At 35.1% G+C, this 1,153,433-nt stretch overlaps 45 protein-coding genes, 1 long non-coding RNA gene and 9 other non-coding genes across 80 annotated transcripts in view; 21 read left to right on the plus strand and 34 right to left on the minus strand.

The window, feature by feature from the left end:
• The window catches only part of LOC142980068 (zwei Ig domain protein zig-8-like), a 505,717-nt gene extending 488,930 nt beyond the window's left edge, over window positions 1–16,787 (minus strand). Inside the window, exon 1 of the mRNA XM_076125351.1 lies at window positions 16,699–16,787. The gene's annotated coding sequence lies outside the window, so the exon portion shown is untranslated. The remainder of the gene's footprint in view (window positions 1–16,698) is intronic.
• A 15,448-nt stretch (window positions 16,788–32,235) lies between these two features.
• On the minus strand, window positions 32,236–38,089 carry LOC142980086 (uncharacterized). Its single transcript, XM_076125385.1, has 3 exons — window positions 38,011–38,089; window positions 37,181–37,223; window positions 32,236–36,584 (listed from the first exon to the last, which is right to left on the minus strand). Exons 2-3 carry the CDS (start codon window positions 37,197–37,199, stop codon window positions 33,289–33,291), a joined length of 3,315 nt encoding a protein of 1,104 aa, XP_075981500.1. The 5' UTR covers window positions 37,200–37,223; window positions 38,011–38,089; the 3' UTR covers window positions 32,236–33,288.
• A 1,443-nt stretch (window positions 38,090–39,532) lies between these two features.
• Window positions 39,533–53,507, minus strand: LOC142980056 (uncharacterized). Of its 3 annotated transcripts, XM_076125337.1 has the most exons (15): window positions 53,377–53,507; window positions 52,711–52,814; window positions 52,292–52,363; window positions 51,824–51,976; window positions 49,662–49,860; window positions 49,100–49,264; window positions 48,138–48,301; window positions 47,453–47,584; window positions 46,762–46,830; window positions 46,170–46,316; window positions 45,651–45,776; window positions 44,928–45,022; window positions 44,286–44,466; window positions 42,343–42,376; window positions 41,912–42,010 (listed from the first exon to the last, which is right to left on the minus strand). In XM_076125337.1, the coding sequence occupies exons 1-13, from the start codon at window positions 53,465–53,467 to the stop codon at window positions 44,292–44,294; spliced, it is 1,692 nt and encodes a 563-aa protein (XP_075981452.1). In that variant the 5' UTR covers window positions 53,468–53,507; the 3' UTR covers window positions 41,912–42,010; window positions 42,343–42,376; window positions 44,286–44,291. The 3 variants fall into 3 exon arrangements, with proteins under 3 accessions (XP_075981451.1, XP_075981450.1, XP_075981452.1); XM_076125336.1 differs by lacking the exons at window positions 44,928–45,022; window positions 45,651–45,776; window positions 46,170–46,316; ... (7 more) ...; window positions 52,711–52,814; window positions 53,377–53,507 and having other exon boundaries at window positions 39,533–42,010; window positions 44,286–44,400; XM_076125335.1 differs by lacking the exons at window positions 44,286–44,466; window positions 44,928–45,022; window positions 45,651–45,776; ... (8 more) ...; window positions 52,711–52,814; window positions 53,377–53,507 and adding an exon at window positions 43,261–43,317 and having other exon boundaries at window positions 39,533–42,010.
• Window positions 53,508–53,722: 215 nt separating this feature from the next.
• On the minus strand, window positions 53,723–84,829 carry LOC142979880 (phospholipid-transporting ATPase ABCA3-like). Its single transcript, XM_076125098.1, has 32 exons — window positions 84,783–84,829; window positions 84,289–84,400; window positions 83,515–83,629; window positions 83,072–83,160; window positions 82,519–82,668; window positions 82,056–82,166; window positions 81,577–81,694; window positions 80,820–80,999; window positions 80,220–80,398; window positions 79,706–79,852; window positions 79,146–79,275; window positions 78,703–78,857; window positions 78,238–78,360; window positions 77,612–77,713; window positions 77,144–77,282; window positions 76,560–76,806; window positions 76,272–76,324; window positions 75,788–75,900; window positions 75,261–75,456; window positions 74,650–74,916; window positions 73,992–74,213; window positions 72,436–72,558; window positions 61,016–61,258; window positions 60,282–60,373; window positions 59,897–60,041; window positions 58,208–58,324; window positions 57,606–57,739; window positions 56,948–57,095; window positions 56,229–56,439; window positions 55,673–55,845; window positions 54,957–55,084; window positions 53,723–54,278 (listed from the first exon to the last, which is right to left on the minus strand). Exons 2-32 carry the CDS (start codon window positions 84,322–84,324, stop codon window positions 54,102–54,104), a joined length of 4,563 nt encoding a protein of 1,520 aa, XP_075981213.1. The 5' UTR covers window positions 84,325–84,400; window positions 84,783–84,829; the 3' UTR covers window positions 53,723–54,101.
• Window positions 62,287–62,488, plus strand: LOC142980325 (small nucleolar RNA U3). The gene has a single exon (XR_012959879.1). It is a non-coding gene; the product is annotated as a small nucleolar RNA U3 (small nucleolar RNA).
• Window positions 63,973–64,134, plus strand: LOC142980323 (U1 spliceosomal RNA). Its single transcript, XR_012959877.1, has one exon. It is a non-coding gene; the product is annotated as a U1 spliceosomal RNA (small nuclear RNA).
• Window positions 65,090–65,291, minus strand: LOC142980311 (small nucleolar RNA U3). Its single transcript, XR_012959866.1, has one exon. It is a non-coding gene; the product is annotated as a small nucleolar RNA U3 (small nucleolar RNA).
• On the plus strand, window positions 66,374–68,351 carry LOC142979881 (uncharacterized). The gene is made up of 2 exons (XM_076125099.1): window positions 66,374–66,879; window positions 67,536–68,351. Exons 1-2 carry the CDS (start codon window positions 66,752–66,754, stop codon window positions 68,026–68,028), a joined length of 621 nt encoding a protein of 206 aa, XP_075981214.1. The 5' UTR covers window positions 66,374–66,751; the 3' UTR covers window positions 68,029–68,351.
• Window positions 68,967–69,168, minus strand: LOC142980316 (small nucleolar RNA U3). Its single transcript, XR_012959870.1, has one exon. It is a non-coding gene; the product is annotated as a small nucleolar RNA U3 (small nucleolar RNA).
• Window positions 70,492–70,653, minus strand: LOC142980324 (U1 spliceosomal RNA). The gene has a single exon (XR_012959878.1). It is a non-coding gene; the product is annotated as a U1 spliceosomal RNA (small nuclear RNA).
• On the minus strand, window positions 71,802–72,003 carry LOC142980313 (small nucleolar RNA U3). The gene has a single exon (XR_012959868.1). It is a non-coding gene; the product is annotated as a small nucleolar RNA U3 (small nucleolar RNA).
• Window positions 84,830–85,490: 661 nt separating the features above from the next.
• eIF3j (eukaryotic translation initiation factor 3 subunit j) lies at window positions 85,491–92,425 on the plus strand. Its single transcript, XM_076125004.1, has 7 exons — window positions 85,491–85,825; window positions 85,906–85,991; window positions 86,125–86,235; window positions 88,102–88,249; window positions 89,180–89,344; window positions 90,009–90,148; window positions 91,332–92,425. The coding sequence occupies exons 1-7, from the start codon at window positions 85,810–85,812 to the stop codon at window positions 91,392–91,394; spliced, it is 729 nt and encodes a 242-aa protein (XP_075981119.1). The 5' UTR covers window positions 85,491–85,809; the 3' UTR covers window positions 91,395–92,425.
• A 662-nt stretch (window positions 92,426–93,087) lies between these two features.
• On the plus strand, window positions 93,088–170,796 carry LOC142979742 (uncharacterized). Of its 2 annotated transcripts, none has more exons than XM_076124861.1 (3): window positions 93,088–93,435; window positions 166,738–170,225; window positions 170,305–170,796. In XM_076124861.1, exons 2-3 carry the CDS (start codon window positions 166,954–166,956, stop codon window positions 170,642–170,644), a joined length of 3,612 nt encoding a protein of 1,203 aa, XP_075980976.1. In that variant the 5' UTR covers window positions 93,088–93,435; window positions 166,738–166,953; the 3' UTR covers window positions 170,645–170,796. The 2 variants fall into 2 exon arrangements, with proteins under 2 accessions (XP_075980976.1, XP_075980975.1); XM_076124860.1 differs by lacking the exon at window positions 93,088–93,435 and adding an exon at window positions 131,709–131,827.
• On the minus strand, window positions 129,986–131,288 carry LOC142979743 (uncharacterized). The gene is made up of 2 exons (XM_076124862.1): window positions 130,929–131,288; window positions 129,986–130,519 (listed from the first exon to the last, which is right to left on the minus strand). The coding sequence occupies exons 1-2, from the start codon at window positions 131,205–131,207 to the stop codon at window positions 130,379–130,381; spliced, it is 420 nt and encodes a 139-aa protein (XP_075980977.1). The 5' UTR covers window positions 131,208–131,288; the 3' UTR covers window positions 129,986–130,378.
• Window positions 170,797–171,106: 310 nt separating the features above from the next.
• LOC142980227 (oxysterol-binding protein-related protein 9) lies at window positions 171,107–288,754 on the plus strand. The gene is made up of 16 exons (XM_076125565.1): window positions 171,107–171,304; window positions 214,455–214,583; window positions 215,610–215,789; window positions 216,479–216,556; window positions 216,892–216,942; window positions 217,481–217,550; window positions 218,136–218,234; window positions 218,807–218,921; window positions 277,102–277,202; window positions 279,332–279,438; window positions 280,778–280,863; window positions 281,423–281,609; window positions 282,193–282,452; window positions 283,579–283,801; window positions 284,658–284,885; window positions 285,175–288,754. The coding sequence occupies exons 1-16, from the start codon at window positions 171,203–171,205 to the stop codon at window positions 285,289–285,291; spliced, it is 2,133 nt and encodes a 710-aa protein (XP_075981680.1). The 5' UTR covers window positions 171,107–171,202; the 3' UTR covers window positions 285,292–288,754.
• LOC142980163 (very long chain fatty acid elongase 7-like) lies at window positions 172,371–212,718 on the minus strand. The gene is made up of 5 exons (XM_076125494.1): window positions 212,655–212,718; window positions 207,598–207,788; window positions 195,728–195,971; window positions 173,882–174,024; window positions 172,371–172,553 (listed from the first exon to the last, which is right to left on the minus strand). The coding sequence occupies exons 1-5, from the start codon at window positions 212,701–212,703 to the stop codon at window positions 172,371–172,373; spliced, it is 810 nt and encodes a 269-aa protein (XP_075981609.1). The 5' UTR covers window positions 212,704–212,718.
• LOC142980228 (dopaminechrome tautomerase-like) lies at window positions 288,755–292,264 on the minus strand. Its single transcript, XM_076125566.1, has 8 exons — window positions 291,914–292,264; window positions 291,384–291,584; window positions 291,003–291,124; window positions 290,588–290,844; window positions 290,224–290,335; window positions 289,813–289,893; window positions 289,552–289,662; window positions 288,755–289,169 (listed from the first exon to the last, which is right to left on the minus strand). Exons 1-8 carry the CDS (start codon window positions 292,137–292,139, stop codon window positions 289,023–289,025), a joined length of 1,257 nt encoding a protein of 418 aa, XP_075981681.1. The 5' UTR covers window positions 292,140–292,264; the 3' UTR covers window positions 288,755–289,022.
• A 357-nt stretch (window positions 292,265–292,621) lies between these two features.
• Rchy1 (Ring finger and CHY zinc finger domain containing 1) lies at window positions 292,622–302,050 on the plus strand. The gene is made up of 7 exons (XM_076125110.1): window positions 292,622–292,886; window positions 294,130–294,291; window positions 295,109–295,267; window positions 295,977–296,159; window positions 296,654–296,749; window positions 296,922–297,007; window positions 297,352–302,050. The coding sequence occupies exons 1-7, from the start codon at window positions 292,779–292,781 to the stop codon at window positions 297,509–297,511; spliced, it is 954 nt and encodes a 317-aa protein (XP_075981225.1). The 5' UTR covers window positions 292,622–292,778; the 3' UTR covers window positions 297,512–302,050.
• A 1,147-nt stretch (window positions 302,051–303,197) lies between these two features.
• On the plus strand, window positions 303,198–338,828 carry key (NF-kappa-B essential modulator kenny). 4 transcript variants are annotated; one of them, XM_076125363.1, is made up of 14 exons: window positions 303,198–303,520; window positions 319,824–320,035; window positions 328,078–328,320; window positions 328,727–328,939; window positions 329,651–329,761; window positions 330,113–330,211; window positions 330,661–330,789; window positions 331,114–331,215; window positions 331,961–332,097; window positions 332,546–332,695; window positions 333,139–333,375; window positions 333,745–333,856; window positions 334,305–334,439; window positions 335,613–336,291. In XM_076125363.1, exons 2-14 carry the CDS (start codon window positions 319,838–319,840, stop codon window positions 335,775–335,777), a joined length of 2,031 nt encoding a protein of 676 aa, XP_075981478.1. In that variant the 5' UTR covers window positions 303,198–303,520; window positions 319,824–319,837; the 3' UTR covers window positions 335,778–336,291. The 4 variants fall into 4 exon arrangements, with proteins under 4 accessions (XP_075981478.1, XP_075981479.1, XP_075981476.1 ...); XM_076125364.1 differs by lacking the exons at window positions 303,198–303,520; window positions 335,613–336,291 and adding exons at window positions 316,086–316,262; window positions 337,390–338,828; XM_076125361.1 differs by lacking the exon at window positions 303,198–303,520 and adding an exon at window positions 316,086–316,262 and having other exon boundaries at window positions 335,613–336,289.
• LOC142980014 (ceramide-1-phosphate transfer protein) lies at window positions 304,993–315,650 on the minus strand. Its single transcript, XM_076125280.1, has 4 exons — window positions 315,457–315,650; window positions 314,457–314,668; window positions 309,622–309,797; window positions 304,993–307,319 (listed from the first exon to the last, which is right to left on the minus strand). The coding sequence occupies exons 1-4, from the start codon at window positions 315,573–315,575 to the stop codon at window positions 307,191–307,193; spliced, it is 636 nt and encodes a 211-aa protein (XP_075981395.1). The 5' UTR covers window positions 315,576–315,650; the 3' UTR covers window positions 304,993–307,190.
• A 7,087-nt stretch (window positions 338,829–345,915) lies between the features above and the next one.
• Window positions 345,916–436,609, minus strand: ITP (ion transport peptide). 7 transcript variants are annotated; one of them, XM_076125370.1, is made up of 4 exons: window positions 436,515–436,609; window positions 348,815–349,032; window positions 348,480–348,600; window positions 345,916–347,810 (listed from the first exon to the last, which is right to left on the minus strand). In XM_076125370.1, exons 2-3 carry the CDS (start codon window positions 349,030–349,032, stop codon window positions 348,480–348,482), a joined length of 339 nt encoding a protein of 112 aa, XP_075981485.1. In that variant the 5' UTR covers window positions 436,515–436,609; the 3' UTR covers window positions 345,916–347,810. The 7 variants fall into 7 exon arrangements, with proteins under 7 accessions (XP_075981485.1, XP_075981484.1, XP_075981486.1 ...); XM_076125369.1 differs by lacking the exon at window positions 436,515–436,609 and adding an exon at window positions 428,285–428,704; XM_076125371.1 differs by lacking the exon at window positions 436,515–436,609 and adding an exon at window positions 428,094–428,246.
• LOC142980076 (peroxisomal leader peptide-processing protease) lies at window positions 427,470–452,816 on the plus strand. Its single transcript, XM_076125365.1, has 11 exons — window positions 427,470–427,705; window positions 441,123–441,476; window positions 442,509–442,672; window positions 446,552–446,655; window positions 447,048–447,175; window positions 447,662–447,834; window positions 448,501–448,607; window positions 449,606–449,774; window positions 450,284–450,452; window positions 451,002–451,141; window positions 451,684–452,816. Exons 2-11 carry the CDS (start codon window positions 441,127–441,129, stop codon window positions 451,767–451,769), a joined length of 1,590 nt encoding a protein of 529 aa, XP_075981480.1. The 5' UTR covers window positions 427,470–427,705; window positions 441,123–441,126; the 3' UTR covers window positions 451,770–452,816.
• Window positions 435,737–435,825, plus strand: TRNAY-GUA (transfer RNA tyrosine (anticodon GUA)). The gene is given in 2 exon segments: window positions 435,737–435,773; window positions 435,790–435,825. It is a non-coding gene; the product is annotated as a tRNA-Tyr (tRNA).
• On the minus strand, window positions 436,240–436,312 carry TRNAV-CAC (transfer RNA valine (anticodon CAC)). The gene has a single exon. It is a non-coding gene; the product is annotated as a tRNA-Val (tRNA).
• Window positions 442,982–446,423, minus strand: LOC142980164 (NADH dehydrogenase [ubiquinone] 1 alpha subcomplex subunit 11-like). Its single transcript, XM_076125495.1, has 5 exons — window positions 446,268–446,423; window positions 445,569–445,672; window positions 444,986–445,095; window positions 443,292–443,498; window positions 442,982–443,013 (listed from the first exon to the last, which is right to left on the minus strand). The coding sequence occupies exons 1-5, from the start codon at window positions 446,349–446,351 to the stop codon at window positions 442,982–442,984; spliced, it is 537 nt and encodes a 178-aa protein (XP_075981610.1). The 5' UTR covers window positions 446,352–446,423.
• An 842-nt stretch (window positions 452,817–453,658) lies between the features above and the next one.
• On the plus strand, window positions 453,659–462,311 carry LOC142979943 (uncharacterized). 2 transcript variants are annotated; one of them, XM_076125182.1, is made up of 14 exons: window positions 453,659–453,752; window positions 454,318–454,421; window positions 454,706–454,777; window positions 455,017–455,154; window positions 455,652–455,850; window positions 456,575–456,745; window positions 457,212–457,375; window positions 457,869–458,000; window positions 458,394–458,495; window positions 458,886–459,047; window positions 459,734–459,862; window positions 460,372–460,463; window positions 460,822–461,008; window positions 461,541–462,311. In XM_076125182.1, the coding sequence occupies exons 1-14, from the start codon at window positions 453,659–453,661 to the stop codon at window positions 461,697–461,699; spliced, it is 1,905 nt and encodes a 634-aa protein (XP_075981297.1). In that variant the 3' UTR covers window positions 461,700–462,311. The 2 variants fall into 2 exon arrangements, with proteins under 2 accessions (XP_075981297.1, XP_075981296.1); XM_076125181.1 differs by lacking the exon at window positions 453,659–453,752 and having other exon boundaries at window positions 454,252–454,421; window positions 461,541–461,573; window positions 461,796–462,311.
• A 1,677-nt stretch (window positions 462,312–463,988) lies between these two features.
• On the minus strand, window positions 463,989–465,074 carry LOC142980273 (uncharacterized). The gene is made up of 2 exons (XM_076125634.1): window positions 464,753–465,074; window positions 463,989–464,337 (listed from the first exon to the last, which is right to left on the minus strand). The coding sequence occupies exons 1-2, from the start codon at window positions 465,024–465,026 to the stop codon at window positions 464,210–464,212; spliced, it is 402 nt and encodes a 133-aa protein (XP_075981749.1). The 5' UTR covers window positions 465,027–465,074; the 3' UTR covers window positions 463,989–464,209.
• Window positions 465,075–466,286: 1,212 nt separating this feature from the next.
• LOC142980202 (kunitz-type serine protease inhibitor B6-like) lies at window positions 466,287–467,378 on the minus strand. The gene is made up of 3 exons (XM_076125537.1): window positions 467,291–467,378; window positions 466,722–466,845; window positions 466,287–466,464 (listed from the first exon to the last, which is right to left on the minus strand). Exons 1-3 carry the CDS (start codon window positions 467,376–467,378, stop codon window positions 466,287–466,289), a joined length of 390 nt encoding a protein of 129 aa, XP_075981652.1.
• A 954-nt stretch (window positions 467,379–468,332) lies between these two features.
• Window positions 468,333–470,222, minus strand: LOC142980131 (uncharacterized). Its single transcript, XM_076125439.1, has 3 exons — window positions 469,917–470,222; window positions 469,456–469,579; window positions 468,333–468,516 (listed from the first exon to the last, which is right to left on the minus strand). Exons 1-3 carry the CDS (start codon window positions 470,191–470,193, stop codon window positions 468,357–468,359), a joined length of 561 nt encoding a protein of 186 aa, XP_075981554.1. The 5' UTR covers window positions 470,194–470,222; the 3' UTR covers window positions 468,333–468,356.
• Window positions 470,223–473,520: 3,298 nt separating this feature from the next.
• Window positions 473,521–480,688, minus strand: LOC142979701 (phospholipid-transporting ATPase ABCA3-like). Its single transcript, XM_076124788.1, has 4 exons — window positions 480,538–480,688; window positions 480,093–480,235; window positions 479,631–479,713; window positions 473,521–478,557 (listed from the first exon to the last, which is right to left on the minus strand). The coding sequence occupies exons 1-4, from the start codon at window positions 480,660–480,662 to the stop codon at window positions 478,381–478,383; spliced, it is 528 nt and encodes a 175-aa protein (XP_075980903.1). The 5' UTR covers window positions 480,663–480,688; the 3' UTR covers window positions 473,521–478,380.
• Window positions 480,689–481,222: 534 nt separating this feature from the next.
• On the minus strand, window positions 481,223–527,715 carry LOC142979700 (phospholipid-transporting ATPase ABCA3-like). 2 transcript variants are annotated; one of them, XM_076124786.1, is made up of 32 exons: window positions 526,991–527,715; window positions 524,346–524,484; window positions 520,971–521,071; window positions 520,295–520,412; window positions 518,125–518,210; window positions 505,290–505,448; window positions 504,802–505,030; window positions 503,442–503,609; window positions 502,793–502,971; window positions 501,399–501,515; window positions 499,815–499,961; window positions 498,587–498,704; window positions 497,502–497,656; window positions 496,728–496,892; window positions 496,180–496,245; window positions 495,557–495,695; window positions 494,726–494,975; window positions 494,300–494,358; window positions 493,582–493,694; window positions 492,952–493,121; window positions 491,874–491,932; window positions 490,846–490,928; window positions 490,193–490,400; window positions 488,971–489,192; window positions 487,921–488,043; window positions 486,709–486,954; window positions 486,073–486,164; window positions 485,459–485,603; window positions 484,209–484,325; window positions 483,453–483,586; window positions 482,870–483,017; window positions 481,223–481,552 (listed from the first exon to the last, which is right to left on the minus strand). In XM_076124786.1, the coding sequence occupies exons 1-32, from the start codon at window positions 527,168–527,170 to the stop codon at window positions 481,338–481,340; spliced, it is 4,650 nt and encodes a 1,549-aa protein (XP_075980901.1). In that variant the 5' UTR covers window positions 527,171–527,715; the 3' UTR covers window positions 481,223–481,337. The 2 variants fall into 2 exon arrangements, with proteins under 2 accessions (XP_075980901.1, XP_075980902.1); XM_076124787.1 differs by lacking the exon at window positions 501,399–501,515.
• Window positions 491,414–491,486, minus strand: TRNAA-AGC (transfer RNA alanine (anticodon AGC)). The gene has a single exon. It is a non-coding gene; the product is annotated as a tRNA-Ala (tRNA).
• Window positions 527,716–532,189: 4,474 nt separating the features above from the next.
• On the minus strand, window positions 532,190–533,810 carry LOC142979952 (UMP-CMP kinase-like). Its single transcript, XM_076125191.1, has one exon. It carries the CDS (start codon window positions 533,709–533,711, stop codon window positions 533,061–533,063), a length of 651 nt encoding a protein of 216 aa, XP_075981306.1. The 5' UTR covers window positions 533,712–533,810; the 3' UTR covers window positions 532,190–533,060.
• A 2,561-nt stretch (window positions 533,811–536,371) lies between these two features.
• eEF2 (eukaryotic translation elongation factor 2) lies at window positions 536,372–549,473 on the minus strand. The gene is made up of 15 exons (XM_076124971.1): window positions 549,334–549,473; window positions 548,782–548,996; window positions 548,048–548,241; window positions 546,733–546,930; window positions 543,428–543,563; window positions 542,111–542,333; window positions 541,491–541,637; window positions 541,011–541,172; window positions 540,281–540,445; window positions 539,889–540,080; window positions 539,572–539,751; window positions 539,138–539,427; window positions 538,241–538,343; window positions 537,144–537,401; window positions 536,372–536,771 (listed from the first exon to the last, which is right to left on the minus strand). Exons 1-15 carry the CDS (start codon window positions 549,334–549,336, stop codon window positions 536,703–536,705), a joined length of 2,535 nt encoding a protein of 844 aa, XP_075981086.1. The 5' UTR covers window positions 549,337–549,473; the 3' UTR covers window positions 536,372–536,702.
• A 49,527-nt stretch (window positions 549,474–599,000) lies between these two features.
• LOC142979970 (uncharacterized) lies at window positions 599,001–600,412 on the plus strand. Its single transcript, XM_076125219.1, has 2 exons — window positions 599,001–599,206; window positions 599,741–600,412. Exons 1-2 carry the CDS (start codon window positions 599,059–599,061, stop codon window positions 600,253–600,255), a joined length of 663 nt encoding a protein of 220 aa, XP_075981334.1. The 5' UTR covers window positions 599,001–599,058; the 3' UTR covers window positions 600,256–600,412.
• Window positions 600,413–633,133: 32,721 nt separating this feature from the next.
• Jra (Jun-related antigen) lies at window positions 633,134–635,709 on the minus strand. The gene has a single exon (XM_076125593.1). The coding sequence runs from the start codon at window positions 635,588–635,590 to the stop codon at window positions 634,868–634,870; it is 723 nt and encodes a 240-aa protein (XP_075981708.1). The 5' UTR covers window positions 635,591–635,709; the 3' UTR covers window positions 633,134–634,867.
• A 2,478-nt stretch (window positions 635,710–638,187) lies between these two features.
• On the minus strand, window positions 638,188–645,139 carry LOC142980210 (peptidylprolyl isomerase domain and WD repeat-containing protein 1). The gene is made up of 11 exons (XM_076125546.1): window positions 644,839–645,139; window positions 644,606–644,766; window positions 644,074–644,212; window positions 643,635–643,722; window positions 643,048–643,375; window positions 642,273–642,391; window positions 641,747–641,939; window positions 640,848–641,082; window positions 640,191–640,379; window positions 638,882–639,033; window positions 638,188–638,408 (listed from the first exon to the last, which is right to left on the minus strand). The coding sequence occupies exons 1-11, from the start codon at window positions 644,954–644,956 to the stop codon at window positions 638,265–638,267; spliced, it is 1,866 nt and encodes a 621-aa protein (XP_075981661.1). The 5' UTR covers window positions 644,957–645,139; the 3' UTR covers window positions 638,188–638,264.
• Window positions 645,140–645,474: 335 nt separating this feature from the next.
• CNBP (CCHC-type zinc finger nucleic acid binding protein) lies at window positions 645,475–650,867 on the plus strand. Of its 3 annotated transcripts, none has more exons than XM_076125547.1 (3): window positions 645,475–645,635; window positions 648,577–648,758; window positions 649,819–650,867. In XM_076125547.1, exons 2-3 carry the CDS (start codon window positions 648,580–648,582, stop codon window positions 650,069–650,071), a joined length of 432 nt encoding a protein of 143 aa, XP_075981662.1. In that variant the 5' UTR covers window positions 645,475–645,635; window positions 648,577–648,579; the 3' UTR covers window positions 650,072–650,867. The 3 variants fall into 3 exon arrangements, with proteins under 3 accessions (XP_075981662.1, XP_075981663.1, XP_075981664.1); XM_076125548.1 differs by lacking the exon at window positions 645,475–645,635 and adding an exon at window positions 645,746–645,896; XM_076125549.1 differs by lacking the exon at window positions 645,475–645,635 and adding an exon at window positions 646,910–647,028.
• Window positions 650,868–656,270: 5,403 nt separating this feature from the next.
• Mcr (macroglobulin complement-related) lies at window positions 656,271–686,555 on the plus strand. Of its 4 annotated transcripts, none has more exons than XR_012959837.1 (35): window positions 656,271–656,335; window positions 656,433–656,522; window positions 657,301–657,760; window positions 658,143–658,323; window positions 658,715–658,886; window positions 659,301–659,413; window positions 662,463–662,603; window positions 663,075–663,297; window positions 663,758–663,939; window positions 664,328–664,498; window positions 665,339–665,563; window positions 665,921–666,098; window positions 666,745–666,920; window positions 667,443–667,553; window positions 668,073–668,213; window positions 668,924–669,073; window positions 669,603–669,742; window positions 670,140–670,303; window positions 671,078–671,223; window positions 671,739–671,816; window positions 673,028–673,204; window positions 673,676–673,858; window positions 674,708–674,944; window positions 675,947–676,131; window positions 676,495–676,597; window positions 676,955–677,131; window positions 677,390–677,491; window positions 677,829–678,015; window positions 678,404–678,630; window positions 679,293–679,454; window positions 679,836–680,029; window positions 680,839–681,013; window positions 681,405–681,510; window positions 681,724–684,280; window positions 685,830–686,555. XR_012959837.1 is itself a non-coding variant. In XM_076124746.1 (35 exons), exons 3-35 carry the CDS (start codon window positions 657,324–657,326, stop codon window positions 685,661–685,663), a joined length of 5,550 nt encoding a protein of 1,849 aa, XP_075980861.1. In that variant the 5' UTR covers window positions 656,271–656,335; window positions 656,433–656,522; window positions 657,301–657,323; the 3' UTR covers window positions 685,664–686,555. The 4 variants fall into 4 exon arrangements, 3 of the variants coding, with proteins under 3 accessions (XP_075980861.1, XP_075980863.1, XP_075980862.1); XM_076124746.1 differs by having other exon boundaries at window positions 681,724–681,886; window positions 685,621–686,555; XM_076124748.1 differs by having other exon boundaries at window positions 681,724–686,555.
• Window positions 686,556–686,792: 237 nt separating this feature from the next.
• LOC142980069 (uncharacterized) lies at window positions 686,793–703,115 on the minus strand. Its single transcript, XM_076125352.1, has 10 exons — window positions 702,951–703,115; window positions 702,596–702,878; window positions 699,926–700,145; window positions 695,895–696,070; window positions 695,333–695,409; window positions 694,903–695,015; window positions 693,874–694,018; window positions 692,863–693,014; window positions 692,383–692,559; window positions 686,793–692,066 (listed from the first exon to the last, which is right to left on the minus strand). Exons 1-10 carry the CDS (start codon window positions 703,011–703,013, stop codon window positions 691,568–691,570), a joined length of 1,905 nt encoding a protein of 634 aa, XP_075981467.1. The 5' UTR covers window positions 703,014–703,115; the 3' UTR covers window positions 686,793–691,567.
• A 284-nt stretch (window positions 703,116–703,399) lies between these two features.
• EMC7 (ER membrane protein complex subunit 7) lies at window positions 703,400–704,313 on the plus strand. The gene has a single exon (XM_076125355.1). The coding sequence runs from the start codon at window positions 703,542–703,544 to the stop codon at window positions 704,214–704,216; it is 675 nt and encodes a 224-aa protein (XP_075981470.1). The 5' UTR covers window positions 703,400–703,541; the 3' UTR covers window positions 704,217–704,313.
• Window positions 704,314–704,590: 277 nt separating this feature from the next.
• LOC142980070 (signal peptide peptidase) lies at window positions 704,591–713,992 on the minus strand. Its single transcript, XM_076125354.1, has 7 exons — window positions 713,716–713,992; window positions 710,208–710,389; window positions 709,168–709,342; window positions 708,086–708,269; window positions 707,546–707,696; window positions 706,944–707,102; window positions 704,591–706,646 (listed from the first exon to the last, which is right to left on the minus strand). Exons 1-7 carry the CDS (start codon window positions 713,905–713,907, stop codon window positions 706,580–706,582), a joined length of 1,110 nt encoding a protein of 369 aa, XP_075981469.1. The 5' UTR covers window positions 713,908–713,992; the 3' UTR covers window positions 704,591–706,579.
• Window positions 713,993–714,264: 272 nt separating this feature from the next.
• Window positions 714,265–732,118, plus strand: LOC142979777 (WD repeat-containing protein CG11141). The gene is made up of 9 exons (XM_076124940.1): window positions 714,265–714,621; window positions 715,847–716,010; window positions 716,371–716,494; window positions 719,350–719,513; window positions 720,138–720,273; window positions 720,615–720,814; window positions 721,292–721,395; window positions 727,344–727,857; window positions 728,186–732,118. The coding sequence occupies exons 1-9, from the start codon at window positions 714,397–714,399 to the stop codon at window positions 728,583–728,585; spliced, it is 2,031 nt and encodes a 676-aa protein (XP_075981055.1). The 5' UTR covers window positions 714,265–714,396; the 3' UTR covers window positions 728,586–732,118.
• Window positions 732,119–732,411: 293 nt separating this feature from the next.
• Rtca (RNA 3'-terminal phosphate cyclase) lies at window positions 732,412–739,124 on the minus strand. Its single transcript, XM_076125319.1, has 9 exons — window positions 738,953–739,124; window positions 738,759–738,876; window positions 738,395–738,524; window positions 737,938–738,123; window positions 737,363–737,501; window positions 736,797–736,915; window positions 736,269–736,416; window positions 735,420–735,530; window positions 732,412–735,144 (listed from the first exon to the last, which is right to left on the minus strand). Exons 1-9 carry the CDS (start codon window positions 738,992–738,994, stop codon window positions 734,980–734,982), a joined length of 1,158 nt encoding a protein of 385 aa, XP_075981434.1. The 5' UTR covers window positions 738,995–739,124; the 3' UTR covers window positions 732,412–734,979.
• A 269-nt stretch (window positions 739,125–739,393) lies between these two features.
• LOC142980022 (uncharacterized) lies at window positions 739,394–752,431 on the plus strand. Of its 4 annotated transcripts, XM_076125292.1 has the most exons (7): window positions 739,687–739,893; window positions 740,323–740,355; window positions 747,361–747,508; window positions 747,837–747,988; window positions 748,080–748,523; window positions 750,602–750,719; window positions 751,888–752,431. In XM_076125292.1, exons 1-7 carry the CDS (start codon window positions 739,792–739,794, stop codon window positions 752,076–752,078), a joined length of 1,188 nt encoding a protein of 395 aa, XP_075981407.1. In that variant the 5' UTR covers window positions 739,687–739,791; the 3' UTR covers window positions 752,079–752,431. The 4 variants fall into 4 exon arrangements, with proteins under 4 accessions (XP_075981404.1, XP_075981407.1, XP_075981405.1 ...); XM_076125290.1 differs by lacking the exons at window positions 750,602–750,719; window positions 751,888–752,431 and having other exon boundaries at window positions 739,688–739,893; window positions 748,080–750,278; XM_076125289.1 differs by lacking the exons at window positions 747,361–747,508; window positions 747,837–747,988; window positions 748,080–748,523; window positions 750,602–750,719; window positions 751,888–752,431 and adding exons at window positions 741,683–742,286; window positions 742,634–744,000 and having other exon boundaries at window positions 739,394–739,893.
• Window positions 743,913–746,057, minus strand: LOC142980025 (uncharacterized). Its single transcript, XR_012959853.1, has 3 exons — window positions 745,923–746,057; window positions 744,728–744,803; window positions 743,913–744,040 (listed from the first exon to the last, which is right to left on the minus strand). It is a non-coding gene; the product is annotated as an uncharacterized LOC142980025 (long non-coding RNA).
• On the minus strand, window positions 752,419–770,402 carry LOC142980024 (uncharacterized). Of its 3 annotated transcripts, none has more exons than XM_076125295.1 (7): window positions 770,065–770,402; window positions 759,795–760,066; window positions 759,280–759,456; window positions 758,831–758,994; window positions 757,596–757,770; window positions 757,118–757,248; window positions 752,419–756,853 (listed from the first exon to the last, which is right to left on the minus strand). In XM_076125295.1, exons 1-6 carry the CDS (start codon window positions 770,210–770,212, stop codon window positions 757,126–757,128), a joined length of 1,059 nt encoding a protein of 352 aa, XP_075981410.1. In that variant the 5' UTR covers window positions 770,213–770,402; the 3' UTR covers window positions 752,419–756,853; window positions 757,118–757,125. The 3 variants fall into 3 exon arrangements, with proteins under 3 accessions (XP_075981410.1, XP_075981409.1, XP_075981408.1); XM_076125294.1 differs by having other exon boundaries at window positions 757,596–757,767; window positions 758,789–758,994; XM_076125293.1 differs by having other exon boundaries at window positions 758,789–758,994.
• A 623-nt stretch (window positions 770,403–771,025) lies between these two features.
• LOC142980033 (lipase 3-like) lies at window positions 771,026–773,162 on the minus strand. Its single transcript, XM_076125303.1, has one exon. The coding sequence runs from the start codon at window positions 773,129–773,131 to the stop codon at window positions 771,140–771,142; it is 1,992 nt and encodes a 663-aa protein (XP_075981418.1). The 5' UTR covers window positions 773,132–773,162; the 3' UTR covers window positions 771,026–771,139.
• A 5,324-nt stretch (window positions 773,163–778,486) lies between these two features.
• LOC142979939 (dolichyl-diphosphooligosaccharide--protein glycosyltransferase subunit 4) lies at window positions 778,487–779,881 on the minus strand. Its single transcript, XM_076125178.1, has 3 exons — window positions 779,725–779,881; window positions 779,151–779,272; window positions 778,487–778,586 (listed from the first exon to the last, which is right to left on the minus strand). The coding sequence occupies exon 2, from the start codon at window positions 779,256–779,258 to the stop codon at window positions 779,154–779,156; it is 105 nt and encodes a 34-aa protein (XP_075981293.1). The 5' UTR covers window positions 779,259–779,272; window positions 779,725–779,881; the 3' UTR covers window positions 778,487–778,586; window positions 779,151–779,153.
• Window positions 779,882–780,255: 374 nt separating this feature from the next.
• Grip71 (WD repeat-containing protein Grip71) lies at window positions 780,256–783,107 on the plus strand. The gene is made up of 2 exons (XM_076125251.1): window positions 780,256–780,543; window positions 780,918–783,107. The coding sequence occupies exons 1-2, from the start codon at window positions 780,409–780,411 to the stop codon at window positions 782,385–782,387; spliced, it is 1,605 nt and encodes a 534-aa protein (XP_075981366.1). The 5' UTR covers window positions 780,256–780,408; the 3' UTR covers window positions 782,388–783,107.
• A 1,093-nt stretch (window positions 783,108–784,200) lies between these two features.
• Nup44A (nuclear pore complex protein Nup44A) lies at window positions 784,201–799,217 on the plus strand. The gene is made up of 9 exons (XM_076125104.1): window positions 784,201–784,412; window positions 784,741–784,897; window positions 785,224–785,377; window positions 790,311–790,418; window positions 790,690–790,806; window positions 792,580–792,738; window positions 793,461–793,648; window positions 794,081–794,260; window positions 797,896–799,217. The coding sequence occupies exons 1-8, from the start codon at window positions 784,278–784,280 to the stop codon at window positions 794,221–794,223; spliced, it is 1,161 nt and encodes a 386-aa protein (XP_075981219.1). The 5' UTR covers window positions 784,201–784,277; the 3' UTR covers window positions 794,224–794,260; window positions 797,896–799,217.
• LOC142979883 (serine/threonine-protein kinase NIM1-like) lies at window positions 794,627–803,420 on the minus strand. 2 transcript variants are annotated; one of them, XM_076125103.1, is made up of 11 exons: window positions 803,129–803,420; window positions 802,062–802,190; window positions 801,579–801,751; window positions 801,164–801,222; window positions 800,788–800,917; window positions 800,169–800,326; window positions 797,327–797,478; window positions 796,402–797,090; window positions 796,217–796,303; window positions 795,739–795,799; window positions 794,627–795,445 (listed from the first exon to the last, which is right to left on the minus strand). In XM_076125103.1, the coding sequence occupies exons 1-11, from the start codon at window positions 803,261–803,263 to the stop codon at window positions 795,365–795,367; spliced, it is 1,854 nt and encodes a 617-aa protein (XP_075981218.1). In that variant the 5' UTR covers window positions 803,264–803,420; the 3' UTR covers window positions 794,627–795,364. The 2 variants fall into 2 exon arrangements, with proteins under 2 accessions (XP_075981218.1, XP_075981217.1); XM_076125102.1 differs by having other exon boundaries at window positions 794,627–795,448.
• A 27,306-nt stretch (window positions 803,421–830,726) lies between these two features.
• On the plus strand, window positions 830,727–833,585 carry LOC142980126 (uncharacterized). The gene is made up of 2 exons (XM_076125434.1): window positions 830,727–831,163; window positions 831,563–833,585. Exon 2 carries the CDS (start codon window positions 831,630–831,632, stop codon window positions 833,457–833,459), a length of 1,830 nt encoding a protein of 609 aa, XP_075981549.1. The 5' UTR covers window positions 830,727–831,163; window positions 831,563–831,629; the 3' UTR covers window positions 833,460–833,585.
• Window positions 833,586–835,348: 1,763 nt separating this feature from the next.
• LOC142980127 (barrier-to-autointegration factor-like) lies at window positions 835,349–837,746 on the minus strand. The gene is made up of 2 exons (XM_076125435.1): window positions 837,534–837,746; window positions 835,349–835,642 (listed from the first exon to the last, which is right to left on the minus strand). Exons 1-2 carry the CDS (start codon window positions 837,654–837,656, stop codon window positions 835,496–835,498), a joined length of 270 nt encoding a protein of 89 aa, XP_075981550.1. The 5' UTR covers window positions 837,657–837,746; the 3' UTR covers window positions 835,349–835,495.
• A 146,110-nt stretch (window positions 837,747–983,856) lies between these two features.
• On the plus strand, window positions 983,857–985,226 carry LOC142980203 (uncharacterized). The gene is made up of 3 exons (XM_076125538.1): window positions 983,857–984,457; window positions 984,557–984,884; window positions 985,202–985,226. Exons 1-3 carry the CDS (start codon window positions 983,974–983,976, stop codon window positions 985,224–985,226), a joined length of 837 nt encoding a protein of 278 aa, XP_075981653.1. The 5' UTR covers window positions 983,857–983,973.
• The last annotated feature ends 168,207 nt before the right edge of the window (window positions 985,227–1,153,433 follow it).

The following is a 1,153,433-nucleotide window of genomic DNA, read 5'->3' on the forward strand; positions in this document are numbered from 1 at the left end:
GAACTTAAGGTTTTAATACATAAGCTATTGGAGGTTTTTTATTGCCCTGTATTGGTTGGAATACAAAGCTAAAATTTGAAAAACATGACAAAGACTTGAATCACTTGGGCCGAACGGAATCTATTTGATCTCATAGTTTAAGTTCTGCTTAAGAATAACATAAAATCAAAAATAGGTAACAAAAATGTTACACAATTTTGCCTCGTGACTGTACAATAAGCTTTTTGATACTCCAGTCCCCGGTATGATCGAATTTATTTAATAACATAATAAAATGAAATCCCTCAGATAAATGCTTGAAACTGTGCAATATTGAGCGTTATAATTTTATAGCTTTATTTGCATACACTTTTCGGATATATATTTTACAGAAAATTTCTTTCATGATGCCAATTTTTGTAGATATTATTTTAAAGAAATAAATTTATTTTAATACGCAATTTTTTTTCTTTGCGGTTACGCGGCCGGCGATCAAAAGGTCTCAACTTTTATACCCGACTTAGGTAAAATCATCAAATCACTGAAAGTTGTTTTAAAGCAATCCGAAGATTCGTTACTAACCCGGTTTATGACAATAGACTCGCCCCTTATTTCAAATTCAGTAATAATAAATATAGTACCTAGGGTATAATATCCTTTAATTTTTAATCGCATTTGAGTATCACTGCATAATAATATTAAGAAAAAGGTAGTAAACTTTTAGTTGTACTTTTCCAAAAATATAAAATAACAGTACATTTTGATAAGTGAACTTCAAAAACGGTTGTAAATTTACATAATATCGCGATAACATTAACTAAAGCGACCATTATTTAAATCAAAACACTATTACGAGTGCCGAACACATTTCAGTCCTAATTTTTATGGTTCTACTATAGTTTTTATGATAAGTACACTATTAAAAAAGTTTCTCGATAATCTATACTGATATTGATGAGAAAATGAGTATGTCTTTCTGTGCTTTTTGCAGCAAAAAATCTAGGTGCTTCTTACAAAATAATATGTTACGGGCGCTTTTCATTAATTAAAAGCTAATGTTTAAATTGTTGCTTATTTAATTGCTTATTTATTAATTGTTATAAGTAAGTAAAAACATGGGTCATTTGATTCTAATATAAGTCAGAATGGATGTTTTGAAAATAACAGAATATAAAGGTTTACTATATTTTTAAAATCTTACTATTCTGCCTACGATTTCTTCCATACGGAAATCTATTCCGAGATGGAAAGCAGCCTATGCGTTTATCTAGGGCCTTATCTATATGTACTACAACAATGCAAGTCTGTTCACTAGTTTCCGCGTAAAAAGTAACAAAAGGTGAACTTCCCGACTTCACAGATCATTCAAAATCCACAGCAAAAATCGCGGGTAAAACTTAGTGTACAATAAAAATCGAAAGTTTGGATATAAAAACGAATAGCACTTGTAAGTTTATACTGACAGACTATAAACCAGTGTTTTAACAAGCACTTGAACATTTGTTACTGAGAAGAAACTTTCTTACGAATGTATTTAACATACTTGAGAAGTGTCGCGTGAGTTTTATATGTGTGCGTCAATTTTATTTGAGTTTTTTTGGCGGTTTTATGTCATGTATGGTATGTATGTCTTTGAAAGAATTATGGCTTATATTCTAAAGCTCAAAAAGTACTATTTTCTAGTATTATAATTCAGCAAACAATCAATCATACCAAGTCAATATTAAGTAATAGTTACGCAACGCACGTCTAAAATTTGTAAAATGAAAAGAAACAGTAGCTCGATTCTCTACCACTATCGACTACCGACAACCGGCTAGCTATCGAAATTTCGACATTTAGAATGTACTGCCAAAATGTTTCCTACGGCACCCGTCAGAGGCGCTGATCAGATTTTCATACAAAATTTCTCGATGACAGTTCGGTTGTCGGTAGTCGATAGTTCTAGAGAATCGAGGCACAGATCATACGTTACTTTTATTCTCAACAAACACGACCTCAATTTTTTTATTTTAGACTCCTACAATTCAATGAGTATTCTACTTTCCTTACTAAAAGAACATAAATCTTTTGATTATATTGCTTCAGAGCAATAATATGTAAAAGCCCACTGTGAGTACTACAATCTTAAAATCATTATAATAGTTTCATGCTCTCAATTTATTTACAGTGCCACTAACAAAAAGAGACTAAAAACTAGAACATCATTACATCTCGCAATCGGGAAAAAATACAACCATATTTTACAATTGTATCAATACTAAAACGTAAGATTGTAAAGCACTAGAGTGCAACTAAAGTATTCAATAACAAGTCTTTAGTGCATTGTAGTTTGACTCCAACAAGAACCAGTCGTAGCTCTCACAAGCTTTTATTCTACTTCTTTACAATATGGTGCAAGGAATATTATATTTTCTTACTAGATCTTAGCATAAGGCTCTATACCTCTCTTCAAGCTAGTAAAGATTTCACAAGATTCAAGAGATACAGTATTTGTAACGACTATCTTAAGTATAAAAGTTTGACGTAAAATATAAGGTTTGCATTTTTATGATTTCATAATTGATATGGAAAGAGGTGTAAGCAGATTCAAACGCACATATTTTACTATATGGGACCAAAGTAGAGACCAGTCTTACCGAAGGGTGCCGTGTTATAACCCAGGTAATTGGGTTGTGGAGGTCAGATAGGCAGTCGCTCCATGTAAAACTCTGGTATCCAGCTGCATCCGGTGAGACTGGAAGCCGACTCCAACATAGTTTGGAACAAAGGCTAAGCTAATATAGGACCAAAGTAGAGTGCGAGTTTAGTAATAATTTTTATAACTCAACGCCGGTTACAAAGTAAGCAAAGGGTGTGAAAACACACAATACAGCCTGTAGCCATTCATTTTAATCAGAATATTCCAATAGAAATTAGAAAACCTTCGAGAATCGAACCCATCATAATCAGCAGTCACATACACTCAGAAGAAAAACCGACCAGTTTTTCTCCTGAAATAATATTGGGTCTATTAAACCAGTAAAGTGTTGCCATTTTCCTTCACGACACTGCCGATAAAGTAAAAATTGCGAAAAACGAAAGTATTTTCCTTTCTCCTTATAAACCGACAATTGCTCATTAATTTTTGAACAGTTCAATCCCAAGAATTTTTCCTTTTAAGGCAACACTTTTTGGTGATCACCATTTTGTAAAGTATGAGGGTTTTTAAACGTGGAAAAACCTTTTACACTATAAAGATATTTTTGCTTGAGACTATTCCCTGATTTCCTTGAGTTGACTACCTCGGTAAGTAGCATTGTCGCTAGTGTATCCGGCTGCTAAAGGCGAAGTCATGGGTTCGATTCCCAGATCAGACAAAGTGCTCTTAGACTTTTTCTAACTTATATTAGATTATTATCAATTGTGGTCCGGAGTTCGGTAACGCGCCCGGTATATATCAATAGACTCATATATATATACATGGGACTAACATTGTTCATGGCGAAAAGTGGCTATTTTTATATGCCTCTGTCTACACATTCGAGTAAGATGCGTGACATCATGGTTACCGTAGTACAAGCTCTGCTTAGTTTGGAATCAAATGACCGTGTGTGACGTATCCAAATATATTTAGGAATTTGGTACTGCTTGACCGCTATCCCCTGGTTTTAATTGTCTGGTGGACTATAAACTTTTATTAACGAGATTTATACAGTTATTCTTAATTCTGAATGAGTGATTGTAACAAATGACTGTGAAAACAGAAGGGGTGGGGAGCGATGGGGTCATAAAGTTGGGGGTCAAGGCTGTAGTTATTTTTATTGGCTCCCTTAGTGCTGTCTCGGACACGATTTTAAGACTGCCGCTTAAGTGTGGTACAAGCGGTTATTAAGAGTATGGGCTAAGGCAAAAGCTGTTGAAATTAACAGATAGATTTCACTACAATGCTAGTTGGTAAGTTTGTATAGGCGCCCATAGAACGAACTGTAGGTTAAGCTAACCTTGGCGCGGTCATTCAATAGATGGGTAAATGATGGGCAGTCCAGTTTAAATACCGCTTAGTGGTATTTAAACTGGGCGTTTCCGTGCTTCGGAGGGCACGTTAAAATTCGGTCCCGGTTGTTGTCTACTAAGATAACAGTCGTTAAGTCACGTCAAAGGCCTCTGAGGCGGCTTGAACAACTTTGATACTAGGTTGACCACTAATCATACGACAAACAACAAACAAACTTTTGCTTTTATAATATGAGTAACATATTTAGTATTATAAGCTAAATTATCACTATACAAGTTAAAAAGATATATGCATTCGATACAGAACACCATAAAACTCAAATTACTCATACCCGGTTTCTGAAGTACATTTGGCTGTAGTTGATCTATTCAAACTGTGATGTTTATATGAGCTTAGACGCTACTAAATAGATAAACTACCTGAAACTGGGCATTAACAGTTCAACTCAGCAAGGAATAGAATCACTTTGAATACTGTACACTCACAGTTTCAAATCACAACGCAAAGGCTCAATCAACCAGAATTTTCCTCGTTCAAATGCATTGAGGCCGTACATCGGTGTATTTCGAAGTATCGCTTTCACTATTCACTTGTACTGTACAAAGCGTGCGCCCCAAAAGGCTAGTCGTGCAAGATCTGTGACGATCACGTTATAGCGCTATAAAATACCTCATACTGTCCCTGTTTAATAGCCCCCTCGCCCACGGGAACTGTATTGTTTTTAATCTACCAAAATGGCTGAAAAAAATGTCTCTTAGATATTGCATTAAATATAAGTCTGGGAGGAAAAGAAGTTATATTTAGGGAGCACTCGTGTAATGTTTGTTGACTGCTTTCTGCATCTTGGGACTGTTAGTGTGTTGTCATGGCAACAGACGTCGAGTTTTGGACGTAAATTGCTGCATTGCTAGGTCATTGACATGAGTACAATACTATAACCAAATAACAGGTAAAAACAAATCCACACTAATAAGGTAATGGGTCGTACATCTTAGATTGTTTCTTCTAGCGTATAACATGTGTGTTTACGTTTGAAAATGTATGAGCATCAGTTTAAGATAAGTAATCTTAATAATATGTTACTGTGTTGCAGGAGTCCAAGAATAAAAATAATTTTCCAACGAAACCTGCATATCGATTTCTTTAGATAATTTCCTTGAATAGGTAAACAGTCAGTCGTTGAAATTTTAATACTCGCCACAAAGGTGTACCAAGTAAATCGTGCGCAGAAGTATCTAAAAGTGTCTGTAAATTGTCAATTTCAACCCGTATTCCTCTAGAACACAGAGTACTTACACATACAGATATAGCAGTTAGACGCATCTATTTTTGTCGTTTCGTGTCGGCTGTAAATGTGCTGCGCAGTGTGAGTGTCGTTGAAACGCCAGTCTCGCACTAATTGGAGCTATTCATTACTCTGTGGAACGATGCCTTTGCAAGTAGACATCAGGCTACCTAATGCAGTTCAAGCGGTAAGCGCTTTATTTATTCTTTGAGCCTCGTTAGCGAGGTTTTTTGGAAGACGCTTCTTTTCAACTCGATGTCAATGGTAACGCTTCAAAGCGCTTTAAGTAAGAATTTGATGGAATTAATCGTGTATTTTGATTCGATTGAATGGAGCATGTAGTTATAATATCAACTTTACGCTCAGTTTAGATAATCTCATATATAAAAATTAATCGCTAAATGTGTTGCTAAGCGTTAAACTCAATGATGGCTGAACCGATTTCACTAATTCTTTCTTTTATAATATTCCTTGAAGTACGACGATGGTTCTTACAGAGAGACAATTAAAAAAAAATGCTAATATAACCAAAGAATCAACCGTTAGGCGATACGAAGTTAGCCGTGTCAGCTAGTCGTAAATAAATATTTGTAGCTGACTAATATAACAAGCTAATGCACAATATTCTATTGTAAGTTATGATGTGTTCATGTGATTACTGACCACAAACTCTGCCTTTATGTGCGACTAACGCCGCCATTACATCGCCACGTTGTGTTGTAGCCAATAGCAGTTATTAATAGCATATAGATTCCCGGATATATCTTTCATCATTCATGTATGTAATACCTACCAACTCATAAACATTTTATTTTACAATATCTTGGACTGATATAATAATAAACTTACTAATACTAGGGACACTTAAACAGCTTGTATTTTTTTCCCTTTCAAGTTTTCGCCCAATTTCACAGTTTCAATGCTTACTCGATACCTCGGACTAATTAACTAACCTGTATATATTAGGTCGGGGAAAAGTCTTTTCGCATTATAGTATAGAAATTATATACAGACATTATTTCTACCTTAGTAATATAGAACAGTGATAGCCGAATGGTAAGGAGACACCTTTTATGGAAAAAATATAAATAAAGTATGTATGAACTTGTAATAAAATCTTTTCTCTACACAAAAAAGCTCGATATTTAGGTACCTCACGAGCTCACTGAAAGAAACCACCGTGTACTCATTTGTGATTCTTGAAGCCAAAGAGATTTTATTACAAGTTCATACATACTATAATGCGAAAATACTTTTTCCCCGACCTAATATTTTGTTTTCGTCATAAGCAACGCAGTTTTCTACCATTATCGACTATCGACAACTGGCTAGGTACCTGGCTAGATAAATTATGTATGAAAATATAATCAGCGCTTATGTTTGCAGTAAGTTCGTTTTTAAAATGTGTATTTCTCGATATTTGATAGTACCAACTGTACCGAATCGCGCTACAGTATTGTAACTTTTTACAAAGTTTCACATTTAATAACCAAAAGAGAGGTTATTGTGTTTCTTAAAACATTTTAAAGTGCTGTAAACCGCTTAAAGCGATTCAAATGCAGCACCAGTCTGAAACCGACATCCGTCGAAAAGTTTTTATGAAGTCACGTAGAAATGACGACGAATCATCAGTCTGTAGGAAAAGGTTGCAAATTAGTGAGATTTGAGCCTTTATCGTGCTGTTTCTATGAAAGAGACGTTGAAGAGTTATGTTGGTGTATTGTTTCATGTGAAATGTTTGGAGCGTAAAGTTTTATGTCATTGTAATATGCACGTTGTTCTTGAATATTGTTTTAGATTTTGTTACTGTTGCTGGGTGTTGGTCTGTTAAGATTTTGTGACTAAAGTAATGAAGTAATTAGATGAACTTTAGCTTAAGGATAGATTAAGATCGGAGGGCAAGAAAGCCTTCTTAATATACCTAATTTTTGGAACAGGATCGGTATGCCCAAAACGGTATGTATGGTCAACCGAACTAAGCCTTCTTTTTCCGTTTGTAATGTGAGTCCCACGTAATACCTGAGAGACCGCCATATAACCATATAACTGAAGTATTTAATACCAAACACGTAAACATTTTCGAGTTAACTTATGAAAACATTCAAACAGATATTCGAAAAGCAGCAATTCCCAATTCGGGAATGAAACCTGAGACCTCATTTCTCGCAATCACTACCACTGGCACCACAGTCAGTCCAATTAACGAACAACACAAAAATAAATCATTTCTTTTAATTTTATCCGCAAATTACAAGTTTGTTTCTGTGGATATTTTTCTCACTTCCGACCACCGCCGCCATTACGATTTTTCTTAACAAAAGTCATTAAAAGTTGAAAAAAAAACGCGCCTTGATCATTTAAGTATTTATTACGTTCGTTATTATTACTTGAGTTTTTTTGGTTTTATAGAATTTGCTAAATTAATCAACTGTTAAGTTAAAAAATATTGAATTATGATACGTTTTCAATAAATTCATATTATTATTTGGATAATATACGCTTCCGAAATTACACGAATTGTCCGACGTTTCAGCGCAGGTTACACTGGCTGTGGTTGCAATCTCACTGTGGTTAGCAGGAAGTGTTTTCAAACTATCCTTAAACTACTGATTTCATAAGTGGTGAAAGAAATAAGAAACTTGTAGGCTTTGCAAAGCCCCTGCAACAATTTTATGAAACTTTGCATGGAGGTTGTGGAAATCTTGGATACAGAAAAAGAGATTCAATTTGGAAGAGAACCAATTGTAATCTATTTTAATTAATCCCTATGAAAAAAGTGTACTCTTTATACAGCGTAAAATAAACAGGTTTTTAATTTTATTTCAAAAATATCTTATGCAAAAATAAGCCCCTAAGGGGGTGAAAAATGGATGAAAAGTACAACGAGCGGAGCAGCGTGAGTCAGCTATATCTAAATACTTCCTTATTATATTATTTATAGAAACATCAGACATATTTATATGAAAACATCAACAATAATTTCTTGACTTGCATGCATTCAGAAGCAACAAGTTAAAACTGTTTTATTTAAAGGGTTCAGTATACAAATCTGACTGTTTTTAAATAACTCTGAACATATATCACTGCCTAATTAAAAGAGTCTCTCTATGTGCAGTCGGTCTGTATTTTAGTTTAATCTTAAGGAACAACTTAACTGATTTTATTGAATCTTTCTCCGGTAGATAAAGGAGTTTTGAAACTTGTCAGCTTTATTTTGTTACAAATATCTCTAGCGTACTTACACTAAATCGGGATGCCAAAATATTAGGCAAAAAGACAGCAGTCACCATGAAACGTTCAAGTTTTCTATATAAAGCAATTTAATCAATTAATCGAACCAAAAAATACTGTATACGTCACTCCTGTGATTAAAAATGTTCAATCTCTAAGCACAACTAACATTTTAAAAGTAGAGTCTTTTTTGTTGCTGTTTTTTTGTTTTTTGTTTTTTTGTTTATATTTAGTAAGATCGTATCTCGCCAACAAGCGAAAGAGCTTGGCGAGTAAATAATGTCAAAAGGTATTGTATTTATCATTTTATTAATTTAAAAAAAACCTTCTACTACTTGTCAACTCAATTCAAAATACCAAATGTAACTTTTAATAAGATGTATGTTTATTCATTAATAGCAAATTGTAAGCTCATTAATTTTTAAGTGCATTGAGCCGTGCATGCTATTGTCGATCACGTCGAACCAGTATACTTGAATTGTATTCCTAGTCAAAGTCGTCTTACTTCAATGTATGTTTGTTTCCAATAAAACTAAAGCAAATATCGATTTTCCAAAAGCTTAATTTTAGTGTCCTAAGTAAAAAACAAATAGCCCTAAGTCATCATCTATGAAATAAATAGCAAAAACAACATACTCTTTATACTAATTCACATTAAAAAACGCTTTTTCAATTTAAGTACTATTTACGATTTTTTTATGAAATCGGTTCAGCAATCTTCACACACGTTTAAACTATCATTATAAAATTTTTACTACAGAGTACACAAGAACAAAACGTTTTACATTTTAATCCCTTGACTTGGGAACCCAAATCCTTGAAAGCCGCGGTACAACACTTGAAGAAGAAAATTGCTCTGACGTTCAGAGACTAGCATAAATTCATAGCTTTACATCATCATTTAAAAAAGAGAAAATGCGAGATACAAGACTGCAAAACATACAAACAAAAGTACACCTTATTTCTTAAAATATAAGGTATAAAGTCCTATGTTTGAAGTTGGGAGTAAACTTTTCTCAGTACAAAAGTTCGAAGTAATAATAAATATATTTCAGTAATTTTTTTCAAGAAAATAAATTGAGTGTAGGAAACTTTTGAATGGGATCGTTAAAATTATTAGGAAAGATGTGTTCGCACTCATTACTATTCCGTGGAACATTGGGTTAATGTGTCAAGTTTAAAGAAAATGGTAGTTTTTATACATTTTACGGGGAAATTAAGGACGTAAGAAGATTTTGAAAGTTACTTGCAGAATCAAGATAATTTATTGGTTTAGCTAATTTTAGGTTCGAGAGAGAAATAACTTTATGCACTGATAAATGTAACTGTGTGAACGCATAACTTAATAAATAAATAGAAACCTTTGCACATATAAAAGTATTAACACCTTTAAATGTCTATTGCAATAATGGCAATAATTAATATTTTAGATTCAAACCAAATTTACTCGCACTAAAAAAATCAACGTTAGAGGCATGGCTTGTTTTTAAGTTCATATCAGCTTTTATTTTGATGTCATTATTATAACACCTACGACATGAATATATTAAGCTATGACCTGACTGTTAGGTACAACATATTTATAAACTAAGAAAACAAAACAAAACATCTCCGACACCCAACCTTTTCAACTCTTCAAAACCTCCCTTATATGCGCAATAAAGCAAAATTACACAAACAAAAAAGTCTATTTAAATAAAAAAACAAGTCAAATTTAACAAACCTGGCACATTAGCCTCGGAGGTTAACATTTCCACCCTTATAACTAGCTGTGGACCGCGACTATACCTACCACTTTTGAAATTATAACGACCCTGTACCAATTCACATCGTGGTTTTAACACAAATCCGACAATACCATATTGTAACTCATCCATTGCGCGTTTAATTCGAGTCTGATAATTACAGCAATGAACTTAGTAGTCAATGTATGTGAAAGTAGAGGGTTAGTTTTGTGTTGGTAGATTGTTGGGGTAGGGGTGACTGACCGCAGGCCTCATTATGTCGTCAGCAAATAGTTGTCAGGGTGTCGTCTGAGATAGTCAAGTTTAACATTGTTCTAATCCCCTATTAATATAAGGGTTTTATTATAATTGTCACGATTTTCTCTATGAGAGTTACAAGATTGTATGAAATGGTTTGATGATGATAATTCCTCTAACTTCAGTAAATGTCTTCCGGTTTGTGAGGTACATTTAGCAGTAGTTTATCTATTAAATAGCGTTTAAACTCTTCTAAAAAAGCAACTGAATAGAAAAACTACCGCTAAATGTACCTCAGAAACAATGACTTGTGTCAATGACTTGCGTTCGTATTAACTACGGTGTGCGTAAAACACCCTAGTAGCAACTTTTGCACAGAGCGTTGTTTTTATGTAAAGGCTTGTTAGTTTTAAAAATTATTCAAGACTCAAGTTACTGCTAAGTACAGCATTTCAGTGAAAAATGTTATAGTTTTCTGACTGATTAAGATTTTTTAAATATAATGTTAAAACGTTTGCAGAAATCGTAGCAAATGTTATCTTTAACACGTTGACCGCCAATAAGGCAAAGTGGTTTTATGTTAAAAAAAATCCTTGAAATGTATGTATTTTATCAAGTGATGTTTATTGTAAGAATCTGCCAAAGGATTCCGTAAATAAAATGAAAAACCTCTTGAAGTAACCAGTGACCAACATTGGCGCTTTAAAGAAAACCAGATGAGATCAGCGCTGTCTCCCATGTCGTATAAAGTATTAAGTGTCTACCTAGTCCTATAGAAACAAGAAACTGACAATTTATGAATTAATATATGTACGTACGTTTTTGTACGTATATTCAGCAAATTTTCAAAGAATGAAAGGAAATTCGTATTCAGTAAAGTATCAGTACATTTTACTCTAAAGAACTTATATCAGCATTAACTTTAATCAGGACATACTCTCTAACGCATTACGCTTTTAAAATAATGTCGGGAAGCACATTTAATTTTTTTTCTTGTTACGTTTGAATCCCTGATGGTAGAAGTGGGAGTTAAGTGAGAATGATTACCCATGCAGGAGTCGTGCCTCGTTTAGTCGTGGTGGGAGAGTTACTTGCGCTAGACCAACAACTTACGCCCGGTTTCTTAATACATTTAAACGTACGTTTAAACTCATATAAAAAAGCGCTATTGATTACATAAACTACCGCTAAATCTACTTTAGAAACCGGGCATTAGTAGGGACTTAGGGAGACTTGTATTTTTCGCTTCTGGTATACAAAATTCAGTAACAATGACCCGCAGACCTATGCAGCTGCAAGTGATCTGTCTGATACAGCTTCTTTATTTTGAAAATACACAGAAATCTTGATTTCTCTCTCTCTCTCTCTCTCATCGTATGGTTAGTGGTCAAACTAGTGTCAGAGGTGTTCAAGCCGCGCCCGAAGCGAACGACTAACCTAACGACTATCTTAATTGGTAACAACCGAGACCGTCTTTTTACGTGCCCTCCGAAGCACTGAGACGCCCATTTCAAATACCACTATGCGGTCACCTTTTGCGGCCCTTTCCTTCACTTCTTATGGTGCGTTATGTTACACTATGATTGATTGAGTAATGACGAACAGTGCGTACAAACCGCGCATTTATTTGCTTTAAAAGGCTGTCAAAATTAATTACTCCGCATCACTGCTGCGCGTGAAATGCACATTGGGCGCGCGTAAATGATTGAAACTATGAAGGTTTTGTTAAATTATCTGAATCCGTTGTGTTAAATACTTTTGTAGGCGCATATATTAAGTTATACAAATAAGTAAACATTATCTTCCTACTACTAATAAAATCTCAATTTTACAATTATCTTTCTAGATCATTGCAAATATTTAAATTAACGTTTTATAGTATATAAAATGTCCTGTAGGCATTAGCGGATTCTATTAGACACATTACAATAATTATTTTCATGCTGGCAACGCTTCACACAACAATGAATTCAATATATTCACATTATTCGCGCGGTTCGATCTCCGAAGTTAAGCTACGCTTGTAGAGATTGTTCTGTGGATGGACCATCTTACAAATTTCAAGCTCCTCCATGTTTTGGAAGGTTCGTTAAGTTGTGGGCCCGGCTGTCGTTTTTAAAGATCTTTGACAGTCGTAAGCAATAATGTAATCGAAGCTAGAAAGTCTGCCAACAGTCTTACCGAAGGGTATCATGATATAACCCAGGTAACTGGGTTGTTCAGGTCCGATAGGCAGTCGCTCCATGTAAAATACTAGTATCTAGCTGCATCCGGTGAGACTGGAAGCCGGCTCGAACATAGTTGGAAGAAAGGCTCGGCAGATGCATACATAACAGTCTAGGATGCTGCGCCAGTGCTAACTCACTAAACCACGTGTAAACGCAGCACAGCATTGTAAAAGGTTTTCCTGATACAATATTAATCTCACTAGACTTGGTTATAACATGTAAAATTAATTTACAGCCAGTATGAGCAGAGTGCATTTCCTTCCGAATGCTTCATATGCGCTTAGCTTTATGCAGAGACAAAATGTGGACTGGAAATTGTGATATGATAACTTAATGTGCACGTACAAATGCAACATTTTAGTATTCTGGATAAGTAGCATATAGCTTATCAGAGATCATCCATATTGTCCTTTTTTAAAAGCGCCGGCCAACAAAAATGACATGTATCGATAGCACTAGCCATTTGTAGCAATAGTTCGTACGGCACAAAACCTGTAGGATCGCTTTCAACCGAGTTATAGAAATTTGAAAATTCATCATTTTCAATTTCTTTTTCATATTTGAAAGTGCTGTAATACATAAAATAATTATTGATATTGCTAGAATTAACCACCTGTAGGAATTGTCATTCTAAAGCGACCACTAATTTGATGTTGATTTAAGGTCGTAGCATACTAATCAACTCGGAAACGGATCGTCACCGTATCGTCGTAAAAGTATAAGTTTTTTTAATACTTTTTATATAACTGTATCTAGCAGATAGGGTATCTGACGCCTATCCTTTAACTGTAAAACTGATTTATCTATTCAATAGCGTTTAAGCTCATAAAAAAAATGCTATAAAATAGATAAACTATCGCTCAATGTACTCACTGAGTAAACTGATATTATTAAAGCCTGTTCATCTTTTTTACGCTTTAACTATTGGCCCTTTTTGATACGTTAATAGTAGAAGACTCGGGATTAAAATAAACGTAGATAACTTCTTGATAAAAAACAATTCAGCTGAAATATAAATCCTCACGATATGAAATAAATAGAAATATTATTATAAATAGAAAATTGTAACTTTAGGTTAACATCGTTTTTAAGAATTGGAAAGTGACTGGTAACATTTTCTTTTTATAAAAGGATTTTTCAATGCGGAACTCGGCTTTTTAAATATAAAAACAATATCAACAAGAAGCGTTATATTTAATTGGTAGTATTGCATTTTAAACTACAATTTTACTATAGAATTCTAAGAAAAAAATTACCAAGTTTAAAACAGGTACCTTTTCCCAAAAGCACCAAACTGCGTCGATTCAATGGTCGTATAACCTTTTTATTTCCATCAATAGGGATCAGGCCCTCCCTGGGCTTGTAGCACGTGAGTACAGCCCTACATTGAAATTGTCCCGAAGATATTGTTACAACGGTCTTACATACCAAGCGATTTTCACAAACGTTCTCTCTTAAGGCTATGTTTGCGTGAGACTGATTGTTTGCCGCTTACTGTCAGCGCGCTACGTTAAGTTTGTTTTATCCTATTTATGCCCGGTTTCTAAGTACATTTAGCGGTAGTTTATATATTCAATAGCGTTTAAACTCATATAAAACACCTCAGAAACCGGGGGTTAGTAAACTTAGATAACATATGTTAGTTATAAATAATATAAAGTAATTAGCAGGTATAAGAGCAAATACCTTTTTAATTTTAGTAAAAACTAATTTCATAAACATTTTTTTAGGCATGGTTTTCTAATGTAAATGTCAAAATGATCTAGTTGCTTTTGGTTATCATATTTATTAGGGTTATAGAAAACGAAAATACAACAATATTATAGACAAAGATGCTTGTGAGTAAACACTTCATAGATAGGGCAAAAAAACGGACGTAATCTTACCACAAAATGCAGCAAACTATCCGCCTAATCAGAATGTAGCCTAAACAATACAGTCGTCTTAAACACACAGGCCGACGGAATGGCAAGCTTATGAACTTCAAACTTAATGGTTTGAGGTTATGAGTCCTTTACGTAAGATCTGCTGTGACTATTAAAATAAACGGATTCGGGTTTATAATTAACAATTGGAGGTTATTTAAAGATTATTATGTTCCTGAGACTTTCTAGAGTAAATTCTTAAACATTTTCAGGTCCAGGCGGTTGAAATATTACGTTATTTGTAACCGACACGTTAAAAGTTACTACTTAAAGTACTACATTATTTTTTCATAGTATCATATTTTTCATAGATGATTTTCCGTAACCTAATTTTAAAGTGAAATATTTTTCTAATACGTATGCGATTTGTTTTTGAGTAAAATTCTTCATACGGATTATATATTTTTTATGTTGTTTCATAGTGTTGTACCATAATGAGACAATTGGCTCTAATATTTTAGCTCCTGAAGTTTAATTGTAAGTACTATTTATCATTGAACTACCTATTTCGGAAGATTGACGCCAATTAATTGTCTAAATAAGTAGGTACATATTTAAAAACCTTTTTTGTTAAAAAAAAGACAACTCCCGCACTAAGTATTGCTCTTGAGTCGCTGGGACTTTTACAAACATACAAACAACCTACACAAAGTACAACCAGACCCGAAACAATCATTTGTAGTTTTCGTGTGGGAATCGAACCCACGACCTCCCGACGCAGTGGTATCGGCGTGGCGATCTAAACCACTTCGCCACGGATATTTTCATTGCCGGGAAGAAAAACTCGTGGCCTACTCTTTATAACCGTATGTATCCCGTAACATGGGGGATGAAGCGTCACCAGGTGACCCCAATGGTCATGGCAGTAAAGCAGTCAGTTTACGTTCGACCCTCAAGGTGGGGTGCGGATACCATGGAATTTTAGCCCCGGAGTTGGTTCGTAAGGTGGATAATTTGAGACACCACTGATAACGTTCAAGTTACTAAATTACTGCTCAGAATATCATTTTGGTCTTGATTTTCGAAGCTTTGCTTTCTTATGATATTTTTTTTGTATAGTGCCTATGTTACTAGAAATTTGGGGTTTTAACATTTTGTCATAAGATTCGATGAATGAAAAGTACGTGACAAGAGTGGCGTATAGTTAATGGACAGTTATATCTTACTTATGTCTATTTTTTTGATACTGCAAATAATTATCGCTAAGAATAAAATTTAAAAAAAAACTCCTGTATCGTATCTAACTATACACAACTTAATCGTATAGGTAGTGTGTATCTATATCATTGCATATTCATAAGTAAGGCAAAAAAAACAAAATAATCACAATACGAATGTCAATGACCTCTGCTACCATAATCGTAAAAACATATAAATCCATAAAAAAGCAGACAAAACACCATGAAAAGGCAAAAAGACTGGAAAATGTTGTCAAACAAAACACATTTGGTGAACACATGCTAAACAGCAATATGTCCCTCCGACATATTTTTTCAACCCTTCTCAGTGTTGCCAACATAATTAACTCGGCTCCCTGAGTAGCCAGAATGATAAATTAAAGGACCTCGTATAAAAAGGCTGCGCAAAAAGACATGGTTTTTGTGACGGTGTTAATAATTTCTGTCTTTGTTTCTCCTTTAATTGAGTTTTTGTTCGAACTTTTGTGAGTGTTGTTTTTTGACGTATGATCTTGTATAATGCCGAGAATAGGGTAAGTTATATCACCACCAGTCGAATCAGGTACTCTTTATAATATGTCCACTTTTCAGTGCAGTAATACGAAATAGTGATCACAAGTTTGTACTTTCGTTGAAATCAAATAAACCTATAACAATGAGTTGATTTCATAGCTTGTTTCGTTCAACGTATAGATGGACCTAGATTCTATGTCAATAGTCAGGAGGCAAACAAAAAAATAGCATAGTTGGAAAAATTACAAAATAGGTAAGTGTTACACATCCTTATTAAGCAAAATAATAAAATAATGCAATCAAAACAGTATCTATCAGTCTGTGCAAACATTAATTCATACGTATCATCCCGCCATAAGAAAAAAATATTACTTAGGTACCCGTACACTGGAGCCGCAGCGATGACGTAGCGCGGCAAACTAGCGAGTTCGGCGCCGGCGCGTCTCGATCCTGTGACCACACTGACACTTCGCGCGGCGAATGCGTTACCTACCTACTAACGACTAATTATCACTTACATTGTTACTTATTGACTTATTGATCATCACTTATCACTACAAACACTTATCTTGGAAAAACAATGCACGACAACACTATAGCGTCCGTGGTTTTTTACAACCTACCTATAAAATGTTTTTAACGTTGAAACGTCTTTATTTCACAAAACTGTTACTATTGCTATTTAATTACACTAGAAACTAAAACTTTAACAAGAAATGAACGTGCTTTTCGCGAAAGGTTACTTGAAATTAAATTTTTATTGCGCGGAAAATTCCGATGTGTGTCAATGCCACAGGTTCGCGCGGTACTGGCGGGATAGATCAAAGCAAACTGGCAGCGTCGCGTGCGCCGCCTGTCCAATAGCAGAGTCGTTAGGAAATACGGGGTTTTCTTACTGTTTTCCTATTGGTAGGTGCAGTAAGTGCAGTAGCATTCTTCCTCATTTGAGATTCGAATATCATATGATTTTTGAGTCCGGTGATACTAAACATATGACAATTTATAATTGGGTCGTGGTCGATAACCGCCGCATTGTATAATAAATAAATAAATTTAACTCATTAATGTCCTACTTTATTTATTATTTTAATGTCCCACTGCTGGGCAAGGGTCTCCTCCCGTAATGAGGGAGGGGTTAGGTCTTGAGTCCACCACGCTGTCCAATTGCGGGTTGGGGACTTGGGCATTGTAAGTACATATAATAATGAACCTATATATTGTTAAACAAAATTATTTTTACATTCTCTAAACAAAAAAACAGCCCATTTATAATCAAAACAATTTCAAACTATTCTATCAGAGTGAAAATATGATTTTCGATTCAGTAATAGACATGGCCGTTGCGTGTCAAAATAAAAGCTGTGCCCTGCATGTTCGTGACTTGAATGTGCTTGTTTAAAATGAAATTTGCTTTTCATTCTTTCATTGTTTAAACATTCATAGGTTACATGCGAAATAGATTTTTCGTTTGACTACATTTTACAGTTGACGATTTAAACTCTCGCGACTTGTACACGTAATATTATAATGGAATAGGTCTTAAACGCAATTTAAAATTAAAGTTAACGATACCTTATTTGTGTATCCGATGTTTCGTTTGAATTGCATCAAACGTTTTTAATTTGAACAACATTATTTATTTATTATTATTTATTATCAGCCCATATTGTCCCACTGCAGGGCAAAAGCCTCCCTTCCCTTATAACAAAGGAATATTACATAATTTCACGTATATGACACAAAAAGTTTCAAACTATGAAACCGACAAAGTTACAATAATCTTAGCAAACTCCGGTTGCGTGCGTTGACTTTAATTGTTATTTCTGCGCAGGGTAGTGGGTTCATTCCAGCGGAATGACTACTCACCGTCGCGTGCTAATCGTAGCCAACTGAGATTTCACTCCAGCATCCCCGAGGATGCGTTGCCATGGTAACCAATAGCAAACACTTGAGCTAAACTTAGTTCTTGTTTTTCACTCTGTTATTTTAAGGTTAAGCAGAGATACAAGTTAAGTGGATCTGTAGCGCAATTCTCTACAATGGAACCATCGCGTATCGAGAGTTTGACATTTTAAAATGTACGACAAAAAACTGTTTCTACGACGTCCGCTGGAGGTGCTGATCAGATTTTTATATTAATTATATAAAATACTAGATGACCCGCGCAACTTCGCTTGCGGACATAAGAGAGAATGAGTCATAATTTTCCCCGTTTTTGTAACATTTTTTATTGGTACTCTGCTCCTTTTGGTCGTAGCGTGATGATATATAGCCTATAGCGTTCCTGGATAAATGGGCTATCTAACACTGAAATAATTTTTCAAATCGGACGTGTAGTTCCTGAGATTAGCGCGTTCAAACAAACAAACAAACTCTTCAGCTTTATAATATTAGTATAGATATTAGATCAGATAGCTATCGCATTCTACAGGGATGTGTCAAAATCAAAATCAAATCATTTATTCATATAGGTCAAATGTTGACACTTATGATAGTCAATGATACAGAGAGTGAATTTACCGCCAGTTCGGAAGGTAGGGCGAATGAGAAGAGCTGGCAAGAAACTCCTGGCCACTGTCCCTCTAAATCCCACACGAGAGTAAAAGAAAGGACGTGAAGCAACTACCTCTTGCTTACAAATCGTAACATAACGAACATGAATTACGTAATAACGTTATGGAAATTAAATGAAGTTCGTAATTTAAAATTAACCCTAAAAATATACTTTTATTCCTAGAGCTTATATTTCAAAACAAATTATACGCTCATAAAACTCACAATAATTAAACTATTAACGACCAAAAAAAATCTAGAAACTCTAGTATTTTTATTAAATTAAGTGTACAAGCGTTGGCTAAATTAAAAAATTGTTTTTAAGAAAAATAATGTATACAGAAATAATAAAACGTGGGGTCGAAATGCTCTCACGTGAAGGCCCGTTCCGTTCCACGGTACGCCATTAAAATTTATTCTAATTTATATTTTTCTTTAATTAAATAAGACACGGCCGAAGTAGTCGGAACGTGACTCGGGGGGAGGAAACCATTAGACATTACACCGAGGCGCCATTGTAAGCGATTTTAATAACTTTTCATAGCTAAGTTATGATTTATAAGCAATTTTATCTATGGATAATGGTATAATGGAGGAATACTATGACGCGTAGCGCTCTTCCCATCCTTCTTCATCATCATCATTGGCCTGTGTCCATCTATTGCAATTGATTCAGGTGGCGTCCGACAAAGGAATTTTGTAACGAAGAAATATCTTTGTTCGTGGCATTCTTCCCATCTTTATTACTTATAATATTTTAGTTTATATAAAAAGTAAAAATGTTATCTATACTTTTATCATAGTGGCAAAGATTATGCTTACAGGACTATACCACTGAGTCGATTCTAATGAAAGTTAGCATCGAGTGGCAAGCTTGCACAGTTTAGGAAACATCTTGGTGGGCAAATGAAAGAGCTAGTCCAAGAGGTGAGCCTATTGCATATTCCGAGTGCATCAAAAAACTCCGGGCTACGGCTAAGAAAAATATAATATTTATATATTTGCCCGACCTGGAAATCGAACCCGAGACAAAGGCTTTCTCGAAAAAAAATCCGACCCGGGACGCGTCAATCCGTTAACTTACTCATAAAAAATTACTTATGCACTAGAAATTCTAACAACAGGGACTTTTTATCAGCAAACATTTGCTTTGTAGAGAAATTACCCACAATACGCTGAGGGTCTTTTCCCGCTAACGCTTGTAAAACAACCGCGCCTTACCACCTTCTAAACCGGGGGCGAAAGAAAGTAAAGTGCTTCAAAATAGCTCCGTAGATAACTGTAAATATTAGGTGTCTTATTTAATTTTTCTAAACGGGAGCTTTCCACTTTGTCCAGTAAGTGACGGGGGAATCTCGGCGCGGCTTTTTCTAAACAAATTGGTTTTTCTATCGGAATTTGAATTTTGGAATCGACTGTGACTATAAAAATGATTTAGGTAAAAACACACGGAAATGCATTAATTGTATGATTTTTATATGGTAAGATTACGTGCGATTTTCCTACTTTTTACTCTTCCAAAAGAAATTCTTATAATTATGACGCCAAAATTGCTATTTTTTTTAACCCATTACTGTCCCACTGCTGGGCAAGGGTCTCCTCCCAAACGAGGGGGAGGGGTTAGGCCTTGAGTCCACCACGCTGGCCAAGTGCGGGTTGGGTTGACTTTGCATACCATGTCAATAAATGTATTAAACAAATCGAAAAAAAATAAACAATTATAAACTTGCTATTACTAAAAATAAACTTAACATAATATAGAGAGAGAATCTTTATATATGCATAAAACTGCCATATGAGTATCTCAATCACCTAAGCAACAGAAGGTTGTAAAGCAAAGCGGGATAAAAATTAAAAGTGCTGTATCATTCGTGTAGACTTTTTCAGGTAATGAGGTGGGAGCCTTGCAAATTGTAGACCATGACTTCACATGTCCGGGGTGATTCACAACACGTTTTACTCAAGTGTCAGGTGTATTTTTTGTTTGGCTATTGACCCAGTATTTATAACAGTATCATAGTTTACTAGGCCTGTGACTTTGCTTGTGTGAAAAGATTTCCCATGGTTATTTAGATCATAAACTACACAATACTTATTCAGTAGCTTTGGCAGGATCGAGTAATTAACGTACATCCAAACATCCGAATTTTCACGCTTATAATATTAAAAAGATAGCAAGAAAACATCCCCTAATTAAACCACCTGTCCTGCACCTAATTAGCCACTTAAAACAAGCATGACTATTATATACATAATAATATAATATTGTATATAATAGTCATGCTTTTACCTTTCTTCCAACTATGTTGGAATCGGCTTCCAGTCTCACCTGCTGCAGCTGCATACCAGTATTTTACAAGGAGCGACTGCCTATCGGATCCTCACAACCCAGTTACCTAGGTCATAACACGATACCCTTCGGTACGAAAAACAAGCATGATTTAAAACAGTAATAAATATTAAGTATGTACTTAGGCTTTACCATGTACCTTATATTTTATCAGACAGATATTCGATATATGCCATCATACCGGCATTATCCGCAATCGTTAAACTCTCATTTTATGTTGACCGATCACTAAAGTTTTTATCGTTTGGACAGCTATAAAATACGCTTTGTATACATATTACATAGGTATCGTAAAATAGGCCGGATGTACTTATATTGTATACTTAATAATATAGAGAGTAAAATTATATACACGCTACTGCCCGCGACTTTGACTGCGTTGTAATAAATCCGTTGGTGCATCTAATTTTGTTTGGTAGTTTTTGCGTTAAAGAGTACTAAACATTATTCCACCTGAGCTGTGGAGTTGATGATAAAGTAAAAATTAGGATAAACGTCATTAATTTCATTGGAATTATATGTTTCAATTCTAAGTACAGCACTAAAAAGTTGACATAAGCAGCTAATTCATATTCCATTAATTGCTAACTACTTACTATAATAAATGCAATCTGTCCATCTGTTTCGCTTTCAAGACTGTACATATTTTGAAAAAAAATGTCATAGATATAGTTCCAAACATAGGTTAGGTACTAAGAAGCTGATATAAGGAACGTATACTTTGTTTAAAAGCGGAGCCGCGCAGATTAACCGGTAAAATAATATAACAACTTGGCAAATTAACTTCTTCAAATACAGTTTAATGAAGCAAAACAGATGTTAGCTATCTGGCGATTTAACAAAAAGTCTCGTTAAAATCTGAATAAATTTGATCTAGAACATTTCATATTCATCCCTGTTCCGAATTCTTACCGCTTTGAATTATTATTAGAACATTCTCGTGTGTAAGGACCGAATGGCTTTAAGGACTAATATTGTACTAATTTCTAGTTTGTTAAAGTATTAATTTGATTTTTCAAATCTTAATGCTATTTTTTGGATTGTGGACAAGAGCAACATTATTATAAAGAAAGATTTTATTTTTTAAGGGAGATTTAGATTTTAAAACTTTGAAATATTGCGCCTCCATGTCTTCGACCCTTGAAAAGAATCCACAGGAAAAGGAAGCTTTATCTTAACTAATAAGTTTGCCTCCTGTTCCATGGGACTTATATTGTTAGAGGCGAAATGTGGGTGTGGTTCATATTCCAGTCCAACACATGCGAATAATTATAAGCGTAATATTATAAATGGTAAAGCAACAAGTACACAATTTCATCTACCTTTATTGTACTTCTGGGTTTAAGCTATTTGTATAAATCACAAATTTTATCACGTCTGTTATACCCGAAGGTTTAGGCAGATGGTGAAATTCATATTTACTATGTTAGTCCTATGTAATATGGGGCATCATATGCGCTAATGCATATACGTTATTAGCTGACTCGAGCAACTTCGCTTGCGTCACATAAGAGAGAATGGGTCAAAATTTTTCCCGTTTTTGTAACATGTTATACTGGTACTCTGCTCCTATTGGTCAAAGCGTGATGATATGTGGCCTATAGTCCTCGATAAATGGGCTATCTAACACTGAAATAATTTTTGAAATCGGACCAGTAGTTCCTGAGATTAGCGCGTTCAAACAAACAAGCAAACAAACTCTTCAGCTTTATAATATTAGTATAGATAACGTTAACAGATTGTGGGGTATTAAGTATGTGTGGGCTAGCAACTATTAAGAAAAAATCTATTATACATAACAAAAGACCAATAGTATATAGTCCGACCTGGGAACTCGAGACCTCATGATCTGATACACTACCGACAGACCCATAGAGGCAGTTATAAACAGCTATTCCATCGTAATCCGAAACATTCCCACTACGACCCTCGAATTGGTAATGCACTAAGAAACAGCTTCCTCGGTCTAGTATCAAGTTAGTTTCAAACTCGTATCTCATAGGACCTGCCAAGTGTTCGTGTCTAAAACATAGTCTACCTACGCTTCGAGGATTAATTTAGATGCATTGATATATTCTAGAAATAATGTACATAATAGTCATAAACAAGTACAATGCTGGGAATTGAATAACTGCAATTTTTAAAATATTAGGTCGGGCAAAAAGTATTTTCGCATTATAGTATGTATGAACTTGTAATAAAACCTCTTTGGCTTCAAGAATCACAAATGAGTACACGGTTCATTAGGTTTCTTTCAGTGAGCTCGTGAGGTACCCAAATATCGAGTTTTTTTGTGTAGAGAAAATATTTTATTACAAGTTCATACACACTATAATGCGAAAAGACTTTTTCCCCGACCTAATATGTTTTGTCTTATAAAGTAAAGCATTCTTATATAGTGTAACAATTTGTGTATGTTATAAATTATAGTTCTATATATTTCCTAAATATATAGCTGTGTATTAGAAATAATTATCACATGCTCCAACGGTGAAGGAAAACATCGTGAGGAAACCTTGCATGCCTAAAAAATTGTTTAATACATTTATTGAGGGCATGCAAAGTCCCCAACCCGCATTTGGCCAGCGTGGTACACTCAAGGCCTAACCCCTCCCTCATTACGGGAGGAGACCCTTGCCCAGCAGTGGGACAGTAATGGGTTAAATTTATTATATAGCTGTATCATACAGGCCACCGTCAGCTGCGGGTCACTGATGATCTAAAGTTTGAATTTTGTGTACCTCAACCAGCCGTGAACCTTGCGTACAATTCACTCTACTAAGTTACATACATACATGATATATCGCCATTTTCCCATAGGGTAGGCAGAGACCATGGAACACCGCTTGGTACGATCTTGACAAACTTCCCTTGCCTCGTTGACATACATATATCTTGTTATACAGGACCGCTGATTACGAGAACCTAGTAGATCTTTTCCTAAGACAATCTATTTATTGAACTAAAATTACACCGACGAATTGACCATGCCAATGCTTGTGGAACTGAATGAAAGTCGTATCATATTCCAAAACGTTTTCCACAATTACAACAGTCGTACATTTTTGTAGAACTAAGTTTGTTAATTTCAACGTGCCGGCTTCCCCTGGGCTTCTTCGGAGTTCCCGGTGCATGTGCATACGTGCTCTGAATGTAGACTACAACTTTGTATTACATTTACATTGGCAATGCTACATGAGTGCCGCAAAATTTCATATATTTATTATCATGTTTTGTATTTTAAGATATTGTTAAAGATGGGGAATGGTATTGCAAAGTTTTATTTTGATTAGTAGTAGATATCACTCGGTGAAAAACAACTTAATGATGAAGGAAAACATAGGTCAGGTGCGTAGTAGTCGTAACCGGCGGTCCTGTATGACAAGATTTATGGATGTGAATGACACAAGAGAAGTTTGTTAGTATCGTACCAAGTGGCGTTCTTTGGTCTCTGTCTACCCCTGTGGGTACAAAGGCGTGATATTATGAATGTATGGAATCATCGCGATACTTCGAGCTTGGGAGTTCTTTTGCCAGATCTTGAAGAAATACTTAATCCTAAATGCAAAATCCTAAAGTCAAACCGCTCTTTTATTATGTGAGTATGATCCTTGTAGTATAGTTACAGTTAAGTGTGATAAATTTTAAATCTAGTAGTAAAATCATCTAGGTTTGGCCTCTATTGATACTAAACCCGCTCCCATGTAATAGGAGGCTAGCTTTTTGCCATAGAACGGACACGTAACCAAATTCCATGTTCACTATTGATTCTAAAATAAATATAAATAAAAACTAAAACCACTTTTTCTGACCCGGGAAACGAATCCGAAACCTCGTGATCAGCAGTCGTACAAACTACCAAATAGGCTACAGAGACAGTTAATTCATGTGAAAACTAATAAAATTCCGAATTTATCAGTCAGATTCTAAGTAACGTGTCAAAAATGATCATGTCCCGCCTCATGAATACTTAAAGTAATTCTTTGGGCTCCCACGAGAGAATAGCTACAATTATTGGCCATCATTATGCAGAAAAAACCCAGCTCCCTTTGCAAACAGCGGGGCGGGACAAAGAAAACATCTTATAATACTAAGAGATACGAAGAGTTTTGGACGTTCTAATATTTTGTTTTTCTAAAAATGATCTGAAATGTTAGAAAACCCAGACGAAATACAAATGAGTTTTCGAAGTTATGTGTGTATTAGATATCATTATCACTTGTTCCAACGGTGAAGAAAAACACCATAATGCAACCATGCATGCCTGTGAATTATTAAGAACAGTTCTTAAAGGTATGCAAAATCTCCAACCCGCATTTGGTCAGCGTAGTGGACTCAGAGCCTCACCTCGCTCTCATTACGGGAGGAGACCCTTGCCCAGCAATGGGACATCAATGGGTTCAATTTATTTATTCTGATCGAAATAGGCAGGCAACATGATCGTCTTCATCGTCACTTACCGACAGGTGAGATAGAAAACAAAATTCTAAACTAAATAATAATATAATCCAAACCGATGATTTGTTCAAGTTACTTTAACTTTAAGGTAACCTTTTTCTATTTCTGTTCAAATATTTTCAATAGTAGACAAAACTGGTGTAAGGCAATTATTAAAGTTGTCTTCTTTATTTATCTTTTCTTTTTTTTACAACTCCCGCACTAAGAATTGCTCTTCTGTGCGCGGGGACAAACATACAAACAACGGACACAAAGCACAACCAGGCCCAAAACAATTATTTATGGATCGCACAAATTATTGATCCGCGTGGGAAGTGAACCCACGACCTCCCGACGCAATGGTATTGGCGTGGTGACCTAAACCACTGCGCCACGGAAGCAGTCTATTACATGGGATAAAGATATACAAGGAGAAATATATAATTTTTGGGTGTTAGGTAGTTCAACACACGCCGGATAATTGTTTTTTTTTTAAGTTTCTATAAATTGTTTTAGAGAAACCGCATCCATATCTCGTAACTCCCACGCGAAAGCACTTAAACCACCATTAGATCGAAGGCATTTGGTAACAAGTTTGGGTCCCGAATTCACTCGATTCATTAACTACGTAATCATTTCCGATAACCTGGCACTATTCGTCCCCTCACAATGGAGGGCGGGACTATTTTCCATACAAATTACTTGCCCTTTTTGTAAGCGACTTTCGGTACTTTGACTGAAAAAGTGGTTTTGAGTTCGTCTTTGATATGATATGGTCCTTTGGAACAAAGAGTATTTGGCCAACTGAACCAGCTTTGCTAGACATGTCCATAATTTAAATTTGCGACATTTACGCGATTCAAATCCTCAATAGACCCCAGGCTCTTTTATCTGCCACAATTGTAGTCGTGACTGGCCCGCATAGGTCTCTTAAGCCACGAACGAAGATGTTTCTTCGTAACAAATATTCCTCTGTCTGACATCACCTGAATCATCTGCAATAGGACACAGGCCAATGATGGATGATGATGATGGACTATGCCGTTTTTTTCAGTCAAAAGTGTAATAACTTCTCTATGTTATTTCTGGTTTAATTCCGCTTTCAAAGTAAGAACTTTATATCTTAGAATAATCAAAATAATTTAAACTCTAGCGTTGCTGAACTGGATCAACTCGAAATGGACCCACAGCACAGAGTTAAGCAACCATTGATGCAGACACACCATGGATGGGTGTCCGTTAAATTGCGATTTCGCAACGCTAAACATATATGTAAAGCCTCTAAATTGCAAAGAGCTAATTCAGTATGCAACAGTACTGCCTACTCTGTTAGGAATTCACCATGATGATGTATGTTTGTTGTACTCCCAAATTTTGAACCCAGTTATGCCAGAGGGAATTGAATTAAGATTGTGGTCATGAAACCGGCGATTTCAACTTTTAGTTCCTGCTTCAGGAGATAAGGAGGATAAGGTACCCTAACCTGGCATTTTCAATCGCGTGTAAGACCCATTAGGTACGTTGTAATATTATGTGTAAAAATTGTGAGAGTTTAAAACCGTTAAGAAAATTTAAATTCAGGGTTTTAAAACGGTAGGTTTTTCAAGAATTAAGAATAGTACATCTTCTTTTCTATAATCGTTTAACAAAATCTTTGATAATTCAGTTCAACAGTTCACGAAAGTCAAACACACATAACACTGAGCGTGGTTTCCCGGAAACTCCCACATCGCTATTCCCATGGCCCCACACGAAACACAAAACGCTTAACCCCGTGAAATCAATGTTGAAATTGTTTTAGCCTGGTTTTAAACTTAATTAAATATAAATAAAGGCAAACACCAACCCGTTAAATGTTCTTCTGTGAGGCATTCCATGATAAAATAAGTTCAACAACAGATTCAAGGTTGAATACTTCCAGTTTTGTTTACTGTTGTGCTTTTTCTGTTAGACTTTTGATTGCAAAAGGCTGCTCATCGCAACGTCCTATGCTTGGTTCTAGGGATACTTAAAGATATTTTTTTTGTTTAGATCATTATTTTTTATTTGTAGGTATATAACTGTACTCTTACAAAAAGAACGATCTATGACGAAATCTATGACGAAAATATAGTAAAAAAAATAGAAATTTACCATTTTGATATTTCTAGTTATGTAAGCTTTACCACTGTAAAGCTTAACTTAATATATTATAAATTCACAGACCTTCTGCTTATTTTTTCCGTACAAAATATGAGTACAGCGCCATCTGTTTTATTTTTTACGAACCACTAAAAATACAACCCTGTTTGATACTAGTAGCGCCATCTCTAAAATATATACGGAACTAATACCGCTCTATAATATATTAATATTTTTTATGAATAGGGGATCAAATGGAATCTAAAAATAACGCTGATTTAAATATTAATAACTATTAATTACTTACGGCAGGTAAATAGGTCACTCAATACCAGTGGATCTTAGCGGAGCGTGTTCAATTTGGGCAAAATAAACATTATACTATCTGTGCTATTTTAATCATATTATTATGTATTAAACTATTTTCTCTCATAATTTCTTGTAATTGATTTGACTAATAAACCGCAATAGTATAAAAAACACAAGCATTATCATTTCAATATGGAGGTACATATAAGTGTCGTTTTACAATATTAATTATGTTATATACCGGAACAGTTACCAAAATTATAAATAGAAAATGGATGTGTGAAATAAATACAATCTCGCCAAACGGATATCACATTGATTCGAGCAAAATATACGAATTTATACGATGTAAAGAATAAGAAGAATCGCCCCTTTGTAGGTTCAGTATAATTTCGGAAAGACTCTTGTATTTCTTCTCCCTGTTAGCCAAGTAGGTATGTACTAACTTTAATATTATATATACACAAGTCTGTCAACCTGTTGAATAGATTTTCACGAAGTTTATAAAAAGATAGACTAGCTGGTATAAAAGTTAGAATGGAATTTTATTTAAAAACAAATAGAATTTTTCAATTTAAAAATTCATTCCCATAGACTACTGGACCGTTAAGTTTCACATTAATATTATGTAAAAAATATCGTAAAGTAAAACATAGAGAGAGTTGGGGATTTTACACCATTTCTTAAAAAAACTTAAGAAGAAGGTTGTGTGACCGATATCAGCTTAGGAGAAAAGTAGGCCTTAGATATTCAATAGCCCTTAGACGGCTTTCTCTTATTATTTTATTTTAAACTTCATATACAATTTTGTATACAGACTTCTTACACTAAAACAAATGGCAATGCAAAAAATACTTTATTTGAAAAAGAGAAACCAGACAATTATTGTTATTTTGCGATAGAATGTTGGTCACCCTACACTATCAGCTTTTCCTTAACGAGTCAAGTGTCGAAGTAAATCAAGTTTTCGCAAAATTCTTATTACATTTTGTAAGCTTTTAGCGCGTCCCCAAATTGCATTTGTTCGCCATTTTGATGTTATTTTGTTCGTCTTTGTAAACCTCTGTATTTAGTATAGTAAGTTATAAATCGAATCTTGTTAATTTTTAATAAGAGGGCAGTTAAAATAGCGACTCTGTATGAAACGTCAAAAACACAATTTTGAAAAATATGGCATAGTGACGTCATTATCTCGGCACCAGAAGAGGTTTATATCGTGTCCCTATCCATAATTAATTTAATTTCTACATTATTAAAAAAATCTATAGCTTGAACCTTTTGAAAATATTAATTTAATAATTTTCATTTGATCCGATCCATTTTGATTTTGATTTTGATATTGTCCTGTTATTTATACTTGAATCCACCGACGGAGAATTAAATTTTTAGTATTAGTGTAAATTACGTGTGTCTTCTTTACATTTTCTTTATGCGTTTACAAATGGTATAGCAATAACTAGTTTTAACTACTTTTACTCTTATTTGACTACCAAAATACTGTCAATTTGACCAGTATAGAAGTCAAAATCCTAATAATAATATGTCCAAGAATGATTTTAACTTCCAGAAAAACTAGTAGGTACTTTCCTATTAAAAAAACATGCATGAAATTGCATACTTGGAAAAGACACGTCTATTTTCAATTCCATCTATGCAAGACTGCAAATGTATACCCTCAGCAAGTGATCGTCGGTGTAAAAAGGGAGAAAAACGTCCCCATTGTCGGGTAGAATAGATCCTGGGGGTATGCAAGTCCTTTAATTGCGATGTTAGACTTTAAAACTGCATGTCCCCTAGAGACTTGCTAAGCGAGGCGATTCGTGAGGAAATATTTCATAAAAATTATATTGGTATGGCCCGCGATTGTTTTTGCGTGGCAAGGTTTTTGAGTTTAAATTGATTTCGTGCTAGTTCGTTGATGAATGATAAAGTTAAAAATGACAAAATATGTCTGTTATGATTTAACAGGTTAACTACAGGAGCCTAGTCAAAGCTGAATCAAACTGATGCTTCTTATTACGTTATTTTTTAACTAATCGTAACTTATTCTATTCATAACATGCCTTCATATTATTGAGGATGCGATAAATTAATCGCTGTAAGTTTAGTGATCAAATTATGATCTGAAACTGTTCATATTATGAGCTAGACTTAGAATCTGCATCGACGGGTGACATTTGAATCGGGCTATTATTTACCCGACGCTGCAAACGTGAGTGTAATGTATAATACTAATGCCATGTTTCTGAGGTACATTTAGCGGTAGCTTATCTGTTCAAACTGTAAATTCTATATGAGCTTAAACGCGCTAGATAAACTACCGCTATTTTTACCTTAAAAACCGGGGGTAAATTAATTAATTTTGTATAAATCAATGCTGCTTCCACTGTTGCATTACCATATTGAAGATTGCTGTATGTTTTATTTCTATAAATAAATAAATTTAACCCATTAATGTCCCACTGTTGGGCAAAAGTCTCCTCCCGTAATGAGGGAGGGGTTAGGCCTTGAGTCCACCACGCTGGCCCAGTGCGGGTTGGGGATTTTAAATACCTTCAAGAACTGTTCTAAAATACTCTCAGGCATGCAAGTTTGCATCACGATGTTTTCCTTCACCGTTGGAACAAGTGATAATTTATTATTTCTAATACACACATTTGAAAAGTCATTGGTGTGTTGCCTTGGATTCGAACCTGCGACCACTTGCGTGGGCGATGCCAACTTGAACCACTCGGCTATCACTGACTAAATACCTTATTTTATTCAACTGCATTTCACGCATGAAGCCACGGATTTCAAATAGTATTATGCACAATTCGAATCCGGGGTTTTTCTTTAGGTATAAAACAAGAGTCATAATATTACTTTACAACGAAATGTAATATCTTAGGTATTTACTTATCTATGATACTATATGTTTTACCTACGGTCTTCTTGTAAACTTATCATATAATGTATATAGGAATAATTGTCTGTCTCTTATCTTAAAATGTAAAGTTTGCAATCAGGTTACTGTTTGTGAGTTACTGAAAGATATAATAAACATAGTATTTTCTAAACATATACCATCCCAACGTTTCGGCGCAGGTTGCACTCGCCGTGGTCCTAGGCAGTCTGCCTGGGACCACGGCGAGTGCAACCTGCGCCGAAACGTTAGGCATTTTAAGGTAAAATGCGTGTTCGCGTTAATTCCCGTATTCTATTATACATTAAACATGCAACGCGAGAGTTTAAAAGTTATGATATACCATCCCAACTATGATATCTACACTGTAAAATATAAAATCAGGCTCCCTCTTTCTGTACTTTAACGGCTAAATTATTAAACTGTTTATTAAACCAATTTGAATTTAGATTACAATGAGGAACTTGTCCTCTGAAGGAACAAATGACTTTTAAAGTCACACAAGTGAAGCTGTGGGCAAAACTCGTGCTGTAGGTGTTGGTAAACCACAGACATACAGGAAATATACGATAATATTAGTAGGTATGATATTACATTTTATTTTTAAAGTGGAACACAAACTAAGCATTATTTTTATTGCGTATGAGGTACGAAGGTGATGATAAAGCTATCTAACTAAGTAATGGGGAAACCCCCGAGATTGTGTTGCCAGTGGTAAAAAATAAAAAAAAACACAATTAGATAAATCCTATGAATTATCTATTTAGATAAAAATATATCTCCGAAATGTATGAATGCGCATATATTTTAAACAAGTAAACAAAGTTGGATAATTCTTTCTTTTAATACATTTGTAACCCTCTTGGTATGTGTGAAAACTGACGGATTAACATTCCCACAATGAAAGAATCAGCTGGATAAAATTGTACTTTTTCTAGACGAAGCTGGAGCCCGGGCCTGTCCGCTAGTATTATTATAATATCATACATGACAACGTGAATTGTGAAGATTTATGTATTACCTTACCCCTTGTTGATATAAAATAATTCGTCCTTTACTATTCCCCTGTAATAACATGATCGAAATATGTTAGTAATGACAGGGGGTCAGCCCATCGCCCACAAAACACCAAGACCCTCGCATCCCTCTAATAACTTTGACAGTATACTAGAAAGAGAAGCACTCAGAACCTTCTTCGTAGTTCCTGCTCCCCCAGTCCAAAAAAAACTTCAGTATAAAATAATACATTTATTTTTTCCTTCATAAGATATCATAACAAAACTATTAGCTACTCATATGTATTACAAATAAACATTTACTTATTTCTACATCACAATGCTTGAACGGCACCTAAAACCCACATCAATTAACACAAACAATTTTACTCACAAAACTATTTTAATACTCAAAGGAGATCATCCACGCTCCATACATTTTTGGGCCTTTTTTCAAAGTGCCGCACACAATCGAGGGTGCCGCCCCTTGGGTTCGCTAAGGTAAGATGCGCTGACCTTGCGCTAGTCGCCAGTGATCAGTCCAGTGGCGACGCATTGAGGCGCATGGGGAATCAAACTCGCACCTAAGGGGCCGCACCCTCGGTTGTGTGCAACTAACAAACCATCGTCTAGGTAAGAGGTCATCTAGAGTGTTGCCGTTGGGTAGTTATGTCCGACTCATCGGCATGTGGAACAATATTTTGTGCTTTGGGCACCATTTGTGATGAGGGCCCTTGTTATGAGGACACATGTTGCGGTTTAGAAGGTATGCCCACAATTCTATCGGAATTTGCACATAGCCCCGCACTCCACCCTGGGTGCTGGTGTATGCATAATGTGCATACGAACCACTCCCATAGTCGTGAGCCGGGGCGATCACATAACGATTCCGATAAGTGAGTTACAGTAGGGAATTACATACAAATAATACTGATGATCTCGAGTTGATACGGTGACGACCCGTTTCCGAGTTGATACGTGTGCTTACGACCTTAAATCAACTTCAGAGTGGTCATTTGCTTTAGATAGTTAATTCTAGCAAAATCAATCATTATTTTATGTTTCACAGCACTTTCAGAAAAGAATTAATGTTTGAATATTATGAATCTTCAAACCTGTATAACTCGGTTCAAAGCGATCCTACCGGTTTCGTGCCATACTAACTATTGCTTCAAATGGCTAGCTCTATCGATACATGCCACTTTTTTTTGTTGGCCGGCACTTTGAAAAAAGGCCCAAAATGGATGATCTCCTTTAATTCATTAATTTTTGCATCAAAATACAGATATGCTTCGAGATTTCAAAGAGCAGAATTCTCCATAGACCCGGGCAGCTCACGAGTGCTATACGAAAATCTATTTCTTATAAACATTCTAGACTTATAAAACTTGTACAATACTAGACCTACTAAAATAAACAGAATTAATGCAACACATGTTTCTGTAAACAATGATTTAGACCCTTCAACATTTGATACTAATTTCTCATGAGCTACGCCCGAAGGTAAAGATTCACTTTCATATTTATTCAAAGAAAATTTGCTTTCAATATCATGAATTATGTTTTGCTTTTCTATTGCTATAGTGTTTTCTAATTCTTTTTTAACTTGTTGAATGTACGGAATGACGTCTACAGTTTGATTTACTTCGGAATTGTGGTCTACTAAAGGCGTTATCGTTGTTGTCGTAGTCGTTGTTGTTGGGATTCCTACTAAGCGTACAATAGATGTATCAGCCGGCCCTGAAGGATGATTCTGGTCTAACGATTTCATAATTTTGTACAACAACATATTAGTTCTATTATTCAAATCAATATTTCTAGATGTCAAATCACTTAGGAAAGATAACTTTTCATTTAACACAGCGTTGGATTTTTCTAAAACATCTGTTATTTTATCAAGAGCCTTAATTTCTTTGTTGTCTTGTTCAGTATTTTTCGTTAAATTGTTTAATATATTACGAAGCCCGTTTAATACATCGTTATTGTCCACTACTTTATCAGGAAGGTACGGTGGTGCTTGTTCATTTGTTTGAACTTTGTTACACGTTACACCATTAATATTTTCGTGATTGTGTTCATCTTTTCTTATTGCTGTTAATTCAAAACGTACTCCTTTCTTACGTAGTTGAACTAATAGCTGACAAGATAGAGGATTATCACCGATACTTAATATTGTTAATCGTGAACCAACAAAATCTTCAGCAGTAATCGTATCGATTTTATTGTTATCTACAATTAATTCTGTTAAACTGTTTACCTCGTAAAATCTTTCACTTTGCAAGTCTCGTAAATTGTTGTATGACAGATCTAAAACATTTAAATACAATAATCCGCGGAATATTCCGTAACCAATTGTTGTTAATGAATTATGTGACATATTAAGTGAATTTAAATGAATATTATCTTTAAATACACCTGGCTGAATGTAAGATATTTTGTTAAAACTTAAATCCAGATAAGTAAGCGTGCTTATGCCAGTAAAATCGCCAATTTGTAACTTAGAAATATTGTTATAACTTAATTTTAAAGTATCTAAACGAGTCATATCGCGGAGACCTAAATTATTAATGTTATTAATGCTGGAGTTTGATAACACAATATTTGTTATGGGAATGTCCTTCCCTATATCTGTCAAGTTAATCGATGTTTTAATGCCAGATAAAATAATAGTGTGTAAATTCTTAACCTTCTTCAACATTGAAACAGAGAAGTTCAATTTTTCATTGTAAGATAGATCGAAGTGGCGTAAGTCTAACAAACTATCAAATGATTTACCATTCACATCCTCTATACTGTTTTGTGATAAAGTAATCGTATTCAACCGAGACAATCCTTTAAATGAAGAAGATGAAATTACTTTTATAAGATTGTTATTCAACATCAAAACGGACAAGTTGACTAATTCGGTTGTGTTAACGTTAAAGTCTTCCAGTTTGTTGTATGACAAATCTAGCGTTTCTATATACCCTGTGTGTACAAACACGTTGTATTGTATTTCGCTTAGTTCACAAGCTGACATGTTAAGTTGTTTTAATTCACTCATACCGTTAAACGAAGCGTTTTGCACTGCAGTTAACTTATTACGAGAAATGTCGAGACCGGGTAATAAAGTCAAGCCGTCAAATGTACCAGTTTCTAACGTTCCCAATAAACTGTTGCTATAAATTTCCAAATTGATCAAATTGCTTAAAGATTTAAACGAACTTGGTTCTAACCGAGATATTTGATTTTCAGATATATCTAAATATTCAAGACCAGTCAAATGTTGCAACTGTTCTTCTTTTATTTGCGTCAAGTGATTATTTTTTAAGAGCAACGTTTGAAGTCCGCTCAGATCCTTTTTGTCGAAGTCTATGTCTGTTATTTTGTTGTTAGACAAATCTAATTGTTGGAGATTTGTAAGAGTGCTAAAGCATAAGTTAGATAGGGACCGAATCCGATTAGAATTGAGCAGCAACGTGTCAAGCCTTATGAGATAGTAAAAAGCGTAGTCTCCAATTTCAGTCAGAAATTGATCACTGAGGTCTAACCTGGTTACATTAATTCCATAAAACATGCCTTTTTCCAGTGACCCTTCGAGTCTATTTTGATTAATAAAGAAAGTGTATATTGAAGAATTTTTAAACACGCTTACAGGCATAGACTTAATTTGATTTTTCGACAGATCTACGCTTACCAATGACTGAAAATTTGCAAAAGTGTTTTTGTTCATGGTTTCTAGTTGGTTATTACTTAAATCTATTATATTAAGAGAGACCACAGATTTGAAAACATCGGCATCAATCGACTTAATAAGATTAGAATTTAAATCCAACTGTTCTAGTTTCCCTAATCGATCAAAATCGTTGACTTTCAAATCTTTTATTCTGTTGAAACTAAGGTCAAGCTTGGTAAGGTCACTGAACCTAAATAAGGAAGAATTAACACCGGTTAACCTATTGTTTGATAAGTTTAGTTTAGACAGTTTTCGTATACCTTCAAATGTGAACGCACTTAGTAAATCAATGTAATTGTAAGACAAGTCAAGATTCTGTAAATTATCGATTTCATCAAAGACTGCGTCGGGAATTTTTACTATGTAGTTATGAGATAAGTTTATAGTTCTCATGTTGCTGAACGGGTGTGGGTACGTGTTACCTTGGATGCTGCTTATAGTATTATGGGACAGATCTATCTCAGTTAACGAATTTAGTTCGTTCATGTTCGACAGTATTGCTGTTGTCAGCTGATTGCCAGTCATGTTAATAATAGCTAGATGGTCCATTGATTTTATGACTGGCATTTCATCGTATCCTTGACGGCTTAAGTCAAAAATGTAGACTATATCCATGATCTGACTTCCCCATTGGTAAGTTTTTGGTATAGGCACACTTGTGTCTATGTCTGTTTGTCTGTAGACAAGGTTCACGGGGTAAAGTAGGTATCCATTGTAGTGTATAGATCTGTCGCAGGCTTCACCTTGGTAATCTCTTCTAAATCTGTCCCAGTTGAGATTGGGGTCCAACTGATCGGTACAAATCACGTCGAAGTAGCACGAGTATCGGTTGAATGACACCAAGCATGATTCCACAAGGCTTAGTGATATGAGGACGATATCTGTGAACAAAAATATAAATGAAATATCACGCCTGTAGTACCCGAAAGTATTGGTAGAAGTGTATGTAATACATACGCATTTTGCGATAAACAATTTTAGTCTCATGTAATAGGGGACGAGCCTATTGATGTAGACGTTACCAAACTCTGTGCCACTATTGAGAATAGTCTAATATGAATTAGATAAATATTAATAGCAGTTTGTCCGACATGGTAATCGAACCCGGGGCCTCGTGGTCGTTGGATACACTATCGACCGCGCCACAAAGCTAGTTCTAATTATTAATTAACTTTTATTTTGTAATTTGGTGTAATCATTATGTCACATCGTCATATTTGTGTGATGAGTATAAATCTGAGTGTAGTTATATTTAAAAGAGTGTATTTCGAACTACTATTTTGGTAATTATCTGGTGACTATCGTAAATACTGCTTAGTTTGCAATCGGATGACGGATGATGGTGTGAGTTGTCCAAAAACACATAAAAAGTGCAACTAATTCTTTATCAATAGGTACTTTACAACTAAATACTGCGTGAAGTTCCCTTTATCTATTTTTACAAGAGCATGGTAAGAATACGGCTGTGCATACTTACAATATATGCGAAAATCCATTCTGTTCTTCCGCTTTCCGCTCGCCTGCCAAAAAACACATTTAAATGATGTCATATTTTTTATCCCTTTTATAGAAAATCCAATCGTGATGAAACGTTGTATGCCTTAAATTTGCTTAAAACAAAGTCCTAACCCGTCCCTCGTTAGAGAGAAAAATATATTTATAAAATCTATCCACCTACTATAAAATAGACATAATAAAAAATAGACCAAAAAATATTCAAACACCAGTTACTGCACACTGTTAGGCAATCTCTTATAAAAACTAGTAAATAAATCAAAATTTCTCAAAGAAAAAGCTTTAAAGTTATATCAAAATATAACATGTCTAAGATGATATAAACATTTTGTATAGCTATTGTAATACAACAAGTTAATAGAGAGCCTTGACACGCAAAATTCGTCTGAATTAAGGAAAATAATTATTCTTCTTATTTAATGAATTCTTAATTACAATTCAGACAAATACCAAGGCTACTAGGACTATAATTACACTACAAACTTTCAAACTAGTTATTATTTACTTGTAAAACAATTAATGTTGATTTTAAACAAAATTGACACTAACATACCAATATTATCAAAGATATACTTTGTTATAAAAATAATAACATAATGAAATGTTATTATTTTTGACAGATAACGTAGATATGGTGAATGTGTCAAAAACTTCAAAATTGTTACACCAAATATTTCTGTTTATTGTACAAAACCGCCTGAAAATGCATTTTATGACCAAAATTTACTAGTATAATATATAGTACTACACTAAAGATTAACTGAAATAAGTAATAATGAAAAAGATACTTACAGTTTTATAACTTGGTCGGAAGAGCAATTATTTTGAACTATATGTCCGTGCTCATGTTACACTTTGAGTTGAATGTGCGAACTACGCAATTGTGATAGAGATCCTTAGTGAAAGAAGAATATTATATACTAGCAGACCGGCTCGACTTCGTCCGGGTATAGTACAATTTTATCCCGTTGATTCCATTTCCGCGGGATTTTTGATCCCATCGAACCCAAACTTTGTCCGACAATTACAAACTTACAATATATTATTAATAAAAAAATACATAAAATATGTCAAATTTATTTTAAGGCGATCATAACCAGTAAAACACGAATATTAAAAGATATACATATATGAAACTAGCTTTTACCCGCGACTTCGTCCGCCACCTGAATTTTCCCGGGGTAAAAAGTAGCCTATGTCCTTTCTCGGGTATCAAAATATCTCCATACCAAATTTCATACAAATTAGTTCAGTAGTTTAAGCGTGATTGAGTAACAGACACAGTTACTTTCGCATTTATGATATTAGTATGGATTTGTCTGATGATCTATAAGACAAACGAATTTCACAAAGTGAAGATTTACTTCGGAACGGAACCATTGTATTTAAAAGCGATCACACTTGACAATTTTATCAGTAAAGCTGACAGGACGTAACTGCGTTTATCGCTATTCTCACATGTACAGACAAACAATCGCTTATTAAATAATATTAGTTAGTAATTAATCATTTATGTTTGCATGTATGAACTTTGCAACATTTTATTTAACTAAATCATTTAATGGCAATGCAGGACACTTGGCTAGGCGTAAAGAAAGAGGAGGAAATTTCGGGTTCAACTCCTGGGTCGGGCCAAAAAGTATTTTCAGAGATTTTCTGTTAAGAATTTCTCAGCTATTGACCGAAGCCAGGAAGTTGAGTTCATAGACTTCCGTGCCTCGGAGAGCACGTAAAGCCTTCGGTCCTGCACCTGATCTCTCACTGGGTCGTGTCGTTTATCCATGTCTTCGGGCTATAAGAATGAAGGAATATAGAGTGTACCTATGCATTGTGCACACACTTGGCCACTATAAACAAAGTCCTGCACCGTTGGCCAGTTTCAATGAAACAAACCGCCGTAGCCGGATATTGGTTAGGACATTATTAAAAATATAGGCCTAATAATGTGATGAGGTCAATCCAACTAACTAACATGATATTAAACGATATAAAGAAACATTATATGTTATCTGTAAAATAATTAATATTATCTGTATTAAAATGGAAGTTTTGTGTTAATATTTATCAATTTTGTCGCTTCTTTGTCCTTAGATACATGAATGAATACTGGTGATCTTTATGATTGAGATAGGAACAACATAATCCAGAATAAGAAGCTTAAACTTATATTAATATAGATGAATAATAATAATAATATTTAAAAAGCCTTTGAGTTACGTACTCGCCCCGGGTATTGAACCCTAGACCACATGTTCAGCAGTCGGATTATCTACCGCACCACAGAGGAAAAGGTGAGAAAATAAAACTCAGAATATACATTTTAACATTTAATAAGTGTTTTTAAAAACTGATACAATAGAACAAGATATAATTTTAATAGTAAAGTATAATTAATTTCTTTACATTATAACTACAATTAAAATATGCTTTTTTATTATAAAGCATATACTTTGACTATAAATAAACACAGGTATACCAGGTGCATTACCTGGAAATTAACGTTAGATCAGTCTATTGACAAACGAATTTTGTTAAACTAAAATAGACCGTTTGATTTACAACACAAATTTAAAAATGTTAAAAATAACACAACACAAAAATTACATACAAAAAACTATTCTAATCAGTAATGACATTAAAACAAAAAAATAAATCAACTAAGCACTGGATTGCGATGACTTAACATGTTTAGGCTTATCCACAAGAACGTGCCTAAAGTACATCAAGAAATTAGTCTGCTGTTCTAAAGCTTCCAGAATCTTCTTTGTCACAACTAATAACCTTTCATCCGTCATAGTATTGTAAGACCTGTCAGTTAAAGCAGCACTATCGTCTACCATACAAGGTATACCTTCAACAGAATTAACCCTTCCCGAACTTATCAGTACTACAGGCTCCATCCGCGAATACCCATTATGAAAGTCTGCCAACGCATTTCTTAACCACTCACATGTTAAATTATTATTATCCACATACACTTGCAAATCATTTTTGTGATAATACCAGCTTTTGTAGTCCAAAAACTGCATAGCATTAGACCTCACTGACAACGTTTGAAGCGACTTCAAGTCCATGAAAAATTTCGAATCCAAGTACGTTATTCTATTGTACGACAAATCTAGATTTCTAAGTGAAGACAGACCTTCAAATGTACCGTAATCTATTTCAGTCAAATGATTGTGCCCTAAGTAAAGATATTGCAAGTTTTCTAACGAACCAAATGACGAAGGACCAATCCTATGCAGGTTATTGCACGTCAGATCCAAACGAACGAGACTCGATGGAAGATATACGGACGATTTATCTAACCATGTAATAAGATTCTTACTAACATCTAAATATTGCAATTCTGTCTGATGCTGCAAGTTAACAAGTGAACAGTCTGAAATATTATTTGAACGCAAAATTAAGGTGACCAAACGCATACCTTCCCCGTAAGGAACTTTTAACTCATACAGGCCATTGTTTGATAGGTCCAGCACGCCCCCCTCAGGGTGAAACATAGTAATATGAAGACCATCTAGTTTCTCTATCTCGTTGTATGTCATATTAACGAGTTTCAAGTTGTAATTGTTATTAAACGTCATGTCGGGTATAAAATCTAGTCTGTTATAAGATAAATCAAGGTTGTGCAAGTTGTTCATGCGGTAGAAGCTCTTAAAGTACAAGTGCGAGATATAGTTACTGCTTAAATTCAAAAATTTAACGCAAGCGAGGTCGTCCGGGTTCACAATAAACTCGACTATCCTATTCTGAGCCAAGTTGAGGCTTATCACTCGTATCAAAGATTGAAAGGCGTTGTATTCAATTTTTTCTATAGAATTTGCGGAAAGATCTAGTTCTGTGAATATGTCTACAGAATGTTTGTCTAAATTTCGAACATATCTGGAGGAAATTTCAATGGACGTGGCATTTGGAATATTGGAGATTTGATTCTCAGAAAGTATTATTTTGCAAACTGAATGATTACCGAAGTGGTTCCAGTGCCTTGAGAACATTATGGGTTTGATTTTTTCCAACTGATTGAGAGACACGTCAAATGTTTCTAAATGTTCAATAATTTTGAGGGAACTATCATCAATATTTTGTATCTCATTGCCTCTGAGATACAAATGTTTCAAGTTACGGAGGCTGTTCAGGGCACCATTAAGGTCTTTTATTCTGTTATTATTTAACTTCAATATGGCAAGTTTTGTTAGATTGTAAAACGGCTCCTCGGTTAGATCGGAAATGATATTGTAAGAAAGATCGAGTTCGGTCAATGAGGATAGTTCTTCAAATGCATAGCCAGGGACATCTCCAATGGCGTTGTACGCGAGGGACAATTTCTTGAGTCTGTTTGGTTGGTTCTCGAAGACAAACAAATCTTTGATTTCCGTGAGCTTGTTATGAGATAGATTGAGTTCCATAAGACGGCTTAGATGGTAGAAAGGTGACCCTGAAAGTCTTTCGAGGCAGGTTTGGGCGAGGTCTAGAAAACGTAGTCTGCTGGTGTACTGGAGTAAGGCTAAGCTGCTTTCTTTCCAGTTCGCTGAGATTTTGAGGAAAGTGATGGTTGAAAGGAAGTTGATGTCGACATCGTTGTCAAACCTGTCGATGGCTTCGTTCAGTGTGACGTGGACGCTGACGGGGTAGTTAGTGGCTTCGAGACATGTCGGAGGCAGGCTGACGTCACGAATGGTGTTGATGCAAGTGATGAAGAACTCACACTTGCCGGTTGAACGGATGTCTTCGAGTGGGCAGTAGCATGATGCTACTGAAATGCCAGCCAGCATCAGCAGCAGTTGGTTAACTGTAAACATTTTTTTTGTTTTATTTAAGAGACAATTTAAGAACTGTGGTGGGCTAGACTACTCAAGGCCCATTCTCATTTGGAAAGGAGATCCAGTGAACAGTAATTGTTTATATTTACCATTATGGACCATTTATTATGCAAACAAATATGTTTTTCTTTATTTCGCTTTCTATAATCCATCTATGGACAGAAATTTTTACTGAAATCAGTTAATGACAGATTATACTATCTTTGATAAAACATTGGATAAAACATTGGTACAGTGTTGATCCGCGACTTTTGCAAAATTGCTACTACACACTATACAATAAAGATAATGTTGTGTTTACCTTTAAACATGATGGATCTCCGGTTTACAAAATTCTGAAAAAAAAATTCCAAGCGTGTTAGTATGTGTAGAACAAGATTGGTTCAGCTGATCTCGAGGTTTGCCCTTAGCAACACATTATAGATAATCCACCTCAACACCATAATAGTCTACAAATTATGAGTTCAGCGATAGAATAAGGACACTTCAATGATCACCTTACCGAATATTATAACCTCAACTAACCATTCTAGTACCTACCCAAATGTACCAAAAAACTATTTAAAACCGCTGAAGCCGTTTTGAAGAAATGCAACCACAAACACCGACAAACGAGATTTTATTATGTCTATAAGTCGGCAATATAATTTTCGTCAAAAGATTTCCTGGGGTACCTACATGTATTCTATTTCAATCCAGATTCTAAGTAAGTAGTCTAGATTTCATCTAAATCCGTATAACATGCGAATAAACAAAGAACGTTTTGTGTTAATGAGTAACAAACATATGAACATATGTACATTCTCAGAAACCTATGCCATTGTAATATTAATAGGATACTTGTGTTATAACCTAGGTAACTGGGTTGTGGAGTTCAAATAGGCAGTCCCTCAAAATAAAATGCTGGTATTCGGATTCAATGCTGCATGGTGAGACTGGAAGCCGTCGGGGAAAAAGTCTTTTCGCTTCATAGTATGTATAAACTTGTAATAAAACCTCTTTGGCTTCGAGAATCACAAATGAGTACACGGTTCATCAGGTTTCTTTCAGTGAGCTCGTGATTTACCCAAGTATCGAGCTTTCTTGTGTAGAGAAAAGATTTTATGACAAGTTCATACATACTAGAATGCGAAAAGACCTTTTCCTGACCTAATAGGTTGGAAGAAAGGCTATACTTAGATTAGGCACAAAATTTATAATTAAATAGTTTCTAACTCACCTGCATCCATGAATTGCGTCGTAGTATTAACGATATCAAAGTCCAAATGACGAACGACACGACGCTAAGTATTTTTGATGAGTTCGTGTAATAAGAAACTGTTATTTCATAGAATATAAATATGGGTTGAGATTGATGCCTAACAGCTAATGCCTCAGTGAGGGCAAAATTCTATGCTACTAAAATATTATTAATGCGTTTGTATATATGTTTGTATGTATGTTTGCTACTAGACGGATTTCTTTTAAATTGGGTACACTAAAAGCTTATAACCTGGATTGACATATAGAACTTTATACCCCGGGAAATCTTTTCACAAAGATGCGAGAAACTGGGCAATTAAATATTTATAAGAATAATGATTGTTAATTAAAGACTACTCCCGCACTAAGATTGCTCTTGTGTCGCGGGGACTTTTACAAAAATAAATACAACGGTCACAAAGTACAACAAGACCCGAAACAATTATATGTGGTTCGCACAATCATTGTTGCGTTTGGGAATCGAACCCACGACCTCTCGATGCAAAGGTATCGGCATGGCGACCTTACCACTGCGCCACGGAGGCAGTAGGCAACGTAAATTTAGTTTTTTTTTTAAGCTTGAATCTGCCAACGACTCCGTCTACGTAAAATGATTTCCTGGTGTAAAGACTCATTAATAGAAATGCAGGCTATAATATAAACAATCTGAATATTAAATTTCATCAAAATCTGTTTAACCCATCACTGCCCCACTGCCTGTAGTTTGAGACCCTTGCAGTGCGACAGTAAAGTGTTTAAAAAAAGTGTATTATTAGGTCGGGGAAAAAGTCTTTTCGCATTATAGTATTCATGAACTTGTAATAAAATCTCTTTGGCTTCAAGAATCACAAATGAGTACACGGTTCATTAGGTCTCTTTCAGTGAGCTCGTGAGGTACCCAAATATCGAGCTTTTATGTGTAGAGAAAAGATTTTATTACAAGTTCATAGTTATTATTATGGGAAAATACTTTTTCCCCGACCTAATAGTATGGATAAATACCTGCATTTAAAAGTCTTCGAACTGATCATAATCATCGCCATAATCGACTGGGAACATCGCAGCGCATTCTTCTTCGCCGATAACAGAATCCCGACTCACATGATACGGGTTCAATTCCGTTAACTGTAGTAGCGGTATATCGCTTACCACAGATAGCATGAAAACTATCTTTATTTCATCACTGAAGTGAAAAATGAAAAATGAGGTAGAAAAAATTCCAAGTGCGGTAAATTATATGAATATAAATATAATCATATAATATTACGTCTGTTATACTTGAAGGTGTAAGCAGAGGTGTATGTACCTATACTATCGTTTCGCCATGAAATAATTTTAGTCTTAGCAATATGAGGCATGGTTACCAAAATCCATGCTACTATTAAGAAAAATTAAATAAAAAGATAAGAAAACCAATAGATTTTTGTGCGACCCGAGATTCGCTCCTGAGTTCTTATAAACAGCAACTCAGTAACTATAATATGGTCACCCATCCATTGACAAACCTCGGCAAGAGTAACTTATGCTGAGAGATCGATACGCGCGGCTACTGTTATTTAGCCACGAGCTCATTTTTACTCTACATTGTATTTTAATTGTTTAGATTGTTTACAAAAGTATCAAGAGTATTAAGTGCTTACTCACAGATTCAAGGAATCCATATCTAAAGTATCAAATTGCTTCACACTGTATGCAATATGAACGCTAGTGTATGGAGAGGATGCCTTAAATATTCCCATCTGTAAACAATGTTGTACATTGTTGAGTAGTGTAAATATTTGTCTCCCACGTTCATTAGTCAAGGTTCAAATCCTAAGAATGTCCTATAGTTATGTGCCTATGAAATCTATACTAATATTATAAAGATGAAGAGTTTGTTTGATTGTTTGTTTGTTTGAACGCACTAATCTCAGGAACTACTGGTCTGAATTGAAAAATTCTTTCAGCGTTAGATAGCCCATTTAACCAGGAAGGGTATATGCTATATATCATCACGCTACGACCAATAGGAGCAGAGTACCAGTAAAAAATGTTACAAAAACGGGAAAAAATATGAACCATTCTCTCTTATGTGACGCAAGCGAAGTTGCGCGGGTCAGCTAGTCAATAATAATCTTAATTCAATAAATAGTGATTACTGGACAACTCACACGCGGTCATTTAATTCCAAACTACGCTGAGCTGAAATAATTTTTCAAATCGGACCAGTAGTTCCTTACATTAGCGCGTTCAAACAAACAAACAAACTCTTCAGCTTTATAACATTAGTATAGATATTGTATCTCTTCACCTATCCTGCAACTGTTAAAGAAATCTCTCAGATACATATTCCGTAACACAAATAATGTTGTGCTCAAATATACTTACATTTATAATAGCACGCTTATGTGGTGCCATGGCATCTATAGCTTTGTGCCGTTTAGCTATGTCTAACATGACCAACACATGAGGAGGAAGGAACTCCGACGCCGGCGTCACTTTATCGTGCACCAACTGCACAAAAAGTTAAGAACATTTAACTGTCCTACTGCGAGGCAGAAGTCCCGAAGTGTAGGAAGGACTAGGCCTGGAGTTCACCACGGGTCAGAGTTTGAATTCTGGGCCGGGCTAAAAAGTCTTCCCTGAGATTTTCTGTTAAGAATTTTGTCAGAGATTGCCCGGAGTCAGGAAGTTGAGCACGTAAGTGCCGTCGGTCCTGCGCCTGGTCTCTCACCGGACGTGTCGGTTATCCGTCCCACCGGGAGAGAAAATCTATGAGCGTGAAGGAGTAGAGAGTGTACCCACAGCTAACGCGGTGGACAACTTTACAGACCTCATTCTAGAGATAAGTACCTTGGCTAGCAGTAAAACAGCAATTAGTAAGTAAAGAAAATCCAGTAGATTTACCTTGGGAAACAGAACAGCCAATCCGTTGCTCTTGGCGATATCATTGGGAGGTGAATAGAACCCTGGGATGACAAGCCCTGGTGGTGGAAAGTACTCATCAGGGTCCTCCTCCTCCGAAGACTCCTCCACTTCTTCATCACTCAACTCCTGGATCATGTAATAAAGCATTTTTAGAATATTTATATTCCGAGCATTCGAATATTCGGCAAGCCCAGGCGTTCATTTAAAAAAATACTTATAATATATTGACTGCCTCCGTGGCGCAGTGGTTTAGGTCGCCACGCCGAAAACCATTGCGCCGGGAAGTCGTGGGCTCGATTCCCACACGGATGGACGGACGGCACTGTTTCCAAATGCTGCTAAAGATATTTCAAATCGCAGTTTCCAGATAGTTACGAAACAGCATTGCATATTTATTTTCTCGCGCCTTTTCGCGAATATCTCGAAACAAAACGCTGTTATCTACAAAATTGTTTTTGTAGATAACGGCATTATAGTTAGAGGGCGGCAGTATGCATCTCCGCCTTGCATACAAGGCTGTATTTGAACTATGATAGCAATTATAATTAGCGTCTAATACATTTTAACTTACTTCTGGAATCACGATGGAAACTTCATTGTCTTCCGGTTCTTGTTTCAATTTCTCTAACTCGTCTACTTTCTGCAAAAAAGTAATATTCATAGGAACCTTTTGTAGATAAATAACTTTAAACCCTTCCTTTGTTCGGGAGGAGACACTTGCCAACAGTGGGTCAGTAACGGGTTAAAAAAACGTATGAAATGTACTCAAACGACTAGGCTTCAAATAACAACAGGATGTAACAAATATTTTATTATGTACTGACTTCGCTTGCGTCACATAAAAGAGTATGGGTCATAATTTTCTCCGTTTCTGTAACATTTTTTACTGGTACTCTACTCCTATTGGTTGTAGCGTGATGGTATGTATGGCCTATAGCCTTCCTCGATAAATGGGCTGTCTAATACTGAAAGTAATTTTCAAATCGGACCAGTAGTTCCTGAGATTAGCGCGTCCAAACAAAGAAACTCCTTAGCTTCATAATAATAGTATAGATAGGAATTGAACGAAGGGAAACCAATCCACAGTCGTAACGATATAGAAAGCATCATTGCATCACAGATGACATTGACAGAAAAACAACCAATTTTTGCTTTACCATCAGCTTCCAACTATGTTGGAGTCGACTTCCAATCTCACCGAATGCCGCTGTATATCATACAAATATCATGCAATTTTTAGAAAAACACCAAAATATTCTTACACCAGATTTCAATAGCTCCAGTTTTTTTTGTTCCCTGGCAGCCTTTTTCGCTTCCACCGCTTCTTCTATAGCTTGTCGAGCTAAACGCTGCATCTCTGATAGACGCCGGGCACGTTTCTCTTTAGCTTCCTCCTAAACGTAAAAAAACAATACTTAATAACTTTTATACAAGACTAGCTGACCCGCGCAACTTCGCTTGCGTCACATAAGAGAGAATGGGTCAATATTTTCCCCGTTTTTAAAACATTTTTTATTGCTACTCTGCTCCTATTGGTCGTAGCGTGATGATATATAACCTATAGCCTTCCTCGATAAATGGACTATCTAACGCTGAAATATTTAGTCATAATACATAGTTTTACCCGTTTTACCCAGAGCTAGGTCTAAAATAGAGTTAAGATTAAGTAGCTTTTGTATCCCTCTGGCAATTTTCATTTAATCTTTACAGCAGTATATTCGAAACATAATATACTAGCGAAATTCTTATGAGGTTATTAGCCGACTCGTACAACTCGCAAGTGATTTGGGTGAAATAATTAAAAAGTTACATTTAAAAAGCATCTAGTACCATGTTTGATAAAATTTGGTAAAAATATATGTACTTGAACCATATTTATCAAGTCAGTTACAGACATACTGATTTTTGTATTAATAGTCATTAGAATAGATTAGGATTGTTTTTCACCCTTCGTCTAATCTTGTCTTCAGCTCGTTGTCTCATGATCTCATGTCTCGTGGGACTGTAGATCTTGTAGTAGTCAAACGCGGTGACCCTGCGGTATTCCGCTAAAGCCTTCGCATCGTCCGGCGGTGGTGGAATATCCTCGTATAATATTTGACGTACTAACGCTGTTAGGAAAAGTACAATATCGATCATTGTCCATTATATTCAATTGATTTATATTCGCGAAAACATAAGAAACCATCATGAAAATGTGGCTTTACATCATTTGTGATCTATTTCACCAGAAAGTACCCTAAGCCTGAACGTCGTCGCGTCGTTGAAATAACATTTACAGCACTAAAAATTGCTCTTGTGTCGCGGTGAATTTTGCAAACGTACAAAAAACGGGCACACAGTTCATCCCGGCTAAAACCACCGCAACATTTTTTTCGTATCTGATTCCTAAATCAGACACCAAACGTCCCGATGCTGTGGCGGTGACACGGCGGCTTCTTACGCACTTCGAAGGTAAACGCGTCGAAAAAAAAAATCCGATACTGTATCACGCCTGGGCAACGGTCTCTTCCCGGAATGAGAAAAGGGCTAGGACCTTTAAGGCCAAACTGCATACTTGTGTTGCACCAACAAATCTTTATATAAGTACATAATTCTTCTGTAAGTGTGTATGTCACTGAACATCTCTTAAACGACTGGACCGATTTTGATGAAATTTTTTGTGTGTGTTCAAGGGGATCTTAGAATGGTTTAGATTCACAATTTTGTCTGCCGGACAATGTTTTTTTTTTTTATTAATTTTTAATTTATTAGACAGGACAACGTCTGTCGGGTCCGCTAGTAGTCGGATAAGCATGCAGTTTGCGATTGCGAGTTTAACGGAATCATTAATGGCTCCGCTCCGCTCACAGTAGGAACCGGGCTTTAGTCCACCACGCTTATGAAGTATGGGTAAAATGGTTTCTTACTTGTAAAACACTTATCATCAAGTAACCGCAAGCACAGTGCTAAGGCGGGTCCTGAGTACAATTTCTGCAGCGAAGCCTCATTGAGTGGAGCGTCTCCCAGGTAGAATATATCAGCTACGTTCTCTTCCGTGATGTCGATCATCTCGCGGCCGACCATCACTATGTCTGTGAGAATATGATCGTCTTTGTAAAAAATATCAAGTATTCGCCTCTTTTAATCACTCACGCTTAAAGAGTTTGTGGGTGCTATCGTAGCTCCTAAACGAGTGACCGAATGATAGCAACACTTACACATAATTTATGATGATCTATAATTAAGCTTTACAAGGTTTTTGTAGCGCAAGAAAAATGTACAGTAATTTTTTTTTTTTGGCCTAATACAGTCTTCGCAATATCTATATGCTTGATGTCGCCTAGCCTACTTCAATACCTTGCAATTGCCATAAAATAACTGTCTTACCTACTTGGGGATAAAAACATACATGTAATGTTTCCTTCTTTAAAAGCGCAATACACCTCAATACAGTCATCTCTTTCACTCCACAGTAAAACCCTACTCAACTGTTAGCGTCCCACCGTTCATACAACTCGGGGTGAGCGTGGAGACAATGTGGCCAGTAGACCACGAAGTTCAGGTCTTTTAGATGAGGAACCATCAGTTCTGCTCGGTGGCGCTTTCTGACTGCCTGACGGGCTTCCCGGCGGGATGCCCATGATTGTAGTTCTTCCTCTTTTTCTGTTTCTCTGGCTGACATCCACGCCTGGTAGAGGAATTGAAGTTGATATGTTTAAGACTGTTTTACTAATATTATAAAAACAGAAGTTTGTGACAATGGATAGGCTGTATCTTTAATGCTAAGCTGCTAAACTTCGGTGGATTTTGATGAAATAGGTACAAATTTTTAACTAGGGAAATATTTCCCTGCGGACGAAATCGCGGGCAAAATTTTGTATAATTGTACGAAAGTTTGTGACTATGTTTGTCTGTTATTCTTTCACGTAAATACTGCTGAAAGAATTATGGTGCAATTGAAGCACAGACCGTTTATAACCTGGACTAGCTGACCCGCGCAACTTCGCTTGCGTCACATAAGAGTGAATCAAAATGTTCCCCGTTTTTGTAACATTTTTTACTGGTACTCTGCTCCTATTGGTCGTAGCGCGATGTTATATAGCCTATAACCTTCCTCGATAAATGGGCTCGATAACTATCTAACACAGAAAGAATTTTTCAAATCGGACCAGTAGTTCCTGAGATTAGCGCGTTCAAACAAACAAACAATCAAACAAACAAACAAACACGTTAAGCTTTATAATATTAAGTATAGATTAGTATAGATTAACGCGAAGGATACTTTTTACCACGGCCAGTTGCGTTCATATTGTATTTTTTATATATTCGGCATGTAGAGTGCTATTATTACCTTTGCCAATACATTCAAGCCTACCAAGGCTGATATAATCACAATTACTTAAAAACATCATCCTTAGAAATTACCAATATTATAAAATAAAATAATCAGATAGACCGCTAAATTCGATGGCCTACTTGACCCACATACTTCCAAGAATACTACGCATAAATATGTTAGGAATAAACAACGCATTCCATCAATGTGGCTAAGGTCAGGTATCGGAATACAATCCTTATATTACATGTATAAACAAACTAATGCAAGCAATTTAATACATTGTTGTCTTATTAGGCGTTTGATCTAAATAACTGACTGTCTTGGCCTTCGGAGTATTTGCGTATTTTTTTCTCTGCCTACACGTTTAGTTGTAACAGGCATAATATTGTCATCGAAAATGGAACTAAAAGTAAACTCTTCCATCCCAGTGTAATATAACCAGTTACAATCCATGACTCGCGACGCGATAAGGTTTCCCGGGATAAAAATTATCCTATGTTTTATCAAGCTAGATTAAAATCTGTTTTTAACAGCAACAATGCAACAGCAGGTTTCGTGAAAGAGTAACAAACATACATTTGTCCTCACAAACTTTCGCATTTATAATTTTAGTAGGATTTCAAAATACACCAATAAGCAGACCAGAGGGCTGCAGCATACAGAACGCAAAAAAACAAAAAGTCATTCATCACGTCTATCTTTGCACATAAATTTTGTACGGTTTTTACAAAAACTGACAGCCGTCTGTTATTTTGCTATGACCTATATGTGTTGTAGACATAAATTATAAAGGGAAAACTGAATTTGGGGGTTTTATACGTCACTGGTGACGGTACTGGGTATATTTTTAATATGATGTGTGTGATAAGAATTATATTGCAACGGGAAGAATTTAGAAAGAAAATTAAGAGTGGCTAGCTTTTGCCGGTAATTTCAAATAAGTTTCGAGTAAGCTATTGATATCCCTATGTTTCGAAACTAACATTAACAAAAAAAAGTATGAAAGAAAAGGGAATAGCAAAAAAATATTACAGTAATCGCTTATCAATTAAAAATAAATGCGCACAGGTGGAAAACCAGTTACATCCCAGACAACGTATTCAAATACTATATTTAAAACATTATCCCTCTTATTCATAAAAATATAATAATATGAAGTTATGAAAGGCTTATAAAGTGTTCTGTTTCTTTCACTCCTTAGCGAAACGAAAAAGAGAAAACATATTACAGTAGCTTTTTAACTAAAATAGGTTTATAGTTTGATTATGAATAAGAGGATATATTTTACTTTCAGGTCAATCACCCTACTAACCAGTTCATCAGGTGTCGGTTCATCGAGCTCATACACTCGTCTCCCTACATCCACACCGGCTGACTCCTCACTATGGTACTGCAGCTCTTTCTTGGTCACTTCGCCGAACCTTACCATGTCCACGCCGCGAAAGACTTTGGTTACTTTCATATTCTGAACCACAAAAATAACGGAAAAACATATTTAGGTAATGCATATGCATTATTTGCAGAAGTCGCAAATAATTTCGGAAGTTTGTGTGCGACTTCACATTTAATATTAAAGACTAAACTCCTCCCTTTTAAATCCGCTAATTAAATAAATAGTACAAGTGTACAATTATTTAGTAGATTTGTGCAAAAATTACGGCGCCGGTAACCTAATTTGAATACCTGTGTTTGAGTGTACGAGTTGAGTATGAGCTAGGACTATCGCCTATCGCTTTTTTATTTTTTCAATCAAAGAAATACATGAAAAAGTTCAACCTACCGATATAAATAAGTAGACAGGCTCGCTTTGATCGCGGAATCTTTCCAAAACGGTTACTTCATCAGCCGGGACCTGCAACAGGACATTTTTGATGAACAGCCAGATACTGAACATAATATATGTAGTATGTCGGGTATCTACCGGACGATATTAGACCACCGGGACTGAATTCTTTTGAACAAACCAACTTGTTTACAATACGTGTAGTATACAGAGATACTCTATTTTTCTGTATACCCATAGAAAAAAGCAAGAAACCGACTCGACTAATCAAGAAGTCAAGTACTAGAACTGCAATACTATTTTAGGGAGTCGAACTCGAGACCACTGACTTACTACCGCTGACCTCATCTAGGCAGTTAAGTTCGTTAGCGTAGTTCTTAATTACAAAGGATATTTAGTATCATGAGGAAAGTCACCTTAAGCAATATAATCTTGCCATTACTCCAATCCAACTTGATAATATTGAACAGTCTGTCCAGTGCCGTACAATATCCAAATGCATTGCTGAACACTTCTGCACCTATAAACCAAATACAAAGATATGACTCATCATTTAACTAAGAAGTATAATGTTGATTAAGTCTTAGGCACTTACTGAGATAATTTTTCATTTGCTTTTCTATCAGTTTCATGGTTGACTTAAAACACTGTCTACAGATGACCAACGTTGCATTTCTTTTCAATGAGTATCGGGTAGCATATCCACTACCATTTCGTCGAGAGGCTGTGGATTCGATTCCCGCATGGAACAAATATTGGTGCTATCCTCTAATAACTGTTTAGCGAGTGGTTCTACCTCATGTCCGTTGTTTGTAATTTTGTATGTTTGTAAAGTCCCCGCGAAACAACAGCAATTCTTAGTGCGGGAGGTGTCTTTTTATCGTTATCATAATAATAATTATAATTTGTACTCATAGATTTGCTGTTATTTTTCCCGCAGATAGGTTATCGGACACTAATATTAGTTGAAACTAGCCATTAACATAACTACCTATTAAATAGTCTATCACTGGTTACCAGATGTTAACATTCAGTTGCACTTATTTGACGGTAAAAAGTAAGTAAAGTTGTTTTTTACTTACAAATAAGTTCCTTAGCTTTATTCTTAATAATAGTCTCGAATTCTTTTTCGTTTTGAATGTGGACGAATATTTCAACTTTCTTTTTCGCCATATTTACTGAGTTATAGATGTCTCAATCTATTTGGTCACGATACACTTGGGCCTACTAGTTTTCTTATCCCACCTATGATACAACATACTACCTATGAATTATACAAAATTCTCATAATTAAATATTCTCTCTCTAACACTTTAAATTTCTAGCAAATACTTTTTTATTCTAAGCAATTACATTAATCAGTAATCAGCATAATAATATAAGATGAGATGGAAAGACAACCTTAATGAATAAATAAAACACAAAAAACTCTTTGAAAATATATAATTAACAAATATCTATACAAATAACCTGATTAGTATTTCGATTTATCAATCAACGAAAAATAAAACAATGAAATAAAAAACTTAATCAACGAAAATCTGGCTGACTCGGCAAACGTTGTTTTGCCATATAAGTTAACAAAAAATGTTTGGGTTTGACAACCCATCACTCGAGGATATTAAAAATGGATATTGGCCTCAGACCTACTCAATATGCTGACAAAATTTTATGAGAATCAGTCAAGCCGTTTTGGAGTAGTACGGGAACGAACATTGTAACACGAGGATTTTATACCTAAGATATACTAATAATACATTTTTACGATACAAAAGTAATCCAAAATTATAACTTGTCAATAATATTATTATAAGTGGTCAATAACGTGTTGTATTCTCCAGAACAGGTCCTCAATATTCGAGACGCTTAGTGTGTAATCTTCTATCACATGGCTGTGCTTTTCTGAAAGGAACTGTAGTTTCTTGAACATATCACTGTAAAGCATCGTGTTGTCTTCGTCTTTTATGTAAAAGTATAGTACACACTGGAAATGCAAAATACAACAATTATATAAGTTTTGGACAACTAATTAACTCCTACTTTTCAAACAGTACTGTACAAGCAACGCCCGATTATATTATTAGGGGCTCGTATAAATCTACTACCAGCTAAACCCACGTCTAATTATGCAAGTTGTCGCAGGTTCGAACCCAAGGCGACACACCAATAACTTTTCGAATTTATGCGTGTATTAGAAATAATTATCACCTGTTCCAACGATGAAGGAAAACATCGCAATACAACCTTGCATGCCACGAAAGTTCTTTAGAACAGTTCTTGAAGGTATGCAAAGTCCCCAACCCGCAATTGTCCAGCGTGGTGGACTCAAGGCCTAACCCCTCCCTCACTACGGGAGGAGACCCTTGCTCAGCAGTGGGGTATTAATGACTTAAATTTATTTTATTTTATTTTTACCGACACCATCACACGTGATTGTCGTACATAAGCCACCAATTCCAAAAGCCCAAATTGCAATAGCAAGTAAAACCAATTAAAAAGACAGCTTTTCAAAACTATTTAATAAAATAAATTCGTTGGCAGCGGTCTCCCAGAATGAGGAAGAGGCCTATGCATATTTATTGCGTCAAATAAATCATCAGTAAGGTGAATGAAGACATCATGGTGAAGCCATACGGTGAATACTCCATTTCTGATAACTTACCAAATGTTCTTCAGTAAGCATACTAGTAGGGAACACCTCCGCAAAGTCATTTTTCAACGTGTCTATTTCTGAAGCGTATTCTACACTCAACTGACTACGAGTAGCCACTGCTTCTTTTATTGAACGAGCTGTTGAAAAAACAAATTGGAATGTACCTTCTAACATAACTTTATTTGATACACATAGCAGTCTCGCACGCAAGTGGTTGCACATTCGAATCCGAACCAACACACCAATGACTTTTAGAAGGTATGCTATTATTGCAAACTAGCTGACCCGCGCAACTTCGCTTGCGTCACATAAGAGAGAATGGGTCATAATTTTCCCCGTTTTTGCAAAAAAAATTACTGGTACTCTGCTTCTATTGGTCGTAGCGTGATGATATATAGCCTATAGCCTTCCTCGATAAATGGGCTATCTAACACTGAAATATTTTTTCAACCAGTAGTTCCACAGATTAGCAAACCAAACAAACAAACAAACTCTTCAGCTTTATAATATTAGTATAGATAATGATCACTTGTTCTATCGGTGAAGGAAAACATCGTGATATAAACTTGCATGCTCGAGACTTCTTTAGAACAGCTTTTGAAGGTATGCAAAGTCCCCAACCTGATCTCATTGCGGGAAGAGACCCTTGCCTAGCAATGGAATATTAGCATTAAAACTTCTCAATAGAATCAACCTTATTTAACCATCAAAGGTCTTCAACTCACAGTCCTCCAGCTCCAAAAAGCCGTAAGCGCTGACCACTTTAAGCTTGATCCGTGCCATGTACCCACTGAGGATAGTTTGAAGGACCTCGGTCGCTGGTCCTAAGGCCACTAGCTGTCCGTCGAATACGATAGCTATGCGATCGAATAGGGACTCCATTTCACGAAAATCTAAGCTGCAAATTTAGTATTAAATAGTGTTTTGTAACAGCACGTATCGATACACGAAAACGAAAAAATATTTAATTTGAGTTAAACAATTATCCAAGAGACAATATAATCATATTTGGAATTATTTATATTCCTCAAGATTTTTCATAAAATGTAAGGTCATAACAAATTGATTGAAAATTGCAAATTGTTACAAACATTCGACATAAGTTACCGTAATATCTTATCCCCTATTACAACGTATGGACCGATTTTTATAAAAAAAAAACCTGTTAGAATCCAGATCTGCAGTTAATACGATGCAATATTTCACCAAACTAGTTCAGCATTGTCATAATAAACGAACATACATTCTCCCATCACATTTATAGCATTAAATATGGTTCACCTGGCATCAGACACGAGTACAGCACTTGGTTCTGCGAGGAGTCTCTCCAAACACCTCAGGACTAAGGGTCTGGCCAACTGGTCCACATCCAGCATGGGTTCGTCTATGAACGCTACTTCGGGACAAATTGCGGTCACCACGCATAAAGAGAGGCGACGTAGACAGCCGTAGCTGTAGTTTTTCACTTGGATGTTGCCGTATGCGTTTAGTCCTAGGAAAAAATACTGATTAAAGGCTATTGGACTCAAGAACTGCTCAAATATGTATGAAAAACTGTAGCGCAATTTTGTATAGTCGGTATTGTCGAGTAACGGGAGTTTGACAAAATAGTTCCTACGACACCCGTCAGAGGCGCTGATCAGATTTTCATACAAAATTTCTCGATGACAAGTCGTTTGTCGGTACTCGATAGTAGTAGAGAGCTACTGAAGCGCAATTCTGTATAGTCGGTACTGTCAAGTATCGTGAATTTGACATTTAAAACTTAACCTCAGAGGTCAATCGTGCGGCGGTTGTTAACTAATAAGAAACTATAATAGAATACGGGAATTAATGCAATTTGCGTTAATTCTCGTATTTAATATAAAAAAACATGTAACGTGAACGTTTTAAAGTTAAAACTATTTCATTATTTCTATTAGTTCATAAAAAAAAGTCCAGAAAAATCCTAACCAACCATGTGACAGCTGAAGAACTATGACTAAAGTTAAAGAACTCACCTAAAATGTTCAAAGACCTGGTGGTCAGAGTCTCAGATATGGCTCGAGAGTAACCCTGGAGTTCATGGATCAGTCGCAAGTTCTCACGACCCGTCAGAAACATGTCGACACCTCCGATCTTCATGGCTAAAGCTACTTTGTGGATGTACTGCAATAGATGATTTTAGATGTTTGTACATTATTATGCAGATAACTGCCGCACCTTAGTCTGACAATCGCACCTGACAGTAGCTCTCGTGTCGCGGTGACTGTTACAAACATACAAATAACGGACACAAAGTACAATAAAACCCAAAACAACTATTTGTGGATCGCACATATATGTCCGTGTAGAATTGAACTTTCGATGTCCTCTCGATGCACAGGTAGTGGTAGGGCGACCCTAATCACTGCGCCATGGAATTAGTTGTAATTTAAATTCCGTTCCGAATTTTTTGAATTCAATACTTCTGTTACACGTGGCTTATGCAGTAAAAAGGAATGATATTAAATTTAGATACAACGTCGGCTATCACGTTACCAACGCACACTGCGTCGAAATTGGATTGTAGATATGGGACCTAAGGATCTGTACAAATTTCTATGGCCGAAGCCCGAAATGCCGATCTAATTGACGCAGCTAAGAGTACAAAATAATATGTTCAAATGTGCATCAAACCTGGGACCTGTGCTTTTTAATAGAGTAGCCATCCACCCAGATCTCGCCCTTCGTGAGGACAGTGCATCCCGCCAGTATACGTAGTAATGTAGACTTGCCAGAGAATGGAGGACCTAGAATACCTGTGCATTCACCTGAAATAAAAAAGATTACCAACTATTATATTTGCGTTATCTCTAAATTAAATTAAAAGAGTCTAAATTCTTATATAAAAGACCAAAAGCACATTATCCGAACCGGGATTTAAACCCGAGACTTCTTGCGCGGAAGTCGCATACACTAACAACCGCGCCACAGAGTCAGTCAAAGAATTATTCTATGTAGGCATTAAACCTACAGTACCGTACTTGATGGTACGGATGTCATTTTCAAAGATCTTTGACAGTTGTTAAAAGTAGTCAGAAGCATGAAAGTCTGACTACCAGTCTTAGCGAAAGGTATCGTGTTATAACCCAGGTAACTGGATTGTGGAGGCCCTAGAGGCAGTCTCTCCATGTAAAATACTGGTGTCCAGCTGCATCCGGTGAGACTGGAAGCCGACTCCAACATATTTGGAAGAAAGGCTAGGCTAATAGTATTTGATGGTAAAGGGTTAAAATTACCTTTTCTAGCCATAATACTGATTCCTTTAACATTGGAATCGTGAGTTTTTTTCTTAATGCAACGGAAAAACTTTTTGTGTATATTGTGAGCTATTAATACTGCATCATCGAATTTATCTGAAAACAGACATAATACTCTTAAAGTCCTTACTACAGCTGTAACTAATTCTACTACATTTGTCCAAAAATATGCATAATTTTACGATATTTTATTTAAAAAATGGTCAATTTCTATTCACCCAGCGATAGGGGTGGATCGACACGACCAAAGGGGTGAATGGAAAAACTGTGTTTAAAAACGTTTTTTCAATTAACAATATTGTATCTTTATAGATTAATATACACCTAAAGAGATAAACACTTCAAACAACTCATTAGAAAAGAAATCCCACTTTAAATCCAAAGTTTTAAAAAAATAATATCGACTATTAAGGCATTCGAGGACGGTTGACTTTGAAGCAATTTTTTGGGTATAAATATCAATTTAAACATTTAAACAATTATGACACCGCAGGGAAGTAATAGCGACGTGTAATCATTTCAAAGGACTATGGGCAAAAATGTATGGGCTCCGTCCCCACCTACCAACAAACATGAAACTGATACCAACGTGTTCATAAAGTGCCCCCTATTTAATTAAAATCCTTTGTTTTTGATAAATCAGTGGGAATATATATTTAAAAAAAAAACAATTTGTAATTATTATTTAACGTATATTTTTATTTTACATTTGTAAGTTATTTTAACATTATTGTTATATTACAGTACTAACTCATATGTATAATAATGTCCTCCTAACCGATATACGGCTACGGCGGTCAGTTTCATTGAAACTGGCCATCTGTGCCGGACTTTGTTCATAGTGTCCAAGTGTGTGCACAATACACAGGTACACTCTCTATTCCATCACTCTCATAGTTTGGTGGGACGGATAACCGACACGACCAGTGAGAGGTCAGGCGCAGGACCGACGGCTTTACGTGCTCTCCGAGACACGGAGGTCTTCGACCTCAACTTCCTAACTCCGGGCAATCTCTAGGAAATTCTTAACAGAAAATCTCAGAAAAGACTGTTTGGCCCGACCCAGGATTCGAACCCGAGACCTCTCGCACCGCAGTCGCATATACTACCGACCGCGCCACAGAGGCACTCATATGTATATACTTATATCATTTCCATTATATGGTTAATACATGTTATTGATTTCATATTTCAATAATTATTTTTACTCGTCAATTATAATGCTGTCTAACAGATGCGCTGGCAGATTAAAATCTGATCAGATCTAAAATCGTGGGTTGGAGAGCGGGGGGAGGGGGTTATTTTGTACCCAGCTATCTTTATGTGCATGCGGCGTCCGCCGCTGTGCACTAATTAATAAATAAATGAGCATGTATTTTGGAATTAGTCGTCAATAATACGTTAACGAGATATTTGTTTAAACGTAAGATACTATGAGAACCCCATGCATTTGGGCAATGTCGCCATAGTATAAAAATATCGTCTTGCCAAGATATATCAATTGAGCTACATTTCATTTTTGTTGATGGGTGGGGACGATTCCGCCCATAGTCCTTTGAACAAAATTCTTCAACGAGGAGTACTCAAATATTGGGCTTGAAAACTTTCCTGATTTTTTTTCTATTCACCCGTTTTACGGTACTATACAAACAGGAAAAAAATACTTACTTAGATGCAATTTGTTTTCAATTTCATACTTTTCAAACTGAACTCCTAAATTAAAGTTTCGCTGCAAAGGTTCCGTGTACCCACAGTTCAATATCTTTTCTATATAACTGTGGATTATTCTCTTCTCTAATAATATTACTAGTACCTACAAAAATAAAATTTTAAAAGAGCGATTCATGAACAGTCAGATTTATTGATGTTTTGTATAAATTAGGTGCAATATTATTATTATAATATGTACAAAAAACTAAGCAGGTTTAATTTAAATAACATAATATAAAGTACGAAAGTACGATATGAAGATTTCTTTTTAAGTAACTTTTTTTTCTGACTTGATACCAAACTAACAGTTACGATTTAACTAGTGAAATCAGTCCCTACTTACCGAATAAACAAAGAACTGCAAAATGAGTACAGTTATATCGATTTGTATTAAATACCAATTTAAATATCCAAAAGGCGCGATTTTCTTAGATTCTGAAAAAAATATTAATTTTTAATACAATAGGGTAACCATTTTGACAAAAAAATAATGGACAAATTATAATAATAATGTTTCCTTATCGTGTCATATATTTTTTATTTTTAATCGTGACCCTGTGTATATTTATGAAAACTATACAAAGTTGTTTCATTTATTCCTAACAAAAAAATATATTTCACAGTTTCTAAATTTGTAATCACGCCATCTAGCAATTTAGCGTGTAACTAGTTGAAGTTCTATGAAAGCTATTAGTTCCCAATTTATTCACCAGAGCGTTATACGAAAAAAGACAAACGGCCTTAGTTCCGAATTCATTTACGTTGGAGAGCAGCGCTCGCAGTAGGATCTATAAGCGACTTTTTGCTACACTTTTTAATAATACCATAAATATGCTACTAAAACTAAATAGCTTTGCTTCTATTAAAGCGACTTATCAAGTTCGGGTCGCTGACCTTTGGTAACTTAACTAGACCCAGGCACTAAAAAGACCTCCTAGCCCTCCTATTTTTAAGAAAATTTTACTACATTGATAGAAATCTAGATATTCATATAACTTTGGTACAATATTACAATATTTTACGTCCTTTGTGAAAAGCATGTCAACTATTATGCTGATATAATTAAAAGATACTAACCACAACAAACTTGACTCGACCAATACTCCACATTGATATCCAAGTCGGGACATAGGTGTTTGTTTAAATTACAATACGCATTCAATCTGGCTCTCAAAGTAAGTCGTATGAGTCCGACACTGAACGGGTATAGGGGACAAAAATATGCAATAACTAGTAATATTTTGTATGTCAGAACTATAAACCAATCAAAAGCTATCCATAGCCTCTCCATAATTTCGAGGAGAATAGGTATTAATATACCTGAAAAAAAAACAAATGGTTTAAAATTTCTGCAAATCTTTTTTTTTGCGGTACCTACCTATATAAATCTTATACAAATAAGGAAGAATATAAATTTAATAAAAAATAAGGCGTCATAAAATGTTCTTATTTACAATGCTAAAAATATAGGTTTAAAAATGATTTAATCTTTATTTTTCTTTTTGTTTTAAACTGTTTTACTCTGTTATTGTACCTGGAGTGAAAGTGGTATAACTCAAAAATCATAATATCGAGTTAAAGTACGACGTTTAGCTATTTACTTTTTTTATATTTTTGTAAAAGAGTCTGTGTCTGGAGTGAAAGCGGTATAACTAAAAAAATCTTAATTTAGGGGTTACTGGGAAAAGTGCACCGTGTTTTTTTCTACAAACTAAAATTTTGTTCTAGTAAAGTGAGTAGGTATGTGGAACACTGCAGCTGTGAGCAAGGATTCAGTTAAGACTGCAATGGCTCGGGACAGGTGGAATTTTTTATAATTTTTTCTTTTCTACACTAACATTTTGTACTAATTAGTATCTTCTTTGGGCAATGATGACTATAATGAGAAACGTTTACATTAAGTTGACCTATGAGATGCTGATTAAATTATAAAAATAGAGCAAGCTTATTAAAGCATATAAGTACCGCATGCAAAATCGTATTCAGTGTATATTTAGAAGACTTTTTGTGTTTTGTATATGTATCTCTTCCATCAGCAAATGTTAAAATTTCTTGATGGGTCGTTCCTTTTCAACTGTTATAGCAGTAAACCCCACGTGCGTTACACGTGGCTCATCGGTGCTCGTATCTGGGTCGTCAGCTGCTGCCGCGCGCGCTACAGCGATATCGTCTTTATATTTTAGAGTTAGGGTGTGTTTTGCTATGTCTCTTTTGGCGAGAGAATCGTGGTCACCCATAGTTCTGTAAAGTACCAAGAGATGGAGCTGTACATATGACGTCATTTTCTGAATCGCGGTGTTAAGATTCTCCGCGACCGAATGACCTCTCGCGGCTCGGAAATTTTCGACAAGACCTTACTTCATAGGATCATTTCTATAGTAAGCTCTTCCCGAGACTTTCACACTATGTGAGTCCTCGCAAGTCACGATGAGGAGACGTGGCGCGGCGCCCTGAGCGTGAGGCGGGCGATGGTAGACCTACCATCAGCCTTCGATGATCGTTCGCTCCCCTTCACGGGGGAGGGTGGGGTGTTGTCGCTGTCTGAGTGGCTATTTTTCATCATAATATACCATAAATAACATGCCGCTGCAATGGCTTAGTTCCTTTAACTTATAGATTGGGCTAGAGGTCTTTAGTCATGTATATCACATCAATTTGTATTGTTACTAATAATTACCGACTTTTTAACTTTATTAAAAAAATCACAGCCTGTATATATTACCCGAGTAAAGTTAGTTCACCGGGCTCAAGAATCATACGATACTCCAATCAATGTTATTAAAATGTGTAATAATGCTCCTACAATAAAGCCTTTCTTTCACTTACGACTCTGCTAATAGACGTACGGTGCGCGCCACATTGCCGCACCGCTTGATGTACTTTTATTATACAGAGTGTTACAGTTTTGATTGCATTCTTTTTGATTTAGTATGTGTGACACTTAAGTTTTTTCAATTAGCTAACAGTGTTACGTTTTTGATTATAACATGATTATTACCCTTAATCCTACCCATACGTCGAAGGAAATAAGCCATTGCAGCGGCACGTCAAAGATGCAATTATTCCCATCTACTTTCATGAAGTAAACTCTTAATTTAAGTACCTATGTCTAACTTAACTTATAATTTAATTTAAATAAACCAGTTTTCATCTTGTTCTATGTTAATTCTAACTATATTTAAGAGTGATATCATTATCTCTATTTAGTTTTACTTAAAGCAGTACTTGCTGTGTACATGATGTCATGTCATAGATTATAACAAATTGAGGTATCTTTCAGCTGTTTAAAAGGCTTATTTTTCAAATTGCAGTTAATATTGAAATTATACAAGTATTTCCAGTAATTGCAACGGACCTATTTTACATTCTTATGTCACTGAAAATGACAGTTACCCGAAATAAGCTCTACATATTCTCACAGGTACTTTACAGTTTGAGGCAGTGTAAAACACTTAGCCGGATGGAACGATAATTTCATCATTTTTTAAAATAAAATGTAGACTTTTGATCAATTCATAAAGCATTCGTTGCTGTCGGGCGCCTCGCCATCTGTTAGCTCACAATGATATTACTTAGCCGGCGCGCTACTATATCCACTAATGGCGTCGAATTCCCCCACCCTTTTGTGCCTTTGTATGCGAGCTACAGACACTGTTAGCAGCGAGATGGCGCCACAGAATTATTTATAACGAGATTCAGCTTTTTTAAGGCATTTACGATATAATAAGCTTAAAGTTTATCCCGATAATGATAAGTTGATGTCAGAAAATGCTTCGTGCTTGCCTCAAACTGGTTCTGTTACCAGTCATAACTGAATTGTCAGCTGGTATAGCACACGCTCTACCAATAATATGGGCTTTATATTTATGAGATAGAGCTTGTTTTTCTTTGTCCCACAAAACTGGTAAATCATGGTCACCCGTAGTTCGAAAATCGACTACTAGGTGGAACTGTCCATATGACGTCATTTTCTGAATCGCGGTGTTAAGATTCTCCGCAACTGAATGACTACCCCGCTCGACGCGTGCCTAATCATACTTACCTGGCATAGGGGACACCGTGATCATGAAGGCGGTTCCCCCAGGGCGAGACCCCTCCATTGCACTGCGGTTGGGTTGACCCCTGCGATTATCCCTAATGTGGATAACTCGGATGCGTAATTTTTGGTAGTGGGGACTGCGTACGCGCTGTCCCCCTTTAAGTCATGAGTAATTCAGCATTTACAAATTATGCTTAAAGATGATGCACATGAGTAAGTAACTCTAACTAGTTCTTATAGGTCAAATAATAATAGAAGTATCGTAACTCTTCAGAATTTCTGTCAAATTGACATACAATTAATTTTTTTGTAAAAAGATCTTTTAGGGAAAGGACAATGCCAAATAGTTATTATTTCCGGGAGCTTAAAAATTTTGAGACCGAAAAAGTTAACGATTCTTCTTCAGACCTTTGATTATTATATGAGAATAGTACTTTTATTACTTAGCTTTGTCTTACTGGTGCAATAAGATAAACTCAACGCCTACGCAAGTATAACAGCAATGTGAAATAAGAGGATTGCTTTTTTTTAATGTAGGAACTACGAATATTGATAAATTAACAATTTTGTCGACAGCATTGATACTGTCATAGTAACAATATTACAACTGAAAAATATTTAGAGAAGTTAACAGGAAGTGATTATTGACCACAGAATTATCTAGACACGCGGTCACGTGTCAAGCCAAGTTCAAAGGAACTGGCTGGCTAGCGCTGAGCGTAATATTACCCGAACCATTTGATGCCAATTTATAAATCTCCGTTATGGAGGAGCAAAAAATTTCATGTGTATATTTAATAGGTTGTATACCTGATTTAAGATCTTACACTTTAAATAATAGTAAATTGTAGGTAGCCAATAAAACATAGAAATATTGTTTTATATTTATTCATAGTGTTGTTTTGTTTCTGTAAAAACATAATCATATAGTTGGTACAGAGCTTTACAGTAATTGTAATGTATGTATATGTAGACTATTTTAAGTACTATTATTTACAATGATCTTTGTATTAATATCAAATAGAAACTAAGCAGAGTAATGTAAATATCAATACATATTTATTGGTGGTAAAATTCTTCTTAGTTATTTCAGGTTTAGAATGTTTAAAATTGCCACTCAGACAGCGACAACACCCCACCCTCCCCCGTGAAGGGGAGCGAACGATCATCGAAGGCTGATGGTAGGTCTACCATCGCCCGCCTCACGCTCAGGGCGCCGCGCCACGTCTCCTCATCGTGACTTGCGAGGACTCACATAGTGTGAAAGTCTCGGGAAGAGCTTACTATAGAAATGATCCTATGAAGTAAGGTCTTGTCGAAAATTTCCGAGCCGCGAGAGGTCATTCGGTCGCGGAGAATCTTAACACCGCGATTCAGAAAATGACGTCATATGTACAGCTCCATCTCTTGGAACTTTTCAGAACTTTGGGTGACCACGATTCTCTCGCTAAGAGAGACATAGCGAAACACACCCTACCCCTTAAACATAAAGACGATATCGCTGTAGCGCGCGCGACAGCAGCTGACGACCCAGATACGAGCGCCGAATAAGAGCCACGTGTTGCGCACGTGGGATTTGACATTAGAGTAGGAAGCACCATTGAACACATCATAACAGTTCATGATGGAAAAAATGCATGTCAAACACAAAAAGTCATCTAGATAAACAAGATAATTCTTTGAAATTGCTGTAGCTATGAGAATAAGACGCATAAAATTTACAATTCCTCATCAATCAATAAACAAACAGTCCTTGAAGCGTTTCAAATTCCTTTTAAACAATGTAAGCTCCTAAAGGCACCTAAAGGGGTGATGAGAGGATTATAAAATCAAATTAGTACAACAACAAAGGTAGAATATTATAGACATAGTGTATCCTTTTCAAATAATCAAAAGATAACTTAGGCATTCAAGTCTGGAAGTGAGGGCCAAAAAAGTCAGAATACTCAGTATAAGCCAGACTTAGCTGTGACAAAACATCACATTTTAACTGATTCCATATTTATTTAGATCAACAAGAAAAGTAAAAATAGTCTTCTTTACAAGAGGAACAAACTACAAACAAAGACTTCATCGTCTCCCAAGATATCTCTATACACCTACATACGTAATATGAATCATAATATTATTATATTGACTACATTTTGTGTGGGACCTAGTAAATTATAAGAGTTTCTACTGACTCTATCTATAAAAACAAACATAATTTTATTATACTATACAATCGGTACAAAAAGTTAACCAACGAAATTAAATAAAAAGTAACATTATGCTCTATGTCCCCAAAAACATGATTTTTTGACTTGTACCACTTTCCCACTCAGGTTACCAATTTTGCCAAAAAAAATCAAAAATAAATATGTACAAATATTCAAATCTTTTGCTGTTTAGTGCATTCATACTTGAGAGTTCGACATGGTTTGACACAAAATATATTTCCTACAACACGAAGTTGAAGCAATCGAAGTATAAAACTGAGTGAGAAAAACGAACGAAACGAATGAACAAATTGAACGACAACGGAGATTGAAGACATTCAGCCGAGCGGCAACGGGGTTAGACGCGGTGAAGTGCCGGGTCCGGGGGGCAGAACTGTCAAAGATTTGCTCATTGCTACATTCACGATATTCGTGTCCCGCTCTCTCATATACGTTCATCTCTGTCGCTCTTTTCCTTAGTACAGTCAGTACGCATTCACCGGTCGAGTTAATTTCACGCATTTGATTGTTTTACTTGTATCTACTTGTTAAACTCAACAGTTTATCATAACAATAATGGAAGAACTTGAACCTTTTATAGTGTGTGCTGTATATACGTGCAATGTGAAGTTAAGCCACAATAAGTTTTGTAGTAAAGAACCAGATATAAGAGCCTCTTTTCATAGATTTCCAGACGATGACAGGTGAGGTTTGTTTTTGTTTATACCTTGTGTTAGCTTCTATTATCTACATTGGTTTAAATATGTCTACGTAAATAATGCATAATTTGTACACTTACATGTAAATTTCGTTCAAAATCAATGTAGGTACCTACCTACCTACGATTTGTTGTTCAACTGTCATGTCATGTAAAATGATACTACATTGTATTGTTTTGTTCCGTTGATTACTGCTAAAATACCACGTTATGTTTCATTCTTAGTATTAGTGTTACACTTATTATTGAAGAATTCGTTTTTTACTGTAAGGAGTAAAATCATAACAATATAACCAACAAATAAACCAAACGAGAATCGCTTTACTACAACTAACGCCATCTCGTAGCCAAGGTCAAGACTCAAAAATGTCATCTATGATTTCTGTCTCCCAACTTTTTAAAACAAATTCGTGATTAGTAACCTATATTTTAAATTAAGCTCTATCTCATTCTTTTACGAAGGCATAGATTTTCGTCTGAAACGTTAATATTTACTAATATAGGTATTTAGTTCTAATAATTATTACTCAAAATGTCTTTGCCAGTAATGTTGATAACTAGGTACCTATATCAAATAAAATAAGTAGGTATCCTAATTTACTAATACTGTGTAATAACATCAGTTTTTTTTGCATTTTCCAGGCGCGAGGCGTGGTTAAAAGCTTGCGGCCGAGAAGATTTGTCAAACCTCAACCCTAATCTATTAAGTAGAATGTTTATTTGCGATGAACACTTCGAAAAGCAAATGTACGAGCAAAAAATACTCAAGGCAGATGCAATACCAACTTTAAATTTGAAAGGTCTCGAAAATCGTTCAGTATCTTCACAAACCACTCGCAAAGTTTTCATCAGTCAAGAAGTACAGACTGGGGGGAGTACGACAATAGAGAGAAGAATTGAACCAGAGGTTTTACATAGAACGAATTTGGCACAGGATACTGTAAGCGACGCTTTGAAATTGCCCGATGAACGATTGAAGAAAAGAATCAGAACTGATCCATTTGAAAGAGTTATAAAAGCCAGGAGAGTTATGAGCAATGAAGACAAAAGATTTTTGCTAGAGTGTGACAAACGACTACCGCCTAAATTGAGTGAGGTGGTCAAACTGTATGTTAAGATGAAGCATATGAGTTAATGCTGGTAAAAGAAGAATGGGAACAAATAATATTTGATTAATTAAAACACGGAACGTATGAAAGCTAACTGTGTTTGAAGTCTTTGAACAGCTGATGATGATTGGGAAAATAATTATATTTGATTCATTAATACACGGAACGTATGAAAGCTAACTGTGTTTGAAGAGCTTGATCTGATGATTAATTAAGAAGCATAGTGCAGAAATATACTTGTACGGTGATTAATTGAAAACACGATATTACAATAAAATCTTTACTTGATGAAAACATGTACGACGATTGATTGAAATACGACAATACAATAAAGGATGTTTACTGTTGATGTTTTAAAGTTTTATTTAAAATATTACAACTATATTTGGTTAGAATATCAGGCCAAGAATTTATATTAGAATAACTAACCTTATTCAGATATAGATCGTAAAAATCCACAATTACCTTAGTAATTTATTAAGATGTATTTATTATATTATTAAAAGTGGTTTTTACGTGTTAATCCTTAGATTATTACAATTACGTTAATCATTGTATGTAATTATTATATAGTACTTTAAAGTTGTGTGATATTTTATCAGTCAAGAGAAGATTATATTCAATTAATTGAAAATATTTCCACCTTCCCCTTTCGAATTTGCTAGTTTGCCATTGGTGTTAGTGGCTGCGACAAACGAGTGGTGTTTCAAACAATTACACTTTTTAGTGCCATCTACTTTCTTAAGTTGGTAAATTCTAATGGCGATTCTGCATTCTCACTTAAGGAGTAGACTAAATAAGTGTCAACTAAATAGTGTGACTAAATAAGTGGAACGCAACTAGTCAACGTCGGCTTGTGCTCTGTTATCAGATTTCAAAGATGGCAGATGAGAATAACTTCGTAGACATAGTTTTAAAAGATAAGAGATCCTTTATTAAGTAATTTATTAAGTTAATTCAAGAAGCCACTCAGACAGCGACAGCACCCCACCCTCCCCCGTGAAGGGGAGCGAACGATCATCGAGAGCTGATGGTAGGTCTACCATCGCCCGCCTCACGCTCAGGGCGCCGCGCCACGTCTCCTCATCGTGACTTGCGAGGACTCACATAGTGTGAAAGTCTCGGGAAGAGCTTACTATAGAAATGATCCTATGAAGTAAGGTCTTGTCGAAAATTTCCGAGCCACGAGAGGTCATTCGGTCGCGGAGAATCTTAACACCGCGATTCAGAAAGTGTCGCCAAATCTTCAGAGCCATCTATACCCTGTTCCTTGAACAAAATCGAGATTGAATCCCCTTTCTATATAAAAAAAAACTGGTTTCTTTTGTGTCTAGTCTTTGAGGGGTTCAAACAAAAGCTTTTTTTCTCAGTTCACGCTCCCCTGTTACATTGGCATTGGCATTCGCAAGTGATTCCCAAAAGGAGTTTGAATCTTTGTATTTGCTGTTTACCAAAATGGGTTTTCGGGCAACAAATCACATCGCATTCTAGTATCACACAATCTTTAAAGACTTGCAATGTTACTATTTTCTTTACGAATTTAAGAAAATAAACTTTAAGACCTTAGATATAATTACTATAATATCAATGTATATAGTTCATCATCACGATTCTTACAACAAAAGTACGATTTCTTTTTAAGGTCCTAAAATACCTCCCAGCATTACACCAGAGGAGGTGCTTAAAAGAAACATGAAATAAGAACAATAGTGTACGCAAGCATCATATTAAACCAACAATTATCATAAAAGCTAGGTTTGCGATATGCCATATTATGTATTTCTTAAAAAAATTAAAAAAAAATTGTAACCACAGTTAATAGCCTACTATAGTAATCCACTGATAGAGATAATTCAAAACAAGAAATAACATGTGCATGGCACATTTTCGGATTTGCATTTCAATTTTACCACAGAACTAAAACTTATTTCTTCAGTTTAGAGGTATAAATCTGTTTCTTTGTTTCATGATTGATCATAGATCTAATAAATTCCGTAATCGTATCAATCCAATGCATCCTTGCCAAATTAACTTTTATGGACCTACAACACCTCCCTGTCGAACTCCAGAATATTAACTTTTAGAGCACATAAGGCCAGTCTGTCTGAACTTGGGCTAAACACTGCCACGTGTCTAGGTAGGTCTAAGAGAAAATGCTACGAGCGCACTGAAAAGATTGTATGTCACATTCTAGGATATCTCTTAATATATATTAGGACAATAGGCCATATACATCTATCACACCCAGAGCATGCTTATTGAATTAAATTGTAGTTTTTTCTCCTATTTCAGCACTGTTGACACTTGAGTGTGTCGTTCTTAAGGTTTGAATACATTGATTTCATGATAACGCATTTAGGATATATTACGAAGCTATTAAAGGAATATAAATTATTTACAAGACTGGCTTTCAAACCATATATTATATGCACATGCGAGTATGTGCGGGCATTATCGTTGTATTCTATATATTTAATAAGAGTGATAAAGGGGGACAGCGCGTACGCAGTCCCCACTACCAAAAATTACGCATCCGAGTTATCCACATTAGGGATAATCGCAGGGGTCAACCCAACCGCAGTGCAATGGAGGGGTCTCGCCCTGGGGGAACCGCCTTCATGATCACGGTGTCCCCTATGCCAGGTAAGTATGATTAAGCACGCGTCGAGCGGGGTAGTCGTTCAGTTGCGGAGAATCTTAACACCGCGATTCAGAAAATGACGTCATATGATCAATGCCATCTAGTAGCAACTTTGTAAAACCTAAAGAGACGTCGCAGCCCACGTGATAGTGACATATGAAACGAGGTTATCTGAGTATGACAGGCATGGCGGCATGTACACAGATCAAAACAGTCAACAATATAAAAACAAACAGAACTGCAACAAAATGACTACAAGGTAGAGCTAAAACATAATGTAGAGTGTAGGGACAACGAAGATAAAGTTAAAAAAGAAGGAAGACAACTGATAAAGATGCCAGCATGTCTAATAAAAATGTACGAATGTAAGTATTACACAGTGTAAAAGTAAAATGAAAGAAAACTACCAACGATTGTTATGAGAATGAAGTGGATGTGTAGAGTGACAAAATTGAACTAGATAAGACATGAGTAAATGTAGAAGAGTCAGAAAGCTACATCAGATACAGAACAAGTGGAAAGCAGAAAACAAAGCCACGTGACGAGAGCATGAATATAGATAGAAAAAGAAAAGTCAAATAAGCAGTGGAACAACTAAAACACAGACAGATGAATTGCGTTCAAAGAGAATATAAATATTGAAAAAATGTAAAGACATGAGTTAGATAGAGACAAAGAGTTGATGACCGATCAAAATTAAGAAGGTCAAAGCAATTATACGTTTTATACATTAATGTGCAACGGTTCAAGACTTTCCCTTGTATCGCTCCTGAAAAGTATATCAGCAGTACTAATTACTATTAAAAGTATTCTTATTTCATATGTATTGTGTCAAAATTATGTATTTAGTTACATACAATTCGTCGAAGCCGTTATCTGGAATTTCTACTTATACCTAGTGTAACGAGTTAAGAGTTAGATATTATACCATACTTGTACGTAGTTGTTCTGAGGATTTTACATTATTGCAGATTTGCTGAGATTTCTTTTTCCTAGTTTTTATTTATGTAGTAAAACTATGAGAATTTTTACAGAAAATCTCTAATTATGATTCGATAGGCGATTGTACTGCTTTGGTCTTAATGTTTGGAATGTATTTGTATAAAGTTTATGTTACTTTATACAAGTTATAAATAGGATTAAATTAAGTTAATAATAGCCACTCAGACAGCGACAACACCCCACCCTCCCCCGTGAAGGGGAGCGAACGATCATCGAGGGCTGATGGTAGGTCTACCATCGCCCGCCTCACGCTCAGGGCGCCGCGCCACGTCTCCTCATCGTGACTTGCGAGGACTCACATAGTGTGAAAGTCTCGGGAAGAGCTTACTATAGAAATGATCCTATGAAGTAAGGTCTTGTCGAAAATTTCCGAGCCGCGAGAGGTCATTCGGTCGCGGAGAATCTTAACACCGCGATTCAGAAAATGACGTCATATGTACAGCTCCATCTCTTGGTATTTTTCAGAACTATGGGTGACCACGATTCTCTCGCCAAGAGAGACATAGCAAAACACACCCTAACTCTAAAACATAAAGACGATATCGCTGTAGCGCGCGCGACAGCAGCTGACGACCTAGATACGAGCGCCGATAAAGAGCCACGTGTTGCGCACGTGGGATTTGATGCTATAACAGTTGAATAGGAACACGACACAGAGAATCTTTATACCGAACAGTAAGAATATGAAAACTTTACAATATGACATTGTCTTACGATAAAATAGATCGGTAAGATACACTTAAATCAACAAATAATGAAGTAAAAGTAGTAATAATATAATTAGACATACCAAATCCGACCGCCATGATATAAATCCGACTGATAGCGAAATTCTCGTCAATAATAAAGCTCAAAACATACAAGAACACCAAGAAAGCAGGTCCAAATGCAATCAATAGCAAGAATACCGCACCTAAAAATAAAACATCAATTAGAATTTCTACACATGAAGCAAAAATCACCCTCTATTTCAAATGAGTCCACATCAATTCAAGAGAAACCCGGTTTCCTAAGAACTCGATAAACTTTCGTATAGATTGCGTTAATTTCAAAATACAATTTACTATAAAACGAGTAAAAAATGGTTTCTCGGAGCAGAAATTCCCTACCATTTTAGAGGCACGTATAAATGTAATGATAACCATACATTTTATTTTTACACCTCCTAAAACATATAAGATTCTAAGACTGTAAGGTTTTTAAATATAAAGTTTCATCGACATCTACATACTTGACGCGACAAATCAATGTTTTCGAGCTAATTCAAAATCTAGATTTAGTAAGGACCCCAAAATACTCCCTGGGAGACCACCTTAGAATTATATGACAGCTAATTCAAAACCCTTATTTAGTAAGGACCCAAAATTATACCTTGGGGAACACCTTAAAATAGTATTACAACTCATTCAAAATCTAAATTTGGTAAGGACCCAAAATAATTCCTTGGAGAATACCTTAGAACAGTATTACAACTTATTCAAGATCTAAATTTGGTAAGGACCCAAAATAATTCCTTGATGAGCACCTTAAACAGTATTTCAGCTAATTTAAAACCTGGATTGAGTAAGGTCCCAAAAATGTTTCTTGGTAACCGCTTTAGAAATCATTATTGCTAATTCAAAATCTAAATTTTGTAAAGGCCCAAAACACTGCATTGGGAAACACCTAAATTTAGTCCAAACCTGAATTTAGTAAGGGACCAACATACTACCTTGGCCAAAATACAAATAGTATTATAGCTATTTTAAAATCTCAATTTATTAAGGACCCAAAATACTTACCTACTTGGTTAACACCTTAGAACTATAGTTTCAAATGAATCGTGTATTTTTTTTATTGTACTGATTAATTTTAATTCTGTTTCTATTTAGTTATTCACTCAAAATACCCAATATTTAGAGTCCCATTCTACACGAAGACTCTTAATTTAATTTAGTATCGCACAAAGATAAATAGCATCAATAATCTAAAAACCCGCATATTTGTTTGACCTTCTTCCACGTAAAAACCGCAAAACTGATTTTCTAGAAATTTGGTAAGGGTAAAAGACTACAACCCAGAGAAGGACATTAGCCTTCGTTTGATTGCCTCCGTAGCGCAGTGGTTAAGGTCGCCACGCCGCCATTGCCTCGGGAGGCCGTGGGTTCGATTCCCACAGGGAACAATTATTTGAGCGATCCACGAATAATTGTTTTGGGTATGGTTGTACTTTACATCCGTTGTATGTATATTTGTAAATGTCCCCGCGACAGAAGGACAATTCTTAATGCAGGATTTGTCTGTTCTAAGAACAAAAATAAGCATACAGCGGGCGCGTACATGTAAAATATTATTAAAAAGTTTTACCGAAAAACTCCACGCCGTTAAAAGTCTGGTCATAATCGAAGCACGCAGCGGCCGTTATAACCGAAGGTGGTACAATGAATATGTAGATAGACATATGGGCTATGAGCTTAGACCCGTAATGTACTATGGGACAACAGCCGGCCATGGTGTGGTTGTCTCTGGAGCCAAACAGTCTCTCAGTTATAGAGAGCGTTACGAATGGAGCTAATGGAACGATGGATACTGTAAAGAGATAAAATATTTATAATTTTGAATACATATAAACAGTTTTATTTATACAAATGCTTACAAACTGAGTAGTGTGAATACATTTCTGTCTGCACAATCTAACATTTTATGTGCTACTTTACGAAATAAAAGAATCTACGGGAAAATTTCCTTTAGCTTGTTTTATATCAGAATACAAAACCACAGGCTTCTCATAAACCTATAAAATATTTGAAACTAGAGGCCCCCGCGTGTAAACCCTTCCCGGGTAAATCCCGATTCCTCGGGAACTCCGGGATAAAAAGTAGCCTATGTGTTATTCTGGGTCTTCTCTTCAGCTAATCGGTTCAGTAGTATTTGCGTGAAAAAGTAATAAACATCCATACATACATACATTCATTCTCACAAACTTTCGCATTTATAATATTAGTAGGAAGTAGGATATACTTACAAAACACAACCCAGACGCACCATTTCAAGCACAAATACAAGCTTTTAGGTTTAACTAACTGATGTGGCGTCCTAGCTGTTTCATAAGACGTTATGATATTAACATCGTGATGCGGCATGTGTAAGTTCATATAGATGTTGCTGAATAAATTCACGCTCATTGTCACTATAGAAGGTTCTAGGGGAACGATTAGTTTGGAACTGTTTGCTGTCATTGTGAGGCCGATTGTTTCTTCGTCTATTAAGTTGTTGAACGGGTCCGCGAATGCTGAAAGGAATAAGATTTTAGCTTAAAGAAAACTAACTGTAGGCTAAGGTTGCCATCGTGCGGAATGATTGACTAGGGAAAAAAAAGGTATGTGTGATTCAAAGATTTTATTTTTAAAGTTATAAAAATGCAAAATTCTAATCATTCGTTCATTATAAAATAGTAATAGAATCTTCTTGGTAAATCCAAGTAAGAATTTCAAGTAATTTTCTACGTTAACCTATATAATTTAGAATGGAACTCTTTCGAGTTGAATATGATAATAGTAGCCTTATAGTGACCATCAAAAAATCTAGAGCAAGAATAAAGGAAGTTAACAGGATTTCTAGAGAAAGGTTTATTACCTTTTTCAACATTTTCAAAATAAACAGCATGTACTCCATACATTTTGGCGGTGTCACTCAACGCATCGTGTTCAAAAGGTCCACTATCGTACAGCATTCTTGATGCTCTCTCAGGCGTATGTGATGTGTCGTAGCCGAAGCGTATGTTTGTGGTCAAAGATATCATTATTAGACCGAGTACTGGGAGGATTACTTGCTGGAAAATAGGTATTTATGAAGGAAAATGCTGCAGTGACGGACTAAGTTCGTCCGAGGTGGAAATTTCAAGGTATTTAGTAGTCAGTTATAAAGTTAATTTGACTTATATGCATACAAATCTATGTTCGCCACTGACAGTGGGTTCGCGACGAAACTAATACTTGTGTAGTGGGTCTAAAATGTATGACCTGATGTAAAAAAAAAATCTAGAACAAATAGAATTTTGTCTGTTTTATTCTCTGTTTCCGTCGTTGGTATGCTTGTAAAGGTCCCTTTGTCAAAAGATATCTCAAATGCTAATTTGTAAAATGATTACATAACATACATACCAGAATAAGAAATTGATATTTTTTCATCCACAAATAAGAATAGACTCTCCACAGCAGTGCTTTTAATTGTATCACGTGTAATTTCCAGCCCTTCGCACGCGACGTTTGATTTTCTATATACAAAGAAATATGTTCGTTAAGTTTGAGTTAATTAGACACGTATTTTTAAGTACATTTATTTTAAAAATACACAGAAGTATAAGTAGAGAAGTCATAGCTGATTACAAGATTCATGTTAACGGTCAATCTAGGTCAATCTATTGTTCATGCCGCCAAAAGTGACAAACTTACTACTTTTAACGACTTACCCCCGGTTTCTTAGATACATTAAGCGGCAGTTTATCTACTCAATAGCGTTAAAACTCATACAAAACAAACGCTATTGAATAGATAAACTACCGCTAAATGTACTCAGAAACCGGGGTTAATGAGCAATAATGAGCATGTCGTGTCGTGATGAATGAGTCACAAAAAGAAAATTTACCGCGATAAGACAATTTTCTATAGACGTCCTCTTCATTGTCCTTTTCAATAAATCTGTAAAAATAACTTATTTTAAAAACTGTATTATTTTAACGCAGCTTAAATATCTCCACGTAAAAAAATGTACCTACTACAAAAATGACCTAAGAAAGTTTAGTACCTACCTATAAAATACTTTTACTAGTTTTCCAAAAACTTATAAACAAGAAAGTACATAGTTACCTGCTTCAAGGAAACACAGAAGGTTCGTTCACAACAAAAAACACAAAAAAAGCAAAAAAAAACTCACTCCGAGAAAATCTGTTCCATAAACATGCCAACATCAATCATAGAGATCTTAAACTCTTTTCTTTTCGCTTCAATCTTGTCGAAGAGCAAAGGAAACAACGCAGCTTCCTTATGAGGCAGTACAAATATAACTCGCGTGGTGTCTTGCATCTTATATCTCGCGTTTGGTATTGTATCTTCTACTAGTGATTGTAGTTCTTTCATTCGAGTGTCGGTTTTTAACGTTATTATTAGGTTGAAGCCAGTGTCTACAAGTATGGAGTGTGTTAGGTATAAGAATGATTAATTATTTACATAGAATATAGACGTATTATGCAGACATTGATTATACATACAAATTAACTCCAGCAAAAGAAATAAACTTTAACCATTTCCATTAGCGACAAAAAACACATCGTATTGCATCGCAATTTGCGTACATTACTCAATTCTTATAGGCATGCTAGTTACAATTTTCCCATTTCCAACGCGTCCTTGATTGAATTGTTGGACTCAAGTCTGATTCCTACCGGAAGCATGTGTCTAGCAGTGGCAGCTTATAAGTACCAAATACTTTTTTTTTCAATAATTAGAACAGCAACTTACCTAGCGTTTCTTTCAGAAAGGTCGGGCTACCGTGACAGCGCAAATGTCCCTTATCCAGTATAGCGATACGATCACCTAACGCATCTGCTTCTTCGAGGTACGATGTAGACATGACTATCGTTTTTGCTCCTCGAAGCTCCTGAAATATTCAGATTCAAACAAATTGTTAGCAAATCAACGATATATAGAATTGACAAGATGATTGGCTTATGCGTCCCCAGACAGATATAGGAGTTCAGCTTGGGCTTATGATATAGGTAGAGAAAATGAGATGATTATTACATATGCATCACTTTAGAGGGGAAAGGTATTACTTTTAAGGAGCTAAAGTGACTGAGGCTTGACACTATCTGTCTTCCATATTTATCTTATAAGAGAGATGCATTCCAAGGCTTTACACTTAAGCTTCTCTTAAGCAAAACTCTTAGATCCGCTGAAATTACGATTATTATTTTTTAGCAAACGTACCATAATAAGGTTCCACAATCGATGTCTTGCTTCAATATCCATGCCAGAGGTCGGTTCGTCTAGAACGAGTATCTGTGCACCTCCGACCAAAGTGCACGCCACCTTATGAGCATATTGACGTATTAGCATTCTACTAAACTAAGGCAATTTTTTAAAAGACACCTGCTTACTTTAAGACGTTAAACAACTAACTATGGAAATCTTGTACACGGACTTCTGACGCTATCTTAGCAGGTATTTGACTACCTTACCTTCCCCTACCATTGTGTCATCCGCATTATAAAATTTTAATTCAACCATTTGTCAAGCAAATTAATGATGAATCTAGCTAGATCAAGTACAACAATAATATATTTGCAAAGTTATGTGTTTTAAAAATATTATTATATACTTTTTTTATTAGCCCTTAATGTGTCCCACTGCTGGGAAAGGGCCTCCCCTCTTTCTTTCCATAACTGTCTGTCTTACGCCATATTCCGCCACGATGGACCCGCAAATACCGTTATTTTATACTTGCTAAATGGTAAAGGAATCTAATGATTGAAGGGACTCAATGTACCTTCCATTTCTCTTTAAATTAAGAAGTAAGAGTAAAGTCAACAGAAGAATAGGTTTTATGATAATACCTGTAAACATCTTTGCAATCCTTTAGGCAGTTGTTTACTGAATACATCAGTAAACTTGTCCATGTGAAGATGCGTTATCAACTGATCGGCCGTCATGTGCTTGACATGGTGTGTTACTTTTAACTGTTTCAATAATTAAACTGTTATTTTATTAGTAATCGTTATTTTATTTAGGACTACGGGCGGACAGGAGTATGTACTTGTATCTACATTATTGTAAATAGTAATAATAAAGTCTCCTATGTTAAGCTAAATGTATACTCGTTAACCGATTGATGACGGCTAAACATCAATCGACGAAAGAAGAGCAATTGTTTTTTTTATATTTTTTGTCGGGGCTTAACTACTAAATTTTTTAGCTTTGAACGCGTAACACATGGACAAACACTTTCGCATTTATAATTTTAACATGGCTGTACGTAAGCATACTTTCAATAAAACAAAACTTAACCAAAACCAACTAACCCTTTCAAAAAACTGGATATTTTCTTTTACAGTAAGGTTAAAATAAGTAATATTCCTCTGAGGACACAAAGCCACATCTTCTTGCGTATGAAGGACTCTGTGACCGATGTCTTGTCCGTTGATGTACACGGAACCTTTCGTTGCAGCAAACATCCCTGCGAATATGATATTTATGATGATGTTTTTAAGTTTTAAAGTTCTAAGGAAGCATTTACTTAATTACTTATTACGTCTTAGTGATAGTCTAGCAACAGCAGGTAAACGGCAGAGTTGAACCAAAATACCAAACGAAAGCCACGTCTCTATCGAAATATCAACCAATAGTGATACAAAGGAACGTACAAGGAATCATCAATTATCATTCTCAAAGGAAATATAAATAATCCTCCATTTTTAAATTTTCTATATAAAAGCATTAAAACAAACATAAAAAATAGCGGCACCTGTTATAATAGACATAAGGGTAGTTTTCCCAGCACCGTTTTTCCCAAGAATCACACTCACTTCTCCTTCATACAAATCAAGACAGACTTTTTGCAAAGCGACCACTGACGTCTTATTATCTTTGAATGCCTGTAAATAACTGTTTTTCTTTATTGTGGAATTCATTGACTTGATACACAAGGAAACGAAAACATAATACCTAATTACATTTTATATTTAGCTACTTAATTTATCAAAAATAACACGACACATAAAGTCCAACTAAAGGTGGCGGTTCGCGCCTAATTCGAATAACTAAAGTCAAGTAATTGTCGCAGTCTGCAGTCATAGTCCCATGCCTCGATCTCCTGTCTCTATGCGGCACCTAATGCCACCATAAGACCGTAAAACCATGGGTTACTTCAACCTATCATATTTCGCTAAGCTTTGTCTATAGTAGTTACTTAATATATTTAAAACAACTTACCATAATATAATTTACTTCAGAACTGAAATCACCAAAGTTCCTTCAAAAAATACATTCATTCTTTATCAAAATACACCATATTGCAGTACTTACCATAGTGACATTGATTAGTTTAATAGCAACCTCAGCGTCTTGGGGAGATGTCTCAAAATACCTACTGTCTCTTAACAGTTTCGTTGTCTGTTCTGACGTCACGTGGAAATGGACTTTCCTCCTCTTTTTAGGAAACCAGTATGTTCTCTAGAATCAAAATAGTGCTCGTTAAAAAGTTATCTTCGTATCAGCAATCGTGCCCGATGAATTGTAAATCATTAAGCTGTCATTCCATGAGAGGTTTGCAATGTAACGAGACATTCTGCTAGTAATATATTAGGTAGTTAGCTTCAAAAGGAGTTTATACATTTTCCAAAATCGAAGATGACATACTGGTCCGAAAGTCGACAACGTCTTCTGTAGCCTTATTAATAACAAGAGAAGGTGGGCTCGAGCCCTAGCCCTAACGTGATTAAATAGGTTTATATTACCATAAAACAAGGATCGGGGACTACTCTGAAAAAAATTGATACAAAAAAAGCAAAAAATACGAAAAAATACAAATTATAATCACCTCAAAAATAAAATTCCACTTCTTTGGTATGCCATTCCGTCCTGGCTTCACTAAATCCAGATACCAGTCCAAAGCCATTAGGAACACCACGTGGACACACATGAGGAACCAAATAGTGAGAGGTGACATTGCAAACCAGTCGTTGGTTTTTAGTATGTTTGATAATGTGACGCCTCGACCTGAGACCATGACAAATTGTACACACATACATAAATAAATATAACTGGACAACTCACATACGGTAATTTGATTCCAAACTAATCAGAGCCTGTAGTATGGTTACCAAATAACTGATAAATATTCTTATATACTTCTAAAACCTTACTTTTATACATTGACAATTAGGCTCAGAATAGATATCAGCTCATCACACAAATATTTCTCCCGGGTGGAATTCGAACCCACCACACGCAGTGCTACGGTTATTGCGGCGAAGTGACTACTTTAACCACTGCACCAAACGTGCAGTTAAGTTATATGAAATTGGTTATTAGTCTCTGCCTACCATTATGGGGAAAAGTTGTGATATCATTATTTAAATCGACTTCAAACCTTTTAAAACCCTCAAACTAACTCTATAAAAAGAAAATGTATACATACCTAAAGCCTCCATCTTAATAACTTCATCCCAGAACAAGTACATAGAAGTATGTGGTAACAAACAGCTGAGAATAGCGTTCCTAACAACATGTGTTGTTGTTATCTTGCTGGTATGCCACGTGAAGTCCAGTATCACTGTACACAGGTACACTAACATAGCCAGACTGTTCGCGTGGTTGACTGTTGAAAGAAGACAGTTTTTAAATGGAGTTTTATACAAAAGTTAATAGCCGCCTTTGCCTTTACACACACTCTCTATCGCACGTTCTTAGGAGCGTACAGTTTTACGCGCGGGAAAGCAGCGCGGTCTTCGCTCGCGATTTTCTTCGCGGGCTTTACAGATGAGCGCGGCGCGTGGGATTTCCTTTCCCCTTAGACGCGCGGTTGTCGTTTCATGCGCGATAGAGTGTGTGTGTAAAGGGGGGTAATAAATTCTAGCAAAATATACAAAAAGGCAAAGATGGCGAATCCACGTCGTGTTCGACGTTAGTGTTGAGAAATCATAACGTAAATACGCACTCCGCAAAGATCATTTACATGTTCACCCTTGTTGGCACTCTATCACAGCACTATGTGGAGCCGGCATTAGAATACAATACCTTATAATAATATGTGGTTTGCACTTAGGCCACAAAAGCAACGTAGGTTCACGCCAAACGAAAGCGAGGAATACATTATTATTTACTAACATGTAGGTTAAAAGTATGGTAGTTCTTTTAAATTTGCGACCTTAAAAAAATACGAAACAAATACTTACAATCTTTAGACAGGGTGCTGGTAACAAAAGCGAGTGCAGTGATAGTTGAAAAATACAGTATTATAGTTATAGCAATGATTAAACCATTGCTGTAAGGAAGGACCGGATCTGCGGCAGCCTGTAAAACAGTTGGATCACGTTAAAGGCTAGAAAAAGAATGAGGTAAGTGCGGAAGGCAAAGCGAACTCATAGGCGTGTTTATTTTGAATTCTTCGCAGGCGTAAGAAGATTAGTTAGGTACTTTCTTTAGTATTTTTTTAAATACAACTTAAAAAAAATTAAGCTTACTCTCGCACTAAAAATTTTACTCACATACAAACAATGGACACAAAGTAGGTGCAACCAGACCCGATACAATTATTTGTGGAGCGCATAAATAATTGTTCCGGAATTAACTATTTTGGTGATGGCAGACTTAAGCTAGGAAGATAAACAACAATTTATTCGCGTTTGCAACTACGTCGCTATATCAGTCTTACCTTTAAAGCAATGGTAATAATGACAGCATAAAAGGGGCTCAGCATAGCCGAATCAATGATATGCGAAATCCTTACTGTAGTAGGCGTTACTCCGGACAAACGAAGTAGATCCTGGAAAACCAATAAGTCAAAAAGTGTAAAAATTATATCACTACATAATTGGTACTTGGTAGGTATAAAACTTATGGCTAGACCTAAAACTACGCATACGCATTAATAGATAAATTGACTCAAGGTGCATGTGTAAATATTGTAAAGGGTATCTTGTAAAATAACTTTTTAAATCAGGCGAAGCCGGGGCGGGCCGCTAGGCTATGATAACATTGAGGCGCGCTCTGCGCAGCAGTGTATGAGATATGCAATGGCGAAACGTGGGGAAAAAGAGAAAAAAATGTGTGTATTACACTCCTGTATATTATGTATGTATCTATGTATGTATGTACGTTATAAAACTACTACTTACCGACAGCCCACATCTCTTAGCAAGCATGAGCTTGGAAGATTTATACATGAAGAAAGGCAATGGACAGATAATTGTTCCTAATATTATGTACTTCTGTAAGTTCTCTAGTTCTTTAGATATGTAAATGCTTTTCTTTCCTAAGCGTAGACTCTGAAATCGGAAAGAATATAGGTACAAAACTACTTGACCCGCGTATCTCCACTCACGACTTTTTATAAATATCTCTGGTTCTTTTTCTCTGTTTATAAACCTATCCCGTTTCTTCACGACAATTTTACAAGAACAATCAGTCGAATTGATTAGGCCGTTCTTGATTTTTGCTTAGTAACACATTTGACGATAGGTACATTCCGTAGACAATTACCTAATTTCATTTTGTAATTGGTTCAGCCATTTGGCAGTAAAACCATAAAAGACTGACACACAGTTTTGAATTCGTTTTTCGTGAAATGAATTATCTACCCAACTTTGAGACTCGACTTGAAAGATTTCTATCTCGAGACCATAGAGAGGGAAGAGAAGTGAAGGCGTAAATATCAAACAAAGTAATTACATGTGAAACAGGGTGATGTCCAAACTGCTGTATATACGATTTGTCTATAGCCCACTGCAAGGTTCCAAGTAAAGGGCTAGCTATCTCTTCTGAAAGATAAAAGGAACAACATAGACATTAGATATAATCTAAATATTGATAACTTTCGGCACTCAAGAATCACTCAGAACTCATATAAGGCTCATCCCAAATATGTTATTCTTTTCTACATACTTACTAGAAAAATGATATTAGTCATAAAAATAATAAAAAATTATAATACGACATAGTGACGTCACTATGTAGCATTTTTACACTTTAGTCTACAATGCGTTTTGGCACTTCATATTGAGCTGATTTGACCGGTAGTCTACTACTACGACTACTCTATTATGCCGAATATCACATTTCTCACATATTTATTATTTACATACCTATGTATAAGCAAAGAAACAAAATAGTACCTGTATCTAAAAGTTTATGTAATATTCCGTTGTTGTTCCTTCGACGTTCAATCATAGTGTCATGACTTAACATTTTTATTTTGTAAACTAATTTACCTTTAACTGATGCTGTAGTCTGGAAAAAAAAATAAAAAAAATATGGAACCTTTACTATTCTTCATTAGAATTGTTCATATTTTGTGGAGTATGTAGGTATGTGCCCAGCAATGGTACGATAAAAATAGAAATAGGTACTTTTATTCCTTATTTGCTACCTATGTACACACAATATAAGAAATACTATAGCCAGTTTATCTTAATACTTATATGTGTTCAGCAGTTTAACCGCGAAATCATTAAAGACAGTAACTGTTATGTTAAGTATGTAAATTTTAATATAATATTAATGTGGGTTACCGTAAAATTAACAAAGATAATATTACAACTAGTAGAATTAAACATCACTATGTCGTCAAAATCTTCATATACGATCTCCCATTTATTTATTTCAAAGTCTGAAACTAAAATAAAATACCATTAATAGGTAGGTAGGTAGGTATATATATTTTTTATCCACTCAAATTTTATAAATGTTAGGTAGGTAGTAGGTACTCAATACAACCTACTCAATTAAATTGTAGAAGAGTTTAATTTTTTGTCAACGATTTTCAGATCATAACTTTAAATGAAACCATTTCCGTAGGTACCTATGCAAACTTCACATTTCATCATCGATTCACAAAATATTCAAATAGAAATATAAAATTTACCTTCTGTAGCCGTCGAAATACTTACGGGGTTCAGGGTTGATAAGAATCTCTTTGACAACATTTTCCATCAATTCGTTGGTAAATGCATTGTGAGGCGTATAGAATATTTTATTTACGATATGATCACTTTTTAATATCTACAAAGAAGGAATTGATTATGTAGTAACTTTATTTTCTTAGTACTTACCTACGTAGATATTTTATTGCACCTACACGTCAAGTACCATCACTAGAAACAGTAGGTGCTGTATTTAATAAGTATTTTACTTGCGTGCCTATAAAAAGTCAAAATACTAAACAGCGTTGCGATACCATTTCTAGGTAGGTAGGTAAGTAGGTAGGTATTCGCATTGCAGAACATTGCAACACAAACTTTCGCGACACAATTTCGATCTAGGTAGATAAGAAGAATGGATTCAAAAGTTCATGTGAAGTTTTTAATTGTACAGGCGCAAAATAATTATAGTTTCTTATTTTTACGACCTGCGTCTTACCGCAATTTTGTGAGTTCAGCCTTACCTGACTTCTATACGGTTGATGTTCTGGATACAACAACGACTGCCGCGCTAGAAATAAAACCAGGAACACTAAGCACCCTTCAAATAATTCTAAAATATTATAGCACAAAACATTTTTCCGTTCCGTGTAATATTTCCAGGTTAAAACACGTAAATGGTGCCATCGGTCACTTTGTTGACAGCGTCTCTTTAGACGCCTGAAATGTTTCATTGTAATTTATTATTGCGGAAAAATTGACGAGTGAGACATATTTAGTTTAAAATTTGGCGCACAAATCACAATAAAATGAGGGTGTCATCCAACATTGAATCGACAACAAAAGTTTCGTGTAATTTGACAGTTTGACACGGATAATGTTGCAGTAGAAAAAAGAAATTTTTGAAATTTATTTCATAAAAATAGGTTTTGAATGTTTGTCGCGTAATTTTTGTACAATGGAACTTGAAATATTGTAACATCGAACTAATATTCCATGAGTTGTAATAATATCTCCAATCAACATTTTGGTAAACAAGATGTTTGAAATGTTTTTAGACGACTACTACTTTGTTATACCTGCAGTTGGGACTCAATATTGTCTTTCATGATTATTGTGTGAGGGGTTCCTAGGTTTACCGCGCATGAATAAGATATTTATTATAATAAAACCTTTTATTTGTCAAACAATCATTTTATATTTGGTAACACTGTTAGTCCGCCATATTGAAAATTTTTAGTGATTCGGAAATTATCGTCTGCAATGGAGTCATATTTTTGCTTATCAAAATTTGATCATATTTTTGTTGAGAATTCGCCAAAATTATGTCATTTGTTCATCGTTTCTCAATCCGGTCGCGGTCATTGCAGAAAATCCTCGGTCGTTTGACAATATTCGCCTGAGAGTAATATTGTTGTTTTATTCACTGTCGACCCTGGAGACATCTTGTGATAAAAAACCTTTATTGCGGCAAGTTACTTCGCTGTCTGATTTTGTCTTCACGTGAAACGAGTAACAAAATTAGATTGGTGCTATTTGGGGTCCGCAATCATGGATGTGTCGTGGGGTAAGTATTCCTAATTGTGCGTAATAAATCGTTTTTTTTAGCTAACTTATAAAGTGATGTCATTGTGTGGTAATTTCCAGACGCGGATAATTTTGAGCCTAAACTGCCGACCACGTTGACTACTTCAAATAAGTGGGAAGGCGAGGATGAGGAAGAGACCGTGAAGGTAACGTATGAGTTGCCAAAATGTTTATTTATATCTATAAAGGTTATTACGTTTGTGTCGAGTGAATTTTAGTGCGAATTTAGAACTTAACCTCAATCTTTGTGCATACGTGTTGACGTCAGTGATATTGCAGGAAAGTTGGGAAGACGAAGAAGAAGAAAAGAAAGATGAAGAGAAAACGGAAGTCCCAGCGGCCCCACCGAAGCCCAAAAAGCGAATTCAGGACAAAATAGCCGAAAGAGAGGTGAGTTTTGACTTATCGTGAAACATATGTGGGCATTAACTTAGATGCAAGGACATATGAAATAGTTACTGGTCACCTGTGTTAGGTACTATAAATGGATAAGGCAGTGTTAATGCCTAAAATTAAAAAAAGTAACTTAAAAAGAGGTTTTTCCCAGGAGTTAGCAAGTGACAATCAATATTCTAAGAAGTGTCTGGTTGATTTAATCTCAACAGCTGATTTAAAACCCTAAGATATTTTAAATTTTTGACCATATGCAGTACATGCTGTTTAGTGAAAGTTACTTGACATTTGAAATTAGATCAAATGTTTAATAGAAAGTATCTACCTGACCTGCTTTTCAATGTTCTGTCTTAAACACTAGATTATTCTCCTTTTTCATAAATAACTTTTTAGACAAGTAGTTGGGATAACATTCCTCAAACCCATTTTCATATTTGTCAGTAATTTTTTTCTTAAAAGTTGTTGGCAACTGGCTGGTTGGTGACTAGTTCTTCATTTGTGCAGTATTTTTAAACTTAAAGTATATTTCAAATTGCTTCCTCTTAATTAGGTTCCTAATATTTATTTTACTCTACTTTAATATGAATAATATAATAGCTGGGCTTCCCCCTTTTCTATGAAATGCCACATGTATTGCAGGCAATGCACAGTAATGAGTAATTCAATTATCTTGGGAACTCGTACCATTCATACAAATGTTTTGTTTGTATTTAAATACTTAATATACTTATCTATTAAATTGCTGGACCAGTTCCAAAAATCTGTTGATAGTAATACAGCATTGATAACATTTTTTGATGTTTATGAATGAGGAGTATGTAGTAATGATGATAAAAATGTGGCTTGGACAATCAAATGATGCCATATGACTACGGTCCCATATGGAACTGCATCTAACTGGATGATCTACAAATAGTTGTTTCACTTTAAACTATACTTCATTGTAAAGTCCTCTAAAAAACTCTATTTTTATAGATTTTAGTGCTGTAGGTGACAGTGCCCAATTTTTTATTTATGATTATGGTATTAGTACTGTAAATGACAAATCAATAAAATATCATGGACAGGAACTCATTCAAAATAGATTTTATAACTATTCATGTTTGCGACTACTAGCATTTACTTGGGTTACATTTTTCTTTTTGTGGTTTGTAATTATTATTCACACTGATAAATTTCCGTGACCATTTCAGCAGTAATGCTGTGATATTGTTACAAATGGAGAGTCGGATACAAACTTGGTTTTATAACATGAGGATGGATAATAGATGAAGTGTTTTACAATCAGCAGATATTTATCAGTCAAATGCTTTGCACATTATGTTTATCTTAACATAAACATTTGATGTAGATAATGATTAATACAATGATACTGCACTTTGCACTCTCTAATAGATTGAAAAGTAAATAGAAATAAGTTAAACTGGATTTTGTTTGTAGATAAAATTGGTAATAGATTATTTGAATTGCTAATGATGTGTTAAGAATTTTTGTTATGTCAAAGTTTTGTGATGTAATCACAAACTTTCACTTACATGTCATGCAGAATAAGTTGGTGTTAAATGTTATGTAGCCATTAAGCATGCTATTCTTTAGTTAAACCTAAAGAAATTAAGACAAACTTAATTTGTTACATTCTTAAACATAAATCATTTGTCTCTTACTGTCACCAAAGAAAACGATTATTAGATGCACTGATAGATGTTTCTAGGAGATGTGTGTAGCCATCAAAAAGCCACCATGAAATGGTTACTTATAATGTTATGTAAAGGATTTAAATATGCTTCATAGTTAACCCTCTATTACTAAATTATACAACAAATTATCATTCCTAGACTAATTACTGATTAATGTCTGTTTCAGCGTCAAGAACGTGAGAAGGCAGAGCGCCTATCCGTTGAGAAATCAGTTGAGCCTGAGGAGTTGACGCCTGAACAAAAGCTGGCTGAGAAACTTCGCCAGCAGAAATTACAAGAAGAGTCCGACCTAAGGCTCGCTATGGAGACCTTTGGTTAGTATTAGCAGCCACAATTAACCACATCACATCTGATAACATGATAATTGATTGTTCACTCACTGTTTTTTAATTGAGAATATTAATAACTATATTAATGACAGGAACAAATGTAGCAAATAAATTATGCGATACCATACTACATACAATACTTGTGGACAAATCGGTAACCATTACTTTGATCAATTTTAGTATACAGAATATTGAGGATACTCTGAGCTAATGTATGTTGGTTGTATGACTGGGCATTGAACATTCACAAGTTTACAAAAACTATACCTAATAATATGAATTCGTAATCGTACATGAAGCCAGAATAATAGTAAACAGGTTTCGTATATTATGTATAATTTATTTTCAACTGGTCAAATAAAATAATGCAAATATAAAGTGCCAACAAAAAATGCAAAGTGTGCCAAAACTGACGTAAATCTTGTTACTAGTCAGTTGTTTGATAATATTTTTTGTTTTGGCTCTTTTCAATTTTGTATATTACATAGGCATAGAAATTACTACATTTCTCTTAAATGGTATTGACTAATTATTAATATCTAATAACAACCTAGAATTCATTAGCATTTACATATAGTTTTATTCACATAACTTGTAGATTAGTTGATTAAGTTGTCGCCACATCAATAAATACTGCATTAAGTGTTTTGTGGATCCAAATGTGTTATACCTGAGGGTGTAGGCAGCTATCAATGTTAGTCCCATACAATAGGGGGCGGGTACATTGTAAACTCACCCACAGTCTGGGCTCCTATGGAGTCTACTTACTCAATTACTTACTAGGTAGTAAGTAAGTAAGTAACTTTTCCCACCCTAGAAATCATACCTGTAAAAAAAACATATGCTCTGCCACACAGACTACAAAGACAGTGATCCCTAATACATCTTAATTAATGTTTATAATCTTTCCTGCAGGTGTAACAGAGACAGCAGTTGGCAAGTTGGACGCCTTCAACCCGAACACAAAGGCTGAATTCACAGAGTTCGCCGACTTGCTCACCAAGAAGATTAGTCTGTACAAGGCCAAGGAGGAGTTCCCTGGCTTCGTTGATGATCTCGTCAGGAATATTATTGTTCAAAGTGAGTTTTGTTATGACAATTTAAAACTTGTGCATGGAATCGACGACTGTATGTTGGTAAAATTCGCGACACAAGAGCAAATCTTAGTGCGGGAGTTGTCTTTTAAAAAAGAAAAAAATAATAAAGACGTAAAAAAATACCATAGATGTAGACTTTGGTAACGCCAGTAGGTAGTAGTGGGCACGATATTAACAGCGTGTTTGGCGATTGTGTTTTCAATTCCCACTCGGAGCAAATACTTTATCCACCCACTAATAGTGGTTTCAAGCCTGGTTGTACTTTGTGTCCATTATTTGTATGTTTGTAAAAGTCCCAGCGCCACAAAAGAAAGTCTAAGTGCCAGAGTTGTCTTTTTAAAATATAATAAAATCTTGGCAGTGCTATTTTGCGTGGTTTTATGCCACGTGCTTTTCATTCGGAATGATTGGATAAAAACCCGATAACATATTGTATCTGACATAAATGTTATGTATAACAAATTGTTGAAAATCACATGCTATAAACAGTGAAGATTAGTCATATCAAACATGAACAGTATCTATTAAATTAGCAACGCACATATTGGTAACACACCTGTGTGAGGTCATTGACCAGTTTCACAACAAGAAAAAAAACTTGAATTTTACTACCTGTTACTATACCAAAAACTTTTTGTAATTTCCAGTGCACTCAGGAGATATAAAGAGGATAAAAATGACAGTAGACAACTTATACATTGAGAAGCAGAAATCTGAGAAGAGTGACAAGTCTAAGAAGCCAACCAAGGGCAAGGGGAAGGCCAAATTAAAAGTTGAAGGAGATAATGTAAGTAACAAACCCTTATTCTTTTCAGTTTAGAAATAAGCCTCATCATTGCTTTACCTTATCCCACATTAAGCCTATTTACTTAGTCCAAAATACAACTGGTGGTATAAGTGGTGATGTTGGAATAATATGTTTTCTCCTTCCACACTCTATTAGCCACCGTGTCTATCCTTAACTCCTTTTATGTCTTCTTTCGTGGTATCCCTTCTCACATGTCTATTTTTGTTCATACTTATTTCTTGTCTTGTGATGTGGCTTTCTTCTTTTCTCTTAACAAACTATGTTAATAATAACTCATATCCAATGTTATTCTAAAGATCCATATAGAATATTACTAATATTTGGTTCTTTAGTGACTGTCTGCTATTTAGATCTTAGTACTAATCCCTGGGCCATATCGGTTATTCCCATATGCTGTAAATAGAATACTACGAATTAGGGTCCTTACAAATCATGTATCAGTATTCTTTGCTGCTTTTATCTGTAAATAAATTGTCGAATTATTTATAGATAATGTGTTGGGTGAATTACATGACTTTTTCACAATCATTCTCAGAAATGATCTAACATTACCCAAGTGACAACAAAACCTTATCGCCATAACGTTACATCAATGTTTTATCTCTTTCTTTTATCATATATGTGATAAAGATAGTGATTACTCACAAGTAATTGTTTAATACCAATGAACTTTGAGGTCTTTGATAAGCTAATGTTTTGAATTATTTATACATGACTGATAAGGATTCTTATATTGCATGTTTGGTCAGTTATACAGGAAGCTTGATAATGTAATGTCAAAATTACAATGTAACTGGTGATAAATGAGTATTGATAATGACCCCCCCAAGGTTGTAACTAACTTTGTACGAGTCTTAGAAGTAAATAATAGTCATTTAAGACGAGCTAACTTGTGTCAGTAATGTGTAATAGTATAAAGGCCTCTCGAATACTTTTTTTTTTATATGAAATGTAGTTTAACATAGTTGCCACCTACTAAATTTAGGTTGCTAAGACATGTATTTATTTTAGATACAGACCTTGGTACATTTAGACCTTGTTTTGTGTATAAAACTATGAATATATACCACATCTATCTATGGTACTCCAAAATGGTCCTAAAATTGTATGCTTCTACTATTTATTTCTAGCATTATCTTAACCATTTTTGTATTGTTTCCAGGCTCATCTCAATCAATACGACACATACGGGAATTACGACGATGACTACGACGATTTCATGTAAACATCACAAGTTTCGTCTTAATACGGTACCTGGCGTCATATACACCCTTCATTTTAACACTATTACGTCACTATGCACCTTTTTATATGGGCCAATGTGGCTTGCAAGCTAACACGAACATCGAATAAAGTCTTGAATACTTTTTTATTTAAGTTGTGTCTATAGTCAACTGTCATACTATATTTTTTTAATAATAAATTCGCTAGTTTGCAAGACACTTTCAATTTCACTTCTCCAGACCCAATATAAAAAGGTAATGTTTATTTAAATTATTTGTTAGCTATTATTCTGTGCTTTTTTATTTACGCGTTTGACACCAGGTACTTTGGCACGTTACAGTAATATAGTTATGTTTAAAGACGATATATAAAGAGTATATTTTTTCTACTACAAATATGTGTTGTGAACTATTTAGGCACCATATACATTATTTATTACCATCGATACATAGGGATGTATAGACTTTTCATTATTGCAACTAACATCTTTAGCACATCACTCTGATATTTGATAAAACGACTGTATTCATATTATGTAAATAAAAATATGTAATATCCGATTTCTAAGACTTGCTACACATACAGGGGTCGGCTCTTTCGGTTCAGCAATATTAAAACCGACTGGCATTATTCCCGAACGGTCATCCACGCATTTTTGGTTTTATCGCCCGTCTAGGCCGGTTACTGCCAAACCAATTATGTGTGTAGCAAGCCAACGCCTTAATAATTGCATGTACGCAGTTTATATCCAAAACGCTTCCGTAAGTTTTCCAATATTTTATTTACATGCTCAAGTTTTCTACACAACTAGGTTCTAGATACATTTTATTTGTACTAAAAGTGTATTTTTTCAATAAAATTGTACAAAATGTTGAGAGTTTGATTCGCTAGTAACATTTCTTAGTTAATGTAACGTGCCTAAAGCCATGTATAGCCTATATACATATATATACAATGTAATATACAGTCGTTTCATTCTACGGTTATGGTCCGATGTTATGTTATATAGATAATAAATTTTTTATTGTGATATTTTTTGGTTTTACTTAAATAGTCCTGTAATTTATTGATAATTTGGTAGTTGACTGGGTTAATGAAAAATCATTAAACTCGTACTCCTAAAAGGTTCTTATAAAATGCTCAGACTATGTAGCTTCCTTAATCTTGGGAATTAGACCTTGCGACATATAACGTGCCGCTGCAATGGCTTGTTTTCTTCAACGTATGGGTAGGGCGAGAGGTCCTCATTCAGTGTGAAATACAACAATTTGTATGATTAATATTAATACCGAATTATCGACTATTAACTTAATAAACAAATTGTCAGAGCCTGTACGTAATCAACTATAGCATAAAGTTCGTTCACCGGATTCACGAGTCATATGATATTCGAAATTTAAATCAATGAATGAATCGAAGCTACTACAATAAAATAAAGCTTAACAACTTACCGGTACCATGCGCGCGCTAAATAAAAAAATAAGTTAACCTTACGCAAACAGGCGCTTATTTATGGTTTTAACTTTTAAGTGTAATTAAGTTAGTTAAAGGTACCTACGTTACGTAAAAGTTACGTTTAGTTTATAAATGACATTTGAAGGGTTAAGTGTTAACCTATTGCGATAAAGACGCCCTAATGTTATTGATGGTATATTATTATTCGGTAACGAGTGTTTGTATTGTTTTCGCGCTGTTTTGTGTCTATTACCTACCATATAAGTACGTTCCTTGGATTCGACGGGAGATTTTTTATTAACTAAGGGTGTGCGATATAGTGCAACGCTGAATAGAACTGTGTAGGTCCGTCGAGATGGCGATCTTTCGTACGTCAAAATTCAAACATTGTGCAGTGCTTTCCCAAAATAAGTGCTCGAAGTGTAGTACTGATTAATTAATAACAACACCTGAGTGATAATGACTCGTAAGTGGGTAGGAAATGCATTCGCCGCACGAAGTGTCAGTGTCGTCACAGGATCGACACGCGCCGGCGCCGGACTTGCGAGTTTGTCGCGCTACATCGCCACTGCAGCCCCAGCATACGCGTAAGTAATAATATAATTCGTAATCGTGAATGTATATGAATGAATTGATGACCTAACTAGATGCCTTTGCCGATTATGGTGATTTTGCCTTGATTTATTTACCGAGCTCTCGCTAATTAGTCAGTAGGTACTTTGCAATATTTGTTTTGAGCCTACAACTGCATCTGCTTCAAAGGACAATTACTACTCAACGCCTACAAACATACACCTACTAAAATTAACAACATTTATTTTTAAAGGCCTATCGAATCCAACATAGGCTAATTGAACAAAACTTACGAGCCTACTAGTAGCGCCACCTATTATCAAAAGTATAAATTACTAACTACGCATAGAAAAATGGCACGTCCGAGAAAATATCTATCTATTGATGTATTTTACGGTATTTTCCTTGCATGCTAGTAGTGTGTTCATATAAAAGCCGTTATATTATTTTCTTTATAGGTACCTATACGATTAACAATCTGTCATAATAATTATGCTTACCAACAAAGTAAAACTAAAGCCCCAGCAGTTTCAATTTATTATATTATGGACGCACTTCGAATAGTCGACATGTGCTTTAAACTCAACGTAAAGTAGGTAGGTACTTACCTATCATAGCCACATAAATAAATTGACATTTACATAATAATCTGTCAGTATTATGTCAAAAATGTTAACATTGTCGCAGGAAGCTGGCTACATAACTTGGGGTAATCGATTCAACACATCACCATAACGATTTGGCACACCGATTAAATGCAAGCCATACGATGCCAGCTTTTTAAGTAATTTGACGTTGAGAACGCAACGTAAATATTACTTTTTGTGTTAGTTTTTAGTAAAAAATTAAGAATTCGTAAGAATTTCCTGTGTTATAAATTGATAGTTTCCTCGATTTCCGTTCACTAATAATTTAAATCAAAGTAGATAGTTTTTTTTTACGTAGAAACTTAAAAAGCTTGTCTATCTTTCTTCCGGGATACTGATCTAGCTCAATAGGTCGTACCTAGTATTATATCTACTAGAGCAGTTGTTTTTTGCAGGTAACTTGAATAACAATTGTTGATTCTAACTTTGTCGTTTTGAGGGACAACCCATTCCGCGTGGTCTCAGTTAAATTGACTAAAGATTTGTGTTAATTGCGGGATTGACGTAGGCATGTTAGCGTCATCACAAGTAGGGGTTTTGATAAATCTAAATCTCATTGCAAAATGACCCATCACAAGACTGCCTCTCTAAAATGGATGTCAAGCTCATAAAACAGCCGGCGAACATTTCACAACCAAACCATTCATTTAGGCTCACAAAATGATGAATAGAACACAGATTGCGTATCATACTTGTTCCCAAACAGTCACTTATCTCCTTTTTAGCTTCCATCTAATCTAGATCGGCCATCTTGTAAAAACGCGTAAGTATTTCCAAATTATGTAGTAACGATGTTCACATGTCTAAAGCCGAACAAGTTAATGCAGGAGATGAACGAAATAGTCAGATGAACTAAAATCTGAAGGACAGGCTTGTTTAGGCGTTAGCTTAAAAGGACAGCTGTTTAAGGTTTTAGAAGGTGTTATTTGCATGTTAATTGGTCAATTCCGTTTTATATTGAGGACGATGCAATCGTATACCACTTACCTACCTACAACAAACTAAGTTCAGAAGTCAATTCTAAGGTGGGATGACGTAATCCAAATTGTACGTTATAGATAATGAGATTTTTCCATAACATGTCGTATTGCTACATCACTTAGGTAAATTTAGTAGGTAAATTTATTTTCCATACAATGTTAGATGTGTGTCATTGAATAAAAATAACTAGGTACCTACCTAAATGTTTTATTTACTGCCTAGAATGAACGTTTTTCCTTCAATATAACAAGATTATTGTCTTATTAAGGCAGCTTAGAACATGAGTACTTACCTCAAATATTTTTATTTAATCGACATTTTCTCATAAGTTGCAATAACATATTTATATTATCTATTGTATCATTTGTGTGGGCCATAAAGCACCCATAAAGCTTAACTTCAGTCCAATTCGTGACTTATTACTAACAAATTGTCAACCAACAGAAAAATACAGTTCCCATAAAACATTGTTAGAGGTCACTGTCCGCATACAACGTTAGACGATGACTCGCATCCTCCGGAAACGAACCGACTTCCTCACAGTGAAAGTGTCACAACAATTTCTGTGTCAAGTGTAATACGCAAATAAAATGAGCCTTTGTTTTACTGTAAGTACACTTTTATAACTGTTTTTTAAGATTATGCATAATATACGTACGAGTAGTAAATTTCATCTGCCCTATTTACTAGAAGAAGTTATATTAATTATCTCTCGGTCTCTCTAGGTCTCCCCATTGCGGCTTCCCATGATTTTTAAGCTACATACCTTATTTCAGAAGCTTTGGGAGACGATTTGTAGAAAATAAATAGATACCATTGGGCTAGTCTTATTTTGGGTTTTCAGCTATCTAGGAATATTTAAATAAAAGTCATGAAAATGAAATATACTTACCCTGAAATTTAAGAAGTCATATTAAAAAACCTAGTGTAAATACATATTACATGGTCGAGTGTAATCCTTTAATTACAGTTATTTATAAGACAGTAATAAATAAAACATAATATATAGGTAACCTACCAAACGTTTTTCTTTTCAAAAATTAAACGCTCCATTGTTTACAAAGGACAAATTAATAACGTTTTTTATTTACCATTATGACGCAAGAATTACGAAATTTTAAAATTACATAATATCTCGTAATTATAAACAAAAAGTGATTCCAGACAAAACAAAAAGTAAACAAGTATTTATTAAAGCTCAATAGGTCATTAGAAGTTGTGAGACTGCTTTTACACCTTCCTGTCTCAAAACCTGAAACAGATCCATACTAATATGAAGTATGTGAAAGTTGGTCTATCTGTTAGAGTTTTACAAGTAACAGCTGAACCTATTTTCACCAAATTAAACGTGAAGATAGTTGAAGACCCGGGATTAAAACGAGAGTAACAACTGAGGCATCTTTACTTCACTGCCCGCTAAGAATATATCAATAATTAATGCATGAAGAATTTAAATAATATGTAATCTTTTTATGTGAATCCAGATGCCATATTTAAATAAGAAGTGCATAAGCAATTAAATAATATGTGCTTGGCATTTATTACTGAACTTATTCGTATAGTAGAAATATTTTTGTAAATAAATGAACCTGTTGCTTAAGTTACGAAACAAATTCGCCAACGTTAACAGTGCCTTTTCAAAAAATCTACTCCTGAAATATGAAATGAAACTTTGTATTCAAGTGGAGCCGCGGGGGTTATCTTGTAAACAATGAACGTGAAAACAAAGGCTGGATAATACTAGGCTGAAGACACAATGCACTGACACACTTGCAGTATGACTTAATTAAAAAAAATCGCGTCAAAACCGGAAAGCCGGAACAATGGCGACTGTCTCGTCCGTTACACAACAAGAGTTTTAAGGTGTGTATGCACTAGAGTTCGGCTGTGTCCTTTTTGCTTTTTTATCACTTACGTGTGAATATATTTGGTAAGAATGTGTTAACGTTAGCATAGGTATACTTGTATATACTTTATCTAATAATTAAAAGGTGGTTTAGCAAAACTGGCAACCCGATATATTATTGTCTGTCTAGCTAACTGCAGTATTTTTTGTGAAGTATTGAAAACCTATGGATTTTTGAAACTTTTAAATTATCAAAATAAAAATGAAAGAAAATACACCAAAACAAAATTAATTATTAGCATTCAGTTTGCCTATTCCCAGGGAACTAAGCTTAGCATAATTTTAATGTACAATAGATAACTTTCATCACACAGTGATATGCATAGGAAGAAAAGTAAGTAAACACATAACTAACATCAGTTATTACAAGAAAATTCCGAACACACTACCGAGCATTCGTCAACAGATCATTACATTGTCTAATGTATACTCCACCGCACAGTTACCTACCGTCTAAACTTCCTAGATCACAATCAAGTGTGGTGACCGGCGAGAAAGTCAGCTAATACAATTAAATCATTGTCATTTACGTCACTGTGATTATCACGAGCTTCGTATATTCGTGTTTTAAACATCTTTTTAATGATTATTGCTAATCTTTTGTTAGTTCGTTGTAAATATACCTAATTTTGAGGTAACCGTAAGGTTTTAACCAACGGTTGTATGGATGTGAATGAAGCAAGGGCAGCTTGCAAGGAGCGTACCAAGTGGCGTTCTTTGATCTCTGTCTACTCTTATAGTAAAATAGGCGTGATTTTAGGTGTTTGTGTATGTAATCTCCAATTCCACGCCTTTGCTGAGTAATCCTCTTTAAAGACAGTTCCTAAAAATTGACAAAGTCCCCAATGTTCATTCGGCAAATATGGTGGCCAAAGACCTCTATAAATCTGGGTGTAATTATCAATCAATCTGGGCTTGAGTTACAATAAACTAGTCAGTTATTACAAGTCTCTTAGTATTACTTTTGATGTAAACGAAACACCGACACCATTCTTCATCACGTACTCGTAACAAAAAAACAGCAAACACAGATACACCTGATAATATTTTTGCGAGACATCAGAAAAATGCCTCCACAGATGTATATCGACAAATGACAAGACAAACGTATCTAAATTTCGAGTTACGAAAAGCAATATAACACCGTCAAATGTAACTACTATTTTCCAAAACTGGAACACACAACAATGGATTTCAAAAGAAATACAGATTATAAAAGGCGGATCTCGGCGTGAATCGAATCACGTAAAGCTCTGTTCAGATTTAAGCGTCATTCGCTACTGCTTGTGGTAGCTTCTATTGTAGCTAAGCACATAGAAGATTTTCCTACTGTTGACATCAAAGCGGACATAATATCTACATACTAGGAACCGTAATCTCAGCTGGGAATAATAACAACATGCAATTTCGAAACCTTTGAACTTCCACCAAACGAAATTTACTTGAGATTTAACACAAGCTAAGGCTATTAAGATAGCAGTCGCTTGAAATTAAAATCGTAGAGTATCGAAGACTTGCGTACCCCTACGTGCAAAGAGCATGGGTATTGGCCCTTTGCACCCAAAGATATGCAAATCTAAACTAACTTGGTAGTCATCTAAGACTAATAAGTACTATAAATTACAAAAGTAATATTTAAGTAAGTCTATAAGGCACATGAAAGTTATCTATCGAACATCGTAATTGCCTGTACTTAATCTGCAATTTGCATTTGTTTCGTTCTAGTCGCGAAACTTTTAGTCCGAAAAGTTCGGTGGCAAACATCGCTCACTTCACTGTGAATAGTTCTTTATATAGATAGACAGATTCACACAATAACTTTAAAAATATGTAGCAAGGACGTTTGGTAACTGTTTGGTAATGGACTTAAGAATGGCTATGGGATTTCTATTGATTGTGTATTGTGGTATGCGAGTGATAACATCAGTTACAAGTTAACAAGTGATTGCGTAATTGCTTTGATTAGTGCGTCCATTCATTTCGACATAGAATCGATACTTTTCATTTGTTCATAGAGGTTCTGTATGAAATTGAAAAACGCGTAATTTTAAAAGAAAAAAGATAAATGATAATTACAAACAAACAACGGAAACAAAGTACAACCAGACCCGTAACAATTATTTGTGGATTGCACAAATAGTTGTTCTGTCTGGGAATCGAACTCACGAACTCCTGACGCAATGGTAGTGGTGTGGCGACCTTAACCACTGCGCCACAGAGGCAGTAACTGATTGATGATTTACACGTAGTAACTAGTAATCTAACTTTACAATCTTTGTCAGAACATATAAAATGGCCGTTATTATTTTGTCTCATTTAATACTTTACCATCATAAAGAAATCATACACCATAAGATATTTAACACCGTTTATTTCCGAAGGCCGCTGCATTGTCGCCGAAATTTCAAAACTTTCGGGGTCTCTGAGGTCCATTAGCGTATTACAACACAACCGAGATCAAAAGATAAACTCCCGTTTTACATGTTGAGTAATTTACAAGACTTTAGTCATTAACTGTTAATTATCTAGTTTTAATGAAATATATCCTTTAAAATGTATTATTTAGGAAATTAGCTTTTTAGTTGTCATTGTTTTAGGTGTATTTACAAATGTGGTCTTGACCTGTAGGTTGCAGAATACGGAAGGTTTTACATAGAAATATAAGTAAGCATTTTTTTAGAGATTATTAACATTGAGTGTTACTACACACGGGGTTCACAAAATAAAATTCAAGATTAATTAGTTATTTAGTCTTGAAGCAGAAATACTTTTTCATTTATAATTGTAATCGACAACAAATGTCTTTTATTAGTAATACAATAAGATTTTAAACTAAACCAATTCCTCAACTTTCAGGAACCTACGCATCATCGGTAAATCAAAATAAAATTTAGTTTGTTTTAATGAAAATTTCGTCTAATAAAAAAGTTGTTCAGGGTGCATTCCAGGTCCTACAAACTAACAAGATTATACATAGGGACATCTATAAAAAAACAGTGCTAAGTTTAAATACTTGCATTCATTTTATTTTACGCAAGCTAACTTCTGACACTAAAAAGTATACCGATATAAAAAATAGTAATGTAAGTATGTCAAAACATTATTTAATTTTCATGATGCGATTTTGATAGTCACGCGTGGCTCAACGGTCGTTCTTGCGAAGTGCTTAGTTAAATTATGCCGTAACATGACATAGCATAATGTCTTCTTTTTCGTACCTAGCTAAATGTGCAACAGCATTTTGCCTCTTATTCAGGTAACGGCTATGTTTTTACGAACTTAAACAAGCCTTTTGAGATTAGTGAAAATCTAGCATATTTTTGTACAGACCCCGTAAAAAGTAGGTAGTTTGCTAAGTGTAACTCTTTTTTACTTAATCCATTTAACTCGTATACCTATGTTATGGATAACATAATGTCATAACAGAACCTCTAATACATTATGACGCACCAATTTCACTTTTCATGAAAACACCATACAAAACAAAAACTGACAGACAAAGGACTTTCATACATCCTACTTACTCCATGAACAATGTAAAAACCTGTAAAAACATTACTTATTACTCAAGTCTAAACATTGAGAAAAAGTGAGCGTTTTTCTAAAGTTTCTGACATTTATTTTAATGATTTTGTTAAGTGTTGAAAACAATGTTGTTTTGCAAGTTTAAACACTATTAGACATAAGTTTACTAGATGATTGATAGTCTGAATTTTGTAACAGAAATTCAAAAAAAAAATAGAATAAGGTACACTATATTGCGACAACTTGGTCGAAAGCCTTGGCATGCACGATTTAAGTAGATTATAATAAAGAATACGCCGTATTTTTTTAAATAAAGTAGATGTGTCAAACAGGCTACCGTCAGCTCATAAGCGTACTTTTCCATAGCAAAAAACTGCTTAATTCCCGCTGTATACTGAACTGAAACATATAAATCGTTTTCTCAAAGAAACTCCATTTCTAGAAGCCTATATACGCAAACTCGATCACACATATCGAGACTTCAAATCTCATTTCTTCGAATCTATACTAATATTATAAAGCTGAAGAGTTTGTTTGTTTGTTTGAACGCACTAATCTCAAGAACTACTGGCCCGATTTGAAAAATGATTTCAGTTTTAGATAGCCCATTTATCGAGGAAGGTTATAGGCTATATATATCATCACACTACGACTAATAGAAGCAGAGTACCAGTAAAAAATGTTACAAAAACTGGGAAAATTCTTTCTTATGTGACGCAAGCGAAGTTGCGCGGGTCAGCTAGTAATCCATATTATCGAACAGATGTATAACTTAGCCAGCGGCTAGCCTCGTCAATCCACGCTGTGACTGACACCTGCCTATCCGTAATTACGTACTATCTCACACTTCCTTCGTTCTACGCCTGAGGGATACAACAGATGTTTGTATGTCTTGTAGACATAGATAGGTAACGACTGTAACGAGTTCGGGGTCACTGGAGATCGTGGCTAAAGGATTATTGTATGAGTGAGTGATGGTTTGACTGTGATTTTTAAATGAGATTTTTGACTTTCTAGTTTAAGTAGATTAAAGTAAGGCTTTGTTTTTTGTTGCTATTTATGATATATCGTAGCGAATTTCACCTAACGGTTGAGCAAAATTGTTTGCCCAAAATTGTAGCACCAAGTTCAGTTGCAATGATAATTAATATATAGTCATTATTAACAGGAGTTCTTAAATAAGTTATATAATTTTATTATTATAATTTAAAAATACTTTTTCGAGAGGTAAAAAGGTAAAATCTTCGGCTTTAATAGAAGGAGTGTGTGTATATGCATGAGGTTATCATGATCATCAACTCAATTACTATAGTAACATAGCTTAATAAACTACACGCAAAATCACGACCTTTCCTACAGCTTTTTATGGAGTTCCCCACAACATGAAATCCGACCTTTCATATTATTTGCCACCATGACACATCTTGTTCTTATAATTTGACACATAGAAAACATTATTAAATATGTTTTCAAACTTTCATTGTGAAAGCGATCTTGTGGTCACTGCCTACTTCTAATTGGATAAAGGTCGTTGTGTGGGCGATGGGCTAAAGAATACACTGATTTGCATATAATAAAGATATCGATTACTACAAGATGCGAATGAATGAGGCAGGCGTGCATTTAATTACTGTAACGTTAAAAGCATCTATAATAGTAACGTAGTTTTATTCGGATTTAAGATGGACCGACGACCTGGTAAGGGTTGCCGGAGTCCGATGGATGAGGGCGGCCCAGGACCGGTCCTATTGGCGCTCGATGGGGGAGGCCTTTGTCCAGCAGTGGACGATTCCCGGCTGAGATGATGATTCGGATTTATAGATATTACTTATTTATCTAGGCCAATATTAGAGCCGTAATTTCAGGAGACCCCTGAGCCGTAGTGATGGTTCAGTAATAGGTCAAATTCATTTAATATCGAATTAAAAGTTGACGTCTTATTTCATTAAATGACGTCAATAGAAAAACGTACTACAAATCGTAAGTTTCAAAACAAATTGTGCTTTAAGTAATCATGAATAATCTTCATAAAATCTAGCATTATAATAATATGTAATTAAATAAAACACTCGTTTGGAATGTTAAGAAGTGCTTACTTAAAAATAATACCGACTTTCTAAAGTATACATTGATAGTTATTATATTTCCACTTAAAAAACAATGGCTACAACACCACTTGTCAGAAATACGCAATTAGTGTCTAACAATTGAACAAAAGACTTAAATCTAGATCTAGCTCTTATGCAAGCCCTAATCCCTACCTATCTTTATATCCGTAAACGTTCACCGGTCACTTCCATACACTTTCATAGGGCGTGGCCACATTGGCGAAAGCAATTTGTAGCTACAACTCGGTCAATTTCGATAACATGTCTTTTTAACAAAGATGATGGAAGTCTTGCATAAGTTTTTCAAGATACACCAAAGAATTACATTTGGAAAGTACGTCAAGTGTACTTTGTTCACTGGGTTTATCTACTTTACTATAAGTGTTGACTCTTAAAAGTGTTATCTGTTTCTTTTGACAATCAAAAGTGTCAACACCTACCCAAAATAAATTCTTATCAATATAAATTGGTACGAATTTTAAATGCTATGAAAGCTATTTAAGGAATAGTTTTCACTTTTTCACAGATTCTCCACAAATTTTCTGTCAAACCTCAATATTATTTCTCGAATAGAGAATATTCTAGAGTTTTTTTTTTAAATTAGGTATTTTGTTTGACTTATCTTTACCCTAACTACAAAAAAGTTTAAGGTATCGAAACAAAGAATAATAAGTATACTGAAATGTCAGCCTGAAGTTAATACATATACAGTAACTAATTTCCTCACATTGACTTCACAGAGACCTTTCACAAAACACTACAGTCGCCAATGCACATAGTCCTTTACATCACACGAGCCAAACCAAAAATATAGTAGATAATCTGCAAAGACCGGTCAGACTAGATGGAATTATTCAATGTTATTACATAATCAATTATGTCATTATTTAGCTTCTATCGTTAGTCGAGAGTGTAGACTAAGCACTAGAATGTGGTCGGAATTTGACGGCGTTCAGATAAGAAAGTTGTTTTGTTCTGTAAAGATTTTGGTGGTATGATTTTGTAGGATTTTTATTAAAGAGTAATAAGGATTATAAATTATTTCTATTGTTTTAAACGTTATTATAATTAGATGAATGGCCAGACTCAACAAAAAACGAAACTGGAAATCCAAGGAAGAGGTCTGGTAAACGAATACAACATAGTTGGAAGAAAGGCTAGAATGATTAGAGGATAAATTAATGAGTCAGCAGGCCGCTTCTAACGCGCACACTGGTCGTCAGTTCGGCAGGGTAGGGGGAACATAAATAGGGTAATTTAAAAAAAGATATGGACCAATAGCTCTCTATTTTCCGGGGAGTTGCAGGGCCATTACCTAAACATAAATGATAAGTGCTTATAGCTATCTTTTTGGGAGGACACCGTTCACTCTTTCACAAAAAGATACATTGATAAATTCTTCTACTATTTCCATAACTTGACATTTTATGATTGACGCATCGTGTTCTCGGCTATGATTGACATGCAAGTTACCCGCTAATGTTAACCCTAAGTCTGTTCACTGAACCATGAAAAGACTTGATTTGGACTCTGAGGTCAAGACGACTTTGATAGGGTTAAGGCACCTAACGTTGGAGTATTGAAAGTTCATTCACTTCTTCATTCATCATGATATGTTTTGCTTCGACGAAATACGCAGAAAGTACGGATATTTGCTATTTATTATTGTGTGTCATTTTTGTAGCGTCCCTATTTGGACTGCTTATAACTTACGAACTCTCGTTTTGCATGATTATTATTCAATATTGTTAGGAATTAATGCGAACTTACCCATTTTACCTTAGGTAGCTTGACGTTTTGACGAAGGGTACAATAACCGTACTCAAAAGCTAACATTTTTGATCTTCGATTAAAAACACAAATGATCAATCTACCTACATTCCCTCAAGAATCGCACCCAAGACTTTATCATCGCTTATACAACTAGACAATTCTTGGTAAAAATAAAAACTAACCTGAAAGTCTCTTATCTTATTCTTTTTTTTTTTTTTTTTTTCTCTTACTGTTAAAAAGACAACTCCCGCACTAAGAATTGCTCTTGTGTCGCGGGGACTTTTACAAACATACAAACAACGGACACAAAGCACAACCAGACCCGAAGCAATTATTTGTGGATCGCACAAATAATTGCTCCGTGTGGGAATCGAACCCACGACCTCCCGTTGCAGTGGTATCGGCGTGGCGACCTAAACCACTGCGCCACGGAGGCAGTCAAAAAATCTAAGCGTAATAGACATTCCAACGATACTTATAATCGCATGTAAATAATTGATATATTACATAACAAATTAAAATAATACTAATTGAAAGAGATTCAACTTTCGACCGCTAGTTCTTGTGTTATCTAACGAGTATTCGATACGCATTTACCGATTATTTCGTATAGAAAATTATTTATACACACAAACTGGTTGGAACTTAGAAATGAATGAATGAAATTGATTTGAATGACCCTTTCATTACTTGAGGAGCTCATAGCCAGTTGTGCTCACCGGCCGGTAAACGATCTGTGGGTTAAGCTACCATTAACGCGGTCATTCTATAAATGGGTGACCGCATAGTGGTATTAGAACTGAGCATCTCCGTGCTTCGGAGGGCACGTAAAAAGTCGGTCACAGTTGTTAATTAAAACAACAATCGTTGAGCTATATCAAAGGCCTCTCGGGCGGCTAGAACAACTTTGACACTAGGTTGACCACTAACCATATGATAGGTAGATTACTATGATGTTTACCATAATTCATCATCATTGAAGATTAAGACGATACCCAATTCTTAGCTTATAATTTTGTCTCATACACTTATTAAATATGGCTATGGTTTATGTGATGTATGGCAATATCTGAAATCTATTTTAGTAAATAGTCTAACTAGCTGACCCGCGCAACTTCGCTTGCGTCACAAAAGAGAGCATGCCAATAGCCCTAGCGTGATGTTATATAGCCTACAGCCGTCCTCGATAAATGGGCTATCTAACACTGAAATAATTTTTCAAATCGGACCAGTAGATTCTGAGATTAGCGCGTTCAAAGAAACGAACAAACTCTTCAGCTTTATAATATTAGTATAAATAGATTAAAGCTGAAAATAAAAACAAAAAAAGCGCAAGTCGAAATTTTTTTTATCAGACCTCGGAATGCCTGACAGGAACCTTTTCCACAGGTTACACTGACCGAGATTACTGGCTGACACATTCATGTAAGAGTCTAACGCGAAAGATTAAAAGTTATTCTTTCTTAGTCGTCTGCAGTAATTTTTTAGCTTAGAAGTCGGTTTTTACTTAAAGCTTACAGCAAAAATTACTCATCATTTTAGTTAATTATCATAAAAAGGAGGTTACCCAATTCCTAATATCTTCAATCATAGTTAATGGTTTACATGATTAGTATACATCTTCATAGAGTGGAGGCGAGTGACGCAAGGTGTCATCATTAGTCTTAAGTCATTGCAGTTGGATAAATCGTTACGTTCATTTATTTTTTACATTATTACTTAGAGTATTGAGTAATGAGACTGAAAATGGAAAATAATTTTTGGTATTTAGCTTCCATATTATACTATTAATTCGCGCTTCCCTTTCTTTTTTCTGACCCATTGCCAAGATGCTCTTGCCCAGCATTTGGACAACGCTGCCAAGCCTCCTCCCAAACGGGGAAGGGTTAGGCCTTGAGTCTATCATGCTGGCCAAGAGACTTTTAACAGGCCCTCAATAGATGTATTAACAACTTAATGACCACTTACCATTGGAAAGTAAAAGAAACATATAAAAAATTTACTCCACGCGCTAAAAGGTTAAGCTAGAAGTAGGAATGATCTAAACCTAGCAAATATCATCTTACGTAAAGGGATGGCACTTGTTGATATAATGTTATAACGAAGGTGTCTAAGCAGGAAGCCTCACGTACTGTACATAGATGACAAGAACCAAGAAAAAAACTAAGTAAAACTTAGTTCCACCCGCTATTAAAGATAAGAGATAGGTGCACGAATAATTTAAAAACCGCCAAGTATTTATATATTTTACTAGAGGCCGCTCGCGACTTCGTCCGCGTGGAAACCCTTCCCGTGTAAATCCCGATCCCTCAGGAACTCCGGGATAAAAAGTAGCCTATGTGTTATTCTGGGTCTTCAGCTACCTCCACATTTCAACGTAATCGGTTCAGAAGTATTTGCGTGAAAGAGTAACAAACATCCATACATTCTCACAAACTTTCGCATTTATGATATTAGTAGGATAGTAGGATATTTATTCTTACGTAATAAAGGGATGGCACTTGTTGATATAATGTTATAACGAAGGTGTCTAAGCAGGAAGCCTCACGTACAGTACATAGATGACAAGGACGCGGCTCGCTTTCACCCGCCGCCTTTCTATTCGGCGCGCGTCCAACACGCGGATTTGTGAGCGATTGAGTACCTATTGATGGTTAGGTTTGATAGCTTGTACGGTGTCTTTCCAATGACTTGGGGTTAGGCCACTCGTCCCATTGGGTTGTTTCATGATGGGAAGACTGATGCGTTTGTGGGAATGTGTTTTTGTTAGTTACGTGTTATTGTAACAGTATGTTTTTAAGATTAAATGAAATAAAAACTAAGATAAAAAGTGGGAAATGTTTCTAGCAAATATAATAATTTTACTTTGTATTTATTTAATTTAATGAGATATTTTGTCTAATTACAATTATGCTTGTTTTGTTACTGTTCCTTAATATTTTATGGAATTCAATGAAAGCTCGTAGGGTAGAGAGCTTTAAAAACAAAAATATTAAAACTTTGCCGATGCCAACAAATAATGTTAACCGATGTTCAAAGCCGTATGTCAGAGATTCAACTATCCGCCTCACTATGTCCTGTGAGTGAACACGATATTTACATAACATTATGTATGTATGTATGTATGTATGTATTATAGGCATTTTGCATAATTCTCGCGTTTAGCCGAACATGCTTGTTGGAGAAATTCGCAATATACGCACATATTTAGTTTGTATTGTATTTTTATTCATAGGCTTTAAGAAATTATTGTTTAAGATGAAAACGAGGATCTTTCTATTCGTATTTTTCTGCTGTCACTTATTTGTGATTTCTACGAACACAAAGCTGATTAAGATAATTACTACCTATAGGTAGTAATTATCATAGTATATATAGGTGCCATGTTTTGTATACAAAACATGGCACAAACGAACATAATAATGATTGCAAAGTAGGATTAAATTAAAAAAAAAATGTGTTTAACACTTTGAAAGCTAAACAAGAAACTGTCCGATCTGACAGATATATTTTCTATTTTAGTAATTTACTTTAATCTACGCGAATTAAATCTAATTTCAATAAACCACTCGACTTAATTTGACAAGATCTATCTTCAATTCTTCTCCAAATTATCTTATAAGGTACCCGTAGAGTCTGTAACCCCAATAACTATATTATTATTGTAAATGTGACCTAACGAACCCATCCTTACTAAAAGGTTCTCCCACACGCAGTATTGCGTACTAAGGATGGAATAACTCATGTATATCTCGTTATTTGTAGACACACGAGACGTCAGCCAAGCAAGTTGTAGTCATAGGTCGGTTAGATGACCCGCGATGATACTGCACTATCCCGCTTGGTGGCCAATAAATTAAGTAAATATTATTGTATGTGTGTCTCAATTATTACACCATGCTATACTCTGCTGTTTTGCGTGTCCTTTTGGTATTAACTGGGACCTTCTTTTGTCTTAGTTTAGCGAGACAAACATCGTGAGGTATCCTATCCTAGCTTGCCTGAAAGTTGTTTAACACGTTCATTGCCGGTCGCAATAACGCGTGAAAAATATTTAGAGTATAATACTCCTTATTATAACAATGTAAAATAAATAAAGGTTAAACTAGAATAAAATTTACTACGAAATAAAAAAATGAAAAAATTGGCCTCTATCAAAATTCATTCATTTCACTATGGCAATAAATGTGTTAAACAGTTTAAAAAATGCTTATTTTTGGTGCTTATTTTCCAAAACTTACACAGTTGGCATATTCAGTCCGCGTAGCTATCTTTCTGAAATAGTCTATGTATTCGACATCACTAACTCTGCGCCTTAATAGAAAGCATGCTGGTTGACATTTTTTATAGTTAAGAAGAATTGACACTGATCCATTCTTACAAATCATCAAGAGCGACTTTATTTTTGTCAATTTTGTTCATGCCAAGTTAAGTTTTTAATATTATTTAAAGAAAGACTATATGTATGTATGTACATAAGCATTGAAAACAAGAAGAACTTAAATTTTTGTTTCTGGGTAACCGGCGCCGAAATATTTGGCAACAGAAAGAAAGAATGTTTGAAAGTGCATATCCTGCTATCTTACTCATACTATCTCTGACTCATTTCAAAGTTATGAATGAAGATTCTTCACTAAACCGGACACATTATATGGACAAGTTCTAGTACAGTACAAAAATACCTATGTATTACACAACTGAAATTGTTTAAACAATTTGTTATATAAATTTAGTATTGTTGTTCTCACACATTTTCACAAATGTTTTAGTTCCGCTTGGATATCTATTATAATCTTGTGTGTTTAGTTTTATCATTTGTATGTTAATTAATTAGTGAAGATAAAGAATAAGATTATGCGCGAGAATGTCTTTTCAATTTCTACATGGAACAAATATTTGTCAATAAGTATAATTTTGAAACCTAAAATTGATATACCTCGTTTTAATTCCATTGTTATATACAATGTTCGTATTTAGCTATGCGGAAACAAATCTCTTATACCTAATTAATTCGATGGATAATCACACTCATATTTTTTAAGACTGTCAAATGTTGGGTCAGAGCCCATTCGTCCCCTAAAATTCGTCCCCTAGTATAAAAGTTGTAGATTCGGCCCCTACATAGGTGCCCATTGGTCTCCTGGTAGGGGACCAATTAATATTTTAATAAAAAATATTATTTTTAAGGTACCCATTCGTCCCCTCTAATAAATATACAATATAAGTTAAAGATTCGGCACCTATTCAGGTGCCCGTTAAGTTAAAGATTCGGCACCTATTGGTCCCCTGAAATAAAATTAGCTATATTTCACATAAGAAACGGTTAACAATTATGTTAACCGTTTCTTATTAATAAACTGTTACTGTCGTTAATAAACTGTTCACATGTGTGTACATGTGAACAGTTTATTAACGGAATTAATTTAATAAATCATAACAGATCATTGAAAAAAGAGCTATGATGAATGATAATCCATTATGATTTTGCATGTAGTTGGTAAATATACAAAAAAATAAGAAGTAATTATTTACTGTTGATATGTGTTCTATTTTTTTCTGCATATTTTATATTTAATGTTGATTTATATGATGGTCAATCAAGACTGATTTTTGTAAAAGAGTTGTATTTTGTTAGTTTCTAGGACATTGTGATTTTGTATGTGTTAATCTTATTTGAAATAAACATAACATAATAGTATATCTACCGAAATACTATATTTTTTATTATAGCCTTTTCTGCGCGACTGTACCAGGACTACCAAGCTGCAGTATACACATATACATGTACTTATATTAGAAGAATGAATAAAAATAAGTATTCTTCAGGGGACGAATGGGCCCCTCAAAAGTTCCAGGGGACGAGTGGGCACAGGGTGCGAATCTTAGGGGACGAATGGGCTCTGACCCAAATGTTTGCGTCAAATCCTTTTTGAAAGAAAAATCAATATAGTAAAACCCTGTATTTCTACTGAAAAAAGACTGTGCTAATTCTTCAATCAAAATCTACCGCATCGCGTTTCTTCATTTACCTAGAACAAAGATATTCAGACATTCCACAAAACAATTAAAAAACACCTGTTATTGCACAAATAGTTTCGCCAATCTCATCAAATCGGACATCTTCATAACAGCTTGACGTAACAAGTATTAAGTTAATAGTAAATGTTCTTTCATCGCATTATTTCGTATAATGAAATGTTATATTATAGAAAAACCTTTCTTTTTCATTTAGAACAGTCCACTAGTCGAGTGTTAAGGCGTAGAAACCGCGAAACAGTCATCAAACGACACATTTGGAGCCAATAACTACAATTCCTAAGGGGCTTTAAAAGCAGTAGATTCGTTGTATATTTAATATTTATAGACCTCGTAATTCTATATATGATTTATTCAAATAATTACTTTGTTTAATTATGCCTTAATTTAATTAGCTTTTGGTTTGTATTAGTATAGTGTGGTTTAGTCGATAATTCGTTTTGTGCATACCTATATAATTATATTTTAAACGTAAATAAAAAAATAGTCAAAGTAAATATTAAATAAAATTATTATTTGGAAAAAAAAGTACCTGAGCACTGCACCTGTGCACTCTATTTGGGATCCAAAGCACACAATATCGCTCTCCTTTAGTTGAGTAGTAGGTATTTTATGAAGTAAAAAAAACACACTTGTTCCTTCCCTTAAACCATGGCAAATTATATCAAAAAAATATTTTCCGTTTATCTCTGATAATAGGGCTAATAGACAGACAGAGTCATTTAAGTTAATAGATAACGGTTGGATAAGGTAGTCGACAAGCTAACCAGTACTTAAGTATTTTCCAATGCGGAAAACGGGAATAAAAAGTTTAGATTTATCAAATAACTACTATCTGCCCCTTAACCGGGCGGCATTATTTCGATGTACGTGTGAATTTGAGGTATCATCACCTCTCTAACGTTGCGCAACTTAGTGCGACTGTAACACAATCACTGTACACCGTTCAGTGGTACAGTCGAACACTTTTATATGTTACGTGCGAATAATCACTGAGGTTTGGTTAATTTGGTTTGTTTTTATATTGTTTGCGTGTTGGTTCCTTTTTGTTTTGATCCTTCAATAGGTATATAAATATAACAGCGGGTTATAATTTTATGAAATAGTATTCATTTAAATAAGCCAAATGGTTAGGGTTCCAAATTATGATAATAATATTAGGGCTTTACATTATTAAAGAAAATAAATAACTTGATCTTTTAACACCCTGCCAACACACAATTTTAATGATAAAGAAGAATTCGTAGTATTATGTATGTATGTATAAGTAGTAGTATAGTAAGAAGGCTGTGAACCAACATACTCCATATTTAGTCCAGGTTATAGTTTTAGTTTCGCCTCCGGTTTACTTTATTAGTAATTTCAGGGTTTACCTGATTGACAGGGACAGTCAATATTATTATAATTACCACACCAAACTTTCTGTGTCGGTTTAAAATAATCACAAATCAACACACGTTCATGCGTCCGACTGTACCAATAAAAACCTTATCGGCCCATCACACCGGAGACTATCAATTTTATTTAACACAAGGAATGTGCAAGAAGCGCCATTGTTTTATAAATGACATCACAATTGTACTTTCTCTTAATAAAAACGTCATAATTGTTATTGTAGTGTATGTGATTTACCGGATTTACCCGACTGTGCGGAAGGAGGTGTTTATCTTTGTACAAATGTAGTAATGCAACGTGACATGAATTAACAAAACATGTTTAAAGACTGACGAAGGTATTTAGGTTTTGCCAGTCATCTTTATTATAAAAATATTTATTTAATGTATTTTGCAATGGCGTCAAAACCATTTTAGCGTTTGTATTTTTTGATTTTCTTCTTTTCTTTGAACTTAGCACAGAGCAAAATTAATCTCAAACCTACTCATTTGTCAAAATTCATGCAATAGTTCTACGGATCTTTTTGCTTTCTGTGCCATGGCAGGGACGCAGTCTACAGGTATACTCCCGACAGAATCAAGTCGAAAATGAATACGGATCAATTTTGGGAGTAAACCTGCTGAACCATTCTTCAACAAACCATAATTAAATAATAGACTGCAGTTATATTCGAAAGCCGATCACCTCTACTGTCCTATCCGTAGCTCCAGGCTTATAATCCTTGATAACATCCGGACAGTTATGAAACTGTATTTGTGTCCCGTCTCCACTTAGGCTTCCCCTCACTCTTAAACTAACATTCTTGTGGCCTTGACTAAGCTTTCAATAGACAGGTGCGTTGTTGATTGCTAACTCGAAATTTAGTTTCCTTTGGTTTATCGAAAGTAGTAGGCCGATCATTATCAGTATTTCGATTTATGTACAATTCCGGTCTTGATTAACTTTAATATACTGAATCTATGGCGCATTGATAATGTATCCACAACCACATTGAGGTTTCGTGTTCGAAATTGGGGCCAAAAAGTCAGTCCTGGATTTTCTGTCAAGAAATTTTCAGTGATTGCATGTAGTATGACAGTTGAAATCGCACAAATTAGTGTAAAATGTGTACCACAAACACTGTGTACCAGTGTATTTATGCATACTTGTACAATTATCCACAACAAACATGATCCCACATGGGATTATTTACACCAGTTTCTATGAGCATATTCGTAGCTGCTAGAAACTATTAAGTCTGCAATGTTATTTACTATAAGATAGTATTGATAGGTTCAATTGTCAGGAGAAACTATGTTTAAAACAAACTATTTAAATAACCATATCTTTAGGGCAAAGAGTATTGTTATATTGTCTATCCTATTTTTAAGTACATTATTGTTCAGTAAAAACCCAAACGTCTCATACTAGTTAACTGATACAAACTATTTAGAAAGTATGAAATTAATTACTACCTTATTACAATACTAAGACAGAAGCCTATTAGTTTAATATGTTGAACCGTTAAACAAATATTGCAAACAATGAACGGCAAGCCTATGATTCATGTAGCACTACTTTATTGCGCTACTTTTCGAATAGCTTTTAAAAACTAGGTTACAATCGTGACTCCTGAGGTACTGTGACGTAAGTCTATCTTTAAACTATCCAACACATTTTTGAAATATTGCAGTTGCAATATGCTGCTATAGCGCGGTCGGTAGCCTATGAGGTCTCTCGGTTTAGAATCCCGGGTCGGGCAAAAAGTGTTTTGTGAGCTTTTCTGTGAAGTATTTTTTAGAGATTGCCCGGAGTTAGGAAGGTGATGTTGTAGACCTGCGTGTGGTGGGTTCAAATCCCACCCAGGACAAATATTTGTGTGAGTATGTGTGTCTGTTCTGAGCCTGGTTGTTAATTTATCTTTATAATGATGTACTTATAAGTATGTTTATCAGTTATTTTGTAAACATAGCATAAGTTTTTTTTTGTTACCATAGCTCTCCTTAGTTTGGAATCAAATGACCGTATATGAGTTGTTCAATGTTATTTATTGAGTTAAGGCCTGTGAAAAAGTCATTATTTATTTTGACAAACTCCATCATGACCTCATATACTATCTAGCAGTCTCATCATTCCACCCAAACAAACACTATAATAGTACAAATCGCAAGTAGTTATAAGTTTTATAGCTGTTACGAAATATCGGCGAGCGGCTTTATATCTGAACGGTGAAAGGATGCCTAACAACATCACCGAGGCTGTGTTATATCTTATGTATTTGTGTATGTGTATTTATATGACCTAATAGCAGAAAGTACGCCTTTTATACAGGCGTTAGTAGCGCAATATTCTAAGTTACTATCTAAACGCTTTTCTTTCGAAATATGGACTTAATTGAAAAATAGTTTCGGCAGACATGACCTATGCCTCAGTACCAGCAGTACCGCGTATATGAATCTGCATTTCGGCGTTATAAAAGACAAGAAAATTTGAATTAGTAACTAATACAAAGCAACTAATCCTCACGGTCCATATTCTCCGAAATCGACGCAGCATAGCTTAGGGGTGCTGATCAGATTTACGAACTGAATTACTGAACGTTTTGAATGGTGTTTTGTTAAATATATTTTAATTGATGTTTCATTTGAATCTGCAGGTATTTTCAGAAGTTTTCTTTTTATACAATTAATAGCTAGAACGAAAAAACAACAGACAAATTGATAAACTCCTCTCCTTGTAAGTCCTAACACTGCGCATGGCAAGCCGTCCCTGTTTCTTCAACGTTATTATAAAAGCATACCACCTATTATTACACCGACTATTACATGATGTCACCCACAATGCAATAACAAGTGATAAATAAAACATATCGCGAGCCTTCGTGACGTAATCGCTGAGGAAGTGCAGCCTGAATGTGGCACAACTTTCTACCCTCGGACGACAGCCTAAAAGTTAAATATTATTATATGAAAAAAAAATATAACCCATTAATGTCACTCTACTGGACAGTGGGCAAATCTTGACTGTCTCTATGGCGTAGTGATGGTCAGAAGGTCATGGGTTCGATTCCCACACGGAACAATTATATTATTTGTGTGATACAAAAATAGTTGCTTCCTGTCTGGTTGTACTTTGAGTTCGTTGTTTGTATGTACGGAAAAGTCCCCGCGACACAAGAAAAAAACTTAGTACGGGAGTGGTCTTTTTAAAAGAAAATAAAGAAAATAAAATAAAAAACTGAATGATGGCTGTGTTAGGCTTGAGGGGTCAGAGCCCATTCGTCCCCTAAGATTCGCACCCTGTGCCCACTCGTCCCCTGGAACTTGTGAGGGGCCCATTCGTCCCCTGAAGAATATTTATTTTTATTCATTCTTCTAATATAAGTACATGTATATGTGTATACTGCAGCTTGGTAGTCCTGGTACAGTCGCGCAGAAAAGGCTATAATAAAAAATATAGTATTTCGGTAGATATCATGTTTATTTCAAATAAGATTAACACATACAAAATCACAATGTCCTAGAAACTAACAAAATACAACTCTTTTACAAAAATCAGTCTTGATTGACCATCATATAAATCAACATTAAATTTAAATATGCAGAAAAAAATAGAACACATATCAACAGTAAATAATTACTTCTTATTTTTTTGTATATTTACCAACTACATAAATGCAAAATCATAATAGCTTAAATCTAAAAAATTATAACAGTACAAAAAAAAAACTAAAATCACAGTAATTATTGAAGACTAGATAAATCAACGACGGATTATCATTCATCATAGCTCTTTTTTCAATGATCTGTTATGATTTATTTAATTAATTCCGTTAATAGACTGTTCACAAGTGTATTATGTTAACCGTTTCTTATGTAAAATATAGCTAATTTTATCTCAGGGGACCAATAGGCACCTGAATAGGTGCCGAATCTTTAACTTATATTGTATATATATTAGAGGGGACGAATGGGTACCTTAAAAATAATATTTTTTATTAAAATATAAATTGGTCCCCTACCAGGAGACCAATGGGCACCTATGTAGGGGCCGAATCTACAACTTTTATACTAGGGGACGAATTCTAGGGGACGAATGGGCTCTGACCCGGCTTGAGTCCAAAAGTTTGAAGTCTGTAAGAATCGTGCCAAGTGGCGTTCTTTGGTCTCTGCCTACACCTATGGTAAAAAGCATGATAATATGTATGTATGTCGTCACTTATCTTAAATTACAAAATTACACATTTCGCGGAAATCTAAATTAGTCATCCACAGTAGCATGTTATTAGATCACCTAAGCTAAAGAAAATCACCTACTTTACATCACATACAAATTGTCAATCATATTACATAAGTCACCATTAGTGGACCTCATTCATCTGTCAATCTGCCTCGCTCCCTCCCTGTAGCAAGTGAGAGGCAACACTGCACAAAGAGGACAATAGGCTACAATAGCCACAATGGCCACTCATCACTTTGGTAGTCTCGGGTCACTTAATTATTAATTAGTTGTGTAATTATGTTGAAATTAACGTGTGAGAATTCGGTATTGTAACCGTATCGATAGATGTATTGTATAACAACTGCCTGCTTCTATGACGCGTTCTGGTCTCGGGTTCGAATCCTGGGTTGGGCCAAAAAGTCTTTTCATAGTTTTTCTGTTAAGAATTTCTCTGAGATTGCCCGGAGTTAATTAGTTGAGATCGTAGATCCCCGTGCCTCATAGAGCACGTAAAGCCGTCAGTCCTGTGCCTGATCTGTCACTGGTCGTGTTGGTTTAGCCGTCCCACCGGACTATAGCAAGGGACTAGCGAGTATACATATGTATTGTGCATACAGAGACAGTTGTAGTGGATAATAGTTATGATCACAACAACCTATTGATAAGTTGGGACACTAATACGCAGGAACTTTGCGTTTGAATCTTGGATTAGGCTAGAAAGTACCAAAGTCAATTTATCTGTCGAGGTACATATTTTTTACGTTTTTATAATAAAAATACTCATTTAAATTCATTACGATGGCGCTCAGTAGAGTGTACGTAAAATTCATAATTTGATTTATTTAAGGTTGTACTTGTAATTTCTTGCATAAGTAGTGTCCATTCTGGGCCCAACCTACTATGGCATAATGGGCAATCCCCATAGGAAACGTCATGAAAAAATACTGTATGTTTCTTTACATACATAATTCCATACAACAACTTTGAACCCATTAACCTATCGAAGCAATAACACGTTTACAAAAACAAACATGAAATTATTACCACATTACCAAAACTATATGAGATGAGTTACGTTACTCCACTTATAACATAACTATGGTGTTCTCAATCCCATAGTTGAGTGACGTAATAATTACTGATGGGTAAACTATGGTATTTGCTTCATTTACATAGTTGTTTATGGGTCTTATAATTGCCAGTGTATGTTTCCATGGCACTGATTGAAAAAATATTTTTTGAAAAGTCTGTAGTGAATTTGGTTGAAGACTGTTGGGCCTTGTCAGTATGAGGCTTTTTGCTTGACCAGAACTGAGTATTCTATTAGATAATCGAAATATTTGTGTTTATGAGTATGGTTTCCATCGAATAATTTGGAAAATGCAATTTCTATACATAGTGTGGAAATGATGATCGCTTTTATAAAGGTTCAGGAATTGTGTATACTCCCACTATTAACCATAAAAAAACATATTTGTGTTATTAACAAACAATTGTTTTGGGCTTGGTTGTAAGTTGCAATATGCATCCGTTATTTGTCTTAAAATTCCCTGTCATAATATTAAAATATTATCATGGCCTTTAAAAAGCTTTATATGACAATGGAAACACTCCCAACACATGCGATAATCTTACAATTACAATAAATATTGTACAACATAACACATTGTAACATAATACGTACGCACTTTCATGCTAATGTATTTAATTAATTATATTAAAATTAACATTCGAGGGCATCTCGCCTCTGGCTTAATGTGAGAATAATTAGACAGTGTTTGTGAATACACGAGTATGCATTACGTATGAAACAGCTTCGGACGCTAAATGGAAATATTGATCATAAGCGTAGAAAAGCTTTTTAAAACACAGTCATCTTCTTGTAAAAAGAATATTAAAATAATTAAATACATTTCTCTAGGTCAGTTATTTAGAATAGTTCCTTTTTCAAAACTTTTCTGTCCTATTATTAAGCTGGAGATTCGATACTTCCAAGTTATGGAGATGCGGTTTTCGAAATATTTAACATGCTCGTCTGCAGGTTACAGTTGAACATGAGATATAATTGAAAAAAATAGAGACATTTAAAAAAAACCTTAGCTCAAATATTAGCAAAAATCTTCCCTAGAATGTATACCAGACCCTTATTTTTCAGTTTCATAAAGCATAACTACCACTGCATAACTACACTTTGGTCGCCAAACGCTTTCAGTGATAACTTCGTACTATGGGTTCACAGATTAAGTTAAGGTTTGACCAGGGCGGTAACGACTAAAATATCAGCCCATATATTTCAAAAGCAACCTTTTTAAGTTGTTCACTAGCAATCACACATGCGTACATTACGGTTAACCCGTTAACCTTCGTTACCCAATCCTTACATAACATAACTTTAGCGAATCGTTGCTTTTTCACAAAATTAACGACACCTCGTTACGTAATCATCGTTATTTTATGTAAAATCGTTATAATTATAGTTTTTGAATTTGTTTACTATTTGCACATGACCTGTATGGTCAAATGTTGGGTCAAAAAGTCAAAGTCGTTACTGGAACTTAAGTCGAAATACATACGCTGCTTTGAGAATCGGTCAGTCGTAATAATTGCGGCCGCGTTGACTCCGTATCTCTGCAAATAATTGATGATTTCCAAAAAATGTAAACCTATGGTAAGTGTTGGTAACGATAGAAAAAAAATACATTTTTTTCTTGCTGAACAAGGGTCCCATCCCGGAATTAACGAGGGACGGGCCACTACGTTAATCTTGTGTGGGTTAGGAACTTTGCGTCCTGAAGGGATGACAATGAAAGTTGTCTTAAAAACTCTTAGATATGCAGGGTTTCATTTATGAAGGAACAATTTTTAAATTTAAATAGCTCCTACAGGACGTTGACTTCGAATTTTGCTCCACCTATTATAGTTTAAGGCACTACAATCAAAATTACATACGACACATCCGTTCATTGACCTCACATCACCATTCCATCTACATTATTACTCTAACATTTACATCACCTAATTACCCGTTAGTTACTGAGGCGTAACGTTACAAATACGTATATAATTTACATAAGGTATCGTGTCACGAGATGGTAAGACGAGCCTATTGCCCAACTGAGTTAGATCAGACGCTGTTACATATGGGAAAATGAAGGGAAATGTGGCCTTGATTGTCTAGTTTGTAGTGATTAAAAGAATGGTGAGCAGATCCTATTCTTTACACTAGGTTAAACATGTTTATAGATAATTAAATCGGAATACTTATATTATATAAAAATATTCATTGTATGTTTTTTGTAACTTTGTCAATTGATAAACGTTAGAAACATAGGTAATTATAGACTCCTAAAAGGACAGATATTACCTATATTAGAAAATAGCACGACTCGGGAATCGAACCCAGGACATTGAAGTCAACAATCGCGTAATTATAGTCGGACTAGAGAGGTCCTTACCTTAGGTCAAACTTTCTATGTTTTTAAAGAGACAAAATATTTTTAAGTCGTATTACCACTTACTTATACATTTGTAAGAAAATGCTTTTTTCATGAATTTCCAAAACAACCCAAAACCCAGACCTCTAGACAGAAAAATACCAATCTTTACATACAATAATATGAATATTATTTCCATACTAATAAACACTGCAAGTTTACGATGATATAAATTGCACAAACAGTTTCACAAACAAGTGAACGTACTGAACATTGCAGCTCTACGCTCATACGTGTAATCGTTTACTCGGGAATTTTTTGTTTTATTTTCAACAAATTACCTCATAACAGGCGTTATGAGAGCGGAATATTACTTGTATTTGGTGTCAAATATCTTTCTATTTGTGAAATTGAGCAGATAGTCGAAGAATCCGTCTGGCCAACAAGTGGTTTAGGGACAAGGGTTCGAACCCAAGGCAACCTAAGATACGACTCTTCGAAGTAATGTTATTGTGTGTATTAGAAAATTATCTTTCTTACGGTGAAATAATTATCTTTCTGTTTTTATGGAACTATTTAACTCTGCAACGTTTCTAATCCATACTTTTACGTGGTGGACTCAAGGCCGAACCCCTCCTTCATTCCGGGAGGAGTAAAATAGGTCTGGCAAGCATGGGATCACTTATTCAATATTGTAACTGATCGGCGACTTTGGAGCGTAATCTCCATTAGGTTATGGAGACTGGAACTATAAAAACATATTGGCAAAGTAGCTACGCTATCAATTTATAAAAAAAATCATTACCACATAAATCAAATAATTGATTTAACCCGATAATCGAATTTAGAACCATATAATCAGCAATCACGTCCAATAAAACATTAAAACTTTCCATTTCATTCCAACACACACACAACTAGTTTTTAAAACTATTTTTATTAATCGTACCTAATTAAACATATTGAGGAAATGTTGTAAATACACCAATAACATAACCCTATGTTATGTAATGTATTATATTATGTATTACAAATATGTGATATAAAAATATTCGTAGGTCGAAAGGCGTGAATTGGGCAATAAGTTATGGTAATATTGGAACATCGTGGACGCAAAGATTATGAACGCAGAAGTTATTTGTGTATAAACTTTCGTACGGACAATGAGGCCTTATTAAAATGATGATTTCTGGGTCTATGATAAAAAATAGTTATTAAATATAAATGAATACGAAAAAACGTGAAAAATACGCACTAACAGGCATTTTGTCATTTACAACTTAGACCTATGTAATGAGGGGTGAGCCTTGCGATAGGTACATAGAATAGGCACGTTACTAATTCTGCTATGGAGACAATTCAAAGAGCAATTGGAACAACGATGAACTTAGGTCGATTCAAGAATTAATTAGACGTCTTTGTGAAAGGCAGTCGCACTCACTACACCTCGGACTACAGACATAGTTAGTTTATCAAAAACAATAATCGTTTGTTTTGGGTCGGAATTTACATGACACCTTAAGAATTATGAAGTGTGTGTATTGACCGAAGACCCAACGCAATGCATGTGCATTGTTGAAACGGTGAAGGTGATGTCGCCTTCACTGTTTCAACATCTTTGCTGTCATGCAATAAAGTTACTCATAATATTGGGATTCCCAGTGTGTTGGATCGTTTATTGCGAAGCTTTTAGACTCTCAGGATGCAAAGGATTTCGCAATAGTTTTAGAAACCATTGTACTAAGAGGAAATAAATATTCAGACCTTCATACTAGAATTTATACTTAACATTCGGTCTGCCTATCTGTTATAGTTTCGTGGCTAGTACAATTAACCAATTTCACTTTCTCGAGTCCAAAATTTTCGACGCCGAGTTGGGGTCAAATATACATTGAACACATTTTTTCCCAACTATCATACGAGGGTTGAAATGAGAATCTAGTCTCGAACAAAGCCGCAAGGTTCGCGTGGAAACTTTAGATCCCTTGTTAGTTCTGTGCAATTGAAACTTTAGATATATTTACTTACGATATAAATATAGATGCAAAGAAGACTGAGACCACATACGCAGTCACAGGACTTTGAATCACTGAAAATTAGTCGTAGGTCCAAAACGTGATCACGAACTGTCTCTTCTACGTTATTTCAATAATCTTAGTTCCACTAAACTTGGTGAATAATAATGCGATGTGCGTCGGCCCTTCCCCGGACTACTGCGCTCGATCGAGTTCATAGCACTGGTGATTGTGGGTCACTGAGTTCGATTCCTTTTGTGCTATCACCGAATTGTTTTAAACTTTGATCCTTGACGAAACTCGGTTCAATACAGTTATACTGTAAACTAGCTTTTTCCCGCCACTTGGTTTGCCTGGATTGTGACTAAGGACAAAATATTTATACAAACTTTCATCTCCTATTTAATCCCATTGGGGGTAGAATTTATCAAAATTCTTTCTAAGCGGATGCCCACGTCATAACATCTACCGGTATCCCAAATTACAGCCCGATCCGACCAGTGGTTTGGGCTGTGCGTTGATAGATCACTATGGCAGTCAAGTATCTTTGAGTTAATATTTAGATAAACGCAGTAGTTCAGATAGCAGTAGTAGCCTAGTTTAGTAGTTGTTAATAAAATAGGGGATGAAAGTCTGTCCTAAGTCACAAACCACGCGGATGAAGTCGCGGGCAAAAGCTAGTCGATTTACAAGTACAGTAGTTGAAGAGTACTTTACTACTTAAATGAAATCGAATACCACGGATGTCCAGTAATTATCTAAACAGTTAATCAACTTAAACCGCAAAACCAATTGTTTTTACTTTCTATTAGCGAAAGTGAAATTAATAAAACATTCATTATTACAAAGTAAATAGTTTTAATCATTGATTGGTATTTTCTCACGGAATACCTTTGAGATGAACCCTTTCACTATTAAATTGTTGTATTGCAACATATTGAATTATCAATGAAATAAAGAAAGGTTGATGACTGATAAAGAAAGGTAATTTCGGCGGTTATAGGGTAAAATATTTAAATTTACTTAACGTATACTGCTGAATGTTATTTAAAACGCAAGTTAAATATGAGTATTGCATGTTTACAGTTCTACTCTCGGCTATATCATCATCAGCTTTACCACAATTTACAAATATCTCAGTATTTTTCAGAGTTGGGATTCGGGACTTAATATCTCATAACTAATAGTCCCGTATACATAAGTGATTATAAAAGCCAACTTGTCGATTTCCACTCAAGTTAGGCAACATTTACAAAACGATTCCTCGAGCTAAATTGTCCGACTATAAAAATACTTTGCTTTAGTAAGGCATCAAACCAGTGCCTTTAACACCAACATACATATCTACTATCACTAAACCAACATGTTTATTATATGCTGTTTGAATTCAACAAACATTTACTACTGATCCCTATGCCCGAGGAAGGCGTCAGTTTGACCCCGATCCTACTGACCTCCTTGGTCAACGCGTGAAGGTATGCGCACTTTAATCCTTTACGAGAACAAGTAAACAAATTACTTGTGTAAAAATAGAATATGGTGTTCAATGTACAAGAGTTAGAAGTAAAATAAGATATGGCCATTTTTAATATTCTATCAAAGAATACAAAAAGATTGCTATCTGAGATTATGACACATATTTTGTGCCCGTATTTGCAAAATAAAACACTATCTTATCTTATCACCATAATTATGATCTATCGTTAACTGATTTCATTTGGAATTGCTATCCATTAGCTGGTTATGGAAAGCGAAGTAACGATAAAATGATAGATAAATACTTGTCTTTAGTAAGTAAGCAATGGATAGTAGCTTTAGTAAGTAATGCTCGTTTTCAATGTGTCATCTACACACTGAAAACGAGCATTACTGAGGTTTGTTAGAAAGACCCAGACCAGACTGGCACAATTCAAATCTGACTGGTTTCATCGGAAGGTGGCTTGAGTCTTGCACTTAAATTCATTAAAATAAGCAAATAACTATTTGTTTACAGTAAAAAGACTGCTGATTGTTAACTGTCTTGTGTTTGCAAATGTCTATTATCGGAACAAATGCTGACAAAATTTAAATATTCATTGAAATTTCTTCCGCCAGATCTCAAGTAAGTAGGTCGCATTCCATTCTGTAGAGCTTCTTTACAATTAACTTGAGAATACCAATGTCAAGAGCCTTTTTAGCATTAAGTAAGATAAATATAAAAAAGCAGTGATAATGGAGTGGTTACCACGCATGTGGTTTAGGGTTCAAAACTAAGGCAGCCCCTAGATCTGCATTTGTAATTGTCTAATACGTTTTGGCATTTTTATTACACTAGAAAATTAAACGTTTCTTTCAAAAATTCTAATCACATTAAAATACCAAGTCAAACCGTACAACGATACCTGCATTCCTAAAAGTTCTTTAAACAGTTATTATGTTAAGTTTTTTATGTCCTATATTAATTACACAATTATGATTTAGTAGTCAGCGTGGTGGCGTGTCTTCCGGCGAAACCAAGGATTACAACTCTCAAAATTCAAAATTCTATCGAAATCCATACCGTCATTATAACACTCTTAGGTTACAGACATACACATTAATATAAATTATCAGCTGTAATTTTTATGTAGAAGTGTATAAAACATGAACATTAGCAGTCTTAACAATAAGCAAAAACTAGTTAAATTACAAAACGTGTTACATTGACTGTTGCAATTGAAATAATAACAAACTGTATAATTATTTAATAACTTAAAAAACATTTGCATAACATATTACATTGTATACATTTGAGAGTGCAATATGATACTCGTATTTATAACTTTAACGAATAAATGAATTAATGAAATACGAAATTAAATTGTTTGTTTGTATGTAGAAACCATCTTCTTGGCAATCTTGGCATGTTTTTAATTTGGGTCGTAGTCAGACGTAGGACCATAAGGATAACTTCGACTTCAAGGCACGGAGGACTTTAAAATCCTGGACACTTACTACTCTTTTTTATTAGTTAGAGCGCATCTGTGGTACATCAATAGTGTATAAGAAAGAGGTTTTAGGTTCGAATCCTAGTTGAGGTTACAACTTAATGGAAGTTTTTCAGTTAAAAAATCCTTAGTGACTACGTGCAGGGTTGGAGTTACAGTCAAAGGGTTTTCACGCTAAGAGCACGTGAAAGAGTTTTCAGTCGTCGGCTGAAAATAGTTATTCACATAGGCAGAAACCGAGGACTAAAGTTAGTTTTATACAACTAGCATCTGACATCGTTAACCCGTTTTCTCAATAACTTAGGTAATATGATAACGTTAGTCAAGTTATTGCAACGTACATCTCTATTTGAATTTCTAGTTTTATTTTAGACTGAGTTGTGTCCATCAAATGTGGTATGAATATTTATTTATTTTATAATTTAAGATTAATGATTCAAGTTATCTATAAGGTGTGATTTTGTATAGTATTTTTGCTAATGCGTTAATCTTGCGTAACGCTTTAGATAGTCGCCGTCGCATTGTCAAGTGTGGTGGGTTAGATTCTTGAGTGGTGGAAATATTGTTGTAATCCTCGTTTTTGGCTCGTGCGTATCTAGGGCATTGTAGGGATTAGAAGGCCCACGATACAATATCAACTCACGGGAGCGTCGACAACACTTGCGTACTAGTCCTTTATTTTTAATAACTTTACTTAGTTAGATGTGACCATAGGTAGTGGTATTTGTTTGAATAATATAATCAACCTTTATCAGGTAGTTTTACAGAAGATAGCTCAATGAGAATACCTAAAAAGGTTTAGCCGTAAATATATCATTATATTCCTGCTCAAAATCTTGTAGAATTAAATTAAAAGCGTGACGCTACAATTTAAATCTATCAAATATATTCGTGCCAAGGTTTCACTCCAATAATAAAAGGTATAATTATCAAAATAACTGCAGTTAAAGCATCTTCAATCTTAGTTCTTTTATTGTGAGTTATAAGCAGAACTCGAAGGTTATTACTTTTCAATTCGTAATAATAACACGTCCTTGTTGATATCAAATTAATATTGTGTAATATGTAATTACGTGCTTTAATCTTGTTAAAATATAATTCAAGATTTAAAGGTTATTTTTGAGTGTTAATCCCTTTCTCTTAACGATAAAAACTATACTTATAATTATCTTGCTTGCTATATGTACCAATATACATAAAATCACGCTTTCTTTCCTCAGGGGTGACAGAATCTAAAGAACACCCCTTGGCACAATCCTTACAAACTTACCCTGCCTCATTCACATAGACATATCTTGTCATCAAGTCATTTTCCTGCTAACTATGTGATCAAAAATGTTATTCAGCATAGAACTTTAACTTACGGCACCATGTTTGGTGGTAGCCGCAAACGACGATACAATGTCACACGAGTTGTCAGTATTTTGACTCACCAGCCTTTCTTCCACCTATGTTGGAGTCGGCTTGCAGTCTCACCGGATTCTGCTGAATACGTATTATGGAGCGACTGCCCATTGGTCCTCTACAACCTGCTTTATAGCACGATATCCCTCGGTAAGACAGGTTGTTAAACTTTTAAACTTCTGACTACTGGTAACGACTGTCATGGATATTTGAAAATGACAGCTGGGATCAACAATCTAACGTGCTTTTTGAAACACCGAGGAACTCAGCGTGTATAATATGATCACCCACTCACTGAACAAGTGCTACCAAATTAGGAATCTCTAATTGAAAAGTATACCTTTATAAACATGAATAACGATCCGTGAATAATCTAATCAAATTAGTATATAATAATCAATAACTAATCTATCAAGAGTTTGTTTGTTTGTTTGATTGTTTGTTTGTTTGTTTGTTAGAACGCGCTAATCTCAGGAACTACTGGTCCGATTTGAAAAATTCTTTCAGTGTTAGATAGTCCATTTATCGAGGAAGGCTATAGGCTATATTTCATCACGCTACGACCAATAGGAGCGGAGTAGCAACGAAAAATGTTACAAAAACGGAGAAAATTTTGACCCATTTTCTCTTATGTGACGCAAGCGAAGTTGCGCGGGTCAGCTAGTCAACTATAAAACCAGCTGATCATACTAATTCACTGCTCATCTAAATCGATTACGCATGTTATAGCGAAGGTCGCTAAATTCTCTGTAGAATATTTGTAGTGAAATCTCTATATAGTGAGTTGATCAAGTGGTACGATGCGTGTGGTATATAAGTAGTTATTACTTAGTTAGGGGTCTGTTATAATGTAAAGTTAAAAAATATACTCTAGACGAAATCCCTGGTTCGAGTGGTTTAACCACCAAACGCGATCATTGTGGATTTGATTCGATGCCTCTTTGTAACACATTTAGCTGTTGGTGCATGATGGACTACTGTGACGTTTTTAAAACGTTTAAGTCACATTTTAAAACAATCCAAAAATAGTAGAACTGTTATTTTTTCTAATTTTCCACATTTTTATGTCAAACACCTATTCGTTGAAGTTTAAAGGTTTTAAAAAACCACAAGCAGTGCTAATCCGAACAACTTTGTTTTAATGATAATGCGTGCTATCTTTTTATATACCTACCTATCTTAATTAAAACAGAAACGGACAAAAATAGTCCCTAAAACAGAAGTATAAAGTATGGTAGGAAAAAATATCCATAAAGAGACAGCAAATACGTGCTTCATGGGAGCCCAACTTATTTTTTTTAATTCTGTTTTTGAGCTGCAAAATAAATACATCTTCTGTAAACATTTTGATTGCCTACCTATCACGGTTCATGAGATACAACCTGATGGTAGGCAGACATACGGAACCCCTTAAATGTTTTTAAGAAATATATGTAAGCAAACCAGTCTCTATCATGAACATAGCCTTACTTCGATAGTAACTAGGCATAGAGATGCGAACGTTACGTCACTCCGGTCAGTCGATTGATCCGCGACCCCGAGGCGAGAGGCCGAGCATATGGCCGGAGATGGACATCTGAAGTAGCCTGCATTTGCCAATACATCAATTATAATGAAGAACAAACCTATTCAGCATGTAGATTTATTTTCGCAATGTTATAAAAGTTAGTCAAGTTCTTGCTACTCAATTAGGCAGCTATTCGTGAATTCGTGACTAATGACGACCAGAGTAGAGTATTTTTGATGAAAAAAATAATAACAAACTTAGGAATGAAAAGAGTTACAAATAAAAAAATCAATTAATTGATTTTGGGTCCTTTTTGGCAGTGGCACATATTGATAGAACTAGACATTTGGAATACAAAAGTTGTAACATCGAAAAACCTTAGTCCATTACTTGATTTAATTGAAATGTTTGCAGAAATGAAGTTAAAAAAAGCTTATTAATTTGCTATTTTAAACAAACAACTACTCGTATTGTTATCATTTCAAATGCGAAATACTCGAATATCTCGAAATACTCGAATCGAAATAAACAAATCGAAATGCAATAACTACGTCTGAGTTTTCACTTTTCATTATTTGTCTTTACATAACGACCAAAATTCAAAGCCTAAAGCTTAGAATAAAGCATTAGGCATTAGTCAATGGAATAGTTTTGTATATAAACAGGTTCTACGCATATCTGAACGAGATATACTTTCTAATGCTTCATTATGTAGGTAAATGTTTTCTGCTTCAATATTATTGGATGTGTTTTGAATAACACTATAGTTTAGTTTAAAAAGAACTCACGCATGAATTACTTGTATGAGTCTTCTACAAACATAGAACACCGTCTCAAAATGTAACTTCCTGTGGAAAATGTGCTAATAATTAGATCAAGTCTTACAATATAGTTACATTATTTTTTACGATTTCTGTATGTGTTAAATATAGATAATGCTTAACAGAAAACAACTCTTGCTATTTTTTTTCGTATAGAAATTGAACTAAAGCGTAGGTAATTATGCTGACAAATTGATGATGCATTCCTTCTTCAGTTTACGTTCAGTTTAGTTTGTTTTACGTTAAAATAATGGCCACGGTAACTTAAAAGTCTGCTTTTTTAAGTACGGGTTTGAACCTATACGTCTTAGTCTCTCTGTAATTAGTCATAATAATTATATTAAAATCAAATGATTTCTAATTTATTTATAAATCAATTATGCACTTTTAATAATATGCTGGCATTATGATAAGTGTTTATTGATTATTCATGTTGATTTATGTAATAATTAATGATGCATCAGATTAAAAGGCGAAGGACAATTTTGGCAATGATTCTTATCTTTGATTGGTGTAATTTTAATTCAATAATATTAGGCCTATTATACACAAAGGTGTAGGCAGAGTCGTTATAGACGCACGTTTGGTATTAACAATATTAGTCCCACATAATATGGGGCGAGCCAATTGCCATAATATACCAAACTCCGTGCTCCTCTTACGAAATAATCCAATGCAAATTAGAAAACACTTTTAGTACTTTCCCTAGAATCAAACCTGAGACTTCTAGATCAGCAGTCGGATAAACTATTGACCGTGCTACAAAGGCAGCCTGTTATCTTAATGTCAAATATTTTTTTGCAGCAGAAGCAATAATATCATAAAAGAGATGCCCAGATGGTTTGGTCTTTCTAAACTATATTGCAGTTTAAAATAAGTTTCTGATAAGTTAATGCACATGTGATAACGATGTCCATCTGTCTCAAACCTGCTGTATTACCTAATCTGGTCCACAACTCATCAAACATTTAAATATATAATTACTATTTAATTCAAATTCGGTCTTAATGATCAACGACCGGTTATTAATTACCTAACTCTATCATTTCTACATTTGCATGATCAGCATGCAATTTTATTTTGTAAGAGCAGTAGTGTAAAACAAAAAATAGAAGCAATTGCAGTTAATGTAGCTGTAAGCTCTCGTTATTTAGTAATGTTTCATCTACAGAAATGTGGTAATGATTTTACTTTATTTGATTTTGTGCTTAATGTTGGTATAGGTGCCGCCAAACAACTTGAACAATTTCGCTACATCTTAGTGAACGATTTTTAGGTCAGTTTAGGTGTAATAGTTTTGCGCGAAGGCGAGGGCGTTTCAGCTTCAACCACCCGACTGGTGTAACAACCAACCAAGTGTCCTCTGCACTGGGTCTACATTCTGTTTAATTTTTAATACAGGAAATTATGTTCAAGTTGTTTGGCGACGTCTGTATCAAACTTATTACATTCGGTGGCAGTATTGAAAACTTGCGTAGAAGTACCTACTTATGTATAAATGATGCAGAAGTAGCTTGTAGAGATCGTAGGAAATGGTGTTCTGGGGTCTTGATCTATCCCTATAAGAAAAAAGGCACAATTTTATGGCCAAAGCCTTTTGATTTCCATTTTAACGAAGTGGCAAAATTCTCTATACCACGGAGACGCTTGCCGTAACTACCATCCATACGATACCGCACCTGAGGTTGCTTAACTGATGACTAACGTGAACGCAACTGGCGATGAGCTCCTCACGATTTACACATTATAACTAATTTATACAAATAAAACACTGCACTAAAACAATTTAATTTAATTAAAGTTTCAATCATCAATAAATATACGAAATCAAAATGATCTGCTTAGTTATTTTAAGATGCAAATCGAAGATGAGTGGTGGATTTTGCTTGCGTATGTTTGTAATTTTTTCACGCAAAAACGACTGAACTGATTGTGATGGAGATTTAGTACACCGATAGTTTATCACTTCGATTGATAGTTTGAATACATAGAATAGGTACTTTTTACCCCGGCATTTTTTACGCGGACTTAGGCGTGAACATTAGCTTGTATTGTAACAATTTTCAAAATTATTATGAATAGCTATGATGATATAAGTAACAAACCATAAAAATAGTGTAAATTTTGTGGTCTACTAACTTTTGAGCTGTGTAACTTTAGAGCTCACTCTAATTTATACAAGATCATTTCATATTATACTACTCCATTCGTCTAAAATTTGGCAGTTTGTTTTTCAAGTCTAACATTTCTTAGGAGCGCAAGGATCGGGCTGTGGCGGCGGAGGACAAGGCTTCTTGGTGTCCGGCACTTCTTCGTAGTAGCCGTGGTTGTCCCACCAGTAGATCGGCCCGGGGGCCGGGATAGTCGGGAACTGTATGCGCTGAAACAGGTATAACATTTACTTACATACATAATATCACGCTTGTTACACCCGAAGGCATAGGCGGTGTGTTAAATACACCCTTGTACAAACAGCGACATCGTCCCGTGTAGAAAAATGCGAGCCAAATCGGACTCGAGACTTATGTTCAGCATTCGGATACACTACCGACCGCGCCGCGCCACACAGGCAATCAAAGGAATCTAAGTGTACTTGTATTAATAGAAAAAAGGAGAGGTATCTAAAATTGTGATTCGAGAATTAAGCTTAAGACACGTAAGTTTGCGAAGATTAATCTATCTAGTTGGCCCACTACACACTGTTGGGTACTGTCCTAGTCCCGTATGCAATTTTATCTAGATCTATTGAAAAGCTGTGAATGATTATGATTTATAAAGTAAAAGCTTACACTTTTCGGCCCAGCCGCCCCGGCTATCGTAGACTGCGCAGCACTCAACGCTATAGGCGCTACGACCGGAGGGTGTACAGATCTAATCGGGTTTCTTTTGTAATAATACTGATTAGAATACTTGTACTCCGGCCCTCGAGGGATGTCTGGTGTAGGTAGGGTCCTCGACGCTAGGAACGGAGGGAACCTATTATGAGGAATATGCGCCCTCCCTAACAAAATGTCTCTGAATATGCGTAAACCTAGTGACACGTCGCGAAATTCCCATTTTCCAGACATTTTAATTAGATTAAAGTATACAATTTGTATGTTTTGGTTGTAATATTGTTGTATGAATTATGTAATTTTAAAGATTGTCAAATGTCACATTTTGACATTGGTTTTAAATAGGTTGTTTATAATTCTTATAAAAAGCTTTTTATTGCTTTTTTTTTAAGTGCTGCTTTTCAAATCTCTTGTATACATCAATATAAATTGATGTATGTTTAATTTATAACATACAAATAATGGTGTATATAAAGGTTACTTACAACATTTTTTTAGTCTTGATTTTTTAAATTACCAAACATATTAATATATAATAGCCAAATAACCATAAAAGTCACGCTCAATCAAGTCAGAACTCTACCTATCTACTATCGACTCTACAATTAAGTTCATCCCACGTAAACAATTGATACAGCCATAAAACCGTCTCTAGTCATAATGCACTTGCGATTTTACACTTTACATAATATATAATGTGAAGGTTGAACACTTTCTTTGGCGGGGAGGCTCTATTCTCCGTCGAAGCCTCCAGTCGCAAGAGTCGCGCGATCCGACGCGCGTGTGCAGTGACAGTTGCTCTACAATTTAAAATATTAGTGTTGTGTTTGGATAAAATGAGGCTCTCATATTGGGTAAGTGAAATATTTAAAAAATATAATTTTTTAGTGCAACTCTATAATTTAAGTGAAGGTTTTACATTTTAGTGCGGACTCATCACCTAGTGATGTGATTTTAAAAAAAGTGATTTATATCGGGGTGGTTTTTAAAATGTGGAAAATATGTGCCATATTTTTTTTCAGTGCGTAATTTTTTTGACAAATTTTCGATCGATGTCGTGTCTTCCATTTAATTTGCAGTTTGGAATTTAGTGTATATGTGCAAAATAAATATTAAATATTATTCATAAATGCGTATACAATATGTGTATTTATGCATAAGAGTCCTAAAGTATATAAGATATGTACTTTCAAATGTAGAGATGCGCCGGCGACGCCGGTCAAACGGGTATTACGTACGAATAATATCTACTATTTAATGAAACTGACCATTAACTCGTATTGCAAGTATATAAAATGTTTTAAATATTTATTTGATACGTAAAATATATATTATATTCCGAAAGTTCACAGAAAACTATAGCTCAAAATATTTTTGATTCGTATTTTTTTTTATTTAAAAATATAGTTTTACTAAAAACATTTATGCTAAGTGAAAACTTTATATTTAATACTCTCGAGATAAAGAATTTCTCTCCTCTGTTCATTTTAAGAATTTTTCCTCATATTTTAAAAATAGCATTTTACACCAATCGATAAATTAATCGTTAATTATAAAAAGAATATTATGCAAAAACAAAGCATTAAAAAAACCTATCACATCAAAAATCATGAATGAACATCGAAAGAGATATTAAAAATTATAATTCAGATAAAATTTCACCAGCATCTCGATGCAAATTTCGAAAATAAAAACACATTTATCTTAATATACATATTACTCAACTGACTAACATCCTAAGAGTTACGTAAATACAAAAATGTTGGACAAAGTGGGTCATTACGACGAGCGGAGATTCGCGAACGGAACTCGCGAGCAAAAGACATCGACGCGCGCGGTTGCTCGTCGGATCGAGTTTTCACCCATTTACTTATCTATACGGACATATTATACAACTCGTTACAATGTCCACTCTCTATATTTATCTTCGCGATGTAGAGAGTGTCTCGTCTGAGCTTCGTTTGCACTTGTATGTACTGGATATGGATGACTCTACAATTTAATTTTTGTACAGGTCGAGAGATTGACATACTTTGTTTAATTATTTTTAACTTACGTATGACATGAAACATCACATACTTCAAAACGTGAATATACTCGTTACCGTCGAATTCATTACTGTCAAAAAGTTCTTTACTAAAAATATAAGCCACGGTCCAAAAAAATCTCCAAAATTGTAAAATGACCAATTTCCAAAGGCAAAAAATTACAGCCTTTCACTTAAAAATCGGCGACTAAAGTCCTAAACGGCCTTCAAAACCTACTTAAATCATCTTCAAAAGATTTCTATAGAAATGTTCACCTCTAAACGGAGGCTTCGATAATGACAGCCAGACTTCCGGCAAGTTTACGCAACAACACAAAGCTACCGTTTGCATAAATGTTATGATTTTAATTGAAGTTTTATTATCTCGTGACGAATTGTGAGTGCATTTATTAGATGTTAAACTCTACATTTTATGGTACTTATGACTTTTGTTAAATAACTTCGAACTATTCATAGTACTATAAGAAGAACAATTTTATAAAAAATACCCAAAACAGTTTATCAAAAAACCTATTTCTATGTATAAATTATTTTAAAGTAGGACAGGATATAAATATGTTTAGTATACATTTCGAAAATAAATTCGTTTTAAGTGGCACGGAAAGGTCTCAAAAACCGCGTAGTAGGCTTTTGGCCACTCTCATTTCAATGTAGAGAAAGGATGAGATTTAAATTTGAAAGGTCACATCGGCCTTATGACTCATTGACCATTGACCAAGCCGCGCCAGGTGCAGACCATTGTGAAATTCGTAACTTCATAAATTTGGACCATTTCTAGACAAAGTTTAAGGTAAAATGAGGGTTTTTTAAAGGGTCGACTCTATGAAAGATTTTTCGTAAGTGCCAAATGGAAACTTGCTGAACCTTGTTGCTGTAGATGAATTAGCTAATGGCTATAAAGCCTTTTTTATGGCATAAATTGTGATGATTCTTATTGTGAAATTCACTTTTCTCATAAAAACAGAAAATCTTGACTTTTAGTTTGAAGGCTATAAAATAGTGCACCAAATGAATATTAATACAAAATGACTCAAACATATACTTCACACTAACAAACTAATTATACTTTCATAGCGCCAGAGGCGTAAAGAATTATATCACGCATTTTAATTAACCTGGGAATCGAACCCAAGACCTTGATGAGAGCATAAAAATGTAAACAACGAGGGAAAGTGAGATGTAATTTTATGCGAAAGTTGCAAAATTCAAGATTAGATTGTATATATTATATTTAATAATTAATGTAAAATGTTAAAATGCCAAGGTTATACTAAAAAAAGTGTCTAATATTTGGGTAGAGTTTTGCGAAATTGTTCAGTTGTGTCTTCCTACGTAATAATGACATGTAGAGTGCCGGCCGTTCACTTGAAGTGACTCTACCCGTCTCTACCGATGTAGAGTGCAATCTTGAGATTGTTATTTTATGAACTTAGATAAATAGAGCGGCTGTTAGTGTTTGGTCAACTGTAGAGTCGAGCTCAGAATATTTTTCTATGGATTTAAATGAATAGAGTTGATTATTAAACAACTTGAAGTGAAGAAATGTTTTAAGTATTCGTAAAATCAAATGTCATAGAGTTTTAGTAATAGTAAGTTTATTTAAACAATGATGATTCGAAGTTATAGAATCTGTCTAATAAAATCTGGTGTTCTACTTTTATAAGTGATATCTATAAATAGATAAAAAGCAATAAACTATAAGATCAACTATATTTAGCAACTATTTATAAAGGTTATTGGTAAAGTCAAATATTAACAATGGCACGATGACACTGTTTCTTTATTAAAATTTGACCCGGGTAATAATTATCATTTGGGTCAAATTTAATAATATTAGTAACCATTCATTTTATTATTATTTGCCTTAAATCATAGTTCAAGAACATTATTAAAGTCATTACTTTAATAATGTTCTAAACAAAACATTTTTTGTAATAGCATAAAGAAAGTGTATATTTCATTCCGTGTTAATAATTATGGCGTTTAACGGACAGATGGACGGACAATTTATACAATAATTGCTTCAAAAGTATAGATAATTCGTTTAATTATCTTTTAAATGATACTAATAATAATAAAACACGTTATTACAGACTTTATGAAAGTAAATGAAGTATTAAAATTATGTTTATTGCAATTTTTTGCTGTTGGTGCACGTAACAGTCATTATTTAATTATTGCTTTGGTGTGTGATGATATTGTTCTTGTTTGTATATTATTCAATTATTGAATAATTATTAACGACCGGTTTAAACAGTTATTTTACAAAAAATACCTTTACAACTTTTACCTATCAACGCTCTTCTTGAATCACCCTATCTATTAAACAAAACAGCATCACAATCCGTAGCGTAGTTTTAAAGATCTAAGCATACAGACAGACATAATGTGGTGAAGTAATATTACATTTAGTTCTTGTAGTCTACTAGATCATTAAACTAAATACTATAGCCATAGTCTTACACAGTTAAAATGGAAATCATTCACACGATTTCGTCACACCTCACTATGATGAGCTCAAGCTCCTATCTCTCTACAAACAAAGAAAGTAACAAAATAAAAAAGAATCCTGTCGCCTTTTATTATCTCGCCTCAATCCCGGGATGACAAAAAACGTCACGTTACCTGTTTAGAAACAGACAGGCGTGAATAGGGTTGCCAGATTTCGACATGTTATTCCCGGGACAATTTATACTTGTAGTTAAATAACACTAAGTGCAAATGAGACTTAGGAAGAGTGACTCGAGGTCTCAAGTACTATTGCTTTTCTAATTTATATGAGATTATTCTCAATAGTAATCCAGAATTGGGCAACATTTGGTATATGGCAATAGTGGCAGTCTCATGTAATTGGTACATGGGACTAACACTGTAAAAGGCGTTGTGTATGACTAGAGTCTTTGAGCCTGGTCACGTTCGAGAAACGATACTATATCATCTTTGTGCCAAATCTAAAAATCTCTTTAACAACATGTAATGTAGGTACCTCAGCCACGGATATTTTCCAAAAGACATGACAGACAGGCATGAAAATCGATATTAAGTGGTCACTACTGGACAAGGCACTCTTTGCAACAATCCCGTATTTTGTCGGCCACCTGGCAACCCTCGCACAAGAGTGAACAAGGAACAGGTGTGGGTCGTGACTCGCAAGATGAAAGTGACGCTATTGAACTGAAGTTAGCTGTGAGACAGTTATTAGGAAGTGAAGTTTTAGAGAACTGTTGCACTTGAGATAAGCAAAGTTTTTTGTTAGGAATGCGTCGTAAGGACTGATTTACATATATTGGAACGCTTTTAATAAACAAATTGCTCTTGAAAAACCATAAGTTAACTTTATTTTAGAACTTATCTTTTGATAATCTAAGGGATCCTAAATAATTGAAGCTGTCAGCTCTTTTAAGGCCGTTTCTATGTATATAAATGATAGTGAATCCAAGTCGCAACCTACCCACTCAAACGTCCGTGGAGACTAAAGTATCCATAATTATATTACAATACCCTCCACGGACGTTTGAGGGGCTACTATGTCATCAAATACCATCAAGTGAATTTTGCGTGAATGAGTAACAAACATTCAACATCTTATTATATTTTAGTATCAATAATATTAAGAAAGATATCATTAGAAACGCAAGCTGTAGTTTAACAATTTATTCAGATTTAAAACCAGCAGTTTAGATATTTAAAACGCTTCAAGTAAACCGCGAACAGTTTAATTCGGGCAGTGTGTTAGTGAAATGCAGTTTCTTCGACCCAACAGCCTGTACATGAGCGCAATGTTAACCAGTATTCAAACCATTATAGAAGGACACCTACTTGTTTATATACAGAGTGTTGTTTAACTGGGACGGAAAAAATACGGTGTTTTAATGGGTTTAAGAAATAGGCTTAAATTTTGTGAATTTTTCATTCAATGCTCACATTTAATGCTCTTTTGTTTAGAGTTGCGGATTCGTATCCAAATAGAACAAACTTGATCGATTCGTTTGATGTCTGTGGTTTCTCTTGTTAAAAATACATTCTTTTTTTAGACGGTAAGTATAGTCATTATTAAGACCTAAAATGCTTATTACTTTCGTATTCATAAATGTTGACCTTACCCTTATAATGGTTCCTAGGATAGTCCTGCATGAGTTTCCTACTGTCCTATTGTTTCATATAAGTCAACACCCTGTATAATCATGTTTGTTACCATGCATGTATGTGTGTCAATAACGTCCCTTTTACTTACAAACTGGTTCAAATTTCGTCGAATTTTTTTCAGTTCAATGTTGACGTATTTTTGTGTTGTCACTAATAATTAATGTAATGTGCAAAAGTTTGACCTTTGTGATATTATAGGCCGTGATTAAAAGCCTGTTATCAAAAACTTTTCGCTAATATTATGTAATAGACCTTTGTAATGTTATGTCGTTTAGATAAAGTTTATCAATCAATATTGAATACGTATTTATTAACTTAAAGGGTGAAAATTATGCAGTAATTTTCATACAATGTCACCATCTATGACATAGGTCATCATCCACTTATACAAAAATTGATTCTTCTTCTGTAGTTTTGAAAAAATATTGTAATTAGTGTCTGTTGTTTGTATGTTTGTAAAAGTCCCTGCGACACAGGAATCGTTCATAATCGCGATGCGTATGTATTCAAAAGAAAGGAAACGTCTTTTGTATTTTTACGATCGCAAAAATACAGTTATGTTATAAAGAATACGGTTTATTATGGTTTAATGTGTCATCAACACCATACGTGGTAAACGTAACACATTCGTTTAATTTATGACTGCATTGTTTCGTGTGCTTTTATATCACACACTATACTGGGCTACACATGTCTATAGACATTCGTAGTTAACCCTTTGACCGCCACGGTCGGCTATACGACGCTTTCGTTGGCAAATGTCGACAAAAATATAGCGTCGTGAGCTCTTTCTGATTTGTCAAGTATAGCCGACCGTGGCGGTCAAAGTGCTAAAGGTGAATTTTTCATCAAAAATGGGTCAACATTTCAGCGTTGAAATCGCCACACAAAATAACACTTGAATAAGACAAGCAGATAATTAAAATGACAACACAAATATAATATAACATAATCGATATAAAGCTTAAATTACCTTTAACTTCTAAAAGGTAAATAAATCAAAGATATCCCAAAGTTTTAAATATTAATCTCATTCCTATATCTACTTCCATACCCGGCCACAAGGCAAGCCCTGCGGCGTCGCTCGGCTGGGCACAGCCTTGACATTGCGTGAAATGGACCGTGACAGGCTGTTGCACCTTTACTAGTGATGTAGTGAAGTAGTGATGTTACATGTTGTTTTGTGGAGAGTTAAAACAATAGAAGTTTATAACTACCTTAACTAATAAATGCGTAAATATCGATATACATAGTTTGATGCTTAGAGGTAAGATGATTGGTATAATTTGCAGGCCACACCCCCTGTACATTAAACATTTGCAGTTTTTTTTTCTTAGATAAAGAAACATTTTGGGGTGGGCGTACTTTTAAAGTCAAAATCGCTTTGTGATTACGGCTTTTGTAACTGCCAGTAAATTGAGACTATCAAGATATTTTAGTATTCCAATCGTTGACCGTAATTACATCCAAGTATTAAGATGTATAGTAAAATTAAACTTCGCTTTTAAGATAAAAATGAACAATGTATTCTAAAACAAAAAGCACAAAAACAAAAACAAAACAACTCAATAAGGAAGCGAACCCGTACTTCTTTGGTAAACTTTCACAAATATTTAGCATTTCCTCGTATAATATCAGTCGCGTTACATCACTACGCTATTAGCTAATACTTCCGTTCAAAAATCAAATACACGTGTGTAATCAATGATATGGACATTTTGAAAAATTAATAGAAACGAATTTTATATTCATATGTAATGTATAAGATTTGATTCGACGTCATTCATAGTTTTGGTTGAAAATTTATAAATACTCTATTTGTACTTGAAGACAACTTAAACTTTAAACTCAAAATAAACAGCTTAGTTAAGTTTTGTCCACACCGGAAGGTTTTCTAGAGTCAAAAATGTATCCTATTAAACTATGTGTGCCGAATGTCATGGGAATCTATGAAATAGTTTTGTTTGAAAAGTCAACAAACTTGCATGTTTTGATCAGTAACAAATTTTTATCTATACATATCACAAACTTTAGCATTTCGGTAGTAATATAGGATACCTATAGCTTTACCCCTTGAATAAGGAACAAATGCCTACAAAGTAAACCATGACACCTTATAGTAATCAAAATTACAGATTAACTCTACGGAATAATAAAAAAACAATATTTAATATCCATATAAACTAAAGTCTTCTTCTAATATAAAAATTACAAGCTCAAACAATCGCATTAATATAATAACACGTTAAAATAAGCACAGCTAATCAATGAAACGTTATAATAAGCAGCTATTATATATAATAGCAGTGTAGCGGTTATTTTTGTATTACATGCTATTATGTGCTCTTAAGCTATTGTATGGAAATCAGGTGTGGGATCACTTCCGACGTTAGGTTAGTTAACCTTAGATATCTAATTGGGGTTACGGAAGAGACTGCTGCCAATGAAACTGTAAAATAATTGTCTTAAACGTCAAGAAATCTATTATACTACTACTTATTTAAAACGATTTTATTTCTACTTAATTACATCTTATTGTTATTTTAATGATTACTATCTGATAGTTATTTATACAAAATAAAGAAATATTAAAATATAAATAAAATTATAATACAGCATTCCATGTCAAGAAATATATCTAGTGAGAGAAACTAATACATACTGTAAGCAGTAAACTCTTAATTATTGTTAAGGCTACTATTATTTCAGGAGATGGAATTGCGCCAGTGGTTTTTATACATTGACTGTCTTTTTATCCAGCAGGTAGGTTATCTGGCACATATACATAAATTGTGACAATGGGCCTGGTTAGTATAGTCTGTTATCATCGTATAAAATGAAACGACTGTGCTACTTCGCCAATATCAAGCTATACTTCACAACCATTAAATTGAACCGATCACAATACATCCACAAACAGTCAAAAACATACAAAATTACATACATATTCATACATTACGTAAAACAAACGTAATTTTAGTCTCGCCGCTAATCCGTGCGACCTTCAGTGAAAGTTACCAACAATTCTCATGTACCACGTAATAGAAAATTGCTATTTTGGCACTTCATTTGTTATACAATTTTAAACCTTATTTCTATGGCCATAAGACCGATGGATGACTCAACTTTTACTTTTTTCAAAGTGGTTAAGCAAATAGAGGATTCACTTTCGTTCATGTATGTTTTATAGTTTAGTTGAATAGTTAAATGCGTCATAAAGGCAGTCGTAAAATTAACTTTACAATGTTATACAAAGAATACAATGTATTTGTGTATTTTTGTTGTATTTTTTTGAGTTTTTTCAAATTGTGTGAAGATGGCTGTCGAAATAGCGTTCTTTTTCTTCTGAAGTTTGTTGTAAAGTAAATGGTCAATTTAGTTAGATTTTTAATTGCGGCACACTCTTAGATGACATATCAGATACTTTACTTAACGAAAAAGGTCGTATAGAAAATATATCAAAACGTAAAAATCTAGACCTTACTTGTATTATATTCAAATGCAAGGGTCATCTTATTTGCATAATTAATAAAATAACTTATCTAGGTTTGAGACATATGGACGTATATTGCAGAATAGAATGCATCTTATCCTGTCAGCAAGAGTTTCTTAAAGTACCCGAAGAACATACCGTACAGGATTTAATATCTCATTCTAATCTATTAACATATGCATGCATTTATATTACGAAATAATAAATAAATATGCAAGCCTTATCCAAGGATTATAATAAAATAGAAAGCTCAACTAAAAATATATCCATAAAATATTTAAATATGTAAAACTTAACAGATAATAAAATTCCTTTCATACATTTACTCGTTTGACGTTTGAGTTTTTTTTAATCGCGTGTACATGTCATTAGGCTGAACCACAGATGCATAATGACGTTATATAATGGCTTGATTTATCTTAACGATTTAGTGAAGGGGCGAAAGGAGTTTTAAATTTATAGTGACGGGATATATCGATATGAATATGAAAAAGGGAGCAATTGTTATTATTACTAATACTTTCGTGATAAAGCAATTAAATCTGAAATTATGATTTATATATAAATAAATAAATTTAACCCATTAATGTCCCGCTGCTGGGCAAGGGTCTCCTCCCGTAATGAGGGAGGGGTTAGGCCTTGAGTTTTTTTTTGTTTAAAAATTATGATTTATTATTACAAAAAAATTTACCTCGAGTTTGTAACGCTGCTGTCAAATAGAAAATCTATGAGTATACGGAACACTCATCAATTGTATTTTTTAGGCAACTAATTCACACCATAAATTCTATACGTATGTTTCTTATTTAAATTCTATACACGTGTTTGTCTTTTCTATACGTATAAATTTAAAGTAAAAAGAGACGGTTCAGTTTTTACGGAGACTGCAATTTCAAGCCATGGGTGGTCTAAATAAAACCCAACTTAAATATTTTTTTTTTTAAATATTTTTGGACAACTCACACAAGGTCATCTGATTCCAAACTAAGCAGAGCTTGTACTATGGTAACCAGACAACTGATAAACATACTTATATACTTCTAAATACATACTTATATAGATAAATTAACATCCAGGCTCAGAACAAATACTCGTGCTCATCACACAAATATTTGTCCCGGGTGGGATTCGAACCCGCCACACGCGGCGCTACGGTTATTGCGGCGAGGTGACCACTTTAACCACTGCGCCAAACGTGCAGCATGTAAACTCATATCTTAATGCTGTAATCCGATACAGAATCGATATCTCAGTCTCGGTACATCTCTATTAACATCTTGACAAATATCCATAGTTTATACCTTTATGGTTTTATTTTAGAAAGTTATGTGACACCATGGGAACTATGGGATGACAAAATGTATAATTTATAAGTTCTATTGCGTGTAATGTCGGTTATTCGTTATTTTTTATAGCGATCTCAATCGTTTCTGTGAAGTTACACCTACGTTTTAATTGCTTTTGTAGGACGTGTAAAATTACTCACATTTAATATACGATTTTGAAGGGTTTATTAATGAGGCAGTAAGTTGATCGTCACGTCACGCTACATCTCTACCGCGAAATATCTTGAGTTCGATTCCCATATCGTTAGGATTTTTAAATGTTACATGATTTGACAAATTTAATATTTTTTTATTTGAAACCGTGGACCCTGAAACTGATTTATGTTGTGTACCTACTGGGTTCAATACCCAGATGACAAAATTCTCTTAGATATCTGTGCATCATTTTGTATGTTACATTTTCATCAATCATCATCGTCATTCAAAGCTTGTTTTACTACTGTAGAGACTGGCATAGGTAAATAGGTCTATATCCTCTAATGGGCATAGGCGTTTTTAATGGCAGGCTGCGTGTGTTCCCTTCCCTACCATCAATAATATCAACTAACCCACCATCACCAAACACAATAATTTCAAATACAATCAAAAACCATAACGATCAAACAGCGATGTAATAACGGCTATAATAACAGTTAAAACGGTTATGTACAAACAGTTTCACGTACATCTAACGTACTAAGCCTCATAATATACCAATAACGATCCCATAACGGTTGTTGTATAACATAAAACATGATAATTGTGACGTTATGAAAATATAATAGCTTTAAAAACTTAGATTAGGTTTTGTAATATGTAAATAGTGATTCTCTGTTCAGTTTGAAAAACTTACATTAATATCCATGAACCACGCCACTCCTCGGCGCAGTAGTTTAGGTCACCACGCCAATACCACTGCGTCGGGAGGTCGTGGGTTCGATTCCCACACGGAGCAATTATTTGTGCGATCCACAAATAATTGTTTCGGGTCTGGTTGTGCTTTGTATCCGTTGTTTGTATGTTTGTAAAAGTCCTCGCGACACAAGAGTAATTCTTAGTGCGGGAGTTGTCTAAAAAAAAAGACAAATAATTATAGTATGTATGTTTTGTTTACTTAGCACCTAAAGCCATTGGTCCTGTGGCTGACCTCTTCCTCGTCATGTAGATAATTAGCCGTCCCACCCGTTATAAGAGTAAAGGAATAGGGAGTGTAACTGTGTATTGTGCACACACTTGGTCACTAGAACTCAAGTCCTGCACAGTTCAAGTTCAAGAAAACTGGCCGCCGTATCAGAAATGGGCCAGGACGACCTCAAATAGTAAATCTATACTAATATTATAAAGCTGAAGAGTTTGTTTGTTTGTTTGTTTGAACGCGCTAATCTTAGGAACTACTGGTCCGATTTGAAAAACTCTTTCAGTGTTAGATAGCCCATTTATCGAGGAAGGCTATAGGCTATATATCATTACGCTACGACCAATAGGAGCAGAGTACCAGCAAAACATGTTACAAAAACGGGGAAAATTAAGACCCATTCTCTCTTATGTGACGCAAGCGAAGTTGCGCGGGTCAGCTATAATTTAAGAAAACTGACAGGCATATAGGTATAACTCCCCCCTGAACTAAGTGGGGTCTTAGTCGCGGGAAACTGGCGGAAATCACGGAAAATCGTTTTACAGAAGTCGTGAGTAGACTTTAGTATTATGATATTATAATACGATCATACTACAAAGTAAACAGCTCAAGCACACGTTGACCATCAGTTTTCTAATTAAAGAGGAAGTGCTCAATGAATCCACTTTCTAAGCGTGTCTAAACATCAGTACTTAATCAAAATCGGTCCAGTGGTTTGAGAAATCAAGCGTTTTGTTAGTGGTTTCAGTGGTTTTAGCAAATAGTAGGGTGGAATGTGATAATCAAATAGGTTTTTGTTGCTATCGGTGAATTGTTATGAGTTTAATTATATTATTGACATTTATGAGGTTGATCATAGAAATTATTTAAGTAGGTATGTACATTTCAAACATGTGATTTGTGTATCGCCTACTTAACGAATTTTGTAACCATAAATTACAAAGAAATGAGTCTACCAAATGTTCGAAATTAATGGTTTCATCAAACACTTTGACTCAACTATTCTAACAAGACTGGCGTGATCTACACATAGAAAGGTAACATACATGATTTTTAGAAGACACACACTATGAACTATCTTAAATATACATTAACATAGCTTATTATAACATAAAATACACATTGTGAAGAAGTAGAAACGCACAATGTAGAGAGAAGTGTTAAACAACACTATATTATTACGGTTATAACAATCTGTACGCAGTTCAAGATCATGAACACCGTGAAATTAACATCCTACGCACTACAGTCGAATGCTCAAGTGTTAGAAAATTATAGTATTTTCTTGCTACTTGTGCGTATTCTTAACATACTTTTCAATTAATTGTATTTGTGCTTTCAGGTACGATATCATATAGATTGCCAATGAATGACAAAGATTCGTAAGAAAGACATTCAGCGGATTATTTTTTGTTAGTAATTTATTAAATAACAAGTAAAGCCTAGTGTAACTTCGCAAAAATTTCGCATTTTAAGTTTCTCAAAATTTCTATCAATAGTCACAAAACTTTATTTTTTATTAAGAAGTGCTAATTCCTGGAACTCCCAATTACATGTCAAACAATATACTTAGGTGTGATATCCACAATCCATCATCATACCTAACGACATTACAAACCTACATAAATATAAATGCAAACAAAACAGCAAGACTCAACTATCTCAACAATTTATTTAAACACGCAATTTAATCGCACTACCATTACACCTAAATGCCTATTAAAGTGAAACCATCCCAGTGGCACAGCAGACCGGTATTCGCCCACATCCTCGCAGTTCGGTTCCCACGTGAACCCGTTCTTAGTGAAAAGCGAGCAACAGTAAATCTAGACATCTAGACTTCTAGCCCTTTATTAAATGTAACGTGACTGGATAATTCTATGTAACTGGGTGGAGTATGTCGTTCGGTTTCCGGACAGTATAGTAATTATAAGCTTCAATGTAAACGTGATTTATTTATCACACTTTTATATTTTGTATACTACTTTCGCGGTGACTGATTACTATAGTTTGACAACTTACTGGAGAGCCTTGTAAGCTACACAGAATTGTTATAACAATAATAAATGGAGAATCAATGAGTAAAAAAGATAACATTTCCAAATAATGGTAGTATTAAGACTTGGATGTGACGACCACAAGATGACAAATTCCCAAACACAAATTCCTGGATGAAAACCACAAACTCACTTGAACAGTCAAAGTAACATATTTATGACCAGAAAACCTCAGTACAAAAGTCCGCAAATAACCACAGCAGCGGTCCATCGGCGTCGACCGCCAAAACCGCTTCATTACGATGCGGCCACAGCTTTCTAGAGGCATTCCTCACAGACCTGTCGAACTACTGTCTACGAGGCACTGAGATATATATAGCTGTAGGGTTAGCTTAAGTTTAGGTTCAAGGGAAACTTTTGTTGGAACTAGACATTTAATCATGTGAATGTCTTAAGATTCGCTACAGAGCTAGGATAAAGCGACTGACACAGACTGACATCTTTCAAATCCACAAGGCAATGCACTCACGAATAATTCCACAATTATCTTTTTCAGACTCATAAGGAGTGAATTTTAAAATAACCTATAATTGACGTTTTCTAACCATTTTCCATGAATTTTAATATTATTTAGCTGAAAATTTTACTCACATGTGTTAAAGTTATAGTATAGCAAGACCCAGACAAAATGGAAGACAAGAAATTACATTACTGTCTCTCTACTAGTTACGGGTTCCCTCACAAGAGAAAAGGGTTAGTCCTTTAGCCTTTAATCCACTTTAGGAACTTGACATTCATTCAACTCGCATCTCAAACAGTACTATATTTTCCCATAAATACATTCTCATAATACAAGATTCACTTAGCACAAACTATGTAGTATCTACCCGTCTGATCGCAAAGACGCGCACGCATCGTCCGACGTCGTTAGAAAGCCGACGCGTCATAACGCACGCATGCATTTGCATTCACTTTTGGTACTTCACGTGAAAAGTGCATACGAAATAAACCCTTTTCTAGTTTCTTTAACTCTCTATTCACTTGTAGAAGTACATTTGAAGCTTGTTTTAAATATAAATCGTTTCATTCGCCAGAGTGACACAAAGAAGATTTTATACTTTACTAGCTGATCCGGCAAACGTGCCATACTTATACGTAAATAAAAAAACTGTCACCTAGGGGTATGAAAAATAGATGTTAGCCGATTTGTCAAACTTACTCAATATGCTCACAAAATTTCATGAGAATCGGTCAAGCCGTATCGGAGGAGCATGGCAACGAAAACTGTGACGCGAGAATTTTATATATTAGACTGAGTTGTCTTAAGCGAAAAATATATACAAAAATGTGCTTGATTCATGATAATTTCTTTATAATGTGGTGTGGACTGTTTCAGAAATCGGTCATAACTAATACAGTAATTTATATAGGAATCCTTGTGTATAACGATCCATAATCGAAAGAGTTACAATAGAAGCTCTACAAAGCATGTAGAGTATTGTAGAGTTCAGTGTTGGGTTATACGTGGTAACATTCGTGTCACTCTGTCTTTCTTTTGGAAGATAAAGACATTTTAAACTAAATTTTTATTCCATCTGTATACACAAGATGAAAACCATGAAATCTTTTGCATGACCGTTCAAAAGACTTGAATTACACGGTGTTAGTCAGAACATTATATTATTATTATCTTTCAAGATGGTTCCTAAATGGAACAAAACAAATAATAAACTCTACATACTAGGTCTTTAAGAATAAAGAATGTTTTGACAAACCCCTAGGCTACGCTTACTCCTTTTTGAACTGTTCTTATAAAATTACGTAGAAATGATAAATTTCTCAATACATTTTTTGTCTTACTGACTTCAAAAATAGGAGGAAGTTTTAGAGTCATGTTTAGTTTGAATAAAACGTACGTCGCACAATACAGCTCTCACAAAAAATCATCATAAAATTTCAAAAATCTACAGGTTCTTATAAACAGTACCTCGATTAAGAATTGAACCATATTCAGTCAGTCAAATTTCCCACTTTCCCACCACACGTGCAATCAAAAACACTTCCAAAGAAGTCTCCATTCAACCTTAAATAAAACTAGATCAATCACTCAATTGAATTCGGATGTTACTTTATATTCGAACCGCAATTTCACGGTCGATTAGCGGACATAATGGCTACTGTGCCACTACTTTTACTGTCGACGTGATGTTCAATTTAGTTTAACTACCGCCCCTGGCCAAATTATTAGACGCACTGTAGTTTTTTCAATAATTAAGTATTTTATACTAGTTTTTGTGTAGTATTTTTATATTTTCACATAAATAAAATAGTTAGTTATTAAAGAGATTTATTTTATACTTCGTATTTGTATTTATATTAAGGTATGGCAATGCTACGTTAAACTCTTGAAAAACGAACGTAAGTAAGTACAAACTTGTTCTAGTCGCGTTTGCGCGCGTTTTTGAGTTGCGGATATATTTTTGTGACTTTATGTGCTGTATTTACTTGTTTCGTAGTTTTATGTTATGCAGTTATTTGTTTATTTCGTGTGCACAGTTTAAATAATCGATAAGAGCATGTAAAGAAGGCGATCTTTCACCACGTAAAAGAGCGGAAGCAAAAGCCCTCGTGAATGCTAACATATTCACAAACCGAGAAATATCACGAAGACTGAAGATTTCTGAGCTAGCGGACGTCGCATAAAGAAGAAAATTGAGTCAGGGGAGGAATTGAGCCCGAAACGAAAGAAGAGATGCGGCAGAAAGCCTACTTTCACTCGAAGGTCAGAAAGATGTTTAAAGAAAATATGCCTGGAAAACGGATTTGCCACCACGAAACTAATAATATCGCAACTCCAAGAAGCTAATGTGAATGCTTCTGAGTGCAGTGTTAGGAAGAAATTAAATGATTAAGGTTTTAAGGCCTGCCGCCCCGCCAGGAAACCCAAGTTAACAGATGCAATGAAGGTTAAGCGGATGAAATGGGCCAAACAGTGGTGTGATAAAGATGTGGACTTCTGGAGATCGGTAAGATGTTATAATTTCATCACAAATGGTACCTTTCATAATTCTCTATGAAATTAGCAAAAGCATGTGCGCTACTCTTGATGTTTATGTTATTTTTTTTCTATTGTTTCCAGATCTGCTTTAGTGATGAAATTACATTTGAAATTTTACAAACCAAAGCTCAATTTGTGCGGCGTCGTCATGGAGAAAAGTTTCATCCTGACTGTGTCCTACAGACTGTAAAGCATCCTACAAAAGTTATGATTTGGTCAGTCATCAGTGGCAAGGGTACTGGACGTCTGCACGTGGTAAATGGCATGATAAGACAGTATCAGTACAAAGAAGTTTTACAAAATGGATTGATTCCACAACTCCAAGAGTGGTTTCCAAATGGAGAAACCTTCATTTTTATGCAAGACGGAGCTCCCTGTCACACAGCTCGGTCTGTTAAAGCATATTTAGCGGAAAAATACATCTCTCTGTTGGACTGGCCGGGCAATAGCCCCGATATGACCCAATTGAAAACGTGTGGGAGAACTCATGAAAAGAGAAGTTGCTAAAGATGTGATCATTAACAAAACCCAGCTCTTAGAAAAGATCATACAAGGGTGGAATCATCATCCTCGAATGCAGGAGATGGTACAGTCATGCATTGATAGTATGCCACGCGGAATTTAAGCTCTGATAGCGGCTAAAGGTGGCTCAACAAAATATTAAAATTGAATCACATTCATATCATTTTTTTTCAATGGCTCAAAAATACAGTTTTATTCTATAGTTATGATGTTTTATTTATCTTGAATATTGAGATAAATAGGTGAATAATAAAAAAATATACATTACATCTAACAAAAACCCTAGATCTGTATAGTATGACCTGATAATTAACATTATATATAAAATTTTATAGTGCGTCTAATAATTTGGCCAGGGACTGTAGTTAGGTTGTTGACCTAGAAATAACTGGGTTTGTTTGACCTTCAAGATTAGGTCTTAGTTTCCTTTAGGTATAATGATCTTAGGTTTAAAGTGGGTATAAGTAAATGAAATGCGTATAAAAGGACAGTGATGATGTCATATAGTTTTTTTTAACTCACGACTGTCTAACTGCCAGGCTAGGGTCCCGAACGCGAGTGGGGTTATACATTGAGAAAGAAATGGGTAAAGTTTTTGTTTCAGGTTTATTTGGTTGAAGAGAAACTTTATAGGGATAATTCTGTGTGTAGGTGTATAATAACCTCTCTGATTACGCCCATATAAACAAATGGCGGGATATGAAACAGACTTTTCAATAAAGAATCGTCGATAATTTCTATAAGTCTACAAAGATGAACGTAATTATGATATCACAGTGAAAATAAATGTTTTAATTGCGTTAGAAAGTTAAATCAGACCATAGATGAGAGTAATCGTGCAAAAATATCTACTAACTAGCAGTTAATCAACTTTCGCTTTAGATGTTTATCTTCATATTTTTATATATTAATTGTTTCGTTTCCGTAGAAAGAAGAGTTATTATGGATGTAGACTTTTTATTTATTGTAAAGTTTTGCTTGTCACTTCGGTTGATTGATTTTTAAGCAACATAGTTTCCCTGTATGTCCCTATGGTAACTTGTAAAATTTAATTTATTAATCTTATGTATTTAAATTATGAAACTTTGTATATTTGTTTTTCTAATAAAATATTATTAAATATTATTATTATTTATTATTCTATTTAATTTAATTTTTTCTTAATTCTCAGTAATAACTGAGAATTAAGAAAAAAATATTTGAAGCAAAAGTAGCAGATTCACATAATTTTTCGGATAGTAATACATACTGGTAGACAAACCAACTTCTAAAGGAGATATTATTCAAAATCTCCCGAAAACCGAATCTCAAAACATTTTTACAGCAGGTACAAATGGTAATGTTCTCGTGATCAGTATGCAAAAAAAAATATTCATCTTTAATAGTGCTTGTATCTTTTGTTATTCTTTATCATCTACGTATAAAAAGCAAGTCATGTCTAAACATCTTCAGAGCGTGGGAGTCGAACCTCGAGTGTCAATCGACAGTCCAAACAATGATTTGTCTCCACAGAACCTGTCCTAACAAAGTATAAGGCGAGGCCTCATTGCTAGCGAAAATAACCCTTTCACATTGTTTACTCCCGGTTTCTGAGGTACATTTAGCGGTAGTTTATCTATTCAATAGCGTTAAAGCTCATATAAACATGACAGTTTGAATAGATAAACTACCGCTGAATGTGCCTTAGAGATCGGGCTTTAAGAAAGTTTGTAAAGGTCTATGGAAAAAAGGGTAATTGTATGTACACATTAATTATGTGAGAATGTAATTTGCATTTGAATTAACTATTTTTAGATGTTCATTAAATTGCATGTGTCCTTGACTACAAAATGCGTGCCTAGTAATTAAATTGAATAACGTTTGACTTACAGATAGACATTATTGACAGTATTGACACCTTTGTAAAGTCTATGTAAAGACTCAATCATTCTCTTAATTCAAAAACGTGTTATATTAAACATTATTTTAAAAATAAAATTTCAAAATGTCTTTTATTTCACGTTTATTTCATGTAGAATGAGTTTCGATATAACATTCAAGTCCACGAATTTCCAGCTTATAAGATATTTCAAATTATTAACCTTCATAACTTTTAAACTCTCGCGTTGCATGTTTAATATATAATATGATACGGAAATTAACGCAAACACGCATTTTACCTTAAAAAGCTTACATTTTAAGGTAAAATGCGTGTTCACGTTAATTCCCGTATCTTATTATACATAGTAAAGATCTTTCCTGAAATCAAACATCCTCATCCTCATTACCATCCTCTTAAGTCTACACCTCGCTGACACTGCCACCTCGCCTCGCGGATGCACAAGCAGCCCGCGTAGGCGCTCATTACAGTCCCGTATTGATAAATAAAACATCACTGACAGGTGAAAGTGTCGCCCAACTTGATCTTTCTATTGTAACCTGACGTTTGACTACCACTGCCAATGTTCTATGTTTGTTAGGTGTAAGCATCGTTTGTATTCGGGTGTCTGAGTAGCTTGAGGTGGATTGTATACAAATTGACTATTGCTGCTGATTTTGGATGCGGATAGGTAGAAAATTGTATTCTATTTTACTTTCTGTAGGTAATAGTACTTGTGTAGTTGAGGTGTTTGGTAAAGAATGAAAAATATATTTGGGTTAATATGAATTTTAACTGGAACATGAAGTTACAATTAAAATATAGTCGATGGCACGACAAATAGTTTCTTTAGATTCCATGGATCTATGTGCTTATATACTCGTAAAAATTAATTAAGTAACCCGATGGTTGACTGGTAGAGATTGCCTTGATGTATTAATTTCGCCTATGTACATGAAGTTGAGACTAATAAATAAAAGCCCTTGTTTGAAAGATAGATGTTTCGTCACATGTTTAAATTGTCTAATTTGTGAAAGTACACAAATAACGTACGAAGTAATATGTCACTGCAAACTGCCATTGAATTACTATGCAAACCACAGGAGCGACAAGAAAGTGTCGCCGAATCACGTAGAAGTCATTGATAGTTTGTAAACAGTCTGAGCACAACAAAATGGGAGAAATGTTTTCAAATAATGTTTGAATTACAAAGTAAAATGTCATTATAGTGACAGTTTACATCCATTGGCTTTTGATGTATAGCCGTAGCCTTTACAGAAAACTTTCAAAGATTTGTTTGCGCGGGTCAAACGCACATCGTAATGTTTGCAAAACTGCATAGGACTGTACCAATACGGGTTGCAAAGGTGAGAATACGAGTATGTAATTCTTTCTTTTGCATATAGGTCTCTCCTATAGATGTATGTGTCAGCTAATTAAAAGGTCTAAGTGTGATCACACATTTTTTACGTTATTTGTGCATCACCTATTCTTCAGAATCGTTGGTTTTAAAAGTTCTTTGAAGGTGTTAAAGAATGCGTTATTCGCAAGCAAATATTTTGTTAGTAGTCTCTAATCGTTTGGTTTAAATTTCTGAAATCTTTATTCTAATATCATTATTGTACAAAATGGCCTATATGCTTCCTTCAATTCATCTTCACTTCATCCAAGTGATGAAATCACTTTCTAACACATGATTACGAAAACATTACATGCTTTGAATTGTACCGAAGATCTCTATCTCGACAGTCCGAGGGATTTACGGACTTATAACTGCTATAAAATTACATTACATAAGTAATACGTACCTATGTACATATTGTGTTCTATCTATCGCTTACATTAAGGTTGATACACACATATCCGAGCCGGCATTGCCCGTATACTTACTGCCGAACTAGAAAAGTATATGCTGAATGACAAAGCCGCGTCGAAGCAATTACTACATTTATTTGCTATTTGTTTATTTATAAGCAACTAACATATATCTAGTTTCTTTACGTGGAAGTTATGCTATAGCTAGGAAGGATATAAGCCGATGAGTCTTACAAAAGTCGATTCTGAGTGATTTTATCCCAGACAGTTGAGCAGTTTGTGAACCATATGTTTTCAAATTTATTGCCCGCCTGTGTCTATAATGTGTAAAAAGCCTTACACATGAAACGACACGGAAAAAACTTATACATTTGCATAACACCTATAAGAGAAATGTATTTAGCATAATATTCTCATTGGTTTATTCAGTACCGATATCTTACGATTCTGAACCCTATTACCCTATAAATAAGAACTACAGAATTTTAGTCGAAAGTCTTCAAAAAGTGAGGTAATCAGATCTATTGTTATTTTTTATTCTCACGATGAAGATAGAATGTTTATTGTTGGCAACACTTATTCGAAATTCGGTTTTTTTGCTCTGGCAATGTATGCAAATAGATTTGTAACGTAACAAGTGCCGTAACTGTGTTGTGACGTCACTTGTAGTTTCGATTTGCATTTGCATACATTGCTGGTTTGATATGAATGGTTGAAGATGCATGTGATACGAATCAAACAATGATTAACAATGTCGGTGTTTCATCAAAGAAGTACCATTTATTGCTAGTTTACACGCTCGCGACTGTGGGAACTGTATTTAAATTTAGTAATGTGCACCAAACTAGATCTTCGTAAGGTAGATTTTTTTAAGCTAACCTACAAATATCTTTTTTCTATTTACTTACCCAAAACAAGAGCTATAACGTTTTATCTTATAAGGTTATTCGATCTATCTAATTGCTATTAAAAAAATAAGTAGCCTGTTGGGCTACTTAAAATAAATCTTAACTTTAAATTATCATTATTAAAATCGTAACAAACAGTCAGACAGAGTTATTTCTATATTAGTGTGTGACGTGAAAGATAATTAAGCAGTTATGAGCGTTGTAAGAAGAAAGTAAATGATGATGGCGAACATTGTTATTGTAGTTTTAATTATTATTACTTGTTTTCTGTATGTTATAAGGAAAAATAAGAAAAAAATCTGATTCTTCTTTCTTTATTTCGAGAGGATTTGATATGTTGATGGAATAGAAATAGATATTAGAAACAAGTGATTTATTGGATAGTCTGTTTTAAAACATTGATCGCCTACAAACTGGACCGCAGTTTGGCGATTTTTGTATTTAAAATACATAATGTGATATTATATAAATAAAAAATATTCAACTATTCAAAAAACGCTGTCACCAAGCGACTGGTGTTTTTTTACGAAATGCACTCCGAACCAAACAACTCGCCACTTCTTAAATAGGGTGAAAATATTTTTAAAACTACCTACTCCTTTATAGACCCCCTAAGAGAGGGAGGATAACATAATATATATCCAACTTAAAAAGAACAAATTACGTACAATTTAATCTATGTAACAAAATCTAAACCAAAACTAAAATATCGCAAAACAGAAGTCAAACGCAACTACTCAGGTAAACTTTCATATTTGTACTGTCAATTGACACTTGACACATCTGTCAATTGACACTTGGCATGCTAAGCTACCGTTACCCAAGTGACGAGACAAATATCAGCTTCACTTGACCTGTAGTTATGTAATAGACACGACGAATGTAATTTGTGCGGAAGTAGACGGTTGATTTGGGAAATAATCGGATTTTGTGGTTAGGAAATAAGTAGATGATGTTAAGATGAGTTATTTATTAAGAAAATATAATTATTACTGCAATCTATTTTTTATTTTTTTTTGATTAGTTATGTGATGATTATAGCTTAAAATACATACGCAATTTTATAAAACAGAGTACCTACTAGTTACAGGTAAAGTAATTAAAAAAAATAATTGACAGATGTGTGAAGTGTCAATTGACATGCTAAGGTACCGTTATCCAAGTGACGAGAGAGACAAATATCAGCTTCACTTGACCTGTAGTTATGTAATAGACACGACGAATGTAATTTGTGCGGAAGTAGACGGTTGATTTGGGAAATAACCGGATTTTGTGGTTGGGAAATAAGTAGATGATGTTAAGATGTGTGATTAATTAAGAAAATATAATTATAACTGCAATCTATTTTTTAATTATTTCATTAGTTATGCGATGATTTTAGCTTAAAATACAAACGCAATTTTGTAAAACAGAGTACCTACTAGTTAAAGGTAAAGTAATTAAAAAAAATAATTGACAGATGTGTGAAGTGTCAATTGACATGCTAAGGTACCGTTATCCAAGTGACGAGAGAGACAAATATCAGCTTCACTTGACCTGTAGTTATGTAATAGACACGACGAATGTAATTTGTGCGGAAGTAGACGGTTGATTTGGGAAATAACCGGATTTTGTGGTTGGGAAATAAGTAGATGATGTTAAGATGAGTGATTAGTTAAGAAGATATGATTCGATATGCAGATTAATTATATGTATATAATATAAATTAACGTTATAATTTGGGCGTCTCCGTGCTTCGGAGGGCACGTAAAAAGTCGGTCTCGGTTGTTGTCTACTAAGATAACAGTCGTTAAGCCATGTCAAAGGCCTCTCGGGCGGCTTGAACAACTTTGACACTAGGTTGACCACTAACCATACGACAGACAAACAATAAATTATACGAGGAGGTTTCTGAATTTGGGTGGTATTATCGTTTGATTTGATGAGATACGATTTCGGTTTTATACATAACCTTAATTTAGGGTAAAATACCTCAGAGAGAGAAATCGGAGCCTTACTATTTGAAGCATCACTACACTGAAAAAATCATTAATTCTGTTTTAATCTCAAATAACACTCATATGATAAAAAAGTACATAGTGTTTTATACTTTCTGTAGTACCCTAAACCAAACTAACATCGACAAATAAATAAATATTTAATCATCACACATAAAAAAGCCTTCATTTCTTCACAACGACAAAAAAGCCTATTGACACAACCTCCCACACACTAAAATGATTATATCCGAACAATAAAAGAAAGTAATTACGATAATTATTACACGCAGTAATAATTACGTCACGGTCACGGTGTAACCCCGTAATGCTCGGTAATACCCCGTAATCCCCGGTAATACCTGTTATTAAGTTGTCACTTCATCAATGGAGATTGAATCAATCGTATCATTCGATCAATCAAATGTATTCGTTACGGTTGAGTATCGTTTGTTAGATAAAGTCTCTTACATATTAGAGACTAAAGGCCGCCCGCGACTTCGTCTGCATGGAAACCGTTCCCGTGTCAATCTCGATCCCTAGGGAACACTGCGACGAAAAGTATTTTATGTGTTATTCTGGGTCTTCAGCTACCTATGTATATACCAAATTTCATTGTAATCGGTTCAGTATTATTTGTGTTAAAAAGTAACAAACATCCATATATACTAAGGTATGATGATGATATGATGTTTGTTACTTACAATACTTATTTATTTATTTTCAATATTTTCGAACACTTAATTTTCGGTTGAATGTTTGAAAATAATCGAACATTCAACCGAGCATTATGTTCAGTCAAATTGGTGTGTGCCTTTGTGTTATTATTTCTGTGAATGGAAACAGCGTGGTGTTGATTGATTTTGATGAATAATTGGTTTTGAGACGTAATTGTTTATTGAAAGGTGAATTAAATTACTTCATTTTCATTGTTTCGACATTCACACTAAAGTTGGAGGCGAGAAGATCTTTATCTTTCCTAGGACTTTTCATTTATTTCTTCCGCTTATTTATTCATGTATGGGTCAGTTTTGTCAACCTAGTGTCAGAGTTGTTCAAGCCGCCCGAAGACTTTTGACATGACTTAACTACTGTTAAAGTAATCTCTATTGACAACCGTTTCTCAACAACCAACTCTCTACGAAAATGCCGAGACAAGAAAACGCTTTGCTTAAATACCACGATGGGCCACCCATCCATAAAATGTGCGTGCTAAAGTTGCTTAAGACCCTGAACAAATAACATTACACTATGAAATTGTTGTATTCCTTGCAAAGTTCTTGCTGTTTTACTTTCATTTCCGCCATGAATGGTTCTATTTCCTATTCATTCTAAACATTATGAGATTATGTCTTGTCAGATAATTGAATGTTATGAACATTAACATAATAGTAAGTAATGTTGACTAAGTTACAAGAGAATGGCGGACATTCGTTTTATTCGACTTTACTAACAATAATCGTAACCTGCGGAGTTATACGGTAGCTGGGGTTTCAGAGTACAAAAACTAACCAAAATACTCACGTATTTAAACTAAACAACATTATTTTCTCCTCTAAGATTAACAATTTGCAATTGTACTTCTTTCTCTCTTTAAACTTTGTTCAAACAACAACTCAATCTCAAGTATGTAACATTTGAAAATCGGTAACAAAAACACTTTAAAAAAAGATTTAAAAATTACGTCATCTAATATTCCTACTAAAAACACATTAGGTACCATCTTTTACATCACGTAGTAAAAAAGATCTCTCCCGTCGTCCATCAGTTGGCCTGTATATTATTAAACCACCATGAGCGTGGTCACATTCAACGCACGGTGTGCGGTAAATCTGTAGTGACCTTTACATCCTTTCATCTCGAAAGTGCACGTGAAATTTGTTAAAGGTCATTTTTTGCCGGTTTTTGAGTGGGCGTGAGTTTCCGAGGAGTTTGTGCTTGAATGATGTTCATTGACTATGGTGTTGGATAAGAGGTTTTTTTAATAATGAACCGTGGTAAAAAATATTTGATAGCGGTCAGTACCAATCGAAATTGTGTGTAGTATTTAAGGAAGAAAAGTTTGCATGGGGAACTTGAAGCTGTAGGCTTGACGGGTTAAGTATTAAAAAAGATTTCCACATCATCTGTCCTGTATCTTATCCACGAATTGTTAAAACCCTTTGTTATACATATTAACTAATACAATATTTTACTGTAGTTACCGAAATTTGTCACTATATAAAAATCTGAAATATAAGTTCAGTCACCCGAATCTATTCAAGCTTAGTGCGGAAGAAGACATCAATAAAAAATTACTGCAATAATTTTTGGACCAATTAGTCTACCTGCATTATTATAAAGAACATCTTAATTAAAATCAGACTTTTAACGAGCTTGTGAAAAAGCTTACAATAAGATAATATCAGTATTCTAATTAATCTGTGGTATCTTTAACAAGATATACGCGGAAGGAAACATCTTGCAAATCGGAATGAATGATAATATTAAAGGAAATTGAACGAACAATGAATGTTTGTTCATTCAATCGTTCAATTGGAATGTTTTCCCATCATTGTGTCAGATGATGACAGTTTTTGTGTATTTTTTTTATAGTTTTTGATCGTTTGAAGTTTATTTGAGATATAGCTTAATAATTTGATTTGATCGTTCTTTATTTTGTTTGTTTAACATTTTAATTGTTATGTTTTATTTGTAGGTGCCTGTGATTTTCTGATTAGATGTGTGGGTTTAAAAGCTCGTAGAATCAAAATTATTTATATAATTGTTTTTATATATACAACCACATTTTCGTTTTAGAAATGGTGGTAATTTTGTACTTTTTACTTTTGGTAGTAGGTACCTACAAAATTTTCCTTATGCCGGCTCCACATTATTGCCGTGAAGCTCCGTGAACAGACGCGAACGTGAATGTGGACGGTTTTCACGGGGTCCACGCGCGTTCACGCCTGTTCCCCGATCAGAGTCGGTATTAAAGTCCCGTGACAAAGGGTTCGCGCGGCGTTCACGCATACACATACACATTCACGGCCCCGGCGCAGTTTACTCTGGACTATAAAGGGGTACGGACCGTATAATGCGCTCAGCTTTTCAGATTATAGAAAAATGGTGTGAGGAACAACAACTTTCTTGTTTTTGACATCTATATAGTGGTATAGGGACACAGCAAATAAAGTTATCGCAGCAGCAGCTTCTACGTCCATTTCGCGGAGGGCTTCGAACTATTGTGAGCATTCCGTGAATGTGGAGGACATGGAGTCGGTCCGTGAATTCACGGCGAGAATACGCGCGTGAATTCACGGCAATAATGTGGAGCCGGCATTAAAGTTTCTTGACCATCAATTTAATCGTATGTACATGCATACAAAATTAACACTACCCAGTGCGTGCGAATATAAAAGCAGTATGCTAAGTTTTACATTTTAGTAATATCTACTGTCTTTACCCTTATTTTCAACCAATGACCTTAAACCCTGATCCACACACATCAATTAATCCATTGTTCAATCAATTCCCAGATCACTCGATCATGCCCGTTGCCCACATAACCCGCTTCCCTCGATGTTGTTGTAGTTTCCCACTATTTTCCCACTGTATTCCCACTCCCGACTTCCCACGGCCTGGTAAATTGCCACAAATGTCAGTGTTCAGACCACGGAGGTAGTATTAGACTCGATTAGTGGTCTGTATGAGGAAGCGATTATGGGTAAACATTGTTGCGTTTGCTTGTAAGAAAGCGTAGACCATATTTATACTTTTTGCTTTTGTCTGATAAGTGCAACTGTTTACTTTCGTTTCCAAAATTTCCTGATACAAGCATGGTCTAAGTACTTGATATAGTTTGTTAATTAATAACTAAATATAGTAAATATCATTTATTAATGGGTTAAAAACATAAATAAAACACACGTTAAGAGGTGCGGAGTGAATGTGAATGATGCAAAAGCAGTTTGTAGGGTCGTAACAAGTGGTGTTTTTTGGCCTCTGCCTGTCCTGCCTGTTAAGTTAATGATTACTGAAACATTTTTCGTTTATTGGATTTTTTAAAATCTCTAATATAATGGTTAAAATGTAAACAGTGAGAAAATAAAAAAATAACTGTTGTATTACGTCAATATAGGAAACCGAGTGAATCCCCGATTGTTAGAGCTTCAACAAGTGCATTCTACCTGTTGCTTTAAAAACTGTTGAACATGTGTAAACATATAAAACGTACAAGCTACTGTGTAAATTACAAACACCCAGATTTATTTACATTTAGATCTTATCAACAAAATCTTTTCAATATTTTACGCTATACATAGAGCAAGTGGAATTTGGGCTGAAATTCGTTCGTAATTGTAATTTTATTTTGCGAAATCGTTCTGATTCTTTTACTATTAATAAAATATTTGTAAATCATTTTAATTACGATCAAAAACGGCGGCTTTACTCAATATTTAATTAAGCAATGATCAAGAACCATACAGCCGTGTTTACTGCATAACACTTGGTGTGCGTCCTTTCATATTAAATTGTAATTTATTTCATTAATCTTCTTACGTAATACGTTCAATGAGAAATCTTCGAAAGAATTATATTTCGTTTCTTTCGTTTTAAGTGTTAAGTTTCGCCATTGATTTTAACCGCAAAGTTTTCGAACATGGTTGTAATCAAGTGTTTGTATTAAACTTCATTAAAATTTATTTTAGTTAAAAGCTGTTACGTTTAAGATTACCCAACTACTTAGTTTTGGCTTTTTATTACGATGGCTTGCGGACACCAATTTCTAAAACATCCTTAATATTCATAAATTTTATTGATAAAATGTTTAACAAAGATGTAGAAGTATTAGGAGCTGAATTTAGTCGACCGATTTTAGATATATTATTGGATCCTGTCTACTCAGTAATGTGTTTTTACCAAGAACAACAGTATTGTTTGTTGTTACAACACGCGATGTCGATTTGTCGCGCGACTACCTACTAAGTTTTGACTTCTGGTCGACAGACCCACGGCGTTTGATATACTGCCGGTTTCACTGAACTCTCCTAAGTGCTAAATGGCTCTTATTTATCTCAACTTCTTATAATATCTTAAATCTTTTCATAGCATTTCCAATCTTGCTATTTATCACTATCAATTACTTTCCTCTAGTATCCGTTGAAAAGGTAATAAATACATAATATTATACCTTAAATACGAAAATATTTATATCTGAAATTAATCGAATAAACTTCGATAATTGCTAACTGGGACTACATAATAAAAACGGAAAGCCCTTTCACTGAGAAATCTAGATAAATGGCGAAATGATTAAACTAGCTTATGACTACGGCTCCGCCTACGTTGCTTTTCTTTTGATGAACATTTCTATGATAAATCCCTCGCGTGAATATTTAATATATCATGCTGCTAAATGCTAATATGCATACATACATACACGCACTCAAGTAAAATAACGCCTTTTTCCATAGGTAGGGACTAACACCACTTAAACCATCCTTGCAAAACTCCTAACTCTACTTCAAGGTACACGCAAAATTTTGCATTAAATTTTAATACCTCAGTAATAATTTTGATTTTAAACCCATTAATTTGGTGAGAGTGATTTATTACACAGCTCTCTATTTTAACGGTATTTATTCGCCTTTCAATTTCATTGAGTACCCTGTCTCTTGGCTGTAATAATGTTGATTAAAACTGGCCTGGAGGCTTTTAAATTATTAGTATTTTGAAAAGGATAGTTTGAGATGAAATTGTTTTTAGAAATCTTTAATATTGCTATTTTAAAAGTCCCGTGTTATTACACTTGCTCACCAAGATGAAGAAATCAAAGCTGCCTTATATGTTTCTTTTAAAATCTATAACGCTTATTCAATTAAACTCGTACCGATATAAAAATTGCCTATAGAAACACTCAAAGAAAAACGCTTACCTAAATTTTGATGGGGTCGTGTCAAGAATTTCAAAACTTTAATCGTATATAACCACAAAATAAATAAAATACTTATAGCTTTAAACTTTTGAGCCTTTTAAAAACCTCAAAATGATTTTATTTGACCCTCAATTATCAACTAACGTATCAAAATATTCCTAACACGTTTAAAACACCTTAGGTACGAAATGTTCGGTATCATCGTTAGCAAATTCAATGCACGTAAAATAACAGAATTTCATCATTAACCACAGGCTTTCAATGTACATACATAGATATACCTATTCCGCCTTTCAACTCCGAATGTATACATTGTGAAACACACACGATTCGGTTTAATTGAGATGAGCGGAGATGTGCGAGGACGTTTACATAGTGTAACATGTTTGGGCAATTATTTTTTTGTTCAGTAGTAGGTACTATGTTGTGACACCATCACGAATGGGAGATAGATACTTGATATAGCTTGAACTGCATAGTTAATACTTGGTATAGCTTTTTCTCAACTAAAGCCTTGAAATACAAGTGATGAGACAAGCGCAGGATCATAAAAAATTACGTACCTACTGAGGTGGAGGCCTATACTCAACAGTGGGTAGAAATGCGCTGAAAAGATAAATAGATCGAACTTTTTGTCATATCTCTGCATAACTTAAAAGAGAACGATCACTTTATATTTTTCAATATAAGAATGTTATTATTGTTAATATAAAAAGTACCTATGTATTTTTTCTGTGTGGTCTACGAAATGATAATCTTAATCAATCTTTCGAGTTCGACGATAGTGTGATTAATGATTACATTAGTTATTGGTTTGAATGCTTCTTATTACTGTTAAGTTGGCAAATTGGCACAATAAATTGCTACCAAATAACGTTACCCAAAAACAAACGGACTCCAAACCAATTAACCTTTCAGCCATCCTCAATTCTTACCAAACCAAATCAAATGAAGCTGATTCACGTTGTTTTTTCTACCGGGCAATAACTGAGTCATTTCAAATAGGTCAGTCAGATTGCGTGCGTAATTGCAGACGCAAGTTGATGTAACATGTAATATCAGGTAATATGTAATTGCGGTCTCGTTATTCTAGAAAAATATCATTTGGTTAGTTATTTTGTGTGGTCATTTTTGTAAGACCTAGGTTGTTAAGTGGAGTAAGTTGATTATGAATTAAGCATGCTTTTTTGCACTGATAACGTTCAATAAGAGCTGTTAAAAATGTGTCTTCGCGAGTACGACAATCACCATACTTAATCATATAAAATGTTCGTGACTTATACTAAAACCTTCTTCTTGTGTCACGTTATGAACAGGATGAAAGTCTAACCCCCGGTTTCTGAGTAGATTTAGCGGTAGTTTATCTATTCAATAACGTTTTTTTATATAAAGTTTAAAGCTATTAAATAGATAAACTACCGTTAAATGCATCTCAGAAACCGAGGGAAAAGACTAGTCTAATGGAAACTTTGAAATGCATATTATGATACCCCAGACCAAATAAACAAGCATATTTGTTTGTTGTATTGAGATCAAACTTTCAATGACTGGTGGTTTCAAACTACAATTTAGGTATAGTTTCCAGATTGCTAGTATTTTTTTTTATCCTTACAGTATGTAGCAACGCAATTTAAATATAATATAATTATAAACAGTGTCATAATAAATACACACATCAACAAATTCCCACTAGCAAAGGATAATTTCCCGTGGAAACAACACAATCGCGAAACACTGAACGTTTGTCCATTTTGTTGCAACGATGATGGTGCAACCACCAGGTGCATGGGAAGTGCAAATATAATGCTATGTGATGCAAAACGGTCACATTATGGGATAAATATACTCGTGTTTATTCACTGGTGTGAGCTTTGTCTGTCATAAGTTTGTTTTCATAACGTATCTCGTGATGGAACTGTGAAATTACTGGAAAATATCAAATTATTCGTACGAAGGTAGAGCGATGTTGATCAGTTAAGGCAATGTAGTATAGAGGATTTAAATTGTCTTATTTCAGATTGATTCTGAATTAGGTACCTATTTCCAATACCCAATAGCTTTTCTTTCAGTTTAACTTAAGCTGTTTAGCTGTCCAAACCTTACTCTTATTTTTTCCGCCCAGGATTCTGCCCTCGTTTGTCTCTTAAAAGGGAAACATTAACATGTGTGATTTAGTTAACAGCTATATAATTAAAAAAAACCTTTCTCAATAAAATCCTTGACTTAGAAAGCGGTTCGTATTGATAAATAAACAAATTTACAGAAATATTGAAATATCCTCAGTAAAAGCCAGTATTTTCTTATACTCCTTGTGCGTTACATATTCTATAGCTATGTTTATTGCACAAACGTTTGAAAGGTTAAACACGGCAATTAAACAAAAGAGTGAAACTTACTTTCTTGTTCACAATAATTATGTTCTAAGTATCAGTTTTATTACTGTCTATTGTTAAGGGTTACATGTTTGAGAGTTTCACTACACACACTTAGTACAGACTTGTAACTAAGGATGCCAGACACATATGTATGATTTCCAAAACAATTATTTTGCCAATCCTGGACTTTACGACTAGCAAACCTACTAGATACAAATTAAAATTCATCTTCTAGTGAATCTAATCTTATATCGTTATCTATAGGTCATATAAAACAATCAAGGGCACTTGGCTAGCGTGGCGGACTCTAGACCTAACTTCTCCTAGTTAGGGAGACTCTTGCCAAGCAGTAATGGGTTAAAAATAATGGGGACCTGAGATCTGGGGAAAATAGGTATGATGGAAAACCTATGTGTATCGAAAACTTTTCAAAATTAAACTGGAAAGTCAATAAAGGTGCATCTTAAATGCCAACAGTGATAAAGACCCTACTTGCGAAAAATTGCAGTTCTTAAAAATTATGCCTTCAGAGTCTATATAGAGCTATCGCGATAATCTTACCCAATTTCGATACCGTTACATTCCAAAAATATGTTCAACAATGGCTCACTGAGATATAAAAATACAAATATGGATACGCAACCTAATTTAGCAAGAAATTTAATTTTCACCACCTACATACGGCGAATAAAGTTTAAAACATTCCGCTTTAGGCCGACTGGCCGAGCAACGATCACTTTTACTTTTTTCAGTGTGGCAACACTGTACATAATGGGTGTGTTGTAAGTTTTAAAAATGCATTTTGCAACGTGCATTAGGTATGTGAATTTAGTTATTGTGAATAGTGTAATTTGGCGAGAGGTGCTAAGTGCCATTGCGAAGTTTTGTTAGGTAAATAGCTAAATTTTATCCAACTTTTTGATTGTAGAAAATGACTATATTATAAATAATACACGCAAAGGCTGACTTATTTTTTTATATATTCCTTTGATATATGAATTTAACTTAAGCGCTTACGTATGAATAACATCACAGGATATTTGCAAGCATACAACACGGCTGTTAACAGAAAGAAACTACGAACAAATAGACCTAGTTATTCCTTCCATCTGTTCTGTGGAATTCGAACCACCGTACAGTGCCTACTAGATAGTATACGTAGTAATTAACATCGCTACCTTAACATACAATGTTTTTTAAACTTACTTATCATAGACTTAACAATTAATACGACCATTGATCACGCAACAAAGCGAAACACTTCATCTCATAGAAACATTAAACGGAACACAAATCTTAATACGTGTTCCTAACATTCTAAACCAATATTTCATACAATCTCCATTAATCTTAACCCAAACTCGTTTATTCTCAAACAATAAAAAGTATTTGACTACTATTATTAAGGTCCAACAAGGATGGGCAGTGAATTCCATAGCTTTCAGTGGTATACTTTTAATCTTATTGGAATGTTGACCAACTGGTTGACCAACCAAATTTCCTTACGCCTATAGGTCCATGTTAAGAGCTACAAGCGGTTGACGCCAATATACGCATTACCTTACTTTGAGGAAATGTATGTCTTTAAACGATATAATTAAGTAGGTATTTTATAAAAACGTGCTGATACTGATTAATGTTTAGCAGTGATAATAAAAATAGGTACTTAGAATAAATACTATTAATAAAAACTTAATTTGTTGTTAAAAATAACTTAATGTGATGTATCGACTTGTATTGAATGTATGTAAAAAATACGATATATAAGTATATTTAACACTCATATGAAAAATATAATATCTATGGCGGGCGTATCGCTTTATTCTGACTTCAATAAAATGTGTCGTGTAGGACACACGAAAACGATCACAACTGCTTTACGATTACATCAAAGTATAAATAATCAGTATGATTACATTCTGAACACAGAAAAACAACAAAATACTCTCGATCTCATTTACCTATCAATCTAAAGCGTTTCATCCACCGATCGCTTGCGCGCATCACTTGGATCAGCCGGGCCGCGTCGTACCGCGTCGACCCAAACTGGGCAAACATCAGCCTTTTCACATTAAAACACTTTCTCTGAGTTACGTCGTATGCGCTTGTACGTCTTCGTAATATTGTTTGAATAAATATTTTATTTTGATGTTTTTTATTTATTGTTGGCGCGTGTTTGATATTTAATTGTTTACGTAAAACTCATAAAATGACATTCAAGAGATTTAAAATAGAGAAATTAACAAGCTGATATGTGCAGACAGATGTTTTGTATGCGGTGGGAATCAAACCCGCGATGATGTTGACGATATAAATTTATAAAATCAACGTATTATTAAGTCATATTTGATAAATTCGCAAGTCTTTTCGCACTATCGCGACTATTTTATTCATCTAAAATATTTCGGTACCGACTTAACATCTAATGAAATAAACAAAACGTCGTATCTCTAATGATGCAACGTATTTACCTAATGAATATTGAACCTGAACCAATTAATATAAAACTCCTAACATTAAACTCAGGTTTATAGTTAAACCAAGTTTAATTCAACGACGGCTATTCTTTCACTCAAATGAAGTACATCAACTAAACCTATCATAAACATCAAACAAACAAACAAGCTTTTCCACTTAAGAGATGTGCCATGAAATCGATTCTATTCAGCTATTCACACAGTTATAGGCACATCACTACGTTTGTTATGGAAGACACGACTATCGTCAACAATAAATGTTATTGTTTTTGTAAACCACCCACGATTTTTAAACTGCTTAGTTTCAATTAAGTAGTAAGAATTGATAAGGAGGATGTTAAGTTCAACTTACTGATAGTACCTACGCGGGTCTAATTTGCTGGAGATATAATACTATTAGATATAATTTTATTAATCATATCACTCCAAAAACTAAAAATATTCTATATTTATTTTCTATAAATAAGAATAGAAGTACAAATTACTGAATGAATGAATGAGGGATAAGCCACAAATAATCATCATAAAATCTCGCAAATAAAAAGATAATACCAATTAATTATTATTATTAACATTTCCCATGAGTAATTTTATCACAAAACTGATTGTTATCAAAGTTCATGGAAGAATAATGTTGCCAACTAGAAAAATATAACTGTACCTACACTCGAATCGAGTTGAACATCGATTTATTTATTTTCCTTTCTTGTTTCAGGTCACAGCTTTGGCTGTGCTCAGCATAGCATCGGCGAAAAATTCAACGGCAAAAGCGAAACCGAAACGACAATTAGATAATATACGAACACAACAGAACTTGCAATACTCCCTCGTGCTGCCACACTCAAGAGTACAACATTATAGAGCACTGAACAACAACCGACGAGTATCCCATGGATTGCCTAAAGAGAGATTACCGCCTTACGCAGTCCAGATGGAGCCTGTTGTACAATATTCCCAAAAGGATCCTCTGTATGACCCGACCCAGGATAACTTGGACGATGGCAACAAAAATGAAATTTATGCGCAGTCAAAGATTTTGAATATTCAAGACGGACCCATCGAAGGTTATGGACCACCATACGGTACTCTGCCCACAGCTCCTCTATACAGCCATGAACCCCATCATCCCCATTACTACGAAGCTCCTGAACCGATTATCGAAATTATTATTAAGGAATCTAACGAGTCACTGCCAGCACCTCCACCTCAGCCAGTCCCAAAGAAGAAGAAGGAACCCGTGCACGTGTTCTACGTAAAATATAGCAAGGACCCTCATTCAAAGGACAAGGTTATTTACGAGAAGCCAATCCCTGCCATCACTCCGCCAAGCAACGAAGAAGATGAACACGAACACGAAGATCAGTATGTCACTGTAACACCTGAACCTTACGTACCACGTGAAACTACTACTTTAAGGGCTATTATCAAACCCGAATCTGAAGTTTACCACAGTGACAGTAGTGTAAAGATTTCTTTCGGCAGTGAAGGACGTCACTACAGCGATAGACGTGAGGGCCACAACACCCATCACTCTGAAGATCACGAGGAAACTGCGCCAAAACCAGCTATTGCTCATCCTAATCAACCCTTGGAACATAGTCATCATAGCCATCCTCAGCTGGAACGTTCCGTATCGCCTAAGCCCCAACAGATCTTCGACTCAAGCCCAAGACCAACCTTTAGCCAACCTCATCCCCAGCCTTCCCAATCCAGTCACCTGCAGCTTTCCCACTCCTTCAGAGCTGGACCTCAACAAGCTCAAAGCCGTATCCAATTCCAACCTCAGCAAGTCGCCAGTGAGCAACAGCTCCCTAGACAGGGTCCTTCAGTTTCTCCTTTCAGACCTCAACAACAATCCTTGACTCCCAGAATACCATTCAACCAACCAACTCCTACCTTTAACGCTGCTTTCTCTAATGGTCCTGTTGGTCCCATCACGCATTTCGGTGGCCCCACACCTCAGAGTCCCATTGGACAGGCTTTCCCTACCTCTTCTGTTACTTTCCCCAGAGCTAATAATGGTCCCGCATTCCACTCCCGCAATAACCCACCAAACTTTGCTCAAAGGCCTCAATTCAACGGACCTCCAAGAACTAGCTTCCACTCTGGACCCCAAAGGCCTTTCCCAGGACAATCTAAGCCTACGTACTTTGATGATCCTAAATATTTACAAGAGAACTACCACACTATTACAACTGAACAAGTAGACCCACCTAAACACCAACTTCTGCCCAACAGACCAGTGCAGAGCTTCAGTTCTCTTCCTCAACCTAGTCCTAGCCCAAGCACCCAATTCCAGGAACATCGTCGCCCACCAATCCTACCCTTGAACCAGCAACTTCCTCAACAAAGACCCGCTCAACAGTTCGTTGAAACGATTCACAGCAAACCTGCCCTCACGATCAGTCCCAGTCCTAGCTCCTCTCCGTTCTTCAACCTCAAGCCTTCTCCTCCACTAGTAGAAGATAACCGTCAACCTTTCCAACAACATGCTCAACAACCTCAGCCTCAGCAACAGTTCAGCTTCCATCAAGGACCACAGGCCATCCCAAGACCTACACCCCAGATTCCTCTTCAGCAACACTCATTCTCGGCCTCTCCCTCACCAATTCCACAAAGCCAATTTATTCCACAACCTTCGTCCTCGCCTTTGTTCAATTTCCATCCTCAGCCATCACCAACCCCTGAGGTATACCGTCATCAAGGCCCATCCGAGAGACCACAGTTCCAGCAACATGGACCGTCTGAGAGACCCTTCAGTCAGCATCAGCAAAACATTGGTTCATTAGTTCCTAATGGCGGCGAACTTGTACCCTCTGTATCTAAGTACGAACAACACATCACGGTCAACGGTCCTACGTCTCAGCCATTCAGCGGTCCTACGTCTCAGCCATTCAGTGGTCCTACAGTACAGCCATTTAGTGGTTTAGGAGAGCCCAGCCCTAGTCAGCCTTCTCCGACTCCTAGTCAACAAGATCAGATTTATCAACACCAATACCAGCAACAGCAGCTCCAACAACAACATCAGATCCAGCAACAACATCAAATCCAGCAACAGCAACAATTACAACAACAGCAACTTCAACAACAACAGCAATACCATGACGCGGAACAGGAGCAAGTTAGGTTGCAGTTAGCGAAAAACGTGCAAAAGCAGCAAGAAGAGATTCAACGACTTCAAGCACAATTATTGTTAACCCAACAGCAGCAACAAGTACAACAACAGCAAATACAAAACAACTACCAACAGCAGGTCCAAGCTACATCTCCTAGATCCCAGTACATCCAAGAGAGATCCCGCCCTCACCCTACTTTCCCCACTAGTACCGCTTCTCCTCCCTACTATCAGAGTTCCAGGACAATCGAAATAAAACCAACTACACCAAAGTATGTATCATCAACACAAAACTCAGTAAGCTCAACACCCGAACCTAAGAAGGAAGAGAAGAAGAAGAAGCCTGCCTTTGAACTCCCCGATGAAGTACCTGATGATCTTCGTGAACAGCTGTTGTCTTCGGGAATCTTAGATAATGCTGATATTAGCGTGTTGGACTACGACAAAGTAGGAGAAACGCCTTTGGAGTCACTGCCGCCAGATCAGCTCGCCAACTTCTTCGGTGCTGGTGGTGGACAGCAAATAGCCTCAAGTGAAAACAGGCCTGTGTATGTGAAGCCTAACGGAGATCGCATTGAATCTCGAATTGATGATGACTTAGAAGATGACCAAGAATTCGCTGCCTCAGAGAATGTGCCCAGCTTTGTTGCTCCACCTTCCAAAGGCCAAGCTGTTGAAATGAAAGTTGTACACTTTGACCCTGAAACTAAAGAGGGCCAAAAAATAGCGAACGAGTACATTCAGAAAAATGCGACTCAAGTCGACCCTGTAGCTCTTAACGATAAAAGGTACAACAGGTACTTACCTCTGAAAGTGAGCGGTAATCAATTCCCGTTACCAGACATTCTTAAGGGAAGGAAGATTACGTCAGTGGTCGTACTAGCACCAGTGGAAACAGAAGCTTTGGGGGATCATTCCAGGACAGAGAGAGCGGCGGCCAGCGAAAATTTGAAAGGAATTAAGTTTGTTGCTGGTGAAAGCTTACAGGAATTGTTGAAGCGCCCGACAAAAGACAACTTCGAGAAGTGGTTGGATGTTGAAAAGAAAACCGCCACTGACTTGCAGTCCGTCGTCTTACTTGTTACTGGGTAAGCACTTTTACCTATATCTTTTTTACAAAAAATATAATCTAAAAATGTTTTTAACAAAATCCTTGTGTTTTTTCAGAGATGGCGATGCTACCGATGAAAAAGAAATCTTCATGTATGACATCGCATCAGGCAGCGTGAATAAACTCAGTGGTGATCTTTCCAACGCTTTTGTTGAAGCTGCAGAAAACAATTCCCTTAGCAAGGATATTGAGTCATTGGCTATTGAGGGAGAGGGGACTCCGGAGAGTTTTAATAAAGATTCAACGGATGATGTGGCAGGGGAAGGTTCTGAAAATGTGCCATTATTTGTAGACTTATCAGGCTTAAGCTTAGACCAGGGAAACACGAACCAGGTCTCAATATCATCAGGTTATAGTAAAACGAAACTTGGCAGATCGTTAAGACGGCATTCATGAGCGAAACGCCTAATGGCGAATGATCTTTGTAAATAGTGTAGTATTAGTATTACTAAATTAAAAAATCAACGCGTTTGTTGCGTATAGTCGTAATGTTTTTTTTTTACAAAAAGTGATAATGGTTGTACAATATAAAATAACTGCCTTTTAAACTTTCTTTTATTTTATCCCTTGACACACTACAAGTATACGACAAAAGTAAGTTAACCACAATTTGGAATACAAACTTTCGAGTAACATACTCTATTATCATAATTATAAATATTTGGTCTTAATAGCTTATGTCTGCTGCTAGTTTCTTGAACTTGATTACCAAATCATTAAAATTAAACCAGTATTGTGTTTTAAATACAAACATAATAAAAACACACTTTTAATACAAGAATCGAATCAAACGATATCGATATATTCGGTATAAACATTTTTCGCATCTGGCAGTACTGTTGACACAGCTGTCAAACATATGGATTATTTATGGTGGAAGGATCGTACCGCAGTGTGAAATTTGCAGTCTTTATTATTTTCATGTATTTTGATATTTGTTTTTGATTTGTAATCATGATGGAAGGTTCCTTAAGTAAATGGACAAATGTGATGAAGGGTTGGCAGTACCGGTGGTTCGTGTTGGACGAGAATGCTGGCCTGCTTTCTTATTACACGGTAAGTGACGTTTCATTCTCACGTATCACTAGTTTATCTCGTCAAATTACGAGATTTATAAATGATTATTTCTTCATGATTTATGTCAGTACCCGTCAGTGATAAATTTGAGATTATTTATCCGAGTATTCATGATTTGTGTGCAAACTTTGGACTAACCTTGTTTTGCGATAGAAGTAAGACAACAATAGTTATACGTACTTCAATAAAGTTATATTTGGACTAAGCTAATTATCCGTGACCTATATTAGACGTTATTTATCGATTTACGATTATGTTTAGAAAAAGTAGCAATGAACTTTTGAAAATTTGAATCTTTTAGTGTCAGTGTCAAGGTTAAGTGTTTGTTGTTTATGTGTACCATAGATGCCAAGGTGAGGCAAAGGCCGACGGTATAATGCCAGATTAAAAACTTAATTATATTCTCTATTATCATGTACCTTTGAAACTAGGCTCTATGAGAAGGTTAACTGGCCAGTATAAAGTTTACAAAAGTTGGCACAGGTTTCTTATAAGATTTACTTAAATTATTCTATTTTAAGATCTATTATCCATTCAGCATTGAATAGTAATTAGCTGTAGTTTTACATTTAGTCAATGACAGATGGGACTCACTTTGCATATAAATACTTAGGATATTTCCTGTAGTAAATTAAACTAATATATCACTACAAGATGCTGACCTAATACCTGGTTTGGTACATTCAGAGATGTCTATGTATTGTATAAATATTGTGAGTTACTTATATCATTATTATAGGATAATTTTGTCTGAAGAATAGTTTGCCATTTTTGATAAACTATGTGCGGATAATCTGTCAAGAAACTAAATTAAAATTCAGACTTAATTTAAATTGGTGTCATTAATAAGCACAAGTGCTGAAAATGATTAATATCAAATCTAATTAAGTAATAAGATGTAGGAGGCATTCATATTAAGCAGGAAGGTTACAATAATAGGTTAATAAAACACAAAATATTGTAACAATTTATTAATTATGTTTATAATTTATTACCAAACTTTTTATACAAAGACTACTATTAACCACACATATATTTTTTACATTTATTTTATTTTCTGAACACCATTTTGCTCATTCTTCTTTAAGTAGTTCTTTTTATAGAAGTCGTAAAACATATAGTATATGAAAATAACATTTGGAAAATACAAGTATGTGATACCGGTCGGTGCGTTGCAGCTTGGTAGAAATACTTGCGATGAGTATATTAACATTGTTGTGAATTGCACCTGTAAGTAAGAAAATTATATTAACCTTTTCTTTGATATCGGTAATTTATGAAGAAAAATATATTATTTATCGCTACTTTATGTCTCTGGATTTAATTTGAAGATGTAGATTATATTAGTATAATATTCTTCCATGATAAAGGTACTATGTAGCAGGGGCTGCAGCCTTTCCCGGGGTCCAGGCACAAATTATAAATAATAAAATAGTAAATAAGCTTTACTATTATCTAAAGGAGGGCACTGTATTTTTTTCCTTGTAAACAGTGTAGCAATTCACATTCTTCTGCAAAACAAACTTAATAATTGTCAATTTGGCTCATTGTTAGCTCTTACAAACTTTATATGTTGTACTACTTACACAAGATAGATAAACAAACAAACACACTTCTTGCTTATTAGTATGTATACAAGTCTTGATAATATTATCTGTGACACAACCAACTGACTGATAATAATATCTATTGTTTATTCTTACAAATAGATAATCCTTATTTATGCTTATATCCAGAGAGTGGCTATAAATAGATACATTATTTCTATAGAAACTGAGACATATTAATAATTGAGGGAAAATAAAAAAAATCTTTTATCAACTTAAGTTCCATGTTATTTATTGCATAATCGCGATTGAAATGCTGATTAAACAATGCCATGCACTTTGGTACCAATAATGCTGATCAAGGGAAACCCACAAAGGTATATTGTTGCTTTAATAGGCAAATTAAGAGTCCTTGATAAAGTTGGTATGAATAACAAATTATTAATGAATAAGAATATTTTATAAAATCTTAAGACCAAAACTCTCTCATTCTATATTCATATTCAGGTACCTTCATAATATAATAGCATGTCACATAATATACTTAGCCATCCTATGTATTGAGAGCTTATCAATTACTCCACATTATACATGCAAATCACTAAATATCTAGTTCAAAGATGTTGATAGTTAAATGCAAATTAGTTGATTATTCTAGCCCCTATAATACTGTTATCTATGTAGGTGATAACTTTGATAAATTAGATCATTTTTCTAAATTAATCTATTTATTTGGATGTACTGGTTTGCAGTATTTGGTATATTGTATCATTTGACAGATAAATTAAGTAGTCCACTACTGTACATGAAATTTAAATAAAAAAACTTGTTATTGACGTTTTTTGTTGCATACAGATATGCGATTACTTCACTCAATTTGATAGACTAAAAGCATGCATTAATTTTCATAACTGTATATAAGACATCATTATTTTTAGAATATCTTTATATTCCAATATCCACAATGGTCCTTTCAAATAACGACCTGTAATAACAAAGTAATACTAACCATCTGCACCACAGTGAGCCATTTCTTGTACTTGTTAAGAAAAGCCTTTACTCCCGGACTGCCTTCCGCGGAGAATAGGTAGTAGGTGTACATGAGCACGTGGATCGCCGCGTTCAACATCACGGAGAATGATGTGATGCCACCTGGAAAGAGACAAATTAAAATCAGTAGCGCGATTCTCTACAGTCGGTACTGTCGAGTATCGACATTGTGACATTTAAAATGTACTACAGAGGCGCTGATCCTTTCATACAAAATTTCTCGATGACAAGCTGGTTGTCAGTAGTCGATAGTAGCAGATAATCGAGCTGCAGATCATTATTTTAGTCAGGGCTTTAGGGCTAGGCCACAAAACGTCTGTTGAAACGACGCACTGCTAATATCTACGACGCTTGTCTTGCATTGCTGTGAGACGTTTTTGAAATGTATCGACGCAACGCATATTAATACTCAAAGTATTACCAATAATTTGAGTGTAGTAGCAACTGCGACCAGTAATTGTATCTGGTAAATGTGTCTATGATCCTATCATATTTCACCCAGCCGGTGTGAACAATATGCTTACGTCCAAACAAGTCTGCTAAAGTTTCGTAATTCAATATTATTAAGAACAGTATGAAGATATTTCTTCTTTCGTCACTTCTGCCTATACTTTCAAAGTTTAAGCGTAACGTCACATCCAATTAAAACTTTCAGACAACTTAATGTTTTAAACATTGTCTTGCAAATGTTATACCATTTTTTCTCAAAGATTCCGGAAAAAATATCCTTCGACTTCTCGTTCGAGAATAAATTATGCTAAATAGAAAACAACACGGCTTTGGCGCTGTGTTTTCTAATTTTATTGGCTTTTAGAATATCCACCTAGGTGTTTATTATTGTTACATGAAGTATATTGCATCATATTATGTACTAAATACGACATAAGTAAATATTTTAAATCCATTTGCTTTAGACGCTGTGATAGTATGTTTTCGAGACAAGGGGATTCTTTACGAACTTGTTCAAAATATTCGGAATTAAAATATCTAAAAGCGCATAGCTATTATTATTGCTTTTAGAAAACAATTCAGGCTAAGAACAACCTTAATCTTAATAAAACAATTCTGTCTCAATCTAATCCAAAGTAAAAATGCTTCATTAGAATTCCGCATATCGTTGAGCTGACTCAATGTCTAGCTAAATCGCTTATGATTATTTTAAGAAGTCCAATAGCTACGCCAAATATGACTGTATGTGTAAAAAAAGTCTTCATAAACTCAAGTGATATTGTCTCAAGACTACAACAATTTCCCTTATCAAGTGCTCATTAAAATCACAAAAACCCAGATACTGTAGTATCATTTCGCGGAAGATGTACATTGTACAATGAGTACCTACCTCAGTGAAAGTAAGTTTTGATTGATTGAAGCATCTGCCGTGAGTTCCCACGATTACACCTTCTAAATGTCAACGGTTTACGAATACGTGATAGTTTGTTGTATCGACTGTATATTGGGAATGGTGTTTCATGGTGAATGTGTGTAAAAGGTCGCCATTTTATTTTACTATAGGAATTAGAATAAGAGTGACTGTTTTGCCCTAAGCAATAATATTCTTTACAATTTGCATGCATTATTATGTGAGAGAATGATTCATTATGTGTAAGTGGTTAGTTCCATTGGCGTTAAATATTTGGGTAGGTTTAATTCATGAGTAAATTCTGGAGTTATAGCAAGTACCTAGACGTAGCAAAAAAAATAATGGGTGATCATCATAATAGTCTTTTCATGCGTAAAATCTGGAGCTATAGCAAGAACTACGTATCTAAAAGTTTTAGAGGTGGTGTATCATAAATGTCTTTATACGGGTAAAATATTCATAGCCCAATTCTCGTAAAAAATTAGTTAATGCCCTTACATCCGACATATCGATATTATCTGTGCAGATGCCATTTTTATCAATTGTAATTAATGAAGTTACGTGGAGGGCATTCAACTTTTAATTAATCAATTGTATTTTAAACAATGTAATCTATGAGCATCATTTGGTAGGTATTTTAGATATCGAGATGGCTGATTTTCTTGATTGTATTTTGTTTAAAACGTATTTATAAAGGAAGGTTCCGTTTATCGATTCATATTATAAAATAAAGTCACCCGTAGCGTCTGTTTGACTCTGTTCGTAACAAACTCAAACTGAATGGATTCTTATGCGGTATCCATGCCATTAATTCCACGGGTAAATTGAGCGATACCTTGGAAAAATCTTAGTTATGTACAATTTGTCAAAGTTCACCCTGGCAAAGCAGACGATAATATTTAATTAAATCTTATGAAGTTATTTTTCTTTCCACTTGTAATTTCGCTCTTTTTATTATCTTGTATCAATTTGGAACGAGTTAGTATTGTGTAGATTATTTTTATGCTGTTGTTTGTGTGACGGTCGTGTGAATATTTATAGAATCTTGTAAACCTGTGTCTGTGTTGTTATTGTGACTCGATTTTTAGATCTTGCACAATAGATATAATCGCTATACAGTTTTCCTAGTTAAATACGCGCAAACAGTTACCAAATAGACATTGTAATTAGGACCTAACTCTTTTCTTCCGCGAATTAAAAATATGCGTATGAATCTTGATGAACACTGAGTCTGAACTCTTAACCTTAGTGTTAATCAAATTCGAGGAAATAAACTGAATTATGTATGAGTATGAGTAACAATGTTATTTTATTTACAAGCGTTTAGGAATCTGTGTTATTCATGTGCAAGTTATAGTTGAAATACGTAGCTGAATTTGCTGTAAAAAACTATCTCTTTAAATTGTACTATCATTTTCAAGGTTTTATAAGTAAAACAATAAAATACAGGTGTGTATACTTTGTGCTGTTATCTTGTCTTATCATTTATTTCTCTTTTATTATGATTAATTTAGGTTGCCCGCGCATACTGCCCTGGCTGGATGTTTTATAATTTTTCAGGTTTTCTTGCTTTACACTGCAAACTATACTACTAAAATAAAATAATATATTTAACTCATTAACGTCCCACTGCTAGGCAAGGGTCTCCTCTCGTAATGAGGGAGGGGTTAGGACTTGAGTCCCTATTTTACTACTATTTTATCAAAACAATTAGGCATTGGCAATGTAAGGTACCAGTATAACCAAATTCATGACGGCTGTCTAACATCACCCATTAACCTACAGTATTGGAGTCATACAAAAACAAGAGAGTGTCGCGTAGTTCTTAAGGACTTTTATTGAATTTTGTCACATTATCCTCCTTTCTTTCACGACTGAAATAAACAGTAAAGTAACTGACTAATTGCCGTGAACATATTACTCAATATTGTATAATATTTGTCTGGTATCACCTATCACTGGCAACACTTATTCACACACGAAATGAAGCTCTAAATTCTGAGATACAAGGTGTATTTTGATTTGCTGTGTGAGTGCCCATCCCATGACTTTCACTTGGTCATCGTAACGCATGCCGATAAACCACGATACTGTTTAGGGTCAGTTTTTTATCTGATCTGCTATGATAACGTCAGATCTTGTCTGAATGTCTGCTACAGATTTGAGTATGGAAAGTGTGATGTTGCGTGAAGAGGAATTTTATTAGTGAGATATCTTTTTCACCGAATTTTGTTTAGGAACAGTGATTTTTGGTTGCCGTCGTTTAGCTTAGTGCTTATTTTTTATTATTTTGTTTTTACTTATATTATTAGTGTTGCTCGTTGTACGATTTTAAAACAAATCTTTTAACCATTCATTTTTTCTTACTATACGTAAGCTTCCTTTAAAGAAATGATTTTAATAAAAGTTTACCTAATATGTCTAAGATAAAGCGAGCTAAATATTCGGACCCTGTGTTTTTTAGAATCTATGTTCTTCGGCAATAGTATCTTATTAGTCTCTCATTTAGAGACTTAGCCAGGCTAACAAATTAAATAATCCACAGTATGTTTTCACTAAACAAAATCAACAGTTGTACTGTTGATTTTGTTTAATCAGACCCTAAAAAAGGTTTTAATTAAAACCCTGTATTTTGCAAACAAACACAGGCACAGAAAGGTGTCAAAAACAAGGTGATTGTTTCACAGACAGTACTGTGACGCAGATGTAGGTCACATAGTCACATACAGCGGGTTCATTTCTTCAAGGGTGCGTTGTTTCTGTTTTACTATCTGTATAGTGCATTGTTTTGTGACCTCATGCAGATGAGTAAGAGAAAATGGAAAGCAACAAGTTTGTTGTTGAATTTTTGTAAAATAATGAGACTCGTTTTCAGGCTTCACTTTTGCTGTGTTTAGTGTTCAGGTACCTTTTTAATTTTCGAGATAATTACATTTAGTTCTCTTAAACTACTGAAGTAACTATTTTTCGGGAGTTTTTAAATATAATGTATAAGAAAAAATAATATTTAAAAAGGGCTGGACTGATTTGACTCGTTTTGGTGTAAAAAGTAGTAATATGGAAGTTTACGAACGTTTTGATTTAGATAATTTATTAAACATTAGAGCCTAAAATCTATTTACACGTTAGTTGCATGGGTCCGCAATTTTTACTATTAAAACCCTCGGATTTTCCCGTTCATATTGTTCGAAAAGACCTTACAGATTGGAATTAATATAAGAAGTAAACAGTACATGGGCTTAACGGTTATTAGCAGTACAATAAACGTTAACTTTATGTTTATTATGCCTTGCTACTGAGATTCTAATGTTACAGTTATCTTATTGCTCGAAGCATTGAGAGAGATTGAACGCATTTGTTTGATTATGGGTAAATATTGATAGCAGTACCATAGCTATGTACATATGTATTTAAGACTTGAACTGACTTTGAAAAATATGTATGTAGCCTATATTGCATAGATTGAATTGTATTGATAAACTAAGTTTAGTAAGAAAGATAACTAGAAAAACTGGGACTCTACAAAATGTTAATTTCTTCTAGATCTCTGTTTTTGTTTACCGAAGTTAAAGATTAGTAAAAAGGAAAGTAATACTGCATTCCTTCCTTCCAAACTCTCCCTATTTCTCGACCGATAAGACTGTTTTCCCTATGTAAGTTGCAAATAATCTATCACCGTTTACAGCGGCTTTTTTTAAAGCTCTCAAAAGGCTCAAAAATTACACATTTCCAAAACCAGAATATCCTACTGTTAAGAGATAAATTTGACCAACCGCAGCCTAAAACTCAAAGCCAAATGAAGGAGTATAATATCAGGGTTGATTTCAAAGAAACAAATCCGCCATGGAGATGGAAACAAAAGGAATACTTAAATGCGGTGCTATATTAAGCTTCGCAGTGGAAATGAAAGGTCTCTCACTTTATAAACAACCACGTTTTATAAAAGAGTACGAATACATTGGCGAATTGCACGAGAATGTCATGTTACTGTAGGAGATTCTCAGCATAGGGCTTACAAAAGTCTAGATCTAAGTTATAATTATATATTTTTTTAATGAAACCTTATTAAACGTACTTATATCTGGAAGATGGGAATAAAATTAACTTCTTCTTAAATGTTTAAGTCTACGTTTTAACTAAAAATATTAAGACATCCTGATATATCATTACTTTAAAATTCGTCACTTTAAAAATTACCCATTAGCCTACACGAGTGGGATATAGAAAAACCGAATGTATTTTCTTGGCAACACATTGGCGAATGCCAATGTGTTGTATCTCTTAAGACTGAGCGAAAACATCGGAATGCTTGAGCGATATGCTTTGATGGCAAGTGTATCTTGACTGCAGATGAATCCTCAATGATGCCCGACGGTCGATGGCACTTGAAACTTCCACATTTTATTCTATACACAGCTTTAGATGTTAATTTGAATACGTAGCTGGAAATAGTAATAAGTATATTAGAAAATTTTAGTACTTTGTTAGTTGGTCGTTTGCTTTCATTGAATCTGAATTCGGTTTTCTACGCAATGGTTAAGGTTATTCTTATAACCGAGGTTAGCAGCAGCTCTTCTTAAAATTATACTACATAGCTATGCTAAGATTAAATCAATAACCAAAACATTTCTTCGTTTCTTTGAGAATATGTGAGAAATAGCGAATACGAAACACGGATAAAAAATTACCAGAATGGCTACTTTATTAATACCCGGTTTCTGAGGCACATTCAGTGGTAGTTTATCTATTCAAATTGTCATGTTTATATGAGCCTCAGAAATGTACCTCAGAAACGAGGGGTCAGTCAGCGACATCTGACAACAGATTGCTAGTCGTTTTATTCTTTCAGTAGGAAATCTACTCGTATTTACACTGTTATGTTATCTGTAGACAGTTAAATTCATCGATTCTTGTTTGTATGTTTCTCGTATACTCTTCCGAGACGGTTTTACAACTGACAGATATTTAAAAAGGGATAAGTCATTATGAAATATTATTTCAGAAAGGTTTATCTTTGTTTATTTTCTATTTATGGAAAGTTTTTCAACCGTAAACACGAAGCTTCTGATTTATATTTAGGTGTTAAATAACAGGGTTGCCGGGGCGAAGTTCAACGGGGTTAGAATATGGGGTCGGTCGAATATAAGACACCTGATAATGGTTATTATCTATATTGATATGTTGTGAAGGATGTGGTTGAAAGCCATTTGTTAGCCAGTTGTGGTTTTTTGTTTTATTTTTTATTATTGTAAAGGATTTAAAGTAATAAATAATAGATACATTGTTAGCAGTCTTGTTTAGTGGCTAGCAAGCTTGTGACAGCATTTCCACATTGTTCATACCTAGTATTTTTTCTCAGTGTTATTATATTGTGAAATAAATATGAAAATAAAACACTTCTTTTTTTGCGTGCAACAAAATTTTCCTCTTAGATTGTTTGAGTCACCAGTTGACTTGCGAATCCAAGGTAAAATACATGTTAGATTCAGTAAACTGAAATATAACGTCAAAAGTATTATCAACTACTTGATTGGAATTGCAAACTTTAATAGCGTAAAAGCGGTAACTGTTTGAATCATCTGAGACAATCACAGTACACTTTCTATTCAATATAATTTCGCGATAGTGAGAGGGAAATTTACTATTTCTCCCTTATTAGGCAAAAGGTCAACAATAGGGCTGTTGGAGAATTAATAAGTTAGTTGGTTTGTACCTGAGGCGCAATCGTGTTACCATAAAATGATTTTAAAGTAAACTGTTGCTCCGTCCCGTGGTTTATTGGGACGTGATAAGAATTCTCCCCAGCTGGCTAAATATTGTCGAAAGAATTCTTTTGGTAGCAGATTGCAAAAATAACAAAAAATACCTAAATATAATGCAGATTTTGTATCACATATCTGTAAGCGGTAAGCTTTCACTCAACACGAAAAAAAACTATAGGTCCCGAATGTCTAAATTGTAGACTACTGTAGCTCAATTCTCTATCATTATCGTCTACCGGCTATCGAAAAATTTTGTATGAAAATCTGATCAGCGCTTCTAACAGGCTTCGTAGGAACTATTTTGACAGTATATTTTACAGTACCGACTGTAGAAAATCGCGCTAAAGAATTTATTTTTCCGTTTTCACAAATAGTTACATTTATGCGTTTGTTTTTTCCATGAGAATTTTTGCCTCATATAAATCACATATGTTCAATAATTTGTACCTGATACATGATACACGTATGTTCCATGTATGTTCGTTATCTCAGTCAGGCTATGAAGGAAATGCGGTTACCCGGCCACGCGTAATTAATTTACCGCACCTGACTCGAGCCGGCAACGAGCACTTGGTACATGCCAAGTACTGCCAAGTATTGCCAAGCATTGCCAAGTTAGCCAAGTTTGCCTCTAGTTTGTCGTTCAACATCAAATCTTAGAGGAATCTGCGCTTTGTATTAATTGGACTTGTTAGATGTTCTTGGTATTTGGAGGATGCTAATTTATTTGTTGCCCATGACAAATTGTATTTGTGATATGACATGACAAAATTGAATTGTTATTTAGGAGGAGATACTTTGAAAGATGAGATCCTTGTAGCCAAATGACTTATCGTGTTGAAACGTAATGATCTAGTTTTTATACTAATCTTTTTAAACTCTCGCGACTTGCACGCACATAATGAATTGTTACTATTTTTTACTTACAATCAGTCTATTATTTGGTTATTGGATAATGACATGAAGACCTAAAGAACTAGTATCATACGCTGGTGTAGGTATGTCTCATAGTTCAGTTAAATTTCTAGACTTATTGGCTATCTTTAGGTTGCTAACCTGGGGAAATGGAATCTTTGCTAGCTCTTCGATCACTGTCAAGTCGTAACCAGCTTAGACACATTTTAAAGAACTCTTTACCGTCACGAAAGCTACATTTTTTTTACAAAAAATATCCAAATGTTAAGATCCACTACATACTCCTACGTATGTCGGTGTCATCTTTCCTTAATCCATCAGAGAAATACAATGTTCTGTTATTTATCAATATGTATTATACATGTATTATGCCAAATTGGTTGTCAGTTTCCCTTTGTGCGGTAGCCGAGGGAATTATTCATAATGTTCGTATGAATCACATGTCAAGATGGAGAGCTACATGTGTTTGTACTCATAAATATGAAGTTACAAATTGTTTGTGTTTCTGGTGTTGTGAATTAATTTTGAAGGTACGTTTAGGAGTTGTAGGGCAAGTTTAACAGCCTAAAGAGAAGTGTCAGATTATCTATCTTGTAGATAAACGATAGCATATGTTTTTTTTTAAACTGTCACGTCTGTTAATTATCGTAAGCTATTCAGTAGTAAGTAACTTATAGTTAAGTAGTGAAACCGGACGTCTATGCCGAAGAAAATTTGTTCTAAACTAGGGAATTCGATTTATTTTTAATGTAGATATCCACAGTCTGTCTCGTGGCAGACAGTACAAACAAAATTTCTACTACACAATTCGTAATTCTTTGTGGAACTTTTCTTTGTGGGATGATCGCTTTCTCTATTCGCCTCACGTTTATTTCTGGTTAAGAATTTTAGTATTTTGAGGAAAATGCCCTATATACCTCCCTATACTAGTTTATTACTTATCTCGATAAGTAAAAAATAGAGCCGCAATTTTTTTAACCCTTTTACTGCTGGGCAATCATTGCCATCTTGAAGGAGAAGGTTAGGCTTTGAGTCAACCACGCTTGCTAAGTGCGGGTTGGGAACTTGACATATATTAAACATTTTTTAGGTATGCAAGGTTTTATTACAATCGCTATTGGTTATTGAAAATAAAATACATATTTTATTAGTCTCGAACTTATTTATAAACTTAGAAATTTATAAACTAAACCTACATCACATAGTTAGATGAAGTGTTTCCTTTGTTTAGCAATTTTCTCGTTAAAATTTAACCCGAAGGCCTTTAAGTTGAAAGTTTGGAACAAACGAAACTTGCTCAGTTTGGTGGTAGAACTTTGTTGAAGGCTCCTAGCGGATGTCGGTCTGTGTGTAATTACTTTGATTAAAGGATAACAACTCCCAAAATTTGGTTTACTAACTGAGTACTGAAGCGGCACTGGTTTAAGTTAATCTGGCGTTTTCTCTGTCACTGTAACGTGTTATGTTGCGACAGAAATCCTGGCAAGAAAATTTAGTAATATTTAAGGTTTTTTTACGGTTCACGTAATTATGTAGTGTGTTTTTGTTTTATTTATTAGTCGTTAATTGATTGATCATTTGTATACGATCAGCAAGGTAAGCAACATTTGATTCCGATCCTTATAAGACGGTTTAACGGTAATCGAGATGGTCAGCTTCGTTAAATGTAAAGACGTTCCCATTTAAGAGGCTCCATAAGTATTGATAACGAATCCTTATCTGTACTAAAGCTATAATATTATGTAGATTTAAAAGGGGTCTAGTTTCTCAAAATTTTTTTTTCGTTTGCTGTCCAAACCGCGTTATTCTTTACTTATTGGCCCTGTAAAAATGCAACAAAATTCTTTCAACCCACTCGAATTCACAGGTGTTCTGGTCATGTACTCAACAGTAAATAACTGCCTAAAATCGCCAACCGATTCACTTGTTTAAAACCTCCAATAATATGAAAATTCTTTGATCATAACAAAATTCATTCAGCCGTACGTCCTGATCGTTTTCACTGAGATCTTGTACACCCCTCCCGAAATAGCCCGGCTTTTTACGAACCCAACCCTTAATTCAATAACCGGCTACCGGCTTGCATTGGCTACCTGAAATGAATGGTTTTTACGTGATTATCAGCATGTATTATTAAAAAGGTATATGTAATGTACGGGTTTCGTGTTAGTAATGTGGGGTGAATTTTTGTGTTACTTCAATGGAGATTGTGACAATTGTTAAATGTCACAGGTGTAATTACAATTTTGTAAAAATACCTAGTAGCTTAAATTTCGCTCCGAGTCTCCACATATCTTAATTGCTGGTAACAGCTTATTAGGCAAGGAACGTGCTTGTTTGCCACCTTAAGTAGCATAAAAAAATATATGTATGCTTAATTTCATCATAATGAGTTTAGCGATTTAGCCTGTTATAATATTTGTAATGAAATTGTGAAATTCGGGGTGAGAGCTGATTATTTACTTTTCTTACAGAAATAAAATTGCTACTTAAAAACTTGTATCGGCCATGGTTCCGTGGTTAATTTATCAATCCAGAAATTAACAGCTCAAGATAGCTTTAAAAAAATTGTACCCATAATTCTATCTTTGACTCATTAGATACCAGTACATTTACACATGTGTTACCGATCAAAAAGCGCACGTACTCGTACTCTACTGTATTGCAATCAGATAAATGATCGCTTTGTCATTTGATCTGCTACAAGCAAACTGAATGCTGACATCAAATGCATACAATTTGCTTTGATCATAGAATTGTAGGCAAATGCAGAAACAGAATGTCAAGTACGATCTGCAATTCTACTTGTACGGCCAATGACAAAAGTCGGCACAGTACGCGGCAAATAGTCTGAACAAATGTATATTTTGGAAATCTATATACTTACTATTGTATACATGACAAAACTGATAACATTTTTGTCATTATTCTTGTATTGTTTTAATATCATAAGCCGGTTTCAATAAAACTGGCCACCGAAGCCATTTATCAGCTAGGAGAACTTTATTGTTATCATTAATATTCTATAGAGCCTTTGTAAGTACATGTCTCATGACTGGACTTCAGTCAATATTCAGACAGATTCTTGTTTCAACATGGTTACTTAGCAGTCGATAAAATGCTACATAAAAATATTTTGGATTTATTTTATTTAGTACTGTGTTATTATTGAGGATTGCCAAAAAGCTAAACAAAATAATCTCAAAATACAGACACGTAACTTAAACAAATTATGATTACAATACAATAGTATTCAGTAAATGTGTAAAATATCAACCATAACGCTATAACTTACACGAACACATACTTTACACTATCAGAACGGAATCAATTCTGTTTTGCATGTGCGATTCAAAACACCCAATCACAACGGTAGGTGTCTATCGCGAATGGAAGTCGTAAACGTTGGAAATACACTTTTTATGAGCTATAAACGGCTGTAAAATTATGTGACCCGATTGTGAAGCCGTTTTTCATATTACCGTGAATGAATGTTGGGAATTAAAATTTATGTGTGACAGAGATGTGTTAGATTGTACAGGAATTATACGGGTTCAAGTCCGTATTTATGTTTTGGTAGGAATTAGAGGGAATTAACCTAATGTTCGTATATTATTCGATGCAGGAATGTGCTAGCAGAAGTGTTCATTAGGTGATGTGCGCTTGATCAAATAAATATAAGGTGGTTTTGTAAAAATGCGTCAAAGAAGAGTGGAGTCTAGTTACGTCATAGGTGGCTATGAAACCTTATAACCTATGACGTCATGTGACATTTCAGGGAATGTATTCCGTAAATTAGAATTACTTGAATGTAATAGCTGTTCAATATTCTTATGTAATCTTTTAGACGGTAAAAATTATAAATTAGCCAATATTTCTACTGCATTATTACTATTACATGTTTCACATTAAACGAGGTAATTGTTTTGAATTGGTTATTTCTAATTGTATACTTTTTAGTGTGTTAGATTATTTAATTTGACTATTACGTTGCTCTTGCGAATCATTTTGCAAGTGTGTTTTACATAATGTTTTGAGTACTTGTTTTCTGTTTTGGTAGCCATTTGCAAATTGGCATAATATGCATATAAATTCTATTATACATCTAACAATCTATTTCGGGATTATTCTTTTTTTTCCACGATTAATATTTTTTCACGGATATTTTTTGGGCTATAATTTAACCTGAGTCATGTTTTTAATACCCTCATCATAAAGTTCTTAAAAGTTATAGGATTAAGTTGATTGATGGCCCATTACTCTGGATGGTAGCAGCTCAAAAGAAGTATGTTATTTTTCAAAAAAGTGTGGCAGTCATTTACAGTATTTCTAAATCATGGGATGTTAGGATATTTGGTTTAATGACGTTGACTCGATGTAAGAATATCTGGATAGATGCTAGTTACTCAATGATGATGAAAATATTCAAAGGATTCAGATGAATTTGAAATACACAGTTTATAAGATAGATTAACATAAGTATATATTTTTTCCTTGGAAATCTTTTCAAGCCGATAAAGTTACCGACCGAAAAATAAATTAATTGAAATAAAAACTTATATTTAAACAAAATTAATTGTTTATTTCAACGTTTTCCGCAAACAAGTATAAATATCTCGGCTCACGACTATGGCTTTCCTTTTATTGATACTGTCACGAAACATAATAGACTGAGATCCGAAATAAAAATATTTGCTTTCAAATTATTACACATTTTTCCTCCCTTTCTTTCCATTTTCCGCTTCTTCGCTTTTCTTTTTTTATACCAAAACAAACAGTACATACAAGCGTAGGTTGATGTAACTTTACAGAGTGTTAGCTAGTTAGAGTATAAGCTGAAATGAAAATGTTGATGTTTTTGTTAGAATGTAGCAAAAATGCAGCAATATAGCGAAAATGTAGCTATTAGCTTACTTCTGTAAGTTTTTATAAAATAAAACGGGGCTTACTGGTTTTTCCCTAAGTATTAACACACAATAAAATCACGTCATCCCATATGGGTAAGCAGAGACCAGAAAAAGCCACTTTATTTTAGTATTAAGAATGGTAAACATATTTATCGTTTTTGATTTAATTAACTTCGATAACGATGTCTTTTATCATTGTTTTTCTGTTTCAAAAAGTTTATTTAAGTAATGCTACTTAAATAAACATTTAAAAAGTATAAAAAGACGTATACAGATTCTCTGAAAGGAACACGCCCTGTATCAACAAAGTTTGCTTAACGAACAAAAGGTGTAGCGACTTTATTGACTTCGACTGTACTTTGAATTGTCGAGACTACCCCTTATCTAAACAAAGCAGAAAGTTTAATCCTCAAAGCTTTGTTTTAAAGCTTTTTAATGTTTTTGACTGCCTCCGTGGATGAGTGGTTTAGGTCGCCACGCCAATACCATTGCGTCGGGAGATCGTCGGTTATATTCCCACACGGAGTGATTATTTGTGCGATCCACAATATTTTTTTCGGGTCTGGTCGTGCTTTGTGTCCGTTTGTCAAAGTTCCCGCGACATAAGAGCAATTCTAAATGCGGGAGTTGTCTTTATAAAAAAAGAAAGAATAATAAAAAAAAAATAGGTTGCTGTGTTTCAAATTACGTTTTGTTCTTGCCTCTTCCGTGTATAAAGCCTTTATGCAGAGTTCCGCGAAAGGAAACTGCTTAAGTAATAATTTGGTTCATTATAATGTATTTTCTAGGTATGGAATTTCAACACGTTTTGTTTCTACTGCTTTGTGTCAGAGAAATGAACTTGCAGATATTTTTTTCCAGTGGTTCTATGTTATGGTTATAAAGTTCGCGTAAGAGCTCTGTTCTAGTTATCCTACCCTGCCTTTCTAGGAAAATTTGTTAGTGATAGACTTCAGTAAACAGTTTTCGTAGAAAATGTTGATGAAGTTATATCTATCCGACTCGCGGAACTTCTATGAGCATGTAACGTACACCTATTTATTTGAAAATGATGCGATCTTGCAAACCAATCAAGATAATAACTGGTAAGTATTGATATTTCGCATTCACAAGCACTGCGAATAACCAACATAGATCACAAATTTATGTTACCAAAGTTAGCTATATACCCTGAATATCTTCTAATTTGGTGCACACGCTACAGATTTACCAATCAATAGTATTTAGCCTGACTGCTTCAAATATTCATTAAAACGTTTTTTCTATATCCAATCATAAAACTAAATAAACATGTTAATTTTCTCCCCCCCCCCCTCTCCACACACACACACACACACACACACACATACACGTACACTCTCACACAATATGATCAGATCAGTGCACTCACACAAGTGTAATATCGATCAGCCTCATCGGCACGTGCCGGCCAAGGCGAGTTAATTACCGTTGCCATTTTATGTACGGGAATTGTGTTGAGGCTACGGATACTGTACCTGTTGCGTTCGGTTACGAGACGTGGTAAATAGTGTGTGGTTTTGATAGATTTCTGAACAGTTTTAGTTGGGGGAAGATTGAAACTAGCTTGCTAGATAGATGAGTAGGGAGTGCCGGATTCAGAATTTGTACTTTTATTTTCAAAGTGTGTTGAAAAATCACGGAACATAGAGGACGGGCTGACTCCGTACACCAGATAAGTCTGGGAATTATAAGTCTGTAGCTGCCAACACTCATTGAAAATAAAAATAGGGAAGACTCTTGGATAGTGGTTCAACAGAAGATGGAGATAGTTTGTGACCTTAGGAGGAATGAACGTAGCACGCTGGGAAAACCACTAACAATTTAACCGGATAACATCCTTAGATGAAATTGGCACAAATTCAGCCATAGTGACACAATGATCAAGACACCTGTTCTCGCAATGGATAGAAGTAGACTGGATAAACAGAAAAGTAATTATAATTTCATAACTTCGAAATTAAAAAATAACACTTCCCACAAGATTCTTTAAACGAAAACCTTTTATCAACTCGAGCTAGACAAACCGATTATTCGTAACAATTTACCATTAGCCTCCACCCGTTTGTTCAGTCATTGACCAGTTTTCCAGCTAATAGCCAATATTAAACGTTCCATGAAATAGGTATAATTTATCGGTTTTTCTGCTGTGCGTCCAGTTCTGGCGATCCAATGAGGGTTGGGTTACATTCAAGTGGAAGTATGTTAACTATCCGAAGGAATTTGGGTCATTTTCAATGGTGAATGGAAAATATGGGTCATTTTATTAACAAGAAATATTAAATTGTTAATCAGGACAAAAATCTAAACAGCTATATTGACAAGATTTTTTAAATATCCTACGTTGAATGTTAATTGTTCATCACAATTGAGAAAATATTTAGGCAAAAACATATTTTCTAAACTTTTTTGCAAGTGCTAATGCCAGTAATAAGTCCAATCTTATTTATAGGGGCTAAACTTGTCCTTAAAGATACCTAAACTCCAAGCTACTAACATTTATTCATTGGCGCTGACTCTACCAAATCCCAACGAATTCCATTACATAATTCAGCGGCCCTCAAACTGCCCGCACTGGCTACCCTCATTTTTCTAGCGGCGTAACAATAGACTATTTTCTCGTTTACGACGTAGATATATTGAAAAGTCTAGATCTGTCACTTTATCTCTGTCAACCCGCTTCATTGCGGACAATGAACAATTCATCATTTATAAGGTACCCGCAAATTCTATACAAAATATCTGTTTATTGAAAGCCGTGGCTCGTTTGACAGGTTGATAATGAAAATTTACTACGGGCGACCGATTGCTTACTGGCTTTTTTGGTTGGAATCGCAATTTCCAAACAGATTATAATCTCTTTGAAAGGGCTCGTGTAATAAGTGATAGCATAAGTAACTCTTTCAACATTGCATTCTTACTTTTTAACGTAAATTGAACAATCAAATTATAAGCCACGTGTTTATGCTTGGTCTTGACAGACAATGTTTTTTTTATCTCTACCAACTCTGTCTCCCTCCTCAGAAAAGTAACGTTTAGATATAGTGTACTGCACTAGTTGTACTGAATAGTCTACCTTTATAAAACTGATCAGATAAATCCATTGCAAAAGGTTCCGATGTGTATTGTCCGTGTTATCTAATAGATATAACTCAAGCCTTTTGTGTTTAAGTTGTCTAGTGATACCGTTTATAGCTTACTAGCTGACCCACGCAACTTCGCTTGCGTCACATAAGAGCTTTTGTAACACTTTTAAATGTTACTCTGCTCCTATTGGTCGTAGCGTGATGATAAAAAATATATTATGCTTTTTTTTCACGAAAAATATTCTCAAAATTATTTATATCTCTTATTATAACGAAGTTGCGCTAAGGCATATCCGCCATTAAAACAGTTGCCATGACAACGGAATTTTGTTAATTCAATGTCATTATAATATTGATTATTCGCGACTTCGGTCGCCACCTGAATTTTCCCGGGAAATGCATCATTTTCCCGGGGTAAAAGTAGCCTATGTCCTTTCTCGGGTATCAAAATATCTCCATACCAAATTTCATGCAAATTGGTTCAGTAGTTTAGGCGTGATTGAGTAGCAGACAGACAGACAGACAGAGTTACTTTCGCATTTGTAATATTAGTATGGATTTTATAGCTAATTCTATGTGTAGTTTAATTAGTTAAACTATAAATAGCAAATAAAAATTGAGTTGAAGCAAATAATGTTTGTGATATGGATTTTTTTCCTTCTTAAGAATGTTTTTAATTGCGTTTTTTTGTGATGAAACATGAAACGGAATTCCCTTTTCAGGAATTTCGTTTCATGGTTTGTGTAGTGTTAAAAATGTTACTAATGATATTATCGGATCTAAGGATATTTTACTTTATCCTTATATAAAACCTTATAGTACGGATGACATAGCAGAAAAATAAATTTCTTTTTCTCTTCAGTAATTTGTATATATAGAACGCAGTCCCTAGGCAAATGGACTCTCAAATAGTTCCTTCCATCAAACGAATATTACCAACAAAATAGAATATATGTACAAAAGACAAAGAGTCGTCCCACGATTGTCTCCAAATATAATAACAACAGAGCAAGTTATTATATTCCCTAACATAATATATTTGCGGTCCATTGTCGTCGGAATAAAGTAATTACTTATGTCCTTCTTCTTCTAAATGAGATTTTCGTAGGACTAACTTCTTTATTGTTTTTCAGAATTATTATAACTTTCGTTTATTAGTTTAGGAGAAATTGATGAAAATGTTTTATATAAATGAATGTAGAGGATATGGAGCTAGGGGTTTGACTTAAATTCTTAAAACACTAAGTTCAAAATATTGCTTTAATCTTTACACCTAATTTTGTCATCACTTATTAGTAAACCTAAATTCGAATCGTATATGTTGGTCTAGCAATAAATAGATATTTGTTTATTTAACAGCATACACACAAATCATATATTTAATTCATATATTTCAATAGGAAGTCAACAGAAACGAAATATCTTTTTCAGCAATTCTAGAAATCCCTAGATAAAGTAAATTAAATTATAATTACATACTTGACTCCTAAATTACATCAAAAGAGGAATACAGATCTCCAGTATGTCTCCTTGGAGACATTTGGCAAGACTATTAAATATAACAATAGTCTATTATAACAAGTGAAGCTACACGAAACCACTAGTCGTTTTATGTTTTCTGAAGCGGGTAGTAAAAGAATTATTACGTTTTCCTTATTACTGCTGCCTTTCTATACAATCTTCTGTCGGCGAAATAAGGTCATGTCAATTCGTGTTCCGTTTCTTTGGATACCGTCTGTCAGTTGTAGGGCTGGTTTTGTCTATTTTGTTTGTAGAATTTTTTTCGGTTGAAAACGTTGGTGAGTTACGCGTAAACATGGCTTGATGCTGAAGTTGATGCTAGATTGTTTGTATAACTGTTGCTCTTGTCACTCCCATATAGGCTTTTTACGACGAACTAAGTCCTAAACTAACTACTACTACTACTAACTAAGAACTATATTCCTGCGATACAAATGTTCTTATTTGATGCCACTTTATGCATGGATGCAGGCCAATAATGATACTGTTTATCGTAGTCACCACTTTTAATATCACAAGGATCAAATCGTAATACTTGATTTAGCAAATAGACAAATAATTGTTGCTTTCATTCTAAACAAACTGTCATTTTTTTTGCCACTTAAAACATATTATCACGTACATTATTTGTGTACCTGAACACCTAAGTAAATAATATACTCATATAATAAATCGGTTGTTTGTACAGTTTACGCTTAATTTAATAAACGAAACACAAAGAAGCAACAGCTGGCAGCCCTTATTTCCTCAATACATTTATACCAGCATTACAACCGTTTGGTCAGAAACATTTAAACATTCACCTTCAACATTTATTTGTTTCGCGAATTCAAATAAAAACAACAACAGGAGAGAAAGGGAGAGTCAGGGTATCTTGGACTTATTATATTGATACCAACGTTTGTTTACTGTTATGGAGTACGGATTTCCATGCTGTGGGATTTTCTGTATTGTTATGAGAATATGTTTCAGTCTGGTTGTAATGTTTTTAAGCTTTAATAAGAGTAAATTAGTATTTGTGAAAAATATTTGAAAGTATGACTTGATTATCTTCGTGATTTTATACAGTAGCCCTCTTATTCATAAACACTATAAACCTATTTTAGTTAAAAAAATACTTAAATATGCTTTCTCTTTTACATTTCGCTAAGGAGTGAAAGAAACAAAACTCTTTATGAGCTTTTCATAACTTCATATATTTTTATGAATAAGAGGGTACCTACATGCTTCCAAGGTGAAGGAAATACAAAGGTTTAGTTCAGTAGTTATATCTAAACGTTAAATTCTAGTTTGAAACATGTAAAAAACGTTCTAAGTTACACCATATTTAGTAAGCGACTGAAATTCCGAGGGAGTCTTACCGAATTTACATCTTCGTATAAAATGTATTTTTATACGGGTCAAGTTGCCAACAAGACTGCTTGCTTATGGTACGGCGAGCAACATCGTCGCTAAAATAAGTTTTTTTCAACTGCTCTTTCCTTTTTTTTTGGTTTTGGAGAAGTGGTTTGGCTAAAACGTTTGTGGCAGTTGCATTCAACATTACTCAGTATCCTATATAGCTGGACTTTTATTGATATTTAATTTGAGTGTCTTTCCTTCGTAAAACACGTTAACCGTTGTTGTCTTGTCATTTAACAGTCGTTGAGTCCAGAAGGCCTATATACCTTTAACACCACGATAGTCACTGACAATGGTCGCTTGAGGAGAGAGAAAAAGCAGTTCTAAAATATGGAATTGATTTGTTGTTCCTCTACAATATTCTTATTCAAATCCATTATAATCTGTACCAAATTGTCTATGACCACACATAATTTATTCTAATACCAAAAACTAAAAGCTAAAACATAACAGCTTACAGCGTCATAACATCAATAATATAGATGAGAACCAATCAACAACGGTTTCATTACATGTTATATCAAAATGTACCAATTATTAGCAAATTAATAGATGTTTGCCGAAACTCGTGTAGTCGTGTCGATGAAATGAGATAGGTTTATTTAGTGTGTCCGTATCGTCATATTATAGAGCGATGTTTAATATTGTTATATGTTAAGTGATATTAGCGCATTTGATAGATGTGTCGTTGCTGTTTTAGTAGCTAGTTAAGTTTGTATATAGACGAATTTTATCTATTTAAGTTTCAGTCGATTGTTGCGAATTTCACCAAGTCTTTTACTTTTAAATTCAAATATAAAATCACGTCTTTTTCAGAGGTAGGCAGAAACTCAAGAACTAATATGCTACGATCCCTTGCTTCCAAAACTTCCGTTGCTCTATTCATATCCATATATTATTAGTCATTATTACCTTGTCATACAAAATTCTTTTACTTGTGTAAGTCCTAACTTATGTTTATCAATATCCAAATAAATAAAGTTATTATAACAGCAACTTGTTAGATTTCAATACATCTAAATATTTCTTTATTAAAGTTGACACGGAATCTAACCGACATGTTGTATGCCAGGAGAGCTATTTTAAACTTAGATTTATAAAATAAATCGCTTTACCTTGCTAATTGGACAATTATGACGTAAGTCATTGCGTGTCGCAGTTATGTATTTCGGCAGAAAATAGTTAAGTATAATATGATGTGCATGTAATAGACATGTTTGTACAACTTAGCTTTAACATTATATTACATGTAATAGATAGCGTATTACAGTCGCTTTAAAATTAGCTTTTAAATGAAATAATAACTTAACACACGGAAATTCCATTAAATCACTTACCCAAAAGTTTAACCTCTACAACCATTATCAACTTTCTTATATCATTATCAATAATCGTTCGCAATTTTCATACAATTACCTGTAATAATACAAGTTTACTAAACGACGTCGATGTACACGCGAATGTTTTTTTCTCATGTCGGCAGTTTGCGAATATTACATGTAGATGGCGCCACGTCTGTATACCGATGGCGGATCGCAATTTGCACGCGATATCGAAATAAGGGCGCATTTTCATTGGTCGTTAGCGTCCGCATGCGGGGTGCGGGAGATTTTGTAAACGCATGCCTTAGAGCCCGCGTGCGGGGAACCGTTTTCATTGGTCGTTAGGTCCCGTATGCTAGAGAGAGTCGGAAGATGATTGATAACGTCTTATGACAGAGGTGCTAGGAAAAGGATATCGTGTCACCGAGTGCCTTGTATCGACCGATCTATCGATTGACTGATTTCATTAGTCGTTTGTCCGCATGCGAGGAGTCCCCGCGTTCGGGCTACCGACTGACTTATTAACCAATGAAAATGCGCCCTAAAGCTCTTAAATAATATAGCAATGTAAGCTATTTATTTTTTCCAAACGCGAGAATAATGTTATTGTTCGTTCTCTAAAGGGTGATTGATCAAAAGGTTTCGGTTGTGTTTATTTTTAGACCTTGCTTTCTTTACTGGAGCCAATGGAACGAAAGGGTTGTTTGGACGTATTGTACCATATTCTTTATTGTACTCCATCAAAGTCTATTATTGTTAAATTTACACGACTTTAGTTATTTTGTCAATACACCAACATACCTGTAGTTTACAGATAAAATCATTTCAGACGTGAAGAAAATCTAGTCTAGTAAGTCTTCCTACTTTGAATATGTTGGTAGAAAATATTACAATATACATTCAGTTGGATACAGAAATGTTTGACATACAGTCGTAATAAATGTGTTACTTTGTCCGCTCAATCAAGTGTCTATTTATCCCAACAAGAGAATACTTCCTTTTCCTGTCTGAATAATGACGGTAATGTTATATGATTACAGCCCAAAAAAGGAGCAGAAATAATTTTGGTACTTTGTTTTATTTGTTCGTAGTGCTTTTTATAGTTTGTTATAAACAATAATATGTTACATACATTGAAAAAATTGTTGACGGTATGAAATTTGTACATTAGGAAACTACGCGACAGTTTGGTCCGTATATTTTTTCTGATTCTTTTCTGGGCACGCACAAAATCATCAATAATTAAAAGCAATATCAAATTAAAATAATCACTTGCTTTAACGGTAAAGGAAAATGTCGTGATGTAAACCTGCATCACAAAAATTTGTTAAAGATATTTATTGAGTGCATGCAAAGTCTCAACCCGCACTTGGCCAACGTGGTGGACTCAAGGCCCTATCCGTCCCTCGTTTAGGAGGGGATTCTTGCCCAGCAGTAGGACAGCAACCGGTTAGAAAAAAAAATCTACTTGCGTATTCTATAATAATTGGCTGGATATTTTTAAACGACTTACCTCCAACATACTTAACACCGGCCCATGTGATTATCAGCGTAGTCACATGATGGTATACATGAAGAAACGAAGCCTGTCTGTCCCTCTTCCTCAACACGAAGAATGCTGTCTCCACAAACTCGACCACTTTGATAACGACGAGGCCCCACATGTAAGATAACATGCGGACTGCTAGAGGGTCCATGGAGTAGTCGGGTAGCATGCAGCCGAAGTGGTAGTGTGTAGTCCACCCTGATGTTAGGACCTGGAAGTTAGAGAAGAAAGGCTTATGAGAAAAGCACCGAAAAAATAATTTGTATAACAAATTTTATGGGAGCGAAACTTGGGTCCTCCAAACTACCAGCATATTGTAGAATGAACGTAGGCATTACAACTAAACACAGAATCTGTTGGCTACCTACTCGTATTATAAATGCAAATGTTTGTGAGAATTGATGTATGTTTTTTACTCTTTCACACTGATTTCGGTACTTTTTACCAGGGGATATCTTTACTCGTGGACGAAATCGCGGGCAAAAGCTAGTAAGCACATATTCTCGAGACCAGGGTCCAATAAATAAATATTAAGTATCTGCCGACCCTTCAAGTAATCCCAAAGGTTTAAAGTTGCTAATTCTTGCCAAAGAAAAATAATTAAAAATACAACGAAATTTTAAACAACCAAGAAATGTATAAAGTTTTAAATTCTCGTTTAGCCAAATAGAGTTTCAGTCTTGAATAACATTAAAGTTTAAAGCAATTCATTTGAATTAGGACATCGTTTGAATAATGCTGAACATTTCAGACAGAATGTATCTGACAGGTATTTATAGGCATCTTAGAATAAAGTTTTCAGCAGTTTTAGAAGATTTATGCAAAACGTTTAGTGTGTGAAGTGGGCCTTCTGAGGCTTCTATATTGTGCTTACTATGATGTTCAACAGCTTACGTTATGGGTACCATTTAATGAAAATTTATTGGAAAAGCTGCCTGGATAGTAGACTACAATTATTATTATCTTTATTAAAATACATGCCTTCAGCCATAGTCTAACTAAACGTACTGTAGGGTAGTTTCTAGACCTTAAATTTTCCATGGAGGCTCCAAAAGGACACCTTCTTTTAATAAATAAAATAATTTCCCTAATTCACAACTTCATCAAATTGAAGCTTCATCCTCTACCTTTGTTGAAAATTATGCCTTCAAAAATGACTTGGTTATTTCACGACACCCACAAGATTTGATTAAGGGTCTATTTCGGGGTGTAACCGTAGTCAGTCACTTATTCCAAGCCTAATGTGCTAAGGGAATTGTTTTCCTGAAATAAACGGGTGTGAAAATCGTATAAGCACTCATTATTTTAAGAGCACCTACAGAGGGCTTGTGTGAATAAGTAAGTGGATCCTCACTTGGTGTGTGTTCGCTCGGATTCCTAATTTAGGAAAACTGAAGCATTTTGTACACGTGTATCATAAATAAATTTAACCCATTACTGTCCCATTGCTGGGAAAGGGTTTCCTCCCGTAATTAGGTAGGGGTTGAACCTTAAGCCAACGCCATATGCGGTTTGAGGACTTTAGGTTTCAATGATGCTTTTTCAGAAATCGGAAAGATAATGTTAGGCCCTTTTTTTCAATCAAAACTCGGAACTAAAACTGTGAGAACACTCAACTTATCTTGAATTTACAAAACGGGTATTAGTGGTAAGATATTTAAAACAAAAGTACTGTGCATAATTTAGCTATGCAACTTATCTTTATCTACTTATGGCAGATCTTTTTGCAACAGCCTATTTAAATTACATTCATTTAACATTTTTAGTTTTCTTTCAATTCAGTTGCTGTTTTTTTCGTAGAGTTTTTTTGAAGTAGTTTTTCGCTATAAATAGAGGTCGTTAGGGCTGATAATACGTTCCTGCACATGGCTTTGACCGGCCCCGATGTAATTAGTTCATTTGCTCGACTTACCACGACCATTAGGGTCACGCATTCAACGTTTTTACTTATGTAACTCATACGTACACGCTATGTAGGCTTTTTGTGATTTTTCTATGAAATTATAGCATTGACTAGACCTACAGTGGTAAGCTGGTTGCTATGAGCAAGTTTATGTACGAATGCAGAACACGAAGTCTCTATCTCGATTGCCTTTGATGGCCTTAGAGGTCTTTACTAAAGAATTTTCTCAGCAGTAGCCCAGATGTTACCAGACTCACGACTAAACGTGTATGGCATATGACTGTCTTCTTGCATGAAACCAAAAGAGGCGAACACACTACTTGGGAAACGTGGGTGTATTTACGCACCTTACATACACATTTGAATACAATAAGCCAGAAATTATTAAAAAAAAAAGCTATCCAATTTAAAAGGAAAATATTTTCAAATGAATCGAAGCATAACACAGTTGGTGTTTGGAATATTCCGTGCAAACTTCACTCGCGTGATTCAGGATTTGATAACGTCATTTAGGGCGAATGTGTGCCTTGCTCAATGCTCATATTCAATTTGCGTGGGTGCAGTTCCATACATACAAATTGGTACATAAAACACCCCTGTACTACCATGCACGATGTCGTTCTAAGAATAGAATGCTAGGATGCTATCAACGGAAATGTAAACAATAAAGGATAGCAAAAATCTATTTTTATAAATAGGCTTTTTTTGATTCCATGATTACATATTTTTGTTCTATGAATTATTTATTAGTGCAGCAAAAACAAACACGTTATATATTATGTGTAGTCATAAATTACAGTCATTAACTTTTGTGCCAAATTTCGTTGATCATGAGTTACTAACTTGTTGATAGTTGCTTGTCAATCAATAACATCACGATACAGAAACACACGTTAACAAATATCCACTACTTTAAAAACCTTGTTCAACAAAATACCACTGCAGTGTGGATAAACATAATACAACAGACCATATAACTGCGTCTAAAAAGTAAACAAGATTAAATCCGCTTTCAAAAATTCTTAACATTAAAACAAAAAGAAAATTTCCCCGCAGCGTCTCCAACCGCGGCGTGTTTAGTGACATTTCCATTAATTCGCTGAACCTTCGCTAATCTTAAAGAGCTTAAGGGCACCCGTACTAAGCACAACTTACAACCATTAAACATTAATTTTCCTTACTCCCGAACATTCGGTTGATTCCCTTTAAGAGTTTACACCGCATTAAACAATATCTTATTCAATGGATTCGGCTAATATTTTAACCGGTTTAGTAAGTCAGTGTTCCTTAAAACATTAAAGGATTTGAAAATTGAAGACCAGATTTACCCTGTATAGTGTAAAAGGTTAACGTCAGCGTGTCTTACAATTCCTACCTAATTTGTCTAGACGCTTCCGTAATTTGCCTCTTTAGTAACCACTAGAAAATGAACCTGCATAATAATTCCACATTTATTTTTCAGGACAACAGGCAGGACACTTTTTGCGTTAAGTACGTACTGAAAAGAAAAAATTTGACCATAAATCAGTGTTCTTATAGGTATCATATTATACAGGCGTACGCTACAATATTCTTTCATTTTTTTAATATCTAGCGCAATTTAGGCCTACAAGGGAGGCAGTACTCTCCCTTCTTGGTCGGAAGTAGAATTCGATGACGTAACACACGGCGCACGAGGTCGTTAAAACGGGTGTGTCTGTGTCATAGTGCAAGGTTGAAAGATATATGTGACTGTGTGCTCTCGTGACCGAGAACATATTCCAGTTTTTAGTTTAAACGAAGAAATGTGCTATTTTTTCGATATGCTGTTTTGATTATGCAGCTAGATTTTGGACTAATGTTTTGCCATTTGCCAAGTGTTTTATACATTCATTAATAGTTGCGATTATAGTAGACTAATTTTGTGGGGTTTAAAGCCACTTTCTTAGTGTCTGCTTACCCGCTTAGGAGCAAGGGGTGGTTGTATTTATTAGTTTTTTTTTGGTGTCGTTATTAAGCTTGTTAGTTTCAATTTGGGTAAAATCGTGATCCTGCTCCTAATAAAATTAATTTAAACAAAGCCGTATGAATAGAACCGTGTTTAAACTTCTCTATTTTGTCATAATGTTCCTCTTCCATCATAGGCTTTATACCTTGATGGGTCAGTTATCATATAAATTGTATTATCGTGTCATATAAACTGAGGGTGTTGTATCCGCCTGCGAACACACTATCACTCAGTGAGTCATGGCACTTTTGGCACTGACTAATCCGCTGGGATGTCCGATTATATAGCCATTGTATGGCCACAAAAACAGCGATTTAGCGAGAAGCGGTGACAAAGAATGTTTAGTTTATAACAGGTTGAATTGAATTTTGTGACGATAGTTTGATTGCTGTATCTAAATCGTATAATTTATTCTAAAGTTAAAATAAATCGTCAAAAATTTTGAGTGAATAAAACTGAAGCGACTCTACTTTTTAATAGGCACTAGGGTAGTGTAACCTAGTGCCTATTAAAAAGTAGAGTCGCTCGCAACATTGTAATTTTATAAAAATGGAATATTTTTATGTAAGTAAATAGAAATTGTAAATGTTTTTTAAAATTGCATCAATTGTATGCAAATAGTTGACATTAATATTGCTTTACTTTGTTAGGTAAAATTATAATGAATAAAAAACTAAGGTAATAAGTGACTATGACCTAATATTAACCTTCGCTAATGACGGTGTTAGTACTTTATAGTCCTTAAAAACACTAACTTATAATACAGAGGTGTATGAAAAACACCCACGTTTCGCCATTAACCAACATTTTATCTGCTTATAAATTTTCTAACTGAAACTACAAAACACCTTATAGTACTTTGCCAGCGGCAGCGACGAGAATTTAACCCAAATCTCATGATCAGCAGACGGATACACTACCGACCGCACTGCAGAGGCCTTCAAATCTTTTACTATTTATTCTTATACTTATTCCGAGATAAATAAAATTTAAAATAATTATGTGTAATTTCGTTTCCCGCTGTTTTAATGGCGTCGTTGCATTCTGTTGAATGAAAGTGCGGGTGTGGTCGCAAGTCCATAACACGTTTCGTCTCGTGTGTTGTAAATCATCAGATTTGTGAATACATTACTGTGAGGAATTTCTAAAATGTCACGCCACGTTTATTTCAACGGTCAATAAGTGGGTTTAATTGTAGGTTATGTTGCCAGGAAGAAAGTAGTCACTGTATGAAGAGCAACTTAGTAGTTCTAGTTATTGGTTCCATGCATAAAATTATTTTGTTGATCTTTTGCTTAAGAATATAATGCATTGTGAATTTATGTTTTGATGTGATGAAATATCCCATCGTCCTAAACCTAGATTTAAAGCGTTTCAAGAGGTTTACCGTAAGGCATTAAATATCATTTTTATTTTGCTTTTAATTCCATACAAAAGTAGCCTAGAACAATAGCACAGAGACTTTTTAAGCTTATTTTAGTATGGGAGAGAAACATAATTACAATCTATTTTTGTAACCCTATTTCGTTTAAAAAAAGAGCGTGTTAAGTTACTATAAAACAGAAAGCAATTTTTATTGATATTGTTTTCGTTTTGTTACTATAAAAAAGAAGACAATTTGCACCGATTGGATTATCTAGTCTTATCTTAGTATATTAATATTGTTTATATACTCGTCTCCGATCGATAGTTAAACGAAACGATTAAACTCTAATCATATAACTACTGGCTTAGAATTACAAATTTATAAGTACTGCCCTAGAATTCTACCGTTTCAGCCAGCTTGTTAGCAAGTTTAGTTAAACTACAAATAGAAAACGTTAATTGGTTTAGGAAATCGTTTATAACGTAAACAAGCGAATGCTGACTTTAATACAGGCTTGTTAATTTTCACTGTGGAAACTTTGTACTAGATTCATATTACATTACCCCTTTGATTATGAACTTTAAACAAATACAATTTTTCCTTGTTAAAAAAAAATTATTATAGCTCTATATGATTATATATTGTTTGGCAATTTTCAGAAACAAAGACCCATTTTTAGATCAGGCAAATATATACCTCGTTTATGAATCCAATCAACGATAAAAGAAAGCATAATGTAGCTTACTGTTACTGAGTGTATTTTGAAGTGAACGGAACTTTTTATTATGAACTAAGCATCTTTTTTTGAACAGATTAGTTATCTTATAAACAAACAATATATTGTCTTTTCCAATATTCAAATCTTAAGAGGACATCTATTTTTATTATACCTACAGTGAATATTATCCGCTCTCCACAGTATATTGTATTATCTATGCATATATTATGTTTATTCTTTTAAAGCAAAATACCCGTGTTCCTCGCACGTGCCTTAATATTATGTACATAATAACGTTGCATAAACGAAAAACAGTATAATTCTGTATGCACTTTGTTCAGAAAACATTTTATCGGTTTTATTTGTCGAAGTTAAAATCATATCGCTCTGCGGCGAGCCACACCCGCGATACGCTTCGGTCGACTGAGCTTTTTGCACTAAAATGGCAACACTGCGTTTTTAAAACGGGAAAGTTTGACTATATTTTTTTATGGAAATTGGCTGCATCGTCTGTTTATATTTTGAGGCTTTTCCACAATTTGATATTTAGTTTATCCATGTACTGTAGTATCTTTGCAATTGTGTTTTTTGTGATGATTTCGGAGAATATTTGCTGCATACAAATACAAATTTTCAATTTTCTCTCTCTTTCTTATAATAGTAGTAAATACTGTTAGTAAAAACATCTTTTAAACAGTCATAAAAATGCAGTGGAAATAAAATTAATTTCAGAAAAAAATCAATATTCGGTACACTCGGGAAACCAAAACACAGAATACACACACAGAAAAATTACGATTAAACCCTACATAACATACAAATATTCGAAGTAAAATAGGCTTACTAATAGGTAACGTAAAAAACTAACTAGCTACATAATAACCATAATCATTTACCTCCACGAATACTTCTACAAAATCATTCAAACCATGTTCCCATGAGATCTAATTGACATAACATCAATTATCTCATCATACGAGTAGTAACGAGTGGACATGTTGACAAACAGCGTCCAACACGTCCGTGATGACAAACGTCTAATGCACTAATGGTATTGTATCATACAATCATTATCAATCATGCGAGTAGTGTGGCTATGATGAGAGAATTTATAGGAATTTATCAGGACTTTATTAAAACTTGCGTTTGAACCACCTGCGGGATATTTAGGTATTAACATTGTAGATATGTTAATACCTAAGCGCAAATTGAGACATATCTACGTAACGGTTTTCGACGCCGTTCTTTTTAATAAATATGAAATATTCAGGCAGGAGTTAAATGTGTTAATGTGTTAAAGTTGTAAAGGGTTTTTTTTTGTAAAACAACGATACGAACGATTCTAGAAACGAATACAAGAATAGTTTTGAAATTCACCCCAATTAATCGTCATTGCGTTACTACTTCCGCATAGTCACATTTATATGTCTAAGAAAATCTATTTGTAGCTCAAACTTGATCATTATTAATGCTGTTATAATATAAATATGTTTTATAAAATATATTCGATGCGTTTGATAACAATCTCTCAAACTAGGTTTAAGGCTTGAATTAGCATTCATTCTTCTCATATTTCTTTACTGATATTATCGGTGATATGCTTTAGAAAGGTCAACTGCAAACTAAAACTATATAGCATATTACTAGAGTTGCATAATACTTTGAGCTTGATTAGTCAGTCAATCAGTCAGAACTCTCGACAGAATATTTTGATTAATGATCTCAGTTTCATATGAACTGTCATTTTCATTTAGATATGTGGTTGTTTAATGACTAAGCTCAAATTTGCACCAGGTTAGTGGTCTAGAGGTGGATCTATTGCCATATAATCATCAATACAATCATCAATATATCAGCAAAGACCAGTTGTACTTTTCCCTATCCGAGAATCAAACCCTAGACGTCGTGATCAGCAGCCGACTACATTACTGGTCAAATCACAGAAGCACTTATATCAGAGAAAAACAGTCGTAAATAAATCTTACGTTAAATATAAACCCTAAAATCTGTTATCTATATCCTTGTATTGTCTTAAGTGTAGAGAGCTTATATCTATCCACTAAAGTTGTCTCCGTCAAACAAGTTTTACGACTTGTGTGGGACGCCACACAACTGATACGACTGATACGTTTTATGTCTTATCCAGAGTTGTTATATATCCTATACTGATGTTATAAATGCGATATTTTGGATAGTTGTACATATGTAGCAGCTAGCAAATAAAAAAAAACTATGGGGCGGATTTTGATGAAATTTTGCACCCCAATAGTTTATTATCCGCATGAACAGCTACATTCTACATTTCAGAGTGGGATCAGTAGATAACGCCTAGCATTAAGGCAGCCTTTTTAGAACTGCTTGCTTCTGCCCGCGATTACGTTTGCGTGAAAAGATTTTCCGGGGTAAAAAGTATCCTGTCAGTTAATCAGTGTACCTTACATCAAATTCCGTCTAGTAGATTCTTCATAAAAGAGTAGCAAAGTTTGTAGTAGTACATACTTCCTCGTAAACTTTTGTATTTATAATATTATTGACATGTATGTATATAAAGTTTAAAAGACTTATTAGACAATTTATAGCTAGTAAGAGAATAGGCAGCTCTCATATTTGAGTACTGAACAAGAAGTAGAAGATTATTCACATACGAAACAACTTGAAACTAGTGGTTTAATTGGGAATTGAGTATTGATCCAATTAGAACAAGATATTAATGTCTTTGGGTGTATATTGAGACAAGTTGTAAGTTTGTTTGTAAAGTTTGGATGATTGTAAGTGCTGTTGCTTATAAAACCATGATGTTATTCCTTGAAAATGACTTCGGACTGTGTCTCAAGGATGAATGGTTTGACCAGACCATCACCTGAATGTTAGGTGACATAGAAACCAGTACCTAGCCACTTAATATGATAATGGGTTTGTAGTTAGGCGTCAATAGATTGTTTCAAAGCAGATACAAAGATATAAGTCATGACGTTTTTTATGGGATTTTTAATAACCAAAATTAGTAGTAGTAATGTTCATACACAGTGATCTTTATTATTTTAGATAATGCTAAAAAAGCCGTGATTTTATGTTTGTATATATGTGTGTATGCTAACCAATAACATTGCTCTGAATAAAACCTAGACCTCACGACCAACATTCGTGCAATCGTGATATCTCATAGAAAGAACTCGCTAATTTGATATTTCATAGATTTGAAGCCTTGACATTAACGGACGGGCTTCTGACAAAAGATAGACAATAGATAGGGTTATCGTTCAGGCTGATCTGTAGTGAGAGGTTAGGTCGAATAAAACAATCACTGTTGTAATGCCTATTCTGTAGGCTGTTTTGAATACTTTTACTTGTCAATAAATATGTTCATCGTTATGTTTAGTTTTAATAAAAAGCCTCTTTGAAATATCAATTTACATTTCGAGCTTAAATATGCCTAAAAACCTATTGATATGTAAAAGAAAAGACTGTAGCAGCTTGAACTAGAGCTTATTTTAGAACTATAACTATGGCAGCTAGTTGAAAATGCCTTCGGTTTTAAGTACGCTTATATAGTATACAAAGTATACTTCGTTCCTATACCTACCTACAAAGTTAAGATAAATATACCCCTCTCAGTACACTAAGAAATATATTATGCGTCAAGTAGTTATCTGAAAATAGAACTAATAATATAAATTAAAAAAAAACAGGATGAAGCCACATATAGCTCTTCCGTTTTCATTTCAAATTGCTTAGAAACTATTTACGGTTGAGGTGAACCTTATTATCCTAATATATATAATTCTTCTGTAAGTGTGTATGTCACTGAACTTCTCTTAAACGACTGAACCGATTTTGATGAAATTTTTTGTGTGTGTTCAAAGGGATCTGAGAATGGTTTAGATTCACAATTTTGTCTGCTGGACAATGTTTTTTTAATTAATTTTTAATTTATTATACAGGACAACGTCTGTCGGGTCCGCTAGTAAATATATAAAACCAAAGGAAGCTATATAAAGTATATTATGCAGGTACTGGCTCGTTAGTACACTTTTCCATCAAACATTAAGTTTATAAATAGCGATACTGCATAAATAATAAACAGTTTACTCAACGAACGGTACACTAACCTATTTTTATAAACTTTTAACTAGTGCCGCAATTTAGTGATTGCTCTGAATTGAGTGTATTTCCATGTAGGGGCCGTTTGTTTATTTATTGGAAATTGAAAGGTTTGGGATACAGTGCAGGCTTACGCAGCTGACGGTAGCTGTTTGATGCAGCTACTTTCTTTAACCAGTTTTTTAATTGTAATTAAGAAAAATTGTGCATGCCCAAGCTTTCTACTAAGTGGCCGGAATATAGAACTATTTTGAACATAGGGAAGGTTTGGTTCTAAATTATTTACAAAAAAAAAATTTGAAAACAAGCGCCTTTAATAAGTTAGGAGATGTAAGTGTGTTTATTATAAATTTATTATTATTTTTTGATTGAATCCCTATCGCAAAAAAATTTTTTTTTTAATAATTATATACCTTCGTCATAAGAGATTGTGTGTAGGGTACTCCATTCGAATATTGATAAATTTAAATTTGGGAGGAGACTCTTGCCCTGCAAAGGGACAGTAGTAATTGTTTAAAAAGAAAAAAAAAACATGAAAAGGAACATTGAATATTCTCCTTGTATGTTTTGATTAGATTTGTGCACACCCTACTCTCAGTGTGCGGTACAAAAGTGATCAAATTGACACCGCGTGACCCGTGCGACCCGCGCCGCACACGACACGGGACATCCGGTGTACAATAAACATACGTACTTGTGATACTTTGTACATATACAATATAACTTATGAGATTATGAAATTTTTTCATGGGGTATTCGTTTGGGTTTAAAAGACATTTGAAAATCTTACCCTATACGTAAAAAAATACCAATGTACATATTACATCCAAATGCTTTCGTTCTAGAAATGCTCATGTTTTGCTAATTTATATCGAGTAAAACGTTGGATAAGGTAGTTGACTACCAGTCAAAGCAGCTACTCTTTATGGAATATCAAAAACACATTTTCGTATTTTGATTGGTATTAAATGAGTGTTCAATATATTTATTCAGTCTAATAATTTCAACATTATGAACGAAAATAAATTAACATAACACAAGCATTTTCGATGTATCTGTTACAAGTATAAGATAATAATCAATATATCAACTGCCTTACTGTAAATATGTGTTATGTCAATGTGTAAACATGTCAATATGATAGTTTCGATTTAAACTATCATATTGCCGCAAAATACCTACTCGTCCATTTCATAAATGAACTGTGCCACACGTATATTTTATTTACTTACGAACAAATAAACATTGTGCGTGGGTGGTTGTCGCGCGTATTTGCAAACTCGTATGAGCTTAATTAATCAATATAGAGTGACACGGTCCGGTTTATACGACCGTCCGTACTTTATATTGTGTATCGTTATGTCATAATGTGTCATTACTTGTTAATGTTTGTGTTACTTTTAGGCGGCTTATTATGACTTTGATTAGTATTATCTAAAACTGTGACGAGATGTTCATAATATGTTTAAGAACTGTGAATATTATTATTTATGTTGTGTTGGTTGCCGCAATTAGAATTTTGAACCGTTTTTTTGTAAACTGCCACAATGATAATTATTTGTTCTCGTTTTACGTTGCTCCTGGGTCTTATATCCATGGGTCGACTATAGTATGTCAAAGAATATCGTTTTATGTTTCCCTGTGGGAATAAGCTCATCAATATAATATTTCTTAAGATAACGAACTGGCCTGAGAAATACGCGTCTATGTATTAATCTAAACTTATCGAAAAGAAAAGTAAGCATGATAAATATCTACTTACCCCCCAAGAAACAACAGCATTGGCGAGAATTTGCAGCACATTATACCACTTGATGATGGTCCTCAGTTGGTAAGGTTTCCTGTGCCTCATGTAGACCGGCAACACCAGCTTGACGAACATCAGGTATGTGACGATCAGGCTGGTTATCGGCACCGGTGACGTCATAAGGAACCAGTCTTTGACGCGAGGGTCTGGAGTACAAAAATAAAAAAAAACACTTCAGAAATTTGCTTAGTGTCACTTTTTTGTGGTGGTGCTATGATCCTTTTCCTAAAGAAAATTTGGTTAGACATGTCTTAATGATACAATTTAACCTTAATATAAGTTAACGATAATACCTTATGATACGAAATATGTTTTTAACTTCCCATAGCCGGGGGTGACCCTTCTAACAAATTGGGTCATAAGAGCTATAACTAAACTTTAGGTTAAGTAGGTAAGACTGTAATAATGCTATAAAAACCCCGGTATCAATCTGAATTTCTTAAAATATTAAACGTTATACCCGCCTATGTCATAGTTTTTACTAGCTCAGCAATAATAAGCTATTATAATGTTATGCTATTTTAAAAATACTTTGCTATTGCATTAACAAATACACAAGTCGTAGTTATTTCAATCTCGCTCCAAATTATTGAGGCTTAAAACACGATGTTACAGTTCCCAATATGTTGCCAAATATGCAATATAAATCCACATTAGCTACGTGTTATTCAAGTATTTCATATTCTATTCAACTCATAGTTTCCCAACAATCACATTAAGTAATTTCAGGCACGAGGAAGCTCTCATAATTCAATCTTTGGACCATCGGTAATGTTGTTAAGCGGTGTTGCGCTGAAAATAAAAAAACTACCGCTCTCAAACTGACCCAGATTCTTTGATGATGCAAATTGCATTAAGAGAATATTTCGCTTTTGGTGTATGGGTTCTGTACATGCCTTTTTGACACCGATTAAATTATGTCTTCTTTTTTGAATAGGGTCAGTCATTGTCAAATATGCATTTATGTGGTTATATGGCTGTTTTATATTAGACCAGTTTGGATGATTAAACGGGCTAATGGTGCTGTCATATGATTAAGTATTGAACTTGCAATGGAAACGGGAAAATTCGCATCCTTTGCAATACCGATTTTAAACATTCAACCCTCACCCAAATCAAGGCCAAAAAGAGGTTTAGCTAGAAAGTGTAAAAAAAATAAAAGCTGAAAATAATCTTTTACCGCTTAGGTTTTTATTTTCAGATTTTCTACAATATAAGCTTGCTTATGCAATATAAGCTGTATCAAAATCATCATCATTTTCGTCTCACGGTACCCTCCTGCATCGAAATGCGCGTGCGCACGTTTTACTCCCATTACTACTAGTGTATCGGCATAAATTAATCTGCTATCGTTGCATCAGCATAACAAAGGTGTATTAAATCATATACATCGTGATTTAGCAACGATAAGTGAAAGGTAACGTCCATTCGGACAGTACATAGCACCGCTAGCCTTTGTGTAGATGTCCTTAATTCGTTATTGTTTGATGTTATTTATGGTTTATGCTTTAATTTGGTGGGAATGTAAATGGATTTGTAAAGAAATGTGTATTTTGAAATTGAAACTGCAGTAAAGCAGACTTAGTTGTTCTTTTCATTTCATTCTTTTGTGTTTTTGTCGAAATTGATTTTTTTTTTTGTAATTTTGGATCTTGATCGGCTATGATTCGATATTACTTAAATAATACTTTTGTCGAAGGTTTTTGGCTAGTAGGTATTTCATCAAAGACTAAATAGTATGCATAGTACATAAAAAGTGACAAAAAACGAAGTTAGTAAAGTTTCAGGTGTTTTAAATACAAATAAGTATTTTTTTATAACATTTGATAAATTCTCAAGGTTTCTGATACCTAAATATTGAAATGTGAACGTAAATACCATCGGTATAATAACAGAATTTCTATTTATAAAGGTGTAGCACTTAATTGTAATTGAGTGTCCTTATAAAATTATGAAGCGCCGAAATGTTCAATTTTCGTAGATTTAATTATCGCTTGAGACGTTATAACCGTACCTCCAAACCTTGAAGGTATTTTCGATCCCATTATCGCTACGGAGATCTTAAGTATAAGTATTTAGCGTATTTTCAGCCTTTGAAATTTATTTTTATCAATATTTTTATATATTTTTCGATAGTTTTACTCAGAAACTGTGTTTCGTAGTATAAAAATCGAAATTCTATAATGTTGATTGTACAGTTTTATTTGATGCAGTATAAATCTCGACAAAGGAGGGAACTTTATGTGTGTAGGAACATTAAAAAAAAGGAGCATAGTTCATTTAAAGTAGGAAACTTTTAATACTATTAAACACATAGGTACCTACATAATATCATGCCTATGCTACCTAAAGATAAAAAATAAAAGGCGAAAGTACAAAATACATCCATGCATCGCTAACAATGTTAGTCCCATGTAATAAGTGACTATCATTTGCCATATGCCGTATTGCCTTTATTCCTTTGTCACTATTTCTTTCTGAACCAATTATTAAATAAAATTAAAATTTATAAATTAGTAGTTTTATGTATATTATAATTAATTTTCATGCTAGCAAATATCTAGGCTTGTACTAAGTTAACTTGCCCACTCCATCTGATGTACCCACCCTATTTATAGCAAATAAAGGATTGATTAATTGATTGAATGTCTTACTGTTGTCAGTTAATCAAAAATATTTATTTACACTAAACCAATATTCAAAATCTAAACTACAAATTGACCACTCATCTCCATTATCTTGGAACACGGAAAGACTTATTGCTAAACCACGTACGGTCAATCAATACAGCCACTTAAGTAAAAGCTCTCATCTTGTAATAACATTACATTATTACAGCAACTTCCTTATATCAAGAGCGTATGTTCTATTTATTTTTAGTTTACGTAAATCGTGAGTAATATTGTCCAACACGGTAGTTTTGTACGGTTGTATAGTGTGTTAGTACAGGGTACCAACTTTGTTGAGACAGTTGATTTGCGCACTCAACTCTTAATATACACGAATGGTAGCCACTTGCGGGAATATTCCGTAAATTAGTTTCCCGTAAATTAGTAATTGTTTTTGTGACTTCAATGAATATTGTCTTGAAATGAATACTTTTAGTACTATCACCTAACATTTCATAATTTGACAATAATAATAGAACTTCCAAGATTCTCTCGGTGGTATTTTAATTGAGGTTCTGTATTTCGCGTTTACATAAGAGACATGGATTCGAGTAAAAAAATTAACATACTTAATACTGCTATCTTACAAAACTCTCCACTCATCCAATGTCATACTGAAATGCGGGATTGTATTTGCAAAGTTGCTATCCGCACAAAAAGAAAAAAAAATGTGTAGTATTATTTCCATGGTTTCCTTTCTGAAACTCTATAAAAGATTTCATTCAATTTGTCACTGAAACTGGATTAAAAGCTTTACTACTGCGAGTATACTGTGTAGATTAACTAACTAGTCGTGATGGCAACACGGAATAGTTTTCAGCGCATTTCGCCTTATTGTGGAGCCGTGACAGTAATTGGATGAACTTTTAGTGAGCGATGTAAGTTTCGGCAATCCTCGGCAATCCCCGGTAGTTGTCGGCAACTGGTGGTTGAGCATCGTGATGAATTGATCTTTATCTTTGATCTTAAATGTTGTAATTATTTTTTAGAACAGTGCAATCACTTTACGTTTCACATCCTCATGTATCTACAGCTACACTTTAAACAAAGTAGTAGTATTTTGTATGTTTCCTGTGATTATTATTGTCCCGGACGTTCAATTACTTACTAGAGTAGGTATGCGAGTTTCGCGGCTGGCGAAAGTTTAAAGAATTTAGAACCTCAGGGACCCGCTGGCATATGGAACTGACGGTGACCTGTTTAATTCGGTTTTTAATAGGTATCCGCAAAATAAATTATTACAAGCTAGATAAATTTGTGCATGCTCTCTACAAAGTTGTCGAATTTATACTATGATGGTCAATTTCGCTCTGTGCAACAGTTGTTGCATTGATCAACTCCTATAATTGTTTCATTTACGTATTTTTCATTCTCAATATAACTCTACAAGTGTGGTATTATACAACCACGCGATACCAAAGGAGGTCATATTTCTGGAAGCCGTTTCAGACCGTTTACTCAGGCATTTATAAAATGTCGGGCCATTCGCACAAATGACAGATTTCCCCCAAACGACGGCGGCATTTTCGAAATATTTGCGCGCCATTACGCCGTTACGAATGCCGAGGGTGGGTTATGAGGTTTACACATGTTTCCCGTTGAATAGTTTGCAGTAGGTTACTTGTAAGAAACCATGTTATTTGTTTCTAAAATATAGTTACTCTACATTACCATTTATGGTCTAAAAAGCAAACGTCTGATTAGCTAGCTGCATTTCTTGCAAGATCTCGATAAAAATCATGATACCTGTCACAATACATATGCTAACAAAGCTGTGAGCCATATTACGGCGAAGGAAAATGTTATTATAAGGAAACCATACATATTTAAGAGTTCTTAAAGTCATTAAACGACATTTGGCCAGCTTAAAGAACTAATGACCTAATCCCTCCCTCGCTATGCTAGGTGCTTAACCCTCACATGAGGATGTACTAAAACCTACAGGTTTTTAAGGTTTAAAGGAATATTAATCAAATGAATTTAACCCATTACTCCCGGATGTAGGAAGCCCGAAATGGAGTCACCATCAGGCTGGCAAAAGTTCCATGTGTAAAAAGGTTATTAAAATAAATAATTATAATACACTAGCTGACCCGCGCAACTTCCCTTGCGTCACATAAGAGAGAATGGGTCAAAATTTTCCCCGTTATTGTAACATTTTTCCCTGGTACTCTGCTCCTATTGGTCGTAGCGTGATAATATATAGCCTATAGCCTTCCTCGATAAATGGGCTATCTAACATTGAAATAATTTTTCAAATCGGACCAGTGGTTCTTGAGATTAGCGCGTTCAAACAAACAAACAAACTCTTCAGCTTTATAATATTAGTATAGATAATATTACCTGCTCGTTCATAAAACACGACATGATAAACTCGCCTCACGGTATCCATATTTCACACAACACTTCACAATTGATACTGGGCGACACTCGGGACAATTACCATTGAAACGAACACTTATTAACATATATTATGCTTATTGTAAACATGAGGCCTGAAGATTAGATTTTGAAATATATTATGTATTTATGAAATATATTATGTATTTTTTTTATAAAATTTGCCAACGGGTGACCTATAAGGTCTGTATATACTCTGGCTTAAATTCTGGGCTCATAGATACTTTTTTTTTGTTTTAAATGTTAGGGGCAATAAGAAATACCTTAGCCCCAAAAGTAGATATTGGTAATTATAGCTTTTATATGCATGCATAACTATGACTAGATTTTCTTGAACTAAAATTGTGATGTTTGAAATAAGGCTACATAGGTGATCCGATTAAAACATACTTACATGTAAAATGGTGAGCTAAAGAAAATCGTTAAATATGCCTTCCTTGCCGACTTCACCGTCAATAGCCTCAAATATCAAAATAGGTACCAAGTTCACTCCAACCAGCAAAGCAATTCTTCGTGATCATGACTCCGACTAGGTAACTCAGAACAATTGGCCATAGTTAAACGGAAACGATCCAACCCACACAGACGTAGTTTCGAGATATTTAACTTTAAAGTTCAGATCGTATTCCGTCATTGATTCTCCACTTTAACTTTGGGGACTAACTCAGGACTATAACTTCATGGCGGGTTTGAATTTTACTTGGATTGTTTTCGTGATATTAAAATTTTAACTTCAAGGAGTGTTTTAATAGTGTGGGTTGGATCCTTTCCGTTTAACTATGGCCAATTTGAAGCCTAACTGATTCAACTAGTTTTTATCAGCAACATTTGGAAGAATAAAATATAAGCTGCTATAATGATTAAACGCATCAGGTCTGGTACTATGCCTTAACAGGAGTTAGTTAACTGTTTCTGTGTAATGTCAATGCATGGGGTCAACGTGCAGTCGTTGTAACACTTACCGCTTGTTTCATACGATCCGTTCAGATATACTGACGCATTTTATATCCTTCACCTGGAGTCAAACATACGTTGTTTTGTAAAAGAAACTGTAAGAAACCCGTCTTTTCCAACTATTGGGAAGAGCAGTTGTTAAGGTATATTGTAGGTTGGTGTTGATCTAAAGGATTCCGTTTTGGTGATCCAAATCTGCACTGAAATACAGAAGCAATAAATTTACACAGGTACAATTTAGCACCAGAATTGACAAACTTAAGCCTTATAAGTGTCAACAAGTGACCTGATATTTCGGCGACTGGAAAAAAACATGCCCTAAGTTATAAAAACTACTCACTTGCGAGAGAATAATTCTTAAACTAACCTGATCTAGCTCACCGACTGACAATTTATGTTACTGATTGAGGTAACGAAGTTCTAAAGTAAATATCCTGGCGGGTAAATTAAATCTGTTTCATTTTAAATAGCGTTTCTAGCGACATCGTCCGTTTGAAATGATCCAATCTTCCTTCGCTATTTTACCTCGGTAGAAGTAACTACAGAAAATTAACCACTACTACCATGCTACACTGCATATCATTGTACAATACTTATCCCATCGTAGGGTGACATAGAGGTAGACACAGTTCACAAAATATTCGTGAATGTGGTTACTCCTTTAAACTTTTTTCTCTTGTTAAGGTGAGAGATTAGAAGGTTGTCAGACTCTTTATGATTGTTTGCCTCAAAAATACCAATAAACCTTTGAGAAAAGCTCTTTTTAATATTTATTTTCTTTATTTCCAGTCCAAAGAGAAGATGACCCGGGGCGTTCGTCGCGGCTGCGTGCGTCTGCGCGCTGCCGTCATAGGCATCGACGACGAAGACGACTCCACCTTCACCATCACTGTAGACCACAAGACTTTCCATTTTCAGGTAAATTGGTGTACGCTCCTGTATAAACTTAGCTATTGTACTTAATTATTATTTTAATCCTTTGCGTTATTATTTTATTTTGATATATAAAATTCTTCTGAATGATGTAGGCTGTGTGTCTGAAATGACCGCCAAACCGACGTAGATACACATGCGTAAATTTTCCTATACTTTTAGATACTAAAGTACTATGAGATAATAAAGTGATTAGCCTGAATCACACACGATAATAATTTTTCACATGAAAAGAACCCAATCATTTTCAGCAGGCATTCACAAACAAATTATCATTTATCATGTAAATTCTGTTTTTAATATAAATACTTGTAGGAGTCTTATAAAAAAAACAAGCTGCCGTAATGCTTAACACCTGACCCTACTAATTTGTTAAACACTTCTTAACTCTATTGTTCTTAAGCTCGAATGAATTGTTATGCATTTTTACATAATGCATTAATATTGTTCATCTAGGACATAACCAGGAGTAGATTACCTTAGTTCAAGAGTGTAAAAAGGCTCAGGAAACAATAAAAATATTACCTTGTAATACCTAATGTCCCTGGAAGAGTCGCGAGGTGACTTTTGTATATTTTTGTATGGAAACATCTTCGGATTGGCTTACCCCTAGTTTCTGAGGTACATTTAGCGGTAGTTTATCTATTCAATAGTGTTAAACTCATATAAAAAACGCTATTGTATAGATAAACTACCGTTAAAATTACTCAGAAACCGGGGGTTAGGTACCTAATCCAACCATAGAATAAATACATGTCTATATTATAAAAAAGAAACAGTCAAAGTAAATTCGAAGCAGCACACAACAGGCTGTTATGTGTGAGTTTCTTGCTAGCTCTTCTTAAGGCCCTTACCCTTTCCGAGCTAGTGGTAGATTCAGTAATTGTAACGACTATCAACAAGAGAGACTATCAACATGTTGTAACAACAACAAGTCAACATTAGGATTAAATGTATAAATAATTGATTTTGGCTATGGTGATGATTTAAAAGTACTTTGTTTTATTCCAGGCTCGAGACGGTTCAGAAAGGGAACGTTGGGTGCGAGCACTAGAAGACACTATAGCGAGACACGGGCGAAGGGAGCGATGGTCACGCTGTATGCCGGCGCCGAGACATCGCCACGGAGACCTCGAGAGACGGATATCTGAGGCCGACGCATATCTTCAGATCATGATTGAACTAGTCAATGTGAGTATTATCATTATTTTAAAGCAGTGGTTCCCAACCAGTTGTCCGTGGAAGTCAAAATATGGTACGCAAATTATTTTAAAATTTTCGGGATGATTATTAAACTTTATTTTTAAAATACTTACATAGTGGTTCCTGCTAATGAGAATAATATTACGGTGGTCCCGGACTAAGAAAAGGTTGGGAACCCCTATTTTAAAGGAATAGGGTAGTTGCCTACTAGTCAAATCAGCTACTCTTTACGAAATGTCAAGAACACTTTTTGGTATAGAAATACGACGTAGTGACGTCACTATGTCATAATTTATTTGGTGTCAAATGAGTGTCTAATAAAATGTTTCAGCCTGTAATAGTTACAATTTCAACATTGTTCACGAAAAAAGCTACACAGTCTAAGCATTTTATATTAACTTTTTACGAGAACGAGATTTATAATTTTTCTTTAACTCAGTCAACTATCCAATTAACGCCATCAAACATTATCCTTAGACGTTTCGGCGCAAGCTCAATCTAGACTCTGTGAAATCGAAATAAAAGAGATGGACCACTGTTTATCTCTCTGCCTACATGTGAACAAGAATTTTGCTTTTCAGCTTCAACCATAGACCGAACAAGACTATAAGATAGTTGGTTCCCTATTCTAAAACGATGCAATAGTTAATATTAATTAATTATTCTTTTTGTTTCAGAAAATGGGCACGCGAGTGACCGAATTAGCAGATCCCCACGAAAAGAGTAAAGGACAACTTATTTTAGACCATTCCAATGTAAGTAACAAACAATTAAACTAAATTAAGCAATATTGGGCCAGTTTCCCAGCATATAAATAAGTATCAAATAATCTATCTACTAAAAAAAACTCATGAATAAAACAACTGCGAATATTCCACCTGAAAAGAAAGAAAAACCGAGCTTTAATAAATTCCTAAATTGTCCTAGTTTGCAGGTAACCTCTAGCCTTCAAAATGTGTATGTGCTAACTGAACTGATCCTTTCAATCAGATAGAGTTCAAAAGATTTGATGACTAATAGCCAGCCAGTCAGTAAAGCATTTTGTTTTGACAGTTTTTTTTGTAATTACAACTTTTATTATATTTTACAGGCCATGTTGGACAACATAAAACATTCCATAGTACTGCTTCAAATAGCTAAGGTAATTTTAACTTTAATACTTATTTTAATGATGCATCTATATTCTTTACTCACACCTTATTTCAAAATTAATTCTTAAAAGCGTTTCTGCTTCCTATTTATCTATGGTGCACGTAATGCACGTACGTTACGAGCGTATACGTGCGTGTTTTCACACGTAAAGTCCTCATCAAAAATATATAATGAGTATAAGAAAAAAACACGAAAATTTATATTAATTTCGTGACAAAATAGATCAATTTACCCAAAGTTTTGCGTATGTATGTACATACGTAAAATAGAACCAATAATTTGTACTATTCTAGAGTACAAAAGATATATAATCATGTATTTATTTCTGATTTTGATTAAACAGGGACTAGGGGTATGTATTTTTTATAATTTACTCAAAGAGTATTCAGTTTTTATTTTGTAATAAGCTTCTTTCGCTCTACGTGCCTTTAGCCATTTATATGTTGTAGTAGTTTTATATGTCTATATTAAACTAATGATTAAAGTATTTAACGTTATTTTGTATTTATGTGTTACGATTGTTTCAGAATACTGTTAATCCGGTGAACGGTGTATATCAGGGTCCAACAAATCCTTCACAATCACATATCAAACAAGGTTCGTGGATGTTCGTCAATCGATGTTGGTAACTAAGTCCGGTGATTGTCCTTGGGTGCATTTTATAGTGTAAACAGGGATAATCACCGGATTGTGACACCACACATTATTGATAGATTAAAACCGTCTGAAAAGGGCCTCTACGTGTTGGCTTCGGCCCCACACACGCCTTCCAAATGTCCGGGACTCTGTAGTCCCGAGATATGAAAGAGACGAACATAAATATAATAATAACATTATTGTATCGATGCTATTCTATCGTATCATCCTGCTATCTCCCATCTTCAGGGAATAAATTGGACATTTGATTCGCTGTGTGAGAAGTATGTGGTGGGAACTGCTAATTTAATTGTAGCGCATTATGTGGCGAAAATACGATAAAGGCTGCAAAGCACTTTGAAATAAAATATTTCGTAAACAATGCAAACAGCTGATAAGAATTGACTGGCACCTTTCAATTCTTGGTCAAGTCAAAGTCGCTTGGCAGCGCTGTCATCATGCACATAGCAAATAATGGCTTGTGTTGCCGCAGACAAACACATAGGTACTATTTTCCTCTGGTTTATAGTATTTTTTCATGTCCAGATCCCGAATTATCCCCGCGCGTGGAGATGGGCGCGGAGTGTCGTGAGCTGGTGACGCCCACACACCCCATGCCGCCGCTAGAAGACCTCGACGCGCCACGTAAGTTCATATCAATTGAATGTACACAATTGAAGTGATAACAGTTAAAATATCACCCTCTATCCAATCTAGTAAGCTTTTGATTTATTAAAGAGAACCAAACTACAACTTGCGTATATTGCTTAATGCATTTTTTTAAATTACCTGTATCAAACAGACCACCTCGTACACCCGCGAACACTGCATGCGATGTTGTTGAACATATTATTATACTAAAATCACGCCTTTTTTTAGTGGAGTAGGCCAGTTTGCAAAATGGCATAAAATAAAAAAACGCCATCTAGTGATGTACGTCGAAACTAGCAAGTAACTTAGTGCCGGTTCCAAGATGTATCGTGGCGGTAGTGTCGCCCGAACTGTTGGACTTTTGAGTGAAAAATTTTGAATAAAGGCGGGAGAGCACAATTATTATTGTATGTTATCAGTTTTTTAGGTTAATCGACACAATTCAATAAGAGATACATACATAAATTCACGCCTTATTCCCATAGGGGTTTGTAAAGATCAAGGAACGACACTTGGTACGATCCTCACAAAGTTCTTCCAGTTATCTTATGTATATTATCTAACAGGAGCTGGAGCGATGTCTCTGTTCGTGCCAGACACGTCGTACTCATCGTCGGAAGGTGAGGACGACTTCTACGACGCGGACGACGAGCCCGCACACACGCCCACACCGGGACCCAGGTTAGTACACTACTGTAGCATAATTGTATATAACTTGTGTTAATATTATAATGCAACGGGTCTTAAACGCGATTAAAAATGAAAGGTTTAGGATACCTTATTTGTTTCCCCGACGTTTCGATCGAATTACATCGACCGTGGTCACGGGCTGACTGATGTGGCAGCGGTGTCTCCTTGTGGCGTGAGTTTCTACGCCTACCCTCACTTGGTTTTCACTGAGTTTATATTGTTCGGAATCGTCGGTACTTCGACACACAACACTAACGATTTCTTTACACTTGCGTCATTATCTACGTGGAATCCTGTCATCAGCAAGTGCAGCCGTCGCCGGTATGACCTACTATGACTATACTTAGTATAGGCATACCAAAAGTTTTCAATGAAAACGTAGTTTGTTTATACACAATGTAGATTTGTGTGCCTTCAATCTTAAAACTCTTATAGACTTAAATAAAGTAGTATAGTAAATTAAGGATTCAAACAAGACACTTTCATGATAAGAAGAATTTTTTGCTATTTCTTGATAGTAAATGATCCTTTTTGAAACAAAATTCCATGAAGATTTCGCGATAAAGTTGAAATTCTAGATGAAAGTTAGAATTTGAAGAAGTTACTTTGATTACATAGTCTACAAGAATTCTCGAATGTAGCTAAGGTAAGTGTATCTTTAAGTTTTACTATAAAATAATTAGGCAGTTGCGCTCACCGGTCGGTGAACGATCAGTGGTTTAAACAACCCTTGGCGCCGTCATTCTTTAAATGACCACGTAGTTATTAGAACTGGCTCCATGCTTTGGAGTTGGCTGTTACCTATAAAGATAGCCATGTCATGACCTTTCGGGTGACTTGAACAACTTTGACACAAGGTTGTCCACTAACCATACGATAAAATAAAAAGTTTAAACTTATCAAGCGTATTTAAACGCGGATTAGTATATAAATAGACACTCTATATTTAAAAAAATCGAATTACATTTATAAATCTGCAGCCATAAACTAAAAACACGACTAAATCTTGATTTATAAAATGCTTATTTAACTAACTAATACGAAATTGTCGAACATTACCCTAATCAACAAAATAAACTTAACTTCAACGTAATTAGTTAGTATCTCCTCAAACCAACTAATATTGTCTTGACAACAACGCAAAGTTCACGACCTCTACGAGGGTATCAACCCCTCGGCCTACTTCCCCGCAATGCATTCTGTATGCAACCTGCATACTTGATGTCACGCTCCAAATGTACACGTGCCAACGGCTTTTTTTGGTAATCATGTAAATGGTATTAATTTTTTGACTTTTGTTTATACATACATATATATGTCACGTCTAAGAAAATATTTCGGTACAGGTAGAGATATAAGATTGCTTGATTTATGCAGTGTAAAGTTCTTGCAAACTCAATTAAATTTTAAAAAGTACAATGTCTTCCTAAATATTTGTTATTTCGGCCGAGTTGCATCGCCTTTGGGTGGACTGGTTTAAAAGCTAATCTGTTTAAAATAGTATGGTATTAATGTATATATATAATTTGAATTTCCCGACGTTTCGGCCGAACTGTAACGGCTTTGGGCGGACTGTTTCGACAGGTGATCCGTTTTGAATAGTTCCTATGGTATTATTATGTGTACAACTCCCGATAGTTTTATGTTTCGTGTTGAATCAGGCTACAGTAAAATAAATATGCAATAAAAATATACAATCAACGGCTCCTTTAATAAGGCTTCCTTATCTATTGATAAGCTGATTGTGTGCGAAGCGCTAAGTTCAAACGTATGAATTATAATATGATTGTCGAGTAACAGTATAATTCATTTCTATTCGCTTGCAATTATTATAAAGGATTACTAATAGGAATTAAAGTTAAATAATTCAATAAATTATTGCGTCTGTTATTGAACTGATTCGGTGATCCAAGAAATCTACAAATACTTCATGTAATTTCACGTTTCCACCACAATTCCATTCGTTCTATGGTAGAATAAAAAAGTCTGCTATTATTTTATTATTCACTAGCTGACCCGCACAACTTCGCTTGCGCCCAATAAGAGAGAATGGGTGAAATTTTTCCCCGTTTTTGTAACATTAATTACTGGTACTCTGCTCCTTTTGGTCGTAGCGTGATGATATATAGCCTATAACCTTCCTCGATAAATAGACTATCTAACACTGAAAGAATGTATCAAATCGGACCAGTAGTTCCTGAGATTAGCGCTTTCAAACAAACAAACTCTTCAGCTTTATAATATTAGTATCGTTTAATTTTACGAAATTTCACTTCTGGAGACGTTAGCTGGTTTCCAAATCTTCATGTACATCTTTTATAGCAACTATAGTTCTATTGGTCACCATGATTAAAGTAATATAACCATGTTATCGCATTAAACATCATGAGCAGTATTCAAAGAAAATATTTTTCCTCCGTCGTAGAAAAGGATGCCATTGAGAATATCTTTCATACCTTCTTCGTGTAGTATTCGTTCTTTGTGCTCCTCGGGAACTCGGGCTGAATTCTTATCGGTGTATTATGATAAACTATAATATACAAACTGTACGAAGTTTGCGATGAATAAGGAAGTGATGCTTGTTTGAAAATCGAGACGATTAGGATACTAGAATACGTTTTCAAGGAACAGTTCTATGGCATAAAATATTGCTAATTATGTTACGATTATTCTACAGACTAACATTTTCTTACACTAGCGTTGAAGCTAAGTCACATAAAAATAGAAGTCATTTTCAATTACCTATAGTCTATCTAAATAGCAGTATTTAACATAATTGGTAACCTACCAATCCAATCTCAATTCTCAATCCCTTCATAAAGATAAGTATAGTTTATATTGAACTCATCCGAGCTCTATTACCGGCGACAGATTATATAACGCATAATATGACATAAATCATACAACTAGGTTTTTTTTCCATATAATCATATCCATATTAAACCGCAACCCGCCAAAATAACTAGACCAAAACCCTAAATAGTCTATCCAATACCCTAAAAGACCTTCACGACCGCCAAATACGGCCATATCGCAAAGATCGATGTCCATTGCTATTTGTAGGTCAAGCGGGCGAATGCTCCCCAAGAAATCGGTCAATGGACTGAATACATTCGCTGTTATAGCCGGGGACCTAGTAACGCGGTAATATACCTAGATGAAAAGATAGGGTAGTGTATTTGGTCAGTTTTATTAAACTTTTTATGTGCCTTACCTTTATTAATATACTTTATTTATTAATGGAATTTGAATCTATTTTACTGTAAAAAAGGCAATTTTATTGCAGTAAAATTATACATATACGACATACGTATATAAAATATGACAATATGAATTGCAGAGACCAAAGAACGCTACTTGCTACAATCCTTGCAAATTCCCTGCAAAATTATGTTTGAAATTGATTTGGAACAAAAGGATTGATAATAAATTAGCACATTGTTAGGTTTTATCGAGTACCTAGCTACTTGCTTGCTTTACTCATAAAAACTTTTGCGTCCGCATGTTTACAATAGCATTGTAGACTACACCCTGCAGTGTTAGTAATCTAGTTACCTCATAAAGCTAAGCTGTAGAGCCTAGCTTAACTAAGTGGGTATTGGAGTCACGGCAGTTCAATGATAACGTCTATTATTATTATGATTTTGATTTACAAAACGAATGTGATGAGGTATATATGGATGTGAATGAAGGAGGGGCAGTAAAGTTCTCTGGTCTCTGCCTATCTATGTGGGAAAGCGTGGTTTAATGTGCCTATGTATAATGGTTAGGAGGAACATGTTTATTTTTTAATGTATTAAATAATGTCATCTATATAAATAAAAATGAATTACCGAAATATGCGCCGTGCGCATAACTTTTGAACAACTAAACCAAATTAATTGATAATTCTTTTTTAATATGTTTTTAACTGTCGGGACATGGGTTGTATGAACTCGATGAGATTACCATCCCACGGGAATGGAAGTAACGAGATGAAATACTATACCTGGACGAAGTCGTGCTATTTCTCGAATATAAACAACTGTTCTGTAGTGTTGTCCAATAGTTATTTAGTGTGTTGTTGTCAAAATCAAATAATTCACGAGAAACTTTTACTTTTATCATTTAATTTATAAATATGTACCCTAACGCCTACATAAAAATATCTCTAAATTGGTCGATTCACATTAGTTTAATGTTCGTGGTACATTTGTATTTCAATAGAATCACGTCCGAGCGTTATCTAAGCGTAATATTGTTATCTGTTACAAATTCTAATTGGTTTTGTATCGTTAGTCTCGTCACGTATACACAGATGTACTACGACCCTTCTCTCTTTTACAATCTGATTACGTTTATAATGTTTTGTGAAAATACAGTTTAACAAAATTATATATTTGATTAAAACGGAATAATCTGTTAATTTAAAAACTTCATTACCTATACGTAAAAACGCGCTTTTTACCCATTTCTATGTAGACAAAGACCGAAGAACGCCATGTACTACGATTTTTGCAAACTTCGCTTGCTTTATTCACATCCATACATCTTGACATATAGGACCGCAGATTACGGATAGATACTACGGACCTGACCTTATCTATACCTGAATATAAGATTTACTATCGAAAAATTCCAAATTGCTTCACACTTATCAAAAGCAGGTGTTCTACTTAAACATTAACGTGAAATAAACGGCCTGCATCTAAGGCCTTACCGAGTGGACTTTTAACTCTATCTAGTTACAACTCAGTTATTTAGCAAGGAAAATAAAACTGTTATGGCGTCGTGTGGACTCGAGTACGTTTTACTACGTACTTAGTTCTTAAAGCCAGTTTAGTGTCCCGTTACTGCATCCCGGTGAGAAATTCATGAGGATTTATATATAAAACAGGAGAAATATGTACGAGGATATACGTATTTTTGACACTTAAAAGTTTTTCAATGTTTCAGAAAACCATAGTAAAAATAACTCTAACCCATTAATATTCCATTGCTGGTAAGGGTCTCCTCCCGGAATTAAGGAGGGGTTAGGCCTTGAGTCCACCGACCTGGCCAAGTGCGGGTTGGGGACAATAGTATTAAAAAAAATATCTACATCGCAAACAGCTTTTGATTTATAAGTTTTACTATTTCGGGGTATAGAAAAGAAGAGAACCGCTTAGGCTTTTAGTCCCTCTTATTTAGATCTACTATATTTTGAACTATTGGAAATTGTCGTCGTAACTCTAGATTCGCTTTTTCCTCTCAGATATCGATTGGGTTGATCTGCCATGTTAAGTTAAGCCTATGGCGCTGTATTTGGCACATTTCCAAAGTGTTATTGAATTGGTAGCTTTAAACGTACTATGACGTAGCCGCCACTTAACACGAAAATCGTACTTTCCATTCCGTAATAGAACACCTAAATTTATCTCTAAACCTCAGTCAGTCTCTTTTAAGTCTCTTGCGAGATCTATCAGTAAATACTCAAACCATCTCTTCTGTCTTTGTCATACATTTCTCTTTATGTAAAACTTTATACCACACACAAAACAATTGATCCATCTTTTAAAATGGAACTCAAGTCTTTCTACCCAGTAACCAAATTTTATCCCTAAACCACAAACCCCCGGTTTCTGTTCAATAGCTTTTTTTATGAGTTTAAACGCTATTGAATAGATAAACTACCGCTAAATGTACTCAGAATCCGGAGCTTAGTCAATCCCTTTTATGTCTCTTGCGTGATCTATAAGTAAAAATCAATCCCTTCTATCTTTCTTTAACTTTTCTCTATATTGTAAAACTTTATACCACCCCCGAAAACAATTGATCCTTTTACAAACATAAATCCACAAGCGTAAAGTTTGAGTAGCACATTTGGCTTGTGAAATGGGGACGGGCACGGCATAACACGTTATCTGAGCCTAGCCCTCGTTCGGTCTAGGTTTATTGCGTGACCAACGTGCTGGACGAACGGTCAACGAAACTGTTTGACATGAAAGAATATTCTAGAAAGGCTGACTGGTGATGTACTAGGTTTTTCTTAATAATTTTTTTGATAGGCTATGATGATCGGACTAACAAAGGTATGTTCTATCTTGCGCTTACAGATCGACTGTCACTTTGTTTTGTTTTGTAAAAATAGATAAGAAACTGTGATTTTTTACATGGAAATTATAAACATTTACACTAGTGTAGATAATATCGGAAACGGTTCTTAAATTGTCGTATGTTTTGTAAAGTCAAGCTCTAACTAAACGTTGCTAATGTGCGCTAAGGGGCACCTAAAAACTTTAAAAATGTCTTATCTTCAATATTTTAACGTTTTAACTGGATTGTCGCAAACAGCGTCTAGCAGAAACTATTTTTTCCACAATACAGTACTGAAATATGATATGACCTTTCAATGTTTGCATGGGTGGGAATCATGCACACGTGTACATTATTCATACGAGCATTTTATGTAGAGAATACGCCCTGGAGGTGTGCAAACATTCGTTAAGAGAAAGGTCACGTTTGATAGCATTTGCTAGAACTGACCCTTGTTAACTAAACTCGTCAATTTATGCGCTGACCTTAGGTTTTCGAACTGTCTGTGATAATGTGCAACACTCAAAAATTACTGAAGAAATGTTGATGATACTTTATACAGTTATAGCTTAGTGTAATATGCAGGTTAGGATAGGATAGGCAGGTTAGCCCCGCTTTCACCGTTTCTAAATAAGTTTTAGTTATCTTATCAGATGAAATCTTGCTAGTTGTTTTTAAACATTAGCTGGCTCTTAATGTTTAAGATAGGTTACTCGGCACTTATCTATTAGTCGTGATCCATTTCAAGACTTTTATGTTTTGGATAAGGTATCACACACTTATCCGTAAGACGGGAAACTGACCCTTATATCGTCCCGAAAAACGCGATTATGAGACAGTCTTTTTACTCCTACGTTCATATTTTGACCTTTGCAGAAAACGTCAGCTTTATGTCAACCGCACCCTGTTTTCTAGCACAAAGGCGAAGTTAATGGCTAAGGGATAGAGACTAACGCTTCTGGCTTTTATATTTTTGTGTCAATAGATACACGCCCTTTAAGAACTAGTGCGAATGGTCTTAACAAATATATTGCTAGGCTTAGTGTTAAAAAAAATTGTAAAGATCGTACCTACTGGTACAATCTTCATAAAACTTTTGAACACTCACAACTCCAGGATATTGCTGGTAGTATCATAACATTTTCGGCAACTAATCTAATCATCACCACTATCTATCCCACTGATAAAGGTTGGGTCACAATCATAAGGTTTATTTCCATTCATATTCTTGCTACAAGCCATTAAATTGATGTTACCTGTCCAATTTAAATAGCACATCTCACATCGACATTTACCTCAATAAAACTACATTGTATTTACCTCCCTAACACCTAATAACGTTCTATTTACGAGTTCACAATGAAAGCTTTACGTCACAGTGTTCAGTAGTCGCTACAGTCGCTACATTCACTACATTGTGCAGAAAGTGGGCGGGCTGACGGTGCGCTTTTGTGCCAGTTTATTAGCAATCGATTGATATTGATGCAACTGTAGTTGTTGGACAGGAATTGGTGCGTTTAGCAGTTTATTTATTGTGGAGTGTTTTAGCTGATATTCGGCCACGGACGTTGTTTGTATTTTGTTAAGGAACGTACATTACATACATAGTACAAGTGACCATTGATTAAAATCAGTGGTCACTTGTACTAGTTTGCTCATTGCCTACATATCGCCAAGGCAGGTACAGCATACCATTAACAAAATTTTGGCTGCCGACTAACACTAGAAAACATTGTTCCACGAGAGGTAGCTTAAAGTACGTAGTGAAAAAAATTGCAATAACTGTTTTATGTATATAACACTTGAATTGATACACTTTATTCTGTGTGTTGGGATTCATTGCACGTGTTGCATAGAAGTAGCAAGTCATTGTAATTATGTGTCGTCCTGTATCGATACGTAGTGTGGTATAATGATGACTATGATTATTGGGTACTGGCCGTACCCGTATTCGCAGTATACAAGTCACTGTTATATGGCTATATTGTACCTGTGTACCAGGTTAATACATTAATTTGTGTACCAGAATAAAGAAATTATCTCTCTGGTAATGTTTTGAGCTGTAGTGCAGGTTTTAAGTTAGTATAAGCTGTAAGTAATGTGATATTTCCCCATTTCTATGTTCTATATGAACAGTCAATGAAAAGTACATAATATAACGGCTGTTTTACTCGGAGGAGAAAGTAAAGGTGTATGAAATACTCACGTTTTGCCATTAACAATGTTAGTCCCATGTAATGCCATATACCTGGTCCATTACCTTTTTAATTCCTAGCTACTATCCAGAAATATTTGAATATAACTTTTAAATAAACCAATAATACTTTACCCGACCTGGAAATCAAATCCGAGCGCTAATCATCAGTCGTATTGACAAACTAATCTAATTTAAATCTCAATCACATAACACATCGCAAACGCAAACGTACTCTTTTATTTAGGAACATAACAATTGTAAACACGACGAGTGCCAAGCGTGCGTCGAGCTCCATTAATACCGGCTGAATCATTTGTACAAGTAAATACAACGCGAATGAACAGACTAATGAACTTCACATTGTTGAAGAAAGTTTGGTTTGACGTCGTTTACGTTTCATAACTGAATTGTACATTGGGTCGGGGAAAAAGTCTTTTCGCATTATAGTATGTATAAACTTGTAATAAAATCATTAACCAGTTGTATACAACTGCATGCCTGCTAATAAATAAATAAATAAAATCTCTTTGGCTTCAATAATCACAAATGATTACACGGTTCATTAGGTTTCTTCTAGTGAGACCGTGAGGTACCCAAATATCGAGCTTTTTTGTGTAGAGAAAAGACTTTTTCACCGACCTAATATTTATTTGGCTATAGTACAGTTTGATCCCGTTGATTCCATTCCTGTGGCAATTTTGATCCCATCAATCTCATACAAACCTTGTCCCGACAGTTAAACACATAAAATTATTAGCCGATTTTAGTTGTTGAAAAGTTATGCGTTACATATTTAGTTGACTCCTTCATAATAATCTCTGCATCTCCCCAAGGTGACAGGCAAAAAGTAAGTCCGCCTATACAGCATTGTAAATACGGTAAATAACTTCGTGGATGTCGATGCAATGCGACGTAATGAATCAGGGTTTCAAAACTGTCACGGCTCGATAGCTGGTTGACTTTAAGCTACATTTAGCTATGTCATATTTATGGTTAGTTTTTCCACAGCTGTAGTATCGGATAGATGATTAGGTGGAAAATTGACAGATATTATTATAAATTGTCTGTCATTTCCGAAGGATAGGTTATCCGAAACTTATGCACTTACCCTTATTACTGTAATCAGAAAATACTAAGACAATCATACGATAGTCATAAAACATCTTGAGTAGTTGTTAAGATACTATTATAGAGCACAGTTACTGAGGTTACAGATTACCTACAGTAGCGTAGAACGTAACAAAGTAGTTGAGACGATGACAGACTAGAAGAATATATAATCTCCGTAGCTGTGCAGCTAAGGAAACTTTACGAAAAGAATAAAATTCTACGATTCCACTGTCATTAGAGTTTAAGAAAAAAGAAAACCACCGAATGTAGTGTAAAGTAATGTGTTATTTTCATTACTTCCCATTCCCATTCATAAGTAAAGTATCTCTTCAGCTAAAGCAAAATATTACAGTAACCTTTAGATAAATATTTTGATTATTTATACAATGCTTTTTAAGATGGGTATCCGATAAATCGAAAATTAAAAGCACATGTACACTGTAATTGGCACCTATTTTGGCTATAATCTACAAAATGCCTAGCTTTAACACATTTCAAGCTAAATCAAACGAGTTGAACTATAAACTAAGCATAGGAAGTCCAATACTAGTTCCGATTCGCTCGACAATTTATTGATTGCATAGTGCGAGAACTATTTTAAAGGCTGAAATGTGGACTAATTGGTCAGAAGTCAGATTTATATTCGTTCTGGATGCCATTCTCTGTTTCGATGCACGCTCCGGTAAATCGTATTTACATTTTGAAAGGCTTTTAAACGAATACCTCTGATTGTGTGCAATGAAAATGGATATTTTTGTTGGCAGTTCGTGAATGAATTTGACACATATCGTAAATCTTAACGATCAGTGGCGAAGGGTGAGTTTTGTTAAAAGGCAAGCCGGAGCTAAAACTGCTTAAGCTAAAGTTAAGCAACTCTTGGTGCGGTCATTCCATAGGTGGGTGACCGACGCGATGGCGGGCGGCGGCTTGAACAAATTTGACACTAGGTTGACCACTAACTATACGTTAACAGAACAGAATCGTTGTATTGCGATCCGATTTACCAAACTACTTTCATAGTAGGTAAGAACTAAGTAGGTACCTACCTATGAACGAAATTATTGATGAGGAATGATTCTATCCTATTAGGTACTTCAAATTTCATGTTAAAATAAGTGTTTTAATTTTTAAATACAACTTTGATTGACTCCAAATGCTATCTTCTAGAAACAATCGGAGAAATAATAAAAACACTTTACAGCTAGGTATCCACCAATAAGCCATTGATAAATATATAAAGTTATATCGTAGCGAATAACTTAAGAGAATGTTTAAAATACTAATTACCTATATCCTTTGCATTCTGTATTATTTATTTTGGTAGATAGGTACATGTTGGCACTAGGAGCATTTTGAAAACAATGTCACAGAATAATAAGTACTAAAGTAACAATGTCATATATATGTTACTGTAAAAGCCCGAACTGTGGTAAATCCTAAGATTTTCCGGTATAACCTAAGATTTACCAACTCTCAATGGTAAAAGTCCGAACAAGCCAGAGTTTAAAAACTATGTTACGATATATAAAAAAATCCTCCTTCATAACTATGTTTAAAACTATTTCACGGTATAATTATATACTGTGACATAGTTATAAAGAAGGAGTTTTGGGCATAGCGACATGGGTAGGTTAGGTTAGAAGGCTAAGGTGGGAGCGAGCGAAGCGAAGCTCCCACCTTAGCCTTCGTGGTTATTTTTTTTTAACCACCCAGAAGGAGGAGCCCCGCGAAGCGGGGCTCCGGCGACATCTCGATATCATCAAGTGAATATAGGTAAAAGTTCGAAATAAAATAATTGTTCGGACTTTTACCATTGCGAGTTGGTAAATCTTAGGTTATACCGGAAAATCTTAGGATTTACCACCGTTCGGGCTTTTACAGTAACATATATACTAATACAATACTAAATACAATACTAAAGTGACAACGTCTACACTCTACAACATTAATTTACTGATTAATAACTAATTTAACAATATTTATTGCTTCTACTTCTACCTACTTGTTGTCCCTGATCGCAATACTCAAACAATAACAATGAAAGTAATAAGTACTTACAAATACACGTAAGATACGACCAGTACATTCACACAATCACCACCATTTTACACTAAATAATAACATTAATAGATAATTTAACACAATTTAACTCATCCAAATATAATAAACATAATAATCCAAAATAACCTAAAATAGGCGCGCAAAATGAAAACAAAACTAAATCTAAAATCATAAATGTCATCACAACAATTGCATTCATTGTCTCTCTCTCATTAAATATCATTGCATCTCACTCACACATTCGCTAGTTGCCGCGCCGCTCGCGCCGCTGCGCCTGTTGTACCTACTAGTCGCCCAATAAGCCGATGAATTCCGGGTTACCTCGCCGGTAAAACGCGCCATAGAAAAGTACGTCCGCGTGACGTCATCGACATCTTTTTCGCTTTACGAGATTCCTGCGCGCGCCGTCGAGTTGTTTGACGGCAATTTTCGGTATGCAACTTTTGCAATGACAAATAGAACAGGCGTTTATTCATTTATTTATTTTAAATTAGTCGTATTGAAAATATTGATGAATGTCGTAATAAATATAGAATTTAATTTAAATAAACGATCTTTTCTTGAGAATAATACACATTTATGTGACGCATTTTAAGGAGTGTTCCGAAGGTAAAGCCGTTAGGAATCGGGTTATAGGGAGCCTTCGCCACTGTTAACGATATAAACGCGAAAGTTTATTTGAATGGATAAATGTAACTACGGACGGAATGTGTTTTGATAAAATTTTATACACACATTTCTAGGTGAGAAACATATACATAAGTACTCAGAAGTGAGCAGAATTTAACTGTGACTTCATAACCTGTATTAACACATAGAATACTTTTATCCTAGGAGAATTCTTTCCACGTGTATAAAGTCGTGGGTATAAGAATACATTTGTGATATTTGAATCATATATTTTTGCTTGAGGTTAAACATGTAAAGATAACGATTACTTCAGGCGTGAATTTCGTTAAATCTTCAATTTATGTAATTCAATTTGCGTGTTTGAGCAATCGTTCACATGTAAGTAAATCAAGGTTTAGGACGAATTTCAGCATCTACCAGGTTAAAAATAAATCGTCAATTTGCAGAGAGCGAATATAACATCAACATATTAATGTTGGGTCCGCAAAAGAAAGCCATTGCCCAGAACCAGGGGGTAAGGTTATGAGCCTACCACGCTGATCGAATACGGGTTACAGACTTAATTTCTATAACGTTCTCTTTTCAGACGTTATTTTTGCTTCTTAAGCCTCAAATATATTGGAAACGTTCAGATGAAATACCACTAACTATCCACCTATACATGGAATAATGGCGCATAAGTTGGTGTAGTGCCACTGGTAGACTGGTTATGACCATCTTAAAAAGAAAACAACAAAGATACACTTGACCTTATATACCTGAGCTATCCCATTACGTGTGTTATTCATAGAGCACGTTGGTTTATTGTCTTCTTCCGTTAGTCCGTCATTCTGTCCGTACATTGCGTCAGTCAGTTTGTCACTCGCTTTTATACATGATTGTTAGGAAAACTACCTACGATTGTTTATCTGCGACGAATATTTACGGGTTTCTTAAACAGTGAACGACGTTAGAAGTTTTTATTATCCTATTATATCCTTGTTAATTATTTTGTAAACTCAAGTATTGCCATGGTGGAATATTTTGTCGGTGTGTTCATGTTGGCTAGTCTAATGGAAAATATCATCAATATGTATAAAACTCTTCCGTTACTGAGTGACTGTCTGATGGACAACGCAAAATTTGTTACGACGATTCCTTCGGATATGTAGAAGAGAACTAAGAGAGGATTTTTTTTTAAATTCATACAGAAGATGAATTTCCACGTGGGCGAAGCTGCGGGCGGAAAACTAGTAATTCATATGGAAAGCCAGTATCATGAGATTCTTGCTTATAAAAGCCTGCAAGAGACCCTTCCGAGCACAATCGAATATTAACTACTAGAAATCAATAGGTTCCTATTCCACAAAACATTTGATACCCATGTTTGATTATACTCTACCACCACTATTACTATAGTTTCGACCCTCAACTATAATAAGTCTATCCCTAACATACCTCAGACAGCTTTAAACAGTCACCAGCCTATACTTACCCAGATTTGCAGTATACAATGTGTACAGAAATATACGCATATTGATCCTCTCAATGTCCTGTCGTTAAACGTATCGTTATCGCTTCAATTTGTTCCACATACGGGCACAGTTTAAAAATTAAATTCGACACTGTTTTATTACGGCGACGCCATTGCGAATAAAACGTCCCGGAAAAGTGCGGTATTGGTTATTATTGATATACCTTATTGCTGGATATTTATCAGGATTAAATGAGGATTGGTTTATTTGTAACTTATATATTGCGATTACTAATGTCGATTGTCTCTGTGGCGGGGTTGGTAGTATGTCCGACTGCTAATCTTGTGGTCTCGGATCCATGACATTCAATTCCCGTATCGGGCAAAGTGCTTTTTGTCTTTTCTAATTAATATTAGAATAGCACGGAGTTTGGTAACGTGCCCAGTATATAACAAAAGGTATGACTCTCTTTCATTATCATATGAGACTATTATTGTTATTGGCGAAACGAGGTTGTATTTCATACACCTCTGCTTACACTTTCGGGTATAAAAAAAGTGGTGTTAAATATGTATGTATTGATTTTAATAATTTCTGAGCTATATTCCGCAAAGGTTTTTATTGTAAGCTGACTGTAAGCCGCAGTTTCATTAGCGTTTTCGGTGATTACTTCGCCCCCGTACTTTGTGGCGGAAAGCTTGTAGCATGATTGTTGTCATATACATTGTTTTTACTAGTTCCTGTTTTTAGCCATTGGAACAAAAAATATAGCCTTTAATTCAAAGTTAAAATACAATAGCTAGTAGTTACACTCAAAAGTTAGTAGATTAATCCCCGGTTTCTGAGGTACATTTAGCGGTACTTTATGTATTCAATAGCGTTTGAGGTCATATAAAAAAAACGCTAATGATTAGATAAACTACCGCTAAATGTACTCAGAAACCGGGGGTAAGTCGTTTTGAAACAAAGCAAGTTGTAGAAAATAACTTTGAATGAAAATAAACCGTTTATTCCATCTAGTCCTACCAGTAGTTCGATAGTCGAACTGTTTGGATGTTTTTATTCCAATTTGTTATACTGGCGGATCGAACTATTTGGAAACGCGGATTTTATTCCAAATAGAACTACTGACTCCGATGTATGTACAGTGAAACAAAAAATAAAACAACACCTACTTATTTTTCAAGATTTTTTATAAAATCAAAAACAAAATATTTTGAAAGTCGTAAAAAAATCATGATGTTTATAAATGGTGACATCCATAGGACGTAGATGGATCTCTGGCGAAGGAGATGGTATTTGAAATTTTGCCTCGAAATTTCTAAACAATGTCAGCGATAGCCGAGTGGTTTAAGCTGGCACCTTCCACGGAAGTGATTGCAGGTTCAAACCCGATGCAACACGCCAATGACTCTTTGAAGTTATGTGTGTATAAGAAATAATGATTACTTGCTCTAACGGTGAAGTAAAACATCGTGAGGAAACCTTACATGCCTAAAAATTCGTTTAATACATTTATTGATGGCATGTAAAGTCCCCAACCTGCACTTGGCTAGAGTCGTGGACTCAAGGCCTAACCCCTCCCTCCTCGTTTGGGAGGAGACCCTTGCCCTGCAGTGGGACAGAAATGAGTTATTAAAAAAAAAAGGTGTGTTTTGAATATGTTGATCTCTCAGGATGCTCTCTCTTGTTCTTCAATAAAGTGGCCTTTTTCCTTCTACATTCATAATTAATTTTCACATGGCAACCACAAAAACACTCCAGGATCGATAAGTAATTTTATCGATACCTGGAGTGTCCCACTGCAGGGCAAGGGTCTCCTCCCAAACGAGGAGGGAGGGGTTAGGCCTTGAGTCCACGACTCTAGCCAAGTGCAGGTTGGGGACTTTACATGCCATCAATAAATGTATTAAACGAATTTTTAGGCATGTAAGGTTTCCTCACGATGTTTTACTTCACCGTTAGAGCAAGTAATCATTATTTCTTATACACACATAACTTCAAAGAGTCATTGGCGTGTTGCATCGGGTTTGAACCTGCAATCACTTCCGTGGAAGGTGCCAGCTTAAACCACTCGGCTATCGCTGACATTGTTTAGAAATTTCGAGGCAAAATTTCAAATACCATCTCCTTCGCCAGAGATCCATCTACGTCCTATGGATGTCACCATTTATAAACATCATAATTTTTTTACGACTTTCAAAATATTTTGTTTTTGATTTTATAAAAAATCTTGAAAAATAAGTAAGTGTTGTTTTATTTTTTGTTTCACTGTACATACATCGGAGTCAGTAGTTCTATTTGGAATAAAATCCGCGTTTCCAAATAGTTCGATCCGCCAGTATAACAAATTGGAATAAAAACATCCAAACAGTTCGACTATCGAACTACTGGTAGGACTAGATGGAATAAACGAAATAAACAGCGGATACGAAACAAAATCCCATTTAAAACTATGTTCCTAAAATAAAGCAGTTCCGTAGTCCCAGTGACCTTTATTCCACGAATAAGTCGTTATACTTTAACTAAGTATCTGAGTAGAAACTCTTCTCATAATAGAAAGGTCGGGATAGGTTTTTTTTTTTTTTTTTTAAAAGACAACTCCCGCACTAAGAATTGCTCTTGTGTCGCGGGGACTTTTACAAACATACAAACAACGGACACAAAGCACAACCAGACCCGAAACAATTATTTGTGGATCGCACAAATAATTGCTCCGTGTGGGAATCGAACCCACGACCTCCCGATGCAGTGGTATCGGCGTGGTGACCTAAACCACTGCGCCACGGAGGCAGTTCGTAAATGTTAGTTGAATTTGTGATTTTCGTCTGGTTCTTAACAAAATATTAGAGATGTTTCGACTAGTCGGTAAAGCCGACTATCCGGCTACTTTTGTAGTCGGTGACTAGCCAGTAATATTCAGGTTTGCGAAATCCCTACTTCCCTGTTAATTACGATTCCGTACTCAAAGGGAAAAACGGAACCCTATTACCGAGATTTCGCTGTCTGTCTGTCTGTCTGTAACCAGGCTGTATTAACCCGTGATATTTAGTCAATTGAAATTTTCGAATAATGTAGTTCTGTTACCGCTATAACGACAAATATTAAAAACAAAATAAAAAAAATGTTCAACAAATTTCCATGCAACAAACACGATCTATATGTGTCTGTTGTAAATAATACGCGCTTGGCAGGTTTTGGTATTAAATTCGCAAATTACTTTGCCTGTTTGTCTATCTGTATGTCTGCCTGTCTGTATCTCTGTTGTTTTCTCCTCACTAAGTATATAACCGAACAAAAACATAATCATTAAGCACCTATCAAGAAGGGTGTCTAATTGTCTATCTTCCACTGCTCAGTAGAGCCTTCCAAGATGAGTTCACTCACTCGAACGTAACAAGCTATTAACGCAACCCATTGGGGTCGTTGTCAGATGAACAAGAGATTAATACAGATGGATAAACACCTGTTCTTTGTACAAACGGAAATTAACTTCATGCTTGCTTTGAAGATATAGGATAAATAAGGTGTTTTATATAAATATGGCCATACGAGCTCTTGAACGCGACTCCGTCCGCGTATATGTAGATGTAGACTATATGGCTTTTTGTCATAGTCGCTGTTCCTGTGGGATTTCCATAATATAATAATATTGATGGGATAATTGATTAAGGGATAAAAACTATCGTTTGTCCTAACTCGGGTCTCAAACTATCTTTAAACTAAATTCCATCCAAATAAGGTTCAGTGGTTTCGGCATAAATATGAGACAGATAAAGTTACTTTCGCATTCGTATTATTAGTAAAGATTAGACACTTTGTTTTTAAGCCAACTTTCTGCACTAATCACAAAGACAGAAAAATCCAAGCATTCATTCTCTTAATAATTGTCAACAAGACTGCAATTAGCAGCTAATTAACCAACTAAAAGCTCTTTACCGAGTATTGAATGAGTACGGTCTTGTTCAAAAGAGCCTTCCATTTCATAGATTAATTTACGCTTTCACTACAGTGGTTTACCAAAGTGATGGGTTGAGAGTACTTTATCAATGGTAGTCTGCTAAACCACAAATCATTTAAGGTCTATATTAGTTAATTCGATAATTGCTAAAACTATTTATGTAAATATTTTTATAGGTTACTGACTGAGCCTAAGAAGACCTAATTATCATATTTCTCTGATATCAAAACGTAAATTGAGGTGTTGCTAACAGGAGCAAAGAGAAAACTTTTTTATTATTTAATCGAAATCTGTCTGGTATCGCAATAATATCAAATATTAATTAGTTTGACAATGTTAAAAAAATCTTTTTAACCTAAAACCAAACATAAGTTATACTGACACATGAACAATTCGGAATTTCTGCAAATTTTCTTGGTTATTTACTCAAATGAAAAGTTTTAATTAAAAAACAAATAACCAAATTTAATCTCGTTTAAAAATATCTCAATCAGTACAGTCACGGAAGCAAGTGTTTATTGTAAACGCGAACACACACGGACTGTTTATTTATAAACAGTGTTCGCATGTGTTCGCTACGGGCGCATCCGAACTGTGGCCGTCGATCGCCGCAGCGATGCGCCGACGCGATGCGGTCACTCGCCATAGAGTAGTACCGCTTTTTTAAACACTCTTGTAGGTAGAATACTTGTTATTGTAACTTCGATACTTATAATATTTTTTTTGACTGCCTCTGTGGCGCAGTGGTTTAGGTCGCCACGCCGCTACCATTGCGTCGGGAGGTCGTGGGTTCGATTCCCATACGGAAAAATTAATTTGTGTGATCTACAAATAATTGTTTCAGGTCTGGTTATACTTTGTGTCCGTTGTTTGTATGTTTGTAAAAGTCCCCGCGATACTAGAGCAATTCTTGGTGCGCGAGTTGTTTTAAACAAGAACAAACGAGCCCTACTTTATCTTTAAAGAACTTGATGTAGAGCAATTAATGCACGTTTGCCACCGGTAATAAAATAACATCTTTGATGAGAAGTTTTTTCTATAATGCTCTCGGAAAATATAACCTTTAATTTTTTTATTCGTTGGGGTTTGACTTTTCATCTTCGGATGAGTTTTATAGACAAATATTTTAAATGCTTTAGATACATAGTAATTATAATTTCGAGGAATCTGTCAATGATGAAATTATTCCACAAAGTTCTTTGAGCGTGAAAGATCACTTAAAAATTTGTTGCCGAAATATTTTGAAAGTTTAATTAATTCCTTTTTACTCAAAGTTAAAAATATTTTACAGAATTACAGTTTTTATACGTAATTTCCAGTTGCTTATTTTAACTTTTCCTATTGAACATTGTAATCGGCTTATTATGTTACGAGGAAAATAACCCAGTGTGACCTAATTATATCAACAGGAAAGAACAAATATTATTAACGGTGTTTGTTTCATTTAGATATCGACTGGACTGTATACATATTATTTAATAATAACGTTTACTTTAGCTATTTAATTAAGTAACAGATTATTCTGATTACATAGTGTCTATAAATGGATAATGAGTCATTTTGTAAAGCGATAGTCTTAAAACAAATTTTGAACTGACTAGTAATACTTATCATATTTTTCCATTTCGTTTAGTGATATATCTATTGATATTTTACCCAAAACATCCGAAAACAAACCCCTAAAAAAAATGCTAACGTGAATTCAACCCAATCGTCCGTCTGTTCTATTTTGGTCTACGTTCATCTCGCGCGTCGCACTTCAGTGTGCGACGGTACGTGCCGCGCGGCACACCTCCGCGACAACGCTCGCAGCGCGCGATCGATACGTCCACACGTCCGACGACTTCTCAACGCGACTGTCCGCGACTGTCTTCACCCGTTCGTGTATTAAATTCGCCAAAATAACGTACGTCGCACAATTACATTTAATCGTGCGTTTGTTTTTTTTTTCACTTCCGAACGCATGTCTGTGTTTGTGTGCGTGTGGTGTTCTTAAAATGTTTACGTTCCAATTCTTTCGCATTGTTCCTCAGTAGTTTTCTAAAACGCATACTTACCGTAGTTTTGTGTTGACGACTTGAAATTCGATTAAGGGTTGTGTTGGTTTTAAAGGAATTTAGCCTTTATTGTACGTAAGTTTAGGTTTATTTGTGCGTGGGGGAAGTTAAACGGGGTATTCCGGTCTCATTAGTGGAGGAAACCGCTTCCTTTTCAGCACCTGAATGTCAGGTTTATAAGTGGGTGGTATTTTTTGTCTAATCTGTTTCTGTGCTGTGAAATTTCTTTGAACGATACAAAAAGCGATGAAAATGGTAATGTTGAATACTTTTTTCCCCAGTTACGTCAGTTTCAGGGAGTATTCGATATTCCAGAGCTCTTTTTTGTGTCAAAGACCTTTCCATTAGCATTTTAACCCTTACTTTCAATATCATTGAAGCTTTACTTAAGTGTCACTTAAAGATATCGTTAAAGTATTTTATTTTTTGTAATGCGACATTTTTCTTACTGAATTGTGTCGCGAAATATTTTCGGTTCCAGCTACGGATTTATGGCGGCTTTTTATAGATATTCGGACCCTATAAAAAGGTTATCCGGTAGTCTGGGAGGTTTGATGTTTTCGGGTCAATAAACCGCTTCCAGACCCTTCGAGGGTTGCTTAACCGGTGTAAATATTTAGATATTTATTTATGTATTTCGAGGAAAGGAAAAAATGTATTTGATACTACTGTTTCATAGGGTAGATATTTTCGTGTTTCATGTATGCTTGGATTTCCTTATGGGCTAGTGTTGTAACGTAGTTATGTGTTTTAATTATTGTACTCTTCGGTGGTTTTTACTTTATGTTAATTGTTCAATACTATCGATGTTAGAATACACCAATATTTAGTTACAAGCATTCGATGTTATTTTCAAAATTTGTGAGATAGATATTTGATGCTATTAAAAAACTATACACAATATATACTTGTTAAATGTTTGTCAAAATTTGTCCATTCAAAAACGTCGTATGTCACTACCTCATAATGGTATATTTGGTATATTTTTTCTTAATCAGATTATAATTGTTTTCCATAGATCAACTACTACTTGACCTCTACAACCTAAAGACCATAGAGGTATTTAATTGGTATGAAATAGAACAATTGCGATGTTTAAAAGAATCGTTTATAGATCGCGATCTGTCTTTCCTATTGTTAATTGTGAAACAGCCAAAGAAAAAAATTAAAATTCACTTACAAGTCATAAAACCCTCGAGAGTGACATTTTATAAATATGAAAATAACAATATTTTGTATACATGGAGGAAATAAAAATTATGTTAAACATACGAAAAAAAGAAGAGAAATATAGGTATATCAGGTTCGGTTACCGAAAGACATGTTATATGCCGTCGGATAGCTTGAAGTTGAACCCTCGCTTAAGAAAAAAAAATCCATGTAAATCCAAAAATAGTCATACAACTATAACCCATCCGAGCACTTCTAAACAATTGCTACGGAGTTCTACAATGATATCATGTACTCGTAGATTTAATGCTTTTGTTTACTATGTAGAACTATTTTTAAACCTGGACTAGCGACTACAGACTAGATATACCTAACGTGTCTACATAGCATAGTGATTGTTTAATACTAAACGTATTTTGTAAAGACCTTGAGGTTTTTACAATTATTGTTGCACTAGCTGACCCGCGCAACTTCGCTTGCGTCACATAAGAGAATCATAATTTTCCCCGTTTTTGTAACATTTTTCACTGGTACTCTGCTCCTATTGGCCGTAGCGTGATGATATATAGCCCATAGCCTTCCTCGATAAATGGGCTATCTAACACTGAAAGAATTTTTCAAATCGGACCAGTAGTTCCCGAGATTAGCGCGTTCAAACAAACAAACAAACAAACAAACTCTTCAGTTTTATAATATTAGTATAGATTACGTTAATAATACATAGCAAGTAATTTAATAATTGAAAATTTCGCGTTGCACCACTATTATCTAAATATTTAAAGCAATTTACGCGAATTTCGATTTTTTTACTTGGTTTGCTTGACGTTTCGGCACAAATCAAAATGGCCTTACAATTTTTTTATATAATTCCATTATTTGTTGAATAGTGAAATACTCCTATTTTATTATATTTAAGCAAAGACTTTTCAAAAAGCAAAATAAGTTTCGCCAGTATCTCATGGCACCATCAGATTTTTTGCCACTTCTTGCAATCACGAATCGATTTTCCTCCCCTAAAGCCTTAATAACAAGAGTTTACTATCTTGCCACCCCTGCTCTAAATTTATAGATGTATTGCAACCCTCTTGCAATATTACAGCACTCCCCGCTGCCTCAGTTATAAACTTGACTTATAGTTTTCAGAGGCAGTTATGTCTTTACACAAATATTCTAGTGCTGCTTATTGAAGTTTTGTAAACTTGTTCAGGTGTACATTGATTTTTGCAGAGGTCAAAATGTGCTGCATTCGGTTGAAATAAGTTAAGCTTTATAGAAGAAAAGGGAAAGGTCCCTTTACTGTGTTCATGCGTAGGTTTAGTTCACTCTCATAAAATTGCGATATTTTTCTTGTTACTAAGTAGGTATATTGCGTAAAATTTTGAAACATTTATTTAATACGTTTGAAAGATATAAAATTTTTCTTTTAACGAACAAAACATATTGGAAGGATACCACAAAATGTTTTAACCTTTACCGAAACATTCTTACAATAATAATGACACCTTACTAAAATATTTACACATGATGTATTCCACATGAAAGAGGAATATCGAATTATAATATCATAACAAAGTTAAGTAACTGACACAGTAATTATAAAGGGACAGTCCCTTTCTAACTTTCATAATTGCTCTTATTGTATCAACCATTTAGGGTCGCGAATAATTTCTCTTCCCTCCACTTTCCTTTGTCCTGGGTTGAGCTGAATTAGCCAGTAGCTAACCGGATTAGGCTAAATATCAGATATTCCTTTATGCATTTTTCCTTTTATTATAAAAGGAATTGAATCCGTTTACTGGCTATTTGAAGCTCAGTGATATGCCATGAATTTGAAGCCGGTTTTTCATCGCCAAATAGCATTCAACAAAATATTTTAAATGACTTAATAATAGAAGTGGTTTTAAAATAACAAACTTAGCTTTAAATCAAATTATTTAAAGTTTATTAATTTAGCTAGTGTACTTGTCACATTGAGGGCAATAATCCTTATCAGTAAATAGTCACCCATCTAGATCTAAACCTTGGTTACATTACTTAACTTCCTTCTACGATTTGTTCTGTACTTCCTTAGCTACAGGTTCCTTCCTTTCTCCGCTAGTAACAAATGGTCCCATTAGTTAAACTGCCGATGTCTGCAAGCAGTTGTTTTGTAAGTACAAGCAATAACGCGCAGACTTCACAATACATTTGAGAAAACGATTTCAGTATTCAATGTTTGAACTTTCGGAAGCCTTTATAGATACATTATTTATTTCTGAATACAGGGCGGTTTTAGAATATGTTTCGACTAGATTCACATGTGTAAAATTTTAGTCTACCTCTTGGCAAATGCTCTCCTAGTCACCTATTGGTTTTAATTACCCAGTAAATTAATCAGTCAATAAACGAGAAGTATTGAAATCTATGTTTTCTGCAGTTCCAACTCGGAAATATAATTTCTATATTTCTTGATTCTGCCTCCCAATCCCAAGTAAGCATGTGATAAATCACACGCAGCTCAACGAGATAAAGTAAAAAAAAAGGGATTTAGCCTAAGTTCCTCCCTTTGAATCATCCTTCCTTCCATAAGAGTACCCTATAAAATGTCAAGTAAATAAAGTGCTGTGTCCTCTTCAATCAGATTGTAAGTAGTTTGTGTCCAGTCATCGTAATATTTATAGGGCATCACTTAGTCACCGTGAAACCGGTCTATGTCTCACAATGTTCCGGTTTTAACTTTACATTCATTGATTACTAAGCCTACGTATTATACTTATCTTTTTTGAAAGGCATTGTAAAACAAATCATACGTAAAAATCACGCCTTCTTCCCACAGGAGCAGGCAGAGAGCATGTGTTATTATTTGAAAATCTAGTGGCAGTGCCCTTGTCTAGCAGTGGGATCCGGAAGAACATGTATTATAATGAAAAAAAAGTACTCTTAATTACTTAAGCAACTCTCTAACATGACGTTATAATATGTTAAAATACATTTCGCAGTTTATCAGCCGATTTCTCTTTGGTTTCTAACTATGCCGTATCGAAAAATCAAATCCAGAACTAATTCAATACTAACAAATTAGAGGCATTATATTTTAGACCAAAATTTTGAAGGTATTGGTTAAAAATATCCACACCTCTATTTCACACCTTTAAAAATACAGCTAACTAGATATCCCTATAATGATAGTCATTACATCCCTTAATACAGTTAAAATTCCTTAATACACCCTGTTTCTTTCACACGTGTCAGCCGGGTCGATAGGCAATTTATCTGTCTAAAACATTTTGATAGTTCAAACTATAAAGGTAGAATATTAGAGCGATTAAGTGGTGATAATGTTGTCTACAGATACTTAACATGTCTAGCTTTTCAACGACCATCAAAAATATAAAGAGATTGTAGGCGGTTTTACCACTTCTGAATAAGTTCCTAAAAACTTCAGGAGGATGTTGGATGTTGAAATGTATGAAAAATGTGTAATTTTTCATACATTTGTTGTCACATCTATCGAATCTGTTATCCGACACGTATTCAGCTCTGTGACTTTACCTTTAAGGTTTTTATTTGTGCTATATCTTTTTTACGGAACTTAAGTCACCTTTTGTATTTACGTTCTACCCGCATTCCTGTCATCAGCATTCATGAAACGATCACAATCCATTATAGCAACATATTTTGAAATAGTTTCATTCTTAAACTGAGAAATGTAATGCATATTTATGCCAAAGACTAGTCTCTACAATCTGTACATCTTTTCAACATTTCTATACCTTCCCACTTTACGTTCTAATTGCCGCATTGTCCCCGTCCCTTTCGCTCTTTCGAAGCTTCAGGGAGCGACGCAGACCCTTTGTTATGTAACAGTAACATTGACATTCCGAGTGTTACTCATGCCGTGTCGGAAATCGAGCGTGATAATTGAACTTTCGATGACCTTTGGAAAGGAATCCTTTCGAAAAACAAGTCCACTTTACTTGAAGACGTGTATAGAATATCATAAATGTTCGTGTATTATAATATTGAAAGGAAATTGAAATTGTTTGGACAGACGCTGCAATGTACACTTTGGCAGAGTCAATAATCATTATTTTAAATTTCAAATTGACCGTGAATTAAATGACGCATTGCTAAAACTACTCTTATGTAAAAAAAATAACAGTGTCAATACTATTAAAAAATAATTCTCTGTCATTTTGAGAAGAGACCCATGTCATAGGTCATAGGTCCATGTTAATGGTAAATTCGTTTTACGTTTTGCGATTACTTGCTTTATATTGTTTTGTTCATGTAAGAAAATCATAATGCTCACTTTAGTATTCCACATCACCTTAACCTTATAAGCTATTAATATTTTATTGATTCAGTACTACATAACAAGCTGACCGTGAAAGTTAAGCTACTCGACTATGAATAGAAAAATTCAATAGTTTCATATGACATCGCACACTGCGCTAGAGGTTTGAAACTAGTTGCGTTGCCGTTGGAAACTGATACAAAACTCTTTGCCGTATGTAAGTACAAGTTATTTAAATACTGTTTTTTATACCTTATTATTATTGCAAATGGTTATCTTTAAATCTTTTTTGTCACCCTGACAGTGGATAATTGTCTTAATTATTTCTTTAAATTCTTTGTCGCGTGTAGACATTATAGGAAAGACTAATACTATATGTTCCCCTTTTTGATCGCTTCTTTATCTTTTACTAGTTGAGTGTGATATGACCCGTAAAACTTTTGTAATTAGATTTGTCATCGATTAAAACCTATTCCCGATACTGGTGTAAAGTTAAAAGATAACTTGCATTAAAATTTGGTCTAGTATTAACATAGCATGGCCTTAAACCTAATTTAGTGAAAGCTTGAACAAATCAAAGTTAGCAGAGCTGTGTAGCAAGACTTGAAACATTCGCAATCAGGGCGCAAAAACTAGTCTGGCAAAGTTAAATTAATTCAAAATAGCTACTGAACAATACCAGGGATACCGTAACGTTTGTGTAGAATTGATCGATTTATACTATACCCGTCTCTTTTACTCTTATAGTAGAATCTATACTAAAATTATAAAGCTGAAGAGTTTGTTTGTTTGTTTGAACGCGCTAATCTCAGGAACTGCTGGTCCGATTTGAAAAATTCTTTCAGTGTTAGATAGACCATTTATCGAGGAAGGCTTTAGGCTATATAACATCACGCTACGGCCATTAAGAGCGGAGTAGCAACGAAAAATGTTACAAAAACGGGCAATTTTTTTTTTCATTCTTTCTTATGTGACGCAAGCGATGTTGCGCGGGTCAGCTAGTATGAGATAAATGTAGGTTTATGAGTGCAAGAATACGGTTGTTGCAAATGCGTTTTGTACGATAAACAGACTTTATTTTAGCCTGTTTATTCGTAAGTGAAGATTGATGTAGAGTTATGTTGACTAAAAATATGATGTGAGTAAAAACATTATGATTTAATGTGTTGATGCAACTAGTTATAATCGGCAACTAGTTACGGGCGGGAACGCAACTGCTTCTAAAAATTGTAGACGAAAAGAAAAGGTTTTAATGTTTTCTTATTCACCTCTTAAAACAAACGTTCAAATTAGACAGAAAGAGAACAGAAAAGTTAATTCACTTTAGAATGGTATCTGATTAAAAATCATTTGAATATAAATAACACTCTGTCTGGCTTTTTAACTAGGCCGTATATTAAGTCAGCATTTAATAACTTCAAATAAATATATTTCTGCTGAGTACGTGACTTTATACGCTTGCACTAAATGACGTCACAGAGAATCAGCCATTGTGTCCAGCCGTACTTTCACACGCTAGGCCATTCCAAACTCATGATGCATACTTTTATTACTTATATTTATTGCCTAGTGCCTCACCGCGATGTCGCTTGAGATTTCTCGTATATTTACAACTGTAGAAGCAGTTGTTTTAACTCCATTTGACGTGGACATTGACGTTTATGTGATTTTATCGCACGATTTATGAAATTGGTTTTAATCGTACCAAAATCGGGAATTTAAAATAGAAATAGTAGTGTAGGTAATAGAAGCAATTGAAAACTGTTAATGTTGAACTGAATCGGAATGAAAGTACCGAAATAATCTAGTTTATGTGGCTTTCTGTATGATAAAAGTGATTCAGTAGTTATCAGAGTTAACGTCTATAAAAATGTTTAATAATCGCCATTGTTGATTATGATAGTCTTGTCAAAATCATTCAAGTATGTAGTTCTACGTCATGGACTTACGAACATCAGAATTTTATCTCAAATACCTTTCAGGTAGTACAAAAGATTTATTTATAGAATTTTCTAGACATTATTTTCGCCGTATAAGGAAGTTTATACGGCGGCTGACAGCTGGTTTTCAATGGTCGGGATAATGTATGCTGTCAACCCTTATGTGATATGCAAAGGACGTATCGTGTACAAAAGTCAGTAGGCGAATACACACTGCTTGATACAATATTTGAAATAGAATTGTTGTTGTTCAAGGGCCGGGAATATGTTGCGGCTAACGCCTCACGTCGTCGAAAGTTTTAAACACGTCAATCCAGTGATTGCTATTAAACTTTTAATAGGCGCTTGCGCACTACATTGTTCTTCAGCTAATTTATTTTGAACTGTCACTCCAATACGAACTACCATATCGGTCACACTGTAACACGGAATATTTTTGCAATATAAAGTTTTTTTATATCTAATTTGGACTTTAATTAGCCCCAGTGTATACTCTAAATATACAATTATGTTTTCAACACTTCTATTATAGTTATGTTAACTATAATATGATAATTTGTTGTGTTTAATACGTAAAACTGGAGTATTTTCTTGCATGGTTGATAAACTTATCCTCGTACACTGGAGGCATCCGTTACCGCTGCTTGCGCAGGCTCGAATCACATACAGAAGTAATATTTGAATGATCCACAAAGAGTTGTTTTAGTTCTGGCTGTATTTTGGGTCCGATTTTTGTTGGTTTTTAAAAATCCCGACGGACAAAACAAAACATATATACGAATAAAAAACATTCCTGTATCTCGCAATACTACAGATATTTACAAATATTTCTAAAGAAAAATAATACTTGACAATATAATATACCTGCGTAAATTCAATTTCACGATTGAAAGCAACCTTTACCTTATATCACAAGGGATCTTATTCCATATAGCAAAGGATAACGTCCTCCGTCAAGCCCCGAAGGTACAAGTAGAATTAAACGCCCACTAGTGCAATCTTCAACAAATGTGGGCGACTCTGAATAGTTTGAAGTTATTTTTAACGAGATTCCATTATACATGCTAGTGACGTATGATTATATTAAAAGAATTTATTAAAAATGCTAAATGTTGAAAGTTTTTGAATTCTGCCAGTTGAAAAATTTGATGTTGACAGTCACTGGTAGGTAAACGATACCTAAGTTAAGCAAACTTTAGCGCGGACATTTCGTAAATAGGTGACTGATTAATGGTATTTAAACTGAGCATCTTGTTAGTTGAAAGGTTCATAAATGCGATAATTAATATATTTGATAAATAATATTTTACTATAGAGTAAGATTTGTCGTCAAAAAAAATGTTATTTCTTGTGAATTAATAGTACTTTTTGACCTCTTTCTAATATATTTTGTCATTATTTATATGTTTACCTAATTTTACCATCTAATGACTGTAATTATGTCTCACAGTTTTTTAGATCATTGAATATTAGCAAGACCGCAACATTTTTGCGGGAGTAAAAATTGTGTCGAGTAGCAATTAGTGTTTTAAAAAGCAAAGATCTTTGGTCCGTAAACATCTTAATTAGACATTTACTTAATATATTATTAATGTGGCTTCTAATTACTTAATTTGTGTCGAAAGTGAAATAACGAACGTCTGAAGTCGTTTCTGTCTCGTAAAGATTGAAACATAAATAGAAATATGTTTGGTGATGATTTTTGTGTCAATAGCATTTTCGAACTTAGATTACTATTGTTTTGATGATAATATCAATCAATGATTTATGGGCTAACAATAGTCGTAGGAATGAGTTTAAATTGGGGATTATTATTTGTTCTATTGTTAAATTATATCTATGCTTCCTTAGGTCTATATAAAAAGCGTACGTGACCTGGTTGCTTTCTTCCACATATCGAACGGTTGCATTCGTTTTACTTATATATACTTTATGATTCTGAAATTCGCATAGCCAAACCTTTAATCAGTCTTATCTTCAATCAGCAAATAGCGTTCCCAATAATTAATATTTCGAATATCTCAAATATTTATCCGGTTAGTTTAATAACTTGAAACCTTGATTAAATACCTCATCGTCTGAAAATGTCGTTTAAAATCAGATAACATCGCCCTTAATCAGTTTTAGGGTCGTTAAATTTTCATAACTGTTTAAATTCTGATTTCCCTATTTTCTCTTGAAATTCAAATTCTTTTTGAATGCGTGTTTCAAAATCTTACCTATTTCGTTTCCGTGTAATTTAAAAAAAAAACATTTTTGACCAGTCTTTAATTATCTTCAGACTAAATAAAAATTACGTTACGATATGATTCAGCAAATTTGCTATGACATCGTGAGAGACAGACAAACAGGCTTTTGCTTTGACGATCAGTATAACATTGGCTTCACTCATAAAATAATATGTTTAATTACAACCTTGGTTAATAGCATACATCCTTATGTAAGACTTTGTTTCAAATTCTGTACATAAGGCATTAAAAGTTAATGTAACATCGCTGTGTAAAGCGTCGCCTCCAGCCGTAATTCTAATGCGTAGCATTTACTATTCTATGCTTAAAATGGTAGACATCTCGTGCGTACTTCGCTTTAAATATTAAAGACCTCTATTTCACCTTCAAAACATGTATTTTACTAGACGCTTTAAAAGATAGACTATATTTCTATCTTCTACCAAAATATATTTCTTACCCGGGGTTACTCTTTCCTAACTTAAGGTTTTTTTTTATATTAAGGATTTTGAAATATCCATGTAAAACATCGAAAATAGTGCAGCAGATTAGCCTTAACCGAGTAACATACGGATTAAAAGATTGAATTAGAATGATCAAGAGTCTACATTAGTCAAGGAGGAATGTAAAATAAATAGCGCAAAGAATCCTTTGAAGAAGAAATAAACAGAAGTTATGATGGAATCTGAGCAAAACTTTAATGCAATCTATAGTATGCGCCATTTACCTTAATAGATCAGCATATAGTAACAAGCTGTTACACGCAAGTCGCAGAATTAACGCAAGTGACACCGGCAAAAAATGATATAATTTCGTACATTCGATTTTTCGTCTTCTACGCAGCGGCTTGTTGCTATATTCACTCTCGTTATGATAATAGGCGCGTACTATATCTTCTCCAAATATCGGCCCTGCCATTACCATATATTTTATTTTTTAGTTTAAATTAATTCAAAATATCGAAATAAACTAGTGCCTCGTATAGTGTGATAATGTTCGCCTCGATCAAGTGTAATTAAGTGTTAAAAAACAGTGTGTTTACTATGAATGTTTTTATTTGATTTGTTTGTGATGTTGTTCGTGTATTAATTGACAATGATTCGAGCGTTGACATCGAGGAGGTGGTCCCTGCGGCGGGATAGCGAAAGGTATTATCTTGTGTATTTGTACCTTTATTTATTGATTGTTGCTTGTTTTTTTGGGAAATGTGACTCATTGCCCGGTAATATAGGGGCAATGATATTAATCAGTTATATGTTATAGTTGTATATTATATGTTGATATCTTGTCATTATTTACTCTTATGTATTTATAAGTATTTATTTGCATTTGTGAATGTACTTTTTCTTTTACGTAAATTAGGTATGCTTTATATTGTCCTTGTGTATCTTATTTATAACTTTTAGAAGTAGTGAAAAGATAATTATAAGAGTTTACGGTACAAACGATAAAAAACAGAGTACATGCAATTTTTTTGGAACCACACGCGTTTCCCTTATTGTAGTTTTTGACCCCTGAAATGATCAACAACTTAACGTGGGAGTTATATCTCAGCGGTGCGCGGGAAAAATCACTCAATGGGATTTTTATCCCATAACGGCGTAGACGACTTATCTTATTGCGCCTTACTTCTCTACCTCAAAACATATATTTAAACACAACATTACCCGCTTCATAACCCATTCAATTAATTCCACCTCAACAATAGTCTTCAGAAACACAACAATCATTTAATATACACCAGACATTAACCACTAATGCGTTTTAAATGTAATTAGTCGGAACATTACACAATGTTAAGTAAGATTTATTGTTATGTACCGTTGAATATGTTTGTAGCAGGGCTGTTTGAATGTTCATGAGTTGTGTTAACAGCTGTACAGTTCAGAAGAGGTGTAAGTAGTTCTGTATTTGTTGGCTTTTGTGACCTTTTTCTACTAAAGTTGTTTTGTAGTTTCAATCAAGAAAAGAGATATTTTACTTTAGTTTTCAATTTCTTCCGTCGAGTTACTGCGGATGTTGAAGACTCAATTAATTAAGTGACATTTCTCTTCTACTGGTCGGTACATGATGAGTGAGGCAACTATTTCTTGGGTCTCAACAACGCCATGTGTTAACATGGTTAGATGTTTCAACTGATATAAGTTCATATGAGATGATGATATGAGTGGTTACTCTTAAATTAAAGTTTAGGCCTCTAAAAATGTTAAATCAAATTGCTGCTGACTTTCTTGCAAAGAACATTCAGTAAAACACTATACAAAAAGTAACAACATCAAATCACATTCCAAACGAACCGTAAAAACATTACCTTAAAAGAAACTATCCCTTCCTTCGCCCCAACTCCATCTAATAAGTGAACACCGCACTGATTGCCCGAAACTTGAGACCGCCCTTAAAACTAAAATGTTTTAAATAACAAGCGCCATTTACTTCAGTCTGAAAACTCGTAACGTGATTAGAATAACTTCTAGTACTTTAAGGAACGAGAATTTAGCGTCGAAATTCAGTGAGGTAGTTTTTGTTTTGTTTTCGGGATAAAGGAATAGAGATTGTTGTGAGAATGACTGGCATAAGAGGAATATTCGGTCGCGACATTTTTATCTTTGTTTGGGAATAAAACATTTTTTATATAATTCAAGAAAAAGTTTCTAGTACTTTGACTGTATCAAGAGCATGTCCTAAAAATGTGCTACTTTTGGGTGCCGTTTTATTTAATTGACGTGCTCTTTAATATTCACTCGCGGTACAAAGATATTCATGTGCGTTTTTTGTAAAATCTAAATCAATAAACCAATGTTGCCTGAAAGTAAAGCGGCACCAACAAAGTAAACTTCTAAACTAGTTCGATCTAAAACTATACCCTATTCCCAATCTCTCCTAAACTCCAAGAATAACAAAAGCCGATACTTGCCAATAAGCTTAGCGCAACATCTTCATATAGTTCAATCTACGAAGCTCCTAAGCCCATTCTTATCCTCAATAATCCTCCCTCCCGAGATCCAGCTTAAAATTTATACAGAACATTATTGAACCTGATTTTGTAATTCAATTAGCGTTTCGTGACGTCACAATTTTAGAGACGAGAGAATTTTTCCTTTTTTATCGGAAACTTGTCAAAACGTATACAATAGGGGAAATATGGAGTGTATTTCTGCGCGGATATGATTTGTGGTACACAACGGTATCGCAACCTCCTATCTCGATATATTGTAGGTAAATCCCTATTGTGTTAGGATATTTGTGGCTTCACGTTGCTCCCGGATATTGTAAGTGCGTAGGTATTCGTATAATTTCCGTGTTTGCATACGCTGAATAATATTCAATTTGTTATGTATCCCGGTTTCGTAAAGTACGTTTTACTAATAGATTTTGCCCGCGGCTTCTATCGTATTGATTTGGTTTTCCTGGGTCGTAGTGTAGGAAATTTTCTAAGAAAGTCAGTTTCAGGGCTCACGTTTTTGGCTTCTAGTAAAGATAAGATAGATGGAGCCCTCAATGTTCTTAGGTTTAAGAGAATTCGCTGTAAAAAACTTTTCACATCAATCTGTAGAAAATCTCGACCCACGAATCTCGGCCCACGTGAAATACTTTGCACTTGTTTAAATATTTGAAATAGTTGTAAAATTACTTAATTTTCTCAAGGCTTTTGTCAAGAACTTGAAGAAATATAATATGAAATACATTGTTTGTGTTTTTTAATATTGAAGTTTAGATATTAACTAGACCTGTGTTTTCACAAAGTTGAGACACCCCCGGGGGTGATATTGTCCGACCGGCCATGAATACAAAGTGCCTCGTTTCACCAAGAATTGCTTGACTACCGTTCAATAAATTTTAGCAATTAATTTTATTTTGGAGTTTCATTTTAACTTTTATTGCTGTTTTTATTAGCACGAAAGGTATCTTACTTAAATAAAAGTAACCTTTTAGAATAAAATGTTTGTGATTCTGTTTCCCCATGTTTTATTAAGAATTTCCCTTCCACAAAACTCTTCAACACAGAAATAAAGTAAACAGTAAAATGTAATACTAAAATTACCATGTCATTCCAACCGAATAAATGAATAACCGCGCGCTAAAACTTCATAATTAACGACTTGGAAACACTCATGTTTTCTCCAAATGTCTCTTAGAATTTTGTGAATAAATTTTAGAATTTCGCCCCCTTTTCGCCCCCTTTTCGTTCTCTTTTCGCCCCCTATTCTTGCCTCTTGTGACAGTATCTCATTACTTCACAACTCGTAATGTCAAAGGTGAGTGTTGTATCCCTTTGTTTACTCTTACAATAGCTGGACAGTCCCTTGTTCAGCCCACCTTGTTATTTTATCTCTTTTCAACCCATTATTAACGTGTATTTTTTTCTTTCTCATACGATATTATGTTTTGATCTTTGAGTTAATGTGCTTCTATATTCTCTGAAAGCACATTGCTTTATACTTATTGTGAAAGGGCAATGTAACTATTGTAGAATTGTTTTAGAGTTTCGAATTGAAAAACACGTCATTTTACTGTCACGAAAAAGGAAGAAGAATATTCTGGCATAAAAAACACATTATCCACTGAACTACACAATTTTATCAGTTGAACAAGATGTCTTACAAACATCAATTGATTAAATTTAATGCTTCAATAACTAAACACTATACCTACTTCTGAAGGCCATACATTCCAATTACTGAAATAAAAGAAACCTAGTCTACCTTACACTACCTCTTTTTTTGTCTTTCAAAAACACAGCCGAAATACTACTTGTTTTTCTTCAGGCATGCAAAACGAAGCCAATAAAAGGTTTCACGAGGATTATGTTTCGTTATATCCCCTCCTTAGTGAGCGTTTACGTCATAGACTACCGTCCCTCTAGACCGTTCCCTAATCTTTTGGCTGTTGGTAAAATGGCGCGAATTCCTTTTTTTCTGTTCTTTTTTTTCTCTTTTATGAAGTTGTTCTTTTTTAAAAGGTGTCTTGAGACGTATTATTTCATGAAAGTTGGTCGTTATTTTCCACAATTATACTTTAGTAACTGAGAAATGTTATATTACGTAAGGTTCTTTCTGTTCTGAATGACTTAGTTAAGATTTTTATAATGTTGATGTAAAAATACGCCATTTTAGGCTCTGATACCTATCAGGCTTCCAATTCCCGATACGCAATAGAGAATTTCCTCTAACAAATGACCCATAGAGTTTCAAATGATCCGAAATTTTCGACCCGAAAGTTGAAGTATTTTGAAACCGAACCGTAAAGTTGTTAAATATTTTTATATTTTTGCCGCTTCTGTAAGCCGTAATTGAAAGTGTTAATTCGTTATAACACTTCAAGCGATAAATGGCTTAGATAACTGCAACTAATTTTATACTATTAAATTGTTTGCTTGCATCAGTAATAGGCAATAACATAAGTGTTAATGGTTTTTATCGTGGGCACATTAAAAATCATTGTTCTATGGCCATTAGAGGTTTTATACTGTCTACATAAAGTCCAGGGATATCTAAGTTCTATTTATTTTTAACAATTTGACTAATTTATGCATGTTCTGAAGAAAAAGAACAAAGAGTTTAGATTTAATTTCTTCTTAAAACGACTAACAAACATAAGAGCACAGCTATGTAATGTGTTATCTTACTTACTTACTTACTCCGTTGGCTCAACGACCCAAAATGTGTCTTGGCCTCCGACACGAGAGAACGCCACTTTGCCCGATCTTTGGCCACTTCTTGCCAATCCCCGGCTTGAAGCTCCCTCAGATCCGCCTCCACTACATCCTTCCAGCGGTATCTTGGGCGCCCGACAGGGCGTCGTCCTGTCGGTCGACCTAAGTACGCTCTCTTAACACTACGATCTTCTCGCATTCTAATTCGTTATCTACCTAAGTAATAATAGTCAACACCTTTACCATAGGTTTTTTGCTACAGAAACGGAACCCTATAGAATTTCGAAAATAAGGGTTCTTCATAAACATGAGCGGTAGAATCAAAGACCCAAGAAAAGACCTATCTAAAATACCTTACATCTCTTTTCACTCCATTTTCGCTTGCACAAACCGGTTGTGAACCATTGTTGCGACTTAACAGCTCCGTAATGCTATCATTATAACGGTGACGGTTCACGCCAACTGATCACAAACAGTACTGGCAGTGCAGTCACGCATATTTAACTATAGAACTTGTGGATGCTTAAGTTTGAAGTAACAACTTGTTTGTTATATTTTGATGTATATATTTATAACTAAAACTATCTTTGTATTTCTGACTCGTTTATGTAGTTTAACCATAAGTTTAAAATTTCTGGTTTCATTTGACATTAATTTGTCCAGATTTCATCATTCACTGTTTTAATCAGTGTTTGATTATCTTTAATTCGACATCTTCTCGACTGTCATTTTATATATTCTTCCACGTTTCGTAGTGATAGCATTTTTACGTCCTGTATGCATTTTGGCTCTGATATTCTCATAGGATATCGGAGTAAAAATACTCAAAATCACATAAAAAATTATTTAATATAGCAGACTATTGCTAAAAGAAAATTCTCATTTGGTATACCGGGTACTACAAACATTTCATTCAACAATATCAAGTATAAAACAGCACAATAGTCTGATCACTCACTCGCCACGGACATACGGATACGACACGCTTCAACAGTATCGGCGGAACAACTCAGAGACCTATCCGACTGTGAACATGTACTAGTACACTTTGTTCTACTAAACTAACTAGATTAGTACGAGTGTTGCTAATGGTATTGTATGAAAGTTCTGTCATTTGTTAGGCGATCTTTCTGTGTGTGTAATCGAATTTGCGTTAGGTATTTCGGACTATGTTGATTTGGCAGTATAATTAAAATTGGCGTGGAAACTCCTCCCGTGTAAATCCCGATCCCTCATATCTCAGGTCATTCTGGGTCTTGAGCTACTTATATATCAAATTTCATCGTAATCGGTTCAGTGGTATTTGCGTGAAAGAGTAACTAAGATCAATACATTCTCACAAACTTTCGCATTTATAATATACATAAGTAGGACTACGTGATCTACTCTTGTCGATAGTTGATTGTGGTAGAGAATCCCGCTACAGTATACTTAATGCTGCTGAAAGTCGGCTGTAAACTCAGTAGGTACAATATGTATACCCGTTAATGTTATATCAATCATAAAGTATCGAAAACCCACGTAATATATCACAATATTTACAGCTAATGTATTTCACCGATACATGACGTAAATTGTTCATTTTGTATTGAAATACGACCGCGTATGGCTTTAATCAAATTATTTATTGTTACCGTAAATAATGAACGAAACTTTGTTATTATTTTGTGATTTACTACTGAACATAATAATAATGTTCAATACAAGGAACTATCCGAACAGTATCCACTACTCGTACCGTAATAAAAATTGGTCATTTTGTTATAATCTAACTAATAACATATCCTGGACCTGCTCAAGGCCTAACCCCTCCCTCGTTCAGCAGCAGACCCTTGCCCAGCAGTGGGACGTCACGGATTAGATTAAAAATAACATCCCTGACTGTCAATTCTCGTAAATAATCTATACTAATATTATAAAGCTGAAGAGTTTGTTTCTTTGTTTGAACGCGCTAATCTCGGGAACTACTAATCCGATTTGAAAAATTCTCACTGTTAGATAGCCCATTTATCGAGGAAGGCTATAGGCTATATATCATCACGCTACGACCAATAGGAGCAGAGTACCAGTGAAAAATGTTACAAAAACGGGGAAAATTACGATTCTTTTATGCGACGCAAGCGAAGTTGCGCGGGTCAGCTAGTACCATATAACATTTAATTATATCGACTAATAAAATTCCATTTCGATCAACTGTCACTTTTAATGATAAAAAAATTAAGAGAGGTACAATCAATCTAGACTTTGTTTCGAACATACTAATACGTTTAACAATTCTTTGAATTGTTGATCATTTTATTCTTTACTAAATTAAATTCTAAAGTTAGCAAAGCAATAATTAATAATGGACTCCCATAACGAAAATCCCTGGAAAATTGCTTTTAAAAATGTACCTGTAAACTCCGGTAGAGATTGCCCTTGGCCGTCGTTCAAGGTTACACAAGCACATCTCAGCGACCTTCGAAAAGGGCAGGTGCGTAGTACTCTAACGAGTGTGGTGGAAATGAAAGTATGCAAGGTTTGTAATACACGTGGTTCTGTTATTTACAGTTTATTAGTAGTTTTGTAGTAAAAAGTGTACGTACTATATGTGTAACTACTATTTTAGATCTTGTACTCATGTTGTAAAAGCAAAAGTAATTCTGATTGCTTTTGTTTAATGGCTAGACGGAACAGATACATATGTCTAGGGCAAATTGAAAAGTAGAAGCTACTTTCCTCTTCAATTAGTACACTTATTCAGTTGCAGGTAGTAATTAGTGATTAAATGAACACTACCAAATTTTTGTTCCTTCCATATTCGTACCCGCTGCATTCTAATCTTTGATTTGTTCAAAAATACATCATGATTATTTCTTGGCATTGACTTTTCCGTCTTTTAATGCTACAGATTGTAGCTATTACTTTTAAATTATTGCATATAAATTGATGAAAACCTGTAAATTATTTGACCCTGTAACATTTTATAGCATTTATTGTTAACATTAAATCCATTGTCAAGATTCGTAAAGATTTGTTTACATACACTTTCGGTCTTTTATAGTTAGAAATAACTATTAAAAACTGTAAACGCTTAGTGTTTGTTACGCTTTCACGCGTCAACTACTGAAGTGAATCGTATATTTTTTCCTTATTTACGTACCTATTTGAGTGTGGTAGATTTAGTAGCGGATATTATTTAAACGACGTTATTTTACATAATCGTATTATACACTAGATAACGCTTCTGATTTCGCTATACTTACCTTATTGTCGATGCAAAGATGTGTGTTGTTAATAAGCCTAAATAAACAATAAAATGTCTAAAAAAGAATACCTTAGTATTGTGAGAATACTCCATCGAAAAAAAAAAAGTTAATTTTATTGCTCTATAAATATATTCACTATTTATACATATCATAAAATAGTGGCACATTTTTCCTTATAATTCCTAATTAATAAAGAAAACACAACCAAGAACAAGTCTATACATAATACTGCCCTAATAAACACTACCAGAAATAAATCGTACAGAAAACTTTCACGTATATTAATAGCATAATTTTATGTGATGACGTCACGCCGGTTCATACAAAATTTATAGCTATACATTTGGCACCGGGCAGACTGTTATTGTCTTACAGTACTCTACGTTTTGTAGGTATACATACAAGATGTAATAAAAATAAGAAAGTAAATCTGTATGTCGTGTTTTCTTTTTGAAAACAAAGACTAGCGGAGTCTGTAGGCCATGAAGGGTCAGTTTCACGGTTTATGGGTAAGTGTTAGATAATCTATTTCACAGATAAATAATCAACAAATGTAATGTAATTTCACCCGATAATTTAACTTATTCATAAATAAAAAGGAATTCTGCGGTGGATTTCATGAGGTGCCCAGTAAACTTGACTTTGTATGATGACCAGTATGTGCGACAAATAGACTTGTTCGGTATATTGACAGTTTGTGGCTTTCAGTAGATATACTTGCCGCTATTTCCGCAGCATACCTCAGACATTTACATTACCATTTGAAAGCTATTGATAATTTTCATGATTATCATAGCATAAGCTTGAACTTCTAAAGGAAATATTTTTTACTCTTTTAAATTACGTAGCTTCTCGGAGGGGATTAAGGATTAACAAAGGTTACTTTTTTCCGGGAAATAAACCGGATGTTCGCAAAGAATATTATAATTTGAACAAAGCCGCTGACTGTAGTATATTACTTATATCTTACTTATATTATAAATGCGGGAGTTTGATCGTTTGAATGTATGTTTGTTACTCAATAACGGCAGAACTAATGGACGGCTTATTAGATACGCAGTTAGTTTTAACACATATGATACTTTTTACCCTGGGAAAGCTTTTCATGCAAGCAAAGTCGCGGAGAAGATTGCCTCCGTGGCGCAGTGGTTTAGGTCGCCACGCCAATACCACTGCAACGGGAGGTCGTGGGTTCGATTCCCACACGGGACAATTATTTGTGCGTTCCACAAATAATTGTTTCGGGTCTGGTTGTGCTTTGTGTCCGTTGTTTGTATGTTTGTAAAAGTCGCCGCGACACAAGAGCAATTCTTAGTGCGGGAGTTGTCTTTTTAAAAAAAAAAAAAACAAAAAACAAAACAAGATATTAGTTTATAGTTCGATGTGTATGTATATATATTTGGCATAGGGCGAATAAATAAACATCGGATGCGTAGTATTCGGAATTCAATTGTTTTTTTTTATTGTTTACTGAGTGAAGAGAGATGTAATTAGTTTGTTGTTCAAATGTTCTTGCGAATATACGCTTAACAAACTGTTGTTTTAATTTAGTAATTGCATTTTCTACGTATATTTTTGTTCTAGTAACTAGTTCTATTTTAGTAGTATTCGGTGTGATAGATATAGCTTTATGTATTTCTGCCTTCACTTGTGCGTTTTGTTTCAATTAATAAATAATTTATATGAGTTTTTTGCGCGATTGCTGATCAACATGTTTATTTACATTCAAATTGTATTGAGGACTTAGTTAAAAGACGTATTGATTTTAGACTTACGCGTTTTCGGAAAAGTGGAAGATTGGCAACTAAGAACGTCAAACGGAACAAGGGACGCGGTTTCAAAACAATCTCCTAACATAAACTTTTTCACCAAAGCGACTGTTATTCAACCGACAACGATATAACAGAACTCCAAGTGAAACAAAACTAAAAGGCCGACCTCGCCCACGTCCGAGTGTTCGCCAACATTATCTTCGAGTTAGAACAAACTTATTATTACTTTCTTTCTCTTAACAATAAAGTTAGCAGCCTAGTGACAGAAACCTTTTATGTTGACTGAACCGCGTAACGACTACTGTTTTATGGTTAATAATACCATTATTTCTAATAGGAATAAAGCCTATGTAAATTATTCCATCGCTATTTTATCTGCTGATATTTATATGTCATTGTCATCTTATTTAATCTTATGGATACGCATTTTATTTACCATACTACCTGACCCGCGCTACTTCGCTTGCATCACATAAGAGAGAATGGGTCATAAGTTTTTGTAACATTTTTTACTGGTACTCTGCTCCTATTAGTCGTAGCGTGATGATATATAGCCTATAGCCTTCCTAGATAAATAAGCTATCTAACAATGAAAGAATTTTTCAAATCGGGCCAGTAGTTCAAGCGCGTTCAAACAAACAAACAAACTCTTCAGCTTTATAATATTAGTATAGATTAGGGCGAAAAGCGGCCATGTTAGGTAATACTAAGCTTTCCTCATCTAAGAACTGATAACTGAAACTACAGAGCAGCGAAAATGGCAAATGCTATTAGCTGCCCGTCCCAAGCCCTGGTCCCCAAGAGTTAGAGAGTGAAGAATCACTTGCTATTGACATAACATCTATACTAATATTATAAAGCTGAAGAGTTTGTTTGTTTGATTGATTGTTTGTTTGTTTGTTTGTTTGTTTGTTTGAACGCGCTAATCTCAGGAACTACTGGTCCGATTTGAAAAATTCTTTCAGTGTTAGATAGTCCATTTATCGAGGAAGGTTATAGGCTATATATCATCACGCTTCTACCAATAGGAGCAGAGTACCAGTGAAAAAAATTACAAAAACGGGGAAAATTTTTAACGCTTATGTGACGCAAGCGAAGTTGCGCGGGTCAGCTAGTTTTTTATATGTTCCAAATTAACCATGGGCATTAGAAGTTGTAGTTTCTCCAATTCTTACCAATAAATTGTAATAAAACAAAAAGTCCTGTATAAACCATTATAAATTATCAGTAAACTCTTCCCTATTCACCTTAAATAAAAACCCAGCCTTTATCATAACCCTCAACTTGACCGTCACAAGTCCACGGTCGCACCAAGTTCATGAATCGATAGCCATCTATTATGTAAGACGTGCACCTTTACTGTCCCATGGGTACCGACATGTGCTGTAATTAAATATATTATATGTTGTGCTGTATACGACACGTAGGTTCTGTTCAATGTCAAGTTCGAAGGTGGAATTGGTAAGTGGTCGTAATATTTTAGTAGTTCGGGTGTCTTCAAGGGCTTAAAAATGGTGTAGTACACCATAATTTTATCTTTACTTCTCTGAATAAACTACTGTTTAAAGCTGGGGATCGGTACTTGCAAGGTCTTTTCAGTATAAATGGGACCAAGCTCTAGCGAATCCGACGAATCCAGCAGCATGAGTAAAACAGTTATCACTTTCATACGAAGATTAAGCTCCAAATATTTTAAATAGTGGATATCCGCAAATAAGAGCAACCTATATGAATTTTCTGGTCGAAATGTAGATAATAATCGACTTGGTATGTAAAGGTATTGTAGAGTCTAATCGTGGATATTATGAATCTAACTATGGAGTATCGCAAACATAGCTATATGCATAATCTAGCTCGTGATAAAGCAATGATCCATATAAACTGTAAACTATATATATTGATCATATAAAAACTCGTGACTCAAAAATTACATGTTTTATTAAAACGATCAACGCAATTTTGCCTTCCATGGTCATTATCACATGTTTTAGAAAAACTTATTACTACAACGTTTGCTTTCCATGATCACGTTACCTAAAATATATGTTGAGGTCGTTACAAATAGATTAAGCTTATTTTACCGCCTTTCCTAAACCTTCGCTCATAAAAAGAGGAACACTACTTTTTACATATTTGCTTTTAGCAGACGTGTCTAGAATAAAAATAGAACTACGCAAATATTTCATCAGACAATTTTAGACGCTAAAAATAGTAGGAGGCTTTCTTCATTTTGAGGCAACAACGTTTTCTTTGCCTCCTAAAATTTTACTCAAATTACGTGAAAAAAATACTTGCTTTATTTATATGCTGCTAAGATAGCATTCGAGCCTTACTGTTCTGCTCTCAACTGCACCATCTCAAAGCCTTAACGCTGCTTGAAACAAAATCGACAACAACCGGGACTGACTTTTTACGTGCCTGAAGCACGGAGATGCTCCGTTCAAATACCACTATGGGGTAACCCATCTATAGGATGACCTCGCCAAGGGTTGCTTAACCCACTGATCGTTTACGGACCGGTGAGCCACAACTGGCTATGAGCGCCTTGTTTACCAAAACCCTTTTAGTCATTACAGTTTATTAATCTGTCTGGCCCACCCAGTTATTGACCCCTATCGCTCAATGCCATCTTTAAAAAGCACATTAGTATTGATTACAACAGATTCCCGATATCCGCTGTTAGCCACTACCGAGGTTTGACATAAGCCTTGAGGTCGAAGGCTGTGGTGACGTCACAGCTGTCACAAACTGTTTATTTCTAACCTCGACGGTTCAGATCGAGGGTATTGATATAATTTGTGTAATAGAACTTCGATTGATGTCGTGTGTGTGGGACGGGGAAAAATGAAAGAAATAATTGGAAGATCTTTTTTGTGACTGTAAAAGTTGTATGTGTTTTGTGGCTAATGAGATAAATGTTGTTCATGTTAGTTATTAGTATTGTGGTTATTTCCTGTGCCTGTAAAAATGCCAATATTGAACAAAACAATCTTTATGATATTTTGGTCAGATTAGTTATATCAGATTGGTTATATGATATTTTGTTCAAGAAAATAATGCACTGCACTAAAATACTGTTTTTTTTATTATTCTTGCATCTGACTTATTTCAGTCGTTCAGTCAGAAAGCATCGTAAAAGTAGTAAATAAGTTTCTCTGGCTTGTCTTGAATTATTAAAACAACATATGAGTTAAATAATATTCTTCATGTACTTATAGAGACCATGTACTATAAGGTACACAATGTTATATAAGATTCCTTAATCAAACCTCCCTCCTGTGACAACAACAATACTCTCAAAAGCACGCCATCTGTTGCCAGCCACAAATTAAACTGCGCAGCGTTCATTACTTTCTCAAGTAAACAAATTGGAATATGGAAGTGTCTGTCGCGAGTGATGGATGGCGTTTAATGCGAAGAACCACTTATTGCTCGCTGACAATTCAACTTGACTCGGTAGGCGGTTCGATCAATCGCGGTGGAAGATCTTTAAGTTGTTGGAAACTTGACTGTTTTATTAAGGTTTCTTTTAATCGTTCGGAAAGAAAATTTGATAAGAATTTGGAAATTAAAATCTGTTTAGTTGTTGTAGAATGACTATTATATCAGTAAATATTACTGTTTGAGGATTTTTGGCCAACTATTGGTTTATAGCCTGTTTCACGAAATTTCTAGTATGTCTATTATAAACTTTAGGTTCGGTGGTTCAGCCGTAACAGGCAGATTTTTTAATTTATGATATTAGTACAAACAATCAAAGGCTTAACTAAATTAACAGTTCATAAACCGATGAATACCAATCAACATAATCCTCGAAGCTAATATGTAGACCAACTACGGATTCATTACTACTTAAAGAGTTATAATAACCCAAGTTAATATCTTTATGAGAACGGATTACGGTTCAGTAGTCAGGCTTCACTGCAATCCTCGGCTACTGCCCTCTTGCGGTGGAGACTGTCAACTATCTGACATCTCACTCTAGCAAGTGTAGAGAGTATTGTGCATCTCGCTCGCACATGTAACCATGGGGGAAAATTACAGATAGCTGTAAATTAAATATAGATATTTTACTTCAATATTTTAATAAGTTTTTCATTACTTAACATTTCGATCGATTGTAGAGCAGTGGTCGTTAGAACAAATTGATGAGTAAACGCAATTGAAACGTCTTATCTGCGATTCTATATCGTCCCAATTTAGTGTATTTACGTAGTAACTATCTTACTAATAAACGAGGTGTAAGCTCTGATTAATTGTACAGTATGATTAATTATACTTACAGTGTTTTATCACTTTTAGTCAATTTTGAAACTGTATAATTGTATATGAATGAGATAAGCAAAACAACAATGAACTGGACTACACTATACCAATAGGTTTTATTACACGTATTTTCTTTCGATTCATTTGCTGTTTGAATCGCTATCGATTTATTTGATCGCCACTTATTTATTGTATGTAGGTACAGACTTTGTGTATAGAGTAAAGAATCATGTGTAAAGTCGCAAGACTATTAAAGGCTACATCGCTTGGCATATTTAAATAACTATCCTTAAATAAGACCTGCCAAGTGTTAGTTGAACTCGCACGATAGGTTCCGTACTATTATTTATAAAAAAAGTTCATGAACTACAGCCTGCTGACAGACAGACATACAGCAAAGTTTTAATAATAGGGTTCATGTTTTACCCCCGTACGAAACCCTAAATATACTAATCCATCTCCACCACAATACAGTTGAAAATGTATTCGCATTATGTATCTAAACTACCGCGACCGGTTGCATTAAACCATAAATTAAGCTTAAGTAATTATAGCGCAGTGTACAAGTAATTAAGTTAACGTAACCGAGCCACGTTTAGTTAACGTTTCAGTTGTTTCGGTTATTTCGAGAGAAGGAAATTTACGTTATTTCCTGCTAGTATCACGTTTATGGAAGTTTTGTCATCTAATAAGGTGACCAATGTTACTTTGTATAATAATTTAGGTACATTATTATAATGAAATGTTTTGTATTTTGACTGCAAATTATAGCGTTATTTTTGTTTGAAAATTGTACCCCGCGTGCTTAGGATGCAAACAAATATATTCCCTGTTGTAATTTTTATTGGTTTTGCAGTTTTACGCGAAACCGTGACGGATAATGACGGATATTTTAGTATTTAGATTGTCATAGATAGATTAAAAAATACACACAATATCTAAGCAAATGTACTCTAGTCAGCAAAATTGCATTTTATCTTTTTACGATAAGAGCCCACTTTTATGTTATTCCTAGAATACGCATTTATAATTTACTAGGTATCTTTTCTAAGCCCCACCATTTGTTTTTGCTATGTTATCTCATTAGAAACCAAATGTCGCCAAGTATATCCCATTGTAATCTAAAAGTCTCCCCAAACTTCCGTACAAAACCTTATCAATACTCAATTCCTATTATTCCCTACGACTAACAAAAACAATAGCCCAATCTAAATACTATTTGAACAATGGTACGATCGTAGACCGCCCGTGGTCCGCCTTCTCAATACCACCCCTATTACTATGATTGTTCGACCTTGAACCCAACAAATTACAATATCATGAAAGATTTCTTTATGTATATTTATTCAAGGTTATTTAAGCCTGTATTTATTTTGCTGGTATGTAATTATGCTATGTTTATTTATTAAATATCGAATGTGTTAGGAAATAAGTGAGTAAATAAGGGAATAAATATTATTGGACAACTCACACGCGGTCATTTGATGCCAAACTAAGCAGAGCTTGTGCTATGGTAACCAAATAACTGATAAACATACTCATATACTTCTAAATACATACTTATATAGATAAATTAACACCCAGGCAAGTGAACATAGAACATTATTTTGGTTTACATAATTCCAGTAAGACTCCATTTTGGAATGCAACTGTAATAATCTTCATAGTCTCTTGAGAATGGGTATTCAGTAGAAAACATTCCAATGCTGCATTTAGACAATGGCTTGCGTTCTTGATATTACTGCTATCTCTAAGTATAGACAAAGACCAGGTTAAAGTCATTTCAGTGGCAATCCCGTCGCTACCATTGCGTGTGGGGGCGTGTGTTAGATTCCCACATTGTTTCAGTTATTGCTAGCTTGTGTCATCCCACTGCAATGGCAAGGCTTCATTTCGACCTCCATTCTTGTTGATCTTCTGCTATCATGATCTGTTCTAACCACGTCGATTTCATCTCTCTCAAATTCTGCCACGGTATCGTCATTCTTCATCGTTTTCCAAACATTCGGCAATAACTGTAACTTCATCTTCGTCATTCTACTCTGCTCAGTCTAAACCTCTTTGTTTCTCTGCGATTCTACCATATCTTGTGCCAATCTCATACATATAGAATTCTAACACGTCATACTATTCTAATATAGAGTTAGTAATAATACATTAGTAACTTTAGCTCACAGTCGACCATTCCCTGGCGATCGATCGTCGCCACCCCCATAGTAAATCTATGGCAGCCATTAGCGACATTCTACAAAGGTTACGAGCTGTTCCAAGGGCAGGTTCAAGGTTACTTCTTTGTTAACTATTAAAAGGCTTCTATAGTATCACGCCTTTTTCTTTTGTGAATCAGTACAATAGTATTGTATTTTAATAAATATTGACCACACTGCAGAGATAACTGAGTTTTTTAAGATTTTTTTCTCATCACGCTCGTTATTCCTGAAGGTGTGAAGGTAAATAAAATACCCACTATTCGTTGTTGAGTAGAAAATGGCCGAAAGTGAGTGTATTGTCCACTCGTCTGATTGGAGCCTGGCGACTGATTGCAGATAAATCATAAAAAAACTTTGCAATAAGACTTAGTTACATGACGAAATAATAAATATCATTCCCTTTTCTTCGTGGGCAGTGTTCCAATATTGATTAAAATGCCCGTCTAGACTTTCATTACTTTCATACTCTTACAGAACAGTCCCAACGCCCACTGTTGGGCAAAGGTTTTACAAAATCCCTCTGTCTTTGCCAATTTTTTGACAGTCGTTATGGAATGCATCCAAATCGTTGCAATCTCTACAGGCGTAGTTATCTTTATTACCTTTAAACTATTTAACGTCCAGTCGCTTTTGAAAGGGCACTTTACTATTTCACCGGCCCACGTTTCAAACATGCTATATTTTATTCAAATGTGCGATGTTACTGATATGTAAGTAGGGGTTCTCTTTGCAACACATTATCCGTAAGAAAGATCGTCATGAAACATATCATAATATTATTCGATGTTGATAATAAAGTGGGCTTTCGCCAGAAACGAATTTGATCAAACACATCGCAACATTTCAGTCAATTTACGAGCACCTAAAGAACAAAATTTGATCAATATTAATGAATTATTTTTCGCAAAATGGTATGAAAACAACAACTTAATTATATACATTATTTATTCCTTTGTAGACAGAGAATTTATTATAATGCAAATGCCACGACACGTTTGCGTTTATGATTAATTTGCACCTGACCGCACCTAATCAAAATTAGATCATTAAATCATGCAAATTGGGAGACTGCATAATAATGTATGATTAGTACTAATGCTATTGTGTACCACAATATGAGGTCAGAGTAACCAACATTATCATAATGTTTTATGGCATTTTGATGATACAATGCGTAGTACTCGTAACCGTCAGGCTTGTATTAAAGTGCATGAAGTAAAATAAGGTTTCAGGGATCTTAATAAGTGTCTTGGGTTTTGGTCTATTATGCCTGCTAGCGCCCATGGGAACAAAGCGTGGTGGATTTAATTATATTACAGACGTTGTCAGGAATTCATTTAAGAATTTCAGATTTATTTCATTACTGTCCCATTGCGGGGCATGGGTCTACTTGCAGATTAGGAAAGAGTTTTATGCTTTTAGTACACCATTCCTAACACAAAAAGTAACTCTTGATAACTACTCGTCCCCAGTTAATCTAAAATGTAAGAAAGGTTTTCACATTTGAAAAGAGTCTTGCAGTAGGTAACTAAAGAAGGTCACATCTTTAAATACTTTTTCCTCATCAACATTCATACATCTTGTCATACTTTACCATATAACGTTTCCATTACTGTAATAGGTCTACAACAAATGGTTCTTATTGAAAGGAATAAAAGCCTGTTTAAAAGATTAGTCCAGATAAAATCAACGATTTAAGTAATTACAGAGACCTTTTTAATCTATCAACTGAAAATTTGGGTAATTATTCCTTTGAAGTGTATTACTAAATCCTTGTTAAGTTGTTGTTTAAGCATTTTTAATTATGCCGTAATTCTCTTTGAGTAGAGGAATGGTCACCAATCGTTTTTTTACTTTATGGTAGTTAAAGTTTCAATAGTTTTAGTAATTTAGAGTATTTTATTGTGGTATTCAGCTTTTTTGGTATTGTTTATCAAAATAACCACATCAGTTATGGTAAAAAGCTTGCTAAATACCACTGTCCACCTTTTTAGATGAAGAGCTAGTAATGTCTTGCCATCTAGCGGTTGCTTTAATACCAAATTGTTATTTTAAATTACTATAAAGCGAAACACACTTATACTTCCCTCGTTCGGGTGGAGACCCTTGCCCAGCAATGGTAAAAACACCCACGACGTCGAATCAGTTTGTATTATGAAATAAATATTTTGTTACAGATAAATTATTGGAAATATATTAGTAATAGGATATATTAATATTAGGAAATATATTATTAGTAATATTACAACTACGTGTAACTATTTATTACTCAGAAAATAATAATATAGGAAACAAGGCCTATAAATTACCTAGTTTCACCACGAAGGTCTTTGATAAGAAAAAAAAAATTGCCATTATGCCTCATAAATGAAAGTAGGGAGAATTATTTAGTAGCTGATATATTGTTGTTATTATATAAATAGGTACGTTTCTTACAGTAAATTAGGGTCTGGATGTAGGTAGAATATTACATTCATTAATTTCGTTTCGAGAACAGATGGTCTTGGGAATGTGGGTGTACTTTTTTACTTATAATGTTGGGAAGTATTTTTTTCCGCTTAGTGTATTTTTTGTATCTACATCAAAATAATTCAAATTCGTAACCAAAACTACTGATTTACTGATTTCTATAAACCATTTGCTTATGCTCACGGCTTATGGTTAGGTGTCTGATAATTTATCCAATAGATAATATTATAGCAAATGTATGAAAACAAAATTTTGACCTGAAAAGCTTGCTGATGCTTATTCAGAAGTGCTGAAACATTGGTTTAATATCATAGACTTCTTCTTACACGTTAAAATAAGAATAACCATTTGATTCATAACGTCATGTGCATCGGTTCAAGCAAAGACAGCAATGTGTACACTGTACACTGCTGTATTTCTTTTGTTTCTTATACACAATAAATAAATCATACATCCGAATTCGAAAAAGGTCAGGTATAAAGCACACTCATTACATAAGAGAGAGAAGAATCTTGAGAATCTCTTATTTACTACAAACGATAGTACATAAAAATCATATAATTTGAATACACAGCGACCTAAATATCAAAAGTGTAAGTACAAACCACTCGATTTGAGTGTAGTGCTTAAAGCCACAAGCTCGGTGCGGCCAAGGACTCTTACAAAACAAACAGAGCTGAACTGTTACGTAATAATACCAGGTTTTATATTAATACTTCTGTTATTCTCTTTTAGACTGTATCAGAGTAGAATACGGTATAATAAGCACCTTCATTATTAAGTACGGTTTCCGGGACTGTACTCCGGCGTAGGTGTATTTGTTTCGTAAATTGCTTTTAATTAAAATATCAGTATATTATACCTGAAGGTGTGAAGGCAAATAACCAAAGGTGTATTAAAAGGAATGGTTGATTCACACACTGTCCACAAATAATTGTTTTGGATCTTTGTCCGTTGTTTGTATGTTTTTAAAAGTCCCCGCGACACAAGAGCAATTCTTAATGCGGGAGTTGTATTTAAAAAAAATGTGCTGTCAAACTTTGCTGCTTTTTTCAAACATCATGTCTCAGTGGATGGTGGTCTTAGGGTGTTTCTCTATTTATTTAACCATCAGTTTTCTTGAAACGATTTGGTATTAACAAGTAATAAGGAAAGGAATTTCAAACTATTATCTTCCTGTATTGATTTTCTTGTTAAACTAACTATTACTATATTGATTGACAATTTCAAAAGCTCCTTATTATCTGCATAATCACAGGCATGTACACGTAAATGACAATGTCAGATAGCTTAATCACAAGTGCTTAGTTCGCCTCTACAATAACATCGTACTCCCAAATGACTAGCAACGGCCTTCATCTCCTGCCAAAACATAATCCGATTCGTTTACATCTAGCACATACATTTCGCACAAGGCCGGACTCGCCGCGACCTTTGTATTAGCCCCGAAACGTATTATTTACGCGCCCTACTAATGCCCCGTTTCATAATAAGATTTGCATGTTTATATAATACTGTAATAAGGACTTATGTGCCGCTTTCAACGTTTAAATGTATGCCGTTTGGGACGCTTCCTCTCTTTTATTATCGTTAGCTGTATTAATGTTTATGTTTGTGAATATTTTACCCTCGTTTTATACGGTTTAAGTTAGCTAGTTAGTTTTATTGTGTAAAATTTGAATGAATTGTTCATTTCAACAGTAGAATTTTCCAGTGAAAACACCAGTGAGGTCATACATAAAAATACGCTCATAGCCAGTTGCGTTCAATGGCTAGTAAACGATCTGTGCAGTAGGTAAGCAACCCTTGGCGTGGTTATTTCATATATAGATGACCGCATAGAGATATTTGAGCTGAGCGTCTCCATGTTTCGGTGGGCACGCAAAAAGTCTGTCACGGTTGTAATCTATTATGATAACAATCGTTAAGCCTTTTGGATGTCTTGAAGATCTTTGACACTAGATTGACCACTAACCATTAGATAAAATAGAATAAAAAGACTGGGGAAGACGCAGGCTAAATAATGTTGTCAACGCAATACACGTTTCTGGCTAGAATTGAATATTGAGTTATTATTCGCCTCGACTTTCATTCAATCTAAATTTAGTAGATATTAAATAAAATAGTGCCTGGCAAGACCTATGCGAGCGCTACGGTTTCGTAGCAAATCAGCTTGCTACGGCGTAGGCGGCGTAGACGAAGTTTACACATAAAGAAAGACTATATTATTTATTACGCTCTTATATGACTACATTCACATTCAGTTTCACAATACTGAAAGAATATTCTAGGTCTTATGTAACGTAGTCACGGTTACTTCGATCCGTCTGAACCTGGGCGCGTCTAAATCTAGGTTAGTTTTTATCAGACCATAACTAGGTAATAAACACGGCCAAAATGTAATTATAACTATTTAATCTGATTTACGTGATGTTGGTATCGTGACTGTAGTAACTACGCAGGTTATTAAGTTGAACCGCTTTTTTGTTGTGGCTAACCTTGTAAACGTAGACTTTTCCATGAAAGCTGGACTATTTGTTTACTGTCTAGATTTATTTATTTACTTTAGTAAAAGCACAATACTCGGCTCTAAATCCTATCCTATAATAATCGAAATTGATTAAAATGAATCACAGAAATGTATATAGGCGCAATGCGCATAACTTTTGAATAACATAAATCGGAAAATATTTATTTTCATATGATGTAACTGTCGGGACAAGGTTTGTATGGGATCACAATTCCCACAGCAATGGATAAAATTGTACTATCCTCTAGTATATTATGATTTTGGTGTTCTAGATGTTGGTAAGCATACAAAACTTGCCCTCTAGGCACTGTTTATTGTAGTACCCTTCCCTTAGTACCGATTTTTTTCAATGTGTTTTATCTCTGTACAAATAGCCGAACTAACACACAGTTAGCATTCGGCAAAGGGTTTCGTCCTTAATCATTGGCTTTCAATAGATTTCCGCCTGTTTCCAATTCAATTTATCGACATAGGTAACCCTTTTCAATAAGACCCATTCGTTTATCCCACCGTTGGGAATTGCTGGTGAACTATTAGTAGTACCGCAGCGCCAATGAAGATGGGACTGAGTTAAAAGGATGTGGGTCATGTCCCAATACCAATACATTTTATATAGCAGCTAGTTTTGTAAAGCTACGTAAGTTTTCAAATACGAAGATCAAAAATATCAAAATAGATGAGTTTTTATAGAGAGAGATCCAAAAAGAAAAGAAACAGAGGGGGGTGGTCTTTCATGTCAGTGGAGGAAAGAGATTTGTATATTGTGAGCGTGTAGCTATATTTGATTACACTGTGTTGTAAGTACAACATAAATATCAGGATAGCTATGTTTTATGTGAAGAGAGAGAAAGAAAAGTTATAGAGGAGGAGTGGGGTTAAGGAAGTTTAAGATGGGGGGGGGAGATATTTGTAAAGCTATATTTGATTGCACTGTGTTGTAAGTAAACATATATTTTTTCTGTGAAACGGAAGGGCACCTCCTCGCGCTGCCGGCCATCAGTGTGTCCGGAAATTACAGTTTTCGTATTTGCTGCTATATGTCTGCCTTGCATGATTTCTATCGATATGAACTGACGTTTAGATTCTTGCCTAATGTAGTGTAGCTATCAGTACGTCATACCTACTGACGTAATTGGTAAGTTACATATAATTTACACAAGGATATATATTCTGTTATAATTCATTGTCATCAAGATAATTGCACCTTATTAGGTGCAATCGCATTATACTCCTATTGGAGTAAATTATATTCAGAAACGCAGAGTTTGTACTCAACTCTGTGTATATTATTCACAGTAGTTACTCAACATTGATATTTTAGTTTTACACGTTTTAACAGTCTTTCATTCTTGTAAATTCAAAGTACCTAAATATATTGTGAGCGTTGAAACTTCATCGAATTTAAATAAGGATTAGTTTCTTTCCGTTGTGTAAGTGTCAATAGTAAATCCTATTTTCTGCGTGATTTAACTTCCACGTGGATTAACCAAGGACAAAAGTGTGTACGCAATAAATTGGCTTACTATATGAAAATACACGCAACACATTATAATAAAACTGCTCGGTCGCGGTTACTGAATAATGGAAGTTATTGTACTTTATTTATGAAAGCGTTCGTTTGTGTTTGTAAATCAGTTTTAATATATTTAAATACTAGCTGATTGGATTGACTTCTACTGTAGGAAAATTTTATCTCGTTGATTTTATTCCCATGGGAATTTTAATCCCATCGATCCCATACAAACCTTGCCCCGACAGGTACAAACATATTTAAAAAAAATAATCCTAACTTATTTTAGTTGTTCAAAAGTTATGCACGTTACATTTTTTTTTTGTTTATAAAGACAGCTCCCTCACTAAGAATTGCTGTTGTGTCGCGGGGACTTTTACAAACATACAAACAACGGACACAAAGTACAACCAGACCCGAAACAATTATTTGTGGATCGCACGAATAATTATCCCTTGTGGGAATCAAACCCACGACCTCCCGTCGCATTTATTTTTATTTAAGTATATAGATTTGTTTAAATACTTTATTATGCAGACAACAATCGAGGCTCGGTCTACAGAGACTAGATAATGCCATTTTTTGTATCGTGTTAAGTATAGTATATTTTACTTAGCTTTTCATTCTAGAATTTGAGATACAAAATAATGAAGAAAAATTGTATTAATAAGTATAATGATTCAATGTAAAAGGCCTTTCTTTTTGAAACACTTTAATAAAGAATAGTGATGGCATCGTATTCTTAGACTAGACTTTTGTTTCAACTTGGTTGCTTTGCTGTCGAAATAATTAGACATTAAAATATAATTTCAATGACTTTATTAGTACCATTTTGTTGGCGAAAATCGGCATTTAGCCAAATTAAGAATCGCGATGCGAAAAAAGTCGTGGATTACTAAAGTTAGGCGCAATTTAATGCGTAAAGTAATTTTCACTTATAATATTTATGTAATTCCAGTTATCGAGTTCATATCGAATGTTGTGTAAAAGGAAAAAAATGGTTTTACCTCAAATACATTAGATTAATTATAGACCTTTGTTACAATGTTTTATATTCATAAATTAATATACTGTATGTAATCTGAAATTGTATCATTCTATCTCTGTATAAACAAGCATTCAATTTCAACATGCCTATAAGATTTCGGGAATTAAACCTTTTCTTTCCTGATCTCTTTAGAATAGAGAACCCACTCAGTTTTAATGAATTCATTGCCTTAATACTATCTGTTTCCTATTCCTTAATACATTTCTATAATGCTGCTTTTACACGTTTTCTATCACCAAGGTAACGCATTAACAAAGACGAAGGTAAGATTAAAATGTTATTTACGTTTAATCTCCCTAATAAATAGCCAATAGACGTTAATTTACGTGCTACCTTAAATAATGCATGTTCTCTGGCTTTCGTCCCTTTTACTGAGAGCTTATTCGTTGGACAAAATAATGGTATTAATTATTCTTTTAACAGCTTAAGGACCAATTCCCGACAAAAAACGTATATTTTTTATTGATACAAGGTTTAAAAAGGCTTTCGTTGCTTGAACTATATTTTTTATTGACAGTACTCATGTGTTATTTCCACCACTCATTAGCATTATATTACTATCCTGTACTGTCCCATTGTTGGGCAAAGGTCTCCCCCAAAATCTTCCCCCATAAATATTAAAATGAATATTTAACACTAGCTGATCCGCGCAACTTCGCTTGCGTCACATAAGAGAGAATAGGTCATAATTTGCCACGTTTTGGTAAAAAATTGCACTGCTTCTCAACGACTAATGGCTGTAACGTGAAGTTATATAGCCTAAAGCCTACTTCGATAAATGGTCTATTCAACACAAAAATAATATATTTTTTTTTCAATTCGAACCAGTAGGTAGTTCCTGAGATTAGCGCGTTCGAGCAAATAAACAAACTCTTCAGCTTTGTAATATTTAGTATAGATTAGTAGTAGTAGAACATAACTAAAACATTCGCGTTACATTTAGAGCGACAGAGACGAATATGTGCACACAACATAACATTATTTGTCTTTCCGCAGTGTTCAACCACAGGCGTGATTGTATCTCTTGCCCTTACCCCTGTGCTAATTGTGCGGTCCAGATATTTGTACTAACTACTAACTTTGTTAGTTCTCCGTATGTTAACGCACCCCACGGTACAGATTATCTAAGCCGTGTGTTTAGACCTAAGGCTTAGTACACACGTATTTGGAGTGGCATTCATCGGCCCAGCCGGGCGGCAAAATCTATACATATTGTACATGAATGTTCGGCAAAAATGTCGCACGACATCGCCGCAACTGAATGTCTCAACTGTTGCGTGACGATCGGACCCGAAGGAACTTATCGATAGGTACAAGCCAAATCAGTGCAGTAATTGCTGCAAATCGGTTTGTTGTTCGATAAATACTGAAGGACCGACCATGCCGACCCGTGATGTGTGATGTGTGTGTGACCCGATATGTGTGTAGCAAGCCTAACATTATAGTTAGGCCCTAGGTATGTAAACAGCACGTTTATTTGGATAGACGTAATTGTAATTACTCTGTAAGGTTACGTAAGTTTGTGCCGCTTGAGGTTTGCCGACTAATATTACCTACTATTATTGTAAGTCAAGGAAATGTATGTAGGGATCGTCGTAGTATAAATCCTTGCGTAGTCTTCGCCTTTTTACATTGATACGCAGGAATCCTCATTAAATAAACTGAACATAAGGTTTCTTTCTCATAATCACTTCATATTTTTCGCCGATATGCATGATGAACAGTTGTTACATATGTACTTCCTTGTTCATTAGTATATTATAAGACATTTTCTTACGTTAAGTTACGTTTCATAGAGCCAGGAAAACCAAAGCCAAATATATAACTCTAATATATATTCGCAGCACAAACACAGAATCAAAATATATCACTCTGCTCGGAGTCATGTATCGTATGTCGCTCAAGTTAAATAATAAATAGGTTGTCGTAGAGGCGACGGTGGCGCCACCTGCAACACGTGACAGATTGATGGCACGGTGCTCTCTGATATACGGTCTGTGACTTGACTTGAAACGCACGATAGAAAATAGATACGTTTGAATAAAACTGTTGGTTTTGCAGATAGATTTTCACTTTTTGATATTATTTTGTACAGACTTTTTATAAGAAATACATGTTTCTTTCTTCAGTGAAGAAAATATGAAATAGACTAAGCGTTTTGCGGGACTTAAGGTCGTAGATTAATTGACCAGATTTAATATTCATCTGTTTCATACCATATAAGACTTGTAAAAATATGTCATTTAAATCTAAAGAGTGTAGACAAATATCTGCTAAAATGCTTTAAAGTTCTTGATTATTTCCATATTACTTACTTAAAGTATACTCGAAAGGAACTTTAAGCAATTACAAGCCACCTATACAAGTCCTATATCCTATTACGCAATTTGTCTTAACAAAAACACGAAAATCGACCCTTACAATAAAACCCGTCCTTCTACCGATACCATAAACCTAATCTATCACTATCTATAATCCCCGAAGCCCTCGATCGTATTACATCCATCCGCGACCGTTGCTAACGAAGGTGTTCGCTTCCAATACCATTGGGATTCGATAATTGCCGTTTGCCTTAGCGCGGCTCTAAGGCGTATTAATTCGCTTTATATGTAATCATTAGTTTGGCTTTAGGGATTTATTTTGATGTTACTAATGATCTTGAAGGTTAAATGTTAGTTTGATTTGTATGTTTATTCGATTATCTAGTGCCTGTTCTGAATAATGATAAAGTTATAATAACCTTTTTGCATATGAGCTTCAAATTTGGCGAAGCGCTAAATCAGGTATAATTTCTGTATGTAATGTGATTTTCATTCTGGAAAATTTACCTCGATTAGAATGTAAATGGAAATAAGGCTTTAAATATTAGGTAAACATCCTGTACCTATTCAAGCATTTCATTTGTCGCTACGAAAATGTAATGCTATAGTGTATAATTTTAGTGTTATAATACCAAAAGTGTAGTTTAATTCAGCTACTTTGTATGCGTACTTTAATACACCGTTCATAACACTAATTCACAACGACTATTAAATCATAACCCCGTACTTATCGCGCGTAAAGCCTATACACCTCGTAATAATCGTAACGTTCAATTACTTAATAGACAGCCTACCGTCAAACATTTATGGCACAATCAACTTGTATTAATTACTTCGTGTTGTTTCGGAGAACATCGGCTAACTTCGGCTGTGTTCGGGTGGATTAATGGAGTTTCATGCTGAGAGAAGTACACGCATGTAGGTCTAGGTCGTGTGTTTAAGGACTTTTTAATGTCTAGGGCAGAAGGTCATGGATTTTTATACCGGAATGTTTCCTGTAAATTGTAATCTTTATTTTGTTGGTGCGTGTGACGCAGGAAGGTATAAGTAAGCATTCCAAGGTGTCGTCGTATATTTACGTATAATTGGGGATCATTCTTGATTACGTTTGTTTTAAATCAATATTGTGTGATAAGATTCATTCCTTTTGCCACAAGATTCTGAAGAATCTTTTATAGGCTCTTTAAAGGAAAGAAAGGTAAATTTGAAAATTTACATGATCCTTTAAAGAGGCTAGAGAATACTTTGTGGTCGTTTAAAAACAGAAGCTTTCCGGGCTTTTCAAACATAGTTATATCGAAGATTAGTACTATAAACTTGAACTATCAGTTTGATTGTAATTCATACAACTTTTCTTACAATGACATAGCCCATTAATAACGAGTGTCGCTTTATCTTATAGTGCTCTGTTATGTTAAACGCCAGATAAGTCCTGTTTGTCCACATCTATGATAGATAACTATAAAGTTACTCGCGCGGGAATGTACACAATTTATTGTTTTAGTTTACTGTAGTTTTTAGACGGAAACTGTTAAAATTTTCGACATAAATCCTCGGGATATGAAGGAAAAATGTGTTTTGTTGTGCTTGTTTCAGCAATAAGTAGCCATTTGTCTTCAAAACTTGTTTGACTTTATTTTATTTAATATTTTCACCACTACACCACTACCGATTTGAGCCGAGTCTTAATATTTTTAGTATTTGTCTGGTTACCTGTCACTTTATAAGAATCTGTCTTTCACAATACAAGATATTTCTGTAAAAACCTAGGTTGCCGTTTTAAGCAACAACTCACGGCCGGTTCGGCCGTATTCATCGCTTTTAAATAAGCATTTGTTAGCTCATGAAGTGCGAATACTGATAGATATTTTCATTCTCTTAGTCTCAGTTACTTTATCTATGGATTAGGTTAACTTACATTTACCCATAAGCTATGAATGGGTTCTTAATTTTCTAAATATTCTTTCATATAAATATATTTTTAACGTATATTTGTATTGTTACAGCGCCAGTCGCAACTGTCCGGCGGAGGGCGCGGCCGAGCAGGACTCGTCGCAGCCCACCGTCGACCTGCCCCGCACCAGGGATGGAGAGATTGATTATGACGGTAAGCAAATAACCACTAATACCTACTGTAGAATTAACATGATGATTGACGAAATGAAGCCTCATGTTTCTTGACGTTTCGGCACATGTTACACTTGATTGGCTAATGTCGGGGTGCAAAAATACGTCGCCAGCATCTAACGTCTTATAGCACGCGTATTTTTCTATTTTAACGCATATATACGCAATACGCTCGTTGCGATAATTTGTATAAAAAACGACAACCCATGAACCCGGACAACTCTAGCAATGCTTCGGGATCTCAGCATTTGTATATCAAAAACATATAAAAACCAAAGTTACGCAAGTTACTCATGACTTCATAAATTAAAGCAATATAAAATCACGTGTCACATATAAATCAAGGCTCAATCGACAAAGTAATCAACACTTCCTAAACGTGACGAGTCACACGTACTCCAACGCTTTCCTCGAAGCCGTACGTTAATATAACAATAACTAAACGTTATTCGGGTCACGATACCAATATCTTAAAGAATCGTACACACGAAACTGTGACGTAATTTTGAATAGCGGAAAGCGACAAAAGCTAGAAAAATGCCTTGTCATAAGTGAGAAAGGCTTTCCGCGTGTTATGTTGTGAAAACTAATTTTGACGGGTAATTTGTTATATTGACTGCCATACTGCCTCTATGGCGCGATCGGTTGTGTATCCGATTATTAATCAGAAGGTCTCGCGTTCGAATCCCGGGTCAGGCAAAGTGTTACAAAATAATTCTCAATAGCAGCCCGGAGTTTGGCTTGCCCCCTATTGCATAGAATAAACATTGTTAATGGCGTATCTCGGGTAGATATTTCATACACCCCTGCCTACACCTTTAGGTATAACAGGTGTGATATTATATTTAACATAGGTTTAAAATTACATCAGATTAGAAAATTAGAATCTAGATCATTACTTCAAAATCTGATTTAACTAAAACCAATTATAAAAAGAACTATGACGTCAAACTTCTACGTCATAGTTCAATCTATTCCATTTTAAGTACAGTTACATCATTCACTGAATAAATAAATGAAACTAATTTTGGATACCCTTAACGAGTACAATGACGTCGGAATCAATAGATGCGTCATTGTTAGAATAAATAAATGTAACAACCCGTTGTCTTGTCGCCTATAACAAGACACTCGTTGACAGTAAATAATCGGACAGAATAGGTTGCACACGCACTTTCTGACGTCATAAGCTTCTGTCCGCAACTTAAAGATTTCTGGAGGCAAAAAGTATTTTCTCTTAATTCTGGCAACTTTGACCAAAATCAAGTCACAATTTTATGCTTGAAACAATTACACACACAGATCTCGTATATCGCCCGCCACCACGTCAAAAACAGCAGCGTAAGCCTTTAAACATCAATCGCGAATAGACTCGTTTACAGTAGAATAAAACTTACATACATCCAAGACTTACGTGTTTTATAACTTAGGAAAATATGGATATTGTTCTATCTCCGACCATAAAATAATTTAATAGCAGCTGCATATATGCGGCGCAGCACATTCTCAAATGTACTCACTCCTTAATAACTACAGGCTAAGCTTCGTTGAATCATTTGCTAGCGTGTACTATTACCATACAATGTGTCCGAACGACCTGAGCCCTAAAATATACGCTACATTGTAGAGCCTAGTACGTTTATGGGCAATTTAGCCATTGTATTCGACCGTAAAAGAACTTACAGACTTATATATTTAGTTAAGGAAGTCTTAAAATTGTTGTTGTTGTCTGGATTTTGTTCCTGGATGAAATTTATGAGAGATCGTTTTAAGGGACAATCTGATACTTAAGAAAGTTCTACCTTTATCGATTTTGCACTGCGAGTATCGATAACTGTACAAAGTGCCATCTGATATTTTTATCCCTATCTACAAATAACGACGTGAGGTTAAGTCTTAACACCTTCTTCAGCTGCCTGAGACCGAGAGGATGTCGCATAGCTAGTAGTAGTAGTACAATATTGTTGTACATTTACACAAAAATCAAATAAATATTGGTCTTCGCTGACGGTATCACTAGTCATTATAAAAATCTTCAATATAACTTCTTTCTTCTCTCAAATTAACTTTTTCCCCTAATTAAACTAATGTCGTATATGTTTCCACCAGCGCTGTACGAAGATGAGTCGGACAGCGACCTCGGCTCCATGGAGAACCACGGCTCCGTGGTCACGCACCTGCTCTCACAGGTCAAGATTGGAATGGATCTCACTAAGGTATGACTACTAACTTAATACAGAAATATTTCCTTGAAGAAAACTAGTTTCGTATGATTTATTCTATAAATCTATTAATAAAGATTCAGGGATCTTTAGATAGTGGGAGACAACATTTTCTAGTAAAGCTTTTCTCGTTTTTTTTTCTAAGCCACGTAGGCTGTTAATCCATATTTACCAAAGTTTATCAAAAGCCGTTTAATTTCATCAACCCATTGCGTCAGAAAGAAACAAACGTGCATGCATCCATCTTAAAAGTTTTATAAAATTTACGGGATTTTTCTATTTCTACATAATTTATATGAATATTATAACATTTCAGAATAATCTAAACAATAAACCGTACTATAAAAATACCAGAAACGTTTCCTTCAGAGATTAGATATCAAAGAAATAAAACATTTTACGAGCCACTTTATATTTTCCATCCCTACTCTCTTCCCGAGCAAGGAAGGCTTTTACGTCGTCGTGATAAATTGTTGTATGCTACTAAAACCTTTAGCCTTTTACCCTTTATCGTGACTTCTGGTTCCGTAGACTTATAAAACCATGTGCATATAACAATAAATTTATTTGAAAACGTGATTTTGCCGTAATTTTAGTATATACCTTTTTGATATATACTTTGGCCTGCGAATTTCAACTGCACGTTTGGCGCAGTGGTTAACGTGGTCATCTCGCCGGAAAAACCGTAGTGCCACGTGTGGTGTTTTCTAATCCCACCCGTAACAAATATTTGTGTGTTGGGCACGAGTCCATTTGTCTGAGACTGTTTGTCAGTATGTATCAGTGTATCAGTATGTTCATTAGTTACTTCGTTATATAGTACAAGTTCTGCTTAGTTTGGGATCAAATGACCGTGTGTGAATTGTCCAATGATATTTATATTTGATTGATGTACATCTGTCCTATGGATAAATCTAGGCATTTGTCTGAATTCGTTGTACTCATGTAAATTTTTATATTTAAATGAAGACGCAAATTCAGTCCACAGTAGTAAATGGTATAATTTATGACACTAATTATTATGTTCCATTCGGATTTTCCTGTTTACAATAGGTACTACATTTTTGGTAGGGAAACGTAAAGTTGTAATTGAATTTACAGACATTTCGTATCTACAGGCTTTGGGTTTTCTGTGGTCTACATTTAAAATATTTTAGCTATACTTAGTCCTGTACTACATAAAAAAAATTTCATCGAAGCCCACTGTAATAACATATATTATTATGTAAAAGGCTGGGCAATAAATAAATATTTTCAGTTGGGTATTTCTTTTTTATTTTCCCATTATGTTAAATTAAGGACATAAATATGTATGTTTGTTATTGTACCACAGGTTGTGCTCCCAACGTTTATTTTGGAGAGGCGATCACTACTAGAGATGTACGCAGACTCCTTTGCGCATCCTGACCAGTTTGTAAAGTAAGTACCGATAACTATACAGTTCTATTTATATTTATCTATACTTAATATTATAAAGCTGAAGAGTTTGTTTGTTTGTTTGAACGCGCTAATTTCAGGAACTACTGGTCCGATTTGAAAAAATCTCGAGGAAGGCTATAGGCTATATATCATTACGCTACGACCAATAGGAGCAGAGTAGCAATAAAAAATGTTACAAAAACGGGGAAAATTTTGGCCCGTTCTCTCTTATGTGACGCAAGCGAAGTTGCGCGGGTCAGCTAGTTTATTATAAAGCTGGTAAACATAACATTAACAATACAACCAGAGCTCATGAGTAACTGGATTTAGGCTATAGTAACTACCCGAGCCGACTTCTGTTCATCTCTTTACACTGGACAATCTTCAAACAACATATCATCTGTAGATTTAGAAACATGCGAACCGTTTTCAAATAGACAACAATGTGGGGATATTTACTTAAGTTTAATTAAATTGAAGGATTTTATTATAGGAATCGTTAAATTATTAGAGCATACATTCCCTCAATACACATTACCAATGCAACTCTTGTCTCCAGGATAGTAGACCAGCCCACTCCCCGCGACCGTATGGTGCAAGTCGTCCGTTGGTACTTAAGCTCGTACCACGCGGGGCGCAAGTCACAGGTCGCTAAGAAACCTTACAACCCAATCCTGGGTGAGGTGTTCCGATGCCATTGGGAGCTCGACCCACTGCCGGATGCGCATTCCAATAATCATGAAAAGGTAAGAAAGACTACAGGTAAAAGGTTCTACGTTAAAACTCGCAAAGAAGGTCTACAGCCATTTCATCAGCAAGTACTTCTGTTGTCTCTGAAATCTGGACTAATTATTGTTATTTGCGAGCATCATAATATTCATGAGAGAAATGGCTTGATAGTAGGTCAACACCTGAACAGAGTCTCCCTAGCTCAAAAACTTCAAATAAACCTGTTGGGATACAGCAAAACTTGTAACAAGTGATATAAAGACTAAAATTACTGCTTTATCAAATTTTGTTTGAAAATATCTTTATATCCCACAAATACTTTTGAAAAATTCACCTTCCTCAATTCCTTTCTTATTATTATGTCATAACTAAAAAAATCAGAACCAATACCTACCATAGATTAACTAAAATATGCTCAGTAAAGATCCAATTTGACGTACAACACTAACCCCCGGTTTCTGAGGTACATTTAGAGGTAGTTTATCAATTCTATAACGTTTAAACTCATATAAAAAACGCTATTGAATAGATAAACTACCGCTAAATGTACTAAGAAACCGGTCATAAGACATGAAACTTGTAATCAAAATTCTTCAACAGCAAGAGGTAGGCGACGGCCCAGTCCCCTGGTGTACTCCAGACCAGCTCTCCTTCGTGGCTGAACAAGTGTCGCACCACCCGCCAATATCTGCCTTCTACGCGGAACATGTGAACAAACGCATACAGTTCGAAGCTTGGGTGTGGACTAAGAGCAAGTTCCTCGGACTCTCGATAGGCGTGCATAACATAGGACGGGGTATTGTGACGCTGCTTGATACTGGTGAAGAGTATACGCTTACATTCCCTAATGGTTATGGCAGGTGAGTTTAACTTAATGATCTTTATCTTATTATTATTTGTTTATTCTGTACGAATCGAAGAAATAGTCTTTACAGTGTATTCTTTAGTTTACGGGAAATGAGCCTAAATGAGACGAAGATTCTAATATTAGTTTCACAAACATTGTCCTCTTACAAGTTTTAAGGTAGCATTCGGTTCTTAGCGACCGCGACGCGCGACCGCCACCCGCGACCATGGTCGCCTGTCGCGAGGCGACCCTAGCTTTCGGATTTCAGCGACGGGGACATCGTCACTCTTCCCGCAGTTTTAACGGCGGTGACGGTTGTGTTCTAGTGCAGTATGATATGTCGGACAATTATTCCGCAGCTAGGAAAAAAGTTATTCAGCAGCTATTGGAGGATGAAAAAGATGATGATATTCTTATTATGCTATTATCTATGGCTCCAGAAAAAAGAATGAGGATTGATTCAATCTTCACATCACGAGAAGAAGAGGGTTTCTTGCAAATACTCATAAAACAACATTTGAATTATAAAGAAGAAAAGTTCAGAAAATATTGTAGGTTAAATCAAGCATTTTTTAATAACTATTTCTATTAACTTCTCGTCCTCGTTCGGTGAAAATGCCGCCATTTTGATGTGCTTCTCGCCTGCGTCGCGTGACGGCACTGCCTTCGATGCGACCGAGTCGCTGTCGCCACGCTGCTCTCTAGCCACGCCCACCAGTCGCGCGTCGCGGTCGCTAGATTTGTTTAGTACTCCATATAAATCCATACTAAGCAGTGGGTCGCGCGACCCGGTCGCGGTCGCGGGTCGCGGTCGCGCGTCGCGGTCGCTAAGAACCGAATGCTACCTTTACTTAATCTTACGTGTGATTGGTAAATATATATTTTTTTGTAATAAACCAAATATGTATGATCATAAATTAAATAGTAAAGTCATCAACCAGTTTTGATTGATATTTTCTTAGATGACTAAACTTTGGTTTTTTAGCAGGATTATTAAAATGTAAAAGCAATATTTCTGCTTGGTTTCGTTGTATACCCACTTAAAATATTACCATTCTTCAAGAGCAATATAATACAAAATAAATCAAAATAATATTGACAACATAAGCACTAAATCGCCTATTTTTCGCCCTCTATAGATCAATACTAACAGTCCCCTGGATAGAACTGGGTGGCTCCGTAGTCATAGAGTGCGTACAAACCGGCCACAAAGCCAACATCGAGTTCTTAACTAAACCGTTCTATGGGGGCAAGAAACACCGGGTGACGTGCGAAGTGTTCGCGGGCGTTGATAAGAAACCGTACTACACCGCGCAGGGAGAGTGGAACACCAGGATGGACGGACGGTGGACTGAGTCTGGGGTGAGTTACTTCGTGATTTTATTGTGTTTTAGGCTACAAACATATTAGGCGCCTTTACACTTTATCGCACGTTCTTAAGAGCGTGCAGGATTACGCGCGGGAAAGCAGCGCGATCTTCGCTCGCGATTTTCTTCGCGGTCTTGACAGATGAGCGCGGCGCGTGGTGTTTTCTTTCCCCTTACATGCGTGCTCTTTCACGCGCGATCGTTGTTTCATGCGTCATACAGTGTGTGTGTAAAGGGGGCTATTCGGTTCGGCACGTTCGGTTCAGCAATATTTATCGAACAACAAAACCGACTCGACTCACTCCATCGGCACAAGCCGATTGGGTTCACCAAGTTTGGGTTCGTCTATACGTATTCAGTTTTGCCGAATGCGCGTGGAACAAACTATAGAATTACGACTTATTTCAGCAGCACCAGACTGTGAAGCTAAAAGTTGTCCACGGCTTTACCAGAATTAAAGCAAGATCAAGTTTAGTCTTCCCAAGTTTCATTTATTAATCACTACAGTGATAATTATGATTGTCCAATTGCTAAATGACTTCTTGTTATTGTTGAATGTATTGAAGTACGTAAAGTATTGCTTAACTGGCCATTGTCTTAGACCTGTCCAAAACCTGTGCAAAACGTTACCAACATGCTATTCACATACACCGTGTCTACAAGCTTTTTTAGACGGTTTAGAAAAAAAAAAGGATTCTTGCGGTAGTCTTCTAGACTATTACTCCAAAATCACACGCCCGTCGGTACATTTCTTGTGGCCGCATCGCGCTCGATATGCGCGAAAGAATCGCGGTGATTCGCCTCCTCTCTCTTGGTCTGTTAATTAGACATGTCGGTATTGCGACTTGCAGCGCACGGAGGTGGTGTTCGAGGTGTCCATGCTGAAGCCGCGGCGCAAGCGCGTGGCGCCCGTGTCCCGCCAGGCGGCGCACGAGTCGCGCCGCGTGTGGCGCCACGTCACGTGCGCGCTGCGGGCGCAGGACACGGAGCTCGCCACGCAGGCCAAGCGCCACGTGGAGCAGGCGCAGCGCGACGCCGTCAAGCAGCGGGACGCCACCGGCGACAAGTGGCAGACGCAGGTACCGTGTACTACCTTACGAACAGTAAGGCACTTTAACAGGTCCACAGTTCAGGTCCACACGAAGCGAGCAGCCCGAGAGATTCAGTCGATTGCTCGATTGTACGATCTCTCGCTCGCGACGGTAGGTATACCCGCTTTGCTCAGCCGAAGCACGTCTATAAACATTAGTTTCACACTCACACGGGTACACGCATCGTAACAAGAGCCTGAAACGGGTTATGCGATTTTAAGCTGTCTTCAATTAAGCTACTTAATCATGTACTTAAGAAATGTTTTCTTTATTTCAGTTGTTCAGCCCCAAAGGCGAAGACGGTTGGGAGTACAACAATCCACTTAGAAAGCGTATCACTGCAATCAAAGCCACGCCTCAACACAAGGCGGAGTGCGCAGAAAACACTAGATAATCTACTCGACAAACAACCTATGGACTCTTGAAATAAGGTAGAAATTCCTTCGTCACAGCAAAACGGACCTTGTAGGGTAGGACAATGTTCACGGTGACGCACTGCCTACGTCGACACCACACTTCGGCTACGTCCGGAAACGTTCGTGGAATAGAACGAGAGGCCGTCTTGTGTCCTTTTCTATGTGATTTTTATTTTAAGTACCGAATTGTAGTGTCGCTGTATGTGTTAGAAATCGGGAAAGTTGGACCGTTAAGTCTTTTTTGCCATAATTATAAAGGTTTTGGAATGTCGCGCATGACTGTCGACCATGGTTTTTGTATCATACGATGTGGAATTCTCAAGATAATGCTATCTTAATATGAAGTTACATCTTTGCATGACTCAAATTTCATACTTGATCTTAGTTGCGCGAATGCTTGATTCCTTCACTTGGATATAAAAGTTGTGGTCGACAAGGTACGGCCACATAATTCGCTAGTTGTCCCATGTAATATATTATAAGTTAGCCTTATAGAAACGCATTCACGTTGCAATCGCTTCGATCACGATTTGTCACCTAAATTATTGGATAAAATACCTTGTGATAATAAGAAAAATGTATTGTATGAACTAAAACTTTAAAAAAAGCTAGGGAACTGTTTATTATCAAATCACATAGGACCCCAAAATAAGACCCCCAAGAAGGTCTTCATGGTCTTACGGATCACAGTTTTACCGACCAACCGAACTGGTTGTCAAAATGATAATAACTGATCTCAGTTCATACAGTTTCGGTACAAATACTTACGAGAAGAAATCTAATGTATTTGTAGATTTTATAATAAATATTGGAAAATGAACATTGCAAAGCACTGCCAATCGCCTACGTATATCTATGATTTAAACTAGAATAAATAAATAACAAATTGAAATTAAAAAGGTGATGTGAATGTTTCAAATTTTCAATAATGGTTATGGATTCATGGTTATGGCAAATACTATGAATATATCAGGTTAAAGGCAATTTAATGAAGTTTAAAAAAATACTGGACTATTGCCTCACTACCGCCATCTAAGTTCAACAATACAAATGAACTCCTTAGTCGAATTAATATGTTGGTAGATTATAACATTATGTGGTCGGTATCGATGCCGCACAGCTAAAGAGATTGTATCGATTAGAATACGATTTTTATGTAACTTTTGTTCAGAAATTATTTCTAAAAAGTATTTTTGTAACATTTCTGTTACTTACGCAAGATTGCAGTTAAAAGATTTACTTTAAAAAACATGTTAAGTAGTTAGTAATTAACTATTTTTCCTGGAGAAAATCGACTAAAATTATAATCGATACGATTCTCTAAGCATCATAAACATATGCGCGAACAATTTATATTAAGTTTTATTTTATAATAAACATATTTTCTTGTAAATTCTCAATCTTATTATGGCCTATGATAGTTGATTCAGCAATAAATAAATATAAATACATTTGTAAATAATGTTTCTTGTTGCAACGCTTTTGTACATTTCGTTTCGTTCACGCGTTGAGCACTGAGATTGAGCCAGGCATGAACTTAGAAAACATTAAAATAAGGAACTATTTGACTACAAAAATGAGTTATTTGGCAGCCTTTAAAACCTATAATACCACAGTGGAAAAAAGTACTATACCTACGTTGTATTGCGTGAAAAACACGAAATTGTTGGTGAGGTAATGCTCTATGACGACAAGAGATACGTGGAAAGATGTGTTGTTCTGCTGTCTTACTAATTACACTGTGGTCTGTTACGGACATTAAAAAATATAATGTTGAAACATATTTTTGGTTCCAAATGACTCATTTTAGTATTTAATTCAGAAACATTAGTATAAAAATTCGAATTTAACGAGTATTATGATGAGAAAATATTAGAAAATAGATTGTTTTAGTTGGCAGCTGTAGTTACGCTAAGATAATTTGTAAATTAATGCAAGTTAAGATTTCTTCTATCGCGAACAGGAATGGACCTTGTGGCTTTTTGTTTGTCTCTTCCACTGTCTATCGATGAAGGAATCGGTGTTTTATGAACAATTTTAATGGTATTATATTTTTTTATTTAGAGTGTTATCACTTACGGAAAAATTAAGACTTTCCATGACGTTATTTAAAGTTACTACGTAACGAGCACAGTCGGCATTATGCGAAAGATTTACTGTAATCGGTTGTAAATGATTCTTGTATATTTAGTTCACAAATTATGAACTTTCCTGCAAGGTAGAGAATTTATAGTATCAAACTGGTGGCACCGTGAGTTACTTGCTAGATCTTCTCATAAGGCTCTACACATTTCCGAGCTAGTGGTAGATTCAGTAATTGTAACGACTATCTAATGTGTCAGTATTTGACCTAAATGAATAAATGATTTGATTTGATTAGTATCTCACTTAAACGGCGCTTACGCCTGAACACCATCGCTTGCCCTCGCGCATCGAGCGATACGCTACACTCATCTTTATAGAACATCGGTTTACTGAAAGTACCAAATAGAGATCTTCAGGGGTTTAAACCGGCAATTTTTACAAAGATTCGCCACTAAATTGTTCATAAAATGCCAACATCCACTAAGGATTTACCTCTATACTTTGCTTTAAATCTACAGTTTTTTAATTAGAATCTATTTCAACGAATAAACGAATCGGTTGTAGTAATACTGCAAGAACAAAACTAAGTTTAAATTCCAACATGGAGTTTCAAACTATGAAAATAATATAACTATTGAATCTATGACAATAAAGTAATTAAATAAAAGAAAAAATAATAATATTAAGATTTTTTTTAAGTGAAACTTTCACGAAGTTGTTTGTACAAACAGGTACAAAGTAGAGGTCCCACAGTTGCTAGGTTATTCAATGAAAATATGATGGTACACTTACCCCCGGTTCCTGAGGTACATTTAGCGGTAGTTTATCTATTCAATAACGTTTAAACTATTATAAAATAAACGCTATTGAATAGATAAACTACCGTTAAATGTACACAGACACTGGGGGTTAATAATGTTACATTAAGAACGTACATTCAGGTGTACGTTAAATACGTATACGCACGTATACGTAAGTCACTTGTATACAGAAAAGGAAACTGTAATATTGTGTGCTTTATAACTTGGAGTATTAGTACAATCGATTCAAAATCTCTCATATCTTGTAACGTTTGTCCATCTAATACTAAGCATGTCCTCGCGACTCTAAACTTCTTAGTATCGTAGCCTAGGTGCTCAAGTTTCTAAGTTCATAGGTCGATTCAGTTGTTATAATTAGTAAAAAGACTGAAAAAGAACGAAATGAAAGCGAATCGACGGACGGCACGTGCAACAATCGTAATTATGACACGTGCAAATAATTATAATTAATTATGAATTATTCAATCACATAGACTTATTTAATTACATAGTTATAACTACCATGTTGTATATTTAAATAAAAAATTATGATTAATGTTTTGTTGTTTTTTTACCTTGTAACTACGCTAATAAAAAAAAACAATATTTGAAAAAAGAATAACCTGTTTCGCAAAAATATAAAGCTGTTTTTATTTTTGTTAGTATTTGTAAAATGTTTATAATTTAAGGGTAGTTAGTTAACAGTGGTAGTAAAAGAAAGACTTTCATTGTAGTTACTGGTTATGACACTGTATTCTTTATAAAAAAATATTCACAGAAATTATTAGTAGTTACCATTTTTCATCTTTTTATTCGTTAGTGGTCTATTTTCCTTGACAAGTGGTTCCCTGTGTGAGTCTGTCTGCCGGCGCGGTAAGTACTCTAAAGTTGACATCATTGTAGTCCATAGTTTCATACAGGAACCTTGATTGACGGTCGCTAAGGATCCACACGTTGCCTTCGTGATCAACCTGGTGACGATACGCTACTTATTGTAATAAATTACGATTCATGTTGACTGTATTGTATTGATATAAGGGCAAGTTGCTCTCGTCGATTAACGGTAGTTGTTATTTATACTGCTGGAATACCGGCAATATAAAGTATGTTTAGTTTTCGGAATAGAGGTTTATTGTAGTGTTTCGTAATTTTGATAATTAACGGTGTAAAAAGCTGGTTCCAAATGTTGACTTTGCAATATAAACTAAGTTTATTCTTCGGAATTTTGTTCTATTGTGGTGTGTTTCGTATTTTTGACAGTTGGCAGAGTAAAGAGCTAGTCTCAAATATTGTTCTAGTAGCATTATGCACTAGTAGCTATGAGCAGGGAAGCCAAGGTTCCAGACTACTTACTTTGACATCATTGGGAAATTCCATCAAGTTGCAATCACTGAGTATGACAGGCGTGTTCGCCTTTGTAAATGATTTGTCGATATTCCAACAGCCTAGGCCGTTTTTGCAAACCTAGAAACCATACGAAATGATTACCTTTAAAAGTTATTTAAAATAAAAAAGGGTTTTAGCGGTACAAGGCTGGTTGCTAAATGAAACAATAATAGGAAGAATCGTGAGTTACCTACTATAAGTACTTTAGTACTTATTTCGATATCGTACCTGGGTGTAAAACAAAATATTACTTTTCGGGTCATAATCGCACGCTGTAACTTGTGATTTTGGACCCCTGTCACCGACTATCTGAAATTATAAGTTATATTGATACATTAACTCTTATACTAAGGCAATGTACCTACAGTACGATTAATTAAGTTCACTAAGTCTTTGACCTAGTATGCATCACGTGCTTTGGCTCGTTGGATAAATTCATTTACTTGGTTTCATACTTCTTACATTTATTTATTTAAGGTCTCCGTCAACCTACTTTCGGATAGTGACCGTGATTTTTATAATCATGTGACAAAGCATGTAACCATAGTAGGTACTATGAAAGAATGCATTATTTTATATTATTATAATTATCCGTTTTGTTATATTGTGTACTTGTATTTAAACTTCAACTTCTTGTACCTCTACTCCATTAAAGATGTCTGCGTGTGGGGTATCTTTATTTCTGAGCAATCTTGTTGACATTTTAAACTGCTTCGTACTTGAAGTTGGGTGGAGATACAAATCACTATACCTGCAACCACATCAAAGCACGAAAATCAGAGGATTTCACTTATTTGGCAGATAATTTCAACTCTCCATTTAAAATTAGGTTCTTATGCCAGGAGTCAAAGTCGCAAGTCAAGAGAAAGCGCTAGTCAAAAGTCTTCCAGAATCGTGTCAAGTTTGAGGCCCAGTTTTCGCCGCGAGCGGAATGGACTAGTAAATTCGTTTCACTGGCATTTGTTTATTTCTACCAAATTGGTATTAGTAGATTGCTACTTACCCATCTTCCGCCGGTGGCCCCAAAGCAGCCGACGACACTCCATCACTCCAATAGAAATCAATCCCGCCGACCTTATACACACCAGCGTGAGGGTCAAAGTGGAAGTATGGGTTCTCAACTCTCCACGCGTTGTTGTTCTCCAGGTCATACACTATGATGGCGTTGGAGCCCATGTCAGTGATGTACGCGAAGGTTTTACCTCGCATCGTGCATGATGCATCGCAGTTGGTGCAGTCGTGGCCTACCAAGTCAGCCACCTGGAAGATAGTTTGGTATAGAACTCACTATTCTACATCATTCCCTAATACTTATTCATCGTAGATCCAGCTAGTTTTTCAGCAAGCATCGCTGTGTTCTGAGCGTTACGAAGGGTCATCACGAGGGGTTCGATATCGATGTAACGTTAATTACTTACCACGCTAGTTAAAACAGAAGATTCCCTTAATACGCTTTCGTCAAAAACGTGTTTAGTTAACAGATGATCTGTCTTCAAATCAAAGATCAAGAGAGCCGGCTCCGTTATTTGTTTTACTCCAGCTGTAGAAAAAGGAAAAATACAGAATCTTTACGACATAGTTTTGCGCAGAATTGTATAAACCGTCCTCTGAATGCTGTGCCCAAACGTAATAGAATGATCTGTACCGGAGTTTGTGAATTGAGGAACTGGGAAACAACTCAAAGTCTAAATATTGAACTGGCTGTGATTTTTGTGGCTGATGGTTTATACGGTGCAGCTTAAATAAGCACCTAAGTAAATGCATATTTTCTTATCTTCGATTTTAAACGATGTTCTTACCAGCCATATCAGCAACTCCGTTATCAACAACCCAGAGTCGGTCACACTTGTCCACGTAGACTCTGAAGGTGGACACAACTGTTCTGTTGGACATCACAGTGCCATCATCTGTGAGACAACCTTCCTCCCAACTTGGATACGGATTCAATGGCGCCTGCTGACTGCCGTTCAGGTACACGTAGTTTAGTGAAGAAGGAATTCCTAGTAAATAAAGATAGAAAGTAATATTTTCTTCTTTCGACTACAGTCAAATAGATTCAAAATTTGATATTAGTCATTACTTAACTCTGATACCTACTTAAATATCACCTATAAAATTGCATCATATGGCAGACCCAAGACTTCCGTCAGGTCCTTCTTAATAGCTCATTATTTTTGGCGGGCAAGTATTTGAATATGTGAATAAGTACTAAGCTACTGATCCAATTGAAGTGCGCATCCATTTTAATTGTATCTAAGCGTTTGTTTACTGCTGTTTTAGCAACTAGGTACTTAAGTAGTATTCATAAATGTAAAATAGGTATGCTAGCCTGTTTTCCACCGAGGTATGGTGATGAATAGTTTATCCTTCCACCTCGCTAGACCCGTCGGCATATTATTGGCGGCTATGAATCTCCCGCTACTAATTGCTGCTTCTTTTTGTGCGCCATCCCAAGCGAAGTCTATAGTCTTCCATTGAAACTTAGGAGGAATAAGTGACGCAGTCTGGTGTGCAAGCAAAAGTATGAATAAAATTACTGGATTGTGTTGAGACATTTTAATTTACTGAATTCCTTTTACTGTGTAATGTATTGGTATTCATTATTTAACGTTTTTGTGAGACTTTATCATAGTTTGATCCAAAAACATAATGTTTTGATCATTTTGATGAAGTTTTTTGACACTTTCAATAATCGTGTTGACAAAATATTAGTGACGAAAACGTATTAAGTGTTTTCATGGATTTCTTTCTATATATAAATCACGACCGATGGAATTACATGTCGGAAATGGAGATATTAGTGAAAGTTGCAATTTAAATTCTATTCTTGCTTAATTTATAATTAGAGCACGTTTGCAAAAAAAGGAGTTTCTAAACGTGTTATAAAACGTCAAACTAGTTATTGAGCGTGTTTCAGAATACAAATTAATTTGAAACATGGGATTATACCTGTCTCTTTTTCTCTCGCAGAAAAAATAACTTGTTCCACTCGTCACATGATAACTTAGTTTGACAAGTGTTATTGACTGCAGGGAGATGGAACGTTTAACAATTTAACGATATGTCACCACGCAAATAAAATGTTGTTCACATTATCCAATAAATTTAATAATTGAAAGAATCCATTTAATGACGGTCTGAGACCTTGGGGTTGTTGTTTTCGATAAGTGTGTCGGTTTAGTGGTGCGAGCAAAATGTCAAAGGAACAAGAACATGTCAACACTAATGGTGCGGTAAACGGAGAGCCGAGTAAAGAAAAGCGTATAGGATGTGCTCATTACAAGCGTCGGGCGAAGTTTGTGGTAAGTAACAGTCGGATAGAATATGCTCAGATAAGTTTTTCATAGTTAGTTTGATGTAGGGTCGATGTTTGGTAGAAAAACAAAGACGTTCTATATATAAACACTGGCGCGAAACGTATGTAGTAGTGACATGCGGAATTAGGGAACAAAGCTTGAGTCAACGAACGGAAGCCGCAGGTCATTCCTGTTTGGGAATAAAGAGAATAATACAAACACTTCCCTGTACACTGTACAACACAGAACATGCATTGTAGATGTGATCTTTATCTGTTATTGATACTAATTAACCCCTATCATACTGCTGAAAGTTCAATAGCATTGATTTTCTGTTGAATTTTCACAAATCAATCTATTTAGGTTTGTATTTTGTAGTTCATTGTTATGATTTAGAAGTAACATGGAAAACAAGTTCCTTCTCCTAGCAGTAGTGTACATTAAAGACTGATAAAGTATAGCTCTTCTGATTGTTGAATCATTCCTTGTGGAAGGAAGATTCTGTTTGTTGTTTTTTATGTTGCAAATGGCATTAGAATCAATCTTGCACCATAAAGACTTTTACAAACATCAGACAGTAGGTAAAACCAGATCAAAACAATTTTGGATCATACAAATAATTTTGGTAGTAGACACTTATCAGTCTAGTCATCAGTTCAATGAGATTTCATAATGAATGTGTCAGAGACTAAAATTACATCATACAAGGAAGATTTAGGAGAGCAGTCATTATGAAACAGACAAAAAAAATGTACAATACCTTTATAATAATTAATTAATTTTCTGTACCTCTGCCAACTGTTAACCTTGCATATAAGATGGTTTTCTGGCCTGCTCACATATCAATCTGTAGAATATGGTCTTACGATAAAATATCAATTTTAATAGTCACCTAAGACAAAAGTGACTAATACCTGTTGTGAATACTCACTTAATGTTACACAAAACTGCAGCAATTTAGTTTCACCAACAAAACTCTGTTATGTAATAGACTCAGCCTCTAAATCTTCATGTAAAAATAATAAAAACATAGATCACATTTTTCTTTTAAGTTTATACCAGACTTAATTACCAACCAATTCCTGAATGTCTCACTCCTGATTCCAATAGTAATGTATATGAAAAAAACAATACATTAATTACATATGGACACTTTGACAAAAACCTTATTTGCCTGTCTAGAAATAAACAGACTCCTTCTTACAGGCTTACTCTACTGGTAACTGTAATAAAATGCATTTATTTACAGACACCCTGCTGCAACAAAGTGTATGTGTGCCGATACTGTCACGATGAGAATGAGCAGCACTACTTCAACAGGAAGTCTGTCACAGAGCTCATCTGCACAGAATGTGATAAGAGACAAAAGGTGCAGGAGGTGTGCGAGAACTGCGGAGTTAGATTTGGAAAGGTACCACATGATTTTACATAAATGTGTTATTATGAGTCAATCTAGACGTCTTGTAATTTTTTTTCTTTGAACTGTTTTGCTATGCCAGTTGCCAGGGTTTCACAAGCATTATATTTTATTTTGTTACTTAAACCCTCAATGTCAAAGTCAAATAAGCTTTATTTCATAAACTATAACAAGTATTTGAAATTGTCATAGTCTTTTTTATCTACCACAACTGGTTTTCAGTTTGTATCATAATATTAGTAATATAGGTTGTTTGTCATTTTATACAAGCTGTACTAAAGCTATACAAAAAATATTTTTTGAATGATATAAACTTTTGTGTTTTCATCTAATAGGAAAACTGTAACATCTTATTTTTAAAAATGTGAGTAAATAAGTTAAAGTAAATATATATGTTATCACTGTTGCCAGGGTATGTTCTTTCAAAATGTTTAGACAGTTGTCTGCAGTAGAGATGTGTTTATTTTAATGATAACATAACAATACCTATACCATGTCTTACGTTTTATTTCAGACCAGTCATGATTATTCGTAATACACTTGAATTCAAAAATATATATTTGACACTACTGTCTACAGCTGAGGCAATACCTATGGGCGCTGGTGATTTTCGTGATGGTGGTACAGGTCCAAACTCCCAAGACAAATTGAATGATAAATAACATAATGGCAAACTTATTTTTCTTTGCCATATGAGTTTGGGAAGGTCACTATGCAAATATATTATAACGAGAATTAAGGAGCATTAAAGAATTTTAAAAGTTCAAATGCCATGAATCACAGTTTAAAATTATTCTCCTCTATTTTCCAGTACACATGCCTGATCTGCAACTTGTTCGACGATGACGATAAACGTCAGTACCACTGTGAAGGCTGCGGCATCTGTCGCGTCGGCGGCCGAGATCGGTTCTTCCATTGTGAGAGGTGCAATATGTGTCTGCCGGTGCAGTTGCAGCAAGTTGGACATAGGGTATGTAAGATGACCAATAATGTAGACATCAGTCGAGATAGATATAGGCAATTGCAATTTACAGTGAGCGCTACAAACTTTCTTGAATAGTGTAGACAACGGCCTCCTTGGCGCAGTGGTTAAGGTCGCTACGCCGCGTCGGAAGGTTGTGGGTTCGATTCCCACACGGGACAATTATTTGTGTGATCCTAAAATAGTTGTTTCGGGCCGGTTACACTATTTGTCCGATGTTTGTATGTTTGTTAAAGTCCCCGCGACACAAGAGCAATTCTCAGTGCGGTAGTTGTCTTTTTAAAAGCAATTCTTTTGAATTGTCGAAGGTATATTTAAGTAAACCGTTTTTGCGATCAATACATAAAAACACCCTGACATTGTTCTACTCCGCATGTTCTTGACATGGGTATTTATTGGCTTTTAGCAGTATTGTTGCTAGGAATGTCGGCTAATTTTAATTAATACATATCCGAGCGAACCTGCTGGCTGGCATGCCCGCCGACTGCTTGGCATGCCATTTCTATTAATTAAGAAGACATTTGAAAGCTAAATTGTATAAAAATAAACTCACAAGAAAAATTAAGGTAAAGGGCAGATTCTCAACAATACTGTACACTTTGCGGTACCTATTATTCTATAATTCTGATAATGAAGTCAAACTCAAAAGTAATAAAATGTAGTCTATTTTTTCTTTACGCTGTGCTCTTGTTTCCAGTGCGTAGAGAACGTGTCCCGGTCCAACTGTCCCGTGTGCCTGGAGGACATCCACACGTCCCGCATCCCGTGCCACATCCCGGACTGCGGGCACCTGCTGCACCGGCCCTGCTTTGAGCAGCTGCTGCACTCCGGCCACTACGCCTGCCCCACTTGTCAGACTAGCATGATTGATATGACTAATGTGAGTATACTTTCAAGCTATAAGTGGAAAAATGATTTTCTAAAGAAATATTACTATTACTCATGCCAATATTAAACATTCCGAAGTATTGAGTCCTAGTGCTTGCAATATGATCTCTTATGGTCAATCTGAGTATCTATTCGCTATTTGCGAAGTATATTTTATTTTTTGTATGGTTGGTGGTAAACTTAGTCAAAGTTGTGAAAGCTGCCTGAAGGCCTATGACTTGACTGATTAAATAACTGTTATTCTTATTGAAAACAACCGGGGCCGACTTTTTACGTGGCCTTCGGAGCATGCGGACGCTCAGTTCTAATACCATTAAACATGGTCATTCCTTATATGGTTGGCAACTTTGAACTGACCATGCTAAGGTTTAACCCTCAGATTGTTAAGAAAGACTTACGGGCTTTTATCTAAAATGTTCTAAACAAGAGCCAAATGTATTAATCAGAGTATTAAATATGTATGTAATTAAATTGTTTCTATTTTAGTTATGGAGTTACCTGGATTCGGAAGTTGCGGCTACGCCGATGCCTCCAGAATATGCTGACTATAAAGCCACGATATTGTGCAAGGATTGTCATAAGGTAATAAAACAGGTTTATATATTTAAAAGTAGTTTTAAAATTGTATTTTTCATGAATAGATTTTTGTTATTGTTTGTAATAGGGCATAAAAAGAAGTCTTGATAGTTGAATTATTTAGTTTGTATTCCTCGTTTCAATTTTATCATTTTTAATCTATGTTATGTTTTTTCAGTTGTCGACAGTAAAGTTCCACGTAGTAGGGCTGAAGTGTCAACATTGCGGCGCGTACAACACGTGCCAAACCAATGGCTTCCATAAGTAAGTGAGATTTACTAATATCCAAACAAAACTTTGTAATATGGACTCTTTCATGCAAGCACAGTTAAATGGATTTTAATTTTTGGCTCATATTAAGCTGCGTCTACGCTCGATGAGCACAAGCACAATGTTCTATAGTGTGGACTGACTTAAGAGCCCCGAAGAGCGCGTTTTTAGAAGAAATTTGTGCTTGGCTGGTGCCCCGCTCGTGCTCGGCTTACCTAGCGTAGACGCTTTACAGCTTGACTTTAACACGTAACACTTTAACCTCGGGAGAAGCTAGTATTTCATTTTAATTGGCTTATAAATATACAGTGAAATTTAATTTATTTACCTATCACCAGGGACTCAAATGCTCCAGAAACAAGCGAGTCGTCCACGGCGACCTCGACGTCGACCAGCCGCAGCACCCCCACAGTGTCATTCCCTCCTCCGGCCGAGCCCTCCGAGACTCACGACGAGCTGCCGCGCGCCAACCCGCTGGACGAGCCGCCACAAGCTTGACGCATTGTGTAGTCGTGTACTGGGCGCCGACTACTGACGACTGTCTGTGTAAAGTTGATAGATTACGGTGATTTGAAGGTGCGATTAATCAATGCGATTAGTCGTTGCGATTTGTCGGTGCGATTAGTCGTTGCGATTTGTCGTTGCGATTTGTCGTAGCGATTAGTCGATGCGATTTGTCGTTGCGATTTTTCCGTGTGATATGTCTGTGTGATAAGACGGTTTGGTTTGTTTGATATGAATGAATTGATTGACTAGGTGGAGTGTATAATGTTAAAAGAACGCAAGTTTTGCTGCTTAAAAGGGTTAGTACTATACGTATAGAACTCTCTCTTTTCTGCAGAAGAAATTAAGCTACTTTAGCATATTATGTTACGGCCCTTGTAAAGATGTTTAATATGATATCGCAGCGATTATTCGCAATTTACCTTCGAAATACCACCTCAATTTTAACGTGTATATATTTAAACCACGACTAGTCGAAATAGTCGACTATTTGTCGCAGCAATATAATCGTTACATCTTGTATTTATTATACTTATCTTAGAAAAACACAATTTTATCATATTACACAAGAAAGGTAATTGAAATTTTACACTTGACGCTAGATTTCATATTAATAGCCTGTAAAAACAGTTATAGGAAACGAAAAAATGAGTTAGCCCACTTCAGTACCACTGCTGGGTAAAGGCGAGACTTTTGCCCAACAGTGGTACTACAATCCCAAAAAAGAGAGCAATTAGGCCACCACGCTAGGAGCATCGATAATAATGACTAAACGTGACGGTTCGCAAGCGAGACTGACACATGAGACCGCGGCCGGGGACTGCGACTGAACTTCACTTTAGGTCATGCATATGAAACAGTTCGCAAGAGACCGAGACATGAGACAGATCGTAAGTAATGTAACGGTCGCAGTCTCCGGCAGTCTCATGTCTCAATCTTGCTTACGAACCGCTTAAGCGATCAAAAAATAAGCGAAGCGGTAATAGTTTCAATTTCATGAAAAATCTGTCCAATAACTTAAGTAATTAAGAGCTTGTTTTATCTCTCAGATAACTGTTGGATAGTCTATCCAATAAATGACTAAGATTAAAAATTATTTGTCAAATTTCCATCGGTTAAGCTTATCAACACTTATCTAGGTGATAAAAACAGGCAGTATGTGTATAGCTCAATATTAGGAGTGATATTGTGTGTAAAATAAATATAAACGTTTTTTAAATACTATAATTTTAGTTCAACTGATGACTACTAATTTTGCGTAATATAGGGATGATGAGCAACAAAAGAAATTAAATATTATTATAATAATTAATAATATTATAATATAATTAAAATGTAATACCTGGTCCTTAGTCTAGCAAAATCAATCCTAAAAAGATATAAAAATCATCATCCCTAATAAAAATAATTAGCATTGCTAGTTTAGTAACTGCAAAAGAGAATTATAATCGTGGTTCGATTCTCGAGTTAAGTAATAAAAAAATGGTTTTTAAATGTATGAATGTAAATATGTAGTTATTGTTATAGCTTTTGTTCTTATTCAAGATTTTAATAAAATAATTATATTAAGTTAGTAAAAATAAGGCAAGTCCGATTTAAACTATAAAACATTGACTATCACTGCCTTATCGGTCCAGTCGTGTTAAGTACGGTTTAGATCGGGAGGTCCAGGATTTGATTCCCAATTTATGTAGTCACCTTAGAGAAATTTTTGTATTGGGTAACTTTTTTTTTACATTTTTGACAGGTAATGTATAAAAATCTGTCAAAAACGTCAGAAAATCTATGACATTTGGACAGATAATTTATGAAACTGTCAAAAATATAAAAAATTGTTATGATAGTTTGGCAACACTTTTCAAATAGTAACTTCACACATGCAATAAATAAGTCTATATTGTAGATACCATAGATTTTATAACACAATATACTGTAGATATTTACATATTCACCTGTTTATATTAATACTAAATATAAAATAAACTCGGCGGATTTCCAACATTGTATGAAAACTGAAAACTTGATATTTTAAACGTTACGTAAAGGAGGTTTGAAAACAAAAAGTCTTCCAGTTTTGTTTAACACCACTTTAGCAATTGACTGTCTGCAACTACTTTTGACTACACAAACTCTATTTTAATCCGTTTGTTTTGTGAAAGGAGCTACCTTTTTTCAACAAGGTTTGTCGTCAGGCAGGCCTACGGTTGTACAGCATGCTTTCAAGAAAGAAAACATGCTGGCAAGACGAAGAAGAAGAAAGCTATCTACGTTGTTTTTAGTTGACTGTATCTTGCATGCAAGTATGCAAGACATTAACCCTCTTATTCATAAACACACTATAAACCTATTTTAGTTAAAAAGCTACTATAATATGTTTTCTCTTTTTCATTTCGTTAAGGAGTGAAAGAAACAACACTTTATAAGCTTTTCATAACTTCATATATGTTTATGAATAAGAGGGTAACAGTATATACGCAAACATATTCCCGTCCCATCAAAGCAATACATAAAAAAATCCTAATGTTGTGGACCGCCGAGTAAAACAAATCTATGTAGTATTACGATAATAATATATTTAACGCTTAGCTTTGTATGATAGTGTAACAGCAATGTAACATTGCTACTTGTGATATGAGAGCCGGACGTAGGGTTCAAAGTAGGTTTGAGTGTAATATTGACTGGAGAAGGGCGAAATAAAGATAGTTTGATTTTTAAAACCGAGTTTTGTGATATGCAAGATTTTCATACACGAAAAAGTAGTTCACCTACTGTTTTATGAAGAGCGCAATATTTTAAATAATTTATTAAGGATTTAAAAATAAACTTGAATTGTACCAGAATAGAATATATTTTCCTTTTTAGCCTTTTAACCTTTTCTTGCAAAGACCTTTTATTAAAGTGAATTGCATAAAGTTGCATGTACAAACTTGCATTATGCTGCAAAATAAATATTTAGATATATTAAAGAATCACAAAAATACTGCAACTTTCGCGTGTTATATTATAATATAAATATATATATATATAGTAATGATCGAGTGCCCCTATAGCCATAATTTCTACATGTACGGGTTTTAAGTATGTCCGGGTGAATACCAGTACCTAGCTAGCTAAGTAGATTAAGTGCTAAGTTGTGGATGATATAAAGCTTTTTATAATTGATATGACAAATCAGAATGTGCTCACGACGCTATATTTTTGTCGACATTTGCCGACGAAAGCATCGTGAGCACGTTCTAATAAGTCGAGTATAGCCGACCGTGGCGGTCTAAGGGTTAAGCAAATATATCGAAAACTAATGGAGTGACCCGTATAGTACAATTTTATCCCGTTGATTCTATTCTCGTGAGAATTTTGATCCTTTATTGGATTGAATCGATTGTTTATGAAGCTCAAATATTAGCATTGATTGCACAGGTACAGCATTGAGCTTAGCTAAGTCAACTCAACTCAATGCATAAAAATTCATTAATCGTTTTAATCCAGTCTAATTTGAACGGGCATTGAAAAAACTAAATCCTTACTCGGTAGGTATGTATATCCCACCAGGGATAAAAGATATTTGTCAGTTCGATTCAATTAACTAAAGCTGCTCATCTCCACAACAAAGCATGATATTTGTGATTAAGAACCCATATTTATTTATAAAAGTGTGACTTATCGACTATAATTAAATAATTAGTATATTAATAAGTCGATTGTTAAACACGTAAATATTTATTTATAGTTAAAATTCATTGCGTTCCATATATTCTAGTTTATTGAGATTAGCGCGGCTATTTTATTGTTTTTACCCGACTGCGCGACGCGGAGGAGGGTTGTGTTTTCATGAAATTGCTTTTTATGCTTCTGCACTGTTTGATATTATGATACAACGTTGTATATTGAAATGTGTTTAAGGTCGTGGCTTATACCTATTTAACTATTTATTAATCACTTTATTTACGGATACACATGTAAGGGAACTCTTGTTTTTTATCTCATGTTTGCGCAAAACAATATTGAGTAGTTTTCAAATTTGCATTACGATTTTCAATCAGATAGAGAGGATAAGGCTTTTCGGCAACTTAGGCGTCAGGGGAAAAGAAAATTTGAGATTCAGAATTTCTACAATCTGTAATTGTTATAATCTGTTGTCTTATTCAGTTGGTTAAGATTTATTTTGCAAATCAAATTCTTTTGAGTTATTCATATCCTATCATACTATTTTCCTCTCATACAAAAGATATGAAATACGAAGATAAATCTTAATCAATTACATTTTTAGTTAAATTTTGGATACAAATAAAATATAGCCGGAATACGTTTATGAATGTATGCAAAGAATAAAAAATATAGCTTGTTCACTCTCAAAGCCACGGCCTTCGTCTATGAAGTACCTTTTACGAATTGTATAAACGAACTGTGAAGTGATTTCATATAATTGTATAATAATAATTAATTTAACTATGTATATTGTTGTTTTAATGTTTTGTTTTGCGTTTTATCATGCGCGTGGCTGTATCGAAGAATAAAATGCGCTGTTTATAATGCTATGATTGTTTCTTTTACAAACCAAATATTATGTTTACCAGCTCGATGATGTGAACATCTGAATATTTACGATATTACATGCGTCATGAGTCGCGTCGTCTAGATTTAGGTAGGTGCTAGAATTTTTCTGTAAAAATACCATTTTTAGTATGTTTTAAAAATATGTAATTTTTCTTTAGTCTGCCTAGCCCCATGAGAAAAATACGTGATTTTGTACGTATGTAATTTTTCGACTGTAAACAGGTGTGATATAGAAAAACCATACTGTAGCGCGATTCTATACAACTATCGAGTATCGACAACCGACTGTATAAAAAAAACAATCAGCGCCCCAAGCGTAATTTAGCAAGAACTATGTTCTTTCATGCCATTTTCTATCAAACAATAAAATAATATTCATCTTCTTCATAAATAAGCTTATTTGCTAGAGCGCACTTTGAGGTAATTCGAAATTTGAATTTAATTTTTTTTTAAATAATCGTTTGAATAAGTAATTCATAATTATTGGATATTTTAGGAAGACGAGGCTGTATGGGGTATTGTTTCCTTTGCCTGCTTCTACAAAGGCGAAAGAAATAGACGCTGATTCTTTTTTTGTGTGCAATGTTTCGTTGAACAACATTAATTGTGATATTTTCTTATTATTGATGTATTTTAATTTTGATTAACACGGTTTAACGAAGACTAAAATTATTATTTATGAGAATATTACTTTACATAATATTTTTTTATACATATACCACTATAAAATTTGTTCATACACAATTTCTGCCAATTAAATTGAAGTAAGATTTGAACCTTTTAGAACGAATCTTTATTTTCTTTTCTGTCTCACTTTAAATGTCAAGTTGTCGATATTCGATAGTTCGCGATTCTCAGCCGGATTTCTGCCAGTTTTCTAACGAGTAGCTCGATAGTAATGTATGGTACTTGATAGAGTAACGTTAGTATTGAGTGTACGGAATCGAGCTTTTGTACCTTCTTTATTGCGCGACATTACCGACATGACAAAACGTACCAACGCGGCAACGTAAAAACGATAGTGTAATGTATCATAGTACAGACAACTAGTAATAATGATGATAAATCAAATTGAGGGTAGGCGTTAAAACTCGTGCGACAAAGAGACACCTTTAGGCAGCTACATCAGTCCGCCCGTGACCACGAACGGGGTCACTCGATAAAGACGTCAAGTAACAATTAAGGTACTCGTTTAAGACCCGTTTACAGTCGAATTAAGTGTACAAGTCGCGATAGTTAAAATCGTTAATGTGTATTTTGTTTTTTCATTTTCATATCAGTGTTTTCGTGCAAAAAGGCAAAGTGCTTCTTACTTCTTACCGAAACAGCGGTGGTCCTGTATGACAAAGTGTAGGTATGGTTGTGAATTTGTAAATGAAGAAAGAAGTTTGGAAAGTTGTACTAAGTGGCGTTCTCTGCTTACCTGGGAAAAAGTATGTACCTATGTATGTGAGTAATTTTATTTATATTGTTTTTGGACCTACTTACTTAAAATCATCACACTTTCAGTTATAAAGAATACGGGAAAGGTATCCTAGTAGACCCCTCTCATCTTGATTAAGATACGTGCAGTATGTCTCCAGAGGTCTCTGATGAGTCAGTCTAGTCATAACTTTTAAACTCTCGCGTTGCATATTTAATGTATAATAGATAACAGGAATGAACGCGAACAAGCATTTTACCTTAAAATGCCTAACGTTTCGGCGCAGATTGCACTCGCCATGGTCGCAGGCTGCGGCAAAATGCGTGTTCGTGTTAATTCCCGTATTCTATTATGAGTCAGAATGTTTGAATATTAAACAAAACACCTAGTTATTACCTCTGCGGCACACTCGGTAGTGTGTGTACGAGTATGTGGTTCAATTCTTGGGCTGGGCAATTTGCTATTGGTATTTATCAATTTATATTAGAACGTGTCTCAATAATGGCCTGGAATTTGATAACGCGCCCGGTATATGGCAATAGGCTCGCCCCTTATCACATGGTACTAACATTAGCCAGCTTTACACACACACTATCGCGCATGAAACAGCAATCGTGGTGAAAGAGCGCGCGTATATAGTCTGTAAAACTGACTATTGTTAAAGGCGAAACGTTGGAGTTTTGCATACACGTCTGCCTAAACTTTCAGGTATAACAGGTGTGATATTATGTGTGTTTTTATACAATTTAGTCAGTTATTAGGAGCCGGATAATGTTCTGAGGTAATTAAAATAATACCACTACAATTGCTTGGCAAAAACACTTTATTCATCAAATCTCGTTACAAACATATAAAACTTCCCTTAACTAGGAATGATTTGGGAATGTATGAAGCACGCACTACACTTAATACAATACATGTTCACATACAGAAATCCGGCAGAAATATCTTTGAACAGCAAAATGTTATAAGTACAGCAAACAATGCAGTTGGTTTTTCCAGAAATTAAAATGTATCTAATGTGATTTGTTTTAGAATATTTCTATAAAATTTTAATAAATGAATGAAGCATGATTACGCGTTCTTAATTAATAAACTTTATATACATTTACGCTATATCTACTCAAAATAATACATCACAAAATTACTGTAGAACGGTGTTATGATAATAATATTTCATTACAAATATCTTTGCCCCGGTTTCGCCACTTCTCAATAAATATCGGTTAGCTTATTGATAAGTGTAGATTAACCTATTCGATAGATAAAGTGACAGCAAATAAATAATCGTACGCAAGTAACTACATGAAGTAAATTTTTAGATTTGATTTTACCCATATGTATGTGTACAATGTTTTAATTTTTGAATAAAAAAGAGTGTCTCTCTCTCAATCATTGTAATTACAGGTTTGTACACAAAATAATTACTAACGGGTAACCCGAAACATGTTCAGAAGCGGCGAAACCCAGGCTAAAAGTACGGGGTTTTTTTCCTTAAAATTGGTACAGCGAACGACACACACAAAGAAAAATCGAGTAATAAGAATAGTATATTACGTTTTAACAGCTTTGAATACAATGATTTTAAATACATACATTTCAACAACGTTTATTACAAAAGCTACCAATATTGTTGCATGAGCAATTGTTACGATTGAGCTCATTCGCGACACATACAAAAATTACTAATCGATTATTTATTTTTTATTGTTGCAACACTTATTTCATATTGGCAGTGCTTACTACTTCTAAAAAAGTATATAGCGAATTTAGAATTTGATTTTTTTTTTATTATACAATACCAGTATTAAAAATCCTGATAGATGTATGACAGTATTTTAAAGATATTCTTTCTTACTAATAATCATCGTGTTAGCTCAGATTGGATAGTGTTTCGTTCTTTTTCACTCATATACAGTTTCACAGTTGATTGAAAGTGACAAAACACTATACTTACGACTAATCAAAGTTTATACGAAGTTAATTAGAAACAGAGAAAATATACAGTCATGAACAAACATTTACTGAATTAAAACATCAACTGTTACTTTAATTTGATATGAAGTAAGTTCATTCATTAAATTCTTTTAACCACAAAATGAGTTTGTTACTGTGACTTAAATTGTAATGTATAAATATCTACCGAGACTGTAACTACAAAGTTTTGTTAATTGATAAATAAAAAATTATATTGTGAAGATTTCTTTTACGTCTCTACATTAACTCATATACATATATTACTATACTCTATAAATGAATTGATTTAATAACATTCTGATTTTTATTAGGTACTTAGTTTTTGGATCCGCGGACATTTTTATAAAGACATGTTAAAATGTAGCTCACATTTAGGTACGCTAGATAGTTAAATACATACATAAGCTTTTAATATAACATGATTAATATCGGTAAGCATTTTGATAACACTTTAGGCAAAACAAGTGCATACTTCAAATTAAATGATGAAATATTATACCATTTATATATTTATTTGTATGCATGGTGCACCCAAGGCCTTATCCCTCCCTCGTTCGAGGGGAAGCCCTCGCCTAGCAGTGGGACAGTAACGGTTTAAAAAAATGTAACCGTCATTTTGATAGTTACCAAGATTTATACTTATTTTTAGCGTGTAAAGTAACCACGAGAAAATAACACTATGGAAAAAATATTTCATATCAATTTTGACTAAATTTAAAGTAATACATAATAATATTTCTTGCATGCCATATTTAAAATTATTTATTTAAATTATAAACTATAATATGTTATATTATGCATATATCGGCTGTACTTGTTATTTGAGATCATATAATAGCACGATTCACGAAGTATTCTTAAATCATTGCTTGAATTTACTATAATAATATTTATCGTTTTATTAGTTATTTTCTTCCTTTTACCGTATTGCATGAATTTTGATGTTTATAAAAATATATTGCAATATGAACACATATAAATAATAGTGAAACAATTTTATTATTGCGACCCAATAAATTATGGAATTTATAATCGAAGTTAATATATGTAGATGTCGCTAGTTAAAAGTTTTTTTTTATTTGACTTAGTTTATTATAAATTGTAGTTATTTAAAATATTATTTTAAACCAACTATTCATTTACAAAAGTACGTAAACTTATTTCACGAAATAAATAATAATTTCATTTATCGTTGTTTAATAATGGCTTAGAAAATTAATTTCTATTTTGATAATACGATATCACGGTATGTTTTACGCAAATATTCTTATCAGAAAGTAATGTATTGTATTGTATCTTTAAAGATAAGCTTAAATCATAATTTTCACAGTTATTATACAAAAGTGGTACCATCTATACTAAAAAAAATAGCAAGTCTTCACCGTTTTAGCTGCAACTTTCGCGTATCATTTACGCGGTTAAGGCCTTACTCGATTAACTGGCGTTCTCAATATACTATCCAAAGATAAGAAAGGGGCGCTTACTTAGTAACCAATATTAGCTGCCTAAAACACTGTCAACATTTTGACAAAACAACAGAGGTAGGCTATCTAAGTAAATTATCTATTTTTGATGTTCAGTAAATATAAGCTACTAGCCAAGCAATCTATCTATAACCGAAGATAGCATATTGAGAATGGGTGTAAATAGAACATTCTATCTTTCTTCACCTAGTGTTAATTGTTTGGCCATAATTAGATATTAATTTACCTATTAACTTTAAGGTAGTGTATGGAACTCAAAGTCTGTGTATAACTGTTCGACTCGCCTGTACACCTCGTCGCAAGATGTAAGTGTTTGTGGGAGAATAGCTAATGCAGCTGTTAAGCTTTCTTCTGTACCGAATATCTGAAAAAGAAGAACAAGGTTTTTAGTATAATATATTGACTACCAGTCAAATCGGCTACTCTTTATGAAATGACGAAAACACATTTGAGTATAGAAATAGGATAGTGACGTCATAATTTCGTATTTTCGTTGAGATAAATTTATGGCCATAATGTTTGAGCCTGTAATAATTTTGGTTTTAACATTATTCACACTCGTGAATACTTATTTGGGTGAGCCTTTTACGAGTACAAGTTAAATATTTTTTTCCTTAACTAACCCACTACACTACTGTGTCCATTGATGTGTTCGGGTTTCCTCCCGGAATTAGGGATGGAGGTGGGGGTTTTGAGTTAAACCATTGAATTGGATTAGAGTAACCCCCGGTTTCTGAGGAACATTTAGCGCTAGTTTATCTATTCAACAGCATTTTTTTTTCATATGAGTTTAGACGCTGATGGATAGATAAACTAGCGTTAAATGTACTGAGAAACCGGGCATAAGTTGGACAATTTAGAATGAGAATCATATAAAAAAGACACGACTGCTAGAGGTGTTTTTTTTATTTTGGGTTCTATTTAATTGTCATAATGTAATCGCAAGGAACTGATAATTTTATTTGCATAATCTCCAATACTTTTGATAAAGTTTATCACAATACAACACTAGCTTCTACCCGCATTGAAAGATAACATCTTATCTTTGTTAATGAAGGATAGTGAAGTTTTCACATAAGGAAAGATTTTTGAAATATTCCTTAAAAATCGTTGGTGTGGGTTTCCCATTGGTTCACGTCACAATATTATCTATCACTCTCGCGGTTCAAGAAAAACTCTAAAAATATTGAACGAACATTCATGCAGTTTCCAGTACTAATAAATTAGAGTTTTGTAGTAAGTAAAATAAGCAGAAAAATTGTGCTGTAGCTCTAAGCTCTTCTCAAAAGGCTTTGCCCCCTTTCCGAGCTCGTGGTAGATTAAATAATTGCAACGCCTAAATGATTTGATTTTGATTTCGACTGTAGAGTAGCGATCGGGCCTCAATTCCATCAAATAAGAGACTACCGATTCCTCTATTTATAACAGTAAAATTACGCATGATATGTAATTCCCAGTAGGTAATTCAATTTCCATTATAATTTCCTCTATAAGATAAGTATCAATTTAATTAATATTATGTACAGTGTAGTGACGTCACGGCATTGTAAAGATATATAATCTCACCACTTAGCATCGACGTTGTTATCGTTAATTGTACGTTACTGATAACATCTTTTTGCTGATTAATCGATATGACGTGCAACCATATTGTTTTTTAGAGATACAATAAAATATTTTTGGTAAAATACAGTCGTAGTCTCTGGTCTTTGCTTATCCCTAGGGGACGAAAGCATAAAATGTATTTATTTATACATGTATGTATGTATGTTTGTTTGTATGTATAGTCTTAAAAATACGAAATGGAGTTTGAAGAGCATAATTCATGGATATGATATTTTTAATACTGTTTAAAAAATTTGCAGAATATAATTATTGCCTCGTCTAGTGACCCGTGTTTGACATCATAAAATAAAGAAAATAGGATGTTCCCGATGTAGGCAAGAATAAAAACTAGTAAAGACAGATTCCCTTTTTCGCTCGCGGGATGATACAAGCAAGCATACTACTCAGTTTACTAGTAAAATAGAAACATGCTCTAACAATATACAAAATGATTAGCAACAATACTTTTCAATTTAGCGGTTGAGCATTGATAATGTAAGTAATAAGGCCTTGTGACGTCACACGTTGTAAATTATCGACGCGGACCAACAGATTCACACAATTGTGCTACACTTATTGTCTGAATGAGTAGCCTTGCTGAAACGTTTATTTGACAAATATAATATTTTTTATTCCGTACAAATTCATCTGTCTATTTTGGCTAGATAGATGTATTGTGATCGACATGTAGTTTTGTGGGATTAAATGCTGAGCCTGTGGATTTCAGCTAATATTTCATATAATGTTAAAAAAACGTATTTTAAGGATTTTCTTGCTAGCTCTACTCACTGCCCCTTCCCCTTACTAATACCTTCCGATATAGCGGTAAATTCACTTACTGTATTTTTGACTATTAAAAGTGTCAGCACTTGGCCCAAGCAAATAAATGTTTGGATTTTATATTTCATCCTTGATAAACTTGCACCATAATGTTGATTCTGATATACAAAATCTGCTGTTTGAGTCGAATATTTAACATATTTGTATCTCTCATTAGGAAGAAATTATTCAACTCAAGTAAATTTTCTTTCAACTCAAAAAATACAACTACTTCAATTTACCTTTTTCAATAAGTCTGGCCTGGACGGCAGCGCGTGCATGGCCAGGGTAGCTGCCTTCCTGATGTACCAAGGATGGAACTCGGCCAACGTCTCATTGTACGAGCCCTGGCACGTGGTGCACGTGTTCATCGTCTCGTCTGACTCGCTCAGCCGTTTCAGGAACAGACGAATGAAATCTGTAAAAAATGGCTTGCTGTTATTGATCGAAGTGCCTAGAGGTCGTAAGGCGAAGTGTCTTGAAATTTTGGTTTGAACTTTTGGGTTACTTAATTTACTAAAAAAGGTTCTTAAACGGTGCTTCCTAATTGATAACAGTTCATTAATACGCTCTTAATCCCATGATAACCCTGTAATTGCGTGAATTAAATACATTTGAGTATGTATAATATTTTCAGTTTAGTACTAGTTTTAAGAAACGGTGAGCCTGTCGTGCTCAAAGCCAGGTGCGCTCACAGCTCGTGGAACATACCGCTATACAAACCATTAAGCATTTGGTTTACCAAAACAACTAAAAAGGGTTGTGCAACCTAAGCTAAAGACAGACTAAGTAAAGTCTTAGATCGTAGTTAAGCTCGAAGTCAGGTGTCGCTCATAGGTAGTTACATTTTTAACTGCCAAGTAACTTAACTATGACAAGCACCAAAATTTTAAAGACATAATATATTATTATGATGAATTATGCTCACAATGCAATAACACAGCCCTCTGATCTAAATACCTACTAATCAACATAAGTAATCATACGCACGATCGCTGTCATTCGCATTACAGCTACAAAGCTCGCACATTTCAGGAAAGATATGAATCTACTAATTTATTAACTACTTTAACTAATTGAAGATGTCGTGATACATTAATATCGAGCGTTTAGGGCACGCAAGCAAATTACAAATGTAATGACGGCCTCCGTAGCGCAGTGGTTAAGGTGGTCGCCACGCGACTACCAGTGCGTTGAGAGCTCGTGGGTTCGATTTCCATATAAAACAAATATTTGTGCGATCCACAAATAGTTTTTCCGGGTCTGGTTGCACTTTTTGTCAGTAGTTTGTATGTTTGCAAAAGTTGCGGGACACAAGAGCGATTCTTAGTGCGTGAGTTGTCATTAAACAACAACCGCGCAAATTTCATAAACGATACGAATCAACTAACTTATTAACTACTTAAACTAATTGAAGGTGTCGTGATACATTAATATCGAGGCGTTTAGGGCACGCTAGCAAATGGAGAATGTTAACAAATTTGGATTATTAGCTCTCCATATTCTCTGTTAAAAATAAAAAATACTAGTGAAAGAATTACTTTGATACGTCAATTAGTATTAAAAAAAAAATTGAAACAAGTTGTAACCGCGCGAGTCGGTGTGACGTCATTGTACATTACGCTAAGTCTGGCTCACATAGTCTTTTTTAATAATATTTACTATTATTACCCTTTAAATGTAATAAGCAGACGAAAACACAACAAAATACTGCATAAGCTATTACATCTACGGCTGGAGACTTGATATTAAGCGGGACGCGGCCCGCGCGGCATGGTGTACTATGACGTCACGCTGTTAGCGGGACTCGATATTTTTTGAAGCTTTGAATGCTTGTAAAATCAAAACTACTTGGTATTTTTGACTAAAACTGTTTTCATGTACATGTACAGGCTTTACTGAGTCAAAATTTCAAGCGATTTGGCATACCTAGTAACATTCTCCATTACAAATGAAATGTAAGGAAAATAATTTATGGAGAATGAGTTATTAAATTAGTGACGTTTGTAGCGTAGTGGTTGGGCGCTTGGGGTCACGAGGCTACTACTAATAGGCGCGGCTGTTTTCGCGCTGACTTCGATAACCAATTTGGTCTATTCTAATCTATTCAATATTTCTCAACAGTACCCCGGAGTTTGATACCGTGCGCGGTATGTGGCAATAGGCTTCCTCTCTCATGGCAATAATTTCGTAAGTACAAAAACGTGGGTATATTTCATCCAGGTATTGCCTATAGTGCCTTTAGGTACTTTCGGGTATAACAAGCGTGATGTTATGTAAATAAGACTTGAGAATCCAACCCAAGATCTGCTCACGGTTGCTTGGCTTAGGCCACAGGGGAAGTTAAATACCTACTTAGTTTTGTAGCGGAAATGTAAATAAAAAGTAGCGAACTGATAACAGTTTCTTTTATTTTATCATATCCTCGTTATCATTTCAAAGACACATTTATTGTTATCGGAATTAAGTGTTATTTAATGTGTTGTAAAGATAAGTTACAAAATAATGACCTTTTTGTTTTGTATGTTTTTAAAGAAAAGTACCTAGATTAATACCTAATACATTGTAAATTTTAAATATTATAGGTACTGTAGTAGCTCGTAGCTAAGTAATAACAGCCTCACAGATCGTCTAGGTTGTGGAGGTCCGATAAGCAGTAGCTCTCTACATGTAAAATCCTAGTATTCAGCTGCATCTGGTGAGATTAGAAGTCGACTCCATCATAGTTGGAAGAAAGGCTAGGCTGATGATGATACTGTACAGTTAACTGGGTTCTAGTAATAGCTAACTAACCCCCGGTTTCTAAAGTACATTTAGCGGTAGTTTATCTATTCAATAGCGTTTAAACTCATAAAAAAGAAACGTGATTGAATAGATAAACTACCGCTAAATGTACGCAGAAACCGGGAGTAAGACTTTCTTTCATTTTATCTTGACTTCGGTACATCGGTCGAGCATACGTACAAACACAATGCTTTATAGCACACTGCAAGGCGACGCTGACGTGCGCGTCGTACATTTTTGTGCAACTTGCGTCCGATTTAATATGCGGTCGACATCAGTCTAAGAGGAAACCTAAAGCCTAATAACTTGTATATAAGTAAGCGCGTATTGCATATAGCCATTTGGGTCTATTTTAGAACTTTCTTTTAGAAAAGCTGTTGAATGACGGGTGTTGATGCTCTAAGCGTGACGTAAACTGTAGATGTAGCCATAGGTGTAAAACGTGGTTCTCAAAGTAAAAGTTTGTTTATAAAAAGCTAAAATGAATATACGCCTAGAGCGCTTGCAAATTTTTTAATAAACTTATTAGGTTTTTACATAAACTTTAGACCATATTCTTTTTCATGGTGTAATTTGTAAGTTTAGTTAGGTATACCTAGGTAATAGCGCAACAGGTACTTCACATTTCTTCTAACATTCAGTAAAGAGTATGAATTATATTTTTCAAATGTGAAAACAGTCTGTTTTAATTATAACAATGAAAGTGCATGAGATCATTATCATAAACATTTTATTTTTATACAACAATGCGTAAATATTGCACGCTTGGTAAACACACATAAATACCTATAAAAGAAATTCTTATAATAATCTTTCAAGATTTTATTTCACCAGTGAAATTTTATATGTAGAAACTAATTAGGAATCAAGATTATAATTTGATAACTCGTACATACGTCGAGTACTGGCTTCTACTCGCGACTTCGACCGCGTGAAAAGGTCTTAAGAGTTAATCCAGGCCATAAATTGTCTGCACCAAACATTATCAAAATCCTTTCAGTCATTTTACACACATACATCAATTTGAACAAACTTTCGTAATTTATTATAATTCTGTTAGTATGAGGGATAGGACGTATGTATGTAACTAATGTTGCAGAATATTGTAATGGCTTTCAATGTTATATTGCTAAAGATTTGTTTACAGAAGTTCCGATATTACTGTTCTTAGTATGAGTATTAATTTATGGCTTAGGTATATTGAATATTCAAAACAGCACATTTTCCTTCATATTCTTATGATAAAAATGATGTCAGCTTCTTGGCATATTTTGTACTTATATTATTTTCAGCATATTATCTCAGCCCAAAGTCATATGCAGTCATTAGTTGTTATGCACAAAGTGTCAATTTTTAATAATGTAATAAATAACACATACCTACATACATAATATTACACCTGTTATACCTCAAGGTGTAGGCAGAGGTGTATGAAATACACCCACATTTCGCTATTTAAAATGTTGGACCTACGTAAACTTATTGCTATTTACCAGGCGTGTTACTAACGCCTATTCAACGCCTTACTATTATTGATAAATACTTTAATGTAAATAAGGAAAGACCAATAGTATTTCGCCCGACCCGGGAATCAAATCCGAGAACACATGATATACAGTCTATAAACTACAGATACACTACCGATGGCGCCATAAGCCCAGCTTGTTTAAATGCCTAGATTTTTATTTATAGAATTAACCTTCCGATAACAAAAGTACGAGACTATTGTATTCCCATTACAAAAGAGGAGGAATAAACAAACAAAAACGTAAACAAAAGAAACAGCTTCCTTACTTGTTTACACTACTTCTTAACAACTGTATACGTCAGAACTAGTTGTAAAACTGCATTATACATACACTGCTTTACAGTAATTTATTGAAACACTACATGCTAAATGCTTGTGCGAGTTTATGCTTATCAGTAGGATGCAGTGCATTTATCAATGATCCTATAGGTATTATAAATATTAGATTGATGATTTAATGATTTTTTAAAATATACATTTATATTTTTCCTACACATTAATATTTTCAGCTTGTTGTGTGTTGAATTTTTAACCCTCACACGAAAAACTAACTTGCTGACACAAAAATCAGAAAGGAGCAAAGCATAATATACAATTTTCTGGGTCTTGACTAACCCTGTGGCAAGACGTCATAATTTTATGTATCAAAGTTAAATTAAATAGAGTTTATAGTCACACATATAAAAGAAAGACTACAAAGATATACTGTGAACCTACGCATGATACAAGATCATTACCAAACAATTAACAAAAGGTACAACATACCCAATCCTCGATGCAAACGCAGCATTGTTCTGGAGCCCGATACAAAACCGTTCTGGTCACACAAACTGGTTTCTTTCTCATACTTCATCATTTTCTTGAATGAATCGTAATATACGGCATTCTCAGACTCTCTGTGCTTCTCCATTACTTTGATTTTACTTTTCACATCGCTGCTTACAAATGAGAATACCGAGCCTATTAAATTTAGGAATCTGAAAATAAAATTATGTTAAGTAATAAGCAATGGATTTGGTCAAGAAAATTGAAATAAGTGAATTATTAATTATGTGCTGGTTAACAGCTTGGTTACTATGTAGTGAATTAACGGTGAGCTTGTAATATGACATTTATTTAGTATTGTCATAACATTTAAGACAACAAGTTTTGTGGAATTTTAAATCTGTTTAGATATATTAAATTTTTTTTTAAGCCAAGTATATTCCAAGCATAGATATATTTCGGAGCTTAGACTAATATACCATATAAAGAGGTTGAATGTTGAAATCATCATGGGTTCTAAGGAAACTAGATGCTTAAGTATTTCATTCATGCCTTATTATAATTCAATTACCATAAAAGTCATACAACCATGATTATATATAATGCAACCTCTGATTCTTTGTAAATAAATGATTCATTAATTGTATGCATACCACAAGTTACATTGCATACCATTATTTTATAAGTTTGCAGTTTTCTTTACTCACAGAAAATAAACAATAACTGAACAAAAATATTTAAATATATTACTGAATAACTAGTTCATTCACTCGTGAACATTATGAATGAAAACACTTTGTTCTCTTAACGGCTGTAAAGGCCAAGATTGTTTTCAAATTACAAGCACTCCGGCTACTCTATTGTTTATCTCTTCACACGTCAGCGTGCAAAATTAATGCATAAGTCTTTAGTAATTTACCGCCTACGTACAGTCGCGAAATTATCCTACAATCTTATCAATAAAACTCAAATTTCATTATCCATATGGGAAAAAACTCACTTCACTAATTCATTATAACCATCGATATAAGCTTCTATAACAACATCGTCCTCTTCTTTAAGGCTCCGTTGAAAGCACTGGTGTACATGGTGTAAATCCAATGTGTTTTCGTTCGACATTTCTTTCAAGTTAACACAAAAATCTTATTCAAAATCACTACGACAAAAGAAACACAACTACCTTTTGACATTGACAGTTTTAGACTGAACTGGCCTGTCATTTGTCAGAGAAACTGACATCATTGGACAATGTAATCGTTCGGCGTAAGTAATAAATGCTCTGTTAGTCGATTAATACATAAATGTTAGTTCGAGATTTCCTGGCACTAGCACTGGATGATATCGTAGTATCCATTGGATTTTAAAAGCTACATAGTACAATACTGTACAAACTCATACACTACCTAATGCGCCACTCAGGCAATCTACCTTTATTACAAAATGCACAACAATTGTAATAAAAAAAGTTTTTTCACCATCCAATTTAAAACCTGCTTAAGTTATCAAAGTTGGTAATCACTATCTAACCAATGACTCGACTAGGTTACGTTTTGTTTCTGCTAAAATGTATAAATTTGTTCAACTACAAAACGCATTCAGGCTGCTGTCAGAAATGTCAAAATATCAAGGTCAACTGAATGAATTCTGCCCTCATTTTACGAGATAGCAAAAAATATTTACATTTCCTCTCAGAATAGATAAACTGAAAACGATTGTACGTAAATTGTTAATTTATTTGCACATCATATAATGCAAGATTACTTATGTGCTGGGTAATTACGTTTTGTCATCGCATCAATTTGTCCGGTAAGTGTTATTTTTCTGCCTACACGCGAAAATATGACAAGTTTCATAATTTATTTTTAGTCTCGGCTTCAGTAGCACAAGCACAATATATTCAGACCGTAGTGCGATCGGTTGTGTTCGGTATTTGTTGTTAATTATATGTAAATTGATTGAATTAATAATATTTGAGCTATTTGTTATAAAGTGCTGTAGTGTTGTTTACATTGTTGGGACTTCCCGTGTGAGTTGTGACTAATTCCAGCTAAAGGTTAGACTATTTTACGATCTACTATGAGTGTTTTTTTTTTAAATTGCTTCATAGATAGAATAGACCCAGACTGTTCCCTTATCTCTGACTCATACAGTGAAGATAATGTTTGTAGTGCATACTGTTTGTTATTGTTCTTTTTTGCACTTTCGTTATAATCTATGGATGTAATGATATGATATACTCTCACTTCAGCTACTTGCTTTATAAACACTTAAATTCCTCTAGTCCCTTCAGTATCTTTTTATTTATATTAACAATGGGATATTATCATGCAAATCAGATATGAAGGAAAAACATATCTATAATAAGGTATTAATGCAGGCTGTTTACATTTTACTTCCTTGTGCAGTGTTGTCAATGTTTTTTAAAACTATATTTTCCGATATTATTGACTTTATCACTTGACATGTATATTTGCAATAGTTTTTGTGTGATTAGCAGACTACTAAATAAACATAGTACCTAGTTAGAGAGTTTCCTTATGATCAGTTGAGCCCTTATGGTTTTATTAAATACCACAATGTCACTAGCAAATTAGGATATTTTGAATAATTTTCTATAGGTAGGTACCTACATACAATTTTGGTTGTGGTACTGTCAGCCTCTTTTTTTATTAATTGTCTGAAATATAGTAAAAGAAACCAATAAATTGAGATAATTTGGAATTAATCATTTTGTTTAGTCTAGAATTCTAGATGGTATAATAATGTCACAACTTATTGATCAATTGAATCTTGATAATAAATTGATGAAATTGTGTCCATCAACCAGCCATATTGACACTTACCACAATTGTTTTAAAAAACTATTTTATCACAAGTCACTTGTTTCAAAGTTTACTCAAGTGTTTAATAATTGTCGGTTTATTTTATCAATTTTTGAATATTAATTACATTGAATTTGCTTTGTCATTTCTGATGTTGCATCATGCTTTGGATAGCTGATAATGTCGGCTTTTGTAGTGTTTGTTAAGTATGTTGGCATGGAAGGTTTCCTTATTGGGTTTAAAACTGAGTGAATTTCAAGTAATTTTCACCAAAATGCCTCTGATAAAAATGATTATTTATTGGGTTACAAAATATGAATTTTTGGACTCGTAGCCGAACTCCCATCTCTCGATTCAGTAGGAGACCGTTGCCAGAAGTGGGACAGTGTTGGGTTATTAAATAAATTTGGAAAATAGTTTTGCCTTGATTTAAAATTTAAAGTATGTAGGTAAAGTTAAGTATATTTTTGTTTTCCTCAAGCCTATACTAATTGTATTAAATAGGTGCCTATATAAGAGTTGATAATTTACACACTGTGCATATGTGATGCCTTCACTCATAAATCTGCTCTTAAATTATTGTACTGGTAGGCACTTAGTAATGGATTCCATGTTAGGTCTTTGATGAATCTTTTTAGAATGAACTTACTATTTCTCCAAAATACTTTTTATAATTTAGACCTTAATGTTATGATCCAACCTTGTATGACTGTCTATTTATTAAAAAAGTGTTAATTTTGTACCTCTTCAAACAGGTGTACAAAATAACACTGTACCTTATTCATTTACCTGCTATTTCTATCTGGCTGGCTGTCAGCCCATGACCACAAACAATGCAATTTGAATGAAATCACAGGTAAACCAATTATGCATCATATCCTTTAATTTTTCAATCATGTTTAAAACCTGTTGTATATATTATTATTATGTGCACATGTCACAAGAGTTGAAAATCACTAAAATAACAATGCATATATTTGTAAATAGTTAATTGTTTACATTTTTGTAAACACAACAATGTCATTAAGTTACTATCAGCATTAGAATTTAGCCTAAATAAAACTCATTTACAATTCAAATTGTTTGATATGCTTCTAGGTCAATGATATATTCTAATTGATGCATTTTTCTTTAGATGTTTATACAATTTTAATAAATATTCGAGGCTAGATATAACCTCTTCATCCTTCATATTTAGTAAAATTATTAAGTGGTTTGCTCTCTTAAAAAAATATTATCACGTAATTATGAACATAGTAATGTGTTACATCGTTATGCATGCGCACTTCCCGCGGATCCGCCTGCATGAAAATGTTTCACCCAGTAAAAAGTATCATGCAGGTTAATCCAGATTTCATCTAAATCGATTTAGCAGTTTTTAGTTTAGATGTAAAAAAGGTAACAAACATACATCCATCCTTATAAACCTTCTCTTTTGAAGTAAAAGTAAGAAGTAGGATAATAGGTACTTGTATAAAATCACGTCTACTTCTAAAAGGGGTGGACAGCGGCAAAGAACGCCAATTGCATATCATTACAAGTTTATTTATTTTGCTTCATTCTCATTCATACACCTTGTTATGCATGACCGCCGATTACGATTACTACGCACCTGACCTTTTGAATCAACATCACTGATATGATCTGTGCATGTCTTTCTAGGACTTTCTCTCCATTTCTATTTACTTTAGAACAAAGTTAGTCATACTATGAAATATAAATTTTTGACTGCTTTCGTGGTGCAGTGGTTAAGGTCGCCACGCCGCTATCGACGCATTGTATCGAGACATCGGGACGGGGTCGTGGGTTCGATTCCCACATGGATCAGTTATTTAGTTGTACTTTGTGTCCGTTGTTTGTATGTATGTAAAAGTCCCCGCGATACAAAAGCAATTCCAAAGCGGGAGTCTTTAAAAAAAACGGACTTGCTTCTTTGCTGAGCGAAGAGACATTATTTCTGCTAAAAAATTAGGGATGTTATTTCTTACTTGATGTCTATTTAATATTGTATATTAATATTAAATGTTGTATATTAATTAGCGTTATGAATCTGTTTATTACCGTCAAATAAATGCAAATTAAACTGTTTTCATTGCCAATGTTTATTTATCAGTAATAATAACATCTCAAGTCAAAATATTGTTATGAAACAGATAAAATATTGGTAATACGCCATTTAAAACGTAAACATAGCGTGAATAAACAGTTAGGGTATGTGACGGACTGTAAACAGTTTGTATAGCTAGCTATACATTAACACTAGATTCTTAAAAAAAATTATAGTATCTAGCAAATGGTACTTATTTTTTACTTAAAAAATGGGATATGTGCTAAAATTGCACTAGCAAGTATGTAGGCACACCAAGGAAATCGTAGATTTACTTAGTATTATTGACTTGGTAAATGGTAAGAATTATAATAATATCTTCTAATCTTGTAGTGCGCTAAGCATTTAACCGAATGTTGTGTTTTTGTGTAATATGTCATTTTGTGAACTGATAAGTTTAGCATTACACAAAACTCTAAAAATCCATTTCTATTCCAGATTAATGTGATATAATGACAACAACGCAAAACAGTGACGACGATTCATTCATCATCCTCGGTTCTTCTCCCGGCACGAGCCTGGACATGAAGTACAACGGCGTGGAGAACGGTGACGTCACGATAGACAAGGACCAGATGGAGGAAGCTATGAAAGACTTGTCGGTGGAAGCCAGCATGGCTTTGAAAGCGCATTTCAAACTTGGCGAATTCGTGAGTTGGTTTTACTATATTTTTTCACCAATTTGGCTGACACATATCACTATTTATTTATTTAAAAACGTCATATACATATACAGTGTAAAGGCGTATTAATGCCCATGGCACTCCTACCAGTCAACTTATTAGTCACTATACTTCTATCAATTCGTCTGGTTAGAGTTCAGCCATATGTCAAAATTATTCAAGCCGTCCAAAAGCCCGAAACACCTGTTACACGCACGCAAATAGCGTGCACGTATTAAAGATGCGTGTACGCACTTATACGTTAGTGCTAAAGCAATAAAGTTTTCATTCTTTTAAACTCTAAAAACTCCCACAATGATTCAACACTAACTGTCTTACTAAAACTTCGTGTGAGCTCTCAATAGTTATACAGTGTTTTGTTACTTTTAATCAACGAAGTGAAAAAGACAAATGTTGCTGTCGCTGTATGCGCTGTAATCAGAGGTTATTCGACGTTTATTAGTAAGGTACTTAGAATATGTTATGTATTACAAACTTGAACACCTAACTCAATAATAAATAAACTCTTATATAAATGAATACGTAGGCCATTCTGTTATCTTTATTAATCTTTTATTTACTTATTTATACAGGGTGTCCCAAAACTCAACGATAATCCGAGACAGGATGAAAGGCCAAGTCATACCGGTTATAGGAAAAATAAAAAAAAAATTCCATATCACTTAGTTCAGCAATAATAGACACTTTTCAAAAAAGTCGAAATTCCACACCCTTGGTCGCATTTTCAAGTCCTGTGATCACCAATGTCACAATTTCGCTGTGTTTTTTTGAATTTCGTGATCTTAATTAAATATGCTATTAATCGTATAACAAATTAATGCACAAAACATTGTTAATTTAATAAAAAAAAGTTAAGTTTTAGTGAGTCATCTTTCTCAAAAATATCGTTAGTCAACTTTGACGCTTCATACTGAAAAAAAAATGTACTACACTACCCTTGGCAAGTTATTTCAAAAGTTGGCGCATTTAATCAAGATTTCAAAATGGTATAACACTTGCCACTTTTCTTGCCATTAAAAATGTTATTTTTATTTGAACGAAGAGTATCCTCGCAAATGGATCGGACGCAGTGGTACAATTTTATGGCCTCCTCGTTCTCCCGATCTAAATCCAGTAGATATTTTTTACTGGGAATGCATAAAAGAAAAAGTATATTCGAAATCAATACAAAATTTATCAGAACTTTGCCAGAAATTTGACACAGCGTCAGAGAAACTAAATGCAATGAATTTTGATTGACTGGTGCAAAGGTCTTTTGTAAGGCGTTGCAGAGCCTGAATTCATGCTAGAGGAAAACAATTCGGAATTACTTTAGTTTAAGGAGAATAATTAAATAAGATCGATGGTTCGTTCATTGTTTTTTTTTATTATTATAACCTATTATGTTTATTACATTAAATAGTTGTTATGGACTGACTCAATTACCTTTTTACTAAAAATAATTGCTTTCCTCTGGCACGAATACAGGCTCTGCAACGGCGTACAAAAGATTTTTTCACCAGTCAAGCAAAATTCCTTGCATTTATTTCTTCTGATGCTGTGTCAATTTTCTGGCGAAGTTCCGATAGATTTTGTATTGATTTCGAGCCAGTTGCGCTCACCGGTCGGTTAACGATCTGTGGGTTAAGCAACCATTGGCGCGGTCATTCCATAGATGGGTGACCGCATAGTGGTATTTGAACTGGGCGTCTCCGTGTTTCGGAGAGCACGTTAAAAGTCGGTCCCGGTTGTTGTCTACTAAGATAACAGTCGTTAAGCCACGTCAAAGGCTTCTCGGGCGGCTTGAACAACTTTGACACTAGGTTGGCCACTAACCGTACGACAAACAAACAAACTTTTTCTTTTATGCATTCCCAGTAAAAAATATCAACTGGATTTAGATCGGGAGAACGAGGAGGCCATAAAATTGTACCACTGCGTCCGATCCATTTGCGAGGATACTCTTCGTTCAAATAAAAATAACATTTTTAATGGCAAGAAAAGTGGCAAGTGTTATACCATTTTGAAATCTTGATTAAATGCGCCAACTTTTGAAATAACTTGCCAAGGGTAGTGTAGTACATTTTTTTTTCAGTATGAAGCGTCAAAGTTGACTAACGATATTTTTGAGAAAGATGACTCACTAAAACTTAACTTTTTTTATTAAATTAACAATGTTTTGTGCATTAATTTGTTATACGATTAATAGCATATTTAATTAAGATCACGAAATTCAAAAAAACACAGCGAAATTGTGACATTGGTGATCACAGGACTTGAAAATGCGACCAAGGGTGTGGAATTTCGACTTTTTTGAAAAGTGTCTATTATTGCTGAACTAAGTGATATGGAATTTTTTTTTTATTTTTCCTATAACCGGTATGACTTGGCCTTTCATCCTGTCTCGGATTATCGTTGAGTTTTGGGACACCCTGTATAAACACGCTATTACGCGGTGTCATCGAACTAGAAATTGTATGACGACAGCACATTGGGGTCAAACGCTTAATCATAATATATTTTTGTATACAAGCTAATCTAGAAAGTGGTAGTGGTTTATTTTGAGGGTATTTTTATATTATATAGGCTTGGGAAATTACATTTACTTAATGTCGTCGATGTTATTACGTAAATAATGAATCGTTTTAACTGCACAATTGGCGTAGTGCTTTAAGTGGTCACTTTGCCGCATTAACTGTAGCGCCGCGTGTGGTGGGTTCAAATCCCACCCGGATCAAATATTTGTGTGATGAGCACGTGTACCTGTTCTGAGCCTGGTTAAAGTATGTATTTAGAAGTACATATCTATACTTAATATTATAAAGCTGAAGAGTTTGTTTGTTTGATTGTTTGTTTGTTTGAACGCGCTAATATCAGGAACTACTGGTCCGATTTGAAAAATTCTTTCAGTGTTAGATAGTCCATTTATCGAGAAAGGCTATAGGCTATATATCATCACGCTACGACCTAAAGGAGCAGAGTAGCAATAAAAAATGTGACAAAAACGTGGAAAATTTTGACCCATTCTATCTTATGTGACGCAAGCGAAGTTGCGCGTCAGCTAGTATTATATATGTAAGTATGTTAATCAGTTATTTGTTTACCACAGTACAAGCTTTGCTTAGTTTTGAATCCAATGAGTGTGTCCGATGATATTTATTTATTCAAGTACCTAAAATCACGTCTCTTTCCCAAATGGGTGGGTAGAGACTCAAGAACGCTACCTACTACGATCCCTACAAACTCGTTTTGCTTCATTTATCCATACATCTTGTCATACAGGACAGCCGCGCCGATTATGAGCAGTACCTGATGTTTTTGAAGGACATCACTGATGTGATCTGTGTATGTCTTTGTAGAGCATCTTCTCCCCAATATTTTAGTTCATCTGACTGTGTAAATGAATTCTATGCTGCCTTGTATTGAGCTACTACTATCGATATTTTTATTTTTGAAAATAATTTGATAGCCTTGAGATGTTTTATAATATGATAAAAGTTTTGATAGATGGGATTGGAATCGAGGTTGCCGTTATGTACCATCCAAATATAATGTATATTTGTTGCAAAGTTTCGTTGACGTTAAATAAATAGAGCAAACTATGCTGGAGTTGGCTTTCAGTCTCACCGGATACAGCTAGATACCAGTATTTTATATGGGGCGACTGCCTATCTGACCTCCACAAACCTGGGTTATGACACGATACCCTTTAGTAAGGCTAGTAGTCAGACTTTCAAGCTTTTGACTACTGTTAACGGCTGTCAAAGATCTTTGAAAATGACAGCCGTGATCCTCAATTTATCGTGCCTTCCGAACCACGAAGGAACTCGATATGTATAAGATGGTCACCCATCCACGGCTAGTGGAGGTTAACCTCAGAAACCGATCCGCGCGGCTGTTGTTAACTAAGCCACGAGGTATTCTACCTCTTGGTATGTTCTCAAATTGTATTCAAATCTGCCTAGCCCCGCATTCCTGAACAAATGCCTCATCCCACATAACTAGTTGTAAGTCTATACCTAGCTGTACCTAAGTCTAAATCAATGACGTAAGCTACTAAGCGCCGTGTTCAATTACATTGTGTTGATGCATTCAATATTGAAAGAGTCATTTAAAAGGGAATTCACTTTGAACGCACACATACTTACATTACTGAGACTTACCTACATACTATTACGCTCACACGTAAACACATTAGCTTATTCGTGACTCCTCCTGCGTTATTTTTTTGCTGAAAAAATATTTCTATAATCTTTTTTATCAAGTTTAGTAGTTTTGACTGGGAAGAAAGACAAAAAACCACTCTTTCACATTTTAAATATTACTATGAACGTGTTTTTACTCTAGAACATGTAAATATACTATATCTCTACAATTAAACACACTTCACAATTTGCGTTTCGAGTAGTTTCGACCCTTGTATTTCGTTTAAGTAAACATAAGGGGGCACCTAATTCTTAAAAAGCTTTTGTTTTAAAAAATTGTCGTCATATTTAATTATGATGACAATTTAATATTTTGGACTATAAATTCATCCAAATATCAATAAGTAGTCTCACAAATAAACAAATTTCCTTATTTCTTTTCAAACTATTTTTTTCGCTACTTGGCTTATGGCATTATAATAGTATGTGGCTTATACTTTTAATTACGGCGTAATCTTATGACTTAAGGCCTAAACCTTCCCTCGTTTTGGGAGGGGACCCTTACCCAACAATAGAATAGTATTTGACAGTAATAAGTATATATTTATAAACTACTTATTACCAATGACTAATGATAAACTACAATTAGTCATACATCATAATCTATGCAATATATTATAATCAGTGATCAATACAGAGTGCGTGGGAGTCTTAACTGATTCATTGTCCACCAGGTATTAACATATCGCTCAATCACAGATACGATACTTATTAACTAGTGTATTTTTATCTGATAGTGATAACATTAAGGATGCCCGATGACCTACAAAATTACATATTATTTCGGTATTGTGCACCTTTTTCATTCTGCCCAGTAATGAGACTATGGTAAAGTCCTGTAGTACGATTTTTTGTAAACATTAAAACTAGTTAAGCTAACCTAAGCTGATCAGTTGTTCATGCATGTTGATAGTGGTAGAAAATACCACTGTTCAGTTTTAGTGTGGCTGCTGTGAGCCCCTAGAAAAAGTCCCTCTCCTCTAGCAACATCTACTAGGCGTTTCCATGCTTCGGAGGGCATGTAAAAAGTCGGTCCCGGTTGTTGTCAATTAAGATAACAGTTCTTAAGCTATGTCAAAGGCCTTTCGAGCGGCTTAAACAACTTTGACACTAGGTTGACCACTAACCATACGATAGATAGATAGATAGCTAGAGTTCGTTAACCAAGGAATGACCTCTACCTTTTAAAGGATGAGCCCCATATCTCCACCCTCTAATATCTGAGTCCATTTTTTAATGTTGTCCCAAATACTTCCCAAAGACACACGTCTATTTGACAGCCCTAAATATCATAGATAGCGCGAGTGATACGTCAATGACGTCGTGTTCTCTGTGTACAGGGAGTTTCTTGTTATCTTAACATCCGATTGAAGTAGGTAAAATCAATAGAAATTTTGTGTGACGTATCTATGTAGCAGGTGGAGAGGATGACTAGTGTCTTCTAGAAATAACTTGATATAACTTTTATAGCTGTTTCAAAAAATCCTTGCCTAGGAAAGTGGTAACTTATTCGCCATTTTGTAAAAGTAATATACAGAGAAAAGTATGCCTTTTTTTAACCAGCTGGCTAATTCCCGACGGAATTGAAAGACATTACTTACTTTTAAAGTACCAAGTTGGTATATGATCCGACGCTACCACAAATAGAACTTACGATTTGATATTATTGCTTCGAATTAAACTAGATCGATTTAGAATTGATACTGTCTGTAGAAAGATGTCTGTTGTCGGCTGTGTTGGCTGTATATTAGATATTCAGAAAAAAGCTAAATCTCACAAAACTACTCTATTTCAACTTATATAACAACAAACAACATCCAAGATCCAATAGTAGGAAATCCATAAAAATATTTTACAACGGGTATAAAAAGAAATGACATCCTTTTACAAAATGAATAGCGCATAACTTTATTTTCAAATGTTTGCAACGTAATTATGTGTGTCGTTTTTTAAAAACAACAGCACAACTACCGGTTTTCGATATGTCTTATCATCATCATCATCATCATCATCATCTCAGCCGGGAATCGTCCACTGCTGGACAAAGGGCTCCCCCATCGAGCGCCAATAGGACCGGTCTTAGGCCGCCCTCATCCATCGGACTCCGGCAACCAATATACAGTCTTATACTTAGGATTAATTGCCTCATCACAACTATCGCACTTGTATAAACTATACACTCTTAAATAAATTTGTTACGTAATAAACAAACTTTCGCTCACCTGAGTTACTTATTACATAAGGACCTACATGACATGACTACACTTTTTGTAACGCGAAGGTTATTTACATTCACATTTCGTTTGCTTTTGAAAGGTGGATACTGATCGCCATTCGATACTAAAGTATTTTATACGTAATTAATATATAATATATATATTATAGTAAATATTATAGTAATAGGGAATAATGAATTATGGCAATATTTTCGTTATTTACGTAAAATTGGGTGTAGTAAACAGTCATATACCAACGCCTAATCAACCCCAAATCATTTAAAAAATCATATGATTTAATCAAAAATTTGAAATTGTTCAGGAGAACATAATAGATCATTATTTTTTATTAGGGAAAATATAACAAAATATTTTTTCTTAAAAAATAATACTCTATCTCTCCTCATAACTTAAAGTAGGTACCATAAATATTCATAATATTTTTCTGTATTGCATAATAAATCTAACGATATGACTAGTATTTTATTGAAATGTCTGTATTATTGTAACTAGCTACGGCAAAGGGGATTTACCTCAGTTAATCTGTTAAGGAAACATAACTCAAAGCTTTTTTCACGAGTGTTAGTTTAGAGTTTAGGTCATTTGACATCAGTCTGTAGTGGGCATTGTTAGGAAACAGTGGACATTTCACATAAAAAACTTTTTAAATATATTTTACAGTATTATTTTTATATATTTTGCGTGTATTTGGAAAATTGTTTCTTTATTTTTGGGTTTTAAATGCATTTAAAAGTTCAGGTAATTTCTTATTATTTCTTGAAAATCTTTCGTGACTACTTAAATTTTTTTTTTACATATTTATCGTTTACTTTCGTTAAATATAGTTTATTTTTTTTTAATAACATAATGTAGTGAATTCTGTGTTTGTCATGGTACCTACAGAACTTTTTACACCTTACTAATATAAATTAGTGCTAGTCCCTATACGGTTGGGGACTACCGTTTTCCCCATTTTTACTAAATATACATATTCCAGTTATATTTTCCCTGTACCACTTTTATAATTGAAATATTTCCCCTTACCTTTATATTTGTTACGAATAACTAAGTTGCTTTAGTTGACTCTGTAGAATTACTGAACGCACTTACTTTTCTAAGAACTCGGGGAATTAATATTTTATCCAAATAATTTTACTTATTTTGTGTCTATATTTGCTGTTAATTGTACTTATTAAAGGAAACTTATACACAATATCGGCATTATTTCGTTAGCGACTTGAGTGAACCAACATTCTTGTTGGTTTAAGAATTGTGAGAGTCCTTCATCATTTTACCAAACTTTATAAGTTAGTATTATTACTATTACTCTTGGTTTGTCGCTCAAGAACTACTAGTTCGAATTGAGAAATATTTTTGTGTTGAATAGCTCATTTATTGAGGAAGCCTAAATAATTCAGGAGTTGTAATATAAAATATCGTGAAAATAGAAAAAAATAATAAATCACACTCACGCAGGCGAAGTTCCGGGCGCCACTTTTATACTTTTGTACAAAAACATCAAGTTCATCAGCAACATAGACAAGATTTTTATAAATTTATTACTAAAATATGCGTAAATATTTTCCAAAAACATTTTTTTCTTTTCCAGCCGTCCCCAGCCAGCATGATGGTAGCCAGTACTATCATATCAGATGACAGAACGACGGAAGACCTACAGAAGCGCTTCGGCGAGCTGTTAGACGAGAACGTCATATTGAAGGAGACTTTGAAACAGAACAATGAGTCCATGAAGGAACAGTTCTTGCTGATAGCGTCGTGTCAGGAGGATATGATGAAGACTCATGAACTGCATAAGGAGAAGTTTGATGAGACTAAAGGACTGGTTGAAAAGGTAGCTAGAGAACTTTTTATTGCTTACTCAGAGTACGTCAGTGTATGTGACTTCATAATATCACGTTTCGGGTACTTATATGTATATATTTTTTTAGTATATTTGGGCAGTGTGTAAAAAAAGCTGTGTATCATAGTGATGATTATGAAGACTTTCGCGCAGCTGTAACAATTATAACATAAAAACTCTATAGTCCAACAACTCAGGATAGAGTCTGTGTATCTACGATTTATCTAGAATGTACATGTCAGCAGGTGACTACCTACTATGATGCCTGCGCACCTTGTAGCTCTCTCTTAATTTGTTGGACTACAACAATACAAATAGAAAAAAATACAATCTCCTCTAGCGGTTATAGTGGCCATTTTTTTAGTACAATACTAAATCACTTTCATTCTGTTCCCAGCTTCGTCAAGAGAACAAGAAGCTGAAGCTCGACATAGCCCGGCTGTCAGACTCGGGCGTGGAGACTCAGTCACAACCTAACTCAGACGCCAACGCGCTAGAATCGTCCAAGTCAGGCCCGTCCTCCGCGCTGGAGTTCGTGACGTCACCTGATGATGACACTATCAATAAACTAACAGCGCAACTGGAGCTGGTGGAGAAACAACGACGACAGGTAATTTTGTTAAACTGACTGCTATATTTCTTGTTTTAATGGAAAATGTTAACAAATTTGGATTATTAGCTCTCCATATTCTCTGTTAAAAATAAAAAATACTAGTGAAAGAATTACTTCGATACGTCAATTAGTTTCCGATTTATAAGTAAAACAAGTTGTAACCGCGCGAATCGGTGTGACGTCATTGTACATTACGCTAAGTCTGGCTCACATAGTCTTTTTTAATAATATTTACTATTATTACACTTTAAATGTAATAAGCAGACGAAAACACAACAAAATACTGCATAAGCTATTACATCTACGGCTGTAGACTTGATATTAAGCAGGACACGGCCCGCGCGGCATGGTGTACTATGACGTCACGCTGTTAGCGGGACTCGATATTTTTTGAAACTTTGAATGCTTGTAAAATCAAAACTACTTGGTATTTTTGACTAAAACAAAAACTAGTTTTCATGTACATGTACAGGCTTTACTGAGTCAAAATTTCAAGCGATTTGGCATACCTAGTAACATTCTCCATTACGAAACATATGAAAGTGCAATATTATAATAACAAAATCCCTATCAACAGTTCGACGAGCTACTGCTCGGGTTTCCAACTCTACTTATGCCTAAAAAGTCTGTGTTGTTAAAAATAGTAGCTCAATCTTAACAACAAGTAAAACATTATTGTCTTATATCGCTAATTAATATTAATTACAGGTGATAGTTGACAATGAAAAGCTGACATGGCAGAAGGAATCACTCGAACATATCGTAGACGCGACATCAAAAGAAAGAGACGATCTCAAAGAGAAACTGAAGAATGCTGAAGTAAGTTGATTTTATTATTATATCAAGATTTTTACGACTTTAAGTAGAATCTCCTGCTTTAAAAATAAAAAATTCTTCCTCGTTATTCATTAATGATATTGTAAAAAGGTTTTTATTATGGAACATAATAAATTGCTTTCACGTGAGATTCAAATTCTAAACACCTTTTTAATCAAAATAATAATAGTATGTAGTGTGACTTGTCACACTATTATTATATTACTTAGTTGAATATTGCGCTGCTAAAAACAAATACAATTTTTTTTTATATATATTAATATGATTTGATAGGTATGTAAATGTATTATTTGTAATCGAAGTAAAATAATAATGATTAATTATTATTTTCAGCTTCAACTATCTACCAAGGACACGGAACACGCAGCCGAAGTCAGTAATCTGAAGTACACCATTCAAGATCTAGAAACCCAGTTGCAGACTAATAATGTTGTGAGTAATTTTGTCTTGTACCATTCCTTTACCGTGTACGTTGTTAGCGTCTCACGTGCACGTAATATTTACGTACACGTGTAATGTATGCATGTGAATAGAAAATGACTATTCATTGAACATGCTTGAAAAAACATTTTTATTAATTTTAAATTCATGTTACCAATTTTTGCATGGTTATGTCACGCAGATTCACACAAATGTGACACAATTTAACCGGTGGGTTTAACCAAAATTACGTACGTTCTTTTTGTGCGTTTAAGTAAAAAAAAAATAACAATAATTTGGAAATTAAGTATTCTTTTTATCAACGAAGACGTTATTTTTGTGATGTATTAAGTAGAAATAATCCAGTTTTACAAATTTAAAAAAGATTTTTTCTTAATGCATTTCATTATTCAGTTTTTTCGTTCATTTCAATTCGTTCATTATAGTCTTTGTATTTCCAGTCAAGCATACCATCAGAAGAGCTGGCACAACGTGAGTCACATATCCAGCAGTTAGAAGTACGAGTCGCGTCACTACAGACCGAGTTGAAGGCAGCGCAGCTTAGAATATTAGACTTGGAGAATGTCAAGGTACAAACATCTGTTTTATTTTTAATTTTGAGAGATTTTGCACGTGTTCAGGTATTTGGTGGTTAAGTGGGTAGACCTTGCCCATCTGGTTCGGAGAGCCCCACATACCCCAATGTTCCCCCGGGCGTTGGGGATGCAATTTCATGCATTAATCAAGTAAAAAAAAGGTGTATACGAATAATGTTATGAAAAATTAAGATAATTTGAGTTTGTGAGTAGTGATCTTTAACGGTATTTTGACTTAGCTATAGTAACACTTGTTTCCGTAAAAACCGGTTTAAGGCACTTTAGCAGCTTTTTTAAAGGTTGAACTTTTTATTTCAGTTGGAGTTTACAAAACACAAGTCGGGCGCAACAGAAGCTGTAAGAATATACAAAGATCAGATTCAGGATCTACACAATAGACTGAAGGAAGCCGCTACTACTGTGAGTATAATATTATTTTATAAGTACATAAATAAGACCCTACAATGTAATCTACAAGAACTGTTTCACGAACACTTAATATACCTAGTTTTAATATTTTTTAATATTTCAAATGTCTACCTGTTGTCATTATTAAAATCGAGAAGAAAATTTGATAGATACACGAATGTTGTATGGAAGCCACCGTCAAATAATCTATACTTACTAATATTATAATACTTACTAATACTTACTAATATTATAAAGCTGAAGAGTTTGTTTGTTTGAACGCGCTAATCTCAGGAACTACTGGTCCGATTTGAAAAAACTTTCACTGTTAGATAGCCCATTTATCGAGGAAGGCTATAGGCTATATATCATCACGCTACGACCTATAGGAGCAGAATACCAGTAAAAAATGTTACAAAAACGGGGAAAATTGTGACTCATTCTCTTATGTGACGCAAGCGAAGTTGCGCGGGTCAGCTAGTTATTTTATACTGTTTCTAGTATTTTTTTAATATAGTGACAACAGAAATACATCATTATTCATCTGTGAAAATGTTCAATTTCCAGCTATCACGGTTCATCAAATACAGCCTATTGACAGACAAACAGACAGCAGAATCTTAACAATAGGGTCCCATTCTTACCATTTGGATACAGAATCCTCAAACGAAATAAAATATATTTCGAATAAGAACAAACATATTATTATTTCGCAGGTGGTATTTCGAATTAAAACAAACAATGTTTTGTTTCGCAGGTGTTCCAGCCAGTCCGTCTGTCAATCAGTTCGGAGCCAGAATCGTCATCGGAGTATGCAAGCTTCATGTCCAACGTGAAACTGTACGACAGGACGCTGAAGCACCTCGCCGATCTACTCAATATACTTACACACGGGTAATTATTATTATTATAACCTATAGCTTTTTCATTTTATTATAAAAAAATTATATTATACTCGGGTGCCTCATTTTACCATTTCACCATTTCTCTGTGGCAGGTTGGTAGTGTTGGGGCTGCTGTACAGAGGTTTTGGGTTCAAACCCCCGGTAGGAACAAAAGTTTTGACTTTAGTTTTTCTTTAAAAAAAATCTCAGTGATTGCCCAGAATTAAAAAGTCCCAGACCTCAGTGTCTCGGAAAGCACGTGTCTCCTTTGGGAACCATACATACACACATATACATACGCGTAGAGCAGTTAGTAAGAGAACAGAGAGCGTATTTCTATATAATTATTGTGCGCACGCGCCACACTACGCTGTCGACACAAACTCGCCTCCATATTCGAATATCGACTAAGAAGACATTATATTTAAAATCGTCATTTAAAATCTTTTCTTTTCCAGTATGTCAGACAGTCTAGTCCAGACCCTCGGCTTAGTGGCCAGTCTTCACGACTATAAGTTAGACAGGACGTCGGCAGAACAGTTCAAGTCGGGACTCGCTGACGTCAAACAACAAATAGAGAAGCAACATAGCACAGCACTAAATAATATGTAAGTATTTTCACATACATTTATTTACTATTGGTTTTCTTGATTAATAGATTATAATATTAATTAGAAAATGAAACGTTTTATGAGTCATCTTTTATAATTACTATTTAATCACTGATACTAAATTAATTGATTTTTGTTTCGGTTTATTGTTAAACCATTTAAATATAACATTATGATACGTTTGAACATACAAAGGCATGAATTAATTATGAATTTCGATTAAGGCATGATTATGCTTGTATTACGCAATTATCCAATCAACTGTTAAACAATTAGTACATAATAACCTATACTGTTACTATAGCCTGAAGTATATTAAATCAACTTCTTTTCGCAAATTTCAAAATGCTCTGTAATCATAGTTAATTAAGAACTTACCTAACATTAACTGTTTTTAATCGACCATTAATTTAATAAATCTATTTCATTATAATTTTTAGTGGTCAAGTCCGAAGCACACTAACAATATTCGAAGGTATATTCCGTGATTACAACGAGTTATTAAAGAAATCGGTATCTAAACCGAAGTTGGAACGTTCGACTGCGAACGTAGAGGCGTTGACCGCGGCGCTAGTGGCTCGCGGGCAGGAACTGCAGGTGCTGCAGGAACAACTGCGCGGTTATAGAGACGACAGGGAGGATAAGGACTTGATGAAGGCGCAGTTGGATCTTTACAAGTAAGTAGTCTTAGATGTTTAAATAACACGTTAAGCTACACTTGCTGAGGTCGATCTTTGGATGGGTGATCGATTTCCTTCATGTTTCGGAAGGCAGTCAGGAGCTTGTAAGTCTGACAATCAGTCTTACCAAAGGGTATCGTGTTATAACCCAGGTAACTGAGTTGTGCTCCGTGTAAAATATTGTTTTAAACTGTATCTGATGAGATTGAAAACCGACTCCGCCATAGTTGGAAGAATGGCTAGGCTAATAATGATGATGAAATAACTAAGAATCAACGAAGGTGGCACAAACATAGAATACCCAACAAAGACCTAAAATCAGCTGATCTCTTAAAAACGGTTCTAATAAATCAAAACGTTTTATAGGAGTGACTTCGAGGCGGAACGCGAGGCTCGTGAGAAGATGGCGAGCGAGAAGGAGACCATCCTTACAGACCTGCGCACTACGCAGAGAAGAAACCAGGAGCTTACTAAACAGGTACTTACTTATTATATCATATGCATTTTTATTTATCGGTGTACAACATCGCGAAAATTGTTCGATAATTCATGTGGCTATCTTATTCTCTATGCGTATACGTAAAAAAATGATTTAAGATATTAGTACTTGAGGTGCATTTTCATTGTGTTTAATTGTGTACACAGACTGACAATCGAACATCGAAAGGCAGCAGTTTTGGCGCTTTTGTTTCATTAAGTAATCTAGTTAATACCTCAATAGTAAAGCATTTGCCATTTTCAAACACCCTACGAAACTTTTTCATGAATAAGAGGTAGACTAGAATATTACTTAGGGAAATGTTTCTGGCCGACCGTTTCTGATTTGTAAAGGTGTTCTAGTTTGTAACCGATTTAAAAAAGGAGCAGGTTCTCAATTTAGATGGTAGTTTTAAAGGTTTAGTTTTATATGGTATGTGTTGTTTCAGTTGGAGGAGGTCCGCAAGTTGAACCCGGCAGTATTCCAGAGCGCGGCGAGCCGCGTGTCCACCCCGGCCCGCGCCGCGCCCCGCGCCGCCACCACGCGGCCCGCCTCCACACAACCCTCCACCACGGGCAATATGGTGAGAATAACAATATCTACTTACTATACTCTTTAAAATATAGCTTGATTAGAATGACAGATGTCAAACTGTTTTGACTAGGGTTGTAGAAGTATTGATCAAAATCGATAGCGAAAAAATCGAACCTAAAATAATTATATTCGATTCAATTATTTTTGAATTTGATTTTTACGAATTGTTGTTGTGAATCTTATTGTTTAAGCAAATTCGTATAGGACGACCAGCCCTACTTTTAACACCGCACGGAGACCTCTCCTAGTTTAGTATTAATTAGGATCAATCAATAAAAACAGAAACAACGAAAAAAAGAGGTGAGCTTGCGATTTTGAAATATGAATCTGATTTACTTCTTTATGAAAAATAACAATTATTGTTAATATTGTTTTAATCAATCGATTAACTCTTATCTATTGTGCCTCTTCACTAAAATTTTTGCAACATGACGTAGCCTTGTAGAGAGGTTGAAAATTATTAGGTTTATTTTTAAGACTAAAGAAAATAGTACTGATTTTAAGCTTAAAGGCTGATTGTATTGAATTATTCTGATTTCTTATTGAGGATCTGTATTTAAAAAATAGTTATAATGCTAGACAAGACAGATTTTTCGTGTTTCAATTTGTAATACTCGTAAGACGTCACTACAAAGTTGTGTTATCTGTTTTGCTTAGAACTGTCATTTTAATCAAGCTATATTTTAATGAGTATTGTTTAACTACGTTCATGTAGTCGCCATACTACTATATAACACTAGAGCACCAGGGATTTCGTATGTTAATTTCCTACGCCAAAGAAATGTCCGTGTGATATTTTTGAGTTTATTAATATATTGTCAATCGTCCCAGCTATATAATGATATAGCTGAACGCTGAACAGACAGAAATGCTATTTAGCGGGTTCAAATCCCAAAACTAATTTCACTATTTTATATTTTTTTCTGATAACGCATTCTAGTATTTACTGCAATTATATAATGTCAGTGCAATTTTCTGTACTTGACTATATTATTCAAAAGTAAAATTGGCGCGGTTTGTAGAACTATTTTGTTATGTGAACTTTTCCATACAAATGTTATACAATAGTACAAAGAGTAATAGTTTAGGCGATACAATAGCACAAAGTGTAGGAAAAGAAGAACAAGCTACGAGTTATTTCAACATATAATATGACAATAAGGTTGTCAAAAAGAAGAAGCTCTCGGACCCTGGGCCGGAGGAGGGCGCCACAGCTTCAGCCAAGGAGTCCACACCGCCCCCACTTCGCTTCGACTGTCCCGTGTGCGACAAGCCTTTTAAAACGCTCATACTGTTGCAACAACATGTTGATAACTGTTTACCTTGAATACATCGTGTAATAGACAAATGTAGAAGTCATATTATGATCTTTTAGTTTAAATTTGAAAAATAGGACTCTGTGAATAACTCTTATAAACACAAAAAAAATAATTTTAACTGTAGTATTTCTAGGTTTCTAATTCGGTTAGCTTTTAACTCTAAGTTAATTAGCAAAAACCAAGGTAGCGAAAAACGGACGCGTAAGAATTAAGGCCAGTCTCAGCCGGATAACATATCTGGTGAATAAAGTGATAGTAAGAGTATAAAAGCAACGGTCAAGATTCCTTCTGACCGGCTATCTGATACTTATCCAGAAGAGATGAGGTCTTAAAGTTTTACATTACAGTATCAATTTCATTTGCATTTCTTATTATATTATTTTAGTATGATTGTAATTTTACTGAATACGTGAAATACAGAATCTACTGATAAGAACAAAACCGCTAGGTATAATTTATTTGTAGTAAAATAGATAATTTATTTGAACTTAACTTAGTGTTGAAATACTAATCAATTGCATTTATATTGTAATTTTATACTTTTTGTTATAGAAAATATTAAAATAATGGTTTATATACATTTTATTTTATTAATTATATAAAAGATAAGAAAGGTTTACAAAAACTCAGTGCTTAGGTAAGACAAGTTGATGTGGGTGTTGTTTTGAATGAATTCGCCGTTTTTTAAGTAATTTTGTACAAACAACAGTTTTATATAACAAATCTAATTTTATAGTTATTTTTACTTTAAAATTGGCGTCATTGGATGTTAATTAATACGCATGAGTGTTTTTGAAAAACGTGTTTTGCTAACGATATACCTACTATAAAGTATATTGTTATATACTAATATAGGTTGTAACTTGCGTGAAATGTTACGAATATAATTCTTAACTAGACTTCTAATTCTCAGACAGAAAGACAGCCTCCGTGGCGCAGTGGTTTAGGTCACCACGCCGATACCACTGCATCGGGAGGTCGTGGGTTCGATTCCCACACGGAGCAATTATTTGTGCGATCCACAAATAATTGTTTCGGGTCTGGTTGTGCTTTGTGTCCGTTGTTTGTATGTTTGTAAAAGTCCCCGCGACACAAGAGCAATTCTTAGTGCGGGAGTTGTCTTTCTAAAATAAAAAAAATAATCTTTAAAACCTGGATTTTTAATTTAGTATGAATCGTGTGTGACCGTTTTTTTTTTAAATTATATAGTTCATGTCTTACAAAATAATAATAAATAGGTACAATTATTAAAGTATACAAATAACGAAAACTTTGCACAGGAGTTGTAAATATGGTACATTAAAAACTACCGCGTTGTTTAGATTCAGTTCTGTGACCTTATGAATCTATACGGTTTATAGAAAGCATCAAAATTCTTATGACCTAACTTGACAGCCGTACCTTAAAGCCCTGACGATATTTTTACTTGCTAAAGCGATCTATGTTCATCAGTAAGAAAAGGATAACGCTATACACACGATATAGTGTCATCCCTCTCACACACTTGAAAATAAAAACTTAACAAACACACAGTAAGACATGAACTATATAATAAAACTAAACCAATAACCTTTCCAAATATTGTACAACATAATATAACACACCTATTATCATTTGCAGGTGTTCACGTGTCCCAAATGCATGAGGTTCTCATGTGACCAGTACAAAGTGATGGAGGACCACTTCGACTTCTGCCTGGATGACTTCTAGTGAATAACCTGACTGCTAGGGTGAGTGATACAGTTGTCGGTCGTGTAGATATTGTAAAAAAAATGTTGATAGTAGGGCTGGGATTTGTGACTTTGTATAATTGAAGTTGGTTGTTAGTTTCGTTGGTCGTGAAAGTACTAAATAATAGACAGAAAACGGGTCGAAACATATCGTTGAAAGTAAATAGAAAATTTGGGTTGTTACACTACAGGTGACACCGTCAATTGTAAATAGTATTTCATAGGTAATAATAAGGTATAATTGACCTTGAACGTAACGTAACGCATATTGTAACGCATCCCTGCTTTCCAAATCAATTTGTTCGAAAGTATTACATTGACCCTTTGAATCGAATACTTTACAAGACTGTAACAATATGTATAAAAACTCTTATTTAGTACTTTTACGGCCAACAGTACAGAAACGTCAATTGAGGTCCTCCCTATAAACTGTATAAAAATTGTAGACTTACTATTTAGACTCAGTCGTAGTTTAGTAGTTTATAAGCTATACCGCGCCAGTAACAATACCTTATAAAAATTAATTAACTATTTAGATAATAATAGTTCAATAGCTCAATAAATTGGCGTGCTTTTGAACTTGTCTAATGTATATTATAGTTTAACAACTTAGTAGAAAGCCTTGTATGCAAGGATCGTGGCTGGCGGAGGTATACAACATTCAGAATCTAGAATATGAGTGCCCTGTCTGATATAGCTAAATTATTTTATCAATATATCGATCGATCGACGCGAGGCCTAACCTCTCCCTCATTCCGGGAGGAGATCCTTACCCAGTAGTGGGACATTAATGGGTTTATTCTCCATTGAAAATCTAGATTAATCAAGAACGCCAGGGCTCTACTAAGTTGTGTGACTATAGTTGCTATACAAGAATAATCGAAATCAGAATTCTAATAAAATATTTTTAGTAATATCAGTGCCTTGTAATATTTTAATACTTTTTCAACTAGCCGACAACTGTAGTGTTCACCCTGCTAAATATATCGGTAATCCTTCCTATATTTAGTATAAGTTAGTTTATAATATGATTGTATTACATAATAATATGTTTTAAATATTAAATGTTTTGTTTCGATGTCAGTCTGTGAGACTTGCACAATTGTAAATCATTTGTATTATGAGTTTATAGATTAATGTGATTTATTGTAAGGCTCTGTGACACTTAGGTAGGGTAAACCACCCAGTAGTCAGCCTTTTAGTGAAAATGTCAATTTGATTTAGCCATATTTTTAACATTTACAACTAGATGTAAAATCATTAGTCATTGTATGAAAGGTAATTTATTAAACTTTAAGAAAAAAATAACAAAATATCATATTTATAAGATTATTATGGAAAAAATCCACATTAAACAAAATATGGCACTTTTTACCAGTAGTCAGCCCCATTTCGCCAGTAGTCAGCCATATCTTACCCAGTAGTCAGCCTCTTACTTACTCAATACAAATGTTCTATTTTAAATATATTTTTATTGAAATCTCCAGGAAATAAAGCACATTTGCAATAATACCATGCAGTACAATTTATACATCCATTAATTTTTAACCCCCGACGCAAAAAGAGGGGTGTTATAAGGTTCGACGTGTCTGTCTGCGTGTCTGTCTATCTATGGCATCATAACTCCCGAAAGGATGCAGTGATTTCAATTCAGTTTTTTTTTAATTAAAGGTGACATATGTGCGAGTGTTTTTAGACATGTTTGATGAAAATCGGTGGAGCCGTTTAAAAGTTGTAGTGGGTTAAAGTGGGGAGATTAACCAAATGTCTGCAAATTTACTCGGACCGGGTCTCAAATGGCTTCGCATGCTGAGAAAGCTGGTGGTGGGAAAGTCAGAATGGCTTAACCTAACCACCAACCTATAAAAAGTATGAAATCAAAAAATATATTGTGAAATCGGGGGTTTTCAAGATTTTAATTTATAGTTATTAGCACTTAGGTAATTGATTTCTAAATGTTTTCTAGTCAATCTTTCTTCACACGGTTCACAGCGATAAAAGTTTATTTTCTGTTCCTTTATTCCTTCTGTTTCTCAACTCTCCCCAATCTACAAAAGATGCTCTCTTCTTCTATAAAACTATTTTAGCTTTCTTGATGTGTTGAAACATAAGTCAATGGTAGGCTAGGAAATAGAAGGTAGATGATAGAAGTAACTGGTATCATTCCTTTCTTTTCTCATTTCCCAAAATTCCTTCGTGTGTTCGGAAGGCATGGTAAATTGTAGGTCCCGGCGGGCATTCAAGGATCTCTGGCAATCGTTGCCATTAGTCAGAAGCTTGAAAATCTGATAACCAGTCTTATGGTAGTCGTGGTATAGCCCAGGTAACTGGGTTGTGGAGGTCATAATATAGGCAGTTGCTCCATGTAAAACACTGGTATTCAGCTGCATCCGGTGAAACTGGAAGCTGATTCCAGCATATCGTGACCAGTTTCTTAGGGCAGTCATTTGTTTTTGGGAGTGCACTTAGTCTAGCTTAATGGTACGAGGCATTTGTGAGACTATTAAACGATTTCGGACTTGTAGTGTCATAATAATGTGTGAAATGAGAGTACTCGACTCGTTTCCATGATTTTCATAACATTTTTGATCGCCACCATAGCACATGACAATTATTCCTCTTTATACAGATCTTTTGGTCTTTTTGATATGATACTATTCGAAAACAAGTAACTAAGTTTTGTGCCAACATAGCCGTCCACAAATTTGAACCTTAATGAAAGGATTTAAGACCCAATTTCATTTAGCAAAACTGACGGCCGACTATGGGATATGTAGGTCCAATGGTCGGCCTCATGAAATTCACTGACTTTATATGCGGCCGACTACTGGTAAAATACTATTTTTGTCTTAGAAGAGTTTAGCTCAACGCAATAGTTATGTTGAGAAGTATTCGCCCTGTTAATTTCAACCAAATATATGAGAATTGCAAAAAAACCAGTAGTCAGCCACTCATGGCCGAGTACTGGATCAACCTCATATTTTGCAAACCCAATAGTCGGCCACGTTAATTTATAATACAAAAGACAAATAAAACGCCTGCAATGCATGATTTTATCGAAGATAAACTATTAAATACTAGCATAGAATATCAATTCGTTCCATATTGCATCAAATTCATTTAAAAACATGCCAAAAACTAAAACACGAATCCTTAACAAAAAAATAGCAATGGCGACGTTTTTGGCCATGTCTTTGATGGCAGTTCATAAGAACGAGTGTAACACGTTAACCTGCCATGCTATCGAATCGTAATTGTGCATATTAGTCAATAAGATTATACAGATTCGATTAATGATTATTTTATTGGTCTTTACTATTTTCTACACTAATTATGTGGATATAAAGCCTGTAAAGGCTGACTACTGGTTGGGGGCTGACTACTGGGTGCTTTACCCTATAAGTCGGAATAATAGTTCTTAAAGAGTTTTGCAACATATAGTTAAATAGAATAACGCTAGTGAAGTTTTAAAAACATATCGAGTATTCCCTTTGTCCTGATGTCAGCCGCGTACGTCGGTCAAGCTTTGTACGACACTTGCGGAAATTGTGGCTGAATAAACAACAGCCACGCGAACCGATTTCTGAGGTTAGGCTACGTTTGCCGAGGTTGCTCTGTCGATGGGTGACCATTCTGAGTTCCTCAGTGTTAAGACAAAAGAAAAAGACAAATCTGCCATAAGGCAAATACACGACGTGCCGCTACCATGGTTAGTTTCTTTCAACGTATGGGTAGGGATAGAGGTCAATAGTCATGTGAAATACAATAATTTATATTATTATTAATTACCGAATTATCAACCATTAACTTAATAAAAAAAATCGTATAAAATCAACTATGGTGTAAAGGTCATTCACCGCGCTCGCGAGTCATAAAATTCAAAATTCGAATCAATGAAATTAAAATGAGAAAGAATGCTACTACAATAAAGGCTCTCTTTCTTAGCGACTCTGCTATTGGGCGGCGCACGCGACAGCACCGCTCCGTTTGATGTACTTTGATCTATCCCGCCAGTGCCCCCCGAAACTGTGGCCTTGACACACTTACCGGTGCATTTCGCGCGCTAAAAATTAAAAAAATAATTTAATCTTACGCGAAAAGGACGCTTATTAATAATTTTCGGTTTAGTTTTTAGTGTACCTACCTAATAAAAAAGTAACAGTTACTGTTTTGTGTAAAAGACATTTCATTAATAATGTTTAAGTGTTTATTGCGTTAAGGACGCCATAGTGTTATTGATGGTTTTAGGTAGTGAGTGTTTGTATTGTTTTCGCGGTGACATTGCTTTGCCAAAATAAGTGATCGAAGTGATTAGTAATGATTAATAAGTAATAATATCTTAGTGATAATAACTCGTAAGTGGGTAGGTAATGCATTCGCCGCACGAAGTGTCGTCACAGGATCGAGACGCGCCGGCGCCGTAGTTGCGTGTTCGCTTTGCTACGTCGCCACTGCGGCTCCGGCGTACGCGTAAGTAAATATATTTGTAGCCATAGCGGGGTGATACGTATGAATGAATGTTTGTATAGAGTGATAGGTATTGATTACATTTAAAATTCTTCAATTATCCCCAAATTAAATTAGATTATCTCTAAGTGTTATTTTTCACATGACTCTTGACCTCTAGCCCTACCCATACGTTTAAGGGAATAACTAACAAGCCATGGTAGCCCGTAGCGGCACGTTGTGCAAAGAACACTCAACTTATATAACATCTTCATTACTCCTTACTCATATTCCGTCTTGTGCGACAATATTACTCGAACACGCGTGTATCGTAAGAGTTAAACTTTTTTTAAAAGACAACTTTCGCACTAAGAATTGATCTTGTGTCGCAGGGACTTTTACAAACACAAACAACGTACACAAAGTACAACCAGATCTGAAACAATTATTTGTGGATCGCACAAATAATTGTTCTGTGCGAGAATTGAACCCACGATTTCCCAACACAATAGTAACGGCGTGGCGACCTAAACCACTGCCACACGGAGTCAGTCAAACTCAATCTTCAAACTTTGCGTAGACCATTAATAACACTATTTTTTTGGTCTATATTTTAAACGTTACTCCAGTGTCAATAGAGCCTTATAATAAATCATTCGCTAAGCAATTAATTGTAAATTGTAAATGTGTAATATTGTAATGATGAAATAGTTGACATGACCAGTAACCTGTGTGTAGATATTTTGCAACACATTCCAATGTGTACAACATTCTTGTCAGTTTGTTGTTCATAAATGTCGTGGAAAATGTGTTTATAAAGCTTTTCACAAAATGCCTAATCTTTCCTTGGTGAGATTCATGGAATAATTTAGTAAAGACATTTGACACCCAACAATCTGTCAAAAATGTTAATGTATCTTACTTTATACCCACAGTTATCTGATGATAGAAAATCAATTGTAAAGATTTTTCTTCTATAAAAAGAGATTTTAGTCCAATGATATATCAACCCATTTTAATAATTTGTGTTTCTTAAGCCTTTATATAACAAGGCAATATTCTATAACTGTATCATAAAAACATGTTAATCTTTCCATTATTATTAAATCGTTAAGTAGGTACCTAGTTATATTTATTTTCTGCCTACATTTGTGAATAACACACACTAGTGCCATCTGAAAGAGCTTAAAGAAACATAATTATTATAATATTAAGTGCGTATCAGCTAGAACTTAGGTAGCTCTTGTTAAACAACACTAACAATTTCAAAATACTTTTACGGATCTTATTATACAGTTATTTTAATCATTTACTTTTATATAGAGTATCATTCACACGGACTTTTTGTATGAGACAAGCGTATACGCACGTATACGTATATAAATTGCAGGAAATGTACAAATGAACCTTAATGCAATGACCTTTAAATCTCATTTACATTACTGTGAAATTTGAAACGTGAGTAACTTTGAGTTGAAGTTGCCCCCTCTAACGCTGTCAGCCCGGGTGGCATCTGGGAATTTTCTTCCTAATTTTATTCCCAGTTGTCAGCAGGGGGTACAACTGAGAATCTATACTAATATTATAAAGCTGAAGAGTTTGTTTGTTTGTTTGTTTGTTTGAACGCGTTAATCTCAGGAACTACTGGTCCGATTTGAAAAATTCTTTCAGTGTTAGATAGCCCATTTGTCGAGGAAGGCTATAGGCTATAGCTTTTATATCATCACGCTACGACCAATAGGAGCAGAGTACCAGTAAAAATGTTACAAGAACGGGCAAAATTATGACCCATTCTCTCTTATGTGACGCAAGCGAAGTTGCGCGGGTCAGCTAGTGTAACAAATAAATAACGAAAGTCTATAATAAAATCCGTAAAAGTATATTAATATTAAATACCTACATGCCCTACGTGTTTTAGATTTTCTACTCTGTTAACTCTGCGCCTTATCTTTTCATAAGGATAGTAGTCTAGCATTAATTGACAAAGTTAATTAATGTGTAGAATATTTATCTTTACTTATGAGAATGTCTTTGTTTTTAGTTTTGATCGTATTATAACTGTGACTATGCTTTTGTAAGATGATGTTTTGTATTAAACTGTATGTATTTTTATCTTGATTTCAAAAATTGAAGTTTTATGTTTGACTGTATTGTATATTTCTAGATTTGCTAAAACGAAAGTAAATTTTGTTTTCTTTTCGACATTCCGTTGCGTAGAAAAGACATTTTTGCAATTTATGAAATAAGTATTTGATTTATATGAAATTATTTCAAGCATGTATGAAACTTATTTCAACTCATATAATTATATTGGTCATGTAAAATGTATGATTTAAACCAAAACGAAAATTTAGATAGACTGAATAGTTCGATGGCCTGATAGAGAAATATAAAATTAAATTAGATTAATATCAAAATATATATTTTCGCAGAGTGATTGCTATGAGACTGTTATTAGTATTTATTTTTAAAATTTCCAATATTATATTTTATTGTGATATTTTTTGTTTGTGCTTGCCTGAGAGATCTTTAAAACAATTCAGTCCACCACACTTGCCTTAGCCGGTGTGGTGGACTCATGTCCTGACCCGTCACTTATACCGGGACAAGCCTCTTACCCAGTAGAGGAACAGAGCTAGTGTGGTGGACTCAAGGTGGCAAGGGTCTCCTGCCTTATTCCGGAGAGTCAATCTTTGATTGGTCAATGTAATTTGATCGAAACGTCGAGTACTAAATAAGGAATCGTAAATTTTAAAATTCTCATCGCGTTTTAAATCCATTAGCAATTTTGTATCAAGAGATCCTTGCCCAGCAGTGGGACAGTAACGGGTTAAATTCAATTTATTTTGTTTCCTGTTTCGTAATGTTTATTTATGAATATAGATAGCGCCACTTGTCTCATTAAACAATTAAAATTGTCGCGCCTTAGATAATGATATTGTATGAATTATTTATCAATTAATTATTGTTTGATCTATAAATAATTGTTGTTTTTACTCGTTTGTTAACACGTGCAATATTGAATGCGTGATTATTCAAGAATTAAGTTGTCAATCGTCTAGATGATCTAAAGACATTGCTTAGTAATTAATTGGAAATAACATCTTTTATAAGCCGCCTATAAGACCTTTAATACAAATACTATGCTGAGAATCCGGCATATCCTCAAAAGACCCAGTATTTAAAGGTGTGAATACAGAACTGAAGACGATTTCTAACCTATGTTGACACTATTTATATCTCGTATGAAAATCTATATAATTAACGCCTAAGCATATTCGCGAACCGAGTGTAGAAAATCGCGCTACTGATCTTTTTCGAAACTGCAGGACTTCCTATAAACAATTTTAAGTCATATTGCATATGCAAAATTGTTTCTACACACCAAAGTTTGTATGGAGTTTCTTTCTTCTACATACAAAGGATTATCGTCTGCACAAACCCTTATATGAATGAAAAAAATGTTAATACATTATTTTAAATTCTTGTTTACCACCGCACTAGTGGCGCCATCTATCCCACATATTTACTTCTGACGTTTATTTTATTCCCTCGTGCTAAAGTTACCACTAACACTAGTTTAATCTAATTGTATTATAATAAGGAATTGATGTAATATATAATATAATGTATTGTATACTTATGTACTGTGATCCCAAAACGTGTTGTCATACTTGTCAAAGATAATGTTTAAATATATTCATTAGAAAATGTTGTTGTTTTTTTGACAGTTAAGACAGTTGTGTACTGCTTAGATTAAATTATCTTTTTGTAAGTCTGAATGAGTTTCATGTGAATAGTGTGATGTTGTATGTTTGAAATTACATTTAATTGAATTTAAATTTCACCTCACTTAGAGTAGGGATTTGTAGGGAATGTAAAATAGGCTTAATGTTGGTTGAAATTGATCAACCTTTTGGTAGTTTGGTGTTGGTTGAGTAGTTCTAGGGTAGAATAAAAATACAAGAAATGATTTTCAAATGAAATATATTTCATGGAACCCGTAGCGTTTCTTAGCTGTTTTTATAAAATTTATACAATTATTTATAATAATTTACTATTCATTTTTACAAACGCGTCATATAAATCGTTTATATATCATTAGCTAATTTTTATAACCTAGTGTCTTGCTGACAATAATTGGCACCATTTTATCTACGTCATAGTTTGTGTCGAACTGTTACGTCACATAGGACAAGTGTGACGTCACACAGTTGTCAATGAAACATAAGAAACGCTAATACAACTAAAAAAGATGAGATTCGAACACGGAGAAGAGCTACAGCGGAATTAAAAACCCTTTTAAATAAGTATAAACCGCAACTTAAAGTAAAATCAGAAATATATCAGAGTTATCATACACTGGTACACAATCGCTGCACGAAAAAAGTATCTATTTATCATCATTATTATCAAAAAATATAAATAAAAAGTAACAATAGGTAATAAATAGGTCGGAAGTATATAAAAATAAATCTTTTATAAATACTTAATCTAGTAAAATTAACTAATAAAAATAATAATTAAAAAACTCGCTTGGCAACCGAAACCTTTAGAAGCTGTGAGCACGAGTCGGTAATCCTGGGGGTCGGCTATCATTTGTGCAAACTAACTAACCTATCGGAATTTACACACGCACTCTTACAAATGAGAACCTACTGTATACAGGACTAGTTTCACTAACAATTGTCTATGGTTTAGTTGAAAAAGTGCTCGTTATACGTTGCTATTGAAATTTTGACGGTAAAGTTTCAAAGTGCATTAATGAAACTAGCCCTTTAGGTTGGAGAAGTTAAATGAATAAATAAATAAACGAAATGAAACAGGGGACATTCGATAATTCTAAGTGATTATTTAAGCCACATGCGTGAATTTACAAGTTCATGAAACAGATTGCAAACACTTTGTGAATTATCCGTTGCAATGTTATACTTAACATTAATGTCGTTATAACAAAGTTAAGTTCTAAATTGTGTAACAAAATATTTATATTTACGGCTCAGAAACTACTTAAAATATTTAACTAAAATTAAAACGTAGATTGTTAAGCATTCGCTTCTATTACTATTTCATTAGAAATACAGTATCAGCTCTAATACATATAAAAAATTATAGAGAAAAAAATGAATCAAAGATTGAAAAAAAGCGTAAGTATTATTTTTAAATACTGTGATTGGAATGCGTGACAATTCAGTTGTCGTTCGGAAACGTGTGATTTAGACGGACTGTAGAGACTTTATCCTTAACTGGCAAAGCATGAAAGCTGTGGAAGCGACCGGTGTCAAGTCCGATCGTCCGGCTCAATCACACGCGTCGTAACGGCACCTAGATGATAATCTCAGTCGGATGTACGAGACAGGGTGTTCAGGAGATGACCAGCATCAATACGGGAAAGACTGCCTCTATTTTTGAATTTCAATACTAGGAGGTGTTTACATTAATGTACATTACACCGTACTTAGAAGCTTACAACATTTAATAACATATAAACCATGAAATACATAATAAATGTCCTTACAATACTTAATACGAATTACAAATAATTGCGAACATAAAATTAATATACGTCGCGTTTAGACTAGATCGTTGAGGATAGATAGCAGACGTCAAATTGGAGGAACATTGACTGTGATCTCTGCTTGTTGGCAAAGCGGTCAAATAGTGTATGCCGTTGCGTTGAAAGTAGTTGGTACAAAACTGCGTTGTATGTAACACGGTAAGGTAATGCGGCGAGACGGTGTGTTGGCTGTTTGGCATTAGCGACGACCGACGAAGTCGATCATCTGGTCTATCTTGTCCTTCTCGTCGTATAGGTACAAAGACTCCATGCATCCCTTGAAATAGGGCGTTGTGAAGCATTTCTCCCTGTAGAATAAACAACATTATTAGATCACTTGTATAATACAGACGATCATAAGAAGAAGAAGAAAGATAGAAGCTAGTGAAAAATAAGTTTAATTAATATATAAAATTTAATAATAGAAAACCATCTTTACAACTTTTACTATAGTTCAAAAAAGAAAAACTAAATTTAAAAAAATACCATTTGATAAAAATATTAACTACAAGTGCTTAATAAGAGAAGAGTCTTATAATTAACATGCAATTAAACTAAAAGTTAGAAAGTAGATCATAGTTATAGTTCTGAAAGGTAAAAAGCATTTTAAACGTGCTGTTATTTCAAACCGCTGAAAACTAGTAAATACATAGTTAGGAAACATGTAGATTGTAGCCCTATTACTTACCGATATAGTTTTTTTTTACACTGTTGTACTTTTTAATAGATTTAACATCTTTTTGACCTGTGTTGTTGGTATTTATAAAGTACAGCATTGTAATAAAATTCTAGTAATTTTGAAGTCTTCAAAAGTACTACAATATACAGAAATCTACAAGCATAGTGTTAAGATAGTGCAGAGTTTAGCGTGCTGTTAATCACCCGTAAGCTGGAAGGTAATGCTCAATGCATTAGAAAGAGATACAATATAGGAAGTGCATATGAGAGAGAGAGGTAATATCAAATCGATGTTGTACCTAAACCCCAGGATCGGCTCCGTGTATCGTTCTTATATATTCCTTGAAAAGTTCTAGCTTGTCTGTCTCTTGTAGCACCTCGACGCACCCCTTGAAGTAATCTGTCGTGAAACAGTCTTTCCTGTGCCCCAACAAGGAATAATGCATTTTATTGACATGTTTATAAACTTTAAAATCGTGTGCAGTGTCATTTTCTTTATTGTGAATGAGTTGTTGTTTTATTGTGGAAAACATTTTGACGATAATTTTAATGTGAGAACAACTCCATCCATCGGCAACAATTTACAACTGCAAAACGTCACAAGTGTCAAATTGAATTTGACATTTCAACATACCTGCACAGAGTATACAGCTGTGGTTCTCTAAAGAGGTTGAAGCAGTCGTCGCAGATCCTGTCGAGGCGGGCGAAGATAGCGGCATCGTAGACGCCCTTGCACTCGAGCGTGAAGAAGGACCGGCGCGCCACGTGGTGCGAGGTCGAGGGGGGGGCGGCCGCTCCCAGCGCCACCGCTACCAGTGCCGCGCACGCTAACTGGATCGAACTTAGATGCATCTGGAAATAAAGAAACAACCACTTTAGTTCTCGGATACTTTACACCCAAAGACATGGCATAAAGCATGAAATCTTTCCAGAACACTGGCTTCAGTAACTATTCCATGATCATGACCAGTGTCTGAACTATCAATAGACAGGAAATGACGTAGTAATGGATATATGGAGCTAAATTTAGAGCCCTTTATGACTTAACTATCGCTGCATTATCATATGCAATTCATTTAGAGTTAACGTAACGACTTAATGATATGTTAAACTGTTTAGTTTTACAGTAGGAAGAAACTTATAGAAAATGTTGTATAAATCGAGAAGTTTCCAATAATATATTGATGGTATCCGTAAAAGGCGAGGTTATTTAGCAACGCACGATCAAAAGATAGAGTGCAATCCGAGCACCTTCCGCCTGTCGTAAGATCACACGCGACGCTGCGCTTGCGCCGATCAGCTTAAGGGAAAGATGCAATAACATTTAACTCATGAAAAACTATATGGAATACGTTATACGACAGATTTTAAACTTAACTATAATTATTATTTCAGCTGCTTGTTTACAATGAACTTAACAAAGCAATGCATTCATAGATGTCTAAATTTACTTTTATTTACCCTTTACGGTCCCACTGCTAGACAAGGGTCTTCTCCCAAACAAGGAAGGGGTTAAGGCTTTGAGTCCACCACGCTGGCTAAGTGCGGGTTTGCATCACTAAATGTATTAAACATTTATAAAAAAATACTTTACAAGGTAGATTTAGTTAAGAATGCTTTGCAGACATCTCTTGGTACAAACTCTACATAGATTTGACTCTCTATAATCTACATTTCGTCAAGTATAGCCACAATTATCAGATAACCGTGTCAACCAGCCAATAATAATCAAACACCACTCACAAAAGTAATTTGAAAGCTCAAACCTGCGCCTTAACTACTTATATCCGTCGAAACATTTAAGTGCAAAGTGAACGGGCGATTATCTCAAAGTGGACTGGGTAAATATACCACCAGCGGTATCCAGATTATTGGACAATTATTAGCAAGTACCGTAATCACGACATAATAACTTAAAAGCGTTTTATGCGCGCCGACTATTGGCTGTTGCGCACTTAGACACTTTTTGCGAGGATGCAATTTGTTTTAGACTGTATGATGGGTATTGCTTAAAGCTATATGTTATCCCTATATACTTAATACTAGTATGTAATAATGCAGTGCGAAAGTTTAAAAGTTGTAGTAGTATGATGAAGTTTAAAAAAAGGTACGAACATATTTATGTAATTCTGCTTTTTACCGACTTAAAAAAGTGCAGTTTCTCAATTCGTCAGTATTTTTTTTGTTTCCTTTTTATTCTTTATACCAATTTGAATTCTATTTTTTGTATTTAAAAGCGAGTGTTTCCTTAAAGGTCCAATTTATTTGAAGCATATGGTTCAATTGAAGGGGGAAACTTATACACAGAAATTAGTAATCTTTATGTGACGTCAACTTATTCATAAACTATTTCAGTTTTATGTCGACATTAAATTACAAGGCTTCTTACTAAATATAACACGCATGTAATAAAGGTATTAGTAATAAATTACTTTGTCATTATTAATAATATATTATATGAACCGCATTTCTCTATCGTATTAGGTATTCAAAATTGTTGAGGTTTAGTTCTAATATTATTATATTTCCTAGAATTCGGTGTATTACCGAAATAACTATGACAGCATTTATTCATGTAAAGTTCTCTTACAATTCTGAAGTTACTTTGAGACGTCATACATAAATAGAATGGCTTTTTCCATCGCGTTTCATCATTCATCGAATAAAACTGTTAGAAGATAGAATTTTGTACCTACATACATACATATAGTCTCGCCTTTTTCATAGTTATAAGCTGATCCAAGACAGCAAAGATACAATCATAAGTTTTTAATAAATATAACCCAACCGCACTTGGCCAGCGTGGATGACCATGGAGGAGACGCTTGCCTAGCAGTGGGACAGTAATGGGTTATTTTTTTTTATAATAGATAAAAATAATGTTGCTATCAATTTGAGCGACAGTTGAGTAACAGTTGCGCGACAGTTTCACTGTGCAAACTGACCATTAAGATTCAATTCGTACTCTCAGTTACATAAAATCAGGCCAGATGTTTGATAAAACGTGCAAAATTATACCTTTTCGCACTCTTAATTACTTTTTGATAAATTAACTTTAATTATCGCTAGGTTTGTTAACACTAAAAAGATAAAGTTTTGTAGGAAATGGGATGTAAAATAATATTGGGAAATCATTTTAAAGGTATCCTTTCAAATATTGCAAATTCAATATATCTATATTATACTATATATTTTGTGGATGGATGTATGGATTCTTACTACTCACGCAATTATCACTGAATGCTGAATGCGCGGTCACCCATCTATGGAATGACTGCATAGTGGTATTTGAACTGAGCGTCTTCGTGCTTCGGATTGCACGTAAAAATTCGGTCCCGGTTATTGTCTATTAAGATAACAATCGTTAAGCCACGTCAAAGGCCTTTGGGTGGCTTGAACAACTTTGACACTAGGTTGACCACTAACCATACGACAAGAAGAAGACCATTTTACTAAACTATAACTATAAATTCGACTATATTACGACTATGATTCTCATACGTTTCTAATCGAAGGAGTTATCCGGTACTTACTTGACTTATAGCAAACATATGCATTTCTATTCACAACATTGTATGTTTATCAAAGGAAGTCTCGCCTAGTTAAAGCTAACAGGAACTTATCAATAATATATCCAACCTCCTTTCCCTTCCTTTGCAATAAGATAATCATTTTATAACTTACTAGTTATTTAATGTGACTATTCCTGTGTTTAAAATACTTTTTACTATTATTAATCTGTTATACCGGAAGAAGGCAGAGGTGTATGAAATACAACTATGTTTCGCCATTAACAATGTTAGTCCCATGGTTTTGTGCAGTTATTGTACCGCTCAGACTACAGAGGCAGCCAGAAATAAATAGTGGAATAATTATTAAAATGCAACAGTTTTTGGCTATCATTCCTACAAACAGACAAATATACTTTACTACTATAAAAGCTAATAAGTAGTTAGTTAGTAGTATTCTACATTTTCTAAGCAAACAGTAATCTTAGCATATTGTATGTATTTTATTATGTACGATAAACTGAATTATATTTAACTTGAGAGCTTTCTGTTATTGATACTCGTAAGTACATAAAGTATAGGTAATTCAGGGCATGTTGGACAGTTTTCAATAAACCCATTTAGATATTAATAGAGAAATCCTTCTTGAGGTTAAACAGAGATATTTGAATAATATTATCATCCGTGACAAGATAGTTTGTCTGTCTCTGGTTGCACGTGGCAAGACATGTTCTCAAGAAATATCGTGTAAAGATTTCCAAATGGAAAATACGAAAAATATTACTTAATTGACCAGAACCAATACGATTCTTCAAATGTATCATAATTGTGGTTTTCTAAATAGAAAATGCAAGTTAAATGACCAATCACGACAAAATAAGTATCATAATAATATCAAAAGTAAACCATATTAATTCACTAACACGATTTTTATCATTACGTCAGTCGCTAACTCATTTCGTATAGTAAATTATAGCCTCCGCGAACGGACTGTCGAAGTGTACAGTCATTTGTTTAATTGAAGCTCTACTTTTGAACGACTAGTGAAGGTCCTTAACTATGTTGGTGACCTTATTTTTTGTTGCTATGTTATTTGCGAAAGCTTGAACTTTGAGTACGATCAGCAATGAAAATTGCTGAACACATTTGAAGGCAAAAAGTAAACATACGTAAACAGATGTATAGAAATTGTACCATATATTTTCAACTTTATATAAATCCTATATTTAACAAAGGATTTGCAAACATACAAAAGCTGAAACTCAAAGTTTATCTAGACAAGTCAGCAATTTGTGCATAACACAAAAAAAAATCGATACCTATGTCAATTGCAATCGGGAGTTCCCATGAGATATACTTAGTGCCTATTTTATTTCGTGACTATATATTAGTAATTTAATATATTGTACTTGAATGGTAAGATAAAAATCTATTTGCTACCATAGGTACGTATAAAAGTTTTTTGTTGTAGACTGTACCTACGTAACATGTGATGGGTCGCAAATATTGTCACTTTCATAGGCTGTTGTACATTAATGACTAAGCCTTAGTACTTGAACTGTTTCATCAGCTTTCACTGACATAACCCATTAATTTTGTCGAGAGAGTTCCAAGTAAGTATATTGTAGTCCATTGCGAAAAATGTTCGCAATGCTAGAAAGTGTCAAGTTGTGTCAATAAGTATTGCGAAGTTAAAAGCTGTTGTTTTGGGAAATCTTGAATGAGATGACGTAGTGTCTGACGTAGGTCTATTGAATAACAAAATTAATGACTTGTTTCAACAATATAGGTTAGGTAAGTGTTAGTTAACTTTAGTATACAGTACAAGTACAAACGATGTATGTAAGAGCTTTTACAAAATACATACTCGTACATACATTAAATCACGCCTTCTTCTCATAAGGGTAGGCAAAGACCACAGACTAGGAACGATCCTTACTTTTTTACGTACCATTATAGAACCAATAATTGTAGTTCTCTTCACGTATTTTCCCATACAATTTACCCAACCATTAAAAAAGCCAAGTCTTAAATAAAGTATCGTCTGATAAACAAACATGCAGTACTGGACGGTAACCGGTTCGGTGCCGGTGCAAGCCACAAAGGCTCTAAGGCCGCTTAACGATGTCCGTAACGAGGGAGCCCCTGGGCATCGTGATTCATGGTTATAAAGTTATTATTCTTGGTATATGCGTGTTCCCATGGTGGTCTCCACTGATAGCAGATCGATTGGTAATCCACTTTTTTAATAGACTTTAGTTAGTATAATAACTTAAAATAGCATACTTTCAGCAGCCAATTTTTCCGTGTAATGTGACATCATGGACACAAAAAAAAATCTTTAAAATAATGATATAACATGTCACTTTGTTGAAAAGCAACATGTTTAGAACATTTTACTTTAGAAAACTTTTATGTGACAAACGCCTAGTCTAATTAGGTTCACAATACCCTTTGGAGGTTACATTAAGTCGTGTTTTTAAACAGCGAACAGTATAATTGTTTAAAGGTATGATTAAATGTTACATTTACTAAAAAACTGTAGTTTTAGAAACTAAATACAGCAATAAAATAAAGTAAAACATACCCAGAAAAATTTAAATCATCACTGACACTGGCACACACAATATGACACTAACAAAATACAACAAATGTCTTACAATATCCCATGATACAGGAAAAACGCGTGTTCCTTGTAGAAATGACAAAAACATACTGACAATTCAATTGTATTGTGAAATGATGAATCTTTTGTCTCATGTGACTAATGTAGGTACAATCATGTAAAAATAACAATAGGAATCTCCCATTTACGTATCGAGTGCGTAAATTGATTGTAAAACTATAATTTTTAACTTAATATTGGGAAATATATAGCCAAAAGTCGGGCGACTATAAATAGGTATGTTATATGGTTAAAATTATTTAAATAGTAAAATAAGGAATAATCCTGTTTGTTATGTCTTAGTACTTAATACTTGGTGAACTTTACAAATGACCTTAAAACAGATAACCCCTGTTTTTTTACTGTAAAATGTACGGGATAAATTGATTAAACTATATTAGAACGATAAAAAACTATATTAGAACGATAAAGCTGTTTTTTTTTTATATGCATTTGTAATCGCATCTGTTATGTATCAACACATAATTTGAATACAAAAAATCGTTAGTAAATCTCAAACTTTCGTCCATTTCACTGTACATAACATAAATAAATAATGTAGTGTCGTGTTGGTCACAAGTGCTTACGCAAGTGAGCGGTGGTTCTCAGCTGCAATTTGCTTCGCACTCGGCCTGCATGGCAATTACCGCGATACAGTCCCTAGACTGCTCGGCTACCAGCCACCCAGGGTGACAAACCACTTGGCTATTTTAAGCCAGCCATTTACCAGTTTTTATACAGCGGTAGTTTAATTTTATGCAAAATATACCCAGATGTTTTAATCAGATTGTGTGGAAACTGCACACTGCATTATGATATTAAAATAGATAAATCATACTATATATTTTCTACTGATAACTTTAAATATACACAAGATTTATCCCGATTACTTGTACAAAGGATTTTCAAAGTAATTGTTTTACTGCGAAAAATGCAGCTATGTATAAAGTTCCTAAGTCACAGCCCTAACTTATCCGTGAGAAACTGTACCAAAGAGACCACCTCTATCAACTGTGTGTGGCCAAAACTCCGATAACCAGTTATTATGCGCCAGCGCACTTGTAATAAAGTGCAACATTCAAGTATTATGAGCCACTTTGATAGATTTATTTGTGAGTGCTACATAGTTACGCAAATGCAGTAGTTTTGCGATTAACTGGTACGGACGCTGCATAGTAATTAAAGTCGGTAGACTGCTCGGTACCACCCAGCGAGAGTTGACTTGCTAGGTTATTTTTTTAACTTGTTTTTAGTTGAAGAACATATGATTAAATAGAACGGTGGATTGAGAACAGGCTCTTGCTTAGCTATGGGATTTTATAGAGTATAGACGAATAAAAAAAGTTAGGTTATTTTGACAGCTGTCAAAAATTAGAGCTGTGAGTTTAGTAGTGAACTGCATGTAAACATAGTTAATTTAGGTGTTATAAATTTATATAGGAAGGTGTAGAAATAGCCTTGTTTAAGTATGTCTGGTTAAGGATGTTGTCTACTACATATTTAAGTCTATTTCAATACGCGATTGTGGATTTTCCAGAACGATGGTTTGAATTCCTTAACGAACTGAGCATAATTTGGTGTCAGGGAAATTCTCGGTAGGGTTAGGAATTTGGACCCCTGCCCAGTAGATTTTATTATGCTGATCGTTTATTCCATAGAATCTGTAATAAAATATTATAGGATACAATTTCTTCGAGGAAGTGTGATAATAAGATGTTAAATTCGTTTGCGTGTTTGGAGTGTATAATCTCAGAAACTACTGAACATATTTAGAAATTTATTCCACGACAGTACTTAGAGCTTACTGGAAGGGATTTGTAGTATAGTGGGACGCTGACATAAGCTTAATAAAAATCTACTTTTTATATACTAAACCATTGCGAGATTTTTTACACATTAAAAGCAGGTTAGTAATCATGGGTTGACTTTTATTATTTGAATCGACTTACGCTAGAGGCTATCTTAGATAAAAACTACTGAAAACGGCATAGTCGAGCATTTCGTAAACACATTTCTGAAATACTCCTATAACACATAATCTAAAGAATAATTTAAACCAATTCTAAAAAAGGCACATATCTCATTCTTCATAGTGTGAGATACGCTCTTCTCGAAGTAGCGTATTCAATTAGTACCATAGACATTAAGACGACTGATGCAAATGCGTCACCGCCATCGTGGTGAGCCACGTGAACGTTAAAATAGTTTAAATATAGAACACGTGGTCATAAAACATTATAAGTGAAGTCTATGGTCCGAGGGTACAATAATCCAATTCATTCATTTGACTTTTGCACTGAAGGAAATTGACAACGTGGTTCACTTAATCCAGTAATTAATCTATACAGTAGCACGATTCTTTACACAGTCGGTACTGTCGAGTATCGAAAGTTTGACATTTGGAATGTATTGCCAAAATAGTTTCTACGACGCCCGGTAGAGGCGCTGATTACATTTTCATACAACATTTCTCGATACCTTTGGTTGTCGATAGTCGATAGTGGTAGAGAATCGAGTTTTTGTTCATCTTTCTGTCTGTTAATGTAAAACTATTGAACTGATTTTGATGAAGTTTTATCAGGTGATACTTGATGATCAGGGTTAAAAATAATCTTCTTTCTTCTTAAAAGTTTACTTACAATGCGAGTGAAACTATGAAACTAGGTGATCCATGCGGGTCACCTAGTCTTAATATTTTATATAACGAAGACGAAATAATTAAGACGTATTTTTATTTTCAAAATATATAAATAACTTGTTACTTCCATTAAATATCAAAATGGTTACTCACCTCTAAATTTAAAGGGTCGCTTTGACTTTGAAGATATTATTTTGGATAATTATTTAAAGAATATTTTAGTTTTTAAATGGCTGAACGCATAATAACTCTGACATGCTAAAAATATAAACAACAATTAAAAAATAAAGGATGCTAAATACATATTTGCAATGAACCCTATCCTAAATTCCTACTTCTTAATAAAATAATAAATGCGAAAGTTTCTTTGGATAGACGTAAGTTTGTTACTCTTTCACGCCAAAATTACTGAATAGATTTCGACACAATTTGACTCACATAAAGTTTATAACCTGGATTAACACATAGGATACTTTTTACCCTGAGAGATCTTAAGACGCAGGCGGAGTCGCGGGCAGAAACTAGCTTTCAGCAAGACCGACTGATTTCATCTTCTTTCATAAGTCGAGTACTATAATTTATTTCACAAGCTCGTACATGAAATACAATATTTATTACTTATATAATTAATTTTAATTAAACACGTGCCTTTATAGCAGTTTCATCGTATAACGGGAAGTGAGTCAATTTGCAAAATTTTAGTACCTACCGAGTAACGGAAACTTGAAGTTTAAATATCTTAAAAAAAGCTTTATGTATGCAAGATTTTATCTGAACGAGTGATGTAATGTATACGGCTTTTATTTAACTAATAAACTTAACTTATATACAACAGAATATATAAGAGATTGTTTCGTTCCCGGGTCGAGTAAAGAGCTATAGGACTGTTCTTATTTACTCTACTTATATAAATAATCCGAAGGTTTTTAAGGACAAATGTATGTATGTTTGTTACTCTTGCAGGCAAGAACTACTGCACTGATGGTAATGAAATTTTGGTACACAGATAGTTTAAATACTGGATTATTACGTAAGACACTTTATGACCATACCTTTCACACGGACGAAGACACAGGCCGAAATTAGTATATAATATTTATCTCGAATCTTCGTCTCAATGCAAAAACATAGATGCAATTTAGTCCTCAACTCATAAAATATACAACTTTATTTTGTTTACAAAATCAACGAACAATCTCCAATATGTTTAGATCTATCACTTCATACAATCATTTTTGATACAGAGGTCTATTTATAATGGTTGTCGTTGAGACGGTATGGCACCGGTAGTAAATGTATATTTTGACCGTTCCTCGCCCACCGGCTTACTATAGTAGATTTTATGGGTAGTGAATACGATTCTCGGTTATAAACATATTTGAATAACACAATAATCACACTAAAAGTTTCCATACCTGTACAGTACACTTTGTACAAAACACAGTTAACTTTCGAATGAGTTCGATTCAGATCATATTTTACTAAACCAATTTTTACAAAATGTGTTTTAAAATAGCCTATATTAAAATTTTACTCCAGGTCTTACGCGATGCCCATAATAAATGTAATGAAAATCGGTTCAGTTGTTTAGCTGTCAAAGCGAAACAGACGGGTAGACATTCGTAGTTATTAATTTAGTATCTGTTATGGTACGAATTCTCTACCAGCTACTTTTTAAATCTATACTAATATTATAAAGCTGAAGAGTTTGTTTGTTTGAACGCTCTAGTCTCAGGAACTACCGGTGCGAATTGAAAAATAATTTTACTGCTAGATAGCCTATTTATGGAGGAAGGCTATAGGCTATTCATCATCACGCTACGACCAATAGGAGCAGAGTACCAGTAAAAAATTTAACAAAAACGGGGAAAATTATGACCCATTCTTTCTTATGTGACGCAAGCGAAGTTGCGCGGGTGATAGTGATACATAAATTTAATCCACAGTTAACTATACCATAGTTTAACACTGTCACTTGCACATTATAATGAAGTGCAAAACAATGCTAAAATCAGAGTCCGTGAAACAAATTCAGGTACTACGTTGACAGCGCGCAGCGAACCTTCAAACCGGCCTCCCTGCTGGCCTTACTAAAAACACACCTACTTACTTCCTCGTTTATTTATTTATATAATAACCCACTGCCAATTAATTGCAATTTGCATATTGTTAAGTTATTAAAAGATTTTGGTTTCATTTTTAAAGGCAAGTCTTGCATTGTTAGTTGAATTCTTGAGTGTGAAATACTGTAGAGTGATTGAGAACGAAATCTTTTGTTTAGAAAATTCTGTGAAATATTGTTCGAACTTGAATTCGACTTCTTCTATTAAGCAATTGCGTGAACTTAATTTTGGACTACGAAAGCACATATTTTTCTTCACTTTTGTAACTCAAATAAGCAGTTCGTCATGCTTTTATATCTTATTCCGATTATAAAACATTGTATAAAGAGAAATATAGAAAAATATGTTAGTTGCATAATTTTTACAATGACCCTACGAGCGACTGTACACCTAGTACTCAAAATAAAGAATAATTACATCTACAATTTAAAATTTTACAGAATGAAAACATTATCTATTACTATGGAGGTCTTTATTTATTTATTTATGAGTTAGGTCTTGATGAGAGGAAGATATGCGTATTACATGACACTATGTGCGTAACTGACGTCATGTCATTGAATTACAATGTGCAACACAGGAAAGAGGCCGATTATTTGTTTGTTAGTTTGTTAACTTTAGGTTTCTATGCGGTTTTCTCTCTCTGGAGTTCCCGGACTCCTGTTTACTTAGAGGATGATCTTGGTCAGTTTAGGTTATTCAACTTAGCCTAAGCCTACTTTCTTAACTTTAGTCAGAGGTTTGACGTCACTGCATTCTCTCTATTTAGCCTACCTTTCTATAATATGGTTAGTGATCAACTTATACTTAGTCAGAATGGATAATCCAGAAGACCTTTTAATAAGCCTTGACATGTAATTAAAAACATTTTTAAGGAGTTTTGTTTGAGTAAACATAGTCTTTGTAAAAATTTAATTTTATATAAAAATGTACATCTTTAGAACAGCGTAGGTGGCTCTATCCAAAACTTAACCATAAGAATTATATTGAGGTAAACAAAAAACTAACTTCTGCTTATAAAACTGTAGTCCTTTACCCAAAATTAGATTACAAAATTACTAACTCGTACGTTGATTAATTCAGCACTAATAGACAAATCGCGAGAATAAAATTCCCGGAGTTCTCATACATAGATTGTTACGTAGCACTTAGATTGTACAGCGTAAAAGTGAAGCTTATTTATGAGATCGTGTACAAACATGTGTTCGTACGTATCATGATATCTTCAGGAACAATTAGCGGTAGGTCGTCGTCGCGTGAGCATCAGCGCCAATGAGCAACAATTAGCTGAATAAGTGGGTCAACAAGGACCTACAGACGGACGGAATGACGTCTGAATACAGTACGTGTTGTACGTAGTTGTGCAATCGAGTTCTGTAGTCATTTTTCGTGAAAAAGGAGAATATTTCCTCAAAGGAGACTAGATTTTGGTCTTATTTTGGGAAAAGGATATTCTCGTAAGCTTAATGACTGCAGAAGTATTAGTGGGAATCTTGACCTTACTTTGCTACATTTAGAGAGAAGACGATTTTTCGTAACCTTAGTGACTGTATATGGTGTAAGAATCACGGCTTTGGATTGTGGTTCTCGAATTACATAAGACGATAACTGGTAGGAAGAAATGAGTTTCTTATATTCAGGGAGAATTTCAAGGGAGGGAGAATAATATTCGAGAAACTTCGTAAGATCAAAACTTCGAAGACGTTTGCTGTAACGACATTAGTGAACATATCTTGAGTCGTTTTCATTCAAATATTAATACATATATTTTATACTGTTTGAGGGCCTAAATAGTCTAAACTGGGTCAGATTTAAGAATGTATTCGTATAAATCGCTGTATACCTTTATAAACTTAACTATCAACTATTTACCTACATACAACGGCATTGAAAGGAATGCAAGGAAAGTCGTAAAGTCAAACATAGTCGAACAACGCACGACTATAACTTAACTTGGAGAGTGTTAAAGTAGTTTTATACGGTTGTAAATTTTATAAGTCACTTGTTAACAGTCTAGGGTTTTACCGGACCTTTGAGAACTATATTTACAGAGTTAGTTTATAGGGATTTACTTAGAATTTCGCGTAAATTTGCTGTACCTAGTGTTATGTTGTTTAAGTCAAATTAAGGCTGTTTACTTCGGTAAATTACTATAGTATTATTATAGTTATATATATTATTACTATAGTATTATATACTATTAGTTTCATAATATACTTTGACTCGACTTTTAACTAGTTTTAACCCTTCAAATTCGAGATATGTTTTTAACTGAAACCCTTCTATCTTTAGATAAGTCTTCATAAGTGTAGCTTTAAAATCATACCTTAAGTTGATTATTGACTGGACTATGTGTTAACAGATTATAAATTCCTTTATCTCACTCTTCGTAAAAACTTATGTATCGTACAAACAGACTTTCAAACAATAGATTCGAAATATATATACGTACTGCCATTTCTAGTGTCTATAAGTCTGTAATAGTGTCATTGGGAATAATCGTCACCCATTGTTCGGTGCCAATTTACGATGATACTATTTCTGCCTCATGTATTTCGGTACCATTGACTTATGCGTTTCTTAAATAACCTATTTTGTTTACCGTTAGCGGTGTAGACATAGACACAGACTTGTCTATGTCAATGTGTCATAGACGTTCGATTTTCAAATGTTTTTTTTTATTATTGGAGGTGTGGTTTTTCGATGACGTTTTGTTTTGTTCTTAATTGCGCAATATTGGGTTGGTTCGTAGTATATAATTGTTTTGTTAAGTTTACATATATGTTATAAACACGTAGGTTTGAATTGACATAGATTGGTGAAACAAGTTTTGAAATGATTTTGTATTTTCCTTTTTTAGGCAGGGGAAGTCCCGATAAGTGTTACTTCCTATTTCATTTAGTTTGAAGGTTGTATAGCTTCACAATTCTGTATTTGGCACTGATTTTTAAGTCTTTAATTGGTTTAATATAGCAATCGTATTAGTATCGTGTCTGTAACAAAAATAATTTAAAACAACCATTTGATAAGCAATTTCCAAGAGAACATGTTCGTAATATAAGACACGACTTTTTCCTAAATAAGCTTATTCAAATAGGTACTTCTCGATTATTTCGATCTTACAACCACCTGCAACTAAAATCTCCTTTTTAACTTATCTTCTATAATTATCATAACTTTTTAAACTCTCGCGTTGCATGTTTAATGTATAATAGAATACGGGAATTAACGCGAACACGTATAGTGCAGTGGCCGCAGGCTGACTCTACCACGGCGAGTGCAACCTGCGCCGAAACGTTAGGCATTTTAAGGTAAAATGCGTGTTCGCGTTAATTACCGTATTCAATTATTATACTCTCTATCTTCTATTATTCTCTTCTTGTTTAGCTTATTCACTTGGTTACTCATAATAATGGTTACTTAGTTTTTGATTATTAAACCCACAAGTAAGAAAGATCAAGTGTTAGTTGCCTGGTATTCAGTTGGCAGTTAGTAGTGGGTACATGCGCGAGCGTCGGCCATCGCGCCTCGCTGTCTGCTACGTGTACGGGTCACGCACACACACGCACAGACACACCCACACGCAACTCATTGCGTGCCTTCGTAGGGCTGACAGGAGAAATTGGGACTCGAGTTTTTAACGTAATATATATGTTTGATACGGTAGAAAGAAATTATTTGTGTGTGTGAATAAAACTTGGGAAGGAAAATGTCAATTTTGTAAGAATCTTTAAAGTTCACGACTATCAAAGATGATTTGCCGAAACACTGAACGGATTTTGACGATGTATACAGATGGTTTAAAGCCTGGATAAACACATACATAGTACACTTTTTATTCTGGGGGTTAAACCCGGACAAAGTTGGGCGCAGAAGCTAGTTTATTATAATTATTATTAATACGATAGCATGAAACCTTCAAGCATTATAAGTATTTACCCATAAACTGTATTTTTAGTTACAGCCCTAACTAACTAGCTGTGGAAATTACATGAATTTTCCTTTTTCGCAACACTTAACCGACTTTAATAAGTGCGGAGGATGTAATATTTCTGATTATGATTAAGTTTCTGATAATATGTCACGTGATTAACGTTCTATTTCAAAACTAATCATTATTGAGCTGAGTTTTATTAGCTTGAACTATTAAGCTTGCAAAATAACGATGTGAAGTACGCAAGAGAACGTAATTTTACTAGCTATTGGTAATTATTTGATAGTTTTAAGTGAGTTTTATAAAAGTAAATACTTTGTTTTGTTAAAGAAAATAAAAAAATCCGATATCTTTAAGTAATGAATAAAAACATTTTTATAAAACCTATACCTGAAGGTGTAAGCAGAGGTGTATAAAATACGCCCACGTTCCACCTTTAACAATGTTAGTCCCTTTTTTTGTTTATTAATACGATTATACAATTGATCCTTGCATTCTAATATCAAAGAGTTTACTTATATTATAAAAGTACAAAAATAATACGTGTTTATTCGTTGTGTAAGCCCTGAATCGCCTAACTACAATCAAAACGTACGCACATTGGTTTCAACTCGGCTATATTGTTTAGAGTCGTTGAATGCATTGTCTGATCGTGCGTGGCATAGACTAGCAAATCTATAGTTCATCTGCATACGCCGTATCAAGCTTAATCATTGTGACTAACGCTGCAAATATGTTGGGGCTTAGGCGATTTTAGGATGAATAATCGACTAAGGTTATTTTAGTAGAGTATTGTGAAGTATAGTAAAAGTGTATGATAGGTTTAGTTAGAGCCTTTGCAGAATTTAGAGGCCTAGAACTTAGGGAAAAACAGTGAGAGATTTATAAAAGTTTACTTATACATGTGTACCTTTTTTCGTATTTAAGAGATATCTTCTTCTATTCAGAAACATAAACTATAGTTTGTACAGTGAAATTTCTCAACTAAAAATATTTTATCAATATATGCGTAGAGCAACGATGCAACTCCCACAGCCCGCATGCACTGTACATAATATAACAATCTATGGGCTCTATCGCGCTATTTCTCTACAAATTATCCGCTCCCTACCACATTATGCTACATAACACGAGACTAGATCAAGTTTATTTGCGTAAAACTAGATCCCAAGTCACGCAACTAAAAAAACACGGCACGTATTGGAAAATCGTCGTAGAGGCCAGGAAAGTCGGAACATTCGAGAAGCCAGCCAGTTTGTAACGTAACAAGCTCGCCACTTACTCGTTAGCGTACGACTTATACTTTTATATCAAACATTATAAACTTCATGCTTTAATTAACAGCTATTTTTATCTGTGGTAACAAAATTCGCGGTAAAATTTTGACAGCTGTACCTAATCTATGGATCGACCAATGTTCAAAAATGAAGGGTAAATGTTTTTAAACGTTCCATCTAATTTGAACGATTATTGTTGAACGCTTATCTCACGCTTCGTATTTTTCCATTTCCAATTACTTAGCGTAAAAAAGAAAGTGGTACGCCCCACAATGACGTCACCGCAGCTGATTAACCACCACTGTATTGCAGATAATGGCGTATGCAAAATATATTGCAGACGCCTTGTGGTTCTTCAAACGGGTACCGATACCGGTTCTCGAACGCACACCGGATTATTTTAATAACGTCATGAATAAGTTAATAAGTCGTCTAGAAACGGTAATCATGGTTGAAGGATTTTTATAATAAACAGAGGATGCTAGTAAAACATTGTACGAGAATATCAGCTACTTGTTAAGGCCAACAAATGATATAGTCATTAAAAGGTAATTAAAGGTAAACGACATGCGACCATAATAACACAAAATTGTTGTGCCACAAGTTTCTGAGAAAACATCAGCAATAATTTGACATCACGGATCATAGAGCCATTCTTGTAAAAACTTGGGACTTGAGACGAGAATAAATTTACATTTAAGTTATCAATTATGAACCGATTCCTGAGCCCACCGTGAATGATTAAAAAAAAGAAGCATTCGCGGGCACAGGCATTAATCGCGAGCGTCCAGACCGAGATACAGATTAAAAAAGAATAAATAAATATATACACAAACGGCGCTTTGGCGGCAAAACTTGTTTCCGATGGTCGGTGGAGCTCGGCGCGTTTATGTTCGTGATAAAGTTGAATATCGTTTAAAATAACATTTGACAGGTGTAAATTAACGCGGCTGTGTTAACCAGACTGACTGGTTGCTTCTAGTGCCGTTGAACCGCACAGGTGGTCCTTGAATTACTAGAGATAAAATTAATACGGCGTAATAATAGAGCGCAGATTGACGTGTGAGTTGGCCGACAGAAACTGAGAGTCTGTGTGCCCTGATAACTATCGGGTTTTTCTCAACACAACACTATTATTTGAAAAACTGTGGGAACAAGCCGTCAGCTGACAAGTTATTTACTCTATACAAGGTTCTTTTTTAAAACGCATAGTGTTGTAAAAGTCTGTTGTCGTTATAAACAGTTTTCCTTGATATCTGCCAAAACGTTGCCAATAAATGGCCAGTCTTTACTCCGCAAAGTAACCTTAATCATATCAGTTATTTTCCAAACAGGAAAGAGACACTTGAAGATTATTTTTCCACTGTTTATTTCCAAGATTAAAGGAAGTAAAATGATGCAGTCGGAAATGTTCGTGCAAATTCGGAACAGATCGCGTGTGCGCATCGAAAAACGTAATTTAAAGTTAGACAATATCTAGTTTTAGCTATGATAGTTCGTTATGAAGATATATTTCTTCATTTTAATCTGTTTTACATTGAATGCGTAATAATTTCCATTGTATCTGAGCTGTCATAGACAATTAACGTGTCTCGAGTGATCTATGCCTATATCCGCTTCCTGGTTTGTTCCGCTTGTGTCATTCGTAATTATTGCAAATTATGTTACGACTATATTTATAACTAATAAAATTAATAATGTATTAGTTTAGCAAAGTTGCAGTCTAATGATATTAAATAGAATTATTCAACTTCATGAGCATTTCATAAAATTACTTGATCGATTTTGATGAAACACAGTTGAACAGTTCACGTTTTTGTCGTCACTAAATACATGGTACTCTTATAAGGTCTAAATTGTTCTATAACTATTTATAAATAAAAACCTAAACCTATGTATTATGTACTCTCGGTTGAAATAATTAAGTGTGAAATATTTTTTCTTATTTAATGACATTATTACCGCACAGTATTATTAATAGTGACCGAAGTAATATACGTATGTTGCGGTTAATAATAATAATAATATGAACTATATTATATATTTCTTATAGTAACGAAATATACGTATTTAAATATGTCATTATATTCGACTAAATAATATAACTTCCTGTATTTTACGCAAATATTAAACCACAATAGGTAAATGTATACAATTTTAATAGTCCCGTTGTAAAAATAATATTTTATTCAATAGGATACTGTGACGTCAATTATTCTAAGCCTATTATAATTTTAAAAGTATCTCTGAAATTGCTGTTTCGATTTCGAGCACTCGACTTATTACGAAAACCGTACAATTTTTAAGAGTTTGAGCGAAATCTTCACACGCAAATGAAGTCACAGTCACTGAATTATTAATAAAATTGTACAGCGCGACGGCCAAGTCCGAATGCAATACAGACATAATTTGACATATAAATAAAATAATATAGTGGCATAAAAAAGCAAAATAAACACAAGTTTAGAGGACACCCGTCTGGGGCATAAACAACGTTACTTGGCGGCAATTTGCGCCAAAATTAACCAATCATGAATTAGCAACAGACGCACCGTGCGTTTGTGGATTTGTATACTTTACTATAATATTATTATCATGAACATATATTATTAAGACTAGCTTCGCTTCGCATAGAATGATTTCTAGGAGAAAAAAAACTTCAGCTTCAATTCCGCCTTCATTTATTAATGTGCTACAATCAATAAGCTTCTATACATTGGTTATGCTATAAAATAACTTTTTACTCTAGTAATTTTCTTAAACCGATGTATAAAAACATTTGTAATTTCAGATGGAAGAGTGAAAAATATGTCACTATTTTTTTTTATCTTTCGAGCCACAACAAAAAAGTATATTTACTTAAGTTTTTCAAAAACTGACATTCAATGTCATCCATTTTTCTTTTATTTTCCCGCGCACCAAAGACAAGAAAGTGTTCTAGAGCGTTCACTATGATACAATATTGTATAATAAATGGCTTACAGCATTATTAGCGGCCAGTACTTGCGGTTTCTTATTCACTGATCTACTAATAATAGTTGCATGAACGTAAAAAACGTTGCAGGCCTGTTTCAAGGATGTGGCCATAAGCTGATCGGTTTTTTATTAAATAACTGTTAAGTATCTTATAATGGGTTAAAATAGAGTCAATGACCCCAAGAATTAATCTAATTTTAGGCGGTAAAGTTTCAACGAAAACGAAGACAAGAACGAAGATTTCATAATAATTATTTTGTAAGAATATAAGCTACATTTGCCCTTTTTAAACATATTGAGTCGGTATTTTAAATGAAAATAATGTATTAAGTCATTTAACGTCAACAATATTTTAAAAACAAATTATATACTATGCCAACACATAAAATATAGAACCAGTTTTCCCGCCCATATATTTTTTTCTAAAAGAGGTTACAGACGTTCGTTATCATTTCTAAGTTCAAAATCTATTTTGGTTCTCATTACATAACTTCATTATGACCATATTACGTAATTGTAAAACAGGTTTTCTCCCACAATAGGTTAATAATCTCTTACTATTCTTAGCAAAGGTATCATTCGCATAAATAAATAATTAATAAAACTATAATAAAGGCTGTGTGAATTTAATTTGAATTAGTTTACACGGTTAAGATTTCTTTTTGAAATATATAACTGTTTCTAGAAGGTTCTTTAAATAGAACAAGAGGTCAAGTGTGAGTCAATGATATTTTATATAATAATATGTTTTTTTTTTCGTGCGAAACCTTTGCAACAAACGGACTCATAAAAAAAAATGATGTCACTATTAGTTTGTCATAGACATCTCAAAGATACTTATAGTAAAACTTGTCATGCTGACACATAATTAAGGATACTATTATAGTACTTATTACTACTTATATTATATTATATTTTTAACTATATTAATATTCTTATAAATTCGTGAGACTGATATGCTAGCCGGATAGCTTTATTAAGAATTAAGAACAGTATTACCCAAATATTTTCGTTTTAGTGCAAAGGTTTACAATCGCAAATATACGAGACTGCGTCCCCTTAACACGTTATATTATCGGCCAGACAAATTAATTCATCTAACAACCTTTCCTAAACTCATAAATCCACGAACATCATTATTAATACATCTACAAACAGATCAAACGTAGAATCTTTACGCGTTTTATTCTGGTTTTAGTAACATTAGTAAAAGTGTCAACAGTCCACAACTCACGACCGTCTGGACAAGAAACATTAATTTTGTTTATTGATCTTAGTATAATCTTGCTTTTGGCGAGTATCCAAATGCTTATCATCTAAGGATGTTATAATTCAAGTTCATTCACGCGCTGGCAGCGTGGGTAGCCATTCAGAGAGGTGCACACGAAAAAAAACTGTTTATAATTTTGTTAATATTATATATTTTTGCGATTATATTCAACTATACGGCTCCACACGTGTATAATTTTTTGACCCCTATTTCTGTCACTTAGTGAGATTACGGATCTTCAACGATCTCCTGACTAAAATTCATGTAAATCGGTTCAATGGTTTCGCCGAGAAAGCATAACAGAAACCATATGTCAATTGTAACAATGATTAAGTTTGACTTTTCATTATTAAACTGTATTATATTTGATTATTATTTACTCTGATGTAATGAATACTTAATTAATTACAAAGATGCTGAAAAATTTAATTATATGAACAAAATTGTGAAAAGCTGTTGTCTCCTCCTACACTTTTGGGGATGCCCTTAGTCGCTTACTATACGATTAGTAATCTTCTGTTCTGAGTGTATTGAGTTATAAATAGACACAGACAGACTTTATATTAGTCATTAACACTTTACTGTGAAGTGTGTTTTATAATTATATTTGCCTCTTAGACTTTGAACTGCATTTTGTATTCATTAATTGTAGAGTTCTTTCCTGTATTCGTTTTGATTGGTCAAATTTATTTATGCGTTTTCTTATTTATATGTTGTTTTTGGTTTTTAATGGACCAGATTTTCATTGAAATATACTATTATGGCCTGTACTCTAATTGTTTTGTATTATTTGTTCTATTTTTCTGTTTATTATAGAGTCCTTTCTATAAGAATAATTACAGAAAATAAACAGTTTGTTAAAATATATTCTTTTTTGTACTTAAAATATAGTTTATGAATTATTAATACTATTAAACACCTATTTCTATATCACTTTAATCTACTTATTATTTAACTAAAATATATCGTTGGGCATTGCTGCGGCACTGAGACCACCCGGTATTGATAAAGATACGTACGGTTTAAATATAGTGGTCGTGAATTGCGTGATATGGATCTGTGCTTGCGAGACGTCGCGGGTTCGAACACGGTCATTGTAACAGGGATGGACTTGAACACACTCGAATATATTATAAATCTATGAGGTAATAAATCTGAGGTTAACGACCTACAGTCAAAAAATAAAGTAAGCGAAGTAGTAGTAGAAATATTTGAAGCAGTTGCGTGCAAATAAATATAAACCAAACGTAATGTAACTTAGAAAGTGAAAGATGATTTCTATAAAATTATGGCTGAAAGACTTAGAAATAATTTTACGCATTTGACATTTACAATGATGCGGGATTTGATATTAAAGTAACCCGTATATTAAGTGGTATAATCCAGGTGTAAATTGTAACACCCGTCTTTGCACCCACGTTAGGACCCGCGTTTGCACCCGCGTTTGCACCCGTCTTTGCACCCGTGTTTGCACCCATGTGTGGTCCAACTCCGGGCCTGTTTGCACCGACGTAAACGCGGGTACGTCTGTGTGACCGCAGGACATGACGAGAAGGTGCAGGAAGGAGAACCGTGTGGTTTCCGATTCATATCAACATGTCATATCGTGTGTACTTAACCACTGGAAACACACTTTCATCTTCATCTCATACGTTATCTTATACATGAATTGAATCAGTCAAAGTGACTAATGATAAGTGACGAAATATCGATAATACTGATATGAACAATCATTGTAATGGTATAAATAACAATGATGTATTAGTTTCGCAAGTGCCAGTAAAGGAATTAACAAAAACAGTTAAAGGAAAAAGTCAAGGAAAAGATACAACGATGGCAATTGTATTTTTAGCTCCTCCATAAATTACAATCGTGCATGAGTCAGGTATAATAAATTAAACAGTCAAAATAGAATTGAAGAAAAAACTAGAAACAAACTAATCTCCATCGTTATGTGATTTAGACGGCGCCATATATTTTGTCAAGTCATTGATGTACCGCGAAAGATTTATATCGATCTTATCTACAGTATTTTAGATTAAATCTCTACGTGAATAGATATACCGATGGCTTATCTCGACTTTTGGCAGAAGAAATTCAGAGAAATATTTCTTTATATCTTGATTGAGCATTGAAAGATAGTAGAAATACTTTCTACCGAGACAACGTTGGAACTACAATCTAAAATCGAGAAAAAAGTGGTATTATGTGTGAGTCAATCAAAAGCTTAACTGAAGTTGATACAAGAGGTGTAACGCAAGGACAGATAGACTAAACGTTTATTAACCGGTCCGACAATTGGCAAGAGGCAAATGCTAAGTTTAGCGACACACCGAGTTGGTTTTATTTCATTAAAGCGTTATAAATATGTCTTATTGGTGTCCAGACAGCTTTCAGTGTAAATCGTGTTTATTTTAAGGCTAAACCGACTTCACTGTTACGGTTTGTCGCAGCTTTTTCGTGATCTCAAAATTTTGTATTATTGGTCGCGGAAAATTTTCGTTCTTTACACAATATTGACTGTGTTTGCTGATCTTACGGAATATAACATAACGCAATCTGTACACATCATTATTATACTAATTATACGTCTCAAATAAATGCAAATTTCCTTGTAGGTATATTTTTTAAACAAGACTTAATGTTTCCTACTGAATTAGAACAGAGTTAATTTACAATGTTCGTAGTTTTTCACATAAGTTATTTAAATAATGTCAACTCTTGCAAAGGACAGATACGAAATATCGATACATAACGCAATCGATACGAATGTAGAACTATATTTAGCTCCGAGTATTGAGTTACTAGTTATAACCGCTGAGGGAATTCATCGATGACCTACAAATCAAGTGCTGTATATGATAGCCGATATTTTCTTATAATGGACCACGCAGATGTGAGACTGAGGGGAAGTTTGAAAGATAATATTCACAAACAGCTACGAAATATTTTATTTAAGTATATAAGAATGTTTATCAGTTATTTGGTTACCATAGTACAAGCTCAGCTTAGTTTGGAGCCAAATGACCGTGTGTGAGTTGTCCACTGATATTTATTTATTATTTTATTTTATTTTTTGCATATCTAGTTGCATAAAATTCAAAATGGTGATGTGATCAAAACTTTCTCTGCAACTTAATTGATATTTCGAAAAAGTGTCTGTTTCAATAACGGTTTTGTTTCGTCTTTGAGTTTAAAAAATAAAAGATATTATTTGGGTTGCATTTCACTTGCATCTCTTGCCATTCGTCAAAGGTTTCACTTAAGATGAAATGTATCTGACGGACTGTATTTACTTATAACTTTTATTGATAACCTTATCGCTAATATTTTCCTGCAATATTATATTCAAAAGCTAAAAAAACAGGCTCTATGAATGTAAATCTTCGATATGTATAAGATGTGAAATCAAAAGATAATGTAATTTTGCCATTAAATGAAATTTTGAATACATTTTCATACCACTATCTTTAAATATTTAATGTATTTGGACAACTCACACACAGTCATCTGATACCAAACTAAGCAGAGCTTGTTACCAGACAACTGATAAACATACTTATGTACTTTAATACGTACTCAAATAGATAGATTTACAACCAGACTTGAAAAACTCGTGCTCTCCTCACAAATTTAAAACAGACATTAAATTTATTATAATTTTGACTTTTAACATTGAATATATAATATATTGTATAGTATTCTTGTGGAACCAGACTCGTTGTCGCCGTGTGTAACCTGATCGGCTTATTCGGGTCATTCTCGCGACACACGATATTACATTAATATCGAGTTATATTGATATTCTGTACGGTTAGAGGTCATGCGATGGATTGCAAGCTTTTATTATTTATTAACACTTGTTTCAGTTGATATGTAGGTAATTGTGGCATTCACGAAGCAATCTTTGGTATGGGAAAATTGGTTTGTAAGAGATCTGTACGGATTTATATTATAATTGTGACTATTTAGTTTTGATCTACGTCTAAGTATTGATCTTTGGCTACATAAAGATGACAGAAGGTGTGTTTGAAGAAAACAAGTTTTAATATTCATTAAAATCTTTGCCAAACTGATTATAAGGAAAGGAACAAGAATTTTGTATGTTTGTGTAGGGGATAACCTCAATACCTGCTCAACGTATTTAAGAAAATTGACACTATATGAAAGATCAAAAGGGCTATAGCTAACCTGGTCTAAGCTAGGACAAGCCTAGTAGCTATAAGTTTATTACATCTCTTAGGATATGTTCCCATATTAAGGTGTTTAGTACTAGTAATATGTTTATTAATTATTATTTTACAAGTCATTGTATCCCTGACCTGAATGTATGAACTCTGATCTGTATGTGTTTACCAAAACATAACGTAATGTGAAGAATTTTCCCGTTTGAAATGATTGCGTCTCAATTTGACGTAGTTGGGGAATTCATTAATAAATGTTATAATTATTGCGACATAGTTTGTTTACAATAATATAGGAAACTCCTAAATGAAGATCTCGCCTTGTTATTGTAAATTGGCTGTTGGCAGTCACGACTGTGTACGAATAAATTTTGTATTAAACTTTTGTAATAATTTAAGGAGTAGGCAAAGATGTCAAAAGTAACAAGTTAAAGATTTGTATGTCATTTATGACAAAACATAGCGGACTATTTACATGTAAGATCATATATAAAATACCTATGTTTGACAAATAAACAATAAAAAAAAAAAAAAAAAAAAAAAAAACAGAGGGGGAGTCTTTCTAGGCGAATATACCAGGTACCCGATGAGCTTTCCAAACTGCAAGCTACTACTGAGATAATTTGATGATCATTGGAAGTTGACAGTATGCGTTTTAGATCAGATTATTATCAGTATCTTAAAAGTGTTAGTTTCCTGTCATTCCCCGTACCCATTTTTGTAGTGTTTTCGTCATTATTATTTTATTTTAAGATCAAAATAACTAAAATTAGCATTTCGTCACATACTTAGTTGTCTTTTCGAGCAAATCAAACCCGTTTGTCATTTAAAGAGCTATTTTGATAATGTTATTGTAACAATTATATTTATTTTTAACACAATGAGGTGTCGTGTGAATATTCCTTCAGTTTTATTATAATAAAAACCGTGTTAGTTCATAAACACATGGTGTTACTCGTGTTCAAATCATTCATAACTTGTTTTATTGTTAACTTTATTACCAGGATCTAGAAAAGCCATAAAATAATATGTATGTTAATATTAAAAACTTCTGAACAAAATAGACCAATGTATTTCTTACGGTCCTATTAAGGTGTAACCATGTTTCATCTCTTGTACCTGACGTGGTTCCAAAAATTGGACGAAATATTAAATTGGAGAAAAGATTTGGATTGGAAAAATATGTACTTTAATGTCAATTCCAAGTTTTTGAAGTGTCACAGATTATTTGAAAGTTGAACAGATTGCGGTTTACATTAATGATTACAAGGAACGTTCCTTTTTTTGTTGGGACTAATAAGTGTGGGAGTTTACTTATTATGTCCAATTTTCCAACTTTAGAGACATTTTCTCGAAAAAATAGAGTATTACGGTTTACAGATTTAATTATCCGTAGTTAACAGAAATAAACTAATTTGTTATTTTGTTGCTCGGAGGTTATTTTGGCTGCTTCTGTTATAATACTTACTTATTTTAAAGAAAGATAAATTTGTTTTGTATCTTTATAAACTAAATTTATAAAATAAATGTGTAGTGTGAGAACTAAACACAATGCTGTTATACAATTAAATTGAATGTCATTTGCAAGTAAATAAGGAAAAGTGTAAATAATATTTCATACTTTATCTAGTTTATAAAATCTTTATCTATTGCGCTAACTGTGAAGGAAAAAACGAAACGAAATTTTCTCTTGGGAGTTACTTAAACAATTTTTGAAAGAATATATACAGTCTCCAACCAGCACTTTGCCAGCATAGAGAACTAGAGTCTAGTTGTCATTACAAATGTATAATTAAGTATACTATTGAAATACAAAGTAAATTCTGCTGAGCCATACGCCATTTATTAGAGAAGGATAAGAATTTGGTCTCTGCCTACCCCAGTGGGAAACAGGCGCGATTTTATATATGCATGCATATCTATGGGGTATGTTTTTGGACCTTCTTTGCGAGTAAATCCGCAGGTAATAAGCTAGTGTTATATAGTTTTTAATAAGCGTTAAGGAAAGGTGGCAGTGCAGTGAGCAGCCGGTGCGCAGTTCACTGATTTTCCCCGCGTGCGTGTGTGCGTGTATCGAGTTTCACACGACAGTTGCGCGTGTGTGCGTCGCTGCGCCAGACTCGGTGGCAACGCGCGAGCTAATAAGACTGCGTTATAATATAAACGCTTTTTAATTATCTTATTTTAATGTACAATACTTGCCAAAGTCCTTATGATTGAAAACTACGTTTGATTCCTAATAGTGTTAAATTTTTATGTGTGTAATTTTTTTACACTAAAGCCGCCAACCTGATTTAGATAATCTTATACAGATTGATAAATTACATGCCGAGGATTGACAAAGGTAAAGGTAATGTAAGTAAGGTAAGGTATAGGTATTTTTAGTAAAAACATTTGTGCCCGCGTGCGTAATAACGATTGGTAAAGAAGCCCGAAATGGGCAGAATAGATTTCTTACAAAGCTAATGTAAAAAATATACTTTCTCATAAAATCACCTACTATCTTTATGAAAAAATGCGTCAAATACAGGCAGCATTCAAAATTTACAGTTTCATACATTTTTTTAACTAAATCCACGTTTAGATTGTTCAGACGATAAGCAAACAGTCTAGCCACTAACGACGTATGTACACTTAAGTATCGAATCAATACAAAAACGGTTACACACTAACGATGAACAAACACTAGCGAAACGACAAGTGAAATAATAAGAACGGTTCCGAAATAAACTGTTATTTATATAAATGTAGCAATAGGTTAAATAAATATGTAGGAAGCGGTACTTTTTTTCTTTGACTATATTTCAGACAGTTATCTTTCAGGCTGCTCTATTTTCCATCACTATTATTAATTGATTGGCAAGAGGTCTAACGGCTTGAAACACCTAAATTCCAAGCTTCGCATGATTCTATGTCAGACAGAGAGACTAACCCAAAAAAGACTGGATTTCAACTTGAGATTTTTGCAGCCGTATTGGCTAGTAGATGAAACTATTGCTATACCGACTATTGCTGATATTAATCAGGTCTAAGCTTCTTTTTAATCGAATACAAGATTTGATTGATTCTTCTTTCGTTACATCAATACGACTGAAACGATTTGAGCAAGATTAACCAGAGCAACAACTGTTCTAATATAGATAAAATTCGGACGGGTAGTAAAGTACATTCTCGGAAAAGACATACACAGATTTTTTTAAGAAATATGCATCACGGGTCTAAGGTATATAAGGTAGTTACACAAGATAACGCATCTTTACATCTCGCGTGTGTGCGTGGCCCGCTAAGGCGAGGACACACGGAGACACGTTGACGCCTTCTACGGCGCACGCGCACGCAACACAATCCACATCGTCACCACAACTTTGTGTTGCAACCAACAACCATGCGATGATAGTACGCCTTTTAACTGGCAACGTATGAGGCGGTAATATCAGCTCTTTAGTAGAGATAGAGGTATTTTTTCTAAAAGAACTGATGATCTTGATGCTTTGAAAATGTTACATTCGAGGGTAATACAGCTCTATAGGTATACAGTTATTGGTAATTCTTATAAAATCAAATCAAAATCAAAAATCAACATTTCGTTAAAATAACGAATCAGATGTGGATGAAATTTGTCTTTTAGATAGGTAGTTTATGAGTTGAGTTAACAAATACATTTGGCCATTTTATTGATTTGCGATTTTGGACTATAATCAGTACAGTAAAAGAACAGTAATTATTTTAATATTAAGAGTCCTCTAAGAATGGAGAAAGAATATCCAAATTCACACAAACTTTTCAAATGTTTTCCTATCTATACTAATATTATAAAGCTGAAGAGTTTGTTTGTTTGTTTGTTTGTTTGAACGCGCTAATCTCAGGAACTTCTGGTCCGATTTGAAAAATTCTTTCAATGTTAGATAGTCCATTTATCGAGTAAGGTTATAGGCTATATATCATTACGCTAAGACCAATAGGAGCAAAGTAGCAATAAAAAATGTTACAAAAACGGGGAAAATTTTGACCCACTCTCTTTTATGTGACGCAAGCGAAGTTGCGCGGGTCAGCTAGTAAGCAATAAACGAAGAAGCTCTAAGACGCATATTCCATCCATCGTCCATGTTTGGAAAGTATCATAAGACATATTCCATCCTCCGCACCCGCTTCCCGAACATATTAAAATGTAATGTGAAAATATTGATAATCCGCTCAATCAGATACGACACGACGGGCGCATTCGTCGTGTTCTCAAGGAAAACCACGGAGATCTAATTAAAGATATTTCCACTACCTTTCACTAAGCCTTCATATTAATTACAGGCAATCTACGCTTATGCCAGATTCTTTATCTGTATATCTGTGTCCGTGTATATTTCTGCGCTAACTTATGCCTGTGACTTCGTATGACATTATTTTCTTAGATTGTACAGTATCCTATGTGTTAATACGGGTTATAAACTATCCCTGAGGAAAATTTTATCATGATCTTTTTAGTGGTTCTTGCGTGAAACAGTTATAAACTTCCGCATAACTTTTACATTAATATTTTTAGTATTAGGACTTTCGTCTACTGCGTACAATTTTTGGTTTGGTTTTACTGTTTTATCTAAGCCAAAGTCATCGTGAATTAGAGTAATATTTTTTATGTATGTTTTATAAAAAGTAGGCAGACTGTCATCGTGGCAAAAAGATAATAATCATGATTGCAAGACAGCAATCGAATCATCATCACAACACGATTTTAAACGCAAAAAGATTCAGCGCAATCATAACGTAACACTGTAACACACATTATATGAAGTGTACATTACATTTATATGTATATAATACATCTATATACATATAATAAATGTATATTTCTTATATACTGACATCGCAACATTGAAAACTGTGAAATATCGCTTGAAAGTTGGCGCTCGCCGCGATGAGAAAGTTATTATACCAAGTACACTTTGATAATTCTATTTTCATTTAAGAGTTTATAATTCTCGGTTTATTAACGAGATGAATGAGAGCTGAGACTGTTTCCTGCGGCTCGGACGTCTGGGACGAGTGCGAAACAAAACGGAAACGAAATTTTACGTTTTATAAGTGTGTAATTTCGAAAATCCTTGATATTTACCGTAAAATTCACATTTAACCACTTTAAAGTATAAAGAAACGGCTTTAAATTAATTGAATTACGCACTACAACATAAGATTTTATTGAATTAACCGACAAACATAACCCTCTTTTAAAACATGATTTTTTATCGCTCTCAACAAAATGAAATCTACAGAAGAATAAAAACATATAGAATATGTTTAAGTTGACAAGATCTGGTTTGTAACTTAAGTAGCGTGTTGGACGAGACGCGGCGGCGACTCTTGCGCCGTTCCGACTGCAGCCGAGTGGAGCCGAGCTCAGCCGAGCCGGTCCGAGGATAAAGATTATGAAAATCGCTGCTATCAACGGCTCTTTGATATAAAATTGCCTACATCTGTCCAAGCGATTGCATTTAGAAAGTCTTGGTACGTTTAAAACGGTTTTTTCAACATGGATGAATCAGTTAAGTAATATTTATTAAATAGAGCTAAATGTTTATAGAATTACGTATAGCTGGTTACTCGCAGTCGTTTGCATGCTCATTATGTTTCCCGTTATATGAACCTGGGACTTTCATAGACTACGACATATTTATCAAGAATTTAAATAAATTGCAACAGACTCAACACTGTTACTGTAATAGTACTTTAGGTACATCATTTCACAATTAATCCTAAATTGCAATTCCCGAAATTTACCCCTTACTTTCCGACAAAAACTAAAGCAACTGTTGTCAAATTAAATGACCTCTTACTATACACATAGTGACACCTAAACTACCACTTACCTAACCACTATTTAGCCAAAAGATGTTCTTTAAACTTGATTCAAAAACGGGAATAAAACGCAAACCTTGCATTCATAGTTCGCTTGACATTCAGACTGAAAGTCGTAAGTGAAATAAAAGTACAATAATCTACTTTTATCTCCTAATTAATGTTCTTTCCTCTAATGTCGGTCAGGTTCCCTTGCAATGTGACGCGGACAATTACTGACGCACATTAGACAGTTTTGTACGTAATACAACCGAGGTTAAACTGTAAGATAAAGTATTACTATACGTAAAAAAATCTAGTTTTATATAAAATACATACGTGTTTTAATTTTCTTTTTATTTAGTAGAATTAGAAGTTATTTTTGGGATAGAAAGTATACTATATGTTAGGCTAGGTTTTATGTTATCTATGTGCCAAATTTTGTCCAAATTCGTTAATTAATTTTTGCGTGAAACAGTAACAAACATCCTTTATATTTACAATCTTACACGTTTGAAGCGTTTTACAAAAGATTATCACGTTTTTCAAAAGTTATGTTAAACTATATCATTGTAGACTATATTTTGTCTGCAACTTTGTCTATGTAGACAAATTCTGATTAATAAGTGTGGCAAATTGAACCCAAACTCGACTGAAATTTTACTTGAAAGAAAACAGACTAACATCTTAAGATCTTAATAACTCTCTTACATATTAATAAAAGTAGAAAATGGAATGATTTTCCCTACTTTTTACCAACAATTCATTGATTACAGTGCAAGTTTGTGTGCAACGAGTTAGTGTTATAATGCGCTCACGCCACCAGCCGTCCGCGTCACACTGCAAGCATGTGTAAGTCAACACCGCACCGCCATCATTACGCGGAACCCGCCGGTATGTTGCATTACTGACACTTGACCTATCCAACATGCTCGTCTAGACTTTTCTATTGGAAATGATGGGTAGTTAGCCTTTCTATCTATCTTTTTTGGGTTTGTAATTTGGACGCTATAAATATGGACTTATTTTATTATGTGGAGGTCCGATAGGCAGTCACTTGTTGTGTTTTTGTTATTTATTTGTTTTATTTTATTCTATAATTGCACAGAATATACTTAAGCATATAATCTATTCCCACATAGGTATAACAATATAAAATAATATATAATTATATACATAGTTGGAAGAAAGACTAGGCTGATGACGATGATGATAACTGAATGGTGTAAGCATTAACTTTCCATGTCAGTAGTTGAATATTTAAAACCTAAGCAACAGTAGATTAGATATAGCAGAAGTAGAATTTTCGAAGTTATGTGTGTAGAAATAATTGTTAAAGCAAAGATATCGTGTCGAGACACCGCATGTCCGGAGTTCAAATAAAGGTAACCCAAAAGCCATTAAATGTTAAAGATTTATTAAAATAAAATATCATACTCATAACTCAAGGAATTAAGAACGGCATCGAGTCAAAATGATGAAAGGGTTTATTATCAAATGAAACATGTTTGTAACAGGAAAAGACACGATTTATTCATTACTGCAAGTCCAATTGCAAGCTGATTTAAGGGTCCCAGACCATCAATGATTACTCTTTATAGTGCCTTACCTGGAAGAGACCCCAAATGACATTTGATATTAAAAAAACATCGTTTAAATGGTCATTTTATTGACCAATTTATGACCAGCCGGCGCCGACTGCCGTATCACCTTACACACAGGTGTTCAACCGAAATCAATTATTAATTTGATTTCAAATTAATTTGAATTGATTATTTGATCGTTTATTATAATTTAAATAGGTTGTTTTAGTTTGGGTGCCGTTGTGTTCTTTTTGATAGTGATTATTGATAGTGGCTATAAAACTGTCTATTTGATTTCTTAGACTTTACCGCTGAACCAAGTGTGAGCAAAATTAGTATTTAGATAATTCAATCTATAAGAAAGACTGTTCGCTACCCTTACACATTATTAGTACAAGATTATCGAAAAGGAATTGTCTACAAACCTAATTTAAAATGCCCGTTGCAAATGACACGTAGTACCTACTCAAATAAACTCATATTTATTTATCGTTAAAGACATATTTCAAGGTTTTAAGATAAACAATACCTATTTCCAAATATAACCCATTTAAGATAAAAATTGGCTTTAAAAATCTGACGAAAAAGGACATTTCCTTGAGTGAAATTTCGCTTGCAGGAAGAAATAAACGAGTGCTTCAATAAAGTCTAGATTTGTTCTCATTGTGAATGTATTTGCGCTCTAAATAAACAAGTGGCAGGTTTGTTACAATGTATTCTTATTAGTCGCGTCGTAAAACTTATGTAAGTACCGTTCAGACCTTTTGTTTAGTCGCAAGTGAATGCAACTGTTTTACTTTACTTCGCTTGCACTCGGTTCGAGAAATACTTACTCACTTTTTCGTTTTTGAACTGAATTTATTATAGTTATACTACAATTATTATAAATGCGAAAGTTGGACAGTATTTATGTGTGTTTGTTATTATTTCTCGCAAAACTCACTGATAAATTTTGGACATTTAGGATTAACACCCCGGAAAATCGTTTCAAGCATACGAAACTGCGGGTAGAAGCTAACTTGTGAAAAATAAACAGTACATATGCTAAGGAGTCATATGAAATCTTTATACAATTTTCCGTAAAATTGATTACAAAGTACATCGTGTTTAAACAAATAACTTTGACATAAGATCCGGAAAAATTAAGTGGTCGTACAAATATTAGCTCTTATAAAAAGGCTCCATAATTTTAACATACTAATATACCTTTTATTACTCTTTCAATTAGAGTAAAAAGGGTGAACTCAGTTGAGTATGACTCAGCTCCTTAGTAGGTTTGACAGGGCATCGGTTGCCATGGCAACGAACGCTTACTCATAACAATAAGCACAAGATTCATAAGTTACAAGTTGTTTTATTGTGTGTCTCAACAGTCGTTAGCAAATAATGAAAAAGGACTTTCAAGCAAAACAATTTAAGGTGAGCAGAAGTTTCTGTCTGTGTGTAAAGATTGATTGATGAATTGACTGATTCTCGAAAAATAAGGCCTTCATGACAAACTTTCAAACAAACGCACAACATTTTCAAATTCGGATTAGTAGTGACAGAGTTTATTCCTCATCTAAATTTGATGAAAGTCGTACCTGTGGCTTATTCAAACAGTTCTAAAATGGCAACTTTCTTTTACGAACTAACATTTAGGTTTGCCTGTCGGATTATGAGAAAGACATATATGTCGGAGCTTAGCAGTACGGGGTTATAAATTAGGAACTAAAGTTCGAAAGTAAATTTAAGATCGATTTTCTTTTAATTTTAGTTGTTCTTTCAATTAATTTGTCTAATATTCATATGTGTTTGTTTCTACATCTTTATTTGCATTAATTTATTAATATTGATTATATATTTAATTTTTAACACTAATTAGTACAACACCTGCACGGAATCAATCCTTTTTTTGGTCATAAGTCTAAGGTTTCTATTAATTTGAGAGTTTTTTTATTTATTTTATGTTATGTATTCATTAGTAATATGATATTAGAGATTGCTTTCCTAAGAATTATAAATATTAAAATATTAAGAATCTTTTGCCGCTATTTTCAAAGGACACATTATGTGTGTTATAGCCGACTGTGTAAGCAACCTCCCACGTAAGGTCGAGGGTTCGAACCTGGGACATCAATGGCTTTTCGATGTTAGAAATAATTATCACTTGTTTTAACAATTAAAGATATAATACATAACTTGCATGTTTGAGAGTTCCTTAAAACAATTTAAGAGGAATGGTTAGTCCTCAATCCACATTTTCCTAGCGGTGGACTCTGGGTTTGACTCCCCGCCTCATCCCGGGAGAAGACCTTTACCCTACTTCTACTTTACCCTAAAATTGTAATAAGTAAATCCTAACTACAGCAGAAAAATAAGGAAAATCCTCACATCTAAATATAAAACGATAATAACAAATGCAATAAAAAATAATTCGTGTCCGACTTACTAAAACCACATAATCAAATAGTAATTGATAAAAATAGGTTAATTATAGACACGAGCTCTTTAATTGTTTATTAATTAAATAGACAATTAAATAAATAATATATGTAAAGACACACCCATTATGTGTGACCAATAAACGAAAGAAGTATGGGTAGCGGTCATGAGTCAGGTCATATTTTAATTGTTTAGCTATCTATGTAGGTACCTACAATAGTATATCAGTAAGTAGACATACGAATGTTATGAATGCGAAAGTATGTCTATTTGATACGTATTAACTGCAAAACTGCTGAACCAATTTTGATAAAATTGAGGGAAGAGAAACAACATCATTAGGTTTTTTTTCTGATGTCCTATACTGTGCGGAAATAGGGGATCAGCCGCAGGAATCAGACACTCGTCTTTTAACTAGAGGCATATACTGATAAGGTGACCAGTTTTTGGATATGTAATATATGTATATAGTTTTTTTTTTATTGAATTTAACCGATAATGAGTATTATTGAAGAAAGCACACAAAAAGGAGTTCGGAGGAGGAAGAGAAAGGGAAGAAGTCTATCAATTCTTTTAGTTAGAGTTATTAGCTTCAAATAATACTTCATATAATAAATCTGTTTATAAGACGGTAATAATAATACAATAGTAATTGTTGACATCGCAATACCGTGGGAACATTGTTTGTTATCAGGATATATGAACATAGTTAATTATCATTCTTGCAATATCAGATAAGATATTGTCAAGAAAATAAAGATTATTGCAATTATTTGAGATAATGATTATTACTGATAAATGTACTTATCTTAAAAATTAGGCGACATTAAATAATTATGATTTTAAATTGCGTAATAGATTTAATAATAATAAGATAATAAGTATTATATTGTGTATTTATGTAGCCTCTTCTTGTCATTTATAAGAGTGCCAATTTGGTGAGCTTAATGAAAACCAGTTTGATTCTTGGGTTAGTTAATCGCTCAGTTAATCCTAAGCCCATCATTTTTCATACAAGCTATGTACAACAAAATACAAAAAAAAAATCAATGAATTACATTTATACCCAAACTATCAATTTAAATAAAACTTTATGTTACATTTATTCGCATTAAATGTACACATATCCAGGTACTATCGGTTAGCTAAATTACCGTTTTAAGTTAGTGTTGTCGCCGCTAGGGGTCGCGGGAGACTGACATCCTTCTCGGAAGGACCCCCGCCCGCCGGGGTCCGTGCGTTGATGTCTTTTGTACAACAGCGCGGAATACCGCAGACATACTGATATTTATTCGCCGAATATGGATATTGTTTTATACCTTTTGTTTTTGTAGATTATTTTTGATGACTTTTGAAGTAAAGAAGGATAATGTGGTGTTATTTGGATGTTATGCAATCTCTACTTTTGGATTATGCAATAATTTTTTGGCGATTCTAAATGGTGGGGCAAATTGTTATTTCATAGATATGAATACCGTAAAATAGCTTGATTATTTTTATAAATTATTTACCTCTACTGTATTACATATTTTGCGATACATTTTATTTAGCATATTGTGCAACTTCAAAGATTATCCAAAAGTACAAAGCTACTTAAAAAATCCTTCATTAAAAAAGCATACTTATTTGATATCTCAAAACATTTAAAACGTTTCAAAGAATAAAGTCCCGGTTTAAACTTAACCGGGCATCAAACCCGCGATTCAGCGGAACTGTTGAGTTGACCGCAACGTCATTTAGTTATGAGCTATATAAAGCCTTAGTTACAGTACGGCAATAAATATAACAGCTTAACCGGCGTTTTAAACTGCACTTAAAGTTAAGTGCACACTTATACGCTTGTTGCTTGGCTGTTAAAAGGTTGCGGATTCGATTCTAAGTAGGTGTAGTGATGAAATGCGTACTGTTTGGTATAAGACTTATAAAGAACTAGCGTCTGCCTCTGATTTCGTTTGCGTGGAAAGAAATTTCGGAGTAAATATTATGATTTATTTCGAGTTGTTTTAAACTCTTTTCGGTAAATAATTACGAATATTTTTACGTAGAAAGATGAGTTTTAACTGACTAATCGTTCATCGAAATTTTGCATACAAACAAATACTGTACGCATGAACTGCACCTCGAATGAAGATGTGTTCTTTGGGTAGCGCGCAAAATAACTAAAATTATATTATTCTTACCAACATTTGATTAAACGTAAATATACTGTACTCAAGAAAGACATCAGAAAAATAATTTGAAAGGCTAAGTTGTTAGCAAAGTCATACCTCAAATGATGATGAATTTTTGAAAAGTGTGCAATAAAAAACAATATCCAAAATTATAATTCTCAAAAACAAAGATTTCATGTTAATATACAAGAAACGTCTGAAAATTTCTCTGTAAACCAAAGTCAAAGAGATTTTTTTTAAATGAGATGATAAACTCAACTACACATCGCAATTTCATGTAGAGTTGACACATTTACTTGCAATTTCTAAACATGTATGTATTCGTTGTGTAATTTAAGCTCAGTGCGTTGAAACCTTAAGGCTTTAGCGCTAAACTATTTATGTGAACATTCGCTGAACACTGATCGTCAATAATTTATTGTTTGAACAGCCACTCGGTTATGGCTGACACGGCTGTGTTATTTTGTACCAATACTTTATTATTCTTATATTATTTAAGCTGTTGCAAAGCCTTCAAATCATTTATTCTTGCTAACTTTTCTCATAAGGCTCTACCCCCTTTCTGAGCTAGTGGTAGATTCAGTAATTGTAACGACTATCATAAGTGTCAATATTTGACCTAAATGAATAAATGATTTGATTTTGATTTATTAATCATTTTCTTCCCGCGACTTCTGCCTGATAACTGGAGTAAAAAGTATCGGAGTAAATGGGTGAGACAATGCAGGAATCATTTGGTACGAAGGTGGGTGGAAACGAGCTGAATAGGTAGACGGGTAGAAAAATAATCCGATGTGTTAATTCAGGTTGTCAACTATCTGTGTTAAATTTGAGTTAGTTGTAGTTTTTACGTGAAAGAGCAAAAAATATCCATGCAAGCTTTCGTATTTATTTTTGAGTAGGACTTGTGTGTACACACAATTAGTTTATTTTCCTAAATAATTCTATGATTTAGTTTCAGAATATGGTCACTAAAAAGAATTGTCAATAAATTGTAGGCTATTACCCACTTAGTCATCAAATTGTTTACAATTTTGATGACGTCTTCGGCGTCTCTTTTTAAACATGTAGAGCTAGTTGTTTTACATTTGCGATTATGAGATTAAGGCTCTACTTTAGAAGCTTTAAACGAGATTATCGTAGTGACGCACGAATGTACTTTGTACAGTACTTAAAAGCCATGATTTTGTTTTATTAGTAGAGTTTGAAGTCCACTTCTCAGAATTATAGCTTAAATTGCAATGTGACGTAGGAAATTTTATGAGATAAAGAATGATTGAAATGTTTTTTAACCTTAATATTACAGGTTTCTCTGCAACTGCCTAGAGTGCCTAGCTCTATGAAAAAAAAGACGTAATTTTATGTATGTATGTGTACAGTTAGAGTTCCATAAAGTGCTTAAAAAATAAACTTCGGGTTATAATTTTTACAGTAAACTAAAAATTCGATTAACGCTACTGTCTTTATTTTTATTAAAATATATTTTTATCTCAGACTCTACATACACAAAAAATAGATACAAAAATGACCACATGTATTACGTTACCTGAGAATAGTAGAGAAATTATAACAGTATTATTAGAAAGGACGCTCTATCGTAATCATCACCACTATTGCGTCATCCGCTGACGCAGGGAGAAAGGTAGAGTCGATCATGTCAATATAGGTCGTACACACTAAACAACTCTACACCAATGATTTACACTAATATACTTATTAAATGGACAAACAGTTATCGTCATCTTTTATGTAGAGTTCTACGTAGAGTCATGTCGTCATACTTTTTGAAACGTTTGGTTTTTTTCAAGGATAAAATAATTTTGTAAGTATTTTTTGGTTTGATGTAAGGTAGAGTCGATGTTAGTGCCTTTTTATACTGTTATTTTTTTGTACAAATAACATATGCTGTATTCTTAACTATAGTTTTAAATTACAGAAATGACTCTACCTTTACAATGTAAGATAATTAGCAGAACTAATTATAATTCAATCTTCTTACACGTGGAGAGTAGGTAATGTTACTAGAATTACACCTCTGACTTGGTCTAATCACAGTTAATGATCAAAACTCTACAATTTACGTTTAAATAATATATATAAAAGATTTGTGTCACTATGATGAAACGATTTTGTCAATTTTAAATAAAATTAATATCATACAGTAAATGAAAAAAACTTGCCATACAATTTCCTGTAATCCGTTTTGACCACAAAATTTTGACCAAACTCTACCAAAATAAATTTAATTATAACTAACATTATAAACAAAAAAATATTTTAATAAAATTTAGTGAGTATCAAAATAAACGCTTAGTTTTTTCCTCAAATCGTTTAAATACTAATGAGTGTGTCTCTACAAATAGAGTTGCACTTTCATTTTTAATATTTACACAATTTTGGAATGCGTATATCAAATATAGCCTCGAGAGATTAAGCCAAGGGCTGTGACGTCACGAGCTCTTACATATATGATAAACTGATAAAAATGTAACACATATGTGACGTAATAATCTCTGATAAATAATATAAATAGACTAGTTTAAAAGAAATAGTATTTTTGAATTTTGTAAAACGATTTGCTAGACGTTTTTTGTATTACGATTTGTGACGGTTTCTTTACCTTTCGGATAGTTAGAGAAAGATTATGGTAGAGTTCTCACAGTTAAGTTAACTGACACTTAACCGAAGGGAGATAACCCAGTGTAATAATATTAGAACTTATACCAATTTTTGGAAATTTATTTTCATTATTGGTAATTTTGTTTGATGTAGAGTTCTATTCAAATCTAATGTGGAGTCATTCGATAATGTAACATAAATGATAAAGTTTTATCTAGTTGACTGATTGCCGACAAATAAGAGCACGCTCCTGTCAAAAGTGACAGATCTCTTGTGACTGACAAATGATTCTCAAATACACATATATACGTAAAATTGCACAGTTGATAGCGTTCCTCAATCTTTTTACTACACAAAAATTACACTTTCAAACTAGTTTGATGATTTTCGAGCATATTTTTCAAAAGGATGTCACAAAAAACAGTTTGAGAAACACTGTATCAACAAAGTGCAAACAGTGACACTTATTGCGTCTCAATACACATAAAAATATCTGTGAGAGTCCATTTGGAACCAAAGCGAAAAATGTTTGCAAACATAGGTAAAGTGAAACAAAACAATGCTTACTTGATACTAAGTTAATATCACTTGAAAATCCTTGGAATGAACACTGGTTCCGACTGGACACCCACGGGAATTTAAAATTATGTACTCACTTTTGTATTAAAAATGGGTATATTTTGTACACAAACACTTATAAGACCGTATGGATTGTTAGAACGTATAGCGCGGTTGTTTCGTTACCGACGTGCGTTCGCAATGGCCGACCGATTTCATTTGGATAGTGACTTCAAGCATCGTATTTATTATAGTGGCCGAGTGCGACCAATCACAGACTTGGAGTTAGGGGCGCTATACATTCGCCACACACAGCTCTACTGTAATACAATTTAATGTATCAGTTGATACATTTCGATTTTGAAGTTTTGTTTCATTCATGATTTTCGTATGAGTAGACTTTGGCAATATTTAATATTTAAAAGAGCTGTGAGAAATTGTCGGCAAAAAATTGATTTTAACTCCAGATTTTAGTTAAGAAATTGTGATCTGTAGTTGAGCTTTTTGAATTATCTTTTTGAAAAATTTATTAAAAATATTTTTCTGCTGCGCTAGGCTGTGTAGGCTCCATGAAATATATAGCACCCCTAAAATTAGTTTAAAAATCACATTATAAGTAGGTATATAAATAGGTATAAAGTTAATTTTAGCGCTCATTATATTTAGTAATAGCTTAATCAGCCCCATTTTATATTATATTGTATTTGCTATTAAAAGTCTACCAATACTTTTACTAATTTAAATGAATAACTTATTTAATGGCGGGATGTGGGTGTATTCTGTACACCTCTGCCTACACCATCGGCTTTAATTGGCTAGACATTAAATACATGTAAATGAATAAAATTAAATAGAATGTGCAAAGTGCAAAGTTTGCACATTGTTTTTATTGCTTCAGGACCGTTTTCACGGCTTTTGGAAACTCTAGTACTCGGGCTCGATTCTCGAGTCAGGCAAAATTTAATATTCTCTTCCAATTAATATTAGAATATTTCTCAATCATGTTCAGGAGTATGGTAACGTGCCCTATAACGTGAGGCTAACACTATTAATGACGAAACGTTAGAGAATTTTATAAACCTCTGATTACAACTTCGACTATGACAGGCGTGATGTTATGTATGTATGTATGTTAAATTGTGTTCGTTTATAGCCTTCGTTTCAAGTGTTTTGACTTTATATACCAGTTACATAATTTCTTATTATACTGTTGATAATCTTATCTATTTAGATATTTGGTGAAAGTTCTCTTATCAAATCCTCACTACCTGGGGGGTGATAAGGTTCTAACTGATTGAAAAGAGGTCGGGAGTTTCTTGACAGTTTTTTTCTTTCAAATATATTCAGGCTTCATTTGAATTGATAGTAGATTAAATTATTCAAATTGATTGTGACTTTGGCTGTCGTAAGCGCCAGATTTTGATCGAAACAATCTTGATATATATAATTCTTCTGTAAGTGTGTATGTCACTGAACTTCTCTTAAACGACTGGACCGATTTTGATGAGATTTTTTGTGTGTGTTCAAGGGGATCTGAGAATTGATTAGATTCACAATTTTGTCCGCTGGACAATGTTTTTTTATTTAATTTTTATGGCAAAACAACGTTTACCGGGTCAGCTAGTATAAACATAAAAATGTTCTTTTTTAGTTTGACATTTCCAAAGTGCATTTTCTAAGTATATTTCAATACATTACTGTCCTACTGTTTATCTGGTAGGGGTCTACTAAATGAAAAAGGTATAAAGCTCATCACATCGTGAGTTTAAAAAAACTTTTGCGTACGTAATGATAGCAATAGTAATTTTATATAAAAATATTGTGTTTTTGCGTGCGCCGACATTAAATCTCAATGATTTGATTTTTTCTTAAATATTGTTAAGTTACAAAAGGTCCAATCCTTTTTAGGACGCGGTCTTTGGCCACCCATCCAAATCTCAACCTCACTAGCGAATAAGTAAATCCGATCGCATGATCATCGGCCTTCCGTAACTCAACGAGATAAGGTCGAATTTTCCACAGATTGACAGGTGACATACAAATGATATAACACTAGGTGTGTCAGTGACGATGTTATCTGATTCTATGAAATACCAGATTAAACCGAATGGCGATGTACGATAAGGTTAAGCGATGTTCACGCGGTTTAGAATAAGATGGGTGAAGGTTTTGTGCTCTTGATTTGTTGGTCTTAAGTTGAAGTGCCGTGAGAAAAGTTTAGGGTTGGGTTTCACCCCAGCTTTCGGTAATTCGCACAATCTTTAAAAAAATGTAGTGAAAATATTTAAACCATCACTATCTCACGCTGGTCAAGTGCGTTGACGGTTGACGATTTTTACATGACTTCAAAACTTTTTAAGATTTTCTGACGATGTTTTCCTTCACCGTTAGAGCAAGTCAAATTTGAAAGCCATAGTGGTTATTTATACCCAAAGAAAGTATTCAATGTCGACAGAGCTGCAGCCTACTGTCTTTTTCTCTAAAAAGAAAATTAATAATGAACTCAAGGCCTAAACCCTCTCTCATTCCGGGATGAGAATTTACCAAGCGGTGGGACATTGGTAAAATTTGTTTTTATAAATGAATTATTAACTTTCTCCATGAAACAATGTGTAATATAAAATGGGAATTAACGTGATGATGTATTTGATTTCGTCACGAAATTATAACAACAGTTATTTAGTTAATATCACGTGAATATGAATCTTTATAGAAGAATGTTTTATGACGCTAATATTTTTATTAGTTACTTAACGAAAAAACCCAAATGTTAGGTATTGTTTTAATTACTAGCGAGCGTGATTACTGATTGCTATCAGCCTGATAAATATTCCCATAAGGTCTTTAGAGAGGAAAATGCGTTTTCATTTCAATAAGAACTTTGTTGTTAATATAAATTCCTAGATTCTAAGATAAAATTATCCCAGTACAATACAAATACCAATACAATAATTATACCTAAATACAAAGGTTATTCATTATATTTATTAAGTCATTCTGTATGACAAGAGGTATGGATGTGAATGAAGCAGAAGTTTGTAAGCATCGTACCAAGTGGCGTTCTTTGATCACTGCCTAACTCTGTGAGAAAAAGGCGTGATAATAAGCTGTAAGCTTAGAAATTAACTGCTGAAAGTTATTTTTTCTTTATATTAAACCTTTTCTTTTAGAAAGTATATCGCGCTAGCCAAGTGAGTGTTGGCAGACTTAAAACACTTTCGTTACGACATGAATAATTTCTTAAGAATACAATTTTCAAATGGCTTTTTTTGACTCTTAATCTTCCATTAATTCAATAAGGGATCCTTATAACAACTAATCCTTTACCGTAGGGACTATTACGGGCCACTCTAATTTATTTGAAGGCTTAACTTTTTATTTTAAATAAACATACATACTCTTGTAATAATATCATTTTACAAAAAGCTCACTCACGAACAAATATTTTTTTGTTACGAGAAAATTTGCTTACTACTTGTGAAGTACAGACCCTCTCGGTAAAGTGTTTTAAAAGGATGACCACTTTGATCACTGCCCAATAAACGTCACCAAAAAAATCCTTAAACCCTAGTCAGAACTAATAATTATCGAGCATTTGACATATAAAATACCTTGGAAGAAAATAGTTCTCGCAAAACACGCTAGGGGCGCTGATCAATGTTTCATACAAATGTTCTCGATAGCTAGCCGGTTGTCGATAGTCGATACTAGTAGGAAACCGCACAGTAATAGTACGTCCCTGACACAAACTATACAACTAACACACGGAATAGGAACACCCAAAATATTTACCTAACTCCTACGAGATTTAGTTATCAGATAACAAATTACGTTATACAAATACTCTTGATAATAATGACGTGAACACATGTGACTAATGTACTTACGAAAGGGAAACTTGAGGGAAAGAGAAGGCGATAAATGGATCAACAGCGATGCTGAGGTGTAAGGTTCGATTCCCGTGTCAGGGAAAATGCTATGGGGGTTTATGATATTGAAATATATTTAATAGCAGCTCGAAGTTTGGTTAGAAGTTTTGTATATGGCAATACGCTTGCCCCCTATGGATTACCTATGTAAATGCGCAAATGCTGGTGTACTTTACCTCTGCCTTATCTGCCTTAATTACGTAAAGTTATAAAAAAATGTTTGTTTGGTCGTGAGTTTCTCGCTAGCTCTTCTCATACCTCTTTTCCGAGCTAGTGATAGATTCATTAATTGTAACGATTATCATAAGTGTCAATATTGGATTTAAATTAATAAATGATTTTGTTTTGATTTGGCGGTAACGATAAAGGAGATAGAGAAAAAGGATCTACCGTTTTCGAACTGGCAACAACCGCTTCAATTAATCTTGCCCAAATAAATAATTAAGAAGCCTGGTTATGATCTTGATTATGAATCACTTGCATGAGATATAGGATAATATGGAAAAACCCAAAGTGAAAAGAAAGTTAAGGAAAGAAAGAAACGCGATGAAACGGTTTTGTGGTTAAAAGCAAATTAATGGGTGATCTTTGAACTAAAACATAAAGCCATAGAAATTAACATGTATTTGGCTAAATATTTAATTAGTGGTCTGCTCAATTTACCGGTATAAAGTTCAATACAACAGTTAGACAAAAGTTAAAAAAAAACCTTCATTCGGTAACGATCGTTAACTTATGTGCTTCCCGTACATTCGAACCAAGAGGAATAAGGGAGTCTACTTACCGAAAAATGCAAAAATATGTATTCGTAATAGGTTTATAAAAAATGCTCATGCAAAGTTCATATTTTTCGTAAATAATTATGATATTAAAATTATTACAAACGAAAGCGTTCTGGCACTCTTTGATCAAAACGAAAAAACAAGATTGTGACGTCACTATCTTGTATTTCTATACGAAAATGCGTTTTGACGTTTTGTAAAGAGTAGCTGATATGATTGGCAGTCGACTACCCTATTGGTACAAGAAGCAGTACAATTTCATGGAATTTTTATTTTGGTATAACAACATGAAACTCATTTAAACTTTAATAGGTAGGTATATTAAATATTAAAGCACCTCTAATTTTAATTCAAAGATTTACAAGGAAATTTTGGCGATATTACAATATTTTTCCAATGACGTCATTGCACGAAATGTTTTAGAAACCACAATTATTAAATACTTCGTGTCGCAACGGAAACTACTGAATTTTAACTATGAGTAAATGAAGGAAAATATTCTGCATCATTATAAAAACACTAGCTGACCCACGCAACTTCGCTTGCGTCACATAAGAGAGAATGGGTTGTAATGGGTCATACTGGTACTCTACTTCTATTGGTCGTAGTGTGATGATATATAGCCTTCCTCGATAAATGGGCTATCTAACACTGAAATAATTTTTCAAATCGACCAGTAGTTCCTGAGAATAGCGCGTTCAAACAAACAAACCAACAAACTTTTCATTTTACAAAATGACTCATAGTTTTGACCCTGACTTTGACCACAGAACTGGTTTGACCATGACGGTGAACCCCGGAAGTAAAAACGGGTCAACGTCATAATGAATCAAAAACTGTCTAGTTTAGTATACATAAATTATTAAAAAATGCCTTAGCGTCAACGACAATATTTTTTAATTTTTAAACATGAGAGTTAAAAGGCAAACGAAAAGTAAAACTTGGGTTCGGGCCTTAATATAATGAACAAGTTTATTAATAAATAAAAGACACATTATATTATAGTAAATCTTTGCTACAAATAACAGCTCTAAAGAAAAACAAATATACTACCAAGAGGAAATTTCACTTCAAACAAAATCTCCCGTAGGAAAACGACATCACTCTTTTGCCAGTCATTTCAATAGCCAAATTAAACCACGTCATATTATACCAGACAAACTTATATTTACAGTTCGAACATTCAAAACACACCTGTGTGTAGATACAGTAGATCAAGTAATAAAATATATTAATAGCTATCTTATAGACACAGAAAGACTTAAAATATCATATTACCCACGTCATTTGATTAAGAAAAACAAATATTGAATAAGATAAGATGAATCAGCTCGTCTATTTATAAATACACTGAAGAACAAAATTATAATTGAACAGAATTTATAATTAAGGATTTATTTTCGACCTTCAGATTAGTATCATTTAGATTAACAAGTGGAATTTGATGGAAATTATCATTTATTTTACTATCTCCCTATCTCTAGGATAGCCTACCCGTAAACGGGAAATCGAAGCAAGTATCTTAGAAAGCCAATGAACCTAAAGTGTTTTTATCTTGTATGTGTTTTTAAACAATGTACTCATTCTTCATTAATATTGGGTAAGCTTTTGACACATTTGCTATACAAAAATTTTGCATTAAGTATGTCAACTGCTGTTTATATATTCCAAACAAATGTTATAAGCTATTATTAGATATGCATTAAGTTTTTGTATGACTATTCATAATGTTTATGTCTGCAAAAAGTTAACTTGGCGGTGTCTCACAAGGAACTATTTTGAGACCCACACTTGTATCTCGCTCTCTCTATATTCGCTTTTTTGTCTATGTTTATTTATTAAATTGCAAGCGGAGTCAGTTTTTCGGTTTACTTCATTATATTGTTCATTGTACATTTTATGATGATTCAACGACATTTCGTTTCTATAAAATAAAACAAATACCCTTTCATGTCCCACTGCTAGGCAAGATCTTCTTCCGTTATGGGGATTGTTTCTATAAGCTTTTCATTTTTATGGTTCATTATCGTAGCATACACTTAATCACTTGGAGAAATTCTGAGCAAATGCAATTTTGATAAGTACCTAAGACAATTCTTGTGACACATCTAAAGTTATTTATATTTACAAAGTGAGTATCCTTGCACAAATATCAAAACAAACAAGGAAAGACGTAACCTATTTATTTTTATCGTAACTAGATAACACATAACAAACAAACATTGTATCATTCGCCGTAATTTGCCGGAAAAGGTCTACGAACTGTGGAAAATTCATGATGTTTGTTTATTATCTGTATCTATGTAGGATGTTAGGAGGACCTTTGTGGTAGACTACCGCTTTGCAAATGCGTAATATCCCTATTAACGGTATTACACAATTCGTTGGATTTTCTTGAAACATCTTTTCGGAATTAAGAGTCGCGTACAATATTATCTTTCCTTATAATATTTGTTTAATTACAAAACTTAGATAAGTCTATATATGTACATATATTATAGTATAGTAGATAAGTCTATACACATGTGTATAAGTCTCCAGAGAGACTATTAAGAGACATTTAACTCTTCTTTCAATGAAAATATCTGCCTACTATTGTGTACTACCTAAAACTACTAAACTACTGTAAATATGTACTAAGATATGACTAAAATATCTTAGTACATATTTACAGTAGTTTTACTTTACATTCGTTGTAATATTTGTTGAAATTATTTTTCGAGATAAATACTCGTATGGTCACCTAAACCTTCTCTAAAATCAATAATTAATTAATCCTTATCTATACTATCTACGATAGTGTTTGTGATAAATTAATTCCTTAGAAGTGCTCTATCGTCATCATGTGACCTGTGACTATCATTAACTGTAACATCAGGCTTTAGTTCATTGTTTTTCTAACTAACTGTCAGAACGTGATTAATAGTTTCATTCATATCTTAGAAATGTATAGGGATATCCTTATTCGTGAACAAAAAAGCTTGGGTTTTCACTTTTGATTTAATGAGTCAGTAAAATGGTATATTATTAAATGACCATTATTTTAAGTATAGGTACTGATTTGGGTATAAGACAAGATGACGAGATGTATGGATGTAAATGAAGCAAAGTAAGTTTGTAAGGATCGTACAAAGTGGCGTTCTCGGGTCTCTGCCTACCCCTATGGAAAGCATTCGCGATTTTATGTGTGTATGTACATATATATTTAGGTATAGGTTCATAATATTTGATGTAATCACAGCTATGTTTTTGAAACAGCTATTTAAAACCTTCCTCTGTGGTTCGCATAGTAGTGTAGATGACTACTGGTCACAAGCTCTCGAGTCCGATTTTTGGATTGATCAGTCATTGTCATTTCATGTCAGATCATGTCAGATTGTCAGTCTTTTTTGCTATTATAGGGCGTTTGCTATTATAAGGCGTTTTTAAAACAATCCTTCAAGTTTTGAAGCCAGGATTAGGTTCTTCTCGATATATAATTACGTAGGATAACGACTCAATGTTTAACTTATCACAGCATAAGCAGGTTTCAATCTAGTATAGCATGTATTTCTAAGGTTTCTACCAAGTAGCGATCTTTGGTCTCCATCTACCGCTTTGAGAAAAAGATGGTATAATATGTATGTATGAATTCGTGACGAATTTCAAAAGTTTTCTAAAAGACAATTAAATAGTGTCATTGTCTGGAACTCCAATAATCATTTTATTCATAACATCTGCTAACAATTTCATTGATCAATTGAAATCATTGAGCATGTCTGCGCTGAATTTCAGGGGTAATTTCCTTACTCATATGTACATTCAATGCGTAGTATCTCTTTTTGGTAAACATTGTCAAGTAAACTTTCAAGTAGGTATTTATTTAGTTTTTGCTTTGTTAGTCAAATTAATGCCAAAACTGTCCTAGCCATCTTGGAGATATGTCGTAATAATACAGGCTGTTTGAATATTCCGCTTGCAATATTATTTTTAAACACAAGATAAAAATATATCCCCGTCAAAAAAGCTTTCTATATATCCATGCACTAACTTGCACCAATTTTGTGTAACAAGCTTACACACATACAAGATACATTCATCCTCACAATCTTTCACATTTATAGCATGAGAAGGATAATTTCTAAACTTAAGTAAATAAAGACACGTCTCTTAAACGGAACGATTGTAAATTTAAGATATTTTCCGAATATATCTCAATTTTAACGGAAACAAGGAAAAGTTAATTAGACTTCTAATTTCTAATGTATTTCACAATAGTGAGAAAATCTTGAATCACCTGTAGAATGGTCGAAGTTCAACAATCTTTACTGCTGCATCATTGTTTAACGTCATCTTACACAGGTAACGCGTGACGTCATTAAGTTTATAATTTAGTGACGTCATTTTCAGTTTTATTTTTTGGGGTAAATCTATTCCCATAAATGGTTATAATTCTTCATAAGTTGGTTGATTTTTTTGTTTATGTAATACGGGTTGTATTTAGCGATAAAGAGCGAGACGTTTTTTATAACGGATAATAGTTAGTATTGAGTAGTGCTGTTTAAAGTTAGTGATGCAGTCATTTGTAAGGTGTTTTGTAATCAAAACCATTATTAATAAAATTTCATTTTTGACAAATTAAATTTAAAATAATTATACAATTTTCCACACGAAGAAATAAAGTAGAGTCAAATGTAGAAACTTTTAAAGTATGTACAAGAGGGGGAATACCTTTTACAGAAATACGTATTTCATTTTGACCGTAAGTCTACAAGTTTTTGGTACAATATAACATCCGTTATCCATACTGAGTCATCAATAGTTTCAATATAAACTAAACTTTGCAATTGTAAATATGGAGAGGCTATTGACGTCAATGTTACATTTCTTATTGATACTTAGTCGAATTGAATCAAGGACCTACGTTCACTGTTCCTAGAAATTATCAACTGAATGAACACTACAGGCGGAAATATACCACTTCCTAGTACTTACCGAGAATTTAAAGAAATGGGTAATTTTGTTAATTGCTGACTGAAAATTGCAAAAATACTTGTACATTCAACGCTTGCCGTCGCAAATAATCATGCAACACGACAATCATTATCTAGCCTTACTTACAACTATGTTGGAGTAGGTTTCCAGTCTTACCGGATGCAGTTGAAATCAGCTGAATAGGTACCATTTTACATGGAAGGACTGCTTATCGGACTTACGCAACCCAGATACTTGGGTAACACGATACCCGTCGGTAAGACTGGTTGTCAGACTTTCAAGCTTCTGACTACTGGTAACGACTGTCAAAGATCTTTGAAAATGAGCCGGGACGATAATAAGGAACACTATAATAAAGTCAAAAATGTTTAGTTATGATGACCTTTTTTATCTGTTGCATTTTTATATATTAATTTTGAAGTATAATGTGACAACAAATATTTTTGGGGTATGTCTGTCATCCGTATATTTGTTTTCAATCTTCTACAGACTACGTACGCATTTACATACTTACATAAAATAACGCATTTTTCCCAAAGAAGTAGGCAAAAACCGAATAATTCATATTCAACGCAATCGATAACAGTGAAACTATCCGAAAACCAAATATATTATTTAAGTTAATCTATCAATGAAAAAAAACTGATTATAAATGATGGAGATTTCTGATCGGTGGAAATTTTCAAGCAACTGTCCGGTCAAATATAATTATAGGTACATTGTATAAAAAAGTAAATAAGTTTACAACTAATTATAAATATTCCATGTGCGGAAGGTAGAAAACTGAACGATTATAACATTCTTGTGAATGGAAGTTAGTGTTCTTGATAATTGACTGATTGATTGATTGATTGGTCTTTATTCTTAAGAGGACAGTAGACTTGTCTATAAGGCTTGCAACACACATATTCAGTTCGGCACGTTCGGTTCAGCAATATTTATCGAACAACAAAACCGACTCGACTCACTTGCTCGGCTTTTGCCGATCGGGTTCATCTATTTCAGTTTTGCCACCCAGCTAGATCGATGAATGTTTAACCGAATATGTGTGTAGCAAGCCTAATAGACCGTGACCGAAAGTCTGAGGCAGATCTACGTCCCATTGTACTAACTATTATTATGATAGCGAAAGTTTGAGGATGGATGATTGTATGTTTGTTACCATTTCACACAAATACTTCTGAATGCTCAGATGGTTTAAAAGCTGAAATAACACAGACTTCTACGCAGAGAAATCTTATCGCGTAAAAGTCTGTGTTACGTCGCGAACAGAAGCTATTTTTTATAAAAGCTATAGTTGTAGCATCACTGAAATTTGAGTCACTGTCAAAAGTTACGTTTTAACAGCTATCTAAATCATAGCATTTTTTAACTACATACATTTAAACGCATAAATCTCGTTTAAAACCTACACCGTAACATTATCAGCTCATACGTAGTATTAAAAGGAAAACCGATACTATGATAATGAACGTAATTAAAATCTAGAAAAATAACAATGCTGCAGGCGCCGCGTTCAAGTAATTGCATCGACGCGTCATCATCGCTCGTCATAATTCATTATGTAACTATAAGAAAATGACGTATAAAGGCTCTTTGATATCAGACTTTGATGTTAAAATGATTGATTGACTAACGCTACAATATATATTATTATATTTAGTGCCATTTTAGGGATTGAAGTCTAGGAAATTGAACAAGAAACTCAAGATTATCTCATGCCTCGTTTTACTATTTTTATTTAGTGACCCGCGCAACTTCCGTCACATATAAGAGAATGGGTCATCATTTTCCCCTTTTTTGAATCATTTTTCGATGCTACTCCGCTGCTAATGGTCGTAGCGTCATTACGCTAACGCATTATATAACATTTTATATAGCCTATAGTCTCCCTCAATAAATAGGTTATCCAACAGTAAAATAATTTGTCAATTTGCACCAATAGTTCCTGAGATTAGCACGTTTAACCAAACAAACTCTACAATCTTAAAATATTAGTATAGAAGAATATGTAGATTATTCTTTGCACAAAAGGCGCTAACTTTTTTCTACACCTTATCTCCAGAAGGAAACTTTCTATTTACCACAATAATTTAATTCAAACGTACCGCATAATATAACATCAAGATTATTTATGTATTGAACAATAGCCAGTTACTCATGTTAAGAGTTTTCAAACATTGTATGTTACGCGATACTTTTACTTTACTAGACAGATATGAGTGTCTATTTCGCTTTAAACAGTGGTTTTAATGTAACGGTGAAAGACCTATTACACATTGAACTGAGAAATAATACATTATATATATAGAGAGCGGTGATAGCCGAGTGGTATAAGTTGGCACCTCCCACGCAAGTGGTCGCAGGTTCGAACCCGAGGTAACACACCAATGACTTTTCGAAGTTATGTGTGTATTAGAAATAATTATCACATGCTCCAACGGTGAAGGAAAACATCGTGAGGAAACCTTGCATGCCTAATATTTGTTTAATACATTTATTGAGGGCATGCAAAGTCCCCAACCTGCACTTGGCCAGCGTGGTGGGCTCAAGGCCTAACCCCTCCCTCATTACGGGAGGAGATCCTTGCCCAGCAGTGGGACATTAATGGGTTAAATTTATTTTATAAATTTATTATATGCATACTCAATGAATTATGAAATGGATGAATTCTTCATTATTTTTCAGATCAGAGGAGGCTGTCAAAATTATTCAAGACTTCAATGATACGTTTGAAAAAGGTAAGTCACAGTCAGTATCATATTTGGCCTTTGACATTATTGTCAAAAACCTAGATTGACAGTTAGCATGCCTTCCTAAGGATTGCCACGTTCAGTATCACGATTCTCTACCTTACTGTCAAATATCGAAAAATTGTTCCTACGACGCCCGTTAGAGGCGCTGATCGGATTTTCTTACCAACTTTTTTGATAACTAACCGGTGGTCAATAGTCGATAGTTGTACAGAATCAAGCTATAGGTCAAATACTAAAAGCGAAGTAAAATTAAAAGAAAATAGATATCTTTTTAAGGTGTGCACAATGCAACAGCCTGCAATAATATATTTTTTTTAAATCAATACATGAAAAAATGCAATACATATTATTATGACTCAGTATACATAAGACAATGACGCAACTACCCACCTGTATACGGCTGGAAAATAAAAAAATAATATAGACCATACGTAGTTAATTGTACTATGTGTTTCCCCGAAGTATTTTTTTTTTCAAAATGACCGGATAAGCCTTATTACCGTTGCGTTAGAGGTAGGTGTAATTTGAATGGGGATTTTTGATATACGAAAACATGTGTGTTCCGAGCGTATGTCATGGTCGAGGTTATCCTCCTCCTGAAATTTATTCATCTCATATTACATGGACGAACATTATGAACTGATATAATATATATTTTAATACACAGCTTTAAGTCTGTATATACCTGGCAAAATACACAAAAATAAAAAAATTGTAACCTGATACTTAACGGTCGCTAAACGATCATTGGCTAAAGCAATTTTCGTGCGGACAATCTAAGGAGGGGTTGCCACATGGTGATATTTTAACTGATCGTCTACGTGCTTTTGTAATTAGTTCGGAAGCCTTTCATATTTATAAGAACGACTAACGACTCATATGTCGGAAAAGCAACGCAACATTAATTTAATTCTTAAGTTATAGAATGGTGTGAAGTCCGAACGATCACTGCATTTCTGCTGTATTTCATCACTTTTGACATTTGTGTTGTAAAATTATGGAAGTAATTAGGGTAGTGTGACATTCACGCTTGTAAAACTTGTCTTATTACTTGTTGAATTGAATTACTTTTAACTCGCACTTTACCTTATTGTTTAATGACATACCAGAAGTAATTTTAAACATAACTGACTTTTTATAACTTCTTTGCAGAGATTCGACCTATATAGTTATTTTTTCCTCAGGAATTAAACCTTTATGGTGTTTATGAGTAACTGATTTCTTATAATTTTGCTTTGTAGCCATCAGTTTGTATTTTTTTAGTTAGCTATAAACGGAAACTATTAAAGTATGGCAAAAACGTGGACTCCCAAATTAGACTTCCAAGAAGGTTCGTTAAAAAAATATGGACTCCTTGAATACCTTAGTCACTGTTTTAAACTATTCAGTTTGAAAAATATTCCTAATTCGATTTCCGAAAAATTAAAAAGGAACAAAATAAAAAAAGAACAATGAAATGCTGGCAGCAGGATACTGTGTCTTAGTCATTTAGAGGAAACAAAATTTCATAAGATTGCATCCTCCTTTTAGCAATTTTTGGGAGTGATTCATGGGTTAGTATTAGAAAGACATACACAGACCATATCGGTAAAGTCTTGAAAAAGGTCAGGTGCGTAGAGCTCGTAACCGGCGGTCTTGTATGACAAGATGTATGGATTTGAATGAGGCAAGGGAAGTTTGTAAGGATCGTACCAAGTGGCGTTTTTTGATCTCTGCCCGTATGGGAAAAATGCATGATTTAATGTATGTATGATTAATTAGGTATTACTGTAAAATTTCCTGATACTTTTTACGAGTGCTTAGAAAAGGAGCAATCGCTTTTGGACACGTAACCACTTATAAAAAGTAAGATGTATAATTTTAATTTGGAGAGGAAAATGTCGACATAATTTAGAAAGATTACAATGGTTAAGATTTAATACTTTTTGGTGTTTTTAAATGACTCTGTGCTATTTTCCTTACATACAATGCGTAGTTAATTTACTAAGAAATTCAACATAATCCATATTAATTAGTTGGACCACGTAGCTTTCTTGAAAGTCTTTTTTGCTTTCCTCAAGTATTAAATCTGTGTAAATCTCGATTTTCTATCAGATACTTTTGGCCAGTAAAAAACCTACATTCTTAGAAGAAATTGATGAAAGCTGTAGTGAATTGACAACCTCCTTATTTATTTGAAGTCGGTTAAAAAACAAAACTAAAACAAGACCTCTTAATAACACATTTTACTTCATCAACTATAGCAAAAAGCTCAATGTATGGCAAAAGGCTTATCAATTTACAATATAAAAGTGACATTCATTTCGCTACTTAGCTATTCTGATAACGTTTTCACTTGATAAGCATGAAAGGCGGGAGGACTTTTCTCATAAATATTTTGCTACGTCAAGTTGAAATTCAAAATATATTGAAGAATATTTTATTATAAAGGTTAACATGAAATCCAATATTGATGTGGGCCGAAAACTTAGTTGAGTGCCATGGTACAATTTAACTACAGATTAAAACGAATAAATCTTTATACTTCTTTAATAAAATAGCGTCAGTTGCATGAGCCTACGGGTCACTGATATTCTAAATTCTAACCTTTTAGGACCGACGTTTTTACGTGCTCTCCAACGCACGGAATTTTACGACTTCAACTTCCTAACTCCGAGCAATTTCTGAGAAAGTCTTAACAACCCAAAAAAATATTTTTGGTCCGACCGGGAATTCGAACCCGGGTCCTCTTGTGCATGCACTACCCACCGCGCCACAGAGGTAGTCCAAAATTAAACTGTTATAATCTATAGTCAAGTATACGTTTCTTTGACAGTCCAACAAAAAAAAAAGTTTGACAGTTAACAAGTCAGTTGAAAAAAAGTTTTTTTTTCTTCCATGCTTATTCATCGCCAGTATCTTAATTTATGGATCAGGAAACATATCCTCATTCTCAGACGATTAGAAGATAATGATTCAATATCTATTGGAAATGAACTTATAAATAAATATATCTTTAAACAATTACGATTACATAAATATAAATTACTTAGAAGCTATGATTCGTAGTGCACATGGCTCGTTTCACGTTTATTTCAATTTTGTTATTAGGTTAAGAGCTAGTGACGTCAGAGATTCTATACATAGTAATATTAATTGAATATTAAATTCCAAAAGAGCACATGTGTTATATCTTTACACGGTGAGATGTGCCTTTATTGTGACCATTCAATATAATTTTTTTTTCGAGGTTTCTACAGCCTTGGTACTTTACAGTCCGGTAGTCTGTTCAATTGGTGCTCACGAGGTTTGGTTGCCGGACCAGGCAAGAGCTTTTAAAGTACGTTTTTGCGAAAAAGTCTAAATAGCATAATCTTCAAAATCAAATAATTCATAAATTTAAGATGAAGCACAGACATTAATGATAGTTAAATATTAGGTCGGGGAAAAAGTCCTTTCGCATTATAGTACACTCTACACAAAAAAGCTCGATATTTGGGTACCTCACGAGCTCACTGAAAGAAACCTAATGAACCGTGTACCCATTTGTGATTCTTGAAGCCAAAGAGATTTTATTACAAGTTTATGCATACTATAATGCGAAAAGACTTTTTCCCCGACCTAATATTATCGGTGAATTTACCGCCAGTTCGGAAGGTACGGTCAATGAGAAGAACTGGCCAGAAATTATTATGAATAATACAAGTTCGCCCTATATTATTCAGTATTGGTATAAACAAAAAAACGAAACTACAGTTAAATATCTACCTTTACCTTCTAAAACAAGCCTGATAGGTACTAATATAATAAAGACTAATAAATCTTTACAGAAGGTGTACGTGCCCACAATCGCGTCCTCACTTGCAAACCTCAGTAATGAAAACAGAGGCCAAAGCAATAACTTCGAAGAAATCCACTACTGTTTAGGACACTATATTGATACCTTTTTAGTACACAATTCATAAGAATCGCACATCAGATACATGTGATAAACTATAGAATAAATAGTTGAAGCGTTAGTCATAGAATACGCGTGTGAAATAAGTCTTGCTGTTTCAAATGTCGAGTATTATGTAGTTTTTCTAAAGCCCTGCATGCTTGTATTTCCACCTAAATGGAATTCCAAAGTTTGCAGTTTGCGCCTGCAAGTTTAACGAAGTCACTAATAGCCACCTTTATACACAAACTCTATCGCGAAAAAACCAACAATCGCGCGTGAAAGAGTGCGCGTGTAAGGGGAAAAGAAAGACCACGCGCAGCGCTCATCTGTCAAGTCCGCGAAGAAAATCGCGAGCGAAGAGCGCGCTGCTTTCCCGCGCGTAATCCTGTACGCTCCTAAGAACGTGCGATAGAGTGTGTGTTAAGGTAGCTTTTGTAATATGTGAACAAGCCGCCATTTCTTCGTTAATCAGTTTTAAAATAAGGCACTCATAATGTATGTACACAAGAACAAATTGCATAAGAATTTTATAATATTTGTCTGATGACTCAGTGGAGGTAAGCAGAAGTTAAAATTAGCACTCGTGACTGTAAATAAACGACGTTTGTATAAATACTAAGAGATGTAAGTTAAACAAACTATGTAGGAGTGACACATCGACACACGACTTACTTATGAGGTAGTCATAGCTAGCGAAGTGGAGCTAACTTTCAGCTATTTTTTAGGGAAAGAATCTCCCGTTATAAAAGAGGGGTAAGCAGTTCGATAGAAAGTTTCAGTGTCTCAGTTCTTTCAGGAATGGTTAAGGATCTAATTATGCAACGTTTACTCAAGACGTTTTGTTTCACTGTTAAGACATTTCTTACAATTTTTAAATGATGTATTGTCTACAATTTTGAACTAACAATCACAAAAACAGTGGCATACGTATATTTACACACGTTAACCTAGAACGAAACACAAGTATAGCACAAAAATCTACCAAAAGCTCTGCTTTAGACAAGCAAAATATGTGCTGCAAACTGTTTGCCTTATCTGACATACGTCCTTAAAACAGATAACCTATTTCGTTCAATCAGCATACATCACTCATAGTTTTAGAAACGAAACATAACCACTATGACTAGTAATTCACATAACTTCAAGTTATTGTGACATTTAACACCTAAGTAACGAACTGTAGGTGTCAAACTACCCTCGAAGAGATTGCTTTACGGGGGCGGTTATATGCCGTCACTAAACTAGAGAAAGCTAAGAGATAGAAGGTCCTTTCCACGCTAGTCTAGCTTGGTAGAGAGCCTTAGAATGAACAGTTCATCTTGATCATCCTACCAATATTATAAATGCAAAAGTTTGTGAGTATGTATGTATGGATGTTTGTTACTCTTTCACGCAAATACTAATGAATCGATTATAATGAAATTTAGTATGTAGGTAGCTGAAGACCCAGAATAACACATAGGCTACTTTTTAACCCGGATTTCCCGAGGGATAAAGATTTACACGGAAAGGGTTTCCACGCGGACGAAGTCGCCGGCGGCCTCTAGTGTATAATATAATACGGGAATTAACGCTTACGGTACGATACACGGTAAATACATACAAAAAGTATGTTCGTTAATGATGAAACTAACACGTAATCTTTGACAAACTGTTTCACAATATCCTTAAATGACTTTCCTGAAGGAAAACTGAAGAGCCGTAATACGTCTAAATACTTTGATGATGAATTAAATAAATGTTAGCAAAGATATCCTTATATAGCAATAAATCAAGTTTTACTTCCATTTTCCTTCATTCTACAACTAAATGTATAGAACTCATTACCTAGCTTTAAATTGCATCAGTAACCACAGTAATTGCACTTTGAGTAACTTCTGCCTACAAATTATTTTATTCATTTTACCATATTTACTTATATGGGCGTACAATACATGTATAATATCACGTCAGGTTTATTCGAAATAGTAGGTAAATGTGTCTCAAATTCAACCGCCTTTCGCCATTAACAATGTTACATAGTTGCATGTAATAGGGGGCGAGCCTATTGCCATATTATAAACCGGGCACGTTACCGGGCTACTATTGAGAAATATTTTAATAAAGATTAAAAAAGACCAAAAGTATTTTGTTCAAAACCGAAACCTCATGTTCCGTCAGTCGCATACACTACTACAAAAAATAACGTCGATCTAAACTTTTATAAATCTTTAATAATCAATCCATACTAATATATAATATTATAAGTGCGAAAGTAACTCTGTCTGTCTGTCTGTTACTCAATCACGCCTCAACTACTGAACCAATTTGCATGAAATTTGGTATGGAGATATTTTGATACCTACCCGAGAAAGGACATAGGCTACTTTTTACCCCAGGATAATGACGCATTCCCATGGGAAAATTCAGGTGGCGGACGAAGTCGCGGGTAAAAGCTAGTATACTATATTTAAAGCCAAAACTAAAATTAGTACCAATAAAATGTGCAATGAATGTTCCTGTGTATAATTTCCTTGAATGACTCCAATACTTTTGACCATTACTCCAATTGTCCATAATAGGTAAGCGTTGTCGAATAATTGCTTGTATTCCTGCTTCCCCAATATTTTCCTTCCTTCCTTGACTCGAAATAACGGTTTTATCGGTTTTTTACCTTTAAACGAGTATAGAATAACAAAATATTGCACAAATGAGGAGGGAAGATAGATTTTCCTTGTATATGACGAATGTGCGGTGAAAATCTAAATATATATATGTTACTGTAAAAGCACGAACGGTGGTAAATCCTAAGATTTTCCGGTATAACCTAAGATTTACCAACTCTCAATGGTAAAAGTCCGAACAATTCTTTTATTTCGAACTTTTACCTATATTAACTTGATGATGTCGAGATGTCGCCGGAGCCCCGCTTCGCGGGGCTCCTCCTTCTGGGTGGTTAAAAAAAAATAACCACGAAGGCTAAAGTCTTCAAATGGATCAAAAGCCTCATGGGTGGCTTGAAGTACTTTGACACTAGGTTGACCACTAACCATAGGATAAAATAACTTAAAATCTAGTCTCATTTCGTGCTTAGCAGTGTAACAGTCATGGGTAATATACCCTCCAAAATATAGTCAATAAATTCATGAAAGTATGTGAGAAATGCATGAAACATATTCGGTGAAATGCGCCTGTTTCAAGATCACCATATTTGGCAGTGTGTGATTTGTTTTTTTTAAACGTTTCAAATAACATTGCCTATCACACACTCATAATTGTCACTCAATTAGACTCTATTTGGGAGATAATAAGGTTGATTTTTGTTTGTCGTAGTGTAATTGACACCGGTCATAATTAAGGAATGATATTTTAATTAGTAACATACAAATAGACGTCACTCAGTCATATGATTGTTAAGTCAGTATTCTTTTGGTTTGAAGCTGTAAATATTGAAAGTATTTGATGACGGGGTGCACGTGGTTTTGTGTAAATAATGTCATATACACACGGCTTTATTGTAATCATTGTAGCTAGGGATTTGTGGTGTTGTTGTAGGTATATATTCAGCATCATCGCAACGCATTGCAGATGATTAAAGTGAGAGTTAAGTGTTCCAAAGATGGTACACCTTTTAAACAATCTGTGTGTTTTCCTGAAGGAGTATATGGGTACTAATACATTGATCATTCTAATTTTCCCATGTGGGGCCAGGCTTATTAAAGCTTAAAATATTATTTATTTCAGAAACTATTTTCTCTAAGGTACGATTCAGACCAACCGGCTCGCGTCGGGCCGGGCCGGGCGGCATTTTACAATGCGGTAAAGAACATTGAAATGTATCAACAGTAATTACAGTTCATATTTGCAAGCAACTTACGCATAGCTATCTCCGTCGGCATCCCGCGACGCGTCGCGACCTGTCGCAGAATGCATTCGGCTGTCGCGACGGCCGACCGGCCCCGACCGGCTCCGAACGGCGCCGTCGGCATCCAATCGGCTGCCGTCGGGTCCGTTCGGAGCCGGTCAGCTGTGCGTCGTGAAATACGAACGGAGATTACGGTGCAGCAACTAGCGAATCATTGAAGTTGTGTTCTTCAAGCGACAGTTAACATATTAAAATCAAAAATGGATACGGAAGAAAAACTAATTTCTTTAGTCCAGCGGACGCTGTCGGCTGCCGCGGCACGCGTGCGGCTACCGCGGCAGCCGTACGCATACCGCAGTAGCGGTACAGCTCCGACGGACGCGTTCGGCTGCCGCGGCACACGTTCGGCTGCCGCGGCACGCGTACGGCTCCGTTCCGAGGCGGCGCGACGCTAGCCGGTTGGTCTGAATCGTACCTAAGTCTTCGCTAAATATAAAAGCTGCTGCTTCGAAAATGTAGGATGGAACTAGGAACCTATTAGAGCTCTCGAATTAAAACTCAACAGTCGCTTTTTGCAATCGAAGACATGGGATTCTCCTAACCCAAAAAAGTCGGTATATTTTTAACAGTTTCTTCTTCATTGAAAAAAGTCTATCTATAATTGATGTATTTTCTGTCAGTGTTTATACAAAACAAGTTCGTTCTTAGACCTTCCAGAATATATTTAAGTATACGTAACACCGATGAGAATTTCCAACCACAAGACACAAAAAGAAACTGCGGTCTACACAACATCTTAAACATGTATAATAATTAATTATCAAAATAAAAATACCATAATTAGTCTATATTTAGTTTTTGGGCTTCCCCAAAACCCGAAAATAAAGAGTAATTAACATCAATGACATGTGCGATTTGTTGAGATGTGGTCATATTGCGGCCTCATTTCTTTGTACCTACGAGAGGCAGGTTGAACAGATAACGTGACTAATAGCCAAATGTATGGCCAATATGACGACCAATATTCGTATAGGCCAACGGGCAGTGGCCAGATTGAAGACTATATAAAAATCGTTAAATTTACTTAAATTTTCGATCACAAGTCTAAATTCTGCAAACAGTCAACTACTCCAGAAGATGTACTTCTTGTCATAAGTTAGATAGCCAAATTAGATGGGCTGGCCAGTTCATAGAGCTTAAAAAAATATATCTGGACACAAATAATCAATAAGTGACTACTTCACCAAAGATGTTTCCAATAGATAACAAATACTGTAAAATTATGTCCTCAAGAAAAAAAAGCTGCTTTAAATTACAAAATTAAGTTACAATCTGGGCACTGAAACAGCTATTACTAGTTTGCTACTGGATACATAACAAAAATCACATCTATACTAATATTATAAAGCTGAAGAGTTTGTTTGTTTGTTTGTTTGAACGCGCTAATCTCAGGAACTACGGGTCCGATTTGAAAAATTCTTTCAGTGTTAGATAACCCATTTATCGAGGAAGGCTATAGGCTATATATCATCACGCTACGACCAATAGGAGCAAAGTAGCAATAAAAAATGTTACAAAAACGGGGAAAAATTTAACCCATTCTCTCTTATGTGACGCAAGCGAAGTTGCGCGGGTCAGCTAGTCGATGATAAAATTGCAACCTGCTGAGAAGGGAAGGGTAAATAATACAAGATATCGCGTAAATCCCCATTTAAAAATAGCTACATAAAAGTTAAAAAAGTTGTGTGTCTGTACGCGTCTCTACTAACATGGTAACCGCAAAACACTTATTGATCGACTTTTAAGCGCCTCAGGGGTGACGAAACTTTGAAATAAGACCAATTAATGTTTTGCTTCAAGAAAATATTCGTACCTAACAATACTGTGTATGAGATATTTATAAATGTATGACTAATTCTAAGGGTCTCAAGATTTGTAAGCTATTTTTTATCCATTTTTCTTAGAATTTTAGATAGATATTCTGCAGCAAGTGACGATCAAATTAATACCGATTGCTGAAGATCTGAGGCGGAATTAAGTTAATTTTAAGAGCATACGTATTCTTTTTGCCTACTAAAGTACATGTTTATTCACTACCATTTCCCGTTTACGTAAAAAAATTGGATACTTTCAAATATGGATATCGCTTACTCTCGTAAAAAACACAGGTTTCCCGTGTTGTTATATTTAATTATACAGCATCAGTTTTTTCTATATATTTCAGAAGAATTATAGTTCTAACCTAGCATTAGACTTCCAAAAACTTATAGAATACTTCATATAACAGAAACTATTTCCAAGCAAACGGAAGCTAAATTACAACAATATCAAGAATCTATGTATCAGTCAAATTCCTGCTAACACAAACTGAATTCAAATGCGGCACTTTCTAAGTAACAGACCAGCAATGTTGGCAGCCCTGCATCAAGGTAGGCGCCACGATATCCCTTTATTTACACACTTTTACACTGCAGGTAACTCATGGGGATATACGTTGAATCACCCACATGCCACAATTAACTCTCTGTATATATTTTTTAAGGTTCCGTATACTAACGGTAAAGAACGACCGGACTTTAGAGGAAAATGGAACCTAATACTAAAACTTCGCTGTTCGTCTGTCAGTTTGGCTTGCTGCACATATATTCGGTTCGACATTAATCGGAGTGAAAATAAGTCGAGTCGATTGTGCCTAACCAAATATGTGTGCAAGCCTATCTCATGAACTGTAATATTTAGGCTGTTGTTTACAAAATTCTATAATGCGGTTGCCGCTGTAACAACACAAAAAAACTATGCAAAATTGATACGCAATTTTTCTCCCCGTAAGAACCATCCTATGCTTCAAGGAATATTATAAAAAAAGATTTATTGAAATCGGAGCCGTTCTTGAGTTTACCGCTTAGCAACATATTTGACGATTCATTTAAAAAAATAAATAAAGATAGTACAGAACCTTTCCTGCGCGAGTTTGACTCACACTAGGCCTTCCTTTTATGGACTAATTTCATTGACAGGTCTTATCTGTTACTTTTTTCTTTAAGATGTTGGTCACTTGGCATCTTGGGAAAACCACGGATGACCGATGACCGAATGAAATTATGTAAATACTTCGATGTTTAATTTGGGAATGATCAAGTCACCGACATGTGTGATAACATTTTAATAATTACTTCTATCTAAGTATACTTCGAAAAATATATTTTTAGCAGCCTTGTTGTCACTAAAATAAAATAATGAGGAAATAAAGTTCCTAATGTTAATAAATGAAGAACTTAGATTTGATACATACGATTGATGTATTTATGTAAGGTTTGATAAATATACGGAAGGTCTGCTTTAGTTGATCCAAAGTTTTAAATATTTTTTCGTAAGGTTAGAACAGTGTCAATAATTTTCAAACAGCCCAACGACCTTCTAACATAACTTATCAACTGTTTTCTAAACCACAACCTGGACATAGGACCTCCAAAACATAATTCTTCAAAGCACGGAGACGTTCAGCTTCAATACTCTCAATTTACCACCTATCTTCGTTAGCTCCGGGTCACAGATAGTTTACTATACCTTTTTAATTCCGTATAATGAGTAGTAAGAAGTCGTGATTAAGCCCTCGGCCGGCTTACCTGTTCTTTATTCACGAACACTTGTGGTTAAATGGAAAGTTATTTATAACTGTTTATTTATAGGTTTTCCTCCTTTATTATGGGGAATTTTAACAGGAATTCATACTATTATAGTTTCAGGATGAATAAAATGACTACGGTTGTTGCGATTTCGATCGCGTAGAAAGATTTCGTCCAAGAAGTATCCTGTGTTAATTTTGGTTATATAGTACCTACTGACAAATTTTTCACATATACATAAAATCTAGCCGATGTACTTCTGATTGTTTCAAATATTGAAATATTAGTTCCTTTCAAATATGTAGATTAGTTAAAATACGTTTACACAACGTAGATAATCTTTAGCGTAATGCTTTGGATTACAGCCTTCGTCAGAGGTGTTATCAATCGGCTATCCTTAACTGATTCTTTAAAGATAGATAGTTATCTTAGATGATTACGTCAAAATAATCTGTCTTTAGCTGATCCCGGCAGTTATATTCATGAATGAGTTAAAAAACCGTAGTAACAATATAATGATAGATAATGCTAGTAAGTAAAGAGTAGATAGATAGGGTATTGAAATCAGGACACGCCTTCTATCAGTACTATAGAATGCAAATATAGCAAGTATGAGTACGACTTACGTCAGTTTGATAGTGACCTTATTGCTATCGTTGCATAAGGTGCGATTGTGGCATGACTGAGCTTCGAGCCGCGTTGCATCATGCTCGCGTCAATGGGAGTTGAATGACCAAAATAAAGATGGACGAGGAAAGTCGCGTGATGTGTGAAGTTTTGACATTCTTGCGTAAATTGCAAAGATATAATTCTGTGCCTCAAGTGAAAAATGGTATAAGTCCGATTTTGCTGAAAAATTAGTTAAGTATACCAAATAGCAAAAAAAAACGCTCTGCTGGTGAAAACAGATGTTGCTTATTTTTAAAACTGAGAAAGTTAGCAATGTGCAAAAGGGGTTAACTCATGCTAAAAAAAATGCAAAAGTGGAATATAAGTGTACTGTAATTTCTTAACTTGGGCATAATCAATTCACTAGAGGCACAGAATTAATACTTAGGTTAAGGCTTTTTACGATGAATTTCGTACTTTTCTATTTAGATCTCAGAAGTTTTGGTTTTGAAGATAGGTTCCTGAATAGACTTTATCACACGACCCACTTTATCAATTATTTTTTAACTACTCTACGGATTTCTTCGAAAACATTTAAAAGAACTTAATATCCTGGTATTTTAAAATTAACTTATTGAACTATAGAGAAACAGGGACTACAAAATGTTTATTTAGTTCTGACGAAGGAATCAACCCGGGACCTTCAAAAAACGCACAGACGACTGATGCAACTAATTACACAAATAGATAAGCAGATTTAAATAATCGCTATCTAAAATTCTAATACGCAACCTTATTAAAATGGCGTCTGATGAAAAAGTCTGAGTTTCTTACGTCTAGCATTTAACTTTCAAAATAATATATGTAGCTATGTGGTTCACCTTCGGTACCAATGATAGCTAATTGTAAGGTCTATCTGTCATAATACACTCATGTGATCGATGGAGGCAAATTGAGGATAAAGTTTATGACTAGATTTTAATTGGAATAGGCATAGTTTTATATATATATATTTGTTTTTAAGCTGTAGTAGGTGTGTCGGGGGTTTCACGGATACCTAAGGTATAGTTAGCGTCATTATTATGTGGATGCGGACAACTTTTTAATCGTACTTTTTAAAGGTAATAGTGTCGATAATATGTGTAAGCTGTCGAATTATTTTTAACGGTACTTTTAAATGGAAGTATCAATTTTATTCAATTTTTTAGTGAAGGACAACAATCTGACAACAGTGGCATATAATTAAACATTAACGGAAGTTAAAGTTATAAGTCAGTTCATAAAATATAAGCAGCACGCCAAGACAATTACATTTTATCAACTGTAAATAACAAAGGCTCATGACTTGTTGAAAAACGTGTCTTAATATTTATAAAAATGTAAATTTTGTGGAGAGGTAGTATCTAAAAAAAATTGTGACAATATCTCCGAAAATCGATCCCAGTGACCAAAGTCACGAACAAAACCTAGTGCTAGCTTAACTTCGGATAGCAACAAGCTTGCAAAAATTGGTACATATAAAAAACATAATCTCCCGCCGTGTACATTGTCGAAGCACTGGGTTTAAAGACCAATGTCCTCTGTTCGGCATAGAGACCGACTTAACACCGACAAAAAATGTACCGGCGCAGACCATAGAGTTGTAGACGATGTAGGTATATTGGTTCAGTGAACTGTAGTACTGGGATGGACACTATTGGTTATGTATATAAAATTATTTATTTAAATTAACTGTCGTTTTGATGCCAGGGCCTTCTGAGCTGAGTGAGGAAGGACAATGAAAAGGAACAAAGTCGATAAAAAAATAATATGGCGATACTGTCAGTTGAAATGGCAATTAATGATTTTTCTAAAGAATTTTAAAACAATGTTCTTGATTTTGAGTTTTTGACGTAGTTATCGTCAATATATTACTTTGTTTATGCGCCTGAATTCTAAAAGAAGCTTCAAATAGCCTTCTGCAAGTACCATTAATCACAATTTCCCCGTAATAAAAAGTTTAGTTCTACCAAGGCTGCCTATCAATACAATAGCTCGAATAGTTAGTCACTCTTATTGCCTTGCGAAGTAATTCCTAAAATATGACTATTTTAGGATTTATTCTGAAAATTGTTTTGAATGTAAAACAATAACATGTTTTGGTTTATTTTAGTACAAAGCTACATGATTGACATGAATTGCAGCTGCCGAAATATCAGACTTTGATAGTTTTATAATTTTTGCAAAGAATGAAACCTATAGAGATTTAAAAAGAGAAAGATCTTCAAGATTTGCTATAGCCATGTTGTCTGCTCTAATTCAACTCAACGTTTTATAGTAACAATAAATAATTCCTGATCGCGAATGGTCGGAGGTATTCGGCAATGTTCGGCGCGGTGCCAACCTGATTGATGTCAAAATAACTACAGGTGTTTAACCCCTCTAGTTAGTTCAATTGTCTAGCGGACTCGAAGTGACGAGGCAGAATACTCGATACCTTTGCCAAAAAAAAAATGCGTTTAAAAATGTTTTTTTTTTCTTTCTGTCTACATCTCTAATTTCTTTTTTTGAATGTGGGTGTTTGATTTGCATTTTACTCTTTTGCTTCTTTATTGTCTTTTTCAAAATGGAGTTTGGTATTGTATTTTTTTTCTAGATAAGAGGCTTTATATTATTATAACTATTGCTAAGCTATTGAATAGTGCCCGGAAATAATGGCGAATATCTGGCAACATGTCGATAAGCATAAACAGTTTTATATCTAGTCTACCGATATGGCTCTCTACCCGCTTATTAATCAACTGTGATATTAACAAGATGCACAACTTTTCCCATAGAGTTAGGCAAAGATGAAAGAGCGCCATTTGGTGCAATCCTTACAAACTTCCCCTGCCTTATTCACATCCATAAATCTTCACATACAGGACCGCCGCGCCGCCGGTTATGAGTACTACGCACAAAATAACGAATTGGCCTATTTTACGTATAACTACAGCGAGAATCCTCAAAAATCTATCACTAGTAGGAAGCTACCCTAACCTCAGTAGATACGTAACATAGCAACAGCTTATTTGCAAAATAATAATAAGAAGAAATCACAGTAAATCAGTTTTTTTATTCTACAAAATCAATTTGACACTAAAAAGCGTCAATTTAACACAAATTCAAAAAAGCTTGGTCAATTTGAATGAGTCGTCTGATCGTGCGTGACTAAATAATGGCGCCATAGGTTCACCGCTCCAAGCTGTACAATTGTCCGTGGTCAATCAATTAGCCACCGTTGATCATAAAACGATAAAAAATATAACGTACAATAATACCTACGATCGTTTGTGGTCACAACTAATTCGATGGTTTTAAAGTCATTTATCAGGCGCTTTGTCTAAGTCTTGGGAAGTTTAGGTGGACGTTATAATATGGCTAATATTGGCTGTGTTTTAAAGTGACTTTTGTTTTAAAATAATGATGTACAAGTAAATCCATACTAATATTATAAATGCGAAAATAACTCTGTCTGTCTGTCTGCTACTCAATCACGCCTAAACTACTGAACCAATTTGCATGACATTTGGTATGGAGATATTTTGATACCCGAGAAAGGACATAGGCTATATATCATCACGCTACGACCAAAAGGAGCAGAGTACCAGTAAAAAATGTTACAAAAACGGGGAAAAATTTCACCCATTCTCTCTTATGTGACACAAGCGAAGTTGCGCGGGTCGGCTAGTAAACTATAAGTTGCATATATGTGTAAGTCTAAGGAGCAACATATTAATTATCATTTCGTAAAAGCCTAACAATTTGCTGACGTAAATGGTAACTCCCTAGAAATACATTCACAGATCATATCGGTGATGTCTTGGAAAAAGGTCAAGTGCGTAGTGCTCGTAACTGGCGGTCCTGTATAACGATATGTATGGATGTGTATGTATTTATGGTTATATGCCGAGTAAATTGGCCGAAACGTCGAGAAGCAAACAGACTGTTAGCTACAAATTTTCATTACATTTTGTTACGCGCGTACAAGTAGGTAATGTTAATATCTCGACATGAATAAGATTCAAGAACCATAAAAGCCACCGTGAGTTCAGCGAGAGACGCACTTGAAGAATTCCTGTCAAGGTTCGGACACACCCACCAATTGTAGCAAGAATCTAAACGATCCGTGCGTCTGATTCCCTGAAAATTGAACCGGTTTCATTTATGACTTCATTACACAAACCTTCCAATCATGCCAACTATACGCAAGCACCAACACACCAACGAAACATTTACAACTACCCACAGGATTATACACCCTATTTCGTTTATATTAAAGTTTAAAATTGTTTTTTAATTAGTTTACCAACTGTATGGCTGCCATGGTTTTGGACCAATGATGATCAAAGACGGGAACTGTTAAGAATGATCTTTTTGCGTATTTTTTTTTCGCCGCAAGGATTTTGCGTCATCGTCTGCGCGCGCGCATGTTTGTTGATACCAAGTTTGAATATGACAGCTCGAAACGGTTTATAAGAGGTTTGATATGGGTCTGTAGGAAGGCTTGAACAAGCTATGGAAGAGATACTGAATAAGTGTTTCGTTTATTGTTTAACATAACTCTACTTTTAATTAAATTAAAATAGATCGGCGGTCTCGTATAACAATATGTATGGATGTGAATGAGGCAAGGGAAGTCTGTAAGAATCGTACCAAGTGGCGTTCTTTGGTCTCTACCTACCCATATTAGAAACATGCGTGATATTGTGTATGTATGTAGAAAGAAAGATAGAGGCCAAGGCGCGGGATATAAGTCTTAACAATATAGTTAAGACATTTGGTTTAGTATGACAGTAAGACTTAATTCTTAGTTGAATTAAAGATCGTAGATGGGTCAACGACCTTTTGAAATTTTTAGAAGAAAAATATAACACAATTCCAAAAGTGAGACAGAAAGAGATGGTACGGTCGACGCAAAAACGTTGAAAATACTCTAATGAAAAAAAATATAAATTTTTGGAATACTTCAAATTAAGATAAAAATAGCATTTATGGTGATTTTTTTGCAACAATTTAAGACGTCAGTATGTGCTTTCTGCACCCATAAAACATTTTTGATGTTTCTGGACTTTTTCTATCTACACCTGAACTGTCAAACATATGTCATTTCAATGTGACATAATGAATGGAATGCCTCGTACAAACACGCTGTGGAAACATTACTTGCTCCAGATAACTTACAAATGATTCCAACACTTAAGCCGTTAAGATAAGGATTGTTTTTAATTGTAGGAAAGTTAATAGGCGCGTCGACACGCTGTCTGGTTTAGGCGTTACTGTTTTTAAATACACACGATATTTGACAATACATTGCTGGGTTTTGAACATTTCTGTGTTTTAAAAACAAGTATTTTATGCAAAGTTAAAAAATATATACTTATATAAATTTAACTTTATCAAAATCTGCATTAGTTAAGCTTTCTTCCTGTCATAAAATGATCAAATTCGGTCTAGTAGTTTCCGACTTATAATACGATGAAGTTCGCACTTTTTTTCGCAACAGCGTCTAGCGCCGGCAATAACAATTAAAAAACATAACAAAAAATGTAATAAACTCGTCAAGTTTTTTTAAAACAACAAAAAACATCACGTGTTGTGGCATGCTGTTATTGTTCTGTATCTAAACTAATTCGAATTTAATTAAAATGTACCGAGACTGATTCGTGAAGAAATTTGGCGCCAATATTGAGTCAAAGTCAATGTTAAAAAAGGTTATATCATAGGTCTCTTTGACAGACAATCTATTAGCTTGTTAAGACTTTTAAAACAGCTAGCTTAGGTATTTCTTATTTTATTAAATAGTTACTTACTTATAATCTCATCGAGTAGGTACTTTACGTACCTTTTATTTTTAAGTTTTTCATTAATCGTTACGTAATTAAAGTATAATTAATGATTAATTTGGCGCGAAAATCCAGACGTCAAAAAAGACAAATGAAAAAAAAAGATAAATACCAAAAAGAATCGATGTATTTTGAGCTTCTGGCATGCCAGTATGGATACAATGTGTAAAGTAACCGGAAAGGACAACAGTTCACGTTTACTGTCGTACAGTCTCACGTATGGTAGAAGACGTTTTCAGAATTAAATATTTGGAGACTAAAGTTTAATACCTACCTTCCTTAACGATTCTAATAAGAATAAATTAAAAAATAAGAAATATTATTTAGAAATTGGTGTATTAAGCACCTTCATTTTATTGGAAAGGACATGCATACAAATTATCACGCCTTTTATACCCGGCTTAGGCAGAGATGTATAAAGTACACCCACATTTCGCCATTAGCAATCTTAGTCCTTTGCAGTAGGAGGCGTTTTCTATTCTATTTGAACAGTATTAATTAAATGAGGAATTTCAACCGCAAACCTAGGACATAGCAACAAAATAGCAATATAAATAGCCATTAAGTAACAATGATCGGCCACCCCGCGGTCATGGGAACCTTATAAAACATACCACATACCGATTACTAATAACCATTCACCTTATAAAGAAACTAGCCATACTTAGTTAAAATAAATAACAAAAATCCTACTAATATTATAAATGCGAAAGTTTGTGAGTATGTATGGATGTTTGTTACTCTTTCACGCAAATACAACTGAATTGATTATTATGAAATTTGGTATGTAGGTAGCTAAAGACCCAGAATAACACATAGGCTACTTCTTAGCCCGAAGTTCCCGAGGGATCAGGATTTACACGAGATGGGTTTCCACGCGGACGAAATCGCGGGCGGCCTCTAGTAAATAATAAAATATCTATTAAAATGGCAGCTGAACAAATCGTTTTTTCAATAAAATTAATCAACTTAGAAATGTGATAAAAAATTGGCGCCACACGATCATAATAAACGGAAGTGGACGACCTTCAACCATAGATAAACTTTGAATTTTTTAAACTAGGTTTTGACAGCAGTTACGTCTGCGTCATATATTTTAACCAGTTTTTCTTTGATATAAATAAATCAAAGTTTTTTCTACTCTCGTAAGGATTTGCGTACGCATATAATCCGTCGAAAACGTGTTCTACGTTGCAACTTACAAGTAATTTAAATCTAATAACGGCTCATAAATTATACGATTTAAATTCATCGTTATTCTAGCAGGAATATCAAGTAATTAAAAACACTGACAAACATACTATAATTTTTTTAAATGCAATATTCCTATTTCAATTTATGAACACAGCTCTATTTAAGTAGGTACCTACGTACTTTTATTTTATATATAAAAATATAAATCATAAAGATTGCCAGAGATAAAATGCTTATTTTTTTACGATCCGTCATAGTGATTCTAGAATTAGCGCGGGAAAATTCTACAAATAATATTTGTAACAAAAATGTAACACAAAAATACCAGAAATGCATATTCTTATCATCGTGGTTATAATTTTAATTGCTTATGTAACAAATAATACTAGATAAGCATTAGAATTGCATTTAATGAATCGATTGTTACAAATTGCAATTATTAAAACAATATGGAGGAAGGAAGGGTCAATAACCATTGTCACGAGCTGTATTTCCCACCTCTATTACAATATTATTACAATATAATACTTACCTAGAAACTAGATTATAGTATACTAGCTGACCCGCGCAACTTCGCTTGCGTCACATAAGAGAGAATGGGTCAACATTTTCTCCGTTTTTGTAACATTTTTTACTGGTACTCTGCTCCTATTGGTCGTAGTAAATGGAATATCTAACACTGAAATAATTTTTCAAATCGGATCAGTAGTTCCTGAGATTAGCGCGTTCAAATAAACAAACAAACAAACTCTTCGGCTTTATAATATTAGTAGGTATAGATTATACAATAACGAAATGACTTCATTGCATTATATTTTCATATCGCCTAGAAAACCCGCAACTACGGATGAGATAAGAAGCACAAGTTTACCTACACTGAATGAAATAACTTTAAATTTATTATTGACACTACAATTATTTATAATAGATACTTAAACCTAATACCTTTTTATGTAAGTTATACAAAGGTGTAGATAAAAGAAAATGTATAAAGGTTTAAATGCGTAAAAGTATAATAAAGAACTACAACTTTACCAAACTTTAAACTATAAGAAGAACAATTATTCTTAAATACCATTTTAGTAACCCGACAAATTTTAGATAAGATTGAGCCTATATCCGACTTTATCCGATCCGATTTACATGCCGCTGCGCGGGTCAAGAAGGCTTTAGATAATGAGCAACTAAGTAGGTACCTAAAACGTAAAATTTTCCTCTCACAGGTACATTTCAAGAATTATTTGAAGTCAAATATATGTAACTATATACAGTAAGTAAAAGTACACATAACGCATACTCTTTCAATCCCTCTTGTAATAAAAATCAACCAAAAAAAATTTCAAACTGTATTAATTTTTTAGCATGATATCGCGAAACGCGTACAATGCGAATTTACAATTATATCTTTTGTAAATCATACATAAGTCCCGTATATAATCCCGTAATGTTGGTAACATTATATTACATGTCAAATTGAGACAGACAGACGGACAGACGGTACAATGGCCACAAAAAACTAACTTGATCTGACATTGAAATATTATATACAGTCGCGACCGATAAAAAATCTGTAATAGATTTACACAGAGTAGTGTAGTTCGTTATTAATTTAGCATTTTTTACGCACCGACCGCCATATCGTTTATTTATTGTAGTAAAATGTATCATATGTGTTCATCCAGGTTTTAAACTATGAGAGTAACTACAAAATTTCATAAAAAATCGTGTAGAGATTTTAACATTTATAATCTAATAAAAACTAACATAAAAGTGTTAATTGACAGAAATATCACTTGTTCTAACGCTATTGGGAAACGTGTGCAGAAAACTTGCATGCCTCAAAGTTCTTTAAAAATGGTATCTACCTACTTGAAAAGGTGCATGTCCGTGCCACACTTGACTAGCATGGTAAACTCAAGATCTAACCGTCGCAGCAATGGGACAGTAATAGGTTAGGTATATTATTTAACTTAAATTGTATACCTTACGTATTTTAGTAAAAGAAATGGGACTTAGCCACCAACAATGCGACAATATTGGGCCTAAAAAATTCAACTCGACGCTCTATTTTCGTACAGTTAATAGTCAACTAGTGTCAAAGTTATTTAAACCACCGGAAGGCCTTTGACCTAACGACTGTTATCATAATTGACACGAACCGGGTCTTACTTATAACGTGCCGAAATACAACCAAGAGACCATTTATGGAGTGCCTCCTACCGTTCTTAAACGATGACTGCAATTGATGATATTGGATCCAGAGTGGTGTAGAACACAAAACTATATGTTTCTGAGAATATTAAAGAAATGTGTTGCCTACAAAACGCATCTATTTTATAGTGACGCTGTAATCCCTTAGGAAAAACTACTGGGGAACACTTAGCAGTCGTACACGTAGATCAGTGAAACTTGAAATATTTACGGGTTTTTTCTATAGAATCAATCAAAAAAAATTGTATTGGCAGTGTAGACGAAATAAAACAAATAATAACAGTAGAATACTTAGTTACCATCTGATTAACGATATTTTACTAGCTACATTTTATGTGCCATCTTGCTTGGGTCTTGATTGTAAAGTCTGTTTTGTGTCTAGTCTGTAACATAGTATTAATTGGTTAGAATAATATGACATTTATTTAGACACTTGCCGATATTGTTTCAATAGACATTCTAATTTTGACTACATTTGATCCTTACAAAGTTGACCGGGTGATCTAATTAACTTTATTCGAATAACGCATTATAAACTGTATTTTTTTATTTTGACACTATTTAACGCAGAGTAGCAAAATTAAGAGGAAAATGAGTTTTATCGCGTGTGCTATTTTTCTTATAGCAACTTTAACAATTTTGAATAAACCAATATACCTACCTACTTGTGTGCCTGTAAACTCTTAACAGAGAATCTCTTAAAATTTACGATGTAATATTTTTTTAGGTGAAGGTGCTGCGAAACGATTTTTAGGTCCGTTAGGAGAAAATCGTTGAGTTTGACGGCGAAGGCCATTGCGCTTCGATTGTTCGATTGGTAGAACAATCAACCGAGAGTCCTCTGCTCTGGGTTATTATTTAGGTTGCTCTCTAAAACACTTAATTACTTATGTTTATTCTGTTTGGCAACACGTATAAGGTTATATACTTTACAGTAAATTGATGTATTCTACCACGCAATAAAGTGCCTATAGTATCAACCTCATAATGGCGCTAACCCGCATGATTTATGAATGATTCGCACATTGTACTTCCCTTTATTGCACCATAGAACTAACACGATACTAAGAAAACCGTAACATATAAATTATATAATTCCTCGGAAACTAATTAAACATTATTATTATCTTCTGACGGAGGGAGATGCCATAGTCCATTAGGACCTAAGGTTAGTACCTAAGACCCCAAGTGTCTATGGCGTGATGACGATGAGTATGTTTCTAAGAATATTATCTCAGCATCTTTGTTTTAATTTAAATTGGTTTGGTGACCATAAATTGAGGATGGTAAAAGACGGAATAAAAACGTGAAAATGCAATATGAAGACACGTTTTTAAAATGCCTATATAAAAATGTATGAGAGTAAATAAGAGCATAAAAGGCTTAACCTTTCTCTCGATTCTTTAGGAGACCTGTGCCTGGCAGTTTACAATTGTTATTTATAAATTTATGAAATGTAAAGCTAGTATTAAAAACCTAAATACTCTCTTGTTTTGGATAGAGACTCGTACTCAGCAGTTGAACCGTAATAGTTATCGTTCACTATTCCTAAAGCTTCATTTAGAAGTTAGAATTAGATGATGTGCTAAATAAGATTGCGATGTTTTATTTAACGTAATCATTATTACACTATAATCTATCAAGTTATTAAAGCCAGACGTATACCATCGTTTGGCTTTAATCTATTGACGTAAGTTGGACAAAAAGTATGGTATAGGTAAAATATATGTACATAAAGTTAATTAAAATAAATTGAATAATACATATATTCTGTATAGGCAAGGAGCAAACTTAATTTAATACACAGACACTGAAAGTAGTTTCTGCTTTTAGACAAGCATCAACAAATTGTCAGTTAGCTAATCAATATCTTGTCTGAAACCTTAGTTAACTACTTCTTTGCCCTACGGCATAGTTATATGACAGTTATCCGTAAGAGGTAACTGATGGCTGATAGTGAACAAAATCTTCAAGCTGTCCTGATAAGGAGCATCTTTAGTATGAATGAATGGAAATTTTGAGTAGATGATAATTGATAATGTCATATTATGAACACGTCATAATCGGTTTAACAAACGATATCAAATAATCGAAGAGAGCAAGGTTAAGGACTGATTGCTAAAATTTTTGAAAGACTTCATATAGTATCCCAAACTACCTTAATCTGTTTTTCTTTTATTACTGTCAAGTTTTCAATGATAAATCAGTTTTGAACTTTGAAAATGTTAAGTTAGGGTCGCAACGTATATAATTTTTCACGGTTTAGCTTTCGAATACAGAAAAAATAACTATACAGGGTCTTACACAGACAATTGCTTAAAGAAAACAGGCACCATGTATGACAAATGCTGCTGCATCAAAAATCTAATTTGGACTTAGGGTCTAAAAACATATAAAACTTAATACTTCAGTAGGTATCAGTGAAAATTCAAGAAGCGCGTAGATATTTTGACAATATCGTACATTCATTCTTATTGACCTGTTTGATGACGATTCTCAGTTAAAACAGGCGTGTAAAAAAAAAAGAATGATTCACTATCATCATACCACCATAAAGATTTTACACATTTTTTTATATCATAAATCACAGTAATTCATCTTTTTTATTGTTATATGACTATGATTCAGATAAGACAGGATACTCATTAATTTGTCTCATCGTATACCGACGGGTTTTAGTCAATAAAAAATTGTGTTTCCATTAGTCAGTAGTGACTTCCGGATAATTTAATAACTACCTTAATGGCCGTGCAATTCGTCTCACTTTGGGCCGATGTTTTAAACAAATTGAATAACGGAAAAAGTTTAAATTAACAACATATTATTTATGGAGACGGTACCAAACATTACGATTTTCCAAAAAGAAGTAAGTAGATAGAAAAATCAGTCCTTAATTATTGTTTGCTTGATAAATGAAAATCTAAAGGATTTTTTTACTTTTCGTGAAGGCATGTTACGTGAACATGTCTTATTTTACTAACTATTATGTACTCTACTTAACTTTTAATATAAGTTTCTTTCTTAATCAAATAACTGGATTAAGATCGTAAAAATCCTATAACTAAAAGCATATTATGTCACCCGGCCGTGTTTCCCATAAACACAATTTCCACGGTGGTTTTCCGCCATATTGTTTCCACTATAATTTACAACATTGATTGATGGGTGTACATACTATTTTAAATTGAATACGCCTCCGGTATTGTAGTTTCCATTGAATAATTTTCGCTAATATCTTTACTAGAACTGGAGTTAATCAATATTGAGTCATAAAACAACATGCGTTTGTTTATAAGTTTTCCCGCCAACTAAGTATTCCATAGATTATAAAGTATTGAATGACATTATGAGTTAGACTCGGAAAATTGCTATACAGCCAGAGCTAGTTTTTTATTGAGTCTGATTAAATTAGGTTTGTATTTAAATAGGTGTAGCTACGGGGGTTTAAATAAAATTGAACTTTTTATGTTTGTTAATTAGTCAGATATGTTGTGTTCTTTAACTAACTCGTTTCAAATAGTTCAAAAGAGCAAGAATAGATTGGCTATTAGATCAATAAAATCTTAACATTTTTCAATTTACTGAACAGAATTTTGCAACAATCTCTGATGACTGTTCGATGCTCTTTCTGGAGGAGACCCTTGCCGAGAAGAGAGGCAGATATGGGTTAAAAAATATATATATAATATTCTAGATACATCGTTTATGCCAAGGCTCTGTATAAATAAGTTTTATTAAAACCGACAGTTATTTTCTAGAATGCTAACTAAATGTCAGTAAATGGAATTCGTTTGACATTTGCTACGGAGAAAAAATCTCAGTGACAAATTCCGGCTGGCTTTCTGTGTAATTGAGTATGTACGTCATGACACAGTAATCGAATTTTTAATAAGAATAAAATACACGCATTGTGTTTTTTTGTGTCTACTAATTGATTTTTAGTAGAGTCGAACCAATGACTATTTAAACCGTAAATCACAAGAGCACTAGTTCGGGAGTTGTTCTTTTCAAGGTGATAATTCCCTTCCTGATAAAATTATAACGTAAGAAAATAACTTTTCATTTAACTAGAGTTTTGTTATATAAGAAATCATATGTAAGACCTACATCTATCGAAAGATACAGGAAAAAAAATACTGCAGCTGCTTAAGTATATAAGTAAACATCTTTATCAGAAAATACCAATATCTATTTATGAATCAGTTACCTTGTATTGACACTTGACATGATGACACAGAATATTTTCTATTTCCAATAATTATCTTACCTACTTCCGTTAAGTCACAGCAAATAAAAAATAGTGTTTGACATGACCACGTTTATTTGAAGTATGACTTTAAGAAGTTAAACATATTATATACATATGTATTACGAATATAAATACGATATTGTGTCATCACATTCTAGTTATGAATCGAATAGTGTACAAAATTATGTATTTTTGCTATTTATTACCAACTAGCTGACCCGCGCAACTTCGCTTGCGTCACATAAGATAGAATGGGTCAAAATTATCCCCGTTTTTGTAAAAAAAAATATTGCTACTCTGCTCCTATTGGTCGTAGCGTGATGATATATAGCCTATAGCCCTCTCGATAAATGGACTATCTAACACTGAAAGAATTTTTCAAATCGGACCCGTAGTTCCTGAGATTAGCGCGTTCAAACAAACAAACAAACAAACAATCAAACAAACAAACTCTTCAGCTTTATAATATTAGTATAGATTATTGTGGATTTTCTAGCACTCATCCGGATAGGTAATATTAGGTAACCAATATTAGATGTCCTAAGTCCTATTAAGTAGGTACTTTTAAAGTTTATGATATATATTTCTTGATTTACTTTTCATTTAGTAAACACCAAAGAGTCCGCATGTTTCAAGTTAGCATATTGCAGGCTGCAATGTGTCAAAAAACCCCTGAGATGCCATTAAAGATTTTTTCTTTTAATTCTTTTTTATTGATGTAATGTCCATTCGTATTTTTTTTCAGGGATTTTGGCCAGCAATACAAAATTACACAGTCAAAGACAATTTTAGCAAAAAGTTGAGTCGCAGCACAAAATGAAATAAAAAAGTAGGTAGGTAACTGATTTACATCACCTGAAACAAATAATTTGACTTCCATTCCAGTTAAAGGTTCACGTAACTGAATACGGCTTCTCTATAGAAGGGAATAAAATTAATTGGAAATTGCAAATTAAAACGAAACGCCTGCACAAATTGTTTTATGGCTTTGCGCAATCCTTACATAATTCCGGGCTGAAAATCAAACAATGGCGCCAAAAAGCCAATTTCGTTATAGAATATTCGATACCTCTTTAATTAAATTTATTTGTAACAAATTTCCTTTACCAAGAAAATAAAAGATTTCTACTAAGATAGCAATCGAGAAAAAATTAAGAATGAGTGAAATCTATTATTATTTCCTATTTTATTTATATGTCGCTGTACTCTGAAATTAACGTGGTAGGTACTTTGTAAACGGAATTGAACTTTAAATCAATAGAACGATGCCGATGAATGTACCTACCTACCTACCCGTTATTGCCGGTATAGTATAAATACAAATAAGTATGTAGGTATGTATACTCGACAAATTAAAAAATAAACCAACATGCTACATCTTTTCGTATCATACTAAAATATAATGCTTTTGAAAAATAAAAGCGATATTTTATAAAAATTAAAAAGTTCCCCGTAGAACTTACTGAAACGAGAACTCTATTTTTGATATTAACGCCATCTCGTGAAATATGACAGAAACACGACGACTACACGTATAGCATGAATGAACGTAGTAATGAAAGAGACCGAGAGATCTCGTTTCACTACTGATAACAAAATTTTGCATTGAATCAAATTATAATACAAAAACAGTCAGCTGTTATCTATTAAAGTTAACATTAGTATTTATTTTAGACGTAAGTGAATATAATCGTTATTTAGATGACAGCTGTTGTGGTAATAGTGCGTGTTTTGTATTGAGAAGTGGTGAAAAAGTTTTACGAACTCAAGACGAACATAACCTCAAAAAAGTAAATAAACTAAGGTCATAGGTAAGTTCTTTGTTTTTAGAGTTACTTAATTATGCAATTGACTTTTAAACTCATCCGATAATTGCTTCTTACAGTTTCAAATAAATGTTCAGACAAGTAAACTTATTATAACTTAGGAATACAGCGTTTCAAAATCTTGATCATTTTTATTGATGTTTTTATTGCCCAGATACGTAAGCAACTAGATAAAATAATTAATTAGTGTGGTGTAAAAGTTATACTAAATAGTTATTATTACAATACAATGTCATTTTATCAAAGTTGTTTATAAACATTTGCTGATTTATTGTAAACATTGTTTAGGATAAATCACTCGCTGTCAAATGTACGGAAATTTACGCGAAGTTACTAGGTATAGGTAGTTTATTTAGGAAACAAGTTTACTTACAGATTTAATATTGCTGGAATGTCCCTTTGTGGAAATTGTAAACCGAATGGTTATAAAACCAAGCCGCACTAGATAACCGAACAGCTAATAAGAAAACTTTTTAAAATGCAACTAAACGACACACCTGTCCACGATAGTTAAGTGGCCATTAATGTAAGGGATACACCACTTTACACTAATGACAGACTCACCTAAAACGTTATCGCATCAAGTATATAGAACTGCTTGAGTGACTCAACCGCTGAGTCGGCGAAATTGGCTTCTTTTTTTTCACACTGGATGCCAGGCGTCGAAACTTAGGCATGTCCGTCACTATGCACTCCACAGGTAAAATTCTCTCATATAATTCACAATTTCATCCTCAACACTGCATCCTTTACACTTGAAAGATATAGATGAACAGATAAAAGTGGCTTAGAGTTGTCGAATTCGTTATCGTTTTCGAGATCGCAACAGGCACATCGTACGTCGTCGACGACGTCCGTCGATTGGCGGGTACAAAAGAGCTGCGACACACGAAACCCACGCGAGGATGTCTACAATAACACGAAACGTGATCACACACACGATTAGGGAAACATGAACAATGAAATTTAGTTTCTGGAAGCGAAGTGACGTAGTGCGTGAAGTGAAGTCTTAGCATTGACTGGACTGCGCCTGGGCCGTACAGGATGCGCCCCATTAGGCAAAAGAGCGTCCATTATTGTATTGTCGTGGGTTTATCGTAGTGCTAGTGTCTCCTCAAACCGTCGACCGGCCCGAGTGAACGTGTGTCAGCTAGGAATTTGGGTACCATTGAGTCTTTGGAGATCATGTACGCATTTTTTACTAATATTATGAGATTACCTACTTAATAATGTTTACTAATGAGATACAAATGAAGGTGTCGCCCTCGTGGTTGCGTGTCAAGCGTTGTAGCAGTGGTTCGCATGTTACGATCGCAACGTAAATCAGTAATGATCAGTAATGACTGCATTTAGGTACATTAAGAGGCCACAACGAACACAGTCACGGGACCGGATCCAGGGTTATCACGCTCGTTTGTTCAATTGGACAGTTAAGTACCGGTGAAGCTCTGAAGCCGGCCGTTTCCGTTGATATTTCACACAGGAACCAGTGAAGGGAACCGTGGACACTGTCAGCTTGACGAGCCCTTCGTCGATGTGAAGTAGGTCGACTCATAAAACATATCGTCTTACCGAGAGCTATTTTCTTGAATTTATGGCCCGGGTGATGTAGGAAACCGCTCTGATGGCTCTACACAAAATGGTATTACTAAGACCTAATAAAGCATTTAGTACAGGTAGTCTTATGCCCACGTCAGAACTCCTATTTAGCAAATTGCTTCTACAGATTCCTTTAAACAGATCTTAAGCCCTAAGGCTAAAAGACAGCAGTCTACCTATAAAAGAAACTACTTAGGGTACCATAAGAACACCGTACCTAATTATTCTACTAAATTTTTTTAGAAATTGTTCCAATCAGCCCAATATGGAGTCATTTGGTTGTCCAACCGTTCGGTTCATTGAACAGCCGAAATCGTCCTTTTTTTAAAGGCAAAGGCATTAACTGCTTTCATCCTATTCAAAAACTATTATTATAATTCTATTCCTGTTTGCTATAACCTCTATAGAACTGCATATGTCTGGTTTGAACAAGGTTCAGAGAGTATGTTTAGTGAAGTCGTTGGCCGGCACTCTCGGGGAGGGCACACACTCAACTGCTCTCCAACCGAATATGACCAAGGATGCGTACAATGAGTTCATAAGGTCACACGATTGATCCGCTATTTTGTATCTGTATAAATTCAAAACATGTTTGTACTGTAATTTTCCTATTAGAACCGAAAATAAATGTAAAATTATCTACTGTCCCATTTTTTTTTTTTACTATTTGATCTAATTTTGACAGCTTCTTTTCGTCATGGCAATTAAAAGCAAATAATTGTATCACTAAGTTTAAAGTCTGTTTCACTACATGGACTATTAGTCCCAGACGGTAACTTCTAAACTAATTGGTTACTCTTTTTTTAAGCTGTATTCTAACCCTTATCCTAAGGTCTTATTTAAAGAGACTCAAAATACTAAGAAAAATGCAACTGTTTTTGGAACTGATAATTTCTTCTGCAGTTCAAAATTACTAGTCTTTCGTCCCACATTTCGGTACTCCTACATTTACACTCTGTCAATCAGTCCGAATAATTTGATAGCATGTCATGTCACGTGGATCACCAGTTGGGTCCACGTGTAAAAGCATACATGATTCTTGTCACATCTTTATAGCTGTGGAGATGAGACTGATAGCACAAATTGTCCGTCACTTACATTGACACACTGAATGGCCATTTTCAAAGGGCTCCATAGCTGTTAAAATAGATTTTTTTCTATATAGGTATCTACTGAAATTTTAATAGACATACCTATGTACATATTCGGTTCGGAATTAATAGGCCTAGCCGGGCGGCAAAACTGAATATGTGTAGATGAACCCGATCGGCACAAGCCGAACAAGTAAGTCCAGTCGGTTTTGTTGTTTGATAAATATTGCCGGACTGAATGTGCCAAACTAGAGCAAGCCTAGCTAAATTAATTTGAACCCTATATATTTACGAAAAGATACGTTATCCATTCTCTTGTCTAGTAGCGTTAAACCTCAATATTTTATACACTACAAAACCTTGTTTTTCACTTGTCAGTGTTCAAACTGTTCAATTGTCTTCAGGAAGTCACACATAGTAAAGCGCAAGTTTCCTTAATATCCATTAATAAAAACATGTCTGTAAGGATGTGTTAATTTGACGAATAGAACTAGTGACGTCACTCGACCTGTCCTTGAAGCCCATCCCTGACAGGATGGAAGGAATTCCAAGCTGCATTTACCAACTAATTGGAGTAGGTACCTATAATAGGAATAATGACTAATTTTGTCCATCTAGTAGTTTGTGAAAAATAATTACACACCTATTTGTCACTTTTGTGCATAATCAAATTATTACCGTGATGCATTGAGCTGAAAAGTCGCATGACGTCACGTTAGACTCAGTTAGAGTACCTACCTACAAAATGTACAACACCGTGACGTCATTAGCCCGCACTCCATCACTTAAATACTTTTTATTAAGTCACTTTATTGGTTTTTAATGGAAAAAAAACTTGCGTAATATTTTTAAATTATCTGACTGGCGGACTAATAATAATTACTATTCCTAACCTTGGAAACATCCCTATTGTTCTGGATGACCGGCCATATAACACTTGGTCTTTAAATGTTTGGATACTTAGAAAGGTAATAAAATGTAAGGTTTCCCGTTACGGATGTGCAAGTATATAAAACAAGAAATGTTTGCGTCGCAGGCCCGGCGGGCGCGGCGATCACACCACCGATTTCCACCAATCGCGAGTCGGCACACGAACCAACCTTCTCGTTTGGCAATCGATAATAGGATTTCTAAATGAATGCCTTTGCGCGTAATATGTTACTTTTCTCTATGATTTATTGGCGGGGAATTTGGACCGCCATGTTGGATTAGACCTTGTGTAATCTAGAAAAAGCTAGACTGAAATTATAATTAGATAAATAATTAGTCCACTACCCGTAATTGGCCAGCGCGGTGGACTCATGGCCTAACCCTCCCTCATTACGGGAGGACACCCTTGCCTAGCAGTGGGACATTAATGGGTTAAAGAACAATGGCAAGTTTTTACCTAAGTGTTATATGAAGCGTCTACAAATGGGACACGTGCAAAAGTTAGTAATTAATTTAGCCCTTTTTTAAATTAACTTTTTCGGTAAAAGCCTAGCTTAAATTATTTACAAAATAAACTTTTACTTGAATACGTCCACATCCAGTGGACATAATCTTTTAGTCAGTATTACCACTTACAAAATGTTTCAAAATTATTATTTTGTTTTTAAATATCAAAAAACGATTATTAAGTGAACGTTAAAAACAAATCACGTAGGTTTTGTTAAAAAAAAATAACAAATATAATTGATAGGTGTTTTAGTTACATATTGTATTATTAATGTTGTGATTAATAATCAGGTATTATTAGATGAAAGTGTAATGGCAGCACTAAAAAAATTTTTTTTTCCTTCCGTTGTTTAGAGTGATGTTGATAATCAATTATTTTCACAATCGATTGATCGATTATGACAAATATATAATATGAAAAGAATAATCCATTTATAATAGCTTATTATTTTAAGCAATTTTATTAGCATATTTGATTTGTTTGCAATAATAATATGTACTTAAATATATAAAATAAAACCTCAAATAGCATTACAGTAATCACTGACGTTATCATTACAGCATCCACAAAAACTTCCTTAATCAAAAATATTTTTAATAGTAAGTCGCAATATAACAGTAGTTTTTTTGGTTTTTAATCTTAATAATATCGTTAAAAAAATAATTAATTCGATTATATTCTATAATCGATTATGACTTCAATTATTTCAATAATCGATTAATTGATGATTGATTATCAGCATCACTAGTTGTTTACTTTGTTGTGAACTTGTTAGTTAGCTTTGCTTGCTACTGGTGTTACGATTGCTTTCTTGATTTTTATACAAAATTGTAAAATAATGCATTGTCTTTGCTCTCACGTAATCTAAATCTGTTTTTTAGACATAAATAATGTAGAACAGCAATTTACATTAGTTTTTTTATGATATAACCTCAAAATATAAAATTGATCATATTTTTTTCTTGTGGCCCTCTCAAACCAAAAATCTTAATGATTCTGTTTAAGTTAAAGAAACTCTATAGTTTTAACATTTTTTCATTCATAGACGCTCCAAAACGATGTCAGGTAAAACTTTGTATGGAGACTTGCCATTGTTCTTTATTTCAAAAAACCTCCATAAAATGTGGATCTGAGACAGAATTACATACCCATGTTCATCGTTGTTTTTTCTTTAAACGAAATTAAGTTCAGTCAGTAGAAAATACATTTAGAAAGATAGCTACTATAAGTTCAAATAACAATTCAAATCTCCCGATAATGCGAAGGCAAGGCTAAAAGTTACTGATTCTGTTTATTTTGACACAAATTCTTGCGTCACTTAAGAAAAAAATCATTATCTCTTTGTTTATGCAATGCACTGTAATATTCCTTTAAAACGGCGTATTTCCCGATTCTGATAAAATTGTAAACATTCATAGAACTTATTATCAAAGAAGATGTAGCTATTAGCTACTCCGATTTTATGATCTTCGACTAACTGAATAACTAACCCCCCCGGTTTCTGAGGTACATTTAATTTTAGCGGTAGTTTATCTATTCAATAGCGTTTAAACTCGAATAAGAAACGCTATTGGATAGATAAACTACCGCTAAATGTACTCAGAAACCGGGGATAAGTAATACCACTGAAACACATAGCATTCGGTACTATTTTACATGGAACTCAAAAGTTTCAAAGTTTTAGGAAACGGCTTTTTATTATGTCTTCATAGAACATTTTTATTTTTTTATTTTGGTATGATTAAGATGTAACGCTCTATCGAATTGGGTTTACCTTAATGATTGTAAATTATAAATACTTAATAAATAGATAAATCTTCTATTGTTAAAGAATTCAGCAATCATTACAATCATTACAAAAAGAACTACACAGTACACACAACCTTTACTAAAATACCTGGTTGAAAATCAAAAGAATAAAATAAAACACCTCTAAAAAGGTATGATGCAATCACTTCAAAACTTCATTTCGCAGGACATTTTACAGAAAGGGGTAGGGAAACCTTACCAATGTCCCGTCTATGGTAGTCAAGTTACGTATAACTAACTAGGTACTAATTAATATGGACAAAGGAACCCGCTCAGGTTTCCACGACCAAATACAATTTCAAATTATATAAAATAATAACAAATTGATTGGTAGAATAACCTTTTAGTTGCTGTATTGTTTTTATATAACGGTAGTTTTCGATATAACAATTTTACAGTAATTGTAAATTACATTCTCGAAGGGTCAAGTTTTTTTCCTTCTTGTCTAAATTGCCAGGGATTGGATTATTAAAAAACAATATCTTTTGCTCGATCTTATTTCAGTATTAAGGTTATGTATCTATTTAAATGTATTTCAGTAGATAAATATAGTGTAAAAATTACATATTTAACCAGTGATCATTTAATTTCATTCATTTCGTTTCATTATAATTTGCACGATTGAATCTAGATACAGGCATTTCTTTTATCTAGCCATTTTGATAGCCCTAGGTCATGTTGGGACGGAATAAAAGGTAAACTAAAGAGAATATATGTTTTATTATATAAATAGGTACTAGGTACTCTATCAGTGGTTTATAAGCAAGATGTGTTAAACATATCTACATAAAGAATATTCCCAATCAAAATGCAAGTTGTTGTTATATTTGCGCAGTGAAAGGTCAAAGCGTGCCTTATTTCAGTGATATCCGTGCTATCCGGACTAGTTGGATAGAACTAGTTATAACTTAGATAGGTTATAGGCCGGTCAAAGTTTAATCGACTGCCGTACACTCTCACTTAACGTGGTATTCTGTGATGCATCAATAATAATATGCAATCTGTGGGCTAGATAGACTTTAATTGGCTATGGGATAAGAGAAAATCTTAATTTAAATTAGGTGGAATATTTTTAAAGTTTCTTTGTACCAATATAATGACTTTCCATGCTATTAATTGACTGTAGGTACAATTTAATAAAAACAAGACAAAATTTAATAAAGAATTTCTTTCATGTGATTTTTTCATTTGTTTTTTTTTTATTCAAGAAGCAAGGTATAAAAATAAAAAGGTGAATTCTACAAAGTAGTAGAAAAATACACTTTAATTTTCATTATGATGTACATAAGAAATTATAAGATTTACCTAAAAAGGGGACAATAACATTATTTAAAACATGTACAAAGTTGCTAATCTAGTTAGAGTTGATTTTCTGTCAGTTTGATATTCTAGGACAATGAGGCCTAAACATTTTCAAGGAAGAAAAGCTAAAAATACATCTTACTATTATTTTCGAACAGATAACAGATAAAATGCGTTTTCTTTACATATTTCTTAGTATCAGTATTACCTTAATCTTGGCAGTTTATCACCACATTGTCACATAAGCCGTGTTAAACTGAGCAATGTTAGATAACACACAAGTTCACGCATGTAGGTCACTGATAACCATTAATCTAATCCGATCGTGTTCTTCTGAAAGCGGTATTTTTTATGCAATTCCTGTTTATTTTTCTCTCAAGATAGTTAAGATTCCAACGAATTGAGAACCTCCTCCTTTTATGAAGTCGGCTGAAATAGCGGCAAACAACTTTATATTTTGTTTGGTCATTTACTAAGGAAAAGTAATAATTTAAAGTATATTACGTTCTGTATAGTTTGGTGGCCATCTTTCTGCAAACCGAATGCCAAAATAACACAGTTATAATAAAATAATTCAAAAAATATTTTAGACTGCATTAATTCGACTGCTAGGAAAAACCATATTGAAATTGAAACGAAAGTCCCTGTATTATGTTCATTAACACTTTTTTGAGATTATGAAGCACTGCAAATTAGCAACACGTACTGTTACGTCACACTCTCGTTTCTTAATTTGAGTGTTTGAAAGTATAGCATAATTTCGACGCAGGTTAATAACCTTCGATAGCTCAGTTGGTAGAGCGGTGGACTGTAGCTGGTTTTCAATTGTCATCCATAGGTCGCTGGTTCAAATCCGGCTCGAAGGAGTTCTTTTTGTCTTTTTTTATTAGTAAATTATGTGCAAAAATGAAGTATTTTTACTGTAAACGTATTTTTTTGTTAAAAATAAAGCTGGAATATTTTAAGTAAGGTTATTCAATCAAAATTTTATTGTTATTTTTTTGGATTAAATAAATCTCATTGAGACATTTGCATTATGATAAGAAAAAAAGACTTAATAAACTACAAAGTAATATTATTATTATATTGAGGCTATATTATATTTCTAAAATTCAGTAAGATCTTTAATTTTATTGAAACAAAGGATTACAATGTATGTATGGCGTGAAAAATATAAAACAAAGATTATTTCACTCGGTTTTGGTAATTATGTTCTACATAAATAGATAAAAAGTTTAAATATACAATTTGAGTAAGAAAAAAAGTTCAAAAAGTAGCACTGTTTCCGCCCGGGATCGAACCGGGGACCTTGTGCGTGTGAAGCACACGTGATAACCGCTACACTACGGAAACGATGACTGTCAGAGCGAAATTATCACTTGGTTACATTTAGTCGAAATAAGCTTTACTATGGTTGATTTGTAAAGTCTCTAAATATTTTATTTAAATTATTTGATACTATCTTTATCATTACGTGAATTTACCGATAATATAAATATAATATAGCTGTTAATGCGATGTTTTTTTTATAAATTTATAACCTAATAAAACTTACCTTTGTATATGCACAAGTGACGTCACAGATAATAAAAAATATAAAAATTCAAAATAGGAACACAAGTCACGAGCGCCCTCTAAGACGGCGCTTGGAAAGCACTTTGGCGGGAAAACAGCTGTAGCATCTTTTTATAGCAGCACAAATTGTATGGCGTTATTGGCCACCCGCTTGAATATGGTTCATTACTTTCATTCCATGGGTGTGTTTTATGTCTAATTTGTAATTGTGTTCGCGCCCTGTCTTCAAGTCATCTTTTTACTTGTACCAATGAACGTTACAGCACGAATGTATTAGCGATATTTTCGTTTTATTTGGAATACATTGCGGGTTGAGTATGACGTAGAGTAGTTGTATTAATGTAGCGTTCGTTTTAAGCGAGCAATGTATATCTAAATGTAATGTTAAGTGTTTCAGTAGTTGTGTATTGAGGGGACCTCCCACGTCACAATATGATTATTCCCTGCCGCTAAAGGAAAAATATAAGTGAATTGCTTTTCATCTAGTTTTATTCAGAATCTGATGTAGGGGTTAATATAATATTTATTATTTCATCAATACTGTACGTCTGCAATCAGTTAAATTCGTAATGTTTAGTCTACGGGTGTTTAAACTTCTGTACTTATTTACTCTTTGTGTAATTACCTCATTTATCAACAAGAGAATCGTTTCTTGATAGCAATTAGGTGTGAAGAAATTCCTTATAGAAGAAACGTTACTGCTGCTTCAACTATTATTATTTAATCTTAGTTTCAAGGATATAAAATAAATAATGCTGTTTATACTACACTAAGAATGTTTTGTGGATCGCACAAATAATAATTCCGTGTGGGAATCGAACCCACGACCTCCTGACGCAGTGGTATCGGCGTGGCGGCCTAAACCACTGCGCCACGGAGGCAGTCACACCTACTATTATCCCTAACAATTTAACTTTAAGACTACCCCCAACTAGCACACAAGCTGCTTATACAGTCGTTATACAGCCTGATAGTTGCATAAGAGTCGTTCAAATGCTGTACAATTCTCTATATAAGTTGTATACTAGCTATTTAAAAAACCCTTTAACAGCTAGGCGGGACAGTAGCCGTTTAGTAGCAAACTAATGACTTATAGTGATATATGAGCATGTAATTGCATCGCTATACAGCCTAGGGAAGTATAATTGAGTTAATGGAATCTTCTATAACACCGTTAACTGTATAAGGGGACTTTAGGAGATAAAGGAGTTTAAACGGAGTTATGCGTTGCGCTTATAGCGCTCAAGAGCGTAAATAAGCTTTTTGTAATGCCTTAGGTTCTATAACAGATTTTTTTAGGGCTAGTGTATTACTGATCTATAAAAGAGTTGTGTAGGTCTTTAATAGCGCCTTGAGCGTTATATCAGATATTTATATGGCTTCTGTACGGCAAATAGATGTATAAGGTATCATTCGAAACATTTTTACAGCCATGGGGATTACAGAATTATGTTAAAGCACCTAAAGCGCTATAACCGAGTAATATACCTTTATACTAAAGCTTAAAATTATTATCATAATATATTTACATAGGTGCAGTGGTGGTTCAATCTGTCAACTGTTATCAAAGAATCATACTATAAATTGACTATCAAACCATTTTAATATTCAACGACTGACCCCTTAAAGTACGAGTAAAACGCTGGTGTGCGACCAAAACAGTTATATTGAAGCACTCCTATACCACCACTGCAAAACCTTGAAGTCTACAACAGCAAACACTAGAGCCTTTGTACAGCTTAAGGCGCTAGAGCAGATGTAACCAACTCTGAGAGCTGCTTGATCGAGACGCCATTATAGCATTTGGTAAACATATTTTTTGAGGTTATTACGATCTTTTGAAGATCATATAAATCTATAGCCTGGTAACGTTAACATAATTAAAATCATTTTTTATTACCTATAACCCTAATTAAATTATCTGTAACCCTCAAAGTCTTATTTATGTTCAAAATACAATTTCCAAATCCACATATCTATATATTTTTTGCATTTAAAACTGAATATTTTGAGGGCGCATGAAAATTTTGACGATAATATACATATATATTGACAGCAAACTGGAACTCGCACTTTCATATCACGTACACAAAGAAATAAAAGCGATAGACTACTTGTTATTTTAATAATCCAATCCGTAAAAATCAAATGTCTCCTCATTTGTCACTGATGATTCATTTTAATACAATATATTTAGTTTACACCATAATAAACCGACCATATTACTAATTTAGAGCGTTAGCATTTATAACCGTTGCACAGTAGCGCTAAAATAAGATAAAGGTGGTATAATCGCGCTACAAGAGCTTTTTCGAACGCTCGTGGCGCTGACCACCTCCGTACAAGAGCCGGTTAGCGCCACGAGACTTCGAAAAAGCTCTTGTAGCGCGATTATACCACCTTCATCTTATTTTAGCGCTCCTGTATAACTACTATACTACGTACTATTATTATTACTATTTACGACTACTGTAGATCCAATTTAGAGCTATAAGCTGGACAGTATGGGCCTATTTGACGCTACAAGAGATCTCTAGCCGCTTATAGAACTACTATAATTCTTACTAAGCAGCCCAAAGCCGTTATAAATTCCTTTATCCGGTCATTGTGCAGCTTCTTATAGCGCTTGTGTGCTAGTTGGGCCACTTGTATCTATCTTTTGTCATTCTAGACCATTCCAGCAAAGCATAGAACATTCCACGGGTCACTCAGGTAACCCGTAGGCAGGACTAAATCCTCACAATGAAGGAATCACGCGCTCTTTACGACCAAGTGACGACAAACGTACATACAGGTACAAAAGTCGATGAACAAATTAAAATATTCCATACCCTTGAAGAGGAGGACAATACACATAAACTAATATGACTAGTAAAGTGGTTGAGTGGGGCGCCAATCTGACTCTCTTATTCGCATGACATATAACCTCTAAAACTAATGAAGCGCAACATAAAATGTATGTGTTATTTTCAGGAAAACAATATTGACGTTAACTGAAAACGTGTATTTTGACCAATCTTTGCTGCTTTTTGTCTAGAATAAACTACGCACTAGATCCCTATTTTAATATTCTTCTAGCCGATATCCGGCCAACGGTGCAGGACTTTGTTTATAACGTCCAAGTGTGTGCACAATACACAGGTACACTATATTCCTTCGCTCTCATAGCCCGGTGGGACGGCTAGACCAATGCGACCAGTGAGAGGTCGGCTTTGCGTGCTCTCCGTGGCACGGAAGACTACAACCTCAAACAGGCAATCTCTGAGACAATCATAACAGAAACATTCAGAAAATACTTTTTTGCCTGACCCAGGATTCGAACCCAAGATCTCTGGGCGACATTCGCATACATCACAAAATCATTGAGTTGTTTAGACTTTCGTAGTCGACTGTTCATTTACCGACATTCCACTAGTTAGTACCAGTTAACGCTATTTATAGTAGTTCGCGATTCACAAGATACCTGAATAATGTATGTCCGTGATTTAAGATAACTTTTATAAATAAAACTGTAGGTAACTGTAAAATTAAGTAGAAAATTGGCTATCTGATGACGATTTTTCTGCGTGGGGTTAAGAAAATGTAGTGTGTTTATCTGCCTAGTGCCTATGATATATCTAAAGTTTTAGGCTCAAAAGACCCAATACGAGTCCCAATTTGATTCATCCTTTTTTAAGGTGACGTTATGTTCGACATAAACGTCAAAAGCTCTCTTTCTAGTCTTGCCAGTGTAACAGCTAAAAATAGTTCAGGTAGTCTTATCAAGAATTGACGTTTTGGACTTGCAGAAAAGGAGTATTTTTTTATAAAAAAAAGTTACCTTCAATGCAATGTTAATATTGGACTTTATAAACTGCTGAAGAAAGACAAAAAATATTAACTAAAACCGTACCAAAACTACGATTCACAAAGCACAGAAACCCACCCCGTAAACACAATTCATTTGAATGATTAATTCACCAATCCATCGAAATATAGGTATAAAATATTCGAAAACTATAACATGCAATGCATAGTATAAATTAAGCATTCATTTTCTTCGATCATAGTAGGTATACTAGATATACTTGTTCTTTATGTATCCGTCTTGTAGGTAATGTGCTCTCACAACGGAAACGTTTATCCAATAATCCCGGAAGAATTACCGTTGCATCGCTGTTTGACGTCATCGTGTGACGTCATTCAATGATTTATCGAAGGTCATAGCTTTTACTTGCCGGAACTGGAATAGTACCAGTTCCCTTGATACGGTTCGTTTCGAGGAAAGGTACCAGAATAGGTTATTAGATTTGAGACATCAGCTTCAATCGTTTACTTTTGATGCCATTACACTCATTTGAAACAATTTTGAAGTCGTAACATGGGCTGCTCACAACGTCTATGATAGTAGTATAAATCCATTCTTCCCTAAAAATAATGATCAAATTTGGCATAATGGAAATAAAATGCCCAACCTAAATCCATTTCATTCAATCCTGTGTCCGTCAATACCATAGCAGACCTACAAAATTGACATCACCGACTTACGCCTTTTGCTACGTTAAACCATACAAAAAAGCTAACTAACCCAATCTTTTCTACCTTTCAGAACCATGGCAGTGGAAGGTGTTATGGTGTCATACAACTACTCGGACGACGGAGAGCTGGCGAACATTCTCACCGTCTCATCATCAGGCATCAAATTCTCAGACCGATGGGTTCTGGCCCACGGCTCCATACTCTCCCCTCTCAAAGAGGCCAAAGTGATCAGGAATGCTAAAGGAAAACCTATTCTTAGTGAGGAGTTTTACGCAAACTTGCCCGAGATTCATGTGACGTGTGAAAAGAAGAAGTCAAAACATCCAGATTTGTATCAGAGCGTTGAGAAGTTAAGTAGAGAGAGGAATATGTATACTGGCGATATTGAACACAGCAGTTATTTGATTAGGGTGCTGACTGGCAGGTAAGATAATATAATTATAATTAAAAGATAATAAAAATATTAATTAGGTTGTCGAATCGTTTTACTTTCCAGGTGGACAGCGATGTGGAGAAATACTACGACACGTAGCGCGCTTCCCATCTTTTCATTTGTTTTTTTGTTGTCTCTTTGTATATAAAAGTCGTTTTAGCAGACTTTGAAGAGAGAAAAAATTTGAACATTGTAAATGTTATGTTAGATTTTTTTTGTAAAAGCGCTACTTTAATTTAGTTCATTCTTTAACTGAAAATTGTACGAAGGCCCGTCAGAAACTTGGATTAGCAGACTATCATAAATGGTTAGCTTTATTATTCAAATTAAGTATAAGTTTGCCAATATTTTTCTTGTATTTTGCATAATACAGTTAGTTTTGTGCTTTCTTTATGTTTTAAACTGGGCCACGAAAACAAATATTTTCGCACAAAATGCATTGTATGTTCTGCATTTCAATGAAGCAACGAAAGTTCGGAGGTTAACCTTCTAAGAAGCCATTTGATAACTTTTGCAGAATGTATTTAAATAGACAACTTATCTGTGTAAGTATTTGCTATTTGCAAAGCTTAGCAAATAGTTTAATAGTTCCTACATTATATTTGACGACATGAGGAAACCATAATGGTACTTACCGTCGTAATTTAGATATTTATGTACCAAAAGAACATTCAAACAGGGTGCTACCTTTAAAAATAGTTGTCTACATGACCTTATCCTGATGTTTACAAAACTACAAATTCTTTCATTTAAAACGCAGTTTTATATAATGACTTCACTTTCATTAATCGCCTAGTTTTCAAAAAATCTACGGCATTCCTTTTTTTCGCATCAAATTACTACACTACTACATATTGTGCCATTAGTTTTTTTTGAGCATTAAAATTACTACATTCGCCCATTATTTACTATATAGTAGGTAAAATTGTAATAAGCGACCATACAAGCTCGCAATTAAAAAAATAACTCAAACTAGACCATCTAAAATGCTATCTATTTACATCATCTCGCCTTATATTCCAGGATATGTCACGTATGGCAGTGTCCGATCCTGGACCGGTGCGCAGACGACATCCTGTACAGCTGGACCATCGGCCACAGGGACGGAGACATCGACAATCAGATGAAACTTGGCAACGCGCTGTTCTCCGTCTTTGTACTCATAGACTTGGAGAGCGATAAAAGAGGTTAGTAAATGCTTTACCCCCGGTTTTTAGTACATTTAGCGGTAGTTTATGTAGTCAATAGCGATTTTTTATATGAGTTTAAACACTACTGAATAAATAAACTATCGCTAACTGTACCTCAGAAACCGGGGGTTAGAGGGCTAGTAAAACGGATAGATTTTAATACATGGTTTGTCTGCCCAGTATTGCTTATTTTCATAGCCCCGGCGACCATTATATTACAATCGGCAACAGGTGTTCTAAATAAAAAACATTGAAGTTAGCCAAATCGTATTTTATTAAGTTTAATAAATCAAACAAACATTATCATTACTTCGGCGGTGTGCAAGTATGGAGTAATTCTGTGGACAAAATGAGGACAATTCAATAGTCAACCATTTAATTACATTAATTAAAAAAGATAGTTTTTAGGGCAATGCGGATTCGTGGGCATGTTTCCATTAGAGCCTTACGTTATAAATCACAAAACGATACTCTCTGTTACGCTTTCACCCCTATAATAATCTAGTTCGTATGGTTATTTTACAATATAATTATTGGACTATTGTAATTACTGCCTTTTTTTAAAATCACCACACCAAACTTTAACTTAAAGTTATTAATATAAGTAGATATTCACCATCTCTAGGGTCAGGAATGAGAGTATAATCGTGCCTCCAGTGCCTGACGGTGTTCATGTGCGAGGGCACGTTCTGGAAGAAGGTGTAGTTCTTGTCGATGGCGTCCTTCTTCACCATGGCGATGATGCCCAGGACTATCGCGCCGGGCACCAGCCCGTGCCCTGACCCTACGTAGGCGGCCAGGATCGGAGCACAGGCTGCACCACCTGGGAATATTTACAAGTTTTTTAGTTAAATAGAGAAACATCAAACATCAATCCTAAGATTTTTTTTTGTAGTGTGTAGTGGGGTTTAGCAGAATCTTAAGCCTCGACACCTTTCTTCCTAAATGGCGGTCGAAGGACAAAAGTCACGACCCAACAAACTTGAACTTAAGCTTTTACTGACCCCCTAAATAATTTTAAAAATAAAAAGCATTGCTATATGATACTTAAGATTTGGTTAAAGTTGAGCGATTTTTTTTAATCCGACTGTGTTAGTGCTGATAACACATTTTATTAATTTTTATTTAATGGAAATGTAAAATGATTGTAAGTTAGGGAAGTTTTTAAGGATTAACAAGTGACGTACTTTAGTATTTGCCTACCATGTATGTAAAACGTTTTATTATGGATTCTGACTTGAAACCTTCATTATAAACGGCCTTTACTATAGGGATTACATTCCGTTATGCAGTTAAAAAAATTAAAACTGTAATACTATAGCAGTTACGCCCTAGAAATTTCTAGTAGACCTAGAACTTACGCTAATATATTTAAAAGGTGACCTCAATACAATTGCCGACAAATTGAGAATATTTTCTTTATAAAAACCCACTGGTTATTAATACAAATCAAAGAAAAAACTACTATTTATAAATAATCATGTGAAGATCACACAAAATATTCCGCCGGTAGAATGTCAATTGCGCAATACGGTGCAATGTAAAATAATGGTGCAATACAAAAACTCTCATTTAACTAATGCTATCGTTATATATTTTATAACAATTATTTATAGAACAAAGGGCATTGAACACTTTGAAGCCGATAAAATAACTAGAAAAAAAAAACAAAAAATAACCGAAATAACAGGAAGCTTTTTTCATGCTTGAACAATATCACGTCAGTTATAACCGATGGTGTAGGCAGAGGTGCACAAAATACACCGTCGTTAGCAATCTTAGTCTTACGTAATAGGGGGCGAGTCTATTGCCCTATACCGAGCACGAAATCAAACTCCGGATTACTATTGTATATGTGTAATATTCAACTACATTCTGGGAGATCTGTCACCGTCACTTATGGAGCCGGCAATGAGTTTCAGAAAACGCCGTACACGTAGCGGAATACTGGGCTGGCAGTGTATAGCAAGACAGAAAGTGTCATACACTATTTTCAGTATTAATAGATACTATAATTTGTTTGCCGTCGACACGCTAAGAAGAAGAAGAATGAGTTTCATAGAATTAACGCGCCACATAATGTTGTGTGTCCAAACATAGACACAAGCGACTGCGTAGAAGGTGAAAAGGTGAATTAGGAGTATAGGAACAGAAAGACAGTCACTGTTACGTCTTCGTAACGAGTTTATCAGTGGTGAACACTCCTAGCTTACGATTCTCATAGATATTTTTCCCATTTTGCTCAGTGACTTGTTGCTTAGTTAAGATACGCATACTTTACACAAATATTGGCGTCACATAATAAGTTACCTGCAAAGTAATTAAGTCGGTCATCAGCGTCCCTCGCATGCAGCAAGCCGTTGGCAACAATCGCGAACGTCGCTCCCATCAGACCCAGCGGGATAGTGTGATACATGTACCTTTTTAAAATAAATGGAATAGTTAATAAGAATTAATTACTTTATCTTGTGTAGAGATCAATAACGGGGCTGGTTTTGTTTTTATCTTAATACATTTGTATTTGATTAATTATTGGGTAACTGATGGTCACTTGTGAGTTTATAGGAGACTAGATTTCCGCCCTTAGCGTTGACTTTAACCCCTTCGGGAGGGAATTTCCAATCCAGTGCTCCTTTGTCTATCCTATGGAATCTTCATACCAATTTTCAACTTTGCACGCTCAGTAGTTTCGGCTGTGCGTTGTCCATCAGTCAGTCAGTAACGTAAGAGTTTTTTAAATATTCATTTGAACATAGACCATCATCTTAACCATCGGAGCTCGGAATAGAACCTTGTCGTAGAAGGATACCCAGAGTACAAAGATTTAAAGATTTATTTTCTAGATAGCTGCCATCCTTTAGCCACTTACTAATAGCTACTATGTCTGTGTTACCGTTTCAAGATAGGTCCAAATCCGACGGCATGGGAATACATGAGCACGTCGTAAGAAGACATGATCAGACCTGCTATTATCCCATAGCGGGTCGTCACCATCACCTGACAAAAGAAATAAACACCAAATTTCACTAATAAGAATACACTGGTTTTTAGTCTTAATTACGTACGTACGTGCACATTCGTTCCGTGTTTCGGAGGGCACGTTAAATAGTGAGTCCTGGCTGTAATTTTCAAAGATCTTTGACAGTCGTTAACAGTAGTCAGAAACTTGAAAGTCTGACAACCAGTCTTACCGAAAGGTATCGTGTTATAACCCAGGTAACTGAGTTGTTTAGGTCGGATAGGCAGTTGCTCCATGTAAAACATTGGTATTCAGCTGCATCCGGTAAGACTGGAAGCCGACTCCAACATAATTGAGAAAAAGGCTTGGTTGAAAATGACGTATGTGCACGTACGTTTTTACGGAACGGGTGCCCGTCGTGGCCGTCCGTTTACCACAGTTTCGGGTCTAAAGGTCACTCGTTTTTTATATGCCGAATTCGTCACTACTCCGCCAGCCCTGACCTTAGATACAAAGCTCTGTGCTAAGTTGTTGGAGTATAATTTAAAATGTTTCCAGTACCTACAGATATCTATTAGTTAATCTCTTCAGTGGACTGTTGCGTGTTTGGCTGGCATTACATTAGCTTATTACCTTCTTCGGTATATCACATCCATCTGGTGTATCGTAATATCTATAATAGTTCCTGTTCTTTCTATCTGGATCGCAGTCACACATTTTTGTAAATTATTTAATTATATATTTTGGAAATTAAATCCATTGTCGGTACTAGGAGTTACTTGCGTCAAAAGTGACAGATGATAATTGACAATAATTTGACAATTGTTTTTATTTTCGAACATGTTGACCGTTTTCAACCAGATTTTGGGTATCGAAGTATTACCTCTTCTTCTTTGACAAAAAATATTTTGTTCTAGGAGTGGAGACCCTCAGGCCGCTATCTTCTCTACTAGACCTGGTGCGACCACCCACAGGCAGAGGCTCTACGCTAGAAGTACATTCCACACCTTTTGGTTGTGAGGTAAGAAGCCAAATGGGTCATAACTGTATTAATTATCGCCTTGAACAGCTCTAGAAATTCTCCGCAATAAAGACACTACAAGAAATTGTTTAGTGAAGATCTATTTTGACCGAATAAACGCCGAATTGAAAGTTACTACATAAAAATCTATCATAGTTTACTATAGATGTATCCAAAACGACAATACACTACCATAACAATATAATTATGCATTGGAAATGTAAGGAAAAAACCGTCTCTTATTTCAGTACCTGTCCATGCCATTACTGTATATTTTTTTACACTACATCTTGTACACTTTTCGTACTGTTAACACTGTAAATACAAACCCGAAAAAGGATAAAATTACATACTTTCACAGTATTTTCAAGGTAATAAATATTATTTTGCAGGTATTCCTAAACGCAGTGACCCGTGGCTCAGTGTGCGGCGTGGTGGGCAAGAGACCCTCGCTACTGCTGACTGACGCCGCCACCGCGCTCGGCTCTGAAGGAGGACCCGTGTTCACTGAGGGACCTAAGTGAGTTGTCTTTATAATTAAGTTTCTTTTAGTAAACGATGGCACTGTTTGTTTAAGTTTTTAATTTTGAATCTTGGCTGGGTTTAAATTTTGTAACAATATTCTAAGTTTTTCTAAGTTGAATGTTGTAGTCGAAGACCTCCATGCTCCGAAGAGCATGAAAAGTCGTCAGTCTTGCGATTGAGCCCTTAACAGTTTTTTTGGTGTCTCATCGCATCGGGGAATGAGCGTAATAAAATATGACTCTATAAACGAAGTCCTGCATAGTTGACTGGTTTCAATGAAGTGGCTGACTGACTGTTCGCCATAAGAAGTCGCAGGAAGACAGAAATAAAAAAAAAATTTAACCCACTACCTTCCCGATTCGTTCACTCTAGTTCTGGCCAAGGGTCCCTTGAATTCTTATTTATATCAAACTTATATTATGTTTGAGGAGGTCATTATTGTACACAAAATCTTATATGTTTATGTATGTGTTGTGTCCAGCAAGGAGTTGGTGGGCACGGTGGTGTGCAGCGTGTCGTGGTGCCGCGGCGAGTGGGTGGGGCTGACGCTGGTGGCGCCGCTCGTGTCCGTGCTGGCCGCCAAGCTGCGCGTGGCGCCGCCGCAGCCCGCGCGGCCCCTCGCCGGCCACGCGCACCCGCTACATGATATATTGAGTGAGTACGACGTATATTACCGTTAATACTACCTTAGCAAGTAAGCATTAAAACCTCTCGAATAAAATTTGGTCTCAATTTATAATTATAAAGGTTAGTTAGTTGAGTTGACGACCTTAAAATTGACAGCTTGGTCTACACGATATATGCCCGTACGCGTTCAGTAACACAACTTTTACTGCTGCCTGTAATCAATAAATCAGATTATTTGAACCAAACGTACAGACCTGCAGTCATGGCAAATGCTTGTAACTCGACGACAGTGTCATATAGACATCATATAATATCCCGCCAGTTCGGAAGGTAAAGCCAATAAAAAAGAACTGGCAAGAGACTCCTAGCCACTCTTTTCATTCGCCATCGCCATTACTAAACCAACTTATCTAATAACTAGCTGACCCGCGCAACTTCGCTTGCGTCACATAAGAGAGAATGGGTAAAATTTTTCCCCGTTTTTGTAACATTTTTTACTGGTACTCAGCTCCTATTGGTCGTAGCGTGATGATATATAGCCTATAACCTTCCTCGATAAATGGGTTATCTAACACTGAAAGAATTTTTCAAATCGGACCCGTAGTTCCTGAGATTAGCGCGTTCAAACAAACAAACAAACAAACAAACTCTTCAGCTTTATAATATTAGTATAGATGTATATATTTGTTCCAGCTCAAATAGATCAGTGCACGGTGCTAGTTCGCTGCGGTAACGCGTGGGGCGCGGGCGTGTACCTCGGCAGTGGCTACATCGTCACCTGCGCACATGTTGTTAAGACTGTGAGTTTACTTGTATATAGTAAAGTCGACCTTATTCTTATGAACATAAAATTGCTTTTCGGCTTAACAGATGTGAGGTTTATCCATACTAATATTATAAATGCGAAAGTAACTCTGTCTGTCTGTCTGTCTGTCTGTCTGCTACTCAATCACGCCTAAACTACTGAACCAATTTGCATGAAATTTAGTATGGAGATAGTTTGATACCCGAGAAAGGACATAGGCTATTTTTTACCCCGGGAAAATCACGCATTTCCCGGGAAAATTAAAGTTTCGCCACCGAAGTCGCGAATAATCAATATCATAATGACATTGAATTAACAAAATTCCGTTGTCATGGCAACAGTTTTAGTGGCGGATATGCTTTTGCGCGAGTTATATGAGATATAAATAATTTTGAGAATATTTTTCGTGAAAAAAAAGCATATTTTGTTGTTAAGGAATAATTAAGCTTTGTATTAGTAAAAAAAAATCATTCACGCGAGCGGAGCCGCACGGGTCAGCTAGTAAGCTATATATCTGTTAATTATTTTGGTTCTATTGCCCTCTTCGCAATTAAAGCATAAGGTTAACTTTCTTTACGGACAATTTCTGTTTAACTCGAAACAAATGTTGTACCTAAGTCCACTAAACCAACGCTAAATACAAATGAATGCATGACTTTTCTACTATTATCATTTATAAGCTTGGTATTTTTATCAGTTTATGTAGTAGAAACGTTTGTATACGTATGATTCGCACGTGCTCACTTTCGAAATAATTCATTTTTGCCAGTAATTATTAAAAATAGTAAAAAATTGAACAAATAATGTATCCTAACGTTTAATTGTCAATTGCGTTTAAGACCTGTTAGATTATATTTTATGTGTACGAGTCGCGGGAGCTTAAAATCGTTTATTATTAAAACGTTCTTTTAGCTAGCTTTTCTCATACTCAAAAGGAATTCTTGCACAATATTAAGATCTCAATAACTATGGCACAATTTACTTTTCTTTCAGTACTTAACTCACAAGCTATCAATCTACTGTCGCGGTGTGAATGAGACAGCGATAGTTCGCTACAAGACACCGGATCGTAAGGCTTATGACCTGGCGTTACTGTTCACTAATCCTCAGCGCTTGGACCATATGAAGCCAGCCGTGTTATCTAATGTACCAGCTGAGAAAGGTATGTTTTGTCTCAAACATTAGATATGCCGTGCTACATTTGGTAATTTTTTATAAAGGTCTTAATTTTTAAGCACAAACTTTAAGCTCTCAGAGTAAAAATGTCAATTTTATAACATCTAGATAATATAATTACTAGACTAGTGGTGAATGAAGTTTTTAATATTCAGCTGTTATTATTTAATTAGCATTCAAATACCTTTAAATGCTTAAGAATGCTAATGTTCCGTGATAATAAATTTTCGATAGTGATAATAATTATCCTATGAGTTAACCTAGGTTATAAACTACCTGTGTATCAAATCTGTTCTGTAGTATTTTCGAGAAAGAGTAACAAACATATAAACATCCTAACAAACTTTTACATATATTTTTTTAATTCTTTATTTTAAGGGGGATGGTTCAAATTTTAACATGTAACTTTTACATTTATAATATTAGTAGGATTTCTATACTCCTAAAAGGTGTAGTCTATAACTTAGTTTGAAACAGTCCTATGTATTATTCCAGGTGAATCAGTGCTAGCAGTAGGTTTCCCGTACTACAACGAGTACGACCTGTCCAACCTGATCCCCACGGTGACGTCAGGACACGTGAACACGGTGTCGCCCTCCATGATACAGACCTCGTGCTGCGTGCAGTCCGGCTTCAGCGGCGGACCTATATTTAGACTTACGAGGTTTGTTATACTACATTTTAGCGATTTTTGTTAGTGTTTTTATTTTACTAGGTATGTTACACTAGGTTTGTTGTTTTTGGTGTTCTGGTTAAAGTAAATAAACGTCATATTTTATTCATTTCCGTAAAATAAAAAAAAATTAAGGTGTGACTTTTTAATAGTCTGTTTGTGATTTTTATGCATACTATACCTGGAAATAAATAAATAAATAAAGGTGTAAATTTGATGTGTTAAAAAAGAGATAGCATTTCTTAATTTATTTTGCTTTTTCTCAAGTTTTTTACGAGTCCTTGCTCACATTTTTTATTCCCAAAATCTTAGAGATATGAAATTAATATTAAAACGCGCTTATTAAGAAATTGCCTTGTTAAGAAAGGATTTAATTGCCATAACACAGGAACGTCATTAAATTTCAGGTTACTAGTTTTTTTTCTGAAATAAAATTCCAAAACATTTCAAAACATATTTATTCCGTGTGGGAATCAAACTCACGACCCCCCTACGTTAACCACTGAAGCACAGCCACTATGAACACCATTACCCTTGCAGGCCTAAGAACGTGGTAGAGGTGATAGGTATAATCGCCATCAACGTGACGTCAGAGGGCGGCGCGTGCTTCCCCTACGTCAACATGGCCGTGCCCGTCACTGTGTTCAGTAACCTACTCGCACAGTATATACTCGAGAAAGGTAACTTTTACTATTTATTTCATTGTTTTATTATTCTATTCATGTAAATCATTAACAAAATAGATATAGGGAAAATAAACCACCTTCTTTTAAGTTTTGTTTTGCACAAATTCTACTGTTACTATGGATTGGGTTCCGTACCCAAAGGATAATAACTGAACCATATTACTAAGACTTAGCTGTCAGTCATCAGCCACGGCCCAAGTTACACAGTTGAAATTTTCACAAATGATATAATTTTATTGCCGCTTCAACAATAATTATGAAAACCCAGAATAAAATCAATGTCTAAGTTCTCCCCCATAGGTATGTCTTGGGTTAAACCTGGCTTAAACATGGCCAGTTTATTTAATTATTTCATAACATCAATGGTTTTGATATTTATTTGTCTGCCAGGAATTGATTTAGCCATCTATAATGTTAATAGGCAATCTACCCACAGCTTATCTTAACCAAACAAGTTCAGACTAATTTTAATCCCGTATAATAAATCAATTATTGCAAAATACTATAATTTATATTTATCATCTTATTATTTTCAGATGAAACAAAACTGAAAGCGATTGAGAACAACAAAGAAATGATCCAATCACAATGGAGGTTGATGCCTTATAGATCGAAAATTTGACTTCAAACAACACTACAAGTTTAGGCTAACGTGTTACTACCAGCTACCCCCGGAGGGTGGCGGATTGATGATATTATGGGAACAAGTGATATTTAATTATGTTATTTTTAACCTTTTAGTGTTAAAATGGTTGCTGCATGAGTAAGGGTTAAGGAACCTTAATAATAATTTGTAAATTGAAACGCGTCTGTTAACTTTATGAATCTGAATATAGCTACAAGTCAGTGCCCAGAAGAAATACTTTTTCAAAAAGGCAACACCCGCACTTAGAATTGTTCTCTCATCGCGGGGACTTTTACAAACATACAAACAACGGACACAGAACAACCAGACCCGAAACAACTATTTATGGATCGCACAAATAATTTCCTGTGGGAATCGAAACCACGACCTCCCGTCGCACTGGTAGTGGCGTGGCGACCGTAACCACTGCGCCACGGAGACCGTCATATACGAGAGCCGTCGTTGTTAGGTCTTTCGCATTCCTTGTTTAATGTCTCTTTTATATATATTTCTGTTTGTGCACAGTGGCTTGTTGCTATACTCATATATACAAAGTTAACTGGAGCATAGAAGTTGAAATTGGTTATACAATGTTTTGTCTTTTTCACTTGCAGATAGTTTTAAACTGGTTTGAAAGTGACAAAACATTTAATTAAAATGTTGCTCAATTAGTTTTTATGTTATTTAATTTTTACTATTTACTTTCATTCCTTTATTCCTATTGTATTAATTTGTAAGGAAATGGTTGACCAAAGCATTATTTTTTTATGTTATTTTTTTTACTAATAATCTTGCCATAGTTAAGTTATATATAAATCTTTGAACTATATTGCCGGGATTTAAAGGACAAAAGAATAAAGTCATGTTGATATTATATATTATTATATTTATATTTGTTAATTTTATAATATTTGTATAACTAGAAATATTATTTTGACAAATTCAATTACATTTAAGACTGATGTTAGTGGCTGGTTTTCACTAATATTAATAACTATGTTAATGTTATTTATTAAATAAACTATTCTTTATTAAATGTAGCATTTGACGAATAAAATATACAATTATGTTACGTAATTGGTTTTAGTCTATCCATATTTAAAGCCTATATTTTAGTGGTTGAGGGTCGTTCGCTACACACAATAAATTCGGATCGACAGTTTCGGTTCGGCAATATTTATCGAACAACAAAACTAACTCGACTCACTTGATCTTCTTATGCCGGTTACACCGATTAATGCCGAACCGAATGCGTATGTGATATTCTTCAAATAGTCCATTAAAACGTTCCATGAATTTTACATTTCTTAGAGGACGCAATTTTATTTTTGTAACATGTAGGGGGGTCCATAGAAGCTTAACTTGAAGTTTGTAGGGTCATCACTCTTGTCCCCCGGCCGCCATCTTCGAAAAGGGGGTGGAAACACTTTTTTCGCTATATCTCGGAAACTGTGCGTCTTACAATAAGATTGAAAAAGCATAATTTTTTGCAAATTATTTTGCCTGCCAATATGTTCCATAACTTTCTGACATAAATTAACAATTAAAGAAGTTATAGGCAAAAAAATGCAATTTTTTTAATAAAATTTTCATTTTGGGCACGTCACCAAACATTAAAGCAAGACCGATCCAGACATCAAACCCTCGTGATCAAACACCATACCATCCAGAGCAGAGAGAAAGTTCAAAGCAGTTTTTATTTCTTGGGTTGTTTTCTTTCATGAAACCTATTTAAAACACTCTTTACATTTCTTGGAAAAGCTGTCAAAAGTCAAAATTTGTCAAAGCAGACATATTTCTTCTTGCGATAATATTCACGTATAATTATTAATAATTATTATCAATTAAGTAATTATAATTATAAAATTAAATTATAATAAAGTATTATGGCTCGCAAGGCACAGGCACAGATCCAAGACTCGGTGGACACCGATGAGGAGCTTGAAGCATATGTCGAATCACATCAGGACCAGTTGATTTGTAAGTAGAATTTACTACATAGGCCGCCTTTACACACACACTCCATCGCTTATATTCTTAGGAGCGTGGAGATTTACGCGCGCGTGCGCAGCGCGCTCTTCGCTAGCGCGGCCAGAGGAGCGCGGCGTGTGGTCTTTCCTTACCCGCGCGTTTGTTGTTTCATGCGCGGTACAGTGTGTGTGTAAAGCATTGTGCTTGTGTGCATAGCAGCTATTGTCGTAGCATTAAGGGAAATCAAGCTGGGAATCAATCGCCACTCATAGTTAGTGAGATTTAGCTCGTGTAGTTGTGTTAGATTTCGGTTTTACTTAAGTTAGCTGGGATAGTGATGTGTAGTGTGAAGAACTAGCGGTGACTTGTCTTCGAATTCGAACATTTGCATGGGAGACGAGTTCTAAACCCGCTCAGCAATTTTTATATTATTAGAAAAGTTGATCCCGTTATTATATAAGATTAATAGCATGGGAGAGCGAGTGAGAGAATATTACATGATTTGTTTAATTCATGAACCAAATAATAATGTAGTAAAATAAGATTTCTTGTATAACTTTGTTACATAAAACAGGTATGGAGGTGTATTCTGAGTTCTGTGGACCATGTCTGGCTACGAACTTTGCTATCAGGAAGGGCAAAATGGAGATTGGACAGGATCGCATTGCTATGGCCAAGGTAAAATCATTCTCACATGTCACATTTCCCTTACTGATACACTGACATCGGTCACGCGTACGTGGCACTGCACAGCGACGCTGATGAGCGAGGCAGATTATTCTATGGAATATGCCACCGATGATGCTTGAGACCGACGTACGCGACCGATTCAGCGAAGCAAAAATTTTCTCCTAAAATTTTGCTAAATATCATTTGTTATCTTTCTGTGGAATTACTGAATTGACAGACTTACTGACTACTTGTACTACGAAGGAATTACTGACATTGTTGTTTAATTTCAGGCTTGCGCAGACAACATAGTGACGTTAGAAAGATTCAAAGATAAAAGTGAACCAGTGTTTCTTTTTATTTTGGTAACGTTTTTTCTTTAATACTACTATGGCTAGTTAGTACTTCCGACTTTATACCTTACTTATGCAGGTGGTGTAGCAATAAAATTTAATTGATAAAATATCATGGAGACAGACAAAAAGAAGCTCCTTTCCTTTTTTCTCTATTTGGCTACTAATGTTATCTTTTGTCATAAATATTAGGTATGTATTCTTTCGAAAGTGCCAAGTCAATATAACATTATAACCGTGTCTATTGCCAGGGTGGTAAGCTAATCCGTGCTATGTTTGGTGCCAACGGCATAGAGCTGTGCCGCATCATGGAGGAAGAGCTGGACCTCATGGCCAAGGGACACCCCAGACCCAAGTATGAGATCAACGCCCTACTGCCCGAGGAACAGGTACCTTATATTTAAAAACACACTGTACTAGTATAATACAACAGAAAAGAACCTTTAGCTTTTGGTTGAATTTCGTATTTGAAAGCAACTTCAAATACAAAACATGTCGACACATTAACTTGTAAAACAATAATATAGTTTTATAATATAGTTTATTGAGTTTTCTATGTTATAAATTTATTATACGTATTATCCAAATCTCGATAGTATAAGGCTCGGGGCCTATAGTTTCCAACAGTGTGCGCTTGCATATATATATGTAGGGATACCGAAGGTTCCTTATCTTAGAAAATACCTATGACAAAGAAAGGTTTGAAATAGATTTATTGGCAAGTAATTGAAACGGTATATTCCCTGATGTCCCCCGCACACTGTCCCCCAGGGAGACAACTGGGAATAAACGTAGGAAGAAAATTCTCAATTGTCACCCCAGGGTAACAGCGTAGTAATATTCTGTCTTTCAGTCTAATACTAAACTACTGGTTCTCTTTCATTAGAAAAAGGTGAAAGAAGACCAGCGGCTAGAGGAGGAATACCGCGAGAGTTCGGAGCGACTGCGCGTGCTGACACTAGCGGCGCGTAAGAAGCGAGTGAACGAGCGGCTCGCCAACTATACCCAGCAACTCAACTTTATACTGTTCTGGCCGCACTGCCACCAGGCGCATTACGACCTCTATGAGAAGTGGGATATTATCAGTGAGTGTTTTCTACAACAACACCGGCAACACCCAAAACGTACACAGTTTTATGATGCAATAAATATTGTGTACTAGCTGACCCGCGCAACTTCGCTTGCGTCACATAACATAAGAGAGAATGGGTAAAATTTTTCCCCGTTTTTGTAACATTTTTTTACTGGTACTCTGCTCCTACTGGTCGTAGCGTGATGATATATAGCCTATAACCTTCCTCGATAAATGGGCTATCTAACACTGAAAGAATTTTTCAAATCAGACCAGAAGTTTCTCAGATTAGCGCGTTCAAACAAACAAACTCTTCAGCTTTATTATATTAGTATAGATGTCTTTGTCTATGTCTAGCTTCTGCCCGCTATTTCGTCCACATGAAAACATTTCCCGGTGTTTTTTCGCAATTATCTACCCGATTTTAGTCCCGTATTTTCTTAAGCTTAGTGTACATTGTCGTATTTATTAAAACTGAATAATGTTTTATTTTATTAGGTATACTAGGTACTTTAGCTCAAGACGTAGGGAAATACTTTTTTTGACTGTGATTTAAACTTGTTTCTTTTGACTTTCAAATAAACATTGTCATAAACCTAGTTAATGTATGATATTCTTAGATCAATCAATTTTAATGAAAATACTATCCAGCCAATTCAAAGATAACCTGCGATTCTTCCACCAAGTTTGTAACTAAGTATAAACAAAATATTTTACACCTATTTCTCGTAACCCAGACGTAACGGTAGCAGCGAAGGAAACGTTTCAAATAACAGAGCAGATGGCGAAGGAGGCGCTGTACATGAGCGACGTGGACCCGAACGAGGCGTGTCTGTACGAGCTCATGAAGGGAGAGGCGCTCGTCGTGCTCTTCAAGATGCTGGAGAGCGATACTAGGGACTTTGTCAGTGAGTACTAGTCTTTGACAGTTTTGGTTTTAGTGGTGAGAGTCTTGAAGATGAAAAGATGGATGTCTTTTGTTTACAACTATAAGGGCTAGTTTCACGCTTTATGAGACAGTGTCAGATTACCTATCTGCTACATAAGATGGGAGCAGATTAATGAAAACAACTGTCAAAAATCCACCTGATAAGTTATTTAGAAGGGCGGGAACTGGGCCTAAATCAACCATTTTCTAAAAAAATATTTTACGTCGTGAAGAATTAGATATAATAAATAAATTACAGTTTTTTTTTTAATTCTATCTTTATTAAGTAATTCGTTGTTTTTAAATCTGAAAGATTCCAGTGACCACGGCCCTTAGTAATAAGGCCACGACATACTTTCAAAATAATTCGTTTAAGACTTAAAACCTCTTTCACGTTACTACGTTACATTGACCTTCAAAACTCAAAAACAGTGTCTTTGTTCTAGAGTTAATGCGTTACGCTTTATACGAAGAGATCCCCAAGCCGAAAGAGGACCTACCTCCTGAGAAGCAGCTCCCTCCGATCCCAGCGTACGAGAGATACGCCAGCATCAGTAAGACGGCCAGGGAGGTGCGGCGCATGAGACATAATGAGAAAATGGCTAAACTGGTGAGTTGCAAGAAATACTTATGGTATAAATAGTTTTGATGTTCAAAAATACATTTTTGAAGTTCGATTCGAATCCGGTTTTGTTAGTATGTCGCCTAGGTCAAAGCCTTTTGAATGACAAGGAACCAGTTGAAGCCTTTTGACCTTCCGACGTGACGTTGGGATCAAATCCCACTGTCATCAAATACCTGTAGACTATCTACGAAAAAAATAATCTTTAGCCACTGACTAGTAACCGGCACAAAAATAATTCTTTACTTAATCGTAAAGTGAACTGCGATGTATATTTATTTCCATTAAAAACAAAAGTATCAGACAATTTTATATTTTTTACATCTCACTTTCCTGTTCATACACTTAAAACAGCACATCCCATACTATTCTGTCCGAAGGATAAACTTTAACATTACCCCCTTTGCATTACGCAGTCGGGTAAAAAGAAACACTTAGATTTTAACTGACGTCGTACATGCTATGAATGTAACTGTTGTAGGCCCAAGAGCGAGAGGAACGTGAGCGTCTGGCAGCAGAACAGGCTCGTCTGGTGCGAGAGGCGGCTGAGGAGCAGGAACGACAGGAGAAGGCCAAGGCTGAAGAGGAGAGAATGGCCAGGATCGCTGCTGGGGTAAGATACAATACTCGCGTTGCTTTTGTTGAAAATAGCAGCCTATTTTCGATGTTTAGTCTTCAAATATGTCCATGCTGTCAAAATTTGTGCAGCATTTTGCCACGGTGGTAGCGTAACTGACAGACAGATAAATATAATTATTGTTTGAGTTTCTTTTGTACGTACCTCCATATTAAGTCCTTCTTTTATATAATAAATGTGAAAGATTTTTTTACTAAAGTTTACCCATCTTTCGTTTACATTGAAACGGGTGAATCGGTTTGGTAAACAAATTACAGGGTATTATAGTAATATAGCTGCATAACCTAACGTAATTTTTTTGCCGATGTATGCCTTTGTGTCCGACATGTTTCTGTAGTAATTTTTTTATTTAAATATTCGCGTGTCCAGTTGCCAGCTGAGCCCGAGCCGGAGCCGAAAGCTGAAGGTGAAGAGGATGAAGAAGAAGGAGCTGAGACTGAAGTGACAGAGACTACTGACGCGGAGCCTAAGGTAAATATATATTTGATGCTTTTATGAAACAGTCGGGTAGTTAACCTAAGGGGTAGTATAGGTGGCAATGCCTTTCAATGTCAAAGATTTGAAATACAAGTAGATAAAATAGAGTGGTCAGCTGTTTCCTGCCAGCTCTCCTCATTGACCCTTCCTTCCGAACATGGGGTAATTTCGCTATCTGTAACTTTGACAATCATAAGTGTCATTTCAAAACCTAAATTAATAAATATGTGTGATGATTTATATATTTACACACCCCAGTCCCGAACCACTGCCACATGGTGACGGCTAGATATCGACAATACTTCATTTTTAAATAATTATGTTGTGAATGCGTGAACACCTGTACTTTATGTTAGATTTTATGCACTATTTTTTCTTATTCAGGCAGAAGAAGAAGAGAAGGTAGAAGACGAGGAGGAGTTCCACTCGGACGTGGAGATAGAGGACGAGGAGTACATTCCCCCGGGAGGGCTGTTCGTGCCGGGGCTGTACTCGCCGCCCAACCACCTCGCTAAGGCTAACGGACTCACGCTCTTCTATCCGAAGGTATCTTACGCTTCTTTCCTACTCTCATTCCAGCGTGGTAGCCTAAAGGTCTGATCCCTCCCTCGTTACAAAAGGAGACCCTTGCCCAGCAGTGGGACATTATTGAGTAAAATTTATTATTTTTGTATAGGTTTTGTAAATGCATTGGTGGAACATGTCGCCACACTCTGGGCTAATATAAAGAAAATTCCAACAGAAATTAGAATAGCTTTATAGCCCAACCCGGGAAATAGATTCTGTCAAAATTTAGTATAAACTATATCTAACTCACTGGTTGGTGTTTAGATAAACAAAATGGTAATTTCATATACGCTCCCAATATATTTATTTTCTACCAGACGTATAATCTATACTAATATTATAAAGCTGAAGAGTTTGTTTGTTTGAATGCGTTAATGTCATAAACTACTGGTCCGATTAAAAAAAAATCTATCAGTGTTAGATAGCCCATTTACCGAGGGAGGCTATAGGCTATATATCATCACGCTTCGGCCATTAGGAGCGGAGTAGTAACGAAAAATGTTACAAAAACGGGGAAAATTATGACCCATTCTCTCTTATGTGACGCAAGCGAAGTTGCGCGGGTCAGCTAGTAAATAATAATGAGCCCTAGGTATATGATATATGAGCTTAATAATGTGCCTTGATCCTTGATAAGCCTACTGTTATGGTCGGTTGTGTAACAGCACGTGCTGGAGCTGGCGCCGGTGATCGAGACGGAGTACCTGCCGCCGCACGTGCTGGTCATGTTCAGCGTGGACAAGAGGCACGACGTGAAGGAGATCGTCGACCAGTACAAGCCTGAGATGCTCAATGTAAGTGCACTGTGACTTTCGGAATTACTATCATATTTACAAACCTCTTGTATGGCAGATACGACGTAAAGTCTTTTTTTTTTGGTTTTTTCTTTTTTAAAAGACAACTCCCGCACTAAGCATTGCTCTTGTGTCGCGGGGACTTTTAAAAACATTCAAACAACGGACACAACGTTCAACCAGACCTGAAACGACTATCTGCGAATCACACAAATATTTGGCATCACAAATAGCGTATTGGTTAAGGTGGTCACCTCGCCACCACAAATGCATCGAGGATTCTATTCCCACTATAAACAAATAATATGTGGGATCCACATATATTAGTTTCGGAACTGGATGTACTTGTGTCCGTTGTTTGAATGTTTGTAAAAGTCCCCGCGACACAAGAGCATTTCTTAGAGCGGTAGTTGTCTTTTTTAAAATTGATGAAATAGATAAATAGATGTGCCATCGTCAGTCCCGTAGTGCAATTGTTTTTCTCATCTACTATTATGTGTCTGTTTCAGATGGGTATATTCGTAGGCGAAGACCCGTACAATGCAGAACACGTGGCCTTCACCGTCAAACAATATGACAAAATGGTGCGCCTCAGGAAACAGTATGTGTTATCTAAAATATCATCTATCGCACCTAATACGTCTAGCAGTAACATGGAAACATAGCAGACAAACGAACTAATATTTCTTAATTCATTTTTAATTATTTGTTAAGGCAAGCAAGTATAATTTTATTATTCTCCTAACATACCAGAAATATTTATTTATATTATATCGCAAGGACTTTCACAACACACTTAGTATAAAAGCAAGGAGCTACCATCAATAGAAATATAGACTAATACATTAAATCTTGACGCAAAAGGCGCAAAGTTACTTGTTTGACAAAATAATATATATCTATCTGTATGTCTGTATGTATGATTTAAGCTCTTACAGATTTATTTTTCTTTCTTCCAGTCTAGACCGTATAGCAATAATGGTGTCCCGCAAACGCAGCCTGCCTCTCCTACAACTGGCGGGACTGAACCCGTGCTACATCAGTGCCGACGTGCAGTCCGGTGAGCGTGAGTGTCTCGCCATGTTCCCCGTGGGCTATGGGGACGAGTACGAGGAGGAAGAGAGCGTTAAGGAGGAGGAGGTTGAGGTATGTACATGGATTTATTACATCGGGGAAAAAGTCTTTTCGCATTATAGTATGTATGAACTTGTAATAAAATCTTTTCTCTACACAAAAACGCTCGATATTTGGGTACCTCACGAGCTCACTGAAAGAAACCTAATGAACCGGGTACTCATTTGTGATTCTTGAAGCCACAGAGATTTTATTACAAGTTCATACATACTATAATGCGAAAAGACTTTTTCCCTGATCTAATATAAAAAGATTTTATTTTTTAAGAGAATGTAGTGTTGATTGTCTGTGGTCTGGATGGTCGAAGAGGACTGGTGATCACAACGTCTCGGATTTGATACTCAAGTCGAGCGAAGTTCTTTTGGACTTATTTTAATGTTTCAAAATAATAGCCTAGAAAGTAGTACTTAATCTGAATGATATATGGCAATAATATCGCCTCCTTTTATATGAGATTAATATTGTACATTTTAGTGGTAAAATGCGAACTAATTTCCATTGTAATTATAGTATTTTTGATTGTTAAAATAACAATGTTTTACAGGTTGTTGAAGAACCGGCTGCCCCGGAACCAGTGGTAAGATTCCAATTAGAAAGTGCGAGAGTGGGACCCTATCTTATATCACACATTTCAAAGTTACAAGTTATAAAGTATCAAATAATTTACTCGTCGGTTCAATTGTTTTGGATAAGTATCAGATAGCTTTAGAATTTTGACAGAGGGTTCGTAAAGTATGAAATTAGTTCAAACTAGCCTCTAGTTAGTTATAGTCATTCTTTTTTATATTATCTGGTGCAGGCTGAGGCCGTGGAGGAGCCTAAAGCTGCGGACGAGGAAGATGAAGAAGGCGATGAAGACTAATTACATTACATTAAATTCACACATAAAAAGAGATTCCTACATAATATGAGCAGTGATAGCCGTGTGGTATAAGTTGATACCTCCCACGCAAGTGGTCACAGGTTCGAACCCGAGGCAACACACCAATGACTTTTCGAAGTTATGTGTGTATTACAAATAATTATCACATGCTCCAACGGTGAAGGAAAACATCGTGAGGAAACCTTGCATGCCTAAAATTTGTTTAATACATTTATGGGCATGCAAAGTCCCCAACCCGCACTTGGCCAGCGTGGTGGACTCAAGACCTATACCCTCCCTCATTACGGGAGGAGACCCTTGCCCAGCAGTGGGACAGTAATGGGTTACATTTAATTTTAATAATTTATTTTAGTAATATTTTTGTGTCTTCTATAAGCTTCTAGTTGCAACATTATGTTTATTGTAAGTTTTCTCTACTTATTAAAGATATAAAGTTATGATTTATGATCATTTTATTTTAAAGTTTAGAATATTAAATTCGTTTATTTCATAAAGTTTAAATAAAAGCCACAAAATGTCATCAATTTATTCAATAATAACTGTCTGCTTAATAATCGTGTAAACTTGATTAGATAAATTTAGATACTTTTGTAACTTACAATCAAATTTGGAAACTGTTTGAGTGAAAAAGATGAAACACTAAGGTCAATATGGGTAATTTTGAATCATTTGGGTAACATTGACAGTGAAAATATAACCGAAACTGAAGTGAAAATATAATGAAAAAATAATCAAAACTAGTTCAAATTCCCACTGTCAATGTTACCCAAATGTTTCAAAGTTACACAGGTTGACTGTACAACTAATTAGAGTTTACACGACGTTTAGTAAGACAGTCGGTAATAATTATGTCTCAATGAAGGTCCCGAAGTCTTCGCAGTTAGAAACTTGGCGCTTGACACAAGCCTTCTCGCACTGAGACTTCTGTACGAAGTTGTTGGCGTTACCGCCGCAGCCCGACCAGTAGTACACGTCGCATGTGTTCGTGAACGGGTTGTATGCCCATCTAAAATCGTTGTCATTTTATTATACTAGTTTTGCCAGCGATGTTCTTCCTGTGAGGATTTCCTAGGGTAAAAAGTATCTTATGTGTTTAGATTATAAACTGTATGTGTGTCTTTAAAAGCTTTGTTAAACAAAACACTGTATACTAAATTGCTGAACAGATCAAAAACGTGATCAGAATATTAAGAAAAAAATATACTTATTTAATAAATTTCAGTACTTAAAATCGTCAATATATTTTAAATCTACCGCGGTTTTGGTAAAGCTTTTGCTCGTGAGAAAAAACCCTAAGAAACTTACGGCGTTCTTTTTTAATAGCCAATATTTTCGTGTAACAATATTATATTTTTTAACCTCCTTTTTTCAACACTGCACAAATGAAATAATTATATTTGTGCAGTGTTGAAAAAATAAGGATTACGATAACTTTTTTGCTGATAGTAAAGACTAAATGAGGGTAGGCGCAGAAACTCGCGTCTCAAGGAGACGACGCTTAGCAGTTACGTTAGTCAGCCCGTGATCACGGTCGATGCGGATGTCGATCGATCGAAACTTCGTGTAACAAATAATGTATTGTAAACCTAACAATTCTCATCGCGTTTCAGGCCCGTTTAGCAATTAAGTATTGTGTGTGTCTTCAAAATCCGTTCAGTGGTTTTTTCGTGAAAGTAAATAAAGTGTTCTTTTTACCCCGAGAAATATTTGCACGAGGCTGAAGTCGCGGGTAGCAGTTAGTAGGTAAGTAGTTCATACATCATTATGTCATAACCTCATTGTTAGAAGCTGTCTAAGCATTCGTCTCCTACGCAGATGGTCTTTGGATCTTCTCGATCGTTACGTAAATATTACAAATAATTATCACGTGGTTAAACGGTGAAGGAAAGCATCATGATGCTACATGCCTAAAAGTTCTTACAACAGTTCTTTAAAATACAAAGGTTGCCATCGAGCTATTGGGTAGTTGACTGGGTTAACGAAAAAATATTAAACTTGTACTCGTAAAAGGTTCATCTAAAATGCTAAGTCTATGTCATTTTGTTTCGTTAATAATAGCCGCCTACTGACTGACCGAGCAGCCTCGCGAGTCAATATCTAGGTCTTTTTTCATTCAGATCGAAATGAACGTGCTCACGACGTTATATTTTTGGCGACATTTGCCGAAAGCGTCGTGAGCACCTTTTGATTTAGCAAGTATAGCCGACCGTGGCTGTCAAAGGGTTAATAATTACGTCACTACAACGTATTTATTTCATAAAGAGTAGCTAATTGACTGGTAGTCAAGTACCCAATTGGCCGTCGTGTTGGACTCGAGACCTGCTTCTGGCTTACCGTCTCCAACGTTGGTTACAGTCTCCAAATATAGGTCCGAAGAAGCAATAGTCAGGTATGCCGTACCCTTCCTTCACAATAGCCCATGGAGGAGGTTCGACGCCGCCCTCACCCTCGCCATATCCTACATAAATCATAATTTTATACCATTATCATATTCAACACTATTAACTATTTGTTTGTGTTTAAAATCGTCTGGCTCATAAACAGCTTGTAAATTGCGTAGTGAGTTGCATTGCCCAGAGTTAGGAAGTACGGGTTGTAGATCTCCGTGTCTTGGAGGGCACGTGTCTCCGACGCCTGACCTCTTACTTGCCGTCGTTTCTAAACTAAACCATGAGAATGTATTTACATATTTATAGTCCACACGCGCGACACCATGAACAAACGCCGTACGTTTGGCTGGTTTTAACGAAACTGGCCGCCGTTGCCGAATATCGGCCGGGATATTATTACTATTTGAACCATTTCACTCAGTGTAAAACCATGGAATATCAATCTATAGTCTATATACTTGAAAATTAAGGAAATATACCTACCGAGCCATTGCAAAGGAATTTTTCCGGGTCGTTTCGTTGGGTTCAACTTTTCTTCTCGTTTATTTAGCACATAGTTTATCAGCCACCTGCCGTACTCCGCCTTTTTGTCTTTAGGAATAAAGAAGACAGTTTTGTTTCGTCCTTTCAAGTCTTTGTAATAGAATTCGTGAGGCATTTCTTCCGGCATGTCCGGTATTTGGGTACCTGATGATCCAAAACAAGCGAAACCTCTATTTACTTGATAGAAAACTAACAGTAACAATGTGTATTTCATTATTTTTAACGTGTAGATGTTATTTAGATCGTGTGATAGAGTGCACGTTGAAACTGCTAAACTTCAATAGGTACCCGCTATTTTTAATTAAGAACGTTGATTGATTTTTTCTTATTGTTTACTAATTTATTGTAGTCTACTTAAAAATGTTACGTATTTGACTCGTTTATATTGAAACTCCTTGACACTTATAGCCACGTCAAAGGCCTTTCGGGTGGCTTGAACAACTTTGACACTAGGTTGACCACTAACCATACGATAGGAAGAAGAATAAGATAGTATTGTAGGCATTTTTCCTAATAAATAAATATTAAACGTGTTTAAAAATGACTCCGAATCTGTCCAGGTTCTATTTGTTAATCGAGGCGCTCATAGCCAGTTGCACTCACCGGTCGGTAAACGATCTGTGGGTTAAGCAACCGTTGGCGCGGTCATTTTATAGATGGGTGACCGCATAGTGGTATTTGAACTGAGCGTCTCCGTGCTTCGGAGAGCACGTAAAATGTCGGTCCCGGTTGTTGTCAATTAAGACAACAGTCGTTAAGTCCTTTGACAACCCAACCTTTCGGGCGGCTTGAACAATTTTGACACTAGGTTGACCACTAACCATACGATAGATTTGTTAATCTAATGTTAGACTTGTTCCAACGGAGAGCCTGAGAGTTCTGTAGAATAGTTCTTGAAGGTGCAATGCAAAGTCTCAAGGCCTAACCTCTAGTTGTCATTCAGTGCCTATCTTTGCCCAACAGTGGTCATTCATGGGTTATTATTTTTTTGTTATAATGACTAAATATTAAACCTTATAATCTACTACAATAAGTATGTTTAAAACAGCGATTTTAAATAGCAGAAGATGATAAAAAATTCATTTATTCGTGGCGCAATGGTTTAGGTCTCCACGCCGCTGTCGGGTCGTGGGTTCAATTTTCATACGGTACAATTAATTATTTGTGCGATCGATAAATAATTACTTCGGGTCTGGTTGTAATTAGTGTCCATCGTTGAACAATTCTTAGTGCGGGAGTTGTCTTTTTGTAGTATTTGCTAGTATTTGCGTGAAAGAGTAACATACATCCATACATACTCACAAACTTTCACATTTATAATATTAGTAGGATAGTAGCCTGAAGATTAAGGACGTATTGATGGCAATAAGCTGCTCAAACCTTCAGGTATGACAGGTGACAGGTGTTAATAAAATGAATAAGTAATTAATATTTATTTTTTTCGTGTAACAATAAATGGTATCAAGTGACGTCATCAGGCCGTGTTGTTCAAAGATGGCACTGTTGGCGAATGTTGATGAATGGAGCCGCTCCTAATGTTTTTGATACAAGCTGACACGCATTGTGATTTTGATTCGAAGTTATTTTGGTTGCCGCCGCAGCCTGACCAAAAGAATGCTTCGCATGTTCCTTCGTACGAATCGTACAAGTATCTGTAAACATTAACAAACGATTAGATGCTTATATTTTTGCTTTTGACTGCCTCTGTGGCGCAGTCAGTAGTCGGTATATCGCTTAGGGGTCTCGAGTTCGAACCCGGATCAGGCCATGAAAATATTGACCACCGGATGCGGGTAAATTAGTCCTTGAATACGCAGGTCAGACGCAAATTGTGGCTATAGCATCTTATTACAATCAAGCATACAGGCATTTAACACTCGGCTATTAAAGCTCTTGTAGGTATATTTACCTTTCCCTGTATTGTGTGCAGTTGCCGTATTCTTGGCTTAAGAAGCAGTAGGCGGGCTTGTCGAAGTTATGGTCCATGTGACTCAACGTAGACAATTCAGTCACAATTTCAGTAGAATTGTTTTCTAAAACAGAGATTACTATATTAGGAACTAGGAACTAGGACAAATGAGCAGATTTTTGGTGAAACTTCGCGTTTTTTCTTTAAGATCGGTTTTTAAACTAGGTTAGGTAGGTTGGCAGGTATCTACTTAATTTTTTTATTTAAGTGGACAATGGTGGAACCAGGGATTTAGTTTAGGGCAGTTTTAGGAGTTGAGAGGGGACAGTCATGATATTTTTGAGGAGGCATGATTTTGCTGACTTTGGATAGTCTTTAGTGCGTATTATACGGACAAATATTTGTTTTCATAAATGACAATAGGCCCCTTGTTAATGACGAAATGTGGGTGTAGGTATGTCGTACACCTCTGCTTACACTTACAGCTATAACAGGCGTAATATTATGTACGTATATATTCTGGCTTTAGTCATAAATGTTCTCAATAGTCAGTAAATTAATCAACAAACCGTTCAAATCGTCCGTGCTTCGAGCATGACGAGACGTCCGGCGACCCAGGGTCCTCAGTAACCAGTCTCCATAGTGTTGGTTGTACATATCCGGATTGTAATGTAAATGATACACATAGTAGTTCCACGCGGCTTCCGCGTAGCTGTCTGACGGATTCTTCGCATAGGGAGAACAACACAAGTTCAATACAACCTTATAAATAACCACTATAACTAATATTATTAATGTGTTTGGTCTTGTGTGTTGCATTTCCACGAAAATGTAAAGTAAATTATGTTTTGGTGCGCTAAATTAGTTCGTAACTGAATTTAATTGAATTTTGCGTTAGGTGTATCGAAAACAAGATTTGATCAGAAGTTTAATTGCTTTTTTCGTGAAGTTATTTTAATTAATCCTGATGAGGAAGGTACAATTAGGTAGTAGATCCGTGCAAAATAACATATGCAAAACTTTTTTCTAGGTGGATTCTAGCACTTAGAATGCTTGAGTATTTAATGATAATTTGGATATTGTTTTTCGTTGTCATTGAATCCTACATATACGCATTATTAGTAGTCTTAGGACCGATTTCTGAGTCTATATAATTTGCAAGACAATATTTCTTAGTAGTAGTCCGGAGTTTGGTAACTTACCCGGTAGGTTAATGACAATAGGCTGTCCCCGCTTTACATGAGAGTTGAGAATAACATTGTTAATCCGTCTACACCTTCGGGTATAATCTAAACATATAATAATAAATAACACTAGCTGACCCGCGCAACTTCGCTTGCGTCACACAAAGAGAATGGGTCATAATTTTCCCCGTTTTTGTAACATTTTCTACTGGTACTCTGCTCCTATTAGTCACAGCGTGATGACATATAACCTATAGCCTTCTTCGATAAATGGGCTATCTAACACTGCAATAAATTTTCAAATCTCACCAGTACTTCCTGAGATTAGCGCGTTCAAACAAACGAACAAACAAACTCTTGAGCTTAATAATATAAGTATAGATGTAAACACACGTTAAAAACAACTAAACACAAAGTTAAATCAATCATTTATTCGTCAACAAGAACATATTCACGTCTCCTCGAACGTCCCGTAGATGTCACAAGTAGGTTTGATGACATTCATGCACTCCGCCTCGCACTGGTACTTCTGCACGAAGTTGTTCATGTTCCCACCACAGCCCGAGTAATAGAACATGTCGCAGTTGTGCGTGTGGTAGTTGTACACCCATCTGAAATCATATACCCGTCGTTTGACTGAAATGTCTCATAAATGAAATCCTACTAATATTTATGAAAAAAAAAATGATATATAAATGAAAACTTTTGTGAAAATGTAGGTATGTATGTATGAATGTTTGTTACGCTTTCACGCAAATACTTACTACTGAACCGATTACGATAGTCGATAGGTAGCTGAAGACCCATAGGTCACTTTTTATCCTGGAGTTCCCGAGGGATCGGGATTTACATGGGAAGGGTTTCCACGCGGACGAAGTCGCAGGCGGCCTCTAGTATCTCATAAATAGCTCTAAACAACTTATATACGGTCATCTGATTCCGAACTAAGCAGAGCTTGTATGATAACAACTGACAAACTTACTTTCATAATTATACAAATTTTATTAATAAATAGTCATCACAAGAATATTTGTCCAGGAGGAGAATCAAACCCTTCACTATACAGTGCTCCGGAGGCCGTATATTTTATGCTAACGCCAGTGGAAGACCGAACTGAGCTCCCAATCAAAAATCTGTTTTGTAGCATGACGTCAAGTCATACTCGTCACAAACATTTCGATACCTCCTAAATATAATGTCATCTAACAAATTGAGTTATTTTTTATTTTTATATAAACGTATATAATAAACCATGATCTTAATGTTAGTGTTAAAGTTTTTCATAAAATAATAATTATTACCGACTACCGAGTACATAATAATAACAAAAATCAAATCATTTTATATCAAAGGAAGAGGAACAATTTGCCTTCAAATCGCTCTCCTGTAAAATTACTATAATGTCAGTTGATTCATTATACTTAGGATGTACCTTCCGAACTGGCGGTAAATTCACTCTCTGTATCATTGACTACCATAAGTGTCAGCATTTGACCTAAATGAATAAATGATTTGATTTAGATATTATAATCATAGCTGTGAAGACTCACCGTCTCCAGTAGTACGTGCAGTTTCCAAAGCTAGCTGGTTCGAAGCAATAGTCTGGCTTGCCGTAGCCTTCCTGCACCACAGACCACGGCGGTGGTGCGTTGCCGCCGTCGCCGGGACCCCAACCTTGTGCATAACAATGTCACTTATATTATTACTAGCTTTTACCCGCGACTTCGTCCGCCACCTGAATTCCTGAATTTTCCATGGTAATGCGTCATTTTCCCGAGGTAAAACGTAGCCTATGTCCTTTCTCGGGTATCAAAATATCTCCATACCAAATTTCATGCAAATTGGTTCAGTAGTTTAGGTGTGTGTGTGTGTGACTTAGTTCGCTTTAAAGAAATCTACTGAATTTGATTCGGTATTCACTAACAGGTAGGTCATTTCCAATGCCGGCGCCGTGCATAACTTGTCAAGTTTAAATAACTTTTTACAGGCTAAAAGAAAATAAATTACTTACGGACCCAATCCAGGGGTATAGGTCCTGGTCGTTGAACCCCTGATTCTTTCTGTTTCTTTTTCTGCACAACATACTCTATAAGCCATCTTCCATAGATCGCTTTGAGGTCGGGAGGGATATAGAGTGATGTACCATTTTGTTTTTGGTAGTAATAAGAAGGGTATTTTCTTGGAAGCTGAAAAAGCTGGGTCTCCCGCACATAGTCGTAGCCTTTACCTCGACAAGACAAACTTTGTGTTACTAGATATTTAAATAACAAAAGTAGTGCGTATTTCATTGTATCCCAACTTATTGTTGCAGAATAATTGCAATTGTTTTCAATTATTGCTTTAATCCACACCCACATAGAGTTATATCCGTGTATGTTCATGTGCTATAGTAGTAGCACTCGTAACCACGAAAATAAGTTTTAATTAAGAATCTTGTTGCACTATTGATTGCTTTTTTAATACGTTGAAATTTCGTTCGAATATTTTAGAAGCAGATCATGAGCTGAGAACATAGATTCGTGTTGTCTATAATTATATTTCAACAGTAATTTTTCACACAGAGTATTGAACTCTTAATGTTAAATATTATGTATTACGACTCGAGCAGTGATAGCCGAGTGGTATAAGTTGGTAACTCCCACGCAAGCGGTTACAGGTTCGAACCGTAGGCAACACACCAATGACTTTTCGGAGTTATGTGTGTATTAGAAATAATTATCACTTGTTCCAACGGTGAAGGGAAACATCCTGATACAACCTTGCATTCCTAAGAGTTCTTTAGAACAGTTCTTGAAGGTATACAAAGTCCCCAACCCGCACTTGAACTGCGTTGTGGACTCAATGCCTTACCCTCCCTCATTACGGGAGGAGGCCCTTGCCCAGCAGTGGGATATTAATGGGTTGAATTTATTATCATTCGGTCTCTGTGATCAGGAGACATGTACACTTCCTTTCTAGTGAGTAGTCTCTCCACTGTTCAACTATACAAACAGTTTTCACGTCCCATTAACATTTTAAAAGTTTATAAACGAATGGATATTCCTGACTTCGACGCAAAACTACTGAACTAATTTCGATGAAACTTTTTACCTCGCGAAATGGTTCCACGTTGGCAATAATAATAAACGCTTTCGGAACACCAGAAATGATAAAAACATTAAATATTTGGTACATTGGTTTATTAAGTTTGTATTTTTTTGTAACACAACACAAATTTTCACACAATGCGCGTGTACACTCGACAATTACAATTAAAACGTATTTATTGTACATTATATAAACTTGTGCTTTGTACATTTTTGTTGCGTTACGAGATGACACGTAAAATCTTAATGTTAATAATATAAGTAACTGTCGTATATGAGAAAGTGTCAGATATCCAATTTCCTATCACTTTATCCTTCATATATATATAAAAGCGACTTGGTAAAGAGGGTTGACTTGAGGCAGGCGACCGGTTGTAAAAATATTAGCCAACTTCCCTTTACAGCATGTTTTTGAAATGCTGTTCCCACCGCAAGTTATCTAGGCTAAAGACAAAACAAAGAAGAAAGTCATGAAAACAACTGACAAAATATGATAGGCTATCTGAAACTTATTTTAAAGTACCAAAGTACAGTCAGCTTCTTATATAAAGTGACAGATAACATATCCAGTTATAAAGGGACTCCTAAAGTGATCAATAATAATAATACAACCAAAGTCATCTAATTATGTAAGTCATTCATCTTGCACAATGATATCGGAACATGGACATCGTCAAATATATGAGTTCGTTCAAAGTGCCATAATCATAGTAACAAACACGGCGCCAATGGTTTCTAAGCATCCAAAGTATTCAAAAATATGGAACACTACATGAAAATGAACTCTATCGCTGAATATTTAAGGTACCTTTTGAAATTTAAAAACAAAATGAATGAGATAAAGCATTGGTTGTTCCTTTCATTATGAACGTGACGTCATTGGCATGTGTTTTGTTTATTCTATCCTCAATTTTATCATATTTTCATGATTTATGATTCGCGTTAGATATCAAAGAGTAATTAATACTAATTTGCATAAATACTCGAAAGATTTCATAGATAATGTACATCATTGTTTACATATCAATGTCATGTGTCATTCATATAAATGCAAATAAATTAATATAATAAAGTAATTATTACAATTTAATTGGAAAAACATGGCCTCATTTCGAATTAATGATGGAATGAAACACAAAATCATTCACTTGCAACAAGAAGGTGTTTCTGCAACAGACATTGCGAACGAACTTGGAATATCCGTAAGTTGACTTCTCTTTATATTGTATGTTATTTTATTTTTTTGTATTTTGTACTGCATAAGTTCTTTCATGTTATAATAATTCAGTTTCTTTCTTACAGAGGAACACAGTTTATCGATGGACGGATAGATGGAATACAGAGGGTATTCTCCGTTACCATGTAACAACTGGTCGTCCACGCCGGACAAACACTGATCAAGATACGCGAATAGTGCAGAAAGCTCGAAGCGATCGTTTTTTAAACACGCGTAATTTGGCATTTGAGTTTCAAGTATCACAGACCACAATAAGGAGACGATTACACGAGAAAGGTTTACATAATAGAATACCCGCCAAGAAACCTGCACTTACGCCGAGGCACAAAGCACAAAGATTAGAGTTCGCACGACGTTATTTAGATTTTAATTTTGAAAATGTCGTTTTTGTAGACGAAAAAGTATTTTGTTCTACTGCTCGTGGTCGTCTATCTTTATGGAGGTTAAACAACACCAGATACGAAGAAAGAAATGTGTTACCTGGTAACAGGAGTGGACGTATCACACTCGGATTCTGGGGTTGGATGTCCCAAAGCGGTCCGGGAGAATTAGTCGAGGTTGGCGGCAGACTTAAAGGCCAAATATATAAAGATATCCTTAATGATGTTTTGTTGCCCACGGCCCGAGTATTTTATCCAAACGAAAGAATCCGTTTCATACAGGACAACAGTTCTGTTCATAATTCCAGGGTAGTATCAAATTATTTAAATGAAACAAGAGATTTGGAACGAATAATTTTTCCTGCACGTAGTCCTGACTTAAACCCAATAGAAAACTTGTGGGGTAAAATGATTCAACTATGGGATAATACTACGATAAGAAGTACGGAAAACTTGAGGAGACACGTTCAAAATGTATGGGAGTCGTTAAGGGGAGACAGATTTTGTTTTAACGCAGTGCAATCCATGCGTCAGCGACTTAGCGATGTTATTATTGCTGAAGGTGGATATACACGTTTTTGATATTTTTTTGTTATATATTTTAAGATAATAAACAACCATTTCAATTGAAGTAAAACCTTGTTTTTTTTTGCGAGTTATTATTTTGACCTGGAATTATGTGATGATACGTAGAATGCAGGAAGAGTTTAAATCACATACATTTAGAAGAAGGCTGTTTAGGTCTCATCGAATCGAATTATGTGATTGATACGTAGAGTGCAGGAAGAGTTCAAATCACTTAGGTACATTTTTAGAAGGTTGTTTAGGTCTCATCTCTTATTTTAGGATCGTGGGTAATTGGCGAGCATAATTTAGCTTTTAAGTCAAATAGACATTTAAAAAAATACTTATTAAACAAGTAAGATTCCCGGGATACGACCCGGTGACCTTACGTACGGCGGACACTCTAATGCCCAGACACCAATCAGACATGCATAGTGACATAGTTCATTTTCATGTACCTAATGTTTGTTCCATATTTTTGAATACTTTGGATGCTTAGAAACCATTGGCGCCGTGTTTGTTACTATGATTATGGCACTTTGAACGAACTCATATATTTGACGATGTCCATGTTCCGATATCATTGTGCAAGATGAATGACTTACATAATTAGATGACTTTGGTTGTATTATTATTATTGATCACTTTAGGAGTCCCTTTATAACTGGATATGTTATCTGTCACTTTATATAAGAAGCTGACTGTACTATCTAATAGTAAACCATGTCATATGCCTTTGGGCGGTTAGATCAACTTTGACACTAGTTTGACCACTAACCATACAATAATTGAATTAATTATATGAAAATGATCCCGTAACGCAACGTAGAATAAATATTCCCTTATAATAATTAAGCTGCTTTGAAGTACACTTGTATATTCGTTTTAAAGGCTTCATCTCATCACAATAAAGATTGCTGCACATATATTTGGTTCGGCAGTATTTATCGAACAACAAAACCGACTCGAAGCAATTACTGCACTTGTTCGGCTTGTACCGCGCATACCGATCGGGTAGCTCCTTCCGGTACGATCGTCACAATTCGATTGCATATGATTTTACTTCCATCTTCTAAAAAGAAGAAAAAGGCTTTCAAATAAGAAAATTTGAAAGTCTGACAACCAGTCTTACCGAAGGGTGACGTGTTATATCCCAGGTAACTAGGTTGTGGAGGTCCGATAGACAGTCGCTCTATGTAAAATACTGGTATCCAGCTGCATCCGGTGAGACTAGAAGCCGACTTCAATATAGTTGGAAGAAAGGCTAGACTGATGATGATTTTCCGGCCCAAATGTGTGTAGCAATTCTGAGGTGACATGCGACCTTTAGACATCACACGTTCAAACGAGACAGTTCTTTGGTATTGTAATCAACTAACGATTTAAATCAAATGATTATTATTCAATTTTATATTTACATATTGTTCACAATAGTCACATTATACTGGTATTTGAAAATATAATTTTGTATTTCGTCTTATTTGGAAAATTTTATAGTGAGCGAAGGTTTAGTCGTCGGTCCATCGCCGCAGTCAGCGAAAAGTTCAAAAACCTAGTAAGATGGTATAGCAGGAGATATTCAAAATTTTGAACATTAGTGGCCTACAGGCTGGTACAGACTACAAATTATTTAACTTTTCGTCGAAGCGACAATAAACCAACGGCTTCGTACTATTTTCGATACACATCTGAAAATGAATCTTAGAATTTAATAAAAATCTGTAATTTAATATACATGCTTCCAAAACCTGCTCATGTACATTTTCTAACTAATACGTAAGCGACTCAAACGTCAGGTATTAAGCAAAAAAGTACAACACGTTCCGATCAAAAATGATTACAATATAAATGATGATCACAAAAATACTGATTATGATTACATCTAAAATTATTTGTCCCATCGAAAATAAGTTTTGACTATAGAAAAATAATATTTAAGTGAGGTCCACAATATATAAAAACTTACACAATACAAAAAAATATATATATAATTTTATTAATTTTGATAATTTTTGTCGTCGCTCACATAAACCTCTACTGTAGAGCATTGAATGTTTTGTCTCTTTCCCTCTTAACGAAATTAATACAGAATAGAAAAAGATAGAGTATATTGTGGACCTCACTCGCCACTGTACAATAATAATGTAAAAAATAAATTGTAAAATAATAAATAAATAATGTCATCACAAAAACCAAAAAAAACCTATTAAACTATATCGAGTATAATTATTAAGAAAATAAAAATAAAGATTATATAAAATAAAATAATAATGTTTAAGAAATTGTATAAAAATATCAATTGTGTCATTACAAACTTGCGAACTATGTCATAGTCAAATGAATTTGACAACTCTAGGGCACTTCCATGCGACCAAGTCTTGTGTGAGCGAGAGTTCGATGCAAAATGACATGACGTAATTTGCACATTTGTAAAGGCCCGAGTATAGAAATTTTTTGACGTTTACAATTGAAAATTTCACGTAGACAAACTACAATTACCTAACATTATAAAACTGTAGAAACGGGTTACTTTAGCCAACAAATTACAACTTAAATCGATTGATTTTTTTACGTCAATTTAATATACTAGTAAGACTTAATTCGTATGTTACGGATTCATCAGGTTTTCTATTTCCCTCGCACGACGTAACTATAAATCTATTCATCACAAGAAGTGGTGAAATCCAACTTATGCGTATATGATGGTAACTCATTGATATTTTTAAGATTTATAACACACAACGCCATCTATGATCGGAAGAACGAACTACATCGCCTTTTTTTTACAAAACTATCTTACTGATAAATGTTGTGCAAGTTCTGATTACTTATAGCGTTTTGTCTTTTTCACTCATATACAGTTTCGAAATTGATTGAAAGTGACAAAACATTGTATAATTAATCAGAGCTTACACGTTAATTAGTAAGACGATGAAATAATTTACGAAAACTGGTCTAAAGTACTCCGTTTCTATGTTAATTAGCAAAATATGGTAAGTGCTTTTGAAGCAATGAATAATATTTATATTCATACCTTAAATTATGACTAATTCATTGACACGCTGGTACACTTTACACATACTAATTTATCTTTAAATGCTATGAGATTATAATGATGTTTTATAAGTAATTAAGGCTAAATAAGCCGACTTGCTGACACCTGACGGCGACTCGAGACCTTACAATGTATAGGTTCCCAACAGGGGTGAAACCGCCCTCTAATCAGCCCCAGAGGCAAAAACAAGAGAAGAATAAAATAATATAACTGTTTTGTATAGCTGGGCTTTTTTCTTTGTAAAGGGGCTGTAAAACGTACGGATTTCGTCCGCGTTTCGGAAGGCACGTTAAATTGTGGGTCCCGGCTGTCATTTTCAAAGATCTTTGACAGTCGTTACCAGTAGTCAGAAGTTCGAATGTCGGACAACTAGTTTTTCTGAAGGGTATCGGGCTATAACCCAGATAACTATTACTACAATTAATATTAAATACTGGTATTTAGCTGCATTGGGTAAGACTGGAAGTCGACTCCAACATAATTGGAAGAAAGGCTAGACTAATGGAGGAGCGGTAGTCAGGTTGGCAATCTATACTTTATAGAGACTGCCGACATTTGTGTCGACAATTTGATACCTCGTAAAGGTATAATAAATTTATTTCAAAGCAGTCAGATTCTCCGTTAAACGAAGTTTTGTCAGCTCAATCACGAAGCATCGTTACGGTAATTATTGTTAAATTAATAATGTACAGCTAGTTTTATTTTGGACGCCATTTCTTTTAATATAAAACCTCACCGGTGTTATTACAAAAATGGTGAACTATTTATTAATGACTTTTCCTACAATGGATCTACAGACATTTTTTTGATGCAAATAAAATATTTTGTCACACTTTTTTGACGGCTAACCATACGACCAAATGACAAAACAAAACGACCTTTTACATTTCAATTGCATATAGTAGTAGCGTCTATAGTAGTATTATGAGTATAAGTGGGTATTTCAAACATATTTAAGTATTGTATAAATGTCGTAAACTCTTGTATTGTTTGCTAGCACCGTTACTAATAAGTACTTACCCGTAGTTAAGAATTGGGTACTTGACAACAGTCAAATCAGCTACTCTTTATAAAATATCAAAAACACATTTTAGTATAGAAATACGACGTAGTGACGTCACTATGTCATATTTTTAAATGTTTCAGTCTGTAATAATTACAATTTAAATATTATTTATGAAAAAAATACATAACCTGAGCATTTTAGATAAACTTTTTACGAAGACAATTTTAATAATTTTTCGTTAACCCAGTCAAGTACCCAATTGTGGCAGTCTTACAATCACTACATCAGTTAGTTAATTTCAATACAATTTGGAATAGATATAAACATTAATAGTTAGTAATTTCTCCCATTTTTTAGTTTCAAAATCGGTGGTATGTGAAAACTTATAAAATTATCAAAATACATATATAATATCTGTTTTACTATAATAAATATCGTGTAAGGTCTGATTAGTTACATAGTGCTTTGTCTTTTTCACTCATATACAGTTTTAAAATTGATTGAAAGTGACAAAACACTACAACTAATCAGATCTTAGACCACGTTTATTACTAAGACAGTTAGTGTTTTGGAAATGTCCAAAAATGTTTATATTTATTATGTATTGTTATATATTAAGTAGTAATTTTAAAAGAGATTCGTATTACTTTAATTAAGTTAAACAATAATTATTACTAAAGCACTAAATAATGAAAGTTATTAATTGGCAGTTTTTAGCTATACAATAAAGCTTTTTTTATTTATTCAGTGTATAGATACTAGCGTCTAATTCTATATTAGTATTAATTCTTTAACCAAATGGTATAAGTAACCCAGCATAAGGCATCTACGCGACATATCTCACGACCCTTCGTGGCCAAGGCTTTGCCGAAGGCAATACATTTATTGTGAATAGGTCTCCCCTCATTCCGGGAGGACACACTTGCCTAATCGACAGTAGTGAGTGAAGATTAAGGTTTACCTATTGACCTTTCGGCTTCCGAAATATCGGCTACCGGCTACCAAAATATCAGCTATCGGCTACCGAATTATCGGCTTTCGGCTACCGAAATATCGGCTACCGGCTTTCAAATACATGTTTATATACTACCCAAATTGTATTGAAATATATTCAATAGATTCTTAAGGCACCATATTTAGAGTTATTCTATACGTCTTGTGCGGCCCTGTCCTCTCTAGCTAGCGAGAGGAACACCTCCTCGAGGGTGGTCTCCGTGACGGAGTAATCTTCGATGAGGTAGGGGAACTCTCTGCGGAGTGCCTCCAGTTCAGCGAACAGTTCGCTGTAGCGCATCGTTTCGTTTATGTGGTAGTGTAACATTGTCTGAAAGTTAAAATGGTACTTTTATTATATTATACTAAGTTTTATTTTTCATTCTGTGGTGTTTTTTATACAATTAGTAGAATTAGTCTGTGAATTTACAATCGGAATTTTGAAAATCAGATCACATTATTGAATATATCGTCCCCGTAGAGCGAAAAGTCATTAACTCGAAAAACCTTGTTTTGAGATATGGCTGTTCAAAGTTTTTAAAAATATAAAAAATCATAACTTACGATTGCAGTAACCTATCTCTGCGTTTATAGTCTTAAATGAAGGAAATTATAACAAAGTTTATTTAATATAGACTACATTAAGAAAATATTGTCTGAACGCTTGGAAGTATCAAAATATATAAATTAGTTACTTTTATTTTTTAAATATGTAACATAATTTCGAGTTAGTTAATTTTTGATCAGAGTTAGTGATTTTTAACGCAGTATGAAATGCGTGTACCGATGTGAAAAATAGCTAAATCCATTTAGTGATTTTACAATTGCTAATAATAATTTTAATATGCAGAGATAATTCAAGGGAAAAGTAATTAAGTAGTTTTAGGTATTTTTTAAGTATGGGTTAGATACAATCCTAAGAAATGAATATTAATTAACTAAAATTAGTTAATTTGCTCATTTTATTTTCAGCTCAAAAGGGTTGACCTGGTTAATTTTCACATTCTATAAAACAAAAACTATAAAAGCTACAGGTATGAGGATTAGACAGAAAATTAGAGAAAAATATGGCGATTTTATTGGTGTCATAAAAAAAGAAATCATTAACTTGAGTTAATGACTTTTCGCTCTACGGGGACGATATATGCATAGAATTTTCATGCATTTTTTTATAATATATATTATTTATAATAACTAATTTGTAAATATACTGTAGCAACAATAAATTATTTATTAGCCCTCTTATTCATAGAAATATATGAAGTAATGAACGGCTTATAAAGTGTTTTGTATCTTTCACTCCTTAGCGAAACGAAAGAAAGAAAACATATTATAGTAGCTTTTTAACTAAAATAGGTTTATAGTGTGTTTATGAATAAGAACGGTTAATCTCTAGGTACTAACCTCATGTTTATCTTTCTGGCTGCAGTTGAAAGTCTGTCTCATTTTGCTCTCCAGCGCGTTCACAGTCGATGCACCGTCCACCTCTGAAATAACAACCACTTTATTATCGAAACATAAAATATATTTTCGAAGAGAAGTACAAATTTAATGTTTCATTTACTTGTTGTTAAGTAATATATGCTTTGCGCACTTTGTGGAGATTTTCATATTATAAACGTTCGGTCGGATCCGGCCGGATTGGCATCGATCCGGTAAAATCCGGCTAGATTGAAAATTATGCCAGATTGCAATCCCTACATAGAAACGTTAGTTAAAATATTTATTCAATAAATAAACATTATATAAACGGTATAATGTGTAATTTACCGCCATAAAAACAGGACACAATTTAAACTGTCGCACGTATCTGTGGTAACGCCAAAGGAGGGAATGTACAATAATAAGTAGTGTATGTATACGCACGGTCTCCCTGGTGCTTGACCTTGAACACGACAGCATGTCCGGCCGCGTGGTCGGCGCGCAGTCCCGCCGGCGTGCCCAGCGCGCCCACGCGCCCCGAGCACATGATAGCGATGCGACTGCACAGGGACTCCATCTCGTCCATGCTGGAGAGGAAATTAGTCATTATGGTAATGTTTTTCTGGTCAATATAATGCTACGGCTGCCAGTTTTAATTGTAACAAGCCAACGGTATAGGACTTTGTTTCTAGTGTTCAAGTGCATGCACAATACACAAGTACATTCTCTATTCCCTCACTCTCATAACCTGGTGATGACGGATAACTACCACGATCAGGGTATGAAAGTGTTGGGGCTAGGATCGACGGCTTGGCGTGCTCTCCGGGACACGGAGGTGGACAACTCTTTCCGTCCGGCTTGGCAGAGTGACGTCACACATACAAGTTACCTGTGTGAGGTGATGACAATAGATCGTTGTTGCTTGAGCGCTTTCCTGAGCGCGGCCCACAGGCGGCGCCGGGCGGCCACGTCCACGCCGGCGCTGGGCTCGTCCAGCAGAGTGACGTCACACATACAAGTTACCTGTGTGAGGTGATGACAATAGATCGTTGTTGCTTGAGCGCTTTCCTGAGCGCGGCCCACAGGCGGCGCCGGGCGGCCACGTCCACGCCGGCGCTGGGCTCGTCCAGCAGAGTGACGTCACACATACAAGTTACCTGTGTGAGGTGATGACAATAGATCGTTGTTGCTTGAGCGCTTTCCTGAGCGCGGCCCACAGGCGGCGCCGGGCGGCCACGTCCACGCCGGCGCTGGGCTCGTCCAGCAGAGTGACGTCACACATACAAGTTACCTGTGTGAGGTGATGACAATAGATCGTTGTTGCTTGAGCGCTTTCCTGAGCGCGGCCCACAGGCGGCGCCGGGCGGCCACGTCCACGCCGGCGCTGGGCTCGTCCAGCAGAGTGACGTCACACATACAAGTTACCTGTGTGAGGTGATGACAATAGATCGTTGTTGCTTGAGCGCTTTCCTGAGCGCGGCCCACAGGCGGCGCCGGGCGGCCACGTCCACGCCGGCGCTGGGCTCGTCCAGCAGAGTGACGTCACACATACAAGTTACCTGTGTGAGGTGATGACAATAGATCGTTGTTGCTTGAGCGCTTTCCTGAGCGCGGCCCACAGGCGGCGCCGGGCGGCCACGTCCACGCCGGCGCTGGGCTCGTCCAGCAGAGTGACGTCACACATACAAGTTACCTGTGTGAGGTGATGACAATAGATCGTTGTTGCTTGAGCGCTTTCCTGAGCGCGGCCCACAGGCGGCGCCGGGCGGCCACGTCCACGCCGGCGCTGGGCTCGTCCAACAGCGTCAGTGCCGCGCCAGAACATAGTGCTGCTGCCGCTCCCAGGCGCCGGACACATCCCCCGCTGTATGAGTCTGCTGGACGGCGAGCGTACTCCCTTAAACCTAGCAGAAATTAGAACTCATCAAATGCCCGTACTCGTGCAAACAATAACAGTCTTTGTTTGATAAAAATCAGACCAATATTTCTAGAGTTACAAGGTTGTAAAGTTTTGTCGTTTTCAGGTCGACGCGACCAGAGCGCGCAGCTCATTTAACAGTGGCCTCGTCAAACGACCGAATACGTAACAATAACAACGTGCTCTGTAATGGACGTCGAAGAAGCTGGCTCCAAACGCGCGAGCACTAAACGTATTTCATACGAATGGATAAGCACCGACACGACATGTTAAACCTTAAACGTAGGACCGACGTCTTTTCGGGCTCTCGCTGAGAAATTCTTTCATACGAATGAGTAAACACCGACACGATATGTTAGACCTCAAGTGAGGAAACACTGTGTATGTAATAATCTGAGCTTAAACGACTTTTATTAGAGGTCGAATCGAGTCGGTTCACATCTGACGGAAGATGCGTCGGGCGTAGCTTTTTTAGCATTGGCTTCGCACCGCCCTTCAGTTTCATATGTAAGGTTACCTTATGTTCTAACGTGACTCGACCGATAATACGCGACGCATTTTCCATCAGATACGAATATGCCCTAAAACCGTGTCCGCCGCGAATCAATTCACGCGTTACTCAGATTCTAGGCGCCCATACATCGCGTCCAGAAGCGTCGCACGAGTTCAAAATACGCAAATAGCTTAGCGTACACAAGGATCGTACCTTGTGGACATAACGTCCGCGCTATTTCTATAGTAGTTTTAGGTCAATTTTACGATTGTTTTTAAAAGTCGTTGCTTTAAAACAAAAGGGCCACCAATGTACCATACACACCATGTATAATACATTTTATCGGGTTGACAAAAAAGACTTAAGTAATTTTTTATTACTTATAATGCGATATTGATGGAAGTATATTTAAAATATTAAAATTTACCCCATAAAATGACTGATTTTACCGTTGGTAAGGTTAACGTGGCAAAGCAAAGATAGTACAGTATAGACACACTAAGGGCGCGTTCCGACTATGTCGTGACGACAGATAATCGTGTAGTTTTAAGTGTCGTGGCTTATATGTTTAAATGGACGTGTTCACATATAGAACGACACGACTTACTGTCGTCTACGACATTTTTTGCAGTGACAACAAATTATCGTGACAGTGGGGACGGCTAGATACGCAATCGTTATAATGGGAACCGGTAGAGACGACAATCGCCCAACGATAAATTAATCGTTACGACATAGTGGGAACGCACCCTTAGTGGTAAGTTATTTAAAACTTAACCGGGTGTAAAATAATTTGGTACATAAACTCACCAACGACATCGATCCAAGCTTGCACTTCCTCTTTAACCTGATGCTGGTCCAGACCGCGGAGAGTCAGCACCATCTCCAGGTTCTGCTCGCCAGTTTGGAACATGTCCAGCCCGAAGAATTGCGGACAGTAGCCCAAGGTTTGTAAGTACTGGGGACAATATTAATTACACATACATTTTATTAATTAAAGAAAAAAAAGGCCAAATTCTTAAGATATATTTTCATTTAAAACTATTTAATAAAAAAAAATTGTCGGTCATTCTACAGTTTAAAAAATTATTATTATTTGATTATTATTAGAAACTTTAATAAAAAAAAAATCGGTCATTCCACAGGTTCAAAAAATCTTATTAGAAACGTAGATATTACTATATTACATTTGTGTATAGTAAATAAGTAATTAATTATATATATAAAATACTACATATAATATATAAAAAGTTAAAAAGTCTGACTATAATGGTACTCCTTTTGGCTTTAATTTTCCTCCATAAATCTTGGAATTAACTACAAATACTTGAATAATGCCCAGACGTGGAGAAAAAAAATAATTTCAGCCATTAATATAACATGTGTTAGTTACCTGTGAGTTGTCCTTCTTGAGATGGTGTCCGTTGCCGAAGATCTGTCCCCTGGTGACGCACTCCTCGGCCGTCAGCATCTTGAACGTGGTGGACTTGCCCGCGCCGTTCACGCCCAGCAGACCGAAACACTCGCCTGTAACAAAGGAACATTTGAAAAGGAATTTTATCGATACTTTTTCATTCACCTGAGTATTTGATATATTTAAAATAATTTTGAGTGAGTGGCAGGTTATAGTAGGCTGGCATGGTAGCTTGAGGGAGGCTTTTATCCCACAATGGGACAGAACAGATAAAAATAAGCAATAAGGTTTCATTCATTTTATTAGGTCGGGGAAAAAGTATTTTCGCATTATAGTATGTATGAACTTGTAATAAAATCTCTTTGGCTTCAAGAATCACAAATGAGTACACGGTTAATTAGGTTTCTTTCAGTGAGCTCGTGGGTACCCAAATATCGAGCTTTTTTGTGTAGACAAAAGATTTTATTACAAGTTCATACATACTATAATGCAAAAAGACTTTTCCCGACCTAATAACATTTACAACCAGACCCAGAATAAATTAAAGATCGCACAAATATCTACTTCGTGTGGACCTCCGATCTTCCGGCAATAGTAGTAGCGTGGCGACTACTTTTACTACTGCGCCATATTATTTTGTTATTTACATCTAAAGAATTAACGTAATAAAGCATTCCCACGCTTATTCTCGCAATAATAATATCAATAACAGTCAATAAATAATATGAGACGTACCTTTTTTAACGGAAAAGCTGACTCCTCTGACGGCGTTACAATCTTTGCGGAACAGTGACGCGTAGTTCTTGTGCACCTCCGATACTAGCAGAGAGTCTTGGTTTATGCTGTATGCAGCTGTGAACAACATCACCCACATTAAAGACAGTATAAGAACACTAAGGCATGCAAGGTTTCATCACGATCCTCCAACGTAGGAGCAAGTGACAATGGAGAATGTTACTAGGTATGCCAAATCGCTTGAAATTTTGACTCAGTAAAGCCTGTACATGTACATGAAAACTAGTTTTTGTTTTAGTCAAAAATACCAAGTAGTTTTGATTTTACAAGCATTCAAAGTTTCAAAAAATATCGAGTCCCGCTAACAGCATGACGTCATAGTACACCATGCCGCGCGGGCCGCGTCCCGCTTAATATCAAGTCTCCAGCCGTAGATGTAATAGCTTATGCAGTATTTTGTTGTGTTTTCGTCTGCTTATTACATTTAAAGTGTAATAATAGTAAATATTATTAAAAAAGACTATGTGAGCCAGAATTAGCGTAATGTACAATGACGTCACACCGACTCGCGCGGTTACAACTTGTTTTACTTATAAATCGGAAACTAATTGACGTATCAAAGTAATTCTTTCACTAGTATTTTTTATTTTTAACAGAGAATATGGAGAGCTAATAATCCAAATTTGTTAACATTCTCCATTATTATTCCTACTACACAAATTATTTCGAAATGTCATTCTGCCTCGGGTTCGAACTGTAGACCACTTGCGTGTAAAGTACCAATTTATACCACTCGGTTATCATCGCTTACTAATCGGCAGAATTGTAATTTTTTTAGTACATTGAAAAGATATATTTAGGCTTACGTTTTTCAGAGGTGAACAATAAAATTGCATTTTTAATGTGCAGGGGGGGTTACAAGATAGCGACCGGGGACTAGAATTACGACCCCAAATACTTGAACTTCTAATGACCCCCTCCACACATCTATACTAATATTATAAAGCTGAAGAGTTCGTTTGTTTGTTTGAACGCGCTAATCTCAGGAACTAGTGGTCCGATTTGAAAAATTATTTCAGTGTTAGATAGCCCATTTATCGAAGGCTATCATCATCACGCTACAACCAATAGGAGCCGAGAACCAGTAAAAAATGTTACAAAAATGGGGAAAAATGTGACCTATTCTCTATTATGTGACGCAAGGGAAGTTGCGCGAGATAGCTAGTAAAAAAAATAAAATCGTATGTTACGTTTAGTAATCTCCTGCTGCACGTAGACTCGTTCTGCCCTGACCGTGGCGTCCAGGTTGTCGGCCTCTTGCGGCTGGTAGCGCAGGTTCCTTATCCAGTCGAAGAAGCTGTTGAACACGCCGCGCTGAGTCATCACCACCATAGTCTGAACACAAATAAATACAGACATTTTGTTAGTTAAATGTTGATCAATATCATGCGATATAGATTATCGCTTTTTACTTTTCGTGATATAAATAAAATCATGTCATTAACAGGTGTGATTTTATGGCCCGAAGTAGTAGGCAAAGGTGTAAGAAATACGACTATGTTTCGCCATCAACAATATAAGTCTTATGATCCTATGTAATAGGGAGCATATTGCCATATACTCGCGACATGACCAACGGCACTCAATAAATAAGAATCTACTAAAACATGTTTTGTTTTTAAAGATCTCGGTCCTAACCGTGTTAAATTTTATACATACAATGCATCTTATTACGCCTATTACACCTTATTAGCCAGTGACCAAAGAATGCCACTTGGTACAATCCTTACAAACTTTTCTTGCTTCATTCAAATCCATATCTCATATTAAATTAAATTTAAATATAAATTGGCAGGTATCTTACCATGATAACAATGAACTGCGCGATCAGTATGTAGACGCCCGGCTGCGGTGAAAAGTCGTCCGTGTTGAAGTAGCTCCGTGCTTGTTCACCCGCTGAACACAAACACATCAATGAAAACATTATTTAGTACTTTAGTCAGGAACCAAAGTACAGTAAAGTCTTGGACAGGCATAATAAATAAATAAATTCAACCCATTGCTGGACAAGGGTCTCCTTCCGCAATGAGAGAGGGGTTAGGCCTTGAGTCCACCACGCTGGCCAAGTGCGGGTTGAGCTAAAGTATGGATTTTGTTATTGATGCTATGAAAAGCATTATTATTTTTGTTAGACCGCGATTCGTAAAACGTTCTCAAGCATTTATTTAGATAATGAGATGAATCAAAAACAGTATTCATTTAATTTTTCATCATTATTATGTAACCTAACCTGAACTTTACTAACGAAATAGACTACTAACGATTTTAAACTCTCGCTACATGTACACATAATAATATTCTAACCTTTAATTTATACGGCTTTAAAAATGCCCTATTAATTACATGCTTTTCGGAAAATTGACAAAAGCATTAAAAATTTCTTTATAGCAAAAAATATTTTTAAGGCATTTTTATCTACCGAAATATGGTCACAACTTACCACAGCACCTAGCCTGCGCCCCAGCATCGAATCCCACCTCATTAACGAAGATCCTGGGGCAGTACTTCCTGGTGAGCACGCACCACTGGTTGAGCCGCGCCACGGTGACGGCGCGGAACATGCTGGTGATGAACGTGTACTGCGGAGATATGTACGAGCAGAACTCCAGGAAGTAATACATGGGGCCGCGGTTGGCTGATGTTTCGAATAGCGCGTGCGCTGACTTCACTATGGGTAGGACTAGACCTGTGGGATAAAATATTTATATTTTAGAATAAGATTTAATCAATGCAGATTGTAATTATAATATTTGCTGGCGAATTTAACGAAGTCATTAGACCGGAGTTAAATAATAATTTGTGTAATCCACAAATAATTCATTGTAATTTTTTTTAAAGGATAACTCCTGCACTAAGAATTGCTCCTGTGTAGCGGGCACTTTTACAAACATACAAGCAAAGGAAGCACAACCAGACCCGAAACATTTTTTTGTGGATCGGTCAAATAATTTGTTCCGTGTGGGAATCGCACCCACGACCTCCCGACGCAATGGTAGCGGCATGGTGGCCTTAACCACTGCGCCACAGTGGCAGTCAAAAATTCGGAAAGGAATATTGAACAAAAACCATCATTGAATCTATACTAATATTATGAAGCTGAAGAGTTTGTTTGTTTGAGCGCGCTAATCTCAGAAACTACTGGTCCGATTTTAAAAAATCTTTCAATGATAAATAGCCCATTTATCGAGGACGGCAATAGGCTATAAATCATCACGCTACGACTTATAGGAGCAGAGTACTAGAAAAAATGTTACAAAAACGGGGGAAAATTTTACCCATTCTCTCTTATGTGACGCAAGCAAAGTTGCGCGGGTCAGCTAGTAAATTATACAAGTGGTCGAGGATTCGACCAGCTCGACCAGAACTTGTAAATATTTTCACATACCTTTTATCATTAGTAGTATAGAACCATCTTAATTTGAAGGAATCGATGAAAAGATATTATTAAGAAATCAGTAACATTTAATTAAAGAATAACCCTCTTATTCATAAACACACTATAAACCTGTTTTACTTAAAAAGCTATTATAATATGTTTTCTCTTCTTCATTTCGCTAAGGAGTGAGAGAAACAAAACACTTTATAAGTCTTTCATAACTTCATGTGTTTTTATGAATAAGAATATAAGGATGTTGATAATAGTTATACTTACCGAATATAAAGAGCATAGCGATGAGTACGATGTTGGTGCTGGTCTCCTTGTAGCCGAAGCTCACGAGGTACATGAACGCGAACGAGGCCAGCGTTCCCGTCACCATGATCATTGAGAAAGACACTGTGGAACATTGTAAGCAACATTATTTCCATTTTTATGTTACAAACAACCATGTTTTTGCATTGACCTAATCCAGTGGATCCCAAACACTGGTGGTCCGCGGAAGTCAAAATATGGTCCGCGAATGACTTTAAAATTTTAAAGCTTCAGTATTATTATTTCACTTTACTTTTAATGTACTTAAATACTGGTCCCTGCTAGCAAGAATAATATAAAAGTGGTCCCGAACTAAGAAAAGGTTGGGATCCCCGGATCTAATCGAATGGATATATAAAAGTATTTCATGTGAACTTGATTTTGAACTTTTTGGTGACATTTGATTCTTTTTAATAATATGTTAGATAGTTCCCTTTTAAGCCCCAACATTTTTCACAATCACTGTAAAAGTGAAAGAAACCGGTGAGACAGGCCGATTTTTTTACATTTTAACTTATAAAGAAATTTTTGTGAGGGATTGTAAAGCCGCGTGTAGAAGTTCGTCTGCGGTTCTGCCCGCGCGGAATTACACCCCTCTTTGAAATTGAATTAAAAAGGTCCTCTCTTTACGCAGGGAACATACGTGCTAGACACATTTTTCAAGGAACATGTACGCTAAAATTCAGTTATTCGCAGTAAATAGTTTCGGCTGTGCGTTATCCATCAGTCAGTCAGTCTTCTTTTTGTCGTATGGTTAGTGGTCAACCTAGAATCAAAATTGGTCAAGCCGCCCGAAGGCCTTTAAAATGGCTTAACGACTGTTACCCTTGTAGATAACAGTCGGGACCGACTTTTAACGTGCCCTCAGTTCAAATACCACTATGCGGTCACACATCTATGGAATGACCGCGCCAAGGGTTGCTTAACCCACAGATCGTTTACCGACCGGTGAGCGCAACTGGCTATGGGCACCTCAGTCAGTCAGTAAGGGAAGAGTTATAAACAACTTACGTAGAAACTCAGGCTGGTCAAAGGTGGAGTCCATATCGAGCGTGAGAACAGCTATGATGGCGGGCACGATGATGAAGAGCACAGTGAGCGCCATGTGGAACAGCAGCGTGGCGGCCCAGTGCAGCGCGGCGGGACAGCCCGACATCACGTGGATGTGGCGCGCGCCCGACAAGCGCTCGCGGCACGGGAGCGACACGCAGTGGAAACTGGTGGCTTGCGTGACTGCGGAAAATATATACATATATAATACTAGCCGACCCGGCAAACGTTGTTCTGCCATATAAAAAAAAAGTGTCACTTAGGGGTATGAAAAATGGATGTTGGCCGATTGTCAGACCTACTCAATATGCTCACAAAATTTTATGAGAATCGGTCAAGCCGTTTCGGAGGAGTATGGCAAGGAAAACTGTGACGCGAGAATTTTATATATTAGATAAACACTGTTGTACCCAAAGGTTTAGGCAGAAGAATATAATATTAGGTCGGCAAAAAGTCTTTTCGCATTATAGTATGTATTAACTTGTAATAAAATCTTTTCTCTTCACAAAAAAGCTCGATATTTGGGTACCTCACGAGCTCACTGAAAGAAACCAAATGAACCGTGTACTCATTTGTGATTCTTGAAGTCAAAGAGATTTTATTACAAGTTCATACATACTATAATGCGAAAAGACTTTTTCCCCGACCTAATATACGCCCACGCTCATGTGTATAGCTCCTAACGGGCGAGCATATTCAAATATACATGCATGTAACCAAACTTAAATAAATAAGGAAAGACAAATAACACTAACTAAGGTGCTAGTCCAACGTCCAGATATAGTACAATTTTATCTCATTGATTCCATTCCCTAGAATGTTAGTCCCCCGGCCCCATACAAACCATTGTATCGATTAAATCAATTTTGCAATTGTTTTCGCATATTTACTGGCACTTTATCTATCAGATTATTTCACCTGACACCTAACCTCCAGTAGTAGCAATATTATTTTTTTAACCAATTACTGTTTCAAACTAGGGAGGGGTGCGGCCTTTAGTCCACCACACTGACCAACTGAGGGTACTGAACATCCCTTAAAGAAATATGTTAATCAACTATATTATATATCTCCCATGGGATGGTGCAGCGTTGAACTACATTAGAATAAGATACTTGTACAACTAACAACGTCAGTGAGTCTTTATTACTTGTAAATAAATGATTATTATTATAATACTTACAGAAAGTAATGAAAACAGCCCACAATATAGCGATGTAGGCTTCTTTAGGCTGCTTGGCTTGTTCCGTGTGTCGCACGTAGCCCTCCACGGGGTGGTTGTTGGTGGAGATGCGCGGCTCGGGCCAGCGCAGGTGGCGCATGCCCAGCAAGTTGGACAACATGTTCAGAGCCACCGGCGCCGCGTGGCGGATCGTCGTTGTGAATAGTACCTGTGAAATATTGTTATGTTAGTATTGTCGAAATAAGTAGTTTATATTTAAACTGAAAAATTTAGAGTTATTGGTCCGAATTTGTTGTTTTATTTTTGCTTAGAATCGGATTTCGGAATTCGGAGAAAGAAATGTTTTATTTTCTAAAAAAGATTGATTAGTAACTGACCAGAGTAAAAGTTTAGGGAAAGAATTAATGTATACAAATATTATATTATTATAGTCTCAGATGATCCTAATTTCCTTTTCATTGTGACGCCGACTGTTAAATGGACACGTTATCAAACTCCTGCTTGCTTGAATATACAAACAGCAATAGGAAATATCAGATAGCACATTGACTCAGGAATCGAACACGGGATTTTGTGATTACACTAAAGTAAAAAATGACAAGTCTTATAATAATAATGAATTATATGAAAGTAAAATAATATAAAATAATTACTTTGGCGCTAGTGTCGTTCAGTTCGACGCCGGCGATGTACTTGTTGTATTCTAACACGTCCTTCTTGCCTATCTCTAGTATTCCTATAGAAAAACAAATAAAAATAATTAACATCAAACATTTTAATACATACACAAGTTTTCCCGACTCGGGAATAGAACTTCGTGAATTATATATATATATGTAATCAGTAAAGTTGACTATAATTAAAATCGAAAAATTAAAGAAGCTAGGTTTATTACACTTTCACGGAACAGTTAAACCAGTTTAAGTAGAATTTATTTAGCAATATGACTGATTATATCCCGTACTATTATTGATTATATATTTAAGTATGTTTTTACAATAACCCTCTTATTCATAAACACACTATAAACCTATTTTAGTCAAAAAACTACTTTAATATGTTTTCTCTTTTTCATTTCGCTAAGGAGTGAAAGAAACAAAACTCTTTTTAAGCCTTTCTTAACTTCATATATTTTTATGAATAAGAGGGTAAATGTTAAAAACTTTTATGAAAATATTGTATTTTAAAAATAAAAACAACAAAAAGAAGCCAAAGTTGCATTGGAGGCGCCGGGTATCGATCCCGGTACCTCTCGCATGCTAAGCGAGCGCTCTACCATCTGAGCTACGCCCCCGGTTGACAGAGAAGGCGAAATTGTCATTCAGCTTGCAAAAACATCGAAATCGTATTACGTCGTTGTTTGGAAATGTTTAGATTAGTGGTCAACCTAGTGTCAAAGTTGTTCCAGCCGCCCGAAGGCCTTTGACGTGGCTTAACGACTGTTATCTTAATTGACAACAACCGTGACCGACTTTTATGTCAGTTCAAATACCACTATGCGGTCCCCCATCTATCGAATGATTGCGCCAAGGTTTGCTTGCCCCCAGACCGTGTACCGATAGGTGAGCGCAACTGGCTATGGGCGCCTATATCCCGGAGAAGAGCATAGACAAGATTGTGTAGACACAGGTGAAACCGCGGGTGAAAGCTACATGTATGAGAATAAAATTAATATACTTACTATTAGCCACATTATCGGTCGGTTCCAATGAAAATCCGCTGTACTCTTGATTCAAAGTTCTGAAACAATATATTCAATGTAACTTACAAATATATTTAATGCAATTTTTTGTCACGCTTTCACGGCTAAACCGCTAAACTAATTTTCATGAAAATACCCCAGAGATAGTTGGCGACCTGGGTTCAAATCTACGCTACTATTCTGCGTTAAAATAGGAGATTGAATATGAACCGAGTGGCGTTCCTTGGTTCATATCTACCTATATGGAAACATGGCGAGATTTTTTTGAATTAATAAAAAAGTTCAGGTCTAAAATAAAAAACTAATGTTTTTATTTAACTTCATCCCCTAGGGGTACGCGGAATCCGCGTGGCGTGCGGTCTATGCCTTCGGCAGTTATGGTCCCACATAACCCTGCACTCCACCCAGGGTGCAGGTGTGTGCTTAAGCCCCCCTCCAAATGTTGGCCCCAATGCTCGAACCAACGTTGGACTGCAAACTCGGTGAGGCGTACACACGTTGCCTAATAAACTAGTTCCGTCCCATCAGATCACGAGCGTTGGCACAAATTCCTTTGATGAAACCGACACGAGCCGGCCAACTACCAATGCTCGCCCCAACGTTGGGACCAATGCCATTTTCTAGATCCGCACGTTGAACGAATGGGGCCTATATTGGGGCCAACGTGTGGAGCCTGCGTAATGCTATAGCCACGTAAAAAATGGGGTAAGAAACACTGTAGTCTATATTAATAATTTCGTCAAGAGGTACGGTAGACTCGATTGAAACCTTACCTGAATAATAAAACATAAAAAAATAATGATTTCGAGTCGACAACATATATCCGCAAAATTCGGATTGTCGAGTATTTTGTTATATTCTAATGTGTTGACAGACGAATCACAGTCGCCATCTTGGGTTTTTCAATAATTGACGTTTCGCGAATGTTATTTTTGAGACTTTTTATGATTCTCTTTGTTTTTTTTTTAACTTGACATTTGCCAATGACAGCCATAACATTACGAGTCCCGTTTGACCCGAGCGAAGCCGGGATATATCTAGTGTGTTAATAATGTACCTGAATGTAGCAGCATCATCGGCCTGCAAGTTGTACAACAGTCGTCGGTCGCTGACGTCACTGTACATGGACAGGTCAAGGCGAAGCTCCGGCAGCGGCTTGTCGCCGATGTAGAAGTTGTTCATCGTGTTCGTTATCAAGAATATCACCGTTATCGGGATTATTATTTGCTGGAAATAAAAAGAGAGATAAAAATTACAATATAAAAGTTAGATTTACAAGTTTGAAATTTAAATTGAAACTGCATCAAAAACGGTTCAGCCAAATACGAGACCATCGCGCACATACATATCTACATATAGTTAAAACTGAGACCGTACTTTTCGGTTAAAAATCCGATTTTTGTATTATAAATGCAAAAGTAACATTGACAGTCTGTCTGTCAGTGTCGTCCTGATACCTAATCTGCGGAACCGTTTTGGATAAAGTTTTATACACAGATAGTTTTAGACCCAAGAAAAGACATAGTAATAGTTCAGGTTCCGGAAAAGTCGTAGTAATACTGAAGTTCTTGCAATACAATTCTAGCAAAACAATTTTTAAAGCCCTATGAAGAGTTTTATTTAATTACCAAATTTTTGCCCTATAAAGAGTTTTATTTAATTAACAAGAATAAATAGTTATGCTTACAAATATAAGGAAGACCCATTTCCTGTAGAGCGCGTATCGCATCTGTCTCTTGAGTAGAATGATGAGTTGTCGCCAGTACAGGTGGAGGCCCGTCAGTCTCTCCTGGGTCGGCACTGAACACAACACATTCCTTTGAAATTCACTCATTCGTTTTATGATTGTAGTCTGTCAATTTAGTAAAGAGCCATGGCAGGCTTGACTTGTTTATACTAACTAAAATTAATAATTGCTGTTTATTTTTAAAATAAAGTACCGATATCAAACAGGCCACCGTCAGCTGTATAAGCCTGCGGATTACCGATTCACAGTCAATGTATCTTATTTGACAATAACTCGAACTATCTTTAAGCACGCAGAGGGCAAGTTCAAATACTCAGCGGTGATCCATCCACGGAATATACTCGTTAAAGTTGCTTAACCAACTGATCCCTCGCGCCTCATTTTCTTGTGTTTTAATCATACTTATATTATAAAAACTCAAGTCTGTATAATATAATAGGTTACGGGAATTAACGCGAATACGCATTTTACCTTGAAATGCCTAACGTTTCGGCGCAGGACCACGGCGAGTACAAAATGCGTGTTCGCGTTAATTTCCGTATCCTACCATATATTAAACATGCAACGCGAGAGTTTAAAATTTATTACGACAGTCTGTATGTCTATTACGTCTTCATAAAACTACTGCACCGATTTGATTCAATAGATAAACGCTTACCAGGAGTAACGCCATCAACTCCGTTCTCAATAGCTGACATGTCCGTGTCACTGCACAACCTAGAAAATACAAAATATAATAAATACTGGGACTATTCTCTGAATACATCGCAAGATGAATGCTGACTAGTGTTATGAAGTACCTAACTGAACTGTATTACAATTTTTTTTTATAACATTACTGACCCACTGCTGGGTAAAGCCTGGGTAAGTCTCCTTCCGAATAAGAGGGGGGCTAGGCCCTGAGTCCACCACGCTGGTCAAGTGTGGGTTGGGGACTTTACATGCCCTCAAGAAATCTATAAAATATTTTTATGCATGCAAGGTTGCATCAGGATGTTTTTCTTACCATTAGAGCAAGTGATATATTATTTCTAATACACATATAACTTCGAAGTCATTCGTGTCAAAAATCAGGTATACTTACTTCAAAAACACTTCCTCAAGCGTAGAAACGCCGACGCCAATGGAATCTATACCAAGTTCAGATCGTTTGTTCTCCAACGACGTGAACAGTTCCGGGAACTGATCGTTAGCGCTCGCCGGCAAGTTGTACGCTATGGAGTTGATCGTCTTCTCCTTGATAGTGGCTCCCGACACGTGGGCTAGTACTGTTTGAGTTATCGCTGGTTCGTTAGGCAGGCCTATCGTGGTTAGGGAGAGACGGTAGCCGTTACCTGTGGAAAAAATATAGGTATTGATTGTAGTGTAACATTTTGTGTGTGTTCTTTATCATGATTTTAGTAGAAAACCTTGGCAGAGTATTTCCGAAGTAAAATTTCGGTACCAAACAGTCAGCTGCATAGGTCTACGGGTCACAGATGTTTGAAATTCTAAATTCTTGCACACAAGGCTCTCTACTAAGTTGATAGATTGTAGTAGCCTATGTATTAAATAGTGGGGTAAATTTATACAATTATATTGTTCACCAACCGTGTGCTGTAAGTTTTCCGAAGATTTAAAATAAATAAATAAACGTTACTGCAAAAAGAGTAATCGCTCAAAAAGCTTCCCGTACTACAGTAAAATATTTAGAATAATCTTTCAATGTACCTTGTATAAGACTATTTTATTTTTGGATGCACTCATGATGGTCCCTACACTAGTCCATTGACAAACAACGAACAACTTAATGTAGACAACCAAAAGCAAAGAAGTGTAATTTACGTATAAGAATAAATAATTAGATACAATCAACATATCAATGATCACAATGCAATACAAGAAATGTTCCTATGAATGTAAGTGAAGCACAGACCCACGGCCTTCTTGAGGTGCATGGTGGTGGCGAAGCAGCGCAGCTCCCCCTGGTGCAGCGCCACGACGCGGTCGCCCAGCGCGTCCGCCTCCTCCATGAAGTGCGTGGACAGCAGCACCGTGCGGGAGCCGCGGAGAGACTGCGGGGCAGTGGCTTAGTATACACGTGGGGCCGGTTGTAATAATCGGTTACGGGTCTTAAGCAACATTGAAAGTTAAAGGTTAAAATACCTTATTTGTTTACCCGACGTCACATCGACCGTGGTTGTGGGCTCACTGATGTGGCACAGTCGATTTATTTCGATCGAAATGTCGAAAATTTCGCGTTTAAGACCCATTACATTATAATGTAATGCATAAGAATCGCGAGAGTTTAAAATTGTTAAATGTAAATATTTAGGTTTAATATGGATTTCGACCACTTTTGTGGGAAGCTAATATACTGACTATTCACCGGGCATCGATCAGAGACAAACATTTGTGTGTAACGGTCGACTCTTCGATTTGACAAAAGACGCGACGGTCGACTGATTTCAATAAGAATGAGATAGATAGACAAATCAATGTATATAAATAAGCATTTTTATAACATTACATAAATATGAATGTGTTACAAACACTCACCAGAAGTAAATTCCATAGTTCACGTCTGGTCTGGACGTCGAGTCCAGAGGTGGGTTCGTCCAATACCTGAAAAATATAACCAATTTTATTATTGTGTATATTAAATCATAGAAGGTCTCACTTAGATGTGTCAGTTTGCCTTTTTTTAACGTTAATATACTACTAGCCGATATTCGACCTCAGCAACTCAGGACTTCGTCTGTATGTAGATGCACTAAACACAGATACACTCTTTATTCCTTCAATCCCACAGCCCGATTGGATAGGCAATCAATATGTCTTTATCTTTCTATATATATTACTAGCTTTTACCTGCGATTTTGTCCGCCACCTGAATTTTCCCATGGAAACGCGTCATTTTCCCGGGGTAAAAAGTGACCTATGTCCTTTCTCGGGTATCAAAATATTTCCATACCAAATTTCATGTAAATTGTTTCAGTAGTTTAGGCGTAATTGAGTAACAGGCAGACAGACAGACAGAGTTACTTTCACATTTTTAACATTAGTATGGATAGTATGGAAGTATGGATGTATATGATGCCACTCACAAGTACATCGGCGTTCCCGGCCAGCGCGCAGGCGAGCTGCGCCCGGCGCTTCATGCCGCCCGACAGCGCCGAGCACAGCTGGCCGAGCTTCTCGTGCTCCAGCCCCAGCGACGCCGCCAGCTTCTGCGACGACTCCACCGCCTCGCGGTACGTGCCGCGCTTCAACTACACAGGAACATTAACACTCACTATTTGCTAAAAATGTTGATTTTTTCACATAAATGATATACAGGCTCATACAGCTGTAGGTTGCCTGTTTGTTAAAACTACTTTATTTTGAACATACGCAGAATCTTTACTTATACTCTAGAATAATAGGGTAGTTGCCTACCAGTCAAAACAGCTACTCTTTATAAAATGTCAAAAACACATTTTAGTATAGAAATCCGACGTAGTGACGTCACTATGTCATACTTTCGTTGATATCAAATGAGTGTCTAATAAAATGTTTCACTCTGTAATAATAACAATTACAACAGTATTTACGATCAAAGCTACAGTTACATAGTCTGAGCATTTTAAATTAACCTTTTACGAGCACGAGTTTAATTATTTTGTCGTTAACCCAGTCAACTACCCTATTGTGCATACTAAATTGACGGAGTAATAAATAAGCTAATGATAAATAATAAGAACCATCGACAGAAAACACGCCTTCTAAAAAAAACTGCATTCAAATCGTTTCGCCCGTGTAGGAAATATAAGAAATAGGGTGTTCTTTATCACATTAGCTACGGAACTTAGCCCTACTAATATTGTTGATAATGTACTCACCATGGTAAAGAACATGATATGCTGTTGCAGCGTGAGGTCTGTAAAGAACATGTTGTGTTGCGGACACAGGCCGATGTGCTTGCGCACTTCGTCTCTCTGCGTCACCGTGTCCAGCTCCTTCACGTACACCTTGCCTTCCGTGGCGCTGGTCATGCCTGGAGTCATGTCAATACACGTGTTAGGGTAAGTAATTACATTGAGGCGCCCATAGCCAGTTGCGCTCACCGGTCGGTAAACGATCTGTGGGTTAAGCAACCATTGGCGCGGTCACTCCATAGATGGGTGACCGCATAGTGTTATTTGAACTGAGAGTCTCCGTGCTTTGGAGGGCACGTTAAAAGTCGGTCCCGGCTGTTGTCTACTAAGATAACAGTCGTTAGGCCACGTCAAAGGCCTCTCGGGCGGTTGAACGACATTGACACTAGGTTGACCACTAACCATACGACAAACAACAACTAACAGGGTGAGTAACGGTAAATGTATGTACGCCTGCGTCCGTGACGCAGTGTTTAACGACACTATATTTTTGTCGACATTTGCCAACGAAAGCGTTGCGAGCATTTTCTGATTTATCAGGTATAGCCAACCATGGCGGTCAAATGGTTAAGGTCGTCGCCATGCCACTATTAGTGCGCCAGGAGGTCGCGGGTTCGATTTCTATATGGAACAATTAATTGTGCGATCCACGAATTGTTTCGGCTGTACTTTCTGTCCGTTATTTTTAAGTTTGTAAAAGTCATAAGTCGTCACAAGAACAAGGCTGTGTGCGTGAAATGTCTTTAAAAGAAAAGAATGTCACTCATAAACGTTGTGTAAACTCTGATTAGGTATCAAGTGCTTTTTTTTTAAAGACAAATCCCGCACTAAGAATTGCTCTTGTTTCGCAGGGACTTTTACAAACATACAAACAACGGACACAGGTGTGGGAATCGAACCCACGACCTCCCGACACAGTGGCATCGGTGTGGCGACCTAAACCACTGCACCACAGAGGCAGTCACCACAAATAAAATTGAAACTGTATATGGGTGGTGACCTGGTGGCAGTTTAGTTAGACTATTGCTATAAATAAGGTAACATTTTACCTGTTATAATAGACATGAGCGTGGTCTTCCCGGCGCCGTTATGTCCCACCAGTACGGTGATCTCTCCTTGATACGCCTTCATAGATACTTGCTTCAACGCCTTGTGTTTAGGATACATCTGTGAAAAAGTTGTTTACAAATTACACACTTATACACAACTAGCTGACACGCGCAACTTCGCTTGCGTCACATAAGAGAGAATGGGTCAACCTTTTCCCCGGTTTTGTAACATTTTTTACTTGTAATCTGCCGCTATTAGTTGTAGCGTGATGATATTATAGCCTATAGATCGATGAATGGGCAATCTAACACTGAAAGAATTTTTGAAATCGGACCAGTAGTTCCTGAGATTAGCGCGTTCAAACAAACAAATAAATAAACAAACAAACTCTTCAGCTTTATAATATTAGTATAGATGGATAAAAGTTTCAGTCCTCGATATTATGTTGAACCATGTTAATGAACTCTTAAGTATGTTGCATCACGATGTCTATTCATAGTTAGAACAAGTGAGAATGAAACTCTTTATGAAATGTCAAAAACACATTTTAGTTAAAAAAATACGACATAGTGACGTCACTGTGTCATATTTTCGTTGGTATCTAGTGTCTAATAACCTGTTTCAGTCTGTAATAATTACAATGTCAACATTATTTACGAATAAAACTACATAGTCTGAGCCTTTTACGAGAAAGTTAATAATTTTTCGTTAACCCAGTCAACTACTCAATTTTGTTTAATACACATATGACTTTAAAGTCATTGGATTGCTGCCTCGAATTAGAACTCGCGACCACTTGCGTAGGAGGACTTGCTTAGACCACTCGACTATCACTAGTCACAGGATATGTTCCGAGAATAGATACTGGCTAAGTTTTTAAAGACCCATTATCACTTCCACTAACGGTGAAGGGTAACATCGTGATTTGTTTAATGCATTTCTTGAAGGTATACAAAGTCCCAAACCCGCACTTGGCGAGCGGCAATACCTAACTCCTCGCTTTTCTTGAGGGTATGCAAAGTCCCAAACCCGCACTTGGCGAGCGTAGCGGACTCAATACCTAACTCCTCCCTTGTTCCGGAGACCTTTGCTGGGCTACAGCTCGATAGTAGCTGGTTAAAAAAACTAGTCAAAAAAAAACAAGGCCTTTAGGACGGTTTGAACAACATTGACACTAGGTTGACCACTAACCAAACGATTACTAATAGTAATAGTAAAAATCTTTACCTTAGAGACATTTTCAACGCGAATGCCAACTTGTAGATGATCAGGCGGTTGCTCGAAGTACTGCCCAGTCTCCCTGTTCATCAGTTCAATGGTGTCACTCTCCGACGGCCGCTGCGTCTTCGTAGCGTTCTTGTCCCAGAACTCACCCTATAAGAAAATAACTATTATATATCGAATCAACAATAATATAGTTGTTTCGTCCTTTGTGCTTCGTGTCCTTTATTTGTATGTTTGTAAACGCAATATAAACTACTTGCAGACTTAATTATTTTCAATATTTACATAATTAGTTTGAACAAGAGTGTTGTATTAATAGCTCTATAACTAATTCGAAAAAATTAAATATACCCAAATGAAAAAAAGCAAATGAATTAAAATTATTAAAAAAAAATGTACAGAAAAGGCCCATGTCCTATGGGCTGTGGCGAATTAAAGAAAATGGAAAATAATTACAAAAATTATGAACATAATATCCTTATAAATAAAGCCAAAATGTGTACTGAAATATTATACATGTGTTAATCCCGGTTTCCACCGCGAGCGGCAAGCCCAAATTGCATACTTGTATATCTGCCGAAATGGAATTACTAAGAATACTGTTTGCGCTTGCGAGTTTAACAAAGTCATTAATTTAGTCTCTCCTCTCGCGGTAGGAAAACGGGCTTTGGAAATATAATACCCAGTTAACATGTCCCTGTGTAAGAAATGAAACACCCAATATTAATGACTAGCTGACCCGCGCAACTTCGCTTGCGTCACATAAGAGAAAATGGGTCACAATTTTCCCCGTTTTTGTAACATTTTTTACTGGTACTCTGCTCCTATTGGTCGTAGCGTGATGATATTATATAGCCTATAGCCTTCCTCGATAAATGGGCTATCTAACACTGAAAAAAATTTTCAAATCGGACCAGTAGTTCCTGAGATTAGGGCGTTCAAACAAACAAACTCTTCAGCTTTATAATATTAGTACAGATGTGAAATGCCGTGCTCTGATTGGTTAGTTTATCCATCGCTATTCGCTGATTGGTTCTGTGAAGTGCGCCCAAAGCATCCGTGTCCAACCACATGTGTAAGGTTAAGCTTTTAAAACTTACAAACTACAATTTAATTCCACTAATGATCTTTTATGATTTTTTATTCATAAAAAACCAGCAAAACTGCCATAATAATTTCCGTTCAAAGCAGATATTTGAATTGCAGGTGACACTATACTGGAGCCATTACAAACGTGCGAATTACGTCAGTCACAAAGATTAAAGGAATATGACAATGTAATAAATAGTTCATGAGATCTGTAAGTGCGAGCGAGAGGTCCGATAAAGATGACATGTAACGTAGTTCGCACATTTGTTATGTCTTGATAGTACGTTTAAGAATAATGCCACCTTTCCTGCCTTATTCACAGTACAATAGTGCTTATACAGGGGTGAGTTGAAAGCCTGCATTGCAATTTAAAAAACCCGTTTGATATACAAGTTCCTAAACCAGGTTAATACCAGTCTATTACAGTATAAAAACGTCAAAAATGTGTTAACATGTAAAAAAGTGCGAAGTGTTAATTGAAATAGTTATTGAACTAACATTCTCCTGCCGATTGCTGACGAAGTTTGTAGGGGACACCTGTACATGTTTACTTGTACGTTTCAGTGGTACGCTCATCTCTTTAAATTTATTTGTACCGTCATCCTTGGTCCATTTCTGAAAGTAAATGCGACTGATGGAGATAGATAGTAAGGTTGTGCTCACCGGTCGGTGAACGATCTGTGGGTTAAGCAACCGTTAGCGCGTTCATTCATAGATGGGTGACCGCATGGTGGTATTAAAACTGAGCGTCTCCGTGCTCCGGAGGGCACGTAAAAAGTCGGTCCCGGTTGTTATCAATTAAGATAACAGTCGTTAAGCCACGTCAAAGGCCTTCGAGCGGCTTGAATAACTTTGACACTAACCATACGATAGATAGATAGTAATGACGTCACAGGACACCACGCAAGGACATAGACCTTCTCGATACAAACAAACAATCACGCACACATACGACATTTTGCGTGTACGTATACGCATAGATACTGGCGGGTACGTTCACACACATAATGTTTGTCATAAAAATGGCAGCTAATCGCTATGAGATTGATCAGCACTTTTGAGTAATTCAGATTATTTTTGAGCTTGGATTCAAATCGACACTATGGACCTTACCACACCGAGACCCAATCATGAGGACGGAGCTGGATATGTGACCAAACATATTATACTGTGAATTACAGCGGACTAATCACTTGACGATGACTAGGCAACGTCGATTTTCAATATAAAAATGCTTGGACGCGTAGCCAGCGACGTATCCATAGTTTCTCAATAAGGTAAGCCAGAATGATATTTAAACGATTTTGATCACAAAACTTAGCTTTCTAATCTGTGCGTATACGCACACAGACTAGCTTTCATAGATACGTACAGTCGTACAAATACATGAAGTTATTCTTGACTCCCTATTCTACAATATGCATGCAACATAGATAGTATTAGTGATTTGCATGCGTAGAGATATGTGTACGACAAATAAGTAGAACATCTTCTAAGCCTATTTCATAACGAAAAATGTATTTATGTAGAGCTGTTGCAGTCTGCTTGTTACGTCCTATTTAAAGGCACACAAGCAAATATATGATTACAACGTCAAGTTTTTAAACGTCTGTGTGAAAATAGAAATATTACTTTTTTTAACCCGTTACTGTCCCACTGCTGGGCAAGGGTCTCCTCCCGAAAGAAAGAAAGAGAGGGGTTAGGCATTGAGTCCACCACGCTAACCAAAAGGTAAGGTAAGGGATTTCTACACGTTTTAAATATTACAGTTTAAACTGTAATACCGACAAATAAGATTTTTAACGACAATAATAGTTATAAGCATATATTTGCTTTTGATACCTACAAAAACAGCATCTCTTTGATAGATGCACACACTTTAAAGTAATTACCTTAAATATAAAGTCCCAAGGTAATGCCTGGCCGTACTTGCCGGGCCGCACGTAGGACAGGTACCAAGCGAGCGTGTAGTACAGCACACCCTGTATCAGTAGGAACACGAACACGAGGAACACGGAACCGTTGTCCTTGTGCGCCGCTCGGAACATGTTACTGAAGTTCACACCACTACCTGGGAACGAGAAAATATTACGTTTGAAAAATGCTTTAACCCTTTGACGACGCTAATTTTTGTCGACATTTGCACGTTCTGATTTGTCGAGTATAGCCGCTGGACAGCCACGGAGTACAACTCAGTTACCTACAGAAAAACTTAATTTATTTTTGTGAATTAGTAGTTCATTCCATAGATGGGTGACTGCATAGTGGTATTTGAACTGGGCGTCTCCGTGCTTCGGAGGACACGTAAAAAGTCGGTCCCGGTTGTTGTCGACTTCGGGCGGCTTGAACAACTTTGACACTAGGTTGACCACTAACCATACGACAAGAAGAAGAAGACTATTCTAGCTTTTATATTTATTTATTTATTTATTTTATTCAAATTCATAGTGGCTAAAATCTCCACAAAATCACCATTTAATAAAACCTGTAGCTCAAAAAAAGGCAAGAAACTAAACCTTTACATAATATATTCGTACATACCATACATCTCGAAGATGCTGACTTCCTTCCAGAACCAGTACATGGGCGTGTGTGGTAAGAAGCCAGTAAGAAGCCTCACCACGTACGGCAGCGACTGTTCGTCTACCACGTTCACTGGCATGAACGAAAACCCGTACGTTACCACCGACACGGTCACTGCGAACTCCGCTGAAAAATAAATACATCAATTAACACATGACTAAATCAAATCATTTATTCAATTAGGTCAAATGCTGACACTTATGATAGTCAATGATATAAAGAGTGCATTCACCGCCAGTTTGAAAGGTAGGGCCAATGAGAAGAGCTGGCAAGAAACTCCTGGCCACTCTTTTTAACTGATAAACATACTTCTAAATACATAAGTATTTATGTAGATACATTTCTTGGCTCATCACGCTATATTTGTCTCGAATGGGATTCGAACCCACCACTTGCAGCGCTACGGTTATTGCGGCGCGGTGACCACTTTAACCACTGAACCATACGTGCAGTTTATGAAATGTCAAAACTTATTCGTATTGTCGTTAGGATCAAAAAAGCACTTAATGTAATGTTTTAGTCTAAAACATTATTATTATCTCAAAAAAATACATTGCATGAGCATCATGCGTTCGTTGCCTTTTACGAATACAAGTTTAATAATACAATTTTCCGTTAACCTAGTCAACTACCCAATTCCATTGTTCTCTGTCCAATCCCGGCTATGTTGTCGGTATTCACTAATAACAATTAATGATTAACTATTGTTTAATAAGAACAACAAAGCAGAGACCGCACGATGATCTAATATTGACTAAGTATATCCCGAAATACATGGTGAATATATGGAACATTATAGTACATTGAGTGAATCATGATGAATAACACCTTATTCACATGCCAATGTTAATTAACAAGCTGGCTTATTAGAGCTCTTACACGTGGGCTTACTTTAGCTAAGGTCTAGATTTGTAGAAGGCGGTGGTTTCGTTCTCCACAAATAAATCTATCATGAGAGATTAAAATTTACTAGACTATTTTGAATACCATGTTCCTTACACCATCAAACAGTTATTGGTAATAATAATGACCAAATATTAATGAGTATGATTTCTTTCATATATTTAGCGCATGTCAAGTCTTATCTAAGTTGCACTAAGAATTGCTCTTGCGTCGCGGACACTTTAACAAAAATACTAACAATGGACACAAAGTCAATCAAATCAGACCCGAAACAACTATTTGTAGATCGCACAAATGATTATTCCGTGTGGGAATCGAAGTCACGACCTCCCGACACAAGCGTAGCGGCGTGGTGACCTTGACCACTACACCAATTACATCCCATAGCGATAAGTATTATAATAAAGGTACTTACACGTCTTAATAAGATAACTGGCGGCACAAGCCAATGCGATCACGGAATTGAAGTACAGTATCAGCATCAGAAATATGAGGAAGCCGTTGCAATGTTCTAATATCGGTGTGTCGGACACTTTGACAGTGATGGTGCCGCCGATGGCGAACATCAGGCCGCAAGGTAGCACGTTCAGTACGTGGGAGAAACCTAGCACGTTTAGAGGCACGCCGACCATTTTCATCAGCTCCTGTAAAAAATAATGATAAATAAATAATTGGACAACTCACACACGGTCATTCGATTCCAAACTAAGCAGAGCTTGTATATGGTAACCAAAATAGATACATTAACATCCAGGCTCAGAACGGATACTCGCGCTCATCACACAAATATTTATCCCGGGTGGGTTTCGAAACCACCGCAAGTGACCCTGGCTATTGCGGCGCGGCTAAACTAGCAAAAGCAACATTTACATGAACAATGTTATAAAAAAGGCTCTACAATACCTGTACTCCAGAAGTCCTTTCATCCACCAGCCGGCACATGAGGAACACGAAGTTGAGAAGCAGCGATGCCCAGCACAAAGCGCTGAGCACCGAGCATATCATTTGAATGAAAGCGTTCTTCGGCGTGTGGTAGTACGGGAACTCTTGCAAATATAATGTCTGAAACAAGAAATCAATTTTTCTTAACCTACTTTAAAACACGGAGGTTTTTAATACGCATGTTTATTTTTTTGGTTTGTTATCTCTTGTTTTTAGTCGACCGAATTTGATAATTCTTTGAAAGGTGGTTTGTTTTTATTTGAAAAGTGCTGCTTCTTTTCGAGATATCCTTAAAAATGCACACTTGGGCTATATCGATGATGTATCATGATTGTTTTGAGATCCTAAAAGTCATATTTTGCTTCGAAGATTGCATAGAAATTACTTTGAAATTTATAGTTTCGCGCTTTTTTGTAGCATACAACCGATTTAGATACAGTTTTCGAAGAGTTGCAAAATCGGCTAGCGTAGACTGAAAGTCTAACCCATCAATGTAAAAAAGACTCTTGTCCATCAGTGTGACAGTAATGAGTTTATTTTGATTTCATATCATTGACATAGAAGTATTATCGCTAATCATAACTTTTAAACATTCGCATCAGTCAGCCTGCGACCACGGCCAGTGTAACCTGCGCCGAAACGTCAGGCATTCCAAGGTAAAATCCATGCTCGCCTTGATTCCCGTATTCTATGATATAATAAACATAGTCGATGAATGGATGTACTTATATTTAAATAAAGTTTTAAATCGTTGTTGTAGTAATCACGGCAAAATGGACTATATTTAACTATAAACAGGAAAACCCACACTAATAGCATGCAATGTACCTAATGAGTGAAAGATTCAGTACCTAACTATGAGTATTTCGAAAATTATGATACATACATAACATCACGCTTGTTTTACCCAAAGGTGTAGGCAGAGTTGTACGTAATACCTTCACGCCCTAAGGCTTTAAGGTAAAGACCTTAAAGCCTTCGGGCGCGTTCCCACTACGTCGTAACGATCGAAATCGTGTTGTTCTATATGTGAACACCTCCATTTAAACATATAAGCCACGACACTTAAAGCTACACGTTTATATTACGACACGACAAAGTGAGAACGCGCCCTTACATTAAAGTAGTGACAACTTTGGAAGTACTATATTATATTAGAGTCTTGAGAAAGAGACTAATCTCTTTATGTAAGAATTTTCTTGGTATCGGACATTTGCAATTAACGGTGTTAGTCTTCACTTTCGTGATCATAAGTCCCTTACAAGGCACTACCAATAAGACCACAGAGACAGTTAAAATTATGATAATATTTATCAAAGCGATTATGAAATATTAACTTGTTTGTTTGACATTTAGGCAAAGTCACATTGGCCGTAAAACTTTGTTCATAATTTTTGCATTAAGGATCGGTATAATGCGAAAGTTTGATAATAGACAGTTCATAAACTTAAAATAAACAAATATACCAACTATAGGCCGCGATTTGGCTCGTATGGGCATTTAAAATTTGCTATCCCTACAACATTTTTTTTTTCAAAGTCCTTAAATCTTGCTAAAATTCTTTTGATTTTTCCTAACCTGTTTTTACGTACAAACGTACATACGCGTAAACTAGTGACGATGAATGATGCATACTAATCTAATACTGAACACATTCAGCCAGTAACAACCGGTAGTTTTATAACCTAATTATAATAATCGTAGATATGCAAATTACGTTGAATCATTGTAAGCGCTCGATTTATTTAAATGATCGAAATAATACTTTTATACTTTTAAACTTTACTTTTTAAAAAGACAATACTCTCGCACTAAAGACTGCTCTTTTGTCGCGAGAACTTTTACAAATGAACAAACATGTTCAAACAACGGACACGAAGTACAACCAGACCTGAAACAACTATAATTATCTGGATCTCACAAAGAATTATCCCGTGCGGGAACGAACCGTGGCCTCCGGACGCAATGGTAGGAGCGTGACGAGTTATAAGAACAAGAAATTAATTAAGATTCATAATGAATCCAAAAAAAGATTACTCCTTTAGACACCCGTGAAACACAGATGCTCTAGGCTTTAACTGTCAAAAACTTTGTTAACTTGTGAGTTGTCGATGCAAGTTTATCTGCATATTATTATGGTTCGGTTAGCTGGGTTGACTGCAGATGTCCTCGAAATTTACAAACAGACCAAAAGTACTATACAGAGGCAAATCCACTTTTTATGAATCTCAAACATATTATTATACACATGCCCTATATAAACGAACGCCGGCAATTTTCATTTAGTAAGCAACGTCAGTTATTTAAAAAAGTATTAAACATTTATTATTATATTTATTTAAGTTAAACCTGAACAGAAGGGCTATCACGTTATTTAAAAGCCACTATGCTATACATTGTTTTCTCGCTTAGATTATCGTGATTAACACATTATGTTAAAACAGCTGTACTGAACAGTGACCATCTAATTGACGTGCACTAGCTGTCAACTCAGATACGTGATAAGCAAGGCCTGTTATCCAAAGTTATTATAAGAAGCCAGCTGAGTGAAATACTATTGCAAACACGGCATAGCAACGTAACAGGCGATAAACATCTCATTGTTTTTAAATGGTCGTACCGTCATACAAATGACGTCATCCCGGGCGCCATTCCTCTAGCCGTCTCTATTTCTCTAATGAGTCAGCGCGACTATTCGCTACTATGGGATACGTAGCGTAGTACCTAATTAGAGTAATATAAAATTCATTGGTATTTCCGTAATTCTATTGTAAAATAAATAATATATGCTGTTTCCTATTTCAGGGGCCGAAACAAGTTCCGAGGTCAAAAATACTGATTTTACTGACCAAAAATTTAAAAAATACTGACCAAATACAGACCATTTCTAAACCGTTTTTCAGGTGAACGGTGTGAAATAAATAAAAAATACAGTCGAATTGAAAAGACAAAATCCTTTTTAGATGTCGGTTAAAAAGATTATTTTCGGTTATTGGTCTCCATCATCCCCATAGTCAACCAGCACCGCCTTTTTATTGTGTTAAAGAGCTTTTTCTATTGTTAGTAAAGTTTTCGATCTGGTCTTACGAATTTTCAATCAGGTCTTACGAATTTTCAATCAGGTCTTACGAATTTTCAATCAGGACTTTAGTTTAGAAGTTTTTAAAAATTACAGAAAAGTGCGCAACGGCGCTAAAGAATTTTCACTTTATACTATTGATTTCAAAAAAATAGTAAATTTTAATTTGCTATTCTATTGAAATCATGTGATGCTGTAATGGATGTATGTATTACGTAGATCATCCACATAATATCGAGCATCCAAAGCAGCCCTCTGATATCATTACTGGGCAAATCGAGAATGTAAGATTGGCCAACAGCTAAGGAAAACCAAAAAAATTTCGTTGAGTTTGGAAAAATACTGACTATACTGACCGATTTTCGAAAATACTGACTTTTACTGACCAGGCCCAAAAATACTGACTTTTACTGACTTTACTGACCTGTTTCGGCCCCTGCTATTTACCTCGAATGCTAAGCAAATGTAGGTAAGTATTACATGGGATATTTCGGGTCTAATTTTTTATAAACTTTCAGCTATATAGGCAGCTAGGATTTTTATGGCCTTGCCATTTTAGCCTAGCCTGAGATCCGAACCTGATACCTCCCGGCCGAGACCACGCCACAAAAGCAGTTTACAAGGATAGAGAAAGGACGAAAGTTAACGATTGCAACATTTTACCGACATGTACTTGACAAAACTACATTCACTTTTAAGCGTGTTGCATTTTTATGATTAAAGAAAAATTAAAGGATTTTTTTCGCCAAGAAGAAAGACATACACAGATCATGTCAGTGATGTCTTGCAAAAGATGAGTGCGTAGTACTCGTAACCAGCGGTCATGTATGACAAGATGTATGGATGTGAATGAAGCAATGGAAGTTTGTAAGGATCGTACCAAGTGGCGTTCTGTGGCCTCCGCCTACCCCTAAGGGAAGAAGTCATGATTTTTATGTATGTATGTACATATGTATGTAAATTAATAAGTTGAAATAACCTGTTATCGCTCTTATCACTTTAAACTCAAATGTTCATTTCAATCATAACAAATCACACAGAGCTTTGCCAACCAATATCTACAATCAATAGAGTTCACAAACCATGCTTGACCTCAAGGTCACGTCCATCATACACTTATTGACCTTTAAGGGTAGTACCAACATGCTACTGTTCGAAGGTCAATGTTTACTATCAGAAGTAATTCGCCGGTTTGATTTCAGTTCGCGAACTCGTTTACTGATAACATGTTTAGTTGTAATTAGGTTACGTGATATAAATAGCGGTTTTTACGCTATTATTGTTTTTTATTTATAACCAGATAATATCAACTTTTTTATATGAGTTTAAACGCTATTGAATAGATAAACTACCGCTAAATGTACCTCAGAAACCGTGATTAAGTTATGCATAACGTAAAAAGCTTTTCGACCTATTTACACACTCGTTTTCGTTTTCTCAAGTTCAGTGTTGTATATGTGTAACAAAATTGCTTAGTTTTAATTCTCATTATTTTCAATATTTTCCGCACATCGCTTCGTCACATCTCAAGTATACCTAGTTTAAATCTAGTTTTTCAAGAACTAATGTCTGTGGGTTTCTAAAATTACCATTTCAAACGTGATTATAATTTATTTCGCCTTGTACTTAACAATACTAAGAGTACTTTATATTGAAACTATGTATAGTCAGAACTAAAAAACATTTTAATTAATAAGACCAATCCCGTCATTTTGCCGCCATGTTTCCTATAAACAGAATAGAAATACATTCGCCTGGGGAATAAGTGCGAAAGAGACCGCGATATATCGTCGATCATTGTCTTTAATGGTGAGGTCAATGGTGATACTTTATAGCGAAATCTGCCCACGATGTTCTCGTTTGTTATTCCTATAGCTTTTATGTGCTAAACTTTTGCACAGAGAAATTGGTACAACCTGGCCTAAAGAAACGATAATTTTGCTAAGCCTTGCAAAATTTGGGTCGGCATTATTTTTCAAAACCGAATATGTGTTGATAAACCCGATCTGCACAAGCCGCACAAGTGAGTAGAGTTGGTTTTGTTGATCGATAAATATTGCCAAACCGAATATGTGTGTATCAACTATCAAGCCTCAGCGATGTATTTACTACTTTACTACTACTTACTCCATATGGTATCATGGACATAATCCATACTAATATTATAAATGCGAAAGTAACTCTGTCTGTCTGTCTGTCTGTCTGTCTGCTACTCAATCACGTCTAAACTACTGAACCAATTTGCATGAAATTTGGTATGGAGATATTTTGATACCCGAGAAAGGACATAGGCTACTTTTTACCCCGGAAAAATGACGCATTTCCCGGGAAAATTCAGAAAATTCAACGAAGTCGCGAAATATCAATATTATAATGACATTGAATTAACAAAATTCCGTTGCCATGGCAACTGTTTTAATGGCGGATATGCCTTAGCGCGACTTCGTTATACTCAGAGATGTAAATAATTTTGAGAATATTTTTCGTGAAAAAAAAGCATATTTTATATCATCACGCTTCGACCAATAGGAGCAAAGTACCTAACAGTAAAAAGTGTTACAAAAACATGGAAAATTCTGACCCATTCTCTCTTATGTGACGCAAGCGAAGTTGCGCGGGTCAGCTAGTTTTTACATAAAAATAAGGTCATTGCCATGAATAATAACCATTCAATGGTAATTTAACTTATTGTCATATCCCGGATAATGTTAAATGAAGATAAAATATTTTTACAATGTTCCGAATGACCGGAAGTTTGGATGAGTAGTAAAATAAAAATTGTGAATTACGTAACTTTGCCCATTTATCGTTTAGCCAGAAATATGTAAGCGATAAAGTATGTCCGTTTTCATGGGTAAATTTTATGTTCGAAATAACTCTTTTTTTTTTTAAAGACAAAACTCGAAAGTAATTTCCATTCTTCAAAAATGTATTCACGAATTATCCGGTCGTTAACTAACTTTATACGAACTAATATTAATATGTTCTTATATAAGGTACTTTACTCTATTTCATTTTCATACATTGGGTAGGATCTATAGGATGATGATCCCTTACCATGATTTAAGGGACTTTACATACCTTCAAGAACTGTTCTAAACAACTCTCAGGCATGTAAGTTTGCAACACGACGAAGAAGCACATAATTTTATCAAATACTTATTAATATACTTTCATGTATACAAGTGAATTCGAATGAATACATATTAAATACACTAATCCTTAGTCTTCGTTACTCTATTATCCTCACAAGCAAAGCCCGGGGCAAAAGTTAGCAATTAATAACAAACAGTAAATCAAAATACAGCTGGAAGACCTTATCATGTACACTATTGAACTTGGGAATACCAAGTTAACAAATACTAGTTATTAATTCATATTATATATTTATACTTGAGGATAATATCTCTCATTTAAAAGCCTACGGCCGTCAAATAATTACTGTCATCGGCTTGTATTGTGAAGACGATTTTTAAACACTTGTTACTGTCCCACCGCTAGCAAGCGTCTCGTCCCGAACGAGGTGTTAAGACTTGAGTACATCGTGATTACAATAGTTGAAATAATCATATAGATAAAATAATAACGCCAAAAAGTGAAAAGTAAAACATGAAATATAATGTCGCGTTGACTTTGGTGGTCGCTGAATCAGCGCTGTCAAGCGCTTGCAGCAATGAAAGTGCCACAGCATTACGCTGAGCGATCACCGGTGTTTTTGTACAGCTGCGAAGTACATCTACAGGGTGTCCCAAAACTCAACGATAATCTGAGACCGGATGAAAGGCCAAGTTATACCAGTTCTGGGAAAAATAAAAAAAAATTCCATATCATATAGTTCAGCAATAATAGACATTTTTCAAAAAAGTTGAAATTCGACACCCTTGGTCGCATTTTCATGTCCTGTGATCACCAATGTCACAATTTCACTGTGTTTTTTTTAATTTCGTGATCTTCAATAAATATGCTATTAATCGTTAAACAAATTAATACACAAAACATTGTTGATTTAATAAAAAAAGGTAAGTTTTAGTGAGTCATGGTTTTCAAAAATATCGTTAGTTAACTTTGACGCTTCATATTGAAAAAAAAATGTACTACACTACCCTTGGCAAGTTATATCAAAAGTTGGCGCATTTAATCAAGATTTCAAAATGGTGCAACACTTGCCACTTTTCTTTCCATTAAAAATGTTATTTTTATTTGAACGAAGAGTATCCTCGCAGATGGATCGAACGCAGTAGTTCAATCTTATGACTTTCTCGTTCCCCCGATCAAAATCCAGTAGATATTTTTGACTAGGAACGCATAAAAGAAAAAGTCTATTCGAAATCAATACAAAACCTATCAGAACTTCGCTAGAAAATTGACACAGCGTCAGAAGGAATAAATGCAAGAAATTTTTATAACTTTTAAACTCTCGCGTTGCATGTTTAATGTATAATAGAATACGGGAATTAACGCGAACACGCATTTTACCTTAAAATGCCTAACGTTTCGGCGCAGGTTGCACTCGCCGTGGTCCCAGGCAGACTGTCTGCCTGGGACCACGGCGAGTGCAACCTGCGCCGAAACGTTAGGCATTTTAAGGTAAAATGCAAGAAATTTTACTTGACTGGTGAAAAGGTCTTTTGTAAGGCGTTGTAGAGCCTGTATTTGTGTCAGAGGAAAGCAATTATTTTTAGTAAAGAAGTAATTGAGTCAGTCCATAACCAATATTTAATGTAATAAACATAATAGGTAATCATCATTAAAAAAAAACAATGAACGAACCATCGTTCTTATTTTATTATTTTCCTTAAACTAAAGTAATTGCGAATTGTTTTCCTCTGGCTCGAATACAGGCTCTGCAACGCCTTACAAAAGACCTTTTCACCAGCCAAGTAAAATTTCTTGCATTTATTCCTTCTGACGCTGTGTCAATTTTCTGGCGAAGTTCTGATAGATTTTGTATTGATTTCGAATAGACTTTTTCTTTTATGCGTTCCCAGTCAAAAATATCTACTGGATTTTGATCGGGGGAACGAGAAAGTCATAAGATTGAACTACTGCGTTCGATCCATCTGCGAGGATACTCTTCGTTCAAATAAAAATAACATTTTTAATGGAAAGAAAAGTGGCAAGTGTTGCACCATTTTGAAATCTTGATTAAATGCGCCAACTTTTGATATAACTTGCCAAGGGTAGTGTAGTACATTTTTTTTTCAATATGAAGCGTCAAAGTTAACTAACGATATTTTTGAAAACCATGACTCACTAAAACTTACCTTTTTTTATTAAATCAACAATGTTTTGTGTATTAATTTGTTTAACGATTAATAGCATATTTATTGAAGATCACGAAATTAAAAAAAACACAGTGAAATTGTGACATTGGTGATCACAGGACATGAAAATGCGACCAAGGGTGTCGAATTTCAACTTTTTTGAAAAATGTCTATTATTGCTGAACTATATGATATGGAATTTTTTTTTATTTTTCCCAGAACTGGTATAACTTGGCCTTTCATCCGGTCTCAGATTATCGTTGAGTTTTGGGACACCCTGTATACACACATCTTGTTTTCTATTTGTTTTCGATTCTTTTTTACTAATACTAATACTAATATTATAAAGCTGAAGAGTTTGTTTGTTTGAACGCGCTAATCTCAGGAACTACTGGTCCGATTTGAAAAAATATTTCAGTATTAGATAGCCCATTTATCGAGAAAGGCTATAGGCCATATATCATCACGCTATGACCAATAGGAGCAGAGTAGTAGTTTAAAATGTTACAAAAACGGGAAAAAATATTATATTTCTCACTTATGTGACGCAAGCGAAGTTGCGCGGGTCAGCTAGTGTTATAATGTTGTGCAAAAATAAAAATATTTTTCTTTCTTTTCTGTTTAATGTGCAGTTTTATTTGACTTTATTAATATTTTTTGTAGGTACACTAACCGCCGAAAGAATGCTTACTACTTACGTCAGTTATATTTTGATCATACATATAGCGCGATGACTAACGTAGCCTTGACATTAACACAACACGGTCGTGAGTTCAAAACCCACACGCAACATATATCAAGAATAGATTCTAATCATTCGTATGTAGAGATTTCTCGGGGTTGAAAGGACTATAATATATGTTACTAGGTACAGGTTAAGGAGTCATAGCATGGAAGAGAGAGACAGAGAGTAACAAACATACAAACATACTAACATTTATATTATTGGTAGAGATGATTTGACAGGCGGCCATCTTGTTTTGTGTTCAAGTCACCCTACAATCGGTATTGTATGCAAAATTATATAGTTTATATCGTGCAGTAGACCGTGGAGCAATCCAAGTTGTTTTGTAGTAACAATGGTGAGGATATAGAGACAAAATTATATGCGTAACCCGTTAGAAACTTCCATATAAAAAAATATTGTATTGCAAACATACCCTTTACAATACCTACTTGGTACTTGAAGTTCCATTTTGTCAATCATCTCATGTAATATTCTATGAACAAAGAAATAAGGTTCATTTTCCTGACGAAAAATAGTCATGTTCCATAAGTAAAAAACAAAATCTTATTAGTCCATCAGTCAGATAAATCTAAAATATTAGACCTGTATTTCTTTTCATGAAAGAACAATATAAAGTCGCTTGGTTAAAAAGCATTAAGGTAAGGATTGGGGGCAAATGACGTCACGTTGTTGCACATTTTGTTACAGTCGCATGACGTCACCACCATGACGTCATGTGACTTTTCTATTCAATGTAGCGCTGTAATTATTTGTAATGTACAAAAAGAAAATAACTTTTATTTGTTATAATCTACCAAATAGACTCCAAAATAAAAATCTGTGAACATTTCATGAGGAATTTGGAACATGGCAAGTTCCTTGCATTCGGCGGTAGGGATGCATCAATCATACAATTGAAAATAGTTCTTATGAGTAATGAAATAAGGCCTTTTATTAAGGATCTGTCGCTGTGTACGGTTTTGGCAATGAGTCACCGGAGTCGCCGGACGTTTTAATACATCTAATGGATAATGAAGCATTTTGTAATTATAGTTTCGATAGTAATTTTAACTACAGGTATGTTATTTTGTTTACACAATGCGATAGCAGTGTTTAATTTCGTACGAACTTTATAATACATCGTTGATTAAATGGATGTCGCGATGGGGGAAAGTAAATAATATTTTTAAAATTTCGCATATTTTGACATGCATGACACTTTGACAGTAACGTCTGGCGAAGTGCAATTAATACGAAAAGGCAAACTTAGGTACTAAGTATTCATTTTTAATTGGCAGTCTAACGTCCTTCTAGTAACGTATTCGTTATTCAACCAGGAGGGTAAAGATCTTTTTTTAAGCCTAGCTTATTTTTTTTTTGTTGCATAATAAAAAAATGCAGATACCAAAGTAATAATAGGTACTTAAGAATCTGCCTTCTTAAGAATATTTGCGACACAATACTTACATGTTTATTGACTTTTATATTTGCTTAAAGACTTTACAAAAGAAATACAGCAGTCACCTACGATGTTACACAAACAAGTCATCATTTTAAAAGCGCGCATACTTTGAATTGAACGCAAGCAATAAACAATTTTAATAACGTGTTATGCACTTGGTTACCATGGCAACGTTTCAAACAAGTATTTTTATAACTACTTTACCTTAACAGATCATTGGCAATGGCGTCACTTGATCGGTTTTCCAATAACAAGGACGTTATAATGAAAGTACCGCTCAAGGCCGGACCATTGTTCCTATGTCAAATGAATCAAATGAGTCAATAATGATATTGTAATGAGCATAATGTTATGATGCTAAGCTTTAGAAATAAAAATATAACACATGTAGGTGAGTGATGTGAGACCACTCTTAGGTAGAAATGTGAAGTGAACAGAAATTATCGATATCAATCAGTTGTGACCGAAAATTTAAAAAAATCCGGCCACGTGCGAGTCAGACTCGCGCACAAAGGCTTCCGAACCAAAAAATTACGAAAAAAACACGTTTATTTTACTTTTTTAATATTTGTTGTTATAGCGGCAACAGAAATGCATAATTTATAAAAAATCAACTTTCTAGCTATCACGGTTTAAGAGATACAGTCTGGAGACAGACAGACACACAGACAGACAGCGGAGGCTTAGTAATAGGGTCCCGTTTTGCCCTTTGGGTACGGAACCCTAAAAAATAGACTACTTAGCGATCAAAGGTTCTACCTTTTGTATTGGCGGTAAATTATAGCAGGCTTACAGCATCCAGGTCGGGTCAAAAATGTCTGAGATTTTCTGTAATGAATTTCTCAGTGGCTGCACTTAGCAAGGAAGTTGAGGTTGTGGACCTCCGTGCCTCGCAGATCTTTGAGAACGATATTTAAGCTAACTAATTATTTATGAATCTGTGGCTAAGCGTCTCTGTGCTTTGGAGGGCATAATGTAAATGGTCGGTCCCGGTTGTTACAAGTTAAGATGAAAGTCGTAAAGCCATATGCGCATATTGATATGCATATTGAGGCACCCATAGCCAGCGCTCACCGGTCAGTACACGATCTGTGGGTTAAGCAACCTTTGGCGCGGTCATTCTATAGATGGGTGACCGCATAGTGGTATTTGAGCTGAGCGTCTCCGTGCTTTGGAGGGCACGTAAAAAGTCGGTCGCGGCTGTTGTCTACTAAGATAACAGTCGTTAAGCCATGTCAAAGGCCTCTCGGGCGTCTTGAACAACTTTGACACTAGGTTGACCACTAACCATACGACAAACGAGCCATATATCAAAGGCCTTCGTGGTTTGAACGACTTTCACCCCAGATTGACCAATGACCAGGCACTAACCATACGATAAATTAATACTATAAAGCGCGATGACGTTTATTCCATATTATTTAACGCCTGACCTCTCACTGGTCGTGTCGGTTATCCGTCCCACCAGACTATGAGAGTGATAGAATAGAGAGTGTACCTGTGAATTGTGCACAAACTTGGACACTATAAACAAAGTCCTGCACAGATGGCCAGTTTCAATGAAACTCACCGCCGTAGCCGTATATCGGCTAGGAGGACATTATTCAACGTTAGGGATCCTTCCATCACGGAGACAACCAAAGCTAATCGCGTTTGTTCACAATAATCACAATACGCCACGCCATTGTGAGTGAGTGTCCTGTTCTATACAAACAGTATTGTTTTGTATTGCAAGTCACCACTTTATGTGGCTACATTATCACGGCGCGGTTCACTAGCCGCAAGGAAACCACGATAAGAGTATTACTTAGTATTGAAGTAAGTATACTATTTATGTAAAATATTTTTAAGTACTAAAAATAAATAAAGGAACCCGTCACTGTCCTACTGCTGGGCAAAGATCTTCTCCCGTATTGAGGGCGGGTTCAGACCTTGAGTCCACCACGCTGGCCAAGTATGGGTTGGGGACTTTCAAGAACTGAGTCTCAAGCATGCAAGGTTGCATCGCGATGTTTTCCTTCAAACGAGTGACAATCATTTCTAATACTTACACACGTAGCTTCGAAGAGTCATAAGTGTATTTCTATGAACATAATTATATATTTTTATAAACATCCATCCATACTTAAAAGAAATCGTATTTATAGTATAAGTAGAATTTCATTCCGGTAATACCACGGGGCTATGCGGCTAATAAGCGATAGATCTATAGCCTAAGGGACCGGATTCGCGGGCAAGAGCGAGTAATTGATAAAAAGACTCACCGTATTAACATCATCCTTCAACTTCTTCTTGATGAAACTGCTGTCCACGGCCCACTGCAGTCTCATGAACTCGTGGTAGTCGATACCTGCAGGACAAACATACAATAGAATCAAGTAATAGATACTCTTCCCAATACAATTTCCAGACAAACATTGACAACTTGACAGAAGATTGGATAATATTCATAACTGGCACAGGATTCGAACACAAGACCGCCATAGTCAAAATACTACATACAAATATTCCAACAATAGATGACTGTGACACAAAGAAGATAATTTGTTTACAAAAAAGATTATGTACTAAATAAAAGTGTTGATTCTCAATAGCATAATAGGTAACTCATAATTATTTGCATACAAAATTACAAACAGTTAATCTCTGCTTAAAAATTACTTATTTTCAAACACATTTTACTATTAAAAAGCTGTTTACTATCGCGAAATATAATGAAAACTTAATGCCGCAGAGTTTGTATTAAAATATCTTCAATAACTTTTATTTATCTCACAAAATCTAAAAATAGATCGTGAATGAGAACTCTCGGTGTAATGCGCATACAGATTATTTCAGAAGCGAGTAGGGGAATTCCCGGATATTGGCGACGAATCAAGACGCTACTCGTGCATCATTCGAGGGGAATCCCCGTTTGGTTAACAAATATATAATTTTAATTACTAGCTTTTACCCGCGACTTCGTCCGCCACCTTAATTTTCCCAGTATGCGTCATTTTGCAGGGGTAAAAAAATTTGCTTGTCTTTTCTCGGGTATCAAAATATCTCCATACCAAATTTCATGCAAATTGGTTCCGTAGTTTAGGCGTGATTGGGTAACAAACAGACAAACAGACAGACAGACAGAGATACTTTCGCATTTATAATATTACTACAAAAGTATGGATGTGCTATTTGTTTACAGTACTATAGACTTTGTAAAAACCCTTTCATCTTCGCCACTTTTCCATTTAGCTTTTCTTTTCTGAACCTCGACTTCCGAAGGTAAGTGAGTGGCCTAAATTCGGCATTTCTTTCAAATTAATGGCTTGTTGTACCTTCGACGCAAGTTTCTGAATAATGTATTAGTATGGCGTATAAGTACAAACATGAATTACATGAATGGTATTTTGACTTAATAGGCTTTTTAAAATTAATTTAGGGCTGGAAATAAACCAAAGTAAATGCCGCAAGTAGCATGCAGTTAAAATTATACCTTAAATGTATTGTGTTGTCCAAAATGGATTTCTACTGACTATACATAGTTATATGCGGAAAACCGCAAAGTCCTATATGCCCACCGTTATTTGTAAATTGTAGTAGTTACCTAGTAAATTTAACCTAGTAAATTTAGTAAATTTATTTAAATAGGCAACTGTCGATTGCCTATTATTTTGTTGTTTTGTAACAGTCGAATTTAATATCATTTAGAAACATTGAGGACTATAGTAGTCGTACTCGCAACTGGCGTGCCTGTATGAGAAGATCTATGGATGTGACTTCGACAAGACAAGTTTGTAACCAACGGACCAAGTGTACTTTGGTTTCTGCCTTCTTTTATTCACGTAATGTTATAATGTAACGGGTCTTAAATGCGATTCACAATATTAAAGAAAACACATTTGTTCACCAGACGTATCGATCGAATTACATCGACCGTGGTCACGAACTAATGATGACATGACTAATGAGGCTGCCAAGCGTCGTCTCCTTGTTTCCGAATTTCCACGCCTACCCTCACTTGGATACCACTGAGTTAATATTGTTCGAAATTGTCGGTACTTCAGCAAATAAGGTATCCTCATCTTTTATTTTCAGTCGCGTTTAAAACTCGCTACAATATTATATTATATCATTCCAAGAAAAATAGAATACAAACAGTGCATGCCAAGGCTCTCTCCTCGCCTGTCCATACTAATATTATACTTACTAATCCATACTTAATATTATAAATGTGAAAGTAACTCTGTCTGTCTGTCTCTTACTCAATCACGTCTAAACTACTGAACCAATTTGCATGAAATTTAGTATGGAGATATTTTGATCCCCGAGAAAAGACATAGGCTACTTTTTACCCCGGGAAAATGACGCATTTCCATGGGTAAATTTAGGTGGCGGACGGAGTAGCGGGTAAGAGCTAGTTGGTCTATAAATGGACAATGAATAAATACTTACCGAACATCTGATGTGGTCCCGGTGCGCTGTCCCTGGTCTCGTAAGTGTCTGTATAGAAGTTCTCCTTCATGCGTATGGTGTAGTTCAACCTGTCAGGAAAATCTTCTCCCTTCAGGTCCTGTGCAAATAAAACAAATAGTTATTACTTTACTTATTATTCAACGATTTAAACTCTCGCGACTTGTACACATAATATTATAATGCAACGGGTCATAACCGCTGTTAAAAATTAAAGGTTAGGACCTTTAACTTTCAAGCATTTGTTTTATAGACGTGAAGATCCGACATACTAAACGCTGAACTAAAACATAAAAACAGATGATAAAATTTGGTTTCTTAATTGCTTTTTTTTAGTTTAATAAAATAAGCTGCAGCCAAATAATTAAGGCCAACCTAAAAATCTATAACTACAATCTAGTACTAATTAGGTTATATAATGATGGTGCTACAATGGACTGGGTAATAACTTTGGTCAAAGAAATGGTCTAGGCTCCTCACCTCTCCTAGTAGATTAAAAAACGGTATATTCCCAGATGGAGGGGACATCTGGGAATATAACTAACACTGTCCCCCGAGGTGACAACTGGGCATAAAAGTAGGAAGAAAATTCCCAGTAGAGGGGGCAACTGGGAATATACCAAAAAAACCACAATTTTTCCGCCATTTATGTACTCACGTGAAATATGATGACAGCCCCTTCCTGTCTCTTGAGTCTAGTCGTGAAGTTAACCAGCTGATCATCATCCGTGTACGCGTAGTACCCTTGATCACCTACATCTGTTCAACAAACAAACAATATTATACTTATTAGAATTTTATCTTATTATGTGTGTATTAGAAATAATTATCACTTGTTCCAATGGTGAAGGAAAACATCGTGAGGAAACCTTGCATGGCAAAAAATTTGTTTCACACATTTATTGAGGGCATGCAAAGTCCCCAACCCGCACTTGGCCAGCGTGGTGAACTCAAGGCCTAACCCCTCCCTCATGACTGGAGGAAACCCTTGCCCAGCAGTGGGACATTAATGGGTTAAATTTATTATTTATTTTATTTATTTATTTATTGGACAACTTACACACGAATTTGATTCCAAACTAAGCAGGTTACTTTTGGTAACCAAATTACTGAAAATATACTTATACATATACTTTTAAAATACATACTTATTTGGATAAATTGACAACTAGGCTCAGAACAGATACTCGTGCTCATCACACAAATATTTGTCCTGGGTGGGATTCGAACCCACCACAAGCGACGCTACGGTTATGGGGGCGAGGTGACAATGACATGCCCTATCCTCTTGAGTTAGTTAAACCGTGAATCAAAGCGATTCAAACATTATTAAGTATGATTAAACAATGCATTGATTGTATTAATTAAGGTAATTACTAACTCATATTTATATTTTATCCTTCCGCAATCAAAATTAGAACAATTGTACTGCTAGTTGAACAATGGTATATCTGCGTGAATCATTTTGTATACATATTACATACAGTTTTAAGTTTTTTATATGAACAGTGATTCTCTCTAAATAAAATAAAGATTATAAATAAGTAAATATGAATAGTGACGTCACTCTCGCTTCTGCTCATCACCAGAACCTTGGTCACTAACTCTCGGTGGCTTACTCTCGACAGGATCGAATTCATTCCATCGTATTGTTAGTGGTCAACACAGTGTCAAAGTCTCTTAAGCCGCCCGAAGGGCCTTTGACATGGCTTAACGACAGTTATCTTGATTGACAACAACCGGGATCGACTTTAAGGGCCTACACACAAAACAGAGTTGCGGCGCCGCGCCGCAACGCAACGCGCCGTTCAGCGTTGCGTTGCGGTGCCGCGAAACGAAGCGTTCCGCTACTGTACTATGGAGTGACCATTATTCTGTATTTCGTGAATGGTGAAAGACGTGTGTCAGCCAGGACTGTGCGGCGCGTTGCAGAACGCAAAATTCTAGGAAGCGGCAGGCAGCGCCGCCAAAACCGGCGGCGCGGCGCCGCAACGCCGTATTGTGTGTAGGCCCTTAGCGTACCTACGCTCCGAAGCACGAACAGGCTCAGTTCGAATACTACTGTGCGGTCATCCATTTATGGAATGACCGCGCCAACGGTCGCTTATCACACAGTTCGTTTACCAACCGCCGACCGGTGAGTACGCCTGGATATGAGCGCCTTTCATTTGAAATAGATTGGGTCAGATTTGAGCTTACGTCATATCATACTCTTAAATTATAAACTAGCGCATAATTGAACGAAGAAATTTCGCCGAATTAAAATGTAACAAAATGGATTGTATGATTCACACTATTTTCACTTAAAAACAGTATTTAAACATACGCTAGTTTGTAATTTAAGAAAACGATTTGACATTAGGTCGGATAGTACTCGATCAATCTTTAATTAAATCCTGTTGGGAGTAAGCCACCTGGTCAATAAAATTGTAAAAACGCATCGGATGTTATACCCTATCATAAGTGTAATCTAAACTAGATAAAGCACAATATCACATAACATCCTGGACCATTTGCTGGCTAAAGTATTTATTTCATTGGATAAATAACAAACGGATAGATCTCTCCCCCGTCGGTCGCCGGAAAACACCGAAAATACGGTTTACCGGTTATCAACCCGATTAGGTAATTGTTATAAGTACATTATTTTAAACGGAAATTCCATATATATGTTTTGAATAAATAAACCAGGAAACAAATCATGATAAATCTGTACTAATAATATAATGGGTAAACGGATGTTTGGATGAAATTTTGCAACTCAATCACGACATTTCAAAAATATTTAGTAAACAGACACCCTCTTATTCATAAAAATATATGAAGTTATGAAAGGCTTGTTATAAACTGTTTTGGTTCTTTCACTCCTTAGCGAAATGAAAAAGAGAAAACATATTATCGTAGCTTTTTAACTTAAATATGTTTATAGTGTGTTTATGAATTTTCGTTTTCCTTAAGTCATTCCGTCAGAATTGAAAGTTGAAAGTTGAGTTGAAAGTTTCAGTCAAACTTTAACTACGTAAAAATTATTTGTTAATAGGATAGAGGAATTTGAATTAGGTACCTAATACTTTCTGTTTTAACCTAACTGGAGAAATAGTTACCATTTCATCATACTTTCTTGGCACTAAGTTATTAAATATATTTTTTTAAAACTGTCAACAATCTAGGGGTAGGAATATTACGACAAAATGAATAAAACATTACAATATTATGGTTTAAACTTGCAAAATACGCTTATTATTAATACGCTATTATATCTCTCCGTACATTCCATTAGTCTTTACACGAGCTTCAGTAAGGAAATGTAAGTCCATTACGTTGTTTACGTAAAATACGCAACCGAAACGTTCGTATTATCTGGAGCATTGCCAAAACGCAACCAGACATCGGGCAGACTGTTGGCGCCACGATACTTGATATTGTTAACTCTCGTGACTTCGTAGTGCCATAATCGATACGAAGATCTTACAAATATGGAACAAGGAACTTTGGCGACTTGCGGTGTTACTCCCGTCAGCATCCTATTCGAAGTCGATTAGTGCCCGGTTTCCGAGTACATCTACAGGTAGTTTATCTATTCAATTGCGTTTTTTTTTATATGAGTTTAAACGCTATTGAATAGATTAACTACCGCTAAATGTACCTGAGAAACTGGGGGTAAATCAGATTTGAGCTTATAGCCGGGTCGAGTTTAACGTGTAATGTAACGTGAATTCTACGTGTGGACGGCTCTGCGAACGATTCATATAATATAACGTTTTTCATTTCAAAGTAGCGTTAAGCATTCACAAATTGATTAAAATAAAAATAATTTAAATCAAACAATCCAATTAATTTCACTTTCCTCCCTTAATGAGGATGGGGTTAGCCCGTGAGTCCACCACGCTAGTCAAGTGAGGGTTGGGAAAATATCATAATAAAAATTGAACATGCGAGGAAGGAGTAACATTCAACGGCGTGAAATAAACGTCAAATAATATATGTGTTAATGAAACAAATTAGTTTATCATTCTCTTTAAAGAATACATACCAGGGAATTTGGTCAGTCGCGTAAGGTTTTGTAGCTTCAGTGCAACTTCGGCCATCAGTGAGGCCGCGAGCGGCGTGTCTGGATGGTAGAGAATTTGACGAGGGTACTCGATAACACCGCCATCGATCTGGATCTCCTCCTATGAACAACACAAACAGAACATGTTCAGTATCTTGCAATATATTAGACATCAATAACACGGTGCATTTTTTTCCTTTCTTACTGTGCTTCTTTCAAATTGACGTTGACATATGCACAGTGCATGGTAGAAAAAAAATGCATTTAATTAGGTATGATTTACCTAATTAAGTATATATACTCATGTATACATAAAATCATGACTTGTTCCCATAGGGGTAGGCAGACTATAAACCAACATTACTATCACCATACTTTTATTTGAAAATCGCATTTTATCATCTATACTAATATTATAAAGCTGAAGAGTTTGTTTGTTTGTTTGATTGATTGTTTGCTCGTTTGTTTGTTTGTTTGAACGCGCTAATCTCCGGAACTACTGGTCCGATTTAAGGTCGAGGAAGGTTATAGGCTATATATCATCACGCTACGACCAAAAGGAGCAGAGCACCAGTGAAAAATGTTACAAAAACGGGAAAAATTATGGCTCTCTTATGTGACGCAAGCGAAGTTCCACGGGTCAGCTAGTCATATTACATACATTAAAAAATCTTAGAGGTCTACTAAAATCTTTGGGTACCTAGGTCAAAGGGAATGGTTATTGGAGACACATACAAAATAAGTGCATAGTGACAACAAGCTGAGAACTAGAGCGTTGTATTTGTCTCATGAGCAGCTGAGCAAGTAAGAAGGTCACTAGGCAGTTGCTGTGATATACCTAGGTAATAAATCTACTTATATTTGCTTGGGTCCTAAATTTAGTTTTTGGAACCCTTCTATAGAGAGGCTGTGCCTAAAAGTTTCATTTCACCTATTTTATTCATACTTGTATTCAAGATTACCCAATTTATGATAATTAAATATATGTTTCAATCAGTAAGGTTTGTTAAACTTCTCGTTTTATATAATTTTATGTATTTTTATTCAGCAAATGCATTCTAAAAATCTTTTTAAACATGATTGGTTATAAATAAGCAGTTATTTCACAAGTTCGAATTACTCTTTGCCTCTGTTGAAAGTGGATTCTAGATGTTTCTACTCTGACATTATGACATTCTAATTGATAGTTTTGCAACTGTCATCACACCAATTGTTTAAGAATGATACAGTCAAAATGCAGTTATATTGTCAAGTTCAGCTACCGGCACAATTATAAAAGTTTCTGCAATACTTTGAAGAGAACTTTGATATGTATTATACATACTTAAATGAAGTATTAGAACTACAGCTTTAATATAGGTAATAATTTATTTGCCAAATTAGTAGGTAAATACAAATCAAGGCCACTAGACAGATTCTCAGTGTGAGGGTATTTATAACATTAGAAAGCAATATATACTACAAATTTATAATAACATGTTATAATATACTATCATTGCCAATCTAAGGTCAATGAACTATAGAGTTTTATGATAATCAATGAATTTAATATAAATATAGTAAGAATATAGTTATTATAAATAGGTATGTACCAATCATATTTGTACAGAACTGATTATGTACCTAATTATCTAATTAGTTGTAATGTTTAGTGGTAATCAGACAAGAATAATTATTTATACTGATATAAAAGTCACATGTAAAAAAACCCAAAATGATGCCTACCAAAACAAGGGGTAACTCAGCATATATAATATGGTCCACCACAGATCAACCTCGGCAAGCATAGCTTAACCTCAGAGATTGGTACGTACGGCTGTAACTTAGCTGCGAGCTCCTCCACTACAAAAGATGCTAAACAACTCTTTTTCCAAAATTTTTTTCATCATAATTTTAAAAACATTAGTTTTGTACCATAGTTATACTTTTAGTGGTTAACTTGAACAAAAGCAGCAATAATTGGCAGCATGAACAATTAAAATCAATCTTAATTGTTTTCCTGAAGGTTCAATATACCTACATGATTCATATTCATTATTTATATGTATAGCATTGAAGTTATTTTTGTTCAGCAACTTTTGAAGCTTTCTGTGCATTATCTTTATATATAATTCTTCTGTAAGATCACTGAACTTCTCTTGGACAACAACTGGACCGATTTTGATGAATTTTTTTGTGTGTGTTCAAGGGGATCTGAGAATGGTTTTGATTCAAAATTTTGTCCCCTGGACAATGTTTTTTTCAAATGTTTTTTTATTTATTAGACAGGACAACGTCTGTCGGGTCCGCTAGTTTTATATCTTTCACATTTTGTATGGCACATGAACCAGTTTGATGTCAGCCACTCTCTTCCATGCCCATATATATAACCTTCTTTCCTATTATAAAGCAATGTTATTGAGCATGTCTGTATGTTAATTGTTTATATGAAAAACCAACAAGCTCTTTTATGAAAAATCTGCTGATTGGATTTAAATGAAACTTAGTTGTATAGACAATGTTTATCACAACAACACTAGATTTACACATAAGATGCTTTTTACCCTGGGAAATATTTTAATGCAGACGTCACTAGCAGAAGGTAGGTATTAGTCATTGATAAAGCTAAAAAATGTAATCAAACTTACAGTATTAGCCTGTACATTGGTGAATACATTTGGAGGTGGTGGGTTGATACTAGTTCTGATGGCGAATATCAACAAGAAGAACATAATCGGAGACACCAGGTCCACCGCCGTGTTGATAAACTTGCGTATCCTCACGGCTCCATGCTTCCACATCAACACAGTCAACACTCTAGCCCTCATTTTTACAAATTTTCTCACAATACCACGAAAAAAACACTACACCATATTTTTTTACACAATTTTACAAATTAATCTCTAACAGCAGATAATAAAAAAACTAGTGCAAAACTTGTGCCAATTTAATATCATTTTTTTTAAGAACAAAGGTGTAAGGCCCTTCAATCGGAAGTGTTACCAGATAGTAATTATATTGTTGATACACAAACAAGATCAATCTTGCATTCAGCCAGAGTAAAGTATGTACACATACAATTTATTTATACTCAATATTCAATTAAAGTTTGGCAGGATGAATCATTCACCACACATATAGAAAGTACACTTTTATTACTGAGTTAAATATTATAAATATTATATCCGACGGAAACATTGCAAAGGATGTCACACATATTATTATGGCCGTGATTAATAAAGAGTCCAAGATAATAGAATGAAAACAATAGTTATTTCCCGAATCACATTCGATTTTGTTTTATTTTCGGGCTAGGATAGAGGACGCAAATACGCGAGCTATCTGTACCGACATTTATTACAACTAAAACTGATAAGAGACTAAAGTGACATGTGATGTGACACACATGACATATCCATTTCGACATTAATGACAGTTCGAAAAACCGCGCCCATAGATATAATTTTTTCAATGGCAACTTGGCAAGACTAGTGTGGCCCGTAGGTAAGAGAAAAAATCCGTTGAATTTGAAATACTATAATCAGTAGTAAATTATGATGCCATAGGATTTTCCATATTCTCTATAGTACTCCAATTTAGTAATTATTTAATGCAATTTACTTGTAAAAAGTTGTGACAAACAAAACGATACACAGAATCATTAACCCCAATACATCAGAAAGCATGTGGACTCCTTGTGAAACCTGGGCAGTAAAATAGAAAATTCAAATCATACTCACCTTCTCTGCAAACTTGTGACTTTATTTTGTTACAATCCTTATCAATTTTTAAATATTTTGAAAGTGTGTTTTGTAATATGTTCGCCCTCTTTTACACGAAATTAACATCGTATATGGTATTTTATATAACTCTTCCTACACATTCTTGTACAAAAGGCATGCTATTTTGCATGTAATATAACAATATAGATTTTTATAAGAAAAGAGCTTCTTCTCTTATTTGATCAGGTACCATGTAAAATATATTAAATCGAAGGTCCTAAAGCAGTTGGAATCGGTCGAACTTTAAATATTCACGCTTCATGTAACCCTGTTGAAGTCAGTACAGTATTGCTACTAAAGAAAAGTATGGTTGCAAATGGTAAAAATATCTATGATTGTTTTAACCATGATTATTATATTAATAGTTACCGTAAAACGGGGTGAATAGAAACAATTTTCAACTTTGTCCTAAAAATTTGTTGCGAATAACTTGTTATTTTTATTGTCGGGTTATTCTATATCATGTCCGGCGCCACGAAGAAAGAGCTAAAACCATATTTGTCGAAAAATATGCATAATTTTACGATATTTCCTTAAAAAAATGGTCAATTTCTATTCACCCAGCAATAGGGGTAAATCGAAACGACCAAAGGGGTGAATGGAAAAACTGTTAGGGCTGCCAAAGACGACTTATCCAACATGCTGAAAAGGGAGGTTGTGTGTTTAAAAATTGAAATAACCGTTGATAATTACACAAGCTGACCCGCGCAACTTCGCTTGCGTCACATAAGAGAGAATGGGTCAAAATTGCCCCGTTTTTGTAACATTTTTCACCCGTACTCTGCTCCTATTGGTAGTAGCGTGATGATATATAGCCTATAACCTTCCTCTATAAATGGGCTATCTAACACTGAAAGAATTTTTAAAATCGGACCAGTAGTTCCTGAGATTAGCGCGTTCAAACAAACAAACAAACAAACTCTTCAGCTTTATAATATTAGTATAGATTCGTATAGATTAACTCAAAAAATAAAACAAGATAACCTAACTAACTTTCATACTATATGCAGTAGTTTGCCATTATAACTTTGATACAATGATAATTGTGAATTTCAGAACATTAATAACTATTAATTTTTCATTGTTCATGTTAATTTTGTTTACAGTTTTTGACAACCCTATTTATTAATCTCTATTGACCCCTCACTCGTTTCTATTCACCCCTTACGCGTTTCTATTGAACCCTGCTATGTTTCCATTTACCCCATACTGTAGTTCTATTCACCCTTCAAACGATTCTATTCACCCCGTTTATACAAAAAAATGACTATTTCTATGATTTAAACATATTTTTTAGGTTTAAAAACGTTTTTTCAATTAACAATATTGTATCTTTATAGATTAATATACACCTAAAGAGATAAACACTTCAAACAACTCATTAGAAAAAAAATCCCACTTTAAATCCAAAGTTTTGGAGGTCGATATTAAGGCATTCGAGGACGGTTGTCTTTGAAGCATTTTTTTGGGTATAAATATCATTTTAAACATTTAAACAATTATGACACCGCAGAGAAGTAATATCGACGTGTAATCATTTCAAATTTGAACAAAATTCTTCAACCAGGAGTACTCAAATATTGGCCTTGAAAACTTTCCTGATTTTTTTTCTATTCACCCCGCGAATTCTATTCACCCCGTTTTACGGTATATAAACTCATTAAGGTTTAATTAGAAAGTGTTTTTTTCAGTTAGGTTTCTAGGGCCTATTTCAATTTATTTTACGTTTTGTTTATAGGTAGGTATAATAGTAAGTTGCATAGGATCGGTACATATTAGTCGAAAAAAAATTGTTATACATATAAGTATGTTTTCCCTTTTACTAAAAGCAAATGTTGTATTTGATGGTTGTATTTTTGGTAGTCTGATCATCAGTCGGCTATAAATTGTTTTAGTGCATATGCCTTAAATCGTTAGGGTGCCTACCTAATGACCTCATTCTAAGTCGGCCGCATATCTTGTCCATCTAAAATCACGCTTGTTATAGTCGGAGGTTTAAGCAGAAGTTTATCAATTAGGTACATTATGTTTCGCTTTTATCAACTTAAGTCCCACCCACGTAATAGGAGGTAGGTACGCCTATCTGATCGGATGTATGTTAGTTGTTTTATCGCAATAAATTCGGAACGGACGTTTATTCAATTTGGTGCACCGATAGTTTACAGCCTAGATTAACGAAATAAGGGATTTGTCTTTGATATTCACTAGACTAGTTGAAAATTATATTTCTGATAAATACATTGTGTACATAGATACATAATATCACGCCTTTTTCCCATAGCGGTAGGCAGAGACCTAAGAACGCCACTTAGTATGATCGTTACAAACTTCCCTTGCCTCATATAAAAGTCTGATAACATAACTAAGCTACACTACTACTACAACAAATTATAATAGCTACATGTAATGAATCCAGGGTTGGATTTTGTACTATAATTATAGTATTTATACTATAATTTCGCCCTTTGTACTATATACTATTCACATCTAAGGATAGTACGGTAAAATACTATAATTTTAAGTTAGCGAATTTTCCCGAATTTTAGTTTTATTTGATATTAATATTTCGATCGTGCGTGTATCCGACCGAATTCTGATCACAATTAGGTATAAAATTAAAGTAAAAAAACATAGGTAGACTAATATTCTTATAAAATAGCCAAAAATCATTGCGATAGCATTTACCGTTCAAAAAAAATTGCAACACTTCTCATTCACACTGTGAAATTAGTTGGTTTTATACATTTTTTGTATCGGATTTTAAAAAGGCTTGCTTTTGTGTTTAATGCTGAAACACAATTGTTGATTTTAATGACTACATAATAAGTTAAATTCATAATAATGAAAGTGTACTATAATTTTTTCGTAAATACTATCCTTTTCATTTTTCTGTACTATCTTTTTCAACGTACCTAAATCCAACCCTGAATGAATCCAAGCCATCGATGATTACCACACTAATCAGTATGTTTAAACTTCACGTACCATCGTAGAACTTCCAAACTCTATAGATACTTTAAATACGAGTAGGTACCTACTTCGCCGCAAATTAAGCGTAAAGTTGTGTTAGTTTAGTGTAATTATAGATTTATGGACATGTAGGGTTCGAAACTTGGTTCTACGTAAGATCTGATTACCTTTGAACAGTGCCAGCTACATAATACGGGCTCTTCTAGGTAACATTTCACATGGTTTTTGTTGTGAAATTAAATATGATTCCGACATTTTCTATGAAGTGCATTATATTGTATCTACCTACCTATTGCAGAAGTTTATCAATTAGGTGCCTGTTATGTTTCGCTGTTTTCAACTTAAGTCCCATGTAATTGGAGGCGAGCGAGCCTATTGCCATATTATTATACCTACCAGGCACGCCGATCGGAAATATGTAATATGTTGGTTGTTTATCGCAATAAATACTGAACAGATGTTTATTTTGGTGCACCGATAGTCTACAGCCTAGATAAACCAAATAAGACATTTTACTCCTTGTCCTGTCTTGGACAAGGAGTAAAGTACACAGAAACTACTTTGGTTATGACATAAATTTTACTTTAGGTACACATAACACAGGTACCTATATCTTGTATATCTACTTAGGTAATAGCTACGTTGTTTTCTTCGTGATCTCATATATTATTATAGTCTCAGATAGTCGTCTTGCGTAAGTAGCTAAGTAGGTAACCTACTCAATTATAAAACAATCGTGATTGAAAGAACGTCGCGCCGCGTGTTTTCATTTTTATGTTGTCATTGATTGTAACAAGTACTATATAATAATATGTTAATAATTTTTGATTTTGTGATAATATTGTTTTAATTCATTTCACGATGACGAAGTAGATCTTTTACACAGATTTACGTACACTATAATATGAGCAATCGTACTAATTTTAGGTTCGATTCCCGTTTCGATCAGGGTTTTCTTGCAATGTCACTTACATTTAAACAGTTTCTAATAAAAATTGGCAGTCCTGAGTTGTATGAAACTAGAAAAATTTACTTACCATTTTGAGTATTCTTGAGGGTAGTTTTAAGCTGATAAGGTCTGATCAAAACAAACAATTCCAACATTAAAATATTGTATATTTCATTTAATCTGTTTATCAACATTCTAAGCTTTACACATCAATTATTGTGGCTATTATTACCTGTTCAACTATTAGAGGAATGTGCTCTATAACAATGACATGTCACCACTACCTACAACAACCACTAACAGACTTGAGACTAGACACAGACAATCAAGATTTTTTTTTTTAATTTTGATACAGCCAAGCTCAGGATTTTATTTTGTCAATAGAAGTTGTACATCAATATTACAATTTAGAATATTTCAAACACATCAAATATCAGAGTTTTAGCATTAAAATACAGGATAAATGGGTGGTAACTTTTATTTTACATATTTGCATATTCACAAGCTAGAAGTCACAGCTTTGAAGATATTTTTATAAATTATCTACTATTATTAACTTAAGCTACAATTTTCATTTACTAAAGATGTAGAGCTAAAACTAAAACTTAGAAATATTCACATACACGTAATGACAAAATGATGTTCTAATAAAATATTTATTCATTTTATAAATGATAGTAAAGTTAATATAACTTCAATTTTATGATGATGTTTCGAAAGCCACTGTTATCTGATAAGATAGGTGAATCAGGCTACACTTCTATAAGTTAAAATGTTTATTATCAATAGTTGTTAATTGTTAAATGCAATCACTGTAAATAGTGAGGGGTCAAACTCAATGTCAAGCAGCTAACTTGTATGCCACATCACACATCAGTGTGTAAGCAGCTGAATGATAGTGCAACTTACAGTTATTATCCTGTTTCAGCGTTGGCATACAATTTGAAATCCAAGTACCTAGTGTAAGCCATAATTCAATTAGCATTTAAAGCATTCCCTGTATAATTTAACTAATATTTATGTCCTATCACTCACTGCAGCTCCTTGCCCTATATTATCAAATACGACTTTTACATCATCAAATACTTTCTCAGGTGAGACCTCCGCATTGACCCTCCTTACAAGTCCCTTCTCATCATAGTAGTTAATAATGGGCATAGTATCGTTTAAGTAAGTGTTGAACCTCTTCTTGAGACTCTCCAAGTTGTCGTCGGAGCGGCCGCTGCCGGCGGCGCCGCGTCCCAAGCACCGCTCTGTGCAAATATTTTGCGAACACTCGAAGAATAAGACAAACAGCAGTTTTGTTTTGTCAGACATAACGCGTTCCCAGCCCTCCAAGTTGTCTTTGTTGCGCGGAAAACCGTCAATGAGGAAGCGTGTCTTACCGGAATTCTGCATGGCCTTGTGTAGTAGCGAACACGTAACCTCAACAGGTACGATTTCACCATTACGAATCTTCTGCTCAATCATCTCGCCGTACTCCGAGCCTGGTCTCTGTCGCTCTTCGCGCAGTAAGTCCCCAGCGGATAGATGTACAAATCCATATTCATTGGAGATGAAGGAACATTGCGTTCCTTTGCCGGCGCCGGGTGCTCCCAAAACGAATACAACTTCAGGCACCATTTTATTAAAGTACGACCAGCCCTGCCGCAACGCGCGACTCAGCATTAAATACCGAGACTAATTTATTTAACAGGATCCCAATTAGTTTTATAAACATGCGCACAGCTGCGGCCTTGAGATTTTTGACGTAATCACTGGAAAAACGAAATGTCAAATGTGAGTAGAGTTGAGAAAACCTGAATTGTTCTTGTTTATAAATCGACTATTTAGTTCACACCTCCATCAATAATAATATCCGATGCAAGATTGAAGTGTTTATTGTGACATAAAAAATAATAACATGCAGGTTTCAAGGAATCGAAACAATTGGTGCAATAGCTTTATTACCTACTACATTTATATTTTTTTGTGAAAATAAATTACATTTTTTTTGATAATCGATAGATATACTTATATCGCCGATTATATCTTTAGCGGCAAACGCGGTATCAGTTTTGTTAGTAATGTTTCGTACTAGGCACCTACGTAACTATCTGCTTGTCCTCGTTGCCAATTTGATATGTACTAGAAGGCCTTTATTCCATAGGGGTAGACGGACAAAAGAACGCCACTTGGTACAAGCGAGCCCTACAAACTTCCCCTTGCCACATTTGTATTCTTGATAACATAACTGAGGAACAATAACTACTAGATTTTATTTTTTTTTGATTAATGGAGCCTAGCAATGATTACCACAGTTCAAAAGCAGGGTTGCACTTAAAGAACGTATGTAGGTACTTACGTAGTTTAAAAAACGCTACACTTTAGTTAGAGTACCTATTCAGCCGCAAATCATGTATCAAGTTGCGTTAGGTTATTGCAGTAGGGGCTTAAAAATCTAGGCTTAGACATGTAGGGTTCGGAACTTGGCTCTAGAGATCCTTACTGCCTCCTCATCCTACTTTTTAACAATTCGAGCCATATAATAGTCTCATATTGGTAAGTAGAGTGTTTTATTTGTAGTGGGATTAAATATGATTCAGACATTTTCTATGAACGGCATTATATAGTACCTACTGCCCGAAAATGGTCCTGGCAGTACATTCAAGGACATTAAATTAATGAACTCATTTAGTAATTAACGTTTATTTATTCATAAAAAACATGCGCCTCACTGCATGTCGCCAAGTACCTGAAAGAAAACCATTCAATTAGAACACAGCGAAAATACTATAAATAAAATAATAAGTTAAATATTATCAGAGTTTTTTTAAAGGTTGACCTCACCGAGCATTCAGAACAGGTCTGTGATATTTTCATCATGAAAAAGAATGTAAAATAAAATACTTATTTTTAGCAGTCGACCCTTACCTATGAAAATCGCGTCGGAGTTTTCAGTCCTCGGCGTGTTCACGTGGATTAATGCATAAATTAACACAGCCACCTGAAAAATAATTCGCTTTATAATAAGGCTGCCATATAATAACCATCAAATTATTGTTAAATTTTTACATCAGGCCTGTTGAGCTTGTAAACTTTCATAGTTGGCATCAAGTACGGTTTTGTCATCATCAAAAATACATTCTAAATGAAAATTAATAAAATTGTCTTTAAAACAGATATTATATTATTATCCCATGTAAGGAGCGATAAAAATGACTCATAAAAATTTTAATGATAGCAGAAAAACTTGGTAGTCAATATATTTTTTATTAGATTTACTATAATTACCTTCTTTATGAAACGCCTTATTAATTCTTGATCATTCAACACAGATACCTGAAACAACGAATACAGGCTGTTAAATTCAATTCCTCAATGGACTTTGAAACTTATATAAAAAAAAATGTATATTTCAGTCCTGTTGAGCTTGTAAAAACCGTCACGGTGGCATCGGGGGTAATTTTATCATCATAGAAAGAAAGTCTTCGAAGTATATTGTTTTAATACTATTTCTATCTCAGTAATTAAAGCCGTGTAAGACTTGCTACACGCATACATATTCAGTTCGGCAATATTTATCGAACAAAAATTCTATGATTATTTGCGTGTTATACAACTTTAATAACATGAAAACGGGGCGAACTTTAACAACGACACCGAATTTATAATTATTTCTCAGTTAAATATAATACCGTTATCACAATAATTAGAATGCAATATTCACCTTGTTTTGATTAATTCAGGACGTCCAGACGTCGTCAGGCTGTCTGTAACAAACAAGGTTTATTTTTAAATACTTCTAATACGAAATAATAAGTAAATTTAATACATTATTGGTGTTATCAGGTATAATTTAATATTTTCCTCATTGCATCAGTACAGGTCTGTGTGAAATCATCATTTAAACTTTAGCTAGTCATTATTGAGTACTGACGAAGCATTTTTTGCTTAAGAATTTGATATTATCAAATGTTTCAGCAACACATGACGTGGTGTTTTTTGCTCGTCATGTGTGATAAAAACGTTGAATAGCGTATGTAATTATGCGTGAGAGAACTTTCAAGGACTTTAGTTTGTAGCAAGTGATGATACAAAGGGGAATAATTTATTGATCTTATTTTGCCTTTAGTTTAGAGCAAACTTACCTTTAGGATTTGAAGATTTGGTCCTAAATAAAAATAATAATAATGCAGTCATATTCTGTCAACTAGATTTAAGGCTTTATATACCAATTATTTTAAATTTGTAGTTTCTAGTTAGACAGAATAGACGCTAAAGTATGTTCAACTCACCTTACAGACTGCGACTAAGTATATGAACCAAGTCAAATTAAACAATAAAAATTGTTTACAATAGAAAAATTATAATTTAAAAATTAATTACAGTACAAGTAATGAATCATGGTTCCCGACTACATCTTAATAACGATTCATATCAAACAGACACTTGTATTCTCAATATATTTATTTGTTTATAGCAGTGACCGCAATAACTCGCGACACCATAGTAACAAATGTTCCGACCAGCGTCGAGCTTAACACTTAACTTAATTGAGGCGAAAATCCCGTTTCATGTAAAATAAAATAATTCGTTATAACGTAAAATTGTGTAGTGCGTGAGGCGCGCTCAATAATGTTACATATATTACAGTATGGATTGTATTAGCTACGACGTTTACAATTTGTCAAGATATTGAGTGAGGTCTGGCAGGCCCTCCTTAAGTCCTTTCCTTTTCCTTGTCTCCTGCAAAGATAGAAAAAGACATTTAATAAGACATTCTCTTGGACACTGACAACAAACTTAAGCAATTTTATTAATGAAAAAAAGGTGTGTATCGTTCGCGACGTAGCGTGCAGTACTAGGACATAAGGATAGAGGTCCTGTGCAGCGTTTAGCCGCGCTCGACGTGTTCATCTACTTCAGTAGCACGCCGACACCGTCAGCGCGACGCGACCGGAGTACGGCCGAGTCGCTACGGCGCGACACGGTGTGCATGAAGATACAAAACTCCGATATCAAAGTAGCAAACATTTGAAGCAGATTTTAAAAAGGTCAAATTACAATAGCACTGAAAATGTGATAAAGCGAAATCAATTTAGTATTAGCGATACTGACCTGTACGACGACGTAAGGCTTGGAGCTAGGTTCGCACGGGTCTCCGGGCAGGATCTGCCAGTGGTCGAACACGCACTGCGGGAAGGCCTGTCCACCGGTGTTGGAACGAAGGTCGGCGGTGAAGCCGAACGACTCGTTGACGGGCAGGTAAGCCTTCACCACGAACATGGGGGTACCGGCGACTTGCGACTCCTCGAACACGTGACCACGACGCCTGTTCAGCACACCGTAGATACCACCCACGGCGACCTCAGGGCACTACGGATTTTATATACATTACTAACTATTCTTTTGAGCATTTCAGATGTTATCGGTTTTATAAGACACATTTAAAGAATATGAACGTAAAAAAATCAAATATAGCTTTAGAATCATTTCTCTGAAGTCCAAAGCATCCTCTGATTCCATCTATCATGTTTTGTATTGATCTTTCGAAGCAGCATTTTACATGCTTCGTTACATGAAAAATTCTTAAAATATTTCATCATATCATTCAAACAGGCAGTTTTGCCATGCTTTCGTGATATCAATGTAATCATTGATAATCAAGGATATATTCCAATTGGAGGGTGTGTTATAATTTTGTTGTTTGGGTGTTAGTTCCCCTATTCAGGCAAGGCGTATGCATTGGGTGGCCATACCAAAACAAAGAACTGTTTACTCTACCACGTCTCGGAAAGGCGGAACTGACGATTGCATGCTAGTCCGCTCAGGAAAAACGTGGGGGTCATGCTGGGCAGCATATAATAATATAAATATAATGTTCACAGCAATATTTTGCTGATCATTATCTGTTGTGGGCACGCGGTAATTAAGTTTTATTTTACGTTTGTAAAAGTAAATGTTATGAACTCTGAACTGTACTAATTTAAATATGGTAATGAAATTCATTCGTAATTTCGTTTTTAAACTAAATTACAGCGTATCATAGTATGAATTGTATACTTTTCAAATAGTCTCAAACATTTCTATTTCACAAAACCACTTCTAGAATTTTCCAAAGCATTGTTTTGTATTCAATTTCATACTAAGCCACATGCACATACATATAATATTTGTTTACAGATCAACACCATGCAGGTAGACAGGTCACGTACCTGAATCTCGCACAGGTACACGGGCTCCATGAGCCTGGGCTGCGCGGTCAGCAGACACGCGTACAGACATCTCCTCGTCGTTGGAATGATTTGACCGCCACCTCTGTTGACAAAATTAACGTTAATATTTCATCCAGTTTTTGAATAGGAACCTGTCAGCTCGAGTCCCTTTGCAATCTTAGTCGAATTGTCAAGAAAACCAAAGAAATAGATAGATGACAGAGCTTATAGACAACTGCCGAACTAATAAACGACATATATGCATGAATTAGTTAATCCCTGTAAAGTCACTTTCAATCAATCCTGCCAAAATATTATGTATTAATATTATTACACTAATCTGTGGTTACGTGGCGTTTATTTTGAAGGCATCATAATATAATTATCTCTAATTCGAGGGCTACTCGAGTTTCCGTAGAGTACTTTCTAATCAATGCAAGTGGCTATGTTGTTGTAACATTCGTGCCTGACCAAGAATCGGTCGAAAAGTCGGGTCACATACAATGTGCCTAAACCTTAAAATATGAATCAAGAGTGAAACCCGTGCATAGTAGTAAGGTTTTCCATATAAGATGGAGGATTATATCAGCCATTTTCTGGAAAGTGCCCAGCGCCTTCGGGCAGTCCTAAAAAAAGGACGGTGTTAGGACATCCTTTGTTTAGGACTGCCCCAAGGAACTGGACTATTTACACCTTGCCAATATTAACTTACCTGATTGGCATGACACCTTTATGACCGTTTCACAAAAATGGTTTATTTGACAAAAGTATTGACTTCTGGTTAAAAAAACCAAATTGATGACTCTTGAAACATACTGAGCCATTAACCTTAATAGTTCTAACCCAAAGTTTTGTCAACTGAACCAATTCTCGCTTCCCGTTAGATCGTTACATTACCTGTGGATAGCATCAGTGTGTAGCGTGACGTCATAGATGTTGAATCGCACGCCTCTCAAGTTCTCCTCAGCCATGACTCCCTCCTTGGCGGCCCACTGGAAGCCGGCGACGACGGAGTCCTTGATTTCGTTGAGGTACTGCACTCCCTTGGAGCAGTCGACCATGATGTTGGGGCCGGTACCCTCGGGACCGAAGCACCAGATCTTACGCGCTTCAGTTAGGTCGTACTCGTACTTGTCGGACAGGTAACGGGCACGGGTCTTGAAGTCATCACGGGGGTTTACACGGCCCTGACAAAATAACATAAACGTAGGTGTTTTGTCACATTACAGTTGCTAATTGCATAGAAATAAGACAATTGTATGGTCAGTTTATCTATGACTTTTTGTGAAGTCTATTCTAAAATGGTTATTATTGAAGTGAAAGGTCCTCACCTCGTCGATGTCCTCGGGCAGACCGTCAGGCATGGGCTGCGCCTTCATGAACAGACGGTTGTGCTTGTTGGGAGACTTGGACAGACACATCTGGTCAGACTCCTCGCTTACAGTCTCACGGTACGACACCACGGGGTCGGATTTCTTGATTGGAATGCAAGCGTGGTCCTCCTCCAAGTCCTGTAGGAAAGGTTATTATCATCAGTTAATGGTGGCATAAAAGAAAATATGCATCAGTCCAAAAATTTAAGGCAGGGGCACAAAATGATCCCAAAATTTATTGTATAGTCAAAAACAAGCTAATGTATTGTACATACCTTAAGACAGATCTCAAGATGCAGCTCACCGGCGCCAGCGACGATGTGCTCACCAGACTCCTCGTTGATGCACTGCACCATAGGGTCGGACTTGGCCAGACGTTTCAGACCCTCCACCAGCTTGGGCAGGTCGGCGGGGTTCTTGGGCTCGACGGCCACACGCACGACGGGGGATACACTGAACTTCATGACCTATTCCCAAACAAAATTAAGAATCAGAAATGATGCAACAATGGAGACTCCTATCCACTTGGAGTCCAGAATAAGTTCTCATTTTTCATATTTTTCATTACTTATGTGCTGTTGCGAGCTACGAGAATAAAAAAATAAATACTGCTATATTATTTTAAGTTCTAAGAATTTGAAACTAAATCATAAGTTTAATTACGTACCTTCATGTTGTGCGCGTTCTTGAATGTGGTGATGGTTCCGGTCTTGACGAGGAACTGGTCGACTCCGACCAGACCGCAGATGTTACCGGAGGGCACGTCCTCGATGGCCTCCACGTAACGACCCATCATGAGGATGGTACGCTGGATGGTCTTCTCGTACAGATCCTAAACAATAGAGAAGAGGCTTGAGTAAAATGTTTCACAAAATGATGTTCATTTACTTAGAATCGCATTTTGGGAAGTTCAAATCTGGACCATTTCCTAAAACTAATTCTTTAGTTACGGTAAAGAAATCTTAGCAATTTCTTATGAGTGATCCAGCAGTCTCAACTATTGGTTACAGGCAAAAAAGAATAGTTAAATAATACAGTTTATGGTGAAAAATGTGTATCGTTCGCGACGTAGCGTGCAGTACTAGGACATAAGGATAGAGGTCCTGTGCAGCGTTTAGCCGCGCTCGACGTGTTCATCTACTTCAGTAGCACGCCGACACCGTCAGCGCGACGCGACCGGAGTACGGCCGAGTCGCTACGGCGCGACACGGTGTGCAAGAAGATAATAATTTTCTTTCGTAACCAAGAAACTTATAAAGTGGATTCATATAACTAGTAAAATTTTGGTTTCCTAAAGCATTTCTCATGATACAACATGATACCTAGTTTCCTTTATAGTAAAGATAGCTGATCATTGAATAAGCATACAAAAATTCAAAGATTGTTGGCGTACAGACCTCTTTCTTGCCGGGCTGGAAGTTGGGTCCCATGATGCGGGCCTTCTGTCCAGTGACGACCTTGCCGGAGAAGACACGGCCGAAAGCGTAGAAACGACCCTTGTCGGAGGTCGGTACCATCTTGCTCACGTACATCATGAGGGGAGCTTCGGGGTCGCAGTTCTATACCACAGAAAAAAAAATACATACGATTCCTAGGTACACTTAACAATAAGAAGACAATATTAAATGTATTTTATTATAATAATAGGAACAACATTCTAGTGAAGAATAATTGGAAGAATACTTTGAGATTTTGTAGTGAATATTTATTATCATGAATCATAAAAAAAATTTAAAATTCGGTTTACATAATACCATACACCTACTAATATTATTTGTAGATAACTACGTCATAGTTTAAAGTTTTAAACAGAAAACCATTTTGGAAGTTCAGTACGACATTGGATTACATATTATTTAAACAGTTGTGTCAATTACCTTGATACCAATGGCGGCCTCATCGTCATGGGGTCCTTCGTACAACATCTCCATACGGTACTTCTGGGCCACCACGGGTGACGGCAAGTGGATGGCAATCATCTGAAGAAGAGCCTCGCCGGCGGGCAACCAGCTACGCATGACCACCTACACCACAGAAAATAACTATTAATACGAGAAACATAACAAATAATAGGTAAAAAAGACTTATGTAAGCTGCTTTCTGAATATATTTTTCTATTTCTAGCTATTTATTGCATGCAGCATAATTATTTTTACTTTTCTATTGACAGTATGTTATGTGAAAACTGTCACATACATTTATGGGGTCGCATACTACAAAGTTTACAACCAATTCCGGTATGAAGTATACTGTCAGTCCACTTTGACACCCAGATGCTTATTGTGTAAAGTAACTGGCAACACTTGGGACTAGTATGCAACAATAACAAACTGTAATTTTCTAGAATTAATTCTTAAAACAAAATAAATGTATATTTTACTACATAAATTTGAGTAATTTCAAATGTTTTTGGTTTATTTAAAAGGCAGTATAGAATGATGAAAATAAAAACCGACTCCATTTTGCACCCGAATTCTCATCAAAGCCACGTAATTACCTTGAGGAGGGCCTTGCCGTCCTTGTCAGCATCCTCGTGCTTGATGGTGACTCCGATCTTCTTGAGCAGACCATCGATCTCCTCCTTCTTGAAGTTCATGATGGCGTCGAACACCTTGTAGATGGGGTCCAGCACGTACATGCAGAATGAACGCTTGTTCTCATTGTCCTTCTGCTTAGCCCACTTCTTTGTCTTGGCGTTGAAGAAGTTCTCTCCCCACAGCCTGGTTTGTACAAATTAACATTATACTAACTTCAAGTTTTCATACAAAATATTACAGTAGTTGGTTTGTTCAACATTTCTGACTACTCTAGGGAAATGAATGTGAAATCGTTAAGTATAAAAGCTCGTTGGTTCGTAAGTTACATAAAAAAAGTAATCAGAAGTGACGACCTAGATTTTAGCCTACATTTGCTTTGCTATTGTCATCAGCCCTTTCAATTTTTCATTCGAACCGTGGAAAAAACAATGCTCTTTTGTGTAGTCATGCTTTAGTATTTCAATGTATCTCAACAATTGTTGTAAAAAGTCCAAGTATTGGATCATTTCACCAATCCGTCATCGAGAATTACTGTCCGTCCTTTTCTGCCGCTGGTTTAAAGTACCAATAACTTTAACCAGTATCAACGGGACGATGGAAACTGTTTCTAAAGTAGGTTCAAATAAGGGTTAATATCGCAGGGGTGCGAGCCGGGTTGCGGTTGCGTGTTCGCGAATCAATGTTTAGTGCGACACGTCATTGTGTGCATCTGCAATGCTGCATTTCGACCAACTTTTACACCCCCAAGGCTAGCAGTCTTATTGATTTTGTTCAAAGATTTGTTTTTACGAGCCAAGGAAATTGCATTGGGTTTTATTTATTTTAAAACTGCTTTCATTAAACTTGTAGAAATTAAAAAGTCGTGGCCGAAGGCCGTGTCTAATCCGCGATAAACAGTATGATATGAATGATAATGGTAAAATGGAGCATGATCGGATTATTATCAAACACTGACAAATAATAACAGATAAATATTTTGCAAGTATTCACGTGTTCAACGTTAATAAGCCAGTCATGTTATTATAGCCTCAAGTATTAGTATGCGGATACCGCTTTTTATTAAAAGTAAACAAAATTTATATCGTAAACGTCATTACTTGATGCATCTAACTCAACATAAAAAAGAATTACCGAAATGAATTACAATATAGCCTAGACAATGATTGATTTTACCATTACAGTAGCAGACAACAATCGTAAGCAAGTAAAAAAATCTATTATGCAGTACTCTACATCATAATAAATAGACATAATAGTTCAATATTGTCTATATTTACCTGTTCATGAGCTTGACGAGGTCAATCTTGAACTTGTCGGCGTACATCTCAGAGAACTGCTTGAGGGTGAAGGCCCATCCGTGGAGACCGGAGCCGAAGCCCACGGATCCCTTGCTGGGGTCTACACGCACCTCACCTGGTTACGGAACAAAATATTGTTGAAGAAAGGCTACAGTGTATTCATTTAATTTACTTTTGAACCAGTAATAAACTTGACAGCAAGATATGAGTGACGGTAGATAAACAAATTTCAGGTCTGTTTTACAGAAATACTAAATTAGGTATGTTAATAGTATCTTCCAGAAAATATACACGTGATATTATACAATTAGATATTTTAGTAGTGCTATAGCAAACATGTACTACGGCGTAATTTGAAACATAGCAATTATTGTATAGAACATCATGTAATCTACTGCCAAGAATGGGATATTGATCCATCGAAATTGCAGCTGTAAAGCACACTGCCATATACTTTATAAGTTACACGAGTTCTAAAGAACTATTCTTTATCCCATGTGAAACTGGGTCGAGTCGATGTTGCTATGTTTAAAATTAGATCACTATTCTATTCCGGAAGTATTAGGGAGGGACACGAAAATAAAACTGATTCTCTATGACCAATCGAGCATGACAAGTTGCGTATAACCTTATAGTTTACTTAAGACTCATCATGTTAAGACCTCATCATGTCAGGACTTTTTATCTTAAGTTTTTTGCAAAAAAAAAGACGTGACCTTTTTAACTGTTAAATTAACAAACGTGGAAATGCTAACTGACGTAAGTTACAGTTGTTAGTATAGGGGCCCTGTAACATGATAGCATCCTCATATTCTTCAATTATAACATCTAATAATGACTCATTGGAATTCTAAGTATGCAACCAGTGGGATTACATCAAAACGTGTTCCTAACCGTAGCTTAGTCAAGCGAGAGAGCGGCAGACAGGTTACGGGCCCGCTAGTTATATCTCACTGGTTAAGTGGGTTAAACATCTGTACGTATCTCATTTGTATCGATTGCTACGGTCTCGGTAACCTTATTTTTTACTACAATTATCCTAAGGGGATTTAATTCATAGACTGATAAACAGGGTGCATATTTGCAACTCGTAGGTACCTATGTATGTAAGTTGTGGAACGCAATTAATATTATTAATAAGAATGTAGCATAATGTTACATGTTAATTATTAAGTCTTATCGGAGCGATTACTGTACAGTTGTTTGTTAATGTATAAAAAAATGACGGAAACATGAACAAGACCTCACTTATGCCGGTTACACAAAATATTTTCTACATTTATTTTTGATTCCTATCGAAATGTGCCGTAATCATGAGTTGAAGTAGACATGTACAAAACTGGTATGTAAGTTTGACTTTTCTAAACTGATATAAAAAACCTAAAGTCAGTAATAATGTTTCTGAAGTAGTAAATCTTTATAAAAATACGTGGCATCGTTATCAGTAAACGCCGGCCGGTTATTTCAGTCGGAGTTAAAATACCGAATTTTAAGTATTGTAGAGTGACGCGGGGGGCTTGTGACCTTGTGCGATTATCAAACAGATCGTTACATCACGTGTGATAAACACGTCGCGAGGCGTGACCACGCCGGCTTTGTGCGGCTGTATTAAGAGTTATTTATGATAGGAGTTTATTTAAGAAAAATAATACTCATTTAGAAAAAAATGCTTCATGTAGATCGAAATTTTGGAAGGCATGTCCAAAAACACTAAATTTTGATAATATTTCACTTTATTTCATAACATTATTTGTTGAATTTGCAAGTATTCTGTGTTATTTGGTGATTGAAAAACTGTCTCATACATTTATGGGGTCGCATACTACAAAGTTTACAACCAATTCCGGTATGAAGTATACTGTCAGTCCACTTTGACACCCAGATGCTTATTGTGGAAAGTAACTGGCAACACTTGGGACTAGGTTCATAAAAAATCTTTAAAAGAAATTCTAGCTATTTCACGCGACTAGCGTGTTAAGAAAACACCTTAAAATACTTCCTTTTGAGGTGTAATTTGAAGTAATCTGTAACATCCGTTGGGAAAATTGTTTGCTTTCAAAATATTTCCGTTGCCACGTTTTATATCTAAGGCATAGATAACCAACTAAGTCAACAAATGTGTGTCTTGAGCACCTAAATTACTAAAGGCACAAGAAATACCCGTAAATTGTATTGCTAGTTCAACTTTAGCCAGTTGTGTGCCTATTAGTTGCAATAAGCAAACCTCCTACACTCGAGCTATTATAGGGCGAAAGCGTGGGTAGTGTAGCGTGGAAACTAAAAGCTACGTCATTCTGCAATAGGGCACGCGTAGGAGTCATTAAAATTGAAAACTAAAGCCACAATACGCCCACAAGTTTTTAAACAGCGTCACATAAGTTGTATATAGGTAGTAATCCATTGAAAAGTTACATTTAAGATTGTCTAGACCCCTTTTTCCAAGATGGCGGCCGGGGACAAGGTTGATGACCCCACAAACTTAAACTTCTAATAACCAATCGTACACATAAAAAAAAATTCGTCCTCTGAATAAAGTCTAAGGCCATTAAAAATTTAATATTTCAGATGTCTAGTTTATTACGTCACGCTTCTAAGATCGGGGTTAGACAGGTCAAGTCGTTGATATAAATAGGTATTGATCGGCTGTCTGCCTACGTTAGAGGTAATGCCTAGGTACGTGGGCGGTGATAGTACCCTATATAGTGCTAAAGTATATGAAATAACCTATATTTACGCCACGTGTTATCGGTATGACGTAGATTGAGTGATTGTTGTTTAAACAATACACTTTAGTTGGAATATTTCTATATTCTGTTGTAATGACGACAATGCATAGACTTATTTTAGAACTTTTGTTTAAGATTCGACTGCAAATAAATAATGTTGAATATATTTGTCGGTTTATCACACAAACCCGATTGTAACTAGAACAATGGTAGTTTAGAAAATCTAAATTGTCATATTGCAGTAGATACGAATTAAGGTAGCTATACAAGATATTACTGGTTCAAAAACGTACATCACTATAAAAAAAAACATAAGATCTCCTCCTTTTTTAAGTCGGTAAAAAAGTATTTAGAACATTTAACCCGACTTTGTAACAAAACCCATGAGAAAGGTAATTGGGCCGGCGCACGCGCTCTTCACTAGGAAAAGTAAGTTTCTTCCAATTTACGGCGTTTTCGATCTTCTATAGAATAGTATATTTTTATAACCTGTAATTTGGCTTAAGGCAGCCCAGTCTAGAGACAAATCCTGAAATACCAATTGTACAATGAACTTACCCATGGGGCCACCGTCATCGTTGTAAGTGGCGATGATGACGTTGACGTTTTCAACGATACGCTGGAAGGTCTGGTAGAGCTCCTCAGCCTCCAGCTGCAGCTCGAGCAGAGCGCGGTCCATCTTGTTCATGAACAGGATGGGCTTGATACGCTCGGCGATGGCCTGACGGAGCACAGTCTCGGTCTGTACGCACACACCTAGGGAGAAACGGTAAATTAGCTTTTGGAGTTATGAAACTCCATTTTTTGGAGACTTGTCCACTATCAGGTAAATAACTTTATTCAGACCTATTTTAGTATTTTTACTATGTGTGACAAATCATCCAGATTTTGAAGGAGAAAACATTGTAATATGTTTATGTGGTGGCTAGCAAATAAATTGACATAGTAGTGTACTTTTATTTGTATAAATCTGAAATATAACATTGTATTAAGTTGGACTTATTACCAGGAGTATCTCTGCCATTCCTTTCTATTACTAGATAACAGATAAAATATAATAGTCAGAAGGTAAAGAATGTAAATTTATTTGAGTGGGCTTTTAGAGCATTTTTGATAAATTATCTTTGTTGAATTGAAATGTCTCTTTGTTGTGTAAAAGCAAAGAAAGTTTTAAATTTACAAGTAGGTAGGTACAGTACCTAGAAAAAAAATATTATGAAATATTTTCCTAGATAAAGCTCCTAGTTTTATCAAAATCAGCTCATTATTATCAATAAGTAGTTCTTATCAGAGAATAGGGGTGAACAAGGTCATTCAGATGACAATGTATTGTAATCAAAACATGTGCTGTCTCATTTATAACATGGCATGAGTTGCAGACCATATGTTATGACCATTAATACCCTGTTATGACTCTTATGTATTTAATTTTGGTTTTAAACATATGCCTGTACCTATAAAATATTTCCAAGATCTTGCAATCTGACCATAGTGATGATTTAAGTATCCATGTTGTGACAAAGAATTTAGTATGTTGAAAATGTTCAGGCTAGGACAAAATACTTCATGATACAACTGCAATGATAAAATACCTAGCTAGTTGAACATTGCACAATTTCATACAATTAAGGGGTGGGGTGTTGCAGATAGTGAAAAAAAGTTATGCAATACCTATACTTTCTCTTTGAACAAAGAAAATGCCACCTGCATACTGACTGAACAAATAAAAAAGGGAATTTAATGCACCACCTGCCTGTACCACAGACTAAAAAGTTGGGACTCTTTTATGCTTTTTAGGTATTTTGGTAGTTGTAGTTAGAGTTACTAAAACTGCAATTTTGTGATTAGCTTGTGTTCTTTATGGAGTACTTACCGGATACACAGTCGACCACGACAAGGGCACCATCAGTGACACGGAGAGCAGCAGTCACCTCAGATGAGAAGTCAACGTGTCCAGGTGAGTCAATCAAGTTGATCAAGAAACCCTTCTCGCTCTTCTCACGCTGGTCGGGGTTGGTGATGAATACCAAATCTTTCTCTTCGAGCTCGAAGAACATAGATATGGCACTGAGAAAGAATTTTCATTGTTAGTTACTGGTTTTCTTGAATTGGGTAATGTAAGTATGTATGGGAGAAAGTCAGATGGCCGTTCTAAGATCTTCAAAGAATCTCAGTTTCAAAGGTAAAGAACAATCATCATAGTAAATTTTGTAATTGTGGTATTTGCGTGGTATTTTTCGCATTTGCAAAAGTTGTGAAATTCTAATGTTATTGTTTTCCCTATATACATGGACAGCTGATATTGATGCCAAATTGATTGCTGACTATAAAATTAATGTTGACAAACAATTTTCAGACAAGTGGTAAAAAATAGTCATATTACAATGGCATAACATGTTATTGGGTAGTTTCATGGTATTTTACTTTGATTTAATTATTCAACTAGAACTTGTGACATCGATGTAAGGTTACATAGAACATAACCTCAAAATTATTGCAACTGAAGCGACAAGTTCAAGGACACAAAAATGCCGACTCAGCGGCTTGGAGCCGGCGGCTTCACGCCCGACAACAATGCCTGAACCATGTGGTGACAGAAACACTTACGTTGACTTGATGGTGATACATCTGTCCTGCTCGTCCTTGCGCGTGTCGGTGAACCGTGTCTCGCCAGCACGGGCGCCGGCAATAATACCAGCTTTGGAGACCAGCGAGTCGGTCAGGGTAGACTTGCCGTGGTCGACGTGGGCGATGACGGACATGTTCCTGATGTTCTTCTTCTTGTCCATCATCGCACGGATCTCGTCTACGGTGAAATTCACCTGCGCAAACCAGAAAACAGCTCGTCAACATATCGCACAACACAACACAGATGGTACACTTGACACACGCACGTTTTATATCATAATGCATTCTCTTATTTAGCTTTAATCCCATCGTAGACTTAGCAAATCTTTGTTGAATCCTCCCGAATCTACACCGACACCGATCAATCACCGCAACACTTGGAAACGTCACCCGATCACAAAGACGGTCGTCGTGAATAAAGTGCAAACTTATTTCGATTTAGTTTCGTAAACTGTAAAATATTAACGCGAAACGGTAGCACAGTTGATCGGGAACACTTTTCTGAACATAATTATCATGTTCGATACTCACCATTTTGGATGGTTTTAGATTATTCGTTCAATAAAATAAACTACCATACGCCAGCGATGGCGTACGCTTGAAAAAGGACCCTTTCGTCCGAGGGCCGGATGTGGCAGGCACCCGTCAAATTATAGTCATTCCATAGACAATTTTTGTTGCCATAATTGAAAAATAATACTAATCGATTTTGTTAAGTTAGACTTTAAATTCATTTCAACTGAAAATTAAAAATAACATAATTGGTACGCATTCATAAAATTGCATATGATTTTTTTATGAAAACTGCCCGTCCCCCGTGAACAGCTTTTAAGTGTTATAATATTTTATTTTGTATTTTTAGAATTAGCTACCTACTGACTATGTATGTACAAAAAAGCAAATAAAAATGTAGGTATATACTTTAATTAGAGTAAAAACTTCGAATGTCCGTGTTGAAATTGTGACCATTTTTATTTTACTTGCACAGTTACTTAAAATACATGTAACACGATAACTACTATACCTATTAATTGACTTGTAATTATTTCACTTTACAGAAGACATAATATAACTAAATGCAAGAAAACTTATTTAGTCAAAAATATTATCAATATTTCATAACTTTGTTATGTGTTCAATTTAGTAACATTTAAATATTCTGTTCGAGTATTTTCATCTAATTGTCTATGGTTTGACGTAACAACGAACTTCAACGAACGAAGCATTGCACAATAAAATACAATCTCCATCGCAGTGAGTCATTCCACGGCATGGTTTGGCATGGCCTCTTGGCCAGTGGTTATGCACTATAGATAATAATATAGATATACTGGCTATTTCACATGTTTTGTAAACACCACTAGAGGGCATTAAAATCGAAACATTCACAAAGAGTAAACTCTTCTTCTACTGCACACTAGATGGCAGTATAAATATGCTTATAGTGTCAATGGAAAACTATAGATGGCAGCTAAATAGACAGTTGGTTTTTGCTATTCCACAATAGATGGCATTACTATGCAGAAATGTTAGATATTGCTAGAATGTTTATCTTTTCTAGTGCAAAATAACAAAACTAGCAAAGCGCGTGTTGGTAATTAGTGTATTTTATAAACATAACATTAAACATGTATTATTATACTTTCATATCATGGGTTGTATGTAAAACTGACGACTGTCACAGACTGTAATATGAAGCGGATCAATATAAACAAAACACAGCTGGTAATTTGATTTCGTTTTCACGAATATACGTAGATATATTATATCTATATTGAGGTTGTTATGCAGGGGCAAGGGCACTAGGGTTAGGGTGGACATTGCATTATTGCGAGGGCGGATATAAGGATGCCACAACAAAAAAATACATGAATTTATGTAACTATCTAAGAATAGCTGTATTTTAACTCGCTACTTAGAAAAGAGTTAAGATTTAAGTATTGTTTTACCACTCACGCACAAGAGACGTAAAACGTCGCACTTTAAAAGCTTTTTAAAGCTCAACATGTTATCTCAAAACTAAATTGTCGGGACAAACGTTTAGTGTTCCGTGTTTTTGTTTTTTAAGGCGTTGTATACAATGGCGGAGTTGTTTTTCCTCTCGGTAATTTAAAACCAACATAGGAATAGGAACTATGAAGTAACGTGCATAGCACAATGGTTCAGATGGTATCCACCGAGTCGTGGTTTTCTACTGAACAGTATATTGATCCAGGACCAATTTGAGTAGATAATTTTTGGATATTTACATGACAAAATCTCTACCATAATATATTTAATTCTGATCATGCAGAAATTAGGTAGACATTATTTTAGTTTGTTTAATACCAGACGATTTAAGAGACACCACTTGGTTTTAAGGCGAAAAAAATATCAGCAAACTAACATGCTTTAAACATTGTGAAACAGACTTATAAGTATTTCAACAACTTTTGCCAGCCCTATGCTAGTTAGGGGTGACGGCAAGGTCGCCAGATTACATAAATATATACAAAATTGTTCGTCTGTCGTTGTGGTAACGTTTTATAATACCGTAAAACGGGGTGAATAGAAACAATTTTCAACTTTGTCCTAAAAATTTGTAGCGAATAACTTGTTATTTTTATTGTGAGGTTGTTTTATATCATGTCCGGCGCCATGAAGAAAGAGTTAAAACCATATTTGTCCAAAAATATGCATAGTTTTACGATATTTCATTAAAAAAATGGTCAATTTCTATTCACCCAGCGATAGGGGTGAATCGAAACGACCAAAGGGGTGAATGGAAAAATTGTGTTTTAAAACGTTTTTTCAGTTAACAATATTGTATCTTTATAGATAAATATACACCTAAAGAGATAAACACTCCAAACAACTCATTAGAAAAGAAATTCCACTTTAAATCCAAAGTTTTGAAAAAAATGTATGGACCATTAAGGCATTCGAGGACGGTTGACTTTGAAGCAATTTTTTGGGTATAAATATCAATTTAAACATTTAAACAATTATGACACCGCAGAGAAGTAATATCGACGTGTAATCATTTCAAATTTGAACAAAATTCTTAAACGAGGAGTACTCAAACATTGGGCTTGAAAACTTTCCTGATTTTTTTTCTATTCACCCCGCGAATTCTATTCACCCCGTTTTACGGTACTCATTTGTTATTGCACGAAACTATTTTGTTATGCTTTTTATGTGATTAAAATTATGCAGCTGTCAGTTAAGAGGTCAAGAGAGGTCATGGGGCCGTGATCCAATATCGAAAATGGAGTTGGAAATACTTTTATTATTATTTAAAAGGCTGAATTTTTATTATGAGGGATAATTGTGCCGTTTTTGATACACTGTCCATAACATCTTAACTTAATCAGCCAAATCATTGCTCCAATGAAGATATCTGACGTTGAAAAATCGGCTGTATAATAAGTACATTTGGACGAACACACTTTTATTAGAAAAAGTATAAAGTGGCGTTGTGCAATTCAGATTTTATGTAGGTATTTTCAAACCGCGCCGTGTCTGCTACAGTGCGTATATCATAGCTTCCCCTTTCCCAGAATCTGGGGAGGGTTCCACGTAGCTATATAATTTTATGCCCTTCATTTACTTCGAAAGCAATTTCTTCTTTACTAGAATTGATATCTATGCAGTTATACATAATTAAGTAATACATTGTGCGAGCAATTATAAAATATAGTGATAGTTTTAGTATTTTGTACCTATGTGATATTTTTTACTTCGCATAATGATTTAAGACACAAACAATATCATAGTAAGTTGGCTTATGTAGATATTTAGTAAATATATTGTTATAATAATGCTACGCGGTGATAGCAAGCATTGTTCCCCATCGTGTGGGCGAGTCGACGTGGAAGTCGCTCGGTACAGCTCGCATACTGATCGCCTCATTACACTTACACCATATTATTTCTCAGTTGCGAATAAAACTTACTTGGTTGCTATAACGTGCGAAGCCATACTAATATTATAAATGCGAAAGTAACTCTGTCTGTCTGTTTGCTACTCAATCACGCCTAAACTACTGAACCAATTTGCATGAAATTTGGTATGGAGATATTTTGATACCCGAGAAAGGACATAGGCTACAGTTTACCCCGTGAAAATGACGCATTTCCATGGGAAAATTCTGGTGGCGGACGAAGTCGCGGGTAAAAGCTAGTTCACTATGTAATAGTCTTCTTCAGGGAGTCTCTGAATTTTAAAATACAGTTTAGTTTGAAGACAGAAATTTAAATCAGAAATTGAAATTATTATCTATTCAATAGCGTGTTTTATATCAGTTTAGGCGCTATTGAATAGATAAACTACCGCTTAATGTACTCAGAAACCGGGAGTTGTCAGTGTCCGCATTCATTTTATTGTTTCTGAACTTAGTTTTCTACCAGTGGCTTGCTCTCGTTTCACCCAAATATCAACAGAGACGCGCGATAATGTTTTTTTTTTATAATAGGTATCTAGTGGTGTTAAAGTTGCGTTTCTAAAAAGGATTTTTTTGAGATTTATATATACTAATATTATAAAGCGGAAGAGTTTGTTTGTTTGTTTGATTGTTTGTTTGTTTGTTTGAACGCGCTAATCTCAGGATCTACTGGTCCGATTTGAAAAATTCTTTCAGTGTTAGATAGCCCATTTATCGAGGAAGGTTATATATCATCACGCTACGATCAATAGGAGGGGAGTAGCGACGAAAAATGTTACAAAAAACGGGGAAAATTATGTGACGCAAGCGAAGTTGCGCGGGTCAGCTAGTCAGCTATAATATTGAGCCGTATGATATCCTCTTTCTCGATGCAAGGGTGTAGTGCATCTTGAAATATTGAGATCCTGTTATGTCAGTTACGTAATGTGCTGTATTTGTGTTGATGATTCGGAAGAAGAGCTGGTGTTCCGCCAAATCGTTACTGAGTCATTGGCCCGCATTTGTTTAGGGTAGCCATCGTAGGCTCTCTATTAGGCTTCCAACTCAAAGTAGAGACTCTATTAATTTAATCTATGTTCAAAGGGATCAAGGTATATTTTGTATAGGTGTATTTTTATTGATATACTTATACAAACTTAGAAGAAGATGATATAGCATCTATCGTTGGTACCACCAGCGAAAGGCACTAATTCCTACTCGAATCCATAACATTTGGTTCTGTAGTAGTAGCCCGACTAGCCTGTAACTGCTTTCGTTAATTTTCTATCCCCAGGTAACTTTATTTGACGCACAGAGTACGGAGTTCCTGCAGCAAAAAGTTGCTAATGTTAGCAAAAAGAATAGTGTTCAGATTTATCTGAACAGTTGTAGCGAAGTGAGTAAGCAGTGCAGGTTGAAAGCAGCACAGTTCAATAATAGCTTAACGATCGAAGTTAAATATACCGCGGGCTATTTCAGCCATCTTGTACGATACGACGTTACGAGAGTACGCTAATAGACCAGGATTTGTTACTTGTGTTTGCTAGTACTATGGGTTTTGTTGGTTATGGGTATCGCCATAGCTAATGATTCGTGTTGCAATATTATTATCAAAACGTTTCCTTCGTAGCGTGGTCTGCGTCGACTTTTTACGTCGACAGTTTATAGCCTTTCTTATGTATTAACCTGTCTTATCTATACTTATTAATAATATAAAACCGAAGAGTTTGTTTGTTTAAAAACGCAAATCACAAAAACGACTAGTTAGAAATGAAAAGTTTTTCCCAATTACATAGGAAGTTGGTTAGCAGTAAAAGCGTAACAGACAAATAGAGTTTTGTAATAAAAAAATGGGGATATAATATATGGATAGCAAATCATTCGGTCCACAGCCTGTGTGGCCAAATTACTTGTAATGTTAAACAAAGCAAGGTAAATAATGTATGATTGTGTTAATCCCACGTCTGCTTCCCGTATTACATTAATTAATTATAGATACTTCCTGCATGCAGTTTTCCTTGTATATCATGTAAAGTTTGTGCATGCTCTACCAGACTCTACCTATTTGATCATTTTTGTTTCCATTCCATTTCGATTGAAATAAAATCTAGATACTATAACGTTGGGTAATTTTCACATACATTGCGCTCAAAATAACTGTTCTCTATGAAAAGTTCAAATTTAATTCAGGTCTAAATTTTGACCTAAACATACGTAAATAGAGCAGTGAACAGCAGTGAGAAAGTTTACGTTTGACAACTTAAATAAAAAAATAGTCCTTACAAAACACCCTTAGCGCTGATCAGTTTTTCATCCAAATTCTATAAGTAGTTTTTCCGTTGGTATAAGACGATTATTGTAGAACATCGTCCCTCTGAAGACAAATGAATGAATTCTGTTCGTGAATATTTAATGTTACACATGAATATAAAATAACTTTAGTGTAAACGAACGCTTGGGAATTTCCACGTTCAATCGTCCACACTTTTGATAATACTATCAGTACAATTGTATAATAATATGTTGTTTATCAGTACGTAACTTTGGCTTAAGCTATTTTTATTATACGCCATCATTGTTGTCTTTCGTGTGGTAAAATTTAGATAAAGGATATGTTTTATAATGTGATAATATCATAATCAGTACTTACTTATGTCATAATATTGTTTTATTGTTCTTTAAATAAGTATATGAGTTTAACATAAGGAGAGTCATCAATATTTCGTCAGTTTTAATTATTAGGTACAGTCTACTGCAGATTTTCCATGTTGTTGTTTTAAAAAATAAAAAAAAACCACCTATGCACGGATCGGGCTCAAATTTTGCATGCAGTACGAAGGCATTAAATAAAATAAGTTTTTTTTTCATTTTGATTCAAGTCTGCCCCCAAGGGTATATAATAGGAGATGAAAGTTTGTAAGAAAATAGTAGTCTAGAAAATTCTAAGTCCTAAGTCACAAATCACGTGGACGAAGTCGCGGGGAAAAGCTAAATATTTATAAAACATTGCGTAAAATAACGGGCGTTATTGCTTTTATAACTGATACATAGAATTATTACCATGCTTACCTGTAATCGTATACTTATTTATATTAACGTGCAGTTTATTTCAGTACAAGATAAAGTAACAGTGATCCATTATTTAGTGCATGATATATAAGTATATTGAGTGAGTTCGCTTTAGTTTTTAATTCATTATCGTTGAAGCAAGGTCAAGTGGCCACGCCGATACGAGGTCCAATAACTCAGGAGCATTAGGGCTGGCTACAAATATTTATAAATAATTTAGAAATTAGCTCACCTGACTATACAAATCTATTCTTATCTATTCTAATATTATAAAGCTGAAGAGTTTGTTTGTTTGTTTGAACACGTTAATCTCAGGAACTACTGGTCCGATTTGAAAAATTATTTCAGTGTTAGATAGCCCCTTTATCGAGGAAGGCTATAGGCTGTATGTCACGCTACGATCAATAGGAGCAGAGTACCAGTAATTTTTTTTACAAAAACGGGGAAAATTTTGACCCATTCTCTCTTATGTGACGCAAGCGAAGTTGCGTGGGGCAGCTAGCATGATAATAGGCCCTTTTTCGTTATGTGTCTTTTATTTAATCTCGTGTTTTTGGTATATAAATAAAGCTTGTAATAACGGTGAAGAAAATCACCCCGAGGAAGCTTTGCATAAATTACTACGCTATAATTTTGGAGTATGTTTCTGAGAAAATGAAAGAAATGTGTTCCTACACTTTACAGAATGCACCAATTCAATAGTGAGATGTTGTAATCAGTCAACAGAAAATAGTACCTACTGGGAAGCGCTTAGATTAATGACCTATGAAAGAATTAAGAATATAATTTATCTATGCTATAATGTAAAAAACTCAAGATGAGTGAAAATGTCGCTTAGCTTTCGTTTTAGCATCGTTATTTATGCAAAGCTTCCTCAGGCCGTTTTCCCTCGCCATAATTGCGAAAGATTTTTCCAGCGTTTTCAGTTTAAAATACATTTACTTTTTTACATATTTATTACTTATCGACCTTAGCAACAAATAGGCCTAGAGCTATAATAGATATTGGACTAGTGAAGTCCTGGTACAAACATCATTTAGTATAAAATCTATGTGTATTGCACCACATTGCATCATCGTTTATTCCGTGCCGGTAGGTCTCATCTCCAATGAAAGTGGATACAGCGCCCAGCGCCCGTGGCGTGATCATAAGACAACTACTTCCTAGTAATGTTATAAATGCTAAAGTTTGTGAGTATGGATGTCTATATGACTGTATGTACTCTTTCACGAAAACACTATTGAACGGATTTTTATTATATTTGATGCAGATATAGTTTCTTCTTCTTCTTATCGTATAGTTAGTGGTCAACCTAGTGTCAAAGTTGTTCAAGCCGCCCGAAGGCCTTTGATATGGCTTAACAACTGATATAGTTTGTAACCCGTATATAGACATAGAATACTTGGTTGTTCAAATGTGAAGAAAATGTCCCAGTAGTACCACCAGTAGTTCTATTGGGAACAAAATTCCCAATAGCATTAACTACTAGTAAGACTGCTGGGAACTGTCCATTTTTACCATGGTAAATTTTGACGCGGACGTAGCCGCACGTCTGCGTCCGCGGCAGAATCTGGTATGTAAATATTTTGCCTTTTATACACATTAGCATTATACATTCACATTTATATTATACCTACATTAAGCTTTACAGTTAGTAAGTGTAGGGATAACCATATTTTTATAGGTAACATGTTTTTCAACTCTAATGTGGTTGGGTTTACCCATTTTATTATAATTTCCACCTAATCTATCCTTAAGCGCTATTTACGTTAATATACGTATTTAACAAATTCACAGAAGAATTCACGTCTAATATTTTAGATCCGGTGTGAAAGTATCGTGGGTTTACCTCAGGGCTACCAACGTGAATATAACACTAAACAGTGTTTAGCACAGTCTTTAGCGCGAAACATTCAATAAATTTGTCGAAGCCGAGGACTTTGGACTTTCGCATTCCAAAAATATTTCAGCAGTTTTTGCTGAAAGCGCTTTATTTTGAGATTTCCCAGAACACGTTTGAAAAAAAAGCAAAGGTCGAACTGTCATATAGGTAAAGCAATGAAGGAAAATTTTAATTATTTTATTTTATTAATATAGTTCGATAAAACTATCGAAATTTAGTACAAATTTATACTTTTATCGATTAGAGAATTTTTACATAAATTGACTGAAAAGCGTTATTAAATTGAAACCAAAATTTGTTCTAAAAATAACTATGGTCATCGCGTAAGTTAAAACAACCGGAAACTCTGTTTAATAAAAATTTTCAGGACTTTAATTAAAAGGAAAAAATATACGTATTATGTAACTGCTGAATTATTTTCATACTTCTAACTTGTGTTATACGGGCACTATGCTATTTCTAGCAGGACACGTTTAACTATTTTACGAGATCCCTAATATATCTCATAGTTTAGCGACTGTTGGCTGCATGCAAATAAACAAAAAAAAAAAATAATTAAAAATCATATCTGTCAACCCTTTATCAGCCGTTTGTAGAATCAACGAACTAATCGTAACCTTCAACGGCTCCAACAGCGTGTTCGCATGACTCAGCTCAGTCAACGCAGTCAACGCACTGACCAGCTAGCAACAGTCCCTCAGATCTGGCCAGCTCCTGGCCCACTGCCAGCTGTTAACAGACAACGTGTCGCATGGGAACTTCCGCACCAATTATTGTCCGATCTCTAGAAATGGTTTAATTTATTGCGGTGTTTAACCTCCATATGTCGGACTTCAAGAGTTGTTTTACGTAGTGTTTGTAAATGCTGCTGTTGTGTTGGGTTAGATTTGACTCTGTCTTGAATCTCCCTCCTTTGAATTTAAAGTTTTAAATGTGAAGTAATTTAGCTTTTGGTGCAATTCATAATTACATAAGGCACGCAGTTCTAAAGTACCTACCCAGGTATACTCATGCTCCGCTAACTAGCTTAGGGGTTAGTTAGTGTAGGTATGAACTCATTAACCATAGATCATACCTACACAGTCTGGATGAAAGTAAAATTGAAAAGAATCGATTTAAAAAATAAATAAATAAAGAAATACGTTTCTGCCTGTTCGTTAAGTTTGACGCTGATGTCTCATTCAAATTAGGAATTTCCGTTTTTCGACGACTGCCAAAATAATTTGTTTTAAAGTCTTCAAACAAAAAAGACGAAATATTGAGAAAAGTGTTGAAAATCCATAAATTAACATTGTTACTGGACGTGTACGCGGGGTTATTCCCGAACGGATTTTGGCAAACTTACAAAATGACCAGCCTTGAAAATTTTATGGGTCGCAATTTCATGGAAACGAGTTTATGACGCTTTATTATTGTTTATTTTCACGACTGAAGGACATTAATGTAGACAAATTATTTTAAATATATTACTGACATGTTCCACTTCGTATATCGTAAGATTTTAGTAAAAAGACAATTTGTAATACCTACCTACTTTTCTAATAAGATACCTATTTGAATACAAATTGCTAATGTAAAGATGCATATACCAGTTAGTTCTAAGCAAGTTTCAAGGTGATTTACAATTATTACTAATCGATTTTACCTTGTAATAAAACAACACGTTTTATTTCTAGAAAAACAAATTAAAATATTAGCCACTTTGAAGAAATGCGATTCTTTAGATTCTTATAAGGTCGACTACATTTTGATGTTTTATCGAATGCCTACAATTTTTGGCTGCACGCGATTTTATCTGCGTTGACTTAAGTTTTCTTGTTTTCACAACATTAATTGCTACTCCATTCCTATTATATTGGTCAAAGCGTGATGTTATATTGCATATAGCGTTCCTCAATAAATTGACTATTCAGCACATTTTTTTTTTAAATTCAAAGCAGTAGTTTCTGATATTAGCGTTTGAAGAAAACTCCACGTTCAGTATAAATCAATGTTTATTCCAGTTCTTACAAACACACCTTTACATATGTAACACACTCTTACACAACACACTTTACACACTACACTTTTACACGGATTCCAGCTTACTAGTTTTCAGTTCGAAAGCTGTCGACCGACTGCTTGTCGCATCCGTTCATGCCCCACACCTCGATTCCCCCTCCACTTAATAATCGAGAGTAGTGGGAATGGAAGTGACGTGCGCGCTGTCGGTATAGCCAATGAATAATTTGAGTGTCAATTAAATATTTCTTGTAATAATTAAATGTTTAGTATTAATTAAATCACATTAGTATTTACTAAACCAAAAATATGACATTCGGCCATCCGACAACGTGCTGCCACCTGGCGCACGTATTTACAATTTTCTAATTACTAACATAACTAAGACAGTACACAGTTATGTTTAGGTTACAACAATAATTAATTAAATAAAAATATGACATTCGGTCGTTTAAATACGAATACGAAATAAACACCGAATAAAGAGAAAATACAAAATAAAATGATGAAATACATCTTTACACGCAAGTTGATAAAGTGCTATATTCACATCAATTTTACAATATATTTATGAAATTATTACTCTACCATACTCTACATAGCTATTTATGTTTATTTAAAAAAGTATAACAACTAAATTAAAATTGAAATAAGCATCTGAATCAACAATAACAAAATGAGTAATTGAGCAAAGCTGGTCTATTCGCTATTACTAGAGCTACTTTCATTAGTATCATACAATTCCAAACTTTTTATATTAATCCAAGGGCGAATCCTATCGGCAGCAATAACAGTACTATAGGGTTTTCCCTTTTTATTAAAACCAGGTACATCAGTAATCTTATATCGATCATTGCCGAGAACCTCTGTAACTTTGTAAGGGCCTATAAACTTCGACAGAAGCTTAGTGCTGTTTTTATTATTATCAAAGTTATTTCGAGCTATCTTCACCAAATCGCCTAATTCGTATTTAGGTGCTGGAACACGGTTCGCGTCATACTTTTGTTTTTGTTTTAACTGTTCTTTTTGGATGTTAACGCTAACTTCATCTCTAATTTTTTGAGCATCTGAATTGTCATTTTGTTCATTTATACCATCCATAAGTTTGTTTGTCAAAGCATCACGCAACCGGATTCCAAACATAGCCTCTGTCGCAGTTTTCTGTGTAGAGGCATTAATAGTATTGTTAATGCCCCACTGAACCTTACCAAGACATTTGTCCCAGTCTCGCTCATGGCTCAAGAAATTCTGGGCAGACAGAGAGTTCAATATGGTTTGATTGAATCGCTCGGCCTGGCCATTAGCCCTGGGACAAGCGACTGCGTTTAACACGTGTTTTATTCCATGCAACTCACAAAATCTCTTAAAATCTGCAGAGGTAAAACTAGTTCCACGGTCAGATACTATTCGAGCAGGGGGACAAAAATCGGAAAAAAGTTTGTCTAACACTTTGATAGTGGTTTTAGTTTTCACGTTACGAACAGCTCTCACGAATACATATTTTGTAAACGCATCAACGATGGTCAAAATGTGGGTATTGCCGTCTTTGCTCTTCACAAATGGACCCAAGTGGTCTATGTGAAGAGTATGAAAAGGGATGTTAATCTTTTCGATTGGATACAAGTGACCAGTTTTCTGTTTTGCGGCACTGTCTTTATTATAAGCACATTCTAAACAGGCGGCGACATACTTTTTTACAAATTTGCGCAACTTAGGGAACCAGTATTGGTTTTGGATCTTTTCTAACGTTTTTGTGTATCCGAGGTGCCCAATTTCATCGTGATTTGCGCGACAGATTTGCCATCGAGCACTACGGGGAACTACCAAACATAATCTATCGTCAATCTTCCTATAAACAGTGTGGTTCTTTACAACGTAGTTTTGTCTAATGTCTTTGCATTCTGGGTCGTCGTCTGGTTTAAGTATTTTATGTATTCGTGCAATGTCAGGGTCTGCTATTTGTAAAGTCAGTAGCCAATTGTCTTTTTCAATGTGGTATACATTAGTCAAGGGATTGTCATCTGCTCCCACCGACAGCTCAGTGTTCCGACTTAAAGCGTCTACGTGTGCCATTTGCACGCCTGGGCGATATTCAATATCAAAAGTAAATTCACTGATTTGTAGCCACCAACGAGCTATCCGCGGGATCAGATCCCGCTTGGTCAATGTGGTCCTGAGAGCAGCGCAGTCTGTAAAGATTTTAAAATGTAACCCCAAGAGATATACTCGAAACTTCTTAAGAGAACTAACAACAGCCAGTGTCTCCAATTCGTAGGAGTGTAAGTGCTTTTCTTCTGGGGTTGTTTGTCGGCTGAAGTAGCACACGGGCTTTAAAACTCGTGTATCTCTTTGCCATTGCATGAGTATACCTCCTACGCCCAGAGAACTGGCGTCGGTATGCAGTTCAGTCTCCAAAGTAGGATCATATAAGGCTAGGACCGGTCGACTCGTAAGTTTTTCCTTTAGAAGAGAAAAAGCACTATTCTGTACATCGGCCCACTGCCATACCGCATCCTTTCTAAGAAGTGAAGATAATGGACGTGCAATTTCTCCATAACCTTGTATAAATTTGCGGAAGTAGCCTGTTAGGCCAAGAAATTGGCGTACTTCATGGATATTACGTGGAATAGGGAACTCTTTAACAGCCAATATTTTGGCTTCACTTGGCTGAATGCCTTTAGAAGAAATATCATAACCGAGATAATTAACTGTAGTATCGAAAAATCGACATTTGGCAAGTTTGAGAGTGAGACCGTACTGCCTGAAAAGCTTCAATACGTCTTCAAGACGCAAAAACATCTCTTCTACGTCCTTAGCCGGTATTAGGACATCGTCAAGATATGCTAATGCGTATTCGAAACGCCTGTTACCAAGGATCTTGTTGATCATCCTTTGAAATACGGCCGGAGCATTCGACAGCCCGAAGGGCATTCTCTTAAATTCATAATGCCCATCGGGCGTGATAAAGCCAGTAAGGTGCTGGCTCCCTTCATCCATTGGTATTTGGTAATACCCGGAAGCCAGATCAAGGGTCGTGAAAAAATTGTTCCCACTAAGGTTAGAAATTTGGTCGTCAATGAGGGGTAGAGGGAAGCGATCCTTAACGGTCTTATTGTTTAAGGCCCTAAAGTCTACGCACAGTCTCATCTCTCCCGATTTCTTTTTTACCATTAAGATTGGACTCGCGTAGTCGGAAGTAGATTCTTGAATTATATCATTCTGAAGCAACTCGTCTATCATCTCCCTAACCTGCTCACGTTCTGAATGAGACAAACGATATGGTCGGTATATAATCGGCTTATGGTCCAAAAGTTCAATTTTCATTTTGAAATCAGTCGCACACCCTATCTCATTCAAATTAGTTGCGAAACAGTCACGATAACTTTGCAAGAGATAATACAACCGTTCTACTTGTTTAACATCAAGTCCCGGACCCGTTTTTATATCTGTTTTGTCTAAAGGCTTTACATTGGGGTCGTCAGTCATAACTCTCTTAACTTGACGCACGTTCTGTTCAACAAAAGGAAGAGCCCTTGCTATCAAAGAGTCCTTAGACAGGGTTAACAAATGGTGAGATAGATTAGAGATAACCACGTGACCTCTACCTTCATTAACATGATATGCTCCTTGAAATAAACTGTATTCCTTACCAGGCTCAGATGTATTATATCCTGCAACATATATATCACCAGTATAGTTTGAACGAGTGTGAAAGGGAATAACAGTAGTATTTGATATTTCTACAGTGGATGTAATGTAGAGCTCTAATTGCCTATCGTCTGTGTCATAACTGTCTTGAGTCGGGGTTGCGTAAAATCGTAATGCTTTACTATCCTTCAGAACTGTAAGAAATGGCAATTCTGTGAAGTTTTGGCCAACTAACAGAGATGTTTGTAAGTACACATCATCAACGACTAAAACCTCTACACTTGATTCGATTTCATCGATTTTTAAGCAAATAGTTGCTTTGTACAATGGAATAACCGAAGATTGGCCAAAGCCTCTCACAACTGGAATGTCATTTGTCTTTCTGTCCAACTTTAGTTTCTCCGCATCAGATCCGCGCATAAGTGTACATTCGCTACCAAAGTCAATATAAGCGTCATAGACAACATCGTTCACGGTTGCCTTCTTCAAAAACTTGTCATGATTATCACTAGTCGTGTCTATTTTTAAAGTCTTCTTTTCAGAAATATGATTTGTCCCATTGCTAGCCCCAAAATCCCGTAAATTGATGGGGTCGAGTTTACAACTGTCATTGTCATGTCCAAGTCTTCTACAAACTTTACATCTGGTCAGAGGCTTGGTACATCTATAATAAGGATGACCTCTTGTATGACAATTGTAGCATACCACAGCAGAGGAACTGTTCGTGTTTGAATTCGAGGAGTTAGAGTTGTCAGCGACAGTAGTTTTCTGATTGGTACGACTTTGGAACCGATTAGTGGACATTGGTAAAGATTTTTGAGCAGAAAGAAATTTAAGCAAATCTTCTGGTTCGGTACAGTTTTGAGCCTGAGCCCCATTCCGAATAGATCTGTCCGTAATGCCGTGTACAATGCAATCCACTGCCTTCTTGCCAGATATCTCACATCGATTTAATAGAGTCAATTTGTCGTAAAAGTATTCTCGTAGATTCTCATCGATACGTGAAGTGCGGCTTAACATCTCTTCTAAAAGGCGACCATAATTATCTTCACTTGGGAAGGCCTTTCGAAGTTTTGCCTGCCACTCACTCCAAGTATATACAACCGTTGGCAAGGCCTCATACCATTTCTTTGCTAAGCCCACTAATTTTTGAAGGGAAAAATGGATAGTCTGCCTCTCATCCCATCCATATATGGATGCGCATTCATTGACTTTTCGAAGCCAGCATTCCATGGTTTGAGCCCTATTACAAGGATCATACTCCGGGACAACATTGTTCAAATTGTTGCTATTAAACATAGTTCGCTTACTCGAGTCTCCAGTCAATGTTTTAAAGAGCTCCATCACATAGCGAGTCGACAGCTTACCGGACACCCTCCTCGACTTGCGAGGAATGGCTTCATCTCCACTGGAAGACGACGACGAAGTGGATGTACTTCTCCTGCGTCGTTTAGTCTTCTTGACCCGTTTTCTTTTAGTCGCAGGCAGGGGCGGCGTGCCCGGTTCATCATCAGATGCCATCACTTATCGCACTGAAACATGATGAAGAAAATTCGACACAAACTGTTTTTGTACCATCACATCACGCATAAAAAAAAAACATCAATGATTAGCTAGATATTAATAAGAAATACCATTTCTTGAATTTAAAATTAGCTTTCGGGTCTTAAAATCGGGAATAGGTTATTTAAATTATGACAGCAAATATAAGTTAAAACGGAAAACATATTCACATAAAATGTAGCCGTAAACATTTTCAAAAATAAAACTAAACTCTAGTGGAAAACATATCCACCAAAAAGTTAAGGTAGACATCACAACTAAACCCTAGTCTAGCGGAAAATATATCCACCTAAACTCTAGACAAGCAGAAAACATATCCGCTAATACCCTAGCCAAGCGGAAAACATATCCGCCTATCCTCCAATGGAAAACGTATCCATCAATAGTATGGAAAACATATCCATGCATAGTATGGAAAACATATCCATCCATAGTATGGAAAACATATCCATCCATAGTATGGAAAACATATCCGTCAATAGTATGGAAAACATATCCATAACAAACTAAACCATAGCCCAGCGGAAAGCATATCCGCTTAAACCCTAGCATGGTGGAAAACATATCCACCAAATAGTATGGAATACATAACCAACTAAACCCTAGCCTAGCGGAAAACATATCCGCTTAAACCCTAGCATGGTGGAAAACATATCCACCAAAAGTAGCGACAAACATATCCTTCCTAAATACAGCGGCAATCCTCCACATTGTATCAGAAACAGATGGGAATTATACCACCCTAAATACTTGAAACATGTATACTACTCTTTTTTTTTTTTTTTTGATTAATTTAGTCTTTGTGGATTAAAAGAGTATTAGATAAATATTACATACCTTGTTAGGTGATCCCACTTCTGAAGTTTGAAGAAAACTCCACGTTCAGTATAAATCAATGTTTATTCCAGTTCTTACAAACACACCTTTACATATGTAACACACTCTTACACAACACACTTTACACACTACACTTTTACACGGATTCCAGCTTACTAGTTTTCAGTTCGAAAGCTGTCGACCGACTGCTTGTCGCATCCGTTCATGCCCCACACCTCGATTCCCCCTCCACTTAATAATCGAGAGTAGTGGGAATGGAAGTGACGTGCGCGCTGTCGGTATAGCCAATGAATAATTTGAGTGTCAATTAAATATTTCTTGTAATAATTAAATGTTTAGTATTAATTAAATCACATTAGTATTTACTAAACCAAAAATATGACAAGCGCGTGAACAAACAGAATCTTCAGCTTTACATTACTAGTAGGTAAACCTACCTATAGAATTAAAATCGGCTTTTAACTAAAGAACGCAGAATCGATTATAAGAAAATACGCAATAATTAGTCACCATTGTGCAACAGCTGTTGCAAATAAAGAAACTCATTCATGTTCGTACATGTTCTCGACCTCTACAAACTAAATGCATTTTGATGACTAATAATAATAATAAAACATTCTGTTTTGAAAAACATCTCACGTTTCCGTAAATAAAAGATTTTAGTGGCACATTAAAATGTTGTTGGCTGTTTATTGCTGAATCATTTTATTTATTTTTTTAATTCCATAGAGCTCTTCTTCCGGCTGTCAAGCTAACGATAAACATACGAATGCATTCTAGAAAAAACTATGAATGTAGACTTAGGTACTACTTAATAGACTTTTAACCTAGTTAGAAACGGGGTACTAACGGGGATTTGAAAAAGCCAGTGCAAAGACGGAACCCTAGGATCCATATGTGTTGAATGAAAGTTCTTCATAATTTTTTTTTAGCTTTAGTAATACCAAGCAAACGACTCCATCATCAACCGCATACCTTCACTACCTACTGTGAAATATCTAGAAATTTTCCTCGTATTTTTTGACAGCAGCTCGTCCTCCACCCAAATACCATAACATAAATGTTACCTGGAGTTACCTACCGCGCGACGATTAATCACCATGCACTCATCACCAGGTGATAAACAAAGCGAAGGCGGCTGAATGGAGCCAGCGAGTGATGAACGATATGTTCCTGAGAATTTCCCGCTAAAATTGCGTAAGATCCGCTTTTGAAAGTACAGCACGTTCGTATTATGTTGGCAGAATGAAAAACAACAAGATTTTTTTTAAGAAAACAAGTTTTTCTCCTGCGTGGTCTTTCCATTTTATTTGATGACGATGACGATGATTTCTTGATTTTTCTCTAGATTTTACCTTAATATCAAGTAATGTTTATTGCTAGAATAACAAATCTAATGGCGGCGAGTTATTTATTAACGAAAACTTAATTTTGAAGATATGCAACTCATATAAAAACTGTCGTGTACTACATACGACATAATAATCGAAAATTGTCATAAATATTCATTGCATGCGATTAATTTCAAAGATGAGAGTCGTAAATTAAATATTACTGGCCATTTTTCCCCGCGTGCTTTATATCAATCTAGTCGTAGTGCACTGTAATGGGACATCTGCCAGTAGTTCGTTTAAACGTATGAAAACACAGAATAAATAAATATGACGCAACGTGACGACGAAACATCTAGAAACGTATTCCCAATACATTCTGTGAATTTCTTGCATTTATTTTAAATTAAAAAATATTCTTTTAAAAAAACATTAAGAAAAACGCGCGAAACGATTCCGAGAATTTCCGCCATGCTTTTTAAAAAGTTGTTTTTTTCGTTCCGAAATGCTTTCAGCGGTAATTAACGGTTATTATTTTTCTCTGATATTTTCCCAGTAAATAGTGTATCAATATAAAGACTATTAACATCGATTAGAAAAAGGTTAACGATGTTTGTACGTCGAAATTGAGACATTTTTGTGTGTAAAGGCCGAATGGCCGAACCTAATTGGAATTAAATTACATACGCCTTGGAAATGGAAACCAAAATAATATTGAGGCACCTCCTTGTTTCAAAACTGCATTTTTCATCGTTCTTTAATATTTGTCCTAGACTAATTTGTATCTGTGCATCTCCGCACTCCATATTAAGAATAGAGTTAGATATTTTTTATTATTTGTTTAAAGACGACCGCGGAGCGTTGTTCAAAACAAATTAAGACTTAATAAATAAACAAGTAAATGTTGCTACAGATAATAAATACAAATAAACGAATTGTAAACAGCACATGTATCGTTTTGAATGAATGAGTTCACGGTACGTTTTTACAAAGAGAATCACTTTCTATTTGGAGAGGATGAATATGTTGTATTTCGCAATCTCGTGTAGCAACAGATCTTGGCCCTCCGCCTGTAAACAACCCTCACCTTGCCTTGTTTAGTTCATTTCCATTTCCACACAGCAGGAGACATATTCACGTGAATGATAATCATATTTTGCGTTAATTTTCATGATTTATTGTGTTTTATTTTCATTCATACTTTAGCTGTTATTGCAGTCTCCTCTCTTTTTCATTCACCTTAGCCATTTCCTTGCATGAATCACTACATCTAATAGATATTTATTTAATGTTCTGCAAATATATCAATTCGGCCCTATTTCGGGAGCATAGGCACCTAATAATTCGGACTTTTGATTTTTTTCATAAATATTACACAAGTTTTGTTAGACTTCTAAGAACGGGCTATAAGAAAAAACTAACTTAAGTATTCTTATTTAATCAGATTATCTCTTTTCTCAAAGCCAATAAGTAACAGTCTTTCATAAAATATTTAGTCAGAAATTATTCTTACACTTCATAGAAAATTTACAACAAAAGCGTCTATTATGATAACAAGGAATATACAAACATCTATTAATAACTCAACAACGGAAAATATCTCTAATTTATTCAAAAGCTATCCATCTTTAGTCTAACATGTGAATAATATCGAGAATTGCTTGGTTATTCACGATGTGTTCATGTTTACCTATAAGCCGTCTCCTTGGCCTTCTTAACACATGACCTTAGTTAAATAAGCGTCTATTTACTACTAATGTTATCGGTAATCATGTACTTTATCGCTGTGTTGATCTAAGTTTAATATAAAATATGTTATTAAGTAGTTGTTTGTTTTTATATTGACCCTATTCAAGCACTATTTGTACATTTAGACAATTTGGACATCAAACTTAATCGTATAAAAAAGAGTACATAATTTCATGTTTCGATTTTAGATTTTGATTGATTCTAAACTATACGCTTGGAATTTAGAAAATTAACTTTTCTTTTGAGATAAGTACCTACCATTTCAGCATTGTCGTAGAACAAAGAACCGCAAAAAATATATAGGGAAGAGATTTAAAATGGAATACAACTCCCGACCGACGATTATCTTCGGCGTATAGCGTGTTAATGAATATCTCAGGAAATAACCCAAATATTTTACTTTTTATTTCACACGTGTTCCAAACATATCCCTGAGTTGAAGTCATTCAGGCGGCCGGTTTTCAAAACATCAGACAAACCCCCTGTCAGCCTGTTTTAAAAAAATCGTGCCGATCCCGTAGGATAAAGACAAGAAAAAGGTAGACCAATTTGAAACATCAATTACAGCACACTCATATAACCTCAATAATAAAATACGTATTAAATATCCCTTATATTGTTTATGAATAAAAAAACATGGCGTCCACCACTCCACCAAGTCAGGCGGTTTTCCTCAATAGTAGGTATGATCACGTGGAATGTGCTCACGTGACTACAATCCTCATTTTTTTCATTCAACCGCAAACACGAAGTAAATACATTAAGAAATATTAACAGTAGCTTCTGTTTTGTTACAAGTTATCGGTTTTAACCGAGAATAGACTTTAACCGCGAAGAAACTACGTAATACGTCGTCCATACTGATATTATAAATGCGAAAATCGGTCGGTCTCTCTATTACGCTTCCACGACTACCATAGAACGGATTCGTTAAAATTTTGAATGAAAGTAATTGAAAACCCAGAATCAAACATAGAATTATTTCAAATTTATTTAGAATGAGATGTAATGAGAAATAGCAGGCTTGAATCTACGAATTACTGCTAAACTTAAGTGCGCATCGCTGTAAACGAGGCGCTTCGGCTTCTTGCCACCATCATTCATCTTTTCAGTCATTTATAAGATAACATTTCATTTTTATTTATTCATATAAATACATAATCTCTTTATAGTTGATGTATCATTAGTTATTTGAAATTTAATACTAGCAAACATCTTTCAAAAATAATTTAAAGCAAAGTAGCGCAGCAAAATCCCTGAAATTCGCTGAGGAAAATCAAGCAGGCTGGTCTAAAGCCCGAATATACGAATCTAAATAAAGTCCTCCCCCTCTGACGTCAGTTGTCACCATGCTTCTGTTGGGCCAGTGTATTTAAAGAGCTAAGTCGAGTGTCGAGCTAGAAACGCCCGACCTTAAGACTAAAACAGGATCCTGTGACTCACGAGCGAGGTGTCATCATCACTCCATTGGACCAGCTCTGCCGAGTGCCAATTGTTGTGATGTTTCAAGATTTATTTTGTACAGTCTCTCGATCGTTATATGTTGAAAAGTATCGCTGACCAAGCGTCGAGAAAGCTTTTTTCAGGGTGTTAAATTTGACTGGATTATGGAAAGGTTTTAAATGACCATCTGATATTGAGTTCTGTATATTAATTTAAGAAGAAGAATTTTATTATTAAAGACGATTTGGTTTTAGTTCATAAGTTTGCTAAAGGATAACATTTTAAAAGGAAAATAGAGTTTAGATTAAGTACCATGAATAAATCAAATTATTTATTTTAAATTTATTACGATTATTAACTTCGCTTAGCAGGCTTTTATCAACTTCTCAAACGTTTAACATTAGTCTACCACAATGCGATTTCAAATGTGTCTGACACAGCCAATATTAAACATATTTTTTCTCCTGAAAATTATTTGTGGCCAAAAGCTATCTTTACAATTGACCATAGGCAGGTGTCCAAGGCCAGGTCAGTTCAATATCACACAAATATAAGCCAGCAGGTGCACAACAACATTCAAACGAGGTGTTATTTTTGATGTTGAATCGAAGATAATTTGATGTGGGCAGAGATTGAGCGATGTGCCTTGAATTAAACAAACTAATGACAATGAAGGTTGTGACAAGATGGATGGAGTTTGGCATTCAATATATTTGTAGATAATTGTGTTATAAAAAATGGGTGTTTTATATACGTGCTTCGGAAGGCATGTAATGTCGCGGTTGTTGTTAATTAAGATAAAAGGCGTTAATCCACGTCAAAGGCCTTGAGGTTTAAACAACTTTGACACTAGGTTTTTCACTAACCATACGATAAGAAGGCATAGTGCTATATACCACAATGCCAGCAAGCCCAGTAAATATTTTTCCCGTTTCAGTTCACAGCACAGCCGCTGTCATGACGTGAATTTAAGTCACATCTTCAATTACGAATGCAGTCAATTTTGATTTAGATTTCCGTCGTGAATCACTCCGCCCACTGTATAAAAATCTGTTCAGCAATTATTCTGTTTACTGCCTGAAGACAGACAAATGAACGATAGTTATGTAGCTACGTCCCCGAGGGATATCCGTGAAATAAACTATCTGTCCTTCCTCAGATCTCAAACTATCTTTATACAAAATTTCATCTAAATCGATTCAGTAGTTTAAGCGGGAAATCGTAAGAAACATCCCGAGAAATTACCTAATTTATAAAATTAATTTATAAAGAATCGATACTGGAAAGCGTGTTTATATTCAGGTCGGACACAGGTCAAAGTAGCATCAGCCTATTGTTGCTAATAATTAAGATATTTTACCTACAATATGCATATTTAAGAGTATATTTATCCTGTATTAGACTGACACCGTTCTCAAGGAATAATAACATTTGTTAGTGAGGTATCCTCGATGTTTTTCCTGAAGGAAAACCGCTACAGCGTAGCTGATGACTGTGATTTGTTTTTCAACTATATCTAGGAAAAATACTAAAGTACTTACCTCCTCTTCGCAATCTGTTGTGGATTCCCAATAGTCACAAGTTGGGTTAACTTTTCTCTTATAAACTTCATTGAAATGTAGCTCCTTATAGAGTGTCTTGTCTTTTTTTCAGTTGTACAGCTGCCTGTACTACCCGCTGCGGTATTCTTACTGTACGTACATAATTATTAATATTTTTACGAGTACTTTGTCATAAAATAACTCATCTATTTTTCCTACCTATTAGATTATTAATATTATGTCGCATTTCAGGTACAAATTTTCCACTCCTATTTATTTTATACAGTTTCTGTTATGTCCTTACATAAAAGGCTAGGTTTTAGTGGCACGTTTCGATTTAAATTATACTAGCTGACTTGCGTCACATAAAAGAGAATGGGTCAAAAATTTTCCTTGTAAATGTATTTTTTTTTACTGGGAATCTGCTCCTATTGGTCGTAGCGTGATGATATATAGCCTATAACCTTCCTCAATAAACGGGCTATCTAACAATGAAATAATTTTTCAAATCGGAAATGTAGTTCATGAGATTAGCGAGTTCAAACAAACAATCATACTCTTCAGCTTTATAATATTAGTATAGATGTAACGGGAATAGAAGAAAGAAAGATTACTAACCCGTCTGGGTCCACTGCCGACATGGCGTCGTTCAACCTACAATCAAATATAGAGAATTAGTCAAAGCAAAAGTGACAAATAAAGTAATAATGAGCTGCAGTTAATGATCGTCTAAATCCTTTAGTTCCACAAGTGTCCGCAATAAATCACGTGGCGCCAGTGTGCGGTGAGTCACTGATCGACGCCGGCGCGGGCGCACACCACGCACTATTTTTCAGCTAATGCTATTTTCAGACTAAAAATTAATTGTTCACTTAAATGGAGGTGATGCTTTGTGTATACGGTGTAATTTTAGTGCTTATTTATATATGGCAATGAGGTCAATTAAAGAGTATGTGTATGAATCTCACTTCGGTAAGAGTCTCACGTCATGAGGGGGGAGTAAGGCCTGGAATCTACCAAACTGATAAAGTGCGGGCTCAAGACTTCGTTTTAGCTTACCTTCATATAATTGCTGACTGTTCCATTGTCAGGCAAAGGACTCCCCGTAATTTTTCCACCAGCCTCGGTCCTTAGCCATTTCCTGCCGACTATTCAAACGACACGCCAACGTCTTTTCAGGCTATATATATATCAGCAACTGAAACAAATGTTTTTCAAAATCAAATCAAATGCTGACACATAAGATAGTCAATGATACAGACAGTGAATTTACCGCCAGATCAGAAGTTATAGCCAATGAGAAGAGCTGGCAAGAAACTCCTGGCCACTCTCTTGCATTACTAAGCATTCACAAATATTATAATACGAAAAAGGTCACAGCAACAATAAAACTACATAAAAATAATACATTTTCCATTGTTCAAATAATATTTAACATCAAACATATAGTTTAATGTCTCAAGAACGACGGAGAGATGAAACATGGCTTTATTATCTTAGGTTATAAAACATTTTAGTTGAAAGACTCGCCCACACATGTGAGATCTAGGTCGCCTGCTGTACAAGCTTGTAATTGTAGTCTTTTGTTAGAGAAGAATAAGTGCCAGTTCTGCAGATAAAATATGGACCGTAGATGTAAGAAAATTTTATCGAAATACTATTTATTCTACAAATTGGTAGAGAGCCGTGCTTGGTCTGCGGCTAACAAAGGTATACGAAATTCAGAATACTCGTAAGTTTGTGTACCAGACGGTAAACTGTTTGTTACAGCTTATTTATTCTAGAAATATATAGAAGTTTGATTATAATTTAGATAATTGTGCATGCTCTATACTAAGTTGTCTGAGCTACGTAATTCTTATACAAAAGTAAAAATTAATCGAGCCGTGAGTATCGTTCAGTCTTACCTTAGTTTAGTATCACATTTCGTAGGCAGTTCGATGATAAACCGATACTGATATATAAGGTCACTATCCTCAAAGTCCACCATTACAAGTTATTGCTTAAAATCAATTTAACCTATGCTCTAAAATATTCTGTATTGATAAAACTGTTGCAGATTCGAAAGTTTCGTAGCAGAACGGCTCCATAGCAGATCTATTGATCGTTGAATCTGCATTGAAAATGGCGGGAGACGTCCTGAAAATAAACACACGAATTTATTTGTTTACATATAAGGTAGTTACCACGTAAGGAGTAGTAATCGTGCTTCCAATTTGGTTTTCACGATCAGAAAGCAAAGCAGCCCTCCGGCTGTTTCTTAATTAGACAATTAATTTATATCAATGAGTACAGGTCTCTACCACGCAATCTCACTGTAAAGAGCACTATACCACGCTTATATCACAGAGCCCCTTTTTTTCGTGTTATTTTGAAAATATATTACATTAGGTATGTATCGTTTAATTCAGTTTTTGTTAGTACGTGAGAGTCAGATTGGTATTGTATTAATTGTATTGGTAAAATAAAAAATCATATTAAGAGAAATGTTAAAGCGCTGGATTCTGACTGCCTTACTGGTTACTAGTAAACGCTAACGTTGGTGTAAGTTTTGATTAGTTATACAGTATTTCGTCGTTTTCACTCAAATACAGTTACAAAATTGACACAACTGTATACATAATCAGAGTGTATACGACGTTTTTTAGTAAAACAGTAAATATATCATGTGTAAAAAAAACGGTTTATCTATAAAAATGTGAAGTATAAACATTTGCATTTATAATATTAGTTAAATAAAGTAACATGTTTATGTACAAGTATATTTAGCGATGTTATCGGTTTAACCCTGTCAGGTGTAATGAGACGCTAAGCTAGAATCCATTGCGAGCAGCCCCTGTGATATGTGGCCGATATAAAATACGTGACACGTCTGTATAGGGTTACTTTCCCCTACCACTTGCAGGTTACATTATTACATCATTTATTTTTGATTTAGAAATCCAGTCACTTTCCTTAAAAAAATCTCACATTTGATAATGTGTATGTAGTATAGTTTTGGTTGTGTAGTGTTGTTTTTTTATGTTAAGTTTGGATGTATAAACCTGGCCACAAGTGATGAAAAATAGAGACGAATTGTCTAAACTAGAAGACTTATTACTGCTTGCAAACGACTATAAAATGTTAATAATGATTAATGTTATAACTTATACATATAACAAAGTCGATTATCGGAATCGACTTATAAGATTTCGATTCGAGTAGCGAGTGAGTTTCAGTGGTAGTGTCTGTTCATGGCGTCGGGGGCAGAGGCTCGGGGCGCCACGACGGCGCGCCGCCCGCCGCCCGGGCGCCGCCCCGGCAAATAAACGAGGAGCACTTCAAACTCCTTTGTTGTTTAGCCATCGCTTTCCGAACGAAATACGCATTGTACACATCCGTTATCTACATTCTATTTTTAAGTTCTTTAACGGTTTCTGCTCCGTTTTTCAAATATGAGTCTTTTGTTTTTTTTTTGTAGGAAGTTTCTTTAACGGCGAGGAAGATTTTTTTTGCTTTTTTCTTCAACTTAATTATGCAAAAGAATAATGTAATTTACTCTATTTTTCAGTAAACTAGCCCCCGGTTTCTGAGGTACATTTAGCGGTAGTTAATCTATTCGATAGCGTTTTTTTACTTTTTAACATGTATTTAAATGCTATAAAATAAGACTTCCATAAACTACCGGTAAATGTACCTCAGAAACCGGGGGTTAATGCGATTACTATTAATACATACGGAAATACCATAATTAACAATGCAACGATTCAAATAATACAAGAGGAAATAATAATATCAATTCACGTCATAGTTGAAAACAATGTCTAGAATTATACATTGAAAATTAATTCGTCATATATTGCTTATTAGAACAAATAATAATAAAAGATGATAAAATAAGGCACTCATTTGATCAGCCTTCAGATAACATAGACCATAGACTCATCATAGAGTATTCTATAAATAGTTTGTAAACATAAAGGTTATAATAGGAGGATCTAATGCGCATACACGTAAAGCACTGAGTTACAATGAGATGATTGTACGTGTCACGAATAAGATAAACGAAGATTTTATTGAAAATAAATATTTAAGTAGTGATTGGCTGACCTCCTTAGTAGAGATAATTTAATTTTAATGCATTTTAGAATAATATAATATTCTATTATAGACAAATAGTATAGATACATACAAGTAGTCTGTATTCATTGATAACCGATTCCAAATTGGAAGGAAGTTTTAAAATCGTCTACCTTTTCTTTATTAGCGTAGATTGTTTTTGAATTGTTTTATTTCTTTCGTAATCTGAATTTGATCTAAATTTAACCAGTTGCAGATATCGTTTAAAATCACTTTTCAAAAATTTACTATATGCCTCATGTCTGCTACATGGTACCTACTAATGGTGCCATTTTGTCGTAAGAATGGTTTACGCTTACAAGCTTATAAAAAAAATCTTATGAGAGCATTTAGGATACTATAACAAACGTTCAACATACGCTTGCTTGGAACAGAAACACGTAGTAAAAACATTCGTTTTTACTACGTGCAACTTGTAAGTTAATTAGAAAAAAAAAAGAAAATGTTTAGTTACTGGTAACATCCAGACAGCACCATTTTGCGCGCCACTTCAGCAAAGACAGGCGCCATCTTCTTATTAGAACTATACCGTTGCTTTTTTACATGTCTATAAATACTTCCACATAAGGCACACATACATGGTTAATACAGAACAAGCTATTAAATCTAAAACTATAAATAACTAGCACAGACGGACGCCATATTTTTTTCGCGATCTTTGCAAATCGTTATAAAAGTTTAGCTGGGCTTTGAAGTTTATTCGAGATTAGAAATATTAATTACTTGCTCTAACGGTGAAGGAAATCATCCTGAGGAAACCTTGCATGCCTAAAAATTTGTTACAGTAAATGGGTTAAAAAAAAGTTCAAATAGCCAATGATTTTACTTAGGCTATGTTGCCGAATAATACTACGCGTTACGCAACTATTATAGGGAAATAAACGTGATATTTATTTATCTTGCATTGGTAAAAGTTTCGGCGTAAGTTACATATAACTATTAGATTTATAAAAAAAACTTGAATGCATGGCAATGCCAATAGATTCGACCTCTTTTGCGAAACGTTGGTGTGCTTCAGTATACAAAAAAAAAACGAATGTAAGAAGGTAATTATACACTAAATCATCATGAATGTCTGCCTTTAAGCGAAAATCATATGAAACACTGTCTGAGTACTTACTTATATCGCATATTAACTTTCAGGCACGGATACATTGTTTTACAATACGTAGTAATGAGGATCGAACAAGCAGGTTATCTATGAGACGGCGACATGATACAAACACTTGGTACTATTTAATGGTGTTTTCATGTCACACATGGGTTTTGTCACGTACACTACTCTGTCTATTAACCTATTAGTTTCATTTGCAAGTTAAAGTTTCTTAAACCACTTAGTGCGACGGCGACGTTACGATAAAGCACTGATAGAACAATTTGGAAATTGCGTTTGAAAATGTTATTATAAATAAAAATTGGTAGGCAGCATAAATGTAATATGTAAAAAATATTTCCCGATTTGATGTTTATTTTTTTAAGAATATTTTGTATTACAAGATAAGGAGTTTATTTGCTTTAGATTTTTTGAATTGTTAAAAAAAACATTGTGCATTTGATTAATTAGCGGTTAAAACTTTTTAATGATTAATTGTTTTTCCATTATAAGGTATTTTATAAAGTTTATTGTTTTGTGAGATGAATAAACTAACGAGAACTTTTACTGGACGCATATTTCTGAAAATAATTCATCAATATTTCAAACTGTGAGAAGCATTTCATTCATTGTTTCAGAAAACTGCGGTTATGACTATATGTTGTTTGAGAGTATACCTATACAATACAAACAATATGTGGTTAATATCTCTTTCAAATTCTTAGCAGAATGTCAACGTTGTGGATTTTAAATGTTATTGTTTACATTAATTAAAATCTACAATAACAAATCCCACTAATTACAAATTAGGAGAAATTGATTATGTACAAAGTTTTTCTCGCAAAATCTCAATAACGAATTTATGTAAAACTTTACAGTAAATAATTCGTCATTAGCTTTATTTTTTTTAACCCATTACTGTCCCACTGCTAGGAAAGGGTCTCCTCCCGAGCGAGGGAGGGGTTAGGCCTTAAGTCCACAACGCCCCTAGGAAACGCATTAAACCACCTTTATGTAAGGTTAAATCGCGATGTTTTTCTTTCACCGATTTATTTGATTTTAATTTGTTTTTTATATAAAGATAGTCTTCTATGTTGGATATTTATTAATGAGTCACGTGTTATACAACGTGTAGGTCTCTTGATATTTAATTCTAATGGATAGTTCCATTCCGCCTAACTAATTTTAAAGACAATTTAAGATCCGTTGTTTAAGAAAATACAAATTAGTATATTTTTTAGAGGCACGTGGTCACACCCTTTACGAAATACCTGTTATCACGACCATTGAACGCCATCTACATAGTACATAGCATTCTACTATCTAATCGACGTCAAGGCTTGCTTTTATAACACCAGACTTCCATAAATAAGTCAGTCATATGGTCACCACAACCTCATAAACGTTTTAGTGCAGGAAGCGTCCCTGAGAAACTCGTAAACTGCAGACATGTGATCAGTCACGTTGCACTAGCGATAGATAACGTCTAGCTAGACTTGGAGACTAGAAACTACTTCAAGGATAACCGCTTTTGAAGGAAAGGTTGAAGAAAACTTTTTAATTTGTATATCACAGGCATTTATAGGTGAAGAGCTTGTTAGTGTTTTTTAAAATTAGGCAGATGTGTAGGCAACACACGTCTCGCCATTTAGAATTATAGTATTTATACGTAGGTAAAAGGAGGCGAGCTTGTTGCCATAAACCGGGCATGTTACCAAACTCCGGGCTGCCATTGAGAAATGTTCCTATTTAAATTAGAAAAATCTTCTAAATTTCCAAAATTACTTGACGAAATTAAAAGACTTGTGAATGAATTAGTAAGTGATACAATAGTGTAATTTAACTTTTAAAGATACCTTTTGATTCATATCATAACTTTCATCCGGAAAATGGTCAGAAAAGTCGAGGAACTTTGCCGTCGTAGTCACGAGTAAAGATTAGAGGTAAACATAGTTGTTGGGTTTTTGTAAATACTGCTTGTAATTTGATGTAAAGTTCAAAGGTAATAGTGCGGTGTGCAGTTGGGTTTTTCTTTAAGGAAGCTGTTAGAAATAATTGGCGGTTTTCTATTCCTTGTAAATAAGGTAGTTAGTTTAAATGTTAGTATGTTTTTACCTTAATTTCACACTAAATATTATTTAAGACAATCTAGGCTTTTGGTAAGATGGCTCATGATTTGAGTTGATACTGGAATTGTACCATCAGTTGCAAGTCCATTCCTGAATGCTTTGCTTGTACTTTAAGTAAGAGTATCATTTTGTGATGTGTAACGTTGCTTTGTAGATTTGCTCTTATGTACTGATAGTTACAGTTCGACATTATGGTATTAAAAGTAAAGTATCTTGTAAAAAATAAGGAATTTAACCCGTTTGGGTGCACGTGATTCGTGTTTAAAAAACGTTAATTTCTTTGTTTGTTGCACGTGTATCTGTTTCTTACTGATTTTGTTACTTTCCCTGTTTGCAAGTAAGTATGTGTTAACATATTCATGTTATTTAAAACATAATAGATTTAAAGTTATCGTACAAAATGCGCAGTACCACATAGCTTTTAAAATGTTTATGTAAAAATAGCAATTTGAAAATGAGAATAATTTTATTTACAGCTGGCAATCAAGTTGCTGCGCATATTGCCATCCTAAAAAAACATTACATAATGATACAAGTATGTATTTGAAGGTTTGTTGACTAGCGTAGCATAAAAACTGGCTAAGTGCGAGTCTGTTTACGAGTGGTTCCGTCAATATTTTTCTTTTTTCATTGTCTTTGCCTATGGCTTTTAATTACAGCAGACTTTTAAATTTACATATATTACGTGCTTCAGTTGTAGTGATGTAAAAGCATAGTATCTGATGTTAAGGGAGGGTTAAAAAGAGTATGAGAAAAAACAGTGTGGCTTCAAACGGATCTAATGAATACTTAAAGTGCTCGGGAAAACTTCACTCGATACATAAATCCTTTTAGTTAGGTTTCACCGCTACACCTAAAAACTACAAAATGGATTTTGATTGTCCATTTATGTAACTTTGACCACCACAAAGGATATTTTTTACACCTGGAATTCAGTCCACATACGTAGTCACTAGCTACAGCCAGATATAAAATACTAGCTGTGCAGCGCAACTTCGCTTGCGTCACATTGGAGAGAATGGGTGAAATTTTTCCCCGTTTTTCATTCTTTGCTGGTACTCTGCTCCTATTGGTTGCAGCGTGATGATATATACCCTAAAGCCTTCCTCGATAAATCGACTATCTAACACTGAAATAATTTTTCAAATCGGACCAGTAGTTCCTGAGATTAGCGTGTTCAAACAAACGATCAAACTCTTCAGCTTTATAATATTAGTATAGATATTCAGTAATAGACAATGTGATTACGGTACCCTAAAAAGATTGTTATCAAAGCTATGTATGTTGATTATCTACATTGTATGTTAATAGGTACACGGTTAAGTTGATTAACATCTAAAACTAATATAAACTTGTATGTATTTTAAACATAGATGTAATGTCTACACGCTGCGCCGTACACAGAGACAAATTAATCTAGTTTTTATGTACTAGACTTTAAGTAGGTTCTATTCTAAGCGAGAATATGTCTTTATGAGATATGTCTCAAGTTACAACTGGATGCCATTGCCAAATACATATATTGTTGTTCTTGTGTATGACAACATGTACTGTTTGTGAATGAAGCCAGGAAAGTTTGTAAGGATTGTACCAAGCGGCGTTCCCTTATGGGAAAGAGGTTTTATATATGTATGTCTGTATTGATTTATGTTTTTGCTGATTAATATTACTTTTAAATCGCTCATTGCTTTTCAAATTCGCTTCAAAGGGACTTTCAGTAAACTACAAACCAAATCTATTAAGTTAACAGACTTACATATATTTCTATAAAATATTTCGGATTTCTCGCATAGAAAATGACAAATTTCATTTTCCTCATCCAAACCTAATTACCACTATCAAATATATTCAAATAGGCAAGTTATTTTGTTCACAAATAAACTAAATAACTAATACAAATGACATTGTTATTTTCCGATAGAATTTTCCTCGCGGAATAATTTGAGAATTTGACATTTAAACTAATATGGCGACGGCTGATATTTTAATAACATAATTTTGAGCATGATATTATGACATTTTTTCACTCTCAGATAACTGTATTTGAGAAATTATTTTAATGTGTTATATTATGGAGATAATTTTATACATATTATGCCAAAAACTATACTATTCAAATGAAATTATCTAATGGCGAAAAACTACTGTTTTTAACCGCATGCATTCGGTTCAAATTCGCGAAAATTTTACATTTTAGGGAATATTACCGTATTTAATGTATTATAAAATTTTAAATATGTAAAAGGATAATACCTTACTACGAATTAATTAACATTTAAGTCTGGAATTTATTTATTTGTCTTAATTTAACATAGTGATTAGCTAGCAGGAATATTAAATAATTTCCGCTTGGAATTGTAGCGTTTCCTCGAAATCAGCTTGTTATTCTAATATTATTATGAATCAGGCTTTATTGTAATATTGAGAGCAGATGGTTTTATTTTCAGCAATTGTAGTGTAATTAGAATTATATTAAATAATAATTTATAGATTTCTTACTCACTTGGAATAACGCAAAAGCATTTCATTGAAATTAATAATTTTGTTATATTTATCGTAGTTATTTTAATAGCTATTCTTACCGTTTACGTACGTTTTGTACAAATTCATTTAATTTTGTCACAGCCAAATAACGTCATTCAATCATTCATTTTGATGGGGATAAAACAATTGATATATGTAGTTATTACTAGGCTATACAATAAACATAATATCTAATGACGGAAAATAAAGAAAAAAGTAATAATAAAAAAGTTTCTAATTAGTTTATATATGGACTGTATGCCCTGTTTGCCCGGTCACTCGGTTACATGTAAAATACGCATGCTATGTACGTAAATGCAAATAATTTAAATAAGTAAATTCATTATATTCATTGTTCCTATTTGTTGTGTGGTTCAACGCGTAGGGCGTTACGCAAATAGTTATACTTATAACATATAAAAACTAGGTCACAATGTGTGATTAAAATGTATTTCACATATATGCCTTAATTTATTGTAAATAACTGTGACTCTACTGAAAAACGGTATTAGTCCGATTTTGTCGAAAATGAGTTAAGTATATGATATACCAAATGTTCAGAAAAAAAAGTGCTCTATCGATTGGTGATAACAGATATTTTTTTTATTTATAAAAATGAAAAACTAAGCAATGTGCTAAAGGGATTAATAACAACTTACACAAAAAGTATGCATAAGTGGAATATAAGTGCACTCTAATTTCTTAACTCATTTTTGTCAAAATCGAACTTGTACACATTTTTACTAGAGGCATAGAATACGTACAAACCACAACCTTCCATCAATAACAAAACGGTTGCTGCATTTGGAAAAACCCATTGACGACATTATTACACCACCATTAAAACTTGACCTCTACGTAAAAGTAAAAGCCGTTTATTGCTTAACAACTTGTTGTTTGTAAGAGACCAAGTTACAGTGGACATGGGTGTGTACAATGTCCAGCATAAAATGACCTGTACGTTGGTACGAGTTAAGAGGATGTTCAAAGATGTCAGAGGTCAGTTTATACTGGTCTTTGTGTTTACCCAACGCATTGTTGCGTGGTAGGTGAAAGTTGCGGATGCAGTTGCGTTTTGTAAATGATTTTTGTGCAAAGGGCCAGTGCCCGGTTGCAGTATGTTTAGAGGAAAATAACAAGATAATATATTCTATGGTTGTTTTAAACTAGGGTGGAGCTAAGCTGTCGTAGTAATGTAAGTAATTTAATTAACACGGTTCAAGTGTCCTATTTTATTAACGTAGTAACGTTTGAAATTTATTACGGTTGTAAATAAAAGCGTTACGAATATAAATGACTATGGAACCTCGTTTTGTTATTCGGTATGTTCAAAATGATACTTTTAAAATAGTTATTCCTTTCCTACAAGGGCAACGTGCACATAATTTATAATCATTACAGAAAAAAAAACCTCAACATTTTGACACTCTGACATGCATTGATGGATAGTTTTTTTCTAACCTTTTGAAGATGGAACGGCCACCAAAATCACGGTAAAATGGCGCGAACTTCATGCTATGCTATACAGATTTTTTGCGGAAAAAATCTGTAAAGGACTATTTACGTACTTAGAATTGCTCTTGTGTCGTCGGGAAAAACAACTATTTGTAGGTCTCACAAATACCACTAAGTTGTCTCGTGTGAGAATTGAACCCACGACCTTCCGTCATAATAGTAGTGGCTTTGCGACAACCTTAACCACTGCGCACGGAGATCTTCAATGTTATCTAAATATTTAATACTAGCTGACCCGCGCAACTTCGCTTGTGCCACATAAGAGAGAATGGGTCATAAATTTCCATCACGCTACGACCAATAGGAGCAGAGTAACAGTAAAAAGTGTTACAAAAACGTGGAAAATTCTGACCCATTCTCTCTTATGTGACGCAAGCGAAGTTGCGCGGGTCAGCTAGTGTCATTATAATATTGATTATTCACGACTTCGTTCGCCACCTGAATTTTCCCGGGAAATGCGTCATTTTCCCGGGGTAAAAAGTAGCCTATGTCCTTTCTCGGGTATCAAAATATCTCCATACCAAATTTCATGCAAATTGGTTCAGTAGTTTAGGCGTGATTGAGTAGCAGACAGACAGACAGACAGACAGACAGAGTTACTTTCGCATTTATAATATTAGTATGGATTCGTTATTTCAAAAGTATGTTAACAGTTGTTTGTTAAAGTTTCGAATTCCCTGGATGAAGAAAAAACTTAAAAACCAAAATGTATTTTTTTTTTCACTCGCGCATTGAACATCGCATAATTCGTTGTGATGTCGAAAGCCGTCAAAAGCTCAAAGTTAACAGATGTGCTATGACCCGCGTGAGAAGTGCTCACTCGCCTTGACCCGCCTGAAGCCGGCTTGTACCTTGATAACATTCGATACGGATTGCAATTTTAATAAGCATTTTAAATTTATTTCCAGTGGCTTGGATTAAATTTGACTGCACGTTTGGCACTGTGGTTAACGTGGTCACACTGATCACGCGTCATCGTAGTGCCGCGTGTGGTGGGTTCGAATTCCACCCGAAACAATAATTTGTGTAATGAGTACGAGTATCTGAGCCTGGTTGTCAATTTATATCTATATAAGGAGGAATTTATCTATATTAAGAAATAATAAGTATGTATTTTAGATATCTGGTAATCATAGTAAGCTCTGCTTAGTTTGGAATCAGAGGACCGCACCGTGTGTAAGTTGTCCTATTAAGCATATTTATTTATTTAATTTGTGAGTGGTTTAATCATTAGGTATATTCGCAGTAAAGTTTGTATAAACAAAACATTTGCACACGGCACGCTAAAGGCAAGGCGATAGGGGTTTTTGTATTTTACCTTAAAAAATTTAATACAACTAAGTATAAAACCGTAGATTCGCTTGTAAGCACGTATGTATGTTGCTCCTTATGTCTCTATTTTTATTTTTTTTAGGTTGTTTTTCCCCATAAAATCCTTTCCCGTGTCATAAAGACAATTTCACGAAAACAATAAGTATAATTGGTTGAGCTGTTGTTGAGTTTTGCGTTTAGCCACACATTTGGCGATTCATCTTTCTACAAAAGATTTGCTGCAAAAGGAAAATATCACGAAAACGTTTAACCAAAAGAAGAACATAAAATGTACGAGAATTTTACAGCTTCGTGGAATTCCCTTCACAGTGTTATTTAAAATGAGCTTTTTCGTAACTCATTCATTAAGAAACAACAAAGATGACGTCATTCGGAGCGTGAAATATGTAACTCTACGTTCACTCTCGGAATGTGAATGTTTTTTTTAAAGTGATATATGATCACGGAATGCACCACGCCTCTTAGGAATGCATCGACGCGCTACTTAAAATGTCAAATTCAAATACAAAACAATTCCGTTTTAGGGTTCCCAAAAGGTAAAAGCGGGTACCTACCTATTACTGAGATGTAGCCTCATGTAGCTCCCTGTCTGTTTGTCAGTCACTAGGCTGTAATTCATAAACCGTGATAGTAAGACAGTTGAAATTTTCACAGGTGATGTATGTCTGTTGGCGCTTATCAACAAATATGCACTAAAAAACTGAACAAAATTATTTTGTAAAGGGGCTTATATAAAACATTGATCGCCACACCAAGTTCAAATATTTACAGAATATTTTCATATACAGTAACTTTAAATATATGGATGGTACGGAACCCTTCGAGAGCGAGTTCTACTCTTCACTTGGCCGGTTTTTTTCATTATTACAACGTGCTACAGTTCGTAATACGTTATGGCTTTTGATTTTTTTCTGTCAAGGAATTTAAGGGTTACTATTGTTGAAGAACTTATGGTGTTACCAAAATAAAAATGTCAGTCAATTTGACTAACTACCTGCATATTAATTTTGATGATGGATTTGTTTGGAACGTGATAAGGGTTACCAACTTTTATTCGATTTTTTGGAGTATATCTAATTTTAAAGTAAAATGAATCAATTTGACCCATTAATGTCCCACTGGTGGGCAAGGGTCTCCTCTCGTAATGAGGGAGGAGTTTAGGCCTTGAGTCCACCACGCTGGCCAATTGCGGGTTTAAAGGAAGTAATAAAAAGTATGGACTTATAAGATAAACAATAATTATTTAGGGATTTATACAGTAAACATTGTGTAATGAAGTAGAGTACTGTATTAGTCTTATAGATCATACAGTACGCCTACATTGACAGCCTCTGTGGCGCAGTGGTTTAGGTCGCAACGCCTACCATTGCGTTGTGAGGTCGTGGGTTCGGTCCCCACACGGAACAATGACTTTTGTAATCCACAAATAATTGTTTCGGGTCTGGTCGTACTTTGTGTCCGTTGTTTGTATGTTTGTAAAAGTCTCCGCGACACAAGAGCAGTTCTTAGCCCGGGAGTTGTCTTTTTAAAAAAAGAAGAAAAGTAAAAAGAACATTATTTCGAGTACAATACTCTTTACTTAATTTTAAAGTACGGTTGGCTAACTAACCCCCGGTTTCCTGAGGTACATTTAGCGGTAGTTTATCTATTCAATAGCGTTAAAACAAAAATTCGCTATTGAATAGATAAACTACCGCTAAATGTACCTCAGAAACCGGGGGCTAGTCGTGAATGTTATAGAATATAATTTATATTATGACGTTATTCGGCTAGTGAAGTGATCGAACGTTCCAATTCACGCAGGTCACCGGGGTGTCCTGATTTCAGTGCTTTGCTCCCATCGGGAGGCTGGACTGACATAATTTGTTACGCAGATTTATGCAATACAATATCGAACATTTGAATATATTTTCTTTGCGACCGAATACTGAAACGCTACGTAAATTGAAGTTATGTTTAAATCATCTAGTCAGATTGTGATAATGGCGTCACCTGTGCCGAAATGTCTAGCAAACTTAAGTAAAAAAGCAAAATCACGATTCTTGTAAATTTCCATAAAATGTATAAGAATATCTTTGCCATATATAAGAGTAAAGTTTACCGTCCCTTTTTAGTTTTTTTATTACCCATTATTTTCCCACTGTTGGGCAAGGGTCTCCTCACGAACGAGAGAGTTTAGACTTACCCTCTTATTCATAAAAATATATGAAGTTATGAAAGGCTTATAAAGTTTGTTTCTTTCACTCCTTAGCGAAATAAAAATGAAAAAACTTTCATATAGTAGCTTTTTAACTAAAATAGGTTTATAGTGTGATTATGAATAAGAGGGTTAGAGTCCTATCGTCACTTAACACGTTGTTAAAATAAACGACGATCACCCGACTGAAAATTGTGAAACTATCGATAACCGTTAGTTATCCTTCAAACAGATAAAACTATCAGTTGTTTAACCCAATAACAAACAAATTAGCGTTATTTACAGGCTTTATCAACTAACACCTTGCAAGGAGTGTTTAAAGCAAAACAAACGGTTTTATCACGTGCTAGGAAATGGCCGACACAAATGACTCACGCGGAGTTATCGCGACAAATATGCTCTGTTTACATAATTCCGTTTATTATATATACCAATTGTGAGAATATGGTTCGTAAATATGTTTAGCTTTCGTATTTATATTATTCGTAGATGGTTGATTCATATTATCTAGTGTTATTAGAATGTAGTGTTTCAAGTCAGTATCAGTATCAATTAGATACTAGAAAAAATAACAACAAAAGCTCTTCATAAAATAAATTAGTTAGTGAGAATTAATTTGTTGCCTGTAGTTATTAATTCCTAGGAAAGACAATTAAAATATATTACGTGAAGCTCTATCGCAGTTTCGTGCAAATAACGTTTCCCAATTAGTTATTTAACGTCACTTACATATAGTCAAGTTATCGTGAAAAGCTCTACAGCGAGCTCTATTCTCTCATCTATGGGATTATTGATGGTTTAGGTGAAATTAGTACCAATTTATCCCTCTCTACTTATTTCATATATCTCAGCCCTCAGAATGACATCGCTACGTATACTTTTAAGATTATTTTTATTTTCATTCTTGTAATTCTGTTTTTGTTTTGTAGAGCTACTATTATAGCCTTTGTGCTAGACAAGAGTTATAATTCACAAAAGATAGAAAGGTATTACCAAAAAACAGATTCGACCGACCGGCACCAAATACCACTTCATATAACTCCATTTTTTCCTCTAAAATCGAACAAAGACCATAATAATTATAGTCTTAGACACTACAATGTATAGACCAAACTTGACATTGACAAAGTCAACAGTTTTATTTAAGCACTGAGTTCTGACCTCGGCGCCAATGTCAGACAACTTATATCAAATATACTGCAATTGTTATAGTTCTTAATACAGTGGGATAAGAGAGTTTATGGGATGTTGGTTATTAAGAGTAATTGCAATATTGTAGGATATTCGCAGGAAAAGAGATATAAAATCACGACTGTTTTCCTGAGAGATTAGGTAAGGGCAAAGTAAATCATATTTATTTTGCCCTTACCTAAGTACACAAAAAATACTTACAAATGGTGCTACATAATGATGATCGAAAATCTTCCCCGAAGGTTGGCAGTTTTGTTTTAAATTTAATTAGCTTTAATCTTACGTCTCTCAAATACTATACACTACTGCACAACAGTAAAATAAGAAGGTATTCAAAAAGAGTTTCAAAATTCTGAAGATTCTTTTATTGTAAACAAGTTTGACAGTTGTTATCAAAAAAGGAACTCCTTTTTTTAGACACAGTACATACAATAGCTGTGTGTAACATAATTTAAAAATAGAACATTACATACATTGCGTCATAATTAAAAATAAATAAACCGGTGTTAAACGAAAAATGTTTTACATAATAATAATGAGTCACACAACTTTATAGTCGATTGCCTTATATGGAACTAAATCGATTTCATAGTGGCTGTTTAATTTGATACCTTTGCCGATTTTACGTACTTACTTTTTTCTGAGTAGAAAGTAACATGTGTGTTATTCTTTGGTGAAGACGTTCATTTCTTTAAAAACTGATCTTTCAAACTATAAGTTAAGACAACGTTTCTTTATGATATATCTTTTCAATGATTCAAGTAAATAACTATAATAGTCCAATAACTTAGGTACCACTGAGCCTTGGCTTGCACGATGTATGTATCTAGATTATAGTTAATAATTAAGTATTATCTGTATTTCTAAAATTAAGTAGTTGTATCCAACAGGCCACCATCATAAGTCTGCGGGTCTCTGATGTTGTAAATTCTGAATTTATAATGCCTCCACCAGCCGCGAACCTTGCTATGCTCTTTTATTGTAATGATATGTCGTTTCTTTTAAATATTCTTAAAACTAATTCATTTATCATACAGTTAGTGGTCATCCTACTGTCAAAGTTACTCAAGCTCAAATTTTCGACTATTATCTTAATTGACAACAGCCGAGACGGACTCTACGTCCTCCGAAGCACAGAGACGCTCAGCTCAAATACCACTATGCGGCCACCCATCAATACAATATCTGATAAAGATGCTTAACCCACTGATCGTTTACTGACCGGTGAGCGCAACTAGCTGCGAGCGTCTCGATATTTTTTCAATACAGTATGTTAATGAATGATATTGTTTGTGTGAGAACTGCGAGGTACACGGTATAACTGCGCACGCGCACGCAACTTGTGAAATGTCCTTCAACACCCACCACATGACACTTCCTATTTACGATCAAAAAAATTGATTTTAGCGTCTCCTTATAACTTCTAAAATAGAGTTCATTAGCACATTTTGTTGTAAATAGAGGTTGAACAAACAAATATAAGTTTAGAGTTTGTTAATGAGTTTCAGGCTACAATTTTATTGTGAAACTAGCTGACCCGCGCAACTTCGCTTGCGTTACATAAGCGTTAAAAAATTTCCCCGTTTTTGTATCATTTTTCACTGGTACTCTGCTCTTATTGGTAGTAGCGTGATGATGTATAGCCTATAACCTTCCTCGATAAATGGACTATCTAACACTGAAAGAATTTTTGAAATCGGACCAGTAGTTCCTGAGATTAGCGCGTTCAAACAAACAAACAAACTCTTCAGCTTTATAATATTAGTATAGATTAGTATTTTATAATATTAGTATAGATAAGATTTTTCTGCTTTTTCTTTTAAAAATTTATAAAATCCTTTTACGTCAGCATTCTTTCAACTGTATATTAGAAATGACTTGTTAAGAACAAGCGAAAGCTGTTGCATGAGATTGCAAGAATACTGCATAATACAAGTAAAAATCCGTTTAATGTGAAGAATAAGGACATCAAAATTTCTTTTTTTTTTTTGTTCTTTTAAAAAGAACATCAAAAGTTTTCTGGATTTATAAATAATCACCGTCCAACTGCATTCTAGCCGTTCTAAAATACTCTATTTGATTATTAGCAATGAAATTCAAAATATATAAGAACCAGTTACTTCTACTTCTTATAAAACCGGCCATCGACTAGCAATTTCTAAAGCAAGCATACCACAGATACTGTTATCATTAACTGGAAGCCGCTTGAGAACAAAGAGTTTTATCTGCAGTCAAACAAGCACATTTGCTATTACTCGTAATCTTATCGAAGTCGATTCCGGGAAAGCGTACCTTACCTGGCGACATCCTTGCATTCCGCACTGCTTTGCTTAATGGATGTCTGGAAATATTTACTGAAGGTGTTTATGAGTAAAGATATCCCTGGATGAAAGTTATTGGTAGAAATATTAGTGATAGCTGACCCCCGCAACTTCGCTTGCGTCACATAAGAGAATCATAATTTTCCCCGCTTTTGTAACATTTTTCACTGGTACTCTGCTCCTATTGGTCGTAGCGTGATGATATATAGCCTTATATAGCCTTCCTCGATAAATGGGCTATCTAAAACTGAAAGAATTTTTCAAATCGAACCAGTAGTTCCCGAGATTAGCGCGTTCAAACAAACAAACAAACAAACAAACTCTTCAGCTTTATAATATTAGTATAGATTGTGGCTGATATTGCCTTACTTACTGCAACACAGTAAAAGGTCCACGGAAATTGCTCTATCTTTTGCTAAAATCCGGATGACAATTCGTTCAGTAAATTATAAGTCAATTGCGAATAGACGAATGCAATACGCTAGCACCGAATGAAAAAAGAGCCCTGTCTAAGCCCTGATCTCTGTAACACTATTTACTTACCATTTCTTTATACAATATACCGGTATAACCAGATAACTTTGAATACCGGGGTTACTATAAAATAGAAAGGGCATGTTTCGGGTAAATTATACTATTAAAAATGATACAATTTTAGTCACAGTATAATGTTTACTGGGAAGTAGACAATAGAACTCGTCGCTCGTCGTTTTATGCCAGCTATACTTATATTTACTTAATGCTAATTTATTAAATTATTTCACTAAATTTTCCTAAAGTTACTTCGGTCTGCGGTACTCCGTATTCGTAATAATATTAAACACGTAACTATTTAGTCTACAAATCTAGGATTGTAACGCGGTTCACACGATAGTGTAGAGATATTCCAAATAAGGACAAACGTAACCTATCGGAGTATTTGGAGCTGAGCAGTGAAGGTGAACGACGCCGCCGGCTGGAACGATGTTTAATTACACATGTACCTACGTATACTGTTTAAGTAACTTTAATATAGAATTACATAAATAAATACGCCTTATACAAAAACATAACATTTCGCTATTAACAATGTTAGTCCCATGTAATAGGGGCGAGCATATTGCCATGTGCTACACGTTACCAAATTAAAGACTACTATTGAGGATAAAGTATATAAATTTGAAAAGACCAACAGTACTTTGCTTGAAATCGGACCCAGAACCTCGAGATCAGCAGTCGGAACCACTACCGCCCGAAAAAGTTAAGTTTAAGATAATTTTCTGTCCTTATAAAATGTTCCACAGTACTTTAGAAACATCTCCAAGATGCAAGATACAAATGCATAAATAATGAGAAACTAAACAAATAATTAAGAAGATTGCCATGAATTATACAAGATGAGTTGTTTACAGAATCGTACTACATACTTCATGTTATTCACGATGTTCAATTATCTGTGGTTAGAGGTAAAACGTGTAATATTCTTGGAATTAATAGTCGTATGTGCAGTCAATAATTAATGTATTATATACATGCGTGAAGATGTATCATACAAGTTTGTATTGATGAGATTTAAACCATGTCTCCGTATTAATGAAAAACACGTTATAATGGTTTTTTTGTGGACAATCCGATTTTAAAATGTGAAGTCTGTTCAAACCTTTTTAGCAATCGGTTGTTGGTCATAGAAAGTAACTTGGGTGTGGTCCCATTAAATAGCAAAGTAGTTAGTTAGTTGCCACATGATGGAAAAACAGATACTACTTTAGTGCTAATAGGTCAATAGATTAGTTGATCTGAGTGAAATCGTTTCTACAACGCCCTCTAGAGTCGCTGAATCGATTTTCATACAAGATTTTTCGATAACTAACTAGTAGAATGTCGGTAGTCGATATTGATAGGGAAATGCGGTACTGATAGTCTTTTCTTTCGGACCGATTTTTTTTTAATAATAATGACACGAAATTGTTCAAGCGGTTTACCAACATAAATATTTTGAGCTGTTAAAGCAACATAGATAGAATTAATATCACATAATACATAATCTATGACACTCTATGTAGGTATTATACAATGTATGATTGCATCACGCTGCCTCCCGGCACGGGCTGCACGTGTTCTGCCCTTTACCGATAATGCAACCATTATTATAAATAGTGCTGTGACAATACATTACTCAGGTCGCCACGTTTTATGAATAAAACTAATATCTGCGGTTGATTTATCACGTGAATATAATTAGCAGAAAATCTTGTGTGCTAAGTGGAAATGGAGTGAATACCGGTTTTATCGAGTGAACGAGTAACGACTATTTATTACATGTATTTTCTATGTGTGTTTCACTGGTTGGATTTTATTTTTTGTAAAGTAGAATTACGACTGTCTTTGTAGCGCGGTCGGAAGAGTACACGACTGCTGATAGCGGATCTATTCCCCAGTCGGACAAAGTGTTTTTAATTTAGTTGTAGCCCGGGGTTTGTTAACGTGCTCGATATATTGCAATAGAACGTCCCCAATTGTATGTTTTTACCTACCATGTTATGTGTAAATAAGAAAATTTTACATGGACTAAAAGTGTAAACGCTGAAACTTGGGCGTTTTTCATACACCTTCGCGTAAAACAGGCATAATATTATTATGTATGTATTTGAATGAAACTAGCTAGGTAAAGTAGCGATCAGAATCTAGTATTAATTTATCACTTGCAATTCACAACATCACTATTTGTCGCGCATAGAGAACATAGAATTATAGAGCGTACTCCACACAAGGCAACTTGGTACGAGAATGAAATACGCAGGTGTTCACCGTTTAGTAATTATTATTGTTACATGTTATACTGATTATAATTACTAATATTATAAAGCCGAAGAGTTCATTTGTTTGTTTGTTTGAACGCGTTAATCTCAGGAACTACTGGTCCGATTTCATAAATTCTTTCAGTGTTAGATAGCCCATTTATCGAGGAAGGCTATAGCTATATAACATCACGCTACGGTCATTAGGAGCGGTGTAGCAAAGAAAAATGTTACAAAAACGGGGAAAATTTTGACCCATTCTTTTAAGTGACGCAAGCGAAGTTGCGCGGGTCAGCTAGTTATTACTAAAGCACATATGGAAAGAGTATTTATTTAATGTATTTATGGAGTTTTGTTACGTAATTGTTTCCGTAGTGTGGGAATATTGAATAAAAATTGTGTTCAATGGAATTGTTGTATGATTGCTTCTAAGTCTAGGTAATTGTTTGTTTCCTGTTGTTCTAATGCTTGTTATCTAGTTATTTTGGTTTAGTATTTTTCTGATTCCATTACCTCTTTGTATATTTTGAAAAATTTTCTACAATCCTCTTAATATTTCTAGGAAAATAAAGTACCTAAGGTTAGGGATGTAGTTGAGAAAATTATTTAAAGATTAGGTATACAGAATGCGATCAGTAGAAAATATTTAGGCTTTCAAAGTAAGTTCACTACATACCTATTACAAAACTAAGTCCTCATGCCGTGTCTGTCGGTCTGTTCGCGATAGATTCGAAATCTACTGAACGGATTTTCATGTGGTTTTCACTAATACATAGAGTGTTTCTCGAAGTAGGTTTAATGTACAATTTAAGATAAACACTGTGTAACTCGGGAAAAGCTTGGCCGGTAGTAGTAATAAAATGAACAACTGTTTTTATCTATAGTTAAGTTTATATAGGTATGTATTGTACCTAAAGGAAGTTTAAAAATTGGCTATCATAGAGTTTGCAGTGTTCAGAGCGTAAATCCCAGCAGACGTCCTTGTTGATAGCTTATCAGCGCTCATCCGCCGGCCGCATACAGATCATGTGGACTAAGGTTTAACAGATAATACAACTATGTACAACGGATCTAAAAATACATTGAAAACAACTTTGAAACTGATTGCAGAATAACTTGTTTTTTTTTATTTTATTTATGGTGTAAAATTTTGCTTCAAATTTCGTTAACGTGACCAGATAAATGGTATTAGACTCTATTGGCTATATTACATAGGTCTAACGCTGTGGTGATATGTAGGTGTATTTCGTACATGTCTGCTTACACGTTAAGGTATAATAGGCGTGATATTATGTATGTTTGCTATAAAATGTTTTTGAAACAAGCAGGCTTTGATTAAAGCAATGTAGACTTAAGTTGGTTAATTTTCTCTACCCAACTTTCTTTTAATTTGTATTTATGTTATTAAGAACTAAGAATGTGTTAACTACCATCTAAAACAAAATTCCGCATTAATTGGAAGCGACCATCAGTCTTGATTATGAGTGTCATTTTTGATCAATCAAAATTACGATTTACAACTTCATCACGACAATTTTGAATGCTAATCACTTCAATTTTAACTACGAAAATCTGTTAATAAAATTGCACAACATATACAATCGGAACTAAAGAATTAAAAACCGCAAGATGGCATAATAAAGGTCATAATTTCTTGAATGATTTGCCGAAGGTCGCCATATTGCCACGTGACCGGACATAGAGTAAAGAGTATCTCGCGCTGCCATCTGTTCTGAGAAGTTTCTGACTCACGTAAGAACTAAATAAATATTAGAATTAATGACTTATAGTCACACGTGGTTTTTATAAGACAAAAATGTGGAAAATCTATTTGTACGGAGAAAGAATGTCGGTTCTTTGTCGCGAGTCTAACAGATGTTTTAGAGTTCCGTACCCAAAGGGTAAATACGTAACTCTATTACTGAGACTTCGCTGTCTGTCTGTCCATCTGTCGGTATGTCACCATGTTGTATCTCATGAACCGTGATCGTTATTTTAATATGTGCTCTAATAATAAGTAAATCTTATTAATATATCACAACTCGCAAGTGACTTTGCTGTCTAATATAATAATTATTTCCACAGATGACAGACATGTCCTCGGTTTCTCTCCTCTTAAGTTTTAGGTAGCTTATGAAATTTATACTCAAAGTATCCTATATTTCCTTAACTTTGTACCTACAAAGAATTTGAAATGGTCATATATTATAATTTCTGGTCCGTTTCGGAAAAGCTGGTTGCTCGTGAGAAGAAACGCCAGGAAACATAGGGCTTGCTCTTTTAAAATAACAATATCAAGAGCATTACTGACAGATGGCTTCGTACTGATTGTCACGTTATCAATCGATTAGGTTACCCGACAGTTATTGGTAAGCTGTGAACCTGGTTCTTGTTAGGTCTGGTCAGTGATAAAACCTGAAAAAATTGTTGATGGATCGGTATTAATAATTGTTGAGCCATATGCAACCCTCTCTAGGCTTTTATCTAGTTAGTGATATTGCGTTCTACGCCTAAATATATTTTTTACGACTTAATAGTTAAATTGATGTATTATAACAATAATCTTATCAGTTGACTGGTAATCTTTCAGGAAGTAACGGCGAAAAATCTTGATAAAGATCATAATTCTAACGTCCGCTGTTTCGCTGATAAATGAATCAGTCAAATCTATGAAATTATAATATTTTATCGTAGAGTAGAATCGCAGTAACTTATTTAACTACTAGCTGACTCGCGCGACTTCGCTTGCGCCACCTAAGAGAATGGGTCACAATTTTCCCCGTTCTTGTAACATTTTTTACTGGCACTCTGTTCCTATTGGCCGTAGCGTGATAATATAGCCTTCCTCGATAAATAGGCTATCTAACACTGAAAGAATTTGTTAATACGGACCCGTAGTTCCTGAGATTAGCGCGTTCAAACAATCAAACAAACAGACTCTTCAGCTTTATAATATTAGTACCTATAGATTTAACTATTTGTTTAACTGGGTTGAATCCTTAGTAAATTCGACTTTACTTCTAACCATGAATAATCAGTATCAAAAAATTTTATGTCTTTTTATCATCCTTTCTTCCAACTATGTCGGAGTAGGCTTCCAGTTTTACCAGACGCAGCTGAGAACCAGTATTTTACATGGAGCCACTGCCTATCGGGCCTCCACAACCTAGTTACCTGGGTAATAACACGATACCCCTTGGTAAGACTGGTTGTCAGACATTCAATTTAAGTTTCTGACTACTGGTAACGACTGAAAATAAAAATATACAGGTAACTAAAAAATATTACGTGTATTAAAATTAGAAATAATTATCACATGCTCCAACGGTGAAGGAAAACATCGTGAGGAAACCTTGCATGCCTAAAATTTGTTTAATACATTTATTGAGGGCATGCAAAGTCCCCAACCCGCACTAGGCCAGCGTGGTGGACTCATGGCCTAACCCCTCCCTCATTACGGGAGGAGACCCTTGCCCAGCAGTGGGACAATACTGGGTTAAATTTATTATTAAAAATATATATGTAGAGTTCCTAAAAATAGAGTTTTAGTTTGCTAATTTGTTAAGTATGAATTCATGTTTATTTGATTTATTTGATATTCGTAGTATTTTGTTCTTTCTGGTAAATAAATGATGACGCGGCTTCTATTGGCTTCCGTGTTTTCGATATTTTAAATTTGTTTTTCATATTAACGTCTGTATTTTGAATTGGTTAGCACTTTTTTGCTTGATTTATTCTAATTTTCAATACTGACTAAAAATACTGTTATTTCTTTATTAATCGCGAAGTTTCGAACAATACTTAAAATGGAGAATGGTGTCAAGTAGTAGTTTAATATGTTATTAAATTAACTTGCAAGGGAAAGTTATTAAGATCCCCAAAAAACAACAAATTTTCTGGTTACGAAATGAAACTTTAACCAGAAACAATCAACTCTTCGTTTAGTGTATAACCCTCTTCTGCGGAAACTAAAATTAGCTCGGTAAAAATAAGAAAAGACAACAACAGTTAATAAGTTCGAATTTAGTCTGTTCATTAAAGTGTTATGCTCTAAATTTTTGTTCAAATAACACAAAAATATGTTCAAGCTATTTTGATTCTTATGAAAAAGAATATGAAGGAAAAGTTTTGAATTTGGAATGACTTTTGGCGCTAAGTACTAGTTCTTTGTTAGCTTTGTTAATTGATAGCAATAATACACGGACACTTAGTTACTGGAAGTGAAGCTATGAAGTGCGCACTTGTTTGTCAGAACTACGCATTATTTCAACCATTGTCGTGGAGAACATTTTTCTAGCAGAATATGAAAATGCATTTTATAGTTATTAATGTAAGTTTGCTTATTGCGTGTACATATAAACATAGTTGCATTTTAAACCCCGAAAGCGCAGTTTATTATTTGATTTTTGGACAAAGCTTTAAGTTTTTGATTTCGTTTTACACCTCCAAAATACATTGTCATTGAAGTTTCGTTTTTATAGCTTCATTATTTATTTAATAACTGTTCAAAAGACCTTTGGATATTCGTAAAGGTCCATTCAACCTTTAAATATTGTATTTTATTACAATGTGGGTTTTGAAACGGTGAGTCATTGTAAAAAGGAGGTTGGGTAAGCACGGGTCAGGACTATACAGCCTCATCTATATTCTATACATCACGTGTTTGGCAGTCTGCGTGGAACGAGGCTGCGCAAATTAGCGTGTGTTTCGAATTTCGAAATCTAAACATGGCCGCCCGAACGTCTCGAGATGCGCTACAAATTAAATTCAAAGTCGAATCTAAGTACCTAGTTGAAAATAGTTTGTTCGTATATGTAATTCTTATTATTATTCAAGTACCAAATTAATGTTTGTAATTTGACATTTGATATTAATAATTTTTACTATTCCCAAGGAGAGTTGACGTCAGACAGGCGGCCGGTTGTAAAAACATAAGCCATTGCCCCTTTAAATTAGAACATGTTTTTCAGGGAAACATGTTGTGTTGATCACACGTACCGAGGGATAAAAACAAGCAAAAGAGAAGATTACTTTTATATTGAATTAAAAGAAAATTCTATTTTACCTCATAGCGTTTGTTAATGTATAATGATCCTTGTTCAAATTTCATGTTTCTAACTTCTATAGTTTAGGCTGTGCGACGCTTGTCAGTCAGTCAATCAGGATAAGTATTTCATAAGTACCTATAGAAAAGCGTTACCCATTTCTAACTTATCGCAATTGTATGAAACTATAAACTTGAATAGGTACCTACTTTCAAGCATTAGTCATACACATAATGAAATAATCTTGAAGGAGTATGTAATATTTTCGATATAAGTACCTTCACCATACCATACGTAATCAAATATAACATAAGCATTTTTTATATTCATTATAGACAGCGTGGTACCGAAATATTTTTTGCTAAATCATTTGATAGACAGGCAAGGTTATGCTCACACGAGATTCGTTAAAAGATTTACATAATGTACAAATGATTCAAGTACAATACTGATTCTCAGTTGTTGATAGAATTTAATTTTATGATTTGAAATTAATAGACGAATAAAGTTTTGTTGCAACATTTTTCATTTCATAATGGCCTGATAAAAGTTATTTTAAGTGATCCTTTATGTAAAAAGGTGAAAACAATGTTAACTCTAAGTATTTTTTTGGAACCTTTCTTTAGTCCTTTTACTGCTTATTTTAACATTCAGACATATCTAAGTACGTAATTTTAAGAACAATAGGTACTGCTCAAGGAACCCCTCGAAGCAATTAAGAAAAACATCGTGTTTTAGAATACTTTTCCCGCAGGGATAGAATGCCGCGGTCTCAAAAAAAAGTAAAATATAACGCAAGAATTTGTATGCTGCCTGTTGGTGCCTGAACTCTAGCGGTCGTTCGTTACTAGAACGCCGAGCAACAGCCGAACTCCAGACCGCTCTCTCTGTCTGCGCGGAGTCGTACAAAACGATCCAATACGCACACAGCACTCAGGCCTCTTCCGCACTTCGGCAGTCAGACCGCGGCGGTCGAAGCGGAACGTTACGTTCTAGAGTTCTTTTCCCGCCATAAACGACGCGCCGCCATGTCTAAACCAGCAAAGACTAAACAACTAATTGAATCGGTTAAACAAAAGAGTTTGTTATATGATTTAAGTCACGTTGATTACAAAAACCGGGGTAAGAAAGCAGAAGCGTGGCTCGAAATAACGTCGAGAATGGGATATGGCGACAGTGAGTATAATATCACATTATTTGTGTGTGTTATTCGTGGCCACTGCTACATCTGCGTTATCGTTTAAGTCAGTGCCCAACTGCATGTTATTAAGGTGTCAAAAATGCGTACTGATTACATTAAGGTTGCATTGTCGTTAAGAGTTAATTACTTGTACAATGACGCGTTTCAGCAATAATAATGTAAACATATAAGCTGTAAAAGTTAAAACCTTATCATATGGCCATTCCATTATCATTCTTGCAAATACAGTTCCCGCCTAAAAAGAAAGTACAATCAGATCCACAAATATGTATACACTGCCACATTTTCAAACGTACCTTCTTGTATTAAACTAGCATCTGAATTATTGCTATTGGTCAACGAACGATATACTATGAATATCAAATGACATAAAAGTTGGTGTATAGCAGTTATTTCAAAATTTTCATTGATTAATATGAGACAGTGTTGACCTGTACCTAACTATACCTTGAGTCGGCCATAGACGCTCAAAATATCTAGGAATATGACATGAAGAATCTTCTTTTCAGGTAAAATCTGGATGGCAAAATGGAAGAGTCTCAGAGATAATTACAAAAAGTACAAGACATATCAAGAATGCTCCACAACAGCTTATAAGAAATACAAAAAATGGCCGTGGGCCTCACAAATGAGGTTTTTGGATGATTACAACGCGTACACTGCGGGAAGAACGACTGAAAACGAGGTGATAGAATCTAATGCATCGAATTATAGCGATTATAAACCTGACACAGAAGACATCAACTCATCGGATAATGAATCAGAAAATACGAAAATATCAGAAATTAAAAAGAAACGAGTGAAGAAAAGCAAAATCTCGAGTGAGAAATCGCTAGACTATTTTAAACAGAAACACGGACAGCCTCATTTCGATGGTGTGGATTATTTTTTCTTAAGTTACGCGCAAACGTTCAAGACGTTTCCAGCCAGAATACAAAGTATATTGAAACTAGAAATGGCTACCATGTTCGCTAGGTACGAGCTACAAATTGCTGAAGGCAGTGAAGAAAGTGATTCAGTATGACATTTGCACCTAATTAAGAAGGATGATTCGTGTTCCGATGACTTGATCGATTTAACACAACAATAAATGTACATGCATATCCTATTCATATAATTTTTCAGTAGAGAAGAAATGTGATTGCGTTGTCAATTTCGGATTTAAATGAAATAAATAAATGTCTTATAATACAGCCAGAATATATTTTACTCAAACAGTAGTTAGTACTTTGCTTTTCAATATTGTTTTACAGTTTATACCATAGAATTGATCGACTGGACGGCTCATCTCGTCATCATTAACGGACAGAAAACATTATTCGTCTATAAACACATAATACTTTCTTTCCAATGCCAGAACAACGCTTCTTCTTCGAAAGATCTATTCTTCAAGAGCACATGATATAAAAAAAATACCGCCATTTGTGTATACCTACTAGATAAGTCAACAGTCTCTGGAACGCTGAGTTCAAACCTATCTCCTGACCGCTAATATATCTAAGCACATTACAAAAAACATTAAAAACAAAGCGCCAATTTCCAATAAGCAAGCCGGAAAGCAATTTTCGCGCCAATTGCTTTAAAAAAAATAACGACACGTAGTTTTCGCGCGTAGGCGTCGTTTTTACTCTATGGCCGTTCAATCCGGAAATAAGCGGAATAGCGAGGCTATTTGAACGAGAAAACATAGAGGTGATGCAACAGCCTTTTGGCCTCGTCGATGTAAACATTATGTGTATTGTCTATTTTTATCCTTGTGACTGATTAATGGACTACTCTAGAGGACTTGTGTAGATCTTTTTTATTAAAAATTATGTGTGTTGTCTTTGATGAAGGTAAACATTGTTCGTGACTCATTTGGTTGTGAATAAAATTAAGGGCTTGAATGAGATGTTTTTTCACAGAGTAGTGTAAAAAATATCATAAACAATTTTTTTTAAAGATTGAATTTTATATCAGTTAAAGATACCGAACTTAAAGTGCGAATAAGTTGCCTTCGAAACGTCAAAGGTAGCTTCTGTTTTTTAAACACGAAGTCTTCGGATCTTTATTTCAAAAGACAGACGATTTTATACAGTCTGTACATACATTGTAACTACATAACATAGGAAGCTATTAAAACATGTGATGCACATACAAATACATTAATCATTATACTTCTTCGTTAGATAAGATCTGCAACTGAAGCACGTTTCTCGCGTGATCTTATGTTAATGAACTAGTCAGACATTATGTTTTAAATTAAATAGCTACAATATGAAGTATAAGCCTAAGGCACTCTCATTGATTATTTTTTTTAACTGGCGGTAAATATACCGAACTGTCACTTTGACAATTATGTGTTGCAAAAGAAATGGTGCCGGGATTTCTCGTAACCTCGTAGAGCACTCACGACTCTCTTGCTCTATATTCTACTTCTATTATAATATGTAATATCATACAAAATGTCTTAATTCAGTACTTAAAGCGTTTCATTCATATGATTTGTCATTATTTGACCTTATTATAAAAAAAATTTACAAATGATGCAACAACACTTTCCTGTGATAGGCATAATTTTTATAAATTTGTAGTTCGATGAATTCCGATAATTATTTAAACGCTGAAACCTCAATTTTATTTTTTTCTATGAATTGTATTAATCATACAACTTAACTATAACAGTTGCCTTATTGCACAATAATTTAAAAACTCGTGAATTTTTCGTAAACAAGGCATTACTGTAGGTACTTCAGATAAGTTTATAATGAATACTAGCTTCTGCCCGCGACGTCGTCCGCGTGAAAAGATTTATCGGTATAAAAAGTATCCTTTGTGTTTATCCAATGTAGAGCTATCAATGACAGTGTACCAAATTTCATTAAAATCCGTCCAGTAGTTTTTAAGTGAAAGAGTAACAAACGTACATACATCCATACTTAACTTTCGCATTTATAATATAAGTAGGACTTAGTTATTTCAAAGCAAATTATACCTACTCAGTTATAAGAACGAATTAATTTTAATGGTTTGACTTCCGTCGTTTGAATGGTTTGAATCGTTTGAAAAACCAAAATAGGCATTTTGAGTTAAGCGTTTGAATGAAACTAATCATGGCAGTAGAAATATTTTATCTTGTCAAATGTAAAAAACTCTTTCATGTAATTACAATAATTCTAAAACATTGGCACGAATTAGCGAACTATGGCCGGCGGATATTATAAATCAACTAAACAGTACCAAATACATGAGGGAGCCCTCGCAATGAGGTCAAACGATACAAATTTCAATTTGCACGACAACACACCATTATTTACCATCAATATTACATTCTGCTACACGAATATGAACCTTATGGTCTATGGAATAAAGAACAGCAAAGATAAAAATCAAGTTTCCCAATAGTCTTCATAAGTTTGTTTGAGATAGCGTGAGTCATTGTTATTTCGCTCTCCCAACACTGTCTGATATTAAATTATTAACATATTAATTAGAATCTATTATCTTGAGTAAATAATGTTATTCTGGTATACAAGCAGTTGACTACGGTAGAAGTTTTGGTTCAATTACAGGGTACATATAGAAAATCGCTAAGTATGAGGGAAGACATCTTGAAAAGGTAGTAAATATTTTTACTTAATGGAATTTCCGAAAAAATATGGAATCTTTTTTTCGACTTCTAAGTAGACAAACCTCGGCCAAGTAGAGCCTTGGTATACAAAATGTATCTAGATTACTATAATAGTTTTATGTATTTCCTTAATTAAGAAGCTGTATCAAACAGGCCACTCTCAGCTGCATACGCCTGCGTATAACAGATGTATCAAATTCTGAATTTCATACATCTATACTAATATTATAAAGCCGAAGAGTCTGTTTGTTTGTTTGAATGCGCTAATCTCAGGAAGGTCCGATTTGAAAAAATCTTTCAGTGTTAGATAGTCCATTTATTGAGGAAGGCTATAGGCTATGTATCATCATGCTACGACCAATAGGAGCAGAGTACCAGTAAAAAATGTTACAAAAACGGGAAAATTGCTCTTATGTGACGCAAGCGAAGTTGCGCGGGTCAGCTAGTAAGTATATACATACGCAAGCTTATCTTGTGTCAAGCATCTCTAATAAGCAGATAGTCTATAATAACGTGTTATATAATGGTCACTATTTTCAGCATTTTCAGTAAACAGTCAATTGATAACAATTTCTATTTTGTGCCAAACACTATCATATTTATTTATAACAAATCTTTTCGTCATTACTTAATCTTTATTTTGCTAATCGCAATCGAACTTAGCAATAAATGTAATCGAATGTTTTATCGAAATTATTTTTAATTCGTCTTCCTCATATCGTCATTTTATCTTAGATATTATAAACCAATTCAAATATCATCGTAATGTTATTATTTTTTAAATTTACTTCCTTATTCTAAAATTGTTAATCGATCTCAAGGTATATAAGAGAATGCATTTTTTGTGATGTTGGTAGTATTGTAACTGTCAGATTGTTTTTGTAAACATACCTACCTACATATTACATAAAAACCACGTAAAAACCTTAACAGTTACTGCCAAGATGTCAATTGCTTTTAAAAAAAAACGCAGGAAGCAATGGAGAATGTTAACAAATTTTGATTTTTAGCACTCCTTATTCTTTGTTAAAAATAAAAAATACTAGTGAAAGAATTACTTCGATATCTCAATTAGTTTCCGATTTATAAGTAAAACAAGTTGTAACCGCGCGACGCTTGCACTCGGGGACGGTGTGACGTCACTCTACACTACGTTCAGTCTGGCTCACACAGTCCGCTTGCGGTCGCGCGCTCGGTGCGTTGAAATTATACCTAAATACTTTTAAAAATGTTCAATTCAAATACTAGGAAATCATATGTTGTGCCTAAATGTAATTCAATTTTATGTAGGTAAGTATATAAGTAATAATAATTAACTTCATCTTATAATGAAACAATTTCTAACCGAATTGATCGCGAATTTATTGATTTTACAGTGGCAGGAAAAATGTAAAATCAAAAAGTACGCGATTATTTCGATTAAAAATTGTTTCTTTATAATATGCGTGATCGTGAATATCTAACTTAGCTGACTCGCGCAACTTCGCTTGCGTCACATAAGAGAGAATGGGTCAAAATTTTCCCCGTTTTTGTAACATTTTTTATTGGTACTCTGCTCCTATTGGTTGTAGCGTAATGATATATAGCCTATAGCCTTCCTCGATAAATGGACTATCTAACAGTGAAAGTTTTTTTTTATTGGACCAATAGTTCCTGAGATTAGCACGTTCAAACAAACAAACTCTTCAGCTTTCTAATATTCTAGTATAGATATTACAAATATGTATAACTAGCTGACCCGCGCAACTTCGCTTGCGTCACATAAGAGAGAATAAGTCAAAATTTTACCCGTTTTTGTAACATTTTTGATTGCTACTCTGCTCCTATTGGTCGTAGCGTGATGATATATAGTCGAAAGCCTTCCTCGATAAATGGACTATCTAACACTGAAATAATTTTTCAAATCGGATCAGTAGTTCCTGAGATTAGCGCGTTCAAACAAACAAACAAACGAACAAACAAACAAACAAACAAACAAACAAACAAACTCTTCAGCTTTCTAATATTCTAGTATAGATATTACAAATATGTATAATATACTAGAAGCCGCCCGCGACTTCGTCTCCATGGAAACCCTTCCCGTGTAAATCCCGATCCCTCGAGAACTCTGGGATAAAAAGTAGCCTATGTGTTATTCTGGGCCTTCAGCTACCTATATACCAAATATCATCGTAATCGGTTTAGTCACATTTGCGTGAAAGAGTAACAAACATCCATACATACATACAAACATCCATACATACGTACATATATATATAATATTGAATTAAATATTGCTGGACAACTCACACACGGTCATTTGATTCCAAACTAAGCAGAGCTTGTACAATGGTAACCAAATAACTGATAAACATACTCATATACTTCTCATCTCAATATATAGATAAATTGGCAGTATAGATAAATTGACAACCAGAACAGATACTCGTGCTCATCACACAAAGATTTGTCCCGGATGGGATTCAAAACCTCCACACGCGGCGCTACGGTTATTGCGGCGAGGTGACCGCTTAAACCACTGCGCCAAACGTACGGAGTAAATAGTACAAATAAATAAATAGTACATGTACATGCATACATTCTCACAAACTTTCGCATTTATAATAATAAAAAGGATTTCGGAGGCAACAAAATCTCTATTTGTTGATAAATAATGCGCAACCATTATTTTCATCTATTTTAGGTAGATTATCCGATTGCCCTTTTTCAAATCCTTCATCCACTTTATTAATTGAATAATATTTACTATTACTACACTATAAATGTAATAAGCGGACGCAAACACAACAAAATACTGCGCAAGTTATTACACCAACAACAACGGCTGGCAACTTAATACTAAGCGGGACGCGGCCCGAGCGGCGCAAGTGTAGTATGACGTCACAACCACTCACGCGGCCGTTAGCGGGACTCGATATTTTTCGAAACTTTGAATGCTTATAAAATCAAAACTATTCGGTATTTTTGACTGAAACAAAAACTAGTTTATATGTATACCCACAGGCTATACTGTGTCAAAATTTAAAGCGATTTGGCATACCTAGTAACATTCTCCATTTGAAAATAAAACAATCAAAACTTCTGTAAAAAACAGAAATTGATAGTTAGATTAAAGAACGAAAGTGTTCACGTTTTGATGCTGCTATTAGTACAGAGAATAGTTTCCGAATTCCAGTTTAGATAAACGTTAATTCATGTGTCTAGCTTTCATGGCCTGAATGAAATGAGTTAACAAAGCATTTATTTATTTTCAATTAATGTTTTTAACTTTTCACTACTTGTATTTTCCAGAAATTCAATTAGATATTTTTTCTGTCTCTCAGCCGTTGAGTTAACCTATATTTAAATACTAGCTGGTAATTTATTAAAAAAACAAAAAACTTTACAAACATTTTGTTAGTACACTTAATACTCTTGAAATTTAATATCGCTACTAAAAGCTTGTAGTTAATTACTAATTAGTAAGTTCTGCGAACTCGAATGGTCGTAATTTTTATAGCTATATCAATTTAATCATAAACCATTAATTAAAGGAATACGACCTCATTGCTTGTTATTTTCCCAGCAGCAGATAATTTTGTGGGCACGGCCTGACCCTGTTACATTACTCGGAGTCGAACCTTGACCGACATGCAAGCAGGACAATGTTGCCTGCGTATTTAATTTTTACTGCGCTATAAGAAACTGTTATCTTTGTTGCAATCTAATAAGTTATGGACTATAGAATTGTTTTTACTGAAAGTAAAGTACTATTTTTACTTTTCCTTTGATAGCAATATTCGTTTCTTCAAAAAGGAATACCGAACTTTTGTTATTATTATTCTGTACACATTTTTTTAATTTAATATTCCTTCCTACTGTAAGTGAAAACAAAAAAACTATGCAGTATTCTGATACCATAAGCTACGCTCTTATCAAGATAAAAAAAGAAAAACAAATAAAATTACAGATCGGATGAAAAAAACAAAATTAAAGCAATAAATACCTCCATAGGCAACTACACTACATAATATTTCTAAATTCTATCATTAAAAAAATCATTTGGTATTGTATATATTTCTGAGGTACGTTAAGCGGTAGTTTTTCTATTCAATAGCGTTTAAACTTATATAAAAAAACAGTTTGAATAGATAAACTACCGCTAAATTAAACTGTGCCTCAGAAACCGAGCATAAGTTAAATGCCATCGAGTTTCCTCCTAATGTTAGTAGCACAGTGAGTGGTGACGCATTAATAACTACGTCACAGCATCTTGTGACGTCACTGTGGTTTTACCTGGGAGTGGATTTTTATTGGTTAGATTTCCATTTAGTTATTATTCCTAAAGCGATTTGGTTACGATGAGTCAGAAGTAATTTGAATAGTTGACTCTGCTACCAATTGGAGACAAACCTTATTTGGGAAGAAAGTTTATTTTTGAGAAGATTGTTTTTCTATTTCATTATGATCTAAATCTAAAAGGTTGTTTATTATTATAATAAAAAAGCAATATTAAGTCTTTATGATTTTTTGTTAGTAATAAAATCTAATATGTATTCAGCACTGTAAAGACGGAAAACTACTTTCTCATGAAAATTCGATTGCTACAGATTGTTACTATCCCAAAATTGATTATATTAAATTATCGGCGCCATGTCTGCGGCCATGTGTCGCAGATTATTTAAAAAAGTTACATCTAATCCCCATATCTTTAGTATTTAAATCTATCGTCTATCGATAAAACAAAACAAATAAGATAAAAAACTAACATTTAAGATATCTCATTCAACTTTCTGATAGGAAACAAAATGGCGCTTGTTCACTTTTGATAAACGAGCATAATTCTTTGATCAACATATTAATTTTGCACACCAAACTGCTATAGGATAATATACCTTATTTTGTATACAATAAAGACCATGTGAGCAAACTTTCTCGCAAATCAAGGCTGTCATAAGAACAAGAGATTGTGCAATAACCGACTACCGGGGAATGGGGTCATTTCCGAAGTAACACCGTCATTCAATATGCAATCTTATTACATTCACTTTAAGGTTTAAATTCGTATGTTTGTGTACCAGGTCGCTAGTTCAAATACTGGCTTGCAAAAGTTGTGAGCGAACTGATTAGGATAAAAGCGGTTCTTGTGTTTTCTTATTAATTACATTACTTACTGGTTTTACTTGTATTACTGGATCCGTCTCGTTATTGCAGACAGACTAGCCGGCTGTGGTAAACGTCAATGTAATCCAGCTGTCCTAGTACCTCTATATACAAATATCTATCTATAATACAAATATATCTCTACATATTTTAAAATAAAGTCCTTTAGCAGAGTGTCTGTTTGTCTGTTCGTGCTAAATTTAAACTCGGCTTAACGGATTTTTATGCAGTTTCCAGTAATAGAAAAAACGTATTCCCAAGAAGATATGAGTGTATGATTTGCTAAGGTCTTGTGAAAAATCTTTTTGTCACGTGCGTGCGTGTAAATTTGAACCATTTTTTACATTTTTTTCGCCCAATTATCGTTCCAGTCGTGTTTAAGAGTCGTCTGACAGCTAATAAATAAGAGCAGTCCGGCAAAGAACGTTAATGTAATTGGATTACTAATTTTAAAAGGGCACATCTCAAATTACAAAGTTATGAGACATATGCCCTTTTGCATATTCAATATCTAGAGCTCTTATTTCGCGGAATTGCACATGTATGTTACCTACAAGGAAAAGTTGAATCCATAAAGCGTCTGCTGGCAAGAAATACCCAAAAGACTTTCCAGGATAAAAGTATTTACCTAATTTAGGTTATAAATAGAACTATTAGTGTTTTTATTAGTTCAACTGCTTCTGAGTGAATGACGAATATTGCATTTGAAATATCATATTCATAAAATTAACAAGGATTATAAAAAAGATCACAATGCAATTGATCTTAAACGCGACTGAAAATTAAAAGATTTTAAGACCGGTTGCATTATAATATAATGTGTACAAGTCACGAGAGTTTAAAATCGTTAAGGATGAATAAAGACATTGTAGGATTCTTTTATCAGAAAAACTCAGAAGATAATTTTTGTCTCGACCAAGGAGTCGAACCCGAGACCACCGAGTGCTCCCCAGAGGCAGTCAATACATAGGTAATGCATAAAACACTAGCGTACCTACAATCTAGCACTACCCTACCCTTTTACGAGATCAAGGTTGAGAGCAAAAGATTAAAATAAATGTGTTCTATTTAGAATGTTCGATCAACTTTTGACATTCACTCCACTCTATGAGTCATGCTACGATTATTATCATAGATTTACTTCAACGACAAGATAGTAATGTACTTAAAATACATAAAATTGATATCGTTTTATCTATAGATATTCGTAGTAAATTACGCAGTGCAATCAAACAAAATGTAAGTGAAACTAGAGGAAGAGACGTTGTTCTAGAAAGTACAGTACCTAGTTCTAAAAGTGCTATTTGCATTGGAAAGAAGGTTGATCTTTTTTTAGCTGACCTCCTTGCTTCCCTGACCTGACATTTTTTTCTAAGGCAGATTAATAGTTATTAATTTTCTAAGGCTACATACCGAAATAACTAAATGGATTCTTAAATTAAGTATGTGATGAATTAAGAATAACAAAAAGTATAATAAATTGTTGCTCATGAATATTAATCAGGCCGATATTTTTGAAAATCATTGACTGCAAAACAGACTTTTCCTCAAATCCTTCTTCGAAATCAATCAATAATTTGGACTTCACGATGCAACATACTAAGAAAAGTGAACACAAGTGGCTTATCACTTATCAGTAACACTTGCAGCGTGATATGAGGAAGAAGGAAGCGCTCATGACACATCATTGGCCACGATATGTCTAGCGTGAATACCCTGATTACTTCTGAATTCTCAGAACTTGTAGGCACCACTTGAGGCGTTTAATGCGAGCATTTTAGTTCAAGATGATTTTCATACTGGCCGAATTGGTCGTTGAAAAGAGCATTTCATAAGTTTAGCTTTACATGAATGTGAGTTGAAACTAGCAGTACTTTTAATTTTTACTTGAGTTTAAAGTCTTGCAGACCTTAGCGTTGTGAGGCTTTTCTCATAAATGTGGTTTTATACCCACATTTCCTTATGCAATTGATTATATTTCAGAGATTTAACAAGTTCAAAACAATTAAATCTTTACAGCTGTACTTATAGATTTTTCACGCGATCAAACAATTTTTGGTTTGCGTCACATTTAGGTCTGGTTGCACTGGCCTTGGCTGCAAGCCTGTGTTGTTCTGGATACCAAGCAACAAGGAAAGATTACTAGGTAAAGCTTACAGCTAAGTAAATAATGTCCTCCTAGCCGATATACGGCTACGGCGGTCAGTTTCATTGAAACTGACCATCTGTGCAGGACTTTTTTATAGTGTCCAAGTGTGTGCACAATACACAGGTACACTCTCTATTCCATCACTCTCATTGTTTGGTGGGACGGATAACCGACACGACCAGTGAGAGGTCAGGCGCAGGACCGACGGCTTTACGTGCTCTCCGAGGCACGGAGGTCATCGACCTCAACTTCCTAACTCCGGGCAATCTCTAAGAAATTCTTAACAGAAAATCTCAGAAAAGACTTTTTGGCCCGACCCAGGATAGAAGTAAATATCAGATCACTGAAGAGTGTAGCTCTTATCAAAGTATGTATTCTTACCTTTCTTCTGACTACTTATGTACTTATAATTTATATGGTTTTATGTAATCAGTACAACGCATGTCAAACGATATCGTAGGTGCGTCCCCTGTTTTATCTAAAGCACTCATAATATCTTCTCAAGAAGGTGAGATTAAAATAATTTTATTAAATTATTCTACTAAGTTCATCAGCCTAGCCTTTCTTCCAACCATGTTAGAGTCGGCTTTCATCATTTAACGTGCCTTCCGAAACACGGAGGAACTCGGTATATATAATCTGGTCATCCATTCATTGAACAACCTCGGCAAGCGTAACTTAACATGAGAGGGCAAACCGGGTGGCAGTAGCCGCAGTAGTTACTTAGCCACGAGTTCCTCATACTATTACGCAAGATATCTTCATAAGATAATTAAATTTTATACCAGACTTAACATTCGAACTAGTTTTGAAAATGAAGTTGTTAAATTTTTAACGTTGACCCCTTCGGAAGCCGTCATCTTAAATCCACGAATAACACAAAATATTACTATAGTCATAAAAGAGCAGCATAATAAAGCTTTGACCATAATAATGCTGTTCCTCAGGTCATCGACCCACTCTAGTCAGACGCTATATTTTAGCATAATAGTCTCCAAACTGAAATTCTAATGTGATGCTGCAGACTTCTTGCCATTTAAATAGTACACGCACAAAAAATACATTTTCCTTTGTTAAAAATGTGGCCTTATTACCGCCTAATATATTTTTTTTATACTTAGTTTAAAATTAATATAACAATTATAAGATGTTGTGCGGATTTATAGAGTCGCAGATCTAATCGTAATGCACAAAAAAAATGGAGTTACTCCTCAAATTTTTGTTCCTCCAAAATGCCTTTTTTTTTATAATTACAATAATACGTGTATCTCAGCACTTCACTGTAAAATTTGCCAATTCTATGATTAACGATGGATACCATAATTTATTTCCTTTAATCCTTGAATTTAAGGAAATGCACGTGCTTTTATGTTTTTCGACTATAGAATACACGAGCAATATTTAGTACGGGAGTTGTTTTTAAAAAAGTAAAATAATGTTTCAGGAAAAATCTAATATATAAAATTGCCATACTCCGCCGAAACGGCTTGACCGATTCTCATGAAATTTTGTGAACATGTTGAGTAGGTCTGAGAATCGGCCAACATCTATTTTTCGTACCCCTAAGTGACACTATTTTTTTTTATTTATATGGCATAACAACGTTTGCCAGGTCAGCTAGTCATATTATAGAGTTTAAAACAAACAAAAACCGTTTTTACTTGAACACGGATCTCGAACAGTGAGAGAAAGTGGCTTGTCGTTGTATGAGGCAAGTTTCGTGTCGTGTCGTGCCAGCAATGGGACAGGAAAGGGTAACTCCACCTAATTTAAAACATTGTGTTCAAATTTTGAAGATAATTTTCTATTAAACTATTCGCTAAAATGCAGACCCAGTTTCAATAAAATCGTAGTAACGATAGGTTATATGTTTTCCTTGACATTCTTTACACAGAGAAGGAAGTGTAGTTAAAGATAAATCTTGTCACACCACACATCGCCTGATTACCCCGGAATTCTAATATTGCGAACTATTCCAATCTTATCTCTATATGATTCATTTATCAGAAATTCAACAAAATATTACAAACACATAAACATAGATAAATATCAAGAGGTTGTTGTTATAACATTCTATACGTAATTCCCCTGTTCATTATACATATAGTGTTACAAGTAGGAAAAAATATGTATTTACCAACATAATGATGTTATTTTAAAGTTTCCTTTCCCTATTATGACATTTAGATATAAAATAAGCAATAAATAAATTTAACCCATTGCTGTCCCACTGCTGGGCAAGGGTCTCCTCCAATGAGGGAGGGGTTAGGCCTTGAGTCCACCACGCTGGCCAAGTGCGGGTTGGGGACTTCTCATTTATAGTCCTATTTTACGAATGATCCTAACAAGTGTAGTTAGTACATACATATGTACATAAAATCACGCCTTCTTCCGTAGGGGTAGGCAGAGACCAAAATATTTATAAAGTGTATTTAAAAAGGTGAAAACTTAACTATATTACTACCATTATAATTCTTTTTTTCAACAGTGGTATGATTTATTTCATTCATTCGTTATCACTAAGTGAATAGCCAATCAGTGAACGTTATTATGATGCTATATTATTGTTATTAGTGTGTAAAAGGAAAATAATAGGTAGGAAATACCCATTATCAGTAACAAATGATCGAACGAGTTATTGCGTACTTTCGAATAGTCACTAACTACAGACAATTGTGAACATTTTTTATCCTTCTATGGGTAGTATTAGTAATGTACTCCTGGTCGTATACGGGAATGATGACCAGGTTTTTTCAAACCAGTCAACGGTGCAGAATTTTCTTTATATTGTCAAAATGTGTGCACAATACACAGGTATACTCTCTATTCCTTTATTTCTTCTAGCCGGGTGAGGCGAATAAACGACCAGTGAAATGTCAAGTACAGGACCTATGGCTTTACGTGATTACCGAAGCACGGAGACCTACAACCCCAGTTTCCTAATGGCAATCAGCGAGAAATTCTTAACAGAATAATACAGAAACATATTTTTGGGCCAGACCCATCTTGATTAGAACTCTAGATCTCTACGCAGCAGTTGTATACTATACTACCAACTGCACCACAGAGGTAGTCAAACTAAGACAATACCCTAGTCTTGAATCAAGAGGCTTTCGTAGCTCAATATTGTTTTTATAAAACGTTACAGCAGCGGCTACAAATTCAAGCCAAAAAGACACATAAAATTCCGCTCTTTCTCTCATTGGGGTAAGGACAGGCCAGAGAAATATAGTCAAAAATATAACTTCGCAAAGGCCAGGCATTATCCCAGTGTAAGCACTAGTTATCTTATCAGTACGTCTGCACAAACACACACATGTTTGTCACTTATCTAGCGTGTTACGCGTCGCTTCAAAGATTAAAGGATATTGTGACGTGACGTTATATACCTACTTATATACTTGTTATCGGACGCTTTGTGTCTATAAACAACATGGTTTGCAACGTGAATTTACAGGTATTTAGTAATTTATTGGTGGTTGAGTGAAGTAAGGTAAAGCAAATATTGTAAAAAAATATAAACAGTGGAACATAGAAACCTTTTTGAAGTTGATTTGAAGACAGACGTCATTCTGGAATTGACTACAAAACTATTTTTGTTAATGAAATTCCAGAACAATATTTGCCAATTATCAAACCTGCTACGTAAGGAGAGTTGTAGGTAGAGATAAGTATTCTTGTTAATTCTAGTAAATTTGCACATAATTAAGCGTTTTTTTTTTATCGGTGGGCTACAGTAACACGTTTCATAGCTTAAAATATGGTAAGTCATTAGTCAAGTATCAAAAAGGCCTATTCTCAGTATTTAGACAAAAGCCGAAGATTTTCACAAAGGAGTGGGTTTTACCAAACACCAAAGTTAAATGCTATATTATTTCTAAGAAATGCTGAAAATTCCATTGTAACCGTTTGGCACAACCGCGGCGCTAAGACTTGGCAGTCGGCACAAACGACCGTTTTCAATACAAATCGTACTCATTGATAAATCGGTCGAGGCTATATTACTAACTGGAAAACCCACAGATAAATATGAGATCTTTTTTGTTTTTGTCTTTGGAGTGTTTTTTTTTTCAAATACTTAAAATCCTGACAGTCAGATGAAGAATTTAAAAAACCTCGTTTACGGTACGGGTAGTGCGATACTTTTTTTTGTTTATAATAGATAATATTATTTCAAATATTTGATTAAATGTAACAACACAAAAGTGCTCACATCCAGTATTAGACATTCCATGCTAATGAAAATTGTAGAGTCACTTGCCAATATAAAACAGAACCAAACCCAGCATTTAATTATCAGCTTTACGAAGAGAATTACCTACCTATTTAATTCAATAGAGACTACTAGTTTCACAAAGCAACCGCATTTTCCCACATTAATGATCTCAAACGATCCAATCAGCTGCTCTAACGATAAAAAAAGAACTAATTCGTTCCATAAACGGCTAAATACATAACAAAGGGCTGTAAGTCGATGTCAATAAGCATTTTATTGTCCAAATGAGCGGCCATCACGGTTCGTTTTCGGCACATGCGGGTGGAATGAACTATTATATAGGTCGTCACCCCGCCGTACAAGCTATTGTCGCACACTCTATACATTATGACACTAGTTACGGTTTTTTTTTCTTCTTTTTTTGAATAGTCGATTTGCATGCGCGATTAAATTTAATCGATTCGATTAGGCATCGTTAGAGAAAATCGCTGTCATTTGCAACGTCATTAAAAACTTTTCAGTATTTATTCTGAACCTAATTAGATTAGCTTTTTTTGGCTTTGTTAATGTTATTAAGTATTATCATTATTACTAGTTACATTTGGCTTATAAACGAATCGACACAAAGCACCACGCGTAAACAATTACTAGGAGGTCAAATGTATAATTACGTTAATTGTTTTAATTACATACTAGGCATTACTATGCCCTAATAAAACGATGGTTTTAATTATGCTTAATTCTAATTAACTATGCCTTTGGGGAACATTCGTTTATGGAATAAAATATGGCGAAATTACGGCCCGATGGCCTTCAGACGGTGACTTTTACCTAGATATTATGCTAAAAATAAAATAATAAATAAAATAAATAATGCCAATGAAGTCAAATTGCTATAAACAATTTTTTTTTGTTTTTGGCGAAAATATGGGTTACTGATAAAGCCAATTAATCGGATAGGTTGTTTATTCGCGGCTATCTTAGGTTTTTCCAATGTCATATAATTAATACTAAAATGAATACTGTTATCTGTTTGCTTTAAAACTTTTTGTAAAATCTAACGGTTATTACCCCCAGTAAAAGATTATCATCAGACATTTTAAACGTACCTACCTACAATATTGAAAGCCTAAATAATTAATAACGCGACCACAAACAAACAACAAAATGTCACTTTCACAATTCGAATTTATTTTTAAATTCAGTTTCCCTCCAAAACATTTGACAGCTGCAACGCGTTATGTGTGTTCGTCATTCCAATATGTCAGTCAAAGAGAACGAATATATTTCATAGTAGGCGTATAATATAAAATACGAGACATCATGTAGGCAGATAATTAGTCGTATGTCTGTACGTATCGTTCTCCCCTCGATCTGACAACAATGACTGATGAGAACCATTCTTATGTTATATTTTTGGCGGCAAAGTCGTTGACTTGCCCGCCATTTTGTTCCTTAAGTCAAATTTTATTGAAGTCGTAAAGTTCGTATAAATATTATCTGGTAAACTCGGTGAGTTTAATTCGATAAAATTATATACAAAAATAATACAAACATGCGTACCCATGTACATAAAATTACCTCTTTTTCCTATAGGGGTAGGCAGAGATCAGAGAACGCCACGTACTTACAAAATCCCCTTATAAAAATTGACTAGCTTAGAAATAAAAGATGTCGCCTGGAAATCGAATCCTGTAACCTTACCCTTAAAAATACCTCTTTTGCGTCGCTCAGTTGGGAAAATAGGGAATGCGACAGTTTCCGCCATGTTGCCGCGATATTTTTATGGACTCAATTATTTCCGCCATTAAAACCATCTCCCACATAACTAATGCTACGAAGCTTGATTATCTTTTAAGATTTATAGCAACAAATTATAACGGTCAAAAAATATTCCTAGCTCTTAATGTAGAGTGTCATTATCATTTATCACTCTTATTATATGTGCTGTAATATGTTATGTACCAAACTAGGCTTTCTTATGGAACGATTAATGGTTAAAACACACTCTCGTTAAGACATACTAAGCAATCTATCTTCATGAAATATGAAGATAAAGTAATCAGTTAGAAGTAGAAATAAGACTCCGCTATAGAGACTTATCAACTACCGTTTCATCTCACGGACTTCTGCAAAGATTATAAAATGCCCACTAATATTATAAATTTGTAAGTTTCTTTGTCTGCCTGTCTGTCTGTCTCTTCTTCGTGCTTAATCCACTGAACGACCAAATGAGATTATACAAAGTTGTACAACTAAAACAATTTAAGATCGGAAAATTCACATAGGAATTACGCTAGTAATAGATAAGTAATAGCAAAAATCCAGGCGGACGGAGTCGGCACGAGCTAGTAAAGTATATTTTGAAACTACACAATGAAGATGCATACCTAATGAAATGCGTTTACAATTATTTGGATTAACAAATCAAAATAAAAATGTACAAGCTAACTCGCTTGTGCTGACATAGCAGTTATTACTAAACAGCATTGACCAACTATTCCCGGAACAAACACTAATTATATACAACAAAGATTTCTCCGAAATTAAAAACATCAAACAGGTTGTATTTGGACCACTGATGAAGGTGACATTTTAAGACAAAATATTCACTTTTTAGTTTTTCTAGCCCTACGTTTTCTGTGGTCCCCCGTCTTGGAGATTGGAAATGCCAGCAACTAAGCGCTGATTTCTACAGCGGCAAAAGGCGTTTCTTTTTAAAATTTCAGGGACTCGTCCTTAAAATTGTGCTTGATGCCCGCAGAATAGAAAAGATTAAAAAAAACTGTACCAGCGTTCAGTTTTATCGCAGCCAGCCAACCAAAGTTACTTAATAGTTTCCAAGTGTGCGCACAATACACAGGTACAAGTAAATAAGTAGGTAAGTATTTTCCAAGTAAATTGGTCGTCGAGTGGGTTATATTTTGATGTGCGTATGTTCGTATGAGTCATTACACAAGTAGTGCAACGAGGACACTAGGTTATCAAGCTGCACTTAGCCGTTGTTTTAGTTCGGCCACTCTTATCAGTAATGTTTTACTTGAGCCTTAGGTTAAACAACACGATAAGTTCGTGTTAGAAGGTTTAAACATGTAGGTAATAGGTATGTAAATGTATGGATGTGAATGAGGCAAGGGAAGTTTGTAATGATGGCGCTCTTTGGTATCTGCCTACCCTATCATGTATGAATGCTGAAGTATTAAATGCCCATCAAGACCTGATTTACCGTTCCAATTTGATTGTGTTTCCTCGTTTTTGCATCTGCTCATTTCTATGCTGGCATCTAGGGTACCCTTCATGTGCGTGGCCGACTCGCACTTGGCCGGTTTTTTATTTCATTTGAGATCAACCTGTGGTATACGCAAGTCTTATAAGAAGACAAATCTAGCTGCTTATCGTACTTAAAGGCATGAAATGTTCTTGTCAAATTATTCGACAAATAACAATGACAAAAAAACAATGCATGGTGAAGCTTAAAACAAAATCGAAATACATCCAATATCATCAAACTATGATGACGAAAAACGCGGTATGAAAGAAATAGGTGTACAAGACCTAAAGCACGTGACCTAATATCTAACGTAAACAACTGCAAATACCTAGGCATTTCACAAGAATATACGTCACGAAGGAAGAAGGAAAACTCACAAAAGAACCTTGTACCTATAGTCAATGGAAACGTAAAGAGATGTGGTCGTAAGTACATAATATAATAAGTAAATACGTTGATGCAGTCACGTAGGTCTTAGTCCATTCGGAGTTATTTCACAACCGTATTCTGCAGGTGAATTCTCATGAACTTATAAAGAAAACAACGAATTTCGCCATAATATGCACAGCCAGCTATAGAAATCGCTTAACTGTATATTTACGAAATTTATAAGTATATCAATAAATTAGGTGAATTGAGTACTTGATTTCAATGGTATGTTATTGTTAATTATTAATTACTGAGTAATATGAACCTAGATTTTATTTTGCCTAATGAGCTGCGGTGGGGAAAAATATATTTCGTAAAAATTCCCAATTTTTTTTATAGCTTTGTTTTGAAAGGAATCAAATAAGTGGGAAAAAACCGAATAACGGATTCTTTTCAATATATTCAATATCTGGGCACCGGCTTACTTGTACAAAGGAAATAATTTAGTATTTAGTAATTTATAATAGTTGCTCAAGTATCTACCTAAATGATGCAACTCGATGCAATACATCTATGCAGTCATAACAAAACTACGTATTATTTTTAGGTTGCACGAATCAATCAAAACAGACACATCTATTACTTTAGAATCCCAGAAATAGGGAATTAAGTGGCTAGGGAAATAAGTACAGGCGTAGTAAATTATCTTAAATCAGAAGACGTTGATGAAAGAAACTTTTTACTTTTTATTACTTAATAGGTTTAGGGTTTCCAATGACCATAATAAAAAACAACTCTAGAAAAATGGGAAAATGAAAAATCACCCTAGAATATATATTACGATATAATCGTCTAGACAGTTGCCAAGGAAATAAATAAACATCTATGCCGAAAATCGTCGGATTTATCTTGTTAATTCGTTATCAAAATGTAATAATAATTGTTGTAATTAATAGTAATTAACGTCTGGGAGTAATTTGTGTACAACATGGCTGACGGGTGATAAATAAAGCGATACATCACACAGCTTGCTGCTGTCATTGGAGTCAATTTCACGAATCCAACTGTAACTGAACTTATTTATGCAAACAGGAACATACTCACATTAGAAGTTATTTAGTTTATTACACATATGGAAATTGTAGAATTTATCTGATAAAAAAAGAATAGTTTCTTTTACCGAATGAAAAGAGAACTTGACTGCGACATTATTCCTACCTAGTTCAAAATCTTATAATTCTGCGATTTTGTATTAGACTGCGCGTACTAGCTTAGCGATGTTTACATATTTGTCCAAAGTTTGTATTGCATATGGGCTACGGCACATTTAAACTGAACTGAACTGACAGGTTTAAACTGAAACTCATTTTAGCCAAAAAGTCTGGTTCTTGTTTGCATAAATGGGTCCGACTACTATAACTGATGGACGGTGGCATTGAGATCTATGCAAAGATTACTCACTTTACTACACAGATATAGACAGTAGGATAACTGTGAATTGTTACTCGTAATTCGGGCACTTTTATAAACCTAAAAACAACGCAGCAAAAACAAATAATTTTTTTTATAGTATTTGTTGCGATAGAAAAATATATCATCTGTGAAATTTCAGCTAACTTACACGATCATGAGTTACAGCCTGGTGGCGGACATACAGACAGACATAAAAGTCTCAGTAATAGGGAATTCCGTTTTTACTCCTTGGGTACGGAACTCTAAAAAGATTGCGTATATAGTACATTACATAACTATAAATTTATTTAGTGGTAGATTATCTTGACAATATCGTTAATACACTGGGGATCAGATAAGCACAGTAGATTCACTATCAGTATTTATCTAAAGCATTTTATGTGAACTCACTGTAAATAACACCTTGAAATTTCGTTGATAATAAATTGTTGAATGGTGCTATCTATGCTTTACACACGGACATGCATAACATCACGCCTGTAATATTTGGACGTGTAAGTAAAAAAGGTATAGTATGTGTAACACACCCACGTTTCGCCATTTACAATGTAAGTCCCATGTAATAGGGGGCGAGGCTTCAACTTATAACAATTTACATAAATAATAATGAATGTATGTATGCATAACTTTTGAACAACTAATACAAATTATTATTCTTTTTTAAATACGTTTTTAACTGTCAGGACAAGGTTTGCCTCGAATCGATGGGAACAAAATTCCCATGGGAATCGAATGCGGGCCGATCCGCTAGTTTATAATAAATACTAAAGAAAATACCTAAGTATTATACAAGTAACTTAAACAAAGCGAATATAAAGAAAACGTCGTCGATTGTATTAGTAAGTAGTAACAAAAAGACTGAACTCGTACAATATACGGGAAAGTAGGTTGAAGTAGGTCAGCGATCGACTTCAATAGATACATTGAATAACATCTACAATACACAATACAAATACAACGGAACTAGCAAAGACTATAGTTTATACAATGACACTTTTACATTACGTGTAAGGCGCCCATAGCCAGTTGCGCTCACCGGTCGGTAAACGATCAGTGGGTTAAGCAACCCTTGGCGCGGTCATTCCATAGATGGGTGACCGCATAGTGGTATTTGAACTGGGCGTCTCCGTGCTTCGGAGGGCACGTTAAAAGTCGGTCCCGGTTGTTATCTACTACGATAACAGTCGTTAAGCCATGTCAAAGGCCTTCGGGCGGCTTGAACAACTTTGACACTAGGTTGACCACTAACCATACGATAAGAAGAAGAAGATTACGTGTAAATTGTAGCTCGATTCTCTACTACTATCGACTATCGACAACCGGCTAGCTATCGAGATTTTTTTTCGAATCTCTTTAGCGCCTCTAGCGGGCTCCGTAAGCCCGTAAACTATTTTGGCAGTACATTTTAAATGTCAAACTCTCGGTACTCGGCAGTACAGACTATACAGAATTTCGCTTCTGGTCTCGTCAAGTCCATATTAGCAACGTAAAATCAGAAAAAAGCCCCTTATTACATCTTCTTATCTTATCGTATGGTTAGTGGTCAACCTAGTGTCAAAGTTGTTCAAGTCACCCGAAGGCCTTTGACGTTGGTTAGCGACTGTTTGTTTTACCTCTACATTTCGGGAGGAAGAGTTTAAGGAATTGAATTAATCCTTAAGGTCATCTTCTATTTCTGATTGCTTAACATGCCTCTTCTTCCGGTGTATCTATGAGAAAGGTTTCAGGCTAGAAGCCCAATTACATTTTTAATCATATTAAAATATGCCGACATTCTCACACTGTGGCCACTACGGCAACTGCAGATTTTTTTTTTAAGACCACTCCCGCACTATGAATTTCAACATTCGTTTGTTTTTAAACGTTTTTTTTTATATAAATAAATATCATTGGACAACTCACACACGGTCATTTGATTCCAAACTAAGCAGAGCTTGTACATATACTTCTAAATACATACTTATATAAATAAATTGACATCCAGGCTCAGAACTAATACTAGTGCTCATCACACAAAGATTTGTCCCGGGTATATACCTATATATATTATTGATATTTTTCTCTTATTAAGAATACTGCTGTTCACCTGTACATTGTGAATGCGTATTATTAGTAAAATAACGTTAGTACACGTTGTTTACGTTCACGAATAGAGTTCAATTAACACGGTCTATTCTAACAGTGCTATAAATAACAGGAAGAGATCTCAAGGGCGACTGTTATTGTAATTATAAGCATACTGTTATGGCTTATTTACATTTATTTACTTATGATATTTTAGCTATGTCTATGTTATTTTAGGCCAAGTGGCGTTCTCTCGTGTCGGAGGCCAAGACACATTTTGGGTCGTTGAGCCAACGGAGTAAGTAAGTAAGTAGCTACATATGTCTAGGAATTATTGTCAATTACTTGAAAAAAAACGACGTGAGGAAATTTGCAGGATTAAGAGCTTTTTTTACACTTCTCTCCTATCAATCGAGGTGATGGGCCTAAAGTCTTTCTCATTATAGAATTAATTGTTTTTCTTATTATAGAGGCAACAGCAAAACCAACATCTAATGATAAACGCATTGTAAAATTTTAGTCATCTAACTGTCACGGATCTTGAGATGAGCCTGGTAACAGTCGGGCACTCGGACACCCAGTGAGATCCTAAAAAAAGGGGCACGTTTGGGTACCGAAAGCAGTAAAATACTAATTTATATTGCAGATTAGTTACCTTATTGACAATATCTACTCCATTGAGCCTCTCTCTCATTGACAATAGGCTATTGAGAACGACTTCTCAAAGATAAAAGTGTTATCTGTAAAGATTGACTCTTCAATATGACCGGGAAATTCCCTGTTACATTGAAAAAATATTGAAGAATGGGCTATATTAAAGCAACTAAACTAACTGACAAACATAATGAATAAAAAGTAGCTGTGTCAGTTTGTCTGTCTGGACTGTTGTGTATACGATTATCAACGCTGATGTATTTCATTTATGTAAGTTAATAGAGAGCCCTGGCATGTGCTATTTATTTAGACAATAATTAACAATTCTGAGCATTTTTAAGACAAAGAACTTGTATCATGCCACAGTCAACTACATAAGTCAGTGGTTCACTGATGTTCTAAATTCTGTGTTGTATACCACAAACAGCCGCGAATCCTGCCAACAAGACTACTAAGTTGTTAGACTATATGTATGTAAGGAATTTTATATTAATCCATATAAGGGAGCTCATGTTTATATCAACAAGCATTTGAACGGGAGCCAAGGAATTAATTAGCATTTCAGTTATTTACATGATGAATGTTGCCAACATTGTAAATGTACGAAGGTCTTAGATTCTCTTTACGATTTAGAACAACAGATCCAGTGTCTGTTTGACGTCAGCAAGATGAAAGAACTTTGGTCCTAATGTGTGCCTTGTGTGACACCAAAATATATTGTTGAAAGGAAATAACTTAGCAGACGGTGATAGTAGTTGTATATGTTGACATAAAGGAGAATGTGATAATAAATTAAAAAATATGATAACAAATTATTCTCTGAGTATTTCTGTACCTAATTATTTAATTAGGTATTCGATTCGTGAATCTTTGGCAGTCAACAGTAGTCAGAGGCTTGAAAATCTGACAACCAGCGACACCGAAGGGTATCATGTTATAATCCAGGTAACTGGGTTGTGGAGGTGCGATAGGCAGTCGCTCCATGTAAAATACTGGTATTCAGCTGCATCCGGTGAGACTGGAAACTGACTGCAACATAGTTGGAAGAAGGCTAGGCCGATGATGACCCACGAAGCCGATGACAGCGGAAAAGGAGATGAGGAAAGGGTACTATCAAAAGAGTATGTGTCCTAAAGTATCCTGTGGCGGTCCACAAAGAATAAAGGTTTATTTAATTAACCTTACAAAGTTAGCAACCGCAGATTTAGTACAGATAAATTATAATAAATGTTGGTCGGAAAAGATCTTACGATTGTAGTCGTCTGATACCATTTGTGTAATTAATTTCATCATTTTTCAATGCTTTAGTGTGGTTTAATTACATTTGCTAGTGTGTGTGGACTTATATGTGTACGTACATGGACAACCATTATAGCATGCGCATGCGTGTGTGCGTGTGTGCGTGTGTGTGTTTATGTGTGTGTTTATGTGTGTGTGTGCGTGTGTGTTTGTGTCTATTGCATGGGTATAGACACACAAACACAGGTGTATGAATGTGTGCATGCCTGTGTGAACTCTTACGTGTGTACTTACGACTTTTGTCTGTCAGTGTGATACCTTCTTTATACAGAATTGCTAATCACAAAGTCCATGGGACTGACCCGACAAAGTGCATTAACATTTTTTGTTTAAGCATTTGCACGTGATTAGTTATCAAATGTTATCAGTGTCTGTAAATACATAGGATTGTATAGGTATTTAAGATCGAAATTTCGGTACAAATTATCTATTTATTGATAGACGCGAATGAATAAAACCTGAGATTAGAATAGACGATTATCAAATACGAAAATACCAGACATAACTACTTAAAGATAAAGTACGTAGAAGATAATACCTAATCATAGTTACATAATACTAAATCGTCTAAAATAATAACTTATAGATCCGAACATTCAATAATTCGTGCTAATATTACAAATGGGAAAGTCTGTCTGTCTGTTTCTCCTTCACGGCCAAACTGCTGAAACGATTTGATGAAATTCAGCATGGAGATAAAGATAGCTCGTGGCCTGGCTTCGAACATAGGCTTTGTTTTTCTGACAGCATTTATTTATTTAACTACCTGTAAGCAGGCCGCGTAGGTGAACTAGTCAAATGATATATCTGTCAAAACTCTCTCCTTTCTTTACAGAAACAAGGAAATAGCTCTGAAACTCTTTCACTAACTATGTAGCTACAGTTTTATATGAGTGTTTAGATACGTGACGTGTATGTACATGTGTATATAAGCGTTAGCCGCCACACGTGCGGCCGCGCACGTCGATACAAGCTCTTTGTCCCGCAGAACAAAGAGAGCATGCGCAGTAGCCGACCAACAACGATTATTATGTACTGTTACGATAAAACAATTTATCATTTACCCGCTTTATTCAGTTTTTTATTGAGGAAGGTCTTTGTTAAATATTACTTTAGGTTATTACTTATCGATATGTATAAAACTTTTCCGTTACCTACTGAGAGACGGATGGACCACCAACCGAAACTACTGATTGAAAAACGTTAAAGTCTTTCCTTAGGATATGTAAAGGAGCACAAAAAGGGTTATTTGGAAATTCCCACGGGGGTAAAGCCGCGAGCGAAAGCCTTTAGGTTATTTTATTGTAGGTAGAGAAGTTTGTGAGGTCCGAGTGGCGTTCTCTGGTCTCTGCACAGCCCTACAGGATAAAGGCTTGATTTTGCATGTTATATATGTATGTATTATAGGTACAAATACGCATGTACTCAAATAAAAAAGGTTAATTCCTTTGTTTTTAAGGGGAAAACAATGTGAAATTGATTGACCAAACAATCAGCCCATAAAAGGGAAACTAACGTTACTACCATAGGTCTTCATTGATGACTTTCAGAATATCAATATAAATTGCTGCTGGACTCAGATATCCTGATGTCTCCTCTTAGAAACTGAGGTGTCCAACTGTCGGGCTCCCCCGCCGGCTAAGCGTTCCGGCTTTAAGAATTGGGTGTACCGAATAAAAACCTGACGGTGTTCCTTCAACGGTCACCATAAAGTGGCCAGGGCGCAGAAACTCCTATCGGATACTCCGCGTCCGACAGTTGACAGTACCTAATAGAAACGAAGATTTATTTTACCTAATTCCTTCTATTATAGTAAAATGCTGCAGAAAACGAAGAATCTCTTTCACTATATACCTACTGGAGAAGTAGAACAACTAAATGTGGTTTAGTCACCGTAAACTCCAATATAAGATTGGTCGAATTTGAAATTAATTATTGCTAGTACCTACCTAGGATTTATGTATGGGTTAAACCTCTGACAGTATAACCTATGTGTTTTGTCACGCATTGTAAGTTTTTATTGAAGTGCTAAATATCGCTACACACGTTGGTAGACGGATAAGGAAATTAAAGATTACGATTTAATGTCTATGGTCTCTTTTGTTTCTTTTTTGAGAACAGATTGAATTGTTTATGATCGGGTATAGTTTATATAAAAATTACTATCATATGCTTTAACAATAAACGGAAATACCGTGAAAAAACTCAAAAAACCATGCAAACCTGTCCCCGGTTTCTGAGGTACATTTAGCGGCAGTTTATTTATTCAATAGCGTTTATACTCTTATAAAAAAACCTCTATAGAATAGATAAACTGCCGCTAAATGTACTTAGAAATCGGGCATAAGATAGCTTAGAAACATGTACAGTCCCCAAGCTACATTTCATCAGTGTGTTAGCCTAGCCCTGGCGAATGACGAAAAAACCCATACTCAGAAATGCAGCATTAATACGCATAAGCGCTGCATTTCTGAATATGGGTTTTTAGAGGTAATCAAGATAACGCTATTTTGTTTACCTCTTCCATTAATTAACATCAATTTTAATACCACTTTTTCAAATTAACCCCGACAACAAATACTTAAATATTATTTAGTTAGTAAGCCTACCACGCTCATAACCTACCGTAGTCTAGTACCTCTGGTTTCAATATTGAAACGCGGATTGTGGGTAACCAACTACGTAGTACAACACGCAAAACGGAGTCGACGGCAAGAGCTGGTTGTTAATATTCTAAAAACCCATATACCTAGCTCTTGTTTTCCTTCAACAAAGTGCGTTGTAAATGTACACTCATAGAACACCTGTGAATTTTCTATGAATTTTATATATTTCCTTTTATGCACTAAATATTTGAGGACGTCATTAAACCTACTATTATATTTATTAGGTGTATGAAATGCCATTGTAATGTCTAATATAATAAATAAACATTGCGTTTAACCTTTAGGCTTCTTAAAGTGACTCAGGGAATTATATGAATTGTAACGTTTCAGCAATGAATGAGCGCCGAAGATTATATCTACCGTTCAAGTCCGCGCAATGAGAGGATCTTTGGAAGATATTAAGGCTTCCTCCTACGCTGAATCGGACACAAGTCTTTCGGACCAAGTCAACAACCCACTAACTGTGTATGTTTAAACATACACAATTTGATATCAAATACTTTTCCGTGATGGTGATGACCGCTGCTGAACGTATCCTTGACTAATTTTATTTATGGGAAATTAAAAAATTAAAAATAAAATAACAAGTCCCTTATCAAAAAAAAATCAAAGGTAATGAAAAATATGAAAATACATAATTTAACAATCAACAAAGTTAAGAGGATTTGAGCAAAGTTACTTTTCATGCGAGTCTCTGCAACTATACATATGACCTAACACAAACGTCTCATAGTTAAAACCTAACTTCTACATTATCTACAAGACATCTTCCTGATACGTGTACAATAAAGCAAGACAAGCACAAAGCAGGGGTCGAACAAGCGCACAGCTGTGCAGTAGAAAGTGAGACAGGACTATAACGGGCGAGATCCGCGCGAACATGACGCCTGTCGATGTAGAAAGTTTACAACTACCTTGTTGCTTTACAAGTCTTTACACTGTTTAGTACAGCCACGTCAAAGGCCTTCGGGCGGCTTGAACAACTTTGACACTAGGTTGACCACTAACCATACGATAAGAAGAAGAAGTACAGTGGTTCCTTAGTCCGTGGAAGTCAAGATATGGTCCGCGAATGATTTAAAGAATTTTAAATTTTCAGTGCTTATTACACTTTATTTTTAATATGCTTACATAGTGGTCCCTGCTAAGATAATATAAAAATGGTCCCGGACTAAGAAAAGGTTGGGAACCCCTGGTTTAGTACAAGCATTGCCTTATGGTCGAACAACTTAGTACAAAGCCTTGTTCGCAAAGTTTATACTGTTGGAGGTAAACAAAAATCTGAATTTAGCTCTCTTAACCTTTTTTCAGACCATGAATTATTATCGGGTTAGTATTGTTTTATTACTGAGGTTCCGGGTATGTGTATGTAATTTTGTTATTCAAGGTGTCCTTGAAATTGTTCTCGGTTTTCTATGGACCCGCGGACTGGAAAGGGTTACGTTAAGAAACGCTAGACAAGACTAAAGTTATCAAAACATACAAAGACAGTTCGCTGACATGGTCCATTTTTCAATATGAATATTTGGCATATGTTTTACTTATCAAACATGTCTGAACCAGCACAAAATAACACCTGACTAACAGACTTCAAACGGTTTATTTACAATTGAAAAGTGACGTCACACCAGTGTTGTCAATCTAAAAATGCACCGGCACATTTCTCGCGGCGGTTAGTGTGACAGAAATAGTAAGTGTAGGCAGTAAATCTATTAAATTGCATAATAAGTTAATAATAGATAGTTTGGAGACGTTACAATGAAGCAATGAATCTTCGTGATTTATACACGGTACGAGGCGATCATAGTGTCACCAACTCTTTATGTTATTGAGGATTTATGTTCGGGTTAACTCTCTGTTCGTCTGATAAATTATATCTACTAAACTGCTTAACTGATTCAGATAAAATGTTTCCTGAGAAACTATAAACTATCTGAATCTTTCTCGGGGTATTTTCCCGGAGCCAATTGCTATCAAAATCAAATCATTTATTAATTTTGATCAAATGTTGACACTTATGATAGTCGTTACAATTAGATACTGAATCTACCACTAGCTCGGAAAACGGGTATAGCCTTATGAGAAAAGCTAGCAAGAAACTGACGGCTACTCTTCAATCGCCATGTTTACATAGGTAAATAGACGTGATCTGTATCTCTCCTTATTATAAAAGGACGCATTCCGAGCTCTTCCTTGTTTCGTAAGGCCCGTTAAATTGTGGGTCCCAGCTGACATTTTCAAAGATCTTTGACAGTCGTTAACAGTGCGTCAATTCTCTACTACTATCGACTACCGACAACCGCACTGTCATCGTGAAATTTTGTATGAAAATCTGATCAGCGCCTCTGACGGGTGTCGTAGGAAACATTTCGGCAGTACATTCTAAATGTCAAATGTCGATAGCTAGCCGGTTGTCGGTAGTCGATAGTGGTAGAGAATCGAGGTACAGTAGTATGAAGCTTGAAAGTCTGACAACTAGTCTTACCGAAGGGTACAATACTGGTAAATAGCTGCACCCATCGAGACTAGAAGCCGACTCCAACATACTTAGAAGAAAGGCTAGCCTGATATAATAGTACATAGTCGCTTTTAAAGTTAGTTAACCAGTTGCACTCAACGGTAAACTAAGAGGTAGTAATCTTAAGTGTAATCAGTCTTGACAGATGACCGTTTGGACGAATTAAGATAAACATCTACAAATTATATGCTTCAGGCACAACTCGGTAGTAACAAGACAGTATTTAATTAAGTCAAATAAGAGGTTTGAGCAATAGAATAACTACCTACTCAAGATTGTACTTAAACGTCTCTTTAGTTAGAGGTCTTTGCCACAGAGTTTCAAAGGAATTTGGTGTAGTACTATGTGCAAAGGAAAGATCTTCCAAAAGGCAAGGTGATCGTGCCTGGTAGGCTAGGTATCTTAACTGGTAAGTAGGTTTTTTTGGATATCTACAGATTCTACAACAACAGTACAAAATATGCTGCGGCAGGTGTTTCGAGAAATTGCACGGACACCAATTGTCTTTATTTTGAACGGATCAATTTCGTTTTTACACCACAAGACTCAGAGACTTCAGAAATTGAGCCCTTGATTATTTACAACGTTCAGCACAGATTAAACCAGCAGCTTGACTATTGATTGCGACATTATGGATTTTTTTATCAACTTTAATTATATACCTAGCTCGTAATAACCAAAATATCCTATAATTTTCCTCAAAGAAAACACCAAATCAAACATTCCAGAAATTTCTATCTAAATTCCCGTGAAGCTCGCACGCGTAGTCACAGCACGCTGTGTGGCACGTGCGGGCGTTGGGCGCGCGCCAGCCGATACCGGAGCGTGGCGATACTGGCAACTACTGGCAACACTCGGACACCAGCCCGGCCGCCGCCAGGGGGCGCACCTGTGCCGCCTCAAGGTGACCCACGACACACTATTACAAAAGGTTCTCAGAAATCAAGACCGCACAGCCAAAAAACTAATTTCCTCTAAATGTCAGAGGAAATATAATCGACATCACACGCATGTGTCTTTGGCAGTCTTCTGTTCGTATCAATAACGACTGATTATGTGGAAGAATAAGAATGTGGTACAATGGCCTTTTAAAGTCCAAAAGATCAGCCTTTTATCACTGGTGCCAGAAAGTGCTCGATTAACTGAACCTTCGCACTCACATTAAGGTAGCAGTTAAGTTACCAAATATTTGTTCCAAGAAGTCGCAATAAACTTTCTGCGCTGTTCAGAAGTCATTAAGATAATAAGCCGAACTTTCGTGAACCGAACAATACGATTTACCGCCAATCACCCTTGTCAAAGAGTTCTTGGAAATACGCACGGTACTTTGAATTTCGACATTGTCCTCGTTTTACATTAATAGACCCCTGTTATAATGATTGAATACGTAGTTTCTTTTCATTTTTCTTTAACGAGAATTACCGAGGGCAATCGACCGCACAGAGCGTTTTCCTTGGAACTTTTCCAACGTAAAAAGCTTTGAGCAATATCGACTATTATTTAGTTCATAAAGATTTTCAATTATCGTACCGAGTGTCTGTGCATTGTGTAACGATGCTTAGATATTTGAATAGAGGTACAAGAATACCCATTCGTTTGATCTAAAGCAAAAATAAAAATGACATTTGGAAACCACTTATTTCTCCGAAGCAATCCAATAATATCAGACTTATTTCAGCTAAGTATATCCCCAAGTTCTTCGAAAATTTATACGAAAATTCCATGTTTATTACACTGACGGCCGTGATGAAAGCGATTTGACATTTTTTATCTCACTACATAAGATATTACTTTTAATAAATGTCGTAATTTAATTAGAAATATGAGTTATGAGCGCGAGGGTGGCTTACGCAACGTCATTGGGGTTAGTTGACTGATATTATTCAAATGTTTCGTGTTTGACCGATATAAGATATTTTTTATTACGCGTTGATAAATTATTACAAATTTCTTTGGCCTAAATACGAATTTTAATTGATGACAGAACTTTTCAGTTTAATTCCGTAATGACTAAACCAAAGTAACTGGCGGTAACATTGTATATATCTACAATATTAGGTAAGTATCTATAGCTTTTAACTGTTCAGTCTATGGGAAATTACATAGAGATTATTCTAACTCTGGTAATCCAAAAAGATTTTAAAAGGATACAGATTCAATACAGGTGTTCCGGATTCCCACTAGTTTAGCAAAAACACTGACAGTTCTTGATTTTGAACTTACTGGTCGTGTAAGTTTGTATAAGTATAAGAAGAAGTAGAAAAGTGAGAAACAAGAGGTTGAATTAATTGTTCAGAGGCAACACAATGACTTTAACATTCAACTCATATTTGTAATTTCGAGTTCCAAATAAAACCGCGTATTACAATATTTTCGCTTGACATGACAGAAAAGTACAACAAACATGGCAGTCCCTTGCCATTCAAAATTCGAACATGAGAACATTGCGCCATTTTGTTTAAATATGAGGTGTGAGAAGTATCGGTGTTTCATCACACATGTTATTTTGGGCGAACAAAATGAATAGGCTGGCGCACCGCAATCAGTCAACACGGGCGTCGTATGAAAAACATCGAATCATAAATATATAAGTGTTTTAACAACATGAAGTATAAACACTGAAGTGTTAGTAAATATTGCGCTGTGACGGCCACAATGCGTAGGCTCCGACGGCTAATGTTCACGTTAAAAGCATACTGACCCACATAAAAAATGACCGTGATTTTACGCCCGCGGAAATGCGGATATTTCGTGTTACTCTACAGTCTACGCCTCTACGCTCAACTCGAATTTAAACATTTTATTGTTGTTTAACTGCACGCCAAAGTATGCGAAATGGCGAATCCGCAAATGTTGGTATTACGGAATAAACTGCGGCAATTCGTTAAAGTATTTTAATGCGTTGTATTCATGGAAATTAGAGTTTGTGAATGTCGAAACATTCTTAGTTTAATATTATGATTGTTAGTTTCAGTTAAATAACTTATCATCCTCAAGATTTTCACAAATTTTCCAATTACTTTACTCCAAAAAATATAAGTATTCAAGATCAAAAGAATCAATAAATTTTCTCCTAGGTAGAGCAGCTTCCCGCTGGAACATTTTTTGTAGCGTCAGCAGCACGCAATTTTATACTTAGTCTTAGACTTTTTGCCGTCGTCAATTAGGTTCATATTATTTTGTTTCAGAGTGCTGAATAGGGTACAAAAAATATTTAGGTATCTCATAAAGTCGCCCACGCACATCCAACGAGGCGTTAATGCATTATTCTGTCATATTTTTTTGTTTTAAAACAAATTGTACGTTTGGCTGTATGTTTTTGTCCTAAGTCATTTGATGTTTTTGCCACAAAATTCGGACATCCGGCCCGCGGTATCGTTGGCATCGATTCATTTGACCTTCGTACGCAACATAATTCGAATATCGAACTCACTGACTAATAAATAAAGTTTTTTTACCAGTGTTGCCAATATCGTTCATTCACCAGCATTGGTTGGAGGCACGCATCTATAGTTATAATAATTTATAATAAACTTTGTCGTAAAAATGCACTTTATCGCTTGTTTACGTTAAGGAAAATTACTGTTAATCTGCACGAATGTATTTTGGTGACAGAATGTTTGGAAAACGTTATTTATTGGTGATAACGAGGGTGCTTTGTTGACAATATGTTGCTATTAGAAGGGTCATATTTTATCGCCACTATTTTAATTTTGTTGCTACTTCTATCTTCTAAAACATCTGAGTGTGCGAGCGGCTTGGCAACCCGTTTTTATGTTTTTTTTTTTTTGGGATACCACAAGGAATAATTTTGGGATAAATCCATTTTTTATCTTATTTGAAACTCTTCCAAAGAAATGACTGGACAATACTGATCAGAAAGTGAGATATGTCAATCAATCAGTTGTTAAGTAGCAACAAAAAACTAAATGATCATATAATGTTATTATTCTCATCCTTCAATGTCAGTAATGTTATGATTATTTAGTAATCTTTTGTACTGCGCTTATGTAATGGCGAGGTTTTGTAATATTTGCTAGAATATTTATGTAATTCAGTGTTGTGATTATTTCAATGTTTATGCGCGCAGAACATTTACTTATGAACAAATTACTTTTTTCAATTCGGCAGCAATTTTTTCAGATTTTTTATATTCTTGAGCATCTGAAAAGGTGTTCTTTGCTACTGGCTGATCAAATTTTTGTGATGAAAATCTTTAATTAATTGGTTTCATAATCTTGCAACCAGTTTTTTTTTGTAGATATCAATTCTGAGCTTTAAGAAAAGCTTTTTTATCGGTTTTTGAAGAAAATTTGTCCGTAATGTACACCAGATCGTCTACGTGAAGATCTCAAATATCAGGCGTTTCTTTGTTTGATATTTAAGGTCAAACGTATTGCCATCTGATGGACATTGGATATTGTGAACTTAGTGTAGCGTGATGAGGGGTGTGGTAAATAAAAGTGTTAAGTAAATGGTATAATAATCTTCATAATTTATTTTCTCTTTCAATTTTATCATACAATATGATACTCAGTATAAAACAATATTCTTTGTTAAATTCATAGAAATATATTATTTTAGTATAACTGTTTTCATATCTTTTATAAACTTACAAATTACTGTTAACATTCTGACGAATTCTTTTGTATAAAAATAATACAAATGGCGTTCGGGCGCGTTTCAACGTGATACATGAGAAACAACTTGTTGATGTGTTGAGACGACGCGCCCCGCGCCACATATAGTCTATATAACAATTCAACTTGTTAATTGTATTATAATTACTTACAGTAACCTACAGAAGACAATGGTATAGAACAATTTACTGTAGCACATTAATGGTAACAAAAACAATTAAAACATACGTATAGGCTTTAGTTTACAAAAGCGTAGGCACTCGAGATTGCTACTTCATCCTATAAGATAAACATTCTCACTAATAAATACTTCCATCGCTCATTCACTCGCATCTATCACTTGTCAACAGTCGCTCACTCTGGGCACAGTCACAGCTCGCATTCGTCCACAACACATATTTTAAGTCGGACGGCTTCGCATTACTAAAGTCTCGTCCTCTAAAGAGCACCGGGTCAGTCCCGAGAATCATTTTTCAAAACGGGAAAAATAATTTGCGCGATGCACGCTATCTCTCTCACACGTACAAGGCACTCTATACTGGCATCTCACATTCGATCAGTCTCCCACACAAGCACTTAATTTGTCTCGAAACAATCAAGCGAAGCAGACAAAGACGTTCCAGCGACGACGTCAACGTATTGCCGCTTCACACAGCTAACCTTGTGCAACTAAACGTGATTCGGAGCGCCCGAGTGTCGACCACTGTCCTACACTGTCCGACACTGTCCAACACTGTCCAACAGTGTCGTACACTGTGGAACAGCGTCGAACACATGGCCGCCATTCCGCGAGGGCGGCGCAGGCGGAATTTTAATTAGCAGAACATCCGCTCGTGACTCGGCCCGAGCCCGATGCGCCGTTGCCACTCTACGTGTACTAGCACAGACTACACTGTCTCTCTCGCACGGCCGCGCTCGCTACCTGTCACAACAGTCACAACACGCCGGCGTCCGTCTAAATCGCAATAAATAACGACCCAAACGTAAACTAATTATTATAATAAGATTCTACTGGACAGAAACATACATACAATGGCCGGGACACAATGAACAATGGAAATCCCCGATTCAGCGAGGCAAGTGCGGCAACATCGCTGAAACGGGAAATTCGCCGTAAAACTGGCAACGTCGCATCAACCTCGTTCAGTCAGTGTGCACACGAATGACGTCGCACGATTATCCTTTCTAGTTTCTATTCTAAATGAGACAACGCAATACTGATTAAGGAAAACATTAGTCCGGCAACTTACGATGGAAGCTAAGCTCTCGCAGTGGTGACCCGCTCTAAGTACATCCTCGCAAGGTCCGCTAAGCGAACGCAAACACAACAAGTCCCGGCGCGGAGGAGCACTCGTGCACTCGCACTCGTCACTGGCGCCCTAATCTCTCAAACTTAACGATACATCCACAGCATCCTTAACGTAGCGACTTCAACACCTTACACACTAGTGTTCATTAACTATATATTACACAGTAAAATTAAGATCACAAATCGCTTTGTATGCTGCGTCCTAGCGGGCGCGACTAGCATGGAATGTGGTGCAGCGGCGGCGGCGGCCACTCGATCAGAAGTGCGAGTCGATGTGGCAGCCGCCGTTGGCGTGCTCCAGCACCTGCTCCTTGAGCCGGTGCACGTGCTCCTTCAGCTTCACCACCATCTGCGCCAGCTCCGCGTTCTCGCCCTTCAGGATCTTCACCTTCTCCTCCAGCTTGGAGATCCTCTCGAGCTTGCGGCGTCTGCACTTGGAGGCCGCCACTCGGTTCCTCTGACGTTTGCGTTCCAGTTTGATCCTCTCTTGCGTGTCCATGTCGATAGGTGAGAGTGGCGGCGAGCTGGCGGCGCTGGGCACCGTCTGCGGCTCGTCCTTCACCACGGGCGTGGGGTAGCGCTCCAGCGGCCGGTCCAGGTCGGCGTACACACCTCTGCTCAGCGGCGGCGCCGGCTCCGAGTGGTGCAGCTTGTCGAGCGCCTCGACGAAGGGGCGCGCGTACATCTCCTGCTCCTCGGTCGGCGGCACGTGTGGCGGGAACAGCACGTTAGAGCCAGGAGTGGGGGTCACCGTCGAGATCATGCCGTTCTGGATGATCAGCTTCTCGAGCTCCGGCGAGCCGAGCTTCAGCATCTGCAGGTCTGGTGAGGACAGGACTGGCGCGCCGAACCTCGCTCGCTTGCCGCCCCGCCCCACGTCCAGAGTGAGCGGTCGCTTCAGGTTCTCCACTGAACCGTTGCTGGGGTACTGCTCGTCGTAGAAAGTAGGCTCCATGCCGGGTTGAAAGCGTCGAACCATGTGTTTGCACCGAACGCCTCGGTATCACTAAACTCACTGCGCAAACTTCAAAACTTTCACATGCGGCAACGCACGTCCGACACCCTCGACGTTCCACTTGTTTCTAAACATTATTAAGAAACAACCACCGCTTTTATTGAGTGACTCAGATAAGCTATTTTTAGGAGTCGCGTGATAGAGTCGAGCGCTCATTGGTCGAATATCGCGCGATACGAAGTAACGCTGGCGTCTGATTGGTGATTGGCATTGTAGCGTAGCGCGAGGCCAGCGCGGGCTGTTTACGACTTCGTGCGATTACCGAGAATCGGTAGAACTGTGTCCATTATAACATGTACGTCGCGCTGCTGGCTATTATGTGAATAAGAATTAGTGCCTCAGTGCCTCTACACAACCGTGTCACATATTAACTTTATGCCATCATAACACATTTGTTACGTTTTTATCTAATTTTTATTTGCGTATAATTCATAGCCAGATATTATGACTCTCCTGGTATTACATAATACTATGTCAGATGAGTATCGAAATAATAATAGAAGTTTTGTAAACGTTCATAAGAAATGTACTCAGCAGATAATATTTTACCAATGTATCATGCACCTTTACTTCAACTTAGCTTACCTCAGGGAGTGTCGTCACTTGAGCAGATATCCGAATTAGGATTATGGACGTCATATTGTGTGGTAGGTGATTTCGGCAGAAAAAGTTGCTTTCATAATAATATGCGACTATAGCTGTTTTTGCTTATCGGACCGGATAATTGTCTTAGTTACTATCTTCATCAACGGCTATTTTAGAATGCTCTCGGGACAAGAATTTAAATTAATTTATAAAATAATATTGCGCTGCTCGGTAGATACTGTCATTTTCTTAGATAAACCATGAGTGCAATTTTCTAAAATCGAAAGACTGATTTCTGAAAAACATTCATAAAGTACAAATTATTATTCAATTATCAAAAAACAACAGATAAATTTCCCGTAATAAAATAAATCTAAATAAAAATGATAATATAACAGTGGAAACGAACAATTTTGGGCGAGGCACGGAGGCGGGGTAGCCGCGGCGCGCGATGCAAGAAATATTATGCGGGCGACGGGGGGGAGAGGGAACGCGATAGTTGTACGAGAACGAACGAGAGCTAGATAACTCTGTCTCGCTCGCACTATAAGATAACTCCAGCAACTGAACAGAAGGAAAATATAATGCACCTAAAATTCCTTTATTAATGTGGACTCGCATTTTGTATCATTGTAAAGATGACCTTCGTTTTTTGTCCAAAGAACATAAACACTTGAAACATAGAATCGTCTGGATATGGATAGGCGTGGTGTGAGAACTGTTTATGGAAATTAAACATCATTAAATTAATTACAACGTTTTTATGTCCGTACATAAAATACTGTTGTGCAAGTTGTTAGTTTCTGTACACGTTTTACTACATACATAATCTATCGTGTGCTGTTGAACATAACAATAGTTTTCCTACCTACAGACAGCCGCACATGGCCACATACCAACTGAGAGTAGGTATGAAAATTAATTAAGGGCCTCTGGCTTATTGGAGCTATACCTACGACGAGCAACAGCACTAAACTAACCGTGATATAGGTAGGTATAAATAAATAGGTGCATTTTGCTTTAAAACCTACGTAATATAGGTATACTTAATACAACATTATTATGAATATCACGTTAAGTCAATTTATTGCCTAGTAATTCCCTGTATTCAATAACATTATACTTCAAAAGATTTATAAGCTTCTTTTAGGGTCAAGTGCACTCGCATAATGCATGTGAAGGTTTTGTTTGTAGTACAGCATCATTATAACAACAAGTTGAAGGTAAACGTCGGAAGCTTGCCTCGAGCTTTACTGAATAAGTTAACTATAAAATTAGGTGAAAACAACAAAAGATTTTTTTTTAACTTTTATCAACGAACGTTAATGAGTAATACATTAACAAAAAAACCGATTTGTTTCATTAAGACACTGCCATGGCATTTAAATATAAAATGAACGATTATACATTTTATTATTTTTAAATGCAATCAGCGAGATAATAATAACAACAATGCATCATGCTGCCATCTACTGGCCATGTCATACAAATTACTCGGATTAAATATTCTACTGAACGCTAGATGTCACCCTAAGCTGTAACACACAATCTTTAAACTATTCGACAAGAGATGGCATTCTCAGCAATCATGATCATGACGTCCATTTTGTGGTTCATGTATTCTGACTGATCTTTCTAATGATGAACAGTACTGCGTCTACGCAAATCTTATTATCTTTTGAGCTTTACTAGTACATGTGACAGGTGTTATTGGTTCTTGTCAGTAATTCACCAATCGAGAGGCCGTATGTAATTCTCATGCAAATCTTGATACATACTACCTACAGAGCAAATTAAACATAGCCAATACAAACCCACGATCTCTTGGTGGCAGATTAACTGAGATACCTCAAACGTTTATTCATGCATTAACCCTTACCAGATTGCTTAAAGTGTTCACAAACACATATTTCAGGTTATGTTGCTGTTCCACTTATTGTGAAAAAAGTTAACGACATGAAAAAAAAACTACAGAATAAAAAATATCGATCTCATTTATTGTACTTAATTACACTAAATTGTACATCGCATCATTTTATTTATTAGCTAATATTTATTTAACAGTAACGGATATAATTCGGACGTCTTCATAGGGCTTGTCTGTTTTAGGGTTAGTCTTCACGCTGCCAATGTTCTGAACCACTTCCATGCCACGCACCACGCGACCGAATACTGTGTGCTTGTTGTCTAACCAAGGCTGTTGAAAAACGTAAAAATATTAATCTATATAATATTCTATAAATTTATATTTCACGTAGATATTATGGTATGGTACAGTTATCAATTATACCATTTTTCTTACCTCCATCATGAGTGTGATTTCAATAAAATGCATGCTTTTCACTTACTCCAACTATACACATAACACTGCCTAAGAACTTATCTTTAGTTCTGGACACCATTTATATGAATGAATACTATACTTATTATACTTACTTAATTAAATATAACATGAATAAATTCAGCGAAGGTGCGCCGCGGTAAACCTCAACATTGACGACGAAATGACAAGACAGGGCCAGAACCAATTTGACCAAGACTACGAAAGATCGAGAAGAATATCTCCAGTCTTCGATCTTCCGAGTCTTTGCCATGCAGCAGTAGTAAATCTGACTTTTGTAGTTGGCCTACGGTTTTTAAGTAAAACGTTTATAAAGCAAGTATACGTACAGTAGGTGCTAATGTGACGAAGAACTGGCTGCCATTAGTGTTGGGGCCGGCGTTGGCCATGCTCACGGTGTAGGGACGGTCGTGCTTCAGGTGTGGACGGAACTCGTCCGCGAACTCGCCGCCCCATATACTCTCACCGCCGGTACCCGTGCCTGTGCAATACAAACTCTTTATTACTTAGTTTCAGTATTCCTGGGCTCAAAGCATTCTGACTTTGCCGACGTCTGTCTGGGCTTTTATGAACCTTGCATGTAGACATTGTATTTTGTTCAGCCAATCTTGTTCATTCATATATACAAAATAAATGTTTTATTTTCGGGCATGGCATATTGGGACTGACCTGTTTGTATAGAACAATTATAGACCATTCTCAAAAATCAACTCGTATCCACAGATATAGTCAGTTAGGATTCTACACAACATTTGTACCTCATTTCTAGGAAGATAGTCAAGATAATTATTAGAAATGACGATGATTCAACAAAACATTTAGTTATTATGGAATTTTTGAACTTTTATTAAATTTAGAAAATTTGTTATCTACAAATTTACATAAAACCAACAAAACTAGGCTTATAGTTACGATTCAATAACAATTTATGACCTCTTACTAGATAAATGAAACATAAAATTTAGATTGTGCCATACAAAAAACATTAACTTTGTTGTAGTCGGTTAAAAATTTGATACCTATCATACTTTTCAAAAAGCCATCAAAATGTGAAATTCGCACAGTCTATCATTGAACTATTGACATAAGTAAAAGATACAGTTATCACATATGATAAGAGAATGTAATTTTTTTGTAAATCAGACTCGAATTTATGCTATCAGTAAGATAAATCACACGTGGCTAGAGACACGTGTAAAGATAATACACGTGTTGAAAAATTATTACTTTATAACTTTCATATAAACTTTAAGGAAAATAAGTCATGAATTTGGTAAATAACATTCTAATTCTAGAAATTTCTATTATATTTTTAAATGCGAAAGTTTGGATGCTCGGATGGATTTTCTTTACTCAATCATACAACAACTATTCAAACGGATTCTCATGAAACTTGGCAGTGTTGTTATCTATGTACCAGAATAAAACAAAGGCTATAGAAACACTCGTTTTGTCCGTGACATAATATACCTAAGCCACGCTAAAGCTATTGACTATGAGAACAGAGCCGCGGTCAAGAGCGCGACTATTCTTTGTAACTAGATAATTTCATTACAAACCGTATAATAGTTATTACGTGAAAGCACCTTATTTTCAGCACTTATTATTATATAATATTGTCATAGTATATATTCTCACCAGTAGGATCGCCCGTCTGTATCATGAATCCTTTAATAACTCGATGGAACACGTGTCCGTTGTAGTACCCGTTGCGCGCGTGCACGCAGAAGTTCTCCGCAGTTCGAGGCACGTCCTTGCCGAACAGACGGATGTGCACGTCGCCTAGTGACGTGTGCAGGATCGCTTGCTCGTATAACCGCTGGACACCTGGGAACAAAAGTGTAATCGATCAGTACCGATACCGTGTGAAAACGTCTCAATATGTTGTGCTACATACAATTTCGTCCGCGTGGTTTGTGGCTCACGACACAATTTTCATACAAACTTTCATCCCCTATTTTGTCCCCATGAGTGTAGAATTGATCAAAATCCTTTTAAGCGAACACTAACGTCATAATATCTACCTGCATGTCAAATTTCAGTCTGATCCGTCCAGTGGTTCGGGCTGTGCGTTGATAGATCACTATGACAGTCAGTTCCTTGAGTTATACATATTTAAATTAAGTATAGAATTAAGAGATTGGTAGCATACTTAGGTAGCGTAGGTTACATAATTTACCACATTTTATGCAAATTAGTTTCCACTAAGACTTCCTCAAAGACACCGAATCTTCATAATAAGGAAATTGCAACCAATTAGGACCAAAATAACTTCACAATACGTTATTATTTTACCTTGTCCCTCAGTCGCAGAGATAATATCCTCTTTGCTCGGCTTCTCATTAAATATGTCTCTGTCAGCGTCCGGGCTCTTGATGTCATCAGGACTGCGCCTCGAGAACATGTAGAAGCGATTCTTCTTGTATGCTGTACAGAATAGTGTAGGGTCTGTCTTCACGTTGAGTAAAGTTGGGTTTTCTGATCCTTCCATCTCGAGGGTTGTTGCTACTTTGGATTGGTTTGTTCGACCCTGCGAAGTAGAAAATGTATTTGAGCACTTATAATATAGTAGATTTATTTAACACAAATTAATGACAGGCATTTTTTAACAGTGTTAAAGCAAGTAAAAAATAGTTGTAAAAATTAACACACCCAAGCACCTTTCTTCATTCTTGCTCTAACACACCATGGATGTGTAAAATAAAGTTGTTAAGTCACATGTTAAGTCTGTTCGCGATTAACTTAAAACGTACATCACGAATAATCGCGCGATTTTTTTTCAGTTGGCAGTGATTTATTAGGAAAGAAGGTACAATGATGCTTGAGCAATATGGTGTTGATTGTAGAACATAATAATATGGTACAATAATGTCCTCCTAACCGATATACGGCTACGGCGGTCAGTTTCATTGAAACTGGCCATCTGTGCAGGACTTTGTTTATAGTGTCCAAGTGTGTGCACAATACACGGGTACACTCTCTATTCCATCACTCTCATAGTTTGGTGGGACGGATAACCGACACGACCAGTGAGAGGTCAGGCGCAGGACCGACGGCTTTACGTGCTCTCCGAGGCACGGAATATTATATACATAACAATGTAAGCACTACAAACGTAATGCTTTGTTTCTGGAACTCAACAATTTTGTCACCTTCTGATATTTTAAAGCGCCGACGGAACCATATTATGTTACCTGAAACAGTGCTAGATGCAAGGGCCGCAAGTTCTCCGGCTTGCCTATCATGGCGACGCAGCGGTTGGTGACGAGGTTAACGACCTTCACGCCTAACATCGTGGCGTAGATGACGAAGTGGCCGCTCGTGTCGAACAACACGTTCGCGAGCTGCACCGAGTCGGACTTCTCTAGGTCACGCTCGGTCGCCATTCTGTGGAAGAACATTGAATTAGGACCAACATTATTTCGCCTTTATCTAATTTATTTACGACACCATACACACATATGTGAAATCCTGTTGCTGCTGGTTCAGTCTTCATCCATATTTCAAAGAAATTTGAATCCGCAGACGCAAGCTCATTTAGAGTGCAAAATACTAGTTATAAAACAGTTTTCCGGCTTATGGGTAAGTGTCTCATAACCTATCCAACAGGTAAAGCGATAACGAATGTATGAAAACAAAACCCTTCACCTAATGCTAACTAATATTTATAAAAATGGCGAAACCGGGGGTTTAATGCATAAGTGATATGTTATTATTTACCTCCTGCCGAACTCCATGTTGGGCAGCTGCTGCGTCTGGTGCTGCAGCTCCTGGAAGCGCTGCAGGCTCTCGTCCAGCACCTTGTGCAGCTTGCCTGACAGGAAATGGAACACACGCACCTATTACACCAACAGACAAACGCGCCTATTATTACTATCTACCTACACCGTATATGTTAAGGTACCCATGTCCTACTTCATTCATAGAAATCTGAGAAAAACATACTTAAGGAGGATTTAGGCTTAGCCAAAGAGATCATTAGCTAAGGTGTTTATTCTATATTTGTAATTTTATTTCTGTTACAACCAGAAGTATATAATAGATATTGCTATGACCATGGTCCAACGCAATTAAGAACTTTTAACATTAGAACTCGACCGCAGATGCAGTCTAGTAAATTAGATTTTAAGCAAGAATTACAGTAATATAATAAAAAGGCTACAGTAAAGACCTCACGGTTGTAGCCCTTTCGATTACATCGAATATACCGAGAGTGTACATGACTAACTACATAATGGTAAAATTAAGACTATAATTACTCTTAATTTTGCTTTACAAATAATTGATTTCGCGTCCTGATTGTAGAACACAGTAACGAAGAGTAATAAACAAATTTTAATACAGATCACCTCTGTTATACCCGAAGTTGTATGCAGAGGTGTATGAAATGTGAAATACACCCATGTTTCGCCATTAACATGTAAGTCCCGTGTAATAAGGGGCAAGTCCATTGCCAGAACATAAATAGTTCAACAAATGCACAAAAACCTCTCACCTTTCTATCTAAACTAATAGACGCCATCTTCTTCCCATCAGGCGAGAACGCCAGCGCCGTAGGATACGTCTTATTCTTCACAAAGTCATACAAATCTGTATCTAACTTTGATTCAAAATTCACTATTCTAGGGAACTTGAATTCGTGTTTAGCGCCTGTCCAGTATTCTACAATACCGGCTTTATCAACCGAGACAGCTGTTTCAAATACTGGGTTGTATTTTATGGTCGCCACTGTACTCTGGTGGAGAGTCTCGAAGGTGTGCAGTGGCGTGCCTGATGTTTGGGTACCGTCGAACACGTGGATTTTGTTACTATTCTTCTCTGAGCTGAGGAATATAGGTTGAATGTTTTAGAAATATTGAAAAGGTGAAACAGCAGTAGTTAACTTATTTAAGGAATGATTTATGACCTGATATAATATGCATCCTGAAATTCTATTGTAACTAGAAGAATGTTATTGTCAAAAAGAGTTTTATAATGAAAAAGGCTTTGAATATTGATGCTAAGAAAAAATGTGTTCTCTGTAACTGATAAAATCTATTTTTTTTTTTGTAATAATGTCCAAATTTTCTAGATGATACTTACACAGCTAATGCAGATATAGGGTCACCAGCAGAGTGCACCCACTCAACACAGTATGGCTCAAATTCTATAGTAATCATGTTGATCATGTCTGAAACAGGAGCAAGACAATATCAATCAATGATAGGCTCAATAAGGCAGAAGGCATATAAAGTAATAGAGCAAATAACATGATTACTGGTGCCAAACAACTTTAACATATCAAGTAGATTAGGTGTAGATAGTAGGTGTTTTAGAAAGCAAACTGAATGTAATATATGACCAGTGCAGAGGACCTTTGGTTGCCTGTTCTACCAATTGGATGATAGAAGGGCAATAATTCTTGCCATCATCCCCAGCAATTCTTTCCAAGAAGGTATAATCATTGTTCATTATGTTGTAGTCAAATGAAATTGGAAAAAGGAGTGATGTACATAATAGAGAGAGAACAGAGTTTACCCACCAAAGTTGACAACATCAAACACCTTGATAGTCTTCTCTTGTGATGCAGTACAGAGCAGAGTGCCTGTAGTGTTGGCTGCAACATGACTGATCGGTGCCAGGTGACAACGAAAGTGTTTTACAAACTCTATGCCTTCTTCCTGCAAACAGGTTGAGTAAAAATTTTTACATCATTTCATAAAAGTTAATTTTAAATTGATATAATATAAATTAGACAGGTAATATATTGATTATGTAATGATCTGCAGAGAGGAGAGATGGAGATGAAGACTCCCAGCATAAGGAGTGTTTTGTTAGGGGCTTTTTTAGGTTATTGAGTAAGATCCAACAATGCCATCTTGTGCCTAACTTGATTATGAGGTAAACTCAGTCCTGTGGAACTTATTGTTGCTCTCATACCTGTGTTTAAATAGACTTCAATTGCTCCTGGCGTTAATAAGGTACCTTGGCATAAGACCCGGCAATTTATAAGTTTAGATAACCAAAAATGATTCCTAAATTTGATAACATTGTAACTATTTTTAGGCTTGTACCTGTTTCTTCCAGAACTTCAAGTGTCCGTCCTGACTGGCCGTGATCACGAAGTCAGTCTTCGTCACAACGACGTGTGTGACCACGTCTCTGTGCATGTAACTGAACTCATAAGTTTCCGATGAAGGCAGGTTTTCTAAGTACAGGGACTCAAACTCTAACACTGAAATATAAAGCTTCATGTTTAACATCCATCCTATAACTAGGAATCTTTATAGTAGACGAGAAACATTACCTTTTCGCTTTTTAGTTTTTGGTTTTGTCGCCTCGGATGGCATTGGCCCTATCCAGCCATCGTTATCGTCTGCTTCTTCCTTATTATCAACACTGCTACGCCTTTTCTCTCCAGACATTTTTACTAAGTTGTCACGGTAGAGTCTAAACGATTTATTTCAAAAATATAACTATTATAATTTTGTAAACACCGTGCTTACAGCCTTTTCATGACACTTCGACAATCCTTCCGAATATTATTGGTCTAAATTACATTGGCATTGTTTAAACAAAGTGTCTTCCCGTTTTATTCGCATTGTAATGTGAATGCACTATAGTTTGTATTACGTCAAACGAAGCAAAATAAATATCTCTCATTGGCTAAATATTTCAGTGTGTCTGATCATTGGTTACTCTATTTTCTTCATTGGTCAGTTTAAATTGATCATAGACAACCGGTACAAGGTTTTATTGGGTAAAATTTAATAACTTTCTTTATCTATTTTTAACTAAATGACAGAAAAATTTGAAGTTTTACTGCTTTACTATTCATCCTTGCTTATTTTACTTTCGCAAAACAAAAAATCTAATTTTTATTTTACAAATCCGATTGTCCAGTCACGTTGGAGCGTTGTAAACTTTTTAGTTACATTGTCTATGCTCAATATGTCTTTTACGAATTCGTAGTGATGGTGGCTGGCTTCCTTGCAAACGAAGCGTCGTAAATTACAGCTTATTTGTAAATCTTGTTAAAAATTTGGTCGTATAACGATCGAATCAATAGTGACTTAAGTGCTCAAGAAGTTTCACATCTAATCGGTAAGTGTAATGTGCAACATTGATTGTGAAAACGCGCGCTACCGGTACCTCTACACGTGGTTAGGCTGCTATACGGCGTACGTACGTTGCCAATGTGTTTTCTTACAATTATCAACGAATGTAGTAACGACGCAGATTCCCTGAGTGTATTCAAGTGAAATTCTCATAATTTTATGTCACGCATCAAATATAGGTTGTTTATTGAACGTGGTTAGTTTGACAAGCGGTGACTCGTTGCTGACACATATAGCTGCTGTTGAGGTAAATTATATACGAATATGTTTTTGAAAACTGTACGCACACTGATAAAACACCGCTAAGAATAGTTATAAAGTTTGCGTGGTCATAAATCGCTGTCGTAATGTCTTTGAAACACTTGTCTTGCCGTGCCTTGCAGCTTTCTTTTTTTTTCTGTTAGTTTTAAGACAATGACGCATCGTTGCACTATGAACAGCATGTGGGAAAGTACTAATACATTATAACGCCTATAGGAACCCAAGTGGTCTAATTCTAAACATATGTTAGAATGTCTACCTGTTACATGCTAACACAAAAGACTCATTATTGCTCTACTCATGCTATACTATCTGGTGTTGTATTTATAAATTCATTGACACCATTTATATGTGCACATTGCACTCAGTGCAATGCATATCTTTGTGTCGTTCTTGTTTGAGAACATTTTCACAGCTATTCATCCTTGTAGCATTGAAGGACATGAAAGTCATGCTTATTGTCACATTAGATGTACATTATAATGCCATTAGCTGAGTTTCTCAGCATGAAAGTGCATGCACACACTACATGATTCCAATTATACACTTTCTAAGAATTATAATTCTTGAGTAATAATTTCACATATCATTGGCAACGGTAATACTAAAATTGCATGTGTATTTCTTTAATTGTAAGATAAGTTTGATACTCGCACAAGGTTATATTAGATTGTATGATAAGAATTAGAAAATGAAGTGGTATATACATACTGCTGTTGAATACATTTTTAAAAATTAAACATATCAATATTATATTGCAACAACCACATTTTGCAGGTTTTTTTTATAGTTTTTCGTAATAAATAGCTATTCAAAGTTGTGTTGGTCTTTGCTCTACAACATCAAGAAAAAGAAACATGAACCATAAACAATCTCAAACTGTAGCAAAGAGGTTTGTTACACTTTTAAGTACAGTTAGAACTTCCAAGTTATTGCTCCAATGACCCTACAGTTGCAGTTAGAAAGTAATTGGCACATTTAATTGCACCATGACCATTTAGATTCATATTAACTAAATTCAAATAGGCTATTTTATTTGACATTTTTGTAAGATTTTTGTTTTAATACTATCTCAGTTAAAATTTTATATTTTGGAATTTTTCTCCCTCATTGTTTGGGTAAGATTTTGTATTGTAATCATTCTAGTATATCACAATTTTTATACTGTGTACTTCATTATTTCATTTTCCTATACCTAACATGGATTTTACAATTCAAACCATAGTTTTTTGTCCCTATTTCATAAACATAGGTTCCACCTCCATTCCACCTCAATTAAGCAATTGTAATCTATTTAGTTAATTAAGCACAATGTAAACATGTCATGATGCTCTCTAGAGTAATTTATGATCAATACACAGTTACTGTTAGCTACTTATCATAATTACTTCAAGTTAATGACATTCTCACTTGCTTTCACTAGCCCCCGCTTCAGATTCCCCCTCTAACTGCTTTATCAACCTAAGGAGAAAACATTATTAATGCGTCATTTTAATTCAATGTTTTTACCCCATATCATTGATTGATTGCACCATAGTCTTTGTACAAATTACATAAATACTTCATCTATTTCATACTTACATAGATAGTCATAAGATACTGAAATCAGTCCAATGTCCATGCATTACATAAAACCTACATGCTCTAAATAACTGCTGAACTCAATAGTGTCTTGGCCATACTCTTTAATCAATAATTTAGAGGCCAAAGAAAGGTGTCGCCATGGCGAAGTCGATCGTAAAACTTGTGTTTAATATGGTTTCTATGAATTATTGTTTCTACTGAAGTTTTGCTGTTCACTTATGGCCATAATTGTTTCTTATTATTTGGTTCAGTGGGGAAAACCGTTAGGGTTTTTCAATGTGAACAATGTAATTGTTCTAATTTAGCAGCCTTGTATCGTGTCGTATTTTATTTGACTTTGTCTCAATTTGGCCTCCGCGTTTTCATACCATCACGATTGATCAACTTATAAAAAAACGGCTCGAATAAGTTGCCTTGCTGTTATTAGTTTCTCCCAATTCTATCACAAGAGAAATGACAAAGTAGTCAATGTCGTGACCACATGGCAACATTACGCATGACTAACTATGAAACGACGAGTTTCAATAAAGCTATTCCTTAAATTCACCAGCCGAGAGATCATGGAATGTGCGCCGTCCGCGTTCTCAATTGTTTTGCATCGTATCGAGGCACCCTTAACGTCTCGATGAAAATGTATACCGCTAGTCAATTGGTGACAATCGTACGCAATTTGCCGTGATCTTGGCACATGTGGCGCGTTATCAACCTCAGGGTCAATCGCGTCACCGGAACTTCTGTGCAAATACTAATTCTTCATATCTCTGTTACACATATTTATCGAAAAGGAGTACGAAAGAGATAGCCGAGGCGAATGACCGTGTTTTATAAAGGTCATTATTACAAGGTCATGTAATTTTTCGCTACAAAACGTGTTTATCTTGACATCATATTGTAAACTATCTTTGTTCTTGTCACTACGTTGACGTCAATAGAGGTACTGGAATAATGTTAAGGAGTTGGGTACACATGAATTATTACCAAGTCCATTGTTAAGTTACACTTGTTCAAACTTTAAATCTGATATTTTTCCAACATCTCCAACTAGCCGTGTTATTAAATAAGGCGTATGTACATTGTTTCAGAGGATGAGTTCGAGCGTGTGCTACAAGTGTAACCGGACGGGGCACTTCGCCCGCGAGTGTACTCAGGGCGGCGTGGCAGCGCGCGACTCTGGCTTCAACCGTCAACGCGAGAAGTGCTTCAAGTGCAACCGCGCTGGACACTTCGCGCGCGACTGCAAGGAGGAGGCCGACCGTTGCTACAGGTTAACGACAAATTCTTACCATTTCCCAAGTATATATTAGGGTCGACTTCCTGCCAGCTGCGGCCGAGTACCGGTTTTCACGTCTATTGTTTCTTGACCTCAGCAGTTTCGCAAGCTTAGACGTTGGGGTAACATTCTAAGGTCAGATAAGTTGTTAGGTATCTTTGTACCCTCTTTACAGTCAATATTGAGTGTAGTTATGTCGTTCACGGCCGGACCGACGCTGATGGCTTTATGGCCTCTACTTGCCGCAGGTTAACGACATCTTAAATTGCACGTGTTTCATGTGTAGACATGATACCGACTTCTATCCATTTGTATCGGTTCGTTACGCTTGAGTGGAGCCACTTGAGCGCCTCTATCGCTTTGGTAACAAGTGCCAAGCGCCTTCCTCGTCCGCCTCGGACATTATGAACAATCTCACAGCTACACGGTAAAATATCGTGCCTGTCTACCTTCGTGATACACCGCCGATTAGTACTGTATTTCTATCTATCGTTAAAATACATACATCTCATGTACAGAGAATTTTATTACTCTATAAAAAACTATGTTTTTGTAAATTGCTTTTCCTTGGTTCTGTCGTGCATTTGATTACCGAACCGACTTATCTGAATCATGTTAGTTTATCATTAGATCGTATCTCTAATAAAAACCTGTTCTGAATTTCTGATAACCCGAAAACCAGTCAGATATTTTTTCTGATGTTCATGCTTTTAGACTGATTCAAGCGGATACAACATTAACCTTATATTCTTCGCTCTAATATTTGGCCCCAAAGTTTAGAAGGGTTGAATATATTATGTGTTAATCAGTACCTGATTGATCAAAGACATTGACCTGCCTGAGAAGGTCATAGTGAAAGTGTGCACTTGTAATGGTTGTAGCTTTAGAGTCACGGTGAGAGTCATGGTCATTGACCTTACACACACGTGGCCAACTGCCGTGACAAGGAACTTGTTCTTTGTTTCTGTTGTTAGGATGACATTTAATCGTATGAAGCATGTGATAAGCGTGCAACAGTGTAAGTAACGCTCTGTATTGTTTGTTATGCGCGCAGATGTAACGGCACGGGACACATAGCGCGCGAGTGCGCGCAGAGCCCGGACGAGCCGTCGTGCTACAACTGCAACAAGACTGGGCACATCGCGCGAAACTGCCCAGAGGGCGGTCGCGACAGCTCCAACCAGACGTGCTACAACTGCAACAAGTCCGGCCACATCTCACGCAACTGCCCTGATGGCACCAAGACCTGCTATGTGTGCGGAAAGCCCGGACACATCTCCCGCGATTGCGATGAAGAGCGGAACTAACACACGCCTCGTCGCGACTGCCTATATATAAAATAAACTATGTATATTATGATGCCACGCACGGACGATAAGCAAAGGACGCGATACGCGCGACACTAGATCGTAAGACCACACGACTGTATGAAATTAATGCAACGGAATTATAAATCAGATGCAGCAGCGGTATTCACGTGACAGACTGAGGTGTATGATTTTTAAAATGTTGACTTGTATATAGGTCTCCCCGCCGCACGGGCGCCGGGCCCCGCAGTCCGGCGCGCGTCGATAGGTTAATGTTTGTTCTTGCACGACGTGAACGAGTTATTGTGTTTTAAATCATTTAATAATCGTGATTGAACTATTGAGGAGGTAGCGTTACAGTTTTTAGCATTACAGAGTATATATTTAATATATTTTGTACAGATTTTTTTGACAAAAGATAAATTGGATGCTGGCGTATAATGAGTTTTCAATGTGAAGAGTGGAGGCCCCGGAGCGACCTGAACCCCTACTGGACTCTCTTGTTCGTCTTGTTGTTGTTATACAGTAAATGTTGTTCTTACGCGATCCTACTGCGATCCGACGAGTCTCTGACTTACATCCTATCACTTCGCGTGATTTATTTTTATTGATCAATTCCTTTGTTTATGAGATCCTGCTAACTTGTGGAGAATTCAGTGGTTAATTAGAATTTCATCAATCAAAACATTTTTTATTTTGTTATCCCTGTCAATGTGCCTCTGTAATACACTGAAATGTATAACTATTATTCAAGATAACAGTGGGAGATGATTAATAATAAAATCTTGCCTTATTATTTTACAAGTTTTCATATTGACCTAATTTGTTTTGATATTATTTTTGATCGCATACATGTGCATTCAACACAGACACACATAGGTATCTCCCAAGTATAAAATTTTAGTTGTTTTCTATCACAAAATCATTATGAGCTTAATTTGACTGAACAAGAGGGCAAAACCTATCCTAATATCATACCTAGTACACACAAAGTAAAATGCTGCGGAATAACCACACACGTGACTTCAGAAACAGGTTTGAACGCATATTTGTGAAGTAGGGCGAATTGGCTATCTGTCTATACTTGAATAATTCATGATACACTAACCAACATGGATAGATTTTAACACAGCCATATTACTTCATCATTGGCCGGTATTAATTACCTAATTTATTGACAACATTATAAATATCTAAAATGCATAACACTATTATCATAGATTCTATTGATAGACCATCCGAATGAAAATATTTTTATAATCAGGTCACCGATGTGATGTAACAGACTCAAAGTGGAACAAGTCAATAAGATGGGAATCTCAAAACGCTTTTTCTGCAGTATACTACTAATGCTTCTAAAAAAAATGGCCCGATTTGACCAAAAACAGATTTGCAGTCGCCAACATTGAATAGTGTTTTTTCCGTACTAGTGTTTTCATATAAACATGATCAGGTAACGCAATCCAGACATAGCAGCGATTGTAGGCGAGCCTTAACTTGTCAAATGATATAAGCGAGTCGCTGCTTGCACTCATACTTTCTGTACATATTATAGCAGCAATAAAAGTAAGTATGGATTTAACAGAGGCTACGACAACGTAAGTAAGTATAACCTAGCCAGAAGCTAAGGCAATACATCGACATGAACTTCATCAGAAGCCTGCATTATGCTCAAATCACCATTATTTAGTTAATTATTTACATTCCTATATTGTCTACAGATTTGGAAAGTAAAAAAATAAATCACTCATTAGACCACGAGGTTTCGGGTTCACTGCCCGAGTCGTGTTAGAATAAATTTAGGCGTTTACAATGTTTATAAGTAGGTACATAAGTAACAGTTCCAGGCTTGACGTTTGGACTCTAGTGTACAGTAGGGTAAAGCACCCAGTAGTCAGCCCCCAACCAGTAGTCAGCCTTTACAGGCTTTATATCCATATAATTAGTGTAGAAAATAGTAAAGACCAATAAAATAATCATTAATCGAATCTGTATAATCTTATTGACTAATATGCACAATTACGATTCGATAGCATGGCAGGTTGACGTGTTACACTCATTCTTATGAACTGCCATCAAAGACATGGCCAAAAACGTCGCCATTGCTATTTTTTTGTTAAGGATTCGTGTTTTAGTTTTTGGCATGTTTTTAAATGAATTTGATGCAATATGGAACGAATTGATATTTAATGCTAGTATTTAATAGTTTATCTTCGATAAAATCATGCATTGCAGGCGTTTTATTTGTCTTTTGTATTATAAATTGACGTGGCCGACTATTGGGTTTGCAAAATATGAGGTTGATCCAGTACTCGGCCACGAGTGGCTGACTACTGGTTTTTTTGCAATTCTCATATATGTGGTTGAAATTAACAGGGCGAATACTTCTCAACATAACTATTGCGTTGAGCTAAACTCTTCTAAGACAAAAATAGTATTTTACCAGTAGTCGGCCGCATATAAAGTCAGTGAATTTCATGAGGCCGACCATTGGACCTACATATCCCATAGTCGGCCGTCAGTTTTGCTAAATGAAATTGGGTCTTAACCTTTTCACCGCCAGAGTAATATTGAAAATCGGTGTTCCCCACGCCAAGCAATAAATTCCTTCGTTTATACCTACAAAATAATAGTCACGGGAAAAGTGTATATCGATAAAACTTCGATTAATTTTACGTGTTCTTATATTATGAGTAAAAATTGCATAAAAGTACCACAAAATTTTATTGAATTTCTCCCATGTGTCAACTTTACACTACTCAGTACTCATTACCCAAAAATAACAATGATATACACGAACAATTTGCATAAAAAAAGTACTTAATTCAAATATTTTATTCAAAAAGTCACAGCACTAATCCCAGTTGTGACGACACCTTTTGACGTTAAGAAACGCCACTGGCGTGGTCAGCGCTGCGATTTCAAATTTTGCCGCCTTATATTAGAGATGTACCAGTGTGGCAAGTCGGAGTGAAGTATAATATATCGTTACGTTTAATCATTCATCTGAATACGTTAAATTATAATCAATACTCAATTTTGCACAATTGTTTCGTACTCGTATCTTACGATTTTAATAAATGTAGAAATAAAATTTTCGTAATATTTTTCTAGTCTATAAAATTTATTTTGATGTAGTAACATGGAAACACAGTTTGAAAGAACTCTATGACTCGGTAAAATAAATATGTTTTGTGCTCTGTATATATATAACATCATCTTCTACACCTTCTAACACTCTCAACAGCTCTTCTGTCGTCATTTGACTTGAAGACATTTTTGTGGCGCAGATGGTGTACGAAAAATTTATTATACACAAGAATTTATGTACCTATTATTAATAACGTATTGCAACAACACTACGAGTGTCCAGCAGCGCGGGTGACGTCAGAGCGCGCCGTCTGATTCCGTCAGTGGCGTACGAAGCACTGTAAGGGATTCCGCTAATAGAGATGCGCGAGAGTTGCCACAAAATGATCGATTTGCACTTATTTAGTCATGAGTTTATCACTAGATATGGTAGTTTTATTACATATTTAGGTTTGTATTGAATCTAATTTAAAACATATCAGACAAAAAATTTTTTTTTCAGAAAGGAGTGAAGTATTTCAATTTGTTTTCGAAATATTGCATAAAGTGTTTAGATTGTAGTCCTTTTCCTTGCACATCACTAGTTGACGCGTCTTCACGTCTGTGGCGTGGATTTGCGGGCTAAATTTATACATTTTGCATGATGATTTACTTTGTTTTTTTTTCAGGTACAACTGTCTAATTATTATATGTCTTTGTGTAATAATGTAATAAATATGTTTAGGTAATAATAACAGGAGAAAGAAAACACTTGAAACGTATTGTTGTATGTTTATTTTGAACTATAAAAAAGTGATATTTTTGACGTGCTATCACGTCGATGGCGTCGTGAGCGATTTTCAATTTTACGTCTCTTAACGTCCGTGGCGGTGAAAAGGTTAAATCCTTTCATTAAGGTTCAAATTTGTGGACGGCTATGTTGGCACAAAACTTAGTTACTTGTTTTCGAATAGTATCATATCAAAAAGACCAAAAGATCTGTATAAAGAGGAATAATTGTCATGTGCTATGGTGGCGATCAAAAATGTTATGAAAATCATGGAAACGAGTCGAGTACTTGGCATTTCACACATTATTATGACACTACAAGTCCGAAATCGTTTAATAGTCTCACAAATGCCTCGTACCATTAAGCTAGACTAAGTGCACTCCCAAAAACAAATGACTGCCCTAAGAAACTGGTCACGATATGCTGGAATCAGCTTCCAGTTTCACCGGATGCAGCTGAATACCAGTGTTTTACATGGAGCAACTGCCTATATGACCTCCACAACCCAGTTACCTGGGCTATACCACGACTACCATAAGACTGGTTATCAGATTTTCAAGCTTCTGACTAATGGCAACGATTGCCAGAGATCCTTGAATGCCCGCCGGGACCTACAATTTACCATGCCTTCCGAAACACGAAGGAATTTTGGGAAATGAGAAAAGAAAGGAATGATACCAGTTACTTCTATCATCTACCTTCTATTTCCTAGCCTACCATTGACTTATGTTTCAACACATCAAGAAAGCTAAAATAGTTTTATAGAAGAAGAGAGCATCTTTTGTAGATTGGGGAGAGTTGAGAAACAGAAGGAATAAAGGAACAGAAAATAAACTTTTATCGCTGTGAACCGTGTGAAGAAAGATTGACTAGAAAACATTTAGAAATCAATTACCTAAGTGCTAATAACTATAAATTAAAATCTTGAAAACCCCCGATTTCACAATATTTTTTTTGATTTCATACTTTTTAAAAGGTTGGTGGTTAGGTTAAGCCATTCTGACTTTCCCACCACCAGCTTTCTCAGCATGCGAAGCCATTTGAGACCCCGTCCGAGTAAATTTGCAGACATTCGGTTAATCTCCCCACTTTAACCCACTACAACTTTTAAACGGCTCCACCAATTTTCATCAAACATGTCTAAAAACACTCGCACATATGTCACCTTTAATTTTAAAAAAACTAAATTGAAATCACTGCATCCTTTCGGGAGTTATGATGCCATAGATAGACAGACACGCAGACAGACACGTCGAACCTTATAACACCCCTCTTTTTGCGTCGGGGGTTAAAAATTAATGGATGTATAAATTGTACTGCATGGTATTATTGCAAATGTGCTTTATTTCCTGGAGATTTCAATAAAAATATATTTAAAATAGAATATTTGTATTGAGTAAGTAAGAGGCTGACTACTGGGTAAGATATGGCTGACTACTGGCGAAATGGGGCTGACTACTGGTAAAAAGTGCCATATTTTGTTTAATGTGGATTTTTTCCATAATAATCTTATGAATATGATATTTTGTTATTTTTTTCTTAAAGTTTAATAAATTACCTTTCATACAATGACTAATGATTTTACATCTAGTTGTAAATGTTAAAAATATGGCTAAATCAAATTGACATTTTCACTAAAAGGCTGACTACTGGGTGGTTTACCCTACCTACCTACCCAATAAGAGTTTAAAAATAATTTGCCTAACATAACCTATAATTCAATGCTGATAGGCCATATAATCGAGAAATTAGAAGGCTCTTAAGTTCACTCTGTGTTACACTAGACCTAATTTATAACGAATGAAGCGTTGACAACATGCAGACTATTATTGCATGCATGTGGGAATCGAACCCATGACTTCTTATCAGTTTTGGTTCCTAATCATGGTGTACCGCCCGCTGCGTCATGCCTGTACCACGTGATGAGCCATGCATTGAAGGAATAATCTTATAAAACTTCTATGGGTAGGTAGGTATATAGATAGATAACTATTATTTTAAAAATAGACTATAATGGTACGTATATTGTTAAAAAAATAAAGCACCCATTGAATTCTAATTAAAATGACGTCATTATGTTACACTTTTTAAAATTAACCGCCTCATCCTCACAGATAAAATATAACATGAAATAAAATCAGGATTTCAGGTAGGTACATAACGGTTCGGCGAATACCGGTAAGTAACAAATAGTCTCATTAATTTAATTGAAGAAAAACATATCGTTATCTAAATGTGATGTGTAAAAAATAGGTCAAAGATTTAAAAAATAGTTAACGTCATTTTAAAACACTAGTTCACCATAAGTTACGATAAAGTTGAAAACTTAACGGAACATACCGGTCTTCTCACTAGCCGGGCGTGGTGTTGTGCGACTGCGCGACGATCGCGTTTTCTTGAATGAAGTGAGTAATAGGACGTTGTTAACGTACTTGTTTATATATTTGAATTAACTAATTTTATATGAATTTCTATAAAATTCTATAATTTTACGCGTTCTAGGGAGTAAAGTGGAGTTGCTGTGCAAATGTCGTGGTGTTGTTTGCAATAAACAGTACGGAACCGATGAGTATCCATGGGCGTTAACTTCAGGTTAAGATAATTGTTAACTTTATTATTAAATTAAAAATAAGGCTAATCGTGAGTTGAACTCGTTCTTTATTTACTTATTCACCTGTTGTTCGGGTTAAGTGGCCAGTGTTATATAATTAACTGAACTTTTAACTGACAATAGTCGGTGCAAGTCGGTGTTTACGTCGGCCAACGAATGAGCATATTTTCGAATCTTGAAATAACATTCAATATGTTTTTATTATATTTTACGAAGTACACAACGTTTATATTAAAACACTTAAGCAAATTCATAAACATTCCTGATACGGTATGTAAGTTTTGTAAAATATATAAATAACTACTAATCTGGGTAACTGTCAGGCATTCATTGTTATTTTTGTGTAGTTCTTGCAAACTTTTTGTTTCACAAAAAATAAGTAATACATTGTTTTGAAGCCAAGTCCCTGTAACTTAAAAAAATTAAACCTCTGTAACGTGTTTAGACAGTCGTAACTGGTCTGGACATATATTATTCAAAGTACAAATACTTACTTTCTGTTCAAAAGTTAAACAATCACGTCATAACAAAACACTGGTGATTATATTTAATCTGCTTTACTTGCCTCTCTTACATATTGGTGGTAAAACTTTGACGTTTTTTTTTTACTACTTGAAAAAAGTATTTGTACAACTCAAAATACTTATTCTTTTTGAGAAATACTGGTTACTTAAACAACTTAAATTTCTTTAGAGTACTTAATCTTTCCAATGTGTTTTTTGTAATTTCTTCTCTCATTAATAATATTTTTTCTTGCAGGCAGCTAAATCAAAGACTGAATTATGAATCTCGTAATTTTAACATACATCCTATCAATATCAGTATTACAACTATGTTCATCACAAGACTATGTACAACCGACTTACAACCCTGACGTAAACCAGCCAAGTCCTACAAATGATTATTTGAACAATGATCCGAGGTACAACAACCCGTATGATCCAAACAGGAGGTATCAAAACCGTAATCAGAATCAGTATGATCCAAATCGTAGTCAATATGATCCAAATAGGGGTCAATATGATCCAAATAGGGGTCAATATGATCAGGATCAAAGGTACAACAATCAGTTTGAGAACCGGAGTCCTGATTTAAACTACAATCAGAACCAGTATACTCCGGATATAACTCCAAGACCTTCGTGGGACAGTGGAAGAACTTACAGTACTTCATACAAGGGTGCAGCACTAGAACATGACAGTGTTATTATCAACGAAGCGTAAGTTTGAGTAATAAATATGCTATTTTTTTTTAAATTTATTTTTGTCCTGACAGTATCTCATTCCTACATAACTAAATTCAAAGGTTAAGGTAAAAAACTAATAAATGTGGAGTTTCCATTTCATATATTAAAATTATTTATGATGTTATAAATTCAAATTTCTAGCAAGATATGTGAGATTAAACACACATTCACCACACTGTAAATCTTAAAAGTAGATTAATTTAGAAACACCATTGTAGGAGAAGATTAATGTTGTTTGCTTGTTAAATTTCAAAACTGGGTTTAGTTTTCTTATAGGAAAACTCAAGCACCTTATATTATTCATATAATCAACCCCATATTCAAGAAAATATTCTAATTGCTCATAATATTTCAGCACCTACTTCATAGTAGCCTCTAAAATGGTGAGGCCAGGTCAGATCTACAAGATATCGGCCAACATCCTGCAGGCTCGGCTGCAGATGACCATCAGAGCTTCCATCTCTTGCAATGGGGTGGAGATAGCTGATGTCAGTCAGGGGGTTAAGGAAGGAGTGCCCGAGATATTGAACATGAGGGTGAGTTGAGCTACTGACAGTTAATCTTTATCAATCTGAAAGAACTGGTTAGTTGTATAAAAAATGTATGACCGACTATTTATCTGCTGTTGATTATTTTAGTAGAAAACAAATTCATCTCTGATGCAGCATAATGTACATATAAATTTTTTTATAGAATGAAATATGTTTTATCTGTTCTTTTAGCATTATAATCTATCTCTTGAGTTAATGTTATGTTTAAGTTATAACTTAAACAAAATTGGTTCAACCATTATAGCTAGAAACAGTAACCAACAAATACATTCAGATAAATAGCACATTTAAATAACATAAATATACTAGAAACTTCTTCTCTTTTATAGTAAAGAGACAGGATCTCTTAATTTTTTAATTTAAATAATTCAAACAGGTGCCAGCGACCACAGTGCCAGGTGACTACAAACTGCGTGTAGAAGGTCTTTACCTGGACACACCGTTCGGCGGGCGAGCCTTCGTCAACGAGACACAGCTGACGTTCTCCAGACGGTTCATGACCATCTTCATACAGATGGACAAGCCAGTGTATATGCAGGGACAGACTGGTAAGAAGTTATATAACCCACTCTTTTTTCCCTTAAAATAATCAGTCTGTTTTAGGGTTGTAGTCTTGTAAAAGAAATTGCAGTAAAAGTTACGCAAAAATCCCACAAAAAAACTTATTTCTTATACGAAAATAGAAAAACTCATACAATCGATGCTTATGAAGCATCAATTGTATGAGTTTTTTTTAATCTCAAACTGTCCATAAAAATAATTACTAAGCAATGACCTCAAAAAAAAAATTGAAATCCCAAAACTTCATTCAAAAACTGCATTGGTTTTTAATTTTTGTTTATAAAACACATTACAGAATGCTTGTGTATCAATTTCTATAGACTTGTCTGCATCAATTCATAGATGAATTCATTGTAGAAATACCTCAAAGAACGAAATAATAATGTAACGATATACTTCAGTACGGTTCCGTGTGATACCTATCAACACGGAGCTGAAGGCGTTCGGACGAGCCATCGACGTGTTCATCCTCGACCCCAACAGGCGAATCATGAAGAGATGGCTTTCTAGACAGGTAACTAATATAATTAAATAAGCATTCTTTTATTAAAAAAACTCGTAAGAAAACCTTTAGCTATTCAAGAAATAATCCGTCCGTGTTTTGAACCAGTTAAGGATCTCAAGTTCGTATCCAGGTGCTTCAAAGTGCAATTGGATTCAGTATTCTCAATGGTAGTACAAAAGTAGTCCGAAGTTAGTATCGTGCATAGGTTTTATGTCTATAATCTCGCTCCCTATTATATGGCACTTACATGGTTTTATTTGTAGTTTGTATAACAGGCGGAATGTTAAATAATTTCACTTTGTTTAGTGTGGAATCTGATAACTACATGTAAGTTGTACAATGATGCTTATAGTTTTACTAGCTGACCCAGCAATCGCAGCTTTGCCATATAAATTTAAAAAAATATAGTGTCACTCAAGGGTTTGAAAAATAGATGTTGGCCGATTCTCAGACCTACTCAATATGCTCACAAAATTTTATGAGAATCGGTCAAGCCGTTTCGAAGGAGTATGGCAACGAAAACTGTGACGCTAGAATTTTATATATTATATTATAATAACGTGTGGTAAAGTTATCTCATAGAATACTTCTCATTCTACAACTAACGCAAGTAATAGCCTTACAAAACTCCACCTATCCAGTCTTAATACGTTCACAATAACAAATTTATGTTCTATTGTGATACGTGACCATACGACACCGACCAGTTAACTGATACATTGTCGCACACTTTTATTAACCACGCTGTAATACGAAGATTTATGGTCAATTCACAGGATGTACTGGTATCAAGTTTCGAGATAATAAAAGCTCTTTTTAAAAGTAACGTTACATATTTTTTGGTGTGTAGGTATTTCAAGACGAATATCGCAAGGGATTATATTCAATGAAAATAAATATTAAAAGTTATTTTCACACATTTGATGTTTCGTGGCCTATACTATAGATTAACCGATTCATGGCCTATGACTCAACAGTTGAGTCATTAAAAAACCTTTAGGAAGGCCGATGGCTCAATTGGTGAGTCAAACCAAAATTGTATAAAAACGGATATTAAAAAAAAAAAACACTTAAACTACCATTTTTCAGATCTCATTAAACATTTCCGTGAATATCAGACCTGGCCCTTCAATTTAGAGAATATTTTTATTAGTCAGGTGTCATAAACCTTTTGTATAACTGCCGCAAAACATCTTGAATATTTTTTAAATCGCTATACAAGCATTTGTTGCATATATTTAAATAAATATATATATATTTATAAAATTTATAAACACAATAATTGCTCGTTCGAGGAGCTATTCTTTTTATATATATACCTACACATATTCAATTATACAAATTATACAAATTCTATAGAGACCTCATTATTCATTTTATTTTCATTCATTTGGAAACTATTTTTTTTTTCTTTTATTATCTTCGTCTTCATCAGAGTCCAAAATTTCTTCAATGCTAGTATCTGAACTGTTGTTAGAAACTACATTGCAACTATTACGAGATTGAGTGAATGGACGCTTCTTTGGTACACTTTTTTGTAAAATCGATTGACTACAGCTTGGAAAACCTTGATTTTCTTTATCTTCAATTTGTTGATCATGGAAATCAGTAAACATTGCCTGGCTACATTCAGTAAAATCGTCGTAATCCTGATTATCTACAAATAATATTACAATAATAAATAATGATTGAATACTACTAAAATGTTTACTACCTCTGCAATATTTCATTAAAACCAACAAACCTTGAAACGCCATATTAACTTTTATTATCCACAAATTCGAATAGGAGAACACAGTAACACGTTTCTGGTTGTCAGACTGGCTCGAATGATGGCGAAAAGCATTAAATCATTACAAGGAGCCAATGACTCATCAGTTGAGTCATCCTTCAGGGAGGCCGATGGCTCAAATGGTGAGCCACCGACCAATGAATGGGGCCTGGCTAAAATGTTCACGAAAATGAAGGTGGCAATGAATCGGTTAAAGATGCTATAGTTAGGAAATAAATATGCATAAAATCACGGCATTTTGTACAATGTGTATTAAACATTTAACTCAGTTTTGTTGACGGTTACTGTTATAAAACTATTTAGGATTACCCCTTAGTTTCGGGTAGTTTGGCAATAGTTATTACCGATTACAGATTTTATTTAATTTCGGATGAGCGCTAGTTTTGGTTACGGTTCTCCATAACGTCCCTGCTATAGCTGTGACCTAGTTAGATACGCATCGCTACGCTTAAAAACATATGTGTCAAACTCAAACGTTATAATAGTAACCTCGAATTGCGCGCCGTAAACAGACGCTTGAAGTTACTATGAGTACACTCGCGTCAAACGAGCTGCTGGCGTTCTTGAAACATAAGGAAATGATGGACCAGGTGTCCGTCATGCGAGGCGCGCGAAGCTTCAGACAAGAAGATATTGCAGCCAAGGCGCTGTTTGTTTTCGTACGCCAGAAATTAAAACCCACGTGGTTTGAGTTCCAACAAGCTCGGTAACTCGGTACACTTAGTGATGGACGGCTTCTGGCTCCAAAGATGTGGCGTGCGATCGCTTTCGCGAACTATTCGCACCGAACTAGTGATGAAATGTTTAAAACATATTGTTTACACTATTAAAAGGTATATTTATTAATGGCTTTTATAACCTAAAAATAATTTATTTTGTATTTGGATTACAAGTTTCGTTAAATATTGTATTGTTGGAACTATAAACAGCTAGATGACCCTCGCATCTCCGCTTACGAAATGTTTTTACAATTTTTTTCTTTCTCTTTAAAAACTTGTGTCAGTTGTGACTTAAATTCAATTCTACTTAAACAATAATTCGATTTGGTTGAGCCGTTATTGAGTTTTGCGCTTAGCAATACATTAGGCGATATTTTTTTGTTTTAAGATAATTGCAATTGACTATTCCATGGATATTCACGATTGCTATAATCTTTATAAACCTAGGAGATCTATTAGTCAATAAATATAGACAATATTATCTACTATTTCGTTAAGTTTTATCCTGTAATATAAAGCAAGTGGTTAAACAGTGATATATTTTCAGAGTAACTTCGGTACAGTAAGCCTGCAGTACCAGATGTCAGACCAGCCGTTGTTCGGCGAGTGGTTCATCCGTGTAGAGGCGCTCGGACAGATTGAGGAGACGCAGTTCCTGGTGGAAGAGTACTACCAGACCAGATATGAGGTTAGTACAAACATTGAAGGAAAATATTATAGGTGGTTGATAAGAAGTAACGATTGGTCAGGTAAAGTTTTATTGTAACTACCTAATAATAATTGATTCTGATTACTTATTTTACTTTATTGGGTTTTTTCAAAATTATAAAGAAATACATTATTCTTACGTTCAAAACATTGAAGTGAAATTTGTCTCTACGTCTGGTCAATTACGAGGATCGCGACTATTTTTAAAAAACAAGCTTAAAATGATTGGTCTTTTCCTTCTTCTTAACATATTCATGCTAACTTTGAAGCTGGTGTTAATCAGTACTCTTCTTGGATTTAAAGATATTAATCACTTTTAAAAAATCAACTACTTCGTTTTATGTCTGCACCAGCCTATGGTACTCTCAGGGAATGTCTAAAGTATTAAGCCTGTATACTTTTGTATATAAAGTAAACAAATAAGTCTACATATTAGTATATATTCCCGTAGGTGAACGTGACAATGCCGGCGTTCTTCTTCAACACGGAGCCGTTCATCCACGGGCGCATCATGGCGAACTACACGTCGGGCGCGCCGGTGCGCGGCAACCTCACGCTCAAGGCCACGGTGCGGCCCATCCCGCACTACCGCCCGCGCTACTACGCGCACGGACAGTTCAACAACCGCGGACAGTATGGCGTCACCGGCTATGGACAGAACCAGTATACTAGAGGTGAGTTATCCTTCATATTAACTGTCCTACTACTAACTTTCAATCAAATTTAAACCTGTATATGAGTTTAAAGACAAAACATATAATTAATCAGAGCTTACACGATTGGCTACATGGATACGAACGGGGCCCGTAAAGAAGATCTTTATTGCAAATTACACATTTCCTGAATCATTTGCTGTGTTCTTCAATGTGCATAAATTTAATATTTATATGAATATTTTGTGTAAATAAAATTGGTATAAATATTGATGTGTTGCTTAAACTGAATGTAAAGTTAGCAGTTTTTGTGTTTGCTCGATTTAACACTCCTATTTATGATTTAACAAAAAATGTAGTATTTAATTACTGTGGCAATTTTCCTGCCCATTTTTAAAAACATTGATATTTAAGTCTAATATGCCTCCAGTATCACTCACGAATCATTCATGTGATTAAAATATTTCAATCTTTTACCCAGTGAATCCGAACTACCCATACGCGTACAACGAGAGCGGGTACCCGCAGTACGAGTACGGGCCGACGGACGAGTTCGGTCGTCCGCTGAACACGCCGCGCTACCTGCCCGGACAACCCAACCAGCTGGACCAGCCCGACTGGTGGTACGACCCGCAGAAAGTCGTCACTAGGATGTTTAACTTTGTAAGTAATAACAAACTAATATAAACACAGTAAGACTATTCTCCTTAGGAATCAACCGACACTGCAAGAGGTCTACGATATAAGGATCATTAACATCATCATGGTCTTGCTTTTTTTGTCGGATATCGACAAAGTCTTCTTTTACTCCTCAAACTTTTGGTCTACTACTCCAAAAGGATTAATAAACAATTTTAATAAGTTTCAGTGGTTTATCACTTGACATAACTAACATTATATAGAGTTATATTTGAATGGCCCCACATGCACAGTTACTATTAAGAGTTTAGTATTTTATTGTTTACAAAACTCTTAGTAAGTTGCGATAAAAGATGTATCCTCCTCACATCAAGAAATAACATCTGTAATAAATCCACGTTCTTTGTCCTAGGATGAGAAGTACCCGTTCTGGATGCCAAAGCCGGACCCGACGCAGTACGCGATCGAGCACGGCAGCGGCGTGAACAATCCTAACTACAACACGTACACCACCGCCTCTTCGTCGTACAACAACAACTACTACAATAACCCCTACTACGATCAACTGCCTTATCTTAGATTTGTGAGTATTACTTATTTTATATCTCCTTTTATTTTAGTTAGTGTTTATTCTTGTTTCTCTATCATAGTATCGCGTGCCGTAGACGATTGTTAGTCTTAACTATACTAGTCCAGACCAATAATCGTCTACGGTTTTCAATTTATTTAAAAATAGTCTATTGCGTTAAAGTTAGTTTACAGTTTTACAGTGTATGTGTTACTGTAAAAGCCCGACCTGTGACAAATCCTAAGATTTTCCGGTAAAACCTAAGATTTACCAACTCTCAATGGTAAAAGTCCGAACAAGCCGGAGTTTAAAAACTATGTTACGGTATAATTATATACCGTAACATAGTTATAAAGAGGAGTTTTGGGCAAAGCGACATGGGTAGGTTAGGTTAGAAGGCTGAGGTGCCACCTTAGCCTTCGTGGTTATTTTTTTTTAAACCACCCAGAAGGAGGAGCCCCGCGAAGCAGGGCATCGGCGACATCTCGACATCATCAAGTGAATAAAAGTTCGAAATAAAATAATTATTCGGACTTTTACCATCGAGAGTTGGTAAATCTTAGTTTTAGCCGGAAAATCTTAGGATTTACCACAGTTCGGGCTTTTACAGTAACATATGCACTCTGTTCCATCACTTTTGGCCGTAGGGATTGTGATTGACAAAAATACCTATCACATAACGATGAAATAGTAAAATTATTACTATGTGAGAAATAGATCTATTTCTAAATTATTAAAAAATAATTAAACTGATGTAAGAGTTTCGGAGACAGAAATAAGAATTCCCATAATAATATATTTTTAGTACAAACTATATGATTATTACAATATTGACATTAATCATGTATTTCCCAGTTCAACGGCACATACGACTTCAAGTACCCGATGTCGGAGCTGGCGCAGCTCGTGCCGACCCTGGACGGCGTGGAGGTGATCATCACGGCGTCAGTGGGGGATCCGTTCCTGGACGAGGTCATCGAGGGCTACAGCATCGCGAGGATATTCAACTCGTCGCTACAGGTCTCCTTCTTGGGAGGCACCCCGCAGGTCTTCAAGCCGGCTATGCCTTTTGATGTTTATGTAAGTTGGCGTTACTTTATTGATAAATTCATAGTTTGTTTATCATTCAAGATATTTATCTTTGCTTCATATGTATACTTTTCCTAGTTTTCCTTTGTCTAATACTAAAGGCCGCATGCGACTTCGGCGGCGTGGAAACCCTTCCCGTGTAAATCCCGATTCCTACGTGTTATTCTGGGTCATCAGATATCTACATACCAAAATTTTATTCGGTCGTATTTGCGAGAAAGAATCACAAACATCCATACACACTCACAAACTTTTGCATTTATAATATTAGTAGGATTAAAAACATTTTATTTGGTCGCTTGTAAAGCTGCGAGTCGATCATTTGTTTACATATTATATGTGTTGTAGATGGTGGTATCGTATCACGACGGCTCCCCGCTCCCCGCGTGGCAGGCGCGCGGCGTGTCGCTGCAGGTGCACGTGCAGGTGGAGGGGCGCGGCGGCGGCGTGGAGCCGCAGCAGCCGCGCCTCGTGCCCGGACACGACGCCGTGTGGCACCTCAAGCTCGACCTGTACAAGCTGCTGCGTGAGTATCACCTTATACTAGCTTCTTTGTCGAACAATTTTGATCGGTAAGCGAGGCGCTCGTGGCTAGTTGCACTCACCGGTCGGTAAACAATCAGTGCAGTGGGTTAAGCAACCTTAGCGCGGACATTCCATAGATGGGTGGCCGCATAGTGGTATTTGAATTGAGCGTCTCCGTGCTTCGGAGGGCATGTTAAAAGTCGGTCCCGGTTGTTATCAAAAAGGTAACAGTCGTTAAGCCATGTCAAAGGCCTTCGGGCGGCTTGAACAACTTTACCACTAGGTTGACCGTCATCACTGTTTCAACCATTTTTACAAAAATATAAGTGTTATTTTACGAATTCTCCTAATCGATATCAAAATTTATATTACTTCATCGCTCGTCAAATTAGCGCTACATAGTCAATGTCGTATTTTCCTTTGTCTCTCATGACTAGTAAGTAATTTAGTATTTTCGTCTTTTAAAGAATTTTGTTGTAATTCCATTTATATCCATCAAAATCCATCTAAACCACGAACTACAGAACGACTAACAATCCGAACCTCATCAATGATTCACTTTCAATCAATAATTACTCCTTCCATCGTAGTCTACACTTAAAACTTGTAGCATAATAGATTGTTCTTATTACGGAATATTTGCACAGGACTACAAAACGACCCGAACTACCGCGAAGTACTGAACAGTGTGACGGGGGTCCGGCTGAGCGCGCAGCTGGTGGACGCGGTGGGGAGCCACGCCACGGCCGACATGCACTTCATCGCGCACTACAGCGCCAACAACCAACACATACGCATCGCCACCAGCTCCACCAACGCTAGGGTACGTCAATAATAATATTAAAAGTGTATGTAGCATGAACATGTTCAAGATTAACATAAACATATGTTTCTCTTTGTAAATTCATGCAACATTAATATTTCCAACGCAACTTCTAACACTAAATATAGTGTTTAGAATTTTAGCGGAAATAACATTTCTATCATATAGCTGTCTTCTTAAATAAATTATGATAATATCTTTTATTACAAATAATTATCATTTAGTCTCACTGTGAAGGTAAACATCGTGATGAAACCTTATATGTGAAAAAGTTCTTTATCTTAAGTCTTGATCGTATTCAAAGTACCTAACTCGCACTTAGCCAGCATGGAGGACTAAAGGAATACCCCTCATACATTCGAAAAAGAGACCCTTGCCCAGTAGTGGGACAGTAATAGGTTAAATTTATTTATATGTATATTTTTTTATCACTTTTAACGTTCCAGGTTCCTTTTAATTTCTATGTATCAATATCTTAAAATCATTTGTATAGTGTTTATAACTATGTTTGTTATGGTACAGGTTGGCGAGTACGTGATCTTCCATGTGCAGAGCAACTTCTACATGGAAGCGTTCAATTACGTCGTCATGTCCAAAGGAATCATCCTCACTAGTGGCCAGGAGAATATGGGGGTATGTGTATTTTATAACTATACCCTAAACAGTTGGCTAGTTTCAATGAAGTGTAAATATGTTTGCAATTGATAGAAATACGAACTACAGTAGAAACCATCGTTAAAACTGTTTTGTATAGCATGACATGTTCAAGATTAACATAAACATATGTTTCTCTTTGTAAATTCATGCAACATTAATATTTCCAACGCAACTTCTAACACTCACTACATAGTGTTTAGAATTTTAGCGGAAATTACAAGTAATTTATGATCCCATAGGTTTTGAATATTTTATACGAAATTATGTCATTGCTCACGAGTTCTCGGGTTTACTCCCGGGTAAAAAGAGCTATTTATTGGTCTTGTCTGATTTATATCTGATTATTCTAAATAGCAGTGCGGAGTTTGTTAACATGTCCAGTATGGCCCTATTACATTGGACTAACATTGTAAATGGCGAAACGTCATTGTAATTCATACACTTTCGGGTTAATAATGTGTAAATAAATAATAATGTTTGTATGTATGTTTGTAGGAGGGTGTGCACACGTTCTCGGTGACGGTGTCAGCAGAGATGTCGCCGGTGGCCACCGTGGTGGTGTGGAGCGCGGACCGCCGGGGACACGTGCTCGCCGACTCGCTCACATTCCCTGTTAACGGCATCTCGAGGAATAACGTGAGTATATGCCAGTTTAAGTTTATTATAGCACGAGTCAGTTAACTTTGTGTGTCTGAATTTAGCAACAAGCCACTGCGCAGAACTCGGAAAATAAATACCAGAAATATAGGTAAGGATTGCGGGTGACGAAATGGAAATGGAAAACATTGTCATTATGTTTCACGTCATCTAGTGCTATATATAACAAGCCTTTGGGAGTGACTTCAACTACTAATGCCGTGTGTTTAATTCTAACCCACCGTTCTACCGAATCATGCTAACTGTTTTTGAAGTTATTCAATTTATTTTGCAATGTAGGCATGTGGCCTGTTTGATTTTTATATTACAAGCGCGCCCTTTATTACACGGAGTCGACTTTCTAAAAGATAAAAAAAGGAAACTCAGTCTTCTGATATAACAGGTGTAAACAGAAAAAAAAAACTTCCATTAGGTACTGTGCGAATGTGAAGCTTTAGGAAGGAAAATAATGGACATTCTAGGATGCGGATACCCCAACCCACAACATACTGATAAGTTTTGTTCTTCCCCCCAACGTCTAGAGAAGCAAAGGAAGGAGTGACACAGTATAGTGGTCGAAATGTCGGCCGGTTATTAGCGCGCACCGCCATCCCTAAGATAAGATAGTTACAGCTTATAAACTGCAACCACAACACAGTTATATTTGATTTGTAGTACGTTTTACTAACATATAACAATATTGTCGGTAGTTCACGGTGTCAATAAACAACCGCAAGCACCGCACGGGCGAGCGCGTGGAGGTGATGATCTACGGCGAGCCCGGCGCCTACGTGGGGCTGTCGGCGCTCGACAACGCCTTCTACACCATGCAGGCCGGGAACGAACTCACTTACGCTAAGGTACATATTATAGCAAATAGTTTTTTTCAATATTTAACTTCTATGAAACTTTATTGTACATCGTTTTACTAAGACTTTAATTGGAGAATAGCTTACGAACATTGAAATGAGTAATGTATGGCCCAAAACACAATTTTTTTCGTCTTGGTTTTTGGTATTATGCCCTAGTTATTATCTCAGCGTTAAACACATAAACCAGAATAATATATCTTAACTTAATCATACTAGCCGTTTTATCTATTCCGAAATTGTTATATGTAATTATATTTTTGTATAGCATGAAAATGTTCAAGATTAACATAAACATATGTTTCTCTTTGTAAATTCATGCAACATTAATATTTCCAACGCAACTTCTAACACTGACTACATAGTGTATAGAATTTTAGCGGAAATTACAAATATTTTAAAAAGCTGTTTAAAACATGTTTTTTTTTATAACAAAACTCATGAGAACTTGTGATAGAGTGACGGTTTAAACGGGGTTTAAATTAGCTATTTTTGACCTGGTGTGTGTGTGTGTGTGCAGGTGATATCAAAGATGTCGTACTTCGACGAGGCCACTAACGGCACATTCGCATACACCTGGCGCTCGCACGAAGGTGACGCCGACGAGCTCGTCTACTTCCCCTCCTCCACCTTCGGGATAGATGCCAATAGGACCTTTGAGTGAGTATAAGGAGTACCATACGTACTGTTATTTCAATTGACAGAATATTCATTTACTTCTTTTTCGAAGACTATTTTTGAACTGAATGATTAAGTATTTTTACAAATAATGTACACAAAGTTTTATTAAAACAATTGTTTGCGGAACAAAAGAGAAGTACCTAGAAATACCCAAGTATTATGTTTCGATTTATAACGTTTATTGTTTTAATTTATTGTTATCATGGCATACAAATTCATCTTTACATTTCGGTAGTGGTGTTGTAAAAAGTTAGGCAAATAATATATTTGGAATCACTCTACTGTAGTCTGTAGGGTAGCATTTTCCTCTTTCGATACATATCTTTAGAGCTTCAAAATATGCAGAACAAATTAATAACTGCACATTTGTCCCCAGGTTCGCCGGGCTGGTGGTGTTCAGCGACGTGCCGGTGACCCGGCGCTACAGCAACTGCAACGCGTCGCTGGGGCTGGCCGAGTGCCTGGAGGGCGGCTGCTACCCCGCCAGCAAGCGCTGCGACGGCAACTACGACTGTCCCGACCACACCGACGAGTCCAACTGTAAGTTACTGCCACTTTGGCTTAGTAAGTAGCTTCTGTTCGTGGCTTTGTCTGTGCGGAGTGATTTTAAATGGCTTAGGTGCGACGCCGCTACCATTGCGTCGAGAGCAATTATTTTTGCGATCCACAAATATTTGTTTCGGGTCTGGACGTACTTTGTGTCCGTTGTTTGTATGTTTGTAAAAGTGTCAGCGACACAAGGGCAATTCATAGTGCGGGTGTGGCCTTTAAAAAAAATCATTGTGCCTAATAGACTATTAGTCAAAAGTGTCACTACTAGTCAAATCGGCTGCCCTTTATGAAATGTCAAACACGCTTTTAGTATAAAACACACAAATATTTAACCAATTTATGAAAATCAAACCCAGAATGGAGTAGTAATGTGACAGACATTTTAACCGTTCTTCTATCGTCTCAAAAACTACTGTACCTATGTTATAGCATGACATGTTCAAGATTAACATAAACATATGTTTCTCTTTGTAAATTCATGCAACATTAATATTTCCAACGCAACTTCTAACACTCACTACATAGTGTTTAGAATTTTAGCGGAAATTACAAATAATATAAAAAGCTCTCTTACCACCGCTTTCTGAGTACATTTAGCGGTAGTTTATCTATTGAATAGCGTTTTTTATATGAGTTTAGGCGCTATTGAATAGATAAACTGCCGCTTAATGTACCTCAGAAACCGGGGGTTAGTATATTATTTATTCAAGCCACATTTACTATATGTATAAATCATTTATTCAATATTTTGTGTATGTGCAGGTGACAACGACAGATCGTTCGAGTTGTCTCACTTCCGTAAGTTCCGGTTCAACCGCGTGCAGCGTCAGTACGACAACGTGTGGCTGTGGCGGGATGTGAACATTGGACCGCACGGACGATACGTCTTCACTGTCGACGTGCCGCAGGTAAAAAAAACGAATACAACATCGACATTTAGGTTCGCATTATTAGACTTCTTCTTATCGTATGGTTAGTGGTCAACCTGGCGTCATGTCGGCTTTACGTAGGCCCACTGTGATGTCACGGATATACCATCTTAATCAATCTTGTTACCACATTTGGCTTACTGAACTAGTAACGTGTTAAGACCGTGCTTGCAAGTTGATACAAGTGTTTTAATACGTTTTAAATCTGTATTGTATAGCATGAACATGTTCAAGATTAACATAAGCATATGTTTCTCTTTGTAAATTCATGCAACATTAATATTTCCAACGCAACTTCTGACACTATATAGTGTTTAGAATTTTAGCGGAAATTACAAGATTTTTTTTTAAGCTTTTTCTCTTTATCACTTGTATATGTTATTATTGCGGCGACGTTTTGTCGTTTGCGATAACTGCCAAAAAATACAGCTTACTACGAAACAAAATTACTTTTATACATTATACCTAATGTAATGTTTTTGTGTTTATAACAGGTGCCAGCCCACTGGACCGTATCAGCGTTCAGTATGTCTCCCAGCCGCGGTGTGGGCATGCTCACAGAACCTATACGAGTAAGTTTACCAGCTAACATTACTTTAATAAAAAACATATAGCGACTTATTGGTGTGGATGTACTTCATACATCTAAGCCTTCGCCTTCATAATTTAATTAAGATAAATATATTAATACTAACATCGAAAATGAAAGTCTTCTATATAACTACATAATAATAGACTTCGGCCGCGTATGATACCAGAGTTTGGTAACCAGTATCATACGAAGAAAAAATGATCGTTGTAGGATACTGGTATCCAAGTAATAGGAATTTTTCGTTTTATGTAACCCAGTATCAGCTCAGGAAAATATCAAATAATTACAAGTGAATAATTAACATCTCCTCGTATGCAACTGATGATGTCATGTGCATTGATATATTTCCGCGTTGCCTGTAGTCCAAAATGAGTAAAGATATTGAATTTATCACTACGAAGAGAGGAGGAAGAGCACTATTGATGGTCGCAAGTACCGCAGGAAAAAACCTTACTCAAACGAATCTACCTTTTGGCTTTGCCACAATATTAATTATAGATGTACAGTGAGTGTCAATCTAAATGTTAAAAATGAAGTCGTAAATCAAAACTCCTTGTTTCCTTGTATGTTTTCAATAAAGCGAGAGTTTACAACAAGCGTCGGTACAGAATGCGACCCGATGGCTTTTACTCGGATGAAAGAGGACAATAATATAACCAGAAGTGGATAATGACATAATGACACCATATTTTTTGCGAATAATAATAATTTGAATTTGATTTTGAATAACCAGATAGGGTTTTCATCTCAGTATTGAGTTGGGAATCTACCCATTTGCTTATCACAGTTTTGCCGAGTTGGTTTCATAGGCAGAATGTTATATTACTTACTGGATACTGGTTACCAAACATAATAAAGAGTATCAGAAAAATAATAAATCCTATCACTTGGATACCAGTATCCTACAACGATCATTTTTTCTTCGTATGATACTGGTTACCAAACTCTGGTATCATACGCGGCCGAAGGGTAATAATATATACCTTATTTAACCTCTCTAGGGATAGAATACAAATGAAATATTATTTCATATTGAGAACATTTATGGTAAAACAACCTCGAAGAGAATCATTTCGCCAGGTTGACGTGTTTAGTTCCTCAATTGTATGTTTACAACACAATACCTAAGTATTTTACTATAGCTTCAAAAAAGCCTATATGTTTTTCTAACTACGTACAATTTGTCGTCAGTACGTAGGCGTGCTCCCATTCTTCATCAAGGTGGAAGGTCCGGACCGGTGTCGCCAGGGGGAGCAGGTGGGCTTGCGCGTGGTCGTGTTCAACTATCAGCCGCAGGACATTGAAGCTGTCGTCGTGTTGTCCGCCTCACCGGACTATAAGTTCGTGCATGTTGAAGAGAATGGTATTGTGAGTATACTTTGTTTAGTATAATTTATCGCCTAATTTTGGTGTCGAATGTTATTATTTTTACATACTGTATTTATGTTGTCGAACATTGTATGAAATTGTGATCAAATTGTACCTCAGTATGGTTTGATATGACTCTAGAAATCTGTGTAGATTGTTTACAACAGTATATATTTAACGGAAACGTTATTGTGATAGAAAATTAATCATTTACTCTAAGCTCTGCGCATCAGCCAAGTTGCTTACACACCCATTTATATTCAGATACACTTAATGTTCCGTTACATTCTAATGGCACTGACAAACAAACCGCAGTTGCCAGCTTGGGTTCTATACTCGTTGGCGACCATTTTGTTTTAGGCAAGTGTTACCATTGGTACAGCAATTGCCGTGAATGCCGTAGAAAAATTCACGCGAGCCGAAGCCCGGTTTTCACCTAGTCTACTCTATAAAGTATCTCAATTTGCCCAGGTCCGTTCGTACAACCCGCGCACGTCGTTCGGCGAGCACCAGTTCTTCGTGTACATCGTGTCGGGCGACGCGGCCATGGTGTACGTGCCCGTGGTGCCCACGCGCCTGGGCGACGTGCACGTGCGCCTGCACGCCTCCACGCTCATGGGACAACACCACTACGTCAAGAAGATAAGCGTTGAGGTATGTAAATAATATAGTCTTACAGCTTAGTAGTCTTGTATGCAGGGTTCGCGACGGCCGACGAGTGGACCTATAAAGTTAAGGATTTAGAACATCAGTGACTCGCAGGCTTATGCAGCTGACGGTGGTCTGTTTGTTGCAGCTACTTTTATTTGAAAAATACACAGAATTCTTGGTCATAATCTAGTTAAATCGTGCATTTGTCATACACGATTAAACTAGTCTCTCTATTAAATTGTCGACTCACAACTTAATTGAGACTGTTATATTTATGTTCTGTAATAAAAAATGTGTCGTATTTTTTCATTTCAATATTGCAAGGGTATTTTATTGTGACTAAACATGTTTATATACATAAAAAAATTCTAGACTGTGTATCTTCCTACAAACATTCATTTTCTGAACATATCATACACTAGCTGACCCGCGCAACTTCGTTTGCGTCACATAAGAGAGAATGGGTCAAAATTGTCCCCGTTTTTGTAACATTTTTCACCCGTACTCTGCTCCTATTGGTAGTAGCGTGATGATATATAGCCTATAACCTTCCTCGATAAATGGACTATCTAACACTGAAAGAATTTTTCAAATCGGACCAGTAGTTCCTGAGATTAGCGCGTTCAAACAAACAAACAAACAAACAAACAAACAATCAAACAAACAAACTCTTCAGCTTTATAATATTAGTATAGATTATGTTTTCACGTTACTTATAAAATACTTTCGTTTGCTATTACTTGTTTATTTTTCTAGATAAAAGCTACATCCAAATCTCAAACGTTTTAAGACACGAACATACTTTAACAAAATATACTCATAATCACAGTTCTAACCTTCAATTCTCTACAGCCGGACGGCCTCCCCCAATACCGTCATCAATCAGTTCTCCTCGACCTCTCCAACCGCGCGTACGTGTTCCAATACATGCACGTGAACGTGACGGAGTCGCCCATCATCACGTACGAGGTGGACCGCTACTACGTGTTCGGCTCCAACAAGGCGCGCGTGTCCATCGTGGGTGATGTCGTCGGACCGCTGTTCCCTACCATGCCGGTTAATGCTACTAGCTTGTTGGATCTACCTATGGTGAGTTTCTACACTGTTTTTTTGTAGTTAAGGGCTATTTCAGACTACCACATCCACACGAAAACCACACTCGACCACGTCGTTGGGTGCATATCATCCTATTGAAATGAAATACCACATTTTGTCACCATTATCGACCACTTGTTTTATAATACCAAATCGCGACCATATCGTAACCACATTTTGTCACTGCGTCGTGGTGTAGTTGTGGTACGTGTAAAACAAACTTTATTCATCGTATGGTAAGTGGTTCGACCGAGTGTCATAGATGTTTAAGCCGCCCGAAGGTCTTTTGCATGGATTAACGACTGTCGTGCTTAATTGTAACCGTAATTGACATTTTACGTACCCTCCGAAGTCATCTATTCGTCGGTGATATTTATAGAAATTAAATCTACAGTGCAGTGTGGCAGACATCTTAACTATTTCGTTATCGTCATCAAACCTATAGCATGACATGTTCAAGATTAACATAAACATATGTTTCTCTTTGTAAATTCATGCAACATTAATATTTCCAACGCAACTTCTAACACTAACTATAGTGTTCAGAATTTTAGCGGAAATTACAAATAATTTAAAAAGCTTTTTTATATCTCAATTATAAATAAACCTCCCTTATGATTTGTAGCACGTACTTGTACATTTCATGTTGATTATTAATACTTTAGTCATACAGAGTTTGAGATTTAGAATGTTATTCACCTGTAGACTGATACATGGAACGTTTGCCTGATTGGTACAGCAACATTATTTTGTATGCTTATACCCCAATAGGGTAAACGATAAAACGTTTCATAAAGAGTAGCTGATTTGACTGATAGCAAAATACAATATCATATTTCAGATCAGTAGCATTCCAAGGCTCTCTTAGTTAAAATGAATAAATTTTAACCCATGAATGTCCCACTGCTGGGCAAGGGTCTCCTCCCGTAATGAGGGAGGGGTTAGGGCTAGAGTCCTCTCTTAGTTATCGAACTATAAAATCTATTTAATTCCCAGGACTCAGCTGAACAGAACATGTTCAGTTTCGCAGCGAACATGTACCTCACCCTGTACATGCGGCTGATCAACCAGCGCAACCGCACGCTGGAGCGCGACGCGTTCTACCACATGAACATACTGTACCAGCGCCAGCTGTCCTTCATGAAGCCCGACGGCTCCTTCAGCCTGTTCCGCAGCGACTGGTACGTACATTATATACACCATGTACAATTGTACACTCCGATCCGGTCCGATTTGAAAAATTCTTTCAGTGTTTGATAGTCCATTTATCGAGAAAGGTTATAGGCCATCACTATATATCATCACGCTACGACCAATGGGAGCAGAGTAGCAATAAAAAATGTTACAAAAACGGGTAAAATTTTGACCCATTCACTCGTATGTGACGCAAGCGAAGTTGCGCGGGTCAGCTAATAAATCATATAAGCACGTTATGGAAATCTATATGGCTTAACAACTCTTTCTGGATTCGCTAAAATCGATAATCTGGGTAACCTAATACAAATATTAAAATAAGTAGATGATATGAATATTGTTGTCATTAGGAATCAATCCGCATCGAGCGTGTGGCTGACGTCATTCTGTGCCAAGATCTTCCAAGACGCTTCCTTCAATGAGTGGGAGAACTTCATATACATCGACCCAGAGGTAAGTTTACTAATTCTTAAAACTAATATAATATTTCACCTTTTAAAGTTTAAATTGGTTTGATATTGTTTTATTCCTTCAGTAATTTTAGCACAGTATTGTGTATGCCAGTGTTTTTTATTAAAAAGTTTTAATAAAGATTAATTTTGAGATACTCTTTCTTTAAGGTACTCCGATCGTCAGTTTTACAGTTTATGAATAAGTGTTTGATAACTAATCTGGTACATAAAGTGACAGCAAATGTGGGTGTAAAAAAAACATTATTTTCTCTTAGTTCCGTTTTAAATAGAAATGTGTTTCGGGTTAACACATTTTTTGGTTAGGCATTATTTTTAATTGTGACATAATGTTCGGCAGGTGATATCGATGGCAGTATCGTGGGTGCTGGAGCACCAGACCCCGGAGGGCGCGTTCTACGAGGTGACGTGGCTGCCCAACAGGAACGACAACTCCACCATCGTGGTGCCCAAGAACAGCTCGCTGTACCGGGAGGCCTTCGGACATACGGGCTGGCACGACCCTAGTGCTGTCGAAGTTAGTACTACTATTCATTTTTTTAATCGAAACGATATTTTATGTTTTTCATCGTTAGGAGAAAGCCTATTTAAGAAATATATTTGTGTAACTATTTGATAAGTACTAGCGGTCCGGCCCGACTTCGTGCGGGAAGAGTTATAGAACGTTAATTATATTCCCGTGGGAATTAAAATCCCATACTAACTTTATCCTGACTATTATAGAAATGATGAATGAGCTAAAAAATAAAAATTCTAACGTGTATTTTTCTTTCAGGTAAATAACACAATAGTAATGCAACGTAACATCACACTCACGGCTCAAGTGGTCATCACGTTGGAAACAGTCAAGAATCTTAAAGATATCGGTGTGAGAGAGGTAAGTTTTTTATATAATATATTAGTGAGTTGATTCGTATCATTCGCGTTTAATATGAGCAACTTATATGATTTTAATCTAAATTAATTTGTATTATAGCATAGGTTTTGGATAATCTTGTGTGATTCAATTAAAGTAGGTTCAGGGGCTTGGCTGCTGAAACGTAAAAATCTATATTTTTTTGTTTACATAGTACATATTAGTTTCCATAAGTCATACGGCACGGATCGCAGGAGAAGTCGACGCTACGGGTTATTATGGGTGCAATTTCAAATAGATAATTAGTTTTGTTTTAGTTCTTCGTATGTGCAGTATAACTGACAGCTCTTTCCCCTAGGGTCTGAGCGCGCGCGTGTCGTCGGCGCAGCAGCGCGGCATCCGCTGGCTGGAGCGCCACCTGCGCCTGCTGAGCGAGGTGCGCGAGCCCTACGCGCTAGCCCTGGTAGCTCACGCGCTGACCGCCAGCAAGGCGCCGTCCTCCGAGCACGCCTTCCGACTGCTCAAGCGACTGCAGCGGAACGAGGGTACGGGAAACACTATATTTCAATATTGTTTACGTTTTAAAACAAAGTTTTCGCCAATTCGAAGTAAATCCAGCTAGGAAGCTCAAATCGATCGTCGACCCTTTAAACAGCTATAGAATTCGTTAATGATTTCTTAATTAACAATATTCGATTCCCTTTAATTTCTCGATAAACAACCGAATCATTACGATACAATTCATCTAATTAATTATACATATTTAGCATTCAATAACAATCTGTAAACACCAATTCCCATCTCAAACAGACTTGCATTCAAGATATCATCAAAATTTAGCAAATATTTGACTCTAACCATCATAAACACTTCATACAAATATTCTATCAACATACAACACCATACTAACCAAAATATCACATCTTTTATCAGGTGGTCTAGTATACTGGGGCAAGGAACCAGTACCACAGCCGCCATTCAAGATGGAGAACCAGAAGCCGTTCCTGCTCCCTCGCCTGCCGTACAAGTACGACTCCAACAACATCGCGGCCACGGCGTACGCGCTGCTGGCGTGCATGGACCACCAGGACAATAACGAACCCATCGTCATGTGGCTCAATGCGCAGAGGCTGAAGGACGGCGGGTGGGCTTCTACACAGGTTTGTATTATTATTGTATGGCTATGTTCTTTGTTATTGTGGTTGTTTAATAAATCTTGGTTTAGATGATGAAGAGGTAATATAGGTTGTTTAAATTGTACATAAAATATAAATAAATATATCAATATAAATATCATTGGACAACTCACACACGATCATTTAATTTCAAACTAAGCAGAGCTTGTACTATGGTAATTAAGTAACTGATAAACATACTTATATACTTCTAAATACAAACTATAAATAGATAAATTACCAACCAGGCTCAGAACGAATATTCGTGCTCATTACAAAAAGGACAATTGTTTTGATAAGTCTTCAGTAGCATCGATATGTGTAGTCGACAAATTACTAAGAACATTGTACATAGTATAAAAGTTTAGGATCAATAATATATATTATTATATCAAGATGTTATTCCAACCTTAATGCTAGTTTAAGTGCAGGAAAAGTTTAACTAAATAACATGGAAATTTGATTCAAATGTATTTCGAACGCTGCTGTTTAGGTTACATTTGGTGAAAGCTGTCAGTACACTATTGTGGTATACAAGACTAAAACCCTTCTCTAGTTCGAACAAGCCCTGTGCCTTGAGATTAGATAGTATTTGAGCTCCGTATACACAAAATGTTTACTCAATATTAATGATAAATTTGTTCCAGGACACGTACATATCCCTGCGCGCGCTGATCGAGTACACGAACCGCAAGCGCCTGCGCGACGTGTCGTCGCTCACGGTGAAGGTGGACGCCGTGGCGCTGGCGGGAGCCACGCGCACCCTGTACGTGCGGAACGATAACCTGGCGCACATGCAGTTCATTGATGTATGTATCGTGTTATACTTATTGTTATGTGATTTTTTACAGCTACGGTTATCTAAATAAGCTATACTTGTTCTTAATTTGATAAAATATTCTTTTTTATGAATCCATGTTAAGTTAAACTGGATCAGCCCATTTGTGATTTGTAACAACGCAGGAATTGTAAACGGAATTAAAAGAGAATAATTGAAAAAACTTATTTTTATTAATTCTAAAGATTTTGCCACATTATTCCTCGTAGATCGAATAAACTTTATAAGGTCACGGTAAAAAACTTTAAGTTGACGATGACAATAAATTAAAAAAACTAGACAAAGGTTCTGTATTCTGTGATTCTCGTGTAATACCATACAGTGTTTGTAATGTAAATGGTTATGGTGTTAGATCCCGGAGGCGTGGGGCACGGTGAAGGTGGAGGCGCGCGGCGCGGGCTACGCCGTGCTGCAGCTGTCGGTGCAGTACAACGTGGACATCGCGCGCTTCGTCACCGCGCCGCCCGTGCCGTGCTTCTCGCTCGTGTCCAACCACCACTTCTACGGCAGGAATCAGTCGCACATCGAGTTCCAGGGCTGCGCCAGGTACACTGCTCATTCTCATGCCTCATTACACATGCTAAACTTAATGGTATTTATATAGTCAAAATTGTTTTTTTACTTCTCACCTTTATTCAAAGATCATCCCGGTTTCAGCGCGTTTTAATTATTATGAATTGAAAATCTTTTTGATGAATAGACTTTTCTCGTGACTAAAAAATTGAAGTTATACTTACTGTCTTGCTGATTGTTTCTGACGTCACATTAAGACGCGTGACATCTCCATGGTACAGCGAATTCCTACCTACGCGCCGCCGATGTCGCGGTGCTCACTCGCTCATTCTCACCGAACCGACACGCAAGCAATCGGCCATCTTAACCAGCGCATAATATACAGTTATGTACTGATTAAGTTGGCCGAGTCTCAGTAATCCACCTAGAGCTCGGCATTCAAATACAAATGAAAACTCTGATGACCTAGAATAAAATACCACTAAACGTCTCAGGACAACTCTCGCACAGATCGAGAATAGCCGTTTTACTAAGTATAGTGACGAGAAGTGATAGCCGAGTGGTATAAGTTGACACCTCCCACGCAAGTGGTCGCAGGTTCGAACCCGAGGCAAAACACTAACACGAGGTGTATTAGAAATAATTATCACATACTCCAACGGTGAAGGAAAACATCGTGAGGAAACCTTGCATGCCTAAAAAGCATGCAAAGTCCCCAACCCGCACTTGGCCAGCGTGGTGGACTCAAGGCCTAGACCCTCTCCCTCATTACGGGAGGAGACCCTTGCCCAGCAGTGGGACAGTGTTGGGTTAAATTTATTTATTATAATTGTGGTTGTCAGCTGGACGCTGGTGGAGGAGTCCCCGCGGTCCGGCATGGCGGTGCTGGAGGTGGGCGTGCCCACGGGCTACATGATCCAGCAGCAGCGGCTCGACGCCTACGTGCTGTCGCGCCGCGTGCCCACGCTGCAGCGCGCCAAGTACCTGCCCACCAAGATACTCTTCTACTTCGACTATGTAAGAATACTACTCTATTTTTTCTCGACATATTTTCTTGCCAAACAGTGAGACACTCAAACAGGCTTAGAAAAAAAAAGTCTTGACCATTATCCCACGCTAGGTGGGGTCGGCACATTTCTTTCTCGACGACCTAACGCAAGAAGGCTATTGTGATTAAGCGAGTATTTAAAATCGTCTATGTTTTACTCCTAATCACTCAAAATATTTTTTTCACACAATATATTTTTTGTAGCTTACACAAATCTTTCAAGTCCCGCGCTTTGAATTTACGTAACAAATAATCTAGAGTTAAGTATTATTCTATGTGGAATTCTACCTCATAATCATGTCGGCCATAAGATATATTTTTTAATCTAAATAGTAATTTGATCATGTTTTTTTTGTACAGTTGTCGCCAGAGCCAACGTGCGTGAACTTCACAATCGAGCGCTGGTTCCCGGTCGCGAACATGTCGCGATACCTGCCTATGAGAGTCTACGACTACTATGCACCCGGTAACTATGAACTGCTTAATTGACATATGAAACTTCATTTCCAAAATCAATCTAGCAACCCTATTTATCTTTGTAGCAAAGCTCGAAAGCCTAGATTTTGTATGGGGTCATAACGGTATTGCAAAGGATTGATACACACAACCTATTCGATTGTAAGTCCGTTACCCCTGTCATTTGGATACCGTCCTAATTTAGTCTACGTATTCTCCACAGAACGTTTCAACGAGAGTATATTCGACGCGCTGCCGACCTACCTACTGAACATATGCGAAGTGTGCGGCTCGTCACAGTGTCCGTACTGCGCTATATATAACTCCGCGCTACGTACCACGCTAGCCACGCCGTTACTACTGATCACCGTGCTACTGGCCATCAGGTATATAAGATTTGAACTCGGTAACTCGTAGTTTAACTTAGAAAACGTTTAGGACACGATTACCTGTTGTTTTATATAAGTGATGTACGCAAATGTTATAAACTGCCACTTCAAGTCACTGACAGCTTTAAGACCGACGATGGGCTACGCGGAAGAAATGCAGCATCCTATAAGACGTTTGTTGTATTACGTACTTCGCTTAAATAAAGTACTGTTTAATGAAATAGTGACGTAGTTGTTATTGAATTGTCCAGTTTGGATTTTGAATTTTAATATGTAGTTTGAAGTTGTGAAAAATGGCTTTATTATACTAGAAGTGTGAAACATTGGACTGAAAGTAGGGATAGTATAAATAACTACGTTACTATTTTTTACAAAGCGTATGGTATAGGTGAATAGTTTGTGTGTAAAATAAATCAATTCAACCCATTACTGTCCGACTGCTGGGCAAGGGTCTCCTTCCGAAATGAGAAAAGGTTAGGTTTTGTGGCCTCGAAACTATTGACCTATACGAAATTGAAGTAATACCTAAAAAATCGTGTCCTAAACGTAATTAAAATATCGATCTGAAATTGGACTGATACCAAATTATGATTGCAGCTAACAAACCTTAGTAATGTAGATAGTTTAACTAATCATTCACCATTGGAATAATTTCTATTATTTTATATTCTAAACGTTAATTTGGATTTGATTTAGTATAAACGTCCAGTATTCTTCGGCTTTATAAACAAAAGTACTATAGATTGTCGAAGAAGTAAATTTTTATCACTTGTTGTATATAAAATCGGCACTTTTAGATTTTGTATTGAATATAGTATGTAAGAGAAAATATCAAAATCAATACATATTTTAAAGATATAGTAATATTATCTTATATCAATTGGCAACTACTTACTGCAGTTTTGATCAGCATTTATGGATAGATAATATGAGTTAAATTCATTTATATCGAGATGATGCTGGAAGTTCTTCGACCGATTTAGGCCATGGCAACCTAATTGAGAAGATATGTAATGATTTTGGGGTAGTAGACCCTTAACTTTGTTTCTTTCGATATTAAAGCAACAACCTGCCATCTTCGAATATATCTAACGTAAATATAACGTTGCGTAGAAAAGAATAATTATATTGATTGTTCTTTCCATTAGTGCTGATCATAGAATGTAAGTAAAAAAGAGCTATCAAAAATCATAAGCCATCTTATAATAGTAATATTTACATATTTCGAATGAGTAATATTGTATATTTATTTTAACCACCGTTTAGATAATATGTACTAATTTTATTTGTTTTAAAAAACGTTTCTCTATAAAAAGATCTGTATGTCTACTATACAAACGTATTTTAGAAGAAGCAATAAATATGATATTACAATACTTATGAAAAACGGCCTTAACGATAAAAAATAATCACAAAAGAATATTAGTACTAAAAATAAAATATTACTTTGCCTTAGAAGCATTTATTAAAATATATAATGAAATGGCAACACTATCTAAGACTTTGTTACCAGCAAGGCTAATTGCCATTACATATTGTCTATGGGTTGATCCCTATTCCATGTAGTGTTTCCGAACGAATTCCTTTCTCCATTCCAGTTTAGTGTTAGTTCAAGTGTTCATTGTAGATTAAGTGTTTATGGCGTGTGTCGATGCACTAATAATTATCTCGAATATTTCTTTAATTCTCAGTTAAAATTGCATTTATTAGGAATAAAAATAATGGTCAACAATGATTGAAAAGTTGGTAATATTAGTACAGACCACAGGCATGCATTTGCGTGCACGCACTCGTTGTCATGTATAGTATTTTAAAGATCTCAGAAATCAAGGAGATGCACATTTATTTTGACGTGAAGTAATTCACTCTCGAATATTTTATTTTACAATAAAGTCACAAAGCGATTATGAGCGTGTATGCCATCTAGCAAAGCGCCTACTATGTTCAATTATAAAAAAAAACATTGCTGTCATTTGCAATTATTAGCATTTACAAGCAAGCCATAAAGCTTTTATAACAGTCAGTCACGGCACACGTCGACTTTACAAGCCCATTTAGTACGGTATCTGTATAAAAGACAACATAATGTACTTTGTTTAATGTTAATTTTTATATTGTCTAGAACAATCCAATTTTTTTTACCTAGAAATAATCAAGTGTTACTCGAAAACTCTACTGTTTTTCAGTTAATTTTACAACTATTCTTTTGTTCTATTCTTTCTTCCTTGGTGCTGTCGGCATTTTTACTTTTATTTTATGTTATTTCCTCAAAAATAAGCTAAATAATCTATCAATTTACTCTAACATATCAGAATACATACCACAAATGTTTTGGATCAATTGGATAAGAAATTGTGATTATAAAATAGCATGAAATGCGCCCTTGCCTTAGTTAACCTTTTCACCGCCAGAGTAATATTGAAAATCGGTGTTCCCCACGCCAAGCAATAAATTCCTTCGTTTATACCTACAAAATAATAGTCACGGGAAAAGTGTATATCGATAAAACTTCGATTAATTTTACGTGTTCTTATATTATGAGTAAAAATTGCATAAAAGTACCACAAAATTTTATTGAATTTCTCCCATGTGTCAACTTTACACTACTCAGTACTCATTACCCAAAAATAACAATGATATACACGAACAATTTGCATAAAAAAAGTACTTAATTCAAATATTTTATTCAAAAAGTCACAGCACTAATCCCAGTTGTGACGACACCTTTTGACGTTAAGAAACGCCACTGGCGTGGTCAGCGCTGCGATTTCAAATTTTGCCGCCTTATATTAGAGATGTACCAGTGTGACCCGCTCCTGCTTAGCACGGGTATTTAATAACAATATTTCTCCACTATTTCTTGAATGTAATATTATACATAAAACATTCCTTTTTAATCATTCTATCTATTAAAAAAACGCATCAATATCTGTTGCGTAGTTTTAAAGATTTAAGCATACAAATATACTATGTAGTGATAACATATTTCTAATATTGAATAACGACAAAAGTAGTAACTATACCTAAAAGGTACAATAAACATAGATAGTACGTATTGGCATGATAACTGTGTTTTTTTGTTAGTCCTACAACATTAATAATACCTTTATTGTTTGTTTAATGTATTCAAACAATAACTTACCTCTAAATCGTCACTCCTTAAAGATTCTGCTTCAGAATATGTAACATCATCTTCTACACCTTCTAACACTCTCAACAGCTCTTCTGTCGTCATTTGACTTGAAGACATTTTTGTGGCGCAGATGGTGTACGAAAAATTTATTATACACAAGAATTTATGTACCTATTATTAATAACGTATTGCAACAACACTACGAGTGTCCAGCAGCGCGGGTGACGTCAGAGCGCGCCGTCTGATTCCGTCAGTGGCGTACGAAGCACTGTAAGGGATTCCGCTAATAGAGATGCGCGAGAGTTGCCACAAAATGATCGATTTGCACTTATTTAGTCATGAGTTTATCACTAGATATGGTAGTTTTATTACATATTTAGGTTTGTATTGAATCTAATTTAAAACATATCAGACAAAAAATTTTTTTTTCAGAAAGGAGTGAAGTATTTCAATTTGTTTTCGAAATATTGCATAAAGTGTTTAGATTGTAGTCCTTTTCCTTGCACATCACTAGTTGACGCGTCTTCACGTCTGTGGCGTGGATTTGCGGGCTAAATTTATACATTTTGCATGATGATTTACTTTGTTTTTTTTTCAGGTACAACTGTCTAATTATTATATGTCTTTGTGTAATAATGTAATAAATATGTTTAGGTAATAATAACAGGAGAAAGAAAACACTTGAAACGTATTGTTGTATGTTTATTTTGAACTATAAAAAAGTGATATTTTTGACGTGCTATCACGTCGATGGCGTCGTGAGCGATTTTCAATTTTACGTCTCTTAACGTCCGTGGCGGTGAAAAGGTTAAATTATTTTTGTACGAAGGCAATGTGCATTCATTGTAAATATAGTTAAGTAATGTTAAACTACACAACTTGATACACTACAGAGAGATGATAATATCATCAATATATCATTTGGTATAAATAATATTTTTGGTTCTTTTCGTTTTTATAAGAATATTATAACGGGATACTGTCTTGTAAAAGCAGTGATGAAGGAATTGAAGAACAACTGTTTGACTGATGATAAAAAGAAATATATTTTTAACTAAACGAAAATATGTATGTAACAAAATTATCTTCAACAGAATGTCAATAATAAAGCCTTATTAGTGAAAACGTAATGTATTCGAAATATTTTAACAAATATACATTGATTTGTAAGTATATATTTAGAATTAAGTTTTTGTAATCGTGGTAACTGAGAGTACCTATTTATTTCTTACTTTAACATTAGATCTTTATCGACATTATGTACAAACATGTCCCGTCCAAATTGACAACTGAGAAATATAAAATTATATAATATTATATGAAAAGTATAAATTAAATGAATCTCATTATATCTGTAGTACATGTGCATGTTACTTAAGTAGTTTCCGTCCAAATTGCCAATGACTGATTTTTTTTACTTTTATGTATTTGTGTGTAATATTGTCCTAAGTTGTTACAAAGCTTCTCTGTAGAGTAGGAGAGTGGTTTATCGTCATAGATTTATTTCCAAATAAAATCATTGAAAAATATAAATATTGTTTTATTTTATAAACATTTTTACCGAATGAGATGACTGATAGGCGATATCTTACCTGTGCGTAAGGTTCCTCGAGGTTTTAGCAAGTCTTGTTCTTTATCCAAATTACCTTTTCAATTATTGACAGGAAACTTCAGGCTACCATTTAACGGAAGGAGCTGTAACCAATATTATTTTACAATCCGGTTCTGAATAACAAGGTATAGGAAAATGGAGCGAATAAAACACAAAACTGCACATACAAACTTTATTTGCATAACACGATGCAATACTAACCTACTTATCGACAATTCGCAGTACAATAAATAATTAAACGCGAAAAAAAAACAATTTGGTCCTTTACCGAATCCCGAACTAGCTGTCTATTTTATACAAATAAAAAAATACTGTCTTTACTACAATCAACAATGTTCATTTTATTATAAGTTTAGAGCTCCCGTAATCTTAAATACTATTGAAGATATTGGCAACACAGCAATATCACGCCCATATTTCCATAAAAGGAATAAGCAGGGCAGCACATTTTCTTTACTGTGTTGTAAATGAGTACTTATGTCAAATACTTTTACTAAAAAACACCGGATAAAAATAGTTTTCAACAGTTGATGAATTAAAATCATTAGATAAATAATTCCGTGTTTTTATCCAGTATTCCTAGTAAACATGGAAGAAATACTAATTATTATAAACATTACCAAGCTTAAGCATGATTTTAAACTTATTATATCAATAAAACCTTATAACAAGAGCTCTACGAATCAACGGAAAACATAAAGAAATTACTAAAATCCCCAAATAATACAAAATGTGTGATAAATGGTAACAAATTGTGATTAATAGAAGATATAAGGAACAAAAATACTTGTCATGATATCATGAAATATTTACCTGAATACAATAACAAAATAATAATACTTTTTACTTATAAAAACAAACCAACGCTTTGAATCAAATGGAGAATACAAAATTATAATTGCGTGCAATTTTATAACACGCAGGCTATATATAATCAGAATTTAAGAACAAAAATCAAATGTAGTGATTATGAAAAATTTCTTGTTTCAATAATTCTGATTGTAACATTAAAATAATGTTTACTTCCTAGATTCAGATCAAAATCAATTTCAGAATTTTGTAAGTAATTCTAGTATTACGTAATCAATCTAAAATGGCATTTAATCAACTAACTCATAGTTTTACTTATAAATTCTGAAATTATTACCTAATAGAGTCACTACAGATTTCACTCAAACTAATCAGAGAGGCATTATATTAGAGAAAGATACAGAATAGATCGCCAATCTTCATCATACCTTAACTTGAACACTATGGAGTCATATTACAGGCTTGTTTCATAACAATTTCAAAATTATATAATGTAAAGTGCAGTATTTCTATGAGTGTTCGTTCATTTTTACGAGTAAGTGTTAAGTACCTACACTACAGCGACGTATAAAATTGGTCAGTGTTTGATATGAACTCGACCTACTAGACTAAACGCAGTGGCGGTCACCCACAACTCTGAGTAAATTTTACTATCTAACCCTCTGTGCCGGCGCAAGCGGTGCGGGCGCGGCGGGGTTCCAGACTTTCAGTCGTAAGCCGTGTAACACTAGTCGCGTCACACGAACAAGAGATCATACACAAAACTTAGTTTATTATTACCTCCCAACGACAGATGTCGCCACTTACACTAACTACTATTCAACGCGTCGTGATAACACTATAATCACACTACTTCCTTAATCTTATAATTTGATCGATTTGTGGGTGCCGCCAGTGAAATAAGCTATACAAAATTTAAGCTAAATATTATTAAGATCAGCTGAATACTGCTTTTTGACTAAACACACAAACATTTGACAAAACATTGGCGTTGCGCGTCAAACATTTGGTGACAACGCGTACAATAGATATAGTTATAATCAACAGAAGCCTTCAAGCTTATAGAAACGTTTTAACAAGTTCATTAGCATTAAATATCACAACACATAGCAAATGAAGCCGTATACATAAAGCGAGGCGTTTGATCCACGACACATTGTGGCGATGTTCACATATACACACAAACATGTTGTAAAACTGACATCAACTTAATTTACTGAGCAAAACAAATACCGAATATAATCTCGAATCACTGGACGGAATCGAACAGTTCTTTATCTTAACATAAGAGACACATACTTTCACACAACCAAAATATAAGTCTTGATTTTTATAATTTCAATATTCATTAATTTAGATAATAATCGCGTGATTGTGCCGTGGAACAAAGCCTATATAGTTATTAAATGACTAATTGGATACTTGGAAAGCTCGCTTGGCCGTGGTCGACTCACATTGGTGGTGTAATACTGAGCTATCGTTAGTAAATATGTCCAAAATACGCTAGTCTTGTCCCTCAGTCTTTGTTGACCGAATTTATCTACTTATACCTTCTAATACCGCGGCTTGACGATTGAGAACAACTTACTATGAAGCGAAGGTTTTTAAACATACATTTCCTTTTCTGACAAACTTTTAGATGACATTATTTTATTGTAATTTCATTTATTAACTGCCTCTTAAGTCAAATAGTGTCAATTACATTTTATTTCTTGCGAATTACATAATCGTCTTAACCTTCGACATCATAAACAAAATAATATTTCGTTTAGATACTAAACTATACTCGCACCATTTCAGACGTGCGAACTAAGTCATTTCATTTTATCGGAGTCTCTCGCTCGCACTTACACATCGTCACATTCCTATAATTATTTTAATTATGACGTAGTTCGCACGTTTATAACGGCCTGAGTATAGTTTAAAAGTAAAGTTTGTCTGTCAAGCCGCGACATACCGTTCTTAACCTACATTTGGCAGTGTTCGCACCAACATATACATACAACCTACACTATAACCTGCAACCTTCAGTAGCTGTTACATCGTCCACAACCCATCCGGGTCAGTCAACAGACATTATGCCTTCTCTAACCCCCGGTTTCTGAAGTACATTTAGCGGTAGTTTATGTATTCTATAGCGTTTAGCGTTTCATAGATAAACTACCGCTAAATGTACTCAGAAACCGGGCATTAGACACATATTTACTTAGAAATATTACTTTAACATTTCAAAAGGGCGTATCTCATTTAACAAATACGTAAGTTATGTGCCCTTTTTGAAGTGAAATGCTATTCTATTTCACTTTTTTTCACTAAGAAGGAATGAGACAACGCAAATAGTATTTATAAGAGTTTTAAGTCAGATTTTATATTGTGACGTAGTCTTTTCTTATTTGGTTTAACAACCAATTTTGCGTTCAAGATATAATCATTTTCGTCGTATTTATGACATGAAAAGTTACTAAAATAATACCTATTTAGATTTTAAGAGTATTCCAATCTTCTATTTAAATAAAAAAAATGTATAACACTTGTATTGCAAATATATTGCATTCATGTCTTAGTTGTTCACGTTAGAGAGCTTTTTATTTCTGTGATTACTAGTGACGAAACAACACGAACGTAACATATGAATACTTTGTTCTATAAAAATAATTTTGTCGCGATTTTATTATATTTTAACAGATGCCAGTAATGCCAGTACATAGAAAAGTGTTATTAAAATCTATCCAAGTGCCTTTTGTAAATTTAAAAGTGCATTACTGTACACAAAAATATGTTTAAGTGCTTTGGAATGTGTTACAATTTTAACATATTTTTCGTTCATATTTGTATCAAAAATATTTTTATATTGTTAGGCCATTCTTTGTTTTATTTTGGAAGATGTATAGAGGTTTATTTAGTTGTTTCATTTATGCTCTCATATGGAAATGATGTTGAGCTTGTATTGAAAATAAGTTGTTTTAAACCTTGATGTCTTTTTCTAAACCATAGTTCACATTATATAATTATTTTATTATTTTACAGAGGAGTTAAAGCGCTCAAGTTTTATTTTTCTTGGCTTCCCATGTAAAATTAGATAATATTGAAATTCTTTTGTCATGTTTACTCCATTTTAGGGGTACTGGAGACCCCGAGAAAAGGTTTGTAGTACTTAAAAATAAATATTATGTATTCGTTATACCCTGATAAATACATGTGCATTCGCGTTGATAATTTAAGACATTATTTAGTGCCAGAGAGAAAATAGGCCTTTCTTTTTTACGTATTTTAGGCTTTATAATTAAAAAATAAATAGAGAGTTTTCATTACCAGAGATCGCCACTTTAACTTAGGGCAAATATTAACTTCTTTTTTGTTTTGGAAATGTAGAAATTACTTTGCTATTTTTTTTTATTTAGTTGCTCTAAAGATTAAGTAAACGTCGTTTAGTGAGATTCATATCAATTTTTTAACAATGCTATAGTTTTCAAGTTTCAAGTTAGTAATTACAAGAAGTAAAGTAATTTAAGAAATCAGTTTTTGGAATATTACTTATAATATTCAGATCCAAGTCCAGTCTGAAGTGTATCAAAATACAAATGTCCAAAAGTGATTTGATATGTTTTACATATCACTTAGGAGTTACCGGTTTTTTCTATGGTTGATAAACCGTAAGTTTATCGGTAATTTCAGTGTTTGAATTCTTGCTAGTTTGATATGTAGGTAAAACGAATATTGAACAGGCAACATTGACATTGTAAATTTACAAACAGAATCATCATCTATGTGAGATATTGGAAGTCAGTTTATTCTTTTGGGCATCGCGTTAAAATTATTATATTTTATTGCATGATATACATAAGACCAATTCGTATTAAGTTAGTTTGAAAGCAACACTACTATATTTTTATCTGAAAAGGTCTAAAAATATTTACTTCTCATATCGGCTGCGTAACTCAAAAATTAAATAATTTTACAACGACGCCCAGGAAAACTACCCATACATCTAACATTCAATATTGCCTATTTAATATTCGAAGTAATACTTAAATCTCAAACACCACAGCAACAATGACGTGAAACTGACCAACATCTTTGGTCACACATATACATACTTGTATACTAAACATAACGACTAGATTCAAGCGATATTAGTCCTTGGCGACATAACGATGTAGTGGTGTTCTATGGGAGGCGGCGGGATGATCGGCGACATTGGCATGTAGTCACTCTCGACCTCCTCTTTTAGCCTCACTTTGTTCAACTGATCATGGTTTAGTAGTAAGTCTACTATCTGCTGGGGTATAGACAGAGCAGCTACGCTATCTTCAGTGAATTCTATTGAAAGATCAGCCTCAAAATCAAAGTCGTTTTCTAAACATTCAACGGATTTTGAACAGCGGTTAGTTGTCACGTGTTCAGTGTCGTCTAAGAATTCACAGCTCTTTGTTTCCCCTTTAGCGAGCGTGCCCGTAGTGATCTTTAAGTTTTTCATCTTACGACTCACCTTGAAGCTCTTGAATATATCTCTGGTGGGAGTGAAGTCGAACTTCTTCTTTTTAGTCTCGACGTCCTTGTTCTCCTTTGATGTTTCTGATTTCTGTGAGCCCGTGACGCGGGAGTCGCTTTTCAGACGTTTTCTGTGAGATGAAATTCTTTTATAGTTTATATTATTCTTTTGAGTGAAAGGAAAAATAAATGGAATTGAAAACGATAGAATATGAGTATTTTGATACCATAGTTTAACTCTACTAAAGTATACATGTTGTTATATTATTAAGTAATGAAGATTTTATGAAGGAAAACTATTGTGTCTCCTTACGAATAAATTGAAAATCAATATTTCCATGACTTTCTGGTCTTTGGTCGGTTCAAGATTTTTATTCTTGCCACTGGTTTTATTTTTGTTTCTTTTGTTAATATTTGTTATGGATAGTACAGCAAGTGAATCATTACCTGAACACACTGAAAGGCTGTCTCTTGTCCATCTTGGGCAGGGTCTTAGTGTCGTGTGTGTGTGTGTTGTGTGCGGCGGCCGGCCCGCAGCAGCGCGGCAGCGAGCCCAGCGACGAGTGGCGAGTGACCGCGCTGTCGCGGCCCGCGCCCGACCACGGGGCGCCTGGCTTCAGGGTGCTGCGGGACGAGTATAGCATAAGTAGGCTGTTCCAGAAAGATAATATAGTAATTTATATTAAAAATGCATCTTCAACCACAAGACCAATGTTTTTATGCGTTTGTTACTAGTACACTATACTCGAAATCATGTATTGATCCAAACACAAATGCGTTTTTATGTGATAGACAAGATTTATTCATGCTTAAAATATTAATATTTTCCAAAATACGTTTTATTTTATTAATATAATTTCAAAGTACATAAATAATTTTGTTAAACATATAACATTAAGCATAAGTAAACATGTTAAAGTGTATTACCCGAAGGGATGTCTGGGCGGCAGTGGCGGGGGCCGGCGGCGCCGCATGGTGGCGTACACGCAGTCCGCCACGCACTCGTACGTCGGCTCCTCCCGCCGCAGCACCTCGCCCAGCGCGCCCAGCCCGCCCCGCGCCGACACGCCGCGGACTGACTGCACGTGTTACAAACATTATATACTATACATACAAAACAGTAATAAAATACGTGACTACATACGATTTTAACATTATTTTTCCTTTAAATACGAGATTATATATGAAAAAACAAGCAAAGAAAAATTAAGACAAGGTGGAAAGCACGCGGTTGTTCAAATGATAGAAGCATCTGATCTTGACTGCTATTGACAAATTGGTAAAGTCAATCTGGGTAACTTTGAATCATATGAGTAATATTGACAGTGGGAATATGAACTAGTTTCGATTATTTTTTTCATATGAAACCAACACAATTGATAAAGGTTTGCAAAACTAAAGTAAACTTTTATCAATCGTGTTTGACTTGACTTGACCTTACCAAACATAATTAGTCCTAGTCCTAACAAAAAATTACTAAAATATTACTTATTTCTTCTAACCGAGTGGACTACATAAGCGATTTTAACATAATTACTCAAAGTTTTGTAGTGCATATGGCACATCAAGAGTATGAACTGAAGAAAGGAGGACCGGACAAAACGGTCCTTGATACCAATGAGGACGTGACGCATGTCATTAAAAAGGTCTTGTAATATACTATAACAGTTACTATTGGAGCTAAAAAGTTATGGCGCTATGAAAAGCTTATTTTCATAGTTTGCCTAGAATGGTATATGAAAACAAATTTTCTATATCACCATAACTTTTTTTCACATAGTGATTTGAAATGTGCTCCCGTAGTAACGATAGGAGTTTATTGAAATACCTTTTTAATGATATATGTCACGTCGTTATTGGTTCTTGGACCAGCAACCATACATTTTTGCCGGTCCTCCTTTTAAGGAAAGTTGAGGATTACGAATTTGAATTGTTTACCTTAACAAGTCCATCGGGTACATCTCGGCTGACAGTCTGCGTGGTCGCCTGCGCCGTGTTCTCTGTGGCGGCACCTTCGGGCAGGTCGGGGATCTCCTCGTAGATGCCTGATGCGACCGACAGCAGCGAGCGACGGTCCGATACACTGTGATACGAGATATTTTATGACTTCAATCATACAAAGTATATTTATTATTTTTATACATACTATAATACTACATACATACTATAATACTACATACATACTATAATACTACATACATACTATAATACTACATACATACTATAATACTATAGAATATTTGATACTAAAGACAATCTGTCTTTAGTATCAAATATTCTATAGTATGCATTTTTTGTGACAGATTCGCCATATAATTATATTATTATTTGTGAAAAACGGTATGATTACGGTCCTAAGATACCAAGTCAACAAAAGAATTACAGGTACCGTTTTAAAAATGAGTAAGTAGAACTTTAAAAAAAGTACACAATTACTTGTTGTGACTTTTTAAAGTTATTAAATTGATGAACTCAATTATTTTCTATTCTTATTCCATCACAACAATGACGTATATAATGGAATTCCTTAACAAACAGAACAAAACAGGAAAGTAAACAGGGTAACCACTTGAACATTAATTGTAGCTATTTTTCTATTGACCTCATAAAAAAGGATACACTTAGAACGTAATTATGTTAACAAAACCACATAATACCAGGTTGTTACTTACGTCGCATTATGTTTGTATTATTTAAATTATTATATTTATTATAAGTTGAAATAGTAGCAAACAAAAGGCTTTGTATTTTTTCGCAAAATCTACTAAATTTAGGATAAAATGCGCACCAAAATTCAGCCGATTACCATTTAAAAAAAAACATTAGTTTTTCCACAAGTCAGGCATATAAAGACCTGTGGTAATTAAATGCATTAAAATTCATGCTTCTTTTTGTTTATATACAGAAATAATATATCTGTCCTAGAGATTGTTATTTGTATAATAATATAATGTAAAGGTACAGTACCTGTCATCGAAGGAAGTGACGGAGTGCATGTTGAATGTTTGTGTGAGCGCGCCCGCCAGCTGCCCGGCGCCGGCGCAGCGGGACAACTGTCCTGCCGGGATGTGCTTCGATTCCTGACACAAACAAACAGTTATATAAACTGAATAAATAATGTTTTTTTTTTAAATATATATATATATATATCTATAATATAACCGAAATGACAACATCAATTATTTCGACGACCAATCTAATCGTATCAGCACTAACATGATGTTAAAACATATACTTTATATATAGGCTTTTAGTCTAGAATTAAGAGAAAGAAGAATCAGCCACCATTTTTATACAAATTAATAGAGCAAAAATGTATGTTGTTCCCTAGACTTATAATAAGATATTAGGGTGGCCTGAACCAAGCATTGAGACAATATATGTTAGTAGTAGTTACCTTAGACATGACGAGATCAATATCATCTAGCGACACTTCAGACGGGCCGCTGTACCAGCTGCTACGACGCACGTCACCTGCAATAAAACATAGAGTTACTAATGACGTCACTAACCAGTAGATACCATGACGTCATCATTATCTTCGCCAACACGTCACTGTTAACTTAACAATAAATACTCATAGTGGAGAATAGGAATTCTACAAATGCGTCTTAAATTATAAATCAATTAATGCGTGAACTAATTCCTACAATTTCAAAATTTCCATTCTTGTAACTTTTTTGTAAGCAAAGTATGATCTATTTTTTTTTTTTTAAATTATTAAGAGGAATTATTAAGAGGAGTTATTCAAGGTAGTGTGTCTATGCCGCTACCAGTACGTCGGGAGCTAGAATGAGGTTTTGATTCGCACACGGAACAAAGATTTGTGCAATCTACTAATAGTAGTTTCATGTTTGGTTGTACTTTGTATCCTTTGTTTTGTAAGTCCCCACTACACAACAGCAATACTTATTACGGGAATTGCCATTTTAGGCAGTTAAGTGTAGTGTAAAACGTACCCATATCAGTATCACTACACTTGGCGGTGCGCAGATCTCCGTCGCTCTTGCTGAGCTTGTGCGCGTGCTTGGTGCCGAGCGAGCCGCCCGCGCGCCACGCGCTCTGCAGCGCCTGCGCCAACTGACCCGCCACTGGTGACGTGAACTTCAACTCGCCACCGCCTTTCTTGAACTCACTGAAATATAAACAATATTTAGAAATTTTAAAATATTATGTACTGTGTCGCTAATTATGTGCAGGGAAAGGCTTAGGAAAGCCACTTGCTAACATACAATGATATTGTTTAGATCTTCTTATCGTATGGTTAGTGGGCAACCTAGTGTCAATGTTGTTCGAGCCGCCCGAATACCTTTGACGTGGTTTAACGTCTGTTATCTTAATTGACAACAACCGGGACCGACTTTTTACGTGCCCTCCGAAGCACGGAGACTCTCAATTCAAATACCAATATGCGGTCCCCATCTATGGAATGACCGCGCCAAGATTTGCTTAATCCACAGATCGTTTATCGACCGGTGAGCGTAACTGGCTATGGGCGCCTCTATTGTTTAGATAAGTAGGTACACATAAGTAGTTTTGTACAAGACTAGCTTTAGATACCTACATACACACTAATATTATAGTTGAGAAAGTCTGTGTTTCGATTACAAAACTTAAATTTCATGGACCGGCATGGAGACAGTTAGATAAGATATCCATGATTCAAAGACACAACTATTTTTTTAAACAATTAGTTGCGAATGATGTAGAAGACAAAACTTTATACGAGCTAATAATATGCCTGACTTCTTAACACAATTTTTAAAGGAAAGTATAAAGTTCAACGTGTAGGTATGTTACTAATGACGCACAATATAATAATATGTACCTGGTGATATATATGAGTAAATTCTTTGAATAAAGCAGTAAATAAACTTGAACTTTAAACACATAATAATATATAATACGTTTAACCTCGCTACATCGCTACATCCTATAGTTTATTGTACAATTACATGATTCCGCACACACGCAATTATATCAATACAGATCTATTTATATCTGTATAAAACACGTACATGTTAGGACATAAAACGGATTACATAAAAAGTATGTTTATAAAAATATAACAATACGTTTACATACCAAAATGTATCAATCAGCATAAAATTAACCATGATTAATGAAATATAATAAATGTGTATACAAAAATTATACTAAAGATACCAACTTCTGTAGCTGCTATTAACATTTGGAATGTCGTAAGGACTTGATTGTGTTAGGAATATTAGTTAAAACTTAATATTCAAATCTATACTAATATTATAATTGAACAATTATTTTTGCCTTGAATAGACTATTTATCGAGGAAGGCTATAGAACATCATGCTACGAGTAGCAGCGGAGTAGCAACTAAAATGTTACAAAAACGCGGAAAATTATGATTCTCTCTTATCCTACGCGAGCGGAGTTGCGCGGGTTAGCTAGTTAACAAATAATTGGGCAACTTTAATTTACCTGCAAATTAACAAACAACCACGCACAACTTAATATTAGCGAATGCTATAAATAGTGAAATGAAACAATAAATAGACTAAACACAACTAAACCACTGAACGTTTATTACTGGATTAACGCAACATAATAGAAATCCTAAGTTTTCCTTGCGGTTTTACCTGCTAATAACAATATTATTTAACTATTACTTATAACTACTAACTACAAAACTATAAACCTAAACTTATCTTGGTGACTCTAGCTTTACATAAATACATAATATCACGGCTGTTACACCCGAAGGTGTAGACAGTGGGCTCAGGGGGGTATAAAATGCACCCACGTTTCGCCATTAACTATGATCGTCCCATGTAATAGGTGGCGAGACTATTTATCGTGCAAGTTACTGAATTCCGGGCTAATATTGAAAATTATTCTGATATAAATTAAAATAGACACAAACTACTTTTCCGACCCGAGAATCAAACCCAAGAGCTAATGATCAGCCGTGGCATACACTACCGACCGCGCCACAGAGGTAGTCAACTCTTGGCTGTCTTACACAGAAAAAAAATTATGCCTATGCCTAGAAATAGGACAGTAAAAACCCCAGGTAATTATATGCTAATACCTAGTATAAATTCCTTTGTAACTCTTTCCACTGTTGATATTTTCCTCTTCTTTAATACCCGAAATACTTGATTAAATCAACGATTAATACGTATTGGTTTTTGTTTACACAGATTAATTGATTTTTAATAGTTACTATGCCACCTGGGGGAATTTTTATAATGGGAATATAATATAGTTTTGATGGACATCAAATTCCATTGAAACGTAAAATGTAAATAACATTGTACATTGTCATTATTTATGATGAAAGAAAAAGGGCCTTAAAAGGTCTATTTAACAATACATTTACAACCTCCTTAGCGCAGTGGTTGAGGCGATCGCCACGCCGCTACCATTTCGTCAGAAGTTTGTGGCTTCAATTCCCACACAGAACAATTATTTGTGCGATCCACAAGTAGTTGTTTCGGGTCTTGTTGTACTTTGTGTCCGCTGCTTGTATATTTGCAAAAGTCCCCGAAAGTTGTCTTCTTTTAAAAAACAAAAAAAACTATTTTACTACTAACTTCTATTGTTTATACAATGCATATGCGAGCGATTATTCGCGGTACAATATGCAGTTAAGGCCAACGTTGACGTTGTTTTGTTAGAAAATATTCCATAAGATTTCTAGCTACGGCAAAAGACCGATCAACTATTTAGTACATTTAAAATACTATAAAAACAACTTCTATTTTATAAAGAACTTGTAATAAATATTACAATGACTCATCTATAAAGAATGTATTTTTGTCATCGATGACAAAGGTGTTACTTATTCATGGAAAAAACGCTTTAAACAAGGTATTACAGAGCATAAACATGTTACATAATGTACAATACCATTCATAATGTACATTTCATCATATTTTCACAGAACATTTACAAATCAACTGCTTAGTTTCGCAAGTAATCGATAATATTATTTCGATATCTGTATTAAATGTAAGTCTGTCTGCAATTAGGTAATCGATTGTGAGATAGTTACAAGCTCGGTGCCAAATACAGGCAACGTATTGTTCAAAATATTGACACCCTATATCATAATGAAACATTGCATGCCTAAAAACTGGTTCATGCATTTCTGAAGGCGTGCCGTCTTCAACCTGGAATTGGCCACCGTGGTGGACTCGTAGACTATTGGGTCTCTCTCCAGACAAGCGAGGAGTTACTTAATAGTTTGGGGAGAGACCCTTGCCCAGAAGTGGAACAGAAATGGGTTAAAAAAAAATAACACCTTAAGCGGTTCAAAAAAATTGTGAAGTATTGAACGAATGGGACACCGCGTAGGTCTACTAGCGTAATAATAATCAGTTCTTAAAAACAATCAGTATTTGACATGACAAAACCAAACTCATTATGAAACATTGGACAAATAGCGTGAATTCGAAAGCACGTTTCGAAATGTCGTGAGACCGAACCATTGTGCATTGTGTCACATTTAAATGGTTTATTGTCCCTTATATAATCCAACGTACGTCATGTTAAGTTCAAAAACCATTCTCATGAATTCGGGCGTCGTGTATTTTCGTTAAACAGGATTTATGCAATTGTGGTTTTGCGTGAACCCGTGAGAATATTTTGTTGAAGAACAATAACCGCAAATGTTGTTTTTGTAAACAACTCTTTTGACGCAAAATATTTTATTTTAAAATTGTATTTTTTATATTATATCTATGTATATGATTTGAGTGAATTATATCCATTTATATGAATCCATACTACCAAATTGTACATGTAATTTTACCACGAAATAAGGCAAAATCCCACGGGTATATTTGAAATTATTATCAACTTAATTTATTCATTGGAAATTCTGCTTGACTTTTGAACAAATTTATAATGACGAAAAAAATACTTTTCAGGATGACCTAAGGTTTTTGAACTTTGCAGACATGCTTACATGACAATAAACACACAATACAATACTACAAATGATACAAACCTATCAACATGGAGCACACAGATCCTGTTCTTATCATCATCAGTAAGTCGCACATCGGTGATGTGTTTCCACTCGAGTACGGCGGCGAAGTGTGCCCGCGCCACGATGACTCCGCCGGGTGACAGCGTGACAACAGTGTCAGTAGACAGACCACACTTGCGAGACAGCTCGGTAGAGACCACGCTGACGGAATACGAGTCTTTGAGCAATGGCTCTGATTCTGCAATGAATGATAAAGCGTGATGGTGAGGGGAATTTTGCAAGGGATTTGTTTGGCCAGTGTGTTGAAGTTCTGGCCTCACCCCTCCTTCATTATGGGAGGAGACACTGGCCCAGCAGTAGGCAGTAAAGAATATTTCTTTTAATCAGAATTAGTATGTAGTAGCAATGCTTTCTACTACATCATAATATTTTGAAGTATTTAACTGCTCTAAATAATTGCAACGAAAATATATTTGTTATATTACTAAATGAAAAATAGTATATATTAAAATAGTGGTACATTCTTTTTAAAGTAGTTATATTGTTCTACTAAATCCTTAATAAGTGTTGTAGGCTTTAAATTAATTTAGTTAAGCATTTTGTGATCTTTATTGCAAGGCTGGTTATTCATAAGTTGTTTTATGCGAATAATAATCTACAAACTCATTAATTTCTAAATGCAAAATTTCCCTCGGGAACATTAAACAAACAGCCAAATGATAAATTAGTATGAGGATGTATTTCTATATTATTTCAATGTATAGAAGCACTTACATGCAATAATAGTAAATAGTAACTAGTCAGTAGTAACATTAAAGAAATGTATGAGATGCAAGAATTTTTATCTATGTAAATAAAAATGAATCACTGTGTTGCTAATATCAGAACTCGAGACTAATCTACCAATTTATCTTATTCTTTCTGCAATACTTTTCTTAAGACACAGGGGTAGTTTTTAAAAAGAGATGACAAAAACAAAAAAAAATTAAAAAGTCAGCTAGTGATATAATACAAAAATCATTCTACCAGTCAAAGTTATTGCTTAAGTAAACACTTTTATTAAAGAATTAACTCAAAATAAGCAGTACTGGTAAGTAATATAAAGCACATACATAGGTCATGGGTAAATCAGATAACAGTACAAATAGCACCATGAGAGGTCTGCCCCACTTCCTGCTCTACACAATAGTCATTATTGTGTGGAATAAGATACACATAGATGAGGTAAGTATACTACAAGTGTCTGGTCAACATGAGTGTAGGAATCTGACATAATTTTTATCAGAATTGCTCTAGCTTTTCTCAGTGAGTCCATGACATTCCATAAGCCATACAAATACTTTATAGTCCCTTGAATGATGTCTTGAAAGATACTATGACTACCGAAAATCTACTACCAAAAACTGTGAAAGTCAAGATTCATTTAAAAAAGAAGAATTGTTGGATAATATAGAAGCAGAGTTCAAAAAATTTTAATGTTTAAATGTTGGGTCCTTAAACTAACAGCTATGCACTGTCCCACTTCTGGGTAAAGGTCTCTTAAAGAGTACTCCTGAATAAAGGAGACCTTAGTTCTTCTCAACCTGATTTGTATATACCAGAATCAAGATGTATAAACTTTTATGAACCAAATATCATGATTACAAATGGTGTAGTTATTTTGACTACAAAATGCAGATAACACAATAAACTTAGTACACAATAGAACTTGATTTAATGGCGTATTGTTGATGCGAGTACTATTACAAATTTAAATGTATTTTGTGTGTATTTGCATTCAATGTTGTGACGTAAAGAGTGATGCAAATTTCAGGCCATGGGCACACTGTGAGCTGAATAAACAATTAAAGGAACCTTATTTTTTATTGTAACAGGAAAATGATAACTAATAAGGTTTGATAATAAGCAGTTCCTATTATTATCAATGCAGAGTACTTCCTGCAAGGTGAGGCTAATAATTAATCAAGGTTTCCTTTTTTCTTTTGTAACATTTCTTAGAATTGATTATAGCATTATCCTGAGCCTTATTCATTCAATTTTGAAAACATATTAAGGCCCAAATCATTTACAAAAGCAAAAGTAAACACTAAAATAGTACAGTCTACACTTTAAAGTAAGACTTTATGGAAAACTGTTATTTTTCTAACAAAAAACTAGTTTTGAGTCAGAAAATAATTAATGGTCTCTTTACCAGACTTCCCTAACATATACACTCACAGAACATAAATAAAAAAAGGTAATGATTATCTGGCTCTTTACAATAACAAGGAAATAGAAAGATGATTGAGTAAATAATTACTCATAATTTGTTTAGCTATTTATATCTAAGAATCTTGACTTGTTTTCAATATAGAATAGATGAATCAAGGACTGTATTCATAATATTATATTATATAGGTATATTGTCTTTTTTTCTTTCTGTGTTTGACTATAAATAGATGATATAAACTGAATGTAGATCCTAGTGAACATTTTTGGAATCCAATAAACAAAGTTAGTCACAGAGTTATTGCTAATTCAATGACTAATACTGCCAATTTTTTATGTAGGATGACTCTCACATAAAAATACTGAGATATTCAAGCTAGTTGTTACTTTTAGTAATTTCATGAAATAATGAATATTAGTATGACAATGCATGTTGCACTTTGACACTAATAAACAACAATAATGAAGGTAGTCACTCACCTAATATTTTGCTCCCGTTAAGTAAAGCGCGTATTTTTTCCATCCATACTTGAGTATCATGAAGAGACTGGGCCGCAAGTAAAATTCGCGGTTTTCGCGGGTCGTCCACAGAAAATACTGCAAAAGCATACGGCCGCGTGCGAGACTTCGCCCTCTTTACCACGCTGCCCAAAGGCAGATCAACAGATCCCGCAGAAGCACCTGCTTCGGTGCAATACACCGCCAAGGAAGCCCCCGCACACGTCGGACTCGGTCTCAGAATACACCAATGTCTTTTCCATGACTGACAATAACAAAAATAATCAATGTTGTGATACAGCTAATGAATAAATTAACGCACTTCACAGGAACTTACCTTGAAAGGATTTAGCCCTAAGTTTGATTTGAACGGATACTTTATCTCCAAGTATCCAGACATGGTGATATTTAACTTTATTCTATATAAAATTCATGTCTAAATTAAAGAAATCTCGATTAATAAACACGAGATGCACATGTTCAATCAAACTATATTGTTTACAAAAAGTCATAGACAACAATAATAGTGATTGGTCGTTTATTCAAAAATCGATAACACAAAACCGGTTTTTCCCGATGACGACATGAATATGTCTATGGTTGGTATTAAACATTTATCAATTTAGCAAATGGGAGGATATCATGTGAAATCAAAAAAGAATACAATATTTTGTACATCCGAAATTTTATACATCTACTTACACAATTATTACACCCAAGATCACCTCTGGTATATAAAGTTTACAAGTTACTGAACGGAATGAAAAACTCACAAGCTGACTGTCAAATTTCACACAGAAATATTTTTGATTGACTTTTGACTTGTGATCGATAGATCTTGATTCATAGCTATTTCTTTTTGTGTGGTTAGAAAAGTAATCATCTTCTGGATTTAGAGTTAACCAACCAACACCACACGGCAGTCAAAATGAAGCTGCTACTCTCGGGTTTCTTCGCTGTGTGTGCGTTTAGCAGTGTGCTATGCGCAGTCAATCCTCCCGAAGAGGAAGTTGGGAATGGAAGATATCTAATTGAAGGCAGAGTTTTCGCCCCCGATGATCAAGAGTTGGGTCCTTGGCAAGTGGACACACGCATCCACGTGAATGGTGGTGAATACATAGGCTTCATAAGAGAGGACGGCACCTTCGTCATACACAATGTTCCTTCAGGCTCATACGTAGTAGAAATATTACACCCTGACTACATGTACGAGCCTGTCAGAGTAGAGATCAACTCCAAGGGTAAATACAGAGCTAGGAAAGTGAACTACATTCAGACATCTCAGGTGATTCAAGTGCAATATCCATTGAGAATGAAGGCATTGTCAAGGTACAGATATTTCCAAGTGAGGGAGCAATGGCGTCTTACAGACTTCCTGTTCAATCCAATGGTGATCATGATGGTACTCCCACTGCTGTTTATCATGGTTCTGCCTAAAATGATGAATGACCCAGAAACTAAGGAGGACTTGAAACAAATTAGCAACCTGGCCAAGATGTCAGAAATGCCTGAAATGTCAGAGATGTTTACTTCATTGTTCAACAGAGGTGCAGCACCAAAACCAGCTACCTCTAAAGCTAAACAATTAAAAAAGAGACAGTAGTCATTTTTCTAGTTCAATTATAAATAGGTATTTATTATCAATAAGTTTGTTGATATGTATAAATATGTAAAATTTAATAAATTTGTTTATTATAATAGCGACTTGTTTCTTTGAGGTCCCAAGACTTTGTGACCCAGAAATACCTCTACAGAAGTTATTATACTCAATTAATAGCCTGACATTTTGATATTTCATAAAAAGTTTTAGCTTGAACACATAGTTGAGGAAATAACCACAAGAAGTCCATTCCCTATATCCCCTCCTTCCAGGTACAATTGTATGTAAAACCTATGTAGGTTATGATTCTGTGTTCACTCTCATTAGGTTTCCATAGGAATTGTTAAGTTTCTGAAAATTTTATAAAAACTACTTCAATTATCGGATTCATTTAATTATTTAATGCAACTATTGACAATGGTTTTACACCACATAAAAGGATACATCCAAAATGTCTTAAATATATACATAGTACACATAGAAATATCCCAATAATTTGTGGGGGTAGTTAGTATATTTGAATGAGAATATATTTTAATGGTAAAGGTCTACAGTTCTAGCCTTATTGTACTTCCCTTTGGAAAGAGTATACAAAAATGTCATCTACATTTTAAAAGTTGTGTTTTAAAAACAAGCCGCTTTAGTATACCACTGCTTGTTTACTGACTATAGGTATTACACCTAATCATCAAATAAATAATTTAAATTGTTTTTCATAAATTCCATGACTACTTGCTAATTCTATGTGAAAAGATATAGTTTGTGTGTTTAAAGTGGATTATGAAGCAAGGTTGGTGACTTAAAAGATTAAGCCTTCAGTTTTCAACTTTCTATGCCATACTATTGAAATAAATAGTGTATTGTTCCTAGTCTGACCAACAGAACTCCCTAATAAATGCTGTTTGCTTGTCTTTGTCGGAATACTACCCCTATTTGGCCGGAAAACCTTCTGAAGGTACATAAGTACTTAATTTTTATACTAAAGGTTTATTTCCACTACAGGAAGCGACCTCTATGAAGTCTGCTCATTCAAGTTTATTATATAAAAAGGATTTGTGCGATCTACTTTATTTATTCAGATAGACACCAATTATTTCATAGCCATTCTATTGTAACTGACAGAGTCAACACAGATTAAAAATATACATGATTATCAAGTACACATGCACTTAACAATACACTGATACGTTAAATTCATTAAAATTTTGTCGCCAGGTACTAAATAAAGCAACTGAAGATAAAATAGTGTATTACCACGTATAAATTATATATTTATTGTACTTAACATAACTATGTTTAGAAAAATGAAAGTTCGCAAATACTTTGTGTCGGTAACTTTTGAAACTTGAGATTGTAGACAACAAAAATATAAACTTATTATTAAGTTTCACACGAAAACAAAACGTATAAAATGATTCTTTTCGATGACAAAAAAAATACCTTAACGAAAAAATAGTATAAAAAATCAACATAAAAAACTATAGAAATAATTTTTTGTTACGCATTGTTGTTATAATTTAAACAATTTAAAAATATACATTAATGTTATTTAATTATAACTAGTTAGTTGTATGGGTTGCGTTCCAAAATGGAATGTCCGAATTGCTTGTAGCAACAACTAAACTAAATGATAACCCATCACAAAGATTACTAAACAACAATGACAAAGTTACTTCATACACCGTTAGTTTGCGATCACAAAAACAACAAAGTTCCCTGGTGTATATAAATATATAAACACTCATTATATAAATAACGGAATACTCCGTGACGAGTCGACATCCCGACAGTACAACACATACAATGAATACCAATGGAAGATACTTCGGAAGTCTAATATTATGTTTATTTACCCTTTATTTTTAGAATAGCAACATTAACGTGCCTCGCACGCAGGACCGATTACAAAACGTGTGACGTCACACTTTGGAATGAGGTAACGAAATAGGTTGTATAGAGATTTGAGTAAATGCAACATATAAGATCAGTATGTTCTCTATGCTACGCTGGGGAAAGGAATGGTAGTTCAACCTTGACTTATAATACGCAAGATTTGCGTAGAAGCCATATACATTAAAGTATGTACATAATTGTACGGCAGGCACAAACGTAATACATATAAAAATTACGTTGCCAAGGAATCGCTACCAATAAGTCTATACATACAAACTCCATTTAGTGTCAAGTGTTTGGAATTTGGATTTGAAATCACATAATACAAATGCTTTATCACAAGTTTCATAATCGGTCTAACAAATAAGTCACGAAATTTGACAACACTACGCCATGGTCCCAGCACTAGTCAATAGTGATGTACTTAATTAACCGGTGTGCCGTTTTGTGCTCTCTGGTAATCGGTTGTCGGTTTATTCAGTCTTAGTCGACTTGCTTGTGTCGGCTTTCTCTTCTACAATCGCTGGTTGATCTTCATAACTGTACAGAAAAATATTTATATAGTATTATTTATATTAATTAAGCTTAGCTACACGAGAATGACTTTAAAAGTTTGGTTTGCGATTGATTGAGATATTTGAAGGCATGGAGAGTGACATACTGCGTAGCTATGCGTTCCACGGTTACGGATCGGGTATTTAAAGACGTTAAACCTTCTAGGTATGTGCCCTTTCTTTATTGGGGTTAGTCCAGGTCCACTTTGGCCCCTTTAGCATCCATCGCACTAATATGTCATTACTGAAGTATGAACAATAGTTTAAATAATTGTATAATTACTTGAAGAGCGCGTTCAGGTCTCCCTTGAGCAGCGCGAGCGTGAGCGGCGTGCCGATGCAGGCGGGCACCAGGTACAGGAGCGCGGGCTGCGCGTGCTTGAACACGTGCATCACCAGGATCGTGGCCAGCAGGCCCAGGATGTAGGCTGAGAATGTCGCCCTGTGGGAGAACACATTTTGTTGTACCACTTGACTAAGGTTGTTCAGTGTTAAATGACGTTTTTTTTAGCATTAATGTTGAGGTATTGTAGAGTCACCAACACGGCAAATTATGTTCAATTATTATAAAAAAATCGACTAGAGGTATTGTAGTGTAGTTTAGCAGTAATATAGTAGCATGTAATGTTTATGTTTGGCTGCTAATATAATCTCGTTATCGGGTATATAAACTCGTAACTGTATGTGAACCCATCATAAATACAAAAGGAATTAAAAGCAGCTATTGCGAAACATAGACTGTTACAGCACGACGCAGTAGTCCAGCTCGCCGACCACTAGTTGAATATTGTCTATGTGAAGTGGCCGGCGAAGCGGGAGACGTTTATGGTTCTTTTGAAAACCTATTAGCAACATAGCCATTTTTCATTAAATGATTGACCCTACCTGAAGTAAAACTCGCTGTTACGCTGCAGGCTCTTGTCGAAGCGCAGTAGCAGTGCGATGAAGATGCCGGGCACCACGATGTCACCGAGACCCAACATGGCGAAGTTGCTCGCGTCCAGACCATTCACCAACAAGTCTTGTGGGAACACCACTACACGTACGAAAGAAAATAGATAATTAAGACGCTTTACAGAAGAGTTTTTTTACTAAAGGCACACCACGTAATGTTAAGATTTAATCTCTAGGAAGATGAGAGCATACGAAAAGATTTTAAATTGGGATATTACAGTTAATTAATTTTTTTATGAGAGTTAAATAGTGTATGGTGGGTTAGATTTCTAGAAAACAATATTTTTGTTATGCAAAAAGATCCGTGCTCAACAAAATAAATTTGACATATATTTAAGATAATAAATATTATGAGAGATAATTACATTTCTGTTTTTTTATGTTTTACCATATCATGTCAAAGACTGTCGTAACTCCTAATTAACTATCGTATGTTTATAACTAGTATTAAACAAATTAAGTAGAGCTCACGTTTGATAGGTGCCTCGAAGCTCTTGGCGACAGTGACCATGACGTTGGTGCCGAACACCCAGAAGATGTCGTACAAGAACAGTCCGGAGAGCAGGATGCAGCCGGTCACCACGTTGTTCAGGTGCAGCAGCTCCACGCCATTGATGGCGAACGCGATGCCGAATAGATTGTTGGCGATCCAGTGCTGGAGTACAAAGATTAATATTAGACCCTTGTGAGATTGTGCACAGATGTTTGTTTGTTTTAAATTGACTACAGAAATTTGCTAAGATTTTAAGTTATCTGCCGCTACAAACGCGGTTTATGCGGCTATCTATCTATCGTATGGTTAGTGGTCAACCTAGTGTCAAAGTTGTTCAAGCCGCCCGAAAGACCTTTGACATTGCTTAACGACTGTCATTTTAATTGACAACAACCGGGACCGACTTTTTACGTGCCTTCCGAAGCACGAAGACGATCAGTTCAAATACCACTATGCGGTCACCCATCTATAGAATGGCCGCGCCACAGGTTGCTTAACCCACAGATTGTTTAATTATCATTGTTTGCCAATGGAAAAAAACAATATTTGGATCTTTTATCAAAATTTTCCTCGCAATTATACAGTTAAATGTTAAAAGCGGGTACAATTGTTAAAGCGTTTTCAGTTCCCACGCATAATAATGAACATCTCATGTGTGTGGTATTCCTTCATCGCAAAATTATGAAATAATCTATGGCCTAGCGGTTAAGATGGTCGTCACGCCACTACCATTACGTTGTGAGGTAGTGGGTCGGGTTCCCACACGTGACAGTTATTGGTGCGATCTACAAATAGTTATTTCGAGTCTAGTTGTACTTTGTGTCCGTTTGCTTGCATGTTTGTAAAATTCCCCATGATACAAGAGCAATTTTTTATTTTATTTATTTTTAGCTTTATATACAGAGCTGTATAAGGGCGGACTTAATACCAGAGGCATTTTCAGCCAGTCTACCTTAGGGGTTTAGTGCGGGAGTTGTCTTTTTTTAAGATAAAAGACTAAAAGATAATATCGAAATTCGGTATCTTAACTTTTTAATAACTTAAACTGACAGTAACTCACCTTCTTGAGTAGGTACCAAGCACCGAGGCAAAGCGAGATGAGGACGCAGATGACGTCATACGAGGTGAACTTGTAGTTGATGATGTCTGAGCGAGTGTCGCGCTCGCCGCGGGTAAAGTGGATGTGGTACGACACGTTAGGGATCGATGCTGGCACCATGAACGAGATCACTGGACTGTTGACAACAGAAACAAATTGAACATCAAATCATTTAATTATTAAGGTCAAATGATGACACTTGTGATATTCGTTACAACTACTGAATCTACCATTAACTCGGAAAGGTAGTAGAGCCTTATAAAAAGAGCTAGCAATTCATTAATACCTTGTTTGTTACGTTTACTACTTTTAAATCAAGCTTCAAATCCGATTAAGTCGGGTGATAAATTTATAACTTTCGCGAATAAGGCGCGAGTATATTACAAAAGCGTTGCCTACTCTTAAATGAAAAATTCGGTAAAGAGCCGCACTTAAATACATGTAGGTACTATTTTTAACTGTTGCTAGCACTGCAGCCTGCACATTAGCAATCGTCCTAAAATAACGCTCAAAGGATTTTGCCCTCACCAATCCATGCCCGAAATAGGGAGCGCTATCGATCTCTGACCACAGTTGCAATGTTTAAGACTTTCAAACACCTTTGTAAATAATAAAGTTATTTAATACTATGATTTTATACCGTTGATTCCATTACCGTGGGAAGTTTGATCACATCGATCGCAAATAAATCCTGTCCCGATAGTTACAAACATAAAAAAAAATATCCAATTTGATGTAGTTGTACAAAAGATATGCGTGTACATACATTTCGGTCATTCATTTTTATTTATATAGATTACTCTTTCAGTCTAGCGTTTCTTCCAACTATGTTGGAGTCGGCTTGCCGTCTTACCAGACACAGCTGGATACCAGTATTTTACATGAAGCAACTGCCTATCGGACCTCCACAACCCACAACCTGGGTTATAACACGATACCCTACGGTCAGACTGTGAATGTTAAAATTTATATATTAAGTATTTGAAGGGTGTGTTACAAACCTGAGCAGATGACTGAGCGCCAGTACTCCAAGGAAGAAGAAGTAGCCAGTGAGCAGCAGGTTGATGTACTCCTTGGAGAAGAACTGGAAGAAGATGTACAGTCCGAAGAGAGCGCACGACGCGATGATGGGGAACATTAGCGCGTCCTTGTTGGACATCGTCTCTGTGCGACCGCCCGCATCCTGGAGACAATAGCGAAATTGTTATATTGTGACTAACTGACCCGCGCAACTTCGCTTGCGTCACATAAGAGAGAATGGGTGAAATTTTTCCTATTGGTCATAGCGTGATGATATATAGCCTATAACCTTCCTCGATAAATGAGCTATCTAACACTGAAAGAATTTTTCAAATCGGACCAGTAGTTCCTGATATTAGCGCGTTCAAACAAACAAACAAACTCTTCAGCTTTATAATATTAGTATAGATTAGTATAGATATAGATTAGCCTGGACTGCTCTCCAATCCCCATCTTTAGATTTCCAAGTGAACCTAAAGTTAAAGTGGGTAAACTTATGGCTTATTCTGTCCTATTCTAATTGGCTGCCTGACTTGTGTTTAAAATGAAACAATGTTTTACTTATTAAGCATCCACATTTTACATATGTAAGAATATCTAAGTTGCCTAGTATTATAATAAAAGATTCAGAGGTTCATCATCTCAAGCATATAATCAAGTCATAGACATAGCATAAACATTAATTGCAACTCAGTGTACCTATGCAAAAACAATAATACAAACTTTTAATGATGACATTACCAAATTAAACAGTCTAATGATAAATCATTACCTAAATTGATAGTCATTAATAAATACAATTTCGCTTTCTAAAAACATTTAGCAAACATGAAAAGGTATCTAATGACTTTCTGCATGATTCCCATGATAAAAGTCACCAAATCCTATCACATCCAGGTTTTTCTTAAATCAGCACTGTATTTCCGATACATCCAAACAATCATTACTTCTTTATATTAGTATAGATAACTTTATCTAAGACGTAAAAACTCACTAAACACTAAGATAAGGTCATAAGGTCCAATATTTGGAGAATACCCAAAGTAATGATAATAACAATGACATAGCTACTATTACTCACAAAGATAATATTCTTGCCAACTTGAATGCTTATTTTAAGCTACTATTTTTAAACTATATTAGGATTATAATGTGTTTTGATGAAATGCCAACCCTACTAATATTATTAATGCAATAGTTTGTAAGGATAGACTTATGTACATACATAATTATTATGTGTTGAAATCACATTAGTTTCAAAACTTTAAGTATGTATGTATGTATAATACTATTTCACATATAAACTACTGAAAAGAATTTGGTCCACATTCCGATATTTGCCGAACTGGTAAAAAGAATATATATTAAGACTTTTTTTAAATACTTTTTAGGAAATTAACGAAATAAAGGCTAATTTGAATAATAAAATTGAATGCTCAATCAGTCTAGTAACAGTTTCATATAGTAATAGCAGTAAGAGTAAAAAGTTTCTATCAAACATACTCCGTACTTATTCAGCAGTGAATATAATTTACTAATTAACATAACTTCATGGACACTACACAAAAACATTCTTGTTGTATGCACAATTTGTTCCAGTCACTATTATATTATTACTATGAGAAATATTTATACAAAATTCAAAGAGGAGGAGGTACTATGTTCTAATTTTATTTTTTAATATTATTATGTTCAATGTTCATCAATTACTCCACTATTAGAGGACTGATTTAAAACTTTTTGCATGAAGGTACTGAAAAGGCACAGCCACAACTGTATATATGTTACTGTAAAAGCCCGAACTGTGGTAAATCCTAAGATTTTCCGGTAAAACCTAAGATTTACCAACTCTCAATGGTAAAAGTCCGAACAAGCCAGAGTTTAAAAACTATGTTACGATATATAAAAAAATCCTCCTTCATAACTATGTTTATAACTATTTCACGGTGTAATTATATACTGTGACATTGTTATAAAGAAGGAGTTTTGGGCATAGCAACATGGGTAGGTTAGGTTAGAAGGCTAAGGTGGGAGCGAGCGAAGCGAAGCTCCCACCTTAGCCTTCGTGGTTATTTTTTTTTAACCACCCAGAAGGAGGAGCCCCGCAAAGCGGGGCTCCGGCGACATCTCGATATCATCAAGTGAATATAGGTAAAAGTTCGAAATAAAATAATTATTCGGACTTTTACCATTGCCAGTTGGTAAATCTTAGGTTATACCGGAAAATCTTAGGATTTACCACCGTTCGGGCTTTTACAGTAACATATACATACATAAAATAACACCTTCCTATAGGGGTAGGCAAATAATTTTATCACAAGACTCAATTATTACTAATGGCTTAAACTAAAATAATCTTAATCAAATCATTAAATTAGTTTCACTCTGAGCTAGTGTTCAATACTTTTATTATGTGCTAGTTTTAAATTTACAAAGTAAAGTTTAACTTTGGAGGTAGTCTATCTCAACCAAATTTAACCAATGCTGAAGTAAGTCAGCAGTCTGGTTGCAAAAGATAAGTAATTTAAAGTACAAAAATAGTTACATAAAATATTACAGCATAATATGTGTTGGATCTGAAAAATACATTGTGTATATTTTCTAGCAGTGATAGCCGAGTGGTATAAGTTGACACCTCCTACGCAAGTGGTCGCAGGTTCGAACCCAAGGCAACACACCAATGACTTTTCGAAGTTATGTGTGTATTAGAAATAATTGTCACATGCTCCAACGGTGAAGGAAAACATCGTGAGGAAACCTTGCATGCCTAAAATTTGTTTAATACATTTATTGAGGGCATGCAAAGTCCCCAACCCGCACTTGGCCAGCGTGGTGGACTCAAGGCCTAACCTCTCTCTCATTACGGGAGGAGACCCTTGCCCAGCAGTGGGACAGTAATGGGTTAAATTTATTTATTTATTTTATATTTTCTACAATGTTTTCCCTCTATGTAGTTGCAATAGAAGGATGATTATATCTCCCATATGTTAATATGTTGGTATCCTAGCTACAATCAGAATTGTTGCTTCATATTTGATGGTTACACGGTAAAGCATGACAATAAACTATTGCTTTATTGTATTTCATTGATAAAAGGTAAGTACAGTAGTTTTACAATCATTTTTAGCAAGTAATCAACACTGCAACAAGTAGGGATTTTTATATTCTTCCTTACAAATATATCAGTAAAGTAAACATTTTCCTTAAAACTGATAGTTTGGATAATACACTGATAAGGTGTAAGGTAATCTTAAAGAATGCAGATTAGGGGCTTACAACTACTACACTAATAAGACAAATATCTGGTTGTGCATTTATTAGAACGTCATACGATGTTTTGAAGTTCTATTGAGCAAGGTCCTTTAGCATTTGACATGCCAACATATGCCACGATGATAAAACGTGTGCCTCTCTTATTGGACCTCACTAAACTCGTCAAACATGTGATAAAAGTTCGTCTAATTACAAAAACAATGCTATATAACTCACCTTCTGCTCTTTCAAGTATTTCACTGACCTAAAAGACCCGAAAAATATAGGCAAAATAGCCATAATCACTAAACTCAAATACGCAATCGCGACGCCTTCAATAGACATCGGTGGTTTTCCGGTGGCATTTTTAACGATTTCTATTACTGATTCTTCTATGATTATAGGATTTTCTGTTGTTGACTCTGCCATTTCGTACGATATTTTGTCCAAAATGCGTGGCGAGATAGCTTTACCACTACGGCCCCACTTTGACAAGAAATTGACAAGTGTACAGTTATATTTAGAAGGTTGGCTAATCGTAATTAGTGTTTGGTAAAGAAAATCAGATAGCTCAGTAAAACCGTAAACTAAAAATAGTAGCACAAATATGTTGCTTTTTTTGTGACGGCAAATAAATAAAATTAAGTACCGATCTAAGATTATAAATGGTTATTTAATAATATAATTAAGTAAATATGTATTGAAATAATAGGTTTAATTTTAAGAAATAATTATTTTTTATCAGTTGGCACCACTTGATCCATTTTTTTCCATATGTCAAAATAACTCAAACACGGACACTTTCGCTTTTAATTTTTACGCAAATAAAATATTATTTATATACAAAAAGACATGCTTGTAGGTTCAATAATTGTATATTATAACGTGATTTACAAGTAGTGATTTTTATAGTTTAAAATGGAAGTGTCGGGTGGTGCTGAAGAAGGTTTTGTGAGGGAATGGGCCCCATGTTCGCATATTTTAAATTTAATTCCCCCTAGGATACAGACGGGCATATTTTCTAACGAGCTTTGTTTAACGTGCGTTGACGCGGTGAGCGAGTATATAGCTTTGGGCACTAACGTTGGCCTAGTGTACTGGTACGATCGAAAAAAGGGCAACATCCAGCGTCTAAGATGCGAGGTAAGACCAATAAGAAACTACGAGTTTCCTACGAATATAATACATGTTATTACGTCCTTGACAATGTTTTTTAGTTTCTACATAAGGATCCTTATTTTTTTTTAATAATGTAGGTAGTTAGGTTCATATCAATCACTTCAAGAACATCCTGCAATTTTCGAGTTACGTTATAATTACTTTTAACTATAATTTTCGGGTGATGTTTAACAATGATTGTGTGTTCACAACACAATAATGAACCTACAAGATAAGATAACAGAAATGTTAATTATAAATGTTTGTAAGGATTGCTCTTATCTTATTTGTGTACAACGGAAATAACACTTTTGATTTTATTTTTATAAGTGACTGTGTTACAAGATTTCATCATTTAGATTATCTTGGCTTCCTTGTGATTAAACTATGTATTTTTATATTGTTATGATTCACTAATAAGTATTATAATAGTCATAACAATGGGAGTGCAAAAGGAATATAGAATACTGGCTATAAAAACTAGGCAGAGGCTTTAGCAAACTGACATGGGGCTATGTATTTACAGCCCATTTTATAATACTACAAAAAGGATTGTGTTTTTCCAATTGAATTAAATGTCTACTTCACAACAGGCTGTAAAAAGTCACTTCCTCATATTAAAGTGTAGCCTGATGTTGTTTTCACAAAATGGTTTTTTTATTTAAGATTTATTTCTCTCAATGTATGTTTTCCAAAACTGTTGCGTTTTAACATGTTGAAATTACTGAAAGAAATAGTATTTAAAAAATCACATTTATAATAAAACAGGTTTAATTGAGGCACTTCTGTAATCATTTTGAATATCCATAAGGCCAGAAAATTATGCAATTATAATTATGAATGTATTTCACTGTAATTCACCTGCAATTAGTTATGTAAATGACCAAGAGCTGTTTCAACAATATGCTTGATTATTTATTAAGATGCATTTGTAACTTAATCTCCGACTGTCTGACCTGAAATTCAGAACATCTGCAAAGTTCTACTTGATATTTATAGTAAAAATGCATTAATCAGATGAGGGAAGTCTTGATAAAATTTGTGGAGGTCAATTATTCAATGGGATCATCTTTTGATCCCTTTTACATTTTATTTATGGTAAAAAGGGGATGTATTACTGCTATTAAGCCTTAACTGTAAATTATGTGTAATAGACATGAAATTACAAACATGTTCCTTAAACAGTTATCTAATTTATGTAAACTTTTAGGCATCAAATTCTCCCATAACTTATGTGAAGATAGTAAGCACAGTGGACTACATGGTGGGTGCTGGCAATGCAGCCGGCCAGGTCACCGTGTTCCAAATACCCAAGGAACACCCAGAGAATGTTCCAGACACATTCAAACCAAAAGTGGAACCCAAAGTTGAAAGGTAAAAACATCATCATTTAATATAATTTACTAACAAAATCTATAGAACTCCTCCATTAATGACAGACTTGCTCATTGACAACACACATCCTAAGCTACTGAATGCAAGAAGCTGAGATTCAGTTTATTTGTATGTTTCTTGAAGAGTGTAGGAGAGCACTACTATTTTGGGAAATTCAACCCTAAGAGTGTTGAAAATCCATGGGGACATTCCAGAAACCTGGTAAATTTGTGAAGACTGTGTCTTGCTTTGGGTAATTAAATTAAAAACATTTTCATGAATACTGAAATAACAATGAGTGATACATTGCTTTGTATAAATCAAATGTTTCTATTTTGTTCAAATTTTTTTTTGTTTCAGGTATACCATAGGAGAATTACACAAAAGTAAAATAACAGCTATAGAGTGGTCCAAGAATGGCATGAGACTGTTCTCTGGTGATAAGAATGGAGTTATTATTATGACTGAAATTGACTTTTATATGGTAAGTGTTCCTTTACCTTTACTACCTTTCTATCATAGTCAACTAGTTATTAGGCAAATAGATAATGTTGTACAGATATAACACGACCATATTGCGCTAACCTTTGACCTTATAGGTAAATTTGCCGCATTCTTGTGATGAAAACTTCGTTTGTGAGGATTCGCGGCGAATTCACACTTTTCTTGACAACGCCTAAGTAAAATACTCGTATATTTCTACTTTAATATTGTAAATGCGAAAGTTACGCCTTCACGTTTAAACTTCTGAACCGATTTTAATAAAGTTTGGTACATATAGAGCTGAACTTGAAAAAGAGCATAGGCGAATTAAATAGAATATTGCCAAAAAAGGGGTAGAAAGTGTTAGAAGAGGGGATGAATGTTTGTATGAAAATTCTGTCCTATTAAGTCGCTGGCAAAAGCTAGTAGGTACCTAATATATGAAGGGAAAAAGATTGTTGAGTCACTAGTTTGTATACTTATTTATAAGTTTGTCGTTAACTTGATACATAGGTACTTGAAAGGCCTATCTGTCCTCAGGGACATAACCGTCGGGAACCAATGACGTCACTTGTATCAACCTACGTTATCTGAGGGACTTTACTTGAAAGCCGTTGTACTTATAGGCAAATAAGCGCTCTTGTATTTGAAAAGCTCTTTTTCAACATTATTAACTACCGCGAGTGAATTTGTTGCATGGGTAGATTCATTCCTTTATACAACCTATTAACGAGTGGTTTTTTGAAAAATAGAGCTATTTTTGATCTTTTATTTTTGAAATAAGTTGTCATAATGTAGAACAAACGGATATACTTTCTCATTGATAATATTAGTATGTATGTATTTCAATTGAGACATACGCCGATCTTGTAGAGAGTGAGAGACGAGAGTGTACCTACGAATCTATCTATTCGCTTGCAACCGCTGTACGCATTAACTTGATACAATGATACTCAGACTTGTATACACACGTAGGTACTTACTTATATAGGTGCCGCATTTCATTTTGTTTCCACTTTGCCGAACTGAGTCATGCGGTGCTTAAGTTATATGGCAACGTTTCAACTTTCCCTCTACACTAAATATAAAGTAGTCAATTTTGATTTTTTGCGTGTTTACGGAAAGACATTCCAATTATAAGAACATAAATATAAATATTTATCGTTTGCGGTAATTATGTATAAATATAACGGGAAAAATGATAAAGAATGCGGCCATTGCACTGAGACAAGGTTGAATTACAAGTTTTGTATTTGTTTTATGCAAAACTAGCTTTTGCGTCGACTTTGTCCGCTTTGAGAGATTTTTCTGCGATAGATAGTAATAAAGTATTTTCTAATTTATATTACAATGTTTCTCAATAGTCCGGAGTTTGATAACGTGTCCGGTAAATGGCAATAAGCTCGCCCCCTATTACAAGGGCTTAACATTGTTAGTAGCAAAACGTGGGTGTATTTTATACACCTCTGCCTAAACCATTGACTATAACAGGCGTGATATTATGTATGTAGAAAGTAACAATCTATACTAATATTATAAAGCTGAAGAGTTTGTTTGTTTGTTTGAACGCGCTAATCTCGGGAACTACTGGTTCGATTTGAAAAATTATTTCAGTGTTAGATAGCCCATTTATCGAGGAAGGCTATAGGCTATATATCATCACGCTACGACCAATAGGAGCAGAGTACCAGTGACAAATGTTACAAAAACGGGGAAAATTATGATTCTCTTATGTGACGCAAGCGAAGTTGCGCGGGTCAGCTAGTGTTATTCTAAAAGGGTAAGCTTTCTATATCAATAGAATGAGTTGTTGAATCGTTTCGGGAGTTCTAGAGGTTTACTCCTTACAAACAAAGGAAATATAAAAGGTTAAGGTTTATAGTTTCGTATTAATTGTATTAAACACTACTTAACCACGCGACTTGGAACGTGAAAGACCCATAATGATTTAGTAGATAATATTGGTAAAATAAACATAGCTATCAAATTATACAATAATATTATGTTTTATTGATCTTATAGCACGCGTATAATGGTAGTAGTCGATTCTTTTGTACAGTTAAGTATTTTGATTTAAGTATACATTTTTATCAGAATTTGTGAGTCATAGATTTTTTTTGTGTTGCCAACAACTTTCTCACGAGGTCTTCTCATGAGAATGGTTATCATATGAGTCAACATTTGGCGTAATTGAATAAACAATTTGATTTTAATGTTGAACATCTAATCTTCGTAAAATACGAGTTTTTCCTAAGGAGTTTGGAAAGCTAAAAAACTACAGTTGCTGTATTCATACTATTTTGCGTTACAAACTAACAAACAAAATGATTCTAAATGTTTTTGGCAACTAACAAGATCCTTATCAGAAATCTAAGACATCCATATTCAATGACTTGCGTACGTAACACTTAATATCTGATTTTGACGGTCATATAACTGTTTGTTATTATTCATAATAATTCGTAAATACTACGATCGATACTATATTGAGTTAGGAGTAAATAAAAACAGGGATAGAAACCCTTTATCTAAATTTTTCGATGGATCCTTCTTTACTAATCACGTACAAAACGTGCTAATTGTGCATTTTTCAATCGTTATAAGCTTTTTATGCAAAGTTTGAGAGCCAAATTTAACATCGTTTGTCTAGCTTGCTATGAGTCAACCTATCTTTTAGTGAAAACCGCATAAATTTAAGTTTACAAAGTTTCGAGTTTTTCGCGGACAGACAGGGACGCGGCGAGGGGACTTTATTTCATAATATGTAGTGATTACGACTTGGAAAAAGAATAAAACGCAATTTAAAATCTTGTTTAAGAATCATATTTTTTAAAGGAATGTTCTATTTTTGTATAGCACCTGTGCAAATCAATGGAGATAGTGAACGAGGAGCACGAGATAGTTCAGATGAGCTACTATCAGAACTCGCTGCTGGTGTCCTCTCTGTACAGGAGCATCGTGTGCGAGAGGCGGGACGCGCGCTGGCACGTCAGTCAGCTCGGCAAGAAGGAGAGGAAGAGGTAACACATACATTTTTATACTGCTACTATACTGGTTAACAATCAGAGTTACCATCCTGACCCTACCGCATGTAACTGGAGGGGGGTCTTAGCCCCTTCAACTTTCATCCACTTCTCGGGGCAGTTTCCATATTTTATAGTAGCTGACCCGCGCAACTTCGCTTGCGTCACATAATAGAGAATGGATGAAAATTTTCCCCGTTTTCGTAACATTTTTTATTGCTACTCTCTGCTCCTATTGGTCTTAGCGTAATGATATATAAATATATAAAATAATTTTTCAAATCGGACCAGTAGTTCCTGAGATAAGCGCGTTCAAACAAACAAACAAACAAACAATAAAAAAAACTCTTCAGCTTGATAATATTAGTATAGATTTCCTAGCGGACTGGTCTGACTTCGTCGGGGTGTAGTACATTTTTATGTGTTTGATTCCCATGGTTTTAATTTGATCCTATCGAACCCATACAAACCTTTTCCCGGCAGTTAAAAACATATTAAAAATAATTATCTAATATTATAATTTAGTTGATCAAAAATTATGCGCGTACATACATTTCGGTTATAAATAGTTAACCTACTAAACTAAACATTAGTTTTATTATTGTTTTATTTTGTCCATAGTCTATGTGCCCTCGGCGCGGTGTTTCAATATTCATACGCGCGAGGTGGACCCGCTGCTGCGTATTGCGCTCGCCCCGGTCTGAGGTTATGGCGTGCTGACACACAAGGAAATGTACTACAGACACTACTGTTCAAGGTATGTTACAATAAGAACAGCATTTATTCTGGTGATCTATTCTTGCTTGGGACTGAGTAGTTAAGTCATTATAAACAATTTATTATTGAGCAGTCTTGAATAGATATGGAGCCTTTTCAAAGCTGCTTACTTTGCAAATCCAATCAATTTAAAGACAGAGAGAGAGAGACGATAGCTATAAGCTAATACAAATGTAGCAAATTCTGTATGTTAAAGTATTTCCTTTCCTCATAAACTAAATGTCTATATCCACACTAATGTGGCCAGGACATACGAGCTATCCTCAATATTATCTAGATATTTTAAATTTGTTTTTCTTATAAACCAATTTCTATTCCCAGGAGGCCATATCAAACCCACTAACGATAGCGGAACTACTAAACCCGAGTCAGCAGAAGCACTCGCACGCGACCCGGGAGTACAACCTGGGACCGCTGCACGTATTCCGGGAACATTTCCTAGTGTCACACAATGAGCACATACTGTATATACTGGACCCGCGCTCGCTTACTGCCGTTGCAGTTGTTGATGAACTTAGAAGGTAACGTATACGATAGTGCACGTTACTTAGTACACGTGCACGTAGTACAAAGTTTTACTTATAAAAAATAAATCTACATAAAATACATAATACCACGCCTGTTATGCCCGAAGGTGTAGGTAGAATGTATGAAATACACTTAGTTTTCGCCATTAATAATGTTAGTCAAATGTAATATAACTAGGTAAATCAAAAAAGACCCGTAGCGCTTCGTTCGACTAGTTAATCAAACCTCATGAACAGCCGTCGTATAAACTGCCGTCTAGGGGGTTCCCAACATTTCCTGAAAAATTAAAATTTTTAATACTTCCGCGGACCATATTTTTACTTCGGCGGACCACTGGCGGTCCGTGGACCTCTGGTTGGGAACCACTGGTCTAGACAGAGGCCGTTTACTTATAAGGTCATAGGCCACAGATATCTAATAAATAAGGTGTTGAGATCATTCTTATATTAAAATAACACGTATAATTACAGGATACTATCAGTATCAGTGAACAAGGACGAGATCTTCGTGCTGGAAGGTCCCCGCTCGCTGGTCCGCCTGGCACACGCGCCGGAGCCCGCCGCACTCGCCGCAGGTCTGTTCTCTAAACCTAACAGCCCTTAACGTTGTACAATCTATGTTGTTGTAGCTAGACATTTGAAGTTTTTAGACTTATTTGTGAATTAAACTTTACATACTATTTGTTCGTTTCATAAAAAGTAAGTAATGGTACTGAAAAAGTTCAGTAATTTTATAAAGAGTACGATTTTTTGACTATTTCCAAGGGCTTTTTCGTCATCATATTGGTAGAGAAATCTGTTACTCTTTATGTCTCTCTTTATATCTAAGTTACTCTTTATGAACTGTCAAAAACTTTTTTGTATAAAATTATTTTTATATGACGTCACAGGCTAGCGCTATTGTTGATATTAAATATGTGATTGAGATACATTCCTCATACATACATACATACAAATATCATGCCTGTTCGTACTGAGTCCGACCCTATTGCTAACGGGCACGTTACCAGACTCCGGGCCACTATTCAAAATATCCTTATATAAATTAGAAAATAACTATAGCACTTGCCCGACCTGGAAATCGAACCTCAGACTACATAATAAGCAGTCTTTGTAATACATTGTCATATGTCTAGTAAAGTTTAATTCACAAATTAAAAGATTCTATTTTATTTTGGTTTACAATATTTTTTGGTTTACAATCACAACGAACAATCATCACAGTTTTATACTTACGTAGCACAAGTAAACACCGTATTATTTTATGTACTTAATTACTATTTAAGTACAATATTTTTGTATGTATTTTGACTTATAAATGTATTAAAGCCAGTTTCACAACGTTTGAATAAGTGTTAGATCACCTATCTATTAGAACGACAACTTATGTATGGAAATCACAGTCAAAATTTCATCTGATAGATAACTAATCTAATACTTATCCGGGAGTACTGAAACCGGGCTTTAGTTAAAACTACAGTATTCTACTAAATACATTTGTACTTAATTTATAAAATATTTCTAAAGAGATGCATAATTTGAGTACATTTGTATTATTTCGAGTGTTGTGAAAATGCCTGTCATAACTTCTTAAAAAAACATAATATGATTGACGCTAGTGTGTTTGGAAGTAGATGGACATTAAAAAAAAGGATTTTAATTAGGTTCTGTTTATGTACATACATATTATTACTTTTGTTATACTTGAAGGTGTACTAAAATCACTACTATACTAATAATTTAATAGCAATTAGAATAAGACCGATAGCACTCCGACCTGGGAATTCTAATTAAAGAAAAGGATGGCTAATTTAAACTTTGGGATCAAAGAAAACTTCGTTCACACTAGTGCTATCTATGTTACGTTTCCAAGACTATTTTAAATCTTTGAAATTTATTTTACAAAATAATATTCTGAAGAATTGACAGGCATTTAGTAAATAAATGGTTGTTATATACTAATGTGTTCGTTCAAAGTAATTATTTGAAGTATTATGAACATATTTCCGTCCTGTTTATACGTGCATTTATATTTGCTATTATATAGCAATACATTCCTTATATACTTATAAACTCTATACATCACAATTTTAAGACGAAAAGTATATTTTTTGGTAGGATGTCATTTTACAGTTGTGTTCAAACGAAATTATACTTTATTTCATTATATTATGACTCAGTATTGAGATACACTGGACTAAAGACTAATATCTGACTAATTCGTGTTTCAATGAATATTGTTACAACACTTTTTACGGATACCGGAGGTTAACAGTCTTTATCAATTTCCTTTATCCATTTGGTTATTATTTTTTGTACAAATTATAATTGCTTGATTGTTATATTACGCTAGTGAAATACTATTTAAATATTGTAGTGGTTTTTAGATTGAAATTGAGGCCTTAACCCTCTCTGAGAGGAGGCTTGATGCCAGCACGAGGTTGAGGAGGTCTAATGCAGCGATGCCAGTAGTAGTTTTTATTATTTTTGTACTAAGAATTTTTGCCTCCGGTATACAGTTTTCATTTTTTTGTAATTTTAACAGTATATCTTACATTTCGGACATTACGATTCAACATCACATAAAATTCATAAAAATATTTACTTTTTAGTACTGTTATGTACCGCGGTGCCTTAAAATGGTTCTATGAATAAAGTACGCTTTTGCGTAGTTAGTGCCATTGTAATTGTATGGACTTTTACTTTACTATCACTTGTAGATAGAAGTAGTGCATATATATAACATTCCCGAATTTAATCAATTTAGATTAATTTGTAGTTAGATTAGTATAAATATGAGGCGCTCATAGCCAGTTGCGCTCACTGGGCGCTCGCTGGTAAACTTTCAGTAGGCACGCTTGGCACGGTCTTTTTATAGATGGGTGACCGTATAGTGAGCTAACTGAGCGTCTCCGTGCTTTGAGGGCACGTAAAAAGTAGGTCCCGATTGACGTCAATTAAAATAACAGAAATAACGCCATTTCAAAGGCCTTTCAGGTGGTTTGAACAACTTTGACACTAGGTTGACCACTAACCACAAACTAATAAGTATGTCGAACTCTTATAGCTTTTTGTTGTTTTGATAGTGTTACTTGACATTATCACGTTAGAACAAGCTGATTAGAAAACTCCACTATTTTGTGACCAATATTTGTGTGAATACACCAAAAAGTACTTTTTGCAGTAGTCTTGGACTTGAGAGCGATTTTCACAGAGATATCCAATTGAGTGATGTTTAATATTTAATGGGTTGTAAATCTAATGAGATTATAATTAGTATGTAAGTAGGATTAGAAATTTATTTACTGTCTTAATAATGTCGTATAAGCTCCGATTAGTAGGGCCCAACGCAAACTAGCGGAGGAGTGGTAAAGATACGGAGAATAAACCAATTTAAAATGAACCTTAACTCCTAAGATATGTGGATTAAAACTGGACGTCAAAAGATCGAATGTAGCTCTCGGCGCAGCGCGTTTAAGCTGACATGTTTTAATCTTTACGTCATAGAATTTAAGGTTTATTTTAAATTGACTTATGCTCAGTAACTTCGCTGCGCCTTCGCGGGGGTGCATTGGGCCTTATACAATATCTTAACTGTATGACCACCGGTTTCTGAGGTTAATTTAGCGGTAGTTTATCTATTCAATAGTGTCAAAACTCATAGAAAGAAAAACGCTATTGAATGGATAAACTACCGCTACACGTACTCAGAAACCGGACTTACGTCATTTACAATTTTAAAATTAATCGATACTGACAGAACACTGCATAACTAATGAGAGCTTAGACGATGTTTATTAGTTAGAACAGTACGCGCAATCCACATTGACCGGCTTGAAGTTAGGCGTAAAAGAATATTTGCCCGGCAACTGCTGCTAACTTCAAGTCGGCCGACGTAGGTTGCGCGTATCGTAGTTAGTATTAAGATAAAAAGTGCCTTATTAATACCAAAATGCGACGAATGTATTGTTATTATACATTAATATATTTTTGTGTAGAAAATTTGTAAATGTTTGTGAATGTCTGTAGGCATAATTTGATTTTGAATAATTTAATATTAATTGGACTATTTTTGTAGACTTTTTTGCTTCGTTTTTATGTACTTTTATGTGTATATTAGTTAGAAGTTGTTTTTGTATGAATTGAATGATAAGTATATTTAGTTGGTTTAGTTTTTGACGACGAAAATGTTACTATATTTTTGCATATGACTTACGAGAATCTAAAACAAAAAAATCAGTAAGTTCTCTCAGATAACTTTATTCGATAAATAACTGAAATTTGCATACGTTTTCGATACATTATAGATCTGTAAAAACTTCGTTATTGTTGAATAAAATTATCTGACGATGGTACACTCGGTTCTAAGATTAACAAAAATATTTTTAGGCAATTTTTGTTTCATTTTCTTGTTCATGTGCGAAAGTTCTTAATTATGAATCAAATTTGTTATGTTTCTTTTAGTTAATTATCTTGTAACGAATTATGTAGTGCAAATTAATATATCGCATGTACTTACTTAATACTTGTATATCAAAGATAGAATATACCAATTAAGTCACAATAAGGCCGTTCTTACACTAAGCTACGAAAATCGTTTACTCGGCGATTTTAAAATCCCGTAAGGTTCGTTTATTTGTCCCGCGATTAGATTTGTTTGAAGGTGGTCGCTTGAAGACTAAATAGATAAGTATACCCTTGTGTCTGTGTACGAACGGCCTTAGCTAATTATAAAACAGTATTTTCGAGTACTTATTTAGTTTGGTGCTACAATTATATTACTTAAAATGGAAAACAGTACTTAAGATTTCACATTCCAGCAATTTCTTATTTTTTTTATTACGTTGTATTTCATTTTTAATATGGACATTTGCAAAAATGTGAAAATTCTTTATATTATAAATTGTCAATTTAACAATACTTATAAATGTTATAAATAATGAGTGAAGAGAATATCATAAGTTGAATATTCTGAACATTTTAAATTCAAGTTTTAGTGTCTTCCGATATCTTATTTTTGCAACTGCCTATGTTATTCTATTGTAGATTAGATCTGTCGCTTTAAAAGCTTAATATACAGGATGTAAATAAACCTAAGAACACTTATTACTGATACACAAATTATTTACACCCTGTATCTAGTTACCCTATGTAGTGAGATATTTGACAACGACTTTTATAATTATATGTTTTAAATATGGTTGCTTGCAATTTTAAAAAAATAGTTTTGGACTGGGTTTTTAATGTATGTATGTTTTAGGACCCATTCTTTCTTTTAATTGTGGCCTTAATAAAGATAGTAAATTTGATGGCTTTTTAAAGTCAATACACGTAGCCAAGTAGTGATTATACTATTTCGTTTGAAACATGATAAAACTTAAAGTATTTTATAATAGTTATGCAAATTATAATGATATTTCTTGCACATTTTCTTATTATTCACCATTTCAAAACTATAATTTCATTATGTAATTTTGGTTTTAAGTTTTTTTAATTCTTTGTTCTATTATTTTGCAAGCAAGTGTATTAGTTTGTATGTATGTATGTCAGCATGGCCATTGTACTTATATATAAATATACATTTGCACAAACACAACGCATTTTTATTTATGTCCAAAACACCTCGCTTTTTGTATATTTATGTATTTGACCAATGGTATTGCTTTGACGCTATTTTGCTAGCTTTTGCAGCTGTAGGCCTCATTTTCTATTAAATAGTAGTTTAAACGTATTAAAATAGTATATAAAACATTGGCGTGTGAAGAAGCACAAGTGACAGATTCAAATCCACAGATACGAGATTTTATTTTGACAATTATTAGTAAATTGTTCAAATCGGACCCGTAGTTCCTGAGATTAGCGCGTTCAAACAAACAAACAAACAAACTCTTGAGCTTTATAATATGAGTATAGATTACATTATTATAGTCCTACAACAAACCACGGCAGCTGACGGTAGTCTCTTGGATACGTCTACAAAATTTTGAAAGTTTGACAAAGTTATCGATTACAATCTTAATAAACTATGCATAGTAAGGTACTAAGTTGTCAGAATATATTAAAGCAATGCTATTATTGATTGTGCAAATATGTGTGTAACTATAGTCGTCATTGTAAAATTGTAAGGCATTACTCATAAATGCTTACAATTAGTCCTACTTCTTTGTCTTACGACCTAATAAAAATAGCAAATTTAGAACAAAGAGATAGTTAAGATTCCGAACAAATATACATATTAAGTATACAATTAGAGCTCTTATTACAGCGTAACTAATTAAACATTATGATGATAAAGTAAAATTTATACAGACAAGGAGTTATTAAAGGTATTGAAATGTTAGGTACTAATAAAACTGAGTCTTGAGACTTCTTACTAAGAGAAAACAAATTCATATTGAAATAGAAAAGTTGTAAAGCTATAATATTGCAAGAAAGTATCTGCAGCTTTAAACAAAAATGATAAAATATGTTCAAAACACATCAATTGCTTAAACGCTTCAAAACAAACCATTTTTCTCAACAGATGAACCCATAAACCTGATGACGAAATCGCTGACGACTTCTCTCCAACAAGCAGTGAACACCGTCCGCGACTTCACGCACATAGACCAAACTGTGCCGTACATTACCAGCGTACTAGAGCAACCTATATCAATGTTCACTAAAAACGAAGCAGTGGAAACCGGCACTATCGCAAGTGCCGAGGAATGTTTCGAACTACCTCCCATCAAACACTTGCCTTTAGACATTTCCGATAATGTATTAGAATCCATTATAAATGAATTTAGAGATGTCTCAAGTGATGCTGAAGAAATAAGGCGAGTGAAAACTGAAGAATTGCAGCGGAAATTGAAACTTTATAATAGTATAATGGAGAAGAAATACGATGATGAGTTGATACATAGTAGTAGGAGAAGCAGGAGTTGTAAACGTGATGGGTCTGGCGGCAGTACGCCGAGGTTGGCGACCCCTGTGCGGAAGCCGGTCGATAATGTCAGCTATACCAGCCCTTGTGTTATGAATATGAGTGTTTATAGGTAAGTTTTACTATTTTTTTTGTAAGATTGTAAATCCTCCTGTAAGAAAGTGTTGAGTAGGTATGCTCATTTTTAGATTTTACGTGTCTAAATTTATAGAGAAACATTTCTAAGCTGCTTCTTTTTAATCTTTAATAGTTTTGAAATTTTTGACTGTTTGTTTTGACATATTTCAATGCAATTTTTACAATACATAAAAAAGTCAGTTTACACAGCATAAGACACCTAGATAGTCATTAAAACTAATTTATAAAAGCAAATACAGTGTAAAAAAGTAAACCTGAATTCCAAAATATAATTCTTAACGTAATTCATTTTAAATTTACAGCAGCATAACACAGCCAAGCGACGAACTCCTAGAAAAACAGATTGAAGAGAAAGAAAAAATCTTAGCAAAGATGTTGAACCTCGAGTCCCTGAGCATCAACAGTCCGAAACCAGAAGCTTACACTAACACAGACCAAGAACCAACCCAACCCACTTATAAACCCGAACCCGAAAAACCTGAACAGCCCGAAAAACCCGAAATGAAACCAACCCCTAAGGTAACAAAAAACCCTATAAAAGACCCTAATCCCATAGATTTAGTGCCCAAAGTAGTACAGCTACCTAATAATTGGAACTTAGAAAATATCGAATTGAAGTTAGATACGAAACAGAATGGTTTCAAAGATAGGTCGTTGATCTCTCCCGATGATCATTTGGACAGCGAGTGGGAGATAATCTGATATAAGAAGGCAAGATCTAATGTGTAAGATCTTTTGTCATGAATTTTTAGCATTTTCTATTGTAATTACGTCTCGATATTAGTACTATATGTTATTAAACCAAGCTCTGTCTGTTCGCAATCAATTTAAAATGTACTGAACGAATTTTCATGATGCATAAACCAGTAGTTATAAGTAGTTGGTGAAGTCAGTTAACAATTGTTTTTTTTTGTATGAGTTTAAACGCTATTGAATAGATAAACTGCGGCTAAATGTACCTCAGAAACCGGGGGTAAGACAGTTGTTTGTTTGACTGATAATAACTGGATATATTTACATGTGCATGGCACAAGCCGGTAATACGGCTTACAGATAAGTACTAGATAAATGTCCATTTGCCTATTTGACAAGTGACTCGTGAGTCCTAAATTGCGTAATTTGCTTAAAATGTCACAAAAATATGAATTTGAAGCAAATGTTTGTAGATAAATCATGCCATAAATACGCTCTCTTTATAAAAGCCTTATATAAAGGAGCTTATGTAACACGATATGTGGTCAAAACTTGATAAATAATGCCTTCTGATACAACAGTGTTCTTATCGAATGAACAGCCTTTACAAGTAAGGTGGTTGAAGGTAGATACATGATTTTATAAATAAAATTTATTGATATTTGCTAATTAGAATAATACGTATTATTCGGAAGCAGAAGAAAAACGATCAAATGTGTATAGTAAGTTTAAGTTTAACAAATTATTAAGCGTATGGTCATTGAATTTCGCTCTTTACTATAATAAAACGGGCTGCTTAAATCGAACAATAAGCACGAAAATCATGCGACAAAATATACATGTTACGCTGCATTCTCAGCGATAAGTTTTTTGGAAAACTGGGAAATGGAGTCTTGAAGCTGGCCTTACCTTAGTTTACCGACACACCTGCGCAGCATTCGGAAGCGAACGTCCCGTTCAACACCCGTATTATGTAAGTCATCTATGACACATCAGGTAAAATATCATTACGTTAATTGTAGCGCCGAATCTCCCGTCGGCGAAGGTTCGGAAGGTGTGTCGCTACACTAACAGGCAATAAGACTTTACAAAAGTGTGAAATGTCATAATCAAAATAATCATAGGAATGTGACAATGTGTAAGTGCCAGCGACTACGATAAAGTGATATGACTTAGTTCGCACGTTTGAAAAGGCCCGAGTATAACAGTAAAATTGTCTACAACTGCATTACAATTTGTATAGTAATAATAAGAAAGAGTATTTGTACGCACGTTGCATTTAATAAAGTGAGAGTTATTAGCAATCCTAGATTATAAGTTTTGCAGTGTTTGTTATCGCATAAATGCAGACTGCAGCCATAATATATCTATTATAAAATAGCAGCTTTTAATACGAATGCCTTGTTTGAAATAGTTAGTGTAGAGATTGATATTATAACTTTTAAACTTTCACATTACATATAATTATGAAAAGAAATACGGGAATTAACGCAAACATATTTTACCTTGGAATACCTGACGTTTCGGCGCAGGTTACACTGGTCAAAACGTCAGGCATTCCTAATTAAAGAAGCGAAAACGCATTTTGTAATTTTTTTCTATTCGTCGGCCTATTTTAAATTTAGGTGTATCGTTTAGGCAGGCGATAATATAAATACTTTAGTTAGGTACCTACCTATAACAAGAATATTATTGTATTGTATAACAGTGACTAAACTCTGATCAATACAAACGGGGACTTATTCATAATCATACGAATGTGACAATGTTTAAGGGTGAGCGAGATAGTTCGAAAAAAATGATACGTAATTCGCAAGTTTGTAATGGCTCGAAATAACAGATATCTGTAGAACATTAATAATAATGTTCCCTGTCGAACAAAATAAGCATTTAGAATAACAATCTGATATTAATATAAGAAATGGTGCGCTTTTCGTGGCAGAATTAGTTATAAGTAGGTAGCTGAAATATGCTTGCTGTAAATGTAAATAATATTAATATAAGAGCTAATTATGTAAAGTTAAATGTAATACTTCATCAGCATCCTTTAAAAAATCACGTAATTGTTTAAATTCTTATCCTCTTACCACTTGAAGAAATAATAAAATAATCTAGTATAATAATTTTCTTATAAAGGCTCTCTTTGCGTCCACTTAGATCTGGTTAGATCGTTTCGCAATGTTCTAAGCCCCGTTACGCACTTACCGCGCGGCTAACAGATATTACAATTTAATATGCAACAACCTGTGATTATACACACTAAGGGCTCCTACACATAGTGGCTGCATGGCCGCCAGGTTACGCGGCTTGCCGGCGTCATTTGTTTCTAACATTCGAGCGGTAATGCTGGGTATTGACAGCTCTGCGCGACTTATGCATGTATGTAGCCATTAACCGCCATGAATTCGCAAGCGGTTGCATATTAAAATGTAACCGCCGGGCTAACCGCTAGTGTGTGGCTAAGATTTGTTGATTTAAGATTATTTTTACCCAATCAAAATTTAGTATTATTTACAAAATTACGTATTCGACAAAATTATGTAGAAATTCGTCTCAAAATGAACAGTATTTTATTATTATGATGATTGTTTGGTATGTTTTCGACTCGAATATGGATTTGTTTAGTTTTCTATGGGATAATGGATGGTATTGGTATTTAGTAAAAGTTACACTTCTAAATGATTTGTTACATCACATAACGATTAATGTTGCACTTTGAAACTATTTATCATCACAATGAAGTCAATGCGTAATAAGTGGTCATGGTTTCAACACACTATGGCATAAATACTAGGTATACTCACTTACAGTATCGATGGTTAAGCGTATTGAAACTATTATGTTGGTTTAATCTCACATGATCAGTGAGAGATAACTACTGAGTAAATATGTGGCTTACTAAAATTTTTAAACATACAAAACGTTTAAAACATTTTTCCTTTATTTTTGAGCGCCATAAAGGGGGAAAACAAAGCATTTACTCAAAAGAACAGAATGATTTATTGAGACATTTTGTTCTATTTCAATAGTAATTTCCTTGTTTCGTAAGTTTAACTTCAGCATCATATAAAAACAGCTTTCTATCTATGTGGAATCCATAACTATAGACATCCAATAATATATCTTTAGTAAGAAGTAATTTTGTTGTATGAAGTTAAATGACAAAAGTACCATAGCAATCAAACCATAGTAGATGTATCACTTACTAACGGTAGGTTTTTGAAACAGTCGCTTTTCAGTGTGGTATCAAAGATGAAGGCAGTTTTTTATAAGAATTTAAATCAGTTAGGTATTATCTCTGTGAGTTTGTATTTCATGAGTCGCTAATATTTTGTAAACCTTATGATCTATCTAGCTTTAATATACTTTTATATTTTGTTTGTATATACTATATAAATCTCGATATATTTAGAATAAACGGTATTAGTCGATAAATATTGGCTGCTGAACATCACTAGTGTTAGTTTAGTCCTGTTATATTATAGGCACATTGTGATATTATGTATTTTGATTTTGGCTGAACAATAAAGTATTTGATGAACTGTTTTTTGTTTCATTTAAAATTGACACTGTATTTCTATACAGGATATATTGTATTATTAAGAAATAAATGCGTGTGTTCAACTCAGCATTTATTTCCCAAATTGCCATGTATTGTAGTTGTTTTCACCTACCATCCAAACTTCACTTCAATTTCATTAGAGATTTCGCCAAGATATATTTTTTGTTTGGCAATAATATGAATAGGGTAAATTTTGTCCAAAAGCCCTGAAGCAAACTACAAAATTCTCGAAATCAAAACAAATGCTTAAAAAAATTTAAGCTGAATTTCAGGGAAGGACAAACAACTATAAAGTATACCGCATATTATATTTCTATAATTACTTATACACATATTTACGTTGAAATGAATCTGTTATCACATCACGTTTTATAATCATCACATCTAGCGGTAATCCGCTTGTAAAATACCCGCAGATGCATTCCAACGATACAAAAATGTAAACATACAAAATTACATGTATTTAAGCTTAGCTTTAAGTTATATTATTTACAGTTGAGGCTAAGATCCATATTATAAGAAGTATTTGAACCTGTAACTCGATTAATTATACAGTACAAACGAGTATCGAGAATTTAACATAAAAAATGTACTGAATATTTAGTTCTAACCCGTTAGGGGCGTTCAAATATTTGCGAAAACTAGTTCTTCAAATTCAATAGTAGGGAATAGCCACTCACTTTTGGAATAAAGTCGCCAGAACCTGTTGCCCAGCCATATGGTGTCATGTTATAAAAATAGTATGCAATTAAAAGGAATAGGGGATAACTTCAGAAGAGGAACAATATTTGCTAAAAAAATGAATAAAATAAAATAAAATAATGATCTCTTCATATAGAGACCAAATTTTAAAATCACATGTCATGTATTGATTTCCGTAATTGATTCGTATTGCTTTCTATATTATGGGTCTTAGCCATCTCACAAATAAATTATACAGTCAAAGAAACATTTACTGCCGCGACGCAACCTGTTAATGTTTTAACAAATTGTTGACAATATAAATAAGCAGTCTTTGTTATATAGATATAAGAAAAACATATTAGGCCAAAACAGAGGAGCTTATTGTAAACGCTCAGAAACTTAACTAAATATTTCTAATATTACATTCACTCAAATATTACAAGTTTCAAATGCTTTAATCTTACATACTTAACAAATCATAATTATAAAAAATAATATTATAATATCATTTATTGCATCAATATATAAAATAAATCTCATTAGGCCTCAAAGAATGGAAATTTGGCAGAAGCAAAACATAAAATAACTTATAATAATAACTTAGAATGATTTTATCATTGTTGATAACATAATAGTCAAAAATAGATACAATGCTTTAGAAACTTATCCGAGGATTTATATTTAACTAGCTGACCCGCGCAACTTCGCTTGCGTCACATAAGAGGGAATGGGTAAAAATTTTCCCCGTTTTGTAACATTTTTTACTGCTACTCTGCTCCTTTTAGTGGTAGCGTAATGATATATAGCCTATAACCTTCCTCGATAAATGGACTATCTAACACTGAAAGAATTTTTCAAATCGGACCAATAGTTCCTGAGATTAGCGCGTTCAAACAAACAAACAATCAAACAAACAAACTTCAGCTTTATAATATTAGTATAGATGAAACAAGTTATTTAGGGGATTATAATTGATTATTTTTACACACCATTCGCAGGCAGTGTTTTTGTATATTGGGCTAACACTAACTACGTCATAACCATAACCCATAAAAAAGTGACAAAGTGCGAGAGTAACATGACGTAGTTCGCACGTTTGTAATGGCCCGAGTATAGTACGTACGTGTACGTATACGTCGCGATATACCAAGCACATAATGTATATGACTAGAAAACCACGAGAAGAGTAAAAGCTATAGTTCAACAACTTAGCATAGAGCTTTGTACGCAAGGTTTGCGGACTGTTGACGACTTTATTTTGGAAATAAATAGAAATATTACTTAGTCTAGATTCCTTGTACGTTCTAAGGCTTTAACTAAGTTGACGGACTATAGCAATAATTATCAAGTCCTTATTATATTTTGTACGCAACACAGTGATTATTGGCAGTTATTATTCTTTAGAATGATCGGTTATTTTACAATCACAGTCCGTTTCCAAAATCATTCGTTATTATATCTCAAAGTTACAGAAATATGTTTTTTATTATATAATATCCTAATGTTACTTTGTACAAATGTACGTCATTTTACAAACTTAACCTATGTTAAATTTCCTTTCTAATGAAATTTTACATCACTACATAAACCACGTAGAAATAAAAAAGAAAGCCTAAGCAGTTTTACCAGTTTTTTATCCCTATCGAAAGGCTCCAGTGCTAACTAGAGGGCCGCCTCATCCCCTTTGGGAACCTTATAGTCCGGTTCCCACTACGAGCGGAGCGGACCCATTAATGACTCTGTTAAACTCGCAAGCGCAGACTGCATACTTGTGATCCAACCAACAAATAGTCGGACAGTACCGGGTCTGTCCGATTGTTGACAGCTCCACGCATGATCAATTATTGTATCAACCACTTTGTAAAACTTTTGGCGATTGAAAAGAGTGGCCGCGTGTTTCTTGCTAGCTCTTCTCATAAGGCTCTACCCCCTTTCCAAGCCAGTCGTAGATGCAGTAATTGTAACTACTGACTATCATAAGTGTCAATATTTGACCCAAATGAATAAATGATTTGATTTTGATTCTGCTCCGCTCGCGGTGTTAACCGGGCTATAGATTAGTCGAAAAACACAAAATATATTATTCGACAGCACTTCTAGCGCAGTGGTTAAGCTGGCAACACTTACGAGTGGATCACTAGGTCGTGGGTTCTGTTCTTACATATAGTTGAAGTTCGGAGTGGGTGCAGTGGGGGGCCTGTCGGTCCCCGGCGCGGGCTGGTCGCGCGGCCAGTGCGCGGCGGGGAAGTGCTTGTTCACGTGCGACATGCCGAAGCACTCGATCACGTTGTGTTCACCGTCCTCGGTCACTACGAACCTTACCTACAAACAGACACACAAACATAAAATCACGCCCTTTTTCCATAGTTGTAAGCAGTGAGTATCATACTTTTTTAACTTCATTTACATCAATACATTGATCTTTGTCTTGTTTAGCAGTGGTTAGCTTGGTCCCCTCGCCGCAATTATTGTAGCACCGCGTGTGTCGTTCAAATCCCACCCGGGACAAATATTTGTGTGATGAGTACGAGTATTGTTGTGTAGGTCTGAGCATGGTTGTAAATTTATTGTAAGTTAATATGAATGTTTATGCTTACATTAGCTAATCTCTCTGCAAAGTGCATCGCAGTCCTTGTGTGTAGTGAGAGCTTGCCGCAGCGCACTGCAGACTTGCCCTCCGCCAGTGCCATGTATAGTATCAACTGATCCTGAAATACAGCATTATAATAATGGCATTTTTTTTTGTAATATCAGCCCTGTTGTACCCGAAGGTGCAGGCAGAGACATAAAAGCACCCTCATGTTTTGACATTTACAATGTTAGTCCCATATAAAATAAGAAATAGGGAGCGAGCCTATAACCCACCCACGGCCCAGAAATCGAACTAGAGATTTCGTAATCAACAGTCTCACTTAAATACACTACAACCCAGACCATTTTCATTAAGGTTTCATTTTTTTAAAGACGCGTATCGCGGGGACTTTTACAAACATAAAAACAACGGACACAAAGTACAACCAGACCCGAAACAATTATATGATGAACGCACAAAAATTGTTTCGTGTGAGAATCGAACCTTCGTTCCGACGCAATGGTAGCGGCGTGACAGCCTAAAGCACTGCGCCACGGAGGCAGTAGAATAGAAAGCATCGGACTAATATATAAGCAACTAGCTGACCCGCGCAACTTCGCTTGCATCCAATAAGAGAGAATGGGTGAAAATTTTCCCCGTTTTTGTAACATTAATTACTGGTACTCTGCTCCTTTTGGTCGTAGCGTGATGATATATAGCCTATGTCCTTTCTCGGGTATCAAAATATCTCCATACCAAATTTCATGCAAATTGGTTCAGTAGTTTAGGCGTGATTGAGTAGCAGACAATACAGACAGACAGACAGAGTTACTTTCGCATTTATAATATTAGTATGGATTGAAGTGCTAAGTACCTGTGTATGGTTATCAACGCAGGCACCGCTACGTATCGCCTCTAGTAACTCGTGTCCCGCCTTCAACCCCACGTCCAGGGGCAAAGCCCCGCGCTTGCCGAGACCGTCCGCGCCCAGGTAACAGCCCTTCGTCGTCTCACAAACTACACTGAATAACAACGTACATAATTAATATAATCATGGCCATTTTTTCTTGTCTGTAGATACAATTTGGTCCCAACAGACTTCTTTTGATAAGTATTTAATAAGATGAAATAATATAACATTTTAAATTTCTTCATTGATCTTCTATTATCTCATATAGACTAGGCAATAATGTATTGTAAGCTTGGATTGCTTGACGTTTCGACGCACGCTAGACTCGCAAGCAGCCCGAAGCAACCAATCCAGTAAGAAATAAGTGTATGCGTAAGTCATTTAAGTCCTGTTTTTCTGAAATGTTCTTTTTAAAAGTTCCTGCGCACTTTCTAATATGTGGAATAGACAATATATCTAAGAAACAGTTTTGTTTGTAATGGTGGTACTCACACAATCCCGCTACAGTTGTCAGGTGCAATGCGCGCGTCTTCCTTATACGCCTTGATCTCTACCTCGTTTTCTGACGGCATTATAACCTCCTTCACACCATCTACCATCTGATGTGCCAACTGCAAACATACATACGTAACTTTTAAACTTTCTGAACGTTTAATCTATACTAATATCATATAGATGAAGAGTTTGTTTGTTTGAACGCGTAATCTCAGGAACTACTGGTTCAAATTGAAAAAATATTTTTGTGTTGAAGAGACCATTTATCGAGGAAGGCTTTAGGCTATATAACATTACGAACGGAATACGGACTTTTTTTATATAAAAATTAACCAATTCGGAGGCGACATTCTTGGAAAATGGAGTTTTAGCAATATTACCAAAAGTAATTTTATATCTGTTCTGTGTGAGAATCGAACCTGGCCTCCCGATGCACAGGCAGTGGCGTGGCAACCACTTCGCTTCGCCACGGAGACCGTAAAAAATTACGGTACGAACATTACAAGTAAAAGGTCCCTCAGGGTTGTCTATTTAGTTAAATAAAATGAGTGAACTAGTATTACCTTCATAGGCAGCGTGCCAGCCACGAAGCTCCATCCGTACACCTTAAGAACATCACCTCGCTCCAATATAGTGGCCGCGCGGAACTTCTCCATGGGATTCACCACCAGCGTCACGTGCCCACCGCCTTTTGGGAAATATCTGTATACAAAATAATACACATAAGAATAATTACTTCGTTATTCTTTCTTATTCTGAAAGGGATCTTGATCAGCAGTGAAATGGTAACATGTTTTATAGTAATTAATAGGGTAGTTGACAAGAGTAATGAAGTTTTTTTTTTAAATTTAGACTGGTAAAATGTTCATGCAGAACTAATATTAAGCTAAGCACTCATTTGATCGCTACGACAATACAAGCTTGTGTAGGTGATTTGACTTGTAAACAACTATCCTATTGTATATTTGAAAATAAGTACCATAATTTTTTTTTTTTAAATAATTCAAGCATTTAGAATGTTTATTCTATCAACGCAAACATAAAAATATTTAGTTACGCATTTGAATTCTTTGTTCCAGCTCACAGTTGCCTAGAAATTTCGATCTTATCTAGGTTAAAGATAGGGTAAAAATCTTACCCTCTTCGAACGATCCTGATGTCTACATCAATGCCAAACTTCTGAAGGTACTTGAGGAAGATGTTGGTGATATAATCGATCTGCGGCGCCATGTCCGCGTTGGTCCCGCCTTTTAGGTCTAGGGACACGGGCCCGTCCGCCATCAGCGCGCATGGCAGAGCCACTTGCAGAAGTAAGCTTATTGAACTGAAAGAAAAATAAATTTATTAGCACATTGTTTGGATTCTACTGTAGTTTTTTCGGCATGAGTTATTTTTTTTATTGAATCTGAATTTTATGGTCACATAGTGGACAGTTGTGTCAATTAATTGATTAAAAATATGTGAGTTCAAAAACCTTTGGCTTAAATATTCTTCGGATCTGTTAAGGAACTTTTGATGTAATTTTAGCATGAAAAAAAAATACTAATACTGTTCATGGTATGTTAATAAAAACAGGCTTATTATTGTTTGCTCACCCTGCAGTACGAGTGTCAGCCACATAATGGCCCTGGGAGATCTTGCGGCCAGGAGCGAACCTGACCTCCATGGAGCCAATACTAGCACCTGCCAGTTTAGCACCACACATGTCGGCCACCAACTTCATTCCTGATGGTAACAAACACACCACAATTTATTATGATGAAGTAAATAGTCTTTCGTTGATGCAACAAATTGCATCAGATTCATTAACAATTTTTACTTTATTGCACCATAATAAAAATATTTTGTGCAAGAGAGATTCCTGGGAGTGTATGAGAGTATTTTCTGTACAATGAAATTATTTATTTTGGATTTGGCTGTTATCTGTCGATTTTTTTTTATTTTGTGAATAGATCTTACCAACAAGATGTTGAGCCGCAAGTCCTGGTTTACGTCTTCCAGCTCGTATATTTGTGACCCGAATGGGTTTGGTTAATATAGCACTAAGAGCGACAGAAATACGAAGTATTTGACCGCCCTAAAACCAAAAAAAAATGATAAAAATTTTATAAACATTAAATCGAAAATTTAAAAAAAAAATATCGTGCGTTTACCCCTTCCAAAATGCTTCCATCAATTTCCATGTATTCAGTCATTTTATTTATTTTGTTTTTTAACTTACGCAGCGGTACGTAATGTAAAGTGTGAAAAATATTCGTGAAAATCTGCGAGCAGAAATTGCCGGATTTGCCGGAGTAAATGACAACTGTTTTTTTTTCCAACAGCTGTAGGTGATGACCGAAAAACGATAAAAATCAATGAAGCTACAGCAGCTATTATAAAACCGTACTTTTAGTCGAACACACAAATCTTATCTTAAACCACTATTTTAATTAAACGGATTTCATGGATTCCAAAACCAAAACGTTTTCGTATTTAAATAAAATAAGTAAATATTATATGAACAAGAAATGGTTTTAATTTGAAATAGCCAATTGACAATAATAACATAGGTACCTATTTTACGTTAAATGTGGTATATTTTTGAAGTAACTACATCACTATTTCTTGTTCCCGGGGAAGGGAACGGAAGCAGGGCTTGTTAACGTTACCAAATTCACATTATAAGTATCGTTAAATAACGATATTTTCATATAGTTAATATTTTACCGGTAAATAGAATAACGATAATTGAGTATCGGATGCAATAAAATAAAGGTAACAAGTAACGTTAAAATTAACGATATTTTTTTCGTTACTTATGCGTTGTTGCCAACGCGTGCAGCGGGCTAGCGAATCACGCTGACGCCTGGGCACCGGCGCGGCGCGGGGGCCGGGGGGTGAGGTACGAACGCAAGCGCATTCGACGCGGTGAATCTGACGGTGTGGCGAGTTGGCGTGTCTCGTTTTAATATTTTGTAAATTTTATAGGTAAATAAGTGTCTTTTAAAATATGGGCCGCAAGAAAAGAAATACGGTGTACCGTTTCTTTGAATTAAATGTAAATAATTTGAGTTCCAAATGTTTAATAAACGATTGTGGAAAAATACTGAAGGTAAGTACCTATACCTATCTAAGTAGTAATTATGGAACAATTTTTTATCATATTCCATTCAAAATACGAAAATGTAAAAGGTAAACGATCCGCAAACAGGATTTTTGTTTGTAACTTTCCTGGGCATGATTCCATATCTTTATAATATGAGATCAAATCCCCATAAGGCACACACTAGTCAGTGGCGTGCTATTTGATAGGCCTATGTCCAGGAGATACAGGCTGATGATGATGATAATAATATGCCGCCCTCGCCTAAATCCATCTTTATGACTTCATGTGTAATTCTTAGTTTACCTTTTATATTTTCGTATTGTGAACGAAGTACCTATGTACATATTATTATAGGAATTGGTAGTTCATTTTATTAATTAAATGAAACATCCAGTACGTGTTCAGTTGATTCATATTTATTACTTATATTTTTAGACCCGACCTCAATTTGATTTCTGGCAAAATTACGTAAGTACCGGTGGTAGGTAAAAGATTTCCATTGGGGTAAGTCATATTAGTGTGATATTAGGTTTATAAAAATGCTTTCACGCTAATATTATGATGTGTCATTATTTATATTATGATGTGTCATTATGCTTAGCACTCATTTTAATGGAGAATGTTACTAGGTATGCCAAACCGCTTTAAATTTTGACACAGTATAGGTATTTTATAAGCATTTAAAGTTTCGAAAAAAATCGAGTCTCGCTAACAGCCGCGTGAGCGGCTGTGTCGTCATATTACATTACCGCGCCGCGCGGGCCGCGTCCCGCTTAGTAGGTATTAAGTCGCCAATCGTTGTTGTAGGTGTAATAGCTTGCGTAGTATTTTGTTGTGTTTTCGTCCGCATGTATAAAATATTTTATAATAATAGTAAATACCTACTATTAGATTAATAAAATGGATAACGGATTTGAAAAAGGGCAATTGGATAATCTACCTAAATTAAATGGAATAATGGTTACGATCACTGCATATTACCTATAATGAAACAATTTTTAACCGAAATAATCGCGTACTTATTGATTTTACATTCTTCCTGCCACTGTAAAATCAATAAACTCGCGATCAATCCGGTTAGAAATTGTTTCATTATAATATAAAGTTATTTATTATTATTACTTATGTACTTACCTACATTTACAATATGATTTCCTAGAATTTGAATTGGACATTTTTAAAAGTATTTAGGAATAATTTAACGCACCGAGCGCGCGACCACAAGCGGACTATGTGAGCCAGGCTGAGCGGGTGTTAAGTGACGTCACACCGTCACGGAGAGCTAGCGTCGTGCGGTTACAACTTGTTTTACTTATAAATCGAAAACTAATTGACGTATCGAAGTAATTCTTTCACCAGTATTTTTTATTTTGAGAATATGGAGTGCTAAAAATCAGAATTAGGTAACATTCTCCATTGTGAATTAAGGAGAGGGATTTTTCACCTGTGATATTTCGTGCTATCCACCACTGCTTGGCTTAACTTGTCCTATCTGTCAGCAGCAGCACCCCTTCTAACAATAGATACTAAACAATCAAAAATATATATAATAAACTAAATATAATAAACTACCGACGTGAACCCAACCCTTACTATACTAGGATTGCTAGTATTGTGAGAAATACATAATGCTAATAATATTTTAAAGAAATAAAATTAATTGAGTCATGCATGCATTTGTTCCATTCTCAACTCTAGAGCTATTTTCACTTGCACGACGGATGGGCATGTATAATACACATGGGCATGTATGATACGCATGGGCATGTATGATGGGCATGTATGTTTATTTCAGACGCAGCATGGTGCTAATTTAATGAAACATCTTAAGCATATGCACCCAGAAGAATTTAAGATCATTACAGAAATAAACCACTCTACACCGACACAGAAACCAGTGACTGAATCTGTCCTGAAGCAGTGCACGGACTTGATAGCCATTCATGGCCGTCCGTTTTCTTTGATTGATGATGAGGCGTTTCAAAATTTGTTGAAAATGATTCCTAATAATACCGAAATAATAAACGCTCAAAAAATACGCATGAACATCCAATCAATGGCAGAAAAACTTAGATATGAGATGGGGACGAAATTACAGGGAAAAATGTTATGCCTTAAAGTTGATATTGCCTCTATAGGTACAAGATGTTTTTTTGGTATTAATTGTCAGTACTCTGAAAATGGACACATTATTTTAAAAAATTTGGCAGTAACAGAAATTTTTGAACGACACACGTCAGATCATCTCAAAGACTTGTTGTTTTTCAACCTTCAAAGATTCCGCATTGATATTAAACAAATATATAGCATCACTACCGACAATGGGGCCAATATGATAAAAATGACGAAATTGATTAATGACTCTAACACGGCTGACACAGCTGATATTGCAGAAGCAGGTCAGGTTTATAATGTTAATTTATTTACATTTATACATTTAATAAACATATATAAACATAATAATATATAATACATATATAAATATTATTAATTACATACACATAAACAAACTAATAACAAAAAAAATGATTTTTTTTTGTACTTACGTAATATTCTTTATGCACGCTAGACTAAACTATTTTATATTTGTTAAATTTTCTTACATAAGTGAATTATTGTATTCTTGTGTGTGAGAAACGACCTCAGCACTTCGCTTCAACTATTTAAATTAACACTAATTGAACATGCAGTTTCTGCAATTAACATACTCACACGTTATGTGTTCATTGATTTAATTTCATTACAGGCACAAGCTCATCTCAAATCTTTAATGTGTACCATGAAGATTCAGAATCTAGTTTGGATACTGATCAGGATACAGAAATGGAAGGCAACACAACAAACGAAACAATAACAACATTGTTTCTAGAACATCTTGGAACAGAATTCCAAAATACTGAAGATGGGCCACATGTTCAAGAGGAATATACTATCGGGCTTGTGCGCTGTGCTGCCCATACTCTCCAATTGGCATTACAAGATGCATCAAATAATTTCAATGTTCGAAATCTGATTTCAGAATGTAGAGAGGTGGTTCGACGTCTCAGAACTCCCCAATTTGTAAGAATATTACGACAACAAAACAAACCCATTCCAAAACTAGATTGCGCTACTAGGTGGCATTCTGCAATTGATATGGCCCAATCGTTGATTACTTTAAAAGAAATATGTTTAACAAATGAACGATTATATTTGCCATCAGCCACTTGGGTGTCTATAGAAGATTTTGTGACATCCATGACTCCCGCAAAAATTTTAACAAAAAAACTTCAAGAAGAGCAGTTAACTGTAGGTGATTTTTATTTAGAGTGGATGTTATGTCAATATAGGCTTGCAAAAATTAACTCTGAAATTGCTACAAATATCATTTCTAAAATGAAAGATAGAGAAAATGCATTATTTGGAAGTAACACTTTTATAAACGCAATATTTTTAGATCCCCGTGTAAACTCAATTTTGTCGCCAGATCAAAGAAGCCAAGCTAAAGCGAATTTAATTAAATTATATTTTCGGCATTTAAAACTCCAAAATATTGAATTAGAAAACAACCCAGTGGATACAAATAATGACGTAAATGAACACTCAGAAGCTAGAGCTGAATTAGATGACTTCCTTAATTCAAGCTACGTTAGTAGATTTAGCGACTTAACCTGTTTGTTAAGGCGTAACGATCCACATGGTGATTTATTGAATAATTTACAACAAAGTTTTCAGATATTCCTTGAAGAACCATTATTAAAATCATCGGAAAATGTGTTAACGTATTGGGCCAAGTCAAAACTAAAATTTCCATTACTTTTTAAACTATCAACAATAGTACTTGCTACACCTATGACGCAAGTTAGTGTAGAAAGATTATTCTCCTCTTTACGATTTATTATGTCAAATTATAGATTCTCAATGAAAGACCAAATCATTGATGATATTTTGTTCTTGCGCAGTAATAACATTTTTGATAAATAAAAAAAAGTTTATTCTGAATGTTTTTTTATTATTTTTAAAACATCTTCCCAGAAGCACTCTAAGTTTTCTTCTGGCACTTTATTGATTAGGTACCTAAAAGCCACTGCTTTCATGTTGTACGGACAGTCGCACATAGGTAGTCCTGTCTTCTGTCCGCCTAAAGTCACCATTTTCGTTTTTCCTTTTTCATCTGTAACGAATTGAAAAACATTAATAGTAAGTATTAATACACCAAGTAAATGGGTACTATTTAAATGTTTGTATTTTTACCGCGTGGAACGTTTACGAGTAAAGCAGAATACAATGAGTGTCGTTTCGCATCGTGTCGAGTGCGCACGATGCAAGAAGTATATGCCAGAACTCTGTCAGATAAACACCATTTGACAGGGTTCTAGCATACACTTTGAATCGTCCACACACTACAAGATACGAAACGATACGAAAGGGTGGCTAGCCTAATATTGAATTTTACTTTGCCTATCCCGAGATGTAGTAGGCGTGAACATAGATAGGTAGATGAAACTAAAGGGTCTAACTACGGCTTCTGTACTGTTCGAATCATGATATTCTTGTTGTGCGCAAGGTGTTCAAAATATCTTACTAATCATTGTTTCATATTTAGTCTAAGATACATTATGTAAAGATAATTTTGAAAGCTTTGTTTGGAAAGATGTATTTGCACGCCTTGACTGATTATACAAAATGAAACAATGATTTTAATAAGATATTTTGAACACTTTGAATGCTTACAACAATATGATGATTCAAACCGCGTATATTAAATTGCTTTTATGTTGTTGACTAAGCTATTACAATTTGATGCTGACTGTACTAGCCTAAATTTTGCTAAAATTATTTTTCGTACGTAGGTACTTACTTGTTTCACTTTCATTGCGTTCTATTTTTTTTCTTTTTGGAACCAAAATGGATTGTGACTCATTATCATCATCCGACTGTAAAGTAAGAAAGTAAATAAATTACTACTTGTATCATACAAGTTGTATGTATGTATTTAAAAATTAACTTTAACTGTTGGTCTTTACCTAATTCTCATAGGAATAGGCTATAACACTTAGCATATCTATGCCTACGAGATTAGAGCGGGAAAGCTCTGCTACGCGCTACGAACTACGGCCTTGCGCTCCGCTTAGCTCGACTTGGCGGAGGCACTACCGTGCTCCCAGATATTAGTGTTAAATTAACGTAATAGTTTACCATTGCCAAATAATTCACAATTAATAAATAATTACCAATATTTAAAATGTAATCTTTAACTAGAATCATTAATCTAATCGAAATAGTACGAAAACGCCTATCCTTTAAAAATTACGCTCCGATAAAAACGCAACGTGAGGTAATAATAATGAAATAAGCCCGCGACAGACACATGATCTTACTTACGCATGTTTCTGTCGCGGCGCGAGCCACGTGCAAGAGCGAGATAGCGACAATATAAATTATAAGCTAAGCATCCTGCATAAGTATGAGTCGAACATTCTTCTACAGTTTGGTTATGTTTGTTTACTGTTTACATCTTTTGCGCGCTTTATAACAAATTAGAATATTTGTGTTTATCAGAACATTACCTATTCCTTAATAAATGTGTTTGTGCATAATAGTGAATGTATCAGTATAGAATCAGATTTATAGGTTAAACTCATTTCTATAAGAGTGTTCGTTTTTCCGTAATTTTTTTGGTATTTTATTGTTGATAAATACATTCTAAATGTTTAAACTCTCGCGTTGCATCAGTTGCATAAACAGTAATAAACACATTAACACGAACACGCATTTTACCTTAAAATGCCTAACGCACTCGCCGGTCGCTGACTGACTCAACACGCCAACCTGCAACCTGCGCCGAAACTTTAGGCATTTTAAGGTAAAATGCGTGTTCGTGTTAATTCCCGTATTCTGTTATACATAAAACATTCTAAATTTCTCGTATAATATGTTATTAAACAACCAGTGCGAGACAATCATATACAACAACTTATATACACACCCACAATGGTCTCAAAAATATAATATTATATAATAAAAGAAAAAAAATATATACTAAACACACTTACCATATTTTTTGATTTCAGTAGTCACACCTTAAGTTGCGTTAAATAATTAAAAATGCTGAGCACAAAACCCGTTCAGTGTCACGAATTGGCTCGGAATTGCGATCACAATATAAAATAAAACGAAAGAAACAAATGAATAGAAAATATCGGTAATTAACACTATTTATTTGGTAACGTTATCAAACCTTAGGTCGTGATCATGGTACCGTTAACATTTACCGGTAAAATCATTTTTAACGTTAAGCCAGCAAATCGGTAATAGATCACCAAAGTATCAATACCAAGGTAACGTTACCTTTGCTGTTAGCGGTATCTTTACATGATGTAGGTAACGATACCAGATTTTTACCGGTATTCAAAGCCCTGAACGGAAGTGAGAAGTTCCGCGCAAAATGTCAATACTTGTTTTGTTGGGGAGTCGTTTGCAAATTATTTCAGATTACTTACTTTAGGTTGTTATTTGCAATAAATACTAATGTAATCATTAAAACTGATCGCGATATAATACTGCATGGCATTGTGATGAGTTTAAGTTGCCGCATCACATACTTTAGTAAGGATGCAGAGGAAACCTGGATTCCCTGTTGCAAACTGCAGCATAAAAATGGTAAGTGGTGGTGGCTTATTGTGGTTTATTTTGATAATATAGTGTAAAATAGTGCTTTCATAATCATATTATGTTTATTTAACAGTTATATTAAAGTTTCAAGTGCATCAATATGTTCCATTTGTTGCAGTACAGGTTAGGGAAAGTGATACCAACAGTCCCTTGTAATATTTTGCAGAGAATTGTTTACATATCATTACCATTGTTATTGTCTGATGTTATAATGTGTTGTGATTCGTGTGACTTTATATATCTGCAAGATACTATTGTGAGAATGAGGTTCATAAACAATGAATGAGTTTTAGAAAATGTTTAGATAGAAATCACAAACCAACTATTTTAAATTTTTACTGTTCTGTATTTAATGTTCTGCTTTAAATGCTTATTCTGTGATAGTACCAGAATTATTGAGTTAATATCTTCAGATTTAACATAGTAAAATTAGACTTTGTTATAACAATATGCCTGCCTATGTTCTCCTGTGTAAAATCAATTTGTATTACTTGGTGAAAACATCATCCAAAGAATTGGCTGTAGTTATCAGGATTTAGGCAAAATAAATTATAAATTATAAAGAGTTTTCATTTTCATTCCATAATTTTGAAATATATGTAAAGAACTTACATAGGTAGCTGAATGCTGCCTTGAGGCACTCATAGCTTAGCTTGTGGTCAGTTATCTGGCCTTTTATGTAGTATTTGAGCTTTAGAAAACATGTTAAATGTCAATCCCAGCAGTTACTTTTAAGATAACAGTTATCCAGCTTTATTGAAGATGCTGTGCAAAGTGTAATTAACCCACCGGTACTTGATAGCAAGTTTTTCATTGCAGCCTGAATGCCCAGTGCTTGGTGTAGCAGAGCCAACAGCCTCTGATGATGACCCAGAACAACAGCAGAAAAGGCTACAGCTGATTAACTTTGGCCACACACAGTGGGGCTTCAATAACTGGAGTTGGGCGGTCACTAAACAGGAAGTGGGTGAGTGCAGTCTTACATATTACATTTGAGACCTTGACTTGCTGTAGTCTGTGGATCATATGCACTGAACATTTTATGGAAGGGTCTTCTAAAAGCAAAGCTTAGTTTCCTTTTTGCTAACTACAATGAATGTAAAATTGTAGCATGCATGGACATGCATCATTTCAAACTTTTCAAGTGATTATGGTCTCATTGTGTTAATTGAATTCAGATTTATATATTATTTATGTATTAAACCAATCGTTGCTGATCTGCGTGCCGCGCGCCGCTGCTGTCTCAGTGTGATTTGCCTTAAAATGTGTTATAGTAACCTAAACTGTTGTTTTAGATTTTGTGGACTTTACCAATGGCAAGTATTGTGCTGGAGTGGTGGCATTTGTTAACATAACTGTGAAGAGCTTCGACATACATCGAGAGAACATTGGCTATGCCACCAGTGTCGCCACCTCGAAGGGATTCGCTGTTTACAAGTCGAGAAAGGTAAAATTATGTTCAGAGTACATTTTGTATAGTATAATTTTAAAGTAAGTAATTATTTGATTTTTTCTAACAATGTTGTTTTGTATTCCAGTGTGCAGTAACGAATGCACTTCGCGAAACATTACTAAGTTTCGGCGGAAGTGTTGCGACCGAGCTTACCGAGCTCTTAGAGTCAACACGCAGTGAGATTTCCCCCGCCAATTTGCCGCCAGAGCCTCCCGCTATTGAGAACAATCAGAATGTGGCCAACAGGCCTGCTGCAGAGCCTAAGAACTCGCCACACAACCGCCCGGTCAGGAAGGACTCAGTGGATGTCCCACCGCCTAATGCCCTGCGCTCGCCCTTAGTGCCACCACAACCTCCGCAGCCCCCTCAGCAGCCACAGCCGCCGCCAGCTGTCAAGAATGCCCCAACATCGAAGCCCCTGCCCCTCGGCCCGCTGCCGCCCGGGCCGCCTGCCAATCGCGCTGCACTAGCAGGAACCGGTCGGCCGGCTCCCGCTCCAGCTCCAGGTGCCGCGAGGCCAAATTCGAACGTAAGTTTCGTTCTACAACCTGTCGTGGGTAGCATGGTCCCTCCACTGTACGGAGCGCCGCCACGTCTAACCACGCCGCAGCTCCCCCACGTGTTTCCGCCGGGAGCCTACTACGAGTACCCAGCGGGGCCCTGGCACTTCGCGTACGAGAGTTACGACCGACCACCCGGCAACGTCAACCTAAATTTTAACTTACCACCGAAGAACCTGGTGGTGAACGGTCGCGGGGGAATGGAGTGTCGCAACGCTTGCCGGCCTCCAGATGAGCTGCCGCCGCCGACTCAACCGTGCTGGATCAAACCGACGATATTTTACGATGGCTTCTGGACAGAGCAGAAAGTGAAGAAGTGGGTGGCGGAGCAGGTGGAGAAGCAGTTCCCGGAGGACTCGTCGCAGCCGTCGTCGTCGCCGGCCGCGGTCCCCGCCGACAGCAAGGCCTAGCCCCCTCCGCGACACGCACTTGTTACTTGCGCACAATGCGAGCTCGTGGACCCAGCAATACTGTTCTTCAAGCGCTCGTGAAGAGCGACCGGATATCATATCAGTGCTCTCAAGTGCCCGCAGGTGTAGTGTCATACGATTACAATAGTACAGTACCGTCGTGTCAATTTCTATGTTCGTTGTGTGCGAGTACTAACTTTGGTTAGTTCACTCTATTTAATTTTTATCACCGAGTTATTCTTATACACTTGTGGAATTTTTTTGCCACGTCGTAGTCTTACAGCGGTAGTTAACGGAAGGTAGTGAATGTACTGTAGATATATTAAACTATATTATTGGTAAGTTTTGAAATCTCAAAAATGGTGAACTATTTTTTAATAAATTTTTCGAAGTTGTATTATCTTGTAAGTGTTGACGATGTTTAGTGGAGTGACGCCTGCCTCGGCGTCGTAGTTATAGCGTTCTTACGAACGATTACGATGTCTTGTTTTATCAAGTAGGAACTAAAGACAAGTAGGACAATGTTAGGTCTGTAGGCGTGACACGCGGTACGACACTGTGTATGTTTACTTGGATACTGTTTTATAGTATGTTTAATCGATATACTTAGGAAAATTTATAGAAGAATGAGTTTAAATGTGCTTAAGCTTCGGTAAACTTGAGCGACGATACAGTCAATACGCATTATTTTATAGCTTCGAGATGTTTTTTTAAATATTCGTACATAGTGACGCGTGTCACGTTATGCAGTCGTATATTTAAGTGAAATAATGATGTCGACATAGAATTTGTGTGATTTCATATATAGATATAAAGCGAATGGATTTGCGTATTTATTAATGTCGAATTTTTCTCTGCATTTCAATGATACGATATTTTAAATATTTTCTTCTTATGATTATACTAGGAATTGGGTTGCGTGTGACTTGCGAGCGATTCAGCAAGGAATAGACCGTGTTTCACCACTTACATACATGAGCTAATAGAATAATGAAAATTTTGTCGCCGTTCACGAATATGGGTACAATTTGAAGGTGATGAAATAGGTCTTTGTGAAAGTTATCATCGCGATTTAGTTTGTGAAAACAACAGTTGCGCCTATTAAATGATTTACTACGGGATTTTATTGATTCTCTACGTTTTTCAAAACGATATTGTGGTGAAAACTTTCATATAAAGCAGGTTCACAATGCTGGTGTTAGGAAAGGAATTGCAAATGTACATAGACATTTTTATGTATGTATGTAGTATTGATCTAAGACGACGTGTGAACGTAATTACTTGTTTTTATTGAAATAAAATTGTTTCAAATTTCAGCATGTTTGATTCATATTTTTTTGTTATTATTTTTGGTTGTACCCAGTTTCTACTCTTATACTAAACGGCAGGATGTATTAGACTTATTATATCAATAAATTACTCCAAAATATTGAGCTACACGTATTGTTCTTGACTTACTTTAAAACTCGTATATGATCGACTTGAAATCGACATATCCTTGAAATTCTACTTTCTATCACCAAATTAATTTTTAACGCGTATTTTTTACGTGCTAGCGCAAAATTAATCAATCTAATAAGCCAATAATTTTAACAAAGCTAATTACTATTAGAATCAACACTTAATTCTTAAAACAGGAGCCTGTGAAGACCGCGGCGGAGGTCAGCGAAGAGGAGGCGAGAGCGGAGCGAAAGCGAAGACAAAGACAAGCTCAGGAAGAGTTCAGACTCAAACAACTTATGAAGCAGAATACCGGTTAGCATCTGAATATTATACCCAGTAGGATAAGCTGAACATGTTGGCAAACTATTTGTTGGGTATGTATAGCTTAGAAGCATTCGCAAACGAGGGACGAAACGCAATGCTTGCGTTATATGCGTTTTTCAATATTGAAAGAAATGCATAACGCACATACAGGACAAAAGAATATCTAGGGAGTGTCTGTCCTTAAAAGGGAGTATAAATCAGCATCATGTCATTATAATTAATTAACATACGCAAAAATAAGGTCGAAAAAGAGAAAGAGCCCTTAAGAATATATATGTTTAGCATATTCTAATTTAACCAGACCATGTCTATAATGCCATTATTAGTCTAGGCTATGCATTGCTGAAGTTGTAACAAATGGTTGTGATTTTGTAATTATGAACAATAATTAATAATAATTAATAAACACAAAGAAGTAGGTTTTAATAAATTGTTGTTAGGAATGAATTAATATTGCCACATGTTGTCTAGGTAGGTAAATGATAAACAAATTTTTGGGTTCGTATTTTCTCTGTAAAACAGTTTTGTCTTATTAAATGTTTTTTTTATGCCAAATTATTTTTCTTTCTTCTCCTTCGCTCATTCAAATCTTTATTTATCTTTTATTGCACGCTTTTCTTTACATCTTACGTTTTATCACTATTTATTTAACTAAGTTATTGAATAAAATTAACCCAAACAAATTGATTTAATTAAAACTAATTATAATGAATGCTTAAGTCAGAATAATGTTATTAAGGAATGAGGAATAAATAATTCATTCAATTAATATGTGTAAGTATTAAATAGTAGGTGCATTTGCCAATGTTTAAGGCCAATTTGAACTACCTATTACTAGCCAAACAAATTTTTGTTATCCAAAGTGATAAAAAGAAAGTGATTTCACTATGTGTCAGATTTAAAAAATACTTCTAAAATAATAACGGCCAGTTTCACAGCTGGACAAACTATCTGAGGGATAAAATAACAGTAGGTTAATGAAATAAACCGTCAAAATTTTTCTTTATAAGCTTTTAGATACTTATTCAGAGGTGATGAAACAATCCATAAAATATTTTTTAACACTTATCTTTTTTAACTCTCAGAATACATAAATAACAACCAGTTGTATAAAACAAACCTTATTTTCACAATAATCCATAAAATTTGTCCTCAGAAGAGAAACAAGAATTGAGTAGAAACAGCAGTAGTTTCGACAAGTTGTTACTGGACATACCCACTCAAGACATAGTGATAGAATCCACCGGTGAAGACGCTACCAAGAGGAAGTCCCCCGGACCAGACGGCGGAGTGGCGAAACGACGCACCGGCTGTGTCAGCAAACTTGATATTGTGAAGGATCAATAAACTTAAAGCTTTAAATGGCTTTGATGTAAAAATAAAATATTACTTTGTATTGAAATGTGATACTTTCTATGTGAATATGAAGCAAAAATTTTGTTTTCCTTGTTTATACATATCTTTTCGATCGTTATTAACTTTGATAGTAGGTACGTTGTTATGCTTGTCGTGAAATCGCAATATTTCTACAAGAAAAACATTAGCTACTTCAAAATTTTCATGCTTAACACCACAGACACCCGTGATGTTGAACGTCACTTTGTTACAAATCAGAAGGTATAAACTAGTTTACTGTTTAATTTAAATGTGTACTTATTACTTAAAAGGATAATACAAATAATAAACACATTTTTTATGAATTTTATTTTATTCACTAACAGATTACGCATCTTACACAGGAGTATTTACATGAACGAAAAATACTAGTTTCTAAGTTATTGTACTCAGGTAAATTAAGAAACGAAAATGACACCCTACTTATAATAAGAGTTAAAACGAAAAGTCACCTTAAAACAAACAACTTAAGAGCTAATTTTATATTGACTGCTTAATAAGAGCATCTTAGTGAGTGGGCGACGAATACCGCATTTATTTCCTCCACACTAAGAATCTGATTGAAATAATAAGGTTCTACGTACCGCCAATCAAATTAACAATAATATAATCATAATATTCCGTGAATAATAATAATTTATTCGTGGTTGTAGGTTACATTGCGAAAGGTCGTTTTCAATAACTTAACGCCCGTAAGAGATAGCAAACCATAGTTTAATAACTAGTTGGCTAGTAGTTATTAGCAGTTTTCCTTTACCATTTCTATAAGTATTCGTCACCCATCCTATAAAAGTCCGATACAAAGTTTAATAAACATATTGAATTAAAAATGCTGATTTTATACGGGTAATATTAAGCAAATAATTAAAATTTAAGTAGTTTCCAATATGTCTACCAAACAGTCCTAAAAATATATTATTCGTACACAGCAACATCTCGGACTCACAACCAATAAATAAGAAATATTGTTATTATGAAGGACTTTGTTACATTTGCGGAGAAACGGTCAGAATGATGCTTTAGAAATGTCGAATAAGCTATAATATCAGATATTTTGTGCGACAATTTTAATCAATTTAGGGACCAAAATGTAGTGTAGTCAGATTTATCTTGGCGGCAGAAGAAAACCCCACCAAATAAGTTATCATCAGGCCGCCCTTCGTGGCGTACGTTGGCCAAACTTACGTATATATACGTACAAGCATAGATATATGCGCTGATGTGACCAAATCAGCGGAGTAGGAAGAGTACCTAAAGCATGTTTCTGAAGCGCCGACTTATCAGAGTAACCGGCAAATTCTTCTAAATCAAATTCTATAATAGACAGGCAAATGTAACAGAGTCCAGAACTAATAGCTTCACATAACTACAGGCGTGGCTTAACTGCGTAATGACGTCACAACGATGACGTAACAAAATAAAAAAATACATCCACCAAACGTGTACAGATTTTAAAGCTTTCTCTAATTTATATTTCCATTGAAAAAGTCCTTATTAAAAATTAAAATACAACATTAACATGATAATTTATTTAGGTGGTGATCCCATTTTTCAGTGCAGACAAAACTGGCTAAAAGCTATTTATCCTATGAGATATTTTTGCTCATCTAATAGTGGAATCACCCCTTTACCCCTATTTCTTTTCCATTAAAGTATAATGAAGATAAAATTAGTTTTCTTTAGGGTAAATAGATTATCATGATAACATACTTATTGATAACCTTGCCTCATTGGTACTAACACAACTAGGAGCTACAAACGTTATATGTTACATACATTATGTATGTATATAATTATATATACAAGGACACGAGTTTATATGTACGCATAGTTTATAAGTGTCATAGAAAACTAGACGCGGTACTTTTTAATACATATTGAAAGATATGTATGTCTCAATTTTATATATTAGTTAGTTATATGTGCGAGCGAGATGCAACTAGAGCGTTAACAAATTACGACTCTATTTTTAATTATACAGAGTGTTCAGAAACTTTGTATTTGCTACAAACTTTAAAACAACACCAAGTATAGTCGACTATTTTTTTTAATGCTAATAGTAACTTACTAATCGACTATTTAGTTATAAAAAGTACCCCGTCTATAAACTACTAGTGGAATTAAACCACTATATGTATTTAGTCGACTACAGTCTATAGTTATAGTGTGTAGTCGAATTGATGATCTCAGATCATAGAATACACTTCAAAAGTATAAAGTCCTAAGCGACATAACAGTATAAGCACTTAGGACCTTTCATGTAGGAGTAATTAACTTACGAGATATACTAAGGATTCATAAGTTGTTAGTTATAACGGCAGTTTTGATTCCCATCATGATTTTTAAAATGTTTTAACTAACAAAACACGTTCACGAAGACTTCATAGTCATATTGCACAAATACTATATTAAAAATACTAGTTATTGACGGTACAAAATATTTCGGATACGATTCTTTAGGCACTATGGAAAAGTTGATTATATTCATTTAAAGATCAGTACGGGAATTCATGTGTATTTTGAAAATCGGAACACACCTAGCCCATTTCTACTTTTGAAACAGCAATATTTTCATAACCCATAACCCATCCCACTGCTGGGCAAGGGTCTCCTCAAGTAATGTTTCAATGCCTAAATGCGTCAATCTCTAGGACTGTAGTATTGATAGAAAGGAGGCTTAATCCAATAGGAGTTGAGTAGTAACCATTAAGTGACAGTTATACACAGGCTAGTCATATTAGTTACTTTTAAAAGTGTTGATTTTCAAAATACATCCTACATATACACAGACTTACTTATCAATGAGTTAAATATACGTTTAAATAGGAACGATACTATGTGAATAAATATTTCCTTTATATAAAGATTAACCAGTCTGTGATAGTATAGTGTGCCTACTGATATATGAAAGTACTCTAAGTACTAATAAACGTCGTGTAAGTTCTGATTCGCTGTCTCTTTCACTCTTATGCAGTTTCAAAATTGTTTGAAAGTGACAAAACACTGTATTAGAGCTCATACGACGTTTTTTAGTAAAACAGTTTGTATATGTATAGATACAGTTTAGGATTTAGTGCATGTTTAAAAATATTGTAATAATATTACGCCTTTGATGTTAGTAGTAATTACTAGCGGATGTAGGAGGATAGGGGGTTGTCTATGGGTCCCCTAAAAGTTTAATTTCTAAATCAGGTTAAACTCCGACCATTAGGAATTTTAAGACTAATTCTGGATGTACCATTGGTAATAACTGTTCATAAAATGAAACTTTTGCATTACCCTATTCTTTCCTAATACAGAGAAAAACGCGATGATTCGTTTTGAAATACTTGAGATCTGAAATTAGAGGGCCAATTTTTACGAAAATAAGTTAACTGAAATTAGATTAGTATGGGAACAACAATTTTATAACATTTGATCGAATTTTATTTACTAGAATAAGTCCTCTTATATCATGATCTCAGGCTGACTAACATAAAAAATCATCATCAGTTTTGTTCAGGCGTAATATTAAAAAGGTTACATTACATATAAAATAGTTATGTATATTATATTTCATACTACAGAGTACAAATGTTCATAGTTATTCAAGTATACCATAAATTGCCATTACTGATACATACAGGCAAAGTTACTTTTTAATTAGAAGAAACAAAGTTATGTGAAGTATTACTGTTTTTTATATGTTATAATGTATGTAAATTAAAGCATTTTCTACTATTGAAATCCTATTTAGCAGTACAACGAAACTTTCACATTTATCAAGCGCAAAATTAATATTCAGTATAACTTATTCATAGGATAATTTTGATTCCTACAAAGTAACATACTTTGTTTTATGCAATGTACTACCGGTTATATATTGTAAAAATTGTGTGTAAAACAGCTAATTTTTTTTCTTGAAAATGCTTTAATCTGTATACATCTTAACATATCAACATCAAATGTATAGTCAATATAGGTCATAGGAAGTATAAATACCGGTTTCACAGTTTATAAACACGTATTAGATAGCCAATCAGCTAGATAAATTGACAGCAAATGTATGCAAACAACTGTCAAAATTCCGCATGATACGGTATCTAATACTTATCTGAAAGTGATGAAAGGGCCTAAGACCGTGTCCAGAAGGGGCGAATTTGTCGTGTTACCGAGATACTAGACACTCATACATCGTGTCCACAAGCTTGGCGGGAGTTCAAAATACGTGCAATACTTCACACATTGCTTTTGCTACGCTCCTTATGGAAGGAACATATTTCGCCTCTTCTGGCCAAGGTCTTAACTTGATCTAAGATAACAGTATTTTAACTACTTAGTCTTGTTCACAATTTGCGCTAATTTCTATTCTACTCCCAATGTGCTAAGGAAAATGCTATACAGTTACTAAATAGTGAAACACTGTTAATTTAGTTTTCAAGTTTTTTGTTTGACCTACATCGATGAAATAGTTGGTTATTCCGTATTTACGTATCTGTCAAAGTGTACAGTACTATCTCAAATTAAATGAGACAGTATGACGAATACGCAAAGACAAATAGTGAAGCCACAGTGTAGTGTCGAAGATATAATACTCACATAACTTACAATAGTACAGTTGTGTAGGATAGATGGCGTTGTACGTAGATGTTGTCGCCACGGGGACTATAGCAGGGGAAGTTCGTGAACCGTTGGCCGCTTGTACGTCGGATAACGTCGGCGAGTTGCACACAACGCAGTGTTCTTATCTGTTGGCAAGAATATTATTAAGTATAACAAAAAATATCATATCATTCTACTTACTACTACTAACTTATATTCGACCATTTAACTTAGTGTTTGAAAAAAATTGAAGCAAGTATTCACTTAAAAATAATAAGAGTCATATAAACATAAGTGACGGAGATGTAACAACGACAGTGTTTTTTGTCGTTAGTCGCTCTCGTACTTCTCATTATAAAGTTTCGTCTTGCCGAAATTGTTATTGAATTTTAGTAGGTAAGTATGTATACCTGTGTTACTAGACGGGCACCTCCTCGGCCTCCTTCTCCCGCTGGCGGACGGCCACGGCGGTCTCCACGAGCAAGTACAGACACTTGAACTTGTCGCGTTCACCCTCACTGCTCGTCGACGTCGGTACCACCTGCACACAACGCTTAACATAAGCATTCCATATATCTGACAATTATTTAGGCAGTGTTCTAAAGCTGCGTCTACGCTAGAGGAGCCGAGCACAAATTTGTGTAGCGTCGAGTGATTAAAGAGCGTCGAGTGATTAAAGAGCGTCGACTGATCGCGTTTTTTGAAGAAATTAGTTCTCGGTTCTCCTAGCAGGCTCGGCTTCTAGTAGACGCAGCTTAAGAAAAGTCCCTTTACGTTCGGCCAGTGCGGTAATTCCCAGGCCTATTCTGTTTGTTATTTTGGAAGAAGACCCTTGTTCAGTAGTAAGAAAGATAGGACACATAATCGCCTAGTGTGTGGTGTGGTTACCTGCAGTCGTCGGCGCAGTGGATGTGGCAACTGCGGCAGGTGCGCGAGCTGCGGGTGCCAGCCGCCCGCGCCCCCCGCCCCGCCCGCGCCGCTGCCGCCCGCAGCACTGCCGCCGCCCGCGGCACTGCCCTCCTCCGACTCCGACGTGCGAACCGTCACCACGTTAGCCGTCCTACTGCAATAAACAAATGCACTATATTACTACAAGAAACATAACATTATTACCAAACCAATACACTGCTACTGCTACATTTGGTACTAATATAAAGTCTAGACTGAACCTAACGCACTATAGTTACACATTTTAAGACGAATACTTAGCTGCGTTTTCTTCAGAGATATTTAAAGTTATTTTAGTATTAGTGGATTATTCTTCTTGCACATTAACATTAATTAACTATTACACACGTAATACCGAGGGATATGATTTATTCTGACTAACAAAATTGCAACGGTTTTACTACTATCCTGGGGCGAAATCTTCAAAGAGAAAATGGTATCTAATTACATCATCAATTTTAATTATGTATTACTTAACCTCGGATTCATATTGAACTATTCCCACAATGAATATGAAAACTAACGGAAAGAATATATGTTACTAACTACTATGTTATAACCTAAGCAATCAATATTATGCACGTCGTGATTTGCTATTACTTCATTACAAGGTAATAACGTTAAAGACAATGTAAATGTCGTGACTTACATGATCTTTATTACAGTCATATACATAATATAATTATTTAATACATAACGACACCTAAGTCACTTAACCAGTTTTCATATTAACACAATATTTAGCCCTCAAACTACATACTAGTTTTTTTTTAATATATCTTCTTGTTACTAAGTTATCTGTTTACCATAGTACAAGCTCTGCTTAGTTTGGAATCAGATGACCGTACGTAAGTTGTCCAATTAAATTTATATATTATTATCTAAGATTAAAAGTAAAGGCGCCTGCCCTGCCCTCATGGCAGGGCAGGCGCCGATCGAAAAGTTTACATACAACTTAACCAGTAGTCTGGTAGTCCAAGAGACCTTTGCCCAACAGGACATTTAAATGATTATAATAAGAGACAATTAAAAAAATCGAGGATGGAGAAGATACAATAGTATCTCGCTACATTTGAGCCACGAATGGGGTGCGTTTAAACTACAAACATATATTATGTTAGAGCCCGACTCACCCCCTGGCCGCGGGATGCAGCTCCCTATCCTCGGGTCCGTACCTGATGACGGACTGCCACACGGAGGGGTCGTATTTCACCTCCTCCTCGGACACGGCGCTGGACGAGTAGTCCTCTTCGCCGTCGCCGATTTCGTCGCCATCACTCCGGTACACAAGCAGTCCGTCGCTGTAGTCTTGTCCGTCGGCGGTGCGGTCGGCATCGTTCTGACCGAAATAAATAGTGTTATTAATTATGCATTATAATAAAAATATGATGTTGTATATAAAATTTGTGAATAAAGTAAAATAAAGTAAACTCTCAAGGCAGGCTGCTTCATTTCAATACACATAACAACCAAAATTGCACTCAACTTAGCAAAATTACGACACTTATTAACACAATATGGAAATTTAGATTACCATTAGCAAACCATAACATGAGATCTTCTTGTTATGTAAATGCGAAACATTCAAATTGAAAATGAATATTCAGTAGTATAAAGTCCTCACCTCGACCTCAACTCCCTCCCATGAAGCGACGACTACGCCAGCATTGGCCGATGTGCTGGAGGAGCCGGGCTGCTTGCGGCCGCGGCGGGAGATTGTGTAGTGCAGCGGGTCGTGACCCTCGCGACGGATCATCTCCGGCAAGATGCGCCGACGCGCGTTTATGAACCAGTTGCATACCTAAGACAAAGAAAAGAACATTAGCTAAAGGATTACAGCACGAAATCTAGACGAATAGAATCCAATGAGTGTGTCTGTATTGAGTTTATTTATGTTTTAACCTAAATATCCTGCGCGATCTCAATACAATAAAATCGTTAAACAGATTACGCTCAATCCAGTAGGAAGAAACCGCAGTTTCTTGCTATGTAAGCTGAATATCAATGACGGAATGAACATACTAACCCCGGTTTCCTTTACTATACATTCGTTCGTTTATACGTCAAAAACTTTGTACGAGACGCAAAAGATCCATTCCCAAAAATATGTTTCCTATATACGAAAATGCAAAACCTCACCTGCAAAACTGTCAAATTAGCTTCCTGACTTAAAGTTATCTTCTCAGCGTCACTCGGATACGCGTTGTATCTGTGATCATAGAGCCATCTCTTCAGAATCTTGACTGAAGGTTTGGGCAGGTTTCCTCTGCGCTTGCGAATAGATACGATGCCTGGGGGCGGGGTTGGCTGTCCACCGTGGATGAGACTAGCGCGCCTGGATCTGTCGGCCTCGCCGTCTGTGCCGCTCTCATTATCATCCGTTGACGATGTTGACGGGAAGCGATCGCGGCCTGAAAGAAAATAATCGAGTTAGTTATGTCCTGGTATCATATGCGTGGGTACGTTCAACAATATGCCCTGAATATGTTAACAGCTACTTTAGCGTTTGGGCGAGTGGTACCGAGACCGTATTTACATAACGAGTTGCGGGGTATAAAAAACATATTCTATGGAAATTGTACGAGCCATAGCAATCAAATATAGTATACCGAGGGGAATATAATCCAAATAACGAGCCCTAATATAATACACACTTGAATACGTCGTGTATATTTTAACATAAAAGTGGCCAAATTCGTTTCCTTTTAGCTTGGTTTAAAAAGTTATCAGTATAAAGCCGAGTTTATCGTTTATATCTAAACCGCAATTTCCTAACGCTTGGTCCACACGTATTTTAGTTATATTTGTTATCTGAGCGTTCATACTCGAAGAGCTAGAGAGCTGCCAGTTATTGTCCCAGTTGCAGACTATTCAATGCAATTCAATCAGTCCGTATAGCGAAGTTGGGAACCATCGCTCGTAGAATATAACTAAGCCATAACTAATCCTATAGATAACGAACTTTATTTTGAGCAGATAGTTTTCCCTCTGTTGAGCACAGAATTCTTTAACAGGGAAGGCTTTTAGGTACATAATCATATTTGGAAAATGGTGTTATAGATTCACTTTTACAGCCTGGTGTCTCAAAAAACACTCTGTTTAAAGGGATAATGACTTTATTGTTAAGCGTAAATGATAAGTGAACAACTCTGTCTTATAGTAAAAAATGAGCCGTGATTTTGAATCCGTTAACTTTCGCCCCCTAATAGGGAGAAGTGTGATTTATTCTTAGTTAGGATGAATACGTGATGGGCACGACAAGTCACGTTTGTTTACAGCGCGACCCGATTCTACCGGCGACTCATGAATTTTATACATTACACGTTCTCATTCTTACAGTGTTCTCAAATAGGATTGTTTTACACAATCCTTCGCCTTTGACGTTTTCACACCGGGCGTATTTCCGGCGCGACACCTGCTGTTATACGAGCATAAACAAGGGTGAGAAAACGCGAAGAAGTGGATTTCGAAATGTCTCGAGTTGTTATTTAAAATACCGTTAAAATGATGCTAATGGTTTATACATACATAAAATCACGCTTGTTATAACAGTAGGTAGAGGTGCCTGATCCAAAGAATCGAATCCTAGTCGAACTCTTCTACATTACCAACCGCATGAAAAAGCAGACATTTATTTTAAAAAGTAAATAAACAGATATCGAGCTAATTAGCAAATTTACTATGCGTTTTCAAATCTTTATAAAGTTCAGTACCGACAAATTCTTCCTATTTATTCTTACACACATTAGGTCAGGACCTTGTTTGTAAGTGCGAGCGAGAGTATCAATAAAGACTGACGTAGTTCGTATGTGTGTAGGTAATGGCTGAACTATAATATAAATTTCGCACTAGTATAGCACCGCTATCGCTTCAGCTCTATAGCTCCAAGTTTATTGTAACGTATAGCCGACGTATGTGTTATGTATGGCGACGTCAGCACCGCGATAGGTATGTTTACTCAGCTATTACAACAACGTGATCGTGTCGCCTTTGATTTTGTTATTGTTTTATATTATTCCTACTGTCACCTTTTAATAATTATGTAGTTAAGTTGCATGGTTTGATTCACAATTTTAATAAAACAGTGTTTTGGTTGTCGAATGTAAAAATACCTATTTAAGGACATAACGAGAGAGCCTTTATTTAGATATCTCTGTGTATTTTGAAAATAAACTAACTGTATCGAACATACCACCGTCAACTGCATAATCCTGGGGGACACTGTTCTAAATTCAGAAATTATTGTGCCCTTCTATAATAAATTCTTGGAATATAGCAGCTAATAGTGTGGAAACCACGACCACCGCTATATCGAGCTTTTAACTCAACACCGAAGTATCTCAAGTTCATCATACATATTTGAACAGAACAGCTGTGGTTAAAACAATGTAAAGAGACAAGACGAACGCACATCCTATGTTAACTCAAAACTTTGAACACAGCTTCAGTGTTTAATATTTAAGGAGAGCGCCAAAGAGAGTGGCTCTAATAAAATATTCAAGAGAATACACTCTAAGGGCGCATTTACATAGCAGATTGCGATACGCGTCAAAACTTTCCATTTCCTTGTTTATCCGTTTCCTGGCCAGTTTATATAAAACTGACCGCCAAGGCCAAATATCGGTTAGGGAGGAAATCCTTTACAACCTGTTTCCGCGGAAGCACAGATATATCATTTATTATACTTTTTATTAGTTTTTTAGAATTTAAAGATACAAATGACCGACATAAAATAGACACAGTAAAACTTTCGTATGACAAAAATAGTTTTAGACTGTGGATATGTCAACAACCGTCTGCCTATCCTTAGGACATCACTTACAAAGTATTGTTTTTTTTATCTAGCCGACCTACCCCGCTTTCCGAGGTACATTTAGTTAGTTGGTAGTTTATCTATTCAATTGCGTTTTATATGAGTTTTAACGCTATTGAAAAGATAAACTACCGCTAAATGTACTCAGAAACTTGGGGCAATAATGCAGCGCAATCGAAATTCACTGCTAAATCAACAGGGGGCAGGGTCGAAACACCCCAATGTTAAAAAGGTTGAGCAAAGCTGTGGAACTATAATAAGTTTTGTTTCATTTTATTTTTGGGCAAGTGGTTAGTTCAGCCACTTTACGTTTACCGTTTCTAGAAAAGCTTCTTCGCACTTTGGCATTTTTACAGCTATCTCGATGTAGTAAAGACATCTCTCCCGATCATAACATTTGCACGTTGCAGTACAGTGACGCGGAAATATCGGTGCGCGATCGATGCAGGTCAACGGCCGGGGAGGGGAGGGAGTGACGCAACGCCCAAGGACAACCGTATTTACTCACACTAGTGAGATTTGTCGCCTTAGTGTAGGTTAAGGGTTTTAATGGGAACTTTTAGTCGTGGCAATGACATTTAATTCGCTCTTCGGCCATTATTTTTTTGTCCGGAAGTAGATTTATTCCCGAGAAAGGCTGGAGTTTATTAAAAACCCGAGACTCCATCAAATTTATGTTTATGCTCTTCGCAAATGACTGATTATAGGTTCATGAATTAAATTTACGGGGCTTGGAATCCTTGGTTTTCATTATGTTTTTATAGCCCTGTACTGTATTTCATTATGCAGTATTATTTAGTAATAAGATCGATTTTTTAATTATAAAAAATATTTGAAAAATATATTACCTGCCGCATTTAATATGCCAAACTAACAAGGAGATACTTAAATAAAGATTTTGTTAATGATTCAAAGAAAGTAAATCTAGATCTGTTCCGCTTTCACGACCTAGCCTACATTGTGCAACGACCAAACATTACAGAATTGGACAAATTCGTGTCGGGTCACGCAAAGTACAGGGTTAAAGCCTATGGCCTGAAGATCATGGGGTGGCCTAGTCCTGATTTTAAGACCAGCCTTACCGGTAGTTAAGACAAATTAAATAAAAAGAAATAAAGCAAAAATATATAAAATAAGTAACCTTAATTTATAGAATGTATACAGTATTCGCGTCTAGAACAGTTATAATTTAGATGTAAATATGTTTTAAGTAAGTAGAAACTGTCAACGGAACAGCATCGTAGAACATTAGGCGGTTGTGCTAACGACTACATACTATAAGGTTTGTTTCTAGTACTAGGTAAAATAACAAGAGAGATGTTTTGAAAAAAAAAAAAATAATATCAGAAAGTATACGAAAATAAAACCTTATCTCATTTCGCGAACGATGAATGAGTCCATAAATAGAAAACAGACGTAATTTTAATAAAAAACAAACAACTTTATTTATGTAGTTAAACAATTTCAATTTCAACAGTATAGTTATACAAGTCTAGACAAAATAGTATTGATTCTAGGTCAGTATTAGTAATGCTACGAGTGCTACGAGATAGACATGCAGCGTCAAGCGTCCCGGCTGAATATAGAGCAGTGAGATTCGTACCCGTTCTATGAGGGCGATGTAACCATCAACGAATACTAGTCAGATGTATGTAGCTACACATTATTTTCAAAACACTAAGCAATAACTAGGCAGATACTTTATTTGTATTTCCACAAAATATCATTGCATTGAATTATCTAGAAAAGTTTATTTACGAAAAACAATTCTAGTGTTTTCGCAAATGTAGGAATCAAATGACCCGTGTTAGATAGCCCATTTATCGAGGAAGGTTATAGGTTATATCATCACGCTACGACTAAAAGAAGCAGAGTACCAGTAAAGAATGTTACAAAAACGGGGAAAATCATGACCCATTCTTTCTTATGTGACGCAAGCGAAGTTGCGCGGATCAGCTAGTGTAGGAATAAAATGACCCGTCTTGACGAACAAGCCGTAAATAATTGTTCAAGACGGAAAACTTTTAAAAGGTATAACTTATACTTAAAGGTATAGAGTTTCTCAAAACGAAAAGTCTTTAACTGCTTTGATGACTGTATTTACTTTCCTTGCCTTAATAGACATAACACCCTTCAATCGAATACAAAACCTCGCGGGCGTAATCGCGGGCAATTATTTTAATTGCCTGTGAAATAAGTCCTGCTTTTATCGTCAAAGGTCGATTTTACTGGTGCTTAATTGAGTGTTAACTTAGAAATGAGAAGTGGGAACGTACGATTAGAAAGAAAATGCTTCTTAAATACTATTAAAAGTACTCAAGTAGATAGATGCAGATATCATACTCTTGACTCATGCCTATTACAGCGACATTAAATGCAAGATATCTGAACGATACAAAGGATACTTCTTGATACTAATTCATATAGGAAACACGAAGGAATTTTAGCACCTCGTATTCACACATGTCAAACACAATGTTCTAGCAAGTTCAATATTCTTTAGTGAAGTAATTTCAAGCTGTACACAAACAAACTCGTATTCTATATTACAAGTAGGATGAACTCTCTATTGTGGTTGACAAGCATTGTTCTCAAACACATTATACCAGTATGTCTCGTACAGCGTTGTCTTGTACTATGTATAGTGTGTATAGGCTTGACTACCTGACCGAGAAATACGAGTTTTTGTACAACTGCGTATGAATGGGTGTCCCATTTATACGTTTGAATTGATTTTAAAGTTTCATTAGTACAGGCAGGTACGTGGTATAGTAAGACGGTATTTTTAAAATCAGTCAATCGGATCTAACCTTGTCAAGGCAGGTGAACGGTCCAAATGGCAAATATTTTGCGGCTTAATTTGGAACAATAGTGTCAATTCAACAAATATTCTGACGCTAGGAACTAGGTATTTGGATGTATGTACCTACCTAATTAGATAAAATATTAACTCTGTTCCTCTAGTAATCTCTGAAACAACCGACCGGGTTTAGCATTTTTTCTGTCTCAGTCGATAGCGAACATATAAAGTAATATAATTAACGCACAAATGTCGTATGTTTAGGTAAAATATTCATACCTAATTGTTTCGGTTAGGTATACCGACCACACCTAGTCACTTTCGACGTTTTGAATTGCAAAACGATTTATCAATCGTGTTGTAGGTATGGTATAGGTATAATGTCGTTAACCCGACGCGTTCTCGGATGGGCACATTGCGCAAATGCAACGTAAACTGGCGGACTTTGCATCGTCGAACAAATGCTGATGGCTCACATTATGTAGGTACATGTACATAGGTAATCCAATTTCACAATCACATGCTCAAGGGATCACTTTATTGTAAGTTGCTTACAATAAAAAGGTAATTGTTTCCAAAGACGCAAGCAGTAGAAAAAATTCAAAATTTTCCTTTTTATAAATCTTCTGCTGAGCAACTTTTTATTTTGTTATGCCCTTACTTTTCATGATATTCCACAAATACTCTCGTAAATGCTTAAGATCACGTTAGAAATAAAAAGTGCATTAAAATAACATTATTTGAACCCAAACGATTCTATCTCGATATTTAAATACGACACTATTATCGATTACGATCTCACGCGTCACTGAGCTCGTTTATTGCAGGAGGAAGTGATTTAAGATTATGCTTTAAAATTTATAATAGGCAGGTAGAATGTTAGTGCTCAAAGCCGTTGCTTGTATCGCAAATGGGTTTGTAAAGTTAAATTTTTCGGGTTAATCATAAAAGATAATTAAATTGTTATGATAAGAATATTTTGGGGTACTGGACTACTAACTGAATAGTCATTAGGGTATAAAACATTCCCGAGAGCGACGACCTAGCACAGTCATTACTAATGTTTTACCATAAAAACCATCCTCAAAGCGTAAATCGCCTCTAACAGTCAAAAGATAGCATCTAATCTATAGGCACTATCCACGCCAGAATCAAAACAAAATAGCTGTCTATTACATTCCTCACAATGGTATAGAAGCTGTAAGAACGGCGGGACTGGCGAGCGGAACGCGTGAACATCTACAAACGATAGTAACCTAGATAACAGCTGTCCGTCTTGCGTAACCTATATCTAGATGCTAATTCAATAGCGATCAGGCTGACATTAGCTGTTGTATACAAATGCAACTTCAGAGAATCGATTTCGAGCCACTTACAACTGTGATCCAGTTGCAAAACGAGTTTCTATCGCCAATCGCCATGTTCCGGTTTTTTAAAGAGAGTACAGGATTTTAGTGATGGCTTTTTTTAATAAAACCATTCTTAATTTTTTACGTCCAAAACATTGTGGGTATCTAGTTATCTAGTTATCTAGTACGTACTTATGGATAAAGTAACCAAAATAAATAAAGATAAAGTAACGAAACTAAAGCGCCCGTAAAATAGTGTTCTTTATACAATTAATAAATGAATAGGTACTACAGTACATAATATTGAACTCAACGTTATACTCAGTACAAAGGCATACTATCAAAAGTTCGCAACAGGGAAGAGATGTCCCCATTTGTGCCAATTCGGCAAAGAGGTTAAGGTCGAAGTTTGTATTTCGGCTGCTTCCTGATTCATCGGTACTGTATTTTTATGTTCGGCCGTAAGCGCCGTATTTGGCAAGCACAATATTATACAGAGTCATGAACTCACAATAAAAGACATTACTTGGAAAAATAAGTAGGCAGCAATATGCTTATGTCCTATGTAAATCACTGGTGGACTAAGAGGCAACCAAGAAAGGATACAAAACTATCCCTTAAAGCGACCACATGGATCCGGGGGCTGGCAGTAACGTTAAAATCTAGGACAATAAACTCACCTACTTCAAAACTAATGGGTATTAAATATGTAAAAATCTGTACCGCTACTTAATTTTAAACGATTTTCTATTGTAGGTGTGACCTGATCGACCTAACAGAGTTGAGTAAACATCTTTCACTAACGTAATATATCAACAAAGGGTGCGGGCGCGGTTTCTATGTTTATGCAATAACGAGTGCTAGGGTAACATAGAAAATTTATTGTTACAGTAATTCGTCGGTAGGTAGGTATTAGAAATCGATAGTATCGGTGATCGTCCAGGTTAATATTTTTTACATAGTTACATTGTTTTATCTCAGAGTATTTTTGAGTCGGTAAAATCGACTTCCCGTATAAACCATTAGCTTATCCCTTCTCGGAAGAAGTGCGTGATGCTATACAATAAATCTAACAGCTGCAATTGTAATTTAATCATTGAAACTATTTTTACGTATTACTAAATAAACAGTAGTAGAAAGTTGAACTTGTGACCCGACTGGCGTCAAATGCTAATCGGATCGGCACTTCACCCGGCCTGTCATTGCTTTGATTGATGGAATTTAATGGACTAACATTACCACGAACTGAAAACTGCTTGTAACCTTACGAATTTCTTAATGGTTAGTGAATGTTTTGTGTAGTATGCTGAATTTAATATTTATGTTCACAAACCATTTAACGATTTGTTAAGAATTACCTAGCTAGGTATATGATATTTATATTCATTAAAAGAGCTTATAGCTTAAGGATAAGTTCATATGATCGCGCGGAACTTTCGACCGCGCAGTACAAGATCGGAGTAAACAGCTAGTATTGTCTACATCGCCGCGCGGTAGATTTAGGCTAAGATCATATGAACTTAGCGTAAATCTTACTTCTTTCTACCTCAGAGTGGGATCATCATCACAAGTACAAGTTAGACTACTTGGAGAGTAATGTGCACTTACAGAAGACACTTGAAATGGGATTGGGCCATACATATTAAATACACCAGGACTTATGGAGTAAAAATTGGCATTAAATGGGTGTTGTGAGATGGTTAGCAGCTTTGATGGATGCCCATATGGATATGGCAGGAATATCTGGACAAGTTCCTCGAAGGATAAAGACATTAAGCAACAGATCTGGAAGTCTACAGTGGCAAGACATTATTATTGGCTAAATAATAAAAATAACTGAAAAATTAAGCATGAACTAATTTGTACCCAGCTATAACAGTAATTTGTTTCAATGTCAGTAAATTAACAGTATGTTAAGTAACTATATTGCAGACTACATAGATAGGTGGCTGTATCTGAGCATTTCTATGCTACAGAAAACATGTTAAAAGCTGGCCTTAATGGTTACTTTATCACAGGAAGTTTGTTGCGTAGGTAACAGAAGCTAGTTGAAGTAATCAGTCTTGGTTAGCTCATAACTAAAGTGAAGAGATAAAATCTATCAAATCTGTAATAAATCACAGGGCAATACACTGTTATCAAGAAACAACTTGTAAACAATAGATAATTACAGCTAGATATGTGTTGTTTTGAAATTAGGTCATATATTGTGTGGCAAAGAAGCTCCTTAAAATTAAAAGAGTATTAATGTCAATTTATTTCAATGGTCAAGTTAAATTAAAAAGATTCCCTTTGTTAATTAGTTAAAGTATTATAAATTTAGATATTCAATAGGTAATTCTAGTAATAAATCACATATTTTTTATAAAGATTAATAATTATGGTCTTAATTTGTCTCAGAAGTAGTATTAACAGCAAATCTGGGGTTTACATTATTTTATTAAAATATCTTTACTTAATAAATATTTACTAACATTAACAGAAAGTAATATAATAAGATGGATTTAGCAGTGGAATGGATTTTAAACAGACCAATAAAAATATGTTCTTACCAAATTGCCCGATCAAAATGAAGTAATATGCAATGGTAGAAAGAACCTTGAAGATGTTATATTGATTTAATTGAGTATTTATATTAGAATCAGTTTAGTTCTTAATCAAAAATCATCATCTAATCTACATTTACGCAGAAATACGCAATAAAAAAGTCAATCAAGTACATGTAAAGCCTAAACATTTACCTTACGATTGTACCAAACATCAACAAAGCGACAGTGGCGCCGCCTAGTGTGGCGCGTGATTGAACTAAAATTGACCAAATTCAATGGTGGGCAGCCATCTTGTATGCCTTGACTGCTGTCAATTTACTGTCATCGCGACATTTTACAAAAGTCAACGGGATTTCAATAACAACAACAAACAAAGGGAAAACTTTTATGTTATGTACAATTCCAGTCTTCACCGCACAAAATATTATAATGCTATGTAAATGTCCACGTATCGATCGGACTGACGCGGTTAGACATTACGTAGATTGCAAATGGACGGGCTAAAAATAACTCAAGCACGTGCCAGTTTAGAAATAAGCATTTCAGAACCTTAGCTTATGTAATAATATGTATACGCACAGTACATTATAATGCTGGTATGATAATCAAGCCTCAGTAACACACGGCATAGTCGTTATATAGATACACAGCTAATGATAAGCAATGTGGCGCATTGGCGCCATTTTCCTTTCGCAAGATCGCGCTCCTAGGTGACGTAACAGGCCTAATTCCCTTGGCCAACGATTTGTATACGTTTATTAGGATGCTAAGACCCGTTTTACATGTAATTTTCCCCCGAAAAATGCGTTGTTTTCGTATAAATGTCACCTTGACGTATCATGTCAATTTGACAAGCATGGCGGAAACGTGGCGTCGTTTTGATTTTGGACCGGCTCACCTCCAGGGGATGTTGATTGTTGTCTGTTTGCTACTCGTGCGCTTCTGATAATTTCTCTGGTGAGGTCCCTCACGTCCTGACGTTGTTGGTACGCCATTTCGGGCCGGTCGCGTTGTTCTTGTGATAGACCGGCCGTGGGAGGTAACATCGTTGCTCACTCAATCCATGCGAACACTTCTTTCTACACTCAGTCACTAATATACACTAACAAAATTGTCCAAATAACGAGTAATGTCCAGAAATGTCACTACGAGTGTAGAAAACAAAAATAATTCAGCTCAACTACGCACAGCAAACCGAACAGAGCGCGACTGTCGGACGGGGGACGGCGGGAAGCCAAAGCGCCGCCGCGCCTCTATCTCTTTCATACTACCGCTAAAGTGTATTTCTATCCTACTCGCACATCAACGATTCGATGACAGATGCAAGTGTATATGTCAAAACAAAGCGTGGGCTGTTTAAATGTCAAACATTCAACCGTTTTATGTAGTGACATCTATAGGACTTTTCACGAACTCCTCGAAAAATGGGCACAAAGATTATTTTAACACTGTTTTTCACCGCTAACGAAGCATATTGAGTAATACGGTCTCGAGATTAACCACTTGGTACTGAGATACATAATGTTCATAGGTTAATAATAACGCAACTAGAGTGTAAATTAACAGAATGTTAAATTGTTTACGTAAAATGTATGAGGACTGAACATTGTGTGGTAAATAGCGCTAAGCGCTTAATTTTTATTAATTACTAAAATATTTATGTTAGAAGATATAATACCGAACTAGGGAGATGTATTAATCTGTTATTACTTTTTATCTTTTGTTACCTTGTCCAATATCGTAATACTAGTTAATTGCCTACTAGTAAATGTATTGTTAGCTAAATTAGGTACATTCTAGACAATGTGAATGTGTGTAGGTAAAGTGTTGTAGGGATGTTTAAATTATACGAATGCATGTTAAGAATATGGACGGATTTATTTATACGTCAGTTAAGTACAAAAAATAAGTTAAGACAATGAGCAATACATTAAACACATGAAATAATCAAACAAGCTTCATCGAAGACCGCGTTACTGGTTGTTCTGCATGGATTCGATGAGTCGCCTGTATACGTGCTCGGGAGCCTTGGTCGAGAACTGGAAGTCCATGTGGCTGAAGTGTTCATCGGACACCTTGTGGGTTTCCCTCACATTGGGGAGCTCCTTCTCTAGTCTCTCAACATCCTTGGGATGAGCGAGCCAATCTTCCTCACTGTAGAATAGGGTGACGGGAGCCTGGACCTTCTCCATCTCGTACTTGGGGGGCTGCTCGTTGCCGTATACTTTCTGGTTGATCTTGGCTCCATGGTCGTATTTGCGGAACTCCTGTGAAGCGACGCCCTGACCGTATTGCTTGATAACCTTAGTTGATGCTCCAGCAGGCAAGTGGCGCATAACCACGGGGATCAATTCAGCGTCCAAGCCATCGACATCAACACCAGCCATTACGAAGTTTACGTGTGAGGAAACTTTCTTGCAACCGATCGCCTTCTCCAACATGTTTCCTCCGACAGCACGGATCAGTTCTTTCTTGGGGTTGAAAGCGCCGTTTCCAAGCTCTTGCTGAAGACTTTGGTAGTACTTGCTAGTAGGAGCAATCATACGGAACAACGGGCTGCGTACATTGGTCATGTAGACCATGGGAGACAGGGCGTACATCATGATGATCTTGTCGTTGTACTCGGGGCGGGTGGCGGTAAGGGCGAAGAACGCAGTAGTTCCCTGGGCGTGTCCAATGTAGTACAGCTTCTCCTGCTTAGTCGTCTCCAGAGCGTAGTCGATCATAGCGGGCAAGTCGTGAAGGGCAATTTCATCAGTGCTGTACTGCCAGAAGTCGGCCACGGCGGGGTGCTTGCTCACGTGACGCTTGGAGTATTTGTTGCCACGAGCATTGCCGAGCCATACGTCATAACCAGCATCAGAGAGCAGATAAGCGAGAGATTTGCCGGGGCCCATAAGCAGCCAGTCGTCAGCGCTTCCGAGGATACCGTGCATCAAGAACACGACGGGTCTCTTCTGAACTTCGCGGATGTGCTTCTTGGGAGGGATTCTGAAGAGAGTAAGCACGTAGCCATCGTCGGTCTTGATGGTGTGTTCTTCGACGGGGTATTCGTGTTTCTGTGCCAGCTGGGTAGCGTTGAGCTCAGTGTCTTCGTTAGCCTGCTGCGTAGCCTGTTCGTAAGCTTGGTGGAATTTCACCTGGTCCTCTTCGGTTATTTGCTTCATGGCTCTCCTGGCGTCGCCGATGATGTTTTCGATGTCTTCATTCTCTTGAACTGAAGCGCTCTGGATCTGTTCAGCCATAGGCAATACATTCCATGCAATTTCGCCGCTGTAGGCAGGGACCATCTTGTTTTGCTTGTTCATAACAGAGTATTGAGGTGACTGCCATTTCTGGTTGTGAGTGCGGGAGGTGGACTTCTCGTTGTCATAGTAGTGTCTTCCTTCCTTGGACTCCTCGGAGCTCTCGCTGGAAGAAGAGCTGGAGTGTTTGCTGTAGGTGTGTTGGGAGTGCTTGCCGGTGGAGTACTGCTCTTCCTGGGACTGCTGGGCGGAGGACTGAGAGAACTGCACGCGCTGGTGGGCAGGCTTCTGGTACTGCTGGTACTGTTGAGGGTGGGAGTGCACCGACTGTTGCCTGTGTTGGGGCTTTTGAGTTTGCTCCCACTCCTGGCTCTGGGACTGCTGTTCCTGCTGGTTGCGGTGTTGTTGACGCTGTTGGTTCCACTGTGCCTGACGCTCCTGGTTGTGTTGCTGCTCTTGCTGTTGCTGAGCTTGCTCCTGGTTGCGCTGCAGGTCACGTTGTTCCTGGCTGCGTTGTTGCTCACCCTGGAGCTGTTGCTGCCTCTGCTCGCCGCGTAGCTTCTGTTCTGAAGGCTGATTTCTGTGTTGCCGCTGGTATTGGTCGATGTACTTCAGTTGCTGGACTTCGAGTTCGTCCACGGGACGATACTGTTCCCTGAAGATGTTGGCAGCGATGCCATTTGCGAGAGCAAGACAGAGCAACACGGAAACCGCCTTCATGTTGCTGGCTTGTGTTGTGTGTCGACTGTGGAGAAGTGCTCAGTTTTTATACTGATTATTTTGTGGATTCAGCTCTGTAAGTGGTGGGGATGCAGCGACGATGCACCGTTCAGAAGTGCAGCGTAGTCGAAACGTTTTCATTGCAAATAATGCTTTAATAATTAAATGCGTGTTTTTTTGTTTTTGCTGAATCGATAATTATGACTTACGTTCAATTAATTGCGTATCAAAGTTCATCGACATAATATTATTACCATATGTTCCTTAGATAGTATTTTTTGTAGATTGATAAAGTTGTAGTTTATTAAGTTAAACCGCAAAAATTTTACTAGGTAGGTATAGGAGATTCAAACGTGTTTTTAAAACAGCTTCTTATCCGTAACCATTTTTTTAAGAGCTCAATAAATCCTGGTTCATCCAAAACTAAAGATTCATACTTATATAAGCAGGATTGTTTTAGAATATTAAAATATACATACATGCACGTTATTAAATCAAATGAAATCTTAATATCGTAAAAACATATTGTTCTTTTATCTTTAATTCAGGTCCAGAAAAAAGTAAGCCGGTGCCTTAGGTCCTGGTGTTGAAGTTAAAAATCCTATTTAAACTAAACTCTTAAGAGTAGCATAAAACTCTATGTTAAGATAACTGTGATTACTGTAAACTCTCTTTTAGACAAGGGTCTATAGGTACTCTTAATATAAGGACTCTATTTCAAAACGCTAGGGCAAATATGAGATGAAACCATAAAAAAACTATAAGGTTTTTCCCATAAACAATAAAAATAACATTATTTATGAAACCTAGTATAACCGTAAGACTTTTAGGGATCATTTGAAAGTAAGTATATTTTGTGAGGCGCCGCGCGCCGTTTTCCTAATCTCTGTACATTTGGGCTCAAGATTGAAGAAGAGTTTCCGTTTCCTGTAATAAACAAAGCTCAGTGGCATTTTATTAACTACTATGTAGGTGCTTCATAGGTCATTGGGCGTCCGATTCTAGGAGGGCCTCAAAAGGCTATGTTTAAAAATCTCAGCAACAGTTAAACTGTTACTATTTAACTCACATAGACTTTCTAATCAAATCAAATCAAATTGTTTATTTGTTTATCTAGGTATTTTACAAAAGGTGTTATATAAATAAGGCCGCTACACAGTATCCTAATGGATATACAAATTAATAAAGTTATCATTGACAAAATACGTAGGTAAGGTAGGTACTCACGTACGTTTTCTAACCCGGGAGGTAAAGTTTGATATTTCAGATTTAAGAAAAAAATACAGAGGGATAACATTCAAAAACAAGTCAATTTGTCCTTTAAAGTAAGACCAGGTTTCGTTCTTTAAATACCTATTAGGGTTAGGCAGAGATAAAAGAACGATCTTTTTACAATCTCTTCATCTTGTCATAATAGATATCTGAGCCACATAAGATCCTATCCCTGACTGGTTCAAATAAATCTAAACAGGTAAGTACTTATGTATTAAAATGTCTAACAAATTATAGATTTGTGACTAAGTAATCCTGCAAGACAAGATTATTATGTTACGCCATATTATTATGAGATTACATGAATGATTTTTATAATAATTCTTCTTCTTCTTCTTATCGTATTGCTATTGGTCAACCTAGTGTCAACGTTGTTCAAGCTGGCGCCCGAAAGGCCTTTGACGTGGCTTAAAGACTGCAATGTTATCTTAGTAGACAACAACCGGGACCGACTTTTTACGTGCCCTCCGAAGCACGAAGCCACCCAGCTCTAATACCACTATGTGGTCGCCCATCTATAGAATGACCGCGCCAACGGTTGCTTAACCCACAGATCGTTTACAGATCGGTGAGCGCAACTGGCTATGGTATTTTATAATTAGGTCTAATTATTCCAACCGATATATTTTTTGGGAGAATGACTTACCCCCGGTTTCTGATGTACATTTAGCGGTAGTTTATCTATTCAATAGCGTTTATGTTCATATAAAAATACAGTTTGAATATAGATAAACTATCGCTAAATGTGTCTGAGAAACCGCCGCGCGCATTAGTGAATCAAATGTTATTCTCATCATCTCTAATAATAATTATACTTAATTTTGATGTAGGCATGTGCATAGGCTATAGGTATCGCAAGTTTGATTCCCGTTACGTATGCATTGATATAAAAATATAGGCTGTGTTTGACCACAGGTTTTCATATATCTCCTGGTTAAAGGTTTTCTAAATCGCTTTAGTAGTTTTAAACTATTCAAGCTGTTTAGCGGCTAAACCGTAAAAATGTAAAACGTAACGGACAGACAGACTTTTTAGCAATTTTAAATAATACTTAGTTGGGATTTTGAAAACACCTCAGGGTTGCTAGATCAACCGACGGCCTCCGTAGCGTAGTAGTTAAAGTGGTTTCCACGCCACTACCCCTGCGTCGAGAGGTCGTGGGTTCTATTCCCACACGGTACAAATATTTGTACGATCCACGAATACCGAGTTGTTTCAGGTCTGATTGTACCTTGTGTCCGTCGTTTGTATGTTTGTAGAAGTCCCCGCGACACGATAGCAATTCCCAGTACGGGAATTGCCTCTTCCTAAGAAATTATTCAGAAAGATCCGCGAGAAATTACTAGTTCATTCTGTTATTCTAATTTCGATACATAAACAAAATTAATTTAAGTCGTAGTTTTTATTGGTTTTTGCTAATTAATAACATTTAATGGAAAAACATGATTATTGTTTTGCTCAAAATTGACGCAGCAATATTGGAAGGTATGTCGAAATGCTAAGTAAAACGTGCGTAAAATATAATTAGTTGGCAAATTATTAGCTGAGAATTATAATAGTAGTTTTATTCTATGGCTTTACTTATTTATTTTGTAAGTACCTAAGTAGGTACAGAATTAAGGAACCCTAAAAGCAACACTTTACAAACTGGAAATAAAATTGCCCCTGTAGTCTGGGCGGTATATACGGATGCTGGTCTTTAGGTCTGGGGTTCAATTCCCGGTCCGGGCAAAGTGATACTGCTTGCTAACTGTGATAGCCGAGTGGTATAAGCAAGCGCCTCCCATGCAAGTGGTCGAGGGTTCGAACCCAAGGCAACACTCTAACGTCTTTTCGAAATTGTGTGTATGATAAGGAATAATGATCAGTTGTTCTAACAGTAAAGGAAAACATTGCAGCATCATGATGATGTTCTTGAAGCAGATACAGATCAGAGCTTGACAGTTCTTGAAGCAAAATCCCAATTTGCTCTTTGCTAGCGTAGTGTACACAAGACCCAACCCCTCCTTCGGGAGGTTGCTATGGCCTAGAGGGACAGTAATGGGTTAATAATAATTTTAGTTTTAATAAAATGCCTTAAGGTTAATGACACTAACAAGGCCCTACGTAAAACGTGCAGAAGTTCAGTAAGGGCATGTCCTAACTAGACGAATTGTTTGTCATAAGCAATCAAGCGATCATTGCATTGATTTTAAGCATGGACATGATAGTTAAATGCTTAATTGGTAAAGCTTAACGGTTCAACATAAAGTTACTAAATTACTCTCAAAAATTAAATAAAATTAATCGATCAGTAGTTACGTATATTATTATAGTGACTAACCGAGAGTAATTTTACTCAATTTTTTTAGGCTTATTCAACATTCAACATTTTTACTAACGCAAATGTATCGTGTTGTGTCAAACAACGAATAGTTTGCCGCAAACTATTCGCTTAGTGACATCAAGTCGTAATATTTTTATTAATTTAGTGAAAAGTGAAGGAAGGAAATGAACACGTGAATTGCAAAATAACGCTGTATCGTTATAAATTATGTTATTATTGTGCTTCGTCACTATAATTTTGTTAGACGAAGTGTGACCTACTTAAATAATATATTGGTAGCACTTTTCAGCAAATTTGAGACTCGTGTAAATAATAAACTATTGTTTTCCTGCGAGTACTTCCATAATAAGTAATATTCACACTGTCTAATGGTATAGATATGTGAAAATGATATATATGTCTGTATTGTCTGTTTAGCTTTCGATTGAACCGAATGTAGGTAATATTTTTTTCATGCAGCGGACGGATACATGATGCCTCGGGTTTAAAATTAAATATTCTTAGTCTCTTTATTCAAACAAAGTTGGTATGCAAGCGAAGCGACAGGTAGGTACCTACCTACTATTTCCCTAGCTTAGGCATAAATATCTATACAGTCTTAGTAGGTAACTCCGTTTGTATATTATTAACCACTTTCACGGTTAAGCCTATACCAATTTTGATAAAACTTCGTAGATTTCATAAAATATGTTTCAACTTTAAAAACAGTAACGATTTGACGAAGAAAAATAATAATGATGAAGATTAGTTAGAAGTTTGTAGGGATTATGCAAATATGTATTACTTATTACTATACTATATGTATTACTAATTACACGGTATGTCAAGTAACATTACGAAGTATTTGTTCGATTACTAAATTGCAATCAATCAAACATACGACCGTCTGAAGCTTTAATACGTATTATAATACCATCATGTTAACCACAGGCTTTACTGATGCGCGCAGGGATCGTGGGCTCGATTCCCACACGGAATAATTAGAATTTCGCTGTACTTTCTTTGGGCTCAGCCATTGAATCTTAATGTGCATTAATTGTAAAAGTCGTAAACTATTAAAACTACTGGTAGCGCCATCTCGTGAAACTAATACGCAATTAAAACATTTATCGTGACGCTAGCTTGCTAGCTTGCGCGCCATCTAGACGCCAATTGTAGAATTTTCTAGCATTACCAATTATTTTGTTTTAAATATTTAATTAGATTTTCCACTTCCCTGGCTTTTCAGTCTCTTTTTTTATTGCATGAGAAAAATCTCAAGTGAAACAATAACGTTTTATGAAGCCTACGCAGTCTGAAACGGGCCCTATAGATAGCAAAGATCATAACTATTTTGGCCTAACAAAGTGCCTGTTTTAATTTCATGTTATTATAACTTACGTGCGAACGTAATTTTACGTTTTTAAATTTTATGACACAACATAAGAAAACTGTATAAGAGAGATTTTCGTTGGATATGGAGAGAATTCGACGGTATCCAAGGCACAGTCGTTACGATGATCATGACACAGCTAACCATCAGTGTGAGTTTGATTCCCACAAGAAAACAATTAATAAATATTTGTGAGGTTGGCAAAGAATTGTTTCAGGCTTCATAGTAGTACCAAACCAGATGTAGATTCTGTGGTGTTGACCGATCCAGATTACCACAACCAGAATATTTTGAAGCAAACCTTAGGCAGGCAGTTTCATCTTTGTCAATCTATATAAACCATATTTAGTTCAGGGAAAATAAGTAAAATAATAAAAAAGTAAAATATAGTGAGAAACCTTAATTTATTTACATCTTAAACATTATTCAGATGGAATATAATAATATTATAAAGACATTTTTGTTTGTAAGTTGTTTTGTGATACCTGAAACAAAAAACGTATTAGAGTTAATATATAGTTTTCAACCTTTTATGGACTACTGTGCACTATTACAGAAAAATAATAAATAATTATATAATTTTTTTAATATTATTTATTATTATGCACAAGGCACTAGCGCCCACTAGGCAGCAAAGCCACCTTGGGAACCAATGAGGTAGAGTTTCTGTAAACCATAAAGCTTTTATTTAATTGCTAGGTCACTATGGTTTGTAAAATGGACCCAGATATGTGTAAACAATACATCTGAAGTGCCGGCAGCCGCCTGTTATGCCAGTAATGTATTATCAGTACAGGGTTTAGTGGACACAATAATATATTATTTACACCTTCCAACTATACTGATCAAAAATCATCAATGAATGAAAACCTCACAGATCTGCTCTATAAGCAATTTCTCCAACTAAAAAGTCCTATATTTGTTGGTGCTATCCACCAATTGTAGCTTTAAACATAAAATACCATGTTTGTATGTTTGTAAAAGTTATACAAGATAAATGTAGTTGTAATTACTAAAGGAAGAGATTAATTGCTGTCTATTTACATTACCTTTCATTTTGAACTATTAGCACTAATGTAGTGGTAGAGGATAACTAATAAGAAGATGGAGACTCCCAGGATGTTGGAGAATACCGCCAATTGGATGTCAGTGATCATTGTGGCTGATTTTTCTGGAAACATTGTAAGAGATAACATATAAATATTTGTCAATTCAAAGTCGTTTTGAATGTTTTCTTTCGACAAAATCAAACCGATAAACTGAAGAATAGTCAGGTAAAGTGCTTAAATATAATCTTTAACTAACTATTTACTTGCTTCGTAGGTAAGTAGGTACCTAGGAAGGTACAGCATTTTGGAGTAAGCTGTAAGTTTGAATAATTCTCGTAAGAAAATCTTTTAATGATTGATTTTTACAAAGTTATTAGCATTTGATTATTCCCGACAAATTAACATAAATCAAGATGTTTATTACAATGTAGCTTAGTGATTGACGAAGCCTGCATGTTTTCATTGAAATTTGGCAATGTACAAAATACATGTTATTATAGTACTGTGTGATCATTGTCTCAACTTACGTTTAGTCAAGTAAAGATTGGATATCAAATAATTGCTTTATACTTACAAAGCTGCAGCAAATTATAATAGAATTCAATGAATTAAAATCCGAAATCCGGCCACCGCAATGAAAACAAGAACTTGACAAGTACACGTCAGAGTTCCCAACCCCGTTCTAAAGAAAATCTTACTGGTAATGTTTAGCATGAGTTTTTTGGACTGATGCAGGGCTTTTTACGGATTCTTTTAATAGATAGTCAGGAAATCAATAACACTGTAGTTAGTTTAAATAAAAACGCATTTTTTTGTCTTGTCTACTGCGATTCTTTATTATCAACCTTCAAGTTTCAACGAGTTAATGCTCAAAGTGTACCCGTTTGCGTCTGCCCAAGAAGACAGGTAACATTTTCCAAAGGATATTTTTATAGTAAGGTATTAATAATCGCTAACACTAATTTCTCATAAAATTTTGGTAATATTTCTAACCAGTCATCTTTAATATTAATGAATTCCTTTCATTTTGCAAAAGGTAGTTTCGCAGCAAACTGGCAATCAAAAAATAATAAATTTATCTTATTAGAGATAATGGCAACTCCGAGTAATTTTTTGTCATTATTGTCAAAATTTTACGTTTTCAATTTGTTTTCAGCGAGTTTGTTTCTAACGAAAATTCAAAAAACTGTTTTCAATTAAAGCATTTTCAGAGGAAACTCTGCTATGCCTTCATGAGTTCGATTATATATAAATAAAAATGTATTTCTCGTCCATCAGTTCACGTTTGTTGCTTTACGATATCAACAGTTGGGATTTAAAAAAAACTTATTGGTGTTACGAAGGTATACTCAGAGATATATCGTGGAGCGATGATAGCAAATATATATTGCAGGTAAATTACCTTTATTTTATCTCTATTAAATTAGTTTTATCTGATAGTAATGCCTCTTATGATGAATATTCATTGTTAGGTAACTGCACCCTGAATGATTGACTGTTGTGTAGATGTCTACAGAGTTAACTATAGTTTGTATAGTTAGCTCAATTAGTCTCTGGGTGTGCCAAGAATTGCATTGTGCGAAGGCATTGACATATTTTTTCCCATTGTGAGTCAAATGATCTGTAACTACTGGTATCCTAACTGCTGTAAATAATTTAAAATATCAGTGATCTTATTGACTCGCAGTATGCGTTATTATAATTATTAATCATATGGTATAAAAGTCCTTTTAGCCCTGTTATTTAGACATCTCATTTTACTTCCAGGTCAATTCCAAAGGTGTTGTAGAAATTCTAAGTCCAGCTGATCATGACATCAGAACATTGCAGCACATTCCACTTAAAGATACCTGGTCAGCCAGCTTCCATCGTGAGGGCCATCGTAATGTTGCCATCGGCACCAAGAGTGGCAATGTTATGATATGGGATACAAAAAACAAAAATGTCACAAAAACATTCCCAACCCCTTCACAACAGTCATGTGTAAATTTTGTTAGTTATAATGCTAAGAACACAAGCTTGGCAGCCACCATGCAAAATGGAGACACGGTCATCTATGGTCTTGTGTCCAACATTCCTGTATTAACTGTTAAACTTGCCTGCTCTAAGAGCATTTCTGCAATGAAGTTCCACCATGAATCCAGATCCTTACTTGGTCTTGCCACTGATGAAGGACATGTTGTAATCCGTGATATAACTACTAACAAAGACAGAGCATACTATGAAAATGTTCATGCATCTCCTGTTAGTGACATTTCATATTCTCTGATCAATAGAGATGTAATGTTGTCAACAGGTTATGACAAGATCATGCATGTGTATGATGTCAGGCTCCAGAATGTTGTATCTACAGTAAGAACTGCATATACTTTGACTTCTCTTGCCATTAATGTAGAGAATCAAGTAGCTCTTGGAACTAAGAATGGGCTGGTACTCATTTATGATCTCAGAGATTTAACTACACCAACTAAAGTATTAAAAGGACATGATGAAGAGGTCCACCGGGTTGCTTTCCAACCACTCCGCAAGAAATTAGTTTCAACTGATGTTAGTCTGCGTGAAGATAATGAAACTAACTTGTCTCCTAAAATCAATTCACCTGTTCGGAATAGAACATCTGACATGTTTTATATCATGGATTCACCACCAAGAAATAACTTGGATATCTCTCCACAAGCAGGTGACGCAAAAGCTGACTCATTCCTAGTGATGATGGGTCTTGATAAATCTAATGATTGTGATGATGATGCAAATAAATCTGTAGAATTTGAGCAGAGAAAGAGTGACAGATTGGACTTGAGATTTCGCCAGTTGGATACAGAAAAAAATATAAGCAAAATTTCTACCCCACTGAACAGTAGGACTGCTGAAAACCTAGGGTTTTCCTCTCCATTAGTCACCAATGGCATTTCAGATGAAGGTCGAGGATCAATAACAGATATGTCAAACCTCAAACCATCTATATCCAACCAAGGTTTACCTGTAGAATCAAGATCTGTGGAAGAACTAAAAGATTTTGTGAAATTAACTCTTGCTGATGTTGCTGATGACAACAGGAACTATTTCCTCCACATAATGATGGCTCTGACTAAGCAGAAGTTATATTTAGAAAAGCAGTTGTCTGGAATGAGTGAAGAGATGCAGAAATTGGTGCACAATCAAAATGCTTTAGTTGAAACAAATAGAAAATTAGCTTTGGAAATAGATCAGTTGAAAGCTAGACAGAGTCTTTTATAATTTGGCTGTATAACTGAAACATTCTCATACTAGATACAGTGTTGTCAACAGAATGTTTGATCTACATGTTTGTTTAGACAATATTTATTAATTTATAACTCTACAAAGTTTAATGGGATCCAAAAATGAGAATAATCTTTCCTGTTCAGTGTCTTATTCCTATAATTCTGGCAACACTGTTATAAAAGTGCATGGCATTAAGTTAAATCATGCTGCTCTTGCCACATGCACTAAACATTCTATACAATATAATTAGTATAAAATAGATAATAATTACTATTACTTATTTTCGATTATGTATGCTCTCTATTCTAAACTAAAAAAATAAATAAAGAATCTCTTAAATTCCATAATTAAAAAAAAATATAATGCCATGAAATGTGTCACAAAATAATGTTATAAAAATTCTTGTAGTTATGACTGATGATGGGATAAAGCATTCCTAAAAAAACTTAGTGTGCCAAATCTATTTTGTATAAAAATAATGAATTGCTAAATGGCATTGAGTTTTTATAATTATTTTTATGTGTGCCATTAGTGCCAACGTTACGTTTCGCCTAGATATTTACCAGTATTTTATGTGTAGACAATAATATCAATTTTACATGGTGGTGTATACGTAACTAAATGCTGTGAGCGATTGCATTTTGTTGTTGTTAATTTGTTTGTTAATAGTTACATATTAAGTAGATGTGGATTCGATTAAACCATTTTCTAACATTTTGTTATTATTATTTATCCACGATTTCGACGAAGAAGGGGGGGCCTAGTAGCCGAAAAATTGGAGCTGAGAGCTGATATAGGTTATTTTTATCATTCAAAAACCTCGTCTATATTTTCATATTCGAAAGCTGCTATTAATAGAGTTCTAGACAATTGATGTCCAATTTACAACGCATCATTAAATAAATTGTAGCGGAACAATTAACCGTTTGCGTGCTTTGAAGCATGAAAATCGATTAACCGTGGTGATCGTTGTCTTACTTATGTCTGGTTTTATTGTTAAAAGACATGAGACGGTTATACACCTACGCAGTAATTAGATTACGTAATCACAAGATACAAACTTAAAAGTGAGAAGGAATTTTGTGAACTATGACCTATCTAAAAAGATAGGTATTTATGTAGGTGTAAACTCTCCATAAATTAATCCCGTGCAGAGGTTCAAACACTGACTTATCGGAATCTGGCTTTGTTTTCGGTAATCTATCGAAGCCATAAACGGAATGAGGTTCCTGGTTCGATTCCCAAAAAGTAGCAAAGTACCTATATTAATCAAAAATTTTCAGTACTACTCCGGAGTATATTCCGTTCGCAGTAAATATGACAAAGGTGTAGGTACTTATTTGTTTTGCACAGGACACGATATTTCTGCTCTATCTTTCGAAAAAAACAACATAACTAATAAATTCCGTTCGCTACATATTATTATGCAAAACACGAGGTGAGTGAACTAATCTAATTATCTAACAGCTCGATTTCACTTTCTAGCGGTAATAAATCCTGTTTGTGACAGTTTGTGTAATATATTTTAAATATTGTTATTGAATAAAACTTTTCAGTTTTGTCTTGAACTTTTTTCTTTCGTAATGGTTGGTAACACAGGAAATACGTTTTGTTAGCGTATTACAATGCGAATAACAAAACTTTGCATTTACTATATACTTCTTATTTATTTAGCGCTAAATTGACAACGTAAAATTAATGCAAACTATTGTAAGCCAAATACTCAATACTATAATAAATAATATGTTACATTCCTTTTCATTTGTATTTCAGGGGTTTTTGCAGCTTTAGTTATAATAAAACGTACTTTGACAGTTGTCAGAGTCATGCAGCTGTAGGTTAGCGAGTTTTAATTTTGAAATTAAACTAAGCTAAGGCGGTAAAATGGGCGAATTAACTGCTACAAATCTGTTTGAATCACAAACAATATGTGCCGACCACAAGGATTTAATTCACGATGTTGCATACGATTTCTACGGCGAGAGAATGGCTACTTGTTCTAGCGACCAGTACGTGAAGGTGGGTTGAGTTGTTAGCAAACAAAAACGAAGAAACTACGCATAGTAACAGTGCAATTACTATAGGAATACATTCTAGATCTTCAAAAGCAAGTTTGAAAGCATATTGACGAACTAATGTATCGTTTATCTATGTAAATTCATTGTTTATAGTTGTGTTGGTTGTTTTTATCACAACGCGTTTCGTACATTGATAAAACAATTTCCTTTGTCCTTCTCTATTATTGTATAATAGTACGCATATATTCCAATATCTTAACACTGTTACAATAAAAAATATTGTTTAGTAATTTAACGTTATAATTTTCTAATATGAATAATGTTTGTAGGTATGGGATTCAGACGGGCACGGGGGTTGGCGGCTCACAGCCAGCTGGAAGGCGCATCACGGTTCTGTGTGGAAAGTCACTTGGGCACATCCAGAGTTTGGTCAAGTCATTGCTACATGTTCCTTTGACAGAACGGCTGCTATTTGGGAAGAAGTTGGTGAGTAGGATACCTTCTATAGAATACTAATATCATAAGCCACCAACCAATATACTAAGATCCATTTTGAAGTTAAAGTGGTACTTTATGTGGAACAAACATAGCTTTGTGGTACAGTATTATAAAAGTTCATTAGTAAAGATTGCTGGTAAGGTGTAGTAAAACAGTCCAAAATAACTATTGTGCATTTGCCTTGACTGTATCCCGGTGGTTGTTGGTTTATCCACTCTACATCATACATACATCTCTATTCATGCATCCACTCATGTCTAAAAACTCATGTATAAATCCCAGTCATTATAAACTCTTAATATGTCCTTTATCAGGTGATACAGCAGCTTCAGGATCAGAGAAAGGATTAAGGACTTGGTTAAAAAGATCTAACTTGGTAGACTCTAGGACCTCTGTAACCGATGTCAAGTTTGGTCCTAAGCACTTAGGTCTTTTACTGGTCACTTGTTCAGCTGATGGCATCATTAGGTATGTAATATAAGTAATGCATATATAATATACAGGGTGTCCCAAAACTCAACGATAATCCGAGACAGGATGAAAGGCAAAGTCATACCGGCTATAGGAAAAATAAAAAAAAAAATCCATATCACTTAGTTCAGCAATAATAGTAACTTTTCAAAAAAGTTGAAATTTCACACCCTTGGTCGCATTTTCAAGTCCTGTGATCAACAATGTCACAATTTCGCTGTGTTTTTTTGAATTTCGTGATCTTAATTAAATATGCTATTAATCTTATAACAAATTAATGCACAAAACATTGTTAATTTAATAAAAAAAGTTAAGTTTTAGTGAGTCATCTTTCTCAAAAATATCGTTAGTCAACTTTGACGCTTCATACTGAAAAAAAAATGTACTACACTATCCTTGGCAAGTTATTTCAAAAGTTGGCGCATTAAATCAAGATTTCAAAATGGTATAACACTTGCCACTTTTCTTGCCATTAAAAATGTTATTTTTATTTGAACGAAGAGTATCCTCGCAAATGGATCTGACGCAGTGGCACAATTTTATGGCATCCTCGTTCCCCCGATCTAAATCTAGTAGATATTTTTTACTGGGAATGCATAAAAAAAAAGTCTATTCAAAATCAATACAAAATCTATCAGAACTTGGCCAGAAAATTGACACAGCATCAGAAGAAATAAATGCAAGGAATTTTGCTTGACTGGTGAAAAAATCTTTTGTACGTCGTTGCAGAGCCTGTATTCGTGCCAGAGGAAAGCAATTATTTTTAGTAAAGAGGTAATTGAGTCAGTCCATAACAAATATTTAATGTAATAAACATAATAGGTAATAATAATTAAAAAAAAAACAATGAACGAACCATCGATCTTATTTAATTATTCTCCTTAAACTAAAGTAATTCCGAATTGTTTTCCCCTAGCATGAATTCAGACTCTGCAACGCCTTACAAAAGACCTTTGCACCAGTCAATCAAAATTCCTTGCATTTATTTCCTCTGACGCTGTGTCAATTTTCTGGCTAAGTTCTGATAGATTTTGTATTGATTTCGAATAGACTTTTTCTTTTATGCATTCCCGGTAAAAAATATCTACTGGATTTAGATCGGGGGAACGAGGATGCCATAAAATTGTGCCACTGCGTCCGATCCATTTGCGAGGATACTCTTCGTTCAAATAAAAATAACATTTTTAATGGCAAGAAAAGTGGCAAGTGTTATACCATTTTGAAATCTTGATTTAATGCGCCAACTTTTGAAATAACTTGCCAAGGATAGTGTAGTACATTTTTTTTCAGTATGAAGCGTCAAAGTTGACTAACGATATTTTTGAGAAAGATGACTCACTAAAACTTAACTTTTTTTATTAAATTAACAATGTTTTGTGCATTAATTTGTTATACGATTAATAGCATATTTAATTAAGATTACGAAATTCAAAAAAACACAGTGAAATTGTGACATTGTTGATCACAGGACTTGAAAATGCGACCAAGGGTGTGGAATTTCAACTTTTTTGAAAAGTGTCTATTATTGCTGAACTAAGTGATATGGAATTTTTTTTTTATTTTTCCTATAGCCGGTATGACTTGGCCTTTCATCCTGTCTCGGATTATCGTTGAGTTTTGGGACACCCTGTATATAGCATATTTAATAGGCATGGTTAACATCTAAATTATACAGGGTGTCCCATAACTCAACGATAATCCGAGACAGGATGAAAGGCCAAGTCATACCGGTTCTAGGAAAAATAAAAAAAAAATCCATATCACTTAGTTCAGCAATAATAGACACTTTTCAAAAAAGTTAAAATTCCACACCCTTGGTCGCATTTTCAAGTCCTGTGATCACCAATGTCACAATTTCGCTGTGATTTTTTGAATTTCGTGATCTTCATTAAATATGCTATTAATCGTAAAACAAATTAATGCACAAAACATTGTTGATTTAATAAAAAAAGTTAAGTTTTAGTTAGTCATCGTTCACAAAAATATCGTTAGTTAACTTTGACGCTTCATATTGAAAAATAAATGTACTACACTACCCTTGGCAAGTTATTTCAAAAGTTGGCGCATTTAATCAAGATTTCAAAACTGTGCAACACTTGTCACTTTTCTTGCCATTAAAAATGTTATTTTTATTTGAACGACGAGTATCCTCGAAAATGAATCGAACGCAGTCGTACAATTGTATGGCCTCCTCGTTCCCCCGATCTTAATCCAGTAGATATTTTTTACTGGGAATGTATAAAATAAAAAGTCTATTCAAAATCAATACAAAATCTATCAGAACTTTGCCAGAAAATTGACACAGCGTCAGAAGAAATAAATGCAAGGAATTTTGCTTGACTGGTGCAAAGATCTTTTGTACGCCGTTGCAGAGCCTGTATTCGTGCCAGAGGAAAGCAATTATTTTTAGTAATTGAGTCAGTCCATAACCAATATTTAATGTAATAAACATAATAGGTAATGATAATAAAAAAAAAGAATGAACGAACCATCGTTCTTATTAAATTATTCTCCTTAAACTAAAGTAATTCCGAATTGTTTTCCTCTGGCACGAATACAGGCTCTGCAACGCCTTACAAAAGACCTTTGCACCAGTCAAGCAAAATTCCTTGCATTTATTACCTCTGACGCTGTGTCAATTTTCTGGCGAAGTTCTAATAGATTTTGTATTGATTTCGAATAGACTTTTTCTTTTACGCATTCCCAGTAAAAAATATCTACTGGATTTAGATCGCGGGAACGAGGACGCCATACAATGAGTCACACCAATGATTTTTGTTATGAGCATATTTAAAAACTAGGTACTTCAAGGATAAAAAATCTGTTTTTATTTTTTTCGTATCTTCAAAAATGACCGAGATATTAAACGTCAAAGTATGGCCTTCGCGCCAAACTCCGGCGAAGCGGCCGCACGAACGTGTGACGTCATCTCGTGACACTGCTATTTCGTCAATACTTGCCGATACCTATATAGGCTCGTTGCGCTCTCGAGGTTTCGCTTTAAATAATTTGTTTTGCTTATAGTGGACAGACAAAATGGTTAGAAAATATTGTATTGTTCCTATGTGTACTAACTCCAGTGAAAAAACACCCCAAAAATTGTTTTTTTCTGTACCATGTAAACTGTTTTACATTTTTGCAAAAGACACCTTATCTAAAACTTAAAGCCCGGTTCTGATACTGTCAAGCGCAAATGTTAAATAGAAGTTTATTGCCTTTTGAACACTTCCTCAAGATCAAGATGCCATATCATGTTCATACATACCTAGCAATGAACTTCTACCTAACAGTTGATACTATTTAATAAGCAGTTCAATGACCTCACAGGCGGCGGCGAGCCGAGCGCGGTGGTTGAGTTGGCGTTGGTTTTTTGTTTTGAAAAAAGAACCCATGTTTATTAAATCTAATAATATCAAAATTAAAATGTTAGTTTAAAAGTTCTCATTACACACCCAATCATATAAGACTACCTACCTACAGAGTAGATTCATGCGTTCATATGATAGCCATCAACCTGACTAAAGTCAGAGGCAGGGGTGACAACTTTTTTTTTTTATATAATATTATTTTAAAACTATGTTTTCCAAATTTACACTTGGTAGGTACGTAACACTCATTATTTGTAATGCCAGTTCTAACAAACTTTCAATTTTATTGTTAACTACACACAAAAATATTATTAGTAGTATACGAGTTCAACTTTCTTTACCTGGGTCTAGTTGATGATTGTGTGCGTGGCGATCGAGATCGAGGATAACTTATTTTACAAAAAACACGATGATTAAATTTATAACACATACACATACTCAGACTCTTTAAATATTAAATGCAAATCACTTTTCAAATCAAAACTCCGCATCACCCGCAGTCGAACAAGCGTGTCTGTTGCGTCGTGACGTCAGCGCATAGCGCGCGAAGCAACGCAAATTTAAAAAAGCAGTGAAACTTTATAACGCTGTAACTTCGGTAATTTCGATCCGATTTTGATAAAACAAAAACTATTATTATCAGCATAAGTACACAAATTAAATGCAGTATGTTTAATAGTCATATTTTGATGTGCTGGTGTGACTCATTGTACCACTGCGTTCGTCCATTTTCGAGTATACTCGTCGTTCAAATAAAAATAACATTTTTAATGGCAAGAAAAGTGACAAGTGTTGCACAGTTTTGAAATCTTGATTAAATGCGCCAACTTTTGAAATAACTTGCCAAGGGTAGTGTAGTACATTTTTTTTTCAATATGAAGCGTCAAAGTTAACTAACGATATTTTTGTGAACCATGACTCACTAAAACTTTACTTTTTTTATTAATTCAACAATGTTTTGTGCATTAATTTGTTTTACGATTAATATCATATTTAATGAAGATCACGAAATTCAAAAAAACACAGCGAAATTGTGACATTGGTGATCACAGGACTTGAAAATGCGACCAAGGGTGTGAAATTTCAACTTTTTTGAAAAGTGTATATTATTGCTGAACTTAGTGATATGGATTTTTTTTTTATTTTTCCTAGAACCGGTATGACTTGGCCTTTCATCCTGTCACGGATTATCGTTGAGTTTTGGGACACCCTGTATAATATTGGTCAAAGGAGAAATGGAGCAGCAGAGGTTACTATCACTCATGTTCTCTACATCGATAGCCTTTGCTCCAATTCTCTATTCCTAAAATGCTTAAAATAGTTTACAAATAAAGCTAAAATATACCTTATAAGGTGTAAACCCTTTTATGTAATTAAACTTTAAACAGAAGATTTTTTAATACACTGTAGTAGATATTTATTAAGTTTACATCTCTCTTTCTGGCTATTTGTTTTATTTGGATGTGGGATCAACCTTCCTATAACTTCCCCTCCACTTCCCCCTTTCGTCAAAATAACATAATATAGTAAATGTTTACCTGATAATATACTTATTTTTTCAGGATCTATGAAGCTCCTGATGTAATGAACTTGGCACAATGGACACTGCAACATGAGATACCCACCAAAGTGTCTATCAGTTGCTTGTCCTGGAACCCATCACTGTCTAGGTAAGGACTACACATTCATTAACTATAAAGATTATCTGATTTGATTCTGAACAATTTTGTTGACCATAAATTTGTATATTTTATTCTGAACACCAATCTTGTCTCAAACAAAGATACAAAATCGTTAAAGGAGGATAAACAGCCAGATTAGAACTAATTGGATCTACATAATGTATTTTTGTTAATGGATTAAGAAAGGCACTAGATATTTCAAATATTATCTATTGTACCAGAATTGGCCTGTTGATCTTAATCGTGTGTTTTTCTCTAGGGTGGTACATCCTCCTATGTTAGCAGTGGGTAGTGATGAGCCCAACACAACAACTGCAGCTGCATCTGTACAGACTGACAAATCAACTGCTTGCAATGGAAAAGTCTTCATATATGAGTAAGTTATAAACACTAAGGGCTAGTTTCACAGCTTATAGATAAATGTCAGATAACCATTCTATTAGTTTGGCCCTAGATGGTCTACAATAATGCACAATCTATATATATATAAAAAAAGTCGTGTTAGTTACACCACTTATAACTCAAGAACGGCAGAACAGATTTGGCTGAAAATTGGTAGGGAGGTAGCTTAGAGCCAGGAGATGGACATAGGATACTTTTTATTCCGCTTGACCGTGTTTGAACATGATAGAAGAACAGAATATGGAAATACCAACACCAATTTAGTCATGACCTCCTGGTAGCTGTGGATCTATTTTCTGATTAGAATTAGGCCTAAAAAAATAAAAAACGGCTCTATAAACTCTAAAACCTCTCTATAAACCTTTTCACAGTTACCAGGAGATCATGACCACTTGCTAGCTAAACAACTTTAATTTTTTTAGATTTAGTTTCAAAACCGACGTAGTTTCATAGAAACTTTTTCACCCCCGTTAAGGCAGAATTTCCAAAATTATTTATTGCGTCATTCTTAATTTCTAACTATGTAGCCAAATATTAATTTTAATCGAATTAGCTCCAAAACTGACGGAGTTTCATACAAACTTAGCCCCTCTTTCTACCCCCCTAAAGTGCGAATTTCCAAAGAAAATAGCCTATATGTTAGCGAAGACTAATAGCTATATAACAAAAAAGTTTCATCTAAATCCGTCCTGTTGCTTTTGCGTGAAAAGCAAACAACAAATAGACAGACAAAAAAAAACATATTTTTGGCTTCTATTGGTTGTATGAAGATCCCCCATTTTAGTTTTTCTTTAAAATATATAATGTGTAGACATGAGGTTGTTATAATTTTATTATATGTATAGATTTACAAACACTTTTTTTTAAATAATAACATGCCATTTTTATTTTAGAGACAAATACAGAAATCTAACTAACTACATTCAAGATTTTTTTTACAATCATCTATACTCATAATAAAAAGCTGAAGAGTTTGTTTGTTTGAATGCGCTAATCTCAGGAACTACTGGTCCGATTGGAAAAAATATTTCAGAATTAGATAGCCCATTTATCGAGGGAGGCTATAGGCTATATAACATCACGCTATGACCAATACGAGCAAAGCAGCAGTAAAAAATGTTTCAAAAACGGGGAAAATTATCTCTTACTAGCTGACCCGCGCAACTTCGCTTGCGTCACATAAATTTTCCCCGTTTTTGTAACATTTTTCACTGGTACTCTGCTCCTATTGGTCGTAGCGTGATGATATATAGCCTAAAGCCTTCCTCGATAAATGGACTATCCAACACTGAAAGAATTTTTCAAATTGGACCAGTAGTTCCTGAGATTAGCGCGTTCAAACAAACAAACAAACAAACTCTTCAGCTTTATAATATTAGTATAGATGTGACGCAAGCGAAGTTGCGCGGGTCAGCTAGTATACAATATAATATACTAAACAATATCTAGACCATTTTTGGTTCATATCATTGACTGTCTAGTGCAGGGGTTTTCCAACCTTTTCTTCTTCTTGTTAGCAGGGACCACTATGTATGTATATTAAAAATAAAGTGTAATAATCATCCTGATGTTTTAAATTTTCAAATAATTCGCGGACCATATTTTGACTTTCGAAGTCCACTGGTGGTCCGCGGACCACTGGTTGGGAACCACTGGTCCAGTGTCTAGGAGTGGCTTTAGATGTTGCGCATACTACTTTCACAGTACAATTTTTCTTATCATTGTAAATACATTTCTTTTTCTATAGATATAGCGAAGGTTCCCGACGCTGGACTAGAACTGACTGCCTGGCGTCAGTGCAGGAGCCGGTCAACGACATAGCGTTCGCGCCGAACCTCGGCCGATCGTTCCACCTCCTCGCCGTCGCCACCAAGGACGTCCGCATCATCAAGATTGAACCTATTGCGTGAGATATACTATACTTTTAGCTATTTTAGTTGTGGATTAAATAGAACAGTGACTGTTATGAAAAAAAAAAGGTTTTCTTTATAGAACTAAGGATCTTAGGTTTAAGGAACTTAAGCTATAACCATGTGAAGAGAGCATTATGTCCTGTCACATGTCTACAATTAAGGTGACTGGTGTTATGAGGCGAGTGTAGCAAGAAGCAAACATGAATCTTACGCCGTGTGCAGAAATCTATATAAAATAACCATTTCACTTGCTTATGAGTGCTTTGTTTCTACATACTAAACGTACGAACGCTCGCTACGTATTAGCTCAGTGTGGTTTGAGGCTCAAAACCAGTGGCGTAGCGTGCATTGGCGGGACCCCGTATAAAAAATTGTTTAGGGGTAAAGATTTTCACGAAAGAAAATTATATTAAATAAAATAATAATAAAAAATATGATAATTATTATTATTTCTTTTTCCTTACACACTTTTGAGGGCCCCGTGGCCCGGGGGCCCCGTATAATTGATACGGAAGATACGGCGGTAGCTACGCCCCTGCTCAAAACTGACGACAGATCGTTAAGTTTCGTTTCAGTTTCGCTACCAGTCCATAGATAGAGTTATTGCTTTTTACGCAGCGTTTTCAATATAGCGCGTTCTAGGTACGAAGCGGCTGCAATACAGTGACTAAACACATCAAACTTGTTATTAATGTCGCTATGTAATGTGTTCCAGCGAGTCAGGCGGCGCGGGCAGCACGAGCGGCGCGGTAGTGGCGGGCGGCGCGGGCGGCGCGCGCTTCAAGTGCGAGGTGGTGGCGGCCTTCGAGGAGCACTACGCGTGCGTGTGGCGCGTGGCGTGGAACGTCACGGGCACGCTGCTCGCCTCCTCCGGGGACGACTGCACCGTGCGCCTGTGGAAGAGTGAGTCGCTACCCTAACACTCGTGATGACCCTACTGATTTACTTTTTCTTTGACTGCCTCTGTGGTCTTAAGGTGGTAATGTATATGATTGCTGATCTCGAGGTGTCAAATTACATTCCCGAATCGGGTAAAGCAACTATACTTACCTGGCATAGGTACAACGTGATCATGAAGGCGGCTAGAATATCCTCAATAGTAGCACGGAGTTTGCTTAAAGCGTGTAGTATATGGCAAGCCTACCCCTATTACATGTGACTAACATTGTAAACTTATACGCATCTACCTACACTTACGGGTATAACATGCCTGATATTATGTAGGTATGTTTGTATCTAGCTCGACTGTTTCAAAGTTAAACTTGAATTTGTTCATAACAGTAAAATGATATTGCATTAAAATGTCCCTTTAACGTATTATTATAACAATTGCAGTGCAATACATGAACCAGTGGAAGTGCGTGGCGGTGTTCAAGAACGAGCCGGTGCCGGGCGACTCGCCGCCGCTGGCCCGCGCGCACACCACGTACATGCGCATGGCGACGATGGCCAACCCCTCGCACATGCCCTTCCACTGACACCGGCGCAACGGCTCCTGGACGCCCGGCTGTCACGGTAAGATACTATACCCTTGATGATAATCGGCCATACTAGCGTGGCCGAAAACGGCAAAGATGACCATGTGACCAGGGCCTTAACCCATGCTCGACAGAATGTCGACAAATTTTCGCTCAAGAATTTTCTTTCTGAATAACACCTAGCAATAACAACCTTGCAAGTTTTGAGGAGTTCAAAAGTGATCAGCCTGTTTTCCATCAGACATTACGTGTATAAATTTGGAGGTGTGTGGGCAAAAAAATTGTGTTCTATCAGTTTAAATTGTCCTAGGAATCCTGGCTACGTGGAAGACCAGCTATTTACTTTTATACCTAGAGTTAAGTGTACTTCATAAACTCAATAAGAGTACTTATACGAACAGTATAAAATCAAGAATAATGATATAATGTACAACTTATATTACTTCAATAAAATACATGCGTACAACATAACATAACACTCTATTATTTAGTACAAAACTCGTACAAACGTAACAAAAAATACTATTCCAAAAACGATTGCATTTGTCGCGAGTAACAAACATCTTTATTCGCTTAATATTAATGTAACACGTTGATAATTTTGACGTACACCACGGCTGGGGTTGCCACACTTTATAAACTGTATCTATATTATTTAGAGGTCAATATAAAAGATAGAATTGATTGGAAAAAAACTCTTAATTCGTGTATTACAAAATTGATAATATTGCTTTTGCAAAGGACAACATTATTATTGACTTGTAAAACTATATTCCTTCCTAAAATCATCTTCGTCATCGTCTTATAAATGCGAAAGTCACGATTTCATGTCTAAAACCACCTAACCAGTTTTATGGTTTTATAACCAGAAATGGAGCATGGAGTGTTGAAGACAAGGGTCGAACGAAGATAGTTTATACGCGAGTGGAGACCCAATAGTAAATAAAATAGTCCATTGATAGAAAACATGCGAAATTAACTTACAGTCGATATTTTTTTTTGAATAGTTCTCTAAGACCTCAAAAGTTTGCGTGATATTTGTTGGCAATCCTAGCCGTGGAGCACCGGCGACTAGTCGTGATGTGCTGATTAGTCGCGGTGCGTTTAGTCGTGGTGCGATTAGTCGTAGTGCGATCAGTCGTTACTTCATGGGTGCCGTGCGCCGGAGTCGTTGTAAGTGCGTGGTCTCCTTGCTTATGCTCCTTGATGAGTACCAGCCCACCTGCTGAGTGACGAAATACTAGTTAAAAATATTTAGAAAGTGCCATATTAATATTATAGACTCAAAAGTTATTTAGTCTGTCTGTCACGTTTTCATAGTTAAACTGCTGAAACGTTTTGGACGAAATTTAGTATAGAGGTAGTTGAAGTGCCCGTATCGAACATGACCTATTACCGGCTAGACCTAAAAGGGTGAGAAACGTTGTATGCTTGCGGGTCAGCTAATCTTTAAAAAGCAGGCAACTATTTTCATAATTATATCCTTAACTAATGCAAATAAGTAAAAATAAGTACCGGCATCGCTCTCTCGCTCTTGCAGTGACTGTTGGACGATGAATGTGGACTCACGATGTTACTGAAACAAACAAAACGTTTTAAATATGACCTTTTAAACACTTTTATTTTACTTCTAGTCTGACTACTTAGTAAAGAGATTATATCGATCATTTGGTGTATTTCCTAAACAAAGTAGCCATATTTAGTCCACTTTAGTTTATTTTCCTAACCGTGTGTTGTTATGTGATAAAAATATGGCTAGTTAGTTATAAAAGAGAATCAACGAATAGAAGGTGTTGAAAGAGTTAATAGCGTTTTTCAAGGAAGTAGCTTGATATGTAGTCAGGTTCTTACTTTTAGTTAAGAATACGGGGTAATTGTTTGGTTACCACTCATCATCAGTTATTGATGCATTGCTACTACACTGCTGTTTCTCTTTATTTCTAAAAATTCGATTGTGCTGTGGTCAAATCAAATGTGTGATTAAAAAGCTTACCCCAAAGAGGCTCTTTTGATGGTAGTTGCAGTACTCTGTAACAGGATCCTCGCTGGAGGAGTCACCAGTCCGCCGCTAGCACGCCAACTGCACATGGACGGCAAAAAATTAGGTTTTATTACTTCCATACAATTCCACGCAAATCAAAATCTTGGTTAGTGGAAGAGTAGTCCTTTTTAACTCACCTCGGTAATCCATCCCCTCCCTTCCTATAGAACTCAGCACGTTTATCACCCAGTCTGTTCGGGCAGCTGCTCAACCTGATAGGCCTCTCTTCCTCCAAAGACACCTTCCTCACAAACGGCACTCTTATCCCCTTCCTCGCCTTATCATTCACATCAGTACTGGAATGTTCGTCAATACTCGGCAGCCGAGGGTCCAGGCCACAGTCTCCATTGTCATACACCTTGTACACAGGCTTCTTCATCACATACATGCTACTCAAAGGCCTCCCCACAGAGCGAGGACTCTGCAATTGTATCTTCTTAGCCTTTTCCGGAATCTTCGGCGCCAATTTCGGAGGGTCCGGGGTCACATTTCGATTCAAGATGTTGATTTTCGGTTCCGGTCGTGGAGGGGTGCTGCAGATTCGGATTTTTTGGACGGGGGGTGTGTATTTCGAGGGTGTGGGAGCTTTGCTGGTTGACGCGTCGGTGTCTACTTCGTATTTTGGCCGATATTCTGGCGGGGTGACTGGCCTGGGCTCTTGGTTGCTATTGGACCAGAGCAGGTCGGTCCCGGAGACGCTCTGAAGCTGTAGCAGATGCGTCTTTATATTGTATACGCCTGCGATGGGACCGAACGGTTCAGCTTTGATTTGTGCCACCACGTCCATTACAGTCATTTGACATAGTTCTGATATTTGACGGTATATCTGCAAACAATTATAATTGTATAGTTTAACTCACTAAAGCTGAGTGACGCATTTGTTACTACGAATACTTCTTTCTTACGTAACACATACTGTTTCATTTGCGTACTTATAAGTACAACGTGATTTATAAATATACAGACCTCAAAATAATATCGTTCGCGGAGTAAAGCAAAACAAACACATAACCCTCCTTAGCGACGCGCAAGTATAAAAAAACCGGTATTTACTCCCCTTACCTCCCTATTGGTAGTGATGTCGACGATTCCAAAGGGGTGTGTTTTCATCCTCATGTTGGGACGCTTGAGCCAGCGGTGACGGGACGCCTCCTCTATCTTCATACGCAAGTCCACGTTGGGCTCCAATAAGTGCTGGATGAAAGCCTTGCACTCTGAGGACCAAAGAGTTACCTTACGTTAATTCAAATTCAAAACTTCCTTTGTTTCGTAAATTATATTTTTTTTTTATCTACCACCGTTTGCAATATCCATTTCAGTTGTAAGTTATAATAAATGGCAAAAAAAATAAGGCTCGCTCTTTTGAATTGCCCATACATTTTTAAAAGAGAAACTGAGCCAAGTTTTCTTGGCTGAAAACTGACTGAAGACTTATAGCTTAAACAAATATAATTAAAAAGTATTATAAAATATTACTCTTGTTTTTTAAACGTTCGAGAGGGATTCTCCATACCTTTTGATATTATCTAAGCAAGTTTAGGAGTAATAAACATTAATCAAAGTTTCTGAAGAACTTCATAGTAATCATTTATTTATTATTCTTCATATTACAGCTGTATTTCCTGTTGCAGGTACAAAGTGAACGGGGCCGCCAGGAGTTGTGAACAGAACGTTTTAAAACGAGTGTACCGTGAACATACTGTGAACTTTACTTACTACTGAAATCTTAAAGTAATTTGCTCAAAATATAGAATAGTTATACGACATTCACACAATATGTGGATATTTTTGTTGTAGTACATAAAAAAACAAACATACATACAAACATAAAAACACGCCTTTTCCCATAGGAGTAGGCAGAGACCAGAGAACGCCACTTGGTACGATACTTACAAACTTCCTTTGCTTCATTCTCATCCACATCTTCTCACACAGGACCGCCGGTTACGAGTACAACAAACCTGATCTTTGTATGTCTTTGGAGTGCGTTCCCTCCCGGCGATTCCATTTATGTATGCACATTAAATAAAAAATATTATTCGAAATACCTTGCAAAAGTTTTTACGAGCAACAAACATCTATATATTCGTTAGTTAGTTTCGTTTGTAATAGAGTAGTAAAATAGTGCCAACATAACGTCAAAACATTACCAGAAAACCTTCAGTTATTATATAAAATTTCGAGAATGTTATGTTCTGAGCAAATTACTTTCTGATCAACTAATCATAACTCATAATTTTGTGCAAAATTTGTACTTTTTATTTTAATATATTTAATTAAAATAGTGACCGATTTTCCTTTCATATTGGCTACTTTTCTAAGGCCATTAAACCTATGTCAAAACTATTATTTTTTGTGAATTATGTATGTGTTTTTTTACTGTATAATTTTAAGTCAATCCGCATAAACAAGCATTTATACATGTTAAACTTTGTTCATATCTACAGAATAGTAATGTTGCTACTATAGACTGACAACTTAGTAGGGAGCCTTGGCCTTGGAGAGGGTTGAAATATTGTGTGTTAGCTGCACCAATCGGGCCACCGTCAGCTACATATTGTTGCAGATTACAGATGTTCTAAATTCTTCTTTTTTTACCTCCGCCAGCCGCGAATCTTGCATACAAGGCTCTTTATAAAGTTGTAGGACTATACAAAACAGCACATATGATAAAACTCCTTGAGCATTAATGAAGCTTGCACATACATACAAGAATTGACATACAAAAGTGTATGGAAACTGCAGTCTTTGTCTTTGTTACTGTGTCTATAGGTTCAAATGGTGTAATTTTTCTATGTCAACCAAATGAATTGTTTAAAACATTAGATAATAAGGTAATGTGATTACAAAACTTCTACTCCTTTTGTACTTCTAATAGAGACTAGTTTTGTAACAAATCATTGTTTAATGTTAAGGTGCAGTAATTGTAATAAAAAAGTCAAATTTAATGTTATTGATAGGTCTTTTATTGCCTCGAAAAATTGTTTTTAGATGGTTATCAAATTAATTCGTAGATTGCGTACGTGCTTTTAATCACCAATGTAGAGGCGCCCGTAGCCAGTTCACCGATCGGTAAACGTTCTGTGGGTTAAGCAAACCTTGGCGCGATCATTAAATAGATGGGTAAACGCACAGTGGTATTTAAACTGGGTGTCTCCGTGCTTCAGAGGGGACGTAAACTGTCGGCCCCGGTTGTTGTCAATAAAGATAATAGTCGTTAAGCCACGCACGTCAAAGGCCTTTCGGCGGCTTGAACAACTTTGACACTAAGTTGACCACTAACCATACGATAAGAAGAAGTAGATCACCAATTTATGAATGTAAGCGTGAGTACTCACGCAGATTAAAACTTGGCGCATCGCTAAAATTATCGAATAATAGAGTTTGTATATTACTCGATAATTATAATCGAAAGCAATGGGCGTTCATTATGAATCTCTCGATCGAGTTAATACGTCAGCCAAAAATCTTGGCTTGATTGAGCTAAGAATAAACTTATGAAAACTCGTACAAAATAATGTCAGCGATAGACCCCCGTATACGAGTTTGTTACGAGTTTGTACGTGTATTTTAAGACGAATGGAGAAAAAAACACGGGGTATTGGCGATTTATAGGTTGTAAATAAGTGTAGTAGTACATTACAATTACAACTTACATGTATAGTATTATACTGTTCATGTAAGGCGGTAATAAATATCTAATATATAAAATTCTCGCGTCACAGTTTTCGTTGCCATATTCCTCCGAAACGGCTTGACCGATTCTCATGAAATTTTGTGAGCATATTGAGTTGGTCTGAGAATCGGCCAACATCCATTTTCCATACCCCTAAGTGACACTTTTTTTTTATTTATACGGCAAGACAATGTTTGCCGGGTCAGCTAGTATAAGTATAAATATTACCGGGCGAGTGGTGTGCGAGCGCGGCGCGTTGCTTGCGCGTGAAGCCGCGCGTGATGGCGGCTCGTAGCAGCGGCCGGGAGCGCGCCTCGCCCTCCGCGCCCGCCCCGCCGCCCGAGAACGGCAGCCCGCCCGTCACCATGCCGTACACTATCACGCCTCTGTAACCGTTACGTACACTTACAAACTAATATACGACACTGCTTCATTTCCATCAGTCTAGCCTTACTTCCAACTATGTTGGAGACGGCTTCAAATCTCACCGGATGCATCTGAATACCAGTATTTTACATGGAGCGACTGCATATCGGACCTCCACAACCCAGTTACTCGGGCTATAACTCGATACCCATCGCTGAGACTGCTACTAAGTACTTCGTTTACTGACTAAAATTACTATTGATAACTATTGATGATAGTCGGAAATGAAAAGTATCTTGAATGAAATAGACGGGGTAATAAAATGCCTAATTTTAATTCTCCAACAATGCTTGTAAAAAGACAGAAACGATGTAAATAAAATCAGATTTTCTCAAACGAAATTTGTATCATAGAATTGACAGATTAAGATGAATTATTAATCTAGAAAAAGAAAATGGTTTTGCAAAACTAAATATCGTACATGCTCCAAAGATCGACTTCGGGTCCGTAGCGTCGCCCGTCGACGAACAGCTCCGGCGCGGCGTACTCGAGCGAGCCGCACGGTGTACGCAGCGACGCGCCCACACTCCACATGTTTGATAGACCGAAATCTGCACAACAAATATACAAAAATAAATTCATATCGATTCGCATTGTCCAGTATAACAGCTTGTGAATAACTGTCATATAACGGATTTGCAAGTAACATCGAAAGTAACAAAATAACTGTTAAAATTCCATCTGTTATGTTACATAAGTGATGATTAGAATTTTCCTATGATAGCAGTCCTTATAGCCAAGTTGTAACCACTGATGATGTGCTTGAAAGGTGTCGAGAAAATAAAACAGTGTCTTACCAACTATTTTGATGAACTGCTTAGTGCTGTCAAGCATGATGTTTTCCATTTTCAAGTCACTGAAAGAAAAAGCAAAGCCATGTTTAGTATTTAGTACAGTTTTGCAAGGATTAAGTATCTATAATGAGAAGAAATACACACTTGCGTATGTGTTTAAAGCAGTGGTTCCCAACCAGTGGTCCGTGAAAGTCAAAATATGGTCCGCGAATGACTTTAAAATTTTAAATTTTCAGGATGATTATTACATTTTATTTTTAATATACTTACATAGTGGTCCCTGCTAATGAGAATAATATACAAGTGGTCCCGGACTAAGAAAAGGTTGGGAACCCCTGGTTCAAAGGAACCTGTTTTAAGAGTGTTTCTACAATTTATCTGCTATAACATAGCACAAAGTTATAATATACTACGTTACCGGTGTACGACGCCTCTAGCATGCATATGCCGCACGGCGGAGACGAGCTGCGCGGCGAGCGAGCGCGCGCGCGCCTCGGGCAGGCCGCGGGACAGAGCGCGCGCGCCGAGCACGTGCGTGCACAGGTCGCCGCCGCCCGCCGCCTCCATCACCACGTACAGCCGGGGACCGTGCTGCAACACATTTACACTAGTTTGATAGAATATCCGGTTTTGGTAAATGTTGATGTTCTTTTGCAGTACTCACTCGAAGGTTCAATCTTTCTATGCTAAACACCCTTTAAAAACAATTCTAGTTAAACTATCAGTACAGTAGTAACTATCTCTACTATTCGCACATTCGTTTTCTTTTTCCTTATTTTTTTATATAGGCACACATTCAAGATTCAAAGGCTTTAAGAATCTGCTTACATAAGCGGTTTGGAAAGTTAAGCTGTCAACAACAAATAGCGACTTAACAGTTTGATTATGCAGATCAGCTCACCATCATAGTTTCATAGAGCGCGGCGATGCAAGGGTGCCGCAGCTTGGCCATGACACGCGGCTCACGATGCAGGTTCCTCCGAGCATACTCCTCCTTTATACAAGTCAGGTCTATGATCTTGATCGCCACCTATAACAGAAAACAAATCATAATCCTCATTACTGTCCCACAGCTGGGCAAGGGTTTGCTTCAAACAAACTACATAAAATGCACCTTACTGTCCCACTGCTGGGCAAGGGAGTGCTAGAGGATTGAAGCTGTGAGCGAACTACGATGGGCAAGTAAGAGTTGGTGAAACGGAAAACTGTATTAAAATCCATTTATTTACTTTTCTGTAAGTATTTCAGTTAATGTTGATCGTCTCCATTTTAAATTCGAGTTGGTTTTTTAATATTTTCTTGTACCTACCTACGTACGTAGCTCAAGTTTTCCCAATGTGGCCGACATAGCCTTTTGGTGGCTTAAGGTCTTGAAAATAAATTTGATGAAAAAAACAACCATTAAGATCCTTTTCATAACTTCTGAATAGGACCGAGGCCGTACGGATACTACTCGATGTTTAAGTAAATATATGGAAATGCCAGTTTCTGTTTGTATTATGTCCACCCCACATAGCATATTATACAGTTTGTAAGTACTTAACACAACAATCGCAATGCGTTTTTCCCAATACAACAAGCAAGGCTATCTGGCAAACTATCAAGCAAAAAAAAATACTAACTATTTTAAACATATATGGCAAAGTCCCCAACCCATATTTGGCCAGCGTGGTGGCCTTAATCCTAACCTCTCCCTCATTTAGGAGGAGACCCTTGCACAGCAGTGAGACAGTAATGGGTTAATTTATTTATTTTATTTTAAACATATCGGTAATCGAACCAGCGACCCTGCGATCAGTAGTTGTTTCTATAGAAATGTATTTATAACTCGAAGCTACATACCACATCAGTCACATAATCAGAATCGATTATTTACTTAACTCAACATTTACGATCTATCTTACATTTTGCTTAATCATCAACGATTCCTTAGCCACTTTCGTGATGCTTACTTCATAAAGAAATTACCTTTTTCCCTATAATTCTATGTGTCGCCTCCTCAACGCGAGCAAAGTGTCCCTTCCCTAGAACTTTGCCCGTCATCAGATAGTTTCCAACACTATACACTTGTCCCTTATTCCTTGTCATATTGGCACTCTTCATCACTAACTTTACTCACTAATTTTGTTTCATAATTATATTATTTCAAACGCGAAAATAACGTATTTATACTAACAATACAAATATAACGTTTTCTCACACTAATATTATCGTATTTACTTGTAAACGTCATAGTAAATGTTTGGGTACCATCTTTTGTTTGATCTTCGAAATTGGAACTATTTACTGACAGACGTGACATTTGATTGGTCTATTTTTAACGGCTAAATGTAACGGCCAGTGCGTCTGTCGAACGGTTGATACTAAATAGGTTTTTCTAGTACGTGATGTACGACGTGCGTGGGTTAGGATCGTCGGCTTGCTGTTTCTATTGCTTTGTTAATCACAGGTTCGGTTGCCAAAGAGATGCAAAGGGGTAATTACTAATTACGTGATAATTTATCAAGCTGGTATTGTTTCCAAAGGTAGAATCTGAATGTCTTAGCAGGCCTTATGGCTTTATACGGTGTTTGTTGTGGTCACCTCGCTCAATAACCGTAGCGCCGCGTGTGGTGGGTTCGAATCCCAATCGGGAAAATTATTTGTGTGATGAGCACTAAGTACTAGTATCTGTTCTGAGCCTGATTATAAATCCATATAAGTAACTGTGTATTTAGAAGCTTAAAAGTGTTTTCATCACTTTTCTGTGTAAGGGTCAGCGCAGACCAAGAGGAGCGCAGCGGAGAGGATTTTTTTAACGCACTTGAAAATGAACTTTAAATTAATTAAAATAAAGTGCATAATTGCTTGAACCTGACAAAAATTGCTCGCGCGTCCTCGAGGATGCGCGGGTATCCCCGCGCATACTCGAGGACGCGCGAGCATCGTACGAAAAATTTCAATGTTGTTACTGAGTTTAAAGAGAGAGAACGTCATTTTTATTCTTCTTTACTCAAAAGAGCAATTATAATCATGGCCCAGTCTACCATCGTTGACGAATTTTCACGAAAACTGGCCTGTTTAATGAAGAATGGTAACCTAGAATGTTTTCCTCGCGCAGGCTCGAGCAGTCGCGAGCATGCTCGAGCATCCGCGAGCCGTAAAGAAAATGCTCGAGACCGCGCGAGGATTATTCCGGTCTGTCTGCGCTGGGCCTAACACACACGAGCATCAACATTTTAGCAATATTTTTTTTTTTTTTACATTTTTAATTCAACCATCTAGACTAGCGTCATGTCTAGTTTTCTAAACCAGTTCTAAACTTGTTAACTTGTGTTCAACCAAGTACAATGATTCTTTGATAGATGGCGCTGTTCTCAATATCATACATACTGTTATGGGTACTGTAGGATGTGGGGATCCTAGAATTCGTCAAGAAGATTTCCTTATTAGATAACATTCGCCAGCGTAGCACTGAAAGTTAGTTTACTCTGTATGTGCTCTAGGCCCGGCGCCCAATATCGGTATCGGCTAAAAAAAGGATCCTTCGGCATCCCTACATGCTAAGGCACATTCCCGAGAACTATTTCTATGCGTGCTTAAGGACTCCTGGGCATCCGTGAGGGCGTTACAGCATGCCGATGCTCAAAGATCATACATAAATACAGAGTAAGGTGCTTAAACTTAAGTCTTAAGCCGGCGACTCGTATCGAGAAAAGAAACGTCCTTGGTGGTTCACTAAGTTCTCATACCCATCTTATTGATAGGCACACAATATCCTGCTAATACTACTTCCTATTAATATTGTATTGTATACCTTAAAGTTTGTGAGGATAGATGTATGTACGTTCAACTACAGGAAGGATCTAAATAAATTTTGATACACAGGTTTAGGACCTAGATTAACCTACCACAAAGAAGTTAATATGTATAACCCAATGGTTGACTGGTAGTCCGCCTTTGTACCACAACTGTGCAATGTACATGAAGATTAAATCAATAAATAATTAACACATAGATACTTTTTAATACGAGAAATCTTTTCACGCGAACGACATCGCGTGTGGAAGCTAGGATCTATAGTAAAGCTTTAGGAAATTGTATAGGCCAAAATCCAGGCAGACGCCCAAAAAGTTCTGACTATCGTTGCAAGGGTCATCTAGGCGTAATTACACAGTACACTCTTTCTTACATTTTAATTAAACAAACCGACTTGTTTATTAACTTTTTGCTTTCATTACATTTTTTTCACACGCCAAAGAGAATGAAAGAAATTAAAATGTTTCGGCTTGCGTAACGTGTACAATTGTTTTTACAAACACGTTGCAGAAACGTATGTTTTTTAGTTGTGTAAACGTAAATTACTAGGTCTAAATGCTTGTACAATTAGTTAAGTATTGTATGGAGTCTGCATTTTTTACTATAGGTACCTAGATCAACTGTATAATAATTTAAATAAAACTAGTTTCCAGGATAAGTATTCTTTATATCAATTTATCATTTTTTGCAATAATTTATCTGATCATGACGTCTGCGGTTCGATTCCCAGGTCGGGCAAAGTACTACTGGTCTTATCTAGTTTATATTACAATGTTTCTCAATAGTAGTCCGGAGTTTGGTAAAGTGCCCAGTAAATGACAATAGACTCGCGTCCTATAACATGGAGCTAACATGCTAATGGCGAAAAATGGGTTCTTTCAGGCACTTCTGCAATTGTACATACACCTTTTGGATATAATGCGTGATATCACGAATGTATGTATCCATTTAATTTACCCTGAAATTAAATTGGGCTACTGAGCAAAGAGTGACGAATAACTAAATGAAATCTCATCATATGCATACAGGCCAGTGGTCGAACACAGCCTAAGGGCTTTACACTTGCATGCGTATGAACTGTAAAGCACTGAAAACCTATTTCATGAATGAAATAAACTCATTTGTTTGTTCATCTCTAAATACATACGTTGTACCGTAACACATTAATGAATAGTTTATTAGATAGCTTTTGGTCAACTTTAGTGTATTTGCGAATACGACCTCAAAAAATCCAATTTATTGAGCTGTCAACTACGCAACACACGCTCCAAAATTAAATTTTATAAAAAAAAACTTTCGCGCGTAAAAAAAGAAGGATAAAAAAAAGAAACACAGTCAGGCCTATTAATTCTTGTAGCCTCTGGGTTGTTTATCGGGGCAGTTTGCGGTGTGCCGTGAGACGTCTCCGGGGAAATTAGCGACGACTGCGATGCTCTCGTGGACTCTAGAAAGCACCCAATTTTGAAGTTTTTAAACTGCCAACGAATGTCTGGCTGTCTTGAGACGGGCGTACGGTTTCTTTTTAATAGGCACGTAAAATGCCAAGCTTGAGGCGTCGTTTAAATTCTGAGATATGAAAATGAACTGCGATTAAATCTATGAAAGTAGTTTTAAGTTTTTAAAGACGTAATTTGAATAGATTTTATCAGTGCAGTTATATCCTCCATAGTTTAGGACTTTCAAGCAAAGTTAACTGCCAGTAAGCATGTTAGACGAAGTCAGTAAGAATGTGGCAGAGCTATAAGAATCCAGTCCTCCTCAATCACGATTGCCACTTAGTACATGTAATTTATATTTCTTTTGCTTCTTAAAAATTTAATGACGATCGGATGATCATTGTAAATTTGTACTCAAAATGTATGTAACCCTAAGAAATTGGAATACATTCTGATTCCTGTGGCATAACCACGACGTTACCTTGTTGTCTCAAAAAAAAAAATTAAACAGAAACTTTTTGCGAAACGTCAAAATATTCTAAATAGTAACCTAAGTATATTACGAAGTTAGGTATGACCTACGAAATTTCTTAACCTGCCTGCTCCCTTGAGTGTAAAGCGTGATTGTTAGGTAGTAGACGGTATGATCAAATTTTCCGTGTACATTCCTGTTACGTCGGATTAGTATAATCGGGTAAGTGAACCTAATCATATTTGCTCAGAACAAAAACCACAAACACGGTGCCCCGCAGACAGCGGACTAGATGATCTGTGCCTTAAATCATAAAGGACAGCGTTAATATTATATCTATACTAATATTATAATCTATACTAATATTACAATCTATACTAATATTATAAAGCTGAAGAGTTTGTTTGTTTGCTTGAACGCGCTAATCTCAGGAACTACTGTCTGATTTGAAAAATTCTTTCAGTGTTAGATAGTGCATTTATCGAGGAAGGCTATAGGCTATATATCATCACGCTACGACCAATAGGAGCAGAGTACCAGTAAAAAATGTTACAAATACGGGGAAAATAATGACCTATTCTCTCTTATGTGACGCAAGCGAAGTTGCGCGGGTCAGCTAGTTTAAGATAAAATTAAAGCATACAGTACGTAAGGATTTGTTGTTTTGTATTAAGAAATTGATATAAAGTGACATCTCAGAGTTACAGGGTTATTTAGAAGAGAAATAATTTAATAAGGACACCACTGTAAATCCCAGAATGTTCACTATTTGTAGCCCGAACTTTGGTTACGTGCTTGATATTTGTGAAGTATATTTAATTCAATATTAAACAAACAATATGACTGTAGAAAAGTAGTCGGTGAGTGGTCTTTTTTTAAATACAAATTTCCTCCGAAACTTAAAATTTAAAACAAATCTAATGATTTTACTACTGAGTTGTTCAGATTCTAACAGCCTTTCTACGATTCTAAAAAGAGTTTTCAAAACCCATACGTTAGTTTAAAAGAAAGCGTCTAAAAGTAGTAATTACTACAAATTATTGTCTAAAAATTCGTATTCAATAAAGTAAAATAACCCGCTGTATCACATGACTTGGCGTACAACAGTCGGTCGTTTTGTAGGAAAATTCACGGTAATCCTACATCTACTCTAATAATACACTAACTGTACGTCTGTCTGTACACTGTACTAAGGATAAAGTATCCTTAACACTGACTGTGGTGGGAATGTTATAGAGAGTGGACTCTGTCGAGGACTAGAATTTGATGGGTTAAGTAAACAGATGTATGAATAGACAGTAGTTTCTTTGTTTGCAATAAATTTGGAAACTCCTGATTTTTTTTTTTGTAGTTTTACCAATTCCTGTGCTTATTTTAACAATACGTGTGTATCATGAGGAAGCTAATATTCCGATTCAATGTACTTTGTTCAATATACGTTATCAAAAGATTAACAGAACTGCTAATGCCAGAATTCTAGATGACTATAATTTTCTACCTGAAAATAGAGCATGGCGGAAAACGCCAATCAATTTGTTAAAAATATTTTTATATTATAATTATATTGTTGCGGTTGTCACAGCATATTTATTTTGACTTTAGATAAACAGCGCCTGCACTAATCTTAAAAAGTGATAACAAAAAGGCTCGCGCCAAATACCTGCGCAATGCCCAAAAATGAAGCACATAAAACTAATTTATCCGATTGCAGTTTCTCTCAACGGAATCCGATTATACTAAATCATACTTCGTACGTAAACAGCCGAAAAGTTTTCATCTTCTTTTTAAAGAAAATAAAAGATGGCCAGTGTTGGCCGGCCGCGACCGTGGAGTCGGGATTAAAAAGAACTTTAATTGATTACGTGAGCCAGTGGGCCCGAGCAAAAAAGGCTCCAAGTCCTCGGGCCAACTAATTAACGCTCGATTTAAAGTTGAAAAGAAATCTGTGAAGAATCCTCTGCTCTTGGTAGGTAGTATTTTTTTTGTTCTAATAACTTTAACAGGCACGGATTGGGAAAACGTTGGGAAGTTATTGTTTGATTAAAAATATAAAATATTACATAATATATTATTATATAGGAATTTGATACAATACGGATTACATACATTTCAGTTAACATATACATAATATCACGTCTTTTTCCCAATAATGCTCCGGTGCGTAGTACACGTAACCGGTGGTCCTGTATGACCATATGAATTAAAAGTAGAGTTGACATTATATTACTTATCTACATAATATCACCACGTCTGTTATACCCGAAAGTGAAAGAGATGTGCATGAAACGCACCAATCGCCAATTACTATGTTAGTCCATCATTATTTGTAAGATTGTTCATTATTACTTTTATGTTAAATAATTATATTGATCACTTTATCGAATGTTTTGTTAACATCCGAGGAAATGATAGAGTTTTATACGTAAAAGCCTTCTATCGAGACAATTTCAGGCTGCAAATAAACATTATTTACCTCTAACTACAAGCGTAATAAATTAACCTTCAAAAACTTTGTTGTTGTTTCATGAAAATAATAAAATAACTGATCTGTCCCGTTTATAAGCATCCTGCAGCCGTCCCTGTATCTAGTACCATGTCAAGTATTCGACGATCCTTTTTCAAGTTGAGTTTCGGTAGCACACTTAACTACACAGTTCCGCAAATTTTACCAGATTCTATTAAACCGAACTGTTGGATTTTTATGTTTGCTTCTTAAGTTATTAAAGCATCTTTATTACTTTTTAGGAAAACTTTGGTGTGTATATGTATAAGGTTGAACAGTATTTGAAAGAAAACCATTTTTCTCTTTCTTTTCGTCTTGATAAATTGAGACAAAATCGGGTTCATATCTAAGAATAATACCTAAAATATATTATTTAATTTATAAACCACAAATCATACACCAGTTATTCATTTACAAAAAGCAGCACACGTACAATCCTCATTTGATATTCGATACACTACTCGCATCTTTCTTAATTTTTTTCGGATACCAGCACACAGAACACGGATACCTTTATTCTACTCGAAAAAATTGACTCGCCCATCGTTTATGAGGCAAAGGGCCAAAACTACTCAGGGCTTTTAGCGCAAAGGGCGCCTTTGATTATTATGGCCTGGCCTACTTACTCCCTTTTTTAAAGGAGTACCTAAATTATTCGTGATATGGATGAACATATCGGCTTTCCATGCGATGTAATAACAATAATTTGTGGCTATGTGCTTGTATTATATGAAAATGGGAACAGCCTTTTATAAAATTGGATTCGGTTGAAAAATTAATCGCGTCGAGGCTTTTTGCGTAACCATTTGCTGTGTTGTTTACACTTGTTATGGGTATAAAGTTGGTTTAGTTAAAATGTTGATTAAACTTTTATGATAGCTATAGAAATACCTATGTGGATATTACGTTTTCGAATATTCTATTAATTTTGTGTCATAATATTGGAGTCAGTTAGGCACCACAACAGTCAACACTCTGAGAAACGTTGTAAAAATGTTACAAGACCCGTACATGTATAAACGTTTACAGGAACATGAAAGCATTATTTAACGTTCACATAAGAAATCGCAGAGCATGTAATAAAATATAATTATTTGTGTAAATTCGCACATTTCTCTTTTATTGGCAAGCCGAACGTGATCAGATTACAACGGTAGGAAGCCAAGCAAACAATTTTACGATAGTATTTATGGCATTATCCGCGGTAAAAGTGTGCGCCTGATATGGAAGCCGGCCCTATTCCCAGCTATAAATTATAATCGGGAAGAGGCCACAACTCGAGTCGCCAAAACGTGGAAATTATTACGTTTCCCGCGCTCACCCGCTGTCAATGTTGCCAGCGGCTATATTTTATTTATACCTTTTACGAGTGTTGCCAGCCATAAAAAAAGTTTTAGTGGGTGTTATAAAAGTAAAGGTGGCGGTTTTTTTCTTTCTCGTTAGAATACAGCGTTGATAGGTTACGGGCTAGTGTTTTATTAAACAGTGTTTTAGATGAGTTTGCCGCTTTCTCTTCTCGGTTTATAGACGAATAAGCGATGCTTGTTTTGAAGAATTCTCTTATTTTTGTAAGAACTTTTGCAACATTTTTTTACGTTTGCGGGATTTCCTTTATATAACCATATAAATGATCTGCAATAAACTGAATAACACAACATTTTCATTGACTATATGTAAATCGATCTAGTCGTCTGATTCGATTAGGTACTAACACATTATGCCCGGCCCCTCTAAAACTTCAAAACAATTAGCCGAAACATCGAACACTCGGAAAGAAATCGCCTAAAAATTATCGGATATTCGTAATCGTTGAAAAGACAACGCAAACACAAGGACATTACCGTGAGTTATAGCCGCTAAGCATTCGGCTCATACTTGCCGCTCGCGAATTTATAGCCGCGAATAAATCATACTTGTTCATCGGCATTTATTCCAGATACTAGTCATTAGAACAACAAAAACTTTTACAGATATTTGAATGGGAATTTTCATTTGCTTTTATATAGCGCCGACTATTGAACGCTAGTTTAGAACTTAATAGAATCTTAGAAGTAGAATATATGCAAAAGTACTTGCAAACATACATAATATCACACCTTTATTCCATGAGGGTTAGAACAGAGATCAAAGAAGGCTTTCACTTTTTTGGAACGCTGTACAAAAATTATAGTTTTCGACAGTAATTAAAAGATAATATTATTAATTGACTTTTAAGTTTGATCTGCAAGCAACTATCCTTTAAAGTTGTTTCTCGTTTTAATTTAATATATCAGAAATAAATCAGCACATGTGTACGTTGAACACGTAACACGTACTGGGCTATCAGAAGCACAAAGCTGTAAAGGAAACGGAACGTCGAAAAAAACCTTTTGTAATATGAGTGTTTACTTCAATACGGGTGTATGTACGTTCGCAAACAACATTTATACCCAAATGCGGGTAGTTTACACTGTTACAAAATGTACCTGTGAGTGTCTGTGCAATATCCGTTCCTACCTCATATCCGCTGTTCGTTGCCGTCTTTAGAACACGGTGGAAGTTACTAGCGGTAGCGATTTGACATTCCTGTACATCTTTTTGTACGACTCTATGTTTACGATGCTATATTGCGTGGCAATCTTAAACTTTTTATCTTAAACTTCAACTTTAAAATGTTACCTGCGTTTATAACATCGAATTGAGATATTTTTCATAGCTAATCGAGTAGTACTTATTTATTTATTTTTATTTATTGTACTTTTACAATTTACCTTAATCTAGTAACTAGTTTATACTCGCCAAACTTATTAGTTTAACGGCGAGAATGCGCTCTTATTGACTAACATGACATACTTAACTAAACAAACAATCATCAGGGAATTTAAAAGAAAATAATAAATATCAACAACAAAACTAAAAAATAAATTAACATTTAAGCCAACAAAATTATAGAAACAAAATAATGCTCCTTATTGACTGCCTCCGTGGTGTAGTGGTTTAGGTCGCCACGCCGAAACCACTGCAACGGGAGGTCGTGGGTTCGATTCCCACACGGGACAATTATTTGTGCGATCCACAAATAATTGTTTCGGGTCTGGTTGTGCTTTGTGTCCGTTGTTTGTATGTTTGTAAAAGTCCCCGCGACACAAGAGCAATTCTTAGTGCGGGAGTTGTCTTTATAAATGAAATGAAATGAAAATGAAATTATAATGTAAGTAGGTAGTTAGGAACTTTATATAATATGTATTATGTATGTATCTACTTATTATATGTATGTTTATAATTATATTCTTTATAGTCTTTTATTTTAGGTTTAATCAGTCTTTTTTCTCTAGCTCTTCTTGTATTATATTTATTTTCCACAACATTTTTGTAATCGTCACTATAATAATTCTCTAAACCTATTAAATATTCAACCTTTTTATCAATTGGTAGTATTTTACATATTGGAAATAACTTTTATACTGTTACTGTATAATGCAGTGCTCGTGTTACCTTGGTTTAAAAACACTGCAAGAAGACGATTCTTTGCTTTTTTTCACACTTAAACCAGTAATACTACTGCTGTGTTATACAACTGCAACTTTACTAAACAAACGTTAATTAATATTTATCACGCCTTGTGGCAGTAGGGCTAGGCCATTACTCAAAAATGTCTTTACCTTTGATCCTTGTATACTTCTCTTCCGTTACACACTTATCATTTCTCTGGTACTCCAAATCCTTTACTAATAATTTTAATCCTAATATGCTACAAATAGTTGTGTAATCTATCACATGCTAATTCTCAGTTATCTCTATTTTTAAGATTGGTTTTACTACTTAGCAATGATCATCGGATAGCTAAACAGGAGAAAATTGAAAGGTTTTTCAATAGGTTCTACACCTTTAAGTTTATTAGCAGTTTAACGTATTAGTAAACTCGCTAACGCTTATAACTTGTGTGGTATGCAAAGCGAGCGAGTCGCAAAGGCAGCGAGGTAGCGATATTAAGACGGTAGGCGTACGCGACCGATCTCACAGCACAACCGAAGGATATACGATTTGCGTCACGATAATGCACCTCACTGTTTGGAAAATATATCTGCTTATTATACAGATTCAATTCTGAAAAATTGTATTTCGTCTTCATTTATTTCCTTTAGTTGTTATTTATAAGGTTAATTGTGGGTTTCTCCTTATACTTTTTGTCGTATGGTTAATGGTCAACCTAGTGTCAAATTTGTTCAAGCCGCCCGAAGACCTTTGACGTGGCTTAACGACTGTTATCTTAATTGACAACAACCGGGACCGACTTTTGTGGGCTCAATCAACTCAAGTCATGCAATGAACTGTTTGTAAAAGTCACCTAGACACAACATACATAGTGCGGGAGTACTTTAAAAAAAAATAACAAAAAAAAACAGCTTGAGGTGAAATACTAAAATTGTTGAAGCCTTTTCTCTTATCTTGTTTTTTCCGATTGTCGCGATACCTACTTCTTTCACCAGTCCTTATTTAAAGAAATATCTCAAGCAATTTCATTGAACAATTTTACCAAATAGATGTTTCACTAGAAAAATAAAACTCAGTAACATTACCTTAGTAAATAATTTATTGGTTTAGGCAGTGACACTTCAATTGCACCGACAGTGGTCGTAACAAATGGGTGCGGAACAGGGAACACCGTAGGGCCTAACAAAAGCCTTACACGTCTGATTAAGAGAGGAAAATCCAATAATTTGACATAAAGTTTGGAAGCCACACGGAGAGGCCCGTGGTTAAGACTTGTGGTACAGTCGGAGATGAAAGCTATAATATCTCACGCTATAGATTAGTAGCCCGTTTTTCTGCGTACGGTTCTTTTCCTGAAATGGTGGTAGATAATATAATTGCAACGACTTTCCCAGTGTACAAAACTTTTAAAACATCATAGGTACTAGTAATCGTAATGTTTTCTAAATTTTACGTGAAAAATGTTTTACCATTGGCAATCCACTAAGAGAAATGTTTTAAATCTATACTTCTATACTATCGTTCGTTTGTTTGTTTGTTTGAAGGCGCTAATCTCAGGAACTACTGGTACGATTTCAAAAAATCTTTCAGTGTTAGATAGCCCATCTATCGAGGAAGGCTATAGGCTATATCATCACGCTACGACCAATAGGAGCAGAGTACCAGTAAAAAAGGTTACAGATGCGGAGAAAATTATGACCCATTCTCTCTTATGTGACGCCAGCGAAGTTGCGCGGGTCAGCTAGCATTAAATAAATATAATTGGACAACTCACACACGGTTATTTAATTCCAAACTAAGCAGAGCTTGTACTATGATAACCAAATATCTGATAAACATACTTACATACTTCTAAATACATACTTATAAAGATAAATTAACAACCAACTGTATTGTTTTATCTTATAGCATTACAACTGTGTAGTGAGCTTTATATTCGTAAAGGAATTGAGCAATCTATGCGGCCGGTAGTAAATTCACGTTGGGAACCGAGAGGACTAGTCTTTTTATCTACAACGGAAATACTCCAGACGAATCCCGAACAGCTTCGTAAAGTATAGCAATCAACCTGCTTTTATAATCCATACGCTTTTGATGGACTGATAACTTAAAGAATATCGAGTTTGTTTTTTTGTTTGTTTGAACGCGCTAATCTCAGAAACTACTGGTCCGATTGGAAAAATTCTTAAGCTTCGCTTGCCGAAGTCGTTCTGTGGATGGGTGACCATCTTATACATATCTAGTTCCTCTCTGGAAAGGAAAAAGGAAGCATGTTAAATTGTGGGTCCCGGCTGCCATTTTCTAAGATAGTTATCAGAATCTTAAAAGTCTGACAACCAGTCTTACCGAAGGGTATCGTGTTATAATATAACCCAAGTAACCGGGTTGTGGAGGTCCGATAGGCAGTCGCACCATGTAAAATCCTGGTGTTCAGCTATATCTGGTGCGCCTGGAAGCCGACTCCAACATAGTTGGAAGAAAAACTGATTGTATGTAAACTAATCTTAATAGGGTACTTTACTGATTATAAATTATCTACGCAATAATACTTTCAAGTGCCTACTTAAAGAGATAATAACCAGTGACGTCATAAGTGGTAATAAACTTCCGTGACGCAGTTGCCGGTAGTATATACCTACGACTGCTGATCACAAGGTCTCGGGTTTGATTGCCGGATCGATAGTAGCCCGGAGTTTTGATAACAGGTCCTGTATATGACACGCTAGCTCTTTATATCATGGGACTAACATTGTTAATGGCGAATCTTGGGTATATTTCATACACCTCTACCTACGCTTTCAGGTATAACAGGCGTGATAATATTAAACGCGATTGAAAATTAAAGGTTAGGATACCTTATTTGTTCCTAACCTTTAATTTTCAATCGCATTTAAGACCCGTTGCATTATACATATGTGTACTAGCCGCTAAAGTTTAAAAACGTTAACAGGCGTGATATTATTATGTTTTTATGTATGTATTATTTATTTATATTTTTACATATTTATTTTTTTAAAGACAACTCCCGCACTATGAATTGCTCTTGTGTCGCGGGGACTTTTACAAACATACAAGCAACGGACACAAAGAACAACCAGACCCGAAACAATTATTTGTCGATCGCACAAATAATTGTTCCGTGTGGGAATAGAACCCACAACCTCCCGACGCAATGTCTTGTGAGCTTAACCACTGCGCCACGGAGGCAATCAAATAATTTATATCAGCCACGTGAAAAAAAAATAAAATCATGAGCTACATATTTTATAAAAACGTGTCCGGATGTTTATTAATTAACAAAATTTTATTAAATTAGCTAAAAATATTTGCTTTAGCCAGTGTAATACAATTCTCCTGACTTTGTATGTATTGATTTAATTTCAAAAGTGTTGTCGCAACATCGCTGACAGTGCATATTGTTGTTTTAATTAGGATTTCAAAACATGTTTTGATAACAAACATAATATGCGTTTTAAATATTTAATTAGCAAAGACTGAAAAAAAAAATCTTATATAAACAAAAATGAATCACCGGAATATATGAACGCTTATAACTTTTTAACAATGATCTGAATTAGAATTTTTTTTTTTAAATATGTATGTAACTGTCGAGACAACTTTTGTGTGGAGTTAAAGGGATAAAATTTAACTATAACCGGGCTAGTCCACTAGTTATATTTATATAAAACTGAATTTTTGAGGCATGAGGCCTAAATACAACGGTATTCCCTATACTTATCAAATTTGTTTATAACCCAATAATACAAGTGAACATCATAAACTGAATAGGAGCAATCTTTTAAATTACTTCGCAAGTAATTCGCGTAAATATTTTTCCTAAAAGTTAAGCAAGATTGATTAAAAAACTTTTTTTTACTATCAATGATAAAACGGCTCGATTTATGTATAAACTTTTTTTATATATTTTTCTTAATACAAACTTACATTTGGCAGGAAATTAACCGTTTAAGGTCTACTATTGACATTTGTAGGGCGGAAAATTATGTATCTTCGGGCACAAAAGTGCTTCCTTGTATCATATTATTTCTTTGGTTTTATTGTTACTGTTTTCAATGCATACAAGTGTGATAGCAACCAGGCTTAATTTTATTTTTACATATAAAGTACCTACTTGTGTTATGAGTACATTAAGACACGTTTGTGTAATCGTCTACGTGCATCATCGAGGCACTTAAAATAATGATAGCCCGATCTATATTTAGTGTTTGATTACAGACTACATTTGATTATTTAAATCACTATTCCTTTTATATAAAATCTTATTCTACTAATATTATAAATGCAAAAGTTTGTAAGAATGGTTGGATGCGTGTTTGTTACTTTTTCACGATAAATAACTGTGTGGATTTTAATGAAATGTGGTACACTGATAGCTAAAAACCTGTATAAACACATAGGCTGTTTACCCCGGGACATATTTTCACGCGGGCCAAGTCGCGGGCAGAAACTAAATGTAAATATATGAAAATAAAATCTAAAAACGTTGTTCACCTAACATAACAATTGCGCATTTGCCCCAAACAACTTTTATATTCTAAAAACTATAAAATATGGTAAAACATTTGAAACTCCGACTGTACGGGCCTTTTTTATTATTTGCGGCTACTCTGACCTCACGGAACATTAGATCGAGAATCGACAGAGGACAGAGGAGGGAGAGGAGGGAGAGGTTTATACTTTTTATATGTGGCCTATTTGAATCATTGTTTATAGTCCACTACCAACCAAACGATGTGGACGATGATATTATGTTGGTACCTGTGCGTTCTAAGTTTTGATTATAAAAGTTTATGGTACCATAACATTGTAAGAAGAAGTAATAATATGTGGATAGTATGAATACAGGTTATATAGTAAGTCCAAGTAAGTCCAATGATCAATGAGTCTGGATACTTACAACTATCAAATGGTTATAACTAGCCCGGTCCGGCTTTGCCCAGGTTACTCAAATCTTCTTCGAGAATCATTCTATATATCCATGACAACAGCGTGAAATATCGTTCAGTTGAATCTGACTTTCTTACTAATACTAAAACACAAACTGAAGCGGTGAAAAGACTTCATCTTATAATAAGAAATTATTATTAAAAGAATGTGCCCGGGACAGGAATATTGCTCTGTACCTATATTTTGGAATCATTGTAATTATCAGATTTAGCAAATATCTTTAACTACCCGTAGGTTAACCCTATCTTATCAATCTATAAAAACTCTTCCGTTGCTGACTGACTGACTGATGGACAATGTAAAGCCGAAACTACCTAAGGACCGTAGAAAGTTGAAATTTGGAATAAAGTTTCCTTAAGAAGTGCTGAGGAGAACTAAAAGAAGATAGTTGCAAATACCCCTTTGAATGAAGTGAACTCTTGTATAAGATCCCATACGACGAGGGTTCAGATGACTTGATTTTTACGAAATGCATTTCACATCTAAAGTTGAAATAAATAATTTTACACTACATCAAAAAAACTACAATGAGTTAATTATTCAATTGGTAAATTTTCATAAAAAATGGTGTATTTATCCATTTACAACGTCTGAAAAATAAACCAGTGATTTATAACAGCGTTTTAACCTCAAAAGATCTCAATATCGCAGATAAAAGTCCAAATAAAAGTGAATTAAAAGCGGGAATGTTCCGCCCGGGTTGTTGTGTGACGGGCCGTGCCTCTCTGCCGGTGACAACAGCCCGCGGCGTGAAGAAGCCTTAAGCTTTGTTCAACACTTGCTTGTGGCAGGCGACGCGAAAAATTGGTGATCTTCAGTACTTGTTCGACTATTTACGTTTAAAATGCTGTAGCTTTAATTTATTTTATAGTGGTATGAGAACAAAGTGATGTAATGAAGAGTTATGTTAAAATATTTCATTGAGAAAAATTCTAAGGCATGCCTATAATTAGTTGCACTCACCGGTCGGTAAATGATCTGTGAGTTAAGCAACCTTTAACAAGGCCATTCCACAGATGGGATAGCTGAAGGTTTCCGGACTTCAGAGGGCACGTAAAAAGTTGGTCCCGGTAATTATCTATTATTATAACAGTCCTTAAACCATGTCAAAATGCTTTGGACGGCTTGAACAAATTTGACTTCTAATTTCAAGTACTTCCTTAAGAAGTCCGAAACGTATAACTGTTGGGACAATTATAATGTTATGTAACAATATTCAGGATGCAATAAATAATAATATAATTATGTCTATGACTAAGGTCATCTTTCATCATCATCCTAATACTTAATAGAATACGGAAATATGGAAAAACGCGACCACGGCGAGTGCAACCTGCGCTGACACGTTAGGCATGTTAAGGTAAAATGTGTTTTAATTAAACATACAACGCGAGAGTTTAAAAGTTATGACCCTAATACCTATCTATATACTGTTACAAATAACTACGTTATATACTAATATAATATAGTAAATGGATAGTGAATTCAGTGAGGCAGCGAGGCAGTGAGGCACTGAGGCAGTGTTAGCCAACGGAACAATCTTAGCATCAGCCAGCACTCGACCGTTCAGAGAACTTTGACAGGACTCTACACTCACATCGAATGTGCGATGTGGTATATTGAGCGTAGGTGTTAGTAGCAGAGCAGCGCAGATCAGAGCAAACAAGATTTGTGATTCTTCTTCATCGTATGGTAGGTGGTCAACCTAGTGTCAAAGTTGTTTAAGCCGCCCGAAGGCCTTTGACGTGGCTTAACGACTGTTATCGTAGTAGATAACAACCGGGACCGACTTTTTACATGCCCTCCGAAGCACGGAGACGCCCAGTTCAAATACCACTATGCGGTCACCCATCCATGGAATGACCGCGCCCAGGGTTGCTTAACCCACAGATCGTTTACCGACCGGTGTGCGCAACTGGCTATGGGCGCCTCAAGATTTGTGATGATGTATGTATAGATCAGGGGGGGCTATCATGTATTTTACAACTATTTGAAAGCCACTACACTGTACATTGTTTTCTCCCTTAGACTATATCAATGTACAGAATAGTTACCATCAATTTGACGTAAATTAGATGTCATGTCAACTTAGATACGTGATAAGCCGGCAGATCTCAATGCAGATGAATGATATGTGTAACGTATCTATTAGTCAATTTAAATTTAAGTGACTCGTTTGTTAAAATAAAATTTTCCGTGAAAATTAGTTAGTGATAGTTGTTTTGCTGCGACCTTGTTCGCATGAAAAGACTATTAGCACCTATTTATCAATTCTCTATTCATGTACTACGATTAATAGATTATCTAGACTATAAACTATTAGTGTAAACCCCGGTTTCTGAGTACATTTAGTGGTAGTTTACCTATTCAATAGCGTTAAAAATCATATAAAAAAAACGCTATTGAATAGATAAACTACCGCTAAATGTACTCAGAAACCGGTGTTTACACATAACATTAATCTACCTCAGAAACCGGGGGTTAATGGCTTAATTTTATTATTCTCGTTACATTATCATTGTTGAAGAGCCAAAATTAATAAATAAACAGTTCAACTAAAGGGCTGTAAAACTGTAGTCACACCAAGACTGAGTTAATGCCATATCCATTATATCGCACGGCATGTGTCAGTGTTGTGTGTGAATATTTTCACTCAGCTTACTTTGACGGGATGCGAACGGTAAGCGAATCGATATACCGACCAACTAGAAGTGACATTGAACAATTAATACTTACTAGAGTAAAATATATTTTCATTTCCTCTTTTTACTCAAGAAGAGAAGAAAGCCATGTTACGATACGAGTGATAAATATGAATGTAAGCAGATAGTAAAATTCAGAAACTTTAACAAGTTGTCGTTCTTAAACTACTGGTTCAAATTGACTGAAATTTTAAATATACCGTGTTTATACAATGCTTGATTAGTTGCTGAAAATTCAAGCTTCTTGTTTTATCCACAACAAAATTATAGGGGGGTCGGAAATAGTCTGAATTGCTTCGAGAAAAGGATGGTACGGCCGTGCCGCTTTTTTCTGCTCGACTCGCGGAGGCACTGCCGTGCACTCAGAGTCCCAGATATATGACAATAACGTAATGAGTATAAGTTTAAATTAATCGAGTGGTCAATTCCAGTGTTATATATCTATGTAAAATGTAAGCTATAGTAAGTAAGCAAGTCAAATTTAACTTGGGTACAGCTTAAAGGCATTGTTGTTTATTGGCCGGTCTCGTTGGCGATATTGTGGCCGAGTGGCGTCGCTCCGATGGAAACCTGATCTTCACTCGACCGGACCTCTGTACTCTCACAACATATACTATACTATAGTACACTGTACATATATATTTGCATATATTAGGTCGGGGAAAAAGTCTTTTCGCATTATAGTATGTATGAACTTGTAATAAAATCTCTTTGGCTTCAAGAATCACAAATGAGTACACGGTTCATTAGGTTTCTTTCAGTGAGCTCGTGAGGTACCCAAATATCGAGCTTTTTGTTTAGAGAAAAAAATGTATTACAACTTTATAAATACTATAATGCGAAAAGACTTTTTCCCCGACCTAATAGCTAGTTTCTCCTCGTATCTTCCTCGGAAACATTCCTTGAAATCTGTTTTTTAAGTAAAAATGTGAAATAGTTGGGTAAGGTTTCCCGTTCATGTGATTATTGTGAAACGTATGTGTGATCTATGTTATAAAGACGTGTCGTCTGCCGATACCTACGGATATAACAGGCGTGATGTACTGTATGTTTGAGTTGTATGTTCAATGATAAAACTCGAAAACGACTCGACCGATTGGCTTATATTTTCCATATTTTGGATAAAGATTTTTATGGATGAAGAAAATGCGGAAAAATCACGAAGGTGACTCAAAACAACAAACTACAAAGTGTATATAGAAGTTTTCTAAGTGTTTGTCCAGGTTAGAAACTATTACTTATGTCCCATATTTCATTAGCGTTGAAGTAGTTTTTCCGTTTTTTTTCGAAAAACTTTCGAATTTATAATATTACCAGGAAGTAGGATAAGGTATGTCAATGTTATATTATAATAACTAAATAATATTGCGACAAAAATAATAATGGTGTCGTTTGATAACAGTCGCGTTTGGGAAGGCCTTGATAACAGCTAATATTATTGTTATGACAATTTTTTATTTTGCGTTCGTCTGGTAGAGTAATAAAAAATATTGTAAACGTATTTTCTCTTTTTAACCTGAACAATAATATTTGGCAGCTAGTTCATATGCATTAAATGCGTATTGACTGCTTATATGGCCCGTTTGGTAGTGTATGCGACTGCCGCGCTGAGGTCTCGATTTGAATCCTGGGTCGGGTAAAAAAGTCTTTCCTGAAGGACTTCTATCCCTCACTGGCCGTGTCTGTTTAGCACCAGACTATAAGACTTGAGAGTGAAGGAATAGAGAGCGTCCCTCTGTATTGTCCATACACTATTAATTTTTGAAGGAAGAAAGTCTTGCATCTTTGGCCTGTTTCAATGAAATTGCCCAGATATCGACTAGAAGGACAGATATATTTGACGTGCACACTACTAACCGTTACAAGACATACACAAATGAATTAGGTAATAATCTAGACCTTGTAAAACTTTTCACGCCATGTAGATTCATAGTGAACGCGCTGTCTCAACAAGGCATTAGGCTTGCTACACACATATTCGGCAATATTTATCGAACAACAAAACAGACAACCCACTTATTCGGCTTGTGCCGCTCGTGTTCATCTACACATATTGGGTTCTGACGCTGGGCTAAGCCGATTAATGCCGAACCGAAAATGTTTGTAGCAAGCCTTACATTGTATAGATCTTTACGCACCATATACACTCACAACATTCCAAAAAAACATAAGCCAAAAAGGGCAAGTCCATAAACTTAATCAAACATTTTTTTGGTAACTAATTTGTTCGTTCATTTAACATACATACAGTATTACGTGTATGTGTAATTTCTCGGTCGGTTAAGTAACATCTTACTAGTACGTTTATATACCAACGCTTAACTTTATTAGTCTCGTAAAATATTTTATGGACGACCCCTAGTGCGTTGCCTAAAGTGACACAGTGTATTTGAAAGAGCAGTAGACTAATATATTTAAAGAGCTTTTTATCACTGCCTTGGTGCAGTACTCTGTGGCTGTTATTAAGGCTTGCTACACACTTATTCGGATCGGCAGGCTCGGTTCGGCAGTATTTATCGAACAGCAAAACCGAATCGTAGCAATTACTGCACTTGGGACGCGGAGTATCCAATTGGAGGTACCGCGTCCTGGCCACTTTATGGTGACTGTTGAAGGAACACCGGCAGTTTTAGTCGGTATGCCCAAATTTAAAAGCCGGAACGCCTAGCCGGCGGTAGAGCCTGACAGACCCCCGCTACTTCCCTGGAGCGGGACAAGCAGTAATGCATTTTCCTGACAAAAAAAAATTACTGCACTTGTTCGACTTGTGCCAATCAGGTAGTTCCTCCGTGTCGGGCGGAATTCTTGCCTAACATTCTTCTACACATATTTGTTTTTGCCGCCCGGCTTGTCCGATTATGCCGAACCGAATATGTGTGATGCAAGCCTATGAGGTTTTTGGATTGGATGCTCATTTAGAGTTGAAATACTGTGTGTCAGGATTATAAAGTTATTGAATTCTGAACTTTTACTAGAAGTTTGAAAGATATCAGTATCTTCCAAACTTCTAGTAAAAGTTCAGAGCCTTGAAAAACAATTTTGTTTTGTAATTTCCGAATTACGACTAGCCGTATTTCAGTATACTGGGCCCATGATCTTCATGAAACATTTGTGTGGTCGGTCCTTTGTATGTTTGTAAAAAAATAATATAATTACTTGTTTTAATTACTATTTCAAAAACAAATAGTTTCCTGTGTCTAGATAGGTTATGTAAACTTTCCGCGTATGAAATTTCAGTAATATCCATTTAGTAGTTATGTGAAAGAGTAACAAAGACATCCACCATCCCTCTATCCTCACAAACTTTTGCATTTATAATTAGTAGGACTAATAGCTCTAACTAAATTGACATAGTCATACGAAAAAGCACGATTTAATATGTGTCAGCATACATACGCATTTTTCTTCCGTGCTTTGGAGAGCACGTCAAGCCGTTGGTCCTGCGCCTGATCTCTCATTGGTCGTGTCGGTTTAGCCGTCCCACCAGACTATGAGAGTGAATAAAAAGAGGGTGTACCTGTGTATTATGCACACACTTGGACACTACAAACAAAGTCTTACACAGTTGGCTGGTTTCAATGAAACTGGCCGTAGCCAAATATCGGGCAGGGGGACAATCGTGTTTTGCTAGTGACTGTTAAAAGTATTCAGAAAGGTGTGTATTGACGCAATTAAGTGTGGATTTATCGCCGCCATAAAGATATAAACGTAATGAATGCGGGGAACGGCGGAGGACGGCGCAGATTTATCGCGTGCACTGAAACGCATCCGTAGGGATGCTACACCGTATATGCGGCTACATGCCATGTCTCTGAAAATGTTTTCACTGTTATTGAATACTTCTCGATATCATGTATAACTAGTTTTAGGCCGTAATTTCGTCCGTGCTACAAAATTAATCCAGGTTGTAAACTATCTGTGTACCATATTTCATAAAGTTGAGTACGTTCAGTATTTTTGGTGCGAATTACTCAATTAACAGATGTTTATTATTGACAAGCGGCTACCGATGCGTCGGGAGGTCGTGGGTTCGATTCCCACACGGAATAAATATTTGTGCGATCCACAAATAGTTGTTTCGGGTCTGGTTGTACTTTGTGTCCGTTGTTTGTATGTTTGTAAAAGTCACTCATTGGCACACAAGAGATTGCTCTTGTGTGCCAATGAGTGACTTTTAGGCAGGCGTTATCTTATAAATAAAAAACTGAAAATAAACTCACTGTATGCTACAATACAGGAACTAACGAACATGCATTTTACCTTGAAATGCCTAAAGTTTCAGCGCAGGTTATAGTTTCCCGTAAGGTATAATACTATTTGATTGAGATATTTAAGTAATAGTTTGCTAACTTGTCCGGCACTTTTTTCAAGCGTTCAGGACAAAAGGCATTATTTTTACAAAACACATACTTTTACACTAATTATTTCCAGTATAAACCCGTTTTTCTTGAGTGTTTTCTATTCAATATAAAAAACCCAAATAATTACAATAGTGTCTGTTGCACACACACACACACAAAAAGACATAGATAAATACATAAATAGTTGAACGCTCGGTGGGAATACGGTCAGGTTGTCGCGCTTCCCGACTGATTTACTACACTGCGCTTCTAACGCACTACTAGGGCTGCCACCTAACACTATCACACTTTTAAATAGTCGTGATAGTCGATATATTTCAACAACTCATTCGAGTCCTCGCACTTGCCCAGCGTGGTGTTTTGGGACTCGAACTGACAACACTATTCAAATATTGGCGAGATGACCATCTCAATCACCGTGCTTCACGTATAAATGAAATAAAAAATTCAGATGCCTATTTTTTTTGTTTGTCAGATGGATATTTGTTGTTCAATCACGTCAAACCGAACCAGCTTCAAGCAATCTGAACAATTATCAAGAAAAAAGAACCCAGGGAATACTTTTTGACCCGACCCAGGATTCGAACCCAAGACCTCTACGAGGCAGTCGCATACGCTACCGAATACGCCGCAGCAGTCAACAATTAAATCTATGTAAGTACTAACAATTTTGTCTGCCAGCCCTATTTACATCCACTATACATACATACACACAGACCTACATACATAGTTACATACAGAACTTAGTATGACAGTAACAGCCGTTTATAAATGTGTTCTACTATAAACTTTCCTTACTGCTTATATCCTAACTGTAAGGTGGTCGTAACTTTATGTGTCTGTCTGTTCCGGTTTTACACCTAAACTGCTTGTTCTGATAGGCATTGCATCAAATTGTTTATGCAATAAGAAACTGGGCTTTATTGAATAAGTAAATTAATTGATATTTGTATTTTTCTAAATCATTAAAATATATATTGTTAACGGCTGTCATTATCAAAGATTTCTGACAGTTGTTAACAGTAGCCAGAAGTTTATCCAGGAGAATATCGTGTTATAATTATAACCCAGGTAAATGTGTTGTGGAGGTCCGAAAATACTGGTATAATATGGCAATAGGCTCGCCTCCTATTACTATGGGACTAACTTTTGTCAACGGCGAAACACAAGTATATTTTATATACAATATAAGCCATGCTTATCATTTTGTCATAAACGTTCATTTTCAACATTAAAAAAAATAAAATTTCACGAACTATACGTAGACGCTCTCATTTCTACTGCTCTAACAAAACCTAGTTTTCTTTTACCCTAAAAAAACATTCTGTGTAGCACTTGCAGCCGTTATATTTGCGAAGACGGTCCCCAAAATAACAGATACACAAACAGACAAACATACAAACATTGACATAAGGAATCAAAGAACGTTTCAATCCTTATCTACAAACATGACAACGCCAGCCATGGTAAATACTACAGATTTTGTCATGTTAGAGATGTGTTCCATTCAAAGAAATCGCTAAGAAATGTACCCACTACATCTTTATAATGTTGTAGTGGATTCACTATAAATAATGTTGTAGTTTTAATAGAAAAAAAAGTGCTATATCCTCTCGTACGTTCGATGCTTCAATACGATTGTCAATTATATCTATGCAGAAATTTCGTGAAAATTCGTTTAGCGGTTTAGCTCTGAAAACGTAATAGACTAACTAATCGACTTACGCATTAATAATATCAGTATGGAGGTATAAACTTTTGAAACTGTTGATACAAACAGTAAGATGTTAACAATGCAAAAGGTATTTTTATTAATTTTTAAATGTTGTAAGTAACATTGAAATAAATCAATATAATATATGATAATAATAAAACTCTTCCGTTACTGAGTGGCTCACTAGCTGACTGACTGACTGATGGACAACGCACAGCCGAAACTACTGAGCGTAAAAAGTTGAAGTTTTGTAAAAATATATTAGGCAGCGTAGAGGAGCACTGATAGAGGATTTTTGGATATTCCTAAATTTTTGGTAAGAGAGATTTTTTTATGAAAGATCAAATTTTGTGAAAACGGTCCATGCGGACCAAGTCGCGGGCGGCCGCTAGTTAAATATATCTACTTACCACCTCAGCACATTAATTGCGTGTCTTCGTGTTGTGAAATGATTTTATTCAGAATTTGATATTTGTTGCCTAATTACTAAAACTGATTTGTCAAAACATTTTTGTTAAACGTTAGGTCAGCAAACCAAAGGTTAAAGACAAAATGCCCAGAAAGCATAATTTTGTAGCCTACTAATAATAAAAATGCAAAAGTTTGTGAATATGTTTTTACTGTTTCTCGACACAATGAACTTTACATTAATATAACAAGACAGCTAGACATCAGAATAACACAATTGTCATAAGATCCTTTGTTTCGAAAGTCCCTTTATTTATTTCAGGATTTCCTCGAAGCGTAAGCGCAAGTATTTTGAGGCGAACCCGATGAGGCGACCTTTGCTATTCTTCGGAGCGCACTTTTTAGTTGCGCTTCCGATAACAATTAAAAACATTAATATTTTATTTGTTTATGCGCCCCTATGATTAACTTTCGATTAAAGAGGGGACGGTTACTGAAATTATCGATATGAATAAAACACGTTATTGTATGCGCTTTGAGGAATACCTCATTTATTTCACCCAAATGTCAGGAGAGCTGACCTGTAGGGTTAACTAGTTTAGTTTAAAGCAGACCAAAAGCAGTCATTACTTGCTTATAACATTGGCAATTTTAAAATAGAATATAAATAATAAAAGATAAATAATGATGCTTTCATATTTCAATTTATTGCGCCGTAGGGTGTTTGGGTTGAAAACGATCATAGGATTGCAGCACCGTGCATCATAGGACCCCACCGAGGGATGAATGTGGGTCACCTAAATATGCGCCCTTACAGTGGGGTGTAAACCCCAGTTATCGGAATAAGTTGTATTTAAAAATTTGTATACTTATGATACTCATGCCCGATTTCTGAGTACATTTAGCGGTAGTTTATCTATCCGATAGCGTTTTTTTTTATATGAGTTTAAACGCTATTGAATAGATAAACTACCGCTAAATGTACCTCGGAAACCGGGGGTCAGGTCGTTACAAACGTGCGAACTACGTAATAATCAAAAGTGTCATAGGAATGTGACAATGTGCAAGTGCGAGTAAGAGAGTACTTCCTATTTAAAGAAAAGGACTTAAAGATTTTTCATACAGCTACATATGCATACGTTATATCACGCCTTTTTCCCGTAGGGGTAGGCAGAGACCAAAGAACGCCGCTTGGTAAGAGCTCCTCTAACTTATTAGAGGCAAAACAAAGACTGCGGCAAATGCATTTTAAACTAAAACTTAGTCTGATTCTGTCTTATTCTATACAACTGTTTTCAACAAGGAGCTTGTTTCACACATGAAACAAAACAGTTTGAAATTTGACCAAAGCTTGAGATGAAACCTCTCAATTTTGAGAAACAAGCGTTAATATTTTAAACTAGGGTTTTCTCGCGACTTCTTTACGAAAAGATTTCGCAGAGTAAAAAGTACCTAATGAGTTAAATATGTACCAAATATAATTTAAATGTATGAAGTACTTTTTGGAATGAAGGAGGATCAAACACCGATACTCACAAACTGTCATATTATAGTCCAACAACTTAGTATGTTTTATGCAAGGTTTGTACATCTGTAACTCACAGGCCGTTTGGTACACCTATTTTTTTGGAAATACCTTATAATTTGCATAAATTGTGCAGGTCAAAGCTCTCTGCTAAATTGTTAAAGTATGATTTGGTACAATAAGATCCCCTTACTGACTAATTCTTTTCTATACCGTGGTTAATTTCATGAAATTATGTATATTCAGCTATTTAGTCATGAAAACGCAAGGGACAGACAGACAGACTTTCGTAGCACTTATAATATTAGTAGGAAGGAGAATTTTAGACAATACGCTTGGTTATTCGCTCGAGTTGATTACTCTGAGCTAGTGGGTTTCGTTTCTAAGTTAATTATAGTTTCACACTCACGCATGCATTCAAAATAGCTCTCTCATATTAGACTTTTTGTTAACACTTCTGTTTCAGTTATGTTTGACTGTCTCTGTGGCGCAGTTGGTCGCCACGCCGTGATCGTGGGGAGATCGTGGGTTCGATTCCCATACGAAACAATTATTTCTGCGATACAAAAATAATTGTTGGTACGTCTGGTTGTACTTTGTGTCCGTTGTTTGTATGCTTGTAAAAGTCCTCGCGATACAATAGCATTTCTAAATGCGGGAGTTGTCTTTTTTGAAAAAAAAAAAAATCGAAACTTACATTGTTCTCTTACAGCGCTCATTGCATTTTCATACTCTCGAAAAGAGTGGTATGAAATCGAAATTGTCCAAAGGTTATTTATTTACATACATACCTATACAATATCACGCCTTATTCCCATAGGGGTTAGGCAGAGACCAAGGAATTTATTTATCCTATATTTTAGTCTCAAATAAACTGTGCAACAATGCTAGCTGGTGGTGTAGTAAAAAGCCTGTTTGAATATCATTGCGCTTTGCAGTTAACTCCCTTGTGTGGTCAGCTGTGATTGGACCAAAGAACATCCCGTTCATCTGTGGGAACATATTGCATTTTCAAAAATCAAGTCGCTTAAGCCTTTATTGAACTAATAATTTAATAAAGTTTAATTCCCCGGCCAGGTACTGCATTAGCTATATTTTTTACAAAATTCTATTGAAATATTCGATTAAAAAAAGGATTTCGATTTCTATTAAATAAGTTTTAAATTTTTAAAGCCGATAACAGTATTTCTCACCCCACCCCATATACCGATGTGCGCCGTAACTACTGCAAGGGGCTAAAAACTGCGCAATTGCAAGCTCCACGTGGCTTCAAGTTCATTCACCCTTCTATCCCATCGTAACAACCTTATCCCAAAAGCATAAGAGCTATAATCGCTCAGCAATTAATCACCAACTTTTCAATCACATTGACATTCGATTTTAGACTTTATGCTTTGAGAAATAAGAACTGTTTTGATCGTGTTTTGTATGTTGGTAATAAATATAGGTCGTGTTTTGTTTTGGTGGTGAATTACGACGTAAATAAGGTGACGTCACCAGAAGCCCTGAGAGGTTTATTAGTGGGTTTTCTATTATAAAATTGATGCTATTCATTTTACTACTAGATGGCTTTTGCTTCAATTCTTTCACGTAAAGGTTTCCTGAGGTAAGAGTAAACTATCTGTGTTTGTCATTAAATTTGTTTCAGTAAATGTAATTCATTGAGACATAAAGAAATATAAAGGAGAATGCTCAAAATGTATGGGAAAAAAACCCAGGCCGTACACAAACGGTGTGTAACTCAGAATGTTAGTGATACTGAGTGATTCAATTCCAGATATTCGCCTCTATCAAATTCGATGGCTAAATACTATTTTTTGATATTAAAAGGTGAATTTAAAAAATTAATATTTTTCAAACATTCATCACAATGATTATTTTTTGAATAATAATATAATTGTATAAGTAAATATCTAATACTAATAAATAATTAATTTTAATGGAACTGTGATTTTAAAAAAATAATTGACAATAAAATAATTATATTCTATCACTACATAGTACAAAACAAAGTCGCTGTATGCTTAGAAGATAAGATACGTGGAAACACAGAAGAAATAATGTTTCTCTTTGCTCTATGCGTGCAAAAGAGATAAAGATAGATCTTGGCTACAGGCGCTCGCGCACGGTGCATTCATCATTGCAGTCCTTCAATAATTATGTCCGTATTTATGCAAAAAGGAACCACACAGCAAATAAGTATTTTTGAGCTATCAAAGGTTTTACAAAAACATATCTGCACTTTCAGTTCCAGTTGGTTCTGTTATGCCATTTGTAAACATTATTTCTGAAGCGAAAATCGCACCGTTCTTTTTTGAATAAGGTTTTAGGCCACTTTTAAATTAGTATTCCGCTAAAAAGTAAAAATTAAAAAATTGTCGTGTGGTTCCATTTTGCATAAATAATTGTGGTGATCTGTGCGTTCTTTTGCTGTCGGAATTATTTTTCAAATAACAACTTGGACACTCTTTCTGGACTCTGATACTTGCTAGCGAATATATATTGTTGAAATGGAAAATAGATGTGTTACGTGCACTCGTGCACTACGACGGACCAGGAGGCATGTTCTTACCCAAGAATTTTTCGCCTCTCAGAGGGATTTTGTAGAAATCATGTTTCAAGAAGTGGAGCCATTACAAGAGGTGTGTATTATTTTATTTGAGCCTACTTGACGACATTACGAAAGGCGTTTGCCTATATTATAGTCTGTGAACTTACAACGAAAAAGTCAATTACACATAGATTATAATAATCTATGCCTTCCATAATGTTAAAAAGTAGGTGTGAAGTATAATTAAATAGATTAGGTACATATTTAATTATATTCGCGTATATTATAATTATTAACATTATTTTCAATAAATTCAAAATAATCAATATTAAAAGTAGAATATTGTGTTAGCTAAGTTCATGGATCTATAAAACTATAGGCAAATCGGTTAAATGAGTCCTCGCCCGCAGGGTACAGAGGCGTGGAGTAGTGCGACACAGGGGAGCGAAGGCGGGTATACTATATAGACCATACTTGACACTGCTTTTAGTTTATTACAGGTTGCTTTCGATGGAACGAGGTCCGTTTGTCATGCTTGTTGGGTGAGAATCAACCGAATGTTACACCGGCCGCCTGAACCTGAACCTGTTCCGTTAGTTACTTTCACGGTTCCAGGGCTGACTAGAGCAGCCAATACATCAAGACGCTGTTTGTTTAATAACTGTGACAATTTAGAGCTTCGTGAAGTGCCAAACTCTATAAAAGTATATTTGTTGAGTTATCACCGATTTTATATACCTAAATATGCTCGGATATGTCAAAATCACTTGAGAAATACATCTCTGGAAAGTATTCCTCAAAACGTGACTCGACGCCAAAATGAATTTAATCCTGCATGTTTTGACGAAATTATAAATATGTACACTGCAGCTATGGAACAGCGAAATGGCTTGAATTTTGATAATATGCACGAAATCACAGAAGATGATCTCCATTTCTGGACTGGTTTGAGACATGATCAATTCGAAAATCTATTTCGGCAAGTACCGAGCTTAAGTCGTCGATCAAGTTCTCCACGAGAAGATCTGTGTGCTTACTTATGTAAGATAAGAACTGGAGAACCAAGTGTACGGCTTAGCACAATATTTAATAAATCAAGACAAACACTTGACAGAAAAATCAAACTCGCAAGACTATGTATTTTTCAAGACTTTGTGCCGCTTCATTTGGGACTGGACCACATCACTCGGGAAGACGTCATACGTAGAAATCGGGTTTTGCCCAATAGCGTAATGGGAAACGAGGAATCACCTAAGGCAATTTTAATTGTGGATGGGAGCTACATTTATATCCAAAAAAGTTCGAATTTTTTATTCCAAAGAAAAAGTTACAGCCTTCATAAATACCAAAACCTAATAAAACCATTTATGATCGTTTGCGGGGATGGGCACATTGTGGATGTAACTGGTCCTTACGACGCTACTACCTCAGATGCCACAATCATGGAACAAGTTCTTGAAAATCATGGCGGACCTATGGAAGAGGCTCCTATTAACTTCTTTTTAGAAGAAGGAGACATTTTTATTTTGGATAGGGGGTTTCGCGACGCAGTTCCAGCTTTAGAGGCACATGGATATGTTACACATATGCCACCCACTAAAAATCGCAATGAAACACAACTATCTACTGAAGAAGCAAATAAATCAAGACTGGTGACAATGTGTAGATGGGTGGTAGAAGCTATAAATGGTCGCTTCAAGAGGGACTTCAAACTATTTCGATACAGAATCTTTAACCGCGCAATGACTACAACCATGACTGACTACAAGATAGCGGCCGCACTTATCAATTGCTTTCAAGAGCCATATGAAGACAGCATGTATACTGAGCAATTTCTAAATATTATAAATATCAATATACACAAGGAGAACCTATTGTCCAATTATGTGAGTCAAAGGAATCTAAACAGGCAGAGAGCGCCATTCCGCCTGCTGAGTAGTGCCGATCCTGATCTCGCAGACTTCCCTCGTCTTACTCGCGAAGATATGATTTTATTCGCACTTGGGACTTACCATATCAAAATCGCCAGATCATACTGCAGCGAACATATAAAAAGAACGGGTGTGTATGAAATCGAAGTCTATAGGCATCCCGAGCTCGTTACAGTAGACGAAAATGCAGCGAATAGTATGCTCATCAGATGCCGCATACAGTCAAGACATGTAAGAAGCAGGGTGTACTACACTTACGTTCTGTATAAGAGAGGAGAAGGCCGGGAATGTATAGTCGAGCATTACTGCTCATGCATTCACGGGAAAAGAACGCTTGGAAGTTGTGCCCACGTTATAAGTGTAATATTTTATTTGGGATGGGCCCGATATGAAGAAAACTTTAGTCACCCTGCTCTTATATTAGACAATGTAACACTAGATATAGAAAGAATGTAATAAATGCTAAAAACATATTTATTGTTTTTTATTTTGTTTTTTTTTTAACTTGAGTTCACCTTGACTCGAAAGCGCACTACGGGCGCCAGCTAGTAGTGTGGGCGGGTATGTCTTTTTTATATTCATGATAAAAAAATATTGAAAATATATTAAAAACCCCTACTGAAAAGTAATAGCAATATCACATGTTTAGCCATCGAATTTGATAGAGGTAAACATTGGGAACTCAATTACACAGTATAACTAATTTTTTGAGTAACATAACTTTTGTGTACATCTTGGGTTTTTTTTGAGCATTCTCCTTTTAGATCTGTAAGAAAGTGAAAAAAATTTGATGAAATTAATGTTAACAAAATTACGTACTAGAATAAGTCAGGCCAAGCGGATGAAGTCGCAGGAAAGCACTAGTTTTCTTAGAATATGTGTTATCACATCGGCGAAGTCTTGGTAAAAGGTCCGGGATTCTATCTCAGTTGACAATTAGTGTACCTACGTCGAATTGATGATCACTATTCAGTACATGGCTGCTTTGACGTAACGTGTTAATCACTATAATCTGAGAAAGAAAACAATGTACAGCATTGTGGCTTTCAAATAGTTGTCAACTGAGATACGTGATAGCCCCCACGTGTGTAAGTAACACTTAACCGGCGGTCCTGTATGACAAGATGTTTAGATCTGAATGAGGTAAGGGAAGTTTGTAAGGATCGTACCAAGTGGCGTTCTTTCGTCTGTGTCAGCTCCTATGGGAAAATAGCCTGATATTATGTATGTATGTAAGTGTGATCGTTGTGATAGCAATCCACTCAAAACTATTTTAAATCCCGTCACTTCAAACATTGTTCTTATCTTGCAGATAACACACATATCAGCCACTTGAATACGTTGGTAATATAATTATTTAATTACCGAGTATTCTGCTGGATTGAAAAAATATCCATTTATAGCGCCTCTCTACATTTCCGAAGGAATCTTCATACCAAATTTCAACTTTCTACGCTCAGTAGTTTCGGCTGTGCGTTGTCCTTTAGTCAGTCACTCAGTAACGGAAGAGTTATATACATATATCTATATGTATATACATGATATATGTATAATAATAATAAATAAATTTAACCCATTAATGTCCCACTGCTAGGCAAGGGTCTCCTCCCGTAATGAGGGAGGGGTTAGGCCTTGAGTCCACCACGCTGGCCTATTTCTAATAAGTACATACATAACTTTTAAAAGTCATTGGTGCGTTGCCTCGGGTGCGAACCTGCGACCACTTGCGTTGGAGGTATCAATTTACACCACTCGGCTATCACTGCTATATTATGTATGCGAAGTTATAAAAAATAATCGTCAATTGCGATTCTACATACATAAGTGACCGTGGTTACTATACCTAAGTCCCGGGGCGACTCGATCAATACGATGGAATGAAGCGTTATAATTTAACGAGCTAACCTCTGTCTGTGACCTCACGTGTCCGCTCCGACTACCTTCAGACTCCTTCAGACTATAGGTTTAACATAAATCTACCTTTAGTATAGTAAAGTCATACTGCCTTTGTGGTGGTCATCTCGTTGCAATAACTGTAGCGCCGCGTGTGGCGGGTTCGAACCCACCCGGGACAAATATTTGTGTGATCAGCACGAGTATTTGTTCTGAGTCTGGATGTATAAGTATGTATTTAGAAGTATATAAGTATTTTTATAGGTTGTTGCATACTTATATAGATAAATTGACATCCAGGCTCAGAACAAGTACTCGTGCTCATAATTCAAAAAATTGTCTCGCGCGGGATTCGAACCCACCACACGCGGCGCTACGGTTATTGCGGCGAAGTGACCACTACGCCAAAAGGATAGAGACTGTAAGAATGAAAGTTTGAATAAAAGTGCTGGTTAAATAAATCCCATATTTAATTTATCCCATAGATTATTTTTGATAGTTAAAATTAGTAGTAAAAGAACGCGGTTAGTTAATAAGTATACAATATTTAAAAAAAAGCATTATAAGTGTAGCATAAACTGAATTTAAGTAATATGGTTTTAAAAGTTTCTGTCGGTCCATTCCCTCATGGAGTTGTAGCAGTCTGCCTGTTGTTTAGAAGAAGCGTTGAACTCTGTCTTCATCCATTGTTGGAAGGCTGCCTTCTCCTGCCTCTTCGATAAGAACTCCCCGTAAAGGTGGGACGCCTGCAAATATAACAGTCGTATTTATATAATATAATTTTTAAGCCACATTCTACATGAAAATTCGCTTCGCCATCAAATCATCAATAAACCCGATCAGGACAAGCCGAACAAGTGGGTCGGTCGAGTCGGTTTTGTTTTTCGATTAATGTTGCCGAACCGAAAGTGGTGAAAGGACGCTTAATTATAATGAAAAATAAAATATTAGACGTGGGGTATCTAAGGGTACCTTATGATAGCCGGGTTAGGTCTAAACGGAGATACTGGGATCTGAAATCGTTCCCGGATGGTTTCTATTTTCTTTAAGATAACTCCCGCACTAAGAATTATTCTTGTGTCGCGGGGACTTCTACAAACAACGGACATAAAGTACAACCAGACCCGAAACAACTATTTGTGGATCATACAAAATATAATTGTCCCGTGAGGGAAACGAACCCACGAAAGGTCGTGGGTTCAGTTCCCGCACGGGACACTATCATTGTCTCGGAAGGCCGATACAATGGTAGTGGCGTGGCGACCACCTTAACTACTGCGCCATGGAGGTATTCACTTGAGACAATAATTAACAGGGGTCTGGTAGTCAAAGGGAGAGAAGTTTGCTCAATAGTGTGACTGAATCAATCTAATTAAAAATAAATTATGACTAAATTTACACATTCGGTAGTTATTTATTCATATTTGCTTATCTATATAGTCTATATACATATATCCTTTTTGGAATACATCACAGGATGTAGATAAAGAAAATATATAATTTTGTAAAATACGGTTTATCCTTAAACTGACTACCTACGACTTAATATTTGCAAACTTCCCATGAGTAATTCAATGATGGGTCATATTATTTCACCATAATTTTTAGGCTTAATAAATCTATGCTACTCCTATGCGCCGTGACTAAGGTCGCCATGCCTACTAATGCTACTATTGCGTTGGGAGGTGGTAGGTTCGATTTTCATACGGAACAATTATTGGTGATATCCATAATAATATGTCTAGTTGTATTATGTGTTCATTGTTTGTAGGTTTGTAATAATCCCCGCGCCACAAGAGCAATTCTTAGAGCGGGAGTTGTCTCAAAACAAAAGAAAAGTGAATCAGTAATAATAATTTTATAATGTTATACATTTAAAAACAAAATCTAAGAATGGGGCAACCCTTATCACTTAGGGATATGAGAAATAGATGTTGGCTGATTCTCAGTCCTACTCAATATGCTCAAAAATTTTCATGAGAATCGGCCAAGCCGTTTCAGAGGAGTACAGGAACGAACATTGTGGCACGGAAGTTTTATGTATGGTATAAGACTATAAAGAGGTATTTGTAACTTTGTGTATAGAGGGTAATCTCTGAAAGTACTGATCGGATTTTGAAAATTCTTCTATTTACATGAAGCTGCATTATCCCTGAGTGCTATAGGCTATAAATTATCTCTCACTCTTTCTCACACACTTTAGGGTGGAATATTCAAAATCCTCACTTAATGCCCCTCGATCTACACTTTCTAAGGAATCTTAATACCAAAATCTTTCTAGTTTCGGCTGTACGTTGTCCATCAGTCAGCCACTGAGTAACGGAAGAGTTTTAAATCTATACTAATCTATACTAATATTATAAAGCTGAAGAGTTTGTTCGTTTGATTGTTTGTTTGTTTGTTTGAACGCGCTAATCTCAGGAACTCCTGGTCCGATTTGAAAAATTATTTCAGTGTTAGATAGCCCAGTTATCGAGGAAGGCTATAGGCTATATAACATCAACGCTACGGTCATTAGGAGCGGAGTAGCAACGAAAAATGTTACAAAAACGGGGAAATTTTTTGACTCATTCTCTTAAGTGACGCAAGCGAAGTTGCGCGGGTCAGCTAGTATATTAATAAATCTGCTAGACTTACCCTGGTGTATCCTGCTTCTCCAAGCCTGGCTCCCAGCACGTTCCCGACCCCAGGGATCTCAGTGGTCAGCTTGCTGCCCATCGGCTCAGCAACAAACGTACGATGCTTCTTAGACGTCGACATTTTCAATACTCTTTTATATCCTTTGCAGAATTCAGACACAAGTGTTTATTAAACCAATTGACATATGTAAATGGCGAGGATTATTATGTACCGTTATCATTATATTGTGTACATACGTCCTGATGTTCGCGTGTAGGGATGGGAGCATTGATGAAGAATATCGATTTAATTTCGGTTCGATACATACACATATTATTTAACACGCCTATTATGACACAAAGTGTAGTTTATAATGTATGAAATACACGCACGATTTGCCATTAACAATGTTAGTCCCTTGTAATAGGGGGCGAGCCTATTGCCATTTACAAAGATAAGTAGAATATATTTTATTCGATCTTGGAATTGAATCTGAGACACCTCATGATCAGCAGTCTTATACCCAGCTGACCTTGTCACGGAGGCAGACTTGTGAATTATAAACAGTAGAAAATAATTATATTTCGCGGACTTCTGTACAAAAAATTAGATTTCTTTGCCGTTTTTTGTATACACTAACATGGTTTGTGTCATTCAATGTATGGGTAGGGCTAGAGGTCCTAAGTCATGTGAAACACAATTTTGTATTATAGTTATTAATTATCGCATTATTAACAATTAAGTAACTTTGCAAACATTTATACGTAATCAACCTTAGCATAAAGGTCGTTCACCGGGTTCACGAGTCATATGATATTCGAAATTCGAATGAATTTAAAATAAGAAAGTATGCCACTACAATAAGGCATCTGCCAATAGGAAAGGAGTAAAAAAGGCTCTCTTTCTTAGCGACTCTGCTATTGGGCGGGCGGCGTGGCGCACACGACGGCTTCGTTTGATGTTGTTTGATCTCCCGCCAGGTGGACAGTGCCGCGTGAACCTGTGACCTTGACACACATCGCAATTTTCCGCGTTCTTAATACTTGAAATGTTTAAGTTAATCTTTCTCAGAAAGGACGCTTGAATGTTTTAGTGATTAGTGTAGTAAAACTTAGTGTTTTGTGCAGTAAAAATGGTTCAATCATAAAGTTTCACACTCATCTACTGCCATAAGGACGCCTTAGTGGTATTAATGGTTCGTCATTATTTGGTAGGGAGTGTTTGTGTTGATTTCCTAGACTCTAACAAACATTGCTTTTCATAGTGCAGTGCTCGAAGTGATTAGTGGTGATTAATAAGTAGGAACCACTAAGTGATAATAAGTCGTAAGTAGGTAGGTAAAGCATTCGCGAAGTGCCAATGTCGTCACAGGATCGAGACGCGCCGGCGCCGATCTCGCGAGTGTGCCGCGTTACGTTGCCGCCCTTGCTCCAGAATATGGGTAAGTAATAATTTGAAAAAACCTTTGATACTGTAGCTCAATTCTCTACTACTATCCACTACCGACAACCGACCTGTCATCGAGAAATTTTGTATGAAAATCTCATCAGCGCCTCTGACGGACATCGTAGGAAATATTTTGGCAGTACATTCTAAATGTCAAACTTTCGATACTCGACAGTACTCACAGTAACGACTGTACAGAGCCGCGCTACTGTTTTCACTCTAACAATCCATATTTTTCAATCAACCATGTTATTTTTTGCTTGTCTCATGAAGAAAACAAACTACGGTAGCGACTCGTTACGTGTGCAAGTCCAGCTCACGATTAACCAGATTTTAACTCTATAACAATTGTATAGTTTCTTCGGTTCCTTGTCACATTATCATTCATTTTTATCCAACACCATGTACCTACAATCAGCTCCAAAAGTAGCTGATCATACTCAATGTTTTGGAACCCTATAATGTATACTAAAGAGTGCACATTCCACGAAAAAAACATTTGCCATTGATTGAAATGTTTAATTCTAACTCATTCTACCCGATTTTGATCAGTTATTTACTAAATTTACGTAACACAGAGGTTTTGAAAATATGTAGTTGTTCAGCTACTTTTGGAACTGACTGTACCTACATTTCGTTTAATTGTGTTAGTAAACTTAATCGATAATCGTATATAAATTCGTGGACTATGCCCCACACTATCAAATACCTACTTGTTACAATGACGCACATATACCTACATATATGTTATGTTATACATTTTATTATTATTTATTGGGTACTTCCGTCAAGGTCAACTAGGACGAACGTTGTGAAGCATCTCTTTAGGTTAAAACTATTGTTATACGGAATATTCTTTGTTTAATATACCTACCTATTAGGTCGGGGAAAAAGTCTTTTCGCATTATACCTAGTATGTATGAACTTGTAATAAAATCTTTTCTCTACACAAAAAATCTCGATATTTGGGTACCTACCTACCTCACGAGCTCACTGAAAGAAACCTAATGAACCGTGTCTCATTTGTGATTCTAGAAGCCAAAGAGATTTTATTACAAGTTCATACATACCATAATGCGAAAAGACTTTTTCCCCGACCTAATATTATAATGTCGAACGTTAAAACTATACCTACCTACCTATATAATTTATTTATCTAGTCCTTTACATACCATTTTTTATCATAATACCTAGATAGGTAGGTAGGGTAAAGCACCCAGTAGTCAGCCCCCAACCAGTAGTCAGCCTTTACAGGCTTTATATCCATGTAATTAGTGTAGAAAATAATAAAGACCAATAAAATAATCATTAATCGAATCTGTATAATCTTATTGACTAATATGCACAATTACGATTCGATAGCATGGCAGGTTGACGTGTTACACTCATTCTTATGAACTGCCATCAAAGACATGGCCAAAAACGTCGCCATTACTATTTTTTTGTTAAGGATTCGTGTTTTAGTTTTTGGCATGTTTTTAAATAAAGGAGATCATCCACGCTCCATACATTTTTGGGCCTTTTTTCAAAGTGCCGGCCAACAAAAAAAAGTGGCATGTATCGATAGAGCTAACCATTTGAAGCAATAATTAGTATTGCACGAAACCGGTAGGATCGCTTTGAACCGAGTTATACAGGTTTGAAGATTCATAATATTCAAACATTAATTAATTTCTGTAAGTGCTGTGAAACATAAAATAATGATTGATTTTGCAAGAATTAACTATCTAAAGCAAACGACCACTCTGTAGTTGATTTAAGGTCGTAAGCACACGTATCAACTCGGAAACGGGTCGTCACCGTATCAACTCGAGCTCATCAGTATTATTTGTATGTAATTCCCTACTGTAACACACTTATCGGAATCGTTATGTGATCGCCCTGGCTCACGACCATAGGAGTGGTTCGTATGCGCATTATGCATACACCAGCACCCAGGGTGGAGTGCAGAACTATGTGCAAATTCCGATAGAAGGGCGGGCATACCTTCTAAACCGCAACATGTGTCCTCATAACAAGGGCCCTCATCACAAATGGTGCCCGAAGCACAAAATATTGTTCCACATACCGATGAGTCGGACATAACAACCCAACGGCAACACTCTAGGTGACCTCTTACCTAGACGATGGTTTGATAGTTGCACACAACCGAGGGTGCGGCCCCTTGGGTTCGCTAAGGGAGGATGCGCTGACCTTGCGCTAGTCGCCAGTGACCAGTCCAGTTGCGACGCATTGAGGCGCCGGGGGAATCAAACTCGCACCTAAGAGGCCGCACCCTCGATTGTGTGCAACTATCAAACCATCGTCTAGGTAAGAGGTCACCTAGAGTGTTGCCGTTGGGTTGTTATGTCCGACTCATCGGCATGTGGAACAATATTTTGTGCTTCGGGCACCATTTGTGATGAGGACACATGTTGCGGTTTAGAAGGTATGCCCGCCCTTCTATCGGAATTTGCACATAGTCCTGCACTCCACCCTGGGTGCTGGTGTATGCATAATGCGCATACGAACCACTCCTATGGTCGTGAGCCAGGGCGATCACATAACGATTCCGATAAGTGTGGTACAGTAGGGAATTACATACAAATAATACTGATGAGCTCGAGTTGATACGGTGACGACCCGTCTCCGAGTTGATACGTGTGCTTACGACCTTAAATCAACTTGAGAGTGGTCGTTTGCTTTAGATAGTTAATTCTAGCAAAATCAATCATTATTTTATGTTTTACAGCACTTTCAGAAATGAATTAATGTTTGAATATTATGAATCTTCAAACCTGTATAACTCGGTTCAAAGCGATCCTACCGGTTTTGTGCCATACTAACTATTGCTTCAAATGGCTAGCTCTATCGATACATGCCACTTTTTTTTGTTGGCCGGCACTTTGAAAAAAGGCCCAAAATGGATGATCTCCTTTGATGCAATATGGAACGAATTGATATTTTATGCTAGTATTTAATAGTTTATCTTCGATAAAATCATGCATTGCAGGCGTTTTATTTGTCTTTTGTATTATAAATTAACGTGGCCGACTATTGGGTGTGCAAAATAAGAGGTTGATCCAGTACTCGGCCATGAGTGGCTGACTACTGGTTTTTTTGCAATTCTCATATATGTGGTTGAAATTAACAGGGCGAATACTTCTCAACATAACTATTGCGTTGAGCTAAACTCTTCTAAGACAAAAATAGTATTTTACCAGTAGTCGGCCGTATATAAAGTCAGTGAATTTCATGAGGCCGACCATTGGACCTACATATCCCATAGTCGGCCGTCAGTTTTGCTAAATGAAATTGGGTCTTAAATCCTTTCATTAAGGTTCAAATTTGTGGACGGCTATGTTGGCACAAAACTTAGTTACTTGTTTTCGAATAGTATCGTATCAAAAAGACCAAAAGTTCTGTATAAAGAGGAATAATTGTCATGTGCTATGGTGGCGATCAAAAACGTTATGAAAATCATGGAAACGAGTCGAGTACTTGGCATTTCACACATTATTATGACACTACAAGTCCGAAATCGTTTAATAGTCGCACAAATGCCCCGTACCATTAAGCTAGACTAAGTGCACTCCCAAAAACAAATGGCTGCCCTAAGAAACTGGTCACAATATGCTGAAATCAGCTTCCAGTTTCACCGGATGCAGCTGAATACCAGTGTTTTACATGGAGCAACTGCCTATATGACCTCCACAATCCAGTTACCTGGGCTATACCACGACTACCATAAGACTGGTTGTCAGATTTTCAAGCTTCTGACTAATGGCAACGATTGCCAGAGATCCTTGAATGCCCGCCGGCACCTACAATTTACCATGCCTTCCGAAACACGAAGGAATTTTGGGAAATGAGAAAAGAAAGGAATAATACCAGTTACTTCTATCATCTACCTTCTATTTCCTAGCCTACCATTGACTTATGTATCAACACATCAAGAAAGCTAAAATAGTTTTATAGAAGAGAGCATCTTTTGTAGATTGGGGAGAGTTGAGAAACAGAAGGAATAAAGGAACAGAAAATAAACTTTTATCGCTGTGAATCGTGTGAAGAAAGATTGACTAGAAAACATTTAGAAATCAATTACCTAAGTGCTAATAACTATAAATTAAAATCTTGAAAACCCCCGATTTCACAATATATTTTTTTATTTCATACTTTTTATAGGTTGGTGGTTAGGTTAAGCCATTCTGACTTTCCCACCACCAACTTTCTCAGCATGCGAAGCCATTTGAGACCCCGTCCGAGTAAATTTGCAGACATTCGGTTAATCTCCCCACTTTAACCCCCCACAACTTTTAAACGGCTCCACCGATTTTCATCAAACATGTCTAAAAACACTCGCACATAAGTCACCGTTGATTAATAAAAACTAAATTGAAATCACTGCATCCTTTCGGGAGTTACGATGCCATAGACAGACAGACACACAGACAGACACACAGACAGACACGTCGAACGTTATAACACCCCTCTTTTTGCGTCGGGGGTTAAAAATTAATGGATGTATAAATTGTACTGCATGGTATTATTGCAAATGTGCTTTATTTCCTGGAGATTTCAATAAAAATATATTTAAAATAGAACATTTGTATTGAGTAAGTAAGAGGCTGACTACTGGGTAAGACATGGCTGACTACTGGCGAAATGGGGCTGTCTACTGGTAAAAAGTGCCATATTTTGTTTAATGTGGATTTTTTCCATAATAAACTTATGAATATGATATTTTGTTATTTTTTTCTTAAAGTTTAATAAATTACCTTTCATACAATGACTAATGATTTTACATCTAGTTGTAAATGTTAAAAATATGGCTAAATCAAATTGACATTTTCACTAAAAGGCTGACTACTGGGTGCTTTACCCTACCTACTATTGTTTTCTGTATTCATGGCAGAGGTATCATCTTACGATTGAAAGGACGGGCGTCCGAATTCCACCCTTTACACTACAAACGGAAACCCACACCACAACGAACACGAGCTTCTAGGCGTAAAGTACAGGCTCAGAGATGGTTCACATCTGACGGAAGATGCGTCGGGTGTAGCCTAAATAGTATGGGATTCGCAACGACGCATCATCGATTGAGTGTGAACGGTCAAGTGTTTTTCTATACATTTGTCTATCTGTTCTGGTGTTACGTTACTGATAATACGCGACGCATGTTCCGTCAGATATGAACCTTCCCTAATAGGCTTGATAGTATTGAGGCATTTCTAGTTAGTAGGTCATTTATAAGAACTAAACAAACAAACAAATCAAAACTATGATATTTATTAATCTTGCTTAACATTCAGCAACCAAAGTCCTGCATACGTGTTCACGACAAGAGACGTAAAAGTTTTAATCAAATTTCAAATAGGTACCCATAATATTTCTCGCAAACCACCACGCAGGGGAACTTACAACCGCTATTCTTACATATTACACATATAATATACAACGTTATACCTATAAAAACGTATTATATCCAGCGAATTTCATAGCGCCATGAGCATAGCACGTAACTCACGTTGTAAGGGTTATTACGAGCGCACATAACGCCTGCGATTTTGATACGAGCAAACCGCTAATGCTGCAAAACGTTGCTAAGTTAAAAAAGAAAGGCGCTTATGTTTAGATTTTATTTTGTTGTTCTTTTGACCTATTTAGATAATATATAAAGGAAGTTGTTAGATGAAATATGTGTATGTATAGTTTTATACAAAATGGTAGTAGTGCTCTGTTAAACAGTTATTCGTTTCTGTATTGACTTTATATTTTTTTGACCCATTAGCATCCCATTTCTGGGCGAGGGTCTCCTCCCGAACGAGCAAGGGGTTAGGCCTTGAGTCCACCACGCTGGCAAAGCGCGGGTGGGGTACGTTTAATAATGAGGATAGTTTACTAATTTATTATACTCAAGTTAAAGGTGTGAAAACATTTTTCTATGAAAAATAATAGCATAAGTAGTCAAATACAGTGATCGCAGGAACACAGAATGAAAAACGGTGAATCTTTAAAGAATTCACTTCGAAATTATTGAAGGTCGTGCACTGAATTCGTTAGAAGCCACAGAGTAGATAATTTTCAGTTATACTACTTACATGACTTTGTTTAGAGTCTAGTCAGGTACCTTTTACCTACAACATTATTTCTTCATTCATTCATTATTTCTTCATTCATCATTGAACTAATACATATTATACCTCGGAGTAGTTGTGAGGCTGCCGATCAAGCGGTCTTGGGTTCGATACCCATGCTTTTACTTAAACAAAAAAGTGTAATCTCTACTGCTTTATACATACTCTGTGGTAAAGTAAATTGCGACGAATATAAATTGTAAGTCTTGCCGATTTATCACGCGTCGGTTAAGTGTATGTAGGTACTAGATTGATATTATTGCTAAGAGAACAAAAACATCGATTGTAACGTCATGCGTGAATTAGACAAAAGTTTATTCTGAGCTTTTCTGTAATTCTTAACAGAAATACAAAGAAAAGACTTACTTCTCAGTGATTGTCCAGGGTTAGGAAGTTGAGTTTGTAGACCTCCGTGCCTCGGAGAGCACGTAAGCTGTCGGTTCTGCGCCTGGCCTCTCACTGGTCGAGTCGGTCTGTCCCACCGTGCTACGAGAGTAAGGGAATAAAGAGTGCCTATGAATTGTGCATACACTTGAACAATATAAACAAAAACCTGCACAGTTGGCCGGTTTCAAAAAATCCAGCCACCGTAGTCGAAAACCGGCCAGGACGACATTAATATATGAATGTAAGTTCATTGGACAACTTACACACGGTCATTTGATTTCAAACTAAGCAGAGCTTGTAACTAATAAACATACATATATTTCTTGATACATACTTTTAAAGATAAATTCACAACCAGGCTCTAGGACAGATACCTACTCATGCTTATCACACAAATATTTGTTCTTTGTGAGATTCGAACACACCACACGCGGTGCTACTGTTATTGCAGCGACGGGACTACGTTAACCACTGCGCCAAACGTGCAGATAACTTATACTTTCTTTCTTTCTCATGTTGGTTAGTGGTCAACCTAGTGTCAAAGTTGTTCAAGCCGCCCGAAGGCCTTTGACATGGCTTAACGACTGTTATCTTAATTGGCAACAACCGGAACCGACTTTTTACGTGCCCTCCGAAGCACGGAGACGCCCAGTTCAATTACCACTAGGCGGCCACCCATCTATGAAATGACCGCGCCAAGGTTTGCTTAACCCTCAGATCGTTTGCCAACCGGTAAATGCACTGGCTATGGCTATAAACGTATACTGTCTTGTGCAAAAAGTTTAAAACCTTTTTTAACGTTACATTGACAATTAGCATACAAGCAGTAATGGCGGCGCGGCGGTGTGGGGACAGATTTAAATCCAATCCGGAACGCATCAAGTCATTACAAATAAAGAACACAAACTCCAACGAGAGTGCGGGGAAAATGTAGCAACACCATGCGTTTAGTTGAAAAGTGTTGCCATTTGCGGAATTTTACTTACCCTGTTTAACTTTGTAAATGTCACCGATATACCTATTGTAATTACTATATATCAATACGATGGCGCCCATAGTCAGTTGCGCTCACCGGTCGGTTAACGTGGGTTAAGCAACCCTTGGCGCGGTCATTCCAAAGATGGGTGACCGCATAGTGGTATTTGAGCTGGGCGTCTCCGTGCTTCGAAGGGCACGTAAAAAGTCCCGACTGTTGTATACTAAGATAACGGTCGTGAAGCCATGTCAACGGCCTCTTGGCTTGAACAACTTTGACACTAGGTTAACCACTAACTATTCGACAAACAATCAATAACATGATTTTACGTTCTATAAGCTATACTATGATTACTATAATGAGATATTTATGAGAAAAAAAATTAAGAACTTGTTTTTGTAACTTGTATGAACTCAACACAATAAGTTCAATGTATTAGAAATAATAATTATAACTTATTCTAACGGTTAAGGAAAACATCGTGATGATACATGCCAGCAGTTGGTCAGCATGATAAGTTCAAGGTCTTTACTAGACTTCCTTCCTTATTCCGGGAGGATACTCTGAGCACAGCACAGGAAAATAATGAATAAGTTATTTAGTAGAAGGCATATCTATACTTATATTATAAAGCTGAAGAGTTTGTTTGTTTGTTTGTTTGTTTGTTTGAACGCGCTAATCTCAGGAACTACTGGTCCGATTTGAAAAATTCTTTCAGTGTTAGATAGCCCATTTATCGAGGAAGGCTATAGGCTATATATCATCACGCTACGACCAATAGGAGCAGAGTAACAGTGAAAAATGTTATAAAAACGGGGAAAATTACGATTATCTTAAGTGACGCAAGCGAAGTTGCACGGGTCAGCTAGTCTATACTAATATTATAAAATTGTAGAGTTTGCTTGTTTGTTGGTTTAAACGCGCTAATCTCAGGAACTGCTGGTGCGAATTGAAAAATTATTTTACTGTTGGATGGCTTGTTTATTGAGGAAGGCTATAGGCTATATAACATTACGCTACAAACATTAAGAGCAGAGTAGCAACGAAAAATATTTCAAAAACGGGGAAAAACATAAACCATTCTCACCTATGTGACGCAAGCGAAGTTGCGCTGGTCAGCTAGTTAAATAATAAAAGAAGCCGTGCTATCCTTCTCGCCTTCTGAAACCTAAAAGACAATGTGGAACTATTCTGTCGCATTAGTCTTGGCTGTAGTTACAGATGTAAGTAAATAATTCTATCCACATTAGGCCTTATACCATGGTCACCCTATAAGTTAACATGCGGGTAACATTAATTAGTAAACAGTAGAACGTCTGAGTATAGCAACAAAGCAAGATTTTTCTTGCGCCAGCTATGGCAACATTTGTTTTATTTTTTTTAGTCTGTGCACACTTTTTCATAACGGCCGTGGTTTATTTAATATGTTTATTATTGACTGATTTACATACATTCATTTACAAATCACACCTTTCCCATAGGGGTTCGCAGAGACTATAGAACGCCACTTACCCCCGGTTTCTGAGGTACATTTAGCGGTAGTTTATCTATTCAAACTGCCATCTTAATATAAGCTTAAACGCTATTGAATAGACAAAGTATCGCTAAATGTACATCAGAAACTAGGCATAAGTGCGATCCTTACAAACTTCCCTTGCTTCATTCATATCCATACATCTTGTCATACAGGACCGCCGGTTACGAGGATCACGCACCTGACCTTCTTGAATCATGATTTTTCTATCGTTAATTACTTATTTGAGAATATTTGACTAAATTAAATTACCAAACCAGCCATAAGGTAATGAGCGTAAGTAATGGCGACTCATCCTGAGGTCACTGCCGGAAGTAACTTAAATAGTTTTTAGGCACCATATGTATGTACAATTCTTGCTGTGTACTTACTACTGTTGTGCGTCGTGCTACACAGTCACTTGTCAAATAACCTGTAACTCGAGATTTCGAGCCGATAAAATCAGCTCAAAAAACTTAACTTATTCAAATCAAGCTATATTCCACATAGAAACAAGATATCCATTTTCAACGCAAACACAATCAAATATAATTAATAACAATGAAATTCCTCAATCTCAGTCGTTTTCGAATAGCAGACGTTAAGGTAATAAGACCTGGAGGTGCAACATCTAATATTGCAATAACGTGTCATAGTTGTAAGGTGCATCTGTGTGCGAGCTGCGATGCGCCCGACGGCCTGTCCAAACTTAGCGCCCCTTCATACTTAGCACCCACCCAGAGACTCCACACAATACCATTATCACATCACTGTTTCAACTCACACGTTAACCATTGCCGCTTTTGTTCGTACAACAATTTACATTTACCAACAAAATTGTCAATGGATTTGAAAGTGGTTTTAAATGGTTATGTATTCACGTGTCTTAGTGCGGGTGGCTCTGCAGCTTTTGTAATAAATTTCCTCAAGTTCTGTTTCGGTTAATATAACATGCCACCTTTGTTAACATGCGCAAGGCGGTAACCAAATATTGGTGTTGGTAAGTTTTCAGTGACGGCAGTATTCATTAAGCTTTGATGCTTAACACTTCGCTTGATGGTAGGTTGATGTCATTAGTCCTTCAGAAGTTCGAGGAGTTCTGAGAACTGTCGTAATTCTTTACAATTACCCTGCTCGTATAAAGGCTGACTGTCTCTAGGGTCTCAGTTGAAGTGTGTACGACTTTTAATCACGAAGTGTCGAGTTCGATTTAATAAAGTTTTGATTTGAACAAAAATCCGGACATTTGCATATAAAATATGATAATTTCATAGTCAGATACGCATACTAGTCCATGCTTACTGGGTTAAGCAACCTTTGGCACAGACATTGAATAGATGGTCGGTCGCTTATCGTTATTTCCTCCTAGGGTCACCGGGTGCTGATTACTAATATTTTTTATGGAGCGACTGTTTATCGGACTCCCAAAACCCAGCTACCTATGTTGTAACACGATACCCTTCGGTAAGACTGGTTGTCAGACTTTCAAGCTTCTGACTACTGTAAACGACTGTAAACAATCGACTGCTTCCGGGGCGCAGTGGTTTAGGTCACCACGCCGCTACCATTGTGTCCGGAGGTCGTAGGTTCGATTCCCACGCGGGACAATTATTTGTGCAATCAACAAAAAAATGTTTCGGGTCTGGTTGTACTTTGTGTCCGTTGTTTGTATGTTCGCAAATGTCGCCGCGACACAAGAGTAATTCTTATGGCGGGAGTTGTTGGTGGTCCGTGGAAGTCAAAATAAGGTCCGCGAATGATCATAAATTTAAAATTTTCAGGACGATAATATTTACACTTTATTTTTAACTAGCTGACCCGCGCAACTTCGCTTGCGTCACATAAGAGAGAATGGGTCAGAGTTTTCCACGTTTTTGTAACACTTTTTACTGTTACGTCCTATTGGTCGTAGCGTGATGATATAAAATATGCTTTTTTTCACGAAAAATATTCTCTAAATTATTTATCTCTTAATATAACGAAATCGCAGTAAGGCATATCCGCCATTAAAACAGTTGCCATGACAACGGAATTTTGTTAATTCAGTGTCTTTATAATATTGAATATTCGCGACTTCGTTCGCCACCTGAATTTTCCCGGCAAATGCGTCATTTTCCCGGGGTAAAAAGTAGCCTATGTCCTTTCTCGGGTATCAAAATATCTCCATACCAAATTTCATGCAAATTGGTTCAGTCGTTTAGGCGTGATTGAGTAGCAGACAGACAGACAGACAGACAGACAGACAGACAGACAGACAGACAGACAGACAGACAGACAGACAGACAGACAGACAGACAGACAGACAGACAGACAGAGCTACTTTCGCATTTATAATATTAGTATGGATATACTCACATAGTGGTCCCTGCTAACAAGAATAATATAAAAGTGGTTCCGGACTAAGAAAAGGTTGGGAACCCCTATGGTACATGAAAGTGAACAGTCGGGAACCACAATTTAACGTGTTTTCCCAAACACGGAGGAACTCTTATAACACTAAAAGTAATAACTCGCCCCAAAAAACTAACAAACGGGACGATCTCGTAAAAAACAACAATGGAGTAAGAAAAAAGGGCGAAATACATCGAATACACAATAACTCAATTCACAAATCAAGGGAAAACGCAATATTCCTTAAACGCGCCATAGCATTCAATCTTTGTATGAAGTTATAGCCTCTCATATTGTGGGAGCTTTTGGTAAGAAACGCTCAACAGATTAATCAGTAAATTCTTGTAATGGATATATTTTATAATCTATACTAATATTATAAAGCTGAAGAGTTTGTTTGTTTGAACGCGCTAATCTTAGGAACTACTGGTCCGATTTGAAAAATTCTCTTCTTCAGTGTTAGATAGTCCATTTATCGAGGAAGGTTATAGGCTATATATCATTACGCTACAACTAATAGGAGCAGAGTACCAGTGAAAAATGTTACAAAAACGGGGAAAATGTTGACCCATTCTCTCTTATGTGACGCAAGCAAAGTTGCGCGGGTCAGCTAGTGGAATCTAAAAATCAATCAAAATCAAAAATCATTTATTTATTTAGGTTAAATATTGGCACTTATGTATGATAGTCGTTACAATTACTGAATCTACCACTAACTCGGAAAGGGGGTAGAGTAGCCTTTTGAGAAGAGCTAGTAAGGAAATCACGGCCACTCTTTTCAATCGCCAAAAGATTTACAATGTGGTTGATACAATAATTGATCATGCGAGGAGCTGCCAACAATGTTAATACACCCTCAAAATGATATATAAGAGTTTTTTTCGATTTTGACTAACAATGAATGAAAATCTGTCAAATTCCGATGTTGATAAATTCAACCGTAACCCTATAATATCATTTTAGAAGTTTGTTCCTCAATCGCGTCATAAATACTGAACGTATTTTGATAAAATTTGGCGCATAGATAGTTTATAACCTTGATTAATACGTGTTTTTTTATGCCGTAACTTTTTACATGTAGATGAAGTTGTGCGTAGTCTGCGTAGAGTATTGTTTAAATATTGTTTTAAAATTTATAAGGTTTACGGAATCCTAAAAATCATCAAAAGTTGGTTCACATTTAAAGGAAAAAGTGCGTAATGTGAAATATGTCTAAGCGAGGCATCGAACCATGGGCTGCTCATTCATACGACGTGCTATCACGATAACATTATAAAAAGTGTCGCCACGTTACAACGATGTGTATTATCGAATAGTGATGGGAGTTATCGATAACTAGGATATCGACATCTTAATAATTCTTTTTACAGCTGTTAGAACTGGTAACAACACACCAATAACTTTTCGAAGTTATGGGTGTACCAGAAATAATTATCACTCGCTCTACCGCTGAATGAAAACATCACCAAAGAAAACATAATAACAAAAAACATAACAATACAAAAAGCATTTATAATATATAAATTTTTACTTGAATAATTTAAATATCAGCATGAAAATCAATTAAATGTCAGCATAGTCCTTAAGATCTAAGCATAAATAGGGATAGAGGGCGGAAAGCCTTAAAATCTGAAACCTTGGATCACCCCTGGGTTGATCAGATGCATGAGACACCGTGATAAACTTCATTTAGATTGTAGGTCATACCCCAGTGATGAAACCCGTCGTAAAATTTTCACTCGATACAGAAACTTTCTTGCCGCACTTCTCCGTAAACGTAAAAATGAATATAATACTGCTTTAATTAATGACAATAAAAATAACTGTAAGAATCTATGGAAAACTATTAAAAATATAACCCAAACATCCAAACAAAATAGTACCCCTGTGGATTTATTGAAATCTAAAAATGATATAGAAAGCTCTCTTAATCATTGTAACTCACACTTTGCCACAATAGGAAAAACTTTAGCGAGCAAGATTTTCGATCATCTGGGTTGTACCCATGAGGCCTTAATTCAATCCTACAGACCTTCTAACTACTTACCGCACTCATTTTTTCTAACACCTACAGACTCGCAAGAAATACATAGCATTATACATAGTTTTAAAAACGATAGCTCACCTGGAGTTGATTCTCTCACAGTCCCCTTATTAAAAGAAGCCCTACCAAGTTTAATTGTACCTCTCACATATATATTTAATAGAAGTTTAGAAACGGGAGTATTCCCGAGCTGTTGGAAAGTAGCAATAGTATCCCCAATTTATAAAGGTGGCCAAAAATCCACTCCTGATAATTATAGACCCATTTCCCTTTTAAATATTTTAGGTAAAGCTCTAGAAAAAATTGTGAACAGGCGCTTAGTATCATTTATAGACCAGAATAACCTCATATCCGAGTCGCAATTTGGGTTTCAACGGGGCAAGTCGACAGAGGACGCCGTGTCGCTTCTAACCAATTTAGTGTCTGCTCATGTAGAGAACGGTGAATGTTGTTTAGGAGTGTTTTTAGACCTAGCTAAGGCGTTTGATACTGTCTCGACCGGATTGCTTTTGAAGAAATTGGAGTCAAACGGAGTAAGAGGGATAACACTCGAATGGTTCAGGAGCTATCTCACTAACCGGAGACAACGAACTAAAATCGGCAATACTCACTTGAGTACAGAGCTTCCTATAGAATTTGGTGTCCCGCAGGGTAGTGTTTTAGGACCTACCTTGTTTTTACTTTACGTTAATGACGTTTTGAAACTTAAACTCCGGAACTCAAACGTAATAGCATACGCGGATGATACAGCAATATTGTTTTACGGAAAAGACTGGGTGCAGGCAAGAGCCCATGCAGAAGAAGGGCTATCAATAGTAGGTGAAGCGCTCAATAAAAATCTACTTACACTTAATATTAGTAAAACTAAATTCTTAGCATTTACAAAAACAAAGTCCAATGGCCCAGACTCATCCTTTAGCCTCACTCTCCATTCTTGTTCACCCTCTCATAATTTCCACAGAGCTGTAAATTGTACTTGTAGTGATATCAAAAAATCAGATACAATTAAATACTTAGGTGTTATTTTAGACCACAATCTTAATTACAAAGAGCAGATTTTAACTATATCTGCAAGAATACGGAAATTGATTTACGTAATGAAAAGACTACGCGATTGCGCACCTAAGGATACTCTTAGAACAATTTATATCTCTCTCTGTCAATCTGTAATACAATATTGTATATCGGTATGGGGCAGTGCGGGTAAGACATGCTTCCTTCAAATAGAAAGAGCACAGCGAGCCTTAATAAAAGTTGCACTTAAGAAACCACGCCGGTTCCCTACTGATGAACTTTATAAAGAGTTTAAGGTTCTCCGCGTTCGACAACTTTTTGTTCTTAACGCAGTGATTAAATCTCATAGAATAGTAAAATTGCGCCCTGATTATTCTAATCTATTATCCAAACGGACGTATATTATCCCCCTTCCTTCCACCTATTCACAACTGGCCAGACGAAGCCCCGCTTACTCTTTATTAAACACTTATAACAAGGTTAATAAGTTAAAATCACTAAAGAACTATTCTCACTTACAATGTATAAAAGCAACAAAATCATGGTTACTTGAGCTTTCCTATGATGACACTGAAAACCTGATCTAGTCACTACACACACACAAATACACACACACAAACGCACATACACACACACACACACACACACACACACACACACACACACACATACAAACACACACACACACACACACACACACATACTAACACACACACACACACACACAAACACACATAAGTACTGCATCATTCTCTATTAAAATAACTTTAAATTTTATTTCACTCATAAATAACTTTAACTTCAAATTTTGTTAAGTGTAGTATACGTATACATAGAAATAAACTGTACTCACGAGGCCCAAGATACAAGCATACGCTTAGTTTGGGCCTCACTAGTATTCAAGGATCTGAATTTATGTTAACTAGGCTTAAGATAAACAAACTTGTAAAAACTCTGTGATTGGTAATTAAAGATTTTTATTTTTTTTTATTTTTTTTTTTATTTTAAAGCGACTGTGTTTATTATTATAAAGTATAGTGGTGAAACCTCGATAAAACGCGTCCCATCTCTACGCACATCCATTTTTCGCAGGGCACTAAGTGAATGGCGGTAAAAAGCTGGCATATTACGAGAATGCCTGTCTCTCAGACTATGTATGTATATGATGGGAGTCATTCAGAAGGGAGAGGGAAAATTGACGGTGTACCACGAATAATGGCGAGAGATTTTTGTACAGATTATCTATACTAATATTATAAAGCTGAAGAGTTTGTTTGTTTGTTTGTTCGAACGCGCTAATCTCAGGAACTACTAGTCCGATTTGAAAAATTATTTCAGTGTTAGATAGCTCATTTATCGAGGAAGGCTATATAACATCACGCTACGACCAACAGGAGCAGAGTACCAGTAAAAAATATTACAAAAACGGGGGAAAATATGACTCTTATGTGACGCAAGCAAAGTTGCGCGGGACAGCTAGTTATAAATATAAGTATGGTTTTGGAACGAATATTATCGTTATCGTTCTCGTGCACTTTTGTGTTTAGAGACGATTTCAGGAAAAGGAAGCCTATCTGAAAACTTACTGTTAAGTAAACTCAACTAACACAATCAGTACTCAATACGACACTCGAAGTTTATATACATATTAGGTTATAAGCTCAAAAAAAATTGCAATAATTGTCAAGTCAAAAAACAAATAACAAATAAATAAAAAATATATAAATTACATCTTAAAAAAACACATTGAGATTATTTTCACCTTAGGATAAAATTGTAGTAAGTTAACAGGTCATCTAGTTATTCACGGAAACTGCTCGAAATATCACAAACAGACATACAAAACTGTAACATAATATTAGATTTGATAATTTCGTTAATAAAGTAAGTTATTTGCCGCCAAAATGTGGTACAAACAGTCGCGCACAAATTTTAATGAGAGCCCCGGGCGCCGCGGGACACTGTTAAGTGTATTGCACATGCCTCACGAACGATATGACTACAGTCTAACGTATATTTTTAGAACTGTTCATATTTAGCTTTTTATTTTTCTAACAATCTATACTAATATTATAAAGCTGAAGAGTTTGTTTATTTGTTTGTTTGTTTGTTTGTTTGAACGCGCTAATCTCAGGAACTACTGATCCGATTTGAAAAAATATTTCAGTGTTAGATATTCATTGAGGAAGGTTATAGGCTATATATCACGCTACGGCCAATAGGAGCGGAGTAGCAACAAGAAATGTCACAAAAACGGGGAAAATTATGACGCATTCTCTCTTATGTGACGCAAGCGAAGTTGCGCGGGTCAGCTAGTAGCAGGATATAGAGCAGTGATAGTGGTACAAGTTGGTACCTTGTTTATGTGTGTACTAGCTTTTACCCGCAACTTCGTCCGCCACCTGAATTTTCCCATGGGAACGTGTAATTTTCCGGGGTAAAAAGTAGCCTATGTCCTTTGTCGGGTATCAAAATATCTCCATATCAAATTTCATGCAAATTGGTTCAGTAGTTTAGGCGTGATTGAGTAACAGACAGACAGAGTTACTTTCGCATTTATAATATTAAAGTATGGATTAGAAATAATTATCACTTCTTCCGACGGTGAAGGAAAATATCGTGATGCATCCTTGCACGCCTGAGAGTTCTTTAGAACAGTTCTTGAAGGTATGCAAAGTCCCCAACTCGCATCTGGCCATCGTGGTTGCATCAAGGCCTAACCCCTCCCTCATTCCGGGAGGAGACCCTTTCCTAGTAGTGGGACATTATGGGTTAATTTTGAGCGCTACCACTGGGAGACTAGTTTCGCATTCCCGTATTCTATTATACATTAAACATGCAACGCGAGAGTTTAAAAGTTATGATATTATGTAGGCTCCCTTATATGCTCATCTGCAAACTGAAATTATAGCATTTTGGTTTCATTCGATTGACTCATTTTTCTCGCATCATTCAACAACAGATTATCTTTTAATTATTCCATACGCTTGCATCGTACATTATAATATTATGCACTACACACACTACATATATTTTAAAGGCGAAAGTTTGTCAGGATGTTTAATACTCTTTTACGCAAAAATGTTTGAACGGATTTTGATAAAATTTGGCATACATATAGTTGATGAGAGATGGAGTCAGAGATGCATGAAGTACACCGATGTTTGTTTATTTACAGTCATCTAATTGGACGCAAATTAAACAAGTAATATTCACATATTAGAATGGAGGCGCTGTAAACTCACAAATGTATCGAAATTCGGTGTCTTTTTTTATTTCTTTGGTAAATAACTAATAATTTAAGTCTCCAACCATCTTTCTTATATCTTACATATATAAAATCATGCATTGTTCGATCCTAATAAACGCACGCCACTTGGTACGATCCTTACAAACTTCCTTTGCTTCATTCACATCCATACATCTTATACCTTCTCGTGTGAAAACTTTTTTAACCCATTACTGCCTTACTCCTGGGCAAGGGTCTAAACGAAGGAGGGGGTAGACCTTGAGTCCACCACGCTGGCCAAGTGCGGGTTGGGGACTGCATTAATTTATTAAACAAATTTTAGCCATGCGAGGTTTCATCACGAAAACTTATATATTTTAATAAACACATGGAATAAGCCGTTATTTCTTCCGAGCTTGCAAGACATAGCCGAAAGTCTGGCCGAACGCAAGCGTGCATTGCATGAAGGGTTATTAATATGCATGAGCGGGCTTATAGTGTGCAGTGGAGGGGTTAAGTCTCCTACAACATATAGCTCGGTGGAGCACCTAAGTTTTGTATATTTGGTGATATTAAGACGTAGGTTTGATTCCCAACTTTTGCTATTGTTTTTTGTTTTAGCTATTTTTACTGTGTTTAATTGTCGTGGATTGGTTGGGTTGTAACTGTTATTGCTTTACGTATCATGGGTTCGATTCTTATGTGAAATGTATTTATTATATCTACGTGTATTTTGTAAATAAATTGTAAGTATTTTGAGAAAAAATAATTGCATTCTGCGGCTTATTAAAAATAGCGGCGTTTGAAAATTACTACACTTCTGCTTATCTCCGTCGTTGGCCGTATACGGCGTAATACCTCCATAAAAACCCACACTTGTCATAACTCAGACATCGAACCTACAAAAGCAAATTACCCAATTTTTCCCTACATATCGAAACGAGTATTAATTCATATCACACAATTTATTGTACGTTTTTTAATTTAATAAATGTATGGCGCCATTAATTTCCACCGTTCATACAAATTGACATATAAAATATAATGTTTGTTCCATTTCATTTATTTGTGGGCAAAAAGTGGAATTGTCTCGAGTACAATAGTTCGGTGTCGGGAAGCTTGTCAAACTAGTGATGGGACAGTTTAGTCGATTATTAGAATAGTCGGTTATATTTGAACTATTTTTATATTTTAGAACAATCAATATCAGTCGTTTTCTGAGTATTATAATAAAAAGCTGTTTTTATTTAGTGAAAAATTTTCCGGTATACGTATTCCGGTAGATGTACGAGTCTTGCAGTACAGGCTTACTGGTGGTACATAGTTTACTCACATCAACATTATACTAACTAATACCAATAACAACAAAAAACATTTCAGCTTTATTAATTCTATCGCATATCGCTACAATACAAATCACGATGACTAAGGTTGCCAAAAATCCTTAAATTGTACGTACAATACAAAAAAAATGTTGATAAATGAAACACAGGCTTAATTTTCAGTTAACAGTACCACGTAGGCCTTTTTTCAGTTAGCAAAAATATGTTATGATGTAACAAACAGAAAAATAACAAAATACAGTCGAATCGAGAACCTCCTCCTTTTTTTTAAGTCGGTTAAAAAGTTTGATACTATTATTTGTCGTCAAAAATGAGGATGTTCGCGACATTAGTAATTGTAGTGTACATCACTATCGCTTGTGTCGTCGGTGCAGACGCTCGTATGAATTGGCCGTCGCCTCTTTCCGCCGTGTTTCTTTGCCATTTGAGTTCTGCCAAGGATTTATTGAGCTGGAATAGTAACATTATTTTATTACGTTTTTTTATTTGGCTGTGATAGACTAATGACTTTTCGAAGTTATGTGTATTGTGTACTAGCTGACCCGCGCAACTTCGCTTGCGTCACATAAGAGAATCGTAATTTTCCCCGTTTTTGTAACATTTTTCACTGGTACTCTGCTCTTATTGGCCGTATCGTAATGATACGGCCAATAAGATGGCCTTTATGGCCTTTAGCCTTCTTCGATAAATGGGCTATCTAACACTGAAAGAATTTTTCAAATCGGACCAGTAGTTCCCGAGATGAGCGCGTTCAAACAAACAAACAATCAAACAAACAAACTCTTCAGCTTTATAATATTAGTATAGATTAGTAGAGATGTTTTAGATGTAATTATCACTTGCTTTCGCTCTCTTACTTAGATCTCCTTCCAAATGAGTGAGGAGTTAGGCCTTGAGTCCACCACGCTGGACAAGCGCGGGTTGGAGACTTTGAATACCTTCAAGAACTGTTCTAAAGAACTTTCGTGCATGCAAAGCTGCACCAAGTGGTTTTCCTTAACCTTTAGAACAAGTAATAATAATTAGTTCTTGTATAAACACAACTTCGAAAAGTCATTGGTGTTGCCTCGGGTTTTCTTATCCAGTGGCAATAATTCCGCGAGTTCGCGACACTTTTGTATGTCGTTTGAAAGAAGTTACCTAGTATAAATGAGGGTAGGTTTTATTTTTGTTCCGTTACTAACAACTGGTACTTACATCAACTCTGAAGGACTTCTTGCTGTGCTTTTATAAACTATATGCATTTGTTTGTCTGTAAAATGACGCAGTGGTTAAGTTGGTCGCCGCGCCAGTACCAGTGCGTCGAGAGGTCTTGGGTTCGATTTGTACACGAAACAAATATTTGTGCGAGCCACAAATTGTTGTTTCGGGTCTAGTTGTACTTTGTGTCCGTTGTTTAGTATGTACATATAAGTCCTCGCGATACAAGACCAGATTCTTAGGGCGGGAGATGCCTCGGAGAGCATGTGAAGCCGTCGGTCCTGCGTCTGACCTCTCACAGGTCGCGCCGGCCTAACCGTCCCACCGAACTATGAGAGAGTAGAGAATAAAGAGTGTACCTGTGTATTGTGCACACACTTGTCAGTCAAAACAAAGTCTTGCACAGTCGGCTGGTTTCAATGTAACTGGCAGCCGTAGCCAAATATCGGCCACGAGGACTTTACTCGATATACTCATACAGTTAGTATAAAATGGACTACAAACATGTTTTTTTTCGATACTATTTGAAGATAATAATAAATATTTCTAAAACAATTTTATAATGTAATTACAAGGAATTTGTCAAAACATCACAATTATTCAAATGAAGCTATACCACGATATTTTTAATCTAACAAAATAGAGTTATCAACGTGGTACAGTCGCATGCAACGTCAGAAATATTCGCTCTCGTTGTCTGGCGCGTTTCCGCTCAACTGCCACTATCGACCCGATGTGATGACACAAACACTTCTGACACTCACTGTACACGCTATGCTTGAGGGTACAAAAATGATAGTTAGTTGTTAATCTATACTTATATTATAAAGCTGAAGAGTTTGTTTGTTTGATTGTTTGAACGCGGTAATCTCAGGAACTACTGGTCCGATTTGAAAACATATTTCAGCGTTAGATAATCCATTTCAGTGTTAGATACACGAGGAAGGCTATAGGCTTTATATCATCACGCTACGACCAATAGAAGAAAGAATTGAGTCCAGCACGCTGGCCAAGTGCGGGTTGGGGAATTATATAAATACGTACATAAATTAACATTGAAAAACTTTGGAAAACAACCTTAACTAAACTTAAACTGAGTGACGTCTAGAACCCTTTAACAAATAACCCTAAAAAACCCATCAATTGTATCGAAACAGCATACACACGATATAGATAATAGCATAAACGCACATCGCGTTACCATTGCGGACTAATATTCCACTTCGAGCGCTCTTACAAGTTCAGGCGTCTGTACCAACACACATCTACTATCAATCAATCAAGCAAAAATAACCCTTAATACTTTGTAATAAGGTGTATACAACTGTATAGTTTTCATTGCCAAAGGGTTGGTTCGCTTGGGAAATTATGGAAATGGGTATCAGTTGTATAGTTGGCAGCTATTTTGGCCGATAAACGATATTTGTGTAGTTCGATTGGAGACGAGGTGCGCGTTTCTGACTGTTAGCGCCTGCCTTTTTTTGTGTTTTTGATTTGTTTTGATAAAGATCGGTTTTTTATATTATTGTATTTTTTAAACAATGTTTGTCCAGCTGCTGGGCAACGGTCTCCCCAGAACGAGGGAGGGGTAAGGCATTGAGGACTATTGTATACAAATACAAAACAATTGTATAGTTAATAAATTTGTTAGCTTGAACGAGCTAAATCTGGAACTTATATTTAGTTTTGAGATTTGATAAGCTTTTTCTATTGGTATTTTGTTAATATACTTAAGTCATCTTACGTTTATTATTTTCATATTAGTTTCTTTATTATCATGTACAAAAACGCATAGACCGATAGTCAAATCTTGGGTAGATAATAATATCTTTACAAGAAATATCTTCTTTCAGCGCCTACGGTTCCAGCGCAAGTTAGCGTTTTCCCATAGGCCTTAGAGACCAAAGAACGCCACTTGGTACGATCCTTACAAACTTCCCTTGCCTTATTCACATCCATAAATAGTCTTCTGTCCAAAAAATGCACGTATTTGGATACCTACAAATATTTTAACAAACTGCTAACATCTAAAACCACTCCCAGAAACACTAAAATTAATACCCCACACCTAAAAAACTCGATTTTAATTCACAAAACAAAAAGCGGGTAGTGAATCAATCTTGAGCAACTCAGTGGCGGCACCTCGCGGCGTGTCTGTAGAACTAAAAAGCAGTGAATAGAGAGTGTAACGTATGGCTTCTGTGCACGCCACCCTTTGCTATTTGTCACCCTTGATTTATTTAGTTTCTTTTATTCAAGAGTTTGTTACTTTTTGTATTTTTCACTTCGAGTGATGTTATGTTTATTAATTTGTGTTGATTATATGACGTTTTTGAATATAGGTATATATGTTACTGTAAAAGCCCGAACAGTGGTAAATCCTAAGATTTTCCGGTAAAACCTAAGATTTACCAACTCTCAATGGTAAAAATCCGAACAAGCCAGAGTTTAAAAACTATGTTACGATATATAAAAAAAATCTCCTTCATAACTATGTTTATAACTATTTCATGGTACAATTATATACTGTGACATAGTTATAAAGAAGGAGTTTTGGGCAAAGCGACATGGGTAGGTTAGGTTAGAAGTTCGTGGTTATTTTTTTTAACCACTCAGAAGGAGGAGCTACGCGAAGCGGGGCTCCGGCGACATCTCGACATCATCAAGTGAATATAGGTAAAAATTCGAAATAAAAGAATTGTTCGGACTTTTACCATTGCGAGTTGGTAAATCTTAGGTTATACCGGAAAATCTTAGGATTTACCACCGTTCGGGCTTTTACAGTAACATATACATGTAATAATAGATTGAAACGCCGGGAAAAAGGTTTTGATACCCAACGTTTCGTTTCTAATTACCTTTAATGTAGCCTAGAGTTTGGTAACATGCCCGGTGTGGATGGAAATACATAAGTAGGTTTGCTCTATAATACATTTAATTATTATGAACACTGTCAGTACCTTCAGGTATAAAAGGAGTGATGTTATGTTTGTAGCTTGTATAAATGTTGTATGTTGTAGGTAAGTAACGAAAGTAAAAAAGTACATAAATAGTTAAAAGTTGAAAAATATTTGCCCAATCTATTTGTCAATCTTTACTTAATTTCAGAGACCGCATATAATACACTCGTTTCCAATACTGCTTAAACATTCGTCTATGTACAGATGGACTGTTTTTGAATACAAACGGATGATACATAGCTCCGGATCAATAAGAAAGATCGGCACTGATCCTTACAGATTGTAAAGTACGTGTATTTTATATTTTCAATAAACTTGTTTCAGTTCAAAGCGAATAGAAGTTTTAATCCGGCCAAATTGGCGCCTTGTCACAAGCGTGAGGGCGCGCCGCGTCGCCGTATTGTGTGGCTATGAAAGGCGCGGGGAGCGGAGCGGGTAGCGATAGCGATTTCGTACACCTGTATGTGTCTCATGTATCTCAGTTGACCACTAATGTATGTCAACTTTAACGTAACGTCTTAATCACTATAATCTGAATGAGGAATGTTTTTAACATGATGTCTGATGTTAGGAAATGTGTTCATACATAAAATCACGCCTGTTATACTTTTAGGCGTAGGCTAAGGTGAATGAAATACACCCTCGTTGCGCCATTAAAATGTTAGTCCCATGTAATAAGCTAATCCAATTTACGATCTAACAAACAACAACTAACAAAATCTAGGATCTTTAAAAAACTTAGTAAATCATCATATCTTCCAATAAAATTCTCGGAAGAATAGAAAATCAAGCAGACAATTTTTACGATTGAAGTAATATCTAACAATAAGTGCGACTAGTATATTAGCGACCTTTAAAACTTACCTGTCAGATTTATCTAAAGTACTATAATCCCGCTTGTTTAAAAGCCCCAAATTCGCCAAAGCCCGCTCTTTCAAGTCGTGTGAATCGGCATTAATTGCACACAAATTGTGTTTTGTGTACTGTAATCCTGTCTTAATAAAGGTGAATCGTTAGCTGTGAAAGTATTATGTATTGAATGAGGAATTAAAACCGTTTTCAGCGGGAAATCTCTGAAAGTCCCTGAAAATAGCCCCTGTGGAGTAGATTCATCAAGAATTTCGTGATTAAATGTACATTTTGCTTGAATTGTTTTTTTTTCAATGGATAATGTTGAATACGTTATTTAATTTTGGATTTTATTACGCTAGAGATTTTGTACTTATCGTGTATAAGTCTGGAGTCAAAAAAATTTTTTAACATTTATAATACAATTTTTTATCAAATAATTTTATTCTTTTATTTCTGTAGTTCCTAGATTTTGTCTTACAGATTATCCGTGTAACAAAATTAATCAAAAACTGTTCGGCAGTTTTGTTGCGAGTTAAAATTATACATATTTCGGCATTTATAGTGTTAGTATAGGTGCTTTTTGAGAGTATTTACACATATGTATAACACGTTGAGCGCCCATTGGCCAGTTGCGCTCACCGGTCGGTAAACGATCTGTAGGTTAAGCAAACTTTGGCGCGGTCATACCATACATGGGTGACCGCATAGTGGTAGTTGAACTGGGCCTCCGTTCTACCGAGGGCACGTAAAAAGCCGGTCTCGGCTGTTGTCAATTAAGATAACATTCGTTAAGCCACGTCAAAGGCCTTCGGGCGGCTTGGACAACTTTGATAATAGGTTGACCACTAACCATACGATAACTGAATAACAGCTTCAAATACATGCAATTTGATCAAACGCCCCTTTTTAGTTGGACTGTAGACATGGATGTTTTCTGTCCGAAACTTTAAAAGCGTATGTCAGTACTTTACTAGTTTTGTACAAAACATTTGTACATATTCACCAGAATGTATGCGAAAGTTGTACATGCATTTTCTTGCTCGCTCTAATTTATTAAACTGAGTGCAAGTGTGCATATCTCCGTCACGTTTTAAAGTTATATTGTACAGTCCATAAGCAGTGTTCTTTTCTAATGTTAAAGATTTATTCCAACTTGCTACACACATATTTGGTTCGGCATTAATTGACCTAGCCGGGCGGCAAAACCGAAAATGTGTCGATGAGCCCGATCGGCCTAAGACTGATTTTCACTAAACTCATTTCAATAACTGTGGGGTGCTCAAATAAAATAGAAAGGCTACATGTATGTATGTGCGTATGGGTATATATTTATATATAAAGCTGTGTGTTTGTGTATATAATAATATATGTTTGTATATTTTTGTGTGACTATTGACTATAGCTATCAAACAGATATGAAAGCATGAGAATCTGGTCGGGGTCTATATTGTTTTTTTAAAGAATTACTTTTTCAAGTTGTTTAAATGTAATGTTATTATTAACGTCTGAAGGAGACGCGGGACGTGTTCTGAAGGAAGGCGTCCCTTTTAATAAAACTTTAAATATAGTCTTACTAAAGTACTTGTAGTTTATTAATAATTGATTATAAATATATAATTCGTTTATTCTTCATACATTTCTAACTATAAGTATTAACAAATTCAAAGCAAACATTATCTTCAACAATTTCGTCCACATACAGGACGAGATTAATCCCGTTTTTTGTCCCGCGCAGTGTCGCGACAATCCCGTGTTAATGCATTGTTTATGACATCACTAGTCCGTAGTGTTGTGCTTCACGGACTTGATAGATTTATAGGAGTCGTATTTATTGTGATGCATTAGCGGGATTGCTGTTTTAAGCTTATTTATTTATATAGTGTTTTCTTTAAAACTCTTTTGTGGGAAATTTTCTATACAGTTGAAATAAATCTTAGAATTTTATTTGAGCTCAGACGGCTCAAAAATTCACACTAAGGCATATACTCGTAGGTACATACATATATTATAATCGACGCAATGATCGTATCTCTGCGTGTAGTGGGTTCGAATCCCACCCAGGACCAATATTTGTATGATGAGCCACTGATAAATATGTATTTACAAGTATATAATTATGTGTATCAGTTTTTGGGTTACCATAGTACAAGCTCTGCTTAGTTTGAAATCAAATGACAACAGTAGTAGTATAGTGTGTACAGAAAAAAAACACTGGTGTTGCGAAGCAATACAGTTTTCTGAATACAAGTAAGTAACAATGGGATGTGCCTTGTACTTAGTAAGAAGTTCCGTATGAGAAATTTTCAAAAGCCGATTCTTTATCTATACTAATATTATAAAGCTGAAGAGTTCGTTTGTTTGAACGCGCTAATCTTAGGAACTATTGGTCCGATTTGAAAAATTATTTCAACGTTAGACAGTCTATTTACCGAGGAAGGCTATATGTCATTACGCTACAACGAATAGGAGCAGAGTACCACTAAAAAAATGATACAAAAACGGGGAAAATTATGATCCATTTTCTCTTATGTGACGCAAGCAAAGTTGCGCGGGTGAGCTAGTAAAAAATATAGACGTTTAATAATTATTCATTTATTGCAGTGGTGGTGAACGGTCTAAGCAATCGCCTCTCACTTGTTCTATCAGTGATGGATAACATTGTGATGTCCCTTGCATGTCTCAAAATTCTTTGAAGCACAGGAAACTGATAGAATAAGCTGGCCGTTATTGAAATGAAATAATGAATACGTGAACAGTGAGCATTATCAATTGACCAGTATCGTGGATTAAGGCCTACTCCCTCTCTCATTCCTTGCCCAGCGGTGGGATATTAATGAGTTAAATTTATTTCATATTACCTAGTCTTTCTTAAAACATTCATAAACCGCACGAACTCTAACACAAAGTCACCAAAATTGTACCACAAGATAATCTCGCGGTTCTTTGCATTACAAAAACCACGCGAAGGAACCCCACCGGTCCGGAATAGCCGGTGGGTGTACACGGGCGTTAATTAATTACCTGCAGACCCCGTGTGTTTACATATGAACAAAAACTCTTACTTGAATCTTTTTCTTACTTTTTATTATGTTTTATTTTGGTGTTTTGTCTTTTATACCGGTTTGAGGAGATTAGCTGTAGCGTTCGTGGCTAAGTAACAACCGCAAGGATCGATATCTGAGGTAAAGCTCTGCTTGCCAAGGTTGTTGTGTGGATGGGTGACCAGCTAATACATATCGAGTTCCTCCGTGTTTCGGAAGGCACGTTTAATTGTGGGCTCCGGATGTTATTTTCAAAGATCTTTGACAGTCGTTACCAGTAGTCAGAAGCTTGAAAGTCTGACAACAAGTCTTACCGAGAGGTATTGTGTATGTCTACAATCCAGGTAACTGGGTAGTGGAGGTTCGATAGGCAGTCGCTCCATGTACAATACTGGTATTTCAGCTGCTTTAAGTGAGACTGGAAGCCGACTCCAACAGAGTTGGAAGAGAGACTAGGCTGATTGATTAGTTTTGCCAACTACCTCAAAGGACCGATAAACAAACAAACATAACCGTTTTTAATAATAGTACGAATTCTAGTAATCTTGTTGTACTAGGTAATTACCTAAATAAAACCCATTTTATATATGAATTTTCTCTGATATCCGTTTAAAAACGATTGTTATTAAGTATGCATAATCTCTATTGCTATTAATGCACAATCTCTATCATGGCGGCGTTAGAGCAATATTTTTAATCGTAGTTTTTTATAGCACTCGTTATACCGTGACATACGGCTTCGTTGATTGGTGTACACGCAAATTGGTTGGTTGTTTTTGCAATTTGTTGTGAAGTAACTAGTTGTCTGGTTACCTTTTTATTATTAGATGGTCTCTTTTGTAGATTTTTTATTGGGGTTTTTACTATTTATGCGACGATATGGATATTTAAATAATGATTCTATTATATCTATTCAATATATGATAAATCTATACTAATATTATAAAGCTGAAGAGTTTGTTTGTTTGTTTTGAACGCGCTAATCTCGGGAACTACTGGTCCGAATTGAAAAATTCTTTCAGTGTTAGATAGCCCATTTATCGAGGAAAGCTATAGGCCATATATCATCACGCTACGACCAGTAGGAGCAGAGTACCAGTAAAAATGTTACTAAAACGGGGAAAATTATGATTCTCTTATGTGACGCAAGCGAAGTTGCGCGGGTCAGCTACTTACTAATATTTTTTTTATCAAAGCAAACAAGTACAAATAATAGAACAAATTATGTGTCCTTGTATGAAATGTAAGGAGAAATCATATGTATGTCATAAAGATGTATATATTTTTTATTATTTATGGTATACGTATTTCGGTGCACCAAAGGCCAGCAGTAAAACATAAATGAAATCAAATTAATTTATATACAATATCCAAATCAGGCATGACCTTAAAATCTCTTCAGAAACATTGTCTTAAATAAATATTCAAACAACAAACATCTTACCAATAACCATTTACTAGAAACACAAAAATAATCCTTAAAAATTTGTAAAAACAAAAATAAATCTAAGCTAACAAGTTTTATAAAATGAAATTGTATTTGCCGTGAGTAAAATCAATTCGAGTCGTATTGCACGTGTTGAAAATAGTGCGCCGTTGGCAAACGTCCACAACGTTTTTATTTCATACATTTTATTGCAATTGCTAACTGTGTTGTGCAAAATGTTGGTTGTAACTTCTCTCTGTGTGTGTTCGTGTTATTTGCATGTGTTTGGAACGCGGCTGATTTCATTCACCGACTACATTAGTTTTAATTTCTTTATACAGGACATATAATTGCGCTTTTGTTTTGTTAAATTGTGTTATTTAAATAAGGGTGAAGTTAATATACAGGTGTGCAAACGAAATAAACTATTTATTTCATTGTCACATAAAAATAAGCAGTTCTGTTTACATTATAAGTATTTTACTCATATAAACGGTGAGAAAATCGCGGCCTTACATTTTTTTTCTTAGGTTTATCTTTTACAAATACATTGGATTGCTATTGAAAACCGTTTCAACACAGACACCGAAGTCAAATTCCAAAAATTGCAATCAAATACGTAAAGACAACAGATTTAAAAAAATCCAGCAAACATTTTTGCTTGGCATTTTTCGCGTCAGTATGTCAGCTAAAAGTGACATCCCAGACACGAGGCGATTAATGGCAATGGTATCTGGCGTGAAACAGCTCACGCGAGCCGACCATCAGCGTCCAACTGCGCTAACGATCCGCGCGCCGAACGACGCGACTGTGTGTTCATTACTTAGCAATACATTATTAATTATAACCTGTCTTTGTTATGGTGCAGTTTTTTGTTAATAATTAGGGAAATGTACGTGGTGAAATTAAATTTGAAAGTTTCAGTTAGGGCATGAAACAGCAAATAGAATGATGAAATATTCGACTCTGATGTAAACTTTTGAATATAGTAAATTCAATAATGACCATAACTAGGTTTCAGTCTAATTCTAAGGATAACGCCCAAAGTCACGGAAAATGAATAAATAAGTCAGATAACATTCCGTTTGAATGAAACAGCAAATGTTTAAAAATGCGGTCAAATTTCAACCTGGTAAGGTAACCGACACTCATTTATCAAAATAATATGACTGTTATAGTTATTAACATTTTCAAGCTAACAACTCTTTTTCATATCATAGAAGTGTATACTTTGGTATGGAAAAAGTATTTAATCGTACTAATATTACAAGCGCGAAAATTTGTAAGTCTCATGAATGTATGTTTATTTGTTACTCTTTCACGTAAGAACTATAAAATGGATTTAAATTAAATTTGGTACAACTGACAGCTTCTAACCTAGATTAACACATAGGTTAGTTTTTACTCCAGTAAATCTTTTTACGCGACCGTAGTCGCTGAAAGAAGTTAGTTTGCAATATTTTTCAGTACAAATCCCGTACGGTTAGTAATCGCATGGCTATAAATCGACAGTGCTTGTCAATTATCATTTGTTGCGCGCCGCCAGTAGCCGAACCCACGATACCTTAGTGTAGATACGACATACTGAATATTTTATTGAAATTTTCAAATTTTCGTGATCTTCCTACTACTTATATTGAAAGTAAAAATGTATCCTTTGTCCAGCTGACTGGAGAGCTAATAATTCTTGTTGATTTTTTATTTCCTGTTATATCCGAAATTGTAAAAAAAACATGTTTCGACCTTCTCTGCGTTAGTCCCATGTAGTAAGAAGCAAGTCTATTGCCATATGATCATCAAACAAGTCATCATCAAACTCCGGGTCGCAAGGTGAATGTCTGCTGCTAGATTGGTAACGACTACAAGATTTTAACGTGAATAAGTTACGAAAAAAAAATTTCGACATTTTCTACGTTAGTCCCATGTAATAAGGGGCTTATAGTCATATTATTATGATCATCGTTCTTAAACTCCGGGCCGAAACCGGCCGGTTTGCGAGTTGAATTTCCGATGCCTTAGGTAGGTCTACAAGTTTCTGTCGTGTTCAAGAACGTGGTAGACGGTAGGATCAGATAAATCTAGATAGTGAAGTCTCGCGCAGTTATTGATGACGTACTTATAAATCTATGGATTTATGCTTTTTGCACTCATTCTCAAACCTTTCTCTATACTAATGTTAAAGGTAATTTCTGTAGCTAGAGCATAATGAATGTGAAAAAAATACTGATGCAACCTTGCATGCCTGAGAGTTACTTTAGAACAGTTCTTGAAGGTAAGCAAAGTCCCCAACTCGCACCTGGCTAGCGTGGTGGACTCAAGGAGACCCTTCCTCAGCAATGGGACACTACATTTTTCAAGCTTTTATTGGGATGGACAAGTCTCAGCAAATAGATAAGTTGTCCAAATCATCTAATAGAATAATCTCAGTTGATTTTAAAAGCTTCCGTGTAAAATAATTAAACACATTTCATCAAAAACATGGGTATAAAAAACAAATTAAATTAAACCATCATTATTCATAAGCAATAAACGCATGCATTTATAATCTGTTTCACTTAAAAAGCTAAAAAAAACATTAATAGCCCGATCTGTAAGCGGCACAGATAAAAAATAAAATCGCGCGCTCAAAAAGGAAATTCATATTTTTTAAATATGGAATGCTCAAAGGAAACACATTCAAAGGGAATAAATATCGTTACTTTTTAAAGTAATATATTACAGTGTTGCCAGTTGAGTTTAATAACCTCCATTTTGTTTTTTTTATTGTGATTGTATATTATTTTGTACATTGGGATTAAATGTGGGGTTCAGATTTTTAGAGGATATTATTTTGTGGACATGGACTGTCCAAACAAGAGTGTAATTAAAGTTGTAAACGATCTGTGGGTTAAGCAATAATTAGATTAATTAAAAATTCGAATATTTCGTAGACTAGTGGCATTAGTACTAGAGATAAGTGTCTCCGTCCTTCGGAAGTTACGTTAAAAGTCGGTGCCGTTACTCTAAACAACGATAACAGAACAGTAGTAATGCCTTGCCAAAATATAATGCCACATCAAAACGTCTACTATATCAAAAGGCAGGCATTCTAAGGTAAAATGCGTGTTTTCGTTAATTCCTGTATGTCACTATTTATACAAATGTGAGGCGCCCATAGCCAGTTGCGCTCACCAGTCGGTAAACGATCCGTGGGCTAAGCGACCCTTGGCGCGGTCATTCCATAGATGGGTGACCACTTAGTGGTATTTGAACTGGGCGGCTCCGTGCCTCGAAGGCCACGTAAAAACTCGGTCCCGTGGTCCCGTTTCAATTATTAAAATAGTAGTTAATGCTTGTCAATAGCCTTCGGGTGGCTTGAAATGTTTGACACTAGGTTGACCACTAACCATACGATAAGTAGAAGAAAAAGAAAAACGAGAAAGTTTAAAGTTATACATATAGAAATAAGTTAATATGTAGCTACACAAATAACACGTTTAATTAAGTTATAACAACACTATCTGCGAAGAATGATAACGCAGCTAAGAATCACGACGTTAAATTTATTTGAGCAATCTTGGCAAAAGCTGTGATCTCACTGAAGCATGGCCTTAATTACCCAGGGGTAATTGACCTATAAATAGTGGGGTCTCTCCTACCCCAGTGTTGCCATGTGTGCAGCTTATTACTGATGCTGGATTATGAGGGTAATTTTTTAAGAAAAGTTTTTGTAATATATTTTCTGTATTTTTAATACATAGTTATTATGAATCTTGTTTCTAATGCTTTCGAAGCTTAACTGTTGATTCAATAAAAAAAATCTGAATGTTATGAAGATAGTTGCATATCCTGTGGCAAACAATAATTATGATTTACCCCGATTTTTTTCTCCATTACATTTTAATCAAACGTATAAAACCTTTTAACATTAAGTTAAGTTACAAAATGTTATTTACACACCCTACAATGGAAAATCCACAATTCTGTCCAATAATATAAAAACTAAAGTTTATCTGCCTGTAACGCTTTCACTGCTAAGCCGCTAAACCGACTTTTACAACATTATTTTATCGAACAAATTTGCAGAAGTAGGTAATAAAAAGAATCCGAGAGGTCCCGCGTCGTTCAACTAGTTTTAAAATACTATTACACTCCCGAATATGATTCAATAATAATAATGAAATCTCTTTTTTACAAAAAAATAATCTTTATTTACATGCATTATAGTGTAATATCATAAATAAAATGTAACGGAGATTTCGTTAATAACTTGCATCGTGTAAACATCGAATTGAAAACAGTGTTGAACCGTTGTATGCTTGTTTGTATGTATGTTTGTATGTTTGTGAACGTAAATACTCTGTTTGACATGCCAATCGACACTACTATCGGTGTGTAGTTACTATAGCTGTGTGGATAGGTTAAATTGAAATTATTTATGAGTTTGGTATAAAGTTTGCATCATGCGATATTGTTTTATTACTTTGTTTCTTTAAAATATTCTAATAGAAATAGAAAAAACAAAAGCACTTTGCTCGACCCGGGAATTTACCTATGGACCTCGTGAACGGCAATCTTAAACTACCACTCGAACTCTAACCAGTTACGGAATGTGAAGAAAAAACAGAAATGGTTTGCTTCAGAAATAAGTAAACATTTTATTCCAAGTTTTAAATTCAAAATTCATCGGCCATTAAAAATATCTGGCTATCATAACCCTTTAATTCCATCCATATTTAATTTTAACCTCAAAATTGCGTAACTAAACAAACCGTAGTAGGGGAATGTTTGCGTTCACCGTAACGCGAGCCATGGATAAATCCAACTATTTATATTTGTTTTAATACATAACACATACGAAACTTCGCTTCGGAACGCCTCGGGATATTTACGTGAAATTTTCGTAATTTAAAGTTTTCTTTGATTAAAATTTTCGTTGCCCCCGGCAATGGACGGTCGAATTGATCATTGCCCTAAATGTTGCCAGAGTAAATATTTTAATCTATTTGTAAATTGATCCCGTTTGACTTTTCGAGTTTTGTTTGTTTGATGTGGCCAGTTGTTTTAATATTTTTGAAGTTATTTTTACCTCCGAGGTTTTTGTCGGTTTTCAGCGTAGTGATAAAGTTGGTTGACTTTCGTTGGAGCATTTGTGAATAGTGACCATTTAAAAAGTTGTAGGTTTCAGTCAGACGCAGAAAAAACGATTGTATCTCTAAGTTCTTGTTTCGAACCCGTTTTACTTAGTGTCCGTTGTTTGTAAAAGTCCCTGAGTTGTCCTGTGAAGTAGGTACCTACTTATTAAAAAAATACTAAACTTATTAAAAATACATTTTCAGATGAAAAGTCTAGCGATTTCTACTTTTACAATATTTTCGAAAGTTAAAGTTATTTCTATAATAATAATATGTTATTGAATCTCTTGCCCAAGTTGCTATATAACTCTATCATCCCTGGGTGTGTTGGGGGTAGATATAAGTGATACATTGTATCTGGTCCCTTGCTAAGTGCGAGTTTGACATGCGTTACTTATTGTTATATTATACATGGTCCAACTGCATTATGACAAAGAACAATGCGATATGGAGAAGGCATTGTAAGGTTTCGATATTTTATGCTATCTTTTACGAGAAAATCGGTACTGGTCGTTTTTGACGGGATGTGTCGCTGTGGAGTGCCAGCTTTATCATATCTCAACTTTTTTTTTTGACTCATTGCTGTCCCACTGCTGTGCAAGGGTCTTTTTCCAAACGTGCGGGTAGGGAACTTTGTTGCATTTACTTTGGAATAACACGCATGTGAATTGGTTAGATTGCATATTTACATAAATTGGACAGGTATTTAAAAAAAAATATGAATACAATTGTACGACCATGAGCAACATTCCAAATGTTTTTAGATCAAATTATAATTTAGTATTCTGATTTAAAAAGTATATTTAAAATTTAAACACCATAAACTAGAAATATTTTTATTATACCATGTCCACAACCCGCACAAAATTTCTAACGTCACCGTAACATCCCTGAAAGTACCAAATATGTAGATGGGTCTCGCGATACCGCAGTAAATAAAAATAGGGCCGGTGTGAACACGACTTAAATCATTCTTATGATTTACTGCGACCAGTGGGTACTGCCCTTTATAATACATTGTTAGCTCGTTCATTGTTTTGTAATAAATATAATGTTAAAATGTGCTGTTTTAAAACAAACGCGGCAATATGGCGAAAGGCTTGTTTAATTCTGTAAAGGATTTTTTGTTTAGCGTTTTAATAGATTTTTAATTCAGGTATTATTATTATGTTACGAGTGAGATTTCGATTTTTGAGCAGAGATCTGTCCTTGGCTTTGTGTCTGGTAGCAATTGATCGTACATTCATTATTGGTTGCACACCATTTTTTTATGAAAATTATTAAAATAATTTTCATCTACCCATGAAATGCATATCATAAACATATGTAGTATTTCTTCGATATGTTTACAAAATATCAGATTTTTTTATTTCAGTAGTATTCTGAAAATTTATTTAAAGAAAATCCTAAAATAATACTTATACTTTTCATGACATTTTCTCAGTTACTTACGCAGAAACATAGCAAATTTAGAAAATTCACCACATATACGAATACATTAACAGGCTTAACCCAATTTACATATATATATTATGTATGTATGTATGTATATAACCTCTATAACACACTAATATTACATAATATCACTTAAGTCCATTCTCAAGACGCTGTACCCTCGCGACCGCGGACTCGAACCTGCACACCAATAAATTATAGTTAAACTATCTTAATCACGTACTAAGCCTTTAAATGCAGACAAATTAACATACGTACTATCAGTGATATATATCAGAAGGTTAAGACAAGCCGTTTTGGGGATAAGCAGACCTATGTCGTGGGTGAAGGGTTAATTAATTGTGAACTTTACTTGATATACTAATGATTTTATGAAGTTCCTAGCTTCTGTCCGCGACTTTGCCCGACTGACTCCCAGTTTCTAAGGTACATTTAGCGGTAGTTTATCTATTCAATAGCGTTTTTTTGTATGAGTTTTAACGCTATTGAATAGATAAACTGCTGCTGAAAGTGCCGTTCCGTGAAAATATTTCCCGGGGTAAAAAATGTTCTATGCGTTTATACAGGTAACTATCAGCGTATGCTATCTGTGTATATATAAGCCTAGCCTTTCTTCGAACTATGTTGGAGTCGGCTTCCAGTCTCACCGGATATCTGGGTTATAACACGATACCCTTCGTTAAGACTGGTTGTCAGATATTCAAGGTTCTGTCTATTGTTAACGACTGTCAAAGATCTTGGAAAATGACAGTCCACAATTTAACGTGCCCTCTGAAACACGGAGGAACTCAATACGTTTTAGCCGGTTACCCATCCACAGAACAATCTCGGCAAGCGTAGCTTAACCTCAGAGATCGATCCGGGCGGCTGTTTTAAACAAATATATTACGAGAAAATAAAGTAGAAATCAACTTTATTGAAGTTTTTAATAATACTAAGGACAGTCCAGGTAATTAAATAAGTTACCTGCTTTACCTGTGTAACCTGGCTATGAATCATGAGCCTTAAGGTTTTAATTAAAATGATAAATATTAGTGCGCTCTCTAATCTTACACTAAAACTACCTTATGTGCGCGCGATAATTACTAACTTTAATACTATCTGAATTTAATATGTAGAGCTAATAAAATATATTTCCTAGTTATATTATAAATGCGAAAGTTTGTGAGGATGGAATATGGATGTATATTTATTACTCTTGCATGGAAAAACTACTGAACGGATTTTAATGAAATTTGATACATATATAGTTTACTAGCTGACCCGCGCAACGTCGCTTGCGTCCAATAAGAGAGAATGGGTGAATTTGTTTCTGTAAAGTTCGACTTTTTGCGTTGGTTTGCCGACCCTAGAATAGTCTATGTCCTTTCTCGGGTATCAAAATATCTCTATACCAAATTTCGTGCAAATTGGTTCAGTAGTTTAGGCGTTATTGAGTAGCAGACAGACAGACAGACAGACAGAGTTACTTTCACATTTATAATATCAGTATGAATTAAAATAAAATAAAAATGTATTCATTGTTTAGAAGGAAATTACAAAATTTTAACAAAGCCCTGGACCCTACACTAGGATACCCTGTGTCGCGGGATCCAGTCTCTTTCGTTTATTTAGATTAACACCTAGGCTCCTTTTTTTACTTACTACTACTTTACTTTAGAATAGACTTACGGTCTACCCCTCCCTAATTTTGGGAGTAGACTAGTCTAACGGTGGAAAAATAATATATTAGTTTCCCTCAGTATTCTTTTTTAAGTGTAATTTAAGTCTCTTGCGTTTAATTCCCTGTAAAAAAGAATTATTATCGCTGAAAACTGGTAAGCTTTTTGTCTCCATTGTCAATTTCAGAATCGGCTCAGCAGCTTAGATGGATAAGCGTTACATATAGGACATCGCAATTATAATATTGAAAGCGTGATCGGCAGACAGACAGTTTTCCTCATAAACAAAATGTATTAGCACGAATTTCATTCCATCTATACGAATAAAGATATTTCTTAATCACATCTGTAATACAATTCCACTGTAATTTGATTTACGATGTACAAAATATTTCAACTGAAAATATGAAATAAAAATAAAAACCATCGGTGATCGTGTAACATGCAAATAAAATAGAACGCGGTATCTAACATTCAATATTTTAAAAAGTCGCGTATGATGGATTGAGCTTTGTGCACGTTACCATGTTATATGAGACTAGCATACACACACGGGTTTGTGTATAATGCTTAGTATTTTAAAGTTTTAAGTTGCTGATTAATTGTGATAGCAGTTTTAAGGTTTTCGGGCCGCTTAAACAGCTGTTGTTAGTTTTATTACTAAGATAAAATTAATGTTTTTCTGGTCTCTGCCTATCTCTGGGGAGGCGTGATCATATGTATGAATGTATGTTTCAAATGTGTGCTGAGACTGGGTTTCTTCAAGAAAAGTATTAATCTAGGAAGATGAAAGGGGTAAAACGGAAAATGTGTTTACGAAATTTTCGTAAATGGTTGAGTTTTCCCACATCATAAATTTATAAGTGATAGAAAAAAGAGGCTGTTATTTTCTTGCACACCATTACATATTTACTACTAATTCAACGCTGTGCCTGTTTATCTGTCTATTTGCGAGGAACTCAAAAACTACTAAACTTATTCTCATGCGGATTTTACCTAAAGGCACACTGTTATAACTATTAATGTGAACAGTGGACTTCAGCTATTTGATTTCGACAACGTACACTAAACTTTTATTCTATATCTATGTAAAGATAAAAACTTTTATATACAGTGATAAATTATTAGCACAGATGATTAGATTTATGTTAGTATGTGAATTTTCCATACACTATATAGATGGTATCTCATGGTTCGTCATGATTAATAATGGTGAAATGGGCGGAATATAAGCTTCTGTAGTCATTTATAATAGACATGGTTTGCGTGTATAAAGTAATTATAATTACTAGCTGTGCCCGCGACTTTGTTCGTAAAGTTGGAAAAGTAAGTAGCCTATGTTTGAGCTCTGTACTTCAATTATTTTCATGCCAAACTTTATCAGAATCGGTTCAGTGGTTTCGCTGTAACGGCATAGAAGAGGGAAAGGGGGAGAGGCTATACCTTAAGCCCTTAACGCTGATCAAGAGCGGGTTAAATAATAATTGTTTTAAATAACTAACAGCAAGCTTTTCACGAGTTTCTTTTGTCGTTATTATAAGTGATATCTACTTATTTTCAATACAAAGATAACTTCAAAAAGTTGTACTTGTTGCGTTGGTTTTTTTTACAATTGATTGCCTGGGCGTTGCGTATTTTGTGTCCGTTGTTTGTATGTTTGTAAAAGTCCCGCGACACAAGAGAAAATCTTAGTGTTGGGGAGTTGAGAAGTTGTATTTAAAAAGAAAGAACTGAAAATATATACACCGACATTTGGCTATCCGACTTCTAAAACGAATATAAAAAATAAATATATTCTAAAATGCTTGTATATTACAAAGCTGTGTACATACTTACATATCAGTAAGTAAGCTGACAAATAAGGGTATGTGTAGACCGTCCTGCAGCCGTGATCCATCATTGTTGAGGAACCAAACACACCGTAGATACTCCCGCTGCTCGATTAATCACCCTGTATACGTATGCATTTAAGGTTACCTACTCGTTGTGCGATTAGTCGGTAATGCTTTTGGGAAGTTGCGTTATGTCGTGACTAATTTTGGGTTACGTATTTAATTACGAGTTTAATGTATCAGCCTAGCCTTCCTTCCAAAGTATGTTGGTGTCCAGTATTGCCGGATGCAGCTCAATACCAGTATTTTACATGGAGCAACTACCTATCGCACCTCCACAAGATACCCCTAGGTAAGACTGATTGTCAGATTATCAGGCTTTTGGCTGCTGTTAACGGCTGTCAAAGATCTTTACAGTCATCGGCTGTTGTTAAGTAATCTAGTTATCTTTTCGATTTGTCAGTTTTATATACGTTGTTTCAGCTGCAGAAAATCGCACAATCGTGTAGTGAATGTCCAGCCTTAATTCACGTGTATACAAAATTCGATTAAGGTCGTGTTTCGGGTTTTTAACAGAGCGCTGTTTTGATATAGTTTTCTTCTTATTGCGACTTCTATAATTTTGCCTTACTCTGAAAAACATTGATGAATGTTTCAAAATGATAGTGATGTATGATCGCTTAATGTTTGCAAGAAAGAGATTTGATGTCGTTTGAAGAGTAAAGATTAATTGATTCTTATGCATTTTTGTATCGAAAATAAGATACAAAGATTGATGACGTAACAATATGTAGTAGAGAATGGTTATATTTTGAACCATGCATTTTTATAACTACGAAATGTATGTAATGTGTATGTACGCGTGATAGTTTTTTCTTTAATATATTTTTTTAATTGTCGGGACATGGTTAGTGAGGGATCGATGGGATCAAAGTTGCAACAGGAACAGAATTAACGGAATAAATTTTTACTATACTATAATTAATCAGCTAGTCTCTATGTCTGTGTGTATGTATGCTAAGATCTTTAAAACTATGCAACGGATTTTAATGCGTTTTTTTTAATAGATAGGGTGATTCAAGAGGAAGTTTTATGTGTAAAAGGCGTAAAGATTTTTTGTTTGATAACTGTTTAAATTGGGCAAAGTCGAGAGGTGGACTTATAAAACTACATTACAGCCTGTAACAGCCCTTAACATTCCCAAAATAAAAAATAAATATATAGTTCGCCTTCAAAGAAAACCCGCACTATCCAAACTGCCGAAAAAAAACGGTCATTAATTCAAACTCTTTCAAAAAAGCATTCCACATTTAAACAGCAATTACGTTCGAAGTCCGGCTGTCTTTTTTCGAGGCAAAGGCACTCGAGTGTAGGGCCTTTGAGCCTTGAGGCTTGCCTCTTGCCTCGGGCCACTTCAGTCCTTGTGTGCGACTCACTGCGCTAACTGTTGCACGGCGCACGGGTTTATTTCAAGTACTTTACAAGTATGTTGCGTAAGTTTGAGATGTGTTTGTTGGATTTATATGTTGTGTTTCTTTAGTTTTCCTATAGAATTCCTAAGGGACAATATTTATACATACATTATATGTACAAATGATCACGCCCTTTTCAAAAAGCCACTTTTTACATCTAAATATAACTCCTATCAAGGTATTATTGTGACTTTTTTGACATATGACCTATCTGTCAAAAACATCAAAATTGACAGGTACAGAGTACTGACGATTGTCTTTTTGCTGTTAATGTAGTTCACAGAGTTTTTATACAAGTTGAAGTAATTGATGGATAGATTAGATGACAATCATAGTAGGCAGTAGCTTAAAGTTGTGATTTGGTTTTAGTTTGTATTATTTCATTACATACAGAACATTTTTGTTGTATTTTGATAGCTATTTACACGAAAATTCAAAATTAAAACCTTGTCAACATAGTCACAGAGAAAATAAATAAAAATTGAGTACAACATCGAAGAGTGCACAATGTGCACATACGGTATTTTTCAGTGGAGGAGCAACAACCAATATAGCCAATAACCAACGTGTTGGTCATTAGTGGTAGGTGTATGATAAATGTTATAACATTAGGAGTAAAGAAACTCGCGACTTTTGATAGAATATAATAAGTAGAAAGTAATTACCACGCGACGAAAGGATTTGTGACCAAAAAGTCCGAATTAATTATTTTTTATAAGTTAAATCTTTCTTCCTACTGGTTATCGTTATAGTGTGTAACCTAACTTAAAATTATTGGGTAGTCTTTTAACTTCCAAAAACGGTTTCTTATAGGATCTTTCTTTGGCTTAGCTATTAAAATAAGTGACCACAAAGCACAAACAGTCAAAGGTACTTAAATATAATTTACTTAAAATGATATCACCAAGTTACCACAGCCAATAAGCCAACAAAGCCAACAAGCCAACAGGCCAACAGCCAACCCTGTACCAACTCATTACTCGACAGCGCGAGATCAAAAGAGTGTCTACACTGTTTATTTGTGCCTCGACCCCTGAGACGCGCAGTTTTATTTCACTCGCTAACAAGACGTGCATCCTACCCATAATGGTGAAAAAATACTAAAACACACGCATTCAAATATACCTTTGTTTAATGTTGCAGTTAGATGGGAATTTGCGTTCAAGTTTAGTTTACCTTACTGGAAATAAATAGAGGTAATGTATGTGTTCAATCATAGTTTATAGTTTAAAGATAAATAATTATTGACCAAAGTCGTGGAAATTATGTCTTATGTAAACTTATTCTAAAATGGATAATGTGTGACCAAAAATACCCTTTTTGTGTATGTAAAATAATAATTATATAATTTATTCATTTATTGCGCTAAGCTAACCAAAAAATGAATGACATTAGCGAAAAAAAAAAGAATTTCCTCACAAAAACGATGAATTTAACCTATTATTTATCAACATTAATTCGTTAAAAGTGGTATCTATTCTAAAGTAACTATGCCAATGCAGTCATCACTTTGGCCAAGTGTCGGTCATTATTTCTAACTTTCAGAAGTCCTTTCCTTCATCAATGATTTTCTAAACCGTTTAACGAATAAACAATACATACACATAACTAAGACTACCGAAAACTCAGTCTTCTCTAAAGACTGCTCCACTCCTTGCATCATGATTGCACCTTCTAGAATTATTTCTAAGACGCCTTCTCAGAACGTTGTATACAAACTTTTGGTGGGTATTCAATCCTTATCGTAAGTAGAATCTCTTAGCAGTGTGAAGGAAATGAGTGTTGATATATTGGTCGTTTTTCACAGAGCGCTGATGAGTGTACGTGAGTTGATTCCAGTTGAAAATTGCTTCGGTTTATTCTGTTTACAATGTTTTTACTTTGCTGTGAGTTTTGAGTTTGTTTTAATGAAACTGTTTAGCGGATTTTATTTGTACTTTTGTTGGTTAATTAATTAGTTTTTAGTGTTTGAGGTACGCAATGTGACTAACGTATCGTAAGAAAGATAGAAATATAGTATGAAGGAATACGATGTTATGTTATTTTAGCAATTTTTTAAAAATGCTTTAAAAATTCCTATTTAGTTATCTTTTTTCCCGGAAATCAATTTTTCAAATAGATCCTTCTTAGCCAGTTCTTCTTAGATAGTTGAAGAGGTTACCCAGCTTCTTTAAATAGCACTTTAGTGACATTTGCCGGTTTCACAACTTCTAATAACTATTAGTTAGCGTATTAAGACAATGACAGTATGTTAATCCATTTGCTGCCACAACTATGCACAAGCCAAGCCCCCGATTCTAAATCTTTAAACCCCCGGTTTCTGAGGTACATTTAGCGGTAGTTTACCTAATAGCGTTTAAACTCATATAGAAATACCGAAACCGAGCATAAAACCATTTCAATAATCCTAACCTCTATTCAAATTGAGACACCTATCAACAATAATAGCGTCTCATAACGAATGCATTAGGGTCACCAAAAGAGTACTTTTCAAATAGAGTAGTATGTAAAATGCATGTCTCAGGCGTAGGGATACAGTTGACGAATGAAAGTCGAGTTAATGCCGACTTCACCCCTGTTGGCGTCGAAAAGATTTCCCTAGGGAATGTCACACGTACTATGAAACCCTTTTGTATGGTCCATGCTGGGAGCTGGGAGAGGTTTATTGTGTTATGTAATCGCTTTACTTAAATCATTTATTATAATTTATTAGTTTCTAGTCGATACTGACTGCTAAGCACGAGGTCCCTGGGTTTGGTTTTCGGGTCGGGCAAAGTGGTAAGTATTGGTATTTTTTAAATTTTGAATATTTCTCAATAGTAGCCCGGAGTTTGGTAACGTGCACAGCAATAGTTCGTTCGCTATTACATTGGACTAACATTGTTAATAGGCGTAACGTGGATGTATGACCCCTCTGCCTACACCTTCTGATGTAACTGGCGTGGTGTATTTAGTTTTAGTTGATCGGTTTTTTCAAGGTCTTGTGTCTATCTAAATAAAGGCATAGTGGCATGAATCATTGAATTAGTTGATCATAACAAACATATTTTAGAGCTTGATGTTGCTTGATTATATTATGTAATTATAATATTTAGAAAATGCATAATTTGTTCTAGTTTGTTAGATGTTTTGGCGAGGTCTGCCATCTGCAATTAACAGTCCAAATAGTTACACATTGAATACTAATCTCAAAGTAACTATCAACTATTTTTTCATAGCTGTTCAGTTGATTCACATAAAATAATAGATTTAATTTACCATAGCCTCAAATAGAGTAAACTCTACATCAAAAACTAAATTAAATATCGTTAATAGAAAATCGCTATCGCTTATAACTTGTGTAGTGTCCCTACAGAGGGCGAAGTAATATTTTAAGCGGCTCTGAATCATCGCTACTACTCTTTTTCCCGATACTTGGCATATTGGTATTGTGACATTAAGTATTTAGATAATACCGGATTCATTCCCCGCTGTTACTTATTTTTTGAGCGGATTTAGGCTTACGAGGTAAGCTCTGTAGCTAAGGTATAAACCTGTATGTAGATGGGTGGTTATTTCAAACTCATAATATCCCTTATTTCGTAAACTTAGACATAGTCTACAGATTACTATAGTATATTTAATTTTGTGACTTGTTTATCAATTGAGAAATCCATCTAATAATAAGACTAGGTATATCGATAAGTAAATTTATTGTGGAGTCTTTACGACGCAAGCCGGCTGAAAGAGTATTGTTTCTTGCTTAAGTACAAAGTGGCAATTGCCTACTGCATTGACTTTCGTTTAGAATGAAAACTTGATCAGCGCCTCTGGTGGGTGACCTAAAAAAGAAATTACTCAGTACAATTTAAACGTCAAATTTTCGATACTCGTTAGTACCGACTGTAGAGAATCGTGCTCATGATATTAAGTTTACAAATTCTAAAAAAAAAATTAGATTCTAAATTTTATTCTTGTTTTCTTAACAGCTTGTTATTAATAGATTGTACTGAAATATACAGCGAAATTCATATGTACACTAAAACAACAACACGAAAACACGTATATTTAGAAAACAAGTTATATGTATGTTTGTATTCGAATCCTCGGAAACGATTGAACCAAATGAGATATCGTTAAAGCTCTATTGTTCTGGAGTAGCTCAGCACGTGACGTCATATTACCTCAATTGATACACAGTCGCTTGTTTGCCAACAAATGATGTCAATTTGTGGGAAAGGCAATAATACTGTTTATTGGGAGGTGCTAGGTTCGGTTCCCGGATTGGGCAATGTTGTTATAGCATAAGCTTTGTATGAAGCCTACGTTTGATTACGCAATTTCCTGTTTTGTGATAATTGTCTTCGAAACTAGACGTATATGATTACTAGTATGAATTCGTATGTTGGTCCTCTACAATAAGAAATTCTAGATAATTTCTGAACTTTAAGCTAAAAATATTTACATTTAATATTCTTTTGTAAATAATAAAGATTTTGAAACGATACCTATTTACAGTTAGAAAAAGAAAATCAGATAGAAAGAAGGTATTTAAGTTAACAATTTTGCTGTAAAAAATATTCGTAACTAATTTTGGCGGCATTGCACCGGAAGAACTACAAAATTGTGTGTTAAAATTAATAAAATGCGTTTAGTAATTTCTCTTAACAACATATATCCATATTTTATACATGAAATAAATATCTTTATATATTTTTCAACAGCTCAAATAAATTGCTATTACAGTATTTTACTCGCTTTAATAGTATTTGTAGTATGAATCATAGTAAACGTTGCTAATATTTAAACGTAACTACATACCTAACCACTTGGTGTTTATATTCTACTAAATTATTATTACTTAAGAATCACATCCACGACCCACTCTAATCAAACAACAAAACAATTGTTTACAAAAACAGATCAAGCAAATGTTATTGCACATCAAATAAGAGTCGTCATGTCCCGGGATATACCGGGATGTCCCGTGTCCCGGGTCCCGGGGGGCACGGAACGTCTACATTGGTAAGCGTTAATTACGTTAAACTAAATCACACGAAGACATATTGCTAAGTATTGTATATGGCCATTAGATTAGCGAGATTTGTTTGAAGATATGATTATTGTTTTGTGTATTTCGATATTTTAATAATGTGAACATGGAAATGTGGAAATAGAATAAAAACCTGTATTTGGTAGCTTTGTCTGCGTGAAAAGATTTTCTGTGGTTAACAGTGTTTTTATTTAGGTTGTAAATCTGTTTATCAAAATCGAACTCTGTCCAATATTTTTGGTTACTGATTGAGTGTCAAACATCTTCGCGACAAACAAATTTTTGCTGCAGCTAGATTATTAGTTAAAAGTTTAGCCTAAATTTAAATTGCTACAGAAAACTACATTTTGAGCTAATCATTTTGTATTACGATATTTATGGCCATTGTCCAACTTGAAACAGCTTCTGCAGCCCAGACGGTATGAACACTATCCCCGGAATTCAGTAACTTGCCCGGTATAGGACTACAGGCTCGCCCTCTATTACTGGTACGATATTTTCAATGCCATTTTGTGTGGTATTAGATACACCACTGCCTACGTCTTCGAGTATAACAAGCGCGATATTACATATCATGTTACTGTAAATGTATGTATGTATATATGACCGCCTCATTTAATCTATTATTTAAATCTACATAATTATCATTTTAAAATCTTATATTTCGTGCTTTAACTGCACAAACGAACAAGAAGAGACACAAACAGCACACAGGTTTAAGAGGATTAACGCAAAATATATCACTGAAATCGCAAACGTAAAGGCTCTACCCTGAGGGAATTCGCAGCCGCGCGCGGAACATTGCGGATCCCTGATTTATGTGGAACCCATATAAACGCAATCTGCTTAATTGCCGTCTGCTTCAGCGATAAGCTATGGCATGCCAACTGATAGTTTTAATTCTTCCACATCTGAGAATGTGAACGGAATTGAAAGTACTTTGTTCTGGGATCTGGTGAAACGGATTTTAAGATCCTTTCAGCTGTCCTTTTCTATCTACAGTCTCAAGATATACGAATCCGATGCAATTGACAATCAAAATTCTAATGCTTACAATCACAAGTTTTACTTAATACAGCATTATACAAAAAAGTCCGCGTTATAGTAATTCAAATTTATTTGCTAAGGCTATAGTAAGAAAGAAATGATATCATGATAATTATTGCGTGATTGCGATTATCTTTTAGGTTTTGTAATTCTAATTATTTCAACATATTTGATGTAATCTTGACGGGCTGTGTCCTAGTTATGTCGTTTGTTGCACCATTACCACTGTCCGAGTTACAGTAATTTGCAAGATACATTTATGGTATGTATTTTGTAAAGAAACATATAAATTCCTTAAAAGTACCCAACAACACGAGCTTAACTTTTCATTACAAAGATATTTTTACAAAAAAAACACAGTCTAAAATACAGCAACAAAATGTTAATACCACTCAGAGTACTCCCACAATTCACGAGGAATGGAAACGTTTCAAAAATCGCTACATTTAACACGACAGTACACACATTACACCTTAATTTCAACAGTGTGGAGTATACAAATATTTTTAGCATTTCAATCAGCCGCCCCTCGGTGTGTCAAAACAAAATGTCTATTTTTTGTGTTCACTCGCGAAACCATCTCGTGTGCCCTCCGGTTTTTACTTCAAGTACAAATTAAAAATGCTTTGCTGGGGACTATTCTGATATTAGTGAAACTTTTTCGCAAAAGTATGAATTATGATGTGCTATGTAATTTAGAGATTCGTTGTTGAATTCGCCATATTTTAATAAACATCGGTTAGTTTATCAAATGCAATGTTGACAGATTTTTTCATACATTTGCTTTTACTTTAACTATCAAATAAACTATTCGATACTTATCTATTAGTTGTAAAACTGGCTCCTAGTGTCTTAATAATTTCTGGATGATTATATGGTAATCTAACTAAATAGACGATGATAAGTTTCTTAAACTGAAAGTTAATTAAATACTCAAATGTATTTTTGCCGCCAAGAAATATTGACACGTGCGTTGTTTTTAAAAAATAATTCATTTATTGTTTATAATACGAGTAAATTACTTATTTAACCTCCACCTATAAAATAGTAGCTCAATCTTGAAAACATTTCACGATGCACCAAAAGCATTATTCCAATGATAATAAAATTATAAAACATTTAATTATATTTAAAACATCAGACACATCCCTTCCAAAACACCTACAAAAATATTTTGGCAAATTCAGAATAGTCCCCTCGCCGAGTCCCCCGCGTAACTTACACCCTTCGTTAATGAAGGCGAGATTCTTTTTCGATTTTCATCTAAAACAAAAGGTGTATTTTCGGCAGACGGCAGGTGGGGAGTGTTCGTACATATATCTAGCGTTTTGATAATAATGTTTCTTGTTTCGTACATTTTAATGGGAGTTTCAATGATTGATGGATGGTGCTGCTCGTGTATTGTTTGTGATGTTTTAAGTGTCGAATACGTGTGATTTTTTATCATTGTGGTAAGAAGGCAGTCGATTGTGTTTTATTTTGGTTTAGTATGGAACTTTATTGTATCGGAAGTTTGTTACTCAATCACGCTTGAACTACCATTTGATTTTTTATGTAACTGGGTAACAATGTTATTTGTTAACGTGGTTTTAATATGTTACTAGACTACTACTCATAATGCGAAAATCTGTGAGGATCGTTTGTGTGTATGTTTGTTTGTATCTCTTCCACGAAAACCGTCTGGACGGATTTAAATGAATTGGATTAATCGAGGATACTTTTTACCACAGGAAATCAGGTTACACTTGCCGTGTTCGCAGGCTGTCAGCCTAAAATGTATTCAATTATATAATAAAATATACAACGCGAAAGATTTAAAGTTATGACATATCAACGAAAATAAAAACCAGATGATTAAACTAGGTACACGTATGTATGGCTGAAGCGACGAAATACAGTTGTAAAGGTAATATACAGTACAGTACCATGTGAAACGTGTTAAGTTTCACAAACTATAAGTTTGAAGTGAACACCGCGTTACATTCCACACTATAATAAAGTAATAAAAAAGTAAATTTATTCCCAACGCGACAGGTTTAAACTTACTCCAAAATTTACTATTACGATCCACCGTTTTCACTATAAAGTTCGTGTTACCATTGATTGTAGAAGGGAGGAGGTCTTTATACTGTGAAAAATAATACATACTCAAATATATTGGCCAGCGTGGTGGACTCAAGGCCTAACACGATCCTCGTTTGGGAGGAGATTTGCCCAGCAGTAGCGTGTTAATAAAGATTTATTATGCGAAATATGTAAAAAATAAATGTAATGAAAAATCTTTTTGTGAACTGCTGCAACAAGTTCGTGGAAAGCATCAATGAAAAACTGTAAAGTAAGAATTCGATAGCCGTACTTTTAAAAAAAACCGTGCATGTCTGAAATTAAATTTAAAGATTTAAAAACAAAAACTGTTAAATCGCTTAATCACAAAGTCCTAACACGCAGATTAATTTGATATTCATGTTACTTAAGATAAGCACATCTACCTTTTCTATAATCCATGTTTTCAACCGAATAGTAAAACGGTAGAAACGCTATAATAACAAAATGAAAAATCACACTGCGTAATGACACAGAAGTCGATCGGTGGATAGCATTGCGGGTTCATATCGGTTCCCAATAACTTACTGTCTTTATGAAGGTTATCCCATCGGGTTATAGCGTGTTACATGCGTTTTGTATGAGTTTGGATAAGATTTTTCAAATGAAATGTAAATATGGTACTAACGTATGAAATTTAGAAGTAGTTAAGGGATGAATGTTAAGGGTTCAATTCACGATTGTGAAATATTTATTTTATGTTATAAATAGATATGATAGTTGATTTAAGAGTTATAGTATTTTATATTCGTGATTTTGTTCGCTTTGGAAATCTTTCATACAAAAAATTACTATAATCAAACTTTATATAAACTGGACCTCTTGGGAATAGAAACTGAGAGCCCTAAACCATAAATCAAACTTACAATCCAGAATTTTGTACAAATTATCTTAATAAACACCTAGCTACGCTAACAAACTATTTTCAAGTTGAATGCAATACACACGTCGAGTTTCCAACGTCAATTTCCATTGAGGCTATTGCCGCGTAGACACTCTACAAATTGCTACGACACCGTAGAGCTCGTAGCAATATGAGCTACGAATTTCGTAGCCGTTGTGTATACCTTATACGTATTTGCTTCAAACGCTATGGAGGGTATTGATGTTGATTTTGAAATTGAACCTATTTGATGCTTCGAATGACGGTTGAAGACTGATTGGTTATATAATTTATCATTCCGTAGAGCATGGTATGTATGAGTGTGAGCCTTAATTCACGACTGACGTTTATCTAGAAAACTGTTCTCAATATAATTTGAAAATTCAATGAAGCTGGTTTCCTTAAAAGCTTTATTCATCCAAACAAAAAGTCGTAAAACGTTATTTACATGCATGTATTATTTAATTAAACAAACTAAACATAGTTGAATTTTGTTATGAAAAATTAATATTTGGAAACATCCATATTCCAATACAATTCTGTACTAAGAAGCAAATCTACTTTTAAATGAAACTTTTAATTCCTTATAGACGGAAACCTTATTTCGTAGAAATAATACTTTTCACGAAACAAATAGAAAGCCTCAAGCAGTATCTAAATATAGGTATCATTGAAATAATAGCGAGCACGTGGTGTTGCCGTCGCGAGCAATAGACACATTTCACCAGTAAAATATAACCCGTATTAAACTTAACTGATACTTACCAGACGGATTTGAAGTATGCAAGTAGATTCAATGAAGGTTGTTGTACATTGTAGTGAGGTTTACTAACCTAATTTTTATAGTGGAAGTTTAGTTTGCTTGATAGCGTAAGATTTTTTATTTAATTGGTAGGTTTATTGTTTTTTTTTTAAGATGCTGTAAAAACAGGATTTAGTTGCTGAGATTTCGCTGTCTGCTTGTCTGTTTGTCTGTCACCAGGCTGTATTTCATGAACTGTGATAGTTAGGCAGTTGAAATTTTCATGATGTATTTCTGTTGTCGCTAAAACAACAAATACTAAAACACAGACATAAATAAATATATATAAGTGCTTGTTCACGTTGGAACTCGCGGGCGCGGTGGCGGGCGCGGTCGCGGGGACGTGGCGATTTGTGTTCACGTTGGCCGCCAGGCGGGCGTTTGGCTCAAACTGGCTCAAACTGGTTGATCTTACTTGACATCGCGCCCGCCACCGCTAGTTCGACGTGAACACACACGAACATCTTCACTTGTTTGATATTGGCGCGAGCGCACCACGCGGGCCGCGCGCGACGCCGCTAGCTCGCCCGCGACTTAGACCGCGCGAACGGTTTGTACGTGAACACTTCGGTACATCGCCATACGTTTGATATTTCGCGACCGCGCCCGCCACCGCGCCCGCGAGTCAACGTGAATGAGCACTTATGAGGGCGGATCACCAAATCACCATCCAGTAAACGTGCTTTTTTATTTTAATTTCCTATTAGTGGTACGGAACCTTACGTGCGCAAGTCTTACTTGTACTTGGCCGGTTTTGTTTCTAATTGTGTTCTTAGTGCTTTAATACTTATTCAAGAATGAAATAAAAAATAAATTCTTCCGTTACATTACACTCTGGTGTGCTAGCTCCTCAATGCCCCCATTGTACTAGGGCATCATAAAACGCAAGAGTTTACAATACACCTGTCATCGAAGCTAGCATGTTAGAGAACGATAGCAATGTCGATCAACGACACCAATATCTCAGTGAAACGACTCCGATTTCATATCGATAACAATGCGGACCACTTTTTAAAGATTCTGTATCGATATTAATTAAATCGGTGTATCGATTTTATTGGTTCCGGGTTTCGGTTTCAAGGTTTTGTTTAAGCTTATTTTAATTGTTCTTTGATCTATTTGAGGCGCTCGCGGCTAGTTAGACTCATCAGTCGTAGGCGTAATCACTGTTGTAGGCGGTCTACAACAACAGGGACCAACTTTTTACGTGAACTCTGAATCACGTAGAGGCCCAGTTCAAATACTACTATGCGGTCACCCATCTACGGAATGTCCGCGCCAAGGTTGCTTAATCCACTGATCAGTTATGAGTGCAACTAGCCACGGGCACGTAAAAGTTAGTCCCTGTTGTTGTAGGCAGTCTACAATAACAGGGACCAACTTTTTACGTGCCCTCCGAAGCATGGAGACGCCAAGCTCAAATACCACTATGCGGTCACCCATCTACGGAATGTCCGCGCCAAGGTTGCTTACCGTTGATCGTTTACCGACCGGTGAGGGCAACTGGCTATTAGCGTATGTTATAATCTAGTTGTAGGCCTTCCTAGCGATATTCTCTCTGTCTCTGTATCTATTATGCATTACATAATATATAATTAATACAGTAATTGAACTGTTTCGCTCTATTGAGCAGTGACCAACACCTCAACAAAGGCGATAGCAGTATAATATACAACGCTGAGCATTATCCTTGCACAGTCCTTGGCCTCGCCGCAAAGGGCCCAAGGCTGCTGTACTACTGAGTAATCCGACTCGATGCATTCGCGAGCTCATTTCATAGTTAGGTGTCATAGATTAAGTATGGATATTTTTGTAGAGGGGCTAGAATTTTATCATCATCACCTAGCCTTTCTTCCAAACTATGTTGGAGTCAGCTTCCAGTATCATCGGATACAGCTAAATACCAGTGTTTTACATGGAGCGACTGCCTATTGACCTCCACAACCCAGTTTCCGGAGCTATAACACAATACCCTTCGGTAAGACTGGTTGTCAGACTTTCAAGCTTCTGACTACTGTCAAGGATCTTCGAAATTGACAGCCGCGGTGTTTATTCTAGCTATTATACAGATATTTTTAATATTTTAGAGCTATAATTACCGATCTCACTTGTTTAATCTCCTTATTTACAATGCTTGCGTATTTGTATGAAGGATTAAAAAGTCTAGAGGACCTCATATTTTTATGGTTGAATTTTTTTATGTTTAACACGTTCGAGGACGCTACCACTTGAGACTGTGTACCAAAATGACACAGTAAATGTCCATACAAATTATACGACGTATGAGTACGTAGCGTCCCATGAAAATATATCGTTTTAAAGACACCATGACACAACCGTTTTATCACGTTATCGTATAAATACGTTACGTCATTAAAAGTAAAATTAACTAGACGTGAACGGACACAACGTGTAATTGTATTGCCTTGTGGGTCAAAATCTTTATCCGAACCATATTCTCTATCATCATCATGGTAAGGATCCGCCTCGGTAGAGCTGTCGGAATCATCGAAAATGCTCATCAGTCTTGTTTTGCGCTTATCCATCTAAAACACACAAAATAATCCAATAAACATCAATTTCACGGAGTAAAATTATTAATTCATAGTAAAATAGTATATTGTCTGGCTGAGGAATAATACATAAATAAAATAAACTAAATACTTACGATGTTGTGTCGCGGCAAATATTACGATACGCCACGAAATGTTTAGTGAACGCGAGCGCAACCCGCAGTGACGCAGCCGCACTGAATGTAGGAGCGCGGTAGGAGCGCGCGACGCATTTACACGTTGTGCGTGTGTGAGTACCGTTACCGCCCACCGTCAACGGCTCTTATTTGAAATAGTTTAAAACTTACTCTACGTGACAGTAAAGCTTCGAGTATTTTAAATGTTGTGACACAAGATACATTCAATAGGATTTTAACTTGAACGTTCATCGGAAATGTACGTTCTGTCGTAAAGTAAAAATTTTATTTGGACGTCATTGTACGTTGTGCCATATCAAAATTTCGAACGACGACGTATAATCTCGTTCTGTCCTCGAACGTGTTAACTTAGTTTTGTACTTTAATTTTAATTATAAGTAAAGTATATTTTGCAGTCACAAAAAAAAGTCATAACTACGTATGTATGTGTATAAGATTTTATAGCAGAAATGACACGACAGCCAAAAAATGGCTCTCTTGACATTTCTTTCTTGAATAATACAACATAATCACAACAAAGAAATATACAAAAACATAGAAACCATTTATTAGGTACTATTCACTTTTCACCCAACTGTCGCTTCTACACTAATCGTTTATACTCTATGCCAGTGATCGTGGGTAGGTAATACGACAGCTAACCTTGTAATGCAAGGCTACAGTGGCAGCATGATGTGAGCGTGACGTCACACTTTGTTACACGAGCTCAAGCCACGGGGTTTCTCAGGACGTTGTAAAGTCCAGTGTAAAAGAAAAATAGGCCCATTTTCATTAACATATGTGTATTAGGCCGCATTATTTCCTCATACAACTGCCCCTATACATAAATCGTTGATAGGCCCTTACGACCATTTTCGATGCCTTAACTATCTGCTGTTTACTCTACTAAATTCAAGCATCTATAATTAAATCGTAACTTCGCTTTCTATAACCCATTCTTGCATTGCAATTCTAACACCAATTAATAAATAGATCATTTTGTTTTAATCTAAGATAGAAATCTATCTGTAATCTTTGATAGAGTATTGCAATGATCGTGGGTAGGTAAAACGACAGCTAACCTTGTACGGTTGTACTGCAAGGCTACCCTGGCAGCATGATGTGAGCGTGACGTCACACTTTGTTACACGAGCTCAAACCACGGGGTTTCTAAGGACGCTGTAAAGTCCAGTCCCAATGAGAAATTCGTAAAAAAAACAAAATTACAGCCAAATTAAGTTTTTTTTTGTTTATACACTTGCCCCTATAAATAACTCCTTGATAGACCTTACGACCATTTTCGATGCCTTAACTATCTGCTGTTTACTTTACTAAATTCAAGCATCTATAATTTTATCGTAACTTCGTTTTCTACAACCCAAGGATAGCAATTCTAACACCAATTAGTGATAGATCATTTTGTATTAATCTAAGATAGCAATCTATCTGTAGTCTTTAATAGAGTATTGCAATGATAGTGGGTAGGTAATCCGACAGTTAACCTTGCACGTTTGTAATGCAAGGCTACAGTGGCAGCATGATGTGAGCGTGACGTCACACTTTGTTACACGAGCTCAAACCACGGGGTATCTAAGGACGCTGTAAAGTCCAGTGTTGAAGGGAAATGATCTTGGTTTCTTTAATGGGTTATGAATAGTTCAATACCAAGCTAATTAGACCAAGGATAGAATCGATTTCTTTATAAAAGCCATCCTCCTACACAAATTTGCACTTTTATTACAAACTTGAAGATCTGTATGTCTGTCACATTTACGTGGGCTGTCAGCTGTTTAAGCTGATCTGATTATTATAAAAGGCGAACGGCAGGTTTGTATGAAGAATTCGTACAGCTTATAATATGTCATGTTTAGGTTTTCTTTTTGTTTTAATTGATAGCTAATATGATAAACAAGCTTATTTTAAAATTCTTATATTTTTAAAAGTTGGGATGTAAAAGTTATGTCCATTTTAAGAAGCCCCGATAGTTCGTTAAATTGCTCAGATGCTGTCAAAACCACAATACAAAACAACACGGATGCGTAGACGTCAGACTAACAGTGACGTCTCACGAGATTTTCTTTTTCTTTAGTTGTCAAATATAACAAACAAATATGACAAATATAAGCCATAGACCGAAAAATATTATTTAATTAATCAAAACTTTCTTCCTGAATTATTAATTAATCCGGACTTCTAAAAATAATACTCCCAAATAAAAATAAGTGACTTGGTCCCCTTGATAAGTGGTACAAATTTTGTAATGAAACAACACTAACTTTAAGCTGTACGAAATCTGCCGATCTCCTTTGGCAACGAGATACAAAAAAGCTTAGGTTTCAATCTAGCGTATTCTTCGTTGGTAATCAAACCCTAAACGACTGTATTATTTCAGCCGTTTAGGGTGGGTGGTTATGGGACGATATTTAAACGGCAAGTGATTAATATATATCCATAGCAAGTAAACGTATAATAACACATTAAATCAAACAAATAACCACGCGTTTAAAAATCAATAGTTTCTAAAAACAAATATCTCCGAAATCCTAACATTTATAGCAAATGGAAGTAAATTCGAAGAGCGATAGATCCCTCGTGGTGCAGTAATCAGTCTTCACTTGCGTTATTTGTATATTGTTGACAATGATGAACAGGTTCGACCTCTGACTGATACAAATATTCCTTCGAGAGTATTTGGTGATACGTTTTTTTATAGATTTGTTTGAAATAACCTGATAAAGTTACCTTTATATACGGGAAATACATAGTTTGTTTTTAGGCCTCTATTTCTAAGCTTCCGCTGTCTGTCCGTCTGTCACCAGGCTCTATCTTATAATACGTAATAGCCAGGATGCTGAAATTTTCACAAATTATGTATATCCGTTGCCACTATGACAATGAATACTAAAACATAAAAATCTTTTTTGCGTTGCATGTTTAATCTATACTAATATTATAAATCTGAAGGGTTTGTTTGATTGTTGGTTTGTTTGTTTGAACGCGCTAATCTCAGGAACTACTGGTACGATTTGAAAATTTTTTTCAGTGTTAGATAGCCCATTTATCGAGGAAGGCTATATGTCTTCACGCTACGACCAATAGGAGCAGAGTAACAGTAAAAAATGTTACTAAAACAGGGGATAAAATCACTCTTTCTCTCTAATGTGACGCAAGCGAAGTTGCGCGGGTCAGCTAGTTTATTATAAAATTTCTGTAACTTAAATTACTTTCAAACACCTTCACTGATTATCCATCTAAAACAGTTGATGCCGAAATCTACCAAATTCTATAAAACAGTCAAACGTTCTTATAATAAAATAATCTTTAACAAATAGAAGCAATACAATGTAGAGCATCAAAGTTTTGAGAGCTAGGTATCACGAAGTGGTACTAAATTATCTAGCTAGTTCAGGGACTAACCTTGTAAGCTATTGCGAATAACATCGTCCATTTGTATCGACTAGTTCCGTTTAGTAGTTTAGTAGGACAAGTTCTAGTAAACGATTATTTTGTTGGTATTACAAATTGATTATTGTTGAACGAAATTTGGTTGATTTTTATTTACTTTGATTAGTTATTATAAGCATCTTTGTGTAAGCATTTATTAATTAAAAATGCCTATATTTATGTATATGATGGTGTCTACTTAGTCTAAGCGACAATGTACAATTAAATAAATATGTCTAATTTTCTCCACTGTAAGATTTGCATGTCACAGTTTGACAAAATGTATATGGTTCCAATCAAACTTATTCCAACTTATGTACCTACATTTTATGCAAATAAACTATAAATAAATAAATAAATATAAATATAAAATAAGCTATTAATAATTGGGTCATAAAACTATTAATTCTCAATGCTAAACAAACAATGTCCGATAAGTCTAGAGGATACAATTCTAATAGCACTACATTAACTTGAAATGAGCCGTTATATAGTTTACGTTTTACCAAGAAAAACTTATACATTCGTCTCACAATAACGTATTTACGGTAGACCAGATAAATATATAAAACTCTCAAGGAAGTAAAACAGTATAAACTGAACCTGTTTATATTGTTAAAGCTATACACATAAATCCTTTAATCGCATCGAAAAATTATCCAAAAAGAAGCACCACCACGCAAATACACTAAATCTCCAATGAAATAGGAAAATTATGCTAATGTTTATATCGCAACTCCTCAAAATTATAACGACTATGAAATAACCATCGGAATGGTAACATTCTTAATCTGTGCAAACAGATAATATTCAAAACAAAACAAACTTAAACACCACTAACAAAACACGCAATTATCACCTCTATTTTTATAACGATACGTTCTATATTAACAGCAAAGTTAAAACAAGTCATAACCAATGACAATGACCTCTTGTGTTGCAAGGATTTTCATTTCTCACGTCATCGTTGTATCAAAATTCTAGGGGAGGGGGAGGTCAAGGAATATTGGACGTTACGCTTCAAATAGACTTGAAAACAAAGCGCGGATTGTAAGAAAATCCCGCCCGGGACCCGTACCTAGCATTCGCTTTACCAAATTACTGAAATTTCATTCAGCCAACGGACTCTAGAGGAGGTGAACGGATGTGCGAATGAAATTAACGATGTGTTTGGATATGGTTGTTTTGTGATGGACACTGACAATTTGTTATTAAGTAATAACTAATATTATGACTAACGCATATATGTTAAATAGCGTATATGTTAGATAATGTGACAAAAAAAATGTATTTTAAAAATTGTTAAAAAAATAAATTAAATATTAGGCTAGTCTACCGTCAGTAGAGTTTCTGCGCTGGGTCTTTGTGCATCTCGAATTGACTGTCGTATTTACATATAATAGAAGGTGGTTTAACAAAACTATGACTTTAGGTTTCCAATATTATGTAGAAACAGATAACTACTTGGTTTTAACTTCCTCATTCACTTTTAGAGTGCAATTTTGTATATTAAACCGTCAAAACGTCAATACAAAACGTCATATAAGTATAACATCAGAATATCCATACGCGAAACCAATATCGCTAAGTCCTATTCCGGCACACCACATTCAAGAACTAGTTTCAATTTTAAAAGGATTTTTATTCTAAAAGCCATACTAGAATATAACACGAGTATTAAACTGCCACATCTTCAAGCATACTTAGTGTCTAAAATGAATGTATTTTGTGTTGGAATTTACCCAGTTTTATAAAACCAAAGCGGGCGAAATGAGCTTAGTGGTGGATCGTGTAGCGCTCTCTGAGTGCTCGGCTACTTAGCGGCCGTGGACGTTCTTACTTGTATGTATGTATGTATGTATGTAGGAATATAACGAAAATATTCCTTACTTCAACTTTTAACCGACAGCGAGGTAACTGGAAACGTTTGTGAACTGTGAACTATATTATGTCTGTATTGATGCGGATACATTAAATGCAAGTCGGAAATTAAATATACATACATATATGAAATCACGGCTTCTTCCCATAGGGATAGGCAGAGACCAGAGAATTAATATGGTCTAAATACAATAGTCAGTCTATCTATCTGCTATGTTCTCACAGCTGAACCAAACAATAAATTTTGATGAGAATGATCAAAGAAATAGTTGGAGATCCAATCACACTTAAGCGATCTCTGAATGTACATTCAAGTTGCATTTCTCTACTCTACCTTTACGCCTCAAAAATTCTGAAATTTTATTATTCAATTCTGAATAATTCAGTCGCTATATGCATCATCCGTCAACTACAAAACATACGTACAAAATTCGGTAGTACAATTTTTCGTATGGATTTTTTCAATGTACAAATACATTTGAAAAAATCCATACGAAAAAGGTATAAATACACCTCAGTGCTTTCGAATTTCAATTTTTATTTTCCGATACATTAACACACTAGGCTAAAAAACGCTAAGTCCGTAAAATTCGTAACACAAAGGGAATCAATGATTGAGGAATAAATAAAACAACTGGACGCGCGCAGTGTTACCACTGGAAAAAAATCTTTTTGTCCAAAAAAATATTTTTTGCGGAAAAAATCCATACTAATATTATAAATGCGAAAGTAACTCTGTCTGTCTGTCTGTCTGTCTGTCTGTCTGTCTGTCTGTCTGCTACTCAATCACGCCTAAACTACTGAACCAATTTGCATGAAATTTGGTATGGAGATAGTTTGATACCCGAGAAAGGACATAGGCTACTTTTTACCCCGGGAAAATGACGCATTTCCCGGAAAAATTCAGGTTTCGCCACCGAAGTCGCGAATAACCAATATTATAATGACATTGAATTAACAAAATTCCGTTGTCATGGCAACAGTTTTAATGGCGGATATGCTTTAGCGCGAGTTATATGAGATATAAATAATTTTGAGAATATTTTTCGTGAAAGAAAGCATATTTTGTTGTTAAGGAATAATTAAGCTTTGAATTAGTAAAAAAAAATCATTCACGCGAGCGGAGCCGCACGGGTCAGCTAGTATTTTATATTTCCTCTTTTCACAGTGGTTTATCGTTAAGCTTGTAAATGATAGGATTTCTGTTTTTGAATGTAAAGTTTCATAAAATATTTTCATTTTAAAATTTCGATATTTCGATCTGTTGTATGAATGTCAGTGGTTGAAATGATCAAAGTAGTGTTTTTGTATGAATCTCGCCGGTCTTGTACTGAGTCGATGGGTGATTACGTTATTCGATGTTAAAAACAAATGAACTTTAGTATTTAACATTTTAACAAAAGTAACTTTTTAAGTTAAGTAAACATTTTGAGAAAGAACTGTTTTTCTTTTTTGTAACTAAATGTTTACCAGGGTACATTTTTCAATAGCCACATAACTAGGTATATTCGAGACAATATTGTAGACGTTTTCAATGATTTTCTATTACATTTTCTGTGGATATTGCAAAATGATACATCAAATAAGGGTATCTGGGAGAATTAACCGGAAAATATTGTCTTAACATAGAAAACCATCCAGATTTTCTGATCAAAAATCCAAAGTTATCGATTTGCCGACAGATTTGGCTCTGTAAACTTTTTATTTTATAAGAATCGATGACTTGTAGAAACAAAGTCGCTGTAAACAAGTTGTCAATAGATAATCGGCGACTTTAGTATATTGACTTCATAAGACCCTCTATCTCAAATGCTATTTCAATTCAATAACACTACCAACAGAACCATTTCCATACAAATTGACCAATAATCTATTATTCAATACACAGGATTATTACGCGGCCACTAGGCAAATTTGTACGTCTAAGCCGTTGTTAATCTCCGGTTAATCTCGATAATTGACTAAGTAAGTAGTTGATTAGTTAACTGTATGCAGCCAAGATTGTGGCGTGATTAATAATCAGTTTGGTAAACAGGCCATTTGGATGTTCTATTGTATAGCTATATAAGTATTAATTAATTGTAATGGTAAAGTTATCGTGATAAAATCTTCGGCGGTTTAAAGTTCTTAAAGCAGATTATAAACGTTTGTTAAATCAGGTTGTGTCCAAAAGAGGTATAATTCTTGTAGCACTAATTATATTTATTAATTATTTACATTTCGAAAGTAAATAGCTAATGTATATCTTTATAGCCTTAATGTTATCTTAAAATTAAAGAGATCCAAGTTTTAATTGATCTTATCTATTATTTTCTTACAACAATATAGTAAAACTATTAGCAAAATAAAATTTATGGAAACTTACATGAGACATTTTTAATTCAAAACGACCATAATACCACGCCGTCGTAAATTTGTAACAATCACATCAATAATGTTCACTCTGATTTACTATTGAGAAATAGTTCAATATAAATTAGAAAAGGCTAACATTGCCTGCCAATGACATTAAACATACAAAATATTTCAAAAGACGAATAGAACTCACTCGTTTTTCACGTTTGTTTGATTCGAGAGTCCCTAGTAAGGTCACACAGTACTCCAAATCTAGCGTAAGTGTATCAAAAAGATTAAAAAAGCACACAACGTCCCGCATAGATGCTCTTTCGAATCTGAATACAAAATACGGACATTTTCGTCGGACAAAAGAACTTTACTGTGCTTTTGTGGCGCAGTCGGTTAAATTATTTAGTCTGTCCTTTGTACTGCTGATTGTTTGGTTAATTTAATTGTGAGACATGCTTTTTGTGGATAAAGAAGAGGAAAATAGATAAGAGCAATTCTTTGGCTTGTAAATGGCAATAGGTTAGCTCCTTATTACATAGGATTAACATTAATAATGGTAAAATTACGGTAAGAAGAGTAAACGTCACTTCACAAAAGGCAAACTTTGTTAGTCTCACCGGACGCATCTGAATACCAGTATTTTCCATAAAGCGCCAGCCTAACAGACCTCCAAAACCTAGTAACCTTGGTTATAACACAAAAGACAAGCTGATCTTACTAATCTTACTTTATCACTAATCACACGACTCTAAATAACCTAACTTCCTAAAAACATAAATATCTTCCATCCAATTTCCCGAAAACTGAACAAAAAGTAGAAGTAAATAATTTGCAGCAGATAAACAGAGTCGGTTGGTGTATTGAGGACGAATTTATATTAGTTTGAAACAATTTACTTGGGGCTTGCACCTCGGGAAAAACTCTAAACAAATCGCGACTTCCAACTATCGTATCGGGCTGTCTTTTCCTGTGATGCGGTACGTGAATTGAGGAGACACGTAAAATTTTCGAAGAAAATAAATTTTAGTTTTATTTTATCTATGTTAATATACACATAATAATATATGCACGCGTGTTATACCAGAAGGTGTAGAGGTGAAAAAAATTCACCCATATTTCGCCATCTACAATGTAGTCCCATGTAGTAACGGGCCTATTACCATTACCTATAAAGTATTTACAATATCGTCTGGCCAGGCACAATCAAATAAATATTTTTTTTAAGGGACTTTTATTTTATTACTCCAGCTAAAGTCATTTAACGGTGCCTTTTGATGTTTTTGACAGAATAAGACTTACATTACTGTAAATTCACTAATTTTGATATTGTGTGAATACAATACAGCAAATTAATTTACTAAACAAATATATCAATTTAAAGGACGCTGACTTTTTTTTCATTTTTGAGTTAATGACAAAATGTTGGTTATAAAATGCTGTTTTAAAAATACGATACGATATTTTTAACACACAATTACATAAGTACAATCAAACTTGTAATCAACATTTTACATCTGTTAAGAAAAAAATAATGAGAATGTTCTCTTGTGTCCACAACTAGTGATCAACTGGCACGGAACTCGTTCGATACCTGTCTGTGACAGTTTCGTTTGGGTGGAAGTTTTCTTTGTTAAGCCGCCGCGTGGCGGGCAACTTGCCTCGTTAGTCCCTACGATATTGGGAAGCCAATGTTCTTATTCTTATGTACTGTTATGCTTTCACGTTGACGTATTATGGGACGAAGTTATTGTAAGAATTTGAAGTATGAGGAATACGTAGTGTGTGTAAAAATTTGCTAGTTTTTGGGTCCAAAATATTAATTAATAGGAAACGTTAAGTGGTTTTTATATAGAGTTTATTTCAAGTAAACATCTATATAGTACAAGTCGCAAAAGTTTTAAATCGCTAATTTGACTTTTATATTTTTTTACTTTTTTACTGGAATCAGAAGTATATTAAACATGGATTAGAATTATTTCTTCTTAATAGTGTGTAGTGAGGTGACTCAATACCTAACCTACAAGTTTAACAAATCATGTATTGCTTTTCTTGACACATATTTATCATACAGTCTAGAAATACGCTAATAAAAATTGGAGGAGGCCGTCAACAGTAAAAGCTACGGTTAATAATGATTGCAATTACTTAGCAATTGCGTCAATGGGGTGTCACAGCACCCCAAGTGATATAATACTTTGACATATGACTATAGTACCTAAGTACAGGCCATTATTAACTCGAGACAGACATTACCTAATATTATTACAGAGGCATTAAACACAGTAATGCGACTGAAATGGATATTCAGTAAGCCGGAAAGCGATCGCACGGTGAATTCAGATTCCCTATTAACATTAACAAGCATTGCAAATGCCTAAAGTTTGAGCCCCAGTGGTGGCGGTGAACGGGGATTATATTAGGTCGGGGAAAAAGTCTTTTCGTATTATAGTATGTATGAACTTGTAATAAAATCTTTTCTCTATACAAAAATGTTCGATATTTGGGTACCTCACGAGCTCACTGAAAGAAACCTTATAAACCGTGTACCCATTTGTGATTCTTGAAGCCATACTATAATGCGAAAAGACTTTTTCCCCGACATGATATTCAGCTGATTTTTCTGAGCCATTTCATATGTCAAACGATATTATGTATATGATCATCAGCATTTAGCACGATACCCCTTGGCTAGTTGTGAAACGTTCAAGCTTCTGACTACTGGTAACGACTATCAAAGGTTCTTGAAAATTAAATAACATTTTGTATATCGTAAGTTAAAAATTCAGAACTTTTTGTGTAATAAATGGTTACGTTAACTTTCTGGTATAAAGCAATTACAAATAATAAGTTTAATTTAGCATTATCTTTATTTGTGAGCAGAGACAAATAAGTTTTAAATGGACATATAAATACTACTACTGAGTTTTTCATTTTATAAAAATAAATGTGCTGTATGCATATGTATAATGCACTATGCGTTAAGAGCATACAGCAGTACCTTTTCATAAAGAATATCTTGCAAATTATATGTACCAAGCCAATGTTTAAGAAGGCATTGCATTTGTAACACTCTCGGTAGCGATTTCTAACAGTTTCTAAACACTAACCCGCGGTCACTAGCGCCGCGCATCGACCGGTCATTGTTGAGGGCGTGGCGTACATCGAGTATAACTTAATTATATAATTGTACCGAACTACCGACGTACACGCTATCTCTCACATTATCCGCTTATTATACCTACCACGAGGATATCACGTTTGATTCTCGCCTACGTAAATATGAAAATTGTAGACGTTTTGAGCTTTAGCATAGAATAGAGTAAAGTTTCCTGTAGGATGTTTTTTAAGAATTGTAGGATGTAAGCGGCGGGTTCGATTCTGGCGTCAGTGAACATCTAAATAAGTTGAATAGTAGTATGGAGTATAGTTCCATGCTTGGATTGCCGGCTTGAAGCTTAAATATAGCAGCTTAAATATAAAAACATGTTTCTTTTGGTCTTTTTTAAATTAAATTGTAACTCGGAATGTTTTTTAAGGTAAGTAAGGTACATAGACACGAGACGTTTTGAATTTTAGAGGTAAAAATCAGCTCAGGTTCTGCTAAAAATGAGAGAGAAAAGATATTTGCAAAACAGTGCAGCACGGGAATCTTTTTGTAAAAAGCTTAGCATGCGGGCACGTATCTCCTGTTCTTTGTTAATTGGTACAAAGCAAGCCTACATAGGCCTTGTAGTCGTTATTCTCGTTGTAACATGGGTCTTTATATGGTTTGGGTATAGGAAATATGGAGGAAATGATTTCACCTGTAGTTAGAAGATAGTTAGAAACTTGAAAATCTGACAACCTGTCTTATCGAGAGGTATCGTGTTATTACCCAGGTAACTGGGTTGTGGAGGTCCGATAGGCAGTCGCTCTATGTAGAATGCTTGTATAATATCAGCTGCATCTAAAAAGACTGGAAGCCGATTCCAACTACGTTTGAATCGGCTTCGGAATCTCGGCAATTACGTCTTATTGCGGCTTGTGAAAACGAAATAAGAAGACCTTATCATAAATAAAAATTCAGGGCGCAGTTACCACATTTTATTTTATCGTCTTAGTGACCACTAACTTATACGAATAGATACAGCATGTAAAAGTCTAACCTAATGATTTTGAGTGGACTATTCTAACATTGAAATCCAAATTTCTAAAAAGACATGGTGACCACACCACAGTAATTACATACCAACATTTTGAAATCAACGCATTCAGTAAGCCGGGCACTCACGCCCCGCCTTTATCCCAATTTGCGTCAGCACATATCATAATTATCCGATATAATACGACAAAAATAAAATTAAACGCGTCCCAGTCGAGTTAATACGCCATTACTGAGCTATTTTATTTTGCAGTATTATATTAATATTACTGACATATTCAGGAGGTAAATGAACCAATTTGTACATGTAATTGTTTCATTTGTGATTTCATTAAGGTATTTTCTTTTGGTGTTGATTTTTGGGAGCGAGTGGACTCTGTTAATTGAGGATTATAAAAATAATGAGGGGAATGAAGTTTTTGTGTGAACTCCAAATTGGATGCTTTTGATTTTGTGTTTTACTTGCTGTTGCTCTTGTAATGCGACTGAAATGAATTCTGTGCAAAATGTACATATGTATGTACAAGGCGATTTCCTAAAAATATCATTTATGGGATTTGAGGTTATGCTTAGAAATAACAAAATTAAGTTAAATATAAAATTCTAAGAGAAGAAGAGACACGATAATTCAGTCTGAAAATAATATCTCCCGAAATAAAATGTTTGTTATGGTTCTGGGTTCAGAATAAGATATAATAAACATTGCGTTTAGTCAGACAACTTAGTAGAAAACGTTAGCATGCACGATTTATCAAGATAATATTAAGTAATTAAGTATGTGTATTCCAAAATAAAGTAGCTGCATCATTAACGTTTTAAATTCTGAATTGCATAAACCTCTACTTAGTTAATAGGTACTATAGTAAGTTAATTTATCTACTCCAGTATATTAATAAATTCTACACCATCATCAATTTTACTAGAAATGGCGCGAAGACCTTTCTATATTTAGAGAGATACAATTATTTTTCTAACTTTTAAACTCTCGCGTTGCATGTTTAATGAATAATAGAATACGGGAAGTCCTGTCATCGCTGCTCCAGTCAGCCTGCGACCACGGCAAGTGCAACCTGCGCCGAAACGTTAGGCATTTTAAGGTAAAATGCGTGTTCGCGTTAATTCCCGTATTCTTTAATAAATTATTTTTCTAATTTTTATCGTTCCAGTCAAATTTACAATAATTCAATCAACATAAATAAGCTCTCGTTTACAATTGACCCCACTCTCCCCTACCACGAGTATATTCGGTAAAGTAACATAATCCGGTGCGGGGTCGCCAATTACAAGCGGTAATGGTTCATAATTTAGCTAAATGCCTGGCCAAGATAATTGATACTGTCTGCTATGCTTTCAGTGTGCAACTTGGTACAGGCCATATAGGGAGATTCTGTTTGTAAATAGAAAGAGTGTCGTCTTATATACAGTAAAATAGTTTCGGCCCGAATTGTGTAGTTGTGTAGGCGCCCATAGCCAGTTGCGCTCACCAGTCGGTAAACGATCTGTGGGTTAAGCCACCGTTGGCGCGGTCATTCTATAGATGGGTGACTGCATAGTGGTATTTCAACTGAGCGCCTCCGTGCTTCGGAGGGCACGTAAAAAGTCGGTCCCGGTTGTTGTCTACTAAGATAAAAGTCGTTAAGCCATGTCAAAGGCCTTTCGGGCGGCTTGAACAACTTTGACACTAGGTTGACCACTAACCATACGATAAGAAGAAGAAGGCCCGAATTGCGTAAAGAGATTTCTGAGGCAAAAAAGTTTTTTTCATTGATGTGTTCTATTGCTGGGCAAAAGCAAAATAGTATCTTATGTGTTAATCCAGGTTTTAAACTACTGCTTCTGCTTGCGGTTTGCACCGGAAAAGATATTTCGGTGGAAAAGAATCCTTTGTGGCAATCCTATGAAGTAACGTCTACAAAATTTCATGTAAACCCGTTTATTTGTTTTGGCGTGATTGTGTTACAAACATCTGAACGTCTAAAATTTCACATATTAGTAAGATTCGGTGTCAGTTCAACCGAAAACCAAAATATTCTTTTAATGTTTTTTAAATGATCTTCTATATTTTTTATATTATCTAAATAGAGAGATACGTTTTACTATAGGGCTTTGAGTAACTTTGGAGGATATAAACGGAGACATGTAACTAGAATTAAATAAAAAATAGTTAGGGTATTGATAAAAAAAAACTTATGATTATGCAAAATATCATTTAAATAATTTTATCAATTTGATTATGAAAGTGTTATAAATACAGACATACGTTATTGTGACTTTATATTATAAAATACTATGGATTTTCACATCAAAATAATAAGCCCTTCAATGTAGAGGCTTATAAGTAGGCTTTCATCAAAATGTTAAATATGTTACATGTCATTAGCAAGGATTATCAATTTATTTCACCGCACACCAGTCAGTGGTTATAATCGGACAGAGCTTTGAAACTTTCATGTTTTGTTACAGCTCGATAATATTGTAAGGTAGATAGAAAATGTGATATTTTAGTCGTATAGTTTAAAGGAGTTCGAAAGCGAGACTGAGACATGATACCGAGACCACAGACTGCGACCGTGGCTTGACTTTAGACATTGCATATGAGACAGTTCGCAAGCGAGACTGCGACAGGAGACAGATCGTAAGTAAAGTGACGATCGCAGTCTCCAGTCGCGTTCTTATGTCTAGGTCACCTGTATCTGTCGTGGTGCGAACCACCTAATTAATGAAAAATTCTGAAAATATATTTTTATAAAATGATGATTAATAATATTGCTCGAGATACAAATTGGCTAACAGAAGCTTTACATCAAGTCGTTGATAGAGGTAAATCCATGTCTAAACTTGAACAGTTGTTTAGAAAAAAACTTGCATCAATTTTGATCATTTAATTTGTTAACAACCAGCGATGAACACACACAAAAAAACTCAAAAAATAAAAGAAAAAATAATAGTTGTTAGAACTTTTACAACCTTAACTGCCTCTTCAAAGCAAACAAATGAACACCAATTTGTTCTACAAGTGGGTAGACACCTGGCAAATTTGGAAGGTTGCCTACGAAGGCCGGAGTGCTAAAAGAACATGCACTGCAGTACATTATGCACACTGACCGGTATACGTGAAAACTCCGGTAGGAGCTCGAACTAACGTGCTTACATAAATTGTCTCTGTGCATGATTTAACTACTGTTAGCACCTAGCGTTCCCTGCATTTTTATTTCTTCGCACATTATCCTGGCGGCTACAGTTGAGGACAAAAGTGTTCGTAATTTTTAGTTTTGTTTTAGTTTGATATTTGTCTAAATTTAGTTATAATTATATCTGAATGTTTGCCTACTGCTTGTCGTATACTAAGCTTTTGACAAGATAACAGTAGTATGGTAGCAAGAAAATACTCGGAAACAAATATAGGCTACTAGAAAATTCAACCGAAAGACGAACAGGGGCTAACTCTTTGCATTCGAGTGAAGATACGCGAATCAGTAAGTTGACCGATAATACATGGGTATTAATACTGACTTACTGTGTAACATAAGCGAAAATAAAAGTTAAATTATGAAACATTAATTAAGGTTCATGAGTCCTAAACAACCTAGCCCAAAAGTACTACCTGACCGCACGAAAACGGCCCAAAATTCGGTCAAATAATAAAATCATTGTTCTAAGATAAAACGTAGTGAAGCAGCGTTGTTATCGCATGTACATTAACATACATTCGCCATATATCCAGCGGTCGGACATTACGTGCTATCGCGTATAATATGACGATAAGTAACGCTGTCCTCCCGTAATCTACCGTCGAATCTGAATAACGTTACAGTTTTGGATATTATACGATTTATCGCTTGTTATGACCGTGTTTGGATGTTATATGGACTTTTTGGGTGTTTGAAAAGTAAAAAAAGATTGTGAAATCGATATATTTTGGGATAGGACACTCTTATTTTAGACTCAATTTTGAAAATCCTACTTCATATTATAAATGCAAAAAATTGTAAGGCATGGTCGGATGTATGTTTGTTACTCTTACGCGAAAAAACAAAGAAAAAGCAGTCTCAAAGCAAGCAAACGCAACGAAAGCTTGTAAAGATTGTAATTGGCATTTTCTGGTCTCTGCCTGTCCCTATGGGAAGAAGGGGTGGCGATATGTATGTATGCATAAAGCTTTAGTTAAAGAACTTTACTATACTTAGATACAATATATTAATTAGGCAGAGCCTTTACTTTCAAAAACATTATTATTACTTTTACTCCCAAATCGGTAAGGCAACAGAAATTACATGTCTTAATTAACCAGAAACAAATCTTTTGGGCAATAAAGTTGATTCATTAAACAATTTTAATTTGCAGTAATTCATCGCTACCGCTCGAGGTCGTGTGTCCAAGGCATTAGCGGACACGAGCATTAAAAACACGTAACTTTGGATTGCAGGTATGTTTATTTTGGTTATTAGGAATAAATAAAATGATATTTATTTTAACTATAGTTAAGTTGTGATGTAATATTTTAAACCCCTATTCAAATAAAATTGAAATACAATCGAGTATTCAAATTCACAATGGAGCTGTCGCTATCGAAAGATCCAAAACGTTTTTTTTTGAGAAACGTATATTTTGTTCAGTGTTGGAATCGAATCTGCAATAGTACAGCACTAGTAATAACATAGTTCAAGGAATTATCATCTATGGTCTATCATAAATTAAAACTTTGGTATATTGTACTTGACAAAGCAATCTCACTTCATTTGACCTATCCCGAAGTTGGTAAATACCTAAACGCTTTTCGTATATAACTTATCCCACAGTTCAGCAATGCCCCGTTACATCATAGGAATATTAATTTTTGCCCTGGAAGCTTTCCATGATGAATTTTATTATCGGCCTCGTCCCCTCTGAATCCAAATTGTGCCATTAGTTTCAAATTGATAACACACTAGGACCCCCGACAAACGTTTTTACGTAAAATATTCTCTTTGAATTACTTTTGAAACGTTTGTCATTTAAAGGAAATGTAATGTGAATAAAATTATGGATTTCGGATGAGATATAGTGTCTGTTGAATTCTGTACGAGTTTTGTTTGTGTAAAACCGTCCAAGGTAATAATGAAGTGAAGAGAAATGGTGCTTACTTATTTATTATGTAGTTTAACTAATGCATAACTCTTTTAAAAGCATTTGATTACGGAATATTCGAGATTAATGTGATTATAATGAATATTTTTCTATGCGTACTAAATATTTTCACCACCTTGCACTGATCGCGGTAGGCAGTCAACCTAAAGATATACAAGAGCGGTAAAAACAACTTTGACTTTAAGTTGATCACTTCGAAAATAATATTAGTATATTAATATTTTGTTGGTAAGATGCAAATAATGATAGTGTGACACTAAAACAGTTCAATTAATTTAGACTAACTTAACTTATAACCTGGTTCACATAAGATCATTTTTTACTCTCGACATATTTCAACACAGACATAAGTAAAATCCAGTAACAAGTCCTTTGTCTAAACAAACACTTATGTCCCACTAAACTAACCTCCACTTACACGATTGCAAGAAACCAGTGAATCGTAAATATTGGATCCTGCGGGATTCTTAGCAATAAATAAATAAGCCAGTGTCGTATAAACAGGCACCTGAGACCTGTCACTGAATACAATGGCTACATTGGCGACTAAATTAAATGTCCCGGCTACATGTAGTTCGGTAAGGACCGGTCAATTGATTTATTGGACAACCCTACGGGTAATTTGGTTAGCCTTTGTTCGGAAAAATATGTGGTTTACGGTTTGTATGTGTTTGAAGTGTATAGTGAAGGTTATATTGGAGACAAGTATTCAATGTTTTGATAGTTGAAATCATAGACTTTGTTTATATGGGTGCCTATTAAAAGCCGAAATGCAGATAATATGGTATGTAAAGCGGCCGTGCGGAGGCTCTATAATAATAATTGTAAATTACAGAAAAGTCTGTTTTGACGTCATACGCGATTCAAATAGGATGCTATGATTCTAGAATTCAACAGAGGAACTGGGTGTATAAATCTTACCGAAAGTATTTAATTTACAATAACCTCATCAAAATCAGAGGAGCGGTTATAAGAAAATAGTTTTATATCTTTAGATCTTGTTCTTAAGTTTATTATAATATATTACCTTTTCGCCACTTTTGATACCTTTTCTATAACATCTTAAGTATATACCTTTAAAACATTATTTGAACATGACAAGGTGATTACAAGCTTTCGTACTGTTTAAGCCGTCTGCGGGCTTAGCGCGCCGATCTTGTGTTGATAACTTAAGTCATTATGATGTGAAAGGATTCTGAGGTACATGTGTTGAAAAATTTATGTTATGTTGAAGGCTAATTTAACTTGAGATAGCGTTTAATTTATGATATACATTTTATGATAATTTGTTTTTTTTCGTGTGTACAAAGTTTACACATTGGTCTGTTAGTCTCTTTTTTAGTACAGGATGGCACATTGACTATTTTTTTAAAGTTAACAAAAGTGTGTTTCCAGACATCAGGGTATATTTTGCGTTATATAATGTTAACAATCACGCGGATATCAAATAATCATTATTACATATTTTTTTGCTGATTTTAAAACCTAATTTTTGTAATTGTGAATATCCACTAAAGATGATTGTGTAATCATCTTTAGTGGATATTCGAAAGCGAGACAAGTACCTAGTCTTAACCATTATTTCACAAACTCCAAAACTAAGCTGGAATTTTCAAAAGTAAGAGAGAAATCGAAAACAATTTAAAAATCGTAACTTAAAAAAAACACTTATACTCGAATAGACGCGGTGTTTGTAAAACAGCGCCGCTTCTACCAAAGTATCAGCACAGATGAGATTAAATTGGAAAACATTCACTCAATTTCCTCCCCGGATCCGTTCAGTACAGTCACCAAAGAACGAATGAACGAATGATATAAATTGATTGATTCATTCGATCTGCATTTGATAATTTCAATCGGGTTCGGTTTTGATTTATGGTTGATTGATGTCTGTTTTTATTTTTCCTTTTTGTAATGAAAATTAATTTTGATTTTTGATTTTGGGTGATGTTTTGGATGTTTTAATGAAAATGAATGCGCTGTGGGAGTTTCAGTGTTTGATTTTATGACCATGTTTTTGTTTTTGACAGTTCTGTATTTTGTCATTCTGGCGGGTTTTTGACAATAACAAAAGTTTTGTCTAAATCTTTACGGAAATAGATGAATTTACTAGATTGAGAATATTTTACTGTTACTTTACCGTTAAAAAATCTTCGTGGTTATTTAAATTTATTTATTTACTTGTTGTTCATAAAAATATACCAACTAAGCTAATAAATAACAAACCTTTCATATCAACAAAGACCAATTTTCCTGTAATATTTCGCTGCTATATAAACATAAATTCATAACTTTTCATTCCAAACGAAATATTGAGTACATGTAACAAAACAATAACAAACACATTATTGGCTGGCATGTTCTGCTGACGGTACAAGAGGAGCACGTCGCTCGCCGGCTGCACTCGGTGTAGCAGTCGGGATAGTCAGACAAATCCACGGCGGTGACTAGTCGATACTAAGACGTATATATTTGCTGACTCTACTGTAGGGTGGCCATGTTTGTTTGTAGAAATAGGATTGTGTCAGTAGAATATCGAGTATGGGAAGATATTTAGTATTGAATACTTGCCGCTAAAACTATAGTTTAATACTTACATTTAATTAGTGCCCGTCTTTTAAAACCTTGTAGAATGTATAGAACTTAGCGCGTAGGATTATCGGTGTCAGCATGGATTATTAGTTGAAACTGCGTTACTTTATCAAAATGAATGAAAAACAGACCTGGACTAGGAAGAAAATTAAAGAATACTGTTTGAATAGTTTCATTATTGTAACGAAATTCTTAACCTTAGTGAAAATCTAATAGTTAATTCTAGAAGATAGTAATAAAACCCTCATAATTTGTAAAAACAACTAATAGAATCAACTTAAAACGAAATCAAATCTAGCTTTTTAAATCAATGAGGTCTTAAAGTTTGTTATTCGTGGTCTCCCTACACGAGAGCATCGTGCAATCTAAAGGACGGTACGTTTTTAAATGACTAGCCGCGTTTCACCGACCTGCTTGACGTAGACTCATCAGCTCTGTACCTTCATTGATGGGCATGAGCTGGGTATGAGTGATTGCTTGATTCTAAGGTAGATTGTTTATGAAGGATAGTAAATTGTTTGGCGATTAAAAAGAGTGGCCGTGGGTTTTTTTCCTTCCTATTTCATAGCTCTTCATATAAGGCCTTCCCCCTTTAAAGGTAAAGGTTAAATACTTTAGAAGAAAATGATTTAGCGCCTGCGCAATTTGTAATAATATCACGACGTGCGTCATATAAAAATTATGACAGGCGTTACAAGTTCAAAGTTTAGTCTCTATATGACACTTCACAAGGACATGCAAAGTCCCCAATACGTACTTGACCAGCGGACATAAAGCACCCCTCCCTTATTCCGGGAAAAGACACTTGCCCAGCTCTGGGAAAGTAATAGGTTGAATTTATTTTCATTTAATATAACATGTTTACATCGTAAACATAAAAATGGTGTGTAAAATCCTATAAAAGCATGGCTTATGGTATTAAAGATTCAGTGTCGAGGCGATCGTAGGCACCTAAGCGCAATTACGCGCATACAACATGCATGAACAGAGACGTGGGGCTTACCACCCCAATGTGTTAAGATCGCGTAATATCGCGTAATGCCGCGTAAATATTACGCAAAAAGGCGTAAATATATATGCCGTTCATTTACGTCTTTTTGCATCTGTCTCTGTGGCAGTGTAAAGATCACGAGATGTCCGGTTCCATTTTTAAGTTGGGGTCAATGATTTTTTTCCGACTGCGGCGTAGCGTTAAGGGAAAGTTGTGATTTTCTTTATTTTATTTTATTTTTCTTATTTTTCATAAATACATATTAGAGGAAAGTTTTAATTTAAACCAAAATACTATTATGGGTGTACCTATAATAGTTTTTTTGCCGAGAATTGAACCGACGTCGATAAGGTGGCTAAGGCTTAGGCCACGAACAACTTAACTAGGCTTAACGACTAATTACTACTTTGATCACTAACTAGTAGACTAGGGTTTTAATTATTTTCTGTTTTTATATATACAGATATAATGGTGATAATTGCTAGTTCATGTCAAACATAATGCAGGATTTTTTAATTATACCATAATTGCGTTCAATGAATAAACGTCGTATGTCACACGTTCGCACGTTCAAACGCGAACTAGGCTAATTTAGTAATTATTCAAACAAATAACAATTATAAATCTGCTAGTTATAACAATTAAAATAATGTCCCACTGCTGGGCAAGGGTCTCCTCCCGGAATGAGGGAGGGATTAGGCCTTGCGTCTCCTCGCTGCCCAAATGCGGGTGGGGACTTTGCATGCCCTCAAGAAATGCATTCAACACTTATTTAAGGCGTGCAAGGTTCCCACCACAATATTTTCCTTCAGTAAAAAAATAATCACTATTATAAGTAAACTAAAGTCGTTTTGAAAACCATATCTGTCCATTGTTTACTTACCGACAAATATTATCATTAGCTACCCGTGACTTCATCTACGTGAAAAGACTTTACCGGCTTAAAAAGTATCCATGCGTTTACTTAGGTTATAAACCGATAGTTTATCTTAACTCTTTGTACTAGGTTTTATTTAAATTCGTTCAGTAGTTATGCCGTGATTGAGTACGTAACAAACATCGATCCAAACATTTTGCAACCAATTAACTCAAGTCTATCATAAAATCTAGTTGCACAATACGTAAAGTTAAAAAAAAGCTAAAAATATTTATTTTTCATCAGATAAAGATATAACTAGCAGGATATTTACAAAGCGGGTACACTCGACCGCATATTTCAGTCAATTTATAAGTTTACCCGAGACCGTTTGTTTGTATATTTATTATTAATAGTCGACTGTACTTGTCACGCTAACTTTTTTACACTTTGTTACTTATTTGCGGCGTATAAACACAATTATTTAGCTGACTGTACCTAATTGGTTAGCGCAAACAATGGAATGTACGTTTTAAGTGTAGGGGAGGCTTTTCTAAACAATGTTTGCTTTTAAAGTACGTGTTTTTATTTTGTACAGCTTATATTTCTTATATCAATATAATTTGTGATTGATACTACGTAGGTATTAAAACTTTGAACATTTCGTAAATTTGTGTGAAATTAGGACCAACAATTTTACTTTTGAAAAGGTTCTTAACCAAGACCATGGCTAATCATTGCCAGGTCAAGTCGCTAGAAAATAAATTAAATAAGCTTTTACGTAACTTAATGATCTATGGTTAGATGGATCATATTACCAATGACAGCCAAATGTCATTGTTTGATGCTCACTCGAAACTTGTGCATATTTTTATCCTTGCTCTTTCAAATATACATCTTAAAATAAATTATATCTTCACTTTGATAATTTCATAACACAATATTAGGTATACGTGTATTTTACTCTCCCAGCAATTCTCATAAACATTTAAACCTAACACCTGACCATTTCATAATCGTAAAAATCCACTTCAAATTGTAAAGAAAGTACTTAATGTTGCCAGCGTTTCTACGAGTTTTCCCCGCTACAGCGATATTAAAGTGGTATACGTCCATAGGTTTAATTTAAACGTATATAAAACGAGTCGAATTTACAGCAGCATGTCGCCGCAAATGTGGTAGCGAGTGGAAAAAATAAAAATGTTACCGCGCACGCTACGTGCTGGGGCGTCAATGGAATACTCCCTGAAATGTGGGAGAATTTTGATGAGAATCTTATGAGTTTTCAACGCTGAATGAATGTTGTTATATTGTCCGAATTTGAGATCTTAGATTACTTGTGCAGAAGTATCAAAAATTAATAGAACATTTTTTATGATTTAATAATTTAATCTTCGTTTACGTTAACAAAACTACGCTGCTTCAAACGACAACTCTCACATTAAGAATAAAATAATCTCGTTAAACTTTAAAAACCAAAAAAATTACAACCAGACCAAAGCAATAATTTGTAGAAAATGCAGAAAATGAAACATAAGTATCATTATGCATTAATTTATGTGATTAACAGTAGTTACTCTCTCATATTACTGATAGATAAACTAATATAAAGGACTTTTGCTTTAAATCCTGTCAGGAAACTAAATTCAGGGTATTTTCTATTTGAAAGCTGGCAACCCAGTCCCGTCAACCACGTCCGTTCAAATGAGTAATGTGGGACGTGGTTGGGGTTCGAATTGATTCCCAGTGTTAATGCTACACCTTTTGGTTGTGCCTTTGTACCGACCGAGAGTGTTGTCTGGCTTACGCTATTTGCCTAGGTATAGGGACGTTTAAGAATCACAGGTCTGGGATTGATTTTTGGGATATACAAAACTCCCAGATCGGGAGGACAATTTAGTTAATATTTAATTGTGTTACGGCCGACTATTAAGTTCTCATCTTGTTTAAAATACCTTTATTTTGGTTTAGAATTTTTTTTGAAACCTGCATATAAAACCTTTTTTCAAGATGTTTGACTATATCTTCAATTTGATGAATTACATTTGAGAAAATTTCATTAAACACTTAAACGTACATAACATCAAATCACACTCTACATTCTCTTTACTATATTATATACTATATACCAAGCTTAATATAAAATGTTTACTCGCTGTCTTATTAATAAACGTCGTTTAACCTCTCATTAGTTTTACAGTGGTTTGTTTCTCTCGAACAAATCTTAAACTGCATATGAGTGAAAAAGACAACACTATAACTACGTTTATTAGTCAAGCAGTAAGTAAATAAAGTGTACAACTTAATCTATGCCCATGTTTCTAACCACATCAATATATTGGCTGATGATCAAACCGAAGCAACGCTCTCAACAAAATCCCTTTCGCTCAGTAAATATTTATTAAATAATTTTGCATTAGCCCCAACTTAGTTTGCGGTGATGTACCATAATCCGCTTACGTCTACGGAGACAAAGATTAAGAAACAGATGTGGTGATGCAGGTCGTAGGTATAAAAGTAGCTTTAAATTGTGAGGTTTTAAAAGTAAGTGGAAATGTAAATGCAGAATTTGTAGTTAGTTTGTGTCTGTTGTTTAGTTTATTATAGTTCGAATTTATTACATTAAAGCAGATCTATATCAAATACTGGAATTCGGTTACATCCGGTAATATTGGAAAGCGACTCCAAAATGGTTGGAAAAAAGACTAGGCTGATAAAATGGGCCAGAAAAAAATTAGTTATAGATCAGATTTCCAGCAACTCCATTTAGAGCAGAGACTAACACTTACTTGCGTATGTAAGTATTTAAAGGCTTTACATGTATCTTTATAAATGTCTTCAAATTTTTGTTCCATGCACCCATACAAGCTCTGTCAGAGCTTGCCCCTTTTTGTTTAACTTATTGATATCTACCTTAGAAGTAGTCCAGAGCTTTGAGAATAGGATCGCAAATTGATTGCAAAACACAGGCAAATTTCCAAGGTGGTCCGATGCAAAACGACTATTGATATTTACTAAGTAAATTCTGAAACACTGTTTAAAAAGCACATAAAACTGATTTGATGTAAATAAATTTTAATTTAAATCTTTCAGAGGAGTGTCAGTTCTGTTTTATTGTCTAATCCGTTGAGAGGTTTACTAACAATGTGCAAGTTTGGTACAGTGCACGTACATATTGACGCAATCACCCATACTTTCATGCAACGTTTTATATACGTACTGTACAAGCCAAGCTTCTACTATAAGCTTATAGACTATATTAATGAACCTTGGTAATAGAACATGAATAAATGCTAGACGATCCTAATTCTTACTAATATTATAAATGCGAAAGTATGTGATGAATGTAGGTATATTACTCTTTCACAGAGGCGCCCATAGCCAGTAGCGCTCACCGGTCGGTAAACGATCTGTGGGTTAAGCAATCCTTGGCGCAGTCATTCCATAGATGGGTGACCGCATAGTGGTATTTGAGCTGGGCGTCTCTATTGTATTACGATTCCATTCAATATTTGAATCCTTATACAAACCTAGATTCAATTATCTAGGAAAAGCGTAGTTTGGAGACAAACGTTTAATTCGGAAAAAAATAAACAAATTATTAGTCTTTTCATTGTCAAATTAAAGCGTCCCTAAAACGCTTTCCCTAAAATTAAACTTTGATTTCAGTCCGACAAAAACCATTTAAAATCATACCTTAAGTAAAGTAACCGAACGATACAAAAACCCTTAAACAAAAATTGCAGTGGATGCGCACCTTTAGAAAGAAAAAATAAAAACCTCAAAAGCAAAATAAGATCTCTATATTTCCCACCCACGGACGATTGTCATACAAAAACCGTACTAAGAATACATTAACGAATATCGCGTATTATTTAGCGTACAAGTTATTAATGGCGCACTGTCTGATACTAAATCAGAGGGAAAAACATATAAAAAGCAAGCACTTTGATCTCATAATGATGTATGAGAATGTACGCATTCATGTTTCGTAATTTTAGTACGTTTAATGGAATGTCTTGATTTTTGGGTGCATTGTTTTGTGAGATAAGTTTTATATTGGCTGTCTTTTGATTATAATGTTTTTAAACTAATGGTTAGTGTAACAAATATAACTATTTCAAACACCTATTGACTGTCGGTCAACTAAGGCCTAATACCATCCCCTCATTTGGGAGGAGACCCTTGCCCTGCAGTGGGACAGAAATGGGTAAAAAAAAGGTTTTTTTATCAAGTAGATTTTTATCAACTTTGGAAAAAGTATAAAATGAGTAACTTGATAAAAAATCAAACCTACGATTGACAGTGCAGCCGCAGCGGCGTGACGACCTTCTTAACCACTACCACCTACGTCTTCATAACAGACAAATTGCCGTATCTATTTAAAGACCAGATTATTAAGCAAGACATCTCTAAAATTAAAATCAAAGTATTATTCATCCAAACAAAAACAGATAATATCTAACAAAGTACAAATTCTTGGAAACAGCCATTAAATATAATAATTCTATTAGAATCACTTGGAGCATGAAACTCGTATAATCATCAGTTAAATTGTTAAATCCTTCATGCTTGTACCGTAATACTAAGATGCGAAATAAACTTCTTAGAAATATTATTTGGAGGTACCACATGTTTTACTATTGTTGTATTCTATAGTACTTGTAGTTAACGTTTACAAATAAATATAAATACGGTACTGTCTCCTTAAGGCCATCTTTCGCAGCTGTAAGGCAGTAATGGCGAATTGTTGACCTGAAGTTTCAGTTTTGATACCCGGGTCGGACAAAGCGCTTTTGAGCTTTTCTAATTACTCTAAGAATATTTCTAAAAAGCAGCTCGGAGGTTTGATATAATTGGATCATTACCAAATAAGCTTGCCCTCTACCACGTGGGTCTAAGAATGAAAGTAGAGAAGCGTGTGTATTTCACGCCTCTGGGTTTAAAACGCGTGATTTTTTATATTAATGTAAATTACCATAGTAGTACACCCATTTTTTACTACAGTCGCTAGCGATGTCTGATTTCGTGGTAATCCATGATATGCCTACAGTTTTAATTTCACGCCCAGTTGAATCGGATAAACGCCTAAAAACTTTTTATTTACCGCCAACTTTAACATATTCGCAGAATTCATCAAATATGAAGTCTTGAAGGCAACAATTTTATTGTTTTCAATGTTTCATAATAATTTTCGTTTCCCAATTAAAGTGGTTTCTTGGATTTTTAAACATCATTTATTACTTCGGAGAATACTTAGCTATAATATTTTTTCTGAGTAATTTGGGAAGGCTTAAATTATTAATTAATTTTATTCTCTAAACAACGAGAATTGTATGGTATAATACTATGATATCTACATTTACCCAAGTTCAGATAAGGCCCGTTTTCAGAGTAAAAGTTTCAATACAGTAAGCTTGAGTACTTGAAAACAGATTGAATAGATTTTAATTATTCTGACCATATCATCATCATCATCATCTCAGCCGGGAATCGTCCACTGCTGGACAAAGGCCTCCCCCATCGAGCGCCAATAGGACCGGTCCTGGGCCGCCCTCATCCATCGGACTCCGGCAACCCTTACCAGGTCGTCGGTCCATCTTGTGGGGGGCCTGCCAACACTACGCATTACATTACATTCTGACCATATACTAAATACATAAATTTATCACGTCAACTTCCCATAGCTGGGTAAGTTTCTTCTCCCGCAATGAGTCCACCTTGCTGTCGAATAGACCGGCCAGTCTCTGCGTTCTTCCAATAATTTCGAGAACCTTTCACTATCATTAATTTGAATACAGACATTTTTGAATTATTTCGTCATACTATTACTCCAAAACGACTTAACCGATTTTTATAGAGCCATTAACTGCATCTTCAGGAGTTCCTCTACATTTCCCACTTACAACACGAGCAGAGTCTCGTACATAAAGTATCTAAAACAAATAAATTTAACCCATTACTATCCCACTGCTGTGCAAGGGTCTCTTCCCATAATGAGGGAGGGTTTAGGCCTTGAATCCACCACGCTGGCCAAGTACGGGTTGGGGACTTTGCATGTCCTCAATAAATGTATTAAGCAATAAAGTATCTTAATATGATCATAATAACCAAGTATTTTAATATACAAGACAAAACTCGTTCAAACACAAAATGAGGCATCAATGTGTACATAACAAGGGTATCAATGAACTTTGTGTACGCTAATGAATCATTATGCACCTGCTTAATAACATCCATCATTCGTTATACCGCCCCTTGTAGTAGCTATGTATGGCTATTTTTACGTGTTTCTTTGCTGTTAGTAATTCTAGTTGGCCTTTGTATCCGTTGATCATATGTTTGTAAAAGTCTCCGCAACACAAAAGCAATTATTAGTGCGGGAGTTGTCTCTAAGAAAAATAATATACATAATAACTAGTTAATAGATTAAGGTGAATTGTAAAAGTCCAATAAATAAATAAATTAATAAATATAGCATGTATTGGACTCAAGGCCTATCCCTTTCCACGTTCGGGGGGAGACCCTTGCCTAGCAGTAAGACAGCAACGGCTTTACGCGCACTCCGGCTTCTACCTAACTTCCTAACTCCGGGCAATCTCTGAGAATTTTTTAACAACAAATCTCAGATGAGACTTTTTGGCTCGACCAAAGATTCGAACCTGAGACCTCTTGCTCGGTAGTCGGATACACTACCGACCGCGCTACAGGGGCAATCGAATAAGACTTTAACTGCTGAACATTTCAAGATGTTGTACACACACTACAAGTACTAAAACCTAACCAGTATGTTCAAAACCTTTTAAGAAAGCAAAAGAACAACTTAAACCATTTAAAATTAAATGCTTAGCTTAGAAAATCGTATTAGTTAAGTGGAGTCCGCATTAAATGTAGCGAACTTTATATAAAAAGCAAAGAACTTAATTTGAGCATAAAATAAAACGTAGAAAATAAAAACAAGACTGTTTGGCTGACCACACTGAACTAATTACTGCACCTCGAGGCGATTTGGTGTAAAACATAAGAGATAGCGGATTTAAAATACTAATCTATTTTTTATTGTTGTTTCAACGTACTCCTTTTACCCCCGGTTTCTGAGGTACATTTAGCGGTAGCTTATCTATTCAATACTCATAATAGAAAACCCTTATTGAATGGATAATCTACCGATAAATGTACTCGGAAACCGGGCAATAGTGAAGCAGGATTTAGTTTTAGTTTTTTTTTTAATTTACAATTTAAATCAATATAAATAATATACATGCGATAATTGGCCTGCTGAATCACAGAAACGATTTTGATAAAATTTGCTGTACAGTGATTCACTCGAATAAGTAAAAATAGAATAATTAAAATACTTTGGGTTTTAAGTATTCATTAGTAAAAAGCATTCCAATTTTTTTTTATACTTGTCCAAATTAAAAATAACTATTACTTGTTTTAACGGTGAAGGGTGAACATCGAGAAAGCTTTTCAAGACAGTACTTGAATAGATGTTAAGTACTTAACCCGCACTTGAATAATGGACTTACGGCCTAGCCCCTTTTTATTCCAAGAGCAGACTTTTGCCCAGCTATGGCTTAGTAATGAATAAGTTTAATTATATCAGCTTATAACTTGATCCAACTTCCAAAAATCCATGAGTCACAAAATTCTCTGTTATCAAAAAGCCCTTTGTTGAACATTGCACACTAAAATGTGGTGCAACGGACTTAGCACAAAGCGTTGCACAGTACAAATATTTGCACAGTACGTTTGCACAGTACGTTTGCACAGTATGTTTGCGCAGTTGTTTATCGCCGATGCACCGATAGACAATGCCTTTTTGATACGTTAATTGTGGGGTTAATGAACTTTGGTATACTGTCATTGTACTGAGCATGTTCAGTTTTTTTGCATAATTGTTTGATTTTACCGTGAAATGATTCTTTCGTTGCTTCATTCATTTCTTTCCTGAAAATGTGAAACGATTTGTTTTGCTTCTATTTGTATCCTTTTATATAATTATATGACAGTGTGTTTATCTATTTGTGGTGTTTTCACATGAAAATGACTGAACCAATATTGACCGATACATTTCTGTTGGCATTAACTAGTGGATAATATGTTTAAGTTTGAAGTCTGAAAATAATGAGAGAAAATATTTCAGACAAAGATAAATAATTGCCTACACGTCTCTAATTACTTCCAAATGGCGGTCCTCTCTTTCTAAAAAAAGTGTTTTCAGCAAATAGTTTCCTCGATTTAAAAAAGTAATCTTTCTAATAACCCTCCAATTTTTTTCAGACGGGTAAAACAGTAATTGCATCAACTTTCCCATTCGTTTCCGAGGTCTACGTGTCACAGACACCAATCCATCAGTCATGTACATCACCTGCCAACCCTTGCTTATGAATAGTCAATGTTGACAGCGCAAGTTATCCACCCTTCAAAATATCAGTCACGGATCTATACGTAAACCAATGAATTATTTACCGTAATACTCGTAAAATGACACAAATACATACATACATACAAATAAACATACATACAACGTGCTCGTAGCATAAAGGTGTTTTTACACTGTATCCCATGCAAGAGATAAGCATGGCACTGATTATTATGCCAACTAGAATGTACTGCAGGCGCCGTCGCTCTATGTAAAACACTGGTATTCAGCTGCGTCCTGTGAGACTGGAACCTGATTCTAGCATAGTTTGGAAGAAAGCTGATATAATGTACTGCAGGCGTAACAAGGATGGCTTTTTTCAGTTCTGTCAATAGCACTCAGGTCCTACGTTTTTTGAAATTTGTTTTTCTTTTCCTGCTGCTTTCCCGAAGATGAGTAAAACTCAATGTTAGTACATCAACTCACAACACGAGGGAATCGTAAAGAATTTAATTCGATCGATCGAGATCACTACGAAAAAAAGTCACAGCTCCACCGAGTATTACACTATCTGAGTACGGAGTGTTACAGTCACGGTATGATACGTTGCAATGGACAGACTCCCTAAGTCCAATATCTTCGGAACATAATATTTTCATAGCCCGCGCTCTTAAATCACGACAACCAAGTTATTTGCAAGAAAATGTATTTTATGGCTTATTTAGAATATTCCTTTATGCCATAAAATTTTGTGGGACGGACGCGGTTCGTGTGAGTATTGATTTTGATGCGAGATAGAAATAAGGCTGTTGGTCTAGGATTTTAATATATACTTTGACTGAAATATCTTTGGACGAAAGATTTGAACGGTTTTGTCAGGTTGACGAGATTTTTATGCAACGAATTTAATGGTTCCCTGCATTTTTTTTTAACCCATTACTGCCCCTCTGCAGGTCAAGGGTCTTCTCCCAAACAGGGGGGAAGGGTTAGGCCTTGAGTCCACCACGCTGGCCAAGTGCGGGTTGGGGACTTTGCATGCCCTCAATAAATGTAAGAAACAAATTTTAGGCATGCAAGGTTTCCTCACGATGTTTTCCTTCACTGCAAGTGATAATTATTTCTCTATATTACTCTATACTCGGCTATCACTGCCTAAATATAAATAAATAATAATTTAAATACATGCTTTTTGTTAATCAGCCAGTCAGGTCAGTATTGAATAAAAAAATTGCGTGCTCCGGGAAATCATCATCGATTTCAATCTGGCACTTGTTTAGCATAAAAATTAATACACCCTGACTCACACTTATAATCATAGTTTAAAAGTATCAAAGTGATCATGTATGCAAGCAGTTTGAGTGTGAGTCATGTGACATTGAGTGAGTGCTCAAGCGCCACCGTGTTTATTTCAAGACTATTGCACGTGTGAAGTTTGTCTTTTTGTCAGTGTAGTTTTTGATTGATGTTTTGTTTATTGTTATTGTTGATTGTTGGGAGGTCTGTGTGACTGATAAGGATTTGATTCCTGGTCGAGAATATTTCGGAATTGGGATGTAATTTCATTGGTTGCTTAGGAATGATTACGTTTTTGCAATTGTTATTTTTTTTAATTTCTCCGTCAAAAAATTATACAATACTATCACAATTTCTTTTGCATACAGCTAGCTTATAAATATTAATTAAAAAAATATATAAAAGTAAATGAATTTAAAAATACAGTCATTATTTGTTTTTAAATTTCATACCCGAAGCTTAATCAGCAAGTTGTTATTTTTATATTCTTATACTAATAAATTATACCTACTTATTTTTGTGTAGTTTCTAAATAATCACAAGTTCAGGTAAAAAGGATAATTAATTACAGTATTCAATAATAAACAATTTGGCTCCAAAAATCTAATGTTTAGACTACGAACTAAGTTCAAACTAAAACAAAAACTGATTCAACATTTTGTAAACATAAGCTTACATTTTTTTGTTAAATACCTACGGCTTATGTAAACAAATCCTGCGCCTCATGTAATACATAACAATATACGTATTTTTTTTTGGAAATAATCACGTCACTCTCTTTTCTTAGAAAAGAGAATTAACTATCTAACTAACATATCATACGAATGATTTGGTTAGCTGTGTTGGGAATACAACCAAATTACAAATACATTTATTTTGTAATATTTTTTTGTTTTGGGAAGAAATAGAGTTCACGACACCAGAAGCAGGGGGATGTGGCATTGTGTATCTCAGTTGACAACCGTTTGATATCGACTATTATGTACATTGTTTTGTCAATACTTTATTTTAACCCATTACTGTGCCTGTACACTCAATTTTGTGGGAGGGTTTAGTCCATCACGCAGGACAAGTAGTCCGAACTTATTCTCTACCAAAATCAAAAGTGTCTGTTTGTTTAAACTGGTTTGACGTCAAAACGGCAACACCGATTTTTATAAAATTTTGCAATACAATAGCACAAATCTCAATAAACGACATAAAATTTAAATAAATGAAATAACACGTGAAACCACAGTATTAAACTAGTATATAACATGACTAACACCAGGAAGACCTTGGTTTAATGACTCATATTATAGTTGGTTTCTTTTAACGGTTAAATGTTAAACAGCTGTAGTTTTTTCTAACGATTATTGAGTCATTTGATGTGAGTAACACGTTATGTAATTTAGGTAGGTCAGATATTGACATTTTGGTTTATTGTTTTGATTATATTTGGAGAAAAAATTGTGATGAAGAAGTTTATTGCTTTTAAATATGTTTTAAGAGATTGTAAAGTTCGTAGACGCGCTTGTTTAGTCCAAATTTAGTTTTTTATTATTTAGTTATGTATATTATGATTGCTGATTGCAATGTTTCATAAGTGTAGAAGGAGTGCGTTATTAGAATATTAATAATTTATGCACTAAAAACTAACTATTGATGCAAGTTAGACACGGGACTTCTTTTGAAATGAGAGTGCGGATAAGGAACATGACTAGGTTCCTTATAAATTGGCCAAAGAATTTTCAAACGGGTTAATTTTAATCACGATGTTTTCTTTTACTGTAACAGCGTGTGATAGCTAATTCACACATCACTTTGAAAAGTCATTGGTGTCTTGCCGAAATTTGAACCCTAGACCATTTAGGTGGTATTCGAGCATTTATGTTATTCAGATATTAATGCATTTGTTAATTATATAAAAGAGGTTTAAAGCTATTGAAATAACAAAAAACTGCAACACAAAACGTGCACAAAACAAAGCTTTTCAATCGAATATAATTGAATTATATCGCAATAATTTGGTTCAAATTAATTAATTTATTGTGCAAGTTATTCACTGGCAACATTGCGGGTTGTATTATACCTATTACTGGCAACACTGGTGTTTTCGTTATTAGTAATTAAATTCCAATCGCGGCTATTCCGTTGTTTGTGCCAAAATTTGTTTTTAATTAAAACTATAGACTAATGACAACATTGTTTTAGCCGACTTAATAAAAAGGAGGAGGTTTTCAATTGATCGCAAATGTGTTTTTATTGTATTTACAAAAAAATATTGTAAACACAGTGTTTACAATAAATTAAAAAAATGCCCGAAGCGTCCGAAAAACATGAGCAACAAACGTTGCACATCGAAAAAACCATGGTACCAGACAGTCAATATTGAAAATTTTCTATTAAGCTGTAAGTATACTTTTAGCCTAAACTTCTCACTCATTCAACCCCAAGCACTACAGTTCAAACCAACACGTAATACAAACAAACAAACAAAAACAGAGCTCCCCAAATTCCGGAACACATCCTCCATTTGGCTCCAAAACAAAAAGTATATAATAACAATTCGAAGGACACTAACTATTAACACTGTCCACTTTTGTATATAACTTTAAAACCAAATTAAAAAAACAATTCAAAATTCAAATTCCGAAATGTCAAATCTTAATGGATTTGAAATAAGGTTCGTTTTGGCGTTTGATCGTGATGTTGGTAGCACTGTTCGGTGGTTGTACAAAAAGTTGCAAGCTTGGCAAGGCTGCCAACATTGCTGGTCACTCGAGAATTGTTTAGTTGGCCAGTCCACATTCAAACTTGTAGTATTCAACTCTGTGGGGATGATAATTTTACTATGTTTTTTTACATTGCTTTTTACAAAAGTATGGCTTTCATCAACACATTAATTATATAACTGATTATGTTTCATCCTGTTTTTCAGTTACTGACTTTAATTTACTAAAGAAAAAGCTAGCCTATGTTTGAGTCCAAGTCTTCAATTATCTCTATAATTTCAGCTTTTTCGTCGTGAAACCTTGTATCACGTGTCATACAAGAAACTCTATAAAACATGTAGACAATTTTTACTCCTTCAAAGCGGATGAGGGAACAAACAAACTTTCGCATTTATAATTAGTATAGATGATTTGAAAATTAATAAACGCTATCAAACTAATTGCGATTAGAACATGATAGCAGAAGCATAATTATTTTAACGTCAATTTGAACTTATCTGGTTAATTGTGGATAAGCTAATTGATTTAATAACGAATTAGAGTTTGCATAGCGATATTGTGATCGGGATGATATTTAAATTTGACAGCTGATACAATTAGGTATTATTATTATTTATCTTGTAGTCTGTGGCGTTAATTACAAGTAATTCTACTAGTATTATTAATGCTTATGCCTGTGGCGCAGTCGGTAGTGTATGCAACTATCGCGCAAGAAATCTTAGGTTTGAAAAAATCTGGGTCGGGTCATAAAAAGGACTGCCCTGAGATTTTCTGTTAAGAATTTTTCAGAGATTGCCCGCAATTAGGAAGGTGAGGTCGTAGACCTTCGTGCCTCACAGAGCACGTGTCTCCGCCGGTCTTGCGCCTGACCTTTCACTGGTCGTGTAGATTTTTCTTCTCTCCGGGTTATGAGAGTGAAGGAATAGAGAGTGCACCTGTGTATTGTGCACACACTTGGACACTTTAAACAAAGTCCTGCACCGTTGGCCAGTTTCAATAAAACTGACCGCCGGAGTCGGATATCCGCAGCGACGTTATTAATTAATGCTTGTGAGGATGTATGTTTGTTACGCTTTTAAATAAATAGTCAAAGCCTAACTAACCCCTCTCCCATACCGGGAGAGGCTCCTTGCCCAGCAATAGAACATTAATAGGTTAAAAAAAATTTGGTACTGTTACGCATTTATTGTCTGTAATTGGCCTCCGTGGCGCAGTGGTTAAGGTGATCGCCACTCTACTACCAGTACGTCGGGAGGTCGTGGGTTCGCTTCCCATATGGAACAAATATTTGTGCTTTTCGCAAATAGTTGGGCCTGGTACTACTTTGTATCTGTTGTTAGTATGTATGTAAAAGTCCCCACGACACAAGAGCGATTCTCAATGCATAATATATTATTATAATTAATTCCACTACTTTCAACACCAAACAAAACAAACGAATATATCTTAAAAGCTATAAAACCACATAAAGATCCCTCTGTATTTCAAGCATCGGTTTCTTTAAAAGCCATTGTGGGGTTATTCAGCCAATACCTTTTTCTCTTATACCACTATTCTACCTAAATTTCTTTTGAACACCGTATATACATCAACTTTAGTTCCACCTAGTAATCTGTACTAACCTCAAGGATGTTTATAGGGCACGATACGACAGCGACACGATTTGCAATAAAATATAAGATAATTATTGACTTATATAACACTTACACCAAGACTTTTAGTGGTTTTGTGTATGCGACAACTGATCTCAAGAAGGGCAGTGTAATTAAGTTTTTGCCAACATCTGACCACGTAATATCAGTATCAACCCGGAGTTTGGTATACATAGTCCGAAATATAGCAAGGGTTGTATTTGAGGCCAATATTAAACATCATTTATTGTTAGGTTAGAAGTAAATCTTGTAACGAAGATGATCATGCTATGTAAAGTAGGCATAACGGCTGTTATCTTAATTGACAACCGAATTTTCACGAGCTATATATGCCTATTATATCTGCAGGTATAACAAGCATAATATTATAAAATAACTAAGTATTGATGCAATGCAGTACCATCCGCATCGCTGCCCAAATTAAATATGTATTTGAAAAGCTATTACCAAATAAATATTTTACTATAAAGTTAAACATTGGCCAACCAATATCGACGTTTGGTCTGTACATGACAGGTTTACTAGCACAAAGGAATAAAATAACTAGTTTGTGAGTTTGACCGGTTATTTTTGGTGATACTAATAAAATGTAGGTTTACACAAAAAAGATTTTTCGCTGCTGTAACAATACTCTTTTCGCAACGCTTTTTCTTCCAAACGAGAGAGGGGTTGTGTGTTCATTGGTCATGTGCATAGGGAGAAAACGAAGATAACGATTTTGTGATATTATTTCGATAAAATTACTACAGGCTGTGTAAAAATAGATTTTATTGACTCCTTCTGCAAACATATTTTTCTAGTTATCTGGGACATAGTACTACCCTGTTAAAGATTATTCAAATCTGTTCAAACCTATAGCTGTGAAAATTTTAAATACGTACGCGCATTATTATTTCTGATATCCAAAGTCATTGGTATAAAATATGAGTGTACATACATAATATATGCATTTGAAAACAATCAAATTTTCTTTTACCAAACTGTTTCTTAAAATAAATCGTGAATACTAAAAGTCTCGCACTTGCGAGTAACTTAGCTTCGCCAGCCACGCCCATCAATCTATGCTATCCACAATGAATGTACAGACTCCCCGCGTTACCACCGATCTTTATCGACAACACACGCCAAATTACACCTTATGTCTATACAAATAAGGTGGATCACGACCGCAAAGATGTCCTTGATAAGGCGGATCGCAGTTAGAAATTGATTGTGGAACTCTTTATAGTGGTTAATGAAAGAATTGAAACAGATAGAACGGAGTTCGGACCGACTGCGGGTAGTTTGAGTTTACTTTGCACATTATTTTTTTGGAAATTTTTTTTGTTTGCAGTTTTTAAAGTTTGTTGTTTTGGTTTTTAAGTGATAATTAGGTAAGTTTAACATGATAAAAGTAACAACATATTCCTTTCTATAAAGCTATAATTAAAGAAGTAAGATTATTTTTGTAGTTGGTTCAAGCCCTGAAAATAATTGGAAATGTATTTCCTGTTCCTATTTCAGTATTTTTCATGAGTCAAAAGAGGAAAATTATCTAAGGGTTTCATAATATATCATGGAAAATAATTGTGTAAATCTGTAAGAAAACCAATGTATTAGTGATAAAAAATTAACGTAAAAAATCACATTCTTAATCGCAATACAAAACACAAAAAAAAACAAAAGTAATTGTATACATTTCTGGCTTATCCCAGTAGAGCGAGCGTGCCCATAATTGTGAAGGAGCAATGAGTAGCAATACCTAGTTGTTAAGACGAATCGGACAAATCAGCTGGGTTTAACCTGCCGTCGGCGGAATCAAATGGCTTCGACGAATTTCAATACAGTAGCGTCACTGTAAAATCATTAACAGAAGTTTCAGAAAGTCGTGGTAAAAGTGAAAAATAAAACTTTGCTTCAAATTAGCCGAGCAGGTGTATTACGTACCTCAGATGACAACAGCTAGTGTATGACAAATTGAAAGTCACTATTGAGGACATTGCTGCTTTGCCGTAACGTGTTAATCATTGCAATCTAAGGAAGAGAACAATGTACAGTATAGTGGGTTTTTAATTGTTTCAAATGCATAGTTGTTAACTAAATTACATGATAGTATTACAGAGGCAAAAACAAACACTGATGGTTGCATTACCTAATCCTCGAAAAATATTGATAATCAAAATGCTTCTTTAAGAGTTATGAAAATAAGTATTAATTGTGAAAATCATTGTTAACTAAATCAGTGTTCGTGTTAATACTATGGATAAAAATGTTTTTTTTTTCTGCAAAAAGTAATAAAAATCCCGTAAGTGTCGGATACGGTATCATGGATTTTGATTTGGTGTTATTTTGCCATTCATTTCACAGTTATCAATCTTAATTAAATATCTTAAAATTCAGGTTTAACATACTGTTAGTCAATTCTTCGAATTTTCAATAAATCTAACGAAGTTTTGATTCTGAAAACAGTATGAACTTTTCTTTCTGCTTGTTACTACGTATTGTTCAATTGTCTATTCCCATCACGCGCGTCTCACGTAGGTCGATATGACAGCTCCAGTCTCCAAAATTGAATTGATTTTTATCAAGCGTCGGGCAAACGCTGCGATTTTTTTGGATGATTCCAAACCTCCTTTTATTATTTGTTCTAGAGAGGTAATTTTTATTCACAAGTGTGGATTGAATACTGATGCGATGATTTTGTTTGTAGTCTAATATGATTGTTTCGTCTGTCAGGCTGTTCTTTGAAGGGCTTGAGGAATATTGGTAGAATAGACCTCGGATTTTTTGAAACTGATGTAATAACTGTGTATGGTTTTTCATGGATTTTCGGCAACTGTTTGTCATGCCTATTCATGTTTTTTAAGATTAATCTAAAACAAAAGTTTTTGGAAAATGTTTTTAACTAAGTAGCACTTTTTTCTCTTTGCCAGGCATACCCAGAAAATCTTAACAAAATATATAGCATAAATCTTGCCCAAGGATCGTTTTATCTATTGGTGAAAATGTAATGTAAATCCGTTCAGTAGATATAAAGTTTATCACAAACAGACTTTAGGACTTTATTTTATAATAAGGACTATAGTAGAACAATAACAAACATAAATAAAAAAGACATTTCTATTTCACCAAATGTTACGTTACGTTTTGTTTCGCATTGTAAAACTATAAGCCTTATGCAATTTGCACAATGCAGATGCAATCTGTCACTCGTTGCATCAAATTACTGTCAGGCGCTTGCACTTTTGCTGTATATTTTTGTACCGACGAATCTTTAGAAAAGGAATAATTGAGTGTTCTATCTTTTTATATAAGAAATTGAGGGTTAAAGCTTACTCAAATAGGTAATAAAAAAGAGTGTGAATATTTGGAATAAAAAAAATGCCTGTTATAACAACCATGAAGGCATGAACTGCTTAAAGAAATTTAGCAGATCTGAGCTTTACTAAGTTAAAGTAATTTTTATTAATCGTAGTTGACAGACGCTGTCTTAAGGTTAAGATTAAGGATTCTTACAGGAAATTAATCAGAGCTAGATTAGTTTGTCCTAATTTATGCGCATTACTATACTATACTATACTGCCTTAACATTGGCTTATTATAGCATTATTTAAGCATATTTATTTTACCAATTAAGCCATATCAGCATAGATATATGACAAATTATTTGTAATAGAAAAATAATAAAAATGCGACTTGGTGATAAAATAGAGTGACCAGGATTTTATTACCAGTTCTTTCCATTGGCCTTACTTTACGAATTGGCGGTGAAACTGCATTTTCAACTATCATAAGCGTCACTATTTGACATTAATTAATACGTTTAATAAATAAAGTCCCTTCATAGCGTCCGATTGTAGAGTGAACTGATTTTCAAACGGATTCAGCAAAAGTCTTTTCAAAGAAGGTTTTACCATATTGTTACCGGTGTAACTTAGGCAAAGCCGGGGTAAGCTGCTTGTTAACAAACACATGAATTGATTTTAGAAACAAATGATATAATCAAACTTCAACAAATTAAACACCGAATCAACAATATAGAATCAACAGCATATTGTAAGAAACAATTGCTGAAATGATTAAGTCACCTCACGTATTGACAAGTAATCCAGTCCGCAAGTTCGTCTGAACCGTGCCTTATCTGCGGTTTGTGACTCTCGACGATTCTGATTGGTTGTTGAATGTTCAAAGTGTTGAAATAATGGCGTGTTCAGGCTTAAGATTGAATGTTAATGTAAATATGTTTGTATTGTTGAGACTCTAGTAGGTATTTGACTATTGGGGAATGATTTGTGTTTTATTTACCCATTACGTCCCACTGCAGGGCAAGGGTCTCCTCAAAAACGAGGAGGAGGGGCTAGGCCTTGAGTTCACCACGCTGGCCATTTTGGGTTGGAGTTGGTTGACTCATAAATGTATTAAAAAAATGTTTAGGCAAGCATGGTTTTATCACCATGTTTTCTTCCACCGTTAGAGCAAGTGATAATTATTTCTAATACATACATTTGTGTTTAATAAAGCAATTTTTTTAAGTAAGTATTTCATTGGTTTTTAAAGGTTTGTTAGTAGCGCAGAGTTATAGTAGGTTTATGCTAATGCTACTAAAATATTTTATTGATTTGTTAACTAGTGATAACCTATACGTGTATAATATTACACGGAAATTTACGATAACACGCATTTTTGAATATGTGAATTACGTATCATCTGTGTTTGTCTAAGATTTTCACGATATTTAAAGTAAATAGCAACTATCCTAAAGAAAATAGCAGAAGCAAGTATCGAACCTATAATTCAACAATCCTTTAAGTAAACAGCAACCAGCAGTATACAGAATAGCAGCAAGTATCGGTCGACTTAGCTAAATGTAGGATCGATCAGTCAGCGCTTGGTCGGCTGAGTTCTGATTACGTATCGATACTGAGGCTCGGAGCACGTCCCCGTGTCTCCACCAGCTGCCATGCGAGCTACGTATTATACTGGCCTTTCTCTACACTTGCCAGAGATGTGACCGGGTGGAATCATGGCTAGGTTAGAAAATAACATGTAAATTATGATTAGGAGTAAATTTTAGCCAGATTTGGTTAGATATTTTTATGTGGAAAGGTATACCGTCCACAACTTAGTACAGAGCCTTATGTACAAGTTTCTCGGCTGATGAACGAAAATAAAATTTTGGATAAATAACAACAGTGACCCACAGACTTATGCAACTGACGGAGGCCTGTTTGACACAGATACTTTATTTTGGAAATACATAGAATTATTTATTACTACTTTGATAAATAGTGCATGCCAGGGCTCTCTACTAAGTAGTACGTTTTCTTCAGGCTTTTATAAAAATAACATAACGTTACCTAATTATACTGTGACGAAAATTGAACGGCTATGTTTGAACGGTCACCCATCTAAAGACTGACCTCATATGGGCTGCTTAACCGCATCATTAGTACTACCTGTCTAGTTGGCCCAAAGCCTTAGGCTCATTTATTTATATCCAAGGGGCCATATAAAGGAAATTTCAAACACGGCTTGAATGATCCATTTAAACGAGTTTCACGATAATTGTTCGGACAATTTTCTTATAAATGCCATGTTATAATCACGCTATCGCAAAAACAGGGTGACCCGCATGTGATGTAGGGCTGGCACACACATAATTTATTAATTCTTGTTTATTCTCGTGTTTACAACATATTTGTGAAAATTCAGTATAAAAATGGAAAATATCATGACGTTAGTCTAGACCGCTCGCTATCACAGTATATTTTTTCACAACTTTACGAATGTACTATGGTCGGATGAGTCTCTTTTCAAATGATGGGATTACTATTTAACACATAAAGCTGTACAACAAAAAATCTAAATCAAATCATTTAATTATAAAGGTAACAATATGTTGACACTGAATTACCACTAGCGTTCAGGGGCCTGAAAATATCCTTAACAATAAGCACTAGCTTAAGAAAATAACTAGTTATGAAGCATATAAATATAACTTCTAGCATACTTCTATAAGTACCATAGACATTTTTTATATTTTTTTATTAGCCTATATCTATGTCCCACTGCAAATGCCTTGAATTCCCAGTCCTCTAAAGCGTAAATAAAATAATGAAATAAAAAGTACTTAAACAAATTAAAAAAATACACTGCCTTCAATAAAACCTCAATAAAACGTAAACTATTAAAACAAACAATAAATAATTTATTTCCTCTAACATAAAAGCGTGTACGGCACACGGAAGAGCCGTGTTGTGATGTACACGTGACAGCCCTACTGCATCGTGGTACGGTGACAAGCTAACGGCTTCGCGGGGTCGACGCGTGCGCACGCAACTCACGAACTGTTGCTAGTACATTGCTGGCTTCATTGTGATAGTTCAGACTTGTTTGTATTTTTAGAGATTACAGCATTATGAAAATTCATAGCTTATGAGTTGAGTATTGTAGTAGTTTAGTGTCTTGCTTGTATTATTAGAGAGACTAATGATAATTATTGATAAATTCCAGATTACTTGCTTGCTAGATAAAGTGTCAGGAAATGTATGAAAGCAACTGTCAAAATGACTTATTTGATATTTATCCACAAGTGGTGAAATTGTGATTAGTTTTATTTTTTCATTTATAACTAATTACTGAAATTATGAAAATGCATCTTTGACTGTCAGTGAGCGGCTGCATGCGAATGCTAAACTCTTAATTACAAGTTCGATTCCACGGTTTGGTAATTAAAATGAACAAGAGTCGGACTGTTTTCGATACCAAAAGTAGCCTCGTAGTTTTGTAAATGCCACCCCTAGTTATGTAGGACCAACAATATAAATTGTGTATTTTATATACCTTAACATCTACAAGTTCCAACTAAGATAGTCGAAGTCCAAGCTTGTCTAAATAAGTTCAGCGTGGTGGAATCAAGGCCTAACCTCTGTCTCGTTTGGGAGGATACCATTAGATATTAATATGTTATAAAAAATAGAAACTATAATGTTAAAAAAATAGTAGAATTAGTTAGAAAAGAAAGCAAAGCAGCGTACACAATCCAATCAAACAAAACAAGCAATGTAAATCATCCACGGTGTAACTCTCACATCGCAGTTGGAAAGTCCAAGCGCCGGCGCAGACGATCTAATGATGGCGCCGCCTAGCGGGAATAACGGACATTTGATTGGTTAATTTATGTTTACACCTTTATAACTGCAGTCATTTGTGAATACTCCCGTACAACTTAGCTTATTGTTGTGGGAAATTGTACATTAAAATAAATAAATAAATTTAACCCATTAGTGTCTCACTGCTAGGTAAGGGTCTCCTCCCGTAATGAGGGAGGGGTGAGGCCTTGAGTCCGCCACGCTGGCCAAGTGCGGGTTGGGGACTTTGCATACTTTCAAGAACTGTTCTTAAGAACTCTCAGGCATGTAAGGTTGCATCAGGATGGTTTCCTTCACCGATGGAAGAAGTGATAATCATTATAGGGTTCGGACATGCGACCACTTGCGTGGGAGGTACCAACCTATAACACTCGACTATCACTGCTCACTGTACATTAAAATACTGTTTTTTATTTAAATAAACTTTAACATTTAGCCCGGGTCTACCGATAGGTCACATTAGGAGGATACGTCATATAAAACAACAACTTTTTAGAGAGCTTTGTATGCAAGGTTCACGGCAGTCGAAGGTATGCTTAATTCAGAACCAAAAACATCATTGATCCATAGTGTTCTACACCAAGGGTTATCTGATTCAGCTATTTTCTTTTGAAAATACAATAAATATTCGGACTAAAAAACAACATATATGTAGATGTAAATTTTACAATACCGTACGCACGTAAATAAATAATAACAAAAAACATAACTAACTGCGTCACAAGTAAAAAAGGATTTTCGACACTTACAAGAAACATTTTTGACAATTCCCGACAACAACGGCGTCGGCATTTTTATAACATTTCATACAATTTATTAATATATATTTTCCTGTCATGTTCATTTTAATATTACACCAAAATTTTCCTTTCTTCTTTCCATGTGTGACAGTTATTATAATTATTGAGTTTATTAAAGTGTTAATTACTTGAAATTGCGCACTAACTTAAAACAGATTCGACCCCGTCATACGAAGAGAAACGACCACCAAAATAACTACTTTTCATCACTTTGAACGAATAACAAAGCTTATATCTAAAATATACATTTTATTATGAAAAACAATGCGCTTTTAAACATGTCATCGGGCCATACATTCTCATTAAGATTCGCGGGAATAAGTGCCGTGGTGAAAACGGGGACGGGTGTTTTTCTAAATGTTTTTTGGAAACATTCAACAAAACATGACAAGACCTTCAAGCGTACATCTAAATGAGATAACAGTTAATATTTCCCGCTGGACTGGCACAAAAAATAATTTAAGATGGCAGTAGTACAGCACTAACCATCTTCAACTAACTTACCAATACTAATACAATTCAGCTTACACTTAGTAACCATTAAACCTCTTGTATGTCATATAAAGAATTCTACATTAGGTATATAATTTATTTTTACAACTAACTAATTATTTATTTTTTACCGCCTCTTAGTCAATGCTCTCCCGAATAAAGCTACGCCAATCAATTATTATCTCCGTGAATAATATTTGCCACGTGTCTACACAAATGTTTCTCAAACATGTTTCGTAAAACGTTTGGCATCAACAAAATCATTCGTTACACATGACAAGCGGTATAATTTACGAGTGAAATGTTTCGTTTACAAAGTTTTCTTGTGTTTCAGCGCTCGTTTGTGAGTTCGCGCATTATCGCTTCGAAGGGGAACGACTGATTCATGCGTTTTATTTTGAAAAGCTTATAGTTCTTGTAAATTGTGATTTGGTTCTTGAAGTCTGTTTGTTTTGACTAAGGAACTATTTAGCATGATTACTAAATGGCATTTAAAGACCTCAATTAATTGTTGTCCCATTACTTGTAAATTATTCTTGTAGCGACTTTGAGGTAAAGACACAAAAACCTAGCGTTTGTCAACGCTTGCTGTGTTTAGCAAGATTTGCACTTAAACACCCTTGCAATTTCCTTGAAATCTGAGCTTCAGTACTATAACTGACGATTTATTTATTTATCTATTTAAAGTTCAATAAATAGAAAGTTCAATATTACAGAATATTCCAAATCGTTGTACATTGGTGGTCACTAAAACTACCAATAACAATTAAAATTGAAACTTTTTAGGTAAAGAAAAATATACAAAGAATCGCAACGATTAAAAATATTTCGTCGTGTATAAAAGTGATAGAATAATTATATGCTGTACTTACTTAGTAAAATATAATTATTTCCAAAGTGTACAACTTTACAGAACTTTAAATCTTTTCTAATAATAACTCAATAAAACTTTCATCATAATAAAAATCATTTAATATTATAAACCAACAAACTATAACCCAAATCCGCATGATTCACGAAAGCACTACAAGTACAGTCGGTGTAAAAAAACCGCAGCAAAAAGTCGGATACCGCAGGAAGCGGTCAGCGGTGACACGAATTTATTCGCGAACGGTACAGTTCAGGTGTTAGGTTTCGAGGAAGTGACGAGATAAGGGTATCGCTTTTGTATCCGTCGGTAGCTGAGAACTGATTTCAAAAGTTTATGCTAATTGAAATTATTTTAAATATTGGTGTTCGGGTCAATGTATTGGTATGAGAGATAGGTTTTGTAACTAGTTAGTTTGTGTCCGCGACTTGGCCGCGTGTTAAGATTTCCCGGGGTAAAAAGTATCTTACGTGTTAATTTGGGTTATAACCCATGGGTCAACCAAATTTTATTGCATTCTGTATTGTAGTTATTTCGTGAAGGAACAACAAACATAAATACCCATTCTCAAAAATTTTCGTTTTTATAATATTAGTATTATTGGTAGGAAATAGGACTAATAAGTCAAATTTCTGTATGCTTCATTGCTTAAAAATGTATTTTTTTATTAAATGTTGTGTGAATCTTTTGCGACAATTTTTTCATTATTATAAAGATTAATCAAGGGAGGAAATTATTTTGTCGATTTATTCATATCTGTACAATTGTAATAGATAAAATCAAAATTCATAGAAATAAACAATTTCACTTCTATGTACATATTTATATTGTCATCAAAAATCAAAATACCAGACAAACCCTAGGAAAAGCATCTAAATCTTATCCTTCAAGTTAAATTCGTGTCAAGATATATTACTATTTGTTTGACATCGAGAATTAATAATTAAATAGCAATATGAATAAATAATCATAAGAATCAAATCCCAACCTTCACTTGGCCAGCGTGGTGGACTCAAGGCCTAACCCCTCCCTCATTACGGGAGGAGACCCTTGCCCAGCAGTGGGACATTAATGGGTTAAATTTATTTATTTTATTTATTTAAGAATCAAATGTCTAATAATATGTAGGTATGAGTAAAAAGCACTTACTTACGTTATTCTAAGTGTTTCCTTTACAACTTTTTATTCGTCTAGACTGTACTTTTGGTTAAATTAATGAACGTCACTTAGAAAGGTGTTCGCGATATTTTCTAATGTTTTAAAGCATTGTTTGTTTATTTGCAATAATTTATCATAAGTTTTTGTATACACCTTTTTGTAGTACAAATTTTGAAGTATAAAGTGAAAAGATTTTAAATAAATATTCTTTGAAAGACACTTCTATCTTTCTCTAAAAGTTCTTTAAATAAGGAATCAGCGTAAAGCTGTTAATGAGTTTTATAGTACATTATCTGGTTACCATAGTACAAGCTTTGCTAGTGGAATCAGATGATCGTGTGTAAGTTGCCGTAAGTGATTTTTTATTTTTATTTTACAAACATGAAAATCACTAATTATTTGAAATCGCTAACATTTTCCATATGTGACACAAATGTAATTTAAAACTGGGAATCGAACCCACGACACAACTTTACCAACAGTTTACCAACCTTAATCATAACGTTTGACCCATAAACATTTGAACATGAAATCTCCAGAGTAAAATCCCACTAGCGACCACTTAATAACGATACCAAATTTACACTAAAACCCTTCATATATCTTACGTAACTTATGAATAATCAACAAGTAACTAAAACTTCAAATCCCTAGAAATGTCTCCTTTACATTATTATGTAATTTCATATTAATACCCTCAATAACTTTATGGGCAGCACTTCCCCATCAAAACATACTTTATATTATTGACATTTATGAAGGTATGTATAACACACCATAGAAATTTCAAAACCCCATAAAAAACAAACAAATAAAACCAAACCTTAACACCATTTACTAAAGTCGAAATTCCTCCGAACGTAAATTGTTTTCATACGAACATGTGTTCGCTTTCGTACGGCCGTAATAGGGGTCTGCTATATAGGAATTTACAATGAGCCCCTAAGGTGCAATAATTTGAGTCATTAACAGTAGCGCGAACTTTTGTTTTATGTACTTATTTTATATGAGATACCACTGATAGTTGATGGTAGGGACTAAATTGAATTTTAATTTTGATTAAAGGTTGAGGATCAAAGTTATTCGGAGTTTTTGGATGTAATTATATTAGTTGCTTCATTGCTTGACGGTTCAATTTCCGGGTCGGAGTGCTTTAGACTGTTTAAATTTTGATTTGAATATTCTCAAAAGTAGTTCGGTGACTCGGTGTGTATAGCAATCGACTTGCCCTCTATTATATATGACTAAAATGACGAAATGGGGGAGTATTTCACACACTTTTTCCTTCACCATGCTCGCTAGTAGCATCTTGATGGACTAAAACATTACAAAGCTAATTTTTTGTGATATAGATCGTAAACGGTAACCCATCCTGATCTACACCGCTGTACCTTGGCTTAACCCACCAAAAACAGAAGAGACAAAAAAAATAGGCAGACGCTTTGGCGTAGCCGCAAAAGAACGCTAGCTAGCAGCAACAGTAAAGAAAACTTCGTATACACATTAATACCTTCTTATAACCCTTAGCATCTACCCCAAAAACCCTTCCGTATCACGTGAAATCCCCGTGAAATCCCCTCAATATAATCCCACAGGTGATAATCAGTAAAGAAAGTGTACAAGCGTGTGTCCTGCCTGTGACGGGCTCGTCAATATCAACAGTCAAAGGTTTTGGCATCGCGACTGCAACCCTCAGCCCATCTTTAGACAGACCTCGGAAAAAGTTGCTTAACTCATTACTCTCTAAGTCATCGTTAGTAGCGTCTTGATGCACAAACCACACAATTTTGTGATCTAGTTCGTAAATGGTAACCCATCCTGATCTATACCGTCGTAATGTAGCTTAACGGCTAAGGTAAAGCCAAAGAAGAGATCAAAAATAAATGATGAGACGCCTTTACGTAGCAGCAAAAGAACGAATACACACGAATACTTACTTTTAGCTCAAAAGAGTATCAACATGTACCCCAAAAACCCTTCCGTATCACGTAAAATCCCCGTGAAATCCCCTCAATATAATCCCATAGGTGATAATCAGTAAAGAAAGTGTACAAGCGTGTGTACTGCCTGTGACGGGCTCGTCAATATCAACAGTCAAAGGCTTTGGCAACGCGACTGTAGCCTTCAGCCCATCTTTAGACAGACCTCGGAAAAAGTTCCTTAACTCATTGCTCCCTAAGTCATCGTTAATAGCGTCTTCATGCACTAAAACACAACAAAATACATAATTTTGTAATCTAGTTCGTAAATGGTAACCCATCCTGATCTAAACCGTCGTAACGTTGCTTAACGGCTAAAGTAAAGCCAAAGAAGAGATCGAAAAGAAATGGGGAGACGCTTTTGCGTAGCAGCAAAAGAACGATTACACACCAATACTTTCTTATAGCGCATGAGTATCAGCATTCACCCCCAAAAACCCTTCCGTATCACGTAAATCCCCGTGAAATCCCCTCAATATAATCCCATAGGTGATAATCAGTAAAGAAAGTGTACAAGCGTGTGTACTGCATGTGACGGGCTCGTCAATATCAACAGTCAAAGGCTTTGGCAACGCGACTGTAAAATTAGTTGCCTATTCAATCGGAGTGTAGGGAAAGAGCTCACGGCTTTTATTGTACACTGTTGTGATAGGATTTTTTGGAGTTTGTGGCTTTTTGGGTGAGAAAGTTTCTAGTTATAATTGTCTTTTGGTCCTGCAATATAATTATGATTTTTGTTGTAATTAAATGTATAACAAATGATTGTATAGACAATACTTTATCATTATGATATACATTCTCTATATGCTATGTGGTGGTTTTTGGTTTAAGTGAAAAGGCTAAACTATCAAATATTTTGTTCAAAACATCTCATCAAAGTAGGTAAAAGTATGTTAAATACTCCAATGTTTCACCATGTATAATGTAAATCTCCATAGCATTATTTATGTTTATTAGAAGTTAAACACTTGATTCAAAAACCATACTAAAGTAGTGACAAAGTAAAAACATTGCTGCTTTAACACACACGATCAAATACAGAAAAAATTGTAAAGTAAAACACAAACAGAAATCAATCTAAATCTCGGCACTGTACGGCTTGCAAATATTTAAATAATATAAGCTCGGCACCCTGTCTCTTGCCCTACTCGGCATGATAAGGCAATATTTCTGAACGCATCACGCGCAGTCGCCTGTGTTATTCAAATTTCCTTTAAATAAGTTTAATACTCGAGGTGACTTTATTATAATGGTTCACTGTACGACTAACGAAAGATAGACTTAAGGCGCTAAATCCTTTCGACTGTGAAAAGTAATTGGGATGAGTAATTGGGTTCTTAGAATTTAAAAAACAGTTTTTGTATAGATTTTTTAGATCTTTAGTATTTGCGTTTAAGATGACATTTTATTAGATTTAGTTTTTTTGGATTATTCTTGTTATTTGTGACATATAAAGATCATTTATTCTAACTGTAGAAATAAACGTCATTATGAAACCTTGCATGCCTGACAGTTCAATAAAATTGTTTTTGAGATGCAAAGGTTCTTAGTCCGCACTTTGCTGATGGGCTAAAAACTAACCCAATTTTGATTTTGATTTCAATCTCATTGAAAGAGTATACTTTTGACCTTACTTTTTAAAGTCATGACTATCCCGTTGCTGTACAAGTTTCGCATTCTAAACGAAAGAAGTTTTAGGCCTTGAGTCCACCACGCTGGCAAAATGTTTAGTGACTTTGTATGCACTAAAAAATGGCCTTACTACTTTACAATACCTTTATAACGAAAAAAACATACAAAATTAAACTCTCATTTTATTTAAATTAATTATCAAAAATGCTACTAAACTGTTTACGTAAACATCACAAACTCCCATAACCTCCAAATTGAATTCCGCCATCAATATCAAGTAACCATATCAAACAAGCCATTAAACATGGTAGAAGCCCCAAAAGGCTAAACTACTCAAACTGGCATTACTCAACATGAATAGTACAAGTATTTCACTTAACATTACGGTCTACCAATATAGAGATCAATAGCAAGGAAATACGTTAAAATCTTTCACCAGTTGCTAACTTCGGATCCTTTGAGAATCGAGGTATGGAGTTCGGTGGGGTTGGTAACGAGAAACGAGGTGGAAACGGTTTGTTAACGTTCTGTAAACGATAGTGTTACGATCTGAAAAAGGTGTAAAAATGAAACGAAAAGCAGGAGATTTTCTAGATATTCTTAATAAACAAAGCTATAATTTAAAAATAACTACCGTTAAAGCTATAAGCTATGTCAGTTGTATAGTCCTGAAATAAAAAATGATGGGTAACCTATTTTGCCAATAAAGTAAAATAAATTAAAGATATTTTGAATCTTCTGTGTTGGAGGTGGTCACATAAATGTTTGGTACTTCAGTATAAGAGACTCAATTGCAACCAGATAAACAAAACAACTCAGTAGGTATTAACTATTGCTAGAAGCATGGAGTTTCAGCTCTCTTGTAAACATCTCGTTACAATATCATCCTCTCCAACTAACCCCTCAAATTTTACTCAAGCAAATTGTTAAACTAATATATAAATTCGTTGAAAGTCAGTCTGAGCCATTCAGCCGCCGCTAACTTAGATTCAATTAAATTTGGTTACTATTAATTCGTATGGCATGTAGCAAATAATTTATAAGGGGAGCTCTTTGTGGTAGGTAACGTAAATTTCATCAATGATGTTATTAATTGTGGAGCGGATTAATAATTATTGGGTAAGACTTGTGTTATTGTCAGGTGAAACGGTGATGTGTGGTTGTTGAATTTTGTTATTTGATTATTGTCTAATATTAGCTATACTCAGAAAATATGGACTGTGTTCTTCAACGGAATATAATCTAGCGGCTACTTAATGTAACAAAATTTAATTCAAATCGCTTCAGTCGTTTTGAGTTAAAAGTAGGATAAAAAAAACAAACATACTTTCGCATAAAGTACTCCAAAAGTAATTCTTATCTGATAAAAAGTATAATTATATACGTGTATTTGTCTGGTATGTCAATCATTACAATTTGAACACCTCATACTGTTGCATAAAAAATTAATACAGCATTGGATAAAATGACATCTTTCAGTATCACTTTATTGTTCTACCAGCCTAGCTAATAAGACTTAAATGTACCAGTCTGTCAATTCGTGACCACAATCGATGCAATTTTATCGAAACGTTGAGTATGTAAAAAAATAACATTACCTTTAATTTAATTTTCAATCGCGTTTAACATCTGTTGCATTAAAAATATACATATTCAGTAAGCTTAGTGTGATAATGGAAAATACAGCTTTTTAAGTAAAAACTTAAATTGTAAGACCATCTTCATATGCCATATAACGAACACATATAACTTTTTCTCAATTAGCACTATATCTTCAACTTCCATGTTAATACACAATTCCCATAAAAACTAAAATGGGGTACTAAAAATAAATTAAAGAAATATTCCGGAGATAAAACTATGATCTTAACTGTCTAGTTATAAAATTCCACGTTGAACGTAACTCTAAATCTTTACGGTGAAAATTTAACTGTCCAAGTTTTCAGTGAGTTTCATACTGATGTTATATAACATATTGTAACTTAAAGCGAAACTTTATAACCGGGATGATTCTGAGAATTTTCTGCAAGTTTTATTGTACGTTTCGAGTGTAGAATTGATAATTAGGTTGTTAAAGGTGATTTAAATTGCTGTATTTTATCAATTATATTTATAAAATCTAAAATTTATCTATTTTGAAACTAATTTTGTAATTAACTTGCAGTTGTTCTGATTGCTCCATTTGTGAAAGCTGTAAAAATCAATTTTCAATCAAGATTGCATTTAGTTGTGATTCTTGAAGTTCTATTTCTTTATCAGTTAACTAAATGCTGTGTTTTTAATAATTGTGGCTGTTCTTATTGCTGATAGAAAGTGGTCTGTGTTTGATCCCGGTTCTCCCACTGTCTTATCAAAATCTATTCAGTGATTTAGCTGTGAAAGAGTGACTTATTTACTTAAAAAGTTGCCCCTAAAACTGCTACTGCTGAAATTGCGGATGTCCTTTTTAAACAAGCATGGAAGTGGAGCCATGTGTTTTAACTAGTGAATAAAAATAGCGAGCAATTCCACGTTTTCCATTTAGCATTCATAATGATATGTTGCACATAAGTTCAGTTTGCGATGTGTATTTGTGCAGTGAAAGTGGCAGCGAAATTGATAAATATGAGTCAGCCGCGGACCGGTTGGCAAAGGTCAGCTCGTACACGCTTTTACTTCGTCGACTATAGATGGCAATTGAAGTACTTATGTAGGTCACAAGTGGAGATTGAAGGCCCAGGCTTAGTACGATTTGTAGCACAATTCTTTACCACTATCAATTATTAGGTCAGCTATCAAAAACTAGCTATCAATACAACACGTATGAATATCTGATCAGCGGCTCTAGCGCGCGTTGTAGGAACTATTTTTGCAATTAATTTTGAAAGTCAAACTGTTGATGCTCGATGGTGCCGATTGTTGAGAATCGCGCTGCAGGAGATTTTTTTTTTCAGGGCTTGTCAAACATGTGGCCCAATGGCAGTGCATGCTAGTGACGCGGCCCTAGGTTTTATTCCTAAGTGTCTAAAAGTTTTTTATGAGTTTTATGCCATTCAATTCTCAGTGATTACTTAGAGTACAGTTGGCGTCATTATTTTGCAAAAAATTGCTAAGACCTTTGCGATAATTTATTATGAATTAAAGTGTATTATCAATATTGTATAAATGTTAGGCAGAAGCCCCTCAATCCCACAGAAAACTCTAAATTGAATAGATCTGATCACATTCTCCCTTTTCGTTTTAAAAGTCTAGTTCCAGGTTCTACTTAGTTGCAACTGGTGGATAGTTATTTTAAGTCAAGACTTACCCATCGCCAGACGTACATACCTGCGATGTACGACCCCTAAAACGCAATAAAACCAAAAGGCATTATGTATAAACGCGATACATTAAGTATGCGTCTGTATTAGTACGGGAGCAGTACGGGAGCAGTAAGGGAGCTGTACGGTAGCAGTACAGTTGTTCCCGTCGGTTCATCCCATTTACTTCTGACAATCAAACCGCTGCGCGCTCGCAGGCCGAGTTCAAAACATTTACCGAAACTCCGGCCCTGCCATCAAGTAATACGGTGTTTGGTACAAGGTATAAACGGTAGGAGAATAAAGTTTAGATTTATTGTAATAGATAAATCTTTAGTATAATTTTATAATGACATATGTATTTCTTTAATGGTTTGCTTATTGTTGTTTTCAAAATTGTCTTGGCGCTTAGTCCTTAAATTTCCAATGTTTACTAATCGCTCCAATATTCACTTAATATTTTAGACTTCCAAAAATTATAAATTTGGTCTTATTATTGGCTTTAGTTCTAATGCCTATCTTTCTGAGAAAACTCAGAATATGTTTCGTACTTTTGAAAATATGGTCAGTATGCATATTACGTTTTTCAGTTGACAATAGTGTACGTCAAATTGATGGTCACTATTCAGTACATTGCTGCTTTGACGTAACGCTAATCACTAGAATGTAAGAGAAAAATCAATGTACAGCATTAAAAGTGGCGTTCAAATATTTGTCAATTGAGATACACGATAGCCGGGGAGACTTGAAAAACTAATTTTGGCATTACGTATTTCCACATCCACAAGCATTACAAATATTGTCTCTCAATCGAGCGGGCAAGCAAACTGAAGGGAATCGCTACCTCTCATAACTTGTATCCTTCAACTAGGGAATCCCTCTTACTAATGGTGCGCGGTTGAAAGCACCCAGTGTTTACTTTTATTGTCCAAATAAATCTGTCTTAACTGTCTCGATAATCGCCGGTAACAGTTTACGGAGTTATTGTAACGTTTATATACAACTAGCTGAAGAAAATACTTGTTTATTTTCGCTGTAGCGTTTCAGGGTTGATTTGAAATACGTAATTTTGCTTTTAGGTCAAGGATTTGTGTTTTTTCTGTAAAAGAAGATATATAGGAAACTAAGTCACTTTTTAATGGCACAGGTTTATGGGCTTGTGATGGGATATATGGATAATGGATGGCATAAATGAGCATCTTAATGTTTTGAGGTTAAATTGTGATTTTCTATTGATTGATAAAGTAGATTTTTATTTGTCAAGACTCTATCAGACTCTTAAATAACGTTAATAAATTAATGTCAGACCAAGTTGCATATTTATCGAGATATCGTGTCAGAGCCACCATTGTACTTATAAGTGTCACGGGATTTCTCAAAAGAAACCAATATTTTTGTGCACTACAGAAGGCCTGCAAAATAAACTTTTTTTACGAATTCATTCTAACTTCTTAAAATCTCTCAATTTTCTACCCACCTCTTTTCAAAAATCATCTAATCCTTCCATTTTGCGTTACAACACACCCATCATATAACAAACTATCCTACGAAACAATAAAAACATGACAACTAAAATGGCGGACATAAAAGGGCCATTTAAAAAACAATCCGACCAAACAATAGTGAACGTAATTATCTCGGAATCGTAAAGCGGTGCTATCAAATATTTTGCACCTCAGTTAACGAGCGGATCCTGTAGTAAAACCTTGTATATCTCTCATATAAATTGTACGGCATACATTGACGGGTTACGTCTAGTGGTTTACGGAGTTTTTGAACATAATATCTCTAGTTTTTAGGCTTTGATAACAAAATATACAGAATATATGAAATAGGTACATTTTCAAAATACCACAGAGCGCGAGGTACTTTAAAGGGCCTAGACTTTACTAGATTGATATATAAAATTGCAAGTTTTAAAATGTAGGTACAGAACAAATATTAAGAAATAACTAGAATTGATAAGCAAATAGTATTATGCAAGAAAAATTTTCGATATAAGGTTATTTGACATTGTGACTTATATGTACTGGTGATAAAAAAAACGTGTCACCATACTATAGCCAATGTCAATCGGTTTAGTAGTTCAGCAATGACAGCGGTTTTGCATATAAATTATTAGTACGGAACTAAGGGTTTCAGTTTTCCATATTTAACGTATTATGTTGAAAGTAATAAGTCAGCCCGTGACCACGGTCGATGCAAATTGATTGAAACGTCGGGTAAACATATAAGGTATCACCTTCGGTTTTCTATAGCATTTTAAGACCCTTATTATAATACCAGCTGGCCAGGCAAACGTTGTTTTGCCATAAAAATTAAATAAAAAAACATTGCCCAGCGGACAAAATTGTGAATCTAAACCATTCTCAGATCCCCTTGAACACAGACAAAAAAATTCAGAAAATCGGTCCAGTCGTTTAAGAGAAGTTCAGTGACATACACACTTCCAGAAGAATTATATATATAAAGATTAGGCTCGATTTTTTAAAATCTTATAACAGCCTTTAAGATTTGAATTTTAAACTGTCAAGTTTAGTAAGCAATGTATGACGTCGTCATTAGCGATGTATGCATGCGTGCGAAGGGACTAGTTTTATTGCGCCTCAGTTTTATAGTCCCGCCAATAGCTGGTGGCTACAGGCACTGGGTGCAAGTTTTAGGGAATTAGAGGACGGGCATGAGGTGAGAGGACTCTTAGGAGGAGCGAGAAGCGGGCTGTAAAAGTCAGTCTTTGAAATGATATAACGACTGTTTTCTCAATTGACTTCTTCTTTCCGGTACTTTGTGTCCGTTGTTTGTATGTTTGTAAAAGGCCCCGCGACACAAGAGTAAAGAACAGGGACCGATTTTTTACATTATCTCCGAAGCACGGAGACGCTCAATATGTAGTCCACCACTATGCGGCCACCCATCAATGGTATGAGCGAGCTAAGGGTTGCTTAACCACATGCTTACCGGTGAGCGCAACTAGCTATGAGCGCCAGTGAGATGTGGCCACTGCAAGTATGTTGTATATTAAAAAAAACACAAATTAAAAGATGCTTTTAGGTTTTGATCGAATCGATTACGGGGATGTCATGAAAATTTATTCCGTAGGTGATTATTTATTGTATCTAAGAGTATGCACAATTTATATAGTTTTTATTCTATTAACTTATGATTTGGCACGCTTGCTGTCTAGAGGTCAGGCTAAAACTTACGGCTTATCATGCCGAAAGCCAAAGTAGTAATTTATAGGAAAGTTAATTTATTATAAACAGCAGACATTCAGACATAGGCATTAGGCAAGCCTAGCAATTAGTCTTCAAGTTACTTTTCCTACTAGAACGTTCAAAAAGCAATCAGAAATACACCACTACGCAAATGAAATACCTCCTTGACGTACCATACAGACTGAGAAATGCTCTTTTTTCATCAGCTTCAGTAGTTTTCGTAGCCCAACCATACACGAGTGTGTCCACCCCCTAATCCGGTTATTTTACGACTCGCCTTTTGTCGTCGCCGGCACTGAACTCCGGACCATTTTCATTTATCGCAACGTATTCTGTCCGCGTTTATATCACCCGATTTAGTTTAGTATGTCACGAATTTTACACCGGTGTTCTGAGTTTTTCCGGTGATTTTTATACCGTATTGTAAGGAGAAAGAATGGGGATCTATGCCTTCCTGAATTGCTTTTGGGGTAAGTAGATTTGTAGGTAAAAGTTATTAGTTATTTATAACATCTTGACTTTTGCACCTGACGGTGTAGGCAGAGTGTGTGTATGCAATACACCTGTGCGGCAGCGTTTTGCTATTTAGTTTCAATGCGTTAGCGGTGAGCCTTTTGCCATTTTCATGCTATGTATTCCGGAGTAGTATTGAGAGAAACTCACGATCAGCAGGCTTTCCATAGTTGGTACTATCGACTAAGACTTTGAAGTTAGAATTACTTTTAGACGATAATTCTTGCAAAAGCTATTTTGTCATAGTAAAGTTAATAGCTAGTCGGTCGTCGACAGCAAACCGTTTGTCTATAGCTGGCCGGTTGTCGACAGCTAGCTGTTATTCGAAAGCTAGCCGTTAGTCGATAGCTAGCCGGTTGTCGGTAGCTTGTCAGTTGTTGATAGGTAGCCGTTTGTCGATAGACAGCCGATAATCAATAGTAAGATATCCACAGCATTCATAAACACTAATGCCCAGCATACTAAGTCAGTAATATACTCCATTTAGTTAATAATACCATCTCCATACATTTTGTACTCTAGCGTATAATACAGGGTGTATCTTGTTTCTTTGACGGCAGCACGTTCATTTGACAAGGGTATTGAATGTGAACGTCTATCGTATCGATTGTGAGGCTTCGTTTGTGATCTTGTATAAATTATTGAGTTTAAATAAACACAAAGCTTTTAGCAATTAAACTAACTGAAACGCGAAACTACGCTTGTAGATTTTCATTCCCATTTTGGGTCTTTGCAAGTTGCTTTTTGTAAAAAGTTATTCATTTTTTATTTGGGTCTTTAACTATCACAATGCCAAATTTAATAAAAACCGGAATAGCAGCTCAGCCGTATTTTTAATAAGCACTAGTATACACACATAACACTCTAATCTAAAACCTCTTTGTAAAAGCAGTCGTGATATTATTTTGATAAAGAAATAATACAATAAAAGATTTACTTTAATCTTTATTCATTTGTAAAAGTCTATTTATCTGTCAAGCACTCACGAATAAACGACTGAAACAATTTTGACAAAATTGAAGCATAGAGATAGTTAAAGACCCGGGATTAAACATACGCTGCGTTTTTCCAAAATCATCCCCCAAGGGTTGAAATAGGAGATGAAACATTTTAAGTTTGTAAAACCACGCCATTCTATTAGAATATAATTAGGCCTATGTATAAATACGATATTATATTAATATCATAGGTACATTTATATTAATTATATTTGCTCCAACCAAATCCACGTCTAGCTTTGCCCACGATACATAATTAGTGCGTTTAATTAAATTCGATATTGTTGTACAATATCAATTGATGTTAACATAACTTGCTATTAACACGAGTATACAGGTATTATATATTGTTTATACAATACAGATATAATTATATTGTGTTATTATACTGACATGATGACGCATCGCTAGTGTATACGACTGCCCATCGCAAGGTTTCGGTTTCGAATCCCGGGTCGGGCCAAAGAGTTACTCCAGAGTTGTACCTGAAGATGTAGGCGTGTATAGAGTGTAGAGGTGTATGAGATACTCCCAAGTTTCCCTATAAAAAGTGTTACTCCCATCAAATAGGGGGCGAGCCTGTTGCCTATCGAGAAATATTCCTATATAAACAAGAAAAGATCAAAAGTAGTTTGCACGACACGGGAATCAAACCCAAGACTTCAACACTCGAATACACTGACAACCACGTCACCGACCTAGTCTGTTAATATTACAATGATGTAGATATATTAGATACTTAATATTATAAACAAATTTTGCTGTCAGTAAGTCAAACTTTGGCTTAATGGAGTGGAATGAAATTCAGTTGAAAGTAGATAAGTTTTGTTAGCTGCGGATTTTGTATTTATTGGACTATGTCGAGAATTATCTTTCAAATACTTATAACTTCTAAAGTCAATTACAAATTAGGTATTTATAAGTGTTAAACAGATATTTGTACCTACTCCGATTCAATTCTTAAGATTCCTTAAGTCCAATAGGGCGCGAGCTTTTTGTGATATGCCGCACGTTACCGAACTCTAGGCTACTATAGATAACATTGAAATATAAATAAGAAAAGACCAAACGCACTATGCTCTCCGGATTCAGCTGGATACTATTATTTTATATGATGCGACTGCCTATCGGACCTTCACAACCCTGACCGGACCTTTACCTGGGTTATAACACGATACTCTTCGGTAAGACTGGTTGTCAGGCTTTTAAGCTTCTGACTACTCTTGACAACTGTCAAAGATCTTTGCAAACGACAAGCAGGAACTACAAATTAATGTGCCTTCCGAAACTCCTAGGAACTCAGAATATATACTATGGTCACCCATCCACATAACAACCTCCACAAGCGTAGCTTAACCTCAGAGATCGATCGGCCGTTGTTTACTAAGCCAAGAGCTCCTCCAACATAAAAATCCCATCAACACGAAATACCTAGGAAATGTTTAGCAAAACCCGTATAAAGTTAGTCTCAAAATTTAAATATGGCAGTCGTCTGGCCGCCGACGCGATTGATGTTTATATGTATTGTATACGTGCTGTATGTAACTATGTACAGAACCGAGACACCGGGACTGAGGCGGGATATAAAGGATCATTATGGAGGTGGCAATTTGAGATATTTATTAGCTGGCTTTTAGGCATACTACAATCATCGGCAATCATGTCTTTTGCTAGTTCTTCACTACACTCGAACTGTAAAATTACCATTAAATGTGTCATATTCTAGTATTTTGGTGAAACGCTATAAAAATTGCTAAAGTTCATAAAGAATTTAAAAGCTAAAGTTTAGAAAAGGAAATTCAACGACACCCCCGGTTTCTTAGGTACATTTAACGGTAGTTTATCTATTCAATAGCGTTAAAACTTGTATAAAAAAGACGCTATTGAATAGATAAACTACCGTTAAATATACTCAAAAACCGGGGTTTGTCTCTCCGTACAACAAACAACGTCGCAAAATGATAACACATTATGATAAATTTCAATTCTGGTTAACATAACACACATGACTATAATTTTTAGCTTAGGTATGTGTCAAACCAACGACGCTCGTAATATTCCTTAAATAGCAGCAATGAATGGTACTTTTTTTTCAACATACATCGATTAATTTGTAGGTACTTACCCTCTTATTCATAAACACACTACAAACCTATTTTAGTTAAAAAACCACTAAAATATGTTTTCTCCTTTTCATTTCGCTAAGGAGTGAAAAAAACAAAACTCTTTATAATTCTTTCATAACTTCATATATTTTTATGAATAAGAGGGTCAGCCTCTCGTCTCATAATCTTAAAACCAATTGTTTACCTCCTCACAAAAAGCAGAGTATTTCTTCGTAGCTCCTCGGCGTACAGTCTGTAGGTGCAAGCCAGACGCGGTGACTGACCTACGACCTTGATGTGCAATTTACGATAAACAGCCTTCGTATACACACTAATATATGTCTGTCTGTTTGTTGTGATCGTCTGCCTAAACTGCTGAGTCAATTTGGTGGGGTTATGAAAATGATAGCTTTTAATATGGAGATCGTTTGATACTTAAGTGCTAAATGCAATTTTTATTTTTAATTTCCACGATTTTATTTTTTAAAAACGGTAAACGTAAATAAAGGAAAGCGACTTTAGTCAGTTAGACATTTGATAGGTTTTCATGTATGATTAACAAAAACTATATCCTGTGAGTTCTTAATTTGCAGAGTATAGGAATTGTCATTACATTAGTAAATAAAATATTTTGATTATTTACCAATATACGCGAGAGAAGTCATGGGTTTACACTAGTAGTCGTATATAGGCATAACTAAGTTGGGGTTTCGCCAAACGAGCTTTTATTTTAATGAATATTATAAGCATATTTTGAACGACAATAACCTAAGACAATTGAAAGACTGAGGTTTTGTTGTTTATTGAATTTGCTACTGGTAGAGGTAAATGATCTGTGGGTTAAGCAACCCTTGGTGCGGTCGTTCCATAGATGGGTGACCATATAGTGGTAGTTAAACTGAGCATTTTCGTGCTTCGGAGGGCACGTTAAAAGTCGGGCCCAGTTGTTGTCTACTAAGATAACAGTGGTTTAGCCATGTCAAATTTAATTCCTTCCGGGTGGTTAGAACAACTTTGACACTAGGTTGACCACTAAAACCATACGATAATAAGAAGATTGAGTAAATTGTATGTGAAATTATGTACAAAAATTACTTATTTGCGCGGTTTCATTTGTTTTCTTTTTTTATAAAAAAATGATGTCTAATCCTCTGAGTTCAATCAATTATCCGGTTATAATAATAATATGTTTTATAGCGATAGAAACGAATACAAAGATCTAATACAAAACATTACACTTCTCTGCGTCACGCAGTTGGACAAAAAGATTTATTAATATGAATAATTAATTTTCGGACTCAACGATCCATTTGCATTATACTCATGAAAATACTATTTCAACTATGTTTTAAATCTGCCGTCTTTCCACCATCTAGAGAAATTAATTAGGAATTATCCCCATCGGGTATTTGACCGCGGCAATGATACTTTCTCTCATTAATCCGTCTAAGAGTCTTATCTTACAAAATATGTCTCTGCCCACCACACAAAGCTGTAAGAGGGATGCATTTATTTATCCCATACAATAATTTCACAAAATACTAATTCAGTGTCTCATAAAATTTAATCTGTCATCGTAAACTGAACGAATGTCAAGCTTATAATACTAACATAACTATGCAGCTTCACTCACTCTTATTACAAGAGCCATAAGAGTGGTTTTCGAATGTTTTCTTTCAAATATAGTTGTTAACTCAAGGCCAAATGAAACTGAGCCAAAACGTGTCCATTACAACAATTAATCGTACGTTTTGTTAATAGAAAGGATTTTAGATCTTATTGTTGAACACTATAAGTGCGTTTTTGCTATGAAGTATTTGAGTAGAGAAGTAAAATATCTTCTTTTTGGTATACTATGTATAACGTTACCAGGAAAAATGGATTACGACGAAAACTTTAATTGTTTGCTTTGATAAAAATATTATTGTTATTTTATTGCTGTTCTAGTAAGAGGAGTGAGTCCTCGAAATGTCAGGTGTTTGAAAGTTTATGGATTGATTCTGTTAAATTGCTTTTACAAGAATTTGCTTTTTTGTTTAATGTATTGTAAACTGCAAATGCTTGAAAATCTATAGTTAGTTTATTATTTACGGGTAAAGTACTTCTCTGAACTTCTAGTTGTGACAAAGACGATGATAATTTCACTTCATATTTTATTATACAAACCAAACATACCATGCTATTTATTTCCAGGATTAAATCAAAATATATAAAGGTTTATAACGACACGAATGGTAAAGTAACAACCTTTTTTTACGCAAAACCTACACTAAAAACTTTCTATGCTTACCTTTAACGTTTTAAAGTACGTTAAAAGTCTTTTTAGCAATAACTAAACGTTTTTAAAACACTTAACTGACATACTCTACATTTAAACATATAAAAGTACAACAAAAACAAACAATAAAAAAGATCTACAAAACTCTACATCGCCGATATAGATTAAAACAGTATAACTGTCTATGTAGAGACAATCTCTTGTTTCCAGTCGGGTAGAGTCGTTAGACAAAAGACAAATACGCAACACTTTCTTGTACAGACGGAAAATAAAGAGAGATTAAAAGTAAAGACCGGGAACGACGTACTTTAGGGCTGCTACACAAGGATGTGCGAGGATTATCCATTTTTATTCATATTTAAAAGTGTTGAATGAAAAGGACAAGGAAAAGAAAGATTAGTGTTTAAAGCCATGTTTTGTTTTCTTAAAATTAGTTCAAATTGTATTACTCGATCTATTTTGGTAGAAAAAAAATTTGAATATTTTTTGACAGCTCTATTGAGTAAGATGACTAGGTCCTAAATCTACTTGATGCTACTTTGGCTTTAACAAGTATACGGAAAATTGTAACCCGTAATGAAAAAAGATGATCTCTAAAACATTTGGACAGTTTTATTTTCAACAGTAATTATTAACAACTATATTCCCAAACCGCACTTGGCCGGAGTGGTGGACTTAGGACTTAACCCCTCCTTCATTTGAAAGGAGACCCATGCCCTGCAGCAGGACGATTATGGGTAAAATAATAATTACAAACGGTTCCTTTTCACGCATTCAATAATCTCTCTTAGACGATTTATGTCAGGGCGTAATTTACATTTATATTGATGACCACTTATTAATGTCTAGAGCTTGTACAAACCCATAATAAAATACCGTGACTAAAGAAATGATATCCAAGAAAATGTGCGATTGTTTTCTAGTAAATACCATCCCTATGTAACAACAGGCTTGAAGTAAACAGCCGCGTCTAGCTACCGTGCAATTATCGAGACATATTTGTCACAAGACTGCTAATCTCTTACAGCTTACTTAGCGAACTATAATGATACAGTTTGTCTTAGTTTACAAGTGATCTATAAGTTCATTCGACTGATTGCCTGTTACGATATTGATATACATTCTTTTAAAATAGTTTTTTTCTTATACTCTTCATTTTAGTAACTTATAACAACATCGTGATGAGACCTTGTTTGCTTTAGAGTTCTGTATTATATCTTGAGGCCTCACTCCTCCGAGATTTCAGGAGGAAACCATTGCCCAGCAGTGGGATAGTTATGGATTAAAATGTATGACTGATATACGAGTTTATACAGAAAAGATCCTAAAACGAGAGACAGTTAGGGGCTTTTAGAAATATTATTAATCACCAGCCAATAAAAAAGCCACCAGCAAATTATAGTCAGTTTTCAAAATGTCTGCAATATGTAATATCGCTTATAAAGTGCTAATCTCTTACAATTTACTTAGCGAACTATAATGATACAGTTTGTCTTAGTTTACAAGTGATCTACAAGTTCATTCGACTGATTGCCTGTACCATTGATGAAGGTTTATTGAAATATGAAATGGTAATAGCTGGATATATTGTTAAATACGTATACTAATTATGAGAAATAACTTCTACTTCTTCTTATCGTATGGTAAGTGGTCAACCTAGTGTCAAAGTTGTTCAAGCCGCCCGAAAGGCCTTTGCCATGGCTTAACGACTGTTATCTTAGTAGACAACAACTGGGACCGACTTTTTACGTGCCCTCCGAAGCACGGAGACGCCCAGCTCAAATACCACTACGCGGTCACCCATCTATAGAATGACCGCGCCAATGGTTGCTTAACCCACAGATCGTTTACCGACCGGTGAGCGCAACTGGCTATGAACGCCTCTACTATACGTAATTTTATCTATATAAATTTGAATCGGTCACTAAATGTGTTACTAGACGCAGAACTCAAAAACAGGTCGATCATTTCAACAAATTTTTTGGAGTATTTTAGAGAGAGGATATATTAAGGCAGATACTGCAAAAAATTGTAGGTAAAAACAACACTTTTTCGCTAATTAGTTTTTTTTACGTCATCTACTTTTCACGAAACGATAAGGCAGCTATTTACAAAAAGTTATTAGTTAGTATGTAGTTTTTTTTTATGTAAAATCTTAGGAGAGCTACTCCGCTGTCAAAATAATAAAAAAGCTCTTAACTCTACCAATTTGCACTAACATTGTATTAAGATTTTTGCCATTAACTAACATAATATTTTGCCATACAAACGGTAGCCTATATAAAATTAATACCTTTATTAACATGTCCTTCATACAGTTCCTTTACCTTAATAATTCCGTCAGCAGTCTCTCATTGCGACAAAGAAAAATAACTAAAATCTAATTAGTAATTATGATATTCTTGTAAATATTAAAGAGACATGAATCACGTTTATGACTAACAGACAAACGAAACATTTACGCAGTATTGAAATTATAAAATTAGGTCACACATTGAATACTTAATTAGTTTTCAGAACTTTCTTGTACGGTTCAGTATAAATAATATTTTTGTAATTAGTGTTTTGTCAGGTTTCTAAGAATAATTGTATTTTTTTAAGTTATGTTTAGTATGTTATGTATGAAGTTAGTAATTGTGTTTTTCTATAGTCGGTTCTATAGAAAACACTTTGTAGACAAATACTTTTCAACCCGCACTTGGCCAGCGCGGTGGACTCAAAGTCTAATCCCTCCCCCTCGTTTGGGAGGAGACCCTTGCCCTGCAGTGGGACAGTAGTGGGTCAAAAAAAAAAAGCATGCATAGTCCCCAAGCCGCTCTGGGCCATCGTGGTTGAATCAAGGCCTAGCCCCTCCCTCATTGAGGAGGAGACCCTTACCCAGAAGTAGGACCCGTAGGCGTTGACTAAACCTTTCAGGAATCTGGAGTCAGTATTTTTTTTTCTGTACCGTTTCGCTTTTGCCAAAGCGATCGCAGGCGTCACGCAGTGATGTTAGTGGTGACCGGCACATCTAACCAAGTATTAATTAGTGTCTAATTGTAGTCTTGCATAGCATAAATATTACAAAAAGCAATCAGCACCTCCAAGAAAAACAATAATATAATAAAATATATTCAATAAAACCTCCTACCGAACCCAAAGCGTAAGTCTGTCTGCAAACAATAACTCGGTAACTGCCGTGCCATAATTAACCGTGTGATGATTCACAACTTTCATAGCCCTTTGTCATCAAGACACGGAAGGGCTTAGTGCTAGATACTAAGACCTTGGGTCACTGAAGCATCCTTTGTTAGGGAATAAAGGGCTTTAGGGTATTGCGTATGAGGAAATAGAAATTTTCCGTGTGCGATGTTTTGCGTGAATACATTAGTTCAGGTTTGTACTAGATAGTTTTATTTGTGTTAAATGAGACCATCTTTCGAATCCAAAAAAATAACAAGTTGTTTTTGCTCTATCTTTTATATTAAATTAATATGAAGCAATGTTTTTTTAATTAAGCAATTGCTATTTACGCAGTATCTTCGCAATGGGTACATTACAATGTAAAATAATAAGTAGATTATAATAATATTGCCGTGGGTAAAAATCTGTTAAACGATGGTTGTAATTATATTTAAAATCATTGGACAACTCACTCATGGTCATTTGGTTCCAAGTAAGCAGAGCTTGTACTAAGGTAACCAAATAGCTGATAAACAGTAGCCAAACAAAACTGTAAAATCATATTGTTTAACTCAGAAATAGATCAGGAACCTTTATGCTTAACATTAGCGAAAAAAAAATCATCAAAACACTAAGTAACCAACAAATTGTAATCTAGAAAAAAATACCTAAGTACTAGAAACAAACCCAAGACACCTCAGTTCCATTATACATCTATTGAACTACCAAAGCAACTGAACACAAGCAAACCATGTCAAAAACAGTAGACAATCGACCTGTGACCTACCACTCATCTATTAGTCTGGAGTTCATTAAATATACATTATAATAAAATATCTTTGTTACATTTTTGTAGCTTGAAATGTGTTAGAAAAACTTCTATTTTGATTTATTGCTTACATGTCAGGTTTTATTAAAAAAGACGCATTAGAGATGTGTTCTGGAGCGTTTACAAATATGCAAAATATTGAATATAGACTTTAAATTTTGTAGAACACAATATTGTTTTGTGTAATGAGAGAATTAGGAATTAATAATTTCTTTTACTTTTTCTTATTTTACCAGAAGTTAATGGCAGAGGTATATAAAATACACTCGTGTTTTGCCATTAGCAATATTTTCATTTATTACGCTACCAACTCCATACTACTATTGAAATTTTATAAATTAGTAGAGACCAATAAAACTTGCCCTACCTTGGGTATCGAACCCAGGACCTCATAATCGGCGGTCGAATACTCTACCGCGCCACAGAGGAAGTCATTTATTATTATTAAAATATTAAAAACTCTTGCAGCTAATTTCCGAAGGCTCGTATTAGGACATACATTTTCATACATATAGTGGGTAATGACGCTGGAACAAGTGAGGTGTGGTACAGGTCGTCTGGACAGCGCCGGGTTGAACGGCTAGTGCTGGCGGGTCACTCACACCCGACGGATGGACATAACGATGAGGCGAGACGGCGAGCTTGTTGGCTGATTTGTTGGAGGATATGTTTATTGCAACTTTTGTAGAGAATAGCTGTCGCCTGCAACCAGTGTAATAAGCGTCGGAATGTCAGGCTATGATTTCTGAAAAACAAACACATTATTTATATTATGAGACATGATCATAATCACACTAGAAGTTTCAAAATGTACATGAAATTTACATCATTAAAAGCCCTTTTCAAGGTTTTTTTAGCAAAGAACTAAACATAAACCATAACACACACTTCGAGACGTTTCAGAATAATTCCAATGTTGTTTACATCAACACATTTACGAACACTTTTTTAACTAAATTTCACATCCTTTTTAAGGTAAACTTCAATTACAAATTAAAAATTTTGTAGCCTTAATTTGTAGCTCGATTCTCTACTACTATCGACTACCGATAACCGAACTGTCATCGAGAAATTTTGTATGAAAATCTGATCAGCGCCTCTGACGGGTGTCGTAGGAAACATTTTGGCAATACATTCTAAATGTCAAAATTTCGATAGCTAGCCGGTTGTCGTAAGTCGATAGTGGTAGAGAATCGAGGTACTGTACTCTGAATGCTTACAATTATAATTGTTTGTGTGTATTAATATTGATATGTCCATTCACTCACGTATTGTGTGATAACATCGGGAATTTGTTAGAGCATTAGCAAACGCTCGCGGCAAACTACACTCGTTAAGAATTGCGTATCTATCTGCCAGGGTTATTGTTTTGTGCTGTTTTTATTGCACTATAGTGCTGTTCAATGAAAAGCTCCTATTCTATGAAGCTATAGATTTAGTTGGTTAGAAAAAGGCTTTGTTTTTGGTTCGTGTAAAAGAGCTATTTTAGGAAACACTAGTTCGAACTCGACAATTCTCTAATTTTGGAAGGTTATCTAAGTCCTTAAAGCTGAGTTCTACTGCTTATGTAAAATTTTAACAACGGGCTTAATTCTATTTTTTTTTATACAATACTGTCCCAGTGCTGGGCAAGGATCTCTAAATGAACGCGGGAGATGTTAAGTCAATTGACAGTTGCGTAATTAAACGTAAAATTGTCGTAAATATTTTTATACATCAACCTAATTGCAGGATTTTTCATTTAAATTCATACACTCATTGATTCTCAGTTTTAAATATCCGACTGTATCGAAGCCTTAAGAAAATTTGAACAAATTAAAAACCTAAAGTTGTATAATCTTTCTTCCCGTATATCACGAACCCACCAAAACTAGCAGACGAATGAATTGACAAGTAGTGCGAACTTAGTTTAGTGATACACTTATGTACATATGTACATATGTGTCTTGTAGTAAAGACATCATGTACTTGTATCATTTGTGATCTTACCACTCGGTACAGGAGTTTGTTTTGGTACTGCAAATATGTTACTTAGTATTTTATATTTGTTTAATAGTTAAGATATAGATTTTGAAACATCACGCCAGTTATATACGACAGAGGATGCAGTTATCTTGTTAAGACTCCGATTTTATTATGTTTATCATGTTCACCATGCACATAATCCCCTTTCGTTTCTCCCTTTAAACCGTTATCAATCAACTACTGGAACAAATGTTTTAATAGTAATTCAAAAACACAAAAGATTTTTGCCCCACTTGGAAATCGAACCCGAGACGACGTAATTGTATTTGAAACTAACACTCGAAGGGCTTTGATAGATCTTTAAGTTCAGACTATAAACAAAGTCAGGTATCACACACATGATTAGTCAGTATGATATAAAGTAAGTATTAAATACAATAATAGTGGTACATAAAACAGTATAATTACATTATATTAATGCAATAAAACCAAATAGCTCAGAGTGCGAGGCATTTACAAAGATACTGAGTATTACTAGAAGTGATAATGTATGCAGTTGAGCGATAATAGGTTTTTATTTTTTTTTATTTAATGTTTGGTTATTAAAAATAAAAAATATGTATTGCTAACTTTTCAGATTTAATTTAAAGCTAACGTCTTGCCCTGGCTTCTTCTCTATTGGCTTAAAATAAAGTATAATAGGTAAATTTTGCTTTACAGGCCTTATTGACTATAGGGCTTTAATGATTTTGTCAGCATTCAATTTTTTTACATAAGTATGTACATACATAACATCACGCCTTTTAATTTTGAATGCTTTTGGAATTAGCAATAACTTGCTTATAGCTTTCCTACCGATATTACTGACTTATCCGTTTCTTAAGACTACAGACTTAACTTAAACAATCTTATATCCTTAGAAAACATCCGTAATATAACTCCGCAATTTCCTGACAGTGTGTCACTTCCGTGATCCGTACATCCGTGTACGTTTAATTTTACGAGTGAAATAAACTTGCGCGCGAGTTTCCGGATGTAATGCGAACATCTCAAGGTCACCGACGCAGTTGCAGCGATGAATTCTCTTATTATATATCTTTGTATATAAGGAGTATGTAAATGTGAAGAGATTTAGTAATAAATATATTTATTGAAATTCAAGTTGTAGGAATTGAATGTAGATGGACAACACATTTGAGTTATCGTGAGTTCGATTATATCTCGGGGAAAATTAAATAGTTTTGCGGGTATTTAATACCAACAGGACAGTGGACACCAAACAGTGATACATATACAATAATATACATAATATCATGCCTGTTGTACCTGAAGGCGTAGGCAGAGGTGTATGAAAAACACACTTGTTTCGCCATTAACAATGTTAATCCCATGTGACAGGTTGAACTTTGTTGCCATTTATGTAGCGCGTCTTTGCCGACTCGGAAATCGAACCAGAGACCTAATTGTTAGCAATCGATTAGATACATAAGCGAAAAGCGTCACAGAGGCAGTCATGCTGATAAGGTTTCAATAAAGACGTTTAAGATGAAACTAAAAATATCATCACACAGTCTTATTTAACAACTCTAAATTAAAACCTCTAACTCATATAAACATTAACAATATAGCTTGTAAACAGTAATGCCTTACAAACGCTTACAAAAATCGCTTCATCGCTTACGCTTACGAGCGCTATTATAATAAGCGAAATACGCGAGTCATACCGCGGAAGAGATGCGTTCGTATGCTGCCCACGCGCCAGTTTAGTACTGCAATCGTTACACACGACAGTTGCAACACAGTAGTATAAGTTAGACTTGTCTGTGAATAATTTTTGGTAGATTTTTTGTTTGCCGACTGTGGTGTGGCGCGTTCGGTAGTTTTTCCGACTGCTGATCATCTTCAAGCTGGATTTAAGTTTGATTCCTGGGTGGGGACAAGTATTTTTGGTCTTTTGTAGTTAATATAAGAATAATTTCAATAGCAGCCTGAATTATGGTTATGGGGAAGCCATGCTATACACCGGGCACATTGCATATTGTCCGGTGTATGTGCAATAGGCTCGCTCGCTAGGTATTACATAGGACTAATTGAACGTGAGTGTAATTCATACATCTCTGCTTGCAATTTATGGCATAAGAGGTGTGATGTTTTGTATGTACTAGCAGCTCGTATTCTTAGCAAATTATACACTAAACCTAAATATTGTCTTCCTCATCCTCACATGCCTTCATAATATATCTCGCCGCAACACTTCTGTCCATGTGGTCTTGGATCTCCCTATTGGTTTTTTTTCTGAGGACATAAGGCTCCAGTATCTGGTTGCCAACGTAAAAGGAGACCATCCTTTTAACATATCCCTACCATCTTATCTAGTTTTGCAGTTTGCCGCTGATATCACGTACACCAAGATTTTGTTTTAAAATAAGTAGTTATTAATCCTAAAGTGTACATTCAATGTAATTACCGTACATCAGTCTCCTTCACCCGGCGCCACAAGGTCAGTCAAACTGAGTCGTAATATCAAGCAGAAATAAGTCGAGTCATATCGCGGAAGAAATGCGCTTGTTCTGCCCACGCACCATTTGCATGTTGTTTTTGTATAAATGTGGTAGGTATTGTAGTTTGTTATTTTAAGATTTGTTTTGTAATAGCAAGATATAAAAATGTTATTGGTCTTCCCATTTTTTTTTTGTGCTAGGGGACGCTTGGAAAAGTGTGGAAGATACAATTTTTAAGAAACATTTTATTAACAATATTTAATATTTTGGATAGTCAGCAAAGCGCTATATCTCATTGTAAAAATTGCATTCCTGGACCGTCTTGTTCGTATGTATCTACCTTCCTTGTTGGTCAAAAAGATTTTAAATGGCAAGGTAAAAGTTTGATTTCCTTAATGCTTAAACAACATTAGTTCTTGTATTAACTAAATTAGTATTAATTTAATTTTGTTACGTTCTAATAATTGTATCCTTCACAAATCTAAACTTGAATTCTGAAAATCTTTTAATTTCAATTAGTAGCGTGTGATCCCTTACTAATAAGAAAATTTCAAAGTCCTCCGATTGAACTTCTGTTTGTCTTCTGTCACATAACAAGTATGGATCATTGACTCGTTTGGCCGACGAAGTTAATTTATTAACCGGCTTCATACGCAGTTATAACCACCGACTGTAATGACTTATAAAAATATTTGATGACCAATCGTCGCGACAGATACTTGTAAAGAAACACTCTTCTTCTGCTATAAGATGCTATTTTTAGAAGTAAATAGGTAATAACATTACACTTGAGATAGTCATATTTAAAGGACAACTAATCAATTTTCCACCGATAAGTAAAAGGTAAGCAGTGGTGTAAGTTGTTACCTCCCACGCAAGTGGTTGCAGGTTTAAACCCGACAATTATCGCTTGTTCCAATGTTCCAAGGGTGAAGGAAAACATCGTGATGCAACCTTGCATGAGAGTTCTTTAGAACAGTTCTTCAAGGTATCAAACTCTATAACCCAGAATTGGCATGCGTGGTGGACTCAATGCCTAAACCCTCCCTCATTACGGAAGGAGACCGAAACCGAACAGTAACGGGTTTTTATTTATGTAAAAGCTAGAAGAAAGTATTAGATTTGAAACACTTATTCGTAAGCCATGAAATTGACACTAACTATTCAAAGCAATGTGATGATTGCAACTACATATCCTATTATAAGCAAGTGTTCCACTTTTTATGAAGTATTTATATTATGCTTGTTTTACTAATAACCGTTTTCAATTTTGACCAAAAGAGACATTCACAGTACTTATCACGGCTGTGATTTCAGCAAATTGCAATCAAGTCCCAAGCAAAAGCCTATAACATAGCAATACAGAATATGAACACAAATTGATGGAAGTTATTAAACTTTAGCCAAATGAACGTGAAATCGACCTAAAACTATGGCAACCAATCGCCTTTACATTTGTTCCTATATGTACACCCTTTGTAACACCGACAAACATGCGAACAGACACACAAAAGTTTTCTCGAACCTTATTTCAAAGTAATAAGGTTGAGATTCGCTCAGCAAATATTGTATGAATGTGAAAACACGTTTGCTATTTCAATTATACTGGTGTATTGACAAACGTCCTGTGAAATGAAAACCTAATTTTATTACAAGGCCATTATTTCGCGAATATGTGGGCTTTCTGTGTGGTTTATAGTTTCTATTACGTATAACTTTGTTGTTAATTGAAAAGGGGGTTTTGTGAGGGTGGGTATTGAACGATCGGTGGGGTAAAACGGGTTTGTCGCGGACAATAAATAGATTGATGGCTATTGTAGTACTTGCCTACATGTTTTTTCGAGTCTCGCGATACATTATTAAAATACGAGATATAGACCGCGTTCGATTCCTGATAAATGCATCAGTTTATCATTGATAGCAAATTGTGACCTTATTTATGGGTAATTCAAATATGGCGGAGATGGAACGTTATGATGGATTCTTTTCGCGAAACAATTAAATCATTTGTATGATTAAAAAAATGTTATTTTGCTCTAGTTGTCCGTCTTTTGATTGTTTGTAGAAGTCCTGTTAGACAGAAGTCTTGGTGGAAAGATGTATTTAAGAAGAAAATGTATGAAAATCTCAGTAAAATGTAAAAATGGTCTTAATTTGTAACGCTTTTGTATCGTAAGAAGGCTTGTTTGTTCTTAAATGTATCTCTTGCCTCATGTGATACTTTCCAAACAGTTACTCAATTTTAAAACGAGACTGTGACATGTGTTTTTTTAAATATCTTATGCGTGGATGTGTCTGCTTTTAAATTACATGGACACAATTTTAATGTAATATGATAAAGGTATGATCAATTGAAACATTTTTGAATTGAAACAATAAAAAACATGTTTACCGGTGGTTTTAAAAGCAAAAGATATGTTTTAAATTAAAGCCGTAGCTGTTAAAAGAAATGCTTACCTTCTTTGAACGCAACTTGTAGAAAAATCAGGTATAATATTAGGTAGTCTCTAATGTACTTTTTATTTACACACGATATGTTATAAATAGAATATGGACTCAATTCCTAACCCCTCCCTTATTTCGGGAGGAGACCCTTGCCCAGGAGTGGTACATTAATGGGTTAATTTTATATTTGTAATAACATTTAATTCCAAAAATACTTTAGTAACCATAATTGCGATATTTTCGCGGTTTACCTTGCCTGCTAAGTATATTAGTTATCAATAGCAACCGCGATAGACAGATAGACAGACAAACATTACAAAATTTAATATATTAACACAAAAACTGGGTGGAGTTATTCCAAATGCATTCATGTATGCAGTCGGCACGCCAATTGTGAGTCCCTGTCATTTTGACAACGAATGGATGTAGTTATGCTAACAAGTGCCAGAAGTTTGAGCGAATTTAGTTTAATGTACTGGTTTATGGTTTATGTAGTTCAAAATGCTCTTGCACTCAATAATTTATACACGTACAGAACTAAGATTTTGATTATGCATACTCATATACATGTGGACATAATATCATGCCTGCTGTATCCGAAAGTGTAGATAGAGGTGTGTAAAAATATTGAAGAGTTGTTTTTAAAAACTACAAATTATATTTATTGATGAGCAATAACAAAGTGAAGAGTAACATAAAAATGTCTTGTTTTATTCTATTAAAAATCTAGACTTTTCAAACATAAGCTTTTGAGATTTTTTTGTAATTTGGTAAAATATGCAAATTAATATGATAAATGACCATAAAGTATAATACAGTTTTACATAACCCCATCCAAAATATAGGTGTTTCGCTTGCCTGTTGCAATGTGCGAAATTTTGCAATATTTATTTTGAATGTGACTCGTTTTGCAATACTTTGCATATGTGTTGTTACGATGCATATGCAATGGAACGAATTGTTTTGTCTTTTAGAAATTCTTGTTTTTTTGAGGGCAGATTTTCTTTTGCTTTGTTAATTTAAATGCCAGTTAAATAAAGGTTAAGGTGTCTTACTTGTAACTGGAAGATTGGAGGTTCTGATTCCTTATATTTATTACTTTACGAACATGACGGTTTCAGTTGGTTTTAAATGCAAAGCTTATCGCGCTTAATTTTAAGAATACTATTTTTTGTGCTCTATACTTAGTCTCGAAAATTTTAAGTTTTGTGGATTTTTACAGACTATAGTCAGCGGTAGGAGAGTACGACCAGTAGTGTGATTTTCTACAGTCGGTATTACCGGGTATCAAAAGTGTGACATTTTAAATTACTTGAAAGAAAAATGATCATACAAAAGGCGCTAGGGGCGCTGATCCAAATTAATTGTCCGTAGCTGATTGTCGATAATCAAATTGCAATAGAAAATCGTGCTGCAGACCCATATCTACTATTACTAGGTCACATAAATGTACTTATCGTGGAATTTGAATTGACAACCCCAAAATTACATGCATGTATGTATAGTCTAATAAAATGTACTATAACCTTATTGCCTGAAACGTGTTAGTTTGTATCATAAAATACAGATTAGTACCACAGGTGTGTGAAAATCAATATATTAAACGCTTAAGTTCAATGTCCAAAAGCGTTGTCTCGTCTACGACCTATCGATCAGTCGCAGGTTCAATCTGCTAAACATTTGATGAAAATTTAATGATCAATTTTATGTTTTCCAGCGAAACAGCGAATTTCTTAGTAAACGGTCCGATAGGTTTAGTGACCGTGTGTAGTTGTACATATGTGTAGGTTATATTAGAGTAGTTAAAGATTAAGTTTATTTATTTACATTGACTGTATCTGGTCTGGGCGGTATTGTATGCGATTGTTAGTCAAAAGTTCGAGTCTCGGGTTAGGCTACTCGTTTCTTTTTCTTCTTTTAGAATATTCTCAATAGTCGTTCGGAGTGTGGTGATGTGCTGGCTTTGGCTGTGTTAGTCCTAACTGACACAGTCAATGGTGAAACGTGGATGTATTTCACCTGTGCCATACACACACACACCTGTGTAACGTAACAACGTTATTTTACACGTAATATTGGCAACAAATTAGCGACATAAGCCTTACTACTATAATTGTTTGACTAATTTCAGCTTTATCAAAATCGAACCCAAAACTTCAAGCTCAATAATCACATTACACATACTAAGTCAATGTTACACTAAAAATAGATAATAATAAAATAACGAGGCTAAAAATACATAACATTGAAAAAGTAACATCATTTCTGTAGACGCGAGACACAGACGAACTTTCAGTTTCGTTCACTGTCTGGCCCGAGAGAATTTTAACAAGCACCATTGTATTTGAACCAGTTATAATATAATATATTAATGTGTTGTTTATTTAACGTTGCTTTTTTAACAATAGGTTGTGACGTAGGTTATGTGTGTGGGCTAGAACATTTCACATTTTTGATTAATATTAATGCTACTTTTTTTTATTTATTCGAATTTTCATAAAAGAGGTTCTTGACTCGTCGGAATTATTCATTACGAGAGGAGACCAATGCTCTGCTGTCAGGACAGTAAGGATTTTAACTGATATTTTATTTATTATCAAGGTTACGATCTATATAGTATTTGCTAATTTAATTTTATGTATTGTATGACTCGTGCACTAGAGTCATTGAGTTTTCAGAAAGATTTTCACAGGTAGAAAAAATGTGTTTTTTCCGTTTCATGCATTCGAGTAACAACATTTGTATTGTCTTTCTTTAGGGACAGAAATGTAGTCGTAGATTTTTTGATACAATAAAAATAACGCGACGAACACTTTGAAAAAGTGCATTTTTTACTACTATATGCACTTATTATATTCAAAGCGTCAAAGTCAAGCTGGTGACATCAACTCAATGCTTATCCATTAAAATGAATAAATGATTAAATACGCATACATTAAAACTTTAATCGCAAAAAAATAACTATAACAATTACCTTTCATGTTTTCCATTTTATCTTCAAAGCATAAAGTCTCATTCGTCAAACATTTTCATTTCTTTTAACATTGACGTCAATTTCCTCCATATATCTTAAACAAAGCCTTCACTTACACATCGTTATACTAATTATTATGAGTCAAACTCCCCCTCCCCCCGCCCCTCGCTAATCGAGATGCAAGTATAATGCCCCCTTTGACTTATTTTCCCTTTGTTAAACTGCATTTTTCCGCGAACCGGGTGACAAAGTAAGATGAAACGAGCTCGCCTAATTAGCGGCGATGATATACGGGCGTGTGTTGTGTGAGTGCACGTCGTCGATTGTGCTAGCTTTGTGTATGTCTTTTGTGTAAGGTAAAAGAAATGGTAAAACTGTATGACTGCTATTTTAGCAGTGATAGCTGAGTGGTTTAAGTTGCGCTTCCCGAGCAAGTGGTCGAAGGATCGTACCCGCAACACACCAATAACTTTTTATGATATTAATGGGTTACATTATTAATAAGACAAGTTAGTGAACATGGTTTTGTTATCTTGAGACATTAACATTAAGACCGGCATTCCCATCGCTGACCAAACATCATATTGCAATTTTTTTCACTTCATTTATGCGTTGTTATAAGCTGATAGTTTCGAAGAACTTTGGAAAATCGATTTATTTCATTTTTCGCTAGAAATACACCTATATTTATCAGCCAATAACAGCGTGTCGGTCGCAAACACACGTTCGTACATTCCACAATGTTGCGATATTCAGGATATGACGACGCACTTTCCAGAATGTCATACGTCGCGTTTGATGCAACCGCGCGTAAAATACCTACTGTTATTAATTACTGTTTATTATACACCTTTATGAAGACCCTCATGTTTGTCAAACACTAGTCAAATATTAGAATAAAACTCGCATGCTAGATAAAAGTATGAATTCTGTTTAGATATGCCTAAGTCTTATGAAATACTATCTATGTGACTGGTGATCACGAGGTCTCAGGTTCGATTCTCACGTCAAGTAAAATGTTCTTAGGTGTTTCTAGCTTCTGTAATCCGAAATACAGCCTATGTAACTGACGATAATGAGGTTTTACATTTGATACCCGGGTCAAACAAAATTTTATTGACTTTTTTATATCTCTTTCTGTCTGTAATAGTAGACAGTAGAGTCACGATAAAAACTCGCTTCCTGTAACACCCCGACATGAAATTAAAAATTTAACCGACAAACGCAAGTATATTCCCAATATGAAAACGTTAAGCCTCTACCTACGTGAAAAAGCATCATATAATAAAACATTAAAAAAACATACCCTGTATTCCCAAACATCGATAGGCAAACAATGTTGGCTTAATATAAAGGGTGTGATAAATAAAACATAGGCACATCATTGCGCGGGCGGGCTCTGAATTATTCAGTATAATCACCGGGAAAACATCAAAGCTATGTACTAGTAATACTCGAGCTTCTTTATAAACGTTTAAGTTGAGGGATCAATTTACTAGGTTTAGTAAAACTATAGTGAAAATTTCGGCCAAAAATGTAGTTGAAATTTGTTCATTACTATATGCCACCAATTTTTTGACCTCAAAATATATTCCACCGCGATCTCAATTTATTATCTTGCTAGAAATGTCTTGACAAAATAACTAACAACGTTTTGCTAGACTTGAGAATCAAATTCGGGATCCACTTAGCAGCTTTACGTTCTTTAGCATAGCATGAATTGACGTGGACCTTTTTAGAATGAAGGGCTATTGTATCGGGCTTTCAAAATAGGGTTAAGTAAACTCAACCACCATACCAAACAGATTTTTTAAATTACAATCAAAACGCGTGGCAATTATTTAATACATACATAACATCAAAAAGTCTCTTATAAACGCCTAAGGCTTGTTCTCGATCTTGCGTGGGCCGTCGTTCTGATATCATATTCAAAAACCAAACAAATCATTTTAACACATGCATAATAATTAATACGGTGCCAAGATTCTTAAGAACAAGAGGTTTAAAAATAAATTATTGTTTCAAAGAAGTCATATATCATATTTGTAGTGTCAATGCACTGGTCATTAGCCGGTTTGACACATATATTTTATACTAGCTTTTGCCTGCGACTTCGTCGTTCGGTTAGTGACTTAGGACCGAATTTTTATACAAACTTCTATCCCCTATTCTATCCCTTTGGGGGTAGGATTGATCAAAATCCTTTCTAATTAGAAGCCTACGTTATAAAATCTACCTGTATGCCAAATTTCAGCCCGATCCGTCCAGTGGTTCGGGCTGTGCGTTGATAGAACACTATGTCAGGTAGTCAGTCACTTTTGAGTTATATTAAATGTATCAGATTGTTTTTGTGAACTCATTCATAGCTTGCACTTGATATACGATGAGGTAAGTAAACTTTGACGCGGTCGTTTTGGGTGCAATTGTTGAAGGTATTCAACTCTTATGAGTTTAGGACTGGAGTTCATTACGCCGCTTACAATAAGTTCATGTGATAGATTGTCCTGTATGACAAGGTGTATGGATGTGAATGAAGTAAGAGAAATTTGGAAAGATTGTACCAAGTGGTGTTCTTTGGTCTCTGTCTATCCCTATGGGAACACGGCGTGATTTTATGTATGTATGCTATAAACAACGCGTATTCATGCTTAAATATTATGTTCTAGGAATAAATTTCTTTATGTATTCATTTCTAGTGGTGGTATAGGATAGGGATGACTAATAAAGACGGAAGGAACCGAATAGGATAGGCCATGCTCTACGGTTTTTAGAGAATACATGACAATTATGGTGGTGGTTACGATAATATTATTTTATTACGAAGTTCCATGCAAAAAGTCTAGCAATTTGATCAATATTTGCCAAAAACAGGAGTCGGAATTCCTCTGAACAAGAATCATGCAACTAATTTTATCTTCGGCCTACCTACCATCAATGTATGATCCCAATACATAGCCTAGAAATAATTAGCTAAATAAACGCTATTACTTATTACAGTCTAGTAAGTGTTCAAAAAATTGGCGTCTGCAATAAAATTTTCAGTTTTCAGTGTCATCACTCGCATAGAGTTCATTGTCCTCTACCCACCTGTGATTTCTTTGAACCAAAGTCATTGCTCCCAGTATTTTTTGCAAGTATTCCAAATATCTTTACGTCGACACTTTAAAGGATTTCTCTTTGAAAAGACATTGTTTTTTGAGCGTCTGGCTTATTGTGATACAATATCGTCTGGCTTTTACGATGTATGAAGTAGGTTAGACGGTGTTAATGGAAAACGCGTAGGCATTGATTTGTGACTACTGTCGCAAATTCTATGGGATGTGTGATTACTATTGATAATATTATAGTGAATATCGTGTTTTTATTTATTTGATAGATATGATTTTAATGAATAAGTGAGTTAGTAGATTGGCCTTTTGGTCGAGAATTCAAAACACGAGTCGAGAAAGTGATCTCCGATTTATGTATGTTAGTATGTTCTCCATAGAAGCTCATAGAACATACCGATTGGTAGTTTGCTAATGTGGTAGACGGTAATATACTACCCGTTATTATGACGGGCCAATATTATAATCGACTAGACGTGGACGTTAAATGCCTGTTCGGGAACAGCAAGCGTGATGTTACTGTTAAGAAACACTCTTAAATCTTCTAAAAATCAAAAACAATATTTTTATAAGAAAATGCAGCACTTCACAATCTTATTAAACATATCATCAAAACAGTTTAAAAGCGAATCAATGTTAACGAAAATTAAAATCCACACAAAAATCATAATAAAGCAATAATTCAATATCCTCCTGTAAATCTTTCACAAAGTTGGCAATCGTTTTCAGGTTTTAAGCCAAACATATGAAATATCAAATGCAACTCCCCAACCCTGATATATGGGACATGCTTATTATTTTCAACCATTAATAATACGAATGGCCACGTTTTTTGTCCACAAAAGAACATTTTGGCACTTTGCCGATTTCAGTGGGACTATACGATTTTATTTCGTACATCCCACAGGGCCCATAAATCATTTTTTGCATTAAGTAATTGAATTTACGATCTGTTTATTGCTCCCAGTAATTGTTCGTTACCGACTATTATTTTTGGGTTATTTGTTTCTGCTATTTTTCTTTTGCGGTGTTTAATTTGATGTTAGTTAGTAATAAATGATGACAGTTGTAGCGATTATAGCAGCCGGATAACTGCTATGTCACTAGTTTACCGGCTGCTATGCTTTTTCTATATTACAAATGCATGTTTGTCAAAATCCTTGCGAGGAAGTACTATGTGTGGGTGTGTTCTTTTCAAATAAGTTACTGAAATGAAACCTACTCTACCTCTCTGAGAGACCTGATTCTTAATTCTTTCGGTCAGATAAATTAGGGGTTGGCAGAGACCAAAGAACGCTAATTGCTACGATCCCTACAAACTTTCAATGCTTAATTCACATCAACACAATGACATTTTGTCATACAGGACCGCAGGTTACGAGTGCCACGCACCTGACCTTCTTGCAAGATATCACCGATTTGATCAGTGTATGTCTCTCTAGGGCATAACTACGTGATTGTGTTTACGAAATTTTACACAAGTATTTCGTAAAGTTTTATATTAATTTGTATAAAGTTACGAATATTCTTCGTTCGTGTGGTTTGCGATGAATTTCGTGTCAGAGCGGTTTTGGTCGCGTGAACTTTTTAATTTGGCTTCATAATTAGACCTTATTGTATCGTAAGTATGTGAGTCAAGTCGCTAAAGTTTACCGAGATATTGTTATTTTCGTAAAAAAAAAATTGTGTAAAATTTTCCTGCGTTTCATGTTCATGTTGCAAGGTATTTACAATAGTACACGGTATTGGTTTTTCTCGGATAGAATAAAAAAATCCGGCAATTGTCTAAACAGTTAAAAAAATTCATCGAAAGATGCATGGACAACAGGAAACTCTTTTCAATGTCAAAGTAATAGGTTCAGGCTTCAAGCCCAAAAAAAATTCCTGGATTCACCAACAGCTAGAGTCACAAATTTTAAATTATCTTTATAAATGAACAAATAGCATTACTCTTAACATTGTTGTATATTTACTTTGTAACATCTATTCCCGGTACCCAAATTATTTATAAATAAAAACAGCCAGTCAGAAACCACTTCCCAAATGATGCCAATTACGTCCAAATTGAAACCAAATACAAAATAGTCAGCCCATTGTTTTTAGACAAATCAATCGGGACCAACGGGCCATTAGAGGCATACAAAAGCCACAGTGGTCCGAACCGCAAAAACTGGCAGACAAAATTCGAATGCTAGAACCGCACGCGGGAAAATCAATCAGAATAGCGTGCGATGTATTACCAAAGGCTTTTTTTCAGTTCCCCAATACCTGTGCAGTGTGCAGCGTTTCGTAATTGAATACAACAGTTCTCTATACGAAACTGTTCAAATTAGGTTTCGGACGAATTGTTTAAGTTCTTATTTGTTTTTATAGATTGTTTTGGGAATTGAAAGAGAAGTGGTTTTATTTATGTTTGTTTGGTTAGGTTTTAAAGTATTTGGTGTGTTTAGGTAATCTGCATCGATATTTTATATACATGAGCGTTTGTAATTTTAAAGTTTGGTTCAGATTGGATTTGTTGTAAGCTATTGTAATGAGAGGGAGTGTACTCGGTGACTCAAGTTATTGTCATGTGACTATCAATCACTGAACCATATTTTAAGTGTTTGTTTTCAAAAGGCATCAGAATGGACAACATTATTTAGCAAGATATGTACGTAGTTGGTTCAAATTTGTTAGTACTCTGTGTCAGTGATTTGTATGTTTGTTCCTTCACGAAATTAACGTAGCCTTAAACAGCAATATATTGAAGTATTTTAGTAACTCCAAAATGTCTCATTTTGTCGTGCAACAAAGGGTATCAAAGTCAAATTTCATTTCATTTCTAATAATTGCCGAAGTTTAAGTCCATGATTTTATCGAAAATGTGCATTTAATGACTTATTCATGCTGGGGGCAAATAAAAAACAAAATGATTGCTGTAATCACATCACTTTGATTCTTATCGGAACATGCAATGTCTTGAAGATAACATAAATATCGCAGTTTTAGTACCAAAGGGTAAACAGTTAGTGACAACGTAATATTTGGTATATTTTTAGCGCGTTTATTGTATTTGCCACCTTTTGTTTTAGTTTAGATTTAAATATTAGAACATTTTGGTCCAGTGCTTTTTTTATTTATTTTTTAGATATAAGTCACTGTAGTGCAGTACATTTTGAAATGCAGACGTAAATTGTCAAGTATTTAAAAATGATATATACATATTGTCTATCACATTTATAGTTCGTGGTCATCGCTGTTGTATCAACAATTTTATACACGTAATTGTTATGCTTTAACTTAAAAACGTTAACTTTAAGTTTACATAAACTGTAGCTTCTTTGGTCTCTGCCTAACCCTATGGGGGAAGGCGTGATTTTACATATGTATGTATGAGCTAACCGATGTTTATGTAGTTGACACAATACTTACTTACGCCAAAAAAATGTAAAGGTTAATCATACCCAAATAGGATTGTTAATTGTTACGATTTTAACATGTTACCTACTAAAACTGAAGCAGAATTACTTTTATCACAATAGTTAAGCAGACCACAATCATCTGCAATAATAAAACACACCCCTAAATAAAATTAAAATTAATAAAAGGAATAATTTCAAAGAAATATTTGTACATGGACGTGTCGCGTGCAACTTACAATAAAAAAATAAGTGTCGATTTGCAGTCAGCTATAGTACGAAAGCATTCGTAATAACACACAGTGGAAACAAAGTAGTTTAACTCTATCCAGTTATGCGAATTTTCGTATACATTTTTTTCCCACGTGATTGTCAATTTGAACCACTGTGCAACATACGTGCTTGTGTTTTTGAATTGGGTGAAAATTGCTTGTATCCTTGTTAATATCACACGTGGAAACTGGGTTATCTTTGTTGCTTTATCAGGTTTTTATTTAACGATCCGATTTCATTTTTATAGAAGTGCAATGTAGCACGTTGTGGTATTGATTTGGTACCAAGATACGAGTATTGTTATCGTAACGTAATTGGATATACATACATGTGAAGAGTAACAATTTGATTAAATAAATGGTACCTTGCATATCAAAATCGCGACGGTTACACAATTTCAAAACTTCCGTATATTTTTTTTGACATTTCAGCGCTGATAACATGGTCGTGATGAGACAGCTTGCAACCATTACTTTTTTAAAATGTCTAGCAAATCAAAGTTGACCATGTTAATTCTCTTTACATTTAAGATATCTAATGCTTAGAAATAACATTAGTAAAATAATACTCTGGTGGAAACTAGAGTCTTGTTTTGTTCTTTGTTCTAATAATTGCATACAAAGACCCACGGTCCAATTGTCACCAATATCTATTCCGAGTACAATTTTGTTATCTTAGAAAATAGCTTAGTTTTCTAGGTGTTATTTTGATTATAGTGCTTTTGAGAAGCTTAGAAGCGGTATTCCCCGGACGCTTTCATAGCATTGCACACGAAACAGTAAAGATAACCAGGGTTTCTTAGCTAAGAATGCAGAATATGTGAATCGCTTTTTGTGTGATGCTGTTCGATTGTTCAATAAGGAGTCTTGTTAAGATTCTGGGTTGCATATGAAAGTAATTTTAAATGCACTTTGTTTTAATATCAAGATACACTTATCGTTAGCTACCGTAGAAACCTTTCCTTCCTAGAAGACGAATAGTCATTGCTTGATTCATTCTTCATTTCTTCTGCTTATATCAACAAAAAATAAAATGTTGTTATACTACCCAAATTGAGTGTAAATGTTCGACATTTTATGATTGTGGACACGTCATATAAAAATATTCAAGGTTATAGGATCGCCCTCTAAATGGGGAACCTAGCCATATTTATTAAAAAGATTGACACGGTCATATAGAAAAATCAAATTATAAAAACAAAGAATATACTCAACTTTAAGTTATATTTCTGGTGTTCTCTTGAACAGTGGCGTATAAAGTGGAAACGAGACGGTTTAACCAACACGGTCTTAGCGTCTGTGAAGTCGAGCAATACTTGCATAAAAGACCATATAAATGGCACAGGTTTTTTTTTAGTATTAGGTTCTAGTACCACTTAGCGGAATATACGCAGAATTTTATTTGTTAGGGAGTAAAAGCCATAGGTTTTCTATTGAATGAGGAATCGTAAACCTTTGCTACCATTTCTTGAAAAACTGTATTGGTTTTCAAAAAATTTGTAAGTTTCTTATTGTAATGAAAATGTAAGCAAATATGAATTATATTGTAAGATGTAAAACAAAAAAGTTTTGCGTTATATAGTACGGGCACGATCATTGGGCAGTTACTGAAATATTTGTTGCATACAAATTTAAAGCTTAAGCAACTGAAATATTTCCGTTTTCCAATAACCTAAATGTTTTGTTGATAGCATTTTTCATGAAAAATCAGTAAGACAACTTTACTTTTGCTGTAAGAAATGGTTGTTTTTTGTATTGATAATAATTACTTCTACAAGAAAATTGTCAATTAAAACATACCCGACAAAACTCATTTACATAACTTTGCCTACTGAGAACACGACCTAAATTGTAGTTTTTTTATTCTAGAAATGCACAAGCTTATGTGTTTGCATAGAAAGGGGTGGCATCGGGGCTTTATGCCCCTGCTAATTTATTATTTAAAGTACGGAATGCCAGTCACGCAAACCTTTACTCGTTCGTTGCAATTGCTTTCCAATTACAACACCGTGTTTTTCTGTGTCTGTGTTCAATTGAATGACTGTAAAAGGGTTAATTAATTGAATAGAGCGTCGCGTTTATATTTTTGAAGATATAGCAAGGATATTAAGGTTTTATATGATTCTTGGTTTGTTTGTATGTATCGAATATTTGATTGTACATCTATTTTCATGTCTTGTAAAGAAGGTACTTGTCATATCACAATAAATTACGTTAGTTTATATTACGGCGGCAAATGAAGTATTTCAAAAGGAAATCTGATTAATTAAATTAAAATCTAATGAACACGAACAAACACTTAATGAGCAGAGAATGTCATATTTTAAATTTTTAAGCATAAAAGTTATATGACATTGCTCTGTCTACCGCTGTAGATTAGATTTTTGCTAATCGAACGTTTCAAGAACCTATTTATCTGAACGCTATAACACAATTTTGATATGATGCTCACCCATCTAACACCGACCAGTTAAAATAGACCCTAACCTCATCGATTTGCGATAACCACCCTACCTAATAAAGAAACCAAAAAGAAGCACGACAAACCAAGAAATAATGAAAGCCTGGCAACATTAAAGACTTTTTTCGAAGATAATGATACGGTATAAAGAAAAATAATAGAAGTGTTGCCAGGTAAATGCATTTCCTGAATAAAAGGCTTATTGTAGACTTAAGTAAAGGGCAACACAGACACAGAACGGGTGCGGGTCGCAACGGGAGTATAGTACGCGCAAAATACTGAATCGAAATGCTGCGAGAAAAACGAAAATAAAGACAAGAGACTTAAAAAAGGGAGATTGATATACATTAATTAATTATTTTATTTCAAGCAGTCGTATGTTTGTAAGTACGGACACACACGTAGATGCGCAACACGCATGGTTTCAGCATAACGTTTTGGTATCCACTGCACCAGGTATAGTACACCTGCATTGTGAGTGAAGACAATGACAGACAGCGTGGTTCAAGTGTGGACAACGTCTCGATCCGCAACCGCGTGTTGTCTGTGTTGCCCTTTACAATAGACTTAAGTAAAGGTCTGCCTACAAATTGAAAGAAAGTATAATTATGAGGTATTTTTTTCTTTTATAGGACAATTACAACACAATTAGCTTTACATTCCGTTTGAATAGTAATTGTAACGTTGGCGCATTTGAAATGGTTTGTCTAAAGAGTTTGTATTTACGATTTTTGATAGCGATAAATGAAAACACTAAGTATTTTTTTTTATTATTGGCTATCACGTCATTCGTACTTGTTATGAGCATTTTTATATCTTCTTATAATTTTGGTACTCGTATGAAAAACTAAAGGCTAAGTATTTTCAAGACACAATAATTTTGGGATGAGGTCGTCGCGTAGTGAGGATCTCGAGGTGGGTTTAGAATCTATATTTATCGACTGGTTTCTATTTTAGTGTGTAAAATTTTCTTATACAGTTTTGGTACAAGATTCATTCTAAATCATTGAAGTTAATATGACAGACTCAATTGAATAAAAATTTTATTCACCCATCTAAATTTTAGTTTGCCGCAGCTTAAGTAAACAAAATATTTTTTAATTAACAAAAGTGTAATTAAAAACGTCCAATTCTTTACACATAAAAATCCACCTAAAAACATGTTCAAAAGGATATCCCATTCACAATACATTTTTTGATGTCCATTCAAAAAAATTACATTGAAACAGAATAATATCGTAACAGAGGTGTTTCGGAACAAAATATCACACCCTCAATAACACACAGGCATAATACGAAAAATTGCTTTTTGGGAAATGGCGTTCAAAGATTCAGATTTCGTGTTATAATAAACCAGGCAGATGGGTTGTGGAGGTCCGATAGACAGTCGCTCTATGTAAAATACTGGTATTCATCTGTAGCCGGTGAGACTAGAAACCGACTCCAACATAGTTGGAACAAATGCTAGGCTGATTGATTGTTTAAAGATTTAAAATTCTAACACTCTTTTTTATATAAATTAATATATTACGATTTTTTGCCGATTTTTTATTGAATGACTACTCAATAAATAGCCATCAAAAAGAATTTGAATTCACCTGAATAGTATAAATGGCGGTGCGCAAGGCGAGTGTGAGACACAAATGCACTTATATACATTCATAATGTCACACCTTTTCCCATAGGGGTAGGCATATGTCAGACCGCCACGTGATATGATCTTTACAAACTTCTCTTGCCTCATTCACAAATGAATTTACTAAGTAATTATTATCATTTTCTCTTTCTTTCAGCGCTAACCAGTACATAACGTCATTTTGTACTTAACATTAAAAATATCATTTTTCGGAAATTTTGTCTTAGGCACGTATGTTTCTGGGGGTGCATTTTGTGACGGAGGTGTATTTCAAACATACCATTTCAGTGCAGTCAAAGGGGTGTTTCAAAAATACCGGACATGCAACCTTTTATTAACGTTGTGCTTTTCAACAGACTATAAAACTACACGTCATATGAAACTGGCTGCTTTTTTCGGTAGTTTTTAAAACAATTTCCATGGCTTTATGTAACATGTTTGGGTTATTGTCTGATTTTATATTGAGTCGTGTTTTTTACTGTACGTAATTAAAAACTATTGTAAATTTTAAGCCCTTCATTAAAATGTTTGTAGAGTTTTTATTTCCAATGATTTTTACAGAAAATGTTGGCTTATTTCCCTAAGTAGTAGGGTAAAATAAGTAGTTTCTATACTTATTTCCTTACAAAATGTTATCAAAACCATTGCAGGTATTTTTCAGGTGAAGCATCACAGATATACACACGAAAGAGTGTGTCTTCATCATCTTATCCAATCATCTTCGTTGAAGGCTCAAATCAGGACAAAAAATTATCAAAATCAGTTGTGTAGTTTAGCTGAAAAAGCATAACAGACATACAAACGCAAGTATATGAAGTAACTATGAAGTAACTTGCGTAAACACTGCGGTAGTTTCTTATAATTTTAAACATAGACTAATAAACTTTTTGTACAATGTTCGAAAGAAAGAAAATAACAACTATGCAACTTTTGAACATTGTATAAGGTTGATAATGTAATATTGGAGCTGTAACGAGCACTGTTACGTGTTATATTAGTTCTATATCATTAGTGTCACACTTTAGCTAAAGGACGACTCACGAGGAACGTTTCTACTATCTACTAAATACATAATAATAATATGCATTGAAAGACACCCGCGTTTCGCCATCAACAATATTAGTCCCATGTAATAGTGGGCCGGCTTATTGTAATTATTTGTGTGATCCATTAATAGTTTTTTCTGGTTGTACTTTGAGTACGTTGTTTGTATGTTTGTTAAAATACTTGCGACACAAGAGCAAATCTTAACGCGAGAGTTGGCTTTTTTAAATAAAAATTGACATAGAAGAAGTCATGAGGTCCTGGGTTTAGTGCCCAGGTTGGACATTTTCTAATTTATATTAGATTAGACCAATAGTAGTCCGGAGTTTGGTAATGTTCCTTAAGATCCTTGCCCAGCAGTGAGACAGTAATGGTTTAAAAAAATGTAAATAGAGTCTAGTCTAAGAAAATAACTAAATAGTGTTAGTCCTTGTGAGTCAGTCCGCCCATAGTCGTCGGTAAAACGAGGTGCGACTGTTTTATGTTAGCGTTTTTATATTATATTTATTACCCCAGTGTCAACTGCTACAGGGTGTTCTCCAACGCTAATGGCTGTATAATGTTTGAATATATGCACCTATTAAAACTTGTATGGTTATATTAGCAAGGATAGTTTCTTGTTCCAATTTTGTTCTATATTATAGGTAAGGTTTCTTAGTTAAGTTTGTGTGATGAAAGAATAAGAATACATAGAAAAGTATTTGCACAATAAAGTGTATAAAGTTATAGTCAGTTACTATACATTTTTAAACTATTCAACACCACTTACACGAATAAATATTAGAAAATACGGCTCTATGCTCATTAAGTAATGTATTCACCAGATTTGTTTTCGGTTTTTAAAGCTTACAACCAAACATGTTATTTAGTAATAGTATCATCAAGTTATAGGCCGCTACAAAATGTATGTATTTTTGAATAACTTGAAATTTTCTACCATTTGAACAAATACTGCAGTTTATACATAAAATTACGCCTTCTTCTCATAGGAATAGGCAGAGACCAAAGCAAAAATGAAAAAGTGGTGCTACTTGGTATGATCCTTACAGACAAAATAATAAAAACTAAATATTGTCATTAGTAACTAAACACCCTGTACTCTAAAACATTTCTTTCATATTTGGCCACGATATTATAACTGTACTGTAGGAAATTAATTATAACTTATTATTTATGTGTATAAGAGAAGCTAGAACGTACATATATTATTATGTTCATGTTTGTAGGTAGCTCAGTGATAATAATGTAGGTATGAAGTTTAATAGGTGTTTTGGTAAAAGGTTAAAGTAGGAAAAAATTGTTGATACTATTTTCTTGTAAGCAAAGTGTAGAATTATAGGCAGAAGTGTACCTCCCGATTTATATCAAAATAATATTGAATGCTTTCACCTACAAGCTACAGACATAATATTTAGGTAGAACCTAGGTTAAAACATACTAAAATTGTTCTTTTGTATATGCCTTAAATGTTACCCATTAATATCCAACTGCTGGACAAGGGTTAATAAATGCCTTAATTTCCAAAATTGTTTAGATATCAAATTGTTAATTCTTCAATTGTTTAATTGCAGTTATATGGATTGGTCTATAACTGCAACCTATAACCAATGTGCATGAAAATAACACCTTTGAAATACATTACCGTAGGTTGGATAATTTGCTTTTGTTTCAAAGTTTTATGCGAAATAAAAAAGGAATAAAGGTCCCACAGTAAACACATTCGCCATTCTATCACCCATTTACTTTTAAACACGGTTATATTTACAAAAAATATAAAAAAACTCGACTAGACAATTTTCTCAAGACATTCAGTTTAAATGTTAATTAAAAATCCGGGGAAGGATTCTATTTAGCGGAGCGCTTTAGTTTGTGGCGGAAACGTCATCTCCGGCCGAACGACTGTGAACGTCTGACAAGTTTTTGTTGAAAACGGTGGAGGGGGAACCAAGATGGCGACGATATTAATGTTTTTATTTTTAATGGGGTTATGTTTTTATCGTTATTAGTGTTTAATACCGTAGAAGGTATTTAATTTAAAGAGATTTTTTCTTATGTGTCAGAATGAAAAGTATTTGACGATTAAGCACATATTTGTTTCGCATAAGAATCCAACCTTGATCCTCATCGTGATAGTAGCGTAGTGATAGAGTATCTACTTTCACCATGACTCTTGATACCTTATCGAATTAAATTGATAAAGGCTGGTGAAAAGAACACGGGTTACATTATTCAGATAACTAAAAAATTTTGACGTAAATTTTTTTTTAAAGACTACATACATTCATTTTCATACATACGTCATACATACATAAAATCAGGTCTTTATAAATCTCACATAGTTCAGCAAATACTAATTTAAATCAACATCAAAATTTCTACAAACCGTATTTAGTTTAATAAAAGAACTCAATTTCCAGAAAAAGGGGGATAAAACAATAGAACTTTATGCGAGATAATTAAAGCTGATGAGATAGGAAATTAGCTCCGTATCATTGAAACTGACAGTCTCTCGCGTTATCACATTTTTCGCTTTTGAATCTTCCGATGTTAGAATTTTTATGCATCCGACGTTTGAAAGGTTTGCATAGTTTTTAAATGAGCTTTTTATATCGGAACTAGATTTTTTAGATGAGTTTCCTTTTGTGATTCTATAATAACTTTTGTATTCAGTCTCTAGTCGTATTAGAGGATGGAAATGGATGGTTATATGCTTTAATAACGGAAATGTGGTTAGGAATATCTCTTGAGAGTTTATGATTATTAGGTAATCATAAATCGAAGTGTGAATTATGTCCTGTTCCCACTGCTAATGCATTTATAACTAAGTATATAAATCTGTGATTTTTAAGAATTGTTATCACACCCAATGCAGCTGCTGTTAGAAAATAACTCAATTTCATCTGAGGATCAAACCTGACGATAAGTGGTCCTAGCATCAGCAATACTACCAGACAAATTCTTTTTTTTTTACTCTTTCGCCGTGACATTAACAGACATTTTTTTGTCCCTTGTAGGAATGGAACCTATGACTTCCAAGCAATAGGTAGGAAGCAACGGTAGTGGCGTGATGACCACCTTAACCACAGAACCACGGATGCCGTCTTTGGTTATAATAGAAGTTAACTCTTTTAGAAAATACGACGTAGTACATGTGACATAAAATACTGTTGAATTTAATATAATCCAATTAGTTCCTGACTCACACTCCTGGCTTCAGATAAAAGACATTCCCAGGTCATTTGGTACGCGAATTAAGATAAAATTTGGACAAAATATAGCCATTATCCTGTCCAACAATGTAAATAGGAAACAAACGCTTAATCTTTGAGTGAGTCAGTGTTTGTACTGAAGTTTAAATTGTTCTTGTGATTGATAGTGTGGAATTAAGTTGGGAGTTTTAATTAGGAGGTGTGCTGCAGTGTGTTTAAAGTGGAAAGGATGTCGCCTTTCAAATTATGTTGTGTCTACATGAGATTTATTATAGAAATTATTATAATATATACGGATGGAGTCAAATATATGTATGTATGAATGTGTATTACACGTTTAAAACATGAATTTGATCAATAAAATTAGGTAAATCTATTTATATAAACATAATATGCTTGAAGAAACTTAGTTTGAATTAAAATATAATGTTAAAATGGTTACTATGGCACCCGCTAGAAACGTTGATCAGTTTTTTTACGAATTTGGACAGCTCAGCTGTTGTCTACGGCCGATAGAAGTGGGAAATCGTTCCTCTAATTTTCTTGTATTTCTTATATTTATGAATAAATGTTTAAGAAAGAACAATTATTTACATCAACAAACACTCTGCCTACAAGATTAACAAACAATTAAATCACGATTACAATTATATCTGTACACTCATGAGCTATTTAAAAAGGTACTAAAATATGACATATCCTGTGACCTTCACTCGATCACTGCAAGGAAACCCAGTGAGTCAGTGTTTACAGCGGGGGTAATGTCAGCTCTCAAGGATGAACGCTATCTACACATTAACATACATTTACTGCAAGTTTAAACGTGGATGTATGCATTAATATTGCTTTAAGTACTCAGTTTAAATCAAGGAAATCGTTTTGGCAGAGTTTGCTGAAACATTTGGGTAGTTTTCATTATGTACTACAGATATTTGTGTTTGTCATTGTTGACAAAATCTTTAAGATACACAAGAATGATAGCTGTAATTGAAAGATAAGTGCTAAATAATTATTAATAATACTTCAAAATTATATTGGAGTCGGCTTCCAGTCTCACTGGATGCAGCTGAATACCAGTGTTTTATATGGAGCGACTGTCTATCAGACTTCCACAACCCAGTTACCTGGGTTATAACACGATACGCTTTAGTAAGACTCGTTGTCAGACTTTCAAGCTTCTGATTACAGTTAACGACTGTCAAAGATTTTCGAAAATGACAGCCGGGACTCACAATTTATCGTGCCTTCCGAAACACGGAACCAACCCCAATTTTATGCACCGTTACATATACTCCTAACCACCGATAACTTATCCTTGGAATTCCTGAGGACCAGAAGCAAGCCATCCTGGACCGTGATCGCCGAGTAGCGCACATGTCTGGGAGTGGCTACATCAGGTTCTTCACCTCGGAGGAACAAGCCACGAGCAGCAGCAGACCAATGGCGACGGAGGAGTCAACGGAGGGGGCCGCATCCGGTCCCGAGCCGTCCACCTCTGCTCCCCAACAGGGTTCGAGCGAGATGGAGACAGACCCGCCGCCGCAGAACAAGGGGACTACCAGTGACGAAGATGACGTCCTGCGTAGCCCGTAGTCCCCTAAACATAAATGTTATACAAACCAACCTCCAGCACAAACAAATAGCGGCGGCCACTCTACGCAGAGCACTGGAGGTTAACAACAAGACCGTCGCCCTGATCCAGGAGCCGTGGATCAGAAACAACAAAATCTGCGGTCTAAGCAATATCTGCGGTAAGTTACTGGTAAAACCCTCAGTCGACAAACCGAGAACCTGCATTTTCATGCCCAACACCATAACAACCACGCTACTAAACCAATTCTGTTCTAGAGACCTCACTGCAGTGACAATCCACACAGAAAATAACACAACCCTAGTCTTAGCCTCAGTGTACATGCCGAGCGACGGCGAAACTCCAACAAGAGAACTGGCCGAACTTGTACAACACTGCGAAACACAAGACTGGGAGCTGATCATCGCTGCAGACTGTAATGCACACCATCCTCTGTGGGGAAGTAAGGATACCAACAAAAGAGGTGAGTCATTAGCCGAATACCTATTTCAAACAAACCTAAACATTATAAATAGGGGCACTGAACCCACTTTTGTAAGCTCAAGGTATCAAACCATTATAGACATCACATTGGCAACACACGCGGCTGCAAATCTGATTGCGGGCTGGCACGTATCAAACGAGCCATCACTGGCAGACCACCGCCGCGTGTGCTTTCAAATTCAACACAAGCAAAAAGACCCTGACCTATATCGCAACCCCCGAAAAACAGATATATCAAGGTACACAAACTTACTTACTAAAGCACTAAGTGACGGACCAGTAACTGACGTCACTCTCAGTACTAATAATATAGATTTAAACGTAGCACTTTTAACCAAAAGCATGCTGAATAGCTATCATTCCGCATGCCCCACTTCAATATCCAAAGACCCCGGAAAAAGTTCATGGTGGGGGCCGGAACTTGAACGCCTACGAAAGGGTCTCAGGACACTTTTTAACCATGCAAAAAACACCAGAACTACTGAGGCCTGGGACAAATACAAAATTGCACAAAAACACTATAAGAAGCGCATCAGATTTCGAAGAACGGAATCTTGGCACAACTTCTGTAGCAACATAGACTCGACAAACCAAGCCGCAAGAATAAAGAAAATACTTTCCAAAGGGAACCCGAATCTTCTGGGCACTCTTAAGAAAGCAGACGGCACCTACACAAATAACGACAAAGAAACGTGTGAAATACTGCTGGAAACACATTTTCCAGGCTGTCTGATGACATCAGGCCTTGATTGGTCAGACGAGCACCACAACACACCAACAACCCTAGACTGGGAAATCGCCAACAAAATAGTAACCGCGGATAGGATGGCATGGGCCATAAAAAGCTTCCAGCCATTCAAATCAGCGGGGCTAGACATGATTTTCCCGGCGCTACTACAATGGCAAAAAGACGAGACGATAAAACACCTATTACCAATCTACAGAGCCTGTATAGCTTTCAAATACATACCCAAATTGTGGAGAGAAGCAAAGGTAGTTTTCCTCCCCAAACCGGGTAAGGAGGACTACACTCATGCCAAAGCTTTCAGGCCAATCAGTCTTACATCATTCCTTTTAAAAACACTGGAAAGACTTGTAGACATATACCTAAGGGATGGAGTACTAAAGAACAACCCACTACATCCCCAACAACATGCGTATAGAAAAGGCAAATCAACAGAGTCGGCACTGCACAAGGTTGTGCACAAAATAGAATCGGCCTTTACAAACAAAGCCTCAACACTAGCCTCCTTCATAGATATAGAAGGAGCCTTTGACAAAACCATGCACAACAGCATTAAACATGCCCTACAAAGACTTAAAGTAGAACCAGTCCTAACTGGATGGATCACTGAACTAGTCAGCAAAAGGGCGGTACAGATAGTGGCAAACACCACAATAAGAGCAAAAGTGGTCAGAGGATGCCCCCAGGGAGGCGTCCTTTCACCGCTTCTATGGAACATAGTAGTTGATAGCCTCCTAACTAGTCTAAACAAAAAAGGGTACACTACTATTGGATATGCAGATGACCTAGCAATACTGATAAATGGGACAGCTGAAAACGTACTATGCAAAATAATGCGCTCAGCTTTTCAGATTATAGAAAACTGGTGTGAAGAACACCAACTATCAGTAAACCCCAAAAAAACAGAACTTATCCTTTTCACCAACAAAAGGAAGTTACCGGACCTCGAACTACCAAAACTATTTAACACCAAACTCACCCTGTCAACTCAAGTGAAATATCTGGGCATGGTTCTTGACAACAAGTTGAATTGGGCGAGTCATATTGAAGCAAAAACTAGGAAGGCCTGCATAGCGTTCGGCCAGTGTAGAAGAATGGTTGGTAACAAATGGGGTCTCAACCCAAACATAACACTCTGGCTATACACATCAGTTATCAGACCTTCTATCACCTACGGAGCAGTTGTATGGTGGCCCAGAACACAACTGACAACGGTAAAAACAAAACTCCAGAGCACACAACGCCTAGCATGTGTAGCCACCACTGGATGCATGAAAACCACTCCATCAAATGCACTTGAGTACCTCCTAAACCTCAGGCCCTTAGATTTGGTTATACAGGAGGAGGCACAAGCGGCTGCCTTAAGACTAAAAGCAAACGGGCTATGGCAGCAGAACCCAGAAACAACACACACCAAAATTCTGCAATGTATCTTGAAGGAAATACCACTTCTCGATGCACCTACAGATAAAACGCCATGTCACCACGTTTTTGACAGAAGATACAATATCCAACTCAAAGAGGAATCTAAAGATGACTCTGGCATCAACGAAGTTAGGATATACACTGACGGATCCAAAACCGCATTTGGTACAGGAGCCGGCGTCTTCTCGAACGATCTAAATATCAAAATATCAGCCACCCTAGACAAACTAAATACAATCTTCCAAGCAGAATGTATAGGAATCACTAAGGCAGCACAAGCAGTCGCAGCCAGAGATGTCAGAGACTTTAAAATAAAAATTGTCTCGGACAGTGCATCCGTGCTACAAGCCTTACAAAATAACGTTATAACATCTGCCCTTGTTCTGGAATGCCATAATGCGCTCCAGGCTATTGCACGTACGAACACAGTTACCCTGCAATGGATCAAAGGGCACAGCAATTCAATGGGAAACGATGCAGCTGATGAACTAGCTAAAAGGGGATCAAATGGAACAGTACTTGGACCAGAACCACTACTGCCTATCCCCCAAGCACAAATTAAATCTTGGCTGAACAGAAACACCGAAGCGAAACACCTAAAAGAATGGAACAACAGCAAAGGTTGCAGGCAAACTAAGGCTGCAGTTCCGGTGGCACCTAAGAATCTTGCCCGCAACCTTATCAGTCTAAAAAGGGACAAAATACGCAAGGTAATAGGAATCCTAACCGGCCATTGTCCCCTAAACAAACATCTATGTACAATAGGTGTGACGGACAGCCCTCTGTGCAGAGGATGCATGGAGGCAGAGGAAACACCACAACATGTACTCGTGGAATGCAACAGCGTGGCGGACCAACGAGCGCGAACAAAAATATTGACAACAACACTCCAGGAAGCCTGCAGCAACTTGAAAAAGCTACTGAAGTTCTGGGAAGAACTAGGATGGCTGGAGTGAGGGTGAATCAACGCAACAATGAGAGAGGGTAGATACACGCACAAAGGCCCATTTAAGAGGCTAAGTGCGGAAAAAGCCCAGGAAACCTAACCTAACCTAACCTAACCACCGATAACATAAACGTAAGAAACCTATCACACTAGTCCATTCCTACTCTATTACAACATCAAGCCTAATTAAACCGAGGCACTAGGCCAAAGCATTGCATTCAAAGCACGTAATATTTAGTATAATTTAAAAACCTCTTCACGGTGACTTAGAGCCATTTGTGGAGTACACACGCGTGATGAACCAACCTTCAATGTTTCCTATTTCCTGAACACGTTAAATTATTTTTAGGTAACCTTTTTTGAGGTTGTGAAGATGCATGTGTGAAGGCTGTGAATTTTGGGTGCAATTTTGATAAGCGTAGAAAATTGCATAATTTCTGAAGAAATCTTATATCTTATCTTATATTTAATTTCTGAATCTTCTGTATTTAGAGAACCTCTCATTTTCGTTCGCCACTGCGTAAGCGTTTATTGAATGGTAATTTTTCCGTAAATGTAAATCCAATAAGTGGGCAGCCACCTAACGCTGAGTGACGCCTTTGCCCATTCTCATCAAAAATATTTGCTCTATCATACGAGTACATATATATTTAGTATACCCAATAATATGCAGGATGTTCTACCATAATTATGACATTTGGTCAGCGAAGAAGCCAACAGACAATCTTCAGGTATGCTACGATTAGGATAGAACTTCAGGAAAGTAAAAAAGTGGTACAGTTGACAAAGTCACGTGACGTATGGAAGGAGAATTCTGACCTTCTGATGTCGGGCTTCAAAACTTCCTATAAAGTGGTGAAAGATTGTATCCACGGAAGATATCCTCCGTTCCAAAATCAACAACAAATTTAATATTTTCTCAAAATATCAGTGGGGAATGTTTGTGCCCCATTAGTTAAGAGCTTGACAAATAAAAGTAAAACGCATCTACTTAGTGTGTCGTTAATTTGTGCGTTCAAGGCAACTGGCCTTAGTACTCAGTCAGGGCCGAACGCGAAGTGTAATGCACTCTGAATGTGGTGCGAGTTATAAGATGAAGCGGGTTCAAATCGCTGGCGCTTGTGACTAGTGTATAGAATTAGTGATGATTTGAGTACATTGGTAATTAAATAACATAGGAAAATGTTTTGCGGAATATAAAATACATGGTTTTTCTTTTATTTCTAAAGAAGTAAAAAGTGCAAGGATATTATGTTATTTTATAGGACTTTATATGTAACAGATTCTTCAAATCGTAATAAACTGAGATACTTTCAAAAGTCTTAAAGTCCTTAATTTTATGTTGCAGTGATTTCGCTTTGAGATAATAATTCATACGTTAATCTTAGCGCGAGATAATAATCTATAATATGAACTTGCTACTGAAAAAAACTTAAAAATAAACGTCGAGTAAATTTACTCAGAGTCAGGGCCAAGCGCTTCAGAGTGTTGCACTTCTGCCCTTGGAACAAGATGTAAGCGACAGCGGATAATGTAAATGTTATTTAATTTTGTTTTTAATTTGAGTAAATTTTTGTGTATGTTGTCATTTATAGTACATTTTAGAGGCATAGATCGCATCATAATATTTTTTTATATTGAGTAATTTTAATAGACTCAACATAATATTTTATGAGACAATATTCTGTGGTCAGGACTAACTGATTATAATTTTGAGCATCAAATATAAGTACATGAACATATCTTAGATGCTATTATTATTAACATTGACTGTTAACCAGATATCGAGTTATTCTTTCATAGATACTAGATTCCTAAAAAAAAGAAATATTGTTGTTCAATCATTTAACTTCACTGTGACTCATGTTCATCTTAGTAATAAATCGCTTCCGCTCCTTCTCTTGCTTCATCTTATAACTCATCCCACACATTGCAAACGTGATAATTTTGGCCACCAACCGAAGGTGAGAGTGCGGTATTTATAAACAAGTCGCGCGCGCATGCGCGAAACTGATGCGTTTCCTGTTTTATGTACAGTCGGAACTAAAAACTCTACTTCTGTATCTCGGTTGGTAGTATCCGACTGCTGATCATGAGGTCTTAAGCTCGATTCCTTGGTCAGTTCTTTCTTATGTTAGACAATTTTTCAATAGAAGTCAGGAGTTTGGTAACGTATCCTCAAATAGCTGGAAAGCTATGGGACTAACATTGTAAATGGCAAAACGTGGGTGTGTTTCAAACATCTCTGCCTGCACCTTCGGGTATGAAAGTCGTGTTATTATGTATGTACGTCAGCTTCCAAAATATTTATTCACGGTTGCATTTTAATCATAGTTAGTTGTATGTTAATACCAATTTAAGTATTACTATTGGTCTACGAACATAGCGCAACGATTGTAAAACTATTATACCTACTGTAGTCATTTAAATTTTTTTATTGATAAAATGCATTGCAAGGAGCAGTGATAGCCGAGTGGTATAAGTTGACACCTCCTACACCAGTGGTCGCAAGTTCGAACCCAAGGCAACACACCAATGACTTTTCGAAGTTATGTGTGTATTAGAAATAATTATCACATGCTCCAACGGTGAAGGAAAACATCGTGAGGAAACCTTGCATGCCTAAAAATTTGTTTAAAAACATTTATTGAGGGCATGCAAAGTCCCCAACCCGCACTTGGCCAGCGTGGTGGACTCAAGGGCCTAACCCCTCCCTCATTACGGGAGGAGACCCTTGCCCAGCAGTGGGACATTAATGGGTTATATTTATTTTATTATAAAATGCATTTGAAAAATATGTGACAGTGGATACAAATTTATGACGCTGACAGTACGGATTCCGTTTATTATTGTTAATATTGTTAAGGAATTTGTTATTTGTGACTTAAAGCGAGAAAACACGATAATGACTTTTATTGAGATGACTTTAAAGTGGAATTTTAATTGCCATTATTCATTTTATACGTCGTTTAGGGATTCAAGGATTTAGATTGATGGGCAAGGTTGAGCAATGTTGTTCTGGTAAAGATGCAGAAATATAATGTTTATTTAGTGGATTGTATCTGAAGGAAATGGCTGTTATATTACTATACAAACTCATACAAAAGCGGATAGTATTAGTGTTTGATTTACTTACTCATTTTTGGTTAATGATCAACTTAAATTAAATTCGGTAAAAAGCAATATATTTGAATACTATTTGTTTACAAAAAGCAACTTCGACAAGTAAACTATATAGATCGTTTATCTCTGAATCAAATTACTTACTTAGTAAAAAAATATTATTTCGATCATCGCTGACTTAATTCCTGTAAGAGAAAATCCTTCTTTAATTTTATTCACCTTCCAAGCAATACCTATTTAATGTATAATAGAATACGGGAATTAACGCGAACACGCATTTTACCTTAAAACGCCTAACGTTTCGGCGCAGGTTGCACTCGCCGTGGTCCCAGGCAGACTGGAGCAGCGATGACAGGACTTCGTGTATATGAGGCGGACGAATGTCCATCCACCCTCATATTTTGATTTTTCCAACCGCCACCACACACTACACTAACCGTATCCCTATTCTGTGAGCTAACCGATTGCGAAACATAGCGAGATTTTGTGACAGTAATCACTGGATTCCACGTCGCGGATAATTTGAAGCCGTCTTCCCGATTGAAATTTGAATGTTTCTTGATTTCGATCGCTTCACGAACAATCCTCGAGTAGAAATGTCGTTCAGTGGAGAGGACTTGAGGGCGATGGAACTCAATCCAGTGATTAGTTCCTGCTTCGAGTAGATGTTCCGCAATGGCTGACTTGCTGATTTGACGGTTCTTAACAGCGGCGATATGTTCCTTGACCCTTTCAGCTATCGACCGCTTAGTCTGGCCTATGTAGGAACTACCGCAGCTGCAGTTGATCTTGTAGACACCTGGTGTTTGAAACGGTAGTACATCCTTCGGTGTGCCCACCATGCTGCTGACTTTTGCCCCCGGCGTGAACACTGTGCTGATGCTGTATTGTTTCAATACATTCCCGATCTTATCAGTCACTCCTCTGACGTAGGGCAAGTAGGCGGGCTGTCTGTTGACCTCCGGATGTTTACTCCGTTTCGTGATCCTGTTCCTTCGTCGACTTACGTGGTATCCGTTCATTCGTAGTACCTCCTGAACATGTTCCAGCTCCTTCCCAACATGTTCAGGGTCACAGAGGTCATGAGCTCTGTTCTTCAGTGACGTTATAACGGACTGCAAGTGACGGGGATGGTGATGTGATGTAGCGTGCAGGTATCTATCTGTGTGTGTCGGTTTCCGGTAAACACAGTGTGATAAGGATCTGGAACATGTTCAGGAGGTACTACGAATGAACGGATACCACGTAAGTCGACGAAGGAACAGGATCACGAAACGGAGTAAACATCCGGAGGTCAACAGACAGCCCGCCTACTTGCCCTACGTCAGAGGAGTGACTGATAAGATCGGGAATGTATTGAAACAATACAGCATCAGCACAGTGTTCACGCCGGGGGCAAAAGTCAGCAGCATGGTGGGCACACCGAAGGATGTACTACCGTTTCAAACACCAGGTGTCTACAAGATCAACTGCAGCTGCGGTAGTTCCTACATAGGCCAGACTAAGCGGTCGATAGCTGAAAGGGTCAAGGAACATATCGCCGCTGTTAAGAACCGTCAAATCAGCAAGTCAGCCATTGCGGAACATCTACTCGAAGCAGGAACTAATCACTGGATTGAGTTCCATCGCCCTCAAGTCCTCTCCACTGAACGACATTTCTACTCGAGGATTGTTCGTGAAGCGATCGAAATCAAGAAACATTCAAATTTCAATCGGGAAGACGGCTTCAAATTATCCGCGACGTGGAATCCAGTGATTACTGTCACAAAATCTCGCTATGTTTCGCAATCGGTTAGCTCACAGAATAGGGATACGGTTAGTGTAGTGTGTGGTGGCGGTTGGAAAAATCAAAATATGAGGGTGGATGGACATTCGTCCGCCTCATATACACGAAGTCCTGTCATCGCTGCTCCAGTCTGCCTGGGACCACGGCGAGTGCAACCTGCGCCGAAACGTTAGGCGTTTTAAGGTAAAATGCGTGTTCGCGTTAATTCCCGTATTCTATTATACATTAAACATGCAACGCGAGAGTTTAAAAGTTATGAATACCTATTTACCTATCACTTACTTACTATAGGTTTTGAAATTGACATTACATCCCATCTCGTAAGTCTAGTACTAGTCTACTTCGCGATTCTATACCACGATCGACTATCGACAACCGGCTGAAAATCGAGAAATTTTGTATACAAATCGGATCAGCGTCTCTAGCGGGTACTGTAAGAACTATTTTTGCAGAACATTTTAAATGTCTTACTCTCGATACAATATAATACCGCCTGTAGATAATCACACTACTGCTTTATATGAGGCTGAGCAAGATAAAATAGATAATCATAGCTTTATTGACAAATGCTGATATTTCTCGGGTTTTCTCTTCACCACAAAGCATTAAAATGCAAACGATTTTACAAAACGCACTCACGGAACTAACAATGATGTAGCATTAACATGTGGAAATACCGGAGAAGCGACGCCTTAAAAGGACGCTTTTTGGCTCGGTAAAGGTGAAGGAATTAATTCTTTGTTGCAATGTCATGCATGCTATAACCTTACTCAATGAATTTTATTGCTTCCTTGGTATGGTTTCATATGGTTTTGGTGGGACAAGGACATGCCTGGGTTAAAGTGTTATAGACTATTTGCTGTAAAATGCAATTATTTATTCTGGAGAAAACTCTGGCGTTAGGAAAATTTATTATTTTTATTATAAAACTTTAACATTAAGAGGACATCCTTAATCGGGACAGTTTCAGTAAGATAAGGTCCAAACTCATTTATTGTATGCTTGTGTCTGTATCTGTGTGGATTATAGACATAAATATTTTATTATTTTATGATATATCCCGTCACATGGTTGCTCAGATAGTGGTACAGGGTACCTATAATCTAATAAATTTTTAATATGTAAGTAATTTCATATTATGATTAAAATGTCTTTGTAAGCCTTTCGAACATTATCATCGACAATGACCTCCAGTATCTAAAAGTTTGAGGGTCAACTCTTCTTATCCTTATCACTTAAATTAACAGTTAACCAAAATCCTTTCAGAAACCGAGTGTCAATTCTCCAAAATGCAGAAATAACCATCTAAATATTAGCATTACCCAAAAAATCTTAAGCTCAAATAAAATCGTACATCGTGAATCCCCATCGGCAACATAAATGGTCCATAAGTGAATTAAGAAGACATCACGTGTATTTTTTATTTTTACCCTCACGAGGTGAATATTTGACGAACATTATTTGATACGCTAAGGTTGTAAAACTACGGTCGGAATATGAGAGTTATGCCTTCTTTAGGAATATATACTGCTTGGGGTGAATCGCTAGAGATGGGGTGGTTTTCTTGGGATTTAGATTTTAAGGGAATATTGTAATAATATAATTTTATTTATGATATAATGTAACATATTTTTGTTTTTTTTTTGTATAATTGTGTCGACTATCTACGTAAATAAAAGCAGAATGAGGAATTTACATAAGTTTCCTCAAATGAAATGAGTTTTTGAACACAAAATTGTGTATTTAATTTTCACAGAAAAAGTGGACATTTTGAATCGCTTTCAGTTAAAAAAAAAAGAAACATTTAAAAACCAATCAGCATATTCATGTTCGTCTATTTCGGAATGGGATACGTGTTCGAACAATGTTAGTAAGTTTTAATTTTGTTTTAATTGATCTCAGCAACCGTTTCTTAAAGCCAGTTCGGTTTTAAGGAACGGTTGCTGAATCCTGAAACCTTCCCTCATCTTGAAACTTTCCAAAATACCCAAAAAAACAATTCATCAGTTCATATTTGTTTGATACCTTCTCCCCACTAGCTGGCACAGCTGCGTCCGGTTTATGCCCCATCAAAGCCGACGCTGCGATAATGGAGGGACCAAGTGCGCTCCTCGTAAAAATATAGCGTTTTGAATTTCAGTATTGGTAGCTGAAGCGCTAAGCAGAAAACAAGTAGGGATTAATCGTTAAAACTTTGAAGAATTGCACTTTTTACAACTGTTATTTTCCCCAGATTATGCCTGTTTATGTGGTTGAGTGTCTGGTGTTTTTTATGGGCTCTCTTGTTCAATTTTCGAGTACTAAGTGCCCGGTTGGGAGATGTTAACTAGCATAAAACATCACATGTGCCTGTAGAGGCTTGCTGTGTATTAAGAAAATAATTTATTACTTTAGTAGAAATAAAGTTTATCTAAACATACTATTACAAATATAATTGTTTAACCGTTTAAACAAAACACGAAATGTTAGCTTTTCGGAACCATTCGAATTGGATTTTATACCTTGTTCTTCCCAACACTACAGGTACAGCAAGGAGAGACTTTACTTGGTTTGTTGAAATTCTCAATTACAAAAGGGGCCATATTATAATAAACTACATAGTTACCACCAAGTGCTAGAATTAAATCCAAAGTAATATTATTAAAAATAATAAGACAGAGTGTTTTGTTTGTCACTGTCTTACGTCAAAACGGCTTAACAAATTGTGATAAAGTCTAAACTGTAATAATGATATGCTATTCCATAGGCTCTGAAGCTAAAAGTTAGTCTCATAACAACAACTGTTTAGAGCATAAATAACAAGTACATCTCGTATATGCCATAGTGTTTGTGTCACGTATACCCGCAGTCTGTCGGCGTCTGCGCATACAAATAGCTAAGTAATTGTCGTGTTTGTATGTATGTTTGTATGCTCGTGTCCTGGCGAAGAGCCAGCGCATTGAAGATTAGTAATAATCGACAGCTTCATAAAGATGTGCGTGAATATAAACACGGGTTGCTATGTGGATGGATGCGGTAGTTTTAGTATAGAGTATTTAAAACTTTGATTTCCAGTTCATCTATTGCTCAATCATTTTATGATATTTTTGGACTATTTTGCCTTATTAAATTAGACTTTATATCGTTATAAATATAAATTATTGTTTTTTTGCAGCATTATCTAAAAAGACAATAATAAAATAAATTTAACCCATTAATGTACCACTGCTGGGCACCGGTCTTCTCCCGGAATGAGGGAGCAGGCTAAGTGTAGGTTAAGGATATCACTAGTCATATAAAACAATTGGGGAAATAGTATTTCCATTTATAATAACGTGACAGAGATAATTCCGGGATAACCAGTAAAATTCAGATTCAAAAACCCCTCAACTAGATTAGTTGAATCGTTTTCTTAACATTAGACAAAAAGTGTATTAAGAGAGTAAAATAATTGGGTAACTAATACCACATCAAACCATTCGTAGATCAACACAACGTTGTATGCAAAAGTCATCAGTTTTCACGCTGTCGACCGCAGGCTTCCCTTATCGCCTATTGTCTGTACGTCTGTCTGTTCAAGGTCTGCCATGTGCGGTCTGGGGTTCGAACCCGCGCCCAATATGGCCGCTTTATCAATGTTCATTTGAAGTCTGTTCGCATCAACTTATTGGTGAATTATTTATTCAAAAAAGATTATTTTTATTGCTATGGTACTGGTTGGTTTTCCTAATACGTATATATGGTTTTATGAGAAGTGTTTTTAACCGCAAGGCTGTCAGTCAATGTTGTTTATGAAAGTTCTTAGGTGTGAAATAAAGGATAGAAGCAAATTTATGCTTTATTGAATTGATTGAAATTTATATTGTATTGAATGTTAACGGCTTTGTAGGTACTGGTTTAGTGAGTGGAAGTCCTTAATCTGTTTTCGCCAAATAGTGCCGTCCTTGGGGAGACTAGAGTATGACAATTGGAAACGTCATTTTCTCAATTCGCGTATAAGACCCATTAAAATTTTGTATATATGTATTATCTGTGTATATTTATGTTACTGTAAAAGCCTGGACTGTGGTAAATCCTAAGATTTTCCGGTAAAACCTAAGATTTACCAACTCTCAATGGTAAAAGTCCGAACAAGCCAGAGTTTAAAAACTATGTTACGATATATAAAAAAATCCTCCTTCATAACTATGTTTATAACTATTTCACGGTATAATAATATACTGTGACATAGTTATAAAGAAGGAGTTTTGGGCAAAGCGACATGGGTAGGTTAGGTTAGAAGGCTAGGCTTTAACCACCCAGAAGGAGGAGACCCGCAAAGCGGGGCTCCGGCGACATCTCGACATCATCAAGTGAATATAGGTAAAAGTTCGAAATAAAAGATTTGTTCGGACTTTTACCATTGCGAGTCGGTAAATCTTAGGTTATACCGGAAAATCTTAGGATTTACCACCGTTCGGGCTTTTACAGTAACATATATAATGTATACAAGTCTCAATTATTAAACATTGTAATTTTTTTGTTGTATTTGATGTAATAATATAACTTAGTGAGATGAAACTCTGGGTCAATAAATCCAGTGTCTCAGATAAATATAGCTGGCTACTGCATTTGGCTAATTTCAATGAAACTGGCCGTTGCTGCCCAACGTAATAATGGGCTGGTCACACGAATGTATTAAAACCCTTTTACACTTACAAAGTGTTGATACACAAACACATAATCATTTTGACAGTTACAGTCGTTTTGGTCAGTACATGTAATTTAAGGTCTGCCCGTGTTCCGCTCGCTGCACAAATTGTATGGAGCCTTCGTATTTTGAGATATGCGTTTTTTTGTGATTGCAGACTGCATTGTTCTGTTCTGGTTAGAGCGTATTTACAGTGAGATTTCGGGAAAAAATTCAAATTCAAAAATTAAATTTTCGTACTTTTTATCTCTCTGTACCTACCTACATACTTTTTGAGTTTGACTAATTAATAACAATGGAGACCTTGTTACATGCTGGCTGTTTAGCTTAAATACCATTTCACCCATCTATCAAATATTCACTTGATATTGCTTAACCCATTGATCGTTTATCCACCGTAGCTATAAGACTCTTCTTTTGCTAGGTACTTGACGTTTATTTATAAACTGTGAAACTCTCTGTTTGTCTCTCTTTTTCTCACTCTCTCTCTCTCTCTATCTCTCTTTTATGTTATGAGTCTTATATTGTAGTGGTTTCAGCCTCCCTGATCTTTCTTCCCTACTTCGCTCTATCCTGGACATCGTCTTTATGTGACATTGATCCTTACAAACTATGTTTATCATATAACAATAATGTCCTTTGCCTCAACAGTATATAACAAGCTTTATAAAGCGAAGATGAACAAAAATCCGCACGCATCGGCGCGTGCGCAGTGCGCGTGACGAACGAATTTCGCAAACGTGTTTTTGATAGTGATGGGTACAATCATGTACTGTGTCCTTGGGAATTAAGGAAATTTAAATCCTTTTTTATTCAATTATAATATAAAAATAACCGTATAAGCATATACGGATAGAGGTGATGCGGACGCTATATACTTCTACATCATATCCTATAATTACCTAGTACCTGCTGCCTTACTGCTGGGCAAGGATATCACTACAACTTGTGTAAAAAGTGGACTAATAATTTCAGTTTCAGTTTTCAACTGTTTTGAAAATAATCTTCTAGAATATTTTCAAACACCTTAACATTATTTTTTGACCGCTAAGCCAAGTAGGTTTAGATGTTTTTAAGGAGTATAAATCTATTTTTTCATTTTCGGATAAACAAACATATCACTGACCCAATGTTGAAATAAAAACATAATATAAAGAAGTTTTCGCATTATTTTAGATCCTTAAATGGTTTAAAAATATTTCTTGTGTTAGGTACAACTCACTAACTAAATTAAAAAGAGTGCCAAGCGATATCTTAAGGTTTGATATCAAAAATATTCAAGCAAAAATTCTACGAAAAATGTTCAAAAAGCTACACTATGATTTAATTCAGCGACACTTTAACTTGTCTTCCTAAGTAAGTGCATACATTTCCCCAAAGTGGAGGAATGGCAACATTGCATTAGCATATTAAAAAGTGACGTTGTCAAATGAGTTCAATAATAGGATGCGACGTTGCCGCTCTTCATCATGCTAGCTTTCCTAGCATTTCCCCTGTGCCTTAGGGGTCGAGTGTAAAGATTGATTAAGAATATTAACATGGAGGAAACGCTGAAATCTTTTCAAATTAGTTCCTGTAGTGTACTTAATCCATGATAGTTTTATCGCGAACGTTTGATACAAGTTCACGTAAAAAAGGCTTGATCAATTTTAATGGATTTTCATAGAATAATAGTAAATTTTATTGCGGTCGAGTAGTATGAATTTCCAAGGTGTGAATCCTGGGTAGAGTCAGTTACAGTTACAAACAGAAAATTCTGTGAGTTTCAGTCGTAAGAACATACATACAAACAAACACAAAATCCCGCCTCTTTAGGCGGTAGGCAGAGACCAAAGAACGCCACTTGGTACGATCCTTACAAACTTCCCTTGCCCCATTCACGTCCATACATTCTATCATACAGTCGAGAGAACAAAACCAAAACATAAAAATCTCGCCTCGGTTCGCGTGCAAGTGCATGAGACTACCGATCAGGCTTAGATTCAAATCCGAGGGTGAGGAAAGTGCTATCGAGTTTTCTAATTCCTGTTGGAACAATCTCAATAGTAGCATAATCTTTGTACAAGAGACCGGTATCATACCAGTTTTTTTCACACAAAACAGAAAAGCATAATCGATGTATCATGTCTGTATTAGAAATAATTTATCACTTGTTCTAACGGTGAAGGAAAACATCGTGAGAGAACCTTGCATGCCCAAAATTTGTTTAATACATTTATTGAGGACATGCAAAATCCCCAACCCGCACTTGGCCAGCGTGGTGGCCTCAAGGCCTAACCCCTTCCTTGTTTGGGAAGAGACCCTTGCCCAGCAGTAGGACAGTAATAAAACTTTGTCAGTTTTCTTAAATATTTCTTTCAAAATCAAACAAAATTGTTTTCGACAGTACCCCAAAAAATGTGTCTGCAATCGGGCTTCCATCTTCAGATAGCTATGCAAATACACGTACCGCATACTTATCGATACAGCCAGTGAGATTTTTATGTGCAATTAAATGTTTTTATGAGCGCCTTCACTGTTTAACTTTATTATACCTTTAAGATAATGTAAATTCACGCCTGTTTTTGATACTAAGGTAGGTAGAGTGATACATGTTGGGAAATAAAAGAGTGGGTATCGTAGTGGTGCTATTTCATCTCTGCTTACACCTTGAGAATTAGGGTTTATATATTATGTATGATGGTTTTCAAATGGTTAAATTAATGTATAATTTTATTAACTGTTAGTGCTTTTGATTTAGTTTGAGTTTGTAGCACTAATATTCATCATGAAATGAAGAAGAAGAAGAATCATGAAATAAGTTATAGTGAATTAACAATAAAAGCTGTTAATGTTATACAAACAGACAGACCCACGGATAGACAGATAGACTATAATTTATAAAACAAAAGGCTAGTATAGATATTTCAGAAATTTTGTCTCTTTTGACTGACCATTATTTATTTAAAGAATTTCTCCACAGAAAAAGGAGCTCTATTGATTGAATAAGTATCGTGGCATTGCGAAAATTTTATGCCAAGAAAGTTGCATATCAAAACTAGTTGATATATTATACCTAAATGACTATCAAACAAGTACTAACAACTAATTTCTCAAATACAACTTAGATATTTCATAACTTGAAACCTAGACGCTATAATTTCAAAACAAATCCTTTCTTTAACCGCAGTCTGAAAACTTGTCCGAAAACTAATGCATTTCAATCTAGACGTGTCCAATTAACAGATACAGGTTCGAGTCCCGTTTGAACAACTTCGTCGGTCAGTGGAACTTGTACGAAAGTTTTAGTTTACGTAAGTGTTGGTCGGTCTTGTGTTTGAAATCTCGGAAACGAATTAATTAATTTGTATGATTTCTTGAGACTTACTAAGTTCGGTTTGTACGTGGTTTGCGGTGGGTTAAATGTTTAGTTAAATAACTTATATAGATTGAGATTTCAAGTTGTTTGACCATTTATTTGGTTTTGGATATTTATGTGTATTTATTTGACATTAAGAAAATTTGGTTTACATACATATGTACATGCAAGCATAAAATCACGCCTTCTTTCTAAGGGGATAGGCAGACACCTGAGAACATACATAATATTTAGCTTGTTATACCGAAAGGTTTAGGCAGAGGGGCAGAATGGTGGACTCAAAGCCTATTTCCACACTCATTCCGTGAGGAGACCCTTGCCTAGTAGTGAGACAGTAACAGGTTAAACATACTTATTATTGTGTAAAATAAATAATTTTACCAACTCAATGGTTAGTATCATGCCCAAGATAAAGATACATCAGAATTTAGCCGATATTACCACCAAAAAATATTTCGCACATTGGATTTATTTGATAATTTGTCTGGGCAAAAAAACGCAATTCATTAAGAACTTCAAACACCTATTTTCAATACCGTTAAAATAAAAAGTAGCTAATCGGTTAGTTTACGTGCTCATACGCAGTTAAGCGATAAGTTAAAGTTGATTGTATCTGTAGATCGTATCTTAACTACGCGTCACTGAGCATACATTGCCCAGTTGTTTTTTAGTTCCCTGAGTAAATTATACTGTATAGATAATGAATAATATTATGAAGTTTTATGAATTATGTGTTGTACTGATTATTGTAGTAAGTTATACTTCTATTATAATTTCCCTGCCTACGCCTATGGGAAAAGGCGTGATATTATGTTTTTACGTAGATATAGATTTGCTGACGCGCGATTCTGCGCACAGACGAACTTTCATCTGATATAATCCATATATCTATACTAATATTATAAAGTTGAAGAGTTTGTTTGTTTGTTTGTTTGTTTGAACGCGCTAATCTCAGGAACTACCGGTCCAATTTGAAAAAATATTTCAGTGTTAGATGGTCTATTTATCAAGGAAGGCTATAGTCTATATATTATCACGCTACAACCAATAGGAGCAGAGAACCAATGAAAAATGTTACAAAAACTGGGAAATTTTAACCCATTCTCTCTTATGTGACGCAAGCGAAGTTGCGCGAGTCAGCTAGTAATTCATAAAGGAACATTAGTACCCCACCCTGGGATCTTACCAGAGACCTTACGTTCAGTATTCGGATACACTACCAATCGCGCCGCAGAGGCAGTAAAAAACTTGATACGTTATAAGTGACTGGATTTTTTTGTATTATTATTATTGTAGAAACTTATAAATTCAACCAAAAGTATCTTTACTCAAATTTAAAGAATTTACCAATATATTCTTCTGAATTTCACAACAACACGTGTTTCTTTCAAACAAATTTAAAAAAAAGAAAATTTCTTGATAATTCATGTAATATTCTGTACAACGATACTTGTACAAGAAAATGGACATCGTCTGGTGGTTGCTTGGTACATGGGTAACAAACCTTTATTGGGTTTTCAAAATGGCACTCTAATAACAGTAAGTTTAAAATATGAGATAATAATAGTATCGTGGTTTTAATATTTGAATATGCAGGATACAATTTCCATGCCATCACTAACCGAAGTTTTCAAATAAAATTGGCTAATTTCTTGCGTTACAGCGACAAAACTTCGAAAATATGTTCAATTATCTTTCTTTTTTGTTTTACCATTGTTAACCAATATAGACCAGTATATTGCGAAATAAAACCTGTGTTACCGTAACTAATAACAGTATCCATACTATAGATTTGCTAAAATGGCAATTGATAAACAATCGTAACAACGTTGAATAATAGAATACGTTTTCAATATAACAACAACATAATCCGACTGTATGAAAACAATTCAAAGAAAAATTCATCGTGAAAAAGGGACGAATTAATCACCCCTCCTATGTGTTACAAAAAAATTCAACAAAGTAAGGAATTTTTATACAAATTAAATATTAATTATTGCGGGGCTCGGCACCGTGGCCACGCCCAGCGGCCAGAGAGAATGATTTATTTGTATTTTTTATTACAACTTGATTATATTTTAACAGAAGACGTTAATGACAAAACAGCCACGCAAATGTCAACTCTATGCCTTTAAACTAGAGTGTATTTTCAAAAATTCAAATCGCCTAATGGTTCTTCTCTGCCAAATTTTGGACACAAAAGCGATAAAGTTTAATTGTGTACTTCAGTTAAAAAGTACATTAATTAAATATGCGAAAAGCTGGACAATGAAAAAGACATTGTGAACTTTTTTTCTTGTTGATTATGATTTAATAATGTGCGATCCATTTAGATTTTATCGTGAGGGAACAGCTGTTTGTATCTCGTAAAATAAATTGGGTTAAGTAAATATTCTTGTAATCAATTCTTTGGTAAGAGCTTTTTAATGACTGTATGAGCTCAACCTTTCCGTTACGGAGGTTATGATAGGGATGTTTTAAAAGTAATCAATGTGATGGATAAAATAAGTATTTTTTGGTACTGGATAAATTGCACTATTGACATTTTATATATTTTTACAGTTACTTACTTTAAGATAATATGGTGAATTTTGTTCAAGTAAAGAAGAAACATGGATATTGTTTTTTTCTTACTGATACTTAAAAGTGTTATACTTGTTTAATTTCAAAAGGTATTAAAACGGTCTTACTTTATAATAGTGGTGGTTACTAATGATTAAAAATGTTTGCTCATTATTATAAAGGAGGCTAAAAAAAGAAACAAAACTTTAAAATAAGTGAGTCCTGTCTAATTTTAAATGAATCGAAAATTTTATAAATCGTCTTACCTTTATACTTTTTACCTAAGAACATGAAAAATAATAATCATTAAAATTGAAAACGAAAATTTTCTTTAAAATATCAAGCAATACTCCAATCACTATTTATTTATTTATTTATTTATTTATTTATTTATTCATGAACAACATTACAGAACACCCAATTCGTTGTTCATTCAAGGTTATTACAATTTGAAAATAAGTAAAAATATACACCTAATACATAAAAAAGTTTAAATACATGTTATAATAAAAATTAAAACATATAGGTACAGAATAATATCTACCAAAAATCACAGTAACATTAACAATTATAAAGTAAATAAATTAATACAAAGTTAGGTATCTATTTGCTCACAAAATCTCAAACATTGGCGACATACAGTCAGCCATTCTGAAGCAAACAGGTCGCACTCTGGTGCTGAAGTCAGAATAGCATTGAGCATTGTCAGAGCACGCACTAGTGGAGAATTGGCATGTGACACTGTGCGTGCTGGGGGGACAGCTAGTAGAGGATGTTTGCGAGGTCTAAGCTGCATATAAGGCACAATGGGAGTAAATAGTCTCACGACCTGAGTAACTAGTTCGGGACAGTCGCATTCACCGCGAAGAATTTTACACACAAATGTTAGCAGAAAGTAGTTACGCCTTACTTCAAGAAAGTTAAAGTTTAACGTGCCCAGTAAAAATTTTGTGGGGTATAGAAAAGGATAATATGTAAACATTTTTTTATAAAGAAATCTGAGAAATGCTTTCTGAACTCTCTCGAGAAGTAAGGCGTAAGTACATTCATGAGGGTTCCAAATAATGGATGCAGCTTCGAGCTTGCTTCTTACTAACGCCATATATACTAATTTGATTGCTAACAGATTGTCAAACTCTCGCATGTTTCTGATGACAAATCCAAGTCTACGAAATGATTCAACAGCTAGTGATCTTATGTGATCATGGAAAGTAAGACGGGTGTCGAAAATTACCCCTAGATCCTTGATGGTAGTAACTCGACTAATTGGTATTAACTATGATCCTATTACGAAAAGCTCGAACGATTTCTAATACATTTTTATTATTTCAATTAAAGAGCGACCCTCAAATATCTTGACATTGTAGGAGACATTTAGTGAAGGACTCTAAGACCTCCAGTGTTTGATATTTGAGGACATATGAATTTATTGTTTTGCTGACCTTTGTATGTTTGTAAAACTGGGATAAGCGTCGCTGTTATGATTGTGGAAGTCATTTTATTATATTCAATTTTAAGTTTCAATTTTTAGGAGATATATTTTATCCTGTTCTATGTAAATTTTACTAGTCTGTCTTTTAAGTGTCGTTGTGATCATGGAGTCTCATGTTCGATTACAACGAAAAAAGTTATGTTAATGAATTATGTGTACCAATTTCACGGACTTGTCAACAATGTAAGTCAATAAAATATAGAAGCTATTAAGTTTCAAATAGGAATTCCTTTTAAACTAGCTATTAATATTGTTAGTTGTGTCTAATAAGTGACCTATGAAACGAGGGTGTTTAAAATTGAAAATGTATCTAAATAACAAAATTTCTACCTAACGTTTTTCTTGTAGCAGTGAAATTTATAAAACTAAGTAATTTTTCCATAATTAAAATAAAACTACTCAATATATGTATATATAAATGTACAAGACGTTATCACATTAGAGCACGCATACAGTTTGAAATACTCCACCGTGTTGCGATAATACAACAATCAGTTTTATCTGATCGCACGGACCAGTGGGTAGCTGTCTTTATTATTAAAATATCATATTATATGGAAGGGAAGGTGCAATGATTTTATTATACATGCCAATATGATTTATAACTCTGCTGTAAGTAAAAGTTTGTAAAATGTTAATAAAAATAGCCTATGTATAACACACCAATGACTTTTCGAAGTTATGCGTGTATTAGAAATAATTATCACTTGCTCAAACGGTGAAAGAAAACATCGTGATTGTAAATATGTATGTAACTGTCTCGCTGCTGGGCAAGGTACGCCTTTTGGAATAGAATAGAGGCAAGGTCTTGTTTTCTCAATTTTATCTCTCTGGCTAGGTGCTGTTTAGGAATTAACCTTTCTTTAGAAAATTAACGCAGTACAACATTTTCTTCGAAGCAACTCAGCGCCAACTGGGTAGTAGCCTCAATTTTATGAATAAAAATAATATAAAAAAAACGAATGCAGGATATAGTATGAGAACTAAACTTGATACTTTCTTACTTCATCATTGTGCTAGTTCTTTATTTATAACATCACACCTGTTACAATCGAAGGTGTAGGCTCAGAAATACATTCACGTTTCATCTTTTCAATATTAATCTCATTGAGCTGTGAACCTCAAAGGGCATTATAAATTTATATTTATCCAAAATCATTATGCGTAACATTCCAAAATCTTTATAAACGATTTTACTAAACGAAAACATTAACAAACAAACTACAAAATTACACACATTAAAATAATTCATTTCGACTGCAACTAGAAAATAATATCTGTTTCATAATCGGGGGTGCATCCTTATGGCGCAGTGTTTGCAAATTTACATCTACAGCTAACACAAACGATTCTCAACCTTATAACTAAGGCATTAGAGATGTATATAGTTGCATGTAAAATTGCAAGTGTTTAAGGGATCTGTTTGGAACGTGACGTGCGAGACGGTTTACGCGGGAAACATATTTTATTAAAATTTTCCATCTTCCTAGTTGTGTTCAAATGTGTTCATAGATTAATAAATGTTGGTTTGTTTTGTAGATGTGGCGATTCTTTTACTTTTGTAACAAGGGGAGATTGCGTTATGTTTAAAATGGACAGCTAGCAGTTTTAATGAAAACACCTTCGTCTTGAAACTATGCGGAAAATGTTTTACAAAACTATAATCGTTCGGTCTTCGTATTTCTACAGCATGTAAGTGATTGGGTAGGGCCAGCAGTTTCATATTATGTTTTCTTACCACTTCTAACATAATTTGACGCTACAAAATGAAATTAGATGTACTTTTTGAAGTTTTTCTTTACCTTAATTCTAGCAATATAGAAGACCATTAATCAGCACCAAAGGTCTTATAACTATTTAAGAAATGGACATCCGCGTCCTATTCATCTGTTAGATGTGATGTTTTCTCATATAATACCTAAATCATCACTATGTCCATGATTTCTTGTCAAAATTATTGGGACATAAAACAGGCAACGTTTTTTTAACTCAAATAAAAAATATCAAATAGGTAAAAAAATGCATTCACAATCGCTTCTACTTACTACTCTAGTTCTCATAGCGGCGTCGTCAGTCGGCAGGGAGTTAATGAGCGAGCTTTGTTACGATCGCGCTGCGGCCTGCCGACACCGACAGACGTGTGTGTTGTGCCTGCTAATTACCTACTATTGATATTTTTGAATAACTTGTATTGAAATATGCAAGGTTTTATTTTTGAGGGTGTTTTTGATTTGTTTGTTTATGAAAGACTTTGGAATAGTCGATGAAAAACAAGACCCAGACATTTTTCTGGGATATACTTAATGTTTACACTTGCCATTTTTTGTTAAAATCGGTTCAGTAACCTCTTTATGTAAGCGTTATCCCTAAAGCGTTACCGTAAAGAAATCTATTTTTTCTGCCTGTAAAACTACTTGCCAGGCTATTTTAAATAAAAAGGACTAGGCCCTGGGACAAACACGACCACTATCATGTATCAAATAGGGACAAAAAAGATGACTCGTTGTTACAAGAGTACCCATTTAAATAGTCCTACACTTAATACTATCTGGGTGACTAATAATCTATTAATTAAATGGAAGAAAAAACCAAATCAATTTGTATTTAAATGTGTAACACATAGAAGAAGGAAATGCATCTGTATCAAAGACTGTAAAATTTAATTACCTGCATACAAACTACATGTATCCAATTTGCAATTAATTTGTGAAACAAAGCACGTATGACATTACGCCCTTCAATAAGTAAAACATCGATAAAAATAATCGATTCAGTGAACACTTAAAAATCGATTAACAATGCAATTAAATCGTTTCCTTTTAGATAATGCTATATGTAGATTATGTTTGTTTAACAGTGTTTATCTGTCTGTTTGTTTCAGGTAATCTCCAAAACCATGCACTGTATCGATTTTGATGCCAGTTGCAATGACAGCTGTGTAAGTAATTTTGTGTAAAAATATCACTTTTTCGCTAAAGCTGAGCGGTGAAGATTAAGCTCAGCTTCAGACAGAGCTTCAGATATCATTCGCAACAAGGATGTAATTAGTGCCACGATTTTCTACCACTATAGGCTACATCAGAAAATGTTGTTTGAAAAATTAGGCCCTAGCCCCTACACGGGAGTCTTAATGACTGATTTTATAATGTGCTCTTTAAATGTTTAACCAAATTTTTAAGTACATTTTAAGTGTCAAATTCTCGATACTCAATAGTACCGACTGTTGAAAATCGCGCTAAAGCACTGTCAAAACGGCAAACATCTCGAAATTTTTACGATTAACGATTACAATTTGCATAGACACATAAGTGCTTCATCTCAATGGCTGTGTTGGGCTATACATGTATAAATTTGTAAAGCTACCAGAACTAAAGTTGTTGAACACATTAGGGTAGAACAATAGCACAAATTGCCACAAAGCCTTCGACTGGCTGTCTCAAAGCGCCAGAAATCATAATCAAGTGAAACTATGCTGCAAACAAACTGTCGCGTGTTCTAGAACCTTCCATGTTTTATATAAAGACGGAATGTATGTCTGTCTGTCTTTCTACCTACTTCACAAAAGGAGGAGGTATTTTATTTTATTTTTTATCCATGGCGTTTATAGAGGAGGTGCTCAATCCAAAAGTTTTTTTTTATATATTATGTTACTACTGTCTGTCTGTATGTTATTTGTGAACCTACGTCTAAAAAGGAGGAATTCTGAATTCAATTGTTTTTTTACCTATGTTACTGCCTATCTTAGGGTTTTTTACGGTATTTGTTGTACACATCTGCTTATTTTGATGATTTTTTTGCTTAAGTTGTGTCTGTTTTGTAAGTAAAAAGCTATGATCCGTCTAAGGACAATGCAAGGTGCATTGTGCTAAGACGGATCATAGCTTCATCATTGCTAGATCACATTGGTATAAGACTGATTTGTAATTGATTAAATGATGATTATGGAGATCTGCTAATTGATAGCCATTTAGTATTGGAGTAATAAAAAAGGGGAGAATTTGGAATAGTGTTAAAATAAGTCATTTAACAAATTTAATTTGACTTCAAATTGCTTGAGGTTTTGATAACATTTTTCAAAGTTCCAAGCTGCAACAAAGCTAGTTCCTAAACTATATCTTTCGGAAAGCGTAAACAAGCAGACAAAATAAAAAGAAAACCAAGTACAGAAGCACAACTAACACTAGCTATAACTATAAAACAATTACAAACAAACAAAAATCCATTCAGTACTGTCAAGTCCACCCCACAATAATTCGCATAGAGCGGTGCCGGGGGCGTACAGTTATATAACATGTAAATCCGTGTACGCGCACTCTCGACACGCTAATATCCTTTAATAAAGGTAATGCAAGTTGAATTGCGACTCTGTCGGGCTCTGCGAGTAGGGGGACTCTGATGGATACTTTGGCAGGAATTTTCTTTTGATTTAAATATTATGTCGTCGTCTAGTAGATATACCTATTATAGAAGGGATTTTTGCTGTAGTGAGAGTAGTGACGAATAGAAGTTAGTACTATAAAGTATAAGCAATTTATCTTATAGTGGTTGGTAGTGTTCAATTGAGGCGAAAAGATTTTAAGAATTCATCATTGGCCTGTATCTATCTATTGCAGATAATTCAGGTGGCATCATATAGAGGAATATTTGTAACGAGGGTACATCTTCGTTCGTGACTTAAAAGGCCCATGCGTAAAGGCCTTAAGAATTGTGTGTACCTATTACTTCTTATATTACAATAGTGATAGAAAACATCGTGAAAAAACTCTACTAAAACAGTTCTTGAAAGAATACGCGCTCCGTCAGCTTGGCAAACCCAAAAGCTAAACTTTTACTGGTTAAAAACCCGTGACCAGATCACTATAGTAAGTCAGTAGTGGGTTAATATCTTTAAGCTAATGACGGCAAACATCAGGAAATCAATCTTCGAGTCTTTTTAATTAGTTATTCTCAAAATTAGCCAGTGCAGCCTAATCGGTTTCTTGCACCGGTTGAAGAATCGTGCCCAGAGGTTGAATAGTTACCATTTATTTTACTTTCAGACAATCAGGACAATCTCCCAATTTGTAAAGCCATAGTCTCCCCACAAGTTTCGTTCTTAGGTGCTCGCATTAGCATGCCATAGTGTCTCGAGAATAAAATTATCCATATTTCCTACGGCAAACATAACTATGGTCTTAAACGTCGCATTTGTTAGTAAGAGGGAAATCTTTGAATGTTTTAGTGGTCTATCTTTTGTGGGCTTCTAGAAACTTCTTTGTGTGAGTTTAGAGGTAAATTGCTGATACAGTCATGATCAAAAATATCTATAGGATATTTACAATTTAATTTTTGTTAATCATTATCATGTGATAGGTGTATTCCACCACGCCTGGTTCTATTCAGTCGCAGTTCCAGATACATAAACTGCCATCGTCAATGACCTCCAGCGTTACCGGATCGTCAGCTCAACCTGTGAGGTTTGCGCAGTCTGTCTTCAGTATAAAATAGAAAAAACATTGTACTTTCAGTTGATTAAAAAAAACAATTATTCTGCCACTTTTATGCTTAATACTTATTATTAATGCCTGTCCGTCTTTTATAAGGCTGAATTGCTGAACCGATTATGGTTACATATTGTAGAGAGACAATAAAAGGCAACCTCTATATCCTGGCTGTCCCCTCCTATGTAATACGCACAGGTCATTTAGATACAACAGAAGACTAAGTTGTAAAACATGGCAGTGTTTAAATATATTTTCTTTCGACTGTACCATTATGTTATTTTCCTCATGTTTTGAAGCAAAACGTGTGGATGCGAATGATTAGTACTTAGAACTCCTATTGTTTTTATGTGTATGATCATTTGAATTAGAAATGGATAGTTTACAATATATTGTACGGTTATTGTGATTGTTCTACGAATTTTGTATAAAAGGCTAGAACTAACACGTGTTAGTTTATGCTAATTTTGTATGGTTGTTGGTGGGATAAGATTATTGTTTATATATAACAGAGATTTGTCGTTGGGATGTCATTAAAATAAGAGTTTTCATTTAATGGAATTTCTAAGACGTTCTGCATCATCTTTGCATGTTAGTTTTGAAAAAATTGCTGATGATTTAAAGAATATACGAAAATCTTTGGTAATCGACTCGATCGATTTAGACAGATGATTTGTTGAAGACATCATATAAACTATCATAGCTGTCAAATATATTGATGAAACTACTTATAAATTAAATAACTTTAGTGAAATGATAATTTTTGTTCTTCTAAATATAGCCTACAAAACACCTAAAAACAGAACCAAAAAACAATTTCTCAGAATCTTAAATAAGGCACTCAAATAATTTATCGGAAAAAATTTTCCAAATAATTTCTAAAAATTGTGATTGACTGATATAATTTGGCAATCGTAAAGCGCGTCTGGTGCCTAATGAAAACTGACAGATTCAAATATCTTTGCTACAGACCTTAATATTTGATCGGGATCCGTGACGTAATTGCGTGACGTCATTACGTAACTCAAATTAATTGTATCGGGAAAGTGTTTTTGAAAAACTTTTGGTGTGGTTTGAATTTCTCAGCAAAGTTGATGGTAGAAATAAATGTGACTGCAGGTCGGTACTGTCATCCCATTTCCGTTTCCTTAACTCCTAGTTTCGATTGCTGGGTCAGATTACGTTTAAAGGTAGACTTGACCTTGTGTATCTGAATGTAGCAACAAGCCGCTGCGTGGAAAACGTCAATATTTTCAATTCTAACAGTGACAACGTCGAACCATTTCATAACTTTCGTTTTTACTTGTCGGCTTCTTGCTATATTCAGATATTCAATATAAGATGGTGCTTACTACACATTCGGTAAAATAATACACAATATTTTAATTATAACTTAAATTATTAGAGTCTTGTTTGCTACTACTAGGCCATTTTGTCACTATAAATTACAGGTTTTATCACTCCAATTACTAAAACGTCTCATAAAACTATAATTTATAATAACATAAGTATTTCCTTCTTATCTTTTATATATTTACTAATAATTTGTATGTTAATTGCTTGTTATAGTGCAGTAAAATTAGGCGTTTGGTTTTATTGTTTTTTTATAGGAAGACCTCCCGGTGAGCTGTTGAAATACTTTTATTAGTTAGTGATAGAAGGTTATGTTTCATATAAATCAAATTGCTGTATTTAATGGATAAGTATTAAATAGGAAAATAATACTACTTGTTTATTATCAATTTATTGGGACTTCTTTGTAAAAAACTAGTAAATGGATCTCTGCCATTGCTAGTTCCTTGCTTATTAGTGAGAATTTATCGCGTGTTTAATGCAGGGTTAACATAATGGCCGTTGCAATAAGTATTGATTTTTATTTCAATTTAAATATATTTAAGTTTTAACGAGTATGATTACGATAGAAGATTACACTTTGTAGTCCTGATATGTACAACTTGTAAAGTTCCGAATATTTTCATATTTTCTCACGCGTATGTCTCTAATTGTTGCCGTCAGAAGGCCAATTTCCTACCATTATCGAGTATTGACAACCTAGTATCTGTCAAGCAAAGCTGATCAGCGCCCGTAGTGCATCCTGCGAAAACATTTTTCTAAATCATTTCGTAAATGTCAACTCGTTACTAGATAGAAATGTAACGTCACAGATAAATTACACTCGTTATGGCCTTTAAAAAAGTGCTCTGTAGCTCAATTCTCTACTACTATCGACTACCGACCTGTCATCGAGAAATTTTGTATGAAAATCTAATCAGCGCCTCTGACGGGCGGCGTAGAAACTTTGGTGGCAGTACATTCCAAATGTCAAAATGACGATAGCTAGCCGGTTGTCGGTAGTCGATAGTAGTAGAGAATCGAGGTACTGATTTTGAAATCCAACCCAATATGGTATACCAAGTCATCACATACTCAAAAAAAACTCGTTAATTATCCCGTATATTGTAAAATTCTTTCCATAGCCCACGTTTGTATTGAAAAACGAATAGTTTGGTATATGAACTAAAATTTTAATTAAAACAAAGCTCGATGGTAGTGCAGGTATTTCGCATAAGCATTTAGTCGCGGATTTTTCGTGTAAAGCTTAAAATAAGTGGTTGTACGCACTTTATGCGATTTATATTACAAGTTATGCAATACTAAATACTATTTTATTTTGGTATCTTCCTTAAGTCTGTTTTACGTGCATAATTATAAAAAGTGCGTTTTTTCATGTACTGAAACCACCGTGTCACGCCTGAAATAATTATTTGAATATGATATTTTTTAATCATACTTATAAACATATAACTCACAAGTCGGGAGGTTATTGTTTAATACTGAACACATTGCTAGACTTCGAGGGGCTGACGTTAAGTTTCCAATCAAAGTTAGAAATCCAAGATAACTCGACTTACACCCGGTTTCTGAGAACATTTAGAGGTAGTTTATCTATTTAATAGCGTTAGAATCAAACCCGCGCCTTCGAAATATGTGTTCAGTTGAACTAATGCTTGGACAGCTCATATTTTCACTGGATTCCTGTAATAATATAGGTACTTAATAATAATATAAATTGAACATAAATCGAGAACGTGTGCAGACTCTTCAGTATTTAAAACATTTAAGCCGCGGTTTTATTACAACCCCCACCCCCGCACACCCCACAACTATCGACATTTGATTCTCAAACAATACCACGATCAAACATTGTATGGGGAACATTTCATTTTGGATAAGCTAATAATAGAGTAGGTTTTTTTTTACTTTTTTTATTTATTCAAATGCGTTCTATTATGAAGCACTCATGGCAAGTTTGGCAAGGTTGTGCTTACTTCTTGTGTCATGCTGGCATTAGTTGTCATAAGTCATGGCACCACTATTACGACCCAAGTTAAGCCTTTGAATGCTTACTTTTGAGATATTATAATGAAATGAAAATCATGAGAGCAAGCCTTGAGTTTCTTGCCGTTTCTTCTCACGAGCAACAGCTTTTCCGAATCGGTGGTAGATAAAAAATATTTTGACGATTTCAAATTCTTGTTAAAGTTTATGAAATCTATACTAATATTATAAAGCTGAAGAGTTTGTTTGTTTGTTTGTTTGTTTGTTTGTTTGTTTGAACGCGCTAATCTCGGGAACTACTGGTCCGATTTGAAAAATTCTTTCAATGTTGGATAGTCCATTTATCGAGGAAGGCTTTAGGCTATATATCATCACGCTACGACCAATAGGAGCAGAGTACCAGTGAAAAATGTTACAAAAACGGGAAAAAAATTGACCCATTCTCTTATGTGACGCAAGCGAAGTTGCGCGGGTCAGCTAGTAAAGAATATTTAACTTTGACTTTGACTATGCAGTGCTTTAGTAGAGCAAAATGTAATCTCACAATGTCTCGTTTTTGTAACGTTGTAGAGTGAAAAGTGTTTTTTAAACGTTGTAAACACTCATTACTAAATTGGTGATTGTCAAAATGTGTTATTTTTTGAGTATATTTGTACTGCCAACTCTTAGAATCAGATAGATATCACGGTGCTCTTCAATGAACTATTAGTACTCGTATTAAATAAATAGCCACTCAATTTAACTCCAGATGAAATAATACTATCAATAGCTAGTCAATTAACAACACATATCTAAGATCAATATCGTCTATCGAGACAAAGAAATTGGCTCGGTACTAACGCAATCAAACATACACAGTGCCCATTGCAATGTCAGCTACCAATAGCCATTGTGTAGTGTAGCCGGAGGCTAGCGTTTACATACCAACGATTTGTCGTATAGCCTCTGTTTTGTATTATCAAAGCTTCTATTGGTTCCGTAGATGAGTAATTCGAGGAACTGAAGATTTTCTTCCTTGCTTGCGGAATAGTTAGTAGTTAATTTAGTGTCGAAGTTGTTCAATCCGCCAGAAAGGCCTTTGACGTGGTTCAACGACTGTTATCAAATAACAATCGGGACCTAATTTTTACGTGCCCTCCGAAGCACGGAGACGGTTCAAATACCACTATGCGGTCACCCATCTATGGAATGACCGCGCCAAGGTTTGCTTAACCCGCTTAATCGTTTACGGACCGGTGACTGCAGTTAAGTAAGGTTATATAGTAAAAAAAATCACGTTAGTATTTAATAAGGCTAACTTTAGGTTAAATTATTTATTTATTTAATTATTTAGGGAAAACAAACAGTTAGACACTTTTCTTAATAATAAATATTAACAATCATTTTTATGCAAATGTGCAGCTCACAACGTTAAATAACACTATTAACCGCTGCTATACCAAAAGTTTACCTACAAAAAGTGTCTGATACTTTAAAATTGTAAGGAAACTGAAGGATTTTTCTTGGCAACGCAAGCAAAGCCTACGGTCGGTTATATTTATACTGAGCCCCCGGCTCTAACAACGGCAATTGGAGTTTGTTTAATTGTGAAACTCAGTTCAAACATCAAATATTGAATCGTTACAATTGAGATTTTAATTATTTAGAGTCGTGTCGATTCTGTTGTTCGTGTTGAGCTAATTTTAGATTATGTATCTATTTACTATAGCTATTATTAGTTTTCAAGGCCTAACCCTCTATGTTGCGGCAAAGAACCCATACGAAAGTAGCAGTGTGAATGTTGAACTTTGGCACATAATTGCAGAAAAACTTCAGATTTACGTACATACAAAAAATTACATACAATACATACGGACATACAAAAAATTGCGTCTCCTTCCTATAGGGGTAGGCAGAGACCAAGGAACGTTACTTGGTACGATCCTTACAAACTTCCCTTGCCTCATTCACATCCATACATCTCGTCAAGACCGCTGGCTACGAGTACCTACAGTAAATCTTTATAGACATATATAATTCTTCTGTAAGTGTGTATGTCACTGAACTTCTCTCAAACGACTGGACCGATTTTGATGACATTTTTTGTGTGTGTTCAAGGGGATCTGAGAATGGTTTAGATTCACAATTTTGTCCGCTGGACAATGTTTTTTTAATTAATTTTTAATTTATTAGACAGGACAACGTCTGTCGGGTCCGCTAGTATTCTATATTTTTACTCCTACTATAGCAAAAAAAGCGTGTTTGCCAACTGAATCGATGCTGCCATAGGAACGATGACATACAAATGACTGAGTCAGTAAGATCGTTAACATTCACGACGTAAAGCTGTCTCCACACAGTCGGCAAACACGCTCGAATACACGTCAATACGAACAGACGATTTTCTGTGACGTGAAACAGTACTGAGATTGGAAATACTGTTTGTGTGTTAGGACTAGGTCCTCGATTTAAAGGCCTGAGGGGTGATTTCCTGCTACTAACGACAGTAGGCTAGGTTTCGATACATTTTTGTATGAATATCTGATCAGCGTCTCTAGCGGGCGCGATGGGAACAATTATTGCTGTACATTTTATATGTCAAACGTTTGGCACTCGGTACGGACTGTAGAGGCTGTGTTGATTTAAGGAAAATTTAATGATAAATTAAATATAACAATGTTTTTAGCTTTCTTTGTAAACACTTTTTGTTGATAGGTATTTCCCAAAAATGTGTTTTGCTAAAATATTGCTATTTTTTCACTATTAACTTTCTCCAGCGAATCAACAAACACAAAATAAACAATCTCTATTTTGCATTACTAGTGCTTCATTACAAAAATTGTTTGAGTTTGATTTCGTATCTTCTATATTCATGCCTAATTTCATCAAAATAGTTGCAGCATTTTCAGCAATGAAGCAAACAAACTTTCGCATTTATGACACTGGAATATAAATATTATAAATCACCATTCTTAAACCATTATTACTATTTCTAAGAATGTTTTTATCACGTCAATAATGTATAGGCGGCTTTACATAATAATATAGTGGGTAGTCACGGTGTTTGTAATTAATATCACATTATGAAGTGTATCTGTCGGTCCGTTTAACATCTAGCTGTAACACGTACCTATTGTGATAACTTTATAGACATTTTGCGAAATTCTATAAAATTAATGCTTTTGGTATTCAGCAAAACTACCTTTATCTTGTGAGTTGAGGAGTATTTTAAAGTCCTAGCGTATTTATTACATACCTAATTACTACACCAGTTTAGGGACTTTATTTTAAGTAACGTAAGGTGTGAATATTACTCATGTACATTTTCAACTCCATCTCTTCCATAGGCCGGTGGGACGGCTAACCGTCACGACCGGGTCAGACGCAGGACCAACGGATTTACGTGCTCTCCAAAACACGTAGGCCTACAAACCTTGTCTTCCTAAGTCAATTCACTAAGCATTTCTTGGTAGAAAGGCTTCCGGATTAAATTTGTAGACTGACACGGGATTCGAACTCAAGACCTCTCCGCGGCAAGCGCATACAATACCGATTGCGTCGCCAAAGCATTTATTTACAGTTTTTTTTATTTGTTATACAAGCGGATTGTCGATAAAAGTTAAAGTATCCATAACTCATGTTTTAACTATTGTACAATACTATAATATATATGGGTATAAAAAGCGATGTATGTAAAACAGTAAAATTACAATAATAAAAACGCATTACACGCGTTACGTATGAGGGGGCTAATGCCGCAGAAATTATCGCACTTTGCAACAAGATAACATCTGTTCTTAATGACTGGTGTCTTGCTAATGATTTGTACTGCTTATAAACTGTTGTTATATGGAAAGTATGACCTTTTGATTTTTATGAGGTTAATGACCCTTTGGGTATAATCTGTAGCGTAGTTTTACTATGGTCGACGATTAAGAACCGGCTAGTCATCGAGTAATTTTGTATGAAAATCTGATCAGCGCTTCTGACGGGCGTCGCGCGTCGTAGGAGGATTTTGTAGGACATTTTAATTGTCAAACTTTCGATACTCCATAGTACGGCTGTAGAAAATCGCGTTAATGCATATGACAAAAAACAAGTCATTGCAACTAAGTTTGGGCAGTTTTAAACTCTCACGACAGCTAAGAGAGTGCTAGCCCCCTGGTTTCATCAGAGGGGTTTCGTTCATCGTTAGAACAAATTATATTTTTTCTTGTATGCATACTTCGAAAGGTGATTGGTATGTAGCCTCTGGTTCGAACCCTCGACGGCTTATGTGGAAGACAATGCTTCGATCACTCCGCTATCATACACACAAGTATTCATCAACACACAATCGCTTAATTGAATGTGAAACCAGGAATTTAATACATTGTACAGAATAAACACATAAAAATACTTCTACAACTAAGTACAAGTAGGAACACTTTTATGGGATTAAATAATAGATTAAAATGTTATTTTTCTCACACGACGAGCTATTATCTCCATATGAGGGTGTCATGGCCGCCTTGCTGTCTGTCATAGGTAGCCGCCATATTGGACGTGACATTGCTGGGAAAAAATGTCAACAAGATTTAAATTATTTGTGTTGAGAGTTCCGCATAGTTGCATGCACTTATTATTTACGTAAGATGTGAAGCTTTTTTGTTACGTTGGTAAAATTATATGACTAGTTTATGCACTATTTTATGTATATTTTTATACACTTACTGACCCGTGCAACTTCGCTTGCGTCACTTAAGAGAGAATGGGTAAAATTTCCCCGTTTTCGTAAAAAAAATTACTGGCACTCTGCTCCTATTGGTCGTAGCGTGATGATATATAGCCTATAGCCTTCCTCGATAAATGAGCTATCTAACACTGAAATAATTTTTCAAATCGGACCAGTAGTCCTCTAGTAGTTCTAGAACTCTTCAGCTTTATAATATTAGTAAAGATAATGTTTGAAATTGTGTAGCTCGATTCTCTACTACTATCGACTACCGACAATCGGCTTGCTATTGAGAAATTGAGCGCCTCTAACGGGTGTCGCAGGAATTCTAGTATAAAGTAGGGGATGAAAGTTTGTATGAAAATTCTGTCTTAAGTCACAAACCATGCGGACGAAGTCGCGGGCAAAAGCTAGGTAGATATATACCTTAAAAGATATATAATAATAATAAAATAAATTTAACCCATTAATGTCCCACTGCTGGGCAAGGGTCTCCTCCCGTAATGAGGGAGGGGTTAGGCCTTGAGTCCACCACGCTGGCCAAGTGCGGGTTGGGAATTTATATTATTATTATTATTCTATAAAAACTATTTGTACTTGTAAAGTTCAGCTCCGCATTTGTACTACGGATCGCGGATCAATAATCACCATTTCGGTCATTCAAGTCTCACTATGTGTTGAACGCGGCAGTCCCATATTATGGTCCGATTGGATAACCAGTCGGATATTTATGATATAATTGACTAATTAATGCATTGTTTTTACTGCTATAACATGACAGACAGTTCGTAAATCAATCAAAATAAGCAGCTGTATTTCTTGAAGTATTCAGCAGTGAAATATGGCATACATTTAAAGCTCTTTTTTACTCGTTTCCGTCACATATTATAGGAGACGTGAGTGATATTCATAAAGGTTTACCACGTCCTAGTTTTCTCTGTAAATCTTTACTAATATTATAAATCTGAAGAGTTTGATTCTTTGTTTACTGAAAATATTTCACTGTTGGATAGCCTATTTATTAAGGAAGGCTATGGCATCACGCTACGACCAATAGGAGCAGAGCTCCAGTAAAAATGTTTCAAGAACGGGGAAAATTATGACCAATTATTTTCTTGTGACGCAAGCGAAGTTGTGCGAGTCAGCTAGTACTAGTATATTTAGGCAGCAGATCGAATCCTCTTATAATTAAAAGAAGAATAAATAAATTGAAAAATAAACCTCGGACTCGGAACTCGAGTCAAAATCAGTAGCCTTCTGGTCCACTAACAACATTTTGCCATAAAGCTTCAAAGACGTAAGCGTTTAGATCAACTGTGTACGTGTGTTTTTGTACAATGCATACAAAATAGGTTAAGTCGTTAGTTATCTAACTGCGCACTACTTTGTTTATCAGCTGTCCGTTGTAACGTGCAGATAACGGGATCGTGCACAACTGTAGCAGAGAAAATAATCTATTTTAAATATTATTTGTATTTAGACTAGGTTTTACTAGGTTTACTAGCTTTGGGAGAGCTTAATCCAGTCTATAATAATGTCCTCCTAGCCGATATACGGCTACGGCGGTCAGTTCCATTGAACCTGGCCATCTGTGCAGGACTTTGTTTATAGTGTCCAAGTGTGTGCACAATACACAGGTACACTCTCTATTCCATCACTCTCATAGTTTGGTGGGACGGATAACCGACACGACTAGTGAGAGGTCAGGCGCAGGACCGACGGCTTTACGTGCTCTCCGAGGCACGGAGGTCTTCGACCTCAACTTCCTAACTCCGGGCAATCTCTAAGAAATTCTTAACAGAAAATCTCAGAAAAGACTTTTTGGCCCGACCCAGGATTCGAACCTGAGACCTCTCGCACCGCAGTCGCATATACTACCGACCGCGCCACAGAGGCAGTTAAAATCACCAATTAAGGCAATCCAGTCTATTCCATTGTCGAACATCCGAAACTGCGATGATTATTTTACCACCGTGGCTATTATGTTTATAGTATTCTCTATAAATTGTATGAAAAATCTTAACATTTCGGTTAAATTAATAATATTATGTTTTTTTATGTTGTTTAAGCAGTACCTATTTACTTCTCATTATGGTTTCACTTAAGCAAATACGAATATTAATTACGTAAAAAAAATACTACAAAGCCAGCGAAATGACGGTTTAGCTACTTTATAAACAGGTACCATTTTTATAAAAGCTAATTAAAATAAAACAAAATTAACTAAAAAAATATATACTTTACAACGTTATCAATTCCACACCTTACAAACCAAATGTCACCATTAATTATAAATAATCAGAATGATTAATTGTTCCTCTCTCGCATACCACCGTCCCCGCACGCATACCTTATCAAAGTTTCACTTTTTATACTATTTACAATAATTAATTGTAAAACTATTTTGTTTATTTACCGTGCTTTGTAGAGTATTCCCAAGGAGGGTTTGCTTCAGGCAGGCAGGTTATAAAACGAACAAACGGTTCAAACCCGAAGCATTACACCAATAACTTACCGATCATATGTGTGTATCAGATATATCTTTCTATCTATATATCGTATGGCTAGTAGTCAACATAGTGTCAAAGTTGTTCAAGCCGCCCGAAAGACCTTAGACTTGGCTTAACGACTGTCTTAACTAATCTTAATTGACAACAACCGGGACCGACTTTTTACATGACGATAGCACTGAGCGTCTCCGCGCTTTGGAGGGCACGTAAGAAGTCGGTCCTGGCTGTTGTCTAATAAGCTAGCAATCGTTATGCACTGCCAAAGGCCTTTCGGGCGGCTTGAACAACTCTGACATTAGAAACTATAGGATAAAATAAAGCAACCCTGGACCATTTGCGTGGTAGCCTATTTATATCACTTGGGTATATTTTATAAGCATGTTTAATTAAAAAAAAACTTGTATTAATGAGAACGGAAACCGTGTTGTCAAAGGTTATGTATTACGCAGACCTTAATTTGACCTGTTTTAATTAAATATTCTTATCGAAACTTCCAGATCGTTCGCTTGTGAGAATGGTGATTAATATAGAAAAGTATTTGTGTGAAATTTCTAAGAAATTTGTTAGAAATACTTAGTAACGTTTCAAGTCAGCAACAGAAATAAGTTTCTTTTTAAAGATATTTAAAATAACAAACTTTAAATGTCTGAAGAGCGTATGTATTTGAAGTTTCCTGACGTTATATTAACTAGTTTTTGCTCGCTGCTTCGTCCAAATTTTTTGTCATGAAATGGCGTAATTTTAAATCTTTCTGTGGACAGTCTACGATCACAATGCTACGGGAGACCCATAGTTTCTGGTATAAGAGAGGGGTTATGCTTTCAATCCACTACACTTACTGAGAATTGGGGACTTGCTAGACAGTACTCCATCAATGTCTTTTAAATCTTTTTAACAGTTTAACGTATGCATCTTAATTACTAAGAATAATATTATAATTGGTAATAATGTTTTGATTCGCAACTATGTTTTGAATAGCATAAGTGATAAAATTAGCATACTAACGTCCTAATTATAATTAGCAAATGAGTAAAATTTACGACGCCTATTTGAGTCAGTCTGATAACGAGTATTTGTGTATTATAAAATTAAATTGGTACTGCGTCACGCATCGTCGCCTGTGATGTAAATATTGATAGTAATGTTATCAGAGACCCTTTATGTTTCTCGAAATTGGATAGAGTTTATTTTTAGGATAAGTAATTTAAAAAAAAAATATTGTTGTATTAATACATTTTTCTAAAATGATCTAGGGATCTTTCGTTAATAGAAAGTAAGGTAGTAGTAAAATGATGATGCGATTTCTGGAGAGAAATAATTGAAGACGTTCTGTATGTTTTCTAAAAATAATTTCAAAGTGTCATAACATGTCAGTTTATAAAAATATTTTAATATAAGAATTATCAAAAAAGAACTCTCGAAAGAATGAAAAAGTTATGTTGTAGGCATTGCGTTGCGAAAAACGAATCCAGAATCTTGAGATTTTCCATTCTAACAACAAAATGATCATGCGCACTGACATTGTCGTCGAGTAACTGTCATACCTACAACACCTCCAGCCTAACCAACCCAACTAAATTTGACATTTATCGACGAAATGTCAAATTATACCCCGTCCATTTGCGATCGTATCGAGAGTTCGATACGATAAAACTACGGCACGTGTAAAGTATTTATTTAAGGAAATAACTTGTATATTTATTATATTTCGTAAACATTGCAATGCTTATCGTTTACTGTTGTTATTTTTCAATAAACAAGCTTACACGTGTAGGATTATTGTTGTTTTTTCACTAATTATAAATAGGCTACGAAGAACCCTTTTTAAGATTGAGACGAAAACAGTTAATAAATCCTTTACAAAATTTTCTTTTGCGAAAATTTAAATTTTGTTTTTCGATTTAGATATTTTTTTTTTGGTCTTTGCCTACCCGTCTCGGAAAAAGGCGTGATCTATGCAACAACTTATGTTTAATTTAAATAACGTACATACCGTTAATTATACGGATAAGTACAAGTACAGGTAAATAATAAGTATTATTAGTGCTCGAGAATAATCACATTTTTTTTTCAAGTAGAAGTTTAGTTTCAAGAAATCTAAACCCATAACAATATTTTAAAATCTATGACTGATGATTGGCATAGATATTAATTTTATATGGAAATCCTTTATTTTGATTGCTTATACATTGAATGTAAATATTATCAGATTAAATGCTTGTACCATTAATAAAATCGCTAATATTATTATGTTGATGACAAAAGGGTTCAAATGTTTTCAAAAATATACGAGTACAAATATACTTTTAAAATTTATATTAGAATATATCTTAGGTCTATATAACACCTATTTCTGAGCCTCCACTACACAAATATTACGTCACCCGCAGCTGTAGGTTCAAAGTTGATGAATAAACTAACAAATTGGCTCCATTATGTAAAAACGATAATTAGTTATAAATCAATCAATCATTCTGATAGCGGGGTTAGAGTGTACACGGGTAGTGAACATCTGGTGTTAGTACTCAAATTGTGGACGTGTTTTGTTTCGTATTAACACATGGGTGGAATTTTACTGCCACGAGTTCGTCTCATGAGAAGTACTTAGACCTTAGCTACTATTACATGTGTTTTTTTGAAAAGTAAAATCCGTTTTTCGAAAGACCATCTAATATTCTCGTGAGATTACGTAAAAAAAAATCTGTTCGAAGCAAAGACAAAAACAAAGACAGAAAAGGTGAGATATTAGATCTAATCTTTATATCAGCTTAACTTTTCTTCCAACTACCTTGGAGACGGCTTCCGGTCTAACCGGGTGAAGTAAGATACCAGTATGTGACTGTTAGAGATTTTTGAAAATTACAGACGGGCCCACAATTTAACGTGTCTTCCGAGCCAGGGAGAAACACGATATGTACCTATAAGATCACCCATCAGCACAAAACATGCCCGGTTTCATTATATTATTATTATCAAATGTTTGAATTTTTTGACGTCCTTTAATCTGTATTTACTCGTAATATAAACATATATCGTAACTCCTTAATCTTACTATTTTTGATTGAGATACAACAAATACAAAACTCATACAACGTAAAAAAAGTTTAATAAACCACACTTCACTATAAAAATCTCAATTTTACCTTACTCTAAAATTTATAACAGCCTTAATACATTTGACCCAGGAATTGAACCTGCACCTTATAATTTATACCCAGGCTTTTAACACTACATCATATTGTGAAGTTATAAGCCTGTTGATCGCTAACAGCCCAATATTATGGGCTATTATGACTTATACGAACATTTTGAATGCTTTCCAACTTCAATGTGATGTTACTACGGGGTATTTTGGCCTAAATGACCGTATTTTGTGGTGGGATTCGTGAAACTTATTTTTTGGTGTTAATTGATGAGTTTGACATCAAATTATAATGTATGTCTTTGTATAGCTAGTCTGGTATAATAGGTCCGTTTGCTTGCTGGCTGTATAAAACTTATGCTTAATATGTTTTTTTTTATGGTATTTTATAGGCTGTATATTTCACGCTTAAAAGACGCACAAAGCAATGGAAATAGTAACCCATGATTCTTTTAGAAACTATGTAACTGTATACAGTAGTCCTATTTTGGAGACAAGTACATTATATTGTCACAGATAGGAGAACTTGTAAGTTTCCTACTACACTGAAATCCATAGAAACACGGTCCATAAAAATCTAAGAAAATGTAAATGTTATTCTCTACTGTATACATATCAGCCTATACTAAATACCTACTGCTTTACTTAAAAAACGACGCATCAACTTTGATATATGCAGTTATATATTGTTTTGTCTTTTTTACTCACATCTTTAGTAATATTATAAAGCTGAAGAATTTGCTTGTTTGTTTGTCGGATTTGAAAAATTCTTTCAGTTTTAGATAGCCCATTTATCGAGAAAGGCTATAGGCTATATATCATCACGCTACGACCAACAGGAGCAGAGCAACAGTAAAAGCTGTAACAAAAACGGGAAAAATTTTGACCCATTCTCTCTTATGTAACGCAAGCGAAGGTGCGCGGGTCAGCTAGTAAAGATTAAAATTTAATTGCAAGTGACAAAACACAATATAACTAATCAAAGCTTACAATTTTTCTAGACAGTGTTTTATGAAGCAACAGTCAAAATACGTTATAACTCAAATCATCACACAATAACAATTCAGAACAGATAAACGGTTTTTTTCTTGTGAATTCATCCCCATAGTTGAGTGTTCACCCCTCGAGCTTCGCTAAGCGTTTCACCATATTTTAATGGGTGGATAGTTCGGTCATAAACTTGTATGATTTATTTTACGATCACCATAAGCGCGCGGTGTCGGTTTAAGCGAGTTTTTACGTGTATGTGTTATATAGGTGGAGGAAAATACGATGTTTTTGATGATCTTATAATGGTTACTTTCGAAGTTAACTACTCGACATTTCGTATAGTTCGAACTATAGAATTATTTAAATAAATTGTGTGGAAAATTGATCTGTGGTGCGATTTTCTACAAACGTATTGTTGACATCAAGCCTTTGACATTTAAAAGTCGAAATCTATTTCAACTCGTAGCAACCAGGGAATCAAGCCTAGGAAAATATGATTCTAGTAATTTTTACTTTTTTAAATACTTTTGTCCCACTGCTGGGCAAGGTTGTCCCCCGTAATGTAATATATGTTATGTGTTTATTTTATAGTGTTGGTTATTCTTTCAAGAAAGAAAACGGATTATCGGATACAAAAAAAAGAATTGGTACACTGATAGCACCTGGATTAACACATGGGATACTTATTATGCTGGGAAACCATTCACGTGGTAAAAGTCGCGGGCAGAAACTAGTATGAAATAAAATGAAGCTATTATAATTGTGATACGCTACTATTAAGACCACACACAATAAAATAGCACGAGCTTGGAATTAATGATAGAGCATTAAAGAAAGCGCTCCTATTAGATAATGGGGCGATCAGTTTATGTATTCTTTTATATTTTTATTATAAAGAAAATTTCCAAAATACAAACATAAGTACTAATATTTAAACATTGCAAATGAATACTGTAGTAAAGCTTCCGTACTTATGAAATGGTGAATATAGGTTTTATACCAGTTCTATAACCACCTCTTTTTAAACTGAGAGCAAATTGCCAATTCAGTCATTGTAACTATAACTATCACCATAACATATTCAAAACTTGATTGCAACAATATTCGACCTCTTTATAGTTTCATTTAAAACACAATTAAGCTCGAATTTTCGCTCATTACTATGAAATTGACACAAATCAATGACAACCCTCAAAAATAATTATAAATTAAACCACGACTTTCAGCTTACAGAAACTTACCAACACAATTAAAAGCGCGTTAATCCTACGTTTAATTGAAAATTAAATTTTAATCACGCGGGAAGGGACCCCGGGACCTTTCAGTTAATCTTGACAAAACACTCGTTTGTCGACCACAGTTGTATGAGTTGCAAATCTTTGGCCCCAAAGGCTTAAGTTGTGTATAAATATTTCTACATATTATCTCGTTAAGTTTTCCCGGATGTATATACTTTGGTTTGGCGTCTAATCCGGGATAAAAGTCGCTGTGATTCTAGTGGATTTTGGTTAGAGAAAGACTGATAAGGTGTTCTAATATTAGGAAACTAAAGTAATTGTTGGCTTTACTTGTCTAAGGAACTGCTCCGATTTGAGAAACTTATTTAGTGATAGGAACCTAAGATGTGAGATGCTATAGATTACTTTTTATTCAGATTTGCACGCGATTGGAGTCAAAGGCATAACAATGATGTTGTTAATAGCTATAAAATATACTTATCGTTATGTGAAATAAATAAATCTTTAGAAATGAGAGTGCTTTCTCTTTTCTCACTTCTTTCAGTCAGTCGCAAATATAAGTCGTTTTCAAACTAATTTTGTTGATAATAAAGAAATTAGCGTAAGAGTCTTATAAGCTACTGTTTTTTTTTTATTTAAAATTTAACATTTTTAAAAATAAAGTCAATAACTAAAAATATTATTTTAAATGTAAACGCAAAATCTGTCCAGTTGTATAAAAAAATTGAGCCAGCGAATGATTTCCAAAACATTTCTACTTCTAATCACATTCTTTTAAAAGTAACAAATGTGACATTTCAAACAAAAAAAACATCAAACAAGAATCTCAAAAACAAAATACAAACGGAACAAACCAAATGATCGTATAACAAGCTAAAATTAAATAATCCGTATTGTATTACAATCGGCCATAGACAAGTATTTTATTATCTGTCAAAGCGTTGTTTACAGGCGGCCATTTTAATTCGCGTTCCCGCCTTTTTGTCATTTTACACCGGCACGTGTTAATTACGTATGCGTTTTTGACAATTGAATCATGGGACGAATTTGTAATAATGAAAATATAATGCCGTGAATACATAAAATGTATGTCACTGTTTTGCATTTGTTACTTGGGCTGTTAGAATGAGTTATTCCGTTCGGATCCCCAATACTGATACCCTAGTATTTTAAAATTATTTTCTATTCCGGTCTGATCCCCTGACTGTCTATTATCACATTTTTAGGACAGTCAATAACAAAATATGTATACAGGTTCTATTAGATTATGTTCTTAGTATTTCAGGAACATGCAGTCTATTTAGATTTATTCATTTCTTTGGCTAGCTCAACAGTTGAATCCTATTTATTTATTTGTTTTATTTTTTTTACCCATTACTGTCCCGCTGCAGGGCAAGGGTCTCCTCCGAAACGAGGGGAGGGGTTAGGTCTTGAGTCCACCACGCTGGCCGAGTACAGGTTAGGGGACGTTGCATGCCCTCAATAAATGTATTAAACAAATTTTAGGCTTGCAAGGTTTCCTCACGATGTTTTCCTTCACCGTAAGAGCAAGTGATAATTATTTCTGGCATCGTTGCGGCAAAGTCTGAAGCTTTTGTAATATATTTACCTGCGAAATAGGCTGTTGGTGTGTGAATGTATTGTCTATTGATTCCAAAGTAACCAATCATTGATGAGTTAAGTTCGTGATGTCGTTCTGAGAAATCGGTTATTAATGAGACTGTATTAGTCTTATTTCTACACTGAATATGATTACTGTGATAATTTTATATCAGTATTCAATAATCGAAATTTGATGTTTGTTATTTGATTTATGTTTACATTTTTTTTATTATATCTTTTTTTTCAAATCCTAGTTTTAACAAAAGATCATTGTGCGATAATGTGATTACTGTTATAATGTTATATAGGTAGTACTTCTATTTCAAAAGACCAAATAATATAAATCTGCGATGATTGTAACTCGAATCAGTTTTTATTTCTATAAATAAAAACTGACTCAATACTTTATAAGGCTTTTTACCCATAGATGAAACTAATGTGTATCGATAGGATTATAAACCCTAAGTTATATACTGAAGTCCGTCAACTTTTTGAGATATTTAATGTAATACCTATACTTAAAAATGTATAAAAATACCATATTTTTACCAAAACTTTTTTGTATGAGACTCACAAAAACTCAAAAATGGCACAGGTCACTCTTTTTTTTTAAACTGATTTTGATCAGCGTCTCTTAAAATAACCCAACAGTAATCGACTAACAAACGTTTATATCCAAAAACCTTTGAACTTCTCTTTACAATTTTTTTTTATAAAGTAGTGAATAACATCTGTTTTTTATTGACTGTACTTATCCATTAAATATAGGAAGGGGATCAGACCGGAATTAAAAAATAATATTAATTGGTAGTGGATCGGTTTGGGGGATCAGACCGGAATAACTCGTTAGAATTATGTTATTGTGTGTTATCTAGAAGCTTTTTTTGTATAATATATGGAAGTACCTACATGTCGTTTTATTGTCACAATACACACAAGTTTTGCTAATGACTTTGCTGGTGTCATATTAAAAAGAAGCTTACTGATTGTCTAACTCCGATAAAAGCTAGCTGCTATTGAAACCCTACTAGAGGGAGAATTAAAAAATCCTTATTTCTTTTTTCTACCTAACTGACATTATATTGAACTTTCTAAATCGACAATTGCAAAGTTTACTTTTCAGACCACAGAGGCATTCATAAAAATGACATTATTAATGATAGCAAGTCAAACTCTATAGCGATCACCAAATAGCAATTAGCAACATCCCAACACGTAATGCCACCGTAGTACAGTTTCCGGGAATGTGAAAATTAACAGTATATTGACAATATCGTGTTTAATTAAACCCTTGATTTGACTCCAGGTGTTTCTGGTATTCGTTTGAAAAGCGTCCGCCATGATTGTTGCAACTAGAATAGGTCGTTGAACTTTGTGTTGAGCGAAATTTTGTTTACTGTTTGTGTTTAATATAATTTATGTTGTTGTAAAGAGGTTGTTTTTGCTAGATGTAAATTTATGAGTAATGAATAATAATATATTTATTATTATTGACTTATTGTAGAAACTTACACTCGGTGCTTAATATTGCCAATTAATATAGGTACTAATGCTGCCATGGGTCTTCCCCTGAAATAGCAAAGATTAGGCTTAAGTCAAACATTCTTTCTTTGTAAGTAATATGTGTTAATTAAATTATTATATTTGTAGTATATTTCTGCAAGAGCTTTCGGAATTTTAAGATTTAGTTCTTACGTTTTTCTTGCTTTTAAACAAGTGACATATTTCGAAAATGTAAATATATGTTGATGCATTGGATTCTAATCAACATAATATACCTATTTAAGGTAAATATATACATCGATTATTTTTTTAATTTAATAAAAGTAATATAATATTTTGATATTGCATAATTCTTTCAATGACTAATCAATAATAGTCGTGGAATATTTTGTCTATTAGTACAAAAAGCAGTCTCACCTAATTTAAATTCGTACTAATACATTTGTTATACAAGACATTTAATCTAAACACATCTCAGCATATAACAATTAGAACTAAACAATATAAGTACGTATAGACCACCGTCTAGACTGGCCACAAAAACTATACATCTGTCTCTTTCGCACTTGTTGAAATACATATGTGTGTCTCGTTTTCACACGCGTCATTGGGCAACGGACATCGGTATTGACAGCCGGTAGCTTATAATATAATGTTTGCAAAAAATGATAGATTAATTGTTACTTATGAATTTATTAATAGATGATGATTTAATGAAGAACTGTTTTTATCATTATAGATTTGTAGTTTGTTAGTACATTTGATTTTATGTAGTTTCTATGGCGATTTTTATGTCTAGCGGTGCAGGGAATCTTGGAACAGAATTTGCTTCACACGCGCACCGGCAGCGGGTTCCTATCCAAGCGAGTAACAATTTTCTTTAAAAGTTATGTTTGTATTATACATAATTAATCGTGAGCAAATCTTGAAAGTTCCTAAAAAACGTTCTTTAGGAAAATCGAGCTTTTTAATCACTTCTTGGTTACTTTAAAAAATCTTTCGTAACGGAGTAACATTGTTCCAGAGTAATGTGAGCAAAATATTGCACCGTTTGTTGCACAGCTGTTTTAGTCACAGAAGGATCCAAATCTACGCAACGAAAAAAGAATTGGAGTTGTATAGACTAATAGCTCTTTGCCCGACCCCGAAATCGAACCCAAGAGCTCGTAATTAATAGTATACACTGCTGCCCAGAAACACAGATGCAGTAAATCTTTAAAATAATGCATAAAAAATCTGACTAACCCTGACCGATTGTCTCATCCAGCATCCATATCTCTGTAAAGATCAAACCACTAGTTTTTTGCGGCCTGTCTGGCTGTCGGACCGTGTCGTCACATTAATATAAATATATTATATTGTACACGGACATCAATATATTGTAACTATGGACGTTTTTGTGGACGTGATTTAGAATGAACTATATTGAGTTTGGTTAGTTTTTATTTGTTTTTGGTGTCATTGTTTCTTGTTTTATTCATGGTTATTTTATTTTTAGGATAAGACTAGCGAGTAAATAAACTAGTGGAGAGGTTTAAGGGAGAACTTTCAACCGTACAAAGGGTCAAAATGGATTAACAAAAAAAAGTGCAGCGGTGTATGTCGATTGCTGGCAATGGAGAGAAAACCATTTTTCATGGCGTGCATGATTTTGTATGACAAAATATAATTATATATTTTAAAACTATAAAAAATAACATCCATTTACTGTAGAATAAAGCGAGACGTGATAGTTTAAAATCGTTGATAACAAAAAGTTTTGCAGAAAGTGGCTTCTGATCTCTGCCTAATAAAACACGAATAAGGCTTGCAAATTTTAGGTTTAAGATCGAACCAAAACTTCAGACTCTTGACCGAAAAAAAAGAAACAAACACTACACTTTTATAATTAGTTTCAAAACACCGAATTCCAGTTTTCGTAAGCCGTTGTCGCTTCAAACCATCAAATAAGCCATAAAGCATCAACATGTTTGTAGTAAAGTATTTTATTTACAAAAATACAAGTATAAATCGCGTCATCCATTCTGTCTAGATCAGTGGCGCGCTGTGATCAAAGGGCGGCACCATCAAAGCTCATCGGAATCCACTAATTACTGCTCAACAACCCATCGATGTCCACACTACTAAATATATAGCACACATACATACGCATGACGGAATTCTGATCACATATCTATTAGAATTGTGGTCTACTTTATTGTATGGGATGACAATTTATATCATAAGACTTTGTTATACTAAGGCTCTTTCTCGCATTAATAAAGTACACATGCAAAGTACATATTTTAAAGTAATTTATGTGCCTTCTCGCGATAGAGGTCTATGAAATCACCCATTTTTAGGATGTTTTCCCTTAAGATAGCTGACTGGGCGAATGAGTGATAACGGACAGACGGACTAACGAACTGACGGACTCGCAGACTGACGGACAGAAGGACTGACAGACTGGTGGACTGACGGACAGACAAGCTTTTGTACTATAACATTAATATAGATTAATAACCATGTAACGCATAAGCTTTGACATCCTTAAGCTTTTGCGAAATATGTGATAGAACGAGAATTTCCTATATAAAACACAAAAAGTCTTTAACATTACTTACTTCGCTCATAGTATAATCTAGACATAATGACAAAACAATTTCCATAATACATGCGCAATTAAGTAAAGCGCTAAATCCCCGTGTATTTAGGGGCAATTATATATAGGTTAGGTGCAAGGTTACGTGGCAACTTCCCTGAATGCAGTTCGGGTAATGCGTTAAGTTTGAGACGAGGTGATACGTGTGCGTGCTGGGGACGTGTCGATGGAAATATCGATAGATTGTAAGTAAAAATTACTAAGATTATGCATGAAAAAGTAATAATTGGTGGCTAGTTTTTGTGAGTACTTGTCAGACGTATAAATTATGCTAATATAATTCCGCAAATGCTCAAATTGCAAAATTGAGCCTGAGACTACAATATTTTTTCTGATTACTTATTGGGTCTAAGTCAGTTTAACTTCATATTTTCCTACGAATATGTAAAAAAAACATGCTGATGAAAAATATTAGGTACCTACCTTGTTATGTACTGATGAAATTATTAGATTCGATAAAACACTTTAATTTCAATTCACAACTCTATTCGTTTACTTACTTACTTTACTTTAATAAGATGCTTGAACTACTCAAAACAACAATAAATTTCAGTTTACCACACACAGCCAGTGTAACCTGCGCCGAAACGTCAAGCATTCCAAGGTAAAATACATGTTAATTCCCGTATTAACAAAAAAACAACATTCATCCTACCCATTTTCCTTCCAAAAAACCCCTTACCAAAAAATGTTATCGACATAAATTACCCACCACTTTCCCCCCACTAGTAGTTAATAGTAACTCGTCGTCTAGCGCCGAACGTCTTTGCTCTCTTAAGACAATTTCCACGAGTATGCGCCATTGCATCCAGTTAAACCGTCTGAAGCGGCATTATTCTGTAAGTAAAGGCGAGAGAGATACGAGATAAGATCTCAAATTAAATTAAATGTTTAAGAGATTTTCTACCTGTGTTTGTTTTGTGATTATTTAGGTAGGATACTGTCCGGCTGTATGCTAAAGTCTCTGGTTAGTTTTTGTAGAGAAGCTGAATAAATTCTATATTTTAAAATCCATGTCTTTTCTTTTCTCCTGGCCTTTTTTATCCGACTGCGCGGCACGAAGGAGGGTAACGTGTTTGTGGGTTACCCTGTGTTGACTTTTAGTTAAATACTACAAATTAGCCCGCAGCTTATTGCTAAATACTCAACACATAACTACTTTCCGTCACAATTGAGATTTTTTTTTCACCTCATGTCATCGAGAACCACAAAATACTATTTCATTATTTTATTTATTTTTTGTTTTTTTCTTCCAGGATAAGCACCCGTAGCATCGTGAACGAGGCAATACTTACACTGGTTTTATCTTAACACTCACTAATACAATATAACAGTCGCTTCAACACTCGCCGCTTTATACTCACTATCTATACAACTGTACTGTTTATTTTCAATACACTTTGTTATACAACACTGGGGAAAGATTACTGGTATATAATGACGACAATTTTCAGAGAAAGATTTCATAGTTTTATACACACACTAGCTGAACCGGCAAACGTTGTTTTGCCATGTAAATTAAAAAAAATATATTGTCACTTAGGGGTATGAAAAATAGATGTTGGCCGATTCACAGACCTACTCAATATGCTCACAAAATTTCATGAGAATAGGTCAAGCCGTTTCGGAGGAGTATGGCAACGAAAACTGTGACGCGAGAATTTTATATATATTTTTTTTTGTGAATCTAAACTATTCTCAGATCCCCTTGAACACACACAAAAATTTTCATCAAAATCAGTACAGTCGTTTAAGAGAAGTTCAGTGACATACACACTTACAGAAGAATCTATACTAATATTATAAAGCTGAAGAGTTTGTTTGTTTGTTTGTTTGTTTGTTTGTTTGTTTGTTTGTTTGAACGCGCTAATCTCGGGAACTACTGGTCCGATTTGAAAAATTCTTTCAGTGTTAGATAGCTCATTTATCGAGGAAGGCTATAGGCTATATATCATCACGCTACGACCAATAGGAGCAGAGAAACAGTGAAAAATGTTACAAAAACGGGGAAAATTATGATTATCTTAAGTGACGCAAGCGAAGTTGCGCGGGTCAGCTAGTTATATATATAAACCCGAAAGTGGTGGTGTGTGTGAACACCCATGTTTTGACATTAACTATATCAGTCCCATGATACAAGCCTATTGTTATTTACCAGGCACGTTACCAAACTCTGGACTACTTAAAGAAACAAGACCAAAACCCGATCCGGAAATCGAATTCGAGACCTTATTCGGATACGCTCCAATCCAACGACCATACACACTTCTGTATTTATAATATTAAAGATTAAAATAAGTTATTTAATAAAGAGAGCAAGAATATTTATGCGAAAAATAAGACAATTCTTGGCAAAATACATTTATTTATAAATCTTCTAATGAAAAGTGAACCGGAAAAAGCCTTAGTTTCATGTATACTAGAGGAATAGATGTTGATAGTCCAAGTAATTCCTTTAAGTAACAGAACAGCACAAGTCTTAACTTAAACTTAAGCTCTACTTAGGTGGTAAACGTGAGTTGTTCGCGCCAATTCAAGTGCTGTTTTATTTGAGTTTTGTGTACGCGATTAAGGAATTTATACTGAATAGATTGTTTACATTCGACAATTTGTCGGGAAAGTTAGTGTGGTGAGGATGGGTTTTTGATGGGGATTCGGTAGCGGTTATTTTAAACGCATTTTGATTTAGAATTTAAGAACCAGGCTACGCAGGGTAATTCTATTATATAGTAGGTAATCATGCAACGCGAAAGTTTCAAAGTTATGAAATCTACTGAAATTTTCATAATTATGAAATCTACTTATGAAATTATGAAATCTATTTTATAGTTATGAAAACACACTGTCGAAACGAACCCTGAAAAGCTGTGCTGGTGATGGCAATATTGACAATGCTAAATAAATAACTAGACCAGATTTTAATGAACATTTATAAAATAAATCTCTGCAGCTATCCATATAAAGATTAATTTAAAATAAGTTGCTTAACTCGATGATCATTAACCAAAATTAACTACAAACGCATCAAATCCGATGAAAGCGAAATAATCGCAATTATTTCTAAACTCACAATATAGATAATTTAACGAGATTAAACTAAGCGTCTAGAAGCACCATTAAATATAAATAACAATACCAGTTTAATACTACACCAGGATTCGTGTGCCGAACAATAATGTTGCCATAAAAAATAATGGTTCACTGTTTCGACTGCTTTTGACGTCGCCTCGTGACATGAAAAACGAATTTCCACCATGTTTTTTCAACATATAATAAACCCAGGAAAACCGCAGATGAAAATTTTCATTTTATTTTTACCGAATTACTTTTTTAATGAGTTCCTTGATGATGATTGGTGTTCAAATATTAATGCGTTACTTATTTCTGTATTCGCTTCGTTAAAAGGTTGGCTTTAAATGTGTATTGGTTTTTAATGGTTTGAATTATGGTTTTGGCTTTTTTTCTTTGGTTATTTGTGGCTAAGTTGTTACAGCTACTTAAAAATGTTTCATAATGCTTTAATAACTGTTATCATGCAAATATTAACTACTAAGTTGACATGTTGCGGTAACCCATCCATGGGATGGCCGCGGCTTAAGTTGCTTACTACTACGTAGATATCATTGTCATTAAAAAATATATACAATATGTCTGGATGTAAATGAGGCAAGAGTTCGTAAGGATCGTACCAAGTGACGTTCTTGGGTCTCTGTCCACCTCTATTGTAAAAGGCGTAATATTATGTATGTATGTATGTATATAACTTATTAAGTTTCCTTTAGTAATACATTTATGCCTACGTTGTAGTAGTACGCGTATATCACAATACTCATCGTAATATTTCAAGCAGCTGTCATCATCATAATGGAGACGAATTTATTCATGTCACACTTACTCGTGAAATATTCGAAATATTTGCGCTACTAATGGAAGATTGAAAGATTGTGTGCACAAAATGCAATGTAAGGGTGGATATCTGTTAGATTTTCTTGCAATATTTTCTAAAACCGTGATTTCATTTTGCGTTTATTCTTTTTCATCTTCTACCTGTTTTCTAGCGCATTTTTTTACACTCAGTACTATCTAGTAGCATTTGACATAAACATAAATTAGTTTCTATAGATCACGTTAGGGGCGCTGATCGGTTTTTCTTAACAAAGTTTGCAAGTCGATGTGATAAGTGACCGAACGTCGATAAATCGATAATAGTAAGAAATTGTTTCATTGGATTTTCATAACAAATTTAATAATAAATTATCTAGACACGTGGCAGCGTGTCAAAGCCAAGTTCAAGCAAAGGAACTGGCTGACAAGCGCTAAGTGTTACTAATTACTGACCCACTGTTGAGCAAGAATCTGGAATGATCAGGGGATCAGGTCTGAAGAACACCACTTAGGCAAATATGCAAGTGAAGCACAAAGTACAAAGCTTTGTAGGAAATTAATGTTCTGGTTATTTGAACCATCTTATAGTGGGTGAGCTTATTTCCATATAACAGGCAGGTTAATAAAACAATTTTTATTTCACACCATTTCTATCTAATGTGTGTTCATCCTTTCTACCCACGCTCCATGCATTAGTGATCAGATCAATGAACACAGTGACGTATGTATTAGGTTGCCGCACTAATAAAACGTATGAACTAAGTAATAGAGTACAGGTAACATGGGATCTTACGGAAATTGAACTGTCTTTACGTTTTAAACTGGTATATTGAGGTTTGTAGAGTTGTAGGAATATGGCACGCGCCAAATAGCTTTGTATATCTGAAGTTAGGCGCAAGACGTTGTGTGAAATAAAACCGAAGATATTTAGGAGAGGAGGACCTGTAATAGTGATGTAACATCGACGATGTCCAGTCGTTCCATTATGTTAGACTACTCTGAAATTTATATTATTTTTTAGTACTGTATAAGTAATTCGGTTGCGGATGCCGTATACGCAGTAGTTTTTTATAAAATAGCAGTTGCACGGGATGAGACTGGAAGCCGACTCTGACTCCAGGTAAGAGAAAGTTTAGGCTGATTCAAAGAACAAAAGACTACTACGAGACAGCAAGTTACTCTAGCCGTAGTCGCAAGCCGGTCAAATCAAGAAATCCAAGGTAATATAATATCATGCATGTCACGATGATTAATAAAAATCACCATCAATTATATTATCATTCTCACTTCCAGTGCCGTTATAACGTATGGCTATAATTACGAATTCTGGCTAATTTTTAATGCCTTCAGTCAAATTAGTAAGTGTTGAGGATATCCGGCCCACCTGCGAGGCTTTTGTTCGAGATATTTAGGCTTAGCCTGCGGTTTTGCCTGTATTATAACGTTCCTAATAGCAGTCTTTGAATGCTTTTTGGGAAAATTGTGGTGTTTGGAATTATACGAATTGATATAATAATAAATGCAGATTGCAAATCATTTAAAGTATTTTTCAGATGTTAAATGGAAGAAATAATTTTGGTGCTACGTAACAGTAAATGAAAACTACAGACAAATCAACAAACAATATATTTCTCAATAATACTAAAACAAAGAAAATCAAGTCTTTGTTCTCAAGCTTTCATGTCCAAAAACACGGCCGTTACAATTTTAATTGTTCAAAAATTAACTCGAACCATGTTCCACATGAAATATTGTTGATTTTACCGTATTTTAAAAACATGTTTAAAGCGTATTTATTGTGTAATTCTCAAGAATTATATATGTAAGAACTGAAGGTACAATGAAATTAATTAATTGTTATTCTTTGGTACATAAATGCATACATTAACGTTAAAAGGGACCGCAATGGAGGATTAATTATGGAAACAAGGGGTTTTTGTAGTATAAATATTGACCCGGAATTACGAGCATTTTGAAGGTGTGACCGTGATTACGTACTTAAGGACTCGAAAAAACAAAAGGAATTTGTAACCGTATTTGTCGCATTATACGTTTTTTTTATGTCGGTAATGGCTTTGATATTAGCACGTGTATTGTGCTGAGATTCAAATGCAATATTAAAATCTCATGTCATTTCTGCTTGTGAATTCGTGCTTTTTTAATTACATGAGATTAAATTGTGTATTTAACTATGTTACAAATAATTTAATAAGTTACAACGAAAATAAAATTGCAATCACCTCAAAACCAAATCGTCAATTTTCGTTCGGTTCTATCGTTATCGTACAAGTACCACATAAGCTACACGTTACAATAATTTGTGAAATTCAAAAGCTTGAATTTACGTTTTTATGATTTATAAAACCAAAAAATAAGAAGTAGATAAACAATATTTGTCTTAGCGAGGAACGGAACCTTGTCATCAACAGAGACATTATCATTTATTTACAAAATGGCATTACATTTCTCAAAACTATAGAATCTACTATCAGCACTAGCTTTTTTCTTTGACTCTTATACTTTATGAGCCAGTAAAATCATCCCTTACGATGAAACTTTTACAAACATACAGGCATGAAATGCATTTTTTTATTTTCTCTCTTCTCTTTCAACGAAGTGTCGAAGTTGTTCAAGCCGCCCGAAGGCCTTTGACGTGGCTTAACCACTGTTATCTTGATTGACAACAACTGGGTCCAACTTTTTACGTACCCTCCGAAGCACGGAGACGCCCAGTTCAGATACCACTATGCGGTCACCCATCTATGGAATGACCGCGCCAAAGGCTGCTTAACCCACAGAGTGTTTATTCTTAAAGACCACTTTCGGAGTACATTTTAAAATATGAAACTCTCGATACTCGAAAGTACCGTAGAAAATTATTGGGCGCTTTTCGTTACCACTGGCGAAAGCGGAGTATCTAAGACTTATAAGTAAACGTCGCGTAAGTGTCCGTACTGTGATAAGTAGCGCAATTCTGTACAGTTGGTACTGTCGAGTATCGAAATTTTAACATTTAGAATGTACTGCCAAAATATTTCCTACAACGCCCGTCAGAGGCGCTGATCAGATTTTCATACAAAATTTCTCGATGACAGGTCGGTTGTCAGTAGTCGATAGTAGTAGAGAATCGAGCTAATGTAGTACCTACACTAAGGTTATCAAAATTGTTAAGCACAATGCTGCTATGGTGTCAGGAGTAAGAATATCACATTACCATGCGCTTATCGCTACCACAGATGATATTAGATAAAGCTTAAAATAATATCTGAACAGGCCTCAAGTTGAAATCCGGAAGGGTTTTACCCTTCTCCAGCTAATTCACCGTTGCCATAGCAACGACCCTTAAGGGTAAAATGAGCAATTAATTAGCCTCTCTAAGCTAAAACTCTGAAAAATATGAACGGATAATGATCAAAGGCTTTTAAAAAGTTTACACAAAATTAATTTAATATTTCTTTGGTAATTATATTTGAGAGTTGTGACGGGATTGTAGAAATAATATTTGACAAGGCTTTAGTTGCATTGACTGACGGCTTATTTAAAGTTAAAAAGGATTAATTTCTAAGTATTTAATGAATTCTTGCATTAAGTAAGTTGATAATTGCATTTACAGGCTTCGTTAAAGTCAGTAAAGGTAAACTTTTCTATTTTTAATATTGTTTGTTAGCAATGCTCCACGAGTATCATTTTCTTATTAAATAATGCTGTTATGTAGCCAGTTAATAGATAACGGAATAAATTTTAAGTAGACGAAACCGTATGCAAAAGTGTATAAATAATAAAAGAAAAAAAAAAACCGTAGCCAGGCGATAATTAAGCGAAGTGCAAGTCCCGGAACTATAAACTTCGATCACTTGAAAATCAAACTAAAAAGAAAAAACTTTCTCATAAAATCAAAGAGTCTTTGCCAAAAAAACTTCATACAAATTATACAAAAGAGATTCATCTCTTAGTAATAAATTTATAAGGTCCCGTTAAAATCTGGTAGTGGTGCGTTATCAATTTCATGGAAAGTTTAATACTTTATAGCGTCTTTGCCAACTTTATGCTAATAGCAGATAGCTAAAGTTTAAGTTAACCCCGGCTTAAGTAAAACAAAGTGCTTTTGACTCGAGAACTTCGGACTGAGAAAAAATTGCGATATATACGTGTATACTTGAGTGAAGCGCGGGTTTGTTTGAGTTTGTTAGGGATTTTGTTTAATGATATGGAATGATATTATCGGTAATATTAGATTACTTAATAAATAAAATGGGCACCTTTGGCATGTGCACGTAGCTCTTAACACCTTTCCTATATACCTTGCCTTAATATTTTGTTTTAGTTTTTATTTGTTGTTATAGCGGCAAAGGAAATAGATCATTTGTGAAAATTTTAGCTTTCTAGTTATCACGGTTTATGAGATACATACATCCTGGAGACAGATAGACAGACAGCGGAGGCATTGTAATGGGGTCCCGTTCTACCCTTTGGGTACCGAACCCTAAAAAGTGAAGATGCCTTACTTTAAAATAGTCAAAAACCTAATCAATATTTTCGGAAGTTGCCCTCTGAAAGGCAATACACTTACTAAAAATGTACAAACAGACGTACAAACCAACAGATTTATTTAAAAACATTACCAACGTTTTACTCAAAGTGAAACTTGAATTAGCATTTATATGGATGACGATTGCAGTGGGAATTTAAAATGGTACTTTAAAAACTTTACTGTTTGTCTATGTGTTAATTATTTTTACACTGACATTTTTAGTTTTAATGATGTCTGCTTTCCGAAATATAAATTTTGTTGCGCAGTTTGGTAGATGAGTTTTTAAGGGTTATGAGATGGTTTTTACCCGCGGGTCTGCATAGACTTTGTGTCCTTAATATAGCGTCCTGCCAAATTTCATCTAAATCAATTCATCTATTTTGCATGGTAATTTGTAGAAAGTAATTTTGAAGCCTTTTCAGTTGATGTTAATTTTGTATTTTGTAACAGGTTTTTTTCAACAAACATTTTTTACTTACGATCCCAACCCTCACAACTAGTGAGGTGAACTCATGACTTATCTCACTTTGGGAGGAGATCCTAACCCAGAAATGGGATAATAATAGGTTATATTTTTTAACTACTGGGTCTACAGCAAGACAGGTGAATGTCTAAATCTTCCCACCACAACGTTTTCAAAATGCAGCGCCAATAAAACAATTTCAAATCGAATTCCTAAACATCTAACCATACAAGCAAAGCTTTAGATATCCTTATTTCACGGATAAGCAGAGACGGTTCCACTTTATTTTGTTTCCCTTTAAAACAAAATAAAACGGACGTAAGAAAAGTACGTGTAATGCCCGTGGGAGGTACGAGTTCCGGGTTCGATTCTTGACCGAAGCTAGTCAGCTTTGGAGCTTAGTTCGCGTTGTTTCCTCGCCTCCAGGGAGTTTGTATGTATGTGTGCTTGTACATGCGAAACTGACAAGTTGTACTGTTGTGAATTTTTAGAAATCTTGACTGCGTATTTCTGTTTGGTATTATAAATTGTGAAGTGCTTTTGTTGCTATTATTTCTTTATCATGTACTATATTTTTACATCAATAAGCGATCTCTGAACGTCTATAATAATCTCTTAACGAATATATAACATGAATATTTGCTATTTACACTACCGATATGGAAAAGCGATTTGCAACTAAAGACTGAATATAATTTTCAAATTTTGTAAAAGTCAGAAATAACTATAAAATACCCTAGGCTCAAGTCAAAACTCTTTTAACTCAATTATTATAGTCACAGTAGCGGCTGAAACTACTCGATCAAATTACCATACTACCTTAAGATACAACCACATGATTATTCCATTAATAAAGATAACAAACCACAGGTAAGGGACCCCTAAGTAGGGGATGGATCGGCCTGATCCCCTAAAGTAAGATACCCTTAAGTGTTTGTTCAAACAAACACCCGTTAACTAAACGTCTATGTTTATTTCATTCGAGGTCTCGGGTTTGATTCCCAGATTAGGGTTTTCAGGATTACTTCATAATTCATTGAGTAAGTATGTGTTAAAAATCAGCATTTGTCAAGCTATGGATAAATAAATATAATTAGATTGCTATTTTTTTATGGTTGAAATACATCATTTAATGTTCATGTTCAATGCTCAGACAAAAATTTTACTTTCAAATCAAATTATTTAATATATTCTCTCACTGCCTATAGTGCCCATAAATATATTATTTAAAAGAATCTTCATCGAAGAATACGTATAAGTAATTAAATATGTATAAATCTCAGCTACCATTAATACAAAAACAAGCACGATGTTAATAATAGAAAAGCACTCTAAAATAGAGAGCCACTTTGAAAATAAACTCAGTATCAATAAAAGTCTCGAAAGTTAGACAGTTGTGAAAACAGACCTTTACAATTAATAACAGCAGACAAGCAAAGAAAAAAGCATTTTCAAACTCCTCACACATTTCACAGAAGAAACGGGAATGCAAATAAATAAACAAAAAAACAAGTACAATAAAAATATAACAAAAAACGCCGGAAGTTTCGACTCGGATGCCTGTATTGTCCTGTACTCATATTCAAGAAAATATGACACCGGTTCCGTCGTGACCATTGTACGGTTTTCGATGTACAAGTAGCTTACTTTGACAACACACACATACATAAACAAGTTGAAACACACAAGAAAATCTGTTAAAATTGCAAAGGAACTCACACACACAAACGAACGATAAGTGAACGTCTCGCTTTCTATGTGTGCGTCAGTCTCGCAAGTAGCGGGTGTGTGAACGAGTAGAGAATTTCGCGCGCGAAAATTCGCCTTTATCTGGTAATGTCCCGTGCATTGTGAGAAAAACGTTTATTTTTATTATACTTGGCTTCTACTATATACACGTAAACGTTATTTTTAGATTTCACAGTTCGAATTTGAATCGGATAGTTTGAGCTTTAACGGTTATTCGTATTTTACGATTTTTATTGTTTATCAATAGAATAAATGGTTTCTTTGGGTTTAATTTTAAGTTTGTTTCATGTGGGTTATTGAGGTGCTTGGTTGAAATGGTTAAGTTTGAAAAGTCATTGCATTGAATATTTAATTGTAATGTTGTTTTTGAAACTATGTCGGTGCAGTTAAGTCGTTAGTTTTTATTTTGCTCATTGTTGAAGATTCAAAATGGAAAAGTTTTATATAATTTTGAATTGCATAGGAAACAATGACATCACAGTTATTGTTACTGCTCTAGTTGTAACACAGGATTATACAATGAGATTGTTTGGCACGATTACTCTGGTTTCTTAAAGATCGGTTACCCATATTAATATGATCTGAGACCTGCTACTCGCTACGTTGTCGTAGACCGATTAATTTTCTGTTAGCTATCTAGAAACAAATATTTTACAATTGTTTTCCTGCATATTTCTTGGTCAACTTAGTGTCACAGTTGTTCAAGCCAAACATTGCTTAACCTACAGATTGTTTACCGACTGGTAAACGTAAGTCGCTATTTAAAAAGTTTTTAACACCCGTTACTTTCCCTCTGCTGGACAAAGGGTAAGGCTTTGGGTCCACCACACTGGCCAAATGAGCTCGAGATATGTACAGGAAAAACTATTGGCGTTTAAGGTTTCATCACGACGTTTTCCTTCACCGTTATTTTATCTTTAATAGGCTCGTTCCAAAAGCGAGTATGTCAGAACAACACAGACAGTGTGCAAGTAATTTACGTATGCTAATCTGCGCCCCGGCGCTGCCCGCGGTCCAATTGATTTATCGCCCATATCGGATGGCACCAGACGCGTTCATATCACACACACACATTTTTATGTACAGTCAAATGCAAAAATATGTCTGCACTGTTACTTTTTTATTAAAATTTCTATTGAAATTGATACTGTTTATTGATTTCTAAGTTATTTAAAAATCTGTGTCTATGTATTGTTGACTTATTGTTAAATTAAATTAATATATTTCCCAAAAAATATGTTTGAGAATTCGTGCACACATATTTTTGCATTGGACTGTAGTTACATAGTATATTAATATGATGCATAGCGCATAGGTTTGTCTGAAAATATTTAGACAGTCAAAACGCCAATTGCTTAAAATCTCTAATTACATAATGACATTTTAGATCACGCGAAGTTTCACTATGCATAGATTTTATTAGCATTCTACTATAGATTATCTAAATATTACACTTCTTTATTTAGCATGCAACGACAATTTCTGTAATCCAAAGTGCTTTTTAATACCTATATAATTTACACTTTATTTATAGCTTATTTATTTTCAGTACAAAGGCGTGCTAATCAAGTTTGACATTGACTAATCAGGCCCCTTATCTCAAAACACGATGTCTTCTAGACAACCTCTAATAAACTACAGATAAAAACTATAAAATTGAGACGCAATAAAATCTGTAGGCAGCTTCAGGAAAAAGATTACCCATTATAACTCGAAGTATTTTATTTTTGTTACTTTTTTGGTCTTGCTTAATCTCTGCCACAGATTCAAGTACTTACCCCTCTCATAGTAATAAGTACTATTTGTTAATTTGTTTTACGTATACCGAACTTTGTGTATATTTAAACAATTACTGGGATTTTCGTTAAAATCGATCGAAGAATCTTAAATGAAAGCTTAAAGTTAAGAATACCAATATTTAGAATTTAATAACTGTTGTAATATTAAAATTAAATCCTTCTTTGACATGATGTGACTGGCACAACACTATTCAATGTGTTACATGTTATTATTGTGTTCCATAAGCTTTTGTTTTTGTCTTTGGTATTATCTTTCAATAAAACACGATCGTTAAACTTTCCGCTATTCTTTTAAATATTAATTTTGTCAATAACCTTATAAGTAAAAGTAAAAACAACAATAAAGAACCGTAACAAAATAAAATGTCAATTAGCCATAACCCACTTACGAAGAGGGTCCAAAATTACATTTTAACTGAACAACACTAATTCATATAATTAACTTTCAAAAACCCCAAAACTTTCCAAAACTATAACCCCATAATAAACCCCAATAAGAACCTTTATCAACCATAGAAAGTTGCTATTTTCGTCCCATTTTAATCTAATTTCACTCTGGCAACACCACAAGGTCCGAACACAATACACGACCGCAAAATTAATCACTGACCACAGACTAACACCTCGGTGTTGCCCGCATCGATAATCACGGGCTAGTGTTACCATACTTGGTTGAGTAGTTAAGATAAAATCTGTATAGAATTAATAGCAAGTGGTTTTGCTTGAATAGAGTTGTAACAAAAAGTTTAAAAAATTGAATAGCTACAGTAACAAAACCTTTGTAAAGCACAATATCAATAAATAAATATTATCAATATTTTAAATTATATTTATATCAAGTATCAATGTGTTATGTAGAAATAAATATCTAACAAAAAACTAATATTTTTGAAACCACGAACTTTTCTTATTTTAACGTTTCTTATTTTTAGTTCAATGAATCTTTTCATTCTATCATTCAGTATTTCGGTTCGATTTACACACTATTCGGATATTCATAATCACCTTAACATATTTTCATAAAGACTGGAGATATATTAAGGTGACGCAATATTATTATGTCAATTACATTATAACCCTTTTAAAAATCGTCTGTTAAAAAAAAACAAATCATATATTTTCCTTCTAACAAAAATGTGTAAAAGCTTTAAAGCCAAGCACACACGGTCAGTATTTCGTATCATTACCACCGCACATTAAGCGTTGGACGCTGGGCTAAAAACCTAATAGAATTAGCATAGAAATCGAGGCGGGCTGTTCTTTTGGTCGATGATTGCTTAATCCATTTGCAGTAGGGGTCAGTAGGGGTCAAAGATGAAAACGTTTGTGCTACAGATATGGGAATAGGTTTGAACTGTGCCCTGATTGTGGACTTGATCTAAATGGGTAGCTTTAGGATTATATCATAGTTTTAGTTAGGACTTTTAGAGTACTATGAAAGGATTTAGATTTTCGCTATAAACCTTATCATGCAATGGATTTGAAATGAACATAATTGTACCTTTTATATCCGTAAAAAAAAGGTTGCAGGCGTAGAACATTTACAACAGAACGCAAGTACATTTAAGACAATAATCGCAGCAGTCAAATTTTGAATAAATAGACCGAAATAACGAACTTCAAAATCAGTCTGCAAAGATTGCACGTCATTCAGTCCAACCAAAAATCCAATCCCAAAAAATTCTTAAAATTAGCATTCATCCCCAAAACTCTCACAATCCTCGCAATATCCAAACTACTTCAATCGCAAACAATTTAACTGGAACTACCAGCTTGAAGACTATAAAAGTCCACGAGCAAAAATCTGTATAGCCACCCGAAATCCACTCCAGCAGAAACGCTTCGACCAAGCGGATAATACTTTAAAAGCGGAGACTATAAAAAAACAGGACGGGTAAACATAGATATAAACGGTCGGGACGCATTTACATACAAATGAGGGCGATGTGAAATTATTTCAGTCAACGGAGGCGGTGCAATGGTGGCCGGGAAAAACGTGGAGGCAAGCGCGAGCTGCGATTCTGTTCAGGGTTTTGTGGAGATATGATGGGAAGATGTTTGTTTCTTTTTTTTTAAGATGATAGCTTCCCAACTAGCACACAAGCGCTATAACAAGCTGCACAATGGCCGGTTAAAGGATTTTTATAACGCCTTAGGCTCCTTAGTAAGAAGTATAGTGGTTCTATAAGCGGCTACAGATCTCTTGTAGCGTCAAATAGGCCCATACTGTCCAGCTTATAGCTCGACATTGGATCTACAGTGGTCGTAAATAGTAATTATAATAGTACGTAGTATAGTAGTAATACAGGAGCGCTAAAATAAGATGAAGGTGGTATAATCGCGCTACAAGAGCTTTTTCGCAGCTTCGTGGCGCTTACCAGCTGTTGTACAGAGGTGGGCGCCACGCCATGAGCATTCGAAAAAGCTCTTGCAGCGCGATTATACCACCTTTACCTTATTTTAGCGCTACTGTGTAACGGTTATAAATGCTAACGCTCTAAATTAGTAATATGGTCGGTTTATTATGGTGTAAACTAAATATATTGTATTAAAATGAATCATCAGTGACAAATGAGGAGACATTTTATTTTTACGGATTGGATTATGAAAATAACAAGTAGTCTATCGCTTTTATTTCTTTGTGTACGTGATATGAAAGTGCGAGTGCCAGTTTGCTGTCAATATATATGTATATTATCGTCAATATTTTCATGCGCCCTCAAAATATTCAGTTTTAAATGCAAAAATTATATAGATATGTGGATTTGGAAATTGTATTTTGAACATAAATAAGACTTTGAGGGTTACAGATAGTTTAATTAGGGTTATAGGTAATAAAAAATGATTTTAATTATGTTAACGTTACCAGGCTATAGATTTATATGATCTTCAAAAGATCGTAATAACCTCAAAAAATATGTTTACCAAATGCTGTAATGGCGTCTCGATCAAGCACCTCTCAGAGTTGGTTACATCTGCTGTAGCGGCTTAAGCTGTACAAAGGCTCTAGTGTTTGCTGTTGTAGACCTCAAGGTTCTGCAGTTGTGGCATAGGAGTGCTTCAATATAATTGTTTTTTTGGTCGCACACCAGCATTTTACTCGTACTTTTAGGGGTCAGTCGTTGAATATTAAAATAGTTTGAAAATCTTTTTTATTTTATTTTATTTTATTTTATTTTATTTTATTTTATTTTATTTATTTTATTTATTTTATTTATTTCATTTATTTCATTTATTTCATTTATTTCATTTATTTCATTTATTTCATTTATTTCATTTATTTTATTTATTTTATTTATTTTATTTATTTTATTTATTTTATTTATTTTATTTATTTTATTTATTTTATTTATTTTATTTATTTTATTTATTTTATTTATTTTATTTATTTTATTTATTTTATTTATTTTATTTATTTTATTTATTTTATTTATTTTATTTATTTTATTTATTTTATTTATTTTATTTATTTTATTTATTTTATTTATTTTATTTATTTTATTTATTTTATTTATTTTATTTATTTTATTTATTTTATTTATTTTATTTATTTTATTTATTTTATTTATTTTATTTATTTTATTTATTTTATTTATTTTATTTATTTTATTTATTTTATTTATTTTATTTATTTTATTTATTCTTTAAAAACAGTTGACAGACTGAACCACCACTGCACCTATGTAAATATATTATGATAATAATTTTAAGCTTTAGTATAAAGGTATATTACTCGGTTATAGCGCTTTAGGTGCTTAACATAATTCTGTAATCCCCATGGCTGTAAAAATGTTTCGAATGATACCTTATACATCTATTTGCCGTACAGAAGCCATATAAATATCTGATATAACGCTCAAGGCGCTATTAAAGACCTACGCAACTCTTTTATAGATGAGTAATACACTAGCCCTAAAAAAATCTGTTATAGAACCTAAGGCATTACAAAAAGCTTATTTACGCTCTTGAGCGCTATAAGCGCAACGCATAACTCCGTTTAAACTCCTTTATCTCCTAAAGTCCCCTTATACAGTTAACGGTGTTATAGAAGATTCCATTAACTCAGTTATACTTCCCTAGGCTGTCTAGCGATGCAATTACATGCTCATATATCACTATAAGTCATTAGTTTCCTACTAAACGGCTACTGTCCCGCCTAGCTGTTAAAGGGTTTTTTAAATAGCTAGTATACAACTTATAGAGAATTGTACAGCATTTGAACGACTCTTATGCAACTATCAGGCTGTATAACGACTGTATAAGCAGCTTGTGTGCTAGTTGGGTTATGTAGCTACTTTTCGTTTCTCCGAGGGCTTTATTCAGGTATCTCATAAGTTACGATTAAAAATATATTGATTGCGTTAGACTCGTCAGTGGATAGTTAGATAGAAAAAAAATAGTAGTAGTTTGGGATCGAGCTAAATAAATATGACATTTGTATCCCGATTTCCTCAGCTTCCTTAGCGATTATGAAACTCGTTAAAATCTCTCGAAGATATTGTGAGAGCATTATGCACATAAGCATCTCCTTTTGATAGAATATCGTTAGGGCAGTTGTTTAAAAGATTACCTTCTTGGTACCCAAAATATTACAGTACCCTACATCTTGCCGGCAGTACCCTAAAAACCTATGTTCCTTTTTCACAGACCATTTGGTGTGGAAACGGTCACTCCTCTATTTACTGTTTGTTTTGGTACGACTGCTTTATTCCGCATCGATTTTTATTGTTCAATTCAATTTAAAAGCTTTAATTGTATAAATGTGTTCGTGTATTAAGCGGGGTTAAGCTGCGTATTCACTAGATATTCAGAAATAAGCTGCTCTGTCTTCTGTATTTACGTAACTAAATATTTTTCGTTACCTTATTGCTTTTAACACTATTCAAGGTTTAATTCTGAAAATGGACATGTAATAGTATAATTTAGTTTAACTGCATATTGATACATTTTTAGGGAATGAGATTAGAGATAGTGGGCAGATACTATCGACCAATTATATTTTTGGTTACTTGTTAGCAAAACTTTATTGTATTATTTCCCCTATACTATACGCTTAGGAGTTTGCAAAATTATAATTGCCTGTTTCATCTCAGGTCATTAATATTTATTGAAACTTTTGACCGCAAGATGGCGTTACCAACTTGGTCTATAAATAAGATGTGGGACTTTGGAAGGGGCCTCCTTTACCCAGCAGTGGAATTCAAAGACATCTGAAAAAAAAACATACTTTTATAACTAAATGTAGTTTTAACGTAAAACGCTAGGGGCGCTGATTGTAGCTAATACAAAATTAGTCGATAGCGACTCGATTATTTATAGTATTTGTAGAAAATCGTACTACAGTAACCATTGTATAGGAAACTTAACATGGTCTGAATTGGGCGGAGTACCTTAACGTAAAGGTACATGGGAATGGAGTGGTCCATCGTGAGTTAGTAGCCATTTTGCAATTGATCGTCTGTTACAGGCTGCGGATTTGAATGGTAATTGAGCACTTTTATTTAAAGATATGTTATTGCAAACGATTTGGATAATAATATATTTGTGGAGATTCTGATTTTCTGGTTTTTGTGGTTTTTAATAGCAAGTACTTAATAATAATAATATGATAATTTAAAGAACTTGGTTACTGGTTTTCAAAAGATGTGTATTTTCAAGATTTTTGTTAGAAATTTTGTTTTTGTCGTTTGATGACCATACATTTAAAAAATCTGTATTATTTTATTAGCTTCATATCTATTGTGCCAGTTGTAACATAGGTGTGTTAAAATCACTATTCGCTGTCTATGCCTTTCCAATGTATTTAGTACTATACTACAGACCTTGTTTAGTTTACTTTTTTAACGAATTTTCATGTAACTTAACATCCATGTAAAATACATACAATACTTGCTGCACATATTTTTTTTGCTTCTTTTGTATGTTTTTTATAACCCGTGACTGTCCCACGGCTGGGCAAGGGTCTCCTCGCAAACGAGGGAAGGGTTAGGCTTTGAGTACTGACTATACCTATGATAACATCTAGAACTATTTCCTTTTATTTCTTTCCTTCTTAATGATGTATTGTGTTCGACAGTAAAAAGACAAAGCGAAACCAATAACTTACAAATAAATGCATTAACCCGACTGCGTTTAAATGTGTAATGTTATTTCTTTGTTACACAGGTGTAACAGTCATTATTAATGGTCTTTTGTTGAGCGAATTAGTTTTTAATTAACAGCCGGAAACAGAACGATTGTTTTTGAACAAAGATGTCTGGCTTTGACGACTGACGTGAGTTTACGCGTAATTTTGTGTGTAAAATTAGTCATTGTATTTAGTCGATTGTGGACTGATTTTGAAGTCATTTATACTGTGGCCTTACAATAAACTAGTTCATAGTTGATAAGAATATCTGCTATTAATCACCATAAATGAAATTATTGATAATATATCTGTTACGTGAAAGGTTTATATGCAAATATATTAACCATCCTTACACCGTTATTTGTAAAATAGTTCTTGCGATATACGCTAGGGGCGCTGATAATTTTTTTGTAGAGATTTTCTTGATAGTTAGTTGGGGTGTCAAAACTTTTGTGCAAGCCTATAGTCGCTAGCAGGCTGTCTCATAATTGACTAATGTACTACAAATAAATAACTTAATCACTTGATAAGTCTCAAGTGTCACAAACTTGAAGTCGAAATCAATCTTGAAAAATGTCTACTTATAAAATTTGATACTTAAGGTGCCATATATTTTCTATTCTCTATATATGCCCACTTTTATCTCTAAGCGTCCATCCATAAAACAAACAATTATCTTCCCCTACTTTCTACAAAATCACAATCAACACGTAATACTTTCCAACTGAACACGCCACACAAATGAAAAGAATTAAAAGTAAAAATAGAAAATGGCTGCCAACAATAAAGTCTAATAAACAATAGTGGAGAATATCCGTACAATAAAGCTGTAAAATGCATACAACGTGTAATTAAGGTAATTTAATAAAAACAGTACGTTTGAATGCGCGACGCCACCCGCGGCGCGGGCGCAGGCGGTAGCCGGGATCACTAAGATATCGCTTTATAACAACATGCAAAAAAATATGGCTGTGTTAGAAAAAAGTTTCATTTTTTACTACAGGCTTAGTCGAATTTCCGTGGCTTAGAAACACATTTGACCTATAATTATGTCGCGGCTAGGGAAAGTCTCTTCCCTAGATACGAAAGGGTTTAAAAATTCTCTGTCATGTAAGTTTTTCACACGATAGTTTCCTTAGTATTTGAGTAGGGCACTATTTTTTTTATATACTGTGTACTAACTTTTTATTACACCACACTCATTGGCGTGTTGCATTGGGTTTGAAATCAATCAACAACAAACTTAGAAGTTGTGCTCTTTCAAACTGCTTGATTTCATCTCTACTTGTCTCAGTTAGTCCATTAGTCTTCAATCCGAAGAACAAATTTTCGTCATTCGCGAAATAACGCAAACATGCATTTTAGAATACCTGCTACTATGACACTTTTTCACTTTAAAATAAAATTATAAATAAACTTTAAAACAGTCAAGTTTATAATACATACATTTTAGCGCTACAGATCGTTTTTAGCGATATCGCCCTTCACATACGTGGCGCAAACGCATTGTACGATATAAACCGATGCTTTTAGCGCTTGTTGCGTTAATTGCACAGGATCTCACCCCGATCTACTCCTCAGATAAATGTTTACTGTACTTGTAAAGAAGCCAGTTAAAGGATGTTCGCAATAAATTCTATACGTCATAAGTAATTAAAATGTCAGGAAAATTTAGTTTTTTCTTAAGTTATTATAGACAGGTTTGTTTTTGGATAGGTATTACATACTCGATGTAACTATTTGTAATTGTCAATCATATTTAGATGTTAATTAAATGCAATTAGCAGTCAACACCATACATTTTTGGACGACCAATTACACGACTTACAAATAAGCTATACAGGATCAATAATAAAATTTACATAGATCTAACTGAGATGTTGTTTTCTATATAATCTAAATAGTGATATAAGGTTGTTTTTGAGTTCGTGGTATGTTTATGAATGACTACCTTTTACCTACGACTTCGTCGGCGTAGTTTGTGACTTAGGACAGAAAGATTTTTTCTTGGGTGTAGAATTGATCAAAATCATTTTTTACCGGATGCCTACGTCATAATATCTACCTGCAAGCCAAATTTCAGGCGGATCCGGTTTGGGCTGTGCGTTGAGACTTTCAACCGTTAAACCATCTAAAAATCGATCCAGGAAAATCGATGGTACCTTGAATCGATTAATCTCGTTGAAAACGATACCGATTAGCATTCGACTCGTTCCTAGGGTCACTGTACAGAGAGGTCACGAGGAAGGCACTCTGAGGTAACGACACACCTCTCTCATTACCATACATTATAATAACGTGTCAATGAATTGATTTTGTATACCATTACTGTATCGTGGTATTTTAATTAGGTACTTTTAGGTGTGGGGTGTTGCAGTATTTAGTACATAATATTGTAATACATGGCAGTAAAAACCGGTTGATTTAAGAATTCGTCCATACACACGAATTCGAAGGTTCGATCCTAAGGCAAAAATACCAATGATTTTTCAAAGTTAATATGTGTATTAGAAATAATTCACTCATTCTAACCGTGTATGTATACTATATCCAAAAGTTCTTTAACACAGTTCTTGAACGTAAATTTACTATAATAATATACGTATTCATGTAACGCAAATTTATTTTCTAGATCCGCACTAGGCCAACTTGGTGTACTGAAGGCATAATCTCTGTCTCATTCCGGGATGAAACACTTGCCCAGCCGTGGGTCACCATTACATCCATTTTATTATTAGTTATATGAATTTTAAATATTACTTATTTGTGTGTCGTAGTATACGTATTTGCCTATATTTTCAGATGTAGCCAACATGTTAATACCCCAGTAGCGACAAACTTGATTTCATTTACAAAAAAGTATCTTAATCATAGTGCCAGTGCAGCTTTTACGGAAAGTTTCTTCATCAAAAGTAAAAGCCAACGTTTAGAGCTAAAGTGAAAAATACAGTCAAAATTGTTTCTTCACGAATTTACTGACAGTTTTATAAAGAAACGGATTTTTCATTACTACACAAATGTCAAATAAAAGTCTTACTTTAGATATGTAAGAAACTGGTCGTTAGTATCTACGATAAGTAGTTACACTTTCAAGTAAATATTTCAATAAAATTTTCCACACTATATAATAGTTATTATACTTGTAAATCACGTTGAATGTCCCTCGGCTGACGGCAGACGGCTAGTCGCCGGGCGATCGATACGCGATAATTTGTATCATGTTACATCGGTCATTATGCATCTATATCGTGTGTGTGCTAATCTCGTTTTATGAGCTGATTATTGTAATACTGTTTTACAAAATCTGGTATATTTATTGTTTTAGTAATTATATTGGTGATAAAGATATTTAGATTTGTTTAGAAGGCTTTTGACTTTACTTAAAAAAACACTTTTTTATTAAATTAAGAATGAAACTGAGTTTCTACGTATTTCAGAAGCACGGAGACCCTAAATTGGTAACTATATCTGAACTAGGTTGTAGTGTACCTAGTAAATAACTATGTCAAATTATAATACCTTCAAACAACTTTGAACGGACTTTGACGCTTTGTGTTCAAGCTGACAACAAATACTAAATGTAACATTTCTTCATTCACGTTTTGCCACATACGTTTTAATGGATCTTCATATTTATATTAGTTACCTATTTAAATTGTAAGTATTTGTTTAGCATTAAGTTTGATTAGGGAACCAGATTTCTGTTAAAGCTTGGTTCAGCTACCCCAAATATGCTCCTGCCAAAATCTAAATTACAGCAACCTTAAGAAAGCCAAGTATTCATTCAGCTTGTAGTTTCCAGGCTCACCAATCCAAAAACCAACCTCACAAACATAAACTTAACCACGTTATTATATTACGCAGTAGCCACAAAGTCTATTGGAATGTAAACAAGATATGATTATTCAATACTAATACATATTAATGTTATTTACTTGAAAATGAATCATTTTGCGGTCAACTAGTGCGTTTTACTTTCACTGTGGTTTATTTTATCTTTAAGTATTGCTAAGATTATTATATTGTTATAGATATGATATATGCAAGTAATTGATTTAGTTTTCTTGAAGTTTCTATTACGAACCGGGTGTAGGATTTCTCTCGTATCAAGTACCTACGTTAATTCACAGTGAACATGAGTGATTAAACGCATCTTAAACGCACCCGACTACAAGGGACTAACATTGTAAAAATGAGCGTATTTCAGATACTTATACGCACTTTTCAATTTATCGCGTCGTATTTTTTGTTAAATTCATGGCTCGGTCAAATTTTCTCGGTCCAAAATTGTAATGAGTGTCAATTCTAGAAAGTATTATGTAGCGCCGTGTATATAGATTTCTGAAATTTTAAAAGCTTGTCATTTTAAATAGTCTGAAGATTTAGCAAGTAAAAAAAAAAAGGTTTGGGTCTGTTGTATAGCTTGCTAACGAAGACCATCTCCTCAAATACCAGTTTACGGTTACCCATCTGTAAAGCGTCCTTGCTAAATATTACATGAACGCTTAAACAAGATTTATTTACAGCAAGCATTTGTTTTCATAAGTTTCTGCATAATCTATCAGCAATTTTATCTCCATTTAAATATATCACTAATATCTACAAGTACGATCGTATGTTCCCAATGACGTCATCATACAACTATGATGCAACTCTACTCCACACAAGTGCGACACTTATAAAATATGGATTTTCAATTACTGACACTTGTGTTTATCTATAAGTTAAACCTATGACTAAAGTACTGGTATATAATACTGATGTAATTTTAAACAAATTTAGCTCTTTACTGTCCTGTAAAATAGATTGAAATGAGTTCTTTCCGGGAGGAAGCTGTCCCACTGCTGAGAAAAGATTTCCTCCCGGAATAAGGAAGGGATTAGACCTTAAGTCCATCACCCTAACCAATTGCGAACGAAGAACTTCGATGCATAGCATTCTTTCAAAAACTTCCTAATATTGGATACTAATTTAAAAAAACTATTATTATTTTGCTAATATTAGAAATACAAAAGTCTGTTAGTCTAATAGTATCACTTTGATTAAACGGGTGAACACATTTTGATGAAATTTGGACGAGAAACAAGGACGAGTAATTAAAAATAACCTTTATTAACACACTTCAAAAAGAAAGAGATAATTTTCGCAAATATTTTTTTACATTTATTATATGCCAATCGCGTATTTACTCGATATTTTATGTATGTCATGTATGTGTAAAGGTCACAGTTGACCCAATAATTAATCTATCTACGTATAGAGGCTCTAACTTCACAAGTGAGTGATCCGTATCGGGTTTCTAATTAGTAATCACACACTTGGCTAACTAACAGTCATAACTAATAGCTAGATATAGCTATATTTATATGTACGAATAGACAAACTGACTGTCTAATTATATATTCTAATAATCAAATGCTTTTACTTTGCTTAAAAGGTCTATGAAGACGAAGAAACGAAGATGTTCCCTCATTACAAATATTCCTCTCTCTGGCTCCACCCGAATCATCTGCAATAGACGGACACATGCCAATAAATGAATTACTTTGCTTATAGTTGCAAATACGGCCACTTTAACAAATGTCAAAAGGTCAAGCAAACTTACTTTCTTTTACCATTTATTTTCGCACTGGGCAAAGATCTTCTCCCAAACAAGGGAGAGTTCACCAGGCTGGCCATTGCGGGTTGGGGACTTTACATGTCCTTAAGTATCAAACAAATGATTTCATTACTATGTTCTTTTCATCGTTGAAAATGTGACAATTATCTCTTATACTCACATATGTATGTATGTAAGTATGTATGTATGTGTTGCATTGGATTCAAATCCTCAAAATCCTCAACCGCAGACTTGAGAGGCGAATACTTAAACCACTCAGCTATTACTGCATTTACTTGTAAGTAGTATCAAATTAATAAAAAACTAGCAGCATATTCATAAACACACTACCCTCCATTTCCATAAACAAGTTGACAACGTTTAAATGCAATTTAAACGTCACTTTTAAAAAGCAAAGCTTAGCGTTTTATATTTTATTTTTCAGCCATTTATCCATCAAAAGTTCCACGGTTCGTGTTAGCGTGCACTCTGTGTACTATGTCATTAATATTTAGTATTTAATTATATACCACTGTGGCGTCGCTCGCGTGGATGTTAGGAAATTAAATTGCATTTTGACACTTGCTTTTACTATCTTCTTGGAAAATTTCATCGAAATTTGTTTAGCTGTTTTGTGGGTGTGGGTGATAAATAGACATAACATACATGAAAACATTTTTTTTTTCCTTTCGGGGTAGGTACAGATCAGAGATCGCCATTCGGCACCCTTACAAGCATTCCGTGTTGATTTTCTTTTAAAAATAATAGTTTTTATCCTTCCCCGGATTTCGATCTATCGTTCTGCTCAATGTTATCGAAATCAGCTTAGAAGTTATCAAGTAAATGGACATAGACACGTCCTCATTTATAAGTTGGCTTGCAACCCCTATTAGGGGTAGATTACGAAAAAAATCCTTTCTTAGGGGGTGCCTACATCATCCAAATTTTGTTTCTTACTCCTATAGTTCAGGCTGTACGATAATTAGTCAGTCAATCATCGGACTAATCACGTATATCTCAGTTGACAACTAGTGTACGTCAAATTGATGGTCATTATTCAGTACATTGCCGCTTTGACCTAACGTGTTAATAAATATAATTTAAGGAAGAAAACAATGTACAACATGTGGCTTTCAAATGATTGTCAACTGAAATACGAGATAGCCCCCCCAGGGCAAGTAATTTTATATGCACGTATAAATAGATATGCAGTTTCAAGAACTTTCTGAAAAGCATTGCATTTTCATCGGTATGAGTTAGTAATTCCATTCGGACCACCTGTGCGTAATATATTTAAGTATTCATCTTGCACCGACATGGCTCCTGCGGACATTATTGCCATTGAACGCAGTTAAAAGCCAGGTGCCTCTCAGTTATGTAAAGATGACCACACCGTAGTATTATATATATCCGACTTCGAAAGAAGAAGGTTATCTTAGTGCCGCTTAAATTTACTGTAGCGCGATTTTCTATAGTCGGTACTATTATCGAGAGTTTGACATTTAAAATGGGATTACAAATTAGTTCCCACAGCATCCCCTAGAGGCGCTGATAAATAGGCGATTGTCCATAGACAATAGTAGTAGTAAAGTCGTGACGATGTAAAACCGGTTACTTTAGAAAATAAAAAACCCTAACCATATTTTCAAGACGCGGTATGGAGCAAATTTATTTAAACTACTTTGTAAGGTTATCATTTTAGCAAAACATATCAAATATTTAACTAACGTACCTTACCATCACTTACATTTATAGCCAAAACCAAACACCCAACATTGGCTCCAAGTCATCAGCCAACATCCAAACACGACAAGACAATAAACTTTGACAGTAAATTAATCATGGCGGTTAAATCACAAAATCAATATTTGCGCGGCGGTTTTCGAATGCAGCCGACTTGTGTTAACTGCATTTATGCTACAGAGTAATGTGTGATGTTGGGTCTGTAATAATAACTTGTGAAAGGCAAAATTTTGGTAAGAGTGGACGTAATTTAAATTGAACACATTTTAATAAACATACATTTTACGTCTCAGACTTTTGTTTCATGTTTAATTAGTACAGTATTTATTTCGGTAGTTTTTGGTGATAATTGTAACATATTAAGAGCCCCAATATAATGCCACCAAAGATGATTTTTTTTTATTGTTGCCAATGGTGTGGTATGTAAGTTAATAAGCTCGGTTCAATTCTCAAGTTAATACTCGTACGATTAAGTGGTATTGATTATGATAAAGGTACCTATTTAAAAATAATGCATACAATTTGAAAATATGTATTTATTTTAAATATCAAAAGGGTTTTTCCTTAAAAGTTTACACGTAAATCCAATTAAGTACAATATTAAGTACATGAACTTGATACTTGAACAAAATTGGTAATGATATCAAGTTTCATATTCGTACCGATAGATGGCACTAGGCTTATCGATTAGCAAACCGAAGGACTATAATAAGACATGAGAAAATAAAATGAGTAATTGTTTATAACAATGAATAATTAAAATATGTATTCCTTTATATCTCATATAAATATTGAAATCGGGAAGACAACTAACTGTCTTTTGCCATAAAGTAATGTAAAATAGACACCTCACAATGGTATATGGTAGGTAATAAATTAAAATGATATTGTAATAAGGTATTGAATCATTTGAACAAACAATATAATCTATTGATCAAGGAAAATGTGGAAAATCTTTACTCATTGTTGTTTTAAAGACATGTTGTGTCTAAAGTTTGTACTTTCCTACAGTCATTATTGAGCAATCTTTCCTCTCTTTTGCAGTAATTTGTAATCTTTACTAAAATACGCCAAAGCCTGTCCGTCTAGGCTATCACGAATAAACCACTTTTCCGAATAGAATGAGCATGGAAATATTAGAAATTCTGGATCAGCCTAAGCATTATTTTTTACAAAACTCACGCAAACTTGTTTGTTATGGCATGGCATAAATAAAACAAAAGTAAAAAGAGCAATATTGCAAAAAAAAAAAGATATCTGCACTGGAATCGAACCCACCTCTGTCAATAGTAAGTCCAAGAGCCACAACACTTTAAATGGTTTTAAAAAAAAATCTTATGGTCGTAAAATTACTCTGTCACCAAAACTAACCTATACACCTGTGCAGGTCCATCAACTTTGCCTTTAACGAATATACCATGTTAGTCACAACAACGATAAAAGTCTATAAAAAGATTGTCCCTATGACCTTCAAGAGCTATTGAACTTTAATATCATATATTGTACATATACTATATCTCATCGGAAGGTTATCTTTGCTGATTGTTGTGATTTTAATACTGGTTTTTATATGAAAATACGGAAATCTTGACGTGCAATTCTGAATTGTATGCGTGAATGTCTGTTTGTCACTTTATAGGTTCTTAAACGATTATCTTTGCAACCCAAGTAATAAACAAGTAACGAGGTTGAAGATCTCGGTGCAGTCGTTAAGGTGGTCGAGGGTTCGATACCCACACGGAACAAATATTTTTGCGACCGACTAAGAGTTGTTTCGGGTCTGTACTTTGTGTCTGTTGTTTGTATGCTTGTAAAAGTCCCGCGACACAAGCAATAAAAATAAGCAAAAAAGTAAGATTAAAAATAATTCAACTAGTTATTGCAATAGCTAGAATCTATATCCAATTTTCAAAATAGTTAACTATCTCTTTAATTACATGTATATGTATTCTGATCAGTAAATTATAATATGGTTACACAGTTTTCTTATACATCATCAACATAAATATCACTATCAAACTGTCGTAAAAACCTTGTTATGTATGAAAAAACAGTATTTGTATCTATAAACATGTCAGTCGTGTGCCTGAATCCCGAGCCGTTCGTCGTATTGAGCTAATAAAATAATGAAATACAAGTGCATTAGCCAGTAGCACGTTACAGAAGCGAATCCAAACGCATAAACTAGTCTTAAACTAGTGTTTTTACAGCAAACCGTTTAGATTTAATGCTTTCTGATTAGCAAGATAACAGAAATAAGGAAGCAATTATACTTGCTCATTAATTATTCATGTGTTGCGCAAACTACTGGCTTTATAATAACAATGGTATTACTGTCATTAGTAATTATATTGAAAAAGTTTGGATTGTATAAAAATCTATATGTTTTTTACTATACTTATTATTAAAGTCTTCCGCGTCACTCTGTTTACTGTAAACTAAAAACTAAGCCTGTTTTCTACTATCATTGCGTTAACGTTGCAGAATAACATAGTAAAAAGACCTTTGAGACTTAAGAGATATACAGGGTGTCCCAAAACTGAACGATAATCTGAGACCGGTTGAAAGGCCAAGTTATACCAGTTCTGGGAAAAATAAAAAAAAAGTTGAAATTTCACACCCTATGTCGCATTTTCAAGTCCTGTGATCACTAATGTCACAATTTCGGTGTGTTTTTTTTAATTTCGTGATCTTCAATAAACATGCTTAAAACAGTTCCCGAAAAAAACAAAGTCCCAAAATCTTACTTGACCATCACGATGAACTCAAGTCATAAGCCAATCCCAATGTTGTTATAGAACCGATGCCCAGAAGTCAAATTGCAAGAGTTTAAAGATTTATCTCGGAAAAATAATATCAATCATGTATTGACATGTTTCATCATACACAATCATGCAATACTAATTATTTCTAAGTAATAACCTCAGTTGAATTTCAATAAAAAAGTGTGAGTAGATATCATAACTTCTACTTTGTATAAAAATACAGTTTCCATTGTCCAATTAAATGCATTCCTTTCATTTTGCTAAACAGGAATGAAGAGCCGACAGAAAATTATGGCGACAGCCAGCCAGACCGGAAAAACTCGACTCCTTCCGATGATATTGTAAACAATGGAAAAAAACTCTAACACAGTATATGTACGAGTTATAGATAAAATTAAATAGATACTTGCTTTTTCTTACGACTTTCGTGGATTAATTATGTTAGAACAGTCTATATTATTGCTGGAAGAATTAATTTTGCTTTTGCTTATGGTTTCCGTGGATTGAAGTAGTCTAAAGCAGTAATGGATGAACTAATTATGTAACAATATCAAAACAACACCTAATGTCCATACTCAAAGTCAGACATGGATGGCTAGACGTATGACTGTGGATGAACTAAGAAAAAGCATAGTCTAGTCCTTTCAGAACATATTGGGTGGCAAATGTCACCAACAGTTTGCCACAGATCCGACCTGATCAAATTGGAACACTACAAACTTTGAGGCTGTAGTTATTAGACTCCACCTTTAAAAACAAAGCGAGATAAATTATGATTGAAACAGTATCACATACTTCATCTAAGTTTAGGGAAACTGTATTGTAAGGTCAGTTAAGTGAAAAGTTAACATTAACGTGTGGAAGTCCCAGTCACCACCAATGCGTCACTAATGCAATTTATAGCCATGAACTGTTCTGTGATTCTCTGACATCCAAACATCCTTTAAAAGTAATTACCACAAGAAATGTAAACAAAATATTTATCAACAGATAACAAAGTGAAATCACTCATTATCATGTAGGTCGTTGACCTTGAGAGTGCATCGATTTCTCGGCGTCTCATAACGGTGTTGAAAGGGTATCACCCTTTAAGGTGTGAATTAGCGATTGCAGTATGACTTGTCAGATTTTTTGTGAAATTTATTTATGCAGGTGAATGAGATGTTGTTTTTTGGTTTATTTTGAGAACATCGTGATAATGTAATTTGGAAGAGTACTTGTTAGATCATTTTTTAAATTCTATTTTGATGCATCTGTTAGCAGTCGAATCTGACATCTATAAAATTGCAATGGTCTACTTAATTTTTATAATATTATATATTTATACTAACTAATGTTTACTAAAGAAATGTATAAAATTTTAGGAAATTAACCAATGTCCGGGCTGCTATTGAAATTGGGTAAGCCCGACACAAATCGCTGGACCCGAAAATCGAACTAAGATCTTGTGATCAGTAATTGAATACACAACTGCTTATAACACTAACCACATCAGTAGAAAATTCATGATAATGATGTTTTCAAAATACTAAATGTATTTTTTTCCTAATCACTCTAATCAAACTACTAACAACATTTCGACCTAGGCTTTGTGCATACACGTGTCAACTCAAGTATCTATCAATTTTCCTTATACTGCATTTACTATTTTCATCAAAATTTGAATATAATACAATCGATGGGTATTTCCTGTCACATAGATGGGAAATATAACTGGTACACATTTCTATGTTACAGATTATTAAAACAAATTGTTCTGGAAAAGTTTCAACGAAATCGTGAACAGGTTCAAAACCTGTTGTGTGATATAATTGTATAGTTTATGTAAGAAAATGTGTTTTCCGTTTGTAATTGGAGAAAAACAAAGTGTTGTGCGCCGTAATTTTTTGCTAATAGTAGGTGGGTAAGGGCTATTGGGAAATGATTAGTTACGAAAAAACGTAGTATATGTATGCCAATGGACGTTACTGCTTGTATGCTTTATACCACTGTTGCGTAAAATCCTACTTTCGCGATTTTTTAATAAAAAAATTGTACATTATGGTTTATTTGTGTGAAAGAGATTTTATGCTGTAAATTAAAAAGCACTGAATTCGAAAAAGGTATTTTTGTGTTAAAATATATTATTATTTGTTACTTGAATTCATGACATTTTCCATCATCCATGTAAAGTGGCCAGCAACTCATACGATAGTAATATAAATAATTAAGTAATACTTTTATTTTCTGTTTCAGGTATCCACCGTCGTACATAATCTTCTTTACGCAGGTAAGATTCCAGTATACAACTCGGTACAAAAATTATTAATAAATAAGTAGGTACATGAAGTATAACACAAACAGCGTTTACTAAAAATCACAGTAATCAAACGCACTACTTCACAATCACAAGTATCCTTCTAACCACCAAACCAGCAGTAGTTAAGGTCATTACCTATATAAGTTCGTGCACACATGGTCACACTGTAAATAGTATGGTATATGACTATATCCGCGTTTGATACTCGATATGGCGCTGACGGAAAAGTATTATAATTTATGTTACTAGTCACTTCAGGGTACATGATTATTAGATTAAATTGATAAAGTGATTACCTTCGGGGCGACAATTGATAAATACTTATAAATTCAAAAGTATATCTTTAAACTCTTAGGTCACTAAATCGATTTCAATGCAATACATTTTGCATTTATATAGTTGAAAATCTTTTTTATTTCATCTGGTTAGTGGTCTATCTAGGCAGTTAGCCTCCGGGCTTAAAGGACTTTGACACTTGGTTGACCACTGACCATACGATAAGAAGAAGAAGAAGACACATCCTTGGAAATACCGAGCCAAGCATTGCTTAACACTAAGATCGATATGGATCGGTGAGTCCAACTGGTTATGAACACCTTAAAGATCAAAATCCTTGAAGTATCATATACTTATGCTCCTCTTTAACAAAAAATTAAATAAGAACTAGAACTGAGTTCACTACGTCAGCCAAGACTGGGTTGAATTTGTCAAGAAGTATCAAGAACAGTTTTAAAGAACCCTTAGGTTCATTAACGTCTTCTCTATACCTTTAAAGCAAGCGATCATCATTCCTTAAACACTCATAACCTCATAAAAAATATCGTACCTTTTAAACCGTAACTCGTGAATCATTACATGATACAAAAAATCATCATCGATGCACAAAGAACTATTTTTTCATCGTATCAATAAAGGAATTCGTCCTATATCACCTTGTACTGACCTATTTAAACTTCCCAAGGATTATAAGTCATTCAGGAGTCCTTTATGCAAGCTTCCATAATCGATTACTCGGTCCATACTGATTGATTTTTTACTAGTTTTTTAAGCTATGAGTAACATATGATAAAGTTAGACAGGATTTAGATGTTACTTGCAATTTGTATTTTAAAATTTTGGAGAGTTTTCAAGTCTTCAGTATTTTTTTAAGTAAATAGAAGTATGAAATTATAACTATTTTAGTATATAAAACATACATGTTTTAGTTTTAGTGTGTAAAAACGACAAGTTACAACGATCAATAAACTCGGTAAAAAATTGTAAAAAAAGGTGTTAAAATTGGGCTTAATGCTTACCCCCTATTACTTTAGACTTAAGCATGTCTAATTGATTTTATTAATCTGCCTTAATTTTCATTAGAATCAGAATAGCATTTTTTTTGTAAATTCTTAACTAATGTATAATAATCAAATCTTATAAACATTAAACTCGAACTTATCGTATTTTAAATACCCGACATTAAACTATTATTAAAGTCAACATTGCATAAAATTTCCCACATAAACCGTATTTAATCTATAAAACAAGTTACATAACAAGGTGTAAAACTGCATGTAACATCTAACTCGCGTCTCACTACGCGGAAGCCATTATCAATTAAAATTCACCACACAAGGAAACAATTGAAAAGGTCACACACACATACATACATAGGTACAGTCATGAGCATAAATATGTGTCCTTTAGCTGATCATCAGCTGCCCTTGAGTAGGTTGTATGAAATGAGTTAATAGTGACAGGCAGTATTACAGAAAGGGTTGATATTAGGAAAGAGGCCGATTGTAAAAATATCAGCATGTTTTTGATAGAAGAAATGTTGTGCTGAATGCTGACTTAAGAAACGTAGCAGACTCCTTAAGCCAGCTAAGGCATAGCTTCCAAGAGTGTGCACTTGTATTTAAAGAGTCTTTTCTATGCCGATGCTGTTAATATTAGGTCGGGGAAGAAGTCTTTTCGCATTATTGTATGCATGAGCTTGTAATAAAATCTTTCCTCTACACAAAAAAGCTCGATATTTGGGTGCCTCACGAGCTCACCGAAAGAAACCTAATGAACTGTGTAATCATTTGTGGTTCTCGAAGCCAAAGAGATTTTATTACAAATTCATACATACTATAATGCGAAAAGACTTTTTCCCCGACCTAATATGTCTTACAGAAGTTTTATAGATAGTAGATACATATTTTTGCTTATTACTGTACATGTCTGTAGGTACTAGTAAAACTTGGTAGGAAGAGGAAAAATAGAGAACATAATGTTCACGCTTTCATCTAAATAGGTGCTTTATTAGTTGAAGGAACTACCTTCAAAGTCAATGGCAAGAAGCGGCAATAACCAGTGGCTAAGATACTGCTTATAATTTTGCTTTAGATGCAATGTGCTACCCCACTTTTTACTAATTTGTTAGACTATAGTAGCAACGTGAACCTACTTCTAACACAAGCCTTTGAGCACAACTGGAGAAGTTAAAAGGATAACGGATAAAGGATGAGATTTTTTAAATATAATCTATACAAAAGTTCTAAAGTTGAGGAAATTTATGTTATTTCGTTCAATTCCCTCTGTGTTTACGGCTAAACGAATGAACCAATATAAGTAAATTTTCGTAGAACGACAACTTACATCCCAAGACGTACAAACATATGCATTTTTACTACAATCTTCTAATCGAGTGAAGGTGCGGAAAAGAACAAGCAAAATATAAAAATATTTCCCGCCGCCATTTTCCTTAATTTCCTTGGAAAGTTAGCAACAAAATAATGAGCTCATCTAAAAGGAATGTGAATTATCATAACTGCTCAGTTAGGAAGGTTAGCGCATTGTTGAAGAGAATTAATTTGCATTTTAATGCACAATAAGGAATAATAGAGGGTCATCCATCTCATTATCGGTTGCGATGCGGTTGCTTAACTTTGGTGTAAAGCCATTTTTTTTAAGATTTATTTTGTAGGAAGAAAACTACGCTCGTGTTGTAAAGGATTTATAAATATGCTAATGATGGAAAGAAATTTATTGTAAGTAAATGCAAAAACTATGTGCAGTTTATATTAATATTACCCAATTTGGGAACCAAACCTATTTCACTAGGTGCAGTGAGATGGCGTGACGACCACATTAACTGTTTATTGAATAGTTGTCTTTAAATTTGAAAATATTATTCCATTTATTTTCGTCTCGTCCCAAAATGGTAAGTTTTAAGTCGTTAATTTTAGAGCCTCAAACTGTAGATAAAAAAACAGTAAGAAAGTCATAAATAGGTACAACCGTACATACCTATACAAGGTCACGCCTTTTCCCAAAGTTGTAATCAGAAACCAAAACTCATTAGGTACTAGTTTTAATGTACTTGTCTTTTTACAGGCAAAGTCGCGTTATAAAACTAGTCTTTAACATTTCGTAACTGACACGCGCCACAATAAGTACGTACTCGAGAGTGTACGTAAATAAACACTATATTGTTAAGTACATTGTTTTGTGTAAACCATACATACATAGGTACATATAGTGCGCATGGAACGTGGACGTTAGCTGCGCAGATACGATTATCTACGTGGTTTTACTTACATTACGCAGTTTGGATAGAGACAAAAAAAACGGTAATGTATATTACTCATGTTTTCGTTACTAAGGGAGTCTTAATGTAGCCACCCCTTTCTGGAAAAATAAATTTAATTTGTTACTTCGACTGAGCTAAATCACTTGATGGATTATCTGGATAAACATCTCTTGTTTATATATTTTGTAATGATAATGGTTTATTTATAATAATTAATTGCTATAATGAAAATATTTATAATGATGTTATCCATAGCGCCTCGGTTGACTAGATTACTACACTATTGCTGAATGCTCTGCAGTGGGTTTTGTGAATTCCCTGCAATTTATATAAGGTGCAGTTTATTGGGATATTGAATTTTTGGTTATTAACTAGAAAGTTAATAATAATCAACAATCGACCGAGGGGACTGGAAACTCAGGGGAGAGGCCTTTGCTCAGCTGTGGGACATAGAAACAGGCTAAATAAAAAAACTAAAAAAAACTAGAAGGTTTCACTGATGTTAACCTTTTTGTTTGTCTATGCCCAGCAGTGGCTGTCCTTTGGTTGACATGATGATAGGTTACTACCACCTACTAGGTTAGTTACTACTAAACCGTCAGGACATAGTATATAGGCCTGAAAAAAATGTAATCTACATCTTATTGGTCTTTCTTACATAGTTGCTAGAACTGTAACTGTACGCATTTTCCTGCTTATTTTCTTTAAGGAAAATTTGAAGCGCATCTTAGTTTAAACGAAATTGTTCAACCAAATAATTATCCGTATCTTCTGAGAACTTATTTTTGTGGGTAAAATAAAAAGTCATATTTTATACATAACGAACACTTGCATTGAGGAAAACCCCTATTTATATTAGTCATATAATAATATATTATTTGCTTAGCAAAAACAGGTATAAGATATCTTTATTAAGTGGTTCTTTAAATAACAAATCCTTGACTTTTGATTACTAAAAATGTTTGATACTTTGTATAATCCTTCCTTGATCATGATGACACTTGATTAAATGGTCGCATAGTAATATAGAAGCGGTAATGCTGGAAACATTAGTTTACCTAAACGACAAAAAAAACTGTAATAGCAGGCTGTAGTGGGTTGTTGTGAAAGCATTGTTCGACCTGTAAGGCCATTTTAAGGTCAAACCCGGACTAATAACATTGTCGCTATATCATCAACATACCAACTTCCTTGGTCCTTAATACATGGAACCAAAAATAACCTAAAAACAAAGGTAGTCATAGCAGATTAATAAGAAACTGGTTCAAACAATTGAAACATGTGTAGTTTTCCATAATATAACCAACTAGCTTTTACCCGCGATTTCGTCCGCCACCCGAATTTTCCACCAATACCAAATTTCATGCAAAATGGTTCAGTAGTTTAGGCGTGATTGAGTAGCAGACAGACAGACAGACAGAGTTACTTTCGCATTTTGCACTAGTAAGTATGGACTTGTATGGATGGATTTATATTATGTATCTGCAGACTCTCCTCTAAAGCCAGTATGTACTATGTATATAAGTATCTCTCAACAGCCCAACCCCAATCAAAACCCAATCCAAAAATCCTCGCTTCCATTAATCGTAATATTCGAATCACGCATACGTTCATATAGTAGTAGTTAGTACACATAAAGTGCGCACGCGCCGGGTGCCACGACCTGGCTCAATGCTACACGTACATGGCTTACACACACTAGCGTAGAGCGCAGCTGTGTGCGTACACACACGTGTCGGCGGCTTGTTTACATCAACACAAATGCATGGATAGTATGAGAGAATCGTTTTGATATTTTTGCAGATGATATTACTGTTTTTATCACTTTTAAATAATCACGTTAAACGGATTTGCAAGAAATTTGGCGCACAGAAACATTTTTTTTCTTTATTTTAATAGCTCTTTATGTGTCCCACTGCTGGGCGAAGGCTTCTCCTCTTTCCAAACCTGTCTGAACCGCAAATCCGTCGCAATCGCAATCGCAATCCGTCTGTTATATCATCATGCCACATTATCAGTTTCGGAATAAAACATGGAATCTATTATTTTATACAGGGGATGGGATACCATGAAATATTTTTGTGATATTGTGTATGTATCTATCATTAAGAAGATGCGACAATTTTTTATTTTGATTTTATCGATAACACAGTGCAGGTGGTGAGACCACAGCCAGTGTAACCTGTGCCGAAACGTCAAGCAAGATAAAATGCATGTTCACGTTGATTACTGTTTTGTATGGAAAGATGTTTGCCACTGTCTTTTGTAGATGATTTCAGTTATGACAAAACAATAGTTATTGTGTGTTAGTAGCTAATTCTATTTTTTTTGTTCGATGACGTATGTTGTGGTGACATTCCTGTTAAAATAGTAGATATTAATTAATAAAATTAAATAATTAATTTATTTAACAAACGTAAGTGATATCATAGCCTACATCTGCGCTGTGGTGGACTAGGTAATTCTTAGTATTTTGTTGACCTAAATACCTATCACTATGACGGTAATGACATCAATATTCTAGCTATTCATAGTATGGAAAAATACAGTTTAGGTTTAATTTAATTCATTTTTATTAATCCAATGTGATTAAATAGAGGAATAAAGAACTATTGTTTCAGTAAAAAATATAAAATAGTCTCCACTTCAGTATGCTGGACTCAATCTTACAAACTAACCTTAACTGCTTCATTCACATCCACACAACTTGTCCAACGGGACCAACGGTTACGAGTACTACGCACCTGATCATTTTGCAAGACCTCATCGATATGACCTATGTATCTCTTTTTAGAGCGTCCATACCATACAATCAGTGTTGGGCAAAATTTAGTTTGATTGATGATTGATGATTAAGATTAAATTATTTAGTCATGACTAATGAATAATGACTAAAAAAATTCAATCATGAGTCGTGATTGATGATTAATTAGTGTTAGTGTTAGTTATTCAATCATGACTAAAATTTTAATGACTAAAAATAATAGTTAAATAAAACTAAGCTTTTCAAGTCTACGTTCCATGACTGTTGATTTGTTAATCACAGGTTTTTAATTAAAGCTAGTTTTACAACAGAATCAGTTAATTTTTTTTTTTATTTACACAGGTACACATTTGCAAAAATAAGTTCGGGCTAATTTAGTTTAAAATAATTTAAATTGCTTTTTAAAACTACGCGTTTTGAAAATCAAATTTTATAAATAATGGAATTATCTTCTTTCAGTCAACTTAATGTGGTGATCAGTTATAGTTTTATAGATGTGTTCAATTAAACTAAAATTATGTCACCTGAATTATTTTTTTTAGTTTAATCATCATACAAAAATACAATAAATTAGTCATCAGTCATTTAATCATTAAATGATTGATGACTAATTTATTTAATCATGATTATGATTATTATTTTTACTCATGATTAATTCAATCATGACTAAATAATTCATGACTAAATTAGTCATGACTAATCAATTGATTGAAAAAATTAGTTGATTGACCCAACACTGCATACAATTGATGTTACAAATAATAATTTTATAGAGCAGTGATATAAGTTGAACCCTCCCTCATTACGAGAGGAGACCCAGCAGTGGGACATTAATGAGTTAAATTTATGAATTATATTTTTTATGTATTTAAACTTTACTTTCGGTATTCATTGTGCAGTTGGTTCGCGGTGTAAACAAACGCTCAAGAATTTTCACCGGCGTATACTTGCTTGCTTGTGTGAATGTTTACAGATAATAAAATATTCTCGTGTATTCAACTCTGCGCACTATATTTGTTTGGTAGAGTCTTTGCCCTGTTCCCTCTCGTTTAGGCCCTAAGTCGAACGCTGATTTAATTATCGTAATACTCGTCATACATTATTGCGTCAGTTCCGTGTATGAGTTAGCATTGAAATGATTATTTTTAAAAGGATATATTTTGATAAAAAAAATATTATTTTTTTATATTTTTTTTGTTAGAAACTTGAATGGTGTTAGCTATATATCGGTACAGTATTATTAGCAGTTTATGTAAAAACAGTGATATCCTTTGTAAATATCTTATATCAGGGGATTATCGATAAAAATTTTGGATTTCATGTATCGCTTAAATTTCAATGAAAGAGACAATAATAATCTTTAAGTTCAGAATTAACTTATGATACTTTTTAAAACTAATAAGGTTTCTCCTTCTCTACCTATGCCGATAAAACTATAACCTTTACCTATATAATACTAATCATACTTAGTAACTAACAACGATAAATAACTTAGTCGAATAGTAAATAAAATATATATTTTTTCTTATCAATCAACACAATAGGTCAGTTCCCTTGGCCTGTATATTTGCGGTCAGTGAATCTATGTACCAATTGTAATATTAATTAAAATAACAAACATACAGATGGACTATGATATCTTGTTTTACCTTCTAGGAAAATTAACTGAAAAAAGCTACATTATATTTCAACTCATAGTAACTATAAAACCAAGTCGCTTTCTGCTATCTGTCCTTAAATATGCTTAAAACTATGCAACGGATTTTGATACAATTTTTTTAATAGATAGAGTGATTCAAGAGGAAGTTTCATCAAAACAGTAATAAGTAAAATTTCCATTTTCTTTGTCGGAGTAGTTGGTCACGGGAACGATTTCCGGGTCGGGCAAAAATGACTTGTATTTTCTAATTTGCTTTGGATTATTCTCAGCAGTAGTTTCGAGTTAAGCACAGTGCCCAGTATATGGCAATAGGCTCGCCCTTTATAACATAGGACTAACAATATAAATACCGAAACGCGGGTGTATTTTATATACTTCTACCTTCTCTTCAGAGTACAACAGGCATGATATTATGTATTATTTTATTTATACCTCTTGTATATAATAATGACCTCTTTATCATTAATATTGTATTAACATGTAAACAGTAAAATCGAAATTTTGAAACAAGCAAACAATGAATTTCTTTTACATTGTACAGTTGCAAAACCCAAGTGAAAACGTGTCGTCAGACGACATTGAACGAACATTTACATTTGAAACTGAAAAACAAAATATTGTGTAAAAATATGTTTTCTGAATAACATAAATATTTAAGAATTTGAGTTAAACAATTGTTAAAATTACTAACATTTTTTTATTTACTGCTTACCTCATTCAAAATTCCGCGTAAAGTTTTCAATATTATCGTAAAATAAAATATAAATTGCGAGGTTTCTAAATATTGAAAAAAAATTTTTAGTTATTTATGTTACCGAGAGATGGCGTTACTAGTATATTCAATAGGTATAGTAAAAGTGAGTCTGTTTTTTTGTATATGGGTTCTAAGTATGTTTTGGAAAAGAGGGAGTGGTTAAGGCTTTCAGTCTTTCATACTGGCCTATTGCTGAGTTAGGGACTTTGCATTCCATTAAGAACTGTTTTAAAGAACTTTCAGGTATGAAAGGTTTCTTTTCGATGTTTTCTTTCACAGTTGCATATTCTTTGTATTTTTCACGTCTTTTTATCTCTATGTGAGTATGCGTATCACTCCATTTCTCAAAAAATACTTCATCATTTTTAATAAACCAGCGTATAACCTATTGACCCTTTATATCTTGAGTAATAATAATAATAGTATGTAGTAGTACGTACTGAGAGTTCATTAGGTTATCTACAAACGATAATAATATGCGTTTAGACTTAGATAATGTATGCAGGTGGCTTTATTTTGATAGGACTTTTAAGGTTAGATAGCTTATTATGCGTAGGTTAAACTAATTAGTTGACTATTTCCTGGTACAAAGGTGGGCTATAAAACGTGGTGGGTCACAGGTTCGAATTTTGAGTTAGATAAAAATGTTGCTAGATTTTTTTACGAGATAATTTGATGGTATTTTATTTTGTTAGGCAATTTGCTATTCTAAAATATTTATTCCATAAGGTATTTGAACAATAAGGACTTAGCCGGGAAATCTTTAATGATATCTAAAGAAATGACAAAATTTGTGCGACCCACAAATAATTGTTTCGGGTCTGGTTATACTTTGTGTCCGTTGTTTGTATGTTTGTAAAAGTCATCGCGACACAAGAGCAATAACTTAGTGTGGGAGTTGTCTTCAAAAATGATCGGGAATCGAACTTCATACAGTTGCAAACACTACGAGCATTGACCTAAACATCTTTACTCAACTCAAGAATCAAACCCCGACCTTTCAATACAGACTCATAAATATAAATTTTATTAACAATCTTTAATTCTCACGACATTTATAAAGTATAAACATGTTGTTATAGAGAACATGTCGGGACATGTTCGGCGACCGGTCTACGCAGGAAGTGAATATAATCCATTATAGTAATGTTTATTTATAATACTAGTGATATGTTGAGGTTAAAGTTTCAAACGATATTTGTAAAAGAAATGAGTAATTATTCAGTTTAAGTATGTCATTTGTAATATTATGTTTGAGGAAGGTAGGTAAAAAAGTGTTTTGCGCTAGAAAGTGCGTCATAATGACATTTAACTTAATAAGTATATAATAATCGAGAAAAGAGTACTGTGGCTTGATTCTCTACCACTATCGACAACCGGCTATCTATCGAGAAATTTGTTGTGAAAATCTAATCAGCGCCTCTAACAGGGGTCGTTGAAACTATTTTTGCAGTACAATTTAAATGTCAAACTTTTGTTACTCGACAGTACTGACTATAGAGAATCGATCTACAGATCTATAATTAGGTCATCAAAGAGATTTTAGATCTGTAGTAATCGAATATACATTATTGATGATAATGGTGAAGACAATGACCTAATATTGGGTTTTTTTTTAAGATTCTATATCTGTTTGACATTAGGAACTTATTATCTTAGTATAAAGAGACATTAATAGCTTGTTGCGGTCTCTAGTCAGTGAGCAATCATTGGGTTAAGCAACCTATCCTGAGGATCTTCGAAAGTTGGCTTCTTAAACTTCTTTGTGGTTCAAAGATTAAACTCGATATTGGCCTCTTTTCGTTAAAATATATTGATTGATATTAGTCCTCAATCCATATAAAAAACCTTAACACAGCTTGAACAACTTTGACATTAAGTTAAAAAAGCTACAACTCGCAAACACAACTACACTACAACATACTTGTACAGAATATAAATAAATTTCATCGTTAACACCAAACGGTCTGCGCACTATCGTTTATTTTGCGCAGATTATTCGTTTTGCGCAGCACGTGGTCCTTTTGCGCAATGACTAATACTTACCGGAGCGAACTGACCGAGTTTAGATTTCATTTACTGAATTAGCTTGCACTCGTTTTGTTGTTGCAAGTTATGGCGGAGCAAGGTTAGTTCGTTAAATGACGACGTGTGAGTTTTTACAGGTTAAGAGATGGTTTTTAAAGGATTGGTTGAGGATTTGTTTATTAGAAGTAGGTGGTAAAATAGCCCGTTACTGTCATACCCCGGGAATGGTCTCCTTCCGGAATCAGTGAGGATTAAGGTCTTAAGCCGAACCAGACACAGGTGAAAAAAAAAACAATTTAACATTTATGTCATAATTTTGTTTAAAAAAAATTATGTGAAAGTTAAAAACTACCGCCAGAATCGAAATAGAGTCATTATAATATGTTTATTATTAAGTTTTAAGCCAGCAAACACCTTATACTAACGATTTCAATTTATATATCGCAATTTGTATGAGGACTTGAAAAGCGCCCCTTGCGGATACCAGAGGAACTAATTTTAAGTACATTTTAAATTTCAATCTCACCACACCTTGAGAGTATGAAATCGCGCTACTGATCTTTAGACAATTTTAATATCAATTAACTCACTAGATATTAATATTATCAACGGTAAAGTCCCCTCGCTTATTCTGTTTAGGTATTAAAACGTTTGTTTACAATATAATCTAAGTTATTATAGCAGGAAAATATTACAGGAACAAAACATATGGCTGTAAATCCAATTGTTTATAAACATGAACAATACCAGGAAAATAATGTTGGCTCTAGACATCATTTCAAAATATACCTATCATCTGTTTGAATGATTGTAATTTGTAATAAAATTTTCCTTTAATTTTGCATTGGCAATAGATTTCTAATTAAAATATGTAATTACTTACAGTGAGTGGTTACAAATTTACATCAGTTATCTGGTTGAACTAATACAAGTTCAGCTTTATTTGGAGTCAGATGACCGTGTGTGAGTTATACAATATTTAAAAAAGTATTTTTCCTTAGTCTGCATCAGTGTCCCAATGCTGCGAAAAGGCGTCTATCCTATACTTCCAAACCCCTCGGTCGTTTGTTTTTCTTGCCATCCTTTTAGGTTCAAATATAAATAAATAAATAATAAATATTTCAGTGTATATGTATGTTTGTTACTCAACCACGTGTAAAACCACTGAACGTATTGTGATATAATTCAGCAGTGTTGTAGGTTTTGTATCTTAATAACATAGGCTATTGAAATATAATCCTAGACGAGGTTGCGAGCTAAAGTATCTCAATAAAAATAATAAACTTAAAAAACAATGCAGATATAAATAATGATGTAATTGAACACAATTACAGTTTTCCAATAATTGCGTGTAGAGATTTAAATTAAAATTACTTATCTGTTAATGTACCGCGACCGCAGCTGTGCACAATGTGACTCACACCTAGAGTAATGAGTGCAGACTCGACTATTGACTCATGTTTATGCCTACAGGACACACTTGGCTATTTATTTATTTGGAATAACATAAGTCACATAATGATACAGACAATTTAGGTAAAAATGTTTGGGTAAATGTGAACCCATTCCGTTATCCACAGATGACATACAAAAAAAATTGATAATTAAGTTTTATTTACTAGTATTTTACAAAGATTAACTAAGGATACATATAAAATCACGCCTTTTTTCGATATGGGTAGGCAGAACGCCACTTGGTACAATCCTTACAAACTTCCCTTGCGTGGTATACCATACATTTTATAATACAGGACCGCCTTTTACGGATACTGCGCAACTAGCCTTTTTGCAAGACACCATTGAGTATCATTATCGGAATTAAAATATTTGGTATACTAATTGCGATGTCAACCAAAAATATGTATTTATTGGCATATAAAAATAAGGACTAAATAAATTATTTATTTGTCCAAAAGCGACACACATTGCCAATGCGCTTTATGCATTCTGATGCAGTAAAATAAATTTATCTTACCGAATACAAAGTAACATACATCTTAACAATTTCAATAAATTTCTAATAATAATTTCTATCAATAAATTAAAATATAACGACTGTTATACATCACAAATCTGACAATAACAATATCAGAATAAATATACTAAACTAAGAAAAGCCATAAAAATACTGACATACCAACTTGCATAACATTAAAGTAAATATATTGTCTATACGGCTATTGCAAACTGTCTATGTTGTCTGGGCGTTAATGTAAACTGCTGATCACGAGGTCACGGGTTTTATTCCCGGGTCGAACAAAGTGGCATTAAGTCCGCCTCTATACAGCCCTGTATATAAAGTTTGAAATAAATAAATATTGGTTTTAACTCATTTATATTAGGATATTCTCAATAGAAGCCCAGAGGTTGGGAACGTGCCCGGTATATGGTAATAGGCTCGCCCCCTTTTACATGGGACTAATATTGTTAATGTTATCCATACACATCTGCCTATATCTTTGGGTACAAAAGCTTTTGGTTATTTCTAATGTTATTTTGTAAATACAAGAATTTGTCTTGTGGCCCGGATATTTTCACAAACATACAAACAAAGGTCAAAAAGTGCAGCCAGACCTGAGACAGCTATTTGTAGTTCTCAAAAATATTTGTTCCGAGAGGAAATCGAACCCATGACCTCTCGACACACTGGCGTTGCAACCACCGTAATTACTGCACCATGGAGGCCGTCAAAAAAGTCCTATGTATGTATTTATGTCTATTGGCATGTCTGCATACATACTCTTTGTCCCGTACCTCTTTGATCATGCCGGTTGGCCCATATAATACCTATTCAGTAAGAACAGTCCGACCACAATTATTGATAGCAATAATAACAAATACAAAAGGCATACGGGAAACGTATTTAATTGTTTTCTAGAACAATCTATTTGTATAAGGATAGTGGTGTTTTATTACATTAGTGATTCTGAATAATATAATAAGGTAACGCGGTATCTTTTAGACTAACTGTATTACTAATGAACGTCGTATAAACTCCGATAAACAGTACAGAGTTTTACCACTTTTAATACATTTTTAAACTGTGTATTAGTGAAAAAGTATAAGTGTAAACTCATTTATTAGTAAGACTGTATTACAGTCAAAGGTGCTTTTTAACGATTAGAAAAATATACACTATACTTTATATTTCAAACATGGGGAACTTATACTAGTCTTTACGATTGCTCAATTTTTGCTGAGTTCGACAGCAGACGTCTACTTTATAGAATCACGCATCTTATACCTAAAGATGTAGACAGAGATTTTAGGATTTATATCGATAGCCCCATGAAATAGTAGGCAAACTTATACCTATTATGTAAAACTTTTGATAAGGGAAAAGTAAGCACTGCACAGCTCTGGGATACCACACAGTTATAAGGTGTTTCTCCCAAAAAACATGACACCAGGGTAGGATGATTCAGTTGGAACCAAATTGTACAATAATACATTGTAACTGGGTTATTTACACTTCAGTCAAAGTTCAAAGTACAATGAAGGTTTTGATAAAATTCCATTAGTATTACTAACGTTACAATTAATACATATTTTATTCTCGATTTTAGTGTAAATATTTCTTCAAGAATATTTCATGACACCTACCATTTCGGAAATTCTATCCATCTTATAATATACATAAGTAAACGCGAAAATATTTTCTTTTAAAATTTGTTCCTTTTTCACGAAAAAGCTTGCACACAGTTAGTTTATAACCTGGACTAACACGTAGTATACTTTCCACGCTGGCAAATCTTTCAACACAGACCAAGTTTCGGGAAAAACAAAAATGATATAAGTTTGCACAAACTGCAATGAGCATCCAGCACCTAAAATAAAAAGTGCATACAAAAATCCAGACGTCTAGCAGCACCGAGAATATTTCCTCCAAAAAATTTTAAGGACCTTCAAATAAAACCCAAACATTTCTAAACAGAGGTCCTCAGACGACAAAAATAGTTGAAAAAAAATGTGGAATTCAAAATCGTACGAGCGAAACCTGTAGTGAAATGTTCTCTGAAATTCAAACGGCTAGATTTCAAGAATGCGCCTCAACACGAAGGCTTTGAGTTGAATGGCAAGACAGATTATACCGTAAGTCGTCGGTAGAGAGCGGCTGCACTATGGGCCTGAATGATGGGGGTGTGGAAAAAGTGAAATGGATTTGATTATAGAGCTCTAGTTGTTGTATGGTATTGTATCCCAAAAACTGTGGTATCATGTTTGATTTAGCCTGTTTTCTTATCATTTAATAGGCCATAAAGGAGGTACCTCCTTTGCTTTTAATAAGCTGAAATTATTATGCTATTGTTTAATGTGATATAAATGTTGATTTTATATTTTTTCCTTATCTCGTAATCCTAAGTTGGATTTAACTTACGCTCTTATATTACTTAAAAATGCTATTTCTTTGCACCTCACCTTAAAATATGATTATATACTTTAAGCATAAAATGACAAATTAATAGTAAACTAAGTTACTCTACAATAAAATTTCCATACCAATTCTCTATTTTATCCACGACATACAAAACTCTACCCAATGTGCATTGAGACCGACTCTCCAAGTGTCACGTTACGTGTAGAGCGTCTGCAGTCGCGATGACACTTGCAACTGCTATTTACTCTAATTGCAAGTATTATTACACAACACGATACGTAGAGTCGTAGAGACACTACGTGCTCTAGAGACTTGTGTAATGACTGGACTTACTGTTTGTTGTTTAAACAAAAATTGTGATAGAGCTTTTGGTAGAGTCACTTGTAGAGTATTTATTTTATAGCGGTTGTATCCACAAAGTACAACCAGAGCTAAAATTTATAAATAATATTGTTGAATCACAAAATTATTCGTATTGTGTAGAAATCAAACTTTAGAACTACAGGTGCATTCATAATGGTATGCTCACGCAAAGGCTACTATGATGAAAAGTAAAAAAAAAACATATTAACAATTTCCATCACTTGTTCCAACGGTGAAGGAAAACATCATGATGCGACCTTTCATGCCTGAGAGTTCTTTAGACAAGTTCTTGAAGGTACGCAAAGTCCCCAACCTGCACTTAGCCAGCGTGGTCGATTCAAGATCTAACCCTGCCTCATTTCGGTAGGAGACCCGTGCCCAGCAATTGACCATTTATGAGTTAAATTTATTTTTTCATGTTTTAATACTTCTTTTAGTACATTTTAAAAATACTCTTTAAACATATACTCAAAGTTTCTGCATTAAGCTTACTAACATTTAATACTGTATCCTACAAACGGTTTCATAACAAACCAGACTACTATTTAAATAGTGAAATTACAACTTTATACTCATTTCACAGAAAGGCACGAGGTTGTGTTGTTTGAGTTATTGCATAAGACTGGTAGAGATTATAAACGAGTTCTTGAAACAAGTAATGGACTCTACTATTTGTATAGAAATAAACGGAATAAGTTATTAGTTGATAATTTTATAGCGTATGTCGGTAAACATACTTTACTAGCGTAAGTTTACTTTGTTTCTTTGCAACACACGGTGTTTTTGTTAACATGGTAACTACTAAAATAATTTCTTAATTATTTTATAATGTAGGTACATATATGGCATTATTCAGTTTAAAGTCAGGATCGCCACCAAATTAACTACTTCTACGAATTCTCAAACACTCTTTTTGAGAAGATTCTAGGTACTGAAAAAGATTAGTCTTTAATCGTCTTTTACATTATTTCGTAAAAATACAGAACTAATTTAGATACAGTATGATAAAGTTATAATTGACATCCTGAGAGAAGCCATGAGCTATACATCCAAATAAAAAGAGCAAAAGAGAATCCACGTGTAAGTTGTCAGTTATAAATAGATAGTGTTTATTCGATAGAGTCGGTCAGTAATCTAGTACTATTGATCTAATTGCGATTACGTAACTCGATGACGCTACATTGTAGTGCTAGAGACATGTAGTCTATGATTCTAGTACATTGCAAATAGGTATGTGATTGCTCATTCTGGCTATAGTTACCTATGTTTAAACACCTCATCGTGTTTCCATGAAACCTTGTTTTCCTTGATGTAAAATACCTCAAGCGTGGAAATTTGGTGGTTTTTCAGCTTGAAAATCCATCTTTGTATTGTGAATGCGAAAGTCTGTCTTTTACGCATGTCACTCTTTCACAGCTAAACTGCTAAGCCAATTTTGATGACTTTTTGTATGGAAGTCGTAAAAGGCCTGGTCAATCAAATTTAGGTTTATTATTTACAGAAGCTGAACCGTTATTATGAAGTTTTTATCTTGACTTCAAGCGACCGAATTTGCGCTTAGTAAAATAGAATGTTATATTTGAAAGTCATGGACCCTAAAATTTTTAAATATCAATCTGACTGCTGACCTGAGTTGGTTTCCCGAGTTGGTCTCGGTGCTATTGGTCTTATTCTTATTCATATTGGATTATTTTCAATAGTAGTCCATGGTTTGGTAACGTGCCCGGTATATAGCAAAAAACTAGCCCCCAATTACATGGGACTAACATTGTTAACGGCGAAACGCGGGAATATTTCATACACCTCCCCCTTTTGGATACAACAGTCATGAAATTATGTATGTATATGTATTTAATCCACTTAAAACGGTAGTACTTAAAATCTATTTGCAACACAAATCTTTCCATACAATGTTTACTACGCTATGAGTCAAAACCGCAGCTGACTTGAGATAGCGTTATTTTTCAACTGAACAACATGGAGTGATACACCACGTGTAGATTTGCGCATGTGTACGATTAGCATGAGTTGGTTTAGTTATTTTTACTGTTAGGTAGAGTTTACATACATAGATATGTATAATATGTATGCATACATGTGTATGCATACATATTATACATACAATTTCAGACTCTCGGGACTTTCGATCGAAACCTCGGGCAAACAAATTACCTTTAATTTTCAATCGCGTTTAAGACCTGTTGCATTATAATATTATGCATAAAAATCACGACTTTTTCTCATAGACAAAGACCAAAGCATTTTAAACAGTAAAAGGAAAAGCATCATGATATAATCTTAGAGGTAGTAATAGCAGTTCTTGAAGAGATGCATAGCTCCCTTACTAGTCTAGTATGTAAGACTCGAGACCAACTCCTCATTATGGAAGGAAACCCTTGCCCAGCAGTGAGACACCAAGAACTTAGTTTTTAAACTCTCTATAATACCTATTTAGTAGCTAGGTATGATAAAGATTTTGTAGATCTAATAAATATTTAATTTTGTGACCCGTGGGATTCAAACCCGGACACTCGTGCGCACTAACACCGCAGTGACCAACCACTAACCAACAGATACACTACACAGAGTATGACACATCGCAGTAGGTATAACACTACAACGTATAGGTACATGAACATATACCTCCTATATATATATACAGTAGGTAAAATATGAGGTCAACAAACCGGGGTCGTGCCATCGGTGTTTACTTTCCGCGCATGTTATTATTTTAATCGCAATTATATGTTTTTATTGTTGACGGTAGATGGCGTTAGTTGTTTGTTATTTTAATTTGCAGAAGGATAATTTTCAATAAATGATCTTTGGTTACCTGCCTCTTTGGTAGGAGTAGTAGTGTCTTGAGATCATGAAGATTTGGGTTCGATTTCTGAGTAACAAGTGGGACAAAATAAGGATTTATTTTATTTGTAAAATTTATAATTTGTAGCGTGGAGTTAAGTAACGTGCCTGCTATCTTTTTATATAGGTCCGAAGAATTTTTAATGCTTTATACAAAGATAGAGCTATAGTTAAATTAATACCTATGTATAAGATCTGAACTCTGTTCATATAATTTATCATTACAGAGATAATGACTTCTATAAATCATCGGAAACACCCAGTTTTTCAGTACAAGGAAAAATTGTATGAAATTCTGAGAAATAATCGCGTGCTGACTTCTCTTAACGCAACGGAATGATACAGATTACAGTTGCACTGCCAATTTAGTAGTTAAATGGCTTATTTCCGTCCAAATGTATGGAATTGTATGAAAGTCATTTTCCTGTAGTGACTGGGAAATAGATTTTCAGTTGAGGAAAATTGTGGGAAATGCGCTGTAGAGTTTGTTTTGCGTTTCATTTTATTTAATTACATTGAAAAACACAACATATCCCGCATATTTTATTCGCAATTGTAGGCAGAGGTGAATGAAAATACACCTACGTTGCATTATGGATAATATCAGTCCCATGTAATAGGGGGAGAGCCTATTGCCGTTTACCGGGCATGGTACTAAACTCTGGGCTACTGTTAAGGAGCATTCAAAATTAAATTAGAGAATAGTGCGTTGCCCGACCCAAAAATCGAACTAGTAACAGCAGTCGGACACACTACGACCACGCCACTTAGACTAACCAAGTGCGTGTTGGGGACATGCATGCCCTCAAGGAATATGTCAAACATCTTTAAGGCTAATGCTTCAAGAGGTCTTTCCTTCACCGTTAGAGCAAGTTATATTTTTTTCTAATACAAACCAAACATTAAAAAACGTCATTGGTGTGTTGCCTCAGGCTTGAATCGTCGACTACTACCGCGGAACGTGCCGAGTTATACCACTTTTATCACTGCCTACCTACAAGTTAAAATTGTAACAATAAGAATCACACTATCTTTTGAGGAAAATATTCAAAGTACATTACGTAGAATTTTTCATGGAATTACATATTATAATAATATCTATTAAAGAAAAAATCGTCAAGTTAGCGACTAAGCAATAACAATGCGTGCCCTGCTGACCCCCTGTACATTTCAGCGAAGTGTTAGCATTCCTTGAATTACTGATAAACATACGAATATTGTAAGTTAAGGAAATTTGTATATCTGTTCATTTTTCCTCGGTAACTGCTAAAACAATTTTGAGAAAACATATTTTATACAATTATTTCTAGTTTAACCCGGGTTTGATTGTGCGGTCAGACATGCGATAATTCAGTTTAAATTAAAGATGGGTATAACATTTTGAGGTAATAGCTACTTTACCATAGGAATTTGGATTCCAATCGCTGCAGTACTTTGTCCGTGACCTCTAGTATACTATGATAATAATATGCATAAGTTAATCATAAGTATGAAATGCTATATTGTCTTAGAAGAATTTTTGCAGACTGATAGATTGCTGTAAAGGAAGAAAAGACAGGACTTTTATGAACAAAAGACTAAAGTCATATGAATTTAGAACTGTATACATTTTTATCAAAGTAAATTTAATTTACCCTTATCCTGGTTTTTATACAACACAACTTGCAAGTAAAACCGCAAGTACGAACTAGCAAATTTATATAGAAAAGGTAAATTTACATACAATAAGTGATATAATGGCTTCGCTTCTCAATTCCACTGATCGCAGGTGAAAGGATACTGTGTAATTTTGATGAGTCAGGGAAAAACACAATGTTGTATAGAATTAGAAAACTGCTTATTATTATGACACAGCGGATGCAGTATTGCAGTTGTGGAGTGAATACGGAACTAAAAATGTGACCATTGATTCAGTATTTATGTACGAAGTTGGGAAGTATTTTTATGACTATCTACTTTAACTTGCGTTGTTTCAATTATATTAATTAAGTTATTGATCAAACCACCCCCTTGTTCTTAATTGGAAGGTAGTAAAATATAATATTATAATGGAGGTCTTAAACGCAATTGATATTTTAAGGTAATTATGATACCTTATTTGTTTACCCGAAGTAAAATGATATTATGTGTACAAGCCGCTAGAGTTTCAAATCGTTAAGAGCTAAAGATCACGTTAAATTGATATTGTCTATCACGATGTCTAAGTGTGCAACAGAGACTTTTGCAAATTAATAGTATAATTACCGTAGGTGAGCTCTAGAAGCTAATTGCACGACTATCCAATGAGGGCATTGAGGCAATGAGGCACTGTTCCACTGCTGAGTAAGGGTCTCCTCCCGACTGTGGGGGAGGTTAGGCCTTAAGGCCTTCTTTTCCAACTCTCTATGTAATAGTGACCAAGCCTAATTACCGGACACGTTATTACATTATTATCTCCAGGTTATTACTGAAAACATTCTAATTTATATTGGAAAAACTTAATGATATTCAAAAATTCAATCAGGCAGACTTCAAAATTATACTTAAATTCAAATTCAAACGAAACCAGACAGTCCATATTTCGCAAAGCATGTGTCATCGGGGTATCAAACGCGTTACTTAATGCAATTAAATGACGCTACGACTTTAGGGCTTTCCGTAAACGTAACATAACGTGCTCACCGTTAGTTAAATGTTCTCATGACACATTGCAACTTAATATTTTATCCTCAATACACAAATACACGGAAGTTTCGTAACGGTTCAATAATTGGACGATTTGGTGGGAATAAAGAAATATTTTTGAAATTATTCATCATTTTCGGAAGTCTTTGTGTGAATATCAGCTAATACAATAAATACTGAAAAATTATTCTGTGGTGCACGCTGATCACTAAGATTGGGGTTTAATATCTGAGTTGGGCAAAGGGCTATAAGATTTTTCTTACTAAATAGTATAAGAATTTGTTTTTTATAAATAGTTCGAGTGTTGAGTATATGACCGTATATGACCGTAGGCTCGCTCCTATTACGTGGGACTAATAATGATAGCGGCGAAAAGTAGATGTATTTCCTATAACTTTGCACTATATAGTTCATCCTTGGGAAAAACAAGCGTGATGCTACGAGTATAAACTAATACTCTACCATAGCAATATTATTCCCTTATAAATTAAGTCAGTGAATACTAACATGGTAACTTGCCAAATTGAAAGAGTAGACTAAAAGTAATCGTAACTAATGAAAATAATCATTTAACCTTCAAACACTTTATTACGGTGTGCCCTTAATGCCCTGGTTACGATAACCGGTAACCGTTTAAGCGTAATAACCTCAAATAATATTAGGAACATCAAACGCGCCGCTTTTGAAATTTTTGAACGTTTTTCGATTCGTCACGAAGTTGTTTACGTTGCACCGTTGATTTAGGGTTCTTTGGGTTGTTTAATAAAAGCTTTTAATGTATTTTTTTTATTTGTAACAAGTTAAGATAAGCAATTATTAGATTAGATTTATTATTTCGGCGCTTTGCTTTTGTGTGAACCAAATTAAACGTATAAAGTCTTTTTAAATATGTTAGGTCACCGGTTTCCATTCCCATAGACTGATTTTTAATATTTTTTTTATGCCAAACTTATATATTTTAAACATTTCAAGTTCAAAAACTTTTAATTATTATCAATTACATTTCAATTTACATTTCATGCAACAGATACTACGTAACTTTTACATCCTACTTCCACTCCAATTCGCGCTCTACGGAACCTAGCAATTTCTATATTTTTTCTAAAGATTAACTAGCGTGTTTTCAAAGATGTTGGTAATATTTCTGCTACCTATGACGTGATTGCATTACGCCTACCGTCAGTATGACGCCTACCGTCAGTATGACGCCTACTGTCAACAATAAAACATGACGATCATTGATCCGGCAATCACTTCTCATAGTTTAGTATGTTTATTATGATATTTTGTTTTTATATTTTGACTAATAATTACTAAGCTAGGTTGTTAATCCATTCGCCTCATACAAAATGATTTTAAGCCTTAGCCAATACGGCAATGATTTTTTAAAATCTCGCGACTAGTACACATAATATTATAATGCAATGGGTCTTATACGCGATTGATAATTTAAAGGTAATAAGGTATCCTAACCTCTAATTTTCAATCGCGTATAAGACCCGTTGCATTATAATATATAAATGATTTTTAGTTGTGAGCATTAATAGTCACTTAAGTTTAAAGGTCAAGACAATATCATACCAGTCCGTATTAGTGGTACAGACACAGCTTAGTTACTTTTAGTGATAAATTTTGCGATGTGATTACTATCTCAGAGAGCAAACATCTTGAAGACTGATGTTGATGTAATTGACAATCAACTTTAAATAAATGCTAATAATGATTTGGATAAAAATACATAATAGTTAATACCTACGTACTATTTCTTTATACAAAAAACCGTTCCTGCGGTTGAGTTCTTGAAAGCCTGACATAAGGTCGCTTACCTAGTGATCGTTTAATAACCTGTGTGTGTCAATATCCTTTAAATTTGTCATAATAACTTCCATTACTCATCAAATGTCAATAAAATTCTTAGTATTCCTTAAATAAAAGTTCTTTACTCTCAACATTACGATGGGTCATTTAAATCTTATTGGACATGCAACTGATACGTCCAATATTCTCAAAATCCTTTCCTTTGATGTTTGTCAAAGTAATCCATCGTAAAAGAGTTTAAAAAGTGCATATGCCAAAAATACTACATATAATAATACATCTTCGGAGCTCATTGTATGATGACGGACGTACACTTGCGAGCAGAAATAATATGCTTCATTTAACATTTTAAAAGAAAATTCTTGTACGAAATATGATCGTAGGGACTTTTAGTCGTAAATAGGCTATGGGTAAAAAGTGCTAGTGGACCTTGTTTGTGGATGACACAACTATATGTTCTGTGTGCGAATCAAACCGTTCGCCCTCATGGGATGTGGTAAAGATTTAGATATTCCCTTTGCCATTGTGCTAAGAAAGAAATGATATCTTATTTTCGTGTTGCTTGAAATTCTTATGATGAAATAAATCTATATTACAAACATAATATAATCGTAAATATTTTATCTTATATCTACTGTCTAAATAACTACTTGCTATAACTTCACATTGTCTATGAGAGAAACCTTTGACCATGTTTTACTGACCTTAGGCGTAGGCAAACTCAAAAAATGATACATATTTATGTTCCCAAATGTACCTTACATACGTCAGTCATCAAACATTTTCTCAGAAACCGACAAAGGGATTGTCACATCGTGCCAGAATTTAAACAATAAATTACCCGAGAGGATAGCAGTTTTAAAATAATTGTACTGTTATATGTTCACCCTAAGCGGTTTGTGCTAACTGTTGCTGATGAGCGCTTCCATCAACCTAACGGTGATGATATGACCTCTAAGTGGGCCAAGGGTTTACCGTCCTTTAATCAATTTAACTTTGTAATCATTAGTCGAAGAGGTGACGAAGAAATTGTAGCAGGGATAAAAAGGCTGCTGATTTTGTCAAGAATTGTGTAATAAAAAAGGGGAAATGAGAACTTATATGGAGATCAGTTAGGAATTTAAATTAAGTAGTTATTCAATTAAGTTTGAGAGCCCTTTGATAATAATCGAGTGTTTGAAAATAATTGACGTGAGGTAATAATACTTTTGAAAAGTTGGTAGTCTGTTGAAAAAACCATCAATAACTGTACCGGCCACAGAATATGCGTTGAGAAAACTTTACATGGTAAGGCTAACCTACACATTAAACATATACATTCAAGTGCATAATATACGTATGATTAAAGTACCCAACCTGCACTTGGCCAGTGTGGTGGACTCAAGACCCCTCCCTCTTTACGAGAGGAAACCCTTGCCCAGCAGTGGGACAGTTCAGTTCAATTGATTGATTTATTTATTTATAGTATGATTGATTTATAAAATAGCTGTTTACGTTTGAGTCGACCAGACACCAAATTGAAACCTCAAAATATCTAAAAAAAAAAACAAGAATTTTAACCCGTAAATAAACACGTACCATAAACGCGCAATAAAAAACGAGAGCGGTCGCCCAACAGTCGCAGATGCAACGCTCGTCAGTTCCCGAGGTGAGAGCAAATAAACGGACACACAATTTACGAGCAACACACGTGGTGGAGCTTTTTATTGTCCAAATAAGTGATGGTATTGTTTCGTATTTATAATTAACGGGTGCAGCCGCGGGGTTTTGTTGTATATGGACTATATTTTGTGTAATAAAGGCCCTTTTCACAATTTTATTTTCGAGCTAATTTGAAAACGTCCCCTGTTTTGTTGTCGGGTACGTGATGGTTATTACGTGATTCAACAATTATAATTGTAAATTTACTATATTATTTTTGGACTGGATTCATTTCTCTCAAATTACACTCCATTTTCTTATCTTGAGTATTAGTATAGACTTAAAAAAGTGTATTATAATATAAAGTAAACGTAAACCTATCTCAATCCAAAATTTAGTCTTGAAAGCGACACACAACAGCCAATCTACTTTAGTATATAATACATCATATCTTAGGAGGGTATCCATAAGATATAGCCCTATTTCCATTAAGGTAAGTCAAACTACTATTGCTCCCTAATATAAATTTGTGATATAGTTACTATATTTATAGTAACAATTTAGTATAATTACGGGGTGTTTAAACCTAATTTTATTGAAATTTCAGTCAGCCATCTCCTGTTAAAATAGTTTCTGATGTGTGTGTGTGTTCAAACGCACACAAACACAAAAAGAGAACACTCATTTGAACGCGTAATAAATAATCTCGAACGATCCGAACAAACGGCGAGCTTGCGCGTTAAGTAAACACGTGGCATGTACGCGGATTTGCACGGCCGTCAAACGCAAACGTAAACTTGCGTGCGAATTGCTTTCGTGAGTAACTGATGGTCGTTTTAGGGTTATGAGTCAATTGTTTTCAGGAAATAGAAAGACGTGTTAATTTGTTAAGCTATTATTTTGATTATTGTATGAAAATAATTAACACATAGACACACATTAAGTACAATTTGTATACAAGAATAGTAAAATGTTTTTACATAATATTTTGCTTGTGCTGTTATGACATGATCTATATATTTAACTTAGTAGGTATACAACCATTAGAGCCAAATAAAAAATGGCAAGTTACTTTTTAATTTACCCATGGCAGTTCAAGACAAAATGTTTATTGGTAATTTAAAAATAGTGCCTAGCTACGAATTTAGACCAAAACCATTGTCTTTGGAAGCTGATACCTGGAGATGTATGAAAAAAGAAAGTATAATAATTTATTTTTCTGATATTTAGCGACAAGCTTATTTTAGTATACTAAACAGACCGTATTTGAAGTCTATTAACACGAACATCACATTACACCAGCCCAATCTTTCTTTCCCCAAAGCCAACACCAAAAACCGTACTCACAAAAACACTAAACCCTTTTGATTTCCAATTAAACCTCGTATCACATTCAGTAATTCGCAGTTATTTCGTTTCACATCACTATCGTGCTTCGTTATTTTTGGCTGCATGCGCCATGGAATTTCATTTCGGCCGTTACAAAGAAAAAATCTCGGCTCTGTTACACTGCAGTGTATAAGAGACCTTACATTCGTATTGTTGTTTTTCGGTAACGAGGCTGGATGCACAAACGTTGAAACTTAATATTTTTTGAAGGAATTTTAAATGTACCTCTGTGGCCTGTGTGGGAGTGTTACGAAGGTGTTTCGTTCAAAAAGGTTTTGGAAAACTGTTAGGCTTTCTAAATGTATGTTAGGTAGAATATTATCGATAAAAGTTCGGAGTTTGTTAAAGTGAGAATAAGCGCGTTTTTTGTACAATTAAAAATTTAAAACCTTTGAGTATCGAAAGTTTGATATTTAAAATGTACTACTAAAATAGTTTCGCCGACGTCCGCTAGAGGCACTGATAAGATTTTCATACAATTTTTTTTGTAGCTAGTCGGTTGTCGATACTCAATAGTTGTTCAGAATCGCGCTACAGTATATGGTAATAAGCTCACGCCTAGTAAATTGATGTAATAACTAACTATTACATACATCTCCTCCTGCACTTTCGGGTTAGATAGCGGTGATATTGACATGAATGACTGTCAAAAGAATGAAAAGCTTTATAAAAATAATTTCTCTCCCTCTTATTCATAAGCACACTATAAATCTATTTTAGTTAAAAATCTACTACAATATGTTTCCTCTTTTTCCTTTCGCTAAAGAGTAAAAGAAACAAAACACTTTATAAGGCTTTCATAATTTCATATATTTTTATGAATAAGAGGGTTAAAGTTACAACACAAATTTAAAGAATCGTCAAGAAACTGCAACAAACAGATTTCTCGTAACGCGGTAATAGGCAGAAATGAAGTGTTCCATTAAAGTAACAAGCTGTCCAATTTACGAGCGGGGCACCGAACCCCACACCTATTGGTGCGACGGATTAACTCGAATTATCTAATAATGAGTGCAACGAGCGACGCCCGCGCATTGCACTCCACCTATATCGTACAGACATAACACAGAAGGTTAAATTCGTCAACGAGTGGTAAAGAAACGAATAGTAAAAAGTAATTACAAAAATGTGCTTGATATTTGCGTAACATAGAAATATTATATTCTGGGGCCTTTTGCAAAAAAAATATGATCTAGAATGCGCCACCATTTTGTTATTATCTGCTTTTCATATTTGACAATTATATACGTGGCAATTTTTTGTAACGAATATTTATGTAAACACAAACACCTAATTGTAACTGCACAAAGCTCGGTTTTCGAGAAAGAAACAATACAAATTCATGTCCTACAACGTTTTTTATTAATATCGAATATGACTGTTTTTTTTCAACTTTAATGCGTGCGGAATTACATCAACAATGATTTTCTGAAGAAAATCATAATAATAAATAATTATAATATTTCTAACACAAACTTTAACAAAGTACAAACAAAATATACATTTAAATAAGTGTGTTATAGAAATAACGATCAATTGTTCTAACGGTGAAGGAAAAACATCGTGATGAAACCTTGCATGCCTGAGAGTTCTTAAAACAGTTCTTGGGCCTTATAAGGCCTTCAACCTTTATCAAATTCTGAGAAGAGAACCATACCACGTAATTAAGAATTGTATTACTGTAAATCGCCTGTATATTGCCACGCTGCGTAGTTACGCAGTAATACGCAGTGACAATACTGCGTAGACATTATTATGAGTAGCTATGTTGAGATATTAACACGCTACAAGCTTTTGCTTTCTGAATTAACATATACACGTCATTAGAGTAAGAGGTTCCGGGTTCGATATTTATTTAAACAGTGTTTTTATTTTGTAGGACATTTTTCAGTTATAGGTAGGAAAATTAGTTTGTCAATGTCGGAGCAAAGTGGTTAAAGATGTTGCCTCACTACTATCACTGTGTAAGCAGGCCGTAGGTTCGCTTTTTACAAAGCGCAGCTATATTTATGCCAACTAAATTCAGTGAAGCTAGATACTCAGATACTAGATCTGTGTGACTAAAAAAATTGCAGATCAGTCTTTAACATTATGAAAGAAAAATATAGTTGTGATTCGAACTGAGAAGGAAAGATTTAATAATGGTTCGACCTGAAAAAAAAAGATATTGTAAAAAGCCACGTCATTTGACATTTGACACAAAAAGCTGTCAAAATAACAGAATTTCCGCATCCAAGTTAAAGTCAGGATTTATTTAAACAATACATTAAATAAAATAACAATGCACAATTTTGTGCGCAGTACCTAGTGCTTCGATACTGCGCAGTTGAATTATTTACCACTGAGAATAATGTGAAGTTTTAATCCTTTCAAATTAACGACAATCAATAAATATTGTATAACAAAGGTTTTTGTATCAAGTGAAGATGATACAAAGAACAATTTAGACAGTTAATTACAACTTTGGAGGTACCTATGTACCTATGTTTCAGTGTAGAATAAATACTTCAGACGTGTAATGCAGAGTCAGATAAATATGAAAAAAATTAGAACCATACAAATTGGCAAAATAATTATTGAAGTAATATCAACTTCAACTAAAATATTCTTGGATAAAAGATTGCTGTACTCAAGAAAAAAAAATCGTATTTTTATAAACCTTTTCATTAAGTGCTGAATCGCTTTATAACTGTTAAACTAATACTAAGTTAGCCAAAATCGCAGTTATTCTGAAAAAACGCAGACCGTGGCAACTATCTGTACTTATAATAAATCTGTAGAGAGGTCAATTCTGTACATTGAATATATTTTAAAAAAAACCAATGGGGGATGTTTAGTAACGGATACTGATACTGAATCTGCAATTTATAATTTTCTTTTCTGTCTGTCTGTCTGTCTGTCTGTCTGTCTGTCCTCCGTCTGTATCCTCCGCTATCACGTAAAAACTACCGGATAGAATGCACTGAAATTTGGTATATGCATAGAATAAGTAGTGGAGCAATTTCTAGGATACTTTTTATAGCATAAAATTTTAAAGATTTTTAGAAAATTGAAAAAAATACGTAGAAATCGTTTGAACCTGCGTTTCCCTATAGAGACCATAGATGGCGTTACAATCCATTTCACAACATTCGCATAGTTAACGCGGCGCTTGCCGTATCGATACCTGTTGTTCGCACCAACCAATAGATGGCGTTATAAACCGCAACAAAGCATGTTTTTTCTAATTAATTTATTTTGATGGCTTTATTGTAAAAAAATACCTTTGAAACATGCTATACATTTATAAGATTTTTAAACATAAATGTTGTATGATATATTACACAAAAATGTTGGTTTACGTGGGTCCGGTGCGATCGGGATATCCTAGATGGCAAACCGAGTAATTTCGTTTGTTGTCGTTGTTCGCCGCAACTGACAGATGGCGTTGTTGTTCGAATCACATAATATTTAATAACCAAATTAATTGGTTGCATTAAGGAAATAAATTGGATAGCTATGAAACAGACTATGTGGTAAGTTTTAAAAAATAAACAACGGATGATATAAGTATAAAAAATAATTACGGGTTACGCGGTTTCGGACGTATCATCGCAAGTATACATTATTACGCGTCTGAAGAGCTCCGGCGCAGATAGGACCTATAATAATATTCTGAATCCAGACGGGTAAGCAATGGTCAGTCTATTATAAGGTATTATATTTTACACTGTAAACTGCTACGGATACAGACGAGAGCGGAAAAGAAGGTAACCACAGGAAATCAGGCCTGCCTGAGCCTGTGTCACATTGTGTGCCTTTCGGGTCCCTTTCGTAAATAACCATTAGATGACAAAAGAGTTGTTAACATTTTTATGTGTAGGTGTATCGAGAGCTTCGCAATTCGCGTGCTCAAACGAATAAGCAACAGTACGAAATTCACGCGAGCGGAGCCGCACGGGTCAGCTAGTTTAAAATAAGGAATTAAAAATATTTAAAGAGCAACAAAAAATTTAATCAATATTACAAAAATGAATAATCAACTCAGTTGTTTCATAGAATCACAGCCGAACAAACGCATAATATAGCGCAACATAATCTACTAGCCTTTACACATTATAATCTCTAATTTACAAACAGAACATTTCCACGATCAAACAACTAGATTAAAGAAATGAAGGAAACTTAGCAACCAGTTGTGGTCAATTAATTTATTGTGACAGTGATGCGTAGAGCGCCACTGCGCACTTGAAACATAACACCTAATGTTTTTAGTCTAAATTAGACTAGTTGTTATTACTCATGATTATACTTTGTTTCTTTGTATCCTTACTTCCCTATCGTGACTCATTTAGTGCTATTTTTAAATATTCTACTACTAGTCATTTTGTAGTAATGAAGATGAATTTAATTTTTATTATGTCCTTTAGTATTTTTAGATTCCTTTCCTAAGATACTTTTTGTTTAAAATATAAAATATCAAGAATGGACCTCAGTTATCAAATCTCAAAATTCGATAGTTTTAAATTTGTATTAAGTATTAAAGACTACTAATGTTTTTAGTCTAAATTAGACTAATTGTTATTACTCATGATTATACTTTGTTTCTTTGTATCGTTACTTCCTATGGTGACTCATTTAGTGCTATTTTTAAAAGTGCTTTTGCAGTAATGGAGATTAGTATAATTTTTATTGTGTCCTTGCAGAGGACTGCCAAAATAGTTCCTACGACGCCCGCTAGCGGCGCTGATCAGATTTTCATACAAAATTTCTCGAAAAATAGTTAGGCTAGGTTGTGGCTGGTCGATAGTGTCGAAATCGTATCGTACGTTTAGATGATGTTTTAAGATGACATATTGTAAATGATAACTTTTATCAAAAATTTAAAACATAATACTAATGTTATTAGTCTATTTGAGACTAGGGTCGTTGTTATTACTCATTATTATACACTGTGTCATTACTTCCCCATGGTGACTTGAACTGACTCATTCCGTGATGAATATATTTTTAACCTTGTAAAACAGTTATTGTAGTTAATTTTTGTACTTTTTTGTTAAATAGACACATATTAAATTTATGAACTGATATGGATAATGAATATCTTTGATAATAAAGTTCGGTACTATAATATCGTTGTTTTGACCGAGACCGAGTTTTTGACACTTAGACGCTTTAGTACAGCTTTTAAGGTTCTTATTAAAAAAATACACTGACAAAATGAAGTGACGTGACATTTTTTTTACATATTGCTGGTAAACGATTACAGCAGAATTGAAGTAACCAAAACATTCTTGAAAATACACAAACTTTGCACATCTTTTACCACTAATAAAATAATGTAGTCGGATTTTCCTAACATTAAAAACATTTTACCCCCACTATCTTTCTAAAACAATTTTCAAAAGCACATATTAAATCCATCAAGACTACTTTCCCTAGAGATCAAGAAGAATATTACAAAAGATCTACCTTCGAGGTAATACACCTACGTGCTTCGTATACAGCGTGTTCGAGCGGCCACGTCGCCACGTCAAACGATAATTTGACAGGCAACGCTGCAGTATTGCACTAGTACCACTTGGCAAGTCATATTTGAACTTACGGTAAAGGGAAATTGTGCAAGGATGCAAGCAACTGGGGTACTGAATATTGAGTAAAATACTGGTGATAGAAGATACTTTATGGAGCTGTTCAAGGTTGAAAAGTCTTGTAGGTATGTAATGATTATAAAAACGTATTCTATGAAACTTAGCTGTACCTAAATAAAATTATATCTCAGTTCTTTTTTAAGGTATTATTTTTAATTACAGACATATATCTATGCCTATAAAAAAATTGTCTTTCGGGAGGAGACCCTTGTACAGCAGCGGGACAGCAATAGATTAAAAAAAATACTAATATGTCACACAGTGATTTTTTTTCTGGACCAGTGACGAGATACAGGGTGATGTTTAAATCGCTGAAGAAGCATATAGAAAACATTTTCTCAACTACGGACCACTAGATACAGCCTCGAAAACCCTTAAGCGAGTGAAAACAGTCTTAAAACAGTAAGAGGAAAAGGTTGTATGTTCCAGTGTATTTTTTAAAGAAAATGTATTGTGTGCTGAGCTTATAATTTTTGTTACTATTTTTGAATTTACCTAGAAGTAAAGAAATTAGGTAGTACAACAATTTCTTCTACAAATTTGAAGCCTATATTTACGAAACATGTCTATACGAACACGACAACACATAATGTCTGAGTAAATCGTAGCTCTTCAATTAAATCCCGAGCACACACAACAAATAATGCTGTATCAATATTGTTGGAACTGTGTAATTATCTCGTGACAAAGTAAACAGGGGGAACACTTGTACCACGATAAGTTTTAATTCCGATATATTTGTCCTACATAGATGTTAGCTTAGACTAGATATAAAGCTCTAATCACTTACATTATTGAAGATATCCTGTGTGGTATATCCCGAAAATAAATAAAAAAACTAAATTTTATTTTAAATCGTTTCTGAAGCGTTACATAAGGGGAAGAAACAGGCAGACTGCTAGATTTATGATCATACAATTATAACATCTTTTCTAAGCTTATTAAGTACCTTTTATTAGGCATGGAAGTAACTCGATGCTTTTCATAACTCTCTAATTCTCATTTCTGTAACTCAAATCTCTCCAGCTAAGCTTTTAAATTTAAAGACTCGGTGTCATACGAACCCACAAACAGTCAGTTGCAAGTTGCAGACTTAACCATAAAGCTACCAATCCGTCGCTTCAAATTTAAAACTTTCAAAGAACGAAAATACGCCAAAATCAATCACAGTACAGCAACCCATATCACCGTTGCAGCGGACAAAAAAATTAAAAAAAAAGCAGCAAAATTTTTCCGCCTCTCAGTGCAACGCTCTCCAAACTGTGTCATTTTCAATACAATACATTGTATTACATACATGAATGTGTAATTATTTAGCGTTCTGCATAACAGGTAACGGTTTACATTGTGTCTGATGGACAAATGATTGCAAATATACCCTCTCGCTTTTTTATCGGATCTCTCGCTCGCTCGTACATTTTCCGAGAAGTGCATGTTTAATGGTTTATTATTGTGGAATGTTGTATTTTGTTTTGGTATTGATTTATGCACAATATTACTTTTTGGTAGAGTACATAATTATATGCAACATATATATTTTCCTTTTAGTTATTCCAGGCTCAATTATATTTTACACATGCCTATGTTATTTGCTTGATGTTTCGGCAGTGGACCATGTTTTACATACATAGTATCACGCCTTTTTGATCATATTTGCCATTTCTAAACCGTTTAGGCAAACCTAGGAAATAATCACTGTCATATTATTACCCTAATCATAATCCCGATAATTTCAGAAATAAGGATGTATGAGTGTTTGTTTCTCCCCTTTTAAACCAAAACTACCGTCTTTATAATCTGACTAGCTCTTGCCCACAACTCCGTCCACGTGGACAATTATATGGCATGATTCCCGGTAGCATAGAATCTCCGAAATAAACAATATCCTATGTCTACTCTTAGCTTCAAACTAGCTTGCTTTAAAATTTCATCCAAATTTAGTGGTTTAGGTATGACGAAGAGACAGACCGACTTAATCACTTTTTCATTTATAGAATTATTCGTAAGAGTTCAACATAGTATTTTTTCCACGCGAATAAAGTAGCAGGCAAAAGCTAATGAGATAATATACCAATCATGGAACGCACATTATCTATTGATACAGCCATACGAGGTAACAAGAGTAATTTGATAAGAGTAACCAGAATTTTCAGCGCAGACGAATGACCTCGGTATCAAGTGAATCATTTTCCATGAACCGCCTTATCATTGCGAGTATTCAAAGAAACCAGTATAGTACTAGAGCCCACGACCAAAACAATGTATCATATCAATACAACTAAAATTGTACCGTGATTTTCTATCACTATCGAATGCCGACAACCGGCTAGCTATCGAATTTTTTTATAGTAAAATTTGATTAGCACCTCTAGCAAGTAAAAGCCATATGAACAATTTTTGAAGTACTTACATTATGATATAAATTTAATGTCAAACTCTCGGGACTCAATAGTACCGACTGTCAGAATGCGCTATTGTATAAAATTCGCTAGCGGTAAGATTATATATTATGATAGTGAACCCAAATTATCTTCATATAACATTCTTATTTTTAATTTCTCTAAATTATATTTTGGACTCGCGTTACCCTACTTCTGAAAAATATGTTTTCGGTATCATAGAGCTATTATTTAACTACAGTCAATAAATGAAACTGATTGTTAAATGAAAATTCGGTCCGGTCAATCACTACCTACGTGAAAAATGTCTAAAAGTGATATTCATCATTCATCTAGCAATTTAGTGCGTCTATGGCTGTATTGACATGAGAAAAAATATTGGTCGTGGGCTCTCATACTAGTAGGTAGGTAAGGTTCGATAATTCATTTGTTTACATTCGTTTGTGGTTTTACTAATAATTGTAATGTTTTTGTTCTGTTCCTGTTTCGGTTGTGGTAGGTTAACTACCTACATTGTTAGTATAATTTTGTCTTTTCCTTAGGACTTTTGAGTCGTGGACTTTTGGAATGCGTACGTGGTAATGACCAAGGGTTCGAAGTTATAACACGAGACCCCTCGGTAAGTAAGTACTAAGTTCTTAGCAAGGGGTATCGTGTTATATATCCCAGATAGCTGGGTTGAAAAGGTCTTGATTTTCTGCATCTATTGAGACTGGAAGCCGACTCCAACATAGTTGGAAGAAAAACTGAGCTGATGATGATGCGTGCTAATTATGATGCTCTAATCCATTGGTAATCCTTATGTAGACTATGTAAATGCTCTCAAGACAGTAACCAAATATAGAGTAGTAGAATGAGCGATTACTATCCCACTGCTGGGCAAGGGTCTCCTCCCGTAATGAGGGAGGGGTTAGACTTTGAGTCCACCACGCTGGCCGGCTGGAAGCTTGAAAAGTTAGTGGGTTATAAAATCTAAACCATGAATGACAAATGCTTATACTTGAGGGCTATTGCAGGCTGTTACTACTTTTTACTTATTAATTGATGAATTAACGATGATAAGACCAATATGGCCATCCTTTAGGGCACGTTTCCGATCGACAGCGATGCCAACGAACTCTACGACGCGACGCCCTGTATAACTATTTGTTTTTTTTTATTAATTGTATAATGTTTTCTTTTATTGTTAATCATAGTATTTATCACAGAACATGAATAATTATCACAAAAAAGATGCATAAATACGATGGTAATCTTTACAAAATAAGAGTTAATCCTATGTATATCGTAAAACATGGGAATGAAAATATTTTTGCAAGAGTTTCTCTGCGGTTGTATTATTTTACATAACCCTTCGTTTCCAACCCTTTTCGGGTTCATGGTCGAGGGTCCGATGCGGTTACAAATACATCGCCGAGCTAAATATACGTTTTCAACGAAAATAGGTTTCTTAAATACGATTATGGTGGTATAAAAATAAAATTGTGTTCAAAGGTGACCTTTTTGTAGTGTTTATAGAAATGATTCTTGAAATAACGTGTTGTTGAACTGAGATTTCAAAATAATTTCCAAGTTCCAGGTGGCTGTTTTTTTGAGGAATAGAAATGCAATTGTATTTTTAGCACCTGCGCAAAGCTTATTATTTTCCGGAAAATTATGTATTGCCCAGCCAAACTACATCTAAATCGATTGTCTTTTTTACGTTTTATGACAAACAAGCAGAATTGTATACAAAATAGCCTTTTTTGTTTTTGTCTCGATTTTAATTTCGTATGTGTTATTAGCTTGAATATCAAAATTAGTTGTATGTTAAATTCAATCTTAATATATTCTGCAATGCACTATTAAAGCTAAAACCTGTGCTAAAACAGAACGTCCGAAGCAAGTTACGTTTACTTTTCTCTAGTAAACCCAACTAAATTACAAATCTTAAGCTAAAATATATCATAAAGTACTAACTCGGTGTGAACCCCATTCGGGATTGTCCGTGGCTGTTCGGATGGAATCGGAGCTAATGCGCCGTTGGTTCGTGGTACGTTTTGGCAAACTTTCAACTGTCACACGCATCGTGCACGCTGACTGTACTTATACTTGAGTACAGTACAAGATATAATATGTGGAAACCGTTTTTGTAATGTTTTGATTTATAGCGCAAAATCGTAGTTGAATAAAACGTGTGTTGCAAAATTAGTGCTGCAGTGGTATGTTAGTTTTAGTTGCAAGTAAAACTTTATTAACCATGCTAAACATTTTGTGGAGCAGGGATGGATGGTTGCCGTGTATTAGATCAGTCGATTGCAGCTTCATCAAATATGAAAGCCACTGTTGGGTAACTCATCTACGTTGCTCTCTGTCTTTTGTCACGGCCATTGTCCAATCTGTTCTGGCCCTATTCAGCACATTGCGCCTTCGGTTTTGAAACCTATCTAAAGTGTTTCGTTGCTCCATACTTTGTAGATCTGCATGCATTCAGCAGATATCACCATCTACCAGTCGTTCCCCACATTTTGCTTTGCTGTGCTTGCTTGTTATGCGTATTACCCATTTACCAACTACACTGCACAGCTCCACTGGAAGATATTTTAATAAACTTATGGTAGAACTAGCTTTTTTTGGTTGGTCCACGCGGACAATATCTCAATGTCTCACACACATCTTATCTCCAACAGGATAACTGGCCTTAAACGCGTTGCAAAGGAATTCCTATTCCGTACAGCTCATATTAATCTCTTTCACATTTCCACGCGAAGTCGCCCATTATTGCCAAACGTACCGCCTAATAGTCGGAATTGTTCAGTTTTAATTAATACGTCACGGTCCGTGATTTCGGACCAGAAATATCTCTTTATATTGTCATGAAGAATGTTTGAAGACATTTTTTCGAGTATTTGAACTTGCGAAAGGTCAGCTGAGAATAGGTTTGAAGTGGAGCGTATTTGTGTTTACTTAATATGTAGCTTTTATTAGATAGATAATAGGTTTATCGTTTTCAGTTATAGATTCCGGATTAAACAAATAATTTTCGAAATAAGCCGTGGTGGTCATTGGTATATGGTATATACCATGTATTAACGAGTCGTAAAAAATGTTACTTCCCATTTGATAAAAACGTAAAATGTTAGATTATCAAAATTTTTCACTATACAATGAATTACACAAACATAAATTTAACTAGCAATATTAATAAATACTTAATATAATAAACAAAACGACCGAGTCAAATAAAATCGCGTGAATGTCTCCACAAAAAGGGATTTTCAGGAAACAGATTAAAATTACAGCGTGCGTGTGTGGCGCGGTACTATTGCACACGCCATAGCTGTCAGTCATGACAACCCGTGGCAACCCTTAGCAACCTATACCCACCGCAGTTAGGACGCTTTGACAGTTGACGTGTTGTAAATCTTTGCACATGATGCTTGCTTGCTTTGGTACAATCACAAAGATAGCTCGATTTGCGCAGTAGAATATACTACAATATTTTTCATAGTAGCCTGAAGCTTGGTAACGTGCCCGGTATATGGCACTCGCTTTTTATTACATGGAACGAACATTTAAAATGACGAAACGTGAGTGTGATTCATGTAACTTCTGCCTACGTTTTTGACTACAGCAGGTATAAGTAAAGTGGGTAAAGTTATAACACCTGCAAATGACACGTAGAGATTGCTGTCATCAAAAACGCGCGTTCTTGGTACGTTAAAATGATTGTGTGTAAGGGCTTTAAGCAACCCATAGGAACCTATAGGATCCCAAGGACTCGTCCTGCGGTGAGTGTGGTTAAGCAAACTACGTTGGGACCGAAATTGGATGAAAAGGTCGTTTGCGGTCGGAAAAATAGGTTGTCTTTTGTCGAGATAAATTAGATTTAGTTTTTATTTTGTGATTTTATAGTATTATTAAAATTTGTTTTTTATAACTTTTAAGCTTGTGCCACACATGGTTATTATTTATTAGAATATCCTGTATTCTGAATATAGGAATTAACGCTAAAACAGATTGTACCTTGGATTTCTTCAATAATTATTTTCTATTCTATAGTTTATGATTGAATAAATTAAATATTGTGTAAAAGCAATCATTCATAAATTTCGAAACAAGTTTAGTAAAAACTTTAACATCTAACAAGGAAACTAATTGGAAATCACGCATTTAAACTCAAATTAGACGAATCCAAAAACTACCAAAATCTTTTTGCACTACTTTTTTTCCCACTAACTAGAGTCTTGTTAAATGATCAATTTGATTGGTGGCGCCATTTATGGGTCGTTGTACACCTTTACCTAGCTCTGATTAAAAAAAAACATCGAAGTCGACGAGTAGAAGGTATTAAAATTATATAAAAGTTTTATTTCCTCTATTCGTCGCGAATTTTGTTTTTATATGGCTAAATTAAATATGGAAACTCCCAAACGAGGGAGGGTTTGGAGCACCAAACATAATAAACATAGTATCCAATCGCACCTCTTTAATGTAATGTATGTGTACGCTGTCCTTTACATTCGCTTCTAGTAACTACAGTTTCTACGAATTCTTTATCCTTGTCTTTTAGCTCAAATCGTGTTAAAGATTCATTACAAAATGCTCCTTATAGAGTTTCTTAGTAATACGCAGCGCTCAATAACAGTTGCCAATTATTCGGTAATTAAGTGGTTACGAATTTGGGTGTTTCGTTAGTTTTTTGTGGCCGTTATGTTTACTTGATATAAGTATTGAGTGACAATTAGATTATGATTAAGTTGGGAATTGAGTTTAGAGTACAATTTAAGTCTTTTATAGGTGGAGCCGTGAATCAAAATAATATAACTGCTTCTTTGATCGCTTAAAATACTCTCTGGTTGTAATGACTACAGCTGGTGAGGTCTTATGTTCGATTCCTGATTTAGGTAAAGATGTTAATTTAAAAGTGATTTATAATTTATTTTTTTATTAATACATCTTTCACATCAAAGTTAACAAAATATAAAATCTATATACTAAATATAAGACTGCTATAAACCTTATACTTATATAAAGCGGCACCCATAACACATAATGAAACAAACAGACATACAAATTGATGGATAGCTCGCACAGGATACAAGGCAGACGAGACAAAAAAACTGCTTATTAACGTTCACGACGTAAATGATTGCAAGTGAAACGACCTCGCGTATTACTGGATAAGGGTGGGTGACCTGGGGATGGAAGTAGAAGGTATACCTATAGTAAAGTTGATTTGCCCTATTAATGTGCACTGTAATGTCCACTGCTGGGGACAGGTCTATTCTAAAACTTGAGTCCACAGTCCACATGCGAGTTGGGTCTTTGCCATCTTTCAAGAACTGGTTGGTCAAAGAACGTTAATAGTAAGAATGATTTCTCCACGATTCTTGCTCCTACCATGATTGGTAAATTGTCAAAGTTTTGAACCCTCGATTTTATGCTTAAAAAGAGGATATTGGTTTTGATCACAATATTCTTGTTCCGTACAATCATATAATCTTTACTATTACTTATTACTTAATATTATAAAGCTGAAGAGTTTGTTTGTTTGTTTGTTTGAACGCGTTAATCTCAGGAACTACTGATCCGATTTGAAAAATTCTTTCAGAATTAGATAGCCTATTTATTGAGGAAGGCTATATATCATTACGCTACGACCAATAGGAGCGGAGTAGCAACGAGAAATGTTACAAAAACGGGGAAAATTATGACGCTTTCTCTCTTATGTGACGCAAGCGGAGTTGCGCGTGTCGGCTAGTAATAATTATATGAGTCGTAAATCTAACATCACATTCGCATCATAGCCAATACACTACTTACGTTACACCACGACCGTTTAAGCGAATAAAGAAAAAAGCACCTTTGTCCCCTTAGTCATCACTTACATAATTACTCTTTAAAACCTAGACCTTCTTCCTGTAAGTCCAGAAATAGCTCACTGAACACTTATGACTAACATCTATTAATAAATTGGCTAATTAGTCAAGTTATCAACGTTGTTCACACTGACGTGTCTTTAGTCAGTGCAAGCGGCAGGAAACGTAGGGGATTCTATTTATAGATGACATGGCACTTCCACACATTGGACTACTTAAGCGCAATGATTGAACGAACTTCCACTGAGCGGTATGCGAATTTGTAGTTATATAGCATCTTTTTATACCTTGCTATGCTGAGGCGCCCATAGCCAGTTGCACTCACAGGTCGGTAAACGATCTGTGGGTTAAGCGACCCTTGGCGCGAATGATTCTATGGATGGGTGACCGAATTGTGGTAATTATACTGAGCATCTCCGTGCGTACGTGAAAAGTCGGTCCCGGTTGTTGTCAATTAAAATAAGACTTTAAGCCACGTCAAAGGCATTGGGGCGGCTTGAACAACTTAGACACTAGGTTGACCACTAATCATGCGACATGAAGAAGAAGAATGCTTTCGATAACGCTGGAGGTACTATCGAACAAACTGAATCATGACCCACCATGTGCTCATTTTCTAAAACACGTCTATATACGCGTAGGTCGAAATTGGCTTGCACCTACGTTTCCTTGGTAATGAATTTGTTATCTGTCATTATTGCGACAAATCTTTGTGCGCCAATACAATAATGCTTTGCTACCGTTTTCAACAGGCTCCGTGGCGTAGTGGGTTGATGTTACGACTGCGACGCGTCAGGAGTGGGTTCGATACCCACTCGGGACATGGTTTATTCGGCCCTTATAGGAAATAATGTTACTATAAAAATTAAAATAATATAGGGTAACCAGCATAGTTATTACCCGGTTAAGGAATTGATACACAATTTTGGTCAATAGTATCTTTATTTAGTAAAATATTGACTTAAACTCTATTATATTATATCGCAACTTAAATATTCTTTCTAAAAGAACATCAGTCGTTTATTTCAATAACTTTATACTAATTCAATATAAAACACTTAAAAACAAAAAATACTAGCGAATACTGTTAATTCAAATGTGTTATCCTTAACAACAATTGCAACAAACTTACCTACTTTTTCTTTTCGAACTACACACCTGTCGCACAAACGTCGGACATGAGTTCTATAAATTAAAATGTTACCAATATTCTGAAATATCATCATATCATATCATTGGACAACTCGCACACGGTCATTTGATTCCAAACTAAGCAGAGCTTGTACTATGGTAACCAAATAACTGATAAACATACTTATATACTTCTAAATACATACTTATATAGATAAATTGACATCCAGGCTCAGAACAAATACTCGTGCTCATCACACAAAGATTTGTCCCGGGTGGGATTCGAACCCACCACACGCGGCGCTACGGTTCTTGCGGCGAGGTGACCGCTTAAACCACATTTAAGCTGGTAACTTTAGAAATTAAAATAAACGTATTATTCCTTAACATTGGCAATCACTGTATGATGGGCAATGACTATAGTGGTTACCCTAATCGTTTCACAGATTTCTAAATGACGTGCTATTTGATATTTGACACAAATAGGTTTTTTTCACAGTGAAAAGAGTTTAGACTATTTACATTCTAGATTCAAATTAAGAGTGATTTATCGAAAATGTATCTACGTACTGTAATAACAAAGGTCAAAGTTGTCTGTAGTCGTAATACATCATAACACAGTCGTATGCATGTTTAAAATGTCCTAAGTGCAACTTTGACGATAGAGACGAAATTCTTACTGTTTTGACGGTGTCAAGCGAATTATCGGCAAAATGGGTCATGATTCAGTTGGTTCGATAGTACATTGATAGATTTTGTCATTGATACTGTACTTAATGTACATTGATAAATCTATCGCGCCGATTCACGCCACGGAATAAATAACTTGAATGTTTGATTGGAAACGTTTGGTCAAAAAGTTAATGTGCCCATATTTCATATGACTGTTCGTTCGTTTGTCTGCTTGTCTGTCACTTAAGAAGAAACCCCAAATAGATTTTAACTGAGCTGAAATTGTAATGGAAGCCGCGGGCATAATTCTGTATATTTTAATATTTTAAATAACATGTCAAAAGGAAGTGTGCATATATTTCTGGACCAAGTGGGCGTTCTTCAAGGTTTCATGAACATGTAAACTGTTCCTTGTTGATTGTCAAATTAGTGATGTTTAAGATAAATGATTTTACACCTACACGATATTTGGGAATACTGGCAACTGTGCGAATGCTATTAATCAAATCTTTTGATTAGGTCATGTTTATTTTTTCATTTACTAAACAAATCCATATTTTGTAGAAATTATTTTGCAGTTAATTGGCTATTTAACGGTTGCAAACTGAGATAAGCCCCCCAGGGGTCTATGACGTACCTAAGTTGACAATTATTTGATAGCCACTATGCTATATATTTTTCTCCCTTAGATGATAGTGATTAATACGTTTTAAAGCAGCAACGTACTGAATAGTGGCTATAAAATTGACATACACTAATTGTTAAAAACTGAGATACGAATGCCGTAGCGCAATTTTGTATAATCTGTACTGTCGAGTATTGAAAGTTTGACATTTAGAATGTACTGCCAAAATGTTTCCTACGACACCCCGTCAGAGGCGCTGATCAGATTTTTATACAAAATTTCTCGATGACAGGTCGGTTGAAGGTAGTCGAAAGTAATAGAGAATTGAGCTACAGTACCTCGATTCCCTACCACTATCGACTACCGACAACCGGCTAGCTATCGACATTTGACATTTAGAATATATATATATCAGCTTAGCCTTTCTTCCAAACTATGTTGGAGTCGGCTTCCAGTTTCACCGGATGCAGCTGAATATCAGTGTTTTACATGGAGCGACTGCCTATCTGACCTCCGCAACCCGGTTACCCGGGATAACACGATACCCTTCGGTAAGACTGGTTGTCAGACTTTCAAGCTTCTGACTACTGTTAACGACTGTCAAAGATCTTCGAAAATGACAGCCGGGACCCACAATTTAACGTGCCTTCCGAAACACGGAGGAACTCGTTATGTATAAGATGGTCACCCATCCACAAATCAACCTCGGCAAGCATGGCTTAACCTCAGAGATCGATCCGCGCGGCTGTTGTTAACTAAGCCACGAGCTCCTCGACATTGACATTTAGAATGTACTGCCAAAATGTTTCCTACGACACCCGTCAGAGGCGCTGATCAGATTTTCATACAAAATTTCTCGATGACAGTTCGGTTGTCGGTAGTCGATAGTAGTAGAGAATCTAGCTACAGGTCCGTTAAAATTGTACTCTCATAAACCTTATTCCCATAACAAAACAACATGACGTCACTTAACAAGGCAAGGATGTATGTAACATAGAAATGCTTTCTGCCATAGTTATGTGTTGATTAACATAAAACATGCGCAGACGTACACCGTGGCAGTCTTCCGGATTTTTTCTACCTTACTTACAACGGAATGCTTGCCCACATGACATTGAACGTTCATTGCCAATGCAAACATCTACTAATACATTGTATGCATGTGTTAAAATATCCTTGTTCTAACTTAGATGAGTTTAGAAAATTGCTCTTCGGTCGCCTTTACAACCATGGAAATAAAGGATTCAAGGTCTTGAAACTGCTATTACTAGAGGATAATAAGCCATGACAAAGGCCTTTCGGGCGGCTTGAACAACTTTGACACTTGGTTGACCATTAACTATACGCTAAGAAGAAGAAGTAGTTGGAATGGAACCCAAAACCACTTGATGCTGTAGAAGGGTTGCGGCAACAACCATAATGACGTATGTAGCATAGCGATTGAAGTGAAAGCAATGCTTATTCCACTATCATTTGTGTACCACTATCATATCTTATCATTTGTGAGGTTAAAAATAGTTAAGAACGAGTTATATTTTTAACTTAACCACAACCGATAAGTGGGCAACAAACGAGCTTAAAGAATCTTTTGTTTATTTATATTTTAATAACCGACCGATAAAAAAAAATAAGAATTATAGACATTTAATTATCGCCGGTCACATATTTTACTCATATTTTACTCAATGCTTGTCACAACTATGCCGCAAGCTGTCTTATTCCGAGTAATAACAAAAACTTCATATTAAAAATGCAAAAAACCCACACAAAACCGCAGCACAAAGCTATATTCGCAATACAATGTGACTATTTGTCACGCCATGGACTTACTATGTGCATAATTATAGCGAGTACAAGTCACCTGTTACCGACTCAGGTGTATAGATATGGATGAAAAAATATACAGTTTTATGCTTATTTGTTAGGCTTTTAAAATAACTATGAATAGTAAACTAACTGCTATTCTAGGCTGAAATGTGTCACCAGTAAAAAAAAGCTAAAGTAAAAGAAAGCATGGGTTCGATTCATGGATGAAGGAATATGAGTCAATCTGTTTCGGGATAATTTTTGACCCTGAGTAGCTCTAAATAATTGTAAGTCGTACATCTCTGGTCTCTCTCTTAGGGATGATCGATATTAAGAAAACATCGATGTTGACATCGATGTTAACATCGAACCAAAAGTATCGATGTACGATAAACATCGAACCAAAAACATCGATATTTGTAAAACATCGATGTTTTTTTTTAAATAAAATGAAAGCGTCTATTATATTTATGAAAATGATGTATTCTTGTTGTAATAACAAAAGTTAAACAAAAATATTAACAATCCCAGTATCTTTTGTCGACTGCGACTGAGACTGACGCGAACATTGAATTGACGCAGACCTGACACAGACAGTATTTTTTTTATCGGTCAAGAAATGTGATGAGATAACTATTCATACGGCATCATCCGATTTTATTGACAATTAGTGTCAGTCATGTAATTTAGTGCATCCGAAATACGCTAGATGACGCCCAATTTTTTCTTTATATTATTTTTTTATGAATATAAAACATCGATGTTTTATAATCATAAAACATCGATGTGTCGATAATATTAAAGTCATAACATCGATGTTAAAACATCGATGTTTTCCAGCTAAACATCGATATATATCTATCATCCCTACTCTCTCTTTCTATCTACCTTTATAGGGAAAAGACGTGATTTCATGTATGCAATAAGCACAGAATTTATTTAGTATTGGTACTGCATGTAACTTACATACTGTCTCCTTTGTTGTACCTGAAGGTGTAGGAAGAAGTGTATGAAATACCTACGTCTTGCTATTAACGATGTTAGTCTCTTTATAATAGGGGACGAGCCAATTGCTGTTTACCGGGAGCTTTACTAACTTCCAGAAAAAAATAAAATAGAAAAGTAGTTCTTTGCTCGACCCGGAATTAAACTCGAAACCTCATGAACAGCAGGCACATTACCGTGTACTGTGACTAACGTGATTTATAGCGACTACAACAATCAGGAACCATTAAGAAATGAGATTGGCAAATCTTTTCTTTAGAAAACTAGCATCATTTTCGCCTCACACAGTCAGTTAACCAGATAAAATTGATTCCCAGACACTTCGTGATACAGCCATACACAGTCACACCGTAAACATAGTGAAGATAAGCCGTACCTTAATTGTTCTGGGTCACCGGTTCAATGCTCAACTGAGGCACCAATCCTTTTGGGGTACAATGGGTTAATAAAATATTTTTATCGATCTATTACTCAATGGCAATGATAATTTGTGTTGCTTTTAGCGGTGTACTTTGAGTTCTATGGGTTTGTTCACCGTTCTTAATGTGGGAGCGATTAGATACTGTTTTATATGGGAATAAGTAAGTGATATCATAATTGTGTAGTGTGTTTTGCTGATCAGATGTATAATTATCGTGATACTTACATTATAAATGCGAAAGTTGTTATTTAAATGTATAATTATTATCCTGTTAATATCATAAATGCGAAAGTTTGGGAGGCTGTGTATTTAAATATGAGGATGTATAGCATACAAATGTATGTTTGTAACCATTTCGCTCAAAAACTACGGAACGGATTTTGGTAAAATTTAGGTTACATCTATAGTTAAACACAGTACGCTTTTTACCCGGCGAAATCATCGCACGCGAACAAAAACGCGGACAAAAACTAGTCTATAATATGTGGATAAAGTTATATGTACACAATAACGCAGACCATTTTTATGATTATTTTAAATATGCTTGCTTTTTAAAATAAAATACTTGTACTTCTATATACCTTTGTCCCTAACAAGGCAATCAAGTACACATAAATAAACAAAGAAGTCGCGGTGCTTTTCAAATAGTAATCATTAATCGCTGCGTTTACGTTTAGTGCAAGTGGTTTGAATTGAATTTTCTATTTTTATACCAGTGTTTTTACTTTGCTGTGTGGTATTTAGTGAAAACTTAGAGCGTTTTATGAATTGCAGACAAAAATCGTTTATTGAACGGTCGTTCTATAAACGATTATATTAATCGTTTATCGTTCGCTAAAAGATATCAACAGATACAGAAGCTTTTAACACAATTAATTCACAGGTAGCTCACGATTTAGTGATATTTGAGTATACTAAAATCGATCCTGTTTTTTTTTATATTAGGGTCATGTCAAAGCCCGTTAAGGAAAATCTTGACGTAGATTGGCTACTTACACACTGAGGAAGGAATTCAACAATCAAATCTCCAAGACAATTTGAGGTACACAGTTCTAAAACCACATAATATAATTATGACTCGCTTGTTAATATACGCACTTAGTTGACACATAATTTTCTAGAAAGTATACTCATGCCTTGGCAGCTGTTGGATTGTAAAGCCTTTATGGGAAAAACGATTTATGGACAATAATATTCTATCGCTTGTATCTTATGACTTGTACCAGATCCGTAGGTCACAATTAAGTTGTTAGGCTCATCAAAAACGCTCCCACTAATAAAGCCGGTCGCTCGTCCGTTTTAAATATTAACCAACTGTCCCTGATCCATTTGCGATTGCTAGAATTAATCTAGATTTTACGCGAAACTTACAATTTATTGATTAAGTTAGGCAGTCGTTTGGACTAATGACATTTTGGAGTTAGTGAAATTGTATTAGAAGGGGCCGATTTTTCAATCGTCAAATTATTTTATTTGAGGTATAATTTTTTGTGTTCATAGATTTTCAAAGGACTTTTTTATCCAAACTTCGACGCTATTTATCGGATTAAATTACCTGATGATGACAAAATTAATTTCATCTAACTCTGATCTCCCTGCTGGTTACGGATTTACCATCAAATGAGAGAGAAGTTAAGCTTTTTTTTCTACCAGTCTGATTGAGGGGATGCAAATTTTACATTCCTTCAAGAATTATCTGAAAACTGGGTGTGTTGCTTTTCAAGCCCTCAATGCCGCGTGACTGCATTCGTTGAAAAAAACCTTACCTAAAAACCTTTAAAAAATTTAGTTTCTCCAAACTTATACCTAATTCAAATAAAACACTCCAACAGAAAACAAATCTGCGATGAAATATTCAATACAAAATTCAAGTCAATTATTGAAAACTCAATAAATAAACGTTTTCGTCCAAGTCAAGGGAAAAGACACACTTGATGTGAAATCCATTGCAATTATCGATGGATATGCTTCTACAACCATAGGAAACACCACAGGTGAAAAACCACCTTGTTCTTTAGACTTTAGGGTATATTTTTCAGTGGGTAAGGTATGCGTATGTATGAAGAAGGGGCAAATAACGCATGTTGGTAAGGTTTCGCCGGTTGCTATGCAAAATGTCGATGAATAAGTAATGCGACACGGAGGATTGAATAACACTATTATAGAATCGTTAAGGCTTTGTGATAATGTTAGGTTTGGGGTATTTAACGATAGCTGGAGGCGAGTGAATTATTGATATAAAATTTTAGGAAAGTGTTTTGGTGAAAATATTCTTTATGCTGAATGACTTTGATGATGCAATCTGTAGTAATCTGATGATCATGGTTGCTCAAAAATATTATAATTTCATTTTTTGTGTTCATGGAAAATTCAATGTTTGTACGTAATTTGCTAGGTGATTGACCTACCAATTGCAATAGATTTGAAGAATTACTGGTTTCAGCTAGAAAACTGCTGCAGTTTTATGTCCAGTATAAATTACAGAATTAAAAATTTACGGCACATAGGATTTTACCTACAAGTAGCTGCATTTTAATTTACAGGTGATATCCTTTAACAAGAATACAGTCATATTAATATATTATAATATACAGTCAAATTCTAGATTCTTCTTATCTTTGGAGAAATTTTGAGCTTTAGGCTAGACTAAAAAATGTGTTGGTTGGGTAAGTCAAGACTTTTGATCGTACGGTTTCGAATCGCTTGAAAAGCGTTCTACTGTAAATAAGCACTGACCACGATTCTCAAAATCGAGGGACCGATCTCAAAGAGACTAAATACGTATGTAAAACATATATTCATATCGAAAATAAAACGCTAAATTTATTTCCTCAATAAAATTATCTCACAATGAAAGTCCTAAATCAGGTTTACTATTAACAATCACCATAACAAAACAACTGAAATAAAACCATTGACCTCATAAGCTTGTACGTTTAAAATTCTCGTCGTAGAGTGACAGTTTAATCCGACATATACATTACTACGTTCAAGGCTACACATACTAGCGGCCAAATTAGTAAACAGACTATTGTGTGGGACGTTAAGATGTGTGTACAATTGAAAGTTAGAATTTGTTCTTACGAATAAATTAGTTGCGATCGATAAGCTTAAGTTAGTTTTAAAAGTACTATTTAACTGATGTGTAACTTGGGCAAGACAAAAAACCGGCCAAGTGTGAGTTGCTCCTCAAGCGAAGGGTTCCGCACCATTTATCTTTAAAAAATTACGCTTAGTGTATGGGAGTCCTTAAATATGTATTTTAATATGATTTAGTATTTGTTGATAAAGTGGCAAGATAAATAAATACATGTTCTGTGAAAAATTCAAATGTTAAACTGTCACGGTTCAAAAGACGTCAAGTGATAAATAATGAAGTCTTAGGGATATTGTTTTTGTGTTAATGTGAATAAATATTTTATGAATTTGTTTGCTTAAGGCAAAGCTGCATTCGCAGGTTGACTGATACAACTCAACACCGTTTGAGAGTTACACGCTTTTTCATTGACTCTCGTATTTTTTGGTTCAAATACCATCAGAAAGTACGCTATAGTTTGCTCGATGTTTCATTAGCTCACGTCGTTTGCTTCTACGATCGACCTGTGCGCATTTAAATCAGTAATCCATGAACCCTGTCAAGTGTAAACGCATCTTTATTCTACAAAATAGTAAATAAACGTAAATTGAGGTAACCTTGACAAAACGCGATATTTCGCCAATTTGAGCTCCAAGTCTGAATAAAATAGTTTTTTTAGGATTCTTGACCAAGAACTACGAAATAGTACGAGACGAATATAGAATTTTAAATATAGGAATTAAAACGCGATATTGCGTATTGTAGTCTAGGTTCGATTCCCTACATAAACGTTTTGATATTCTCGATAGTCATTTCCTAATTTAAAACTTTGTTTTGCTACTTTATAATAAATGATTTGCTAGTAAAGAATTTTAAATGTAATAATAGGAAACTAGCCCAGTGACATAGACTAAGCAATAATTACATGTTAAATTTCAGACTTACAGCCACCCTACCCGATACTGATATTGTTACTAAAAAGCTAAAAAAACAGTTATATGCTTCAATTACTTCGCGTAGATTGAAATACAATTTGGTCAGATGATAGATTATGTCCTAGGTTAAGGCAAATTTTATTATTTTATAGAAATAATATTTTAAGGAAAAACACCTCTGATTTAAGTTCCAAACTATTTTATACAATTGGATTACTACGAGTGTTTACGAAACGTAAAATCTTCCGAGTAGTATTCCACTTACCCATTTACGACTTCAACATATTTGTATGTATGTTTGTATGTCTTTAATTGGAGACATTAACATATAATTATTGCCACGTGGCTACGATCTGTGCCAAGAGTTCTGCCTAGTCGTTATACGGACTAAAAATACATTGATACGATGTTTGCTTGTTTGTTACGTATAAACGGATTTACCTGAAATTCTTGGTTTTATGGTCTGAAAAACAAGTTATTTTAAGTTAAAATTACGTATGCATTATATAAGAGTGAAGTTCGAATTTAAGGCACAAATTACTTTTCGAAGTTATATTTATTTATTCACATGTATGTTGTAATTATTGTTGAATCCTTGCATGCCTGAAAATTAAAACAGATCTAGAAGAGATGCATAGTTCCTAGCCGCACTTTACAAGTGATTGATAGATTCAAAGTTTACTTCCATCCCAATTTCGGGAGAAAAATTTACCCAATGATAGTACTTTTTTTAGTGTCCCACTACTGGTCCACCCAGAGTATATAGCCCTACCAGAGTCTCTACCCGAATAAAGGAAGGGGCGAAACCTTGATGAGACTATACTGTACATTGATTCGCTACCACTATCGACTACCGACAACCGGCTAGCTATCGAAATTTTGACATTTAGCATGTACTGCCAAAAAAGTTTCTGCGCCGCCCGTTAGAGGCGCTGATCAGATTTTCATACAAAATTTCTCGATGACAGGTTGTCGGTAGTCGATAGTAATAGAGAATTGAGCTACTGGGTAAAATTTATTACTTTCCCTATGCGTGAGACTTACACTCACTGAGTTCAATTAAGCCAAAATCAAGTCCAAAAGTGCATACCGAGTGCTAGTTTATCATCAACATATACATTAAAAACATATGACCAAATGTTTTACGCATTTGGAGTGCCAAAGTGCGAATCAGCACACTGTGTCAATGTCAGCGTGAATTGGGTCGCGGAACGATGTCATAGCTAGTACCTACTGATTTGTGGGTGAAATGATAAAGATAGAATGTTTTATCACTCGTCAGGTGACTTTGTAAGACGTAATGAGGACCTTGTTTTAGTTTGCTGTGTTCTGTGGATTCACTTGTGTATATAATATTTTCTTCAATCTCGTAAATCGAATGTAGTAATGTGAAATAGCCTGCAGCTTTAATCGTGAATATAGAGTTATCATACGCAATTTTTTTCAAGATCTGATTAGTAGTTCCACAGATTAGCGCTATCGAACTAGCTCCTAAGTTTAAGTATTGATAGGTTTATGGCATCGCGCATTTAGCTTCGTATAGTGACAAATGTTTTGTGCTTTATACCTATAAACTAAGAGGTCCTTAAAGTCTTCAAACGCTCAGGAAAAGCTTTCTATTGCAGAGATACTATAAGTAAAAAAATCGTTTATGTGTGACACAAAAATCAAACACAGAACCACTCGATTAATCGTATGCACTACTGCAAACAACAAATTACATTTTTTACAATCATAATACGTCAACAAAAAGAAAAAAAAACTTTGGCAGAATAAAACTTTCGTTTAATGAATTGCAAGTCGAAAAAAACGACAACACACTATCATCACTTTTCTTAAATCTGATGTACAATACAACAATACATAAAAAGTCAAAAAGTTTTATTTTGAATCGTTGTTTATGTCCATGACAGTACATAATTCTTGTATGTGGATCAGGCCACGAAATACATATATAATTTGTATGCTTTAAAGGCCTTTCGAGGAAATAAAAATAGGACATTTTGTTTTTAAATAAAGTTTTTTCGTATTTTTCGGCTTTCTATAATGGTCAATTGACTTATTTGAGATTAAAGTATAAACTGTAGATTGGAAAAGATACAAAACTTACATGACAATTAGCCTATTTGGAAAGAGAAAAGTGTTTAATTTTAGCTAAATGCTTGTAAAATAGTACTCAAGGTATATTGTTAGGGCTTTATTAGAAACTAGAAAATACAAATAATATATATATTAAAAACCCAAATTAGTAAGTAATTTATTCAAGTAGGTGCCTACCTAAATTAAAATCTATTTACATCTTTTCTGCATAACAAGGGTAATGAAACAGTTACTTAAATACCTTAAGTCAGAAGTTTAAGCCATACAAAATTCGGTAACCACCTAAAAATAGACTTGCTAACCAAAAACCATGCAACAACCTGTTTTAAATAAAAACGTTTATTTCACGACGATAACAATCTCTGTTTTATCTCATACTTGAATCTTAATAGTCATATTTTTGCTCACATTTATTTACAAAACAAGTTGCCAAATCGAGGCTTATCAATTACTTAGTTTCAAATTAATTGAACGGGTAACCGAACCCGGAACTCGTTAATTAAATTATAATAGCCGATAAAATCCATTTCAATTTAAACAATTATAGATATTTTGTATTAGATGTACGGTTTTTTGGTAGTCAAAGTTTATGAATATTTTTAGGTTTAAATACAATACAAGAAGCTTTTTAATACCTACTTTGTTTTGATTCATTTCATATGATTGACTTTATTATGTATTAATAAAATACGAGCATTACGTGTTTGATATATTTATTGACAGAGAATGCCAAATCGTTATATGATTAATATATGGCATCTACCATAGAGTAGAAGGAGTTTAGGTGGAGTTTAGGTTCACCACATTTCTCCCCTCCTAACCTCTTAGCTGTTCTGCTGAATATAAGATGCAGCCAACACCTGGTTGAGGTGTCGGCGCCAGACATCGCCGTTGTCGGTGCGGATCTCATAATGAAGTCGGCCTAGACGTCTTGTGATAGTACCAAACTGCCAATGGTGCTTAGCACTCGTGTAGTCACGGGCCTGTACTCGTTCGCCGACTTCCAACTGTCTGACCTTGATCTCTTGATGTTTTGATGTAGTTTTTTTATGGGTGTTTCTAAACATGCAGTGTAATGCTGTTCGAACTTCTCTTCCAAACATTAACTGGTAAGGTGTCTGACCATTCAAGTTTGGTGTCCGTCTGAGGCGAGTTTTTACCATGACAAGTTTCTCTTGAAGATTACCCCTTTCTCCCTCTAAGCTTCGTAAGATTCTCTTGACTGTTTGTACGTATCGTTCAGCTTGTCCATTGGTTGCAGGGTGGTATGGAGCAGAGGTTTTGTGCGAAATCATACAGTCTTTTAGAAATTTTTCGAACTCTCCCGATACGAATTGTCGGCCATTGTCTGAGACAAGGAGTAGAGGTGTTCCATAGGTGCAAAATAGTTCTTTCAATTTTTGGATGCACCAAGAGCTTGTCGTTGATTTAGTAGGTATAATCTCTGTCCATTTCGAAAATGCGTCTACAACTATTAAAAGATAGTATCCGTAAACAGGTCCGGCAAAATCAATATGAAGCCTTTGCCAGGGGCCCTTTGGGTGTTCCCAGTGGTGTAGTGGTGCTTTCTCTGGTTCATTTTGTTGTAATCTACATGTTCTACAGGACTTAACTTTTGTTTCGATATCATTGTCAATTCCTTTCCAGTATACAAAACTGCGGGCCAGTAGCTTCATTTTCACAATGCCCGGGTGACCGAGGTGTAGTTCGTCCAGCACTCGTTCGCGTAATGTTTTTGGGATTAAGACTCGCGTTCCTCTTAGTATACATCCATCTTGTAAAGTAAATTCATTATCATTGTAACCGAGCGTTTTAAGTGATCGGCCAGTTTGTAATGCGAGTACTAATGGTGTATAATCGGAATCAATACTTGTCTCTTTCGCTATGATATTTGGGTTGACATCAATGGTATGTATTTGTTGAAGTTGAAAGCTGTAATTCTGGTCCATTTTGTTTGCCTTTGTGTTTTCTACTGGGAACCTGGATAGGTAATCTGCATTTGAGTTGTTAGGCGAAGTTCTGTATTCAATGTTGTAGTCAAATCCAGATAAGAAATGAGCGTAGTGGAATAATCGCATTGTACTCATTGCTGGTAACGTTTGATGTGGGTGGAAAATTATTGTCAGTGGTTTATGGTCTGTCACTAGGATAAATTTTCTACCGTAACAATAATAAAAGAACTTCTTCAATCCCCAGTATATGGCAGTAGCTTCTTTGTCAATTTGGCTGTACTTCTTCTCGCTATCCGATAGTGTTCTGGAAGCGAATGCTATCGGTCTTTCTGATCCATCTGGGAGTCTATGTGATAGTACTGCTCCGATTCCCAGTGGAGATGCGTCTGTTGCAAGAACCAAGGGCCTCTTGGGATCAAAATGTATAAGCACTCTTTCGCTTAGAATTTCTTTTTTAATGTGTATAAAGCTCTGTTCGCATTCTGTAGACCATCGAAAACTAGATTCTTTCTTGAGTAAGTTGTTCAGTGGATTCGTGATCGATGATAGGTTGGGTATAAATTTGTTGTAAAAATTTGCCATTCCAAGAAATGTCCTCAATTCTGCGGTGTTGACTGGGCGTTCTGTTTTAATTATTGCGTTAATCTTTTCTCTGTTTTTGTGTAGACCTTCTTTGTCGATAGTGTGTCCCAAATAGTCGATGCTTGTTTTGAAAAAGTGGCACTTATTTTTGTTTACTCGTAGGTTACTTTCTTTTAGTTTGTCTAACACGAGCTTAAGTCTCTGTAGTAATTGTTCTTTGTTGATGCCTTGAATGATGATGTCATCAAAGAAACATTTTACACCTTCGAGATCTTGAAGGAGTTTATCCATAAATTTCTGCCAAAGGCTCGGCGCGACCTTAACGCCGAACATTAGGCGGTTCACCTTAAAAGTGCCTCGATGCGTACTTAGTGTTTGTAGCATTGCGCTTTCTTCATCCATTGTCATGTTGAGATATGCCTGGGTGATGTCGAGTGTACAGAATAGTTTACCTCCGTTCATCTCTGCAAATATATCTTCTATCATAGGTATTGGATATTGTTCATCTTGTATGACTTTATTTAGTGTAACTTTATAATCAGCGCACAATCGGATACTCCCATTCGGTTTGACAACTGGTACCACTGGAGTACCCCAATCAGAGTGGTCGACTTTCGTGATGACACCCTGTTTGCATAGTCGCTCGATCTCTTCATCCACTTTGGTTTTTAAAGCGTACGGTATTCTACGTGGTTTGATAAAAATTGGTCTTGTGTTTTCTTGTAGATTTAGGTGTCCTCTGTAATTGGGTATTTCGCCTAAGTCGGATCGAAATACTGATGTCTTGTAAAGTTCCAAAAGCTGGTCTAATTCTAGATTTTCTGATTGCTGTAAAGTTTTTATATCTGCTAAATTTAGAGTTTCGAGTTCTTTCATCCAACTCCGGCCAAAAACGGGGTCAACGTTGTTGTTGATGAGGTATAATTTACCGTGGAATTCTTTTCCTTGGCATCTGCATTGAACGTATGCAACACCTGCAGGTTCGATTACTTCGCCGGTATATGTTTTGAGTTTTATATTAGTTTTAAAGATTCTTTTGCCGATTTTCAATTTTCTGTAGTCTCGTAATGACATAGAAGTAAGTGTGGCTCCAGTGTCAAATTCCATTTTCATCTTAGCATGTTCAATGTGTACCGTTATCATGTATTTTTCGGATGTTTCACCAGATATAACATTAATATCATTCCATTCATCATCATCGCTTATCGCTGAGTCGTTTAATTGATTTATATCCGGTGTAGTCTTACTGGGCTTCGCATCTGAGCGCCGTTGTAGACACACACTAGCTAAGTGTCCGACCTTCTTGCATTTATAGCATGTTATGTTTATAGCGCTACATTTCTTGGTTTCGTGATTTAAACCACAGCGGAAACATTTCCCTTTTAAATCTCTTGGTGTGATTCCTCTAAAAGGAGATTTTTTTGAATTATTGTAGGAATCAGTGGAAATTTTATTGATATTGTCACTACTTGGTTGTTCATTCGGAAGCATTGATGTATTTTCTGCTTTACTCATTTCAATAGATGTTGCAATCTGTGTCAGGTGTTTAAATGTACATACTGTTCGGTCTTGTAAAATTTTTGTACGTGCGTCGCTATCTTTCAATCCTCTTATGAGTTGAAGAGATAAAAAGCTTTCTGAAATGTTTTTCTGGCAGTGTTGACATTTAAATTCGCAGTTGGTAGTGAGCTTTTTTAAATCTGCGGCGTATTGCGCTACTGTTTCATCCGATTTTTGAGTTCTCGATATAAATTTATGTTGTAGAACCCATTTGCTAGGTTTTGGGTCTAAGTAGTCGTCAAGTGTTTCAGTAATTTCGTTAAATGTCTTATTCAATGGTTCGTCTGGTGCTATTAAATCACATAATTTTTCATGGAGTTCTGGTGATAATGTAGACAGAAGAATATTTGTCTTCATGTGGGGCTCAGTAATTTCATTAAGTCTAAAGTACACTTCCAGACGTTTTTTAAAGTTATTGAACGTTTCTGATTCATGTAAAGGATTAAATTGTATTTTTGGTATAATCTTATGGTATTGGTATATTCTATGTTGGTCTTCCTGTCGCTGACCTTGAATAATGGTTTTTTTTGTTAACAGTTTTGATACTAAAATAGTGTGAAGTTCTTCGAATTCGTAGCCGTAATTTTGTTCGTGTAAATACGCTGTTTCATCGTTATCATCTATGGTTTTGTTTTCTATCTTCTCTTGTAACTCTCGCAGTGCTGTTATGGTGTCCTTCAAGGCTGCGGAGCGAGCGGTGATGTCCTCGTCAGACATCGTCGCCCTCTGCTCGATGTAGGTATCGAGTCTGGTGAGCATCCCACGTAGGGTGCTCCGTTTTTTACGTAGCTTTTCCATTTAGGTTCAGTTTTTCCTCGTCGCCAATATTATGTATTAATAAAATACGAGCATTACGTGTTTGATATATTTATTGACAGAGAATGCCAAATCGTTATATGATTAATATATGGCATCTACCATAGAGTAGAAGGAGTTTAGGTGGAGTTTAGGTTCACCACAGACTTCATAAGTACCTTTAACTTTTATTTTTTGCTTGTAACTTTTAGTCCAATTATATTACCGAAATATAAGTCTTTCTCCCCGTCTTCGCCTAGATTAGACAGTTACAATCACTGAAAAGCTTTTACTACACAGCCTTTGTGGAGCTGGTCAAATATATTATGAATTTCATGTGTATAGTGGTTGCGAACATTAATAAAGTAATTGTTCCCTTTCTGATAATAGGGCTATATAGGTGTTGAAATTGGAAGCTTTTCCGAAATACTTTCAAACATAACATTAAGGAATCAACAAACACATTTCTACCTACATACCCCAGTTTTCCGACTTATTTAAAAACCTAAGTCACATGAAAAAGTCGTTTCAGTGTAAAAAAGTTACAAAACAGCCAAGTTCACCCGACCTTTATCCATTAAGAAAATTTTAATCTCAATTATGCATTGCAATGATATATTTAAGATGTTAGCGCGCTCCAAAAATGTATATTTTTTGTGCTGTAATGAAAATATACGAGGCCACGAAGAAAACTTTGGGAATGCTGCCATTTCTGTTATAAACATTTTGCCGTTGGAGCGACTAGTGCCAAAGTCTTTTACGCAAGAATACGAAAGTGATTTTGACTTTTATACGCTATATTTTTGCTTTTTATCGACGCTATTTTGACACCAACGATGACAGAGGGATGCGTAAAAACTGTTTCTTTTTAAAATCGGATTGTGAAAATACCTGGTATTTTTTTCCAATGGTTTTAAGGTGAGATCTCTGTTGGATATTCGTTTTCCTGTCTCTTATATTAGGTGACACGAGACAGAACTATTAACATTGACAACTAGCAAAGACATATTAGTATTAACTCATGTACTATCACTATTAGAAGTAACAAAGTATTATAAAATCGATACTCGACTTATTGGTTAACTACCAATCGTGTTCTACCCGTCTCTTACGTGAATTAATTTGACGTTTTAGAAATAATTATCCAACATAAGATTCGATTTGCCACCAAGGACTTACATTTTGAATGGAATATATTGATTACTACTAAGCAGTTACTCTCATAAGTCATTACGTTTCATCTCAAGCCATTTGTAGCTTCAATTATAGTGTCGGCTATCAAAAGTGTTAACCTAACCGAATAAATAACTTGATTTAGAATTAATGTAAACAATTTTCAAAAACAATCACCACATTTTCACATCTCCACCAGCGAAACACGGGTGTTCTCCATACACCGCTGTATACACCGTAGGGTGTAACAGGCGTGATATTATGCTTAAATGTATGTATTTGAAGTAATTTTAAAAATGACATGATTTTGATTATACCCCAGCAATTTTCGAATAAACAGCGAAGCTCAAACGGGCACGGTTGAAGTAATTCTGATGCATAATTACCAGACGGTTAATTTAGTCTTAATTACTTTGTTTGATTAAGAGCTAAGACGTTCAGGTGCCAACGATCAAATAAATGAAGGATTCAAGCATAAAACGGGTAATTTTCTTGACAATTTAAATTACTTTGATTATTTACTGTTATGGTAGAAGGGCATTTAATAAATAAATTATGAAAATTTTACATTTTCAGACAAAAGAGCAAAGAGTTAGTTTATCGCTTTTTTACATAAATATTTAAATTAAAAACATTTTCAATTTATTTTATTCTTGATAATATGATTTTTCAAAAAACATGCCTTCAGATTATTTATTTTTTAACGATTTTCTAATCTTTATATCACTTTCGCGTTATGAATGATTCGAGCCATTGATTATTTGACAAGGAAACCACTGTTGGCGAATCTCAAAAAAAAATCACTTTTAGTCATCGAATCCAGGATCTGTTCGTCAATGACAGGCCTATCCAATTGCGTAAGAACTATCTCTTTACCATTTTATTAGTCCCGTGGGACAGATGTCACCATTGACCAATTTAAGACCATCTAACGAGTACTATCAAACCGAAAAACTCATAATCCAAAAAACTAATAAATCAGCCAAGATTGATTTAAATCTTGGTCTCAAAGCACTCGATGTCACAGCAACTATCCCATATCGGCGCGTGACGTGAATGCGAACGAGTTAGGGTGCGTGTGGACCCCACTTAATTCAACACTTTTACGATCTAAATGTACTGCCATCTTCAGAGAATATTAACAGAGGATACTCGTTTATTTATGTGGATGTTCGTGGAGTTTTCTGGTACTTTCTTGAGGATAGTCAGTTCCTAAATTAGATGCTTGTTTTTAAATACATCTGTCGAACTTTAAGAAACATTTAGACAAGGGACATAAATTCCAACCAGAGTCCATACAATCATAATCAATACAGTTTCAATAAAGCAGTGAAATAAGTACCAATAGATTTTGCTCTTTTTAAGTTACTATAGGACTGTAGCATTAAGGCACTTTAATGTTTTTTAGAACTCGTATTAGGTTCGCATCTCGTTATAGAACAATATGTGAACCTATGTCTTTCCATAAGTATCAATCATTCTCGTACTTGGAGATTTGGTTGTGTATTATCTAAGTAATATTTCGTCATTGCTTCGCAAGTTCTACTGGCCGAGGGCAAAGCTATCCGAAAAGTATGGGCTTTAACCTTTTAATGATAATGCTATGTAATGCCTTACAGTTAAAATATGGTCTAAAACAGAGTTTAACACGGATTAGATAGCAAGTACTATCCAGTACCGAAAATTTTGCATTCAAAATGTACTGCCAAAATAGTTCCTACGACACCCGTAAGAGGCGCTGATCAGATTGTCATACAAAATTTCTCGATAGCTAACCGGTAATCGATGGTGGTAGAGAATCTAGCTACCAATAAAACTGTTTAAATCTTCCAAACGAAGTGATTAATCCAGAAGTCAGTGCCATTTCAAAGCTTACGCGAAGCAAGTCACAAGAAAAGCCTAGTGTAATAAACAAATAACCCCATATAATATGTGGTCGTAAAAAAGCTATCAAAACACACCAGACGTATTGGCGTATCGGAATACATTTTGCATTTGAATTTCAAAGTTCAAAGCAAGGCTTAGTTTTTATGCATCGTTCTAACTGAGCTTACGTTGGTCGGTCGGTGGGCGTACGTGACTCGACTTGTTGACAAATTGTCACGGATTATGTGATATGTGTAGATGTGGTTTAGAAACTCTAGATTGTGCCTATGAGATAACTGATAAATAGGGGATGAAAGATATGGAGAAAAATTGTAGAATAGGTAGTGCAAATGTACATAGTAGTCTGTATGATAAGATTGATGTAGGCAAGGAAAGTTTGTTGGGATCATAACTAAGTAGCGTTCTTCGATCTTTGCCTACCTCTATGGGAAATGAAATTAAAGTGTTATTATGTACGTATGTAAAGGTAAGGTTAGCTGGTGTAGTAAAGTGGTAGGTGTAAGGTAGGTAAGGCTAATTTTTGAAAAATTAGATAGCCTTTTTTGATCCTTGTCTTCAATTATATCCAAGTTAAATTTAATAGTAACTTATACAATATGACCAGTAATGTATCCGTCTAAGCTTAACACAGAGAAACTATCGCATTTATAATATTAGTACCGATCAGTCTGGAAAAAACTAAGTACTTACAAAATGAGTAATCAAAATGACCAGAAATGATAATATTCAGTGAAATGTTCATCAGATAAGCTACTGTATAGCGGGGACTTTTTACATATGAATCATGTATCGTGAGAATACTTCTGTCATCATGACAAAAGTATTTAAGAATGTGTAGCTGGAAAATTCATTGTATAACTAAGATTTTCTTCCCTACAAGGATTTATGAGTCAAGTAGAATGTGATTTGTTTTGCAAGATACATTGTTGTGTTAATTATTCTAGGAGTCAAATGAATTAGTTTTGTATAGTTTTCTTGTTAATTACCTTAAGGTTGGAATATAGAATGATAATATAGCATATGATTTCTCTCTATCAAGCTATCTCTCTCTTTACCATGCTATGAATCCTATGGTAGGAGAGTCAGCCTTCCTTATATTTCTCCTACTCTTCGCTTAATCCTGGACATTGCCTACGGAAACCTCACACACGCGCATTTCTTTTTGCAGTGTCTGGTGTCCAAAGAAGGACCAACCATATTTTTTACTTAGTTTCCATACACAAATAAACTTATCTATATACAATGTCATTCTCAAACTGTCGGTTCTATACAAATTATGACTTAATCTATGCCGTCGGACCCATATCGACTACAAATTGGGCGGACTCCGTAGCCGTAGCGAAAGAAAATAATATTGTTTCTTTGCAAATATTTACCCTTCCTTTATTTCGTGTGTCTTTACAGCATACGATATACGGCCCCCGAATATTGATCGCGATGAATTACACTACTTTTAATGTTTGTTTTAGGGGTTAGGTAGCATTGTATTGTACGAATCTTTATAAACATTGCTTTAGGTCGCAGTTCTACTTGCATCACCTAGAGATTCTTCGATACATGACCCTTCTAAATCATAACCCTTATATGTCTTTGCTGATAAATGTGGCTTAAATCAATTTCTTCAGATGGTACGTAAAGGTTCGATCCCGTTCGTCGGCTTGAACAACTTTGATACTTGGTTGTATAACTGAATCACTAATAACAAATTTATCATCATCATCAGCCTAGCCTATCTTCCAATTATGTTGGAGTGGGTTTCCAGTATTAACAGATGCAGCTAAAGACTAGTATTTTACATGGAGCGCCACCCAGTTTCATAGGTTATAACATGTTACCCTACGGTAAAACAGGATGTCAGGACTTTCAAGCTGAAAGGATATTATTTATGTAGTAGATACATTTCTTAATTTTTGAAGATTTTTTAAGCCTGCTGTGATGGTATTGTAAGTGCCTGTGCAACAGTACAGTAACGACTTACAGAACAAATTGAACATAGCGGCATCGTAACAATTTCCCAGTATTGTACTGTGCATAATTTCTGTGAAATACCTCATAGGATCAGTTTACCAGATCCGGGAATCGAATGTAGAGCTTCGGGTTTGTAGGTCAGGTCATGTACTAAGCGATTTTAGGTCAAGGCTTTTTCTATTAATTAATTTATAATGTTTTAGTTATTCGTGAAATTATCGGTAAAAAGTTTCGAAGAATTACATGTTGTTTTTCTACCAGTATTTATTTTACTACGATTATTTTAAAAGCTACACTCACACAATTTACTATAGGAGTGGGTTTTTGATATCTTTTAAATTTAAAACAGCCGAAACGTTCAACGGGCTCTTCAAAGCACAGAAACTTAAAGTTGATAAACTAATATAAGGCAACCCATCTTTAGAAAATCTGCGCTAGGAGTTACTAATCACATACCAACCCTTGAGAGTAACATTTATACAAAAACCAATGTTAATTAAGTACATAGAATAATTTGAAAAAATCGTTGACAGTATGGCTAACAAAAAAAAAACTCCCATTTTAATTTCAATGTAGAACACGCATGCAAAATTCAATTTTACAAACAAAATTATCTCCAGTTAAGAACAACCCACATGTTTCTACTCTGATTAACAAAACTTAAGTCACGGTGTATAAATAGACTAAATTAACAAAAAGCAACCAAACTAAAAATAGTAGTATTTTTTCAAGCATTTTAAAATAATAGCGGTAAGTCAAATTCATTTCGACATTTAACTATCTAAAATGGTTTCATACAAATTGTATGTATAATAGTGTAATACAATCGTGGAATGATGCAAACGAGAAGCGAGGACGCTGATGACTGTCATTATGCCTAATTTATATATACTGTCAGGGGAATTACGGGGACTCGCGTGGAAAAGTGTTAGATATACTTTTTTCTTTTATCTTTGTCTATTGTTATCACAAAAAGGTGTTAAAGATGCTTTTTCTTACTTTATTTTCGACTATTCTTATCACATATAGGTTTCTTTTGTGTACATGTTAGTAATGCAAAGTTATAATTGATAAATTATTGCTTTCTTTTGATCAGATTTAGAATTTACTATAGGTAAGTTCTTAAGATAGTTTGATAGTACGTTGCGCAGAAATAAGTTGTTTTAAGCTATGCGCGAATTCGACAGTGTTTTTAGAATTGAATTGAATTATACATTTACTGTTATTCAAAATTGCAGATGCAGAAACAATAATATCTCCTGATAGCCGACCGCGTTAACTCGTTAAGAAAAAAGGTATGTATTTTTGATTTCCTTTGGATTTAATCCGCCACCAAAAAATAATTTCAATTGCAAGAAACATTTAGCCGAAGAAGCATACCAAATAAATTTCTTACATTAACAATATTAATTTTGAATTACAATCGATTTTTCTTGAAAACACTCCAATACGCACAAATAAATAAACATCAACGCAAATATAGAATTTGATTGCATTTCCCAATTTTGAGCGACGCCAAGTCTTAATGACTACAGTTTACATTACACATCCGGCCAAAATAAGGGAAAACAAGGCCGTTGTGTGAGTCAGTGCAAACAAGAGGATTGACAGCCTCACTTGATCTTTGAAACAGTCGTTATAATTTGTCACGGTTCAAAATTTCCTTTACATTTTATTATAATACTTTGTGTCAGGGATTAATGATAACATGTGGAAATGTTTTCACTTAAATTGTTTGGAAATGTAAGGAGATATTTTTATTTGGGATGTTGATGCTGAAATTTGCCTGATTGACGTATCGTGGTCAGTTCTGAAATAAGTAATATTTTAACACTTTATTTTCAAAAGTCTTATGAAGGGACTTTTCTACTAATGCAATAAAAATGTCAAAAGGTAGTAAGCGTGTATCATATCACACAATCTAGTAAGTAAAAACAGTATTCAAATTATATCGTGATATGTATTAAAAACTATATAAAGTTAAACATTCTCGTCATTAAACAACGACTATGATAAAATTGGATAATAATGCTTCTTACATTTGCGCACAAACCAATTTTTTTTTCAAACATTTAAAACTAAATTATAATATAATCAAATCAACAGTTTCAATTATAACATTTAGTATCTATTCACTTATAAATCATGACAAAAATCTATAAGAAATTAATTAAAGAATAAACCCACTTTTCTATATTCTACTAACACTCCCGCGGCCGACAGTACTAGTTGCGTAAGAATAATTTGCCAGTAATTACGATAGGCCTGTCTCCCGCCGATATGAATTGACACACCGCTTTACTTGTTACCCTGATTGAATGATTTCACTTATTCTTATTGTGTCACTCGCATTGTGCAAGGAGGTGAGTACTTAGGGACTCGAGGCGCCCGTAGCCTGTTGTGCTCACCGGTCGGTAAACGATCTGTGGGTTAAGCAAACCTTGGCGCGGTCATTCCATAGATCGGTGACCGCATAGTGGTATTTGAACAGGGCGTATCCGTGCTTCGGAGGGCACGTAAAAAGTCGGTCCCGGTTGTTGTCAATTAAGATAACAGTCGTCAAACCACGTCAAAGGCCGTCGGGCGGCTTGAACAACTTTGACACTGGATTGACCACTAACCATACGACAAGAAGAAGACTTAGGGACTATATCAGTATGCTGAAAATAGTTACATATGTGGTAAAATGTTTTATATGCCAAGATTGGGCATAAATGGGTTTAAACCAAATTCATCTATCGGACTTAGGGTTGCCAAATGACCGGGATTTCCGGGATTGTCCCGGAATTTTGCGTGTTGTCCCGGAATGAAAAAATACTAGTTTTCAAAGAACTACGATGTTACGACGTTTTGTTTTGTTTTCGGTCATTCCTAATTAGTGTAGTCTTGGCCCGGAGACCAAAACTCTGATTCCGTTCGTGGACCTTCAGCCTTGATCTGGCAGCGCTAATCGGAACCTAAGGAACATCCCGAACTACACAAGCCGAACAAATATATCGATTGCTACGAGTCGATTTTGCTGTTCGATAAATATTGCCGAACCGAATATGTATGTAACAAGCCTTACAGCAGCTGTGTTTTTATGACCCGATTGACATTAAGAGTAGAATAAAACCATATAAACTGACTTCTTAAACCCTATAACAATACAATACCAATTGCAGGACTTTGATAAATTAGCTACCATTAATATTAGTTACAGACCTCTAATTATCCTGTCAACAGCTTTAACTGTGCAACAAGCTGGACTTGCGCAATAATTTACGTACAATAGTTCTACGAACAGGATTCGAACTGGTGACCTTTTGATCGTTAGACAACACAGCCGGTGGGTAATTTGATAAGGAAATCCTGTTGCTAAGAATATTGTTGAACACAAGTTATTATAGACAAATGCCTGTGTGGCGCGGTCGGTATATAAACTACCGCACAAATGTCTCGGGTTGGATTCCCAAGTCGGGCAAACTGCAAAATGTGTCTATCATTTAAGAAGACAAAATTAGATTGTTACTTAACGCAAGTAACAATTCGGCTATATTTATTTTAGTTAAAGCACTGATGCTGTATTTATCATGGAGAAAAATTTAAGAATTTAAAAAAAATGTAATAAAAACCAATTACTTTTGACAGATCAAAGTTTGCAGGGCAATTAAATATTAATATACATAAACGATTATCTACGACAGGTCATCACTAAAACAGTAGTAAAACGATAAAATAAATTCCAATGACTAAACACAAAAATATTTGAAATTCCCGTAAAATTTTACAACTCTATTAGTCATCATCTCAATGATAATTATTTATTAGTCATAAACTCGTGTCTTCGTGAACAATTAGGAAACTATTTATGACTAAAATTGCTGTACTTTATTTAGCTATTGACACCTAAGTTTAAAAACCATTAGTTTTTTAAAAGGACAGTAATGCGTCAGGTATGTTAAGTTACATTTTTCAAAACTTTAGGTATAATGGAATTCATCTGTGGCTACTTGGGGAAAACATTTTATTGAACGGGAAATAACCCAATCATGCATTTTTTCTCGTTTTTTAATATGCATAATTGCAGCTTTTTTCGCGCATTCGTGTTTTGAACATAAAAGCTCTACGCTTAACGAAGTTTTAATCCTGAAAGAATACATCTTGTAATTAGATATCTGCCTTTTCTAATAGGACTAAGTAGTAGAATAAAAATCTATGGTGCTTTCTCCATACAATATAACATTCAAAGCTGAAAAAAAAATATGTATGACATAACATCTTTGCAAAATAGACGTAAAAAATTAGTCATAACATTTTACAGTGTACGCTGTGATTAAGAGCATTGTTTATCACCAAAACATTCGATAGTGCGCCCGCGCAGTTTTCAGCGTGTTGCGTCATAGTTGTACGCTAGGTCAATAACCTAATCACTCGGTCAAGGTTCGTTGTAGTGCCGCTCTAAATTGATAGATGGCGTTGTTATCAATATGGGGGCTGAAGGTGATTTTTTTTAGTTTATTTATGGGTTTTATGTACTACAATGTGGTTATGATTTATTTAGGCTTACTTTTTTAAGAGAAGTGTAAGGTACAGGTATATTACCAGAACAAATTTGTCATGTGTTTTTGCTCCATATATTTTGGAGTCGAAGCCTATTTACTCAGCATTATTTATTTCTAAGCTGTAACATACTACAGGAACGCCGTAATATCTTTTCTTGTCTAATAATCAAACACAACCCCTAGGTATCCTATTAGTTCATTTCGTATAGTACGAAACAAAACTAGATAAGTGTGTTAAGAATTTGTTCTAATTAGCACGGCAATGAGTGACACTGAAATCCTTTTTCAACCAAAATTTTCTAACACTGTTCCGCACCCTTAACCACTGGGCCACAACGATACTTTATTTATATTGATGTATCAGTATGTAAATGCTGTCAAAACACAATTAGCATAGAATGTAAACACGTTGTTTTGATTGTACTAAAATTGATGGCTTGTTGGCAGTTCGTACAATGTGAAACTGGTCACCTTGTGTAACACTAGTTTAGTCTATTTCTATAAAAAAACTTATGATTAGACAAATTATTTCCAGACTGAGACTTCCAGAAAGACTATTTTAGTTTAGATTTGTTTGTAGTGAAAGTGTTCTTCTAGTTAAATAAACAGGTATGGTGACTTTTATTGAAATTCATAAATTAAATTCTAACTTCCTGCCTTCCTCTAACTTCCTTTCCTTCTAACCACAATTGTAGATATATTATCAACTTTTAAGGAGAAAATCTTAAAAAAGTGCCCAATCTTCTCTCGATATTATTACCAATATAATGAAACTTGTATATAGACTTAACTAATAAGTAACTGAAACTTTCGATATAAGCCTTTTATTCCGATGTTAGGAATAAATTAAATTTGTCTTCTCTCGATATTTTTTTTTTTTATTTTTTTTTTATATAATTTTATTTATTTAAAAGTAGCTTAAAACTAAATACATATTAAACTCGCCAAACATATGTTTAACGGCGAGATACGCTCTTATCATATATGCTACATCTATTACAAAACAATTTGAAATTACAGTCTAAAACTACGTATACTCAACTTAAATACAAATATAATATCCAAAGCATCAACAAACAGATAATTTACCTTACATCCATAACAATAATATTTTATATATGTATATATTTTTACTCAAAAAGGACATCTTTTAGTTTCTTCTTAAGACTATTATAACTAACTTTAGGAACTTCTCTCAATAAATCTATATTATTAAAAACTGAAGGTATTATATACTTATTTGTTCTTTGGCCGTAATAATTAGTTACCTTTGGTTTCACAAGTTTCTGTTCCCTGACTCTTCTCGTATTGTATTTATTTTCAACAACATGTTTGTACTTATCACTAAAGTAATATTCTAGGCCAATTAAGTATTCTACTTTTTTTTCTATTGGTAGGATTTTACAGATAGGGAACAATCTGCTGTATTCGTTATTGCACATATTTTTATCCTGCTTACTAACTAAATACTTTATCAGTCTTATTTGAAGATCTTTAATATCTTTTAAGTACGTTATAAAAGTTCGTCCGTATACAATCAGTCCGTAGTTTATAAGTGAGTCTGCTAGAGCATAGTATACAATTTTAATTGTCTCTGTATTTAATACTGTTTTAAGCTGATAGAACTTGCCTAGTACAGATCTCAACCTAGCGCAGACATCAGATATGTGCATAGCCCAATTAAAGTTCTTATCAATCCTTAATCCTAAATATTTAAAATTGTCAACATATTGCAACGTATCACATTTACAATCTACTTTGTTTCTATGAAGGCATTCGTATGTGTGTCCTATTATGTTAAGGTTCTCAATATTTACATTTTTCGCGATTTGGTTGTATGGAGAGTGAAGGTGCATGCATTTTGTTTTGGTGAGATTAAGTATGATACCATTATCGTGAGCCCATTTCGTTATATTTTCAAAATCTGTCTGTACATTTATTTGCACCTGCGAGATATCTTTAGAGGCATATAGGACACACATATCGTCTGCGTACATAAACACCTCACAGTTGGCCACTACATTCGATACACTGTTAACGTGCATAATGTACCCTACGGGCCCAAATACTGAACCAGTCGGCACACCCAACCTGACAACAGCGTCTTCCCCAGTCACTCCATTGATAACAGTACGTATTTTTCTTTTACTTAGGTAGTTTCTGAACCAATTGTTGGTGGGGCCACGTATGCCACACTCATCCATGGCCTGCAGCAGTACATCATGATCCAGCGTGTCGAACGCTTTTTTATAATCGATAAAAAGTGCTATCAGCTGTTTCCCCGAATCCAAACTCTCGTTTATGTAATCTGCAAAGCTCGTCAGAGCAGACACAGTACTCTTACCCTTTCTGAAACCATGCTGGATGTCACTTATTATGTTATTCGACTCTAAAAATGTACTAATTTGTCCAACAACAATTTTTTCGACGATTTTGTCTATCACAGATAATATAGCTATTGGCCTGTAGTTAACATATTCCAGGTGGCTTCCAGACTTATAAATCGGACGTACTATGGCGCTTTTAAGTTGGTCAGGGTATAAACTTTTGGTTAAACAAAGGTTGACAAAGTTGGCCAGTATGGGACTAATTTGTTTTCGTAGGTACCTTATATCTTCTACTCTTATTCCATCCAGGCCAGGTGATTTTCTAATAGATAACATATTAATTACTTTTTCTACATCTAATGGACTAACTTTATTAAATCTAAAGCTCACATCACACGGACACACGTATTTCTCCCGGTCTAAGAATTTTATGTTGCATATATGCTTAATGTTTTGTATTTCCTGAGTAAAAGTATGAGTGAAATTGGTACATATAGTGCTAATATTTTCTATTTTACCTAAGTGCTTCATAATAACACTGTCTAAGTTAGTTCTTTGGCGGCCCAACCAAGAATTGATATTCTCCCATATTTTTCTAAAATCCCCCTTACATTTTAATATTTCAGATTGTCGATACTTGTTTTTAGCCTCATTTATTAATTTATTTACTTTATTCCTAAATTTTGTGTATTCTAATCGTTTATTCATACTCTTAGGTTCCGCTTTCCATATTTTAAACAAGTGATTCCTTCGCAATATCATTAAATACAATTCTTTATCTATCCACGGCTCTTTTTTTCTTTTAGTTTGTTGAGTTACAGTTACCGTACTTTCACGATAGAAAACATCGCATATGAGCAGAGCGGTTCAGCTTTCAATTCAGTTTTACATATTGTGACGTAATATAAACACGTTAACAAAACACAACGTTTTTAGATTTTGAATATGGTTGATCTATAGACTACTTTTAACCGACTCCAAAAAAAGCAGGAGATAATCAATTTGACTGTATTTAACTCAACTAAACGATATCTTCCTCCTTATTTCAGGGTCACAAAACATTAACTGTTCTCCCATCACTTGAAACCCAATTCACCATTTAAGCAAGCAATAAAACGAGTCCAACTTCCCATTGATTTCCCCATGACAATGATTCAGATTAACCGACACGGTGTTACAATGGGACACTATAAACTTTACGAGCTAGTTCCACTCTTGATGAAACGTTTATATGATTTATTTTATGACCGTATTGATAGTGGTACTATTTGAAAGTTTTAGGCCCAAAAGTGCTGTTGAACTTTGAGCTGTTTGTTTTCTATTAAAAATGTTTTTGACTTCACACGTCATGTGAAAATCATCATTAATTTATTCATGAAGTTACTAAACCGATCAAATTATTCTCTAGTATTAAACAAAAGTAACGCAATCATACATTTTACGATTATTTCCTTGACGTTGCGGCACAGTTTACAACAGTCTGAAACGGAAACTAAAGATTTAAAAGGTTTTAATATACATAATTATGTTGACTGTTAAACGCAGTAATTGTTTTAACTAGTCTTCGTTATCCCACTTGTGGGCAGAGGCTTCACCTCAAGTTCTTTAATGTTCGCGATTTTTATACACACTTAAAAATAGTACTTACTTCATATTACTTCCGGCAGTACGTTCATAGTAATTTCTTATCTTTGAACATATTTGCATCTCTAGCATGACAATTAACAAAGTAACAATTCCGGAACTACCCACATGAAGTCATTTTAACGTCAAAAAAAAACGTGTAAAATCCACATTCCTCGCGATATAACGTCGCTGACAAATCTTACAGGAAAATCCGTAAACATTTTATACTATAGACACTAAAATATTATTTGAATGTCTATAGTAATATTATAAATGCGAAAGTCTGTTTGTCAAGCCTTTACGGCTAAAGCGATGTTGAAAAATTTATGCATGGAAATAGGCCTTAGGGCCAAATATTTGCGACCACTTACTGTTTAAAAAAAAGTTAATAATGTTGAAAAACTATTTTAGCTACGAAGTAATTCGACAAAATTCAGGAAACCTTTGCCTAGCACTGGCAACAATCACGAGTTAATAAATATATTTTTATTTTTTATATATTTCTGTTGCATATGTAAATAACCTATATACATCCAAACCTTCGCATTTAGAATACTAGTACATATCAAAAATTCCAGATACAAGCAGAGTCAGTCGCAAACAAAAACGAGTTCCCAAATATTCCCCATAAATTAAGGCATTTCAAGAAGACCTGTAGTAAAACATATCAGTGTAACATTCAGCACATATAATCATGTATAACAAATATTTATTTATTTACTTATTTATTTATTTATTTACAGGTAACTCAACAGGTATAGTATACATAAAAATTGCAAACAGACAATAAAAAGATCGAAACTTATATAAAATACCCAATTACAGAGTTACCAAAATTTATACAATAGAAATTTAATTTAAATAACCTAATATAATACATAAAATAATAACATTAAATTAATACTATAGAAATTATAGATAAATAACATAATATTTAAAGTAGGTACAGGTATTTACCTCATTTATACCTCGGGCACAGGTCCAATACAAGTTGGCAAGAATTAGACTACGTTGATCGAATGATTTATTAACGGTACGACGGATTCATCATTACGCGATAAAGTAGGTAATTTGTTTTATACTGTTGAGTACATGTTGGAGTAATTTTATGGAATATTTAATTAATGAAGCAGTGATAGGCAAGTGGTATTTATAAGTTTTTCGCCTTCCAAACCAGCGATCGTCTGTTTACGCTTTAAGCATTTCAATAACTTTTCTAAAAAGGTACTAGAAAAATATATCCCTAATGGTTAGAATAAGCATTCGTCTCCCAAGCAAATGGTCGAGGTCTCAAAACAACACACTTAATAACAAATTGAAGTCACGAAGAAATTCCCTGACTCGCACGTGGTCTATGTAAGGGACTCAAGACCTTCCCTCGTTCCGGAACGACAATCACGCCCAGTAGGTACAAATTCAAATTTAAATTATCGTAAAATATACCTAGTAATGTATGCTTTATTACTACAAAATTCAGACACCCCAAAAACCAACGAAACCACACACACATAACTCCAATCTTAATCAAACCGTGAACACAAACAAAATAAAAAATGTCCATCTATTTATCACTTAGCATGAAATCTGTCCAGTCTAACAGTCCGGAAATACGTCATTATCCGACGGATTCCTGTCTTGGTACTACGCCAAGAACATTGGGTACGTAACAGAAAAAAAAACTCTCCATTTTTCATCACGATTCTTAGGAAAATGTATTGTGTGTGTTGTGATAATGCTCTCTTCATTAGTGGGGAATGAGTGAAAATGATGGTCGATTTGTCACCTAAATATATAAAATACTAGTTCATCCGTCCTTTACGCAAATATTTTATAATAAAATAATACTTTGTGTTCGACTTTCGGTCTCTTAACTGTTTCTATAATGAATGAATATCATGCAAATTGGTTCAGTAGTTTAGACTTGAAACGTAATAGAGACAGATAGGCAGATTTGACTTCATACGCGTCGAAAAAAATCCGGGTTAAAATATAAAATCATCAAAACAGGATAAGTATAATAAAATTATAGTGTGCACCTTGAGTAATAATCGATTATTAAGAGTGTTAAGCCTGCTACGATATAAAAATATACGATTCGTCTATTAATATAATAAAGGAGTTTAGAAAAAAAACCTTCCGCATAGTTCTTTCCGTCCAGCGGCGTCCAAAAGTGTCACCGAAAATAAAAATATTGTATTATTTCTTCCACTGGACATTTTATGACATTAATTGACGTCGACACTACGGGGGAAGACGTGGGTTCCAAACTTCGTCACTGACCTCGAGGTCATTCCCGCTGCATTTTTGCGCATAACAATCCCACTAAAAGTATAAATACATCATACGTTTGAGCGTAAATTTGCGAATATTTCAATAATAAAACGTTTGCAAAGCAGAACGGCACTCGACCCGGACGTCCTTATGCGCAAACAACACATTTTCGCGCAAATGTAAAGCGAAAATAACTTTTATTACACGAAGTCTGTTGATCAGATCGATTGCTGTTGTTTTCATGGACCCTTGTACATATATGTAGATATATAATTATATCCCTAGGGATATAACTATATTACGGCTTCATCTATCTTACTGCGACAGATATACATTCAACCAACAGCAGTAGTAGTTATAATTTTACTGTTAATGCTCGATTAATTGTGATGAATAAATTAGGCCTATGATCGTTCCAGTGGTGGGCGCAGGTCTTCTTTTAGAATAAGAGTAATAGGGTCTTGAATCCATCAGAAACGGATTGCTGTCCAAAAATGAGTTAACTTTGCGTTCCATTACCAAAGGTTATCAAAAATCATCGCAACGTCGTATTCGTATTAATTGCCAAAGCTTTGAATTACTTGTTATTATACGATACTTATTGAATACTTTGGTTTTCGAATTGCAAAATACTTTGACTCCAACAAACTTTTTCACGCCAACGAAGTCGTTGGCAGTCGCTAGATATTCATTCATTAAATCTTATCTAAAAATACAATTTCTACTGTAATCGAAAAAAAATAGAATACAAATCCCAACAATCTACTGTTCAACATCGTAAGAAGCTATAAACATAAAATTTTTCAATCGAAAACTGCACTCAAAAAGTATACGAAATACCTATAAAATTCTTGCACTGACCTCCGCACGTCGGGAACTATCTTGGGAGATATTTCAATCACGCGTGGCTCACAGCTTGCATCGTCTGTCTATAAGTAGCTGCTATTCTCCTGACATAGTACGCTAGTACGCTAGACACATGTTACGGCACCCACTGGAATTGTATTATTACCTCAGTTTGACTAAACTATGGATAGATAGGAATAGCTTAGTTGCACGTCGATAGTTAAGTATTACGAAAATGTAAATGTTATCAGATTGTGAGTTAAAAAAAAGGATGGTACATTACTCTAGTTCTAGGTAGGGACGTTCACTAGTTAGTGATTGTGTTAATTTCCTTAAACTATTGCGGTACAAATACTATGCTTTCTTGTCATGATAATCCTTGAAATGAAATAACAAATATTGTTACACATATATAAAATTTCGCCTTCTTCCCATATGGGTAGGCAGAGACCAGAGAACGCCTCATAAATTATTCGCGATTAAAAAAAATGATCATTAAAGTATTGTTCTTTCTATTGGCTCTACATTCTAAGCTGCAAGTACTATGATTGTAACTTTAACAAACGAAAGTGTCAATATTTGATCTAAGTCTAAATATTTAAATCATTTGAATTATAATATCAACAATCACCCATATTATTATATTACACAGTTAACAAAAACCGTATCTAGTATAAATATACATATAACAAGACAATGCAAGGCAAATCCTGTTCAGTATCCTGGTTGACGAAAATTCCAGAAACTTCTATCGAATCCTACGTAATACTAATCCAAAATTGGTTCCCAAAGTTCCATGCACTCGCATATCTACTCCACAAAATATGGAGCCATAATTTATATTGGTTGAAAACCGTAAACAGACTGTGTTTATTTTATTTAGCAATGGTTTACATTAGCGGTGCATGTGAGTTCGAAATCACCTTGGCATCTCTCCTTGCATCTGAACGCATGTTTTACATGTGTGATTCTGTATGAAGATAACGTGTATGTAAAACTAGCTGACCGGCGCAACTTCGCTTGCGTCACATTAGAGAGAATAGATCATAATTTTCCCCGTTTTTGTAACATTTTTCACTGGTACTCTGCTTCTATTGGTCGTAGCGTGATGATTTGTAGCCTAAAGCCTTCCTCAATAAATATACTATCCAATAATAAAAGAATCCTCCAATTCGCACAGTGATTCCTGAGATTAGCGCTTTCAAACAAACAAACTTTTCAGCTTTATAATATTAGTATAGATGTATGGAAGTGAATTACTAAGAATAGAGTTTTAGCTGTCATGTGTGAAGCTAGATTATGTTTTAGTAAGTGATTTTTGCTATTCTTGGCAGTTTTTAAGATATTTTCCAGATGTTTTATTGAGGCAGGTCGGAGCAATAGACGTAGAAAGAGGACAGGGTACGGTCGAGACGTTCTTTTGACGAGCTGTCACTAACAATGGTAGGTATGTATCAAGTTGCTAGAGGTAAAATAGTTGAAGACTGTAAAATACAGAAATTCATACTTTCGCATTAATAATATAATATATTTATTATAAATGCGAAAGTAACTCTGTCTGTCTGTCTGTCTGTTACTCAATCACGCCTAAACTACTGAACCAATTTGCATGAAATTTGGTATGGAGATTTTTTAATAACCGAGAATGGACATAGGCTACTTTATCCCGGGAAAATGACGCATTCCCATGGGAATATTCAGGTGGCGGACGAAGTCGCGGGTAAAAGCTAGTATATTATAAGGCACAATACTTGTACGTCGGTAGAGCAGGGGTTGGACTTCACTGTCACTGCATGCGTGTGTCAAGTGTCGTGGATTTGATTGCACAGTAAATATTATTTGATCAAAATAATATCTATGTGCCCACTATATATAAGCTTGTAAAAAGTACCGAAGATACATGACTGAATAGCAAGATGTATTTTGTTTATAAAAATGAGTAGAAAAAGAAATGTTTTGATTTCTAAGTGGAGTTTTAGTCTACCCAACCCCATAGAGTCCGCAACTAGCAGTAAAATATATGTACACTATTAAGATTTCAGGCTTCTACCAAGAATTCCTGGAAGAAAACTCAATAACAATTTCATCGGAAAACGTAACGTGGCTTCTTTCGATTCGTTGCCATATTACCATTCCTATATAAAGGTAGTTAGGAAATAAAGTTTCAATGACATATCTTATAAAATTTCTGAATAAATATTCAACTTTATAGTTTTTACATACATACATATAAAAAAATCACGCTTCATCCATAGGGGTCGGCGAGTAGTTATATAAATCAATACTAGCATATAACATAACATATGTATAACTAAGCAAATAACGTAGTATTTAGCCATCACATAAAACTGGAATTTGCTGAAATATTTTGATCCTTGACAGGAAATATGTTTCGTCATCCTATTTTGTGAAGAGCATTCATAACATAAAAAAATACATGTAAAAAATATTGTAGTTGTTATAAGATCGTCATATCAAGTGCATACAACGCAAACTTAAAGTCTGCAAAAATATCCATAAATCATAATTTAATAGTTTCAAATAAACACACGATACAGCAAGACCATTTTCACGCCAAACCTGTCAGAATATGACATCACAATTAGTTCCAGCACTACATTGTATAATTCCTTTACCCTTCCCAGAAAAATATTCTAACACATAAAATTCGCATTAGCATACAGATTTTACATACAAACACCGTCTTTTATTACTCACTATAGATAATCTTGAACATTAAACACCCATATATTTATTATAACCATAAATCAGTCTGCGTTTTGAGGTGCATCACTGAACCGCAGGCAAAGTGCACTGCACTTGTATCTCAACAAATTACCGCAAATATACACCTTAACTTAACGACATAGAGTGTTATTTCATTTGAGAATCCTTTAGGTGATACATCATTTCGGATTAATGCAGATTTTTACGATCCCTCTAACCTAAAATGAACTTTACCAATTTAAATTTAACACACAATTTCGAATAATAAGTCCATTTCGTCTTCAATTTTACGACTTTTGCTGCGTCAATCAAATTTGAACTCAATTTTGTTTAACGAAAGGCTATTTTCGATTGGTGTTGACGAGGTTTTTTGGTCGTTTTTGCGGCGGGTAGTTGGAAAATTGACCTCAGCTGGGTCGTCCCTGTAAATATTTGTACATTGGATGCCGTCGGTGCGAACTAGTAAGAGATTAGCGAGCAAAACTCCTGAATTTTAAACGCTTGTAATTTGGTAAAGTCCGAAGTTTGCGAGAGACTTACCGCCGCTGTAATAACTGTGGTTCTTTGGGTACCAACCAGATGGGCGAAGTTTAAATATATGTATACCTTGGACTAAACCGGTGGATCCTAGCGCCGAGTTCAGTGAGAGAATCGATTAATGATGATAAGACGCTTGCAATTTCAAGATATTTCCTCTAGGGTCTTATTCATTTAAATATTGTACAACCAAGTGCTTTATAGGACTTAGAGAACGAAAAAATGTTTGCTGCAACGATTAAGTCACGTTTTAAATCTAAGAGTTTTAAGAAATAGACCACGGCCAGCTATGTAAAGATAATAGTAAGCATCAAATGATGTATCAAACCAAATTAATGAAAATAAAGTTATCTAACAATATAAAAACAAAGTAGGTTAGAAGAGATGTACGAGACAATACATTCTAACTGGAGAAAACACAAAAGATAACAATCACCTATTACAGAATAAAAAAGTAGGCTATATTTCCAAACGTATTCCAAAACACGAAACCAAAAATTAGCAATGCAATGCGACTTATCAAGATTTCACCCCAAAAATATGTGAACGCAACCCCTATCCACCTGAATGCGATTCTTACACGAAAAATACGAGTTTTTTATATAAATATCTACATGAAAATCTCAATTTCCGACGGAGAGAAAATAAATTGGTCGAAATACTACTAAGTGGAGCAAATTTGACGTTAGAATGTGCAATAAATATCACGCTTTAGTGTGTCGTGTCATAAGCAGGACGGTACCATGACGGTATCGACAGTTTAATTTCAGTATTTTTTCCGGTTGCGGAAAAAAAACATACGATTTTTTGGCCCGTTTATTGTAATTGAGAGGCTTTTTTGGTTGTGATGTTTGGTGTAAATATAGACGAAAAAAGTTTATAGTAGCCTTTTACATGCCGCGCTGATAGGTTTGTCCTTACATTAATACCTATATACTTATAATTTTCAGCATTTTATTACTCGCTAGGCTTTATTTCTTAACACATACCATTATTAAACATGAATTACGAGTGTTCTAATGCAACATTATCACATTGACAAAAAAATATTGAATTAATTTACCCGTAAATCTTACCTTACATTTTTTATGATTTTTTTTGACTCGCACTGTAAACCTTTATTACAAGAATATTTTTTTACCATACATCACAAAAATGGTACGATTTTACAGTACGTATTATGTACCTAACTCAAAAACAAATTTTAAAAAATCAATACATTTTATTTATTTACAACAAAAAACGAATTTAAAGCTCAAAAAAATGTGATCGGTTTAGGCTTAATTAATCGAATGCAAAGGTCATTAGCACCGCGGCAAGGCATTGACTGACTCGCCCGAGGTTGTGGGTTCAAAATCTTACGTTGAACTATTGTAAAGCGAGTTCAAGAGTATAGTTTAATGAGTTTGCAGTCAAACATCAGTAATTAAGGGTTTTATTTTTAGATTATTTTTGTAGAATTGAAATCTTATTTCCATTATCCATAAGAGTTGCAAGGCAAGATCCATGTGGATGTAAATGAAACAAAATTTTGTAAGGATCGTAGCAAGTAATGTTTATTGGTCTCTGCCTAGTCTGCCTATTCATATGGGATAAGGCGTGATTTGATTTGATTGTAATATTTTTTACACTATTTTAAAATATATTTATAAGTCTGTTGCCAAAACTGCGTCTGACACTTCACAAAATTGTCTAAAGGACTTCAGACATGCAAGATTTAATAAGGTTCAAAAATCTTACGTAATAATTTATAAACTATCTGTGAAGTAGCACTATAATACAACAAATTTGCAGAGAGCAGTATTTGCCAGGCTGGTAAATGGTGCAGATATACGAACTTTCGAATTTTCATCTTCTCTGACCCTTAAGCTTATGCAGTTGACGATGGTCCGTTGATAAATCTACTTTATTTTCAAAAACAACGCTCGATAAATTGTGCATGCCAAAGATCTTTACTAAGTGGTCGGACTGTATATAAATTTTGGTTAGCTTTAGATTCCCAGAATAGCTGAACAAAGGTGTTAATTATCCTACTTGAGTTAACAAGAGTTGCATGTTTCATTACTAAGAACTAATCCAAACTTGTTACCTAAAACACCTACAGAATTTCTACATTTCGCTCTATTCAGGAATCAAATCCGGGAATTCGTTACGTGGTAATTATTTCAAACGAACCGTCTAAGCGTGAATAGAACAAGAAAGCTTGTTTACGTAATAGTTAAATATTCATTTTATAACTTGACACCTGTTATAGCCTAAGATGCAAGTACAGATGTATTAAATACTCACATTTTGTCATTACAAGATGTAAGTATACATTATATTGTGAGTAAATCATTATATTATTGTGAGTATACATACATACAAAATTTGAGGGTAGGACTAACATAGTAAATGTATAATGTTAGTCCTAACTAATATTGGGTGAACATAATAATATTGTTAAATACCACGCAAGCTTTGAAACTGTGGTTAGCCCAACTCAAGTTTCGAAATCGTGAATTTCAGTCATATACACTACATTTTCAAATACAAAGATAAATGTTACTACAGCCGATCAGCTGTATTGAAACGTCAAGCGAAATCAAAGAAAAGAAAACGATTACTCTCATACAGTCCAACTTCATTTAAGGGTTGACTTAATTATTAATAAGTTAACCTATGTGTTACCAATTTATTGATAGCGTACTCCTTAATCATATCCAGATTGAGATTCATTTATTTTCTTAAACATGTGTGTGAACATACAGGATGACGACATTAGAAAAGTGCAGACATGTTGTCACAATGTGTCGTGCAAAATGGTATCCATATTAAATTGCCTCTAAATCGGTTCAGCAGTTGATCAGAAATTTTACAATTACGATCACTTCAGTACTTCATTAACTTTATTTCTAGAATACAATTTCAATCAAGCAATTCAGATTCGGCAATAAAACTCCACGTCTAGTCGACCCCCTCTAAAGAGATTATGACGAACACATCGTCTCCCGATCAGAAGGTCACGGGTTCAATCCCCGGCTGAACCCACGCACGACATTAATATTAATCGGACGCTTTAATAGAAATGTTTGATGCATGCTGCAAGTGTTCAATAATGGATCTTCTAGCTTTTGTTGGGGATAGCAGAGATGAAAAATATATTATATTTTTGGGAAAAACTATCAAATGGTTTTGATAGAAATGAATTGGTGAGGTGAGTACAGTATAATTAAGGTAGTTTTATTTTCAAGTACCTAATTCTCAAATGCAAATGCACTATAATGAAATTTTATTTGCTAACCACACTCTGTTTTGGATAATATTTTTTGTAGTATATCTAAACAACACTTTGTCATCGTAATTATACATATTGGATAGTTTGTTTTATAAATACACGCATTTGTTATGAGTAAAGGACAAATGTTCCACCAGGAAATAAGTTTTTCCATGAGTTTTCATTCTCGTATCTGACAGACTCTCTTCACAAAATAAGGTATTAAAAGCTAAAAAAAAAAAAAAGTTATCTGATAATAGAAAAATATTATATTTAAATCGTACCTATTAGAAGCGGCACCCTTCTCAATATCCAAAGTAATGTAGCAACGACCTAAATCCTTAAACTACACTTCTATTTAGTAATCCCATAACCAAATAGGTACATACTTTGTCCCCTAGCAATCAGTCGTAGACAAAACTAATATCCCATAACTACCAATAAGCCTACTAAAACGATACTTAAGGATCCAATTACAAGCAGACATGGAGTTTGTATGTAATTTTTACATACACATTACCATAGAATACGATCACATACAATTAATTCCTATTAGAAAACGATAGATATGGTAATCCTATGAAAATTACGGAGACTATGTAATGTATTAGAATTTTAGTAGGGTACGAACTTTCGATACTATGAAGTAGTTCTCATGTCGAATGGTTTACAATTAGATTTATTTGAAAATATTCAGTGATTTAACACAATATTGAGGTGTTAAAAAGAAAAGTAGGCATTATGTTAACTTATTACAAATATTGCCAATAACGTTAAAATTATTTTTTTTGAAAATAGTTGTCCAATAATATTCTTTTATTTAATATTTACAATATTTAGTTGTCTGTGTGATTGCGATTTTTTCGCAGCTTTCAAAGTAAAAATAATTAGCTCTAACGGTAAACGAAGTTGTGTATGCCTAAAAAAATGTTTAACACATTTTTTAAGGGCATGCTAAGTCCCCAACGCACTTGGCTAGCGAGGTGGACTCAAGACCTAACCCTTCCTCGTTTGGGAGGAGACCCTTGCCCAGCAGTGGGTAATGGGCTAAAAAAATATGTGTAAATATGGATCGACTAGTGCAATATAAGATTGTTTAGTTTAGTCCAGCGCATGGAGTGCGCATGTTTGTTTATATTGCACGTCTTGCTGAAGGTTAGAGGTTAATGTTCGTGCCAATGATGCTAAGAAGCGTGGGTTCGATGCCTCGAATTTTGTTTAATGTAGTATACTGTAATATAATGCAGTTTTTGAATTATTACGTGTTATATGAGTAAGTTACTAGATTTTATTTAATGTGTACAAAAGATTATTTGGGCTATAAAGTATTTCATATAATATAATTATGTCAATTCAGGTTTTGCTTTTGGTTCATGTTGCATACACAGGTCATATCGGTGAAGTCTTGCAAAAAAGTCAGGTGTGTACTTGTAACTGAATAAAGCAAAGGATGTTTGTAAGGATCGTACCAATTGGTTTTCTCTGGACTCTGCCTACCCCCATGGGAAGAAAGCGTGATTATATGTGTATTTATTGTAAAATTTTCATTAAAATAAAATAAAATTCCATAATATTATATATTACAGTCCCACTGCCGGAAAAGTCCCTCAATCCAGACTGAGTGAGGGGCTAAGACTTCACGCCGGCTTGCACTGTTTATAGCAGGAGAGAATTACATCTAATACACACATAATTTTATAAAATCACTCACTGCCGTAATCTATTTTACTTTTTTCAGCATTGCGCAATTCCTACGTCTTTAATTTGACCTCTATCTCCTTCCACCTGGTTGTTCAAAACCCCATGATCACCACAGGATGTAATTCTTCAATATAAAGATATAACAAAAGACCACGCCTAACCACAAATAAAATTATATTCACATGAACCCCTTTAAAAACCTGTTATTAAGTTATATTTTTTGACTCAAAACCTACAATTAGCCAAAATAAATGTGAGCCAATAAAGAAGGTTTTAAAACATGGAACGAATGTTCTAAGGATCGGTACACACTGCGCGGAGTAAATATTGTAAAAGTCAGGCAAAGTGATAAAGATTGCTGGCTAACAGACTTCTCTAGGTGATTATAATGAACTACAAGCTTACTCGCTCGGCTCAATTTAAGGTCGCATATAATATTTACGGGTCTTGAAAAAAAGGCTCTGTTTGAATCAATATTTTAACTCTCTTTATTTTATCTAAATTGGATCAGTTAGTAACATATTAGTAGATACTTGTTTTTAAAATAATTAACTCCTATACGTATAAAATTAGGGCTGTAACTTTTTCGGCTTGCTATTTCGCAGGTCGTGTATTAAATCTATCCTAGAACATATTATTTACGGGCATTAAAGCCAGTTGAATCATCATATAAAAGTTTCAAACAGCCTTAAAGGTGCACATAGTGCAAAAAAATCGCCAAGTATGTAAATATTCCAGCACAAAGTTAGTTAAGCGTAACAGATTCGTTCACAATTAACTGCGCACAACGCTCTCCGATTCGATAGAGTGATCAATAAACAATCAAACGCTGATTTCCGATATAACTATAAAATTTTGCGTGCTAAAAATTAGCAGAGTGTGGACAAGTTATGAGCGATAAGGGAGATGACTGGGCTAATTATTATTATTATTATATTTTGGTATTGAAAATATTGCCTCTGTGCTCCTCTTTTGCTGATCATTAAGTCTTGGGTTTGATTAACGGGTCAGGCAAAGTAATTTATATTGGAGTATTCTCGATAAGTAGCGCGAGATCTTTTAACGTGGCCAGTCTATGGTAATAGGTTCGCTTGCTATACCATCGTCCCAACAATATTAACGGCAAAACGTGAGTGTTTTTCATACACTTTTGCTTGCACTATCGGATAGAACAAGCGGGATGTTATGTATTTTCTATACATATAACAAAACTGTTACATACATATAATTCGTACGCACAGTATAACACTTAAACCAATACACTTGTAGCGCAATTCTGTATAGTCTGTACTGCCGAGTGTCGAGAGTTTGACATTAAAAGTACTGCCAAAATAGTTCTTACGGAGCCCGGCAGAGGCGCTGAACAGATTTTCTTGCAAAAATTTATTGATAGATGGCTGGTTGTCGGTAGTCGATAGTAGTAGAGAATCGAACTACTGTATCGCCTTTCAATTATACGAAACTCTACCTCTTATGACTTGTACCATCAAAATCCCAAATGAGGATGTAACTGGGTTTTACGAACGTACCTTAAAGGATCAAAATGAAACAATAGAAGAAGCAATCAATATCTAACTAGGTATCGTATTGTTTGATTTATTACACATAAAACGTTTTGTTGTAAACGTTTATTATTTTGATTCTTTGTTTAACAATTTATTGTTACGTTTTACAAATAACTGTTCATTTGTAGCGAAGTTGGTTTAACTTAAGATACGTATCGTATTTTTTTTTAATTTGGATATTCCATATTTTAATTTAGTCTAAAACGCATTACGCCTTTTTTTAAATATTTAAAGCAAAATAATTTTACTTTTATTATCAAACTACTAAACATGTCGATCTACTAAGGGAACAAGGCCCCTAAGGAAGAATTAGTTGAGTTTAGTATTATTAGTACGCTTTGTTCTCAAGGCAAGACAACAACAATATAGAAAAAAAAATATTCTTTCTACTAACATAGCTTTAAAAACAATTAAATTTTAATGTAATTGGACTTACCGAATACATTAGAAAATACAATAAACGTATTGTTTTGTTTCCACAAATACTGCTGAATTACAATTGTTCCAAAATGATTTCAGAAGAGTTTGAAACTGCGCTAATTAGTATAAAAAAATTGTTCCAATTTCATACAAAGACCAGGATATTAACCTTCTTAGATTCTTTGTTGTCTGAAAAATTCAGGAAATCGAATGCAATTTTGCGATAATTTTAATGATATTCGAATTGCATTGTTCGTTTCAATCTCACAGGTTGAAAGAAATCCATACCTAATACTATCAGTACAAAAGCCTGTCTGTCTGTATGTTATACTTTCACGGCTAAACTACTAAACCATTTTCAATTAGACTTAGTATCAAAACATTTAAAGACCGAAAGTCAAACAAAGGTGTACTCTGATCCCAAAAATCGATCCCTATTCACCCTAAATAGGGGGTAAAACTTTGCATACGAAGCCACGTGGTTCTGTTAGTATCACATATGGGCCGAAATCTGGCCCAGACAATCTGCAATAGATTATTTAAAAATCTTTGATGATTATTCGGTCTGCTGGTTTCTAACTGAATAAATAAAGATTACTTGGTATGATATGACAGGAATTTTTAGGAAACGGCGGCCGTTGAACTGATCCTTGAGGAAAAAATATGGGAAAGTTATTTTTTTTACTGAACACGTGTAGAAGTTGCGCGTTATTTTGTTTATATAATCAAGTTTTTTCATTAAATAATGAAATCATTTCCATCCGGTCCTAAATCTCGTGTTTAATTATATTAGATATGAATTACTTCAAGTTTTGGCCCTGGTTCTATTGCCATATTTATGTACAAACATCAATAAGTACTTAATAACAATTAAATAGTTTTTTTAAGATAGTAGGCATTACATATGTATGTTCGTATAGGATATAATATTGGAAAGAGCGAAATGACATAATGTTTAGGTTTGTAACTTCAAATTCATTCAACAATTTCTTGAAGACTGCTGTAGCAACTAGATATTTTCAGCAGCCACTGAAAAAACTGACAGGCAGCGAAAGACATGGTATTACTACTCGCAAAGACATACCTGTTTTTTTTCTACAGAGAAACCGTTTTATGACGCATATGCCAACATCATCTTTTAAAATAAACTTGAAGAAAAAACGCCGAAACGAATTCAATCAGTGGCTATTGTTTTAGCTGAAAAATTGGCACTTTTAATAAAAAATCGTGTTAACAGATATTCCGATGATGTCAGAGTCGGGAATGTTTGTCTAAGTTTAAATGGTGATCGGTATTGATGTCTCATTGCTGGACGCGAGCCTTCAAGACGCTAGAAAATTACGGGTTGACACAAATTTGCTCGCCTTTGAGGAGTGTGTTTGAGTCAGAATGAAAAATTGATAGTTCTTCTGTAAAGATCTCGATATTTTCAAAGAGTGGAAGAGGGTTTCAATTTGGTGTTTAATACGCTGACTAATTTTAGATTCGGAACTTAGCATTCTTTCAAGAAATGCTATGCTCAGGCTTGCAAGAAATTCATAGCGTAACATGAACAAATAAAGATACTATGAAAAATCAAACAAGATTTCTGCAATACCCTAATCTCAGTCCATTTTCAAGTTTCATTGCAAGGCTTCACAGCAAGAGCATTCAACCACCATGGCGACAAAACAGTTTCAGTATCTTTAATCTAAAAACAATTACCAAAAAACTAAAATAACTTTACGCTACGCTACGCTAAAAACTATTTGAAAAACTGAATCTGAAATTAGACCAGCAAAAACTGACCACACAGACATTTAAAACGCAGGTGGGTAATTGATTTTTTATAAAAAAAACATCAAAGCGCTTGTTTCTGAAGAAAATTGGCAAAAGTAATTTGTCAACGCGTCTCTGTTTGAAACGGGCATTGATAATAATTCTAAGAAAACGTGTGGGGCCGTATTTAAAGGGCAGACAATATGACAATTTAGATTAGACGACGTCTGTCAAGGACATCGTACTAATATTATAAATGCTCAAGTCGGTGAGGATGTATGTATGTTTGTCACTCTTTCACGCAAAAAGTGCTGAACAGATTTATTTATTATTAAGCCTGAATTAATGAATAAATAATAAATTAACTCATAGGCTAATTAGAAGCTAGTAAGATTCATTTGTTCGCTTGCAATTTGGTTGGCTGGCCGGCTTGAGAAATTTTATTTAAAACAGATTATCAATCAAAAGTTTAGTAATGAGAGCGCAACACACATACACTCAGACAATCAGGCAGACAAGCAGACATACAGATACACAAACTTTGTCTCTAATATTAATATGGATGTTGGCAGATGGCAACTAGCAACTGACATACTTTTGTTTTCAAGGGCGTGTCTAATAAGGGACGTATTTCCTAAAAATGTCTAAATATTATTATATTACTGGCAGACACTTGGGACACAGAATCATTAATTATAAAGAAAAATTGTGAGAAAATTCTATTTGGCATTAAGTGTTGCCAGTTTTTCTTGCTGTTACATTCTATTATGGGAACAAATTTGATTGGCAAATATGTTTTCTTTATACTTAGACTTATTATTTAATCGTACTATAGCCCTCAAAGTGCCTGATATTTTCATATTCACATTATCTTCAAGAGGACACAGTCAGTAGGTACAACCTGCGCCGAAACGTTAAGCAATCAAGTAAAATACAATGACATGTTTGTGTTGATTACCGCATGATTTTAGTCGGAATTATAGAAAACAAAAGTTTAAGAATCATATTTCATGACTTGCGAATAAGTGTCGAATAACGTATCCAATAGAAGAATTTACAGCCAATGTAAAAAAAGAAACGCAATTATTTTGATTAAAGTCATATTTTGAATCTGAAACCATGAACCATTATGAACTCTGTAAATGAGGAATTTTCTTTTTTAAAGGCCAAAGTCCAAATCATAAAACTTAAAATAACATTATCGTTTAAGACTTTTGACCACAATTAAATCACGTATCAAAGGTCAACGACATTCAATTTAGAATTTAAAAGCTTATCAGTCAAAGATAGATTTAGTTTGATAACAAGAATAAATTAGCGTTAATTGGACTTGGAACGGATTCTCGGAACATTCCAGACATCCTGGCTAATGCTCTTATGTCTGATTCTAGGTAATATTAATTTTGTAGATTTAATATTAACTTGTATTTTCAAGACCGCTTTTAGTTTGCTTAGAAATAATGAGGTCTTCTTCTTATCGTATGGTGAGTTGTCCTAGCCTTACTCACCTATATTGGACAGGTTCTCTTAGTGGACTAGGCTAGGTGCTACTCGAACGGGTGTTCTAAATGGAGTACCTCAAAATAATAGGCAGTAGCGCAATCCTGTATATTCTGTACTGTCGAGAATCGAGAGTTTGACATTTAAAATGTAAAGCCAAAATATGTAGTTTTTACGGAGCCTGGTAGAAGCCCTAAACAAATATTTGTGTATTTATTGATAGCTAGCCGGTTGTCGGTAGTCGATAATAGTAAAGAATTGAGCTTCAGAAGTAATTACATAAATATACAAATTCAAATTTGATGATCAGGTGATTTGATTTAAAACTGTTTATATTAACACAGAATAAAACATGGGACCTCACGGTAAGCTGTCGCATAATATACCACTTCCGTGAGCCATGGTGTAGAATACCAAGCTGCTGATTTAGAATCCAAATTTGTCAACGGAGCTACAGATTTTATTAAATATAAAAACAATAATTAATATAAGTAATTTAGTTACAGACATATTGTATGGTACTTAGGGATGTATGCAGAGACTAAAAGAACGGCCCTTGCTACGAAATAAAACTCTACAATTTCTTTTGGTTTTATTCACATCTTAAGTATTTATTAGCTATAAATACAAAATCTCCGGAAGCAACTTACGTTAAGAAATTCACGAAAACTTAAAACATTTTCATATCAAACTGAAAGTAAAATAACCAGTTAACAAGTTAAGATTAACCCGAGTTAACTATGAGACTGCACTGGACAAAGTTAAATTAACTCGCTTGAGACGCGTGGGTTAAAAACTATTATATGGACAGAGAATGTTGAAATTTTTATGCAGTTTTAAATTTTTGACTGCATGGTTAAAGTGATCATTATTAGTTAAAGAATTAATATCATTAGCTCAAATTAGATTATTCTAGGGGTAGCGTAATTAGCCTAATCCTGAATAAGGGTGTCAGATAAAGTGCTATTTCCAATTTCTGGGACAGTTGCAGTAGTAACTTGGGGAGTTAAAATCAAAATCAAATCATTTATTCATACTTATAGATCAAATGCTGACACTTATGATAGTCAATGATACGGAGAGTGAATTTACCGCCAGTTCGGAAGATAGGGCCAATGAGAAGAGCTTAGTTAGTCTGTAGTCAATGCGTAATACTAGAATACACGATTGCTCAGTTCTAGATCTGAATGCAATAAACCAATGCGTAGATTTCGATTCTAAGTTTTATCAGAATCTTTCACAATAGTGGCCTGGAGTTTGGAACGTCATCGATTCATCGTCACAGACCCGCTCCTTTTTACATGGGACAAAAATATGTAAGCTAGAATAGAAGTAAAAAGCATAAAATAGAAGTAAATCTATGAAAAAATAACCAATAGGTATGTATGTCAAAAAATTGTATGTAACATAATAGTAATTCTGAATTGATGTCAGCACTAGCAGTTGCCAAGCGGCAATGACCTTCAGCGGGGTCAAGGAGACGTGGTCGTTGTCAAGGTCACTGCCAACTACTGCCAATAGTGATGGGGCTTAAGAATTAATTACAAAATCGTTTAATTAAATAGTGAAGAATTTTGGTAATTGATTTTGCACTAGGTCTTTCAAGCGACTTTGCTTCTATTTTTTAGTAGCTATTTCAACATCCATTTTTTAACAGAGCCCTCTTTGTAAATGGGCATGTTACCAAACTCTGGGTTATTATAAAGAATATTCTAATGCTAATGAGAAAAGCAGAAGAGCACTATCCTCGATCAGGAAATCGAACCCGCGACCTCGTGGTAAGCGGTCGCATACGCTTCCGTTCTGACTACAGAGTCCTTTAGAATCGTCCAACAAATACAAATTGGACTCAAGGCCCAAATATTCACTTGCATTGGAAGAAGACTTGAACCCAATACTGAAAAATGTACAAAAGAAATATTGCAATGAAGTTGCAGCTATTAAAATCGCCAGATAATTTACAATTGTAATAAATATTTTGTTTTAATGAGCTTTAGCAAGAATGATATTTTCAAGTAGGTATTATTTTACAGACGTTTCTGTAAATTATTCAGAGACGAACAAAAAAAACATATGTAACACATTATATTGTAATAGAAGTTTTAATTTCAGTGCTATTTTTAAATCAAGGTCGATCTTTAACCTCTTCTTCTTCTTATCGTATGGTTAGTGGTCAACCTAGTGTCAAAGTTGTTCAAGCCGCCCGAAGGCCTTTGACATGGCTTAACGACTGTTATCGTAGTAGATAACAACCGGGACCGACTTTTAACGTGCCCTCCGAAGCACGGAGACGCCCAGTTCAAATACCACTATGCGGTCACCCATCTATGGAATGACCGCGCCAAGGGTTGCTTAACCTACAGATCGTTTACCGACCGGTGAGCGCAACTGGCTATGGGCGCCTCATCTTTAACCTCAAGAGTATGTTCTAGTTTTTTTTTAGTTACACCTGATATTTGTATAAAAACATTTATAACAACGTGACCGTATTATTAAAGTTTATTGTACGGGAATTTACCCGAATAAGATTATCTTGAACTGCTTGACGATTCGGCACAGTTTACCCTGCCAGTGATTGCAAACTGGCTGGCTACAAAATTTTGAAAACATTCGACTATATTTTTTAATATCTTGTACTTTTTAAACAACACAGACTTTGATTACAGACATATGTATTTGTAAACTTATTTATCCAGGTGGTTGAGGGTTGAAAATTTAATTAACAAACCAATGACTTATCCAAACTATTATTGTAAATAAATATCCCTTGCGTAAGAAAGGTAAATATCGGGGCGGAGCAGTTAAGCTTTTAGTCAACTATGATGCATAATCGCAAAGATTTTGCATTTCTCTAAGAACTGTATGAGGAAATCTCATGCAAAAAAAGGTTACACCGCATCATGTTCCTTTGCTGTTAAAACAAATACACATATTACTACGAAAAATCATCGGTGCTCTGAACAAAATAATCTACATGGACGAAAAAAATATTCATATTCAATTCAATTTTAACCATATTTAAAGAAACATTTTATTGCTACATAAAATGGAGATTAAAAACAAACATTTATTCGCGAAAATATATTTATTCACAAATATTTCGAAATCAAAATTCATTTAGTTGTATCAATATTTTGACGGTACGTGAACAAACATGTCTGTCATTTTATAGTCTGTACTAATGCAAATATGATTTATTGACTATTTACTGAAATACTTAATTTGTAAATAATAATCTGCATGGTTGAATGGTGCATCAACCTTTGCATCAAATCCTGAGGTTGGTTTCCGGGTTTTATGTAGGGTCAAAAAAAAAAAAAAAAATAGGTCCTAGACCCTACTTGAGTTTGGTAGTATGTATATATATTATTTTACATGGAGTGATCGGACCTCCACAAGTTCCTCTCAAAGCCTGAGTTTTGTAGTGTGTTGAGAAAAATAGCAATATTACATTATATCCATTTATTTCGTTTTCATTTTTTTTAGTGAAAAGTAAAATCGAATATAGAAGAATCGGGGATTTCCCTTCATTTCATCCGCCAGGGATTTCATAGAAATCAGAAAATAGTATTCTGAAAACTAAGTTTATATAGGTAGTCATATAATTGAGTAACCTTTTCCACGGAAACAAACACTCATCTAAAAATCTAAATTTCCTGCAAAATAAATCCGTTACAATTTTTTTTTCCTTTCCAATTAACTAAAATATACTCTCAGAAATAACTGCCTCTGTAGCCTGATTGTGCAAAGTGCTATTAGACTTCTAAAATTACAAATGTTCTCAAAGTATCGAGAACACCAGTAAGTCCTGACTGTTATTTCCCGGTACAAATACTAAACATAATATTAGACATTCGTCCTATGCCCTATAGCATGGGACCAACATTATAAACGTCAAAATCTAGCTTTATGTATACAAATGCGCGCTTCACCTCTGTCAACACCTTCGGCTATACAAGCGTGAAGTCATAAAAATAATTTAATGTATCTTGGAAACTGCAAATGCAGTAAAATCAGCCAGATCTGTTTGATGATTAATGATCGGTGATGCGTCCATTCCGGGAAGGGACCTTGGGGCGAGGTGAAGGCCATGCGTCGGCCGGGCGTCGAACCCGCTCCTAAATAAATAAATGCGTCGACCGCAGATGTGACGATGTGCTAGATGCGGTACGAGCGTGGTCATACGCTACTTTTGAAATGACACGTCATTGTCGTATTT

This window comes from Anticarsia gemmatalis, chromosome 17 (genome assembly GCF_050436995.1).
Source record: "Anticarsia gemmatalis isolate Benzon Research Colony breed Stoneville strain chromosome 17, ilAntGemm2 primary, whole genome shotgun sequence".
Lineage (NCBI taxonomy): Eukaryota > Metazoa > Arthropoda > Insecta > Lepidoptera > Erebidae > Anticarsia > Anticarsia gemmatalis.

Coding starts and splice junctions, on each gene's coding strand:
- LOC142980056 (XM_076125336.1), bottom strand. Junction 42,011..42,342: donor GAGATCCATCATGTTTAAAG/GTAAACACAACA, acceptor AAATGTTTACAG/TTAACCAACTGCTGCTGATG.
- LOC142979881 (XM_076125099.1), top strand. CDS start 66,752: ATGGAAGAACTTGAACCTTTTATAGTGTGTGCTGTATATACGTGCAAT. Junction 66,880..67,535: donor AGATTTCCAGACGATGACAG/GTGAGGTTTGTT, acceptor TGCATTTTCCAG/GCGCGAGGCGTGGTTAAAAG.
- LOC142979880 (XM_076125098.1), bottom strand. CDS start 84,324: ATGTTGTCAAAGAGATTCTTATCAACCCTGAACCCC. Junction 83,630..84,288: donor TCTTATCAACCCTGAACCCC/GTAAGTATTTCG, acceptor TTTTTTTTCCAG/ACTACAGCATCAGTTAAAGG. Junction 76,325..76,559: donor ATGGAACAGATTTTCTCGGA/GTGAGTTTTTTT, acceptor TTATTTTTACAG/ATTTATTGAAAAGGACAATG.
- eIF3j (XM_076125004.1), top strand. Junction 85,992..86,124: donor ATGAGGAAGAGACCGTGAAG/GTAACGTATGAG, acceptor GTGATATTGCAG/GAAAGTTGGGAAGACGAAGA. Junction 88,250..89,179: donor GCTCGCTATGGAGACCTTTG/GTTAGTATTAGC, acceptor TCTTTCCTGCAG/GTGTAACAGAGACAGCAGTT.
- LOC142979743 (XM_076124862.1), bottom strand. CDS start 131,207: ATGTCTGGAAAATGGGAATTTCGCGACGTGTCACTAGGTTTACGCATA. Junction 130,520..130,928: donor GGGCGGCTGGGCCGAAAAGT/GTAAGCTTTTAC, acceptor TACCTGTTTCAG/CGCATACAGTTCCCGACTAT.
- LOC142979742 (XM_076124860.1), top strand. Junction 170,226..170,304: donor GTCGTCTTACTTGTTACTGG/GTAAGCACTTTT, acceptor GTGTTTTTTCAG/AGATGGCGATGCTACCGATG.
- LOC142980227 (XM_076125565.1), top strand. CDS start 171,203: ATGATGGAAGGTTCCTTAAGTAAATGGACAAATGTGATGAAGGGTTGG. Junction 215,790..216,478: donor TCATGATTGAACTAGTCAAT/GTGAGTATTATC, acceptor TTTTTGTTTCAG/AAAATGGGCACGCGAGTGAC. Junction 282,453..283,578: donor TTCCCTAATGGTTATGGCAG/GTGAGTTTAACT, acceptor CGCCCTCTATAG/ATCAATACTAACAGTCCCCT.
- LOC142980163 (XM_076125494.1), bottom strand. CDS start 212,703: ATGGATACCGTGAGGCGAGTTTATCATGTCGTGTTTTATGAACGAGCA. Junction 195,972..207,597: donor ATGCTGTTGTTTCTTGGGGG/GTAAGTAGATAT, acceptor TCTAACTTCCAG/GTCCTAACATCAGGGTGGAC. Junction 172,554..173,881: donor GGCTCACTGTGGTGCAGATG/GTTAGTATTACT, acceptor TCTTACTTACAG/GTGCAATTCACAACAATGTT.
- LOC142980228 (XM_076125566.1), bottom strand. CDS start 292,139: ATGTCTCAACACAATCCAGTAATTTTATTCATACTTTTGCTTGCACAC. Junction 291,125..291,383: donor CGGAGTTGCTGATATGGCTG/GTAAGAACATCG, acceptor CTTTTTCTACAG/CTGGAGTAAAACAAATAACG. Junction 290,336..290,587: donor GGGCCACCGGCGGAAGATGG/GTAAGTAGCAAT, acceptor ATGTGGTTGCAG/GTATAGTGATTTGTATCTCC.
- Rchy1 (XM_076125110.1), top strand. CDS start 292,779: ATGTCAAAGGAACAAGAACATGTCAACACTAATGGTGCGGTAAACGGA. Junction 295,268..295,976: donor TGCAGCAAGTTGGACATAGG/GTATGTAAGATG, acceptor TCTTGTTTCCAG/TGCGTAGAGAACGTGTCCCG. Junction 296,750..296,921: donor TGTGCAAGGATTGTCATAAG/GTAATAAAACAG, acceptor ATGTTTTTTCAG/TTGTCGACAGTAAAGTTCCA.
- LOC142980014 (XM_076125280.1), bottom strand. CDS start 315,575: ATGTCGAACGAAAACACATTGGATTTACACCATGTACACCAGTGCTTT. Junction 309,798..314,456: donor GCGTTTGCATCGAGGATTGG/GTATGTTGTACC, acceptor CATTTTTTACAG/ATTTCATTCGTCTGTTCCTG. Junction 307,320..309,621: donor GGCCAGACTTATTGAAAAAG/GTAAATTGAAGT, acceptor CTTCTTTTTCAG/ATATTCGGTACAGAAGAAAG.
- key (XM_076125363.1), top strand. CDS start 319,838: ATGACAACAACGCAAAACAGTGACGACGATTCATTCATCATCCTCGGT. Junction 329,762..330,112: donor AGAAACTGAAGAATGCTGAA/GTAAGTTGATTT, acceptor TATTATTTTCAG/CTTCAACTATCTACCAAGGA. Junction 332,696..333,138: donor AGCACAGCACTAAATAATAT/GTAAGTATTTTC, acceptor TATAATTTTTAG/TGGTCAAGTCCGAAGCACAC.
- ITP (XM_076125370.1), bottom strand. CDS start 349,032: ATGCATCTAAGTTCGATCCAGTTAGCGTGCGCGGCACTGGTAGCGGTG. Junction 348,601..348,814: donor CAGCTGTATACTCTGTGCAG/GTATGTTGAAAT, acceptor GTTGGGGCACAG/GAAAGACTGTTTCACGACAG.
- LOC142980076 (XM_076125365.1), top strand. CDS start 441,127: ATGGCAGTGGAAGGTGTTATGGTGTCATACAACTACTCGGACGACGGA. Junction 448,608..449,605: donor GCGCACATGTTGTTAAGACT/GTGAGTTTACTT, acceptor CTTTTCTTTCAG/TACTTAACTCACAAGCTATC. Junction 450,453..451,001: donor CCTATATTTAGACTTACGAG/GTTTGTTATACT, acceptor TTACCCTTGCAG/GCCTAAGAACGTGGTAGAGG.
- LOC142980164 (XM_076125495.1), bottom strand. CDS start 446,351: ATGTGTGACTGCGATCCAGATAGAAAGAACAGGAACTATTATAGATAT. Junction 445,673..446,267: donor GATGTGATATACCGAAGAAG/GTAATAAGCTAA, acceptor TTCTTTTGTCAG/GTGATGGTGACGACCCGCTA. Junction 445,096..445,568: donor TTTGGACCTATCTTGAAACG/GTAACACAGACA, acceptor TATTTTAAAAAG/GTACATGTATCACACTATCC.
- LOC142979943 (XM_076125182.1), top strand. CDS start 453,659: ATGGCTCGCAAGGCACAGGCACAGATCCAAGACTCGGTGGACACCGAT. Junction 458,001..458,393: donor TGGCCAGGATCGCTGCTGGG/GTAAGATACAAT, acceptor TCGCGTGTCCAG/TTGCCAGCTGAGCCCGAGCC. Junction 461,009..461,540: donor TTAAGGAGGAGGAGGTTGAG/GTATGTACATGG, acceptor AATGTTTTACAG/GTTGTTGAAGAACCGGCTGC.
- LOC142980273 (XM_076125634.1), bottom strand. CDS start 465,026: ATGAAATACACATTGTTACTGTTAGTTTTCTATCAAGTAAATAGAGGT. Junction 464,338..464,752: donor AATTCCTTTGCAATGGCTCG/GTAGGTATATTT, acceptor TGATTTATGTAG/GATATGGCGAGGGTGAGGGC.
- LOC142980202 (XM_076125537.1), bottom strand. CDS start 467,378: ATGTACAACCAACACTATGGAGACTGGTTACTGAGGACCCTGGGTCGC. Junction 466,846..467,290: donor AAGCACGGACGATTTGAACG/GTTTGTTGATTA, acceptor TCTCTGTTTTAG/AAAACAATTCTACTGAAATT. Junction 466,465..466,721: donor TGCACACAATACAGGGAAAG/GTAAATATACCT, acceptor TAATGTTTACAG/ATACTTGTACGATTCGTACG.
- LOC142980131 (XM_076125439.1), bottom strand. CDS start 470,193: ATGAAATACGCACTACTTTTGTTATTTAAATATCTAGTAACACAAAGT. Junction 469,580..469,916: donor TATACCCCTGGATTGGGTCC/GTAAGTAATTTA, acceptor GTTATGCACAAG/GTTGGGGTCCCGGCGACGGC. Junction 468,517..469,455: donor TGCACGTACTACTGGAGACG/GTGAGTCTTCAC, acceptor ATATGATTTCAG/ATGGGTGTACAACTACCACA.
- LOC142979701 (XM_076124788.1), bottom strand. CDS start 480,662: ATGTGTGACGTCACTCTGCTGGACGAGCCCAGCGCCGGCGTGGACGTG. Junction 479,714..480,092: donor GGTCAAGCACCAGGGAGACC/GTGCGTATACAT, acceptor TTGTTATTTCAG/AGGTGGACGGTGCATCGACT. Junction 478,558..479,630: donor GCCAGAAAGATAAACATGAG/GTTAGTACCTAG, acceptor TTTAACTTTCAG/ACAATGTTACACTACCACAT.
- LOC142979700 (XM_076124786.1), bottom strand. CDS start 527,170: ATGAGGGCTAGAGTGTTGACTGTGTTGATGTGGAAGCATGGAGCCGTG. Junction 505,449..518,124: donor TGAAGGATGATGTTAATACG/GTGAGTCTTTTT, acceptor TTCTTGTTTCAG/ACATTATATTTGCAAGAGTT. Junction 495,696..496,179: donor AACTATGGAATTTACTTCTG/GTGAGTGTTTGT, acceptor ACTGCCCCGCAG/TCTCTCCGCGGCTCCCGCAC.
- LOC142979952 (XM_076125191.1), bottom strand. CDS start 533,711: ATGCTGAGTCGCGCGTTGCGGCAGGGCTGGTCGTACTTTAATAAAATG.
- eEF2 (XM_076124971.1), bottom strand. Junction 548,242..548,781: donor TGTATCACCATCAAGTCAAC/GTAAGTGTTTCT, acceptor ATTCTTTCTCAG/TGCCATATCTATGTTCTTCG. Junction 541,638..542,110: donor ACGGCAAGGCCCTCCTCAAG/GTAATTACGTGG, acceptor TCTGTGGTGTAG/GTGGTCATGCGTAGCTGGTT.
- LOC142979970 (XM_076125219.1), top strand. CDS start 599,059: ATGTCTAAACCAGCAAAGACTAAACAACTAATTGAATCGGTTAAACAA. Junction 599,207..599,740: donor GAGAATGGGATATGGCGACA/GTGAGTATAATA, acceptor TCTTCTTTTCAG/GTAAAATCTGGATGGCAAAA.
- Jra (XM_076125593.1), bottom strand. CDS start 635,590: ATGGTTCGACGCTTTCAACCCGGCATGGAGCCTACTTTCTACGACGAG.
- LOC142980210 (XM_076125546.1), bottom strand. CDS start 644,956: ATGTCTGGAGAGAAAAGGCGTAGCAGTGTTGATAATAAGGAAGAAGCA. Junction 643,376..643,634: donor CCTATATCTGCATTAGCTGT/GTAAGTATCATC, acceptor TATATTCCTCAG/CTCAGAGAAGAATAGTAACA. Junction 641,083..641,746: donor TGCATCTAGCACTGTTTCAG/GTAACATAATAT, acceptor TCTACTTCGCAG/GGTCGAACAAACCAATCCAA.
- CNBP (XM_076125547.1), top strand. CDS start 648,580: ATGAGTTCGAGCGTGTGCTACAAGTGTAACCGGACGGGGCACTTCGCC. Junction 648,759..649,818: donor GAGGCCGACCGTTGCTACAG/GTTAACGACAAA, acceptor TTATGCGCGCAG/ATGTAACGGCACGGGACACA.
- Mcr (XM_076124746.1), top strand. CDS start 657,324: ATGAATCTCGTAATTTTAACATACATCCTATCAATATCAGTATTACAA. Junction 666,921..667,442: donor CCAGCTCCACCAACGCTAGG/GTACGTCAATAA, acceptor GTTATGGTACAG/GTTGGCGAGTACGTGATCTT. Junction 676,598..676,954: donor TCATATACATCGACCCAGAG/GTAAGTTTACTA, acceptor AATGTTCGGCAG/GTGATATCGATGGCAGTATC.
- LOC142980069 (XM_076125352.1), bottom strand. CDS start 703,013: ATGTCTGGATACTTGGAGATAAAGTATCCGTTCAAATCAAACTTAGGG. Junction 702,879..702,950: donor TAGGGCTAAATCCTTTCAAG/GTAAGTTCCTGT, acceptor TGTTATTGTCAG/TCATGGAAAAGACATTGGTG. Junction 695,410..695,894: donor GTGTAGTGATACTGATATGG/GTACGTTTTACA, acceptor GTTTTATTGCAG/GTGACGTGCGTCGTAGCAGC.
- EMC7 (XM_076125355.1), top strand. CDS start 703,542: ATGAAGCTGCTACTCTCGGGTTTCTTCGCTGTGTGTGCGTTTAGCAGT.
- LOC142980070 (XM_076125354.1), bottom strand. CDS start 713,907: ATGGCAGAGTCAACAACAGAAAATCCTATAATCATAGAAGAATCAGTA. Junction 708,270..709,167: donor CTTGGTACCTACTCAAGAAG/GTGAGTTACTGT, acceptor TTTGTACTCCAG/CACTGGATCGCCAACAATCT. Junction 707,103..707,545: donor AACAGCGAGTTTTACTTCAG/GTAGGGTCAATC, acceptor GTTCTCCCACAG/GGCGACATTCTCAGCCTACA.
- LOC142979777 (XM_076124940.1), top strand. CDS start 714,397: ATGGAAGTGTCGGGTGGTGCTGAAGAAGGTTTTGTGAGGGAATGGGCC. Junction 714,622..715,846: donor TCCAGCGTCTAAGATGCGAG/GTAAGACCAATA, acceptor GTAAACTTTTAG/GCATCAAATTCTCCCATAAC. Junction 720,815..721,291: donor GTTGTTGATGAACTTAGAAG/GTAACGTATACG, acceptor GTATAATTACAG/GATACTATCAGTATCAGTGA.
- Rtca (XM_076125319.1), bottom strand. CDS start 738,994: ATGACTGAATACATGGAAATTGATGGAAGCATTTTGGAAGGG. Junction 737,502..737,937: donor ATCAGGATCGTTCGAAGAGG/GTAAGATTTTTA, acceptor TTTTGTATACAG/ATATTTCCCAAAAGGCGGTG. Junction 735,531..736,268: donor GCGTTGATAACCATACACAG/GTACTTAGCACT, acceptor GCTGTATTTCAG/GATCAGTTGATACTATACAT.
- LOC142980022 (XM_076125289.1), top strand. CDS start 739,792: ATGGGCCGCAAGAAAAGAAATACGGTGTACCGTTTCTTTGAATTAAAT. Junction 739,894..740,322: donor ATTGTGGAAAAATACTGAAG/GTAAGTACCTAT, acceptor TTATATTTTTAG/ACCCGACCTCAATTTGATTT. Junction 740,356..741,682: donor TTGATTTCTGGCAAAATTAC/GTAAGTACCGGT, acceptor TGTTTATTTCAG/ACGCAGCATGGTGCTAATTT.
- LOC142980024 (XM_076125293.1), bottom strand. CDS start 770,212: ATGTTACCTCCCACGGCCGGTCTATCACAAGAACAACGCGACCGGCCC. Junction 760,067..770,064: donor ACAATCAACATCCCCTGGAG/GTGAGCCGGTCC, acceptor ATTTTCTTTCAG/GCCGCGATCGCTTCCCGTCA. Junction 758,995..759,279: donor GGGAGGGAGTTGAGGTCGAG/GTGAGGACTTTA, acceptor TATTTCGGTCAG/AACGATGCCGACCGCACCGC.
- LOC142980033 (XM_076125303.1), bottom strand. CDS start 773,131: ATGAAGGCGGTTTCCGTGTTGCTCTGTCTTGCTCTCGCAAATGGCATC.
- LOC142979939 (XM_076125178.1), bottom strand. CDS start 779,258: ATGATCACTGACATCCAATTGGCGGTATTCTCCAACATCCTGGGAGTC.
- Grip71 (XM_076125251.1), top strand. CDS start 780,409: ATGTATTTCTCGTCCATCAGTTCACGTTTGTTGCTTTACGATATCAAC. Junction 780,544..780,917: donor ATAGCAAATATATATTGCAG/GTAAATTACCTT, acceptor TTTTACTTCCAG/GTCAATTCCAAAGGTGTTGT.
- Nup44A (XM_076125104.1), top strand. CDS start 784,278: ATGGGCGAATTAACTGCTACAAATCTGTTTGAATCACAAACAATATGT. Junction 784,898..785,223: donor TGCTATTTGGGAAGAAGTTG/GTGAGTAGGATA, acceptor GTCCTTTATCAG/GTGATACAGCAGCTTCAGGA. Junction 792,739..793,460: donor ATCAAGATTGAACCTATTGC/GTGAGATATACT, acceptor AATGTGTTCCAG/CGAGTCAGGCGGCGCGGGCA.
- LOC142979883 (XM_076125102.1), bottom strand. CDS start 803,263: ATGAAGAGTGCCAATATGACAAGGAATAAGGGACAAGTGTATAGTGTT. Junction 801,752..802,061: donor CGCTCTATGAAACTATGATG/GTGAGCTGATCT, acceptor AATGTGTTGCAG/CACGGTCCCCGGCTGTACGT. Junction 800,918..801,163: donor GCAGTTCATCAAAATAGTTG/GTAAGACACTGT, acceptor TTTGTTGTGCAG/ATTTCGGTCTATCAAACATG.
- LOC142980126 (XM_076125434.1), top strand. CDS start 831,630: ATGTTACACCGGCCGCCTGAACCTGAACCTGTTCCGTTAGTTACTTTC.
- LOC142980127 (XM_076125435.1), bottom strand. CDS start 837,656: ATGTCGACGTCTAAGAAGCATCGTACGTTTGTTGCTGAGCCGATGGGC. Junction 835,643..837,533: donor GAGAAGCAGGATACACCAGG/GTAAGTCTAGCA, acceptor TTATATTTGCAG/GCGTCCCACCTTTACGGGGA.
- LOC142980203 (XM_076125538.1), top strand. CDS start 983,974: ATGACGTCCTGCGTAGCCCGTAGTCCCCTAAACATAAATGTTATACAA. Junction 984,458..984,556: donor TAAGGATACCAACAAAAGAG/GTGAGTCATTAG, acceptor AAACCATTATAG/ACATCACATTGGCAACACAC. Junction 984,885..985,201: donor GACCCCGGAAAAAGTTCATG/GTGGGGGCCGGA, acceptor CACATTTTCCAG/GCTGTCTGATGACATCAGGC.